Here is a 1,153,433-nt window from a genome sequence, read left to right as displayed (position 1 = left end):
TGTTAGAGACCTTCCTTCTAGACTTTATATGGAGATCTCTCTCATTTGTAAGGAAATGCAGTTTTGGCAAACCACAAAAAGTGCATTAAAATCAAATCTTACACTGAATTCCTACACTGTAAAAGTGACTGTTGGATTAACTTCAATGGGTAACACCTAAAAAAATTTATTTTTTTAAGTTCACTGGAAGTCCTTACATGGGTATTTTACTAGAATAGCACGCACACACACACGCACACACGCGCACGCACGCACGCACGCACGCACGCACGCACGCACGCACGCACACACACACACACACACACACACACACACACACACACACACACACACACACACACACACATTTTCCAAGAGTTGACACAAAATCAACACCATCAGAGAAGTTTGTTTTTGTTTGTAAGGACACAAAAAAATGGCCAAAAATATATTGGTGAAAAATTAATTTTAATTCAAAATATATTTCTGTATATATATATATATATATATATATATATATATATATATATATATATATATATATATATATATATATATATATATATATATATATATATATTTTGGCCATTTTTTTTAATATATTTAACATAATATTTGAAAATATATATTTTTTTCCGTATGGGACAGCACAGTGTCACTTAAATTATTGAAATTATATGACATAAATTGGTTAAACTATATTCTATTTAAATCATGATGGTCGCAATAGCCAAACCTATAAAGATTTAGGTTTACATGACAATTACGTAGTTCATGTCAAGCCCTGAAACTTTAAAACTTTGATGTGGTTTGGAGAAAGGTTGGGGTATACAGTACATATGTATGTTTCTGTAAGATCGAACAGCCCTTAAATTGTACTTTCGACAGACTCAGAAAACAGTACAGTAAATAGAATTAAATGAAACAATTGTAAAATAATTACAATTACTGATAGGGCAGGCACAGCCTTTAAAGTCTGCTGGCGTATACGAGAAGAGTTTGCTGCCCCTGAGAGTTCACCACTATATCTACTAATGCTTAGGGAAATGATGTTGTCACGGTCCGCTAGTACACACATGCAGTTAAATGTCAAAGGGCCAGATCTTACATGCATGTCCCTAAAGTCCCTCAGGAAGGAAGGGAGGAGCAGAGAGAGAGAGAAATAAATCCCTGAATGATTGTAGTCAATTGTTTCCTTCAAATAATGAGCCAGAACGATTGTTTTCACAAGATGAACAGCACAACAATACTGTTATTACCAGTGGGAAACTTTTCTGGAAGCAAATAAATCAATTGTTTTCATTGTGACTGATGACTGTAATTTTTTTGTTTGTACAAATTTCCTATACTGGTCATCAAAACTAGCAATACTGCTTGCCACAAATACAACACATGTAGCTAGTTTAGGAGGTGACAGGTTTACACAAGAAAAGCATGCGGCATGATAAAATAGATTGATCATTTGAACACACATTACATCATAAAAACATCTTTTTAAAGATGTTCTTGACTTGAAGGCAGTATGAGGTGTGTCTGAGACTCATAATGGGAACAAATATTACCAAACAAAAGCACAGCTCTTCCTTGAACTATAAGGAATTTCATTTTAATTATAAATCATATAATGAAACAAGTCATAATTAAATTAGTATTTTTGACTAAGGGTGTTAAAGCATACAGATAATGGGATGGTTACATTTTTTCCTCATTTACTTTTCTATATGCAATCTCCTCATTTTATCTGTTGTATGTCTAACATTAAATTATCATTTTTTTAAACATGTTGTGTTGAATTACTGTAAAGTCAGTCTCCTAAGAGAATAATGCAAGCATGCACATGTAGACATATGTAAAGTAATATCACGTCACATCTAATATCACAAGATAAATATCCGTTAAGAGTAACTAAAGGAGGTTATGCATGACTAAATAAGATTTACAGGGAAGGAAAAAGGAAGATGTTTACAAAAGAAATTCATCAGATAAAATCTGTCATTGTCAATATGTGATGCCTCAATGCTTTATTGCGAAATTCTGGAGTTTCAACATGATTCTTTATCGTACTATCACATTAAAATAGATATGCCTGTTGTGTTTTAAAGATGTAGATCTTGTACAGGGAAGCACATTGACAGTTTCTTACACACATACACCTGGTTGAGTGAAAAGGTGTTGAAATATTTACTTATACTTTCATCCATCCAACACATTCACCACAGATATCGTTTCCCACGTCCGATTTGCTGCACATCTTTTGATGATTTTCAAAAGTCAAGAGTAAAAATTTCTCAGGATGTTGTGCAAACCTGTCAGCAAAACGTTTGGCACAGTAAGCACCGCTTCGAATTTGACAGGCTTTTCTCTTCTCTTATGCAAGCATGCACATACAGATGCGTGGGTCATGCCCCATTTTTATTTCAGATCAAAAACAAAGGACCTGCTACAAATGATCTAAATGCTTGATGAACTGGAAAAGAAACTAAAAACAAGTGGGAGAATTGAAGAATGCAAGCACAGCCCTGTAATGTGATTAAAGCACACAGAGTCAAATGCTGTTCATCAACACTTGATTAGTCAATCTGACTACAGCAAACAATTTCTTTCACAATTATGTGTTGATGGATTTGGCCTCCCAAAGTTCCTTACATTCCATTAACTGCAAATAAATAAATCCTTTAGTCTTTTTACATTTGAAATATAATTTAAACGATTGATTTGCATGTAATGATTTTTGATACACTGTAAAATTAATTTAACTTTTTTAAATACGCTGTATAAATGACGTCAAACCAATATATTTGTATGTAACTTTAACTTAAAGGTGCTGTAGAATATAAAACTGTATTAACCTAAGCATAGATGAATAATAAGAGTTTTGTACATGGTAATAATGACATATTGTGAGCATGTTTTTATACTGTACGCTGCTGTGGCGTTATTTGAGCTGTTTCTGGATGAAGGCAGACTGCTGACAAAGTTCAGGGAAAACTTCCTAATGTCAAGTTTAAAACGAATTCACAATTAAGGTGTGTGACAAAAACAGATATAGATGCAGATGGTATAGATGCAATTAAATTGAACATGCCACCTGTTTTAATACGATAATTGTCAGAATCCTGCCGGATCCTGTTGGTATTTAGATCTAGTTTAGCATGGCAGGGTTCTGACAGTACATTTGTTCTATGTGGGAAATGTGTGGTTGTAGTATTGGTTTATTCTGACCACGCATTTCCCGGGTCTCGTCACTTTTTCCCCGATCCCTTACTCGCCATTATTTTCCAGGTGTATGTAATTTACTTTGTCCCTATTTATTGTCCTTGTGTTTGCTGTTCTGTGCACGTTCGTCTTGTCACATTTGCTGTTGGTTTGCTGTGAGTATATAGTGAAGTCTTAGTCATTGCCTGTTTATGTTTTGTAAAGTTTATTGTTAGTTTTGTTAAGTTTAGTGTTAGTTTAGCATCGTGTTTTCCCTTGTCTTGTTTTGCCCCCTCGTGGGTTTTGTTTTTCTGTTTTACCCTGTTTTGTCTAATAAATCCTTCGTTGTTAATGTCTGCATCTGGGTTCGTGTCTGAGTGTTCATAATTCCTGACAGAACGAACGTGCCAAAACAGAACCCAGCAGACTATGGCCAAGGATCCAGAATGGTGGAATGGACTCATCGCCGATTCACGTTCTGGAATGGGGATGTTTCCTTCCCAGAGGGGGCGTAGCCTGCAGGACTATGCCCAAAAGGTATTGGACAGGAGGGCTTGCTTTTCGGACCGGATGGTCAACAGGTACCTCCTGGCTGGTCTCGACAATCCTCCTCTCATCTCCGAACGAGCTGCTCTTATCTCTATGCCGTTTTGGGAGATGGTGGACCGTCTCAACCTACAGCAACGACCCCGGAAGGAGGAGTCGGCAGTCGGTCCGCAGCCATCGGTCCCTAGGGGTCTCATCGCGGGGTCAATAAGACTGAGTTCTATTCCCGCCTCTCCGACCCTGGGGGCCTCTCTCAAATCTACCTCATCCACGTCTACTCCTGTTTTTCCCCCTGCACCTTCTGCACCCAGGAACAGGAAGAAGAAGAGGAGGAAAGAAGTGGTGGGGTCTCCGCCACATCCTTCGTCTGTCCAGCCTCAGCTTCCTGTTCTGCCAGCCCAGCCACTTCAGCCGCCAGCGCGCCCAGGGCCGCCGCCGCAGCCGCCGCAGCGCCCAGAGCCGCCGACGCAGCCGCCGCAGCGCCCAGAGCCGCCGACGCAGCCGGCGCAGCCCCAGCCGTGTGCGCAGCCCCAGTCGTGTGCGCAGCCAGCGCAGCCCCAGCCGTGTGCGCAGCCAGCGCAGCCCCAGCCGTGTGCGCAGCCAGCGCAGCCCCAGCCGTGTGCGCAGCCAGCGCAGCCCCGGACAGGTTTTGCACCTTACTGCCATGCCCCTCCCAGGACTTACTCTAGATCCACCCTGACTCCTTCCCCACCCTCCCACCCTGGACTACCTCCTATGAACTTTTGTGTTCCCCCACCCCCCCTCCCTTGTTTGTTATTTTTATTGTCCCACCCAAATCCTACTGTTATTATTGCCTGTTTGCCCTTGTTAGTCTTTGTTATGTTTTCATGGATCATGTCTTGTATGCAGTCTGTCTTGTCCCATGTTTAGTGTTCCCCCTTGAGGGCGTCTAGTAGCCGCCTTTTGGAGGGGGGCGTACTGTCAGAATCCTGCCGGATCCTGTTGGTATTTAGATCTAGTTTAGCATGGCAGGGTTCTGACAGTACATTTGTTCTATGTGGGAAATGTGTGGTTGTAGTATTGGTTTATTCTGACCACGCATTTCCCGGGTCTCGTCACTTTTTCCCCGATCCCTTACCCGCCATTATTTTCCAGGTGTATGTAATTTACTTTGTCCCTATTTATTGTCCTTGTGTTTGCTGTTCTGTGCACGTTCGTCTTGTCACATTTGCTGTTGGTTTGCTGTGAGTATATAGTGAAGTCTTAGTCATTGCCTGTTTATGTTTTGTAAAGTTTATTGTTAGTTTAGCATCGTGTTTTCCCTTGTCTTGTTTTGCCCCCTCGTGGGTTTTGTTTTTCTGTTTTACCCTGTTTTGTCTAATAAATCCTTCGTTGTTAATGTCTGCATCTGGGTTCGTGTCTGAGTGTTCATAATTCCTGACAGAACGAACGTGCCAAAACAGAACCCAGCAGACTATGGCCGAGGATCCAGAATGGTGGAATGGACTCATCGCCGATTCACGTTCTGGAATGGGGATGTTTCCTTCCCAGAGGGGGCGTAGCCTGCAGGACTATGCCCAAAAGGTATTGGACAGGAGGGCTTGCTTTTCGGACCGGATGGTCAACAGGTACCTCCTGTCTGGTCTCGACAATCCTCCTCCCATCTCCGAACGAGCTGCTCTTATCTCTATGCCGTTTTGGGAGATGGTGGACCGTCTCAACCTACAGCAACGACCCCGGAAGGAGGAGTCGGCAGTCGGTCCGCAGCCATAGGTCCCTAGGGGTCTCATCGCGGGGTCAATAAGACTGAGTTCTATTCCCGCCTCTCCGACCCTGGGGGCCTCTCTCAAATCTACCTCATCCACGTCTACTCCTGTTTTTCCCCCTGCACCTTCTGCACCCAGGAACAGGAAGAAGAAGAGGAGGAAAGAAGTGGTGGCGTCTCCGCCACATCCTTCGTCTGTCCAGCCTCAGCTTCCTGTTCTGCCAGCCCAGCCACTTCAGCTGCCAGTGCGCCCAGAGCCGCCGACGCAGCCGCCAGCGCGCCCAGGGCCGCCGCCGCAGCGCCCAGAGCCACCGCCACAGCCGCCGCAGCGCCCAGAGCCGCCGACGCAGCCGGCGCAGCCCCAGCTGTGTGCGCAGCCCCAGTCGTGTGCACAGCCAGCGCAGCCCCAGCCGTGTGCGCAGCCAGCGCAGCCCCAGCCGTGTGCGCAGCCAGCGCAGCCCCAGCCGTGTGCGCAGCCAGCGCAGCCCCGGACAGCTTTTGCACCTTCCTGCCATGCCCCTCCCAGGACTTACTCTAGATCCACCCGGACTCCTTTCCCACCCTCCCACCCTGGACTACCTCCTATGAACTTTTGTGTTCCCCCACCCCCCTCCCTTATTTGTTATTTTTATTGTCCCACCCAAATCCTACTGTTATTATTGCCGGTTTGCCCTTGTTAGTCTTTGTTATGTTTTCATGGATCATGTCTTGTATGCAGTCTGTCTTGTCCCATGTTTAGTGTTCCCCCTTGAGGGCGTCTAGTAGCCGCCTTTTGGAGGGGGGCGTACTGTCAGAATCCTGCCGGATCCTGTTGGTATTTAGATCTAGTTTAGCATGGCAGGGTTCTGACAGTACATTTGTTCTATGTGGGAAATGTGTGGTTGTAGTATTGGTTTATTCTGACCACGCATTTCCCGGGTCTCGTCACTTTTTCCCCCATCCCTTACTCGTGATTATTTTCCAGGTGTATGTAATTTACTTTGTCCCTATTTATTGTCCTTGTGTTTGCTGTTCTGTCTTGTCACATTTGCTGTTGGTTTGCTGTGAGTATATAGTGAAGTCTTAGTCATTGCCTGTTTATGTTTTGTAAAGTTTATTGTTAGTTTTGTTAAGTTTAGTGTTAGTTTAGCATCGTGTTTTCCCTTGTCTTGTTTTGCCCCCTCGTGGGTTTTGTTTTTCTGTTTTACCCTGTTTTGTCTAATAAATCCTTCGTTGTTAATGTCTGCATCTGGGTTCGTGTCTAAGTGTTCATAATTCCTGACAGATAATACTTGCTGCGATTATGAGCTTAATCACATTATTTTTAGCAAAGAATTGTGTTTACATGAGGTAAAGTGTAATCGCAATATTGCCAAAATCCCATTATAATCGCATTATGAGGGTGCATGTAAATGTGGTCAATGTGTCAAGATAGCCCACTTAGTAAGTACATTGATACCATGAAACTAGATGACATGTAACACTCTCATATAGAATAATGTGCTACAATAAACTTTCTAAACACTTTCTAAATGAATGACACACTGCTGACTAGCACTGATGAGAGATGAGATAGACACATATAACCCCTTTCTCTTTTTAAAGGAAAACACCACCGTTTTTCAATATTTCATTATGTTCTTACCTCAACTTAGACGAATTAATACATACCTATCTTTTTTTAATATGTACATTTAATCTTTGTACAGCATGTCGTGAATGTGTTAGGATTTAGCCTAGCCCCTTTCATTCCTTAGGATCCAAACAGGGATGAATATAGAAGCCAACAAACACTTCCGTGTTTTCCCTATTTAAAGACTCTTACATGAGTAGTTACACGAGTAAGTATGGTGGCACAAAATAAAACGTGGTGATTTTTTTAAGTGGACACAAAATGAGAACTATATTGTATGGCGGAAGAGCACTTAGTTTGCAGCACTTCGACCTCAACGTGCAGAAATATCATCACTCCTGACCAGGGGCGGATCTACCGGGGTGGCATTTGCCACCCTAAATAAAAGCATTGCCACCCCATATGCCACCCCAGCGCTGGTATCCTAATATATATAATATATACCCGAGTAGGCTCTTTTAACCAGAAAGGCAATGTAGTTTTTCTCTGCGTGTGTATAGGGGTGGGAGACATATCTGATGATGATTGGTGAATGTGTTTTAGAGAGGGTGGGACAACCACATAGCTGATGATGATTGGCTTAATTTCCATCGTTAGGCAACTAGAGGCAGCAGAGTTCATACACAAGCACGAACAGTCAGTCCGTCCGTCCGAGCAGAAAGTCTTTTACAGTGTAAAAAAAGTCTGCGCAGTCTTGCCAACTTGGTGACTTTGTCGCTAGATTAAGAAACTTTTAGCAACTTTATTAAAAAAGCGACTAGGACAAATCTAGCGATCTTTTCTGGCATAGTTGGAGACTTTTGGAAACTGCCGTAAAAACATGCATTGCCCCATCCAAAGGCACTCACATGCAGCCCGGTTCTCGCGCTGCGGTCCATCCGTGATCCGAGTCGCACAAACCCACAACAACAGAACGATGGCAAGTACAACGATCTCAAAACAAAGGTGGCGGACGCAAGCACAAAGTATAAAAAGCACAAACGTTACCTCCCCTGCGTCTTCCTTCACTCGCTATTTCCGGCTCACCCACAACTCCTTTCCACAGTGGGGCCGCTCACATGCTATGCTATGACTCACAAAAGACTCACTGAATGGTTTACTCTAGGATATTATGCTGTTAAGCGATGATTTGGGTTACTCACACTGCTGTTAACACTAGACCTTGTTTCCTCTTCTTTCCAGCTACGGGTAATCTCCCCGCTGTCGTATGACTATCTCTGGACGGCCTCCTTCAGCAACACTTCCGGTGAGTCCTCCTGTTTGCAATCACTCAGAGTTTGTTTCACGTTTGCATAGGTCGTTTCACAGGTAAGTATTTAGCCAAATATACTCAGCCCAGTCGCTGTTCTTGCCAATTCCTAAATTCCTTCTTCGGCCAGCCAACAATATCTTCCGCCTTCTTTCCGCTGCACTCGCCCAAACACTCCAACTCTCTCGCCAGATCGGCTAGAGTAAACTGCAACCTCTGACGTTTCAGAGGCTCTCTTTATACTCCTCCTCTTCTCCTCTTTGTCCAATCCGCGATCGCCACGCTCGTTGACACACCTGCGATCAATGAAGCCCTGATTTCTTTCCCGGAGTTCCCGGAAGTAACCGGTGTTTGAGGTTTGTGGTCCGGGCGGAATGATCTCCATCATTTTTAGTTCCACCCTCAAAAAGTCACTCCGTGACATCTACACCAAATATAGTATATACAGTATAGGGATGTGCCCGAAGCCGAATACCTTATTCGGAAGGGCACGGATAATGGCTTCAAAACGAATAACGAATTCATCCGAATAACAGAAAAAATATTCGGCCAGACATAATCACGTGTTTACTGGAACAGCGCTAAATTATAAACCCCTTAAAGCACGAATGATATGTGTGTGAAGTGAATGAGTGCAATCTATAAAATGACATGAATGACATTTTCTGCGCATCCCTTGTTTAGAAACGTCAGCTGTTTTGTAATTAGTTTAAAAATGCTACTAATATCAAACTTCTTTTAACCCAACTGTAAAAAATGACCCTTTTAGTTTTATTTTATTTTATTTTATTACACAAGACCAGAAAACCTTGATAAAATGCTGCACTCTGATAATAAAATATTCATTAATAACTCCGTTTCTCTGTGACTTCGGTCACAGATGATCTTTTAATTACTTCAAGTTAAAACAAGCTTAATTGTCAATCTAGGTGAATATAAAATAAATAAGTAAATAGATAAAAATATGAAAATGTAACATTTTAAAAGCAAATATTAAACTGAAGATTATTATGACATGAATTGCAATTAACATAAAAATAAATTAAGTAAATAACAACTGAAACATTTTAATTCAATCTTTCTAATTACCTTATTGTTTAAAATCATTTTGCTTGTTTTGAACTAAGTCAAAACTGACTTTTAAATAATAGAGCATAAACAAATATCTGATTATTTATTAATTTAGATGAAGATTAATGAGAAAGTTTTTTTAAACAATTCGTTCTGTTCATGCAACCGCTGTAGGCTATGGACAAAGTTAATAATGAGCTCAGCAAGTTTGTTGTATGCTTATTATGCTTTCGTAAATTCTTGTCAAAACAGATGTTTTTGAACTATTCTGTCAGAGCATTTACTTGCGTGTCTGTGCGTTGCGTTTCGGATCTGTCAGTCAGCGCGAGTCTTGTCGATCTTAATAACTTTTTAACATGAATTAGTCCCGAGTTTATCTCTCTTAATAACTCTTTAAACATCAAGCAAGTCCTGCATTTTATTTTCAAATTCCTGCATGTTTTTAAACCGAAACCAAGATGTCAGACATGACACGCATCTTAGTATTAATCATTTCACTCGCAGAAAACGTATTAGATGTTTAATTAATAGAGTATTTGAATCGCCAGACAAGGGATTAATGTAGGCTAGTTATTTTTTCTGAAAACCTCCCACTCATTTAGACAGAATGGGTCACATATGTAGCTGTGCTGAAAGACACAATAAACGCTTAAAGGTGATGTACAGTCAACACGCTCTCAAGTTCAACGCACATAGGCACAAGCTGTACGAGGCTTTGAAAATGAGAAGTTTGTTTTCCATGGCTATTATTAATGAGAATCAAATTATTTCTCTTTTTGATTAACATTTTGTAATATTATTTTTAATAAATATTTACAGTTATTTAAGTTATAATTATATAAAAGCAAAAATTCATTTAAAATGACATTTTCATGTAATATGACAAACTTCTGGTTTAAGACCCGCCCACTTCCGGTTCCATCCAAATACAAATACGGATACAAATAATTTTGAGATTGTTAAAGATACAAATACAGATACAAATACTGACTCCGCTGCACACCCCTAATACAGTATATAGTTTCTTGTATCCACGACAACCATGCAAGGATGCTTACTTCATTGCCACCCCTCGTAGTTCTCATGCCACCCCCTTGCCATCCCATAAATCATTTTCTAGATCCGCCCCTGCTCCTGACTACTCCACCTCTCGCTCAAACTTACAGCAATATTACTGTGCCTGAGGTCTTTAATAAAGACACAGCTCCAGTGGTTGTTATTACTCCTAAAGTGATGCTTTTAGTTACAGAGTTATGATTTGGTTTTGTAAAGGCTTTTATGGAGGAGCATAGACTAATTGCTCTTTTTTCTATAAGATATGCTTGATATTGTCTACATTTGACTTGATATTGTAGTTTTTTAAACAATCACTGGGACACATTTCTCAATACTTTGTGATCCTTGCAAAACTCTTCACACAGTTCTCCTAACCAACTTTCAGCTTGGCACAGCAGTTCATTTCACATTCAAAATGCACCAAAACTATCAAAACACTTCATACATGTCTTAAATCAGCTCATTATTTCCTAACACTAGCAAAGGTTATCAGGCAACAAACACACTTTGTCAAACACATTTTGTAAAAGACGGCAATTGTCTACAGTTTAGAACTCACAGCAATATACAGCCCAGTCTCGTGAAATTTTGTTATATAGTCATTTTTTGATTCCTTTTTGTGATATTATCACGAATATCCGAATTTTTTCATGTTCGTATATTGAATTCCTGTTTTCATGTGATTATCACGGATTGGTTACCCAACTGGTTTAGGGTTAGATTTACATAAAATGACATTCGAAACCAAATTCTAACCCTAACGCCAGGCGACATATAAAAAAATAAATTAGAAAAACTAGTAAAAAACAATGTATAAAGTGACATTCTAATGCAAGCACCAAACCTCAACCTAAACCAAAGCGACAATGGTTTAAAAATAGGAAAAAGCAGTTGAGTAACCAATACGTAATAATCCCACGAAAACAGGAATTCGTTATTTGTCACGAAAAAACGCAGAAATTTGTGATAATATCACAAAAAAGAATAAAAAAATTATATGACTATATCACGAAACCTCGTGAGACTGGGTAGCTATATACATTATGTTACAGAAATGAATCAGACATGATGTTGTATGCTTTACAGTTTTTTTTTTTTTTTTTTTTCCAAAGTACAACAATTTGTATATGCACCATCCACAAACTGTAACAGACACAGTAGGAATGCTAATCTTCTGCATTTGGGCACATATTCTCATACACATTACATGTCATTTAAGGGAATACATATAGAAAATAACCTTTTTGAATGCCTGATCTATCCTTGGCAATCTTCTGCTGATATGTCCAAGCATGCTAGATTTATTCTGTCCAGGTGGGACATTTAATCACATGGATGTGGTCATAAACTTTTTACCTCCATGACAAAAATAATTCCTCTATGGGATTGCATGTCCCATATGATTATAAATGTTGGCTGATTTTTGTCCACTGCACATTCAGCACATCCCTTCATAGAGGTCATCCAGGAACAAAAGAAGATGCTCAGTGTCGTATGGCCCAGTTAGCAGTTTGTGTAACACCAGTCCATCATTTGATATTGCTGCACACCTTGTGATATTAGCACCTCTCCAGCCCATGAACATCCACTTTGTTCCTTTTCCCAATCACATTCCTTCCTCAGCGCTGGGTTTTGAGTAAGCTAAAACCAGCCTCATCCAAAAGATGAATAAGCGTGGGGTTTGCCTGCCTTCAATCTTGGTGAATCTCTAAATCCAGAAAGCAACAGAAGAATAGCCTATTACAGTAATATACATTATGCCTAAAGCATGTTTTTCTGTGCATTTGTTAGTGAAGTATAGTCGTCTACTTGGACATACTGGTTCCCAAGTTGCTCGACTTGACCGAAGTTCATCTCAAAAGGCACAGTGTACAGCTGCTTCATCTGTAAACTTGATACATCTTCTGTCGAATGTAACAAGTTTATGCTATTGTTTCTGATGACCATGTCAACAAATGCTGTTTCCTAAACATCAGTGAACATCTTACATCTCCCACCAGTGGGAGGTAAACGCTGGGTCATACGCTAAGGAGAAATGCATAAGCAATTACACACAAGTGGGCTTTTGGTCCATGTTTGCATCACAAAGCAAATTATTCCTAAGTTATCCCTTTTTATAAATGGTAATAAAATTACATTAAAAAAACACATGTGTTGGTTTCCAGCTACAATTGAAATCAGCTGTTGTTGGTCTATCCCTGAATCGCACCCACATGAATCTCATCGCATGCCTCTTCCATAGCCTGCAAAAGAGAGATGCGCACAAAGGGCTGCCAGTCGTATACCTTCTATCGCCATGCCGAAAATAACTCAATGGCGTTCAGAAATGGTGAGTATGGTGGGAGGTGTTGCACAATAAATGTTGGGTGGTCAGCAAATCAGTTTTGGACTGGAGCTTGCACGATAAAGCTCACGTTGTCCCATACTACAACGCAAAGCAGGTGAAATGTAGTTTAAGGTTCAATGAGTACCTTTTATTTTGTCACATCAGAGTGTAAAATCAGTATTTGGTAAGCGGTGTTGTGAAACTGTATGTGCATGGGGTATAATAGAAGTCTGCCTTCTGTCAGAGAGAGAGGGAAAGTTCGAGTCTGGATTTACTGACTTGAAGTGTGAACTGATGCAACGTCCATAATGACTTCTAGATTTCTTTGACAGTTCATTCATTCATGGACTCTGTTTATGTAGAAGAAGAAAATGAAGATAAAGTTTCTCTGTATGATAGAGATTGTGTATTCACCTCAAGGCCTTACACAGAGGTCAAGGGTTTTCTAGCCTAAGGGTTACAGCGACAGCACCAAACAAATGTAAACTTTTTACTTGTGGCTGTCAATTTAATGTGTTAAATTAGTGCCTTTAACCAATACAAGTTTAGGGAGTTGCCAGACCATTACTATGCAGTTGCTTACAGTATGTGTGGTGTAAACGGTTTACTGGGTGGTTTCTATGCAACTATGTGTGTTTTATATGTTGTTATTTTATTGTCTGCCAGAGGAAAAGCTACTAAGTGATGGCCTGTTGTTTCTCCTCCAAGTTTATCAGACATTAAAAAAGCGTGGCTCTGATGAGAGCAGAATGCGAAACGTGAATGGAGTCTAATGGAGTGGTCGGCAAGCACTTCCTTATCTCCCTCATTCCCTAAATCCTATCCTAACATGCCCCTTCCTGCTGCTAAGTTAAATGCAAGCTGAGCAGTGATCTGCTAACATCACACAATAAGCTGCAAAGACGCTTATTTATTTAAGAAAATCTCAGCTTATCTTCCTCAGAGAAAAGAGAAAATCCAGGTGACAAGTGACTAGCATTCCTGTTTGCATAATCTGCTCTGAATGAATGGGACAATGCTACATTTGGTGGCTTTGTTGTCCCACCTGTGTTTTCCTAAAAGCTGTCACGTGCTAAGCTAAAGTCATCGCGCTAAGTGTGGCGTGCAAACATTAACCTTCCTTTTAAGTCAATGCTCTTATGGGTCAGAGCGAGAGGAATGTTTTGAGCCGGTTTACGCGATGCTCGACTGTGTGACTATAGCTCCATCAACCCTTGAGGGATGTATGGATGGGTTTGTACTCTGAAGACCACATTTATCAGGCTAAAGGGCGAAGGACAGGCATTCTGAGGAAATAAGATGATGATATCTTGGACTATGGTTGAAGATATGATGACGGTGCTATACTCATGTCAGGATCCGTCAAAATCATGTGTTTAATTATTTCTAGTCTTTGTGTTCGGGGTCCTGGCAGTACCATGTTCTATGTGGGAAATGTGTGGTTTTAGTATTGAATTATTCTGACCACGCATTTCCCGGGTCTCGTCACTTTTTCCCCGATCCCTTACTTGTAATTATTTCCAGGTGTATGTAATTTACTTTGTCCCTATTTATTGTCCTTGTGTTTGCTGTTCTGTGCTCGTGCGTCTTGTTTCATTCCTTGTTGTATCCTGTCGGTTTCTATATCCATTCTGTGAGTATTTAAGAGTTCTAGTCTTGTTTGTTTAATGTTAAGTTATGTTAAGTTTAGTGTTAGTCTAGTGTTGCATTTTCCAGTCTTGTTTTGCCCCCTCGTGGGTTTTGTTTTCCCTGTTTGTTTAATAAATTCCTATTTTGTGTCTACGTCTGCGATTGGGTTCATTTCTTGTATATTCCTCACATTACGCACGAGCCAACAAGAACCCAGCGGACATGAACACCCGTCTTGCACGGAGGGGTCGGAGTTATCGCCTGGAGTGTGAACCGGGTCCTATATGGTACGATCCACTCGTGTACGGACCAGGGATTAACTCCAGGCGGAACCCGACCAGAACCGCCGAGCCCCTTCCACTTTCAGCCATTCCTGAAGGACGGATTTTGGGAATGTTGGGGCTCGGCGACTCAGAACTGTTTCCTCCAGCTCCAGAATGCTCCTCCCCACCTGTGTCCCTTCGGGGAAAGCGAGAGAGGAGGATCTCCTGGGAGTCTTTGTCCGGGGGGTCCTCCTCGGATCTGATGGCTCCTCTTCCACTCTCTGCCCCACGGCCTCGGAGAAAAAAGAAGAAGAGGGGAATCCTTGACCAGCAGCAACCAGAGCACCCAGAGCCGTGTGCGCAGCCGCCGCAGCGCCCAGAGCCGTGTGCGCAGCCGCCGCAGCGCCCAGAGCCGTGTGCGCAGCCGCCGCAGCGCCCAGAGCCGTGTGCGCAGCCGCCGCAGCGCCCAGAGCCGTGTGCGCAGCCGCCGCAGCGCCCAGAGCCGTGTGCGCAGCCGCCGCAGCGCCCAGAGCCGTGTGCGCAGCCGCCGCAGCGCCCAGAGCCGTGTGCGCAGCCGCCGCAGCGCCCAGAGCCGTGTGCGCAGCCAGCGCAGCCCCCAGAGCCGTGTGCGCAGCCAGCGCAGCCCCCAGAGCCGTGTGCGCAGCCAGCGCAGCCCCCAGAGCCGTGTGCGCAGCCCGCGCAGCCCCCAGAGCCGTGTGCGCAGCCCGCGCAGCCCCCAGAGCCGTGTGCGCAGCCCGCGCAGCCCCCAGAGCCGTGTGCGCAGCCCGCGCAGCCCCCAGAGCCGTGTGCGCAGCCCGCGCAGCCCCCAGAGCCGTGTGCGCAGCCCGCGCAGCCCCAGCCGTGTGCGCAGCCCGCGCAGCCCCAGCCAGGTTTTGCACCTTCCTGTCATGCCCCTCCCAGGACTCACTCAAAGCCTCCCAGACCCCCACGGACTCCATCCGCACCCTCCCACCCTGGACCACCACCTTTGAACTCTGTTGTTCCCCCACCCCCCCTCCCTTGTTTATTATTTTTGTTATCCCACCCTAACCCTTTTGTAATTTTGTCTTGTTTGCCCTTAATGTTATTTGTTATGTTTTCTTGGTTGTTCTCTGTCTGTCAGTCGGTCTTGTCCAGAGTTTAGTGTTCCCCCTGAGGGGCGTCTGGTAGCCGCTCCTTGGGGGGGGGGTACTGTCAGGATCCGTCAAAATCATGTGTTTAATTATTTCTAGTCTTTGTGTTCGGGGTCCTGGCAGTACCATGTTCTATGTGGGAAATGTGTGGTTTTAGTATTGAATTATTCTGACCACGCATTTCCCGGGTCTCGTCACTTTTTCCCCGATCCCTTACTTGTAATTATTTCCAGGTGTATGTAATTTACTTTGTCCCTATTTATTGTCCTTGTGTTTGCTGTTCTGTGCTCGTGCGTCTTGTTTCATTCCTTGTTGTATCCTGTCGGTTTCTATATCCATTCTGTGAGTATTTAAGAGTTCTAGTCTTGTTTGTTTAATGTTAAGTTATGTTAAGTTTAGTGTTAGTCTAGTGTTGCATTTTCCAGTCTTGTTTTGCCCCCTCGTGGGTTTTGTTTTCCCTGTTTGTTTAATAAATTCCTATTTTGTGTCTACGTCTGCGATTGGGTTCATTTCTTGTATATTCCTCACAACTCAAGGCTAATGATGAGCAACACAATGTAATTGAGATAAAGAGATTTCCCAATAGGTTGGGGTTGTTGGGTTGTGTGAAATGCTGGTGAAGTGCTTGCACTTTGGCAACAAAACCACACGGTCTGAAAGATTCGAAGGACCACCCAAATGAAGTCTGAACTGAATGTTTGCTTGAGGTATTGCTCACTATAGTGCACAACACACACAACATTTTGATTGCCACTTGTAAAATGCATTTAATCTCTTGTATTTTCATTATTTTAAATGGAATTAAAGTAACTTGCTGGATGCTTGATTTACTTAATTTTTTTTATTCACCCCAATGTTTTCACAATGTGTCAGGCAACTTTATCAGAAATGGATTTATTTATTTTTAGTGTTGGACAGGGCCGGATAACCATAGGTGGGATTGGGTGCATTGGGGCACCAGCCAATAGGGTGGCACAAAGGGCTTCAGACTGCGACCAAGTTTTTGAGACAACGCAAGCATTTTTACAATTACCTGCACATGTGCTACCTGCAAATTTGGAATTTATTCTAGTTCAGTGGTTCTCAACTCCAGTCCTTGGGACCCACTGCTCTGCATATTGTGCATGTCTCCCTTATTTAACACACCTGATTCAGATCATCAGCTCGTTAGGATAGATTCTATGAACTGAACTGAGTGTGTCAGATATGAGAGACATCCAAAATGTGCAGAGCAGTGGGTCCCAAGGACTGGAGTTGAGAACCACTGAACTAGTTGTTATTTCATGTAAAAAGACGAATAGACCGCAAGCCCACAAGTGTGCAGTGGTGGATTTAGGCATTGGCAACATGGGCAGCTGCATGTAAAGGATACAAGTATGTATAGCCATGACACTCATCTAATTACAATAAGCTAACTGGATATTACTTTTTGTATATAGGTATTTCCCAGAATTCGGGCCTATTAATGTCCCCAGGGTGTAATTCTATTAAAAACTAATCAAATCTAATACATTTGAGCACCACACTGTAAAAAACACTTTGCTGCCTTAAAATATTTTGTTGATTTAACTCAGATTTACAAGTAATTTCAACTTACTATTATCTATCTTGACTGGAGATGAGTTGTTATAACTACAGGTGAGTTGTTATAACTTGTAAAATTAACTATATTTTATAAGTTGTGACAACTCATCTCTGTTGACATGACTTGTAAATCTGAGTTGATTTAGCAAAAAATTTTAAGGCAGCAAAGTATTTTTTACAGTGCATTAAAGACACACTATGCAGTTATTTTACCTCAATATAACAGCTTTAAAGTTATTTCAGTGGTAAACAAAGTCATAGTAGGGTGAATCATCCTCCTGTTAAAGTTTGGGGAGGACGCTGCTAGAAAAACCACCAATGCAAGCTTGAGAGAACCGCCCCTGACAAATCTCGCGAGAATCACGACTTGCTTTACGGCAACGACTTCACACAGGTTAGGCTTGTTCGACTTCGTGTGGCGCTGCAAGAACCGATCGCCGGATGAAGTCAAAGTACCGCGAGAATGATCCGAGACGGCACTTTGACGTTATCCGGCTGTCGGTTCTTGCAGCGCTGCATGAAGTCAATCAAGCTTATAACAACAACTGCACGCGCGAATTTGAGACATGAGGCTAAACGATTTAAAAGTTAAGAAAGCGTGTTCGGAAGCGAGTAGGAAAAGGAAAAGAGAATCTGACCACGTTAGGAACCGGACAAGAGTCCCACTTGGTCAGGTTTTTACTCATTGGCGTGAGCTAAAAGACAGCACTGGATGCAACGGGGATGATGATCTGTCGATCTTGTTGATGGACTAGTAAGTAAATCTCTCATTTGTAAACTTGTTTGCGGTCTATGTTGTATGTTGTTCCGCTTGCTTGTAGTATGTCATGCGATTATCATGACAACAGTTGTCAATATCTCACATAATTATCAGGACATACATAAGCCTAGAGGTTGTAAATAGTGTAAACATGCACATGAACTATTATGATAAATAGCAATAATCATGTATAGTGACATTATAACGAACAACGTTATGAAATAATGCAACGTACACAATTAACGTTGTCATGGCATTTTGTAATGTTTACTTGTGATTTAGCTGCAATCATGTAAAAACGTTATAAGCTAGCAAACGCGGTACTTTATTATTATATGCACTTCACACTTGGAATAAACTTCTTATTATCCTATTACCATCATCTGTAGTTTAGTAGACTATGCAGTAGCCTAATATTTGTATGAAATTGTAAAACAATACCTGGTCATTATCTTCGGAGTACTGGAGTGGGAAATTACGACAGTTGCAAGTATTCTCCAGTGACTCTAGGGGTCGCTGTTTGACAAAAACACCGAAAATGCATAGAGCGGCTTTAATGAGTATAAACAAAAACAAGCCTAGACTTTTTTATGGCTGCTCTTAAAATAATAATTTTATCACATTTTATTGGTGTTTTGTGGTACAATATCGGTGTTTTGGTGATGTCCTTCACCAGAGTTTTCACATGTCGTGCCATATCTCAAACATAATTTATCACAAATAAATAAAAAAATATATGTATATGAATTAAATGTTACTTGAACTAATAAACTACATGCACAGATTAAGCATATATATGCATGTTGTACTTTATTTTGCGTAATTTCTACCTGTCCCATAGTTTAGCTGTCATTACCAACACGCTCTGCATAAAGGGACTTTCCCACTGTTTTTTATCAAGTTTATTTGGTAGCCATGGTAAACTAATGACATAGTGGAGCACATGGATTTCAAGCTGCAAGACTGATGCCTAGATGTCCAGAAAAGTAAGTAAATCTACTCTTTATTCTTTGTTTTGGGCATGTACACTTATTATGCGTCATTACCATATGTGTTGTTTTTCTGTATTTTTAAACATTTTTTAAATATTTTTATCACTTTTATAGTTAAAATGCTGTACATTATATGTAAAAAGCTAGCTACACTTGCCTAGTCATCATCTTAGCTAGTAGGGCTAGTTTTTTGAAAAAAGAGTCATTACCAGCACAATACATAATTTTGCCAATAAATGATGTATAAATAACAAAAGCATCCTACAATTATACATTTCTGATAAATAATGTATTAAAAAGTTTTATATGGCATTCACTTAAAATAAGCTTAGATTCCAAGCCAGGGTAGATTGATAAATCAGAAATGTAGATACGTATATGACTATAATTTATCTTGCAAGTAAAAATCTCATTAAGTTCAAGATAAACCAAGCTCATAACGTCGCTCCTGCCTTAAGGACTGATAATTTGATGTATACCAATTAGTCACATTTGGAATTTTAATTTTCAAAATTGCACCAACCCAATTTGGCCCTTAATCTGAGAAATACCCATATATAGTTTAATAAAATCATGCATGTTACCAGAAACATACCAATTACAACCTAACTAGTGATTGTACTTATTGTAGCGGCTGACCTAAGATCAGCCTAGGGAATCTCTATGGCTAATTTAAAAGACATCTATTTTTTGCTGATATGTTGTTGGCTAACTGTTGTTGTAAATTGAGTCTTTTTGGCTAGAATTGGGATGATTCTTTCTCAACTTTCTATTTTTAAAGTTTAATCAGTTCTACATAAGGACATGTGCAATAAATGCATGAAGAATTAAGTCTATTTATTATCAAAGTATTTGTCAGAAATGCAGTTATTTTGGGGAAAAATGTGATCATTGCATTGCAGGCTGATTTTAGATGTGCCCATAAATGGTCTGCTTGCACATTAAATTTTCATTGAAGGGCTACGGTGCTCCTAGTAAAAAGTTAATCTGGAACCCTGCAATGACTAGACCTTTAAAATAAAATGTGATCACCCTAGGGCTCTACATTGTGTTCATCCAGGCCTGGTGTTAGATGGCATTACTATGTGTAATGTTAGAAAAAACATGCTGATGTTAAAGCCCCCCTATCCTAAACGATGCACCTTTAAATGTGTTTCTAGCAGAAAATGAGTCGGCAGTGTGTGTGCAGAAGCATCCTGTTATTATACAAATCCATCTATTCTTCTTTGTGTTATCTTCTTTAAACCACAAAAGTCACACAAAACAGGCTGTTGGGGATCCCCTATCATTGTGATGTCACATTGATTACGCCCCACCCATGACCGCTCACAGACTCCACCATATAAGCGCGTAGTTCAATCTTCTGGCAGAGACACAAGTATTGATGTAGTCCAAAGCACACATGTGTAAGCGCTCTAGCCCCTACTTTGTATACGGGGAGGGGAACAGAAGTTTTCTTTGCATTTAAAGAGACACACACAAAAACAGCGTGTTTTTTATTACAGCCACAAATGGCCATGTTCAACATTGTATAATGAAAGATCTGAGGTGTATTTTGAGCTGAAACTTTACAGACACATTCTGGGGATACCGGAGACACCTGCGTTAGTGGCCCTTTAAATGTCCAATGGTACTTTGGGATAAATGTGTCCGTCACTAGTCAAATTAGGCAAATGCCAGGACTGACAGGTTGCATGACGTGCCCTTGACCTATTAACAAAAGGTAATAAAAAGAAAATATGAATCAGATTACTTGTTGAAATAAGAATGAACCCAACTTTTTCAAGCCTAAAACTCAAACAAACTAATAGAATAATATTGTATTTTTTCGTTATGTTTGTACTTTGTTAATACTCAATCGGTACTGAGGAAATATAAAACAGTTGAGAAGCACTAACTTACAGTACTGTAGGTCGATGCGGAAATGATCTAAAGTTGTTATCCAGTTTTGTCTGCACAGTTCTGTCTGATGTGCTGTTGTTTTGTCTTCTGTTTGTTGTAGTGCTGTTAAATATATGATATTTTCAGATAGCCATAGTCTGAATTGACTGATGATTTTTTATTGTTACAATATGTGCTGTGTGTTCCACAATTGTGTGGTCTACTCTTATCAGGTACAAGTTTAGTGACGAAATATAAAGACCTTGCTAAGTTCACAGTAATGAAATGTTTAAAGAACACATGACCTAAAATGAACCTTCAATATTGCAAATGCATTTTAATGTGTGCTGCATTTGGTAAACAATTATTAAGTACAGTTGAAGCAAAAACTCTCAAATTCAACCAGTTTAAGCCAACCGTTGAACATTTTTGCATTGGAGGCAATGGATATCTACAAGATCATAAATGTGTGAACCTGCAAAACTGCTAAATTAAATACAGCTAACATGTTTGATACATAAAGTTCAGGTCTATTATTTATTTAAGTAAATAAGATCGGTTCATGCTATGTTAGAGCGAGACGATCGTGCTAACAGGACACACAAACATTAAATCAGTCACAGGTGTTCACTGATTTGAGTCCATACATGATAAACTTGCAGATTTCAAAGTGTTGTTACAATAATTGAAACAAAATAATGTTGCACATTCATACATTTATTCTTGGTTTATACCTTTTTCCTCAACAATTGCCTGTTATGGAAACAAAGTTTTTTATTAAGTTTTCAGTGTTCGATTGGATCTTACTGTAAAAAAAATCCTATTTCAAATGTTTTCCCAACAAAAATAATAAAGTAACTTGAACGTTTTTTTTCCACGTGCGCAAGTGAAACTAAACTTTGTGTGAGCACATGAAAGTTTCGCATGAGCACATGAAACTAAACTTTAGATTTTTTTACTCCAATGTCACCTTAGGGGCTTGGTACCTTTTCATCCTGCTAACAATTTTTTTTTCTTTTTAAGTGTTTGTCCAGAACGTTTTGACCAATGTTTTGGTCTCTCTAAAGTAAAGTGTGTTTATATAATATAGTAAAAAGGAAGTAAAATACAAACTAAATCTTACTTAAAACTAAAGTTAAGTGGACTAAAGTCATTAATTGAGTAAATGCAAAAATGTGCTTGTTGCTTAATCATTTTTACATTGCTTCAACTTGTTCAAGTTGAGAGGCATGTGACATTACTCAGTAAATTGAGTTAGCTGAATTAAGTGGTCAAAAGTTGAGTAGCCTGTGCAGCAAATTGCCTTGAACGCAGGGCCGGCGTCAAGGGGGGGCATTCGCGGGCAGTGCCCCCCCGAACAGGTTGTTGTGCCCCCCCTACAAAGTTTTTATTACTTTAATATATATCAAGAATAATTAAAATAAATTAAACATTGAATGTTTCATGACTTGTAATGTAATCAAATGAGGAAAATATAGTTGATATATGTTTTCTTTAATTAAAATAGACCAGTTTCTCTGATTGGATGTATTGCCGCGTCTCACCCGTCTTACGTCTTTAGCATATTTGTGACTTGATACTAGCAACGTGTTTTTTCACGGCATTTTATGGATCGTGTAAAATATGGATATTAGAACATTTAGAACGAACCAACACCGCCTGCTTCATCTTCATGCAAACACAGACTGGCTCAAACTCAGAGATTAGAGGTCGAGGTGGAATTTACAAATCTACAGGACACTGTTCTAAGGAAGTTTAATGTTCTTACACACAGTCTTCAGCTATTTTAAAGGTAAGTTAGCGTTGTTTTAAATTACGTTAGCTTAAATGTGAAGTGTGGCTAGACCGTTAACAGCATTATGACGTGATTATGGTAAAGCGGCTTTTTTAAAGCTAGGACGCGGTGTTGCGTCGAGCCAAGCGCGAGCGCAGCGGAGCTCCGCTTGCGCTCACGCCGCGGTCGACGTTCAATAGTTTTGCGCATAGTTTGTGGTCTTTTGCACTTTATACGGGAAATGAGCTGACAGTCTGTACTAGTTGTATGAGTGTGTGCTTGCTGTATTTGTTGTTTTAATGTCTTGTTTTTGCAAGTTACTGTTGCTATTGCGTGCCCCCCGTTGGAAGCCGAGTGCCCCCCTGTTAGTTATGGTCTGGCGCCGGCTCTGCTTGAACGTTTAAGTCAACTTTTTCTTTTTATCAGTGTGACAAATTTTCCATCAGTTACAGTTGTGACCAAGAATAAATCTTATAATTTAAACTTTTTAAAACCTGTCTAAGAAAAGGAGGGGTGTTATTCATGAAGTGATATAGGGGAAAATGGGGGCGAAAGTTACACGGGACAAAAGTAACAAAGTGATTTTCTCAGAGCCCTGACTACATTTGCATTTCAAACTATGATAGCATCTTTTGCACGCAACCCTTGACAGAATTGGCAAATATCGCGTTATTTCATCACAGCTTTGTGCGTGTAGGTCAGTAAAACTGTTTTTGACCACGATAAGTAAATTCCTAAAGTGATCATTGCATTGTGTTTCTGGTTTTATGTGTTCCGATGAAAGTACTGATCAATCTACAGGGTATTTAGTGCTTTAACACATCCTGAAGTTTGACTTCTCAGAGTTTTTCAAAATTAAAGTAAATCGGGCTTAATTATCAGGAGTTCTTGTCGGAACGAAAGTAACACTTTTGTCCCGCTGCTAATACTGTTGCATTATGTTAAAAATTTGTTTGATTTAATTTAATTTTTATAATGTTCATACTGTTTAATTTTTTTATCCTCAACAGTTCAAGTTTGTACTGTTGAGTTGCTTTTGAAACATTTGATTAACAGAACAGAAAATTTAAAATGAAAATGTAATTTAATTTTTTTTTGCAAAGATAAACAACATTTAAAAGGTCATAGTCATGTATATTTACTAAAAACAAGTGTAACGCAAAAATCTATCTTGTTCTGTTGTGTTACTTTCGTCCCTACTGACAGAGTCAAAAGTAACAATTCGCTACTTATGTTCAAAGTGAAATTACACTGAAGCCGTTTTACATAATTCCACCTTGTATTGATAGACAACATTTGACCACAGCAAAAATATATCTCTGTCTAAAACATTAGTTTTTAAAATGACATTTTTCTGAAAAATGGTACTTTCGCCCCTGCTCTCCCCTATGTTTAGCTCATATAGCTGGAAAAATATTTTGATTTAATGACAAATATTAAGATGCCAGGTCAGATTTTCTTCATTCACAATATTTACAGATATCTAAACATGATTTACACAAAAAATAAAATTCTGCAGGCTGTTCCAAACAGGCATGTGGTTTGCACAGGGTATACTGTGAGAGCATCTGTCCTCTTGGCTTTAAGTGCTGGGAAGTTGGCTTGATACGGCTAACAGCGGTGAATTTATGATGGGTGTTAGACCTTATTCAGAGGGGTCAACATAACCTTTTTTTGTTAATAAATAAATTCCTGTGGATTTTCAGTCATATATTTGAGATGAAGTTAAAGCTCTGGACTCACATGATGCCCCTTCCTGAGCACTGTGCATGGCACTTTTAAAGCATTGCTATGTTTGTTTGAGCATTCTGACCAGCTCAACAAAGCAGTTACCTTACGACGGACCGGGAAAGTTTTTGGGAAACCCTTTAAAAACGCTCATATTTTTTCACATCTTTTGGTGATGCCAGTACTACATAAATTACACACTTTAAATATCTCTTATTTAAGTACCTTTAGATTATTTTAGAGCTGCGTTTGCTGCTAAACATTGTCTAGGCCCACATGAAGAGTCAACATTTCCTGTGATATTTTATGTGGCCATTAAGAAAAAATATTGCCGGACTACACAGCAGTGAACATGTGATATGTGAAGGTAGCGTTCATAAGTAAAACACATCATTTTTGTGCAGCTGTTAAGTGTCTTTATTTGATCTGGTATGTTTATATCTGTAATATATAGTATATACAGACACAGTGCTTGTTTACATATAACTTGGTGTTAGTTTAAAATCTTAAAGAGCACATCAAGCAAACCCAGTGATGTTAAATTCAACATTTTAAATGGAAGTGCAAACTAAAGTTTTGTGAGGCACACATTTTATTTTCCAGATTATAGCACAAAAATATACAACCTCTTTCAAAGAATTGCTCTGGCTTTGGCTTCACCATATGTGGTAGACATTAAATGACAAAACTCCAGGACCACCTTATTTGTCCAGCCCATGAATTGAAGGGAGATTGAATGAATCTCATAGCTTTTCCCGTCTGTGTCCTGGAGCTACACTGAACAAATCTATTTTTATTTAGTTGATCCTCTATGGCTACTGTTTTTGCTAGAAGGTTTGGTCATTTCACAGCTTTTGCTTCATTCAAGTCCAGTCACAGACTGGTTTTAATAGTTATTCCCGTACTGCAACCCAACTTCAACAAATTCATTTACAGACATATTTATTTTTAGCTTTTACAGATGTTTTCTAATGATGCTAAACTAAATCTCCAACTGCAACTATGACAAATCAAATAAATCAATCTGATAATATTACTTTTAAATGTTTCTGTTTGCATACTTTAAATTTTATAATGCAATTCATCCCTAGTCGCCCAAATAGCTTTGAAATCTATATGGACGTCCACGATTTTATAAATGGTACTGTAGCAATTAATTATCTCTCTGTTATCAATGAAAACACTTCCAAGATGTTTGAAAGCCTTTTAAACCGATAAACCAATAACAAATTCAAATACTTTGTTAATCTGATCCTCATTTTATTAGCGTCCGCTAGTTGCTTCGCTTCTATCTGGGCTGCATTCCAACTCAACTTGACTTATGAAGAGTGCTTGACAACTTGTGTCAAATCCTCATCATTCTATAAATCTCTCAGGTGGCCACAGCATTCACCAAATCAAGTGTTTGTTTTACAGCAGTTTTCCCTGCGCATCAACCATCATCTGCACACTAACACATCTGCACAGGTTTACAAGTGAACTCGACAGAGCTGCTGCACTTTGCCTTGCTCAATCTGATTTTGCCAAGTGAGGGATGTCCTCTGGGCAAAATATTGTAAATAAAATAAAACCTAAAACCAACCCAAACCCCAACCTTAACCATATCCGAACCCTAAAATCAAAGGGAAATGGTAAGTGAAAAAGAATCATCTAGAAGCAGCTAATCCTGGTTGTAAGGTTAAACTTGAAATATACAGTATACGTATTTCTGAAATCTGATTGTTGAAATGTTGTTTCAGGGTTAACATAATGTTGTCCTGAGGACATCAACCACTTGACAGAACCAGGAGAGCCACTGTGCTTCTCGCTTTTGACTCTTGCCTCTTATGTTTCCTTTCCGCTGTTTCTCTATCCACCTCTTTTATTTTTCAGTTGTAATTCTGCTGGTCAGAGAATTTGCTGCATTTTCCTTCATTAAGCAAAGAAAAGGGACTTTTATCAGATGGGACTTTCTCAAAAGGGAAGAGCTCAGATGCAAAACCCTCTAGTTGCGTTTGACGTATTTTCTTGTAAATTAGCTTTTTATATCAGGCTCTTATGTAATGGTTGAGTAATTTTACTTTAATGGCAATGAAAAGGATATAAGTCAGTAATTGAAATGCCTTATTTTCACAAATTGCACTTTCAGTGGTTTTCGCCGTTTTCTGCAGCAAAAGTGAATGCAGGCTTTATGGGGAAAAAACACTTCTAAAAAAATCCACTTTGCTAGACAAGACATAGTAAACAGTTGCAAAATGTCTAAAGATAGAAACTAGTAACATTGCAAATGATGAAAATCAGAAGGTAAAAATGAAGAAACTGACGCACACATTAGGTGGCGCTGTGATCCATGTCACTGCCACATTTGGGTTGTATTCAATTACTCTCATGGGACCCAAGTTTGTATTTGAACTACAGTCGTTTCACATTCATCTTCTGTGCAATTTGAGGACTTTGCTGAAAAATGTATGTGGCATAACAGATTCTGCCAGCAAAACGGTATTTCTGAATGACCTGAGCCCAGGATTAAGTGGATTTGAAGTGAAAGTATTTGATACATGTATATAGCGAGAGCATTCGGTTGAAATCATTATCTAATATTTGATACTTTTAAAACTTGCATATCTGATTTCAATATTCTGATTCCAACCAAACCAAATGATTCCTCTCATTGATTATGCATTTGTAAATTCACGAATAAGTGATTTTTTTGTGAAATTTAAACTATTATTTACTTACCCTGCAGTTAAAAAACACTACAGGGCAGTTTCCTAGAGAGGGTTTATCCTAATCCCAGACTAAAAAATATGTTTGAGCTGCCTTAAAGGGATAGTTCACCCAAAAATGAAAATTCTGTCATCATTTATTAATCTTTATAAATTTTGTTGTTTTGATGAACACAAAGGAAAATATTTTGAGAAATGTTTGTAACCAAACTGTTCATGGACCCCATTCACTTCTATAGTAGGAAATGGGATCCACGAACATTTTGCTTATATACATTTTTCAAAATATCTTCTTTTGTGTTCATCAAAACAACAAAATTTATACAGGTTTGTAACAACATGAGGCTGAGTAAATGATGACAGAATTTTCATTTTTGGGTGAACTGTACCTTTAAAGAGCACATATTGGTCCCTTTCACACATACAGTCTTTACTGGTAATTTACTGGTAAATTGCAGTTAACATGTCATGTGTGAACAGCAACTTTCCGGTAAATCAGTGCTCCCAATTTACCAGTAAGAGAGGTTGTAAGATTAACGGTAATTTACCGGTAAGCGCTGTGTGTGAACAAAAAATATAGCATTACCGGCATTTAGAACGGACGACGTCAGACCGCGCTGACAGATCGGGTCAATCAGAAAGTTTTTTATACAGGTGACGCGGTTTCCCCCAGACTGTTTACGGACGTTTCCACACACATGTTGCTTAAAAGTCGAGCACACCTGAAGTTCACATCCACATTTCTTCACCAAAGTTGTTTAAAACAGCTTACCATCTAATTGCCAAATTGCCAACGTCCTTAGCACACCATCTGTGAAGCCTAATGTGCAAACGCGCAGGTTCCGTTTGACGCCGCCTAACGCAATGTTGTTTGGTCACGAGCAACTTCGCGACCGTTTGCCACAGATGTGAAAACAACAAAATACGGACCGTGGATATTAAGTCATAACCCGCCGTTTACAAATACGACAGGGACGGAGCTCGCCAGCCGCGCTCCACAGGTAACTTCCGCTTTCTCTCCGAGTTTACCAGTATTTTGATACTGATTTGTGAATGGTGTCTTACTGGTAAAAAGACGGAACGTCACTGCATGTGTGAACAGCACATTTTTGTATTTACTGGTAAATTCATGGTAATTTACCAGAATTACTGTGTGAAAGAGGCTATTGTCAGATTCACGCTTTTACATTTCCTTTGGTGTGTAAGTGTCTGTTAATACATGTTAACAATGCAAACTCCAAAGTAAACGATGACACGAGTTATCGTTTCCAATGTAAATTTATTTTCTTGGACTACAACAAACACACGGATTGTAGGCAACAGTTTACTTCCTGGTATTGGTGATGTAGACAAGACCGACATTATCATAATTCCTCCCGCTTGGACTCACAGCCTGTAAGTTAACTCCTGTTAGCATTGCATTGTGAGTGAATCTTTCAAAAATGGTAAGGAGCGTCTTATTTCCGGTTGATGTCAGAGGTATCCAGACCAATCACAATGTACAGATTAGCTGGCCAATCAGGGACACAGAGCTTTTCAGATTGATGAGTTTTGTACAAAATCAGTGCGATTCAGGAAGACAGGGAAATCTGGAGCTACAGTATGTGGAAATTAATATTTTTTAACCATAAACCAAACACAATGTATTATACCAAATATACAAAATAATGTTGTTTTTAGCAATGAAATATGCGCACTTTAGTCCTGAATTAAGCTGAACCCTGTCCCGGAAACTCTACAACTTTTAATGGTTTCCATAAAAACACCACCAGCTGACTACTATTACAAAATGTCTACAGTATGTATTGTGTTTGAGACCTTAGTAATATTTAATGCAACATGTTGCTTGAAAGTGCATATATTGGTTTATATTCGCTAGATAACATCAATAGAAGCCAACTTGAGACCTACAGTACAGTACAAAGACTATTACAGCTGTAAATTAAACAACATAAGCAAATAGTCCAGTGTGTGTGTGTGTGTGTGTGTGTTTAGTGTGGGGGGCTGACGCTGACAGAGCTCATTAAATTTCACAGGTCTTGACATCAGCAGAAGCTGGGGAGGCTTTGACGCTGTACATGAACCTGAATGTTGTTCTTCAATTAAGTCCCACGCCACAGAAGGCCACATCAGTCAAAGCGGTCTCCCTGTTCACGTCACCTCGCTGCCCAAGGAGCTTCCCCGAACTCTTTCCTACCCCTCAGACCCTCTCTGTACCGTAGCTCTCTTAATTATTATGCAATGCATCCGCAAGCAATGCCTTGATCTGCTTCAGCTCATGTTATCATTGTGACTCCCTTGGACACGGGGCCCAGACCAAATATTTTCACAGAAAGCATGTGAGACGTCTTAAAGAAGTGCAACAGGCCTTTAGGATTAAGCATTGCAGTCCAGTCTCCAGAGGTTGGATTGCGTAAAAATAATCTCCTGTTGATATTTGTCCTAATTTCACTTAACTGTGTTTTATGGCTTTGCTTTTTATTTGGAGTGCAGCTGCGCATTTTTATGCTTGTGCATATTCCCGGTGTGAATTATCTACGTGTGTCCTCCACTCCGTGTCGGAAACTATCAGAGCCTTTACAGAGACATAATATATCCAGACTTAGACTATTGGACAAGGTGACAGATAAACCTTGTGGAGCAGACCTTGGCTCTCAATGCAAAGATCACTAATGTAATAAAGCAGGAGACTAAAACCTTGGGTTCAAGGCAATGGCAATGTGTCCATGACACAGATACAGATTCACACCTTACCTTTAAAGTCTAAGACAAAGACCTCAAGTGTCGTTAATACAAGAGGGAAGTTTAAGAGCAGATAGACGATACATCATTCAGTGTTTCTATTCTTTACTCATACTAATGTCATTTCACTTACCAAAATGAGTTCCCAAAATCAATTCTGCAGTAAACAAAATATAAAGATGTGAAACAAAGTTATGATTTCATAATGTGCTAATAATTTAAAGAAGTAGTGTTAAAATGTTTCCAGAGAAATTTAGAGTAATTTTTAGAATCCAGGGAAATAGAAACCTTGCAAATCTAGTGTATGCTACTGGTGTATAACAAGTTAGGAAAGCTTAAATACGAGATCAAACACTGTTAGTTTGCAGAAATAAACAAACCTTATATGTTACTGAAATCAAACGCTTCTTCTTAAAATATTTGTTTCCAGATGATGTATTGTAACTTTGGCATAAGCTTTTGGACAGTGGTTAAAGAACAGGAAGATTAATATCCTTGAACAGACTTGAATCCAAACATACAGTATGTGGGGCTAACGTGGGGGGTTTATAAAGTTGCTATATTTAAAAAAATGTGTAAGGTGAACTGCATGGGAAATATTTCAACCCATGCGTGTGCAAAGGTGGTATGGTAAACAATCCACTTATCTTTTTGTGTTATACTTTTTGTACAATAAATAATAGAGCCTTCACTTTAACAATTGACACAGTGTGGAGTAACAGTGTATTGTGGTTGTGAGTTGTCTATTATTTACTTTCTTGTCACATTATGCCATCGCTATAAAGCCATAAAACATACAGAATGTAAATTAGACTTAATACTTCATTGTCCTTCATTTGTACAACACTTATTTTCAATATCACAAATGTGATTTTTTTTACAGCTTAAGTGTGCATTGATGTGAGGCAGTGTCTGTACAGTGCCCTCTATGGGTCAAAAAGAATAAAATGACTAAGCAAGGTGAATCATTGATTTACAGCCAAAAGAATAAAAATTATTTTAATTTCAATGTAATTATTTGTATTATAAATAGAAAGAGGTTGTGTTGAATTTAATCATTGTTTCTATCATTATAGAAAGCATTTGTGTTAAAATATCTGATTGGAATAAATTGTAATTTGTAATTGTGCTTTGTTATACTGTCCTTTATAGACCACTCCTAATGTATAACACCCGGTCCATGGCCTCAAACATGCTTATTAAAGTTTTACTCAAAGCTAATTCATTACATAAAACCTGTTTTTCTCTAGATTTAGATTTGTCAGTGAACACAAGGGCAAAGTTACCTAACCAAGTCAGGGGTGCATGATTTACTAGTTTAACAGATTTTGCTCTGTTCTGCAGATCAAAATGTTCAGCAAAGCGAAACAGCAAGTGGTTGCCCACCCTATTAAACGTATCGCTTGAGGATCAAGTCAGCGAGGATAAGGACAGGACATAAAGAGGACAAGGGGAGTTGAAGTGGCTGGCAACCATAGTTACAGAATAAAGTACCTGACTTGGAGCTCTGTGGGAGAGAAGGCCGCGACCCATCAGTGTCACAGAATATAACCTGTGTGTGTGTGTGTGTGTGTGTGCGTGCGTGCGTGCGTGCGTGCGTGTGTGTGTGTGTGTGAGAAAGAGGTCATGCTGGTTTTAAAGGGAAATGAAGCTACCTCTAAATCTCCCATTAACTGGGGCGCCGTCCTTGAGTCTTCACGTACCAGCCGACTCAATTAGATTTTCTCAGTAGCTTGTACTCATGGGAACTTGGAAGCCTCGATACTACCCCCTACTACTTCCCACCGCCCCCGAGGGAGTAAACATCAGCTCCAATTTTCAATCATCCACATACAGCAATAGATTTTTTTCTGTATGCTTCGAAATACATTATGGCTTTGTGACCTCTAAGGGTATGAGTTGCAGGCAGATTTGTATAAATAAAAAAATACTCGTTATTATTAGAGGAAACATACATTTATATATTGATGAAAGAAATCATGATCACCAGAAATATTAAAAACCTGTAAAAATAATTTAAATATAATTGTTAACATTTCTCATGTTAACTCTGCATTGCATTTCTTACAGGCAATTAAAGTAATCAATATTATTAGCAGATTATCCATTTTAACAAAGTAGTCCATGAGAAACACAGGCAAGTTGCCTTAAATCTGAGGGCATGCTACACTAGAGAGTTATAATGGTTAACCATCATTACAGAAAGGGTACATGGTCTTCCATTCAATAAAAAATGATAAAAAAAATTGTTTTAGATTTAGCAGACCCTTTTATCTGAAGAAACCTACAGTGAATTTATATATTTTATCACTAAAATATGTTCAATGGGATCTTTTGCGGAATGATCTACCAACTAAGCTACGTGCTAAAAATGTGTGAAGCTTATTAGGAAATCATGGGTTATTTTTTTATGAAAGGATTTAATGTGAGTTTAATGCTCTCTCGCCACCTTCATGCTGTCATTGAGTGAGTCAAACCTCCCGCATTTGTAGGTGTGGTTTGATCCAGCATTGGCCAATCAGCGCGCTCGCCGTCTATGCCGACCATCTCAGTCTCTCCAGCATAGCAGGCAGACGCTCTGAGTCCGAGAGATAGAAGCGCAAAAGTGACTAGAAGAGCTCCTCAGTCATTCACAACGATAAGGATCAACAAAAGCCAAAACAATTGCGGACATAAGACGAGAAAACAAGGCAAAGTCTGATACAGTTAAACTGAGGATTGCCATCGGATCACTTTACCGGTTCGTGCTATGCTTTACATTTGATGATAATCACATGCGCAGAAGCCGTTCGCCGGCCCTGGTTTCGCGTACAAAAGTGGAGGTTGCGCTTGGAAGTGCACTAAACTTTATTTTTGGTCGTTTGCATCAAGTTTTTTGGATTTAGATTTATCAAACGTCTCGTTTCCGTTAAACTGTGGATTTTAAATACAGAGGACCAATATAGTGTGGATTTCCCCCATATTTATTTGATCTCTTTGTTACTCTTTTATTTTGTATTTCCATTTAAATTATTATCTTTTTCTGGGGGAGAAGGGACAATCAGCAAGTTGATTTTAGTGGATTTAACGCAGGTGCTTCGGTCTTGAAGGACAAAATGGAATTGTTACTTTGACCCGCGATATCACCGGGTTCATTCATATTCAACAGCTTCGCATTTTCGATTGATTTCTGAGCGGAAAAAACCAACCAGACTCTGCTCTATAACCCTCACCGCAACAAACCACTGGAATTACAATCATGAACTTTGTTGTTTATTTTATACAATTATTTTTCGCTGCTCTCCTTCATCTGTCTGCTGTTAAGGTAAGCGTTCTGTTTATAACAGTGGGTTGGTTGGAAATAAGAGATGCTTTTATAGGGAAAGCCATTCCGTTTTTCATTAAGGAGCAAATTGCGATGTTGGGGCGCTCACAACTGCGCGAGGATGAAATGCACGCAAGTCACCGGTCACCGCTGCGCCAGTATCCTACACTAGTTAAAGAGGGAAGTTTTACGCAGCTTTATTAGCTGTATAAGTCTAAAGACGATCTCTACTGCACTCTGCGATAGGTAAAAGATTTCTCCAAACTGAACTATGTGTTATAGTAAAGTTATTCCAGGAATAAAATTCTGGTAAATCGACTTGTTGCAACTCTCAAATTACACTGAGATTTAATCTTTATTAAGCAAAGTTTGTAGTTATGCACATGGTAGGGGGAAAAATGCCGGTTGTGACAATTCGGGAGACATCACGATGTATACGTGCTGTAATCTACCATATAGCAGTAATACGCGTTATTCTGCTAGTAATACGCAATTCACATAGAAATAGCCACAACATTGACATGATGAATTTTATTGCGGCTTTTATTATCACGATCCCATAAAACCTGAAATAGCCTCCCGTAGCTGTCTCTTCGTAGGGCTACGTGAATAATGACACGTTTTACCTGAAGGGCGCCGTTTCTTTGTCTGCAGATTAATTAATTCATTTAGGCTACTTGGATAATGATGTGGAAGCGCACGGCGGAACACATTTACGCTAAGTTGAATTACCGTTTGTCCGTTCCTTCAATGTCATAATGTAAGGTTAGGAATATGAAGAATTACGGGTTGTATGTGAAGCAGATGGCCTGCTTCTGTGATTGTAGGCAAACTGGCGAGATTCTCACGCAACATCGAGAGCTGTTGCGCCAGTCTAGCACCTGCAGTTACGCGAGCGATCACACGCTCTCCTCCGCCAGCGAGACTAATCTGTAGGCGGGAGGAAAGAGTCGCCTGTATCCTAGCCGGATCGTGATTGGCTGTGGGCTGTCTGAAGCTTTTTGAATGACACACCCCCTTATTGAGATTCCAAAAGATGGAATTCAAACATTTGAAATATCCGAGATAAAAATTCTAGGCTAATTCATATTCTAAACATCTTAAACGTCCTAAATAAGATTATAAACAATTGATCATTTCAATCCTAGTTTCGTATTAGTTAAGTTAAATTTGTTAATTCTGAAAAATGTGGATGGTCTTTTCTTTTCTAAGGAGTTCCTAAACTAAATATAAACAGAACTACAAATATCCTTGTTAACATATATACTCAATGCTCTGTCAGTCACTTACAAATGTTACTTTTTCTCTGTGCTGATAGGCTGCCTATATACCCAAAGAAGGAGGGAAGAGCAAAAATGACGGTAAGGCTTAATATATAGGCCTATCAGGCACTGTTCATGAATATTGATGTTGATGTGATATGCATGCTAGTGATTTCTGGCCGGTATATTTGACATGGGATTGATATTGTAGTGCCACCTGGAGGATGTATATGCAATGTCATCCTGAAAGAAAAGAGGCTTACATGATATTCCACGAAATGTTTTTAAGGAATGTTTATGGGTGATTATTTAATCACATTAGGGCTGAATTTACATAAATATTTGCCATGTTTTTTCTTTCTTCTGGTTTACTAAGGATGTCAATTGCTTATTCTACCCGCAAGCAACCTTGTGTGGAGCCATTGACCATGGCCTTGTTTGTTTATTAACAAAGACACTGGCTGATTAATTCCCAATCTGTCCTCAAGGTCACAATTATTTGTCAGCATTGGACCTGGTCAGCTCGGGTTGTTTATACAGAGTCCCATTACGTTTCTGGGTATTGTTATTTTTACATATTTTCCATCTGCTTCCATTCCTGAAATCCAGTTTCCCACAATCTAGAGCTCCTAGACATAAGATATTGAATAGCATTAAATCTGTAAATGTTGATGAGAGATACCAAATTAAATCAGTGGATAAGAGAAAAAGAAAAAAGTGGCTGTGCTCCTTGCTAAATAAATAGTTGAGAAACAAACAACATGAAAATAAAAAGTGTCTTGACAACCAGGGCGTTAACTAAGATCTGGCAAGTGTTCCTTAGCGCAATATACTCATGAGTTGTACAGCTTGACCGCACTGTAAGTTGTAAAGCATAAATCTAACATTATTTGGAAACAGTACTAGTCATTATTAGGTTCTGGTTACAGTACAGTTATCTGTGGTTTTTCTCACGGGTTTCATTCATTGGAAGACTGGAAGCTGCCATGCAGGGTGGGCTTCTTATAGAGGTCAGGTGTCTGCAGTGAAGCCCGGCGCCGTATTGCCTGAGGTCACGGTTTTCCCTGGCAGTCTGCAGGTCACGAGACACCAGGGTCAGATGGGTAACGATGGGAAACCAGTAGGGAGATGGACAGATTAGGGGTGGAGTGTGTGCACATCAATATGCCTTTTCCCCTTAGTATTAGATAAGCCACAGATGAGTGGAATATGTTACTTGGATCATTTAGCCACTTTCATGTTCTGCTACAAATTTGATACGATAATGACTGATCGTTTTCTCCTCCTCCAGTAATTCCCTTCCTGGAAGTGTACAAAAAGAGCGCGTGTAGGACACGAGAGATGCTGGTGGACATCATTCAAGAGTATCCCGATGAGATCGAGCACCAGTACATCCCATCCTGCGTGGTTCTCATGCGCTGCGCGGGCTGCTGCAACGACGAAGCTCTCGAGTGCGTCCCTACGGAGACACGTAACGTCACCCTGGAGGTGAGACTGGTTCAATCCAGCTCGTGCATTTCTTCATTAGGACTTCATACGTACCCAGCATGGGGACAGTGAGGCGGTGTAACCTGGCATGTTAGCTATGTTGTTTACCGCTCCACACTGTGTTTACTGCATTCATGTGGTTGATGTTACTCTTGGCCGCAGTCAAGGTCTGATCTTAACACGGGCGAGGGAAAACAAACTTGGGTTTTACAGCAGAACTTAATACGTAACACGCTCATATAATACATAATTACATAAAGCTCTTACATGCTCAATGTGCTTCTTTTGTACATTTTTGTAGGTATTACGAGTCAAACAGCGAGTATCGCAGCACAATTTTCAACTGAGTTTCACAGAACATACCAAGTGTGAATGCAGGTAAGTCTGAGCTAAAACTGCATTTTGAAGGCCTTGCTCACTTAGAAATGGACATTTGTCATCTTTTACACTCTAAAAAATTAAGGTGCTTAAAAGGTTCTTCATGGCGATGCCATAAAATAATCATTTTTGGTTCCTCAAAGAATCATTCACGAGTTTGCATTAACGTTATCAAATATGAAATAAAGCATGCTGTCCGAGATTAGGGCTCTGAGCTAGCAATATTATCCCGAACCCAGAGTACTCCCCCCTCCTTCTGGGATATATCAGCAGAGAGTGAAGCATTGGGGGGGGGGGTTGAGGTGAGGGACGACCATATATAGAGACCTCTTTGCATTGACTCTTTGGATTATATGACCATGCTACTCCCAAACTTACTTAAAGGGGCCATGGCATGAAAATCTGACTTTTCCATGTTTAAGTGCTCTGATTGGGTCTCCGGTGCTTCTATCAACCTAGAAAATGTGAAAAAGATCAACCCAGTTACTTAGTTTTGGTAAACCATTCTCTACAAGCACATGAATAAATAGGTTGTTGAAATTTGACTCTCTTTATGATGTCATAAGGAGCTCTTATTATAATAATACCGCCCCTTAATCTGCACTATCCAACCACAGCACTGCCATTTAGTGCAGAGAAAAGCACAATTGAGTTTTAATTGCAACAAACCACCATCAATTGAATTTCATCAGCTCATTTGCATTTTAAAGGACACACCCAAAACGGCATATTTTTGCACACAAAAATTATTTATTTGGTATTTTGAGCTAAAACTTCACATATGTGCCTCGGGGAGACACCAAAGATTTCTTTGACATTTTTAAAAGTCTTGTGCCATGGCCCTTTAAATAAACGATATTTATACCATTAAGCCAAAAATTGTTCTTCTATGGCATCGTGAAGCACCTTTATTTTTAAGAGTGTCCCTTTATGATGTTACAAACTCATATGCTTTATTTTTTGCAGTACAATTTTGATAGAAACACAATGCATGTGTCAAGCTCTAGAAAACACCATCAAAGCCCTATATAAGTAGTTAATTTGACCCACACGGTTAAAAGTCTGAATCCATATGAAAGCTTTGACTCTCACATCAAATATGGCATCTACAAAAGGACTGCATGGATAAATTTTCCTTTAAGATTCTCCTGTTGTGTTTCATGGAAAAACAGCATTTGGGTTTGTAATATTTATTTGTGAGTGGAAAAAATAATAATTTTAAATCATGTCACTTGAATTAACTTCTGTCCATCTTTTTTTTCTGATCAGACCAAAGGAAGAAATCAAAACAAAGAAAGAAAAGTAAGTTTTTCCTATTTACTATGCTTTGGGGTGATTTGGGTGACTGGATCACTTGTATAATGGATCTGGGGCCTCATTTATAAAATGCCGTGTAGAAACATCCTAAATTTGATCTTACGATCATTTCTCAAAGCGCATGTGTGTAATTCAACGAATGCACACACACAAAAACGCTTGTGCGTCTCACTTTCAGATGTGAAATCTATGGCAAATGATCTTGATAATGGGGCGCACCTCAACAGAGGTTCTATCAATGCTCATGTTTCCAAAAATCTGCAAGCAAAAGTGCGTAAACTGCTCAGACCCTGACGTGGCGCTAAGGATTCTTCCACGTCAAAGACCGTTTTTGCACACTTTATAAATGAGGCCCCATATTTCTGAAACAATCACATCAATATTTCCTTATCATCAAGGACATTGTGTGATCGGTAAAAAAAAACGTTTGTTGATAATGTGGACAGTTCCATGTGATGAACAGCTTTTGAGTTAAACATTGCAATGACTGGGTTGATTGACTGGCAGTGAGAAGCAGCCAGTTGGACGCTGTGCTAGCAGCCAGACATCTAAGAGAGACTGCTTCAGAAAGACCAGGCAGACAAGCTAGGATTAATGTCACTAAAAGGACTGTATTTTAGGTATTTTAGCTTTGTTGCTTCCACGACTACGTACTTCTTTTAACAAAGTTGACTTTTTATCAAGTAGTCCAGCGCTGTGATACCCAAGATTGTTTGAGTGGAGAGGATGAGCACACAGTTAAGATTTGATTCGTGGGAAACCGAAGCGTGCATCCCCATTGAAAGAGTCAATCTGCTTGCTTATAGTTTATGTCAACCTCGGGGCGACACTTTATTAGTTTCAGGGCGGTCCGCAAGTTTAGCTTGTGTCTAAGTCAGACCACCTCGGTTGTTGTGGCACGGTTCGCCTGTAGAGCTTTGTGAAACAATTACTTTCACTTTTGTGTAGTTCCAAATGTTATTGCCAATTATTGGTTAAAATCCCAAGTTGTCACACTGGGGCGCCGTTAACAGACACAGATGTGAAGTGTCTACTAGTGTGACACGTCGGGCTTACCAAATAAAACCTTTTTCATTCATGCCAACCATCCCTACTGAAAAATCCAGCATGAGCTGGTTTTAGCTGGTCTCCCAGCTTGGTTTTAGCTGGTGTAGCAAGCTGGTCACTTTTTAAGCTGGTCTAGCTGGACTTGACTGGAAGACCAGCTGACCCACCAGCTTTGCCGGGCATGGAGGACCATCTTAAACCAACTACTGCCACCTTAAACCAGCAAAAAACAGTTACCAGCTTATGCTGGATTTTTCAGTAGGGATGCAATCAAAATTTAATCTCGCATAGCCCGACCTTAAGACTGATGACTGGGTTTGGACTCTTTAGCAGCCTTAATTGGCAAAGGACCACCCAGGAGGTCATCTGACATGTTCGGTTTGTTTAGGGGCGTGAATGTAAAGTTGATTTCTCAATATCTTCCAGAAATCCTGTAGTGTTGATCCAGTCAGATGACGGCTTTGAAACATTTCAGTTTTGTCTTCCTTGTTGCATCAGATATATAACGGCTGAGACTACTGAAACCTCTGCAGCTCACCCAAGAATATAGCCAAAAACTCAACTGTTAACTTTTAGCTGGGTTTAAAATCCATGTCCTGGCATACTAAAGATTGACTAACTAAAATAAATGTAACAATCACAAAATTAGCAGACCAGAGCCGCATTACCTCCAACCGAGACTAGCGCAGCATACCTCGTCACGCCCTCACTTTGTTTCTCCACAACAAAGCTGAACGCTTTGCTACTCACACACCCAAACAGTAAAATCAACTTCCCCTAAATGTTATAACTCCAATCCCTCCTAATCCTTCGGCATGAACTCAAGGCTCATCGCTTTCAACAGCACTTCATCAAGACATGATATGACATCACACCCAAAATAAACCCGTTATTTTTGTTGGACTTCTTTTAATAGCCAGCGCATCCCTACTCGCAGATAACCATTCAGAATTCTATTACTGCCGTAGTCTGTTGAACATGGAAATCTTACAATGAAATACACAGAAGCGCTTATGCCTGATAAAGGATAAGCCAACGCATAGGCTCCAGAACGGTCCCAAGTGCATCTGAAAGCTTGGTGGATGTATTGAACGCCCACTGTATAAAAAGTTTTATGGGTCTCCGGCCCTGCATGCTCATTAATTAGATCGTTCCCATCATTTGAAATCACTTTATATATTTGATCATATTTTACTCCGCAGTATCCCGCCAGAATTCACACATGTGTGTCGTTGCAGTGGCTTAGATTTTAGATCAGGAGGTGTTCATGAGGTGTTATGACCCATAGTGCTTTTGTAAAAGATTTGGATTGCTATATATCTCCATAGAGTTCTGATAAGGGTTGTATTTTTTGGGAGTCTGTTGTTTTGTGGCAGTTTAAGATGGTTTTGGTGAAGACCACCCGCCTTTCACACTACAGTTGGGGAAGACTGACCCTTGCCTATATCTCCATACTAATCATAGTAACAAGTGTCTGTCATTAACCCACTTTTATTTTTAGCCTTTTAAATAGTAGATGTTCCCAAGTGACAGGTTACTGTTGGTCAGCACATACACTATTGTGTGTGTGTCCAGCAGGTTCAGGTGTATGGTGATGTACCCCGTGTAAAAGGAATGTTCCAGGCTCAATTTAAGTTAAGGTTTATTAATAGCAACTGTGGAATGACAGCTAGTGTAAAACGCAAACTTTATGATGATATAACTGTTTAAACATAACATGGGAAAAACTCCACCTATAGAATCGAATTTGATAATGAAAAAATACAAATTGTTCTATGTAGAAAAGTATTCCTACCTCAGAAATGGTATGTTACTGTATTTGCAATTCCAAAATGGGATGCAGGTCATTTTATTTACTTTTGTAAATAATGTTGTTGGATTAACGGGATTAACCTTAATTTACACTGAACTTGGAAAATTCCTTTAATTGGATAGGTAGTGCCTGTGTGCAATCCTGCACCTTGCTAGGTTAATGCGGCCGTGCAGAAATGGATCGGGTTAGCTGAGAGGGCTAAATCAAATGCCTTCGTCATGGGGCTGAGCGGCGACTTTCCGCGCGGCTTTTCTACCGCCTGTCTCTCAGCACGTAGGCTAAACCTCACATGGGTAGGGGTGGGGGGTTCGATTCACAAGCTCAAGTTCAGCTGCTTGTACTTCGATCTTTAGGTCTAAGCTTCTCTAACACACACACACACACACACATGCTCAATCTCTTTAGTGGCTTATTTTGACAATGGAGTTGAATGTTGATTCTTCATGAGGACTGTACACATTGCTTTGCTTCTCATTTTAATTGGTGTTGGTTGTAATGATGCCAAAACGTCTGTAGCCGCGCCACAACTTGTTAAAGCAAATTTTAAAATAAACAGAGCAATAGGTAAACGTTTGGTGTTTTATCATTATTACATCGGCTGATCTATAAAGCTGCAGATAAACAAAGACCAATTTTTTGAACATGAGCATTCGTAAAGCAGACGTCACTTTCCGTGTACCGAAACATTTTCCCATTTTGTATGGACTTGGTGGTGGTGGTGGTGATTGATCTTGCTCGACATGGCTTTTCGCGACTTCACGGATGTCCTTGCGCTATTTTCCTGTTTTGCAGAAAAGCCAAAGTGGCGAGGGTTAGAGGCCGAAAGAGAGCGAGAGAGGGAGATACGGGCGATGTCAGCGCCTCGGCTCACCTTTGCTCAAGCAGTATTTCAGTCTTTCTCATTGGCTATATTTCTGTTGTCTTAATGCCCTAGCCTGCATTTGTTTGTACTCTTATTCACACGTTTGGCTCAAAGAGGAAAGAAATTTAAGGTAAATCAACAGAGGTTGCATGGCTGTCTCTGTCATTATTGTACTAATGTGACACCACAGATGAAATGTTGTGGTTTTTATTGGCTTCATGCAGATGAGATGTTAATAATGTATATGTGGTATATATAAGGTAAAGTGTTACTTGATGAATGAGGCCCACTTGAACAGAATGAACAGAATAAAGTTTTAAACATGGCATTCAGATTAGGTTCAATTACCACCCAAATTAGGTTACTTATATGTAGCCATCATCTCATGCGAGTGCACCTTTAAAATTGTGATAGTGCTGTGTGCCGTGGCAGGTCTTTGACTTAAATCTCAATGTCCTTTCCATGGTTTTGAAATAGCTATTTGAGGAATACTGCTTTCAAAGTTATTCTGGTAGTTTGGCTCACGACAATTTTGTGTCGAAATGTGTATATTACAAAGACGGTCATTTAGTGAGTTTATGAGAATGCAGTCTGTGTGTGTGTGGCCAATGTCCCTGTTTGATTTCAATGTTGCCACTAATCACCACGAATGAATGAATGAATGAATCGATGAAATAATGAATGGATGGTGGATGAATAAGTGCAATACAGTCCAATCTCTGCTTTCACCCCCCTGCCACTAATGCTATTCTGTCAGCAAATATTAAAAAGATGAGCCCAAATCTGTCTTTCTAACCATTCATGTGATTGCATTCCTGTGTCTGTGGACGGAATGGGAGGAGGTTGTGTGTGTGTGTGATGATGCATGTTTGTCCAGCTCTCTGTCCAGATCACTAGTGCTTAGATGTCTCTCTGTCTCTCCCTTCTGCTTCTCTTCCAGCCACTGCGAGCCTTGCTCAGAGAGAAGAAAGCGCTTGTATGTGCAGGATCCACTCACCTGTAAATGCTCCTGCAAATTCACACAATTGCAATGCAAGTCCAGACAACTCGAATTAAACGAAAGAACTTGCAGGTTTGTTTATGAGCCGTCATGACGCGCAACATGCGCTGACCTAATCTTTTAACGGTGCCAAATCTGCATGTTCAATACGTCTGCTCCAGCGTGTGCATGTTTGTGGTGTGGTGTGTGTTCGTCTGAAGATGTGTAGCGTGAGGTTTCGCTGTAAGATTTCTGACTGAAGAATCGGTCAGAATCTGACGTGCACTAATAACAGCGTCTTATTTGGGGTCAACGTCAGTAGGTTTATGTTTGCAGTGTGTTTTTTATTAGAATGTGAAGTAGGAATACAACTTACCACCTTTCGCTTGGCTAATTCAATGTTATTGTAAATAGTCCAAGCTTAATTTGGTACTGCTGATTTTGCCATCATGCGTAAAGTTGTGCCATCAACGTACAACTAATATAATATTGTGTTGGTGTCTTAGTTGTATGCCAACAATTTACTGCCAAGTGATAATTACATCGTGAAATCCATTGCTGTGTGCTTCTCTTCAACCTGTCCCACTAATGGTTAAACTGTGATCTCATGTGGTCTTTGCTTTAGTTCTGTATATGATGTTAACTTTTTTTTAAAGTTTTTTAAGTATTTAGAGGAGATCCTAGCATGTATTGATCTGGTTGACCTCAAACATTTTATCTTTAATCCCTTTAGTTTAGATTATTACAAAGGCTTTGTTTGCAACAGCATACTACCATACTGCTCTTACCATTTCTGCACTATATGCAGTAGTGTGCATACTGTGGGCAGTACATTATTTTTCATATGCATTTAATACCTGGATGAGCTATTACATTTGCAGATAAGCACACTGCATGTAATACCGTATCCCATAATGCATTGCGCTTGACCATCAATATAATGAATGAATTGAAAGTAATATCAGCAGTTAACTTATAATATCTTTCTTGACTACCTAATTTAATCAGATTTCCAAAGGCGAAGACATTTTTAGTTACTATTTAAACGTTAAACGGGCTTAACTCTGATTGGTCGTGAAGAGTTAAGTGGGTGGAGTCACAGATCAATAAGTGTATGGGGTTTCTTAGCTTTCATTTGGAGTAAACAAGAGTACTGATCAAACCGTTTGTTTTCTTCCAGATGTGAAAAACCAAGATGATGAGCGGAGTGCAGAACATTGAAATGAAGGAATTTTCATGCAGCACTTTCATACCACGAGGTTTCATTCCCTGGACAAACTGAAAGCAGTAGCCCGATCAAGGGCACCAATGTATATTTTTAAACAATAATATATGAATATGCATACATATATAGATATATATTAACTGACAATGACAGTATGTGTGGCTGCTATCACGTGAAACACTACATGCAAGTAAACGAAGACGCTGCTCGGCGTGTGAACGGGATATTTTCAGTGTCACTGCAATTGGGCCTGCGATTGGACGGATGCCGACGAGTGGGCTTTGAAACCACGCAATGACGTAAAGCTTCACTGGCATGTGCCGCTGTGGATGTATATTTAAAGACCATCAGGACTTGACTGAAATGAAAACGATGGCCACCTCACGCCTTTAGAGTATACGAACAGTGACGTATGAACAGGCGTAAGAGGGCAAGTGGCATAAAAACGACTTTTTCCGGACTTCTCGGAACGCTGGGTCCAGGAATGGGATATTAATGTGGAACTTTTCTGTGATTTCACTCTTAACTGAAGTGTGAAGGCGCAGTCAAAAGACATCTGTGCTGACTAACATCTGATAGGACTTTGTGTGATAATACATTTAAGGGATATGTGTATATATAGAAATTGAAAATGTGACATTACAACACGAATGAAATCTGTCTTTTGCCAAGGAATACAAGGAGTACCACAGCTCAATTATTAACATTTTCCAAAGAAAATAATTGCACACCAATTTAGGAACCGTCAAGTTAGCAGACAATATCTGTATATACATATCTAATATCCCTTTTTGTAGTACACTACATCTAATTTATATTGTTAGAATAAGTTCAGTATTCTGTGTATTTAATTTGGTCTATTTATATACAGTGTTATTGTTAATATTGTTTTGCTTTGGTTCCTATCGACATTTTCACCAATCTGAAAAATTGTAGAGGCTTTTATAGAAAGAAAACTGATATGAGAGCGGACACTTTGACATTCCTGAAAAGGCCTTTTATAGTTTTTTACAAGACCTACAGCTGAAGTTTTATGATTAAAAAAAAGTGCCAGAGTTGTTTGTTTGTTTGTTTGAAATGTAAAACATGTATATTGTATTTTCACATTAATATATTTATTGGTGCTCTTATTAACAATTGGTGTTTTAGTATGTCTATTAAACATATTTATTTTCAAATGATATTGTTTTTTATTAAACTTAAAAATGAATTTCTGTTTGGCAAGTGTGCTATTTTGTAAGTCCACAAATTTGGGTTTGTTTTTATATTATTTAAAGGAACAGTATGTAGGGTTGTGGCCAAAAGTGGTACTGCAATCACACAACTGCGTTACTGTGTTACAACATGACAACATAAACATCAGTTGAGGGCTGCAACTCCACTTTTTAAATGACAATATCCTGGCCAGACCACTGTTGTCAGTGATATAAGTATTTGAAATGAAAATGATTTCTTAATGTCTAGTGACATATCAGGGCCATTTATGATTCATTGATATACATTTCTTACATACTGTTCCTTTAATGGTAGAAATGGTTTAACCAGGCATGTCCTCACTATATATTTTAATATGGAAACAAAACAAGTAGTACCACAAAGTATCATAAAAGTAGATTGAAGCCTCAATAGTGAACTCACATTATATATGTGAAGGGGCACAGAGGATTTAGTATTCGGCTTATAATGTGTGTACCGAGGGCCCGGGTATCAGACTTTTTTGGGCCGTGTGGCCTGAGGGTTTGAATGCCCCAAGGACACAGGCCCGACTTTCCGCTTCACAATCCAGCCCTGAATGGAGTTTATAGAAACAGGCCATGTTTTGTCTACAAATCTCACAAACTGCTGTAAATAGTGACTCAGGCATTCACTAAAATAGCAGTGCAAGAAAATTTAACTGAAGGTTTAGCTACACATCATTATTTACTACATGATTCATGGCATTCCCAATAAGAGTTACAGGAATAATTTACTTACTGTATAAAACATTTTTATGAAGGTTTTGGAAATAAACAATCAATGTAATGTTGCGTTGGCTCAGCATAAACTGCACAGGCTCCTGCACTCTTGATAGAAATAAAGACGCACTTTTGCGATACATTAACTGTCCGAGAACAGTTTACAGGTTCAGGTGTTTCGGGTTAGTTCAGTTTACAGCTCAGTTGAGCCTCGGCCGGGCCAGGAGGTCTTTCTGTGTGGAGTGTGAGTTTACTCTGGGTAAATAAATAAATAAACAGATGAGTTGTGCAGCCCTAATGTCTCAGAGTTTAAAGTCTGCTGGCTTAAAGTCCAAGCGTTTAGATCTGTTTCTCATCATCACTTTGTAAACCACTTTCAATTTCCCATCCAAACTGAAGAAGCAATGATTTGCATTATCTGCTGTTTGGACATGCAGGGGTATCCTATTACATGTACTATAAAACATAGTGTTTAAAGGGCACCTATTATGCAAAATCCACTTTTACATGTTTGGACATAAATGTGTGTTGGCAGTGTGTGAAGACAACCACCATACAATGATAAAAATCCACCCACTTCTTTTTTAATCCAAAGCACTCTCATGAGACATGCTGTTTTGATCCTCTTGTTAATGTGATGTCACACTGATAAAGCCCTGCCCTTGGCCACTGACTAACTGGTTAATTTTACCCAAAAGCTTTTCTAAATGTGTTTGTTAGCACTAATGTGGCTACAGATACTATTGTCTCAGACTGTATTAATCAGATCTATTTAAACACTATTTTAATTGCTCACTGTCTGTTTATAAGGAAGTGAGGACCTGTAGCTCATTTGCATTTAAAGGTACAGACATGCGATAACAAATGATCTGTGGGGTATTTTGAGCTGAAACTTCGCAGACATATTCTAGGCACACCTAAGACTTATATTACATATTGTAATAATTGACATAATATGTGCCCTTTAAATGACTGCTATCCAGTGATGGGCAGTAACGTGTTAGAAGTAACTGTAATCCGATTACTTTTTCAAATAACAAGTAAAGTAAGGGATTACAATTGCAAAAACAGTAATTAGATTACTGTTACTTCCCCGTAAGCAGGCTGCGTTACTGCGTTATTTAACCGTGTCGTGACGCGAGTCGAGTGACAATGACGTATGAGCGCCGCGCCGTCAGTCAGTGTAGTGTTGAACATGAAGAGACAACATGCAGTGCAGAAGAGAACGTAAGTTATGACTATAACTATGGATCTATGAGACCGAACGATGACCGTCACCACGGTCTTACCTTGAATGATGCAATCCTTCAACCTATCCTCGAGACATTATATCAACAAAGTCATGTGACCTCGGGAGGCCTGGCCGCCGTCTATAAAACCCCCCCCCGGTGGCCACGCCTCTTCCTCTTGCCTGGAACGCCTCAGCCGTTCCGAGCGACAAGAGATGGTGACGGTCATCGTTCGGTCTCATAGATCCATAGTTATAGTCATAACTTACGATCTATTTCGACCTCACTCAGACCGTCACCACGGTCTTACCCTGGATGACAAGTACCATCAGGGTCGCGAGGAACAGGGGGCTCTGCCCCGTCACAAACGCGCCCTGCGGCCGAGAGGAGAACGGCGGAACCCACTGGTGCAGGGGATGCCACATTCAATCTGTAGAACCTGGAGAAAGTACAAGGAGCAGACCATGTTGCTGCAGCACATATTTCTGAAAGAGGAACTCCTTTAAGAGCAGCCCAGGAAGCGGCCACGCCCCTGGTCGAGTGGGCCACCAGATTAGCTGGAACTGGGAGATCTTGTCCAGAATAGGCTGCAGAGACGGTGTCCACAATCCAGTGGGATAAGGTCTGTTTAGACACAGGGAGCCCCAACTTCCTGTCACCAAAACAAACAAAAAGTTGGGTATGAGAGCGTCTCAGAGCCTGAGTGCGGGCAAGATAAGCCTGCAGCGCCCTCACTGGACATAAAGTAAGCAAGCTTGCATCATCCGGTGGAAGAGCCGGGTCAAGCTGAAAGGAGCTTATCTCAATCACCTGGTTAAGAGTCTGATGGTTGACCACCTTAGGCAGAAAAGAGTGTTCCTGTGCGACCTGGAGGCACTGTAGAGACCTGGTGCCTCCCTGGTGATTTATGTGATACACAGTGCAGGAACTGTCTGTTCTCACTAGGACATGTTTGTCCAGAATAAAAGGGAGGAGAGCCTTCAGAGAAAGGTGAACCGCCCTCAACTCCAAAACATTGATGTGTGCTTCCGTCCAAGGTGGTTCCCACACACCTCGCACCATCCTGCCTTCCCAGACTCCTCCCCAACCGGTCAGGGAGGCATCTGTTGTCACCACCGTTCGGCGTGAAGGAATGAGCCCCAGAGGGACTCCTTGGACCAAAAGTGCTTGGTCCCGCCACGGACACAGAGCTTGGAGGCATGTGCGTGACACACAAATTTTTACGTGCCTGTCCACCTTCGGGTGGAGTTTGAGGGCATTCAGCCATCTCTGCAGCGGCCGAGCCCTGAGATGGCCTAAGGGAACGACAGCCACAGCAGCCGAAATCATGCCCAGCAGCCGCTGAAACTGAACCAGTTTCACCCACCTGCCCAGCTGAAATTGGTCCAAGAGGGTCAGAATCGATTGCACCCTCTGCATAGTGAGAGATGCTGACATTGTGACAGAATTCAGACAGAGACTCTGGTTAGCTGAGAATGGGTAACAAGGGCGGAGTCTATGAGACTCATAGTATCCTTGTCATTAGGATTGGCAGTCTTCCTAAGAGCCGCCAACAAAATGGCAAGCGCGTTACCAGAGCGAGCCGCCCTTGTGGCGGCATTGTAGGTGCGACACACCAGACTGTCAGTCTTATCGCACTCTTTAACCGGACAGCGTGGAGTAGCCGTCACACGCTCCGGGCCCAGAGATGTCAAGGCTGCCATTTCCCGTTCAACCGGAGGCATATCTCCCATACCAGTGTCGGGAGCATATGGTATTTTAGCCAATCTCCGGCAGCCTGCATTGAACTGAGGGGCCCCACTAGGGGCGCTCCATGCCTTTCTTAGCATCTGCAAATAATCCCCAGCCACAGGGACCGAAACAGATTGCTGAGACTGGGAGATACCTGCCCACACTCCCTCCACCGGAGCCGGGGGCACAGTCGGAACATCAAGACCCACAATCTTTGCCGCACTCAACACCTTGGAGATAATATCCATGGTTGAGGGCTCATTGTCACCTGGGTCGGACAAAGCAGACAGTCCATCTAAAAAATGGTCAGACTCAGCGGCCTCTTCAGCCTGCCCACCACTTCCAAAAGGGGAGGCTGGGGCATAAAGAGAGAGGGCGTCAGGGTGATCCTCATCTCCCTGTTGATAGGAGGTCAACCTGTCAGGGGAGGAAACCCTTGAGGGTCCCGCCTCTGAAGTGGGCCTCGCCACAGAATGTTGAGCCTCAATCTTTCCCAAGCGATCAGACAAACCACGTATGGCAGCTAAGATCTGGGACTGAGGGTCCGGTTGTGAATCTGAGCCTTGCCCCTTTCTGTGTTCAGGGGGGTGCTCACGTTTACGTTTCTTGGAGTGTTTTTTAGAAACACGTCCTGTGTCACCCAGTGAAGGCTGTACCGCTGAAGCCTGAACAGACTTCTCCGCCCTTTGGGCTCTCAGGGCACGCTCCTCAGCAGACAGCTCTAGCGCAGCTGTACAGGGATTCTCAATGTCCTCTAATAAATGAGCCATGCCTAAGCAAGAGGGGCATTCACGATGGCCATCACGGGCATCCAGTGCCACCCGACAAAAATGGCACAAGTGTGACGACATCACTATGATAATTTTTAGTTTGTTTTTTTTTTGCGAACAAAAAACCACAATAGTCAGGGCCCAACAGCTACGTATAGCTGGAAAAAGGGTAACAAAAGACAAACAGCAATACACACAGTATGCGTCCAATTACCTAATTAATTTAATAATTAATTAATTAATTAGTCTAACTGCTGGGCAGCTTCAATAAGTGAAAAAACACAAATTGCCAATTTTCTACAAACAGAAAAAGGCCAAACAATTTTTTTTTTTTTTTAAATCATTTTACTTTATATTTTATAACAAAAACACACCTCCCCCATATAAGGTGCGCGAACGCACGCTGGGGGGGAGTTAACAAACCCCACTTACTGCGGACAGCAAGCAAACGGGAATGAACTCAAAATAGTAATAGTAAAGGGTTTTTACTCCTGTAGAGAAAAAACAACTCTCTGTCAATGGGAACACCACACACAATCCTCAGGGACACAAGGCACCTGCACAAAAAAGTGACGGATTAAGAACAGCGGAGTCCCAAAATAGTTTTGTGTCTCAAAATACACCACTTACCTGTCTCGGATGAGGCGAGTAAAGCAAAGAGGAAGAGGCGTGGCCACCGGGGGGGGGGGGTTTATAGACGGCGGCCAGGCCTCCCGAGGTCACATGACTTTGTTGATATAATGTCTCGAGGATAGGTTGAAGGATTGCATCATTCAAGGTAAGACCGTGGTGACGGTCTGAGTGAGGTCGAAATAGATCAAGACTATGCAGCGTTTAATGCTTAGAAGTATTGATATACTTTGAGTTTAACCCAGTTAAAAATGACAAAAACATCTGCGTCCGCTTTACACTCTGCGTGGAGAAAAAACTTTTATCTACAGCGAAAACTTCCACCTCAAATCTGAGCAAACACCTAGCAAGCCAGTGTTGTACAGAAATCCGACTCCCCGGACAAATCCTACTCCCCTCGCGTACACCTCAAATGTGAAACTTACTGAAAAAAACCTGAACCCCCAGCTGACATGACTGCTGCGGCTCCATCTCATACACGTTCACGTGAAATCTGATGTGAACAACAGACTATATATCTATATTACATGGATTATACGCATTTATTTATAAAAATGGTCTTTTGATGCACTCAATTAGACGGTGTTCATGGGTTATTCACACATCTGAAACAGACTGGATTCGACTCGCGATCAAACACCAAGGTAAGAAGTCCCGTGTATATTTTGCATGTTGTCATCTGGACTTCTGTCACAAAATACTACATTTATGATGCTAGAACATCTGTATCTCAAAACAGAGACCATACACTGATGCTAAACCCCTAGACCTTTTAAACGATGTATAGTAATGTTAATATTATGAATGTTTTTAGACAGCAGGCTATATAGACCTTTTGCGTGTTTGCAAACAGAGATGACGTTTTTTGTGGGCGGAGCCCAACTGGTGGCTCTGTAGAAGTCTGTTTCCCCTATATTTCTCTTAAGTGTAATGTTTCTTATAACGTTTTCAGCAAGTTACGTTTATTTTTTAAATAAATTAAAAGTTTAAATGGCTTGGCTACTAATTGTGTGCATGTATGTATATATATTGTTCTTTATTGGTAAATCAATTATTTTACAGTATGAATTACTGAAGTACTTATAAGAGCAATACTATCATGTATTCTGTATAATATCATTTATTAAATATTTCATCATTTCCTGTTTTCAATTTCTTCCTTATATTTTTAGACTACGTGTTTGATCTAAAACTATTATGTTTACATACAAATTAATTTGTATAGGCCTGTTTATATATTATTAACACTTTACTGTGTGTGTGTGTGTGTGTGTGTGTGTGTGTGTGTGTGTGTGTGTGTGTGTATGCGTGCGTGTGTGTGTGCTATGTTTATATATTTATTAGTAAACATCATAATTTAGAACAAACAGGAAGAAGACATAGGCTAAGATAGAAGGTAAAAAGAAGTAATAGAAAACAAAAAAAATACGAAAACTTTAATAAATGGTAATATTATTGATATTATGAACTAATTCAAATCTTTAATCTTTCTAAATAAATTATAAATGTAACGTGATAAAAGTGCTATAAGAGACACATAGAGGGATCAGACTTCGACAGAACACCGGATATCTTCTCTAATTATTTTCTATTCAAATTATTAAAAGATTTTCAGATGATTTCATCACTCCAGTCTGTCCGGTTGAGGGCTTTTATTGCAACCTTATACCACGGGTCTGTTGAATGCTGCATTCTGATTGGCTGAGAAATGTTCTATGGGTGTTGATTATTTTTTTGTAAACCGCACACCTAATTTTTCAAATGTCTTAAAAATAGGCACCAGAGCAATGTTTGTGGTAACCGTGGTATAAGCGGAATAATTGACTCCAGTCCTTTGAATTATTTGAAAATAATGCATTACCACCTTGGTGTGCATTATTTTCTTATAATTCAATGGCCCGTCGTCAATTATTCCTTACATAAACACCTACGTTTATCTTCAAATGGTGTCTTCGACGACAGTATACTATAAAAATGAAGGTCATCTATTTTGGCATTCCTATTCTGACACTCAACAGCACAACAAAACATTTTCTAGTGAGTTATATTGTTCGTTTCACTCGTGTCTCATTCATTTCCACTGTTTTTCTGCTGCGTGACGTAATTGTGACGTCGACTCGCAAAAGGTCTATAGATATTGTTAGCAGCGTTAAAAAACCGATGTCATCACGCTCACGAATTAGTGTGTGTCAAGAGGTTAAAACACGACAGCGACCCAGGTTTGTTGTTATAAAATACTATTGTTGCCATGGAGATGCAACAGAAAACACTTAAGTGTTTCTTTGCAACACCCTTAAGTTTAAGGTAAACATAAGGGTGAACTAAAGCAACACTAAAGAGTTTTTGCTCTTTGCTCCTCCTACAACATTGGAAGCGTAATTGTCCATTACCACTGTTGTAAGTAATTTAGCCTACTGCAGCAAAGCTGGCTCTGATTGGATTGTAGGTCTGCCGTAAAGCAAGTTTTTGCAGTTTTCACTCATTTCTTTAGTGCGGTTTTGGCCGATAGAGGGCTGCAAAGTGAATATGAAAGTGCCGTTCACCCTGTTTCGAGTGGATGAACGACTAAAACTTTTCTGGAAACGTTATTTTAAGATAAAAAAAAACTCTTTAGTGTTCCTTTAAGGGAAAATTACACTTAAGGTGCTTTATGCAACCAGGCTTATACTGTAGCATATTCAGGTAATGCATCATGTTTTTGAAAAGTAACTTAGTAAAGTAACTCGTAAAGTAACTAATTACTTTTGAAAATAAGTAATCAGTAAAGTAACGGGATTGCTTTCTTGGAGAAGTAATCAGTAATCAGTAACTAATTACTATTTCCAAGTAACTTAACCAACACTGCTGCTATCTATTGCTAAATTACATTTTTATGTACTGCAAATGTCATGGTTATGTCTCAAGGTGACGATGTTTTCGGGGCGGAACCAAAAGTTGGGAAAGTTTGGTTCCGCCCGGATGTTTCCGCCCAGACCGGAGAAAAGAAACACCGGACATCCGGCAGTCTCGCGAAGGCTGTAATCAGCCGATCAAGCACAGCTGTGTATAGTTAAGAAGATCGCCGGGTGATTGGACAGCTAGAGTACACGGAGGAGTATTTAAAGAGCAGTTAAAGCACAGTTTGGGAGTTCGGAAATGGAAAGCGATTGACACGGAGCGATGTACACGAGAGGCGGTTGACACGGGGGAGTTCCTTTGCCAAAGGCAATACAAAGACACGCACCTTTTGAAGAGCCACAGGAGGCGAAAGGAAGGCAAGCTGTGGATCTTTAAGGAGGAGCCCCCCGAAATCGCTGGAGAGTTAACTGCTGAGTGTTGTTGTGTATCGTAGCGCCGAGTGGGGCTCGCCGGATACGCTGCTTGGATCGCCGTATTGCTCTCTCTCTCTCTCGTTGGACCATAGATTTATGCAAAGGAGGATATCGACAACCTTATAGGTGGAATACTAGACGGACACTGACGTGGACGAGAGGAACGGAGGAAGAGGGAAACTTGCTGCTGTGAGTTTGCATCTGTGAAGAAGTGATATGGTGGCTGGAAAAAGCCTCATTCATGCATTTGGAGTTATTACAGCGTGAAGTCAACCTAGGACGAAGGCAGACAGTAATTGTGAGTAACTACATCCCTTGAAGTAGGTGTTTTGGATACAGTTTATCTAGATAATCGTTGTTGAGTGTTTTCAAGAGAGAGTGAGTGGCCCTACCCCTGTCCCAGTGTGGTGGGTGAGCCGAAGGGTTTTGTGTGGAAGCAGCTACAGTGACGACAACAACCAAACACTAGGCCGTCTACCATCTCCCTTTTCTCGCCCAGAGCGAAGTAGAAGAAGACGGGTGTCATCGTGTGCACTGAGCGTGGTGGGTGAGTCTTTGGATGATAGAAATTTTCACTTGAATTGGTGCTGTGTAATGCTGTGTATTGCAGTGAGAGTGCTGTGTCTTGTCTGACGTAATCCCGCCTTCAGTCACTCGCCCCGGGACGACAAAGAGGAAAAACGGCGCTAGAAACCATCTGTACAATTATGCTGTAGTGTGCTTCAGTTTAACAGTGTTACGGAGTGGCGGTGAAGAATTGTGCGATTGGCGGTGTGTGTGAGTATTACACCTACTGTTGTTACTTTACCCGTGTCTGTTCCATCATTACAGAGTGGAGGCGAGTGAGATCCGCCAGCCCGAGGTCTCGACGAAAGGGCGCCCCGGTCCAGTTTTCGATCGACCAACGGGTCTCGAGGAAAGGGCAGCGCTCGACCCGGTGTGCTGGCGTGACGTCCTCGCCCCTCTGCCAATCAACGGGTCCGCCGAGTGGGCCTTGGCCCCCGGCGTCTCCTTGCGAACCACTGTCTAATCAACGCACTGCCTAGCTAGCCAGCGTTAAGCCCGCCATCCGCAGTTCTCCGTGGAGAGAAAGAGAGCCAGCGTGAGCACTGAGATATTGAGTTGTGGAGAGAGCCATACCTACCTGGAAGCTGTAACCAGCACAGAGGTGAGAGAAAACCCTAGAATCAATTCACCGTGTCCTTGCATTCCAACAGTCATCTGTGGAGAGAGAAAGAGAGCCAGCGTGAGCACTGAGATATTGAGTTGTGGAGAGAGCCATACCTACCTGGAAGCTGTAACCAGCACAGAGGTGAGAGAAAACCTTAGAATCAATTCACCGTGTCCTTGCATCCCAACAGTCCTCTGTGGAGGGAAAGAGAGCCAGCGTGAGCACTGAGATATTGAGTTGTGGAAAGAGAGCCATACCTACCTGGAAGCTGTAACCAGCACAGAGTAATCTGTGGAGAGAAAGAGAGCCAACGGGAATGCCAAGAGAATGAACTGTGTAAAGATCCAGTTGGTGGCGAAGGAGGAGAGCCTAGAGTGGCCGTCATTTTAAGTCCCCCCTTTTTCCCTTCCCTATTTATTAGTTTTAAGTAAATTAAATAAAGTATATTTTAATTTATGCTTACCTTGTGTGTCTGGTCATTGGGGTGGCTTTGGGAATCTCCTCGAGGTGGAGAAAGGGGCGTGACCTTATTTACATCTGGGTCCACCCCGACTTGTGACAGTTATACAAAAATGTTACAACTTAAAACATTAGCTGCGTTTACATGGACATTTGTAATCCGTTTAAATGATCAATCTGAATAAAAATGCTCCATATAAACACCTCAATCGGACTAAAAAGTGCCAATCTGATAAAAATCTAATCCGCTTGTTAGGGGTGGTTTATACCGTTTGTAATCAAAATGACATGTATACACTTGATCGGATGGATAACTGAAACTGGGATGCTCTGCGCATGTGCCATCTTTTCTTTTTTTAATGGCGGTTGGCAAACCCACTAAAAGGTGCATTTTCACCACCTACAGGATGGGAGTGTGGAGCATACGCACACGTGCAATGATGTAGAATTGCCGTAATGACATGTGACGCAAATAACTCGAGTTTGTTTTGTTGAAGTCACAAGAAGTGATTGTCTTGTTAATCTTGTTCCTATTATCCTTCCAATTCCCCATAAAGTGATACAAGACAGCGTTGTCTGGTCAGTCCATGATTTATACTCCGATCCACAAACACGTGTGTTTGGACTCGCTCTCTGCAGCACTGCGTGAAGTAAAATACGCTTTTTGGGCACACATGAATGGGTGTTTTGCTGCTGCTTTATGAGGCACAAAGCAAATCTTGAAGCAGCGTGAAATTATATTTGTGCAATGTGCGCCTGTCAAATGATCAAATCTGATGTAAATCTTGTGTCATATAAACACGCATATCAGTCCGATCACATTATTAATTGTTCATGTAAACGCTGTGATAGGATTTATTAATCGGAAGGATTTTAATCCGATGGAGGCAAAATGTGTCCATGTAAACGTAGCTATTGTCACTAGGGATGCACCAAAATAAAAATTCTTGGCCGAAACCGAAAACCGAAAAAAGCAAACCAAGGCCGAAAAACCGAAACACCGAAAGAAATTATTATGCCAATTATTAGTACAACTGCATTAATGGCTAGCACTGTGTACTAACTAGGGGTGTGCGACGGATCAAAAAACTCACAGTTCGGATCACATTACAGTTCCCTTTTGAGGAACTCGAGCTGCGTCGCCATAGCAACGCTTTGGGGAACGCCTCGGCGTGACTAATCTGAAGCATGTGTAAAACATAAACAATGATGAAATAATTGTATACTGACCGTGATGCCGTGCGGACCAGGGTATAAGAAGGCATCCTACACAAACACGCTTTTAGTGCCTCAGCAAGTGACTACGTGTATGTTTGCATAAATCTGAAGTATTTTCAAGAAGTTCAAGTATGTGTATCTCCCTGTCAGCGCGATATCACAGACAAGGATACACATGTTTATGTGTCTTCGAGCGCAGCACGCACAGTTGGCTTTTGAGGATATTGGCTGTGTGCACTGTGATCATTCCCGTGCACGTGTTGCGCTCCAGCTTCGCGTTTAGAGAAGGATATCTCAGGCTCGCGGATCCGGTCCCGCTTCTGTCGAGGCAGAGCGGTGACTGCACTCGTGCGTGCAGGCGGCGGTATCCCCGCCTACACCCGTGACATCTGTCTCTCACTGTCTAGGAAGCTTGGGCTCGCGGTTGCGATCCCGCTTTTCAGCGGCGGTTGCGCTCATGGGATTCGCCATATAATTTCGTGCAGGCGGCGGTATCTCCGCCTGCACGTGAAGTCTCTCTCTCGCCGGATCGGGAAGGCGCCCTGCGTGAGAGCCATATATTTTCAGCTGTCTGTCTCCGATGGATCCTCTTCATAATCCGCCTACTGTTTAAGGCTAAACGTGCAGTTTCCACGTGAAGCCTCCCCTTTTTACAGTATGGAGGTATTACATATACATACGTTTTTTACACCTGTATGTGTAGACTATGTATGTGTATCTGCCTGTCACAGCCTGCATGAGCTGTTTGTCATTGTTCGATGAGTCAAACAGTGAATTTGTGTCTATGCTGTGTGTTGCTTGTATAGCTGTGCACAGCATTTATTCTCCTGATCGGCCGCTGGTGCGCCATAAGTCAGATAATGATTTTGTGTGTTACGATTCGAGACCCTCATCTGCTGAGGCGGGTGACGTCTTCGTTCGTGGCACTCACTTTCTTATTAAAGCAAAGCAGCTCACACCTCATTCATGGTGCCTGCTTCCCTTTCGGTGCGTAGTACGACAGGCAGCCGCCATTAACCTTCATCTGCATACAGCTGGCTCCAGTAGTGGAGCATGGCTACATTCTTGTGCAGGAGGCTGTAGAGCCTCCACATGAGAAAGGACAGCTTACAGCCTTTACTTTATTGTTCCAAAAGGAGGGGAATCGTTCAGTGATGCGGCTCAGTTCTATACTGTTACTGAAACCGATTGTGATGCAATCAGATCCGAGGACTGATTCCTTACATTAGAGCTTATGTCTCCATTCAACACGGGAGGGTTTTTCCTGAGGGGAAACCCGTCTCGCATGATCAAAGTCGCGCACCGTTGTTTGTGTGCTTTGGTAACAGGAAAAAAGCCATGGCTTCTGTCCCAAGGTCCTGTGTTGGGTGCGCGTTGTCGATGTGTGACGCTGACAACAGACGCATCCCTCACAGGTTGTTGCGATTATGGAAAGCCAAAAGGGTCAAAAATCGCTGAAACTCATCATCGGCTATGGTACTGAAATTGCCTTGGATGGTATGGGTTGGAGTCCCATTTCCTTCTAGACCTGAGGAGCCATCATGTGTTTGTCTAGACAGGCATCACATTGGTGGTTTCTTAAATAAATTTCTAAGGAGGTCTGCAATCAAAGTCACGCATCGTTGCCTGCGTGCTCTGGTGGTGTGGAGAAAACCTTGGTTTCCATCCTAAGGCCTGTTTTTGGGTGCGCGCTACTGGCGTGTGACGCTGACCAGACGCACTCTCCACAGGTTGGAGTACAGTATGTAAAGCTGAGAGGGCCAAAATCACTACATTATTGATTTTGGGATAATGGCATTGTGGTCTCTGGACAAACTGTGCTCGTTGACGACAGTTTAGATCCCAGGCCACTTGAATATGGCAAATGCCCTGTATGGCAACACCCATTGCTGGGGAGTTGAGACTCCAGCCAGATGTGGTGAATCACATTTGGAGAGGATCTGGACGCGCAGAGGTGGATCTGTTTGCGTCTCAGGACCGCACACACTGCCCAATGTGGCTTTCTTTTTTCCCCAATCACTCTGCCACAGAAGTTCTGGAGGAAGCTTGCCAGAGATATGGCCGGTTGGTTTGGCCTCTGAGGGGGCCAGGCTCATAGGCTCAGGTCTCTCAACTGAGGTTGTGGAGACCATACTTTACTCCTGACAAACCCAGTTAACCGCCCTGTTTATGTGGTGCTGAGATTTCTGTAGGAGCAATTCTCTGCTGGCTTAACTCCTTCCACTCTTAAGGTTTAGGTGGCAGCAGTCTCTGCCCACCATACTCCTTTGGAAGGATGTCATGCTCCCAACTGAGGTTGTGGAGACTATGATTACTCCAGAGCTCCCTCAGGAGCTTATGCCCTAAGTGGAGAAACTTCACCTCATGGTGTTCAGTTCACCTGACAGACCGAGTCATCTGCCCTGTTTATGTGGTACTGAGGTTTCTGCAGGAGCAATTCTCTGCTGGCTTAATTCCTTCCCTTATTAAGGCTTAGGTGGCAGCGGTTTCTGCCTACCATATTCCTTCTGGAAGGACCTCATACCTCGTCTGGACAACCCCTCGAGAGAGCTTTATGCCCTTAAGTGGAGAATATTTCACCTATTGATGTTTAACTCCCCTTACAAACCCAGTCAACTGCCCTGTTTATGTAGTACTGAGGTTTCTGCAGCAGCAATTCTCTGCTGGCTTACCTCCTTCCACCCTTAAGGTCTAGGTGGCAGCAGTCTCTGCTTACCATGCTCCTTTGGAAGGACCTCATGCTCCCGAATGAGGTTGTGGGAACCAGATGATAACTTCAGAGCTCCCTCAACGAGGAAGCTTATGCCCTTCAGTAGAGAAACTTCACCGTTCGGTGTTCAGCTCACCTGACAGACCCAGTCAACTGCCCCGTGACGTGGTACTGAGGTTTCTGCAGGAGCCTATCTCTGCTGGGTTAACTCCTTCCACTCTTAAGGTTTAGGTGGCAGCAGTCTCTGCCCACCATACTCCTTTGGAAGGATGTCATGCTCCCAACTGAGGTTGTGGAGACCATATGATTACTCCAGAGCTCCCTCAGGAGCTTAGGCACTACGTGGAGAAACTTCACCTCATGGTGTTCAGCTCACCTGACAGACCCAGTTAACTGCCCTGTTTATGTGGTGCTAAGGTTTCTGCAGGAGCAATTCTCTGCTGGCTTAATTCCTTCCACTCTTAAGGCTTAGGTGGCAGCAGTCTCTGCCTACCATACTCCTTTGGAAGAATGTCATGTTACCAACTGAGGTTGTGGAGACCATATCTTTACTCCACCTTTAAGATATAGGTGGCAGCAGTTTCTGCCTACCATACACTTCTGGACTCTCTGAGGGCAGTCTACATACCAGGCCACCTGTATGTGGCAGATGCCCCTTCAAGACAACCGACATCTCCAGTGGGAGTGGAGACTACATCTAGATGTGGTGAACCACATCTGGAAAAGATTTGGACGCACAGAGGTAGATCTGTTTGCATCCCAGGAAACCACACTTTGCCCACTGTGGTTTCCATGGTACAGGCGTGGCCGAGGCTACGTCTGTATGCCCACCTCTGGTTGTGTTTATCCCTCCACGGGGCAACTTTATTCCCTTAACTGGGAAATGTTCAGCTCATCTGACAGACCCAGTTATAACTGCCTGTCAACGTAGTTCTGAGGTTTCTGCAGGAGCGTTTCTCTGATGGATTAACTCCTTCCACCCTTAAGGTTTATGTGGCAGCAGTTTCTGCCTACCATACTCCTGTGGAAGGCTCGTCAGTGGTTAGACACCCATTAGTGGCTCACTTTCTTCGTGGGACTCGTAGATTGCGACCTGTTAGTCGCTCTAGGGTGCCCACTTGGGACCTAGCGGTCGTGCTGGAAGGGCTCTCGTTAGCTCCGTTCGAGCCACTTGAGACTTCGTCAGATAGGTTTCTGGCCTTTAAGACTGTGTTCCTTCTGGCTATTACTTCTTTAAAGCGAGTGGGGGACCTTCAGGCCCTGTCGGTATCCCCGACATGTCTTGAGTTTGCACCCGGGATGGCTAAGGCTTTTCTACACCCAATGCCAGGTTTTGTTCCTAAGGTGCTGATCAATGTGCCGAGGCCCATTGTTCTGCAGGCCCTTTGTCCTCCCCCATTCAGGAGTGCGGACCAGGAAAAGCTGAATTTGGTGTGTCCTGTGCGAGCACTGGATACATATGTTCACATGACTGCTCAGTGGAGGAGTCCGAGCAGTTATTTGTGTGCTTTGGTTCACCCAGAAAAGGTTTACCGGTGACCAAGCAGACTCTGAGCTGATAGACAGTGTATGCTGTCTCACAGGCTTATGAACATCAGGGTATACCCTCACCCGTCGCTGTGAGTGCCCACTCTACTCGGGGTATGGCTGCCACTAAGGCCTTAGGGTCAGGCGCTTTACTCCAGGAACGTATGTGATGCGGCCGGTTGGTCTTCGCCGCTTACCGTCGTTTGGTTTTATAATTTAGACCTAGACTCCTCTTTAGGGTCCCAGGTTCTTTTGCCTTGACTGTGTTCAGTTATACACGCTGCAGGCATTTGGTAGTATGGAAGCGTGGGCATCTCGTTCCCCAAAGCGTTGCTATGGCGACGCAGCTCGAGTTCCTCGAAAGGGAACGTCTCAGGTTACGTATGTAACCCTGGTTCCCTGAGAAGGGAACGAGACGCTGCGTCTCCATGCCATACTCCCTGCATCCCTGCAGGCACTTGCTTCGGCACTTGGTAGCGAGTGTGTTTGTGTAGGATGCCTTCTTATACCCCTGGTCCGCACGGCATCACGGTCAGTATACAATTATTTCATCATTGTTTATGTTTTACACGTGCTTCAGATTAGTCACGCCGAGGCGTTCCCCAAAGCGTTGCTATGGCGACGCAGCGTCTCGTTCCCTTCTCAGGGAACCAGGGTTACATACGTAACCTGAGACGTTTTTGAGGCACAGGTCAGATTATTTTTACGATCAGCAAAAAAGGGTGGGAAAAATCTAATAAACAATAAAGAAATTGCAAACATTTATAAAAAAAGAACAAAGCTGTACATTAATAAGGTCTGAAATTAGCATTGAGTACAGAAATCAAATTAAATGAATCATAACACAATAAATTAAATATATGATTATTTTTAGAGCTATTTGTCTCTTTGTCATTGTTTGATTAACATTAATGACACAGACTTAAGTAGGTTAATCTGACTGTAATGTATACATACACTTAAGACATAAACAAATGTTTTTATTAGAAAAAGAATACTGTGGAGATATTTTTAATTATATGTGCCCTGTCAATAACAGAGAGATTTTATGTTTGCTTGTTTTTTTTAAACGCGTCTCTCTCGTATGTGCACTATTAAGGGCACTTAAACGCGTGCGCACACACAGAGAAGGAGGGTGAATCTCAAACAGCGCAACAGTCGCTCCACATAAAACCGTACGTTTTGTTTCGTTGCTTTATTCACCAAATGTATGTTAATGGATTACAGTATGAGACACATTAGCGTGACTCTCTCTAAAGTTTACACATCAAGACATGCTTAATCTTTGCAGACGCGTGCAAACAGCTCGACCGTGAGTGAAACCTGCTTGAGCACAAAGGGGAGGGGTGGGTGACGACTGATCACCATTAGACCTGGTTGAGTCGCGACTCACTCGGATCTTTAACCCGGATCTTTAAATTAACTCATGAGTCGCGAGTCTCTAGTGTCATTTACCCGGATCAGTTGAGTCCTACTACAATTCACTGTAAAACCATAAACAGCACCACCACACACACAAACCTCTTTCAACATTATTGATGAGACTTCGCTCGCACTACAGATCCACTCGTAACCGCCTGATCTGCGCGAGAACTGACCCGAGATTCTCACTCAGAGCTGGAAACATTGCAAACTCGAGAGATCTGCGAATCTGCTCTGACTCGAGAATCTTTCAACTCCTAACCGGTTGATCCGTAACCGGCTGATCCGCGCGAACTGTCTCTCCGCCTCTGGGGGCTGCATAAGCAGGACACCGTTTTTTTCTATATTATTATGCTATTATTATTAGGCCTATTTTTTTAAATGGTCGACCATACACACCAAACCTAAAACATAAGCATGTTATCTCAGAAGTGAAAGGCTTTTGTTGTGGATTTGCTTTTGAGGAGACTTCAGTCGCTCTATAGATCCACTAACCGGCTCCGGCTGATCCACGCGAATCAGCCGGTTGGTGGATCTGTAGAGCGAGTCCCATGGTCTGCGAGTCTGCAATGTTTCTGGCTCTGAGAATCTTGAGTCGCGTGGATCGGCCGGTTACAAGTGGGTCTGTACTGAGTTTCCTTGGCGATTTAGCAATACTGACTCAAGTGATTCAAGTGACTCACACAACCCGGATCACTTTAGTGAGTGACTCACAATAACCCGGATCCTTAAAAGGAGTCGAGTTTGCAAGGCCTAATCACCATGAGTGAAACCCAAGCGCTAGCGCACAGATGGTAGGGGCGCGGTTGACATTCATTTTCAGTTTACATATTCGGCTGGATTTTTTATTTCGGCCCGAAACCGATAATGCCATTTTCTGCCGAAATTTTCGACAACCGAAATTTCGGTGCACCCCTAATTGTTACTACAAATTACATTTTCTAGAAGGGCATGTGAGACATTCCAGCTAAAAATTATTTGAAATGTTAGTTTTAGGTTACTCAACAAAGCCTTTCTAGAACATTTTGGTAAAGTTCCCACAATAACGCAATCAAACACTTTTAACAATGAAGGTGCTAAATAAAATGTTTTGTTCCATAAACTAAGAACCATGTAACATTTGCAGAACACACTCTTAAAAATAAATGCGCCTGAAAGGTTCTTCACAGCGATGCCATAGAATGACCATTTTTGGTTCCTCAAAGAACCATTGAGTCAAAAATGTCATGGCATTGTGAAGCACCTTTATTTTTAAAAGTTCTTCGTAATGGAGAGGTTCATTAGACTAGAAATATATAAATGGGAAATATATAAATGGTTCCTCTGAGAACTTGGACTGGTTCTTCTATAGCATCGCTGTGAATCACCTTCATTTTTAAGAGTGAACGGGAACTAAATGCTAAGGTTATAAACATATGTCTATCTTTAATTTACACAAAAGAAAGTAAAAAGGGTTTTGGGTGGTCAGTATTCACTGTCAATTTTATTTTCACTTTTTGAACTGTAATACTCTTTTGCCGAAAGACTCGCTTTGCCCGTTCACCCATCCCTACCCCTTTCATTAAACATCTATGCCCAAGTTACACAAAACGGCGCCTGACTCAGCAAACAAGACACTTAAACCCTGAGGAATTGTACTGTACTTTGTACAGACAGCCACAGTTCACTCTTTAGTAAGCATGGCATAGTTGCGACGTTTAGTTGTAACAGTTTCGTCTCTAGAGACGTAGAGCTCTTGACGGGTGACAGATTAAACACTCCCCGATTGCTGTCGAGACCCACCCCCCTTGTGTAAACCTGACTCTGTGTTGTAACCGTGAACCTAACGCCCCGTGCAATGTCTATAACAGAAGCCATAAATATTAAATTCTTCAAATTCCTCTTTGTAACTGATCATTTTTCAACTGGATGGCATGAGGTGAACAAGTATGAGAATATTTCAAAGGTATCCCTTTAAGAGCCTATCTGAGCTTTTCCCAGTTCACACGTCGTCACCGGGGCAACGTGCCTGCGATCAGGTTTTCAACTGTGGAAACTGCTCTCACAAGACTCAAGTGTACGTCATACAGTCACCTGTTCACCAACTGGCTGGAAGCGTTTCTCAGCGGTGTGTGTGTGTGTGTGTAAGGGAGAGAGAGAGAGAGAGAAAATGTTTTCTCATGCTGCTAGACAAGGACTGGCCTATATTTAGCTGCCAGGGAAATATAACAAGTCATCTGCCATCTGATCTGTAGCAGATCACACACAGAGAAAAAGCAAATCTTTTCCTATGGTAACATTAACATTCACTCTCGATCACCTTTTAAAGCAACAGAATCAACAGTGTTTCAGACAGAGTCATGTTTGCAGGGTCTTGCAGTTGCCTTATATTCAATGAAATGAGTTGCTCATGAAAACTCTTAGTGTGTTTTAATAGAGAACTTCATAAAAATCCAGTCATTGATTTTAGTTTTATATTTTAGCCTATTGCAGCTGTGTTTTTGACTTTTTGCCATAAGAAGCATAAATCAAATATTGAAACAAAAGCTGTATTTGCATTCACTCTTTGAAGTGTCTTGGAATGTGCAGCATTGTTTGATGGTGGTGACGTCAGTTTAAATAAAACAGGAAGTCATAGCTATCGAGAAGACCCTCCTCTTTTCTTAAAACAACCAATAGTGTTCTGTAAAGAGCATCTAAAGAGCATTTGATTGGACAAATAAATTTATGATAAGCTAAAGTGTAGGGTGATGTCCCAAAAATGTTTAATTTTATTAAAGGTGCTTTATGGTGCCATACGATAATAATTTTTGTCTGAATGGTTCCATGAAGAACCATGTTTTTTTACTGTAGTAAAACCATGGTTAATTTTCATAAAGGGCAAATGTCTACTTTTACCAGCCTTCTCCTCTTACATCAGCTAAAATGATAATGCGCAAGTCTCCATTCGTTGCATCCTCGATATCAAGCGGTCTCTGTACTTGTGTTCTTGAGTATTCAAACCAAACTTTTGATGATTACATAGAGCGAGGACACGAGAATGCAAGATTGCATGAGAACGCATACTGAGAAATGGCCAATGAGAATGAACTGCAAAAGGAAATTACATGAGACTTCAAAAACATGAAGACAATCATAACACAAACTCCTTAAAGGTTACTGTAGTAAAACTATGGTTACCACAAAATTACCATAGTTTTGATTACCTCGTTTTTCAAAAAACATTGTTAAACCATAATTAACCTTTTCGGGTTGTTCGTGTACAAAAAAAAGCCACTAAATTAAAGTCGCAGTAGGCAACTCCAAACCTGTGTTAGGATTGAGATGATTTCGAATGTTTATAATTTTCATGCCCCTCCCACACTATCACCGAGCAGCCTCCCTTCGAGCTCGTCCTTGTCAGTGCATGTGCACCAGTATTTTTGTGAACGCATACTTAGCAAGAATACTTAGATTACTTACATAACACTCAATCAATACAATCAATGTTTGATAAAGCACAATTACCTGTCCAGAAGAAATGTGGCTAATTAATTTTCATAAGGGGCTTGTAAACATTTTAGTAAGCGGAAATGTGTGTTTTGGTGAAAGTTTAATTGGCACAGCACTAATAATCTGCAACTTTATGCCTAAATATTTTTATTTACATTTATTTACGCATTTAAAAATGTGATAACGCAATAACATGCAACAAAACCATGTTAATAAATAATAGTATGTTTATCATGTTATAAATTTAGTTAATATATGCTGAGAAACCAACAGGAAGATTACAGCACATCTCAATTCTTACAAAGATGCGTTCTCTGTCCTCGCATCCTTCCGAGTCCGTTCATCCAAGGTTGCCTGGCAAGACCGGTCTCCATGAAAAAAGTCTGTTCCTTGCATTCCTGGAACTGAGAAACGGTCATTGTAATCTTTTGTGTTACCACGCCCTAATTATATGCAGGTGTGTCTTGTTTCCCTTGATTACCATGTGTATGTATACTCTTCAGTCCTGTTTGCACGGGATTAATTTTATCTGGGGACCACGTGTGATTTAGAAATTATCCCCCTACATCTGAGTTTCTTATGGCCCGTTCGCACGAGAGAAGCAAAGCTTGTGATTTTATTTAAGTTTACTGACTTATCTCCCAATAATGCACACCCGAGGTGTAGCGCCCACTTTGCTTCGCGTCGTGGCTGCATCACCACCTCGGGTGTGCATTATTTTTTAATAATTCAACGGCCCATTGTCAATTAATCCTTACTTCAAAGAAACTTTCTGTTTCAGAAAAAGATCATGAGATTGATTCCCAGTGAAATCCTAACAAATATTGCACTGATAAAAATGTATAGGCTACTGTCAATGCACTGTAATTCTCTTTGGATAAAAGTCTCTGCAAAATGCTTAAATGTAACCCTGTTACCATGATTTGTAAAGTAATGCTTGATAAATTATATTTATACATAAAAGTCCTTTAGCATAACTTATAAAATCAAATTCAATTATAGCAACCTGTCATGCTCATAGTTTGTCTGCCTCTCTGCTTCCTGTGCTCCCTCACCTGTTTCATGTCTATGGCTGAATCCCAAACCGCCTACTTCCATACTATATAGTATGTAAAAAGCGCTACTTTACATACTATATAGTATGGAAGTAGGCGGTTTGGGATTCAGCCAAAGTCACGGAGTGACTTTTGAAGGCGGAACCAAAAATGGTGGAGAGAAGTTCCGCCCGGACTATGATGTTCAAACACCCGTCATTTCTGGAAAACCCGGGCAACCGAAATTCGATCGCTGATTGGGCGATAAGGGCTGCGTCCGAAACCGCATACAATAGAGTAGGTACTGAATTAGATGAAGTACCTACTTACTTGGCGTGGAAACAGTAGGTACTCGCCTCGCCTACTGCTTTTCGCGTACTATATAGTATGTAGTAGGCGGTTTCGGACGCAGCATAGGACTAAGAGAGGAGTATAAAGAGGGCGTCGAAAATACAGGAAGTGAAGTTGAATTCCAGCAGATATTGCGGGTGAGACAGAGTGTTTGGGTGATTGGAGATAGGGAGCAGTAGATGTGTAATGAACATTGAGGATTCGCTAAGCGAACTGGAGGATTTGGCACGACTCGACGTACAGGTTGGCAAGTAAAGAGTCTTTCTGGAGGAAGAGTTATACTTACTTGTGTTGTCTCTTGTGAAGAAAGCATGTGCACTGAGGAGCCGTGGGAAATACGGTAACGAGGTCAGAGAAAGGACATCCTGCCTCATGCATATCCGCTCGTAACTCCTGGCCCCTCTGTCCCCGCCTGGAGTGGCAAAGTCACAACAACGAGTAAAGGTATTGTGTGGATATTGTAGGAAAACCGTTTGACGGAGGGAAGTACTGGCTGCTGCATGTAATACGAGCGGTTGTGGTCTTTGTGTATGTTCACCGATTGTGGAGTGATTTCAGAAGTTCGCCCCTGTCTAGATCTCTTGTCCCGCTGGTTGGAAGAGAGGAGAGGGAAGCGTTCGAGTCGGTCCCGCAGTGCATACCTGGCATAGACAACCTACCTGGATCCACCTATTGTGGTAACATCGGGCGTGTTAGGCCCAACGAGCAGCGGCCTTGGATTTGTGTTTTGCCCACATATTCACTGAAGTCAGTTAACATTGTGAAGGAGTACTCTGTGTCTGTTTGCTATCAGTTCTACAGGTCTGAGCCTAAGGCTGTGCATCGTTGTGGGAATATTGCCTGCGGTCAGAAGCAACCGGGTTGAACGTAGGTTCAAGAGGCCCGTGTGGTGAAGAAGTACAAGCGACGTGTCAAATACATCTTCTCCAATCTCTCCAGCTCTAGAAAGGCCAGAGCCTGGTGTTCATCGCCTTGAGGGTCTGTGAGTTGAATTCACTTGCGTCGTTGTATATTCATTGTAAGTCCAAGCTAAAGCTACTTACCTTTGAACACACCCCTGTATGCCCGAAGTGAAGAGGGTTACAAGTTCGTCCTTCTGTATACGAACTTGTAAGCCCAAGCTAAAGCTGCTTACCTTTGAACATGCCCCTGTACGCCCAACGCCAAGACCCAGTTACCCTTTTTGTATACGTACCTGTAGGCCCAAGCTAAAGCTACTTACCTTTGGACATGGCCCTGTACGCCCAACATGAAGATCCAGCTGCCCTTCTGTACCCATACCTGTAAGCCCAACCAAAAGTTACTTACCTCTGAATACTTACCTGTACGCTTAAGTCAATAGCCACCTGCTCTGGAATACTTACTTGTATGTGCATAACGAAGATCCATCCACCCTTCTGTGTCAGCATCGAGATGCCAAAGGCTGGACACTAACTCCCCTTGTGTGTCAAGTGAAGTTTCAGGGTTTTGGAAACCTCCACCTGCGCATCGTCCAGGCACTCCGCGAGCTGGGCCCTCGGAAGCGGACACCTGGACTTAAGGTACTCACCTCAGTTCCACCTGTTGCTCACTGTGTTTCTCTCTTTGCCTTCAGGAAGGAGAAAGGGTGCCACGGCCAGTCAAATCTGAAACAGAAGATCCAGTATTAGTTGTAATCATCAGTAAAGCCATGTGAAGGAAAGAGGAACTGTCTTGGATAACCTACCTGCAGAATCCCTGTAGCGGAGTCAAGCACTACAGGCTCAATACTCTCTGGCTCGAGAGTTTGATTTTAGATTTCCCCTCCCCTTCCCCACTTACCTGTTTTTAATTAAGTTAAATAAAGTTTGTTTTAAGTTTACTTACGCTCTTGTGTGCCTGGTCATTCGGGTGTTCTTGGGACCTCCTCGAGGTGGAAACTAGGGAGGGGCGAGACTTACGACATCTGTGGTCCGCTCCGACCTGTGACATCTACAATCTTCCTCACCTGCCAGCCATCATTCCCATCATCTCCCTATCAATTTAAGCTTGCCTGTTTTCCCTAGTCCCCAGTCCAACAGATACCAACAGACAGCCACATTCTTAAGTCTCATTTAGTTTGATCTAACAACTGCCAACAGTGGTTTCACACTGGTCAGACAGACTCCAACAGACGCATTGTCTGACCAGTGCAAATTGGCCTTTAATCATCTATCCAAGCCTTCCTCCCCACACACCGCTGACACTTGTTAAGCCTTTTACCAGGGTTGTTTATGTCCCAAAATGTATTCGTCATGAGATGCCATAGTGCACTTAGTGACCCTTAATTTAAACATCTCATAGACTTCTTCAAAATAAAATAAAATCTCTTTATAAAAATAGAAATGTGGTTGTCTCATAGTGACCCTGTTTGATTGAATTACCTTGATTATCACCTGCCATGAGGTAAAAACCTGTAAATATACTTTACCCTAAATAAAACCTGTTTAAACTTCCCAGAAAGTGACACAAAGACTCACTCGCTTCAGAGTAACTCTACTGTAGTTTGTGATACTGCTTGGGTAATTACTGGAGCACACAGTCAGTGGTTAAGCAAACAATGCCGGTGTTAAATTTTCCTGTCTGGAGGGCAGTTCAAACCAGCACTGACTGGAGATGATGGACTGCATCCAGATCAGGGTCACATGACAGCAACTTTCTTTACGGATCCCTGAACATTGTATCATCTTCTTTCACTTACCAGAAACCATAGCCACAATGTTTTTGGGAAACCAAACATCAGGGATGCACTGCAAACAATGTAATGATTTTGATTGAGAATATAACAAATATTTGTAGGACTTTGTACTTTAGAAGGATTTACATAAAACAAGAATGAAACCAAACATTCACTTTTGTGTCATCAGCCCTTATCTTCATATTTGAAATTAGTGAAGAGATTTAATGTGCATCTTTATGTTTGTTTCTTTGTTTAGCAGCACAGAAGACCAATCAGATGAATTGATCTTTCGGAAACACACTCACAGTGGAGCGTGAAGTGTGTTTTGAGGATAAGGGAGTCAACCAGAATTGACTAATATTGAGTTGGGCAGTTTGGTTTATTGATCCATGCAATCTGTTTCTCTGCTGATAACACAAATCTCTGGAGATATCTCCCTTCTTTTCACTTTTGTTCGCTCATCTCTTACATTGTGCAAGGTTGTGCATCTAAGAAATGGTTTGTTATTTTCAACCCAGTGTTGGGTCAAAAAGGGATGAACCCCAAATGGTTTGCTTGTAATTTAACCTTTGCTGGGTTGTTTTAACCCAAGACGTATGGGCACTTCCCCTGGAATAACACGCACACACACACACCAACCAAGAGCTGACACGAATCAACATCAGACTCTTCAAAGATATGAAGGATGCAATACTACTTTCTGGGTACTCAAGATAAACATGAAGCAGAAACAGTGTGTGTTATGTAAGCTTTAAGGTGTCTGTAAAATGCATAAATGCATTACACTCTAAAAAATATTTAACCCAGGGCTGGGTAACTATGGGACGGAGCACATTTCTGGGTTGAAGTGCCCCAAATGATGGGTTGTTTTAACCCAACTGCTGGGTTATTGTTAATCAACCATGTTGAAACAACCCAGCAGTTGGGTTAAAACAACCCGTTATTTGGGTCACTTTAACCCAGAAATGTGTTCTGTCCCATAGTTACCCAGTCCGGGGTTAAAAACAACCCAATATTTTTTAGAGTGTAGGGTAACCCCTTTTAAGTTGCACTTCCCCCATATCTTAAAGGTCTAGTCATCGCAGGGTTCCAGACTTAACTTTTTTACTAGGAGCACTGTAGCCCCTCATTGAAAATTTAAGGAGTGCAAGCAAAACATTTAGGGGCACACCTTAAATCAACCTGCAATGCAATTATTCACATTGTTCCCCCCAAAAACTGCATTACTCACAAATACTTTGATAATAAATAGACTTAACTCTCTATGCATTTATTGCACATGTCCTTACAATTGATCAAACTTTCAGGAAGTAAATCAAAGAATCAAACAACCATCTTGACTAACTCTAGCTATAAGATACCCCAAAAGCCTCAATATACAACAAAAGGTAGCCTACAACATATCAGCAAAAAACAGATGTCTTTTAAATTAGCCATAGAGATTCCCTACGCTGATCTTAGGTCAGCAGCTACAGTTAGTACACTTTCAGAAATAAAGGTACAAATGGTGTCACTAGAATGGTACCTTTTAAAAAGGTCCTAATATCTACCATTTTGGTACAGATAGGTATTTTCCAGGTACCAGTGTGTACCTCTTAAGTACCAGTGTGTACCTTTGAGGTACCAGTATGCACCTTTTAGGTACAAAAGTGTACTTTTTGAAAACTTATCGCACCAGTGACTATGTACCTTCTTGTACCTTTTTTCAGAGAGTGTATATAATCACTATAGGTTGTAATTGATTTGTTGCAGGAATCGTGCATGATTTTATTAAACTATATATACACAGGAAGAAAAATGATAAAGAAATTATATCCAGTGTTATCCAGTTAGCATATTGTAATGAGATAAGTGTCATTACTATACATATATGTATCCTTTACTCACCTTTACTGACCTATATTCTATAATATTTTTGGTATTTTTTTAAGGTTCTCCCTCTCAGTCGCATTTTGGAGCCCTTTAGGTGAACTGCCCCTTTAAATGTTGACCACAGACTACACAGGGACTTATATTTTTTTTCTGTATATATTTGCATACTGTGAAAACAATTAACAAACTCCTTACAAATGCCTTAAAATAAAATAAATAGTGACATCAGAATTTAAATCTTTTTATGATATACATTGTACTGGCCTGTCTCACACCATGTTCCTATAATAGCTGTATAATCAGAAACATTCATATTATTCCCTCTCAAATCTATGTCTGCTGTTCATCTTCTCTCCATCTTTCTGTGTCTGTCTGTGAAGTTGAAACTTCATGCTGAGTTGGAGACCTGAGATTTATGAACCCTTCAGCCACTTCATCTCTTACCCAGCATGCCCAAGGGCCCTTAGAAAAATGCCTTGTAGCACAAGCAATAAAGGTGCTGCGCCACAGTGGATTGACTTCAGTTCACAGGAAAGTATTGTGTGATATACTGTAGGACACATGGGGTGGGAAGACGATCCCAGCATGAGCACTGGGAAGCTGAGGACCTTACTGCCCAACTGCATCTTTGTACTTTAAACAGAAACACCATTTAAACTGCTAGCACCATAAATTTACTAATATTCACTGGGATCAAAACTGTTCAACATGGAGGTTATAGTGATCTACACACAGAAGCCTCTCTGAATATGTTTAACTATATGCATTTGGTAGACCCTGTTATCCAAAGCAACCTACTGAATATGGCATTGGAAGCAGTATGTTTCAGTATGTGTGTTCCCAGGGTTTCAAGGGGCAACCTTGAGAAGGGCAACCTTCTCTATCGTAAAGCTAATACGGAAGTGACATAAGTTGCAAATCAACACCTGGCCACTAGAGAGTGCCTCCAAAAGGGAGTCAATCCCATGTTTACAGTAGAAATAATGTGTTTACAGCCTAATACAAACAGTGTTTTTGGTCCATATAGCTATTTTTGCCCTTCATGACAACTGTGAGAAGGTGAATTTTATTTATTACCCATTATAATTATATTAAGCCTTAAAGTTCTGCATAATTAAGGGTATGGCCAATTGAGTGATGGGTGAACTGCCACTACTGTCACTACTGTCGAGCTAGGCGAGCGTGGCCAACTATTGGCTTCAAAAAAGCTCTTCACAAACTTATGGGTGACGTCACAAACACTACATCCATATTTTTTACAGTGTATGGTATATTTTAAGTCCAAATTTGGAAAATGACCTCTCCTAGGTCATTTGACACAGGAAGGGTGAGAGAGATCCTTAACTCTTTCCGGCCATTGATGAGTTATCTTGTCAATTAAGAGAAAACGCTTCCCTGCCAATGACAAGTTTTTACGGCAATCCATATTTCTGCTATTATCCACTAGGTGGTGCTCTTACTCAACTTATAAAACACCAGTTTCTTCATGCATTAAACCTTCTCTATAACATACTGATCTGGTTGTCAATAGTGACAAAAAACACATCTACACAAAATGGTGGAGTTGAAGGTGGGAGGAGTCAAGGTGGAACGGGTGACGTGACAAGGGTCCCAACACCGGAAGCGGAGACATGGGGAAATGGGCAACTGGTAACCGGAGAATGAAGGACCGAGACGACAACACGGCGCAGGAAGCACGGAGGCCAGCCGCTGACTCCCAGGACCGAGGTGCTGGTGGGGGCTCGGCTAAACGGGGTGACAATGTGGTAAGAGAGGGCGACGGGGAAGCCAGAGGAAGGGAGGAGTCCAACTTAGGGGTGCAGGTGGGAGGCATAGCCGAAATATCGAAAGTCCGTGTTGTAGGAAGGATGTCGACCGCCAACGGCTGACCTGGAGTCCAGAAGGAGTCCAGCGGAGCCTCCGGGCAGACATGCCGTTGGCGGTGATGAGGGAATGGTGAGGCAAGGTGAAGGTGACGGGTGTCCAAGCTGTGGTGGCAGAATGGGACCGGAGATCTAAAGGGCGTGGACGGGAGCTCTCTTTGTGTAGGAGAGGTCCAAGGAGAGGTCCGAGGCGAGGCAGATGGGTCGCACGGAGCTAGTGGTGGAGGCAGAGCCAAGGAGCATGATGACAACAGGGGTGCCGACGTATCCAGCACAGTAGGAGGAATCGGGGTACAGGATGGATGAATATTTCCAGACGGGACCGGAAAGACACAAGGGATCCGTCGACCACAGTTCTATAAGGTCAAGGTCAGCTCCTGGCTCAGAGATGGACTGATTCGCACACTCTAGCTCCGGTTTGGGTGCAGGAACCGCCTCGGGCTCTGGAGCAAGGAAAGAGAGCCCCCTTCACTGGAGTGTCATCGCCAGGTAGCCCAGGAGCCCTCGGTTTTTCGGACGGAGAAGAAGGTGCAGTGCAGGTGAGTCTTGTTTGTTGGGTCGGTTATTTTGTCACAATGTTCCAGTAAGGAAGACGAGGTGTCAAGGATACAAATAATATTAAAGCTTTACTCAAGTTTAAACACAATGACATGGCATACACATAACGTAACATTAACAAAAACCGACAAAGGAAGAAACTGAACAGGGAGTATAAATACACAGAGTGATGAGGGAGCTAAACAGGTGCAGGTGGGAGCAAACTAATCAAGACAAATGAAGGCAGGTGCAGTCAATACGAGACAAAGTGTGACAGTCGCGGTCATTGTATTCTTGGGTAGCAAAAGGATGTTTGGCAATCATCTTAAACTTTCCAAACTGTTCGCATAAACTTTCTACAAAAGTTGCAAGTGACTAAAGCACATCATACAGCTGTCACTAGATCCAAGTCTACTTTTTGTCGAATAGCCCTTTTGATGTCTCTAGATGAGCGTTTTTGTTTAATTCATGTCCACCCATAATAACTTTTTATCGCCTAGAGGATGCTGAAAATTAAAACACGACTGCATAAATCCAAAAAACTAAACTGTTTTTACCCTGTTCATTCCAACAAGGTTCAGTAAATGAGCACAGGGTATCCAATTACAGTAATGGGCTCACCTCCTGATTTTTGGCCCTCAAACCCTATTAAATACCAGACATGTTAGTTGTTATATCATAACACTGCGCAATCAGTTTTTTTTATCAAGCATGCATGTTTTCAATCACAAAATTAAAGTGAGAAAAGAGCTTGCAGACTTCCCAAAAGAAACAATACATGTTTCCAGTTGAAGGAGAATAAACAAGCCTTGCCTTTGCAAAGCTTCACCATTACTTGCACCTCTTCTGGTTTTGGTAAAGTCGCTCTGATGCATGTAATGGTGCATCTTTATTTTGACAAATAACAGGGATGCTTTTGAGATGAGGATGAATTAGGGGGTGAATTTTTTTGTAACTCGTCCATTTAAATTATATTAAGCCTGCATAATTAAGGCCGTGGCTACTTAAAGGATAATTCCGGTATTTAACACTTTGAGTCTCATTTCTGGTTTGTTTTGGATGAACTACAGTGATGGACACAGAAATTTTGACAATGGGTCGTGTCTTGACTTTTTGACTTGTTTAGAAGCGTCTCTTGACTGCTTCTGAATGGAGGTCAAGGGCCATGCACAAACATGTCATTAAAACAACACTTAATGTTCATTTTCAAGACTGTCCTACTCACCGAGTGGTTTGTGGTGTTCATTGATGATTAAAAACAAGTAGTGTAGCGAAAAACAGTTTCTGTCGTGTTTTATTTGGCATTTTGTAAAATTCCATTAACTTCTCTTGAAAGACTCATTGCTCATTGAGCTCGATTGTGACTGTCTATACGCTAGACACCGAGTTCCGTTCAGCGTCCTTGTACGGCAAAGGGGTTGTCGCCATCAAGTGGTCAGAAGTGTATACGCGGTTGTGAGGTATCTGAAAAAATAGTTCCACTATAGCAAATAACACAGATTGAAATCATACATTGCGCCGATATATTTGTTTTTAATAATCAACGAACACCACAAACCACTTGGTGAGTAGCACAGTTTTGAAAATGAACGTTTAGTGTTGTTTTAATGACATGTTTTGCATGGCCCTTGACCTCCATTCTGAAGCAGCCAAGAGACGCTTCTAAATGAGTCAAAAAGTCAAGACATGACCCATTGTCAAAATTTCAGTGTCCATGACTATAGTTCATCCAAAACAAACCAGAAATGAGACTCAAAGTGTTAAATACCGGAATTATCCTTTAAGTTACAGGTGAACTGACACGGCTCACTACTGTTGAGCTAGGTGGGTGTAGTTTCAGCAACCAGCCACCTCAGCTTCATCCATGTCCTGCCTCATTAACCATTTTCGGTTATTCGCAAGTGATGCGCGGCCAAGATGGTGATGACAGGCACCGCCTGCTTTAAAAATGCTCTTCACAAACCTATGGGTGGATGGTCAAGGACACTATGTCCATATTTTTTGGTTGCAGCCCATGTTGCCCATTAGGATAACGCAGCCCCGCTCACAAATATAGCTGTTTAAGATGTTTAAATATATCATTAAAATAAATATAATATAATATAATATAATATATATATATATATATATATATATATATATATATATATATGTATATGTATATATATATATATATATATATATATGTATATGTATATATATATATATATATATATATATATATATATGTATATATATATATATATATATATATATATATATATATATATATATATACACTATATATCTATGTCTGTGTGCGTGTGTACACACATGTGTGCTTGTTTTGTTGTGGGCAGACCTAATGCCAAGAATATTGAGAGAAGCTGACAGTTAAACAAGCCTAGACCTGCAGAATAAATTCCAGAGCAAAGCAATAAGAAACAAAGTTTACAAACACAGGGGAGTTCTACATCAAAAACTCAAATGAAAAGAAAAGAAAAAATAAGAAATGAAATTTCCAAAAATGCAGCTATTAAACTATTTACATTGACTGACCTCTCTTGCTAAGTGCAAAGTTGCGTTTTTTTTGCATGTAACGAAAACGGACAAGTTTTGTTCAGACAGAACATACGGAGGCCGCACGAGAGATATCAGACGTAAAAACCCCACCTCTAATGAAACATGCATTCCAGAACTCATTCCACCAATAAAACGCCACCAAAAATTACGCCTACAAAACAGACCACTCACTTTCCCAGCACACAGACTGTGTAAATGATGCTCGGATGGTGGGGGCGGGACTGATCAAACACACTTCTCACACGCACATACTCAGTTAGAATGTAAACAAACTGGAAGGCCTGATTTTATTGGGTGTGCTTTGGCGAAGTCCCGCCTCTACCTGCTCAGGTGATTCCTGCCTTCCCGTTCACGTAGTATGAGAAACATAAATGAGACTGAGTTACACCCTTTACAAACAACTACTAAAGTCAATGACCTCAGAATTACTACATGGGCCAACAACTCCAGGGCCATTGTAACTTCCTGCTCTGTCATACACAGGGTCAGAAGATCATCTAGGCTGCCAAATCATCTGTGATTTGATAAGTTATTAATATGGACATTCTGACATTGACATCATCACATTGTGTTTACAGCATTCTGTCCATCTGTCATCTAAATATAAAGATGCTGTGAATTTGATTTACACACAAGTGCCCTCTACATGAGCAAATATAAATGTAATAAAAAGTATTTCATTGTCAATCACGTTTTCCACACTTCTAATTATTATTTTCCTATATTCAGCCTTTGTGTGTATTGTCAACATTCAAGCAATCACACAGCAAGCAGTTTTGAATTTAAAATACATCTACAGACATCTGCGTACAAACACAGCCCAGATGTTGGGTCTAAAACAAAGGAAAATTTGGCCTGTCAGTGAAAACTCAATAGACATCTAACCATAGCCCGAAAACAAATGAAATTAAATAAATAAGTAAATGAAACCAAACACCTTGTTGGCATACGGAAAATATATTTAGGCAAAAATAACACATTTTTGGCAATTTATTTTGAAATATATTTTCAATTGCAAACATTTTGGCCAAGAAACATATATTTTTTTGCTGTATAGACCCCTTAAAAGTTTGTAAACATTGCTACGTCTCCGGGTGGGCGGGGCTTAGCTGGAGTCAAAAAGAGCCGTGGAGGCAATGTTGACAATCGTAAGCTTGCACGTTTTAGGAGAGATTTATTAAACATGGATGCAAAAGAAGGTTAGGAAAAGTCCGAATATTTACAGGCACTGATTCTGCGGGACCATGACAGCTATTTTTGTAAATTAACTCTCGTGATTTTAACCAGGTTTTAGATATTTCCTAGACAGCATATGAATAACTTTTAGGTGGTTTGGGAAATTTTGTCAAGGCTTATTGTCTAATGTAACCTATCGCTGGGCTAACTATGATTAGCAATGTGGATTATTTTAAGAAACCATTCAAGGGATGGCATACACATCTATCGCTGTATGTTCGCGTTGTTTAATATTTAAGCTAAACAATATTGAAGGTTGGCGACTTTTCACCTATAAAACAAAAACTTGCTATTTTGTACTAGATAAAACCAACACACCGGTACATATGCACACTGTAAAAAAAACGTTGCTGCCTTAAAATATTTTGTTAAATCAACTCGGATTTACAAGTCATTTCAACTTACTATTTATCTTGACTAGAGATGAGTTGTTATAACTACAGGTGAGTTGTTATAACTTATACAATTAAGTTGACTTTTCTCAACTATATTTTATAAGTTGTGACAACTCATCTCTGTTGACATGACTTGTAAATCTGAGTTGATTTAACAAAAAATTTTATGGCAGCAAAGTATTTTTTTTTACAGTGCATAGATTATTTGACCTGATATGAAGTGTGCACTGCAAACATAAGCATTATTTATGATCGTCTCCATCCAGTCTGTACTCCGTATTGCATTCAACCACAATTGTCGTCTTGATTGAATGTCTGCTGGGATCTGGTAAAACTTTAGTTTTGAACCAAAAGTGCTGTTCCGTCTATTCTGGCAGCCAAAAATACAACATGATGACAATTTAAAGTCAAAACCTCAAACTTTTAGTGTGCCTGCTATGGGTTCCTATTTATTTTTTGCTTCCAGCTAGAGCGGTGACGTCACAGTGATGTAGGCGATTAAGGGGTCTATAGGTTGTAAAATCAAAAATGTATTTATGAAGGTTTTTTTATACATGAAGGTTATAATATTTTTACATTCAAAAATATATTTAATTAAGCTTTTCGAGCGTCACAATACAGATAACCAATCACAATACAGATTAGCTGGCCAATAAGGGAGACAGGGTTCTCAGGAAGAGAGTGAAATCTGGAGCTACAAAAATTTACAATAAGTGGAAAATAATGTGTTTTTAAACATAAACCCCGCTAACACATTGTATTATACCAAATACACAAAATAATGTTGTTTTATAGCAACGAAATAGGTGCAGTTTCATATTTTATATTTGTTAAAATATCCACTTCTATAAAATGATGGTCATGTTTAAAGGATTATCCAGTATTAACAAACATCAAACAAATGCTAAAATGCACTTGAATTAAAAGATGATGATTTCATATGATAGTTTTCACACATACAGTAAAAGAGACATAAATGACATCTATTTTGTAGAATAATCCCTATAAGTGATCCTAACACAGAGGCATGTGAGTATGTTTTAGGGTGTAGCTGCTGACTCATCGGGCAAAAGATGAGAGACGAGCTCATCCGGTGTCATCTCCACCCGCCAGCACTTGTACTTTTTAAGATTTTCAGACTTCTGTGTTCAACATTGGCGCCAGTCTCTACAGAGTTACTAATTTTCTCTCTGTGCCCCATTTCAGCTGAATGAGCACATGCTCACCATCTCTCACATAAAGTTTTTTTGTGTCCCATAGAGAAATTTGAATAATCCAAGAGCTGCTAAAATAACAGGACTGTGAGAAATATATTTAAAAACTGCTGCCTGCCTTTATTTCTCTGTGGAAGGTCAGTTTTGCATGACGTTTACAACACACAAGTGCATTTCCATAGAGTACAAATTTATTATCAACTCATCAGTACATTGGATGAATGGATGTTTTTTTTACTCCAATATCACCTTAGGGGTTTGGTACATTCGAAACCTGTATCCTGCTTTTTTCTGTGGAAACCAAAGTGAAAAATTCTTAGGAAATTGTGAAATCTTCACAGAGCTTTTTGCTCAAAATTATGAAGTAATTCATGGAAAATTCATGGAGTTTCGGCATGGGGTAGATTACCAGTAGCCATCCAAACATGAAACGAATATATTTAAAATTCATTAAAAAAAAAAATGCGAATAAGGTACGTTTGAGCAAATTATGGTGGTTTTGGAAACTTAGTAACCAACAGTAAAGAAAACAAGACACGCTAAGAAAATGGAGACAAGACTGCATTAGTTATGATGAGAAAGGGAACTACGGATAAAAATTAGCCTTTGGCTAAATCCGGTACAATACATGAAATGGAAATTTTATGTTAAAAAAGTCCAAACTGAATGCTGTGCACAGAAAAAGAAATGCTGCATTTTTGTTGCAGACACGAGCAGCAAGGGCATTACGACAACGTTGAGCACAATATATGGTAAAGACAACGACAGCTGATACAATTAGACCATCAGTCATGTGGGTTTAATGTTCGCTATGTCAGAATTTATTCGGCAAATGCGTTTCCATCTCCCATTATTTGCATTTACTTTTTTTGTCAAAACCGCCTCAAGCGAACCTAAAAACTTTTTTGTGAAAAAAGGGATTACTATTTGGAATTTGGTGTTTCCATCACTAATTTCTGATGCAATACTTTAATATGCGCATAAATTTAGGGTGATTGAGAACCCTGCAAGTGACAAATTTTAGTTTTAGTTCCTCGCACAAAACATTTAGGGGCGGTTTCCCGGACATGGATTAGACCGGTCCTAGACCAAAACATTTTCAAGAGCTGTCCAAACTAAAAACAACTTGCACTGACATATCTTAAAATACATCAGTGCCCTTTGTTTTGCCTCAAAATGCACACAAGTAATGTTTTTAGTAAGGCATGTTTGTTAAAACTAGTTATTTTTTATAATTAAACAAATGCCTAGTCCTGGCTTAAGCTAATCCCTGTCTGGGAAACTGCCCCTTAGAATATTAGACATGAGTTTAATAGTGCAGAATTTTCATTGTTGTGTTACTGTAAGTAATCAAACCGGCTGAATTACAGAAACGCTTCCTGCAACAAAGCTAAAGTTGACATAATCACAGTAGTTGTTTATGTAAGACAATTTGGCTGATGACATAGTACCCAAGAGTTGCGAGTCAGAATGATACATTTAGCGCTATTAGCCTCGGGGAAGACAACGTACTCTCATTCATAATTTACCACTCCCTTCATGGGTGCTTGCCTAACTAAAGTGTTTCAAGTGTGGGAATTGTCAGCATGTGCATTGATTTCGACTGCAAGTCAAGTAACTTTAATAGTCGACCACCTTGTATGGCAGCCTCACCCGAAAAACGGCCGATTAGACGGCTCGAAGCTATTAAAACATTCCAGATGCTCATAGTTCAGATGTGAAATTGGGGCACTTCACATCATTCATTTAACTGATCGCCTTCTGTCTGAATGAATACGTTAAACTGGCTCCACCTCATGAAATAAACCAGAGCCAGGAAAATACTGCTTATCTCACGCGCAGAGAGAAATTGAACCAAGATAGATTTATGTGTGATGCAAATCTGATTTTAAAGGTCCCATATTGTGAACAAGTTTACACGATGTAAAATGTAAGAAATTTAATGTAAAAAAGTATTAGCTCAAATATCCCACAGATAATTTCTTATAGAATGTTAAAATTTCACAAATATGCTGTTTTTGTGTTTGTCCCTTTAAATGCAATTTTCACAATAGGTCCCCTTTAAGACACATAATATTATATTTTTACCTTGCTGTATTTTTTATTCTTTTGTAAAGCATAAACCTAACTAAAGTTATGTGATGCAATTTTATCTTGTTTTGAAAATGTTTAGGTATGTTTGTAGGAATGCAGTATACAGTAGCTGTCTATCACAACATTCCATCATTGGAAAGCAAAGTAAACAGCTTGATATGCAACAGCTCATGGTCATCTTTAAAAAAGCAACCAGGTTTAGACGTAACATTTAGTTTGTTGTAAATGTTAGTGTCTGGAAGGTTTTGGGAGTTTGAAAGATTCTTATCAAGTGTAACTTGAGATAGACATTGTACAGTTAAGTCAAGATCTACAGAACACTGATAGTATAAATCAAAAGGTTGTACTGCTACAGTATATCACTGAATACAGCCACAGATGTATTACAATTGCTTTCAATTGAAGTTTATAAGAATATTGAGTTATAAACACCAATTTTTTTGACAAATCTCATTCGGTCATCTACTTTAATACTGGTTAGTTCACTAGTAAGCCTTGTTTGTGTCATTTTTCTGTTCGAACTTCTTCCACATTATAATCTCAGAATCAGCTGCGTGAATATCCGGGTAAAATCTATAGGAGCGTCTGTCCCATCAGATTCCAGGATCACTGCCCTTACTTCACGGTATCTCCGTGACTCTGATGACTCCGTCATTGTTGTGATAAGAAAACAGCAGACATTCAGTCACAGTATCTTGACTCAAGCACAGCACACCAGCTAATCTCTCACAGCCTCTGATAGGCAGTGAATAAAGACAGACGGAGAGCGTGATACAAACATATTTCCCTCGGACACCTCTGTATAAAATGTTTTTCCATATCAGGAATTGCAATGGATTTGTGTCTATTTCTAAAGCATGATAAGACACAGTTGACAAAATAGCGCAAAGGTATACATTTTTCTATTCACTCTGCTTTTTGTCTGACTTTTTAAAAGGTCTTTTTATTTTGGAAGTTTCCGATCAGAGCTCTGCATAAACATATATCGAAATGATACCAAAACTCCCTAAAAATCTTGGAATGCTTTTATCAGACTTGGAATAGAATTTGCTGATATAAGACAAAGGCAAACCTGGAAAAGATGTCATATTCTTAGTACATTTTTTAGGGGTTTCATGTGAATTGATAATTGACTTAAATCTCCAAAGTAATTAAAAAAACAGATTTGGGAGTAAAGCAAAAAAAAGTAATAGCGAACAAATTTAGTTGTAAAGATTTTGTTGATTCATGGTTTGAAACTTCAGTTCATTCAACCTTTAATGTAAATTCGTCCACGAGACATCTGGAATAGCATTTAATCACTACAATAAAAGCATCATTCACATAGACAGGTTTTAACCTGGGTTACTTCAGGACAAAAATGACATGTTGGTTCTTGACTTACCGCTTCGGCACTACTATAGATTCTTGTGAATTTTTTTTTAAGGCACTACGTTAATTAACTGTTATGGAAATCAAAACACACCTGAGTTAGGAATCAAGTGTACTGTTTATTTACAAATATTTCAAACAAATTACAAATTATATGTAGCTGATTCATTTATGAGTCATTTATAACCCTAACCTTTTCATATTAGACTTCGGTAAGCATGAATATTAAAGGGATAGTTTACCCAATAATGAAAATTCAGAAGAAATTTGGATAAAACTAGCCTGGGTTTCCCCATGCTGCCTTGCGCGCAAATTTAATCACGCTGCAAGTCTAGCATGGAAACTGGCCTTTTTTTGCCCTTGAAATAGGGAACCAATCACAGAACGGGGAGGGGCCAGCAAGACGATGATGACGTCTATGCGACACACAAAAGCAGTTTTGTTATTTGTTATAACACTGCAACAGATGCAAAGTTACTTTTCAGTGCAGCCTTAGATAGTGTTTTAAGTAGTTTTGAATGCAAGTTTATTTAAAAAAGAGAAACTTTTTGCGTTAAACAATTTCATAACCAAGAAGGTTACTTTTGAATTGATGTCGCTCTACATGCGTCATCTGGTATAGTTGAAACGATTGGCTATGAGCTACGTACAGACACAATTGATAGACATCCATAGCGCCCAATAAACGGCTCTGGGCATTCGTAAACCACGCCTCAAATACGAGAAAATGAGCATAGGGTTCCCAGACCACGTCTCATTCTCTATGCGACTGGTCTGGTGTTAGGGTGGCCATTCGTGCCAGTTCCGCCGGACACGTCCCAATAGGATTTCGGGTTCGGTCTCCGGAAGTCGCGTTGCTCGACTGCATACGTCATCAAGGTTCTCACATTTCAGTTAAAATACATTAGAAAATGAAGATTTAATTATTTTAAGACATACAATCATTGTAGTTTCATTCTTACCTTGAAATGTAATGGTTGCTTTTCTGAAATTGAACCTGAATTATTAAACCTTGATGACGTATGTGGTCGACCAACGCGACTTCCGGAGAACGAACCCGAAAACATGTTCGGGACGTGTCCGGCGAAACTGGCACGAATGGCCACCCTATCTGGTGTTAGGCAGGCTAGATAAACACACAGTAGCGGTAAACACTATGGAAGTCAATTAGTACCGTCAACTGTGTTTTTACCATCATTCATCCAAATATCTTCTTTTTGTGTTCAACTGAATAAGGAAAATCATACAGAGCACGATTTGGGTAAACTATCACTTTGAGTCAATTGTCTTGGTTGTCAAGTATGTTAAACCATACTCAGAATTTGACTTCTACATATAACTCATCCCAGTGAGCACTGAACACACACACACACACACACACACACACACACACACACACACACACACACACACACTTGGAGCAGTGATTTAGGGCGGTTTACAAGTCTGACGCTAACTATTAGGCCACTGATCCTTATGTTGATTTACTCTAGTCTGTTATATTCTGATACCGGTGTGTTGGACTAATAAGATATATTTCTGATGTATCTTGTATTTTACAGCATTTTTGTCTTTATTGACAAGAGCCACTAGGACCCCCAGTAAAAGTCTGCATTCAGTGTAACACCTGGTCCTGCCATATCCCCTACAGTAAAATCACCAGAGACACAGCATCTAGGTTTCTAAACTTGATCATGGATTCATTGAATATCATCTTTGCCTGCTCCTTCCATCAAACAGTCATGAACCAACATCAACACATGCTTCATGTCACACATCACCATCATGTGATATACAGTGATTTATTATTAATAGACTTCAGTTGTAAGTGAACAATAAGTCACATGGAGGCATAATAAAGTATCCGGTTTGTACCGGCTGAATGATGATAATACCTTACAAATCTGGTTTCCACTGGCCTGAGGTGTGGATTTTCAGGTGAAGGGAAAACAGGCTTGTGACTCACCTTACACAACTCACATGTATACAGTAGATTACTGCGGTACAGTTCTACTCACTGTGTAATGATCAGTAAAGAGTTGCTGGCATGCTATGACCAATGGATGTTTAATTAACCCCATGCATCCACCAATCAGATTTTTAGTTTTTAGTCAGAACAAATGACTTACATTTAGGAAAGTTATATATATATATCAGGTACTTAGTATAATGTATACATAGTAGGGATTAACAGTTTGAATATTAATTCAAAATTAAAGTCATATCGTGTTCTGGGTCTGTAAGAGAAAGACCAAATCCATACAGTTGTGTGTATGGGTGTGTGAATGAGGATGCATGTGTAAGCAGGCCTTAAATAGGAGTGTTTTAGGTTTTAGCAATCAGACATTAACCTGTCTAAGTATAATGAAAATTTAATCTAGCACAAAACTCTCAATTATCGTAAAAGCAAAGCCCCTGGGTTACAGATTTCTGTAGATATGGGATAGGCCTAATTGGCCGTTTTTTCGGTATCAAAGAGTGCTGGGACCGAATGAAAAGAACGGTATGTGCTGATCTCTTGTTAATGGGAATTAAAGATCAGCACGACCCGTGTGCCTGTTCAAAGGCTTTTATTAATATTCATGACACAGTTACAGACAGATATTGGTTCACTAATGAGATAATTCATCACTGGAATACAAAAGCAAAGATATCTGACAATTGAAGTCGTTCAATAAGGTCGCAGCCCGGTCGAATGTTCGGTGAGAAAGGTTATAAATCAAAGTGCTACGAAGATGAATGTCTTTAAAACGGAACAAAACAACATACATGACCAAAAAGAAATACATGACCAGACTCAGGTGCTGAGAAGGCCAGAGGTTTGCCGGCACACATTTCCATGACAAATTTCCCCATTGTGAAATTCCATAGAGTTAATCTCTGAAACAGGATCATTCCAGACCCACGTGTATGACTGCTCAGGCAAATTATAACAGGAAAAGCTGAATAAAGCTCAGAGTCATGAGGATCGGGAAGTGAATAGATTACATGGCATTTGGATACATTCCTAAAAATAAAGATGCTTAAAAGGCCTCTTCACAGTGATGCCATAGAAGAACCATTTATAGTTCCTCAAAGAACCATTCAGTCAAAAGCTCCTAAGAAAATAATTTCCTTCATACCTTTTAAATAACCGTAGGTTTTTATGAAATCATTCAGACAGAAATGGTTCTTCTATGGCATTACTTTGAAGTACATTTATTAAAGAAGTGTTTCCTTAAGCTACATTGGATTTAAGTGACACTCAATTCAATGAACTTCATTATTGTTATTATACTGGTTTTATTAGGGTGTGTTTTGGTCGATTATGTTATATATTATTATCTTTTAGTAATCATATATTGAAGTATGCAATTATTAAGCATAATATAGGGCTAGTTGTCTATTTTCTTTACATAGACATTATATTTTACTAAATCAGTATTAAAAATGTTTCTTTCTTATTAAATTAATGCTTATGTGTCTGGCTGTACACCTCTGCCTTAATAAAGAAATAGCATAACGTGGGGATGTGATTCATAAACATGTTAAAGTGCCCATATTATGAAAAACTCACTTTTTCTGGGTTTTGGGGTGTTATTTTGTGTCTCTGATGCTCCCACACACATACAAACTTGGAAAAAAATCCATCCATGCTGTTTTGAGTGAGATACACATTTCTGAATGTCCTCTGCCTTGAGTTTCAGATTGCACGAGTTCAAACTCAGCTCCGTTGTGACGTAGCTAGCCGTTTCGTCACATTCCGTTTGAATTTTCCCGCCCACCACCCCACTCGCAGGTCTCCACCCACCAGGGAGCTAGAGAGAGCACAGAGCAGTCAGTCACTTCGCTGATACCCTCTATGCTGTTATCATGTCTCTCTGAAATAACAGCGCTATTTGGATATTATGGATTATACTCCCGCCTACTTTTAAAAACAAAGTTTTAACGAGTGGTTATTGGAACCCAGAGTAATCTTATATACAGTGTGTTACGACGCAAATAGTCATCAGATTGTAGGCGATAAGACCTTCATGCGAAATCTGATGTAAACAACAGACTATGTATCTATATTTCACGGATTATACGCATTTGTGGATAAAAATGGTCATTGGATGTATTTTATTGGACTTTCATGGATCATTCACACATCTGATCGTTGTATCAACACAAAAGGTAAGAAGTCACGTTATATTTTGCATGTTGTCATCTTCTGTCACAAAATACTACATTTATGATGCTAGAGCATCTGTATCTCAAAACAGAGATCATACATTGATGCTAATCCCGTAAATTATACCTTTTAAATGTATAGTGATGTTAAAATTGTTTGTAGACAGTAACGTTAGGCTATATAGATATTTTTGCAGGCTAGATAGTTAACAGCGTGGTTTCGAAAGTTAAAAAAAATTTAACGACTTTATTTTACAATTCTACAAGAACTAAGTAATAGTGCTTTGCCAAACTAAAAGTTTTTTTGCCAAACTAACCGAGACCGGGCCTTACCGCCCCGGCTTTTCTGACGAGGCTAACCCCCGAGCCTCTTATAACTTTACGGTCCGGACCTCCCGCTAGCTTCTAGCAATTAGCACGCGGTCCACAAGCAGTATACATCCCCCGTCTTAATTTCTGTAATTTGCGAAAATAATGTGTTTGAAAATGTTTTATAACGGGAATATGTTAGCATTGTCCAGGGAAAACGAGTGTATTGTTGAAACTGCTACATCACAATTGACTCTGTAATCATTGTGTGTCATGAGTTTCTTCTCCTGTAGTGTACTTATTAGTGATACTTTTCTGCATGATTTGTCTGTTGGCAACATAAACCGTTAATAATTATAATTTATGAAATAATAACACAGTATGGTCTGTACTGCTCACGATATCACTATGCACGCGCACATGATGTTAGTAGTGGGGCGTGATCAAAGGAGCAGCAGCTCATAAATATGTAATGACTAGCTCAAAACGGCACAATCTGAAATGCCCTGAAACAGAGGCTCCTAGAGATGGGTAACAATCTTTTCCTACAAGCTATTTCGAGCAAACAACTTTTGAAACATGCTTTATGGAACTCATACACCTATTTAACTTGTGGAAAAGCAGTCATAAGATGGGCACTTTAACAGATAAGAAGCATTTGATAATGTAAACAAACAGAAAATGATTAGAAAACTCTTTCCCTTAGGAGATGCTTGACGTATAAACAAGTGTGATACTGTGAGACTCTCCTGATGTGTGCTTTTTCACATCTTTTGGAAACTTTTGGAAGTGGACGTGGATCTGGAGTTGCCTTAGTCATTGTTATAAATCCCTGCCGAGCATCTCTGCCAAGAGACCTGTTGACCCTGATTGGCCCTGGCCTAATCCTGACTGTAACTAATCAAAATTATGATGGTAGCAAGTATTACCGCATAAGATAAAGAATAGTACAAGTCTTCACAGTATGTGTAGAATGGTTTGCATGAATTCTGCACTCGAAACCACGGGTCAAATGCCGGTATTGATTCAAAACGGTTTCATTCTCAAATACAGGACTATTTTGCATTAAAGGGACAGGTGGCAACCCTTTGCACAACATTTTGTATATCTAAGAGCTTTCTCAGATATTTCAGAGAAAATTATGAAATAAGCTCACACAATTTCACATGCTCGCAAAATGAAATAAAAATGAAGAGCAGCTGCTTTAGTTTTATCAATGAAAGCCTAAAGACCATTATGGGTTGGCACTAGAAATCAGGTCCCATATAAAAACATTGTGCTCGGTACATCGCATTAGATAAATAGGTGGAGAGTAAGCGGTCTTTTGTGGCTGCTTTAATTAACTCTGAATGTATTCCTCAACCCACTTAAATGACTCAAATGACACCCGCCAGTAAAACAAGAAGAAGAAGCATCCAGAGGAAGGAGGATGATGAGCCGCGCGCAAAGTTACACAAAATGCAGTGCCCACTGACACGCACACTCTCTAGACACGTCCGCCCACTCCTTGTGCTTACATTCTTTCAACATTTGGACCTAAAACAGTTTTGTCCTATTAATGACAATTTTGACCTCAGTTTTGGATTGCCCTTAAACTTGCATTTAATTCATACATTGAAAAGATAAAGTACTCTCTTGTAAAAGAAAACAAATGTATTTTTGTATTTCTAAATGTATTTTTTCTTTATATTTCTATAAAAAATATTTTGGTGAGTCGTGAGATAGATTATACCTGTCTAAGTGGGCCGCAGAATGGGGGGGTAATGTTGGGGTTAGGAAATTTCTCTTATTTTTAAATCCCAATGTTGACAGGTATGTGAACGTGGTCGAAAGTGGACACTGTCCAAACATTTCACACCCCATTTACACCTGTATTTAGCGTCATCCACTTGTGATACGATCAACCTAACACATCTCATCTTAATATCATGTGTAAATATCAACTATTAAATAATGTAAATATATAAATTAAATGCAAAACTGAAGAACTGCACATATTGCAACTTAATATTTGTACTTATTTATAAATGTTTAAATTTTTTACTACTATGATTGATCAGAGATAGAGAAGAATACAAATCTACAAGGCTTGAAGAATGACTCTTTACACTGTGTTGAGCTGTCTTTATTAAGATCCACAAACACACCCCCATATCATCTCACTCGTCTCATGGCTGTAATGTGAGAGGGTTTCAGCAGGAGAACTGTGTAATGCTCTATCACTGATCTAAATTAAGACCAAGTGGAAGAAGTTTTATTATAGATCGAGAATCTGGCAGCACTCAAAGAGCAGTGATCATGAGACATGCTGTTTAACTGGCGCACTCGCGCTCAACCTATATTATACTGATCAGATGTTAACATTATCAAATATGTGCTGGATTTCACAGTCTCTTGTAGTCATGTTTCAACAACAATTATGATTTGATTGGTCGAGCAGCATTTAGTTTAACAGTAAATGTTTCAGTGTCTGGATGTGTGCCATCTTAAACCAGAGAATGTGTGCCAGGGAGTGAAAGCAGAGCTGATAGTTGAAGTGTTCGTGCAGCTTTATTGAAAGTCAGATATTAAATGTGTTTTCAGTTTGTAACACCACAAAAAATTGAAATTAATCACTTAGCCATATTTGAATGATTAAAAAACGCCAAGTAAATAAAATAATTAATCAAAAACAGGCAGGATTCTCTGCTCTGAAACGCTGGGGGCGTGTCTGCTGTCACGCTGAAACCACACCCACTGGCAGGAAAGCTCTCAACTTTCAAATAATGCTACTGCCTGAATGGATGCTTACAACATCATCGATCCACCGTTTTACCGCTGCCTAATAATTCTGAAAACTTCAGTATGACATAGTTCACAGTCTTTGCAACATGTTTCAGCAATACATTTCTAACATTCATAATGTGTTTAGAAACTAATCACTGAAATGACTTTTTCAGAGACTTTCTCCACAAAGGCACAGCAGGATCTGTCAATCACTGTATTTCTATTAAAACAAATCTAGATTAGCAACAACTTTGCTTTGGCTGAACAGTAAAGTTGGACTTTTAACAGTTGTCCTGTATTGAATGACTCTTGTTTTGACCAATGAAAAATGACTCGCTTTACAGAGAAAGTTTCATCTCCAGACAGCAGCTAGTAAAATAGTTTAATCTTTGGTTCAGGTTTTAGTTAAATGTGAAAACTCTTCATATGGTGGAAAAAAACACCTAATATCAGGGACGCCAGTAAAGATGAGTTTTGGTGGCAATAGACCCCATGATCAAATGCATTTAGAAGGGAGATTTTTCCCTGCTAAGAACGCCAACATTATTTCTATGCAGTACAAAAGGAAACATTAGGCATTGTTAGTTACCTGGTTGCATTAAAATTCTGAGTTAATTCAACAAATATTAGTTAACTTAAAAAAGTTGTCTATATGTTCATAAGAAATATGTAATGAAATATATATACATTTTTAAGTTGAATTGACTCAAAATTGAAAGGCAACCAAACAACTCATTTTTATACTGAACCAACATTTCTATTAATGTTAGTAAATAGCGCAGTATTGTTCATTGTTTGTTTAGTTAGTTCATTGTGCATTGATTAATGTTAACAGATAAAACTTTTAATTTTAATTGCTAGCCAACTGTTTGACGAAAACTCATTCTTAAAGTTGTTTTTTGGCGACAGATTCAGTTTTCTATTCTTAAGGTATGTTAGGTTATTGAAGTTCTGTACCATGTGACAATTACAACCCTCAGGATCACCTAAAGAGGCCATGGGAGCTGACTGGTTACCCTACCAGTACTCTTTACTTTACTTGTCTTGGTTTATTAATAGAAAAAGAAGCCAGCCGATGACTCAGCTTGTAAAGTCACGGATGCTAAAGAACATCCAGTCTAACTCTAGGTGATCTCCTGTACTCCTTACGGCATCTATTATACCCTGACTGTTTTTATTTATTACTGCAGTTGCTATGATGTAAAGCACCCACACCACTTGTGCGTGTGGTCTACTGTTTGTCCAATGATTATGCACGCATTCATCTCTTGTCTCTTTGTAGCGTTTGATTATATATTTAATCAAAGCATTAGTCAGTGATGTGATTACTAGTGACTGTGGAAATATACTGGACAGTGAGTCCAGTCATGGGACTGGATAAGCTAAAAGTAGCATGTGCTACAGTACCGTGATACTCACAGATGTCATAGATACTAGATCACATTCAGGAATGAGAGATGTATAGGACAGTCACCTTAACTGTCAGAGCTATTGGAGACATCGAGCCACCAGGTTGACAAGTGTGATCATTACAAGATAATGTCTCATTATAATTTACACACTCGTCTTTCACTCCTAACGTATCGGCAACACTCGTCATCACAACTTCTATTATTCTCATCTAAATGTGCATCACAAAATACAACGATATTGTGGCTTTTGGAAGGCATTTGTGTGCATTTCTGTGGATAATGGAAGCAATATATCAAAAGTACATTATGAGTATAGAGTATATTCCGTACAATAGATTTTCCTTCTTCAGCACTTACACTAATTAATCTTCATGATATCATCTCAAGAGAGTCTCCCTGAGGCAGTAGATACATCATATTGAAGCGTCAGTACATCAAGCGGTTTGGCAAAATTTAAACAGTATGAAATTGTAGTGTCTTCTCATGTCATATTATTTACTGCTTTGTGGGCTGTAAGTCTGGTTATATTTGGTGTCAGTTCAGTCACAAGATAAGAGAAAACATTCTTGGGCTGATGTACGGTATTGGCACACTTAATCCGACTGTGGCTTAATGTGTTTATACTGTTGTGATTTGACATTTGCTTCTGTAAATATTCGAAGCAGTATGGTCTTTAAAGCTGTAAGAACTAGAAGTAAATCCTCGAGGGTTCTCGAGGCCGCTGCAGTGGCAGTCCGGTCGGGAAACTTTCCTCAGTGTGGTTGTCTGACTTCTGGATGACCTCCAAGAGATGTTTATAGACAACGAGAGCAAGGTCACCTTCTCAGAGCTACGGAAAACTCACATGGTCCACGAAGTCACTTGATCACGAGCATCTCTGACGTCTGCAGATAAACAGACAGGAGCCACGTTGATGGGTTGAGGTATGTTCCAATACACAAACTCCAAGTCCATCACTTCCCCGGGGATTTTTTTGAGATAGGGAACGCAAAAGTAAGCACAAGAGTCATTAGAGAGTATGCACCACTTTCTGTTGATAGTGAGATCTGGAGCTGGAAGCATCAAATTGAATAGCACAACATATTTTCCTCCATTTCTATTATAAGGATAGATATATCTGCCCCAAACCCATGCTGAGATGTCAGACAGAGCTTTCAAAGCACTGTGGAGCTATAGTCTTTATAGTTTTTAATAGCCTAAAGTGCATAAAATCAAGTCTTACTCTACATGGTTTTCTTTTCATATACAACATTACATTCAGAAATATGGCTTGTTGCAGAAGAAAAGGGGTTTTGAATGTTGTTTGGTGTTGTCCTGACACATTTCACTTTTGATTTGGGCTAAGCTTTCATACCATACAGATGCAAGATTTCATCATTTTAACCACCTCAGAAGGATTTAACGCAAGATTAGCATTCAGAGAGAACTGGGGGAGAATCTTGGGAGCTGTCATGAGGTTCACAGTTGCCTAAGATTTGCCCCTTTGCTTTGGCTTGGACGTGTCTGTATTTCGTGAGGTCAGCCAACATTACATCTGCCATTTATAGAGAGCAACTAAACACCTGACACAGAGAGATACAGAAATCTAATATGGTGGGCATATTTATATTACATAAATATTACACTTGATAGAAATTAATGAAATGTCGGAGAGGGGAAAGACTTCTGTAGGAATAATCGGGATTCCCTTTTAAAAATGACCAAAAAAGACCCCCTCTCCCACATCCTCAACACTTCGGGGTAGTTTCTCGAACAAGGTTTAGATTAATCCAGGACATTAAAGTAGTTTTTACAAACATACCTTACGAAAACATTACTGGTGTGCATCTTGAGACAAAACAATGACCCTTGGCTTGAGTTAAAATATGTCAGTGCAAGATGTTTTGAAATCAAGGCAGCTCAAACATGCATTTTAGTCTGAGACTATGATAAGCCCTGTCTGGGAAACTACCCCTTCATGTCCTAAACAATGATCATTTAAAACATTTTAAACAATGGCAAGGCAAGAAGACTACCCAAAATGTTCATTTTAGTTCCTTGACGTCTTAGTCTATGCGTCAATTTTCATATATACTTCTGCGTTGTCAACATGAAATTACACATGCAGACCTCTAGTAGGCAGTATCCATGCGTTTAACCCACAGTAGCAGTGCAACAGCCAAAGAAGAAGCAGCTGAGCTAGAAACCCCATAGATATGTATAAAGGCTAGATGTGTTACGGCGAAGTCTCTAACGTCATCACCTGGCGGCCATCTTACCACAGGCAGCTCGCTCACTCTTAGCATTGTGTTTTAATGGTGCAGGTACTTTTAAATGACCATAACTTGCTCAATTTTCTACCAATTTTCAAACGGTTTGGTTTCTTACAAACATTATTAACATGGCTATAATTCTGGATGCTTTATCATGTTTTTTTTGTATAGGTATGCAGTGTCATAGGTACATCTTTGACGTTTATAACAAACCAAACTGTTTGAAAATTGGTAGAAAATTAAGCAAGTCATGGTCATTTAAAAGTACCTGCACCATTTAAACTCAATGCTACAAGTGAGCGAGCTGCCTGTGGTAAGATGGCCGCTAAATGCGGACGTTCCACTCAATAGGCCAGCAGCGGGGCGGGGAGAGACATAGCCTTTATACATATCTATGAGAAAACCCCAAAATGAAGAAAAAGAAGCAGCTTGTAGTGTATCTGAGAAAACCTGAAGTGATGGATGTAAATAGATAGGGACTTTAGTTGAGTTAAATAATTTTGTTCTTACCATCGCTAGCGGAAATGCCTATGAAGATTCGAAAGGGGTTCTAGCAGAACTATCACAGCGCTTGTGGTCCGCATAGAACAGACGCGTTGTTACGTTTTTGGATAGGTGCGCATCAGGCTACGCACAGCATATGCATAGCCTACCAAAATGCACAACTATAAATTACATTTAAATCTGTAGCTTGGTAAAGGAAGGTGGACCTATGTCTGTCTTCCAATTTCTTTGAAATGATATGAAGGGTACTGCTTTCCTTTGTTAGACAAATATTTAATTAAAGATGCTTTAAACATTGTGCATGTTTAATCCATTTGTGGGTTTCAATTGCAAGCACGGCTTGGCAAAAAAACTACACACAACATATGCAAAGTGTCCAGGAAAATGACCACAGAATATTACCACAAAAGAGGACCAACAAATATCAATGGATAAAATTGTAGTAAATGTAAATATGCTAAAAGTGTAATGTTGTACCATGGACCTCATACTTTAATGGTTTAATCTTAATTATTTATTACTATATTGTACACTGAGAGAAATCAGCACAGAAATCATCACATTATCTCCACAGCCCACCAGGCAGAAACGCATGCTGCAGTCTTTTGTCTGGTCAGTATAATAATCTAATTCTGACACACAGAAACTGGTGCGTCATGATGATACATGGATCAGTGATTACTGAGGTGAGAAGGGCAGAAAGGAAGGAGTAAACATCATCTATCAGAGTATTCATGCTTTCCAGACCGAAAACATTGCAAGAAAGACTTCTAACATCTCTTTTTTTCAAACACACCCAATTCACCAGATAATAATAAGATGAGGAATTGAATTGGTTATTAGGGAGTGTTGGGATACCTCTTGGACCAGGATTGGGAAACATTTTTATGTCCACGTCTGGTAAGAATATAGAAAATGAATGGAACCTGTTGCTTAGGGTGACAAACAGGCAAAAGTGAATGTTTATTGACAAATTACATCCATTAGAGACAGGCTTTGTTTGCTGTGGGCCACACTTCATCAAGCAAGGCCAACATGAGGACATTGTACCAATGAAAGCAAATACAGTTTCCTACTAGATACACAAAACCATCTGTGTGGGGAATCAGAAAAATACTTGACTCTTATACTCATGAGACAGTGCTAGAAACATTTCTGACTGGTTGTTTAGGTGTAGTTAAACCATTACTTTTCAGTTACCTCCTCTTACATGATACCGTATAGTTTTCTCTAAACTGGGTTACTTTGAGTCGTTTCAGAAATGGCCCTGATTGTAATGAAAGCCTTTTAGGGTGCTTTCACACCTGCCTTGTTTAGTTCGGTTGAATCATACCAGAGTTCGATTGCCCAGTTGGTGCGGTTCGTTTGGGCAGGTGAGAATGCTGCAATCGAACTCTGGTGCGGACCAAACAAGCGGACCGAGACCACCTTGAAGAGCTTTCAAACGAACTCTAGAGCGTTTTTTTTGTGGCGAGGACACGATCCGAGATCTAACCGACCTAACTGCAAAAGTACTGCGCATTTTGGACTAAACCAGCTGCCGTAGTCAGCTGGCAGTGCATTATCGGATGAGGAAGTGTTTGTTGACAGTTTCTAATAGCAATATTAGCACAATGACAGATCGTGGACATACCTGGAGGTGCGAGTGGAGCCTCAGAAATTTGGTGTATTCGCCGTTTGTAGTGAATTAAAACGTTGTTCTCAAGCCGCATCCGCAATTCATTCTGAAAATGAACGGGTATTCAACGTTTTTTTGGGACGGGGACCGCTTAGATGAGAGAGGCATGGAGCAGGGACCCCCTGATACTAAATGTGTAAACAGATTTTTAAGTAAGCAGTGAGGTACGAGAGGCTGCTTTTTCCTATTAGGCACAACCCAAAGTGGAGTAAAGTACAACTATTGACCAATCAGAATCAAGGACTGGAAGTGTATAAATAGAAACAAACCATATTGTCACATAGCCATACTATATTAAGACAGTACAGTACAGTATATTAAGACACTATTATGCTGTTGTTGTACATGCATATTTTTTGTTTGTTGTTAAAGTAAATTTAGTTTTTATATTAATATAATAATAATAATATAATATTATTTTAAGGTATTTGCAGTGTAACAGATTTTCATTTTACTGTGAATTAGACAAGGGCTTTCAGTTTATAAAAATGACTGATCATGGTGAATGGCACAAAGACTCTCTATTCTGGTGGGGATAGAGGTTGTGCTACTTTATAATTAAGAGGTTTGTTGCTTTTCTCGTGTATCATCATTGTCATGAGTTTGATTAACGCAGGTTTATTTTCTGCATAGCTTCATATCAGACTCAGGAGAAAACATGCGTCCGCGCCCATCTCTTTGGGGCAACTTTTTGAGAGGCGGATTTCAACCTGACTATGAATCTTGTACAAAGCACCATTGCGGCGCACGTTTCATTCGTTTTATGCGAGCGATAGTTTTGTCACAGCTTATAATGCAGACGCTGTGTGGTGTAATTTGACTGTTAAATTAGCGCTTTTTAAATCTGAACCGCGTGAAACGCCGTTCAAGTTCAGAAATATAGATGAGACAATGTCGCGCTGATTCTAAAATATCATTCTGAAAGAAAGACACACATGCCTATAAGATTTACATGTTTTATGATGCCTTTTCTGTCGCTGCTGCTGCTTCCTAAGTGGACATTAATAATCTTCAGATATTTTATTTTGGTCCGCTGGCTAAACTGAACATGCGCCTATGCTGCCACGCACGAGCACAACTTAAAGGGGACATGTAACATTTTGTACATCATTTGGCGGACCCCTTGCAGTCCCGTCAGGGGCCGCGGACCCTCGGTTGAAGACCCATGGTCTAGAGCAGTGTTTCCCAATCCTGGTCCTCGAGGACCCCCTGCCAGAATGTTTTAGATGTCTCATTATTTTACACACCTGAATTAATTTATCAGCTTGTTAGGGAGACATTTTGGAAGGAGGCTGATGAGTTCAATCAGGTGTTTTAAATAAGGAGACATCTAAAACTTTCTGGGAAGGGGTCCTTGAGGACCAGGATTGGGAAGCACTGGTCTAGAGTGCTGTATACAAACTATGTATATTAACCACGGATACATCCTTACAGCACGCAGCCGTCTGTCCATGGTGTCAGCTGTATTTTCCTTCTTTTTGTTTACTTCCGGGGTTCCGTTGGAATTTTGCGCACATTGATTCTGACCAATCAAGAAGCAGTTTAGGAAATACGTTCGAATACATGAGTGATGTGGATCTTATCACATTACAGAATTTTAGTTTGTTTCAACTGGTGCGGATCAGAGCAATCAGTGTGGTCTGAAAATGAACCAAAACCAAAAAGAACCTACAGATGTGAAAACACCCTTAGATTGGAAACAAAGAGCCAGAACCAGATCTTGTATTCTTACCAAATGTTTCTGATGTGTTGCTAGATTTAGCACTTTCAGCAACAATTTTTGCTGACAATTCTAGTGATGTTTTGGAGAGCTGTGTCGCCAGTACTTCACCGCAAATGCTTTTTTATTAGTCTACTAACAAGTAGGTTTGTATTCAGAACGTACAGTATGTTCCAGTAATATTGTAATAGAAACTTTCCAAAATTAATTTTAGACTTTCGGTGGCTTTTGCCTGCACACTTTTGCTCAAAAGGCTTCATTTTCTCGTTCTTTATTTAAAATAAGTGGCACTATATTTGTAAGCATGCAGTTATGTCTAAATGCGTCCGTGTGCAATTGAGTGGGCGGCTTTGTTTGATTAAAATAAAAAGGCAAAAAAACATGACTGGGTAAATTTCTGCTTTTCTGAGGAAGCTAATGAATGGTTTGCACAGAGGACTCTCATTTGCAGTGCTCCTGTTTGAGTAACCTAAAACACAACACATTTACTCACCTTCAATGTAATGGTCCTCTTCATGTTTCAGCAACTAAAGAAAATCATCCTTGTGATTATGAGCTTTGAATGTTTCAGTGTTGCCAGCAGATGAAAACGTGCAGTATGATGCATTTCCATGCTTACAATACCTTTCCGACTGTTGACACCCCAGCCAATGCCCTAACTTGAGCCATAGCTGGTCAAGTTAGGTCTTACACAGCACAGTAGTGGTACTGCTTCTCAATAGACTAAAGAATAGAAGTCTAGACTTCCCATGAAGTATTTCTATCTATTGGCGTTTCATGCAGTTACTCAATAAAACGTTAGGAGACATGAACTTAACCTGGCAGCTCTAAGATGAATCCCAACTTTTTAACAAAACATCATTAAAAAGTTCATAAAAACTTTGAATCTTTGAAATATGAAATAGATTAAAACTTGTATGATTGAGTGAACCCAGGAACTTCTTATAGATAGATAGATTAAACACTATTCTTGACCTAACCATACATTTTAAGACTTTTGAGCAATGTGAGCTGCAGAATTACAATGGAAATGGTTTCCTAAACTTAACACATCCCAGCCCATAACATTGTAGGTGGGATGACATCTGTGGTCCAGGTCAAAGTCTTGTCGTGTCCTCATTTAAACCTCTGACCTATGTGTTTCTTACTACTGTACCACACAGACACACACAGGCAAGAATGAGACACACCCACCCTGCCTACACTAGTATGGACACTTGCAAAGCCTCCATTAAACTGATTTACACTTGTGTATCTGGCAGACTTTTTTATCCAAGGCCATTTACAGTGCATCTGGGGGTAAATCGGTTCATCTAGCTATACTTTGAGAATGGAACCCATGACCTTGGTGTTGCTAGCACTGTGCTATGCCAGTTGAGCTGCAAGAACACAGTTGGCAGAGACCTCACACCAGCTCATGACAGACCTCACACATATCATCTAAGTGTCACATTGAAATTTGCTCAGTGACCTTAACAGGTGTCTATGATGGTCCAGAGGTCAAGACAGATATAAATCTGGGCCTGGCTAAATATCTGAGAGCCTAGATAAAAACTATACCAGTGTCCGTGTGTAATCAGACGTATTACTAATAACATTTGGTGAAGAAGATATCTAAGGCAGAGGGTGCAGGAGTTGAATGATTGGTAAATGGTTAGTTATGCACCATAAAGAAGACAGATCATTTGAGATTTAATAGAAAAGGGATTTATTTCAGTTATATTAGATAGTAATAATACTATCATGTGTCCACTTAGATCCGAAAATCCGAGGTCCGACCCGAGACCCGATCGGTTTCGGGCTAAAAGTTTGTGCCTTAAACACGGGTCGGGTACAATAATAGCGACATCGGGTCCCGGGTAATATAAAATGAATGTGTTTTTGCCGAACGGACCCGAGAAGACCCGAACTCTCTCGTGTGTGTGCGTCAATGTCCTTTTCAAACCTCTCATCTGTTTGCCAAGAGCGCTTGCGATATTGTTTGGCTGGCAGTAGGTTAATTTTCGTTGAGACAGACATGTCAGTCAATTTTAAATGTACATTTTAGCGGTTATCTTGGTGTCGTTTTCAGGTAATAAGTCAAACAAATGGAGCAGCTCGCCAAATTGTTTGCTAGACCACCGGAGTTTCTTTCTGTCTGACATTTTTTATGCACGTCGGGTTCGGGTATAAAGTGATTCGGTTCATTTCGGGTTGGGTACATTCCTTTGGACCTGAGAAAACCTCTAGTCTGAACTAATGCATGCACATGTTAGATTTTAGGTATTAATTGTTATTTATATATGTTGATTCTTTATTATATCTTTTATTAGTCCATTTTTTATTCACTATAAATGAAGATTAGAGATAAGACGTTTGGGCTTTGTTTAGATGTCTTGTAAACGCTTGCGGGGAATAGGGTGCAGGGTCATTTTTAATACTACATTGTCGAGACAACACCTCCAATGAGCTCTTTGCAGTTTTTAAATACGTGCTTTTTTGGATATAGGCCTACTGGTCAAAGTATATTTCATTTTATTCATTCTCACGTTTTGACTATTTCTCTCTCTCTTTTTTGTAATCATATTGAGTGACATTAATCAAGACAAACTTGCAGCCATGTAGTCATAGCTCCCTCATGTGGTGGGGGTGCAACTACAGGTCATATATGAATGTTCCGAAAATAAAAATTGGATAACAAATAATTTGCAGTTTTTTGTAAAACACCTGATCACGTTTTGAGAGCTGCTTGTTGTCTAGACATACAGGCAGTTGATAAAGAAGCACCCTGTTGTTTATTGAGTGAACTTCTTTGCCAGGATTTTGGTAAAAAGCAGGTATAATAAAGGTATGCATATTTCTTCAGTATTTTTTTGCAATGTTTCAGGTCTGGAAAAGATGAATAGTTGATGTTTATTTCTTCCTCTCTGCCCACCTCACCACAGTCATCACTGATCCATGTATCATGACTCACAGATGAAGATACACCCCCGTGTGTCTGAATGTGACTTTTGTTGAAAAGACCCTGATTCTCCATATAAACGACTTTTACAAGACTTACTGAGCAGGCTGCTGAAATGTCACAATTTTCTATTCAATTTAAAGGAACTTTATTGGCATGATTGAGTCACCTACAGCATTATAAATAAAACAAGAAACCCAACACAATAGAAACGAACCTTAAGGGCCCCTAACCTAGGCGTTTTTAATATTAAAATATTAAAATAGTCTCTGGTATCCACAGAATGTGTCTGTAAAGTTTCAGATCAAAATACACCTCAGATCTTTCATTATATGATGTTGAACATGGCCATTTGTGGCTGCAATGAAAAATGCGCTGTTTTTCTTTAAATTCAAAGAAAGCTTCTGTTCTCCTCCCCGTATGCAAAGTATGGGATAGAGCGCTTACACATGTGTGCTTTGGACTACATCAATACTTGTGTCTCTGGAAGTAGGTTGAATTGCGTGCTCATAAGGCGGAGTCTGTGAGCGGTTATGGTTGGGGCGTAATCAATGTGACATCACATTGATAGGGGTTCCCAAACAACCTGTTTTGTGTGATTGTTGTGAAAGAAGATGGATTTGTATAATAACAGGATGTTTCTGCACACACACTGCCAACTCATTTTCTGCTAGAAACACATTTAAAAGTGCATTGTTTAGGATAGGGGGGCTTTAAGGTGGAATTAAGCTAAGGTGCTTGGTGATGGATGACGTACTATTGCAAACAAAGTAAAATAAAATAAAAAAATAAAATATAAGAAGATATTTAAAATATAAAATAGACTTTAAAATATAAACATTTGAAGTACACAAATTTACATTTATGGGGGCACATGAACATAAATTAAAGCAGTGCTTTAAGTGGGCTGGTACTCAGTAATATAACTCTTGAGCGTACCACCACCTCTCTGTGCGCCCAGAATGTGCTTTTAGCGTACCAGAACGCTCATCTGTTTAAATCAAAGGTTTAATTTTAATCATTTCGCTGCGCTGCCGCTTTTCAGAGCTCCCTTCACAGTGTACGCTAATTCCTAATCGTCCCACCGAGAGCAGAGACTACATTACCCATAAACCCTTGAGTTTTACAAGTTAAAAGCGCATGCGTCACTTTTGCTGCTGTCAGTGTCAACAACTTAACGTGGTCTGGAGAGGTGTGTGTTTGTGTGTGAAACGCGACACCATAGCTACTTGGTTAAAATGAAAATACAAATGAACACTTAATATGCCGTCCTGGCTGAAATTAAAGAACAAGGTCAGAATCAGAGGATTCGCTGGCTGACATCCCAGCCAGAATGATAGCTGCAGGTCAGACGCAAGCTTTTTCCAATACCCTTTTGTAGGTACGTGACATTCTCCGCTGTCGTGGCTGTCAGTTTGGTTCCCCTCGATGAAACTTCGGATTTCCCCAGGCGATGTGTAGAGTAAAAACATTCTTGAAATTGTAATAGACATTTAGTTTAATTGCTAAACTACAAGTGGACAAAATGTCTATTAATTTGAACGACGCGCAAAGGAGTTTTACCAAACGCAAATGGGAAACAATGGGAGAAAATAAAGTGATGACTTTCGAGTTTCAAATGGCCAGTATTTTGTTATTCTTGAACCCATAGACATGGTATTGGTGTTATTTTAAAGTTTTTTTCAAGCTCTATCTGTCCGAACAGTTACTTTTAGCATTTAACCATGTTGAAAATTTTACTTGCATACCTTTTGCACATTTTATTTATGTTCAATAGCCCTTAAAAATAAATCAAAATAATTTATTATTTTTTACAAGGTCGTCTGTTGACTACTGTATATAAACCCCTTCAATATAGGAGGAGTCGACTCAGCAAAAAATAAAAAATAATAGAGTACCGGCACCTCTTTTGGGCCGCTTAAAGCACTGAATAAAAGTACTGTACAAGATCAGAGCTGTAGATTATTTCTGAGGCTGTGTAACTGATAAATGAATTTAGCTCAACTGATGGGTTAAACCAACTTGGTTTTGCAAGTCAATTCAACCTACCTAAGGATATATGTTGATTTGACAAAAATGCTGCATTTTTTTACAGTGAAGAGCTGTGAAAGCATGGTTTGTTAAATCACTGTGACCCAATGACCTGTACATGACCACAGGAAGTACAAATAACAACAATATGGTGCTGATGCAAACCAGGAGGTCAAGGTTTGGTTGCTAGCAGAGTCTAGTTACCCCTATTGATAGATGTCAAAATTATAAAACATGGACCCCCAAATGAAATGTCTGTACCCAAGAACTTATGCCTTCATTTGCACATAAAATTTGTTAAAAAATGAAATGCCACACACATTAATTTCTAAAACATAACTGGCAGAAACCAGTTATTTTACATTTCAGAGTAAAAGTTTTCCAAACAGTGTTGGCATCTTATGTGTTGACATGTGACAGCCATGTTAAACCTAGAGAGAGAGAGAGAGAGAGAGAGAGAGAGAGAGAGAGAGAGAGAGAGAGAGAGAGAGAAAGTGAGAGAGTACTGTATTATCATGAATTAAGACTAAACAAGACATTCATCCTTGCTCTGAAACAATCACCAAACTATGGATGATATGACTACAACTGTGAATGATATGATTTCTATTTCTTTCAGCCACAATAAGAACCAAACAAACATATAAGCGCACTTGCTCTTTGAGGTGAAGTATCAACTCATGTCTGAGGTGTTCAGGATAGATTCAAGATCTTCCCTACTGAAAAATCCAGCTAAGACCAGCATAAGCTGGTGAGCTGGTTTTAGCTGGTCTCCCAGCTTGGTTTAAGCTGGTATTGCTGGTGTAGAAACTGGTCTAGCTTTGTTTTGGTCACTTTTTAAGCTGGTCTAGCGGGACTTAGCTGGTCATGCTGGAAGACCAGCTGACCCACCAGCTTTGCCAGGCTGCCACATTAAACCAGCTAAAAACAGCTTTCAGCTTATGCTGTTCTTTCAGAAGGGTTGAACAGGAATGTTAATGTGACATTACTCCAGTAGGATTGTTTATGTAATTGATGTATTGTAAATTCTTTCAGATAAGCATTTACGTATTGTATTGTTGTTCCAGTCCTGTACTGCATTCTTTGTTCTATGAAACATGAAAGGAATTCTTCAGGCAAAATGTTTTTTTCCATAAAACTAAAGTTTATGGTCGTGATCATATCAAGCTCTAAAAAGAACAAAAAGTACCAAATAATCATAAAAGTCCCTTTGACACAATCACATATTTGTATTCTCAAGCCAAACACATTTGTTTTTAGTGTAAGACTTTGAGGGTGTCATAAATTGTCTTTGATGTGTTATGTAATTTTTTGGTTTATTATTTTAATACATGTTTATGCTGCCTTTTGTTTGGTTGTTTAAAAATAATTAGCTACTTTCTGGTCTAAAGTGCACATTCGATTAAAGAAAGGACACAAAGTTTTCATATTTTACTCTATTTAAAGTTTGGTTCCCTTTTGTTTCTCTGGGTGCATGACTGCAGCATGTTTCCTGGGGTAAATTGAAGGAGGATGCGTGGCCTTCCTGTTCCCCATTTTATGCTATCCTGGAGGATTATGGGTAGTGTAGGCCTAGTCCATCTAATGGAGTGAGCAGGGGATCATTGTTTTTTTTTTCCTAAAATATGATTTTTGGAAATGTATTGTTTATTTTTCGTATTTATGTAGGTATAGTATATGATTTCCCCTATGTGTGTATACTGGTTTAACCCTTAGTTATTTTCCATTGTTTGGTCAGTTTTGCTGGGGTCTCTCCGTGAGGAGGATCACAGTTGGTGTCGCTATTCTTCAAAGTTTTTTGTAGACAATAAAAATCTCCTATATTAACTGCAAGCAGTGTGTCCTACATTTTCCTCTGGTCACGTCCCCACAAAGACTAAATACATTTTTAAACGAAGATCTATAAAACACATACAAAATACCCTGTCAAGTCTTGAACATGCAAAGTTGTGCATTAAGTAAGTTACTTCATTGATATTTCTAGGAGATTGATGTTTCAAGACACAAAGTTGGCACTGATTCGAGGTCCCATGTGAAGTCTTGCGAATGTCTAATTCTTGCCACTCTTTATCCTCTAAATTTAGATTGGGTATCTGTCATGTTATCAAGAATACCCTGGAAAACAGCTCAATTGAAGCCTGAATCTAACATTTGGGTGATTAATTTATGTTGAATTGAATCACTTCAGGTGCCATGCACAGAAGATTGACAGCTGTGTGAGCTCCTCGCATCACCGGGTGTTATTCTTTGATGTGGATGACAAAGCACACAAGGTTCCAGCTTTGGCAAAACATGGCTGTCTATGTGTGAATGTCAGGCGCGTTTATATTTAAAGGTGTTTATCAGGGTTGGCTATTTCTGCCTCTGGTCTTTCACGTTCTGGTTCTGCCGCACAGCTGACCGAGTGCTTTGGCCGACTGTGCGAGGAACAGCCCGAGCAGAATAGTCTGTTCCTCGCTGCGTTTTGTTATTGCTTTTTTGTGAGTGATGACAGCTCATGTAATAAAGTTTTTCGGGCTTCCTTACAGAGCAAAGGGACACACAAGCTGAAGCCATAACTGAAGCTATAATTTATATGTCAAAAAAATGTCATGAGATCAAAGCAAACACTTTGTTTACCGAGACCACTTGTAGAAATGCATTCTTCACTGGTGTGTTTGTCAAATGATTAATATATTCCACAACTGAAAGAACTGGGACCTTACTAGGTGCTATTCGGTGGTTTGTGTATACAAAAAAAAAAATGTGGTTAATTGCCTCGTTATCATAGGGGAACCATTTTAATGCCATGTAGTACCTGTGTAGAACCCTACCCAGTCTCACAAAATATACCTATAGTCACGTAATTTTTGTATTCATTTTTGAGATACTGTCACGAATTTCCGTGTTTCGGATCACGAATTTCTGCTTATGTGTCATTGTTATATATTGGTTAGTCAACTGCTTTTTCCTATTTTCAAACCATTTTCGCTTCCGTTTAGGGTTAGATTTGGTGTCACTTTAATTATTGGTTTATAAAAAAAAATCTGATTTATTTTTTGTATTTTAAACCATTGTCGCCTGCCGTTAGTGTTAGAGTTGGGTTTGGGTAAATCTAACCCTAAACCGAAGCGAAAATGATAAGAAAATAGGACAAAACAGTTGAGTAACAAATACGTGACAATGACACATAAAGAGAAATTCGTAATACGATCACGGAAAAACGCGACTAGGTACATGGGCTGGTAGAACCATAGTGGTGCTATAGTGGTGATATCACCTCGTACAGTTCTTCATATGTGCTATATAGCACTAAAAATACAAATTACAGAGCTTTTACAGCTTTAGATTACTGATATAGTGATAATTAGTTTGCAGCTGTTTCCCAGTAACTTTCTGTAGATTTAAATGTATGTTATTTACTGGAAACAGTTTGTATAATGTTAAATGAACATTAAACATTAACAAGTCTTTATCTTTACAGTATAAAACTATAAAATAACAGCATCATGTAAAGCATTCTGGGAAACCGAAATCCTCATCAACTGTTTTTTTTCCCCTTTTTTTCTTAGGGTTTAGGTTCCCAGAATGCTTTGCATATAAGGCAGGTATTTTATAGTTTTGTCCTGTAAAGATAAAGACTTGTTAATGTTTAATTTTCATTTAACATAAATTTAAATCTACAGTAAACAGCTGCCAGTAATACTGTAATTTCTATAAGTATATAGTATTTTTTACTTTAGCTGTACAACTATTTTGGATGTGGGTGACTTGGAATTCAGGCTCTGTCCACACGAACGAGGGCATTTTCATAAGCGCAGCTTTTTTAAGCACACACTGTAAAAAATCTATGCTGCCTTAATTTAAATTGACAAGTCATTTAACTTACTATTATATATCTTGACTAGAGATGAGTCACTACGACATATAAAATACAGTTGAAATAATTCAACTTCATTTTATAAATCAAGATAACTCATCTCTACCCTACTGAAAAATCCAGCAGAGACCAGCATAAGCTGGTGAGCTGGTTTTAACCGGTCTCCCAGCTTGGTTTTAGCTGGTATTGTTGGTGTGGCAAGCTGGTCTAGCTGTGTTTTGGTCATTTTTTAAGCTGGACTTAGCTGGTCATACTGGAAGACCAGCTGACCCACCAGTTTGATCAGTTTGCCAGGCTGAGAGGACCAGCTTAGACCAGCTATACTGCCACCTTAAATCAGCTAAAACCAGCTACCAGCTTATGCTGGTCTTTGCTGGATTGTTCAGTAGGGTAGTCAAGATAAATGAAGTAAAAGTTAAAATGACTTGTCAATAAAGTTGATTAAACTTAAAAAAATTAAGGTAGCAAATAATTTTACAGGCAAACACCTGATCCCTAAAACTGAACCTTTTTGAAGATTTTCTGAAACTCCGGTTGCAGTGTTGTTGTGTAGCCGGTGAAACTAAATATTTTGGCTTGTGACATCAGAGTCTGCGCTTTTACCTCCTTTGTTTGACGTCACACTGTGCACCACTTTCTCTTTTGTTTACATGAAGCGAGTCTGTGGAAATGGTATTAACCTTTAGTCAGGCTTCTGATTGGCCAGCCTGGATTTACAGTTAGGTTTATCACCACCTGTTGATAGTGCTTCATAGCATGTTTTAGCTTTTCATGGGGAAGGATTTTTTTTAAACCATGCTTGTGTGGATGTGTTTTTTTATCAAATGTAAAACTATAAAAATACCTGTGTAAAAATACACCTGGTGGCTCAATCACAATCTAGAACGTAACCTTCAATTTTTGAACTCTTGCCATCTGCTCGACGCTACAGAGCATTGAATACAAGGACAGTCAGGCACAAGAACAGTTTCTTTTACCAAACAATCTACCTCATTAACCGTTAAATGTTCTCTCAGAGTGCAATAATAATAATAATAATATGTGCAATAACCTCAGTATGTATATAATATGTGTATTTTATTCATATCTTGTTTTATTATTTTATTTCTATTCGTATTTTTATCTTTATTTACCTGTGTGTCACTGTTGTCTCTGTCCACTGGAAGCTGTGACACAAAATCAAATGCCTGAAATGTGCAAACATAAACCTCTTTCTGATTCTGATTTCTGAATAACCCTTTAAGACACTCCTTATCTCACCACTTCATATTAACCAAAAAATTATCCACTCCAGTATCTTTTCTGCTTTCTATTTCTACTATTTCAAATTCATATTGTGGTAATGCTATATTGTGTTGATTTTAGTTCAAAGAACAAAAGCACATAATTCAAGACAGAAATTCAAAACTGCTTTTCCACCAGAACACAATGAGATCTTGATGACCGAATTAGCCCCGTGAACGTCACGCGAGCCTTATGAGTCAAATCATTTAGCCTCACCAAAGGCCAGACGAGCCTTATCTGGTTACAGCTGAAATAAAACGGCACCCCCTCCGGCTCGTGTTGTTTTATAGGTGTTAAAGCGTGTGGGTTGACACAACCTCCCCAATGACAGTCGAGAGCCGTGTACGTCTGTCAACAAAACAACTGACTCTGTCTGTCATGCCTGCACACGCTTTGATCGCTGTGTACGTGAAGTCAACGGTATGTAGCCTTTAAAGTCGTCCTCCATTATTTCAAAAGCATTTTGCGGTACTGACTTTTGGCCAGACGCAGATGTGTTTCGTGCCAGAAACATTAACATTTACAGACATTTATGTGAAATGTAGGCCACGAGGTAAACTCGGATCAGTGCTTCTCAAGGTTTTTTGCCTAAGGACATAAATAATATTAGATTGGACATCAAGTGGTGATGAGCAAAACAAAGCACCTGAACTGTTTATCAAACAAAGATGCCTTTAAAATCAAAGCTTATTGGAAAGCATAGGTCACAAAATGTAAAATTTTAATAGGGCTTTTCTCTTTTTATCACTGTTTTTTTTATGAAGCTCTATTTCATGTATAATTTGTTATAGTTTCTTCTGACGTCCTTTGTAGTTTTGGTTTTTAAGAATGTTTACAAGAGATTATAAATATATACTGTATCAAACGGCTGTCACCATTGCTTTCAATAAAAACGAATATGGAAACGTTAAGGATGCAGTTTATTACTTAAATTTACCAAAACATGTTCCTGTTGTTTCTTAGACCATTAGAACAAGCCTGTGGCCAATTTGTTGGTCATGAATAACTGATTTCGACCCTTTACACCGTCAGATCCCAGACCAGCATCTCCTCTACACAAAGAAGGTCGTGACAATGGCACTTCAAAGTAATGAAGGTCAAAATCTCTCATTGACCTCCTTAGCCATAATATTCATATCAGACCTTCAGCTGATATCCTCTCGTTTTAAATGTTGACCTTGCAGCAGCTGCTGTTATCTCAGGAGCCGGTGAAGAATGCGTTGGGGAGGAGGAGGTGTTAAAAGAAGAGAGATACGGTCGCTGCGATCTTTGGGTGCTGACCTCGTCAGTATTTCCCCCAACAGAAATGAGGCACAGCGCTTCAGTGGAATACAGTGGATCTCATTTCCATAACACTTTCTCTCATGATCCCCACCCTACACCACTTCTCTGTACCAACAGCTGACCTTTAAACTACTGCTGCTGGCTGTTATAGTCTAATCTTTCCATCGAACGTTGTCTGTAAGCCATGACAGGAATTTTCATTGTGTCTAATGTACTTTTTTTATGAACACCACGAGATTATACATCACTTACAGTATATGTTTACATATGAAAATTTATTGTCAACAATTTTTGATCAGGCTTTGAATCTGATCTCTTACAAAGGTTATTCACAAAAATGGAATTATCTCTATGGTGATAATAGAACAAATGCAGGTAGGATGAAACAGGGTCTGTTCTTTCATTTGACATTTTTTTATAAAGAAGATCATTTTTTTCTGGAAGGCATTAAACTAAAAGTGTCAACTTAAAAAAAAAAAAAACACTGACGGGGAAAGAGTCAAGCATGCTTCTATGCATATTTGATCATCACTTCAACAGTTATATACAACAGCACGATATAAATGTTAATGTATAAATTAGATGAATGTTGATTTATAAAAATAAACACTACAGTCTTAAATCATATTTTCATTGTGTCTTTGCTGCGTCTGTGTTGGTTGTGAACTGCGCTCTGTTTCAGTCACACTTGATTCTACTTTGTTTGGCGGAAGAGTAATATTTGTACTAATATAATTACTACTTATTTGTGTTTTATTTTATGAAATCCTGCTGTGCATACGAAGTAACTGTTTTATAAAAGCAATAAGCCCCGCGAAGCAGTGGGGTTACAGTGCATTTTATAACAGCTAAGGGGGTTTTAGGCACTCGGCTAACAAAGCCCCTTAGCTGTTATAAAATGCACTGGTAACCCACTGCTTCTTGGGGCTTATTGCTTTGTTCATGCATTTGGCAGACACATTTTTATAATATTAAAAAAATTGTGGTATCGAACCCCTGGCCATTGTTTTGTGAAAGGTATTGAGCCACCATTCGTTATTCATCCATTCACCTTTATTCATGTCAACCTTGAAAATATAATATAATATCCTCAATCAAAATATAAAGAGACACAAATTGATTAAAAGTCTAATTGGTTTTGGAGGGGTGGTATATACCTTTTGTAATCCGTTTGAAAGGACTTCTAAACACTTGATCAGACTGAAAACTGAAACTGGGACGCTCTGTATATGTGCAATAAAGTATTGTAAGAGGATGGCTTGAAATAGAAACACTATATATTCATGCAATGATTAAATGATTAAATCAGATTTGAAGCTTGTGCCATATAAACAAACACATCAATCCCATCAAATTATTTAGTGTTCATTTAAATGCTATGTTAGGATTTATCAATCTGTATGATTTCATTTTGATTGAAGCACAATGTGTCCATGTAAACGTAAGGATCTAACCTAATAACAACTTTTGAGGTAAAAGTAACAAAAACATTCAATAAAATGCATTTTTTTATGCGTGTGACAAAGCAATTGTCAATAATATGCTTTTTAAAATGTTTTCATGTCTAATTTGCATGTGCATACACAAATATACAAATAGATCCCTCCAGCTCAATGCAATTGACTGTTTCATGTTATAATTGAATACATACACCGTGCTTGTTTTTCTATAGCTGCTCATATTGAGTGTTGTAATGTCAGGAATCAGTTTACCAGATCATTAACAGTAAAGAATTTGAAAAATGAACACATCGCTTTATTTGTGTCTGGCCTCATCCATTCTAAAGATTACACATGAACTACAATATGACAATAAATATGACATCATATGCATCATTAGCACAGGAACCTTGACTTCCAGCAGTCTCTTATCAGGAGCTGCACTTTGTGCCAAGTAAACCCATGTTCAAGCCCATGTTCTCATATAATTATTCTTCTCTACATTCAACAGCGCCCCCTACAGTGAACACACAATTGGAGCGGGTGACTTTAACTTTAACCCACTCATTATTACCAGCTGACAGATTGGCTCTCTGCCCATTCAGAATTAAGCAACAGCAAACGTGCAGCTGCCCATGTAGACGCTTCGACTGAGCCCATTGAAATAAATGCACTTGTGCTTACTCATCCAAAAAAAGAAATAAAGCTAATTGTTACTATATCATAACAAGCAAAAACATGTGTTTATATCTCCATTAGATATATGTGGTAAAATTTGAAAGAAACATCGGAGAGAAACATTGATAAACAATCAATTCTTCAATTCTTCAGTTGACAGCTGTGCTGGCTATTCATGATTGTGTAGCCTATTGTGGGAAATATTGTACATAACAGACACTATATAGTTGCCCTGGTTTACGTGCCATCAGTCAGGTTTTCAGCAGCAGATTTATGGTTATATTTCTGATGGGCAAAGTGACAAGATCTTTCATACGGTTTTTGAAGGGAGGTGTAATGGGTTTTAAAGAAATCCAGGTGATGTTAAAAACTGCCTGAAAGTTGTTAATGATCCCAATACAGTCTGATTATGCCCGTTCATATATTGTATAATGTTCAAGTTTGGTGAGCTCTGACCTGTGAATTCGTATCACATGAAGACATGTGATCAATAGATAATCAATACATCAGAGCACAAAACACGATACACTCAAAGGCTTAAATTACTTAAATAGATAAAGTGGTGTACACTTAATTTGATTTAAAACAAATCTGCTGTTTGATTTCCTGTGACATATTCTTCCTTTAGATTTAATTTAATTAATAAAGTTTTATTATTGGAACTAACAATATGAAACTTGCAATATATAGTGCATTTAATTAACACTAAAAAGTCACCTTTTGTTCAATAAAAATTACACGTAGAAATAGAGCAAATATGGAAATTAAGTAGGGGAAAATCTGGGCGAAAGTATGTGGACGAAAGTAACAAAGTGATTTTCTCAGAGCCCTGACAACATTTGCAACCCTTGACAGATCTGACAAATATTGCGTTATTTCTTTATCGTTGACCATGATAAGTAAATTCCTAAAGCGGTAATACTTTTCTAATAACACGTTGAGTTTGTTGTTTTATGTGTTAAGTGAAGTAACAGTCTTGAGTAAGGTCTACGCCGGAGATTATCTGTAGGCTGTATGAACTCTTTGTGGCCTGATGCGCACCTCAACGAAATTTTAACAGCATGTCTATTCTACGTGGACCGCAAGGGCTGTGATCTGTCCACTAGAGCGCCTCCTGTTAGGTTAAAAAAATGTTGCTAGCAACAGACTCTGAGATCAACTAAATGGATTCCAAAACGGTAAAAATCAAATGTTTAACTCTAGGTGAGCTGAAAAATTCTTTTTTTTTTAAGTGGATTGTCCCTTTAAGTATGTCCGTGCACCTATTGTATGTACTGATGACAGATATCATTTAAACACTGAATTCCTCTACAATCATCTGATTTACAAAAAATGGTTGATGACAGCAGCAGGTATTTGGGTTATAGCTGCACATAGGCTACTTTAAAACAGGCACACGTTTTTCACGTGTACAATGACATTTAGTCAGTGTGAATTCATTTTCATTACCATCATCCTCAGTTACATCAAGAGATGCTGAAGAAGGTTGTTCAAATAAAGCCATTTATAATTGTGATAATGTGCAACCCAGTATCACGCTAAAGCGTGTAATAGACACGCTGGTCCACTAGAGGATGCGTGTCAATGTCACGCTTTGCCTCCTCAAGGCGTGAAAATGACACGCATTTATGAGGATGATAACCAATAGGGGGCGATAATTTCTTATTGCCAACAACTTCAACAAGAGAAGCGACGCAGTGATATGCGTTCTCTGGAGCTCCATGGGTAAGGCTTTCTTGGAAATTTGGTGATTAATGTTACTAAAATTGAGTAAATCCTGTGTTTATGTTAAGTCTTTGTTGCAACGTTAGCAATATAATATCACCGCTAAGGCAACAGACAAGTCGCACGCGTTTGGTCAGAATCCAATTCGCTCATATTTAGGACATAATTGTTTGTTCAGGTGCGGTCATTTAAGAAATCCTAAAGTTGGTGCAGCATAACATTTAATTTGCGTGTGTGGACTATGGAGTTATCTATAGTGGTTTTTACGTTACTAAGGTCAGAAACATTATTGGATGACTGTTTGATAATCAGCTAATGTATTAATCACAGAAAGCTGCAGTGACTGCATTATATTATGTTGCTAAACAGTTGTTCTGGCGTTTTTAAACCAGTAGTTTTATTAATTTCGCGCGGAATACAGTTCATGAAATAAGCTCTAAATGAAAAAAATAACCGTTTTAAGTGAATAATTGTGTTCATTGTAAATCTGCTCATCTAAACATACAAGGCGGAACCAATCGATCACAGAGAGCGATCGCTGCTGACACCGTCAGCAGCACTTACATTCAGATTACAATAATATTTCACATTATTACATTCAGATTACAATAATATTTCACATTATAAGTGTTTTTATATCAAATAAATGCAGCCTTGGTGAGCAGAATAGATTTATTTAATTATTTAATATTATTTATATAATAAGGCTAGTTTGTGCAGTTACATTATGTCAATTGATCGTTAGAAGGGATTAAAATTGATTGTGTTATGTTCTGTAATTGTTTTTAATAAATCTTTCAGAAGAAAGTGTGTAAAAGTTTGACTACAGTAACCATATCTAACCAAGCTTCATGTACCAAGATAATTATTTCATTTATTTCTCATCAGATCAACTGTTCATTTATGCAGTTTATGCTTTATTTATAGGTAGCATAACTGTTACCTTTTTTTTTACAGTTCTGCATATATAATATGACAAACCTAGGAGACTTTGCTGTAAGAGAATTAATCATGTTTTTTTTTTCTTTTCTCAGGCCCGGTCAGTACCCACCACCCTTCCCTGTTAACATCACCCACACTTTATACTTTTTCTTAGAAAACCAACGGCTCTTTTAAGAGCCACTTCAATAATCAACTCACTCACTCTCCTCAAGTAAGTATTGCTTTTTAATTTTATAATCTTGCCCTGCTTTGTACTTCTCAAAGTCTCTTTCACTCTCTCCCGTTTACTCTTATTTTTATTAGAAATGCCAGGCCAGGGGTCAACAACTAGAAAGTGTGTGGTCTGTCATACACAACTAAATGTAGCTTGCAAAACCTGCAACACATGCAAGGTAGAGCAGCCACATAAGCTTCGGGTAAAAAAGAACTGAAGAAATTTGATCAGAAGCGGGAGAGCTGGGTGCATGATGAAGATATGCTGGTATGAAATTGCGATTATTGTTTTATATACATACATACATACAACATATATATGTTATTTTGCGTGTTTGTTATGTTTTGTATTGGTCAAGGCCTGGAAGAAAACCAAATGCTTGGGGGTCTGAGGTTCTGACACCCCGTTGTCACTTGACTGAGACATCCATTACATGCTTGGAAAGATTAAAGAACCTATTCAAGGTAAGATTATTTTTTTTATGTATTAAAAATTACAGGTAAAAATGTGGTGCCTTCTATCAACTAATGTAGTACTCAGCTTGTGATTGATGCTTTTAGTTTACAACTGACTTTTGACAAATGTGTCACACACCACGTGTTGAATGCATGCTCGAAAGTGACCCATGCAATTTAAAGGGATAGTTCACCCAAATAAATAACATTGTCATTATTTTCTCATTCTGACATTGTTCTAAACCAGCATGAATTCCCTTTGTCTATTGAATACAAAAGATATTTTGATAATGTATGATGATGTTGCTCATTGACTTCCATAGTATTTAAAACAAATACTATGAAAGTCACTGAGTACTGTCAACTGCATCCTTGCCATCCTTGCTCATCAAATTATCATCTTTAGCATTCAAAGGACTAAAGATACTCATATAGGTTTAAAATAATGAGTGAGTAAATGATGACAGTGTGAACTATTCTTTTAACCCATCTTAGTGAGTAGTAAACACACACACACACAGAACAGTGGGCAGCTATCACTGCAGCTACAACTGCTCTCAAGTGTTGGGAGAGGTTAAAAGCTAGCTAGCTTTATGTAGCTGATCATGTTTAAGTATCAATAAAATAACATTAATAACTCCATCTGCTTGGTTGTCAGTTTAATCTAAAATAAAATTAAATGCACACACCAGATGATCCAGTCCAGACACAGGACGACAGACGATATTAAACTAAGCTTGAACTAAGCTTGAACTCTAATGTGGATTAAAGGGTTGACATTTTATTCTACAAATGCTTGCAAATAGGGCTGCAGGATAAATTGCATGAAATTGTCCTGCACTTCTCATCAGTGAAGTCAGTTCTTTGATTAGCAGTAAATCACCATCACCTGTTTTCAGATGGAGCAGCATTTACTACACAAAGCTGTGTTTCTCTGAAAAGCTAGGCAATATCCAGTTCATTGTCACAGGCAATTTGTCAACGATGATAAATGCAATATTGTGTAGCTTGTCAGTGTACTTCGCTTTCTGTGGTAAATGTTGCTCCATCTGAAAGCAGGTGATGGTGATTTACTACTAATCAAGCAACCAGTGTCTGCATCTAGAGACCAAACATTGGCACTGATGTATGTTAAGATATGTCAGTACAAGTTGTTTTTCTAATTAAAACGCTCAAACATGCATTTTACTTTGGGACTAGTATCAACTCTGACCAGGAAACCACCCCTAAAGGTGATAACACTGGTCCTATCAGAGTAACTTTACAATTGCATATATCATTTGTTTATAACATTAACTATCACATTGAATTGGTAGACACTGTAAATAGTAAATATTGTAGTTATACAATTTCAGTATACCAGTAGAACAAGTGGCACAATTGGTCAACATCCAGACTATCAAACATCCATCACATTTCTATTTTAAATTATTACTGTTTGGTAGAACAATAAGCACTTTTTACATTTGTAAGGTCTACATCTCTTGTTACTACTGTGGCTGCAATTTATTATGATTATTTTTATTGTCGTTTTTCTCTTAAAATAATTGTTTAGGTGTTTGGTCTATAAAATTGATAAAAAAACGGTTGATCAGTGTTTTCTAAATAATTCTGTATTTCGAAAATGTAGGCGGGACCTCACAAGGTGTTGCAGAACAAGTCAATAAAACCTCATCAGCCCGAGTTGAATCCAAATGGACCAACCTGATCTCCAGGTACCAGTGGCCCTGCCTCATACCAGAGCAGCTCCAACTGGACCACCAGCAGCCCTTATTGCACCACCAAAGTCCCCAATTTGACAGCCAGTATCCCTTTTAGGACCCTCAGGACACCATGCAACCCCACTGCAACAATCTGGGAAAAGAAACCCATTACCCAGATGGACCCCCAAGAGCCTCCCCAGTTTCTCTTGGAAAAGGTAAGCAAAAAAGGAGCTTTATGAAGTGCATTGAAAATAAATTCTAAGCTTTATAAAAAAAACATACTCTTACTTTGTGTCATGTGAAACTGTAATCAAATTAAGAGTCCTGGGATCCCTGCATTCAAAGCATTTGGAATAGGAGTTGCAGAAATTGATATTTATATACAGTGGTGGTCAAAATTATTCGAACACCTGACAGATCTGAAATATTGATTTTTTTTTTGTTTGTTTCCAAAACATGATTACTTTTCATAACAATGGTTGCTTTGAGTTGTACTGTTTTTATCCACTTTTACTTTATTATTTGGTATATTCACCTTTTGCAGCAATTACAGCAGCACATCTCTCTGGCATAGTGTCAATATATTTCCTCAGAACTTTATCGGTAATGTTATCTCATAGCCCACGTGGGTTTAATAATCTGTCAGGTGTTCTAATCATTTTGGCCACCACTTTAAGTAATGAAAACAGCATTTCATGAATTTTGACGAGAGGTACCATTAATCAAATAACAGTTTTGTGTGTGTTTGGCAAATTCCATGAAATGCTGTTGTCATAACTTAAATCATGCCTGTGTTTGCCTATATCTAAGACATCGTTTTGGTGGGCTCCAATTAGGGGTGCAATATATATTGACTCTGTACCTTTATCACAATATTTCATTGCATAATATCATAAAGAAAAACGGCATACTTTCTGTTGACTGTGTGACTTAGTTGCGTTAGATTTAGAGCCCACTTGGAACTGCTAATGATCATGTTTCATTGGCCAGTTGCCCAGTCACGTGCAAGTGTCCATGCAAGTATAAACTGTCTATTTGAGATTATAAAGCTGTGGAATAATAGGCAATTTTTTGTTGTGATTACTTTACTGTGATGGCGTTATTTCTTACTGACTGTACAAGACCTTTTGCGTCCAGTGCTCACCGTGTGCAGCCTTTATGAAAATAAGTTTTTATTATAAACTGGACTAATTTTCATAATAATTTCTACATTTTAAATGTTTCTCTGTTGTTAACAGATGGTGTGAAAGAAGGCTTTCCAGCTCTGACTACAGTGCGGCCAGATCAAAGGAAAGTAGTGTTGACAACGGACAGTTAAATGACTTTTAAGCTAAATTTGAATTGGTTGATGGGGAAAAAGATCACAATCTAACTAGATGAATCAGCAATGGCCTTTAAATTCAGGAGGGGATATTTATGTAGTAGGATGAATCGGGTGCGATTATTAATGCAATATTTCCCCTCTTGTCAGTGAACTACGGCTCTGTGTAGTAAATGCGCTCCATCTGAAAGCAGCTGATGGCCATTTACTACTAAACAAGGACGAGATTTACTGACGAGATGCGCATTACAATCACATGTGATTAATTGTGCAGCACTAGTATGTAGTGTATTACAGTCTGTTGTGAATTAATGAACAGTGCTTATCTGCAGTGTGGAAACTGTTGTACATGGTGGTTCTTGCACTCTATGGGAAAGTACGGATTTGATTTAAGGAGTGTATATAAAAAAAAATTCAGACTATTACTCCCATTCCATTTTCTAAAATGTATTATTCAGAAATTCTGAATGCCCACACAATGTGACAGGAATTTTACCCTGTGAAGAGGGTTGCCAAATCCAGAGTTATTAAGGTTAAATGTAATACAACTCAAACAATACACGGGTTATATAATGTTCCAGTTAAAAAGGGATGATATAGTTTTTTTTTGTTTTGTTATTGATGTAATGGTCTTAAACTTATTGGTAAACACAGTAAATATTTGAAACTAAAAAAGTCCCACTGTTTTTTAGGGCCAGAAATGGAAGCAGGTGGAGTGGGAGCCGTGCAAACTTTGGTATGTACAACGTCTCAGTCATGCCAATGAGAAGTGGCATGTTCACTGTTAATTTTAATCTGTTGTCAGTATATCTAATTGCCACTAACACCTACTGTCCACAATTAACATGCAAAACAATTTAGGCAAATAATGAAATTAAGGTAGTATGCCCAAACTAAATGGCCTGCGTGAAGTCATAGTTCTGAGGATTTGTCAACCCATTAAACTCCTTGTAGAAGATTAGGTCGACAAAATGTAAGATTTTGGCATCATTGCAAAATGAGCTTTCCTTGTCTCTAGGTATTTATATAGATTTACCTGTTACCTTGCTCATGTGTTTTTCTTTAAAGTCTCATTCTAGTCAAGAATTGTATCAGTTAAAATGCATCTTTGAACATCATAATAAAAAATAATAATATAATATAATAATATAAAAAAAAGTTTTGCTTGTCACATTTTATGCGCTGATCTATGAATATGCTAATCTACTCAGTTGCACAGCTAAAACATCTGTATGTAGCATCTACTTACATGTATATGGTCTAAGACCAGTGGTCACCAATCCTGGTCCTGAAGGGATGGTGTCTCTGCAGATTTTAGCTCCAACCCTAATCAAACACACCTGAAGGACCAGGATTGGTGACCACTGTCTAGACGCATAACTGCTGAGCTTAGACTATATATACACATACATACATACATACATACACACATTCATACATGCATACATACTACTGATGCACGCGTTCAACTGTGTTGATGTGATTGGTTATATTATGTTTGTGACGTTGGAAACGCAGGTGATTTTAAACTACGGGGAATTAGACTGCGGAATATTTTCTCCATATAATTAAAGACAAAGTTGTTGAATAATGAATTTGCACATGGCTTGTCTTTAATTGTTAAAAACACCAAATTGAGACATAAACAATGTTAACATTGTGATTCATTTATCACATATGTTGTCTTAAAGTTAAATGTGAACTTCACATTCCTCTCTTTGGAGTTACCAGAACAAAATGCAATAAGTCAAGTAATGCTTTAACACAAAATTGATGTAAAAGAACAATGAAGGCTTTCTTTTGCATTGTTGACTTGCATATCCTACTGTGATTTAATAAAACCCCACCAAAACACAGCTTTAGGAAAACAGCTGAAGTTTTAATGTGTGTCTTAAAGGAAAACACCACCATTTTCAATATTTACTATGTAACTTAGACAAATGAATACATATCTTTTTTCAATGCGTGCACTTAATCTTTGTACAGTGCTTCTTGAATGCTTTAGCATTTAGCCTAGCGCCATTCATTCCTTAGGATCTAAACAGGGATGAATTTAGAAGCCACCAAACACTTCCATGTTTTCCATATTTAAAGACTCTTACATGAGTAGTTACACGAGTAAGTATGGTGGCACAAAATAAAACATGGAAAGTGTGGAAACCATGGAAGTGTTTGATGGCTCCTAAATTGAACCCTGTTTGGATCCTAAGGAATGAATGGGGCGAGGCTAAATGCTAACACATTCAAGAAGCGTTGTACAAAGATGTAAGTGCACGCGTTGAAAAAAGATATGTATGTATTCATCTAAGTTGAGGTAAGAACATAGTAAATATTGAAAAACTGTGGTGTTCTTCTTTAATGTGTCTACAGTTTATTTGCCCAACCAAACATGTAATTGCATTTTTTCTTTTTGTGTTACAGATAAAAGAAGTGGCCATTGGAGTGGGTGGTGGATGGGGACACTTGTTAGTGCTTCGGCATCTTCTTGGGGACCTGATACAATAAGAAGCACTATTATTTTCTCTGTGTAACTTGTTTTTCTTTTATGTTTTAAACAAACCATTGTTTCCTGGACCCTTTTATTGCTCCTCCTTTCACTTGCTTTTTTGCTCTTTTTTGGATATTAATACTGAATACTGTTAAAACTGTTTTGCAACCAAATTATTGTCAATTTAACTGTTTTAATTGATGTTATATCCTACTGTGATGTAATGATGTTAAGTACAGTGAGTCTATTTACTTTACTTTTTTCAATAAACATTGAGGAATTAATTGGTTTCTTTATTTTCACACACACACTATTTATTAAAAAGTCTACTTGGTGAACATTCAAGACAACATAAAATGTATTTGCTCAGAGAATAAAAAACATCCATAGCTGCTGATCCTTGTATTATTTATAGGAAAACTGTTTAGTTTCTAGAAACAAGATATTTTGTTCTGCCTGTCTTGTGTTGTTAAAAACAAATCAATCATCCATTCTAATTGGAAATGATGTGGTTTAGAGCACCTTAATTTTTAATGTTGATAGACAACTCTATACAAAGCTTTTTTTACTTGAAGATTGATGGTGGGAAATAAGTAATTGTTTATACATTTAATAATTTTGCAGATGCTTTTGTCCAAAGCGACTTACAAATGAGGTAGCATTAAGAGCAACACAAGAACAACAATACATAAGTGCACCAGAAATAGTCTCAGTATATAAACCAACAATACATAAGGTGTTGAGTAATCACACCATCATTTAAATGTTGCCAAATGCATTGTGATCTTCTGAGCAATAGAAAAGTTTTAAAACATCAGTGTGTCATATAATAGCTCTTTAAATTAGACGATGATTCTGAAAATAACCACTTACCCATATGTGCACAGCCCAAACAGACAGACATAAAATTAAGAGGATGGACACTGGAGTTCTGCAGTACATTACTTGAAGCTAATTGGGATGTGATCAGCCCCCCTCAACTGTTGCTGCTTTGAGGGCCATCTATAATGACACTGTTATGAGGCCCACAGTAGTGTTTGATTCAAATAAGAAAAAAATTCATTAAGGAATTGAATACTATGTCTGACAAATGCACTGGACCATTTCATGTCTTTGAAATGTGTGATACAAGGGCTGAGTGGGCAGAGTGAAATTAAAAATGTTGTCATAGGACTAAACCAAATATACAGTTGCTTTGCTTTGATATATTGACCTCTGAACTATAAAAATGATGCATATATGTGAGTCTCATCATTCAGAAAAGGAAAGGGACTACAATGATGAGACCAACTGTTTTACAAAGCCCTTGAACTCTTCCATCATGAGGAGTACTGGTGTGATCACTAGATAGCATCACAAAATGTGATACAAATTAAATTTCACTTTGCTGTCATGTATAATTATTAATTCTGACAACACTACTGTGCTTCACTTCTGCATAACCCTAAATGCATACTCATGCTGGTATGCTGTTTTTTCCAGCAGGGAAATGATGTGTTTTGGTGCTGGTTTGCTGATGACCAGCATAATTCCCATGCTGGGTTGGTGCTGGTGGTCATCGCATACCAGCACCAATCCCATGCAGGTCATACCAGCAAGAACAGCATGCTATATGTTGTGTTTTGGTGCTGGTATGCTGGTGACCAGCTAAACAAGCACCAAACCAGCATGGGAATTATGCTGGTCTATGCTGTTTTTTCCATTAGGGTTTAATATTCCAGACATGAAAAACACTACAAATAATTTCCCTGTTGCAGTGTAATATAGACTGTTAAATATGTAGTTCTTAGGTTTGCAAACTAGGGTTGTAAATAAACCATTTCAAAAGATGTAAACAGTGGTCCAGAAGCACTTCCTGTTTCAGTTTTTTAACACTAGATAAATGTTGGGATAAATTACAACCAACAGAACATATAGAACTGAGTCAAAAAGTTAAACAAACATCTTAAAGATAATGATATAGCCTATGTGTAAAATAACAGTCACAAACTGAAACAGGAAGTGCCTCTGGACCAGTATTGTTTACATCTTTTCAAAAGAACTATAGTATAAAGTGACTTTCTAACAGACATGCTATTGCCAAACAATAAAACATATTGTAAGAATTCAAACGAGTTCATGCTAGTTGCTAAGCTAACAGCCTGACCACAGACACATATAGGCCTAAGTAAGGTAAACGTATTGGGGGGAAAAGATACTGATATTGCTAAGAAATCATTTAAAATGTCATTATTTATAATTGTGTTTCAGATTGAAATTTAGGCACTAAATGTTAGGGGCTGGCTATTTATTTCTATCCATCCATTGCTTATCCGTTTGGCTGGGCTACGGGGTGTTTGCTACACCCTCAAGTCGGACTGGTCACCATCACTGATTTACTAATAGAAACAACACTCCAGAGAAATTTTAGGGTCTCCAATTATCCTATTGTATTCTTTGGATTAAGTTTAGTATGTCTAACTTTTAGGTTTTAATACAGAAAACACAGCAAATAATAAAAATAACTTTATTTACAAAGCATTTTCCCGTGCTGACAAGCATTTAATCAAAGACCAAAAGCATTCACACATACTATATGTAAATATATGTATTGATAGTATACATAACTTAAAAGTTAATCATCTTTGAACTGTCTAGTGTTAATACCCTACTATTATCTAGAGCAAAGTTATGCAGCAGTGTAATGAAAAACTTGTATTAATTATAACAACTATGCCATAAATAATACAACACAACTGTATATACTAACTAATTAACAAGTTTTTATTATTTACCCTGTATTAAACTATCATATATTTTTAAGGCATAAATAAATAAAGCAGTTTTACATCTCATTTTCAAAACAGGGAAAAGTAAACAATTTTGCAGGTACATATATGAAACAGTTTAATAGTTACCTCAAGAAAATGGCATTGTAAAACATTTCCTTTCATTGAAAAGGTAACAACAGTATTAACTCATGCATCAAATATGGGTAGGCTATTGATCAGTCATTTATGGAAAGTATTTCATCTAATGACATACAGTTAGTTTACTCCAAAAGTATCCACAATCACTGTGAAAAAAACTTGATACAGTATAAAACTATATAACAATAATAGTAACATATGTAACACAGGCAAAATAGATTTGCACATTTTTCTACAGTAAATGTCATTATGTTGACAAGATGATAAGGGCACAGTTTGGTGAAGTAACCACTGCAAGAGGATTGTGGCATTTGCAAGTTGCAGCAACACAGTTGACTGTAGGAGTAGTCTGTGAAACATCGGAGGTGGAGGGGAAACCTAATAGCTAACCTGCTGCTTGTAAACGGAGATATGGATTATCATACAAAAACTTATTTAACAGTAGTTTCCCATCAATCTATGAGGCTAATGTTGCTTACAGACTGCAGGAAACGGTTGTCTAAAATAAAAGCACTGTATCAGACATCCATTACATTTCCAAATAGTTTTATGTTTTCCATGAAACACACCTGCAGTTCAGTGTGACACACAGTCTAAATGCATACACCAGTTCAGAGTTCCAAATCCAAAATGTCATCTGAACTCTCATAATCCAGCTCTTTGTGGTCCTCCAGTATCTCCTCAGGCTCATCCTCCAGCAGAGAAACAGCATTTGGTCCTAAAGCAGTGTTCTTCACTCCCCACCCCGGAGAGCCGGTGTCCTGCGGAGCTTAGCTCCAACCCCAATCAAACACACGTACCTGTGATTTTCTAGAGATCATGAAGACATTGATTAGCTTTCAGATGTGTTTGATTAAGGTTGGAGCCAAAGTCTGCAGGACACCGGCCCCCCGGGGCCGGGAGCGAAGAACACCGTCCCAAAGCCTGGCTGTAACTTGAGCAAACTTGGAACTTCTTCTCTACATCTGCAAGCCTTTTCTGAAGACGACACAGTAGCCAGCGATGACACTCTTCACTTAAACTGCCTAAAAGGAAAAAATTGAAGGGATGCATGAAAATACTTAGAGGTTTTACTTGAGGCTTATTTTGTACATTATGTTAATACTGCTTTCATTATGAAGGTCCAATTATATTCCTAAAGATTTCACATTAGTATTACTAATTACATTATACTATTAGGAAATAAATCTAAATACCTCCATGTACTCCTTTTTAAACTATATACAACAATTGCCATGCTTTCATTGTGTCTTGATTTTCTTTGTTTCTATTCTATGTAAAGAACTACAGATCATTAAGATCCAACCACAAGAAAACTATAACGTAACACTTCAGGATCTAAAAATGAGTGGGGTTTTATTGTCGTATTTGCTATTCAGTGTGTCTAATCATCTAGATTAGCTGTGATTTTTATCACCAAATGACAAAGGAACTTGATTTCAGAATGTGAAACTAACATGTGTCTTGAGACTTTTGTAAACCTTATTTATAGAAACCAATGGCATGCATCATTGCAAGATGGTAATAAAAGTTAGCCTCTTACCACTGTTTTTGCCTGAAGACATTTCTGATATCATTTTCCTGATGTTCCTAGCCAGGCTTCTGAGATAGGTGCGGTGCAGTGGTGTCTCATCTCCCTCATCACAATAATCTTTGCTTCTTGAAGGCGCACTTTTGAAATCTTCTTGGTGAAGGTGTTGCTGGATTCTGAAGTCACACAAATAACAACATCTTAAACACAATTTTGACTGGTATATTCTGAAAAGCAAGCAAAACAAAAGCAGTGCATGTACAGCCCATAATCTGGTGCAGGGCGCAAAATATTTGATTCAGAAATTTGGCTATGAGAGGTTAAAAAGAAACACTCACACAGTAAAGATTGTCTCCCATTATCTTTATATCTATATAAGAACAACTTCTTTGCTGCTTATGAGCCTTTAAATAATTCTCCTTATATCACATGTGGTGTAAGCCTGCTGAAGACCTAGTTTCAACATCACCCTAATGAAAAATAATGGACTAAATCTTCAGAGTAGCAGTAAAATTAAAATGAATATTGTAATTGTGTCATTCAATAATTTAAAAGTACAGACAAAAAATATTATGTTTGTTCTATATCTGTTGTTTCTCTCAAAAGCACTTTTGGTGCAAAAGCACATTTGGTGCAATGAGGCACGACGCCAACTGGATGCCCCGCGGGTGTGCATTATTTTCAAATAATTCAAAGGACTGAGTCAATTTTTCCTCTTATACCACGGTTACCACAAACATTGCTCTGGTGCCTATTTTTAAGACATTTGACAAGTTAGGTGTGCGGTTATCAGAAATTAATGCATACCCACAGAACATTTCTCAGCCAATCAGAATACAGGATTCAACATACCCCTGGTATAACTGCAATCAACAAAAATGACTAAATGTTTTAGATGAGTTATCAACATACCAGTGTGATTATAAAGGCTGGCTTTTCGATGAAGACTAAGAAACATTTGTTCAATTCATTTCTGAAGGTTGTGTAGGTCATCACATCTGGTACCTACCAAATCCTAAAGCAAAAAAATAATACAAGTAAATGATTATGATGTCTTTTAGGCTGTACATGTCCAAAATCAAATTAATGTCTCAAAGGAGTTTACAAGGACACAAGTTTATTGCGATTAAAACAGGATATACCTTTACTTAAATACTTATACATGGCAAAGATTCTCAGTTACAAAATTGATTATCACACTGCAATATTGTAAACCAATTTCAATAATGTCCATAAAATACATTACCATCAGTAGCCTTTTGTCTGACATCTTGTACCCACTGATTCACAATGTTCTCAGGACACCCCAGTTCACTGCTCAAATCTTCCCATCTCTGGGACTCAGCCTTTCTGAAAGAATGCCATAAAAATATGTTTGTCCTTGCAATCTTTAAAAGTGAGAAAAATCTTTGTGTCTATATAACTCAGTCATAATATAAGACCTTGATGTATCTGCTGGATAATGCTGAAGGCCTTCTTGCTTCCGTTGGTTCCACCCAATAGCATGGACAGTTAGCATGTCATTCCTGGCTATTAACAAGACATGTATGTGATGAAGGAAGAAAGGTCCCATTAATGCTTGTCGTATTTCAATTAATCCAGAAACTGACAATTGAGTTTAAAATTTAAGAGAGAACTACATGCCAATTTTTTATGTACTTTGAGATTGCATAAGAGTAAGCTGTAACTGTTCAAAGTACTAGACAGAAAGAATAAAAAAGTGAAAAAATAAAGACAGGTTTCCTAAAATATTATAAATAGGCATCAATTAGATACTTGGTTGTGAGGCCACAACGAGACAGATAGCTGTTGACCATTTTGACCCCCTCAACTGCAGTTGTACCAGCACCTTCCTTATTTTTGCCAGAATATCTAACAAATGTGTGACACCTATATTAGAACCATAAACAGTTACAGTGTATTAATAAGTAATACAAATACAGTTTCAAATGGTACGATAAAGAATATGCATTACCTGACACTTGGTTGAATGAGCCTTGGCATGCATGACAGAAAGGAAAGGTCTCATCTGCAGTAAAGGTCTGAGTTCCAACATGGAGACTGACGCCTTCTCAAGGTATGGCGCATACTTGCAAGCAATATCTGTTCAAAAGAACTCTCCATTTGTGGCTGCTTGAAGCTCCTTCTGCAGGTATAGGTGGATAAGAAAATATTACTCCCCGGCACATTAAGAGCTTTGAGTAGCACTCCGTGTCTGCAAACAACCACCTGAAGGCCCTCTTCATCAAGTTTGCTTACTTTTCTGTTAGTTTCAAATTACATCACACCAACAGGCATCTTTATAATGATTGTAGACAATAAAGGTTTACTTTTAAACTAAAGGTTTTTCAGGATTCATGGAGCATTAAAAAGTTATTCTTCTGCTTTCTCTACTCCAGGTACACAAACTAGTTGAAAGTCAGGGTGACAAATTGATATGTAATAATGAATGACCAAGCTATTAAACTAACCACTTTGGGTGCCAGCACACATTCCCATATCCAAATGATTATTTTTGTAAAACGCACACCTAACCTGCCAAATGTCTTAAAATACAAATTACAAATAATCTGGTAGAACATGGATACCTGTAGCTGAAGCTTTGTATCTCTTCACTTCTGCTGCTTTTTAGTAGTGGACGTCCTTCAGCATTTTCTCCACCTATCGGACATTAAATGTACTCCCTTTAATGGCTGTTGCTTTGCCCTTGGGTTCCTCTGCCTTGCATAAAAGAAAGTGTGCCTTGTATGGTAATACTGAAATACAGCCAACTCTTGAGCAGTTCACACAATTTTTGCACTCTAAATCACACACTTTAGAATTATCACAATACTGCAAGAACACAATCTCAACAAATATACTCACCTTAATTTGAGCAAGACGCATGTCTGCTATGAAAATAACACCCTCTGCTCTCCCTCTGTCTTGCTCAGCAGCCATTTCAACAATACTACATTGGTCAGACAAAGAGGCATAGGATAAGTGTTTTGGACAGTGAGAGAGAGAGTAAAATGAATAAAATTACAATACTTGAAAACAGAGAAGCTTGCGAAAGAGTGAGTGACCCTTTTACTGTTTGTACACAATGATGACGTGGCAACGTATGCGCACGCAGTTTGGCAACGGAAGCACGGCAAGAATCAGCAGTGAAGCAACACAGACAGAGAAAGTTAGTTTAAAAAGTTGACTTATCTTCTACACAGTTACCAAATCCGTGTACTATAGTGGAGTGGATAGAAGACGTTAGAAGATGGCCAAATACTAAACATATATTATATTAGTGCAACCAAATGCTACAACCAGACGTTTTGATGTGGGGAAATCGTTTTAATAAACTTTCTGAGTTGCTTACACGTTAGAACCACTGGGAAATAACATCACTTCCGTTGCCAAAATGCGCACGCAGGCTATTTGATCACGTGGGCTGTAAAAGGGTCTATTGAAGTGGCTCTTAAAAGAGCCGTTGGTTATCTAAGAGAAAGTATAAACTGTGGGTGAACAGGGAAGGGTGGTGGGTACTGACCGGACCTGAGAAAAGAAAACAAAAACATGATTAATTCTCTTACAGCAAAGTCTCCTAGGTTTGTCATATTATATATGCAGAACTGTAAAAAAAAAAAGGTAACAGTTATGCTACCTATAAATAAAGCATAAACTGCATAAATGAACAGTTGATCTGATGAGAAATAAATGAAATAATTATCTTGGTACATGAAGCTTGGTTAGATATGGTTACTGTAGTCAAACTTTTACACACTTTCTTCTGAAAGATTTATTAACAACAATTACAGAACATAACACAATCAATTTTAATCCCTTCTAACGATCAATTGACACAATGTAACTGCACAAACTAGCCTTATTATATAAATAATATTAAATAATTAAATAAATCTATTCTGCTCACCAAGGCTGCATTTATTTGATATAAAACACTTATAATGTGAAATATTATTGTAATCTGAATGTAATAATGTGAAATATTATTGTAATCTGAATGTAAGTGCTGCTGACGGTGTCCGCAGCGATCGCTCTCTGTGATCGATTGGTTCCGCCTTGTATGTTTAGATGAGCAGATTTACAATGAACACAATTATTTACTTAAATCGGTTATTTTTTCATTTAGAGCTTATTTCACGAACTGCATTCCGCGCGAAATTAATAAAACTACTGGTTTAAAAACGCCAGAACAAATGTTTAGCAACATAATATAATGCAGTCACTGCAGCTTTCTGTGATTAATACATTAGCTGATTATCAAACAGTCATCCAATAATGTTTCTGACCTTAGTAACGTAAAAAACACTATAAATAACTCCATAGTCCACACACGCAAATTAAATGTTATGCTGCACCAACTTTAGGATTTCTTAAATGACCGCACCTGAACAAACAATTATGTCCTAAATATGAGCGAATTGGATTCTGACCAAACGCGTGCACTGACTTGTCTGTTGCCTTTGCGGTGATATTATATTGCTGACGTTGCAACAAAGACTTAACATAAACACAGGATTTACTCAATTTTAGTAACATGAATCACCAAATTTCCAAGAAAGCCTTACCCATGGAGCTCCAGAGAACGCAATCACTGCGTCGCTTCTCTTGTTGAAGTTGTTGGCAATAAGAAATTATCGCCCCCTATTGGTTATCATCCTCATAAATGCGTGTCATTTTCACGCCTGGAGGAGGCAAAGCGTGACATTGACACGCATCCTCTAGTGGACCAGCGTGTCTATTACACGCTTTAGCGTGATACTGGGTTGCAACGTGAAGTCCTGTGCTTTTGTAAAACATGGGCAGTAAAGCTTGATCTTAAACCAAAAATGTTTTCAATTTTATTTCTATGGTGGAAGTCATGACTTCTGGTTTCATAAAGTCTCATTAACATGTAATCAACAATGAAATAAAGCATTATTTGGGGTGCCGTCCGAGGGGAGAGCTCCGAGCTCGAAATATTATCTTGAACCCAGAGTACTCAACTTTCTTTAACTGGGATTGATGTACCAGCAGAGAGTGAGGTGATGGGGTGGAGGAAGGATGCTGCAAAAAACTATCACAGGACAGAGTTGAGGGACAACAATATAAAGACCACTTTGTGCTGATTGGTTGGATGCCATGTTGAATACTTAATTCAAAATAATTATTAATCTAATTAAGTGATAACACATCTAAGGTGGGGACTTAATAAAATGCATTTAATAATGAGCTGTACGGCCGCCAGCAAAAAGATACTAGTCCATTACCTTCGGCAGTGACCAAGTCTGAGCGAGTTTGAGGCCATGAAATCCCTACATTTGTGCCAGCAGCCATATCACCTTGTAGCCCAAGACAACTTGCCCACTGAAGCTAAGCAGGCTTGAGCCTGGTCAGTACTTGGATGGGAGACAGCCTGGGAAAACCAGGTTGCTGCTGGTAGAGGTGTTAATGAAACCAGCAGGGGGTGCTCACCTTGTGGTCTGTCTAGGTCCTAATACCCCATTATAGTGACGGGGACACTTTACTGTCAAAAAGCACCTTCTTTTGGATGAGATGTTAAACTGAGGTCCTGACTCTCTGTGGTCATTAAAAATCCCAGGATGTCATTTGAAAAAGAGTAGGGGTGTGCCCGAGCATCCCATTGGCCTACTAATCATCAAATATTCACAATTAAAGATAATAATCCATTCACTCTCTATTGAAAACATTGAGATTTTATATTTTGGAGATAAAATTGTGTAGCGTTTAAACAGTAACAAAGTGCCTGAAAACATTGAAAGCACTGAAACCTTCCCAATGGGTGATACCCTACAGATGTCATAGACTGAGTGTCTGTCCCAAACAGATCTCTTACATCACCTTTAAGCTGGAATTATTTACGTGTTTTGCCACAAGTTATCTTTGTATGTATTTGTGTACTATTCAAACTCGTCAGTCATTCAGGATGAATAAATGATGATCTAACATTCAGAACAATACAACATCAAAGTCAGGCGCCCTCAGTGAGCTTGCCAAATGAGATTCATTGCTAATCTCTGGTGGGTTTTGCACAATGACAAACAGGTCCATTATGCCACAAATGTCAGTGCAGACCAGTTTCCATTCACAAAAGCTTCTGAACACATTCATACATTGACAGAAGCTTCTTGCAGGGCTCGACATTAAGGCTTGTCCGCTTGTCCGGGACAAGTGGATTTTTTGTAGGACAAGTGTAAGAGAAAATTAGTTGTCCGACTGTACAAGTTAAATTTCAAACAAAGTAAAATGGCATGTTACTTAACGTTATGTGCCGTAAACTACAGAGCAGAACACACAGCGCAAACATCGAGCGGAATATTGAACAGAGAGCGAGGCGAGTCGACACACACACACGCGCGTGTCACAGGTCGGAGCGGACCCGAGATAGCTAAAGGGTCATGCCCCTTCCTAGTTTCCACCTCGAGGAGGTTCCCAAAGCCACCCCAATGACCAGACAAAACGAGTATACTACGTTTAAAACACAACTTTATTAAATATTTAAAAGCAAGGGGGAAGGGGGGAAGGCAGTATTAAAACAAGCTTCTTCTTCTCGCCTCCTGGACTATTTCGACTGTGGAGCGGGGGCTAGGACTCCTTTCCAGGGCTTTCTTTGATCCGTGGCGCCCTCCGCTTCTTCCTGGAGGCAGAACAGGGAAAACACAATTAGTGGCTTGGTCCAGTACGTTGTCACTACTTGCCTAATCCTCTTGTTTCTCTCTCTCTCTCGCCCTTAGGTTCTTTCTGCTGGGACTGCACTGGGCTCTTGGGGGGTCTTCCACAATCCACAGGGTAAGGGATTCACACTACTGAGACTTTTCGTCCTCCTTCAGGGTAATGCTGTAAGCAGAGGTAGGTTATGCACCACACAGGTAAGTTACTCACAAGATCTAGCTAACCCAACGCTCCTCTGGGCAGTGGACTTTCACAGTGACAGTTGTGTACCGTGTACCTTCACCCGATGGGCCTCTAGGCGACAAGGGTACTTCCCAGTCTACCTGGGCTGCTTGGGTGTCGTAGGGACGTTGGGTCAGGCTGCGCGGAGCCGAACGCTTCCCTGGCTCCCCCTCCTTTCCTGTTTCGGGGTTCCTGAGCTGGGGCGAACCCTTGATGAGGCTCCGCACACGGATGGTTCTTCTATGCAGATCTGTTCACAATAATGACCCTCGGTCCATACGATACACATCAACCATTACTCACTCTGATCTCCAGCTAAGCTTCACCACAACGGACCCCTATATGCTCCTCGTTACCTCTCGGCTCACCCACGTTCCTCTCGCCCGTGGGACCCGAACTCTGCTGGTTAGACTCACAGCACAGGTTAAATGGATATACCCGCTAGCAATTTTGTTAGTGTGTTACATTCGATTACTCACATATATTGAGAAAGCTTTACCGGCTGGTTTCCTCACTCGTGCTCCACTGTTCATCCACAGCTCACCCACGTTTCCTTCCGTAGTGGGGCCGGGACTCTTCAACACACTCACAACATATGACAGGTAACTCTTCTTCTGAATATTTCGTATCAATACATTTACTATTACTCACGCTTCGTTGTTGACACGCTGCCGGTCTTCTCTTCCTATACCAGTTCTTCCGTTGTCCTCGATCTTCAGAAGCGCCAGCTCTGGTGAGTAATCCTCAGAACGTTTGCAGGAGTCAACACATCCATACGCCAATATATATATATATATATATATATATATATATATGCCCCTTGTATTCTGCCCAGTCAAAAAGTAAATCGCCAGATATTTCCTTCGCCCAGTCACCTTCAACCTCTCTCCTTCTATTGAGAACGCAAACAGGCTTCCGTTGTCTTCCCCAAGGCACAGCAGCAACAAAGCACAACAAAAGCACTTTTCAGTGTGGTGCTCCTTTAATTTTCCACCGCTCCTTCCTTTTCGCCTCTTTCGGCTGCCGCACTCTTTCCTTTCGCTCTAAGCGGTCCGCGGATCAACGGCGCCATTCGGCTCCTCCAAGGACGGGGCGTGTGGTTTGGGCCGCCCTATGCGTGAAAGGAGCTCACCCCCGAAAAACAACTCTGCTGCTTTGTGCTTCTTTGGACCTTTTTATGTGGCTTGTCTTCACTCCCTCCTCCAATCATGGGTTGCTCCATTAATTCGCCACACCTGTTGCTCATTCCTCATAATTTTCGTTGTCAGGGAAACCAGGAAATAAAATGGTGTTTGAAAAATTGGGTCCGGCGGAAACCATCTTCATGGTTCCGCCCTATAATAGTCACCCTGTGACACGCGCATAAAAAACCTGATCACCAAACACGGAGGGGCAGGACGGAATGGAGTGGAGAGTGATGTTTCTTCAGCCTCCGGCGTGAAAATATAAATGACAGGCACTTCAACAGAGATTTCATCAAAAAAGCAGATTTAAGTCTGTATATTTTTCTCTTGTAAAGTTCAATAAAAACACATAATGGGCTTAAAATCTTGTGTAAGAATCTGTTTTATAATGGAAACTCTCTTTCAGCGCGCCTATGTGTGTGTGCGCGTCGCGCGACAGCCGATTTGAATCCGGCAGAGTTTGTCACTTCAAGAATTCCACACAAACATTACAGCGTAAATGCTAGGATTAAGATTGATTTTATAACAGATAATCTAGATACATTTACCCTAATACGTTTTTTAAAACATGGTAATGTTTTAATGTTTTGCTTTAGTGTTTATGTCAGACAATTATTGAAATGTGTGAAAAATGAAGAGAAAGGCAGCAGATATAGCATCCTTTTCCAGAAAGAGTAACAAGAAGCAGCCAAATGAATCTTAGTAAAATACATTTCAGTGGCCTACAAAATTCACATGATTTTCTGGTCTCTATAGTTTTTTCAGCAATGGGAGATAAACATTCTGGTTTCAAAGTAAATTTCAAAAGTTTTATTTGATTAAATTGTTTAAAAAAAACATGAGGTTGAATTTTGACTATAAATTGTATGTTAATCTCAATTCATTTTTAGCAAAACACAAAAAACACAAAAATAAATTATATTATAAATCTTTACCTGGCCAAGTGACTTTTGTGAATGGACAAGTGAAACATAAATGTACTCAAAAAGTTAATGTCAAGCCCTGCTTCTTTTGTAACAATGTACAGGTTATTTCTGATTTTACATTCTAATTGTCCCTACTGAAAAATCCAGCTAAAACCAGCATAAGCTGGTGAGCTGGTTTTAGTTGGTCTCCCAGCTTGGTTTTAGCATGTAATGATGGTGTAGCAAGCTGGTCTAGCTGTGTTTTGGTCACTTTTTAAGTTGGTCTAGCTGGACTTAGCTGGTCAGGCTGAAAGACCAGCTGACACACATTAGCTTTGACAGGCTGGGAGGACCAGCTTAGACCAGCTACTGTCACCTTAAACCAGCTAAAACCAGCTACCAGCTTATGCTGGTCTTGCTGGATTTTTCAGTAGGGGTATGAGAAGATCCACTGTAGTCAGTAAAAACACAAGACAGCAGGTTGTTATAACAAAGCCTTTGAACTTGTACTGTAGCTGTGTTTCCATCCAAACGTGAAGCAAATCTTTAAAAAAAAAAAAAAGAAAAACAAACAAATATGAATTAGGTGCGTTTCCATCAAGTTGTTTGAGCGAATGACATTGGTATTAGCCTAGTAACCAACAGTAAATAAAATAAGGCATAGGTAGTAAATGGAGACAAGACTGCATTTAGTTACGATAAGGCAAGTTATAAATTTACTAGCAGTGCAGCTTGTAATTGCCAAACTGAATGCTGTGCACAAAAGAAAAAATACAGAGTTTTTGATGCAGGCACTAGCAGCAAGAGCATTAAGATGACATCGACCCCCATATACGGGAAACATCAGCTGATACAGCTAGACAAGGAGTCACATAGATTTAATGTTCGCTATGTCAGAATTTATTCAGTAAATGTGTTTCCATCCCCCATTATCAGCATAAGTCAAAAACCACCTCAAGAGAGCATAAGAAATGTGGCGTTTCCATCACTCATTTCTTATGCGATACTTCAAAATGTGTGTAAAATTTGTGTGGTGGAAACATGTGAAAGAAAGTCCATTTGGCAATTTATTTACTTGAATGGAGAAAGACCAACTATCTAGCTAATCCAGCGTGGCATATATGATGTCATATGATATAGTAGTGGTGTCACATTTCTTAATATTTTTAACCCTTTGCCTTTTCACTCTGTTTCAAGGGTAAGGGCTGAGGGGTATAAAATAGATTTGGAATTGGGCCAAAGTAACATTAAAAGTATTTAGTAACATCAAAATACTAAATGTGTTTGAATATTTACATAAACTAAAGAACATTATGTAAAAATATAACCTTGATATCTTTAATATTGACTGTGTAAGATCATGTCAAAGATTGAAATCATTGTGAAGGGAATGAGTGAAATCAAACTTTGATGTATTTAGATTATGAGACTTTAGTCTGGACTTCACAGATAGGGCGTAGTTTAGAGCAGTGTTTCCCAACCTTTTTTCTGCCACGGCACAGTTTTGATAAGTAAAACATTCATGCAGCACACCATTACAATAAGCATTAACAGATCTGCACAAACCTGTTTTGCAATGCTTAAAGACTTGTTAAACTGGAATATTATACTGTATTAAATGTAGTATTTAATATGAAACTTGATCTTGTTTTGATAAACCCAAATGATATCCTGGCTGGAATTGATGACAGTAGCTAGCTTCGAGCGCTTTTTCAAACACTGTGACAGTGTTATTTTTCCACGGCACAGTGGCACACCAAGCAAGTGGTCAAGGCACACTAGTGTGCCGCCGCAGCACAATGGTTGGCAAACACTGGTTTAGAGTTTTAGAATTTATTTTAGGGTAATAGTAAAAATAGCAGATGGGGTTGGGTTATGGTTTAGAATGGGGTAGGGTTGTACTTATTGGGGCAGTTTCCCAGACAGGTATTAGACTAGTCCTAGACTAAAATAAATGTAAGAGCTGTCCAAACTGAAAACAACTTGCACTGACATATCTTAAAATACATGTGTGCCCTTTGTTTTGCCTAAAAATGCACACAAGTAATGTTTTTAGTTAAAACTAGTTATATTTCCTAATTAAACTAAGCCCTAGTCCTGGCTGAACCCTTGTGCGTTGTTCCAATTTACTACCCTTTCATGTTGTTAGTGGGCAAAAAAGGCTGCTGTAAAAATGTATCAGATTAATATTTCTTTCAAATAGTGTGGGGTTAGGGTTAGTATTGAGGAGAGAGCACCTCCCTCGTGCACCAGTTAGTGCTGCACTGGTAAGAGAGATTCACACAACATGTATGAAGCCCGTCGTGTGTGGTTCCTTTTTTCAAAATGTGTGCTGCGCATCGAGAGATCGTGTGTGCATCACGTGACTTGTCAAAATAATTGCCTGGTAAAGGGTCTAAAGGGCTTATGATAAAAGAGACGCTCACGTTTGCCAGATACTCGCATAATCTCATGTGTAATCAAAGATTACTGTTAAGGGAGTGTCTTGCGTGTATTTTGTAAACGTGAGCGTCTCTTTTATCATAAATGGTTTTGACGCATGTGCAGCAGGCACTTATTTTGACAAAACACGTGATGCACATGGTTTACATGACGCATTAAACACATAATTTGAAAACGCAAGCAACACACGTGACACTCTGAACACTTATTTTGAATTAGCACCCCTGGGATGAGCAGTCACGAGCCGCCACTGTCCATATAACTCAATGTACAAGCCAGAAATTAAGCTCTGTTTTTTGCACAGGCCTACTAAAGGGTTAATGGTGCCACATGTTGATCAACAGTAAAAATGACAAATTTTACCTCTTTGCAAAAGGTACAATCACAAAGAATCAAGAATCCATGATAATAAGATGTCATGGCTCTGCAAACAAAACATTTTGTTATAATGGAACCCAATGAGGGAAACAGCCACTAACAATTAATGAGGGAGAATAAAAATTAATCTGATCCTGCATAAAAACTAAAAATGCTTCAAAGACAATGTTTTTACTAATCTTTCACATGCCCAAGATGCTGAAAAAAGGTGAAAATCCAGTCCACAATCACTTTTTTTATTGAAAATCAGTCATTTTGTGGGTTTTTTCCAAAAACCAGGGCGGCAGTGGCTCAGTGGTTCATGTAGGTTGTTTGCAAATCAGAAGGTTGGTGGTTTAACCCCCGGCTCCACCTGACCAAGTGTTGAGGTGTCCTTGAGCAAGACACCTAACCCCAGCTGCTCCTGATGAGCTGGATGGTGCCTTGCATGGCTGCCGTCAGTGTGTGAAAGGGTGAACATGAGGCAACTATAAAGCTCTTTGGATGGCTATAGGTCTGTTAAAAGTGCTATATAAATGAAGTCTGTTTACCAAATCAGTGACACCACTTATGAACTTTGCAATTAAAGAATTAAAATTATGGAATTTTTGTAAAGATTTGGTAGTTTTGATCAGTACTGGGGTTGATTAACAGATTTATGCAAAAAAAAAGAGAAATCTGAAACATTTTTACAACAGTTTAATTAAGTGGCCTTTTTTGGCCACCAACACCACGAAAGGGTAGTAAATTTGCCCACGGTATATTGTTGAGTTTTTGAAAAATTTCAAAGCATTTTCTTAAAATATGTGTAAATATAAGATTTGTCACCAAAAATCATTCCAATTGCTGAAACACAGAGAGTGGCCAAATTAAGACAAAAAAAAAATGGCCCCAACAACACATAAGGGTTAAGCTAATCCCTGTCCGGGAAACCACCCTTTAAAAGACCTTTCTAACTGTACATTTACACCAGACGCTGTAAAGGCAGCAAGCGCGAGTGATTTACATGATAAGTCAATGCAAAGACGCGAATAGGCTTCAGAAGGCGCAGTGCAGATGACGCGTTTCGTGCGAATTAAGCAGGTAAGAAGCGAGAAAACTTAAATGTTCAAGCGTCCAACTACGTGCGAAAAGCGCATTTTTGCCACCTCTACCTGGTGTGAATGTACAGCAAGAGTTTTCCTGATTTGGCCAGCCGTGTATACCTATAGAACAGTAACTAGCCAATCAGAAGTGAGGAAAAATTTGAGTGTGTGGCTGCATGAACCCAGTTAAGGTAAAAATGAAGATGTTCGACAAACAAAACCATAAACAAAGACTTTCTGCAATTGACCACAGTTACGCAGCTCTGCTGTGAGCAAAGCACCCAAAAATACAACAAACTCACAATGGTCCTCCTCAGGAAATTTAAATAAATGTGTGTGTTAACATAAATGTAAACATAAACCGGATTTGCTAATCTTATAGGTTAATATTATTAGTTGATATAGCCACTGTGTTAATCTGGGAACAAATTTATACAAATCTAAAATATAGAAAAGGGGACTGACCAACAAGTGATCTACCTTGATACTGAGTTGTCAAGATGCAGTATGATGTGGTTTTCAGGACAGGGTTTAGATTAAGCCAGGATTAGGCCTTAGTTATATTAGGATGTTTATGTCGTTTTTACAAGCATATCTTACAAAAATATTACAGGTGTGCATCTTGAGACAATACAATGTGACTGATGTATTTTAAGATATGTTAGTGCAAGCTACTTTTAGTTCAAACAGGCATTTTAGTCTTGAACTAGACTTAAGCCCTGTCTGGGAAACAGCCCCTATGTCTATACTGTAGGTCAGGGGTCTCCAACCTTATTATAAGCAAGGGCTACCACAATGGATAAAACAATCTGGAGGGCTACTTTTTGATATAGTTTAATCAAAACTTTTTTCTTTTACTTGTTGTTTTATTTTATTTTACTTGTTGATACGTTTTAGTATTGTTTAAAATGTTACGTAAACCAAGCCACGCTTATATTAAAAATATGTAATAAACTATTAATGGAATGTGTTTTGGCAGGCACCACATTGAACCCTCAAAAACTTACTAGGAATACACAATCTATACTACCATACCACAGACAAATACACAGGTGGCTTACACTTTTTAAAAGGAGGGAGTTCAAATGTTGAAATATTAATATTACTATACTTTACCTTATATTATTAGATTTAAAAAAAAGTGATTTTACTCCAAATATAAGGTGAAATGACCATAAAAAGCTCAATTTGCACTTTTGATCCAGTTTTTCCACAAAAACCAAGTTTTATAAAAGGATAAACTTCACAATCACCCGGTGTTTCCCTGCATGAAATTATCTGATGCGTCCAGAACAACAACTGTACATAAAGCAATGTGCCAGCACCTGACTTTAAAACATGTAACGTTAATCAGCAATATATAGATATGTGCTTTTACTGGTAACTTGACTGACCTGCTCCCTTCTTGGCGAATATTTTTTGTTAGTTTTGCTATACTTAGTTTTGCTAAACCATTCTCTGCAAGAATGTAAAATAATAGGCAATTGAAATTTGGCCCCTTGTGATGTCAGAAGGGGATAATTCTGCCCCTTAATCTGCACTAGCCAACCATGGCACTGCCATTCAGTGCAGAGATCAGCTCATTTGTATTTTAAAGGACACAAACAAAACGGCACATGTTTGCTCACTGTGGCAATGCTGTAATAAATTATCTAGATGGTATTTTGAGCTAGAACCTCACATACGTACTCTGGGGACGACAAAGGTTTATTTGACATCTTAAAAAAGTCTTGTGAAATGTCCCCTGTAAGCTCAGATTGTGTCAAAAAAAATTGCTCTACTGCACATGTGCAAAGGTTGACAAGCGCACCTCCTCCAAAGACTTCACAAATGTCTGTGGGTTCTTTTTGCTGTGAGGTGAGATTTCCTTTAAAAGACCGCCATAGTGAGTGTTGTGCTTCCCTATTTATAGTAAGAGCTGTCTATAGTGTTCATATGGGGGTGTCTTTATTTGTCATGTTGTATATGATATTCTTTCACTATAAAGAGTTTAATTTACAAACTGGAACAGCAGAAAAAAAATCCAGGAAGGCATAAAACATATTTTATTTCAAATTATAGTTCAGTGTGAGTGTTTACAGTTTATTTAAGGGAGTTTATGTTCTAGACATTCACAAGGCCAAAAGTGCTCATAGTTAATCCTGGGCTGTGGTATATTAGGCCATATACAGTTTGGGCATCAGTAAGGGTTCTCTGCATTTACATGGCAATATACAAACACTCATGTATGCATGATGGAGCTTTATTTTACGTACTGTTTACAAATCATAAAAAATACAACAAGACAAGAGAAGAAGCGTACACACTACATTCACACAATCAAGCATTGTTGCTATGTGAACAGTGATGCTGTTGTATGATGATTCTGAGCATGCTCAGACGATCACTGCCAGCTCCCCCGCTGGTCAGTCTCCGCTCGACTCACACGTACACATGCGCTAAGGGGAGGGGGGCATTTGGGAGAAAATGAGAACTGGAGGAATATGGCATGAATGGAGACAGACGCATTGAATGAGTATTTATTAGTCTTAATTAATAAATATTTAACCAAGTGGCACATCTGTATGTGTTTTTACGCTGATACTGTATATCAGAAATTCACTATTCATTGTGTCCTGAACTGACTGAGAAAGATGAATTTCTAATATAAAAGAAATATAGATGATTATTCATTCATAATTGATCCCAGGGAGCAGAGAAGAACCTTGTCAAAAAATAAATAAATAAGACAGCTAAATTAATAAAGTCCATCATTTAATATCCTTAAGGGTCATTCAGTTCTGCTCCTGAAGGGTCAACGTCCTGTAAAAGAGTTCCCAAAAAGCTAATCGTGGTCATCATGAATACATGATAATAATGAGCAGGTGTGTGCATGCAGGGTTGGGCATGGCTCTTCAGGAACAGAATTGTTTTAATATAGATTGATAAGACATATACAATTCTTTACAAAGTTATGCTTTTCACATCAATATCTGTGTAAATTCATCTGGAAAAATGAATTCACTGTGATCCATAAAATGAAGCCAGGTAATATTAGTTTAATAAAAATATATAACTATAGGTGGCATAAAATATTATGTAGTCTTATGGAAATGTAATACTTGACTATTGCTTATATGTTAACCCTAATTTAATCAGAAAAAATAACCTTAAACAGGTAAATCAATTATTATTTTCTAATTTAAGTTAAGACTAGATGGTTTATTTATAAAATTGACTTATAACTTGCACCAAAATACTAATGAATTAACCTGAAGAGCAGTCAAAAAGATATAATCAGTTAGTTAGTATGGTGTATACTGCCATCTAGTGGTCACTTTGTGATTTTTATGATATGTGATTGGGGAGGAGATTAATCTTTTTCCTTGTTTCTTTATACTGTCTATAATGTCAAGTTAACCATTGCACAGTATATAACATAGCAGATGCTTTGATTAATATGGTGTATCTTCTAGCTATTAAAATGTCTAGACTGTGTTTGAGCATCCAGATCATTGAGTTCTGTAAAACCTGAAGTCATCCTTTAACATTACCAAACTAAGCCGATTTATACTCCTGGAAAACATTCAGTTTACAAGATTACATGGAAAATATAATTCGCATTTCACCATAAATAATGATAATATTTAGACCGAGCTAAAAGTGGAAAGTAACAAGCTAACACTGGCTCATCTGGAAACTAGATGAGCATGTTTAAATTTAATAAGTTTATCTCTAACCATTCAATCCTACACCTACATTTTATCCCAGAAAAGGTGTTGCTGCAATTTACCATGGTACACTCTGTATTCCTCTATTAGGCCTTTAGGGCACAGATTTTGCTCATTTGAACTTCTTGTACCGAGAATGAAATTTACAGAAATCATAAAACAAGTTAGATCTTGGAGGACTTTTTCCATAATTGGTCCATGGCAAGGACTGGTGGACTCTGTTGAACTTTAATACAATGCCATCTTCACAGAATGATGTTTTAAGAGGAACCTGGAGGATTTGAACAATAAAATTATTACATTTCTGTACGTATATTAAAGTGTTTTTTTATTAATCATACAATTTTGTACAATTTACTTTGTACTTGTTCATACAAATTAGCCACTTCTTGAAATATAAAGATTCCTGTGAGATCAGGTTGTTTACTTCTTAGCACCAAGGCCAAAGCAACATTGGAGTGGCTCAAGAACAAAATGGTAAAAGTCCCACAATCTGACGAATCTCTGAATCTGGGGCAGTATTTAAAAATCGCCGTCCTCAAGCAACCTGAAGAAGAGTAAATCTGCCAAAAACAATGGACTAAAACCACTTCGATACTGTATGCAAAGCTGGTACTTATGTGCTTCAAATAACTTGGTGGCTTTATACTGTATATATAAGGTACATTATTGCCAAGAATTCGTTTTAGCACAGAGAAAATGACCGACATTTTCACTCCGAGAATCTTACTCTTGGTCTTTGGAGATAAAAATATACAATAATATAATAATAACAATAGTTTTTGTATAATATGATAATAGTGTAATAATAATATAAATGTAATAAAAAATATTAAATTTTTCGAATTAATTTTTGCTCGTTAAATATTATGCACTGCACATCATGATTGAAATGACATAAGTCCACTGCTATAAGGTAATGTCCAGAAAAGTCACTTAGGCTACACCACTGGTTAAATCAATGCATTTCAATAAAAATCTGTCATGGCAAAAATATATGCCACAGATATGTGAAGTCCAATGTTCACAAAGTCCCATGTTCCAGTGGTCAGTAATCCTAAAATCATCCCAGCTATAGTGACCAATGTTCCTCCCCATGAGGATGATTTTCCTGCTACAACCGAAGCGGCCCCAATAGACACACCTGCTGCTGCAACCACCCCCAACAACGCCCCAGCTGTACCACCAGCTCCCAGCATCAGCGACGATGCTTCGACTATCGACAGAATAACCACCGCTGTTACGGACGCCCCCACAATTGCTATTCTCTCTTTCCCTCGGGCCAATTTGCCACCCACTGTGGCCCCTAAACCAACCTGACACACTTTCGTCACAAAGAACCCAGCAAAAATGGCCTCAACGGAGGACGTGTGGGTCATACGGATATTGATGTTTTCCTTGCTAATCGTTTGTCCTGCCCTGCGCATTTTTATGGACATGTCTGCCACCTCCTGCCTGGCGTGAACGGTCAAGATGGCGATGGCAAACGTGGCAAACATTGCCATGCAGCCTGTAAACATCCAAAAGTTTAAATGCCGTGACCTCATTAGACCAAAGGACATAACTAACACCAAGACTAACAGGATAACAAAAACAAATGTGTACTCTCCAAACCCACAAAAGCCAAAGCCAGCTGTCACAGAGGCGGTCACGGTCATCGGAATACCAGACAACGCCAAAAACTCCATGTATTTGGCTATGACTTTACGAAGGTTTTGTCGAGAACTCCTCTGTTTCGTTTCCACCTCAACAATCTTCCTTTGTTGTTCCTCTGTTTCTTCTCGTTCTCTTTGTTGGACCTCCCAGTCGGCTCTGTCCTCTTGACTTTCCCCTTGACTTTTATTCATCTCAAGGATGATAATCCTCTGTTCAATCGCCATTGCGAATCGCTGTCTTTGCTTGATGTTCAAAGGATCCGGTCTCACCTGTTCTGTCTCACAAGCATCATTATTTGTATCCAAAATTCTGCAGCAATCCCATTCCCTGCATGTAAACTGCACGACAGCATACATGGATAGTTTAAACACGGTAAAAATCCCCAGTGCCCAGAGCAGGTTGATTAATCCATAGCTCACAAGTTGTTCAATGACAGCCCCCATTGCCGCACCGCATAATGTTGTAACCAGGGCGGCGACCAGCCCAGCTACTGCCCATCCTTCACTCTTCATTACTCTTAACAGCAACAATCCCACTGAAGCAGCTGCGATGACCCCCATTACGACCGATGTCATTGATGTGGTGAGTGCAGTGGCTCCCAGAAGAGTTCCCAGTCCAAGAGTCCCGACAGTCTTAACACCATCTGTGATGGGTTTCATTAGGGCTCCTGAAATGATTTCAGTCATGACTTGATTCAATGGTACTTCTGTGGCTCCCAGCGTACCTCCAGCCACCGCTCCAAGCACAAAGCAAACAGCAGACTCCATCACTGGGCTCTTGGTCTCTGGTTAAAGGAAAGAACCATTTATCAAAGGGTGTCTGAACAGACAACAGTAAAATCAATATTAAATTCAATAAGAAATGGTCATGCTGGAAAGCACAGGTTATTGTTCAATTAATCAAAATCCCCTCAAAATGATTTGCTCTCATGTTGTTTTTAACCTGCGCCACTTTAACCTCATTCACACAGCACTTTGGTCACCGAAAATTTCTGTAAAATCAGCAGAGAGGCTTCTGTGTGAACACAGACACGCCCCGTAAATGTTCTGGAATTGCTTCCATAAAGAAGAGCTAGTAACTCTGCCGTAACATTCACGGAAAGCATTCTGTGTGAACAAGACAAAATGAAAACAATGAAACAATGCCGCAAGGGGCATGCCGTACACTGAAAAAACGAACTTTTTGGTGTAGTAATATTTATTAGATTAACTCTCATAATTTCTACATTATAATATTAACATTTATTGAGAACTAGATTTTCCTAAGTAAAATGATGATAAATATACAATTAATTCATGTAAAAAATGAACTGTGCGGGAATAGTAAGTCTTATTAGATATTTTCTTGTATTATTTAAGTAAAATTTACTTACATTTATTTGCACATGTTGTAAGGAATACCCACAATTCTTTGCGCCTGAATATTTTTATTTTTTAAGCTTTATCACATAATAAGAACTGATAAGAACTTTAACTACTTAAATATTTGTTAGCAAAATGTCATAAAGGTTTAAGCTCTTATATTATTGATGTTGTTTTGTTGTAAATAATAATTTTGTGAAGTCACCGTTCAGGTGATCAGTGTTTCTTTACATGAACCCTGTTCAGAACAGTGTATTGTATTTCTCTTCACAGTGCTGATAAAGCATGTCAGAAACACAGTTTGTGTGCGTTTCTGTTCCGAATCAAGTTTATTCAATGACTGACTTGTTGTCAGTCATGAATTGTGTGTTATAATGCTATTTATAACACTTAAAAGAACTATGTCCATATTAATATGTTAAAGAAAATAACAAACAGAAAATACGATTTATTTAATATTATTAGGACAGCAATGCTTCAATTGAAAAAAAAAAAACCTAATAGACTTTACCTAAACGATTAAAATAAATCTAACTTCTAAATAAAATAATTAAGTAACATTTCATTAATTATTTAACATATGTTTTATCATGCAATTTTAAGTAAATTTTATTTGATTTTAGTAGGTAAGTTTTACTTATAAAAAAGCAGTAAATTTTACTTAAAAAAGTTCGTGCAAATTGTTACGAGGATTTTTTTAAGTAAATTTTACTAGTTGTTTTTTTCAGTGTAGTGAGGACGCCTGTGTCATCGCAACAAGAAGTTATGGCTCATCTCTTTGATCTTATTATAAACAAAGATGCACGCATGTGGTTTCGCACGAGAGAAATCACGGATTATAAGCAAACCACCGACCCTGCGGTAAAAATCTACCAAGTGCAGGACTAAATACATCACATGTCTTTACAGGATCTTTACGGTATCTGTGTGAAAATATGACGCATTTTCATGTTTTTTTCATAATCTCTGTGTGAAGGACTTCTTCTTGGATTGCAAAATAAGATTGTTTAAAATGATTGATTAAGGTCTTAGGGAAATGTAGCATTATCAGTTTTGAGAACTGCGGCCTCATTCATAAAATGCTGTGTAGAAACCGTTAAAAATTTGATCTTACAATCATTTATCAAAAGCGTGTATGTATGTATAATTGAACAAACATAAACACAGAAAATGCGTATGCCTCACTTTCAGATGGGAAATTTATAAATCGCAAATGATCTTGAAACTGTGTGCAGCCATTCTCACCAAGATGCGTACAAATGACACGCAGTGTGATTATCAATGCAATAGATACGCCAAATTCCGCTTTTGCATGCATAAGATACGCCAGTCCTTCCTATTTACTTATATGGCGAATCGTTTCATGTCGTTTTATTTATTGGTTTCTCATTTGTTTTTTAAACCATCTTCGCTTGGGTTTAGGGTTAAATTTAGGTTTTGCTTTAGGATGTAATTTAATATATAGGTTTCACCATGTTTTGTCTATTTTAAATCATTGATCGCTTGGAGTTGGGGTTAGAATCGGGGTTTGGATGTCATTTTATGTTACAAAAAGTTGCTCTAACCCAAAACCCAAGCGACAATGGTAAAAAAACAGAAAACAAATGAAAAACCAATAAATAAAACAACATGAAACAATTCGCCATATAAGTGAATGGGAAGGACTGGCGTATCATATGCACGCAAAAGGGGAATTTGGCGTATCTATTGCACGATAATCACACTGCGTCATTTGTACACTTTTTAGTGAGAATGGGTAGGCTGAACAGTGATAAATATCCCCCTTTAAACAATGACAGATTTATGTCATTAACATAATGACATAAGTATGGCACTTAGCACTTTTCCATACCAAAGACAATACAAAGGGGACATATCATGAAAATCTGACTTTTCAAGTGCTATAATTGGGTCCTCCGTGCTTCTATCAACTTATTAAAAATGTAAAAAAAAAAAACTAGTAACTTAGTTTTGGTAAAAAAATCTCTGCAAGCATGTGAAAAGATAGGTCATTGAAATTTGGTTCCCCTTGTGATGTTAGAAGGGGATCTTATTATAATAATAGTGCCCCTTAATCTACACTTTCCAACCACGGCAGTGACATTTAGTGCAGGGAGACAAAGAGACAGCACAATTGAGTTTCAATTTCAACAAACCACCATTATAGCAATCAGTGTTTGCATTTCATCAGCTCATTTGCATTTTAAGGACACACCCAAAACGGCACCTTTTTGATCACACCTACAAAGTGGCAATCTTAACCCCTTAACTGGAACAATCCCTTTTGAGTGGGGGTTGAAACTGTGATGTACACCTTCAAATTAATACAACTCTGGCATTTTTTTTGTCTAGAAACTTAATCTTGGTCTTGTTTTTAAAGCAGACAAGGAGGTGAAAATATTACATATTTTTATAGCAGTTTAAATTTATTTTAAGAAATAAAAATAATTCAATAACATATTAATTTATCAATAAAATTACAAAAATTAAAATATTTTACAAAAGTAATAATGCAAACATGAAGCCATAAGTCTCAAGTAGTTCAAATTTCAAGGTAAAAATCACAAATTTTTTTGTTTGTTTCACACTTGTAGTGGTTTTACCAACAATGGCCACTAGGTGTCAACAGTTTGCAGCATAATCTTGTCACAAATTAATAAATGACTGCCACTGCATTATTATTAATGCTAAAAGGTTTTTAAAAACTACATTCTTAGAGCTTTCCAATAATACATAGTTTGTCAACATGTTTAAAGACTTATAATAGGATATAGTGTTATGAATAAATAATAATTAATATGCATTCCTTTGGAGGGGTTATGTAACAAAAAACTGTCACTACGTAATTTCTATCATCAGATGATGACCTTGAAATAAAAAACTACCTTCTGAGATCTTTCTGGTTTTTTTTAGGTTTAGAGTAGGCCTTTTATAAACTGACTCTCACTATGTCACAATTGTCCTCAAATGGTGATGAAATATTGAAACTACACTCTTTGAGCTTTTCAAGGATATATAGTTTGTTCAAGATTAATGTTACAAATTATAATAACAAAGTGGGCCCACCTGTTGACCTGTGACATTTTAGAAAATGGCTCTCACTGGGTCATTCCTTTACCAAATTGGTCATGATAAATAAAAACTACACTCTTGAAGCTTTCAAACAATATATAGTTTGTCATGATTGTTTTAAGAATTTAAATGCAAAACACTGAAGTTACATAAGCGCCCCGCTGGCAGGACAGTGACATTTGGCACTATATAAATGTTTTGTTTTTCATAAATGAATCAATTACTCTCCCTACATAATTTATCTTATAAAACACTATTAGACCTTTCCAATGATACATAGTTTGTCATGATAGATAAAAAATTACATGCAAAATATTGAAGTAAAGTCAGGTGTCTCGCTTACGATACGGTGCCAGTTAATAACATGCCATAATAAATTATCTACATGTTATTTTGAGCTAAAATTTCACTCTGTTTGTACTCTGGGGACACCAAAGATTTATTTTACATTTTAAAAATTCTTGTAAGTGTGCCCTTTAAATATGAACATTGCTGCTTTATAAATTTGTCCCCAGGGCTGTAGGTTCTGATCCTTCAAGGAAAAGATAGCCATTGTACTGTCACCCATGTGATCGTAGTCAGTGGGACTGTTCTTGCAATAGATATACTGCATTAGCCTACTAGGGAACAAATAAGTAGTGAAATATAATTCTGTTTTATATTTCCCAGATGGCTGTGAATGGTTTGAAAACATGTCTAGCCAGTCTATCCAGATGCTATGCGGCATGGTGGTGTGCATAATGTGTACACATGCAGGCAGTAGTAAAATGAGGAATATGACATACGTTTTCATTTCCTTCAGGTTGATTTCTTTTTATTTTAAGTATTATATGGTCTTTCATAAACACGGAAGCATCAACAAGACTATCCAAGTGCATCCTAAGTTGTTCTGAATAAAAAAAACTGGTTTCCTGTATTTTTTAACATGGTAAACAAACAGTGCTACACATACTATAACACATAAAGTACATGTACTGTTATTAATCTCTGTTTTAGTTTAATGAAATTGTTTAATGAATAAACAGGTTGTCTTACTCTGCTGTGATGACACCATGGTGACCTCGACAAACACAGGTAACGTTGTTCCTCTTGAACGTGAAGAAGAGCTCATCAGGTGTTATCTTTCCTTCAATGCACCTGCAGGGCTGAGACAGCACCTCTCTTGCCATGTGTGCACCTGCAACAATCTCTCTTATTTCTCCACCCCTCCCATCGAGCCCATCTTTATCATACAAATCTAACGAAAACAAGACACATAGTCTTTTAAAAGTAGTACAAGTTTATTAGCTTAGTGAGATAATATGCTGTAGGCTACTTCACCAAGACCAACAGTTTTTTTTTGTCAGCGTGTCATTCGGTAGCCTACTGAACAAACAATAAAGAAAGTCGTAGGCTACACAATCCTTTTTTAATGGATATAACAAAATGTACACATTCAAGAGGAGAAGAACAATAAGCATATTTCAAAATACCATAAAAGATGTATAACCTCAGTGTCTACCAGTTCTATGCACATTCACAATTAACCCTCTGGGGTCTAAGGGGTTTTTAGGGCCCTGGGAACTTTTGACATGCACTGACATTTGTGCTTTTTTCAGTTGCTTAAAAACATAATAATGGCAAAAGTCTTATAACACTGCATTCAGCACAAACTGAGCTACTATATTATATGATTAACATGTATGTACATGTTTATATTTTTGAGAGAAAAATTTTTATGTGTGGTTTTTGAAAAAGCAAAATTTTTAAGTGACCGATATAAGTCCACAAAACCCATACTAAACATGTTTTCCCAAGACTTTTCAAAACAGGATCTAGTAGTCTAGAGTTTTTTCTTTCAAATGATGTGAAAATCATTCTGCTTACTCATTCACATAAAACAATATATTGATTTACAATTTCTAAGACACATTTTGGTTAGGAAGGCAATATGCAAGGAGGCTGGAAGCTCTTGAATAATCTGTGATTGACAGCTGAAGAACAAAACACTTGCCTTTAGGCAGTAAGACGACGCCATTATTGTTACGTGTTTGTTTGTGAAAGCAACACAAAAGAAATGCCTTCCCATGCGTGATCCTTTGTTAAATAAACTTACTGTGCAGAGATATACGCAAATAAACAAGGTTTTAGATGTGTTTAGACCCGTTTTAATACAAAGTGTGTCAAATATGAGGCATTGTGTGTTTGTATGTGCGTTTGGCTGTCGATCGCGTCTGACGGAAGCACAAAGAAAACATTAGTGTCTGGAGAGTAAACAAGTAGATGTGATGTTTTATAAGAATACCACAAAGCGCGTCAAATATGAGGCATCGTGTGTTTGTGTGTGGGTTTGGAAATCGCGTCACCCTGACGAAGCACACACACTCGCGTATGCCTCGAGATAACTTTATTTACAAGTAGATGTGATGTTTGCAATCGCATCTTTTATAATGATACCACAAAGCACGTCAAATATGAGGCATCGTGTGTTTGTGTGTGTGTTTGGACGTCGATCGCGTCTGTTTGATGAAGCACACACACTCACATCTGGAGATAACTTTAGTTACAGTCACGAGTAAACATGTCATGTTTCCAGCACTCGGATTAAAACTCAACACAGCACTGAATGGCTGCAGAGACGGAGTCTGTGGAGTTGACTAATGAATATGGATGATCTCTGCTCTTCTCTTCAATGGAGCGGGGCGTGGCCCATTATAGATAATGCAGGAACAGGAGAAAGACGGTACATCTCCCTCTTCTAATACAGTTAACAACGAATTACAATATTTGTTTTCGATTTCACTTACATCACTTACATCATCAAAGCAGACATACCAAGCTTTATGTAGACATTTATCTTTTGTTTCTATGACAAGTATTCGTTAAGTTACAGTTAATTTTTCTGACGTGTTTCTGAAAGGACTTCACTGAGGGAGAAAGAACAAAACGCGCATCATGTTTATTTACTTAATTTTGCGAAAATCACAACATTGTTTTTATTGGGATTGGACAGAAAAAAACTAGACACTTTAACATTTTATATGATGTATAAATCATATCTGTATGTCCAAAATCAGCAGAGTTATCTAAGTCTCTTTGCGGAGTGATTGAAAAATAAAGAGTTTGCGGAACCCGTGCCGCAGTCGACCCCAGAGTGTTAACATCCCTTCAGCGCACAGGAAAAGCATGTCAGTAGAGAACCCCACTTAAACCTTGTGGGACTTTAACCTGGGTCTCCCATATGGGATAATCAGTGCTCTAACCACTAGACTGCAGAGGATGAGTTGAAGCTGGGTTGACAAAATCTGGTGCTGTGTATTGCTGCCTATGCTCAGACTGTTGGCTGGCTGGTACAGTCAGAGTCAAACTCACAAATACATGAAAACTATCAGATCTAAAGAAGATTTGTTTGCTTCTTTCAAGACCCAAAGACACGGTTGGCATCTGCTGTATTATTTGCAAATTTTATGAATGAATGTCATGTCCTGAACTCTATCTTAAATTTAATCTCAAATGTCCAGCAGAAATCTTAAGCCCACATCAGCTATGAAGATTGCTTCAGGAGACATAGGAACAGTAATAAAACAAACAACCTACTGGATTTGGGAAGGCAAAATAGAACATGCAGGCTGTAAGCTGCCCACAAACTCTATCGGAGCTAAAGAAGTGACTACTTGTCAGTAGAGAACTCCACTTAAACCTTGTGGGACTTGAACCTGGGTCTCCCATATGGGAGAATCAATGCTCTAACCACTAGACTACAGAGGATGAGTTGAAGCTGGGCTGACAGAATCTGGTCCTGTGTATAGCTGCCTATGCTCAGACTGTTGGCTGGCTGGTACAGTCAGAGTCAAAACCAAAAATACATGAAAACTATCAGATCTAAAGAAGATTTGTGTGCTTCTTTCAAGACCCAAAGACACTGTTGGCATCTGCTGTATTATTTGCTAATTTTATGTCCAGGAATCTTTCTTAAATTTAAACTTACAGGAATACATTTTGCTTGAAAGCACTGAATGTCATGTCCTGAACTCTATCTTAAATTTGATCTCAAATGTCCAGCAGAAATCTTAAGCCCACATCAGCTATGAAGACTGCTTCAGGAGACATAGGAACAGTAATAAAATGAACAACCTACTGGATTTTGGAAGGCAAAATAGAATATGCAGGCTATAAGCTGCCCACAAACTCTATCAGAGCTAAAGAAGTGACCACTTGTCAGTAGAGAACTACACTTAAACCTTGTGGGACTTGAACCAGGGTCTCCCATATGGGAGAATCAATGCTCTAACCACTAGACTACGGAGGATGAGTTGAAGCTGGGCTGACAAAATCTGTATTGCTGCCTATGCTCAGACTGTTGGCTGGCTGGTACAGTCAGAGTCTAAACTAAAAATACATGAAACCTAAACAATCAGATCTAAAAAAGATTTGTTTGCTTCTTTCAAAACCCAAAAACACTGTTGGCATCTGCTGTATTATTTGCTAATTTTATGTCCAGGAATCTTTCTTAAATTGAAACTTACAGGAACACATTTCGCTTGAAAGCACTGAATGTTATGTCCAGAACAGGGGCGCCACTAGCAATTTTGGGCCCTATGAAAAAATAGTGGGTCGGGCCCCCACCATACCCATTTCGCACCAAACATACAATCCAACCTACTGTAGCTATTCAAAATCTTTGTTTGTAATTTAATAATACAGCCCTATTTATTTTGCTATTGTTTTGACCACAGTTATCAGTATTTATAGATACCTAAAATGTCTGCAGCTAAGATAATTTATTGTGCAAGGTAATTTTAATTGAAAAATACAGTACATTAAATCAAATATTCAGAGAAAATGCAACATTCTTAAAGATTAAAGATAAATATGACCAAACCTGTGAAAACCCAGCTGAAGTATTTATTTGTGATTTACTGTTTTCCACATTAAATCATCCTATATAATGTAAAGAACATTTTGTAAAAATATAAACTTGATATCTTTAATGTTGACTGAGTAATGTCATGTCAGCGATTGAAATCATAGTAAAATTAGTGCTTGAAATTAAATTGTGATGATTTTTATCTCACAATAAGATTTAAGACTTTTCTGATTTTCACAGGCAGTCTCAGTGACATACTGTATACTTGAGCTGTTACACACACCAATGACATTGTAACATTTAAAAATGGCGAACAACAACAATGCATCTTTTCTATGTACATTCTGCCTCAAATAACACTGGGTCAACAATGCTTGACCAAAGCTTGTATTATAATTATTAGCATTATTTATAAGGTAAAGAACAAGTTTCACACACCAGCAGCTTCAGTAAAGCAAAAATAATGACAGATGATTGAAACCGTGAACTTAAAGCTTAACTAAACCCCTGGTCAGAGCCTGACTCCACCCACTGGCAATATTTGAAAAATGCAAGAAAAGTGGGCTGATCTCAACGAAGATAGATGGGACGAACTAAGTGTGTGGTGAGATCGTAACAAGGGCGTGGTAAGCTTAAACCTGCTTACATCGCGAGGCATTTTTTGGACCCAACATCCAATACGAAAATTCAACTGCAGTAGCTACCGTTCAACCTGAAGAGGGCAGATGTTTTACACCATATATTGAAGTATTGAAACACTTTATATCCAAATGTCAAAAAACTTACTAAAATCAATGAACAGCAATAATAAAACCCCATTCTTACAGATCATTAACTAAAAAAAGTTGGTTTAGGGTTTACTCTTCAAGAAACAGCTATATACTGTTATTAAATGATTCTTCAGACTGTTTTTTAATCAACAGGGCTCTAAAATGAAATGAATGACAACTATAGCAGATTACGACATAGATTTCCATTGATTTCTTAAACATGTTGCAAGTTGAGAAGCTTTAATATACATAACTGGACTAGTTTAGCCTTAGTTGCATTTCAGTTTTATCACAATCACTAGTGTGTAACCGATCGCATTTCTAGTTTATGTTAATTAGCTTATACGGGCTACGTTAATTAAAACAGCTTATAAGGGCTGACTTTGCGTTAGAATCATAACATAAAACAGGGAATGTAAATCGTCTTGTGTTTTTTTTAAACCGGGGTGAACTGAGCGAAGACTTTACAGTGGAAAGAAAACATTGTATTGCTCCAGCGTCACATTGTGTAAACTGCATTTATAGTAAGGAAGTGCACATATGCAGATATCATAGCAAATAGCAGTAAATACACACACCTTGCTCTCTTGGAAGTTCACTCTGCACTGTGAGACCGTGGATTGAAGTTGGCACTAAAACACAGAGTAAAGACGTGGCGGAGCTAAGAGGGCTCAGCTTAAGGGGGTTGCGTGTGCGTCACAGTCCTTGGCTGGGGCCCTCAAAAGTTCATGGGCCCTTGGAATCGTCCTAACTTTTCCCCCCTTTACGGCGCCCCTGGTCCAGAACTCTATCTTAAATTTGATCTCAAATGTCAAGCAGAAATCTTAAGCCCACATCAGCTATGAAGACTGCTTCAGGAGACATAGGAACAGTAATAAAATGAACAACCTACTGGATTTTGGAAGGCAAAATAGAATATGCAGGCTATAAGCTGCCCACAAACTCTATCAGAGCTAAAGAAGTGACCACTTGTCAGTAGAGAACTACACTTTAAACCTTGTGGGACTTGAACCTGGGTCTCCCATATTGGAGAATCAATGCTCTAACCACTAGACTACAGAGAATGAGTTGAACCTGGGCTGACAAAATCTGTATTGCTGCCTATGCTCAGACTTTTGGCTGGCTGGTACAGTCAGAGTCAAAACTAAAAATACATGAAACCTAAACAATCAGATCTAAAAAAGATTTGTTTGCTTCTTTCAAAACCCAAAAACACTGTTGGCATTTGCTGTATTATTTGCTAATTTTATGTCCAGGAATCTTTCTTAAATTGAAACTTACAGAACACATTTCGCTTGAAAGCACTGAATGTTATGTCCTGAACTCTATCTTAAATTTGATCTCAAATGTCCAGCAGAAATCTTAAGCCCACATCAGCTATGAAGACTGCTTCAGGAGACATAGTAACAGTAATAAAATGAAAAACCTACTGGATTTTGGAAGGCAAAATAGAATATGCAGGCTATAAGCTGCCCACAACTCTATCAGAGCTAAGAAAGTGACTACTTGTCAGAAGAGAACTCCACTTAAACCTTGTGGGACTTGAACGTGGGTCTCCCTCCCATATGGGAGAATCAGTGCACTAACCACTAGACTACAGAGGATGAGTTGAAGCTAGGCTGACAGAATCTGGTCCTGTGTATTGCTGCTTATGCTCAGACTGTTGGCTGGCTGGTACAGTCAGAGTCAAAACCAAAAATACATGAAAACTATCAGATCTAAAGAAGATTTGTTTGCTTCTTTCAAAACCCAAAGACACTGTTGGCATCTGCTGTATTATTTGCTAATTTTATGTCCAGGAATCTGTCTTAAATTGAAACTTACAGGAATACATTTTGCTTGAAAGCACTGAATGTTATGTCCAGAACTCTATCTTAAATTTGATCTCAAATGTCCAGCAGAAATCTTAAGCCCACATCAGCTATGAAGACTGTTCCAGGAGACATAGGAACAGTAATAAAATGAACAACCTACGGCATTTGGGAAGGCAAATAGAATATGCAGGCTATAAGGTGCCCACAAACTCTATCGGTGCTAAAGAAGTAACTACTTCTCAGTAGAGAACTCCAATTAATCTTTGTGGGATTTGAACCTGGGTCCCCCGAATGGGAGAATCAGTGCACTAACTACTAGACTACGGCGGATGACTTGCTGGGCTGACAAAATCTGTATTGCTGCCTATGCTCAAACTGTTGGCTGGCTGGTACAGTCAGAGTAAAACCCACAAATACATGAAAACTATCAGATCTAAAGAAGATTTGTTTGCTTCTTTCAAACCCCAAAGACACTGTTTGGCATCTGCTGTATTATTTGCTAATTGTATGTCCAGGACTCTTTCTTAAATTGAAACTCACATGAATATATTTTGCTTGAAAGCACTAAATGTTATGTCCAGTACTCTATCTTAAATTTTTATCACAAATGTCCAGCAGAAACCTTAAGCCCAGATCAGCTAAGAAGACTGCTTCAGTATATAAGAAATCTCCAAGGCACTCAAATAATGAAGAAGTAGTTAAAAAGCCTTTATTTCACATGGCTTAATCTTTAAATACAGGTAACAAATACACCTACACGTGGTGCCAAAGAGCACCAAGAACAGCTTTTTACACCTCTGCTTTGATAAGATTGCATCAGTAGTCATAGGAGTCAACAGAGATTAAAGGATCAACCTACTGGCTTTGGGAAGGCAAATGAGAATTTGCAGGCTAGAAGTAGGGATGGCTGATGCAAAACAGTCGTTCCGAAGCCTTGCGAGATCCCGAAGCGCAGATGTGTCGAAACACTGATTCGAAGCGTGATTCAAAACACCCATGTCACGTGACTATGACCAAACGAAGCCTCGATGTGTTTCACTAAGGGGCGGTTTCCCGGACAGGGATTAGACTAGTCCTAGACTAAAATAAATGTAAGAGCTGTCCAAACTCAAAACAACTTGCACTGACGTACCCTAAAATACACCCGTGTCCTTTGTTTTGCCTCAAAATGCACATAAGTAATGTTTTTAGTAAGGTATGTTTGTTAAAAGTAGTTATATTTCCCAATTAAAACCAGGTCTAGTCCTGGCTTAAGCTAATCCCTGTCCGGTAAACCGCCCAATGTGTTTCATCAGGTGTGGTCTGCCGAATCAGCGTTTGATTGGCACGGTCGGGAACAGAGCACACAATCGCACATCTATATAAAAGTGAAATAAACGCATATTGATCACAGTTGCCAAGTCTCCCGAGACAAATACGCAACTGCAGCTTCAAAAACAAGCCCAAAACAAGCCCAATATTATAAGATTATTTAGTTTCAGCATTATAATTTATTATTTATTACCAATAAATGAGCCTGCAACATGTTAACTAAAACCTCTCCAAAAGGATAAACAAGTTATTTAGCAAAATCTTCTACACAGGAGATAAAGATAAGAGCATCAATTGGAGCTGTAACATATTTAGCTTAATAAAATACATTTTAACCATATGTATCTTCTTTTAGTATTAGTAGACTACTTGTTTTATATATTACATATGCATTCATACATTACAAAACATGGTAAAAATTACATATTTACCTTACAAAAGGTGTCCATCCATTACACTGTCCATCATCTCCTCAGCTGTCTCCTTCTGACTATAATAACAGGCTAACGTTAGTTTAATTACAGTTTTGAAGAGTTATTAGCTCTCGCGAGCGCGCTGCCTGCGCAGTGAAGGTGACTTTTCTCCAATGAGTGGGAGAAGGGGCGAATTCGGTGGGATATTTTTACGAATTACTCCACAGCACTTACTGTATATTAGCTGTGAGCAGACAGTGTCAATCAATGTATTGGATATTTAGAAAACGCCAACCATAAATGTAAAGAAGACAGATTTTCATAACAAGCAACCTTATTTCTTTAAAGGGGCCATGTCACAGGAATTTTTTAAGATGTCAAATAAATCTTTGGTGTCCCCAAAGCACATATGTGAAGTTTTAGCTCAAAATACCATATAAATAATTTATTATAGCATGTTAAAATGGCCACTTTGTAGGTGTGTGCAAAAATGTGTCGTTTTTGGTGTGTCCTTTAAAATGCACATGAGCTGATGAAATTCAAACGCTGATCACAATGATGGTGGTTTGTTGAAATTGAAACTCAATTGTTTTGTGAATTATTTTTTTCTTTGCACTAAATGGCAGTGCTGTGGTTGGATTAAGGGGTGGTATTATTATAATAAGAGCTCCTTATGACATCATAAGGAGAGCCAAATTTCAACGACCTATTTTTTCATGTGCTTGTAGAGAATGGTTTACCAAAACTAAGTTACTGGGTTGATCTTTTTCAAATTTTCTAGGTTGATAACAGCACTAGGGACCCAATCATAGCACTTAATTATGGAAAAAGTCAGATTTTCCTGCCATGGCCCCTTTAAATAAGCCCGCAACCTGTGGTTTTTTTTAACGCAACTTGCTAAAATAAGAAGCCCAAAGTCGCGTATTATAAGTGGACTTGGCAACTATGATATTGATCTCGTGGGTTTTTGTGAGAGGAGTTTGATTTTGCGATAGCGGATTTTTGGTGATATAGTGACACAGTGTGATTTGATTAGTTACAGGCAATTTAGGCTTACATTTAAATTTACACAAAACATTGACTGATAGGCAAGAGACAGAGAGAGTATACATATAGTGACACATTAATAGATACATAGATATAAATATACATAGACAGCTAGATTAATAGATAGATGCATATATAGATAGATTATAGAAACATATAAATACATAGATTATAGATACATAGATAAATTCATATAGATAGAAAGATAGATTTGCATAGATAGATAAAATGGAGGCTCCCCAGAAGAGATGCCGTACATCTGTGGTGTGGGAGCATTTCCATTTAGAAACCCCAAATAAAGTGAGATGTGTGTATTGTGATCGGTATCTAGCCTACTGCAACAATACGTCATCCATGATGCCCCATTTGAGGAGCACTCATCCTGATATTTGCAGGGTGCAGGGGATGACATTCCCACTGTACCTAGGCCTGCTATTGACACTGCTAGGCCATCTAAGCAAGGTATGCATTGTTTGAAATATAATTATAATTGAAATATAATTACAACCTTTTGGGACACTGTTTATAAAGTCCATAGCCCTATGCCCTACAACCTAATGCCCCAATCACCATTGCCAATCATGTTAAAAATAGCTTCAATGTGAATATAATATATTATACAACAGTTCTTTCTGGTTCTCGAATCTGATTGGCTAAAAGGCGTGCAATATTCTACTGATAACGGCACAGTAACCGCTTCAACATTTTGTATCATTCCGCCACCTGCTGGTCATTTTAGTATTAGTGATACAGGCTCGTCTCTGACTGGTAAAACTGCATGCACACACACAGACGGCGCGCTGTCTTTAAACACTCTTGGTGTGTCTCATTAGTTCACTGGCTCGTGAATCAGTTTGTGAATCCCAATCGGAAGCGTCTATTCCATCAAAGATCAGCGCTCTTGGATGTTACAATAAACTTAATAGGAGTAATGTCTTGTCACATCGTGTGGACAATTAACATTTGGAAAGAGGAATGTAAACAATATTTTTTTCTGGAGTGATCTCTCTCATCAGAACGCGAAAACACCGTGGAACCGCAGGTAAGCACCACAGCTGTTAAATGTGGACATTGATCATTTATTTTATCGTGACGTGACTATTAAAACACGTTATGAGATATCGCCACTGGTATATTTATAAGCAGCATGCAAAAAAACATATCTCTGACACTTATAAAAAACAGTTTTATATAGTACTGACAGGAACAAAGTCTAATAATAATCGAGTGCTCGTATTATATCGTTAAGATTAAATGGGAAAGCAATAGTAACATTATATAAGTATAGTTTTATTAACTTTTACCTCGCGCCAAAACAGTAACAACACAAAAGACACTAAATATGAATAAGAAACCAAGTAATAGTTTCACCATGACACCAAATACTGCTGATTTGATCTCATTTTTGACCATCATACAGACAGGGCCAACATCAGAGCCAGTCAGAGATGCAGTGTTGTAATGTAACGAAGTAAAAATACTTTGTTACTGTACTTAAGTAGAAATTTCACGTATTTGTACTTTACTTCGCTATTTAAATTTATGTCAACTTTCACTTTTACTCCACTACATTTTCTAGATAAAATGTATACTTTTACTCCGATATATTTCCACTAAGCATATTCGTTACTCGTTACTTCAAAATAAAATCAGAAGAAATGTGTGCGAACTCAATAAGGGAGGTTTTGGCGAATCAGTGCTTCTAGATTGCATTACGCTCCACACACTCTATTTCATGCACACTCTATTTTGTCCACACGAAGCCGGTGCATTCCCTATCCGATCATATTTTTTCCTTGCTCTTAAAAAATAATCCGTAAAAACGAAACTACTGAAACCGACTGAAAGCGGTGTAGTATATATGCCGGACCAGTATGGGGCGCTGTAATTCTGCCACAGATATACACTATACACGGAGAAGAAGACTTTGAGCATGCGCATAACCAACGTATGGTGTTGTCCATTATCGCTTGTTGGTCACCACAATTTCATAGAAGCAATAGATTTTGCTGTAATAAAGCTAGTAGGCTTTAGTAGCTTCTGTAGCACGAACACAATCACGTAGTCCGCCGTTTTTGTTGTTGCTGTTATGTGTGACGCTTCCGACACGTCATGTGATGACGTTTTCGCTTCACAAAATATACGGATTGGCTGTACAGACGAAACCGCAAGGGTGTCGGTTTCAGATTTTTCCACTTTAGGACCCGGTTTCAAAAAATAGCGGATTCAGTCTCCCAAAACGCCGGATCCGTGTGGATGAAACGCCAATAACAAATTTATACGTATACAGTGATACGCGTCTTCATGTGGACAGCCAATGAGATTAAGAAGATAATGGGAACCCTGAATATGCTTTACTATAAGTAAGCCACAATAAATTTCACAATCAAAGTTCTAACCGCTTGCTTTAAAAAAAAAAAACTTTTTACTTCTACTTCAAATACTTAAGTACATTAAATATCAGAAAATTACTTTTGATTCTTAAGTACAGTATATATCAGATACTTTAAGACTTTTACTTGAGTAATATTTTAAAAGACAACTTTCACTTCTACCAAAGTCTTTTTCTAGTACAATACTTGTACTTTTACTCAAGTATTGCTTTCTAGTACTTTATACAACACTGCAGAGATGTAGCCCAGAGAGGGCGGTGGTCAGCGGGGCGAGTGAACACTGACGTCCGCTCATGCTCTGGTTCTCATACGCATCTTACTAAGCAAACGTTCAAACAGGCGCTATCTTTACTAATCAACTGCAGATTTAAATATAATACATATATATTCTCGACTGAACTAATCTTAAAACTACACTTTGTGACCAAAACGTTAATATAAAGAAACGTCTATCCGTCCATTGAGTTATTATGAGATTCAAACAGGGACGTCACTAGGATTGGAAGACAGGGGGGGGGCTCAGCCCACAGAGTATTTGTAACTTATGTTTGCAAAATTTTTGCACTCACATCTGAGCTACAATACAACCAGTCAAGAAACCAAGATGTTAACAAGTAAAACATGACAGACATATCCTCCTCTTCCATTTCTACTCTGTTAAATAAAAGTTACTGTAATGTTAGCTTTTAGACACATCAAAGCTGCATGGGGGAATTTAGGCCAGACTTTGCTCCTGATTAGTTATTCTATAAGCAATGACTTAAATGCTATCTGTATGCTTTTGTAACTGTATGATAAAGTAATAGCATACTATATCTAATTTCTATATTAAGTTGTCCTCACACAGAATGCTATGGTGGATAGGTTCAATCAGAGTGCAATTTTGTTTGACTTGCATACAGTTTAACCCAAGAACTAGAGTTTTAAAGTCATAGTGATATTTGACAACACACAGGTTTGAGCATTTCTCAATTAAAGAGGATTTATTCTGCCAAATGAATACAATGTATAATATAAATCAACAACAAAAAGGCAGTATTTTACCAGGTAAGCTATTGATATGGATCCTTTTTAAAGTGGCTACTTTATAAAATCAATAACCTGATGGCGGAAGGAATAAAAGATTTGGAGTAATGATTACTGTATAATATGTACTGTATGACTGCTTTCATTTTTGTTTCACATGTGTATCTGTGGAGAGTGTGGGCATTTACTCATCTTTAGCCTACTTTTAGGTAACATCTACGTATTTAATATTTAATTTATCACATTATATGATTAAAATAGTCTCAGGCCTAGTTAGAATATAGCTAGCATATTAAATACAATGAAAAAAAATGTAGTGTATGCTATGCATAGTGCCTAGACCTGCCAACAAATGCTTATTGTTATAAGAAATTCAAGAAAAGAAAAGAAAAACTATCCTTAGACCTATAGACCATTACTGACCTCAATCACACCGGGTCTGGCTCCCTCAGAATCAACTGGCCTGCCAATCTCCTGCAGCTGCTTCTCTTTCTCTCTCCTAAAATATTTTCTAATATCCATCTCATCTGCTCATCAAGTTTTTCATGACATAGCAAACCAAAATATTCCCATTCCTTTGCCTCAAGAAAACGTAGCTAAAGGTAAGCAACCAGCAGGTAATTAAAAACAACTTACAATTTCACTCCTCCGTATCACGACACTTACCAATCTTTATTTCACCATTAGCGTGCGTACTAGCGTGTGTATTAGTGATGGGCAGTCCGGCTCTTTCCATTGATTCGGGTCTTTCGGCTCAAGCTCTGGCTCTACATTTTAGTGATGGCAGTCCGGCTCTTTTCATAGATTCGGCTCTTCTGGCTCGGCTCCCTTAGAAGAGCCGGCTCCCCTGCCTGCGTCTGAAGATTCGGCTCTGCTCGTTCGCTACAAAGAATCAGCTCTAGAGCCGCTCGTTCGCGAACGACCCATCACTAATACAGGCAACTGGAAGCGATCGCCGTTTTCCGGTTTGGTCACTTGACGTTCGACATCTAGCGTATTTTGTCCTGTTTTTTTTGTAGCTGGATATATAACATTTGTTGAGTCTAAATATTAATGAGGATTCGGTTTTTGATAAATCAAATTTTACTGTTGTTCTTATAATCATTTAGGGGGGCTTAGGAACATTTTGGGGTAGCTTCAGCCCCCCTAAAATAGGCCTAACGACGTCCCTGGATTCAAAGCAGCCGAAAGTGTTACCTGTCATTCTGGCCGCCCTCAAATCCGTGGCGGAAGAAAGTAGTTCCCAAACAAAGAGGCTTTTACAATAACTCCGTTGTTGTTTTCTAGTTTTCTTTTTTCAAACGTGTGCCGTCGAACTGTTGAATAAAAGCAATATCGCTCTCGGAGTCGTGTGATATAGCTCTTTATACAACAGTTCTTTCTGGTTCTCGAATCTGATTGGCTAAGAGCTATGCGATATTGTGCTGATAACGGCACTGTAACCGCTTCACCTTTCGTATTATTCCGCCACCTAGTGAATGGAGTTCCTAAACAGGCTCATCTCTGAATGGAAAAACACAGACGCCCTGTTTTGAATCACTCTCCGTGTGTCTCATTAGTTTACTAGCTCATAAATCAGTCTGTGAATCCCCAATCGGAAGTTATTATTCTGTCAAAGATCAGCGCTCTTGGATGTTACGTTAAACTTAATGGAATAAATGTCTTGTCACATCGTGTGGACTATTAACACTTGGAAAGAGGAATATAAACAGCTATATCACTTATCAGAACGCGAAAACACCGTGGAACTGCAGGTAAGCACCGCAGCTTTTAAATGTGGACATTGATCATTTACTTTATCGTGACGTGACTATTAAAACATGTTATGAGATATCGCCACTGGTATATTTATAAGCAGCATGCAAAAACATCTCTCTGACACTTATAAAAAAACGTTTTGTATAGTACTGACAAGAACAAAGTTTAATAATATTAATCGAGTGCTCGTATCGCGTTAAGAATAAATGAGAAAGCAATAGTAACGTTATACAAGTATAGTTTTATTAACTTTTACCTCGCGCCAAAACAATAACAACACAAAAGACACTAAATATGAATAAAAAAAACAAGTAATAGTTTGATCATGACACCAAATACTGCAGATTTGATCTCATTTTGACGATCATAAACAAACAAGGCGAATATCAGAGCCAGGGAATCCCTGTCAGAGATGTAGCCCAGAGAGGGCGGTGGTCAGCGGGGCGAGTGAACACTGACGTCCGCTCATGCTTTGGTTCTCATTCGTACCGAATCTCACTAAGCAAACGTTCAAACAGGCGCTATCTTTACTAATCGACTGCAGATTTAAATATAATACATATACATTCTCGACTGAACTAATCTTAAAACTACACTTTGTGACCAAGAAACGGTAATATAAAGTAACAGCTTTTCCGTCCATTGAGTTATTATGAGATTCAAAGCAGCCGAAAGTTTTACCTGTCATTCTGGCCGCCCTCAAATCCGTGGCGGAAGAAGTAGTTCTCAAACAAAGAGGCTTTTAAAATAACTCCGTTGTTGTTTTCTAGTTTTCGTTTTTCAAACGTGTGCCGTCGAACTGTTGTATAAAAGCAATATCGCTCTCGGAGTCGTGTGATATAGCTCTATATCATCACGGCTGTGATTGCCTCCGGCACTCGTGCCTCTGGCCTAATCACAGCCGTGATGATATAGAGCTATATCACATTCCTACTCGTGCGATATTGCTTAAATATAATATTGCCTGAATATACATTTTATAGGTATACATATGAGTACCCAATATACTGCCAGTGACGACATCATTTTGGTTGTCCTATTTGTTATAGTTCTACATTCCATTACATTTTTCTCTGCACACTGAGCATAAACATTTATAACATAACTTTGTTTAGAAAGGTTTCCAAATAATGAACCAGTAGGCTATACTTTTAATAGATGTGCACTAATTAAAGCTGTATGTTTCCAATTAATTTGTCTAAAAGTATGTTTTATCTTCTCTTTTAAAAGTCAGACAGAGGGAATTAAAGGCGGAATCCATGATGTTTGAAAAACGCTTTGGAAAAGGAGACGGGCCAACTACCAAAACACACTAATAGCCAATCAGTAGTAAGGAGCGTGTCTACTAACCGACATACTTGCCGGGTTGCGTATGTGTGGGGCGGATCTATCAACAGAAGGTCCAGATTCTATTGGGGTAGGGGCATGTTTGTTTAGGTGATTTCAAATATCAACATTGTCTTTCCAACATCATGGACTCCGTCTTTAAATGAGGCTCTTCTAAACATGGTGGTGAAGGATCTGCAGCCCTTCCCCATCGTGGAGGATAAGGGATTCAGGGCATTTGTGAACAAGCTTCATCATCAACATCAACACCAGTAGAAAGACAGGACAGTCAAACCCAGATGATACACAATGCTACAGCTGATGCAACAGTGGAAGTGAATAAAATACACCAACGATGCGTATTTGCCCAGAACTCATGATCCACTAACTTACTTGAAAGAGAGAGCAGTAATCTTTCCACATTTGTATGTCCTGCTAAAATATATTTGTATGCCAGCAACAAGTGTCCCTTGTGAGAGTACTTTTTCAAAGGCTGGAGAAATTATCTGTAAAAAAAGAAGTAGGCTAAGTCCTTCCAAAGCAGAGAAATTAATATTTTTGAATAAAAATCTCTAAAAAAAGAAATTGTGGCTTGATTTCTTTTATTAATATTCATTTTTCATGACCAAAATAACTTTATTCACAGTGAGGAGCCTATAGGTTACAAGCTTCACATATTAGAAAAATACAATAATAAAAAACAACACTTTTTTATTATATAATGCAAACACAGAAAGTGACTCTATTTACATGTGTTGAATAACAAAGGGAAAAACAAAACAAAACAAATAAAACAAACATATTCGCTGCCCATACAAATTCAAACTGATAGCAGCTGTGTATCACAGCCCAGCACCGGCACCACTGTATGCGTATCGCGCTGACAAACATACACCTGATTTTACTACTCTTGCGCAATCTAAAAACATATTCTGTCTTATTAGAAGGTAGCCTAATGTTTGCCAATTATTAAGATGGCTGTTGTAGTTTAAATAGGGCTACTGTAATAATTAGCTTTGACAAAATCAGCATAAAACAATGTTATGTTCCATATTATAAATTCTTTTGTTATGTGCACTGAAGTGAGTAAATAAGTTAAATTCTCAATGAGTGTGATATGGATCTTATTTACCTATTTAAATGTAGAATAAAGCTTACTTGGGCATTTTACAGTGCACTTATGTTGTTATGCAATTTTAAAATACAACATATGAACATGTCTGGATGTAGAGCCTACTTAGACATCTAATAATGCACTAATGTTGTTGAATGCAGTTTCAAAATACATGTTTGTAGAAAAAGCCTATTGTACAATGCACTGATTTTGTTTTTATGCAGTTTCAAAATATAACATTAGTATGTTTCAGTGCTTCTCAATTATTTTCCGTCACACCCCCCCTAAGAAGAAGTAAACATTTCGCGCCCCCCCAACTCTTCGCCGCGACTGTAAATAGTATAATTTGTCTATAAAATTACACATCTGCAAAACATTGAAAACAAAAAGAAAACAAAATAGGAAATATCGATCAACTTACAACAAAGAATAACTTTATTAACATTGTTTTTAGTCTGTAACAGAAAAGACTTAAAATGCATCAACTTGCCTGAAATAAAAAAATCAATCCTTATATAAAGTATAATATTTTTTGACCATTTGATACTGAAAAATTAAATTAAATATAATCAATAAATAATAATAAAAAAATCAAGCGGCTTATCAGCGTGATTGGGGTGTAATGTCTTTAAGTGACGGTGCAAAAAAATCACTTCCTGAAAAAGTATTTTCCCCGGGGGCTCGTGCACCCCCCCTGGTGTCACTTCGAGCCCCCCCTGGGGGTCCCGCCCCACTATTTGAGAAGCACTGGTATGTTTAAATGTAGGAAAATGTAGACATCATCACTGTTATATTTCCGGCCCCTCATTTGAGATGCTTTTCATGAACTGGCCCCCACTACAAACTAATTGAATAGCCCTGACTTACACCAAGCGACAAGTGCTATGATTGTTAGCCTATATACATTCTGAAAATTTCATGTGTACTTTATGTGGATGGAGGCCTATGATTATTAATTTTTTACATTATCTGTGTCTCTGCTGTTTGTGCTAAAATGTATTTTCTAAGAAGCTGCTTTGCAACAATGCAAAACTGTGAAAGCACTATGGAAATTTGTTTTTGAATGTTATTAGAAACATAGAAAGCCAAATCACGTGCTTCAATGTGCTACGGACGAAAAGTAAGGCAGAACCTTTCTTTTACAGACAGTGCGCTTCTTCTGTCAGACGGACAGTTTTTAGTCTGGTAGGAAGGGGGGGGGGGGGGTGTATAAACGGCTTGCGTGCGCGGCCCCTTTAAGCCCGTGCGTGTCCTCTATAAGCCCGTGCGTGTCCCCTTTAAGCCCATGCCCGTCGTGAAGAGACTCAGGTGAATGTGAAGGGAGCTGTGAGGAAGCGCTACGAGCCGTTTCAAGTTCAAGTGTGTGCGTACATCAAAGAAAACCACACATATACAAACCCTCCTTTCTCCAGTAAAGTTTAATCAATATCTGAATGGTGCTTGACTCAATTCTTGGACTCTAATCGGTTCACCAGGATAAAGTGTACCTATCTGACAGTCCTTAAGTCAGTTTAATTTCCAATCCAACAGGGGGTTCACCTGCACCCGAAAGGTATATTTTTTTTAACCTAGTTAATCCTTAAGGTGTCTAGAAAAGGAATTTTGATGTTCCCCACACAAATTATTGTCCCATATGTGATTTTTTTTTGTACCATTTTTGTGGCCGTGCTTGGTATTAGGTTGTGAAAAATTAAAACTTTAAATCTACATAAAATCTGACCAATACATCCTACAGACACAATCCACCCCATTTTCTCTTCATCTTTGCATAAGGGATTACACTTTAGGGATTACAAAAAACTAGGTTAAAAAATATACCTTTCGGATGCAGGTGAACCCCCCCCCCCTCCTACCCTATTATTTAAGGTAGGAGGTGATTTTAATATAGTACCTAATTCCTGGCTTGACAGAAAACCTCCTAAAGGATTACAACCAGATTATGATGACATGTTAAACAATTTTTGTTTATCCAATAACTTGGTAGATTATTGGAGAGTGACACACCCTAACACAAAGCAATTTACATGGATTAGCCCAGCAGATATTAACTTATGCTCAAGATTAGATTATTGGCTTGTGTCACCAAATATTACTATTCTTACACCAAAATGTGATATTCATTCATCTCCTCTCATGGACCATTGTCTTATTGGTTTGTCATTCATCATCAAACAAAAAAATAAATCAAACAATATTTGGAAATTTAACAATACCTTGTTGCTAAATGATGAATCCTGTAGCCAAATTAGAATATTATGTCTATAAATTTATGAAATGGATTTGTCAGATGTAAGTAAATGGGAGTGGTTTAAATTTTGTAAACGTAAACAAAAGGAAATAGTTGATAATATAAGTTTATTATGTGGAAAACCTAACATAACTGTAGATGAGACACAAGAGTTACACACACTACAAAACCAACTGGATGTTATATACATGGAGAAAGCAAAAGGCGCCTTTGTAAGATGCCAAATGAATTGAGCGGGGGGGGGGGGGGGATTCAGCATATTTTATAGCCTTGAAAAACGGAGACGGACTAAAAAATTTATAACAACATTAAATATTAATGGAAATATCATTCAAGACAAAGAAAAAATAACAGAAGAAGTATGTCAATTTTATTGTAATTTATAGAAGAAAAAATTCCAAAGCAACGATTGTGATGCCTTTATGAAAAATGTTAACGAAAGTGTAACTAAACTAACAGATGAGGATAAATTGTTACTAGAAAAAGATATAACTTTAACAGAAATTGAAACAGCTTTGAAACAGATGAGAAACGGTAAATCAACGGGCATCGATGCTCTATCTATAGAATTTTTTAAGACCTTTTGGACTGATATTAAACATTTATTATTTAATGCGTATCTCGACTGCATAAAAAGTGGTCAGTTATCCCCAACGATAAAAACGCTTAGGTTACTCACGTAACCCCGGTTCCCTGAAATAACAGGTCAGTTAGCTGACGCTATGGGGGAAACTCCTGTTTACTCCGTGACTGAAGCCTATTGGTTAACGTCTGTACAAAGTACAGACCAATGACGTTTGAACCCGCGCGCGGGAAGTACACGTCCTTATATAAGCGCGGTTCAAGCGTCAGGAGCTCATTATTATTCGACTGAAGCGCGCAGCCGAATACACTCGCTGCGTAGACGTTTGTAGCACGGCAAGTGACGCAATGCTTCGTTCCCGTTATTTCAGGGAACCGGGGTTACGTGAGTAACCTAAGCGTTCCCTTTCAATACGGTTCACTTCGCATTGCGTCAGTTAGCTGACGCTATGGGGGAACGTAATCCCATCACGCCGTGCATACACAACGTACAGAAGTGCCTTACCGGAGAGACACTGCGTGTGGCCCTATACCCGGCATATTCACAGCTTTAAGCAATGTGTAAGCACCATATAAAATGTTGACGCGCACACGGTGGGGTTTTAAACGCACCGGGGGCACATAACATAGCACAAGACGGCGAGATACCGAGCGCGCCGCGGGTGTGCGAGATAAGTAAATTCAGAGTCACGTTGGTGAGCTCGCTGAGCGCACCGTGGTGTACACATAAAACGCATGAGCGTGCATGATTGAGCCGAGAGAACCTGCGCTCGTAGGGCAGGGACGTCTAAGCTGTACAATCTGACAACGTAGACGGCGAAGACCAGCCGGCCGTGTAGCAGATATCAAATAGATACCCCTGTAGACCAAGTCCATGAAAAAGCCAAACTCTCACAGAGTGGGCTCTATATAGGACATAGCTCATAGAGGGGCGTGAGCCAGTGCGATGGTTTCAACGATCCATCTAAATAACCACTGTAAGCAACAGACATACATAGTGAGTGATCTGCGAAGATCTGACTATGATATGCGGCAGAACGGTTCGTAGCGTGGGATTATACAGATACCATAATAGTGTGAAGCCAGGTGCGCCCTCGAGCGCATCGGGATGCATATAGGTAGTATTATAGTGCACAGATCGGTGAGCTGTCCAAGCGCGCCGTAAATGTGTATTGACTATAAATTGCACGGGCACAGGTGAACACTTGAATACATCGTGAATGCATATAGATGAATCAGAGTGTTATAATGCACAGGCCGGCAAGATTCTCAAGCGCGCCGTCATGTGTTCTGATAATAAGTTGTGCGCACACGGGTGAACCCTTCAGTGCACCGTGAATGCGTATAGATAAATCAATGCACAGAACGCGCCGTGAATGTGTACAGATATGATTGATGAACGTACGGTGGGCACTCAACGCACCGTGAACGTACACAGATGAACAACAATGTATGTATGTGTCACAGCCGTGTATACAGATGAGCTTTTCCGAGCGCATCTTTAGTGTATACCGAAATGTTGTAGCGTGCATATGTGAGCTTCTCTAAGCGCACGGTGGACGCATATAATTAAACCCCATATCGTGCATACAGGTGAGCTTACGCGGCGCACCTTTAATGCAACAAACCTCACTAGTGCGCGAAGCAGGGATGTCGAAGCTGTAAAGTGACAACGTGGACGGCGGGGACCAGCCGGCCGTGTCACAAATGTCAAATGAGAAACTTCTAAGACCATGCCCAAGGATCTACTCCATACATGGAGTAGACTTCATTGTCACGGGAGGTGATAACGTCAACGATCCATAAATAACCTGTATTGACAGGTGCGCTAGTGAGTGATCTGTGACGCCGATGAACAGCTGATCGTCTGATGTACGTCAGACGTATCTGTCATACAGGACCTTGGACAGTTCCAGAGCGCTGCGCCTCGGGCACCGTCCGCATCTGAGAAATGACAGACTTATGAATAAAGTGGATGGTCGGTCATAAAAGCGTGGTTCGCTGTTATCACCGCCACAAATATATATACGCAGGGGGAGAAAGCCGCCGTTCACGAGCCTCTGTAGTGAGGATAAAGCTGTTCCACCTACAATTCGCGGGGGGAAGACTCTCGCTGTCACTAGACAGAATAGATCAGACTTTGCATAAGGACGCCTCGCGAAAGGGGTCCTAGCAGCTCGTGTCAACGTGTTATAAGGCACGTAATGTAGGTCGTGTCCCACGGATGCAATCTCTGCACGCCCATCGTAACGGGTTAATATGTCTGCATCTTGGTAGTTAAGCACGAGATGCGTATCACTCTGATTGAACATAGCTTATAAAGCGATGCAATGAGTTTATAAAGGAGATGACTCGCCAGCTTGTACAGGGGGCGAGATCTCAGTCTGGTTCGGTAAATAATGAAACCACCGTAGTTTGCCCGACCGCATTATCACAATAACATGGTCGAGAGTGCTGCAGTGCTAAAATCATCCCCTTAATGGACCGTATGTACAGTACAAGGTGATTGATATGAGACAAACGGGCGTTCCACGCGCCGAAGGCTGATTGCCGTCGTAAAGCGTGTTCAACCCACAGCAGATGCTGGCGATCTCGTAATGGTAGCACTTCATGCAGCTGTGTGTAACTTAAGCATGAGCTTCCCGGCCGTCAGCTCGGGGCGGGACCTTAGCTTAGTCAAACTGAAGTGGACTTATGAACAGAATGCCACGATATTCAGTTTACTGAGGCTCGTTAGAGGGGTACGTGAGCCCGTCTTAAACGAGATGCCGCGCGTCTGACTGTGCGCGCGCTTTGAAACTTATTGTGGCGGGTAGCAAGCTCACTTCAGGTTGATATTACCCTTAATATCTCCGAGTATTGGAGCAGAGCGGAGGTGTGAGCGTCTTCGGATCCGCTGATATAAATCAGCTGTATGGCCGAAAAACGTCATAAACCGCTTGGCTGTAAGCCTTTGAGTAGCCGTCCGTAGACGGCGCGATTCAAATGCTTGGAGCCATGGAGAGGTCTGAGGCTGCGTCTCTCTAGGAAGAGAGAATGACAGCCGTAAGACCGTGCTCGTTTGCGCCGTCAGCATCGTAGCGGAGAAACTGAGGTGGGCTGCGAGCGAATTTGGCAGAAAAGTGTTAGAGACACCGTACAGCCGTGGGGTGTCAATATACAGTATATGGCCAAACCGGGGTTTTTTCGGCAAGCGTCGATAGAATTATGGACAACGGGCCGTGTGTGCGTATTACTGATTGCTTGTCAGTAAGGCGAGAAAGTGTTTAGAGACACCGTACAACCGTGGGGTGTCAATACACAGTATAGTAAGCACGGAAATTACTCTTTTTAGAGGAATTCAATACCGTTCGCCACTATAGTGAGGTCGCATAACCAACAGTATTACACAGTATGTTTTGGATAAACAGCACACAGAAAACATTTCAGGGCAGTCCAGCCGAGGCGCGACTTAACCCCTCTTCAGACAGTTCTATGTCGACGCAGCTGTGCTGCGAAGACCAGAGCTCGACCGTTCAGCTGCACGAGCCTCAGTAGTGACGGTGACCCGAACGGCTCACGGAGCAGAGCAGTATGTCTAGGTGGTTTAATGTCAGACTGAACCCATCGCAGAGAGGAAGTCTGCCGTGAGGCCCGCGGTTTTGCCGTTTATTAAAAAGGGCAGAAAAACCGGGTAGGCTATATAAGAATGTACCAATATTCAGCGCACTGATATAGGACGGGACTGAATAAAGGGAGGTATTCGGGCCTTAGTATGTTAAACAAATTCGTTCTGCCTCTGATTCCGTCTAAACCAGAGAGAAATGACCGGGCAGACTAGTAGTGAGCTTTCCGAAGTGAGATAGACTCAGGCCGGTTAAGCTCTATAATAAGTGTTTTAGCGCTCAGATAGAGGCGTGTCCGCCTTATCGAGCAGACGAATGAGATCGCGCCGCTCCAGGGGGGAGGGGCATGAAGCTCTGTATAGACGAATAGTGAGCCGGTTAGCTCTTATAATGAGTGTTCTTGATGCTCCAATAGCGGCGAATCCGCCCTATCGAGCAGACGAATGAGATCGCGCCGCTCCAGGAGGGGAGGGGCATGAAGCTCTGTAATCGTTGAACACTAGACAGCTGCATTTAGAGGCAGCGAGCCGTAAGACTGCGTGCTAACTACGCCGTTAAGAGATCTCACCACTGCGGGGAAAGGAGCGAGGGACTCCGCGAGCGTGGAGCACGAGTGGCTGTGCTATGACAGGAAACAGGGGCAGATCCGCCCGTGTTTGCTTGTCGTATGCATCTTTGTAGTTTTACGGTTCCCCCGCTTGTTCATCTCAACAAGAGAGGAACGACAGAGGGGAGCAGCAACACAGACAGAACAGCCGTGCGTCATATAAACGGTATCACCCGATGCACTCGGGGGATTCATATGTGTCAGAGATCTCGCCACTGAATGTGAGAGGAGCGAAGGGACTCTGTAAGCATGAACGGTTGCGATGTGACAGAACACAGGGGGGGTTAGTCCGTGTGTGCAGGTCTATGCATCCATCTAGTCTCATGGCTCGCCGTGTGTTCATCCCGGGGAGAGAGGAACAGCAGGGGGAGCACGAAACATGGATAAGACTAGACCTGTTTGAGTCGCGACTCACTCGGATCTTTAACCCGGATCTTTAAATTAACTCATGAGTCGCGAGTCTCTAGTGTCATTTACCCGGATCAGTTGAGTCCTACTACAATTCAATGAAAAACCATAAACACCGCCAGCACACACACAAACCTCTTTCAACATAATTGATGAGACTTCGCTCGCACTACAGATCCACTCGTAACCGGCTGATCTGCGCGAGAACTGACCCGAGATTCTCACTCAGAGCCGGTGTTGTGTCGAACTCAGTTCCCCCTATGTTTCCCTTTAGTGTAGTGCTTTTATAGCGTTTTCATCACGTTACATTTAGAAAGATTAAAGATTTGAATTGGTTATACTAAAAAGGCATAATATCATGTATTTTATAATACAATTTATTAAAAATTTCATACATTTGACAGTTTTCTATTAGGGTATTTCTTTTAAAATATAACCTGTATTTTTCTTTTTTTTCCCTTTACTGGTTGTTTTAAAAATGTAATGTTTGCATACATAATTAAATAAATATTATACATATAATATGATTCATACTGTAAAAATAATTGACTTACCATTAAGAACAATAGAGATACATTACAGAAATGCACACATATACATCTCAGTAGCCATTAAAACTTTAAATATATAAGTAATAAAACCTATAACGTGATAAATCGCCATAAAAACACTACACTGAAGGTAAAAATAGGGGGAACACAGGGGGAACAGACTTCGACACAACACCGGAAACACTGCAAACTCGAGAGACCTGCGGATCGGCGCGAGCCGAGAATTGTCCCGTGATTCTCACTCAGAGCCGGAATCATTGCAAACTCGAGAGACTTGCGGATCCGTGCGAGCCGCGAACTGACCCGTGTTTCTCACTCAGAGCCGGAAACATTGCAAACTCGAGAGACCCGCGGATCCGCGCGAGCCGCGAATTGACCCGAGATTCTCACTCAGAGCCGGAAACATTGCAAACTCGAGAGACCTGCGGATCCGTGCGAGCCGCGAACTGACCCGAGATTCTCACTCAGAGCCGGAAACATTGCAAACTCGAGAGACCCGCGGATCCGCGCGAGCCGCGAATTGACCCGAGATTCTCACTCAGAGCCGGAAACATTGCAAACTCGAGAGACCTGCGGATCCGTGCGAGCCGCGAACTGACCCGAGATTCTCACTCAGAGCCGGAAACATTGCAAACTCAAGAGACCCGCGGATCTGCTCTGACTCGAGAATCTTTCAACTCGTAACTAGACCTGTTTGAGTCGCGACTCACTCGGATCTTTAACCCGGATCTTTAAATTAACTCATGAGTCGCGAGTCTCTAGTGTCATTTACCCGGATCAGTTGAGTCCTACTACAATTCAATGTAAAACCATAAACAGCGCCACCACACACACAAACCTCCTTCAACATTATTGATGAGACTTCGCTCGCACTACGGATCCACTCGTAACCGGCTGATCTGCGCGAGAACTGACCCGAGAGAGCCGGAAACATTGCAAACTCAAGAGACCCACGGATCCGCGCGAGCCGCGAATTGACCCGAGATTCTCACTCAGAGCCGGAAACATTGCAAACTCAAGAGACCCACGGATCCGCGCGAGCCGCGAATTGACCCGAGATTCTCACTCAGAGCCGGAAACATTGCAAACTCAAGAGACCCACGGATCCGCGCGAGCCGCGAATTGACCCGAGATTCTCACTCAGAGCCGGAAACATTGCAAACTCAAGAGATCTGCTCTGACTCGAGAACCTTTTTTAACTCGTAACCGGCTGATCCGTAACCGGCTGATCAGCGCGAACTGTTTCTCCGCCTCTGGGGGATGCATAAGCAGGACACAGTTTTTTCTATATTATTATGCTATTATTAGGCCTATTTTTTTTAAATGGTCGACCATACACACACCAAACCTAAAACCTATAAGCATGTTATCTCAGAATTGAAAGGTTTTTGTTGTGGATTTGCTTTTGAGGAGACTTCAGTCGCTCTATAGATCCACTAACCGGCTCCGGCTGATCCACGCGAATCAGCCGGTTAGTGTGGATCTGTAGAGCGAGTCCCATGGTCTGCGAGTCTGCAATGTTTCCGGCTCTGAGAATCTCGAGTCGCGTGGATCAGCCGGTTACAAGTGGGTCTGTACTGAGTTTCCTTGGCGATTTAGCAATAGTAGCCGTTTCTCAATGTCAAGGATACTTCCTTGGCAGGACTAGTCCTTACAAGTCACTTCCTTCAGAGGTTAGGCGAGGCTCCTTTTAAGCATTCGGAGAACACGTTAAATGGAACAGGCTAGCAAGTGCACGTCATTACGTCATTGCGTGATTGAAAGGTGTGCTTTCGGTGCTGCGCGCATAGGATTGTGGGTGATTTCAGCATGTGAAGAGCGCGAAGGATACACATACGCATCCTTTCCTGTATATGGGATATTTCTCGAATGAAGGACTCAGTCCTTGGCTGAAATTTCGAGGATCCTCGACATTGGAACAGTCCTTCGACGGACGTCGATGACGTAGCATCCTCGAAATTCTGGCTTCCGAGGATCCTTCCTTGACATTGAGAAACGGCTAGTGACTCAAGTGATTCAAGTGACTCACACAACCCGGATCACTTTAGTGAGTGACTCACAATAACCCGGATCCTTAAAAGGAGTCGAGTTTGCCAGGCCTACTCGTAACCGGCTGATCCGTAACCGGCTGATCAGCGCGATTTGTCTCTCCGCCTCTGGGGGCTGTATAAGCAGGACACAGTTTTTTTTTATATTATTATGCTATTATTATTTGGCCAATTTTTTTAAATGGTCGACCATACACACCAAACCTAAAACCTATAAGCATGTTATCTCAGAAGTGAAAGGCTTTTGTTGTGGATTTGCTTTTGAGGAGACTTCAGTCGCTCTATAGATCCACTAACCGGCTCCGGCTGATCCACGCAAATCAGCCGGTTAGTGGATCTGTAGAGCGAGTCCCATGGTCTGCGAGTCTGCAATGTTTCCGGCTCGGAGAATCTCGAGTCGCGTGGATCAGCCGGTTACAAGTGGGTCTGTACTGAGTTTCCTTGGTGATTTAGCAATACTGACTCAAGTGATTCAAGTGACTCACACAACCCGGATCATTTTAGTGAGTGACTCACAATAACCCGGATCCTTAAAAGGAGTCGAGTTTGCCAGGCCTAGATAAGACAACCGAAGCATATAAGCGCGGTCCCGGCGTGGGAGGTGCCAGACCGGTGACGCGCTCGGGGAAATTCATAGCAGGGAGGCTCACTCAAGCCGCTGTGCTGGACGCTATTACAACAGCGCCTGCTCTTTTAGCTTACAGCTTTATATTAAAAATATTGATCTTACCGGGCGGCCGCAGGGGAGACCTCGTCAGGCATGGGTCCGCTGCACAGGGCTCGTACCACGGCAAGCGAAGGCTATCTTCGGTTCTCGGCCGGAAAGCGGCAGGGGAAGACGCTAGACCTGGATTCTGCTGTCTTCGGTTCTCAGCCGGAAAGGGCAGGGAAGACGCTAGGCCTGGACTCCGCTGCAGGGCTTTTGTCGACGGCGAGGTAAGGCTTCTTCTTCTTCGGAGCAGCGAGAGGTTCGCGCTGAAGGAGAAATTAATGAGCTCCTGACGCTTGAACCGCGCTTATATAAGGACGTGTACTTCCCGCGCGCGGGTTCAAAGTCATTGGTCTGTACTTTGTACAGACGTTAACCAATAGGCTTCAGTCACGGAGTAAACAGGAGTTTCCCCCATAGCGTCAGCTAACTGACGCAATGCGAAGTGAACCGTATTGAAAGGGAACTGATGTTATAACTTTGTTGCCCAAACCTAATAAAGACTTATTACTACTAGATAATTGGAGACCTATACATTTACTTTGTAATGATTATAAACTACTAGCTTTGGTATATGCTAATAGAGTAAAAAATGTCTTGAATAAATTAATAGATGATTTTCACTCAGCGTTTATCAAAGGTAGACAAATTCATAACAATGTGAGACTAATTATGGACATGATAGATTACCACCCAGATAGCACACGTACGTCGCGGAGACGTCTGCTAAATATCGCTTCATCTTCTGTAGATCGGCTGCGAACATTGAAAAGTAAGACGTCTGCAATATCTCTGCAAGACGTCTTGGTGATGTCTTGAAACATTCGAAATTTTTACAAGCTGCATGCATCTTCTGGAGATCTTGAATCCGAGCAAACACAGACGAATCAGCTGACCTCAAAGCTCAACTCATTTCATTGTTTACACTTATTTCTTGTTTAATTGTATTGAACACAAACAAAAGATTAAAAAAAACTCAGCTGCATATAATTTGCCAGTTTTTTAAGCGTTTGGCATTTATTTAGCATTCATAAAATATTATTTTTATATACCCTACCTCGTATCACGTGTAATATAGAAACATGAAATCATACCCGTATGTATACTGTATGCGTTTAGTCCAGTTTCACTTGCATATTTGGCAGTAAGGACGAGGGGACTCCTGCATTTAAATTGCGTTTATGCTTTAAGTGCAGAATAAAACCCATAAAGGTACTCAAAGAAAGTACCTTGTACACGGAAATAATCTTACTGGCAACATTTTAACAAATATACTGTAACCAATAATGGACAGCAGTCTCTGCACCGTTCTCTAACAGATGTCTGTATAGATGAAGAAACCTTATACAATGTCGAAACACATGATGTATTCATTTGACCAGGTATTATCCAGCATCACAACATGAATTGTTCTGACAAGTTTGTTACCAAATTAAATTTATGAAACCTATGTGCTGAATGTTCTTTACATCAAGAGCCTACCCAATATACTGCAAAGCTATGACATTTACCACCTGTTCATTTAATCACTGCACAAGACCCAGAGCTGATCATGACACTTTACATTTTAGACTTTGCATGTTCTACATAAAGAAGGAATTCTTTAAAAATGAATGAATTTATAATAAACCTAAAAATGAAAGCATTAAAAACACTGTGATGTAGTAAGTGCTGAAAGTACCATGTGACACTATGAATATAATCACAAATAATGGAGACTGTTACACAAGACTTAGATGCAACTTTAATTACAATACAATATTCGGTACACCAGGGGATTTTAAATTGTGTGTCAGTAGGACCCACTTGTCCGTCACACAGTAGGTTAAGGTGTGTTGCACACCTTAATGATGCAACAACAGTTTGGCCACATTAATAATTAACAATGACAATGGTTTTGAAAGAATATACCATAAAATATTTGGTTTTGCAAATAAACTTATATTTACTTTACATCAGTGGCTCTCAACGTTATTCCCCGAGGCAGACCGCCCTGCACATTCTGTATGTCTCCCCCACTTAACACACCTGATTCAAATCATCAGCTCATTAGAAGAGATCTCAATGAACTGAACTGAGTCTGTCAGATAAAAGAGTCATACAAAATGTGCAGAGCAATGGGCCTCGAGGAACAACGCCAAGAACCACTGCTTTACATTATGAAATATTATGAAAATAAAATGACTCCACTGAAAGAGAACAAATTTGTTTTACCCCATTAAAAAAATGTATATTTAAAAATATTTTAGTGGGTCTAGAATAGATTACACTTGTCTAATAGGTTTTGAAATGAAAAGTTTGGAAACCCCAGCTTTACACAATTAAAATTAAGTTGTAATATAACTGAAATAAATAGCATTTGCAATTGACAGACATTAAATTAAACTGATGGCAGATGAGGTGTGGGGATGATGCTGGGCCAGAGTTGAATCTGTGCATCTTAGTAGATCAGGGTGGTTCATCCTTAAGTTCTGCATTAAAAAGAGAAATGATCTAAAAAGAAAAAGAAAAAAAATCGACATTGGACTATCAACCCCAAATTAATAATAATGCAATTACATGCAAACAAACCTGTCAACCGTCAATATATAACAGATACTACACACCTGTGTCCAATACATCAAGATTCTCACAACATTTTAGGGCTAGCTTATTACCACAGTTCTGGCTATTCTTCATATTTTGTGTGGTTGTTAGTTTGCAACTGTGACAAAAATGAACTTTTCATTAACATTACCATTTGTTCACTTAAGCTGACTTCCAAGAGCAGAGTTATCTAACACAGTAAGTGTTTTTTAACATTAAATATAGATTTCTTTTTTTGTGACCAATCAATGGTTGTGTTAAAAACATGGGAGGATAATCAGGTGGTGACAATTCTGTGAAATATTGTGCAGTGTTACAGACAACTCGGATTTCTGATGTTATGTCATTAAATATCCTACCTCCGACCTCAATGCATTCCAGTCAATCACGTATCACATTTGCGTGTTTACCACATAATGAGACGCCAGGAGAAGTTTGTGCTCTTGTGCCAATTATGGCAGAAAATGGTTACTGGATAATTTAACATTCATGTTCATAAATATGTGCTGTAAAAATAGTTCAACGTCTGATACTCAACTTTGTTTGCTGTTCCAGACTTCTTACGGGTTTGAGGTCAATAATATCCAACATCCAAGTTGTCTCGAACACAGCATTAGTTCACAGACTCCAGTTCAGTTCTATCTGTAACAACAGAACACAATGAGAACATCATCACATCAGACAAAGTATTTCGTTTATAAAAATTGCACCCAAAGAAAAACCAAAATATTAAAAACATTAAAGATCAAAATCTTCATTTAAACCCAAAGGGGACCAGCCTAGTAATACCATTCTCTGCTACTTTGCTTGAGCGGAAGTACGAAGTCTGACGTAGTCAGGCTTAAAGGGGACATGGTCTTTAAATAAAACACCCAAAATGCCCATCTTTTTAAGAGTTTTCAATATCTCCACCACAGTAAGAATTCATTCCTTTCTCAATACTTAAACATAAAAGGTCACGTTTTTCCTGATCCCATATTTCAAACTTTAGTTAGTGTGTAATGTTGCTGTAATAGCATAAATAATACCTGTAAATGATAAAGCTCAAAGTTCACTGCGAGCCAGGTGATGTATTTTCTTTAACAGAATTCCCCTTTCAATGACAACTCTTCGTGTTTGATTTGTGTGACCTGATGTGCATTATCTTTTATCCAAAATAGCTGCATTGATTTATAGCAATGACGTTGCGTTGATGTGTTTGAAATAAATGTGCTTGAGTTCATGCAGCAACAACCAGTTTTCATAAATGAAAAATAAAATATTGTCTTTTTATCCAATTCATCCGAGAAATCATTTGGTAATTAAAATAATGTACCCTAAAAAACCTTTCATTTGTGAGACCGCATTCATTACTTTACTACATGTGAGAAGAAACTCACAGGTGGAGGTAGAAGTTTGGTCTCCATAGCTGGTGCACAGGGATTATGGTAGGCTAGTGACACAATTGAAGAAGACTGGTTCAAAATCTGCTTTACAACCAGAGGTTGAATTAAACTTCATTTTGACAGATAAGGCTGTAACAAATCTGTCATAATCAATTAGGACTAAAATATCAACAAAACACTTAGAAAAAAAACAAAACCAACTATCTGAATCTGTTCGAACTCTAACCTTGAGGTCTGGATAGACAAAAAGAGTGTTTATCTGTGTAAAAGTCAAACCAACATTGAAGACTGATGCAGTTGTCATTAAGGCTGATTTTGTCAGACCTACCCCAATGCCTCTATACAGTAGGCTATCCGCCACTTTTCATTTACACGTTTACGTCGTTGTTCGCATCAATGTGCATTTACACATGCAGAACGCTAGTAGCCAATGTCCATAGGCATTTACCAATGTAAAATACAATATCAAGGCAAAAGCTGAAAAAATAAAAAGCAGCAGAAAAAACCCTTGTTGGGGTCCAATCACACCAAATGCATTTTAAAGACGTGGAAACACAAGATGCACCTTGATTTGGTCACTTTATAAAAAGCAGTGCAGCGCAGCTTTTTATATTGCTAGGCAACCACCGAGGCAGCTGTCCTGTCAATCAAATATTGAAGCGTGAGCGCTCTTTTGCTCTTAACTGTCATATAAGCAGAAACTTTAAAAAGAGGACGCTTGCACTGACTTTGATCGAAGGTGAGAGGTGCATAAACACACAGGAGACAGTAAGTAACTGAAGTATGTTTGTTTCAAATAACTGTAAACATCGGTCCTACAACGGAAGGCCTGCCTCTCCCCATATTCAATTGGACAATGGAAAGACACAAATGACATCGGGTGCTTTTCTGCTCTTAGCGCTCCTTCAAAAACGCATGTTGCAGTAGGGGGCAAAAATGCAAGGCGTTCAGTGCCATTAACGACGCACATAACGCTCAATGCTGCAGTTAAAAAAGATTTACCTCATAGTAAAGACAACTGGATCTGAAGCGTAATGATGGTCTTCAGAAGGCCTCTCATGGTGGTCTTGATTCAGAGGTTTGAGAAGACTACCAAGCACCAGAGCCAGCTAACAGGTGGACCAAACATCAAGCCAGAATTCTGCATGAGTCAGGTAAGCAGAATAAAAGACGCTTTAAATAAACAATAATAAAAGATGGTCATTAATGACTTAATGCTTTTATATTCATGTTAATGCTTTGAAAATTATCTTATTTCTTTCAGAATTTTATGTCTTTTGATATTATTGCCAAATGCAACAAATGGAAAAAAGCATACATTATGACAACCTTAGCAGCAGAACCCATGACTTTCTCCTGGGTAGACGAGAAAAAAAGTTTGGTATCAACACCCATCTAACAATTAAGGTAAAAGATAAAGTTTTATGATCCCTGCATTCAGGTTAGAGTATGGGGTAAGTTGACCGTTCTATGGGTGTTTCTCAAATGCAAGGTTGCATCCTATGGAGGCTGCATCCATCTTAGACCTGTCCTTCTGAGATTTCGAGGTTAGAATCCACCTCAAAAGCCAGAATGAGATGGTTTAGTTTGATGTCCAAGGCAATGTCATAATGGTTTCCGTCCCAGTGGTCATGGCATGAAAACTTTAAAGAGAGAAGTTGAAAATTAGCAATCCATCACCAAAAAAAAATCCAATACTGTAGTACAGTGAATAAAAGTCATGTATCAACGGTCTGTACAACATGGCCAGTTCAACCTTTTTTAATTTAATTCAAACAACAAAAGAGAAAACAAGCAGATTGAGATGTCCTTCGACGATGCTTGATGACGTGGCAGCCGAGACATGCAGCATTCTAGGACGCAGCCTTATTAAAAAAAAAAATAAAAAAAATGGACGCAGCCTTATTTATTTTTATTTTATATATGTATAATGTACCCCCTGACTGAACTTGTATTTCTTATTATTTAAAAAAATATATTAAAAATATTTTTAAAAGAACGCAGCTGTGCGTTTGAGAAACGACCGGAAACGACTTATATGTCGCGAGGCCATCACGTGACCATAATATTTACCAGAAGACCATTATTTGCTCGAGTTCCCTCAACTTTTTTGTCGCAAATAACATTATTAATAACCTGTAAATAATAAAATTTGTACACATTGCGTTCCTCTTCACGTTGTAATAGTATGTTTTTGGTTTAATAGTCGGCTTTAAGTTAGTTTTTCTGTCAGTTTGATCGTCAAAATCTTGGTAAGTAACTTATAGCTTGTCATTCCTGGTTTTAATTGTTAGAAATACGAATTAAAGAACAGATATAACTAATATAACTGAAACAATTAATAAATACAATTATCGAACCACTCCAATAGAACAACGTTAACGGTTTTGAGTGGTTTTTAGGAAAATGTCTGACTGAAATTAACGTAATCCGTATAGGGGCCATTTTAACGTAACGTTACAGGGCGGGAAAGGTTTGAGGCATTTAATAACTCTATTAAACTGGCTGGTTTATCCACACCAGTGCGTAACATGTAAAGTTAACGTTACAACGTGGCTTCGGGACTTTGCAGCGACCTGAATAGCATTGCATTGATAAACGTTAATAAGCTTTTAATCGCGTAAAGAACATTAATATAAGACGATGATTCTGTAGATCGACTAACTTACATGCATGCATTACATATTAACTTACCTTGACACTGAAACTGCCGTCAGCACTGTTGCTTCACCCGTTGGAACATCCTACTAGTTTAGGGAGTTAAAAATCGAGTTGGAAAAGAACAAAAAATCGTTCTACACGAGACCCAGAAGCTGCAAAAACCGATTGAGGTTACACTCTATTGAATGATCGCAACGTTGAGTGCAGGCAGCCCACACATCTCTCAGATGTGTTTGACTTCATGCTGATCTACGCGCAAACCGATCGTGACATCAAGTACCGCGAGTTCAAACCTTTTCCGGGGCTTTCCCAAACTCTCGCGGTACTTGATGTCATACCACGTGCTGTCTGCGCATCTCGGTGTTAAGTCAAACACACCTGAATGTATTTGTTGGCTGCACTCCCTTGCGCTCAGTGATGTAGGTGTAACGAAATAAATGTATTAAATTGATATTATATAAATACATATTGTTATAAAAAATCTTTATAAATGATTAGCTGTCATTAATAAATTAATATTTGATTTGAAACATCAGTATACGTAAATTTCCCTCAAGTTATGAAATGCCTAAATAAGATCAAAATGGTGAAAATACAACAATGTATATTTGACCAATTTAGCATTTATTAACTTTTTCCTTTTTAAATTGACTTCAGAAAGTTATCTACAGCCACACATCCACTGTATACCAAGTTATGATGATCAATTATGAGAATGCAAAAGGATTTATAGATCAGTAAACAATCAACAAAAAGGTAATGTCTTAATATATTTCTGCTTTTGTTACTTATTCATGTATTTGAATTACATAATTCAAAATCAAATGTTAATAATTATAGGGTTTCAACTTGTTGCAGCTTTACAAAAAATGTAGAATTTGTAGGAGCATGGACAACTGAGTAACAAAGTCATATTATGCAGATGGGTGCTCATGGTGGCCTCCAAATAAATACATGGACAGGCTGCTAAAGAGGGTCAGGATGATGGAGATGCAAGAGCCAAAGACAGCACGGACCAAACACCAGGCCAGAATTCTGCATGAGTCAGGTAAGCAGAATCAGTTACACTGTATAAAATCATTAATTAATAGACAGTACAATTAATAACACATTATTTTTCATAGCTGTAAAAACAAAAGAATGAAACAGTACCTGCATTTTAGTTTCCAGGCTTTTTCACAAAGTTGCCGACAACTGGAAGAATGTCCCAAATTGCTGAAAAAAGAAATTCAGTAAGTCCTTATAAAAGAGACAATTTAGAAGGTAAAATGGCTTCATTTAACTTCAGAAATACCCCTAAATCCTTAAAGAACACGCCCACATTTTGGGAATTTAGCTTATTCACCGTATCCCCCAGAGTTGGATGGGTCCATGCATACCTTTCTCATCCCTGTGCGTAATGTGGCTCTGTCTGATGCAGCCCCCGCTGGCTTAGCTTGGCACAAAGACTGGAAGTGAATGGCTCCATCTAGCATACGGCTTCCAAACATGACAAAATAACGCAAACATTTTCCTATTATGTGTTGTGATTTGTATAGTCAAATTCACTACCAGTCTTTTGATCCAAGCCAAGCTAGCGGGGGCCGCGCCAGACAGAGCCACAGCACGCACGGACACGAGAATGGCATGCATAGACCCATCCAACTCTGGGGGATACCGCGAACAAGCCAAACTCCCAAAATGCGGGCGTGCTCCTTTAAAAATCAGCACCCCTAGTTAATTTGGATGCTAAAACCTAAGGCAGGTCCAAGCCTAGGATTTAGTGTGTTTATTTGTAAATGTAAAAAATGCAGCTAACCAATCCCAGCTCCAGTGGGCAGGTTAAAGACCATTTTTTATATGAGACAGAAAACAGAAACACATTTTTAATGGCATTTAAAGACAACATACCACTTCATAAAACTACATTTTCTGTTTAATCCATAGATTGAGTAATTTTCACTCTAGAGACCCTGGGGTGACCACCAGGGACGAATGAAAAGTAAGTGACCTACAAAACTGAAAAAACATTAATATTTTACGACTGTTTCAAGATAAGTACTCTGCATATCTATAGCAATGGACTCTATGCACGGCAGCGCTTGACGTGTTTCCGGTGATATCTCAGGATGCTGGACTACTTCCGCCAGTCATAGAGCGCTATGTTATTTTGGCTGTTTGGTTGCACAAACAGCCAAAATAACACAGCAAATTTTGTTGATGCTTGTTTACTTTACATAGAAATAACTTATACTCCACACTTAATACCATAATGACATTTAAACGTATGAAAGTATATTTTTTAGGACTGAACTTCTAGCCACCACTGCTGTGTCATAGCGTTTACAGCGACTCACTGGAAAGCATGCCAACTTCTACACTGCTACCCTGTATCTGCATTACCAATACCAAGTAAAAATGTTTTGACAATCGATGTGTACATGAATCTCTTATTTAACCTGACACTTTAAGATTACTTTAACATACTTTAACATTACAAAGACGTAATATATTACCAGCGTGATTAGCCTGCTGTTCGAATCGTAAAAATAGCACAATGTAAGCTCTGCTAGTACAGGCTAGCTGAACATATCTTAATGATTATACAGAGACGACACATAAAACTTGTAACCTTTCTTGAGTTTGCACATCTGGACAATTCTTCACAAATTACAGGTTGTAAATTTGGGTAAATTCAGCAAACAACCGAGTACATTTGAGCGATCCTGCCGTCAATCTGTTTTAAATATCCCGTACCGGAAACTGAATAGCAGCCTTGAGTCAAACGCGGAAGTTAAGCGTGCATAGAGTCCATATGCAGATTCTTGAGTAAGAATTTCTCTCAGACAATATAGACTCCATATTACCATATTTGTAGTTTAACAATTTCTATCATGTTAAAGTTCTCACACAAAAATTGCTAGTCTAAGAATTCTACAAGAAACCTTGTTCCCCACAAAGGCTTGATGGGTTGTGCAACTTACCTGCTTCCCTTTACAGCTCCAGTGAGTGTCTCTAAGGTAGATCCTAATGCAGATGGATGGAATGTTGATCCGCCTAACATGCAAGGTAAAAGAGCATTTGATAGCATAGTGGATAAACAAATAGCTTTTTTTCATTTTCACAGCATTTTCAAAAACAACATAACACTTGCTATTACATTGTTATATATTACATGACAATGTCTAACTCTGATCCATACAAAACAGATTTTCTGTACCGAGAACTTTGGATGACCATCAAGACAGTACGTTTTCAAAAATCTGACCTCAATTTTAGTAACCATTTAAGGATTGTTTTTCTTTTAGTTGATTTAAATAATACCCTAAAGTCCTTCGTTCATCTTCGGAAGCGCTGTTTGGGATGTTTTGGATGTGGTCCGAGAGTTTGCTGACCCTCCATTAAAAATGTATGTACGATATACTGTTCATGTCCAGTTAGGTAATAAAAACATCATCAAAGTAGTTCATGTGACATCAGTGGGTCAGTTAGAATTTGTTGAAGCATCAAAAATACATTTAGGTCCAAAAATAATGACTTAATTCGGCATTGTCTTCTCTTTCGGGTCTGTTGTGAACCGTGTGCATGACACTGCTGCCGTACGACGCTGCTGGCGTGTTATCTGGTGCACCCAAGCTTTTTTTTTCGTTTACAGTCTGACGGAGACGCTGTAAAGAAAATCTTCGCAAACAATCTTCGCAAACAAAATCTTCGCAAACATTTCTGAGGATAACACGTCAGCAGCGCCATTGTGCACGCGCATTCGCAACAGACCCGGAAGAGAAGACAATGCTGAATAAATAGTTATTTTTGGACCAAAATGTATTAATGATGCTTCAACAAATTCTAACTGACCCACTGATGTCACATGAACTACTTTGATGATGTTTTAATAAACTTTCTGGAAATTAGACAGTATACAGCACATACATTTTTTGGAGGGTCAGAAAGCTCTCGGACTAAATCTAAAACATCTTACACTGTGTTCCGAAGATGAACGGAGGTCTTACAAGTTTGGAACAACATGAGGGTGAGTCATTAATTACATTATTTTCATTTTTGAGTGAACTATCCCTTTAAATGGAAAACACCACCGCTTTCCAAAATGTTACTATGTTTTACCTTAGACGAATTAATACATACCCATCTTTTTTCAATGCGTGCACTTAATCTTTGTAAAGCGTGTTGTGAATGTGTTAGCATTTAGCCTAGCCCCATTCATTCCTTAGGATCCAAACAGGGATGAATTTAGAAGCCACCCAACCCTTTCATGTTTTCCCTATTTAAAGACTATTACATGAGTACTTACATGAGTAAGTATGGTGGCACAAAATAAATCGTGCTGATTTTTTAAGCGGATAAAAATAAGAACTATATTGTATGGCGAAAGAGCACTTTGCAGCACTTCGACCTCGGCGCACAGTAACATCATCACTCCTGATTACTCCACCTCTCGCTCAAACTCAAAAGAGGGGGAGTAGTCAGGAGTGATGGTGTTACTGCGCTCTGAGGAATGAATGGGGCTAGGCTAAATGCTAGCACATTCACGACGCGCTGTACAAATATTAAGTGCATGCATTGATAAAAGATGGGGATGTATTAATTTATCTAAGTTGAGGTAAGAACATAGTAAAATATTGAAAAACTGTGGTGTTTTCCTTTAAAAGCAGCACCCCTATTTATTTTGGGTGCTAAAAATATTTGCCACAGACAGTTTAAGGCCTTATGCTGCATTTACACCGCCAACAACCTAGTCACTGTGTGTCAGCCATTTCTTTTAATGAGTTCATCAGAAGGCGTTCCCAATTCTGGTTGTCCTAGTAAAAACTACAAACAAATGAGTACCAATCCTCTCAGTAAATGACAAAAGAGTGATGACACGAACTTCACTGCTTCACTCTCATTGGTAGTTGCTCCCAAAAGTCCTTCATCAAGTTGAACTTTCCTCAACGTTGTGGCATAGCTGGACATGCCCACTTCCTGTTGTCGATGATCACAGTTGCTCATGTTGCTGAATGGGGCAAAGCTTCCATTGGAATGAATGAGATTGTGTTGCTAGTCGCTGGCGGTGTACAAGCAGCATTAGTGTGTGTCTTTAAAAATATATCAAATGCAAATTACCTGATCTAACATTCCCAGCTACAGAGGGCATCCTTTATTCAGTCCCTAATGCAGATGGTTGGAGTGTTGATCCACCTAACATGAGGGATAAAAGAGCGTTTGTTAGCATAATGAGAAAGAAAACAGAAACACATTATTAGTGGCATTTAAAGACATAACTTAACACTTGTTAATACTACATTTTCTGTTCAATCCATAGAGCACTCGTTTTGAGTCCTGAGACCCTGGGGTGACCACCGTGAACAAATACAGAGTAAGTTACCTAAAAAAAACAATAATAATATTTATTTATAAAAAGTTCTTATAAAAAAGCATCATCATTTACTCAGATGAAGTGTTACCTTACCAACATGTTCAAGGAAGGTGCAGGTCTGATGATCCATCCAACATAAAAAAAAACAGTAAATTTATACTTAGTTACATCTGTTGTAAAACAGACAAATGCAGTTATAAGAATTTTACCTAAACTACACACCTATTTGATTCTTAAGTTTAAATAAATCAAAATAATGCATTTAATAGTAAAAGCATTTTAAAAGCTACACTCCTAATTCATTTATCTTTGCTATTGCAGCTGCAAAAAGGCAGTCTTGACGGTTCTAGGATGAATGCAAATAAAGACTGACCACCTGACTTCAGCGGTCCAGTCTCTTGTGGGAAGCAGGTGTTTGTTACCCCAAATACGGATGAAGAGTGACGAAGAGGATGATGACTTTTTTCTCAAACATCATCTGAAGATCTTGACAGGCTGGAGACAAAATTAACAGACTGAGGGTTTATACAAAGAATCTTACGCAGCCAATATTAAAGATAAGATATTTTTACAAAATGTTCTTTTCATTGTTTAGGATGATTTTATGTAGAAAACAATACATCACAAAAAAGACTTTAGCTGGGTTTTCACAGGCAGTGCCTTACACATACACTAACCACAATTATAAACGCAACACTAACGCAGATTTAGACAGATTTGTGAATAATATTTGAGAGAAATAGGCCTTTTGGGGACATAGAAAATATTTAAGTTCAGCTCATGAAATGAAAAATGGGGGCAAAATTTTTTTTAACAAGTGCAATACAAATATCAACCATAATACTGATCGTTTTAAAAAAAAGTAAGCCACTATATCTTTCTAGAATCTTACACAAGACTCAGTTACATGAACGATCAAAATAAATTAACGTCAGACAGGTGGGCGAAAAATCAATATTAAAGCATGAATAACTGTTATCAACCCAATTTCAAGGTATTATTTAAATGATCCCACACCAAACAGTTTATTATTTAAATGCATTATTACTACATACCTTAAGCATGTGTTCCACGCCTTTCTTCTTCTTGGCATTGCGAGGTCAAGCGGATGTTGTTATGTAGAATCACGACCTTGACGTAAAGACGCACATCCGTATTTTATTTAACAATGATAACACTTTCGGGTAATTTTATCTTCTAGATCCTAATTAAAGCTATAAAGAAAGAGCATCCTATCACGATTATTTCCTGGTAAGTTTTTGAAATGTTTTATTTTAGAATGGAGATTAATAAAGCAGACGCGGAAAGGTTTTGATTATGTTAAATATGTTTATATGTTGTTGTTTTCGCATACTGTCATGTAAAAAATATATTTAAAGATAAATGAATGAAAGTTTTCATTGTTTAATTTGAATAAATGTGTTTTATAAAATCAACAACTGCCTGTTTTAAGATCAATTGAAAATGCTGTTTTAATTACTTAATATCGATGACACAGCTTGCATGTGTAGATGTGTGTAGAAATAATTTGCTGTAGTTTAGGGCAATTCAATTTGTTAATGAGGGATCTTGTAATCTTACAAACATCTGGGAAAGAGCGGCTTACCGTCTTTCTAAGCTCTTCTAAAGATCTGGGAAAGAGCGGCTCGGCATCTTTTAAAGCTCTTCTTAAGATCTGGGAAAGAGCGGCTCCGCATCTTTTAAAGCTCTTCTTAAGATCTGTGAAAGAGCGGCTCCGCATCTTTTAAAGCTCTTCTAAAGATCTGTGAAAGAGCGGCTTGCCGTTCTAACATCTTGTAAAGATCTGGGAAACGGCGGCTCGCCATCGTTCTAAATCACATACATCTTGTAAAGATCTGCTGGGTGTCTTGCAAACAGCTGGGTCGGACGTCTCGGCGACGCCTTCCAGATGAGCAAACGCCCTAAATAATACGTCTTCCAGACGAAAAACAAGACATCGCGCAGACATCTCCGCGACGTACGTGTGCTATCTGGGCAGAGCCTTATGAACACAGAAAGCCTAATATTGTTTATTGGTTTTTTTCAAGGCATTTGATTCCTTAGAACACGATTTTTTACTGAAATCGCTCCAACTTTTTGGGTTTGGTAATAATTTTTGTAAGGTAATCAGAATGTTTTATGACCAAATATATAGTTATATTTCATTACAATCAGATATCACTCCTAGAATAAATGCCTCTTGTGGAATAAGGCAAGGATGCCCAATTTCACCAAAATTATTCATTATTTGAATGCAGCTTTTGGCATATTTTGTAGTAAATAATAAAGACCTTGAAGGGATAAAAATTGGTGACACCGAATTGAAAATAAGCCAATTTGCTGACGATACAGTGATATTTCTAAAGGACAGATCAATTCTACAGAAGGCTTTAAATGTGATTTCTGCTTTTTCCAGGGCTTCAGGCCTTTGCCTTAATTTAAAAAAAATTGAAATATTACCTTTGTATAATTGTATTGAAACAAACTTGGAGATGATTCCAGTTAAGAATGATGTAAAATACTTGGGCATTCATTTATCTAAAAAATTGGCAATAAGAGAATCCAAAATATCATTGGGAAATTTGAAGAAATAAAAAGGTATTTAAATCACATGAATTAAAGTGAAAAAAAATCTTCTGACTGAAATGTTTTTTAGGTCAAGTTATATTCCTTTAACACTTTATGTATGCGAGAACAATAGCATTTTAAGGGGAGATTTTTTTGCCATTAATTCCATATTGAAGTCTCCTGTGGCATATATAGGTAGCCTCTCCTGATTTTACCAAGTGGTTGATGTCCTCATTATGTTGACCCTGGGACAACATTTCAATCAACCAATCAGATTTCTGAAATAAGATTATAGTTTGTTTTAAGTTTAAGCTTACAACCAGGATTAGCTGTTTCTAGACCATTGTTTTTCACTTATCATGTCCCTCTGATTTTAGGGTTTGGTTATGGTTAGGGTTGGGGTTTGGGGTAGGTTTAGGTTTTATTTAGAAAAATGTTGTCCTTGGGTCAACACAATATGTGCCCGGAGGACATCAACCACTTGGCAAAATCAGTTCGAGCGTTTATATGAGGATACTTGCAAAGATGGGATTTTTGACGCATATTTGTATTTAAGGCAGATAAAGTGGCAAAAATACTCACAAGCTTTTAGCACTGTTGTTTGTGTTTGAATGGCTTAAAATCACTTGTTTTTAAACTGCGGTGCTTAAATATATGTTCAAATGCTTTTGTGACCACACGCAAATGCAACTGTAAGAACCGACAGGGGGATGACATCAAGGTGCCGCGAGAGCATTTCGGAAACAGTCTCCTCTTTTACACCTCGAATCGCTCTCACAGGATTTGAATGTCATCTGCCTCTTCTTGTGGCGCCACATGAAGTTTACCTACGAGTTTTACAAACCCGTTGTATCAGCAACTGGTTAGATCAGCATAGCAGTCAAAAACGGGACGCGGGTGATCACGTACGGGAGAAATCATTTACCCCCAAAATACAGGTCCACTAGTCATACTGTGCAAAGACACGTAATTTTACCTGGCTGTTTGGTTTTCTTAGCCCACGAAGTGAAAGGCTTGCCAATCTTTTACACCTTTATCGATCTCCAAAACATCGGAGCCTTCCTGCATTATCAGTTTGTCCATGCTAGCTGAAAAAAAGTTTTACCTCAGCTTAACGTGATACAGTCAGAAAACCCGGAGTGGATCTGGTGCGTAGTGATTACAGAACGCTAACATTGGAGAGAGGAACGTGATTTGGCTCCACTCCAGGCTTTGATCACATCCCAATTAATACACGTCAGCTGTGTCTGAAACCGTTCCCTCGTTCACTCATTCACTATTCCCTATATGGGGAATGACAGTTGAGTCCACTATATGGGGATGAAGCAAATGAAAATGAGTGAGCGATTTCGGACACTGACGCAAATATCATGCGTCAGAGAGCTGTCGCAGAGATTCATCAAAAACACCTGTGTGGCTTTATTGATTGTGCTGTGAAATGGTAAAGTTTACTTTCTTACTGTTTTTCACATTTGTCATGTTTATTGTATTAGTTGATAATAAAGAGAACAAAACAACTGCTTATAATATTTATTTACTGCTGTTTGTTTATTGTTTAATAAAAATGTGTATTAGATTTTAAATAAAAGATAACGCAATTATTTTTCATTTGTTTATTTTCAAAACGTAGGAATAACTGACAACAAGAAAATGTTTGGTGTTTACTGTCAGTATCCTTCAGCTGATTCAAGTTACGCGTTCGTCTCCCGTTGCATCATGGGACATATGAGTGAACGAGTGTACATCGAATGTACCCTCAAAATCAGAGTGCATTGTGGGTAAAAAGTAGTGAATGAATGTAGGGAATGAAGTTGTTCACTCAGGTTTCGGACACCACTACAAAATGGCCGACACCCGATATAGTGCACTATATAGTGGATAGGGAGCGGTTTCAGACACAGCTACGTCGTCTTTATTTGGCAATAGGGCTTGGGCGTCGTGACGTCATTACTTGTCGTGGCGGCCATGTTGGTTGCCTCCTTTACTGCTGCGCTCCATGCTGCGCTCTGTTTATAGACATACTTTCTCTCAATTGTGTGTCTTAATTTAATAAATTTGTCGTTATTTTTTCAACCATGGTAAACCGTTGCTGTATTAATAATAAAGTAACACATTAAAAGTAATTTACATTAAAAATGACAGATTACAGAAAACTTCATTATGTTTTATTCAATATCGGAAACCAAACATTAACCTCAACCCCTCAGTAATGTGTATACATGACATATAAATGACATTTATATATACGGCAGTGAAGTATAACATCTGAATATTAATTTATATAGCTTAAGTCAACATTGAACATAAGGGAACTGTCCCGGTTTACTCGCCCAAAATACGGGAAAATTTCAACATTCATCTTTCTGTTGCTATCCCTCTGCTGACAACAAAAACTGCTGCATTAACTAAGCTACTTGTGAAGCTAGGTCATACGTGACTTTGCTTACAGATTGGCGTGAAATCGTGCTCTCACAACAACCACGCTGTTATCTTAAAAGGCTCTTTATTAACTCTTTTTTCGTATGGATCCTAACCGTTAATAGTTCCGATTTTGTCCACATACCGGTCCCTGCTTCCCTGTTTAACGTATCCCAGTAAATTCCACATCCTTTTCCGGATTTTAACATCTTTTTTCTTTGTTTTTATTCTCCCAACTCCGCCGCTTCTCCTCGTTCAACTTGCTGTATGTTTACATTCGCGAGGCCACCAACATGGCCGCGACGTCCCAGAATGCAACGCGGCGCCCAAGCCCTATTGACGGAAATCCGTTTAGCGATGGAAAACTTTAATCCATGTGGTTAACAAAAGATTTAACTATTTTAGGACGTAACCTGTTGTCAAAATCAGAAGGGATCTCTAAATTAATTTACCCATGCTATTCTCTTTATATTAGTTCACATAATATAAGAAAAGCAAATACTATAATTTATCAATTCATCTGGCGTAATAAAACTCATTACATCAAAAAATCACAACTTGCAAAGGATTATAGTAAAGAGGGGGTTGAAAACAATTGACTTTGAATCTTTGGTTGGAGTTTTTAGAGTTAACTGGATGAAAAGCTTTTGTAGATAAACCTGATTCTGTCATATTCCCAAAAGTATCTTTGATAAAGTGGGAGGTTTAGAATCTCTTTTAAAGTGTGATTTCGAGGTTTCCAAATTGCCTGTTAAATTGTCTGAGTTTCATAAACAAGTTCTTCATTATTGGAAGATGGTATTTACTCATAATTTTACACCACATGGCTCCACCTTGTGGAATAATAGAGTGATAACAGTAAATAGGAAAACACTTTTTCTCAGAAATTGGTTTGAAAAGGGAATCATTTTTATCACAGATATATTAGATGAACAAGGTAACATTCTTAGGTTTACGGATTTTGGAATGAAATTTAATATACAAAGTTCAAAAAGAGACTATAATAAGGTATGTAAAGCAATACCAATAGCTCTATTAAATATGATACAAAACTATCTACATTTTTCAAAAAGTCAAAAATCCTAAATTGCAATTAAATCAAATTCTCTTAAATATTAAAAAATGTAACAATAATTATATTAGCAAAATATTCAAAGGTAAACTATTTTGATCAAAATTTAAAAATAAGGTATTATGATGACAAAATGTCAAAAACATCAAATTCATGAAATGGCCTCTACCTCCTAAAATTAAAGAAATGCAATTTAAAATTATAAATGGATATTACCCAGCAGCAGAAATGCTTAAAAAGAGATTTGGTTTTGAAGTGGAGCCACGTGTGTTCTGTTCCCAGGAAGACGAAACTATTGAACATTTGTTTTTCTCTTGTTTAGTGATAAAACATTTCTGGCAAGATGTCATGAACTGGTTGGAAACAAAAATGGAGAGAATTACACAATTACAGTTAAAGCAAATTCTTTTTGGTAATGAAAATCTTACCAAAGAATTTTTTAGAATTTATAATATTATAACAATTATGGGTAAATACCATATTCACAATTGTAAATGGCAAAACAAAAATCCATCCCTAATGGTGTTTAAAATTGAATTGAGGGAATACTTTGCTTCTTTGAAACTTCTGATAAATTCCAGTGATAAGATGTACTCTCTATGTGAAGATGTCTCAATTTTTTTGTCGTCATAATTTAATAAGCTTCCATGTAACTTTAATTTAAGGAAAATTGTAAACTGAGAACAGTATACTTATGTGAATAACTTTGACATGCCTTATGGACTGAAATGCCTAAATGCCTTAATGCTTATTTTACATTATTTTATTTCTGTTTATTTTATTCTGTATTATAACTGTGTTCAACTTTGTTTTACACTTACGTCTCCGGCGAGAGATTTTGTAAATTGTTTTTGTAAAGAAATTAGAATAAAAAATAAACATAGAAACCCAATTCACGCGCTTCAATGCATAGATATGTATATAAAGGCTAGATGGCTCGTCCGCGCTGCTGGCCAATTGAGTGCAACGTCCGCATTTTGGCTGCCATCTTACGACAGGGCGCTCGCTCACTCGTAGCATTGAGTTTTAATGATGCAGGTACTTTTAAATGACCATAACTTGCTTAATTTTTTACCGATTTTCAAACGGTTTGGTTTGTTATAAACGTCAAAGATGTACCTATGACACTGCATACCTATACTAAAAATAAAAAATAAATTCATGAAACATGTTAAAGCATCCAGAATTATAGCCACGTTAATAACGTTTGTAAAAACCCAAACCGTTTGAAAATCGGTAGAAAATTGAGCAAGTTATGGTCATTTAAAAGTACCTGCACCATTAAACTCAATGCTACGAGTGAGCGAGCGCCCTGTCGTAAGATGGCCGCCAGGTGATGCCGTTAGGGACTCCGCCTTGAGCCATCTAGCCTTTATATACATATCTATGCTTCAATGTGCTACGGATGAAAAGTAAAGCGGAACCTTTCTTTTACAGACAGTGCGCTTCTTCTGTCACACGGACAGTTTTAAGGTTACACGTAAATATCAGCGAACATGGCGACGCGCGTGGAGAAACCACATGTCGTTGTTGTAAATGAAAATGGTGAGAAATGTCTCTGTTTTATTATACAATTATAAGAAATACACTATTAGCTTCTTAATTGCTCTTTAAACATTAAACTGACTCTCCGTATTATAGTAATGCGATCAGTTAAACTGAGCAAATTCACATGATGTATATGTAACGATACAAATTGGCATTCATATTTAACATAATGTTCTGCTGAGAATAACAAATAGTTATAGCTTTCAAAGTTAACCTATTCCCATCTTATTCTTGTAATATGTTTCTCTTGTCATATAAAATTTATTTGGCAGATAATTTTAATATTTTAACTCTCTGTATTACGACTGTAACGTTACTTTATAAACAGCACATAGATATTGGCTTTAATTATATTAACTGTTTACTTATGATAACAACGACACACAATATATTATGGGCTAAAACTAGTAAATATGTAAATTAATAAGGATGACGGCTTCTTTTAGAATTAAGCGACAACTATCACTGTCTAATTTCTTTATAAAAAAGTGTCATGTAGGCAGATGAATAACTATTTTTGTGATGTGGATGTGCAGAGGATGTTTCTGATGATAGTGTCAGTATAGACGAGGAGGATGAAGAAGCCTTAAGCAATCAGGAGGCATCAGATGTGGAGAGGAGTGATGGAGAGAAGCAGAATGATGATGATGATGAAGAGGATAATGACAATCCAAACGCTGGCTGGGCTGAGGCTATGGCCAAAATCCTGGACAAGAAAACGCCAGAAAGCAAACCCAGCATTCTTCTGAAAAACAAAGAGCTGGACAAGATCAAGGAGAAGGAGAAGAAAGAGCGTCTTGAAAAGAAGCAGAAGGTAGAGCCGTGTTCATCGTCCAGTGTTTTACTCAGAAGAGGCATTGATGTGTGTCTCATCATACACTTTGGTTTTTTCATGATATAATTGACAGATCGATAAGAAACGAGCGTGGGAGAACATGTGCCGTGAAAAACCTGACGTGGTTCGAGACAGAGATCAAGAGAGGACTTTGCAAAGAATTGCTACCAGGTACAAAAAAAATGTATAGGCTCTTTGCCATTTGTGAGCTGCTGCCTATAGGAATAGTTCACCCAAAAATGAAAATTCTGTCATCATTTACTCACTCTCATGTTGTTACAACCCTGTATCAATTTCTTTGTTCTGAAAAACACAAAGGAAGATATTTTGTAAACAAACAGTTTGTGAGCCCCATTCACTTCCATAGTATTCTTTTTACCTACTATGGAAGTGAATGGGGCTCATGATCGATTTGGTTACAAACATTCCTCAAAATATCTTCCTTGGTGTTCATCAGAACTAAGACATTACAGGTTTGTAAGAAAATGGTGACAGAATTCTCATTTTTGGGTGAACTATCCCTTTAAGATGACATAGATCTGTGTGTCTACTAATTAAAGTAGATGAGCAAGGTTTATCACAACAGCAATATCACCTAGATACCACTGAAAACCTAATGAACACCCTTACATTTTAAAAAGTAAGATATTAATAAAAACATCAACAACTAAAATCATTCTTCTGTGTGAATCTATCTATAGGGGTGTTGTGCAGTTGTTTAACGCAGTGAAGAAACATCAGAAGAATATGGATGAAAAGGTAAAGGACGCTGGGAGCTCTTTGAGAAAGAAAGCTAAAATCATCTCGTCTGTGTCTAAGAAAGACTTTATTGATGTTCTGCGAGCAGCAGATGGCGCTCACAATCCTGCCATCAAGAAAGAGACAGAAACGGTGAGATTACTCTACTTTTCCCACTATCCTCCCTGCTTAAAAAATGGAAAACGTTGAATTTCATGGTATTTTAAAAACATGATTTTACAGTGAAGAATTCATCATTGCACATTTAAAATATATTCCCAAACATGCCACATTAATTTGATGCAAGTAGTTTAAAGCTTTGCTTTGTTTATTAATAGCAGGTAGGGCTGGTAACGGTTATTGTCACCAGTTTGGCAGTTCAGTTTGATTCTTATTTATGTGGTTTTGTATGGATGTCCTGGTCAACAAGCTTTATTAAAAGGAGGAAAGTTGCTCTGTCCTCCTGTGGATTTACTATATTTAAAGTAAATTTAAAGCTCAGTGTTACTCAATATTTGTGTTTACACGACAATGACTTTTATCACAGGCACTATCATTTTAACCAAGCAGCCACTGTAGCCAAGTGGATTCGAAGGGTTTCAAGAAATCGAGAAATGTTTTACACACTAATATACACCAATATAACTATACAAAATAAACAGAAAATGTTTATTTTAAATAAAGTAGCATTTTTATGAAGACAATATATGTATCAAAAATACCATACTGTAGTCATACATTGTTTTGATTATATTTACCCCTATATTCATATTGTTAAGTGGTTTAGGCTCATTAAATGAACAGGCTTTCCACAGGTTTCTGGTATATTGTGGAGTTTTAAAAGGTCTTTTCCAGACATTAAGAGCCAGGGAATTTTATATGTTTTTGTCCAAGTCATGGAATATCAAGGATTTTTGTTTGTTGCTTTAAATTTTAAATCAAAATGTAATCTGCTTGTTAACTTGCGATGTAAGGAATACCATTTCCAAGCCTCCGCTGACAGCTGTTTATTGGCACTGTTTATTCATTTTTATAAACTCACAGTATAAACTACTACATTATCCGAGCTCATGGCATCCTGGACATAGGTCATGGAAATTCAACTTTTTAGTCAGTGAAAGTCAGTAGAGCTGCATAACGATTAATCACAACTAATTGTTTGCAGAATAAAAGTTTTTGTTTACATCATATATGTGTGTGTACTGTGTATAATAATTATGTATATATAAATACACACAGATGCAAGTATATATTTAAGAAATATTTACATGTGTTTATACAATTTTTAATTTATTTATAATTTGTATTATATAATTTTAATTACTTAATTTATAAATATTTATAATTAAAATTATGCATGCATGTATGCGAGTATGTATATATATATATATATATATATATATATATATATATATATATATATATATATATATATATATATATATATATATATATATATATATATATATATATATATATATATATATATACACACACACATAATTATTACACCCAGTAGGGGAGAACAGCAGTCAATATATTTCTGTTACAAAATACTTAGTGGGAAATAATGTAAAATCTAACTTGAGAATATGAAGGATCATGGAAAGTGATTGACTTTCAGATCCATATTACTGCTCTTTACTATTGTAAAGTGGTGGCACTGTAAACACAAATAGATGAAGTGAGACCTTTAATGATCTTTGTAGCCTGATTTCTTTTATCTGAACTTGTGTTATAACAGGCTGTTGAGGTGAAAGCAGGCAAACCTTCTTGGAGTGTGCTGCGAGATGATTTTATGATGGGTGCATCTATGAAGGACTGGGATAAAGAGAGTGATGAAGAGAGAGGTGCTGCTGACCAGGAGCCGGCTGAGGACTACAGCAGTGAATCCGAGTGATCCCTGCTTCCCAAAACAGTGGATAAACACACAAGTGTGTTGACAGAGAAAGGGTCTGCACCTGTGTTGAGACTCTACATTACCCAGAGATCTGTGCGGGGGGCTCAAATTCCTGACAGTGGAATAGAGGAGAGACGATGTTGCTCTGGATCTTGTGACCAAGACTGCTCATGTGTTTTGGTCAACAGGGTCTCATTAATGAATAATAATGTTGCAGATTTTGCAACAACTCTATGCTCGGTTTCTGTATATAGTCATTTATATCATTGTTATTTCCAAAAAATAAATCAAATGTATGTCACCATTTCATTGTCAGATTATTTTTATAGACAGTATCCAATATTTTAGTTTTTAAATTTGAAATTATGAGAACCATAAAACATGTGAATGCAGCATGCATTTATCTAATACAAAGACATTCACAGATTTTTAATATTTTCTAGGTTTGTGTGTTTTATTATAAGGTGACCACATGATGGTGCTAACGTCAAAGTAATACAATGACCGCAGGTCACAGTTGTGATCCTTGCCTCCAGAAAGAAGTCAGATCTGTGAATTAAAACTGAACCCCAACTGAATTTATGCTTTCCATCATCCCATGGTTTGTTGACATATGTTGCTCTTAATGCTCTTAGTTTCATAAAGACTGTGGGTTGTCATATATTTGGCCTCTTCAGCAGAGGTGTAGTGAAGAGTTCCCAGGAGTCGTGTCACAGCTGATCCTTGACCTTTTAGGGTACGACCCTGCAGGGATGACCGGCTGTGCTGGTTCTAGACTTTCTCTCAATCGAGCTGCATGTGTACACACCCAGAGATATATTTACCCAGCGTCTGAGAGAGTCCACTATCAGCCTCTGAAGTACAGCACTTCATTTTATCCGACGTAAAACGCTCATTCGTCACATCGACACCACAAACTGCCACTCAGGAATCCCAGACCTCTCCAGGACTTGTTGACACGCGGCTCTAGAAGGGGTCAAGATCTCTCTTACTTTCTCAGCGTCTTTTCACAGGCGCTAAGAGTATAGTTTCAGACTTCCTTTACATTGTGGGATTTGAATAAACGGTTGACTCTGTATTTAGGTAAACAATAGTGTGGCAGTATTTCATGGAAATTTGTGGATACAGATAGGGCATTCTATTTTAATCCCAATGTCATGTTATTATGGTGTGAATTCAGAAAATCTGTTAACATTGTTGCATGTCAAAGGCTGTTCAGACATGTAAAAATTGATGATCAGCTTAGTTTCACTGAGCATGTTGCCAGCACCATCCTTTAAAACATTAGGAAAATTAGACCTTTCCTATCTGAGCATGCTATACAAGTCCAGACTCTTGTCCTGTCCAGACTGGACTATTGCAATGCGTTATTGGCTGGATTCCCAGCCCGCACAAACAAACCCCCACAGATGATCCAGAATGCTGCTGGAAGAGTGGTCTTTATTGAGCTGAAGAGGGCATACATCACTTCTCTCTTTGTCAGGTTACACTGGCTTCCTATAGCAGCTCGCATCAAATTCAAATCTTTGCTCCTGGCCTTTGAAACCACCACTGAGTCAGGACCACCTTACTTCAAACGCTTATACAGATTTATGTACCCCCTAGTGATGGCTTGTGGTGCCACCTAAAAAAGGGGAAAAAACATTATTGTGTACCTTCTCTGGTTCTGTTCCTTATCTGTGCACGATCTGCCGGTCACAACACGATCTGCTGACTAGCCGTCTTTAAGAATCGGCTAAAAATCCATCTTTTCCGCCAACACCTCACTTGTCTTTTTTATTTTTCTATCTTTATCTTCTGTCATAAAAAACTAAAACCCATAAACTTGATGAGACTAGTTCTTGTGCACTTATGTATTGCTGTTCTTGTGTTGCTCTTCCTCATTTGGAAGTCACATTGGATAGAAATGTCTGCTAAATGACTAAATGTAAAAATATGATTTATGTATTATGTGAATTTTATATGTGTTTTTCATTTTTATATGTATTTAAGCTTGCTAAACACTTGAGTTTTGGGTGCACTTCATCAAATGCACCTGGACACAAATTCCCAGTTCATTGAATGTCTTTCACACAGTCTTCCATCTGTTGGTACCGTTTTAGTGATAACATCTGGTTATGAGCTGTGGGCAGAGGGCTGTCAAGGGTTCTGAGAGCCATAACTCCTCATGTATTACTGAAGTGTGGGCTGGGTACAAGAGGCTTTGGCGAATTATGATTTTTAATAGAGAAGCTCAAAGGAAGGAAGAGTAAATTAAAATTAAGCAGGTGTGTTGAGGCAGATGAAGAAGAAACGTCTGTCACTCCATGTTCTACTTTCCATAGAATCCAGAAAGAAAATGTTGTATTCTTTAGATAAACACTTTTACCTCTGGAACAATAATGTTGCTGCCTAACAATCCCATATGCGCATAAGTCAATATGAGGATGGTCAGAAGTAGAGCTGATGTGGTTTCCATACCACTTTAATAAAGTTTTATCTCTAATTGTCAGTGGCCGATCATTTAATTGTCTATTGGTCCCTAAGTACAGTAAAATAAATGCCCAAAGGACTGTCTGCCTAAAACAGTTTGAGAGTGACAAAGATTTTTGTGACACACTTCTCCTTTTTATAGTTTAATGTCAGCACGTATTTTGCACGGTCCTGGTTACCATGGTTGCCTCCTCCGTATGCTCCCGAATGTGTGTACTCCGTGCGTAAACCTGGACTCGGACCTGCTCGGCCTTAAATCTGACCTTTAACCTACATTAAGACCCCAAATTACGCTGTCAGTACACAGTGGGCGTTAGGACCTGGCCGCAGTGCTGAAGCGCAATGACGCGCTGAGATATTTACACTCGGTAAACGCGCGCGCTGACGAATCTCGTGTTCTCACCGTGATGACCGCAACCACGTGGTGAAGTCAGACCTATATAAATCTCTCTTTCCAACCGGCTGCCTTCAGACGCGTGTGCGCGCATTGGCATAGGGACCATTGTTTCCACCAGGAGGAATGAAGGAGCGCGTAATCTAAAGGGGGGATAAGTTTTGCCTTCTCTTACAGCCGTGTGTCACATCATTCGAGCCTCTTGCCGTTTCTCAACCTCAGATACTTGTATGCGTTAGGACGCTAGGTAAAGTTTTGTACTGCGGCGTTTATTGGTGCCAAGCGCGCGAGCCTGTGCGTCAGAGGAGCGACGATGCGCTGTGCGGAGTGAGCGGAGGTTTGAGTTTCGCATCTTCTCGTATACGGTGAGCAGGAGTGAAAGGCGAGATCGTGCGACAGTTTGGAGAGATTTTGCGGCGCTCTGATGTGGCGACGGTGCGCGCAAAAACTCCGCAGGCGACGCGTCTGCAATCAGTCAGGGCATCCGCAAACAGTCTGCAGTGCTTTGAGAGTCAGAAACTTTTGCTAGGGCATTAGATGGCCACATCAATGGCTGCTTCAGTGTCCAGTGATTTTGCGCTGTGTGAAGATGAATGTGCATTTACAGTGAAGTGATCTGGAATGAAGATCTCGCTTTTTTCTCACGCACAAAACGAATTTGACAGATCATTTCATGCTGTCACCATAGATGGATTGTCAATAAAAGGAGACGTTTGTATGCTTGATAATAGCGCGTAAAAGCTGTTAGCTTTTATCTAAATATATTTTATTGAAATGATTGGGTGCCTACTTAACTTAATTCACTAAATATCATTGTTTTAGAAGTTCAAAAACAAAAGCACAAGATGAACTTGTACGTCTTGAGTCTTCTGCTGACTTTGGATTTAGCCACGGTGGCCGTCAGTTTATCCACATGCAGCACTCTGGACATGGATCAGTTTAAAAAGAAGCGAATCGAGGCCATCCGTGGTCAGATTCTCAGTAAACTGAAGTTAAGCAGTCCTCCCGAGAGTTATCCCGAGCCTGAGGAGGTGTCCAAGGACATCATCGCCATCTATAACAGCACACGGGACCTGCTGCTGGAGAAAGCCAACGAGCGCGCGGCCACCTGTGAGAGACAGCGCAGTGAGGAGGAGTATTACGCCAAAGAAGTGCACAAGATAGACATGCAGCCCATCTATCCTGCCGAAAGTGAGTGTTTTGTTCCCTATTTCAGATGTTGAAAAACTGAGCTATTCATGTAAAGTTTGTAGGTGCTATTATTACTGTTGAGCGTTGGCCAAGGTGATTCTAGGCAGAGGCTTTAACCAGTAATAAGTTTAGTGGGTCCTCTAACCCCACCAGTTTATTTATTTATTGCTTTTGCTCAATATCTATGTAATATCTATGTGTCTGAACCAAGCTGGTCCCCTCAAGGCACCATAATTAGTGCCATATATATGTGATTATTATATCAGTTGGTATCGATTCTTTTGCCAGTAATTGTAGTCATTTACTCGTGCGTTTTGTGTGTGAAAATATATTGTGGGAGGCCCCGGTCAGCAGAGGCCCCCCAGGTCCACAGGTCCCTTTGCGGCGGCCCCACCCACACTGCCGGCAGTGACGCCACCGTTTGTGTCACTTTGGATAAAAGATCCAGCTAACTAACTAAACAATCCCAGATACAGAAAACAAATAGCGTGCCAGTTATTCCCACAGATGACTGTTTTTGTTTTAGATTTTGTTTTCTTTATGAAATATTTGTTGTAAATTGTCCTACGTGAATTTCTTTCTTTTATCTGCCTCATTTTCTCAAAAATGCTGCCCAGTGTTGTTGCCTGCGCCTGGAACGCGCAGTTATCTGATTGCTGCCTAATATGAACCTCATGCGAGATGTGAGGTGGGACTGTTTGACTTTCCAATCCAAGTACCAAGACGTTATTGCCAGTTTCTTGACGTAGATTCTAAATGACTAAATAAGACGTTGCTGTTTTGTCATTTAGCTTGATGCATTTAACCAGTGTGTATAAATATTACAAGTACAAACCGAGGTTAGGCTTTTATCAAGGACACCGTGATGAAAGCTCAAACGTCACTCCCGGTGATCTCTCATAATAAATATATTTGCAGCTGTCTTTCGTCTCGCACCATCATTTGGTCGAGCACTAAATTGAAAGTATATTTCACACATGCTCTTTTAGGGACCAGAAGTGCTCAAATAAAATTGTCTGCATATTTTTAAAGGCTGTGTTGAATTACATTACTACTCCAGTTTTTTTTCCAGAAGATCACTGGAAAGCCTGATTTAGGAATGTGATGCTTATTCCACCCAGCTCTCTATGAGTCACACACGCTATGAGTTAAATAATACACCTCCATATTGCCCCACTGTGCCTTCGAGTCAGGCCTGTATAAGCAAATCGATGCTTTTAAACGTCTTCATTGTGCCATTAATTATGTAATCATTTTCTGTTCCCAGATCAAATGGAGGTATACAGCGTGCAAGAAAAATAAATTAGCAGATGTTTTATGCCCTGAGGTAAATTTTGTGTTAAATGTTATTCTTGGCTCTGCCCGTTATATAAATACTCCAAATATGAATAGAGATGGCACGGTGCCAGCCTCAGTCAGCGAGGCATTTATGGAATATAAATAATTCTGTGTCAACGTTCAGAGAAACGTCTCGGATTATTTTAGACTTCAGCCTTGGCACATTGGATTCTATCTTAAACCCAGTGGCTTTCTTCCAAATCTTGTGAGCTGTCTACGTAGGCAGCATTTTAAGGGTGCTTCCAATGTTAAGGCAGTACTGAATTGTAGACTATATGCTGCATGCTAAGATATATCTTATTTAAATTTAGGGCAAACATACATTCATGCATTTGGCAGATGCTTTTATCCAAAGCTACATTAAGGTATACATTTTTCATTTGGTATGTCTAGGTTTCAAGTTCGAACCCATGACCTTTTGCACCGCTAAAGCAAATCTCTACAGGAGATCGACTGTTTGCCCAATGTTTGTGTGCTATGTATTTTTTTCCCTTATAAGGGAACAGCCATAGCATTGGCTCATAACAAATCACTAAATATCCCATCAGATATGTCGTTAAAGGCAGGTACCCTACATACAGTATATAGGCAGCAGTATACAGCAAAGCAGTGCAGGTACTAAAACAGAATGAAAAGAAGTCTAATATCTCCATTCAACAAGACGTAGTTGTAATTTTGCTAGAAGTGAACTTTGAATGGGATGTCCCATGCCAGAACAACGTGTTAACACACACACACACACACTCTCAGACTATCAGACTTATTTGGTCGGGCGCCAGGAAGTGCTCGCAAGCAGCACTGCGGGGCACAATGGCATTGGAAGCCATACAAAAATGCACTAGAAAAATCAAGAGATATGTGGAGTAAGACTCACACAGAGACAGAGCGCTGGCAGAGCCCACATAGCACAATTTAAGCTAGAGAGCCGTGTGCGTATACTACACACCGTGCCACATGCTTCATGGAAAATTCCATCCTGAGACCCACTGTTGCTGGGGAGTGGAGTGCTGGAGTCACTGGAGAGGTTTCCCCTCTCCCCCCAAACGCACCCTGACCTCCCTCCTTATAATCTCATATACTCTTAAAAGGACCAGAAATAAAGAAAAGTGAAAATCATTGTGAAGCTATCAGCAGTTTGTTTGCATTAAACATTTTTATTTTAAGCCACAATAGTCTGATCATGTTCGCTTTAAAATGTTGAGGATAACTCCAAAATGAAATAGAAAATATGATGTGTTATGTGAGGAGTCTAATACAAAATCTTTAAGTTTAGCCAAAAAACATCGCCTTCTACTTTAAACTTCTCAAGAACTATTTCGCATATTTGGTTATATGGTGCGGGAAAAAATCTTGATGCTTTGACTCTAAAATCCATTGTGTTTCTGCACGGTACTAATATGTTTATCGTGGCAATAGGGGGGCACCAAGTGCTCCAGACTGCGACCAACATGTTTTTTAAAGTACTCGCGCATGTGCGGGCACTCGTGACAAAAATACGGAATGCGCGATCGGGTTTTAACCCCTCAATTGCATGACGCATCAATCGTTTAATGTCACCATGCACGCAGTTGAATCTATCAATGGGTCTTCGCAGCCCGGGTAAAGTCAACACATCTTATCAGAACCGCGAAAAGAAAATAAATACGGAAGCAGAAAAACTTTATTTTAGATAATATGACACATTGATGTAGATTAAACTGACCAACAGTATATCAAATTAATCAACCTTAGCATGCAACATTGTATGCAACATACAATAATATTAAATTTTTTAGTTGTGCTGATTTCGGATTTATTGCACGGCCGACTCTGTACAACCACCCTTTTAATATATGGACTATTCTGCCATGTTCTTTAAGAAACAAACCCACTCCTTCAAATATCTTCAGCCCTGCAGGAGTGTCCATTAAATCTAATGTCCCATACAACAGGCCAGTATTTTTTTGCTGTGGTATTAAATGTCCATGCATGCATAAATGCTAACATACCGTGGCCCCACCGGTCTGTTTGTAAATGCAGGTCTCTTGAAGCGCGGTACAGAGCTCCCTTGTGACCGTACACAGAGAAACACAAGGCTGCCTCTGTGCACCGGGACAAGGCTCTAGGAAATGGTTTATACGGCAGCTGTTTTATGACTTTGTGTGGTTTATGTTGTTCAAGAGTACAGTATATGACTTTGTGTATGTGCTTGCTGAAGTATGCTCTCTGTTTGCACGGGATATCAGCAGCCTGTTTTGACCCCAACACAACTAACCTGAGGGAAAACGGCCGAACGTAGCTGTGATACACAGACCATTCTCGTGAAATGCGTATCAAATATATATGCTAATCCTTCCTGTTCACTTATATAACCCCGACTCCAAGCGTCCATGGTTTAAAAATAGACAAAACATGTAAAAACTTATATATTAAATGTCATCCTAAAGCAAATCCCAAATCTAACAACAACCCAAGCGACAATTGCTTACAAACAGAAAAAAAAAGAAAAATCAATAAATAAAACGACACAAAAAGATGCGAAGTGAACAGGAAGGACTAGCGTATCATATGCACCCAAAATTTGGCGTATGTACATTATAGTTTTATAAGCAATATGATAATTCCATTAATAATTCCTTAATAAACCCTAAATAAAAACACATTTGGTGTAAATATCTTATTTAGTTGTAATAGCTCTATATGGTCATAATTTTTGATTGACAAGTTTTTATTAAAGCTTTAGTTTATTTTAGTATCTGCCATTGCAGGAAAAAATATTTTGAGGCATTAAACCCTTTAAATGATTGTTCAACGTGGTGATCCTAGAAAATCCAGTTTTCAAATAAACAGCTTCATATGATTTATTACAGAACATTAATCATTAAATGAGCTTGGGCAGTGTTTAATAAGTGTTTATTTTATCGTCTCACAGGCAAAATTCATCTTTACATGAGCCGGTCTAGTGAAGTATACCCGCAACAGTGTAGTTTTGTATAGTTTAATGGGCTCAGTGTACAAACATTAACCCTAGTGCACATACATACTAACATAAGATCCAGACATTATCCAAAATGCCAATGCCAGACAGCTCAGATTAAAGTCAGTTACACTTTATTATTATTATCATTAATAAAAGTTACTTCATGCACACCGAAATATGTGTATGTGATACAATGTACATTAACCAATAATGTATTATATAATATAATGTCAGTATATAATAAGTTATAATGAAGTGTTGTTCATGTGGGCGGTTTACAAACACCTTAAATTCTGACTCATTTCATCAGTATTGCTTTTGTTGTTATTTCTGCACTTCTGAAGTCAGCAGATTTTTTAAAGCAAAACTAACACAGTTGTAGACAACAGTTTCTCTTTTATCTCTGAGAAAAGTACAGGATGTACTTACTAATTTGTCGCATATGGTTAATTTGTGAGCTAATTTTACCCAAATAACTAAATCGCCCAGAGAGTGTCTGCACTACTTTAGTGAGATACTCATCAGTCCATGCCATGCGATTCATAGATACTAAATGAAATAGTACTAGCTAAATTATTTATTTATTATTTTATTATACATTAGGAGCTAGATTGTTTTATTACAAATAGAAAAGAACGTAATAGAAAAAAATTAAAAGTCCTTACTGTATGTAGCAGAGTATAAAAGCATTAATGCACACAGTATTTAGAGAATAAAGGCACACCTACATTGTTTAGATTTCATTCCATTTGATACAAAATGTGTCATTTGCCAACAAATGATGCTGGACCTTTTCTCCGAACTAATGTCAAAGTCAGTGCAAAAACTCCCTCAGACGAACTGAACAACTGGTCTCAATTTTAGTGTACGTATGAAGTCAGTTCACCTCAAGGTCACACAAGTAAAACGTGCTTTAATATAAACTTCATTTGCTGAGATATTTCATTATCTATTAACATGATATCCACAGCATTGAGTATATTTAATTGTCCAAATGTGGCTTTGAACGTGCGAGTATCTTGTTTGTGCAGTGTAAGAAGTGTGTCAGTGCCTGTGTTTCCTCTGCGTATGCATGACGGATTGTGTTTAGTGATTCTGCGAGATCCCTCCAGCCCACTGCGCCTCTCCCTCTGTAAATAAACACAGGCGTGCGGAAAGGGCATCCTGAAAACAACCCAACACACCAGAGCACACGGGCCAAGGGCGGGCGCTGCAAATCCCCTCGCAGAAACCTGTCACGATCGCTCTGGAGTGTGTGTGTGATTGCTTTATTCGACAAACTGTGCGTTTCTGGTGACGAACAAACAGGGTTTGATCTTAAACAACCTGTAAGGAGAAAACGTGCTCGCGTTAAGGTTTTATTTGTGGTCTGGGAAGATTTGCAGCTTGTGGTACTGCTCGCAAATCTGAGCTTGTCATCTGGCAGCTCGAGGATAGTCCGAATCTAAAATCTGATTGGATGAGCAGGATCTAAAGCAGTCCAAAATGCTAATAAATGAACACTCGTGACTGCATATTTTATATGAATGAGTTGGTGGGTTGGCAGGCAACTGTAAACAAACCACAGTTCAGGAAAGGCCCGTTCATGATAACTACAATGATAACTACAGTATATTAAAAGCTACTGTATGGATATTATAAGCATGCTTTGATTAGCTGTCAATGTGTTGTTGACCATCAGCTCAAGTTCAAGTTATCCCAACAATATATTCCTCTGTTATTATAGTTGTGATATGAATTTTTCTTTAAAAATAAAAAAGACTTTATAGTTAAATTTATTATCCTTGGTGTGAATGGGCCTTTAGACCAATAAGCTAGAAGAATAATATATTTTTAAATTGTTTGTTAATTGATTTTTTTATTGGTGGATTTCATCAGTTTAGAGTTGCTGTTGTTCAATAAAACAATAAACCACTCAACTGGCTTGTTGTTGTACAAAACGACTCAAATGTTATTCTGTGCCATTGGACTCAATGTTGTTGATATTATAGGGATAGTCAGAGGTGTCAAGTACAAATACTTTGTTACCTTACTTAGGTAGAACTTTTGGGTATCTATATTTTACTTGAGTAATTATTTTCAGCCGTCTTTTTACTTCTACTCCTTACATCTTCACACAATTATCTGTACTTTCTACTCATTACATTAAAAATAGCCTTGTTACTCCTATTTCATTTCAGCTTGTCATCGTTAAAAAAACCCTATCCAGATAAATCACACCATCTGGATAGAGTGAATTTGATGGTGGTTGGATGAAAAGTATAAACATATACCATTTTGACACCCTACTGGTTTGTATGCGATCCATCGCACCTGCACATGACACAAATCACGTCACACTCCAGCAAGGAGGACATGTGTTGGGGTCGTTACTCAAAAAGATTATTTGTTAAAAGTTATTATTTTTTAATGAAATAACCTGATCCTGTTTGATCAAGGAATGCGACTTTTTTGACTTTTTTCAGCATACATTTTTCATCTTGCAGTAAAATTGTATTGTATTTAACATAATTGTATGCATTTGAAAATTAGAGATGGGTGCTGTTTAATGTACCCAAGTGTACCTAAAATAAAAAAGTGTAATATACAGGTTGGTGGCTCTTAATTTCTTTTTATTAATAATTACCCACTTATAAACTTATGTTCACGTTTTTTTTTTCTCTAAATAAAGTATTTGTATTAGGGCTGCACGATTTGGGCAATTTTTTCCATTGCGGTTATTGATGCTAATATTGCGATGTGCGGTTGCGATTATAATAAATGGTATCATGAGTCAAGTTGATGGGTTTTAAGGAAAATCCACACACAGTTTAGTGATAATGCTAAAATGTGTATTTGTAAAACTAGAAATGGTTTCGTATTGCCACGTGATGTAGCAACTGCTCAGTGTCAGTAATCCAAAATCCAAAATACTGCCATACAACAGACATAGAGTTTTTTTTAGCTACCAGATCACTGGCAATCTCTTCTGCATCCATCTTTGCTCTGGTATTTCCACGCTGCGCACACACAAGTGATGACGCACGCGACACACGTGCATGCCACACGTGCACTGCCTTTTTTGTTCATTTTTCTTTGTATTTTTTAAACAGCAAGGAAAATCATCAAAGTGTTATCAGAAAGTTTGTGTTAACAAGTCCACACATTTATTTATTTAATATAATTTAATATAATTGCAACATTTTGCTCATATATTCATATAATCGCACAGGCTGACATCACAATTGCAATGCGATTAATTGTGCAGCACTGATTTTTATTAAATCTATATTCATTCAGTTGAATCGAGAATCGAGTAAAAAAATCGGTCCGAGAATCAAAATTGAACCGATAGCTTATTAATCGAAATCGAATCACATGTATGTACATTTACATTCCAATAAAAGTTATTATTGACATGCCTCTGAAGTTTGACTTTTTGCACCATACAATTACATGGAATTAGGCAACTACTCATCATATCTTCCACTCCATGAAACGTACGTAATAATGCTCAATATTACTTTAATTTATTTGCATTGTACTAATACAAATGTCTGAAACAGGTAGCCTAGTGCATCCCAATTTTTCTTTAACATTAACATTTTAATATAACATTATAGTTATTATGGCCTTTAGAAAAATGCTTTTGAGGAGGTGAGGTAGTGCACAATAGGCCCCTGTAGCGCAGGCCTAAGCTTTTGTCCTTAAAAAGCACCTATTGTCCGATTCACGTTTTTATATTTTCTTTGGTGTGTAGGTATTAGTACATGTTAGCGATATGCATAAGGTATAAACCCCAGTAAACGATGACGCGAGTTATTGTCTCCAACGTAAATCTCTTTTTTTGGACTACCACAAACACACAGATTGTAGGCAACAGTTAATTCTTTGGATTGGTGATGTAGTAAAGACCGACATTATCATAATTCCTCCCGCTTGGACTTACCGGAGTTAGCCTGTAAGTTAGCTCCTGTTAGCACTGCATTGTGAGTGAATCCTTTAAACATGGTAAGAAGCGTCACATTTCCTGCTGACTTCCGAGGTATTCACAACATACAGATTAGCTGGCCAATCAGGGACACAGAGCTTTTCAAATCCATGCGTTTCAGGAAGAGAGTGATCTACAAAATGTACAGTATGTGGAAAATAATGTGTTTTTTTACCATAAACCATGCGATTACATTGTTTTATACCAAATACACAAAATAACATTGTTTTTTAACAATGAAATGCATGCCCTTCAATGGCATTTTTTCCTTACATTACTTTTAAACGTTAAGTTGTTTTGAAACCAGTACTTTTACACTTTTACTTGAGTAAAAAGCTTGAGTTGATACTTCAACTTCTACAGAAGTCTTTTTATACCCTAGTATCTATACTTCTACCTGAGTAATGAATGTGAATACTCTTGACACCAGTGGTGATAGTTCAAGCAAATTAAAAATTACCTCATGATTTTCTCACCCTCAACCCATCCAGTATCTTTTTGATCTTTTTTTCAGATGAGCACAGTCGGAGTTGTGTTGCAAAATGTCCTGGCTGTTTCAAGCTTTGTAGCGGTATGAATGGTGCTTCCGATTTGAAGTCCATCCTTCACGGATGTGACCCACACGGCTCCGGGGGCTTAATGGGGGCCTTCTGATGGTAATCAATGTGATTTTGTAAGAAAAATATATGTATGACCGGCGTGCTTTCTCGAGATTTTAGCGTATGATGTAGGACAGTTGGTCACCAATCCTGGTCCTGGAGGGCCGGTGTCTCTGCAGGGTTTAGCTCCAACCCTAATCAAACACACCTGAATCACCTTAATTAGCTGCTTCAGGTGTGTTTGATTAGGGTTGGAGCTAAACTCAGCAGAGACACCGGCCCTCCAGGACCAGGATTGGTGACCACTGACGTAGGACTTAGAATATGAGACGTAGTAGCATATTGATAGAGGATTTCCTGACTGCCATTTTGTTTTGTTCTCTGCGCTTCTGAATTTGTCACTATGCCATTACGTCTCGTAACCTATGTCCACAATTAAACGAAGAATACATACTCTCTTGTCATGGCACGTCAGTCGTTACCGGAAGCTAGTTATTTTAGTTTGTAAAATTATTACCAAAATAATATTGATTGCCATCGAAGGCCTTTATTTACCCCCTGAAGTTGTGTGGATTACTTCTGTGAGTGATGGATGGACATTTTTGGGCTTCAAATCAGCAGCAGCATTTACTACCATTATAAAGCTTTGAAGGTAAGCCGCCAGGACATTTGTAATATAACTCCGATTGTGTTCGTCTGAAAAAAGTTTGAGGATGGCTTGAGGGTGAGTAAATCATGGTGTCATTTAGATTTTTGTGAGAACTATTCCTTTAAGAAAGCTTTATTTGTGTTACGAGTCGGATATGTTCGGAGTATTCTGCGTTCAGATTTACAGCCTGTGTGTTTATGCAGAACATCCTGATCACAAAGAGGTTTGGTTTCCTCATAGCTGCCTTGAGAGATTTGGTTTTGCTCAATCAAGCATCTCTCTCGGTTCTTCTCGCTTTCAGTGAGATCCCTGTGATCGGCTCAGTGGGGTTATTGTCGAGAAATGGGGCTCAGTACTTACGCAAGACCTGGACCCTCTTCTGCTTCTACTAGGAGTTCGAGCGACAGCCAAACTGAATTGCGTAACAGGGAAAGAGTGGAGAGTGAGTTTGAGGAAAGGATGAGAAAGAGTGTGATTGTGAAAGAATAACAACTGCTCGTCCAATGCTTTAATACTGTTTACAGGGAGAGCACAGGTCCCATGTAATACAATACTCTAACACGAGCACAGCGCTGTGTGGGAAAGAAATCTGGAGCCCTTTAAGGTCTCTAAAGAAAGAAAGAAAGAAGATCAAGAAGCTTTGTGTGGTTAGAAAGAAGTGGTCGAACGTCACAAATTACTAAAAGACTTACGTTTGAATGCATAAGCACCTCAACAGGCGCAACACAACAAGACAAAGGCAATCAAAAGATTTTGATAGTTACTGTACAGTCATGTGAGAGGGACTACCCAGGATAACCAAGCGATTGGTTAAATGTCCAGTCTCTCGTTGCGGCTCAAAACGACATACCGAGGCAAGTATTACTCTAACCATTAGTATTTAACTGTGTTGCAAAACTTTCCCACACTTTTTGTCAAATCTACATGTCCGCAAATATTTCGAAGACTTAATAGTGGGCTCTTATGACGTTGGCTAGTAAGCAACCACACATTACAACCTAGCAACCGCATAGCAACATCCTGGCAACCGACCAGAACACCCTGGCACAACAGCTTTGCAAGTTTGCATGCAGCAGTCTGTAAACATATGACAATTGGTTATTAAAATGTGGCAATAATGTAACAAATTTGCTTGTAATTTCCACTGCTTCTCCCTAAAACCCAAAAGAACATAGTTCTTAGATAAAAGGTTTCATTTGCCATATAGTTTTTTTTAACACTTTAGCTTTGTGTAAACTGCTGAGTGGGATAGTTCACCCAAAAATGTTATACAAAAGAAGATATTTTTGATAAATAATGGTTAGCACACAGCTGATGGAAACCATTGACTTCCATAGTAGGAAAAACAAATCCGTTGGAATTTAATGGAAACCGTTAACTTGGTTAACTGTAACCTGAACAGACACTGTTTATATTGTTTTTAAAGGTATAATGTCAGTCACAGTGGAGATTATGGCATGACGTTCAGCTTCAATAAAACAATGACATTGTAGGCTTATTTATGAGGAAATATTCATTTTCTCAGCTTTTACACGCATGAATTATGAGGAAAATATTCAAACGTTTGTTCACATGCAAAAGACTCGATCCTGATTTATGAGTTGGAGAAATTGCCGGATGCAACCGTTCGCTACCTCAGAGTCACTTTTACCATTGGAAAATGGAAACTGAGACCAAATACTGGTAGTGGTGCTCCAAAACTTCAAGACAGGAAAGTATTTGACCTACTTTTGAGCATTTCTCACTTCTTTTAGACATGTTCTGGGATTCCCCCGTTCCCTCAGACGGTCAGGATGTTTTTTTTGATCGCACCCTGTCCTGTGAGGGTCACACAGAGAGAGGAATTGGGGGGGGGGGGGCAGTGACCGCTGGGAGTGAATATTATAGTAAAGGCTTCTGCAGAGCGGTGTTAATGATTGGCAATGATACAAGTAGCTCAGCTGGTAAACAGTTGCTGCTCCTTCTCGCTGTTTTAAACAATGTGTACATAAATGAAAGATGGCATTTTTAAGTTTATTGGTAGTATTGTCAATTTCAATTGAATTTTTAAAAATAAAGATAAATAATAAATGACACATATTGCCACTCATTTATCAAACAAGCGGAAAAATCCTCTTATGCCAACGCTCACATGTGATTCATTAAACTTTTGTCTGCAACCAATTCCGTCGCACGAATGAACGGGTGTTGATAAATGTGATGGCTAAAAACAATCGTAATTTAATAGTAATAATACATTTTATTTATAGGCGCCTTTTGTGGCACACAAGGACACCTTACAAAAACTAAAACATAAAAACATAAAGCAATAATAAAATACAAAACAAGTATATATTCAGTCAAAGAAGAAAATAAAAAACGAAAACATAAAAATCGGCCTGCCTAAAAAGACTTTCTTAAAAGATTTAAAAGTGAGCAAAGAGTGGCTATTTCGGATATCCCGAGGAAGCTTTTTCAACAAAAAAGATGCAGATTTTGTGAATGTCCCCGAACCCATAGAAGAAAGACGCACACGTGGTATTGTTAAAGACAGAAAAGATACAGATCTTAAAGAAAAAGAAGGAGTATATCTAACAATAAGATCAGTAAGATAAGTCGGGCCAGGTTATGAAGTGCCTTAAATGCCGGGAGTAAAATTTTTAACTCGGTGCGGTCCTTAACAGGAAGCCAGTGGGTGTTGCAGAACCGGAGATATAGGATCACTCATAGGAGTTCGTACAATAATTCTAGCTGCTGAGCTCTGTACCATTTGCTGCTTATTTAACGATTTGTAAGGGAGACCATTAAAAGAGCATTACAGTAGTCCAAGCTTGAGGTGACAAAAGCATGACTATGAATTGAATATTACGCACATATAAATGAACCCTCAAGCCAAGAGTTCACAACATTATAGGGGGTTTGTACACCAAAGGGTTTAAACGCAGCTGAAAATGCCAGGCGGATGCTGACTGTAGGCACTTGCCAGCTGTTTACCAGCTTAGCGCTTTGGTTGCTATGATACTTCTGCTTTGTTTATCAGTCGTTGAACGATGTGGTGGTAGGTTGTTGTGATATTTGTCCCGCCCCTCCTCCACTGTGATTGGACGGCCGGGTAAGAAGTGACATTGGCGAGCTGCGCGTTTCACACAAAGTTGAAACTCTCACAGAGTTAAAATATTTTAACTCTCGGCGCTCAGACAACACGCCCGCTGTTTTGGCTTTTGAAAAGTGTGGTGCTTTTATAGGAGACAGTTGAAAACATTTGCCGTCCGTCGGTGTAAACACCCTTTTGTGCACGCTCCCTAACTCTTTCCCCGCCATTGATGAGTTGTCTCACCAATCCCCAATACCGCACTTCCGCAACTTATAAAACCCGGAAGTATGGCCCTAGGGCAAACAGCTGTATGTCCGTCTAAGTTTTGAGGATCGCTCTGTATCTGATCTCTATCAAGAGTCTTTTTTTCATTTGATATATTGTATGTTTATGTATTTAAAGAAGAACATTTTCTGGGAGGCATTAAACTTTTGTGATAATCATGAAAAATGCTGGCGGGGAAAGAGCTAAGGTTCGTAACCTGGCCAGGTCTTCATGGATACTGAACTTTGACCTCTAGAGTTCAAACGAAATAACTTGAAAAGCAAAATTAAAGGAAGTCAGGCAATTTTCAGATTTTAAACGATGATCATGTGGGTTTATTTATTTGTGGTTATGGCGGCATTTGAATGTCTGGTTGAGTGTTACAAGCAGCTGTGGTAGTAAAACTGGGTGCGTGTTTGACGTTGTGTTGAGCTACGCAGAGCGGCGTATGACATCATTAATGTTACCATGCATGATTTAAATTTTTCTGTCATAGTTTCTTCAAAATTAAGTGTTTTTAATAAAAATATTTTCATTTTCACCATGACATATACACCCTGCCTCTTTGATTGCTCCGCCCACTTTTAATCGAGTACTCGTTTTTCATACCTATGGATTAAGTAAATTACATACATGCACATCCCTGTTTTAGATAGTGTCGAAAACACTATTTCCAACCTTATTTCGTTATTCCTTTTCAAATACGATATCAAACGGGTAAAACACTTTACACTGTTGGCATCCTAACGCCAACTTAAAATTTGCGTACACAAGGTGAAACCTAACATGAAATTTAATTGTAGCCACCGCTGACGTCCACATTGATAAATGCGTGGAAACAGCCGTACGCAAAGTTTTTTGTCATACGCTCGCTTGATTGTGTGTGATTGTGTGGCTTCAGTGTGTGGGGAGATTACATTTTTCTAGCTTGTATCGTAGAAAGAAATAGTTAATATCAAAATAAAATATCTGTCATCGTTGTCGCCCCCATATGCTTTTATTTCTTTCATGGAGTACCAAAGGAAACTTTTGCATGTCTGCGGTGATCTTTTCAACACAATGCAAATTAATGCGGACTGGAATGTTAATCATTTACTGAAAATCTTCCCCTGACAGTCTTGCTAGACAGCTGTGGGCAGCATTGACTTTCATTGTATGGAATCAAGCGGCTTGGACATTTGAATATAAATAACCTCTTTTGGTGTTCCAGAGGAAAAAGTCATATGGGTTTCGAAAGACATGAGGCCGCATAAATAATGACCTTAATGAAAATAATGATATTTCTTTACTTTGAAACTGTAGCTTGTGAAGCTGCTCATAATTTAAAGTAACTAGCCCGACACTGCTGCTGAGAGCCGAGGCCTTGAGGGCCCGAACGGAAGCCAGATTAAGCAGCGGGGGCCGAGGAGTAGGAGTGAGAAAAGAGGAGAAACTGCAAAAGAAATAAAGGACTGAAAGAGAGAGACAGCGGAGAGAGGGAGGGAGTTTAGAGAGAAAGAAACAGCTGAGGACTAAGAGGAAAAACAGAGAGAGGAATAAAAAGAGAGAGAGAGAGAGAGAGAGAATCTGAGTGCTCTCCCCTTCACCCAGAGGCTCACCTGCCAATACCAAATTGAAAACAACTCTCTTCATAATCCCTGGGAACTAAAAATACCTCAAACTTTAAAGGCCCGTGCATGAAGACCGCTCCATTTCTGCAGGACGACTTCTGAACAACTGTCCAATACACACACATACAGAGTACTGGGAAAGAAAGAGCTGGAAATGATAGAAATTGATAAATGTCAAGGTGAGATTGACGCATTAATGTGGTTTCAAATGTATATTTTTGGTACCAAAATATACCTTTGAGGTAATAATATGCATTTTGAGGTTTAAAAAGATAGATAAATAAATAAATGTTTATTTCAATAATAAAAATAGCTCCAAAATACACATATACTTGAATGTTATACATACTGCATATTTTATTATACTCAGGGTTCCCACGGGTCCTTGAAATCCTTGAGAGTTTGTGAATCTGGGGGAAAAATCCAAGGCCCTGGGAAGTTTATGAAAATATACATACATAGATATTCAGGTCATTGAAAGTGCTTGAATCTATTTTATGCAGGAAGTTATATGAATAAAAACATCCATATAATTCCCTGTGTAGTGTAGGATAATATCATAAAAATTCTAGACTTTTATGCACACGTGCTAAACTGTTCCCTTTAAATGCTTATATCTTCTGTATGCGAATGTTGATTCATACCAAAATGCTTTTTTGCATAGTTATGTTTGACACATGAAAACGTCTCGGGTTACGTATATAACTGTTGTTCCCTGAGAAGGGAACGAGACGCTGCGTCTCCCTTGCCATACTTCCTGCATCCTTGTAACACCGTCTTTGGCAATATTTCAGATAGCGATGTACTTCCTGGCTCCCGCGTCACCCTGTCTTTGTCGTTAAGCCTCACCATTGGTTGAATTTGATATACACATTCAGACGCACTTACCCCTGGAGGCGTCCCCAATATGTCACCGCAGTGATGCAGTGCGAGTTCCCTTGAAAGGGAACTGTAACAATGTATCTTAAAAGGTAACACGATGTAACCTTGCTTTCACTTGAAATGTGTCTCCAAATTTAGTCCTTGAATTTGGGGGTATTGGACCTGGAAAGTCCCTAAATTTGAAGTTAACTAAGGTGTGGGAACCCTTGTACTATACAAAAACGTAATTGGTCAGGGTAAAGGTAAAAAAACTGTAAGAATCATGGCATTGCAAATGAGGACAGAGATGGTTAAGAGTTTTAAAGCTATACTTCTTTCGAAAAAAGGGTCACCTTCTTCCTGCGTCCTACTGCCTGGACAAAGCCGTCGTCCTGAAGGAAGCCACTCAAAAACAGACAACAGGATCTTGTAAAAGCCTGCCAGCCAACCTCAGCATTTGCTGTTCACATACAACTCGTTAATAATAACCATCTAGTAACTAGAATTGCATGGTGGATTAATGGAGTTCTGGTCGCACGACACATAACCTAAACATCTGATGCCGATCTTGAGACTTCCTGTACTGTAAAAAGAAAAAGCTGCAGTATTCATCCGTGTGAGTGTGTGTTTAGGGAAGCATACCTGTGAGCGATTTGATTTAAACACTAGGTCAAACGCACATCTGCCAGTGTTTCCAGCCTGATTGTCAGGGAGGCAGGGACGGTCCGGTCGGCAACAGGAGTTATTTCCAGACCTAAGGACGGACCACCGTGTCATTGAGCAGACAAGCATGCGGATCTATCTTTCTCATTAATGCCTGGAGAGAATCCAGCACACAGGAAGTAGGAATGGGGTCAGCGCGAGAGCAGAGGACACTGGGAAGCGTTCCCTGGCACAGGTGTTTGATCAGTGAGCGTTCAGGGGTGCGGATCGGGAACCCGGATCCAGCTCCAATGTCTATTTAACTACTTAATGCCTTCAAGATGTATACTCCGCATAGGATAAACAGCTTATACTCCGGCAGGACTTATGGTTTCAACATTTTAAACAAACATGATGTCATGTGTTCACATATGTGCATGTGCCGCTTTGAGAGGTTTCAGCAGAGGTTTGGACCGCAGGTGTTGGAAACTGTGTGGAAGCGATCGATAAGCGCTTACAGTGACCAAACAGTTGGCGGCTACCACAGCGAAACTCTGTCAGAGGCACTCGGGAAGAAAGCGTAAAGTCTTTCCTCTCAGGAAGGAAGCTCTTGTGAGATCAAGCTGTTGTACATATTTTTTGGCGCACATTACAAGTGGTCCTCACTCGGGAAGACTTCCTGAGTTTAATATCCAAGTGTTTGCAATGGCAAAGCTGACGAGTGATTTATGGGAACGTAAAAAAGCCTCGTTGTTATTATTAGTGTGTGTTTGTGCGCGAGATAATTCATCAGAACTTTTGTGTGCCTCATAGCGGGTTCAACTGGTTCATTTTTGACAGAAGATTCGGCTAATATTTCCTACATTATCTTGTTTTGTTGGTAAATGGTAAAATGATTTTATATCACATAATTTTGTGTGTTTGGTAACAAGGTGCTGTCAAAGACTTTATGTGTGCCAGTAAAATTCCTTAAAAGGGAATAATAAGCCCATATTTTCATTCTTAGAAATGTGCCCAGCCAAGATGGTTAGTTTTGCCTTTTAAAGTGCCTATAAAGTCATAGATTGGCGGGTCATACAGTATGTGCCAAAGCAGGGCGTGCGGCTAAATTCACAAGATTATGATATTACATCTACACTGCAAAATCATTTTCTTCAGCAGTATTTATGTCTTGTTCTTCCAATAAAAAAAAATCAAACATCATTTTTTTTATTTCAGTTTAGCAAATTATAACATTTTTAAGATATAATTATATTCTTAATGATCATCATTCAGGTTTTAGAGCAGATACCCTAACTGCAGCTCTGTTAATTCCTAATGACCTTATAAATTCTTTACATTGTAAAAAGTCCTGTGCAGAGTTATATGTTGACCTTTCAAACGCTTTCAACTCTGTTGATCATAATTTATTGTTACAGAAACTTAGATCTATAGGTATAAGTAAAGCTGCAAAATGGTTTGTGAATTTTGAAAATTATAATTCTCATTTTCTTCAAGTAAATAAAGGAGTTTCACAAGGATCTTCTATTCTGTTTTCTATATTTTTATCAGTGATTTAGATTTTGGAATTGACTCGGCTAATGTACTTTGATATGTCGATGACAATTATTTATACAACAGCATCATCTATAAAACCAAGCTCTGTTGAATTTAAAGAATCCTTTTAATGATATACAACATTCATTATCACATTAAGTATAATTCAAAGAAGACAAAATACATGATTTTTAGTTGCACTCATTCTAAGGATACAGATGTAACAATTTCAACTTTAGATGGCACACAAATTGAAAGAGTGAATTCTTATAAATATTTAGGTATATGGATAGATTTAATGTCCACATTGATGATTTGTTTAAGGAGCTTAAACCAAAATTGTTGTTTAAAAACCTGCTTTCCCTATGAGGCCCGAAAGAAGCTGGCTGAGAGAAGTTGTTTATCAATAATTGATTATGGTGAACTTGTTTACATCCATGCAACTTCATCTTTATTAAGAAAACTAGACTATCATGCAGCATTGCGTATTGTATGTGGTGTGACATTTGGTACACATCACTGTATCCTTTATTGATCTTTATCATGGTCCTCTTTGCATCATAGGAGGAATTTACATGTATATATTTACTGCCAAGACGCTTCTTGGTATAATGGTTATGGTACTAGATCGAAGCTGCATCTTTGACTAAAAGTCCCAAAGGTATCCTTCGAAATTCGAAAGCATGCTTTTTCTTTTTATGCCTTTAGGGCTTGGAACGACTTACAAAATGTATTGAAGCTAGAGGTTTTGCCTCCTTTGAGTACTTTGTATTTTGTATTGTGCGTTTAAAGAGTCTTGTAAGTGCTTCTCTTGACCTTTGGCCTATTTGATTTGTTGGATTGTTTTGTTTTTGTTACTTGTATTAAACCATGTGCAGCCGTTTTGACCAGTAGAGATCTTAATCTTAATGGGATCTTCCTGGATCAATCAAATAAATAAATAAAGTAAATGAGACTTTAAAGGTGATGTGTATAGTTTCTATTTCTTTTTAATGTTAGTATATTTTCTTATGTCTATTAGGGGTGTAACAAAACACTAAGCTCATGGTTCGATCTGTATCTCAATGCTGGGTTCGCAATACAATACACATCGCGTTTTTTTGGGGAGCAGATTAAAAAAATTAAATTGTTATTTAAATTTCAGATTAATTTTTTAATATTAACAATTTCAGTAACTTTTTTGTTTTAAGGCTTAACTGAACCTTCTGTACTGCAGGTCTCTCACTGAAAAAAGGGAAATTATACATAAAATTAGAATAAAGGGACTTAGCAGGGGTGTTGTTAGATATAAAGCTCTGCTGGGGCACAGGCCCCCTATTTTTTCTGACTTTTTTTGAAAGCCTAACACTTCTATACAATGCCCTTTGCTTAACCCACTATTCCTACACATATATTTAAAAAATATTTAAGTATCATGTTCATTATACTACTGGTAGCTTCTCTATGCGTTTCAAAAGTGAGGGATGAGCAGTGGGCTGAGCCGTTGGTTGCAATTCCCAACCTCAGCACTAGATGCCGCTAAACTTTACACACTGCATCTTTAAAATGCAAATGAGTTAATGAAATGCAAACACTGATCGCCATAATGGCGGTGTCTTGAAATTGAACTCAATTGGGCTGTCAATTATTGGGCTCTCTCTCTCACTCTGCACTAAATCACAGTGCTGTGGTTGGATGTGGTTGGTTGATTAGTGTAGATTAAGCGGCGGTGATATGTCCATGATATGTCCACTATAATGACACAGTGGCGTGCTACAGTAGATGCTGTATAACCATCACTTCTGTATTCATCAACGTGTGTTGCCATATTTTGGCGTGCTGTCCTGGGGGAGGGCTCTGGATCCGGAGTGAAGCTCGAGGGGTATGGCCCGAACCCGGAGAACTCCCCCATTCCTAAGTGGGATAAAAACAGATATGAGTGGGGAGTTGGGGTGGTGGAGGGTTGTCGAAAAACGATTTCAGGACTAAAGTATTACCTAATGAAATGCACCTGCGCCGAATTTGTTTATTATCTGATCGTGCTCCTCCTGAACCTTGTTAATAAAACATAATTTGTTCATACAGCAGGTTAGGGGTTTGTCAAAACCATAAACCCTAAATAAATTCTAAATGCAGGTTTTGTCAATACTTCTCCTTTGCCTTAAGACAATTGTTTTGACATCTTTCCTCCACCACAAGGTGCTCGAACTTATGACGAGCACCTCCAAATTTAAAGACCAGAATATTGAACATGAGAAACCACCTAGCAACAACCCGGTACATCTTAGCAACCATGCTAACAACTGCTCGGAAGATCATAGCTGCATTCACGTACAGTATAGTAGCAAAACACTAAAGATCACCTAGGGTGTTTCTCAAACGCGAGGATGCATCCTAGGTAGGCTGCATATCTCGGCTACCACGTCTGAAAGATAAGAAAACAATTAAGATTTTTTTCTTACCCCATTCGCGGATTATATATATATAATCATTGGTAGGAAACAAGTAGGCACAGAGCTCACCCAATTACAGTATGAAATATAAGACAAAAACATGACAAAGATATTTATGTTTTCCTAGATTTGTTGTAAATTAATCACAATGTTAAACTGCAAATTCTGGGAGACGACTAACCAAGCAATAAAAGTCAAGATGAAAGTGAAAATTCATAGATGTATTTTTTCTTCAAAGCAGTGATTGTTCTTTCAGTCACTGCAGCTGCTCTGTGTTTTCAACTCTCTGTCTCTTGTGGATGGACGTCCTGCTTCTGCTGTGTAGGCTTATTACATAAATTGCTGAAGGTTTCTAATCCCCGGCTTCTGTGCAACAATTTAGTGCTTCGAGGCCTCATCATACGCTGCCTTACCGCATCACATCATTGCACGCACGCATTCTCTGTTTTAACGGGAAACATACGAAGCCCGCGCTAAGCACACGCTTATTCCACATGGTTGCGTTGCGGCATGGCGTAGCCCTCTTCAATCACGCTCCTGAATAGCTGTGGGTGGCTCTTAAGGAAACCGAATATACCGCTACATGTCACAGGACATCACGGCACTGTAAATTCATGCTGTGTCACGGCGCCGTTAGATTGCGTGGTTGTGCATCTGGCTTTGGTTGTCTTTGTTAATTTGGTGAGCTACTGTTCAGGGTGACGCTCTCATCTCGCTGTTCCACACATGGTTCTCGGCACATGCTGCGGCTGTACAGGGCCCTGTCAAATCATATGACATTCACACATGGTTTCGAGTACCGCGTGAGTGTTGGGCTACCGGTCTCGGTCAGGAACCATATGGGGCAGGACTGTACCCCGGTTGACCCTCGCGTGACAGCTCGAGAGGTGTGTCTTCACATTTTGTTATAATTACAACATCACTGCCCTGTGCTTTGAGCTTCTCTCTTGGCACGACTGTAAGAAGTAGTTTAGTGCTGTTATAAAGTCCTTTTTTTAGGTTTCACCCAACCGCAAACGCTTGATTTGATCCTAGGAGCCAGTAGTCATTTATCAAATTTCACTTTTTATCAAATTCATTTAACAGGGTCAGCCGGTGCCTTTGTAAAGACCGTGCTGGGAAGCTTTATATAAGGAAAGTCAGAATGCTGAGATCTCCAACTAAAGTGAATAAAGGGTTCTGGAGTTGAAATAAGAGCTTGCCATTGCGTGGCAGTAACAGTGCCAACTGTGTGTTATGTTCCAGATGTCATCTTTCCAACAATTCACAAATCGTACTTCAGGAGGCTATGGTTCGATGTGAGCTCCATGGAGAAGAACGCCTCAAACCTGGTGAAGGCAGAGCTGAGGCTCTTCAGGCTGCAGAACTCAAAGGCTCGCGTGTCCGAGCAGCGGATCGAGCTTTATCAGGTCAGTCCTCTCCTCCCTTATCCTTTCATCATTTTTATCAGGTTTATGTCAGCTCCACTAATACTGCAGCAACTTTGTCTAAACTGTTTTAAGCTGTTATGGTTCAATGGGCTTCCCTCCTACTTCCCCTGCAGGTCTATTTTCTCATTGAATTGTTTGGGTCCGAACCACAGTATGTTTGCGTCATCACGATAATGACATCACTGAGTGCAGAGCGAGTATTAGGCAGCTGTTTACCGCTGTAACTAGGTACTGACTCAGAAGGAGAAGACATTAGTTTCATTATGTTATTTGTCTCTTTGCCTACCAAAACTTTACACACTCAAACGACACTTGTGCCACAAAGGCTCCAAAAACGATTTATTCTGAGACGAAAGGCAACAAGAGATGTGTTATATAACAGTGTTTCTCATTTCAAGAATAATGCAGAGATGTCTTATAACATCCCTGAAGCATTGTACTGTTTGGCTTCAAGACGTTTTGACAAGGTGTCAGTTTTTGCATTGCTTGGGGATATGCAAGAGTTTATCGTGCTTTGAGTCATTTTTATTTGCAGAGCAAATAGAAACAAAAGAACTGCCTGTAATGTGTCCTACAGCCAAAACACGGACGTGCTAATATTTATTACAACGCACACTTATGTGTGTTTTTCTTAAATAAATGTGATGCAAAGATGCCATTTACGTCACTGATGTCGAACGGACTTCTTGCACAAAAGCGTCCACACATGCGTTTTTAACCTGGTTTCTTTCCGTTCTCTTTCCTCATATGTTCATTTATTTACTTTAAGGGTCCCGTAGGGCTTCAGGCCATCGATCAGTAAGGTTTTATGTATGTGTGTGGATAGAAATGAGGCTGGAATGCTGTTTGGTGATTTAGAGTTTGAAAGGTCTCAAGGGCAGAATAAAATCCCAGTCCTGTTGGATTCTGGGTCTCCCACCCACCACCTGCCTCTCCGTTTAACCTCGCTCCCCTCCGCTGTTCATGTGTCAGGTCTGTCATGACAGGTGCAGTAAACACTATCTCACTAACACAGAGATGGTGAATGTGTGAGGGAGGCTTAAAAAGGAGTTGACAAGGTAGGGAGAGGCTTTTATTACTATAGGTCAGATTTTTTCTCTTGTAGCTGAAAATACATAAATACAGAATGAAAAGAGTAGTTTAGTGCTGATAATGTAATAAAACATTTCATTAATTATGATGCCTAAAATAATAGTCATGTATTAAGAGGTTCACCTCACGGGGAAGTAGATCTAAACGAATGGAGATTGTGACAGATTTATTATTATTTTTAGTGTAGCTAGTGAAGCTTATTACACTACCTGGAGTGTTTAAAACCGAGACGATTTTTCTTCAGCTTGTTTCTGAGGCAACATGATATATTTTCACGGATGCATTATTCAGGCAGTTGTTTCCACACTTCCACAAGCAGTTTCTCTATCTCCCCTGTCTACCGAAACACTGTTTCACGGTTGCTATTTCAAAAGGTCTGTCATTCACCTTCCTCTCTCATTGGCTATTTGTGTACGTAATGATGTATAAGCATAAGCTGGTAGCTGGTTTAAGGTGGCAGTAGCTGGTTTAAGATGGTCCTTTCTGCCTGGCAAAGCTGGTCAAGCTGGTGGGTCACCTGGTCTTTCAGCCTGACCAGCTAAGTCCTGCTTAACCATCTTAAAAAGTTACCAAAGCACAGCTAAACCAGCTAGCAACACCAACGTGATCTCATGAGAATACATGTGTATTTTTACGTTTCAGTGTGGTTGTACCATACATTTACTTACGCTTAAAACACACTAAAACGTATAATATCGACGTTTTGACAGGACTAATATGTAAAATATTTTACGTATTATTTTACAGCTTTACAAACGTAACATTTTTTACGTAGGTTATTCCTATTCATAAATATAAAAATTGCGGGCATTGGCGTTTCTTACTCATATTAATGACATGTTTTCAGTCATATTTTCTGAATTGAGCAACCGTAAAGTCAGATATAAAATCGTTCGTTATAAAATTTAATTCAAATATCGCGCCTCAAGAAGCTTTACGACACATTGCTTTACGACAGTGATATCAAAAGCTCATTGGCTCTTGTGTGCCACGTGACATATTTGCGTTATTTATGTTTCCATTGGTGTACGTTTAAAAAAAAAAGTGCAGTGACAGAGGAAAGCCGAGATCGACGTTCTCTTAGATTAATAACTTTAATACTTCTTTTTACTTTACTTCATGCATTCCAGAGTGGACCTTGGCTGCAGCACATTGTCATTTTAACTACTTTTGGTACTGATTTTAATATTCGCAATAAATAAGTTGTTGTGGTTACATTTGTGTGTCTGTTATGCTTTTTGTAACAGTAACGTTAAATTATTTTAATAAACTGTTTTGCGTAGGACTGTAGTGATTTAAAATATCTTTTGAATGCTATATTGTTACTATTGTTACTAAAATGTTAGTAAACATCTGTCCATTACGTTGCATAATATAAAAAGAATACATTACATATTTAAACATTTTGTATAAAAAATGGTTTGGTTTTAGGGTAAGGTGAAGGGAAAATATACAACAATCTTTATGGATTGAAAGATATGTAGATGTTTTACGTTTTTTAGCTGTAAAAATGTAATAATGTTACATTTAAATGTTGTAAATATGTCTACATTCTACGTTTCAGCATCTATTTAAACATTTACATTTAAACGTTTACGTTTACAAAATTTTTTTTTTGTTTTTTAAAGTTACATGTAAATACTACGTATTAATAGCGAGACCAGGCTGGCTACACCAGCTAAAAGCAAGCTGGTACACAAGCAAAAACCAGCTCACCAGCTTTTAGATTTTTTTTCAGTAGGGTATGTAAGATTTGATCTGTAAACATCACACATTACATAGCCGAACATCAGCATCAATCAACGTCCAGGACCTGATTTTCTCTCGGATTCTTGGGAGGGGAAAATATGGATAAATTCGGTCCAATAATCCTGTAGTGTGAGCCCGACTTTAGCCAATAAGGGGGACTGGCCACTAATGTGGGTCTATGAAACTCCTGTGTGGATCATTTTAAACAGATTCGACAGAAATGATCCAAACATGTAATAAAATAACACTGACGTGTTACCCAGAAAGCGTAAACACACTTTAGACGGTTTCATCTGAACACACACGTTCTGACGGTTACGTGCCTGGCCCGAAATTAAATTCCAGTCTCTGTTTAATGGTCTGGCTAGTAGTGCCTTAACTAAACTGACCAGGTAGCTTGTTTCAAGCATCTTGAATGGATTTATGGATTTAGTTTGTCTGATTCCAGACTGACTGGATGCTGGTGAAATCAGATCTCTGTGTGGGCCACACTGTCTGTTGTAGGACTCCCTGTTCACACAAAATCACTCTTGATTATTAATGTCAGGCAAAAAAAGTATGGAAATCTATATTGAACCAAACTTTTGTTGGTGAAGCTAATGTCCTTAAGACTTTTGCACACTACCATATACTGATATTTGAGTAATTCAGTTCTTCTGTTAAACAAATCAAGTCTTATTGCAGTTCAGCAATGAGACTTATCTTTATATAATAACATTCCAGAAAGCTCTCCGGAAAGCTCTTTCACTCTTTTATGCATGGTAGACCCCTGTAGTTTTATTCTAAGAATTATCTCCATTTTGGAGCCTTCATCTCCGCGGCCTGGTGTAGGAAAGCTAAGCCATTGCAAGGATTGCAGCTGAAGCAGTGTTTTACACATTAGGAGCTGTGCCGTCCAATGTAAACACGCAGCCATGAAGGACAGAGCACCCTGTTCGGCATCTGTTTCCGCTAGCACAGCCTCTTCAAGCCTTTCCTAGACCTGGCTAATCAATCAGGAAGCTTCCAGCGGGAGGAAGGGATCGGGGTGGTGGAAACAAGAAAGGGGATCACCGGTCGATTTGATGTTTGAGGCCTGGGGACGGGGTACCGTTTTAAAACGGGGTGAACAAGGGATGGCATATCGAAGGCATTGATTGTGGTCTGTGGGTTATCAATGCTAATGTGTTTCCTGTTTCTTTAGATTTTAGCTCATAAAGACATCACCTCACCCACGCAGCGCTACATTGACAGTAAGGTGGTGCGGACACGTACGGAGGGGGAGTGGCTGTCTTTCGATGTGACGGAGGCTGTCAGCGAGTGGCTGCTTCACAGAGGTAAGCGAGTGTGTATGTCTGGTAATGAGAATGTATTTTAACATATGTTGGGGTGAATATATGTAAGACTCCATAAACTAAATTGTACTGCAGAAAACAACAGACGTACACTAATTCTGCGTGAACATCGTCAGCGACGGAGTGCATCTGTAATTAAATTATAAACAATTGAATAATCGCCCTGTTAAATCACTGATTAAAGACAAATGACGAAAGACTACCAACTGCCTTAGTCACACTGGTAGTCGTTCCCGAAAGGCGCTCATCATTTTCATAAAGTTAAACTCTTCCCATCACCAACAGTCTCACGTCGTCAGAAGTCACCAAGCTTCCATTGAAATGAACAAGATTGAATTGTTCTGTCATTGCAAGTCACTGGCGATGTGCACGCAGCTTAAGTTTTGCCGTTTTTCTCTTCTGGAGATGTTGCAACATAAAAACAGAGACTACAGTGTAAGAAAAAATCAGCAATATGTTATTTTCTAGGATGGAGAAAAAATTTGGAATCCGGGACTTCCCATAAAAAGCTAAAAAATAGACTTAAGGGGACACCCAGATATTTTTATATATTTATATGTAAAAAAAATAATGGCAAATCTGATGAAACGTACACAGTAAGGGATACAGTAAATTCGTGAATTATTTACAGTAATTTATATGACTGAGGTCTAATAGTCCATTACATCATTAATTGAGGTAAAGCTTTAATTTAAGAATGGTGACTAACAAACCCCCATTCAGAGATGAATAAATAAAGCTGCTTACTGATTTTTTTACGGGTAATTTTCTCTCAGTCTTTTTTATTGTATTTATTCATGCCCTCCAGGTTTTTGTATTTCATTTCAACATAAATTTTATAATTATTCAACAAATTTTTCATTGCTTTCTGAGACATATTAGAGGTCTTCTCGGGTCCAAAAAAATTTACCCAATCCGAAATGACCCGAATCACTTTATACACAAACCCGACGTGCATAAATATTTTTTTTAAAGAAAGACCTGACCCGAGACAAACCCGAGAAAATTAGACCGGAGCCCGACCCGAACCAGTGGCATTTTTTTAACCCTACTGGACCTGAATGTAAATGGCATAGACGTGTGTGCAGTCTGCAGCCCCACACACACCAGTCAGACAGAAAGAAACTCTGGTGGGCTCGCAAACAATTTGTACATTTAAAATTGACTGACATGTCTGTCTCAACGAAAATTAACCTACCGCCAGCCACACAATGTCGCATGTGCTCTTGGCAAACAGAGGAGAGGTTTGACGCACACATGCGAGAGAGGTCTTTGGGTCCCAAAACACATTGATTTTAAATTACTCGAGACCCGATGCCACTATTATTATACCCAACTCGTGTCTGAGGCACATGTGAAACTTTTAGACCCGAACCCGATCGGGTCTCGGGTCGGACCTCAGGTTTTCGGATCTAAGTGGACCTGTGAAGACCTCTAACATGTAGTAGGCTACTATGACAGACTCTTTAGTGAGTTTGGAAGTCAGAAGATTATTTTCTATTGTTTTTGCGGGACTTTTAAGTATGTACGATTTTTCTCTTATAATTTTAAATTAATTAATTAATGATAAAAATAAATCCAGATTTACCGTTTAATTATAGAAAACTGTACGCAAAATATGTGCCAAAATTGAAGGTAATAATGCATCTACCCTGTTAAAGTGAGATGGTGTTCACCCTGTGGTCTGTGTGCGTTTTAACACCCCAGTATAGTGATGTGGACCCTGTACTGTCAAAAGCACTGTCCTTCAGATGTGAGGTTAGACTGAGGTCCTGGCTCTCTGTTGTCATTAAATATCCCTTTCGAAAAAGAGTAGGGGTGTGCCTTGGCATCCTGGCCAAATTTGCCTATTGGCCTACTAATCATGCCCTCATATACTGATTGGCTATCTCACTCCGTCTCCTCTCCATTAATAAGCTGGTGTGTTGTGGGCGTTCTGGCGCAATATGGCTGCCGTCGCATCATCAGGTGGATGCTGCACATTGGTGGTGGTTGAGGAGAATCCCCCTTTCATATGATGAGTGCTTTGAGTGCTGCCAAAAAGCGCTATATAAATGTAATAAATTATTATTATGATTAAATTGAAAAGTAAAATGCAATTGATGATTTGACATTTCGTTTTCATTAAGTCAACTTGTATGCAAATTTTCAAATTTTATGTTAATCAGTAGGTGGAGTTTACTTGCTTCCGTAACGAAGAGTGTCTGAGGCAACTTCATGGCTAGATTTAGTGACTTTAGTAACCCCTTTACAAAAAAAACAACTACTGTAACAACAAAACTAATAACTGTTTGATGACCCTTAGATTCACATCTGTAAACATTCTGTGTCATCTGTCCCGTCCACCAGTGCCAGGTCTTTCTTTCCCAGTAAAATGCGTGTCCCTCTCGCCGTCTATACTCTGTGCATTGTTCAATTTAGACCATGGATGATTTTGCACATACAAAACTGTTTTGTGTAAAAATATATATTTTAAAGGAGCATCCAACAATACACAAATAAGTGACTGGTCCTCAGAAACAGGAGGCCCTGCTTTCTGTCTGTGTATAGCCTACTCTCAAACAGGCACTGGGAGTCAGGATTTTTGGGTGCATTTTTTTTTAAATTGAAAAAATGTATTTATTGTTTTGGTTATGTACACTCACCTAAAGGATTATTAGGAACACCATACTAATACTGTGTTTGGCATTGATTCAACAAGGTGCTGAAAGCATTCTTTAGAAATATTGGCCCATATTGATAGGATAGCATCTTGCAGTTGATGAAGATTTGTGGGATGCACGTCCACGGCACGAAGCTCCTGTTCCACCACATCCCAAAGATGCTCTATTGGGTTGAGATCTGGTGACTGTAGGGGCCATTTTAGTACAGTGAACTCATTGTCATGTTCAAGAAACCAATTTAAAATGATTCGAGCTTTGTGACATCAGAGGATGGGTACATAGTGGTCATAAAGGGATGGACATGGTCAGTAACAATGCTCAGGTAGGCCGTGGCATTTAAACTATGCCCAATTGGCACTAAGGGGCCTAAAGTGTGCCAAGAAAACCTCAAGGTTGTGAGTGTTGTGGCTTCACAAATGCTTTGCTGCATACCTCGGTTGTAACGAGTGGTTATCAGCTTGAATCAGTCGCCCCATTGTCATCTGACCTTTAGCATCAACAAGGGATTTTCGTCCACAGGACTGCCGCATACTGGATGTTTTTCCCTTTTCACACCATTCTTTGTAAACCCTAGAAATGGTTGTGCGTGAAAATCCCAGTAACTGAGCAGATTGTGAAATAGTCAGACCGCCCAGTCTGGCACCAACAACCATGCCACGCTCAAAATTGCTTAAATCACCTTTCTTTCCCATTCTGACATTCAGTTTAGAGTTCAGGAGATTGTCTTGACCAGGACCACACCCCTAAACGCAGTGAAGCAACTGCCATGTGATTGGTGGATGCATATTATGATCTGGGATTGTCCTGATCTGAGTAATTTAATTCAAGGTGTTTCTCAATGTCAAGGATACTTCCTTGGCAGGACTGGTCCTTCCAAGTAACTTCATTCAGAGGCTAGTCGAGGCTCCTCTTTAGCATTCGGAGAACACGTAAATGAAACAGGCTAGCAAGTGCACGTCATTACGTCAGTGAAAAGGTGTGCTTTCGGCACAAAAATATAACTTATTAATTATAACCAAAATGGTTTCTTTTAGATTTATAAACAAACTAAAAATATATAGTGTGGGCATCGAAAACAAAGTGATTTTTGGGTTCATAATAAAAAAATGTATGCAAAGCTCACAGGCCATAAGACATCTGGCGCGTAGTTTTCCGGGTGGGGGTTTTACAGTCATTCATGAAACCATGCAGTTGACACTTGAACCCCAAGCAAATCTATGCTAAAGCTGTGTAAACCAAATGGTTGTCTTTGATGTTGATCCGTTATGATCCGTACACACAGCTCATGAGCTCATAAGAGGTTCAGCCCAGCGGATCTCCACCACAGTGATGGAGATCCACACAGGAGAGAATAGATCAGGAGATATTACTCGCATTACTATAGTATGGCAGTGATGGATTCTGGAGCTTTCTGCCGAGAGACGGCAGTAACTAAGGGACTGTGGGAGTGGGTTCACTCAGCTCCAGATATGATCTCATTTATCTGCTGTAGATTATCTAACCTTTGTGTTTTCTTTACTGTTTATCTCCCACCAGACAGAAACAATGGATTCAAGATCAGCCTGCACTGTCCCTGCTGCACATTTGTGCCGTCAAATAATTACATCATTCCCAACAAGAGCGAGGAGCTGGAGACATGCTTTGCAGGTGGATTTGGGTGGGGGTGCAAATGAGTTAGTTTGTGTATGAGGGTGTTTCTTTGTGTCTGTGTGTTTTGGAGAGAAAAATGGGAATGTGTGTCCATAAAGTTCATCAGATTGTATTTTAATACATTTATATATTAACTTTTGTCATAAAGTTGGAAGTTGTGCAGCCTAAGTATGAGTTGAAATATATATTTGTTTTGCTGTAGTAACTGAGGCAAATGTTACAGGTTATATGTTTATATGTGTATTAGTATGCAGAGACAGCTATATGTTAGCCATTTGGTTTCCCCGGAAACACTATCACAGCATTACGTTATTTGTGTAATCCTGATCAGACCTGCATAGAGACAGTGCCGATGAAACTTATCTGTATGACCAACCAATAGAAGATAGAAGGAACTTTAACGTCCGTTTTTCACCCCGTTCCGCAGGTATAGATGACAACTCGGACCGGAAGTATAAAGCGCGCCGTGGTCACAGTGGTCAGTCTCCACACCTGCTGCTGATGTTGCTTCCTTCATACCGTCTGGAGTCCCAGCACAAGAGCCACAGAAAGAAACGAGCTCTGGACGCAGCCTTCTGCTCCAGGTCCATCCCTTTCTCAAAAAGCTAAAGTGACTTTCCTCACAGGCTGTATTTGAATCACATGAATCTCCACAGTGCTTCTGGTGTCTCTATAGATACTCATCTGTCATTTGTTAGAAACAGCCATAGCCCAGGATTATGCAACTGGTGGGACACGCATCAAAGCAGCCTGGCCCACCTATCAATTCAGACTGCATTTATTCAATGAACTGAAAAACCTATCACTGCTGGATTAAAACTAAATGTGACTCAAATGTCTCATAATCGAAACCGTCTGTATTCGCTCTGCCCTGCCCATTGCTTTCGCAGTCACACTGATTTACCTCAGTGCTTTTAAGTTTAATTTTAATACTCTTTGACATCCGCTTTAAAAATAAAGGTCCTATAAAAGCTTTGTTACCGTCATGCCATAGAAGAACCGCAATTGGTTCCCCAAAGCACCTTGACTTTTTGGCTTTTTGACAATGTTGGTAATTCTGTGTCAACGTATGCTCACACTTAAAAAAATCACAAACTATTGTCATTACACAGGAATTACATAGGAATTGCCTAAAACCATCATATGCATTACAATGGATAAACTTCACTGATCTAATCTCTCCACACTTTCTATGAACTCATTATTTTCACATTTGTCAAGGATTATGAAGAATACAGAATTCCTGTCAATAAACCAATGAGAGTCTCAGCTCTCATCCGCTTTAAATCCAGTTGCGCTGGCGCTATGTCTAATCCCTATTTAGATGACGGACTTTGTAAACTGAAAAACTAAGCGGAGGAAGAAGATCCCCAGTTTAAGAATAATGTTAAATAATTGTGTTGTTTTACACTTGTATTGAAATTGTTATTTTTTTCATTAAAACCTTTAAAACCCGTTATCTTTTAGTCACGAAAGTAAAAAAGCAGGCTTTTAATTGCTTTAAATTTATGGCTATCCAATATCATCAAAAAATAATTTGCAAGTATGTAAGAAAAGGTTTGTACTGTAAAATACTTTATTTGTAACAAACAGGAGATAAAGAATTTACAAACGGCTCTCCGCACGTTTCAGCACTTGGACAGTGTCAGTTTTTTTTAAGTATTACTGAAAAATGTTTCTCATCTCACTATATCCACAGGTACAGAGTCATCATATACAATAAATCCGTGAGGTAGCATTTAAAAAAAAAACATTTAAAAACAGACGCATTTGTTTAAAGCAAAGCATTTATTTACTTACCAGGCTGCAGGTGAAGCAGCTCTTTGTGCCTTCTAATGTCTCATAATTAGTCCTCATTTATGTCCAAGAGACTCAATAATAATCTTTTACATTTAATCCTTTAATCTTTCATATTTAAAAGCGTTTTTGTGATGCTGCGTATTCATGTATGTGTTAAGCAAACCCGCGTTGTTGTCCCGTTTAGGCGCATATTACTAATGCGCTCTTTAAATAACAAAAAAACATATTGCGCCATTGACTTTAAACTTTAGACCAGGTTTTTGTTGGTCAATGGTGTAGTCTATTTTAGTTGCCTCAAAATAGCAACGTGCCAACAATGCGCCTGAACACACCTCGTTTTCAGACCAGAACGCCCATGGGCACAAAAGGGGGAAATGCATTTGGTATTTAAACAAAGCAGCGCTATACGTGAAAATTATATTTATGCAGGGTGGAAAATAGCAAAAGACACTTGCGTCGCGCATTGCGCTGCATTGCGCCGGGTGTAAGATAGAGCCCGATATGTCAGCCCAGTCTCACGAAATTTCGTTACACACTCACGTGGCTTTTTGATTCTTTTTTCGTGATATTATCACAAATTTTCGAGTTTTTTCGTGATCGTATAATCATAGAATTATAATTAATTATAGAATCACTCATAAACCAGATTATTAATAGGGTCACCAGTTTGCATTTGTGAACCAGTCTGTGAAAACATAGCTAATGTCATTTATGTGTGATTTAGTGTTTTCTACGTAAAATCATCATTTTACATAATGTAAAAAACATTCTGTGAAAATATAACCATGATCTCTTTAATATTGACAGTAAGATTATATCATAGGTTAAAATCAATGAGTAAAATTAAATTTTGTTATTAGATTATTAGATTGAGACTTTAGCCTAAATTTCACTTTTTTGTGCGAATACAACAATAAGAACAACATTTGATTTATGCTGAATTTTCAGGTCTACCATTTTTGAATTATGTTTTTCACCCATGGTCCCACAGAAACGTGCAGGATAACTGTTGTTTACGCTCCCTCTACATCAATTTCAAGAAGGATCTTGGCTGGAGGTGGATTCACGAACCCGAAGGATATTATGCCAACTTCTGTGCAGGAGCCTGTCCGTATCTGTGGAGCGCAGACACTCAGTACAGCAAGGTGAGAAACCCAAATGATCAAAGTTGTAGTAATATTTAGAAAAGGTTACATACATTAGGTTGTTGCAGAATATACACAAGAGTTTAAACGAACAATACAGCAAAAATTCCCAAAAAGGGTTGGATTCCCAGGGAACACACAGTATACTAATAAAATATATGACTTGAATGCACTGTAAGTCACGTTGGGAAAATGATCTGTCAAATGTGTACTGTATTTTTTCACATTCATCTATGAATCTTAAGTCAACATTTTCGCAAGAAATGGTTTCAGTTGAATGACCGCATTTCCTGTTCTCTGTCAGATCCTCGGCCTCTATAATACCATAAATCCAGATGCGTCTGCGTCTCCATGCTGTGTGTCTCAGGATCTGGAACCCCTCACAATCCTTTACTATATCGGCAGAACTCCCAAAATTGAGCAGCTCTCCAACATGATTGTCAAGTCCTGCAAGTGCAGCTAGGAAGCGATCACTTTCATTACAACAAACACACAATAACTCACGGACATGCTGGGCAGGGTGTCATGATACAACAGAATAAGTATGCACCCTCGAACACCAAGATGACATGCAGTGTCCATTGCGTGTCGATTTGTGGACTTGTGCTGGAAACCGGACCCTGACGGCGTGCGTCACGTCACACACTCATCACTCTATGGATGTGAGTTTGGCAAACACTGGAAGTACGTGAAAGGTGTTTATATGTGAAGCAAGCGGAAGAGAAAATCCCTTGTTCCAACATTTATTTCAAACAAATACTTTCTGCTATTTTCTCATTGTTGTTTTGGTTTTCCCAATAATAAAGTTGGTCTTCTGGTTGTTATTTTGATATTTGGCTACAGTAGGTAATGACCAGCCTCTGTGAGTGTAGGTGTCCAATGCCGTAGTTTACCACTACTGCTAAAGAGCTTCTGGCAAACATTTGTAGGAAAGGGTTTGGTTTGCTGCAAATCTGCTCCAAATGAAGTGCAAGATGGCCACAAACAAACTGTTTTGCAATGGGTCACAGTTGGCAATAGAAAGATGGAAAAGTTTTCCTCAGAAGCACTAGGATCACGACGTGAAAAATTCAAGACCAGCAAGTTATGTTATTTTGAGCAACTAAAGATAATTTTGGATGCACACACAAACGCTTGGCCAATAAGTTGTAGGTACAGTTGCACTCCTCAGCGGCGGTAACCAATCTTAATACTCAAGGTACCATTTAAAGTCTGGACTTTTAAAGCGCATGTGTTCAAGTAGCTTGCTATAAACATGTCAACTTCCCCAGCGAGATTCTTTTCAGATTGTTGTTCTGTCGTGACAGTGGTTCGTCTAACAAATAACCATAAAAGACAGTTTACACTATGGTACCACTTGCATAAACTTACTGAATGCAGATATCCAAAAATGTAACTCGATTTTAACAGCAGATCAATTCTGAGTGCAGAAAGTGCATTCAACTACACTGCTCACTTGGGTATCAGTATAGCGTTCTCCAAATTTGAATTTCATTTGATAAATTCCTGCTTCCATGATCAATAAAAAATACACCTCACTTACATATATTTTCTTTTACCTCATACTTTCTGCAGGCATGAACAGCACAGTCACAGTGTTAATAAATGTGGTGAATTATTTAAAAAAACGAATTTACTCAGAAAGAAGACCTGTTTGTGCCAAATCTCAAAGATTTCGATCAATTTAAATTCATATGGCTCACAGGTAGCACCCGGTGAATCTTTTGTCAAGACTTGATCATCAGAGCCACTTATCACCATGAAGAACAGGTGCGGCTGTGATGTCACCAACACAATGGTCTAGACTCTAGTGGGAGGAAGTGATGTCATGAGACAGGTAAAGAGGTCATGGCAGGTAATTCAGATTGATTTAAGAAGTGAGAGAGGATTTGTGTAAAGTCAGAGATGATTCTAAAGATATATAACAGATAGGTTGTGTACGTGTGATCCGTGAGGGAATCTGGGTTTGTTTAAGCAGCTTCACAAATGCACTGCAGCAGATGCTGACATCCAAGGTTTGATTGAGAAACATTTTCGCATCTCAAGGTGTCTTCCTGAATATTTTATTTTCTCTCATTGGAAAAGAGATTTTTTTAATTACAAAAATTGCACTGAATATTTTCATGAAATGTTTTTTTATTTGTAACTATTGTTTGTTGGTTTTTATTCGTAGTTATAGCTTCACCCACGTAACATGAGTTGATGATGTGAGTGGCTTCCAGGTGGAGGTTCCTCTTTTAACTAGTTCGTATCCAACCAGTTTAAGAGGAAAAACTGGTAGCAGTTTGAAAGAGCAACCTCGACCTATGCCCAAGATTTTAAAGTGACACTATTTTAATTTTATTAGGGCAAAAAAAGCCAGTAGACTTCCTGGAAATACAGGAGGTGGAAGGAGACACCAGCATTGTCACACCAGAGCTGTTTATTGTTATTGTTGTCTATGATGATGTCGATATTGTTGACCCACTATGATGTATTATGACACATGTCTGTTGTGGTGCTCTAGTGGTAAATAAATTATTTAAGTTACAATGAAATGTGTGTGCTTATGTTTTCATTTCTTATTCAGTCATGTTGTACAATTAAGCAAAATATTTGAATTTTTTAAATGACCTGCCAGATCCTTCTTATATCATTTTGGTTATCCCTAATTGTTGAGTTTGTTGCCTCAGCTTGTTTCATTTTGTTGGAAAAGTGACTGAAATAGCTACACTATTAAAAAGTGAGGTTATGTTTTATTTTAAGGCATCAATGTTACATTTAATAATAATTGACAACAGTACTTACTATATGGTTAGTTGCATGTAATAACGCATCATTTACTATAATAATAATTTGTTACATTTATATAGCGCTTTTCTCAGTACACAAAGCGCTTTACATATGAACAGGGGAATCTCCTCAACCACCATCAATGTGCAGCTTCCACCTGGATGATGCGACGGCAGCCATATTGCGCCAGAACGCCCACCACACACCAGCTTATTAGTGGAGAGGAGACAGAGTCATATCACCAATTAGTATGAGGGATGATTAGTAGGCCAATGAGCAAGTTTGGCCAGGATGCCGGGGCACACCCCTACTCTTTTTCGAAGGACATCCTGGGATTTTTAATGACCACAGAGAGTCAGGACCTTGGTTTAACGTCTCATCTGAAGGACGGTGCTTTTTTTACAGTATAGTGTCCCCATCACTACACTGGGGTGTTAGGAACCACACAGACCACAGGGTGAGCACACAATACTGGTCTCACTAACACCACTTACTTACACCACCATTTACTGTTATTACTATAACAATTATGTGTAATGTGTTTAACAAAAGCACTTAAATGCAGGGTATTTGATTTTGAAAAATGCTGCACTGAAATCACAATCCCACCCTCCATTTAAATCACCATCCAAAGCCACGTCTCCTCCAAAACACATGATCACACACACAGACCAGAAGCCTCATTCCAGCCCAGTCTCAAGAAATTTTGCTATATATTCACGTAAATTTTTGATTCAACAATGGTCAAAAATTCTGGAAAAGTGGTAGCAGGGAAACTCCCCCTTTACTAGAGAAACATGGGTAATTTGACAAATTCCAGTCTGGTTTTCGTAAAAAACATTTCACAGGAACAGCGTTACTTAAAGTTTCTAGTGATATTATGATGTCAGCTGATTTTAAGGAATACACAGTGATGGTTTTATTTGACCTCTCATCAGCTTTTAACACTATTGATCATAACATTATGATAAATAGACTTTGTGATCTGGTTGAGGTCTGGTTATGTCTGGATCAGTTTTAAAATGGTTTTCATCTTACCTGTCTGTCAGAAGCTTTAGTGTTTATGTGAATCAGATCATGTGGGGTACCTCAGGGTTCTGTCTTGGGTCCTATTTTGTTTCTCTTTAACATATTTCCTCTCAGTCAGCTAATTGGTCAGTTTAGTGATATGTCTTACCATCTGTATGCAGATGACATACAACTGTATTGTTCCTGTAAGAGAGTTCTTTAAATTGTCGTCCTTAATCAACTATTTTCTTACCATTGTCGCTTCGGTTTAGGGTTAGATTTACATAAAATGACATCCCTACCCATACCCAACTTTAACCCCAACGCCAGGCGACAATTGATTAAAGTTTAGAAAATATAAAAGAATACATCAGAAAAAATAGTATAAACCAATACTTACAGTGACATACTAACCCAAACACCAAATCCGTAATAACCCTAAACCGAAGCGACAATGGTTTGAAAATAGGAAAAAGCAGTTGAGTAACCAATCCGTGAAAATGCCACGGAAAAGAAAGTCCGTGGCAGGGCCATGGAGGTGTGCGGAGATCCGTGGGAATGCCACGGAAAAATGAGCAAAAAATTCTGTGACTATCCCACGGAACTTTGTGAGATCATGTTGCTGTCTGACTAGTATCAAACAGTTGTTATGTGAGAACTTTTTGCTTTTGAATTCTGACAAAACAAAAACACTAATTATCGCCTCTGAGAGTAACATCCCAAATATAGTACAACATATTGGTGACTTAGGCTCGTCTGTCCAACTGAGCCTCAGGAGCTTAGGTGTTGTTTTTGAGTCAGCTATGTCCTTGGAACTCCACTCTAAACACTTAGTGAAGAACTGCTTCTTTTAACTGAGGAACATTTCCAAATTAAGATCGTTAGTGACTAAGGATGAGTTGTAGATGATTATTCATGCATTCATCTCCTCTCGTTTAGACTACTGTAACAGTCTTTTTACTTGTTTGGGTAAGAAGGAGCTTTATCATCTCCAGGCTGTTCAGAACTCTACTGCAAGGATTTTAACCCACATTAAAGCTCACGTAACACACGCTGTTTCTGCATTTCTGATGTTTATCTGGAGTATCTATAGAGTATCTCCGAAGAGTCTTTAGTTTAATCAGATTTATAAAAGAAATATTAGCTTTACCGAATCTTTCCGATAACGTACGAAAAAATTAAGAAGGAGGAGTTACTACCGCGGGTGGAGCGAGTACGAGTCATGCAACACTATATAGCTCTTATAACTTATGGTTTACTACATGTTCGTGTCATTTGTATAATATGCACACGCCTATTTCCAACATAAGGCAAAAGTCTTACTTACCACATGCAACTTGTGACCCGGTTGGGAAAGTCCAGCGCATCAAATACACACGCAAAACTCCGCTGCTACCCCGGATAATAAACTATATCCATTGTTTTCATAAGGCTGGATTTCTTCTCCTTACATCCAAAAACACACTTCATCTTTCATGCCATTGTTGAGTTTTGAAATTAAACAAAGCTGAGTGGCGTGATAAGATGTTTGCAAGTGCTAGCGTCTCCCGCTGATTGACGGGTGGGCGGGGTTTTCCGGGGGAAGTGCCCATATAAAGAAGTAATACGTATCGAAAACCCCTGAAACGTCAATAGGACCTGTAATCGAAAAAACTTTCCGAAACTTGTACGAACCCTGGCGAAGTGCATTCGGCACAGAAATACTCTGTAACATGTCCAACTGCTTTTTTGACACTTTGCCTACGTTTAGCATGAGGAAACAACTCTATAACTGTGTTAATAAGTTGAAATACCATTGAACCCCCCCCCCCTTTAAGAAAAGAGAACACATCACAATGGCTTTATTAGCACTTCACTGATTACCAGTCCAGTATAGATTTCATTTTAAAATCCTGGTTCTTACCTTTAGAGCTTTACATGGCCAAGCCCCTATCTACATCACTGACTTAATACAGCTTCACACTCCAATCCGAACACAATCCGAAGTCTTAGGTCATTAGATCAGAGACTATTAGTTGTTGCCCGCACTCATTTTAAAGTACAGTGGATCAGTCATTCAAGGCAGTCACTCCTAGGCTGTGGAATGCTTTAGAAAATATAAAAGAATAAAGCAGAAAAAATAGTATAAACCAATACTTAAAGTGACATACTAACGCAAACACCAAATCAAACTCTAAACCCAAACAACAATGGTTTGAAAAATCAGTTGAGTAACCAATCCATGAGGATGCCACGGACAAAGACAGTCCGTGGCAGGGCCACGGAAAAATGCGGAGATCCGTGAGAATGCCACAGAAAAATGAGCAAAAAATTCTGTGGCTACTGTATCTCACGGAACTTTGTGAGATCATGTTGCGCAGGGAATGAGTTAAAAGTACATATTTGTTTGGGGGGCGAAAATGAATTTTAAACTGCATTGAAACTGTAAACTGTTGAGGTCTAATAAAGTCTGTTAAATTGAGAAAAATCCTGGAATGGTTTTCTCAAAAAACATAATTTCTTCTCGACTGAACAAAGAAAGACATAATTTACTCACCCCCATGTCATCCAAGATGTTTATGTATTTCTTTGTTCAATCGAGAAGAAAGAGTTTTTTTAAAACATTGAGATTTTTCTCATTTTGATAGACTTTATTGGACCTCAACAGTTTACAGATTAAATGCAGTTTAAAATTACAGTTTCAACGCAGCTTCAAATAGCTCTAAATGATCCCAACTGAGGTATAAGGGTCGTATCTAGCAAAGCGATTGTCACCCCCCCCCCCCCAGTGTGACAAGCCAGCGCGGCCTTACGTATTGCGTAAGCCTTACGTATGAAGTAAGCGAAACTACCACCCCAGTGTTTACAAGTGTGGAGAAAGAGGACGGTACTGACGTTGTTGTATGTGGAATGATACTAGTTAATGTCTTTGTGTCACTTTATTGTTTAAAATGGTCCACAAGTGTGTGTTTCACATATGTAATGCATAACCTTTTGATTTAATTATGCAAATACGTAAGGTCGCACTGGCGGGTCACATGACTAGTGCAAGATGAAAAGTTATGGCTTATAGTGCATATTTTTCTGGTCGAAATTGACGATTGTTTTGACCCTTATGCCTCAGTTGGGATCATTTAGAGCTCTTTGAAGCTGAATCAAAGCTGCAATTATTAACTGCATTAAATCTGTAAAGTGTTGGGGTCCATTAAAGTCTATTAAATTGAGAAAAGTCCTTGAATGTTTTCCTTAATTTCCTTAACTTAATTTCTTCTCGACTAAATAAATAAAGACATAAACATCTTGAATGACATGGGAGGGAGTAAATTATAGGGATTTTATTTTTATGAAAATAGAGTATTCCTTTAACTAAAAATAAAACGTTTCCTTCTGTTGAACACAGAATGTGAGGTTAGTCAAAATGTTTAAACAGCTTTTTTCTATGCAGCAAAATTAGACAGTGACTCAATACAAAACAGCATGCACCTTATGAGTCGTCCATATCTCTCGTGGACTACATTCCATGCGTTCTGAAGCCAAATGAAAGCATTGTATGAGAAACAGATTCAATTTTATGGGAAAATATTCAGCTGTTGATGACTATCTATTGTGAACCGCAATGTAAACATTCTCTTAAGCACTTCTTTTTGTGTTTTACAAAAACATTTTTTATAAGGTTAATTTGAAAAGGCAACAGTTCTTCTAATATAAACAGATTATAGACAGACATCTAAACAAAGATAGCCATTATTTCCCAAACCTCCCTCCACACATGCCACGTACAGTAAGTCTACAGTACAAAGCCTTGGTCTGGTGTCGAGGATGCTTTGATACTGTATATCCTTCACTGGCCCTTAAGCTCTGGAGTCACTCCAGGCTCATTAGCAAAGAGTTTGTGGTTCTAGGAGTGAGACTTGAGGGGGGAAAGCTCTGGAGATTGTCAATCTGGACTTTACATTGATTAAGAGCTCAACATTCTACAGATAAATGCTCGGCAAACCAATGATGTCACACATATAGGCTGTGTGAAGATTGGTCGTTTCTCAATATGCGTTCGAGATGAGGGCAACCTTATCTCGGCAAGTCTTTCTGAAATTTGCCATTGTCTCAGTGAAGCTGCTCTACTCTTCGGTGTCTGATTTTCAAACATGAAATATTCCCTTTGGATTTATCTATTATTATCTTATTTCTCTTTATTATTCATATGAAGTCTTTTATTTGTTATAAAAAATTTTTTTATTTATTATCGGATGTTAAATAAATTCACAACCTCAAGTACTCCGATGTTCCATTTGCAATATAACCGGACTCGCATCTTCGGCCCTCAGTCTGAGTCTGAACTTGCAAGTCCAAACTAGCAAGGACGCAAGTCCGATCTTGGCATTGTTGGTACTGAGAAACGATCAATAATTCTTTAGACTGCTGGTGCATGTGCTTGTTTTTTCAGCCTTATGACATCTTGGTACTTCACAAGAGCCTTTTCTAATAAAACGCAATGGAGCTCATGTCCCATTGGACACCAGCGCTGGGTAAACATTTTTCAGGACGTTTGCAAGTTATCGTCAAATATGGCATTCGTTGGCTGATAGGGGCAGCAAAGGAAACAGGAAATGTGTTTGTTTTAGTAGGTTGAAACCTTTAAAGTGGTCATGACAACATTTCCCCTGAAGAATAATTATGGTAAAAACTATTTATAGGTTCATATTTTTTATTTTTTTTTATTTTTACCCATTTCTTTTGCTTGAAGTAAGCATTAGACAAGTAAAAAAAAATTATTGAATCAGTTTTTCTTTGTTTTTATTATTGTCAACCCCCCACAGAAGAGGTTTAAGGTGAAAGGGCCACTGGCCCCCCAGGAGTGAAGTGATTTGGGGATTCAGACACAGCTGGCTGCACACAACAATATGAAATTAGCGAGAAGCATTTTCACCGGTGATGTCAGCACGAAACTACGCAGAGACCCCATTAACGCAGAGAGGAATTCTTGGACTACTTGTCAAAAGCTGTTTGTGTGTTCATTCATGCAAGAAAAATACGAGGAAAGCAACATTTGCTTGAGTGTTTGTATGGAAATTCAAAGAATTCCTTTGATGCCGTGTTGACATCTGTCTCTATCGCTCTTGGCCTGTCTTGTGTGTGTCAGCAATAATTGCCCTGCAGACAGAGGCTTGTATTGCATCCATAATTACACAGGAAAGTCTGCGTCTTTGAGCTGCGGATTAGTAACTCTTTGTGTAAGCACTGAAAAGGGTCACGCAGGCAGGCCGAGTGAAGTATCTCACTGAACCTGAGTAGAAAGTGTTCCTCCACCCGCCCTTCTCTTGACTTTGACAGGCATCTTGGAGATGTCATGATAGAGGCCGGCAGGAAGAGAGCTGTGGAGCCCTGGACATTCGATCCCTTCAGCGCCGGTCTGCCTGGCGACATGGCCGTGACACTGGACCCCCCAATTGAGCCACGAACCCTCACACACACGTATACTCATTATATTGTAAAAATGTAAAATAAAGGAATATTAAAGACCAAACACGGTCAAACAAAACAACAACCCAGCAGGGCATGTGTTTATAGTGCATAGGTGAGGAGATGAGATTGGAGTGCAAACGTGTATGAATCCCCATTATACTGAAATGGCCAATCTCTCCAAATTTTCCATGCATTTCTACAGGAAAACTTTAACATTTATACATAGATGCCGATTAATGGCTAGCATCTATAGAGGGCTTTAAATGAGACATCTACATATGTCTATTGCTGACACAAAACGTTAATGATAACAGCACAGAGGAACAATATCGTTAGGATCACTTTCAAAATTCTTTTTACAGACTGACAATAAAGAATTTTGATTAAATCCATTTGAATAAAAAAGCTGGTAACACTTTACAATAAGGTTCTTTAGTTAACATTAGTTAATGTATTAACTAACATGAACAAACCATGAGCAATACATTTGTTACAGTATTTATTAATCTTTGATAATGTTAGTTAATAAAAAATAAAGCTTTTAATTGTTTGTTCATGTTAGTTGCATTAACTAACGTTAACAAGATTTTAATAAAGTATTAGTAATTGTTGAAATGAACATTAATAAAGATGAATAAATGCTGTCTAAGTGCATTTCATTATTAGTTCATGTTAACTAATGTAGTTAACTAATGTTAACTAATGAACCTTATACCTTAAACGTTATAGTGAAATGATATAGTGAAACGCTATAGTGAAACGGTAGAGTGAAACGCTATAGTGAAACGGTAGAGTGAAACGCTATAGTAAAACACAATGATGAAACGGTATAGTGAAACGCTATAGTAAAACGTTATAGTGAAACGCTATAGTAAAACGTTATAGTGAAACGCTATAGTGAAACGTTATAGTGAAACGCTATAGTAAAATGTAATACTGAAACGCTATAGTGAAACAGTATAGTGAAACGGTATAGTAAAACGCTATAGTAAAACGTAATAGTGAAACGTTATAGTGAAATGATATAGTGAAACGCTATAGTGAAACGCTATAGTGAAACGCTATAGTAAAACGCTATAGTGAAATGGTATAGTGAAACGGTATAGTAAAATGTTATAGTGAAACGCTATAGTAAAACGTTATAGTGAAATGCTATAGTAAAACGTTATTGTGAAATTCTATAGTGAAACGCTATAGTGAAACGCTATAGTGAAGTGAATGCTATATTAAAACGTTATAGTGAAATGCTATAGTGAAATGGTATAGTGAAACGGTATAGTGAAACGCTATAGTGAAACTTTATAGTGAAACGTTATAGTGAAATGGTATAGTGAAAGGGTATAGTGAAATGCTATAGTAAAAGTTATAGTGAAACGGTATAGTGAAACACTATATAAAACACTATAGTGAAACGGTATAGTGAAACAGTATCGCGAAACGTTATAGTAAAACTTTATAGTGAAATGCTATAGTGAAACACTATAGTAAAATGGTATAGTGAAACGCTATAGTAAAACATTATAGTAAAATGCTATAGTGAAACGTTATAGTGAAACGCTATAGTGAAACGCTATAGTAAAAATGGTATAGTGAAATGCTATAGTGGAACGGTATAGTGAAACTTTATATTGAAACGCTATAGTGAAACAGTATAGTGAAACGCTATAGTGAAACGTTATAGTGAAATGGTATAGTGAAAGGGTATAGTGAAATGCTAAAGTAAAAGTTTATAGTGAAACGTATAGTGAAACAGTATAGTGAAACACTATATTAAAGCATTATAGTGAAACGGTATAGTGAAACAGTATCGCGAAACGTTATAGTAAAACTTTATAGTGAAACGCTATAGTGAAACACTATAGTAAAATGGTATAGTGAAACGCTATAGTAAAACATTATAGTGAAACGTTACAGTGAAACGCTATAGTGAAACAGTATAGTGAAACGCTATAGTAAAACGTTATAGTGAAATGGTATAGTGAAATGGTATAGTAAAACGCTATAGTAAAACATTATAGTGAAACGCTATAGTGAAACAGTATAGTGAAACGCTATAGTAAAACGTTATAGTAAAACATTATAGTGAAACGCTATAGTGAAACAGTATAGTGAAACGCTATAATAAAATGGTATAGTAAAACGCTATAGTGAAATGCTATAGTGAAATGATATGGTGAAACGCTATCTTCATGTGGACGCAAACATAGCACAAGTTCGCATTAACATGTAATTAATAGGGAATAAGAGAAAGCATATTTGGTATAGATATTTCAGAGCAATTGATAAATAAAAACACTTGTGATCTGATCGACCATCTTAATACCAGGTGTAAACAGACCCATAGTCTGCTGATGAGTAAAGGGAACTTTAAGATCCCTGTGGAGCATTTCTGCTTCGCATTTAAACATCATGACCCATCATCATATAAAGTAACAATTAAAACTCAGCCGTCTCTGGAAACCAGCAGGTTTATATGAGGCAACGCAGCAGTGAGAAGGTTATTAGATGATTTTGTGTTTTTCTTGTTTCTGTCGATAATAACAATCTGTTCTTGTCATTAAAGAGAGTCTTCCAAGACATCTACATGAGAAACTGAATGCTTAAATCCAGCTGAATGAATAACAATTCAAAATACTGTAACTTTATAATGGTTGGGGATGTCATCTGCTGAAATTTTACAAATGAATACAATTAGTGCTTGTTTAATTGATCCAGTCCCGTGTAGTCGCTCAAGATAAAAATCACTGAAACAAAAGAGAATCTAAACAACTTTCACTTCCTTTAGAGTTTCAAATGTATGCTCAGGGGTTTGTTCAGACAGGTAGCATATTTTACTCAGATCTGTTTATAGTCTGTATGTGTTTTAAAACTAGATTTTTGCTAATGTGATTCAGTCTAAAACATCAGATCAGATTTCAAGTTGTTTTTCCTCATTTGGCCAGTGACTTGACTGTAAAATGATACACATTGTGTAACAGTGTCTACAGCTGTGTGTGTGTGTGTGTGTGTGTGTGTGTGTGTGTGTGTGTGTGTGTGTGTGTGTGTGTGTGTGTGTGTTCACTCATTTACACCCACATGCAGCATCTGCTCTAATAACTCCTTGCATTTAAGCAGATGCTTAAACAATCACTATGGTAGCCAATGTAAAATTACCAGATACTAACGACACAAATTCCAAATTCATAACACGAACTATTACATCTCTCACATTTCGATGTTTTCATAGGCCATGAAAAATGTATTATGGCCATAGACATAACTGACATAACATCTGACAGATATTGTTGCAATCTTCCAAAGCTTATGATGCAAATTCGACAAATGCCTAAAACAGATAGTACAATCCGTTGTGGGCCGAAAACGTTAAGTCTCACCACTGTGGCCTGCTGGGTGTGGACCTTTACTCGGTGAGACATTCCTCATGACTGTGTTGGTCACTGCAGCTTACTCAGCACATAAGCAACCAGTGTGTTTCCTCACCTCACTAGATACTATGTGTGTGAGACAAAAGTTTCATTCAGTTCAAATAGCCTCCCAACCTCTAATCTGAATCACTGTGTTGGTTAGGCACTGTTCTAGTTTTGCAAAATTAAGTTGGTGAAGCTGGTTGAACCTGGTGGGAAGGCCAACATTCACACATGCAACATTAATTGCAAGAGTCTACTTACTGTACTACAATCAAACCTCCATAGAGAAGAAGAAAGGAATAGCAGTCCCACCCCATCCAGATACTGCCAATAGTTCATTATTTAAGAGAAGGTGCAGAGTCTGAGGATTCTGGTTCATTTTAACCCCTAGTTAAGAACCCAAATAAAAAGTGTTTGAGAGAAAAAGAATATAGATTATGTAAGGGAGACTTTCTGGAAAGTATGTTCATGGCTTCTTTCCCTATTCTTCATCTCAAAGAGTAAATTACCTGCCCAGTGCTTTTCAAACTCTTAATAAAATGCCTGCGGTTTTGGTAACAGGATGAGCAGAGCAGAGATGATGTGTTGACAGCTGGGTAGATTTCTCATACGCCTGCAGACTGCGGCCTCCATTATTAAGCCACTAGAGACATTTAACATGACGTTTGTGTCGTGCCTAAGAACACCACTTAACCGTGGTAAAAGCAACTTTAGTGTTCATTTAAACTAGAAACATTTATTTATGCAGGTGCATTGATATTGAATGTGCAGTCACAGGTACATGGGTCCACCAGTTTATAGAATCAGCACTTTTTATCAACAAGAATTTTCGGGTATGGAAACATTATGCTGGATTTCCACCAACTGCGGAGCGGCTGCAGATCGGCTCTGCTGCGCTACGGCTCCGAACTCCACCGTCCGCCAATACCCCACCAGAGCGGCTGCGTGCTGAAGTGAAGAGGACCCATGAGGTCTCGCGAGTTCACGTGATGATCGCGCGATATCTAGTTCTGTCTCTGCCCATTATGACGTTAAATTATGACGTTTTGCTGGACCAGCCAAGATCATGACACAAGATCTCGCAAATTCAGATATCATCACGCGATATAGTCATGGCATCTGTCAAAAATAGAAGCTCTGCGCATTTGTTCCGGAGGGCTGCGGATGGATCCTGTATAAAGTTCGTTGTTCTGATGAACACAGAAAGATATTTTGAGGAATGCATTTAGGAGTGTGGTCCTGGTCAAGACAATCTCCTGAACTCCAAACTGAATGTCAGAATGGGAAAGAAAGGTGATTTAAGCAATTTTGAGCATGGCATGGTTGTGGGTGCCAGACAAGCCGGTGCTGCTCAGTTACTGGGATTTTCATGCACAACCATTTCTAGGGTTTACAAAGAATGGTGTGAAAAGGAAAAAAACATCAAGTATGCGTCAGTCCAGAGGGCGAAAATGCCTTGTTAATGCTAGAGGTCAGAGGAGAATGGGCCGATTAATTCAAGCTGATAGAAGAGCAACTTTGACTGAAATAACCACTCATTACAACCAAGGTATGCAGCAAAGCATTTGTGAAGCCACGACACGCACAACCTTGAGGCGGATGGGCTACAACAGCAGAAGACCTCACCGGGTACCACTCATCTCCACTACAAATAGGGAAATTGGTTTCTTGAACATGACAATCGCGATTAATTGCAATTAATCTTTTGACAGCCCTAAATAAAAGACACCAAACATTTTCATTTCACTGTTTCGTGAAACCCTCACATAAAGAGAATGTGTCTGTGCACCTGTCAGTCCCTATGGGTAAGATGTATTGGCTGAGGTGAACAAAGTCAGAGCCAAGCAGAGAGTTAACAATAACCATTTCTCTGTTAATCCTGTCATACATTGCCTGTGTAAGGAAGTAATTAAACAACACTCCATCATGTGCACTGATGAATGCTTTGTACTGAAGTACAAGCTGGGAGCAGAGTTTGACCCAAAGAACCTGCTCCGCTTGTGGTCACAAAAGCTGCACCCTGTTTCCAAAGATTAATGGCATATAATTGGTCGCACCCAGCTTGCAGAGATTAATAGCGCATAATGACTCGTACCAGCCTGCAAGATTAATGGCACATAATGGTTTGCATCGCAGGGCGTAATCCAGCTGTCAGTGGCGGCTTTGAGCAATTGCAGGGTCGGCATCATTTTTCACATGTCCTCAAAAATTCTTTACCTCTAAATTCCAAGACTGCCAGGCCTCCAGGGATCTGGCGCACCTCTGCTGGGTCTCAGGTGCTTCATCGAACCCTCTGAAACCTTCACCTTAGGTGGTGTGTGTGCTGTTTAGGAACCTCAAAGTTTCATCTAAATGACTGTAACTTCTTGTGCTCTGCACAAAAAACAGACCCCTAAACAGCTTAAATGAGTCTGCTGTTTATCTCCATCCGATACACTGCAGCTTGGCTCACACTCAATGGTTATGATCGTTGCATAGACTACTCTATAAAGGAGTAAGCTAAGCATCCTTTGGTAGAGACTGTGGACAGTCCGTCCCTGTATATCACATGCGAATGAAAGTGCAATCTTGATCTACTAGTGCACAAATGCATTCACTGAGGCACATGCTATTACAGCTTGCAAAAAGGCCAGGGCTAGGCCTAAGCACAATCTTGACACAATCTAGCCTGTGTGAGGTCTTGGTCAAGCATGTGAAAAATAACTCAGTTTGCGTATGAAATGGGTTATATTGTATCTTATATATCAGGCACAGCGATGTTCCTGGTTTCCTGCCAGGAAACCCAACTGTCCCTGTCCATCAATACAATGAGCTTAATCGAGGCTACACCTGCCAACTCGTCCAAGTGCACATGTGTGTGGCGAGTGAACTCTTGAGCACCCCTCTCATATACCAAACAATGCACTGCATTTTTCTGTATGGGTCCTCTGCCAACGTAGATACACTGTAGCCAGCATCTTAATGCCACAGGCTGTGTACAACGATACCACACTAATGCCCTACATGAGGGAGATCAAAACACTGCACTGTGCAAACCTAGAGCCCTGGTGGCCTTATAACTCACACAAAGACAAACACACACAGTCCTATCTGTTTATGAAATTAGCCAGTCATCTAAGGCCTTGCACCAGTTTTTTTGGAGCATGACATTGGCAAGTTAAATGTATTACTATACGTGATATCAAAGATATCAAAGAGTTTGACTATTTGTGGTGCTTGTTTACCACAATGCAATGCCCTGCAACCACCTACAGTAGCAATGCCTTTAAAACCATCAATATCAATCTACCATAAACTAAAAACAGTCACACTTCTATTAGCCATCAGCAATAGCAACATTCTGACTAACTAGCGGCTGCAAATTTTCGTTTTTAAATTTACTTTGTATTAACAATTCTGCAGCACTAAAGCTTCAAGACTGAAAGGCCCAAAGGTTGGTGCATTTGAATAAACTCACACATAAAGCAATTATTCTGCAATGTAAAATCAAAATTTTTTGTGCAATGTTATGGTAGTAAAATGTTGTCGAGTACTTCCATATTAGCACATTTTGTCTCTTTCCGCCCTGGTGTCAACCCACATTTCCTCCTTCATAACTCACATGCAGTGAGACTGGCCGACTCCGCCGTTGACAGATGTTAGCGGTGCGTCCTGGGTGGTTTGCTCAGGGTGTAGTACCTGTTGGCGGCCTTCCCTGACTTCCAGAGATGACACTATCTTTACTCGTAATGATGTACGGTACCTGTAACTCTTGCTGGGTGGTTTGAGACGATGAACTCATGCACTTTTTCCCAGGCTGCTTTGATTGACATTGAAAGAACGCCTCCCGGGCACAGGTGTGAGTTATGATGGGGGATTGAAAATGAGGCTGGCAGGAGCGTGTTAATGGACTACGTAAATGTTTAAATTAGAGAGAGATAGAGAAAGAGTGAATACTCAGACAGGCATTGACCTAATCAAAAAATGACTTGAGCCCTTATGAGCATTTACTGATGTTACTCCCTTTCTCTCTCTTAGTGGCCCCACTTTCTGCAAACAGATCCATTCACCTCTTTCAGCTAAATCCTGTCCTATCAGTTTTTGGGGGGGTATAACATAAGCAGCAGTTCGGTAGTTGTTTAACAATGAACCGATATAAAAACATAACAAATATAATGAATCAAGATTAACTCATTAAAAACTACGGTTTAGTCTTAAAATAGCTTCTGACCAGGGCTTCAAAATAAAATTTTCACTAAATTTGTGTCAGGGTTTTAGTTCTGTTTAGTTTGTTTCAATTCATGTTCATCATTGCTTCTTGTGTTTGTTACCTTTAATTAGTCTCACCTGTGTTTGTTAATCATTATCATTAGTTACAGCTGTCTGTCATTAACACTCACCCTTTATAGTTTGCCCTCATGTGCCTGTCCAGGGTCTGATCTCGTCTGCTTGTACCCTTGTCATCGTGTTTTGCTGTCTATCGTCATTAAAGTCCTGTAAGTTTCTGTAATCCCTGCCTTTGTCATCTTTTAGTTTAGAGAACTGTGACAGAAGATCAGACCAAACGTTTGTGGCGTGTTAGTGTTCCCCTACGTGTTTCAAGCTAGAGTTTTTTGTTTTCCGAATTATCAGTTTCGTTTTTAGTTTATTTATGGATTTTTCGTTGAACATATCACTCGGTTTGGAGCAGGGAGACCGTCCGATCACTTCGGACGGTCCAACGGACCATCGCCACCCCCAGAGACCAGACGGATCTTACCCTACCCGGAACTCCTGCCCACCACAGGTGGAGAACCCGGCAGTGCGACCTGCGAGCCAGAGCTTCCCTCGGAGCCCAGCGTCGCCGAAACCCCGGATGTTCCCCCTGACCAGGTTGCGTGACCAGAGTTTCCGGGGTGCCGCCGCGGGAGCTGCAAATGACGTCAGGGAGGACGTCCATCTCCCCGGCGCTGAGGGGGAGCCAATAACGGTCCCTGGGGTTTCTAACATCTGCTCGGATTGTGCTTTGGACATTTCCCACCCCACATCGTCACCACTGGTTCCGTCCAGCCCGCCCCTCGTAAGTCGCTGTTGGTCAGCGCTGCCGGGCCCGTCCGGTTTCCCTTTTGGATGTCCCACACCAGCCAATCCGAAGCTACGTCAGCGGACACAGCGTCACACCTCAGCTCATCCTCAGCGCGTCACCGGCGCTGGTTCGTCAGAGCCGAGGTGTGCCTCTCTGCCCACTGTCTCGGGGGTTTCTCCAGTTCTCCTCCCCCGCTCCCTGAGACCTAGAGGTCGCCTCGGCTCGTCGGACCAGCGGCCTCGCTTTGGGTCTCTCCTCCCTCCCCTTCGTCAGCTCCCATCGCCACTACGACGTCACCAGGCTACGGTCACCCCTCTGGTTCCGCCCCTGGTCAGTCGTCGTCCTGCCCTCACCTCCGGGTTATCCTCGTTCCCCTGTGTATCCCTCACTCCACCCTTCCGGCTCGTTGGGCTCCTCCTTCCCGAAGACGTCACCACGGGACTCCCTAGCTCTGGCTCCGCCTCGTGGCTCCGGAATCCGCCTACGTCTCGGTCGGGAGACCCACCAGCTCCACCCCGTCCCTCCGGATCCTCAGCTTCCCCCGGGTTCTCCGCTCGCGTGGCCCCACCCTGGATCCTCCCTCCGTTGTCTACGCTGTCGTCTGTCCCCAGGGTGGGACTAGGACTTCCATCACCCTGGCGCCCTCCGTCAGCGTCTCCACCCTGGGGCTTCGTCTCGTCTGGTCTTTGGGTCCTGCTCTAGACCTTCCTCACCTTTCATCACAGTTTTTGGGACACTTTCATTTTTGTTTGTTGCTCCCTCCCATTCGCCTTTATTGTTGTTTCATCTACGGCGCGAGGTCGTGCCTACCGGGAAGGGGCGTACTGTCAGGGTTTTAGTTCTGTTTAGTTTGTTTCAATTCATGTTCATCATTGCTTCTTGTGTTTGTTACCTTTAATTAGTCTCACCTGTGTTTGTTAATCATTATCATTAGTTACAGCTGCTTGTCATTAACACTCACCCTTTATAGTTTGCCCTCATGTGCCTGTCCAGGGTCTGATCTCGTCTGCTTGTACCCTTGTCATCGTGTTTTGCTGTCTATCGTCATTAAAGTCCTGTAAGTTTCTGTAATCCCTGCCTTTGTCATCTTTTAGTTTAGAGAACTGTGACAATTTGTAAGTTACCGACCATTTAAAACTTTTACTAGCCAAAAAGAAAGAATTAAAATAACCAGATTTATTTATAAACATTTATTAAACATTTTATTATTATTTATTATAAATTCTGAATTGCATATTATTAAAAAACAGTACCAAAACAGTTTTTAGGTAAGCAAATCATCACAGTACAATAAACATTAAATAAAGCATTGAATAAAGAAAATGATTTATATATGAATTTAATATACTTAATAGATTTTCTGTTTAACTTTTCGCTGTACAGCACAGTCTTTTTTACTGGACTTTGTTCTTGTCTGTACTACATGAAGCATAATAAATAAAGTGATTTCATACTTTTTTTAACTATTTTTTTAAATTGTCAGAGAGATGTCGTTTCTTAAATATTAGTGGTGACATCTTCTTTTAATAAGCACATCACCGAAAATCAGTCACCAAGTGTCCCAATGTATAGTGGGCCAGTGTCCTTACCAGTGCCTTAGTCCCTGTACATGATATACTGATTCGCAACCCAGGGAACTAGGGAACTGATTGAGACACATGGATAGACAAGCCATTTAGGGCCAGTTTGCCACTTGGTATTAAAACCTCTGCTCTTCTTCTCTTGGTCTCTTGTTTGGGGCAACTTTTCTTTTTATGCTGCAGTTAGTAACACCAGCTAAGTAACGCTACATTAATATGTTAAAGTCTCGCATGCTGTTGTTTGTTGCACAGTGATGGTTGTTTTCAAGCCAGACATTCGCAATAATGCTCTATTGTTTCTGAATGACAGAACCTAGGGATGTCATGCATATATTGAAGAGCAGTGGTCCAAGTACTGAGCCTTGAGGTACCCCGGTAATAAGACGTTGGGGTTTAGAGACATCCAGGATACTCTAAATTAACTAGTAAGACCTGAACCAAAGTAGTGCCGTTCCAGAGACACCCATAGCCTTGAGGGTCGAAAGGATGATGTGGTAATTGACAGTGTCAAAGGCGGCAGATAGATTCAGTAGGATCAGTACAGATGATTTTAAGGCTGCCCTTGCCTGTCTTAGGGCTTCAATGACTGAAATTAGTGCAGTTTCAGTAAAATGACCGGACTGGTTGCTGTCCAGGAGGTTATTTTGTGTGAAGAAGGAGGAGAGCTGGTCAAAAAACCACACGCTCAAGAGTAGGGATGTCACTGGTTCCAAAAAACCACAGTATGGTAGTATTTTGGTATAATGCCCACGGTACAGTAATTATTGAAACATTTACAGGAAGGAAAAAACAAATGAAGACTTGGGAAAACTTGGTCAAAAAGTGTTTATTAAACAAGACTGAAAATTACAATGTACAAAAGTGTAGTGTACTGTAGAGTAGTGTTTACAATTTTCATAAATAGGAAAAAATAATTAGACCATGTAATAAAATAAAAAATAAAGTTTCAGTTTAGTTTGTCAACTTTAAACAACTCCCAATCAGTCAGGTTTTCAGAATTGAGTCACTCCCTCAAATTACTAGTTTTTTTATTATTATTATTAATGCTAATGCTTGGTACTGCTATGAATGCAACAGTTGTGATTGTAGAATCAGGAAAAGATTATGGGTTTTAAGATGGGTCAATTCCTAAAAACAAATTAGCCCAGTAAAAATGAAAATAGCAGCTTAATGTTACTTATTGTTGCTGGACCTAGAGCTGAGGTCAGCTCACTCAATACTGGGGCACGTTTCTCAATCGGAAGTCTGCAGCCTCCATAGGTCGCATATGTAGGCTGCATACGTCATGAAGACCGTCTTATTTCAGAATATTAACATTTTTCAAGTTGACTATTATTCTTATTTAATCGTATATTGTTGTAACACGCTTATGACTTATGACTTAATGTAATACTCAGTTAACTTAAATACACCAGGCGTGTAATGACATATGCAGCCTGCATATGCGACCTAAGGAGGCTGCAGCCTTCCAATTGAGAAATGGTATACACACTCTCCTCATTCACGGATTTACTCACACTCGTTTTTTGTATGTCCATCACATTTTGTCCTTTCTCGTTTCTTGTCACAGCGAACGTGAAATTTTTCTGCACGTCAGATTAAAAATTCGCTTTTCTTTTGCTTCCGCCATTGTCACTCCACTTGTAGAGAGGCATCAGAGTGGCACGCATGGGATTATTAATTGTAGTTCCCGCGTCCCTCTACTCGCTCAACTTGGCCAGAAAAAACTACACATGTTGCCCGGAAGACCTAACGTTTTACCGAATCATGTGACCACGGTGGTACCGGGAAAATTTGATACTGTCACATCCCTACTCAAGAGTCTTGGCAATGAAGGGAAGGAGAGATACAGAGTTGTAGTTTTCTAACATTGCAGGATTAAGTGTGGGTTTCTTCAGCAGAATAGTTATCTGGGACTCTTAAAAACCTGTGGGGGATGTACGCACCCTTTATGTAGGCACAACTTTACAAAGAAATTAACAATTGAACATAATTTATAAAAGTAAGCTGCCATATTTGCTAGTGTTTGACAACTTTACCACCACTTTTAGCTAACAACGTTAGCTGATTTTTATCCGTATTTGGCGGGTGGTCATTTCAAATCCTGCTTCTGACCCAAACACAACTTTAATCATTGGGAACCCCCAAAATAACCAGCTTCCAAACCTCCAGATACTGTAGTAACTCTAACCACTGACAAAGTCTCTTATCTGATCAAACAAACATAAAATAACAGTTAACTTTCTTACATAAACTACTCCCACCCAACTGTACACAAATCATGGTGGGAGTTGAAAATCGCCTGGCAAATCTCAGTAGCTTTTGTTGTTTTTAGAGAAATGATTCTTGGGAAAGCCTGTAGGAACAATGTGAAAAGTTGAGGGGTTACATGAATCTTATCATCTTTGTCCTTGAACGTTATACCACAGGGCTGTTAAATGTTTTATTCTGATTGGCTGAGAAATGTTCCATGGGTGTTGATTATATTTCAATAGCTGCACACCTAACTTTTAGAATGTCTTAAAAATAGGCACCAGAGCAATATTTTTGATAACCGTGGTATAAGTCCGGTCCTTTGAATTTTTCAAAAATAATGCACACCCGCGGTGTAACCATCTTGGGTGTTCATTATTTTCTTATAATCCAATGGCCCTTCGTCAATTATTCCTTACTTATTGGCCAGCCGTCCCAGCAAATTTGCTGAAAGGCCTCTAAGTGGATGCTAGCCTTAAGGTTTACCTTTTACTTTCGGCCCATTGTCAGTGCAACTGGCTGGCAGAAGCTTCTGCTTAACTTTGTCACTGTTGCGTATGAAATGTAATATGCTTGCTTTGTCACAAAATCATTGCTTTATGGGCTGGCTACAGCAAAATTGATTATTATTTCCATAAAAAATGTGTGTGTGCGTGTTAGTGAGTGAGTGTGTGTGGTGTATTATTTAGAATTTTTTAAAAGGGTAGGAGGGGTCTTCTATATTAAAGCCAGTAGTTTTAAATTTCAGCAGACAAAGTCAGGGGATTATTTTAGTGCTTCTTATGTTTCTCGTTCATAGCTTAGGAGACTATAGAAGCGTACTTTAAATCATCTGGTCTTAGGAGAATGAAATGTTTGCATTTATATTGAAATCGTTTTGATGGATTTTTGATGACTTTGGTATCTTGGCAAATCTGAGCAATTTCAGATATTAAGATTTCTGTTTCTGAAACTATATAGGAGTCAAAGCGAAAAAAGATTAGAAACACATTTCTAGAAGTAAGAATTGAGATATCGGAGATCTCATTTGTAATTTTTCTTTCCTGTGGGAATCAAAGAGCTCTGTGTGTTTTTAATGGAGAGTTAGAGAGGGCTGTTGTTGGTCTGACAGAAGGCGTCTGATGTTCTTCACTTCAGCAGGGAAAGCCCCTCGCCTCCATATCTTATCCAAACACTTTAAGCTCTGAGCTTTGTGCGTTTCTGCGGTCAGTTTTATAGACAGACAGTGTGTGGGAGGCAGACAGAACAGAGAGACACAGTGTGTGATGGTCTATATGTAGGGGTGTGTGTTTGATCAAGCCCACTGTTGTGTGTCTGCTGGACTGCCAACAAGTGGAGCAGACAAAGTTTCTTTCCTGTGTGAAGGTCGAAGCTTTTCCTGCCTTTAGCCACCGAGTCAAAGTGGCATGAGAACGTACTGTAGGTTTCCCATACCCATCATCTCCCAAACACACACATGCACACATCCCTGCCAGGCCAGCATATATGGTTTACAAGAACTTTCCATTGGTGTAATTGTTTTCATACTGAGCTAATGAAATTTACTATTCGTTAACCCCTCACAGAAACATTTTGGTAGTTTTACACTTTCAATAAAACATAGTTTAGTACTATGTATGTTAACTTATTTGAATAACATTTGACATGTTCTCATAAAATATTTATATTGTCATGCCCTCATACAGTAATTACCGGTCGTGTGACCTAAAATGATGCTTTGTGAACACGAGCGCGGCGATAATTTTTTCCCAGTGTTTTGCCTTCACAAAGCTCTCAAGTGCCAAAATGAACCGTTTAAGTATAGTCCATGTGGGGTATAAGTCAAGAACACACCAATATTTTATACTAAAAGTTGATTCCAGTAAAATGATGTTTCTGTAAATATTTAGATTCAGAAGTGACACATATGTACAATAGCAAGTTTGATGACAACCAGTTGTGGCATGTGTCATAACTAAGTGTGCCCTATGTGTTGGTAAAAACTAACATTTGGGCTTCAATTGGAGACTTACAGTGATTTACATTTTTTTACATAATCTATAGAAGTAAAACTGTGCCATTGAATTTTGAATTCTAATTCTTAGCACTGAATTTTTTTACATCAAATTTTTAACACTGAATTTTATTTTGCATCTAAATCAGACTTTGAACTTTAAAAGCCATCGAATTTCTAGCACTGTTTTTTTGCCTATGACATTTTTTCAATGTTTTAAAAAAATTCAGTGTAAAAAAAATTAAACGTCTAAAAACTCAGTGTAATAAAATTCAATGTCTCAAAAGAATCAGTGTAAAAACATTCAATGTTTCCAAAGATTCCGTGTAAAAAAATTCAATGTCTCAAAAAATTCAGTGCAAAATAATTCAACGTCTCAAAAAATTCAGTGTAAAAATATTCAGAGTTAGAATAGTTGGAACATATTAAACATATCTCTGAATAACTTAAAAATACAAGCAGTGTTAAAATGCTTTTGTATATCGAGTTATTTCAAGATACTTTCAAGCTTAGCTAGCATTGCTCCACAAATATGAATTTATAGAATACATAGGATTCAAGTTGCATTTCTTTCCCGTAACTTCCCTAACAGATACCATCCGTCGAATTTGTTTTATTAATAAACAAGCTGTTTAGCAGGTTTGTAATTGTACTATTTTATTGGTTTTAATTTTTCGTTCATAATAATAATGATAATAATAATAAAGAAACATTTAAAAAACTATTTTAATTCAAGAAATTGAAATATTTAATAATCTGACTTTAAAAGCAAAAGTAATCTAGTACAGTACATCTTTGCCAAATATAGACTATTATAAAATATGCGGTTGGTTTAGTTCAGAAGGTGAAAAATTCCCCAATAATACAAATACAACACATCTATGTAAGAACGTAAGTCTCCGTATTATTTTTACATTATGACTTAAAAGAACAATTTGGAAAATGAGATCATAAGCGCGTGAATCCGCAATTACACTTGCTTTGAAGGCAGCTTATTTTGCCAGAGAAAGATATGGTTACATTTCTTCAGAAGAATTGCTGAAACCTATTAATTTACTGATGTTTTTATTAGTAGTCCAGCTGTTTTATCGGCCTTTGAGATGGGATGCGGCAGTCATTCATGCGGAAAGCGGGGTGAATTCCAAATGGCGTTTTAGCCCCCTTGAAGGGCACTTCAGGAAGGGGATGTCACACAGTCTATCCAAATAAAGAGAAACTGATGTGCGTCTTTCATTGCTCTATTCGCCAAGTGTATTTGAATTGACCACATTATGAGACAATTGTGCAACTTTCTCTAGAGTTTATACATCAAGTGTGTTCTAATCTTCGAAGGGAATAGGGCATAGGGATGATAATTTTCCATTGGAATACACCCTTTATCTTTTCGTGAGCGGCAGTCGCGTAGGCTTTAACCAATCATTGAACAGATTATTAACAACAAATCATAGAACATTTTACTGACCCTAAAGTGTTAAAAAGATTGCGGGAAAATGTTTTGGAATTTCTTTTAATTCACACATTAAAAATCTCATACATATAATTAAGAAATTAAGAACACAGAGCTTTAAATGTGATGCCGCTTTAGGCAAATCATTAAACAAAATACACAAAATAATTTTCGTTGTGTTTTATTTATCCATCTTGATGTGTGGCGCAAGAACGGATAACATTCCGATCACCGACGCGTTTACACTTGTCTTTTTAATGTGTATGTGGACAACATCCGGATACAGGTCGCATGGATGCTTTGTGATCGGATCTCACTCAGTGTAATGTAAACGCAATCCAGCCATGGAATCTGCATTTACAGGTCAACAACTATCATTATTCTTCTCCCTGTCAACTGTCAAAAATAAAGGATAGGTCATGGAGCACATTTTAACACTCCTGGTTGTATTTTTAAGTTATTCAGACATATGTTTAATATGTTCCAACTATTCATGTAGAGATTTAATATTTAATAGCTGAATTTAATGGATCGTTTTAATGTTTGAGTTTCCATGGCGACATGTTGCGCTTCTTTCTGGTCAGTCGGCAGTTCTATCTCATTTAACATATTTTAGGTTAAACACGTACAAACCATAATAACATTGACCAAATACATTTGTTCAGTGTTGGTTTTATGCAAAGTAAGTTACTCATACCTAAATGTGTTTGTAAATTACATTACTTCACTTCTTACGCACTAGAGGAAGACATGAACAGGACATTTAGGAAATAGCTCTTTTATTTAAATCATATTAAACTTATCAGGAAACATAGGTAACAATAGTTTATGGTTGATATAGAAATATGTGAGTGAACAAAGTAGAGACAGAGTTCAGACAGAGCCAAAAGCCCGTTATTCAGGCAGACTAAAACAGTGGAGTCGTGATGGTCATCCTAATGTTTCACATGGATTTTGTTGTTGATAAAAATTATGTGGGTGAAAGTCAAGTTCAGGTAAAGTCCGCGGTGCGGACGCTGCAGATAAACAAAGATAAAAACCTTTAAAGCTAAAAATATAAAGCTTGAAATGTGAATCACGGTTGTTGGTGGTTGCTAGTTATTCTCCGCTGTTTGCTTCTCAGTAGAACTGTACAATACGGGAGTGCGGTTACCGCGACAACCCTAAATTATATGGTTGAAGCCAGTTGTAGCCATTTGTGATTGACAGCTATTCATCCAGCGCGTCTCCCCGCACGGGATCGATCACACATCCAGATACAGAAGCCACTTTGATGTTGATAAATGTAAATGCGCTGTGTCCTGATATACTGATGATACGATCTGCCAGATGTGAACAATGTGAGATTTCGTATGTTAATGCAAATAAACCCTTTGCCTGAACTTCACTGCCTTCCGGTTTCGGTGTCACATGACCAATGGAGCGTAAATGATTGGCTGGATGTTGAATGATTTGATACAGGGATCGATTGCTTCTCCTTGCTTCCACGGATGTTGACTCTGAATATTTTTTGAGACGTTGAATTATTTTGCACTGAATTTTTTGATACATTGAATTTTTTTACACCGAATCTTTTGAAACATTGAATGTTATTACACTGAATCTTTCGAGACATTGAATTTTTTTATACTGATTTTTTTTAAAACATTGAAAAAAAGTCATAGCCAAAAAACAGTGCAAGAAATTTGATGGCTTTTAAAATTCAAAGTCTGATTTAGATGCAAAATAAAATTCAGTGTTAAAAATTCGATGTAAAAAAATTCAGTGCTAAAAATTAGAATTCAAAATCCAACGGCACAGATTTACTTCCATAATAATCCTCACACAAAAACTACCATATACAGTCACCTAAAGGATTATTAGGAACACCATACTAATACGGTGTTTGACCCCTTTTGCCTTCAGAACTGCCTTAATTCTGCTAAAAGCAAATGTTGGCCCATATTGATATGATAGCTTCTTGCAGTTGATGGAGATTTGTGGGATGCACAAAGCTCCCGTTCCACCACATACCAAAGATACTCTATTGGGTTAAAATCTGGTGACTGTGGGGGCCATTTTAGTACAGTGAACTCATTGTCATGTTCAAGAAACCACTTTGAAATTATTCGAGCTTTGTGACATGGTGCATTATCCTGCTGGACAGGCATGAAAATCCCTCACCTTTCGGCGAAATTCGCCGTTTTGAAGCCAAAAAAGGTGACCCACGTGAATCATGTAGATTCGATGAGAAAAAAAAAATTTTGGGGGGGGGGGGGGGTGCGCGCGTTGTTTGTAGACGCGCCCTTCGCTGTCATCCAACATGTATCCCACACATTAGATTTGTTTGAGTTCATGCTGCGTTGCAAACCCGACAGGCAGGCAGGTGACATCAAAGTATCACGAGAGTGAATCGAGAAGCCATAAGGAAGTCTGCTTTCGAACGGCTCTTGCGCTACTGTGATGTCATCCGCATTTCTGTGTTCTTCGTCATACAAGCTTGTTGAAGATGCATAGAGCGACTGCCTTCGGGACGTAAAGTCAACACAAAACGCTGTAAAACTATCATTGTGGAATTGTAAGGCATCAACCAATTAAAACAACATATCTACAGTACACAGACTGACACTGCAAAGTGACCTAAAATATTTTTGTTGGAATGGATTGGAACGAATTATGGACGTACTCCTCGCTTGTAAGTCACATGGTCTACGGCTGTAAGTACTTAAATGTAAATATGGTGAAACTGCAAAATATTGCATGAAATGCTGTAATAAGAACATACTTTTATTAATACTGCTAATGAGAAAGTTTACAGTAACATTTAAGCGATTTTAGACTATTTGAGCGACAAAGATGCTAAAGTGAACTGTTTTCAGTGCGCATACGCGCACAAACTCAAAAGCCCACGCCCGACCAGCGTTTCAAAAATCACGCAAAGCAAACGCATATTTGTTTGGGCTTGACAGGAGATATACGCACAAACTATATTGTAATACCACAGTCTCTGCAAGCTTCTCATAAAAACAGTCGTTCATTATAAGTGAGCAGTTGATCATGTGTCAGTGATCGCTTCTCCGTTGTTAAAGGGGCAGTTCGTCTCATAAGAAATGCATATGTTTGAGTCATTATGTTAATCAAACTACAAAAGACAAAAGGAAAATCCCTTTTATAGCTTTAAAAAGATCAATTATATTTAATTTATAGAATAAAAACAGTGTTATGTTAATTTGATCAATACTTAATCAATACTGTTAGATCTTACTTTATTTGTAACTTTGTTCTTTTCTATTTTATATGCTTGTAATGTCTTGATTTGTTCTTATTTTATTTTCCCACATCACTTTTTTGCTTATCTGAAAATTATTCAACCCGTGACTCAAAAACCATAATTTAATTAATTTAACCAGTACTAGCCTATATTGTAAAATTAATTCATTTTAAATTAGATGTAGGCCTTCAGGTCCACCCTATTGCAAGGCCAACTTAAAATTGTATGGCCTTGCAACTGATGGTCAGATTATGGCAAAATAAAATTATTGCAGATTTTAAATAGTAAGGGAATGCTACTTGTTACAGCTTTCCACATTTATCAACCCATTTAATTAAACATGGTTTCTGTCACTAGTTAAATGTTTACATTTTAAATTTGAAAGAATTAAATAATTGAAATAATGGTCATAATGTATTTTTTTGCGTATGTTATGGTGTGCATTTTGTTTCTACGCACATAGAGGGATGTTGCGTTCCTTCTTTCTTTTTTGTCCTTGGCCAATCACATGCCTGAAGAATAAATAAGTTAAGTTACAGCATGTTCCCTAATGAGGCCATAATATTTATTCTGGGGGGGTCCTCCCACCTCGCGGCCCCATCAGAGGCCACATCGCCCCTCGAGCGCCCTTCTCACTTTTTTCACCCCTGACCCGTTTTCATGCCTGGCTGGAAGTAGCCATCAGATTAGATAAATGGGCGGAGAGAAGGCGGTCGCGTGTGGCTGTTTGAACACATTCAACCGCATGTGCATTTACAAGCAAAAGCAATCCGATCAAAAGGGGTTTCGACTACCTCTGAAAGTGGTTGAAAGTGGTCGAAAGTGGATGAGCTCAAAACGTTTTGAACACCGTTTACACCTGGCATTAACGTCGTCCACTTGTGATCCGATCGATGAAAACGCATGTTCATGCCAAGTGTAAACAGCCTCATAGAGCCCTTGAAAAACGCTGCTCCGTGCATTGGAGCTCCGTCGAGTTCATCATCTAAATCCTATTTTCTTACTATCTCGTTCCTATCTATATAATATAACGTACTAGTTTATCTTAGGAATACTTTAACTAGTACTCTTCGATTATTGAACAGTATTAATAAGTAAAACGATCTATTACTAGTAAACACCTAGTGTTAGCATATACAAACGTGCCGATTGAAGTTAGCACTTGCTCACTGTCTGTTTACTGTAAATCTGCCTTCCTTTTCGATCTAATGGCGGACTCATCCGATGTATGTTTTTCAGACCTTTCCTCACCAGAGCGGGAAGCTGTGGAGGAGTTGTGTCCCGGCATTAGCACCAGGCGGTACAGCGTGCCTCACATCACCCTGGCTCCAGACACCCGGAGACGACCGAGGCACGCAACGAGCGAGCACCCATCTCGATGCAGCTTCACGGACCGCGTTCAGGCGAACGGAGACGCCATCGCCCAGCATGAAAACGGTAAGACTCCGCTTGTCATTGTAACCTGCACTACTTGCCACATGTACAGTTTAGCTTCTTCCGTCAGCATAGAGGGGTTTACATGTGCTAAGTGTATTGAAGTAGTAAGGCTGACGGAGAAGGTTGCAGAACTAGAAGCGCGCATCCGAACGATAGTTGAGGACAGTAAGACCGCTAATGTTAATGTTACAAACACTGTTTCGCGTGCGCCTAGTGTTAAGCGTAATACACATGGCTCGGTTCCGACTTCAGAGTCAAGGCGGCTGACTAACTGGGTGACTGTCAGGCGGCCTAGCCACATTCGGCATCCAAATCACGTTCCTGTTTTAATATCAAACAGATTTTCTCCACTCAGCAATACACCGGCTGAGACATCTGTTAAAGGTGCCCTGGTTATTGGAGATTCTATACTCAGGAACGTTGGCATTGAGGCACCAGCCACCATAGTCGATTGTATACCGGGAGCCAGAGCGTCTGACATTAGATCCAAACTTAAAGTGCTGGCTAATGCTAACCGTAAGTTTTCTAAGATTGTTATTCACGCTGGCACGAATGACACCAGACTCCGCCAGTCGGAGATCACCAAAGATACTATTAAAGAGGTGTGTGAAATTGCAAAAACAATGTCAGACAATGTAATTTGCTCTGGTCCCCTCCCCGCCTACCGGGGGGATGAAACTTACAGTAGATTAGTGTCTCTTCATGGCTGGATGTCAAAGTGGTGCCCTCAGCATAACGTAGGGTATATAGACAATTGGAAGCATTTCCGGGGAAGACCTGACCTGCTAAAGAGAGATGGCCTTCATCCGTCTCCGGAAGAAAGTGCTATACTCTCTAGAAATCTGACCAATAGTCTTACTTTTGATAGTGTCTGACTATCCAGGGCCCAGGTCAGGAAACAGACAGATCGGCTTACCCATCAGTCTGTTAGCTGCCTTGACATGTCAAGATCACATATATCCCAGCACATAGAGCCTTTTTTAACAGAGTACCAACACATCTCGACTGTGTCTGTTCCTCGAACAAATAAATACAGAGCACCGTTTACCTCTTCTCGTACAAATCTTATTAACATAAATTTAGAACACAATACATTAACAGATGAAACTCAAATGTTAAAATTCGTCCTTCTTAACATTAGATCGCTTACCAATAAAGAACCAATTATCAATGAAATAATTACTGACCAAAACTTAGATGCACTGTTTAACAGAAACCTGGCTTAAAGCAGACGATTACACCAGTTTAAACGAATCCAACCCACAAGACTATTATTATAAACATGTTCCTCGTCTAAAAGGGAGAGGGGGTGGTGTAGCTACAATATACAATAAAATATTCAAAGTAAACCATAAATCCAATCTAAAATTTAATTCGTTTGAAATAATACTGTTAAATATGGAAATAACTGATCGCAACAACAAACGGCTTTCGTTCATTTTAGCTACCATATACTGTATAGGCCTCCGGGCCACCACACAGATTTTCTTAAAGAAATAGCAGACTTCCTATCTGAGCTAACAGTCACTGTAGATAAAGCTCTTATCGTTGGTGATTTTAATATCCATGTGGATAATCCAAAAGATGCATTAGGACATGCGTTTATGGATGTTCTAAATTCTCTCGGGATTAAACAAAACGTGTCGGGGCCCATGCATACTCGTTATCACACACTAGACTTAATTCTGTCACTAGGACTCAATATTAATGACATCGAAATATCACCCCAGAGCGATGCCATTTCAGACCATTGCCTTCTGTCATACACAATACTTCTAGATAGGACCGCTCGGTCTACAACATGCTACAGATTAGCCAGAACAATAATTTCCACCACTAAAGATAGCTTTATTAGCACTCTTCCAGACCTGTCTCAAATGAAACATGTAGCAGATAACCGTGAAGATCTAGATATTATAATAGAAAACCTGAACAACGTCTGCTCTGGCACGTTGGATGCCGTTGCTCCCATTCGAAAAAAGAGAATCAAAGAAAAACCGCCAGCTCCATGGTATGACCATCATACTGCAGCCCTTAAAAAAGTATCTAGAAAAATGGAAAGAAACTACCAAAGCACAAAGTTAGAGGTATGGCGTTCAGCATGGAAAGAGAGTGTTCAACACTGCAGACAGGCTATTAAAACTGCCAGATCTACCTATCTCAGTACGCTTATTAAAGAAAATCATAACAACCCTCGTTTCCTATTTAGCACAGTTGCGAAACTGACTAGAAACAAAGAACAAACAGAAACCAATAGTAAACTCCAACACAATAGTGATGACTTCATGAACTTCTTTACTAACAAAATTATGTTTATTAGGGAAAACATAGAAACTACGCAAGCAGCCACCACTCTACCCAGTAGTACATTTTCCACTAGATTACCAAACGAACATCTTGAGTCATTTAATCCTACTACAATAGAAGAGCTCTCTAAACTAGTAACGTCATCCAAATCATCGTCCTGTATACTAGACCCCGTTCCCACAAAATTACTAAAAGAGGTATTTCATGTAGTGTCAGACACGGTACTTAATATCTGTAACTCATCTCTAGAATTAGGATACGTTCCAACAGCTTTCAAACTAGCAGTTATTAGACCGCTCATTAAAAAACCAAACCTTGACCAGGGAGAACTTAATAACTTTAGACCCATCTCAAATCTACCTTTTCTTTCTAAAATATTAGAAAAAGTAGTGCCAAGCCAGCTACGCACATTCATAGAAAATAATAATACATATGAAAAGTTCCAATCAGGATTCAGGCCCCACCATAGCACAGAGACAGCTCTGCTTAGAGTCACAAATGACCTCCTATTAACATCCGATCGTGGTGAAATCTCAATCCTTATATTACTAGACCTTAGTGCAGTCCTAGACCTTTGACACAATAGATCACACAATCTTACTCAATAGCCTCGAAAACTATGTTGGCATCAGTGGTCAGGCATTAGCCTGGTTCAGATCGTATCTAACCAATCGATATCACTTTGTTTATGTAAATGAGTAAGAGTCATATCACTCCCCCGTTAAATACGGCGTACCTCAGGGATCAGTTCTAGGCCCTATCCTATTCTCGTTATATATGTTACCTCTAGGAGACATTATCAGGAAACATAACATAAGTTTTCACTGCTATGCGGATGATACCCAGCTTTACATCTCGTCGCATCCTAGCGAAACCCACAAGTTTTCTAAGCTAACAGACTGCATTAGTGATATTAGGGACTGGATGGCATATAACTTTCTTATGCTAAACTCCAATAAGACAGAGATACTTATTATTGAACCGAATCGCTACAAACATAATATGTCAGATTACAAGTTGCCCATAGATGGCTGCACGGTGGTGCCATCTTCCACGGTTAAGAATTTAGGCGCAATGTTCGACAGCAATCTATCTTTCGATAGTCATATCGCCAACGTCTGCCGCACAGCATTCTTCCATCTTAGAAATATCTCAAAAATACGCCATATGCTGTCTGCATCAGACGCAGAAAAGCTTATCCATGCTTTTATGACCTCTAGAATAGACTATTGTAACTCGTTACTCGGGGGATGCCATGCAAATCAGGTAAACAAGCTACAGCTGGTTCAAAACGCAGCCGCAAGAGTGCTTACTCGATCTAAAAAGTATGACCACATCAGTCCAATTCTGGCATCTTTACATTGGCTACCAGTTAAATATCGCATACAATTTAAAATATTACTAATCACCTACAAAGCCTTAAATGGCCTAGCGCCCTCGTATATTAAAGAACTACTATCAGAATACAATCCATCACGTAAACTGCGCTCACAAAATTCTGGTCACTTAATTATCCCTAGAATATCAAAAGTGTCTAAAGGTGGTAGATCCTTTTCCTACTTAGCCCCTAAGCTCTGGAATGATTTACCAAATAATGTTCGAGTATCAGACACAGTCGATCAATTTAAATCTAAACTTAAGACATTCTTCTTTAACAAAGCATTCACATAAAATGTCCAGTAAATGTACTTTTCCCGCAGTAGTTAGTTTGTCTAGAACAAAGCACTCACATACCTCATATGGGTAATATACTATTGCCGCAATAGTTAGCCTGTCTGGAACCGAGCTGACTTGAACCACTATAATGTTTGACACTTGCATTACATGCGAACGGCCCCTACGCTAATAGAAATTCTGTTTTTCTCTCCCTGTCTCGTCCTCCACCACGAGGACAATGAGACAAACAGACCCAGTTCCTGTTGCTGTGAAGATCATCGCATCACTGATCCACTGGCTGTCCTTCAACGTGATGACCAGCCGATGCCCGACCAACGACCACCGGCTAAACCAGTTTAATTCGCTTACCCGCCTCCTATCCCTACCGTTTCTATATATATATATATATATATATATATATATATAAATATATATTAATTCCTCCCAAGGGTTTTTGTCCTTCTAGGAGTTTTTCCCATTGGGTTTTTTTTCCTAGGGGTTTTTTTCGTCCCAGGGAGAGTCAGCCAACTTTGGCTTAACTAAGCACTTTACTGTATACGTTACATTATTAATATGCTCGCTTGTACGGTTTAACCGCTATCTCTACTTCTTATATTATCTATTGATTTTCTGTGTTCTCCTCTACATCTTCTCATGTAAAGCTGCTTTGCAACAATTAACACTTGTGAAAAGGGCTATATAAATAAAATTGAATTGAATTGAATTGAATTCTTTGAAGGGTGTAGGCGATTGTGACTGACAGACCAACCTTGACAACGGCACTCGTGTGTATTAAATCCAGGATTCAGTTATTGCATATTAATATTATTACTTCTTGTCAAATGTTGTTTATTTTTGTCTTATTTCAAACATATTTGTTTTGCTCTGCTTGGTGTTTAAAGTAGATATAGCATGATAATAAAACACAGGAGCTACTATAAAACACTTGCCTACAATCTAAACTAACCTTTACATTAAAATAAGGACAAACCAAATAATATCCCAGCCATATTTTCTTCAAAATGCATTGCAAGAACTCAAGATAACTTTCGTGTGGAACGTCCCTACAAATGGCGTCCCCTTCACGCAGGGCCCTTCATGGTTGCATAAATACTGTAGGGAAGGAGGCTGCTGAGTTGAATCAGGTGTTTTTAAATCAAAGAGAGATCTTAAACATTCTGGGAAGTGGTATGCAAGGACCAGGATTGGGACAAACTAAATGGACAAACTGCTCTACAGAGTGTCTTTTGTCACAACGTTGTCTCAGACGATGACATTTTTGTCCTGTGGCGGATACCATATGTGTTTTGAAATTAAAGATTAAACTACTGTAAGCATTGAAACTTTTAGATGAACTGTTCCTCTAACCAACAAGATTTCCTTAATGAAACAATTTCACAAAGACCATGCTTTCTGTGCTGGTTTACTATGTGAAAACCAGAACCAAACCAGCATGAACCAGCCTCATATGTAGTCATGCTGGTCTTTTCAGTCGGGTTGAAAGGGGGTCGTGTTACTCCATAAACAGGAAGCCAAGGTCATAGGTTATCTCTCTGCAGTGTAGCCTACAGTAGACATTAGACAGGCTGCTACTTTAATGCACAGTTGTTTTTCATTACGCCTGTTTCTCCCCTTGTTTCCTCCCAGTCTCCGTGACCTGAGATTCCCTTCAGAACACATTTTTGAATTGATCTGATGTCATCTTCTGGCCAGCTGCTGAGCGATAACATTCACCTGGACTCAACTGTACGGGATCCCACTCTTCAGCTGTGACATGCCAAAACCTTTCATGAAAATCCCAGAGAAAAGAGCTCACACCATCAAGAGTTTGGAAAATGGCCGACCATCATGCATCTGTAATTTCAGACGGACATTAAATGGCGATTAACTCACTCCACCGATAAGCAAAGCACTCGTTCCTACATTCCAGCTCGATTTAAATCACTCTCTACCGTTCACACATTAACACATCTCCAAACAAACACAATGAACCAGGGATGAACCCTGTAACTTCAGAGGACGTTTTGGCCTTCCCCACTAAGCTCTCGTCTCACTTTCCCGGAGCATTATGAAAACGGGGAAAGAATGTGAACAATTCACAGCGTTTGGGCCGTGGAGAATAATCTCTCAGGTATGATGGGGGTGGAGGACAGCCGAAGCGGTTCGTAAGCTGTGGAAGAATCCAGAGTGTGCACGGTCTGCAGTGGGTGTTAGACGTGTGCTAACTCACAAAGCTCATTGTCTCACAGTTAAGAGATGGTTAGTAGTTATTTTGATCTGAACTGTCGCGAGATTAGAGGGATACCAGGAGCTGCTGAGCTAGAGGAGAAGCCCAGATGCTACCTTAAAGGGATGGTTAGACAAAAAAAATATGTCATCATGTACGTCAAAACTGTAGTATTACAAAAGAAAATATTTGAAAGAATGTCTGTGCTGTTTTTGAATGATTGTACAATTCATAACATTGGCAACCCACGCATTTCATACTGTAGTAGTAAATAAAAACATATTTTGTTCGTACAACTTAAAATGCAGATATAGCGTCCATCAATGATTTAGACGCAGCAGGTGTTTCCTGGTGTAGACAGTGTTGTTGATTGTTATGTGAGTGATGTAGTTTTGCTTTGTAGCCAGACTGAGTCATTGTTTTAAAAACTTGACTTTGCCTAAGACATTATCCTATCCCTAGCTACTGACATTAGTAATTCCTGGTTGGAGACTAGCAGGTTTAGGTCCAGAATCTCCTTTTTCATTGGTGGAAACGTGAAATTGAGCCAAATTTGGCGTAGACACCAGCACCCTGCCCACTGTGTCTCATTCAGTTGTGTGGACATTGTTAAGTCATGTCTTTGGTATAAATTTGCACTTTTTGCCGTGCATAACGCTGGCTATTTCACATATTTACTTGGCAGCTCAATCATTTATTAGGGGTCACAACATAACATAACACACAAATCAATGCTGCGCTCCCCCAGAATAATAAAGCTTGTTTCATTAACAGTCATTTCCTGTCGGAAGTCTGCGAGTTTAATTGACTTAAACCTAAACACTTTCCCGATGCAGTTAGTGGCTGCTCAGTTTCCTGCTGAAAAAAAAACAGCTAAAACCAGCTTATGCTGATATGAATTGGATACATGCATACACGTATGAAATGTATGAGAACAGATCGGATATTCCCATTTCAAAAGGTGTCGTATCATTGAAAAAGTGTCATTGGTAAATGACGTCAACTCATGACTCTTCTTAGCAGCGCAATGGAGGACGACGTCACCACTTAGTGGAGTAATGCTGAAGTTTCATCTTTTTACAGAAACAAAGCTGTATAATATAATCTTGTATTTAAACATGGTATAATTTTGTAAAATGTATAGTGAGCCAGTGTCCTTGCCAGTGGCCAAGCCAGTGTAGATGAAATACTGATCCACAACCTAGGAAACTGATTGAGACACACAGTATTATGGACTACATATCTGCTATACAGTCTCTTCCAAAGAGTGATGCCTCTTTCCCTTTTTTCTCAAGCACGCAAGCAAAATTGGAGTAGGCCTAATTATTTTACATAATGGAATATTTTAACCACCTCGTCTTGGTATTGTGAGTATTTTATAACTCATATAAAATATTTTTACATTAAATTATTATAAGAACATTTTATGCGAGTGATGTGAATTTCGGATGAATAAATATTTTTTTTCGAGTCATTTCTTTCATACTTACGCAAACTATGGTCACATTTTGAATAAGAAATAAATTATAATGCAGTTGAGGACAAATTTTTAGAAAAATAAATGATAATTTCTTTATTTTTGCCATCCACATAAGCTCTGCAATCTGTAAGAAACTCATTAAGTTTACCTCCTGACACCTCATGTCCAAGTCGTTTGTGTATATATCGTAATAGCCAAGCTTGAAACTGTGTATCCAGAAATGATGAGTTAGTGATTAGTTTGTTTACCCGAGTTCATTATTTTCAGTGGGCTAGCTAGACTATCTGTTTTTTACCGGAAACTGAATTGATTTGTTTACCTCTTGAGTCTCGGGTCAGAGTCATTCATTATTTCCAATAGGCTATGTGGTCTGTGTACTGGAAACAGAATAGATTAGTGCACTTCTCAAATCTCGTCGTTCATTCTTTCCAATACGCTACAGTCTGTACAGGAAACAGAATTGATTAGTTCACCTTTTGAGTCTTCGGATCTGAGACGAGTCGTTTGTTTGTTTGTTTGTCACGTGACATGACATATAGACATTTTATACGCCATCTTCTGTCCCTTCTTAGGGGTTGTGCACACCAAAACTTTTAAACGCGGCTGAGAAAAATGTTTCTCAGCTGAGTGCCAGCTTTCTTTAGCTGAGCGCTTTGGTAGCTCTGATACTTCAGCTGTGAGCCGGTTGGTTGCTGTGGTAATGTTCCACCCCTCCTCCACTGTGATTGGATGGCCGTTTGAGAACTGACAGAGGGGCAACCTTCCAATCTCTCTGATGAAGCCAATACAGAAGTGACTTAAACTGCAATTCATCGACTGGCCGCTTGAGGCTGGCTCCAAAAGGGCGTCAATTCCCATAGACTCCCATGTTAAAAATGCCCAACTTTACATTAGAAAATAATATGTTTACAGCCTAGTACAAAAGGTGTTTTTAGTCTGTATAGCTAATTTTGCCCTTCATGACAACTGTGAGGGGGGTGAATTTTTTTGTAACTCATTCTTTTAAATTATATTAAGCTTTAAACTTCTGCATAATTAAGGGGCGTGGCCGTTTGAGTGACAGTTGAACGGTCACTAGACTCGAGCTAGGCGGGCGTGGTTTCAGCCACCAGCCACCTCAGCTTCACCCAGCCACCTCAGCTTCACCCATGTCCCGCCTCTTTACCCATTTCTGCTAGTGATTCGCGGTGACACGCGGCCAAGATGGCAACAGCAGGCAACGCCTACTTTAAGCTTCAAAAACGTTCTGACAAACCCATGGGTGATGTCACGGACACTACGTCCATATTTTTTTACAGTCCATGGAACTGACATTGACGAGCAGAGGTTTTCAATCAAAGTTGAATCTCTCTCGACGCTCAGTGCCGAGCGTGGAAAAAACGCCCGAGGGCCGGTTTTCAGCGCGAAAGAAAATGCAGAGCTGTATCACAATTCTAAAAAGTGATTAGTGTAACTTAAATGTGAAGTATTTAAAAATAAGAAATTGCTACCTACACGTTTGTCTCATAGCATTGATGCACTAGACATAAACACTGTGCACACAATGGTTTTTTTATATTTTGCCAGCAAAGCTTCAAATAAAAAAGATGAGTTTAAAAAATAAATGAAATAAATAAAACAAAATCAAATTAAAGGGGGTCCACCCACAGATGACCATATTTAAATCACAACTATAAAATTACAATTTAAAGCTTCAAAACAACATTACACAATAAGCTGGGAATTTTAAATAACAACAAATGGCTATATTATTTTTAGGGTTGGCTTTAATGCAATTTTGCAATCTTAAAAACAAGCCCCTGGACCTGGGCTGAGCCTGTTTGTCTGTCTGAGATAATCTCCACAGTCTTAGAAAAAACTCTTTCAGATGGCACAGATGTGGCCACAATACACCTGAATACACAAGTCAAGCCTTCATGACCTCAGAAAGGTTTTTGTAGACGTGTGAACATCTCCATGCCAGCACCGAGTGGTTCTGCAAGGTATGCCCGCATTTCCGCCATAGCATCTTATGTATTTGAAATGGTAGGAAAAGGCCTTAGGCTTGCTATCCTCTCATAAAGTCCCCTCAAAACATGTCCCCTGCAGTGGCACCAGAATCTGAGGGATTCTCCTCTTCGCTTTGAGTTGGTTTAGCACCTGCTGTGGATGCTATAACCTTCCTTGTTGTTTCTGCTGCTGCCTGGGGGTTGATAAGGGCTTGCTTTTTAAACCTGGGATACAAGAGAGTAGCATCACCAAGCGTCTCAATAAGCTCTACCCTGCCAAACATTTTAGTCATTTTTAACATCAGAGTGTCATCTAGTTTTGTTAACAGATGCAAAGATGGATGGGTTTCTCTGATACAACAATTTTCTTAAGACCTCTTGCCATCAGAATCACTTTGGAGACAATCATAAACCTGCGAAGATTAACAGATGTTGACATAAACTAGTTATATAAGTTATTATTGTATTATTGTTATATTGTTAACCTACATAATTACATTACAAATTAACAACAAAACAAATATCAATTGTATACATTCTTCTGTTAAAAATAAGGCTTCAATTAAACATGCACCAAGAAATTTAGGTAAAATATAGATTTTAAGGTGTGGATTTAAATGATATGTTAATCGAAAATGTTAAATTACTTACTTTTCTGCTCTCACCTGATGGTGACCTCTTTAAATGGCTTAGTAATTTCCATGATATCTCTGGTAATGTCCTATTCTTCTAGTGACAAGGTTGTCAGCGATGAATTAGTGAGTGGAGATTACCAATTTAAAGAATTTAGTGGAAGTAATCTGTGGAAGTATTCAATTATCATCTTAACCTTTTGTAATAGGTGTTGGACGTCTTTCAGTCCAGCTCTGACTATTAGGTTCAGCATATGGGCGAAACAAGGTCGTGGTCCCAGTGAAGATCTTTCAGGGCTGAAACAATGCTTCTGGCATTGTCTGTGTACAATGCTGTGCGTAAGCAACAATTTTGTCACCCACACCCCATTCAGATGTAACCCTGGTCAGCTCCCTTGCAGTCTCTGTTATAACAAAGCAGTCCAAAAGATGGGAGGTCATCTGAAAATTCTCTATGCAATGGCAAGTCACAGCCAGGTAAGCTGTGGTAGTCACAGAGGTCCAGCAATCTGTTGTAAGACATACAGTATGATAAGACCAGAAGATTTGAATATTGCGTAAAGCCCTCATCCTCAACTATAGAAAATGGCTGAAGTCGCAGGCAATAATTTTGACAAGAGCTTCATCCAGATTGTTTTGTCCTAAAGGTCAAATATTTAAAAGCTTTCTAGAGTTTTATTTTAGGTTAATGTCACAGGTCGGAGCGGGCCACAGATGTCGTGAGCCACGCCCCTTCCTAGTTTCCACCTCGAGGACGTCCCAAGAGCACCCCAATGACAGGATCACACAGAGAAGGTAAGTAAATTTTAAAACAAGCTTTATTAAATTATTAAAAAGGTATTTGGGGAGGGGGGGAAAGGGAGGCTAAAATCCAATTTTCCGTGCGGAGAGTGACGCTCTTGAGTCGCCTCGGACTCCGTCACAGGAATCTCAGGTAGACACCTTTTCTCTCTCTTGCTTCAGTTGTGTGACATTAAACAGCTTATTCATGCAGTGCCCTCTTTTCCTGATTTGCAGGGAGGCGGTCCGGGCCCTCTCCTTCCCTGGCCGTAAAGGATACAATTGGTAAGTATCAGGATGTGAGTACAATCAGTACCTGTTGTTACCCGTGCCAAACTCTGATGCTGCCCAGCAGGTGTACTCTTCTCCTTCCAAGTGCAGTGGGATTGCACAACGACTGCTGGGACCAACTTCTACCGTACCGGTGGGGTCTAGAGATTCCAGCTACTTTGTGTCACTGGGAGCCGGTCAACGCACAGGTAAGAACTCCAGAAGAGTCCACGAGATCTGCGCTGGAACATACAGTTAGGTGTACAAGGCAATATGGGAAGTATACAAGGGAACTCAGGAGCTTACTTGGGCATGTTGGTAAGTATACACAGAGCAGCTAGGTCTTTACTTGAATATGCCAGTGAGTAGGGAGATCAGCATATAAACGGGCTTCTTTGGGCACACAGGTGGGTGTACAACACCATATGCTGGAACTAACTTTGGACTTTAGGTAAGTACAGTAAGGGACTACAGGAACTTCACTTGGGCATACAAATGGATGTCCAACACAGTATACTGGCTTTAGCTGGTGGCATAAGGTAAGCATGTTGAATGTAACTTGGGCTTCACTTGGGCATTCAAGCGGGCGTACAACACAATATGCTGGCGTTAGCTTGTAGCATAAGGTAAGTACATGGACGGTAACTGGGGCTTCACTTGGGCATTTAGGCGGGCGTACAACACAATATGCTGGTGTTAGCTTTTGGCATAAGGTAAGTACATTGGAGGTAACTGGGGCTTCACTTGGGCATTCAAGCGGGCGTACAACACAATATGCTGGTGTTAGCTTTTGGCATAAGGTAAGTATGTCACACCATGAACTATACTTGGCGGTGGGCTTACGGTGAATATACAGAGAGCAGGAAGTAGATGTAACTCACAGACCTTATGAGGAGATGGACGTCAGGCATTGACCTTCTTTGAGGCTTCAACAACAAGGCTGATAGAGATGAGAGCTGCTGCGTTGGGCCATACACGGCCTCCGCTGGTGTCACCACACAGGTAAGTTCAGGTAAGATGTTCCACCCTGGGTGTACTACACTGAGTGGATCGAACGCTTCCCTCTCCTCCCTTTCAACCGACAGGACAAGAGATCTAGACTGGGGCGAACCTTTGAAGAGACTCCACAGCAGGTAATGTTACGCACACAGCTGATTTCCTCCTACAGCAGCCAAACTTCTCACTATTAATACTTCCCACTTTACACACACTGTTCTTACTTGGTTTGGTTATCTCGCCACTGCCTCCGGGGGGGGAGAAAGATCAGGATGCTGCCAACGGCATATAAACGAAGATGTTTACTTCGCCAGCCTCAATGTCCACTTCTTTCACAGGGGCTCGTCCAGCTTAAGGGTGGTTATTGAGGACACGGACACAGCACAACACGGCAATTTTCATGTATATACACTCACGGCAAAGGACAAAGACTCACCCATTGCACTCCACACACTCTAGGTGAATTAGGGTCACAACCACGACTGACTGGGGACTCGTCCTGGAATTCGATAGACACTGATTCAGCAAATGGTCAGATGTAGACGTCGCTGTCACGACACCACTGCGTCTTCCTTCACTCGCTATTTCTGGCTCACCCACAACTCCTTTCCACAGTGGGGCCGCTCACATACTATGCTATGACTCACAAAAGACTCACTGAATGGTTCACTTTAGGATATTATGCTGTTAAGCGATTATTTGTGTTACACTGCTGTTAACACTAGACCTTGTTTCCTCTTCTTTCCAGCTACCGGATAATCTCCCCGCTGTCGTATGACTATCTCTGGACGGCCTCCTTCAGCAACACTTCTGGGGAGTCCTCCTGTTTGCAATCACTCAGAGTTTGTTACACGTTTGCATAGGTCGTTTCACAGGTAAGTATTTAGCCAAATATACTCAGCCCAGTCGCTGTTCTTGCCAATTCCTAAATTCCTTCTTCGCCCAGCCAACAATATTTTTCCGCTGCACTCGCCCAAACACTCCAACTCTCTCGCCAGATCGGCTAGAATAAACTGCCACATCTGACGTTTCGGAGGCTCTCTTTATAGTCCTCCTCTTCTCCTCTTTGTCCAATCCACGATCGCCATGCTTGTTGACACACCTGCGATCGATGAAGCCCTGATTTCTTTCCCGGAGTTCCCGGAAGTAACCGGTGTTTGAGGTTTGTGGCCCGGGCGGAACCAATCTCCATCATTTTTTGTTCCGCCCTCAAAAAGTCACTCTGAGACATCAAGATGTCCTTAAAATATATATTTGCAGTTTAAGTACCAAAAACAATCTCAATATATATTTATACACCTCCTCTTTTAGAAGCTCTGCTAAAAACAGGTCGTTTTGGCATGTAATAAGTAATATTCATGAGCCTTTCGTCTGATAGGCCTGTTATTTTATAAGTGAATTACACAGTTGAAATAACGTTAACCATGGAAGTACACTAAATGTTAGGTTAGTAAACCAACAGACACAGAGGTTAAGAGATTTTAACTTTCCCATGTTTAACTCAATTCAACTTAAGAAAACAAACAACGTCTGATTTCCAACAGATATTCAATCAAAACTTGCAGCTACCAACCCTGCTGAAAAAAACAGCATACCAGCAAGACCAGCATATGCTGTGTTTTGGTGCTGGTTTGCTAGTGAACACCAGCTAAACCAGCATCAGCACCAGCATTAGCACCAGCTAAACTACCGCCAAACCAGCATTAGCACCAGCATCTCATGCTGGTCATACCAGCAAGACCAGCATATGTTGTGTTTTGGTGCTGGTATGCTGGTGACCACCAGCTAAACCAGCATCAAACCAGCATAGACCAGCATAATACCCATGCTGGTCCATGCTGGTTTGATGCTGTTTTTTCAGCAGGGAAAGACTTTAACATTACAAAACAACACGTTAGCATCACGTTAGCGTTGCATAACTGTTTACAATATATAAATATGTAGCTTAAAAGTTAGGACTGCCTGATAAATCGCATGCGATTGTCTCGCGCGCCTCGTCAGTAAAGCCAGGTTCATTAATTTGTAGTAAATCACCATCAGCTGCTTTCAGAAGCGGCAATCGGCAGCTGGTTCGTAAAGCAGGTGATGCCGCTTTACTACTAATCAACGAGATGCGTGTGGCAATCGTGTGCAAATTATCGTGCAGCCCTACTTAAAATGTGTTTACTTACGGGTTGTGGATTTGAGGTCAGACCCAACAAAGTAAGGACTGCAACATTGCAACATCTTTGATGAGTAGATTCCTGGAGAAACCAGCATTGAACTCTGTCACATTGAAGTAGTCACTTGTGAAATGTTTAGGACAGACGGCTAGAGTCAAACTAATTGTTGAGGAATTTCTGAATAACATTAGCCATTGTTCTGGTATATAAATGTTTTTCAGAAGCCTGTGCAAAGATTTAGTTTCCTGACATCCATCGATTGAACAGCATATTCTCACATGGTGCGATATTCCTGGGGGGATTGTTTTGCAAACAGGGGGTGGGGCTATGGACAGTGCTCGGGGTGGAGACTGAAGGCAGCGACTGTGTATTGGTGACAATTTTACGGAAGTAAAAACAAAGCGGTTTAGATCACCAGCAGCCATATCATCCTGTCACCCAAGACAGCTTGCCCACTGAAGCTAAGCAGGGCTGAGCCTGGTCAGTACTTGGATGGGAGACCACCTGGGAAACCAGGTTGCTGCTGGTAGAGGTGTTAGGGAGACCAGCAGGGGGTGCTCACCTTGTGGTCTGTGCGGGTCCTAACACCCCTGTCAAAAAGCACCGTCCTTCGGATGAGACGTTAAACCGAGGTCCTGATTCTCTGTGGATTTTCCCAGGATGTCCTTCGAAAAAGAGTATGGGTGTGCCCTGGCCAAACTTGCCCATTGGCCTACTAATCATCCCTCATACTAATTGGCTATATCACTCTGGCTGAATCTGAAATCGCATACTTACTGTGTAGGTACTGAATTTCACTGGGTACCTACTTAACGTGCTCTAAGACAGTACCTATATTCGTGTTAAGTATGGACAGCATTCGCCATGTTGACGTTATCATGCAACATATGACTTGGTAGACTTGTTTGAGTTCATGCGGAACCACAAGAATCGACAGGAGATTGACATCACAATACCGCGAGAGCAACTCGAAATCAGACTTCTCCGTGTGATTTCTGGAATCGCTCTCACGGTACTTTGATGTCATCCACCTGTTGGTTCTTACAGTGGTGCATAAACTCGAACAAACCTAATAATAAACATGAAACGTATGCGTGTGTATGAGGGACAGGTGCACTAACACCTGATTGCATCAGTAACTTGACAACTCTACTACGGTCTCTGTCAGTGTTACAGATATTACATAATTTTGTAGTGGACAAAAATAAGTAAAACAAGCAGATTGTAATTTAATATCTATTGTCAGATGACAGCTGTGCTTGAATGCAAACTAGACAATGCAGTCAATGTGATTATATACATTTTAGTGAAGCACTTAAGTACACGTGCCTCTGAATCTCGCGAGAAATAGTCCAAAATCCCGCTAATTCTCGCCTACCCTTTTACGTATACTGAGGTTTCGGACATACTATTTGTTCGCCTACTGCTTTTTGCCTACTATATAGTACGGCAGTATGCGGTTTCGGATTCAGCCTCTGTCTCCTCTCCACTAATAAGCTGGTGTGTGGTGAGCATTCTGGTGCAATATGGCTGCCGTCGCATCATCCAGGTGGATGCTGCACATTGGTGGTGGTTGAGGAGATTTCGCCTATTCATATGTAAAGTGCTTTGAGTACTAAGAAAAGCGCTATATACGTGTAAGGTATTATTATTATAATTACAGCTACTTAGCCCCTCAGTTATCATGAAAAAGCCACAAAATTTCAGTTTTGCTAAATATGTGACCTTTAATGCATCCATTGGTATTGTGACAAAGCTATAGGTCGCAGGTATGGTAAATGTCGGTGTATGAATGTGGGAGTGAATGGGTAAATGTGAGGCAAATTGTAAAGCGCTTTGGATGGCCATAGGTCTGTTAAAAGCGCTATATAAATTCAGTCCATTTACCATTTACCATAGGTCGCAGGTATGGTAAGTGGTGGGACATTTCCGAAACACACTCTCAGCAGTGACCAATAACAACAGACTGGGCCAGCTTGACCAATCAGAGCAGACTAAGAGCGGTTTCACATTTGGTGCGATTGCCTGGTCCGAACCCGAGTTCGATTGCTCCCCCTCCCCATGCCCCCCATGGACTGTGTTCACATATTATTTTTGCATCCGAACCGCGATACGCTTGCATCATCAAGCTGCAGCCGGCGCGTTCTCATGTTGCTTGGCAACCGCTGTAAACGAGAAGACGACAAGTGTGATTGACGAACTGCAAGCAGAGAGATGATTTCTGAATGCCTCCGCAAAAATTTACGTCGGCGGACAGACCGTTGTCATCAAAACGACTTTAGTATGTTTGCGGCAGACAGACGCAAGTGTGTTTCTGTAATATTTCTTTGAAAACAAAACCAAAGGTTTAAAAAAAATAAGAACAAAAGTCAAGCAAGCATTCTATGCATTTTGTTGTCAAGGTAAGTGCACGCACACAATCACACACACGTCTGTTTTGGTGGGACATTCCATATAATACGTAATTAACAGCGGTTCACTTCCGCGATTTGGTACGATTGCGCTCACATCAGCAGCGAACCGATCTGGAGTTCACATGAACCGGACCCCAGACCACCCTTTCTAAGCGGACTCGAGAACGTTTCGCAGGTGCGCACCCGAGTTCGGAAGACAGCGTTCACATCATCCAAATGTACCGAACTCTGATGTCAATCGAGCCCGGGTGCGCACCAAAAGTGCTACTGTGAAAACGCCCTAAGAGTTTTAGAAGAAGCCGAAGCTAATTATTAAAGGCAGACATCAAATATGAAAACCTATTCTAGTGCACCAAGTCTTTGTACAATAACCCGGTACATTGTAAAAAGTGATTTTGGCATAATAAATCCTAAAAAATATTAAATACAGGATTATGAGGACATCACAAATTATAACAATTCCTGGGATCAAGAGCCATGTTCATGCGGTGCCATTAACTCCACAGATTAACAGAAACTGGAAGAAGTGTCAGAAGTGTCTGTGCTGAAAGAAGATCTGTCTGCTGTAGCGTGTGAAGCTGGTGGATTTATGTGCCAAATCTGAGGCATGTGAGGCCGTCGCCTCTCCTCAATGAGCTGTCCGACGTGCAGGCACCTGCTGCAGTCCCACCCAACGTCCCTAACAAACACAAACACTGTCTTCCTTATGCCTTGGCCCCCACTTGAGCCTTTAGTTGTACATAATCCTGGACAGGCACAAACTCCATTAAATATAAAGCCACACTGTGTCTGTCAAATTGTTTTTGCATGAAATATGTACAAATGCTTTTATAATTGTTGAGGAAATATGTTGGGACATGCTTAGGTCCTCAAATGGCCTCACTCAGTTTTGTGCAAAGTTCAAGTACATCTTCCCAAAATGATGTTTTGATGACAATGTAGTTTTGTTTTTGTCATACATTGTGTCTGTAATGTTTACGCTATTTATTTGAACGATTAAAATGTTGTCTGCATAGGTAGCTCAATAGATTCAACTCTTTTCCCTGCTCTGTAAGAATGTACCTTAAGTATGGCTCAGACTATAAGAGTTTTAGGCAGATTTATCACTGATTTTCCCCAGCAATCTTTAGCAATATGAGAGAAAATCCTGGAACGCAGTCAGTTTCGATGTGTGACTCAGATCAGCTGGTAATGTGAGGCATTCACAGATCAAATCTTAGACCTTCAGATCTGCTCAATAACTATATTTACAAGCACCCTCATAATGTGATTATAATGGGATTTGGCAACATTGTGATTATTATTTACCTCATGTAAACACAATACTGTGATAAAAATAATGTGATTAAGCTCACAATCGTAGCAAGTATAATTGTATTAAAACAGGTGGTGTACGCAGTATTTAGCCATGCAAACACTTTAATCACATCTATACCGCACTAACTTACGTTGTTACGTGTTTTTGTCACGCACCTAAACGTGAATTCGTTTTAAACTTGACATTAGGACGTTTTTCCTGAACTCTGTCAACACGACTCGCAGTCTGCCTTCATCCAGAGACAGCTCAAATAACGCCACAGCAGTGTATAAAAGCCTTACAGACACTGTCATAATATTTCTGTCTTCATCACGGCATCGAATAACGAAATATGTCCATAAGAACATGTTTGTCATTGAACGTAAGTAGATAAAAAGAGAGGACGATATATGTGAGTTGATCATTTATACTCTGCATTGGGCTAAGTTTGAATAATAAACACAACCATTAGCGAATAATCAGAAAAAAAATGCATGTAAACATCCGTGAAAAGGTTATAGCTCCAGTCATGTAAACATCTTACTGTGATTAAGTCCTAACTCTGATTATTGTAAATAATCACATTATTGGCGTACATGCAAATGAAGTCAATGACATATCAGGGCAGCCCGCTCATATCAAACATATATTAAAGATATTTGATATTTTAAATCAGAATGTGTCATGATCCTGTCAGCCCTGTATGTATTTTCCCTTGTTTCATGTGACAGGGTTATGGCAGCCCTTATTTTTGTCTGTTTTTATGTGGAGAGTCACGTGGCCTGTGTTTTTGTGCCTCATGGTCTTCTGTCTTAAGTCTTGACCCCGCCCCTTTGTTTCCTTGTTAATTATTTATTATTAGTTGATGCCCTTCACCTGTCTGTCCTTGTTATCTAGTTTAGTTCTCCCCTGTTTAATACCATTTGGCTTGTTCGACTTCAAAGTACAAAGTCAAAGTATAGCAAGAACGATTAGAAAAATCATACGAAGTCTAATTTCATATCACCTGCATGGTACTTTGATGTCATCCGGCTTTCGGTTCTTGCAGCGCATCATGTAGTCAAACCAGCCTACTGTCTGCTGTCTTGTGCTAGATCAATGTGCATCTTTTGATGCCATTGTGTGTTCCTGTCTCGTCTCAACATGACATGACATGGATGCCTTTGTTTGCCCCTCGAGGGTATTTTCTGTTATTAATAAAAGTATATTTGGTTATGAGCTGTCTGCAATTGGGTTCTGTCCACACCACACATGACAGAATGATTATGATTACATCAGTACTTAGACAATGAAAGACAGGACTATTGGGAGATGGAGGTAACAAGCTACTGTACTTGGTCTGATTTGTATTGGTTTGTTTGTTGAAAAGTGTTAATCCTATCCAAACATTACTCTGTTTCCCTACTGAAAAATCCAGCTAAAACCAGCATAAGCTGGTTGCTGGTTTTAGCTGGTTTTAGATGGTTTGAGGTGGTTTAAGCTGGTCCTCCCAGCCTGACAAAGCTGGTCATCCTGGTGGGCCAGCTAGTATTCCAGCATGACCAGCTAAGTCCAGCTAGACCAGCTTAAAATGTGACCAAAACACAGCTAGACCAGCTTGCTACACCAGCAAAACCAGCTTCCTACACCAGCAAAACCAGCTAAAACCAAGCTGAGGACCAGCTAAAACCAGCTCACCAGCTTATGCTGGTCTTAGCTGGATTTTTCAGTAGGGTTGTTCAAGCATCCCACTATAAAACTTTGCCTCAACAAATGGTGAGTTTGAGGTGGGACTGCCTGTTTGGTTGAACATTATAGGATGGGAAAACTGTTTAGGAAACCCGTTTAAAATCTCTCAATATAGCGCTGCTAGTTACCCAGGTATCAAACACCTGTGGAAACTACAGATGGGAGTGACTCATGAGTCATGATGCACTCCTGTATTCTGGTACAGAAAAATAAACGCCAACAGAACTGCGATTTGTCAATCTCCAGCTATTTAATCGCTGTCACATTTTGCATCCAATCTGCACTGAGTACTTGGACAGCTTTGATGATTAGAATGTAAGAAATCATGTTTTGTTGTGGCATGGCGCATAATCACATTGGCGACTGTAACTGTGGAGATTCCCAGACTAGGCCTTTCCAGTGGCTTCAGGGACTCAATCCAGCATGCGGCAAAAGATGAATCATAACATCGGGAAACAGTTGTTAGATATAAATTGTAATAAAGCCATATAAACGCACATGGAGCGCGATGGAGCAGATGACTGCAGCCAGAGAGTGTGGGACCAGGATGGAAATAGAGGTAACAGAGAGGTCAATGGGAGGAGAACAGATCGTAGATTGGAGTGAGGAAAGAGTTGCTGTATAAAGGCTCTTCTGTAAAGATGAATACAAACTGTGAAGCGGGAAATAGAGGTCTACACGGAAGACCCGGGACCTGACCCAGGACCTGTACGAGTTCGTGTCTATATTTCAAATGATCAGCCGGGTCCGGGTCGGGTCTTAATCTACTACTTTGGGTCCCGGGTTTGTTTAAAATTGTGGGTAATACCCGAGTCAATCGGACTCACAGAGCACACCCTCACATTTAAATAAAATATTTCGAAAACAGCAACAAAAACTTTGCATAAATTTTTTCTATGACGCTCAAATTGCGTTAAAAAGTTTATATTTGGTTGCTCAACCAGGCAGCTAACACGCATGTGCTCTTGTAATGTTTCTTTGGCAAACGTTACCAGTCAGGAGCTTCTGAAGTGAGACGCAATGACTTTACCTTTGAAAATTGGCTCTTTTATTTAGAAGGCAGGACTTATTCCACCATACCGCACATTTTGCACTGACTTCTCCAGTTTTTATAATAATATTATAAATTGCATTTAACATTTCAATCGTCAAGTTAGGAATAACATGAATAGAACTTTCTTGGCATTGAGGATTGTGGATCACAGCCAGGAACAAAGAGGGAGAAGGCTAACTTCTATGGGTAAGACAAAAACTTTAATTTTCACTATTGACGGGTCCGGCTCGGTTCCGGGTCCAGCTTTCAAAATAACAGACGGGTCCGGGTCGGTTCACGCCGGATTTCCACCAACTGCGGAGCGATTCCAGATCGGCTCCGCTGCGTTACAGTTCCGCACTCCGCCGTCCACCAATACCCACAAGTTCCGTATTTGTTTCAGAGTGGCTCCATGCTGAAGTGACAAGGACTCATGAGGTCTCGCAAATTCACGTGATGATCACGCGATATCTAGTTCTGTCTACGCCCATTATGACGTGAATTATGACGTTGTTACAAAACAGCCCAGATCACAACACGAGATCTTACGAATTCAGGTATGATCACGCAATAAAATCATGGCTCCGCCCTGCAGAGCTGTCCGGCATCCGGCAAAAATAGAAGCTCTGCGTATTTGTTCCGGAGGGCTGTAGATGGCCGGAGCTGTGACGGATTCGGAACGCAGTCAGTGGAAATACACACATTGAGTTGAATGGAAACCGACTGACTCCGCCACCGTTCTGCAGCGGATCTGCAGCCGTTCCGCAGTCGGTGGAAATCCAGCGTCAGTGTAGCACATTTATGGGTCTCTTCGGGTTCGGGTAGGAATTTTTGGACCCGTGTAGACCTCTAGCGGGAAACACTGCTGTTTAATGCACGCTACAAAATCTTTGCCCTGTTTCCTTATTTCTCTCATGTTAAAAGAGCGTTTGTGCAACTAATCACACAAACTTCTGCACATTACAATTTGTTTTAACATGTATCACACAAATTCGGCTCCTTTGTACTGTATTTTTGTCATATACATTATATGTAACAATTATATGTAATAACGTAAAAACATCTGCAAACTGTATTAAATCAGAGATCAGGGAGCTCCTCAGTATCCGTGCTGAAGCAGAGAGCATTCATCAGCTTAATAGAACAGTACACAATGCACTAGTTTATGATCAAAGTCAAAGTTCTCGAGTCAGAAATCGCAGCTCATAAGCAGGGCACATCAGAAAAACATCCACCAAATGCATGATCACAATAACATTAGACATCCCACCCTGATGTCACTTGTCTTCTAAGATCTTTACGGGATTGCATGTAAGCAGGCACAGATTCCTGAAATTTCCTTGAAGTGTGAATATACCAAAATCAAACGATCCTTCCGGGACGCATCACCCGCGTATTTTCCGGACTCGCTGGGCAGAAGCAACTAACAGTGCAATTTAAGGTATTCATTTTTACAATGTGTTCCCTGGGAATCAAGCCCATGATCTGTGTGCTGTTAATGCACTGTGCTACCAGTGGAGCTAAAGCAACAATCATTCTGGTAATTAGTCGATGATGTAACATTCCTGAGGATCTAAAGTCATTTACAACAAGGCAATTAGGTGCAGGTGTTTCAAAACCTGGCAAAAGAGCCGGGTGCCCATGAGCCGCCACGAGAAAAGATGGCACATAAATCATCTACTTCTGAGTGGTTCCGGCCAGCTGAGCATACCATTGAGATGAATAGGAATGCAAATGGATAACTTTCTCCAGATATTACAGCGAACAAGAAGAGAGTCGGCATGCGTCGTGAGTTGGCTATGATCTGGGGCTTTTTGTTGCAAACTTAAAACATGAAGGGCAATTAGCTTCAGGCTTGCAGCATGCGTTTAACATTACAGCGGTTCCAAACTGGTTCCAGACACTGGTCAACAACAGGCAACCAAACATGGCACCAAAAATTTTTATTATACAGAAATGTCATTTCAATCTTCAAAATTATAAACATGACATAATAGACTGAATATGGAAATCGACTATTTGGTTTTTACATATATCTTTCTCTGCTTTCTGCAGCAATAATTGTGTTTTTCTTAGCTGTAGGTGAGCGAAACGCCTGTGTCATTTTTTACCTGGCTGAAAGATGAGCAAGGAAGGTCATGCATCTTCTTAATTTGGCTAACCAATTAGCAGAATTTACTGTATGCCAAAGTACTGTACTTTGATCAGACCTACAGCCTTCAACATCAACAACAAAAAATGTGGGATCTCGTTTTAAAAGTAGATAAATCTATTTATTTTTCCATCCAAACTATGCACTATTATGTGCTTTGTTGCACTATATTATTTTCATTTAGTGATGTTATTTGAATTATACTCATCAGTTGAGAATGACTGCTCTGAAGATGTTGCTGTCTTGTAAATGTGCTCTGTTACAGGAGAAAACCACAAGAAAGCCCATGTGGTTGAGTTCTCGCTCCCCTCCTTGAATTTCTAGCTTTATTCTCTTACTCGTATTCTCAATATAATGTGCCCCCTTCATTTGCCCAGGCCTATTTCAGCGTATGTGAGAGAATGGAAAAACTGATTGCTCTTTCTTTCACTGTCTAAATTCTCATTTTAGCTATGATGAATATAACATGTCAGAGATGATGAAATCTAACTGTACATGAAAAGTCTGGCGGCAAAATAGAGTTTCCAACTTTTTAAATCTGTTGAGTTACTCTTTTCAGTTCCCATGCATTCTTGATAAGAGTAACTTCCTTTTTTGCAATTGGTTGGCCTTTTCCTGTCCTTGACACTTTTTCTGTTTCTATTCTGGGCCTGTTTGGCCTATTTTGTCAACCGTCAATGTAAAATGGAACGGAATACTTCCAGATTTTTCCCACAGAGCATTGACAGAATAACTTCTACAATATCTAAATGGATTTGGAGCAAAGAAATTAGTTGGCTAGTGGCGAAATCTCTTAAAAGTTGAATTTCAGTGCTGTCATAGAGTTTAGAGTCTGGAAATATTTGAAATGAATGAGACCTAGTAAAATAAATAACATCTTCACAGAGTTTAAAAAATTAGTTCATGTCACATATACTGATAATGCATTCACTGGCATCTTTGAAAAGAAGTATATGCTTGTCTAACATATAATCATTCCATCAAATGAAGACCTTTTTTCAATTATTTAAGTAAATGCAATTATGACCTATAATAGGGTCAGTTTTGATTTCACGTTGACCTAAGAAACTTCCTAAAATCTGATGTTGTCTTGATTAAAGAAGATATCTGGGACAGTGACAAAAACGGTTTGGCAAGATAAGACATTTTGAAATCTTTTTAAAAAACTTGTTTAAAAAGCATGCATCAGGTTTATTTCAATGCACATAGTGTATTTATGTCAATTTTATGCAATAAAAAATTAAATTTGGGCCATTTTTATAAAAGTTAAGACTGAATGGACTTGAAAATGTCAAATGGTGTAACCGCCAACTGCATCAAAGAATGAGAAACATTAAATATTTTATCCACCTTGATGGCATGTAAGCGTAATCATAAAAAACATTTTAAAATATCATTTTATTAATTATGTATATAATTTTAAATGTAAATTTTAATAAGTTTTTGTAATGTAATATTCCTGACATATGCTTTTAACAGCTCTATATATTTAATAATCTTTGACAAATTATGTAAAATATATGTAAAAAATTATAGTACACTAAACTAGATGATTATATTTTATTCCACATTTTTTATGAATACATTTTCATTGAAAAAATATTAGTTACACCAATTGACACAGAGCGGTTACACCACATTGACATTTTTGCAATTATCTCTTTAATTTTCTTTTAAATGAAATTTAAAAGAAATTCATTAATTTAATTTTGGGTTGTTATAATAACTTATAAAATTAAGTTGACTTTTCTCAACTATATTTTATAAGTTGTGACAACCCATCTCTGTTGACATGACTTGTAAATCTGAGTTGATTTAACAAAAAATTGTAAGGCAGCAAAGTATATTTTACAGTGTGCAACTAAACTGCAAATTTAGTTCGAAATTTTAACCCTTTTACATTGAACCATACGGACACAAAATAATTAATGTCACGTCATTGACCCATCTAACAAATTTAAACATTTGAGAAGCCCACAAGGCTGGAACATCTTTGTTATGTCTGACTTTATATGTGTAACATACAAGTAGTGTATAGTGTCATAAAACCAAAGGCCCCTCCGTGATCAATTCTGATCTCAGGTGGTCACTGTAGATGTAGGTTCCTACCAAATGTAAATATGTCTCACAAAAACAAAAAAGTTCCTTGGGATGACACTGGTTTTCATGTTACTGTATGAAAACAGATTTTGCCTTTAAGCCAGGAAGATGGATTATTATTTGTGTCCCTGTGGAGTTAAATTACACTGGTTCCAGCTGATTCGAGAGTGTTTTGAGGTAAGATTTAGATCTATAGTGACTAAACACAGTTTAAACTATCAGTACTGATGTTCATTTAAAGAAAGAAAGAGAGAGCGAAAGAGAAACACAGAGAGATATAATAGCTACCAGGAGCAGATATCTGCTTTTTATGTACTTTTCCTTTATCGTGTACAGCCGTTAGCCTGGTTTAGATCTTTTCTGTCACATTGCTATCATTTTGCTGGTGTAAATAAGAAGCTGTCAAACTTAAAGCAAATAAAGTATGGAATGTCACATGGCTCTGTCTTGGGTCCTCCTTTGTTTTCCCTGTAAACGCTTGCTTTGGGCCAGTACCACAACTTCATCATCTTCCACTGTCAAAGTCAATATGCTCATCACTAAAATCTGGTAAACTCAATTTCTGATGAAAAAAAACCATTTTGTTCCCCAAGATTGCAAATGTATGCTTCAGCTGGATAGATGCTCAAAGTGTAATGCAAAAAAACTTTATTTAAATGTGTAACATAATTTTTAAAGATATTTAAAAGTTTTTAAGCATTTTACAATGCACTTAAAGTTCTTTCAAGTGTTTATATTCTTATCTTGTTTCATCTCTCCTCCAAACAAAATTGATTTATGACAGTGATTCATCTAGACAAGCTGCCATGCCATTTAAAATTCTTCTCGGTTGATTTTGAGGTCCCATTCCTTTGTTTAAAGCAACTCCCCAAAGATCTTTCCAGAATGTTCTGCACCATTCACAGAAGACACTGCTTTCCCTGTGCATTGCTGCTCTATATCTCTCAAACATAAACAGAGAGATGACATCACTGGCCAGTGACACAGAGATCAGGACTGTTTCACAGGCACTCGTTCACCCTGGGCTTGGGACATCTGGGGTAAAATTGAAACGGTAAGTTGAAAGTTGTTTCGCACAAACATTCAGAAATATCACAAATAGCCCCGCTAAATAACTTCAAACGCCGTCTAAAGTATTACATTGTGAATGTGTTTGGCAGAGGTGCCCTTTTGCCATCTCCACAGCTAAATCACTTTGTATATACGCATTGCATCACAAAGGTTCTCTTTTCCTCCAAATCCTGAACGAGGGAGGGAAGAAAAACATGAGGGAATGATGTAAAGATATCACTCTGCTCTCTGTGTAGTCTTCATTCCTCACAGCGTACATCAGATCAGATGAGGCTGAGGCAATCTGATTGGAAAAAAAGAGAGAGGAAAAACCGTTGGATCTCCGCTTGCAGCCTGCTCCTGTTGGCCATAAATCATTAAACCGATCATTAGTGTGAAAGGAATTTTTAAGAACTAATAATTAAGTCGATTTGGAAATAACATGTTTGTTATTGTTGGTAGCTACAGTACGCGGCTGTTTCGGTTGGGTCGTAGAGATTTAAGAGCCGTTTCTGCTCCAGACGAGAGAAGGATATACTGTGGATAGGGAAGAATGGCGTCAGTGTGGCCGTGTACAATTAAACCAAGGGCATGAAAAGTAGTTTGTACACTAATTTTCCGACTGGTTAACAAGACTTTTCAGGGCTTAAAAATAAGGGACTTTTTTCTGCTCGCCGCTTTGGGCCACTCATTTGGATTTGTGCTTGCCCTGGAAATATTTTCACCATATAAAATGACACATTGTATTTCAGCAACATATTTCCATCATGCTTTAAATGACACCACATGTATTTATATAATCCCAAAGGACATGTGACCACTCCAAATAAAGTCTCTTTGTTCTTTGAATAGATTTCTGTGCCCTCTATTTAGAATAGCTCTGTGTCAACTTTGTTTCAGATGTTTCTCCTAAAAGTCTTTGTTAGAAATAAAAATAAACACGAATGGTAGTAATTTGCATTTTGCGTGTACTTACAGTAACAGGCTTATTGTGAGTGATTTACTAAGAATAATTGCACAAATAACAGCACATGTAATACCTTAAACACAGGCACATTTCTGGATGTGGTAATACCAAATGTTGGACAAGCGTTGCATTTGTTATGTGATAGAGGGCTTCATAAAGTCTCCATTCACAATAACAGCATGCTTGGTATGATTATGGTGTTGTTTCTTAAAGTATTTTCAGGATTAATAAACTACTTATGTGGGGTATTTAATCAACACTGTCTTTTAGCAGAAAACTTAAAATCGACATGAAATCAAAACTTATTTTCTTAGTGCATGTTCATGTAGTGTGATTCTGGACAGGGCATTTAGTTTAGGTTAGGGTCTAAAGTTTAATTCCTTTTTCACTAACATCATAAACATTTCCCATACTTTTCAACCTATAAAGTGTTTCAAGAGATGGTTTATGCTGAGTAAATGTCATGTTTAGGAGAAACAATATGGCCACATGCATTCATTAACTCACCTGCAATCCACACATTTACCATACAGTACTCAAGTAGTTGCAATCAATGCAGTATATGTTTTATTTAAATGAAAGAAACTCTTTAGAACAAACATAACAGCGAACAACATCTGTATATGAATTGTAGGTCGCGGTGTTTTAGAATGGCAGTGGAAATGTCAATGGTGTTTTTAATGTAATTACTAAACTGAATGAAATGAGATGTAGTCTAAAACGTATTGTGAAACTAAACATTTATTATCATTACATTTAAAATAACCAAAGGCATTTGACCCTGCTTCTGAACATTATGTAAACAGTTTTAATATAAATAATACAACAAACAAACATGAAAAGCTACAATGTATTCATTGTTTTCACAATCAGTTTTAGTTTGAATTGTATATTGCATATTATTGGTTTCTTCAAACCTGTTTTTACAGATGTACTCAGTAATATTAGTTTTGGAAAAACCACACGTGACACTTGTCACAGTTTATGCCCTGCCACTCTCAAAAAAATCCATTAACATTGGGAAAAACAATTAAAAAAGGTTGGTCCACTACTCTGTTACTGTAATTGCAGGGACTTATCGGGTCACAAGCACATTTATACATCATACATATTTATTATACATACACATTAAAAGGTGCTACTTTAAAAAAAACTTGATAAAAAAATTTAAAGTTTGAAATTGAAAGAAAATTACTAAAAATATCTTTATGTAGCCCTTCTACATAATTCATTTTAATGAAATTTCCTTTTGTTTATTCAAACAAGGATATCACAAACAGGATAATGCCTGCAGAATGGGATAAAAATGTCTTGGTTGACAGTTAAAAGACTTGATTTAAAAATCTCAAAATGGTACTTTCTGCAATACATGTTAATGTTATAAATCTGTCTTTTGTTATTTTGTGAATGTCTTGTGATCTTTTGAATGTTTACTTATATAGCCACAGTATTAGGTCCAGGGATTATCATCACAGGTATGTGTACAACATTTCTTTCTTTCTTTCTTTCATTTAAACTTTTTACAGCATAGTTTAGCTGTCCTCATTACAATGTCCTCAGGGTTGGTGAAACATCTCTGCTGGAGGGAGGGGGGCAGTGATTTTATAGTTTGGCTCATGAGTTTTTCTTCCCCCTCGCTGAGCATATCAACTCTCAAAGGATGATGGTAGTTATTTTTCTGTGCTGTGTAAGGGGTGGACAGTGGGTGTTCAGAGCCAATTGGTTTCTCTGTGGATCTGTGCCAGACTTTCACAATAGGCTCCCTGATGGAGTTCCTGATTGCCGATTAATGCGATGCAAGCAATCGGGGTGAGGCCGGATTGTGCATGGAAGAATCTGCGTTTTGCCAAAGCTGTGCACAGCACTCTGTGGATTCAATCATGTCATGTTGCAATGACGAGCATCCCCCCTTTCTTTAGTGCAATGATCAGCATGTCATATCAACAGCTGCCTGGTAATGGAGTGCTGCACTTCGGGAATAAAATAAGAATACAATAATTAAGCCAGTCACACTTACCTGAGCTAAACATTGACAGGAGAAAAATAAATGTTTGTTTGGTCATTCTGAGAAACATTCAGGTTTGAAAAGATGATTTTTAACATAAAGGTTTGTAAGATCTTAAAAATTCAATCATACAAATTATGTGTATAGGTGCTAATAAGTTTCTAATAAGCCATCTCAAGCCAATTTAACACAATTAGGTTCATAGTAAGGTTATTTAGAATTGATGGTTTAAAGTCGTGAAACTACTGTACGACCTGCTTTCTTAAGAACTAAATACTGATCTTTTATACAATTTATCCACTTTTCAAGTATTATAATAATCAATGTATAACATATATGTACTCACTGAGCACTTTATTAAGAACACCTGTATACATTTATTCATGCAATGGAGTTTGACCGTGGTATGATTGTTGGTGCCAGACAGGCTGGTATGAGTTTGATTACTCTAAATGCTGATCTCTTGGTGTTTTCATGCACAAGTCTCTAATGTTTACACAACAGACAACAGACAGTGACCAGAAGTGCATTTCCCAAAAGCATTTTTAGCCAACTATGGTCACAAGTTATGTTGTTACGAGTATAGTTCAACGATTCGGGTGTTTCCTGAAACAATTGTTCAAAGAAACATTCGCAAACTGCATCGGAAACTTGTGTGGTTGGGACTACATCTCTCGAGTGGCTAGAAGTATCGTTTAATGTTAGTATGAAATGTAGACTTACACAGATCACACTTTTATGAGTAAACTCCACCTATAGTCTTGCCCACGAGAAACGAAAACTCTGACCTGCCCACAAATACTTCCGCTAGTTGGTGTGTTTACAGCTGTAAAGGCAAGTTTGTGTGGTTTTCACTACTAAATGATGAAGATGTAAAGAATTGCAAGAATTAAAAGTTATTCCTTTTTTATTTGCTAAATGTTTGGCAATGAAAGATGGTTCAGTACCCTTTCATTTGGACCAACATGCATCTCCTAACCACAACCTGTAAGTATGATTATTACATTATGTGTTTATTTTCCACCAAGTGTTCTGAATGTCTAGTTTACTGTAATGTCTTACAAGTCGCGCTAGCAATCGGCTAACGCATGTTGCAGTTACACTACTGTTTGCTGTTTAGCTGTGGCCTGGCTAATGTACATACCTGTTAGTGTATGTTGTTGTTTTTATTACTTGGATTAATGATGTGTATTGATTTCAGTTTTTAAACTCTTAACCCTCTGATGTCCTTGGGTGATTTGGCCTCCTTGAGCAGTTTTGACATGCACTGACATTTGAGTTTTTTCAGTTGCTTATAAACATAATAATTTCAAGTCTCATAAAACTGTGTACAGCACAAACTGGGCTACAATAATATGTGAGCAACATGTATGTACATGTTTGTATTTCAGAATGAAAAATATTTATGCGTGGTTTTTGAAAAAGCAAAAATATTAAGCCACTGATTTAAGTCCACAAAACCCCAATGCTATCTCACAAGAATTCGTACATATTTTACGAATTGGCTAAACTTATTAATTCATACGTCCACATTTGTAAGTTTTGGTACGATTTGCCTTTACCCCTGTGACTTTGGGGTTAGATGCGGGGTTAGGGGTTCAGTTTCATTGTTGTTTTTTAATGGGAATCGTATTATATTGCAAGATTAACTTTGTATGAATTGATACGAATTAGCCAGCTCATAAAATAAGTATGATTTCTCTTGTGATCAGGCTAAAAACCCATACTAAACTTTTTTTTTACAAGTCTTTTCAAAACAGGACCTAGTAGAGTTTTTTCTTTACAATAATGTAAAAATCATTCTGCCTAATCATTCACATAAAACAACATATCGATTTACAATTTCTAAGACACTCTTGTTTAGAAAGGTCATATGCGAGATGGCGGGAAAGCTCCTGAATAATCTGTGATTGACACTTGCAAAAACAAAAAAAACTTGCAAAAAAGAGCCTTTTAGGCAGGAATGTGAGACGAAAACCATGGTTTGTGTAAGATATACTTGTGAAATTATAACAAATTAGACCTAATTGGACCAGACTGGCACTTTAATGTAAATGAACAATATAGACGGTTTCATTGGAAGCACGTGATACACGTCTGGATCCGAACCTTACTTCCGGTGGCATCTTACTGGATATAATAAAAGTAGCACCCTAAAAAAGAAAATATTTATTTAAAAGACAATCAAATAAGACATCAAAACCAAAGTGCATAATGTGGAAAATTAACATCTGTATTAGTAATATGAACATCAACATAGATACATAAACTATTGAAATGAAGATCAAATTATACATCTAACTTTTAGAAAGGAAATCTAACACTGAAGCACAAGCAAACCTGCCAAGAAATTAAAAAATTGTTATTGGATTATATAAAAAATAATCCGGACAATCCGGACTTATTTTGTCCATATGAATAAAGGACTGATAAAATCAATTTTCGGTTTTGTTACATATGTGTTGTTAACTTTGTTATGCCTTTATGTTCTGACACATAGCTCATTTACTTTAACAGGATAACATGCAGTATACACACTGTAATTTAACAATACAGTAAGTTGATGCATATCTTCTATCATGTTTGCAGTTTCTTTAGGGTAAACAAGTTTATGGTCTTTTTCTTTGATCTTCTACTGATATGAGCTTGGCACTGCTTTTTATTGCTTTGGTACACACGTTCAACATTCCTGTAATAACTTGGATAAAGGCCCTTCTCTCCATGCACAGAAGGTTTGGACCATGGCACAGGCCATTATATCATAAAGTTGGGAAAGATTTCAATCACTATATCCAAGGTCAGCTCCAGCATGCATGATTACCCTGGACCCATGGGGACGGACTGGGTGGGGAGCACCAGCATTTGAAACCATGGGACAGAATGATGTCATGTAGATGGAGGGCAGAATTCTGAGAAGTGATCTCATCGTAAGCGATTGTTTTGAGGAGAAACACGCAGCTGTACCTGAGCCTTCCAACAGGTGGATGTTGTAGGGCAGAAGGTTCAGCTTGGACAGAAACAAAAAACAATATATTAGATGAATGGTTCTTAAAGATGCTGTGGGTAATTGTATATTATTGGAAGTAAGCAATTTCAAGATTGATTCCAAGAAGTGTGAACACTGTGGTGTTATCAAAACATTACTCTTTTTGAGCATTCTGACCAGCCCAACAGAGCAATACTGGCTCAACTATAGACATGCGTTTGTGCAGTGACGCCCTGTTTGTTTGATTAATGGCAGACCGGGGGAGTGTTTGGAACAATCATTGTTTTTTAAAGCATATGTTTGTTCAGATTTTTTTGATGATCAAAACACATTATGTGGACATAAAGGACTGGAGTTGTGAGAACAGTCGGAAATGCTAATAAAATTCACAGGCCTGTAAAAATGGCAATAACGTTGCCATTTATTAAAGCCAAACGTGAAGTTAATCTGGCTTTTTCCATGTTTAGGTCCCCAATGCTTCTATCAACCTATAAAATGTGAAAAAGAAACAACCCACTAACTTAGTTTTGGTAAACCATTCTCTGCAAGCATGTGAAAAAATAAGTCATTGAAATTTGGCTCCCCTTGTGATGTCAGAAGGGGATAATACCGGCCCTTAATCTGCACTATCCACCATTTAGTGCAGGGAGAGCGAGTGAGAAATAATTGACAGCACAATTAAGTTTCAATTTCAATAAACCACCATCATGTTGGGATATGTGGTTAATGGGGACAATTCCATAGATGCAATGCATTTTATACTGTACAAACAGTACATTCTATTCCCCTAATATGTACATTCAGTCCACCTTCACAAAAACCTGTTGGCATCATTAATCTATATGAAAAAGTACATTTTTTAAGACGTTTAGTTCAGCACAGAATGTCAAACACATGTCAACAGATTTCGCTTGCGCTCGATGCGGTTGAACAAATACAACATGTTCTGAAGTCTCTGCTGCAAATCTAGTGGATATGCTTCTAGACCACATCAAGATCGAACCAAGTTGAACCAGGCATAGGAAGCTTCATGCACATATACCAGGATATCCTACTGTGCCTCGGAGCGGCTGTGAAAACACATCACATCCACATTATGGAATAGCATGACTGTGTAAATTCAGCCTTTCACAACAAGATTCCTTTCACTCAAATTTATATCATCACAAGCGCACACACACATACACCGTATGGATAGCACACTTTCTATTGAAATATCACTTTACTTAAATCCTGTTTATCTTGCAGAGAGGATTACAATCATGGTGAAACAAAGAAAGATGAACTTTAAAGACGAGCAGTAAAGCCGTAAAAGAAACTGAGGGTGAAAAAGAACTCGGCCGTCTCAGGATTGATTGTCCCACGCTGATTACGTGCACCTTTTGAACTGTGTTTAAATAAACTGCAACTTGAACTTCTTCCTGTGCAAAGGGTCATCAGTGGAAGTCTTAGTTTACACAGCAAGCAGGTGTCCTGTGGAAAAGCAGTAGAATGAATGAACTAAAAGTCAGTTCTGTATGTTCAGAAAACACAAAAGGCCATTTTCCAACTGATGCTACAAAGGCGTGATCATTCATCTACTACTAAAGTATCTGGCAACACTTTACAAAATCAATGCTTTTATATGTGTTAATACCAACCCAGTATTACGAAATTACTTACCTATAGTCACGTACATTTGTGAGTCTTTTCCATGACACTGACACGATTTTCCACCTTTTTTGCGTGAACATGTCACGTATTTCTGTTTACACGTCACTGTCACGTATTTCTTACTCAACTGTTTTGTCCTATTCTCTTACCATTGTTGCTTCGGTTTAGGGTTGGATTTACATAAAATACGGTGACCATACATGCCATTCTTCCCGGACGCGTCCTGACCAGGATTTTGGGTGCGTCTTCCGGAAGTCGTATTTGTCGACCGCATACGTCATAGAGGATTATTATTATTATTACAGAAAAGCAATCGTTACATTTTAAGGTAAGAATGAAACTATGATTGTATGTCTTAAGTTTTATACTGAATGGCGTATGCGGTCAATAAATACGACTTCCGGAAGACGCACCGAAATAGGACGCGTCCAGGAAGAATGGCACGTATGGTCACCCTACATAAAATGACATCCTTACCCAAACCCAACTCTAACCCTAATGCCAGGTGACAGTGGTTTAAAAATCATAAAATATAAAAATAAATCATGAAAAAAGTTATAAACCAATACTTAAAGTGACATCCTAACGCAAACACCAAATCTAACCCTAAAATGAAGTGTAAATGGTTAAATGTAAAATAGGACAAAACAGTTGAGTAACAAATACGTGACAGTAACACGTAAACGGAAATACATGACATGTTCACCCAAAAAGGCAGAAAAACATGTCAGTGTCACGGAAAAGACTCGACTCGACTCAATAGTCACGACAAATTTACGTGACTATAGGTACATCATTTCGTGGTTAATACATAGCGTATACATGTATCAATACTTTTTCTAAAAAAAGTTTTTTGACATCATTTTTTCTAAGTCTTCTCCTAAATATCACTTTATGTTGTCTGGCAGTTGAACATTTTTAACTGTCAACCCTGTAACTAGGCCTATGTATTGCAACCAATTTTTGTGATTTGACTATTTTTAATATGGTTTCATTTAGATTTGACTTAGTTCAATGCTGATTAGTTGTCAATTTCATTTAAAATGTTCAAAATGTTTTGCGTAACATGCGTTTTCTTTCTGAATTGTTTACAATCACACAACAAACTACGTTATAGAGGATAATCGCAGCATTTTGAAATAATTTTGTGTAATTATGTCAGTACAAGCTTGCTGTCTGAACACTGTAAAAATGTGTCGTAGTTATGCAGCTGTTTACCAGTAACTTACTGTAGATTTAAATTTATGTTATAACCAGATATCCTCATTAAACTTTTTTCCTTCAGATTTTGATTCCCAGAATGCTTTGCACGGGGCTGTTTTTTTATTCTGGAAGATAAAGACTTTTTAGGTTTATTGTTCATTTATTTTTGAACAAACTATTACCAGTAAATAACATACATTTAAATCTACAGTAAGTTACTGACAAACAGCTGCGAGTAATACTATCATTTCTACAGACATTTTTAACAGCGAAGCATTGAGATGCAGCTTGCTTCGGACATCTTCAGGGTTTCCCGAATCAATATTGTTTTGTTAAATTAAAAATTTATTAAAAATAAAGAATTAATATTTTTTACTCAGCCCTGATACCGCAATTTTTATATTATTTAAAATAAAAAATACTTTTGCAAATACCAACATTTAAATGGTGCTTTTCTAAGCAGCACACAACCCTGAACACATAACTTGCTTTGTCAAAATCATTCCTTTTGTAAAATTCAATCAAACCACACTTTTAGTTTTTTACACAATAAATAATTACCTATATCAAACTGCAAAAGTGTATGTCTTTAACAGAATGAGCCACAGAAATATAAAGATATTCAGAACATGATATATGACTGTCTGGTTATGTGAGTTTCTGATACTATACGGATACGTTTCCAAACCAACAATATAAAAGTTTTTTGTGAGTGCACATGGGGGGCCGTTTAGAAAAGTCATCTTGTCACCTGATGACCTTTATAGCCCATAGCCATCAGTTCTGTGTGACCACAGGGTTCAATAAAAAGACCTTGACTCTGTAACAGGCTTAAAACACAAGCGACCCACAGTGAACCGCAGGGACTTACGCTAGGAACGCAGCAGATCCGATTGATATGACAGATGCCGGCATCAGAATGCAGAATGCTTTAAATGATGGCCGTTAGCTGTGAACATCCGCAAAACGTGCACTGCGCACATGCACATATACCATAGTCATTCTCATCACACACACGTGAGCAAACTTAAAAACGTAGACTTGAGGAGCCCCTCACATCCTTTATTTAAGATCATGTTCTATATGACTCTGGAACGGCACCAACGCCTGTTTCTTCACTTAGCGCACACTTTTTCCACACGCTCAAAATGGCTTTTACACATTCACTGATTCCTAAAAGCTGGAAAATAAGCTGAAATGAGCTGAAATTGAAGTAAGTCAGTTCCTTGTTCACACAGGAATATTCATTACCACCAAAAACCGTTTCCCATCTTTGCCAAATCATGTTTCTCTCCAATGTAAAGTGAAAGCATATGTTGTTTGTTAGCCAGGAAGTACAGTATCACCATTCATCACACTATAATACCTATCACTTTTCCTTGTCCAGGCCCAGACCCTGGAATAATCTGATCAAGATTTGTTTTCTCTTTGCGTTTGATCTCATCTTAAATCCACGTCATGACAACCGTGAAAGCTGTGAGTGCCTTTTCTGAAGAAGCAATAATCTTTAGGAAACGCTCTGCCTTGGAATTTTTATTAAGCCATTATTGAATAAGTGCCTCCTGTGTTTTTTTGCTCTGCAATGTGTAAAATCACAAGCAAGATCCTCATTTGGAGCTGATATTCACAGCTACTTGGTATGAGACAGAAAAGAACATAATACGAGGAGACAAAATAATGCTTCTACCCTGAAATGTATTCTCTTTAATTTAATCCCATTTAAAAAAAAACACTTCACCCCAAAATTAAAATTCTGCTCTCTAATATGTTGTTTCAATTATTTTTTATTTCTGTTATTTTGCTTAAAATTACCTTTTAGTTTTAAAGCAAGGCAGTGTTATCCAAGAAGAAATTCACATGCCATCTATAGAGTTTCACTGTAGTAGTTTTCCTTTTGGATGGGGATGAAACCCCCCAATAATCAAAACCATTACAACCATCCCCCAATGTTTATAGTGATTAACAAAAACATATGTACACATAAAAAAACACCCAATGTTCTAACCACATCTAAATAAATTAACGTTACTTCTAAAATTAAGCTGGGATAAGATACAGTTTTAAAAAATTATCTTAAAAGACGGCTGAATATTGAAGCAAACTTGTATCACCTACAGACCACACTGTCTTAAATCTGTTTGGTTAAATGACCTTGACCAGTCTTTCCTGACAAGCTCTTTGACACTTGACCCCTGCTTTACACCCCATGAAGAAATGTGCTGAACTTGAGCTTGAATATATGAGAATTGCCTCCCCCAGGGATCTCATATGTCAGTGACGCGGATTTATGACCACACACCCCTAAGCCCCCTTTCCTCTTCAGTCACCCGTGAAGCAGGAAAGACATTTATAACCTGGTACACCTGTGGCAAGAACCAGTCACCCCTTATATCAACTTTACTAAAAAATCTTACAGTGCAGGTATGGAGTTGTTATCTACTCAGAGCAGTGGGCAACAACACTTTTTTTATTTTTTGGGTGACTCTCAAAATGAAGACTTGGGTGAATCTCTTTAACACCTGAAAATACACTGTGAACTCACTTTTAACCCCTATGCTATTAAACTGTCTGAGGGTAAATGAGTTCTGGCTTTACTTAAGTCTCCTGTCTTAAGCTGAAGTACTACATGTCACTGGTGAGATGGTTAAGTAAGAGCACAACCCTCTTTCTAAACATAAGAAGTCTGATCCTGAGTGTCATTTAATTTAAACAGAGCATTCTTCAAAAAAAATGTGATTTTAAATGCAATGCTTTGCTCATATCATCTATATCATATTGATTTGCCCATCTAGATTATATCTAAGTGCATAATGTGTTTATTTACTTGGACCGAGATCGAAACATTCTAATCTTTATCATCCTCCAACTTCAGATTTTGTTGAATTTACTAAGATGCAAACAAACAGTCTGTAAGATTTCAGAGGACTGTGAGTAACTCTGTCTGCCATTGATAATGCAATTTTCTCAGCTTTTTGTTCAAATGTTGTTTGTTATGAAACTTATCTCAAGTGTCTTGTAAAGAAGGAAAAATCTTAGATCTTAGATTTTCTGTTCTTTTGATTTATACCATGTGTCTGTTGAATGCTTTATTTTGATTGGCTGAGAAATGTTCCACAGGGTTGATTATTTTTCTGTAAAATGCACACCTAACCTGTCAAATGTTTTAAACAACCACCAGGGCCACATTTCCAGATAACGTTGTCTCTTAGCGCACTACGAAGACTGTTAAGGTGAACCTTAACTACAGGTACAGTATCTGTTTTGTATGCGTGTTTCCTGAACTGTACCTTAGCGGGTTTCTTAAAGAATACTTTCTTAAAATGACATTAATAAAACACTTAAAACTACTTAATCAAAATCAAAGTCTTTATTCATAAATATGTCCTTGTTGGTGTCAAATGATCTCTGCCAGTGATCTGACAATTTTTATTTGTAAGCTTAGAATTCTTCTCTTTACTTACATTGAACGGGTAAGTCCAAGGAGGCTTCCATGTCATTCCGCCATACTGATAAACTATAATAGCAGAGAGGGACAAAAAGCACTAGCCTTCCAAGGCGTTTTCATTCAGAACACGTGAACTAGCTGAATCGGACAAGGAGATCAGTGAGTACATAACGGCTACCGTAGTTGCAACACGCATTTGGAAAAGCGAGGCGCTAGAGAGCACTTTTCGTTTGAATGCAAAATACAATTTCACCACTAGATGGGGGTAAATCCTACTTATTGTCCCTTTAAGTGCGACGTTAACAGGTGCTGTCCATGGCAATGGTGCTGAATTTGTTGATATTGATCATTGACAATCTCACTCTATGCAGAATGTACTTAGCTGTGTTATATGAGACAGTGGTGTTCTTTATAAAAAAGCACTTCAGAAATAGTTCAAATTGAATTTATTAGGACTATCTTGTAAAAAATATTTCAAATTGCAAACAAGTAAATACAACCTTGGATATTTTATATAATTTCGAAATGAGTGTGTAAACCTGCGCAAATATCTGCTCATATTCATCCGCAGTATGCCTTCACTTGCCTTTAAAAGGATCATTTGTATCAGGGGTTTCCAAATGCGTAGCACAGGGAAAAAACGTGGGTCGTGCAAAGCAACTGGCTTGGCTGTGCATTACACTAACTCTTTCCACACCATTGACGAGTTATCTCGTCAATTAAGAGAAAACATGTCCCTGCCAATGAGTTTTAACGGTAATCTTTAATTCCGCTATAATCCACTAGATGGCCTAGCTCTTACCCAATTTATAAAAAACTGAAGCATCAGCTAATTCTACAACATTTTAAATTCTGTGTATGCTCTGATCTTCATTCTGAATCTGATCCCTAACGAAGGTGATTTACAAAATGCAATTACCGTAAAACTTAAAAATAAAAATAACTGAGTACCAAATAGACGCCTGTTTCTTTTAGACGCCTGGTGTGACGACGGGTTTGGGTAAATAAACGCCTGTCTCAAATAAAGGCCTGGTCTGTTTTTTAGTTTCGGGTTGTATTTAATCTTCTAAAACCCGTCAAGATCGTCTGTTTAAGCCAGTTCTATGGTGCAGATTGCACATGCTAAAGTTTTGATTACCGGTAGATGTCACGTGACAGACGCAATCGTTCCGTTACTCATCAGTATGAAAACACAACAAAGGTTCGTCGTCAGGATTGCAGTGATGATGACAGTAGCGAAGTGGCAATCGGGAGAGTGGGGACTTTTCCCGGTGGGCCGGTAGTGTTTTGAGTTGAGGGCCGGTCTGATAATAGCCGGGCTTTCAGTCTTTTGTCATGAATGCACTCCCGCCACACATTGTATTTCTCACGCGGAAAAACTATTTAGCATATATTTATTATACTGCAGTGCCCAAAATGTATCTGGCCGCACCGCTCTCTCTATCAAGCCCGTCTCCCCTGGAGTTCTAGTCGAGCGTGCTGCGTGCCACTTATCAGCCAATCAAAAAAGAAAGAGGCTTCACAATAGCCAATCAGAAAATAGCACTGTTGTATCTGTGTAAGATTTAAAGCAACAACCAATAAAAAAGCATATCCTCGTTTGCTTTATTTATGCTGCCAATAATTTATGTTATGTTATTCTTACACAAACTAATTTGTTAAACACATTCAAATTATAAATAAAATGTAATATGTGGTAACCTTCTGCTGTAATGCTTGAACAATTAAATTAAAAGCCTGTCTCTTTTAGACGCCTGGTGTGACGGGCTATTATTTGAAGTTTTACAATATTTCAGATTTTATGATTTCCAGTTATGATTGCTTTAGATTTTTTAGCTTTGATTAGTTTTAATGTGAAAATGTGTTATACAAGCAGTAATCAAGTCGAGCAAAACTTAGATGTAAAATTAAATTAACATAAATAATTGTAATTAGGAGAATCAGCAATTATGATTTCGAAATAATCGCATATCCATAATTAAACTACATTGATGACAAGAAAAAAAATAGGCTATACCTGTCTAGATGAGTCCCAGATTGAAAAGGTTATTTGCCATAATGTCTTCATTTACTCCAAACCAGGCTGGATTTACCTACTCTATAAAGGCACAACACAGCAAACATATTTTCAGCTATTATGCAAAGTCGAATCAACAAGATAAAAAATTGCTGAATTTGCTGCCATGCTGTGGCCTTTTTACTTTATTTATTTTATTTACAGCTCAAATACTAGCCGGGAGACTAAAGATTTCACGGATGAAATACACATACACAAAATAGCCCTGTGAACAGCGCTGTCCTTTGATTTAGCAAGACTAGTATAGCTGCCATACCAAACTCCTCTCTTATGCCTGTAGCATCTAAAAGTTTGCAGCCGATGTAGCTTTGGAAAATATAATTCAAAAGCTAACAACCATTAATGTAATTATGTCTAATGATGTAAATATTTTATTCTTTAAATAAAAAAAAAGATTTGGCTAATTGAACAAAATTACAGGTATTTTATTATATAGACTGCTATGTACACAGCTTTTATAAAAGTGGTGGCCACTAGCAAAGTTAAGGTATAGGTAAGAGTGGTCCAGACCAACCTATACCTAGCTAATGTTTCGTGAAACACGTATTAACGATAAGGTACAGCTAAAGCCACAACTTAAGAACGACATAGAGCTAAGAAGGTTTCAGGAAACGCAGCCTAGATCAATGTCTGTGGTAACCGTGGTGTAACGGCTTATACTTCGCACCAGACGTCAATTATTCCTTACTGAATGTTCACATATTCATACAATAAATATCCTAAGGGCCGTCAGAGTTTCTGAATATGATCAAACTTGGCTAGCAAACTTTTTTAGATAGGTTGGCGGAGAAATAGTTAAAGGGTTATGGTGCAAGATAGATCTGAGTTACCAGGAGATCCATGTGCACCACTATGACATTCACTGGCAGCAGCTGCTTTATTGACATTACTGAACCAATTAGGGACGATAATTGCTTTACCACCATCCATCAACAAGAGAAAACAACACAATTTATATGCAGCTACATTTACATTTATGCATTTAACAGACAAAGCGACTTTCAACAAGTTAAAATGAGTGAAGTCCACCAGACCATGTTCACCAGTAGGATGAATAACATGAAAGACAGAGGTTTTTTTATAAATCTATTGCTCTTTTACAGCTCATTACAATTTATAGTTTATAGGTATATGTATAGTGCATATACTGAATAGTGTAATTATCAACTTTATCTCAATGATCTCTCTCATGATTCTCTAGAAATAAAGACAAGACAATTCACTGCATACTATAAGAGTATAGTGTTATAAAATTAATGCGATTAGCATAACCCAGTACATTTGGTCTTGGAAAAATTTGAGTTCAAGTCCAAACCGAAACCTCTGACTCGCAGACGTGTGTGTTTTTTTGGTAGTGCAAATGTAAACAAAGACATTGAGATTTCTTTTGAAACCGTAGAGATGACATACAGTATGTGAGGTTTTTGAAGTCGTTTTCTCAATAGAAATATCTAAGAAGCAGAAAGTTTTTTGTTTTCCATTTCAATATCTCAGTCATTTCTCCAGAACAGCAAAAAGATTAAGAGATCTCATTAGTGCATTGCTTTCCCACTGGGAAGGCAATCACAGAAATCCCTGAAACCTAAGATGAAACCTGGCTTGACGTGCGCTTGAAACTCTTAAAGTTTCGAGTCACGTGGGACCGGAAATCGGATGGCCTCAAAGAGGTCTGGATAGGCGACATTGCTGTTGAGAGTACGGATGTTTAAAATAACACAGGCTTGACATCAAGGTCTATTTCTGTGGGAATAACTAAGTCTCTGTGCTCGCTTCATGCTTTTACTTTGCTTGGCAGCCAAGTCGAGATCTGGCCACTGTGTATTCGGTAGCCGGGTTGGACACATATCGAGGGGAAGAACGAAGATCATGTTGACAGGGAGTGAGAGTAGAGGAGATTTCAATAACTCCCTTTTCCACCAGAAGCCTCTTTTCTTTTTACTCTCACTCCCCCTCTCTGTTTCCTCCAGAGGTGAATGAGTATAATAAAAAACTTAATCTTTCCAGTGTCTGATTTCAAAGCGAGGTAAAAGACAGGGTCAGTGTACGATGAAGGACCCCTGGTAAGAGCCATCTAAATGAGGGTGGGGTGGAATGGGATCTGGAGCCACCCAGCCTTTCTTTCTTGGAGACTATAGCGTTTCAGCCAAGGAGAAAACTGCTTGCATTTATGGCTATATGGGCATTGTGGACTGCATGTGAACTTGTAAGAAGAGGGATGATGAATCATCTCACTTTTTAAATATGAAACATAAAACTGAAACTATTTGTGGTGTTTTAAAGGTGAAGCGTTTAATTATTGTGTTTAAGTAAGCCAGGGTAATATCCAGGGTTTAAATTCGGCTGGGGCTGAGTGCCGACACTTAGGCTGAAGGTCTCATTTTGTTAAGTGCCAGATTGCTTGCTGCTGGTGCGTGTGCACTGACGCAAAGTGAATAATGTGTTTTCATTCATTCCTATGGAAGATAGGCTTCACGCTTGTGAAAAAAAAACGAACAAAAACGGAATGCGCAACCAGGTTCCCTTTCAATACGGTTCACTTCGCATTGCGTCAGTTGCTGACGCTATGGGGGAAACTCCTGTTTACTCTGTGATTGAAGCCTATTAGTTAACGTCAGTAAAATGTACAGACCTATGGCCGTGAAAGTGGCGGGGCTACGTCCTTTATAGTCCTGGAAGAGAGCGCCATGAACTCACTTGCATTCTCCTTCAGCGCAAACCTCTCGCTGCTCCGAAAAAGAAAGAAGCCTTATTCGCCGTCCATACAAGCCCTGCAGCGGATTCAACGCCTGCCGTATTCCCCTGCCACTTTCTGGTTGAGATCCAAATTATCTAAAAGAGCAGAAGCGCGTTGAGATAATGTCGCTTCGGCACTGTGGCTCATGCCGAGCCCCTTTGCCCGTATAGGATTTCCACGATGAGTGCGTCCTCTGCCTGGTTCCCGCCCACGCTGAAGCCATGCTCGGCGAGGCTTTCAAGAGGAAGCCTGCCCCCCGCTCCCCGTGCTCCCCCGCTTAAGCAGCAGCGGAGCCGTGAAGCTGGAAAGCGTCCTGAGACCGAGTCCACGCCGGTTCATCCCCCACGTGCTCTATCTCTTCGCTGTCAACCCGTGACGTTTGTCCAAAAGGAGCAACGCCCCCCTGCGGAGTACTAGCGGCATGGTTTCCTTTGGGTCCGGTGACACGGTAGAGATGATGTCATCCTCTGATGAATTGGAGGATTGGGCGGCTTCGGACGAAGACACGCTACAGAGGAACCCAGCCCCTTTCATGATTCGGAGCTCGTCCGCATCCTTACAAAAGCTACTGCGGGGCAAGCTCCATTCTTCCTGGAGGTTCACCAGGAGCTCACTAAATCTTTGCGTGCCCCTCACTCCACTCGAGTGCCGTCTCCCAGGTACTTTCGGTGGTGGACGGTGCTGTTGAACATGGCTATTCCAAGCTGCCGCCGCTCGAAGAGTCTGTTGCTTCCCACCTCTGCCAGTCTTAACCACCCGCCCAAGCCTTGCCGCCTGACGCCTTCACTGGCGTCAAAGTCTTACACCGCTGACAGCCACACCGCATCTGCTCTCCACACGATGGCAGTGCTGCAGGTCTACCAGGCGAAGCTCATTCGAGACATGGACAAGACAGGTCCGGACCCGGCATCCTTCAAAGACCTGCGCAGCATGACTGATCTGGCCCTTCGCGCCACTAAGGTCGCTACCCAGGCTCTAGGAAGAGCTGTGGCCAGCCTGGTCGTCTTGGAGAGACATCAGTGGCTCAGGCTGACTGACATCAAGGACACGGATCGAATTGCCCTCCTTGACTCTCCTGTGTCTCCGTCGGGTCTCTTCGGCTCTGCGGTGGAAGTCTTCACCCAACACTTCACCGAAGCACAGAAATCGTTGCAAGCCATGTGTCATTTCCTGCCAAAATGAACTGCCTCAACACCTGAAACCGGCCACCCAAAACCGCCGCTGGCTTAGCGCTCTAAACCACGTCAGCGCAACCCCAACAGCAAAGAGCCAAACCGGAGGTTAAGCGTCGACGGCCTGCACGCTCGGCTAGCGCCCCTCAACCCCGTGGTCCCCGCCCTAGGTTACGCTGGACCAAGCGCCGCCGCCGCCTCCCTGAAGAGAGTCCGAGGAGGAAAAGAGGCTCGGGTCCCACCTCGGCCGGCCCGCCCTCAAAAGTCTCTCGTGTTTCAGTCCCTTCGGGCGCTGGACACCCCTTCGCTGCAAAAGCGAAAAACACATTTTTTACTTTTCACAAAAAGAGCAAATTTCCTCCTCTATACACACACACACACACACACAGCTCAATGTCCATAAGCATGTCGACACTCACCGTCAAACTTCACGCTTGGCAATCCACTCCCGGCATGCCGGACTGGATTCTAAACGTGATCCAAAACAGTTATTGGCTACAATTCGCTCGCAGACCGCCCCGGTTTCACGGGGTTCTATACACCTCTGTCCCAGACAATCACGCTCAGATCCTCAGGTACGAGGTGCGTTCTTTATTGTCAAAAGGCGCAATACAGACGGTTCCGGCAGCGCAAAGCAAATCAGGCTTTTACAGCCGTTATTTTCTTGTTCCGAAGAAAGACAGTAGCTTTAGACCGATTTTGGATTTACGTGTTTTGAATCGTGCTTTCGCCAGCAAAAAGAAAAAGAGAGTTGCGAATTTATACAACCCGCTCCGCCACATACCGCAAGTCAGATCAGCTGTTTGTGAGCTTTGCCGATCATTCATTAGGTTCTAAATGGATCGTCAAAGGGCGGAACTAAGATGTTGGAGATTGGTTCCGCCCGGACCGTAAAGTGCAAACACCGGCACTTCCGGGAACTCCGGGAGGGAAAATTAGGCGTGATCAGGCACAGGTGTGTTAAGCGAATGTGGCGATCACGGATTGGACAACAGAGAGAAGAGGAGGAGGATATAAAGGGCTTCAGAAGTTGCAAACGGGAGTTCATGCTAGCCGATCTGGCGAGAGGAAGTGGAGTGTCTGAGCAAGCGCAGTATTGTGAAGGCGGAGGAATAACGAGTGACTGGGTGAAGAAGGATATAGGGACACAAGAGATTGGGCTGAGTATTTATACCTTTCAATGATGATGTGTAAAACGTGTGTAAACAAGTGACATGTTTTGAGCATGTGCAAAAGGAATACTCACCAAAAGCGTCTTTGAAGGAGGATTTCTGGTGTCAGGAAACCCGAAGGAAAGAGGATTCGGCTGACTACTGGAAGGAGAAGGAGACAAAAGGAGAATATTAGCGTGGGCTTGTGAGTACCTCTGAATATCTTTGAAAGCTACATCTCATTGAAGAGTGAATCACGCAGCAAATATTGTGAGTTCTAGTCCTCGTAGGAGTTCTGGGCGAGCCGGAAGTCGCAAGTAGAGGAAGAGACAGGGGTGTCAAGACGGCGACGGCAGTATCTCGACCCCCATCGAAGTCAGCGGCCAGTGAATCTCAGGACAAACCCCAGTCAGTCGATGGTCGTGACCTTATTTTCACTAAAGTGTGTGGAGTGCAATGGGTGAGTCCATGTCCTTGTCGTGAGTGTGTACACTTGAAAAGGTTTGCAGTGTTATGCTGTGCTTGTGTCGTCAGTGACCGCCTCTAGGGTGAAGTGAGTCTTGGGAAAGAAGTGGACGTTGAAATCTGTGAAGTAACATCTCCATCTATATGCCCTATCTGACCCCCTATATGTACATTCGGTAAAGACGATCTGCATCGAAGCTCAGTATTGACATCCCGGGCTGACATCGGGAAAACCTCCTGACCTTAAAGCGGCGGTGGAGAACCAGCAAGGCAAGTAAGACTTTCTGTGAGTGAAGTGGAAAAATATCTGTAAGAAGGAAAGTTCGCCCCTGTCTAGATCTCTGATCCCGTCAATCGGAAGAGAAGAGAGGGAAGCATTCGGCCCAGCGCAGCAATCTCCAGCTTTACCGTCTTCCATTGGAGCCTCAGAGCAGGCCAACGCTAGGACGCCAAACACAGCTAAAGGTATGAAATTTCCTTTCTGTTCACTATCCTGTAGTCTCACCTGCCACAAGTTAATCAGCCCAGATGAAATCGTACTACGTGAGTCCCCACCTGCCGAAGTAAAAGTAAAGCCCTGTCACCTGTAAAGCCATTATCTTCGTCCATAGTTAGGAGCCACCAAAACGTGTTGCACGTTGCCAAAATGAAAGTCAAGCCCTAGTCACTAGTTAAAGTAACGCCCCAGGCACCTGTGAAAGTACTTACCTTTTACTTATAGCCAAGAGCTACCAAACTGTGTTGCACGTTGTCTATGCGAAGGTAAAGCCCCAGTCTCCTGTGAAAGTACTTACCGTCGTCCATAGCTAAGAGCTATCCAAACTGTGTTGCACGTTATTTATGGGAAAGTAAAGCCCCAGTCACCTGTGAAAATTCTTACCTCCTGTCGATAGCTAAGAGCTACCCAAACTGTGTTGCACGTTGTCTATGTGAAAGTAAAGCCCCAGTCACCAGTGAAAGTACTTACCGTTGTCCATAGCTAAGAGCTACCCAAACTGTGTCGCACGTTGTTTATGTGAAAGTTAAGCCCCAGTCACCAGTGAAAGTACTTACTGTCGTCCATAGCTAAGAGCTACCCAAACTGTGTTGCACGTTGCCTATGTGAAAGTAAAGCCCCAGTCACCAGTGAAAGTACTTACCGTCATCCATAGCTGAGAGCTACCCAACTGTGTTGCACGCTGTCTATGTGAAAGTAAAGCCCCAGTCACCAGTGAAAGTACTCACCGTCTGTCCATAGCTATTAGCCATCCGATCTGTGTTGTTGGAGGACAAGACAAAAGCCTCTGTTAGTTGTACCGTGTCTGTTGTCTGGAAATAATTGGGAACCAGCATACTGCGTTATACACCTCTTTGCCGGCCGAAGAGCACACTGTGTTTGTCTTTTACCTCCAACTTGCCGATACTTACCTGTGTTTCCACCACAGCTCGAGTGCTCTCCCTCCTGCAGTACTCACCTGTGCCTCCATCTAAGGAACCGGTGGAATACTTACCTCAATGTCCCTCTGCATTGCCATCCGAGGGGCGGAGACGAGTTGGCAGCCAGGCGCACAGAAGTTCCAGGTATCGAACTCCATCTTCCAATCTACTCACCCTTGTTCTCTTTACGCCCAGGCGAAGACGAGAGCCTCGGGGTCGGCGCCCTGTGAAAAGGATACGACAGAGGATCAGTGAACGAACTATCAACGTCGCAAGGAAAGGAGAGGAAGTAGGAAAAGGACCCACCTGAGACCTACCTGCGACTGAGTCATAGTGACTCAAGACTGTGCCCTCCAATCCATTGGATTTTAGTTTCCCTTCCCCCTTCCCTTATCTTTTTAAGTAAATTAATAAAGCTTGTTTTAATTATACATACCTTCTCTCGTGTGTCTGGTCATTGGGGTGTCTTTGGGAACTAGTAACTTGTGGAAACTAGGAAGGGGCGTGACTCGCAACATCTGTGGTCCGCTCCGACCTGTGACACTTACGCCTCCCTCAATGAGCAATGTCCTGTTGGTGTTAGAGCCCACTCTACGAGAGGTATGGCTTCATCATGGGCTTGGTCTACAGGGGTATCTATTCTTGATATTTGCAACGCGGCCGGCTGGTCTTTGCCGTCTACGTTTGCGCAGGTTCTCTCGGCTTAATCATGCACGCTCATGCGTTTTATGTGTACATCACAGTGCACTCAGCGAGCTCGTGACTTTGAACTTACATAATTCTCGCACACCCGCAGCGAGCTCTGTGATCTTGCCATCTTGGGTTATGTTATGTGCTTTCCGGTGCGTTTAGAAACCCCACCGTATGCGCGTTAACATTTATATGGTGCTTATACTTTACTTTTAAAGCTGTGAATATACTGGATATAGGGCCACATGCAGTGTCTCTCCGGTAAGGCACTTCAGTCTGATGTGTATGCACGGTGTAATGGGATTACGTTCCCCCATAGCATCAGCAACTGACACAATGCGAAGTGAACCGTATTGAAAAGGAACGATAAGGTTACTCACGTAACCCTGGTTCCCTGAAATAACGGGAACGAGCATTGCGTAGCTGGCTGTGCTAAAAACGCCTACGCAGCGAGCTTCATTCGGCTACGCACTTCAGTCGAATGCAAGTGAGCTCATGTCGCTCTCTCCCCGGACTATAAAGGGCATAGCCCTGCCCCTTTCGCGGGCTCGAATGCCATAGGTCTGTACATTTTACAGACATTAACCAATAGGCTTCAATCGCAGAGTAAACAAGAGTTTCCCCCATACCGTCAGCAACTGACGCAATGCTCGTAACCTTATTGTTTTTACCGCTTTTTGGCACCATGCGCTTAGTGAATCTTCCAATTATGCAGCCTCATGTAAGGTCAACTTACAACTTAAAGCAGAACCTCAAAAGGTGCAGTGACATTAGACATTGCAGAGATGAGAGATAGAGAGAGATAAGAATAAAGGTATTGGACATGCAGTTCCCAGGTCAGGACAACTGAATAGAAGACGAGAAACATATAAAGGATTGAAGTATGCCACTCATATCCTTACAATATGCTAATCTCACCTGGAGTTGGGGTTTGGGCTAGGATGTCTAAAAATGTAACAGAAAGCGACAATGGTAAGAAAATAGGGGGGGGGGGGGGGGAGGTGAGAAAATAATAGTTCAAATGAAACGAAAAAGAAAAATTATTTACAGAAATTTCTGTGAGTGGCTTTGCTGTCATCAGTGTTAAACATGCCCCCCCCCCCCCGAACCCCCACATAACAAATCATTCTTGTAAAAATATGTAAAAACAATACTACCTGTTTGTTTAACAATGGAAGACGCAATAGCAATCACACTGCCATGAAAACCTGTCTGAGGTCTGTCTGGAAGTGTGCTTCTGAAAGGCATAACTAGTAGCAAGTACTTGATTTTCTGCTTTTTTGTATGCTATGTTTCCTCAGTCTGCTGCTTTTGACTTTCAATATCCTACTGCGCATCAAATAAATAAATAAATGGTCTTGACATATTGAGACATTCAACAATCAAACGCAAGTATTTCAGAGAACCGTGAATAATTGACAATAGTCTTACAAATATTTGATCATTTACTGTCTTTCTCTTGCCTTCCACTGCATTCCACTGCTCTTCTTACTTTCTTCTTATCCTCAATAGCAGCTTTATCAAAACAAAGTAAGATTAAATCCAGAACACCATGGCACTCCAAAGTCAACTCTACAGTCCAAGACTTCATCCTGCAAACAGTTCTGTAAATGGTTTTACCCTCTTCTTCCAAATACAGTTACATTAGCAAATGTGAGCAAAGAAGGTCCACAGAGCCATAGATTTACTATTATTTATATTATGATTTACTATTATTTATATTATAGCATTACTAATATGCTTTAGTTACATGTTAAGGAAAATATTCAATTCAGTTTTGCTATGCATGTAATTGGATGAAGTTCAATCTGTAATCTCATGATTAAAATGTTGCTCAGTAATTAACTAAAAAAATTTGAGTTTCACAGTAATGTTTAGGAAGATGCAACTAGATATAGTATACAAGATGAATCCATAAGTGATCACTACTCATCTAGTCTGTTACAATGTTTACTGCACTTTAAATTAGTAGCAGCTATGGATAAATCCCATAGCAGCACAAAGGTTATTTGTTATATTTAATTAAATATATATACAATATAATGTACACAATGTCTTACTTCTCCAAAGTGTGGTCATGCCACTCACCTCTTTTCAATATGGATATAACTTATTGTATATGTGTGTATCTTATTCCTAGAATTAGTTAAGGGGATTGTATAATTCTATAACTTCCTATTCTGAAAGTTTCATCAATTGTGCATAATGACAGCAACTGCATAGAGTTAAGTCTATTTAGTATTTTTCAGTAAAGCAGTTATTTTGGGAAAATGTGAATAATTGCATTGCAGGCTGATTCAAAAGTTAGTCTGGACTGGAGCCCTGAATGATAGAGTTTTAAAATATATACAGTACTGTGCAAAAGTCTTAGGCCACCATCACCAGCTTTGTTGTTTTAGCAAAGTTTTAATGTCCATCCATATTTATTTTTCACTCTTTTTTAAGATACAAACAGAAAATACATGGAATGTACACAAAATTAAAAGCAAAACAAATTTCAAAACTAAATGTTTTCTTCAGGCATCAGATAGTATTTAGTCTGACCTCTCTTGGCACAAAACACATCTTGAGGGGAGACTGAAGTTCTAAAGTCATTCGATTAAAATTAGAAATTATTTAATTTCATTTGGGTTTAAAGGAGCATTTCACCCATAGAAACATTAATCTGTATTGAAAGTGCGTCATATTTGTAGTCGAAATGTAACATACATTTAGAATTTGGTGCCTATTTGACCGAGAAAAGGGGTGTTTGTAGTCTCATCCACTCAACAAAGATATTGGACTTCCTGCTTTCAATGATGCAAAATGATGATTTTTTTACATCATCGAAAGAAGAACGTGCAACACTGAAATCTGTATTTCTCCCCTCTCAGGAGAAACTGAGGAAATGATGCACAACCATTCAAAAACATGACTGGGGTTCTAACTATACAAAGCTTAATGCAAATGGGTGAAGTGTCCCTTTAAGAGATCCTGCAGCTGCCTGCTATTGCTCAAGTGGAAGGGGAGTTTACCCTAAATACTTCACACTTCAGCTTATACTTTTTTTAATGTTTTTACACTGTGTTAATCCGGGCCTGCGTGTGGTTATGATAGGGGAGAGCAGGGGCGAAAGTACCATTTTGTTTACAGAAAAACTTAATTTTAAAAGCTAATGTTTTAGACAGAGATATATTTTTGCTGTGGTCAATAACTCACAAGTGTGGTCTATCAATACCAGGTGGAATTATGAACTTGAAATGTAAAACGACTTCAGTATAATTTCACTTTAAACATAAATAGCGCATTTTTACAAAACAAATTAACACAACAGAACAACACAGATTTTTGTGTTACATGGTTTTAGTAAATCTACATGACTGTGACCTTGTTAATATGTACTGTAACTGCAAACATATTTTGTCATTTATCTTTGAAAAAAAAATTAAATTACAAAATTATAAATTATAATGCGATATTTGTCAGCTCTGTCAAGGTTTGCGTTGTAAAGATGCTGTCATAGTTTGGAATGCAAATAATGTTATCAGGTTTCTGAGAAAATCACTTTGTTACTTCCGTCCGGCGTTACTTTCGCCCTGGTTTCTGCCCTAGTTAGGCAAAAGAGAGTTAAATTACTTTAGTAATTATTGTCTGATAGTGTAGGTAGGGTCTCCCTTTTAAATGTAATGTTGTAGTATGTTCACTTTTATCTTTGACCCTTGTGTTGACAGGCATTCTTCCAATTTTCCCCTATAAAAGACAGAACAGGGAAAACACTGACCGACATCAAAGTCAAACCAGAAAATAAAATCACACTGGCAAAAAAATCCTTGGCCCCTCCGTGCACATTCCTACAAACCTAATATCTCGTCATAGCTGTAAGGTTTATGAATTTATGATCCGAGTCTATATGGAAAGTGTTGTTAAACGCAGTAAGTGAAACCTACAACAGCTGACGCTGCGCACCAGATAAACAAGCTCACAAGACAGTGGCATTGTTTAACTACTTTTTAATCCTGTTTGGCTTTGGTATGTTTGTTTCAATGTTTCGCAAAATTTACGACAGGCCGTACTTTCATGTTGGCTGAGTTATGTGGTGATCTCTGGCAGAGTTACAGTACGGAGCTTTGAAGTGAAGCCATAAATGCAGCGAGTGTGCAGCCAACATTGCATGCTGCTGTAGAGGTGGAGGCAGGACACGGGATTGAGTAGTCAGTAGGGGGTGGAGGAGTGTTAAAGCATTTCTGATATCACCAGCTGAACTCCAGGCTGTTGCAGACCACATGAGAGATGAAAGTGTGCCGTACTTTTTAGCCCCGCCAGAATGCCGGTCAAGGAGTGGAGCAGAGTGTTCCGTGAAAAAGTTTGATCTGGACCATGGAATATCAAAATGAAAGACAGGTGGTATAATTATATCGCTTCTGAGTCTAATTTGCAACATACAAAATACAAAGCAGAATGCCTTGTGTGGTGATGAACCATTTTGGTTACTAGTCAATTGTTCGCTAGCCAATTCAAACGATCACTATCCGTTAGTTAGCTACAATCTAATCGTACCTATACAGTTGCATTTCAGATCTATTGCATGCATCTTATACAAACCCTGCAATATAGAGTCTATGAGGTGCCCGCCAAAGCACATTCTATTAATAGTCTCAATTGTAATATTTATTAATTACATATTTTTATATAAGCTTGGCCTTTTTATGTATGTTAACATTTTAAGCAATGATAAAAATATCAACAAGTAAAACAAAAACGTTTTGAGTAGATAAATATCAAAAAATTGCCCTCCAGATTTTATCCATTGTGGTAGCCCTTGCTCACAAAAAGGTTGGAGACCCCTGATATAGAGTGATCAGACATGACCCCAAACCCGAATGAATATCAGACGGGCTTACACGGTGGCACGAGCTGAAAGAGGCAACATTTTGCAAAATGGATGAAGACGTAGCCTTCCTGCTACTGGATTTGTAAGTCTTATACTGTACAGTTTGTACATTTTTTTCTTACAGTCTTGTAGTTTTCAGCTTATTTGTTATTAGGCCGTGTTCGGGTTGTTCATTGGTGCACACTATGTATAACCTTAAGTTAGCCGAGAGATAAGGTAATGTTGCTTGTCTCAATAGCTTGCATGTTACAATCTTTCAATAAGTTAGCTAGCATGTCATGTCTCGTCACAAATGTAGGGTTATGCTTGTAAACGCTGACTACCAAACCACAATAAATGTTTTATGGTCAAAAGTTGCAGATTCCTTAGTTCATGCATGTAATCCAGTTCAGTCGTTGGGTAGGCTCATTATACTTCTGTGTAGGTCCTACGATGTAGGCTACGCGTCTGTTTTCATTCATACTTCTGCGCCGTTGTTCGAATCAACATGCAAATACGACGTTCAGACCACTAGTAGGCAGTATCCACGCCTGTAAAACCCACAATAGCAGAGCAACAGTAAACCCACAAATGAAGAAGAAGCTTGTATTTTATTTGAGAAGACCAGCAGTGATGACCTACTATATGACCTACTATATTTGGCCAAACAACGAGGTCCTGTGATAATATTAGTCCTGTGCGAATCGGCATCTTTGTAATATTTGCCAGGATTTGGCATGGTCGCATATTATTATTACCAATATATAGATATATATCTTGCACTGCAGCTTGGCCTCTTTTGAACTCATACGTGATTGGTTAAAGACTTGGTCTTGACTCAAACTCGACAAGGCTGAATCGGACCCAAAAATATGAATTTCCTCAGAAAGTTATAATACAAGGGGATTACGTGTGCTTCGTTTGAAGATAGACTTTTTATGTGTGAATGACCAGAGGCTGACCTGAGGCAGATTAACTTTAAGAATTCATCTGGAGGCCATCTTCTGTATTTGCCGAAAAAATTTAAATCACCACAGAATGGGCTGACTCAGAATGGTTAGTTGTTTTAGTCATTGCTAAGCTTAGAATGAATGTGGCAAGTCTTTCATCAACACTGACTGATGAGTACTAAGTAGTGTGCCATGAACGTCTCCTAAGGGATGAACTAGTGAGATCATGTTTAGAAAAGAACAACATGAAAAGAAAACTCAAAGGAAAACAGCGTGGTGAAAAATCACAGCCGTCAGACTGCTGTTCCTCCCCTCTCAAACTGTCTGTTATGATAAAAGCAGCAGAAGTTATTAAGCTTGTTGACATGACTTCCTTTGTTATATGTCCATGGTGTCTTATATAACAAAAAATAAGTCTTTGAAAATACTTATTTTTTTAAATAAAATTGACACATACATTAACAAAGTATGCTGAAACATCAATCAAGGAATTCTAAAAAGTCAAACATTTCTCGACAGAATAGTGAGCTGAGCATTAAAACTCCATGTGACTCCATGAACTTTTTCAAGTGAAACACATTTCTTGGAGGTTTTTCTTACTTTTTTCTCAAGTGATTTCATCTTAATTGAAAAATATTTTTCAGTGTTATTAGGTAATGACAATTCCTCCATCCATTTTTCAAACCTACTTTTACTCTGCAGGGTCACAGAAGGCCTTGGGCTTATCCAGAAAACACCCTAAATAGATGACCAGTAAGGATGCTCCAATTGATCGGCCATAGATTGGTATCGGAGCATCATCAAATTAAATGGCTCAATCGGTACTCACTAAATTTGGCCGAACTCCTTCCTACCAGCTGCGAGAAGCCCATCAAGAGCTTGGGGAAGTTCTTTGATAGCAGCCTCAGGGACACAGCCTGCATTAAGTACACTTGTGAGGAGCTGGAAGGATGGCTCAAGGACATTGAATCAAATTCAATTAACATGGGATTCTGCCAAAGATATTGTGGCCATTGCTCCTCTATGCATTTCTGATCACGATCATCGCAGAGCTGGAAAACAGAGTTAGTGGTTACCTGAGGAGATGGTTAGGACTGGCAAAAAGCTTGAGCAGTTTCGCCCTATATTGGAATTCTGGCAAGCTTACACTCCTCTTAAAATCCTTTCAGGAAAAAGTCTCACATGCAAGAGAGATGCTACAACTTCGTGAGTTATCAGACCTCAGGTTTGCTGGAGCAGGGGTAGCAGTTAGGATTGGCAGGAAGTGGAGAGATGAGGATGCAGTGGATCAAGCAGAATCATGGCTACATCATAGTGTCCTGGTGGGAACAGTGGCTAGAGGAAGGGCTGGACTACCCAGTCAACACGTGAGATCACACGAGATCACAGTGACTTCATACCATTCTCATACTACATAATAATACTACTACTATATACTATGTATTATATACTACTATATAATACATAATTCACAGTGTGAGCTATATGTGAGCTTATTGTGATTTCAAAATGTTGAGCAGTTTAAAAGGAGGCAATACAACACAACTAGGGCATTCTACTTCCTATATCTCACTAGGAAAAGGTGGATACTGGAGGATCACAGTGACGTCACACCATTCTCATATTGTGATAATCACCGTGTGAGCTATATGTGAGCTTATTGTGAATTCAGAATGTTGAGTTCATGGTATGAGTGCACAATGAGTGTGCCATGACTTCACATAGTGACCATGATGAGCACACTTTGAGTGTACCATGGCCTCACATCGTGACCATAGTATGAGCACACAGTGTGATGTGACCTCAGATTGCGACCATGATATAAGTGCACAGTGAGTGTATCATGACCTCACAGTGGCCCTCATTCATCAAAAGTGCGTACACCAAATTTCCAGCGTACACCTAGCGTACACCCAAAACCACGGTGACTTTGAGATTTATCAATATGGACATTGGCGTACGGCACGCTCAAATCCTACGCCAACTCAGGAGGTTGTGTACGCATGTTTTGAGTTAGTAGATTAGGGTTGGAACTAAACTCTGCAGTGCTTTGGCATTCCAGGGTAAGATTTGAATAGCCATGCACTAGAGACTAGATTCTAAACATGACCAGATTCTGACAGGATCCTGACACATATAAAATGTCAAAAAGGTTATGGAATCAAGAAGCCTAAATAAAGGTTTTAGAAAGCTCACACAGATTGGAGGTAAAAGTGACCAGGATTTACAGATTTGTTTTGTCCAAGCATTGTGGCCTAGTGGTTAGAGAATCAGACTTGTTTGTAACCCAGAGGTTGGTGGTTTGATTCCCACAGCTGGCAGGAAGTGATTGATTGTTGGGGTGTTGCAGTGATAGTTACCATGTGCATTTGTGTGTGTTCATGACTTGCAGTGGATGGCTTCACTACTCAGTGGAGGGGTTAAATGCAGAGACAATCATGTCTCTTTCGCTTTTTTATTGTTTGTATATTATTTGCAATTAAATGCTGACGTCTCTGCGACAGGTTTCCGATTAGCAAACGCTAGAATATTAGTTCTCTGAGGGACATCTGGTACTTTTCATATCATGTGCTTTAAGAGGAGTATGAGCTCACAGTGAGTGTGCCGTGACCTCATATGGTGACCTTAATATATGAGCACACCGTGAGTGCGCTGTGTGGTTACAATTTAAGCTCACTGTGATGCACACATTGTGACAACATTATGAGGATGTTGTAAGCTCATGGTGACTTCACTGAGAGATCAAAGTGTTGACTGGGTAGGAATTATGCCACTACCCCATTTTGACAAGGCTCGGGGGAAGGAGTGGAGGCAATTGGTCCAGCATGAGGTAAGAGCAACCGTGAAGGAGGAGAGGACCAGTAGAGAGGTGGGATTGAGGCCACAAGGTGCCTTGACGAGATGGGATAAAGTTGTGGAGAAGAGATCACGTGTAATGAACTCTGGCCTGGCAGGGGGACCCTTGAGCACATCCTTAGTTGCTGCCCAAAAGCTCTGAGGGAAAGCCGATATTGATAACGACATGATCAGGTTCTCAAGACCATTGCAGAGAGCATATGCAGTGCCATCGCAAGCTGTCGAAGGTCTAAACCTCTGAAGCCAACCACCTACTTTATTAGAATGGAGCAGAAACCAAAACCAGCATCTAGAGCAATATCAGGGTTTCAGTGCACAGGTCTGGCAGCTGTTAGCGGATGTGGGCAACCAACTGAAGTTCCTGCAGCATGTCGCTAAAACTACTATCAGACCTCATATTGTACTGGTGTCAGAGGCAACAAAATGGCGCTTTTCCATTGCATAGTACCATGGTTTAGTTTAGTTTGGGTCAGGTCAGCTCACCTCAGTTTGGCTTGGTTAGCTTTTCCATCGAGTTTAGTATCACTTCGCAGTGAGAGGGATTATAGGCGTGTTGTTATATTTGCGCCGCCTACTGCTGTGACATCATACAAGTGAGAGCGTTGTTGTACATTCCCATACATTTATTTATTTCTCAGTCTGCCACAAAATTAAAATTGACCACCACAAATAGATGTTTGCACATCGCGTTTATCACTACCTCTGTATCACATGACAGTTTCTGTTCAAACACCCGTGGCTGGTGCTCCGCTGAGCCTCATTGAAGTTTCATTTAAGCATATATATGCTGACGTGCTCGTCGGGAATGTTCCGCCACAAACTGCAAGTCTAGAAAAAACTGTTATGGTGTCCCTGATTCTCAACATGTGGATGTTTTTCATCGCTAAAAGGGAGTTTGGGAACTTATAGCAGAGCACAGATGACAACAGGTTTACTCGAGACAGTGCAACTTTCATTATAGCGGTGACGCTGGTGATGATTCTCTCAGACCAGTCAGTGATCTAGAGTGATTTCGCGTCACGTTTGGTATCAGCTCGGGTCACTTGAAACCCCAACCAAGGTGGTACGAAAAAAGTATCGGGTACCACGTACTGCACCTAATGGAAAAGCTCCCAAAAGTAAGCTGACCCGACCCAAACTAAACCAAACCGTGGGGTACTATGCAATGGAAAAGCGCTTAAAGAGTCTTGTCATGCGGGAGCTTACAGTGCCACTGCGGGAAGAGTGCATGGGGGAGGCCTTTGAGCAGAAGAAGGAAAAGTACAGCAGTTTAGTCAGTAACTACCACAGGAAAGGCTGGAAGGCAATTTTTGGCCATTTTTTGTATATTTTGAAATATCGCATTGGAAGAAAAACCTTGTGTTACAAACATGTAAACATAACAGGTTTAAAAAGATTAAAATTAAATATATTTTCAACTGCAAAAATATACTAATAATTATATATTTTGCACATACCAATACATTTATACATTTTATACAAACTTTTACATTTTTGCCAGGAAAATATTTTTTCTTCCTGCCATATTTTATTCAAAAATATATTTAATTCAGCTTTACAGTATTTTCTACAAAATGCATTTAGTATATATTTTTTAAAAATTTGGCCAAAGACAAGTTTTTTTGCCATATGGGATAAATGCCTTACAAAATGAACTTTATTGTTTTTATTACCTTAGAAAGAGCCATTTTTATCTACATACACCACGGGTCCTCTTACATGAAAGTTGCTATTTTGCGCTGACATGTTTCTACTGTAGCCCCAATCACAGTTTTTTTCATGTAGCGTCACATTTCGGATTCCCCACAATAACGAGCCGGCTGGCAACGAGCCAGTTATTGAAATAACCAGCCGCAACCTAATATATCATCTAAATAAACAACATTACTCACCATAGAACAATGTTGTGCACTTCATCAACAGCCACACCAATGAGACGCTCATGTTAAACATCTGTTTGAAGCATATCTCTCCACTTTTTAACACCTACAAGCAATTCAGGAGAACCAAACTTTTTGACTCCACTAACTGCCTCAAGCAAAACTTTTGGACGTCTTTTAGAGAGTCTAAGCCGCAAACTTTGCATATTTTTGAGAATCCAATGTTTAGCTGATCATGATAACTGCTCATTATTATCCACGTGAACACGACTGATTCTCTTCCTCAATGGGACATCAGAGCTTTTTTTTCCAGGGGCCGAAACTAATCGCAACACTCGTGTCTCCTGAAAATCCAGTTTATTTCAGCGAATCAAAAGACGACTTCGACATTACCACAGGGTTTCTAGGAAAGTGTACGATAAATATCAGACGTTCAGCCAACATTCTGTGGGCGTGACGTCTGAGAAAACTTTAGACCAAAACAGACAAAACTCCTCTACAGAGCATGTTTTGTCACTACGTTGTCTCAGACTTGGCCGTTGGCAGGATTTTTAGCCGTTGGTTGAAAATCCTGATCGGAGCACCCCTTATGGCCAGTCCAGGCCACTCACACACCAAAGGGCAATTGTAGTGGAAACCAGAATACCAAGAGCAAACTTACACTGACACAGCAAGAACAAACACACTCCCTGTACTAATGCAACATGCAAACCTGACTGTACTAATTTGAAAAATAAAACTATGTAATCTCACTAATCCATTCACAAAAACATAAACCAGCTGCTTCAACCAACATGTGATAATATGAATCAACATGAGTCTTTAAGAAACTCTCACAACATGACAGATTTAAATGGATAGTCTATACACATCACAGTTTATGAAGTCTTGAAACCTAAGAAGAAGCTACAGTATGACTTTAAGCCTTTAACTTTACTCTGTGCCATTCAAAGCAAAAACTGAAATGGAAAGGAATTTTGAAGTCTAACGGGAGCACAGTTTGTTCTGAGATAAATGCTCATATTGACCGAATGAAGAAATCTTGGGGGCCAACACAGCAGTTTTTGAAAAACTACTGTAGTTGTGCCGGAAAATCCAAGGAAAGTACATCCCTGCCATTCCACCAGTGACTTATAATATTTTTTCAGTACTTCACCTCTCTTTTCAGGTATCATACATCAGTAAGCCAGGAATAATAGGATTTGGGTTTACTTCAGCTCTTTGAAGCTCATCCAGGACCTTTTGGAAAGATCAAGGATGCTGTCCCAGTATTCTGAGAGAAAATGTTCTTGGTAGGCCATGGTAAACTGACGGTCGGTCTGAGTATAATATTTGTACCCACTGTAAGCGAAAAACCCCAGGCAGACCAAAAAGCTTTTCACCGATAACTAACCACTAGTGGTGCTGAAAGCTGTAAAGGAAGTAAATCCAACTATCCAAATGATGGTCATCAAATTAGATAATCAGTTACAATATCTTTCAGAAAATGAACACATTCACAGCTGAATGCATATAAACCCTGAGGCACAACTAAGCAACTTAAAGTGATGCAAGCAATTATAAAACAAGGGTGGGGGGGCATCAGATTTCTGATGTGTAAAATAATTATTACAGGTAGCACTGAAAAAAAAAATACTTATGATTAGCAAATGATTGTTGTTTTAATACTGTACAACAAACAGTTACAATATTTGACCTATTATATGAAAAAAGTTAATGTTAAATAGTAACATTAGTTTCACACTATCTCACATTGTAAAATATCAATTACTAAGCTGCCTATAGAGGGCAGACATAAACAGACAGTGTGATACGGGATTGATTTAACATGCAGGAGAGATCTCAAGTAATATGACTCTGGTCTTTTGTAAGTATTAGAGAGAGACACCCACATATACACAAATGTAGACCATCCCTCCCACATAGCGAAGAAGTGAGATTTAGGACTCATATTGTGTGGTCTGAGCAGTCTGAGCAACTGAAACGTACCAGAATCACTGTTAAACAGCACTTAGTTTATGAAAGATAAGCCTCAAGCATGTGTTTAAATTGACTTAGACATGTCCTAAATCTTTATGAGCAAATAATGATGTTTATTTGAATGCAATCTGTATTTTTTATTACTGAATTCTGCTTCATGTAATGGGGCTTAAAGAAATAGTTCACAAAAAAAAAACTAGCCCATAATTTACTCGCATTACACACTCCTCTTAGCCTTGTAATGGCATACAATAGTGGTCTTTTTTAAAGCCCATCCATTATCAGAAAAATTAATATATATTATGTATGTTAATATATGCCTGAAGCAAAATTATACATTTGTGAGAGAAAACAGTTCCTATTTTGATTGTATTTAACGATCAAAACATATTTTAATGTAAAGACATAGATAAAAAATGACAGTACGTCGGCACCATGTCACAGCACCACGACACGCAATGTCACGAGCTCTAGAAAGCACATCCATCAATCCATAAAGTTATCCAAATTATTTTAATTTTTTAATCAACTATTCCCAATAAAGCCATGCCTCTGTAATAAAAATAATAATAATAATTATAATAATACATTAAACACGCCCATACCGCTTGAGAGCAGAGAATGCTGCCATTTTTTAGCAACTGTCTTTTAAAAGACACGTAAAAACTTTCAAAAAACTTTTATCCCCATTTTTTTATTCATAAATAACAACAAATTAGATTTTAATGATATTTTGACCATTTAACTAGGAACTGTCCCCGGTTTTCATTTTAAAAATCTGGTCACTTTATAATACAGGCCTCTTAAAGGAATATTCCATTTTCTTAAAAGAAAAATCCAGATAATTTACTCACCACCATGTCATCCAAAATGTTGATGTCTTTCTTTGTTCAGTCGAGAAGAAATTATGTTTTTTGAGGAAAACATTGCAGGATTTTTCTCATTTTAATGGACTTTAATAGACACCAACAATTAACACTTAACTCAACACGTAACAGTTTTTTTCAACTGTGTTTCAAAGGACTATAAACAATCCCAAACGAGGCATAAGAGTCTTATCTAGCGAAACGATTGTCATTTTTGACAAGAAAAATAAAAAATATGCTCTTTTAAACCACAACTTTTCGTCTAGGTCCGGTCCAGCGCGACCTAACATAAATGCGTAGTGACGTAGGGAGGTCACGTGTTACGTATATAAAACGCACATTTGCAGACCATTGTAAACAATAAACTGACACAAAGCCATTAATTAGTATAAGTTGACATACAACAAAGTAGGAACGGTCCTCTTTTCAAACACTGGGGCGGAGTTTCGCGTTCGTCTTCTGTGACCTCTTGACGTCATGACGTATTGCGTGGGGTCACGCTTGCGCATCACGACCAGATCTAGACGAGAAGTTGAGCTTTAAAAGTGTATATTTGTTATTTTTCTTGTCAAAAATGACAATCGTTTTGCTAGATAAGACCCTTATGCCTCGTTTGGGATTGTTTATAGTCCTTTGTAACTCCGTTGAAAAAAACTGTTACGTGTTGAGTAGTGTTAATTGTTGGTGCCTATTAAAGTCCATTAAAATGAGAAAAATCCTGCAATGTTTTCCTCAAAAAACATAATTTCTTCTTGACTGAACAAAGAAATACATCAACATTTTGAATGACATGGTGGTGAGTAAATTATCTGGATTTTTCTTTTAAGAAAATGGAATATTCCTTTAACAATCGAGATTCTAATCAACTGTATACTAATATACATTTATGTACCCCACACAGATCAAAAATAATTGAAATCGGTTGAGAAATGTAAAAGTTATTGAGCTTAATATTTAAAAAAAAATCGCAGCTGCCCCGTTTACTCGCATTTTGCAGGCTAGCTTGCCACATCTAACATGGCGGCGTCGCTGACGTATGGGAGGAGCGGACCAAAGCGGCCAATGCGCGGTCTAATTATACGTTGAATTTCGCGAGACAAGGCGAGATGAAAATGGCTGCAGTTACACTACAGAGAAGTGTTGTGACTCAGACTGGAAAACACACCGCATCTGTTATCTTTCTTCATGGCTCAGGTGCTTTTTACGCGTTTTAAAGCTTTATAATGTAAACGTAATGTCGTGTTTCTTATGGTCAAGAGATCAATCAGAGTTTATTTAAGCGGGCTTTCACACAGGATTGCGTCCATGCTCTTAGAAGACTTTGACAGAACGCAGTCCAGTGGGAGTTTTAAGGCACGATTTAAAAAAAACTTTTCCCCATCATGCCATTTTGAAAAACACAATGCTAAACGAACCGCAGACGCTTCTGCTAACGTTTCATGCGTCCGCCTGTTTCACAGACACAACAACTAATGCACAGAAATACACGCAAACCACCCGTTCCTGTAAACGCCGACTTACCGTAGCCTTTGCCAGTTAACTTTAGTGTGCTTTTAGATGTAATACAAGACAGAGGCACTTTGCATTCCAGCAAACATTTGTTAAATAATTTTTTAGGTCGATCATTCATATCGTTATTGTCCAGGATAAAGGAGTTCATTTAACACCACTAGCAACTTATTTAATATTATTGTATAAATGTACAAGGGTGAAACATCCTGGTTTACATTAAAGACAATCCATAATAGTGCTGCATAATGATTAAAAACTAATCGTTTGCAGAATAAAAGATTTTGTTTACGTCATATATTTGTACAGTGTATAATAGTTATGTATAAATAAATAATGTATACATAATTAAAAAAAAACTTTTATTCTGCAAAAGATTATAGATCTTTAATGTTCATGAGAGAGAATTTATACCCTGTATTATTGTGAATTTACATTACAGTATGTTTTAAGTATCTGCATGTAATTACACTATAGGCTCCAACACTTAAACCCACCACTAATTTTACCCAGAATCAATGTGTGAACACACAGTACTGTATGTGCACAATAAGTACAATGTATGAATATTGAAGTACAAAGCATTTGAATACACCTAGGGTGGGAACAACAATCCTGTACATTATAAATATCTAGTATGCACCTTTGTGTGCATTGATAAAAACCCACCACAAAACACCCATTATTATTCAAGCAAATAATTGTTTTCGTTTTCTTTAATAAGCATTAGACTAATTTAGTCTGTTGTAAGGATAGTAGTATAGTCATGTTCATGTATCTGTCTTTGTTTCTCATTACATTCAGGAGACACAGGGCCAGGAGTACTTAGGTGGGTTTGTGATGTGTTGGGACAAAACCTGGCATTTGAAAATATTCGGATGATTTACCCCACAGCACCAGCCAGGTAGACATTTATTTACATTTACTTTCAATCTGTCTGTGGTTTATAATGTTGTGCATTAAAGCCCACGTAACACACGCTGTTTATGCATTTCTGATGTTAATCTGTAGTACCTATAGAGTAGTATGACATCCTTCCTATCTCCGAAGAGTCTTTAGTTTAATCAGATTTATAAAAGAAAAATTAGCTTTACCGAATCTTTCCGATAACATACGAAAAAATGAAGAAGGAGGAGTTACTACCGCGGGTGGAGCGAGTACGAGTCATGCAACACTAAACAACACTTTTTAACTTATGATTCACTACATGTTTGTGTCATTTATATAATATGCACGCGCCTATTTTCAACATAAGACAGACGTCTTGCTTACCGCATGCAACTTGTGACCCGGTTCAACGCATCAAACACACACGCAAAACTCCGCTGCTACCCCAGATAATAAACTATATCCATTGTTTCCATAAGGCTGGCTTTCTTCTTCTTACATCCAAAAACACACTTCTTCATTCGTGCCATTGTTGAATTTTGAAATTAAACAAAGCTGGGTGGCGTGATAAGATGTTTGCAAGTTACCGTCTCCCGCTGATTGACGGGTGGGCGGCGTTTTCCAGGGGAAGTGCCCATATAAAGAAGTGATACGTATAGAAAACCCCTGAAACGTCAGTTGGACCTGTAATCGAAAAAAAACTTTCCGAAACTTGTACGAACCCTGGCGAAGTGCATTCGGCACAGAAATGACCTGTAACACGCCCAAATGCTTTTTTGACACTTTGCCTACGTTTAGCATGAGGAAACAACTCTATAACTGTCTTAAAAAGTCAGAATGCTTGAAATACCATTGAACCCCCCCTTTAATAAAATGTCTTTTTTGACCTTCATTCAGTAAATATAAGATCATGTTGTAGATGCTAGTCATATATACATCCTGATCATTCCAGATACACATTTATTTTTTTAATTCTCATAGCGATACAATAATGAACATGCTTTAGTGTGTAGTCTTTCTAAGTCTCTTCGTTCAGAAGAGCATACTGTCCGCTTAATCTTAAAATGTGTTATTTTTTAGGCCCTACACACCCATGCGAGGGGCTCAGTCTCACGTGTGGTTTGATCGTCACAAGATTTCTCAGGACTGTCCGGAACATTTGGAGTCAATAGATTCCATGTGCAATCATTTAAGTGCCATTGTCCAGGATGAGATTCAAGCAGGAATACCCAAACACAGGATGATTATTGGTACGGCTATTGCTTTACATCTCTACACTGTAAAAATGAGCTGTGGTTATGCAGCTGTTTGCCAGCTTACTGGGTTTTAGTTGATGTTGCTGGCAACAGTTTGTTCAGGGTTGAACGAACATTAGCAAGTCTTTGTCATATAAAATACAAAAAAAATTCCCAGAATGCTTTGCATGAGGTTTTTTTCTGTAAAGATAAGGACTTGTTAATGTTTCATTTAAACTTTGAACAAACTGTTGGAAGTAAATACCATACATTTTAATCTACAGTGAATTACTGGCAAACAGCTGCAGTAATGCTGTCATTTCTGCAGATTTTTTTACAGTGTATCCTCTTTTTAACCCTCTCTCATTCAACCTCCATCTATATCTCTCTTCCCCAAAGTCGTGCTTTTATTCTAAAAAAAAAAATGAAATACAATATTAAAGAGTACAGTCTTGCTAGCAGTGTTAGATGTGTCTTGGTTGCCGTTTTACTGTAAATGAGCTTTAAAGATCAAGTTGTAATAACTATATGAGGTAAATGATTATGAGTGGCACACAATTTATGTTTTATTAATTATTAGATGTTTAATTGAGTCATACAGTATTGTGCAAACACTATATTGAATTCAAATGAAATTATCTCTGTTTGTATCTTAATGCCAGTTTTCTTTTGGGGGGGGATGAACTGCTCCTTTAAGACCTTTAAGCTCTAAATGTTAGTATAATAAAATGAATAATGTCATTCCAAATGCATGTCACCCATCTCTTCATGAAAGTAAGGAAGAGGACTATGTGTGTGGAACAACAGAGGGTGAGAAAATGATGATAGAGTTTTAATTTTTGGGTAAACTAGTCCTAAAGGAAATGATTGGTGGAGGGTTAACTGACCAGCCAATAACATACCCAGGAATAGTTGCGAGGAAAACGTGAAAATTAAAAAAAAAGTCTTTGTGTGAAAAGGCTCTGTGTGGAAGGACAGAAAAGCCCCTTAACTCTGTTCCAAAGACACTGATTCAAAAAACACATGTTCCTGTGAGACTGCTGAAATATTATCTTCCTAAATCATAACATTTTGTCATTAACTATAAATACTCATTGGAGTCACTCGGCATGCTGGAGAAACGAAGTGGTCTGTACGCTGAGTCCACTTCCCAGGCTGATGGACTGACAAGCAGCAGAACTTTCCATGGAAACATTTTCAAAAGACTGGCTGTAGGATAGTTCTGTGTATTTCTGTTTTTTTAGGTGTTGGAATTAATGGGAAAGACCTGAAGTGATAGGTGTCAAAGCCACACGATACTAGGGTGTAGGAACTATGTGGAGTTTAATATTAGGATGGAGGCAGCACTTTACAGTTTGTCTTAAAGGAAAAGTGCACACGTAGCTTTTTGCTTTGTTCAAATGTTAGTTTGTTAGTCTTGAAGTTACAAATAAACGCATCACCTCTGTTATATAACATGTGAACTCTATCCTTTATCTTAACATGGCTCTTACCATCTGCTCTGACAGACTGATGTGTACTTCTTCACTTTCCCAGATGTTGTGCCCAGATTTGCCCAGATGTGTGAGATTAAGCACAGGCTTGAAAGAAGAGATTTCATGATGTGGAACTGAAGTCTAGCTTTCCTCCAGTTTTTTTTTGTGATTCACATAGAAAACTTAAATTCACTTAACTTGAGCAGAATGGAGATATGGGGACTGCATTTTTTTATAAAACTCATGCTGGTAACGCAGCTAGTCATTGTTTCAAAACCTGGTTTGATGCTTTCTTTCTAGTTCTTGTTTAAAAAGCAAGATCATTGTGATATGTAATGAAAACATTTGTATTAATCATCAAAACACAACGGTATGACAAGGAATAGTTGGCAATTGCTAATCTGTAGTACAGAGCTATCTTTTCTTAGTGACGTATGACAAATTCGGAGGGCGGGGGACAGAGCAGCAACAGAGAAACCGCTGTATGCTCCGTAAGCGCTCATCCTGAATGCGGATGACTCTAAAATGGCGGCGCTACCGGAAGGTATTTAATTACGTTAATAACATTTTAAATATGGATATTTCTACAACAACACCGCACGGATTACCCACAGAAGACCTTTGTTTATCATCCTGGAGCCGTTTGGATTTAATTTGTGAAGGATGGACGCACTTTTTTTGGACTTGAAGGTCGTGGACTATTGCTGGACCCCGTAACATTACATTTAATCAACAGAAAGATCTAAAATATTTTCTAAAATATCCGAAAATGTGTTTGTCTGAAAAACGATGGACATATGCAACTTGGACAGCTTGGGGGTGAGTAAATAATGGGTTTAATATCGTTTTTGGCCGAACTATCCCTTTAAACGTGTGCACGAGAGAGAGAGCATGCATAAGCCTAGTTCTTCTCTTTGCACTGTTTACAAGTTGCTGCCGGCATGGCTCATACATTGAGATGTTTACCGTGTCTGCGCGGTTCGTGACTTGTGCCAGGGCTAGCATCACTAATCATAGCTTACTAACTTTTACTAGCTGTCATTTTAAATGGATTTCTCCAAATAGCATGACAAACTTTACCTGTCAAGTAGAAACTTCGTGACTGAGGCATCAGTGGGAAGCCCAACCTGTGCGTTTAGCGCACGCCAGCGTGTGAAATATTCTTTCAAAAACACTCTGGTCTTGTTTCTTTTTTCAGAGGCCTTTCTTTTTTGTCATACAATTCGTAGACACTTTTTCTCTTGCGACCCTCTGACATTTTGAAAAAACATGGTGCTTTAAAATGTGAGCTTTAATGAATGGCTGAAGCCGTAGCCCACCACACCTGAAAGTGCGCATGTGCAGAAAGTGAACCTAGGGACGAGCACGTACGACAGCCTTACATAAACATATCACCAGAATGATTGACAACTGGGATGACCAATAGTCTTGATGATCCACCCGGAAAAAGAAAATCTTCCGCTATACCTTTAATGTCTTTGTGTCTGTTTATTGTTTAAAATGGTTCCCAAGTGTGCATTTCACATATGTAATACGTAAGGTTGCACTTGGCGCGTCACACGGCTAGTGCAAGACGAGAAGTTGTGGTTAAAAAAAATTCTTATTTAAAAGTACTTATTTATTTAGCTGACGCTTTTATCCAAAGCGACTTACAATAGGCTTTATGTCCAGCTGTACTACTTCCTGAATTTTAGCCTGCTCCTTGTTTCCTGTCTGCCATTATTGGCCAAACTGATTAATCCAGGTGTGCCTGACCTCAGTAGTCACAATAATCAGACACACCTGGATTAATCGGTTTGTCCAATAATGGCAGACAGGAAACAAGGAACTGGCTGAAGTTCAGGAAGTAGTGCAGCTGGGCATAAAGCCAATTGCTATATATGTCAGAGGTCGCACGCCTCTGGAGCAATTAGGGGTTACGTGTCTTGCTCAGGGACACAATGGTGTGTCGCAGTGTATTCGAACCCGGTTCTCTCACACCAAAGGGGTGTGTCTTATCCACTGCGCCATCTCGACCCTTAATTTCTTTGGTAAAAAGAAAGCTGAATTGAAGCTGCATTGAGACCGCAAACTATTAGATCCACTAAAGTCCTCAAAAAAAAACGTAATTTCTTTTACTGAAGAAAGAAAGACATAATTTTGGATAAGTAGTAAATTATTAGGATTTTTTAATGAAAGTGTAGTAATCCTTTAAATGATGTCTCACTTCTGTCACTTTGCTTGATCTACAGCCATTGTAAAGCCTTCTTAGTGGATTCTGTAATATTCCTTCATTCCTCTGACGGCCATCCCTTTGTCCACATCATGTCTACTTCTTTGATCACTTGTAGGTTTTCTGTCTTTTCAAGTCTGTCTCTCTCTATGTTTGCGCATCAAATTTAACCCACTATTATATGCCTAGTAGACAGAAGAAAGATGTATAACATATATTTAAGTGTAAATTATACCTTGTCTATATCTTTTGTACAAGGTGGGTTCTCTATGGGCGGAGCCATGGCACTAAATCTGGTCTACAGATACTATCAGGATGTTGCCGGTGTCTTCGCTCTGTCCAGCTTTCTTAACACGGACTCAGTTGTATATCAGGTAGTTCATGTTTTTATGTATTATCAGTACCAGTTTATAATATTAAGGTAAAACCAATGCATGTAAACTATATCTTACCCTTTAAAGGCAGTAGAGAGCGCGGCACAGCGACCTCTACCTGAGCTTTTCCAATGCCACGGCACAGCAGATGAGCTTGTTTTCCATAGCTGGGGTAAAGAGACAAACTCCCTGTTGAAGAAAGCTGGCCTCAATACACAATTCCATTCCATCCCAGACCTCAACCATCAGTTGTGTCAGCGGGAACTGGAGTTACTACGATCCTGGATCCTAAAGAAACTTCCTCTTTAAAGCCTCATTAATGCTGGACAATGACCATTGCTTTCTAACATCCAATGGCGTAGTTGAATCATAAATGACTTCTTGTCATACCAAAACCCAGACTGATATTGTGTTTTTTTGGGGAACAAATCATTTTTTTGTGGCTGCATAAGACTTGAAGTGAATGAGACATATAGACTACTTTATTAGTGCTTATGTGCCATTTTTATTTTCATTATATAGAAAACTCTTACAATATTGATACATGGTGAGTGAAGTTTTCATTTTTAGCTGAACTATTCCTTTAAATTGTCTCCTGTATGGATTTCAAATAAACAATTACTAGTATTTCTATAGTTGTGTTGGATTCACACTTTGTTCTTTCTATATACTGCTGCTATCAGTTTGTTTACGGTGCAAAATCAGTTTTTTTTATTTTGCCGTCGTTCATGTGCGTAAACGTAAGTTAATATAGCTGTATAATCCTTGCATGTGTGTTACTCTTAACTCAAAGACTCTTAATGTGCACATTTTATAGCCTGTAGCGCTAACCACTTTAAAGTCTTAAGTGAGGCACATTCTGCAGGCTGTGATGACTGTTCCATGGAGTCTGGTTTGGCCCGTACTGCCTGTGGTCAGGCTAAAACGGCAGGTAGAGCTATCGCACCGGAGAGAAGGAATGCCACTCAGCTCTGTGGTCTGGAGTCGGAATCCGGTTTGTTTGGCACCCTCCCCTTTCCTGTAGAGCAAAGTCGCTCCCGTTCTACCCTCCCTTTCCCTGCATCACTAGCGTTCTGTAGTGAAATCTGCTGAACATGTGTTTGGAGGTTTGCTCGGTAGTCTCGTAGAGAAACACAAATCGCTTCATTAATGGTTATTGGGAGGAAGTGGTTAGTAAGTTCGATGTGTTGTGTTCACAGTTGTGTAGATGTTCTGCTTGGGTTGCGTTTTGGGGCTACAGGCCAAGACCAATATGCACCATCTGGGCATTAAGTTGGATTTACTAACAGTGCTAAAGTCCTTAAAAATACATCAAAGATACAGTAAAAAAAAATCTGTTCTTTGATGCTCAGGCACTGGAATTGTTTTCACTCAGGGATGTTATGTCCTGGAATTTGATTCTATTCCAAGAAATCTGGAATCTAATAACCGCAGGTTTACCTATGCTTTTGTAATGGGCACATACGGTATAGTTGTGAGCCGCAGTCAGGCAATAAGTAAATTCACATCTGCTTAACGGAAAGAAAAAGTATTTTAGTATACAAAAAATTCCCAGATTCCACATTCCGCTGACCTCAGAAACAGACACAAGCATTTTTAAGAGTCGGGTTGAAATTTCCCACTATTTGCGTACAGCGTGCAGTCAGTTAATAATATCAGTAAAGATTTTTCGCATCAAAAACAGTCATTAGTAATAAATGACTGTTTTCCACATTCTCTGCCCACCTAAATGAAATGCTTGGTTTTTGTGGGGCTTTTTTAAAGACTCCGGTGTAAATTCCAGGATTGGCATATAAAAAACATTTGCATATGAACAAGTATCAACACTAACATGTGTATGGTTTTGAAACCTCTGCATAGTTAATAGCAGCTGGTCAAATACTGTACAGCATTATGTTTAAACCAGAGACATGTGACACTAGCTGTGTCTCATTTCATTTAAGTTTGAAGGTTGTATCCTCTCGAGGACTCATCCTCTGAAGGATGTGGTCTACAGAGGGTCCTTAACCAGAATTAAATGAGACATCCTTCATAGGACACACGGGCAGGAAAGGAAACAGGAAGTATCACATTGCTATGCCAACACGTTCACAGCAGCATCATTGCGCTGTAAATGAATGAGTGAATACAACTTTTTTATTAATTTGGAAAGAAATGTCAAACGAAAATGTGTTTGCTTGTTTTATTTGGGGTAATGCTTGAGGAGTTGAGGCTAATACAACTTTTTTTTAAAACCAAAGCAAGCTTGAAACTACTTACATTTAAACACCACATTTACATTTGTATGTGCATCTGCCGCAGCCGCCATTTTTTTTTTCAAATAAACGGGTTTTGACGTCAACACAAAAAATTGTGGGCTATTTGCAGCAGCAAAGGATACATGAGGTGTTCCTCATTAAAAGAAGATTCCTGTGAAACAAGAGCAAATTCGAAGGTCACCTTCAGACAGTCCTACTTACATTTCTGAAATGAGGCAGCCTTAATGACGTATGCAACCTTAGAATGCGACCTCTAGAGGACGCAACCTGTGAAACGAGACACAGCTCCTGAATCAGCTTCATAACCAAAAACACAACATTATTCTGTATGAGCACTACACACATCTGAACCAGTAAACACACAGCAGGACTAAAATAACAGAGACGAGACATATACTGTTTTGGTGAGTGCAATAAAAAATCCTTTCAGGATCAGTAGTTTGACTTGATGTTGTGAAAACATGGTTATTAGTGGCATGCCTGAAGTTTTTTAAAGGTATCCAGCTGTGTTGAAGTCCAGCTAGCACATACTGCACCCTAAACCTTTATCAGCACATAAAACATTAGAGAGAAATCAGATACTTGTGGGTTTGCTGTCGGTACTGTTTAAAACTGTGCTACGATTAAATGTTGCAAATACGTCTACATTGTACGCTTCATCATCTATTTAAACATACAAAAAGTATGTTTTGTGTTTTTGAAAGTTACATATTAACAGTAAGACCATATAAAGTTGGTGACTTACAAACTGAGAAATCGAAGAAAACATATGATGAAGAAATCTACTTTCATACCTACAAAGCACTGTTTTGTCCATAACGAAAATACATCAAAACTTTTTTACATCTTCTGACAGTTTGAGAAAAGGACCAAAGCACAAATCGCTCGACCTTGTTAAGCTATGTAAAAGGTCCGTAACCCGCATTTACACTAAATGTGTCTTTCAATACAGTATATTCCCTTTTTTTTTTAAAAAGGAATACCCATACAAGTGTCGACGATTTAGGATAATGTCTCTTTAGTCATCTAGCTTTTTACACACATTCAGTATACTTTTCTCCTGAACTTTTTCTCTTTTACTATTTCTTTGTCTTTTACTTCCAGCAGTGTATAAAAATGATGCTGTGGGGCGTCCAGCAGCATCGCCCAACCACCCGCCTCACATCATCTCTCACTCTCCCCCACAATCCTCCTCATCAGATCTCAGCTCAGGAATTTAATTATTTAACTACAGGGATAGATGTTTGTAATGAAGACGGCTCCTCACTGTCTACTCCTCATGGGTTAACATCAGGTGAAGACACGAACAAATGGCAATATTCCTTCTTAAAGACATCATTCGCCAGAGGATTATCAGAATTTTTATCACCATGAATAAAAACTCCCATCGTCCCAACTGCAGAGGTTTATTGAATCAGGTTCTGATTCTTTTAATGATTCTCTTTAATAACGATTCAGAAAACCGTTCTTGCACTTACTGCCAATGACAGCAATTGGCAGTTTTTATAGGCATCTTTTTGTCTCTATCATGGCTGGCTATCAACCAGCAGCAAAAGCCAACCAGCATATGCTGCCAGCCAAACCATGATCATTTGATTAGATCTAAAATGGTATGTATTATTTTGCTGTATCTATTGGGTTATAGTTTTATTGTGTAATATAAGCCAGCTAGTATATAAAGCTGTGCAGTGTGTAAACCTCACTCCCTGATGGCTAGTAACAGATGGTAGGGCTCGTGGGCTTGACTTCCATGCCAACTTGATTACAAATTTATATCTTATACTTTTGAAAATTGATGGTTGATTCTTATGACCACAGTGGAATTTAAAGTAATACATTTATTTTCACATAGTCACGAGTTATCTCTTATACTAACTAGAGGGCTGGGGCGGGTCATATTTTCAAAAGCCATTCTGTACACATTGGCAAAATGAGTGCGGACATTCCAGACCCACTAACAGAACTAAATGTCATGACAATCAATCAACGTTTTGAAAAGGGAACCGGTTCTGAATAAGAATCAGTTCTTGGTTCCTAACCCCAGTGTCAGCTAGGATGACGTGTAATATTTACATTCCACGAACTCACAGTCACCGTTTCCCAAATCGTATAACCGCCTCATTTTCCCATGGTGCGATTACCGACCGTGAATGATGTTGTTATAAGGTACCTCCTTAGCTGGTCTTTGAGGTATCCACCTTCTTTAAAACTGTGCTTTGTCCACTTAGATGATAATCTGCTTCACAGCACATGTGTCAGATGGAAGGAATGCTAATCTGGAAGAGGTACGGAGCTTGGAGTTTTTGGCAGCCAGTTTCCACTATGCACTTTCCATGTGGTGTCGCTCCAGAGGCTCCGGGCAGGAGAAGTTAGTTTTGGGAACAGAGGTGTTGACGGATCCCAGATCGCCTCTCTAAACACGCCCGCAGCAAGGGTTAAGACACTGCTGGACAACTGACCTTAGCTTCACCTTAACCAGCAATACCTGTACAGTTTCCAAGAGTACATTACGTGATCTGTAGCGCACATTAACAAGAAATACAAGCACACAGTGTGTTGTCCGTAACCTTGGGCTGAGCTTTGAAACTCAAACTATATTTCATTTAAATCATCTGTCAGGCTGTTTATAATCGAGCCTCTCGTTCATCAGCCTAGAGCGTACTGTAGGATCTCAGTTTGTGAATGAAGATGCCCACTGTGCTAGACCCATATCTTCACACTGGAAAACGTTTTGTTTTGGTTCATCTGATGCTATATTTGTTATTGTTTTTGATTTCCCTCAATGATGTAGACTTTCACCCATGACCAGGGCCGGAAATTCCAGAATTGAGAGGAAAATCCGTCCCTGCCCATAACTCAGAATAAAACGAATAATAAAGCCTGTAAATGGTCTAATCTGATGTAATTTGTCAAGATTAAGGATTTATGCTTATATGAAATCAAACCAACCTTTTTCAAATTTTTCTTTACAAGCTTATGTTAATGTATTGGCCATTTGGGCCTAATTTCTAGTCCTTTTTTTGTAAACTGATTTGGATACATAAATGAATGCCCTGATGTGATGGGTGGAAAATAGGAATGATCAAAAAATTATATATATTTTTTATAACATTGTTTTTATCTTGAACTAGCGTACATTGATACACATGAAACCGTTCCAGTTTATTAGTAGTTAAGCTGTTAAAATAGTACAGGTTTTCTAGTGCCTGTTCATTCACATACAATGTATTCAGAAAATATTCAGACTAAGGTCTTCTTGGGTCCAAAGAAATACCCAACCCAAAATGTCCCAAATCCCTTTACCCAAACCTGACATGCATAAATATATATATATATTTTAATGAAAGACCCAACCCGAGACAATGGAAAAAGACTTGATGTACACACGCGAGATAGTTCAGGTCTTCTCTGGGTCAGTTTGGCAAAAACACATTGATTTTAAATTACCCGAGAACCAAGGCTACTAATATTATGCTCGACCCGTGTCAGAGACACACGTGAAACTTTTAAAAACAAAAAAGTTTCCAGCTCGGGTCTCAAACTAAACTCAAACTTTATTTATAGAGCACTTTAAAACAACCAAAGTTGACCAAAGTGCTTAACAAAGAATAAAAACAATACATACACTCTCAGAAATAAAGGTACAAAAGTTGTCACTGGGACAGTAAAGGTTCACCTTTGTACCCAAAGAGTGCATATTAGTACTTCTAGGTACATATTGGTAGTTCAAAGATACATATTTGTACCTAAATGGTACATACTGTATAAGGACCCTTTTAAAGGGAACTACAGCTTTTGTACCTTTATTTTTTGACAAATATAAAATAGATAAGACAAAATGTCAGCATCAGGTGTTAAACGACAAAAAAGATACGTTTTAAGATATGGATTTAAATAAAGACCTCGGGTTTTCGAATCTAAGTGGACCCGTAAAGGCCTTTAATTTAGACCCTCTTCACTTTTTCTGTTGCAGCCTGATACTATTGTTGAATTGTTCTCTCTGAATAGTACTGAGTGTAGATTAATGAAAGTTTTCAGACCCTTATTTTATATTTTTACTACATTTACAGTCATTCTGTTTTTACTTTGTCATTATGGGGCACTAAGTATAGATTAATGAGAATTCTTTTTAATGATTAGTATCAGGCTGCAACATAACAAATTAAAAAGTGAAGGGGCTCTGAATACTTTTTTAAATGCAAAGCTGTATTTTACTGTACATACTTTAAAGGCAAGTGAAAAACTAACACACACATTCATAGACGGTCCTTTCATATGTAGAGATGGAAAGTCAAACTGATTCTAGTGAATCACTTTACGGATGGAAACTTCACAGATGTACCAAGAACAAACATCCACATCTGCACTGTAGTGAACTCCATATACAAGCACCTACATACAGTACAGGCATTTCGCAGACTCTTTAATCTAAAACTACAGGTTATACATTTTATTAGTATGTGTGATAAAGCCACTGTATATTCATAATGCAAGGTTACTGGAGCTGAGCTGCCACTAGAGATAAAGGCAGTAAGAGCTTATTTAACACAAATTTACTTTAATCTCCTTGGTTAACTTTATATATTTATTTAAAAACTGTTGTAGATTCCTGCCTGTGCAAACCCAACCAGTCATTTTTTTTTATATTTACTGTTTTCTACATAAAATCATAATGTAAAGAACATTTTGTGAAAATATGATCTTGATATCTTTAATATTGACTGAGTAAGGTCATGTCAAAGAGTGAAATCTGTGTGAAATTAATGACTGAAATCAAACTTTGATGCTCATTATCTTAGAATTTGATTTTGAGACTTTAGCCTGCAGTTTTCACAAGCATATTGTAATCCTCGAAGTAGGCCTACATAAAGTTAAGGTTGTAGCTATCATATAATTTGTCATATAAATTCAGGCCTATTAAAGCTATGGTCTACGATTTCAAAGATTGTTCATTATTAATAACCTCGTTTAGATGCTGGTTATGGTTCTACAGTAAAATCCTAACAATATGAAGAGAAAAAACAATGAAAAAAATCCATTCACTCTATTGGGTGTACAGCGGCAGAGAAGTTGACCAATGTAAGCTGTCCGCCATTGACCGTTGGAGGAAGCTTTAGGGAGATATGGGACTAAAAACCGTCGCTGACACAGCTGACTTTTTGTTGAGCAGGTTAGCATTTATTTATACTTTTATGGTGTGTTACATAAATATCTTTATATCAGTCTGACAACATGCTCATGCTGCCGGTCGGCATTGGAATGTTAGCCGTTTAGCATCGCGTATCACGGGTCAAAGTAATTATATTTACTAAAGTGCTTGAATTTCAATAGGCCTAGCGGGTTTCTGTTCGAACCGATCGGAATTTGAACAAGATGCGCTGTGTGCTGCTATAACAATTACTCAAAACCTTAGCAATACTAACTAATAATTATTGTGCAATTAATGTGCGCTAGGTAGCACTTTTGACTAGGGGAAACGAGGCTCAGGAGGGGAAACGTATGCCAAATGTTGTTGTGAAAGTAAATGACATCAATCAGTCATAATTGTAAGTGTTCATTCCTTCAAGGCTTTATGTGTTTACTGCTCGGTAAATCTCTGTTCCGATGTTTACTACCGGTGATCACAGCTTGACTGAGTGACGTTGTTCAGGTCGTTTCATGGTGGGAGGGATCAGGTAGCACAGAAGGGCCGGATGAGTTTTTTAAAAATTTATTAACCGTCTCAGGCTTTCTCGACCAATTTTCAACATCGTAGACTACACCTTTAGGTAGAATGCACAGAATGGAGTATGTATTTACAATGTGATCTCATGAGAATACATGTGTATTTTTTAGTATCACGAAATTTCGTTATATAGTCATGTAATTTTTTTTTCATGATTATTATTTCCGTGTTTTTTCGTGATTGTATAACGAATTCCTGTTTTCATGTGATCATCACGTATTGGTTACTCAACTGTTTTGTCCTATTTTCTTACCACTGTCACTTCGGTTTAGTGTTAGATTTACATAAAATGACATCCCAAACCCAACTCTAACCCTAACGCCAGGCAGCATATAAAAAAATGAATCAGAAAAAATAGCATAAACCAATGTATAAAGTCCCAAGTGACATTCTAATGCAAGCACTAAATCTAACCCTAAACCGAAGCGACAATGGTTTAAAAAAAGGAAAAAGCAGTTGAGTAACCAATACGTGATAATCACACGAAAACAGGAATTCGTTATACGATCACGAAAAAACACGAAATTCGTTATACGATCATGAAAAAACGCAGAAATTCGTAATAATAGCACAAAAAAATAATAAAAAATTTGAAACCTCGTGAGACTGGGTAAATTTACTTGTATGTAATTTTACTTACGTTTTAATACACACTGAAAAATATAATATTGATGTATTGACAGGACTAATATGTTAATTATTTATGTATTAACAGCTTTCAGAGAATTACACAAGACTACACTTTAAAACCTTAAAATAAATAACATTTCTGTAATCATTTAACCATTTTGTAATATTTAGATGTTTTCTCCTATGCAACATTAATTACACCGATGCAAATTGAGATGCATATTCATTCCTTTATCCAACAATCTTGATCTCGCATTCGTTATGAATTTGAATCCAATTATAAGCTTTACGGCACATCCCTGCTGAAAAAACAATAAAACCTTTACAGAAAATTGTAATGGTTTCCATTAGATTGCATTAGATAAAAACTACGATAAAACACCTGTTGGAAAGCGTCTTTTGCAGCGATTTTTGTGTGAGCATATCAGTGAACACCCCTGACCACTCGATGAGTTTCACGTCTTTGTAAACGAAAGTTTAATGCATTTTAGGAAGGATTGTTCCAGTGCACCATTAAACCCATTGTAGAGGTGGGAGGTGAAACACAAACACCCGAAAATTCTCGGGGCAGCCGCATATGTCCAAATATCAGTCAAAACCGTTCTATTTCATCATAAACAATTTGAAAACAGGGCTTTAAGTGTAAAATACTGAACTTGTCCTTTAAAAGGGATTTTATTTAAAGGGACTTTTAATTTACATTGATGTTGTATAATTAATTACTAGTCTAGATCTGCCAAACAGAACAAAATTACATTTTATTTTTCAAAATGTTTCTCTAAGACAATATCTCTTTGGGATTTTGCAGTTTGTAAATCTGTTTGATGTGCATATAATGTGTATGTGTATTAGTTTAGCATAAAACCATTCTAGCTCAACCGTACCCAAAATGTCTTTTTCCCTAATATATTATATGCTTTGATGTTCTTATTGCCAATGGCAGACATGAAGGCAAACATCAAGAAAAACCTCTAGTACCACCACACTTCTACTGTAACCTGACGTTCTGTTCCCATACCCCAAATTACTCTTGCCATGATCCCATCCACTCCAAACCCCCACTGCTGACTTTGCCCTCCTATCTATTATGGCTTTTCCATTTTCACGCTATTACAGTCTTGAGTGCCAACACCGCGAGTGTATGACGTTTTTTGGGAGTATGGGACTTCCCATATTGGAGGCTGTGTGATGTAGTTGTAGCTGGAACAAGAAGGCCGCCTTTGAGCTCAAAGCTTTAAATGGTCAACTTCAGTTTGTCAGTTGCCTCTGTGTAGAGTATGTTGTGGTATGAACGTGCTGAAAACATACAGTATTACCTCTTGGTTCCCTATAACTACTGTATAAGTGGACTTCCACACAGGCTTATCTCCATCACAATACCCCAGGCACCTCCACCAATCCCCTTACCATAAAGAGCAGTCCTACTGCAGCTTTAACTTAGCTCATCATAACCAAAGTCCTCCAAAACGCCTCCAGGAACAAGACCAACAAGACCTGTCAATTCATTTTTTTACCCTCATATTGTTCTAAATCTGTATGAATTTCTTTTTTTTTTTCAGAAGAACATAAAAAATGATATTTTGATGGTAAGCACACAGCTGCTGTAACCATTGACTTCCATAGTAAAAAAAACAAATATTATTGACATATTGTGATAAATGATGAAGAAGATATTTTGATAAATGATGGTAAGCACACAGTTGACGGTACCCGTTGAATTCCATTGTATTTTTTTCTACTATGGAAGTCAGCTGTGTGCTTATCATCATTTATCAAAATATCTTCTTTTGTGTTCATCAGAAAAAAATCATACAGGTTTTTTGGGTGAACTATGCCTTTAACAAGGCCTTAAAAACTAGCAAGTGCCACTATGTATTTAGAGGCAACCACATAAACAAGTTAACATTGTAGTTTACCTACAGTATGTATGCTGGAGAGCATCATTGGATTTTAAAGTGCACCTATTTCATTGCTAAAAAAACAACGGTTTAGTGTATTTGGTATAATACAATGTGTTTGCGTGGTTTATGGTTAAAAAACACATTATTTTCCACATACCGTACATTTTTGTAGCTCCAGATATACTGTCTTCCTAAAGCACGCTGATTTTGTACAAAACTCATCGATTTGAAAACCGGCCAGCTAATCTGTATGTTGTGATTGACCTGAATACCTCTGACGTCAGCCTGTATGTGACTCTTCTTACCATGTTTAAAAGATTTGCTCACAATGTAATATTGACAGGAGTTCATTTATAGGCTGTGAGTCAAAGCGGGAGGAATTATGATAATGACAATCTGTGTGTTTGTTGTAGTCCAAGAAAAGAGATTTATGTTGGAGACGATAACTAGCGTCATCGTTTACTTTGGGGTTTGTGCCTTTTGCATATCGTTAACATGAACTAATGCACACACCCCTACACCTCTCGGACCATAGGAGCTCTCCAACAAATATGTTTAACCAAAAATTGTTAACCATTACAAAGGTTAATTTTATAAGCAAAGCACTATAATGCAAAGGTGTATATTTTGTTTGAAGTGTACATAAGTTTCCATTAATCCTTGTATAAATACGAAGTTTTAATTATTTTTAGTTACCTCCCCCAATCCCACCTGAAAGGTACGCCCATGCCATAAAGTATCATGAAAGTAGTCCATATGTTTGTTGGGATATATTCCAAGTCATCTGAAGCTATGTGAGAATCATTTAAGCTATCTCATGTGTGCTTCAATTAATCTAACCTAACAACATTTAGCATTTTCTTTGGAAAAGAAGAACATTGAAAGAGTTTCAAATGGCCAAAATGTGATATAACAGAATTGTTTAAATACCTTTAAAATGATATAAAAAAACCTTCATTAAAAGTCACTTGCAGCATTTAACTGCTAGTTAATGTGATCTGTTTCCTGCTGTTATTGGAGAGATTCTGTGTGACCAAACAGCTTAGGAACGTTTCAGCGATATAGCAGACGTTCTTTACATGATGATGTCACACCTAAATTTACCTTGAGGCCATTCTTTTTACCAGTCACAGCACATATATTTCATATGTGGTAATGTCACGACTAAATGACTCATGTTCTGTCTGTCTGTCTGTCTATCTGTTTTTCTTTAGCTCATCCTTTTTCGCTGTATTTATGCAAGTTTTATCTGGAAAATATTAGCACTTGCCAGGGGAACACTCATCCCTCTTTGAGACAGCCACCACATGGTATACAATTTTGGAATTAAGATGTGAATACCTTGCAACACATCAGACTCCTCTTACGATGATGATGTCACACGCAATGGCACTAGGGTCCACAGAGATTAGTCATACTGGCATTTTCAGACTCAATGATGTCATTGCTGTTTTGTGAATCACTCACTGTGTAAGAGCTTCTGAATTTTACTGGGAGACTGTGAATATAATCCTTTAAATAATGAAAGTATGAACATGAATGCACATGTCATCATCAGCTGTCAAAGTTGAGGGAATTACCAGATGACTCATGTTAGATTATGTGGACGTAGTCGTCCAACAGTGTGGTTATTTGTCTAAGCTGCCAATAAGTCACGTGTGATCAGTTTAATGATCAGTCTTAAGAAAGCTTCTCTAAAACCATATATTAAGAAACTGCAAGCCACTTGTCATTTAAATTCAAAGTAGTTCAACTTGGAAAGTCCTTTAGAGAAAAGATTTACAATTTGCTAAGTAGCGTGTAATTTTTAGAAGGATCTCTTGACAGAAATGCAAAATAATAAACACAACTATATTATCAGTGGTGTAAAAAGACCTTGACTGAATACTTGACTCTTACCTGGACAATTAGATGTGAACGTTTTTCATCAACAGTACCTGCGTGAAACATTATAAACATTGATGATTATCTGCCGACTCGACTGTTTATGCACATCCTCAGGCTGCTTAATTAATGGCTTTTCTTTAAAATAATCCTGATAATTTACTCATCCCCATGTCATCCAAAATGTTGATGTCTTTCTTTGTTCGGTCGAGAAGAAAGTTTTTTAAAGGTCACATTTTTTCGGTGTTTTTGAAGCTTTGATTGTGTTTACAATGCGCAATATAACATGTGTTCATGTTTCACTTGTAAAAAAAACTGTACTTTTCACACAATTTACTTATCTGTATAGGGCTGTTTTCACTGTCCTAAAAATGGGCTGATGTCTTCCTTGTTCTATGAAGTCCCCTCCCTTGTTCTATTTTAGTCAAAGACTATTATATTGACGTCATTTAATTGGGTAGAGGGCTGTAGTCCAAACCGGCCGTTCGCTGTAGGCTTTGAAAGGGGAATTATGTTAAAGTGCCCATATTATGAAAAACTCCCTTTTTCTGGGTTTTGGGGTGTTATTTTGTGTCTCTGATGCTCCCACACGCATACAAACTTGGAAAAAATCCATCCATGCTGTTTTGAATGAGATACAGGTTTCTGAATGTCCTCTGCCTTGAGTCTCAGATTGCGCGAGTTCAAACTCAGCTTCGTTGTTACGTAACTAACCGTTTCGTCACATTCAGTTTGAATTTTCCCGCCCACCACCCCACTCGCAGTTCTCCACCCACCAGGGAGCTAAAGAGAGCACAGAGCAGTCAGTCACTTCGCTCGCTGATACCCTGCTGTTATCATGTCTCACTGAAATAACAGCGCTATTTGGATATTATGGATTATACTCCCGCCTACTTTTAAAAACAAAGTTTTAACGTGTTAAGTTACGACGCAAATAGTCATCAGATTGTAGACGATAAGACCTTCATGGAAATCTGATGTAAACAACAGACTATGTATATTTCACGGATTGTACGCATTTGTGGACAAAAATGGTCATTGGATGTATTTTATTGGACTTTCATGGATCATTCACACATCTGAAACAGACTGGATTCGATTCGCGATCGTTGTATCAACACAAAAGGTAAGAAGTCACGTTATATTTTGCATGTTGTCATCTTCTGTCACAAAATACTACATTTATGATGCTAGAGCATCTGTATCTCAAAACAGAGATCATACATTGATGCTAATCCCGTAAATTATACCTTTTAAATGTATAGTGATGTTAAAATTGGTTGTAAACAGTAGGCTATATAGATATTTTTGCAGGCTAGATAGTTTACAGTGTGGTTTCGAAAGTTAAAAAAATATTTAACGGCTTTATTCTACAAGAACTAAGTAATAGTGCTTTGCCAAACTAAACGTTTTTTGCCGAACTAACCGAGACCGGGCCTTACCGCCCCGGCTTTTCTGACGAGGCTAACCTCCGAGCCTCTTATAACTTTACGGTCCGGACCTCCCGCTAGCTTCTAGCAATTAGCACGCGGTCCACAAGCAGTATACATCCTCCACCGGGTCTTAATTTCTGTAATTTGCGAAAATAATGCGTTTGAAAATGTTTTATAACGGGAATATGTTAGTATTGTCCAGGGAAAACGACTGTATTGTTGAGACTGCTACATCACAATTTACGCTGGAATCTTTGTGTGACATGATGAGTTTGACACACCGAGACCGGGCCTTACCGCCCCGGCTTTTCTGACGAGGCTAACCCCCGAGCCTCCTATAACTTTAGGGTCTGGACCTCCCGCTAGCTTCTAGCAATTAGCACGCGGTCCACAAGCAGTATACATCCCCCGCCGGGTCTTAATTTCTGTAATTTGTGAAAATAATGCATTTCAAAATGTTTTATAATGGGAATATGTTAACATTGTCCAGGGAAAACAAGTGTATTGTTGAAACTGCTACATCACAATTGACTCTGGAATCATTGTGTGAGTTTCTTCTCCTGTAGTGTACTTATTAGTGATACTTTTCTGCATGATTTGTCTGTTGGCAACATAAACCGTTAATGTTACGTGTTCGTAATGTTTTTTCTCATGTTATTGTTTGCTGTGAGGTTTTCTGTTTTGTTTTCTATTGTTTCTGTCTCCGCTGTCTCTGTTTCTAGGTACCGTGATTGGTAACATCGTGTGCCCAATAATTGGACACTCCCAGTTATTAGCAGTTGCTAATAAAAGAGGTCGTGGAGAAGGGATACATCAGGGGGGAGGAGCTTAGCTAGCTGCTGGCTTGGCCAGTTTGGTTGATTGTGTGTGTGTGTGCTCTGCTACTGTTTCGGCTGCTGTTTAGTGGTGGTTAGTTTTGATGCTTTAGTCCATGTAACATGGAGTGAATGTTACCAGCCCGGAGTTAAAAGAAGGGAAGTATATCACGTGATTTACATCTTGCAAACACGCAGTCTTGAGTGTTGTCTAACCCAGTAGGGAAGGAGCGAGTGCTCCTTTGTATGTTTTGTTTTTCAGCTAGTGAAGATTTAGTTATGGCGTGTGAACGCTGAAGATGTTGTTTTTGTTCTTTTTGTTTTTAGTTAGTTTAGCTGGGGGGGGGAATTTAGGTAAGTACTGGTTTTGTTTTGTTACTTTCATTCTTTTGGCACCGCTCATTTCTTTGACTCTGTGGCTCTTACAATTTCTACTATTTTCTCATGTATGCACCACTGTAAATAAACAAACCACTTTATGAGTATTTTGATGTCCTTGTCTTATTCACCACATTATTTCCCAGAGGCCTAACTTAAGTTGTGTTTAAAATTACTATGTACGCCCGTTTCATACCTCCTAACCACCAGGGGGCGTAACATATTTGGGGGCTCGTCCGGGATACCTTTATTTTAACATCGAGGAAACCACTCCCGGTTGTTAGCATTACTTGTTGTTTTGACTCTGGGGATGTAAGTGGTGGAGTAATTCAGGTGACTGGAGTAAGTAAAGCGGTAGCATCACACACACTGAGTTTTGTACTACGCAGTATAGGTAATGGTTAGTTTGATGTCTTCAAATGTAGAACGGTTTATTGAGAGTCCTTCACTAGGTCTTTTTAAAAAGTGTCGTAAGGACGAGTTATTGGCAATAGCTGAACACTTCCAAATCCCAGTTAGTCGGCAGGCATTGAAAAAAATTATTAAACCTGTCGTGTTAGACGGTCTTTTGAATTTAAAAGTTTTAGATCTATCTGAGTCGGTGAAAGCAGCAGATCAAATTCCTGAGGAAATGACCACCCGTGAAAGTGCGGAAATGGACAGTGGGGAAGTTAGATCTGTGGAGGCAGAAGCGGCAGCCGAAGCCAAAACAGTTTTGCCCCCGTTTGAACCATTTTCTCCGCCTACACCGGGTTCTAGAGGAAGCGCGAACGTGAAGGTCCGTTTGGCTCGACTCCGTTTGGAAGCGGAAGACCGAGCGCATGCTCGACGGGCTGAATTTGATCTGCGGCTTGAAATCCGACGTCTTGAAATTCAGGCTGACAAGGAAGTGAAATTACGCCAGTTGGAGTTAGCGGAGGGGAAGCTCTCGGCTGGGTCCGCTGGTTTTTTGGCTTCCGATTCAGCAGGTAATAATTTGGCCGATGGTGGTTTGATTAATCCTATGTTTGATGTGAGTAAGAACATTTCATTGGTGCCACTATTCAGGGAGATGGAAGTCGACAGTTATTTTGGTGCATTCGAGAGAATCGCTGTCTCATTAAACTGGCCGAAGGAAGTATGGACGTTACTTTTGCAATGTAGGCTTGTGGGCAAAGCTATGGAAGTATTTTCTACTTTGACTATCGAGGAGAGTATGAAGTATGAGAGTGTTAAAGCAGCTATTTTGCGCGCGTACGAACTAGTGCCGGAAGCTTATCGGCAAAAGTTTCGCAATCATAGGAAGTCAAGTAGTCAGACTTTTGTCGAGTTCGCGCGTGAGAAAGGAGTGTTATTTGATAGGTGGTGCACTTCAAGTTCAGTTAACTCTTTCTCTTCCTTACGTGAATTGATGCTCCTTGAAGACTTTAAAAAGTGCTTGCCTGAGCGCATTGTTTTGTATTTAAATGAACAGAAGGTGACGGAAATGTCTGCGGCTGCAGTACTAGCAGACGAGTTTGCATTAACTCATAAAACTGTGTTTAGTACCATGCATTATGATAAAAACGTTCCTGGCGGTTCGTTGTCGCACGCCGTTGCACCGAAAACAAAGGTCGAAGCGCCTAGGGAAAAGCGTGAGTGTTTCTACTGTCACAAAGTTGGACATGTAATTGCCGATTGTTTGATGTTGAAAAAGAAACAAACCACGTCTGGTGCACAACCTGTTGGTTTGGTGGACATAATGTCAGTTTCTGTTGATCCTGTTTATAAACCTTTTTTGTTGGAAGGTTTTGTGTCTTTCAGCGGCCAACGAGATGACCAAGTGGAGGTGCGGATATTGCGAGATACTGGAGCTGCGCGTTCATTCATTCGTGGTGATGTGTTACCATTTTCTGAGGGAACCTGTTCGGGCTCTAGTATTCTGGTGCAAGGTATTAGTATGGAAATATTAAAGGTGCCATTGCATCGTGTGTATCTGCATACTGATTTAGTTGCAGGTTTTGTGGACGTGGGTGTGCGGCCAGCGTTACCCGTGCCTGGTGTTGAGTTCATTCTAGGCAATGATTTGGCTGGCGGTAAAGTACTGCCAGTATTGGAAGTACTAGATAAACCTGTTCTTACTCCTGTTTTGGAGGATTTAACCTTGACATATCCTGATGTTTTTCCAGCTTGTGTGTTTACCCGTGCTCAACTTAAGAAAATGGGGAATGAGTTTACGCTGGATGACACATTTATGTGTAAGGATGATGAGGATGTTGCTGGAGAGCGTGCACCTTGTAAAACGGGGAGTGAAAAGGTTAGTAGTTTGACACCTTTGCTACCTGTAAGTCGGGAGATGTTGATTGAAGCACAACATAATGATGAGACTTTAGCCAAATGTTTTGATGCAGTGTCAGATTCAAAGGGGAATGCGTCATATTTTATGGACAATGGGTTGCTAATGCGGACGTGGCAGCCTAGAGTAACTAGGGATGCAGAGTGTTCCACCGTTTGTCAAGTGGTTGTGCCTACCGAGTATCGAGCACACGTGCTTTCCCTTGCCCATGATCATGTTATGTCAGGACATTTGGGGGTAACAAAAACCTATAACCGTTTGTTGCACCATTTCTTTTGGCCTAGAGTGAAGAGAGATGTTGCAGCTTACTGTCGTACATGCCCTACCTGTCAAGTCATGGGAAAACCAAACCAAGTTATTCCTCCTGCACCGTTAGTTCCAATTCCAGTGTTAGGTGAACCTTTTGAGCATGTGGTGGTGGACTGTGTTGGACCACTGCCTAAAACTAAAACAGGCTACCAGTTTTTGCTTACGATGATGTGTGTTGCAACTCGATACCCAGAAGCAGTGCCATTGCGAAAAATTACAGCTAAAGCAGTTCTTAAGGCATTGGTTAAGTATTTTTCAACTTTTGGTCTGCCAAAGGTCGTGCAAACTGACCAGGGCACAAACTTTATGTCCAAGTTGTTTGTGCAAACGTTGTGTTCACTCGGTATCAGTCATCGTACGTCCAGTCCATATCATCCTGAGAGTCAAGGGGTGCTTGAGAGATTTCACCAAACGCTTAAGTCCATGTTAAAGAAATACTGTTGGGACACAGGTAGTGAATGGGATGAGGGCGTACCATTTGTTCTTTTTGCTATTCGTGAAACCATTCAGGAGTCGTTGCAGTTTAGTCCAGCTGAACTAGTGTTTGGACATAGTGTTCGGGGACCACTGAAAGTACTCAAGGAACAAATGTTAGGTCTTGAAAGTAGTTTAAGTCCTGTGAAGAATGTGCTTGATTACGTGGCCCGTTTTCGCGAACGAGTTCAGGAAGCCTGTATGTGTGCAAAAGAAGCTCTCGCTGCTGCTCAGTCTAACATGAAACACCTTTTTGACAAAGCAGCAGTGTCGCGTTCATTTTCATTGGGTGACAAAGTACTAGTGTTATTACCAATTCCAGGATCTGCGTTGTCTTCACGCTTTGTTGGTCCTTATGAGATAGTGGGTAAAAGAAGTGATACTGATTATGTCATTAAAACACCTGATCGTAAGAGGAAAAACCGAGTGTGTCACATTAATATGCTGAAAGCTTACCATTCCAGGGAGGAAACACTTCGCTGTTCAGAGGAGAACACAGGGCCCGTGGTGTCGTCTGTTTCTGTGAGTGAGTTAGTACCATCATTTCCTACTGATGTTGAGTTTGATGCTGATGAGGTGAGATTACGGGTTGGACCCCTGCCTTTTACACCACTGTCTAATTCTGAATTTTTAAATGATCCTTCGAAGTTGCTGTGTCATTTGACAGAAGAACAGGGTGTAGATATTATAACCCTGTTTCAGAGTTTTCCTCAGATATTTGGAGATGTACCTAAGCAGACTGATGTACTGTGCCATGACATTGATGTTCGCGATGCTGTCCCTATTAAACAGCACCCTTATCGGATGAATGCCGTAAAGAGGGCTGCAATGAAAAATGAGGTTGAGTATTTACTGCAGGAGGGTCTCGCAAAGCCTAGCGTTAGTCCATGGAGCTCTCCATGCATCTTGGTTCCTAAAGCTGACGGGACAGTTCGGTTTTGTACCGATTATCGTAGAGTAAATTCTGTTACAGTACCAGATTGTTTTCCATTGCCAAGGATGGAAGACTGCATTGACAATGTGGGTGCTGCTAAGTTTGTTAGCAAGTTGGATATGCTCAAAGGTTACTGGCAGGTGCCATTAACACCAAGGGCATCTGATATATCTGCTTTTGTAACCCCAGACTCGTTCCTACAATACAACGTGATGGCATTTGGTCTTCGAAATGCCCCGGCAACCTTTCAAAGGTTAGTAAACAAGGTAATGGCAAGTTTGCCTAACTGTAGTGCATATTTGGATGACCTTGTGGTCTATACATCTACCTGGCCTGAGCATGTCTCTATGTTAGCTATGGTGTTTCAACGATTGTCTAATGCTTCATTAACTCTGAACCTGGCTAAGTGTGAGTTTGGCAAAGCTACAGTGACTTATTTAGGTAAGCAGGTGGGGAAGGGCCAAGTTCGTCCTGTGGAGGCAAAAGTTGTTGCCATCAGAGATTATCCTGCTCCCACTACTCGTCGTGAGTTAAGAAGATTCCTGGGTATGGCAGGGTATTACAGGAGTTTTTGTAAGAATTTTTCTTCTGTTGCAAAACCTTTAACAGATTTACTTAGCCCTGCAAAAGAATTTGTTTGGTCAACAGAGTGTCAGTGTGCTTTTGAGACTATTAAGCATCTTTTGTGTAGTTCACCTGTGTTGTCTGCTCCTGATTTTTCTGTGCCATTCAAGCTGGAGGTTGATGCAAGTGCAGCTGGAGCAGGTGCTGTGCTGCTGCAGGAAGATGAGGAAGGTATCGATCATCCAATTTGTTTCTTTTCAAAGAAGTTTAACAGACACCAGTGTAACTACTCTACAATTGAGAAAGAGGCGCTGGCATTGCTGTTGTCATTGCAGCATTTTGAAGTGTATGTAGGGTCTACTTCATACCCTGTGCTTGTTTATACAGATCATAACCCTCTCACGTTCCTGTGTCGCATGTTTAACCAAAACCAACGGTTAATGCGGTGGGCACTCACAGTTCAGAATTATAATATTGACATTCGGCATAAGAAGGGAGTGGAGAATGTGGTTGCAGATGCCCTTTCTAGAGTATAACTCATGATTGTTATTTTTGTTGTGATTTACAAACATTATTAATTTTGTAATGTTTGATTTTAAGGGTGTGGGTGTTACGTGTTCGTAATGTTTTTTCTCATGTTATTGTTTGCTGTGAGGTTTTCTGTTTTGTTTTCTATTGTTTCTGTCTCCGCTGTCTCTGTTTCTAGGTACCGTGATTGGTAACATCGTGTGCCCAATAATTGGACACTCCCAGTTATTAGCAGTTGCTAATAAAAGAGGTCGTGGAGAAGGGATACATCAGGGGGAGGAGCTTAGCTAGCTGCTGGCTTGGCCAGTTTGGTTGATTGTGTGTGTGTGCGCTCTGCTACTGTTTCGGCTGCTGTTAGTGGTGGTCAGTTTTGATGCTTTAGTCCATGTAACATGGAGTGAATGTTACCAGCCCGGAGTTAAAAGAAGGGAAGTATACCACGTGATTTACATCTTGCAAACACGCAGTCTTGAGTGTTGTCTAACCCAGTAGGGAAGGAGCGAGTGCCCCTTTGTATGTTTTGTTTTTCAGCTAGTGAAGATTTAGTTATGGCGTGTGAACGCTGAAGATGTTGTTTTTGTTCTTTTTGTTTTTAGTTAGTTTAGCTGGGGGGGATTTAGGTAAGTACTTGTTTTGTTTTGTTACTTTCATTCTTTTGGCACCGCTCATTTCTTTGACTCTGTGGCTCTTACAATTTCTACTATTTTCTCATGTATGCACCACTGTAAATAAACAAACCACTTTATGAGTATTTTGATGTCCTTGTCTTATTCACCACATTATTTCCCAGAGGCCTAACTTAAGTTGTGTTTAAAATTACTATGTACGCCCGTTTCATACCTCCTAACCACCAGGGGGCGTAACAGTTAATAATAATAATATACAAAATAATAACACAGTATGGTCTGTACTGCTCACGATATCACTATGCACGCGCACATGACGTTAGTAGTGGGGCGTGATCAAAGGAGCAGCAGCTCATAAATATGTAATGACAAGCTCAAAACGGCACAATCTGAAATGCCCTGAAACTCCTAGAGATGGGTAACAATCTTTTCCTACAAGCTATTTCGAGCAAACAACTTTTGAAACATGCTTTATGGAACTCATACACCTATTTAACTTGTGGAAAAGCAGTCATAATATGGGCACTTTAAAGAAAATATATCGCCTGGCAGTGAACTTTGAGCTTTTTAATTTTGCAGGTATTATTTATGCTATTATAGCAACATTACACATTAACTAAAGTTTGAAAAATGGGATCAGGAAGAATGTGACCTTTAAGAAAAACATTCCAAGATTTTTCTCAATTTAAAAGACTAATGGATTCCAACAGTTCACAGTTTAAATGCAGTTTAAAATTGCAGCTTCACACAGCTTCAAAGGGCTCTAAACAATCCCAACCAAGGCTTATCTTATCTAGCAAAACAATTTTATTTTTTAGCAAGAAAAATAAAAAATATGTACTTTTAAACCACAACTCCTCGTCTTGCACCAGCCGTGTGACAAAAGTTGAACTTTTTGGAAGGTGTGTGTCACATGACGTCTGCCGTAAAAGTAACACAGCAGCATTACATAAACAGAACATTATACCAACAGTAAATATGCTGGTGATAGTCCGTTGATGTTTTGTTGCTTTAGCACCTGGAAGACTTGCTGTGATAAATGAAAGCATGAATTCTGCTGTCTACCAAAAAATCCTGAAGGAGAATGTCCAGCCATCCATTCTTGACCTCAAGGTGAAGCGGACCTCTGCGGCAAGACAATGATCCAAAACACACCAGCAAGTTTACCTCTGAATGGCTGAAGTGGCCTAGTCAAAGTCTTGACCTCAGTCCTAATGAGATGCTCAACCCCTCCAGTGTGGCTGAATTAAAACAATTCTGTAAAGATAAGTGGACCAAAACTCCTTCACAGTGCTGTATCAGACTCATTGCAAGTCATCACAAATGCTTGATTGCAGTTGTAGCTGCTAAGGGTGGCCCAACCAGTTATTAGGTTTAGGGGGCAAACACTTTTTCACACAGGGCCATGTGGGTTTGGATTTTGTTTTCCCTTCATGATAAAAACCTTAATTTAAAAACTGCATGTTGTGTTTACTTGTGTTATTTTTGATCAATATATACATTTGTTTCATGATCTGGAAAACATTAAAGGTGGGTGCATGATCTCTGAAAGCCAATGTTGATATTTGAAATCACCTAAACAAACACGCCCCTACCCCAATAGAATCTGAACCTTCTTTTGATAGACCCGCCCCACACATACGCAACCCAGGCAACGATGTCGGTTAGTAGACACGCCCACTTACTGCTGATTGGCTACAAGTATGTTTTGCTTCTTGGCCCGACTGCATTTTACATTCACATTTAGTCATTTAGCAGACGCTTTTGTCCAAAGCGACTTACAAATGAGGTAAACAATAGAAGCACATATAGCAACACAAGAACATCAAATACATTAGTGCACAGGAAATAGTCTCATTAAGTCCAACACAGTATACATAGCCATGGGTTGGTTAGTACATTTTTTTTTAAATAATTTACAGATAAAGAATAAGGAAAAATAGAGAAAGATAGGAAGTCCTATAATAGGAAGTGAGATAATGGTGGAAGAGATGGGTTTTTAGCGTAAATGCGTTTGATTATCAACTGAAAAATCATTACCATCATTAACACTGTTAATAATAAAGGTTTACATTTATGAGAGGACGTTTAAGAGAATTGTGTGTGTGTGTGTGTGTGTGTGTGTGTGTGTGTGTGTGTGTGTGTGTGTGTGTGTGTGTGTGTGTGTGTGTGTGTGTGTGTTTGTGTGTGTGTGTGCGCATTCACCCAGCACTCTCACTGATAGATTTTCCTGTGATTAGAAAAGCAGCTGCAAGGGTCCGCCAGCGGAAAGAGGCAGTATTGACTCAGGGCCCCGTGAGGGCGCTCATGTTTTCAGTTGGTGTTTAGGGGCCAGGCAGCTGGAGAACTCAGGGTGACAGAAACTCACTCAACCTTTTTTCTTTTTCACCGCCGCTTTATTTGGGCTCGGTGGGGTCATCCTTGCCAGAGAAAACCTCTTGCCGCAAAGATTGAGGCCTTGCATTAGGATAAACACTTTTCTCTCCAATCACAATACTCGCTGCCCAGCGCTGCTTATTTTTAAAGACAGATGACATTTAGACTTCACACTATTAACATTTCAAAGCATGATCAAATCACCGCATACATTACTTTTAAAGTATTCCTTTCAGCCTCAAGAGAATAAGTGTTTTCTTAAAAAAATGGTCAACAGTGCAAAAGCAAAAAAACAAATAAATATTACTGTAATATTAAATAGTCTTCAAGCCAAGTCCAAGAGTGACCTCAGCTGATGAAGTTTCAGAGGGAGCCAGCATCTCCTGTTTACTGTGAGCTTGTTGATGTTCAAAATTGGAGGTAATGTGAGGGTGAGCAGCAAAATACATGTGAACGTCCTATGAGAGAAGCGTAATAATATACGTCCCAATATGCCCACCAAACAAATCCAAATGGAAAACTATATATATATCTTCATGTATCGTTATACTCAATGACAGTGGTGAAAGTCACCAGAAGTGTACATACGTGCCTGCAGGAGGCACTGTACCATCTTTAACAGTGGGCACCCCTCCAAAACACATATTATTTCACTGTCTATGCTATCACGAGACAGCGCCTGCACTGTGTTCAAAGATGCTATAGATGGCCTTCTCCATTTAAGGTCTGCGGTATATTTCAAAGCCAGAGGCAACCAACTTCAGCGATGCTTTGATGTGGTGTATACGTGTTCAGCTAAATAGCCATCCATTAACTACTCGTGTTTTCTTTTGCACTTCTTTTTGTTTATCAGCAGTTCAAATGTAGTGTTTTCTCTTTCCGTCGTATATTTGCAAGATAAACACACACAGCTGAGGACGATCACACCCATCCCACCTTGGCACAGGTTTCTTTTGAACTGGCTGCCAATGAAAGGTGAAGTCATGTGGGTTTGCATTTTTATAGCCTCAATTTACACAATGTGAAGAATGCACTCTTAAATTAAGTTCACCTTGACTTTCCTCAAACATAATTATTTTCCCCAATATTTACTTACAGTCTAATGCTTAGATTAGGTCAAAAACAAATGTGCTCATAGTCTTTTAGCCAATCATATCTAACAGAATGGGCTATCGTTGTAGACCTTCAAAAGAGCATTCCAGCAGTCAGAATCCATCCAGTGGTTGACACACGGCATTGCATTACAGGCAGACTTCTCTTGTATTTGTCATGGGTTTTGGATAGCCGGTCTTTGCCAGGTTCTATGGGCTGTCGCTTTCTGAGCCAGATTCACAAGGGTGTGTTGTTTATGAGACCACTGATGGTTTAACCAGACCGTTTTCTTTTTTCTTTTTGCTTTATTTATAGAAGTGTCATAAAAACTTGAACTGTTATGTAATACATTCTTAACAGGGAGCAGTTGTTCAATCCATTTGAACTCTTCTCAAGAAAAGCTAAAAGCCATTTAATGGATTTCATGTGTTGAGAGATGATTACTGACATCTTTACTAATGTAATATAGGAAGGTTGTGATCAAGCATATGTGCCTATAAACATGATATAGTCCATGCGTGCATTCTATTGAAACTAAGAATTGAAATAACCAATATGTAAAGTACTATTCACACAAGATTAGTATTATCTGGGGACCTAGTGTGATTTAGAAAATAACCCCCTACATCTGAGTTTCATGTGACTCGTTTACATGGGATAGGCAAAGCCTGTAATTTTACTTAAATTTACTGACTTATCTCCCGGATATGATGTTAAAGCTTTGCATAACACATTGTCCTATACACGCAATGCTGTGACACAAGGTAAAACCTTTTCCATGTTAATCAGAGTTTTTCTGCTGATCAGCCACGTGGACATGTTATCGCAACATTTAACAGCATAAACATATAAAAAAACGTACGTTTCACATGGAAAGCCATAAGAAGCGGAGGGATGCGTCTCTGTAAAGTATGCGTGTACGCTCTTCTCAGCTGCAGTGCGAGAGGTGCAGAAACAGAGAAAATCGAGAAAAAAGCGGACAGCCTTGAAGAATTATATACAATCCCGCAAAATAACAGAGATGCCTATTTGCATGGGACTAATATTATCACATGACCTCTGTCATTTGCAAGGAATCTTTACTTATTTACAAAAAATTACAGACATGATAGATTCGGATGGGATTAAGATCACAGACAACCGCCACATTTATTACAATAGTAATCCCATGCGAATAGGGCTTATGTGTGACAAGAAAGCAATGTTGAAAACAACAGCACAAAACTGTACTCTATATATTCTGTATGGTAGACTGCTGTAGTCCATGTTGGAAGGTGCCATGATTATTTTATTGCATTAACGCTAAACAAAATTTGTGGAGCAAGTCCTCCACTGAGAGAACTTCAGCTGGTTCCCATCCTACTACAGTCATATGCAAGTTTGGTCACCCGTGACAATTTCCATGATTTTTATTTATATGTGCTTGGATCAGAAATTTAATTTTGATCTATCAAGTAACTGGAGGACACAGTAATATTTCAGTAGTGAAATGAGGTTTTATTTGCAATATGCATCAGAACAAAATCAGACAGGTGCAGAAATTTGAGCACCCTTGTCATTTTGTTGATTTGAATCCCTGTTACTACTTACCACTGATTAATTTTCACACACTTGGTTTAAACTTCATAGACAGGTGCATCCAATCATGATAAAGTAGTTAAGGTGGCCAATTGCAAGTTGTTCTCTTTGACTCTCTTCTGAATAGTGGCAACATGGAGGCCTCAAAACAACTCTCAAATGACCCGAAAACAAAGATTGTTCAACATTATGGTTTAGGAGAAGACTACAAAAAGTTATCGCAGAGATAGTCACTCAGTGTCCACTGTGAGGAACAAAGTGAGGAAGTGTACAACCACAGGCACAGTTCTTGTTAAGGCCAGAAGTGGCAGGCCACGTAAAATATTGGGAGAGACAAAGGCGAAGGATGGTGAGAATGGTCAAAAACAGCCCACAGACCACCTATAAAATACCTACATCATCAACTTGCTGCAGATGGTGTCACTATGCATCATTCAACAATTCAGCGCACTTTGCCATTTCTGCACATACGCCACAAATGGAGTTGCTTGAGGTATGCAAACGCACATTTGGACAAGCCAGTTTTATTTTGGAATAAGGTCCTGTGGACTGATGAAACAAAGATTGAATTATTTGGTCATAACAAGGGGTGGCAAAAAACACAACATTCTTTGGAGGCTAATTCATTACCTGATGCGTGATCTCATATACAGTGTTACGACGTAAATTGTCCTCAAATAAACTATATTCTATTACAAGATGTTCAAGTGAAGTCTGATGTAGACAAAAGACTATATATCTACAGTATATTTTACATATTACACGCATTTGTGGACAAAAATGGCCACTGAATATTCCACTAGACTGTATTCTGTCATGATTCTGCCCTCTTGTCCTTGTTTTACTCTTAGTCTTGAGGCAGGATCATGAAAGGCCCATGTTTTGTGTGGTAGCACATGGCCTTTGTTTGGGCTGTGTGCTTCCTTGTCTAGGGGGAGGAGGGTCTCTTGGGAGTCTAAAGGGGTCCTCTGCAGAGGCCACCTGTAATGAGGTCTGCGCCATGACCGAGGAGGGTGAAAGGAAGAATGGAGCATCGGCTCAACACCGGTCTTCCTATAGGCCCTTCCCCACATCAGCGCCCCAGTTGCCCCCTGGGTCTTGGCTCCAGTGACTGTTCCCCTTGTCTCGACTCCACAGCCAGCTGCAGCATCCCCAGTCTAAGCTTCTCAGCCAACTGCATTGCCCCCAGTCTCGGCTCCACAGCCAGCTGTAGCACCCCGTCTCGTCTCCACTGCCAGCTGCAGTGCTCCCTGTCTCGGTCCCTGTTTCATTTTTATTTAAACATTGTGTTTATTTTACTTTATGGGTGCTTCTGAATTCTTATTTGTGCTTCCTCGTTTCCTTTCCATGCTTCCTTATCTCACGTCTTAGCTCCACTCTCCTAGGATGCAAGCGAGGTAGGACGCAAGGACGGAGGAGACAAACTATTAAGTGAAATGATAACCTCTTTCCTTACTCTCTTTATAACATTTATTCTCTATTATCAAATTATCAAGTGCATTAAAACCCCCAAATATTTAATAAAATAAAGTTAAATACATAATTTCAGATCCTTACTACATTAAAATAAAGACATTCCTAAAAGTGCTGTAACATGAATATATGTGTCTATACCACTGATCATTTATATATATCGGTGGTTTATACATACATATTAAATATACAGTCTGAAACTAGTCTACATTCACAATAATTGAATAATTAATAGCAAGATTTATGGGTGTTTAATGACGTGACAATGTAAAGGGGGAGAAGATTTATACATGCATCAGGTTTAGTTGATAAAACATTTCTCGCTCATGACTACTCAGAAAGCCTCCTAAGTCCTCGTTCCTCGCCTCCTTGTGGTGAAATAAAGGGCATGCACGTGACTTCACCTTTCGCGAAAGTGACTGTTGTTATGCCCACTGAGTGGCAAAAAGTCTAAGTGACAGCATTAGCATAAAAACACGTCTTTAATGGGAAAAGTAGTTGTGTGATCGACTGTGCTAACAGAAAAAAAATTTAGCTGCCTTTTTCTAGACTGCAAAAACACTCAAAGGAGAAGTAAATCAGTAGCAGTAGTCATATGTCAGGTATGTAAAATTTGGGGATAAAAAATCCTATAAAAATACACTAATAAATACTCTTATTCTATGTAATTGCAAAGTTTTGTCAGTGAGCCTTCATTAAAAAACATCCATTATGATCAGGGTGCGATTTGTGAAAAAAAACAGAGGGGGGGATGTTTTCATAGGCATCGATTTCGGCGACGGTGGGTACACACCATATTTCGTCCTGAGTCATTTTGTACCCACCATTAGTTTTAACTTTTTTGACTGTTTTCAGTGGTTATGAAGAGCAATATATGAGAAATTTGGTAATCATTGTCCGACCTAACAAAAATCCATTATAATATTATTATATTTTTTTATATATTTCTAATTAAAATATTTATAATGTTCAGAAATGCGCTCTCCGCTCACGAGCTCTGATCGGAACAAACCCGAACCTCACTGTCTGCTGAACTTGCGCAGAAACATCAAAATATAACCAGCTTTTCAAAATGGTTTTAAAACTAAACATTTATACTATTTTAGCACAAATTATGAGCTTATTGATGATTTTTTATAATTCTTGACATAATGCGTCTCTGTCCACAGCACATTTCAAAACATTTTAATTCATAAAAATAAATCATGAGAACATGAACTCATCACTGCATTTGTAGGAATTGTAAAATCTTTTTTCTTATTAATTCATGAAGCAGCCTAACGCAATATTTTTACTCTAATAGCTTATCTTTCCCCTCATGCACAACGAAAAAAACACGCAAGAATTAAATCTTGAATGGCAAAACTATATGGCACAACGTAGTGTCAACTTAAACATAAATATGAACAATGTATTGATTGCTAAGTTAAACCATTACAGTAGAAACAGTTTTAATGCTGCTTTTAAAGTAATAACATTAACTTTACACCGCGATGCTGAGCTACAGTGAAATGATAGAAAAGTCAGATGCATTACGTGTTAATCGGCGATTTATAGTCGTGCGTAGGTCCTACGCCGTATCTACGCCGTAGGCTATCCGTAGCTTGTGCGTAGCTCCGCGTAGCCTGACACGCACCTCACAAACTTTTTAACAGCGCGTCAGATCTACGCGGACCGCAAGCGCTGTGATTGTTCCACCAGAACCCCTCCCGTCAGGTAAAAAAAACTGCGTCATAGGTATTTCCGTTTGTGGCGGTGAAAACAAAGATGAGCCAAGTTGAGGAGTGATTTAACTCAAACTGCATCAAAAGTCGCTGTTTATTTACTTCCATCATTGCTGGTCTTCTCAAATTATACACAACAAGTTGCTATTTCTTCTTCGTTTGTGGGTTAACTTGCTTAGCTTCTTTTTCTGTGACTTCTGCTGCTGCTACTGTGGTTACACGTGTGGTTACTGCCAACCAGCGGTCTGCGGGGGTGTTTGCACGTCGACGCAGATGACGACGCAAAAGTAGAAATTATAACCGTCGCGGAACCTACGCCGTCGCGGCTATGCCGTAGGACCTACGCACGACTATAAATAGCCCTTAGTCACTAGCCTCATTTGCGCAAACTGGACGCGTCCGCGCCTCGCTAAACGCCTCATCGGCATTTATCATGTGTAACTTCGGCCATTCTCAGTGGTGTGACTGGGACACTAACTCTGCTTGCCATCATAAACAGATAATCAGATGTTTATTCCCACTTTATTAATATGCGGCTGAATATACTGCATTTCATCGTTTCGACACACAACTCCATAACCATCTCGCAAGTGTTGATAGGCTATTACTCGTGAGGTGTAACTGGGTCTGTAACCAATCAGATAGCGCCGTGGGCGGGACATTGAGCAAGTCTGCAGAGTGGTGAATACAGAGAGGCTGCGCGGCAGCTGTATCAGAGCCAGCCAAAGTAGTGCATTTTAAAACAAAATTGACTTTAATCAAACCACGGATCCGTGATAAGTTTTGTGATCCGTCTCGCCACTAGTGTAGTAGCACTGATCACTTTGAGGGGGGGATAAATTTATCCCCACCGGGGATAAAAATAATTAAGCAGAGGCAGGGATACAGTGACCAGAAAGGGGGAAATCCCACGCATCCCCCCGGCAAATCGCACCCTGATTATGATGAGCCTTGTGTTCTTAAAAAGGTGGGATGGTTTAATAGTGTTAGGCAAGACAAACATATATGTCAGGAAAAGCAATGTCTGGCCATATGCCAATGTCCACAGACTACTGGTTGTTTGGAAAATTTGTTAGGGTCACTGTTAAGGCCAACTAAATTCAATAAAAGGTGATAATAGTCCGTTTCACTGGCGTTTTTTGCAGCAGCCGCTATGAAAACCAACCATTTTGTTGAATGTTTGCCACTCAACAGGGCAAGCTCCGGGTCGTCACATGGAAAAGTGACATGGTTGCATAACCTCTATTAAAGAAAGAAGTCCTACATGATGTCGGAGCTCAATTGGTTTCCGGGTCGTAGGATATAGTGTCACACCCCGGGGCTGGCCACTAATTGGCTAAAGCCATGCCCCTTTTCAACTTCCACCTCGAGGAGGTCCCCAAAACCAACCCAATGACCAGACAACAACGAGGACAGGTAAAATATAAAACAAACTTTATTTATTTAAATATTTAAAATGAACTTGGGAAAATGGGAAAGGGGAAATTAAAACTAATGTATCTGGCTCTGCCCTCCAGGTAGGCTGCGGCCAAGAGAGTAACAGGAAGAAGGGGGGGCAACGGGGGGTCTGGGGCACTGTAGACCAGGGGGTGTGGGACTCAGGCTCCTGCCTGGTCTTTACTGTCCGTGGCACCCTCCTTTTCCTCCTTGAGGCAGAAATTAAAGCAAGATGAGTGTTGGGGTTAATGTCCTTTCTGCGTACCTTTTTCTCCTTGTGGGGACTTCACCGCACGTGCACACACAGTTCCTTGTCGTGTCGCTCACTTTTCCCCTCTCCTTCTCCACAGACAGCGGCTGGGGCACAGAGGCACAGTTAATCGGACTTGGTTTGCTCTCACCTCCTTGCTGGGTGCGACGTACAGTAAGTACGGGTTTCACACAGTTCGTTTTCGTGGTGCTCACTCTTTCTCTCTCTTCCTCCACAGGCAGCGGCTAGGACACAGAGGCACAGTTAATTGGACTTGGGTTGCTCTCACCTCTTTGCTGGGTGCGACGTACAGTAAGTACAGGTTTCACACAGTTCGTTTTCGTGGTGCTCACTCTTTCTCTCTCTTTCTCCACAGGTAGCGGCTAGGACACAGAGGCACAGTTAATCGGACTTGGTTTGCTCTCACCTCCTTACTGGGTACGACGTACAGTAAGTACGGGTTTCACACAGTTCGTTTTCGTGGTGTTCACTCTTTCTCTCTCTTTCTCCACAGGCAGCAGTTAGGACACAGAGGCACAGTTAATTGGACTTGGTTTGCTCTCACCTCTTTGCTGGGTGCGACGTACAGTAAGTACGGGTTTCACACAGTAATTCCTCTCGGGGTACTCTTCGCATGCCGTTTCTGTACGGTGCGTTCTCCGTCCCTGTCAATCAGCAGACTTAAAGGGGATTAATTCAATGCAACCGGGTGGCGGACTTACGACAAATGATATCTCTCGGTGGGTCAGATGGGACAAGCAGTTCCTATGTAGCGTCGGGGGCGAACCCTCTCGACGAGCTCGATGGTTGCAGAGGGGTGGAAACGTCGCACCGTCTCACCGGGCCGAGCGCTGCCCTTTTCTCGCTACCGTTAGGTGATCGAACACCGGACAGGGGCGCCCCTTTGTAGAGACCTCGGGACAGGCGGGATTCCTACACCTCTCTCTCTCTGCAACAGTAAATATTATATAGGTAAAGGCATCAACAACAGCGACCCCTGGTCGTACTCACACATCCACCGATCTTCCAGCTCTTCACCGCCGTTCTCCAAAATCACCCCAAATGTCTAGACAGGAGATCGTTCCGGGACACCACACCGTTGCTTTAGGCCTGAAGCGTGTTCACAGCATATGGTAAGTTAATTTTCACTAGGACCAGCAACCTCTTCGTTCTCCCTTGACCAAAATGTGCGAAGGCGGGGGTTTGCCTGACAAGACACACAGCAATACACAGCAATACACGGCACCACGTCAAAGTGAAAGTTTCCACAGCACAAAGACTCACCCACCACACTCAAGTGTACACAAAGGACACCCGTCTTCTTCCACTTTGCCCAGGTCCGATTGGTGATGGATAATGCGGCCTAGTTGTTGGTTTCGTCGCTGTGACCAGCTCCAGCCAAATGTTCCTTCGGCTCACCCACCACGCTATCTTAGGGGTAGGGCCGCCCTCCTTCTCCTGGAGGTATTTGCTATAAAGACAGGTTAGTATACAAAGCTTCTTCAACTGGATATTAGTACTCACGAATGTTGTACTCTTTGTCCCGCTATCCTCTGTTTTAGTTCACGCTGCAATCAACTCCAGCCACACAAACGGGGCGTCTCTTTCCCCAACAGGGTTACACCGCAACTTCCGGTATCTCCACAATTTTCCTGTAGGTATGTACTCACATTTACTCAGTTTCTTCTCCTTTTGTTGTGTCTCGGTTTACAACGTTCCGATCACTCTTCAACCCTTAAGGTTCACGATGTCCTTCCAACCATGCAAGCTTCAGCCTGAGAAAGAGAGCTAGACAGCCACCAGCAGCGCACCGGATAAGCACAATGCAGCACTTCAACACAACACCAACAACAACCCTAAACTGTGATTTAAACTGCTCTTAAATACTGCCCTGTTCAGCGTGTCCTCCAATCGTCAGCCGCTCCTGTTAACTAGGCACAGCTGTATTCAATTCGCCGATTTTCCCTCTCGCGGCGCTACCGGAAGTTCCGGTGTTCTTCCTTTCCGGTCCGGGCGGAAACACTTCCGGGCGGAACCAAACTTCCCCAACTTTGGTTCCGCCCCTAAAAATATCGTCACCTTGTGACAATAGGACGTAGGAGATGAGGAAGCATATTAAGAAGCACCCTGTAAATGGGTTAAAATTATTTTTTATTTAATTTAATTTTCTTTATTTTGTTACTTTATTGCAGATGTCAAATACACCACATTAAAAACACATGCCAGCATGGTATCCCCTTTTTTAAACATTTTTATTAATAACATTACTGTGCTGTAATACAGTTAACTTCAATCAAAAAATATTTAAAGGACAAGTTCGGTATTTTACACTTAAAGCCCTGTTTTTAGATTGATTATGATGAAATAGAACGGTTTTGGCTGAAATTTCGACATATGATGCTGGCCCGAGAATTTTTATGTGTTTGTTCTATCACCTCCCACCCCCACAATAGCTGTATAGGTGCACTGGAACAATCCTTCCTACAATGCATTAAACTTTTGTTTACAAAGACGTAAAACTCACCGAGTGGTCAGGGATGTTCACTGATATGCTCACACAAAAATCGCTGCAAAAGATGTTTTCCAACAGGTGTTTTACCATTCGTTGTAAACTTGTAGACCTATTTTTCTAAATGTTTCACACCCGTATATTCAGGGCCGCCTTAACCTAATGTGAGGCCCCGGGGCTAAGAGGTTTTGTAGGCCCCCCTTCCCCTCGATTTATAGTCTCTTTTTTAAGTGTATTATCTAGGTAATCTACATCACAAAATGCATTAGTTTCTTTCGAGACATACAACAGTGAGTTTTCCCTCTTTGAGCCAGAAAACACCATAATATTGTTATTAACATATCACTGAGTCCACTTGAGCATAAACACAAGACACTTTATTTAACAACCACACACAGCAACTTGTGATGATAATAAAACCAAAATGTGTGAAAGTTTATATGTTTATAAGCTTCATGTTTATATAGTTTTTGGAATATAATTTGCAGAAAATTGCCACTCACTAACTAAATGCTCACCACAGTTTTAAAAATATAATAATTTAAAGTTAGTTTTAAAGTGAAAATGCATTAATGATAACAAAAGATAAGTCTTTATAGACAGAATCTTGTTAAATGCATTAATGATAACAAAAGATAAGTGTTTATAGACAGAATCTTGTTTTTTAATCAGTTATTTATTTTGTAGGCTATTGAAGATATATATGCATTGTATTTAGTATTTATGCATACATAAGCATGTAAAACGACCAAGTATGAATATCCACAAGACAGACAGGGAACATACCTGTATATAAGATCTTTAGATAATGAGATTATAATGGTGCTATCAGGGGATGATCATTTGAGATGGTTTGGTCGCTCTTTACTTTCTTGCACCTTTACCGTTGCGTCTCTTACTCGTCTTTCTACCAACAGATGTGTGTACTGTGAGCTGACGTCGCGTCAAACTACATCGCTCCAGCTGCGCACGCGTCACTGATATAAACGCGAGTAAACTTAAACTTTATAACAACTAACAGCATTATGTGCGGGAACGCCTTTCTTAATTTAGCGGCACAGTTTCTTGTGCACGGGTCAGAGACTTCTGCATGCCAGAGACTCAGCTGAACGAGCACAGAGAGCGAACGAGCGAGCGCGCGCACGAAAGAGAGAGAGAGAGAGAGCTGCACCGCACTAGTGCTTATTATGAAATTTTAGAAATGACTCTTTCATTTGTTGGTGGATTATTTCCCGTTTCTCTGTCACACTCAGTCTAACGTGCAGGACTGTCAAGTTGACAACGCGCACTTAATTACATTACGCGGAATAAAAAATATGTTACGTCTGACATTTTATTTCACGTTAAGTTACAAAGGACCAATCAGCAGCCATGTAACGTGCAATTAGAGTGATTGACAGAAAACCCGACAAGTTACAAAACAATATGACATTTTCAGCTCGTCATGAACGCAAACTTGGGAGGCCCTTGAACTTGGGAGGCCCCTGGGCTTCAGCCCAGGTAAGCCCGTGCATTAAGGCGGCCTTGCGTATATTCTTCCATTGAGAGCTTGAATAAGACAATCCAGCCCAGTTGGTGGCGATAATCCACCTTTGCCAATTGCAAGAATACAAACAAAGTTCCCGGCGCGGAGTAATACCGTACCACATAGCACATCTAATGCAAGTCAATGGAGTTGGACAAAAACTACGATAAAACCTGTTGGAATGTGTCTTTTGCAGCGATTTTTGTGTGAGCATATCAGTGAACACCCCTGACCACTCTGTGAGTTTCAATTCTTTGTAAACAAAAGTTTAATACATTTTAGGAAGGATTGTTCCAGTGCACCTATGCACACATTGTAGAGGTGGGAGGTGATAGAACAAACACCCGAAAATTCTCAAGCCAGCATCATATGTCCAAATTTCAGTCAAAATCTGAAAACAGGGCTTTAAGTGTAAAATACAGAACTTTTCCTTTAAGAACTTAGAATAAAACATAATCACAATAAAGAAACATTTATAAAAAAAATTTCACCAGAAAAAAAATCTCTTAAAAAGTGCTGACTGAAGTCTGTCCATGGTTTTTTGGTTTTAACTGTAGTAAAACCATGGTTAATTTTCGTAACTTTAAAGGGGTCACACACCGGTCAAGAATTGTTGCGCCATGAATCTAAAAACAGCTGCGCTTCTCATCCGGTGTGCGACCCCCTTAACAGGGAGTCTCTTTACCTGGACACAAGAAAATTTTCAAAAACATTCAAAACAAATGATTGGCTTGCGCGACTGTCACTCACTCTCGTGACCATGGCTACCACCCCTGTTGCTACAGGATCTACCCACACATGCGCACACCCGATTGATTTGAGAGTGCACGAGGCAAAAAGAGCAAAAGTACGGCAGAGAAAGAGCATTCAGAACTCACAGTACCTGAAGGCAAACGAGGCAAAAAAAGGAATAAATTAAGAAATCAAACGAGAGTATTGTCTCCGGAGTGTAGTCCTCATCAGAGTCAACAATGCTTTCATCACTGAAACTCTTACATGCAAAACACCGTCTATGTTATGAATCTTCCACGAAATTCACCTTCATCACAGTGTAACTGATGGTAATAAAAAACTTGTATCAATGCAACCTGTTTTTAGCTTTGTCTTATAAATATAACTTGCTCATTCGTTACCGAATCAAACTAAATATATTTTAAACTTTACCAGTATCGATATGCTAGCTTGATAGTGAGTACTAAAAGCCATCCTATTTGTTTATATTCATAGTGATAAAGTTAGGTGTATTATTACATGTGATTCTGACATGATGTAACTACATGCACCGTGCTCCTTCCTCTCCGCTCGTCTCAGGTAAATGCTTCTCCCAACAGAGCGGTCGGCGTCGCGCATTCATGTGTTTCGGGGGCATGGCTTTAAAAGAAACCCAGAAGGGAGGGTCTACAGAGACTCGATTTTTATACTTTCTTTTTCAGAGTACTTACATTTTACTTATGTATTTGTCACAGGTCGGAGCGGACCACAGGTGTCGTGAGTCTCGCTCCTCCCTAACTTCCACCTCGAGGAGGTCCCAAGAACACCCCAATGACCAAACCAACATGATCTCACAAAGTTCCGTGGGATAGTCACGGAATTCCCCGCTCATCCCTCCGTGACACTCCCACGGATCCCCGCACATTTCCGTGGCCCTGCCACGGACTTTCTTTTCCGTGGCATTCTCACGGATTGGTTACTCAACTGCTTTTTCCCACCCTCAAACCATTGTCGCTTCGGCTCAGGGTCAGATCTGGTGCTTGCGTTACTTTGTCACTGTAAGTATTGGTTAATAAAAAATGTTCTGATGTATTCTTTTATATTTTCTAAACTTTAATCAATTGTCACCTGGCATTGGGGTTAGAGTTGGGTTTGGGTAAGGATGTCATTTTATGTAAATCTAACCCTAAACCGAAGCGACAATGGTAAGAAAATAGGACAAAACAGTTGAGTAACCAATCCGTGAGAATGCCACGGAAAAGAAAGTCCGTGGCAGGGCCACGGAAATATGCGGAGATCCGTGAGAATGTCACGGAAAAATGAGCACAAAATTCCGTGACTATGCCACGGAAATTCGTGAGATCAGGTTGACCAAACACACGAGGAGAATGAAGTAATTTAAAACAAACTATATTAATTTAATTAAAATCAGGTAGGTGGGGAAGGGGAAATCTAAAAGCAATCTCTCAGGCCGGAGAGGATGGGGCCTGGTGAGTCTAGTCGTTTCCACGGGGACTCTTCAAGTAAGTGATCACAGGGGGGGGGCTCCCTCGTTCTCGCACAGGGCTTTGACTGGTGTTCCCAACTGATCCTGGGTCCTTTCTTTCAGGCTTGACTATTCGTGGCACCCTTCTCTTCTCCTGAAGGCAAGAAAGAAACACGGTGAGTGACAGGCGAGACGGAGGGGAATACCTTTTCTCTGAACGTCTGTTTCTCAGAACTCAGCTCACGGGGTGCCTGGACAATTTCCCAATCCACATGTAGATCCTGCACAGCAAGTATTGGTTCCTAAAGGCACAGGTAAGTATGCAGAGGTAAGTAACTTTTCGGCTTGGCTTACAGAGAACCGGGTCGTCGCAGTTAGCGTACGAAGTCGTGTCCGTAGTAAGTAGCTGTAACTGGGCCGTGTTCGAGGTAAGTAGCTTTAGCTCATGCAGACAGGTAGGTATTCAGCAGGGCAACTGGACCTTTACACTGGACGTATAGGGGAGTATTCGAGGTAAGTAGCTTTAGCTTGTACAAACAGGTATGTATTCAACAGGGCAACTGGACCTTTACACTGGATGTACAGGGGCGTATTCGAGGTAATTAGCTTTAGCTCATGCAGACAGGTAGGTATTCAACAGGGCAACTGGACCTTTACACTGGACGACTAATAACGGCAGACACAGAAGACTCCTTAGCAATGACGCTGATTCTAGTGAATAAATGGGGAAAACCATACATCACCTCTTGGCTTCGTTCAAGGGCAGATGGGATTACAATCTCCAAGCTGCTGTTCGTTGGGCCTGGTACGGCCGGTGTTGTCACGATGGACAGATTCAGGTAGGTTGGCTATACCCGGTATGTACTGCGGAACTGACTCGCCCGCTTCCCTCTCCTCTCCTCCAGCCAAAGGGACAGAGATCAAGACAGGGGCGGACCTCTGAAATCGCTCCACAATACAGTAAGCATACACAGCAGGCACAGCAGATTGTTTCACATATGACGGTCGAATGCTTCCCTTTAATGCAATGGTTTTCCCCACAACATCCACACAATACCTTGACTTGTGTTAGGACTTCGCCTCCTTCAGGCAAGAACACAGGGGCCAGAGTTATAAGCGGACGTGTATGGAATAGATGGTTACCGCCAATACAGCACACGTTCCCTCCAACAGGAGCTACCTCGGCCTAGAGGGTAAGCACAGATGACAGGGACACGTCACAACACTGCAAACTTCAGGTGTACACACTTCAAGGGTGAAGGACAGACTCACCCACTGCACTACACACACTTCAGTGATTTTAGGGTCGGCACTCCACACTCGGTCAGGATTTGTCCTGGAGGAGGTCAGGGTCGCGGACACGGCGAAACTTAGACGTCGTAGCCACAGCAAAACAACATCCGCCCACTCCACTTGATTTCGGCTCACCCACTCGTCTCTTCCTCCACGATGGGGCCGCTTTACACACTGTTACACACTCAAGCAGACACTAGTATTCCATCTCCATATATAAATGACGTGAAGGCAGGTCAACGTACTCACAGTTTTCGTGATACCGATCTTCTCTCACTTTCTCCCTTTCCAGCTACTCACAGGGGCCCAGAAATGATGCCGTTGTTCCGCCCTGTTCTCCCACGGACCCGCAAGGTGCGTGGTTTTTGTACAACAGACAAACTGTTAAGTATAACTTTCTCCTGAAAGACTTCGTATTTGCAAACCTGATCAGGCAGTTGTATCCGAATCATCCAGTTCACTTAGCGAATTTCACAAGATGCATATGTATCCACTTCGCCCTGTTTCAAAGCGCCCAAACACTCCGTCTCACCCGTGGTGTCTCTTGGAAATCAACTTCAACTTCCTGTATTTCCAACGTCCTCTTTATACTCCTTACGCCGTCCGAATTGCCCAATCCGCGATCGCCACGCTCATTAACACACCTGTTGTCGATATCGCTTGATTTTCGGTTGCCCGGGGTTTCCGGAAGTGGGGAGTGTTTGAACATCTAGGTCCGGGCGGAACTTCCTTCTCCTACTTTTGGTTCCGCCCCCACAAAGTCACTCCGTGACATATTGGTATATAAAGACAGTTTAAACAAATTTGGAAGAAAGTGTTTTAGACTTTTTTAGACTTAAACCTGCCTACTCTGCCTTTAAACAGTTTATGCAATGGTTAAAAATGTTATTTTTAATTTTCTGAAAAAGCAGATTCTATGTGTTTACATTACATTAATCATGTCACGCATCACTCATCTTCCTTTATTACAACATGTAATTTGCTTAGGTTTTTATAGGCTATAAAGTAAAAACCTCACACAAGTCATATATCTATAATGAAAATGTCACATTTTGATTAAAGGAGGCGTTTTAAACAAACATATTTACGATCCTGTGGGCATAACTTATCAAACAAGCTAAACGCTAATGACCATTTAAACTGGACTATTGTCACACATATTTTATTTACTTGTAAACCGTAATGGTTTATGGATAAATAGATTAATACGAACCTTGTTTATCCACATAAATCTGTCCGCGTAAAAACCACAGCTTCTCCACACCTGAAGTGAATTCAAACAGCACCACACACTAAGTTAATTTGACCCAGCAGTTGGGTTGATGCTTTGCGGGATGGGAAGGGGTGCATTTATTCAACTGTCAGTGAAAACAATCCAAAAATTAACCCAATATCAACCCAACTGATTAAGTTACACAAAACTACCCAAAAAACTATCCAAGACTGAGAAAATAACCCATTAAATTACCCAGAAGGCTTTACCCAGCGTTTGGGTAGAAAAAAATAACCCAGCATTAAGAGTGTACTAAGTTCCTGTCTTTTTGTAATTTTGTCAATAAAAGTGAATAGCTGTGGTTCAGAAAATTTAACAACATAATAATGTTGCACAATTGGATTTTAATATGACTAGATCTTAAATATTTTTATAGACTTTGACACAGTTTTATTTCTGTTTTAAATAGAAATACACTCACCTAAAGGATTATTAGGAACACCATACTTATACTGTGTTTGACCCCTTTCGCCTTCAGAACTAACTTAATTCTATGTGGCATTGATTCAACAAGGTTCTGAAAGCATTCTTTTGAAATGTTGGCCCATATTGATAGGATAGCATCTTGCAGTTGATTGAGATTTGTGGGATGCACATCCAAGTAATTTTAACTTTATTCAGAGTAAAAGTTAGGGTAACACTTTATTTTACGGTGTCTTTGTTACACATGCTGCATGTCATTATTATAGTAATACCAGTTAACTATGCATACTTCCCTGCAACTAACACTTAACCCAACCTTAATCCTAACCCCAACCCTATAGTACGTACATGGTGTTAATGATTATTACTTAGTACTTAAATGTATAATTACACTGTAACAGTGATACCGTAAAATAAAGTGTGACCAAAGTTACTTTTACTACAGCGGGGTGAGGTGGGTGATTCTAGTATAGCTCAAAAAGGACAAGGGAATATAAACCTTAAACTTGTTGTTTTTAATTGAAGGAACACCTTTATACCTTTTATTACAGCGCAATAACAAAAAATTAATAAAATAAAAAGCTTTTTTATAACTAAGAAAATTTATAGAATTGTTTTGTGAACTTTTAGGGCACAGAATATGAGGTCAGCAGCTAGTAAATACAACAGCTATTAGGTTGTAATTGATTTACTGCTGGTAATATTCATTAAACATTATATATATATATATATATATATATATATATATATATAATTAGCATATTGAGCATATAATGAGATGAGTGCCATGGTTATATACAATTATCCTTTACACGTTTGTTGTCTTCTATATAGTTTTCCTGTAGGTAGACGGTTTGTCTGGGTGATTGCGATGGAACTCGACAGAGAGTGAAGGGTCAAGGATGTCCCCCGCCCTTACCCAAGAGGGTTCCTCAGGTCCTTACTCCATCTAGTCGACCAGATATTCGAGATAAGCTCCCCAGCATCAGGAATCAAGGAGCTTGTGGACCTGGTAAGCCTCATTGCCATCTATTTGCAGGGGCGGTGGACCCAATGGACCGGCTGCCTCCTCTCGTTCCCCTCTCGGACCACCAGCGGGTTTTAACAGAGAAACATGAAAAGTGGGAGAAATACGGTAAGTAGAAGTTAATGCCAATCAATATGAAAAAGGATTAATTTGTCTGATAATTTTGAATGGACCCACATACCTGGGATTGAGCTGTTTGCAGGGTAACGGGAGCCGGATGTCTCGGGTGGAGAGCCAGACCCATTGACCGGATTGATATTCTGGGTGAGTTCTGTGGCATCTATCGGCCCAAAGTTTGGGTATCAACCGGCATGGGGATAGTGGTTGTAACAATCCAGCTGGAAGTTGGTGTGAGGTTTTGGATACGTTGCAGATAGTACATTGTTTAACAAATTCACTGATGTCTTTGGATGGAGATGGCCACCAGAATTTGTTCTGGGCGAGGTGCATAGTACCTGATATGCCAGGATGACCGGAGCTGGGTGAGGATTGTAATTGTTCTATCAAAGCTGAGTATAAGTTTTTGGGTACATAAGTCTTTGAAGGAGGACAGTCTTTAGGAGTAGGAGAGAGAGCATTGGCTTGAGTGATCTCTGTGATTATGTCCCACTGTATAGGTGCAATAATCTGGGTTTCAGGAATAATGGTTTCGGCCGACAGGTTTCATTGGGTTCATTGTGTAGATGAGAGAGGAGGTCTGCTTTGGTGTTCTTAGATCCTGGTCTATAGGTTACAGTGAATTGGAATCGTGTGAAGAACATTGCCCACCGTGCTTGGCGTGTGTTCATCCTGGCTGAGCATAGGTATTCGAGGTTCTTGTGATCTGTTAAAACAATGAAAGCCGCAATTCTTCAAAAGCCGCCTTCATTGCTAATAATTCGTGATCCCCACCTCGTTTGGTGAGAGAGAGTTTTTGGGAGAAGAGGGCACAGGGATACATTTTATTGGCTGGACCTTGGCATTGTAATAGTACGGCTCCGATTTCAGTGCTAGAGGCATCGACCTCAACTGTGAAAGGCAGGGCAGGATCAGGGTGGTGGAGAATGGGTGCTGAGGTGAAGCTCTCCTTTAATTGTTGAAATGGTCTTATCGCTTCTGGAGAGAGAGATGAGAAGATGCTTTCTTAGTCATGGAGGTTAAAGGTGCTGCAATAACAATGAAATCGCAAATGAATCGGTGATAGAAGTTAGCAAATCCTAGGAAGCGTTGAAGTTCTTTTGATGGTCTTTGGCTAAGGCCAGATTAACACAGCTTGAACTTTCGAGTCGTTTATGGCCACTCCATCTGCAGATATGATATATCCAAAGAATGTGTCACAACAATGAAAACAGAAGATCCCAGTGCGGATAACAGAAAGTTTATTTAAATAATAATGTGGGCAAAAATGACAATAGCACGTCTGGGCTCAAAGCCACACCAAGGCAGACGGCTGGGAGTGGGGAGCACACACAGGCACTGGGGCGAAGAACCACACACGTTCGGGCTCCGGCCAGACAACGAACGGTGGGAGAGAGTATATATAGCCAGATCACCACACACAGGGAGAGTCGTAGTCAACCCGACTGCAGGCACGCGAGACAGGTGGTGAAGAGGAATCCTGCGGCGGGCAGAGAGAGAGAGAGCGTTAGTGGTGCTGACGGGAGAAGCTGGACAGCTCCAGTGATGAAGGACCCTCCCACTGGACAGCGGCTAAGCCGCGATGAGCGTCCGCTGTAGCAAGTGATAAACCAGTCTATAAATCCAACTGAAGGTGAAGGCAGTCCGCAACAGACAGCAGAGAAACAGTCCAGTGAGCCGTAGGTGTAAACAAAATCCCAGCAAATCTTCCTGGACAGCAGAGAGCACAGATTAGGGAATGAGAAAATATATCCAAAACTAGGAACAGACACAAGACAAGACTAGAAACTAGCGATGCTAGTAATGGCGAGAACATACACTGACGAACTTGCAAAGAACAAACAAACACACAGGGATTAACCCTCTGGGGTCTAAGGGGTTTTTAGGGCCCTGGAGAAGTTTTGACATGCACTGACATTTGTGCTTTTTTCAGTTGCCTAAAAACATAATAATGGCAAAAGTCTTATAACACTGTGTTCAGCACAAACTGGGCTACTATATTATATGATCAACATGTATGTACATGTTTGTATTTTTGAGAGAAAAATGTTTATGCGTGGTTTTTGAAAAAGCTAAATTTTTAAGTGAATTATATAAATCCAAAAAACCCATACTAAACATGTTTTCCCAAGACTTTTCAAAACAGGATCTAGTAGTCTAGAGTTTTTTCTTTAAAATTATGTGAAAATCATTCAGCTTACTCGTTTACATAAGACAATATATTGATTTACAATTTCAAAGTCACTTTTTGGTTAGGAAGGCAATATGCAAGGAGGCTGGAAGCTCTTGAATAGTCTGTGATTGACAGCTGAAGAACAAAACACTTGCATAATGAGCTGCATAATGAGCCTTTAGGCAGTAAGACGACGCCTTGTTACGTGTTTGTTTGTGAAAGCAACACAAAAGAAATGCCTTCCCATGTGTGATCCTGCGTTAAATAAACTTACTGTGCAGAGATATACGCGAACAAACAGGGTTTTAGATGTGTTTAGATGCGTCTTAATACAAAAGGGCGTCAAATATGAGGCATTGTGTGTTTGTTTGTGCGTTTGCCCGTCGACCGCGTCTGACGGAAGCACAAAGAAAACAGCGCCTGGAAATAACTTGTATTTACAGGCGAGAGAGCATATTTTACAAATTTACCACAAAGCGCGTCAAATATGAGGCATCGTGTGTTTGTGTGTGCGTTTGGATATCGATCCCGTCACACTGACGACGGCACACACTCGCGTCTGTTTAGAGATAACTTTATGCGCGAGTAAACAAGTAGATGTGATGTTTACAATCGCATATTTTATAGTGATACCACAAAGCGCGTCAAATATGAGGCATCGCGTCACTGACGAAGCACACACACTCGCGTCTGTTTGGAGATAACTTTAGGCGCGAGTAAACAAGTAGATGTGATGTTTACAATCGCATATTTTATAATGATACCACAAAGCGCGTCAAATATGAGGTATTTGTGTGTGCGTTTGGACGTCGATCGCGTCTGTTTGATGAAGCACACACACTCGCGTCTGGAGATAACTTAAGTTACAGTCTGAGGCAGTAAACAAGTAGATGTCATGTTTCCAACACTCGGATTAAAACTCAACACAGCACTGAATGGCTACAGAGACGGAGTCTCCATTGACTGGGGTTGACTAATGAATATGGATGATCTCTGCTCTTCTCTTCAATGGAGCGGGGCGTGGCTCATTATAGATAATGCAGGAACACGAGAAAGACGGTACATCTCCCTCTTCTAACACAGTTAACAATGAATTACAATATTTGTTTTCGATTTCACTTACATCTTCCAAAAGCAGACATTCCAAGCATTATGTAGACATGTAACTTTTGTTTATATGACAAGTATTCGTTAAGTTACAGTTAATTTTTCTGACGTGTTTCTGAAAGGACTTCACTGAGGGAGAGAGAACAAAACACGCATCATGTTTATTTTCTTAATTTTGCGAAAAGCACAACATTCTGTTTTTATTGGGAGTGGACAGATAAAAACTAGACACTTTAACGCTTTAAATGATGTATAAATCATATCTGTATGTCCAAAATCAGCAGAGTTATCTAACTCTCTTTGCGGAGTGATTGAAAAATAAAGACTTTGCGGCGCCGCGCCGCCGTCGACCCCAGAGTGTTGAGGTGAGAGACGCAGGTGAAGGAGATGACACTAATGACACCCGTGACAGACGCGCACGTGTGAAACTGTCAACACAGAAACATAAACAGAGAAACAAAAATACAGCAGTCAATAAAACCAAAGTCATGACAGAATGATGTAGAGGTTTTATGAAATTCACACTTCTCGACCTTGGCGTAGAGTTGATATTGGATAAGATGCTTCAGTAACGCTCTTACATGTTGGATGTGTTCTTCTAATGTTTCAGAGTGAATGAGAATATAATCGATGTATACGATAACCCAGCGATCCAGCATGTCACGGAAGATGTTATTAATGAAAATTTGGAACACAGTTGGACTGTTAGAAAGGCCGACGGGCATGAACAAATATTTATGGTGGCCAGACTGGGTGGAAAAAGGGGGTCTTCCATTCATCCCCCTCTCTAATGCGGATGAGGTTATAAGCGTTGCGTAAATCCAGATTTGTGAAGTATTTGGCTGTGCAGAGTTGTTCGAGGGCTGATGGTACCAGTGGAAGGGGGTAGCGAAACTTCACAGTAATCTCATTCAGAGCCCGATAATCAATACATGGTTGGAGGCCGGATGATGCTAGAGATACAGAATGCCGAATGAACCCCTTCTTTAACTCTTCTTCAATTTATTTGCTCATAGCTTAGGTCTCAGGTTGAGACAGAGGGAAAATAGTTTGGAAGCTTTAACCTTGCTGAAGGTTTTAGCGAGATCATAATATACCTTAGGAAGATCGGGAACAACAAGAGTTTTAGATGTGGTGATGTTGAGTACAGGTTTCATCCCAATGAATAATCTGTTGCTCCCTTCATGAGTAACAGGGTTGTGAAGCTTTAACCAAGGCAGTCCCAAGATGAGTGAATAACGAGGAGAGGCTATGACGTGGAAATGAATTTGCTCATGGTGTTGAAAGCCGACTTGTAATTTGATGTCCTTGGTAAAAAAATGTATTCTTCTCTTTCCTAGAGGCTGACCGTCTATCGCCTCCACTGCCAGGGGAGAGATACACTCAATTAGTGGTATAGCAAACTCTTCAGACATGAAATTTCCTGCAGCACAATCAATAAGAGATTCATAATTCTCTCCTAACCTTTAACTGCACATCAATCTGGACACAATTTTGAGAACGAGAGGTGAAAATGTTCGAACTCACCAGAGTGTTTCGTTTGTTGGGTGATCTGGTGAGACAGGTAGACAACAGATGGCCGGGCTTGCCACAGTAAAGGCATAGCTGATGATGAATGCGTCATTCTCTCTCCTCGGACGTAAGGTGACTGTATCCGAGCTGCATGGATTCAGTGTTCTCGGTCGATGGGATTGTTGCAGGTGATCGATGGGCTTTTATTAAGTTATACAGTCATGCTCAAAATTATTCATACCCTTTGTAAATATGACCAAAGGAGGAGAAAAGAAGAAGAAAATCAATCTGCATTGTTAATACTTTTGATCTTTAATTTTAAAAATCTACGAAAAATACAACTTTTCATTGAAGAATAATAATTTTAAATGGGGGAAAATCTTAGAGAAGAATTTTCTCTAATACACACTGCTCACAATTAATCATGCCCTTTTTATTCAATATTTTTTGCAACCTCCTTTTCCCAAGAGAACAGCTCTGAGTCTTCACCTATTAGGGATGTGCATCGATGCATCGTGCTTCCATTAAAAAGACTAAATGTCTAAAATCGATTCTGAATCGTAAGGCTCCGAATCAGTGTTTCATGCACAGCTTGTGCATGTACTACGGCTCCGTGATCAGTAGGAAGTCCTTATCAATCTAAAATCACTACAAGTTTGACTTGTTTATAACGTGCATTTAAAAAAGCAACACTCGTCAAACACAATCATTTAAAATATTCTTTATTATCATGAAAATACCTGAAACAATCTGAAGAACAGCGATATAAATATGCCTCTAGATATTTCCTGGAATAGTGTTAGTAATGCTACTTCTTCTGTGGCACAAATGATATTTCTAAGTGAGAGCGCCCCCTGGCTTTTGGATGTGGCTGCATTTCAGAGACCATTCCTTCATGCAGAATCTCCCCAGATCCTTCAGATTCAAGCTCCATGTTGGTGGTTCTTCTCTTCAGTTCATCCCACTCATTTTCTTTAGGGTTCAGGTCAGGGGACTGGGATTGTCATGGCAGAAGCTTAATTTTGTGCTCAGTGACTCATTTTTGTGTTAGTTTTGATGTTTGTTTTGGACTATTGCCCTGAAGGAAGATCCAACAATGGCCCATTGTATGATTTCTAACAAGGACAGTCAGGTTTTGTTTTTTTATCTGTTGGTATTTCATAGGATCCATGATGCCATGTATCTGATCAAGATGTCCAGGAACTCCAGCAGAAAAATAGGCCCACAACATTAAAGATACAGCAGTATATTTCATGGTAGACATGGGGTACTTTTCCCCCCTGTGTCCACCAAACTGATGTTGAGTGTTTGCTGCTAAAAAAGCAATTTTTGTTTCATCTGACCATAGAACCCATCCGGTTTAAAGTTCCGGTAGTGTCAGTTACTTTTCAAATGTTCTATGGTCAGATGAAGCAAAAAAATTGCTTTTTTTAGCAGCAAACACTCAACATTAGTTTGGTATACAGTTTATGAGAGCATGGACTAGGGTCTCTGCATCATTGATATTTAAAAATGGTTGTAAGCGAGCAATTTTGCGAAGGTGAAAGAATGCAGATTTAGTGAGTGATGAAATATGAGAGGAAAAAGACAGGGATGAGTTAAACAGAATCCCTACATTTTTGACAGTGACAGAGGGTTGAACTTGCGATCCAGCAATATCAATATTGGCTTGTACTGAGACGGAATGTGTATTTAGACTTTCATTCACAGCACTTTGGCCCCAGAAAATACTGGTAAAATTGGCAGACAGGCTTCGGTGTGAATGAAAACACGTCCCCTAAATGTTCTGAGATCGCCCCAGGAAAGAGTAACATTGCCGTAAGTTACCTGGAAAACCTTGTGAACAAGATGCAGAAACAATGCCGTAATGGGTGTGCCATAGTGAGGATGTGCATGTCATTGTAATGATGTAGATATCAAACAACTATTTTCCCGGAGGTTTAAATGTAAAATGTCATTCATAGAGAAACAATAAGATGATAACTACGACAACAATAACATGTCTGCAAACTGGAACAAAGTTGAGACCAGGGAGCTTCTTTATATCTGCGTGGAGGCAGAAAACGTTTGCCAGCTTAATGGGATGGTACCAGATGTGCTGGTGTACAAGCGCATCAGGAAGAAAATTCACAAGCGTGGCTTTATGAGAGAGAAATCTCAGATAATTAGCAAACTGAAGACGCAAAAAATTCCACCACGTGGACGACTCACGGCAAGAATGCCATTATCCACCTCTTGCAAAGAAGGCCAAAAAGTCTCTGTCCAGGACACAAATTATTGTTAAAGAGGCAATGGACCTTTTTTTTTTAGAAATGGACAGGGACTTTGTGTCATGGTTCTGCCATTTTGTCCTTTGTTTAATCTAGTCTTGTGGCAGAACCATGACAGACCCATGTTTTGTGTGAGAGCACTGGCTTTGTTTATTCCTAGCCACGTGCTCTCAGTCTCGTCTCTTGATCCCGCCCCCTTGTTTCCTCATTAATTATCCCATTATTGTTTGATTTATATCACCTGTTCCCCTCTTGATTTGTTACCCTATTTAATCCTCTTGTATTCATTGTCCTGTGCTTGTGGATTGTGTATCATTCCTGTGAGTACACTGTCTAGTTAAAGTCAAGTCAAGTCTAAGTCAAGTTTATTGTATATTTAGTGTTCTGTCTAGTTTATTGTTTAGTGTTAAAGTGTGTAGTCTTGTATCTTGTCCAGTTTAGTGTTCACTCCTTCAGTCCCAAGTTATCCTGTTTATATTGTTTTGCCCCCTCGTGGGTTTTATTTTCTGTTTTGTATAATAAAAGTCTTTTGGTTCATATACATCTGTCCGCATTTGGGTTCATCCTTCATCCACATAACACTTTGAGGAGAGAGGCATATCAGGTTAGGAAAGCTGAACTTTTGACAAAGATGTCAATGATGCGAGAGCTGCAAGAGTCCCAAAACCGGTTCTTAAGTGAAGTTCTTCACCCTATGCAAGCTCCATCCCCATCACCCACACCATACTATGTGCCAACTCGCCATACCAGTTTGAGTTTTCCAAGTCCATGTACTTTGGAAGACACGGACAACAGTGTATTTATGCCTGTGTCGTCTCTGTCCTATCTACAACTGGATTAGAAAGATGTTCATAGTATAGAACTTTTTTTGGCTGTTTTAGTAAAAAAAATGTGTGGTATCGAATTTTTCTGGTTAACACAAACTCTGACACACACAAACACACTACAGTTGACTAATTTCAGGCCAGTACGTTTCTTTTTGCTTTGATAAAGTAGCACAAGCACATGTTTTCCCTCACAACAGACAACATACAGTCCAACAGCTCGTTTTGCATGGTTCTCAAAGTTTCCTTAAACACAGTGGCATTCTCCGAGTGCTCTTTTAAACTCTATAAGCAACAAAGTCGACCAAGCCACAGAATATATCGGGATTATTTGAGCGTAGTCTACCACGCATTCAGACTTCTAAAACAGCAAACAAGGAAAATAATAAAAGGCATAACTTACATTGTATACAGCTAGCCAACTCCATTTGCCAAAAGAACTGGTGTAAAAGCACACAGACTCCAATCACTTGACTCTGTTGGTCGATCTAGTCTAAGCTTCTTAATTCTTCATTTATTCTTCAACTAAACTCCTTGTAAAGGTTGATTTTTTTTAAGGATAAAATCATATTTTCTTTGATCTTGAGATATTTCGCTTGTTTCCACTGAACAGTACTGTAACTATCAGTTAAGTGACAATCTGCAGCATGGTTATGAGACTCTGAGAACAGTCCAATCATGTGAGGTCAAAAACTCAAAAAAAAAAAAAAACAATATTGATTTGCTTGCTAACAACAAATTTGTGCCTCAGAGGATCTGAAACAAGCCAAATAGAGCTCAGCCTCAAGTCACATGCTTTTAATAAGTTTACTGACCTACATACACACTCTTTTGGGTGGCGCACCCCAGATACACATATATGGCACACACACACAACAAACTTTGATTTTTAATTTTTTAAAAGTGATAACATGACTAAAAGTGAAATAGTACAAATAAATTATTTTATTTTGTATTAATTTACACTATATGTTTAACTTTTTGGTAACATGTACAAGTAGCTTTCCTCTCTGGCCAACTTTAAGGGGGTGGTGCCCAGCACCTCCTATTGACCAGTCCCCAGTGCAACACAAAGCACCAACATCAGACATTAAAACAAAGTCAACGACCTTTAAGGCATTCTCCACAACCAGCCGTCCAAAGCTCAGTCGATAGTTGTAGTCAGTGGTGTAGTGGTGTCTGGAGAAGTGGGTATACTTAATGTGGGTATACTTAATGTATGCCCCCAGTAGAAGTGGGTATACCCCATGCCATCAAATAAAGAGGTGGGTATACTCCGTATACCTGCGTATACCCTGCACTACACCACTGGTTGTAGTGGCATTGTTGAGGGGTCAGCGTATGGTGATTTGTGATACACATAAGCCAATTCTTGAGAGGATATCCAGCATCACTAATTAAATGGACAGGAACCTTGACTCATAGAGTTTTGTCAAAAATAAATATAGTTGTTAATGTCCTACATGATTCAATATGAATGTGACCTTGAACACTAAATCAGTCATCAATTGCACAGTTATATTGCTATAATTACATTACATTGTACGGGTCAAATTAAACTTGTTTGTATTTTATGTAAAACATCCGTAGGATATTATTAGTCAAAATTTAAAGTGGATCAAAACATTTCATATAAATTGTCCTAAGACAAGAATGTGTATTGATTTAAAGAAAAATTTCGGCTTGGCTCAACTTCCAATGTATTATATCTTGGACAAATATTGTCCAATCCTAAAAAACATACAACTAAAGCTGAAGGCTTTCAGATTCTGAATAAATCATAATTTCAAAACATTATGAATGGTTCTGTATTGCAGGGTCATGTAAAGAATTATGAGTATATAAAACGTTGCAGTAAAACAAACATATCATACAGTACATCATGAGGAAACAGGTATCCGCCGCCTTCTTTTGCCATTTTAAAAACACAAGCAAGCAAATCCCTAGCAATTGTAATATATGCCGTCACATCTTTTTGAGGAGCAATAATAGGGATTTGTCTGCCATCTATTGCATCGGAACACAAAGGAGACCCACGTTTTACGGTCAGTTGAAGAGATTCCCTAGTGGGCAGGGTGATGAAACATTTGAAAGCATTCTCTTCAATGTCGCAGTGACTTTGGGAACTAGTGTACAAACAGTGGACAGTACAACACCAAAAAGACAACTGATCATACAGTACTTGCCAGGGGTAGCATACCACCATAGGGCTGTCACGTTAACCGCAATATCGCAACACCGCGCTATTGACAAGCAAACTGCAGAGGAAGGATAGCAACCGCAAATTTTCATGAGGCTGCCTGTGGCCTTCTTTATTTATAATTTGTCACTGTGCATTTAATGTTAAATAATAAATAAATGATACGATAGGGTAGGGTTATGACATTTTGTACCGTCATTTTACCACAAACCGCTGTCCCGCGAATCTGGTGTTGAAACGATGGGAGGCGCTCTCGTCCCAAAACCTAATGTCATGTCGCCAATTTGGAAAAATTTTGGCTTTCAACCCAATGAAATGGACGAGCCAACGAATGTAGATGAGCCGATATGCAAAGTTTGTGGGAAAATGGTTTGTGTGACATGTGGCAATACATCTAATTTGAGGTGTCACCTCGCTAACTGTAATCCTGCCATTGAAGCGCAGCAGCCTCCTCAAGCATCAGGTAGCAGAGCAACATCAAAAGTAACAGCTGAGACAGGTACTGGCCGCCAGTTAGGAGTAGCTGAAGCCTTTGTGAAATCTGTAAAATACAACCCTGAAAGTAACAGGCATAAATGCCTTACAGCCGCTTGTACACAATATTTTGTTCAGGAGATGGTTCCATTCAACACGGTGGAGAAACCTGCATTCAAGTCAATGCAGTATGAGTTGCCGGGCAAAACTTACTTCTCAGAAACTGCTGTGCTGAAAATGTACAGCAGGGTAAAGACAACAATCAAAAACGAACTTATGAATGTCGATTACTTTTCTGACACAACCGATATGTGGTCAAGTGTCAATATGAGTCGAACGGTTCATTATCTCACAATGGAATGGTTTCTGAAATCACGTTGCCTCGAAACAATGTTTATGTCCAAAAACGACACGTCCGACAATAAAGAGTGGTCCCTGGATGAGAAGAAGCTAGCCTGTATCACTACAGAAAACGGGTCCAACATCGTTGCAGCAGTCAAAAAGTTGAACTGGCCGTGGCTGAACTGCTTTGGTCACAATTTACATTTGGCAGTTACAAACGCAATGGCAAGCGTCAAGGACCACACTAACCGGGCAATAGGCCTGTGTCACACATTGGTCGGTACATTTTCTCAGAGCTGGTTGAAGAGAAGAGATCTAGCGAAAGCACAAGCAGAACTTTAAATTCCTCAGCATGCCCTCATACTGATAAGTAATAAAATGTAAACTATTTGCTAACTTATTGATCATGGTATTAGACAATAAATAAAAATGAAATTATATAATGAAATTATTCCTGCCAAGATCATTACAGTTCAGTGAGCCCAATTTACAGAGTGATGCTCATACAATCATAGAAAACAGTCATGCTCCTGATTTAGCACCATTGGTTTGTGGGGGTTCATCCATGAGTCACAAAGTAGATGCATCACAAGAGCGACAGGGCATATTTTCATCTACCCCCAACCCTAACACACAGCCACTAGATGTAATCACTGCAATAAATGACATAATTAGCCAAGTTGGTCAGCAGATTGCTGATAGTATAGTCTCCAGACTCAGCCCATTACAATCAGTGGACCCAGACTCAACATGTAGTTCTTCCAAAAATTTGAAAACGGATGAAAAAGATTCACAAATGCTGAACTTAATTCAAAGTCAGTTGTCCTTTTCCAGAAATGCCAAAGAACCTCCTTCCTTCAGAGGTGAAGTTTCTGAAATTGTTGATTTAAGTGAATGGATAGACGTCATGAGAGATTACATAAAATTAAATAATCCTAAAAAAGAACAAGCAGAGAAGATCCTGATTCATTTAACCCTCTGGGGTCTAAGGGGTTTTTAGGGCCCTGGGGAAGTTTTGACATGCACTGACATTTGTGCTTTTTTCAGTTGCTTAAAAACATATTAATGGCAAAAGTCTCATAATACTGCGTTCAGCACAAACTTTGCTACAATATTATATAATCAACATGTATGTACATGTTTGTATTTTTTAGAGAAAAAAATATGCGTGGTTTTTGAAAAAGCAAAATTTTTAAGTCACTGATATAAGTCCACAAAACTCATTCTAAACATGTTTTCCCAAGACTTTTCAAAATATGATCTAGTAGTCTAGAGTTTTTTCTTCAAAATGATGTGAAAATGATCAGGTCTGCTCATTCACATAAACCAATATATTGATTTACAATTTCTAAGACACATTTGCTTGGAAAAGGCTGTATGCGTAGAGGCGGGAAAGCTCCTGAATAATGAGTGATTGACAGCTGGAGAACAAAAGAGTTGAATAATGAGCCACATAATGAGCCTTGTGGGGATGTTCAACAGGAATGTAACTTTCTCTGTAGTAAAACCATGATAAGGTTTACTTGGGAATTTATAACAAAAAATTATATATATATAATGTGTGTATATATAGAAATATATAGAAATATTTTCTATTAATTTCACAAGTATACCTTTAAAAACCATAGTAATCATAGTAAAGGTACTGGCCATCGTTAAAATGAACACAGGGTTAGTGTTTGGTTGGCCAGCGAGAGGTTTACTTTTGTGCAGTAAAAAAGCTCAGAAGAACTGCCTATCTTTGTCTGGACTCTTATTTGTAATCATTATAGTAGAAACACAACAAGGGACAAGCGTGTAAAAACTTATCAATGTTTGTTTACAGCCGCCGCTGACATTCACGTGTTGATCATGAAAGCTGTATGTGTGCACATGCAAGTAATCCTGTGTTTAATAAACTTGCTGTGCGGAGATATGCGCTTAGACACAAATAAATAAGGATTGTACTGTTTGCAATCGCGTATTTTATAAGAATACCAAAAAGCGCGTTGAGTTTCCTGACTCGTGTGTTTGTGTATGTGCGTTCCCCTCGCGTGAAATGTTTGACGGAAGAACAAAGAAAACACTCGCGTCTGGAGATACTGACACATACGCAAGAAAATAAGGATTTAGATGTCGTGTTTGGTGCATTCGGATGAAACAATAAGGAATGGAGAGACTGGATTGTGAATTGCGTATCCATTGACTGCAGGAGGCACGAGTTATGCATATGGATATCTCTGCTCATTCACTTCAATGGCGCGGGGCTGTGGCGATCTCATCTCATTACAGATAAACAGGTAACAAGAGAAAGACGGTACTTCTCCTCCTTCTCATACAGTTTACACCGAATGACAATATATGTTTTCGATCTCACTTACATCATTTAAAATCTGACATTCCAAGCATTATGTAGACATTTATCTTTTGTTTCTATGACATATATTTGTTAAGTTACAGTTAATATTTCTGACGCGTTTCTGAAAGGGCTTCACTGAGGGAGAGAGAACAAAACGCGCATCATGTTTATTTTCTTAATTTTGCGAAAAGCACAACATTCTGTTTTTATTGGGAGTGGACAGAAAAAACTAGACACTTTAACGTTTTAAATGATGTATAAATCATATCTGTATGTCCAAAATCAGCAGAGTTATCTAAGTCTCTTTGCGGAATGAATGAAAAATAAAGAGTTTGCGGCGCCCGCGGTCGACCCCAGAGTATTAATGACCTGCCATACATTGTTTGTTCGAGCCCTGATCATTCCGGGCTCACACATTGGTGTGAAAAAAGGTTGTGTTTCTGGTGCTACTCTCCTGACCATACTCGCTTGTAGTGTCCAGGGAGAGTGAACTCTCCGTCTTCCCAAGGAATGAAAAGCTAGAAGATCTGCACTTAGGGGAGGACAGTGTAAATCGGGAGTACAGTCCACCCAACCAATGTTGTATGGATGACCCTAAATCACTTCATAGTGTTTCTAGTTCTGTTGAGCCTGCAAACAAAACTGTAATTTTCAAAAATACAAACAGATTGAAAAAAAGATACTCAGGTCACAGTGTGGGATGACCTTCTACTAAAAGCTATGGTTGACAGCAGCTCCATGGCTTGCACAATAAATGAATCTGTTCAGCCACGTTTATTGCAGCATAAGCCTGATATACAAAAGTTTCCTGCCAATGATGTTGTCATAATCGGGTACCATGTCAACCCTAAAACAATGTGTGAACTTGAATTTTCAGTTTATACTTGGAGATTAATCATTCCAGTCTTAGTTGTCCCAGGTGTCTAGGCCTGTAAACTCAAAGAATATTGAGTGTCACAAATGTTTGTCCCTGCTTTTGAACAAGGAATGTTGGGATGGAGACATGATAACGTATTCACAGCCAAGTTAAAAATGAAATGCAACGTATACTCAAAATGTGACCTCAGCATTAACCCATCCAGTGAGTAATGAACACATGCACTGCAAGTCTTTAATGCAGACACACCTGGAGTAATGGGCTGTCTGAACTATCCCAGTGCCCAAGGAGCAATTAAGGTAAGGTGCCTTGTTCAAGTGCACCACAGTTGCAACCCACCGGTAACTCTTGGGTTAAAAGCATGACGCTCTAACCACAAGGCTAGAACTGCCCTCTGAAAAGGATAAGGATAACTTAAAGGAAAGGATAACTCTGATACCACTAGATCCGGATGCTTGTGAATTGTCAGAGAAGTGAAAGGACAAACTACGGAATCTCCTTGTGGAGCATGAGTCAACCTTTTCCTGTAGTAAAATGGACTGTGGAGAAGCCACTGATTTCATCAAAAAAATCCACCTGGTCGATGAGAAGCCATTTTGCCTACCTTATCATGTATCCCCGTCACTACAACAAGTTGACATATTACATGGACAGCCTGATCTCACGAATTTCCATTTTATAGTCACAGAATATTTTGCTAATTTATCCATGTCATTGTCACGGATCTCTGCATTTTTCTGTGTCAGTACCATGGACTTTCTTTTCTGTGTCAGTTTCACGTATTGGTTACTCAGTTGTTTTTCCTATTTTCTTACAATTGTCGCTTAGGTTTGGGGTTAGAACGACTTTCTGTTACATAAAATGACATCCTAACCCAAACCCAACTTTAACCCTAACGTCAGGCGACAATTGTTTAAAAATCCAGAAAAAAATAGTATAAACCAATAGTTAAAGTGACATTGTAACCCAAACCTCAAATCTAACCCCAAACCCAAGCAACAATGGTTTAAAAATAACAAAAACAATTGAGTAACTAATGTAGGAAAAGAAAGTCCATGGTATGGACACGGAAAAATGCGGAGATCAGTGTCAATGATATGAATAAATGAGCAAAATATTCTGTGACTATACCACGGAAATTTGTGAAATCAGGTTCAACATGGAAAAAAAAGCTAGTATACAAAAGTCTTAGAGTGAATGTGCATCTTCATTTGTCTTAGTGTTTGACCCTGAGATGTAGCCATGCTCTCTTGGGCAGCGGCAGTGGTCAGCTTGGTATGGAATCAGCCTCCCCCTCCCGAACCATCACCTAAATTGCCTCTGTTGGTACTTTGGAGCTCCATCTTAATCCTCACCTCCTGTACCTTTCTTCCCCGAGGTGCATAATAAACTGATTATGTTATGAAGAACCCCGTTCTCCTCTCACAACTGACCTTTTCAGCCATCACCCCTCAACTCTCTCTTCATGGTAGAGCTGCTAAGGTTTTGCTGGCATCCCATTTTGGAGCGACCTGCCGACCCTTCCCTTGCGGGCCTGCAAGCAGTCGTCCCACTGATGGTGTCTGCCTACCTGGTTTGCGGGGAGGCAGCCTCGCTCCTTCACGCCATGGCATTGCTGCAGGTAGTCAGGCTTTGATAGATCTGCTCAAGGTATGTCACGACTTGGGGGTCTTTTCAGACCTTCATCTGGCTACTGACCTCGTGCTCCATGCGACCAAGGTCACCGCACAGGCTGTTGGTTGTGCAATGTCCACACTAGTGGTCCTGGAAGGCCATCTTACAGACATGAAGTAGGTCAATAAGAATTGTCTCCTGAATGATTCTATATCCCAGACTGGCCTTTTAGGCCCTCACCGAGGGCATCCTGCTACAGCCACGTTATTCCTCCATCCAGGCAGTGGAGAGAAACCCATCGTAAGAAACCGGGGCGGGTGACCTGGAGATGGAGGGGACCACTTTTCGACCATAGCCTCCCTGATAGAGGGCTATGTGTAACCCTATTCATGTTCCGTTGGTTGTTTCAGCTGTCACCCACAAACCATGTAGAGCAAGTTCCCCTGCCCTTTCCGGGTCTTTTTAGGAATTCTGGAGCTACAACGGATCTCAAAAACCACCATACTTCCCTTCCTCTATCGCCAGCGGGTGTGTCGAGTAGCTTTGGTACCCCACAACAAAGTCTCATTTGCCCAGCCACAAATAAGCAGAGACCGGTGAGTGTTACACCACACAACACCTACACTATTTGTGAATCCACAGCACACACACCGGTGATCACATCTGCTTCGCTGCCCCACTGCAGGTACACCATTAGTGCTGTTAATTTCCCTTGCATGGCCTCTGGGAACCTGGCAACAGCTTCCTAGCCCATCACATTGGCTTTTAAGCCTGATCCGACTTGACTACACGATTCAGTTTGCCTGGCGTACCCTCAAACTTTCAGGGACAAACGGTAAAAGGTAAACAAAATGCGCACAGAGATTGCTGTCCTACTGGCGAATGACACGATAAAGCCGGTGCCTCTAGCTGAGATGAGGTCAGAGTTTTTCAGCCCTTCATAGTATCCAAGAAAAACAGTGGGTTACAACAGATCTTGGACTTGCGCTCACTGAACTGTGCACTTCACAGAATGTCGTTCAAGATGCTGACACACAAAAGCATTTGTCAATGCATCCATCCCCAAGATTGGTTTGCAGTCATAGACCCAAAGGACGCATACTTTTATGTCTCAATTCTACCCTGACACAGGCCTTTTCTCCACTTTGCATTGGAGGGGCTGGCATATCAGTACAAAGTCTTACTATTCGAGCTGTCTCTCTCTCCCCGTGTCTAATACTTTCAAAGGCAAGATGGTGGTCCCACTGAAATTATTTCAGAGGCTCCTAGGACATATGGCAGCAGCAGCGGCACCGCTCGGGCCACTCCATATGAGACTGCTTCAACAATGGCTTCACAACCAAGTCCTAAGGAGGGCATGGCACAGCGGGCCGTCTTACCTGCGCAACGTGGTCAGACCCAGCGTTTCTCTGGGCTGATGTTCCCCTGAAACAGGTTTCCAGGCAAGCTATTGTACGCATAGATGCCTCTGCCACGTAGTGGGGGGGCCACGTACAACAGGCTTGCAGTCTCAGGGGTGTGGACGGCACTCCAGCTGCACTGGCACATCAAGTTGTGGGACGTATTAGTTTGTCACCTGTCACATGTTGCCCATCACCTCCTCCTTAGGAGTCAGAAGAACCTGAGGTTGCTTTGTGCTGTTCACATCCCAGGCTCGCTCAATGTAGCGGCAGAAACGCTCTCACAAGTGGCGTGCCCTGGCAAATGGCTACTCCACCCCCAGTCGGTCCAGCTGATTTGGAAAAGTTTTGGTAGGGCACAGATTGATGTGTTTGCCTCCCCAGAGACAACCCATTGTTTTATTCACTAACCAAAGGGACACTTGGTTATGGATGCTTTGTCACACAGCTATCCATGGGGTCTATGCAAATATGCAGTTCCCCCAGTGACCCTTTTTGCACTACACTGTGCAAAGTCAGGAAGGACAAGGGGAGTATTTTACTGGTTGCTCCTTACTGGACCACCAGGTCTCTCGACGAGACATGGAGGTTCTAAGGGATTTACAGCAAGCGGTATCTTACACTATTGCTGCAGAGTGAGCACAGTCCACGAGACATGTTTATACGCTGAAATAGAACCTATTCTTCTCAACAAGAAAAGAATGCCCGATCAGCACCGGTTGGAGAAGAGACTGTCCCCCTCCACCATTAAAGTAGACATTAGTGTAATACTGGGTTACCATACCCCAATAAACGGTAGGTCAGTGGATCATCATGACCGGGTTATTAGGTTTTTAAGGGGTGTGCGAAGGTTAAATCCCTCGCGGCCCCCCTCTATTCCTCCTTGGGACCTGTCCATGGTGCTAAAAGCCCTTCAGGATGTTCCCTTCGGCATCTCCAGTCTGTGGTTTCAAGTTTCTCACAATTAAAACTCTGATCCTGGTTGCATTGGCTTCCTTTAAGACCTCCATGTATTTTTGGTTGATGATTCATGCCTTCAGTTCGAGCCTGCTGACTCCAGCATAACACTGAAACCCAGGCTACATGCCCAAGGTTCCCACCATTCCTTCTTTGCTGAAAGAGAGAGGAACCACATCTGTAGAGCTGCTGGCTGGGCGACACCTAACACGTTCACTTGATTCTATAGTGTTCGTATCGAGCTGGTCTCTCGAATATACAATAATACAATAAAAATGTAAAAATAAATAAAAAACAAAACTACAAAGCCTAAAATGTAAATGTAATTGAAATTAGGCCAACAGTAAAGCATGAAAAGTGTTTAGGTACAACTGTATACAGTTTGTACAGTATAAAATGCAGTACGTCTATGGCAGGGGTCCCCAACTGGCGGAATCCGGACCGCGAGATGCGTCCATCCGGACCGCAAAGACTTTTAACCCAATAAAATACATAAATAGCAAACGCTATTTAACGTTATTATAAAATCCAATTTATATCAGGCACATATATGGTCAGCCCAGTAGCGCTATATGGGTCCTACATCGACACAGAAAAGTTTTCCTGCACTTTTTCATTTTTCCAACACTGGCAGTTTAGTTTTGCCTGTTTGTGTTTCTGACTGATATTGATGATGATCTTTTACCAGTGCAACTTGAAGCACAGAAGAGAGTGTTCAACATTACATTTAGTTAAGTACAGACAATAAATGAGAATGAAGGTAACATGTGATATGATTTGGTTAAGCCAGAGAGGTTTGTATTCATTGATTATGATTGTTAATCTCAGTTTAGCAGAAAAGAGCACTTTAGTTTTCCTTTTAAGTTGTTATGTGGAAATGAATGTGTGTTTTAAAGATTTAGAGATGACTGCATTTTGCACTGTTCCCTTCATATTTTTGTCAGACATTGTTACTGGATAAATTTAGATATTTTGTACCAAGCAACTGAAAGGACATACAGTAATAGAACAGCATTAACATGAAATCCATTTTGTGAAGGATTATTTATGCTTATACATATGAAGAAACGTTATTCAATTTAGCAATATCGCTCGAGTAGGAGTGTGATATAGCTCTATATCATCACGGCTGTGATTAGGCCAGAGGCACGAGGCCGTAGGCCCCCCAAAGAAAATTTGTGACAAAAAACTGTTCAAAAACTCAACATTTTAATAAAAAAACCATTAAATTATAAAAAAATTACTGCTTTTGGTTAGTAGCCTTATTTTTTTCTAGGTTTAATAACACAGAATTCATGATAAATTAATGTATTTCATAAAATGTCATAAAACTGGGGGCCCCCTGGCACCATCTTGCGGCCCCCAGTTTGAAAACCACTGATCTAGAACACTCTACATTCACTAACTTAAGAACGAGTATAAGAACTAATTTATGTGCACATGCACACGTTTGTTGTAAATTATGGCTAAAGTTTTCGTGAGAAATTCAAATTATGTGCAATTATTAGTGAATAAGACCCATTATTACCAAGATTTTGAGGGCCACAGTCATAAACCCTTACACTTATACCAAAGTTATATATTCTTAGTTGAGTAATTCTAGCATTGAGGCAATTATTAATTTGGATAGAGAGACATTTTTTACACACATTTCATCTGAGGTAAAGAAACATTACAGCTTTAAATGACCAAATTATTTGAATAAGTTTTCATATTTCTCTGAGACAATAATATGGTCATACTGATGTGGGAGGCAAGTAATTGTAAAGGTTTAGCTCTCCCATACCTCCTCCAACAGTCACATTAACCAGGTTAAAATGAGTGTGCACTCTTTGTTCAGTAGGGAAACACAAGCACAAGTTTAAGCCACATCTGTAAAGCTCATTACAGGCTAGGGATTGGTAATGTTTTACTGTAATTCACCTCATGATAATGAGGCTGCCCACATGTGAGTGAGGCAGCAAGTGGTGGCCACCATCTGGTACTGAGTTACCCCGAGATGGAGAAAAGGCCAGCTGGACCAGAGTACTGATTTATTTCAAGTCATACAACTCAAAATGACCTCTATCCCTGTTTTCTCAAGCAACCAGTCGGTGGTAAACTCGGCAGGCTTAGAAACCCCACAATACACGTAAGAGTGCGACCGGTCACACAACTACTCTAAAAAAGGCAAAATACACCACACTGAATCATAACATGTTTGCACTAAGAACCAAATGTATAATTTTATTGTATTTGTGATTGTGTGCGTGCAGACCGGTGGTAGGGAAAGTGATGTCATCAGAGCCAGAGGAGACCCCACCACAAAGCCGACAGCCTAAAATGTAATGTTACGCATGGCTTTGGCTCCACGCCCCCTTTGAGGTCAGGCACATCTCCCTCATCATTGAGAGCATTAGGGGCCAGACTGTGTGTCTCTGGGTGTCTCAGCAACTGGGCTACCCGTGCCTACATCTTTAAAAACACACCCTTTATTCTTATTATTACCCTAATCACTCATTCTCTTCTCTCTGTCAGCATCCTATATTTTAAATTCTCTAATCTATGATGTCAGCTCTGCAATAATTCAAGAGAAGCGTGTCTATACTATGTCTGAATTGTGATGTGGTGATCCTGTTGCCCCGCAAAATCAGTTTTCCAACTGTCTGGCTTCAGGAGACGATATTTCTCATTTTTCAGACAAAGACCCAGAGCGACGCAAAAGGACGACATCAGCGATTCGTAGGAACACAGTTAAAACTACAATAAGTAATTTTTGTCGCTTAAGGTTGCTGAACCACAACAACGATCGCAGCTTGATGATGCTGTGAAAGATGGATTGATGGGAGTTAGCCTTCACTGTTGCACTGTGACAGGTATCGATTCAAAAGGACTCACAAATCATGGGCATGGATGATGTAATGAAATTACAATGTAAGCCCACAATGTGGGTTGATAGAAGCCACAGCAAAGGTCAACTACTGATTCAGTAGCTAGTATCTACTTCTATGTAACGCATAGTTTTGTATGTGGCGCTGTGCAGATTGATGGCCTTATGACATAAGACCAGGGGTCACCACTCCTGTTCATGGTGATCTAACCTCCTGCATATTTTAATTCCAACCCTGCTTCAACACACCTGCCTCAAATTTTTTAGGTAGCCCTGAAATGCTTGATTGCCAGGTTCAGGTGTGTTTGATTGGGGTTGAGCTGAAATCTGCAGGGCAGTAGATCTCAAGGAACAGGGTTGGTGACCACTGCATCAGACTTTTGCGAGAGTACTGCTTTTGATTTTACGATACTTTGAAGTCACATGCCGATCATTCTGCAGCAGTGCCACGTGATGTCAAACACACCTACGGTTTCTATGGCAGAAAAAAATTAACACTGTGCTAGTAGTTTTTGAATATTATAATGTAAAAAATTTACATATTGTGCCTTTAAGAAAATTAAGACAGAAACCAAAGAAAAGTGTTTTCCTTAGTATGTGTTCAAAGTTACTTTTATTTGCCAAATTGCTCTCTGTTCATGTGTGCCCCCTCACTAAACTCATTATATTAAAATGGTGTCTGCCACACTCACATGTCCTGTATGATGCCAAATTTGGTGCCGTCCTTACGGGGGGTTTCGCAAGTCTGACTCAAAAACACTACTGGAAGCCAATGGAAGAGAAATTGTGAGCTTTGAGCCTGTGGTGTGCCCCCCTTCTCTGGTCAGGACTGCCAGCGGAGAGACGCAGGGGCGGGTCATTGCTGAGTGGTCAGACAACACCAAAATGAGGAGGTAAACCAGAGTCTAAGTTAGAACCACTAAACACTGCTCTGTGCTTTATTGTGGTTAGACCTTGTATGCTGTAATGGACAAAATCGGAAACGGTATTCTATCGGAGGAATAAAATAACATGTATATTATAGCTCTTCCATAACAATGCCAAATCTGGTCTGCTACAAATGTCACAGTCAGGCAGTTTAGCCAGTCAGCTTGTTTTGTTGAATGGAACATTTAATCCAGAATTACATTTTTGTGGAAAAAAACATGTTGAATTAGTGTTTGTCATGTCAAATCAGCATTGCCCAGAGCTTTCACAATCATGCCAATAGACAATATTTTCCATCTCTTTATAGAAGTTCCTCAAACTGATACTAATCGAAATTAGCTGTTTTCAGATCAGACTGGAGATAGGGAGAGAGCTTATATAAACCATGATTGAAATAGGCTACTGTAATACATGGGGTTGTGAAGCATGCTAAAGTTCACAGAGGGGTGAAAGGAATCTGTATATTTTTGCTAGTCTTGAATTAATCATGTTTACGCTTCCCCTACTTTTAGCCACATGCAACGGCCTTCCACTTTGACTGTGCGGCGTCTGGTGACTTGACGTCAGAGCTTCATGAGCCTGTGCCATCTAAATAGGACTGGGTTTTCTCCCTACAACACCCAGCTTACTCATCACCTCAAATCCTTGTTTGAGGAACTTCTACATTGGATACCACATTCGCCAATAAATACTAACCACAAAGCAATTGCAAAACTTTTAAATATATATGTAGATATTTATAGTTCTAGACCTTGTAGTTATAAACATTATTTTATTTTACATGAAACACAAACTTAAAAAAAATGTTGACTTATTTTTTTCTATCCAAATGCTGGGCTGAGCCTTTAGGGTCAATTTTTGCGTATTCTCAGTGTTGGATAGTGTTTTGGTTAGTTTTGTGTAACCTAACCACTGGGTTAGTGTTTGGGTCATTTTTACTGACAGTGAAATGAATGCACCCCTCCCTTACTCCCGAAACATCAACCCCAATTTCTCACAGTAAATTTCTGAACATCTTTTTCTGTCCAGGTAAGTAGTTAAAGTCACTCCACCTCAAGTGTCCTTACAGTGGTGTTGAGTTCCTGTTGAGTTACCTGTTGTGGACATTTTGAACCATTGTCAGGAGAGACTTAAGTTACCACTTTTCAAGAGGATATAAAAAGTTTGGTTCCAAAATGAAATCTTCCTTTTCGAGGGGCAACCTTCAGATCTTTCTGATGAAGCCAATACGGAAGTGATTTAAACTGCAATTCATTGACTGGCTGCTTGAGGCGGGCTCCAAGAGGTAATCAATTCCCATAGACCTCCATGTTAAAATGGCCATCTTTAGAGCAGAAATAAATATGTTTACAGCCTGGTACAAAAAATGTTTTTGGTCTGTATAGCTAATATTGCCATTCATGACAACTGTGAGGTGGGTGAATTTATATTAAGCCTTAAACTTCTGCATAATTAAGGGCATGGCCACTTAATTGAACTGCCACTGCTGTCACTAGAATCGAGCTAGGCGGGCATGGTTTGAGCAACCAACCACCTCAACTTCACCCATGTCCCACCTCTTAACCCATTTTCTGTTATTCGCGGTGACGTGCGGCCAAGATTCCGATGGCAGGCAACGCCTACTTTAAGCTTAAAAAAGATCTTCACAAACCAATGGGTGACGTCACGGACACTAAGTCCATATTTTTTTACAGTCTATGAATAAAACACAATAAAAACATGATAACATAATAATGTTATTATGTTATCAAAATATTATGTTTTGACAGAAATAAAAAAACAGAGTTATCTCGTTTTGGAACCAAACTCTTCATGTACTTAAGTTATACTTTTTCCCAAACCTATTTTTGTAACCTAGTGTTTTAGAGTTTTTGCTTATGTAATAGCAGTATACAAACTTCTTTTATCCTAGCAAATTAGACAATTTGGCTACAGTCAAAAGAACTGGCATGGTTTGGCAACAGGTATGACAGCCTGTCCAAGACCATCCTGCAAGGAACTGTGGAATGTGGTCGCAGACAAGGACGGCAGAGGACTACTAACATCAAATAATGGACAGGCAGGACCATGTTGGCCTTCTTGTAGACATCCACAGACAGATCCTTGTGGAGAAAGAAAACAGTTTCTTTAGCACTCATGCCCCCCCCCCTAGAAAGGTCGAGAGATTGAACTGAATGTGTGGCAGGTCTTGTTAGGGTGCACTATTATTATCCAAACCATGCCCTAGCACGATTGTCCCCCCTCCCTACTCCCCCAGAAGCACGCACTCACACTGTACTTTTATCAATCCAAGCCCGGCGCGTTTTCGTCATTAGGATGTGACTGTTTGGAAAAAAGCAAGAAGTAGCGCGCTCTCTTAACACTGAAGCTCATTGTAATGTTAAGTCTGTGTTTTTTATTCAGGGTCACTTGGTGCGTGATGACAGACATCCCTCCCACATGTCATCATATTGCTTTTTGATATGTCACGTGTGCAGCTCGGACATTCACGTAACCCCGCTGTGCGCATCAGAAGGTTTTAACAAAGGCAGATTAAGGTGAGTGGTTGCGCAATTGACATCTCTCATTTTGAAACACGCTCTGACGCGATTGCACTCACACTGCGCCTTCTGCGCCTGAGCCCAAGTAAACCGCGCTCCAGCCCACCACTGCATCCCAGCCAGGGCGCGACTAACCAATCCATGCCCGGGGGCGGTACAGAGTTATCACACTAGTCAAACGAACCACACTTTGGGGGTCAACTGCGCCTGAGCGCGGTTTGGTTTGGATAGTGTGAGTACACCCTTATAATCAGAAAGGAGCAAGGCATGATGAGAAATTGAGTTCTAGTGTTACAGTGAGTGAGACTGGTGAGTGGTCGACTACAGGACCGTTTGTGGGGCAGCTTTTTCTGAATGACACTTGTGACACTCAGTGATGAGAGAAGGGTAGAGGATGTCATTCGCTTTGGGCAGGGGAATGAGTGAGCAAACTTTGGAGAAAAATGGGTTCCAGGGAAGAGGTCTTAGGGATGGGATGAATTGGCGAGATCACGTATCCGCTTAAGTGTTTTTAGAGCCAGGGTTAAGTTATTGAAAAGTTACATTTAGTGAAAAACAGGGCCCAGCTAGCTTGTCAATCTTTTGGCAGAACCTAGATACTCCAAAATACAATGACTAGTTAATACTGTGAAAGGGTGTTTGGCCACTCATCAAATGCTGCCTTCATAGGTTAACAGTTGCCTATGTCATGATTCTGCTCAGTGGGAGACACATACACAATACAATAATTTCTTATTCAAATTATTACTCTACCAAGCTGTCAGGGCAGCACTGATTCACATTTACAGTACATACAATTTTTTAAAATAGATGAAGAAAAGTAGGGGATCCACCAGTTTAGACACACAGTTTAGAACAAACAACAAAAAAACAAAGAACAGGAATCAAACAATATGGTGATGAAAATGCTCCACAGCTTTCTGTTCTTGGAGAGAGTGAAAATAAAAAAAGAAAAGATGATGGTGTGTGTATTGCCTTTGTGTAGTTGTTTGTAGTGAAAGTTACAAGCATGCAACACATACTCAAAATGTGACCTCTGCATTTAACCCATCCCAGTGAGTAGTGAACACACACACACCCGGAGCAGTGGGCAGCTATCCCAGAGCCCGGGGAGCAATTAAGGACAGGTGCCTTACTCAAGGGCACCACAGTCGCAACCTATCAGATGTGAGACTTGAACCAGCAACTCTCAGGTTACAAGCCCAACTCTCTAACCTCTAGGCTACAACTGTCCCCAAGTAGAGTGTCTGGGCCCATTTGCATAAAGCACCTTAAGTTTTTCCCTTAAGTATCGCACTTAAGGGGTAAATTTCCCTAAGAGAATAATTTAAGGGTGTTGCATACAGTATAATTCCTAAAACAGTTCTCTTAAGTAAGAGTAATGGTTAAGTGTTTCACGACAGCGACCAAGGTTTGTCGTTATAAAATACTTGTTGCCATGAAGACGCAACAGAAAAAATGTAAGGGTTTTTTTTTGCAACACCCTTAAGTTTAAAGGAAACATAAGCGTGAACTTAAGGGAAAATTACACTTAAGGTGCTTTATGCAACCAGCCCTGGTCTCAGTGTTTTCACGCGCATGTGCTGTTGAACTGTCTCAAATTTTGGGCTGCACGCAGACGGTGCGCGGATGACCGTGGACCTTCTTGATGACAAAAATGACATTATGCAGACGGCCCGCATACACGGACGGCCCTGGCTTAAGTTTAGCACAACTGCCCTTTATCAACCCTGTGGGGCTGTGACAGAGCTAAAGTTTTTTATAAACTTTCTGTACAAGTTGGCAAACCCTAGAAAGCACTGTAATTCCTTGATGCGCTTTAAAAACTCAGCAAACAGGTATATAGGAGTACATTATTTGACAATTTTTTTCATAAATGTTCAAGTTTCTTAATTTCTCTATGAGTGGCACATCGTCTCCTTATAATGTTTGTGGGATTATGTGGTTGTTACAAAATACAAACATGTCATCCATGGAGAACAAACATTGTGTGCCCATATATGTTGTAGTTAAATCATTCAGCAGCAAGGGTTAACTACGAAGTTATCCAGCTAAACCTTTGACCCCCCTCTCTACGTCAATATGGCAACTACATCAGGAACAACCAAGAAAACAAAAGATTCATTTAGTTTGAGGCTAAACTGCCCAGAAATGGGTTTAAGGAACGAAAGTGTCAGATCAGAACAAACAGTGGATACACTGAGAAGGCAAGATGAGCTTTTAACTCACATTAAAGTATTGACTCACTGTCTCCCGCCCAGACATGGGGTTGAATCACAGATTAGGGGCCCCACAATTAAAGTTCCTGACACACAGTTTTGCTATTTTCTACAATGCCATGCCCTACAGCCCTCAGTCAAAAACAAACTCTGTTTTTGGAAGCTCTTCAGGGTTTTGCCCACCACAAAATTAAACCGTAAAGATCACATTTTACTGTACACACGACCACCAACAATCTTGTTAGCGGTATTTCTCTGTTTATCTTTAGTTTCCATGTATATGGCGGGGCCACACTCATTTGCTTGAACACACACATATGCACACAAATTAAATGAAAAGAAATGTACACTTCTTTTATCTGTGAAATTGAAACCTAACCTCTAACTCATTCAATGCATACTGGTTATGATAGGAGTCAGTGAAACAGAAATAATGTGAGGGTTAAAACATGCTGAAGCAATAATACTCTAATGTCTTCCATCTCTCATAAAGTGCAGTACCTGGTGCCACTCTGACTACGCCTCCATCTCTCTCTCCCACACGCGCGTTACCCTGAAATACCACACACAGATGTATAAACTCGAACATACCTTCAAACGTATACGCCTGAGACCACACGATCTTGAAAACTATTCAGCTTTTCAGACAGTATGCTTTTCATCTGTCTAAACACATGAACACACCTTTGCAGGCTGAGATACACTGGCCACAAAGATTATCTGGACACTGGAGAGACATTTGTAAATTTACATTTAGACATTTATCAGATGCTTTTATCCAAAGTGACTTACAACAGTGAGGAAAACAATAAAGAAATTCGTCTAAGGCAGGTAATAATATGAGAAGTGCAATACACAGTTACACATCTCTGAATATTGTTACATTTTATAAACCAAATGGCATTTAAAAGGGGTGGTAAAGTGGCTGTTTTTAAAGGTGTTTACATTGTAACGTGTTCATGTTTTGTTTAAAAATATATTTTTTTTTCACGTATTTCACCTACACAGCTGTTTACATTATCCTAAAAATGTGCAGTTGAGTTCCTGGTTGCCTCCCTCAGAAATACGCAACATGCTCAAATAGAATGCACGTGACATCACCTTCGGCGAAAGTGACTGCGGTTACGTCCACTGAGTGGCAAAAGACAGAGCGGCAGCATTTGAGTACAGCGTGAAATCAGCAAAAACATGGGGGGGAACGTGTCTAAATGGGAAAAAGCTGTTGTGCGATAGACTGTACTAACAGATTAACAACAATTCGGAGCTATCGTTTTACAGACTGCCAAGAAACACCGAAAGGAGAAGTAAATAGATCGTTTATGTCAACGTCCACAGACCACAGGTGGGTTGTTGGTGCTAGTGTCACTATCAAGCAGGGGTTTTACTTTCTACTTAAAAGTATTTTTCAAGTATTTGTATTTTATTCGTTTTTCTTTGGAAAACATACATTCCAAATCATATTATCATAATTTTTCCTCTATTTCATTTCATAAATACAAGTTTTGTTTTACATTTAATATTTAAGTACATTAACATACTTTTACTCAAGTGAAAGTACACAATTTAAATGTAATTAGGTATTAAATACATTTTAAAATGCAATATTAAAGAATACACAGTATGATTAAATGAATGTAGTGAAGTAAAATTTTCCCAATACAAACACCCTAATAAAGCACAGATGCTTGGAAAATGTAACTAATGTAACTAAGTATTGTCCACCTCTGCTATCAAGTCTAACTAAATTTAATTTAAGCTGATAATAGTCAGTTTTGCTGGCATTTTCTCAGCAGCCGCTATGAGAACCAGCCATTTTGTTGAACGTTTGCTACTCAACAGGGCGAGTTCCGACGTGGTCATGTGAAAAAGTGACGTCAACGCATACCCTCTATTGGTTAGTTGGCCCCAGGGGTGGACTGGCGCACCGGGACATTTCCTGGTGGCCTGGCAGTCGTTCTGGCCCTGTCAGCTCAGGTTGACGTGTGATATGATATGAATGAATGGCGGACATCTAAAATGTTAGTTACATCCCCAGCTCCACTTGACCAAGTGTCGAGGTGTGCTTGAGCTAGACACCTAACCCCAGCTGCTCCCGACGAGCTGGATGGCGCCTTGCATGGCTGACACCACCGTCGGTGTATGAATGAGTGAGTGAATGTGAGGCAATTGTAAAGCGCTTTGGATGGCCATAGGTCTGTTAAAAGCGCTATATAAATGCAGTCCATTTACCATAAAAATCTACAAAACAGGCAATCGCGGTGCAAAAATGCCATCACATGACCTTATGCAACACACTGCCCCTTTGGCTATATCTGATAAATATGCTGCACAAATGTGAAGTAGTGATGGAAAGCGAGCAAATAAAAGAAAAGCCCTGGTTACAGACGTAGATGCTGCAAAATCACAGACATATTCACCGAAAAGGGAGCAGGCCAGTCAAGTTACCAGTAAAAGCATGCATCAATATTTTGTATTGTATATACTGATTGCATGTTTTAAAGGAATAGTCTACCCTTTTACAACATTAAACTATGTTATTACCTCAACCTAGACAAATTAATACATACCTTTCTTTTTTCAATGCGTGCACTGTACAGCGTGTTGTGAATGTGTTAGCATTTAGCCTAGCCCCATTCATTCCTATGGTACCAAAAAAGTTTTATTGGGATAACTCCTCATGTAACAGTCTTTAAATAGGGAAAACACGGAAGTGTTTGGTGGCTTCCCTGTTTGGTACCATAGGAACCCTGCTGAAAAAACCAGCATACCAGCAAGACCAGCATATGTTGGCAGGTAGCCAATGCGAATCAGTGATGCGCGGGTCAATGTATAAACAACCCGCACCTGACCAACGTTTTCAACTAACCCGCCCACAACTTGGACCTCAAAATAATAAAAAATAAATATTGTACCTATGTAACTATGCTTTAGGAGCTATCCATCTTTACTCTCCTCCCTCCTTACGTCGCTTTAGGAGATTGATACCTCTTGACTGGCAAGATGGCGGCGAGCGGACACCAAAACAACCAAAGTCAGTTGTTTAAAACTTACTTTTAAGTAAACTCTGTGTTCACAAACAATGTTCTCAATTCTCAAGTTCATGTGACGCAGGTGATACTTTGAGCAAAGTATCATGTTGTGTCGAGCCTTCTTAGTGTTGTAAAAATAGCGATTTTGATCCTCACAACATATTGAAGGGATAGCCTTTTAGTTCTTTTGCGAAAACTTCAGGTACTCAAAATGGCGGAAGACAAGTTTGAGATGTGAGTGACGTCAGCTGATATTCATGAATAGGAGCATATGAGTAAAAACTACATAAAAGCTTTAATCAAAGGATAATTTACACTGATCACACAAACACCATTTGAAGTTTGCTGTTCGGATTAAAAAAAAAAATTATTTAAAAAAAAACAGGTGATTTTAGGCATTTGTTAGACAGTATAGATTAGTATTTAGCTAGCTTGTTAGCGGAGCCAGAAAATATCTCCATTTACATTGAGCCTTTTAGCGGTGTACCTTTGCAGATGATGTTATGCTCAAACTACTGAAGTTTAAAAAGTGAAATCATAATTTTGGGAATTCAAGATAAAAATTCACTATTTAAAGCTTGTTAAAGGACAAGTTCGGTATTTTACACTTAAAGCCCTGTTTTCAGATGGTTTATGATGAAATAGAACGCTGTTGACTGAAATTTGGACATATGATGCTGGCCCGAGAATTTTCGGTTTCTGTTATATCACCTCCCACCTCTACAATGTGTGTATAGGTGCACTGGAACAATCCTAAATGCATTAAACTTTCACTTACAAAGACATGAAACTCACCGAGTGGTCAGGGGTGTTCACTGATATGCTCACACAAAAATCGCTGCAAAAGATGCTTTCCAACAGCTGTTTTAGAATTCGTTGTAAACTTGTGGACCTATTTTTCCAAACGCCTCACACACATACATTCTTCCGCTGAGAGCTTGAATAATAGACACTCCAGCCCAGGTGGTGGCGCTAATCCACCTTTGCCAATTGCAAGAATACAAACAAAGTTCCAGGCGCGGAGTAATACCTCACAGCACATCTAATACAAGTCAAATGGAGTTGGACAAAAACTACGATAAAACCTGTTGGAAAGTATCTTTTGCAGCGATTTTTGTGTGAGCATATCAGTGACCACCCCTGACAACGAAAGTTTAATGCATTTTAGGATTGTTCCAGTGCACCTATACAGCCATTGTAGAGGTGGGAGGTGATACAAGAAACACCCGAAAATTCTCGGGCCAGCACCACATGCCCAAATCTCAGTCAAAACCACCCCATTCCATCATAAACCATCTGAAAACAGGGCCCCAAGTGTAAAATACCGAACCTGTCCTTTAAGTTTAAATGAGTATATATTTGGGGGGAACTCTGGTTGTTTTCCTCAAAATAGTAATGCACAAAATGGATAAAGACGATAAAGAGGCTTGCCACACATCCATATATCATAATATAAAAGTTTCACTTTGTTAAAGGGACTCTGTTTACTTCTGAGTGAGTTGTAATAAATGACAGAGCAGACAAAGGCGGAATAAAGTTTAAGTCAATATTTTGTGCATGGAAACAAAGTTCATAAGTCCATGACCTTTGTGCCAAAACCACACTAACGCAAAACCATTGCTTGACCCAGACGCCCACTGGGTGTCTAGAAATTCAAATAAATTTCTGCTAAATAGAGGAGTGTCCTTTTCATTTAAAGAAGCTGCTTTACTGACAAATGACAGACTAAAATAGATGTAACAAACAATTACTTGATATTTAGATTTAGAGTGTTGGGCCAGTTGTCAGGTCACTGCTATACCGAAGTGTTTTGAGTGGCTTTTGAGTGCTGCTTTGTGCTTCTATAGGAGGTTTCTAGTCAAAAGTGTCACCCTGAAATTCTGATTTGAGCCAATAGCTAGATTTCCTTGCTCATTCTATAATTCGCCAGGTGAAAACTGTAAGTCTGATAACTATGAAAAGTAGCAGTAAATTTTGGGCTTACATAAATATTACCGAAATATGTAGAGTGGTAGTGATTCCTGACATTAAAAAACTGTCTTTTACCAAAAGGTATGTGTAAGGTAATTCTACCCAAATATTATTATTTAACATGAATTATATATCAGTTTTAGTAGCAGATAAGAGGAGTTGAATATGAGCGCTCTGCAGTGGTTTACTCTCTGTGATATCGTGCTGACACAAGCAGAAGCAGGTACTGTTTGCATTGCCCTGTCTGGTTTACATTACCTTTCATGTTTCTTCATTGTTCTACATTTAAGAGCATTTTTTATGTGAAATTGACCCCAGGAAACCTTTTTCGTCTGGCAGAATGAATTTTTCTCTACGTAACTCGAAAAGCTTGATCTTCCTGTTTATGTGAGGCAGCATCACGAGAGGCTCGGTATTTATGGGGCGATCATGCATGTTTCCCGTATTTTGAATCAAATCTCGTCATAATGCCCGCTCACCTAACCCAGGGGGTTTCAGACTGTGAACAGTGGGATAAGGTGGGTCGCTTGGCTGTAGCGTTGAATGGCACAAAGGGGCAGATTCCCGGACAGGGTTTAAGTTAATCCCGAACTAGGCCTTAGTTATATTAGCAGTTTTTACAAATAAACCTTACAAAAATCATTACTGGTGTGTATCTTGAGACAAAACAATGGCACTGATATATGTTGAGATATGTCAGGGCAAGACATTTTCAAATGAAGGCAGCTCAAACGTGTATTTTAGTCTGGGATCAACCATGTCTGAGAAAACTTATGACAAGCATGGCAATAATTATGATGTTGCAATTAAACTTACATTTCAATAATAGCACAATATTTGGTCAATATTCTTGTACTTTGTGGCAAGAAAAAATACATTGAATTGAAAATTGAAAACAGCTGAGCTGGATGAGTATACAGTATATGAAAACAGATAAATACTGTAAAGATTGCAAGATATATTATGTTTAAACAATGCTGTTTATGATGTCACGCTGTTAAACGTTAATCAGAAAGATCAAACCATATGCCCCAAGCTAAGAGGGTTGAACAGAGAGCTAACATGACAAACGAAAATAAGCAATGAGATAAAAATAGTAAATGAATTAGAGCCACTCCCTAAAGACACAGTCATGCCCTGTTAACGCTGATGTTTGAAATAAACCAAGACTCCTTGTATGGGCTCAATTGGCCTTTATTGTATGTGAAAGGCTGAGAAAGAGGGAAAGGAATGCTATTTGTTCCTCAGCGTGTCCGAGACACTGGTCTGTCTGGGGTGTTCATTTCCTGTTGGGCTCCAGTGTAGGTGCGAGGTGGGTGTTGTGTTTCCTGCCCACGGCTAAAGTCGGGTGAAATGAGTAGGGTGGAGGCCTATTTAGTGACTGTATGAATCTCAGAAGGATGACATTTTCAAACAAAAAAGCCACTAACCTTTTATGACATGGTTTTGTCCTTTAAAATGATGCTTTGGCATGTCCTGGTTTTCCTCTTTTGTGCACTAACCAGCAGTTTTCCGTGGGATCATGGGACAACAGTGTGGTCACGTCACAACTTCAGCGTACATGGCTGAAGTGACTTTAGACTCTTTAGGGATTGAGAAGCCTCAGGTCTTTTTTGAGGCCTGGGTTTGTGGAAAGGTTTTGCTTCGTTTGATAAATGTAGGTTAAATCAACGCAGAGCTCAGTCTCTCTGGGAGACAGCGCCATCTGTTGATGCAATGTTGATTAAACCTCATGTTCTGCTTGAGCCGAGGAGAGCTATGATGTAACACTAAATGACTGTGGTATTGACATGGTTGATTTGCACAAACCATGCTATATGAATATACTAACATTCAATAGCTTGGTGTATATCAGCATATAAGTCGTTCATACTACCATTTGATCACTGTACCATCCCACAGAACCCATACGGCAAAAAAATACATTTCGTTTGCCAAAAATATGTTTTAAATATATGCTAAATACATTTTGTAGAAAGTAAAGCTTAATTAAAAATATCTTTGAATTTGAAAATATATTTAGTTTTAACTTTTATATCACAATTTTAACATTTATTTTAGGGGAAACAAATACATTTCTAATTTTACAACCCATACAGAAAAATACAAATATTTTACAGATTTGATAAAAACTTCATATTTTGGCCTGGGAAAAAATGGGTATAAAATGTATAAAATATAAAGGTAACACTTTACAATAAGGTTCATTAGTTAACATTAGTTATACCACGGGTCTGTTGAATGCTGCACTCTGATTGGCTGAGAAATGTTCTATGGGTGTTGATTATTTTTCTGTAAACCGCACACCTAACTTGTCAAATGTCTTAAAAATAAGCACCAGAGCAAATGTTTGTGGTAACCGTGGTATAAGCGGAATAATTGACTCCGGTCCTTTGAATTATTTGAAAATAATGCACACCTGCGGTGTAACAGCACTCCGCTTCGCGTCGTGCCGCATTACCACCTTGGTGTGCATTATTTTCTTATAATTCAATGGCCCGTCGTCAATTATTCCTTACTTAATGTATTTACTAACATGAACAAACCATGAGCAATACATTTGTTACAGTATTTATTAATCTTTGTTAATGTTAGTTAATAAAAAATTAAGCTTTAATTGTTTGTTCATGTTAGTTCAGAGTGCATTAACTAATGTTAACATGATTTTAATAAAGTATTAGTAATTGTTGAAATTAACATTACCAAAGATTAATTAATGCTGTATAAGTGCAGTTTATTATTAGTTCATGTTAACTAATGTAGATAACTAATGTTAACTAATGAACCTTATTGTAAAGTGTTACCAATATAAATTATAATATATATATACAGACATACGTTGTACATATATTACATACAAAGTAAATATAAATGCTTTAAAAATGCTTGAAAGTATATTTATTTATTTTTAATATATTTCAAATATATGTGAAAATATAACAAAAAGGTCAAAATATATATTGATAAAAGAAATACATTTTTGTGAACATATATTTCTAAAAAATGGCCAAAAAATATATGTGCTGAAATATATTTTGAAATATTTAAAATGATATTTAAAAATATATGTATTTTTTGCCATATGTGAAGCAGTCTTGTTAAAATTACATTAAACGTTAAATGATTTCCGAAATGGGTCTTTGAAGCGTCTTTAGCTGAAAACTATTGGAGGTATAATCATGGCAAACACTGACATCACAAAAACCAACAACCAGATTTTTTTATGGTTCATAGTTGGGAGATGTAAATGCAAGTGTTGGTTGAAAAGCAGCATTATATAAAAGTTTACCATGCACTGCTAAGTGGTTCCTTTTTATGATATTCAGGTCCCAAATTAGTTCCTATGAAATTGTGTTAGCCCATTTTATAGCCCTCTCCTGGTAAAAACTGTATGCATATCTACTTAGAAAGTAAGCTACAGGTTTTAACATATCATTCACATACATGTAACAAACAGTGTGGAATGGTTTCTATATCATGGAATTTTGCTGGATCATAAAGAAGACAGTGTGTGTCAAACTGAGAAATGTTTCTGTGGAACAAGTTTTACGTGAAGGGAAAAACCCTTGAAACATTTAAGCCTTTCAACTCAAAGACTTTTAAGCAATTAATATCAACTTGGATAAAGTGCCTAATTGGACGGACAAAAAGACTTATTTGCCTTGAGATATTTAGAACGGTGCTATAAAACTTATCAAGACTTTTCAAAGGCTATGTGGCCCTTGGTGTCAATGTGCTCTATAGTTTATCTGGTGGGATATTCAGTTAAAGGTTTGGAAAAGGTTTTGGATTATTCATGCTCCATATATTCCACCTTTTTGGCAGGCAGCTACCAAACTGGCTATTGAAATCTTCTTCTGTTGGCACCAAATGTGGAATGTGGACAACTGCTTGAATCTTTTCAAATACCTAAAGGCCTGACAAACACTAACAGTTATCACGTGTCAGTTTCCACAGCAAAATGATTCTGAGCTAGTCTGGAAAACATTAGCACGCAAACATTTAAAATGGCCTGCAATCCACAACAACGATATTGAAATAACTGCGCTTGTTATACTTGTATAGAAGAGTCTGTTATTTATGTTTAATTATCTATTCTTTATTAATTAATACAATTTCCAATTATTGATTGATGACTGACAGTATGTGATGGCAAGCTAAATAATGCAATATTGTTTTTCCTAAATCTATTTAAATTGCATTAAAATATATTTTAATAAAAATACGTAACAAAGAGTTTCATATGTACCACAACAACTTCTAAAAGTGAACAGCCATGTTTTACTGTTGACTAAAACAAATAAAAAAAAAACAGGGTAACCACAAAATAACTATGGTTTTGCTGATCAATACCACAATTTGTAATCAATACCACAATCACTTTAACATCAATTAAAGGGTTACACACACACGCACACGCATGCATATCCCAAGTAACATCCATGCCAGATGCTATATTATCTGCACTGACATAAAACTTTTACCATATGTTACTTTTTGCATTAAAGTATTAAAATGAAATCTCAATTATTGAAAACCATTGCAATATGCACACTTGCTGTTTGTTTCGATAATTTCGATATATTGCACAGCCCTGATCCTGGTGTTTGTACTGAAGTTTTGCTAACTGTGCACAAAGTTGTACCTTATTGAAATTCCTTGCAACAAAATTTCCATCACACAATCATAGTGGAAACCCATAGCAGGAATACTTTCACATGTGACTTTGCCAAGGTACAATGTGTCCACAATTCAAACACACAAATGCCAGTACATATTATTCACACTCCACTGCTTTCCAGTAGTTTATCAAATACAATGCAAAACTCGTATTAGGCTACATTTTTTTGAAGTCCACTCATGGTCCTAAAACAACAATTTATTCAAACGTTTCACAAGAGGTTTTTCAGTGTCAAGATACTGAAATTCTCTTCCATAGCACTCTCTGTGACATTTTACGTAATCCTATCTTCAAAACACGATTGAAACAGATCTCTTTGCATGGTGTTATTTAAATGTTTATTCATTTAGAATCACATTATGTTGTAGCTACCTGTCTTTTGTTTTCTGTGATCTTTCATTCGTTATGTAGTTTGGATTTTGTTTGGATGTAGTTGCTGGATTATGGTCCGTGCTGGTCCAGGAATAACATCTGTTGAAACCTTTACTCCCTCAAAGTAAAAAATAATTAAATGTTGCTAACATTATTATTGCAGTCCTGTTGAAATGACATTGTTACTGTTTAGACATTACTTGATTAGGAGACCAACATAGGAATCCAAAAGTGGGGGAATGAAAACCCCCTATGTTAATGTTTTAAGTTATTGAACTTAAAATAAATGCAATGGCGTCCCCTAGAGGATCAAAATTGACCTTGTTATAAAATCAGGACTAAGTAAACATGCAATTATAAATTAACAGAATCGTTGTCTTTGTCATTGCCTGCAAAACTACTTACTGTTTTGTCTCATGTCATAAATCACTCTTTCCGTACTACCAGCTTGACTTCATTCTGGGATGTAACCCTTTTTTACAATAACTTATTTTAAATGGGTATAATCAAGACATTTCATACATTTCTCTCTCTCTCTCTCTCTCTCTCTCTCTCTCACACACACACACACACACACACACACACACACACACACACACACACACACACACACACACACACACACAGTCTTGATTATACCCATTTGAAATTAGTAATTCTTTACAATCCTGAAAAAGCAATACTGGTTTTGTGGTAAAGCTCAGATATAAGAGGCTATCAGTATTGCAATATAAATATCGTTTACAATTTATGCATAATGGCCTAAATAAAAAAAAGTTGTGGTTGAAAGGTACTTTATTTTTTGCTGAAAACGACGATTGTTTCGCTATATAAGACCCGTATGCCTCGTTTGTGATCATTTAGAGTTCTTTGAAGCTGCATTGAAACTTTTAAGGTCCACTATATTTAAAAAAAATCCTGGAATGATTTCCTCAAATAAATAAAAAATATTCTCAAATAAAGACAAACATCTTGGATGACATGGGGGTGAGTAAATATTGGGGATATTTTATGAAAGTGGAATATTCCTTTTAAGGCATACATATTCATTATCAGCTTGTGTGTTCACTGGGAACTGAACCAACAACGTTTGTGGCAATAATGCAATGCTCTTCCAACTAAGCTAAAGAAACACAATCATTGAGCAGACTTCACAACAACTGGTGTTAGATGTAACTTTATATTTTTTACATGTTTTAAATACTTAAAATAATCCACAGTTGAACTTCCTTGTATATATATATTTTTTTCCTCCCTTACAATAAAAGGATACTGTTGACATGCTGGTGGAGCAAGTAAAAGTCCTTGAGAACATCTAAATGTTACATGAGGAAATCCATTTCTACGTCCAGTTTTCCAATTAACACCTTTTCAGGATTTCAGGATTCAAAATCCATTTTGAGGTCACACACACATGCACACTCTTCATTCGGAGCTCCAATTCCTGCTCTAGAAATCATACTTCAATACAGTCATTTATAACCTTAATTCTGACTGATTAGACACATTTCATAGATCCCAGTTTGTTTTCCAAGTCATTTTAGCAAACATGTGATGGTGAGAAAAGGCCGTCCTGTTCTGTCAACGGCTACACTAAATGAATCCTGGGAACAGAAACTGCAAGAGCAGAATCACACCAACCACCATCAGACCACAGATGACCAGCACCAGCCATAATGGGAATGATCCTGGACAGAGAGGATGAATTACAGGAATATCATTTACAATAATGTACTACAAAAAAAGCACAACAGTAATAAAGTTATCTTGCACGAATGGCTGGATGACTGCATGTCATCCCATTTAAAACACACAGCTATCACTTTACTATTATTTATTTACTATTCTACTTTTATAATGACTGTGTTGTGCTGTTTGGATTGTTAATATTTTGGGACCTTTTTACTTCATTGTATAAATCTAGAGAAATAGTTTTCTAAAAAGTGTGGTTTGTATTCAGCTAAAGAAGGTGCATTATAAATCTGATGAGGATGAATAATTAACAAGATCATTTTGACTAACTATTCCTTAAACCCGATTACCTGCCATACTTACTTCGGTTAGGCACAGCGTGTATCTGACAGCGACTGTCCACAGCAACACTCAACATGGCCACTTCATTGTCACCCTTTATGGCTTTACTTTTTGAAGCATCAGGAAAAAATGTTAGGTCTGTGACGACAATGCCATGAGATTCCTGGATGTAGTACAATTTCTGGAGGGGTGAGATGAGACAGAGGAGTCAATACATACAAAAAATTGCTTTACTAGTGGGATAAGAAAAAATTATTACGTTTCTTGTACCTGCAAGGAAAACGCTATATAAATGGCTACAGATCCAGTCACAGTTCCAAGACCAAGAAATGTTCCTGAGTCACTGAGGAATCATAGACATGAAAAACAAAACACAATACCAGTAATTAATAAATCAGATATATGGCTCTGTTTCAAGCTAGTGATAATCCACTTTGCGTGCTGTCTGTATAAAGAGCATCCTAACTAAGAGTAAGCCTTATGCTGCGTTTACACCAGCCGCGGTATAGGCGGCAAGCGCGGGTGATTTACATGGTAAGTCAATGCAAAGACGCGAATTGAGCGTTGCCGCGGGAAACACGCGAGTTGAAAAATTTGAACTTCAACGGATTTCCACGCCGCGTTAACCAATCAGGACCTTGCTGTAGTAGTGACGTGATTACAGGAAGCGAGCGGAGTCTCAGCAGAGTCGCAGAAGCCCCTCACATGACACAAATTTCCTCGTGAATGACTAGAATTTCACGGGCGGCTATCACGCGCGAATGAAGCGAGTAAACTCAAATGTTCAAGCGTCCAATTACACGTGAATGGCGTGTTTTTGCCGCCTCTCTGCATGCCAAACACTAATACATTCTAATAACCTTTAAACTAGGAATTGAACGTTAGCACAAGTTAATGGCATGATATGCTAGCAAGCAAAATAATCTTAGTTAGCGTAGCTACCTTTGGAACAAGCTTTCTACCTACGAGGTAATACTACATACGATGGGTACAAAGCAAAGTACCTCACAGCTAGACAAGACGTGACCTCATTTCCACACGGCTTGGTGAGTAGCGGCAGGAAAGCTCGTCCGTCCCATTTGGTGATGTAGCACTGTGGGGGTTTACGGTCTCGTTTGTGTGGGATCTGGACCGTGTACAGTCTTAAGGCGTCCTTTTGGTCCTCTACCTTTGCAAACCTGTTTGGAGCACGACAGTGAGATCATGTCAAAAATCGGAGCATCTAAAATCATCTGCTTTATTACTGCCCGACGACTTGCCTGCATGACTTGTAGCGATACGATTTCTCTGCGATTTGGGGCATGTTTTCATACCAGCACAAACCCATAGCCAGCTGATCGCCGCTCCACACGCTGCACTCGAAATTACGACCCACTGTTACAATGTGCTACATTAACAGAGAGAAAGTGAATCAATGTTAGGATAAACATTTCGTTTCATCAAACAATTAACAGTCACATTCATCTCATTGGCAGTTGTTCTGCTGACTAACCTTGGCCCATGTTTGAATGTGTGAATAATAAGTGGCTATATGGGCTACCTTTTTATCAGGGCTGATGTCAATGTCCTCCAGTTCATCTTTGTGGGCTTTGAAGTTCAACTTCTCCTTTAAAGAGGGAAACTGAAGAGAGAGGAAACAAGTTAGGACCACTAAAATCATGTTGGGGACGTGTCCCAGCCAGAACTACTTATGGGGAAAAACTCACCTCCCAAACTCTGACGTAACCGTCAGCCCCTCCGCTCAGCAGAAGTGTCAGGTCAGAGCTGAAGCGCACACATTTCACACAGGGGTCTTGAGGGCTCTGATCTGCCTGCACCACACCAACATTCTCCACTGAGATTTGAGGAGACTCCTCCTTCATCTGGGGTACATCTCCTCCACCTCCATTCTGGCCTTTCCCACCTCTCCTCCTGGCTGCACCTTTATCTCCTGTGCCTGTCAATTCAGTGCCATGCTACATATTAGTCTGATATATCAGCCGGGCACATTCATTACACCAGTCTCAGTCCACTTTCCATTTACAGTTGTTTTTAGATGCATGAGCAACTTTGCATTCATTATAATAACTTGACTTATACAACAGTAATGTACGTATACCATCATTTATTCACTTTGAAACAGCACTTAAAAGGTTTGTGTGGTTCACAATTTTATTATGCACTTTGTCCTATCATCTTCACAAAAGTATAATGAGTTGCTCATCTTCTCTTGCATGTCATTAGCTTTCAATAGTAACCCGTGATGTCTAAAACAGGTTACTGTTTAAACATTTGCAATGTCATTATGCAAATGTAAAAATATATACATACACAAACACTGATTATCCAGCTACATGTAACAAGGCACATTTTCATGTGTGATTTTTAAAGCATATTCAGTTTTGTACAATAATGATGATGACACGCATGTAGAAATTTTTTTTAAGGTTGTTAAGAACAGAAGCCTCTACTGACCATCTCTAGCTGCCGGTTTCTTTGTTTGTTTGGGTGCACATTGACTGAACTTCATCAAGCTACAGTTGCCATCTTGCCCTGCGGCGATCACATCACCACTCAGTGTCATGCTCATCGTGGCTCGTGTGTCCGTGTCATGAGTGTGCAGCAGGGTGGCGCTGTATTTACCACCCACCAGCTCTAAACTCAAAAAATGCTGCAAGCAAACAGATGAAAAACATGTTAAAGCTAACTTATTAATGCACAGTCCCTTCAGTGGCCCCAAAAACATATAGTAAGTTGGACACTTAAAGATGCACTACCTAAATTGTGGCTCTCTTTCAAACATCTGTGGTTAAAACAAGCAAAAAATCTGTCAAACAGATTTTTTTGCGTGTTTTAAGCACAATTTCACTTAGATTGAATATTTTTGTCTAAAAACTAGACTTATTATCTTAGGTCATTTTGCCCATCAAATACATCTTAAAAATGCTTGTGTAATATTGATTTTTAATGGCAATAAATCTAATGGTTAAACATATAAATATGGTTGCCTTTAGTCTGCACAGTATGTACAAAAGTTAAAATGATGTTATGTGTTTATATGTACTTCTGAATGTTGACCAAATAAACTTGTCCTGGTTATACATCCTAGACAAACATACTGAAAACTCATCCACCTGCAACTAGTCAGTGTTAAACATCATCAATATATCACACCTTAGCTTTTATAATAAGAAAAAGTTTTTTACCTAGTATTTTTTGTCTTGTTTTCAGTACAAATATCTATAAATTGTTAAATTAAGATGCATTTTCTTGATGAGCAGAATGACCCATGAAAACATGTCTAGTTTTCAGACAAAGAAATCTACAATAAGTGAATTTGAAAGTGTGCTTAAAACAAGCAACTTGCATGTTTTAAGCACAATTTCACTCATTTTCTTAGGTTATTTTGCTCATCAAATAAATCTTAATTTAAGAATTTTTAGATATTTGCATTGAAAACAAGACAAAAACACAAAGTCATTTTTTGCAGTGTGCAAACCTAGTAAAATGGGTTGATGTGTTTCCTACTGACAGACTTAATATCTGACGAATAGGTCCAAAACATTTAGGCTCCAGCCTTTAAGGTACTTGATTCTAGTACTTTGTAGTCAAATACTTTCAAGATGATATGATAAACTATCACTGTACAGCATTTTAATGCAGGAGAAACCTTAGTAGCTAATGTTTGTTAAAGAAATGACTCTTCCCAATTTTCTGAAATCCATGATAATCTGGCGTACCTCTAGAGTATTATTACATCCTTCATATCTCTGAAGAGTCTTAAGTTGTATCAGATTTATAAATGACACACCAGGTCTACCGATAGTTTCCGGAAAAGCATGAGACACTTTAAGCGTCCCGCGGGCAGAGCGAGTCATGAGCAAGCAACACACAAAACATTATCCCACTATCTCTGGATAATTTATGATTCACTACATGTTCCAGTCGTTTACAGCAAAACAGACATGCAGTTTTACTTACCACCTGCGACTCGTGACCCAGTTGGGAACGCCCCATTTCAACAAAATCCAGCTTTAAACAAACACACATTCACAACTCCGCCGCTAACTCAGATAAACAAACTACATTCATTGTTTTTATAATGCTGGATTCATTGGGAAGCTGAACAAGCTTAAATTTCCCTTACAAACAAAACATTTCCCCCCACATTTCTCTGGTGATGTTGATTTCATGTCAGCTTTTGCACTCTAAAAATGTCTGGGTTATTTTTTACCCATTAAGGGCTCGTTATAGTCGTGCGTAGGTCCTACGGCGTAGCTGCGACGGTGTAGGTTCCGCGTCGGTTTTCATTTATACTTTTGCGTCGTCCTCCGCGTCGACGTGCAAACACACGCGCAAACCGCTGGTAGGCAGTATCCACACGTGTAACTACAGTAGCAGCGCGACCGTCAAAGAAGAAGAAGCTTGGCAAGTTAACCCACAAACGAAGAAGAAACAGCAACTTGTTGTGCATGATTTGAGAAGACCAGCAATGATGGAAGTAAATAAACAGTGACTTTTGTTGCAGTTTGATTTAAATCATTCCTTAACTTGGCTCATATTTGTTTTTACCGTCACAAACGGAAATACCTATGACGCAATTTTTTTACCTGACGGGAGGGGTTCTGGTGGACCAATCACAGCGCTTGCGGTCCGCGTAGAACGGACGCGCTGTAAAAAATTTTGCGAGGTGCACTTCAGGCTACGCAGAGCTACGCATAGCCTACGGATAGCCTACGGCGTAGAACTTACGCACGACTATAAATCGCCCTTTATGGGTAAATATTGGACAGAACACACCCCATAGTTGCATATCAACAACCCAACATTGGGTCATTTTTAACCTAGGCAAGCATAGGGTATTTTTTAACCCAGCGGATGGGATTATCATGCGTATCTCATCAGTAAAGCCGGTTCCGTGATTAGTAGTAAATCGACATCACTTGCTTTCAGATGGAGCGGCATTTACTACACAGAGCCGTAGTTCCCTGACAAGCTGGTCCATTCACATCTATTATTTCATGTTCGAAAAAAACTTGTATTAACCCTGGCGAAGTGCATTGGGCACAGAAATACTCAACTTCAATAGGCACAACTGCTTTTTTGACACTTTGTCTACGTTTACCATGAGAAATCCAACTCTTAAACAGTGTTAATAAGTTAGAATGCATGAAATAACTTAACACCCCCCACAAAGAAAGTTGGTTCACGTACCACTCCATTTTTTATCCCAGTTTTTGACGCTCCGCCTCCTCCAGCAGTAATGATCATCCCAGTCTTGGGATGGATTTTAACAGTATACAGTGGGAAGGGTGCTCTGTACAGCTCCGGTGCTCTTCGTTTACCCATGATGTATTTCTGATCGCTGGACTCTGAAAATAAATCACTGATTGTTATGCACAATTCCACAACTATATTTCACTACATTGGATAAACACAGACTCTACCATTTTTTGCTGAATTAGATTTAATTACATCAGAAGAATATTTTGAGCTAGAACTTCACACACTCTGGGGACACCAACGATTTATTTGACATCTTAAAAAGTCCTGTGATATGTCCCCTTTAAAAAATACACTGTAAAAAAATTCTATAGAAATTGCAGTGTTACTTGCAGCTGGTTGCCAGCAGTAACTTACCGTAGATTTAAATTTATGTTATTTACTGGCAAGAGTTTATTCAAAGTTAAATAAATATTAACAAGTCTTTATCTTTACAGAATAAAACTATACAATAACAGCCTCATGCAAAGCATTCTGGGAACCAGAAATCATCATCAACCTTTTTCTGTTTTTGTTTCAGATTTTTTTTTTTACTCTATAAAGACAAAGACTTGTTAATGTTTAATGTTCATTTAACTTTGAACAAAATGTTGCCAGTAAATAACAGTAAATAACATAAATTTAAATCTATAGTAAGTTACTGACAACCAGCTGCAAGTAACACTGTAATTTCTACTGAAAGTTTTTTAGCTAAAAAATATGATTTCTCTAGGGAAATGTTATATCGCAAGGAAATCCTTATAGGAACACCCAACATATTGAATATCGTATATTCGATTAATATCATGCAGACCTATTCAAAACGCTGTTAAATAATACACCTTAACCAGCTAGTTTATTAATGACATTAACCGAAGTGTGCTGGTTTTTTGGTGGAAAACAACAGCACAAACATCAGTTTAGAGTTTAAAGATCAAAATGGACCATCCACTTTTTCTTTTGAAAACATTTTCCTATTTACATATAAAGAGCTTTCTATAACACTGAACCAAAGGCACTAGGAAACAATAAAAAAGCATGTGAATAAAAAGCTAAGTAAACAAACACACTAACTGCACTGTTCTTTTTTTTTACAACAAAATTAAGTAGAAGAATGCATAAATATGTGAATATGTTATTTTTATCGGGAATAAACTAAAATCCCATGATGCACTTTCAGTACAATATTAAACCTGGCTGCCAAAAGATTCATCGTGATTAATCGCATACAAAAACAAACCTTTATTTTGTATGGGATTAATCTTTTGACGGCCCTACTAAAATCTAAAGACTAAAGTTACCTTATAGTCAATAATACAGAGTAACTTTCTTTAATGCACATTAAGCTTATGCGTAATATTAAATATTTACAATATGGACGGTTTATGCAAATGAAGTGACTTGGCTTCTACAGAAACATCATCACTCCAGAGTTTAATCCAGTTAATCAATATATATAATATAGTCCATCTTATATATTACTACTGAAATGCTTTTGTAAATCCAGCACATAACGTTACTCCTTTTTACTATATAACAGGAATAATTATGTCCACAGAAACGTATGACAACCAGACTTCATAAACCACTATAGTAAACAACAACCATCGGAAGTCTCTGACACATCGATAATCCTTCAGCTTTTCACGTTAATATGTCTGACATATATCCCCTGTTTATTAGACATGCATATTCAACACAAGAGATCCATGACTGACTATGTGTTAGACAACAGGATATAAGAATAACAGCACTGATACACCCTTATGGTCTTTGTTCAGGATCTAACGTTAGCTGTCTACCCTCGCGATCCTTAAGCCGGTGTACAGCAAATGTAACTAAAATCCTCGGTGTCGATGTAAGTCACTGCACCTGTGTGTGTATGAAGACGCACTTAAGTCTCTCGCCGCACTTATTCCTGTATTCAGTGTACATGCCACTGCTTTCGCCCACTAAATAACTTACAACATTTGTCAAACAGCCATTCACTTCCTCTGTTTCCCTAGCTACACGTCAGCAGACCGTCATATCCTACGTGTATGCGTCACACGTTCGCTTGAGCGTCATGCGCGTAATCGTAATAAGTCTAGTAAAAACGCTATAAAATTTGTGTGTATTAAATAAACTCGATTATTCAAACTAATAAATGTGATGAAACGAATAAAATAAATTATAAATATTTTTAGGGAAAATACTGGTCAGTGTGTAATAATTTTCCAGATTTATCGTAACCAAACATTATAATTTACATTTTCAATCAGAATTCTCTGTCAGTTATATTGGTGGTCCACGCAACTATTAGGTTGTTAAAAAAAGATTATTTATTACTGTTGCAAATAAAAGCCTTGGATGAAAATTACAAAAACAGTGCTTTACAAGCCAAGCCAGTGTTTGATTTCTGCATCCCTTATCATAAAACAATTGATTTTGCAATTGAGTTTGTCATATTTATAAGTGCTTTGGACAATGCATTTTTAAAACAAGCTCCTAATGAATATTTTACAGGTTTTTGTGTTCATAATCAGGTGTGTCTAATCAGTCATTATAATTTTCTAACATTTATTTAGTTGTGTTTGTACATGTCTGGCAGAGCATAAAATGTTTGTTTAACATTGTTGCTGTATATAAATTATAATAGTCAGGGTGCGATTTCTAACAAAAAAAAATCAAAGGGGTGGTGTTTTTCCAAATATTTTTATTTATTTAAATCAATTTTGAACCACATGCTTATGATGATTATTCAGGGTATTAAGCTACAGTACCTGAATAACAGGAATTTCCCAGGAACTTTTTTATTTTTTATCTAAAGGCTTGAAATAAAGACAAGACCACCAATAATTCACTAAATGTAACCAGATGCTTACAAAGTTGCCTTTCTGGCTGACTTTTTCATTCTCTTGTTTTTTAAATATATCTTGTTTTCTTGTATGTCCCAATTTTGTCCTTCCAAAAAAACTTTTATAATAGTTGCTTTTTCCAAACTGTAGCTTCACATTGGCATTGATAACATTACAAAAGGCCATAACAAAGATTTTAACAAAGACTTAACTAATATCTCTCTTGCATATATGGAACAGAAGAAAAAATGACTAGACAAGGTGTTAAACTGCCAGTTTTTAAGCTCTGTCCCTGTAGCTTTAAAGTCCCAAACGTCCACATGTATAATGAAGTACTCCATAATTGTTCACCCATGATCCTCTGAGGCTGAGCGAATTTAATAATTACCATGCTCCCTCTCTTGACTACAGTTCTTTTTGTGTACTTAGCAACGAGAGCCTGGGAATATATCTATTCATTTCAACTAGCAGTGTGTAGGTCAGTGCAGTCAGTTAGAGCAGCTTTTGGATAGAAATGACCTGTGCTCTTCACAGATAAAGGCTGGTTGATGATAACAGTGGCATGGCAAGGATATGTCACTTTCATGGCTGAATAGTGATGTGATCTGTTTGGCATGATGATGGGATGTTGATGGGTTCTATACTTTATAGAGGTCAACTCCCTGACTATTGATAACTTGTTCAATACAGGGTTTCAGTGGAATAATCAATATTACCCTGGGGTGGTGTCAGGCCACACGCACGCACACACACACGAGAGAGAGAGAGAGAGAGAGAGAGAGAGAGAGAGAGAGAGAGAGAGAGAGAGAGAGAGAATTTGAAAAAACAGAAAACATAGCTGTTGACATAGGCTGGCCCTGTCCTTGCTTCACAAACCATGCCCACGTTGGGAGGGGTGTAAAAATAGATGAACGCGACATTTATTTGTTACAATGATAGCAGATATAAGTTCATGAATATTAATTTATTCGCGTAATTGAACGCTTACCAAGAAACGTCAGCTGGAACAAATTAATTTTAATGAGACAACCCGTTTGCCATGTCTGACCATTTTCGCTTGCAGCGAACTCGGTTCACTCGGACGTTTTGTTTCAAGTAATTGATTCATTAACCGAATCCATGTGTCATCGCCTAATGGTTTAGCAAGAGATCCCAAAGTGCCAAAAAAATGCATACTTTGCTTCTTATTCACTAAGTTTTCGATTACTTCTAATGGACAGCGTCACATTTTATACTGTTCCCACCTTAGAGTTTCGCCCAAGTTTCCGAATCGGTTCGAACGAATCATTAATAAGAGCCGACTCGCAATTCAGTTCATTTGCGAATCGGACATCGCCGTTCGTACATTTAGAAAGTGAGGACGACTCTGGTCTACACAGCGAAATCTTGTGTGCAAAACTGAAGGTTGTGTCAGTACTAACCTGTTTTAATCTATGAAACGGACAGTCGCGCGATTACCGACGACTTTTGGTGGAGAAAGCCTTCGAATAAACCACACAGAGGATTTTTTATGCGTTTTACGGGTGATTTTTGTTCTCCGCATCCAAGGTTTATCTTTGTCGCACTCTACATCTGTAAAGGATTCGGTGTTGGAGCTTTAATGGCTGTGAATATGTTATATGGCTCGGTTATGGGTACAGTGTGATAACGACAACGCTGCATTTCCATAAGAAACGGACAGTTTGGAGAGATATCCACGTCTTCATCACTGAACGTTTGACACAATCCTGTTTCGCGTGTCTATATGCGATTTTGTGGAATCGACAGTGAAAGCATCAGGATGTATACAAATTTTAACAATAACGCGAGGCAGCAGCGGTGCAGTATGATATTAATTTCCATATTTCGCACGGCGTGAGACGGAGCGCAACATGTTTTTACTGCCTGAATCCTGTACGCACACATAATGCACAGGAAGAGAAATGCATAATAATAACAACAGAGTATATCAGGCCTCTGATCACGATCACGTCTAAATTATCGATTCAACCCTTCTTTTGGCCTTTATTTTATTTATCACAGCGTGTCATGTTGATCTGGGCAGGAAAATGGTCGTATTGCTTCCTTCCTGAGTCCTGATGTTCTTCATCTATCCAAAGATTCACCATGGAAACCCAGAGTGAGCGCTGGTGGACACCCAGACTGGATCCTGGATTGAATAAAGAGAGGCAGATAAACGTGTAAACAGCTTCTTTACATTTTTAAACTATTAATCATATTTAGTAACTTGCTTGGACAAAACATGGTCATTTGTTTAAGATCCCCAAGTGCCAAAGTGTCTGTAGAAGACACAAGAGGTGCTGTCAGGTGCCAATGAGTAAACATGCATACAAGATCTGCTTCAACATCTAAACATGCAGTGCATGACAATCACGTGTCAACTTTAGATCTGCTCGACGTACATCTCAGGTTTGGACATCGGTGGACACGTTTTAAAGACGTCCGAGCGACTAAGCACAATGCTTTTTGAATGTCTGTTGTGTTAAAGAGTACAAAACCCTGCAAAAAATAGTTTAGTATCTGTTCCAATCAAACCTCGACAATGCCTCGGAACCGGGCCTTTTCTGAGCCGGAGTATTCGGCGGAATATTCGGCGGACTGTTCGGTCACACTGCCCTCTGACCCTGGTCAGGCTGTCGGACGCACTCATGAGGTGACCGTGCGCAGTTCTGGCTGCTGCCTGTGTCTGCCGCGGTTCATGCGCCTGACCTTTGCACCTGACTCTCTGGAGAACCTCTATCAGACCTATTTCCGCCGGCAGAGGCACGAGACCTTGCTCGTGCTGGTGGTTTTTGCAGCCCTTTTCGACTGCTACGTCATTGTGATGTGCACTGTGGTTTATACCAGCGACAAGCTGGCATCCGTGGCCGTGGCGTCGGTGGGACTGGCTGCAGACATCCTACTCTACGTGCTGTGCCGGTATGGCCTGCTCCCTGACCGCGTGTCACGCCGGCTGGTGCCCTATGCCCTTTGGGTGCTCATAGCGGCCCAGATCTTTTGTTATCTAGGACTGAACTTTGCCCGCTTCCACCAGCCCAGTGACACTGTAGGCTGGCAGGCCTTTTTTAGCTTTTCCTTCTTTTTGACGCTGCCACTTCGGCTAACTCCTATAGTGCTCATCACGGCCGTTTCCTGTGGGGTGCACACCCTGGTGCTGGGCGTCACTATCGCCCAGCAGCAGCAAGAGGACATTCAGGGGGCGGCCCTCGGAAGACAGGTGAGATAAAAGGAGCAAAAGAAAGGTGTAATTGCAGCCTGGAGATCTCCACATGTGGACAGTGTGAAAGAGGGTGGGAGCTCTAAAAGGGGTGTGGCATTCCACCATTGAGTCATAGATAAGACACGCTTAACCCATACATACCCATTGTGCCCCTTTTTATATGTAGAGCCCACGGACACATTTGGAGATTTTCGGTCTGCAGTTATATCGACTTGGAGACAACAGCAGTTTGAAATAATAAAGATTGGTCTTTAGGAACTGCCGAGCTTCTGAGGCACAGGGATTGTTTGGGTCATATAAACAGTGGTTCTCAACTGGTTTAGGAGCCAGATATGCGTACCATGTGTTGTGGCAACTTAACACTCTACAAAATCTTACAAAAGTGAAAAAACAAAAACATTAACCAAACATTGCCTTGAAATCAATACATAAAATAGACTAATATACCAGAGCGAAGATGGATGCAGAGGAGGTTGACAGTGATCTGGTAGCTAAAAAAAAACTCTACGTCTGTTGTATGGCGGTATTTTGGATTTAGGATTACTGACACTGAGCAGTTGCTACATCACGTGGCAATACGAAAACATTTCTAGTTTTACAAATACACATTTTAGCTAAACTGGGTGTGGATTTTCCTTAAAACCCATCAAGTTGACTAATGATACCATTTAGTATAATCGCAATCGCACATCGCAATATTAGCATCAATAACCGCAATGGGAAAAATTACCCAAATCGTGCAGCCGTAGTCAGAACAGATATACGACATGCCAGTTGAGAACCACTGATTGAAATGTTCTATCTGAATTACCCTAAAAAAATAAAGAGATTATTCTGAGGATTTTGATCAAAGTGCAGTTGGTGTTGAAGAAAGTTATCTAATGTACTACAGGCTCTTTTCACTGTCAAACACATGGAGAATCAATAAAGAATATAACAAATTAAGACTGTACTGTATAGCTGTCAGGTAGTAGTACTGTACATTGGTACTTTTATAGTGAGGCCTAGTGCTTCAGACTATGAGCAATTGTACTAACTTTTACATTTTAAAGGGGACATATCATGAAAATTTGACTTTTTCCATGTTTAAGTGCTATAATTGCGGATTTAAAAGAGGAGCTACATTTTATGGCGTAATAGCACTTTTGGGAGTACTTCGACTCGGCGCAGTAACACCCTCCCTCTCCCATTATAAGAGTGAGAAGGGGAGCGGACTTTTTTTTTTTGTGCTTAATGTTACAAAAATCTTAATGTTTTATAGAATTTTCTTGATGCAAAATGTGATCTTTTGATTTTGAAGTGAAATGTTACCTGGAAAAGTGTTCATGAGATTTACTGAATACATCATAAGTAGAAGAAGCACAGTGTGACAGACTAGTGTTTGTTTTTGGGAATGCAGAAATAAGATGTAGATGTTATAAGGTGTGCTGAAATGGCCTGGCAGGTGGGTGTCAGGCAAAAATGCTTAAGTCTGTATACTCAGCAGGACTGTTTTTGGTAAACACTGCAGCCTCAAGAAACAAAACACTCAAAACAGCTTATTAGGATATTCTTTGCAGAGCAAGAATCTTGATATTAGTCATTCATAGGATTGCTGTTTTGCAATATTTCACATTCTGTGATAAATTGTCTCTGACAGAACCTGTCAAAAACATGTCCAGGGGCCTCATTTATAAAACTTTGCGTAGGATTTGCGTCAGAAGTGGCGTACGGATGAAACATAGGACGTGCGTACGCACAGAAATATTCGGATTTATAAAACCGTGCGCACGCACATCCTACGCATTTTTCCCTTAATAAATCACAATCAATTCTAAATGTAGCGCAGCTTTTGCGGCTTCATGACACGCCCATAGTTGCCCATAAATAGTCCGTGAAACGCCCACAAGTTAATATGCATTGATTGCGAAATCATGGCGAACACATAGAGGAAATAAAAAAAAACGTAAATTCACTCAATGTGAAGTAGAAGTTATCGTTGGCGAGGTGGAAAAGAGGAGAAAAACTTTGTTTGGAGGGCACAGTGTGGGCATTACGCATTGTGATGGGGCATTTTATTTCCATTCATTTAATTGCATCTGACAAGCTACAGATGTCGGTAATAATCGACGTGGAAATGGGACATTGTTCAGCGCAAATGTAATTTCTTGTTGCTTCCTGAATGGTTGAGACATACGCTATACATTGTTTTATCAAAAATAAAACACACTAAAGGCATATGCATGAATACCATAATTCCGTAGATTATGAAGATATGGTTTACTATGAAAACAACTTTCCCCAGTGGACAATTAATACATCTATCTATTTATTTATCTATCTAACTATATATCTCCTTAATTATCTATCTATCTGTCTATGTAATTGCATCTATATATGCTCCGCCAGACGGACACATTGACAAGAATATCAGTTTTGTACATTATTTCGTTCTGTTAACTATATTCTTTATGAGGATGAATTGCACAACATGCCAATATTATTGCAGAACATATTTCACTTTTCTTTTAGCAAATATGTGTTCATTTGAATTTCTGTTGTAATTTTCGATTTCTTTATTTTTTTGTTTCACTGCTGATCGATCAAACGGGTGTTCGTGTAGGCTGTTAATTGTAAGACTTGCTTTGTGAAGTGTTGTGTCGAACTCAGTTCCCCCTATGTTTCCCTTTAGTGTAGTGCTTTTATAGCGTTTTCATCACGTTACCTTTAGAAAGATTAAAGATTTTAATTGGTTATACTAAAAAGGCATAATATCATGTATTTTATAATACAATTTATTAAATATTTCATACATTTGACAGTTTTCTATTAGGGTATTTCTTTTAAAATATAGCCTGTCTTTTTCTTTTTTTTTCCTTTACTGGTCGTTTTAAAAAAGTAATGTTTGCATACATAGTTAAATAAATATTATACAAATAATATGATTAATACTGTAAAAATAATTTACTTACAATTAAGAACAAAACAGATACATTACAGAAATGCACACATATACATCTCAGTAGAAATTAAAACTTTAAATATATAAATAATAAAACCTATAACGTGATAAAAACGCCACAAAAACACTACACTGAAGGGAAAAATAGGGGGAACATAGTGGCAACAGACTTCGACACAACAGAAGTCTTCATGTTATTTATGAGAGGTAGTGTTGTCATTTTTACTTTCACTTTCACGTGTTCCTTCCATCTGCCGTCGGTGTCGCCATTTCTCATTTCACCCGTTTTTGTGCGTACGCCTGGGTCCGAGCTTGCGTGACGGACCGCACATTTTCCCGTCAAGTTTGCTTTTTATAAATAACAACTATTGCGTAGAGAGTGGCGTACGCCGCCTTTTGTGCGTACGCAACGTTTATAAATGAGGCCCCAGGTCATATTTTATGGAAATTTATTTGATTCAGTTGATTATATTCATGATCAGTATCAGATTAAATTAAAAGTAGAAAAACAAATATGACCTACTTTTTAACATATTTTTCACCTTACAGTAATAAACATAGACTGTAAAAAAAGATGGACGACACCTTTTCGCTCTCTTCCATTGGTGAAAAGTGAAGCCGCCAGTGTCCCGATACGGCGCTGACATTTTGGTTCTTCAGTAGCGATTTTGGGACCAGTCCTGCGCAGTAGTGAGCAGGAAGTAAAGCTGCGAAATCAAAACCCCGCCCTCACTCTCGCAAAATGCGCATATCACACGATAGCACAGCTGTCAATCATGACGTGACACCACCGTTTTTATATCCTTAAATAACTAACTAAACACAAACTTATTTTAAAAACAAACATTTGAATTTACATCAGCGTGATACAAACTACAGTAAATAACAGAAACCAGCTTCGGAAAAATTGAATAGTAATTAAATTGTTTAGTTGGTCTCAAGTCCCATTGAATAACATGGGGAGGCGGGCTTTATGATCTATACTGGGACGTGATCGAGACGTTTTGGCTTCACTTTTCAGGGCTTGTGCGGCACGCTTGATAATAAATATGAGAGGTTCTTGCATTACATCAGTGTTTCCCAATCCTGGTCCTCGGGCACCCCCTCCCAGAAAGTTTTAGATGTTTCTTTATTTAACACACCTGATTTAACTCATCAGCTTGTTAAGGAGACATGTTTACCATTTTGGAAGGAGGCTGATGAGTTGAGTCAGGTGTTTTAAATAAGGAGACATCTAAAACTTTCTGGGAGGGGGTGCCCGAGGACCAGGATTGGGAAACACTGCATTACATTAATGAGATAAGAAGTGCTTAACTGTTAAGAAACTAAAGTCTTGGCTGTGTGAGAATGTGTGCACAGTTTTTGGCATGTTATGATTATGCTGTGCTTTTTTTGCAGTTGCTGGCCAACATTGTAATATACTCATGTGCCATCACAGTGGGCATCATGTCGTATTACATGGCCGACCGCAAACACCGTAAAGCCTTTCTAGAGACCCGACAGTCCCTGGAGGTAAAGCTGAACCTGGAGGAGCAGAGTCAGCAGCAGGTAAGAGAAACAACGAGAAACATGTGCATGTGGAATATTGTGCTTTGTATTAAGTTAGCATTACCTGTGTCTGATGCAAAGCCACCCATTTCCTGAGCATCTCGACTGTGACATCACAGTCGGTGTTATGTTGAGATTGGCCTTTTTCCTTCAGTCTTTTGCGTGCACAAGGTTTACAGAAAAATGAGGAAACAAACGCGTTTGAGGCTCACAATATGTCATTACCATGTACAGAGCTCTTATTATTCCTCTATGGCTAGGTAAATACAGTTTTATATTCTATGGCACCTTTAACAACGCATCCGTTCTACATGGACCGCAAGTGCTGTGATTGGTAGGGATGTAACGTGTGTCCCATTAAAAATGCCTTTCTGAAATCGATTCTGAATTTCGATTCTTTGTTTCATGCACAGCTTGTTCGTGTACTATGGCATTTGGTCAGTAGGAAGTCCTCATCAATCTAAAATCATTATGAGTCAGAGTCGTTTATAACGTGCATTTAAAAAAGCAACACCCATTAAACAAAATCATTCAAAATATTCTTCATCATCATGAAAATACCTGAACAAGCCGAAGAACAGCGATATAAATATTTCTGTTGACATTTCCTGAAAAAAGCGTTCTTAATACTACTACTTCTGTGGCACAAAGGAATTTTCTGCACGAGAGCACCCCCTGGCTTTGGGATGTGCCGGGATTTCACCGTAATTCATTAAAATTCATTCATTGAGAAAACGCGCATTTGCACGGTTAATCATTACACACCTAGTGATTGGTCCACTAGAACCCCTCCCGTCAGGTAATAAAAATCTGCATTGCATTTCTTCATAGGCATTTCCGCTTGCAACGATACAAACAAAGATGGGCCAAGTTTAGGAGTGATTTAACTCAAACTGCAACAAAAGTCGCTGTTTAATTACTTCCATCACTGCTCGTCCTCCCAAATCACACACAACAAGCTGCTGCTTTTTCTTCGTTTGTGGGTTTACTGGCCAAGCTGCTTTTTCTTTTACGGTTGCACTGCTCCACTGGGTTAGATGAGTGTATACTGCCTACTAGTGGTTCGCATGTGTAACTGCACATTGACGATGCAGAAGTATATATGAAAACTGATGCGTCAGGCTACGAATACAACTATAATGAGCCCTTGTGACCTTAAGTAGCTGGTTGATAAAATGCCAAAAGTACATTTATGCAAATTCTAGGCAAACTCTGAGTTTTGATTAGTTTACTGTTATTTTACTGTATTTTTATGAAACCTTTATTCCAGTCCTTGATTCTGATTGGTTAATAGCTGTTTTATTTACGATTAGCACATAGTTGATGATGATGCATATTGTTTTGTTTTAATATTTGTATTATGTGGTATTTGCTTTCTAAAAGCTATAAGTTACTCTGGTCTGTGCTTTATCTTGAATAAATCACTGCTTCATTGACTCTGATCGTGTCATGCCTAACAACGCCCTTCAGACTTATTTACAATACAGCACAGCATCGAATACCTTATTGCTTACTTAAATAATGAATGGGTAAGTGACCCTAAACTTTGAAATAGTAATGTATGTTTGGTGAGTATTTTAGTAATATTTAAAATATGTTAAAAAAGTTAAAGATGAAAAGATAAGGTGCTAAATTGCATCCCAGTTTGATTGCATATAAAGAATTACAAGTAAACCATTAGTAGGTAAGCTCTTCCTGAAGAGCTTAAAGGAACACGCCCACATTTTGGGAATTTAGCTTATTCACGGTATCCCCCAGAGTTAGATAAGTCCATACATACCTTTCTAATCTCCGTGCGTGTAGCCACTGCTAGCTTAGCTTAGCACAAAGTCTGGAAGTATATGGCTCCAGCAAGCAAACTGCTCCCAATAAGTGACAAAATAACGTGAACAGTTTCCTATTTATGGGCGGAATGATTTGCACAACTCTGACCGAACTCTCTGCTCCTCACCAGGGAGCTTCTCGGGTGCTACGAGCAAATCACTCCACCAAGTAGCAGTGCTTCACCTTCTGAGAATATAGTTCCCAGTATATATACTGTTAAAAGATGACTGTGTCTCATATCCCTACTGAAAAATCCAGCTAAAACCAGCATAAGCTGGTGGCTGGTTTTGGCTGGTTGTAGCTGGTTTAAGGTGGTTTATGCTGGTCCTCCCAGCCTGACAAAGCTGGTCATGCTGGTGGGCCAGCTGGTATTCCAGCATGACCAGCTAAGTCCAGCTAGACCAGCTTAAAATTTGACCAAAACACAGCTAGACCAGCTTGCTACACCAGCAAAACCAGCTTCCTACACCAGCAAAACCAGCTAAAACCAAGCTGGGGACCAGCTAAAACCAGCTCACCAGCTTATGCTGGTCTTAGCTGGATTTTTCAGTAGGGATGACCTTGTTATTTGTACACGGTGTGACTATACAAATCACAACACATAAATAGGAAAATTTTCGCGTTATTTTGTCACTTATTGGGAGCAGTTTGCTAGCTGGAGCCATTCACTTCCAGTCTTTGTGCTAAGCTAAGCTAGCAGAGGCTGCGTCAGACAGAGTTACAGCACGCACAGAGATGAGAAAGGTATGTATGGACTTATCTAACTCTGGGGGATACGATGAATAAGCTAAATTCCCAAAATCTGTGCGTGTTCCTTTAAACAGTGAGATTCTGTTGTGAGTATAGTGCTGCACTGAAAGCCCTAATGCTGTTTTTACTCAAAAAGTCAAGCAATCATGACTTAAATTTTGCATTTTGGGTCCCTAACTTAACTATCTTTGTTCATTTAACGTATAGGGGCGGTTTCCCGGACAGGGATTAGACTAGTCCTAGACTTAAACACTTTTAAGAGCTTTCCAAACTGAAAACAACTTGCACTTACATATCTATAAATACATCAGTGCCCTTTGTTTTACCTCAAAATGCACACAGGTAATGTTTTAGTAAGACATGTTTGTTAAAACTAGTTATATTTCCTAATTAAACTAAGGCCTAGTCCTGGATTAAGCTAATCCTGGTCCGGGAAACCGCCCCATAAACTTACGAAAACCATAAACTTAAAAAAAGTCAGTTCAGAATACTATGAGGAATACTCATAAGCCCTTGCTCCTAAACATTTTGAATGATTTAATTTTGGTCAAAGAATAAATATCTTAGAGTTTTACTATCTTTGTAGCATTATTGATGTTTTTTGTTGAAAATTATATTTTTTTGTAAAGTCACCATTCAGGTGATCAAGTGTTTCCTTTGGTATGCATGCATCACATTTAGCTCATTGTATTTCTCTCCACTATAATGAAGATACATGTGAACAGTGAAGTGTGTTGTGTGCTTCTGTGGAGAATCAAGTTTAGTCATTGATGTCAAGCATGAAAATGTAAAAATTGCTTAAATTTACTTTTTTTCCCACCAGACATTGAAAAACAAAGTCTGGAGTAAATGGGAACACTTTTACTTATCATTTAACACTTTTTGTAACATAATTAAAAAAATTAGTCCTAAAAAATCTCATTACCGCAACAGTCAGAAAACATCAACACTGACATATTTTCAAATTGACATGAAAAACCTGAAAGAACATAATTTGGAGATTCTCCACATGCATTTAAAATCAAAGTATTATGCTTCTATTAATTAAATTAACATTTAATAAGCATCTGTTGCGGTAATGATAATCAAAATGTCGTGTAAGCATTCTGACAAGAAAATATTTCAAATTAACTGTAAAAAAATGATCTTACCTGGTAGCCATCTTGAAGTAACTGGTCCATGTGCTTGGTCACTCAAAATTAAACTTTATTAAAATTCTGTATGTGTGCTTAAACTGTTCTCAAAAAGGATGAGAACATCAGGCATGGACACATAATTTTCCTAATTTTTCTTCATTATTATTATACATGAATATTCAGTAAATATTTTTTCTGTCATCTAAAAGGGTCTAGCAAAACATCCATTTATTTTTTTTCTTAATATTTTTGTGTTAATTTGATTAAATTACAACATAATGCATGTTCAAACACAGCCAGACACATTGCGGTAATGAGAATTTCAGCAGAAAATGAAATAAAATGTACAATTATAAATTCTTATGTTGAAATCACACATTGTGCAAGATAGAACACAGTATTGTGTTAATTCTGATGTTACTATATTACACATTTTAAAGCTAAAATCATTAGTGCCGTGGTGTTTCAATGGTTTCGTGAGAATCACCCATATAGTCAGTCCTGAATACCTTTCATTACACATTGTTATATAAAGTTAAATGATGATTTAGGTTCAGTCTTTATAAACACCAAGTGAACGTAATTGTTTTAGTGCACTGTACAAACTCCAAGTTCAGTCTATGTAGCTTCAAAGTTAAGTGAACTTGATATATAAGTTTTTGGGAGATCCACCATTACTTATTGAATTGAAGGAATGAGTTTACAGGGCAACTTATTATGGTTGTCAGTGTGTGTTCAGAAACAGCATACTTCTGTTAGACTTAGCTTTTTTGCACCGTACAGAATGCAGTAATACATAATGACTGTTTTCAAACAGGTTTTATGTGAACACTTCTCCATCTGGTATTGTGTAAAAAAACAGAGAAGGGAATGAATGCGGTCCATGTTTGTAAAGCTGAGCCACAGCATTTAAAGTGTTTCTGGGGAATCGAGCTCTCATAGATGTAAAATACTGCTCCATACATTAAGCATCAATATGTTCTAATTGGCTTTGATAGTATGATGCTGTGCAGCCTGACATTATAAAGTATTGGTAGCTGGAAACACCGACGTGCCTGTTTAAAACGCAGTGTCAGTGGTGTGCGTGCGCCCCTGTTGTCACGTTTGTGTCTTTGTGTAAATGCGTGTGCAGAATCACCAATCAGTTTTTGATCAAGTAGTTGCTAGAAGTCAGAAGTTAGGCAGGCATATAGGTGTGTATGCATGTGAGTGCCAAAAACCAAGATAAGACCATGTGCAGAGAAACTCCCTGAATACTAATAGAGAAGCAGGGGCCGCCGGGAGACGGGGTCTGCCAGCCAATCAAGGAGCATCCGGCTACAGCGGGTTACCATGGTGACCATCCTCCTGAGACGATGTCAGCTGTAATCACACTAGCGACTCACTCCTCTTGATCCTTTCCAACCTTTATCTTCTTTGTATTGTCACACTCTTGGGTAAATGTACTGACCTGATATGTTGTCACTAGCAGCCTCTTCTCCTCACATGTGAGTGTGTGTAGGAGTGTTGAAGGAAAAGAGAGAGAGAAAAGATGTGGGTGTGTGTGTGCTCGTGTTGTCCTGCTTGTCGTGTTAGAGTCATATCATGTTAATGCCTTTAATACTGTTGCATAACATTGAAAGCAACACAGGGGATAGAGGACAGGTGCTATCTGTTTGCCATCTGCCATATTAGTTCCTGGTTGTCATTGTTGCCTCAAGGAACATATTTGACCAATACCTTATTATATCTTTGTAGGGTTTTTCCAAAAAAGGGAAATAAGAAGCGCTGTATTTGCATTTGAAAAGCTCATTGAAGTTTTTGAAATATAAAACTTCCCTTTCAGGGGAAATTCTAGAATGAGCCCGTTCCTCCCCCCAATACCACCTGGCTCAAATCATTTTGGCACAATAACTTTGCCAGGATGTGGCATAACCTGAAGGCTACTGGATATTTTTAAAAAAGGACGAGCATGTTGTTATGTCCCAGAAATTAAACAACATGGAAAGGAAACTGTGCCCTGTGTTTTATGAGATCTTTAAGTTCAGGAAAATGTTCTTGGTTTTCCAGACAGATGTCATAAGTAGGCCCAGTTGATCTCATCAACTTTTTGCACAGATTCATTAAAAGAATGTTAAAAAGTAATATATTTACCAAATTAACAAACAATTGGGTGAAAATATGTAAAAGTTTGTAAATAACAACTGTTACAGCATTAAGTACAATTTATACTTCTGTGTCGATTGTACACTGTAGCCTACGTATATATCTACAGCGTAGACCAGGGGTCTTCAACGGCTTTTGGGTCGGGACCCCTTAGATGAGAGAGGCATGGAGCAGGGACCCCCTGATATTAAAGGAACAGTATGTAGGATTGTGGCCAAAACTGGTATTGCAATCACAAAACTTGTGGCTAAAACTGGTACTGCAATCACACAACTGGTGGCCAATACGCAAAATGACAACATAAACATCAGTTGAGGGGCTGCAACTCCACATTTAAAACGACAATATCCTGGCCAGACCACTGTTGTCAGTGATATAAGTATTTCAAATGAAAATGATTTCTTAATGTCTAGTGACATATCAGGGCCATTTTATGATTCATTGATATAAATTTCTTACTGTTCCTTTAAATGTGTAAAACTGATATTTAAGTAAGCAGTGAGGTACGAGAGGCTGCCTTTTCGTATTAGGCCCAACGCAAAGTGGAGTAAAGTACAACTATTGACCAATCAGAATCAAGGACTGGAACTGTTTTATAAATAGAAACAAACTATATTGTCACACAGCCATACTATATTAAGACAGTACATTGGCACTATTATGCTGTTGTTGTACATGCATAATTTTTTTGTTAAAGTAGATTTAGTTTTTATATGAATATAATAATAATAATAATAACATGAATATAATAATAATATAATATTATTTTAAGGTATTTGTAATGTAATAGATTTTCATTTTACTGTGAATTTACCTGAACCTGGGCTTTCAGTTTATAAAGATGACTGATCATGGTTAATCTTCCACAAAGCACCATCATTGTGCGCGTTTCATACATTTTTAAATGCGAGCGATAGTTTTGTCAAAGTTTATAATGCAGACGCGGTGTGGTGTCATTTGCCTGTTGAGTTAGCGCTTTAAATCTGAACTAAAACTTCAGAAATATAACTTAGATGAGACAATGTCGCACTGATTCTAAAATAACTTTCTGAAAGAAAGACACACATGCCTATAAGATTTACCTGTTTTATGATGCCTTTTCTGTCGCTACTGCTGCTTCCTGAGTGTACATTTAAAATCTTCAGATATTTTATTTTGGTCCGCTTGCTTAACTGAACGCGCGCCTTCGCGGCCACGCATGTGCACAACTTAAAGGGGACATGTAACATTCTTTGTACATATATTTTACGTTTTTAGCAAAAAATAGCTTGTGGTCAAACATCATTTGGCGGATCCCCTGCAGTTCCGTCGCGGACCCCCGGTTGAAGACCCATGTCTTAGACTGATGTGCACCTTTCAAAAAAATTTGACAACAAGTCAGTTCTACGCAGACCACAAGCGCATTGACTGATCTACTAGGTTCTTTCCCTTTAGGTAAAAAAAATCTGCGTCGCATTTCCTCATACACATTTCCGCTTGCGAAGGTAAAAAACAAAAATGTTTAGGAGCTATATTTAACAACTCAAGCTGCCACAAAGGCGCTGTCAATCTGTTCTCCAACAACAAGCTGCTTTTTCTTTGGCTTTTGTCTAGGAATGTGGCGATAAATGCTGATATACACTAAAAATACACGCCGATAACTATTCTGAATCGCACAGCCGATATTATACACAGCTTTTTCATATACTATGGCTTTTGACCAGTAAAGGGCTCGTCATAGTTGTGCGTAGGTCCTACGGCGTAGGTTCCGCGTCGGTTTTCATTTATACTTTTGCGTCGTCAGCCGTGTCGACGTGCAAACACGTGCCAGACCACTGCGTGTAACCACAGTAGCAGCGCGACCGTCAAAGAAGAAGCAGCTTGGCAGGTTAACCCACAAACGAAGAAGAAACAGCAACTTCTAGTGTATGTTTTGAGATGACCAGCAGTGATGGAAGTAAATAAACAGCGACTTTTGTTGCAGTTTGAGTTAAATCACTCCTAAACTTGGCCCAACTTTGTTTTCACCGTTACAAACGGAAATACCTATGACGCAGGTTTTTTACCTGACGGGAGGGGTTCTGGTGGACCAATCACAGCACTTGCAGTCCGCGTAGAACTGACCCGCTGTTAACATTTTTGTGAGGTGCACGACAGGCTATGCAGAGCTACACAGAGGCTACGGATAACCTACAGCATAGCTACGGCGTAGAGCTTACGCACGACTATAAATCGGGCTTAAAGGAATAGTCTACTCATTTTTAATATTAAACTATGTTATTACCTTAACTAAGAATTGTTGATACATCCCTCTATCATCTGTGTGCGTGCACGTAAGCGCTGGAGCGCAGTGCGACGCTTCGATATCATTTAGCTTAGCCCCATTCATTCAATGGTACCATTAAGAGATAAAGTTAGAAGTGACCAAACACATCAATGTTTTTCCTATTTAAGACGAGTAGTTATACGAGCAAGTTTGGTGGTACAAAATAAAACGTAGCGCTTTTCTAAGCGGATTTAAAAGAGGAACTATATTTTATGGCGTAATAGCACTTTTGGGAGCACTTCGACTCGCCTGAAAAGTCCGCTCCCCTTCTCACTCTCATAATGGTAGAGGGAGGGTGTTACTGTGCCGAGTCGAAGTACTCCCAAAAGTGCTATTATGCCATAAAATATAGTTCCTCTTTTAAATCCGCTTAGAAAAGCGCTACGTTTTATTTTGTACCACCAAACTTGCTCGTATAACTACTCGTCTTAAATAGGAAAAACGTTGATGTGTTTGGTCACTTCTAACTTTATCTCTAAATGGTACCATTGAATGAATGGGGCTAAGCTAAATGCTATCGAAGCGTCGCAGCGCGCTCCAGCGCTTACGTGCACGCACACAGATGATAGAGGGATGTGTAATTGCACATCAACGCGAACAACGACACAAAAGTATGAATGAAAACTGACGCGTAGCCTACAGTATAGAGGCTACGTTGTAGGTCCTATGCAGAACTATATATAAATCAAGTTTAAGTGTTACATATAGGGCGATTTACAGGACAAATTTAAAAAACGAATAGCAAATTCAAACATAATTTAAATTCAAATGCAAATCGTTTGCATTATTTTTTCTAAGAATGTAAAATGTTTGCAAATGTCGATAGCAATTACATATTTGCTATTTCACTTCCTATGGTCACACGTAGCAAAATGTACACTATTTATTTGTTAGGCTTGGGATGATTAATTGCAATTAATACTAATAATGCCTGTCTGATATTGATTCTGAATCGCAAAGGCAATATTATGCACAGCTCTTTCATGTTTTATGGCTCATTGATTAGTAGGAAGTCCTTATAAATCTAAAGTCACTGTTTGAGTTGTTTATAACATGCATTTGAAAAAGTTAATCTATACAAGTAAAGGGCAATTTGGTATCTCCAATTCACCTAACCTGGACTCTGGGAGTAAACTAGAGTACTCGGAGTAAACCCCATACTCAACACCACACAGAAAGACCTCCTGACCCAGCTTGGGATTGAACCAGGGACCTTCTGTTGAATTGACAAAAACCTAGCCAGTGAGTGATGTCACCTTCAAATACAAGCATGCGCCATTGTGTATTCCATAGGCATCGAATGCAAAAGATATGTGGGTGGGTCCTCCCCAGAACAAATGTCTCTATACATTTTAGTAATATATATGATGCTTTGTTTACCTTGCTGTGTTGAGGGAGTGCAACATGCATGATTATTAAAAACATAGATTGGAGTTTAATTTACATGGACTCTGAAGGAGCCAAGTTGAATGGATTTGAGAAAGCAGCTGTGTGGAAGTCAAGGCTGTGGCTAAAACACGAAATGGAGTTTTATTTATTATGGCATTCCTAAGGTGGAATGGATTTGACTGACAGTACTCTGAAAAGTGACCAGACATATGCACTGAATTAGAGATGCAAAGGCAATAGAAATTGTGATTTCATTAACATTCTGGCAGGCTCCAAACGCGACACCGGAGGAAGTGGAATTGCAAATTCTGGGGTGATAATAGTTATTGCATTTTAAATATGTCAGGGTGAGGGTTGTAACTAGTTGCAATACAATAACAATACAAGACATTGCAAATACAGTTGCAAACAGACTTTGCAATTATTTTTCAAAATTTTTCTAAAAACACGACTCATATTACATAAGGTGACCACCTGGCAAAGGCTCTGTTGCAGGACAGCAGACCTGATTTTGCGGGACAAAGCAGGACAAGAACGAGAGATAGAATACTAATATTAGCCTATGTAAAAAAGTGTTTTAAATAAGGAGATCTCTAAATGTAAGTCTGTGTTAGGTAATCTATTTATGTTTTTAAATTAAAATCATTCTTTTTTATATTTCTGCTCTTTGTAGAGCAGAGGAAAACACTCGTGCTGCTAGAGAAGAGCGTGCATATATCAGACGCGTGCACTAAAAGAGCAGAAAACATTTATTTTGTTAGTGATACCACTAATTTATGCAGTGATTTTGGTGAGGTGTTTATGGTCAGTCTAACTGCTATAAACATTTAAATGCTGCAGTGACCCCTGTGTGTAATGCTGTGTGATTGCACTGCTGGAGGAGCACTCCAACGGCGTGCATATATTGGCGGGCGCATACCAGCTTACAAACAAACAATGGATGCCAGTCTCATTATTATGTAGATCAACATTCAGGAGGTGATTTGCATTGACTATTTATGGTTTAAAATGATCGTGTACCTACAGTTGTGCGTACGCATGGTTTTATTAATCTAAATATTTTTTTGCGTATGCCATGTTTGGCTTTTGGGCACATGTTAACTTTAAGTAGGGATTCTATACATAGTTTTATAAATAAGACTGCTGGCAGCTTCGAATACAGCCTTTTCAACTACTGACGTGTGTAGTTGTTTACTTTCACAAGAAGTTCACCTTTTATGAGGTCCACAGTGCTCGGTTCCTTGTCTTTGTTTAGGCAGCCGTCCTGAGAGAAAACACACTCTCCAAGAATGCACTGGTGACAGGGATGTTTAACGGGAGCTCCTGTTAGATAAATTTTTTCCATTGCTGTTTATTCGATGTTTTCCTGCTTTGGCTGGAACACGCAAGTGGCTGCCCAGCGCATGTTTAGTGTTTTGTTATACTTTTTTTCATTGTGCAATTGTAATTTAAAGGAAGATAAAATAAAATGTTACAGAAATAATAATAATAAATAATCAAAACAAAATTGAAATGTGAGACACTACATGCGGGACAATTTCAGGGCGGTCATCCTGTACTTACAACTTTTAAGCCTGCATATAGGTGAAACAAATAGTAGCAAGATGGTTACAATGTAGTTGTTGTTTCTTTGTGCATAGGAGCGCCTCCTGCTGTCCATCCTGCCCAAGCACATCGCAGACGAGATGCTTCAGGACATGAAGAAAGAACCCAGTCAGAAAGAGATGCAACAGTTTAACACCATGTACATGTATCGGCACGAGAATGTCAGGTAATGAACAGGAGCTAATGAACAACTTTAGAAAATGAACTGGAGGTAGAAGTGAAACTTTCTTTGCCATGAAAAGAAAACCCTTTTGTGTCCTGTTACTTTTAAAGGTATCAGAGGCATAAATTCCCATGAGGTTACTTAATGATAAACTATTTTTGTTTTTCCTTTGCAGTATTTTGTTTGCAGACATCGTGGGGTTCACGCAGCTCTCCTCGTCCTGTAGCGCTCAGGAATTGGTTAAGTTGCTCAACGAATTGTTCGCTCGCTTTGACAAGCTGGCTGCTGTGAGTGACCACATCTATGTGCATGCCTTTACTCCACACACATAATGATGTTTATGAAACTTTTTTGTGTTTTATTTTTAGCACACTATTTCTGTTAGGCTGTCAGATTAGTCTGAGCTTTTTAGCTAAAAAGCTGTACTTTCTTTTCTCTTCAGAAATACCACCAATTGAGGATTAAGATCCTGGGCGACTGCTATTACTGTATTTGTGGCCTTCCAGATTACCGTGATGACCATGCGGCCAGCTCCATAATGATGGGCTTAGCCATGGTTGAGGCAATTTCGTAAGTGCCGCTAATTTCAATTGTTTAAATCTATTAATGAACTGCCACATTGACTTTCATGGAAATTAGTAACTGTTCTTGACAGTAATTTGTTTGTGTATTGAATGTTGCAAGGTTTGACAAATTTGTCTGGATTTCATACGTTCGGGAGAAGACACAGACGGATGTTGACATGCGTGTCGGCGTACATTCTGGGACAGTCTTGGGCGGGGTGCTTGGCCAGAAGCGCTGGCAATACGATGTGTGGTCAACTGACGTGACAGTGGCCAATAAGATGGAAGCAGGAGGAATTCCAGGGTAATGGTCCACACTTTTACAATGTGTTATGGTCTTTGATGATGTTAGGGAAATTTATAAAGAATCATTTATGGTTGCTGATTGTCTGCATGCGCTTTGTTTTATGATGATGTTTTAGAACATGGATAGTTAAAGGTGCAGTGTGTAAATTTTAGCGGCATCTAGTGGTGAGGTTGCGAATTGCAACCAATGGCTCAGTCCACTGCTTACCCCTCGCTTTTGAAACACATAGAGAAGCTACTGTAGCCAACACCGGACAAACATGTCATTGTTTGAAACAACTTAGTAAAAAAATGTGTCCATTTAGGGCTTCTGTAGAAATATGCCATCCCAAAATGGCGACTTCCCAGTGTATGTAGATAAAATCGTCTCATTCTAAGGTAATAAACATTATGAAAGGTCTTTATACACTCCCGATAATATAGTTTTGTATATTATTTTGCATTTTTGTCAAGAGATCCTTCTTAAAATAACACCCTGCACCTTTAAAGAAACTTTTCCTCAAAGCAGTTAGCAATTTCTCAACAGGTTGTGGATAATTCAGCAAGAAATTGGATGTACAAAGCAATCTAACAAAAAGTTTATTGTTGATACGTTTTATTTCTGGTTTAATACAAGCGTGTTTGTCATTGTAGGACTTTACTGGGTCTAGGAAGTTTTTATTACATACTGCTGACGCCCTAAAGTCTCTCCCCATCTCCGTGCTTGTGCATTCAGCAAACAAATCCGCATTGCCGCCGCTGTGTCTTTCTCAAACGCTGCATGGTGTTCAGGATGTCTTAATTTTAAATAATTAATGAAACTTCTAGGGCTGTATGTTTTTCGTGTTTACTCTGACACTTTAAAATGCATTAAAATGTTTGCTGCATTTGCGCATCTCTCACTCATCTCTCATCAAAGACCTCATTATTCTGTTAAATATATTTGGCCTTTTCACTTGTTCGGCCAAACACGGATAATACGTTTTTTTTCCTATTTTCGGCCGAATAATTTCGGTTGCCAAACATTCGATGCATCTCTAGTATAATCTCGACCTCAGGTCATTCATAAATATTGTTTGTTGTCAGAATCCATTTAACACGGATAGATTTTTTAGGAGTGCGCGGAAGAAGAATTTTTTTTTACTCGGTTAAATTAGGTTTACTGAATATATTAGCCTTTTACTTTTATTCAGAAAGGACAGTGAAGAGTGACTGGTGACTTTTAGAAGTGAAAATACTTTTTGCAGCGAAAGACAGTCAAATTTGTTAAATACCAATGAAATGACTAAAGTGAAAATAAGGCATTTCAATAACTTACTAATAAACTTTTCATTGCCATTAAAGTGACATTAATGAACCTAAACATAAGAGTAAAAAAATGTTAATTAACAAGAAAACGTGTCTGACGCACTTCGAGGGTTTCCAAAAGTCTTCTAATAGCACAAACTTTACATGGAGCAGACAAACTGATTTAATATTTGTAAGCTATAATACATCTAATTTATTTACAAAAAGCCTGTTTGATTAACATTAAGAGTCTGCTTTTGTTAACATTAGTTATCTACATTAGCCAACATGAACCAACAATGTGGACTGTGGATGGTTAATGAATAAGAAACAGCACAGATTATCAAAAATTCACATCAGTTTATTTTACTAAAACACTATACTCAGTATAGACAATGTTATAAGGCTGTGTTTGCCATATGTGTCTTGCAGGCGAGTTCACATCTCCCAGAATACCCTTGAGTGCCTGCACGGAGAGTTTGATGTTGAGCCAGGAAATGGTGGGGACCGTTGTGAGTATCTGAAGGAGAGGGGCATTGAGACTTACTTGGTGGTGGTGCCGCCCAAAGGACCTCTGGGCAAGAATGGCATCAATGGAGTAGTGAGTGTTATTTCCTGTTGTTCTTGCTGGTATTTCAGTTTGTCGGTTTTCTCCATTCTTACTTCGTCTCCAATGTTTCTTTCCAGAAGCTTTCAGTGACATCATCTAATGGCAATTCTCCATTACTGATCAACACTAAAGAGTGTAACGGAAGCGTCCACACGGCATGTACAACACCAGAAGAGCCAGAGGAACTGGACACACGGGTATTAACACCATCATTTTGCACGTCACATGGTTTCAGATTAATTAAGGGGTAGTTTCCAGACAGGATTATATTAATCCAGGAATAGGCCTACTAGCTATTTTAGGACATTTAAGCCAATTGGTTTTGCCGATTAATCAGCACCGCTAGTTCATTGGTGGAACAATCTGTTATCTGCAAAAATCCATGTCGGTAGTTGAAACTGTTTTTAATCGCAGAAATGGCAAATATGTCACATCACTTAATTCTGCATTCGAAAATAAGGTGGATAAAGTCATTTATTTGCTGACTAGATGCTGCATTAGCAGAGAAACAACAGCAGGAACCCAAGTTTGTCGACAAGGCTGACAGGACAATAATATTTGTTTTACCTCATACACAAAAATACACGCAGATAAAGACAACACAAATGTCATGATTTTTACCATCTATTTGCATTAGTTTATATCCAGCTGGTTTATCCATGATGTAGTCAGCTAAGCTGAATATTTTAAGTTAATAATGAAAGCGAACTGTATGCAGCTGTCGGTCACATTAACATATCCAACAAATCAAAATCTGATTTCAGTTCTTTTTTATCATTACTGAAATACATGTTTTGTTATTTTAATAAGATAATCATTATAAAACAGAAACAAATAAAGTACAACACTACACATATAATAGACATTTATGTCATTTTAATTTTACCAGTGGGAGTATTTCACATCAGTATACTTATTAATATATTTTTATTTTATTTTATTTAAGGCTAGATGTCTCGCCCGCACTGCTGGCCAATTGAGTGGAACGTCCGCATTTGGCGGCCATCTTACCACAGGGCGCTTGCTCACTCGTAGCATTGATTTTTAATGATGCATGTACATTTAAATGACCATAACTTGCTTAATTTTTTACTGATTTTCAAAAGGTTTGGTTTGTTATAAATGTCAAAGATATACCTATGACACTGCATACTTACGCAAAAAAAAAATCATGAACCATGTAAAAGCATCCAGAATTATAGCCACGGTAATAACGTTTGTAAGAAACCAAACCGTTTGAAAATTGTTAGAAAATTGAGCAAGTTATGGTCATTTAAAAGTACATGCATCATTAAAACACAATGCTACGAGTGAGCGAGCTGTCTGAGGTAAGATGGTCGCCAGGTGATGATGTTAGAGACACATCTAGCCTTTATTCATATCTATGGTCTAAAGTACTTACAGTAAGGCGTGTCCGAATCCACTTTTGTCTAAAAGGTTTGTTCCTATTCTCTTAATGAGTAATGGGTGTGTTTTGGGCATAACGTGCAATAAACAAATAAGGTCCAGATTTATCATTTTGGTGTTACATAACGACCAGATTTACTAAAGACGTGCAGTGGATAATTAGCACTAAAACGGTGTGATCTAGTTATTATTGCGACTAACCTTATTGCATACTGTATGCATTTTTAGGAGTTTCCCTTTCAGATGCAAACTTATGGGAGGAGATTATTTAAATGATTCATGCGACGAGATTTACCAATGTTTCCGTGTGTAATATTACTAGTATTTGCACCATTATTTAACACAGAGAAAAAGCATGTCTTAATTTTTTTTTTACTTGAAATGGATGCAATTACAGCTGATAAGAGGCTTGGCAGAGACAGTACAAGGCAGAGAATTTTTTCTACATGTAAGAGTTTATTTGTAATGCCAGAAGAACATATTATTCAAAAATATAGTTTGCCATGTTATTTTTTATTTGAGTCACAGGAGAAGTCACACATCAGGTGTTTCGAAACTTCCTGTAAACCTTCCTTTTTTTGTCCTCTGGTCCTTCTTAGAGTACTTTGGCTTCATTAGCTGGGATTTCACACCTCGAATTTTAATTTGCGATGTCCGTGGTGCTGAACTCAAGTGCATCAGGCGTCAGTAGATCACCCGCAACTGCAAGAGCATCAGTTGTGACCCTAAACTAATTTGCTCTGCTCTTAGTTGATTGCGTTGGTCATTATGGAAATCAGCTGTTGCGCCTGTGTTGCTTAATTTGCGCCTTTTTTAGTAAATAACCTGCAGATATTACCACCAACATCAGCACTTTTTTGGGATTGCGCTCTTGTGCTAATTTGCCCCATTTAGTAAATATGGCCCTAAGAGTCTCATCTGCCATCCCCTTTATAAGACAGTTGCATTCTCGTCATGCCGATTCCCTATTTACATGGCGGAGTTTGTAAGTGGAAAAACTGTAAGCAGAGAAAGAATATGCATTTGCTATTTAAATAACATGGTGCTGGATGTGAAAATGATAACTGCGTTGGGCTGAAACTAGCAAAAACATTTGCGTCACACCTTGTGCTGACTGTATGATTTTTGTCCGGTATCCGTTTGAAAAACTATCGGTCAATTAATCCGTTATCTGTAAGTACGGACCAACCTTAAAGGTGCAGTGTGTAAATTTTAGAAAGATCTAATGACAGAAATGCAATACAATCTACATAACTATATTATCAGTAGTCTATAAAGACCTTACATAATGAACTGTATTGTTTTTATTACCTTAGAATGAGATATTTTTATCTACATTAACTGCGAGTCCTCTTACATGGAAGTCGCCATTTCACGTTTATATGTTTTTTGTATTTATACGCATATTTGAACTTCTTAAACAACTTTCCGCCTAATTCACAACACCTACGTAGATTTTAGCGGCATCTAGCAGTGAGATAGAGATAGAGAAACTACAGTAGCCGCAAAAAAGTTTTTGGTTTATATTTAATATTTAAGTACATTAAACATCTAGTATTTTTTTACTTAAGTAAAAAAAACTTTTGTACTTTTACTCAAGTAAAAAGTAAAAGTACACAATTTTTATGTAATTAGATATTAAATCAATTTTAATATGCAATATCAAAGGAATACACAGTATGATTCTATGGCTGTGTCCCAATTCAAAGGCTGCGACCTTCTAAGGACGTATTTTAAGACCGATTGCGTCACAGCAGCGCAACTTGAGGCTGGTAAGGACGTCCCAATTCAAAGGATGCTTAGAATGAAGCCTCAAAATGCGTCCTCATTTCTCCGCGATGTTAAGGATAGAACGAATGGATCCTTAACAGCAGAGGATATCCCAAGATTCATTGCGCGCCTGCAACGGCGGCTGGATATTCTAAAATAAACAATTAAAACCTTCATTAAATAAAAGTGTGTATTTATCAAAAAAAAAAGTTTGTCACTGTTTTAGCATTAGAAGTTATGTTTTGTGTTACTATTATTATTTTTATGATGCATATATTTCTATGGTTGATTAATTTAATATACTGTTGAATAGTTTAATCTACATCAACGTGTCATATTTTCTAAACTAAATTAATATTTTTCTGATTTCATATTTATTTTAATAAGTCAGAAACGTTTCCGCTATGGCCTGCTGACAGGCGCGTGCAGCAGGTGACGCCAATTATGGGTCGTCCGAAGGTTAGACCGTCTCATTTCAGTTCTCTTCGCGAACTTCTGAGGCTGCCACCTTGAAAGACCGAGTGCTCATCTTTAAGGTCCCATGCTTATAAGGTCGCGGCCCTTGAATTGGGACACAGCTTATGCTTCAAAATGTAGTGAACATTTTTTAGTAAAGTAAATTTTTTCCCAAGACAAACACTCTTAAATACAAGCGTATGATAAAGCACATATGCTTGGAAAATGTACTTAAAATACTCAAGTAGTGTCCGCCTCTGTACCTACATGATACATATAAAAAAATCATGAAATAAAAATTATGGACAGAAATGAAATCTGAGAGATACAATTCAGGGATACAGATGAAAAATATCATTCTTTTTCCTTGGCCAAATTGCAAATGGCATTATTTTGGCACCATCTAGCGTTTGACAGATTGTGTGTCTGGGTGCTTGACTATTGCAGTAATGATGCATGTTTGGGACCATCCTACCATACCTAAGGTCTCAAAGATTCACAGTTTTTGAAGTCTGAAGTAAAAATATAAACTCAATAAATTCCTTTTCATTCAGGAACAGTTTTACATACTACTTCATTTCACATTCGTGAATAGTAACCTGCAGTTGCAGGACCAGTCAAGTATTGTATGTGTTTGGTCCAACATATATGAAAGCCATATGAAATCTTAAAAACAAATGAACACATTTTAAATCCACATTGTAATTCTTGGGTACAAGTAATACATAGTATTACTGCAGATTCACTATGTGTGTAAGAGTCCTCTTCCTAAAGGGCCTTTTCCATGTAAGTTTGAAATACATGTCTGGTTTAATTTGATACCCGTCATCTGTAATATTAGTTGAGTGAATATCCGATGGTCTCAGTAAAATACATATACCATTTATGTATTAAATCATTTTGTTTTTGGTGTTTTCCTTTTTTCATGTAAAACAATTGTTTAAAACAATGCAACATTGTAAAAAGATGTTATAAATTTGATATGAACCCAGGTGGTGAACCCTTCGTTTCCTAACCCTCGGCGTCGCTTGCGTCTGCGTGATCTGGCTGAGCGGGTGATTGATGCTCAGGAGAATGAACAGGAGCTCAATAAACTCCTAAATGAAGCTTTGCTGGAAAGAGAGACCGTTCAAGCGTAAGTATTGTGTGGGGAATTTGGGTAAAATCTAAGCACCAGCAAAGCAAGTCAGCTGAAGAGATAGCCAATAAATTTTCCATGGATGAGTTCAAGTCCCGCCCTACCTTTATTCTCATATCAGAAGCAGTTTTACTCTGAGATACGTCACGACAGAAAAAAATTATACAATTACTACTTCATTTTCATTGGGCCTTTAAAGAATAAAGTAAAAAAAATGTATTTTTTATTATTTTATGATTGCAAATAATACAGAACGGAGATGGTATGTTGACATCTACAGTACCAGGAAGGGCTAAAATGGACAATGTTAACTGACCAATTGTGCAGTTTTTATGCAAATACAACAAATGTATACCTTACAATAGATGATGACAAAATTTTGATTTTAAGGTGTTTTTACAAAACATGCTTGTGTGTGTTTCCATGTGCACTGCAGGCTAAAAGGCAAGTACACTTATCGTCTGTCCCTGCGTTTTACGGACCCGGAGCTGGAGACTCGTTTCTCAGTTGAGAAGGAGAAACAAAGTGGCGCGGCGTTTAGCTGCTCGTGTGTTGTTCTGCTATTCACTGCGGTCATGGAAGCACTCATTGACCCCTGGTAAGTCAACTATTAACTTCTAACCACGCTTGATCTCATCTGAACCACTATTTTAAGATCCATAGGCCAACAGAGACCGGTCAGAAACTATTTACACTTATTATGGCACCATCTGCTTGGAGATTCAAAGATCACCTGTTGCTATTCAGCGTCTCCCTTTGTCTCTAGCTTCATTATTTAAAGAGATAGTTCACCCAAAAGTCAAAATACACTGTCTTCAGTTACTCACGACCACCAGTGTTAATAAGTTACTTAAAGTAATTAATTACTAGTTACTCAATCATGTAATTAGAATACTGTACAAATTACTCTCTCCAAAAAGTATTTAATTACTATTAAATTAACTATTAAAGAGCACCTAATTCATTGCTAAAAATCTATGTTATTTCGTGTATTTGGTATAATACAATGTGTTTGTGTGGTTTATGGTTAAAAACACATTATTTTCAGCATACTTTTTGTAGCTCCAGATTTCACTATCTTCAGCTACTTTTGCCTCAATATACTCATAATTGCTGCTTATTTATTTATACATATTAAAGTAGTTTTTAAATGTAAGTATTGGTATTAAGGATGTAGAATAAGGTTTTGCAGAATTAGGCATTAATATGTGCTTTTAAGTATTAATAATCAGCTAATATCTAAGTAATATTAATTTTAATAACCAACTAGTTTATAGACCGTTTCAGCAGTAACAACATAAACAAGCGGCTGTCGTGGTCCGCACGTAACTTCTGGTAAACTCCGCTAAGAATAAATAACAACAAAGTTCTTTAAAGGTAGTTTATTTCAGGGTTTCCGCGGGGTTGTAAAAGGTAGTAAATTAAATTTTGCCAAATTAAGGCCAGTAAAAAGTAGTAAACGTCATCTGACGAGGTAGTAAATTTTTGATTGCCTTTTGTGATTATGATGCCTGGAAATTAGTTCAAATCACATGCATATCTGGGCAAATAATCAAAGATCTTTCGTCTCTGGGATGTGATCAAAGCCTGGAGTGGAGCCAAATCATGTTCCTCTCTCCTCTGTAAGCGTTCTGTAATCACTAGGCACCGTATCCACTTCGGGTTTTCTGACTGTATCACGTTAAGCTGAGGTAAAACTTTATTTCAGCTAGCATGGTCAAACTTATTGTGCAGGAAGGCTCCGATGTTTTGAAGATCGATAAAGGTGTAAAAGACGATTGACTTGGCTTAGCGAAATGATGAAGATTGGCAAGCCTTTCAGTTCGTGGGCTAAGAAAACCAAACAGGTAACTTGCGTGTCTTTGCACACTATGACTAACGTAAGGGGTCCTGTATTTTGGGGGTAAATGATTTTTCACGTTACTGATCATCCGCGTCACGCTTTTTAATGCTATGCTGATATAGCCAGTGGCTGGTACAACGGGTTTGTTTAACTCGTGGGTAAACTTCATGTGGCGCCACAAGAACCAAGAGGCAGATGACATCCAAAACCTGTGAGAGCGATTGACGAGGAATCATAAGAGGAGACTGCTTCCGAAATGCTCTCGCGGGACTTTTACTTATAAATACTTTGATGATAGATGCAGGAAGTACAATGTGCTGTTTTTAAATTCAGTGTCAGATCACAAAAAAAGGTCAAATTTACTGGTCGCACATGTGCGACTGGATGTAAAATTCAGTGGCACACTCTCAAATTTTGGTGGCAGTCTGGAGCCCTGCACTAGAGTGTTACCATTATTCTTATTAACTCACCAAAGTATTTAAAGTGAGAAGGATACATATAAACATGCATTTTAACCTTAGACTTTAAATGTTGATGTTAAATCCACTATTGTATTGTGTATATAATTGATCTACAGTCCATACACAGTATTTATTTCAATTACATCAGCAAGAGCTCTTTACAAGTAACTGTAGTTAAACTACTGGAAAAATAAGAGTAATCCCTTACTTTACTTTAAGGAAAAAGTAATTAAATTACAGTAACTAATTAATTAGTAACTAGTTAGACCCAACACTGGTAACCACCATCATTAAAAACCTTTTGAGTCTTTTGTGAAAATCAAAATATTTATTGAAATACTTCTCTTTTCGTATAAAAAGTGGATGTTGGGACTAGGGCTGTAACGCTCCAAAAACATTTCAAAACTACAGCAAATGATTTATTTTATGCTAAAGATAAATGTTTTTGACACCATAGTTTTGTGTCTGAAACAGATTGCACAAATATGAATGATTTGAGAGCAATGGTGGGTATTTTATTTAGTAATTTTTGGCAAACTCCCTACAGTTGATTCACTTTTGCAGTATTTTTTATACCTGTCATCCAGTTTAAGCAGGAGCTGTCTGTGCAGGTGCAGATCTGAGTATTTAAATAAAGTCACTGAAAATGTTTAAAGAGCCTCAGTTCGACTTCAGTTAGCTCTTTATAGATGAACAATTAACATCGTGCTATTATCCCCTTCAGAAAGGTTTTTAATCTTTGTCTGTTTTTATTCTTTATAGGCTGGTGGCAAACTATGTGACTCTAGTCGTGGGTGAAGTTTTGCTTCTTATTCTCACTATCTGTTCACTGGCAGCCATATTCCCACGGGTGAGTGACTGATCTAACACCTCTCTTAACCAATCATCACATATAGAGCGTGTGCTTGCTGGCTTTCATACATCATGCATTTAGTATTCTAGAGGACATTTGTGTATTTAGACCTGTTTGTTTAAAAAAATGGTCTCAGTCGATCAGGTTGCACAGTGCATTTGGCAGATGCTTTTATGCAAAGTGACTTACGATGCATTTAACATACGTTTAAAAAAAAACATCATTATCATTTTCACGTATAGCGCCACGTTATTTAAATAGCAAATACGTACATTTGAGGTGTTCAGGCGCATTGTTGCCGCATTGCTATTTTGAGGCAACTAAAATAGACTACGCCATTAACCAACTAAGTCAATGGCGCAATATTGTTTCTGTTATTTAAAGAGGGTGTTAGTAATATGCGCCTATAAACTGGATATCCATACAAATGGATGCGCAGCAGCACACAAATGTTTTTAAATATGAAAAATTAAAGAATTTAAATGTAAAAGCCGCTTGGCGCACAAACCAATGTTCCCGTAGTTAAATTAGCAAAAGTAGATTCGGACACGCCCCGGAAAATAAGTTCTCCCAGTTAGAAATCATGAAGGGGTTTGGAATTGTCGTCGTGGGTGCGTGTCCACTGTGAGAGACGTGGTCTAGAAAAAGTCCAGAAATCGCAATGTATGATTCTTTGACTGTTTGTTTGTATGATACAGCTGCGAATAAGTATTTGAACACCTGAGAAAGTCAATGTTAATATTTAGTACAGTAGCCTAGCCTTTGTTTGCATTTACAGAGGTCAAAGTTTCCTGTAGTTTTTCACCAGGTTTGCACACACTGCAGGAGGGATTTTGGCCCACTCCTCCACACAGACCTTCTCTAGATCAGTCAGATTTCTGGCCTGTCGCTGAGAAACACGGAGTTTGAGCTCCCTCCAAAGATTCTCTATTGGGTTTAGGTCTGGAGACTGGCTAGGCCAACGGCAGAACCTTGATATGCTTCTTACAGAGCCACTCCTTGGTTGTCCTGGCTGTGTGGTTCGGGTCATTGTCATGTTAGAAGACCCAGCCTCGACCCATCTTCAATGCTCTAACCATCCAAATGGTCATTGGCAAACTTAAGACGGGCCTGGACATGTGCTGGTTTAAGCAGGGGAACCTTCCGTGCCATGCATGATTTCAAACCATGACGTCTTGGTGTATTACCAACAGTAACCTTGGTAACGGTGTTCCCAGCTCTTTTCAGTTCATTGACCAGCTCCTCCCGTGTAGTTCTGGGATGATTTCTCACCTTTCTTAGGATCATTGAGACCCCAAAAGGTGAGATCTTGCATGGAGCCCCAGTCCGAGAGAGATTGACAGTCATGTTTAGCTTCTTCCATTTTCTAATGATTGCTCCAACCAAGGCCGCCTTAATGCACGGGCTTACCTGGGCTGAAGCCCAGGGGCCTCCAAAGTTCAGGGGCCTCCCATATGATGAGCTGAAAATTTAATTTTGTTTTGTAACTTGTCAGGTTTTCTGTCAATCACTCTAATTGCACGTTACATGTCTGCTGATTGGTCCTAGTAACTTACCGCGTAATGTAATTAACTGCGCGTTGTCAACTTGCATTCCTGCATATTAGACTGTGTGTGACAGAGAAACGGGAAATAATCCACCAACAAATGAAAGAGTAATTTCTGAATTCCAGTGAGGTGCAGGTCTCTCTCTCTCTCTCTCTCTCTCTCTCTCTCTCTCTCTCTCTCTCTCTCTCTCTCTCTCTCTCTCTCTCTCTCTCGCTCGCGTGCTCGCTCTCTCTGTGCTCATGCAGCTGAGTCTCTGGCATGCAGAAGTCTTTCCAACCGTGCGTAAGAAACTGTTCCGACAAATAAAGAAAGGAGTTCCCGCACATAATGCTGTTAGTTGTTATAAAGTTTAAGTTTACTCGCGTTTATATCAGTGACGCGTGCGCAGCTGGAGCGATGTAGTTTGACGCGACGTTAGCTCACAGTACACACATCTGTTGGTTTAGAAAGACGAGAAAGAGACGCAACGGTAAAGGTGCAAGTCTTAGAAAGTAAAGAGCGAAAAGACGATCTCAAATGATCATCCCCTGATAGCACCATTCATATTTAAAATCTCCTTATCTAAAGATCTTATATACAGGTATGTTCCCTGTCTGTCTTGTGCATATTCATGCTTGTTCGTTTTACATGCTTATGTATGCATAAATACTAAATACAATGCAGGCTATATCTTCAATATCCTACAAAATAAATAACTGATTAAAAAATAAGATTTTGTCTATAAAGACTTATCTTTTGTTATCATGAATGCATTTTCACTTTAACGTCTTATATTTTTAAAACTGTGCTGAGTATTTGGTTAGTGAGTGGCAATGAATTTTCTGCAAATTTGTATATTCCAAAAATAATATAAAGCTTATAACATTTTGGCTTTATTATCACCACAAGTTGCTGTGTGTGGTTGTTAAATAAAGTGTCTTGATATGTTTAAGTGGGCTCAGTGATATGTTAATAATGATATTATGGTGTTTTCTGGGTCAAAGAAGGAAAACTCCCTGTTGTATGTCTCGAAAGAAACTAATGCATTTTGTGTTGTAGATTACCTAGATATTTCACTTAAAGGTGCAATGTGTAATTTTTAGAAGGATTTCTTGACAGAAATGCAAAATAATATACAAAACTATATTATCAGGGGTGTATAAAGACCTTTCATAATGACCAGTTATGTATTTATTACCTTAGAATGAGACGTTTTTATCTACATACACGAGGATCCCCTTACATGAAAGTTGCCATTTTGTGCCGCTATGTTTCTACAGAAGCCCAAACTTTTTTACAAAGTTGTCTCCATTGATGACACATGGTTGTCCGGTGGCGGCTACCGTAGCTTCTCTATATGTTTCAAAAACGAGAGGTGAGCAGTGGACTGAGCCGTTGGTTGTAATTTGCAACCTCACCACTAGATGCCACTAAAATTTACACACTGCATCTTTAAAAAAAGAGACTATGGCTGAATCCCAAACCACCTACTTCCATACTATATAGTATGCAAAGTAGCGCTTTTTACATACTATATAGTATGGAAGTAGGCGGTTTGGGATTCAGCCTATAAATCGAGGGTATGGGGGGCCTACAAAACCTCTCAACCCCAGGGCCTCACATTAGGTTAAGGCGGCCCTGGCTCCAACAGTGGACCTTTCTTTCACCAAGCTGCTTGGCAATTTCCCTGTAGCTCTTTCCAGTCTTGTGGAGGTGTACAATTTTGTCTCTAGTGTCTTTGGACAGCTTGGCCATGTTAGTAGATGTTAGTGGATTCTTACTAATTGTATGGGGTGGGCAGGTGTCTTTATGCAGCTAATGACCTCAAACAGGTGCATCTAATTGAGGATAATAAATGGAGTGGAGGTGGACATTTTAAAGGCAGACTAACAGGTCTTTGAGAGTCAGAATTCTAGCTGACAGACAGGTTTTCAAATACTTATTTGCAGCTGTATCATACAAATAAATAGTAAAAAAAAATCATACATTGTGATTTTTTTTTAGATTATGTCTCACAGTGGACAAGCAGCTACGATAACAAGATTTCATACCCCTCCATGATTTCTAAGTGGGAGAACTTGCAAAATAGCAGGGTGTTCAAATACTTATTTTCCTCACTGTATCTCAAACTGACAGTCACAAAAAATAGAGAGCATGAAACATGTTTTGAAGACAATGCTGAAGTAGACGCTGCTGCGCTCAGTGCACTGCTAAAAGGCATTGCAGAGGCACAACATAATGTACCATCTGGTCGCACTACTTGCTGAAAAAAAGTAGTTAACTACTGTTAAAGCTACACTGTCTTAAAAGTAACTGAACTACCATCAAGCTACAGAAAAATGTAGTAGTTACTAGTTAAAAAGTTAGTAGCATCGCTACTTGTAGTTAACTACTTTCCAACACTGGGAACACTTAAGTGAGAGTGTTGCATAATGAACACATGATTCACTACATCAGTATATTTCTTCATGTTGATAATGCAGAAAAGTAATCTCACCAATTTTAATGATACTACGCCTATAAAGGTTCCCTGAACATCCCATGATAATGCTCTACATCAGGCAGTGGGGTTCGCACTGAAATCTCAATCTAATGCAACGCTGTGGACTTCCTATGTAATTTGTCTATATAACAAGCGAAACATGATTATATAAACTAGCACATTTAAATCTATCTCATTAGGTAAGTCATCGCATTTCAGATTGATTAATAAAGTTACTGTACTATCAGTATTGATTCACACACACGCATAGATAGAGATAATGAGATTCAGGAAGGGCAAACTGTCACACACGCACACACACACGCACACACACACATGGACTAAATACAGAACAGATCATTTAACATGACGTATTGGAGAATGTATTGATTTCGTAGTGTCATTGCGCATTAAGAATCACGTTGGCAGTGCTGGGAATTCAATCAATTGTTTCCACAAACACTGTATGTCCACTGCTCACACGTGCGGTGTGAATGCTCTAACCTGTTAACATGAGCGCTAAACAAATACATGCTGCGAACACGCAGCTCGTGTATGCATTGTGTGAAACCGCACTTAGCAGTACAGTATGTGTCTGAAACTGCCGAATGTTTTGTGTACAAATGTGTATCTATTTACATATACATCTATAGTTCGATGTGGGGTAAAAGAGTGGAGGAAAGGGTGGAGAGTTACATTTAGTTAACGCTTTTCTAAATGCGTTTGTTAGCATGTTGGAGCGCTAATGCGGCTAAAGAAACTATTGTCTTAGATTGTATTCACAGAAATTAGATTTATTTTTAACTGAAAGCAGTAGCTCATTTGCATTTAAAGGTACACACATGAAAACAGCGCTTTTTTGCTCCCACCCAAATGTTGGACATGTTATTATAAATGATCTGTGGGATATTTTGAGCTGAAACTTCAAAGATACATTTTAGGCACGCCTGAGACTTATATTACATCTTGTAAAAATGGGCATAATATTGGCCCTTTAAAGGCACACCACAGAACATTTTGGTCACTAGGGGGTGCTAGACATGTATTTTTCACGTCTAGACAACTCTTTAGGTCACAAAGTGTGCTTTTCAGCATGTCATATGAATTTAATTTCATGGGTTTTATTTTATTTCAAACGCCAAAAGATTGCGTAGCTCACGTTAACAAGGCAGTTGTAACCATAGATATGTATAAAGGCTAGATGGCTCAAGGCGGAGTCAGCTGTGTCATCACTTGGCGGCCATCTTAGGTCAGTGCTGCCATAGTGCTGCTCCCTGCTGCTGTGGACGGAAGGTGAGTGACATACGCCAACTAAAATGCTCGTAACTTGCTGAATTCTTGACGGATTTACAAACGGTTTGGTGTATTACAAACCTTATTAACGTGGCTATGATTTGTGCTGAATATAATAATGTGCTGTATAATTTTTCACAAGTATGCAGTTAAATAGCCGCATCCCTGACGTTTATGACACACCAAGCCGTTTGAAAATCGGTTGAAAATTGAGCAAAATATAGTTATTTCAGCACTACATGCACAATAGACTTTAATGTTATAACTGGACGAGCGGTCCTGTCCTAAGATGGCCGCCGTGTGACGTCGTCGGGTCCCATTGGCTCCCAGCGCCGTTAAGCCATCTAGCCTTTATACATATCTATGGTTGTAACGGTGGTTGCTTGGTTAAAGTTTATATAAAAAATGCCTTAAAGGGGAATCAAAGCTGAATCGCCCGTGTTATAGGTCCATGACGCTACCACGGCGCCACAATGTCATGTGATATAAGTTTCTCTCTAAACTCTCCAAGTAGTTTTTCACGTGAAAAAATTGTGTTCGGGTGCCAGACAGGACTTATGCAAGCAATATAACATTACTTACTTACTACTAGTACAAAAGCATGACGGCCAAGTCAGCATCGGTCTGAAACCCCTCCTCCTTCTTTAGTTCACGCCAGCGAGCAAACGCTGGCCCAATATAATTGATCCTTGTCCTCCGACAAAACCTTAGGTTTCTTTTTCTTAGTTGCTGCTTCGGCCATGACAAAAACATCAGTAAAATAAATAGTTGCGGTCTCACGTCTGAATTTGCGGAAGTGGAGGAAGTGATGTATGCCGTAAAGCAGATTTCTGTAGTTCTTTTTTTGCTCGGGTTACTACCTGAAACCCCAAGTTTTAAAGTACAAGTAAAAGCAATACAGACCCCATCAGGCTACGGTAGAAATGTCATTCAAACTATTTTAAGTTGATGTACCATCACAAGGGTCTTGAAAATGTATGATGAAGGTTGAAAAACTACAAAGTGTCACTTTTAGAGAAAAAATTCTCGAATTTTAGATTTTAAATTGTATGTGGCTTTGCCTCTTGTTTCCATAGGTATTTCCAAAGAGACTGGTGTCATTCTCCACATGGATTGATCACACGCGCTGGGCACGCAACACTTGGGCCATGGCAGCCATCTTTATAGTCACAATGGCAGACATAGTAGATATGGTAATACGTTATTGAATGGAGAAGTAACTAATATATTGTACAGGCAGATGCCTAGGGGAAATGGGGCAAGGTAACCCTCACAATCAAAATCCCCCAATAATCAAAATCACCAGTTATACACACACTAGAGATGCGCGGTTGGCGGTTACAGCCGCGGACTCCGCGGATAAACCGCGGATCGGGCGGATGACGTGACGAAAAATAATATTTTAATTAAATTCGGGCGGGTGGCGGATCGACTGCTTGTTATTAGCTTTGTTCTTCAAAGCATACGACCTTAAAGGTGAGCATTATGTCTATCAAGGTGGCAGGCTAAGAAGTTCGCGAAGAGAACTGAAATGAGACGGTCTAGCCTTCAGAGGACCCATAATTTGGGTCACCTGTTGCACGCGCCCCCAGTAGCGCCCATTGCGCCTGTCAGCAAAAAACAGCGGAGACATTTCTGACTTATTAAAATAAATATGTAATCAGAAAAATATGAATTTATTTTAGAAAATATGACACATTGATGTAGATTAAACTATTCAACAACAGTATATCAAATAATCAACCTTAGAAATATACGCAACATAAACCGAATAATATTAACACAAAACATAACTTATAATACTAAAACAGTGACAAGAAAAAGTTTTCTAAATACACTTTTATTTAATAAAGGTTTTAATTGTTTGGGATAGCCTCGGCATGTTAAGGATCCATTCGTTCTATCATTAACAGCGCAGAGAAATGAGGACGCATTTTGACACAGCTCTTATCAACGCCGGCGAAGGAGGTACGTGGCAAACTCAAAAAAATGAGAATTAAAAACAAAGGAAATAAAAGGTCAGAAAAGGGTTGCCTGGAATAGGTTTTACAAAGTGGTAAATCAGTAGGATGACACTAGGGCAGACTATGTATTTGTGCGTTTAATTTAGGCTATTTATTTATTTTTGTCCCATGTCATGTGCGCCGATCGGAGACTGGTCTTTATGATTTAAAAAGAAAGCATTCAAGTGAACAGTACTAAACGAACTAAATTTCAGCAAATGCAAACTTCAATCAAACATAGTAAGAGGTGAAGTATAGCTTTAGCCTACAGAAATGCTTATTGCATTAATTTTTAAATGTGTGCGAGGTCCGTGCACGTCCTTCGCTAGCTAAACGAGCATTAAATATTAATGACGTTGAGTTTATTGTTTTTATTAATTTATATTCACAAAACTTATCAACCAAACATTGATTAAAATTAAGAGACAAATTATCTGAAACGAAATTCATTTTAAAGTAGAAAACAAAACTTAAATTAAACTCGAAAATAATGTCTGACCCATTACAATTCTCCCTTCATATTGGCCTTTACAACGCCCTATATGGCGTTTAAAATTACAGTCTATCTTTCGTAATAAGCGAACTAAAATTAAACAAAACATAAACACATTACAACAATATTCAAACCCAACAATACTCAAACATAAATATAAAATAGACATTATGATACATGTTAAAACAATCCGATATAGCATTTATAATAGCTGGTTGGTAGATGTTTACTATTTTTGTCAAAACCTCCGTTGCAAACCTCCATTTACCTGAATAAAATAATTTTTACTTTGAAAATGATGCGCTGTCACGTTAACACCAGCTGTTTGTTTAGACTCCATCTACATTTACACTCAGCGCAACGTCTGATTTCTTAAACTAAAACAGGGTCTGCAGCGTTGACGAACGAATCCGTTTATGAGGGTCGAAAACGGTGATGCAGATGAAAGGCGTAAACGTAGCGAAAGTAACGCATTTTAAAGGATAAACGCATTAATGTAAACATAGCCTGAGTTCACTGCTTATATTCTAGGGCTTTCTAGTCTCGCGGCTGTCATCAGCAGCGGCTGTCATCAGCAGCGCCTTGCATCGCCCAGTCAGCGGATGGCGGGCGGGTGCGGTTTTGAAAACTGGTCAGAAACGTTGGTGCGGATGGATGGCGGACGGATGATGAGTTTTGTGATGCGGTTGCGGATGAAATAAAAGCCCATCCGCGCATCTCTAACACACACACACACCCCAGCAAAATTTGAATACAATAATTACTGAAAGTGTACAGTTGACACTTCAACCTCCAAAAGTTCATACCTGATCTACACCCTTTTTCTTTACCACCTATTACCATAAGCATTGAATTCCTATTAGTATATAATAAAAGGTTTATATTGATGTGTGTTCTTTAGTGCTTCAAAGCTCAAACTCATTAATGATGTCTGCTTTTGTAGCTAAGCTGTCGGCCATCTCAGATCTCCACAAATGATGCGACAGAGACCACTCCAGTCACACCAGGAACCAGGGGCTGTTTGGAGAATCCTAAATATTACAACTACATTGCAGTTTTAGCCCTGATCGCCACCACCATGCTGGTGCAGGTCAGCCACATGGTCAAACTCACCCTCATGCTACTGATCACAGTAGCTACAGGCGTGGTCAACATCTACAGCTGGCGGGACATCTTTGACGTGTACGATCTGTCTCGGTTTAAGGACTACAGGTGGGTCAGGCATGAATCAAACCACTTTTGCACATTTTCGTATTATTAGTAGTAGTGCATGCTAAGGCAAGCATCACTATTATTATTATTATTATTATAAGCTTTAAAGGGGCCCCGTTATGCTTTTTACATTTTTAATGATGCTGTTTGAGCATAAAAATGTCATCACAAAGTTACAAAGCTCCACACCAATGGGAGATGTTTTTAACATAATATAAGAAATACTGTCATGAGTGGGGAGGACAGAACCCAAGTGCAGACAGCTCTCAACCAAAAGACTTTTATTATATAACAAAACACCCTCGAGGGGGTAAACAAGGCAAGAATACAGATAACGTATAGCGAGACAGGGCAAAACAAGACAGGACCCATGACGGTGTCAAACATGACACACACAATGATCCGACACAAGACTTCAAACACAATGGCTTTAAATAGGGACGAACTAAACTAGGGAACAAGGACACGGATCTGTCAGTCAGTGTGAGAAAGAAAGTTTTCTAATTCCTATATGTTTTTAAAAATGAAACCAAAATGTCAGATGCTCATTTGAATGGAGACGCAACTTTTTGTATTAGATTAAGCATTTAAGATGGTACACCTATCAGAAAACATACAAATAAAGGACATTTTTAGATGTTTAATAACTATTTCAGGGCTCGAAATTGCGACCATTTTGGTCGCATATGCGACCGAAATTGTATCTGTGCGACCTTAAAATATATTTGGGAGCATTTGTGCGACTGCCAATTTTGTTGTGGTGCGACTTGATTTAGATTGAGATGCTGCGTGCTGGCGCTGTCCCAGGTTCAGTGTTCTCTCCAACGTTACATAACCAATCAAATGTCACTATTAAGTTCTTGCGTTTAATGAAGACCGCAGATTGGCTAATATGAGCGTCAGTCATTCCTAGTTGCCGTGCTACGTTGGTATGTGAAGCGCGGAAATATGAAAAGATGAACCGCGAGCATGACGAGAACGAGCCGATTACAGCCAATGTTACTACTGTAATTAATGACGACGATCCGTATTCAAATGCGACTCCACCACCGGAAGATAAGATTTGACGTTAAACTTTTCGGAGAGAGTGGCTTAAAGATTACGAGTGGCTCCGCTATGAAAATGGCTTGTTGTACTTACTGTGTTTTATTGTAAATCCTGTAAAACGGTATTGGTGGCGCCAGACCTTGATTAAACATGCCGAAAGTGCCAAAAATACATGACGTGTCGTGACAAATGTGTTCATTATTAATGGAGACACTGACCTGTCTGTCAAAGAGTGTTTGATAGTGTATGTGCGCATGCGCTGGTGAATGGACATCCGACAAACATCTTTGTGGCCCATGTTGCTGTGGAATACGACAATGCTGATGATATGTTTTTGTTGTATTTTTAAAACATTGCCTATTTAGTAGTAATAGCATCCTGGTATGCAGTTATCAATACCAATATATATTAGCCTTCTATATTAAGGTCACTTTTGTAATGTCACAATTAATCAGTGTTTTACGTGTTTGCTAGATTTTCTATTGTAATCTTAATCATGTTACCTGTAATTGTTAAATTATTATTGCTGCTATACTATTTCAACAGCATTTGGGTATTAATTTAGGAATCTATGCAGCAAAAAAATAAAAAATAAAATAGAAGACCAAATTTTAAATGCTGCTGGCCATAGGATGTGTAAAGCCTGGATGTGTAAAGAATAAATTTATTAACATTTACATTGTAGTTGTGGTGTTTTATAATTTTTGGATGGATGTGCCTAAATTTTTGCTGGTGCTCCTAACTCTTTAAAGTTGGGAGCACCAGTGCTACCAAATAAAAAAGTTAATTTTGAGCCCTGTATTTAGAGCATTGGGATTGATAGACAAGGGCTTAATGTAGTTATTTTTATGAAAAACTCAATTTCGACCAAAATTGTCATTTATAAAACGGCCCGTTCTGGTTCTTCATTCTGATTGGTTGAAACACGTTCTAAGCCGTGATAAAATACCCCGGTAAGCCGACGGTTTAAACCGCATTACATAAGTATCACTGCGCCATGTTGCTGCGTACTGATTTATGAAAATAAACACCAGAGTCTTTAATCGTATTTTTAATGTTTCTACAATTGCACAATTAATGGCGATATCCAGATAAATGTCAATATTGTTGAGTCATGTCGTCAATAAAGAGAAAACGTTCTCTGAGGAGTTTCTACCCCCATAGGTCCGCTATTATCCACTTGATGGCGATCTTACCCAACTTAAACACTGACACATTCACTCAACACTGAAAACACTGTGTGCTCTGAATCTGATCTCAAACAAAAATTGAATTATCTCCGCTTTTAGCTGAACTTTGAGAGGTGATAAGAGAACAAATGAAGGTATGATGAAACTTTTTTTTAAAGCGGAGTGTCTGTTCTTTCATTTGATATATTTTATGTTTATTTAAAGAAGATAATTTTTCTGGAAGGCATTAAACTAAAACTGGGTGGCAACTTAAAAAAAAAACGCTGACGGGGAACGAGAAGTTCAGCATGCTTCCAAGCATATTTGATTATCACTTCAACAGTGGCACGATATAAATGTTAATGTATATTTTAGATGAATGTTCATTTATAAAAATAAACCCCATAGTCTGTAATCATATTTTTATTATGTCTTTGCTGCATCTGTGTTGTTTGTGAACTGCGCTCTGTTTCAGTCACACTTGATTCTGAGGAACTACTTTGTTTGGCGGAAGAGTAATATTTGTACTAATATAATTACAACTTATTTGTGTTTAATTTTATGAAAACGTTATGCTTCGCGTCATGCCTAACAACAACCCTTAGCTGTTATAAAATGCACTGGTAACCCTGGGGCTTATTGCTTTATTTTATACTTTCTTTTGCCTCAAGCTCAAAATTAGCCAGCACGTGTCACAAATACAGACCAGAAGTTACGTCCGATGAAACCATCTGTAAGTGCTCTTTAAACTTAGACTTAGGTTTGAATTGATATGGCTAAACTTACTACATCATTTACACCTGAAAAGCGGAAGCTCGCAGTTATGGAAAGTGGCAGGACATTATAGAAACACACTTTAAGTGGTGAGTGACCACTCGCAACAGACTGTGCCAGCTTGACCAATCAGAGTAGACTGAGAGTTTTGGGAGAGGGCTTTATAGAGACTGGAGCTACTGTTTGGAAAAGAGGTGGTGCAATAATGAAAAATATGTTAAAATAATGTTGTTTTTTAAATGAAAACCTATACTAGTGGACCCAAAAATCAAAGCTTTGTCAATGGCATTATAGGACCCCTTTAAGGTTAAAGTTTGTACTATAAAGTGTAGATTATTATAGAGACACAAACATTGTCAGGCCAACTTTGACATTGTGTTTTATGACCTTGGTAGGGAAAGACAGCATTTATAAAATGTAAATATCTAGTTAAGTGTTTGCCCTGTAGAGATTATTAAATGTGCTGTTTAGTTGTTTATTTTGGAAGTTGAATAAAGTTCTTTTCCCACAGGATTTATCTTGTGCCATCCAAATACACCATGAGTGTGATGATCTTCATCATGATGATCAGCTTCTACTACTTTTCCCGACATGTAAGAATCTCTCTCTCTCTCTTTCTTTCTTTCTCTCTCTCTCGTACAAGGATTCACACAATCTTTCACATTAAATCAGTGGTCCAGAGCAGGTTCTGCATTAGGAACCAGATTTGACATAAAGTGACGTACAGTGGCAATAGAATGGACATACAGTACCAAACCTAAGACTAATGCTCAATATTTTTAAGTTTATTTATATGCTTCAATTATTTATATAGGTTTGAGAAGGTTGAGGTGGGCAGTAGTAAAGTATTTGTATACCTCAAGTAATCGTATTTTATCCGTATGATAAAACATACATTCCAGAGAATATCATCATTTTACTTCACTACATTTCATAAATACACGATTTTGTTTTACATTAAATACATTTACATTTAACATTTAATGAACATCTACTTTTTTACTTTTACTTTAGTTAAAAGTACTTTTACTTGAGTAAAAGTACCAGAGCATACAATTTTAATGTATTTAGATATTAAACATATATGCAATATAAAGGAAGAAACTGTATGATTTTATGCTTTATAATGTAATAAAGTCCATTTTTTCCCAAGACAAACACTCAACACAACACTCAAACACACACAAAAATAAGTACTGTCCACCTCTGCACATAACACAACCTGTTCATTACCATTTGACTACTTCACTACATATAAAAATTATTTAAAACACACAACCGCAACAACTGCTAAAGATGTGTGAAGATCGGCAATAGGATCAAAGGTGCATCAAAGTTCAATTTTTGACATGATCTTACTCAGTCAGTATTAAGGATATCAAAATTATCTTTACATTATGCAGGATGATTTTACAGTATGCTGAAAACTGTAAATCAATGACAAAAAACTCAGAGTCAAAACTGATAAGCCTGTTTACTTTCTATTCTAAAAATAGGTAAATTATATGGTTGGTTTTATTATATGTCTATTTGCTCATGTTTCTATGTTTCTGTCGCTCAGGTTGAGAAGCTTGCACGCACGCTGTTCTTGTGGAAGATTGAAGTTCACGAACAGAAGGAAAAGGTGTACGAGATGAGACGCTGGAACGAAGCACTGGTCACTAACATGCTCCCAGAGCACGTTGCCAGACACTTCCTGGGCTCCAAGAAAAGAGATGAGGTGAGAAACATCTGTCAAAAATATCCACACCATCAAAGCCTATCGCTGTTTGAGTTTTATTTACCATATACACATTGCAGGAGCTCTACAGCCAATCCTACGATGAGATCGGAGTCATGTTTGCGTCCATACCAAACTTCTCTGATTTCTACACGGAGGAAAGCATCAACAATGGCGGGATCGAGTGCCTGAGGTTCCTCAATGAAATCATTTCCGACTTTGATAGTGTAAGAAATACATTTGTTACAGTTTAAATGAATAGTAATTCTGTCATGTGTATTGTTCCAAACCTGCAAGACTTGTTTTTATGGGGAGCAGAGAGCATGAAATCAAGTCAAATCCAATGCTCTTAATGGTCATTAAACATCTAAAATGATCTTTATCTGCACGTTTTCTGTGAGGTGTACCGTCCCAAATCGTCTTTCACTTTTTAGTTTCGTTTTTAAAGCATTCAGAAATTATAGAAAATAGACTGCAGGACTTGCTTGATGTTAAAGTAATTATTAAGAGAGATAAAGTTCGGGATCTGATTGATGTTAAAAGAGTTATTAAGAGTGACAAGACTCAAAAGCGATGTCTGACGCAGAAGTCTGAAGCGCATGCACACAAACACACGAGTGCGCGACCCAGATATATAAAGACATCTAACACAAAATTACAGTTTTAAAAATATCTGTTTTGACAAGAATTCACGCAGGTATGACCTATAATCTGTTATATCTGAAGTGAATGTTTGGTTAACTGTTAAGGAAAAGTATCTGTTGTGTCATTATATTAAACCCTTGCATTATCCTACAGTATCTTAAAGTGGTCTGTCTCAATGTCAAAATTAAACGATAAAAGAAAAACATATATGTAACATATATTGATATTGTTTTTGCTCTGCATTAACATGTATAGTTCTGTCATGCTTTGTCAGATTCCAACAATTGTTCCAATTGTTTTGAAGTTTTTTAATCATGTTAAAATATAAATGACACATTTTTGAAAATGTGCTCATCCCAACTCAATTTGCCAGCACAGGTCACAAATGATGCAGCAGCAAACAGAAATGGAGAAAGAACAAGGTCTTCTAAAGGCAAAAACATTTATAAAACTATGGCTGATGGTTCTGTTGAAAATGTAAACAGGCTGTTGTAGACATACATTTGCATATAGCATATATATTATCCAAATTCATGCTGATTAGAGCATTAAAAACTTGAAAAGTGTTACATTTAGGTAAATTTAAAACAGATAAAAATGTGTGATTAACTTGCGATTAATCGCGAGTTAACTCATGAAATCATGCGATTAATCGCAATTAAATATTTTAATCTATTGACAGCCCTAGTTAGAATGTCACTTTAACTATTGGTTTATACTATTTTTTCCAGACTTTTGAACAATTGTTGCCTGTCGTTAGGGTTAAGAGTTGGGTTTGGATGTCATTTTATGTTACAGAAAATTGTAAAACTTGGAATTTAACTTAAATTTTAAGCTCTATCAAGCCTCTCACAGGCAGCCGATGCAGGAAGAGGTGTATTAGACCTTGTTCACACTGTCAGCCCAAATCCGATTTTGCTGCATATCCGATAGGAATCCAATCACATTTAGAATGTGGGAACGGCTAAAAACCACATGAAATCTGTTTTTTTCTAATCCGTTTCAGGCTACATCCAGATGTGGTTTGAAATCCTTTTCAAATCACATTTCTGGAAATCCATTTCAGTCTGACCGCCCTGATCGCATTTGTGTAGCTTTTCGGTTACGTCATGCTGTCATGTCCCATAAAACACGTCAGACGTCAAGGCAGATTGTCGTGCCAGCGTGACGTCATTGCCATAGAAACAGTGCAGATAATCCAGAAAACGGCTACAGGATGCACAGATCGGATCTGAACAGTTGTGATACACAATGTGGACAGTGAGTCTGTCAAATAAGATATGCACCAAAATCAGATTTGGACTGACAGTGTGAACAAGGTATTAGTCTTGTAAGAGAGGCTGCAAACAGCAGGGAACGTGTCACACTTCATGTGTTGTCGGTTTCAAAGAAGCTAAAAAATCTTCATCATTAGATGAACTGATGGCCAATTCCTTAGTGTGGTTCAAAGGCTCCAGAATAAATAACATTTAAATTAAACTGGCCATCAGCGCAATTCAATTGGTTTGATAGAGCAACGAAAATAGATCTCTAAAATAGAAGTACTTTTTGATTGTAATTAAAATTTTAAGTAGTAAAAAGTACTTTTTTCCTTTAAAAAATGTAATTACATAAAAGTAAAAGTATTGATTTTTAATTGTACTCAAGTAAAATAAAAATCCCCAAAAATAATACTTAAGTACAGTAATCAAGTTACTGTTTTTTTCCACATTTTCTAGGTTGACAGAATCACTGGGGACCCAATTATAGCACTTAAACAAGGAAAGAGTCTGATTTTCATGATATGTCCCTTTTAAGGTCCAGATTTACTAACAGCAAACCATAATTTTGTGTTAAATAACGACTGTCGGGATTTACTAAAGATGTGCAGGGGATAATTAGTGCTGAAAAGGTGGAGTCTAGTTATTTTTGCGACTGACCTGCATATGCATTTCTATGAGTTCCCCTCTCAGATATAAAATGTATATTGTCCACAGAAGACACTTTTGGAACGATGACAGAACTATTATTTTTGATGAACTTGAATGCTTGTGAGACATTTTCCATTAGAATGACTTTTTTCGTTGTATTTTTGCACCCTAGCTTTTGGATGAGCCACAGTTTCGCTGTATAACCAAAATCAAGACTATCGGCAGCACCTACATGGCAGCATCAGGAGTCACTTCAGACAATAACACTAATGGTTATGCATGCGTGAAGGTAAAAGAGGACGTTTACCAATGTGTCAATCTAGTGTCTGTAACAACGCTGGTTATATTGATGGTGGAAATTTCTGATCTGGCCAATAGAAAGAAGAGATTTCAGACAGGGAACGATGGCAGCACTTGGCAGATCTGGCTGATTTCGCTCTGGCCATGAAGGTGACACTGATGAACATCAACTACCAGTCGTTCAATAACTTCATGCTCCGCATCGGTTAGTGCATCACCGTACTGCTGATGAAAAAGTTTACAAAAATTATAGAGACTGTTTGTTGTCATGTACATTCTTGCGTGTGATCTTTTCTCTAAAGGGTTGAATAAAGGAGCAGTTTTGGCTGGAGTTATTGGGGCCCGTAAACCTCATTTTGACATCTGGGGAAACACTGTGAATGTCGCAAGTCGCATGGAGTCCACAGGGGTGATGGGAAACATCCAGGTGAAGTGTTTCACATGATTTTACTAGTACAAATTTAGTTTAAACTATTGGAAAGTGTCATGATACCTTCCTTTAACTCATTCCCTACTATTGAGGAGTTATCTCATCAATGAAGATAAAATGCTTCGCAGCCAAAGTGGCGCTCTTAAAGGGGTCGCACACTGGCCGCGCAGCCCCGTCCAGTCGCGTCTAGGACAACTCGGAGGTATCGCAAACCAGAAGTGCACATTAAATAGCGCAAGCCTTGTCAGATAGGGTCTACTTCAAAATGCAAAATATACGTTAGCAGCCAATGTTAATCGTTAATGATTTGGAACAAATATGATGTTTTTTAATGTATAAACCGGTGTGCGTTCCCTTAACCCAACTTACTCGGAAAAAATAAGTGTATGTTTTGATAATCACTCTGAATCTAATCTCTAACAAAATTCCTTTTCATAAATTCAATTATCTCAGCTTTTTTGGTCAAATTTTTTTATAGGATCTACCTCTTTATAGTCTGAACATTATAAGAAGGTGATAAAAAGAAAACAAATAAAAATGGGATGAAACTTTTTTTTGCTGTTGTTTGATAGCAAAGGGTCTGTTATTTTATTAAAAATATTGTTTGTTTATATATTTAAAGAAGACATTTTTCTGGAAGGCATTAAACTTTTGTGGAAATCATAAAGGATGCTCTGGCCTGGCTGGCAACCTTTTGAAAAAATGCTGGTGGAGAAAGAGTTAATTTAATGACATATTATTAGTGTTGAGGTGTCACTAAGTTGAAGCCACTAGTGGAAAAACGCTTCCGATCTTACTATAAATGTTTAAACATGACTGCATGCGTTGGCTTTTGCAAGTGCGCATTAAGTCATTTGGGACAGGGCCAAAGTATCCAATAGACCTTTTACGCACTTCCGCATTTTTCGACTGGAATACGTCAACAAAGTGTATTACAACTTCCTGTTATCGAAGCGGCAGATACGAAAAATAGCAGTTGTCGCTTTTCTGTGGTGTTCAAGGCTGTTCGTCTTCCAACCAGAAACAGCCCTACCTTTATAATAGTTTATAATAGTATATAATAGTAATAGTACGTGAAGAAAGTGCCGCAGCAAGAAGAGTGAACATGCAAGAACGGGAAACTTTTGCCAACCGGCATTCTATCTGTATTAAAACCTCCAGTTTGTGAGGCTCCTCGCTCTCTCTCATTGATCTGAAGCATCTACCTCTCACTACTACCTGTCCCTGTAGTATATTTGATACTTTAACCGCATGTAACAAGAAAACATTGCGTGTTATCTCTCATATAGAAATACACAACTTTGCAGCAGGCTGCCAGTAACATTTACCTAGTACAGCAGCTACACCAAATTACTGGTTATGTTAATCTCATGCCATCTCACTTAAAGGCGGAGTCCACGATTTTTGAAAAACGCTTTAGAAAAGGTGACGGGCCGACTATCAAAACACACTTATAGCCTATCAGCAGTAAGGAGCGTGTCTACTAACCGACATCCTTGCCGGGTTGCGTATGTGTGGGGCGGGTCTATCAACAGAAGGTCCAGATTCTATTGGGGTAGGGACGTGTTTGTTTAGGTGATTTCAAATATCAACATTGGCCTTCAAACATCATGGACTCCGCCTTTAAACATAACTTACACACGACATATTCACTGCGATGTGTTAAATCTTATATTACAAATTCACAACCCCTAGATTTACAATTAACGTTAACGGAGTTATAGCCGGTTTTGTAGCTAAAGCTTACCTTGATAAATGTGAATAAACTCCGCGTGGAAGAATTTATATCCCTTATCCAGTTTGTTCCCTTTAGTGGACGAATGTATACCCGGGTAATTCTCACGAAAACTTGGTTTTAAAAATGTCAAGCATGTAAATGTAAAAATTGCTTAAATTTACTTTTTTCCCACCAGATATTGAAAAACAAAGTCTGGAGTAAATGGGAACATTAATTTAAAAACTTTTACTTATCATTTAACACTTTTTGTAACATAATTTAAAAAATTAGTCCTAAAAAATCTCATTACCGCAACAGTCAGAAAACATCAACACTGACATATTTTCAAAATGACATGACAAACCTGAAAGAACATAATTTGGAGATTCTGCACATGCATTTAAAATCAAAGTATTATGCTTCTATTAATTCAATTAACATTTAATAAGCATCTGTTGTGGTAATGATCATCAAAATGTCGTGTAAGCATTCTGACAAGACAATATTTCAAATTAACTGTAAAAAAAAATGATCTTACCTGGTAGTCATCTTGAAGTAACTGGTCCATGTGCTTGGTCACTCAAAATCAAACTTTATTAAAATTCTGTATGTGTGCTTAAACTGTTCTCAAAAAGTGTTGCGGAGGATGAGAACATCAGGCATGGACACATCATTTTACTAATTTTTCTTCATTATTATTATACATGAATATTCAGTAAATATTTTTTCTGTCATCTAAAGTAGTCTAGCAAAACATCCATTTATTTTTTTCTTAATATTTTTGTGTTAATTTGATTAAATTCCAACATAACGCATGTTCAAACACAGCCGGACACATTGCGGTAATGAGAATTTCAGCAGAAAATGAGATAAAATTTACAATTATAAATTCTTATGTTGAAATCACACATTGTGCAAGGTAGAACACAGTATTGTGTTAATTCTGATCAATGGTTTCGTGAGAATCACCCACCCACACTCTTCACCACATCGGTGCTGGTGAACTTCGGTAAACAAGTTAGGAAAGTTGGAAACACTCTAGCTGCCATTTCCCCACCAACAACAAAGCATATACCAGAATTGCGTTTACGGTTTGTTGACGTATTTCCGTTTTTTGCGTAAATGGTCTATGAGAGCATTGTATGCCAGCTAAACAAACTCTGCTTCCTCAGGTGGTGGAGGACTGCTACTGCATCTTGAAGGACTATGGCTTCCGCTTTGTGAGAAGGGGACCAATATTCGTGAAAGGGAAAGGAGAGCTGCTCACCTATTTCCTAAAGGGACGAGAAAAGCAAGGCTCCTTCATCAATGGCTCCTTTGTCAACCTGCCGCACCAAGTTGTGGACAGCTCTTGACCAACACGTGCACACACGCGCTGTCATATAAAAAACTCTCCAAATTTCTCTCGCACACTCCACATCATACCTCCTCCGCTGACTCCATGTGCTCCAGTAATTAGTACTTTCAAATTTGTTTCTGTATTTATTAGAAAGGAAAGAAATGTTGATAGGAAATGAGAATGACATTGTGTTCATATAAGAGAAATATAATATAAAGTTATAAAGTGTTCACAGCCAAACAAGATTTGAATAGGTTGCTGAATTGAGTTTTAGCTATTTTAAACTACACAAAGGAAACACTATGAACTTTGCTGTATATTATACACTGGCTGCTCGAAAGAAACCTTTGAATTATGTACTTATTTCTTCTTTGATTTTAAAATTGTTTAAAGATTACAGATTATCCTGAAGGCCCCGGTTGTATCTGAATGTTGTTTAAAATCTACTCTGAATGCCTGTGTTAAAACACTGCCTTTTCCACTTAGTGAAGAGCGTGCGTGCGTGCAGCATGAGTATATGTACATTTTTTTTGTATTTGTGAGTTTAACTTTTGTCACCTTAGTATATTGTCACTCTTGTCACTTTAGATTTTTTGACGTTGCAGTCATTTTTAAAGGACATACAGTGAGATGCAAACGTCTGAGTCCTCATCGAAAATCTGGTGTGAAAATCTACAGTGGTGTGAAAAAGTGTTGCCCCCTTTATGATTTTTTTTTGCTTATTTGTCACACTTTAATGTTTCAGATCAACAAACAAATGTAAATATTAATCAAAGATAACACAAGTAAACACATGCAGTTTTTAAATTAAACTTTTTATAATGAATGAAAACAAAATCCAAAACTACATGGCCTTGTTTTTGCCCCCTAAACTTAATAACAACTAAAATCGAGTGTTTGCGATGACTTGCAATGAGTCTGATACAGCGCTGTGAAGGAGTTTTAGTCCACTCATCTTTGGAGAATTTTTGTAATTTAGCCACACTGGAGGGTTTTCGAGCATGAACCGCATTTTTAAGGTCACGACACAGCATCTCAATAGGATTGAGGTAAGGACCTTGACTAGGCCACTCCAAAGTCTTCATTTTGTTTTTCTTCAGCCATTCAGAGGTGGACTTGCTGGTGTGTTTTGGACATTGTCCTTCAGGATTTTTTGGTAGACAGCAGAATTCATTGTTCCATTTATCACAGCAAGTCTTCCAAGTCCTGAAGCAGCAAAACAGCCCCAGACCATCAAACTACCACCACCACCATATTATACTGTTGGTATGATTGAAATTCTGTGTTACTTTTACACCAGGAAGGGTCCAACACTTTTACACACCACTGTAGATTCTAAGTTGCAGAATTTAGAAAGATTTAACCAGAGACAGGCTGTGGTGTAAATAAGGAAAAAATTTTTAGGAATATGCAAGACAGATAATATTACAAGGTCACTAATCAAACGCAAGGGTATAGTGACATTGCACGTCAACCCATGTGTATGTCATCAGTTTGTTTGCTTTCATCCAAGCACACAAGATGCTCACTGGATTTATTTACAGTCATGCTAGACATGGATCACCAGGTCTCGCACAAACCTGTGGTTTTCATGCCAGGTGAAGTGCATACTATTTATAAGTGAGGAGTGGCACATAGCAAATGAAAAATTATGAGAATCGTTTCACTAAGATTGCTTTGGCTGAAAATATCATTTGAAATCAGATGAGCTTTCACTTGTGGTCTCAGACTTTTGGATCCCACTACACGTTACATTCTAGTATCAGTGTTCCTCGTGCCAAATAGAAGCCATTTTGTGCATCAGTTTGTGGTACTCTAAGGAAATACGAGTATCACTGTGAACAGGTTCATTATGTGTGTTTGAAATATATCTGCACTACATTCATTGGCAGTATTCCAGGGATGGAGGATTCTTAGATCATAATAGATTCCCGACTGTGTCTTTCCTGAAATATTAGATGAATGTGCAATAGTTCATTTCCGTAATAGCATTCTGCTGTCCAGTACAATTTTGCAATCAAACTCTTTCCCAACAAGTCATATTTTTATATTATGATTGTAAACGTTCTAGTTAGAGTATTGTATGAGATGGGCGTCAGGATGGATCTGTGGATCTTAAAAATGGGCCAAACAGTTTATTTATTACAAACGTCAGGGATAGTCTGTATGTGTTAGCAGAGAAAGCATTTGATTTTGACTTTCATATGTTAAAATGGAGGGCATGACATTGTGGCCGGTCGGATGCAGGATTTTGCTAAAGTTTGATATTTTTGAATTATCCTTAGATATGAAATAAAATGGCACATTGAATGATATGTTACCAGAATTGGTTTCTGTTTGATCATTTTAGCCTCCTAACATATTACAAAGAAATTGCCACCACACTGTAAATATGTCACATTAATTCTGCCCTTACATTTACTAAGGCAACAATTATTTGTATGATCGAATTTTAGAAAACAAGTTGCTACACTGGTTTAGGAAACTCTGATATTGGTCACCACTGTCACCAGTAAAAAATGAAATAAAAACATTATGAAACATTTATTACACCTTGTATGTGGGTCCTGCAGCAACATGTAGTCCATGACAATTTTCCTCTCAAGGACAATAAAGTATACTACTACTACCTGTTTTAATGGTTTTAGATGCAGGGTATACACAGGTATAGCCTATACCAGCTTCTTTATTAGATGGCATGGGGTATACCCACTTAAAACCACTTTAAAAAAATGGGGGCATAAATTAAGAGTATACCCACTTTTTCAGGCACCACTACACCACAGCCAAAAAGGATGGAGAATCTTTGATTTGGTTTTTATTTTACAACTGACCATCAATTTCAGGGAGTATCTTGCCTGCCTGTGACCCTGCAGATGACGATGATTTAAAGAATGAATGGATCGATCCCATCTGCTTAAAGTGAAAATTGTGAACAAAAATCTATAGTATACCTTAAACATGCAAACTAATCCAAAGATTTTATAGAATGGTTAAAAAATATGGTGTTTTTTCAGTACCAACAAATACAATGCTAAATTTGTGAAACTTGACGGATGCTCACTCAGTACTTGTTGTAATGCACAGCACTGCTGCTGAAAGAGCGTTTTCTGTAGTGTGACGTCACCTATACCAGGGAGTTCAAGGTTGTCGCGCCGCTTCCTGTGACGTCACCACGCACGGACGTCCATAATGGACTTGCAGCTGTTCTCTGACAAACAATAACAAGAGCGGAGAGCGAATAGCGGGGGATGTTGTGTCCCAAATCGCATTGAAATCGAGCCTGAAGGGCGTCTCGACTCTTGACATCGCCGTTGAGGAAACTCTGGCCTCCGCGTCCTCCTCGTCCGACTCGGAAACCGGCGGAGCTTCGCCGCCCCCGCGAAAGAAAAGCCGAGGCTCGGCGGCGGAGGGAGCAGGAGAGAGCGGGGCGTCTGCTGCCGGGATCACGGGCCTCTCTGCGGCTGCTCTCCCAACCCCCCACAAGCGCTCATCCGTCCGCTTTAATAACAGATCCAACACTTTTGACGCGTTTCATAACATGCAGGCCAACGGGACGGGAGGACAAGAGCCGGAGCCGCAGGTGTCCTGTCGGAACGGAGAGTCCTCGTTATCCGCCGCGGGAGCTGTGCACTCCAACGGGCTACTGTCCGCGGCTAATAATGGGCTGCCGTCCACCGAGAGTCCGGCCTTAGATACCGGCCTGAAGAAGAAGAAACGACTGTCACAGGCCGATGAGGATGTGATCAGACTTATAGGACAACATCTACACGGGTTAGGACTCAAGTAAGTAAAGCTTAGCTATAATCATCGTCTTGTTGTTGGATTATTATCGGGTAGGTTAGAAGAGATGTAACTTAGTCTTGTTGACAGCGGTGTTTTTGTTTTGACGAATGTGTTCTGGGTGTTTTCATGATGATGTCAGTTATTAATGAACTTATTGTTATTGTTGTGGTGGTGTGTCAGTAGTGCTTTGGTGATTTCGTGATGGTGTCAGTAGAGGTTTTATTTTGTTGTATGGTCTCAATGTTTTTATGTTTTGTTGATGATGTCAGTGCCATTTTAATGTTATGATGATCAGTGTCAGTAGTGTTTTCAGGGGTGTTTTGTGTGATGGTGTCAGTACTGTTCTTATATTTTAATTATTGTGTGTATATTTTTATATTATGCAGTGCTTTTTATATTATGTAGTGTTTTATGTTCTGATAACAATGTCATTGGTGTTTTGATGATGGTGTCAGTGGTGTTTTGATGGTGTCAGTGGTGTTTTTATGTTTTGATGACCGTGTCAGAGGTGTTTTGATGGTGTCAGTGGTGTTTTTATGTTTTGTTGATGGTGTCAGTGGTGTTTTTATGTTTTGATGATGGTGTCAGTGGTGTTTTTATGTTTTGATGATGGTGTCAGTGGTGTTTTTATGTTTTGATGATGGTGTCAGTGGTGTTTTTATGTTTTGATGACCGAGTCAGTGGTGTTTTTATGTTTTGATGACGGTGTCAGTGGTGTTTTTATGTTTTGATGACGGTGTCAGTGGTGTTTTGATGACCGTGTCAGTGGTGTTTTTATGTTTTGATGATGGTGTCAGTGGTGTTTTGATGACCGTGTCAGTGGTGTTTTTATGTTTTGATGACGCTGTCAGTGATGTTTTTATGTTTTGATGACCGTGTCAGTGGTGTTTTTATGTTTTGATGACGCTGTCAGTGATGTTTTTATGTTTTGATTACAGTGTCAGTGGTGTTTTGATGACCGTGTCAGTGGTGTTTTTATGTTTTGATGATGGTGTCAGTGGTGTTTTGATGATGGTGTCAGTGGTGTTTTAATGTTTTGATGACCGTGTCAGTGGTGTTTTGATGATTGTCTCAGTGGTGACACTGTTTCGATGATGGTGTCAGTGGTGTTTTGATGATGGTGTCAGTGGTGTTTCAGTGCTTTGATGATGGTGTCAGTGGTGTTATGTTTTGATGACAGTGTCAGTAGTGTTTTGATGATGGTGTCAGTGGTGTTTTGGTGACACTGTTGACAGTATCAGTGGTGACACTGTTTTGATGACCGTGTCAGTGGTGTTTCAATGCTTTGATGATGGTGTCAGTGGTGTTATGTTTGGATGACATTGTCAGTGGTGTTTTGATGATGGTGTCAGTGGTGTTTTGATGACCGTGTCAGTGGTGTTTTGGTGACACTGTTGACAGTATCAGTGGTGACACTGTTTTGATGATGGTGTCAGTGGTGTTTCAATGCTTTGATGATGGTGTCAGTGGTGTTATGTTTTGATGACCGTGTCAGTAGTGTTTTGATGACCGTGTCAGTGGTGTTTTGGTGACACTGTTGACAGTATCAGTGGTGACACTGTTTTGATGACCGTGTCAGTGGTGTTTCAATGCTTTGATGATGGTGTCAGTGGTGTTATGTTTGGATGACATTGTCAGTGGTGTTTTGATGATGGTGTCAGTGGTGTTTTGATGACCGTGTCAGTGGTGTTTTGGTGACACTGTTGACAGTATCAGTGGTGACACTGTTTTGATGATGGTGTCAGTGGTGTTTCAGTGCTTTGATGATGGTGTCAGTGTTGTTATGTTTTGATGACCGTGTCAGTGGTGTTTTTATGTTTTGATGACGCTGTCAGTGATGTTTTTATGTTTTGATTACCGTGTCAGTGGTTTTTTTGGTGACACTGTTGACCGTGTCAGTGGTGACACTGTTTTAAATTATGGTGCCAGTGGGGTTAGGGATGTTAGGGATATAACGATTCAACCGTGTGTCCCATTAAAAATGCCTGTCTGAAATCGATTCTGAATCGCAAGGCTGCGATTCTTTGTTTCATGCACAGCTTGGGGATGCTCACATTGACCGTTTAACCGTTAACCGAAGGTAAGAATTTATGACCGATTAACATTATCAGTTAAAATAAAAAAAATTGTTAATACATGGTGCTTGTCGTCATGAGCCGTCAGACATTTCGCCACTTTTCTATCTCTAATTTGTGAATGTCCTGTAAATGACACAAATTATTGCTGCCCTGACGGTCTGATAAAGTAATCATTTGTATGAGAAATCATTTGTATGCGTGTTTGGAAGCTGAACGGAGACACGCGGTCCGTGTCGCGCACATCCGGACAGACGTTCGCTGATGGCCTCTGCTCTGACCCTGTCCATAACATGTGAGCGAAGCAGAGCGGCGTGACGCTCCGCTAAATATTCCGCTCTGCTGTTCAAGCGTTCCACTCAGTCACGCTCGCAAATAAACCAATTCCCGCTCAGATCCCGCTCCGACATAAAAAAAAATTTAGTAAGCCTAATTGTTTTCTGTACTGACGTTCTTGGATAATTGCATTTAATTAAAGTATTAGCTGATAAATTGCAGTTATGTACAGTTGTGTGTTGGCTATTAGACCTAGTTTAACTGATACGGAGCTCCGGATATAATTCAAATTAACAAATTGTTTCCACGACATCCACGTTTTACTAAATCACAATTTTAAGTAATAATAAATGTAATAAGTAATTACGAAATATTATAATAATTCGTTCCCCTTATGAGAAAAAAATTAACAAACTATACTATTATGTAAATATATTATTTGAAAAAACTAAAATAAGTTGAAGAACAATTTCTTAACAAGAGGTTTTTTAAGTGCAAATTTACAGTGCATCAGTAAATACAGAACACAGCTGTGTCTTAAGGAAATTAAAATTAGACAGTATTTATGAACCTGTAAATGTACAAAACGAATGCAATACAGAAGGCCATGAGTATTTATTTATGGCATTTTCAATAGTATATTAGTAGATAAATTAAGGTGTATCTAATATAGTATGAAAACGAATAAATCATTATTTTGGCTAAATTCATCTGGATAGATCATTTTAGTCAGACTGATTTGTCAACATTTCAGAAGCTTAAATGCTATCTAAAACAACTTACATTTTATCCCGAGTGTTACTTGGTCGAAAATATGTAGAAATATAGCCTACGCGAGAGCAATTTACAGAACAAAAATGTTTAGCTCAAGCGGACCGAATGAAAAGCCGTTAATTAAGCGGACTCTGTAAAATAGAGGACGTGCTGAATCAGTCGAGTCGGCAGATTATCATCAATGTTCATAATGTTCCACGCATGCTGTTGATGAAAAAAATTAATATCTAAATGTCCATGGAAGAGTCAAGTGTTCAGTCAGTTAATACTAAAGGCACCGGCATTTTTGGCTGAAGCTTTCTCATCCACGGAGCGGAGAACTATAAAGGTTTTTATTTTAAGTGGTTTTAATGCTGGTAAGCAATCAGTTATATTATGGCGCTTTGTATTTGTGTTGATCAGTTAAGTAATTTTCATCTTTAAAACTGCATCTAGATGCAGACGACGCTACAGTTATTCTGTCATCTTTCATTTCTTTCATTTCTATATAAGGCTGGTGACTTCATTAAAACAATATTTGAACTCCATAACTTATTGCTATAGATTCTCAAATTATCAAATTACCAAAGGGCATACTGGGATGAGCGAGCGGTGCTGAGCGTATTGAGCGAGCGGACCGGAAACTTCGAAAATGCGCTCTGCGCTCTGATGGAAATATTACTATTCCGCTCCGCTCACATGCTCTATAAACATCTCTCTTTTTGCAAAAACGGAGAAAGACGAAGCAAAAACAAAACTTTCTGAAAACCATCCTGCTTTAGAAATGACCACTGTGGTAGATGAAACGGAGACAATCTGCCCTTTTTGGATATTAATCCTCTGGACTGATTGCGTGCTTTTTAATAAGGTAATGTTGCGTGAATATAATGTATGAATCCTGGTTCTGTTGTTGATCTGTCGCTGCTGTTTGCACGTTCAAATTAAATCTTTTGTTTCTACTAGTTCACATACAACCGTCAACTGTATTTTTACTAAATGACAATTTCATATTAAAATCTTATAAGTTAACGGTTAATGTTCGGTTTAGAAGCTACGGTTGTCGGTCGGGAAAATTAACTGATATGAGCATCCCTAGCTTGTGCGTGTACTACGGCATTTGGTCAGTAGGAAGTCCTTATCAGTCTAAAATCGTAACAAGTCGGAGTCGTTTATAACGTGCATTTAAAAAAGCAACACTTGTTAAACAAAATCATTTAAAATATTCTTTATTATCATGTAAATACCTGAAACTAGAGATCGACCGATATATCTGTTTTCCGATATTTCACCCGATATTTGAGCATTTTCCGATGATCGGATATCGGGTTTGTGATATCGGATTGACCGATAAACGAGAGAATTGAGAATTGCGCGCTGGACGCATCTGAGGAGAAGAGCTCACAGCAGCGCTGTGCACAGCAGATATGACGGCGGAGTGACGCGACTTCATTAAAAGGACTTTGAGTATACTTACTTTGCATCTGAGGCATTTATAACACATCTTATTTGTGCATTAATGTATGTTATGTTAAATAAGTTGATATATTAAAAGCAATGTATGCAGTTTGTCCAAGAATAGAGACGAACTCACAAAATCACGTGCTGTTCACTTACCGGGGTTGAAGGCTGAAGCTTTTAACAAGATTTACCCTAAGTTATATTAACATTTACCAGATAAACATTATTCTGCTAAAATATCTATATATATGTCTGTGGATATGAATTAATTATTTATTACCTCCGCAAGCGGTCACAGTTTGATACAGTTAATGCGTGATACAGTAAATGCATAGATAACAGCGCTGTCAACAGCCATTTTCATAAGCTATAACAACAAAATATGAATTATTCTGACATCAAATAACATTACCAGTTAAGAAATTCAGTGATGTATAAGCCGTTTTGTTTGTTACTTTCCTGAATGTAGTATTTCAGTCAGTGATATTATTTGTAAAACCTCTTTGCCAACTACTTGTTGGACTGCTGAAGGCTACATGTTGCTGGTCAAAACAACCATATTATTCAAAAAAAGGCACTTAATCCACCTGTTTTACTCTATAAACTATGTATAACAAGCAGCCAATTCCGCTATAGTTTTCTCTCTCTCCCGCTGCCAACCGCTGCCAAACTTTGGATCAGTCCATTTCTGACGAAATGATAGGGGTGTTTGGAATGGTCCATGTATTGGGAATATACACAGCAAAATCTGGAACCTCAGAATAACTCTATAAGAGTTAATTTCAACACTTTAAAAGTGTCTCATGGGGTCCACTCCCAATAGAGTTATTTTAACACTTTTGAAAGTGTTGGCACGTTGACTCTTTTAAAGTGTTAGCAATTGACACTATACAGAGTTAAAAATCTAACTATAAATTTACACTAATCAGTGTTAAATATTTTTTATTTGTTAAAAATTAACTCCCTCTGTGTAATTTGTTAACTCCAATGTAGTGTTATATTTTTTTAATATGGTGTTAATAAGGTAAATGTAAAGACAGAAACATATTAAGGTACTTTGGGGATAAAAAACTTTATTTTAAACAGTTTTTTAAATGTAACAATACAGCAGTATAATCTATCATTCTCATTTTAAAACTATTAATGATTTTTTAAAAATGTAATCTGATCAACATTTATTTATGACAGAAAAATTGTCCTCAATGTATCATGCATTTAAGTGTTCATTAAATTAACATGTTAACATCCGAGACAACTAAAAAGCACATTCCCAATGTATAACAACAGTAAACACAGTTTATGGGATGCTTCAGTTCATACAAACAAGTTTGACTTAATTTTAATCCAAAATCCATGTTGGTCTTCACATATTAACAGCAGAATATGATGAACCAGTAGCTGTAAGAAGGTGATATGATCCTCGACGGTCAGACCTTCAGACTGGATATTGAACTTTTCTGTTAATAAAACAAAAATAAAAGGGGAAATTTCAGTATTAAAAAACAATACAAAATGCAAAAAAACAATTTATGTTTTGCACAAAATACTCACTTTGTTATAAAATTGCTCTTCGTCTGAAGAAATTTTCATGTAGGCCTATATCTGTGCTCCTCTAAAGTCCCCAAAGCAAATCTCCTGCACACATTAATGGATTAAAAAAAATGTATATTAAACTTAAACAGCATATAAAGCAAAAAACACCAAAAAAAAAACTCCCAAAAACATTATACGAGTATGAATTGCTCCATCTGAAGCTAAGACCTAAACTCAACTGCTGCATTCATATAATGACAATAACACATGACACTTAATGGTAAACTTGATACTAACAGCAATATAAAACATAACACCTCACAACTTACAAATATTATTGATCAAAATGTTATTTATTGAACATTTACTTACCATTTACAGTAAAAGAGATGATCTTCTGCTTGAACTGCATCATCCAAAAACACGGTTCAGTGTGTGCTTTAAAAAGTGGGAGGTCTTCTCTATTTAACACCCTAACTCCACTAACAAAACACTGTAGGAGTTGATTTGTAAAAAAAGTGGTAACACTCTGTTTTGACACCAACTCTTTATTTTTATAGAGTTAAATAAAATCGTTTTAACTCAATCCAGTGTTAAATTAACTCCAAACTCTTTATATTTCCATTAACACCGTAATTTTAACTCTGCTAAATTTGCTGTGTAGTTTCTACATTATTCATTAAATTAATATTATTCTTCACTCTTTCAGACCCCTCTATTTATTACTTTGTATGCAAAGAGGGAGTGATTGTGATGATGATTATTATTATTATAAGGGTTTGTTCAGTTCAGTAATTAGTAGTAATTATTATTAAACAGAAGTATAACAGTAAATAAAAATCGGTTTAGCATATCGGTTATCGGGCACATGAGCATCCAAATATTTGTTATTGGCACCGGTTTAAAAAAAATGAGTATCGGTCGATCTCTACCTGAAACAATTTGAAGAACAGTGATATAAATATTCCTGTAGACATTTCCTGGAATAGCATTCGTAAAGCTACTTCTTCTGTGGCACAAAGGGAGTTTCTGCTCGGGAGCGCCCCCTGGCGTTCGGATGTGCCTGGATTTCACCGTATTTCATTCAAATTCATTCATTGAGAAAACGCGCATTTGCACGGTTAATCGTTACACCCCTAATGACCGTGTCAGTGGTGTTTTGATGATTGTGTCAATGGTGACACTGTTTTGATGATGGTGTCAGTGGTGTTATGTTTGGATGATTGTGTCAGTGGTGTTTTGATGACCGTGTCAGTGGTGACACGGTTTTGATGATGGTGTCAGTGTTGTTTTTATGTTTTGATGACTGTGTCAGTGGTGTTTTGATGATGGTGTCAGTGGTGTTTTGATGACTGTGTCAGTGGTGTTTTGGTGACACTGTTGACAGTATCAGTGGTGACACGGTTTTGATGATGGTGTCAGTGTTGTTTTTATGTTTTGATGACTGTGTCAGTGGTGTTTTGATGATGGTGTCAGTGGTGTTTTGATGACTGTGTCAGTGGTGTTTTGGTGACACTGTTGACAGTATCAGTGGTGGCACTGTTTTGATGATGGTGTCAGTGGTGTTTCAATGCTTTGATGACCATGTCAGTGGTGTTTTGGTGACACTGTTGATAGGGCTGCAACGATTCATCGAGTTACTCGATTAACTCGATTCAAAAAATTCCTCGAGGCAAAAATTCTGCCTAGAAGCCTCGTTAAATTCATATGACGCACACTACACGCGCCGAGATCTGATTCACACGGACCGTTGTTCAATGTTCAGGAAGCACATCATAGCGCGTGATACATTTTGAATTTAGTTGGCGCGATGGCGGAGAGTAAATATGTCCATAAACGGCAGAGAGAGAGAAAGTCTAAAGTTTGGGATCATTATTCTTATCATTACATTACATTCAGCATCTGAAATGAAAACGGATGGCTTGCAGGAATGAAACACATCCACTGGTGTGTCACCAAGCGTCTCTGAAACAAGGTAACGTAGCTTCCGCTGATTTTAATCCCATACTGTATTTGTAGCGATGTCGTTATGCGGTTTGACTAGATATGATGTTTAGCTTTGATGTTTTTAAGTAGTAAACGTATTCACGGTCAATTGCAAGAGAGAAGCTTAAAAAAGAACCCCTTCACACACATTCATGCACCCTTGTCTCTCTCTCACGCGAGTCAGACCGATCGCGTAATGCATCACATATGCTTAAACTTTTATGTAGTCACGCAACAATAATTTCAGCTGCATGCATTCACTGTATAGAGCGGGACGTGATGTTATGATTTTTCGAACGGATTCTTAACCTTAAATGCACCGCAATGCAAGTGATGCAAACCCAATGCAGCGTTCTATTGAAAAGTAATGTATGTATTTCTGCCGTAACAAAATGCAATGAAGCAACTGAACGTCTGACTGGGGTGTCACTCTTCCTCATGCGCAGCACGCGTGCATGTGTGTGTGTGTGTGTGTGTGTGTGTGTGTGTGTGTGTGTTTGTGTGTGTGTGCACGTGCGCGCACACACACAGGTTGTTACTATAGCAAATAGGCTCAACCCAGAAATGATATATTATTTGTTAGTAATGGTAAATGCTGCAGGTGTAGAAATGTACATTAACCAGATATTTACTTTGATGTAAGGGCTAGATTACAGCATGAAACCTGTTGTGCATATTAATAAATTAAAGTGCTTAATTGTTGGCACTGGCACTTATAAACACTAAATGGGTAAAAATGGAAATAAATAGGCTATTTTTTGCAGCCAAATGCCAATACCTCTGTTTTGTTTTAGAAATAAAAGCCAAATGCTTTAACATTTTACAGCCATGTCATTTTCGTTATGCATTATTTGTTTTGGTTGTTTAAAAACACACACAAAAATTTTATCCAATTACTCGATTAATCGATCGATTCAGTGCTAGATTAATCGATTACAAAAAGAATCGATAGCTGCAGCCCTACTATCAGTGGTGACACTGTTTTGATGATGGTGTCAGTGGTGTTATGTTTGGATGACATTGTCAGTGGTGTTTTAATGACCGTGTCAGTGGTGTTTTTTATGTTTTGATGATGGTTTCAGTGGTGTTTTGATGATGGTTCCAGTGGTGTTTTTATGTTTTGATGACAGTGTCAGTTAAAGCTGGGTGTCGATTCAGATGTTCCAGGTCGATTCATCGACCAATCAAATCTATTTGATTTCGATTCTCGATTCAATTTTCGATTCTGGTTCTCGGGTCGGTTTTTATACTCGATTCTCGATCCAAATCAATGAATATAGATTTAATACAAATACTACATTAATAATAAAAAAAAAACAGTGAACAGCAGTTTACAAGTGGGTAATTAATAAAAAGAAATTAAAAGCCACAACACTATCGTCGTCATCTTGCTTGAGAAATCTAAAATGGTTCCATTAGGGATGGGCATGATTAATTGACGATCGATAATTGATTGTTAAGAATTCAGTCGATGACGTTAATTTGTTATTGATTAATCAAATACTTTTTTATCTAATGCAGGTTGCGTTGCCTAGCGTAGCGTGTGTCTTGAAGCAATTAAATGAATTTCACTGTGTGGCAGCAATTCAACATTTTACCACCAGGGTGCAATATTTGATACCATACTCCGTTATCTGTGACCTTCCGTTTTGATTTTAAAAAAAGAATCATGAAGAGGTCATGATTTTTTGGAACAAATGAGGTCTCTGTTTAAGAATGCGGTTCGCAGCTGCAGGTTCCGCTGCTTTAGAGCACCGCATATTCAAGCGCGCATATGTTCAGTTTGTCTAACTAAATGTAGTTTAACTTTTTGCCACAAGTTGATCTTGTAATAGAGGTCTCATGGAGGAAAACACGCTGTATTTTTGTATTCAACATTTTTGAATTATAAAAGTTAAATAATTATTTTTTATTATAAAAATATTAATGATTAATCGATAGTCGATCGTTAATTCTCCCGACAATCGACTAAAAAAATTTAGTCGAATGCCCATCCCTAGCTTCCATACTTCTGACTTTTTATGTGAAGATGGCATCAACGTCTATGAAGCACCCTAAACTGCCATTTTAAGCACTGAATGAATGAATGACAGGCTTGCCTCTTGCTCCTTGGTAACATTGCGCAAAGCAAAAAAGAGGGTGACATCTAGTGAAGAAGACTAGTAATTAGATTAACGTTAATCTAACATTCAATTTTTGCGGAAATAAATATGAAAGAAAAAATCGATTCTGCTCTTTAAGAATCGATTTTGAATCGACCACATTTAAAAAAACGATTAATCGAAAAATCTTTTTTTTTGCCCAGCCCTAGTGTCAGTGCTGTTTTGGTGACACTGTTGACAGTGTCAGTGGTGTTTTAATGTTTTGATGATGGTGTCAATGGTGTTTTTTGTTTGGATGACATTGTCAGTGGTGTTTTGATGTACTGATTATGGTGTCAGTATTGTCTTTGTTTTGATTAGGGTTGCATTGAAAACTATTCAGTTAGGCTGCAACTAATGTTTATTTACATTGATTAATCAGATGATTTTTTTAATCAACCAATTAATTAAAAAACTAAACATCTATTAAATTAGATTTTCCACATATTATAGCTAAAGAAATCCCGAAATAAGACTATTCATGTGTAGACATGTACTTTAACTCTTTCCCCGTCAGCGTTTTTTAAAAAAAATTCATGATTTTCACAAAAGTTTAATGCCTTCCAGAAAATGTTCTTCTTTAAATATATAAACAATCAATATCTCAAATGAAAGAACAGACCCTCTGCTTTCAAACAAAAAAAAGTTTTATCCTACCTAATTAGTTCTCTTTTTAGCACCTCTCAAATATGGGTAGGTTTCTTCAAAAACACCAAATTTTGAGCAAAAAGCTGAGATAATTCCATTTTTGTAAAGGACTTTTGATAGAGTGATCTTTAAAACATACACTGAGTTCTTTCTCTTTCACGTGAGGCGCTACTTCCGGGTTGTATAAGTTGTGGAAGTGTAATTGCTGAAAGGGCAGGGAAGCATTTTCTCTTAATTGACGAGTTATCTCGTCAATGGCGGGGAAAGAGTTAAAAAGTGCTAGGGCTGCAAAATGATCGATCACGACTAATCATTTGCAAAATAATAATAATTTTTGTTTCCATCATATATATGTGTACTGTGTATAGTAAGTGATTACAATTATACATGCAGGGGTGTGTATTTATATACATAATTTTATAAGACACTACTGACACCAGTGCTGATTGTTGTAAATGTACATAGATCTGGTAAACAAAGACTGGAGACATTCATTTTACAGACTGCTGAAAGAAAGTCAGACAAACAACGATGTTATTTTTGCCATACAACCCAAACTCTTCACAATACAATACAATACATGTAAGCTGAAGAGCTGTAGCTCATTTGCATTTAAAGGTACAGACACTTAAACAGTGTGGTTTTGCTCCCACCCAAATAAGGGCATTTTGGACATGCTATAACAAATGATATTTTGAGCTGAAACTTCACAGACACATTCTGGGCACACCTAAGACTTATATTACATCTCGTAAAAAGGCCATAATAGGTACTGTTCCTTTATTGGCAATTATAAATACTTTTTTGTTTTTGTTTTTACTGGACACGTTTTAAAGCATACTGTTATGGTTGAGGTGCGCATCCACAACGGGAGCTAAACTTTACTAAGTCTTGTATTTTGTGCAGATAGATGCATGTTGTATCATTTATTTGTGTTGTATCAAGGCTAATTGATATGTAGAGTGCATGAAAGTGCTACAGCTGTTCCTGTTACACATTTAATTCACTATAATCTAGTATACGTTAATTTACCGTCGTACGTTCAACGTACTTCCTCGCGAGTTTTGCGTCATACAATCAGCTCTTCTGATGGGCATTTATAGAGAATATATATATATATTGCAGTTAAGCAGGGGGGAGTACTTTGGGTTTGGACTAATATTTTCAGACAGCACGGCAACTATTCTTTTATTTTATATTTGAGTACATGTTAATTCAAACTCGTGAATTGCTTGCTATGGTAATTGTTGTGTTGAATCAGAACTGACACGTTGCTAGGATATTGAAGCTCTGTTTGTGTGTGAAGAAATAAAGTATTGAGTCATTTCATCCATTAACACATAAACATTTGTTTTGTTTAGTCAAACCGTGGACCTGTTGATGCAGGAATCCGGCTGTAGACTTGAGCATCCTGCTGCTACCAAATTCCGGAATCACGTGATGGAGGGAGAGTGGGAAAAGGCTGAGAGTCTTTTTGTGGCATATTGAGGAATCGTGGAACTCCTAAAGAACATGCAGATGATACACAAATGAATCCTTTGCTTACAAACCTTGCCTCTATATACTTTCGACATATCGTTACAAAAAGTATTACAGCACAGTGATGGCATCAGATTAAAATACGATGACATAGTGATGATTTAAACTGAATAATTACCAGCTTTATGTACTAGAGTATTTACATTTCAAAGAATGCCATGGTGCTATCATAGTAGAGTAATAGTACATAATGGTACTGTTATGGTACAAAAATTATTGTAAATGTAGATTTACAATATAATAAATGTGAAATTTTTTTTAGACTAAATTCTAGTGGTGCAATGGATCACAAAACTTACGGTTCGGATCACATTACGGTTTTTGAGGCACGGATCGGATCATTTTTCGGATCAGCAAAAAAATAGTATGGGAAAAATCTAATAACAAGAAATATCAAGAAATTACAAACATTTATAAAAAAGAACAAAGTTGCACATTATGTAAGGCCTAAAATCATTAGGTACAGAAATCAAATTAATAATAACACTGCATTTATTGTATTAATTAAATTATTATATTATAAAATTATTATTATTTTTTTAAAGCTTCGGAAGTGATTTTCTCTTCGTCTTGGGTTGTTTGATTAACATTAATGAGACAGATTTAAGTAGGTTAATTGAGCTTACTGTCTCTTTAAGGCTAAATATGCACAGACTGCATCTCTCTCCGTTTGTGCACTACGGAGTCCCCTTGAACGCGCGCACACACACAGACAGAGGGCGAATTACAAACGGCGCAGCATAAAGAGCCGTCCCGCTTAAAAACGTTACGTTGTTTTTCATTGCTCTATTAGCCAAATGTATTTTAATACACTACAGTATGAGAGAGAGTAGCGCAACTCTCTGAAGTTTACACATCAAGAGTTCTGATCTTTGAAGGATGATTACGTCTGACTCAAGCTGGACCGGACACATTCAACCGCACGTGCTAGCACTTTTTAACTCTTTCCCCGCCATTGACGAGATAACTCGTCAATTAAGAGAAAATTCTTCCCTGCCCTTTCCGCAATTACACTTCCGCAACTTATAACATTTGCAAACCTTTGAAACACTTACAAATGATAAACTTTCCCTATTTAAATTTGCGTATTAATTCGCGAATCACATGCGAGCCGAACCGTGGGTCTTGATCCGTACACCACTACTAAATTCTATTGAGTCTAGAGTCTATTCAGTAGTATGTTTTATTGAGATTAAAATATACTGAGACTAAATTCTTACATCTAGTAAAAATAGGTGTAAAACCTGGAGTATTGTTTCTTTTTATGTGTATGCATACATGCACAGTCGATTTGACTTCCACAGGAAAAAACATTTACACGTGCTATGTGATGCTCAAAGATCAGTTTTAGGGAATACATTTATCAGCCACAGGGGGACTTTAAAATTGTTTCTGCATGAGGTATGATTAATCATTTTAGACCTAGTAACAGATCTGCACAATCCACGTGTGCTGTCCTTTTTGTGTGTTATTGTCATTTGGGTCACAGCTAACTGAAGTTGCAAATAAGAGTTTGTTAACTTGTGAATCTGTCTTTTGTTTGTGTAATAGGCTGAGAGCGATCTGAATGAGTTGAAAGCACTCATGCATTCACCCGGCGCTGTTGTGGTAACTATTCAGAGTACTTCAGAAATCTCCACCGTCACTTTGGGAACATCCTAATAATTTTTTTTTTCTCGTCTTGGTCAGCGGATGAAGTTCTTGCTCTTGCAGCAGAAGTATTTGGAGTATCTGGAGGATGGGAAGGTCCTGGAGGCTCTACAGGTGCTCCGAGCCGAGCTCACCCCTCTGAAGTATAACACCGAGCGGATCCACATTCTCAGCGGGTATTACGTGACTCTCCAGCTACACTCTACACTTCATTTTAACATTTTCAGTTCCAATTTTATTTTAAACTGAATTGGTTCCAAATGCAAGATTAGGAAATGTGCTAGCAGTAGTCTTTATTGCAGATAGCGATGAGCATAAGTCATCAAGTCTGACTTACAGTAGCCCTTCATTTGCATTTATACACATTTTAAGGGGCAGTACCCTAAATAGAAAACAAAGCATTCAACTTTAAACAAAGCATTGAAAGGAAGTAACCCTGCCAACCCCATCAACCCCATCAACATTACTCTCTCACACACTGTCTCACTCAGACCATTTCATTATTATAGAAATGGGTTTATACCTTATGCTTGACATTTACCTACTACAGTCGACCCTTGGCCCAAACATAAACAAATGGCCACCAACTCACACAAGAGAACAAAAGGTAATAAACCTTACCTATATCTTTCATCTTAGGGTGAGACAGCAACTTGCTTATTTTCCCACAATCATAACTATTTTTCAGGTTGGCTTGTTTTGTGTGCATATATGTATTGTTGTTATTGAAGGATGAGAATGTTTAACCTATATTCCACTTTATTGCAATTCAGATTTAAAACATTTAATTTACATGTGTGCATCAAATATATTATTCTTTAATTCTCTAATGTAAGCGTAGTAATGCTGTGACTTCAGCATCAATTGAAATAACCTAAAAAGGTAATGCAGCTGTTAAAGGAGCATTTCATCCATAGAAACATTCATCTTTATTGAAAGTGCGTCATATTTGTAGTCGAAATGTTACATACATTTAGAATTTGGTGCTTATTTGACTGAGAAAATGGGTGTTTGTAGTCTCACCCCCTCAACAAAGATATTGGACTTCCTGCTTTCAATGATGCAAAATGATGATTCTTACATCATTGAAAGAAGGAAGTGCAACACTGAAATCTGTATTTCTCCTGTCTCAGCGGCAACTGAGGAAATGAGGCATGACCATTCAAAAACATGACTGGGGTTCTAATGGTACAAAGCTTAATGCAAATGAGTGAAGTGTCCCTTAAAAGGATTATTCCACTTTCATAAAAAAATCCTGATAATTTACTCGCCTCCATGTCATCCAAATTGTTGATGTCTTTCTTTGTTCAGTCGAGAAAATGTAAATTTAATAGGCTTTATTGGACCCCAACAGTCCACAGTTCCAATGCAGTTTAAAATGACAGTTTCAATGCTAATTCATAGGGGTCTAAATGATGACAAATGATGGATAAAAGTCTTATCTAGCAAAACGATTGTCATTTTCACCAAGAAAAAAATTAGCATTTTTTAACTACAACTTTTTGTCTTGCACTAGCTGTGTGACGTGCCAGCGCGACCTTACGTAATGCGTAATCACGGCGAAAGGTCACGCATAACGTATTGCAAAACAACCACTCCAGTGTTTACAAGTGTGGAGAAAGAGGACCGTTCAGGTGTTGTTGTATGTGCCATGATATTAATTAATGTCTTTGTGTCAGTTTATTATTTAAAATGGTCTTGACCTTTTGATACGAAAGGTTGTGCTGGCATATGAAGTTGTGGTTTAAAAGTACATATTTTTTATTTTTCTTGGTGAAAATGACAATGGTTTTGCTGGATAATACCCTTATGCCTCGTTTGGGATCGTTTGGAGCCCTTTGAAGCTGCGTTGAAACTGCAATTTTAAAATGCATTTAAACCGTAAACAAATGTTTATAACCAAACCGTTTGTGAGCCCCATTCACTTCCATAGTAGGAAAAAAGAATACTACGAAAGTAAATGGGGTCCACAAACAGTTTGTTTACAAATATTTCTCAAGATATCTTCCTTTGTGTTCATCAGAACAAAGACATTTATACAGGTAAATGATGACGGAGTTTTCATTTTTGGGTGAACTATCCCTTTAACCTCTCGACGCGCACTAGCGGTGATGACGTCAGTTTTTTTTTTAACCCTGCTAACAATAGCCTACTGTCTACAAACATGAATAATATTAACATTACTATACATTGTTTAAAAGGTCTAGGGGTTTAGCATGGTCTCTGTTTTAAGATACAGATGCTCTAGCATGATAAATGTAGTATTTTGCGACAGAAGTCCAGATGACAACATGCTAAATATAAACGGCACTCCTTACCTTTGTGTTGATATAACAATCGCGAATCGAATCCAGTCTGTTTCAGATGTGTGAATAACTCATGAAAACCATCTTATAGAAAAAATCCAATGACTATATTTGTCCACAAATGCGTATAATCCGTGAAATATAGCTATATTGTCCATTGTTTACACCAGATTTCGCACAAACACCTTGTTATAGAATATAATATACAATCTGAGGACTATTTACATCGTAACACTTGTATATGAGATTACACTCGCGTTCAAAAAAGTAGGCGGGAGTATAATACATAATATCCAAACAGTGCTGTCAAATATCGTGACGTCATCTGACTCGCTCATTCCTCCAATGACTTAATGGAAAATAATGATAGACAGAACGTGTAGCCAATTAGATAACGAATACAACAATCTTTGTGTGACGTTTTATTTCCTGGTGTGGAAACTGCATTTTATACGCTAACATAAGGATAAATAGTAATAAGAACGAACGTGTATGCATATAAACAAAATACATTTATTTTGGGGCTGACTGGCACTTAGAAAAGGCACAAGCCTTACAAAAACCTATTTTTGGGCCTATTGACCTTAAATGTGAAACATAACTTCTTCAGACTTGTGGCCTTGGCATCATTGCATTTCTAGGTTTCACACACATATTTATCATTAAGATTTTTAGCATTAAAAAAGAGTTTATGCAAAAATTTTTTTATTAAAATGTACTTCAGCCTCTCTATCTTTTTACATTTTTAACCTGATAAGGAACACTGTGCCGTACACGGCACACCCCCTCCCTTGCACATAAGGCTGCATAACGTCATTGTAACTTTAAAGCATTAAAACTTTAAAATATACGGTCATGCGGCACATCGTTGGAAAGCTTATGCTGAGTTTACACCAAACGCGTTTTGGGCGTCAAAATTGCGTCTACCGCGCCTAGTTTGCCACTTGAACACTTTGAATGCATTCGCGTGTGTAGAGCGGAGTAGGCTCCTGATTGGTTAACGCGGCACGAAATTCCGCCAAAGTTCAAATTTTTCAACTCGAGCGTCAGCCGCAAATTCGCGTGAACCGCAAAATGCACAAAAGCACCATTCGCGCGTACCGCGCACAACGCTCAATTCGCGCGAGCTTCACGCGCGAATGAGGCGGAAACGCGTCTTCAGCTCCGCGCCAAACGCCTCTTCCGCGCCGCGGGACCTCCTGACGCGCGTCAACGCGTCTGCACATTGACTTAACATTGAAATCACTCGCGCTTCACGCCTCTACCGCGGTTGGTGTAAACGCACCATTAGACTTGGGGGATTCCATTAAGCACACTCACAAAGCATAATATGATTTTTAGCTTACCTTCAAAATCTTCCCTTTATCCGCTTCAGTGAAATTGTCCAAAAAAAAATTCATAAATCCCCAAAAGTCCAAGGAAATGGAATATCCAAGCCTTTTAATCCAAACCGATTTGTTCATCTCACAATCTTGACGTTTCTGACCGAATTACGATATAAATAGTGTATACAATTAGTTCACTAACGGACATTCATTCGAATCTCACTTTTCATTCATGATTTATAATGAATATATTCGGATGTCACGTTTATTGTGCAACGTCTGAGGAACAAATACGACCCCTTGTGGAATTTCAGCCGTTCCATAAGAGGCTCCCTTAAAATAATTATGGAAAATTAAGCTCAAAGTGTCTTCTTTCTAATGATACCATAGTTATGCTTATACTCTAAATAGTTTAGTAAAAACAACCCTTTTAGTGAAAGTAGGTCTTTTCATGGTTTGGGCCAGAGTTGGGGGCTTTTCAAGAGGTTAAATTGACAAAAATCTTGGAATGTTTCCCTCAACAAAAAAAAAACGAAATTTGATGATATGGGTTAGTGAGTAAATAATCAGGATATTTTTTATGAAAGTGGAGTATTCCTGTGTCTGTATATTGACTGTTGATCAGTGCGATGCTGTGTGTTGACTACTTAAGGTACCTGATGTGCAGTCATTCTGATGATCTGCGTGCTAAAGCTGAGTGGGAGGGCAAAGGGACGGCTTCGCGATCCAAACTCCTCGACAAACTACAGAGTGAGTTACTTTAACCCACGTAAAGACTGTCAACTGTTTGAATGTTTGTATTACCAGGTCTTTTTACATGAATTCTCTGCACTTCCTCCCCTCTTCACCCCCTCTTTTTAATTTTTTTATAGTTTCATGTAATTCTTTTTTCAGCTAGGGTTTGGGTCTGTTTTATTTCAGTTCAGCCTATTCAGGAGACGAACTGAATTCTGGGTAACCTAAACAATTCGAAGGACCTGCGTAATGTCAAATCCGTTTCAGTTTTTGTCCTGTTGGCTGAAGTCAGATGAAACTGAGTCTAACCCTCCACAACCTCTATGGTCTCCATCTCTGTCTCTCTCTCTCTCTCTCTCTCTCTCTGTTTCTCTCCCTCATGTATTGCCACAGCATACTTGCCCCCGTCTGTGATGTTGCCACCCCGTCGTCTGCAGACTCTGTTACGTCAGGCGGTGGAGCTACAGAGAGATCGCTGTCTGTACCACAACACCAAACTGGACAGTGGGCTGGACTCTGTGTCTCTGCTGATAGACCACATGTGCAGCAGGTACATTAAAGAGGGGATTTAATGCTATTTCATGCATTCTGACTTATTAACACAGTAAAAGAGTTGTAATTCTCATGCTAAAGTGTCAAAAGAGCAGTTGAGCGTGTATTTTTGGGCCAAACTCATGCCGCCTCTTTCAAAAAAGTTTTTTTTTTGGGGGGTACCTGTTATGTATCATTGACCCCATGGGCACCTCCCCCGGAAATGCACACCCACACGTCAGGACGCTCATTAGCATTGTTGTTGCTTCGAGTAGAAGTCACAGGCATTACTGCACGCGACAGCTTTGTTTTATATCAAGACTCAACAATGGCAGGAAATAAGAAATGTGTTTTTGCATGTAAGGAGAAGTAAACCAGCCTTATTGAAACAATGGATGTAGTTTGTTTATCCAGGGTAGTAGCAGAGTTGTGTGTGTGTGTGTGTGTGTGTGTGTGTGTGTGTGTGTGTGTGTGTGTGTGTGTGTGTGTGTGTGTGTGTGTGTGTGTGTGTGTGTGTGTGTGTGTGTGTGTGTGTGTGTGTGTGTGTGTGTGTGTGTGTGTGTGTGTGTGTGTGTGTGTGTTTGTTTAACGCTGGATTTTGTTGAAATGGTGCAGTCCCAACCTGGTCATGAGTCACAGGCGGTAAGTAAAACTGCATTAAATGTCTGTATTATGTTGGCAACCGGCACAAAAGTGCATATGATGTAAATGACATGGACATTTAGTGAACCATAAGTTATCCAGAGATAGTGGGAGAATGTTTTATGTGTGTTGCGTGCTTGTGTCAAAATGCACACAAGTAATGTTTTTAGTAAGGCATGTTTGTTAAAACCAGTTATTTTACCTAATTAAACTAAGGTCTAGTCCTGTCTTAAACTAATCCCTGTCTGGGAAACCGCCCCAAGGTACTTAGGATTTACATGAGATGAGTAGAAACCGTGTGTGTTATGTGAGCTTTAACACCCCTTTACTGAAGTTGCACTGAAGTTTCTTACCACCAATCATCCACCAAGACTTAAAATGCATCTTAAGTAGGGTTGCAAAGCTTGTGAATTTTGGAAATATTCCAAGTAGGAAACTTGAGCAATTAAAGGCGGGGTGCACAATCTCTGAATGACAATGTTGACATTTGAAACCACCTAAACAAACCTACCCCAATGGAATCTGGATCTTCTTTTGATAGACCCGCCCCACACATACGCAACTAAGGCTGTGCAAAAATATCGATACAGCTAACTATCGTGATAATTTTTCCACAATAGTGTGTCGATATTTTGATCTCTACTATCGATATTTGTAAAAAACCATCAAATCCGTCTGTGTGCATCAAATGACCTCCTCTGCCACTGCTGTAGTTGTCGCTGTTTAGTGTTCTGTCAAATATGGCCAATGTCTCCGAAGTTAGCGGGAATGAGAAAATGGAAGAAAATTTAAAAACACCTGCAGCTTTCAAAGCCGTTGTGTGGAAGCATTTTGGCTTAAAAAAAAGGTTCAGCTCTATTTTTAAACATTTTTTATAAAAAAAAGAAAAAGTATCGCAATGTATTGCAACATGCAGCGTATTGTATCGTACTGTGTTACATTGTATCATGGGCCATGTATCGTGACGCGTATCGTATCGTGAGGTCCTTGCCAATACCCAGCCCTATACGCAACACAGGCACTGGCTACAAATGTGTTTTGGTTCTCTGCCCGACTCCCCTTTCCAAGCGTTGCTCCAAAATCGTGCACCCCACCTTTAAAGAAAAATGATTTGTACATTTTGGGTGCCTCAGGGCCTTCTGACACACATTAGCTTTTATTAAAGTAATTAGTCTATGTGTTCACTTACATTTTCCTCCAGCACTGTGAATGTTTAATGGGTGTTGTCAAAAAGACAAGAAACTAGAATTATTTGTGTGTTGTGTTTGTCTATTGTTGTGTCCTAGATGAGGATCAGATCACATTTTATGGCAAATCATTGTAGAAAACCAGTTAATTCCTAAGAGTTCACATAGTTTTTTTGCTACTGTAGATTTTAAATCTGTTGAATTAGGCATTGTGCATGTCCGAGAGTAAATTCTTACATCTAGTAAAATGTGAAAAATTGAGAAAATGAAGGACCCGATCTGACCGTGACGTGATTGGTATTATGTGTTCAGTACAGCCTTCTCCCTCAACAAAACGAAGTGGTAGCATGTCTCTTGCAGTCATTTAACTGGGTTATTTTCTCTGAGAATGCCTTTGATAAGAATGCTAGCTGTAAGGGGTGGTTCTCATTCTTTTAATGCATGCTTTTATCTATTCTTTAGATATTCAAGGATATATTGTTGCAATAAAAAGTTTAAGCCTACTTGCATGCTCTGATGGTTTCTCAAGAACTTCAAATCGCAGTTATTACGGTGATGACATTTAGCATCCCTTGAGACACCAGTTTGAACAACAGTTTTCTCCAGTTGACCTCAAGACATTGGGAGATAAATAAACTGGCTTCTCAAAACATGTTAAAGCTAAAAAGATAAATGAATTAGTCAATCCTTGGGTCTCTGAGTGCTAATGTCTGAAGTAGGAAAAGCTTGTTTGGCCCCTCTAAGGTACATTCACTGTTATCTCTAGGAAACAGTTCCCCTGCTACACCCAGCAGATTCTGACCGAGCACTGCAATGAAGTCTGGTTCTGTAAATTCTCCAACGATGGCACCAAACTGGCCTCAGGATCCAAAGACACGACAGTCATTATATGGCAGGTCGATCCTGTGAGTGGCGTTTTTCTTTTTAATGCCATTATGCAGCATGGAGGCCGTGATGCCTGAGTTTGATGATTTCTGTGATGTTTTGAAAGGGAACTCACCAGCTCAGACAGCTGAAGACTCTAGAGGGTCATGCCTATGGGGTTTCCTATTTGGCCTGGAGCCCCGATGACACGTATCTGATAGCCTGTGGCCCAGACGACTGCTCTGAGCTTTGGCTGTGGAACGTTCAGGTGAGGGTCTAGACTCCACTGACCTGGAGTCAGCTTTCAGATTCTTTCCACAAGGTCGCCTCTCTTTTAAATTGCCACTGTGTTCAATTAGACAGGGGAACTGAGAACCAAAATGAGCCAATCCCATGAAGACAGCTTGACCAGTGTGGCCTGGAACCCAGATGGCAAGCGTTTTGTTACCGGAGGTCAGAGAGGCCAGTTCTACCAGTGTGTAAGTGATCGTTACAATGTTACACTGCTGTCGGCTAATTACCAGTTAATTATATGAAATATCCAGGAGATTTGCCATTTGACTTCGTCATTTACATAATTATTTCTTCTTGAACAGAATTCCACGGGTCTTTGAAATCCTTGAAAGTTTGTGAATCTGGGGGGAAAAAATTCAAGGGCCTGGGAAGTTTTTGATAATATACAAACATATATACAGGTCATTGAAAGTGCTTGAATTTATTTTATGCAAGAAGTTTTCTGGAAAAAAATCCATATTATTCCCTGTGTAGTGCAGGATAATATCATACAAATTCTAGACTATTTAAGCACACGTGCTAAACTGTTCCATTAAATGCTTATATGGGTGATTCTCACGAAAACTTGGTTTTAAAAATGTCAAGCATGAAAATGTAAAAATTGCTTAAATTTACTTTTTTCCCACCAGCCATTGAAAAACAAAGTCTGGAGTAAATGGGAACATTAATTTAAAAACTTTTACTTATCATTTAACACTTTTTGTAACATAATTTAAAAAATTAGTCCTAAAAAATCTCATTACCGCAACCGTCAGAAAACATAAACACTGACATATTTTCAAAATGACATGACAAACCTGAAAGAACATAATTTGGAGATTCTGCACATGCATTTAAAATCAAAGTATTATGCTTCTATTAATTAAATTAACATTTAATAAGCATCTGTTGCAGTAATGATCATCAAAATGTCGTGTAAGCATTCTGACAAGACACTATTTCAAATTAACTGTAAAAAAAATGATCTTACCTGGTAGCCATCTTGAAGTAACTGGTCCATGTGCTTGGTCACTCAAAATCAAACTTTATTAAAATTCTGTATGTGTGCTTAAACTGTTCTCAAAAAGTGTTGCGGAGGATGAGAACATCAGGCATGGACACATAATTTTACTAATTTTTCTTCATTATTATTATACATGAATATTCAGTAAATATTTTTTCTGTCATCTAAAGTAGTCTAGCAAATCATCCATTTATTTTTTTTCTTAATATTTTTGTGTTAATTTGATTAAATTACAACATAACGCATGTTTAAACACAGCCGGACACATTGCGGTAATGAGAATTTCAGCAGAAAATGAGATAAAATGTACAATTATAAATTCTTATGTTGAAATCACACATTGTGCAAGGTAGAACACAGTATTGTGTTAATTCTGATGCTTTTTAATGTTACTATATTACACATTTTAAAGCTAAAATCATTAGTGCCGTGGTGTTTCAATGGTTTCGTGAGAATCACCCATATCTTCTGTATGTGAATGTTGATTCATACCAAAATGCTTTTTGCATAGTTGTGTTTGACACATGAAAACGTCTCGGGTTACGTATGTAACTGTTGCTCCTTGAGAAGGGAACAAGACGCTGCGTCTCCCTTGGCATACTTCCTATAGATAGCGATATACTTCCTGGCTCCCGCGTCACCCTGTCTTTGTTGTTAAGCCTCACTATTGGTTGAATTTGATATGCACATTCAGATGCACTTACTTCTGGAGGCGTCACCGCAGTGATGCAGCACGAATTCCCTCAAAAGGTAACACAATGTAACCTTGCTCTCACTTGAAATGTGTCCCCACATTTAGTCCTTGAATTTGAGGGTATTGGACCTGGAAAGTCCTTGAAAGGTCCTTGAATTTGAAGTTATATAAGGTGTGGGAACCCTGATTAAAACTAGCAAAAAATTCAGATTTACATAGAAATTTGAGTAAAACTTTATGATAAGGTTCTATTTGTCAACATTAGTTTATTTAAAAAAGTGAAAGTGACATAATGGCCAAGATATGGTACTCGAAATTTGACTTCTGCATTTAACCTACCCATCCCACAAACGGAGCAGTGGGAAGCTATCACTGCAGCAACTGGGAGAAAGATACCTTGCTCGAATCAAACCAGCGACCTTTGGCTTACAACTCACTAATCATTAGGCCACAAATGCTTAGAATAGCTTTCTCTAGTCACAGTACCTCTTGCGATCTTGGCATGTGCCACACGAGACTGGAACGCCGCTCCTGAAAAGTTCGAGGTTCAGAGCTTGCGGCTTTCAGATTCTACCCTGGCAGCTGACCACTGAGCTTAAATTAACAATGAACAGAACTTTTGCAGCATTTATTCGTCTTCAGTAGTGTTGCACAAGGGTCAGTGTACACATGACAAACATTTCATCATGAGAATAATACGCACGTAATGTACGGGCAAGGTCAGATTTTTGTGGCCGCCTGTGACTTCGGGCATTTAATTTTCTTGCAGTAATTGGATTATCCACAAGGTGGCAGCTGTGCACTGGGGGGCGTCGATTCAAAAGGTAGTCGATGAAATATACAAAATGGACTGGATTGCGTGCAAGCAACAACGATGGTGGAGGCCATAAATGAGATATTGTTTAGAGGTCAGGAAGTATCCTTATTTATACAACTATACAATAAAACAGTGCGTTTTCATTAGTTTTAACTCGTGGCGTCACCCGGTTAAACCTCCTTAACTGCTCCTTATGGACCCCTGTAGGGCACAAGAGACATTGAACTCGTCCAACGCCTATGTGCGCGTTCGAATCAAATGAAGTATGCTTTGCGAGGCTGTGCATTCGACTGTCTCTATGGGTTAAAAAAAATGGACTACACTTCAAGCTTTAGCAACTAATGCATTCAATAATGTTAATAAATAAGGTCTTGTTGTATAGACGGTTTCATTGCGATAACGCATCTGGTCGGACCTTTACTTCCGGTTTCTGTTTGTTTACTTGCTAAACTGAACTCTTGAACAAATATCTTGTCGAAAATAACAAATGTTTTGGTTTCCTATGTAATCTATGTGTTGTTTATTTTGTTTGTTATATAAATAAACTACTTTAAAAAGGACTAGATATTTACTATTATTGATTTATTATTTGTTGTAAGCAGAGTTTACCGTGTGAATGAACGTGTTTTCAACGAAAGCCGCTTGTTTATGTTGTTACTGCTGAAACAGTCTATAGTGTTAGAGAAATGTGTTCATTAGATAAACTAGTAAAAGTGTGTTATGAGAAGGCTTAAGAGGACACAAATTAAAAGACACACTTGTTGTTGCTTAATGATTTTTGGTTTATGCACTCATCATTACTGATGATTAATGAAGACTCTGTTGTTTGTCAGGATCTGGATGGAAATCTGCTGGATTCGTGGGAAGGTGTCCGCGTACAGTGCCTGTGGTGTCTAAATGATGGCAGAACAGTGCTGGCTTCTGATACACACCAGCGGATCCGTGGATACAACTTTGAAGATCTGACTGACAGAAACATGTACGGCGACTTCTTTTGTAATTTTCAGTTCCTGTTAAACTAGATCGGCTTTTCTGCAAGTGTATTTTTGAGTCACATGCTAATGCTGGTGTGTGTTTGGATATCTTACAGCGTTCAAGAGGATCACCCCGTTATGTCCTTCACAGTGTCAAGAAACGGACGATTAGCTCTGTTAAATGTCGCAACTCAGGTCAGTATCGAATAGAGCAATGTAGACATAAATAAATGTGCGGTCATAGTTGTGTGTAGACAATTGTAGAGTGTCTCAGAACATTGTTTGTATAATATATTTAATCTCTATAAACAATAGCTAAGTTTCCATCCACTTGTCAATCGAATTATCTGAAGTTCGGTTAAAAAACTTATGCGAATTAAGCTGGTGAAAGTGTGTTTCCATCCAACGGCTTTAAAGCGAATAAAAACCTGTGCGTAATGACGTCACATGCTGGTTTGCGATCAAATTGGTATATCGAATTGATTTGAGACATTTGAAGGTGTTTCCATTCATTTTCGCACTGAATCGCACAATATTCAAGCAAACATTTGCGAACAAAGTTTTGCTAGACAAATTTGCGGCATTTCACAAGTTATAAGTGCTTATGTGCCAGCTGAGCTGATAGCGACATATCAAGCTATAATAATAAGAAAATTACGTTAACATCAAATTGCTATGATGATGCAGATGCATGTAAATGCCCAACGACAACGGAGGCATTAACGTGAAATGATAGTCCGGATCAATTCTTAACATAAATGAGAACGAAAAAATATCTTTAGAGTTGTTAATAAGCCAATAAAGCTACGAGGGTTCTTTGGCCAAGGATCCATCTCATCAAGGTCGAATTTGCTTTTATTTTCCCCTTCGGCACCGTTGCGAGATAACTCTCTTTTTTGAAACACGTATCGCTGTTTGAGCGCATCATTTACTCCGGAGGACGTCCCACGTCTTGTCATAACCATTGTTGGACATTTCCTTCGCGAGTTCCTGATAAATTATGGCATTTCTTAGATTTTTGCTATCTAAAATAGAGCTGTAATCGAACCCGAAAGTATATTTAGATTGACAGCTTTTTAAAAGCCCGAACCCGTTTACAGCCATACATTATTTAAATTTGCGCACGCAAACAGCTTTTATCAAGAATGAGTAATTTAGACAGGTTTTAAAATTATTTATTAATGACTAACTGGGGTACACGTCACTTAGAAGTTGAAACAAAGAAAAAAAAATAAGTCATCTGTAAGATCGTAACATCTCGTTCTAAATAGGCATATGCAATACATTATAGGCCAACATGCAAATAAAAACAATTATTTCTTAACGAATTAAATTAAGATAATACATTCTGAATAAGATGGTTATTTGGGAATAACGAAATTAGGATAAAGGTTCTGTGGTATTTGCTTCGGCACTTTCTTTACATTAATGCCAACATTAGTCTATATCCTCTGTCTAAATTATGTATTTAAGACTAAGTAATATTTAGTTATAAATTAAAAAACCTTTACTCACCAAGATTAGGCATTTTTGTTGAGGAAATTATTAAATCCACTGTAAATGGCTTCAGCGTGGTCCTGCGCTTGCTGATAGGGCATCAGCAGCATTGAACTTGACCGCTCATTTACCGTGCAAAGGTGGAGCACAAGCCCGTGTAAAATGTTAGAAATGAAGCCCGAATCCGACGGGTTCGGGCAAAGATCTTCAGCTCTATCATCTGCTAAATTAAATTTAAAATGAATCTCGTCTGGTCGTTTGTCCACTTACATCTGACTTTGTTGACACACGCCATTTGTGCCACCAGAGCGGAAATGACCTAAAACTTTTTCTTCTTGTTTTGTGTGTGGGTGGGTTGCAACCATAAAAGGACCTAAACCTTAATCGCAAATCATTATTTATTCGGCAAATAACGTTTCCATCAGCGTTTATCGCATAAGCCATATATCGATCAAGATAAAATCCAATGAGATCGAACGTATTTCTTTTGAGTCGATATTCATGAAATTAAATCGAATTTTACTGTTTCCATAACGCATTTTTCATTCGATATCACTTAATTCGGATAAAAACATGTGGATGGAAACATGGCTAATAATAGTTTAAAAATAAGTGAAAGCATTCAAGTTCCCGAGTTCCCAGACCTCTCGTCTTTCTGCCTAAAGCTATAATCACTGCGTAAACACTAACATAACATCACTATTCTCGCTTTAGATTACTCACGGGATTTAACTTTGTGTCATGCAGAATTTTAGCTTGAGTTAAATATTTTCAACTTGCGTGCAGACCTGTTGGAGGCGAATAGCATGTGTTTTTGCCGTTATTCTACGGCCCAGAACGTTCGCATTGCCCCGTGCGAGTTAGCGTCTGCTTGCGTCATTGCATTGACTTTGTATGTAGTCTACCAGGGCAAAACGTTAAATTCACGTTTGGTGTGTACACCCCATAACTCCTTTCCAGATTTTCTATTACCTTCATCCTGCTCCAATAATCCGTTACTCGCTGAAGGCAAACTGGGTTCTCCTTTAAAGTCTCAAGAGCTGTGATGGCACAAGCTGACTCATATATAATATTAAAACATCCCAATACTCGTAGCCCCATATAAGCTATATGATTCTGTTTGGACGTCTTTAGGGAGTTCATCTGTGGGATCTGCAGGATCGCGTGTTAGTCAGAAAGTATCAAGGTGTGACTCAGGGCTTCTATACCATTCACTCCTGCTTTGGTGGCTATAATGAAGACTTCATTGCGAGTGGTAGTGAAGGTAAGAGCGGTGAAATCTCATTGTAATAGAGAAAGTACAGTCCAACACGGATGATAATGATGATTTGGGTTTTGTCAACAGACCACAAAGTTTACATCTGGCACAAGCGTAGTGAGCTGCCCATAGCCGAGCTTACGGGTCACACGCGTACAGTGAACTGTGTGAGCTGGAACCCCGTCCTGCCGGGCCTGATGGCCAGCGCCTCAGATGACGGCACTGTACGTGTCTGGGGTCCCGCCCCTTTTCTCGAATCACAGGAGAACGAGGCGATAAATGGTATGAACCTACTCATCTAAATGCTATGTACTTGAATGTAAGTATTTAAATGTGTCAACACATATATTAATTTCTTTCATCAGAGAACTAGAATTCTGTCTGAAAATATATCTTTTTAAAATGAGCATAAGATTAGATGTGTTATGTGTTAATGTTTAAAAAATGTCTCAAAAAGCTGTTTGATAAAATGAAGAGAAGAGAACGAGTTTTGATTTTGGATGTTTTTTCTCAATACACGTGACCCCGTGCTAGCAAAACATTTTGTCGGAATGAGCAAATTTTCTGGAAGGAGTTATTTATATTTTGAAATTTTCCATTAATAAAACCATAAAATAAAAAAAAGTATGATTTGTTGGAATCTGACAAAAGTTAACAGAGGTACACCTGTTTGAAGTTGATGAGTCAGTTAAGTAAATTTTGAGTAAAATCCAGTTAACGATTTGTTGAGGTTCAAAAGCAAAATAACTGCATCCTTACCATAAAATCACCTTTAAAACTAATAGATTTGACAGTTCACACACATAAATTCGAAAACATTAAATATATGTGTTGGAAAAATATATGTTCAACTTTTTTCTTTTTTTATTGTTTGATTGACATTGAGACAGACAGATCTACAGTAATGCATGGATCTAATACAGTGGCAAGAAAAGTATGTGAACCTTTTGGAATTTCATAGTTTTTTTTAATAAATTTGTCATAAAATGTCCATGGTATTGACAAACATAATGGGCCCTATTTTAACGATCTGAAACGCAAGTCCGAAGCGCAAAGCGCAAGTTTCCCGGCGGGAGAAATAAGTCTTGCGCCGGGCGTGAATCAATAAGGGGTTGGTCTGAAGTAGGTTCATTATTCATAGGTGTGGTTTGGGCGTAACGTCAAATAAACCAATCAGAACGCTATCCAACATTCCCTTTAAACGCAAGGGCGCAAGTTACATGGCGGGTTGCTATTATTATGACGGATTTGACAGGCGCACGTCAGGAGCGGTTCACAGCTGAGGAGACCGACGTTCTTGTAAGAGCAGTCAAAAGTTGTTTTGTATGGGGATGGGTGGAAACCCGCCCAAATCAGCGTCGGTCAGATTGTTTTAACATGTGTCCTTATAGATAATGTCTGTTTTATATTTATGTTTGAGTATTGTTGGGTTTGAATATTGTTGTAATGTTGTTTATGTTTTCTTTAAATTTAGTTAGCTTATTACGAAAGATAGACCGTAATTTTAAACGCCATATGAGGGGGCGTTGTAAAGGCCAATATGAAGGGAGAATTGTAATGGGTCAGACATTATTTTCGAGTTAAATTTAAGTTTTGTCTCTTAATTTTGATCAATGTTTTGTTGATAAGTTTTATTATATAAATGAATAAAAACAATAAAATCAACTTCACTTTAATATTTAATGCTCGTTTAGCCGATTGCGCTTTTTGCTATTTCTGTGTTGCTAGCGGAGGACGTGCACGGACCTCGCACACTTTTAAAAATTAACGTCATATTAATTTTTAATAAGTTATTTGGTGTTTTTTTGAAGAATGGACTATTAAGATCATAAATATGCGAACTGCGAACAATGAACTATTATAAATATAGCAGCGTGAAATGGTTGAAGAGGAACTCAATACATTAAAGCAATAAGCATTTCTGTAGGCTAAAGCAATACTTCACCTCTTATTATGTTTGATTGAAGTTTGCATTTGCTGAAATTAATTTTTGCTTCAAGTTCGCTACTGTTTAGTACTGTTCACTTGAATGCTTTCTTTTTAAATCATAAAGACCTTTCTGTTTAGTTATAAAATTAAAATTAACCTATTAATCATATGAATATGTTGTAGGGGGAGATAGAACAGTATAAGACTTTCCCAAACACATTTTTATAGGTTCAAAAATAGTGTCTGTAGTAGTTGCTGGCAAAGGATCCAGGTATGAATTTTTGTCAATATCGCACACCCCTAGGCTGCATAAATGCACAAAGGTAAACTATTATTCGAGTAATAAGTTATTTTACACTTTTATGCGCATGCCCAGTTACGTGATTGGTCATGTTTCATGTGTTTATGGTCGTGTATAGTGTGGATGAAGATTCTTTTTAAAATGGCAGTATAAACGAGGATCGTTTTCATTTTAAAATGCCGTTTTAAAACGCAAATGCTCGAATGTAAACAGGGCCTAAAGCTACTTTGACTTATAAAAACCCCTCAAACTTTTGGAGTTTGCTATGCACAAGAAGAACACACTTATGTGAGCCATGCCTCGGTTTGTTATTGTCCCAAAGTGTATTCCCACCGTGTACCACTTGCAGAAACACTGCAACCGTGGGAGCCGCCATTGTTGTTTTGTATGGTTTCGCAGGCTATGTGACGTCAGAGCTCGGAACTGGGAGTACATCGATCTAGGACGAGTTCACGGGTGGGAAGTCACGGGTTTGACTGCCGTTCCAGTGCACTTTCACGGGTAGAAGGTTGGAAAAACACGGGTTACAGGTTCACATACTTTTTCTTGCCACTGTATAATGTTACACATCAGATATTTTCCCCAAAAGTAAACCAAACATTCTCTGAAGACATAACAGATTGTCTAATCCTGCATGTTTTAAAACCGAAACCATAATGTCTCGAGCATGTGAATGGACACATCTTTGTATAGGTTAAGCATTTAGGATGGTACACCTCTCAGAAACGTACAAATAAAGATAATTTTAGACGTTTGATGACTATTTAGAGCATTGACGAGGGCTTAATGTACTTATTTTTTTTATGGGAATTTAAATTTCTACAAATTTCTATACATTTATACTTTCTTTTGCCTCTAGCTTAAAGTTAGACGGTGCACATTCAAAATCAACTTCCCAGAATGGGTCACATATTTCCTTTAGTTACAATTGTGATATTTCATAGTTTTGATTTTAAATGTAAATAAAGGTGTGCTTTTGAACGCTAGTGTATGTGCTAAGCTTTAATTGTAGTAACATTTGTCATTTCACCACCCGGAACTCAGATTGAGTCTATAATAACGATCTGCACAGGCAGGTAACATTCCCTCCATCAAAACCAACGATCATGTATAGCGATGTCAGCTGTTTGCAAAGTAGATGCCTTTGTTGGTTATATGGGGGCTTGATCTATTGTTGTTCTTGTTTTAATTTGGCATTTGAGCTTGAAGTGCAAAGAATGCTGGGTAATATTTTTTTCTACCTTTTTCACATGCAGAATGCTACAGCATGGACAGTTGATGTTGACCCTGGAGCAGATGTCCACTTTGGAAACTTGACAGCGGGACGCACTATAGTGAATGAAGAATGAAAAAATAATGAAGTAAACACAAAATCAGATGGATGCTTTTTTCTGGTGGTTACACATCTCCCACCCGCAATGGCAGCATTGGAGGAGACGCCGTTTCAGTGGAATTAAATGAAACCGGCTGCCGCCCTTTACCATCTGACTTCAGACCCCATGTGGCACCACAAAACGGTCACGCCACACGCTTCAAAGAGGACACACTCACCTCGATCAAACTCCTCCTCCTTTCTACACTGCATCCTGAGTGGACGACTGTCTCCTGAATCCACACGCACACAAACGAACGCCATTGAAATTATTTATTATGGCTTTAATTTATTATTGTGAATGAATCAAGGCCTCGGGCTCGCTTTTGTTCTGTACAATATACACTCAGCGAGGGGACAATACGACCCTATCGTGGCATGTGCGATCTCCAGATCTTCTGCGGTCGTGAAATAGGCCGTCGTGGTTTCAAAAGAGACTCGCACGGATAGAGTTGTTCTATAACGAATCATATCTTTTTTTTCAGCATGAACTTTTGTGCCCTTTTAGCCACCTCTGTGACAGCGAATGCTCAAAAGTGTCTTCACCAGCAGAAATACATGATATTGTTTTCGTCTTTCCTCCATGACCTACGAGAATTTTAAATGACTGAAATTACAGGCATTTTTAACAGCTAGAAATCGTCCTTTCATTTGCTTAGATTAGGAACTTCCAGACGTGACCCTCGGCTGCAGTTTTTCCCTCTGTCATTGATTATATGGTACTGTATTGGGTATCTGGAGAGGGGAGAGATTCACTAGACGTGATGAATTATTCTTAATACTTGAGATGGACCGATATAGTCGCCGCAAAAGAAACGCAACAGGCTGCGGTTATTTTTTGGTAACGGGCTTGAAATTGAAGTCCGAGCCATATCCGAGTCTGCGAGGCTTGCCTAGACTTACAGCATGCTATGCATTCTTCTAACAAACGAATGAGCTAAAGTCATTTTCTAGATTAAAACCACGTGTATATAACGGCCTTCGGTGTGCATACTTTGCTATTGTAAGCGGCTAATAGATGTTTCAAACATGGTTGAGGTCATCGCTGCAGTGAATGTATAGGCTCTTACTCTTAGAGACGTTGGGGAATTAAGAATCTAAAGTTTTGGATCATGAGAAATGTGTTGTCACAGAAATAACTACAATGAATTCCCACATCTGTCTGTATTCAATTGTTTGTTCCCCTGCCATTCCAACACCATCGTATTCGTCTCTTTGGTCCTCGATGGTCTCGTTCCCTCTTTTGTTTTTTTACATTATCGCATGGATTTCTTGGTGGGTTTTTTTTATTCTTTTTGGACATGTATATGAATAGTCATCACTTATGTTTTATTCGCTTTTATTTTGGGGGTATAATTTTGGTTTGCTCTTTTATTGCTTCTTTTCCCTTGTATGATCATATAAAAGATGGCCTCTTTAACAGCTTTTTTCTATTCGTGAAATACTTTAATACCATATTGCGCATTATTACACGCAGGTGTACCTTATAATAATTTAGGTATTCAGAGTGTTGTAAGTCACATTTAAGTCATTCAAGCTAAAGAAACTTTGCCTTGTTTGATTATGTTTTCTTCATATAGATATAAATATAAATATATATATATATGAAGAAACTATAGATATATAAATAGATATATACAGATGTGTGTATTTCTTGCCATGTGTGCTCCCATACAATGTTAACCGTTTCTCACCTGTAAGCTCCTCTGTACAGGTTATTCATAACCCAACCAGCCAAACCTGTTTCATTTCCCAGGAGTGACACACACATAAACACACAACAAAAAACGTGCATGCAGAAACAAGCCTCACACATATGTGAAGCAGCCATGAAGATATCACTCAATTGTGGTGTTGTACGTTCTGGTTTATGCAACTTAACTTTCCTTTTCTTATAAATATTTGTGTTTCATTTGATGTCTTAGTTTTGACTTTCTTGTGCTATGAGGGCAAACGCTATGAGGGGTAACAGTAGCGCCCCGGGTTGAGTTCTGGGCAACGACTAAGTTTATTGCAGTCAGGTTCTGAGAGATCTGTTTTGCATTTCAGTGTGTTATTATTCTAAGTGATTGTACTATTATGTAATGTTATGTAGGAGAGGTGTTATGTATACATACTTTAAATAAAGCATTCAGGGTTTTAAACTATCTAAAGTCGTCACTTTCATTAGATTAATGTTGATGAATGTCTAGGAGATCACACTTTAAAAACCAATCCTATAAAGATCAGCCAAGAGCCGACTGGTTGAACTAAAGTCTCTGCTGTTTATGTTTTCAGAATATTTTATACAGGGTTTGGGACAATGACTTTCCAGACATTTCTATGAAATTGATAGTATAATACTACAGTTTGGGACTGTAGGACTCACTATTTGCAGTGCTTCATATGAGTCACTGTTGAGTAATAACACAGGCTTCTCTGAATGATGGAACTGCATTTTTGCATTTCTGCATTTGGCAGGTGCTTTTATCCAAAGCATGCATTACAAGGTATACAAGTTATTTTTATTAGTTTGTGTGTTCCCTGGGTTCAAACCCGTGACCTTGTGTATTGCTAAGCAATGCCTTACCACAGAGATACACAGGAACACTTATAAAGTTGTTCTCTTAAATAATTTTTTAATTATTACATTATTGACTTGTGGTCAGTGTTGGGGAAAGTTACTTTTAAAAGTAATTCATTATAATATTAAGTTACTCCCCAAAAAAGTAACTAATTGCGTTGCTTAGTTATTTTTCATGGAAAGTAATGCTTACTTTACTTTTTAGTTACTTTTGAGTTACTTTTTCTTCTCTGAGGCTTGATCTCTTTCAGGTCTTGCAGGTGTTTTTTTTTTTTTTTTTGACTGAAAAGTTCTGCATTCAGAAATTGTTTATTTCATCACAAATATGTCGAGCTCTGGCCTGCCATCTTAGTTTCTGACTTAAAGGGACAGTAAGTAGGGTTTTAAGTGTTTTATTAATCAAAATCAATGTCTTTATTCATAAATATGTCCTTGTTCGTGTCAAATGACCTCTGCCAGTGATTCTTCTCTTTACTTACATTGAACGGGTAAGTCCAAGGAGGCTTCCATGTCGTTCCGCCGTATTGATAAACTATAATAGCAAAGAGGGTCATAAAGCACTAGCCTACCAACGCGTTTTCATTCAGAACACGTGAACCAGCTGCAACCATAGATATGTATAAAGGCTAGATGGCTCAAGGCGGAGTCCCTAACGGCATCACCTGGCGGCCATCTTAGGACAGGGCGCCCGCCCACTCGTAGCATTGAGTTTAATGGTGCAGGTACTTTTAAATGACCATAACTTGCTCAATTTTCTACCGATTTTCAAACGGTTTGGGTTTTTACAAACGTTATTAACGTGGCTATAATTCTGGATGCTTTAACATGTTTCATGAATTTATTTTTTATTTTTAGTATAGGTATGCAGTGTCATAGGTACATCTTTGACGTTTATAACAAACCAAACCGCTTGAAAATCGGTAAAAAATTAAGCAAGCCATGGCCACCCAAAAGCACCTGCATCACTAAAACTCAACGCCACGAGTGAGCGAGCGCCCTGTCCTAAGATGGCCGCCAAAATGCGGACGTTGCACTCAATTGGCCAGCAGCGCGGACGAGCCATCTAGCCTTTATATACATATCTATGTGTGAACCAGCTGAAACTGACAAGGAGATCAGTGATTACATAACGGCTACCGTAGTTGCAACACGCATTCGGAAGAGTGAGGCGCTAGAGAGCACTGTTCGTTTGAATGCAAAATACAATTTCACCACTAGATGGGTAAATCCTACTTACTGTCCCTTTAAACTGTTCCCACACGCGCGTGTACACGTGCATAATGTGACTACGTTCAGTTTAATTCAGTACATCATTTTTTAAAATCAAATTAATTAAACTAAAAAAGTAACTTGCGTTACTTTTTAAAAAAGTAACTCAAAAATTAATGTGTACATTTAAAAAGTAATGCATTACTGTACTTGTTACTTCAGAAAAGTAATATTATTTCGTAATGCATGTTACCTGTAATGCGTTACCCCCAACACTGCTTGTGGCTTTGTAGAGGAATATATTGTTGCGTAATCTCGGGGCTCATAATAGTCAGACTTGAGGTTTTTTTAAATAAAAAAGGGCTTTTCAAGAACCTGACCATTCAACATTACTAGCAATCCATTTTAGTATTTATAGCAACAATGTTTACACATCTATTTTCAATCATTTGTGTTTTCATAATGATAGCTATATATACGTGCAAAGTGTACATTTAGAACAATGCAACATTCATTACAAATCATTATTTGGAATATAAATGGTGACGATTGGTCAATGATTTTTTTTATTAAACCCCATAACAGTAAATACACAAAAGAAAGTGATGACAAAATCTCACAAACCAAACTCAAATCCAGATGAAGAAACACGCGACCACTCGACGTTCATTAAGATGTGCTGTTGAACAGGGCTATTCGACAGCTGTCACAATGCAGGACAACACTGTTTAATAAATGAAGAGCATTAGCTGGACCCATCACCAGAGCTGTGTAGTGTTTAACTTAACCAGGGGAATGGAGTGCTTATATAAAACAACCTGTTACCACACACCTATGTCTGGTTACCCAGCAGGAATTAACCCTAAAAATACTGTTGTTACAGAAATTAAATCTTGCGTAACTGCTTTAGAACTGTAAAAATTATTTTGCATTGTGAATATTTTTACTACAATTAACCAAATTTCATAACTACCATATTGAGTTTTATATGCATTAATATAATAAAGTTCAAGAAATATGTTATTGACAGGTTTTGTGAACTCACCAAACACCTGACTGATTGATCAAATCTGATTTCAGAATGAAATGCAATGTTACAATGTACATGTTGACAGCCAAAACCCGAAAACAGTACAACCAAAGACAAAGTTTACATAAAAATCTAATGTGACAGCTTATAAAACCTTAAAGCTTCAACTGAAAGAAAATCTTACAATAATAGAGATAAGCTATTTGATAATAGTTCATCTAATTCTCAAACAACAATACATACAGGTGATAAATCAAATTTGAAAAAAAAAAACAAAGTCAGGTGGATGTGTGAGTGAATATCACAAAACCTATCAAGAAAAAAATCCCAAATCCAAAGGAAAAAATAAAACAAAGCCTACTTTTTGAATTGTGACAATTTTTATGACAATAAGCATAATAATAAAAAAAATGTGTGGCCACATTACAAGTAATAAGTATTCGAGGCAAACATCACAATCTAAAACCTCTTATTTATTTTTAAAAATAGGCTTCATTTTATTTATGTAAAAACAGAATTTCTTTTATCTTTTGGGCTTTGTGACCCGGACGCATTCGTAAAAATCACCTGTGTGCATTCAGTGATTTGCAGAGGACAGTGCGATTGTCTTGATGCTTCAGCCCTGAGAAGCAGTGCAAGATCACTTAAGTCCAACAAACAAAATGAAACAAATACATATCAAATGATCAGAAAACAGCAATTTGACATCTGTTCTTCAGTTCATCCAGGGGTTTGTGATAAGCAGAATTGAGTTGTAGTTGTCTGTAAAGTGATATGATGTCTTGAGGAGAGATGGGGCTGTTCTTCTGACTGGTAAACTTGAGCTTGTTTCACAATACGTAAAGGTCAGTTTATGATTTGGCAAGCGGTGTTGTAAAGACTGCTGCGGGTCAGTCATTGATCAGTGCAAGGATCATGCTGCAAAAGACACAAGTGATAACACATCAAACCTCATGTACAGCAAGGTAAACAAAAAGGTTACATGGGGATTTCACTTAATCAGAAACTCTAAATGGCTAGAAGAGAATTAGTTTGGGTGACCGTACATGCCATTCTTCCCGGATGCGTACTGGCCAGGATTTCGGTGCATCTTCCGGAAGTCGTATTTGTTGACCGCATACGCCATTCAGTTAAAAACATAAGACATACAATCGTAGTTTCATTCTTTCCTTCAAATGTAACGGTTGCTTTTCTGTAATAATAATAATAATCCTCTATGAAGTATGCGGTCGACAAATACGACTTCCGGAAGACGCACCGAAAATCCTGACCAGGACGCATTCGGGAAGAATGGCACGTGTGGTCACCCTAAATTAGTTTGACATTTAATCGGTTGAGTAAAACATCCGTGGGCTCAGATTGTAAAACAAACTTTTGTTCTATTATTGTGGTATCATCAGTTTAACAGATTTACAAAACAGGGTAAATCAGCGTGAGAGCCCAATTTCGGAAAATCATTGATGGGAGTGGAAATTTCGAGTGATTTACTGACAAGGTGCACAGGTGCAAAAATTTCCATAATGACCAAAGCAATCTACGCAGAGCAGTGCAAATTAGAGTAGTGTTTTAGGCATGCTTTTATGGCGCGTTAAATAATGGTACAAATCATGCTGCGTGATTCATTACTCTCCTCCATAAATTTGGTGTCTGAAAGGGAATCACTAGGGCTGTCCAAATTATAAAATTTAGGATTTTTGAAGAAACCTACCCATATTTATGAGGTTATAAAAAGAGAACAAATGAAGACAGGATGACATGTTTTTTCCCCGTTTTGTTTGTTTGTTTGTTTGTTTGAAGGGTCTGTTCTTTTTTATTTGATATATTAGTATGTTTATAAATTTATAGAACAACATTTTCCTGGGAGGCATTTTGTGAAACATTTGTATAAAATACCATAAATGCTGGCGGGCAACTTTGAAAAAAAGGCTGGCGGGAAATAAGTTAATATAAAGCATTTTCAATAATAAATTGATAAATTAATGTGCATCTATAAAGTATGAAAACTATATTGTTATTTAGGCTACATTGACCAGGACTCTCTGGTAGAAGAGATATTGTATCTCAATGAGACCTTCCTGGATAAATAAAATGAAATAAATAAAATTTAGGGAATGTCTTTTTTAATGCAAACTGGCAGAGTAAGAGTCTATTACCTGTACAGGTAGATGAAGAAGCAGAGAAGGTGGAAGCCCAGTTTGATCATGGCTTCCTTCATGTGGGACTTCAGCTGACCTCTGTTGTGAATCTCTGTCGGATCATAGACTCCCATGTTCCCCAATGGAACCTTCACGTATCTGCTCACCAGGGGGAAAAAGGGTTAGTTATAATCCAAAGAGTTAGTTGTTAGATTGCATTTTCTATGTTTCAGACAGATTACCTGTAAACATTCCACGCTGCCACAGGCAGGTTGAGAAGAAACACAAACCAGTGCATGGAAACCAGCATTAACACCGTGGCCAGAGCCTGACCTATCATCTCAGGTATAACCCACTGAACATAAACATAAAGTTAATAAAAACACATGACAGACAAAAATCTACTGCAACACTTCAAACTCAACAACAGAAAATGCTAACAGAGCAGCTGTTTCTTTACATTTAGACAGGTACATTTTTTAAATGTTTTTCAACTATGTCTCGTATACAGTATGTTAAAACATGCCCTGGAGTAAATATCTTACATTGGACAGATCTTAACCCTTAAAGGGATAGTTCACCCTAAAATAAAAATTGTCATCATTTACTCACCCTCAAGCTGTTACAAACCTGTATAAATGTCCCCGTTTCACAGAACACAGAGGAAGATATTCATAAACAAGCAGGAAACAGGAGCACCATTGACTTCCATAGTAGGACAGAAAAATACTGTTGGAAGTCAATGGTGCCCAAAAATGGTTTGGTAACAAACATTGCTCAAAATATCTAACAGTGTGTTCAGCAGAACAAAGAAATCAATACAGGTTTGCCACAACACGAGAGTGAAAAAATGATGACAGAATTGTAATTTTTGGGTGGGTTTTGGTTTTGCAAGTAATGGTGAAAAGTGTATCTATAAAATATATTTCCACCTTTCCACACAAATGACCAAAATATAAAATAATGTAATCTGTCCGTATATAGCCACTAGAATTAAAGTATAATAATAAGCATTTCTATATACAAAATGCTAAATGCCATTATTCTAATGTTTTGAGAAGCTGGACTGAATTTATATGTTGTTGTCTTTAGACATGATTAGGCAATCCATCTAGATATATAGCATGGACCAGGGTTCAAAAATCTACTAAGGATTTTGCATTATTTTCCAATTTAATAAACATTTCGTCATGACCCATTACAGGATATACCTGCTATTGTAACCCCATGCATTTTAGCTGGCATGGCCATAACCTATGATACACTTTATCATTGGTTGTCTTTATGACCTTCCAGTGTTTCAAAGAGCTGCTTTTGTGTCCTTCGTGAAAGCAAGGAAACACCATTTAATGCAACAAGAAATATATCACAATGCCACAATCTTACATTTGATTGATAGAACTTTCCTAACGTTTGTTCTCCTTCAATTTTCTTAGTAAATAAAAAAACAAAATCTCATATTTTCAACCTTTACGCATCTCGACCTTTAAACCCATCAATCAAAACGTTTAAAGATGTATTGTACACTGCTCATGAAACATGCATTTGGTAGTAACATCACAAATCACAGACTTACTTTGTTTAACTTTGAGCAGCAGGCTCGAGCATTGATGTAGTCACATTCTAGATCAGATAAAGTAATGATCTGACAATGATGTTAAGAACTGATTAAAAAACAACAATCGATAATAACGCAGACCTGTCAAAGTGTTTGTGAAATGCATGATCATTAACTGTAATAATGCCTCAACTAATAACAAGAAAACTTATCAGAATAAATTCAGACTAAGGTAACTAACGACCGTGAGCAAATCGTTTAAAACCACAAAACCCCGATAACACAACACACAAAGATAAGGATTTTAAAAGTATGCATAAACCAGTAAGCACGTATCGTATCCGCAATCACAGTCTGCTGAAATAAACAAAACAAGAAATTACCGCTAAAATATGATCAAAGGTGATCTCATCAAAAATGTCAAACGAGAAACATGGTAACGTGAAGTGTGCGTGAAGGATACAAAGTAAACAGAGAGGAATATTAAAGCACAACAGTCAACGAGTGATAAGATGAACACGGCCGCCTCCATTTCTCACTTCCCCCTTTTTAACGCTGCAACTGCCGCTTCCGGGTTTGATTTCTTCTCTTGCGCTGCAGCGTCGGTATGGCGTCACAACAGCGCCACCCGGCAGCCGATATATTCAACTACAAAAAGTAGTTGTAGGCTATATTCAGCTACATGAACAGAGGCAAGGGAAGCTTTTTTGTTGCAAAACTGCACACCCGTGATATTGGAATTTTTAGTGTAGAGATTATCCACACAGGTGTATCAGTAAATTTGAAGTTGTAAACTTGTTTTTTTTTCTTCCTTTAAACAGTTACATACAAATCCTTCAGTGCAGCTGCATAAATCCTATTTTTCTAATCAGACTAAGAAACTCATATGTTTACATTTTTTTGCTACAATTAAAGGCATATGGTGCAAAACATAATATTTGAAAGCCGGCATCAAAAAATATGAAATCACACACAATTTTTGCACATTCAAATTAGTATGTGCGTTTATGTGATGCGAATTGCATGCATGTACAATGTTTTCTCACAAAATAATTTTTTGTTTTGAACACAAAAACAAAGTACATAAATACAACTGCTTATTTCTACCGCTACAAGTTAAAAAAAAAATTCGCTTGCAGGTGACAAGTTTCGTGTGTTCTCTCTTTTGCACCACATTTCTCTGAGATCAAAGGTGCTAAAGTGATTTGTATCTGCAGGCTATGGCAGGCACTGCCCACCAGGTGGTGCCCGAACAGGCATACGTACAGGGGTTGTAAGTAAAATAAAAAGAGAGTCTAAGGCCCTGTCCCAAATGGCAGACTCCAGACTTGTGGTCCTCCTCAGAGTCCACACTTTGATGACATCATAGAGTGCAGACTTTAGGGACCCTGGATGCGAGTCCGTGTGGGTGCATAGGAGTCATATTTTGGGACAGACTGGAGCATCACGCCAGAAATAGGAAGGGAAGTTGCACGTCAGTGTGAACTCCTCCCTTCCATCGTCAGATTGGTCTGATTGCTCTTTCACAAGGACTTCTGGGTTGGTAAAGTGCGCGAAGCCTGCTGCAGTGTGGGCTTCGCCGAAGATCGCCTCAAGGGGGCAAAGGGGGCGCTAATGAGCACACTTCAAATCGCAAAATGACAGATGGGACACCCTATGGACTCGTAGACTAAGCGAGCACGCGCAATTTAAGGCAACAAGACCGAAAGTGCACATGAAGTGTGGCAATTGGAACAGGGCCTAACTTGTGCGTTCACACCGCCACCGGCGAGAGTTTCAAAAATGGCCGGAAGTCATTCATTTTCAATGAGTGCCAGCGGCGAGCTCCGGCGAGCAGCGACGCGTCTTGGACGGCGTGAGCGTCAAGGAGAGATGAAATCAACTCAATTCAACCAATCGAAAGGTGGAAATGTTCAGTGGCAACCAATCGGAAGGCAGAACGTCCACTACTCTTCTATAGCGTCGGTGGCAGGGCATTACCTTCACACGGGGCGAAAGCGTTAACACTTGACAGAAGGCGTGTCTGAAACTTAGCCAACAGCCAATCACAGTGGCCCCAACACATGCTTCGGTCTTGCATAAATGTAATTGGCTGGTTTGCACTAGTTAATTTGCATAAGATGCACACATTGACGCACACACTGGCACTTGAAAAGTTGAGAAATGTTCAACGAGCAATGGCAATGACGCAATGCTGATGGATACACAATTTAGTTCGGCAACGCATGACGTCACCCATTAATGAGAAGCATTAACGCTTTCCCCCTGTGTGAATGTACCATAACTGCACACTCACTGAAGTAGAGTTTATTAATTACCACCAACGTTTCGGCGAGGTAAATCGCTTGTCAAGGTATTACTTTCACCAAGTGGACAACAATAAATATAGTGTTGGGCAAAGATTAATCGTGATTAATCGCATACAAAATAAAAGTGTTTTTTTTTTTTGCATAATATATGAGTTTGTGCTGTGTGTAATAATTATGTATATATAAATACAAACACACACACGCTGTCATTTAAGTATTTAAGAAACATTTACGTATATATATACAGGGGCGCCGTTAGGGGGGGTTCAGAGTATGCCAGGCATATGGGCCCATAAGTACGCTAGGGGGCCCCACCGTCATCACTTTTCCGTTTTTTTTATTGTACACGTTTAATTATTACCACTGTAGTAAAATGTAAAGAAAATTAATTTAAAACTACTGTGAATGACTTGTGTTGAGTAAAATTGAGACACTTTTTAAAAAACAGCGTGCAATCATGACCTAGTAGATGCAATTACATATTTGGCGGTTCTGGTGGTTTTTAATTTGATTGTGCGGATATGGATATGGGTGAGTAGACAACATTTTTATTTGGGATCAGTTTGGCGGGTTTGCTATGCAAAGTTACCACAAATAGTCGACAGCCCTACAGTTTGCCATTTCAAGGTAAGATCTTACATGCCACTAAAAAGCGTTCATGCTGATCCGTAAACTCTATGTTTCATGAAAAAAGAAAAATATTTGTGTTAGTACAAAAGGACAGCAAGGGCTTTATTTAAGGAAATATTAGCGACTGCTGACAACTATTGCATTTCTAAGACAGACAATAACTTAATAGGCGGAGTTAAAAATATTATTTTCTAAATAAATATGAAATAGGAGAATTGTCTAAGCCATAATTTAGTTAAATTTTAAATGACTAAGAGCTGGTTTTAATGTGACAGCGCATCATTTTCAAAGTAAAAGTGATTCATTTTTATTCATATTTGCAACTGAGGTTTTGCCCAAAATAGTAAACTTAGTGCAGCTATTATAAACGCTATATCAGATTGTTTTTAACATGCATCCTAATAGAGAATGTTTATGTTTGAGTATTGTTGTGTTTAAATGTTGTTGTAATGTTGTTAATGTTTTGTTTTAATTTAATTCAATTATTAAGACTCTAATTTTAAACGTCATATTTTGGGAGTTGTAATGGATTGAAGGCTACAAAAGGAGTGGGTCATAAGACATAATTTTCGACTTTAAATTAAGTTTTGTTTGCTTCAAATGAATTTCGTTTAATATATATTGTCTCTTAATTTTAATCAATGTTTTGTTGATAAGTGTTGTAAATATGAAAGAAAAAGAACATTAAAAAGAACACCGTGCATTTCATTATGTAACAAATATGAACTACTGCAATATAGCCTATTACCAAATACCAAAACATGCAGTATTATCTTTGTAATGATAGTTGTTGGATGTGCAAAATCATATTAGGGGATATATCACTTTAATTGCTTTAAAAAAAGCCTTCAGTGCACAGAAATAAATTTGCATGCCCATCAGCAGCACATTTGATGCGGCATGCTTTTGACTTTAAAAATCAACGTCATATTTGAAACTTAAGCCGATTGTGCTTTTTGCAATTTCTGTGTCACTGGCGAAGGGCGTGTGCGGGCAAAGACTCACTCTTAAAGATCAACGTAATATTAATTTTAATTTTGCCGGCCACGCTTTTTGTCATGAGCGGAGGACGGAACACATACTACCACACTCAGAGATAAAACGACATAAAGAGAATATAAGTTATTTAGTGTTTTTCTGACGAATACAGTCAGTTCGTAAGAACATTTTTAAATGGACTATAAGATCATCAATATGAACTCGGAAGAAGGAACTATTAGGCTAAACATAATTGTACACATTTCGCTTCTAAAACCGCACAGAAAACTCGACTGCCGCGACTTTTAAAGCGCCTTCCATAGATTTCCATAGGTTCAGAAATGCATCTCCATGCATTATTCTTCTTTTAGTGATCTCTTTAAAATCAGTCACGTGAATGTTTTCTGCCTTACCAGATTAAAATGGTAGGCTATTTGTTTTTCGAATAAATCTTTTTATTTTGCTTCATGCATTTATTTTTAGTTGCAAATGCGACCTGTAAAATTAAATAAACGCACTCAACTGAGTCATTTTATATAGCTACACATTATGGTATGAAAATCAAACAATCCTCTAAAGGAAGGGGCCCAAAATTCTGTCTAGCATACCCCCCTTGAAACTGTTCATTGCGCCCCTGTATATATACGTATATATATATATATATATATATATATATATATATATATATATATATATATATATATATATATATATATATATATATATATATATATATATATATGAAGAGTTTGGTTCCAAAACGCAATAAACGCCATTTTTGAAAAAAATGAGTTACTGCCAAAATCAGTATTATATCAGGTCAGTAGTTAAAAGTAAATAATTAATTTTACGCAAAATCCAATACCCGCCGTGATATTCTGTCATCTTTTTTCCCAAAATGCGACAAACGCCACTGCTCCTTTTTTACAGAATGCATTAAATCCATTTCTGATATTACAGCGGACCATTCACGCAATGTAAACAAACATGGCGGCGCGCTGAGTACACGGAGTCCTAGTTTTCCTCATCTACTTTGTACTTCGTGATCAACAAACAAAACAAAATAATACTTTAATAGCATTGCCAAACCTGTGATGGTTTTCTGTGACGGGAAAGAAACGTAAGCCATCAACAGCTAATAATTTCCGCGAGAGGCACTCGGTTGCTTGTTCTCCAGACAGCATCAAGCTGCTCATGCTAAAACATTGTGTTCTTAATATAACAAAGTAAGTGTTTTGGTTAATGCCATAAATGTTTATTTTTTAATCATTGTATACCACTAGTCAACTAAATAAATATAAAATGGCAAAGATGAATGCACATTTATACATTGATTTAATAGATTTATAGCATTTTGAAATAAAAAACTGTCATGGATTTATTGCATTTTGTGGAAAAAAGAATTCGTTTTTATAATAAATCTTTGAAAATCAAGTTATGGATTTGAATTTTTTATGTTTTTATAACCTAAAGATGCTATGTGAAAGTTTGTAACAGAAAATACTGGTTTTCATCTTGTCACTTTCTTGGTATAGAAAACACGTTTTTACCGAAATTTGTCAAAATGGATTTATTGCGTTGTGGAACCAAACTCTTCACATATATATATATATATATATATATATATATATATATATATATATATATATATATATATATATATATATATATATATATATGCTTTATGCAAATATATATATATATATATATATATATATGCTTTATGCAAATAAACCTCTGCTTTCCTCTTGAATATCCTTGGAGGGTGGAGCTACGTGAGGAAATAAACGAGGATGCACAAATAAGAATTGAGAAGCACCTAAAGACTCATGTGTATTAATGACGTAACGGTACGTTCGCTCAGTAGTCTCAGCTAATTGGTTGAAAGAAATACGCTGGCAGCTGTGTCAGTGTAAAAGCTCTGTTCATGAATATTTAATCGATAGAGACAGAGCGCCGTTATGCAAATTTGAAAACCACGCCCACCGGGGGGGAAATCAATCCAACCGTCTCCATTGAGTTTGTGTTGCGAGAAGCCGCCTCCTTGTCATTTCTGGCTTATAACAAAAAACTGAATAGTGCCTGGAAGCTGCTGTGTGACGGTGTGTGCAGCTGGCAGGCCAAGGAACCCAGAAATGGGTTTTTGTGGGCTGTCGAGCCGTGGAGCCCAGCCTTTGGGGAGAGTGGGGTGGATCGCCGACTGCGTTTCCCCCTGGTGGACGCAGTTCTACTGATGGAAGTGCTGTGAAAAGTTGCCTGTGTCCATTTTTGTGTCTTTAAACGCTCGTTTTTTGGGGTCGACAGCTTATAAAAACTTATTTACAGATTAAACTTAAAAACAGAATAATACCTAAAAGCTGCTGTGTGACAAGGTGTACATCTAACACGCCAAAAAAATAAATAAATAGTTTTTTGTGGGCTGTCGACTTCAAAAAACGAGCGTTTAGACACAGAAATGGAAACAGGCAACTTTTCATAGTACTCCTATTAGTAAAACTGCGTCCAATAGGGGGAAACGTAATCGGCGATCCACTTTATTCTCCTTAAAGACTGGGTTTTACGGCTCGACAGCTTATAAAAACTTATTTCTGTGTTCTTTGGCTTGTTAGCTGTACATATTGTCCCAAAGCAGCTTTTAGGCATTATTCAGTTTTTTGTTATAAGCCAGAAATGACAAGGAGGCGGCCTTTTGCAATACAAAGTCAATGGAGACTGTTGGATTGCTTTCCCCCCCGGTGGGCGTGGTTTTCAGGTTGTGACGCGCTGCGCTCTGTCTCTATATCACGTTTCTGGTTTCTTCACTGTCAGTATAATTAATATTCATAAGGTAAGCTTCAGCCATGGACGGGTCTGTCTTGTCTTCCCATTGGAGATCGTCTCGTCTCTCTAGCTGCAGTTATGGCCGAGCCTTCAGTGCACAGAGAGAATGACGAGTGGCAGGATTTTAATCTATTCAAAGGCGTAACGGGACAGCAGATTCATCTGAACCCCACACCCACAGAGATGTCCGTGATGTTGGATAAATATTCAAACACTGAAAACGGGTTTGATTTTAGCTCTTACACATCCACGGAGAAGATGATCAGCCACTTTGACGAGAAGTTACAATTTTGCTTCCAAAAAACAGACACTAAACCCGCCATCATAGATCCAGTGAATCGAATAAATGAGGACACGACCCTTAAATGTGATGAGTAAGTCAACAAAACCAGTATCCGTTATACCGCATTAGTGCACGTCATCATGTTAGTTTTGTTTTATTTGTTTTAGAAACGAAAAGCTTGTCATCACGGGACATAGCTGTACACTAAGGGATTCGTACCGGTAAAATGAAAGCCATCAGTGCTAAATAGTGAAATCTCCTTATGTACTGGTTTTATTTTCTGTCTTTTTTGTCATTTATATTGCAAATGATAACTTGATGTTTAAAAATAATTGTGAAATAGTATGAATGGATGGCACGTGAGCGTTGTTTACGGTGTCTTGTGTTTACCATAGACATAATAAATATCTAGACGGGACGTAAACGGGGCCACCATGATGGTGCGGACAAGAGTGCCTTATAAACACATACACGTGAATAGGGAAGCTGCAAAAAACCATAAAACATTTTAACTTTAACATTTAAACATTTTAACTTCACAAGCAGTTTTCTTTTGTAGCTATGCACCTCCAAAGAAACCCCAAATAATCTATAAATTACATTATTGGTTTTGCAGTACTAAATGGATTGCTATATTATGTCTTTATTATGATAATAATTAATTCCTTAAATATTAATTTTGTGAATATCATCATTGATGCTATTTGTCTGGAAGACTTTTTCCAGCTGACTTTTGATTCCTCCCCAGGTTTCTTCCTCATCTTCTAAAACAGAGACTTCTTCCTTGCCACAGTCAGCATTTCTCACTGTTGGTTTGTAAGAGACAATTAATAAATAAATAAATGTATTTATTTATTTCAGGTTTTGTCACTTTAGATTTTGAAGGCACTGCATAAACTCTGAACGATTAAAAAGATAGGGCATTTTTGTCGACAAGAGGCTATTTTATGTTTGCGAAAGGGGTTCTGGTAATAGACTCCCACTTTTTTTGTCCAGGGTCTGGAATGCTCTCACAAAGAACTATGGCAACGTCATGGCAGTGGACTGGAATCAGTCTCGGGTTCGGTCACTTCATCTCTCAACACTAAGCCTTGAAAACAGGCCTGTGAGTTCAAAACCAAAAACCTGTGTCTGTGCTGCTTAATCTCATAGACAGTATTCAGAAAGGACTTACACCTTCCCTCTTTAATTCCATCAGAGGTTGGAGAGCTTGAACCTGGATCTCTCTGATGATGAGGACCTGAGGGAACAAATGGACCTGCATTCCATCATTGTGTCCTGTATCAATGCGGAACCGCTCCTTACTGCTGAACAGGTGCGAATATAATGTAATTTGACTAAACATAATACCAGACTGTTCACTATGGCCATCACATCTGGAGCTTTGTGCAGCTTTTGTGACCATGAACCATCCGCTTAGACAAAAAGACATTTGACCAACATGTATTCTTATATCAACTGTGATTGTTTCGCTTTACAGTACAGTACTGTAAAGCGAACAATCACAGTTGATATTAGAATCTGTTTAACTGAAGGCTGATGCCACAATAACAGGCTGACCTGAAAAATATTCATTAAACACCTGCACATGGGGCCGGATTCACAAAACATTCTTAAGAAGAAAAATCTTCTTAACTGCCATTTTTATCTTAAATTCTAGCTTAAGAAAAAAGTTAAGAATATTTTGTATTCTCAAAAAAGCTTCTTAAGAAAGTTCTTATTTTTTTCCTTAAGTATGTTCTTAAGAAAAAAATTAAGAAGAATTCCAATTCTCGTCTTAAATAACATCTTAAAGTTAGGATAACCTTACAGTAGTCTTAAATCTCAAAATGTAAGATGTTTTATAAGTTAATTTGATTGTTTTAAATGTGACATGTTGTTTGTAGTCTGAAATGGCAATTTAATCAGTTTACTTCACATAGATTAGTTTAAAGAGGAATTCCACACTCATATAATGAAGTTTAATGGCTACTCAGTATATGAAACACAAATAAGTATTAGTGATAATATTAGCAAACATTTAACTTCCTCCGTAATAGCCTACATTCATTGTGAAATTACTTAACAGCTGTCGCTCTAAGCGGGAGGCGAACCGGTAATCGCTCCGTCATGTGAGTTGAGGGCTCCGAAACCGCGGGCACGCTTCACCCTCCGCGTCCGTCTCTTGACGCGTGAGCGCGGGTCGCGGGAGACGAAGCCGTGGGCACGGAGAGTGAAGCAGGCACACCCGGAGCGCTCGACCCGCATGACGGACCGATTGGGACATTATGGAATTATACGCACCGCACCGTAAAGACTAGCTGGCCTCTGTTACAACAGCGAATAACATCCTGTAATTGTCCTAATGCATCACTCGTTTGTATCGCGTTAATGATCGCAAGGTAGCCAAAATAGTAATGGATAAGTGTATTGTTACCTCATTAGCAGGGTATTTTAATTCATTTAAAAGCTTGTCATTTTATTCGTAAGACACAAATTTAAGATATTCTTAAGAAAAAAATTGAGAACTTAAGAAATGTTTGAGAATTCCACTTAGGAACATTCTTACGCACTTCTTATAATTTAACTTAAGAACTTTCTTATTTTTTGTCTTAAGAATGTTTTCGTGAATCCGGCCCCTGCACACCAATGATGGTCTGTAGAGTATTTAGTAATATTAATATGTCATTAAAAATATCAGTTTGATTAAAAAGCAAGAAGTTGAACTGAGAACAAGAAGTGAATTGTGGTGGATGATGACAACGCTGCTCAGAGGTGCTTTATAGACGGTTTCATCGGACGCACGTGCACTGATGCGATACACGTCTGGATCCGAACTTTACTTCCGGTTTCGTTTTTTTAATGGTCTGACTAGTTGCTAAACTGAACTCTTGAACAAATGCCTCGTCGAATATAACAAATGTTTTCGTTTCGTAATCTAGTTTTTTAGCTTGTTATATAAATAAACTACGTTTAAAGAACTTTGTTGTTATTTATTTTTAGCGGAGTTTACCGGAAGTTACGTGCGGACCACGACACCCGCTTGTTTATGTTGTTACTGCTGAAACCCTCTATATTTAATTGGACAATTTTGTGTTCACCAGTAAATGTTCATCATATAAAGAACATTTTTAAGATTTGATAAAGTTTAAAGATCTAATGCATACCACATCAGTTTTGCTATTCTGTGTTTATGTCAGATTTAGCTTACACAAAGGCTTCAGAAACTTGAACCTGAACTCCACAAGAACTGATGTACCATCCATACATCCGTAATGCTTTGCATCATTCGTTGTTATTTTCCTGTCAATAAGTACTGATTTGTAATGATTTATGTTCAAACTCTATAACTGTTATAAGAGTCTGGCAACTAGATAACATTCTGCCCAGCCGGAGCCTGAGTATACATTTCCTGTTTGTTCAGGAAACTGTTTTAACTATGAGTGATACACTAGTTGTTGATTCATCATTTTGTTTTTCAACTTGAGATGAACTATTGAAACCCTACAGTTCCAAACACCAAAGAAACTGGAACCCATTTCTTCCCTTAACGTGTCTGAACATTATAAAACACTCAAAGACACCAAACTTTGAAGAATGATCCCAAATCTCACCTATACTACGCAGTCAATTGATACTCAACTTGCCACTAGGTGGCACTATTGCAGTGACATTTGAATTTAGTGTTATTTTACAGCTTTTTCGATTGCTAAACGACAGTGGGCACAACTGGAGTCACATGTGCAAAACTCTAACTACAGTCTGCACAGCAGCAGTTCATGTGGACCAAACTCTAGTTCATTTTTCATTGCTTGAACACAGTTTTCAAAACTCTACACACTTATCTCATGACTTTAACCACAACCTGCACAACACTGTGGATTTACAGCACTATGTTCAAATGCTAACACAGTGCTGTCAAAACTGTGAACCACACATTCAAAACAGAATTGATTTCAGCCTTGTGCATTTCAAACACTGCTGATTGCAATTTCATATAAATATAATGATATATTAAGGTAGAGCTCAGAAAGACAAATTTTGGAAATGGAACAAGGAAGATGGGTTCGCGGAGGGAGAAGGGTGGTAGGTAGTGGCCTGCCCTGATGCTATAGAGAGGCAGGATTAGTCCCCCAATTATTTGTTTGAATTACAGTATACACTTTTAGTTTCTTTCTACCTTTTTTCTCATGACTGTAATTCTGTAAATTTTTACAAACTATTGAAGCAAATAGCTAATTTTCATTTACCTCAAAGAATTATGATGTTCTAAAAATGTAAATAAGGCATAAAAAAAAATAAGTTTGGTTCTGGTTGGTTGTCAGTTTAGGTCATGGGTCGGTAGGGAATTTATTTTATTTTATTTTTTTACAGTGGCAGCAAGGGATAGGTAGGAAATTGTTAAATATTTAAATTGAATAGCGGATATATTTGAGGTGACTTTGGCCATATTGCGTGTTTGTCTCATGCAGCGCAGAGCCACGTATCTCCACGGATTATCTCTTTTTAATTGTGTGTTTGTGTGTGTGTGTGTGTGTGTGTGTGTGTGTGTGTGTGTGTGTGTGTGTGTGTGTGTGTGTGTGTGAGAGAGAGAGAGAGAGAGAGAGAGAGAGAGAGAGAGAGAGAGAGAGAGAGAGAGAGAGCAGGAACAGTAAATGCAGCTGAACGAATACACTGCGTGTTTTAAAGTAAAAAAATAAATAAATAACAAAACGCAATATGTGGAGGCCGGTGTTGAATCTGTCTAACTAGAATTAGTCTAACTTATGTGTGGAAAACACTGTATGATATGAAAAATATCTTACGTGAGCCTGTGGCTCAAGTATAAAAGTGGAACTCTTCAACAAATGTCATAATCAGGGCTTGACATTAACTTTTTTGCTCACCAGCCAAAGTGGCTAGTTGTTTTTCAAAGGTACTAGCCAAACTTAAATTTTATATGATTAAATTTGACTTTGGCATCCTAAAATGACTTTAATTCGAGCAAATTTACTTGCTAAATTAGATGCAGACTGAATTTCAAATGCACTACCCGAATTAAGACAACATTTAGCTGGTATATAGCTGGTATATCAGTATAGATCATATAAGGTGCATGAAAAACATGCTAGTAAGTAAGGCATAAATAGATTTACTTGAATATATTAAAAGTAGAACAGGGGTGTAGAAGAAACACTAATTCTAAACTGAAAAGATAAACAAAACCCATCGATAACCACTTTAAATATTTATTAACAACAGCAGTAAATACTGTCAAGATATGTACATTAATTTTACTGTCATGCAGATGTATTTTATAAGCTAAATGGTTTCTGATAAAAGTGATTTAAGACTTTTAATGACAAATGTCGGGAGGGCATTATTGTTACATTAAAATGATGCGCGAACCTCTCGATGGCGGGTTTCTTTTGATTTCGTGTGCATTCAGGTATGCACTGAATTTCTCTTCGCTCTTGCACCAGGGCCGGCGCCACGAGGGGGCGTGAGGGGGCGTCGCCCCCTCACCGGCACTATCTCGCCCCCTCAGACCACCATTAATGTTGAATGGGATTTTATTTTAATGATAATATTTTATTTAAAAATCACATTTGCCTTGTGTATTGTGTTCCTAAAGTGAATTTTATAGTCTAATTATTTAACAAAACCAAAAAATCAAGTGTGCATGTATTCTACCGTGACATTAATAAACACACGCCCACTCCATGGCTTGTTACACTTCAAGCGGCGCCACTAGAACTGTGAGCCGATGACGTCAAAGCGCCGCGAGAGCGAGACGAAATTACACTTTGCATGATTTCTCGAATCGTTCTCGCGGTACTTTGACGTCATCCGGCTGTCGTTTCTTGCAGCGCCGCATGGAGTTGAACAAGCCTTTTGTGTTGACGGCTTGACGCACGTCGACAATGAGCCCGCGTCTCAGCGGGAAATCAAGATGTCGAAGTGCGAAAGCATATCAAAAGTTACAGAAAGGAGTGGGAGAGTGACCCGGGCCAGCCCTGTAGCAATGGATATATATGTAAAATAGGACTGCAAATTCTGCAAACCGGACTCGGATTATCACACATCAATTAATGCCGTGGCATGGATTATTATCGGAGCATTTCAGGTGCATAGAACCAAATGTTCGGCTGTCATGTCAATTCTGGCACCATGAACTTCAGCCAGACTGTACATAGTTTTGAAAAGTTCAGATGTTTATGTTCTTCAGCATCCTTGCAAGTTAAAGTACAACCAACCTATTATTGTTCTGCATTTAACGTTAAAGGTAAGCATACGATCTCTCTCTCACACACACACCTGTGTATCAGAAGTAAAATACATGTATTATTATTAATATTAATAGATAAAAAACAGACATTGAATTTATAGTTAACGAATAGGTATTTGAATTAGCCTATCCTAAAGCATAGCTAAATGTGTAAACGAGTTATTGTCATTTTGCTTTTGTGGTTTTCTATCTGCTGGTGTTTAATCTCTAGCTTATGGTGCATTACTTGTGGCAGTTAAAATAACTACGTTAAATGATCAAATTGAACCAAAATTTTGATAAAATGTTGCGTTTGGACCGTTTTTGCGCTAGAAACCATTTGCAAACACTGTCCCCCACCATTACGTAAAAATTATTTGCAATATGGAAAGCAAACACGAACGAACATTTCATAATATCAGGGTATTATATTGCATTAACTAATTTCACAATGGACAGTCGAAATGGATTAAAAAGAAACTACCTCTGGGTCTGAACTTCAAATGAGCAGTGTTGTGCTGTTAAGTAACGTTAGGTATGCTTTTTTGTTGTTGTATATAGTAAAAGTGTTTAGATCATGTACGTTGCTCACTGTAGCTGTAGTTTTTGTGGTTGTATTACAGAGATGTTTGTTTATAACACGTTAAAGCTTAAGGGACGTACCAAAGCTATATGTATTTTCTAGCTTGGGGAATTAAATGCATTTTGTGTGATCGCCCCCTCTGGTATTTAAGACGCCCCCTCATCAGCGCTCGGCTGGCGCCGGCACTGTCTTGCACTGAGAGTGTGCACGCAATTTATATCTCTTCAATCACTTCCATGCAATTGTTTTATCTTTCCCGAAGTGTGTATGCGCTCAGACTGCGTCCTCTTGTGCATTCGCAAATCCATCAGCTCTCGCGCGGTCTCTGGAAGGTGACGCTTTGGTCCGCAACGCCCTGCTGATCGCGTGCGCGTCTCTCAACAGATCTCTGTGCGTTGCTCTGGGTGCAGAATGCTCATGGGAGTTGTAGTTTCCCAGTGTCGCATTGCGTATTGTTTATCATTTCGCATAACTTTTAAGAAAACTACAACCCGCCTTACGGCCGAAATCTTACCCGCGTTTGGCGGGTGTTAATGTCAAGCCCTGGTCATAATACCATAAATTCAAATATTATAATTCACTTACTGCCAGCAAAAATGAGCCTTGGTTTGTGCTCTCTGGAAGAGAAAAGCCCACTTGCATATCGTTGTTCAGCTCGTCTTTTTTTGTCTGTAATTTACAACTTTCGGCGGGGCAAAAGATCACGTTGCTGTGCACGAAACAGCTCGAATGCACACCAAAAATTACCACTTTACCAGTGCTTTTGTAAGTGACGACAACAATCTGTGAACTATTGTGTTAACGACCGTGTAGCTGCTTTGTTTGTTGCTGGAGGACGCGTGCTTTACAAAAACGGTTCTGTACTAAAAGATAAATTATAGTTCGCCTCAAAGTTTTTTTATTTGTGTATTTATTTAATGTGTATTATTTCTTCCCCAAGCTCATAAAATAAATTTGGGTCGCACATAAATTGGCAGGGTCGGTCGGAAACTGGAACCAAACAAAATTTTTTTTACGCATAAGCAATAAATTATGTGAAAGACTGTCATTCTTTTCTTTGAAGAAAATATTACTTTTTATGAAGTCACTGAAATTGTTGAAACTGTAAAGATAATAAGTTTGTATTGTGTGTATTGATGTTTGATGCTAGTGTTTTTCCTCTCAGTGTGTTGTGAGTGACAGTGTGTGTTATCTCAGTGAGGGTTGTGCATTGTGTTTGGCTGCACTGAGCTGTTTTGAGTCATGTGATAAGAGTTGTGTTGCTTGAAGTGAGTTTTGCAGGTGATATGAACTGTTTCACGAGTTCACACTTACAAATAATTCAGAACAGAGTTATTAATATGCGTATTTGGCGTGCTGTCCGAGGAGAGGGCTCCGAGCTTGTTAATGGACTAAGCCCGGAGCGCTTCCTGGCGGGGAGAGGGTTCCGGGCTCAGCCTTAGGCCCGAACCCAGAACAATCCCCCCTGTTCTGGTTAGTAAGGTGACTTAGGCAATCGTGCAGAGAAGGGGAGGTGGAGGGATGCTGAAACTATCAAGGAATGAGGGTGAGTTGGTTTCCAGTCTATATAGACCCCTTCACGGTTCACGTCACAGGCAGTTTCCACTGCGCATGTCAGGGTCAGAAAAGGCATTACAGCAGATAGAGTTGCGTATTATTCGGTATCGTCAAAAATGCCTACTTTCGTCGTGGGTTGTGAAAATCGCACCAGGTCTTTCGTTAAGTTTTCGCGATTCATGCAGAATCTCAAAAACAAAAAAATACAACATCTGCAGCTGCAAGCAATTAACGTGCAGACTGGGACAATGCAAATATCAAAGAGGCTTGTGTTTGTTGTGTTCACTTCATTTGAGGTAAGTCATAATTTTTCAGCCCTGTTAGATTACATTATAAAGCCTGGATGGTATGAACAGTTTGACCCCATGCTGCGCGCGCACCCGATAGTCATTCAATGTTTACAAACTTTGAAGGGGTCTATAGGTTTCTGTTGAGGTGGATACCTGATTGCTGATTGTCAACAGCTGGTCATAGTTGAGCTGATTAGGTTGATTATTTGAACATGTTCCTCCCGAACTTTGTTAATAAAACATCATTTCACGAGTTCACACTTACAAATAATTCAGAACAGAGTTATTAATATGCGTATTTGGCGTGCTGTCCGAGGAGAGGGCTCCAAGCTCGCTAATGAACTAAGCCCGGAGCGCTTCCTGGCGGGGAGAGGGTTCCGGTCTCAGCCTTAGGCCCGAACCCAGAACAATCCCCCAAAAGATCGCAAACTAGCATCGGACAGCAGCCGGGAACTGTGTGTGTCCCCCCAAAAAATTGCTGAATGTAAAGTGGGAGGTAACGGGGCTCCTGTAGAAAACATCACTGCTGTGAGAGTTGGAAATTGTGAAAAGCAGGGCTCCTGCGGGAGCAGAGAAAACAGCACCGCTGCGGCGGCGGAGAAACAGGGCTCCTGCGGAAGCAGGGGAGACATCACTGCTGCGGCAGTGGGGAAATTGTAAGAGCAGGGCTCCTGCGGGAGCAGTGGAAAACTGTGGGAGCAGAGGAGACAGCACCGCTGTGGTGGTGGAGAAATAGGGCTCTTGCGGGAGCAGAGATTGTGAAAAGCAGGGCTCCTGCGGGAGCAGGGAAAGTGACACTGCTGTGGCAGTGGAGAATGTGAGAAGGCATGGCTCCTGCGGGAGTAGAGGGAATAGTACCACTGCGGTGGTTGGGAAAACAGGGCTCCTGCGGGAGCAGAGATTGTGAAAAGCAGGGCTCCTGCGGGAGCAGGGAAAGTGACACTGCTGTGGCAATGGAGATTGTGAAAGGTGGGGCTCCTGCGGGAGCAGTACAGACATCACTGCTGCGGCAGTTGAGAAATTGTGAAAATTAGGGCTCCTGCGGGAGCAGAGGAAACATCACTGCTGTGGCAGTGGAGAATTTGTGAAATGTAGGGCTCCTGCGGGAGCAGAGGAGACAGTACTGCGATGGTAGTAGAGATTAGTGGAAAACAGGGCTCCTGCGGGAGCAGAGGAAAGGCACCGCTGTGAAAATAGGGTTCCTGCGAGGGCAGGGGAAACATCACTGCTGCGACAGTGGAGGAAATTTGTGGAAAGCAGGGCTCCTGCGGGAGCAGAGGAAACATCACTGCTGTGACAGTGGAGGTTAGTGAAAGCGGTGCACCTGCGGAGCAGAGGAAACAACATTGCTGTGGCGGTGGAGAGACAGGCATCTGCAGGAGGCAGGGGAAACATCACTGCTGCGGCAGTGGAAACGGGCTCCTGCGGGAGCAGAGGGAAACATCACTGCGATAGCAGTGGAGGTTAGTGAAAGCAGGGCTCCTGCGGGAGCAGAGGAAACAACACCGCTGCGGCGGTGGAAAGCAGGGCTCCTGCGGGAGCAGAGGAAATGTCACTGCTGCGGCAGTGGAGAGTAGGGCTTCTGCGGAAGCAGGGGAAACATCACTGCTATTGCAGTGGGGATTAGTAAAAGCAGGGCTCCTGCGGGAGCAGAGAAAATGACACCGCTGCAGCAATGGAGAACAGATCTCCTGCGGGAAATGGTAAAAACACCACTACTGCGGCAGTGGATTTTAGTAAAAATCTGGCTCCTGCGGGAGCAGACGGAAAAATCAATGCTGTGGCAGTGGAGAGAGTCTTATAGTTTGTGTTGTCCTGGAGCTGGTGGGATCCGCTGATGAGGGTTCGTTGGGTTTCTCTGATGTGGGAGCGGTTTGATGTGAGAGTAGAGGAAACATCACTGCTGTAGTGGTGGAGAAATTGTGGAAGGGAGGGCTCCTGCGGGACCAGAGGGAAACCACTTCCATAGCAGTGGGGGTTAGTAGAGTTCATGGAAAAAAGGGGGGGCTCCTGCGGGAGCAGAGAAATGTCACTGCTGCGACAGTGGAGGAAATTTGTGGAAAGCAGGGCTCCTGCGGGAGCAGAGGAAACATCACTGGTGTGACAGTGGAGGTTAGTGAAAGCGGTGCACCTGCGGAGCAGAGGAAACAACATTGCTGTGGCGGTGGAGAGACAGGCATCTGCAGGAGGCAGGGGAAACATCACTGCTGCGGCAGTGGAAACGGGCTCCTGCGGGAGCAGAGGGAAACATCACTGCGATAGCAGTGGAGGTTAGTGAAAGCAGGGCTCCTGCGGGAGCAGAGGAAACAACACCGCTGCTGCGGTGGAAAGCAGGGCTCCTGCGGGAGCAGAGAAAATGACACCGCTGCAGCAATGGAGAACAGATCTCCTGCGGGAAATGGTAAAAACACCACTACTGCGGCAGTGGATTTTAGTAAAAATCTGGCTCCTGCGGGAGCAGACGGAAAAATCAATGCTGTGGCAGTGGAGAGAGTCTTATAGTTTGTGTTGTCCTGGAGCTGGTGGGATCCGCTGATGAGGGTTCATTGGGTTTCTCTGATGTGGGAGCGGTTTGATGTGAGAGTAGAGGAAACATCACTGCTGTAGTGGTGGAGAAATTGTGGAAGGGAGGGCTCCTGCGGGACCAGAGGGAAACCACTTCCATAGCAGTGGGGGTTAGTAGAGTTCATGGAAAAAAGGGGGGGCTCCTGCGGGAGCAGAGAAATGTCACTGCTGCGGCAGTGGATAAAGTCTAATAGTTTATACAGTCTTGGAGCTGGTGGGATCCGCTGATGAAGGTTTGTTGGGTTTCTCTGATGTGGGAGCGGTTTGATGTTAGAGCAGAGGAAAACATCACTGCTGTGGCAGTGGAGAAATTGTGGAAGGGAGGGCTCCTGCGGGAGCAGAGGGAAACCACTTCCATAGCAGTGGAGGTTAGTAGAGTGCAGGGAAAAAGGGGGGGGGGCTCCTGCAGGAGCAGAGGAAACATCACTGCTGCGGCAGTGGATAAAGTCTGATAGTTTATGCGGTCTTGGAGCTGGTGGGATGGAGCTGGTGGGATCCGCTGATGAAGGTTCGTTGAGCTTCTCTGATGTTGGAGCGATTCGATCGAATGTAGGTTTTGGAGAAAAGGTCTGCTGGGAAGCCAGATAGGAGTAGGACAGATTTAAGGTGTTTTGGAACCGGAAGCGTGGAACCCGGCGATTTGAGTCATCTGTGAAGAGTGGGTTTGATGTGGATCTAACCTGGGAGTCGCTGGAATGTAGATATGCTAGGAGAGTCTGGTATGGTTGAATTGGTGTTTGGAAGTTGAAGATGTAAATGGAATGGCCTTTTCTCATTTGGTCCGTCTTGCTATGTTTGATAGAATAAGAAATGGTATCGTTGTCCAGAAGTGATAGATCTGAAACTGTTGGGTGATTATTTGGATTGAAGTTGCAAGTGATGGCCAGAATGAACATTGCGTAGAGTATGAGGGTAGTGTTAGTGGAGTGGAAATCTCGACAAAGGGTGGAGATGCATATAGTGAGTATTTCTAAGGTTACTGGCTGTCTTGCATCAGGACGGGTGGGTTCTTTGGATTTCTAACGAGCGTGGATGTCTGGGTGCTAGCTATTACTGGAGAGGGTGAGCCGAAAAAGAAGTTTGTGGAAAATTTTGGATTCCACTTAGGTATCCTTTAATGGAGCTGGCTTTGAGGTTCTTGTGGTGATTGAGGTAGGATATGAATGAGATGGTGAGTAGGGACAAAATCAGGAAAAACAGGTTGTAAGAAGAGTAGGTCTTGAAGCTCTTTCAAAGGGTTGGGTAGGTTTGTAGGATTCTGGGGGATACAGCTTGGAGGATGGTATCTAAAGAGGCATTTGAGGTGGGGGTTTCAAGTGAAGATGCACTGGTTCCAATTTCCTTGGCTAATTCAGAATTTCAGTTTCACTTTAATTGTGGCATGTTGATACATGCTTTGGCCGATTCCAATTTTATTTCTAAGAACTATGATTGATGGCAATAGGCTACAAACAAAAACTGCTTCTTTAATAGAACATTATTTATCAATAAATAATTTATTTAAAATTGCACTTTCATCCATGTTGAATTAAATGACATGATCTTTTATTTGAAAAGATCTCAGAGAAAGTGCTCTTAAGTTTAGTCAGGCTCAGTGACGTTATTTATCAGCCGCATAAAATGTCCAAATATCAGTTGGACGGCTGTGGTTAGAAGTATAGTTCCTAGTTAGTATAACATGTAGACTTGGGTAGATCATGCTTTTAAACAAATAAGAAAGCAGCATGCAGTGATTTCTATAACCGTAATCTAAATATAGACAAAGTCTGTTACATGTCTTTTAGGTTGTAAACAGAATTGAAACGCTGTTTTTGGAAAACTGCGCAGAACTACGAGCTTTAAGACCCTGGGGAATCCCTGGAATGAGTGATGTAGAAGGAAACTTGCGAATGAAAGACGAATCTTGGATTTAAACAACAAAGAACTAAAACGTGACAACAAAAGCTATGATGTGATGTATGTAGTTTACAGCAATAAGAGGAAATTAAATCGATCTGAAAAGATTAATTTGTCTTGACATCATTTACTTTATTGTTGAGCCAACATAGTTCAGCGACGGATGTGCGACAAAGTTGCTATGTTTTCGGGAAATAGTCATGACAAGCCAGCTGGCCTCTCCAACTATGCACAGTATGGTGATTTAGCAGCACGTTATGCCGTTGCTCGGGAAAAGCAACCCCTGAGCAGGGTACGCACACGAGCCAGCGGAACAACATCAAGGTGTCACCTGCAGATGCGAGGAATCAATATGGGCTCGGGTTGTGTTCCTTATGTAAAACGATCGCGTTTCCCAGTATGGAATTAAATTAATGTAGCTGTTGGATAACAGGAGCTGCTTCCACTGCCAGTGTGCATGTGGCTTTGAAGTTATTTCTTGCGCAGCTGGCAACATGATGCAAGTTACAAATTAATGTGTGCTGTGTATGTATGTCATACCGGTTTGATTTATAATTATAATTATAAAGGGGGAAAAGGTAGGGGCGTCCGGGCATATGCTGCTAGCGGAGGCAGCCTCGTGCTCGAGCCCGATGGTGGAGCCGCAGGCCACAGACAGGGGAAATGGTTAGAAATTAGACGGAAAGGTTTGTGAAAGCAGGGCTATAACACCGCTGGCGGAAACATGCTTGAGCTGGATGGGAAACCTGTATCGCTGGGATGTGTTGCATCATGCAGTGCATGGCAGGCTGCTTTGCGGCGATCTTCGGGGCGAAAAAATTATTGAGGCTTGGCGGCAGAATCTTGATCACAACCTGGACAGGCTGAAGGCCTGCTGGTGCGGTCTGACAAAACCGCTCTTGCGAGGATGGAAAACCTTTTGGTGAGTAGAGATGTAGCTTTGTGATCTTTCCTTGTTTAGTTTGTGGCTTTGCGGCAGGGTGTGGATTTTGTAGATGGAAGAGTTGGTTGAAGAGAGATGTGAAAGATTATGGAACTTCTTAGAGAAGATGTTGGCGTTGGTTGATGTTTGTCTTAAGTTTAAGCAATGTTCAATTCATGCTGAAACTATCAAGGAATGAGGGTGAGTTGGTTTCCAGTCTATATAGGTTTCTGTTGATGCCTATCAGGTGGATACCTGATTGCTGATTGTCAACAGCTGGTCATAGTTGAGGTGATTAGGTTGATTATTTGAACATGTTCCTCCCGAACTTTGTTAATAAAACATCATTTAGCTCAGGTGACTTTTGGTAGTGCAGACTGTAGTTAGAGTTTTGCACATGTTGCTCCAGTTGTGCCCACTGTCGTTTAGCAATCGAAAAAAACTGTAACCTGTGCATGTGGTTTTACATTTCATGTTTTTATGCCATTTTGCATTTTCTAAAAAAATAAAAAAATTTTGTACTTACTGTATGTGTTTGAAATTAACTTTAATGTGATTTGTCCGATAATATACTTTTTAAACAGTTTTATCTGATAAAAAGTTCTCTGAAATCATTTAGCAAACCTGACTCAATATCCTAAATATTCTCATGATGCCACAATCTTTAGATTAAACAGCTGTGATTAATTGTATTCATTTACTGTGGTTTGAGAATTTGACAAAACTACTGTGCATTTGTGTTTGGTTTTACTATTTTAAAGGTTATTGAGGAGATCGAGCAGATCATGCAGGATTCACCAGAGATTAAATCAAACCAGAACTCTCCACAGTCAGAATTCTCCGTCATCTCTCAGAAAACCCAAAGATCTCACTCCAACCACGTCTATGAAGAAAGTGAGTACTTCTTTCTGTTACAGCCACGTTTTGGTCTGTTGTACCCGTGTGATGCGAGTATCTCTGCACAGGAGCGAGGCTGATGTCAGTAGCTGAGCTGAACCAGCGTCTGGTGGATGTGGAGGTGACCATACGTGGATATTCAGAAGAGCTGATACAGCACCTGGCCACGAGGGATGAGCTGGAGTTTGAGAAGGAGGTGAAAAACAGCTTCATTTCAGTTCTCATAGACGTGCAGAACTGTCAGAAGAAACATGAAGAGATGCTGAGAAAGAAGAGGAAAGTAAAGAATGCGCTTCACAGTCGATCAGAAAGGTTACCTTCATCTGTGAGTTTCTCTCTTTTTTTGATTTTCAGCTCTTGACACCATATAAAACCAATATTAGCACCCAAGAGGACAGGTGATTCTATCACACGTAGGGGTTTAACGGTGCTCACAGTTCGATTCGTATCACTGTTTTATGGCCACGGTTTCAGGAAGGTTCAGCACTGGCAATGTTCAGAAAAACATTCTTCTGCCAAATCAACAAAACACTCTTTCAAGTCAAGATTCATCATAGATGACGTATAACTGTTATACAGTTTATGTGCCTGTCTGAATTAACACTGTGTATAGTAGTGGCTGTTTAAATTGTTTTGATGTTACATGCGCACGCACGTAATCCTAGCAAACATGCCATATAGTCATATAGTAGCATGTGAGACTTGCGCCAAACAATGTCCACAGTTTTGTTTTGAATATTGAATTTATGATGTCTTTGGGGTTGTGACATGCAGGCTCATTAAGTGATTGACATATACAACACAGCTGACTGGACATCTCTGCTACCGTAACGGTGCGTTCACACCAGACGCAGAAATAGGGCTGTGACGATACATTGCGTTCCCCTTTAAAAAGACCTGCCTGAAATCCATTCTGAATCGCAATGCTCCGATTCTGTGTTACATGCACAGCTTGTGCGTGTACTACGGCTCTGTGATCAGTAGGAAGTCATTATCAATCTAAAATCATTATGAGTTTGAGTCGTTTATAATGTGAATTTAAAAAAGCAACACTCATCAAACACAATCATTCAAAATATTTTTATTATCATGAAAATACCTGAAACAATCTGAAGAACAGCGATATAAATATTCCTTTAGACATTTCCTGGAATAGTGTTTCTAATGCTACTTCTTCTGTGGGACAAATGGCGTGTCTACACGAGAGCTCCCTCTGGCGTTCGGATGTGGCGGCATTTCACTGTAATTCATTCAAATTCGTTCATTGAGAAAACGTGCATTTGCACGATTAATCGTCACAGCCCTACGCAGAAGCAGTGTTAAAGGCACATTGGTTAGCGCGGCATATGTTTTTGTTACTTCACCAAAACATTCATTATAGATGTGTTGACGAACCGCAGTTTAAAGCGTACTGATCCGAGGGAGGTGAACGACACGGTTCGGATTTTTACCAGGGGTGCAAACTTGTCACCTTTCGGCGAAATTCGCCGTTTTTGATCCAAAATAGGTCATTCTTGTGATTCGTCTAGATCCGATGAGTTTTTGAAAATGCGGGGTGAGGGGGGTCTGTGACATGGTAGCAGTAAATGAAATTATGAAAATCATGCCCAGCTGTGGTAACGATGTCAAATTACTAGCCAGTTTGGCGGGTTATGTTTTACAATTTATAGTCACCTCATTTGCTGCCGAAGCTTAAGCAGTTTGCAGATTGAGGGCACACACTTAACTCGTTGTATTTTCTCATTCAAGGTTACTCGCCCCGTCACGTTGCTGTGTGCGGGCGGCGTGGTCATAAAAGCTTAAAATTTGTACACGCACCACAGTTTTAAATTAAATGATTTTAAGCCGTTGAAACACAAACAACCGTGCTATATGCGCTATATACCCGTTTCTGTTTAAGAGGAGCGTGCAAGCCACGTATCTGCTTCTCATTAAGCTTGTGAGTATTTTTGCCGCTGTATTAGCCATAAATACACACATGCGTAAAAATTCCCGCCTTTTGCAAATGTCCTCATAAACACGACAATTTAGGGCTTAAGAGAAAGTAAACAACTAAAAGAGAAAACGCATGTGTAACAGTATATTAGATTCGGACTTCGGTCTTAAAGGGGAAGTTACCTAACTTTACTCCTGTCTGTCATAACTAAATCACTTTTCTACCTTTAATTAAGTTTGGTTAATATTCATATACTGTATTAGAGCTATGACTGTGAACAGAACAAACCCTGAATTATTTGTTTATGTGTACTACTAAATAATAATTAAAATTCAAATTTCTGTAACACTTTACAAAAAGGTTGTATTTGTTCACATTAGTAAATGTATTATGAACAAAAATGATTGCATTATATTGTATATAAGCATTTATTAATGATTGTTTATGTAATTACAGTAATTGATGTTAGTAATTGATGTTGCATTAATGCTAACAGATTAAAATGTGATTTAAATTAAAATGCTAAAATCAAATTTAAATGCTAAAATGAATAAGATTTACAATAAATAAATAAATAAATTACAAATTATAATATATATATATATGTATGTATGTATGTATGTCATATGAAGGTTTAAATCAAAACAAACCAACTGCAGTTGCATTGAAATTAATTGGAATGCACAAACAAAAACGAGATTTCTGAACAATAAAAAAAACGGTGGTTATCTCGTTTTGCAACAAAACTCTTCATATATATGTGTATATCTATATATCTATCTATATATATCTATATATATCTATATCTATATATATATCTATATATATATATATATATATATATATATATATATATCTATATCTATATATATATCTATATCTATATATATATATATATATATATATATATATATATATATATATATATATATATATATATATATATATATATTAGGGGTGGAACGGTACACAGAAGTCCCGGTTCGGTTCGTACCTCGGTTCAGGGGCCACGGTTCGATTCACTTTCGGTACAATGGAGGGAAAAGCAAAACAAAAATGAAGAAGGCTTTTTTTTAGTACTTAAGCTAATCTTAAAAACATAGGTGTCCTTATCAGTGTTATTTTCAGATGTCATGAATATGAACTGAAATGCATTTAACATACTATCTCATATTTCAAAAATGTATACCTCTTTAAGTAATCTTGTACTCATCTTTCATACAAATATAGGTTCAAATGTATTACAAGTGTTACCTAAATGTGACCCGTCACGGAAACCAGGGACACAAGTCGGCAGCACAAGTTTCGAGAAAATGAGAAACAAAGTTTTTTTTTTCAAAATTTGTGATTTTCGTTTTATTGCAAAATCTTTTAGTTGAGATCACGAAGAAGCCTCTCCATGTTTGAGATAGCAGTTTATGTATATTTAAAAGCGTACATTTTGCGGTTAAAATAGGCTTGTTTTCCGGAGATTCTAGCGTGCAGCGGGGGGCGTCATTGTCTGTGTGTATATTTACATACTGTATAAGCTTGTGTTTTCGCCTCCGCCCCCAAAGGGAACAGCGTGACTACTGAATAAGGATAGTTCGCCCAAAACTGAAAATAATGTCATTAATGACTTACCATTATGTCGTTCTAAACTCGGAAGACCTCCGTTCATCTTCGGAACACAGTTTAAGATGTTTTAACATTAGATTTAGTCCGAGAGCTTTCTGTCTCCTCCATTGAAAATCTATGTACGGTTTCCATGTCCAGAAAGGTAATAAAAACATTATCAAAGTAGTCCATGTGACATCAGTGGGTCAGTAAAATTGTGTTGATGCATCGAAAATACAGTTTGGTCCAAAAATAGCAAGAATTACGACTTTATTCAGCGTTGTCTTCTCTTCCGGCTCGAGCGTGAAGTCACGTGACTGTAGTGACGTGGCTGCTCTGTCCCTTAAGACATGTTTGCTGAGTTTTATTTATTTATTTCAAACTTATAGCGTGCGTCTCCCCAGACTGTAAATGAAGCTCGGGCGCACAAAACAAAAGAAATATAAAAGAAGCTGGGGCGGAACAAATAACAGTCAACCGCATATACGTCAGCCGCGTCGCTGACTTTGTGGGGCGCCGCGGTCGGATGACGTCGAAGTGCCGCGAGAGCACTTTAAGAAATCTTACGGAGTAGTTTGATTTCGACTCGCTCTCGCGGTGCTCTGGCGTCATCCGGCTGCGGCGCCCCATAAAGTCAGTGATGCGGCTGACTGTTATTTGTCCAAACACACAGAAGTTACACAGAGATCGTTGTATTCTTTATATAATTGGCTACATGTTTTGTCTATCAATATTTTCCATGAAGTCATTGGTTGATGGAGGAACGAGCGAGCGATTGGTAACATCTCTTAAGGACTTCACGTTTTCGAAGGTGCTGTTTTTGGATTATCTATTTTAAATACAAACTTTGAAGGCGGGTTCATGTGTTTAACGGAACGTAAATACCGGAGTGTAATCTGATATTGTGTACGCATTTTCAATGCAGCAATGGGTTCCACCAATATACCCTTACATGTTACGATGTAAATAGTCCTCAGATTGTATATTATATTGTATTACCAGAAGTTCATGCGAAATAGACTATATATCTATATTTCACGGATTATACGCATTTGTGGACAAAAATCATTGGATGATTCACACATCTGAAACAGACTGGATTCGACTTGTGATCCCCGCAAAGGTAACGTTAAAAGTCCTGTTTATTTTTGCATTTTGTCATTCGGACTTCTGTAATAAAATACTACATATGATGGTAGAACCTCTGTATCTCAAAACGGCTTTACAGGGGGTATGGCTTAGCTAAATGAGATGTAAATGAGCCCTATTGTCTCTCCAGCCAGGGAAAAGGGAAAGTGTTAACTTTTTTCTTTCTCAAATTTCTCAGCATTCTCTTTCTTGAATGTGTTACATTCAAATGGCCACAACTTCTCCAAATCTTATCAGATTTCCATGTGTTACACATCGTTGGAAAGCTTAGAATCTGCACTTTCAGAATCTATGAATAACTCAAAATGCCCCAGATCCGACTTGTGTCCCTACTTTCCGTGACTGGTCACAAATACATTTTAAAATTACATTTTGGCCTTATTTCATATTAATGTACTAAAGAACCAAAAAATAGGCTTGTAGGATGAATTAATAGGTGTGTACGACTTCACAAGGGGCTGCAAGAAACGACAAGTGGATGACGTCAGAGTAACGCGAGAACGATTTGAAATCAGCCTCCTCCGCAAGATTTCTCGCGGTACTCTGACGCTGATGGCGCTGCGTAAAGTTGAGCACGCTTAAAAAACTGAAAGCAGCTGAACTCGACAGAACTGCCCTGCGTATGCCTGTTGTATATAGCAGGACAATTTATCTCCTACTTCTCAGCGTGAGAAATACAAAGTGTGGCGTTTGAACTGACTGAAATGCGTGTTTGTCAAAGTGAATGTATTTCCACTCACATACCTAACAACTGCTGAACAACGCAGATGCAAGGTCCTCGTCTTTTCCACCAATCTCTCGCCTGTACTATTGTAACTGACTGGAAAACTGAAGTTTTGCCAAACTTGCGATCTTAAAGAGGCTGGCGGAACGTCTAGCTCTTGTGGAACACCACTTGCCATACTCGCTGTCGGCTGCTCATTCACTGACTGGACCGGCGTCGACGTGACAAAAAAATGCAGAGTGCCAGAGAATGTAGACGGGCTCTGATAGAGCGCATACATAGGCGGAGCTTGGCTGCATTGGCGCCAATCAGAGCTTCAGAGCTAAAGCGGGGCAACAGATTAGCTGTCCATAAAGAACCCGCGTATCTAACAGTAGTTCCGCATTACATTAATTATTTTGCACGCAAGTTTTTTTTATTTTCATACCGTGTATTCTCCGTTTAAATTCATGCACCTAACCGTGACCCCCGTACCGATTCGGTTCGAAACGAATACATGTATTGTTCCACCCCTAATATATATAGTTTCGTTGCAAAACGAGATAACCACCGTTTTTTTTATTGTTCAGAAATCTCGTTTTTGTTTATATATATATATATACGCTTGTGTCTTTGTCACCTTTTTCACCCCTGATGAGTTTGTATGGAAAGAAATCAGACTCAAAATGATTAACAAATACATGCACATTTATCTGTGAATTGGATGCATGTTACAAATGTATTTTACTATCCACGAACAAATGTCTTTAGATTTGAATATGTGAATTCAGAATTTGAATGAACGTGTATCGATCCGCACAAATGCACAAATACAAATGCCACACTGTGCATTCAAACATCATCATTCGCGCGTGCAAAAAGGGAGATGTGCATTTGTGGATCGGGTGGCGCGCGTGCGTTGGTCCCGTTCTGTTCATTTGTGTGTTGGGACTTTCGTTTCGCCGTTCAAAGCATTCCAAGAGCCAAACACAAACAACCATCAATGAATGAACCAAACAGACGTCCCTAATTCCGTGTCTGAGAACTTCAATATCCACGTGAATGTGCATCGATCCGCACAAACAGAGACATATTTGTGAATTCAGTTGGCATATTTCGTATAATTATTTTACAATTTGTGCACGCAAAAAAGAGGATGTGCACCCGTGGATCAGGCGACGCGCGTGCACCCATCCTGCTCTGCGCACACGAGCCCCGAGACCCAAGTTGCGTGGCTCGCACCGAAAAATCCACGAGCACAGCTGCGCCAAGAAAACAGCCACCACTAGGTGCCAGTCCAACAGGGTTTCACACATGGCGGTGAATTATGTTTTCTGTATTTCCCTTTAGTCTGGTGTTTTTATAGCATTACGTTTATTATCTACAATATATTAAATGTTTCAATGGCCTGGCCACTGAGATGTGTTTGTGTGTGCATGTATGTAATGTATCTTTATTGTCCTTTAATGGTAAGTCAATTATTTTTACAGTATAATTCACTTCATTTTAAAAAGTAATACTTTCATGTATTAAACTATACCATTTAATAAATATTTCATAATTCCTATTTTCTATTATTTCTTTTTACCTTATATATAGCATGCATACAAATTAATATGCCCCAGCCTGTTTATATATAAATAACACTTCACATCATGGGTGTGTGCTATGTTGTTGAGAATGTCCACATAATAATTATTAAAACAGGTTATAAAAAATACCACAATAGAAAACTGGGGAAAGTATGAAATATTTAATAAACTGTATTATATAATACATTAAATTATTGTTTGTTTGGTATAAACCATTCAAATCTTTGGTCTTTATAAATATATAAAAACATACCGTGATAAAAAACGCTACACTAAAGGGAAGGGAACAGACTTTGACAGAACACCTGAAGTCAGTTGCTTTGCTTGGGACCTATGCTGGTATCCCCAACGCCAAAAAATTATAATCTGATCTAGTCTAAATTTAATTAAGCTCCTATATCAGACGTTATTTAAGGTTATGTGAATAATAGCCTATATTTAAGCACTTATAGAATATTGTATTAACAAAGTACTTACACACTTTAAAGTGCTGAACTGCTGATCGATTCATAAGTTATGAACGAAAACATGATTTATAAACGTACATAATTAGTGTGATATAAATTGTAAAAAGTCTGTTGCCTGTTGTGAAAAGCGCTCCTCAGGCTTCGTCTTTGGGTTGTCAGAGGGATTACTCGCCCGAATATTAACATTTACTAAATTTCCCATCGGCCCGTACCTGAGACTGATTGCTCGCATCGCCTGTTCTTCATTTGGTGGACTTTATTTATTTCATTTAGATCTTCATTTAGAATCTCACCAAACCTGTTCGGTGCGAAGTCTTGCTTTGCCATGGTGAACGTTGCTGAGCGTTTCTTTGCCTATCTTTACCTGGATTTATATATCCCGACTGTTTATTGGATTATTGTATGTATAATCTAATAAAAATGTAATGTACTGTCACCCAGATCAGGAAAGGCAGTAAAGGATCCTGATCTGAGTGACAGTACATTACACACACGGTAACGTTTTTTTAATTAAGCTCCTAAATCAAATTACTGATTAAATTACAAATAATGTTACTGATCTAGTTTTGTAGCGGTTAAGGACTTCCCTTGCGGTGATTTTGCGTGGCGCTGTATGCGATTTTACGGCTTTTATTTACTAAAAGTATAATTTAAATCCAGAACAACGAGGTGCACTAAGGTAGAAGCAGGGTGCTATGTCTTAACCCTTATGAGAAGAAACATCATCAACACAAGCTATACTACAGCTCCATTTAAACAAAAATACATAAATAAATTAAAGAACATGGTTCAGGCTTGTTAAGTGCAAATTTTCAGAGCATCCGTAAATACAGAACATTGCGCTGTAACTGTACAAAAGGAATGCAATAGCCTACACAAGCACTGCATATTCATTTAGGCCATTTTCAATAATATATTAGTATTCTCATGAAATGCGTACAAATAACACGCAGTGTAATTATCGTGCAATATACATTTTGAGTGAATATGATACGCAAGTCCTTCCTGTTCCATTATGGCTCATCTATTCGTGTTTTTTTAATAATTGGTTTCTCGTTTGTTTTTTACCATTGTCTCCTGGGTTTGGGGTTAGAGTAAGTTTTTGTAAAATAAAATGATATCCAAACCCAAACCCCAATTCTAACCCACACCCAATGGTTTAAAAATGGCAATGGTTTAAAAAACAGACAAAAAAACAATAAATAGAACGACACCAAACGATGCGCCATTTATGTGAACGGGAAGGACTGGCGTATGCACGCAAAATTGAAATTTGGCGTATATGTTTTGCACGATAATCACAGTGCTTGCTATTCATACGCATTTGATGATAATAGGTTGATTAGATAAATTAATGTGTATCTATAAAGTATGAAAACGATTGAATCAGTATTTTGGCTAAATTAAGATGGATCATTTCAAGATCATTTTTAGTCATTTAGATTTTGTCATCATTACAGAAAAAGCTTATTCTATCTATAACAACTTACATTATATCATGTGTGTTTCTTGAATATATATTGAAATATATGCAAGTAAAAAAGTACAAAATAAAATCGTTCAGCTCATGGGGAGTGAACAAAAAGACGTTAAAGTCTCTCCGCAATAACGCAGACGAGTCGACAGATGATCATCATGTTTAAAATGTTTCACCCAGAAATTAATAATGAAAACTTGAACATCTAAATGCCCAGGTAAGAGTCAAGTGTTCAGTCAGTTCACAAAAAAGGAAAAAGCCAACGGCATTGGCTGCAGCTTCCTCATCCACGGGGCGGATGCTGCAGATACACAAAGAAAAAAACTATAAAGGTTTTAATGCTGGTAAAAAAATCAATTATGGCATTTTATATTTGTGTTGATCAGTTAAAGTTATTTTAATCTTTAATACTGCATCTGCAGACAATCTGCAGACAATCTGACGACGCTATCATTCTATTATCTCAGTTTCACTTTCTCACGCATTCACTGTAGCCAGACCCGGATTAACACAGTGAAGTGCCCCCAATATATTTAATTGATTTATTTATTCATTCATTCATTCATTCCTTTAAACTAGTCATTCAGGGCTTCAGACTAACGTTTTTGTTATTAGGAGCACTGTAGCCCCTGACTGAAAATTTTAGGAGCGCTAGCAGAAAATTTAGGGCACACCTTAAATAAGCCTGCAATGCAATTTTTGACATTTTCCCAAAATAACTGCATTACTGAAAAATACTAAATAGACTTAACTATGCAGTTGCTGCACATGTCATCGTATGCACACTTAATGAAACTTTCAGAATAGGAAGTTATGAACCAAAGATTCATACAACCCCCTTAACTAAGATACATATAGGCTACAATAAGTTATATCTAGATAGCATACTTTAATGAGATGAGTGCCAGGGCAGAAGTTTACATGCTTGTATCCTTCACACGTTTCTCATCTTTTATCTAGTTTTCCTTGGGCACTGATGTAGACCTTTATTCTCGTCTATAATGTATTTAGTGTTAATGTAGGCTAAATGTTGTCCCGCTCTCTTTATCTTTCATCGCTGTAATGTTTAACCGGCGCGTCTCCTCGCAGTTCTGAGCGCGTCTCCTCGCAGTTCTAAGTGAGATGTGTTGACTTTACCAGGGCTGTGTAGATCCATCGGTAAAATCAACCGAGCGCATGGTGACATAAAACGATATACGCGATTACGCGTCATGCAATTGAGCGGTTAAAACCCAATCGCGCATTCCGTAGTGCCCGCACATGCTCGAGTACTTGTAAAAACATTTTGGCCGCAGTCTGGAGACCTCGGTGCCCCCCATTGCCTGGGGCACTCGCCCAATATTGACAATCCAGCCTTGGCTGTAGCCTGTGATTTAACGAAATGACCCTCTTAACTCTTAGCAATTTATTTGGCCTTCATTATACATGATGTGAAAAACAAGAAGGTCATAGCTAGTTTCATTAATTTAACGTAAAAGCGCCGTGGTTGCATTCATGCGGTTGGCTTCTCAGTGCGGTAATACAGGATTGCGTTAATTAGTAGGTCCTGGGCGGGGCGGCTGGTTTCGGGTGTTCTGTCGGGGTCTGTTCCCTTCCCTTTGGTGTGGCGTTTTTGTCACGGTATGTTTTTATATGTTTATAGAGACTGGAGATTTGAATGGTTTATGCTGAACAGACAGTGGTTTGGTGTATTCTGTGGTACAGTTTGTTGGATGTTTCGTGCTTTCCCTGGTTTTCTATTGTGGTGTTTTTTGTAACCTGTTTTGGTGATTGTTGTGTGGACATTCCTAACAATATAGCACACACCCATGATGTGAAGTGCCACCCATATACAAACAGGCTGGGGCATACCAACCTGCACGCATGCAACACAACAACCGTAGAACAAACACGCAGGCCACATACAAGGCAAAAAGAAATAACAGAACATAGAAAAACTATGAAATATTTAATAAATGGTATAGTATAATACATGAAAGTATTACTTTTTAAAATGAAGTGAATTATACTGTAAAAATAATTGACTTACCATTAAAGGACAATAAAGATACATTACATACATGCACACAAACACATCTCAGTAGCCAAGCCATTAAAACATTTAATATATTATAGATAATAAACGTAATGCTATAAAAACACCAGACTAAAGGGAAATACAGAAAACATAATTCACCGCCATGTGTGAAACCCTGTTAGACTGACACCTAGTGGTGACTGTTTTCTTGGCACAGCTGTGCTCGTGGATCTTTCAATGCAAACCACGCAACCCAAGTCCCAAAACTCGCATGCACAGAACAGGATGAACGCACGCGCGCCGCCCGACCCACAAACGCGCATCCTCCCCCCCGCGTGCACAAATTGCAAAACAACTACACGAAATATGCCAACCGAATTCACAAACATGTCTCCGCCTGCACAAATCGATGCACATTCACGTAAATACCAAAATTCGCAGACACAAAATCAAAGACATCTGTTTGGTTCATTCATTGATGGTTGTTTGCATTTGGCTCACAAAATGCTCCAAACGGCGAAATGAAAGTCCCAACACACAAATGAACAGAACGGGACCAACGCACGCGCGTCACCCGATCCACAAACGCACACCTCCCTTTTTGCACGCGCAAATTATGATATTTGAATGCACAATATAACATTTGTATTTGTACATTTGTACAAATCGATACACGTTCATTCAAATTCTGAATTCACATATTCAAATCTAAAGACATTTGTTCGTGGATAGTAAAATACATTTGTAACATGCATCCAATTCACAGATAAATGTGCATGTATTTGTTAATCATTTTGAGCCTAATTTCTTTCCATAAGTTTGCAGCCCTGTTTTACATAGAACCGTTGCACTCCTAATCACAAGTGTCCAGCACTACAGGCTAGAACCAAGAACCAGTTAAAGCCATTTTTTTTTTACAATTTAACATATAACAACATGATATATATATACTTGCTATAAACCATTGTGGTTAGTTTTGGTTGGAATTTGGTCATTTTGACACCCAGAACATTTTTAGCATGTCCGAAATCAATGTACACAAAATTAAAGGCCCAACTCACAGATTACATGTGGTCACAAAAGACACATTTGAGACACAGTACTACTGGGTGTAAACATTAACCTGCCTCAGCTGTCTAGAAGGGATCTCTATAGACATTATTATACAACAGTTCTTTCTGGTTCTCGAATCTGAGCTATACGATATTGTGCTGATAACAGCACTGTAACCGCTTCACCTTTCGTATTATTCCGCCACCTAGTGAATGGAGGTCCTAAGCAGGCTCATCTCTGAATGGAAAAACACAGACGCGCTGTTTTTAAACACTCTCCGTGTGTCTCATTAGTTTACTAGCTCATAAATCAGTCTGTGAATCCCCAATCAGAAGTTATTAATAAAGTTAATGGGAGAAATGTCTTGTCACATCGTGTGGACGATTAACACTTGGAAAGAGGAATATAGACACTCGTTTTTTTCTGGAGCTATATTTCTTATCAGAACGCAAAAACACCGTGGAACTGCAGGTAAGCACCGCAGCTTTTAAATGTGGACATTGATCATTTACTTTATCGTGACGTGACTATTAAAACATGTTATGAGATATCGCACCTGGTATATTTATAAGCAGCATGCAAAAACATATCTCTGACACTTATAAAAAAACTTTTGTATAGTACTGACAAGAACAAAGTTTAATAATAATAATCGAGTGCTCGTATCGCGTTAAGAATAAATGAGAAAGCAATAGTAACGTTATACAAGTAGTTTTATTAAATTTTACCTCGCGCCAAAACAATAACAACACAAAAGACACTAAATATGAATAAAAAAACAAGTACTAGTTTGATCATGACACCAAATACTGCTGATTTGATATCATTTTGACGATCATAAACAAACAAGGCCAACATGAGAGCCAGGGTATCTCTGTCAGAAATGTAGCCCAGAGAGGGCGGTGGTCAGCGGGGTGAGTGAACACTGATGTCCGCTCATGCTTTGGTTCTCATTCGTACCGAATCTCACTAAGCAAACGTTCAAACAGGCGCTATCTTTACTAATCGACTGTAGATTTAAATATAATAGATATATATTCTCTACTGAACTAATCTTAAAACTACACTTTGTGACCAAGAAACGGTAATATAAAGTAACGGCTTTTTCGTCCATTGAGTTGTTATGAGCTTCAAAGCAGCCGAAAGTGTTACCTGTCATTCTGGCGGCCCTCAAATCCGTGGCGGAAGTAGTAGTTCTCAAACAAAGAGGCTTTTAAAATAACTCCGTTGTTGTTTTCTAGTTTTCGTTTTTCAAACGTGTGCCGTCGAACTGTTGTATAAAAGCAATATCGCTCTCGGAGTCGTGTAATATAGCTCTATATCATCACTGCTTTGATTGTCTCCGGCACTCGGCCTACGGCCTCGTGCCTCTGGCCTAATCACAGCCGTGATGATATAGAGCTATATCACACTCCTACTCGAGCAATATTGCTTAAGTAGCAGGTTTAAATAGAGAATTTGACATGGTCGTTGTTCTTCTCTATTTTCTTATTTTGTATGCTTAATTAATTGCTCTTTAATTCACTTTTTTGTCATGGTCTCGTTTCTGTTCTTCTTTCTACTGTTCTGTTCTTCGGTCTGTTTAGCGTTTCAGTGTGGAGAGCATCTCCACCGCCATCCAGAATGGTTTTCGGCAAACTTTTGGGAATGGGGTCGAGACAAAACAGGTGGCTATATTTCTTTTCCTCTACTCATACTAAACTTGTCAGCTATAGTAGGGTGTGTGGTATAAATTTAGGGTTGGTTTTCCGGACAGGGCTTATCCTAGTCTCAGACTAAAATGCATGTTTGAGCTGCTGTTATTTCAAAAACATCTTTCTTGCCCTGACATATATCAGTGCCATAGTTTTGTCTCAAGATGCACACCTGTTGTTAAAGGCAGGATAGGCAGGAATCATCTAAAAAACCTTTTACAAATTTGTTTAAACTGTCTTTATATACCAATACATAAGTAAAATGTAAGTACTCTGAAAAAGAGAGTATAATCGAGTGTCTGTAGACCTCTCACGACTGTTTTAAACACAGCTCATTTTTCCATTCACTCCACCCCCTCCCTTCTGGGTTTACCTCAGACGAGTGGAGAGAAAGGAGGGTGGTGCATGTAGTAGTAACATCATGTCACAATCACATGTAATAATACACCTAACTTTATCACTATGAATATAAACAAAAACGATAGCTTTAAGTACTCACTATTAAGCTAGCATAATGATACTGGTAAAGTTTAAAATATATTTTGTTTGATTCGGTAACAAACGAGCAAGTTATATTTATAAGACAAAGCTTAAAACAGATTGCAAGTTTTTTTTATTACCATCAGTTACACTGTGATGAAGGTGAATTTCGTGGAGGATTTGTGGAAGAACGTCCGTGTATAGGACAACTCACACACCACACGTGGCTTAGTCAGACAGAGTGCCTACTTCAAGAAGCAAAATATGCGTTAGCAGCCTATGTTAATCGTTAACGATTTGGGACAAATATGATGTTATTTAATTTTAACCTATGTGAGTGGTGCTCTGTGGTGCGGCAGGGATTTGAGCAGCGTCCAGAGTCACAGCGGAGAGACGTAGTGTGTGTACATTAATAGAAAAGAATGTATTTGATTCTTAGATACATGGCGCAACACGGCACGGTGTGTGACCCCCTTTAGAGTAAACAGTACAAACTAAATACAATACCGGTCGAAAGTTTGGAATCAGTTGACTGAAATGTTTACCATAATCTTTAAAATTGAAGGTGTGTTTAAATGCTTGAACTTACTTAAAAATATGATTTAGACTGAATGTTAAAGAGAAGGCTGGCAATAAGAGCCCAGAATAGATGTGAACTTCTTCAATATTCTTTAAAATTCATATTCAAGAAGAATATTCTTGATAAAATGCCATGAGAAAGATTTAGCTAATTCTAGGCAAAGGTTACTACACTTTAGATGATAAAATATAGCAGAGGTTTGATTTGGTTTAAATGCTGTTAGTTATCTGCCTGTTGCCACAAGATCTGCTGATTCTGTAGCCGTCTTTATGAATCAGCTTAAACCCCAAAACTCTTCATCAAACACCTCACTTACTAATACAGAGTTCAATATTTTTTTATTTTCTGTTCTAAAAAGCAAACAAACAAACATTTGGCAGTGTATACTGTTAGACTTGATGAGTTTTAGTGCACTTATGTATTGATGTTCTTGTTTTGTTCTAATTGGGTCTATTGTTACCTCATTGTAAGTAAAACTAAATGTAACACGCAAAGTTACAAAAATGCACTGCATACCACCACGCACACTTATCACACACGTCCAAATGTGCGGGTTTGTGTACGCGGGGGTAGGTAGTCAGTAGTGATGCACCGATGTATTGGATGCGAATATTTATCGGCCAATTTTTGATGAATTTAAAGCCATCGTCATATCGGCAATAGCACGAGAAATGCAGATACCTATTGTTTATTAATTAACTGCTAAAAGAAATCCATTATATGTAAAAAATGAGTTCATGTTGTTAATAAAATAAATGCTGAATAGCAAAAAACACCTTTGAAGGTTGTCATGCTGTCTTATTATATTTGTTTTAGCTTAATTTGTGCCTCTCTTATTATGCTGGTCAGTTGAATGTTAATTAGATCCAATCCATGTTCAGTAAAAATTATTTGATGCAGAAATAAACTAGCTAATAGACCAACTGTATAGTATTGTATACAAGTGTTTAATATCGGTATCGGCCAGAAGTTGTCTGTTTAAATCGGTATTGGTATCGGCCCAAAAAATCCTATCGTTGCATCCCTAGTAGTCAGCATGCATGTGACAACATTTTTTGTAACTTTGTGCGATATTTGCCATCCTCCAACCTTGAGATGCTGGCTGAAACCGAAATCGCATACTTACTGAGTAGGTACTAAATTTCACTGAGTACATACTTAACGAGCGCTAAGACAGTACGTAGGTTTGCGTTAGTATGGACAGCATCCGCCATGTTGACGTTATCATGTCACCTATAATGTAGTAGACTTGTTCGAGTTCATGCGGAACCACAGTACCGACAGGAGGACGACATCACAATATCGCGAGAGCGACTCGAAATCAGACTTCTCCATACGATTTCGGGAATTGCTCTCACAGAACATTAAGGTCATCCACCTGTTGGTTCTTACAGCAGTGCATGAACTCGAACAAACCTAATAACAGACATGAAAACATGTGCGTTTGTATGAGGGACAGGTAGGGCTGTGCAAAAAATCCCCTGCGATTCTCATGTGTGTTTCATCAGTAAAGCCGGTTCCATGATTATAAATAAATCGCCATCAGCTGCTTTTAGATAGAGCGGCATTTACTACACAGAGCCGTAGTTCACAGAGAAGCTAGGCAAAATCGAGGAATATCGATTCCAATAATCTATGCGATTTTGCCTAGCTTCTTTGTGAACTACGGCACTGTGTTACATACTATAATATTCAAAAACGCCCAAACAGCCAAGCATTGGGAGACCAAACCTTAGCACAGAAAACCAAACAAAATCATATCACACAATTTTTTTGGTAACCAAAATTACCGACAATGTAGTTATCTATTCTTTTGTTAGAAACTTGTAGGTAGCTAAAAATGTCATGATCAGCTGTGTTTGTCTAACCCCTACAATCTCATCTTTTGTTCAGTATGTAACAACAGTCATCCCATACAAGAAAAAGGATGGGCCTCCTTCAGTCCAAGACCTTCAGATTTTTACCAAAAGTATGAGGAAGTGCATTTCAAATTAATACCATAATGTTCTCTCTACAGTGTTTCTTCACTTAATCTTAACATTTTATTGTTAATATTTGCTTTAATGCAGTTTTAGAAGCCATGAGAGACAACAGTGACAAAGTTCCAAGTCTCCTCACAGACTACATACTCAAAGGTAACAACTGAAAATGATCTTAAAGGAACAGTTCACCCAAAATGTAAATTCTGATATCAAATTTTCACCTTAATATAAAAATTACCCGAGACCCGATGCCGCTAATATTATACCCGACCCGTGTCCGAGGCACACGTGAAATTTTAGACACGAACCCGATCGGGTCTCGGGTTGGACCTTGGGTTTTCGGATTTAAGTGGAACCGTGAAGACCTCTGCCTTTTATCAGACCTCAACCTTTTGTTACCATAGTAACACATAGTATTTCACTACTGAGTGAGGAAACTAGCAGTAACATAATGTAACAAATCCCCTGTGTTACTAGCATCGAAAGGGTTTATGATAAAAGAGACGCTCACGTTCACGAAATACTCGCAAGACACTCACTTGACACTAAACTCTGATTACACATGAGATTAAGCGAGTATTTGGTAAACATGAGCATCTCTTTATCATAAACCTCTTTAAAGCGTCTACAACAGACACTTATAATGCACATAAGTTTACATGACACGCCACACACAATGAGCTAAATTTATGTTGTGACGAGCTTCACATTGTGCACTCTCGAAAAATAAGTCACCTGTAAATTTATTTAAAAGTGAAAAACTGAAACATCACTTTTAGATAAGTATTCAGACCTTTTAATCATTACTTACTTGAAGGACCTTTGGCAGCAATTAAAGCTTCAAGTCTTTTTGGGTATGACACAACATGCTTTGCACTCCTGAATTAGGGAATTTTTTGCCATTCTTCTTTGCCATTCCTCTTAACCTCAGTCAGGTTGGATGGGGACTGTTGGTTGACAGACATTTTCAGGTCTCTCCTGAGATGTTCAATAGGGTTCAAGTCAGTCAACACTAGGGGCCCGATTTTAACGATCTACGCACATGGTCTAAAGCGCACAGCACAAGTGCACTTAAGGCGTGTCCGAATCCACTTTTGCTAGTTTAACGACAGGAAAACTTGTATATATGCGTCTGGTGCACAGTCTAAAAGGGTTGTTCCTATTCTCGTAATGAGTAATGGGTGTGTTTTGGGCGTAATGTGCAATAAACCAATGAGAGTCTCATCTCCCATCACCTTTTACTCTTTCGCCGCCATTGACGAGATATCTCGTCAATTAAGAGAAAACGCTTTCCCGCCAATGACGAGATTTTCCGTCTTTCCGCAATTCCGCAACTTATACAACCCGGAAGTAGCGCCTCACGTGAAAGAGAAAGAACTCCGTGTATGTTTTGAAGATCGCTCTGCATCTGATCTCTATCAAAAGTCCTTCACAAAAATGGAATTATCTCAGCTTTTTGCTCAAAATTGGGTGTTTTTGAAGAAACCTACCCATGTTTGAGAGGTGATTACGAGGGAACTAATGAAGGTAAGACGAAACGATTTTTTTTGTTTGAAAGGGTCTGTTCTTTCATCTGATATATTGTTTGTTTATATATTTAAAGAAGAACATTTTCTGAAAGGCATTAAACTTTTGTGAAAATCATGAAAAATGCTGGCGCTGGCTGGCAACTTTTTTAAAAAACGCTGGCGGGTAAAGAGTTAAAAGCCAGTTTCACTCGCGAATGCGCCCTATTTACATGGCAGAGCTTGTAAGCGAAAAACTGTAAGCAGAGGAAGAAAACCACAAGTTTAATATTGATGTCAAAATTCTGTTGTGTTTTTAAATGGATACTTTTGTTATTAAAGCTTTGGTTCTCTTTAATTAAGTTAAATCAGGGTTTTAATTGCTGATAAAGTATGATGCATGATCACTGTGATCTCAAAACGTTTTTATACGAATGATTTACAAATATGCAAAAAAAAAAAAAAGGTTTGCATAAGTAAAAGTACTTTATATTGGTAACAAACAGGAGATAAAGAATTTACAAACCATTTCAGCACTGGGACAGCACCATGAGTGTTTTGAAAAATATTACTTAAAAATGGTTCTCATCTCACCATATCCAGAGGTACAATGTCATCATATACAATAAATCCGTTGGGTAGCATAAAAAACATTTCTAAATAAATGCAACTTTTTAAAAGCAAAAAAATAATACCAGACTAAAGGTGAAGCAGCTCTTCTGTCAGCTGATATCAGCTTCACGCCTTCTAAAGTGCTGTAAACTGTCATCATTTACGTCCAAGAGACTCAACAATAATCTATAACATTTTAATTCTTACATTTTTTATATTTAAAAACGTTTGTGTTCTACTGCACATCCATGTGTGTGATAAGCAAATGCGCATTCTCGTCTTGATTATAGGCGCATATTTCTAATGCGCTCTTTAAATGACAAAAACAATATTACACCATTGACTTTAGTCCAGGTTTTAGTTGGTCAATGGCAAAGTTTATTTCTGTTGCCTCAAAATAGCAATGCACCAACATTGGGCCTGAACACACCTGATTTTATGCCAGGACACCCATGGGCGCACAAATGGGCGCAAATGCATTTGCTATTTAAACAACGTGACACTGACGTGAAAATGATAACTGTGTCGGGCTAAAAGTAGCAAAAAACACTTGCGCCGTGCATTGCACTGCCTGCACCGGGTGTATGATAGGGTCAATTCACATGTCATTCCCGTGTTGTCTTGGCTGTGTGCTTAGGATCATTGTCATATTGGAAGGTGAATCGGACACAAAAATGGCTGTGGTTAAGTAATGTGACTTCATGTGATCCTAATGAATAACTAATAAGTGTATGTACTATAAAACATTTGTATTTCAGGTGTTATAAATAATATTACTTTTACTTTTATTCCGCAGTACTTTGCCCCACCTAGAGTGAGAAGAGGCACTTCTGTCGTCTTATTGCAAAACAAGAGTTCCTAGAGGGATTGAATTCACTGTGAAACTCCAGATTTTATATTCCCACTGCTAAACAATACATGATGTGTTTTATTTACACAACAAGACTTGCATTTATGTGTGTGACCCCGGCATTCTGCATGTTTACCACACATGGCAGTATTCTGTTCAATCGCATAATGGTTTGCTGTCTGTGTGAAATGGGAAAAAAAATAAAAGGTTAAGTTTTGTTTTTGCTACATTAGAGTAACCAAACAAAATTCCAAAAAACTGACTGTTTTTGAGCAGGCTGGTGGGAAATGCGAGCAATGTTTAGATCACACCACAGTCTTGACACATTTCAGGGAACAACCTAGTTCAGTCGCTGCATAGTAAACAAATAACTTATTTAACTAAAAATCACACACATCACTAGCAGCGTGATTCCTGTTAGAAAGAGACATGGGTTCAAGCATCAGTATGATCTGAAACATTCTCTTTTTATTCTTTTATATGACCAAGGGCTATTGCAGTTTTAACCCTATGGGTTGTTTTCTTGTTTCTGTAACATGAGTGCACTTACTGATGTCTCTTTAATGTTGTTGACATAAAAAACTGATGCCTCATTCCACTACGTGTTTACTCATTCCCAACAGAGAAATCTACACTTTAAGAAAGGATGTGTTCATTTTTTTTTTACACATTTTTTGTCCCATATTGTGTTGAAAATAAAACAAATTGTGTTAAAAGTAACACAAAATGTGGTGTTTCAATAATAACACAAAGATGTGTGGATTCAGGGACAACACATTTAGTGTGTTGTCCCTAAACTAACACTGATCTTGTTTTTAACGCATCCATTCTAAGAGTGTACTTGTAAAATTTCATTTATTTTCTTTCTAGGTTTAAGTAGATAAGATTATTAAAATGAATTAATTTCTATGAAAAACAGTTCACTCAAAATGTATGATTTTTGTGAATATTTACATTGTTTCAAATCCATCTGACTATCTTCCATAGATTACAAAAGGAGAAATTTGACAATCTTTATCCAACTATTTTATTGCAAACTCATGCACACTTGATATGGTTGAACCTACAGAACCCTTAAGGGGGAAAATAATGTGTTTTGTTTTTAGATTCGCAGTGCGGCACTTCTCGTCTGCTGTGCGACCCCCTTTAGGTGTATTGCTCTTTTTGGTCACTGTAAAAATGTGATCCTGCCTAATGAGATTAGAAGCATCAAAGTTTGATTTTACTTATTTGTTTTCAACCATTGACATGATTTTACTCTGTCAATATTAAAAATTTTAAGTTTATGTGTTCACACAATGTGCTTTACATTATGTAGGATGATTTTTTTGTAAATCACAAAAAAATGACTTTAGCTGGGTTTTTACATATCACTGCACATACAACTGAGATTCCTGAAGAAAAATGTTGTGTTACGCAAGAAGGGTGCCTTCTTAAATATCATGCAAGTGTTTGTGTATAAAAGGTCATACCTTGAGGCACATTTTTGTCTTATTAAACAAATCTAAATGCTGAAGGATTTACATTATGGTACCGGTGACTGAATGTTTTAAAGCAATTTCTGCTTGTGTGCCTGGTAATTAATTTCCCATATTTTGAGAGTAATGAGTTGGACAACTATCAATGATGTTAATTAATAGGTTTATAGGTTTGATTTATGTCATTTACAATGTTTGTTTTGTCTTTTTTGACCATTTATTGGTAATATTTCTAACTTTTGACTGTATGAAATGTTTGAACTATGGCACGGATGGTTCTTGCTTTTATTTATTTAACCTTTTCTAAACAAAAAAGTAAAATGTATTTTTTTAACACCATTTTGTGTTTATTTCTGCTTTTCTATCTCAAAAATGTATTTGATCAATAGAGCATACTATAGAAGGGAGGTCTGTGTACTTTTCTGTTCATTAATTTTCTTTTTTTAACAAATAAATGAAAACCAAAAAGTGTGCTTTTCTCTTCTATTGGTTTTGAAACTGGTGAAAATAAACTAAATGCAGCGCCGTGAAAAGCTTTACTCAAAAAAAGGTTCTGATCTCACCATATCCACAGGTACAAAGTCTTTGTAAGTTGCTTTGTAAGCGCCTGCTAAATGTATAGGTAAAATACAAAGATTTTCCTTTAGTTTTTTTATAATTGGAAATCAAATAATCAGTCTACAACATTTTTTTCACTTTTACAAAAAAGCAAAATTCGATTCTTGCATTTATTTGCGTTGACGCAGAAGATTTAGATGACCATTATGTCCCGCAGTTAAAGTGCCCTTATTACGCATGCTTTTCCACAAGTTAAATATGTCTATGAGTTTGAATATAGGAACTCAGAAATACTCAAACCAAGATAATCGAGATGAAAGGGACTCTTCTTTCCAACTTGGGGAGACAATAGGGCTCATTTACATCTCATTTAGCTAAGCCATACCCCCTGTAAAGCCGTTTTGAGATGTTCTAGCATGATATGTAGTATTTTATGACCAAATAACAACATGCAAAAATAAACATGACTCTTTTTACCTTTGTGGGGATCACAAGTCGAATCCAGTCTGTTTCAGATTATCCAATGACCATTTTTGTCCACAAATGCGTATAATCCGTGAAATATACACTCAAAAAAATGGTTTGTTCCTTCAACACAATTGAATTAAGGAAAACTTTTCCACAAAAATAGTAGGATGGTAGGATGACCCGAAGGTGCAAAATGCTTTCAGGTTGTCCTACTAGTTTAAATTAAACAGGTAGGATGACCTGAAGGTGCTAAATGCTTTCAGGTTGTCCTACTAGTTTAAGTTAAACAGGTAGGATGACCTGAAAGTGCAAAATGCTTTCAGGTTGTCCTTATAGTTAAAATTAAACAAGTAGGATTACCTGAAGGTTCAAAATGCTTTCGGGTTGCCTTACTAGTTTAAATTAAACAGGTAGGATGACTTGAAGGTGCAAAATGCTTTCGGGTTGTCCTACTAGTTTAAATTAAACAGGTAGAATGACGTAAAAGTGCAAAATGCTTTTGGGTTGTCCTACTAGTTTAAACTAACCAGGTAGGATGACCTGAAGGTGCACAATGCTGTCAGGTTGTCCTGCTAGTATAAATTAAACAGGTAGGATGACCTGAAGGTGCAAAATGCTTTCAGGTTGTCCTACTAGTTTAAATTAAACAGGTAGGATGACCTGAAGGTGCAAAATGCTTTCAGGTTGTCCTACTAGTTTAAATTAAACAAGTAGGATTACCTGAAGGTGCAAAATGCTTTCAGGTTGTCCTACTAGTTTAAGTTAAACAGGTAGGATGACCTGAAAGTGCAAAATGCTTTCAGGTTGTCCTTATAGTTAAAATTAAACAAGTAGGATTACCTGAAGGTTCAAAATGCTTTCGGGTTGCCTTACTAGTTTAAATTAAACAGGTAGGATGACTTGAAGGTGCAAAATGCTTTCGGGTTGTCCTACTAGTTTAAATTAAACAGGTAGAATGACGTAAAAGTGCAAAATGCTTTTGGGTTGTCCTACTAGTTTAAACTAACCAGGTAGGATGACCTGAAGGTGCACAATGCTGTCAGGTTGTCCTGCTAGTATAAATTAAACAGGTAGGATGACCTGAAGGTGCAAAATGCTTTCAGGTTGTCCTACTAGTTTAAATTAAACAGGTAGGATGACCTGAAGGTGCAAAATGCTTTCAGGTTGTCCTACTAGTTTAAATTAAACAAGTAGGATTACCTGAAGGTGCAAAATGCTTTCAGGTTGTCCTACTAGTTTAAGTTAAACAGGTAGGATGACCTGAAAGTGCAAAATGCTTTCAGGTTGTCCTTATAGTTAAAATTAAACAAGTAGGATTACCTGAAGGTTCAAAATGCTTTCGGGTTGCCTTACTAGTTTAAATTAAACAGGTAGGATGACTTGAAGGTGCAAAATGCTTTCGGGTTGTCCTACTAGTTTAAATTAAACAGGTAGAATGACGTAAAAGTGCAAAATGCTTTTGGGTTGTCCTACTAGTTTAAACTAACCAGGTAGGATGACCTGAAGGTGCACAATGCTGTCAGGTTGTCCTGCTAGTATAAATTAAACAGGTAGGATGACCTGAAGGTGCAAAATGCTTTCAGGTTGTCCTACTAGTTTAAATTAAACAGGTAGGATGATCTGAAAGTGCAAAATGTTTTCAGATTGTCCTACTAGTATAAATTAAACAGGTAGGATGATGTAAAGGTGCAAAATGCTTTCGGGTTGTCCTACTAGTTTAAATTAAACAGGTAGGATGACGTGAAAGTGCAAAAGGCTTTCGGGTTGTCCTACTAGTTTAAATTAAACAGGTAGGATGACCTGAAGGTGCAAAAATGCTTTCAGATTGTCCTATTAGTATAAATTAAAGAGGTAGGATGACCTGACTGTACAAAATGCTGTCAGATTGTCCAACTAGTTTAAATTAAACGGGTAGGATGACCTGACTGTACAAAATGCTGTCAGGTTGTCCTACTAGTATAAATTAAAGAGGTAGGATGACCTCTTTAATTCCTACTAGTATAAATTAAACGGGTAGGATGACCTGACTGTAGAAAATGCTGTCAGGTTGTCCTACTAGTAAATTAAAGAGGTAGGATGACCTGACTGTACAAAATGCTGTCAGGTTATTCTACTAGTATAAATAAAAGAGGTAGGATGACCTGACTGTACAAAATGCTGTCAGGTTATTCTACTAGTATAAATAAAAGAGGTAGGATGACCTGACTGTACAAAATGCTGTCAGATTGTCCTACTAGTATAAATTAAACGGGTAGGATGACCTGACTGGACAAAATGCTGTCAGGTTATCCTACTAGTATAAATTAAAGAGGTAGGATGACCTGACTGTACTAAATGCTGTCAGATTGTCCTACTTGTATAAATTAAACATGTAGGATGACCTGACTGTACAAAATGCTGTCAGGTTATCCTACTAGTATAAATTAAACGGGTAGGATGACCTAACTGTACAAAATGCTGTCAGATTGTCCTACTAGTATAAATGAAACGGGTAGGATGACCTGACTGTACAAAATGCTGTCAGATTGTCCTACTAGTATAAATTAAACGGGTAGGATGACCTGACTGGACAAAATGCTGTCAGGTTATCCTACTAGTATAAATGAAAGAGGTAGGATGACCTGACTGTACTAAATGCTGTCAGATTGTCCTACTTGTATAAATTAAACATGTAGGATGACCTGACTGTACAAAATGCTGTCAGATTGTCCTACTAGTATAAATTAAACGGGTAGGATGACCTGACTGGACAAAATGCTGTCAGGTTATCCTACTAGTATAAATTAAAGAGGTAGGATGACCTGACTGTACTAAATGCTGTCAGATTGTCCTACTTGTATAAATTAAACATGTAGGATGACCTGACTGTACAAAATGCTGTCAGGTTATCCTACTAGTATAAATAAAACGGGTAGGATGACCTGACTGTACAAAATGCTGTCAGATTGTCCTACTAGTATAAATTAAAGAGGTAGGATGACCTGACTGTACAAAATGCTGTCAGGTTAATGGTAAATGGACTGCATTTATATAGCGCTTTCATAGACCAATGGCTATACAAAGCGCTTTACAATTTTTCCTCACATTCACCCTTTCACTCACACATTCATACACCGACTATTGTACTACTATTATTAATTAAACAGGTAGGATGCTAATAAGCTAACTAAATTTAAAGAAAACATAAACACATTGCAACAATATTCAAACCCAACAATACTCAAAACATAAATATAAAATAGACTTTATCTATATAAGGATACATGTTAAAACAATCCGATATAGCGTGTATAATAGCTGTTAGGTAGATGTTTACTATTTTTGGCAAAACCTCTGTTGCAAACCTCCATTTACCTGAATAAAATAAATTTTACTTTGAAAATTATGCGCTGTCACGTTAACATCAGCTGTTCGTTTACATAAGACTCCATCTACGTTGTCCTACTAGTTTAAATTAAACAGGTAGGATGACCTGAAGGTGCAAAAGGCTTTCAGATTGTCCTACTAGTTAAAATTAAACGGGTAGGATGACCTGAAGGTGCAAAATGCTTTCAGGTTGTCCTACTAGTTTAAATTAAACAGGTAGGGTGACCTGAAAGTGCAAAATGCTCTCAGATTGCCCTACTAGTATAAATTAAACAGGTAGGATGACCTGAAGGTGCAAAAGGCTTTCAGATTGTCCTACTAGTTTAAATTAAACAGGTAGGATGACCTGAAGGTGCAAAATGCTTTCAGGTTGTCCTACTAGTTTAAAATAAACAGGTAGGATGACCTGAAGGTGCAAAATGCTGTCAGATTGTCCTACTAGTATAAATTAAACGTGTAGGGTGACCTGACTGTACAAAATTCTGTCAGGTTATCCTAGTAGTATAAATTAAACGGGTAGGATGACCTGACTGTACAAAATGCTGTCAGATTGTCCTACTAGTATAAATTAAACGGGTAGGATTACCTGACTGTACAAAATGCTGTCAGATTGTCATACTAGTATAAATTAAACGGGTAGGATGACCTGACTGTACAAAATGCTGTCAGGTTATCCTACTAGTTTAAAATAAACAGGAATGATGACCTAAAAGTGCAAAATGCTTTCAGATTGTCCTACTAGTATAAATTAAACAGGTAGGATGACCTGAATGTGCAAAATGCTTTCAGATTGTCCTACTAGTATAAATTAAACAGGTAGGATGACCTGAAAGTGCAAAATGCTTTCAGGTTGTCCTACTAGTTTAAATTAAACAGGTAGGATGATCTGAAAGTGCAAAATGCTTTCAGATTGTCCTACTGGTTTAAATTAAACAGGTAGGATGATCTGAAAGTGCAAAATGCTTTCAGATTGTCCTACTAGTTTAAATTAAACAGGTAGGATGACCTGAAGGTGCAAAATGCTTTCAGGTTGTCCTACTAGTTTAAATTAAACAGGTAGGGTGACCTGAAAGTGCAAAATGCTTTCAGATTGCCCTACTAGTATAAATTAAACAGGTAGGATGACCTGAAGGTGCAAAATGCTTTCAGGTTGTCCTACTAGTTTAAATAAAACAGGTAGGATGACCTGAAAGTGGAAAATCCTTTCAGATTGTCCTACTAGTATAGATTTAAAATGTAGGATGACCCACTCAAAAAAATGGTTTGTTCCTTCAACATAATTGAATTAAGGAAAACTTTTCCCTGAAATTAGTTTTGGCTTGTACATCAACAATACAATAAGTTAATTTAAACAAATAATCTTTTGTTGCACCAACTTAATAAATATATTTTCATTGGTCATAAAAATATCTTGTTCAATAAGCTTAATTCAGTTAAGGAAAACTTTTCCACGCAATTAGTTCTGGTCAAAGACAAAACAAGTTCATTCAAGCAAAAAAGTCTAGTTAAACCAATTGTCAGTTTCTATATAATACTAATTAGCATAAGCACACGTTAGTGTGCTAACGACACATTGGATGAACATGTCAGAAGAGATTGATCTTCAAACAGGCATTAACACAGTTAAAGAAGTATCTACGTCACATCCACAGCTTAACCACAAGCACCACTCTTCTGCACGATGGTAACCAAACAATTTGTAAAAATATAACCCAAACTCTTCTAAATCAATAAGATAAACCAACATTAAACACTATAAAGTCTTTCTCTTTACCAAAAAATGCATAAAATAACACTTAATTTAAAAAATTACTCTCCAAAAGCAGTTGCATGCAAAGCATGCTGGGAAATACAGCAGATTGTCCTACTAGTATAGATTTAAACTGTAGGATGACCCACAAAAAAATGGTTTGTTCCTTCAACATAATTGAATTAAGAAAAACTTTTCCACGAAATAAGTAGGATGGTAGGATGACCCGAAGGTGCAAAATGCTTTCAGGTTGTCCTACTAGTTTAAATTAAACAGGTAGGATGACGTGAAATTGCAAAATGCTTTTGGGTTGTCCTACTAGTTTAAATTAAACAGGTAGGATGATCCAAAAGTGCAAAATGCTTTCAGATTGTCCTACTAGTATAGGTTTAAAATGTAGGATGACCTGAAGGTGCAAAAAGCTTTCAGATTGCCCTACTAGTATAAATTAAACAGGTAGGATACGCACAACCGGCGCAACGTCATAGAATGTCTCTGAACAGGTTCACGCCCACTTTTGGGGGAAATCGCACTAGACGTTCCATTGACTTACATTCAAAATAGCGGAACAAAGCAACCTTCGTACACAGCCGGCAGGCGTAAATAACTTATGAAATCACTCAGATTAAACACGTTGAGTAATTATCTGTCCACCCTGCCTGCCATAGAGCGCGAAAGATACATTAACATATTTAATTTGGTCAATACAAAAACATGTCTCCCTCATTCTCCCAGCATCAAATTTGTGTAACAACGCTCCCTATTGGCCAGAGGTGTCTTACCCGGACATTAAACACGTACCTCATCAAGTCAACAGGGAAGCAAGTGAATGATTTTACTTCGTATTTGAAAGTTACTTCGTATTTATTTATTATGTCTTTATATTTAGAGTAATGAGTGCACTTTTCCGTCCAGCCATACAACTAACTGGCTTAGCGATATTTCCAGCAATCACTGGATGGCGTTGTTACACAAATTTGACGCTGTGACAATGAAAGGGACATGTTTTTATATTGACCAAATTAAATGTGTTAATGTATCTTTCGCGCTTTATGGCAGGCAGGATGGACAGATAAATACTCGACATGTTTAATCTGAGTGATTTCATAAGTTATTTACGCCTGCCGGCTGTGTATAAACGTTGCTTTGTTCCGCTATTTTGAATGGAAGCCAATGGAAGCGCTGCTTTTTTATCCCCCGAAAAGGGGCGGTGACGAAATTTACAGTCAAGTTCCCAGATGTGCCGGTAGTCCGTATGACCTGAAGGTGCAAAATGCTTTCAAGTTGTCCTACTAGTTTAAATTAAACAGGTAGGGTGACCTGAAAGTGCAAAATGCTTTCAGATTGCCCTACTAGTATAAATTAAACAGGTAGGATGACCTGAAGGTGCAAAAGGCTTTCAGATTGTCCTACTAGTTTAAATTAAACAGGTAGGATGACCTGAAGGTGCAAAATGCTTTCAGGTTGTCCTACTAGTTTAAATTAAACAGGTAGGGTGACCTGAAAGTGCAAAATGCTTTCAGATTGTCCTACTAGTTTAAATGAAACAGGTAAGATGACCTGATTGTACAAAATGCTGTCAGGTTATCCTAGTAGTATAAATTAAACGGGTAGGATGACCTGACTGTACAAAATGCTGTCAGGTTATCCTACTAGTATAAATTAAAGAGGTAGGATGACCTGACTGTACAAAATGCTGTCAGGTTATCCTACTAGTATAAATTAAACGGGTAGGATAACCTGACAGCATTTTGTACAGTCGGTCATACTACCCGTTTAATTTATACTAGTAGGATAACCTGACAGCATTACCTGACTGTACAAAATGCTGTCAGGTTATCCTACTAGTATAAATTAAACGGGTAGTATTACCTGACTGTACAAAATGCTGTCAGATTGTCCTACTAATATAAATTAAACAGGTAGGATGACCTGACTGTACAAAATGCTGTCAGGTTATCCTACTAGTATAAATTAAACGGGTAGTATGACCTGACTGTACAAAATGCTGTCAGGTTATCCTACTAGTATAAATTAAACGGGTAGGATGACCCGACTGTACAAAATGCTGTCAGGTTATCCTACTAATATAAATTAAACGGGTAGGATGACCCGACTGTACAAAATGCTGTCAGGTTGTCCTACTAATATAAATTAAACGGGTAGGATGACCTGACTGTACAAAATGCTGTCAGATTGTCCTACTAGTATAAATTAAACGTGTAGGATGACCTGACTGTACAAAATGCTGTCAGATTGTCCTACTAGTATAAATTAAACGTGTAGGATGACCTGACTGTACAAAATGCTGTCAAGTTATCCTACTAGTATAAATTAAACGGGTAGGATGACCTGACTGTACAAAATGCTGTCAGATTGTCCTACTAGTATAAATTAAACGGGTAGGATGACCTGACTGTACAAAATGCTGTCAGGTTATCCTACTATTATAAATTAAAGAGTTAGGATGACTTGAAAGTGCAAAATGCTTTCAGGTTGTCCTACTAGTTTAAATTAAACAGGTAGGATGATCTGAAAGTGCAAAATGCTTTCAGATTGTCCTACTGGTTTAAATTAAACAGGTAGGATGATCTGAAAGTGCAAAATGCTTTCAGATTGTCCTACTAGTATAGGTTCAAAATGTAGGATGACCTGAAGGTGCAAAAGGCTTTCAGGTTGTCCTACTAGTTTAAATTAAACAGGTAGGGTGACCTGAAAGTGCAAAATGCTTTCAGATTGCCCTACTAGTATAAATTAAACAGTTAGGATGACCTGAAGGTGCAAAATGCTTTCAGGTTGTCCTACTAGTTTAAATTAAACAGGAATGATGACCTGAAAGTGGAAAATCCTTTCAGATTGTCCTACTAGTATAGATTTAAAATGTAGGATGACCCACTCAAAAAAATGGTTTGTTCCTTCAACATAATTGAATTAAGGAAAACTTTTCCCTGAAATTAGTTTTGGCTTATACATCAACAATACAATAAGTTAATTTAAACAAATAATCTTTTGTTGCACCAACTTAATAAATATATTTTCATTGGTCATAAAAATATCTTGTTCAATAAGCTTAATTCAGTTAAGGAAAACTTTTCCACGCAATTAATTCTGGTCAAAGACAAAACAAGTTCATTCAAGCAAAAAAGTCTAGTTAAACCAATTGTCAGTTTCTATATAATACGTATTAGTGTGCTAACGACACATTGGATGAACATGTCAGAAGAGATTGATCTTCAAACAGGCATTAACACAGTTAAAGAAGTATCTACGTCACATCCACAGCTTAACCACAAGCACGACTCTTCTGCACGATGGTAACCAAACAATTTGTAAAAATATAACCCAAACTCTTCTAAATCAATAAGATAAACCAACATTAAACACTATAAAGTCTTTCTCTTTACCAAAAAATGCATAAAATAACACTTAATTAAAAAAATTACTCTCCAAAGGCAGTTGCATGCAAAGCATGCTGGGAAATACAGCAGATTGTCCTACTAGTATAGATTTAAACTGTAGGATGACCCACTCAAAAAAAATGGTTTGTTCCTTCAACATAATTGAATTAAGAAAAACTTTTCCACGAAATAAGTAGGATGGTAGGATGACCCGAAGGTGCGAAATGCTTTCAGGTTGTCCTACTAGTTTAAATTAAACAGGTAGAATGACGTGAAAGTGCAAAATGCTTTCGGGTTGTCCTAGTAGTTTAAATTAAACAGGTAGGATGATCCAAAAGTGCAAAATGCTTTCAGATTGTCCTACTAGTATAGGTTTAAAATGTAGGATGACCTGAAGGTGCAAAAAGCTTTCAGATTGTCCTACTAGTTTAAATTAAACAGGTAGGATGACCTGAAGGTGCAAAATGCTTTCAGGTTGTCCTACTAGTTTAAATTAAACAGGTAGGGTGACCTGAAAGTGCAAAATGCTTTCAGATTGCCCTACTAATATAAATTAAACAGGTAGGATGACCTGAAGGTGCAAAATGCTTTCAGGTTGTCCTACTAGTTTAAATTAAACAGGTAGGGTGACCTGAAAGTGCAAAATGCTTTCAGATTGCCCTACTAGTATAAATTAAACAGGTAGGATGACCTGAAGGTGCAAAAGGCTTTCAGATTGTCCTACTAGTTTAAATTAAACAGGTAGGATGACCTGAAGGTGCAAAATGCTTTCAGGTTGTCCTACTAGTTTAAATTAAACAGGTAGGGTGACCTGAAAGTGCAAAATGCTTTCAGATTGCCCTACTAGTATAAATTAAACAGGTAGGATGACCTGAAGGTGCAAAATGCTGTCAGATTGTCCTACTAGTATAAATTAAACGTGTAGGATGACCAGATTGTACAAAATGCTGTCAGGTTATCCTAGTAGTATAAATTAAACGGGTAGGATGACCTGACTGTACAAAATGCTGTCAGATTGTCCTACTAGTATAAATTAAACGGGTAGGATGACCTGACGGTACAAAATGCTGTCAGGTTATCCTACTAGTATAAATTAAACGGGTAGGATGACCTGACTGTACAAAATGCTGTCAGATTGTCCTACTAGTATAAATTAAACGGTTAGGATGACCTGACTGTACAAAATGCTGTCAGATTGTCCTACTAGTATAAATTAAACGGGTAGGATGACCTGACGGTACAAAATGCTGTCAGGTTATCCTACTAGTATAAATTAAACGAGTTAGGATGACATGACTGTACAAAATGTTGTCAGATTGTCCTACTAGTATAAATTAAACGTGTAGGATGACCTGACTGTACAAAATGCTGTCAGGTTATCCTACTTGTATAAATTAAACGGGTAGGATGACCTGACGGTACAAAATGCTGTCAGGTTATCCTACTAGTATAAATTAAACGGGTAGGATGACCTGACTGTACAAAATGCTGTCAGATTGTCCTACTAGTATAAATTAAACGTGTAGGATGACCTGACTGTACAAAATGCTGTCAGATTGTCCTACTAGTATAAATTAAACGGGTAGGATGACCTGACGGTACAAAATGCTGTCAGGTTATCCTACTAGTATAAATTAAACGAGTTAGGATGACCTGACTGTACAAAATGTTGTCAGATTGTCCTACTAGTATAAATTAAAGAGGTAGGATTACCTGACTGTACAAAATGCTGTCAGGTTATCCTACTAGTATAAATTAAACGGGTAGGATGACCCGACTGTACAAAATGCTGTCAGGTTATCCTACTAGTATAAATTAAACGGGTAGGATGACCTGACTGTACAAAATGCTGTCAGGTTATCCTACTAGTATAAATTAAACGGGTAGGATGCTAATAAGCTAACTAAATTTAAAGAAAACATAAACACATTACAACAATATTCAAACCCAACAATACTCAAAACATAAATATAAAATAGACATTACCTACACTGTAAAAAAATTCCGTAGAAATTTGCAGCTGGGTTGCCGGTAACTTACCGTAGATTTAAATTTAGTATTTATTATTTATTATTTACTGGCAACATTTTGTTCAAAGTTAAATGAACATTAAACATTTACAAGTCTTTGTCTTTACAGAATAAAACTAGAAAAACAGCATCAACCAAACATTCTGGGAAACAAAATCTGAAGCAAAAAACTGATAAAGGTTGATGATGATTTCTGGTTCCCAGAATGCTTTGCATGAGGCTGTTATTGTATAGTTTTATTCTGTAAAGATAAAGACTTGTTAATATTTAAAATTTATTTAACTTTGAACAAACTCTTGCCAGTAAATAACATAAATTTAAATCTACGGTAATTTACCGGCAACCCAGCTGCAATACCATTGTAATTTCTACGGATTTTTTTTTACAGTGGGACACATGTTAAAACAATCCGATATAGCGTGTATAATAGCTGGTAGGTAGATGTTTACTATTTTTGGCAAAACCTCCGTTGCAAACCTCCATTTACCTGAATAAAATAAATTTTACTTTGAAAATGATGCGCTGTCACGTTAACATCAGCTGTTCGTTTACATAAGACTCCATCTACGTTGTCCTACTAGTTTAAAATAAACAGGAATGATGACCTGAAAGTGCAAAATGGTTTCAGATTGTCCTACTAGTATAAATTAAACAGGTAGGATGACCTGAATGTGCAAAATGCTTTCAGATTGTCCTACTAGTATAAATTAAACAGGTAGGATGACCTGAAAGTGCAAAATGCTTTCAGGTTGTCCTACTAGTTTAAATCAAACAGGTAGGATGATCTGAAAGTGCAAAATGCTTTCAGATTGTCCTACTAGTTTAAATTAAACAGGTAGGGTGACCTGAAAGTGCAAAATGCTTTTAAGATTGCTCTACTAGTATAAATTAAACAGGTAGGATGACCTGAAGGTGCAAAATGCTTTCAGGTTGTCCTACTAGTTTAAATTAAACAGGTAGGGTGACCTGAAAGTGCAAAATGCTTTTAAGATTGCTCTACTAGTATAAATTAAACAGGTAGGATGACCTGAAGGTGCAAAATGCTTTCAGGTTGTCCTACTAGTTTAAATTAAACAGGTAGGGTGACCTGAAAGTGCAAAATGCTTTCAGATTGCCCTACTAGTATAAATTAAACAGGTAGGATGACCTGAAGGTGCAAAAGGCTTTCAGATTGTCCTACTAGTTTAAATTAAACAGGTAGGATGACCTGAAGGTGCAAAATGCTTTCAGGTTGTCCTACTAGTTTAAATTAAACAGGTAGGGTGACCTGAAAGTGCAAAATGCTTTCAGATTGCCCTACTAGTATAAATTAAACGTGTAGGATGACCTGACTGTACAAAATGCTGTCAGGTTATCCTAGTAGTATAAATTAAACGAGTTAGGATGACCTGACTGTACAAAATGTTGTCAGATTGTCCTACTAATATAAATTAAACGTGTAGGATGACCTGACTGTACAAAATGCTGTCAGGTTATCCTACTAGTATAAATTAAACGGGTAGGATGACCTGACTGTACAAAATGCTGTCAGATTGTCCTACTAGTATAAATTAAACAGGTAGGATGACCTGACTGTACAAAATGCTGTCAGGTTATCCTACTAGTATAAATTAAAGAGGTAGGATGACCTGACTGTACAAAATGCTGTCAGGTTATCCTACTAGTATAAATTAAACGGGTAGGATGACCTGACTGTACAAAATGCTGTCAGATTGTCCTACTAGTATAAATTAAACAGGTAGGATGACCTGACTGTACAAAATGCTGTCAGGTTATCCTACTAGTATAAATTAAAGAGGTAGGATGACCTGACTGTACAAAATGCTGTCAGGTTATCCTACTAGTATAAATTAAACGGGTAGGATGACCCGACTGTACAAAATGCTGTCAGGTTATCCTACTAATATAAATTAAACGGGTAGGATGACCTGACTGTACAAAATGCTGTCAGATTGTATTAGTATAAATTAAACGTGTAGGATGACCTGACTTTACAAAATGCTGTCAAGTTATCCTACTAGTATAAATTAAACGGGTAGGATGACCTGACTGTACAAAATGCTGTCAGATTGTCCTACTAGTATAAATTAAACGGGTAGGATGACCTGACTGTACAAAATGCTGTCAGGTTATCCTACTGTTATAAATTAAAGAGTTAGGATGACTTGAAAGTGCAAAATGCTGTCAGGTTATCCTACTAGTATAAATTAAACGGGTAGGATGACCTGACTGTACAAAATGCTGTCAGATTGTCCTACTAGTATAAATTAAACAGGTAGGATGACCTGACTGTACAAAATGCTGTCAGGTTATCCTACTAGTATAAATTAAAGAGGTAGGATGACCTGACTGTACAAAATGCTGTCAGGTTATCCTACTAGTATAAATTAAACGGGTAGGATGACCCGACTGTACAAAATGCTGTCAGGTTATCCTACTAATATAAATTAAACGGCTATGATGACCTGACTGTACAAAATGCTGTCAGATTGTCCTACTAGTATAAATTAAACGTGTAGGATGACCTGACTTTACAAAATGCTGTCAAGTTATCCTACTAGTATAAATTAAACGGGTAGGATGACCTGACTGTACAAAATGCTGTCAGATTGTCCTACTAGTATAAATTAAACGGGTAGGATGACCTGACTGTACAAAATGCTGTCAGGTTATCCTACTGTTATAAATTAAAGAGTTAGGATGACTTGAAAGTGCAAAATGCTGTCAGATTGTCCTACTAGTATACGGGTCTCCGTAACGGATTTTCTATTTGGGTTTACCTTCAACCTGCAAAGCAGCAGGAAACTCGTGGAAGGCGAGGTCGTTCATTTCCCGTGCAGATGCGAGGCATCTGCCCACTGCCCACGATTGTCCTCTTAAACAGGAAGGATGACCTGAAGGTGTAAAATGCTTTCAGATTGTCCTACTAGTTTAAATTAAACAGGTAGGATGACCTGAAGTTGCAAAATGCTTTCATATTGTCCTACTAGTATAAATTAAACGGGTAGGATGACCTGACTGTACAAAATGCTGTCAGATTGTCCTACTAGTATAAATTAAACGTGTAGGATGACCTGACTGTACAAAATGCTGTCAGGTTATCCTAGTAGTATAAATTAAACGGGTAGGATGACCTGACTGTACAAAATGCTGTCAGATTGTCCTACTAGTATAAATTAAACGGGTAGGATGACCTGACGGTACAAAATGCTGTCAGGTTGTCCAACTAGTATAAATTAAATGGGTAGGATGACCTGACTGTACAAAATGCTGTCAGATTGTCCTACTAGTATAAATTAAACGGGTAGGATGACCTGACTGTACAAAATGCTGTCAGATTGTCCTACTAGTATGAATTAAACGGGTAGGATGACCTGACGGTACAAAATGCTGTCAGGTTATCCTACTAGTATAAATTAAACGAGTTAGGATGACCTGACTGTACAAAATGTTGTCAGATTGTCCTACTAGTATAAATTAAACGTGTAGGATGACCTGACTGTACAAAATGCTGTCAGGTTATCCTACTAGTATAAATTAAACGGGTAGGATGACCTGACTGTACAAAATGCTGTCAGATTGTCCTACTAGTATAAATTAAACAGGTAGGATGACCTGACTGTACAAAATGCTGTCAGGTTATCCTACTAGTATAAATTAAAGAGGTACGATGACCTGACTGTACAAAATGCTGTCAGGTTATCCTACTAGTATAAATTAAACGGGTAGGATGACCTGACTGTACAAAATGCTGTCAGGTTATCCTACTAGTATAAATTAAACGGGTAGGATGACCTGACTGTACAAAATGCTGTCAGATTGTCCTACTAGTATAAATTAAACAGGTAGGATGACCTGACTGTACAAAATGCTGTCAGGTTATCCTACTAGTATAAATTAAACGGGTAGGATGACCCGACTGTACAAAATGCTGTCAGGTTATCCTACTAGTATAAATTAAACGGGTAGGATGACCCGACTGTACAAAATGCTGTCAGGTTATCCTACTAATATAAATTAAACGGGTAGGATGACCTGACTGTACAAAATGCTGTCAGATTGTCCTACTAGTATAAATTAAACGTGTAGGATGACCTGACTTTACAAAATGCTGTCAAGTTATCCTACTAGTTTAAATTAAACGGGTAGGATGACCTGACTGTACAAAATGCTGTCAGATTGTCCTACTAGTATAAATTAAACGGGTAGGATGACCTGACTGTACAAAATGCTGTCAGATTGTACTAGTATAAATTAAACGTGTAGGATGACCTGACTTTACAAAATGCTGTCAAGTTATCCTACTAGTATAAATTAAACGGGTAGGATGACCTGACTGTACAAAATGCTGTCAGATTGTCCTACTAGTATAAATTAAACGGGTAGGATGACCTGACTGTACAAAATGCTTTCAGGTTATCCTACTGTTATAAATTAAAGAGTTAGGATGACTTGAAAGTGCAAAATGCTGTCAGGTTATCCTACTAGTATAAATTAAACGGGTAGGATGACCTGACTGTACAAAATGCTGTCAGGTTATCCTACTAGTATAAATTAAACGGGTAGGATGACCTGACTGTACAAAATGCTGTCAGATTGTCCTACTAGTATAAATTAAACAGGTAGGATGACCTGACTGTACAAAATGCTGTCAGGTTATCCTACTAGTATAAATTAAAGAGGTAGGATGACCTGACTGTACAAAATGCTGTCAGGTTATCCTACTAGTATAAATTAAACGGGTAGGATGACCCGACTGTACAAAATGCTGTCAGGTTATCCTACTAATATAAATTAAACGGGTATGATGACCTGACTGTACAAAATGCTGTCAGATTGTCCTACTAGTATAAATTAAACGTGTAGGATGACCTGACTTTACAAAATGCTGTCAAGTTATCCTACTAGTATAAATTAAACGGGTAGGATGACCTGACTGTACAAAATGCTGTCAGATTGTCCTACTAGTATAAATTAAACGGGTAGGATGACCTGACTGTACAAAATGCTGTCAGGTTATCCTACTGTTATAAATTAAAGAGTTAGGATGACTTGAAAGTGCAAAATGCTGTCAGATTGTCCTACTAGTATACGGGTCTCCGTAACGGATTTTCTATTTGGGTTTACCTTCAACCTGCAAAGCAGCAGGAAACTCGTGGAAGGCGGGGTCGTTCATTTCCCGTGCAGATGCGAGGCATCTGCCCACTGCCCACGATTGTCCTCTTAAACAGGAAGGATGACCTGAAGGTGTAAAATGCTTTCAGATTGTCCTACTAGTTTAAATTAAACAGGTAGGATGACCTGAAGTTGCAAAATGCTTTCATATTGTCCTACTAGTATAAATTAAACGGGTAGGATGACCTGACTGTACAAAATGCTGTCAGATTGTCCTACTAGTATAAATTAAACGTGTAGGATGACCTGACTGTACAAAATGCTGTCAGGTTATCCTAGTAGTATAAATTAAACGGGTAGGATGACCTGACTGTACAAAATGCTGTCAGATTGTCCTACTAGTATAAATTAAACGGGTAGGATGACCTGACGGTACAAAATGCTGTCAGGTTGTCCAACTAGTATAAATTAAACGGGTAGGATGACCTGACTGTACAAAATGCTGTCAGATTGTCCTACTAGTATAAATTAAACGGGTAGGATGACCTGACTGTACAAAATGCTGTCAGATTGTCCTACTAGTATGAATTAAACGGGTAGGATGACCTGACGGTACAAAATGCTGTCAGGTTATCCTACTAGTATAAATTAAACGAGTTAGGATGACCTGACTGTACAAAATGTTGTCAGATTGTCCTACTAGTATAAATTAAACGTGTAGGATGACCTGACTGTACAAAATGCTGTCAGGTTATCCTACTAGTATAAATTAAACGAGTAGGATGACCTGACTGTACAAAATGCTGTCAGATTGTCCTACTAGTATAAATTAAACAGGTAGGATGACCTGACTGTACAAAATGCTGTCAGGTTATCCTACTAGTATAAATTAAAGAGGTAGGATGACCTGACTGTACAAAATGCTGTCAGGTTATCCTACTAGTATAAATTAAACGGGTAGGATGACCTGACTGTACAAAATGCTGTCAGGTTATCCTACTAGTATAAATTAAACGGGTAGGATGACCTGACTGTACAAAATGCTGTCAGATTGTCCTACTAGTATAAATTAAACAGGTAGGATGACCTGACTGTACAAAATGCTGTCAGGTTATCCTACTAGTATAAATTAAACGGGTAGGATGACCCGACTGTACAAAATGCTGTCAGGTTATCCTACTAGTATAAATTAAACGGGTAGGATGACCCGACTGTACAAAATGCTGTCAGGTTATCCTACTAATATAAATTAAACGGGTAGGATGACCTGACTGTACAAAATGCTGTCAGATTGTCCTACTAGTATAAATTAAACGTGTAGGATGACCTGACTTTACAAAATGCTGTCAAGTTATCCTACTAGTTTAAATTAAACGGGTAGGATGACCTGACTGTACAAAATGCTGTCAGATTGTCCTACTAGTATAAATTAAACGGGTAGGATGACCTGACTGTACAAAATGCTGTCAGGTTATCCTACTGTTATAAATTAAAGAGTTAGGATGACTTGAAAGTGCAAAATGCAGTCAGGTTATCCTACTAGTATAAATTAAACGGGTAGGATGACCCGACTGTACAAAATGCTGTCAGGTTATCCTACTAATATAAATTAAACGGGTATGATGACCTGACTGTACAAAATGCTGTCAGATTGTCCTACTAGTATAAATTAAAGAGGTAGGATGACCTGACTGTACAAAATGCTGTCAGGTTATCCTACTAGTATAAATTAAACGGGTAGGATGACCCGACTGTACAAAATGCTGTCAGGTTATCCTACTAATATAAATTAAACGGGTATCATGACCTGACTGTACAAAATGCTGTCAGATTGTCCTACTAGTATAAATTAAAAGTGTAGGATGACCTGACTTTACAAAATGCTGTCAAGTTATCCTACTAGTATAAATTAAACGGGTAGGATGACCCGACTGTACAAAATGCTGTCAGGTTATCCTACTAGTATAAATTAAACGGGTAGGATGACCCGACTGTACAAAATGCTGTCAGGTTATCCTACTGTTATAAATTAAAGAGGTAGGATGACCTGACTGTACAAAATGCTGTCAGGTTATCCTACTAGTATAAATTAAACGGGTAGGATGACCCGACTGTACAAAATGCTGTCAGGTTATCCTACTAATATAAATTAAACGGGTATGATGACCTGACTGTACAAAATGCTGTCAGATTGTCCTACTAGTATAAATTAAACGTGTAGGATGACCTGACTTTACAAAATGCTGTCAAGTTATCCTACTAGTATAAATTAAAGAGGTAGGATGACCTGACTGTACAAAATGCTGTCAGGTTATCCTACTAGTATAAATTAAACGGGTAGGATGACCCGACTGTACAAAATGCTGTCAGGTTATCCTACTAATATAAATTAAACGGGTATGATGACCTGACTGTACAAAATGCTGTCAGATTGTCCTAACTAGTATAAATTAAACGTGTAGGATGACCTGACTTTACAAAATGCTGTCAAGTTATCCTACTAGTATAAATTAAACGGGTAGGATGACCTGACTGTACAAAATGCTGTCAGATTGTCCTACTAGTATAAATTAAACGGGTAGGATGACCTGACTGTACAAAATGCTGTCAGGTTATCCTACTGTTATAAATTAAAGAGTTAGGATGACTTGAAAGTGCAAAATGCTGTCAGATTGTCCTACTAGTATACGGGTCTCTGTAACGGATTTTCTATTTGGGTTTACCTTCAACCTGCAAAGCAGCAGGAAACTCGTGAAAGGCGGGGTCGTTCATTTCCCGTGCAGATGCGAGGCATCTGCCCACTGCCCACGATTGTCCTCTTAGTATAAATTAAACAGGAAGGATGACCTGAAGGTGTAAAATGCTTTCAGATTGTCCTACTAGTTTAAATTAAACAGGTAGGATGACCTGAAGTTGCAAAATGCTTTCATATTGTCCTACTAGTATAAATTAAACGGGTAGGATGACCTGACTGTACAAAATGCTGTCAGATTGTCCTACTAGTATAAATTAAATGTGTAGGATGACCTGACTGTACAAAATGCTGTCAGGTTATCCTACTAGAATAAATTAAACGGGTAGGATGACCCGACTGTACAAAATGCTGTCAGGTTATCCTACTAGTATAAATTAAACGGGTAGGATGACCCGACTGTACAAAATGCTGTCAGGTTATCCTACTAGTATAAATTAAACGGGTAGGATGACCTGACTGTACAAAATGCTGTCAGGTTGTCCTACTATTATAAATTAAACGGGTAGGATGCTAATAAGCTAACTAAATTTAAAGAAAACATAAACACATTACAACAATATTCAAACCCAACAATACTCAAAACATAAATATAAAATAGACATTACCTACACTGTAAAAAAATTCAGTAGAAATTTGCAGCTGGGTTGCCGGAAACTTACCGTAGATTTCAATTTAGTATTTATTATTTATTATTTACTGGCAACATTTTGTTCAAAGTTAAATGAACTCCAAACATCCACACCTCTTTGTCTTTACAGAACAAAACTAGAAAAACAGCATCAAGCAAAACATTCTGCGAAACAAAATCTGAAGCAAAAAACTGAAAAAGGTTGATGATGATTTCTGGTTCCCAGAATGCTTTGAATGAGGCTGTTATTGTATAGTTTCACTCTGTAAAGACAAAGACCTGTCAATATTTAAAATTTATTTAACTTTGAACAAACTCTTGCCAGTAAATAACATAAATTTAAATCTACGGTAATTTACGGCAACCCAGCTGCAATACCATTGTAATTTCTACGGATTTTTTTTTACAATGGGACACATGTTAAAACAATCCGATATAGCGTGTATAATAGCTGGTAGGTAGATGTTTACTATTTTTGGCAAAACCTCCGTTGCAAACCTCCATTTACCTGAATAAAATAAACTTTACTTTGAAAATGATGCGCTGTCACTTTAACATCAGCTGTTTGTTTACATAAGACTCCATCTACGTTGTCCTACTCAGGGGCGCAATGAACAGTTTCAAGGGGGGTATGCTAGACAGAATTTTGGGCCCCTTCCTTTAGAGGATTGTTTGATTTTCATACCATAATGTGTAGCTATATAAAATGACTCAGTTGAGTGCGTTTATTTAATTTTACAGGTCGCATTTGCAACTAAAAATAAATGCATGAAGCAAAATAAAAAGATTTATTCGAAAAACAAATAGCCTACCATTTTAATCTGGTAAGGCAGAAAACATTCACGTGACTGATTTTGAAGAGATCACTAAAAGAAGAATAATACGTGGAGATGCATTTCTAAACTATGGAAATCTATGGAAGGTGCTTTGAAAGTCGCGGCAGTCGAGTTTTCTGTGCGGTTTTAGAAGCGAAATGTGTACAATTATGTTTAGCCTAATAGTTCCTTCTTCCGAGATCATATTGATGATATAGTCCATTTAAAAATGTTCTTACGAACTGACTGTATTCGTCAGAAAAACACTAAATAACTTATATTCTCTTTATGTCGCTGTTATCTCTGAGTGTGGTGGTATGTGTTCCGTCCTCCGCTCATGACAAAAAGCGTGGCCGGCAAAATTAAAATTAATATTACGTTGATCTTTAAGAGTGAGTCTTTGCCCGCACACGCCCTTCGCCAGTGACACAGAAATTGCAAAAAGCACAATCGGCTTAAGTTTCAAATATGACGTTGATTTTTAAAGTCAAAAGCATGCCGCATCAAATGTGCTGCTGATGGGCATGCAAATTTATTTCTGTGCACTGAAGGCTTTTTTTAAAGCAATTAAAGTGATATATCCCCTAATATGATTTTGCACATCCAACAACTATCATTACAAAGATAATACTGCATGTTTTGGTATTTGGTAATAGGCTATATTGCAGTAGTTCATATTTGTTACATAATGAAATGCACGGTGTTCTTTTTAATGTTCTTTTTCTTTAATATTCACAACACTTATCAACAAAACATTGATTAAAATTAAGAGACAAACTATATTAAACGAAATTAATTTGAAGCAAACATTTGAAGCAAACAAAACTTAATTTATAGTCGAAAATTATGTCTTATGACCCACTCCTTTTGTAGCCTTCAATCCATTACAACTCCCAAAATATGACGTTTAAAATTAGAGTCTTAATAATCGAATTAAATTAAAACAAAACATTAACAACATTACAACAATATTTAAACACAACAATACTCAAACATAAATATAAAACAGCATTCTCTATTAGGATGCATGTTAAAAACAATCTGATATAGCGTTTATAATAGCTGCACTAAGTTTACTATTTTGGGCAAAACCTCAGTTGCAAATATGAATAAAAATGAATCACTTTTACTTTGAAAATGATGCGCTGTCACATTAAAACCAGCTCTTAGTCATTTAAAATTTAACTAAATTATGGCTTAGACAATTCTCCTATTTCATATTTATTTAGAAAATAATATTTTTAACTCCGCCTATTAAGTTATTGTCTGTCTTAGAAATGCAATAGTTGTCAGCAGTCGCTAATATTTCCTTAAATAAAGCCCTTGCTGTCCTTTTGTACTAACACAAATATTTTTCTTTTTTCATGAAACATAGAGTTTACGGATCAGCATGAACGCTTTTTAGTGGCATGTAAGATCTTACCTTGAAATGGCAAACTGTAGGGCTGTCGACTATTTGTGGTAACTTTGCATAGCAAACCCGCCAAACTGATCCCAAATAAAAATGTTGTCTACTCACCCATATCCATATCCGCACAATCAAATTAAAAACCACCAGAACCGCCAAATATGTAATTGCATCTACTAGGTCATGATTGCACGCTGTTTTTTAAAAAGTGTCTCAATTTTACTCAACACAAGTCATTCACAGTAGTTTTAAATTAATTTTCTTTACATTTTACTACAGTGGTAATAATTAAACGTGTACAATAAAAAAAACCGGAAAAGTGATGACGGTGGGGCCCCCTAGCGGACTTATGGGCCCATATGCCTGGCATACTCTGAACCCCCCCTAACGGCGCCCCTGGTCCTACTAGTTAAAAATAAACAGGAATGATGACCTGAAAGTGCAAAATGCTTTCAGATTGTCCTACTAGTATAAATTAAACAGGTAGGATGACCTGAATGTGCAAAATGCTTTCAGGTTGTCCTACTAGTTTAAATTAAACAGGTAGGATGATCTGAAAGTGCAAAATGCTTTCAGGTTGTCCTACTAGTTTCAATAAAACAGGTAGGATGACCTGAAAGTGGAAATTGCAATTAATTCTGGTCAAAGACAAAACTAGTTAATTCAAGCAAAAAAGTCTAGTTAAACCAATTGTCAGTTCTATATAATACTAATTAGAATAAGCACACGTTAGCATGCTAATGACACATTGGATGAACAGGTAGGATGATCTGAAAGTGCAAAATGCTTTCAGATTGTCCTACTAGTTTAAATTGTCCTACTAGTTTAAATTAAACAGGTAGGATGATCTGAAAGTGCAAAATGCTTTCAGGTTGTCCTACTAGTTTAAATTACACAGGTAGGGTGACCTGAAAGTGCAAAATGCTTTCAGATTGCCCTACTAGTATAAATTAAACAGGTAGGATGACCTGAAGGTGCAAAATGCTTTCAGGTTGTCCTACTAGTTTAAATAAAACAGGTAGGATGACCTGAAAGTGGAAATTGCAATTAATTCTGGTCAAAGACAAAACAAGTTCATTCAAGCAAAAAAGTCTAGTTTCTATATAATACTAATTAGCATAAGCACACGTTAGTGTGCCAACGACACATTGGATGAACATGTCAGAAGAGATTGATCTTCAAACAGGCATTAACACAATTAAAGAAGTACGTACGTCACATCCATAGCTAAACCACAAGCACCACTCTTCTGCACGATGGTAACCAAACAATTTGTAAAAATATAACACAAACTCTTCTAAATCAATAAGATAAACCAACATTAAACACTATAAAGTCTTTCTTTTTACCAAAAAATGCAGTAGCGCCTCACTGCAGAACACGACATCCAGGGGGCGGGGTTGGATTCAGATCCAGGGGTGGAGCTGGATCCAGATCCAGAGATCCCATTGGACGACAGTTTTACCACAAGACACGTCATACACGTGTTGCTGCGTTACCATTTCCGCATTAACTCGTAACGTAATTAAGTTATTCTTTTGACATAAAAACGAACTTTACTTATGACTACAATAAAAGTAGTGCCTTTAGGGTGAAATGTAATTTTTTTGCTATAATGTTTTGGAGTAAAACATTTCGGGTAAGCCTACTACGAGTAATCTTACCACATGCAGTTTAAGACCTATGAATGAATACAGTATAAATATGCATAATTATTAAAATATATAGGCTATGGCATGTTATTAAGAAATTAATAAATTGAATGTTTATCTTTTATAGACGTTTTAACGCGTCTTTGCTTACAGCCAATAGGAAACAGGTTTCCCTCATAGATGGTTTACTTTTTTATTTGCTAATAAAAGATATCAAATACATTTGTTTTTATATTTACTCGTATAGGAATAGCTTTGTAATAAGTTGGATAATGTACAAATAAATCCCTTCAGTGATTTCACATTGTCAGGAACGTGTCCTTCCCGTTACACCTAACTGTGATACTTTCTAAATTATGAATCTTTCTTGACTATATTATTAATCAAACGTACACTTAAACTGATAAGAGCAAACGTTGGCGACCATAGGTTGTAACTTATTGCGGGCTGCAACAACGCAAATTTACTGGTTCATTTGGCGGAACAAAGTATATAAAGTGGGAGGAGTTGGATCTAGATCCAACCCCGCCCCCTGGATGTTGTGTTCCGCAGTGAGAACCATCTCAAAAAATGCATAAAATAACACTTAATTAAAAAAATTACTGTCACGGGTGAACACCGGGTGAGACAGGATGAGGCAAAGGTACGGATCCAAATGCAGTTTATTCCAGTATAAAAGTGAAAACAAGGCAAAAACAATAACCAGGGGAACACAAGGGACTAGCGACATCATTTAACAAACCACAAACACAGACTGAACAGGCAGGGTATAAATGCATGACAATGACCAATGACAAAGCAGGAACAATGAGTAACTATGACAACACACAAGGGGAGAAGCATGATCACAATGAATATCCATGGTTACAAACAAGGGGGCAGAGACACTAATTAACACAGGGAGATACAACTAGGAACAAGGGTATAAATGAACACAGGTCAAACACAGATACACAGAGACATAAATATAAACCCAAAACACAAGTATAACAAAACACCAGATCGACAGAACACAGGGACACAGGGGGCACTACGTGACATAGCCCCCCCTCAAAAGGGCGGATTCCAGACGCCCACCAGAAAAAACCCAAAGTACATAAGTCCAGGTGGGCGGTGGTATGGAGGTGGACCCGGGGGAGGGATGGTGGGCCAGTGCCATGAAAGTCCCGGGGCAAGGGCCAAGGCGGAGCCGCGGGCGGAGGCAGGGACCAAGGCGGAGCCCCGGGCGGAGGCAGGGACCAAGGCGGAGCCCCGGGCGGAGCCCCGGGCGGAGCCAGGGACCTAGGCGGAGCCACGGGTGGAGCCAGGGACCTAGGCGGAGACTGGGACTACGGCAGAGCCGCGGGCAGAGCGGGCAGCCAGGAAGGAGCCGGCGGAACAGGTAGCCAGGGCGGAGCAAGCGACCAGGGAGGAGCCGGCAGAACTGGCAACCAGGGAGGAGCCGGCAGAGCAGGAGCCCAGGGCGGAGCCGGCAGAGCAGGAACCCAGGGTGGAGCCAGCAGAGCAGGATCCCAGGGCGGAGCCGGCAGAGCAGGAACCCAGGGCAGAGCAGGAACAGGCGGAGGGTTCAGTACTGGCCATAGTTTTGGTGACAATAGAAAGTCTCTTGAGCTTCGGGGTGACCACACTAGCTGACCAATGAGGCACAAGGGGTTCACCCGGCTCAGATGACTCACTCGGCTCAGGGGACTCGGGAGACTCACTCGGCTCAGGGGACTCGGGAGACTCACTTGGCTCAGGGGACTCGGGAGACTCACTCGGCACAGGGGACTCGGGAGACTCACTCGGCTCAGGGGACTCGGGAGACTCACTCGGCTCAGGGGACTCGGGAGACTCACTCGGCTCAGGGGACTCGGGAGACTCACTCGGCTCAAGGGACTCGGGAGACTCACTCGGCTCAGGGGACTCGGGAGACTCACTCGGCTCAGGGGACTAGGGAGACTCACTCGGCTCAGGGGACTCGGGAGACTCACTCGGCTCAGGGGACTCGGGAGATTCACTCGGCTCAGGGGACTCAGGGGAATCAGAGGAATCACTCGGCTCAGAGGGCACTGAGGACTCACTCGGCACAGAGGGCACAGGGGACTCACTCGGCACAGAGGGCACAGGGGACTCACTCGGCACAGAGGGCACAGGGGACTCAGGGGACTCTCTCGGCACAGAGGGCACAGGGGACTCACTCGGCACAGAGGGCACAGGGGACTCACTCGGCACAGAGGGCACAGGGGACTCACTCGGCACAGAGGGCACAGGGGACTCAGGGGACTCTCTCGGCACAGAGGGCACAGGGGACTCACTCGGCACAGGGGGCACAGGGGACTCACTCGGCACAGGGGGCACAGGGGACTCACTCGGCACAGGGGGCACAGGGGACTCACTCGGCACAGGGGGCACAGGGGACTCACTCGGCACAGAGGGCACAGGGGACTCACTCGGCACAGAGGGCACAGGGGACTCACTCGACACAGAGGGCACAGGGGACTCACTCGACACAGAGGGCACAGGGGACTCACTCGACACAGAGGGCACAGGGGACTCAGAAGACTCTGTTGACTCAGATAACTCAGTGGATTCAGATGACTCAGTGGATTCAGATGACTCAGTGGATTCAATCGACTCAGATGACACCACAAAGCTGGAAACCACAGGACGGTGCACCCCAGCCACCCGTACAGATACCAATGGCTTGTCCATCAGACTGGTGATTAAATGTCGGAACTGTGGCAGTGCTGGAGAGTTCATCAATGCAGGTTGGTGAAGTGGAGTGGGTGTTGCAGTCACTTTGTGAGTAGGTTTGGGTATGGGAGCCAGTTTGAGAATGGGTGTAGGTGTTACTACTGCACCTTTAACAGCTGGAACAGTGATGATGGTGGCCTTTTGACGAATCGGAGCTGGTATGGTTGTGGCAAACTCGAAAACTGGGGCAGGTTTAATATCAGCAAACTGAGGCATGGAGTGGGATGACGTGGCGGCCATCTTGAGCATGGGCACTGACACAGGGGAAACAGGACTCGGGAGAATAGGGCCCGTGCTAACAGTAGCTCGCTCGGGCATGGGATTCCTCCTCCGTCGCCGGTGTCGTGAGCAACTCCGGCATGAATCGCACATGCCCTCTGCTACGCAAATCCGCATGGCGGGCAAAAGTGAAAAAGTCCAACACCTTAAGCTCATAAATCTCCTGCATCGAGACAGGCTCACCCAAGCAGTGATCGAATCAGATCTTCATCTCTGTCTCGTTGAGACGCAGACCCTGTGACTCCGCCCAAAACCTCTGAGCGAAATCCTCCACTGGTTGGCCCCACAGACGAAGGGAGGCAAGTTTGTTCCGCCTCTGCCAGAACTCCTTGTCAGAGATGGGGGAGGGAACACAAAAGTCTGCATGGCTGTAAGCTGACATACTGGATTCTATGGAGACGAGGGAATTTTGGAAAAACACGGGAGATGAGGAATTGCTGCTGGATCCTAGGTGGTGGTTTGATCTGTCATGGGTGAACACCGGGTGAGACAGGATGAGGCAAAGGTACGGATCCAAATGCAGTTTATTCCAGTATAAAAGTGCAAACAAGGCAAAAAACAATTACCAGCGGAACACAAGGGACTAGCGACATCATTTAACAAACCACAAACACAGACTGAACAGGCAGGGTATAAATGCATGACAATGACAAAGCAGGAACAATGAGTAACTATGACAACACACAAGGGGAGAAGCATGATCACAATGAATATCCATGGTTACAAACAAGGGGGCGGAGACACTAATTAACACAGGGAGATACAACTAGGAACAAGGGTATACATGAACACAGGTCAAACACAGGTACACAGAGACATAAGTATAAACCCAAAACACAAGTATAACAAAACACCAGAATGAGAGAACACAGGGACACATGGGGCACTACGTGACAATTACTCTCCAAAGGCAGTTGCATGCAAAGCATGCTGGGAAATACAGATTCAGAGCCCAGTAAGTAATTGCAAAAAAAATCATTAATGTGGTCCAAATATAAAATGATTAGGTTCATGTAATTTTTTTTAATTTAAGCAGATTGAACATTATAAAAATAGGTTGAGACAAAAAAAAAATGTGTTGTATTAACTTCATTTAAAGGATAATTCCGGTATTTAACACTTTGAGTCTCATTTCTGGTTTGTTTTGGATGAACTACAGTGATGGACACAGAAATTTTGACAATGGGTCGAGTCTTGAGTTTTTGACTCGTCTAGAAGCGTCTCCCGACTGCCCCAGAATGGAAGTCAACGGCCATGCACAAACATGTCATCAAAACAACACTCAACGTTCATTTTCAAAACTGTGCTGCTCACCGAGTGGTTCGTGGTGTTCGTTGGTGATTGAAAACAAGTTGTGTAGCGAAATACAGTTTTTGTCGTGTTTTATTTGGCATTTTGTAAAATTCCATTGACTTCTCTGGAAGACTTATTGCTCGCTGATATATCACTCCGCCGCCGGGAAACAGAAAAGGGACTGTTTACATGTGATTGTTGTTTTTCGCTCGGTTTCTCTCAGAATAAATTTTTCCCATATTTGTAGGGCTGGACCAGAATATTCGAATATTCGTTCCGTGGGTTGACATTCGATTTTCAGTTTTGAGATTCGAATATATATATAAATATTTTACAGCGTTAATACAGAGCTTTTGCCAAGCAGGAAGTGCGCTTCACGCTCCCACTCTATAGGTGGCGCAGAGAGACCAACATCCATAGCCAACAGCCACCATACTGCACCAGTGGAAGATCGCCTCAAACGGAAAATACGCTTCCTGCTTTGGCATTCACGCTAATAATGTTGTAAATAACGTTCAGTTTCTTGCAAAAACTGATTGATTTGCTTCACAAGACGTCAATATGTCACACGGAGTTATGGGGGATTACTGTTGTATTGGATATATATGCTTTAGCTCTTAAAGTGTGCGGATCTGTTGACTTGCATGACGGAGCACTGGGGTTTCTGCAAAATATCTTCTTTATTGTTCTGCCGATGAAAAAAACATATTGGATGTGTGGAATTTGATGTTTATGGTGTAAGTGTTATAAATAAACTTGATTTTGAAAGTATGCTACCGTTTTATTACAGTTTGTTGGACTACGTTCATTCATGCTTCAGACTCAAATATAGAGCGGAAGTATATACGCGGTTGTGAGGTATCTGAAAAAATAGTTCCACTATAGCAAATAACACGGATTGACATCATACATTGCGCCAATATATTTGTTTTTAATCATCAACGAACACCACGAACCACTCGGTGAGTAGTACAGTTTTGAAAATGAATGTTAAGTGTTGTTTTAATGACATTTTGTGCATGGCCATTGACTTCCATTCTGAAGCAGTCAAGAGACGCTTCTAAATGAGCCGAAAAGTCAAGACACGACCAACTGTCAAAACGTCTGTGTCCATCACTGTAGCTCATCCAAAACAAACCAGAAACGAGACTCAAAGTGTTAAATACCGGAATTATCCTTTAAGTTAATTAGACAAGGTGCAAAAATATTTTTTTTGAGTGTGCAAAATGCTTTCAGATTGTCCTACTAGTATAAATTAAATGGGTAGGATGACCTGAAGGTGGAAAATGCTTTCAGAATGTTCTACTAGTATAAATTAAACATGGAGGATAACCTGACTGTACCAAATGCTGTCAGATTGTCCTACTAGTTTAAATTAAAGAGTTATGATGACCTGAAGGTGCAAAATGCTTTCAGATTGTCCTACTAGTATAAATTAAATGGGTAGGATGACCTGAAGGTGGAAAATGCTTTCAGAATGTTCTACTAGTATAAATTAAACATGGAGGATAACCTGACTGTACCAAATGCTGTCAGATTGTCCTACTAGTATAAATTAAAGAGTTATGATGACCTGAAGGTGCAAAATGCTTCCAGGTCGTCCTACTTGTATAAAATAAACTGACCTGACTGTACAAAATGCTGTCAGGTTGTCCTATTAGTATAAATTAAACGGGTAGGATGACCTGACTGTACAAAATGCTGACAGGTTGTCCTACTAGTATAAATTAAAGAGTTAGGATGACCTGAAAGTGCAAAATGCTTTCAGATTGCCCCACCAGTATAGATTTAAAATGTAGGATGACCTGAAGGTGCAAAATGCTTTCAGATTGCCCCACCAGTATAGATTTAAAATGTAGGATGACCTGAAGGTAGAGGTCTACACGGAAGACCCGAGACCCGAAGACCCGGGACCCGACCCGGGACCCGTACGGGTTCGGGTCTATATTTTAAATGATCAGCCGGGTCCGGGTCGTGTCTCAATCTATTACTTCGGGTCCGGGTCTGTTTAACATTGTGGGTAATACCCGAGGTCGATCGGACTCGGAGAACACACACTCACATTTAAATAAAATATTTATCCAGCAACAAAAACTTAGATGAACTGTCGCATACATTTTTTCTATGACGCTAAAGTTGCGTTAAAAAGTTTATATTTGGTTGCTCCAACCAGGCAGCTAACGCGCATGCGCTCTTGTAATGTTTCTCTGGCTACCAGTCAGGAGCTTCTGCAGTGAGACGCAATGACTTTACCTTTGACAATTGGCTATTTTATTTAGAAGGCGGGACCTATTCTGCCGTACCGCGCATTTTGCACTGACGTGACTTCTATAATTTTTATAACAATAGCCTATTATAAATTGACCGTCTTGCTGTTATATCTAAAGTTTTCGCGACTCTGCTCAAAGAGCAAAGAGATGATAGCAAAGTAAAGCTAACGAAAGCAGCTATGACACTGAACGAGCAATCGTTATTATAATCCAAATGGGCAAACATTATTAAGCAAGTTGACCCGATACACAAAAAGTGGACTTTTAAAGCTGGAATAAGCATTAAACATTTCAATCGTCAAGAGAGGAATAACATGGATGGAACTTTCTTGGAAATAAGGACTGTGCATCACACACAGTCAGGTACAAGGAGGGAGAAGACAACTTCTAACGTTATGGGTAAGACAAAAACTTTAATTTTCGCTACTTGTTTATTGACTTATTAATAACATTTAGCTAAAGAATATTTGCCGGTCTGGTCTGTGTCTTCCTGGACGGGTTCGGGTCCAGCTTTTAAATAATAGACGGGTCCGGGTCGGTTCCGGGTCCAGCTTTCAAAACAACAGACGGGTCCGGGTCGGTTCAGTGTAGCACATTTACGGGTCTGATCGGGTTCGGGTAGGAATTTTTGGACCCGTGTAGACCTCTACCTGAAGGTGCAAAATGCTTCCAGGTTGTCCTACTAGCATAAATTAAACGTGTAGGATGACCTGAAAGTGCAAAATGCTTTCAGATTGTCCTATTAGTATAAATTAAAGAGGTAGGATGACCTGACTGTACAAAATGCTGTCAGATTGTCCAACTAGTTTAAATTAAACGGGTAGGATGACCTGACTGTACAAAATGCTGTCAGGTTATCCTACTAGTATAAATTAAAGCGGTAGGATGACCTGACTGTACAAAATGCTGTCAGGTTATCCTACTAGTATAAATTAAACGGGTAGGATGAGCTGACTGTACAAAATGCTGTCAGATTGTCCTACTAGTATAAATTAAACGGGTAGGATGACCTGACTGTACAAAATGCTGTCAGGTTGTCCTACTAGTATAAATTAAACGGGTAGGATGCCCTGACTGTACAAAATGCTGACAGGTTGTCCTACTAGTATAAATTAAAGAGTTATGATGACCTGAAGGTGCAAAATGCTTCCAGGTCGTCGTACTTGTATAAATTAAACTGACCTGACTGTACAAAATGCTGTCAGGTTGTCCTATTAGTAAAAATTAAACGGGTAGGATGACCTGACTGTACAAAATGCTGACAGGTTGTCCTACTAGTATAAATTAAAGAGTTAGGATGACCTGAAAGTGCAAAATGCTTTCAGATTGCCCCACCAGTATAGATTTAAAATGTAGGATGACCTGAAGGTGCAAAATGCTTCCAGGTTGTCCTACTAGCATAAATTAAACATGTAGGATGACCTGAAAGTGCAAAATGCTTTCAGATTGTCCTATTAGTATAAATTAAAGAGGTAGGATGACCTGACTGTACAAAATGCTGTCAGATTGTCCAACTAGTTTAAATTAAACGGGTAGGATGACCTGACTGTACAAAATGCTGTCAGGTTATCCTACTAGTATAAATTAAAGCGGTAGGATGACCTGACTGTACAAAATGCTGTCAGGTTATCCTACTAGTATAAATTAAACGGGTAGGATGAGCTGACTGTACAAAATGCTGTCAGATTGTCCTACTAGTATAAATTAAACGGGTAGGATGACCTGACTGTACAAAATGCTGTCAGGTTATCCTACTAGTATAAATTAAACGGGTAGGATGACCTGACTGTACAAAATGCTGTCAGGTTATCCTACTAGTATAAATTAAAGCGGTAGGATGACCTGACTGTACAAAATGCTGTCAGGTTATCCTACTAGTATAAATTAAACGGGTAGGATGAGCTGACTGTACAAAATGCTGTCAGATTGTCCTACTAGTATAAATTAAACGTTTAGGATGACCTGACTGTACAAAATGCTGTCATATTGTCCTACTAGTATAAATTAAACGGGTAGGATGACCTGACTGTACAAAATGCTGTCAGGTTGTCCTACTAGTATAAATTAAACATGTAGGATGACCTGAAAGTGCAAAATGCTTTCAGATTGTCCTATTAGTATAAATTAAAGAGGTAGGATGACCTGACTGTTCAAAATGCTGTCAGATTGTCCAACTAGTTTAAATTAAACGGGTAGGATGACCTGACTGTACAAAATGCTGTCAGGTTGTCCTACTAGTATAAATTAAAGAGGTAGGATGACCTGAAAGTGCAAAATGCTGTCAGATTGTCCTACTAGTATAAATTAAAGAGGTAGGATGACCTGACTGTTCAAAATGCTGTCAGATTGTCCTACTAGTATAAATTAAAGCGGTAGGATGACCTGACTGTACAAAATGCTGTCAGGTTATCCTACTAGTATAAATTAAACGGGTAGGATGACCTGACTGTACAAAATGCTGTCAGATTGTCCTACTAGTATAAATTAAACGGGTAAGATGACCTGACTGTACAAAATGCTGCCAGGTTATCCTACTAGTATAAATTAAAGAGGTAGGATGACCTGACTGTAGAAAATGCTGTCAGATTTTCCTACTAGTATAAATTAAACGTGTAGGATGACCTGACTGTACAAAATGCTGTCAGGTTATCCTACTAGGATAAATTAAACGGGTAGGATGACCTGACTGTACAAAATGCTGTCAGGTTATCCTACTAGTATAAATTAAAGAGTTAGGATGACCTGAAAGTGCAAAATGCTGTCAGATTATCCTACTAGTATAGATTTAAAATGTAGGATGACCTGAAGGTGCAAAATGCTTCCAGGTTGTCCTACTAGTATAAATTAAACATGTAGGATGACCTGAAGGTGCAAAATGCTTCCAGGTTGTCCTACTAGTATAAATTAAACATGTAGGATGACCTGAAAGTGCAAAATGCTTTCAGATTGTCCTATTAGTATAAATTAAACGGGTAGGATGACCTGACTGTACAAAATGCTGTCAGATTGTCCAACTAGTTTAAATTAAACGGGTAGGATGACCTAACTGTACAAAATGCTGTCAGGTTGTCCTACTAGTATACATTTAAGAGGTAGGATGACCTGAAAGTGCAAAATGCTGTCAGATTGTCCTACTAGTATAAATTAAACGGGTAGGATGACCTGACTGTACAAAATGCTGTCAGGTTATCCTACTAGTATAAATTAAAGCGGTAGGATGACCTGACTGTACAAAATGCTGTCAGGTTATCTTACTAGTATAAATTAAACGGGTAGGATGACCTGACTGTACAAAATGCTGTCAGGTTATCCTACTAGTATAAATTAAACGGGTAGGATGACCTGACTGTACAAAATGCTGTCAGGTTATCCTACTAGTATAAATTAAACGGGTAGGATGACCTGACTGTACAAAATGCTGTCAGATTGTCCTACTAGTATAAATTAAACAGGTAGGATGACCTGACTGTACAAAATGCTGTCAGGTTATCCTACTAGTATAAATTAAAGAGGTAGGATGACCTGACTGTACAAAATGCTGTCAGGTTATCCTACTAGTATAAATTAAACGGGTAGGATGACCCGACTGTACAAAATGCTGTCAGATTGTCCTACTAGTATAAATTAAACGTGTAGGATGACCTGACTTTACAAAATGCTGTCAAGTTATCCTACTAGTATAAATTAAACGGGTAGGATGACCTGACTGTACAAAATGCTGTCAGATTGTCCTACTAGTATAAATTAAACGGGTAGGATGACCTGACTGTACAAAATGCTGTCGGGTTATCCTACTGTTATAAATTAAAGAGTTAGGATGACTTGAAAGTGCAAAATGCTGTCAGATTGTCCTACTAGTATACGGGTCTCCGTACGGGATTTTCTATTTGGGTTTACCTTCAACCTGCAAAGCAGCAGGAAACTTGTGGAAGGCGGGGTCGTTCATTTCCCGTGCAGATGCGAGGCATCTGCCCACTGCCCACGATTGTCCTCTTAGTATAAATTAAACAGGAAGGATGACCTGAAGGTGTAAAATGCTTTCAGATTGTCCTACTAGTTTAAATTAAACAGGTAGGATGACCTGAAGTTGCAAAATGCTTTCATATTGTCCTACTAGTATAAATTAAACGGGTAGGATGACCTGACTGTACAAAATGCTGTCAGGTTATCCTACTAGTATAAATTAAACGGGTAGGATGCTAATAAGCTAACTAAATTTAAAGAAAACATAAACACATTACAACAATATTCAAACCCAACAATACTCAAAACATAAATATAAAATAGACATTACCTACACTGTAAAAAAATTCCGTAGAAATTTGCAGCTGGGTTGCCGGTAACTTACCGTAGATTTAAATTTAGTATTTATTATTTATTATTTACTGGCAACATTTTGTTCAAAGTTAAATGAACATTAAACATTTACAAGTCTTTGTCTTTACAGAATAAAACTAGAAAAACAGCATCAAGCAAAACATTCTGGGAAACAAAATCTGAAGCAAAAAACTGATAAAGGTTGATGATGATTTCTGGTTCCCAGAATGCTTTGCATGAGGCTGTTATTGTATAGTTTTATTCTGTAAAGATAAAGACTTGTTAATATTTAAAATTTATTTAACTTTGAACAAACTCTTGCCAGTAAATAACATAAATTTAAATCTACGGTAATTTACCGGCAACCCAGCTGCAATACCATTGTAATTTCTACGGATTTTTTTTTACAGTGGGACACATGTTAAAACAATCCGATATAGCGTGTATAATAGCTGGTAGGTAGATGTTTACTATTTTTGGCAAAACCTCCGTTGCAAACCTCCATTTACCTGAATAAAATAAATTTTACTTTGAAAATGATGCGCTGTCACGTTAACATCAGCTGTTCGTTTACATAAGACTCCATCTACGTTGTCCTACTAGTTTAAAATAAACAGGAATGATGACCTGAAAGTGCAAAATGCTTTCAGATTGTCCTACTAGTATAAATTAAACAGGTAGGATGACCTGAATGTGCAAAATGCTTTCAGATTGTCCTACTAGTATAAATTAAACAGGTAGGATGACCTGAAAGTGCAAAATGCTTTCAGGTTGTCCTACTAGTTTAAATCAAACAGGTAGGATGATCTGAAAGTGCAAAATGCTTTCAGATTGTCCTACTGGTTTAAATTAAACAGGTAGGATGATCTGAAAGTGCAAAATGCTTTCAGATTGTCCTACTAGTATAGGTTTAAAATGTAGGATGACCTGAAGGTGCAAAAGGCTTTCAGATTGTCCTACTAGTTTAAATTAAACAGGTAGGATGACCTGAAGGTGCAAAATGCTTTCAGGTTGTCCTACTAGTTTAAATTAAACAGGTAGGGTGACCTGAAAGTGCAAAATGCTTTCAGATTGCCCTACTAGTATAAATTAAACAGGTAGGATGACCTGAAGGTGCAAAATGCTTTCAGGTTGTCCTACTAGTTTAAATAAAACAGGTAGGATGACCTGAAAGTGGAAAATCCTTTCAGATTGTCCTACTAGTATAGATTTAAAATGTAGGATGACCCACTCAAAAAAATGGTTTGTTCCTTCAACATAATTGAATTAAGGAAAACTTTTCCCTGAAATTAGTTTTGGCTTATACATCAACAATACAATAAGTTAATTTAAACAAATAATCTTTTGTTGCACCAACTTAATAAATATATTTTCATTGGTCATAAAAATATCTTGTTCAATAAGCTTAATTCAGTTAAGGAAAACTTTTCCACGCAATTAATTCTGGTCAAAGACAAAACAAGTTCATTCAAGCAAAAAAGTCTAGTTAAACCAACTGTCAGTTTCTATATAATACTAATTAGCATAAGCACACGTTAGTGTGCCAACGACACATTGGATGAACATGTCAGAAGAGATTGATCTTCAAACAGGCATTAACACAGTTAAAGAAGTATCTACGTCACATCCACAGCTTAACCACAAGCACCACTCTTCTGCACGATGGTAACCAAACAATTTGTAAAAATATAACCCAAACTCTTCTAAATCAATAAGATAAACCAACATTAAACACTATAAAGTCTTTCTCTTTACCAAAAAATGCATAAAATAACACTTAATAAAAAAAATTACTCTCCAAAGGCAGTTGCATGCAAAGCATGCTGGGAAATACAGCAGATTGTCCTACTAGTATAGATTTAAACTGTAGGATGACCCACGCAAAAAAAATGGTTTGTTCCTTCAACATAATTGAATTAAGAAAAACTTTTCCACGAAATAAGTAGGATGGTAGGATGACCCGAAGGTGCAAAATGCTTTCAGGTTGTCCTACTAGTTTAAATTAAACAGGTAGGATGACGTGAAAGTGCAAAATGCTTTCGGGTTGTCCTAGTAGTTTAAATTAAACAGGTAGGATGATCCAAAAGTGCAAAATGCTTTCAGATTGTCCTACTAGTATAGGTTTAAAATGTAGGATGACCTGAAGGTGCAAAAAGCTTTCAGATTGTCCTACTAGTTTAAATTAAACAGGTAGGATGACCTGAAAGTGCAAAATGCTTTCAGGTTGTCCTACTAGTTTAAATTAAACAGGTAGGGTGACCTGAAAGTGCAAAATGCTTTCAGATTGCCCTACTAGTATAAATTAAACAGGTAGGATGACCTGAAGGTGCAAAATGCTTTCAGGTTGTCCTACTAGTTTAAATTAAACAGGTAGGGTGACCTGAAAGTGCAAAATGCTTTCAGATTGCCCTACTAGTATAAATTAAACAGGTAGGATGACCTGAAGGTGCAAAAGGCTTTCAGATTGTCCTACTAGTTTAAATTAAACAGGTAGGATGACCTGAAGGTGCAAAATGCTTTCAGGTTGTCCTACTAGTTTAAATTAAACAGGTAGGGTGACCTGAAAGTGCAAAATGCTTTCAGATTGCCCTACTAGTATAAATTAAACAGGTAGGATGACCTGAAGGTGCAAAAGGCTTTCAGATTGTCCTACTAGTTTAAATAAAACAGGATAGGATGACCTGAAGGTACAAAATGCTTTCAGGTTGTCCTACTAGTTTAAAATAAACAGGTAGGGTGACCTGAAAGTGCAAAATGCTTTCAGATTGTCCTACTAGTATAAATTAAACGTGTAGGATGACCTGACTGTACAAAATGCTGTCAGGTTATCCTAGTAGTATAAATTAAACGGGTAGGATGACCTGACTGTCAGATTGTCCTACTAGTATAAATTAAACGGGTAGGATGACCTTACGGTACAAAATGCTGTCAGGTTATCCTACTAGTATAAATTAAACGGGTAGGATGACCTGACTGTACAAAATGCTGTCAGATTGTCCAACTAGTATAAATTAAACGTGTAGGATGACCTGACTGTACAAAATGCTGTCAGGTTATCCTACTAGTATAAATTAAACGGGTAGGATGACCTGACTGTACAAAATGCTGTCAGATTTTCATACTAGTATAAATTAAACGGGTAGGATGACCTGACTGTACAAAATGCTGTCAGGTTATCCTACTAGTATAAATTAAAGAGTTAGGATGACCTGACTGTACAAAATGCTGTCAGATTGTCCTACTAGTACAAATTAAACGTGTAAAATGACCTGACTGTACAAAATGCTGTCAGGTTATCCTACTAGTATAAATTAAAAGGGTAGGATGACCTGACTGTACAAAATGCTGTCAGATTGTCCTACTAGTATAAATTAAACAGGTAGGATGACCTGACTGTACAAAATGCTGTCAGGTTATCCTACTAGTATAAATTAAAGAGGTAGGATGACCTGACTGCACAAAATGCTGTCAGGTTATCCTACTAGTATAAATTAAACGGGTAGGATGACCCGACTGTACAAAATGCTGTCAGGTTATCCTACTAGTATAAATTAAACGAGTTAGGATGACATGACTGTACAAAATGTTGTCAGATTGTCCTACTAGTATAAATTAAACGTGTAGGATGACCTGACTGTACAAAATGCTGTCAGGTTATCCTACTAGTATAAATTAAACGGGTAGGATGACCTGACTGTACAAAATGCTGTCAGGTTATCCTAGTAGTATAAATTAAACGGGTAGGATGACCTGACTGTACAAAATGCTGTCAGATTGTCCTACTAGTATAAATTAAACGGGTAGGATGACCTGACGGTACAAAATGCTGTCAGGTTATCCTACTAGTATAAATTAAACGAGTTAGGATGACCTGACTGTACAAAATGTTGTCAGATTGTCCTACTAGTATAAATTAAACGTGTAGGATGACCTGACTGTACAAAATGCTGTCAGGTTATCCTAGTAGTATAAATTAAACGGGTAGGATGACCTGACTGTACAAAATGCTGTCAGATTGTCCTACTAGTATAAATTAAACGGGTAGGATGACCTGACGGTACAAAATGCTGTCAGGTTATCCTACTAGTATAAATTAAACGGGTAGGATGACCTGACTGTACAAAATGCTGTCAGATTGTCCTACTAGTATAAATTAAACGTGTAGGATGACCTGACTGTACAAAATGCTGTCAGATTGTCCTACTAGTATAAATTAAAGAGGTAGGATTACCTGACTGTACAAAATGCTGTCAGATTGTCCTACTAGTATAAATTAAACGGGTAGGATGACCCGACTGTACAAAATGCTGTCAGGTTATCCTACTAGTATAAATTAAACGGGTAGGATGACCCGACTGTACAAAATGCTGTCAGGTTATCCTACTAGTATAAATTAAACGGGTAGGATGACCTGACTGTACAAAATGCTGTCAGGTTATCCTACTAGTATAAATTAAACGGGTAGGATGCTAATAAGCTAACTAAATTTAAAGAAAACATAAACACATTACAACAATATTCAAACCCAACAATACTCAAAACATAAATATAAAATAGACATTACCTACACTGTAAAAAAATTCCGTAGAAATTTGCAGCTGGGTTGCCGGTAACTTGCCGTAGATTTAAATTTAGTATTTATTATTTATTATTTACTGGCAACATTTTGTTCAAAGTTAAATGAACATTAAACATTTACAACTCTTTGTCTTTACAGAATAAAACTAGAAAAACAGCATCAAGCAAAACATTCTGCGAAACAAAATCTGAAGCAAAAAACTGAAAAAGGTTGATGATGATTTCTGGTTCCCAGAATGCTTTGAATGAGGCTGTTATTGTATAGTTTTATTCTGTAAAGATAAAGACTTGTTAATATTTAAAATTTATTTAACTTTGAACAAACTCTTGCCAGTAAATAACATAAATTTAAATCTACGGTAATTTACCGGCAACCCAGCTGCAATACCATTGTAATTTCTACGGATTTTTTTTTACAGTGGGACACATGTTAAAACAATCCGATATAGCGTGTATAATAGCTGGTAGGTAGATGTTTACTATTTTTGGCAAAACCTCCGTTGCAAACCTCCATTTACCTGAATAAAATAAATTTTACTTTGAAAATGATGCGCTGTCACGTTAACATCAGCTGTTCGTTTACATAAGACTCCATCTACGTTGTCCTACTAGTTTAAAATAAACAGGAATGATGACCTGAAAGTGCAAAATGCTTTCAGATTGTCCTACTAGTATAAATTAAACAGGTAGGATGACCTGAATGTGCAAAATGCTTTCAGATTGTCCTACTAGTATAAATTAAACAGGTAGGATGACCTGAAAGTGCAAAATGCTTTCAGGTTGTCCTACTAGTTTAAATCAAACAGGTAGGATGATCTGAAAGTGCAAAATGCTTTCAGATTGTCCTACTGGTTTAAATTAAACAGGTAGGATGATCTGAAAGTGCAAAATGCTTTCAGATTGTCCTACTAGTATAGGTTTAAAATGTAGGATGACCTGAAGGTGCAAAAGGCTTTCAGATTGTCCTACTAGTTTAAATTAAACAGGTAGGATGACCTGAAGGTGCAAAATGCTTTCAGGTTGTCCTACTAGTTTAAATTAAACAGGTAGGGTGACCTGAAAGTGCAAAATGCTTTCAGATTGCCCTACTAGTATAAATTAAACAGGTAGGATGACCTGAAGGTGCAAAATGCTTTCAGGTTGTCCTACTAGTTTAAATAAAACAGGTAGGATGACCTGAAAGTGGAAAATCCTTTCAGATTGTCCTACTAGTATAGATTTAAAATGTAGGATGACCCACTCAAAAAAATGGTTTGTTCCTTCAACATAATTGAATTAAGGAAAACTTTTCCCTGAAATTAGTTTTGGCTTATACATCAACAATACAATAAGTTAATTTAAACAAATAATCTTTTGTTGCACCAACTTAATAAATATATTTTCATTGGTCATAAAAATATCTTGTTCAATAAGCTTAATTCAGTTAAGGACAACTTTTCCACGCAATTAATTCTGGTCAAAGACAAAACAAGTTCATTCAAGCAAAAAAGTCTAGTTAAACCAATTGTCAGTTTCTATATAATACTAATTAGCATAAGCACACGTTAGTGTGCTAACGACACATTGGATGAAGAGTGTCAGAAGAGATTGATCTTCAAACAGGCATTAACACAGTTAAAGAAGTATCTACGTCACATCCACAGCTTAACCACAAGCACCACTCTTCTGCACGATGGTAACCAAACAATTTGTAAAAATATAACCCAAACTCTTCTAAATCAATAAGATAAACCAACATTAAACACTATAAAGTCTTTCTCTTTACCAAAAAATGCATAAAATAACACTTAATAAAAAAAATTACTCTCCAAAGGCAGTTGCATGCAAAGCATGCTGGGAAATACAGCAGATTGTCCTACTAGTATAGATTTAAACTGTAGGATGACCCACGCAAAAAAAATGGTTTGTTCCTTCAACATAATTGAATTAAGAAAAACTTTTCCACGAAATAAGTAGGATGGTAGGATGACCCGAAGGTGCAAAATGCTTTCAGGTTGTCCTACTAGTTTAAATTAAACAGGTAGGATGACGTGAAAGTGCAAAATGCTTTCGGGTTGTCCTAGTAGTTTAAATTAAACAGGTAGGATGATCCAAAAGTGCAAAATGCTTTCAGATTGTCCTACTAGTATAGGTTTAAAATGTAGGATGACCTGAAGGTGCAAAAAGCTTTCAGATTGTCCTACTAGTTTAAATTAAACAGGTAGGATGACCTGAAAGTGCAAAATGCTTTCAGATTGTCCTACTAGTTTAAATTAAACAGGTAGGGTGACCTGAAAGTGCAAAATGCTTTCAGATTGCCCTACTAGTATAAATTAAACAGGTAGGATGACCTGAAGGTGCAAAATGCTTTCAGGTTGTCCTACTAGTTTAAATTAAACAGGTAGGGTGACCTGAAAGTGCAAAATGCTTTCAGATTGCCCTACTAGTATAAATTAAACAGGTAGGATGACCTGAAGGTGCAAAAGGCTTTCAGATTGTCCTACTAGTTTAAATTAAACAGGTAGGATGACCTGAAGGTGCAAAATGCTTTCAGGTTGTCCTACTAGTTTAAATTAAACAGGTAGGATGATCTGAAAGTGCAAAATGCTTTCAGATTGTCCTACTGGTTTAAATTAAACAGGTAGGATGATCTGAAAGTGCAAAATGCTTTCAGATTGTCCTACTAGTATAGGTTTAAAATGTAGGATGACCTGAAGGTGCAAAATGCTTTCAGGTTGTCCTACTAGTTTAAATTAAACAGGTAGGGTGACCTGAAAGTGCAAAATGCTTTCAGATTGCCCTACTAGTATAAATTAAACAGGTAGGATGACCTGAAGGTGCAAAATGCTTTCAGGTTGTCCTACTAGTTTAAATAAAACAGGTAGGATGACCTGAAAGTGGAAAATCCTTTCAGATTGTCCTATTAGTATAGGTTTAAAATGTAGGATGACCTGAAGGTGCAAAAGGCTTTCAGATTGTCCTACTAGTTTAAATTAAACAGGTAGGATGACCTGAAGGTGCAAAATGCTTTCAGGTTGTCCTACTAGTTTAAATTAAACAGGTAGGGTGACCTGAAAGTGCAAAATGCTTTCAGATTGCCCTACTAGTATAAATTAAACAGGTAGGATGACCTGAAGGTGCAAAATGCTTTCAGGTTGTCCTACTAGTTTAAATAAAACAGGTAGGATGACCTGAAAGTGGAAAATCCTTTCAGATTGTCCTACTAGTATAGATTTAAAATGTAGGATGACCCACTCAAAAAAATGGTTTGTTCCTTCAACATAATTGAATTAAGGAAAACTTTTCCCTGAAATTAGTTTTGGCTTATACATCAACAATACAATAAGTTAATTTAAACAAATAATCTTTTGTTGCACCAACTTAATAAATATATTTTCATTGGTCATAAAAATATCTTGTTCAATAAGCTTAATTCAGTTAAGGAAAACTTTTCCACGCAATTAATTCTGGTCAAAGACAAAACAAGTTCATTCAAGCAAAAAAGTCTAGTTAAACCAATTGTCAGTTTCTATATAATACTAATTAGCATAAGCACACGTTAGTGTGCCAACGACACATTGGATGAACATGTCAGAAGAGATTGATCTTCAAACAGGCATTAACACAGTTAAAGAAGTATCTACGTCACATCCACAGCTTAACCACAAGCACCACTCTTCTGCACGATGGTAACCAAACAATTTGTAAAAATATAACCCAAACTCTTCTAAATCAATAAGATAAACCAACATTAAACACTATAAAGTCTTTCTCTTTACCAAAAAATGCATAAAATAACACTTAATAAAAAAAAATTACTCTCCAAAGGCAGTTGCATGCAAAGCATGCTGGGAAATACAGCAGATTGTCCTACTAGTATAGATTTAAACTGTAGGATGACCCACGCAAAAAAAAATGGTTTGTTCCTTCAACATAATTGAATTAAGAAAAACTTTTCCACGAAATAAGTAGGATGGTAGGATGACCCGAAAGTGCAAAATGCTTTCAGGTTGTCCTACTAGTTTAAATTAAACAGGTAGGATGACGTGAAAGTGCAAAATGCTTTCGGGTTGTCCTAGTAGTTTAAATTAAACAGGTAGGATGATCCAAAAGTGCAAAAAGCTTTCATATTGTCCTACTAGTTTAAATTAAACAGGTAGGATGACCTGAAAGTGCAAAATGCTTTCAGGTTGTCCTACTAGTTTAAATTAAACAGGTAGGGTGACCTGAAAGTGCAAAATGCTTTCAGATTGCCCTACTAGTATAAATTAAACAGGTAGGATGACCTGAAGGTGCAAAATGCTTTCAGGTTGTCCTACTAGTTTAAATTAAACAGGTAGGGTGACCTGAAAGTGCAAAATGCTTTCAGATTGCCCTACTAGTTTAAAATAAACAGGTAGGGTGACCTGAAGGTACAAAATGCTTTCAGATTGCCCTACTAGTTTAAAATAAACAGGTAGGGTGACCTGAAAGTGCAAAATGCTTTCAGATTGTCCTACTAGTATAAATTAAACGCGTAGGATGACCTGACTGTACAAAATGCTGTCAGGTTATCCTAGTAGTATAAATTAAACGGGTAGGATGACCTGACTGTCAGATTGTCCTACTAGTATAAATTAAACGGGTAGGATGACCTGACGGTACAAAATGCTGTCAGGTTATCCTACTAGTATAAATTAAACGGGTAGGATGACCTGACTGTACAAAATGCTGTCAGATTGTCCTACTAGTATAAATTAAACGTGTAGGATGACCTGACTGTACAAAATGCTGTCAGGTTATCCTACTAGTATAAATTAAACGGGTAGGATGACCTGACTGTACAAAATGCTGTCAGGTTGTCCTACTAGTATAAATTAAACAGGTAGGATGACCTGACTGTACAAAATGCTGTCAGGTTATCCTACTAGTATAAATTAAAGAGGTAGGATGACCTGACTGTACAAAATGCTGTCAGGTTATCCTACCAGTATAAATTAAACGGGTAGGATGACCTGACTGTACAAAATGCTGTCAGGTTATCCTACTAGTATAAATTAAACGGGTAGGATGACCTGACTGTACAAAATGCTGTCAGATTGTCCTACTAGTATAAATTAAACAGGTAGGATGACCTGACTGTACAAAATGCTGTCAGGTTATCCTACTAGTATAAATTAAAGAGGTAGGATGACCTGACTGTACAAAATGCTGTCAGGTTATCCTACTAGTATAAATTAAACGGGTAGGATGACCTGAAGGTGCAAAATGCTGTCAGGTTGTCCTACTAGTTTAAATTAAACGGGTAGGGTGACCTGACTGTACAAAATGCTGTCAGATTGTCCTACTAGTATAAATTAAACAGGTAGGATGACCTGACTGTACAAAATGCTGTCAGGTTATCCTACTAGTATAAATTAAAGAGGTAGGATGACCTGACTGTACAAAATGCTGTCAGGTTATCCTACTAGTATAAATTAAACGGGTAGGATGACCCGACTGTACAAAATGCTGTCAGGTTATCCTACTAATATAAATTAAACGGGTAGGATGACCTGACTGTACAAAATGCTGTCAGATTGTCCTACTAGTATACGGGTCTCCGTACCGGATTTTCTATTTGGGTTTACCTTCAACCTGCAAAGCAGCAGGAAACTCGTGGAAGGCGGGGTCGTTCATTTCCCGTGCAGATGCGAGGCATCTGCCCACTGCCCACGATTGTCCTGTTAGTATAAATTAAACAGGAAGGATGACCTGAAGGTGTAAAATGCTTTCAGATTGTCCTACTAGTTTAAATTAAACAGGTAGGATGACCTGAAGTTGCAAAATGCTTTCATATTGTCCTACTAGTATAAATTAAACGGGTAGGATGACCTGACTGTACAAAATGCTGTCAGATTGTCCTACTAGTATAAATTAAACGTGTAGGATGACCTGACTGTACAAAATGCTGTCAGGTTATCCTACTAGTATAAATTAAACGGGTAGGATGACCCGACTGTACAAAATGCTGTCAGGTTATCCTACTAGTATAAATTAAACGGGTAGGATGACCCGACTGTACAAAATGCTGTCAGGTTATCCTACTAGTATAAATTAAACGGGTAGGATGACCTGACTGTACAAAATGCTGTTAGGTTATCCTACTAGTATAAATTAAACGGGTAGGATGACCTGACTGTACAAAATGCTGTCAGATTGTCCTACTAGTATAAATTAAAGGGATAGGATGACCTGACTGTACAAAATGCTGTCAGGTTATCCTACTAGTATAAATTAAATGGGTAGGATGACCCGACTGTACAAAATGCTGTCAGGTTATCCTATTAGTATAAATTAAACGTGTAGGATGACCTGACTGTACAAAATGCTGTCAGGTTATCCTACTAGTATAAATTAAACGGGTAGGATGACCTGACTGTACAAAATGCTGTCAGATTGTCCTACTAGTATAAATTAAACGGGTAGGATGACCTGATTGTACAAAATGCTGTCAGGTTATCCTACTATTATAAATTAAAGAGTTAGGATGACTTGAAAGTGCAAAATGCTTTCAGGTTGTCCTACTAGTTTAAATTAAACAGGTAGGATGATCTGAAAGTGCAAAATGCTTTCAGATTGTCCTACTGGTTTAAATTAAACAGGTAGGATGATCTGAAAGTGCAAAATGCTTTCAGATTGTCCTACTAGTATAGGTTCAAAATGTAGGATGACCTGAAGGTGCAAAAGGCTTTCAGGTTGTCCTACTAGTTTAAATTAAACAGGTAGGGTGACCTGAAAGTGCAAAATGCTTTCAGATTGCCCTACTAGTATAAATTAAACAGTTAGGATGACCTGAAGGTGCAAAATGCTTTCAGGTTGTCCTACTAGTTTAAATTAAACAGGTAGGGTGACCTGAAAGTGCAAAATGCTTTCAGATTGCCCTACTAGTATAAATTAAACAGGAATGATGACCTGAAAGTGGAAAATCCTTTCAGATTGTCCTACTAGTATAGATTTAAAATGTAGGATGACCCACTCAAAAAAATGGTTTGTTCCTTCAACATAATTGAATTAAGGAAAACTTTTCCCTGAAATTAGTTTTGGCTTATACATCAACAATACAATAAGTTAATTTAAACAAATAATCTTTTGTTGCACCAACTTAATAAATATATTTTCATTGGTCATAAAAATATCTTGTTCAATAAGCTTAATTCAGTTAAGGAAAACTTTTCCACGCAATTAATTCTGGTCAAAGACAAAACAAGTTCATTCAAGCAAAAAAGTCTAGTTAAACCAATTGTCAGTTTCTATATAATACTAATTAGCATAAGCACACGTTAGTGTGCTAACGACACATTGGATGAACATGTCAGAAGAGATTGATCTTCAAACAGGCATTAACACAGTTAAAGAAGTATCTACGTCACATCCACAGCTTAACCACAAGCACGACTCTTCTGCACGATGGTAACCAAACAATTTGTAAAAATATAACCCAAACTCTTCTAAATCAATAAGATAAACCAACATTAAACACTATAAAGTCTTTCTCTTTACCAAAAAAATGCATAAAATAACACTTAATTAAAAAAATTACTCTCCAAAGGCAGTTGCATGCAAAGCATGCTGGGAAATACAGCAGATTGTCCTACTAGTATAGATTTAAACTGTAGGATGACCCACTCAAAAAAATGGTTTGTTCCTTCAACATAATTGAATTAAGAAAAACTTTTCCACGAAATAAGTAGGATGGTAGGATGACCCGAAGGTGCAAAATGCTTTCAGGTTGTCCTACTAGTTTAAATTAAACAGGTAGGATGACGTGAAAGTGCAAAATGCTTTCGGGTTGTCCTAGTAGTTTAAATTAAACAGGTAGGATGATCCAAAAGTGCAAAATGCTTTCAGATTGTCCTACTAGTATAGGTTTAAAATGTAGGATGACCTGAAGGTGCAAAAAGCTTTCAGATTGTCCTACTAGTTTAAATTAAACAGGTAGGATGACCTGAAGGTGCAAAATGCTTTCAGGTTGTCCTACTAGTTTAAATTAAACAGGTAGGGTGACCTGAAAGTGCAAAATGCTTTCAGATTGCCCTACTAGTATAAATTAAACAGGTAGGATGACCTGAAGGTGCAAAATGCTTTCAGGTTGTCCTACTAGTTTAAATTAAACAGGTAGGGTGACCTGAAAGTGCAAAATGCTTTCAGATTGCCCTACTAGTATAAATTAAACAGGTAGGATGACCTGAAGGTGCAAAAGGCTTTCAGATTGTCCTACTAGTTTAAATTAAACAGGTAGGATGACCTGAAGGTGCAAAATGCTTTCAGGTTGTCCTACTAGTTTAAATTAAACAGGTAGGGTGACCTGAAAGTGCAAAATGCTTTCAGATTGCCCTACTAGTATAAATTAAACAGGTAGGATGACCTGAAGGTGCAAAATGCTGTCAGATTGTCCTACTAGTATAAATTAAACGGGTAGGATGACCTGACTGTACAAAATGCTGTCAGATTGTCCTACTAGTATAAATTAAAGGGATAGGATGACCTGACTGTACAAAATGCTGTCAGGTTATCCTACTAGTATAAATTAAACGGGTAGGATGACCCGACTGTACAAAATGCTGTCAGGTTATCCTATTAGTATAAATTAAACGTGTAGGATGACCTGACTGTACAAAATGCTGTCAGGTTATCCTACTAGTATAAATTAAACGGGTAGGATGACCTGACTGTACAAAATGCTGTCAGATTGTCCTACTAGTATAAATTAAACGGGTAGGATGACCTGATTGTACAAAATGCTGTCAGGTTATCCTACTTTTATAAATTAAAGAGTTAGGATGACTTGAAAGTGCAAAATGCTTTCAGGTTGTCCTACTAGTTTAAATTAAACAGGTAGGATGATCTGAAAGTGCAAAATGCTTTCAGATTGTCCTACTGGGCCAAATTAAACAGGTAGGATGATCTGAAAGTGCAAAATGCTTTCAGATTGTCCTACTAGTATAGGTTCAAAATGTAGGATGACCTGAAGGTGCAAAAAGCTTTCAGATTGTCCTACTAGTTTAAATTAAACAGGTAGGATGACCTGAAGGTGCAAAATGCTTTCAGGTTGTCCTACTAGTTTAAATTAAACAGGTAGGGTGACCTGAAAGTGCAAAATGCTGTCAGATTGTCCTACTAGTATAAATTAAACGGGTAGGATGACCTGACTGTACAAAATGCTGTCAGATTGTCCTACTAGTATAAATTAAACGGGTAGGATGACCTGACTGTACAAAATGCTGTCAGATTGTCCTACTAGTATAAATTAAACGGGTAGGATGACCTGACGGTACAAAATGCTGTCAGGTTATCCTACTAGTATAAATTAAACGAGTTAGGATGACATGACTGTACAAAATGTTGTCAGATTGTCCTACTAGTATAAATTAAACGTGTAGGATGACCTGACTGTACAAAATGCTGTCAGGTTATCCTACTAGTATAAATTAAACGGGTAGGATGACCTGACTGTACATTGTTGTCAGATTGTCCTACTAGTATAAATTAAAGAGGTAGGATGACCTGACTGTACAAAATGCTGTCAGGTTATCCTACTAGTATAAATTAAACGGGTAGGATGACCCGACTGTACAAAATGCTGTCAGGTTATCCTACTAGTATAAATTAAACGGGTAGGATGACCTGACTGTACAAAATGCTGTCAGGTTATCCTACTAGTATAAATTAAACGGGTAGGATGCTAATAAGCTAACTAAATTTAAAGAAAACATAAACACATTACAACAATATTCAAACCCAACAATACTCAAAACATAAATATAAAATAGACATTACCTACACTGTAAAAAAATTCCGTAGAAATTTGCAGCTGGGTTGCCGGTAACTTACCGTAGATTTAAATTTAGTATTCATTATTTATTATTTACTGGCAACATTTTGTTCAAAGTTAAATGAACATTAAACATTTACAAGTCTTTGTCTTTACAGAATAAAACTAGAAAAACAGCATCAAGCAAAACATTCTGGGAAACAAAATCTGAAGCAAAAAACTGATAAAGGTTGATGATGATTTCTGGTTCCCAGAATGCTTTGCATGAGACTGTTATTGTATAGTTTTATTCTGTAAAGATAAAGACTTGTTAATATTTAAAATTTATTTAACTTTGAACAAACTCTTGCCAGTAAATAACATAAATTTAAATCTACGGTAATTTACCGGCAACCCAGCTGCAATACCATTGTAATTTGTACGGATTTTTTTTTACAGTGGGACACATGTTAAAACAATCCGATATAGCGTGTATAATAGCTGGTAGGTAGATGTTTACTATTTTTGGCAAAACCTCCGTTGCAAACCTCCATTTACCTGAATAAAATAAATTTTACTTTGAAAATGATGCGCTGTCACGTTAACATCAGCTGTTCGTTTACATAAGACTCCATCTACGTTGTCCTACTAGTTTAAAATAAACAGGTAGGATGATCTGAAAGTGCAAAATGCTTTCAGATTGTCCTACTAGTATAGGTTTAAAATGTAGGATGACCTGAAGGTGCAAAAGGCTTTCAGATTGTCCTACTAGTTTAAATTAAACAGGTAGGGTGACCTGAAAGTGCAAAATGCTTTCAGATTGCCCTACTAGTATAAATTAAACGGGTAGGATGACCTGAAGGTGCAAAAGGCTTTCAGATTGTCCTACTAGTTTAAATTAAACAGGTAGGGTGACCTGAAAGTGCAAAATGCTTTCAGATTGCCCTACTAGTTTAAATTAAACAGGTAGGATGACCTGAAGGTGCAAAATGCTTTCAGGTTGTCCTACTAGTTTAAATTAAACAGGTAGGGTGACCTGAAAGTGCAAAATGCTTTCAGATTGCCCTACTAGTATAAATTAAACGGGTAGGATGACCTGAAGGTGCAAAATGCTTTCAGGTTGTCCTACTAGTTTAAATAAAACAGGTAGGATGACCTGAAAGTGGAAAATCCTTTCAGATTGTCCTACTAGTATAGATTTAAAATGTAGGATGACCCACTCAAAAAAATGGTTTGTTCCTTCAACATAATTGAATTAAGGAAAACTTTTCCCTGAAATTAGTTTTGGCTTATACATCAACAATACAATAAGTTAACTTAAACAAATAATCTTTTGTTGCACCAACTTAATAAATATATTTTCATTGGTCATAAAAATATCTTGTTCAATAAGCTTAATTCAGTTAAGGAAAACTTTTCCACGCAATTAATTCTGGTCAAAGACAAAACAAGTTCATTCAAGCAAAAAAGTCTAGTTAAACCAATTGTCAGTTTCTATATAATACTAATTAGCATAAGCACACGTTAGTGTGCCAACGACACATTGGATGAACATGTCAGAAGAGATCAAAATGCTGTCAGGTTATCCTACTAGTATAAATTAAACGAGTTAGGATGACCTGACTGTACAAAATGTTGTCAGATTGTCCTACTAGTATAAATTAAACGTGTAGGATGACCTGACTGTACAAAATGCTGTCAGGTTATCCTACTAGTATAAATTAAACGGGTAGGATGACCTGACTGTACAAAATGCTGTCAGATTGTCCTACTAGTATAAATTAAACAGGTAGGATGACCTGACTGTACAAAATGCTGTCAGGTTATCCTACTAGTATAAATTAAAGAGGTAGGATGACCTGACTGTACAAAATGCTGTCAGGTTATCCTACTAGTATAAATTAAACGGGTAGGATGACCCGACTGTACAAAATGCTGTCAAGTTATCCTACTAGTATAAATTAAACGGGTAGGATGACCCGACTGTACAAAATGCTGTCAGGTTATCCTACTAGTATAAATTAAACGGGTAGGATGACCTGACTGTACAAAATGCTGTCAGGTTGTCCTACTAGTATAAATTAAACAGGTAGGATGACCTGACTGTACAAAATGCTGTCAGGTTATCCTACTAGTATAAATTAAAGAGGTAGGATGACCTGACTGTACAAAATGCTGTCAGGTTATCCTACCAGTATAAATTAAACGGGTAGGATGACCTGACTGTACAAAATGCTGTCAGGTTATCCTACTAGTATAAATTAAACGGGTAGGATGACCTGACTGTACAAAATTCTGTCAGATTGTCCTACTAGTATAAATTAAACAGGTAGGATGACCTGACTGTACAAAATGCTGTCAGGTTATCCTACTAGTATAAATTAAACGGGTAGGATGACCCGACTGTACAAAATGCTGTCAGGTTATCCTACTAATATAAATTAAACGGGTAGGATGACCTGACTGTACAAAATGCTGTCAGATTGTCCTACTAGTATACGGGTCTCCGTACCGGATTTTCTATTTGGGTTAACCTTCAACCTGCAAAGCAGCAGGAAACTCGTGGAAGGCGGGGTCGTTCATTTCCCGTGCAGATGCGAGGCATCTGCCCACTGCCCATGATTGTCCTGTTAGTATAAATTAAACAGGAAGGATGACCTGAAGGTGTAAAATGCTTTCAGATTGTCCTACTAGTTTAAATTAAACAGGTAGGATGACCTGAAGTTGCAAAATGCTTTCATATTGTCCTACTAGTATAAATTAAACGGGTAGGATGACCTGACTGTACAAAATGCTGTCAGATTGTCCTACTAGTATAAATTAAACGTGTAGGATGACCTGACTGTACAAAATGCTGTCAGGTTATCCTACTAGTATAAATTAAATGGGTAGGATGACCCGACTGTACAAAATGCTGTCAGGTTATCCTACTAGTATAAATTAAACGGGTAGGATGACCCGACTGTACAAAATGCTGTCAGGTTATCCTACTAGTATAAATTAAACGGGTAGGATGACCCGACTGTACAAAATGCTGTTAGGTTATCCTACTAGTATAAATTAAACGGGTAGGATGACCTGACTGTACAAAATGCTGTCAGATTGTCCTACTAGTATAAATTAAAGGGATAGGATGACCTGACTGTACAAAATGCTGTCAGGTTATCCTACTAGTATAAATTAAACGGGTAGGATGACCCGACTGTACAAAATGCTGTCAGGTTATCCTATTAGTATAAATTAAACGTGTAGGATGACCTGACTGTACAAAATGCTGTCAGGTTATCCTACTAGTATAAATTAAACGGGTAGGATGACCTGACTGTACAAAATGCTGTCAGATTGTCCTACTAGTATAAATTAAACAGGTAGGATGACCTGATTGTACAAAATGCTGTCAGGTTATCCTACTATTATAAATTAAAGAGTTAGGATGACTTGAAAGTGCAAAATGCTTTCAGGTTGTCCTACTAGTTTAAATTAAACAGGTAGGATGATCTGAAAGTGCAAAATGCTTTCAGATTGTCCTACTGGTTTAAATTAAACAGGTAGGATGATCTGAAAGTGCAAAATGCTTTCAGATTGTCCTACTAGTATAGGTTCAAAATGTAGGATGACCTGAAGGTGCAAAAGGCTTTCAGGTTGTCCTACTAGTTTAAATTAAACAGGTAGGGTGACCTGAAAGTGCAAAATGCTTTCAGATTGCCCTACTAGTATAAATTAAACAGTTAGGATGACCTGAAGGTGCAAAATGCTTTCAGGTTGTCCTACTAGTTTAAATTAAACAGGTAGGGTGACCTGAAAGTGCAAAATGCTTTCAGATTGCCCTACTAGTATAAATTAAACAGGAATGATGACCTGAAAGTGGAAAATCCTTTCAGATTGTCCTACTAGTATAGATTTAAAATGTAGGATGACCCACTCAAAAAAATGGTTTGTTCCTTCAACATAATTGAATTAAGGAAAACTTTTCCCTGAAATTAGTTTTGGCTTATACATCAACAATACAATAAGTTAATTTAAACAAATAATCTTTTGTTGCACCAACTTAATAAATATATTTTCATTGGTCATAAAAATATCTTGTTCAATAAGCTTAATTCAGTTAAGGAAAACTTTTCCACGCAATTAATTCTGGTCAAAGACAAAACAAGTTCATTCAAGCAAAAAAGTCTAGTTAAACCAATTGTCAGTTTCTATATAATACTAATTAGCATAAGCACACGTTAGTGTGCTAACGACACATTGGATGAACATGTCAGAAGAGATTGATCTTCAAACAGGCATTAACACAGTTAAAGAAGTATCTACGTCACATCCACAGCTTAACCACAAGCACGACTCTTCTGCACGATGGTAACCAAACAATTTGTAAAAATATAACCCAAACTCTTCTAAATCAATAAGATAAACCAACATTAAACACTATAAAGTCTTTCTCTTTACCAAAAAAATGCATAAAATAACACTTAATTAAAAAAATTACTCTCCAAAGGCAGTTGCATGCAAAGCATGCTGGGAAATACAGCAGATTGTCCTACTAGTATAGATTTAAACTGTAGGATGACCCACTCAAAAAAATGGTTTGTTCCTTCAACATAATTGAATTAAGAAAAACTTTTCCACGAAATAAGTAGGATGGTAGGATGACCCGAAGGTGCAAAATGCTTTCAGGTTGTCCTACTAGTTTAAATTAAACAGGTAGGATGACGTGAAAGTGCAAAATGCTTTCGGGTTGTCCTAGTAGTTTAAATTAAACAGGTAGGATGATCCAAAAGTGCAAAATGCTTTCAGATTGTCCTACTAGTATAGGTTTAAAATGTAGGATGACCTGAAGGTGCAAAAAGCTTTCAGATTGTCCTACTAGTTTAAATTAAACAGGTAGGATGACCTGAAGGTGCAAAATGCTTTCAGGTTGTCCTACTAGTTTAAATTAAACAGGTAGGGTGACCTGAAAGTGCAAAATGCTTTCAGATTGCCCTACTAGTATAAATTAAACAGGTAGGATGACCTGAAGGTGCAAAATGCTTTCAGGTTGTCCTACTAGTTTAAATTAAACAGGTAGGGTGACCTGAAAGTGCAAAATGCTTTCAGATTGCCCTACTAGTATAAATTAAACAGGTAGGATGACCTGAAGGTGCAAAAGGCTTTCAGATTGTCCTACTAGTTTAAATTAAACAGGTAGGATGACCTGAAGGTGCAAAATGCTTTCAGGTTGTCCTACTAGTTTAAATTAAACAGGTAGGGTGACCTGAAAGTGCAAAATGCTTTCAGATTGCCCTACTAGTATAAATTAAACAGGTAGGATGACCTGAAGGTGCAAAATGCTGTCAGATTGTCCTACTAGTATAAATTAAACGGGTAGGATGACCTGACTGTACAAAATGCTGTCAGATTGTCCTACTAGTATAAATTAAAGGGATAGGATGACCTGACTGTACAAAATGCTGTCAGGTTATCCTACTAGTATAAATTAAACGGGTAGGATGACCCGACTGTACAAAATGCTGTCAGGTTATCCTATTAGTATAAATTAAACGTGTAGGATGACCTGACTGTACAAAATGCTGTCAGGTTATCCTACTAGTATAAATTAAACGGGTAGGATGACCTGACTGTACAAAATGCTGTCAGATTGTCCTACTAGTATAAATTAAACGGGTAGGATGACCTGATTGTACAAAATGCTGTCAGGTTATCCTACTTTTATAAATTAAAGAGTTAGGATGACTTGAAAGTGCAAAATGCTTTCAGGTTGTCCTACTAGTTTAAATTAAACAGGTAGGATGATCTGAAAGTGCAAAATGCTTTCAGATTGTCCTACTGGGCCAAATTAAACAGGTAGGATGATCTGAAAGTGCAAAATGCTTTCAGATTGTCCTACTAGTATAGGTTCAAAATGTAGGATGACCTGAAGGTGCAAAAAGCTTTCAGATTGTCCTACTAGTTTAAATTAAACAGGTAGGATGACCTGAAGGTGCAAAATGCTTTCAGGTTGTCCTACTAGTTTAAATTAAACAGGTAGGGTGACCTGAAAGTGCAAAATGCTGTCAGATTGTCCTACTAGTATAAATTAAACGGGTAGGATGACCTGACTGTACAAAATGCTGTCAGATTGTCCTACTAGTATAAATTAAACGGGTAGGATGACCTGACTGTACAAAATGCTGTCAGATTGTCCTACTAGTATAAATTAAACGGGTAGGATGACCTGACGGTACAAAATGCTGTCAGGTTATCCTACACTCAAAAAATGGGTTTTGTAGCACTGTTCATTATACACAAATATATTTAGTTACATTAAAACATTCACATTTATTTTGAAGACAACATACAAGTGTAATGTGTTATGCTAACTCAATTTGTTATTCACTCTAGTTTACCTAACTACCTATCTTTAAACTAAAGTAATTGGTTTACTTTTGCGCTTCTAACTACCGGATGTGACGTCATTTAACGACTTCCACGAAGACGGCGCGGAGCTCTGGCGCGCAGGTGATGGTGTTTCCGGTAAGTGAACTAAATACGTTTTTTCTTCAATCTATCTTAAAACATTGTTGAGGCAACTTTATTTTATGTTGAAGTCGATGGTGTTTGTGTTCGATGGTGATGATTTCACGTCATTTGTGCAGCGGTGAGGTAAAGTGTGTTATTTGTGCGTTTCAAATGTAATGGAGTGCTTCACGCGATCTGTCGTGTGACGTGTTTAAACCGTATTAAACGTGATGTACTTGTGTTTAAACGGTATTAAACGTGTTGTTCATTTTCGGGTCATTTTTAGTGTTTTATGATAGCAGCAGTGTTGTAAACTGTGTGATTTGTGCGTTTCAAAATGAATGGATTGCTTCACGTGTTCGTGGTGAGTTGAACTTCGATTTTCTGTCGTGTTCCGGTGGTAACGTTAGCCATTGAACTTGTTTTACTGGTGATAATACTAGTTTTTGAAACGTATTTTCCTGTGTTTAGTCAGAGCATTTTCTCAAGGGGTTCTTAAAGTTTATTTTTTGTTGTTACTCTGAATGAATATTTACTTAAAGTTATGTTGAAATGTAAAATTTGTGATCTAAATTACTAAAACATTAAAGACTGCTGCACGTGCGTTGTGGGGTTATCATAGATATCATTTTACATATTCAAATTGATATATTCAAGACATGTTATGCTCTACTTGTTCATTTAAGTAGGAATTATGCTACAGATGTAATATTGCATGACGACAAAGGCCCACTTTCACTTGTAATTTGTGTGCATGGCATGCAGTGCAGTGTCATCAGAAAAAGAATACTTTGCTCACATAAACAGTCACTTAAAGAAAAGTAAAACGGTATTTTGCATGTTATCAGGTTGTGATTTCCAATCAAATGTCAATAGGACTTTTATATCACACAAAAACAGAAAACACAACCAGCATTCACTGAGTGATTTTAAGCCTGGTGTAGTTTCCATTGCTGAAGTATTACAGGAGGCCAAAAGTTTTTATGGTGATGAGGCAAGTGATGCTTTTGTTCATGACTGAAGCCAGATGTGTTTTATTAAAACAGATTATTTAAACTAGAGCATATCACACTTTTTTAGGTAAACTGCATTGTATGTTAAAGTCTGTCAGTGCCTATTTTAGTTAGCTGATGATTGATTATCCATTGCTACATTGTTATATGGTTGGTGCTTTGTTTGGTGACTTTGAAAAGACAAGTCCACGGATATGTTGTAAAATATGCTTTTATTTTGTTAAATGGACAATTCATAAGTTAATGTTTTTTAATCATACTTACAATTGATTTAAAAAAAATAATTAACTAAATTTTATTTGTTTTCCACAGTCATACCACAAAGACTTCTCCAGTCTGGCTAAAAGTTACAAAAGGTGATCCTTCAGTATGCCATTTCTACTTCAGTGAGTGACCTGTCAAAGGAAATAGAAAAACAATGTAATCTACAAGGACATTTAAGGCTGCAGTTCATGGATTCTGACTTGGGCAATTAGTTTTTAAATCTCATGTACACATCTGAAATTCAAGACAAAAGTACACTAAAGGTGGTATTTCTGACAACACCAAGTGATTGTGACAACTCGCCCCCACCACAACTGAACAGTTTTCAAAGGAGTACCTGCTCATCACCAGCTCTTTCACTTTCATCCTGTGACACAGTAGTTTTGTCAACCCCATCTACTTCATTAAGCTCTGACTGTGTTGCAAAAGCGTGTTTTGCCAAATATATAACAAAACTGAGAAAAATTGGCTGTACTGAAGTGAAATTAAATTTACTCAAGCCCAAACCAGCTGGAATTTCCAGTGCTGCTTATCATATAAAAAAAACATGCAACGCTTTGGTTAACTACTGCCCTTACCATCCACAAACGGAGACATCCAAAACACTGGAAGTAGTCAGTGTAATACTTCTGTCTGAAATTAAAAAGAACAATGAGAAAACATTTTGAATGCTGATGGACAAGACCTTTTCTATCAGGAGACATGAGGTTGTCAAGGAATCGCCTTCAATAGCAGATTTCAAAACTAGATGGCCTGCTCTTTTCAGAAGGGAAGAGGTGAGTGAAAAGTTTTTGAGTCATTTATGTTTAACTTTATTGGCTTTGTGGTAACAATAATTTATTGTGTTTTGTAGATTTGTGCAGAGTTTAAAAGAATCGCAACAGCCCCATTGGTGTCTACATACTTGGCGAAGATGGATCAATATTCTGCAAAGCTTATAAGGATCTATGCAAAACGAGGAGTCGTCAATTGACAGAGAATTAAAAACCTGCTGGTTTCCACAACACAGGTATGAAGAACTGCACTCATTAAAACCTTATAATAAAACTTATTTTTGCACTGGTGAAATTGGAATAGAGCAGAGCGCAGCGCGTCACAACCTGAAAACCACGCCCACCGGGGGGGAAAGCAATCCAACAGTCTCCATTGACTTTGTATTGCAAAAGGCCGCCTCCTTGTCATTTCTGGCTTATAACAAAAAACTGAATAATGCCTAAAAGCTGCTTTGGGACAATATGTACAGCTAACAAGCCAAAGAACACAGAAATAAGTTTTTATAAGCTGTCGAGCCGTAAAACCCAGTCTTTAAGGAGAATAAAGTGGATGGCCGATTACGTTTCCCCCTATTGGACGCAGTTTTACTAATAGGAGTACTATGAAAAGTTGCCTGTTTCCATTTCTGTGTCTAAACGCTCGTTTTTTTAAATCGACAGCTTATAAAAAATTATTTATTTATTTTTTTGGCGTGTTAGATGTACACCTTGTCACACAGCAGCTTTTAGGTATTATTCTGTTTTTAAGTTTAATCTGTAAATAAGTTTTTATAAGCTGTCGACCCCAAAAAACGAGCGTTTAAAGACACAAAAATGGATACAGGCAACTTTTCATAGTACTTCTATTAGTAGAACTGCGTCCACTAGGGGGAAACGTAGTTGGCGATCCACTTTATTCTCCTTAAAGGCTGGGTTTTACGGCTCGACAGCTTATAAAAACTTATTTCTGGGTTATTTGGCTTGTTAGTTGTACATATTGTCACACAGCAGCTTTTAGGCATTATTCAGTTTTTTGTTATAAGCCAGAAATGACAAGGAGGCGGCTTCTCGCAATACAAAGTCAATGGAGACGGTTGGATTGAATTCCCCCCCGGTGGGCGTGGTTTTCAAATTTGCATAACTGCGCTCTGTCTCTATTAGAAAGTTTCTGGAACTTGTAAAAAAGAAACAAAGGTACAGTTTAAGGTGTCCCTTTTTTGTTGTTGTTTTCCACTTACATGCTGTATTTTGCATAATAATCTAAAAATAAAGGTAAATGATTACCTGATATTGTGAATGCTACAATTAATAAAATTTTGATATTTACATATTTAGACTGACTGACACATTGATCAGACTCCAATCTTTCTTTGTCTACCTGAATGAAGACCTGACCAGTCTAATTAAAGAGTACTTGGTAAGTATATGTGCATATATATACTTTGCTGTATTATCAAGGAATTGAAATGTTGTGGTATCCCAGGTGAAAAAGTAGTACACTTCCATATTGTACTTACAGTGCTCTATTTTTAAACTAATTTATACTTTATATACTAAAAATTATTCTTTAGTACTTTTTAAGATGTTCTTAAGATTATCTAAGTGTACTTATTTGTGCTGTTTTGAGACAACATGATTATGAACTAAAATGTGCTTTGAATATACTACTGTATCTCTGTATTAAAAATGTATTTAGTTAAAACTTGTAAACTTGAACCCAACTTTCATACAAAGATGGGCTCAAGTTTACTACGAGTGGTACCTAAATACATTTTTAAAATAGATTTTTAGCACATTTCAGTTCATATTCATGGTGCCTCAAAAATAGAACAGTGAAGTACTATTATACCTTGTTCACACTGTCAGCCTAAATCTGATTTTGGTGCATATTCGAATCCATCGATTCCAATTCAGTCACATTTAGAACGTGTGAACGGCCAAAAACCACATGAAATCAGTTCAAATCTGTTTCAGGCTACATCCATGGGTGGTTTAAAATCCTTTTCAAATCCAAGTCAGTCTGACTGCTCTGATCGCGTTTGTGTAGCTTTTCGGTTATGTCATGCTGTTGCGTCACATAAAACGTAAGCACATCAGATATTGAGGCAGATTGTCGTGCCAGCGCAACGTCATTGCCATAGAAACATTGCAGATAATCCGGAAAACAGCAGAACGCTACAGCACACACAGAACAGTTGTGATCCACAATATGGACGAGTTTGTCAAATCGGATATGCCCTAAAATCTAATTTAGACTGACATTGTGAATAATGTACAAGATGTTCTTAAGATTATCTTAAGAAGTGCAAAATAATAATTTTTAGTATATTACGTACAGAATTAGTGCATGAAAATAGAGCACTTTAAGTACATTATGGACGTATACTTTTTCATTTGGGATAACTTTTTATTTTATCTCATCTCCACTCATGGTATTTCAAACCTACGAGTTTCTTTCTAATGCAGAAAACAAGATATTTTAAATAATGTTGGTAAGCAAACAATACTTGCCCTCTTTGACTTTTTTGTACATTATGGAATATGAGACTGTTCTTAAAATACTTCAGTTTTACAGAATCAAGTAATGTGGTTTTGAATAACATTAAATGGTAAATAAGAGATTTTTCTGAACTTATTAATAAACATAAAATAATTGTTTCATTGTCATTCTCACCTGCAGGATACAGATGCACCCAGTACCCAGGAGGCGTTCCAGAAGATGGTGATGGGAGTGCTTGTAGGTTCAGACATCGAAGACAGCCCAGCAGATGTTGGAGTGTTATTGGAGGGATTAAGAGTTCTTGGACCTCATCAACATTGTGTATGCAACAACCATGCTGATGGGACTGATATATGCACTGAACTTGAGCTACTTTCCTGAATTCAGGTACACTTTTGAAGTATTGCAGTTGTTGTTTCTGGAGCTAGATGGGAAGTAACTATCTCATAAAGTTCAGACGCTGAAGACCAAGACTTTTGCAGATGTTTTGAGAAAGGAATGTTTTAATATTTCATATGTAAATGCCATGTTTTTGAAATGGCAGTACAGTAACATTCGGGAAGTAAGCAGTGTCGTCAATTTATTTTGATAGTTTTGCAGTGTGTTTTTATTTAATTAGATTAATGTAGAGTTGTTTAAAGCTTTGGCTGTACGTAAATGGTGCTGCATCTAATTTGTCATGGAATGTTAACGTTTATACTGTATCTGTAGTTTAAGTGCAATAAACATGGCTTGAAGAACTGGTGTCTGAGATTCTTTTATGAATAAATTGAATGCTATATAGAGTTTATTACAAAAAGTATATTATTGTGTGTGATGTACTTGAAATAGAAATTGTTATGTTAAAGTAACTAAAAGTAATTGGATGGAACCACTGTCCACAATGTAAATGAGTTGTATGAATAAACTACTCTTGAGTTGGACAAGCAAAAAATATTTGATTAGTTTGTACAAGTTAAACACATGTTCAGAAAACGTAACAATCTTAAGTTATGGATAAGTAACTAAGATAATTTTGTTGAACGTTACCACGTCACATTAGTTATTTATTATTCAATTGTGTTGCTGCAACAGAAGAGTTTGGCATTGACTGAAAACAACCCTTAAATGTTAATAAAAACTAACTGGGTTGTGTGGAACCACTGTCCACAATAAAATTGTGTTCGTTTAAAGTATCATTTTTTTGAGTGTACTAGTATAAATTAAACGAGTTAGGATGACATGACTGTACAAAATGTTGTCAGATTGTCCTACTAGTATAAATTAAACGTGTAGGATGACCTGACTGTACAAAATGCTGTCAGGTTATCCTACTAGTATAAATTAAACGGGTAGGATGACCTGACTGTACATTGTTGTCAGATTGTCCTACTAGTATAAATTAAAGAGGTAGGATGACCTGACTGTACAAAATGCTGTCAGGTTATCCTACTAGTATAAATTAAACGGGTAGGATGACCTGACTGTACATTGTTGTCAGATTGTCCTACTAGTATAAATTAAAGAGGTAGGATGACCTGACTGTACAAAATGCTGTCAGGTTATCCTACTAGTATAAATTAAACGGGTAGGATGACCTGACTGTACAAAATGCTGTCAGGTTATCCTACTAGTATAAATTAAACGGGTAGGATGCTAATAAGCTAACTAAATTTAAAGAAAACATAAACACATTACAACAATATTCAAACCCAACAATACTCAAAACATAAATATAAAATAGACATTACCTACACTGTAAAAAAATTCCGTAGAAATTTGCAGCTGGGTTGCCGGTAACTTACCGTAGATTTAAATTTAGTATTCATTATTTATTATTTACTGGCAACATTTTGTTCAAAGTTAAATGAACATTAAACATTTACAAGTCTTTGTCTTTACAGAATAAAACTAGAAAAACAGCATCAAGCAAAACATTCTGGGAAACAAAATCTGAAGCAAAAAACTGATAAAGGTTGATGATGATTTCTGGTTCCCAGAATGCTTTGCATGAGACTGTTATTGTATAGTTTTATTCTGTAAAGATAAAGACTTGTTAATATTTAAAATTTATTTAACTTTGAACAAACTCCTGCCAGCAAACAACATAAATTCAAATCCACGGCAAGTTACCAGCAACCCAGCCGCAATAACATTGTAATTTGTACGGATTTTTTTTTACAGTGGGACACATGTTAAAACAATCCGATATAGCGTGTATAATAGCTGGTAGGTAGATGTTTACTATTTTTGGCAAAACCTCCGTTGCAAACCTCCATTTACCTGAATAAAATAAATTTTACTTTGAAAATGATGCGCTGTCACGTTAACATCAGCTGTTCGTTTACATAAGACTCCATCTACGTTGTCCTACTAGTTTAAAATAAACAGGTAGGATGATCTGAAAGTGCAAAATGCTTTCAGATTGTCCTACTAGTATAGGTTTAAAATGTAGGATGACCTGAAGGTGCAAAAGGCTTTCAGATTGTCCTACTAGTTTAAATTAAACAGGTAGGGTGACCTGAAAGTGCAAAATGCTTTCAGATTGCCCTACTAGTATAAATTAAACGGGTAGGATGACCTGAAGGTGCAAAAGGCTTTCAGATTGTCCTACTAGTTTAAATTAAACAGGTAGGGTGACCTGAAAGTGCAAAATGCTTTCAGATTGCCCTACTAGTTTAAATTAAACAGGTAGGATGACCTGAAGGTGCAAAATGCTTTCAGGTTGTCCTACTAGTTTAAATTAAACAGGTAGGGTGACCTGAAAGTGCAAAATGCTTTCAGATTGCCCTACTAGTATAAATTAAACGGGTAGGATGACCTGAAGGTGCAAAATGCTTTCAGGTTGTCCTACTAGTTTAAATAAAACAGGTAGGATGACCTGAAAGTGGAAAATCCTTTCAGATTGTCCTACTAGTATAGATTTAAAATGTAGGATGACCCACTCAAAAAAATGGTTTGTTCCTTCAACATAATTGAATTAAGGAAAACTTTTCCCTGAAATTAGTTTTGGCTTATACATCAACAATACAATAAGTTAACTTAAACAAATAATCTTTTGTTGCACCAACTTAATAAATATATTTTCATTGGTCATAAAAATATCTTGTTCAATAAGCTTAATTCAGTTAAGGAAAACTTTTCCACGCAATTAATTCTGGTCAAAGACAAAACAAGTTCATTCAAGCAAAAAAGTCTAGTTAAACCAATTGTCAGTTTCTATATAATACTAATTAGCATAAGCACACGTTAGTGTGCCAACGACACATTGGATGAACATGTCAGAAGAGATTGATCTTCAAACAGGCATTAACACAGTTAAACGTGTAGGATGACCTGACTGTACAAAATGCTGTCAGGTTATCCTAGTAGTATAAATTAAACGGGTAGGATGACCTGACTGTACAAAATGCTGTCAGATTGTCCTACTAGTATAAATTAAACGGGTAGGATGACCTGACGGTAAAATGCTGTCAGGTTGTCCTACTAGTATAAATTAAACGGGTAGGATGACCTGACTGTACAAAATGCTGTCAGATTGTCCTACTAGTATAAATTAAACGGGTAGGATGACCTGACTGTACAAAATGCTGTCAGATTGTCCTACTAGTATGAATTAAACGGGTAGGATGACCTGACGGTACAAAATGCTGTCAGGTTATCCTACTAGTATAAATTAAACGAGTTAGGATGACCTGACTGTACAAAATGTTGTCAGATTGTCCTACTAGTATAAATTAAACGTGTAGGATGACCTGACTGTACAAAATGCTGTCAGGTTATCCTACTAGTATAAATTAAACGGGTAGGATGACCTGACTGTACAAAATGCTGTCAGATTGTCCTACTAGTATAAATTAAACAGGTAGGATGACCTGACTGTACAAAATGCCGTCAGGTTATCCTACTAGTATAAATTAAAAAGGTAGGATGACCTGACTGTACAAAATGCTGTCAGGTTATCCTACTAGTATAAATTAAACGGGTAGGATGACCTGACTGTACAAAATGCTGTCAGGTTATCCTACTAGTATAAATTAAACGGGTAGGATGACCTGACTGTACAAAATGCTGTCAGATTGTCCTACTAGTATAAATTAAACAGGTAGGATGACCTGACTGTACAAAATGCTGTCAGGTTATCCTACTAGTATAAATTAAAGAGGTAGGATGACCTGACTGTACAAAATGCTGTCAGGTTATCCTACTAGTATAAATTAAACGGGTAGGATGACCCGACTGTACAAAATGCTGTCAGGTTATCCTACTAATATAAATTAAACGGGTAGGATGACCTGACTGTACAAAATGCTGTCAGATTGTCCTACTAGTATAAATTAAACGTGTAGGATGACCTGACTTTACAAAATGCTGTCAAGTTATCCTACTAGTATAAATTAAACGGGTAGGATGACCTGACTGTACAAAATGCTGTCAGATTGTCCTACTAATATAAATTAAACGGGTAGGATGACCTGACTGTACAAAATGCTGTCAGGTTATCCTACTGTTATAAATTAAAGAGTTAGGATGACTTGAAAGTGCAAAATGCTGTCAGGTTATCCTACTAGTATAAATTAAACGGGTAGGATGACCTGACTGTACAAAATGCTGTCAGGTTATCCTACTAGTATAAATTAAACGGGTAGGATGACCTGACTGTACAAAATGCTGTCAGATTGTCCTACTAGTATAAATTAAACAGGTAGGATGACCTGACTGTACAAAATGCTGTCAGGTTATCCTACTAGTATAAATTAAAGAGGTAGGATGACCTGACTGTACAAAATGCTGTCAGGTTATCCTACTAGTATAAATTAAACGGGTAGGATGACCCGACTGTACAAAATGCTGTCAGGTTATCCTACTAATATAAATTAAACGGGTATGATGACCTGACTGTACAAAATGCTGTCAGATTGTCCTAACTAGTATAAATTAAACGTGTAGGATGACCTGACTTTACAAAATGCTGTCAAGTTATCCTACTAGTATAAATTAAACGGGTAGGATGACCTGACTGTACAAAATGCTGTCAGATTGTCCTACTAGTATAAATTAAACGGGTAGGATGACCTGACTGTACAAAATGCTGTCAGGTTATCCTACTGTTATAAATTAAAGAGTTAGGATGACTTGAAAGTGCAAAATGCTGTCAGATTGTCCTACTAGTATACGGGTCTCTGTAACGGATTTTCTATTTGGGTTTACCTTCAACCTGCAAAGCAGCAGGAAACTCGTGGAAGGCGGGGTCGTTCATTTCCCGTGCAGATGCGAGGCATCTGCCCACTGCCCACGATTGTCCTCTTAGTATAAATTAAACAGGAAGGATGACCTGAAGGTGTAAAATGCTTTCAGATTGTCCTACTAGTTTAAATTAAACAGGTAGGATGACCTGAAGTTGCAAAATGCTTTCATATTGTCCTACTAGTATAAATTAAACGGGTAGGATGACCTGACTGTACAAAATGCTGTCAGATTGTCCTACTAGTATAAATTAAACGTGTAGGATGACCTGACTGTACAAAATGCTGTCAGGTTATCCTACTAGAATAAATTAAACGGGTAGGATGACCCGACTGTACAAAATGCTGTCAGGTTATCCTACTAGTATAAATTAAACGGGTAGGATGACCCGACTGTACAAAATGCTGTCAGGTTATCCTACTAGTATAAATTAAACGGGTAGGATGACCTGACTGTACAAAATGCTGTCAGGTTGTCCTACTATTATAAATTAAACGGGTAGGATGCTAATAAGCTAACTAAATTTAAAGAAAACATAAACACATTACAACAATATTCAAACCCAACAATACTCAAAACATAAATATAAAATAGACATTACCTACACTGTAAAAAAATTCAGTAGAAATTTGCAGCTGGGTTGCCGGTAACTTACCGTAGATTTAAATTTAGTATTTATTATTTATTATTTACTGGCAACATTTTGTTCAAAGTTAAATGAACATTGAACATTTGCAGGTCTTTGTCTTTACAGAGTGGAACTAGGAAGGCGGCATCAGGCAAAACATTCTGGGAAACAAAATCTGAAGCAAAAAACAAAGGTTGATGATGATTTCTGGTTCCCAGAATGCTTTGCATGAGGCTGTTGTTGTATAGTTTTATTCTGTAAAGATAAAGACTTGTTAATATTTAAAATTTATTTAACTTTGAACAAACTCTTGCCAGTAAATAACATAAATTTAAATCTACGGTAATTTACGGCAACCCAGCTGCAATACCATTGTAATTTCTACGGATTTTTTTTTACAATGGGACACATGTTAAAACAATCCGATATAGCGTGTATAATAGCTGGTAGGTAGATGTTTACTATTTTTGGCAAAACCTCCATTGCAAACCTCCATTTACCTGAATAAAATAAACTTTACTTTGAAAATGATGCGCTGTCACTTTAACATCAGCTGTTTGTTTACATAAGACTCCATCTACGTTGTCCTACTAGTTAAAAATAAACAGGAATGATGACCTGAAAGTGCAAAATGCTTTCAGATTGTCCTACTAGTATAAATTAAACAGGTAGGATGACCTGAATGTGCAAAATGCTTTCAGGTTGTCCTACTAGTTTAAATTAAACAGGTAGGATGATCTGAAAGTGCAAAATGCTTTCAGGTTGTCCTACTAGTTTCAATAAAACAGGTAGGATGACCTGAAAGTGGAAATTGCAATTAATTCTGGTCAAAGACAAAACTAGTTAATTCAAGCAAAAAAGTCTAGTTAAACCAATTGTCAGTTCTATATAATACTAATTAGAATAAGCACACGTTAGCATGCTAATGACACATTGGATGAACAGGTAGGATGATCTGAAAGTGCAAAATGCTTTCAGATTGTCCTACTAGTTTAAATTGTCCTACTAGTTTAAATTAAACAGGTAGGATGATCTGAAAGTGCAAAATGCTTTCAGGTTGTCCTACTAGTTTAAATTACACAGGTAGGGTGACCTGAAAGTGCAAAATGCTTTCAGATTGCCCTACTAGTATAAATTAAACAGGTAGGATGACCTGAAGGTGCAAAATGCTTTCAGGTTGTCCTACTAGTTTAAATAAAACAGGTAGGATGACCTGAAAGTGGAAATTGCAATTAATTCTGGTCAAAGACAAAACAAGTTCATTCAAGCAAAAAAGTCTAATTTCTATATAATACTAGTTAGAATAAGCACACGTTAGCATGCTAATGACACATTGGATGAACATGTCAGAAGAGATTGATCTTCAAACAGGCATTAACACAATTAAAGAAGTACGTACGTCACATCCATAGCTTAACCACAAGCACCACTCTTCTGCACGATGGTAACCAAACAATTTGTAAAAATATAACACAAACTCTTCTAAATCAATAAGATAAACCAACATTAAACATAAGGGGAATCGATTCCATTAAGGAGAATCGACTCCTCTTTAAGATTGATTTTTAATACAAATCGCGGCCATGGTTCCGTTCTTCGTACGTGGATTACTCCGTTAGCTGGATTTTAATGGTGATTTGGCTTGATCTTGGATTATTTGGTTCTTCGAAGCTCATCCTCAAGTTGCTGTCATAGCAACCGGTCCGTAAGATGCTCGGGAGCAGGTTTACTTCATGTAAACAAGATTAGATCGCACCTTTTTAATCAGAGGTGATACGTAAAGTCTGACGCATTCATGTATTCTCCATTATACGAGCGCAATCTGCGTAAGATGCACGATTAATATGAAGAGCTTTTCAAATTCAACACGTAATAAAAAAGGTTAGATTGAATATAACGATGTTATTTAAAATATATATAATATAAAAAAGCTGTACTTGTGGAACTTGTTTTTGTAAAGCAGACGTTTTGATTATTATTCTTAAACAAATGACAAGAAAAACGTATGACCATATTATTGAAAATTGATTTAATAAAGTCATTTAATAATTTATTTAGTAATTTGTATGCTATCTATTCTTTAAAATTCTTTTTACAAAGATGTTACCCTGTCCCTTTCATGTGACAAAAAAATGCCAATAAACAATTTTTTTTATTTTACACATTTTTACATGGGTATCTTCTTTACTGCACCTTTCTGTACAGACTTAGCAGTTAATATGGACTCCTGTTAATATTGTTGCAGTCAGAAATCAGTTATATGAGAACATTGCAATTGAAGTAAACTTATTTAGTGCATTGAAGATAAATTGTTATTTAAAGAGTTGCACTTTATAATCTTTTGGTGTAGAATAACATTTACTTTCACTAATTGCACATCATATTTCATTTACCACATTCTTGGAAACTGCTGAAAGTATTGGTGTATTATTTTCAACTGCACAAAAGAGGGGAAAACACCATCTTATAATAAACTACAATTCAAATTTAATTTATCAGCTATTAAAGTGTTGCATTGGCTGTGGGTTTAAGAAAGAGCAACTTCCTCAAGAGATGAGAGAGACATCACATGAAGATGCAGGACCACCACCTGTTATTTATTCTGCTTTTTTTTGGTTGCTGTTATAAACAGGCATTTAACTGTTTTTAAAAGAGACTTAAAGTAGGCCTACTTTAGGGGCATCAAAGTTTGATTACAAGCATTGATCTTAATCTTGACATGAATATTAAAGATATCAAGATTATATTTTCACAAAATAGTTTACATTATGTTGGGTGATTATATGTACAAAAATACTTTTAGGTAGGTTTACAAATTCAGCATCATTAAATTTTCAAAATAACCTTCTATCCATAGCTCGCGCACTGCAGGGGTTAAAAATGGGCGTGTTCTTGTCCATTGTAACAACCAGCCAATCACAGCGCTGCTGATCAGATATGTGTTGCCTTTTCATGCGGTGCACGAACGCGCAATATTCTCAGATAATTCAATCCTGTCATACTAATCATCAACAGCAGGGGTGTTTAAAGAACCGAATAAGCAAGATCATAATTTGATCATTTGATCTTGGATGTAGTAAGCGACGTACGAAGAACGGACCCCTGCAAAAGAAATAAAGTTCAGTTCAGACTAAATAAATGGATCCAGTGGTGACAGAGTATGGTTCTCTTAGGCTGATTATTATTTCCCCTTAGAGACAGAGCGCAACGCGTCATAATCTGAAAAACACGCCCATTCGCAAAGTAAATGGAGACAGTTGGATTGTTTTCCCCGGTGGGCGTGGTTTTCAGATTATAATAAACACGCTCTGTCTTTCTATTAGGCAATCAGCGCAGTTACTGACCCAATGAAATCTTTAGAATCGGTTACTGGGCGGGGTTTGAGCTTACTACTTGTTAACTTGTAATCAAATCAGTTAATCACATACTCGAGTCGAGTTGAGTCGACTCTCATGCGAAGAAATGGCTCCAAGGTCAGCATCAGTAGTCTGGCGCTACTTTACTTTAGAATCTGCAAAAAATGAAGTGAAATGCCAAATTTGCGATAAAAAGTTGGCATATAATAAAACAACATCCCCAATGATTAAACATCTTAGGGCCGTTCACAAAAAGGAGGTGACAGAGGAGGATCAGGTAACAATTACTAATTAATCTTAATTTTACCTCAGACACTTAAGCATCTTAATTTGAAGGTTTAAAAGACGGGAATGTAAATCAAACTGCTTAATAAATTACTAACGATTGTGGTTAACTTAGTCAGATTTAGGTAGCATAGCATTAACTCAGGAAGGGTTTTTATTTTTCTAATCGCAATTCCAAAAGGAGGATGCGGAGGGAGAAACTCCGCCTGCCACGAAAAAGCGTTTGATCCAGCCATCAATTGAACAACAGTTTGGAGCCAAGATGCCATACCCTGGTAGGTGTTTACTCTAATTATTAAGATTATTTGGTATAGGGGAAATAAGCAAATAATACAGTATAATTACCCCATAAAAATACAAAAAGATGTCAATAATAGTGCTTAACTCATTCACCGCCAGCCTTTTTTAAAAAGTTGCCCAAAAAAAGTTGAAAATTTGTTTCACCAAAATGCCTTCCAGAAAAAAATTCTTCTAAAAATATATAAACATACAAATATATCAAATGAAAGAACAGACCCTCTGATTTCAAACAAACAAACACTATCCTATCTATATTTTTTCTCTGCTTATAAACTTTTAAATATGGGTATTTTTCTTTAAAAAAATTAGCAAGAAGCTGAAATAATTGCATTTTTGTGAAGGAATTTTGTTAGAGATCAGAAAATTAGTAAAAAAAAGAGCTTCAGTTTTTTTTATAAATGGGGCAAGTCTGCCATCTAGTGGGTAATTGCGGTATTACATATTAACGTAAAGCGTCATCAGGAACACTGTTTTTATGCAAATATCTTCTCTTAATTGACGAGATAACTCATCAGTGGCGGGGAAAGAGTTAAGTAATTTGATTCTTAGTGGGTTAGTTTAGGTTATTTTTAGCACAAGATTTAAAATGTCTTTTCTCTGGCTCACTGTTTTCTTTATATGATCTTTCATTGTAGCTCAAAGTCTTCCAAAAAAAAACCTGGATCAAAAGTTAATTGAGTTCATAATTAAGGACATGCAGCCACTATCTGTTGTGGAAGATAAAGGTTTTCGAGCATTCGTGAATACACTTGATCCAAAGTACAGGATTCCATGCAGACAAACAACAAAACAACTAATTTTGGAAAGATATTCGAAAGAAAAACAAGCTCTGAAGGACCAGCTCACTGTACGTCTGAGTAACTTTTCCTGTTTGTCATTTTTTCCCATTTCAATATTCTGTTTTGTTTTATGCTTTCCTAAATGAAAAATGTTAGATGGCTATATTCATAATTTGATTAATCATTTAGTAATCACCATATACTGATGAATGCAAATGACAGAATTCTTATTTATTGAAATAACAGTGACAGTCAGTTTTGACTACATGTGGCCTGCTCTATAATTTTGAGTGGTTTTGGCCCAGAAACATTTTTATTTTCATTTAAATAAAATTAATGTCTTCTAATCATTCTAGTGACTATTATGATTGATTGTAAAAAACAATCATTTAAACATTTATTTTTAAATTAATTTCTTAAAAACCTAAATGTGTTCCTGTGTCAAAGTGGCTCAAAATGATTGAGCAGGTTAAAAATAATTTTTGCATTTTACAATTTCTTTTCAGGCTGTACAAAGTGTCTGTCTCACAACTGACCTGTGGACATCTGTTGCAATGGAATCATATATTTCTGTGACAGCACATTACATTTCTGATGATTTCTCTCTGCAGTCCAAATTACTGGAGGTTGAAGGGTAAAATATATTTTTTCAACTGCTAAGAAATGTATTTCTGCAATCCCGGAGTAATAATGCAGAGTAAAGTACTGTGTATCCTAATCAGTTAAAGTCATTTTGGAAACTTAATATTTTTTAATTCCATTTAGACCATCTACAGAACATCACACAAAGATATAACAAAAACATTTTGATAACAAAACCTAATAAATAACAAATGTGATCCTGCCTTGGAAACCCCGGCTACAATTCAACCATTTTATTTAATTTTACGATTTGGCGCGTCAAAGCAGTCTTGACCAAAAAATGACAAATGAAATATAATTTGTGATTGTTACTGTGAATGATAAAAACTAACTTCATATACAATTAATTAAACGTTAGATAATGCTTTATTATTTTGCACAGAAATACCTGCTTGCTGACTTTGAGAATCTCTGTATTCACTTTATGTACAGAAACACCTGATGATTCTTATATTATTTATTTCAGGAATTCTTTTCAATCATTTGAAAGTGAACAACGACCATAATAGGCTATTAATCACAAGAGAGACAGTCGTGTCAGGCATAGCCTAAATAGTTTCGGTGCAGATATGTTTCATGTCATCACTGAAATTTAAATAAAAAGCTTAACTGTTTTGTAGTTTAACTTTTAACAAGACATCCACCATGTTTTAAATACATTTTTAAAACTTACACCTCTCGAAAGAAAAAAAAATAAGTTTAGTTTGATGAACTCCTAAATATGACACGCAGAGCGCACCTAGCGTTCCGTTAAATTGCATGTGCCAGCACGCAACAGCACAACATTGATACAAGAAAAGCAATCCTAAATTTACAGACTTAAAATTGATCTGAATTTACGTTTATAATATATACAAAAATTTAAATAAAATAAGGCCTGAAGTAACAAGGAGCAGAACAAATATGTGTAAAGTGCACGGAAACAAAACACAAGCAAAAAAGGTAAATCAGATAACCCCAAGTGATCTACAAATAAAATAAAGAAATTATTAAAATAACGAAAGTATAGCCAGAATTGCCAGCTTTGTCTTTTAGGCAATGGTTTATTAACCTGGAAACCTCCATACGGACATGTAGCCCTGTCATTTGGGTTTTGGATTTATTAACGCATTTTAAAAACATTTATTGAACGCTACTTCTTCACATATTATTTGCATATCATTATCATTATAAGCTGCATATTAATATATTGGGAGAAAGCTTTTATGTGAAATCAGGTACACTGTCAGAAAAAAAAGGTACAATAAATAATCTGAGCTGAGTATATCTTATTTCTTTGTTAGATTTGAAGGAAGACACACAGCTGATGCCATAGCTACACACCTCCGCAGTATCATTCTGGAGTGGGGTCTTCAGGACAAAGTTTTTTGTGTAACTACAGACAACGGAGCAAATGTGGTTGCAGCAGTAAAAAAATTGAACATGAGACATCTGCCATGCTTTGCGCACACTCTCAATCTTATTGTAAAAGACAGTCTTGCTGCAGTCACTGAACTTGATGACTTGAGATCCAAAGTGAGGAGAGTGGTAGGATTTTTTAGATCCAGTTGCACAGCAAAAGAGAAGTTAGACAACTTGCAGAAAGACTTGAAAATGCCCCAACTGCGCCTTCTCCAGGAAGTTGAAACTAGGTGGAATTCCACCTATTTAATGCTAGAGAGGTTTTTTAACCTCCGGGAACCCCTCTCTGCAGCAATGAGCAACATGGACCTACCCATGTTTTTCCCCCAGGACTGGGCTGCAATGGCTGATGCAATTGAGGTGACCATACTTTGTATCATATTTTATATATAGACTTTGTTTGTGGGGCTTGTTTGCAGTAAAACCATTGTTTAACCTTAATTTTAAACAAAGTTTGTTTTATATTTATCTTAACTGTTTTTGTATAGGTCCTGAGACCATTCCTGGAGGTGACAGAGGAAATGTCTGCAGAAAGCAATGTCACATCCTCGAAGTTGATTGTGTTGGTGCGAAACCTGCAAAAACTGACAAGAAATATGGCAAACTCGTATGCTCCGGAGTCTGTTGGTCATAGGCTTGCAGGCTCTTTAAACAAGCACCTGACCAAAAGGTGTGGTGACTATGAATCAACTAGGTTTGTATAGATTAGTTTGTATACACACACACACACACACACACACACACACACACAGAAATGTATCAATTTATAACTGAAGTTGTTTAATTTGCCAAATGTACAACTTTAGATTTCTTGCAGTGTCAATGCTGCTAGATCCTAGGTTTAAGAAAGTAGCATTCGGCATTGATGCAAATGCAGAAAATGCTATACGAGCATTGACATCAGAGGCCAGCCAGCATAATGCGGAATCCCAACCAGAGGCAACAACTTCACAGCACATACAACAAACTGGGGCTAGTTGTGTGTGGTCTGATTTTGACTCGAAGGTTAGATTTTGTCATCACATTCTTGGAAAAACTGTTTATTAGGGATGTGTATTGATATCTTTCAAGTAGTGAATTTTTGGAGGTCAAACTTTTGAAGCGTCATTTTGAAGTTCTGTATGCTCAGATTTCATGTTGAGTACTTTGTGAAGCGACTCGTGTGAAATCAAACAGGAGAGAAGCCATCCAGCAAAACCTTTTACAGTGCTTGTATATTGTCTTTTAATGCATTTGATAATTAATACTCAAAGTAGAACTGAAATGAAATTTATTACAAGATGATTAGTTATAACATTTCAATCTATACCAGCCGAATATTTTTCAAATCATTATTTTTATTATTGAGGATTTCTTTAAAATACAGCAAAAAGCTTCTCTTGTTCTTGTGAACCCAATCTCTGGTCTCGTGAGCTAAGTGTCTCGTCACACACCCCTAATGTTAATAAATGAGAAAATTAGAATGTCTTTTTCTACTGAATTCAGGGATTAATAGGCTAAATTTTTCTTACACTGCTTTTTAAAAAACAACCACGTTTACATGGGCACATTGGGCAGCAGTAATCAATTTTTTTATAGAATATTTTAGAAGTATTGTGATAAATGATGAAAAAGATATTTTGATAGTTGATGATAAGCACACAGGTGTTATTGAATTCCATCTTTTTTTTATTCCTACTATGAAAGTCAATGGTTGCAATCAGCTGTGTGCTTGCCATCATTTATCAAAATATTTTCTTTTCATCAGAATAAAGAAACTTGTACAGGTTTAGAGCAACAGTGTGATGAAATGATGAAGAATATTCATTTTTGGGTGAACAATTCCCTTTAATTATATTAGCGTTTACTTCGATTATGATTTAGCCGGATTAAGGTAATTTGTAATCGCTGTTTACATTTTAGTTTCTTAATCAGAGTATTGTTTTAGGCCAATCAGGTTAATATCGATGTATTGTTGTCCGTGTTTTTTAATTATGTTCCATAGAGAAAAGGCACCACTATATTCTCTTTCTCTCTCTATCTCTTTCAGGTAAAACAGCAAATAAACACTAATGTGGATACCATCACTGAAGTGAAATTGTACCTCTCGCAGCCAAATATTAGCAGAATGTCTTCGGCATTGGACTTTTGGAAAGAACAGGGACAAAAGTTCCCAAACTTACAGACACTTACAAAGAAATACTTGGCCATAATGGCAACATCTGTGCCAAGTGAGCGTGTATTTTCGAAATCTGGCGAGCTTATTTCAAAACGCCGCTCTTGCCTAAAGAGCTCTCAGGTGAAAAGGATGATGTTTTTGCATTACAATATGTAATTGGTCTAGGTTATGAGTGTGTTGAGGCCTAAAAAGGTTCTGTGTGTAAAGGCCTAAGAAAAGATTTTATGTGTGAAGGCCTAAAAGGTTCCGTGTGTAAAGGCTTAAAAAAAGATTTTATGTGTTAAGGCCTAAAAGGTTCCGTGTGTAACGGCCTAAAAAAAGATTTTATGTGTGAAGGCCTAAAAGGTTCCGTGTGTAAAGGCTTAAAAAAAGATTTTATGTGTGAAGGCCTAAAAGGTTCCGTGTGTAAAGGCTTAAAAAAAGATTTTATGTGTTAAGGCCTAAAAGGTTCCGTGTGTGAAGGCCTAAAAGGTTCCGTGTGTAAAGGCCTAAAAAAAGATTTTATGTGTGAAGGCCTAAAAGGTTCCGTGTGTAAAGGCTTAAAAAAAGATTTTATGTGTTAAATCCTAAAAGGTTCCGTGTGTGAAGGCCTAAAAGGTTCCATGTGTAAAGGCCTAAAAAGATTTTGTGTATGGCCTAAAAGGTTCCATGTGTAAAGGCCTAAAAAAAGGTTCCATGTGTAAAGGCCTAAAAGGTTCCATGTGTAAAGGCCTAAAAAGATTTTGTGTATGGCCTAAAAGGTTCCATGTGTAAAGGCCTAAAAGGTTCGATGTGTAAAGGCGTAAAAAGAGTTTGTGTATGGCCTAAAAGGTTCCATGTGTAAAGGCCTAAAAAAAGGTTCCATGTGTAAAGGCCTAAAAGGTTCCATGTGTAAAGGCCTAAAAAGATTTTGTGTATGGCCTAAAAGGTTCCATGTGTAAAGGCCTAAAAAAGATTTTATGTGTTAAGGCCTAAAAGGTTCGGTGTGTAAAGGCCTAAAAGGTTCCATGTGTAAAGGCCTAAAAAGATTTTGTGTATGGCCTAAAAGGTTCCATGTGTAAAGGCCTAAAAAAAGTTTTATTTATTAAAAGGACACGCTACTTTTTTGAAAATATGCTCATTTTACAGCTCCCATGGTGTTAAACATTTCATTTTTACTGTTTTGGAATGCATTCAGTTGATCTTCGGGTCTGGCGGTACCACTTTTATCATAGCTTAGCATAATCCATTGAATCAGATTAGACCATTAGCATCATGCTCAAAAATGACGAAAGTTGCTCAATATTTTTCCTATTTAACACTTGACTGTTTTAGAAGAGTCAAGTTTTAAATAGGAAAAATATCAAAACTCTTTGGTTATTTTTTAGCACGATTCTAATGGTCTAATCAGATTAGATGGGTTATGCTAAGCTGTGATAAAAGTGGTACTGCCAAAACCGTAAAAATCAAATGTTTGACTCTATGGGAGCTGGGAAATGAGCATATTTTCAAAAAGTGAAGTGTTCTGTGTGTAAGGGCATAAAAGTTTGTATGTGTAATGAGTCTGTTCCTGTACTGTTTTTAGGTTTAAATGCGTTTAGGAATTTTTGCTATTTTATGATATAGGATGAAATATATGTAGGCTGCCACAAATAAATTAAAAATCTATACACAAACATTGTGTGTGTGTGTAGGAATGCATGTAAATAAAATCTACCGCATATATGTATATGGTGAACATAGTCTTTACACTGTCTAACTGACGCAGGAAGCACGACGTGACAACTCCCCTAAGCAAATGTCTCGTTCTATTTATGACTCGCAATTAATACATCTAATAGGAAGGACAAATGGATTTGCAACAGTCGCTTTGACACGCCCGGTATAGAGTGTTTCTCGTTGTGTGGCACGGTAAGACGGGCCAATGTTAGACACTGTTCGTATCGAAAGAGAATCGAAAATAGCAGTGAGGAATCGAGGCTTGGGATCGATTCTTTCGATTCCAGAAACAGGAATCGGAATCGGAATCGATTCCAAAAAATCCGGAATCGAACAGCCCTAAGTTAAAGAAGTATCTACGTCACATCCACAGCTTAACCACAAGCACCACTCTTCTGCACGATGGTAACCAAACAATTTGTAAAAATATAACCCAAACTCTTCTAAATCAATAAGATAAACCAACATTAAACACTATAAAGTCTTTCTCTTTACCAAAAAATGCATAAAATAACACTTAATAAAAAAAATTACTCTCCAAAGGCAGTTGCATGCAAAGCATGCTGGGAAATACAGCAGATTGTCCTACTAGTATAGATTTAAACTGTAGGATGACCCACGCAAAAAAAAATGGTTTGTTCCTTCAACATAATTGAATTAAGAAAAACTTTTCCACGAAATAAGTAGGATGGTAGGATGACCCGAAGGTGCAAAATGCTTTCAGGTTGTCCTACTAGTTTAAATTAAACAGGTAGGATGATCCAAAAGTGCAAAATGCTTTCAGATTGTCCTACTAGTATAGGTTTAAAATGTAGGATGACATGAAGGTGCAAAAAGCTTTCAGATTGTCCTACTAGTTTAAATTAAACAGGTAGGATGACCTGAAAGTGCAAAATGCTTTCAAGTTGTCCTACTAGTTTAAATTGAACAGGTAGGGTGACCTGAAAGGGCAAAATGCTTTCAGATTGCTCTACTAGTATAAATTAAACAGGTAGGATGACCTGAAGGTGCAAAATGCTTTCAGGTTGTCCTACTAGTTTAAATTAAACAGGTAGGGTGACCTGAAAGTGCAAAATGCTTTCAGATTGCCATACTAGTATAAATTAAACAGGTAGGATGACCTGAAGGTGCAAAAGGCTTTCAGATTGTCCTACTAGTTTAAATTAAACAGGTAGGATGACCTGAAGGTGCAAAATGCTTTCAGGTTGTCCTACTAGTTTAAATTAAACAGGTAGGGTGACCTGAAAGTGCAAAATGCTTTCAGATTGCCCTACTAGTATAAATTAAACGTGTAGGATGACCTGACTGTACAAAATGCTGTCAGGTTATCCTAGTAGTATAAATTAAACGGGTAGGATGACCTGACTGTACAAAATGCTGTCAGGTTGTCCTACTAGTATAAATTAAACGGGTAGGATGACCTGACTGTACAAAATGCTGTCAGATTGTCCTACTAGTATAAATTAAACGGGTAGGATGACCTGACTGTACAAAATGCTGTCAGATTGTCCTACTAGTATGAATTAAACGGGTAGGATGACCTGACGGTACAAAATGCTGTCAGGTTATCCTACTAGTATAAATTAAACGAGTTAGGATGACCTGACTGTACAAAATGTTGTCAGATTGTCCTACTAGTATAAATTAAACGTGTAGGATGACCTGACTGTACAAAATGCTGTCAGGTTATCCTACTAGTATAAATTAAACGGGTAGGATGACCTGACTGTACAAAATGCTGTCAGATTGTCCTACTAGTATAAATTAAACAGGTAGGATGACCTGACTGTACAAAATGCTGTCAGGTTATCCTACTAGTATAAATTAAAGAGGTAGGATGACCTGACTGTACAAAATGCTGTCAGGTTATCCTACTAGTATAAATTAAACGGGTAGGATGACCCGACTGTACAAAATGCTGTCAAGTTATCCTACTAGTATAAATTAAACGGGTAGGATGACCCGACTGTACAAAATGCTGTCAGGTTATCCTACTAGTATAAATTAAACGGGTAGGATGACCCGACTGTACAAAATGCTGTCAGGTTGTCCTACTAGTATAAATTAAACAGGTAGGATGACCTGACTGTACAAAATGCTGTCAGGTTATCCTACTAGTATAAATTAAAGAGGTAGGATGACCTGACTGTACAAAATGCTGTCAGGTTATCCTACCAGTATAAATTAAACGGGTAGGATGACCTGACTGTACAAAATGCTGTCAGGTTATCCTACTAGTATAAATTAAACGGGTAGGATGACCTGACTGTACAAAATTCTGTCAGATTGTCCTACTAGTATAAATTAAACAGGTAGGATGACCTGACTGTACAAAATGCTGTCAGGTTATCCTACTAGTATAAATTAAACGGGTAGGATGACCCGACTGTACAAAATGCTGTCAGGTTATCCTACTAATATAAATTAAACGGGTAGGATGACCTGACTGTACAAAATGCTGTCAGATTGTCCTACTAGTATACGGGTCTCCGTACCGGATTTTCTATTTGGGTTTACCTTCAACCTGCAAAGCAGCAGGAAACTCGTGGAAGGCGGGGTCGTTCATTTCCCGTGCAGATGCGAGGCATCTGCCCACTGCCCATGATTGTCCTGTTAGTATAAATTAAACAGGAAGGATGACCTGAAGGTGTAAAATGCTTTCAGATTGTCCTACTAGTTTAAATTAAACAGGTAGGATGACCTGAAGTTGCAAAATGCTTTCATATTGTCCTACTAGTATAAATTAAATGGGTAGGATGACCTGACTGTACAAAATGCTGTCAGATTGTCCTACTAGTATAAATTAAACGTGTAGGATGACCTGACTGTACAAAATGCTGTCAGGTTATCCTACTAGTATAAATTAAACGGGTAGGATGACCCGACTGTACAAAATGCTGTCAGGTTATCCTACTAGTATAAATTAAACGGGTAGGATGACCCGACTGTACAAAATGCTGTCAGGTTATCCTACTAGTATAAATTAAACGGGTAGGATGACCCGACTGTACAAAATGCTGTTAGGTTATCCTACTAGTATAAATTAAACGGGTAGGATGACCTGACTGTACAAAATGCTGTCAGATTGTCCTACTAGTATAAATTAAAGGGATAGGATGACCTGACTGTACAAAATGCTGTCAGGTTATCCTACTAGTATAAATTAAACGGGTAGGATGACCCGACTGTACAAAATGCTGTCAGGTTATCCTATTAGTATAAATTAAACGTGTAGGATGACCTGACTGTACAAAATGCTGTCAGGTTATCCTACTAGTATAAATTAAACGGGTAGGATGACCTGACTGTACAAAATGCTGTCAGATTGTCCTACTAGTATAAATTAAACGGGTAGGATGACCTGATTGTACAAAATGCTGTCAGGTTATCCTACTATTATAAATTAAAGAGTTAGGATGACTTGAAAGTGCAAAATGCTTTCAGGTTGTCCTACTAGTTTAAATTAAACAGGTAGGATGATCTGAAAGTGCAAAATGCTTTCAGATTGTCCTACTGGTTTAAATTAAACAGGTAGGATGATCTGAAAGTGCAAAATGCTTTCAGATTGTCCTACTAGTATAGGTTCAAAATGTAGGATGACCTGAAGGTGCAAAAGGCTTTCAGGTTGTCCTACTAGTTTAAATTAAACAGGTAGGGTGACCTGAAAGTGCAAAATGCTTTCAGATTGCCCTACTAGTATAAATTAAACAGTTAGGATGACCTGAAGGTGCAAAATGCTTTCAGGTTGTCCTACTAGTTTAAATTAAACAGGTAGGGTGACCTGAAAGTGCAAAATGCTTTCAGATTGCCCTACTAGTATAAATTAAACAGGAATGATGACCTGAAAGTGGAAAATCCTTTCAGATTGTCCTACTAGTATAGATTTAAAATGTAGGATGACCCACTCAAAAAAATGGTTTGTTCCTTCAACATAATTGAATTAAGGAAAACTTTTCCCTGAAATTAGTTTTGGCTTATACATCAACAATACAATAAGTTAATTTAAACAAATAATCCTTTGTTGCACCAACTTAATAAATATATTTTCATTGGTCATAAAAATATCTTGTTCAATAAGCTTAATTCAGTTAAGGAAAACTTTTCCACGCAATTAATTCTGGTCAAAGACAAAACAAGTTCATTCAAGCAAAAAAGTCTAGTTAAACCAATTGTCAGTTTCTATATAATACTAATTAGCATAAGCACACGTTAGTGTGCTAACGACACATTGGATGAACATGTCAGAAGAGATTGATCTTCAAACAGGCATTAACACAGTTAAAGAAGTATCTACGTCACATCCACAGCTTAACCACAAGCACGACTCTTCTGCACGATGGTAACCAAACAATTTGTAAAAATATAACCCAAACTCTTCTAAATCAATAAGATAAACCAACATTAAACACTATAAAGTCTTTCTCTTTACCAAAAAATGCATAAAATAACACTTAATTAAAAAAATTACTCTCCAAAGGCAGTTGCATGCAAAGCATGCTGGGAAATACAGCAGATTGTCCTACTAGTATAGATTTAAACTGTAGGATGACCCACTCAAAAAAATGGTTTGTTCCTTCAACATAATTGAATTAAGAAAAACTTTTCCACGAAATAAGTAGGATGGTAGGATGACCCGAAGGTGCAAAATGCTTTCAGGTTGTCCTACTAGTTTAAATTAAACAGGTAGGTTGACGTGAAAGTGCAAAATGCTTTCGGGTTGTCCTAGTAGTTTAAATTAAACAGGTAGGATGATCCAAAAGTGCAAAATGCTTTCAGATTGTCCTACTAGTATAGGTTTAAAATGTAGGATGACCTGAAGGTGCAAAAAGCTTTCAGATTGTCCTACTAGTTTAAATTAAACAGGTAGGATGACCTGAAGGTGCAAAAGGCTTTCAGATTGTCCTACTAGTTTAAATAAAACAGGATAGGATGACCTGAAGGTGCAAAATGCTTTCAGGTTGTCCTACTAGTTTAAATTAAACGGGTAGGGTGACGTGAAAGTGCAAAATGCTTTCGGGTTGTCCTAGTAGTTTAAATTAAACAGGTAGGATGATCCAAAAGTGCAAAAAGCTTTCATATTGTCCTACTAGTTTAAATTAAACAGGTAGGATGACCTGAAAGTGCAAAATGCTTTCAGGTTGTCCTACTAGTTTAAATTAAACAGGTAGGGTGACCTGAAAGTGCAAAATGCTTTCAGATTGCCCTACTAGTATAAATTAAACAGGTAGGATGACCTGAAGGTGCAAAATGTTTTCAGGTTGTCCTACTAGTTTAAATTAAACAGGTAGGGTGACCTGAAAGTGCAAAATGCTTTCAGATTGCCCTACTAGTATAAATTAAACAGGTAGGATGACCTGAAAGTGCAAAATGCTTTCAGATTGCCCTACTAGTATAAATTAAACAGGTAGGATGACCTGAAGGTGCAAAAGGCTTTCAGATTGTCCTACTAGTTTAAATAAAACAGGATAGGATGACCTGAAGGTGCAAAATGCTTTCAGGTTGTCCTACTAGTTTAAATTAAACGGGTAGGGTGACCTGAAAGTGCAAAATGCTTTCAGATTGCCCTACTAGTATAAATTAAACAGGTAGGATGACCTGAAGGTGCAAAAGGCTTTCAGATTGTCCTACTAGTTTAAATAAAACAGGATAGGATGACCTGAAGGTACAAAATGCTTTCAGGTTGTCCTACTAGTTTAAAATAAACAGGTAGGGTGACCTGAAGGTACAAAATGCTTTCAGATTGCCCTACTAGTTTAAAATAAACAGGTAGGGTGACCTGAAAGTGCAAAATGCTTTCAGATTGTCCTACTAGTATAAATTAAACGCGTAGGATGACCTGACTGTACAAAATGCTGTCAGGTTATCCTAGTAGTATAAATTAAACGGGTAGGATGACCTGACTGTCAGATTGTCCTACTAGTATAAATTAAACGGGTAGGATGACCTGACGGTACAAAATGCTGTCAGGTTATCCTACTAGTATAAATTAAACGGGTAGGATGACCTGACTGTACAAAATGCTGTCAGATTGTCCTACTAGTATAAATTAAACGTGTAGGATGACCTGACTGTACAAAATGCTGTCAGGTTATCCTATTAGTATAAATTAAACGTGTAGGATGACCTGACTGTACAAAATGCTGTCAGGTTATCCTACTAGTATAAATTAAACGGGTAGGATGACCTGACTGTACAAAATGCTGTCAGATTGTCCTACTAGTATAAATTAAACGGGTAGGATGACCTGATTGTACAAAATGCTGTCAGGTTATCCTACTATTATAAATTAAAGAGTTAGGATGACTTGAAAGTGCAAAATGCTTTCAGGTTGTCCTACTAGTTTAAATTAAACAGGTAGGATGATCTGAAAGTGCAAAATGCTTTCAGATTGTCCTACTGGTTTAAATTAAACAGGTAGGATGATCTGAAAGTGCAAAATGCTTTCAGATTGTCCTACTAGTATAGGTTCAAAATGTAGGATGACCTGAAGGTGCAAAAGGCTTTCAGGTTGTCCTACTAGTTTAAATTAAACAGGTAGGGTGACCTGAAAGTGCAAAATGCTTTCAGATTGCCCTACTAGTATAAATTAAACAGTTAGGATGACCTGAAGGTGCAAAATGCTTTCAGGTTGTCCTACTAGTTTAAATTAAACAGGTAGGGTGACCTGAAAGTGCAAAATGCTTTCAGATTGCCCTACTAGTATAAATTAAACAGGAATGATGACCTGAAAGTGGAAAATCCTTTCAGATTGTCCTACTAGTATAGATTTAAAATGTAGGATGACCCACTCAAAAAAATGGTTTGTTCCTTCAACATAATTGAATTAAGGAAAACTTTTCCCTGAAATTAGTTTTGGCTTATACATCAACAATACAATAAGTTAATTTAAACAAATAATCTTTTGTTGCACCAACTTAATAAATATATTTTCATTGGTCATAAAAATATCTTGTTCAATAAGCTTAATTCAGTTAAGGAAAACTTTTCCACGCAATTAATTCTGGTCAAAGACAAAACAAGTTCATTCAAGCAAAAAAGTCTAGTTAAACCAATTGTCAGTTTCTATATAATACTAATTAGCATAAGCACACGTTAGTGTGCTAACGACACATTGGATGAACATGTCAGAAGAGATTGATCTTCAAACAGGCATTAACACAGTTAAAGAAGTATCTACGTCACATCCACAGCTTAACCACAAGCACGACTCTTCTGCACGATGGTAACCAAACAATTTGTAAAAATATAACCCAAACTCTTCTAAATCAATAAGATAAACCAACATTAAACACTATAAAGTCTTTCTCTTTACCAAAAAAATGCATAAAATAACACTTAATTAAAAAAATTACTCTCCAAAGGCAGTTGCATGCAAAGCATGCTGGGAAATACAGCAGATTGTCCTACTAGTATAGATTTAAACTGTAGGATGACCCACTCAAAAAAATGGTTTGTTCCTTCAACATAATTGAATTAAGAAAAACTTTTCCACGAAATAAGTAGGATGGTAGGATGACCCGAAGGTGCAAAATGCTTTCAGGTTGTCCTACTAGTTTAAATTAAACAGGTAGGTTGACGTGAAAGTGCAAAATGCTTTCGGGTTGTCCTAGTAGTTTAAATTAAACAGGTAGGATGATCCAAAAGTGCAAAATGCTTTCAGATTGTCCTACTAGTATAGGTTTAAAATGTAGGATGACCTGAAGGTGCAAAAAGCTTTCAGATTGTCCTACTAGTTTAAATTAAACAGGTAGGATGACCTGAAGGTGCAAAAGGCTTTCAGATTGTCCTACTAGTTTAAATAAAACAGGATAGGATGACCTGAAGGTGCAAAATGCTTTCAGGTTGTCCTACTAGTTTAAATTAAACGGGTAGGGTGACGTGAAAGTGCAAAATGCTTTCGGGTTGTCCTAGTAGTTTAAATTAAACAGGTAGGATGATCCAAAAGTGCAAAAAGCTTTCATATTGTCCTACTAGTTTAAATTAAACAGGTAGGATGACCTGAAAGTGCAAAATGCTTTCAGGTTGTCCTACTAGTTTAAATTAAACAGGTAGGGTGACCTGAAAGTGCAAAATGCTTTCAGATTGCCCTACTAGTATAAATTAAACAGGTAGGATGACCTGAAGGTGCAAAATGCTTTCAGGTTGTCCTACTAGTTTAAATTAAACAGGTAGGGTGACCTGAAAGTGCAAAATGCTTTCAGATTGCCCTACTAGTATAAATTAAACAGGTAGGATGACCTGAAAGTGCAAAATGCTTTCAGATTGCCCTACTAGTATAAATTAAACAGGTAGGATGACCTGAAGGTGCAAAAGGCTTTCAGATTGTCCTACTAGTTTAAATAAAACAGGATAGGATGACCTGAAGGTGCAAAATGCTTTCAGGTTGTCCTACTAGTTTAAATTAAACGGGTAGGGTGACCTGAAAGTGCAAAATGCTTTCAGATTGCACTACTAGTATAAATTAAACAGGTAGGATGACCTGAAGGTGCAAAAGGCTTTCAGATTGTCCTACTAGTTTAAATAAAACAGGATAGGATGACCTGAAGGTACAAAATGCTTTCAGGTTGTCCTACTAGTTTAAAATAAACAGGTAGGGTGACCTGAAGGTACAAAATGCTTTCAGATTGCCCTACTAGTTTAAAATAAACAGGTAGGGTGACCTGAAAGTGCAAAATGCTTTCAGATTGTCCTACTAGTATAAATTAAACGCGTAGGATGACCTGACTGTACAAAATGCTGTCAGGTTATCCTAGTAGTATAAATTAAACGGGTAGGATGACCTGACTGTCAGATTGTCCTACTAGTATAAATTAAACGGGTAGGATGACCTGACGGTACAAAATGCTGTCAGGTTATCCTACTAGTATAAATTAAACGGGTAGGATGACCTGACTGTACAAAATGCTGTCAGATTGTCCTACTAGTATAAATTAAACGTGTAGGATGACCTGACTGTACAAAATGCTGTCAGGTTATCCTACTAGTATAAATTAAACGGGTAGGATGACCTGACTGTACAAAATGCTGTCAGGTTGTCCTACTATTATAAATTAAACAGGTAGGATGACCTGACTGTACAAAATGCTGTCAGGTTATCCTACTAGTATAAATTAAAGAGGTAGGATGACCTGACTGTACAAAATGCTGTCAGGTTATCCTACTAGTATAAATTAAACGGGTAGGATGACCTGACTGTACAAAATGCTGTCAGGTTATCCTACTAGTATAAATTAAACGGGTAGGATGACCTGACTGTACAAAATGCTGTCAGGTTATCCTACTAGTATAAATTAAACGGGTAGGATGACCTGACTGTACAAAATGCTGTCAGGTTATCCTACTAGTATAAATTAAACGGGTAGGATGACCTGACTGTACAAAATGCTGTCAGGTTATCCTACTAGTATAAATTAAACGGGTAGGATGACCTGACTGTACAAAATGCTGTCAGGTTATCCTACTAGTATAAATTAAACGGGTAGGATGACCTGACTGTACAAAATGCTGTCAGGTTGTCCTACTATTATAAATTAAACAGGTAGGATGACCTGACTGTACAAAATGCTGTCAGGTTATCCTACTAGTATAAATTAAAGAGGTAGGATGACCTGACTGTACAAAATGCTGTCAGGTTATCCTATTAGTATAAATTAAACGGGTAGGATGACCTGACTGTACAAAATGCTGTCAGGTTATCCTACTAGTATAAATTAAACGGGTAGGATGACCTGACTGTACAAAATGCTGTCAGATTGTCCTACTAGTATAAATTAAACGGGTAGGATGACCTGACTGTACAAAATGCTGTCAGATTGTCCTACTAGTATAAATTAAACAGGTAGGATGACCTGACTGTACAAAATGCTGTCAGGTTATCCTACTAGTATAAATTAAAGAGGTAGGATGACCTGACTGTACAAAATGCTGTCAGGTTATCCTACTAGTATAAATTAAACGGGTAGGATGACCTGAAGGTGCAAAATGCTTTCAGGTTGTCCTACTAGTTTAAATTAAACGGGTAGGGTGACCTGAAAGAGCAAAATGCTTTCAGATTGCCCTACTAGTATAAATTAAACAAGTAGGATGACCTGAAGGTGCAAAAGGCTTTCAGATTGTCCTACTAGTTTAAATAAAACAGGATAGGATGACCTGAAGGTACAAAATGCTTTCAGGTTGTCCTACTAGTTTAAAATAAACAGGTAGGGTGACCTGAAGGTACAAAATGCTTTCAGATTGCCCTACTAGTTTAAAATAAACAGGTAGGGTGACCTGAAAGTGCAAAATGCTTTCAGATTGTCCTACTAGTATAAATTAAACGCGTAGGATGACCTGACTGTACAAAATGCTGTCAGGTTATCCTAGTAGTATAAATTAAACGGGTAGGATGACCTGACTGTCAGATTGTCCTACTAGTATAAATTAAACGGGTAGGATGACCTGACGGTACAAAATGCTGTCAGGTTATCCTACTAGTATAAATTAAACGGGTAGGATGACCTGACTGTACAAAATGCTGTCAGATTGTCCTACTAGTATAAATTAAACGTGTAGGATGACCTGACTGTACAAAATGCTGTCAGGTTATCCTACTAGTATAAATTAAACGGGTAGGATGACCTGACTGTACAAAATGCTGTCAGGTTGTCCTACTAGTATAAATTAAACAGGTAGGATGACCTGACTGTACAAAATGCTGTCAGGTTATCCTACTAGTATAAATTAAAGAGGTAGGATGACCTGACTGTACAAAATGCTGTCAGGTTATCCTACCAGTATAAATTAAACGGGTAGGATGACCTGACTGTACAAAATGCTGTCAGGTTATCCTACTAGTATAAATTAAACGGGTAGGATGACCTGACTGTACAAAATGCTGTCAGATTGTTCTACTAGTATAAATTAAACAGGTAGGATGACCTGACTGTACAAAATGCTGTCAGGTTATCCTACTAGTATAAATTAAAGAGGTAGGATGACCTGACTGTACAAAATGCTGTCAGGTTATCCTACTAGTATAAATTAAACGGGTAGGATGACCCGACTGTACAAAATGCTGTCAGGTTATCCTACTAATATAAATTAAACGGGTAGGATGACCTGACTGTACAAAATGCTGTCAGATTGTCCTACTAGTATACGGGTCTCCGTACCGGATTTTCTATTTGGGTTTACCTTCAACCTGCAAAGCAGCAGGAAACTCGTGGAAGGCGGGGTCGTTCATTTCCCGTGCAGATGCGAGGCATCTGCCCACTGCCCACGATTGTCCTGTTAGTATAAATTAAACAGGAAGGATGACCTGAAGGTGTAAAATGCTTTCAGATTGTCCTACTAGTTTAAATTAAACAGGTAGGATGACCTGAAGTTGCAAAATGCTTTCATATTGTCCTACTAGTATAAATTAAACGGGTAGGATGACCTGACTGTACAAAATGCTGTCAGATTGTCCTACTAGTATAAATTAAACGGGTAGGATGACCCGACTGTACAAAATGCTGTCAGGTTATCCTACTAGTATAAATAAACGGGTAGGATGACCCGACTGTACAAAATGCTGTCAGGTTATCCTACTAGTATAAATTAAACGGGTAGGATGACCCGACTGTACAAAATGCTGTCAGGTTATCCTACTAGTATAAATTAAACGGGTAGGATGACCTGACTGTACAAAATGCTGTTAGGTTATCCTACTAGTATAAATTAAACGGGTAGGATGACCTGACTGTACAAAATGCTGTCAGATTGTCCTACTAGTATAAATTAAAGGGATAGGATGACCTGACTGTACAAAATGCTGTCAGGTTATCCTACTAGTATAAATTAAACGGGTAGGATGACCCGACTGTACAAAATGCTGTCAGGTTATCCTATTAGTATAAATTAAACGTGTAGGATGACCTGACTGTACAAAATGCTGTCAGGTTATCCTACTAGTATAAATTAAACGGGTAGGATGACCTGACTGTACAAAATGCTGTCAGATTGTCCTACTAGTATAAATTAAACGGGTAGGATGACCTGATTGTACAAAATGCTGTCAGGTTATCCTACTATTATAAATTAAAGAGTTAGGATGACTTGAAAGTGCAAAATGCTTTCAGGTTGTCCTACTAGTTTAAATTAAACAGGTAGGATGATCTGAAAGTGCAAAATGCTTTCAGATTGTCCTACTGGTTTAAATTAAACAGGTAGGATGATCTGAAAGTGCAAAATGCTTTCAGATTGTCCTACTAGTATAGGTTCAAAATGTAGGATGACCTGAAGGTGCAAAAGGCTTTCAGGTTGTCCTACTAGTTTAAATTAAACAGGTAGGGTGACCTGAAAGTGCAAAATGCTTTCAGATTGCCCTACTAGTATAAATTAAACAGTTAGGATGACCTGAAGGTGCAAAATGCTTTCAGGTTGTCCTACTAGTTTAAATTAAACAGGTAGGGTGACCTGAAAGTGCAAAATGCTTTCAGATTGCCCTACTAGTATAAATTAAACAGGAATGATGACCTGAAAGTGGAAAATCCTTTCAGATTGTCCTACTAGTATAGATTTAAAATGTAGGATGACCCACTCAAAAAAATGGTTTGTTCCTTCAACATAATTGAATTAAGGAAAACTTTTCCCTGAAATTAGTTTTGGCTTATACATCAACAATACAATAAGTTAATTTAAACAAATAATCTTTTGTTGCACCAACTTAATAAATATATTTTCATTGGTCATAAAAATATCTTGTTCAATAAGCTTAATTCAGTTAAGGAAAACTTTTCCACGCAATTAATTCTGGTCAAAGACAAAACAAGTTCATTCAAGCAAAAAAGTCTAGTTAAACCAATTGTCAGTTTCTATATAATACTAATTAGCATAAGCACACGTTAGTGTGCTAACGACACATTGGATGAACATGTCAGAAGAGATTGATCTTCAAACAGGCATTAACACAGTTAAAGAAGTATCTACGTCACATCCACAGCTTAACCACAAGCACGACTCTTCTGCACGATGGTAACCAAACAATTTGTAAAAATATAACCCAAACTCTTCTAAATCAATAAGATAAACCAACATTAAACACTATAAAGTCTTTCTCTTTACCAAAAAATGCATAAAATAACACTTAATTAAAAAAATTACTCTCCAAAGGCAGTTGCATGCAAAGCATGCTGGGAAATACAGCAGATTGTCCTACTAGTATAGATTTAAACTGTAGGATGACCCACTCAAAAAAATGGTTTGTTCCTTCAACATAATTGAATTAAGAAAAACGTTTCCACGAAATAAGTAGGATGGTAGGATGACCCGAAGGTGCAAAATGCTTTCAGGTTGTCCTACTAGTTTAAATTAAACAGGTAGGATGACGTGAAAGTGCAAAATGCTTTCGGGTTGTCCTAGTAGTTTAAATTAAACAGGTAGGATGATCCAAAAGTGCAAAATGCTTTCAGATTGTCCTACTAGTATAGGTTTAAAATGTAGGATGACCTGAAGGTGCAAAAAGCTTTCAGATTGTCCTACTAGTTTAAATTAAACAGGTAGGATGACCTGAAGGTGCAAAATGCTTTCAGGTTGTCCTACTAGTTTAAATTAAACAGGTAGGGTGACCTGAAAGTGCAAAATGCTTTCAGATTGCCCTACTAGTATAAATTAAACAGGTAGGATGACCTGAAGGTGCAAAATGCTTTCAGGTTGTCCTACTAGTTTAAATTAAACAGGTAGGGTGACCTGAAAGTGCAAAATGCTTTCAGATTGCCCTACTAGTATAAATTAAACAGGTAGGATGACCTGAAGGTGCAAAATGCTGTCAGATTGTCCTACTAGTATAAATTAAACGTGTAGGATGACCTGACTGTACAAAATGCTGTCAGGTTATCCTAGTAGTATAAATTAAACGGGTAGGATGACCTGACTGTACAAAATGCTGTCAGATTGTCCTACTAGTATAAATTAAACGGGTAGGATGACCTGACGGTACAAAATGCTGTCAGGTTATCCTACTAGTATAAATTAAACGGGTAGGATGACCTGACTGTACAAAATGCTGTCAGATTGTCCTACTAGTATAAATTAAACGGGTAGGATGACCTGACTGTACAAAATGCTGTCAGATTGTCCTACTAGTATAAATTAAACGGGTAGGATGACCTGACGGTACAAAATGCTGTCAGGTTATCCTACTAGTATAAATTAAACGAGTTAGGATGACATGACTGTACAAAATGTTGTCAGATTGTCCTACTAGTATAAATTAAACGTGTAGGATGACCTGACTGTACAAAATGCTGTCAGGTTATCCTACTAGTATAAATTAAACGGGTAGGATGACCTGACTGTACATTGTTGTCAGATTGTCCTACTAGTATAAATTAAAGAGGTAGGATGACCTGACTGTACAAAATGCTGTCAGGTTATCCTACTAGTATAAATTAAACGGGTAGGATGACCCGACTGTACAAAATGCTGTCAGGTTATCCTACTAGTATAAATTAAACGGGTAGGATGACCTGACTGTACAAAATGCTGTCAGGTTATCCTACTAGTATAAATTAAACGGGTAGGATGCTAATAAGCTAACTAAATTTAAAGAAAACATAAACACATTACAACAATATTCAAACCCAACAATACTCAAAACATAAATATAAAATAGACATTACCTACACTGTAAAAAAATTCCGTAGAAATTTGCAGCTGGGTTGCCGGTAACTTACCGTAGATTTAAATTTAGTATTCATTATTTATTATTTACTGGCAACATTTTGTTCAAAGTTAAATGAACATTAAACATTTACAAGTCTTTGTCTTTACAGAATAAAACTAGAAAAACAGCATCAAGCAAAACATTCTGGGAAACAAAATCTGAAGCAAAAAACTGATAAAGGTTGATGATGATTTCTGGTTCCCAGAATGCTTTGCATGAGACTGTTATTGTATAGTTTTATTCTGTAAAGATAAAGACTTGTTAATATTTAAAATTTATTTAACTTTGAACAAACTCTTGCCAGTAAATAACATAAATTTAAATCTACGGTAATTTACCGGCAACCCAGCTGCAATACCATTGTAATTTGTACGGATTTTTTTTTACAGTGGGACACATGTTAAAACAATCCGATATAGCGTGTATAATAGCTGGTAGGTAGATGTTTACTATTTTTGGCAAAACCTCCGTTGCAAACCTCCATTTACCTGAATAAAATAAATTTTACTTTGAAAATGATGCGCTGTCACGTTAACATCAGCTGTTCGTTTACATAAGACTCCATCTACGTTGTCCTACTAGTTTAAAATAAACAGGAATGATGACCTGAAAGTGCAAAATGCTTTCAGATTGTCCTACTAGTATAAATTAAACAGGTAGGATGACCTGAATGTGCAAAATGCTTTCAGATTGTCCTACTAGTATAAATTAAACAGGTAGGATGACCTGAAAGTGCAAAATGCTTTCAGGTTGTCCTACTAGTTTAAATCAAACAGGTAGGATGATCTGAAAGTGCAAAATGCTTTCAGATTGTCCTACTGGTTTAAATTAAACAGGTAGGATGATCTGAAAGTGCAAAATGCTTTCAGATTGTCCTACTAGTATAGGTTTAAAATGTAGGATGACCTGAAGGTGCAAAAGGCTTTCAGATTGTCCTACTAGTTTAAATTAAACAGGTAGGATGACCTGAAGGTGCAAAATGCTTTCAGGTTGTCCTACTAGTTTAAATTAAACAGGTAGGGTGACCTGAAAGTGCAAAATGCTTTCAGATTGCCCTACTAGTATAAATTAAACGGGTAGGATGACCTGAAGGTGCAAAATGCTTTCAGGTTGTCCTACTAGTTTAAATAAAACAGGTAGGATGACCTGAAAGTGGAAAATCCTTTCAGATTGTCCTACTAGTATAGATTTAAAATGTAGGATGACCCACTCAAAAAAATGGTTTGTTCCTTCAACATAATTGAATTAAGGAAAACTTTTCCCTGAAATTAGTTTTGGCTTATACATCAACAATACAATAAGTTAACTTAAACAAATAATCTTTTGTTGCACCAACTTAATAAATATATTTTCATTGGTCATAAAAATATCTTGTTCAATAAGCTTAATTCAGTTAAGAAAAACTTTTCCACGCAATTAATTCTGGTCAAAGACAAAACAAGTTCATTCAAGCAAAAAAGTCTAGTTAAACCAATTGTCAGTTTCTATATAATACTAATTAGCATAAGCACACGTTAGTGTGGCAACGACACATTGGATGAACATGTCAGAAGAGATTGATCTTCAAACAGGCATTAACACAGTTAAAGAAGTATCTACGTCACATCCACAGCTTAACCACAAGCACCACTCTTCTGCACGATGGTAACCAAACAATTTGTAAAAATATAACCCAAACTCTTCTAAATCAATAAGATAAACCAACATTAAACACTATAAAGTCTTTCTCTTTACCAAAAAATGCATAAAATAACACTTAATAAAAAAAATTACTCTCCAAAGGCAGTTGCATGCAAAGCATGCTGGGAAATACAGCAGATTGTCCTACTAGTATAGATTTAAACTGTAGGATGACCCACGCAAAAAAAATGGTTTGTTCCTTCAACATAATTGAATTAAGAAAAACTTTTCCACGAAATAAGTAGGATGGTAGGATGACCCGAAGGTGCAAAATGCTTTCAGGTTGTCCTACTAGTTTAAATTAAACAGGTAGGATGACGTGAAAGTGCAAAATGCTTTCGGGTTGTCCTAGTAGTTTAAATTAAACAGGTAGGATGATCCAAAAGTGCAAAATGCTTTCAGATTGTCCTACTAGTATAGGTTTAAAATGTAGGATGACCTTAAGGTGCAAAAAGCTTTCAGATTGTCCTACTAGTTTAAATTAAACAGGTAGGATGACCTGAAAGTGCAAAATGCTTTCAAGTTGTCCTACTAGTTTAAATTGAACAGGTAGGGTGACCTGAAAGGGCAAAATGCTTTCAGATTGCTCTACTAGTATAAATTAAACAGGTAGGATGACCTGAAGGTGCAAAATGCTTTCAGGTTGTCCTACTAGTTTAAATTAAACAGGTAGGGTGACCTGAAAGTGCAAAATGCTTTCAGATTGCCCTACTAGTATAAATTAAACAGGTAGGATGACCTGAAGGTGCAAAAGGCTTTCAGATTGTCCTACTAGTTTAAATTAAACAGGTAGGATGACCTGAAGGTGCAAAATGCTTTCAGGTTGTCCTACTAGTTTAAATTAAACAGGTAGGGTGACCTGAAAGTGCAAAATGCTTTCAGATTGCCCTACTAGTATAAATTAAACGTGTAGGATGACCTGACTGTACAAAATGCTGTCAGGTTATCCTAGTAGTATAAATTAAACGGGTAGGATGACCTGACTGTACAAAATGCTGTCAGGTTGTCCTACTAGTATAAATTAAACGGGTAGGATGACCTGACTGTACAAAATGCTGTCAGATTGTCCTACTAGTATAAATTAAACGGGTAGGATGACCTGACTGTACAAAATGCTGTCAGATTGTCCTACTAGTATGAATTAAACGGGTAGGATGACCTGACTGTACAAAATGCTGTCAGGTTGTCCTACTAGTATAAATTAAACGGGTAGGATGACCTGACTGTACAAAATGCTGTCAGATTGTCCTACTAGTATAAATTAAACGGGTAGGATGACCTGACTGTACAAAATGCTGTCAGATTGTCCTACTAGTATGAATTAAACGGGTAGGATGACCTGACGGTACAAAATGCTGTCAGGTTATCCTACTAGTATAAATTAAACGAGTTAGGATGACCTGACTGTACAAAATGTTGTCAGATTGTCCTACTAGTATAAATTAAACGTGTATGATGACCTGACTGTACAAAATGCTGTCAGGTTATCCTACTAGTATAAATTAAACGGGTAGGATGACCTGACTGTACAAAATGCTGTCAGATTGTCCTACTAGTATAAATTAAACAGGTAGGATGACCTGACTGTACAAAATGCTGTCAGGTTATCCTACTAGTATAAATTAAAGAGGTAGGATGACCTGACTGTACAAAATGCTGTCAGGTTATCCTACTAGTATAAATTAAACGGGTAGGATGACCTGACTGTACAAAATGCTGTCAGGTTATCCTACTAGTATAAATTAAACGGGTAGGATGACCTGACTGTACAAAATGCTGTCAGATTGTCCTACTAGTATAAATTAAACAGGTAGGATGACCTGACTGTACAAAATGCTGTCAGGTTATCCTACTAGTATAAATTAAAGAGGTAGGATGACCTGACTGTACAAAATGCTGTCAGGTTATCCTACTAGTATAAATTAAACGGGTAGGATGACCCGACTGTACAAAATGCTGTCAAGTTATCCTACTAGTATAAATTAAACGGGTAGGATGACCCGACTGTACAAAATGCTGTCAGGTTATCCTACTAGTATAAATTAAACGGGTAGGATGACCTGACTGTACAAAATGCTGTCAGGTTGTCCTACTAGTATAAATTAAACAGGTAGGATGACCTGACTGTACAAAATGCTGTCAGGTTATCCTACTAGTATAAATTAAAAAGGTAGGATGACCTGACTGTACAAAATGCTGTCAGGTTATCCTACTAGTATAAATTAAACGGGTAGGATGACCCGACTGTACAAAATGCTGTCAGGTTATCCTACTAATATAAATTAAACGGGTAGGATGACCTGACTGTACAAAATGCTGTCAGATTGTCCTACTAGTATACGGGTCTCCGTACCGGATTTTCTATTTGGGTTTACCTTCAACCTGCAAAGCAGCAGGAAACTCGTGGAAGGCGGGGTCGTTCATTTCCCGTGCAGATGCGAGGCATCTGCCCACTGCCCACGATTGTCCTGTTAGTATAAATTAAACAGGAAGGATGACCTGAAGGTGTAAAATGCTTTCAGATTGTCCTACTAGTTTAAATTAAACAGGTAGGATGACCTGAAGTTGCAAAATGCTTTCATATTGTCCTACTAGTATAAATTAAACGTGTAGGATGACCTGACTGTACAAAATGCTGTCAGGTTATCCTACTAGTATAAATTAAACGGGTAGGATGACCCGACTGTACAAAATGCTGTCAGGTTATCCTACTAGTATAAATTAAACGGGTAGGATGACCCGACTGTACAAAATGCTGTCAGGTTATCCTACTAGTATAAATTAAACGGGTAGGATGACCTGACTGTACAAAATGCTGTTAGGTTATCCTACTAGTATAAATTAAACGGGTAGGATGACCTGACTGTACAAAATGCTGTCAGGTTATCCTACTAGTATAAATTAAACGGGTAGGATGACCCGACTGTACAAAATGCTGTCAGGTTATCCTACTAGTATAAATTAAACGGGTAGGATGACCTGACTGTACAAAATGCTGTTAGGTTATCCTACTAGTATAAATTAAACGGGTAGGATGACCTGACTGTACAAAATGCTGTCAGGTTATCCTACTAGTATAAATTAAACGGGTAGGATGACCCGACTGTACAAAATGCTGTCAGGTTATCCTATTAGTATAAATTAAACGTGTAGGATGACCTGACTGTACAAAATGCTGTCAGGTTATCCTACTAGTATAAATTAAACGGGTAGGATGACCTGACTGTACAAAATGCTGTCAGATTGTCCTACTAGTATAAATTAAACGGGTAGGATGCTAATAAGCTAACTAAATTTAAAGAAAACATAAACACATTACAACAATATTCAAACCCAACAATACTCAAAACATAAATATAAAATAGACATTACCTACACTGTAAAAAAATTCCGTAGAAATTTGCAGCTGGGTTGCCGGTAACTTACCGTAGATTTAAATTTAGTATTTATTATTTATTATTTACTGGCAACATTTTGTTCAAAGTTAAATGAACATTAAACATTTACAAGTCTTTGTCTTTACAGAATAAAACTAGAAAAACAGCATCAAGCAAAACATTCTGGGAAACAAAATCTGAAGCAAAAAACTGATAAAGGTTGATGATGATTTCTGGTTCCCAGAATGCTTTGCATGAGACTGTTATTGTATAGTTTTATTCTGTAAAGATAAAGACTTGTTAATATTTAAAATTTATTTAACTTTGAACAAACTCTTGCCAGTAAATAACATAAATTTAAATCTACGGTAATTTACCGGCAACCCAGCTGCAATACCATTGTAATTTGTACTGATTTTTTTTTACAGTGGGACACATGTTAAAACAATCCGATATAGCGTGTATAATAGCTGGTAGGTAGATGTTTACTATTTTTGGCAAAACCTCCGTTGCAAACCTCCATTTACCTGAATAAAATAAATTTTACTTTGAAAATGATGCGCTGTCACGTTAACATCAGCTGTTCGTTTACATAAGACTCCATCTACGTTGTCCTACTAGTTTAAAATAAACAGGAATGATGACCTGAAAGTGCAAAATGCTTTCAGATTGTCCTACTAGTATAAATTAAACAGGTAGGATGACCTGAATGTGCAAAATGCTTTCAGATTGTCCTACTAGTATAAATTAAACAGGTAGGATGACCTGAAAGTGCAAAATGCTTTCAGGTTGTCCTACTAGTTTAAATCAAACAGGTAGAATGATCTGAAAGTGCAAAATGCTTTCAGATTGTCCTACTGGTTTAAATTAAACAGGTAGGATGATCTGAAAGTGCAAAATGCTTTCAGATTGTCCTACTAGTATAGGTTTAAAATGTAGGATGACCTGAAGGTGCAAAAGGCTTTCAGATTGTCCTACTAGTTTAAATTAAACAGGTAGGATGACCTGAAGGTGCAAAATGCTTTCAGGTTGTCCTACTAGTTTAAATTAAACAGGTAGGGTGACCTGAAAGTGCAAAATGCTTTCAGATTGCCCTACTAGTATAAATTAAACGGGTAGGATGACCTGAAGGTGCAAAATGCTTTCAGGTTGTCCTACTAGTTTAAATAAAACAGGTAGGATGACCTGAAAGTGGAAAATCCTTTCAGATTGTCCTACTAGTATAGATTTAAAATGTAGGATGACCCACTCAAAAAAATGGTTTGTTCCTTCAACATAATTGAATTAAGGAAAACTTTTCCCTGAAATTAGTTTTGGCTTATACATCAACAATACAATAAGTTAACTTAAACAAATAATCTTTTGTTGCACCAACTTAATAAATATATTTTCATTGGTCATAAAAATATCTTGTTCAATAAGCTTAATTCAGTTAAGGAAAACTTTTCCACGCAATTAATTCTGGTCAAAGACAAAACAAGTTCATTCAAGCAAAAAAGTCTAGTTAAACCAATTGTCAGTTTCTATATAATACTAATTAGCATAAGCACACGTTAGTGTGCCAACGACACATTGGATGAACATGTCAGAAGAGATTGATCTTCAAACAGGCATTAACACAGTTAAACGTGTAGGATGACCTGACTGTACAAAATGCTGTCAGGTTATCCTAGTAGTATAAATTAAACGGGTAGGATGACCTGACTGTACAAAATGCTGTCAGATTGTCCTACTAGTATAAATTAAACGGGTAGGATGACCTGACGGTAAAATGCTGTCAGGTTGTCCTACTAGTATAAATTAAACGGGTAGGATGACCTGACTGTACAAAATGCTGTCAGATTGTCCTACTAGTATAAATTAAACGGGTAGGATGACCTGACTGTACAAAATGCTGTCAGATTGTCCTACTAGTATGAATTAAACGGGTAGGATGACCTGACGGTACAAAATGCTGTCAGGTTATCCTACTAGTATAAATTAAACGAGTTAGGATGACCTGACTGTACAAAATGTTGTCAGATTGTCCTACTAGTATAAATTAAACGTGTAGGATGACCTGACTGTACAAAATGCTGTCAGGTTATCCTACTAGTATAAATTAAACGGGTAGGATGACCTGACTGTACAAAATGCTGTCAGATTGTCCTACTAGTATAAATTAAACAGGTAGGATGACCTGACTGTACAAAATGCCGTCAGGTTATCCTACTAGTATAAATTAAAAAGGTAGGATGACCTGACTGTACAAAATGCTGTCAGGTTATCCTACTAGTATAAATTAAACGGGTAGGATGACCTGACTGTACAAAATGCTGTCAGGTTATCCTACTAGTATAAATTAAACGGGTAGGATGACCTGACTGTACAAAATGCTGTCAGATTGTCCTACTAGTATAAATTAAACAGGTAGGATGACCTGACTGTACAAAATGCTGTCAGGTTATCCTACTAGTATAAATTAAAGAGGTAGGATGACCTGACTGTACAAAATGCTGTCAGGTTATCCTACTAGTATAAATTAAACGGGTAGGATGACCCGACTGTACAAAATGCTGTCAGGTTATCCTACTAATATAAATTAAACGGGTAGGATGACCTGACTGTACAAAATGCTGTCAGATTGTCCTACTAGTATAAATTAAACGTGTAGGATGACCTGACTTTACAAAATGCTGTCAAGTTATCCTACTAGTATAAATTAAACGGGTAGGATGACCTGACTGTACAAAATGCTGTCAGATTGTCCTACTAATATAAATTAAACGGGTAGGATGACCTGACTGTACAAAATGCTGTCAGGTTATCCTACTGTTATAAATTAAAGAGTTAGGATGACTTGAAAGTGCAAAATGCTGTCAGGTTATCCTACTAGTATAAATTAAACGGGTAGGATGACCTGACTGTACAAAATGCTGTCAGGTTATCCTACTAGTATAAATTAAACGGGTAGGATGACCTGACTGTACAAAATGCTGTCAGATTGTCCTACTAGTATAAATTAAACAGGTAGGATGACCTGACTGTACAAAATGCTGTCAGGTTATCCTACTAGTATAAATTAAAGAGGTAGGATGACCTGACTGTACAAAATGCTGTCAGGTTATCCTACTAGTATAAATTAAACGGGTAGGATGACCCGACTGTACAAAATGCTGTCAGGTTATCCTACTAATATAAATTAAACGGGTATGATGACCTGACTGTACAAAATGCTGTCAGATTGTCCTAACTAGTATAAATTAAACGTGTAGGATGACCTGACTTTACAAAATGCTGTCAAGTTATCCTACTAGTATAAATTAAACGGGTAGGATGACCTGACTGTACAAAATGCTGTCAGATTGTCCTACTAGTATAAATTAAACGGGTAGGATGACCTGACTGTACAAAATGCTGTCAGGTTATCCTACTGTTATAAATTAAAGAGTTAGGATGACTTGAAAGTGCAAAATGCTGTCAGATTGTCCTACTAGTATACGGGTCTCTGTAACGGATTTTCTATTTGGGTTTACCTTCAACCTGCAAAGCAGCAGGAAACTCGTGGAAGGCGGGGTCGTTCATTTCCCGTGCAGATGCGAGGCATCTGCCCACTGCCCACGATTGTCCTCTTAGTATAAATTAAACAGGAAGGATGACCTGAAGGTGTAAAATGCTTTCAGATTGTCCTACTAGTTTAAATTAAACAGGTAGGATGACCTGAAGTTGCAAAATGCTTTCATATTGTCCTACTAGTATAAATTAAACGGGTAGGATGACCTGACTGTACAAAATGCTGTCAGATTGTCCTACTAGTATAAATTAAACGTGTAGGATGACCTGACTGTACAAAATGCTGTCAGGTTATCCTACTAGAATAAATTAAACGGGTAGGATGACCCGACTGTACAAAATGCTGTCAGGTTATCCTACTAGTATAAATTAAACGGGTAGGATGACCCGACTGTACAAAATGCTGTCAGGTTATCCTACTAGTATAAATTAAACGGGTAGGATGACCTGACTGTACAAAATGCTGTCAGGTTGTCCTACTATTATAAATTAAACGGGTAGGATGCTAATAAGCTAACTAAATTTAAAGAAAACATAAACACATTACAACAATATTCAAACCCAACAATACTCAAAACATAAATATAAAATAGACATTACCTACACTGTAAAAAAATTCAGTAGAAATTTGCAGCTGGGTTGCCGGTAACTTACCGTAGATTTAAATTTAGTATTTATTATTTATTATTTACTGGCAACATTTTGTTCAAAGTTAAATGAACATTAAACATTTACAAGTCTTTGTCTTTACAGAATAAAACTAGAAAAACAGCATCAAGCAAAACATTCTGGGAAACAAAATCTGAAGCAAAAAACTGATAAAGGTTGATGATGATTTCTGGTTCCCAGAATGCTTTGCATGAGGCTGTTATTGTATAGTTTTATTCTGTAAAGATAAAGACTTGTTAATATTTAAAATTTATTTAACTTTGAACAAACTCTTGCCAGTAAATAACATAAATTTAAATCTACGGTAATTTACGGCAACCCAGCTGCAATACCATTGTAATTTCTACGGATTTTTTTTTACAATGGGACACATGTTAAAACAATCCGATATAGCGTGTATAATAGCTGGTAGGTAGATGTTTACTATTTTTGGCAAAACCTCCATTGCAAACCTCCATTTACCTGAATAAAATAAACTTTACTTTGAAAATGATGCGCTGTCACTTTAACATCAGCTGTTTGTTTACATAAGACTCCATCTACGTTGTCCTACTAGTTAAAAATAAACAGGAATGATGACCTGAAAGTGCAAAATGCTTTCAGATTGTCCTACTAGTATAAATTAAACAGGTAGGATGACCTGAATGTGCAAAATGCTTTCAGGTTGTCCTACTAGTTTAAATTAAACAGGTAGGATGATCTGAAAGTGCAAAATGCTTTCAGGTTGTCCTACTAGTTTCAATAAAACAGGTAGGATGACCTGAAAGTGGAAATTGCAATTAATTCTGGTCAAAGACAAAACTAGTTAATTCAAGCAAAAAAGTCTAGTTAAACCAATTGTCAGTTCTATATAATACTAATTAGAATAAGCACACGTTAGCATGCTAATGACACATTGGATGAACAGGTAGGATGATCTGAAAGTGCAAAATGCTTTCAGATTGTCCTACTAGTTTAAATTGTCCTACTAGTTTAAATTAAACAGGTAGGATGATCTGAAAGTGCAAAATGCTTTCAGGTTGTCCTACTAGTTTAAATTACACAGGTAGGGTGACCTGAAAGTGCAAAATGCTTTCAGATTGCCCTACTAGTATAAATTAAACAGGTAGGATGACCTGAAGGTGCAAAATGCTTTCAGGTTGTCCTACTAGTTTAAATAAAACAGGTAGGATGACCTGAAAGTGGAAATTGCAATTAATTCTGGTCAAAGACAAAACAAGTTCATTCAAGCAAAAAAGTCTAATTTCTATATAATACTAGTTAGAATAAGCACACGTTAGCATGCTAATGACACATTGGATGAACATGTCAGAAGAGATTGATCTTCAAACAGGCATTAACACAATTAAAGAAGTACGTACGTCACATCCATAGCTTAACCACAAGCACCACTCTTCTGCACGATGGTAACCAAACAATTTGTAAAAATATAACACAAACTCTTCTAAATCAATAAGATAAACCAACATTAAACACTATAAAGTCTTTCTTTTTACCAAAAAATGCAGTAGCGCCTCACTGCAGAACACGACATCCAGGGGGCGGGGTTGGATTCAGATCCAGGGGCGGAGCTGGATCCAGATCCAGAGATCCCATTGGACGACAGTTTTACCACAAGACACGTCATACACGTGTTGCTGCGTTACCATTTCCGCATTAACTCGTAACGTAATTAAGTTATTCTTTTGACATAAAAACGAACTTTACTTATGACTACAATAAAAGTAGTGCCTTTAGGGTGAAATGTAATTTTTTTGCTATAATGTTTTGGAGTAAAACATTTCGGGTAAGCCTACTACGAGTAATCTTACCACATGCAGTTTAAGACCTATGAATGAATACAGTATAAATATGCATAATTATTAAAATATATAGGCTATGGCATGTTATTAAGAAATTAATAAATTGAATGTTTATCTTTTATAGACGTTTTAACGCGTCTTTGCTTACAGCCAATAGGAAACAGGTTTCCCTCATAGATGGTTTACTTTTTTATTTGCTAATAAAAGATATCAAATACATTTGTTTTTATATTTACTCGTATAGGAATAGCTTTGTAATAAGTTGGATAATGTACAAATAAATCCCTTCAGTGATTTCACATTGTCAGGAACGTGTCCTTCCCGTTACACCTAACTGTGATACTTTCTAAATTATGAATCTTTCTTGACTATATTATTAATCAAACGTACACTTAAACTGATAAGAGCAAACGTTGGCGACCACAGGTTGTAACTTATTGCGGGCTGCAACAACGCAAATATACTGGTTCATTTGGCGGAACAAAGTATATAAAGTGGGAGGAGTTGGATCTAGATCCAACCCCGCCCCCTGGATGTTGTGTTCCGCAGTGAGAACCATCTCAAAAAATGCATAAAATAACACTTAATTAAAAAAATTACTGTCACGGGTGAACACCGGGTGAGACAGGATGAGGCAAAGGTACGGATCCAAATGCAGTTTATTCCAGTATAAAAGTGAAAACAAGGCAAAAACAATAACCAGGGGAACACAAGGGACTAGCGACATCATTTAACAAACCAAAAACACAGACTGAACAGGCAGGGTATAAATGCATGACAATGACCAATGACAAAGCAGGAACAATGAGTAACTATGACAACACACAAGGGGAGAAGCATGATCACAATGAATATCCATGGTTACAAACAAGGGGGCAGAGACACTAATTAACACAGGGAGATACAACTAGGAACAAGGGTATAAATGAACACAGGTCAAACACAGATACACAGAGACATAAATATAAACCCAAAACACAAGTATAACAAAACACCAGATCGACAGAACACAGGGACACAGGGGGCACTACGTGACATAGCCCCCCCTCAAAAGGGCGGATTCCAGACGCCCACCAGAAAAAACCCAAAGTACATAAGTCCAGGTGGGCGGTGGTATGGAGGTGGACCCGGGGGAGGGATGGTGGGCCAGTGCCATGAAAGTCCCGGGGCAAGGGCCAAGGCGGAGCCGCGGGCGGAGGCAGGGACCAAGGCGGAGCCCCGGGCGGAGGCAGGGACCAAGGCGGAGCCCCGGGCGGAGCCAGGGACCTAGGCGGAGCCACGGGTGGAGCCAGGGACCTAGGCGGAGACTGGGACCACGGCGGAGCCGCGGGCAGAGCAGGCAGCCAGGGCGGAGCCGGCGGGACAGGAAGCCAGGGCGGAGCAAGCGGCCAGGGAGGAGCCGGCAGAACTGGCAACCAGGGCGGAGCCGACAGAGCAGGAGCCCAGGGCGGAGCCGGCAGAGCAGGAACCCAGGGTGGAGCCAGCAGAGCAGGATCCCAGGGCGGAGACGGCAGAGCAGGAACCCAGGGCAGAGCAGGAACAGGCGGAGGGTTCAGTACTGGCCATAGTTTTGGTGACAATAGAAAGTCTCTTGAGCTTCGGGGTGACCACACTAGCTGACCAATGAGGCACAAGGGGTTCACCCGGCTCAGATGACTCACTCGGCTCAGGGGACTCGGGAGACTCACTCGGCTCAGGGGACTCGGGAGACTCACTCGGCTCAGGGGACTCGGGAGACTCACTCGGCACAGGGGACTCGGGAGACTCACTCGGCTCAGGGGACTCGGGAGACTCACTCGGCTCAGGGGACTCGGGAGACTCACTCGGCTCAGGGGACTCGGGAGACTCACTCGGCTCAGGGGACTCGGGAGACTCACTCGGCTCAAGGGACTCGGGAGACTCACTCGGCTCAGGGGACTCGGGAGACTCACTCGGCTCAGGGGACTCGGGAGACTCACTCGGCTCAGGGGACTCGGGAGACTCACTCGGCTCAGGGGACTCGGGAGATTCACTCGGCTCAGAGGGCACAGGGGACTCACTCGGCACAGAGGGCACAGGGGACTCACTCGGCACAGAGGGCACAGGGGACTCACTCGGCACAGAGGGCACAGGGGACTCACTCGGCACAGGGGGCACAGGGGACTCACTCGGCACAGGGGGCACAGGGGACTCACTCGGCACAGGGGGCACAGGGGACTCACTCGGCACAGAGGGCACAGGGGACTCACTCGGCACAGAGGGCACAGGGGACTCACTCGGCACAGAGGGCACAGGGGACTCACTCGACACAGAGGGCACAGGGGACTCACTCGACACAGAGGGCACAGGGGACTCACTCGACACAGAGGGCACAGGGGACTCAGAAGACTCTGTTGACTCAGATAACTCAGTGGATTCAGATGACTCAGTGGATTCAGATGACTCAGTGGATTCAGATGACTCAGTGGATTCAATCGACTCAGATGACACCACAAAGCTGGAAACCACAGGACGGTGCACCCCAGCCACCCGTACAGATACCAATGGCTTGTCCATCAGACTGGTGATTAAATGTCGGAACTGTGGCAGTGCTGGAGAGTTCATCAATGCAGGTTGGTGAAGTGGAGTGGGTGTTGCAGTCACTTTGTTAGTAGGTTTGGGTATGGGAGCCAGTTTGAGAATGGGTGTAGGTGTTACTACTGCACCTTTAACAGCTGGAACAGTGATGATGGTGGCCTTTTGACGAATCGGAGCTGGTATGGTTGTGGCAAACTCGAAAACTGGGGCAGGTTTAATATCAGCAAACTGAGGCATGGAGTGGGATGACGTGGCGGCCATCTTGAGCATGGGCACTGACACAGGGGAAACAGGACTCGGGAGAATAGGGCCCGTGCTAACAGTAGCTCGCTCGGGCATGGGTTTCCTCCTCCGTCGCCGGTGTCGTGAGCAACTCCGGCATGAATCGCACATGCCCTCTGCTACGCAAATCCGCATGGCGGGCAAAAGTGAAAAAGTCCAACACCTTAAGCTCATAAATCTCCTGCATCGAGACAGGCTCACCCAAGCAGTGATCGAATCAGATCTTCATCTCTGTCTCGTTGAGACGCAGACCCTGTGACTCCGCCCAAAACCTCTGAGCGAAATCCTCCACTGGTTGGCCCCACAGACGAAGGGAGGCAAGTTTGTTCCGCCTCTGCCAGAACTCCTTGTCAGAGATGGGGGAGGGAACACAAAAGTCTGCATGGCTGTAAGCTGACATACTGGATTCTATGGAGACGAGGGAATTTTGGAAAAACACGGGAGATGAGGAATTGCTGCTGGATCCTAGGTGGTGGTTTGATCTGTCATGGGTGAACACCGGGTGAGACAGGATGAGGCAAAGGTACGGATCCAAATGCAGTTTATTCCAGTATAAAAGTGCAAACAAGGCAAAAACCAATTACCAGCGGAACACAAGGGACTAGCGACATCATTTAACAAACCACAAACACAGACTGAACAGGCAGGGTATAAATGCATGACAATGACAAAGCAGAAACAAAGAGTAACTATGACAACACACAAGGGGAGAAGCATGATCACAATGAATATCCATGGTTACAAACAAGGGGGCGGAGACACTAATTAACACCGGGAAGTACAACTAGGACCAAGGGTATACATGAACACAGGTTAAACACAGGTACACAGAGACATAAGTATAAACCCAAAACACAAGTATAACAAAACACCAGAATGACAGAACACAGGGACACATGGGGCACTACGTGACAATTACTCTCCAAAGGCAGTTGCATGCAAAGCATGCTGGGAAATACAGATTCAGAGCCCAGTAAGTAATTGCAAAAAAAATCATTAATGTGGTCCAAATATAAAATGATTAGGTTCATGTAATTTTTTTTAATTTAAGAAGATTGAACATTATAAAAATAGGTTGAGACAAAAAAAAATAAAAAATGTGTTGTATTAACTTCATTTAAGTTAATTAGACAAGGTGCAAAAATATTTTTTTTGAGTGTGCAAAATGCTTTCAGATTGTCCTACTAGTATAAATTAAATGGGTAGGATGACCTGAAGGTGGAAAATGCTTTCAGAATGTTCTACTAGTATAAATTAAACATGGAGGATAACCTGACTGTACCAAATGCTGTCAGATTGTCCTACTAGTTTAAATTAAAGAGTTATGATGACCTGAAGGTGCAAAATGCTTTCAGATTGTCCTACTAGTATAAATTAAATGGGTAGGATGACCTGAAGGTGGAAAATGCTTTCAGAATGTTCTACTAGTATAAATTAAACATGGAGGATAACCTGACTGTACCAAATGCTGTCAGATTGTCCTACTAGTATAAATTAAAGAGTTATGATGACCTGAAGGTGCAAAATGCTTTCAGATTGCCCTACCAGTATAGATTTAAAATGTAGGATGACCTGAAGGTGCAAAATGCTTCCAGGTCGTCCTACTTGTATAAAATAAACTGACCTGACTGTACAAAATGCTGTCAGGTTGTCCTATTAGTATAAATTAAACGGGTAGGATGACCTGACTGTACAAAATGCTGACAGGTTGTCCTACTAGTATAAATTAAAGAGTTAGGATGACCTGAAAGTGCAAAATGCTTTCAGATTGCCCCACCAGTATAGATTTAAAATGTAGGATGACCTGAAGGTGCAAAATGCTTTCAGATTGCCCCACCAGTATAGATTTAAAATGTAGGATGACCTGAAGGTAGAGGTCTACACGGAAGACCCGAGACCCGAAGACCCGGGACCCGTACGGGTTCGGGTCTATATTTTAAATGATCAGCCGGGTCCGGGTCGGGTCTCAATCTATTACTTCGGGTCCGGGTCTGTTTAACATTGTGGGTAATACCCGAGGTCGATCGGACTCGGAGAACACACACTCACATTTAAATAAAATATTTATCCAGCAACAAAAACTTAGATGAACTGTCGCATACATTTTTTCTATGACGCTAAAGTTGCGTTAAAAAGTTTATATTTGGTTGCTCCAACCAGGCAGCTAACGCGCATGCGCTCTTGTAATGTTTCTCTGGCTACTAGTCAGGAGCTTCTGCAGTGAGACGCAATGACTTTACCTTTGACAATTGGCTATTTTATTTAGAAGGCGGGACCTATTCCGCCGTACCGCGCATTTTGCACTGACGTGACTTCTATAATTTTTATAACAATAGCCTATTATAAATTGACCGTCTTGCTGTTATATCTAAAGTTTTCGCGACTCTGCTCAAAGAGCAAAGAGATGATAGCAAAGTAAAGCTAACGAAAGCAGCTATGACACTGAACGAGCAATCGTTATTATAATCCAAATGGGCAAACATTATTAAGCAAGTTGACCCGATACACAAAAAGTGAACTTTTAAAGCTGGAATAAGCATTAAACATTTCAATCGTCAAGAGAGGAATAACATGGATGGAACTTTCTTGGAAATAAGGATTGTGCATCACACACAGTCAGGTACAAGGAGGGAGAAGACAACTTCTAACGTTATGGGTAAGACAAAAACTTTAATTTTCGCTACTTGTTTATTGACTTATTAATAACATTTAGCTAAAGAATATTTGCCGGTCGGGTCTGTGTCTTCCCGGACGGGTTCGGGTCCAGCTTTTAAATAATAGACGGGTCCGCGTCGGATCCGGGTCCAGCTTTTAAATAATAGACGGGTCCGGGTCGGTTCCGGGTCCAGCTTTCAAAACAACAGACGGTCCGGGTCGGTTCAGTGTAGCACATTTACGGGTCTGATCGGGTTCGGGTAGGAATTTTTGGACCCGTGTAGACCTCTACCTGAAGGTGCAAAATGCTTCCAGGTTGTCCTACTAGCATAAATTAAACGTGTAGGATGACCTGAAAGTGCAAAATGCTTTCAGATTGTCCTATTAGTATAAATTAAAGAGGTAGGATGACCTGACTGTACAAAATGCTGTCAGATTGTCCAACTAGTTTAAATTAAACGGGTAGGATGACCTGACTGTACAAAATGCTGTCAGGTTATCCTACTAGTATAAATTAAAGCGGTAGGATGACCTGACTGTACAAAATGCTGTCAGGTTATCCTACTAGTATAAATTAAACGGGTAGGATGAGCTGACTGTACAAAATGCTGTCAGATTGTCCTACTAGTATAAATTAAACGGGTAGGATGACCTGACTGTACAAAATGCTGTCAGGTTGTCCTACTAGTTTAAATTAAACGGGTAGGATGCCCTGACTGTACAAAATGCTGACAGGTTGTCCTACTAGTATAAATTAAAGAGTTATGATGACCTGAAGGTGCAAAATGCTTTCAGATTGCCCTACCAGTATAGATTTAAAATGTAGGATGACCTGAAGGTGCAAAATGCTTCCAGGTCGTCCTACTTGTATAAATTAAACTGACCTGACTGTACAAAATGCTGTCAGGTTGTCCTATTAGTATAAATTAAACGGGTAGGATGACCTGACTGTACAAAATGCTGACAGGTTGTCCTACTAGTATAAATTAAAGAGTTAGGATGACCTGAAAGTGCAAAATGCTTTCAGATTGCCCCACCAGTATAGATTTAAAATGTAGGACGACCTGAAGGTGCAAAATGCTTCCAGGTTGTCCTACTAGCATAAATTAAACATGTAGGATGACCTGACTGTACAAAATGCTGTCAGATTGTCCAACTAGTTTAAATTAAACGGGTAGGATGACCTGACTGTACAAAATGCTGTCAGGTTATCCTACTAGTATAAATTAAAGCGGTAGGATGACCTGACTGTACAAAATGCTGTCAGGTTATCCTACTAGTATAAATTAAACGGGTAGGATGAGCTGACTGTACAAAATGCTGTCAGGTTGTCCTACTAGTATAAATTAAACATGTAGGATGACCTGAAAGTGCAAAATGCTTTCAGATTGTCCTATTAGTATAAATTAAACGGGTAGGATGACCTGACTGTACAAAATGCTGTCAGGTTGTCCTACTAGTATAAATTAAAGAGGTAGGATGACCTGAAAGTGCAAAATGCTGTCAGATTGTCCTACTAGTATAAATTAAAGAGGTAGGATGACCTGACTGTTCAAAATGCTGTCAGATTGTCCTACTAGTATAAATTAAAGCGGTAGGATGACCTGACTGTACAAAATGCTGTCAGGTTATCATACTAGTATAAATTAAACGGGTAGGATGACCTGACTGTACAAAATGCTGTCAGATTGTCCTACTAGTATAAATTAAACGGGTAAGATGACCTGACTGTACAAAATGCTGCCAGGTTATCCTACTAGGATAAATTAAACGGGTAGGATGACCTGACTGTACAAAATGCTGTCAGGTTATCCTACTAGTATAAATTAAAGAGTTAGGATGACCTGAAAGTGCAAAATGCTGTCAGATTATCCTACTAGTATAGATTTAAAATGTAGGATGACCTGAAGGTGCAAAATGCTTCCAGGTTGTCCTACTAGTATAAATTAAACATGTAGGATGACCTGAAGGTGCAAAATGCTTCCAGGTTGTCCTACTAGTATAAATTAAACATGTAGGATGACCTGAAAGTGCAAAATGCTTTCAGATTGTCCTATTAGTATAAATTAAACGGGTAGGATGACCTGACTGTACAAAATGCTGTCAGATTGTCCAACTAGTTTAAATTAAACGGGTAGGATGACCTAACTGTACAAAATGCTGTCAGGTTGTCCTACTAGTATACATTTAAGAGGTAGGATGACCTGAAAGTGCAAAATGCTGTCAGATTGTCCTACTAGTATAAATTAAACGGGTAGGATGACCTGACTGTACAAAATGCTGTCAGGTTATCCTACTAGTATAAATTAAAGAGGTAGGATGACCTGACTGTAGAAAATGCTGTCAGACTGTCTTACTAGTATAAATTAAACGTGTAGGATGACCTGACTGTACAAAATGCTGTCAGGTTATCCTACTAGGATAAATTAAACGGGTAGGATGACCTGACTGTACAAAATGCTGTCAGGTTATCCTACTAGCATAAATTAAAGAGTTAGGATGACCTGAAAGTGCAAAATGCTGTCAGATTATCCTACTAGTATAGATTTAAAATGTAGGATGACCTGAAGGTCCAAAATGCTTCCAGGTTGTCCTACTAGTATAAATTAAACATGTAGGATGACCTGAAAGTGCAAAATGCTTTCAGATTGTCCTATTAGTATAAATTAAAGAGGTAGGATGACCTGACTGTACAAAATGCTGTCAGATTGTCCAACTAGTTTAAATTAAACGTGTAGGATGACCTGAAAGTGCAAAATGCTGTCAGATTGTCCTACTAGTATAAATTAAACGGGTAGGATGACCTGACTGTACAAAATGCTGTCAGGTTGTCCTACTAGTATAAATTAAAGAGGTAGCAAGACCTGACTATACAAAATGCTGTCAGATTGTCCTACGAGTGTAAATTAAACGGGTAGGATGACCTGACTGTACAAAATGCTGTCAGGTTATCCTACTAGTATAAATTAAAGCGGTAGGATGACCTGACTGTACAAAATGCTGTCAGGTTATCCTACTAGTATAAATTAAACGGGTAGGATGACCTGACTGTAAAATGCTGTCAGATTGTCCTACTAGTATAAATTAAACGGGTAGGATGACCTGACTGTACAAAATGCTGTCAGGTTGTCCTACTAGTATAAATTAAACGTGTAGGATGACCTGACTTTACAAAATGCTGTCAGGTTATCCTACTAGGATAAATTAAACGGGTAGGATGACCTGACTGTACAAAATGCTGTCAGATTGTCCTACTAGTATAAATTAAACGGGTAGGATGACCTGACTGTACAAAATGCTGTCAGGTTATCCTACTAGTATAAATTAAAGAGTTAGGATGACTTGAAAGTGCAAAATGCTGTCAGATTGTCCTACTAGTATACGGGTCTCCGTACCGGATTTTCTATTTGGGTTTACCTTCAACCTGCATAGCAGCAGGAAACTCGTGGAAGGCGGGGTCGTTCATTTCCCGTGCAGATGCGAGGCATCTGCCCACTGCCCACGATTGTCCTGTTAGTATAAATTAAACAGGTAGGATGACCTGAAGGTGTAAAATGCTTTCAGATTGTCCTACTAGTTTAAATTAAACAGGTAGGATGACCTGAAGTTGCAAAATGCTTTCAGATTGTCCTACTAGTATAAATTAAACGGGTAGGATGACCTGACTGTACAAAATGCTGTCAGGTTGTCCTACTATTATAAATTAAACAGGTAGGATGCTAATAAGCTAACTAAATTTAAAGAAAACATAAACACATTACAACAATATTCAAACCCAACAATACTCAAAACATAAATATAAAATAGACATTATCTATATAAGCATACATGTTAAAACAATCCGATATAGCGTGTATAATAGCTGGTAGGTAGATGTTTACTATTTTTTGGCAAAACCTCCGTTGCAAACCTCCATTTACCTGAATAAAATAAATTTTACTTTGAAAATGATGCGCTGTCACGTTAACATCAGCTGTTCGTTTACAGAAGACTCCATCTACGTTAATTTACACTTAGCGCAACATCTGAGTTCTCAAACTAAAACAGGGTCTGCAGCGTTTGCGAACGAATCCGTTTATGAGGGTCGAAAACGGTGATGTAGTGTAGATGAAAGGCGTAAACGTAGCAAAAGTAACGCGTTTTAAAGGATAAACGCATTAATGTAAACATAGCCTGACTGTACCAAATGCTGTCAGATTGTCCTACTAGTATAAATTAAACAAGTAAGATGACCTGAAAGTGCAAAATGCTTTCAGATTGTCCTAATTTTTTTGGCCCACCACCACCCCCCGTCTTCGGAGGACAACTTTATTTTTGAATACAGCAAATTATCTACACAATATGTTACAATACAGACAATATATTTATATACCAACTGCATTATTTGTCCTACCTTAACCATTCACCCAGTTTAGTGAGAGGAGAGGAGGGATTATAGTACCACCTACAGAATAGGTAGGATAACCTGACTGTACAAAACGCTGTCAGATTGTCCTACTGATATAAATTAAACAGGTAGGATGACCTGAAGGTGCAAAATGCTTTCAGATTGTCCTGCTAGTTTAAATTAAACAGGTAGGATGGCCCGAAGGTGCAAAATGCTTTCAGATTGTCCTACTAGTATAAATTACACATGGAGGATAACATAACTGTACCAAATGCTGTCAGATTATCCTACTAGTATAAATTAAACAGGTAGGATGAGCTGAATGTGCAAAATGCTTTCAGATTGTCCTAATATTATAAATTAAACAAGTAGGATGACCTGAAGGTGCAAAATGCTTTCAGGTTGTCCTACTAGTTTAAATTAAACAGGTAGGGTGACCTAAAAGTGCAAAATGCTTTCAGATTGTCCTACTAGTTTAAATTAAACAGGTAGGATGACCTGAAGGCGCAAAATGCTTTCAGATTGTCCTACTAGTATACATTAAACAGGTAGGATGACCTGAAATTGCAAAATGCTGTCAGATTGTCCTACTATTATACGGGTCTCCGTACCAGATTTTCTACCAGATTGTCCTACTAGTATAAATTAAACAGGTAGGATGACCTGAAGGTGTGGTTATCTGTCGTCGTCATCATCATCTTTGTACCTACAAGAAAGTAAAGTTAATCATCTTGTTATATCGGGGACTTTGAAGAAGTGTATGTGCCGAGATTACCTGTGTTCATCAACCAATCATCTTCCACAGATCTATATCATCTGCTGTTTAACTGCCCATGTTTAATAAAAACTCACTTTTTTATATCTTTCTCTCATTGGGTCTGTGGTACCACTACACCTAATAGTAAAAAAACGAACAGGTAGGATTTTATACTACATAAGACAATCTGATTTTGCTGCTAGTATAAAACAGATGTAGATTGACCTGAAAGCGCAAAATGCTGCCAGATTGTCCTACTAACTCAACTTCCTTTTTTTCTAAAGTACTTTCAAAAACTATAATAGGCACCAAAGTGCTGTACATGAAAGAGAAAAAACAAAAACAAATACATAAAATTCATTGTCATAGAAATTACAACACATTATTAAAAAGCAAGGAAAATAAATCAGTTTTTAACATCCTCTGAAAAGACCCTAGAGTAGGAGATGTTTTTATGGACAGGGGAAGCTTATTCCATAGTCTAGGGGTAGCCACAAAAAAAGATATATCTCTTCTACAATTCAAGTGTGATCGAGAAATCGCCAGGCACGGTTGATTCTTAGAGCGAAAGATCTCAAAGGTTGATGTAGACTAATTAGATCAGAAAAATTCTTTGGTGCCAAGCCATGGAGAGATTTTAAAACATATAATAGCACGTTATACCAATGTAGTGAAATCAGAACAGGAGTAATATGGTCTCTCTTTTTTTACCAGCCTAGCAGCTTCATTTTGAACCAGTTGCAGGTGAGAGAGAGAAGCCTGACACAAACCCAGATACAAAGCATTTCAATAATCCAGACAAGACGACACAAAGGCATAAACAACCTTTTCCAAATCACTTAAAGAGAGGATAGGCTTCAACTTAGACTTATATCTAAGATAAAAGAAACTTTTTATAACAACAGCATTAATTTGGCGATCAAATTTAAGCTCTGAGTCAAAAATAAAGCCAAGACATTTTACAGAGGAATGGTTTTTCTCAGGGAGCAATAACAGATTGTCATTACAATCCGCACTACATCCTTTCTGACCAAAAACAATGAACTCTGATTTTTCCTCATTAAAATTGAGAAAGTTGCTTGCCAACACTTCATATCAGCTAAACAGTTATACAAAGACTCAAGAGAAGATTGCTCCCCATATTTTAAAGAGAAATAAACTTGAATCATCAGCATACAGATGGTATATACTCATAGGCGGAGCTTGTGGGGGGGCTGGCCCCCCGGTGGCAAAAAGGATTTTTATAAAATAATTTATATTCCACAAAACATTTACATATTCATTTAGGTTTTCATAAATGTTACATTGCAAGATAATTTGTAAAACAATTGTTTATCTGTTAATTATATGTGTATTTATCAAAACGTAATGCTAAGTAACGTCACTTCAGTGTTTCCGCTGTATGCATTCTGCTCGCAACGCCTGCGTTTGTGGCTAGAAGGGATACAGCAAACGAAATATCGCTGGATTAGCACGGTTTTATCCTAATCCTTCTTCCTAACCCTAAACACAACATTTCACGGGAATTACGCTGTATCTCATCTAGCAGGACCGCTGCTAATACTACCACCAAATCTAATCCTAAACTTTTCGGCATTTGCTATATGCCTTCTAGACAAAACCCACAGTTGCAGCTGGCAAATTCACTCTACCTAATGTCTGCTGCCAGACTGGCTGTCTTAAATAGAGAAATAAAGTCCCTCTTTGATTCGCATTGTTCACTCATTTATAAATAAATAAGGTATCATAATTATCCTCAGGGGTTTAGTTTCATGTGCAAACATGTAAGCCTACACGAAATATGTTTCACTTAAAGGAATAGTCTACTCATTTTCAATATTAAAATATGTTATTACCTTAAAGGATAATTCCGGTATTTAACACTTTGAGTCTCATTTCTGGTTTGTTTTGGATGAACTACAGTGATGGACATAGAAATTTTGACAATGGGTCGTGTCTTGGCTTTTCGGCTGGTTTGGAGGCGTCTCTTGGCTGCTTCAGAATGGAAGTCAACGACCATGCACAAACATGTCATTAAAACAACACTTAACGTTCATTTTCAAAACTGTACTACTCACCGAGTGGTTCGTGGTGTTCGTTGATGATTAAAAACAAATATATTGGCGCAATGTATGATTTCAATCCGTGTTATTTGCTATAGTGGAACTATTTTTTCAGATACCTCACAACCGCGTATATACTTCCGCTCTATATTTGAGTCTGAAGCATGAATGAACGTAGTCCAACAAACTGTAATAAAACGGTAGCATACTTTCAAAATCAAGTTTATTTGTAACACTTACACCATCCAATATGTTTTTTCATCAGCAGAACAATAAAGAAGATATTTTGCAGAAACCCCAGTGCTCCGTCATACAAGTCAACAGATCCGCACACTTTAAGAGCTAAAGCATATATATCCAATACAACAGTAATCCCCCATAACTCCGTGTGACATATTGACGTCTTGTGAAGCAAATCAATCAGTTTTTGCAAGAAACTGAACGTTATTTACAACACTATTAGCGTGAATGCCAAAGCAGGAAGCGCGCTTTCCGTTTGAGGCGATCTCTTGCACTGGTGTGTGTTTGGTGGCTGTTGGCTATGGATGTTGGTCTGTCTGCGCCACCTATAGAGCGGGAGCGTGAAGCGCACTTCCTGCTTGGCAAAAGCTCTGCATTAACGCTGAAAAATATTTATATATATATTCGAATCTCAAAACTGAAAATTGAATGTCAACCCACGGAACGAATATTCAAATATTCTGGTTCAGCCCTACAAATATGGGAAAAATTTCTTCTGAGAGAAACCAAGCGAAAAAACTATAACCACATGTAAACCGACCCTTTTCTGTTTCCCGGCGGCGGAGTGATATATCAGCGAGCAATGAGTCTTCCAATTGAAGTCAATGGAATTTTACAAAATGCCAAATAAAACACGACAGAAACTGTATTTCGCTACACAACTTGTTTTTAATCATCAACGAACAGCACGAACCACTCGGTGAGTAGTACAGTTTTGAAAATGAACGTTAAGTGTTGTTTTAATGACATGTTTGTGCATGGCCATTGACTTCCATTCTGAAGCAGTCAAGAGACACTTCTAAACGAGTCAAAAACTCAAGACTCGACCCATTGTCAACATTTCTGTGTCCATCACTGTAGTTCATCCAAAACAAACCAGAAATGAGACTCAAAGTGTTAAATACCGGAATTATCCTTTAACTAAGAATTGTTGATACATCCCTCTATCATCTGTGTGCGTGCACGTAAGCGCTGGAGCGCGCTGCGACGCTTCGATAGCATTTAGCTTAGCCCCATTCATTCAATGGTACCATTTAGAGATAAAGTTAGAAGTGACCAAACACATCAACGTTTTTCCTATTTAAGACGAGTAGTTATACGAGCAAGTTTGGTGGTACAAAATAAAACGTAGCACTTTTCTAAGCGGATTTAAAAGAGGAGCTACATGTTATGGCGTAATAGCACTTTTGGGAGAACTTCGACTCGGCGCAGTAACACCCTCCCTCTCCCATTATGAGAGTGAGAAGGGGAGCGGACTTTTCAGGTGAGTCGAAGTACTCACAAAAGTGCTATTACGCCATACAAATAGTTCCTCTTTTAAATCCGCTTAGAAAAGCGCTACGTTTTATTTTGTACCACCAAACTTGCTCGTATAACTACTCGTCTTAAATAGGAAAAACGTTGATGTGTTTGGTCACTTCTAACTTTATCTCTAAATGGTACCATTGAATGAATGGGGCTAAGCTAAATGCTATCGAAGCGTCGCAGCGTGCTCCAGCGCTTACGTGCACGCACACAGATGATAGAGGGATGTATCAACAATTCTTAGTTAACATATTTTAATATTGAAAATGAGTAGACTATTCCTTTAACCATCCTACCTGTTTATTTTATACTGCATAAGACAATCAGATTTTTGCACGATCACATCCTACCTGTTTATTTTATACTACATAAGACAATCTGATTTTTAACCGTCACATCCTACCTGTTTATTTTATACTACATAAAACAATCTGATTTTTAACCATCACATCCTACCTGTTTATTTTATACTACATAAGACAATCTGATTTTTAACCGTCACATCCTACCTGTTTATTTTATACTACATAAAACAATCTGATTTTTAACCATCACATCCTACTTGTTTATTTTATACTACATAAAACAATCTGATTTTTGCACGGTCACATCCTACCTGTTTATTTTATACTACATAAGACAATCTGATTTTTAACCGTCGCATCCTACCTGTTTATTTCATACTACATAAGACAATCTGATTTTTAACCATCACATCCTACCTGTTTATTTTATACTACATAAAACAATCTGATTTTTAACCATCACATCCTACTTGTTTATTTTATACTACATAAAACAATCTGATTTTTGCACGGTCACATCCTACCTGTTTATTTTATACTACATAAGACAATCTGATTTTTAACCGTCGCATCCTACCTGTTTATTTCATACTACATAAGACAATCTGATTTTTAACCATCACATCCTACCTGTTTATTTTATACTACATAAAACAATCTGATTTTTGCACGGTCACATCCTACCTGTTTATTTTATACTACATAAGACAATCTGATTTTCAGCCGTCGCATCCTACCTGTTTATTTTATACTACATATGACAATCTGATTTTCAGCCGTCGCATCCTACCTGTTTATTTTATACTACATATGACAATCTGATTTTTAACCATCACATCCTACTTGTTTATTTTATACTACATAAAACAATCTGATTTTTAACCATCACATTCTACCTGTTTATTTTATACTACATAAGACAATCTGATTTTTAACCGTCGCATCCTACCTGTTTATTTCATACTACATAAGACCATCTGATTTTTAACCGTCACATCCTACCTGTTTATTTTATACTACATAAAACAATCTGATTTTTAACCGTCGCATCCTACATGTTTATTTTATACTGCATAAAACAATCTGATTTTTGTACGATCACATCCTACATGTTTATTTTATACTACATAAAACAATCTGATTTTTGTACGATCACATCCTACCAGTTTATTTTATACTGCATAAGACAATCTGATTTTTAACCATCACATCCTACATGTTTATTTCATACTACATAAGGGTCCAGTCACACCAAAAGCGTTTATGGCAGTTGCAGGCGCCTTTTTTGAATGATATTCTATGGGCAGGGCGCGTTTGCGCGCTGTTTATGCGCGCCGAGCGCCTTGCGGTTTTCTGCCGCCTGCCGCGCACGCGTTTTTGAAGGAGCGCAGAGAGCGGAGGAGCGCCTGACGTCATTCGCGTCTTCCATTGTCCAATCGAATGAGGGGAGAGGCGGGCCTTACGTTGTGGCGAGCAGTGGTGTAGTCTAGATTTTTGTAGTGAGTATACTGTGATTTTTCCCTCTCACCCTTATGCTCACTCGTCCCAGAGTGACACCCCACCACACTCACAGATGCATACAGTATGGATCTTCATGTAATCGAGAGCATTCTGAAAGTGTACTCATAAACACATAAACTGAATGTGTTATCAACATGTCAGTTTATTATAAGAAAAAAAGACTTTAACAGTCAATGGGTTTACAGCTGCGGAAACTGGATGGATTTTTAGACTGGTTTAGTATTAATCAACATCTAACCAAAAGTTCAGGGCCAAAAGTTACTCAACTGGTAATTAAAATTAAATTAACTGTTTCCAATCTTCAATCTGTGGCTAACACATGCATTGAAGGAGAAAAAAATATCCACTCTTTCAATAGCTATTATCTGACAACTATTGATAACATTACCATGTGTAATTTAATGGTGTAAATGTTTTTAATTAATACACATTTAAGATGACCATGAATTAGCTCTGATTTGCATAGTCTTTGAAATAAAAGCTTATTTTATGTATATAAAACAAGCAGTGTCTAAAAATGAAAATAGGCTTTTACTTTATTATTATTACAAGACCATCATGTAGCCTAATATTAGACACCCAAACCAAAGTGAAGAAAATAATCTTTAATTTGCAAGTCTGAACTGAACATCAACGCAGACATGATTTTCCTCACAGAAGTTTAAGATCATATACATCTTGAACGTAGATATATAAATGAACACAGAGAAGGGATGTTTAACACTGTGAAGCACAAGCAAACATGCTGAAAACTAAAACCATCAGGATATAATTACGGGCTTATTTTATTGCATTTGGAGCCTTACCTCCAGATAAAGTAATAAACTGGACTGATGTTTTAAATGTTGTTTACTCACATGTGCGTTGTTAACTCTCCGGATTTTATATTGCAGCAGCTCGTTCACTTCACATGGATTGTTTGTTTACAGTGTAGCGTGAGCAGCTACACTGCAGGTTCGACTTCATTTGGCGCTAAGCAGACCCTTTGGTGATGTCAAAGTACCGCGAGGGTGATTCAAAGCAGATTTCTCCATGTGATAAATGCAATCGCTCTCGCGGTACTTTGCTGTCACTCGCCTGTGGGTTCTTCTGGTGCCACACCAGTCTGCTCCCCACTCACTTTCGCGCCGGTATGGTAATTTGATTTCATACGCGAATCGGATCGCGCAGTTCGGCAGGAATTCAAACACACCAAATATATAGCTTAATATATATATGCAGTTCAACCCGCTAAAATAGCAAGTGTAGCATGCTACTGGTCAGTGCTTTACATCTGAATTATGACTAAAAGTTTGAAATGTCAGAAAACCATGCTGTTACGCATCCTCAAGCTATTTTTAGTGGGTATACGGAAATCCTTGACAATTTCTAGTGGGTATAAGACGTATACCTGCGTATCACGTAGACTACACCACTGGTGGCGAGGGAAGTTTACAGTTGCTTTGAAGAACCGGACTCCACTCGCTCACTCTCTCCTGCGTGTTTGTGCTCCTCTTATCCTTAAACAAAGTCAGAGCAAGCGCCCTCTTTTTAAAGTTTCTGCTAATATGACAGTTAACAGCAAAAGAGCGCTCACGCTTCAATATTTGATTGACAAGACGGCTGGCTCTGTGGTTGCTTAGCAATATGAAAAGCCGCGCTGCACTGCTCTTTTTTAAAAAAGGCAGTGCGTCGCGCCTTGCGTTTGCAAGCGTTTAAAGCGCTTTTGGTGTGACTGAGCCCTAAGACGGGGTGTCTACTCCTGCTCCTGGAGGGCCGGTGTCTCTGCAGAGTTTTATTCCAACCCTAATTAAACACACCTGATCCAGCTAATCAAGGTCTTACCAGGCGATTAGATACTTTGAGGCAGGTGTGTTGATGGAAGTTTTAGCTAAACTCTGCAGGACACAGGCCCTCCAGGACCGACTTTGGACACCCCTGACATAATGCTGAGTTTACACCAAACGCGTTTTGGGTGTCAAAATCGCGTCTACCGCGCCTAGTTTGCCGCTTGAACACTTTGAATGCATTCACGCGAGTAGAGCGGAGTAGACGCACGGAAAAAGCAAGCATTTGACGCGCGTCCGAAGCAAAATCCGCTTCTTGTGGGAGGGGCAAGTGCTGTGCGAGTGTCTGTTTGCAAGATCACTGATGTTACTTGTGCATTTATCAAGAGAGTTACCAGTTTGTATTGGGTAACCTTACTATAGGGGGAAAATAAACGGCGCGGGTCGATAAACGTCACGTGACTCAAAACTGAAGTGTGTATTACAACTTACCAGGTTGCCCAAAGTCCTTACTGACACTCTTCCAAGCGAGGTCCTTTTTATTCCTGTCTCCTCTATAGAAATAACAACTTGTGTCATATAGCTTCGAGTGACTGCTTGAGTGAGTGACTCCTGGCGGGGCTGCCACCACAGCAGCAAGCAGGCTCCTGATTGGTTAACGCGGCGCGAAATTCCGCCAAAGTTCACATTTTTCAACTCGGGCGTCAGCCGCAAATTCGCGTGAACAGCAAAATGCACAAAAGCATCATTCGCGCGTACCGCGCACAACGCTCAATTCGCGCGAGCTTCACGCGCGAATGTGGCGGAAACGCGTCTTTCGCTCCGCGGGACCTCCTGGCGCGCCAACGCGTCTGCACACTGACCCAACATTGAAATCACTCGCGCTTCACGCCTCTACCGCGGTTGGTGTAAACGCACCATAAGACAATCTGATTTTTGCGTGGTCACATCCTACCTGTTTATTTTACACTACATAAGACAATCTGATTTTTGCGTGGTCGCATCCTACCTGTTTATTTTACACTACATAAGACAATCTGATTTTTGCGTGGTCGCATCCTACCTGTTTATTTTATACTACATAAGACAATTTGATTTTTGCGCGGTCACATCCTACATGTTTATTTTATACTGCATAAGACAATTTGATTTTTGCGCTGTCGCATCCTTACCTGTTTATTTTATACTACATAAGACAATTAGATTTTTGCGCTGTCGCATCCTTACCTGTTTATTTTACACTACATAAGACAATTTGATTTTTGCACGGTCTCATCCTACCTGTTTACTTTACACTACATAAAACAATCTGATTTTTGCGCGGTCCCATCCTATCTGTTTATTTTATACTACATAAGACAATCTGATTTTGAACCGTCATATCCTACCAGTTTATTTTATACTACATAAGACAATCTTATTTTGATCCGTCACAACCTACCTGTTTATTTTATACTACATAAGACAATCTGATTTTTGCACGATCACATCCTACCTGTTTATTTTATACTACATAAGACAATTTGATTTTTGCACGGTCTCATCCTACCTGTTTATTTTACACTACATAAGACAATTTGATTTTTGCACGGTCCCATTCTACCTGTTTATTTTATACTATATAAGACAATCAGATTTTTGCACGGTCGCATCCTACCTGTTTATTTCATACTACATAAGACAATCAGATTTTTGCACGGTCGCATCCTACCTGTTTATTTTACACTACATATGACAATCTGATTTATGCACGGTCGCATCCTACCTGTTTATTTTACACTACATAAGACAATCAGATTTTTGCACGGTCCCATTCTACCTGTTTATTTTATACTATATAAGACAATCAGATTTTTGCACGGTCCCATTCTACCTGTTTATTTTATACTACATAAGACAATCTGATTTTTGCACGGTCGCATCCTACCTGTTTATTTTACACTACATAAGACAATCTGATTTTTGCGCGGTCCCATTCTACCTGTTTATTTTATACTACATAAGACAATCAGATTTTTGCGCGGTCGCATCCTACCTGTTTATTTTATACTACATAAGACAATCTGATTTTTGCGCGGTCCCATTCTACCTGTTTATTTTATACTACATAAGACAATCAGATTTTTGCGCGGTCCCATTCTACCTGTTTATTTTATACTACATAAGACAATCAGATTTTTGCACGGTCGCATCCTACCTGTTTATTTCATACTACATAAGACAATCAGATTTTTGCGCGGTCCCATTCTACCTGTTTATTTCATACTACATAAGACAATCTGATTTTTGCGCGGTCCCATTCTACCTGTTTATTTTATACTACATAAGACAATCTGATTTTTGCGCGGTCCCATTCTACCTGTTTATTTTATACTATATAAGACAATCAGATTTTTGCACGGTCGCATCCTACCTGTTTATTTTACACTACATAAGACAATCAGATTTTTGCACGGTCGCATCCTACCTGTTTATTTTATACTACATAAGACAATCAGATTTTTGCGCGGTCGCATCCTACCTGTTTATTTTATACTACATAAGACAATCTGATTTTTGCGCGGTCCCATTCTACCTGTTTATTTTATACTACATAAGACAATCAGATTTTTGCGCGGTCCCATTCTACCTGTTTATTTTATACTACATAAGACAATCAGATTTTTGCACGGTCGCATCCTACCTGTTTATTTCATACTACATAAGACAATCAGATTTTTGCGCGGTCGCATCCTACCTGTTTATTTTATACTACATAAGACAATCTGATTTTTGCGCGGTCCCATTCTACCTGTTTATTTTATACTACATAAGACAATCAGATTTTTGCACGGTCGCATCCTACCTGTTTATTTCATACTACATAAGACAATCAGATTTTTGCGCGGTCGCATTCTACCTGTTTATTTTATACTACATAAGACAATCTGATTTTTGCGCGGTCCCATTCTACCTGTTTATTTTATACTACATAAGACAATCTGATTTTTGCGCGGTCCCATTCTACCTGTTTATTTTATACTACATAAGACAATTTGATTTTTGCGCGGTCACATCCTACCTGTTTATTTTATACTACATAAGACAATCTGATTTTTGCGCGGTCCCATTCTACCTGTTTATTTTATACTACATAAGACAATCAGATTTTTGCGCGGTCCCATTCTACCTGTTTATTTTATACTATATAAGACAATCAGATTTTTGCACGGTCGCATCCTACCTGTTTATTTTACACTACATAAGACAATCAGATTATTGCACGGTCGCATCCCACCTGTTTATTTTACACTACATAAGACAATCTGATTTTTGCACGGTCGCATCCTACCTGTTTATTTTATACTACATAAGACAATCTGATTTTTGCGCGGTCCCATTCTACCTGTTTATTTTATACTACATAAGACAATCAGATTTTTGCGCGGTCGCATCCTACCTGTTTATTTTATACTACATAAGACAATCTGATTTTTGCGCGGTCCCATTCTACCTGTTTATTTTATACTACATAAGACAATCAGATTTTTGCGCGGTCCCATTCTACCTGTTTATTTTACACTACATAAGACAATTTGATTTTTGCGCGGTCACATCCTACCTGTTTATTTTACACTACATAAGACAATTTGATTTTTGCGCGGTCACATCCTGCCTGTTTATTTTATACTACATAAGACAGTTTGATTTTTGCACGGTCTCATCCTACCTGTTTATTTTACACTACATAAGACAATTTGATTTTTGCGCGGTCACATCCTACATGTTTATTTTATACTGCATAAGACAATTTGATTTTTGCGCTGTCGCATCCTTACCTGTTTATTTTACACTACATAAGACAATTTGATTTTTGCACGGTCTCATCCTACCTGTTTATTTTACACTACATAAAACAATCTGATTTTTGCGCGGTCCCATCCTATCTGTTTATTTTATACTACATAAGACAATCTGATTTTGAACCGTCATATCCTACCAGTTTATTTTATACTACATAAGACAATCTTATTTTGATCCGTCACAACCTACCTGTTTATTTTATACTACATAAGACAATCTGATTTTTGCACGATCACATCCTACCTGTTTATTTTATACTACATAAGACAATCAGATTTTTGCGCGGTCCCATTCTACCTGTTTATTTTATACTACATAAGACAATCAGATTTTTGCGCGGTCCCATTCTACCTGTTTATTTTATACTACATAAGACAATCAGATTTTTGCACGGTCGCATCCTACCTGTTTATTTTACACTACATAAGACAATCTGATTTTTGCACGGTCGCATCCTAACTGTTTATTTCATACTACATAAGACAATCTGATTTTTGCACGGTCGCATCCTACCTGTTTATTTCATACTACATAAGACAATCAGATTTTTGCGCGGTCGCATCCTACCTGTTTATTTGATACTACATAAGACAATCTGATTTTTGCACGGTCGCATCCTACCTGTTTATTTCATACTACATAAGACAATCAGATTTTTGCACGGTCGCATCCTACCTGTTTATTTTACACTACATAAGACAATCAGATTTTTGCGCGGTCGCATCCTACCTGTTTATTTGATACTACATAAGACAATCAGATTTTTGCACGGTCGCATCCTACCTGTTTATTTTATACTACATAAGACAATCTGATTTTTGCGCGGTCCCATTCTACCTGTTTATTTTATACTACATAAGACAATCAGATTTTTGCGCGGTCCCATTCTACCTGTTTATTTTATACTATATAAGACAATCAGATTTTTGCACGGTCGCATCCTACCTGTTTATTTTACACTACATAAGACAATCTGATTTTTGCACGGTCGCATCCTACCTGTTTATTTTATACTACATAAGACAATCTGATTTTTGCACGGTCGCATCCTACCTGTTTATTTTATACTACATAAGACAATCAGATTTTTGCGCGGTCCCATTCTACCTGTTTATTTTATACTACATAAGACAATCAGATTTTTGCACGGTCGCATCCTACCTGTTTATTTTACACTACATAAGACAATCTGATTTTTGCACGGTCACATCCTACCTGTTTATTTCATACTACATAAGACAATCTGATTTTTGCACGGTCGCATCCTACCTGTTTATTTTATACTACATAAGACAATCTGATTTTTGCGCGGTCCCATTCTACCTGTTTATTTTATACTACATAAGACAATCAGATTTTTGCGCGGTCGCATCCTACCTGTTTATTTTATACTACATAAGACAATCTGATTTTTGCACGGTCTCATCCTACCTGTTTATTTTATACTACATAAGACAATCTGATTTTTGCACGGTCTCATCCTACCTGTTTATTTTACACTACATAAGACAATTAGATTTTTGCACGGTCTCATCCTACCTGTTTATTTTACACTACATAAGACAATCTGATTTTTGCGTGGTCTCATCCTACCTGTTTATTTTACACTACATAAGACAATCTGATTTTTGCACGGTCTCATCCTACCTGTTTATTTTACACTACATAAGACAATCTGATTTTTGCACGGTCTCATCCTACCTGTTTATTTTACACTACATAAGACAATCTGATTTTTGCACGGTCTCATCCTACCTGTTTATTTTACACTACATAAGACAATCTGATTTTTGCACGGTCGCATCCTACCCGTTTATTTTACACTACATAAGACAATCTGATTTTTGCACGGTCTCATCCTACCTGTTTATTTTATACTACATAAGACAATCTGATTTTTGCACGGTCGCATCCTACCCGTTTATTTTACACTACATAAGACAATCTGATTTTTGCACGGTCTCATCCTACCTGTTTATTTTATACTACATAAGACAATTTGATTTTTGCACGGTCTCATCCTACCTGTTTATTTTACACTACATAAGACAATTTGATTTTTGCACGGTCTCATCCTACCTGTTTATTTTACACTACATAAGACAATCTGATTTTTGCACGGTCTCATCCTACCTGTTTATTTTACACTACATAAGACAATTTGATTTGATTTTTGCGTGGTCTCATCCTACCTGTTTATTTTACACTACATAAGACAATTTGATTTTTGCGTGGTCTCATCCTACCTGTTTATTTTACACTACATAAGACAATTTGATTTTTGCACGGTCTCATCCTACCTGTTTATTTTATACTACATAAGACAATTTGATTTTTGCACGGTCTCATCCTACCTGTTTATTTTACACTACATAAGACAATCTGATTTGATTTTTGCGTGGTCTCATCCTACCTGTTTATTTTACACTACATAAGACAATTTGATTTTTGCGTGGTCTCATCCTACCTGTTTATTTTACACTACATAAGACAATCTGATTTGATTTTTGCGTGGTCTCATCCTACCTGTTTATTTTACACTACATAAGACAATTTGATTTTTGCGTGGTCTCATCCTACCTGTTTATTTTACACTACATAAGACAATTTGATTTTTGCACGGTCTCATCCTACCTGTTTATTTTACACTACATAAGACAATCTGATTTGATTTTTGCGTGGTCTCATCCTACCTGTTTATTTTACACTACATAAGACAATTTGATTTTTGCGTGGTCTCATCCTACCTGTTTATTTTATACTACATAAGACAATTTGATTTTTGCGTGGTCGCATCCTACCTGTTTATTTTACACTACATAAGACAATCTGATTTTTGCACGGTCTCATCCTACCTGTTTATTTTATACTACATAAGACAATTTGATTTTTGCGTGGTCGCATCCTACCTGTTTATTTTACACTACATAAGACAATCTGATTTTTGCACGGTCTCATTCTACCTGTTTATTTTATACTACATAAGACAATTTGATTTTTGCACGGTCTCATCCTACCTGTTTATTTTACACTACATAAGACAATCTGATTTGATTTTTGCGTGGTCTCATCCTACCTGTTTATTTTACACTACATAAGACAATTTGATTTTTGCGTGGTCTCATCCTACCTGTTTATTTTACACTACATAAGACAATCTGATTTTTGCACGGTCGCATCCTACCTGTTTATTTTATACTACATAAGACAATTTGATTTTTGCGTGGTCTCATCCTACCTGTTTATTTTATACTACATAAGACAATCTGATTTTTGCACGGTCTCATCCTACCTGTTTATTTTACACTACATAAGACAATTTGATTTTTGCACGGTCTCATCCTACCTGTTTATTTTACACTACATAAGACAATCTGATTTTTGCACGGTCTCATCCTACCTGTTTATTTTACACTACATAAGACAATTTGATTTTTGCACGGTCTCATCCTACCTGTTTATTTTACACTACATAAGACAATTTGATTTTTGCGTGGTCTCATCCTACCTGTTTATTTTACACTACATAAGACAATCTGATTTTTGCACGGTCTCATCCTACCTGTTTATTTTACACTACATAAGACAATTTGATTTTTGCACGGTCTCATCCTACCTGTTTATTTTACACTACATAAGACAATCTGATTTTTGCACGGTCTCATCCTACCTGTTTATTTTACACTACATAAGACAATTTGATTTTTGCACGGTCTCATCCTACCTGTTTATTTTACACTACATATTAAGACAATCTGATTTTTGCACGGTCTCATCCTACCTGTTTATTTTATACTACATAAGACAATCTGATTTTTGCACGGTCTCATCCTACCTGTTTATTTTACACTACATAAGACAATTTGATTTTTGCGTGGTCTCATCCTACCTGTTTATTTTACACTACATAAGACAATCAGATTTTTGCACGGTCACATCCTACCTGTTTATTTTACACTACATAAGACAATTTGATTTTTGCACGGTCGCATCCTACCCGTTTATTTTACACTACATAAGACAATCTGATTTTTGCACGGTCTCATCCTACCTGTTTATTTTACACTACATAAGACAATTTGATTTTTGCACGGTCTCATCCTACCTGTTTATTTTACACTACATAAGACAATCTGATTTTTGCACGGTCTCATCCTACCTGTTTATTTTACACTACATAAGACAATTTGATTTTTGCACGGTCTCATCCTACCTGTTTATTTTACACTACATAAGACAATCTGATTTTTGCACGGTCTCATCCTACCTGTTTATTTTACACTACATAAGACATTTTGATTTTTGCGTGGTCTCATCCTACCTGTTTATTTTATACTACATAAGACAATCTGATTTTTGCACGGTCTCATCCCACCTGTTTATTTTACACTACATAAGACATTTTGATTTTTGCGTGGTCTCATCCTACCTGTTTATTTTATACTACATAAGACAATTTGATTTTTGCACGGTCACATCCTACCTGTTTATTTTATACTGCATAAGACAATTTGATTTTTGCACGGTCTCATCCTACCTGTTTATTTTATACTATATAAGACAATCTGATTTTTGCACGGTCTCATCCTACCTGTTTATTTTACACTACATAAGACAATCTGATTTTTGCACGGTCTCATCCTACCTGTTTATTTTACACTACATAAGACAATCTGATTTTTGCACGGTCTCATCCTACCTGTTTATTTTACACTACATAAGACAATCTGATTTTTGCACGGTCTCATCCTACCTGTTTATTTTACACTACATAAGACATTTTGATTTTTGCGTGGTCTCATCCTACCTGTTTATTTTATACTACATAAGACAATCTGATTTTTGCACGGTCTCATCCTACCTGTTTATTTTATACTACATAAGACAATCTGATTTTTGCACGGTCGCATCCTACCTGTTTATTTTATACTACATAAGACAATCAGATTTTTGCACGGTCGCATCCTACCTGTTTATTTTATACTACATAAGACAATCAGATTTTTGCACGGTCGCATCCTACCTGTTTATTTTATACTACATAAGACAATTTGATTTTTGCACGGTCTCATCCTACCTGTTTATTTTATACTACATAAGACAATTTGATTTTTGCGTGGTCGCATCCTACCTGTTTATTTTATACTACATAAGACAATTTGATTTTTGCGTGGTCGCATCCTACCTGTTTATTTTATACTACATAAGACAATCTGATTTTTGCACGTTCGCATCCTACCTGTTTATTTTATACTACATAAGACAATCTGATTTTTGCACGGTCGCATCCTACCTGTTTATTTTATACTACATAAGACAATCTGATTTTTGCGCGGTCGCATCCTACCTGTTTATTTTATACTACATAAGACAATTTGATTTTTGCGCGGTCGCATCCTACCTGTTTATTTTATACTACATAAGACAATCTGTTTTATGCACGGTCACATCCTACCTGTTTATTTTATACTACATAAGACAATCTGATTTTTGCACGTTCGCATCCTACCTGTTTATTTTATACTACATAAGACAATCAGATTTTTGCACGGTCGCATCCTACCTGTTTATTTTATACTACATAAGACATTTTGATTTTTGCGTGGTCTCATCCTACCTGTTTATTTTATACTACATAAGACAATCAGATTTTTGCACGGTCGCATCCTACCTGTTTATTTTATACTACATAAGACAATCTGTTTTATGCACGGTCACATCCTACCTGTTTATTTTATACTACATAAGACAATCTGATTTTTGCACGTTCGCATCCTACCTGTTTATTTTATACTACATAAGACAATCAGATTTTTGCACGGTCGCATCCTACCTGTTTATTTTATACTACATAAGACATTTTGATTTTTGCGTGGTCTCATCCTACCTGTTTATTTTATACTACATAAGACAATCAGATTTTTGCACGGTCGCATCCTACCTGTTTATTTTATACTACATAAGACAATCTGATTTTTGCACGGTCGCATCCTACCTGTTTATTTTATACTACATAAGACAATCAGATTTTTGCACGGTCGCATCCTACCTGTTTATTTTATACTACATAAGACAATTTGATTTTTGCACGGTCTCATCCTACCTGTTTATTTTATACTACATAAGACAATTTGATTTTTGCGTGGTCGCATCCTACCTGTTTATTTTATACTACATAAGACAATCTGATTTTTGCGCGGTCCCATTCTACCTGTTTATTTTATACTACATAAGACAATCAGATTTTTGCGCGGTCGCATCCTACCTGTTTATTTTATACTACATAAGACAATCTGATTTTTGCGCGGTCCCATTCTACCTGTTTATTTTACACTACATAAGACAATTTGATTTTTGCGCGGTCACATCCTACCTGTTTATTTTACACTACATAAGACAATTTGATTTTTGCGCGGTCACATCCTGCCTGTTTATTTTATACTACATAAGACAGTTTGATTTTTGCACGGTCTCATCCTACCTGTTTATTTTACACTACATAAGACAATTTGATTTTTGCGCGGTCACATCCTACATGTTTATTTTATACTGCATAAGACAATTTGATTTTTGCGCTGTCGCATCCTTACCTGTTTATTTTACACTACATAAGACAATTTGATTTTTGCACGGTCTCATCCTACCTGTTTATTTTACACTACATAAAACAATCTGATTTTTGCGCGGTCCCATCCTATCTGTTTATTTTATACTACATAAGACAATCTGATTTTGAACCGTCATATCCTACCAGTTTATTTTATACTACATAAGACAATCTTATTTTGATCCGTCACAACCTACCTGTTTATTTTATACTACATAAGACAATCTGATTTTTGCACGATCACATCCTACCTGTTTATTTTATACTACATAAGACAATCAGATTTTTGCGCGGTCCCATTCTACCTGTTTATTTTATACTACATAAGACAATCAGATTTTTGCACGGTCGCATCCTACCTGTTTATTTTACACTACATAAGACAATCTGATTTTTGCACGGTCGCATCCTAACTGTTTATTTCATACTACATAAGACAATCTGATTTTTGCACGGTCGCATCCTACCTGTTTATTTCATACTACATAAGACAATCAGATTTTTGCGCGGTCGCATCCTACCTGTTTATTTGATACTACATAAGACAATCTGATTTTTGCACGGTCGCATCCTACCTGTTTATTTCATACTACATAAGACAATCAGATTTTTGCGCGGTCGCATCCTACCTGTTTATTTGATACTACATAAGACAATCAGATTTTTGCACGGTCGCATCCTACCTGTTTATTTTATACTACATAAGACAATCTGATTTTTGCGCGGTCCCATTCTACCTGTTTATTTTATACTACATAAGACAATCAGATTTTTGCGCGGTCCCATTCTACCTGTTTATTTTATACTATATAAGACAATCAGATTTTTGCACGGTCGCATCCTACCTGTTTATTTTACACTACATAAGACAATCTGATTTTTGCACGGTCGCATCCTACCTGTTTATTTTATACTACATAAGACAATCTGATTTTTGCACGGTCGCATCCTACCTGTTTATTTTATACTACATAAGACAATCAGATTTTTGCGCGGTCCCATTCTACCTGTTTATTTTATACTACATAAGACAATCAGATTTTTGCACGGTCGCATCCTACCTGTTTATTTTACACTACATAAGACAATCTGATTTTTGCACGGTCACATCCTACCTGTTTATTTCATACTACATAAGACAATCTGATTTTTGCACGGTCGCATCCTACCTGTTTATTTTATACTACATAAGACAATCTGATTTTTGCGCGGTCCCATTCTACCTGTTTATTTTATATTACATAAGACAATCAGATTTTTGCGCGGTCACATCCTACCTGTTTATTTTATACTACAAAAGACAATCTGATTTTTGCACGGTCTCATCCTACCTGTTTATTTTATACTACATAAGACAATCTGATTTTTGCACGGTCTCATCCTACCTGTTTATTTTACACTACATAAGACAATTAGATTTTTGCACGGTCTCATCCTACCTGTTTATTTTACACTACATAAGACAATCTGATTTTTGCACGGTCTCATCCTACCTGTTTATTTTACACTACATAAGACAATCTGATTTTTGCACGGTCTCATCCTACCTGTTTATTTTACACTACATAAGACAATCTGATTTTTGCACGGTCTCATCCTACCTGTTTATTTTACACTACATAAGACAATCTGATTTTTGCACGGTCTCATCCTACCTGTTTATTTTACACTACATAAGACAATCTGATTTTTGCACGGTCGCATCCTACCCGTTTATTTTACACTACATAAGACAATCTGATTTTTGCACGGTCTCATCCTACCTGTTTATTTTATACTACATAAGACAATCTGATTTTTGCACGGTCTCATCCTACCTGTTTATTTTACACTACATAAGACAATCTGATTTTTGCACGGTCGCATCCTACCCGTTTATTTTACACTACATAAGACAATCTGATTTTTGCACGGTCTCATCCTACCTGTTTATTTTATACTACATAAGACAATTTGATTTTTGCACGGTCTCATCCTACCTGTTTATTTTACACTACATAAGACAATCTGATTTGATTTTTGCGTGGTCTCATCCTACCTGTTTATTTTACACTACATAAGACAATTTGATTTTTGCGTGGTCTCATCCTACCTGTTTATTTTACACTACATAAGACAATCTGATTTTTGCACGGTCTCATCCTACCTGTTTATTTTATACTACATAAGACAATTTGATTTTTGCGTGGTCGCATCCTACCTGTTTATTTTACACTACATAAGACAATTTGATTTTTGCGTGGTCTCATCCTACCTGTTTATTTTACACTACATAAGACAATCTGATTTTTGCACGGTCTCATCCTACCTGTTTATTTTATACTACATAAGACAATTTGATTTTTGCACGGTCTCATCCTACCTGTTTATTTTACACTACATAAGACAATTTGATTTTTGCGTGGTCTCATCCTACCTGTTTATTTTATACTACATAAGACAATCTGATTTTTGCACGGTCTCATCCTACCTGTTTATTTTACACTACATAAGACAATTTGATTTTTGCACGGTCTCATCCTACCTGTTTATTTTACACTACATAAGACAATCTGATTTTTGCACGGTCTCATCCTACCTGTTTATTTTACACTACATAAGACAATTTGATTTTTGCACGGTCTCATCCTACCTGTTTATTTTACACTACATAAGACAATTTGATTTTTGCGTGGTCTCATCCTACCTGTTTATTTTACACTACATAAGACAATCTGATTTTTGCACGGTCTCATCCTACCTGTTTATTTTACACTACATAAGACAATTTGATTTTTGCACGGTCTCATCCTACCTGTTTATTTTACACTACATAAGACAATCTGATTTTTGCACGGTCTCATCCTACCTGTTTATTTTACACTACATAAGACAATTTGATTTTTGCGTGGTCTCATCCTACCTGTTTATTTTACACTACATAAGACAATCAGATTTTTGCACGGTCACATCCTACCTGTTTATTTTACACTACATAAGACAATTTGATTTTTGCACGGTCGCATCCTACCCGTTTATTTTACACTACATAAGACAATCTGATTTTTGCACGGTCTCATCCTACCTGTTTATTTTACACTACATAAGACAATTTGATTTTTGCACGGTCTCATCCTACCTGTTTATTTTACACTACATAAGACAATTTGATTTTTGCACGGTCTCATCCTACCTGTTTATTTTACACTACATAAGACAATCTGATTTTTGCACGGTCTCATCCTACCTGTTTATTTTACACTACATAAGACATTTTGATTTTTGCGTGGTCTCATCCTACCTGTTTATTTTATACTACATAAGACAATCTGATTTTTGCACGGTCTCATCCCACCTGTTTATTTTACACTACATAAGACATTTTGATTTTTGCGTGGTCTCATCCTACCTGTTTATTTTATACTACATAAGACAATTTGATTTTTGCACGGTCACATCCTACCTGTTTATTTTATACTGCATAAGACAATTTGATTTTTGCACGGTCTCATCCTACCTGTTTATTTTACACTACATAAGACAATCTGATTTTTGCACGGTCTCATCCTACCTGTTTATTTTACACTACATAAGACAATTTGATTTTTGCACGGTCTCATCCTACCTGTTTATTTTACACTACATAAGACAATTTGATTTTTGCGTGGTCTCATCCTACCTGTTTATTTTACACTACATAAGACAATCTGATTTTTGCACGGTCTCATCCTACCTGTTTATTTTACACTACATAAGACAATTTGATTTTTGCACGGTCTCATCCTACCTGTTTATTTTACACTACATAAGACAATCTGATTTTTGCACGGTCTCATCCTACCTGTTTATTTTACACTACATAAGACAATTTGATTTTTGCGTGGTCTCATCCTACCTGTTTATTTTACACTACATAAGACAATCTGATTTTTGCACGGTCTCATCCTACCTGTTTATTTTACACTACATAAGACAATTTGATTTTTGCGTGGTCTCATCCTACCTGTTTATTTTACACTACATATTAAGACAATCTGATTTTTGCACGGTCTCATCCTACCTGTTTATTTTATACTACATAAGACAATCTGATTTTTGCACGGTCTCATCCTACCTGTTTATTTTACACTACATAAGACAATCTGATTTTTGCACGGTCTCATCCTACCTGTTTATTTTACACTACATAAGACAATTTGATTTTTGCACGGTCTCATCCTACCTGTTTATTTTACACTACATAAGACAATCTGATTTTTGCACGGTCTCATCCTACCTGTTTATTTTACACTACATAAGACAATTTGATTTTTGCGTGGTCTCATCCTACCTGTTTATTTTACACTACATAAGACAATCTGATTTTTGCACGGTCTCATCCTACCTGTTTATTTTACACTACATAAGACAATTTGATTTTTGCGTGGTCTCATCCTACCTGTTTATTTTACACTACATATTAAGACAATCTGATTTTTGCACGGTCTCATCCTACCTGTTTATTTTATACTACATAAGACAATCTGATTTTTGCACGGTCTCATCCTACCTGTTTATTTTACACTACATAAGACAATTTGATTTTTGCGTGGTCTCATCCTACCTGTTTATTTTACACTACATAAGACAATCAGATTTTTGCACGGTCACATCCTACCTGTTTATTTTACACTACATAAGACAATTTGATTTTTGCACGGTCGCATCCTACCCGTTTATTTTACACTACATAAGACAATCTGATTTTTGCACGGTCTCATCCTACCTGTTTATTTTACACTACATAAGACAATCTGATTTTTGCACGGTCTCATCCTACCTGTTTATTTTACACTACATAAGACAATCAGATTTTTGCACGGTCTCATCCTACCTGTTTATTTTACACTACATAAGACATTTTGATTTTTGCGTGGTCTCATCCTACCTGTTTATTTTATACTACATAAGACAATCTGATTTTTGCACGGTCTCATCCCACCTGTTTATTTTACACTACATAAGACATTTTGATTTTTGCGTGGTCTCATCCTACCTGTTTATTTTATACTACATAAGACAATTTGATTTTTGCACGGTCACATCCTACCTGTTTATTTTATACTGCATAAGACAATTTGATTTTTGCACGGTCTCATCCTACCTGTTTATTTTATACTATATAAGACAATCTGATTTTTGCACGGTCTCATCCTACCTGTTTATTTTACACTACATAAGACAATTTGATTTTTGCGCGGTCACATCCTACCTGTTTATTTTATACTACATAAGACAATTTGATTTTTGCGTGGTCGCATCCTACCTGTTTATTTTATACTACATAAGACAATTTGATTTTTGCGTGGTCGCATCCTACCTGTTTATTTTATACTACATAAGACAATTTGATTTTTGCACGGTCTCATCCTACCTGTTTATTTTATACTACATAAGACAATTTGATTTTTGCGTGGTCGCATCCTACCTGTTTATTTTATACTACATAAGACAATTTGATTTTTGCACGGTCTCATCCTACCTGTTTATTTTATACTACATAAGACAATTTGATTTTTGCGTGGTCGCATCCTACCTGTTTATTTTATACTACATAAGACAATCTGATTTTTGACCGTTCGCATCCTACCTGTTTATTTTATACTACATAAGACAATCTGATTTTTGCACGGTCGCATCCTACCTGTTTATTTTATACTACATAAGACAATCTGATTTTTGCGCGGTCGCATCCTACCTGTTTATTTTATACTACATAAGACAATCAGATTTTTGCACGGTCGCATCCTACCTGTTTATTTTATACTACATAAGACATTTTGATTTTTGCGTGGTCTCATCCTACCTGTTTATTTTATACTACATAAGACAATCAGATTTTTGCACGGTCGCATCCTACCTGTTTATTTTATACTACATAAGACAATCTGATTTTTGCACGGTCGCATCCTACCTGTTTATTTTATACTACATAAGACAATCAGATTTTTGCACGGTCGCATCCTACCTGTTTATTTTATACTACATAAGACAATCAGATTTTTGCACGGTCGCATCCTACCTGTTTATTTTATACTACATAAGACAATCTGTTTTATGCACGGTCACATCCTACCTGTTTATTTTATACTACATAAGACAATCTGATTTTTGCACGTTCGCATCCTACCTGTTTATTTTATACTACATAAGACAATCAGATTTTTGCACGGTCGCATCCTACCTGTTTATTTTATACTACATAAGACATTTTGATTTTTGCGTGGTCTCATCCTACCTGTTTATTTTATACTACATAAGACAATCAGATTTTTGCACGGTCGCATCCTACCTGTTTATTTTACACTACATAAGACAATTTGATTTTTGCACGGTCTCATCCTACCTGTTTATTTTATACTACATAAGACAATTTGATTTTTGCGTGGTCGCATCCTACCTGTTTATTTTATACTACATAAGACAATTTGATTTTTGCGTGGTCGCATCCTACCTGTTTATTTTATACTACATAAGACAATTTGATTTTTGCACGGTCTCATCCTACCTGTTTATTTTATACTACATAAGACAATTTGATTTTTGCGTGGTCGCATCCTACCTGTTTATTTTATACTACATAAGACAATTTGATTTTTGCACGGTCTCATCCTACCTGTTTATTTTATACTACATAAGACAATTTGATTTTTGCGTGGTCGCATCCTACCTGTTTATTTTATACTACATAAGACAATCTGATTTTTGACCGTTCGCATCCTACCTGTTTATTTTATACTACATAAGACAATCTGATTTTTGCACGGTCGCATCCTACCTGTTTATTTTATACTACATAAGACAATCTGATTTTTGCGCGGTCGCATCCTACCTGTTTATTTTATACTACATAAGACAATTTGATTTTTGCGCGGTCACATCCTACCTGTTTATTTTACACTACATAAGACAATCTGTTTTATGCACGGTCACATCCTACCTGTTTATTTTATACTACATAAGACAATTTGATTTTTGCACGTTCGCATCCTACCTGTTTATTTTATACTACATAAGACAATTTGATTTTTGCGCGGTCACATCCTACCTGTTTATTTTACACTACATAAGACAATCTGTTTTATGCACGGTCACATCCTACCTGTTTATTTTATACTACATAAGACAATCTGATTTTTGCACGTTCGCATCCTACCTGTTTATTTTATACTACATAAGACAATTTGATTTTTGCGCGGTCACATCCTACCTGTTTATTTTATACTACATAAGACAATCTGTTTTATGCACGGTCACATCCTACCTGTTTATTTTATACTACATAAGACAATCTGATTTTTGCGTTGTCGCATCCTACCTGTTTATTTTATACTACATAAGACAATCTGTTTTATGCACGGTCACATCCTACCTGTTTATTTTATACTACATAAGACAATCTGATTTTTGCGTGGTCGCATCCTACCTGTTTATTTTATACTACATAAGACAATTTGATTTTTGCGCTGTCACATCCTACCTGTTTATTTAATACAATTATTTTATCCACTACAAAATCATTGTACTAGTTAAAGATAGTCTAAACACATTGCACCTGTTACTTTAAAAAATACCAAACTGATTTCACTTATCAAATTAAATGTAAGAATTAGGGCCTGATTGATTGAAGGCAAGTATTGCGTCGCCCAATCATTCACAACACGTTTTTGCAAATTTGCATCTATTTGTGTTTATGCATTTGTATGTAATCCCACAAATAAACTAATAAATAAATTACAAATTGTCATTTGTCTAAGGCTGACCCAACCTTAGCCAGAGTTGTCAAGCACCAAACCACCGGCAAACAACAAAATCCAAGCTCCCAGAGCAAAACCAATGTTTAACAAAATTATGCTGTTGAAAACAGATTTCCGAGGTCTGACATTTATTATTTGTTGATATAATAATATGAAAAGTTCAGATGCAATTTGACACGATGGTAATTAATGAACACAAACCTGTCTAGAGCATTTGGTTACAATCATTATCTCATTTTCGAGGTGGTGTTTAGCTGCTTTTGCATCTAACCTCTTCATATATTATACATTTTATAAAAATATGATAAGTTTATAATTTAAGTTTCAAACAAGCAAACACACACATGTATCTGTGTGTGTTTACACTGTTATATTTTTGTCTATTTGAGTTTCTAACACCTTCAGAAGATCATGAGATACATTTCAGTGAAAAAAACATACATATATATATATATATATATATATATATATAGGCCAAAATATATTCAATATAATGACTTACTTGTGCGCAGATTCAGCATTTGACCTGATGGCTGACTGTCAGTTTGGTGTGTCCATGCAGATTAGAAAAACAGATTTTATAATTTGAATTTACTTATGTATTTTTCTGACCAGTGATTTCCAGCAAAGACCGGCCAACCAGCTTAAATCGACTATCCAGCAACTAAAATCTTTAAATTATAAAAATGACCTTATAACTTGCACATACTTTTACACATTTGGAGAAAATATGTGTTACAATGGTGACACTTTTGGGGTGGGGCTTGCGGGGGCAGGCTAAAAGGATTTTTTTTTTAAATAAATGATATTCCCAAACAAATATGCATATTAATTTAGGTTGCATACATTTAAAACGTTATGAACTTTTATGTATTTAAAGTGTGATGAACTTGATTAAAGTTTTAAGACTTTAGGGGGCGGTTTCCCGGACAGGGATTAGACTAGTCCTAGACTAAAATAAATGTAAGAGCTGTCCAAAATGAAAACAACTTGCACTGACATATCTTAAAATACATCGGTACCCTTTTTTTTGTTTTAAAATGCACACAAGTAATGTTTTAGTAAGGCATGTTAGTTAAAACTACAGGGCTCAACGCAAACATTTTTTTATATTGGCCCGGTTGGCCCAGTGGTTCAGGTTTTCACTTGCCCTGCCAAAATTTTCACTGGTCCCAATAAAAAATGCCAGTGTCATATTTAAAAAGAATAATTCAAAAGTCAAATATAATTGTATACATATACAACAGACAGTTACAACGAAAGGTTAAAGCCAAAAAGGCTCCCAACTTTTCTGCAATTTGACAGCAAATTGTGCAAAAAATGTACATAGTTTCTTTCGTCGTGTTTTACCCAAGCAAATGTACAATAATATACATTGATGAGAATATATGTTAGTGACTAAGGGTGAAGCACTGGCCCGATCGGGCAAGTGACAATACTTTTTACTGGCCGAAACGTTTCTCACGCTTGCCCCGGGCCACAGGGCAGTCCTTTATGTTGAGCCCTGAACTAGTTATATTTCCTAATTAAACTAAGGCCTAGTCATGGCTTAAACTAATCCCTGTCCAAGAAACCACCCCTAGATGTTTAAAAAATAAGATTGTATATTAGCACTACATGTAAATCAAATGAGTTTGTGCATAAATGCGATTGTAGTGGATTATTTCTCATTAAATTAGTACATTTAGGGGGTGTTAGTTGAAAACGGGTCAGGCTAAGACAGGCGTAGAATAACGTTAGCAACACATAACAAACCACAAACCAACTTTTAATAGAAAAAATTGTTTTCTTAATTCAAATTCATCCATTATTTTGTAATTAGAGAGGCTATTAAATATGATGGCTGTACATACGTATGGGTGTTTTTGGCACTGTGGTTCTGCTGGTTAATTTAATTAAAATTAAATTTTAAAATGCAATAAATAAATGTATTAATATTATTTAACACAAGTTACATAATAATATATGAGAATAGTTTTGACATGACTTTAACTCTCCCATTCATTAAACTTACTATAGCCTATAGTTTCTGTCTTTAGTTTTACCGCGCAAACTAATGAATAAACCTGTTTGAGATTGATATATCAGTTAGTTAAAAAGATATGGGAAATAAATCAAAGCTTCTTTAAAACCTGAATGGTTTTTACTGAAATCTTAATAATACAGTACGTAACATGCATAATAATTTGGAACACAGTGTAGATAAGAATAGATAAGATGAGATTAAATTAGTTTTATGAAACGTTTTACTGGATGGATGGATGCGTATACAGTATAGGCCTACAGATCAAGGACGCACATGAGACACATTTCACATTAAGCTATGTTGCGCTGATTAGTCAAATGTTTTGTAGAGATTTACTTTTGTACCAGCTATTATGGCAATCCAAATGATCCCTCCTTCAGGATTTCACAATAAACATTACTTGCCAGTCAAAACGACACACTCGTTAGCTTCATGGCTCACCGAGAGTTTTACATACGAGCTCAAAGATGGCGGCGCCTACATTTACGTCAAGATAACATGTTGATTACTATAAATGGCACAACGTGCTACCACGATGTCAATACGCATTGATTAAAAAACTTATCTGCAAAATTAGATATTTTTAAGAAAATACTTCCGCTGATGTTTTGTACAATATCAACAAAAGCACATTTGCGCTTCCAAAGCGCCCTCAAGCGCTCGTTTTTAGAACTACGCCTGGCGTGTTTATCCGCCTAAATAAACTTTTGTGGAGTACGTAATCTTGAATTAAAATTATAAATAAATCTCCTAATGTACTGTTCATTGCATATTAATGTTCCATTATGTTTTACGTGTATTTTGAATTAGTCATTAAATCATATTGTGTTTTAGAAGTGAAGAAAATGCCGTGCATTTAACTAATCCATATGTGAATAAAATGTATAACATGGTTAAATGCTAAAACTAGTTGTTCGTATAGAAAGAGCTTGAAAAATCTTTTAAAATGACACCGAGAACACGTCTTTGGGTTCAAGAATAACAAAATACTGGCCATTTGAAACTCGAAAGTCCTCACTTTGTAACTATTGTTTTCCATTTTGCGGTTGGTAAAACTCCGGTGCGCGTCGTTCAAATTCATTGAAATGTCGTTCACTTGTAGTTTAGCAATTAAAATAAATGTCTACTACAATTTCAATAATGTTTTTATTTTGCACTTTGCCTGAGGAAATCCGAAGTTGCGTTGAGCGGAACCAAACTGACAGCGGAGATACATAACCTACATATACTGGGTATATTAATGCATTAAATCCCTTAGGACGCTTTAATGTTGGATTGCAATCTTTTTAATTAATTTAAATTAGCTTTAGTTTGCGGTTAAAATCGCAACACTCGTTTCGGTATAGATAGAACGATAGCAAGCCCAGTTTAATTTAATTGTGAAAAAATAAAGTGCCTAAATTGTAAATTCTTTAGTACGGATAAATTACCTCAGACGTTTGTTATTACAGGTAATTAAAGTAACGTTACTTAAACTGGAAAAAACCCAAAAGAAATAAGGAACACCCCATGAATTTAACGTGTCTTGTACTCGTTAACGGATTATTTAAAAAATACATTTGCCAACAGTTGAATTTGTATAACATATTAACGTTACATCACAATTTTTTACCTCTGCTATTTTTCACGTTAAAATATGAGCTAACCATCAGATACATTAGAAAAAAATATTTTTTGTACAGTACCTGCAATTTTTCCGTAGATGCCGTCGAAACCACTCGAGTTGATACCAAAATCGTCCGGCGCGATCCAGCTGCGTTGCCTACACGACTAAAGTAAACAAGCAGCCTGTGCGTGACGTCACGCGTTCTAAATTCCATTACATCAAAATTCAATAAAGGTGTTATTAGGAGATGCGTTCGCATTGTTGTGTAAAAACCTGACAGCATTTCACTTAAGAAATTATTATAGCAATTTATTTTAATTACTATAATAAATGTGCTATTATTTTTTAAGCAGGCATTAGTCTATAATAAATTATATTTACTTAAAAATTGTCTTTTATCTCTCAGCTGAGCTCTTTTCTAAAAAGATTGGCTTAATTTCATTTCTAACTTTCTGAACAATTTTTTTTTTTGGCAGGCCTTATATTTTAGCAATTTTTATACTAACCCTACTGAAAAATCCAGCAAAGATCAGCATAAGCTGGTTTAAGATAGCAGTAGCTGGTCTAAGCTGGTCCTCTCAGCCTGGCAAAGCTGGTCAAGCTGATGGGTCAGCTGGTCTTCCAGCCTGACCAGCAAAGTCCAGCTAGATCATCTTAAAAAGTGACAAAAACACAGCTAGACCAGCTTTCTACACTAGCAATACTAGCTAAAATCAAGCTAAGAGACCAGCTAAAACCAGCTCAGCAGTTTATGCTGGAAGCCTTTTTGCATTTATGGACATAATGACATACATAGAAAGCCCTCAGAATGTAAGCAAAGCCTGACCCAAATACTAGCATCCAGGGCAGTGTAATCTTACTTTAATCTTACCATGTTAAATCCAGAAGCTTCACAAAAATGAAGAGACATAAATCTGAGTCACTCCCTATGCTATATTTTCAGAAAATGAGAAAACTCATGAATTAAGTGCTAGTAAGTTTATTTTTTTTATTTACAAAAACACACGCACTCATACACTGAAAAAAATAATTCAATTTACTTAATTTTATCAGTCTGTAAACAGTATTAACAGTCAATAACTATTACAACAATCAGCACATGGAGTACATACATAAAGGGGCAGTTTCCTAGACAGGTTGTAGATTAATCCAGGACTGGGCCTTAGTTATATTAGGATATTTTACAAAAAAGTTTACAAACAAACCTACCTTACAAAACAACACTTACATCTTGAGACAAAACAATGGCACTGATGTGTCAAGATATTTTCAAATGAAGGCATCCCAAAAGTCTGGGACAAGGAAAAGCCCCATCTGTAAAACTGACCAAATTGTTAAAAATAGTTACTATCACAATAGATTTAGAAGTGCAAAAGCACAAACACTGCATTCCAAAGAGACATGCAAAACAGTTGTACTGAACACACCGCAAAAGTACTATTATTTTTAAAATATCAGTCCTTCAGAAAGTCAGAGCTACAGCATTTGTATAAACTGTTAATCAAAGATTCAACAAAAAGAAAATACAACAGCCATTTTTCAAAATCAACTCTGAGCAGCAAACTGTTAATGTATTAATAAGAGAAAACACTTAAAACAGATAAACAAAGTAAAAAATGAGCAGCACAGTCTTTCTGATCCTTTCACTGAAAGAAACTGTTTGTTAAAGTACTTTTTTTAAAAGTTACTCTCAATGCAGTTCCATTCAAATCTTTTGGATTTCCTCAAAAATAAAGCAGAGACCAGGATAGCTGAGGTTTAAGGCATACATCAGCCCAAACAACATGGCAAGATGTTGCAACACCTTCATGGCATCCAGGACTATACAAAGATCCTCTTCTTCATCACAAGAAGCATGTTGTTTGAGAGCACAAATCGCAGCAGTGGTGTCTTCAAATGACCACACTGATGCTGACTTCATCCATGCCCTGTACAAAACAGACAAATGTATTTCAAGAAACAGGAAAGAATGTTACTGTTACAATGAAAGTGTCATTGTACTAATTTCCAATGCAAACGAATTTAAATTTAAGTATACACACCCACGTGCATTGCCACAAAGCAACCTACAATTGGTTACAAATACATGGGTTACAAAGCAAGGCAGCTGCACGGTCCAATGCTCCAGGTGTGTGTGCGCGTTCACTACACTTGCATGAGTTAAATGAAGAGGCCACATTTCGTGGGCTACCATACCTGATAATCACAGCAGAGTCTTTGCTCTGATAAACACGAAGGAAGATATTTATCAGGCATGTGATTGGCTAAGGACAAAAAAGCCGGAAACTATATTGAGACCCCACCCCCCCACACACACACACACGCCAATCAAACTGGTGGCGGATCTATATGGATAGTAAAGCAGGACCCATAAACACTTTTTTGAACAAAAAAAAACACATTTTAATTTATTTTACAGCTAGATGTGCAACATGCAACTTTTTTGTACAGTATGACACATAACTTATTTGGTGGATGTGTAACAGTGGGAATCAAAAGCAACCCAGCAAGCAATAGCCGTCATTTCAACGTCTCGTTTCAGTATAGACACGATATAGCCGGGCTGTGCCTAGCCCATATCTAGCCCAAATAAACTTTAATTTGGTTACATGTGGTTTTTGACAAAATAATTTGTGAGATGTATGCTATTTCATCATGTAAGCAAAGTTAACAGCGATTACAAGGTATTTCGTTTCATTTCTATAAAGTGTTTTATGCATCGTCTGTACGTAGTCACAATTTAGCTCATAAATAGACCGACTACGAATAAACCAGGTTTAGCCCAGAAATAACCATGAATTTAATTACATGTTGTTTTTCCAAAATGATTTGTGAGATGTATGATATTTAATCATGTAAACAAAGTTCAAAGCGATTAAGGTATTTTGTTTCATTTCTTTAAGGTGTTATATGCACCGTCTGTACTTAGCCACTATTTAGCTTACAAATAGACCGACTACGAATAACCCACGTTTAGCCCAGAAATAACCATTCATTTAATTACACGTGGTTTTTGCCAAATAACTTGTGAGATGTATGGTATTTCATTGTGTAAGCAAAGTTAACAGCGATTACAATGTTTGTTTAATTTCTTTAAAGTGTTTTATGCACCGTCGCACATAGCCACTATTTAGCTCAAGACCGACTACGAACAAACCATGTTTAGCCCAGAATAACCTTGAATTTAATAAAATGTTGTTTTTGCCAAAATAACTTGCAAGATGTATGATATTTCATCAGGCATGCAAAGACACCAGTGAATTCAAGATGTTTGGTTTTATTTATCTTATCTGAATATCTGCTGTCACGCATAACATTCATTATTGATATACAAAATCCAGTTACAACTCCGAACCGCTAGATGGCAGCTGCAGTACACAAACACGAGGCCAAATCTCACGAGAAAGATTTCCGCTGTTTGAAAATCAACAACAACCAGCGAGCAGCCAAGGGGAAAGCAATCTTCCACACTCGTTTGGTCTTGTAAGTGTTTTTTATTATTTTATTTTACATGTGTTTAAAATGTATTTACTTTATTTGTTGTTGGAATCGCGACATTCTTGCGGGTAACTTTACGTTAAAGTAAGTAACCCATGTTTTATAAAACCTAAACAGTACAACCTGCAATGTAATAAAATAGTGGAGGTAACGTTAAATGAGTCTATGTAACGTTACACTGAAGATTTACATAAGTGATTTGTAGGCTGCTTTTTAGTAACAGCAGTAACTTAGCTAAGTTAGTGTGTTGCTTAAAGTAATGTAGGCAGTTATGCTTTACAATTATGCATACAGAGATAGATTGTGGGGGAAAGCTATTTTTCCATATGGATTTAACTTACAGGCCTTCAGTTTGTTGGAAAAAAGAGTTTTATTGTGTTAGTGAGGGAAAACTTGCAGGTCAGTGGGCATTAGCCTTAAAGGTTGGTAAACACTTGTACACTGAAGCATACAATACTGTACAATTACTGACATATGCATGTGCTATTCAGGTGTCAAAGCTGTGTGAAACTGGAGGGAGAAACTTGAGAGACCGTGCCGGAAGAATGCTGGACAGGTAAATTCTATAAACATGCAATATTAATAAGACGTTGTGGTGTCAACGCAGTCTTTCATGTGGTCACAAAAAATCAAAAATATATGTCAGTCTGCAAATGTTAACGACATTATCTTTTGTATTTTAGAGTTCCATAAAATTCATTAATTTCAAAGTTCAACATGAATGGTGGTAGTCCACTGCAGAAGCAAGCATTTGAAAAAACATCAGTTCTCAGTTATTAAAGGTAAGTGTGTTTGTATGTAGTTTTAGGCTGAATGGTGTTTCACAAAATAATACTTTAATATGACATTAGGCTATGTGAGGTGTAATTGACGACAGTCCGGTACTGCCTTAATATTTTCTAAATATTAAAAGCCCCAGATTAAATTACTCTTTGCCGATACAACAGTTAACTCACCCATACAATATTGTTTAGATGTTTTATGTCCATAAGATTGTATTGTGAATATTTTATGCTTGGCATCTTAAAGGAATAGTCTACCCTTTTGCCATATTAAGCTATGTTATTACCTCAACCTAGACGAATTAATACATACCTATCTTTTTTCAATGCGTGCACTGCACAGTGTGTTGTTAATGTGTTCGCATTTAGCCTAGCCCCATTCATTCCTATGGTACCAAAAAAAAGTTTTATTTTGTGGCACCATACTTACTGGTATATCTCCTCATGTAACAATCTTTAAATAGGGAAAACACGGAAGTGTTTGGTGGCTTCCCTGTTTGGTACCATAGGAATGAATGGGTCTAGGCTAAATGCTAACACATTCACGACGCGCTATACCGTGCACGCATTGAAAAAAGATAGATATGTATTAATTTTTCTAAGTTGAGGTAATAACATAGTTTAATATGGCAAAAGGGTAGACTATTCCTTTAAAGGGCAGGGTATTTGATTTTGAAAAATACTAACTTTAGCCTACACGCACCAACCAGAAGCACACTCCTATCTCATTAACCAGTAAGACTGACAAAGTGAATAACATTACCAAAATAACCAACATAAACAACTGTTTTTAATCCGAATTAAATGCAGCACGTTTAGAAATTTGAAAAGATAAATATCATTACACTAATTCGTAAAGGAACACAAACTACATAAGCAACACGTTTCATTAAAATACAATCTGAATCCATCAAAATAGAATCACACTGTATACCTACCTTTCCAAAAGAAACACTTCAACGACCCTTTCAGACCTGTAGCTGTTTCCATCTTGCAGAAAAGCAGTGAAGTTACCAATGTTAATTTGGGTTTTTGCTCTTTGCTCATCCAGATGTTTTTTTTTTTTGTTGTTTCAAAATGTTTTTCGTTTTGTAGCTCCTGTGTCAATTCAGCAGGAAAGTTTATTTGATTCTCCCTATTTTTACAGAGCGTGAACAGGGTGTGAAGTGGTAAATGTAAACATGAATTCAATTACATGATTTAATTCACTATGTGTAAACACAGTTCATACATTGAAAACGGTATCACAGAAATTTTTTGTGGTTTTTAAAACCTTGACTCTGAAAATCTCGGTATACCTTTAAACCGGTAACTGGCCCATGTCCAAATATTGCATTCGATCGGGGTTCAATGATTTGTTGAACGTTTTTTGGTCTTACGCCTTTTACAGATGACACAAATATATAAAAATACACATTCAGTCAACTTAACATAGTGATTGCTATCAAGACTTGAGGAGACTTTCAACCAGCATAACTAAAATGTTTCTGGATCAAAATCAGATACCCTGCCTTTATGTGTAAACACAGTTCATACATTGAAAACGGTATCACAGAAATTTTTTGTGGTTTTTAAAACCTTGACTCTGAAAATCTCGGTATACCTTTAAACCGGTAACTGGCCCATGTCCAAATATTGCATTCGATCGGGGTTCAATGATTTGTTGAACGTTTTTTGGTCTTACGCCTTTTACAGATGACACAAATATATAAAAATACACATTCAGTCAACTTAACATAGTGATTGCTATCAAGACTTGAGGAGACTTTCAACCAGCATAACTAAAATGTTTCTGGATCAAAATCAGATACCCTGCCTTTAAGCCTCTTTTGCTAGTTCCAGAATGTCATTAAACACACGCAGAGAAACATGCACTTGTGTTTGTAGTAATGAGAACGGTATGATTACTGTTGTTGACCTGTCAATATTTATATATGACTTTTTCCAAAGAGAATGATTATCACATTTAATATAAAGCAAAAATACTTGTCTCATGCATTCTTTTCATATTTGGCAGATGCTGTGTTGAACAACTTCCCAGCAGCAACAGAACTGGAAGTGAAGGATGCAATGGGGGCATTTCAAACAGGCACCGGGGGGGGGGGGGGGGGTATAGAAATTAGTACAATTAATAAGTTGAAGTGAACTGAAGATAAGTTTGTTAATGTTTAGATGTTATTTCATTTTTTAAATTTTATTTTGTTATTTATGCTTTTATTTTGTTACTGTTTTTATTCTTTTTGTTAAAAGTAGTTTTTCATTTTGTCTTATCTGAATTTCTGTTGTATTAACAATATTTCTTGTAATAAATTGCATGATTACATGTTTATGAGAACCTTTTTTAATGGATTAAAAATAATTCTTTAGCCATTCTTTTGTTGTTTATTAGACACACACGTGTAGTCATTTAATAGCCGTCTATTTAACGGCTAGTCTATTCTTGGGCTATGATAGACGTCTACTAGATTTTCACTGACAGCCCAAAATTAGCCTTTTATTAGCCTAGACCCACATTCACCGTCTATTAGACGTATATATGTAGACGTTTAGTAGCCGTCTATTTGATGACTAGTCTATTCTTGGGCTATGATAGACGTCTACTAGATTTTCACTGACAGCCCAAAATTAGCCTTGTTTTAGCCTAGACGTCAGGGGGGTGTTTAGACGGCTACTAGACGTCTATTAGCCGCAAAATTGCTTGCTGGGAAGTGTCTTGTCCACTGCTCCATCACCAAGACAAAAAAATCTTATTTTTGTTTTACATTTTTACCCAACTTTAACAGCTAAATGTGCAACATGCAAATGTTCATGTCAAAAGGCGGCCTATTTTGCAGACATCCATATCACTGTAAAAAAATTCTGTAGAAATTACAGTATTGCTGGGTAGCTGCCAGTAACTTACTGTAGATTTTACATTTATGTTATTTACTGGCAACAGTTCGTTCAAAGTTAAATGAACATGAAACATTTTCAGTCTACAGTAAGTTACTGGCAACCAGCTGTATAATTACAGCAATTTTTTACAGTGAAATGTGGGCAATGGCTTATAAAGAACGAATAAATCTTACAAAGATTTTTTTCCATATCCACTTAGGTTTCTCAGTTTGCACTCTAGCATTTGTGTGATCCAGGTAACGTTAGCTTTGCATAAAAAAATGGTTATTATTCCATTGGCTACTTTTACTTTTATACTTTAAGGAAATTTCCAAGCCTGTACTTTGGTACTTTTACTTGAGTAAAGAAGTTAAATAAATCAGTACTTCTACTTTTACCAGAGTATTTTTTAATACAAATATCTCTAAAAATGTGCTACACAGGACCTTAAGTTATAATAAAATGTCTTAAAGGTCTCTTTTCCTAATTTTAGACCCCTGTAGATGAGTAACTTTGTTAGCTGTTAAACAAACAATAGAAGGTTGATACTAATAAATAAAAGTAATTGTACATAAAAGTACAGATGCTATTTATTTTAATCAAACTGGTCAACCTTAAAACTTTAAAAACATGAAACCTTTGAAAGCAAACGATGATACAGAGGCCGTTTCTCAATCCTAAGGCTGCAGCCTTCCGGAGGTCACATTTCTAAACTGCAGACGTCATCAAGACTCATCAAGAGTCACAATATTAACAATTATAAAGTTAACTATTATTCTTAGTTAATCGTAAATTGTTGTAATATGTTAATGACTTCCGAATGTAATGCTCAGTTAGGTTAAACCAGGCTCGATGACGTATGCAGCCTGCATATGAGACCTCCGGAGGCTGCAGCCTTCCGATTGAGAAACGTTCAGAGGTAACTTATTTCCTTGCCTTTTTTCTGAACCAATATTGTTGCATCGTCCCTCTCTCAGTCGCCACCAGGATATTCTGCAATGGCGCTCGTTTTTCCTCTCATTCCTGTAAAAAATTGCCGCTCCAAATCCACAAAGTAAACCAACCACGCGAGTGACAGCCAAACGTCGCAAATGAGAAGAGAGGAGAGAAACAATCGGGTCTGATTGGTGAATGAATAAAACTCGTATCTTAGTCATCTCCAATGTTACTTTATAATCAAAACAGCTAACAAGAAACAAGAAATGTAACGTAAAATAAATAATGAACAAAAGAATCCACTTACTTTATCCAAGCGAGCGCAGCTGAGCTCATAGTCCGGTCCATCTCTCGTCGACGACGCGGTTTGTTTATATCCAGTCTTGTATTTTTGCTCCGCAATCGTGCTCTTTATCAACTTCTCCAAAACACTCTCAACACAAAAAAAGTCATCTGCAGGCGATGATCCACGATGGAGATGATATTTCTAACCTTTGGAGAGGTTTCTCAGCGGCTCCGGAGAGCCTAGCCGGCTGCTATGCTACCCAAACAAACAAACGTGCACGAAGGGGGCGTGGGCATTTCTCTCCATGCGCTTCTGTAGATTTGCGCAGAAGTACACTTTACTGACGTAAGTTGAATCCTTGTAATCGTTTCATGATTGGTTACTACCCCTGCCAATCAAACTAGAGCGCGGTTATGCAAATTTGAAAACCACGCCCACCGGGGGGGAACGCCATCCAACCGTCTCCATTGACTTTGTATTGCGAGAAGCCGCCTCCTTGTCATTTCTGGCTTATAACAAAAAACTGAATAATGCCTAAAAGCTGCTGTGTGACAATATCTATTTTCAAAAAAGCGACTAGCGACATTTTCTGCCGTTGTTGGAGACTTTTTATGTGACATTAGTCCCTTTCACACATACAGTCTTTACTGGTAATTTACTGGTAAATTGCAGTTAACAGGTCATGTGTGAAAAAAACCTTTCCGGTAAATCAGTGCTGCCAATTTACCAAAAAGAGAGGTTGTAAGATTACCAGTAATTTACAGGTGTTGTGTCAATGTACTTGCCACTGAAAGAAAATGTATCCCTGGTCGCGGGAGCGTGCACGCATTTTAGCAGTAAAGGCTAAAATTGACCAAAGTAAATGAAACCATAACAAGCGTGCACGCATTTTAGCAGTAAAGGCTAAAATTGACCAAAGTAAATGAAACCATAACACTTGAATTGTCTAAGTTATCGTTTAACAAATGTTGTTTTATCAACGATGTTTGGCAAAGACAGCTATCACGTGGCACATCTATCAAAATAAATGCTCTTCTGTAGGTTAACGATCGAACTTCATTGCACTGAATTGAGAATATAAGTTACTGAAAAAATATGACAACGGCACGATTTACGCACTTAACGTAAACATTAGGCTTGTTCGAGTTCATGAGGTGCCACAAGAACCAACATGCGGATGACATCGAAGTACCGCGAGAGCGAATCCAGAAATTATACGGATAAGTCTGATTTCGCATTGCTCTCGCGGTATTGTGATGTCATCCAGGCAGAAATCCGCGAAACTGTAATTTAAACTAACGTTAGCCATAAATAATTTGTTTATCCTTTTCTAATAAATGAGAGGTTTCAGTTTAGCCTAATATGTTGCAGACTTATTTATTGGTAATAAATAATAAATGATAATGCTGAAACTAAATATTATAATATTGGGCTTGTTTTGGGTTTGTTTTTGAAGCTGCAGTTGCTTATTTGTCTCGCGAGAGTTGGCAACTTGATCCGCTACATTTTTGCATTGGGCGCCTTTACTACAAGCTTTACGGTACAAACATGGCCACTTACTGGAGAGTAAACATTTACAGTCTTGTACTTATTTAAACGCTATAGACAAATGATCTACAAAAGAAGACAAAGTAGCACTTTAAAATGAAACTGTCCTCAGCTACATCATTTTTATTGCGAGGACATCGCATTTGCCGGACATCGGGCGCTGTGTCATGTAACGTTAAATTGGTCAGATATGAGCCAGTTCGTTTAAAAAAACACTTCTCTGTGTCTGCAGAGACACATAGCACTGCGCTTTTGTACCGAAACCATGGGGAACCCTCCAAAGTTGTTCAGTAAGTATGTTATCTACACATAGATCTTAACATGTGCCGCACGTTTCAAAGTTATCTACACGTTTTGATTTATTCATAGGCTGGAGACATTGGACATGCCACCCATTGGACCTGAATGTGTCCTGGTGAAAATGCTGGCAGCTCCCATTAATCCCTCTGATTTAAACATGGTTCAAGGCAAGAGAACAGTATTTGTTAGATTTTATTTTTTAACACCATTAACACATTTCCTATACTGACTCGAACAAATAAAACCCTTATTGGAATGTAAAAAGTTAGGTAAATAAAACAGTTTGCTTTGAATAGTAATACAGTATAAGATTATAACATCAAATACTTATTATGACAGTTAATCACAATTCGTTTATTACTAAGTGTACTATATTGTCACCCAAATTGTGATTTTTTTATTACATTGTCTTCATTGTATAACTCCTATAAAGGCTGAAGAACAAATTGCACATGATGTATATTTTACAATTTAAATATTTATTCTGACATAATATGTCAATGTTGATAGGGCAGGGCATTGTGCTTTTTTATGAACATATTGTCACATGAGAGTAAAACAAATGTTTTGGATTTTTAGGTTGATTGTTGATTTTTATGTAACTTAATTGAGTTCAAATGTCATTAAACAGGCACCTACGCTATCTTGCCCAGTCTCCCAGGAGTGGGTGGCAATGAGGGGGTCTGTCAGGTCATGGAGGTAGGCAACAAAGTGACAACACTCAAGGTGGGCGACTGGGCAATTCCAAGAGATGCTGGCATAGGTGAACATTTCATGTACATACAAATAGGTATGTTCAACTTGAACATCAGATAAAAGGGGTAATTGTCATACATTGATGATAGGTACATGGAGAACAGCAGCTGTGTTGAAGGCTGATGATCTGGTGGCATTGCCCAAAGACATTCCTCTGCTGTCTGCTGCTACTTTGGGAGTGAACCCCTGTACAGCTTACAGAATGCTCTTGGACTTTGAGGAGCTCAAACCAGGTTCGTTCATTTCCCACTTTAAACAGGCCAAACCACCCAGTGTGAAAAATGACCATAGTCAAACACAACTACCTCATAGTTAAGTCAGTTTTATAAACGTTCTTATCTAGTCTAATCTTATTCCTATCTACTATAATTCTATGTTGTAGGCGATACAGTCATTCAGAATGCAGCAAACAGTGGCGTCGGACAGGCTGTTATTCAGATTGCTGCTGCCAAGGGTATTCAAACCATCAATGTTGTCAGAGACAGGTACGGTGACTTTACAGCATTGAGCAACTTAAAAATCAAAACGTACTATTTACTTAACTCTTTCCCCGCCATTGACAAGTTATCTCGTAAATTTAGAGAAAACTTTTCCCTGCAAATGGTGCGTCCCTGACGAGATCTATATTTCCGCTATTATCCACTAGGTGGTGCATATTTCACAAGCTTTTTAGAGTTTTATTTTAGGTTATGATGTCCTTATAAATATATGAATAGTTTTGGTTCCAATACGCAAAAAATCCATTTTGACAAATTGCAGTAAAAACTTGTTTTCTATACCAGGAAAGTGACAAGATGAAAACCACTATTTTCTGTTACAAACTTTCACACAGCATCTGTAGGTTATAAAAACATAAAAAAATTAAATCCATAATTTGATTTTCAAAGATTTATTATAGAAACTAGTTGTTTTTTCCACAAAATGCAATAAATTCATGACAAGTTTTTTTTTTCAAAATGCTATAAAATCTATTGAATCAATATATAAATGTGCATTCATCTTTACAATCTTATATTAATTTAGTTGACTAGTGGTATACACTGATTAAACATTAATGGCATAAAATACTTACTTTGTCATATTAAGAACATTGTCATTGCTGCAGTTACATTTTGGGACATTTTTTTCACAGCGATCAGCTGTAAAATGTTTTGATCCTGCTTGATTTTCGTTGGCTTTGCCTTTTTCATAAGATTCCCTGGAGTTAATGAGAGAAGCTTGATGCTGTCGGGGGAACAAGCAACCAGCATTTTTCCGTCTCCCGAGTGCCTCTCACGTAAATTATTAAATGTTGATGGCTTACGTTTCTTTCCCGTCACAGAAAACCACCACAGGTTTATCAATGCCATCAAAGTATTATTTTGTTTTTGTTAGTTTTTTGATCATGAAGTGCATGATGAGGAAAACTATGAGTCTGTGTATTCATCGGGCCGCCCTTATTGTTTACAATGCGAGGAATGGTGCTCTGTTGTGATTTGTTGAGCGGATTTATTGCATTCTGCAGAAAGGAGGAAAAGGGAGAAAAGATGACAGAATAACACGGCGGATATTGTATTTTGCGTAAAATTAAGAATTTACTTTTTAAATACTGACCTGATACAATACTGATTTTAGCGGTAACTCATTTTAAAAAAAGGCATTTATAGCGTTTTGGAACCAAACTCTTCATATATTTGCAGTTTAAGTACCAAAAACAATCACTATATATTACAGCTCCTCTTTCAGGTGCTCTGCTAAGAACAGATAATTTTGGCCTGTAATAAGTAATATTCATGAACCTCTCTTCTGATAGGCCTGTTGTTTTATGAGTAAAAAATACGCAGTTGAAATAACGTTACCTATGGAAGTACACTAAATGTTCATTTCTGTACACTAAATGTTGGGTTAGTAAACCAAGACAGAGAGAGACAGAGACCATGAGATTTGAACCTTACCATGTTTAACTCAATAAACAAACCAACAGGGCTGGTGTCTGTACTTAAGAAAACAAACAACATCTGATTTCTTACAGATATTCTATCAAAACTTGTCGCTACCCAACACTTTAATGTTACAAAACAACATGGAAGCATTCAGTTAGCAACACGTTAGCATCAAATTAGCGTTTTATAACTGTTAACAATATATAATTTCAGTTTTCTCTGGCTCCATAATGTAACTTAAAAGTAATGACTGCATGATAAATCGCATGCTGGGACTGACTGGCAACTTAAAAAAAAAAACACTGGTGGGGCATCACTTTCAAAAGTCATAATTGATGTAACAAAAATTTATCGAATGCCTGAAATACACTATATGACTTAAAAATTGAACAGAATCAAACACCAAGCATCATACACTGCTGACTTACTTGCTGTAAATGATTACAGAAACAAAACACAAAGACTAAGGATCACACACTGCCAAACTTTCAGTTTGCTCTAAACACAACAAGCACCCACAGAATCATGTACCTCATTTGTACACACTGTAAATTTTCAGGAGTGACAGCTAGCATTTAATACGGGAGTACATCTCCTAAGTTATTATTATGTGTGTGCGTGGAACACAGAACTGTTTTTCTTGTAAGATCTGGCAACACGTGAAAAGTAAACAGAGAGAGACATGTCCCCTATGTACATTTTATTACAGTCTTGGGTGGGTAAACACTAGTGTTTTAAAATCAGCTGAAAATATTCAACATGTTTTGCCTCCGACTGGATGGAATCATTGTCTGAAACAAAAACAAAAAAATGTGACTGCCAAAAATTTGCAGACTTGTTTAGACTTGTTGCAACAATTGTTGAGTCTTTCTACCGAGCCCCTAAGGTGGCATTGGAGTAAAAAAATCTAAAGTTTAGTTTTAATGTGCTCAAGCGAAACCTTCATGTGCAGAATTTTTTTTTTTAAAGTTTAGTTTCGCGTGCGCACATCAGGCGCGGAGCTATGGGCCCAATCAGAAATGTAAAAAAAATACTACTCTGTATAGTTAGACATGGATACTACTTTATGTGGAGTATTTTATCTATTGCATGTTATGTTAAAAACAGTAAAATTATAAGTAAGCCTGATAACTATTTAAAAACTATTATAAAGCAGTTGAATGTTGAGTTACAGTATGGTTCTAATGAGAAAAATATTCCCCAGCAGCTTTCAGCCATGATCACTTTGAGAACTTTTTTTGCAAGCAAGTGGAAAACGTATTTTGAGTAGCAACACGTTGTGGATATGTGCTGCGCGCTTTCCTCTCGATAACATAAACACACAACAAATATGACAGCGGGGTAAAAAATAGAAAGAAAACATCTGATCACAGTGATGTTGTTTGTTATACCAGCTCTGTAATTCAGCACTGTAAGTCACGCCACATTTATTACTACCACTTTATACAATATAGCCTATTGCTTTTAAGCAACAAATAGCCTCTCTTAACTTTCTATAAGCCTACTGTGTAATTGAGACATTAATTTAAGAAATGCATTAAAAGCAGAAAGACGTAGGCCGCGGAAATATATAGTGGGTTCACTTCAATCCACACCACACAGACGTTCTTGATTTGCTTTTTATTTATTAAATCGAGGCAACTGTTTGATTAAACATTGATTAAAATTAAGATACAATTTATATAAAACGAAATTCACTTGAACGAAAGTCTTTTTACAAAACAAACCTATGCACGGCTCGCAAAATCGCTAGCCCGACGTCCCGGGGCTATTGCGAATTCCTGACGGGCTACAAAAATGTATCTGCGCCCTGCTCGTCGAGCGGAGGAAAAAATATTGTAATGTGTTTGCATTCTCTCAGATTTAGTTGGGTAATTATATTGTATGTAATTCGGCATCGTCTTGTCAGTCATTACTATCCTCACTAATAAGTGAAACTGTCAGGAAATGAAGTGAAAGCATAATTAAACCCATTATTCCTTTCATGTTCACGTCTGATATGCGCGCTCCTGAGCTCCGCTCTTCACGAGTAGGCTACCCGCTTGCTCTTGTGCTTATCAAAAAGTATATTAAATGTTTATTTATTTGTCATTTTGTTTAACGTCAGAGTCTAACATTATTCTAGCAATTCTCTTTTTTTTCTTTCTTTATTTAGTAAGTTAACTTAAATATTTGAGAACTTGCATGAAGAGAATTTGATGTTAGAAGCTTCATTTTAAGCATTTAGTAGCCTAATTTATTTAAACACTTTAATAGGCTATTTAAAAAGTATTAGGTTTTTTGTGTTCATTTATATTTCTTGTCACTGTGTGCAGGTTCTTTTTTTGTTGGCTATGACATTATATTACCAAAAAGGCTCAATTAATGTCACGTTGCATTACAATTTAAAGTATCAATAATGTCAAAAATGTGACGTGCAGTTCGGGTGTGTGTGTATGCTGTTTAAATGAGTGTTCTCACCAATACGCTTGTGATTCCTGAAGTTATGACGAATTTTATAGACTTGTTATAGTTTCTTATTCAAAAGTGACACCCATAGATTCAGGCCCACCTGGACTTAATCCATGCCCACCCAAATGTCACGTTCTGCATCCGCCACTGGCGCACGTGAAACTAAACGTGATAGTTTCATGTGTTCTCGCGATAGTTTCACGTGCGCACGCAAAACTAAACTTTATTTAATTTTTGATCCATTTCCCTTTAGGGGCTCTGTATCTTTCAGACTGCAGATCAGGGCAAAAATGTTTTGCATTTTATTTTCGTATCGATATCCTGTACATCTCATTTAAGTGCACAGCTAAGACAACGTCTTTACCATTTCAGGCCTGACCTGCAACAGCTCCATGACAGACTTAAAGCGCTGGGTGCCACACATGTCATTACAGAGGAGTCACTAAGACGGCCCGAAATGAAGGAGCTTTTTAAGGTCAGTTTTCTTTTATCAGAGAATTTCTTTTATCAGAGTTTTCTCCATTTTTGAAATATCATAGAGCAGTACCCTTTATTTTGGCAAATCTGTTTGGCATAACTGTGACTTCTGAGAGTTGGTGAGTCATGTCAATACAGGCAGAAAATGTCTGAAATGTGATCAATAGAAACAACAAACAGTAAAAACATGATGATATGATGTTAACTCAGTTTCTGCTTTTTAAGTCATGTTCACGACCCAAACTGGCACTAAATGGAGTTGGAGGTAAAAGCGCCACAGAGCTGTTACGCCATTTACAGTGAGTAGATGTTACAACTTAAGCACTGACACTATTAGAACAATAAAGAAGACCCACTTTTGCAGGAAATCTGCTGCTTAAAGTATTTTCCCATTCATGTCCTACCTTAGGATTTTTAAAAGTTCAGTAAAATTTCAAAGGAATAGTTCACAAAACAAAATGGAAATAATCTCCAAAAATGTCTCCCTTACTTCCCAAATGTCATCCCAGATGTTTATGACTTCCTTTCTTAAAAAAAAAATGATGTCACTATAAGACCCAACATGCTGAAGTGAATCAATATGGGTGTTTTAGAAATGGTTCATGTTTTAAACTTACAAGTTAAAACGAAACACATTTAAGCGCTAAATTAAAACATGGTGGCATGTCAATAACTTGCATTGGTAATTTCATAACGAATTATGTGATTTCATGAGACACGCAAGAACCAATGAAATTAGTTCATTCAAAATTTTCATTCAAATAACGTTTAAATCATACTGACTTGTGGTTTCTAGTGCTATAGAGAAAATATTTTTTTTAATTCCTGATTTCCACTCTTACACTATTTAGCATTTGGTTGTGTTCAATCTATTAAAATTACTAAATAACTTGTGTTCCTTAGAAGTGGAGGTAGTATGGTGACGTATGGAGGAATGGCCAAACTACCAGTCACTGTACCAGTGGTAAGCTTTACTGTCTTTCTACTGACTCAGTTTATTGTCATGATTTGCATAGAAAAAGCATGCAGTGTGAAAGGCGTGCAATACATATGCCAAATTCCAATTTTGCATACAAATGATATGCCAGTCCTTCTTGTTTAAATCACTCTTTCCCCGCCAGCGTTTTTAAAAAAGGTGCCAGCCAGCGGCAGCAGTTTTTATGTTTTCACAAAAGTTTAATGTTTTTTTAAATATTAAAGCATACACTATATCAAATGACAGAACAGACCCTGTGCTTTCAAAAAAACCTTTCATCCTACCTTGGATGAAGGTTTCTTAAAAAATACCACATTTTTGAAAAGGACTTTTCATAGAGATCAGATTTAGAGTGAACCTACACAGAGTTTGAACTGTTTGCTCTAAGGCAGTGCTTCCCAATCCTGGCCTCAAGCACCCCCTCCCAAAAAGTTTTAGATGCCTCCTTATTTAAACACCTGATTCAACTTGTAAGCCTCCTTACAAAATGGTAAACATTTCTCCTTAACAAGCTGATGAGTTACAATAAGGAGACATCTAAAACTTTTTGGGATGGGGCGCTCGAGGACCAGGATTGGAAAGTACTGCTCTAAGGGAATACTTCCGGGTTTTATAAGTTGGGTAAGCTTATGGATGGACGCCTGATGGATAATAGTGGAAATATGGATTGTCCGAAAAACTCATCATTGGCAGGGACGCGCTGTCTCTTAATTGACATTTTCTCTAAATCGTTTTATGTATTGGTTTCTCTTTTGTCCTTTTTTTACCGTTGTCGCTTGGGTTTAGAGTTAGAACAACGTTTTGTTACATAAAATGACATTCTCACCCCCACGCCAAGCGGCCGTAGTTTAAAACTATTTTTTATAATAATATATATATATATATATATATATATATATATATATATTAAAGAAAAATCTATCAAAAGAGATTACTGCAGCACTTGTTTGACTGTTACTGTGGGTTTACACCAAACGCGAAGCGTGCAATCGCGTTGCTCGCTCTAGATTACTTGCGGGATTTAACTTTGGGTCATGCTAATTTTTCGCTCAAATTGAATATTTTCAACTTGGGCGAAGACCCGTTTGAGGCGAATAGCGCATCTCCCCATGCGCGGACGCGTCTGATCGCGTCTTTGCATTGACTTTGGATGCAATCTACTCGCGCAAATCATTGAACTAGCATCTGGTGTAAACCCACAGTTAGGTCTGATGTTGTGTGACTGATCAAATTCTTACATTTAACAACTTTATTTTTATATTAATTTGTAAAACAGATTTTAATTAATAACCTCAGTGATTGTCACTATTGCACATTTTGGCACAAAATACTGAAAGACTTTGACTGTTGCCTCCATAGGCTGGATTTTATTTGACATTTTGCCCCTCATGATTAATTTTTCTTTTTAAAAAAAGTGTATTTTTGTTAGTTTGTTGCTGTAAATGTTCCAATTGGGACAGAGATTGTGCATTTTTCAAAGAGGTTAATTAAATGTTCATGTTATATATTTTGATTGCATTTGTAAGTAAAGATTTATCTTCCTAACTTGATAGAAACATTTAATAAATTAATCAAATCGGATCGAATCGTAATCACACCGATGTAGTTTTGGAATGTATCAGCAAAATCACATCGCTGGGGGAGAAAATTGATATTGCATCGAATTGGAATTAACTGTCCAATTTACACCCATACTATTTATATATCCATTCATGATAATCGGTTTCTTTACTAAACTTTTTTTATCTACACCGAATGAACTCTGACATCTTACTTGATATTGTAATGGATGAAATCATGTTGTAATATTTTTTATTCTTTAGAGCGCACTGATCTTTAAAGATGTAAAAATAAGAGGTTTTTGGGTGACCCAGTGGAAGAGAGACAATAGACATGATGAGGACTTTACTTTTGTAAAGAGTAGAAATCCAATGTGCACAATATTCAGTGTTGTTGAGTATCAAAAGGTTTGTTCTTATCGTATGCTGATTTGCACCTTTGCTGTAGATGAAGACTCCTTACAGAAAATGCTGGATGAACTTTGCATCCTTATCCGTGCTGGGAAACTCGCAGCTCCAGCTTGCACCGAAGTGAGGCTTCAGGACTTCCAAAAAGCTCTGGATGATGCCATGAAGCCATACGTGTCCACCAAACAAGTTTTTGTTATGTGATGCCTTTCATAAATTTGCTGTATGTTGATAACATACAGACAAAAATGTGATATTGACATCAAATTAATCCTGTAAACTCTTCATGGGTTTTTCCAACTTCATGAAAGCAAAAGCTATTTTGGCAATATTTTATTTTGACGTTGTCATTTAGGCAACTTAAAATTTGTATTGATTATAAATCAGACAAGTCAGCTTTTATAGCGACTACACAGAGATGACTTACTTTTCTGTATAGAGTTATCGCAAACTGTTGTTGAATCAAATAAATGTGTGTACAAAGACAAGTTGTGCTGTTGAATCATTCTTTATTCAACTGAATGTTTATAGTAAATATAAACCCCTTATATGGTCATGTAAACTTAAAGACTCATGTCATTTATGAAACTCCTGAAATAATTTATATATGATATGAACATTCATATATTTTGCTGCCTTAGAATGATAAGGTTTTATCTATATTAGCATCTGCAGTAGATTTGAGATATTTTTTAAGTCCTTAAATGTACACAAATTGAGAAAAGCTGCAATTTGCAATCCTTTAATAACGTTTGCCTCCCACTATCTCTACTTAAAACATAAAATGCAGGTTACTTTATGCATTTATCTTTACATGTATTGAAATGACATCAAAATCATAAATGATAGCTCATAAATCATTACCATAAGCTTATCGTTGTCAGTCGGTGTAAGATAAACCCATTTTATTGCACTTGCTGAATAACTTTTTATTGAAATTTTACTTGACTAATGTTGCTTGACTACAGTTTTAGGTTTCTGACTTTCTGTGAAAAAAAACCAGTTGTCATGTTTATGTTATTTACTGTTTTCGACATCATTCTCTGGAGTCTATTGCTGTCTGTGATGCCATCTCAAGTGCAGATAGTCATTAAATCAACTTTTTACTCAACTTAGATACTTTATGGCCCAGTTTCACAGTCAAGGCTTCGGCCCAGACTAAAACGCATGCTTGAGTTGCCTTAACTGAAAACAACTTGCATATCTTAAAATATTTCAGTGCCATTGTTTTGCCTCAAAGTGTTTTTTCTAAGTCAGACTTACAAGAGCTACTTAATTTATTTAAGGCCTAACTCTGGCTTAATCTAAGCCTTGTCTGTGAAACTGGACCAATATTTGTTACTCAAGAAATTAGCTGTGATCATGCAATGTACAGCAGACTCGGCACCAATGATAAAAGCAAAGTAAACAGTATGGGACCAGTTGCACTTACGCCCTCTTTCAAAACACAGTGCTCATAGCCCTTAAAATCAACTTCCCGTACTGAACACACATGATCGACGCGGCAGTCATTGTCGCATAATGTGAGGTCGTAACTGACAGAATTAAACTCATAGTACTTCTGCAGATAACACTTATCGCTGGATATCCGCTCTATCACCTGGTGCATCGAGGCAGGGGAGGCATCGGGCACGTGAAACGCTTCTGTTAGGCGGTACTCCTTCTCCCAACGTGAACGTGCAATATTTGCGTAGGTCAGATTCAGGTAATAGGTTACCATGTCCTTTAAATTTTACCAGAGCAAACACACAAAAAAAAACACTAGTAAACAGTACATTTGTTTCAAGTTTTCAAAAAGGAAGATCTTGTGTGGATGCGACTTACCTTTACCAAAAGTGTTTTGGTGTCGTACTCAAACACCCGAATGCCAGGATTATTTGCACCATCCAGGACGCCAGGCAGAGTTGTTTTCCAGGGTGTCACTCCTGGCGTCAGGAACATTGCACTTATTGGAGATCCTGAGAACAGAAAGGCAGACTTACATTATACAAGCAAATTGAGCGTCACATCATATGGCCAAAAGTATACAGACACCTTTTGATTAATGGCTTTAGCTACGTCCCCTTTAAAGGCGGAGTGCACGATTTCTGAAAAACGCATTGGAAAAGCGAGTCGGGCCAACTACAAAAACACACTTGTGGGCAATCAGCAGTAAAGTGCGTGTGTACTAAATGCATCCTTGCCTGGGTTGCGTATGTGTGGGGCGGGTCTATCAAAAGATGGTACAGATTCTATTAGTGTAGGGGCGTGTTTGTTTAGGTGATTTCAAATATCAACATTGGCTGGGATCATGGACCCTGCCTTTAGTGTTGATTGGATCTTGGAGGGCTGCACCGCGCGGTGGCATTCTGCGCCCCCAACAATTATAGGGAGGTCACTTTATTGCTTAATAAATTAGCATTTCACCCATAGAAACATTAATCTTTAATGAAAGTGCGTCATATTTGTAGTCTAATTTGGTGCCTATTTGACTGAGAAAAGGGGTGTTTGTAATCTCACTCCCTCAACCAAGATATTGGACTTCCTGCTTTCAATGATGCAAAATGATGATTTTTACATCATTGAAAGAATGAAGTGCAACACTGAAATCTGTATTTCTCCTGTCTCAGCGGCAACTGAGGAAATGATGCACGACCATTCAAAAACATGACTGGGGTTCTAACTATACAAAGATTAATGCAAATGGGTGAAGTGTCCCTTTAATCATTAATCACATCTGGTGGAAACCTTTCCAGAAAAGGGGAAGCTGTAAGGGTCCATGGTTGTAAAAGTGAATGTTCAACAACATGAAATAGTATCTCTTCCACTCAATGTGGAAGATTAAATAGCAGGTATTGAATTGAACATAAAAGTATGCCTACCATTTGAACTGTAGAACATACGGAAGCTATCTGTGTGGTGGTGACCGAAGAACTGGCCCAGTATAACAGCATGGTGCCTCTGTATAAGATCTACATAGCGCTTATTAAACTTTTCCCTAAACCAGGGCTTACTTCGCTTTTTTTCAAAAAAACCAGGAGGGATGTGACCAATAAGATAAACCTTGGTGAAAAAGAACAACAGATATGAACGTGCAGTAATGACTGAACATTGATCGTTCTTCATTGTGACATAAATATATAGGAACCTTTTCATTGTTTTTGGCTGCATCACGAAGGATTTTGTCAGCCCAGCCAAACTGGTCTGCAGGGTCTTTGATGTTTTCTGTGAGTTTGTTCTGATCGTAATAAAGGTTGGTGTTGAGGACCACAACTCTCAAACCAGTTTGATTCATCAGTTGTTCTGTGTAATAACCACCTGTAAAGTACACACATCAAAGTTGACATTGTATTCTTCACCCAAATCCACCTTCAAATATACAGTATAATCAAATAATGATGACCCTTTTTAAAAGTTTCTTTAGAAGCAGGATCGAGCCAGTCTTGCCACAGGTTTGCGGTTTGCTCATAAATGTTGTTTTGTTCAGGGGGCATTTGACTCTTTGGATGGTAGTCATGATTTCCCAGCGCAGAATAAACCTTGGTGTCTACAGAAAACCAAATCTACGATTAATTTCACAAAGAAGCGAAACAACAGTGTAAATATATGGAAACACACGTACGTGGAAACAGAGATTTTATGACGTGTGTGAGATTGCCGATAATTCTCAGGACAGATTCTTCACCCAGATGTTCATCTGGCACATGAGGTGTATCGTCTCTGTAAAAGGGAGTTAAGCCAAATGTATAGATTTCACTCAGGTCGGATTTCACCCAGTCAGGGGGAAGGAGGACCGGACATGTCTGCTTGTTCATTGTCATCTCCTTTTTCCGGTTTGGAATGGTGAATCGGTCCATGTTTATGGACGTACAGTATAGGAAGTTTCCAATGATTGGACATTGGATGGCTACTTTTCTTGTTTGGTCAGTTGTCTGGACACTTGACTGGCAGTGCACCGAAAGCCCAACATGCTTACCACACAGCAAGATCTGAATAACTTCAACCCTCAGTTTCACAGACTTGAAGCGATCATTCATCCTTATGTTGATTTAAAGGAGCTGTATGTACTTTTTTGACTGTACTAAATCAAGAAAAATACTGTAATATATTTATACCTATTTAGAAAACATGCCAAGTTCACATAGCTGCTTCTCTGAAAAACAATGCTGTAGCCAGTTTTTCTTTTCTTAAATGGTCAGAATGTCTGCTTTTGTTTTGTCTGCGTGATCCTGCCAATGCTAATTAACCCAAAGGTGTATTTCGACAGCACGGTTGCTTAAAGGAGCATTTCACCCGTAGAAACATTCATCTTTATTGAAAGTGCATCATATTTGTAGTCCAAAACAAAGATATTGGACTTCCTGCTTTCAATTGATTTTTACATCATTGAAAGAAGGAAGTGCAACACTGAAATCTGTATTTCTCCTGTCTCAGCGGCAACTGAGGAAATGATGCATGACCATTCAAAAACATGACTGGGGTTTTAACTATACAAAACTTAATGCAAATGGGTGAAGTGTCCCTTTAAATGAGACCACAATGGACCATAAATGCGGCCTCCGGTGGACGCAACCTCCAAAATAAGCTGCAGATTGAGGTATAAATATTAGTACTGGGACAATAAATTGTGCGATTCTGCTTGCTATGCTTCTCAATGAATTACGGTGAATGCCGCTACATTCAAAACCCAGAGGGCGCTCTCGTGCAGAAACTCAACATGCGCAGCAGAAGAATGACCATCATTTACACACAAAATGGATATAAGCATATTTTCATCGCTGTTCACCAAACCTTTTCAAGTATTTGCAATGATAATAAGGAATATTTGTAATGATTATGTTTGACGAGTGTTGCTTTTTCAAATGTATGTTAGAAGCGACTCAATCTCACAGTCATTTTAGATTGACATGGACTTTCTACGGATCAAATAATACACATAGGAGCTATGCATAAAATCACCTTTGTGATTCAGAATCAATATCAAGCATTATTAGTAGCCTATGAATTACGAGTCATCATTTTAGCCCTGAGCAGGTTTGCAATTTGCAATTAACAAAACATTGGAAACAAAACATTTAGCAGACAACCGTATGCTTTCCAACAGTAGCGCCCTTGCATGTGTCTGGCAACCCGAGAGGGGGGCGAAGAATGAATTTAGACTGCAATACCACGTTTAGCTGCTAAAGGTCAATGCTACATACAGCACCTTTAAACCTGTATGTGTTTCTTTATACTGTAAAACGCAAAGGAAGACACTCAGGTAAGCACACAGGTGACTACTTGTTTTTCCTACTATGAAAGTCAGTGGGTACCATCAGCTATATGGTTATCATACCATATCCGCATTTATTAAAATTATTTCTTGTGTGTTTAACAGAATAAAAAACAACTCATACAGGTTTAGAACAACATAAGAGTGAAAAAAATTATAACTTTGATGAGTTTTCGTTTTCTCTCTTTTTCAAGGCACGTGGGCGACGCAGCCAGTTAAAAATACTTTAACTTTTCAGAGTGCCATGTCAGAAACCTCCCTTACACATTTTATAAAGACATCTTTATTTAACTAACGCCTAGTCCTGGTTTAAGCTAAGCCTTGTCTGTAAAACCAGGCCTAATATTGAATGAATGGTGAGGTAAAACAACTCCTGGCACATACCCAGTCCACACAATAAAGTCAGGGTCAGGCAGAATGTCTCTCATGGCATGCATTGATGAGTTTATCAGAGTCCACGATGAATCACAAAGATAATCTCCAACTTTGCCTGCATTTGGTGTTGGACGATCTCCACTAGAGTCACAAATTGATGCAGAGTTCTCATTCCCTACCCCATAAGAAGGATCCCAATGGAGGTCTGTGATGTGCCAAAAATTACCTATGGTGAACAGCAGAAATGTCATTACAGAAACTATTGACTATACACTGTCAGAAAAAGGTCCAAAACTGTACTTATTCTGTCACTGGGGTGGTTCATTTTTGTATCTTTATGGGTATACAACACATTAAAATGTTGGAGCTTTTGGGGTACATTATTATACACCCTTATTCCATTGTGTACCTTAAGGAAAAAAATGATCAGTTAAATGTTGGCGGTACAAAACAGTTAACTGTACCTATAAAGGTACACAATATGGCGCTTTTCCATTGCATAGTACCCCACGGTTTAGTTTAGTTTGGGTCGGGTCAGCTTACTTTTCAGAGCTTTTCCATTGGGTGCAGTACGTAGTACCCAATACTTTTTTCATACCACCTCGGTTGGGGTTCCAAGCGACCCGAGCTGATACCAAACGTGACGCGAAAACACTGTAGATCACTGATTGGTCAATCGTCACTAAGCGTCATCGCTATAATGCAAATATTAGCTTTACCTTAGTGCCAGGTCCTTAAGGTACCCAAAAGGTACGACATTGTGTTATGTGTAGAATACAAAGATACAAAACAAAACCTTAGGGTACCACCCCAGTGACAGTTTTGTACCTTTTTTCTGACAGTGTAGAAACAGACATGACATATAAAAACTAACAAGAAATAAGAATACTGTAAGTTAATCACCACTGCACACATTTTAACATTACAAAATGCATTAGCTATTATATACAAATAATGGACTTCTACAGCATTTATACATTAAGTGCATGTTAATGAATCATTGTTTACTAATACATTTATAAAGTCAATGCACAATGAACTAACAGGAATAATTGTATCGGTATCAACATAGATTAACAATGATTAATATAAATGAACTATTGTAAGTTCATGTTAGCCAATGCATAACTTATAAGTTTACATTTAAGCTTCACAGTGTCTTCATATCTGCTTTACCTGAACTGAAATCTATTCATAATGATAATGTACTGTCATAGGGTTTAACCTTTAATGAACTTTATTATTAAAAATGTACTAGTTTATTGAGCTACACCAACATTCAGTATGCATGCTAAGATAAAAAGTTTCACAGCAAAATCAGACTTAGACCATGCAAACACAACAAGTTTACAACCAAAGTAACTACTATATCTATGCAGTTAATCATATCTTAACATTTAAAGACATACCTGTTAAAACCTTGCTTCTACCATAGACAATGAAAATGTTTAGGAGAAATATTTTCCATACACAAGCCATTGTGAAATTCCCCAAAATGCGTATGAGATATCTAGGAAGTATGGTATAAGTGTGGTGCTGTCATCTTACACAGCTATCCATAAAATGATGTTATCCAAAGCAGATAAGATTAACTGGCTGAAATAAAAAGACAGAACATAAGGAGAAAGGAAAAACAAAACTGTTTAGCCTGAAAATTCATCTGTTGCATATTTGCCACCAATTTAAGATGTAGGCAACACCCTATTTTAGTATGCTGCTATTTAGAATGGTGGGGCTATGTTTAAATTGTCTTAAAATGTTTACTTAGAAATGCATGACATTAGGACTGTCATATAAAGCAATTATGATACATTTCAGGTCATAAAATTGGAAAATTGTATTCACAACACGTTTATTATGTTTATCTGTGGTGTTATAAGATACAGTGCATGTTCGTTACTTATTGCACTACACATGAACACTCTGTCTAGATTTTAAACACAAGATCTGTCTTCAGCATTTATTTGATTGCTTTGTCTAAATGTTTACTCGCACTGATCCAAAGAATGGCCAATAGAGAGTTTTTTATTCTAAATTACTGTGTGAATCTGCAAATCTGTTGTGTTTACCTTCGATTCTGCTTTCTTTAGAAATCACACAAAATACATAAAATTTCATGCAAGGAGACGTGTTACGTATTTTTAAATGCATGAAATCTAATTTATTCATCTTCGATTGTTGACATTTCAGGATGAAAATTGCCTTCCAATCTTCATTGTTTGCTGTACTTCACACTGCGCACCCTTTACACCTCTATTAAACTCTTTGTCATTGTGCTTTTGCATATGTCCTCTGAGTAAATCTTTAACTTAAAATGAGCAAATAATCAAACCATACAGAGACTGAAGGTCAGAACAGGATAAGGACATCAACACTTACCGTTCAAGCTTAAAAATGGCTTCTTGCAATCCAATATCAGAGGAGGACCTGCTGTGTCATGTGCTACGACATATTTAGAGACCCTGTAGTTCTGTTATGTAGTCACAGTGTCTGCAGAGCATGTTTACAACAGTTCTGGAGCAGTAAAGGCTTTCAGGAATGTCCTGTTTGCAGGAAAAGATTCACAAAATCTGAGCCAATTACTAATTTGGTATTGAGAAATCTGTGTGACTCCCTGCTACAGGAGAGAAATCTGGAAACGTCATCATCATCATCAGCGACTGAGATGATCTGCACTGCCCACAGAGAGAAACTCAATCTCTTCTGTCTGGATGATAGACGTCTTGTGTGTTTAGTGTGTAGAGATTCTGAGAAACATCTTAATCACAAATTTAGACCTGTTGATGAAGCGGCACCACTTCTAAAGGTAACAACAAAAAGGTTTGCATTTTATAATAGATTCAGTAGATGAAATCAATGTTTACAAACAAATCCATACACATGAACTTGGATTGTGGATGAGGGCAAACTCTGGATTTTAGACAAATTATATTTTACAGATGTTGGGCATCTCTCAACTGCTAACAATATGTAAATGATACCAAAACACTGAAATAGCACTGAAAATTGTCACTGGTGTTACCTTCCTTATGGGTAACACCTGTGTAGATCAGTAGCACCAGTGACTGGTGATTTGTTGTGTCACTGGCATTACTCTGTTTTTTTTCTTTCCCATTAGATAAAATCTTTCACATGTGACATGATGATAATTTTAAATTCATTGAATTCTGCTACACTTAAGAATTAAGCTTTAAAGCTGAAAAAAATAAAAAATAATATTTCAAAAACACCTTTAAAATTGCTAAAGAAGTAAGGTAACACCAGTGACAAAAAAAAACATGGTGTATGCAGTCTTTAAGCACATGCTCACAAAAAATAAAAAATCATTAAGCTGTCAGTTATGTATACTCATAAAGTCAATGAGTAATCTAATAATGTGGTCTAAGTTTAAATGTTAGAAAAATAAATCAATTTTAAGACATCTTGCCATACCAAAAGTGGACGTTTTTGTAGAATGACCCACTACTATTATTAGGTGTTAGAAATTCCTTTATGTGGTTTGTATTGAGACTTGCTTGAGTAAGATTTAAAAATTTCATTTAAAAAAAATCTGTTGGTTCCTTTCACAACATCCCACCAAAAGAAATCAACACAACCATTATAGTTTTTGTGAACATCAAAGAGAATTTCAGAAATCCATAAAATTATGTTGGATTTTCCTTTCAAAGTGCAAGTGCTGAATTTCTCTGATCTAACTAACAAACATCCAGTGAACAGTTATCTAATTTCAGGATGATTTAAGGACCACACTGAAATATTTGCAAGAGCAACTAAAGAGCTTCAGGTGTATGTTGATACAGCACAACACATTAAGGTGATAAATATTAAGTGAAAGTTTTGAAATTAAAACATTGTGGCCAATGTGACCAGGGGCCTATAGCATGAAGCCGGTTTAAGTGGATAGCCAGGTAAGTTTAAGATTAGTTTGCGCCAATCCTGGGTTTTAGGTACCATGAATGTTGCGCGGCTTTGATCGGTGTTCGTCGCCATGGTATCTTATGCTGCACGGCTAACCTGCCCCGGGGCAGGTTATGTTCTGGATTCGAGATCTGAGACTGCAGTTTGACCAATCAGCTGCGAGCAAAGAAATATATAGGTGACGTAACTACTAGCGTCTCCGTGCAAATTTTATTTATTTGTTTTTTTTTATTGAACATATTCAAAAACAAACATTAAGGCATATTTAACAATCAATATTTTCTGTGTTGATATCGCATTTAAAGAAAAAATGAAGGAAAAACAAAAAGAAAATGAGGGTGAGGGTCTTAATCTTAAACATCAAAAGCAGAAAGAAGTCTCAGGGGTCTCCGCGCAAATAGTTAGAAGAGCACTTCGTAGAGAGAGTTTTTAGTTTTCCCTTGCCGTCATTTGTATGAAATATCTAGATTTTCCACGGAAGGAATCTTTGCAAACTTCTAGCCTCACATAAGAAATGTATCACGTTAAATCCGTGCCCTTACTGTACCGTAAATGATGTGTATTGCGTTGCACTTTTTTGCAAGTGGTACATACTTGTATGCGGTCGGTGGGGAAAACACGGTTTGTCGAACCATGCGCAAGGTGGTCCTCGCACTGTAGGGGTTGCCTACATTAACAGCTTCATAGTGTTCCACGGACATTTCCTGACCATGTCTTTAAAAGTGGGCTTTTATAAAATTCCCTGTAAGATTATTAACAAATTTAACAATGTACATTAACTTAAAAAAGCATGTTTCACTTTGGGTACCTAAATATATTACAATGAAGTACATGTTAATGTACATGTTATATTAAAAAGAGCAGAGGCAGTATTATTTCACTCTTGAAATACATTTTTATAATCTTCATAATTTTGTATAATTAGCTCATGCTCCTCTGCTAAAAAATACACTGCTCGTATACGTGCTCTCTCCCTTTTCTATTCCGATTGGTTGTTCGGTGCCGACGTCACTCTTTTATGTGCATGCGCTGGTGGAGTACTCATAGCCTAAAGATCAAAGCCTGAGTTGACAGAGAAAGTTGATAAGCCGCTTCATGGGACCACTAAAGCCTGATTGCATCGGTTTGGTTTTGTCAACTCAAAACCAATCCTGTAACCCCGAGTTTGTTTAGCTACCTTCATGGTATAGGCCCCAGGCCTTGTTGATACAAGCTATTTTCATGTTATCCAAAACCCAGGATTTGCTATTCCTAAACTTACCTGGCTAACCAATTAAACCAGCTTCATGGTATAGGCCCCAGGTCTTTCAAATCAAGATCAGACTCATTTCCAGTGCTCTGGCCTACCCAATTTCAAAAGCTTCTCATACCCACAAGCAGAGGTGCACATACAAAAGTTTGGTATCATTTTACAGGAAACCCTTTGAAATTACATAAAACACTGTTAAAAGTGCTCAACATGGTTGTATGTGTTGTCAGTCCTCTAGTAAACACAAAAATAAATAGGCGCTTTTTGATGTTTTTTTTTTCTAAAGTCTGTATTTAAAAGTGTATAACTCTGGTCCTGAGTGGTAACGAAACCTGCAGACAGTTTTGTTTGATTCCAGCAATTGCCAGCTTACAGAGGAAAAAGGAATATAAAGGAAATAAATGCAAAAGTTATTTTACTCCAACTGATGGGAGGAATAATACCCTTTTTGTATTTAATTTCAGCCTAAAAATATTTGAAGTGCTCCCATAACCACATACAGTGGAATAAATGCAATATCTTTATCATTTTGCAGAAAACCCTTTGAAGTTACATAAAAAGCTGCTGTTTGTGACAAATAGTGTTATTTATGTGGTTTTTCATATAAAACACCAAATTGTTTTTTTTATGTTGTAAATACTGTCTTTGATAGTGTATAACTCTGGTTCTGTGTGCTCTAGCAGACTGCAGACAGTTCTGGTCGTTAGCAGCAGCAGACAGTAAACACCCAAAAAAGAATGATCTCTTTAGCATGTCGCATTCAAAAGATATTCTTATGTCACACCCAGGGGCTGGCTGCTAATAGGCTAAAGCCACGCCCCTTCTCAACTTCCACCTCGAGGAGGTCCCCAAAGGCAACCCAATGACCAGACAACACGAGAACAGGTAAGTAATAAAACAATCTTTATTGAATTTAAATATTTAAAATGTCTTGGGAAATGGGAAAGAGGGGAATTAAAACTAAAATCTAATTCTGCCCTCCAGGTGGGCCTCAGCCGGGGAATAACGGGAAGCAAGGGGGGGGCCAACGGGGGTCCGGGACGTGGGACTCAAGCTCCGGCCTGGCCTTGATAATTCCGTGGCGCGCTCCTTCTTCCTCCTGGAGGCAGAATCAAAACCAATATGAGTGTGGGGGGTTATTATTCTGGTCGTGTACCTGGAGCTCCCTCGTGGAGGCTTTTCCTTGTGGTTGCACAGCTTGTATCGGATTGCTCACTACTCCTTTCCCTTCTCTCCACAGGTATCGACTTGGACACAGAAACACAGTTAGTTGGCTTTTAAATGGCTCTCACCTCTCGGCTGAACTCAGCGTACCGTAAGTACAGGTTTTGCCCGATTTCTCCTCAGATAATTCACTCTCTCTTCTCTTCTCTCCACAGGTATCGACTTGGGCACAGAAACACAGTTAGTAGGCTTTAAATGGCTCTCACCTCTCGGCTGGACTCAGCGTACTGTAAGTACAGGTTTTGCTCGAATTCTCCTCAGATTATTCACTCTCTCTCCTCTTCTCTCCACAGGTATCAACTTGGGCACAGAAACACAGTTAGTTGGCTTTAAATGGCTCTCACCTCTCGGCTGGACTCAGCGTACCGTAAGTACAGGTTTTGCTCGATTTCTCCTCAGGGTGCTCCTCACCGGTCTACCGGATACAATGCCGGCTCCGTCTCTGTAAATCGACAGCTTAAGGGGTTGGTATACACAACAGGCAGCCGTGGCGGACTTACAGCAGTTTGCGTGGCGTCCGTTGGGGTAAGTAGTTCCTAGGTGGCGTCGGGGGCGAACCCTCACGACCGCTAGATGGTGGCAGAGGGGTGGAATATCACAACGTCTCACCGGGCCGAGCGCTGCCCTTTCCTCGCTACCGTCAGGCGTTCGAACTCTGGACAGGGGCGCCCCTTTGTAGAGGCCACGGGACGATGGAATTGCATCACCTCTCTCTCTCTGCTGTTTCCTCGGCTCTTCACCACCACTCTTCACATCTGCCCGATGTCTAGACGGGGGAAAATCGTTTCTGGGCACCGTACCATTCCTGGAGGCCCGAAGCACGCTCACAACATATGCCGTATTGGACTGAGCTAAGACCGGCAGCCTCTTTGTCTTCCCTCGACGAAGTGCGTGAAGGCGGGGGTTTATCTGACAAAACACATAGCGATACACAGCAACCCACAGCAATATACAGCACCACGTCAAAAATAAAGGTTTCCACAGCACAAAGACTCACCCACCACTCCAAGTGTACGAAAAAGACGCCCGTCCTCCCTCACTTCGCTTAGTTCAGATTCGGCGATGGAAATATGCGGCCCAGCTAGTGGTGTCGTCGTTGTGTCTGCTTCGGTAAGTATTCCTTCGGCTCACCCACCACGCTCTATTAGGGGTAGGGCCGCTTTCCTTCTCCTGGAGGGTTTTAACATAAAGCCAGGTTTAATACACAGGACGTTTTCAAACTTAATCTTGGTACTCACGACGATGCCGTTTTCAATCCCCTTTTTTCACTTTGTCTCCTTGTCGTGTATCCGTTCTCCTCACAACCTTTAAGGTTCGCGATGTCTTCACAATCATACAATTCCAGCCTGAGAGAGGGAGAGAGTTAAACAGCCACCAGCAGCGCACCAACTGGCACAACACAGCGCTTCCACACACACCAAAAAGGTCTAGTGCAGTGCTCCTTTAACTATCACCGCTCCGTCCTCTTTTCACCTGTCTTGGCTGCCGCACTCTTTCCTCGCACTATAAGCGCTCCCGTGGATCAACGGCGCCCTCCGGCTCCTCTAAGGACGGAGCGTGTGATTTTCTGCCCTAGGCAACCATGGAGCTCGTGCCCAAAACAACTCTCCCCCTGTGTGCTGCTACAGCTCCATTTATGTGGCCCGTCCTCATTTCTTCCTCTAATCAGAGCTGCTACATAAATTGGCTGCACCTGTGGCTCGTTTCTTCCTGATTTGTGTTGCCAGGGAGACTGGGAAGTGAAAGGTGCTTTTAAAAATTCTGTCCGGGCGGAACCTCTCCTCTCCCTTTTTGGTTCCGCCCTAAGTCACCCTGTGACACTTATTTTACTGAAGGGTGCGAAAATAAATTTTTCATATAAATATAAATTTTTTGTTTTGCACATATTATAAATAGCAAGGGATTAATTATGCACACAACCAAAGAAAATGCTGTGAATGGACTCGTTGTTTAGAGTAGGACCTAAGAGAAAGGATGGTGTATCATTTATGGCTATCTGTGCTATCTGAGGCAGTTCACACTCAAGTTTCCCATATGTTTACAAAAGACCATTTTTTACCTCATTATTCATTCGACGATTGTTGGATATGTGATGAAAATAGAACAAAAATAACGTTGTAGCCTTATTCCTGAGAGTGAGAGCTTTCATTTGATATAAGACTTGCCCATGTTTGTCATACTTGAAAAATATGAAATATTTGAATATTAAATCATATAAAAATTGTGTGTGTGGGGGCGGTGATAGTGTAAATTAATTCTAAATAACTTTCTTACAGTAAAACATATCTCAGAGTGATGCATATCTGCAGAAAGTAGAGAGTCTAAGCTTTCAAACAGTATCTCATGTGGTACCGGGTCCATGACAGACCATTAAAAATTAAAGGAATATTTTATATTAAGTCAAAATAAAATAATTCTGGACCCGGTACAGGAGTAAATTGAATTAATCTTTTTTTTTCAGTGAAGATGCATTTTCTTAATGAGCAAAATTACCTTACAAAAATCAAGTTTTTAGACAAAAACCCATGGCCTGTTCGGACAAAATGGGGCTATTAGCAGAACAGGTTGCCTGGTCTTCTGGATCCTTCACAACGTCACCCATAATAATTTCAGAGTGGAATAATTATAGTGGAAATACTATAAGCAACATTTTGGCCAGAGCCTCTGGCTTGTGCTTGTCTGTAAACCACACTGGGCATTGGGTTGTCTGTTTGTCCACAAATAAGTCCACTTTCGCCCTGCCACGTGTTCCAAATTGACTAAATCACTTCCTTGTGTCGGTCCCGAGTCCGCTATCCGGTTGTAATTGCCAGGAAGATATATACAGCTTTTTAACAAGCTCTGGGACCATTATAAAAATGCTGTGGTATTGTCTGTTCTTACTACTGTAGGACATCTTCATTTAATTGATGTCGAAAATGTTGCAGTGCTAGCCACAATCTCTTCATATCAAGGATGTTGATGTGCTGAGACACAGCTTGCCTTGTGCATGAGTTGAGCCTCATGCCGATGAATTAAACAAAGTTGACAGCTTTTCTTATAATTTATCTTCAAACCAAAAGCATTTATATGCAATATAAACAACTTTGTCTGGTTAGTATTGGTTGCAACTGGTGCCAAGACTGTCTCAGTACAGTAGCCAATCTGTGAGATAAGAAAGAATACTCATGCATCACCGTAATGGCTCTAGTGCTACTCGTACACATTTGGTAAATGTTTGAGGTGCTGGAAGGACAAGGAAGGAAGCTCCTTTGATGTATGTGATGTCTTTATAAAGTAATAAGGACATTTCCTTACTGTCCCAACTGTAAATGAAGCTCAGGGCAGTAAGGTAGATGTGTAATGTATTTTCATAATTGTGTTTTATCAAGGTCCTGTCACCCTGGACCCCAACACTGCAAATCCTCTACTTGTCCTGACCGATGATCTGACACTATCCAGATAATCCAGAGAGATTTGACCATTAGTGAGCTGGGCTCTGAGGGCTTTAACTGTGGAATACACAGCTGGGACGTGAAGGTTGGAGACAAAGACAATACATCCTGGTCAGTCAGAGTAACCACAGCATCTAACCAGAGAAAAGGAGAGGTTTTCTTTAATGCTGGAGTTTGGCGTGTGCGCTACATGGATGGTCAGTACACTTCACAGTCACCACAGCAAGCCCGCAAACCTTTAGCTGTCAAAGAGAGACTTCAGATGATCAGGGTGCAGTTGGACTTTAACAGAGGAAATCTATTCTTCTTTGATCCTCTTACTAACACACTCCTGATCACGTTCACAAACACATTTACAGAGAAAGTCTTTCCATTCCTGTATAGCAGCTGTACACATTTTACGCTAAGAACTGTTTCTACACTTACATTATCAATAATTTAATATTAATTATTGAACACTGCAGTGGTTAAACAAGGACAATTAATCAGGCTGTTTTTAATGATTCTCAGTAATAGTATTTGCCTTTTTTCAGGGTGTATAAGCCTACTAAAAATCTGCCAAAAAATAATAATACTGAACTTCTGCCTTTACAGGTATACCAAACATAATTCAATATGTACCTTTTGTGGTACACAATACATAACAACCAGACAAACCATATCTTTATGAAAAAATCATTTTATTATAAAAATATGCTCAGATTGTATTTCGAAACAAGATGAACGGAAAGAAAACTGGTATTTACTGTGTTTAGAGTCATATGAATGATAATCCCATTTTGTTGTTTATGAAAACTGTCAGAGCCGTGATCATGCCATGCCTTGACACAAACCTTCTGAGGTACTCCAGTAGTATATGAAAGATGGCATCATTAGTGATGCCAATAACAGAAATTTCAGTATTGAGACTAATAAAATCCTTTTTCAGACTGTTATACCCGTGATGGGGAAAGGTCTGTGTTCATGAATGGGTTGGTTTTGTTGCGGTCATGTCAACATATTCATCATATGGGCAGACATAAAGTTTTTAATTAATCTTTTATAGTTGAGAGACATCACCACATTCCTCCTCATCAGTTATATCAGAGTCCCATCTCAAAGTCACTTTTTTTTTGGATGATATAAATGACATCATACCACATTGTAGATAAGACAGTCCTGGCTAGTAGCATTCTGAAATAAAAAACACACTGATTATTTCATGCTTATTTATCTTGATGCAAATCAATTCCAATCACATTTATACATTTTAAAGGATTCACCCATTCCACAGAATTGACACAACACTGTCTGGCAAGCTTATTGTCCTCTATTTATAATGATAATATCACCTATACCATCACCCCAGATTCCATAACATTATTACCTGGCCCTCATGCAGAAAACAGATATTTGAGCAAACAAAGCCCAGACAAGAAAACAGGACCAGGTAAGAAACAATAAGATACAGATAGTTTAAAATATTGCCACATAAATACTTTCAAATTTTCGGATTAAAAATTTATTTCCTTTATTTAATAGTCTTAAAACTTTGATTAAAACTCAAAATAGACATTTAACATCAATATTATATTTTGCCACAAAAAATGATTAAGAAAGTAAATTTGAAACAGTTTAGAAGTACAGCAAATTCATGTAATGTGCAAGGTGCACAGGTACATTTTGCTACCCTTCAGACCCAACGTTGTAAAATTACAACATTGACATAAAAAGCTGAAAATCTAATATTATCAAAAAATTCAGCTGTATCTTAACATCTGCATGATCTAGACACATAACTAATCACAAAAAAGAATTTATGGCATTTTACTTACGTGATTGTTGATTTATTTAATCCTGTAAAAAAGGTTATGTTCTTCAAGGCAGGTTTGCAAGTTCATGGCCAAGAAAACAAACCTATTTACAAAGTCGACCATTTAAAATCATTACAGGGTCAAACATTAGGACTTTTTAGTTGTGTAAATGGGGTTTTAAAGAGGAAAAAAAACATGTACAGCTATACTTTATTAGATTTTAAACTGATGTTGTAATATTACAACCGAGGGTTTTACAGGGTTAACTGGTACACAATACTGTAGGTCCTTATAGGGTAAAATAATTGGTCCTGTCTAATATTGACCCAGCCCTGGGTAAAAAACAACTCAGCACTTTTCAGAGTGTACCATTTTGTTAGATTATAATTTATTTACGAGGATTTTTTTTTTGCAATAATACTATTTATTCTATTAAATACTCTATATTTCATAATTTCCAAGTGTTTCTTCTTTGTCTTTCTTGTAAAGCTGCTTTAAAGCAATGAAACATTGTATATAAAAAGCGCTATATAAACATGTCGACATGTGATTATGTAACAATTTACACACAGGAAGTTAATCATAATCATATAAAAATAATGAAATAATATAAATCCGTAATAAAAATAAAAACAAGCTGGGTGTTCACACTTTATTTGAATATGAAAATAAAGTGACTCTGAAGCACTTAACATATATTGCTCAGTGCATGCTATAAAAGAAGTTAAAGCAAACTACTAAATTCGGAGTTACTCCAGAAATATACAGAGCTAAACCGGCTCAAAATACCTGACTACTGACAGAAAACAGCATCAAGCTAAAGTGAGCGGAGCAATTGACTGCAATAATCTGATTTACTGAATCATCTGAAAACTGTACAGCTTGTACAGAAAGAGAAAAAATATCAAACTTATTCATGATTTGTATTAAACTTTATGACAACAATTTTAAGGCATCATTAGCATAACACAGAATACCTCCCATACTTCTTTTTAATAGGAGCAGATAGATAAATACATAATACTGAAAGAGATTAATACATCTGAGAACGCACATAAATCAATTGTAACAACAGGTAAATAAATAATTTAATAGGTCTTTACCAATATTTGTAAGTGAGCTATGTTGAAGTAGTACAAGGCCCTTAAGAAAATATTCTTCTTCACCTGCAAACATGTTTAGGAACGCATTCAATTCCTGGACACATCAAACCTGGCAAAGACATTCTACCTTAATCAAAAGATAAGCAAAATCTCACGGGCAGAATCATTCATGCAAGGCATTTCAGTGTGCCCATACACAAAAGCTCAACAATTCTAATTTATTGCTTTAAACAGAACTCTGTTTGAGAATTGTGAGCTGTCAAAACAAATATTTAAAGCAACACTATGTAGTTTTTTTACCTTTAAATAATGTCTCTAAAATTATTTCAGTGATAGAACAACTTTAAACTGGACAAATTGGTCTGTTTCTGCAACCTGAGCAGCCTCCTAGCTGCTACAAGCACACTCTGAAAGTGGCGGTGGAGGGTAGAGCACACAGCCCCGCCCCTCCCCCTGCCTGCAGAAGAGTGTCTGATAAGCAGGCACTGTTGCGCTTTTCAACCACATGGGGGAGCTGTAAGTCATTTTTACATGGAAACTACATAGTGTTGCTTTAAAGGATCACATAAGGATTTACGAATGTAACAGTGAACAATGAATCGTAAATTATTTCCTTTTGAATCCAGTCTACAAAAATGAATAATAATGAATGTCTTATAAACACAAATCAGGAAGCTTCTAAACAATTCAGAATCGCAATATATAAAATAATGTGTCTCACACGTGCGCCTTTAATTTAAGTCATTTTTGGTAATGTAATTGAGTAACTTTGGTAATGATGATGTCTCTGAATAGCCACAAGAGGGAGTCAGATCTTTAAAACTGACTGTGGTGGTGGTGGTTTACAGCAGACTGAGGGGATGCAAGGTCCTTGTGTTTAAGGTGACAGGCGTGACAGAGTAAATGTCCATCAAGAGGATAGCAGCGGTGACCCTCCTCATCGTTCAGCTCCATATGACAATCCTGGCAAAATGACATTGAATTAGGTTATATGAATTGTAATGTATGTATCCTGTTATAACATTGTGACCCAGGCTCAACTTACTTCGCAGTGATAGCACTCTACATGGTAGTCCTTGTCCATTGAGACTACTCGAATAGTTTCATCTGACCCCTAAACAAGTAAACAACCAGTAAAAATGTGACACACATCTAAAAAACACTCTTAGACATTACAGAGAGCCAGCACTCAGGGATTCGTTCTTCAAAGCTATTGTATGAATTCAGAAGACTTTGAATGTGCAATGAAATCAAGGCTACTAATTTGACAACATTTTTAGGCCTGACAATCATGGTCACTGTGAACCGACATTAGAAGGATAAGAAGAGTGCAAGGATACATTTAAGTTTATGATAAAAATACAAAATAGCTGTGTCCATACCCTGAGTAGGTCTCAGAAAACAGTAAAAAAATTAAAGATTAAAATTAAAAAGCTGAATAATTTAATTTGATAATACATTTTAGTATTTACAGTGATCACTCTCTTTATCACGACTAACAGAATTCATCTGATCTTAATAACAATATAACAAAATGTTTTGGCTAGATTAAGGGCTTATAAAGATCTATTCATTAGTATACTCTTAGGACATGTTTGGTTCGATTAAAATGAACTCTGGTGCGATTGTTCGGTTGGTGCGGTTTTTTTGTGTAAATGTGAATGCTGCCACCCGAACTTAGCAAGCTTGGTCCGCTTCCAAACAAACTCTGGTGTGGTTTGACTGATATGTGAACACACTTGGACCAGAAACCAAAAACAGGATGTAATATCACAAGACGTGAACCTGATTTTACAGTGGAATAAGCGGTGTATGCAAAAACAAAATGAGCAGAGGGCAAACGTGGAGATAAGGGAAGGTAAAAGAGCCTCACTGACATTTGGACCATTGAGCATATGCTGGAAAAACAAAATGCTTACGCTTTTAAAATGTTTAGTGATAGTAAAATACCTTTATGAGCTCTTAATAATACCTCTAAATAAACATGTTTACTCCAGCATGCAGCATTGTTGTTGCGGATGATCAGACTTCTGTCGCATAAAATTCGTCATCAAAGCTGACCAATCGGGTGGGGACCTTGTCCTTTCTTATGCATTAAGGTTCGTTATCTTGAATAAAATGCCAGTATGAACGCTTGTCGACTTTATAAATTGTTTTCTATTTTGGTCCGGACCAAAAGAACCAAAAAAACAGAACTACAAGTATGTACACACCCTTAAACATGAAGGTTCCTAAAAGTACTTTGTCAGGCTGTATGATTCCATTAACAACGTCCCTACAGCACAAAAATGTATGAGAAAAATGTACTTTAGGGACACTAAAAATGATTATTTTTTTTGGCATTGCTATAAAGAATCCTTTTCATCAACTTTATTTAGTGCAGAAAGTGTTCATGCTCTATTTTGTTAATTGACCCAAAGAAGAAAAAAACTAAAATAAGAATAAAGTGAGTGTAAACATTGGCCAAGGACAAGCGGCTCTTATAGACCTTTTGCGTGTTTGCAAACAGAGATGGCTTTTTTTGTGGGCGGAGCCCAACTGGTTGCAGAAAGTGACAGCTCCGCAATAGCTGTGTGAAGTGTTTTAGCGTTAAACTGTGATTTTTATGGATCCGGTGTTCTGTTTCCCCTATATTTCTCTTAAGTGTAGTGTTTCTTGTGACGTTTTCACCAAGTTACGTTTATTTTTTAAATAAATTAAAAGTTTAAATGGCTTGGCTACTGATATGTGTGCATGTATGTAATGTATATGTATTATTCTTTATTGGTAAATCAATTATTTTTACAGTATGAATCGCTGAAGTACTTATAAGAGCAATACTATCATGTATTCTGTATAATATCATTTATTAAATATTTCATCATTTTCCTGTTTTCAATTTCTTCCTTATATTTTTAGCCTACGTGTTTGTTCTAAAACTATTATGTTTACATACAAATTAATTTGTATAGGCCTGTTTATATTATTAACACTTTACATCGTGTGTGTGTGTGTGTGTGTGTGTGTGTGTGCTATGTTTATATATTTATTAGTAAACACCATAATTTAGAACAAACAGGAAGAAGACATAGGCTAAGATAGAAGGTAAAAAATAGTAATAGAAAACGAAAAAAATATGAAAACTTTAATTAATGATTATTCATTATATAATTATTGATATTATGAACTCATTCAAATCTTAAATCTTTCTAAATAAATTATAAACGTAACGTGATGAAAACGCTATAAAAAACACATAGAGGTTTCAGACTTCGACAGCACACCGGATATCTTCTCTAATTATTTTCTATTCAAATTATTAAAAGATTTTCAGATGATTTCATCACTCCAGTCTGTCCGGTTGAGGGCTTATTGCATAAACACCTACGTTTATCTTCAAATGGTGTCTTCGACGACGGTATACTATAAAAGTTAAGGTCATCTATTTTGGCATTCCTATTCTGACACTCAACAGCACAACAAAACATTTTCTAGTGAGTTATATTGTTCGTTTCACTCGTGTCTCATTCATTTCCACTGTTTTTCTGCCACCACATTGCGCGCGTGACGTAACTGTGACGTCGACTCGCAAAAGGTCTATACAAGGAATGCCGATTGAAGGACACATGCTAAGAATTCCTTTCTAAATGTCCATGGTGGTATCAATTACATTTAATTACATTTACAGTCATCTTTTGTTATAAAAGCTTGTACAGTATGAGCTGAATTGGTCTTAGATCTCATGTAATGTGTCTTACCTCAGAGGGCAGAATCGGCTGATGACATGCTGCACATTTGGGTGCAAGAACTCTAAAGATGAGAAGAAACCAAATCAAACATCATAAACAAAACTGTACTTCAATGCCAGTGCATACAAGAAAATATTGCAAGTATGAATATGACTCTTTACCAGAATTATATTTTGTCAAATATACACAGCAAATTACTGAGCCCCTAAGGTGACATTGGAGTAAAAAAATCAAAAGTTTAGTTTCATGTGCTCATGCGAAACCTTCATGTGCAGAATTTTTTTTAAAGTTTAGCTTCACGTGCTCACCTGAAACTATCGCGCGAGCACGTGAAACTATCGCATGGTCACGTGAAACTATTGCGCGCTCACGTGAAAGCGAAAGTTTCACGTGACCGCGCGATAGTTTCACGTGACCGCGCGATAGTTTCACGTGAGCACGCGAAACTGAACTTTAAAAAAAATTCTGCACATGAAGGTTTCGCGTGAGCACATGAAAGTTTCACGTGAGCACATGAAACTAAACTTTATTTAATTTTTGCTCCATGTCACCTTAGGGGCTCCGTAGCAAATTCTAGTTTTTTGGAATAAACTCCCTGGTAGTTAAAAAAAACTCAATCTGAGTGTACATGGGTGACCGTCTCTGCTCTTGGAGTTAGTTTTAACACTTGTTTAGAGTTTAAATGTAACTAAACCTTCATCCAACAAAAGAAAGCTTCATGATGCAATGCACTCCCAGCATGCATTGCAGTTGATCGATTTATCTGAATTAGTTTGATGATTGTCTATATTGTTGAGATTTGTAGGATGAGTGATGATGTCTGAATGTGTCAGTTATTTTTTCCGTTTACTGTACCTTGTCACAGAGCATTAACAAACCAGAACAATTATAACAGCCACAAAAGGATCAACCTCATTATGTAAAGCAATTTAATCTTCATAAAAAGCAACCAATTTTAACTAGGGCTGGGCGATATGGCCAAAAAAATTATCAAGAAAAATTTCCCATATCAGTCGATATCGATAATTATTATGATAAATAACAAATCTTTATTCCTGTCAAATTTAAAGGCAGATTTTTGCTCCTGAATGAAAGATGTAAAAAAACAGACAGTTAATAATGATTTTAAACTACTTTTTATTCAGAACATGACAAATCCAAATACTAAAATCTTGTTTTAATGTTCAGGCATCTGTATTAAATGTAAATATATTTGTTATGAAATTAACACATTTCTGACACAGAATGCAGGAGCCTACTGTCACTTTAAGACCCAAGAGTTTCAATATAATAATGCTTTTAAGTTTCAATATACTGAGTAACATCCAGCTGTTTATGTTCACTTAAACAAGAAAGAAAACTTAGTTCAGTGATTACATGTGTGTTATACATATACGAGCTATACACGCTGATAAATGAATGTCAAGAGCATCACGTTGCTGTGGGAGCGCACACTCATACAGTATATTCACTGCAGTGGTGGATCTGCTGTTTTTCCTCAGTTTCCTGAATTTGTGAATGTCCTGTAAATATACTTTTAAAGCTATGCAGACGTGTGCGCGCGCAAGGCGGATGCTGAAAGAAAGTACAGTATACTGTACCCATTTTGTCTGCTGTGTAACTTCCGGGCTTTGACGAACCCTGTTTGCGCGTCCAACATTACACAAAAGGAAAATGTTTCTGCGCATTTGGATTCCATCCGCGTTATCCGCATCGCGAAAATCATAGGGCTCTACTAATAAATGAATGTCTTGCCTCATCTTTCACTCCTTCAAGTATAACTGACACTGTGATTGTAAACTAAGAGCGCGTGCCGCGTCCGGAAGTGATTGTGCAACCTTACGCACAGCGCGTAAACATTATTGATCATTTATCGATTTATCATTTATTATGTCGGTACAGTTTTAATCGGTAAAATTATAGTTATCGAATTATCACCCAGCACTAATTTTAACTTAACTTTAAAACACATCTTTATATTCTAATGTGTTTCTACTTAAACACATAAAAAAAGAAAAGGAAGGTGTAACTTAGTGAAAGTCAAGAGCCAAGGGCCTAACTAATGCCAACACTGATCACCATAATGGTGGTTTATTAAAATGTCTATATTTTTTCAATAATAATTGAGGGTGCAAACATGATATTGATTCAATGGGATTAACATTGTCAAATAAACAATTTTTAACATTGTTTCAATGGTTGCTTGATATCTGGGCAGCTCATTAATGCGTCAGCTCCGTACAGTCTTACTGTATCTGCATGTGCTACTGCTCAGCTAAATCTGATGTATTATTTTTTTGTGCAGGACATTACATGCCGCCATGACATTAAGCCATTGCGGGATCAACCAGCTTTACGCTTGCACGATTCTTTGCAGTCTAGACGTCCTGAGTCCTGCTCTGACTGTAGCTGGCAGGGACTGCTGCATGAGGAGGACTGGGCCACCTTTGAGTGCTTTGAGACAGGGGTCGGGCCCACGACAGTAGCACCTGCTGCTCATTGAGAATAGTAAGAATGATACGTGCTTTCACCTCAGAGTCTCTAAAAGACTCCAAAAATGCCAGAAAAAGTTGCTACTGTTGTCGCTATTTTTTTAAGTTGCAAAAGGGATCTTGAAAGTCGCTAAATCTAGTGACAAAGTCACCAAATTGGCAACACTGCGTTGTGCTGCTGAACCAGGTCGTGTCATCATGTTGCACTTTTTCAACATTTAACTCTAGATGTGGTGTTAAAACATGTTCCTGAACACCAATGAATGATCTCCTAAATACAACACCAGGGAGTATCCAACAACACAAATACATCCAAATTTTTCAACGTCAGAAATTTGCTATGTAATATCCACCTTATTTTGAACGCAGAAGTAAGTGATGTGACATATTTCACTGCTTTGCGCGAAACGTCTGTTTCAATAGCCAGAAGCGACTTAAAAAGAAGATAATGAAGACGCCTGCCTAACGGGCAGAGGCAGATCATTCCATAGTGCGTTACGGTAATCCAGCCGAGTTGTAACAAAGGCGTGTATTACTGTCTCAAAGTGCTGCCTTGAAAGAAAAGTCTTTATTTCAGCCAGCTGCCTCAACTGAAAAAAGCTAGATTTAACAACTGCTCTGATCTGACTGTCAAGCTTAAGGTCAGAATCAATTCTAACCCCTAAGTTTATTAATGACTGGTTTCTTGTACCGAGACAGGGCACCCAGATCATCAGAGGAGTTCCCAATGGTGCCACCAAAAACCACCACCTCTGTCTTTTTGATATTAAAACTTTAAAAAGTTAAGAGACATCTAGGCCTGTATATCATTTAGACACTCAAGCAATGTTCTGATAGTTCCATTCTTTTTAAAAGGCATTTAATTCTGGCTATCATCTGCGTAAAAATAGAAAGACATGCCATGCTTCCTGATGATTGAGCCTAGCGGTAGCAGATACAGAGAGAATAAAAGAGGACCTAAAACTGAGCCCTGCGGAACCCCACAGGTAAGAGGAGCGGAGGAGGACTTAAAGTCACAACAGCTGACAAAGAAAGTCCGACCTTCCAAGTACTACCTGAACCATTTGAGTGCTGTGCCCTTGATGCCCACCCTCTTCAAACAAGAGATCAGAATAATCAGTAATATTAGTAACAATAATCAGAGATACATTGGGGTTACACTTATGAAAATAGAGGTGCTAATAACATTCTTCACAGTAATTCAGAAACCATTTTTAGTTCCCCAAAGAACCATTTAGTCAAAAACATTTCTTCCTTAGCTTTTTCCACTACAAAGAACTGCTTGTAAAACTGACATTGTGGCATTATTTTTAAAAGTGTAGGCCAGGTTATGTGTTTGTGCCATCTATTCTTATTTGTAAATAATATTATTTTAAGATTATCTTTCTTTTAAAATATATATTTTATTACTGTGTCCAAATAAAGTTTAAGTGTATGAAGGCAGAGTTTCAATAGTGCGTGGAAAAACAGTAGATAGGACTAGACTGCAGATTTTTTTGGCTCTTAAGCTTGAGAATAGTTCCAGACGGAAAGAGTGACAAGGCAGCATTTACTTCCATGCGTTAATTTCAGCTGCATATGGTCACCATCTGACAGACTGTCTGAGGTTTTGAAATCACCCAGTTCACTGCAAAGTACGCATGAGAAGAATTTGGAGAGCAGCAGGGCTTTTACTCTCATACACACCCTCAGCACCAATAAAAATCACTATTAAAGTACATTAAACTACTGGTAGGAAAACGCTTGAAGAAATTATGTAGAATACTTCACAACACATAGAACATATCTATTATTCGCTAAAGGAAAAAATTATAGTTTTATTTTTGTATTCATCTGGTGTTAATTGTTCCTTTCCAAGTTATGATGGTAATAAAGAGCAGAGTATGATACAATACTATTCCAGAAATATAGGCTTTGTGTTTTGGCAACTGTAAATTTCTTGATTTAAAAAAGTGTCAATAAAGAGACATTACTTATTTATATTTTTTGCTCTCCATCAATTGTGTCCTGCTGGAGTGAAGACCCCGGCTATCTTATTTTCAAGAAGATGTGATAAATGTGAAAACTGAATGCGAAACCAGAAAGCTTTGTATTTGCAAACCACCACCTTAAAATGAAGGCAGGCAGAAATATCCAACTTTAATGAAAAAAATCCTGATAATCTACTCACCCCCCTGTTATCCAACATCTTGATGTCTTTCTTTGTTCAGTCAAGAAGAAATTAAGTTTGTTTAGGAAAACATTTCAGGATTTTTCTTAATTTTATAGACTTTTTTGGACTGCAACATTTTACAGATTTAATGCAGCTTCAAATGGCTCTAAACCATCCCAACCGAGGCATAAAGGTATTATCTAGTGAAACTATCATCATTTTCACCAAGAAAAATAAAAAATCTGTACTTTTAAACCACTACTTCTCATCTTGCACTAGCCGTGTGCCGCGCCAGGGTGGCCTTACGCATTACGTCATCGCATCAAAAGGTCACACGTTACATATGTGAAACACACACTTGCAGACCATTTTAAACAATAAACTGACACAAACACATAAGCAATATGAGAATATAAGACCTGCATGCACCCACCTGTGGTAGTCCTTGACACAGTAGATCTTGTTCTCTGTGTCCACAGTGAAAGGCACACCATCCAAACTCTCATTACAGATGGCACAGCGGAAACAACCTGGGTGGTAAGACTTCCCCAGCGCCTGCAGGATCTGAGGTGCACAAACTTGTTAACATGCTGCCAAACAAAAGGCACAATGTGTATAATATATACATAAATAGTCAGGATATAGCCTTAAAAAATATCAAAACAAATCCACTTCCTGTTTATACTGAGGAATTGAGGGAGACTTTTGGCTTTCATATCTGCATAATGGCCGCATTTGTGTAGACGCGCCTTTCTTCGAAATTGCCGAGTTTGATTCTCAAAGGGCAACATGTGAGTCGTGTTACACACTACATAGGCTCATGAGGTCTGTTTAAACAACAGTTATGTGTGCTGTGTGCAGGGTTGGTAGAGGACTACTTAAACATGTATTCTGTTATACAAATTACTTCATAAAAATAAAATCACAATATAAATGTAATGCACTCTCATTACTACTGGACTACTTCAAAGTACTACATATATAAAGAGTCAAGAGAAAATCTGTATAATCTAGCCGTATTAAATATTTAGTCTCCATTTAAAACCAAATACGTCCAGAAAATGTTATAATTACTATAGCTGTAACGATACAGTTAAGAAATTTCTTTGCTACACCGAAAAAAGTGCTTTCGTGAGCAAATAGCTTATCATTTAATGAAATGACGGTCTGTAAGCTAATCTGCAACATGTTTAAGTAGGGAAAGTCAACAGTCAGGACTCATTTACAGCAGTACCACTAGCAAATGTGTAGCATTACTATTTACTAAAAGATATTGAATAATGATCTGTGTTATTGTATATACTAAAAATAATTATTTGCCTGTCAGGTTTCACAAATTTGATTGGCTGAGGTGTTTCACATGATCCAAGTTGACCATTACACTTTCTCTAATGGTCTTTGTATTTCCCAATAATTATATTGTGCTATACTGCATTATGTCAAAAAATTAATTTATTTGTCTTTTAAGTAAATTAATTGTAATCCTGATAGTATTTTTTTTAGTAAATGTAACTTTAATTTGCTTATTTTGTTAAAGACCTAATTGTAATGGATAACAGTTACATTGTACAGTAAATGTACAATATAACATGTAATCTGTTACTCTCCAAGCCTGGTGGTATCTGTATGGTGACAGTATCTTTGTGTCCTCAATGTTAATATGACTAAATAAGAAAAAATTTGAATTAGCGCATAATTCCTATATATAACAATTCTCACTTCTAATCGGTTGCTTATGAGCTTGCATATTAGCAGTTTACTGTACTATTAGTATTAGTTTGACATATTAATGCAATTTATGAAAATACAGCACACTCACCATATCCATGATTAAATGTCCACACACATTACATTTATCAGCAGACTGCTGGAACCCAGAATACTGTTAAAAACAAAAATAGAAGCGTTTACTCCTCACACCAACTCTTAGTCCTTTTCCATCACTTAATTTGCCAAAGTCTACACCAGGGGTTCTCAAAGTGGGGTCCGGGCACCCCTGGCAGATCGCAATCCATAGCCAGGGGGTCCGTAAAATAATATACTATATAAAATTATAAAATTGTGCTGTATTATAAAAAAATCTTATGGGGACCCTATAATGAGTGTGACACATCGCAACAAATGGTCATAAAGCACTCACTCAAAGCACAATGAACCGTTCCTGCTGCTAAATGGCAGGCATGGAGACATTTTTTCAAAGCACAGTTAAGCTTACGCTAAATTGAAAAAAATACAATGATTATTATATTAAGTATAGCTTTATTGAGAACATCACAGAGATTGAAGCACTTGAAGTAATCTTAGTCACAAGAACTATGCCAGTCTACTGTTGATTTAAAAAAGCTTTTGGGATAAACTGAAAAGTATAACTTGAATAAATTTAAAGCAGGTCTGAAGTATTTATGTTTGTAAAATGTACACTATAAATAATTCAATAGCATCTAAGAGTACATACTGTGGTAAGCATATGCTTAAAGTCACGATTGACCTTCCGCATTATAACATGTTTCCAAGTGAAACGAATATTACAAAAGGAAATAGTTGGCATGGCTTGTGTTTTCCACTGTAAATAATTCTAAACTTTATTTAAAAACTGGCATGCTTTTATTGATTCATGATTGTCTGTATTTTCCCTGTTTCTATTTCATGTAGAGTTGCTTTGGAACAAAGAAGAACTGTGAAAAGCGCTATACATCATTTTACATCTTACTTGTAGACTCGATTACATTTAAAGTCACCATTATGGTGACCGTGCTTGTTTAAGTTGGACTTGACTCTTAGTTGTTAGGTTTTTTGGGGGCTGATATAACTTTGTGTGTTTAAGGCATATTGGAGAAAAGCCAAGTGTGCAATTCTCTGGTGGTTAGCACATAATGTCAAACATCACCATCTAGAAAACCGATTTATTAATTTAGTGTTTGCTCACTCATCAGAAGAATCATCTTCTGTTAATAATGTGATACTACAGGGCAAGGTCCAGAACTCTCATAGCAGTTTGTCATTTTGAAAGACAATGCAAATAAAAATGAACCCCTGTGTATATTAGACATACAAAACATCAAGAATTAGAGAATGAATATCAACAAGGGTGACAAAAAAAATAGTAAAAATGTTCATTAATTATTTATGCATCAGTGCATTCTAGAAGTCCTGGATAAGATTTGTAATACCCAGCATGCATTGCAGCATGAAGCCTTTTGTTTTATTGTCACCATTGTTCTGATTCATACTCTGATTCTTTATGAGGTTCATCTTTAATTGTCAGTGTTTTAAAATTCTTCAGAATGACAAACTGCTATGAGAGTGCTGGATCTGTATCACATTATTGAAACATTAAGTGTGCAAACACTAAATTAATCCATACATTTTCCAGATGATGATCTTTAGACTTTATGTGCTAATCACCACCATATAATTGTACCATTGTTTTTTTTGCCATAACAAACATGTTTTAAACACACAATGTTATAACAGTTAAAAAAGCTAGCAAGCCAAGAGTCAAGTCCAACTAAAACAAACACAGACCACCACAATGGTGCCTTTAAATTAAACAGACACCATCTAAATCTAAGTTAAAATAATAACTTTACAAGTAAAATGTAAAATGCAATTTTAGGATTCAAACAGAGATGGTGATGGAGAATAAAGTTACATATTGCAGGTCTAACTTTGCTTTAGTTTTACTTGAAAGGGACACTCCACTTTTTATGAAAATATGCTCCCCTAGAGTTAAACATTTGATTTTTACCGTTTTGGAATCCATTCAGCCGATCTTCGGGTGTGGCGGTACCACTTTTAATATAGCTAAGCATAATCCATTGAATCTGATTAGACCATTTAGCATCGCACCCAAAAATAACCAGAGTTTCGATTTTTTCCTAGTTAAAACTTTACTCTACTGTAGTTATATTGTGTACTAAGGCAGATGGAAAATTAAAAGTTGCGATTTTCTAGGCAGATATGGCTAGGACCTATACTCTTACTCTTATTATTATTTAAAAAAAGACTAGGATACATAGTTTATAATAAACACTGCAATATTCTGCAGAATTGTCCATTTTGATTTCATATGGAAATTAAAGAGTTTGCCCAAAAATAAAAATTACCCCAAGATTTACTCACCCTCAACGGCTGAGTTCATAATGGTTAAAAATGGGGTCCACTTCCTTCAAGCCCAAAAAATGTGCATCCATCCTTCACAAAAGTAAATCCACATGGCTCCAGTGGCATAAATACAGGCCTTCTGAATGTAATCGATGCTTCCAGAAACGGCCCATCTTGGACTCTTCTGCATTCATGAGAAAGTAACAGCGTAGTGAATGTTTGTTGGGGGCAAAACAACGCCAGTCAGAGTTAAAATAAAGAAATTTACACCAAAATTTAAAAACAAATAACATTTACCCTCAGCAGGCCTTTAATATTCCCCTGGAGCCGTGTGGATTACCCCCGTAAAGGATGGATGCACATTCCCCGGGCCCGAAGGAAGCGGACCCCACCTTCAACTGTTAAAAAACTTGGAAGATCTTTACAATTTTATAAAATAACTGAAAATGTGTTTGTCTGAAAGACTGTAAGGTGTCACTTGTGGCCCCAAAAAGTTTGAAAACCCCTCACTTACACAATGTTTACATCTCAGACATAATCAGTTTTCTAATTTAAAGACAACAAAAGCAAACAAATCAAAGTTGTAGTGACTGGAAAGCTATTTCACTTAATATGACCCCACCAAAAGACAAGCAACCCCAGTTTAAGCTGCTACAATAACATTAAGAGCTGGATATACATTGGAAGAAACACATACTGTACATCAATTTGGCATATGTAGTTACTTCGCTACACTCCTTTGGGTATTGCAGACATGATGCATGTTACACATATGAAGTATAAAATTGAGGTAAACTCTTCTCAATCCACAAAACCTGGACCATAAACTTTTACGTATTGGCTAATACTGTATGCTCATGGCACTGATTTGCCAAATTTATTCTGATTTCGAAAACTTTTTGTGCCATCAGTTAAGAAGTTGTAACAATTACATTAAGTTGCTAGATTAATAACTATATCATTTAATTATCTAATCTAGGGATGCTCCGATCGATCGGCCGCAGATAGGTATCGGCCGATAACGGCATTAAATGACTCGATTGGTACTCGCTAAATTTGCCGATCTTTCTGTTTACCTTTGCCATCATAGGGCCCCTGAATGTGGCTGCAATTAGAGACTATTTTTACGCAGTGCGAGCATTTTTATAACCCGTTGCTCATGTGCGACAGATTTGGATTTCTCTGTTGAATGTGTATTTTCTAGTGATGAGGAAATGAAGCATCCTATGAAGCACCGATACTTCCCTTATCGTGATTCGAAGCCTTAACGAGGGTTTCGAAAACAGCACCATCTTTTGGTTAATAAAACATATAGCAGTCACTTCTGGAAGAAGCTCCGTCAGTGAAGCTGTTGAAATTCAGATGAATATTAATATTATGGGTACAAATAAACCTTAGACAACATGTGTGTGAAGGATCAATATAATACATTTATTTACTTATTCAAATCTGGCAAAAATGTCAATATTAATTAATAAGAGTTAATATTCATACAATTCAATACTGTATTTTATTGAATAATGTTCACACGCACAAGTATATGTAGCCTACATACAATACTATCTATTCAGTATTATGTGGGACTAAAATGTGAATAATGCAAATAACTGATAAAAAACCTCTGTGGTTCGAACGTTCTGACACGCAAAGCAAAGAGCGCATGTGACTGAGCAGAAAGTGAAACTTCGTTTGTCACTGGTCATGTGATTTCTACGTTAACAACAAAATTTTCGAATCGATGCTTCATCTGGCACGCCCACTTTTGCTCGACACAAGCTCCGAAGCCTCGCTTCAAATGTAACATCACTAGTATTTTTATGAGGACATGCTATGGTCCTAACAGCGCAACACGTTTTCACCATAAAACAGCGTATACAACACATATCTATCGTGGACAAATGCATCCTCATGCCAAAAGTTTATTATTTGCATGGGTTTTAATGTTTTGACAGTTTAAACTTTCATTTTCCTCACAGCTGCTCTTGTCTGCGTACACCCGCCGCGCGCACACACAGCAGCCTGTCATCAGTGCACGTGAACAGAGCAATCTCTCTCACGTCTTAAAGCAACAGTAACCTAATTCATCTCTCAATAAAATCACTCTCTGCTCTTTACTGTTGTACTTTATACGAATGCTTGTATATTTAATTCATACAGTAAAGACTGTGAAGTGTTTTATTTTCATTACTTTTAACAGACATAAACCTTTTAAAAAGGCATTTTAAATGTCTCTTTGCAGAAGAAATATTTGTTGTGCTTTTTTTATTTGATTCTCTATTAACACAATAATATACATAATTACTGCTTAAGTAATATACCAAAGGCAACATCTGTGGTATTACTTTATCTAGAAAAAATGTTAACAGTTACAGTCATCAAAGAGCTTGCAATATCAGCTTGAAGAATCAGTATCGGCTGCAAAAATCCTGATCGGAGCATCCCTAATCTAAACAGAACTCTGTTCTGTAATGCCAGTAATATTGTCACCAATAACCACATATCCGTATATTATATACAATATCATCTATTATTTGTACTCCCCGGACTTCCGACATGCAAAGTCCATATAATAAGACTGGAAGACAACATACCAGGAAGTCCTCTTCACAAAACACTTTCCCACAGACGTAGTAAAAAGCTTTTCCCCGGAGCCTTCGACCTGCACAGAACACAAATGATCAACTATTGCAATTGAAACAGCATCATTACAGGGCTGTACATGAAAAATATTCCTTATGAAATGAAAAAAAAAATAATAATAATGGACAAATGAGTGTTTGTGTAACAAAACACTAAAATCTGTCAAAAATCAGCTATACAAATATTGACATTTTGAAGTTATTGTTTTTCTTTTTTTTACTGTACTCTTGATGTAGCCTGGCTCCGCCCTCCTACGTGCTTCCGCTTAATTTTCATTTTGCTTCAGCACTACTAGGGCTGGGTATTGTTAGGAATTTCACAATTCGATTCGATTTCGATTCTTGAGGCTTCGATTCAATTCGATTTGATTCGATATTGATTTACTTGCTTGGGTATCGATTCAATAATAAGTCGATGCACAGGCAATTAAGTACCTGAGTATATTTTTAAATAATGTTGCGCTTCTTTCAGGGCAATCGGCTGTTTCTGCCTCATTTAACACATTTAAGTTACTTTAAAACATGTACAAACCATAATAACATTAACCAAATACATTTATTCAGTGTTGGTTTTATGCAAGGTTACTTATATGTGTTTGTAAATTACATTACTTCTTACGCACTATGAACAGGAAATTTAGGAAATTCTTATTAATTAAATCATATTAAAATTACCAGGAAAAATAACTAACAACAGTTTAAGGTTAAAATGTAAATATACATATAAGTTCAGGCAGAGCCAAAAGCCCGTTATTAAGGCAGAATAAAACAGTGGAGTCGGTCATGTTTCACACGGATTTTGTTGTTGATTTAAAGCATGCTGGTGAAAGTCAAGTTCAGGTAAAGTTAAACAGGACATTCATCTGCGGTGAGAACGCTATAAGGCTTTTAAAGATAAGGCTTTTAAAGCTAAATATAACGCTTAAAATGTGAACATCACGGTTGTTGGGGTTGCTAGTTATTCTCTGCTGTTGGCTTCTCAGTAGAACTGTACAATACGGGATTGCGGTTAGCGCGAAAACCCTAAATCATGTGGCTAAAGACAGCTGTACCCATTTTGATTGACGGCTATTCATCCAGCGCGTCTCCCCGCACGGGATCCGATCACACATCCGGATACAGAAGCCACTTTGATGTGGACAAATGTAAACGCGCCGTGTCCTGATATACTGATGATCACCGAGATCGCATGTTAATGTAAAGTGTAAACCCAGCCTAAGTTTTGTTGGTCTGATTATTCGGACTTGTTGTTTCCGTCCGGTTTCGGCGCATGATATATGTCACGACCACACACGATAGCAATCGCCTATGGCAGATCCTGAGTGACTCTGGGCAGATCCAATAGTTTTAAAGTGCCCATATTATGAAAAACTTACTTTTTCTGGGTTTTGGGGTGTTATTTTGTGTCTCTGATGCTCCCACGCGCATACAAACTTGGAAAAAAATCCATCCATGCTGTTTTGAGTGAGTTACAGGTTTCTGAATGCCTCTGCCTTAAGTCTCAGATTGCGTGAGTTCAAACTCAGCTCCGTTGTTACGTAACTAGCCGTTTCGTCACATTCAGTTTGAATTTTCCCGCCCCCCACCCAACTTGCAGGTCTCCACCCACCAGGAGCTAGAGAGAGCACAGAGCAGTCAGTCACTTCGCTGATACCCTCTATGCTGTTATCATGTCTCTCTGAAATAACAGCGCTATTTGGATATTATGATTTATACTTCCGCCTACTTTTAAAAACAAAATTTTAACGCGTGGTTATTGGAACCCGGAGTAATCTTATATACAGTGTGTTACGACGCAAACAGTCATCAGATTGTAGGCGATAAGACCTTCATGCGAAATCTGATGTAAACAACAGACTATGTATCTATATTTCACGGATTATACGCATTTGTGGACAAAAATGGATGTATTATATTGGACTTTCATGGATCATTCACACATCTGAAACAGACTGGATTCGATTCGCGATCGTTGTATCAACACAAAAGGTGAGAAGTCACGTTATATTTTGCATGTTGTCATCTTCTGTCACAAAATACTACATTTATGATGCTAGAGCATCTGTATCTCAAAACAGAGATCATACATTGATGCTAATCCCGTAAATTATACCTTTTAAATGTATAGTAATGTTAAAATTGGTTGTAAACAGTAGGCTATATAGATATTTTTGCAGGCTAGATAGTTTACAGCGTGGTTTCGAAAGTTTAAAAAAATATTTAACGGCTTTATTTTACAATTCTACAAGAACTAAGTAATAGTGCTTTGCCAGACTAAAATTTTTTTGCCAAACTAACCTAGACCGTGCCTAACCGCCCCGGCTTTTCTGACGTGGCTAACCCCCGAGCCTCTTATAACTTTCCGGTCCGGACCTCCCGCTAGCTTCTAGCAATTAGCACGCGGCCCACAAGCAGTATAAATCCCCCGCCGGGTCTTAATTTCTGTAATTTGCGAAAATAATGCATTTGAAAATGTTTTATAACGGGAATATGTTAGCATTGTCCAGGGAAAACGAGTGTATTGTTGAGACTGCTACATCACAATTGACTCTAGAATCATTGTGATACTTTTCTGCATGATTTGTCTGTTGGCAACATAAACCGTTAATAATAATAATATATAAAATAATAACACAGTATGGTCTGTACTGCTCATGATATCACTATGCACATGACGTTAGTAGTGTGGCGTGATCAAAGGAGCAGCAGCTCATAAATATGTAATGACTAGCTCAAAACGGCACAATCTGAAATGCCCTGAAACAGAGGTTCCTAGAGATGGGTAACAATCTTTTCCTACAAGATATTTTGAGCAAACAACTTTTGAAACATGCTTTATGGAACTCATACACATATTTAACTTGTGGAAAAGCTGTCATAAGATGGGCACTTTAAACTTCAACAGAGGACCCTCCTTAACGGAAGTAACGGTTTGCAATGGAGCGTGGCCAGACTCTATGTACAAATGAAATTAATGTACGAGAGTCTGGTTGGACCAGGCTAGTTTTGATGTCAGAATTGTTCCCTAGTCAGATATGTGCACAATTGTTGTGTTTCCGTTATAGCTTATTCACCTGTGTACACTAAAAATGCCAAAATACAGACAACCCAACCACTGGTTTGAACTAAGCTAGTTTACGATGTCAATACCTTCCCTTGTTATTGGCTTGTTAAGCATAATCATGTACGTTTTAAACTGTTAATACTATGTAAGGTTGAGTAATGTAAGGTTATTCTGTTTTTTTTTTGTGGCATAAATCAAAGTTAAATAAAAACGTTAGATAAAAACTTCATGCTAACTGAATCTGATAAAAATAAATAAAAGTCAAAGTTCTGAAAAAGGAGTTGGAGTAAATTCAATAAACAGACCCACTAAACAAAGTAAGAAATCGTCAGCACTCTTTGAGCACACAAAGACATTTGAAACACAGATAGTGATCGGCTGCTGTTTTCCAGTCCACGGTGAGAACTTCCTGTCCCAATCTGGGCTGTTTTTGGCTTTAAACCCCAAAAGACAGACAGACAAATCTTCTTATTTAAACAGCCCCTGTCCCACAGGAAAGCACATTCCTCACATTTCTGTCTTTCAGGCTGATGTAGTTAACCCTTTATAAGCCTCTTTAAAGTCAATGAAAGCATTCATGTTACTGCCATCATCTTACAAAACACAGTGGAACTTATACAACCTAAAGAGTTCACCAAAATGCTGCACAATATGTATACGGTATATGACTTCCTTGCTTTAGCTAAACATAGTCCAAATTATAAAATGAAAAATCATGCCACTATTTTGGCTAATATAAGCACATACATCCATAATGAATGTGTTGATAAAAAGCTAAATGATGTGTACATGAGAAAACTATTAATATCTTGTGAACTTATTTAGCGATAATGAAACCAACACAAACTCAAAACAAGCCAGTGCCAAATTCAAATATAGTGGCACGTCAAACTTCCGATTAGTTCTGGCAAGTCTCATGACAAAATATCATACACAAACTTCTCACACACTCCTATTGCTTTAGAATGGGAATAGTTTGTTTTCCCAACTGACAACCGCAGCTTGTTAACCAAACATTAACCATTAACTGATAAGATTTTAATATTAAACTGTCAATGAGTAAAAATACAGCTGATGGTTGTCTGAGTCTCGGTAAAAACAATACAAACATTTTAATCAATTTGAACGTGCAAACAGCAGCAACAAATCAACAACAGAACCAGGATTCATACATTATCAAATGTTCACGCAATATTACATTATCAAAGATCACGCGATCAGTCCAGAGGATTAAAATCCAAAGAGGGCAGATTGTCTCTTTTTTATTTACCACAGTGGTCATTTCTAAAGCAGGACACATTTTAAAAGAGTTTTGCTTTTGTGTCTTCTTTCTCTGTTTGTGCCAAAAGAGATATGTTTATGGTCAGGGTCTAGGACAGAGCTGATCAGCGTCTCCATGTAGCTTCCCAACCATACTCAAGCACGGACACATACGCAGTACAAATGATTTCTCATACAAACGACCACTTTACCAGACCATCAGGGCAGCAATAATTCACGTCATTCACAGGCCATTCACATATTAAGGATAGAAAAGTCTGTAGGCATGTGTCGACACACCGTGCATTAACAAATATTTTTTCTTTCAACTGATAATATTAATTGGTCATAAATTCTTACCTTCAATTAATAGTTAACTATTCAATATTAAAAATCCTACTTTAGAAGATGTTTATTAACCCACTGAAGCAATTTTAATGACTTTTACTTTTAATTTAACCTTTATGTTTAGCTTCATATCTGTCAGTAAAGTGACAGCATTTTTATATGAACATTTTTCTGTATGTGTTTGTGTTAACTTTAGGACAGTAAGTAATGAATGACAAAGTTAGTACATTTTTATTTTTGGGCAAGCTTCTCCATTTCACGGCTAAATAAGATCACAGCAAAGCTAAATAAGTCTGTTTGGCAATCTGAAAGAGTTTACGATTAGAAAAATCACAGCTTAGCCAGATGCATCAAATGCCACATACTGTTTTTCTACATGTAAAATGACACATACCACAGTCTGAGGTACTGTATACAAAATAAGTCACCACTCTAGGTGAAAATGATGGACTCATTTATAATGGAACAGAATCTTTACAAAAATGAAGGATGTTTTATAGGGACAATAAGTAGGATTAATTTACCCCCATCTAGTGGTGAAATTGTATTTTGCATTCAAACGAACAGTGCTCTTTAGCGCCTCGCTTTTCCAAATGCGTGTTGCTTGCCACTACGGTAGCCGTTATGTAATCACTGATCTCCTTGGCCGTTTCAGCTGGTTCACGTGTTCTGACTGAAAACGCGTTGGTAGGCTAGTGCTTTTTGTCCCTCTCTGCTATTATAGTTTATCAATATGGTGGAACGACATGGAAGCCTCCTCGGACTTACCCGTTCAATGTAAATAAAGAGAAGAAATTCTAAGCTTACAAAGAAAAGTCAGATCACTGGCAGAGGTCATTTGACACCAATGAGGACATATTTATAAATAAAGACATTGATTTTGATTAATAAAACACTTAAAAATGATTTATTAAATATGTCTCTATGTCATTACATTATTTACACAGAACAAAGATAGAACAAGAAAACGATCAGTACAAAGTTACCAATCCTTCACACCAACCATTTTAGTCATACAGAGGGGCCCTGTCCCAAATGGCACACTCCAGATTTGTGGACTTCCTCAGAGTCCACACTTTGATGACATCATGTACCTTAGAGACCCCGCCCACAAGGGCGCACCAGAGTCGTATTTTGGGACAGACTTGAGCGTTATGCCGGAAATAGAAAAAGACTCTTTCGCAAGGACTCTTGGTTGGAAAAGTGTTTGGAGCCTGCAGCAGTGTGGACTTTGCTGAAAAACGCATCAAGGGTGCAAAGGGGGCGCTGATGAGCACACTTCAGAGCATAAAAATGACAGATGGGACACCCTACAGACTCATAGACTAAAAACTAAGATTTACTAGGGCCGCCTGCGTCATTTTCATCATCAGGAGGGTTCGCGGTCATACAAGTACAGTACACGTACGCGAGAAAATATTAAAACAGGACACTCCACTACAAACAATTACACAAAGGCAATAGACAGCGTTTGCACACACCACCGTCTCCACTACTTTTCTTCATCTATCCCAAATTTTTTAATATACTGTAAATGTCACAAATCAGTGCTGCCCTGACGGCCTGGCAGAGTATTAATTTGAATAAGAAATCATTTGTATTGCTGAAGTGAGTATACTTTGAAAGCTGCGCAGACGCTTGCACGCGCGAGACGGCCGCAGAAAGAAAGTATAACCTGCTCTTTAGCGAGCATGCCCGATTTAAGGCCACGAGACTGAAGTCCACATGAACTGCACCATTTGAGACCTAAGAAGAACCTTTAAACACCAATTAAATGTCAGTGTATCTCTGGTGGGTCTGATATTGAGAGCGTTTGGACTTGGTCACATACAAAGCTGTCCTCCCATAACAGCTCCTGAACAATAGGTACTCTTTTTCTTCACACAAACCACAGTGCAGTGTCTGCCAAACACTGAGACTTTACACAAAACACAGCAATTTAAGTTCAGACGGTGAAACCTGATGAGCACATTAACACAGTGTCAAGGAGTAACATCTGGGGCTCTGTTTTAAACAGGATCTCCAGGAGCCGGTGGTTAGTAAAGCGCACACAGGAGCGCCTCTGTTTCAGTCGGCAGAGAGTCTGAATGTACATCATTCTCTCCAATTGCTTGTGCAGCTGTTTACTGTATGTCACTTCCTGTGTAACTCTCTGAGGTCTAATGATGGATAAAGAGATCGCAAAGAATGTACTCATAGCCGGTTGAGATTTTAGGTCTTACGCAGTCTTCACTGTTTTTCTTGCAGTATTTTGGATTTTAAGTAGTAAATAATGCTAATCTTAAGCATAAAAACAACTCAATTATAATCAAAATATTAAACAAATGTGATTATTCAGTTGTACAACCTAACAATTTGATTTTATGAAACAGAAAGAGTGCAACTGAATGTAAAATGACAAAGGGGCTTTAAAAGGGTTTTGGACATGTTGTTAAATATAACTACTTACTATTAAGCCCACACGTTGATACACTCTAAGAAAGATTATTCGTTTTTACACCTATTTGTGTTATGCTAATTAAAACAATGTGTGTCATTTACACATATTTTGTGTAAATCAGTTGTGTTTAAAGTAACACAAAATGTTTAGTTTCAATAATAACACAATAATATTTGGGGACAATGCACTGATTGTGTTGTTTTTATCCGTTCTAAGAGTTTAGATACCAAAGATCTGGGTTAACGATGCAGACATTTAAAGGTATCTATCTATTTGAAATAGAATTTATTATAGCCACAGTTCTGCATAAACACTTCCTAACTACTGTATGTTCAATGAGACCACAAGTTTGTAATTCGATGGCTAAGAGTCTGTGTCTGCGTACTTGGGTACGGTATGTTTCTGGCCTAAGAGATCAAACACCTGTTTGTCTTTTTACCCCACCGGCTCCAGCTGACATAACACATTGGACATACCTCTATCTGCCCATCTAACCCGTTAACCAACCTCAGTCACGCGCTCCCCCGACATTCCTCTCTAGCAGGATAACTACTCTGTCCAGCAAAACTATTCTCACTATCTTTAGTCACACAACTCATGTAAACATGTGGAAATACACACAGACACATTAACTGCACTTATAACAAGACTCTGGACACACAACGAGAACAAAGCAGAGACCGAAACTGTGGCTAAAGGCAGTCCTGCAGAGGAGTAGCTCAGCAAATTCCATATTTTCCTTTAAATACTTCTCATTTCCAGAAACCACAGATGAGCTAAATAAAAAGCAAGAAAACAAGATTCTTTAAAGGCCTAAAATGAGTGTTTATGCAAACCTGACCATGACTTCTGCATATCAAAATTAAGCAGACTTAGCTTTGCGTCGTGTCGCATTATCACTTTAAGTGTTTAAAAATAATGCATACCCGTACAACATTTCTCAGCCAATCAGAATAAAGCATTCAACAACCCTGTGGTATAAATTTAATTAATCTTAACTCTATCCCCACCATTATCGAGTTATCTTGTCAATTAAGAGTAAAAACTTTCCTGCCAAAGTTTTTATGGCAATACATATTTCTGCTATTATCCACTTGGTGGCGGACTTACCCAACTTATAAAACACTAAAGCATCCACGGTTTTAAAACAGTTAACTCTTTCACTGCCAGCGTTTTTTTTAAAAAGTTGCCAGCCAGCGCCAGCGTTTTTCATGATTTTCACAAAAGTTTAATGCCTTCCAGAAAATGTTCTTCTTCAAATATATAAACATACAATATACCAAATGAAAGAACAGACCCTCTGCTTTCAAACAAAAACAACCCGTTTCATCCTACCTTTAGTAGTTCTTTTGTAATCAGCTTTTGAATATGGGTAGGTTTCTGCAAAAACACCACATTTTGAGCAAAAAGCAGAGATAATTCCATTTTTGTTACGGACTTTTCATAGAGATCCCATTCAGAGCGATCTTTAAAACAGACATGGACATGCAGCTGCTTGTCATAGGACAATACTTCCGGTTTTTAAAAAAGTTGCGGAAGGGCGCCACCTAGTGGATAATAGCGGAATTGCGGAAAGACGGAAATACTCGTCATTGGCGGGGAAGCGTTTTCTCTTGATTGACAAGATATCTCGTCAATGGCGGGGAAAGAGTTAATACTCGGGGTTTGTTTAGCCTGGGTTTCCCCATGCTGCCTTGGGCGCAAATTTATTCATGCTGCAAGTCTAGCATAGAAACCATGGACCAATTTTTCCCCTGAAATAGGGAACCAATCACAGAACGAGGAGGGAGCAGCAAGACGATGATGACGTCTATGCGACACACCAAAGCAGTTTTGTTTATCCAACACGGCAGCAGACGCAAAGTTACTTTTCAATGCAGCCTTAGATAGTGTTCTAAGTAGTTTTGAATGCAAGTTTATTTAAAAAAGAGCAACTTTTGGCGTTAAACAATTTCATATTCAAGAAGGATGTTTGGATATGGCAAGACATGATAGCCAAAGAATCTTATAGGACCAACCTGCTAGGCATCGTCGTCAACGAAGTCCATTTAACCTATAAATAGTGATGCACCGATGTATCGGCCACCGATATTTATCGGCCAATTTTGGATGAATTTGAAACCATCGGCATATCGGCAATAGCACGAGAAAGGCCGATACAGATTGTTTATTAATTAACTGCATAAAGAAATCCATTATATGTAAAAAATGAGTTGATGTTGTTAATAAAATAAATGCTGAATAGCAAAAACCACCTTTGAAGGTTGTCATGCTGTCTTATTATATTTGTATTAAATTGTGCCTCTCTTATTATGTTGGTCAGTTGAATGTTAATTAGATCCAATCCATGTTCAGTAAAAATAATTTGATGCAGAAATAAACTAGCTAATAGACCAACTGTATAGTATTGTATACAAGTGTTTAAAATCGGTATCGGCATCGGTATCGGCCAGAAGTTGTCTGTTTAAATCGGAATCGGTATCGGCCCAAAAAAATCCTATCGGTGCATCCCTACTTATAAATGGTAAGTGGTATTTATTAATATCATATTGTCATTATGCCTGTACTGTGGTTGTCACAGTGCCACTAAATTGTGTTGCTTTTCAATATCAATATACAGCTACCGGTTTAGTTGCATAGCTTTCAGGTGTGTGCACACGTACCCGATAAAAGTTGTTGACGCTTGAATATATATCCATGTAACTTCATATACTCCATTCTAAAATACTCTTAAAAAATAAAGGTGGTTCATGATGCCACAGAGGAACTTTTTTGTTTAAATGGTTCTATAAAGAAAACATCTATAACATCTGAAGAGGTTCTTTGTGTTCAAAAAAGGTTCTTCAGATAATAAAAAGATATAAAAGAAATGGTTCTTTGACTAAATTGTTCTTTGCGTAACCAAAAATGGTTCTTCTATGGCATCGTTGTGAAGAACCTTTATTTTTAAGAATGTATATTTAAAAACTGCCATGCTTTAGTTGTTTCTTGATTTTCTGTATTTTCGTTGTTTCTATGTAAAGCTGCATTGGAACAATTGTGAAAAGCACTATATACAAGATTAGATAAAAAATATAAATGATACTTCTATAACACTATAGCTATGTAGAGTTCATCGTGTGCTATAAATCATCATGCTCTTGAAAATTATAACCACAAATAAGTATTATTATGTATTTTAACTATTATTTAAATTATTAATTAGATATAACAAATTATAAGGATTAATATATATATAAAATGCAGATTTTGCAAGGTATTGTGGCTTTATTTAGATTTTCCCTCACATTCAATCTTTAGGGCTGATTGTCCACGGTATTATTTTGCAGATGGAGAAATTGGATCAGCAGTTCTTTCATACCGTGCAGCTATCTAGTCAGTGTATCAGTTGCAATGCTAACTGCAGATGCCATTGTTGTTATTTTCAAACTTATGTCCTGCGTCATATGTCAACTCAAAAACACATCCAACAAAAATAGGCACATAAATATCAGCAGCAAACAATTCAACGATGGCTCTCAAAACAGTAATGTTAACATGGTGTTTAATAATCGGAATAAATATAAACTTACAACAAGCACTACAGGTGAAGCAACTGTCATGGTACAAGCTGCCCATGGCCTGACACGCCTGACTGGCTCCATAAACAGCCTTACTGCACTTCACACAACTGCCTGCAAAAGAGAAAAAAAAATCAACATTATCAACTCTGTGTGTTTACGGGAAGAGAGAGAAGGAATATATATATATATATATATATATATATATATATATATATATATATATATATATATATATATATATATATATATATATATATATATATATATATATATATATATATATATATATATATATATATATATATATATGTATATGTATGTATATATATAAATAAATATACATATATGATATAATACAATATGATATATACAGTTGTGTTCAAAATTATTCAACCCCAACTGAAATTGATTGTTTTGGCCGGTTTGACATTGATTTTGATCATTCAGTCATCCTGCTTACAATTACATCAAAGAGGCATGTGTAGGTCAGACAAATATAACATAACATTTATAATGAAATAACCACAAATGTCTTTTCTGTGCTCACATCATTATCAGTTTTATTCAACCCCCAAGTGACATTCAATCTTAGTACTTAGTACAACATCACGTTTAAAAGCTGTTTTAACTGTAAAAGGAAGCATAGCTTGACACAAGTGTCTTGCAGCGATCTACGGGTATCTTCGCCCATTCATCATGGGCAAAAGCCTCCAGTTCAGTCACATTCTTAGGCATGCGCACTGCAACTGCTTTCTTTAAGTCCCACCAGAGGTTCTCAATCGGATTTAAGTCTGGTGACTGCGATGGCCACTTCAAAATGTTCCAGCCTTTTTTCTGCAACCATGCTCTAGTGGATTTGGAGGTATGCTTGGGATCATTGTCCTGTTGAAAGGTCCAACGTCTCCCAAGCCTCAGGTTTGTGACGGACTGCAACACATTGTCATCCAATATCTCCTGGTACTGAAGAGAATTCATGGTACCTTGCACACGCTGAAGTTTCCCTGTACCTGCAGAAGCAAAACAGCCCCAAAGCATGATTGACCCCCCACCATGCTTCACAGTAGGCAAGGTGTTCTTTTCTTCATAGGCCTTGTTTTTCCTCCTCCAAACATAGCGTTGATCCATGGGCCCAAACAGTTTTAATTTTCCACAGAACACTATCCCAAAACTTCTGTGGTTTGTCCACATGACTTTTGGCATACTGCAGTCGACTCTTCTTATTCTTTGGAGACAGCAAGGGGGTGCGCCTGGGAGTTCTGGCATGGAGGCCTTCAGTACGCAGGGTGCGCCGTATTGTCTGAGCAGAAACTTCAGTACCCACATCTGACAAATCTTTTCTCAGTTCCTCAGCAGTCACACGGGGACTTTTTTCCACTCTACGCTTCAAATAGCGCACAGCAGTCGCAGTTAGCATCTTTTTTCTGCCACGACCAGGAAGCGTTTCAACAGTGCCCTTTGCCTTGAATTTGCGAATGATGCTTCCTATGGTGTCTCTTGGTATGTTTAACATCTTTGCAATCTTCTTATAGCCATTGCCCTTCCTGTGAAGATTAATCACCTTTTCTCTTGTCTTCCTGGACCATTCTTTTGACTTCACCATGTTTGTAACCACACCAGTAAATGTTTAGAAGGAGTTGAGTATCACAGTCATTTTAAAGCTGCCTAATTGGTGCTTATTAGGCTTTATTGCTGTTCCCTGACATCCATAGGTGTTTTCAATACCTGATTGAAAACACTTCAATGAACCTCTGTTCTTCAGAGTGGTAGTTCTTTAAGGGCTTGAATAATTGTGTCAATGAAGAATTCACAAAAGAAACATTTACTACTATATTACAAAACCAATTGATGTCAATTTAGTTGCATATGGTTCTTTAAGAAGTCATTGTAGGATTTCATTCTGAATACAATTACAAATGTACACTAAATTCCCTAAAACCCTTAACAGCATTGGGGGGTTGAATAATTTTGAACACAACTGTATGTATATATAAGTATTAGGGATGCACCGATAGGATTTTTTTGGGCCGATACCGATTCCGATTTAAACAGACAACTTCTGGCCGATACCGATGCCGATATTAAACACTTGTATAAAATACTATACAGTTGGTCTATTAGCTAATTTATTTCTGCATCAAATTATTTTTACTGAACATGGATTGGATCTAATTAACATTCAACTGACCAACATAATAAGAGAGGCACAAATTAACCTAAAACAAATATAATAAGACAGCATGACAACCTTCAAAGGTGGTTTTATTTTATTTTTTATTTTATTTATTTTATTAACAACATCAACTCATTTTTTACATATAATGGATTTCTTTATGCAGTTAATTAATAAACAATCGGTATCGGCCTTTCTCGTGCTATTGCCGATATGCCGATGGTTTCAAATTCATCAAAAATCGGCCGATAAATATCGGTGGCCGATACATCGGTGCATCACTAATAAGTATAATAATATACTAAACAATTATTGTAATTATTATTTGATATTATTTTTCATACAAGGGGGACGTAATGTGATGTAATGTGAGAGTAATTTGTTAAACAACCAGACCCTTATGAGCTTAAGGCCTTGTTTAGACTTTTGCCTGGCCCTTCACTGCGAGCCTCTGTCTGGCACGTACATCTCACCAAAATGACGAGCCGTTTATATTTTATGCCCTCACCATGGTACTATTATTAAAAATGACAGTGTAATCAAGTCTCAAAGTAAACAAGCCTTAAACCAACACAAAGTAGCATCAGAACATCATCACGCCTTAGTTTTTCTTCAGATGGGCCAGTGAAACTACTATGGCAACTACAAATTTACCATTGTCTCACTAAAGGAACCATATTGTAACCACGACATGTATAGTAAAACTTTGGCAATACAATATGTTATAAAGAGTTACTTTATTTTCATAATAATAAAAACAATTTTATGAGGTATAATTGTGATAGAATAGAACAATTTATCTAAATATACGTATAAATATATATAAATATGAACAACCATCTCTTAAGTATTTCTCAGTTTTAACATCTTCATTTAATTTACATTTTTCATCTTAAGCTTTTGGTACTTAGGCCATTTAGTGCCCCTTATTATTGCCACAGATTATAAACACTACCAACTTGTTTTTAACATATATCCTGATGGAGGTAGTGTTATAAATGCTTTGTTTTGAGCTGCTTGCAAGAGAGCACTCGGTCCGCTTTTGGGCACAATTATGAATTACAATACAGCTGAAAATATTAAAACAGTTATACACAGATTTTGTTATGAACAATAAACCATTGACAGCCAGTCAAATTAATTTGAACTTCAAGTGCACGCGTATTTAAAATGACAGATGACACTGTGGAGAATCTCATTGCTGAGGTCCATAACATAAAATGACTATCCAGTTGCTGTGAAATTGACTATGTAATGCTTTTTATTCTACTACATTGACTACGCCAAAAGGTAAGATATTGGATTACATAAACTGATATACTGTTTAGAGTTACACAAAACGCAGCATGTTGAGGACTTCTGCTGGTTAACGCCGGTCTAATAGCAACAAGAACAGCGTATTTACACATTTAATGGCATGTAAACAATTGCAAAAGTTTTTATTGCAGAAAATATGAAAAAATAGTTAATGCTATTGAAGGTAAATGATTTGTACCGCAAGCGTGAGTGAACTAACAAAGTTATTGTTATCGTCCGGTGATGTGGACACTAATATAGTTAACTTTAAAGTGAATGGAGTGAAATTATTTATTTCGTTTCTATTGCATGGGGACAACACACCACTTAAAGGACAAGTTCTGTATTTTACACTAAAAGCCCTGTTTTCAGATTGTCTATGATAAAATAGAACGGTTTTGACTGAAATTTGGACATATGCAGCTAGCCCGAGAAATTTTGGTTTCTGTGGTATCAACCCCCCCCCCCACAATGGCTGCATAGGTGCACAGGAACAATCCTTCCTAAAATGGATTAAACTTTCATTTACAAAGACGTGAAACTCAGCGAGTGGTCAGGGGTGTTCACTGATATGCTCACACAAAAATCTCTGCAAAAGATGCTTTCCAACAAGTTTTAATGTAGTTTTTGTCCAACTCCATTGACTTGTATTAGATGGCTGTGAAGTAGGGTATAACTCTGCTGCCGGGAACTGAAATTGAGTTGTTTGTATTCTTGCAATTGGCAAAGGTGGATTATCGCCACCAACTGGGTTGGAATGTCTATTATTCAAGCTCTCAATGGAAGAAAATACGGGTAAAATAGGTCCACAAGTTTACAACGAATGCTAAAACACCTGTTGGAAAGCATCTTTTGCAGTGATTTTTGTGTGAGCATCAGTGAACACCCCTGACCACTCGGTGTGTTTCAAGTCTTTGTAAATGAAAGTTTAATGCATTTTAGGAAGGATTGTTCCTGTGCCACATAATACCACAGAAACCGAAAATTCTCGGCCAGCAACATATGTCCAAATTTCAGTCAAAACCGTTCTATTTCATCTAAAAAAACAATCTGAAAACAGGGCTTTACGTGTAAAATACCGAACTTGTCCTTTAAGCCACCCATTTTCTTCATCTTCTCTACAGCAGCCCTTCCATGCCTATTATTTATGCAATAAATAAATGTGTGGACTTGTTAACACAAACTTTCTGATAACAATTTGATGATTTTCCTTGCTGTTTAAAAAAAGAAAGAAAAACAAACAAAAAAAGGCAGTGCACGTGTGGCATGCACGTGTGTGGTGTGCGTCGTCACTTATACCAGAGCGAAGATGGATGCAGAGGAGGTTGACAGTGATCTGGTAGCTAAAAAAAACCCTCTATGTCTGTTGTATGGCGGTATTTTGGATTTAGGATTACTGACACTGAGCAGTTGCTACATCACGTGGCAATACGAAAACATTTCTAGTTTTACAAATACACATTTTAGCTAAACTGTGTGTGGATTTTCCTTAAAACCCATCAAGTTGACTCAAGATACCATTTAGTATAATCGCAATCGCAATATTAGCATCAATAACCGCAATGGGAAAAATTACCCAAATCGTGCAGCCCTAATCCTTATTTACATTTATATTTTACTGTTTAAAAACGTCTTAATTCATTGTTGCAAGCACCCAGCGCGCCCCCTCCCTTTCTCTATTGTTGCATGCAGCGCACGCCTCTCTCTCTCTCTTTCACATAACAGTGAAAAGGTGGCGTTGTTTCAATGTCCGTTCCTCCTTATACTTTCTTTTTCGCGTAAACGTCAACAGTCACAGATTTACTGACAGGGAAGACGGCTGAGTTCATCATGACTTGACGAAAGGTTAGCATTAGTGTTTCCCACACACACACCCGTTCTCTCCATCTCTATGATGCTGTATTCCTGCGCATGTGTTTTGTAGTAACTTTGTGTAACAGTTACTGTGTATTCTCTCATATTTCTGAATTTGCACCCAATTGTCTGCGCTATACGCGACAATAAAACTCACATTAAAATAAAAAAGGGCTCATAACAAGACATTGATGAGAAGAGCAACAGCATAGACTTCAATGTAAATGTATGGTGATTTATAGACCAGCTGTAAATATACACGTACATTTCGTAATTTCCTGTTATTTTGCGGGTTTCTTTCAAATATAAAAGCGCTTAGTGACTTGTCAGTTCCTGAATAACACGAACTTTAAAAAGTCAAATTCACTTCTCAGAGAAACGGAACTGTTCCTGAAACTGACGTTCTCCCCAAACTGAAATTAAACACAGCGTTTCGAGTTTTTCTCGTCTGTGTCATGTTGATATTAGGAAGCAAGGTAATGTGCACATGACGACGAGAGAGGTGACCTGCTGCGCAATCGAGTTACCCCTCCCACTTCTGAATGTTTTACTGAGATTTCTAATCCCGTCCGAATTGACCATCACAGACGTCCTGTGGTAAAATTACATTACGCTATCTACAACCGTAAAACTAATTCCATCCGAATAGCGCTATAGTCTACTCATTTTAAGTCTGACAACAGAACTGATAATATGTAAAAAAATAGCAATCAGATGTGTTAAAATGCAATATAACGTGACAGATCAAAGAGTAGAAGTGAAACATATTTCAGGTGGCAAAAGTCGATCAAACGCAAACACGTGATGACGTCACATATATGCTAATTAGCGTGTGACGACATCACCGCCACAAGTCTCTCAAAATCCTGTGGGAAACACTGACAGGAATTATTTAAAATATAGCTGCAAGCAGCAATTACCGGGGTCAAGCCAAAAGGGGTACAGAAGAAAGTAAAGTTGAGTTCGGATGAGCAGTTTAAAGAACCTAGGAAAATTTCTTGATTTAAGACAAAATAATATAACAGTTTTCAGCAAAAAAGCTGTGTTCTTATTCAGTAAAATCACTCCCTCTCTTCTCGAATAGCATTGACAACTAATACACTAAATGAAATGTGAGTGGTGCTTTCAGTGGGAATACTTGGGTCGCAAAATGTTACAGTGGTGTAAGTCTAATCTAATGAGCCTACCCCCATGTCTCTACGGTGTTCTGATGCAGAGATATAGCTCTTGCAAAAAACGGTTGATAAGGTATTCTAATTGGTTGCTAGGGAGTTAATTGGCAACCACCAATGATCATAGTCCAAGACATGAAAGGAATAATCCATGATGACTCGTGGTTATAGATGTGTTGTTGCAGTAGTTTTAGACAAAAAAAAATATTCTGTCTCAAAACCAGTAGGTGGCGCAATGACAAAATTGTGCATGCAATATTAGGTCATGATTGTGTTACATCTAGCTAGTTTTATGACTATACACTTTAGTTTAGTGAAGAAACAGTTGTATGACCATAAAGCTGGCTTGACATCAAAGTTTTTGTTCAATTATAAGGCCATCTAGTGGTGCAAGCATACACTTTTTTGTGTGGCCTCAGAATGTGCTCATACATTAGCGTATCAAATCTGGTGTAAAAATCACATTTTGTTGCAGAGTTATAGCCATTTATGTGCAAAAAAACAAAATTTAAAGGTAATTTTTCATTTTTTGCAATTTTCGGCCATTTCTCATGGAAATTTTAATATAACGCCAATAGAACTTTTTGTTGAGAAGATAATGCATTGTCCTTCCTATGGCATTTTCGAGTCGATCGGAATAACGACCGCGGAGATATTTGCGCGTGTTTTTTAAGCGCTATTTTGATGCACAGGGCTAACCGTAAGGCGAATCCTGGCATGTTTGGTATCGTTGGACTCGGCAACTATTCAAAACTCCAAGGAAACAAGTCCCATGAAAATACGTCGATCACAGCCAAAGCTAGAGGCATATAAAACATTCATCTGGCCACTAGGTGGCACTGCAACGAAACTGTGCATGCACCCTCAGTTCCTGACTGGCACCTCAAGTACCAAGTTTCGTGTCAATAGGCCTAAGTTTGGCGAAGATACAGCCTAAAATCTGTTGTTTGGGCTCTACGTAAATTTCGTTGACGCGCTATACGACAACCGATTGGTTTATCGAAATTCTTTTAATAACTTTTGCCTTGAGTGTCTCTAGATGCTGCATACCAATTTTTGTGGCAATCGGGTAAAAACTCTAGGACGAGTTCGCAAAAGTATGTTTTAAGAATAATTCCAAATGGCGGAAAAATTTTCATGACGGAAAATGACGTCATAGGGTCATAAGTGCAACTTTGGACTGTTGGTGGCGCTAGTGGGTTTGAGATAGAGACTCCAAAATTGCTGTGGATATTATTTGGACGGTCCTCTGTCAGTGTGCCAAATTTCATAACTTTCCTAGGTACGGTTCTATGGGTTGCCATAGACCACAATGGAACAGGAAGAAGAATAATATAGAAAAAGAATCATAACTTTGTTCTCACAATACACAAAAGAAACAGTTAAAGAGATTGTGTGTCTTTAAAGTGAACTTTGAGCTTTATGTCTTTGCGACTGTAACGTTGAGCTTTGTAGCCATGTACAACATTACACACAAACTAAAGTTGAGAACATGAAAAACATAATAAGATTAAAATAAAGTTTTTTAATTTATTTATTAAAGGTTTTTATCAAAAGTGTTGGAAGAAGAATAGTAAAAGTAGAGAAGAGTACCTGCTTGGGCAGTGCTGACTTAAAGTTGCTTAAAGCCACACAGAAAGTTACAGAAAAGCATGCAACCAGCCTTAAGAGAATATGATAGCTTAGCTCAAGATAACCATGCATCTCAAGTGAAAATCACAAGACTGTTAACGAGGTGAGTTAAAAGCACAAGAGGGTCTCTGTTATCAGTTCAGGCAGTTGTGCATGTAGTGCAGTACACTACAACACTGGAGCAAACATGATCAAGCCCTACAGCACTGAGATAACAGCGTTATACAGACAGTGGTCTCATCTTAGACTGAGGACTACATCAGGGAGCCAGTGCTGGCCCCATACAAAAGAGCCTCTGTTTCATCTGGTATTCGGCAAACAACAACAAGATCTGCCCACTCAGCAAAGCCTGATCCAAACACACCAAGCACAGTCAAGCTTTCTGCACACACACAAGCATACCCAAAACTGCCTTACAAAAGTCTTTTCATTAAAGCTTGTAACACCTAAAAATAGTCAGAGAAATGCTCCATGTACAAGTTGAACTCTGTCCAGCATTTGTGGCATGTAGTCAGCTATCATAAAAATTATTATACACCTATATTATACACTTGTAAAAGCACATTTACTGTATATGTTGTCCCATTGCTGAAAGAGCAATTTTGAGAAAATTACACACTGTAAAATATGCAGCATTTTGGTCAAATCAACATATGAAGAGTTTCGTTGCAAAACAAGATAACCACCGTTTTTTTAATTGTTCAGAAATCTTGTTTCTTGGTTGTGCATTCCAATTAATTTCAATTCAACTGCAGTTGGTTTGTTTTGATTTAAACCTTCATAACTTAAAAAATACAGCTAAGTAGCCCTATAAAACAAAATAATAACATGATAACATAATAATAAACATGTTTTGACAAAAATGTTAAAAAATGGATTTATCTCGTTTTGCAACGAAACTCTTCATATATGTTTATGTTACTTAAACTTATACCACGGGCCTGTTGAATTCTTTATACTGATTGGCTGAGAAATGTTTCATGGGTGTTGATTATTTTTCTGTAAACAACACATCTAACTTGTCAAATGTCTTAAAAATAGGCACCAGGCAATGTTTGTAGTAACAGTGGTATAAGCTGAAATTGCTGGATAATTGACTCCTTTGTATTAATTGAAAATAATGCACACCCGCAGTGCAATTCCACCTTGGGTGTGCATTATTTTTGAATAATTGAATGGTCTGTCATCAATTATTCCTTATTTAGAAAGGTCAAAACTTAAAATAGTACGTTGAATTAGGGCTGTGCAATTAATTGTATTTCAATTTTTGCACATTTTAATTGCAAAACAGATAATCGAGGAAATTGTTTTAACTTCATGCTGCATTAATTTGACTGTGCAGTAGTATGACTGCTTCAAACATGTACAGCAAATAAATAACATACAGAGTGAACTATGTGAAGTTAACTTCCACCAAGCATCCTGTTTGTTGAATTAACACAGCACCACAGGAAGTAGGATGAATACAGTAATATTCAGCGTATGACACCGTCACACAAGTTTTACCACTCAATATATATCTATATTGTGATTTTATGTATATTTGAGTTTTAATTGGTTTTACATGTTGTCTTAGCCATTTCATTCCATTTTATTCCTTTTTGCTGTTTTATGCGTCTATGTCTTCAATTTTACCTGGTGCTTGAAATGGGAACTTGAAGTGCCCATATTATCAAAAACTCACTTTTCTGGGTTTTGGGGTGTTATTTTGTGTCTCTGATGTTTCCACACGCATACAAACTTGAAAAAAATCCATCCATGCTGTTTTGAGTGAGATACAGATTTCTGAAAATCCTCTGCATTGAGTCTCAGATTGCACGGTTTCAAAATCAGCTCCATTGTGACGTAACAAGCCTTGTCGTCACATTCCATTAGAATTTTCCCGCCCACCACCACACTACCCAGGTCTCCACCCACCAGGTAGCTACAGAGAGCAGTCACTTCGCTGATATCCTCTACTGTTATCATGTCTCACAGAAATAACAGCGCTATTTGGATATTATGTATTATACTCCCGCCTACTTTTAAAAACAAAGTTTTAACGCGTGGTTATCGGAACCTAAAGTGTAATCTCATATACAGTAACTTTTTAAATAGTCCTCAGATTATATATTATATTCTACTACAAAACATTCATGGGAAATCTGATGTAAACAACTGACTATATATCTATATTTCACGGATTATACGCATTTGTGGACAAAAATGGTCATTATTCAAGATGGTTTTCATGGGTTATTCACACATCTGAAACAGACTGGATTCGATCCGCGATCGTTATATCAACACAAAGGTAAGTCACATTTATATTCTGCATGTTGTCAAAATACTACATTTATGATGCTAGAGCATCTGTATCTCAAAACAGAGACCATACATTGATGCTAATCCCGTAAATTATACCTTTTAAATGATATATAGTAATGTTAATATTATTAATGTTTGTAGACAGTAGGCTATATAGATAAATTTAACTGCTTTATTTTACAATTCTACATGAACTAAGTATTAGTGCTTTGCCAAACTAAAAGTGTTTTGCCAAACAAACCTTACCGACCCGGCTTTTCCGACGAGCCTAACGTACCCACAAGTCTCTTATCACTTTCCCAAGATACGGTCCGGACCTCCCGCTAGCTTCTAGCAATTAGCATGCGGTCCACAAGCAGTATACATCCCCCGCCGGGTCTTAATTTCTGTAATTTGCTAAAATAATGCATTTGAAAATGTTTTGTAGGGGGAATATGTTAGTGTTGTCCAGGGCAAAACGAGTGTATCGTTGAGACTGCTACATCACAATTTACTTTCGAATGATTATGTGTCATGAGTTTCTTCTCCTAGAATGTACTTATTAGTGATACTTTTTTGCTTGATTTGTCTGTTGGCAACATAAACCGTTAATAATAATATATAATATAAAAATAATAACACAGTATGGTCTGTACTGCTCACGATACCATTGCGCATACACAGGACTGAAAGCTGGGTATGAACTTAACAAAGAAATCCTAGACAGTTAAGATAAAGCCATCTAGTCAAAAGCCAAATTAAGGATTCCTTCATCAAACAAACACAGGGCACAAAGCATAAATACCTGCTGTGGGTATGTCTGTGTGTACAGGGTGGGACTCCCCCCACAAACTCACATCTCATTCATTGTTTCTTCGAAAAGATAGCATCCGGAAGAGGCCAAGAATAAGTGACTCTATTTACATTTACAACAGAGGTAAAATAACCATCAGACTTTAATAAAGTGACTTATGATTGGTCATCTTTCTGTCCTTGTTTAGTCACTCTGTGAAATCCAGACATTCCTAAACGTGCCTGTGGTGTGGCAGCTGTCATGCTGAGAAATAAACACCACCATGGCTTGTTATTAACCCATTTACTGCAAACTCAGCACACAGAACACATTAACAGGACACAGGTGTTTATTCAAAGACCCTATTGGTCTTCCCTTTCAAGATATCAACACCATCGCTCTGTCATTAAATGCACTGCTCAAATGCATAAACAAACTAACAAATTACTCCTCAACTTCTCTAAGAGCCTTTTTATACCTGGTCACTTCATGTGTTTTCTCTAATCGGATAGCTATCTGATTTGTTAAAACTGTTCCATTTACATTTGGCCACATAAATGCGTCTTAGCAAAACGGATATGAATCCGATCTTTTACCCCCACCCAAAATGCAAATAAACTATTACTCCGCCTTAAAAAACTTAAGATGATGTTTATGCAACAATAGGCAGCCCTTACTGGATTTAAATCCATCTCGAAAACATTTCGGAGGACGACCTGGTCTTTTTACGATCAGATAGCTATCCAATCAGAGAAAACGCATGAAGTGACCAGGTGTAAAAAGCCCCTAAAATCCTGGATTCTCAAATTACTTATAAAATGTAAAAATCAAGTTTCTACTAGCACCAAAGGTGCTTCTTATGTACTGAATAATAATATCAGAAGTTTTCTAAGTTTAAGAGATCTTGCAAATAAAACATACTGTGTTTGACAATGAAAGCAAAGTACTTTACTCGCCCACTGCTTATACAAAGTCACAATTTGTCACACAGTCTTTCTTTTTAATCAGAAACTAAGTGAGATAGTACAGTGCAAAGGTCAAGAGTATGTGAGCTGTGCAGCAAAGACGATTAATACTTCAATAGTTACTGATGCGATTGCTAGATTCATGCATAAAGGAAATTCATATTCAGTGGAGAGCTACATCTCGCTGTTCTCAGCATCATGCAGCAAATGCTGTTTTCCTTGCGCTGTTAAATGGACTGTAAAAGTGAAAGCAGTATAACACACCTGGGTTTCTAACTGAGATATCTTAACGTGTAAACACATCTTGGTGATGATACAACTTGTCGGAAAACTTGCCACTTATTTTCAAAATGTTTGTATATTTTTGTAAACAAAAGATAGTTTTAAAAGATATTTTTATTTGCTAATAGTTTTAAGACTAGTTGCACTAAAATTAAAGGGATACCCCAGCCAAATATCAACATTACCCCATGATTTACTCACTCTCAAGCAATCCGAGTACATATGTCCATCATCTTTCAGACAAACACATTTGAAGTTATTTTAGTAAATGTTCTTACATTTACAGATCAGGAAACAACTTCTGACTACAAACAGTGCATCCATCCATAAAAGGTAATCCACACGATTTAATAAAGGTCTTCTGCCGGTAATCGATGTGATTTTGTAAGAAAAATATTTAAAACTTTCTAAACTGCAATAACTAGGTTCCAGTAACGACGCCATCTTTGGGGCCCTATAATTTCCGAGATGTAGAAAACGTGGACGGAATCACAAAATCCACGCATAAAAATGGAAATTACTGTACAACGCGGAATGTCACGAAAATGTGTAAATTTTTGATACAGCCATTTTTAAAACTCATAAGTCATTTTCAAATGCTAGTTTTTTGACATGGTTTCATTAATCATCAAGTGACAGTAATACATGGAAATATTTTCCTCTCATGTAATGCAAATGTTTCATCAAAGCTCGGCACCCAGCAGACTAAGGGCGGTTTCACATTTGGTGCGATTGCCTGGTCCGAACCAGAGTTCGATTGCTCCCCCCTCCCCATGCCCCCCATGAACTGTGTTCACATTATTTTTGCATCCGAACCGCGATACACTTGCATCATCAAGTTGCAGCCGGCACGTACTCATGTTGCTTGGCAACCGCTGTAAACGAGAAGACGACAAGCGTGATTGACGAACAGCAAGCAGGGAGTTGATTTCTGAATGCCTCCGCAAAAATTTACGTCGGCGGACAGCCCGTTGTCATCGAAACGACTTTAGTATGTTTGCGGCAGACAGACGTAAGTGCATTTCTGTATTATTTCTTTGAAAACAAAACCAAAGGTTTAAAAAAATAAGAACAAAAGTCAAGCAAGCATTCTATGCATTTTGTTGTCAAGGTAAGTGCACGCACACACACACACACACACACACACACACGTCTGTTTTGGTGGAACATTCCATATAATACGTAATTAACAGCGGTTCACTTTCGCAATTTGGTACGATTGCGCTCACATCAGCAGCGAACCGATCTGGAGTTCACATGAACCGGACCCCAGACCACCCTCTTTAAGCGGACTCGAGTACGTTTCGCGGGTGCGCACCCGAGTTTGGAAGACAGCGTTCTCTCTGGTACTGGTACTCTCTCTCATGATCTCTCGCTGTTTTTTCTTCACATTTGAAGGTTTCCCAGTGATACAGGCATGAGGAGGCAATGGGAAGTTGCTATAAAACGGGAGGGTTTTGTTGTGACAGAGTCGTCAAAGCTCTGTAGCAAAAGAGTATAGAAGAACAAGAGTGGAAACTCTGATTCGTTTTTAGCAACAGCCACTAGATGGCACATCAGTAGCGCGGCCGCTATGTGTGACAGCGTCCTGTACCATAACTAAATCTCTGCCGCTTATAACAACTCAAACCGTGTGAAAATCCGGTAAAAATTAGGGGAGTTATGATTATTCCTCATTAGAAATGAATGCAAGGGAGCGCACTGGAGACCCATCCAAGATGGCGGCCGTGCGATACGTCAGCTCCAATAGGCAGCTCAGTCTAAGAGGTTTCTACGTACTATATAATGTCTATGGGTGGAGACCTGCGAGTGGGGTGGTGGGCGGAAAAATTCAAACGGAATGTGACGAAACAGCTAGTTATGTCACTTCGGAGCTGAGTTTGAACTCGTGCAATCTGAGACTCAAGGCAGAGGACATTCAGAAACCTGTATCTCACTCAAAACAGCATTGATGGATTTTTTTCCAAGTTTGTATGCGTGTGGAAGCATCAGAGACACAAAATAACACCCCAAAACCCAGAAAAAGTTAGTTTTTCATAATATGGGGAAACTTTAAAACAGTACAGTCTGTCTTGGATCTAAAGTGACAGGAATCTTCTGCTTTATGTTTCAGAAATGTTCATTACACACCAAAAATTAAATGTTTTGTTAAAACATGTTTATTATTACGTTATCATGTTTTTATTGTGTTTTATTGTGCTACTTAGCTGTATTTTTTGGTTATGAAGGCTTAGATAAAACAAATCAACTGCAGTTTGATTGATATTAATTGGAATGCACAATAAAAAAATCATGTAACCATTAAAAGCAGACTCCATAAAAATGAAAATGGAGAAACGCAATTTGAGAAGAAATAAAACGGAATTTGAGAATATAAAATGGAATTTGGGAAAAAAGAAAAACGTCATTTACAGGGCCCTACATCTTGGACCTCACGAGAGAGTTTTAGTGTAGCGAGCATTGGTTGGCATAGGTACGTTGCGAGTACGAATCTTGTGATTCCAAAATGGCATTGTTAATGAAAGCTAGTTATTATAGTGTATAAAGTTTAAAATATGGATATTTTTCTTACAAAATCGCATTGATAAGACCTTTATTAACCTGTTGGGGCAGTGTGGATTACTTCTGTGAAGGCATGATGAGGTTAAAGTTTTCTGAGGTTTAAGTTGAGGGTGAGTAATCACAGGGAAATTTTGAAATTTGACTGGAGTACTGCTTTAATTACTATCCCCCACTTTCATGACATGAGTTTTATTTTAGTCATGGTCTATATGTGAACTGTAATGTTGGTTTGCTGGACATTTTAACTGCTTACTGACCTATACAAAGGGGTCAAGATTATGCCATCTGATTTATTTTGCTGTAATGATGCTTTCATCCTTAGAATACAACATCATTATATACACTATCAACTAAACACACGAAAACAAGCAACAACAGATGTCAACAGCATTTTCTATTAGCCGGTAAAACCAACATGCTTAACTTGTGCATTAAATAGGAACTTATAAATATGCATGCACACACTGGATTAAAAAGTGTTCCTGTAGCTCAGTGGTAGGGCATTGAGCTAGCAACGCAAAAGGTTGTCTCAGAAAACACACATACTGATAAATGTGTATATCTTGTAATGCACAGTAAGTCGTTTTGGATAAAAGCATCTACCAAATGCAAAAATGTTGATGTCGCGACTGCATTTGTGTAATTTTTCAACTTGCACACACAGACCACTGAGTTTTGTTTTAATAGTAGTCTACTTTAGAGCCACTGTGTTAAAGTTCCTTCTGGACCATAGACAAGGATTGTTGGCATGATTAACATAAATGAAAATAAGGCTGAGAGGAATAAAATACTGTTAATTCAATTGATTGCATTGTTTTTTATTCAAGACTATTAATCTGCCAATAGAATACTTGATTTTGTGTCAATGCGATAGGTATGCCTACAGGTATGACTACATCAAGACATCAGGCTACTGCAAATAAAGATGTTGGATCTGCATTATTCAATTATGGACACTGGTTCCACACATGATTAAAATAAGTTTTCTTAAAGTAAACCTAACACGTTACCGCAGAGATTACATGTTTAGTTTATAAAAAAATATAATGTCCATAATTGAAATACAGATACTTTTTATTTAAAATGGATCAAGCGAATTTCATAAATGTAACAGATACCATGTCTGATTAAACGTTTAAGGTTTGAAATTCAGAGTTTTGTACATCATTTTAATAATTAACATCTCAAATCACTTAATGCTCTTCATCTGATGATGTTACGAACCCATTATGAAGCATCTGTAATACAGCCTAGCAGAACTGTTGCCAGGTCTGATGTAAAGGCGCATGGGAGTGACTTTAGATTCCCTCACAATTAAAGCATTAAGATGTCAATGCTGAATATTCAAACCGCAGTGAAAAGAAGTTACAGATCTGCAATACATTAGGTCTGAACTGAGGTTAATGAAAATACCCTCTCTCTCCCAGATCTTGAGTCTAGCTCAATATTAAAAGTTTACTGCAAAAGTCTGCCTTTAGTAATTTTGCTAAATGTAATGACTTAAAAGAAAAGAAATGAACAACAGATGCTGGCCCAGAAATAGCTTCTGGAAAGGAAAAGGTAACAGGGATCTGTATTGCTCCTTCACACACTCAACATACAACTTACTGTGGCAATAGTCAAACACGCACACATAAAGATTGAAGGTCAGATGGAAACAGGCAGAGGGTTTTTCAATCAGCAAGCTGTTAAATACAATTGCAGATGTGAAAAGAAATAAATAGTAAAAACACACTGGCAGTAATCGCGTTGTGCTTACCAAAGTACTCAGCCTTTGGCTGGACGTCCATCTCCTTTTCCAGGCGTTCAGTTAGAGCTTCTAATTTTATTTCAGCCACAGATGGCCCCTGATCTGTCTGCATATGGAGGGTCTGGCATGGCAGCTTGAGTGCCCGAGAGGGGCTAGAGGATTCATCAAGGGAAGACTGTATGGTAGCCGACGGTGTCGGAGCACTTGTGGTCGGCCTTACCTGGCTCTGACCTGTGGCGATGCTTTTGGGTTGGGGTGTCTCAGCTGGGAAGCAAGGGATTAGTGGAGGTGGGTTCATCTGCACGAGTGAGGGGGTTGAGGTGCCAGTGTTATGAAGTACCCCGTTTTGCGGGCCAGTGGCAGACCACTGGGCAGCAATGGGTTGGCACTGCTGACCAGAGCTAATTTGTTGAGGCTTGTGATTCAAGTCCCCTGGAGCCCTGTAGGTTCCTGTGGGTGACTGGGAAGGAGACTTCCCTGATGTGCCAAGAGTTTGAGGTAGGCCCTGGCACAACGGAGAAGTGCCGTCATGATTTTGACTCACTCCGGGTGAACTACCGGAGGAGCAACTACTAAAGAGAGGCGATGATGGAGCCTGAGAAGTGTAATCACTCTTTGACACCCATGTGCCAGTAGGGCTTGTGGAGGGCCCTGCCCGGGGTGGAACTGGTATTGAGTTAATATGATTCCCAGTGTCCTTACTGTCATAACTGTTTACAAAACCCCTGCTGCTAAATCCATCATGTAGATTGCTTGGATGATGTCTCTGTCCTTCATGATATATATACGGATTCACACTGGCATTGCCAGTCATCGGTCCAGACATAATGGGTGGTTTGGCTGCTGCTTCACTCCCCAGTCTGTAACTACTGATGGGCGGTCTGTCTTTGGAGCTCTCTGACACTTTTGCATGACCACCATTGATCCTTGCTGCCAGACTGCTTTTTGCCATCTCCTCTTGCTGCTTTTGCATATGTATTTTGGTCATCTTAGAGGCAAAAACTTTCCTAGTTTCTTCAAAATCCGGGTTATTTTCTGCATCTCTCCTCACGCGAAACAAGCCGTCCTTCGATGCTTCGTACATGTTCAAATCCTCAATGAATTTACTCGCCTCGAGTCCCAAATCGTCGTACTTATCCATGTTTGAAGCGAAAACCCGTTTCAAATGTTTCAAAACGATCTTTATGAGTAGAGGATAAAGAACATTGAAGTTGGGTTAACACTAATTTAAGACTGCAAGCCGTTCTTCAAAACTCCTCACCTGTGAAAACCACGAATAAAAATCACAAAACCCAGCAGCGGAGAAGTTTCCACGGTAAACGCAAGTTAACGTGGCAAAAACTTAATCCACAAAAATATCAGAAACACAAAAGGAAAGGCTAATTCGACGAAAATACAAACGACCCCGTGTTTTTCTGCGAATACGAAAACAGCCAAACGTAAAAGAGCAAGAGTAGAAACCATCAACGATCTGAACACTGACCGGAGGAAAAACAACTCGAGTTATTGTCTCTCCTTTAACTAAACTTTAGGCAGCAGGCGACCGAGTCGAATAAACAATGCCAACTTCTTTCTTCTCCAACCCGAACGAGTGCAAGTTAAACTTTTAACTTCTTAAATAAACTCTCTCCTCACTGAGAAAGCGCGCGACTGTTATACTCCCTTCTCGAGCGGAATCCCGGTATGAATGAAGAAGCGCGAGACACGGGGAAGCGCTCGTGACCAGCTCTGCACTTCACGAGTGCGCGGAAACGCGACCGCGGCCAGCGCCTTTTCCACGGATCCCCAAGACACATAAACAAGACAGTTATCTTTGAAGTTAGACAACGTTTTAAGGGTTTCGGAAATATTGAAAGAAATGTTTAATGACTCTCTACTGTATTGTCATTTCATGTGGTTGTGATTTAATTTGATACAACTACACTAAAAATGTCGGTAGAAATTACAATTATAAGCCGTTTGCCAGTAACTTACTGTAGATTTAAATTTATTTTATTTACTGGCAACAGTTTGTTCAAAGTTAAGCGAACATTAAACACCAACAAGTCTTTATCTTTACAGAGTAAAACTTAAAGAACAGTCTCATGCAAAGCATTTTGGGAACCAAAAAAACAAAACAGAAAAAGCTTGATGAGGATTTCTGTTACCCAGAATGCTTTGCACGAGGCTGTTATTTTATAGTTTTATTCTGTAAAGACAAAAACCTGTTAATGTTTAATGTTCATTTAACTATGAAAAAATGTTGCCAGTTAATAACACATCATATTTAGCAAAATCCCAAACAACTGCACTATAAAAGAAATCCTTGTTGCACTTACATTTTTATACACTTAAACAACATCACTTAAACAAGTACTTTAAACTTTCTTAACTAGTAAGAAGTTGGTATAAATAAAAAAGTTGAATGGGCTTTATTTTTATCATTTGTAGCAACTAGTCCATAATCTATAATCTAACTAGTCAAAAAAGTTTAAATGACTTTTTGTAACACATATTTTTTTTACACTGTGCATTAGACATAGTATATTAACAGCTTTATTTTGAGATAGTAAACTTTTATCTCAACCTTGAGAGAAGCATTTTCCCCCCAAACTGGTCTTTTACAGCCACATGAGGAGCGGGAGCCGAAGAGGGGCAGAAATGCTTTCCCCTAAAAGCACACTGCTCCACATCTTACACATTACCCATAGCTGATATAAACACTTATACAGGATAAGTACAGTTGTAGCCTATATTTTCTAAACCAAAGGGTAAAATTTGCCTGTGCACAATTTACCACCACAATTTTATGGTTTTGTTAGGTTAGGTGTTTCAAGTGGTTTAACATACTCATGTGCAAAACAAAAGACAGAGTACAAAGGACAAGAATATGCAAGAATACAATTCACATATAGAGAACAAAACCTTCCTTTATATGTAAGATCACATATCTGAGGAATGTGGTACTTCAAGAAAATGATGGCTTTATAAGTGAGTCACTTACACAAAGCTCCCATAAGGGACAGTGGAAAGGGATTGATTTCATGAATGACTTATGTGTGGTCACTGAGTAACATGGTAAAGAACATTGTTAAACAATAGATGTACTGTGTTATCTCTAGTGTCCCTGGACCAACACCCTTAAAGGCACTCGATTTGACATAAAATGCTACTTTTGTGCTAGTCTTCAACTTTGTTAACTGACATGCTTAAAACGTTTTCTCTGATGCTTTCTGGGAAGGTCAATCACTCAACTTGTGAAGTAACAGTTGACTGGCATTTATTGAGGCGCTAAGACATTGTAGGTTGGGTTGTCAGTGGTTTGGGTTCTGGAGACAGAAAATGGGGTCAATGAGGACTACGTAGTCTTCTGTAGGCCAATATAATGAGAACATTACACATGCAAGACTGAAAGACTGTGTGACAGTTTGTTGAAATACATGAAGTAAATGGGATACTTGAAAAAGATCATTAATACAGTATAACTGCTTGGTTTGTCTCCAAGTAGGGTATGGTGTGTTGTTATAAAGCCCCTAGTCATGACGTTCCTAATGATAAATACAGGAATCACATTTCACTCACCCCCACAAATGCTTAACATTGTTGCTCTCATACACACTGAAGTACTGACTGTAATTAAAAAAAAATCCCTAAAGATGCCAAAGAATGCATTGAAATAATCTGTTTAATTGTTCTCTGATATATATACTAGTCAACATATGAAGTGGATCAAAAACATTCATCAAAGTTGTCCTAGACAAGAGCAGGTAATGGGTATTGGTTTTAAGACAACTTCTAGGAAAGGTTTTGATCCACCTCAAATGTTGACCAGTATAGTATACACACTAGTATGTGGCTTTAAAATGGTCCAGAGATGTTTTTACATGGCCATTTACAACCCTAGGATTTGCTTGTAGAATGAAATGGTCTATTATTACCTTATTTGAAAGGGTCATGAATAATAATGTTGAGCTCTGCTCTGATTGGCTGTTTCTCAGAGCAGCCCATTTGAGTAGCTCTGTGTGTGTAAAAAGACCTTATGTTTCAGCCTGTATCAGACAAAGATGCAGATTTTGAGGAATATAGTTGTGAATGGTTTCTGAGTGGTAAGTAAGCACCTGCAAAACGTATCTGTAACATCAATAGTAGAACTTTAGCCTAAACGTTAGCATATAGCATTAACTAGCATAGTCAGCAGTCACAACTTTGTTTTTAGCATTGTAACAACTTTGTAATTAATTTAATGTGTAATTTAATGTTGGGGCGTACATCTCGACTTTAACGTCACAGTTTTTGTTGAGATTGGTCTGTTTTCCAGCTGTCCTTTGCATGCACGAGGTTTACATAAAACGGCAACAATCGTGTTTGAGGCTCTCAATATTTCATTACAATGTACAGAGCTCTTATTATTCATCTAGTTCAGTTTTACACACCTTTAAAAATTAATTTAACAAAAAAGAATAATGAACATGGCTTCCGTGGAATTTTCCATGACTGAAGGCCTACCTTTACACTTGCTGTCTTTTGTTTTTATTTATGTATATAATAAATGCATTTTTTATACATTTGGCAGACTCATTTATCCAAAGTCATTCACATTGCATTCAAACTGTAATTTTTTTTTAAAAATCAGTAGGTGTTGTATGATCAAACATATGACCTTTGCGCTGCTTATGAAATGCCCTATACCAACTGAGCTACAGAAATGGGGCAAAGAACATATTTTGTAATTCTGAAAGGCCTTACTGCACTCCATAGTTGCTATTTAGTCTTTTGTCTTTGGTGAAGAACAAAGACTAAATGTTTTAGGCAAAATGTCCAAGGTTCAGTTTTCTGCTGGTTGTTGGTGATATCCCTGCTAAACAAAACAATAAAACCATTACAAAAAATTCTAATGGTTTCCATTAAAATCCCAATAGAAATCATTAGCTTTTACCATTAAAACCACTACTACCACTGTAGTGTGTTTTGGGACATATTCCATTAGAACCAATAAAATTCCCAATAAAACCAATAGAATTTCTGTGATGGTGTCTATTGTTTCTTTTTAGCAGCTGATATAATGGTAAGCTTGAAAATGTACCAGTTATGTATTATAAAAGTGCACAACATGAAGTGTGGAAGTGATCAAATCTGGGTGCTTGACATGTCTAGTTATTGCCACAACGGCTACTTATCTGACCAGTAAACTTCTACTGTATTTTATTACCAGTAGGTGATTATGTGACAGACATAAGGAATGCAGTGAGTTAATTAAATGAGGGTCTCATTAGGTTAGTTGTTGGTTATGAGACTGTTGTCTGCAAGCACAGCATGGTCTTCATATCTCCTTTTCAGGCAGCAATGCAGGTCTGTTAGAGGTGTTTTAATGCCAGGCTAAAAGTGGGTATTCAGAAATAGCTCGTCACACAGCACTGACACTATTAGACTGTCCTGGAATCTGAGGTGACAAGAGCCGAGAGGTGGAGCTGGACGAAACGATGGGACAAATCATGTTTGGCTGGGTATCCCAACAACCTAAAAACCGCTAAAATACTCTTTATTTAGCAGCAAAGAGCATTCGTTGTCATTTTCATAAAAGTATATATAAAAAGACAACTATTTCTCCTTAAATAATTCAAGGAAGACATGTCTTTTTGTTACTCTTTTAAATGAATTGTTCCACCATTGTTCATGGGTGTCTTCATGAATATAGAGTCTTTGGCTTTTCACAGGCAGTTCATCCGGATACCAAAACCCTTATGAGGCACATTGATTCATTGTGTCATTCATCTACCAGGAAGTTGATAAGGGCAGTTCTGGGGGAAAGGATAGCTTTCTTAATGATGCGGTCAGAGAGAAGACGAACACCCAAAGGACTTTCCAGCACCAGTTTTTGAACCTTCTGTGAATCTTGGGCCACCTCACGAGGTACAGAAACACTTCCACACATCTTGTTATTGATCTAAGGAAAGTACAGAAAGACAATTAAGCATGCAATTTAAATAAAATTTCATAAAATCAAGCTGACGTTGCTTAATGTGATAAGTTACAGCAACTCATAAAAACAAGTTGAAATTGCTTAACTTTAAACAAAATGAATATATCATTTGATTTAACTTAATTCAAAGGAGCTAAAATTGTTTTACAGTGTCCAAAAATAAAGTTTATATTTATACTTAAATATTTAAAGAAAACATCAGTGGTGCTTTCCTGTCCAAAACTCTTCATCATGAAGTCGGGAATTTGGGTTTTGAATGTTGGTGGCTTTTTGGGCATAGACTAAAGAGCCTATACAGTCTCTGTGACACCTGGGTGCCAACATTCAACAAGAAACTTTTTGTCACCTGTTCACCAAGTAGTTTAAGTTTTTATATCTGGGACACTGCGTTAAAGTACTTTAGTCAAACAAATCCCAGTATATTTTAAGGGTAGATACATTGATTCTGCATTTGTTAGTTCTCTGTGCGGGTTTGTATGAAACATCAGTCCCACAGTGCGTCTGTGACTGAACCATGGGAGAAACTGAACCCTGTAATTATGACTCCCAAAGTAGTTCATCCACCTCCACAAAGCAGGGGATTTCCCAAAATACTGCAGCTGTCCAAACCCACCTCACCAGACTGTGACCAGTGCGAGACCTACAGTTGAAATGAGTGGGTGGGGCATTCTGGGTAACCCTGTCCTGTAGTGTGTGATTAACAACAAAGCAGCAAAGATATTCAGTTTGACATGCATGACATCTCAAATCCTCCATAAAAACAGTCCGGGAGTTTGTGAACAAACTAAAAGATGTGCTAGTAGTCTAAACGACTATAGATAGTATGTCCATATCCATCTCTCCATTATTTTGATGCACGTTTAAACTGGGAGGCAGTTGCGGCCGGGACTTCTCTTCCGAAGGGTGCAAATTCAAAATACGTGTTCGGAGTGTTATGTGTGTTGCTCGTCATGTCAAAATGTGTGTTCAGTGGGTCATGTGTACCTATGTGCATCAAAATACGTACCACGGATTGAAAGGGTTTATGATAAAAGAGATGCTCACTTTCACAAAATACTTGCAAGACACTAACTTAACACTAAACTCTAATTACACATGAGATTAAGCGAGTAACTGGCAAACGTGAGCGTCTCTTTTTTCATAAACCTCTTCAAAGCGTCTGCAGCAGCACATGGTTCACATCATGTGCCAAACACATTTCTGCCGAGAAATGAGCATATGTAAGGGTTGAGTGTAAACCTGTTTACATATTGTAGTCATAACCAGGTTTATAGTAAAGCAACAATTGCTTTGTACAACAGTAGATCTGTTCCAAAAAAAAAAAAAAAACTCACCATGTACTCTTTACAAACTAAATTCCCATGGTAGATCAGAGACTAATGCTGCGTTTACACCAGCCGCGGTAGAGGCGTCAAGCGCGAGTGATTTCAATGTTAAGTCAATGTGAAGACGCGTTGACGCGCGTCTCGAGATCTTGCGGCGCGGATGAGGCGTTTGTCGCGGTACACACGAATGGTGCTTTTTGTGCATTTTGCTTTTGAAGCGAATTTGCGGCTGACGGCCGAGGTGAAAAATTAGCAGATTTCCGCGCCGCGTTAACCAATCAGGAGCCTGCTTGCTGCTATGGCGGCAGCCCTGCCTGGAGTCACTTATTCAGCATGAAGGCTTGATATTGTCCGTGAGCAGTCACCCGGAGCTATACGACACAAGTTCTTATTTCTACAGAGACGGGAATAAAAAGGACCTCGCTTGGAAGAGTGTCAGTGAGGACATTGGGCAACCAGGTAAGTTGTAAATACACATTTCACTTTTGAGTCAAGTGACGTTTATCGACCCGCTCCATTTATTTTCCCCCTATAGTAACGTGACCAAATACAAGCGGCAAACTAGGTGCGATTTTGACGCCTGAAACGTGGTTGGTGTAAACGCAGCATTAGCATGTTGCAAAGACAACTGCTGCATCCCAATTCACCTGCAGTACTTACATTATGCCCTAAGAAAGTATGTACTGATTTACTATGTTGAAAGTATATACATTTAAGTGCATAGCAAAAGAGTATGCAAGTTCTGGGACATACTAATGTGTAACGAAAGCAAATGCTGTTGCCTAGACAACACTGTGATCATTAACAATAAAATCCATCAAAATACAACTCTTTCTTGCATTTCTGTTTTTCTAATGTTACCGTTTCGTTAACGCATCACTTATTTGATATATTAGTCACTACACTCCTCCCTCTAAACAATGAGTTAACATCAGCTGTTAGAGACTGCAAGCATCTGCACTTCAAATTTTAAACAGAAATAGTACACCATTTTCTCCGGTTACTTCATGGATACTCAGTTCAACAAATTATGATTGGGAATTTTTATTTCAAATACTATTTAGAAGGGATAATAGGCACATTGGGATGCAAGAAATGACACAAAACACTTTGTGTATCAAAAAAAATACAAGCACCTATAAGCAACACATCCACAATCAATGTCCTTCATCTCAAATGAGCATTTTGAAGTGTAATGAATTATGGGATTACTTTCACACGATTTTGCAAACGAACACATGGTCTTGTTTTCTTTAAACACCGATAGTGCCCGATCATGAACTATCACTCCTAGATTCATTCATTCAGGGCAAGCAGAGACAGACACATCAAGGGAGAATCTGAGCAGCCGCAGAGAGGGCTGAAGCCTGTAATAACTGTTCACCCATCATGAGTAATTCAAAGGCCAAGCCCATCACACACGCTCTTACAGACAGAAATTACAGAGCGCCAGTAATGAAATACAGACTTTTTTAGTAAGAGTCACACACTTACCCCTTCGCCACTTTACCAGAGAAAACTGTTTGCTGAATGTGTACTCATTTTGGACATGCTAATGACGACACCTCAAATCATGCGGCTTGCTAAGGAGGGGTGTACTATTTACTTTTCTAAAAGATTGGATTTGGGATTTTCCATGGACAATAAAACAAGTGGAAAAATCCCAAACTTGCACTGTAAAAGGGAGCTGTGCCATAAACTGCAACCAAAATACGAGAGACCGGAGAGTGAGCTTGTTATATTTGGGCCAGAAGGCAACCACCCAGAAGATCCAAACCACCATCCAAAACACCTCTAGCATTGTGTTGGTATGAGAAAGCACCATTTGTAGTTTACAATTTAACTAAGTATAAGCACTTTCTAAATGAGTTAAGTGGCTGTAGTTTGTGTGTGTGTGTGTGTGTGACGTACCCGTACAGAAACCTGGAGCGTGTCAGGGGTTTGTAGGTACTCTGGGTCGACACTAGGCCACGGCTGCTGAAGGACATTTCCCTTCCCAGACAGCATGGTTCCTAAAGGATTCCTCACCTGAGTCAAACCTACAGTACACACAAAACTGTTAGTTTAACACCATTACTGACGACAGGGCGGTGATTGATCCAGCACAGAAAGAGACATCACATGGTCACATGATCGATTCCCCACTCTCGGATCCTCTAAATTTAGAAACCTGTATGTGACCTCTAACAAGACCTTCAGGAAGGATGTACGCTTCCGCTTGTCCTGAACATCTACAATATGTGTGTGTGTAAGTGCTAAACAATACACAACACAAAATACCCTTTATTTAACATCACTGATGTCCAACCTGTAAAACAGGCACAATATTTAAAGTGAAAGCTGCAGTAAAGACTAAGATGTTCACTGAAGAATGACTTACAAAAAAAACATACAGGCTATTGTGTGTTTTATGGTGCTTTCCCATTCCCATAAGGGCTTGCTGCTGTGGTGTCTACACTGTTGTTGTATAGGAAAGAGTTATATAATATAAAATAAGTTATATGAAATAATAAAAGAATAATATGACATACAAAGGCAAACACTGAAACTGAGAACTTTTTTAAATGATCTGATATTCATTTGTACACGGCATTTACTCTTAATCTCAGTATAGTTGAACCAGACTTGTCTGTCACTTTACTAACTCAAAAAAAAAAAAAAGATACTGCATGTTATAGCAGTTTACATTTGTTGGTAAGCAATTCATTTAAATATCAAAACAATGTATGCAAGCAAATCCTTCAAACACCTACATACACTCACTCAGTGTCTTCTGTTCACCATCAATTGTTCTGTTATCAGAACATGAGGATGTGTCCATTTCACATCTTTCCTCAAGAGACACACACGTACACTTTCTCTATGTGTGTGACAATAACGGGATGTGATGGAGTGGACTATAGATACACTACAAATTTCCTTTGTTTTCCCAACACTAGCTTTTTCCATGACTCTTTACAACAGCTTAGATCTTTTCCCAACATCATCTTTAAGTCATGCTGTCTCTAAAAACAAGTGTGGTACTAACACTTTTCTTCTGAACAACTACCTGTGTAGTATGATAATAGTGTTTGATACCACGGAGCAAGGTCATATATTCGTCCCATAAGATTGGAGCTTTGCCAAAAAGTTGAGTTTTTTAAAATAGAGCTATATAACTGAGGCATAATAAAACTGTAATCAGGATTTTTATGAATATATAAGTGTATATGATATCGAAGACAGGTCTAGTTTTTCATTAAAAAAATTATAGCCGCATACAGAAGAATGAGTAGAAGTAGACAAGTAAGGAATGCATAACAATATCACAGGGAGCACGTCTGTAACAGGTCAAAGGTGCAAACAGTTACCAGAAACAATAGACACAATGTGGAGAAACTGATATGATGGAGAACAATAAGGTAAAAGACTTTGGGATTGTGCACATGTGATACTAGCAACGTTGCATTCTCACATTTCTTACATTAGCTGGGTGAAGAGGATTAGATAAGCTCATGGACATGTTGACCGGAAAGTCAGCATTTCACCCATATGAGTTACAGTATGTGCCAGTTCTAAAAAGATCACCACCCCTCAACATGAACTCACAATGTCATTCTCTGTGCTTAAAATATTTCATTTCTGTACCGTTAGTGATTTTGTCCGTTTGTTCAAACAATGTTTAGAAGATGCCACAACACTTAAATCAGGTTAAAGGTGACATGAGAAAACAAACATTTTTGTTTTGTTAGCAATATTTTGACCTACACAGGTTACACTCCTCAGGAAGTGAAGCTACAGATAGTTTACTTGTATTTGTATAATTGTCTCTCCACATTAAAGGATTATTCCACTTTCTTACACATTACGTAAGGTTGCGCTGGCGCGTCACACGGCTTGTGCAAGATGAGAAGTTGTGGTTTAAAAGTTCATATTTTTATTTTTATTGCCGAAAATGACAATGATTTTGGTAGATAAGACCCTTACGCCTCGGTTGGGATCCTTTGAAGCTCTTGCAACTGAAATTGCAACTGTTGAGGTCCATTAAAGCCTTTAAAAAAATCATGGAATGTTTTCCTTAAAAAAAAAAAAAAAAAAATTCATCTCGACTGAACAAATAAAGATATAAAATTTTTGAATGACATGAGGGTAAATTGTCGGGATTCCTCTATTTATTTCCATAACTAATTCTTAGTCCGGATTCACAGAACATTCTTAAAGGAACAGTATGTAAGAAAATGACCCTGATATGCCACTAGACATTAAGAAATCATTTTCATTTCAAATACTTATATCACTGACAACAGTGGTCTGGCCAGGATATTGTCATTTAAAAAGTGGAGTTGCAGCCCTCAACTGATGTTTATGTTGTCATGTTGTGTATTGGCCACCAGTTGTGTGATTGCAGTACCTGTTTTAGCCACATGTTTTGTGATTGCAATACAAGTTTTGGCCACAATCCTACATACTCTTCCTTTAAAGCGTAACTAAACCCATGGTCAGAGCCTGACTCCACCCACTGGCAATATTTGAAAAATGCTAGAAAAGTGGGCAGATCCCAACAGAGATAGAGGGGACGAACTAAGTGTGTGGTGAGATCGTAACAAGGGCGTGGTGATCTTGAACCTGCTTACATCACGAGTCATTTTTTGGACCCACCATCCAATAGGAAAATTCAACTGCAGTAGCCACCGTTTAACCTGAAGAGGGCAGCACTCAGACGTTTTTACACCATATATTGTAGTATTGAAAAACTGTCAAAAAACTTACTAAAATCAATGAACAGCACTAATAAAGCATCATTCTTATAGATCATTAACTAAAAAAAGTTGGTTTAGGGTTAAGTTACACTTTAAGAATACATTTTTCTTTACATGCCACTTTCTTTCTAAATTCAAATGAAAGAAGTTAAGAATATTTTGTATTCCCAAAAATAACTAAAAAAAAATACTTAATATTTCTTAATATAAACTTATGTAGATTTAATATTCTTGAAAAAAGAAACTGTTGTGAATAACATCTTAAACCAGAAAATGCATTTCCGGAGGAACTGCGAAAGTGTGCATGCTCTGGTGCCACCGATTTAGTTTTTTTATCTTGTGCATCCTCACATTGGAGTCCCAAATTCATGTACAAAGTTTGGTTTCAATATGTGAAAGAGTTCCTGAGAAATGAACTACTTCCTGTTTGGCGACTATGACATGGGTATCTTTTGGGCTGTGATGAGCAAATGCTTCCTAAAAACAAAAATCCTTCTGGTAACTTTTTTGAGGCTTGCCCTTGGTACAAGGATCATGTACATCCAGTTTCGTGAAGTTCGGACAAAATTTGTGACCTGTGAATCTTTTTTGGGGTTTTCTGTTCAATCCAATATGGAGGAAGAACGACATGGATCCATGACATCATGTCTTCAAGCAACTTAGACCGGCACTGCCCGAACGTTTTAAAGTTTGAACGGGGTCTCTGTGTCAATCGGCCTAGTCGCTGGAGCTGGCAAAATATTTGGGCGGAATAATTATAAGAAAACTTATGAAGAACAATAAGTGTGCTTTTTTCATGCACACTTAATTAGGACAACTTCACGGTTGTCTTATAAGTTCATTTGGATGTTTTAAATGTGACACGCATCATACACATCATACATTGAGGAATTTCATATTTGATATAATAATGATCAAGCATAAATGCCTTACTTCACTTTTCATAAATTGAGTACTTTTTACTTGCTTTTATTATTGCGTTTTTTTTACTTACTTTTTATTTCCTCCATATTAATATTTATTCTGCAAATAATTTATTCTATAATATGTGGTAGTAAAAGTCATTAAACATATCACACATTATCCACAAATGAATAGATACGTTTATTGTTTCCTCATAAGCAGGCTAAAATAATTAATTTTAAAACCTGTCATGATGCTCTTAAAAAATTAAGATGATCTTAAGAAAATAATTTGAGAACTAATATAATTTTCAAGAACTGCACTTATGAGTCTTCTTACAAACTTCTTATAATTTATTTTAATAATATATTTTTTTCATCTAATGAACATTTTGAATTAAGTAAATCCAGCCCCAGGTTTCCTTGTGCATTATTTACCAACTGTATTCATCAACTGTTTTTTTTATTATATTTCATCAAAATAATTCCCAATTTTCTGCTACTGTAGGGAAGTTAACAATAACCAAGTCTATTTTTCACAATCTTATTTCATCTTAATGGATTAAAGTCTAACTCCAACACTATTTCTCACTAAATATTCTCACAAGTGTCTCATAAAGACTCTCACAATTAGAAAACAGAAAATGTTAAATTTATTTCTATATTCCCAGCTAAAGAAAATATCATCATTTACTCCACGTCAACCCATATACATACTATCTTCTTTATACTTCCGTTTTCCATACACGGAAAGCCTTTAAAGCCAGGGGCTGCACCATACAAGTAGGCAATATCACTGTATAAGCAGTATATTACCAAGTCATCTGCATGGTCACCAGAAACTGTTGTTGCATAAAAACTAATTATATTAAGATTCTGAAAGTGAGGTAGAACGTATGGTAACCTATACTTGGAATGTGACCTCAGCATTAACCCATCCAGTGAGTAGTTGATACCCACACTGCAAGTTGTAAACACACACACACACACACACACACACACACGGAGCAGTGGGCAGCTATCGCTGCGTCGCCCGGGGACAGGCGCCTTGCTCAAGGGCACCTCAGTTGTAACCTGCCATCCGTGAGACTCAAACCGGAAACTTTGGGTTTGACTATTTAAGTTAGGCGACGACTACCTCTTCTTAAATTTACCTTATATGTTTCTTCTGAAGAATAAAAGCATTTGGGCTTGGGAAAGATATGCAGGTGGATAAAGTTTTAAAGAATGATTTGTTGATGACTTGGCTGTCATACAGTACCTGTCCAGAGTTCAGAAGCTAAATGTGGACACATGGGTGCAGCCATGATACAGAGCGATGCCAAAGCCTCCTCAAACTCCACACTGTGCAGAACTACTCGAGATGAAGCTTGCTATTGTGGGAGAGCAACAATTAAAAGTTTAGAAAGCTTAACTCATTTATAGTAAAGCAGACAGATGATCACAGGAGACTTACAGAGAGTGTGTTGGTCAGGCCCATCAGCCGAGAGATGGCTGCGTTAAACAGGAAGTCCTCTGTGAAGTGATCAGTGACCTGTCAACAAAAATCTGGTTTATTTACACTCCAACACCCAACAAACTATCAGTTCGCCTGAAACTTCCATTGCAAACTCTTTCGTGAGAGTAATATCTTTGAACACCTATAAAGGACAATACAGCTGAAGATATACTCAAGCATACGCTTCTAGCTATATGTATTTACATAGTTCAGTATGTCTCCAGCCCGAGGCTCTAAAACATAAAAAACTACCTACATAAGCACAAATCGGACAGTAATTGTTTTTCATGTGGATGTCTGAAAAAATATGGTGTATAACAATTTTCCTACCATAGAAGTCAACGGTTACAATCAGCTGTGTGCTTACCATCATTTATCAAAATATCTTCTTCTGTGTTCATCAGAAAAAAGAAACTCAACATGAGGATGAGTAAATGATGACAGAATATTCATTTTAAAGTTAACTATCCCTTTAAGAGTGTAGGTTTCAAGTATTTTAATCTAATTATTACAAAAAAAAGACCAGATTACCCAATATTTGTGGCATATTAATAACAGTCTAAAAATCAATGGCGAGTGACGTCAATTTCTGTGGTTGTTCAGTTTCTGCTTGAGTATATGGTAGCATTCACTTCTTAAATTATATTTTTAGTTAGGATGCCGTCTATGCAGGCAAAGGACGGCAAAGCAGTTTTGAAAAAGAGCTTAAATGGTCACCAGATGTCTCATTAAATCCTGAAAATAAATAAAGGTAAAGGAAGATGCACTATGTTCCAGTCAGTGTCGATGCACTTTGGACAAAACATTTCTTGTGAATAAAAGTGTGTGCGTTAAGTCTTGTGTAAACACAACAGGGATCCTGTTGGTGGTGAAAGCTCCTCTTTTGTCATGATTTGAGATAGATCACCAATTTCCTCTGAACAGTTTAAGTCAATATCTGCTTAAAGAAAACATCACTAAAGAATAGGCAACATCTGTCCCCGAGAGGACCTGACTAAAGAAAGAACACAGCTGATTATAATGGCTTTTCCCAGCAGAAGATCAAAGACTTAGTGGCTCTGAATCGGATCAACCGCAGCCCAGGCCTTTATACCAGCACAAAATCAATCTCAGCCCCTAGAGAGGCTATTTATACTGTGCCAAAACAGCACATTCCACATTTACGTCACTTTCACATTGTACACGCCCTCTGTTAAAGAAGTAGTTCACCCCCAAAAAATTATATTTGTAATTGTCATCTCCTTTTACAAAACATCAGATGTCACCAGGACCTGCAATGCACAACTTAAAAGTCAGATAGAGGAGCAAAAAAGACAGAAATGCATATGTATTGTTTCACCTGTGTGATTGTGTAGTTTTTGTTTTCCCAAATCTTCTTGGCTTCGGAGCGCTCTCTCTTGTTCAGGATGGAAGGGTTGGGCGTCTCCTGACCTTCCCGTACACTTCGTAGTTTGGTGAGCAGCCCCCACAAACGGGCCTGCCATCTTAACACCCCTGGGATGGCATCAGCTACACACACAAATCATCATGTTAATCGAATCACATCCATATTTTAAATAATTCATGGGCATCTCTATGACCACTTACAGAACATAAACTATTCATATTGGACTTGAATGTAAAGGTCAACAAACTTTCCACGTCTTTATCTCACTGCATCTAGTGATATTTCTCTGCATTGCCTGTATTAACTCCAAGTCACTTTTGCTAATACAAACATTTAATACACTGTCAATATATGAATGTTTTATCTGCTTATGTCCATAATGCTGGAAAAAAACATCAAAATGTAACTTCGCAGCAAATACATAGTATACATAGTCAAACTATTCTAAAACAGTGCAGCCTTCATCTTATGTGCACCTAGGGTTAGATGGTGAGACAGTGGTCTCAGTTGGTTTGATGATGGTTTCACTATAACAGGGTTCCCACACCTTAGTTAACTTCAAATTCAAGGACCTTTCAAGGACTTTCCAGGTCCAATACCTTCAAATTCAAGGCGCAAATCTGGGGGCACGTTTCAAGTGAGAGCAAGGTTACATCGTGTTAAGATATATTGAAACAGTTCCCTTTTGAGGAAAGTCGTGCTGCGTCACTGTGGAATGTCTATATCAAATTCAACCAATGGTGAGGCTTAACGACAAAGACAGGGTGATTCTCGAGCCAGGAAGTATATCGCTATCTGAAATTCTGCCAAAGACGGCTTTACAGGGACGCAGGAAGTATGGCAAGAGAGACGCAGCGTCTCGTTCCTTCTCAGAGAACAACAGTTACATACGTAATCCGAGACGTTTTCATGTATCAAACACAACTATGCAAAAAAGCATTTTGGTATGAATCAACATTCGATATAAGCATTTAAAGCTTAACGGTTTAGCATGTGTGCTTAAAAAGTCGAGAATTTTTATATTATCCTACACTAGACAGGGAATAATATGGCGCTTTTTCAAGAAAACCTTTTGCATAAAATAGATTCAAGCACTTTCAATGACCTGTATCTATGTATGTATATTTTCAAAAACTTCCCAGGGCCTTGAATTTTTTTCCCCAGATTCACAAACTTTCAAGGATTTTAAGGACCCGTGGGAACCCTGCTATAAACTTTACTCACTCTTGACATCCCATAAGATATCCTGCTCAGGTGGAGCAGCGTACAGAAGGTACAGCCGCATGGTATCGATACCGTACTGCTGTACGACCTCCTGTGGGTCCACGCCATTGTGTTTAGATTTACTCATCTTCTCCCACGTCACCTGCAGTCGGCTCCCGGTGGCTTTCTGAACAGGCTCCAGTCCTGCCAGAGAAAGAGAGAGAGAAAGGCCTTGTTTACATCCAGTATTAACAGCCGTGATCTAATCAGGATGTATTAGCATTTATAAATTGACAAATATGATGTGGTTGCAGCTTTGTATTTAGCATTGCCCATCTTTTGTATCGGATCATCTAAAAAAACAATGTTTATAACAGTCCTAAACAGGGTCTTATGTGTGAGGAGAACCGCATGTTTTTACAGTAATAAGCATTTCTCCCCTACACACACACAGAGACGTTATAATACCATCATCAATACCATTACAGAAATGACATGTGTTTTTGGAGCCAATTCAAATGCTCAGGCTAGTCCGTTTACCTTGTTGCCTGGCAACAATAAGGACGGTCTAAAATCCAGGACCCCCAAAAAAAACGGACATGGGAAGTGAAACAGTGAGAGGATGAAGGGCGATTAATGTGAAGCAGAAGAAAAAAATGAGAACTGTTTGTAACCTGACTGTTCCTCAGTCACCTTTCAGTTTAGTCCTGCATGATATTAAGGGAGAACTGCCATTGCGATATTTCATTTTGCTGCTGTGTATCTTGCGATATTAGAAATACTGAATGACTTCACCAGATGAATTGAAAAGCTCTCACAGACTGTAACACTGGCAAAGGCATCCCAAATAATTTTCCTTTTGAAAAAAATACTCTGTTCTGTGATGTGCATTGCGATGTTGAAACTTTGTGCATCTCTAGTTTGATTAAAATTACACGCACACACGCACACACACACACGGTTCTGGTGGTTAGGGTAGACGAGGATAATAAATCTTTTTTTTTTTTAATTTGTTAAATTTCATTTTAGCTTAAATTGCATTTATCATATTTGCATTTTTCAACCATTCATTAAGTTTCATTACAGTTTTCAATTTCAACACAGAACACAGCATTGCACAGTTTTATTTGTAAAGTCTTTCATCTCAGAGGCATTTCTGGACTGGATTTAAATAAGACAAATGTATTTTATGTTCTTTATGTACAAAAGTGTGAACTACTGTTAAACTAATGTTGATCTGGTAACCCTTTAATTTTTAGGATTGTGTGTACATTTACAGTTTAATTGCATATTTATTTCTCAAAATCACTCTTAAATTTCATGTTAATTAAATGTGCACTCAAGTTATATTGGGCATATACTGACACCTGGTGGCGTATACACACCGTCACCTGAAAAGCAAAAGTTAGTTACTTTGTTAGTTTGTCTTTGTAGAAGTTCATTTAACAGTCAGCCATAATTAAGTTATTCTGAGGAAAAATGTCTTTAATTGAAGAAGGTTTAAGTTAACAATAGCATTCGGTGGTCATGTTGGTCATTCAGCAATAAAAGTCAGTTCATTCAGTGGTCATGTTGGTAAAAACCCTGACAGCTGTGTACTTGGTTAAGGAATGATTAAAGCACTAAATCAAGAAACTTCAGCACTATTAACGGATTATAAAAACTGCCTTCACCTCAGCAATTGACTGCAATGAGGCGTTTGCCAGTCTTATGCCCAAAACTGATTATTTTACAATTTTTTTTATTTAGATTTGTTTCACTGTTGTCAATGCAACATTTCCAGTCTGATGTCTAGCACCCACAAAAAAATAAAACGTGGGATGCACAAACCTGTGAAATCAATCTCATCTTTCTTCAGGTACTGGCCAGTCTCTGCCACCCTAAATGTTTGCCCCTTTATTAGACCCTGTACCAGAAGCTTTTTGAAAGGCTCCCTAAAAAAAAAAGATGAAAGTACAAAAAACATCAACCATACATAATGTTAATGTTTTTTTTACAGTATATGATCCTTAAGTGACAGCACTTTATGGACATATTTCATCTTTACATATTTATGTATTTGAGGCTAGAACCGGGGTTCATTTACAATCTCTGAATCATCCAAGTTCAAAAATAAATAGAAAATTGTGAAAAGTGAAAAGTATGAAGCCACAGAGCAGCCATACAATACAAATCCATATAGACTTTGCAATAACAAAATGTTACAATGTATTCCAGATATAATATTCTTTTTTCTTAAGCAATGTTATACTATGGAAAAACTGTCTTTCATTTTATATTATTTCTCTCTTATTTTATTTGCCTCTTTGCCTCATACAATGTCTGTGTGTGTGTGTGTGTGTGTGTGTGTGTGTGTGTGTGTGTGTGTGTGTGTGTGTGGAGTACCTATGTGAAACCATGCCCTGCTCTTTGCAGAAGTGACTGAGGAAGCGTGCATAGTACAGATGCATGACAGCATGTTCCTTTCCACCAATGTAAACATCCACCGGCATCCAATGATCTGCCTGAGAGCGATCGAATGGCCTGCGAGAGGAGAGGAATATCACTGTATTATGTTTACTACACTGTATGATGATACGTGTGTGTGTGTGTGTGTGCCACAAAGGGGCACTCATGTACAGACACAAAGTCTAAAACATACTGTTGAAGCATTGTATTTAATCAGATCCTCACACAATAAAGAATTATGTGAATGTTTTGAAATCATTACCTTAGTTTTATATATAGTCAGTGACTTTTTTTTAAGGATTTTATGTTCATAAAACAATACATTGTGACTTCACAGTTCACCCAAAAAATTAAAATACTGTCATAATTTTCTCACCCTTATGTTGTACTAAACCAGCATGATTTAATTTTTTTTTTCTGATAAACACAAAAGAATATATTTTTATAAATGATGGTTAGCACACAACTGACTGTAACTATTGACTTCCAGAGTAGAAAAAACAAATACTATTGAAGTATTGTGATAAATGGTAAGCACCGAGTTGACGGTACCCATCCAATTCCATCATATTTGTTTTCCTACTATGGAAGTCTATTGTTACACTCAGTTGTGTGCTTACCATCATTTATCAAAGTATATTTTTTGTGTTTATCAGAAAAAAGTCATACAGGTTTAGTACAACATGAGGATGAGAAAATGATGACAGAATTTTCATTTTTGGTGAACTATCTCTTTAATTATTGGTTCGATTAATGCCTTGGACTTTTTAAGATCTTGTTAAAATTCTTAGCAAGAATTGAAAAGAAGTGAAAAATATTTATAACATTTAAAATATATTATTGAAATAGATTAAAATACAAGTAATAGGCTGAAGAAGGTTTAGTTTAACAATAAAACAAAGTCCCTTTAAGGCATTCGATGGTCATCTTGATCATTCAATAATAAAACTCAGTTCATTCAGTGATCATGTTGGCAACACCCCCTGGCACTAAATACAGAAACTTTAGCACTTTTAATACATTATAAAACTATAGATTTGTACATCCTCTTACTTCTTGTGCCATCTTTTTAATGCATTTGCTTCACTGAGATTGTCGCAGTGCATTCTGGCATTAGCCGAAGTTCTGTTAAGTTCATTAAGTTCTTATATTGACGTCATTTAATTGGGAAGTAGAGGGCTGTAGTCCAAACCGTCCAAAGGCGCTGTAGGCTTTGAAAGGGGAATTCTGTTAAAGAAAATCGATCGCTTTGTATGAATTTTGAGCTTTAAGTTTTGCATGTATTATTTATGCTCTAACAGCAACATTACACACTAACTAAAGTTGGAATCAGGAAAAACAGGACCTTTAATCCTGACCTGAGGCCAATCAGAAATACCGTTTTTTGGCAGAATCCATTAAGAGTTTGATAAAAAGAAATGCTAATTTACAAGAAAACATGTCAGAGGCACATAGAGGGTTTTGCATCTGTGCTCTTCATATATAACTTCATTTCTTCAGAATAAATATATGTGAACATGACCATAAATGTTCAAAAATGACTGCAAAGCAATTTGAAAATGACACATACCACACTATTGAACACTTTTTACCGTGAATGAGTAAATGATACGATTTTGATACAGACAGTAAGCCTTTACTATAATGCCCTTAAGTGACTAATGACTCCTCAGTTCTCTTCTAGCATCTATAGAAACATCACAGATTTGGACAATCTCTACAAACACCTGGTGTGTGAGTAAACATTTCTCCTTACCTCAGCAGGTTGTGTGGGTCAGTGTATCTGAAATAGTACCAGGATGAGTCGACAAATGTGTCCATGGTGTCCGTTTCTCTCTCCGCAGGACCTTTACACCTAATGTCAGAAGAAAGACATATTATGAAAACCATACAATATGATAATGAGAATTTTTCAGCATGAAACCAATTTCAAACAGCTAATTTTTATAGGTTATAATTGTAACAGTTCATAAACTTCTGAATTTACCCAAATATAAATATCATGCTTGTACTGTGGTTTTAAATGCATTTCATGAGACAATGCAGAATATGTCTACCATGTAATATGTTGTCCCTCACTTTCTGTTCAACCTCATTATTCTGTAACACTTAAAAAAAAAGTATATGATCCCGGATGTCACATCATTTAAGTCTTTTTACCACATGGTTCAAACAAGTCCTTAAACTACACTGTGCTAAAACATTTAACAGTTTAAATGCACTGCAGGCTTCATGTTTAAAGTGGACATATCATGAAAATCTGACGTAAGTGCTATAATTGGGTCCCCAGTGCTTCTATCAAGCTAGAAAATGTGAAAAAGATCAACCCAACAACTTAGTTTTGGTAAACCAATCTTTGCAAGCATGTGAAAATATAGGTCATTGATATTTGCCTCCCTTTGTGATGTCAAAGGGGGATAATACCAACCCTCAATCTACACTATCCAACCACAGCATTTAGTGCAGAGAGTAAAAATAATTGACAGCAGATTGGAGTTTCAATTTCAACAAACCATCAGTGTTTGCATTTCATCAGCTCATTTGCATTTTAAAAGGACAGACCAAAACGTCAACTTTTTATCAATCCTACAAAGTGGCAATTTTAACATCTTGTAATAAATTATCTAAATGATATTTTGAGCTAAAACTTTTTACTTCTTAAAAAGAGTCTTCTGAAATGTCTCCTTTAAGGATAAAAATCCTTTAGAATGGCTGTTGTAATAACAACCCCCAAACACGTGCCCACAAGTGTCAGAATGACACCATACCAAAAGCATACCCAAAGCAAACAGTTCCTCATAGCCCAGGCCATCTGTCAGTTTACAATCCGGTTAAACTTAACAAGTCTCTGTAGACTTCATCTAACCATCAGCATCAGAAGAAACTAATTAATGTTCAAACCCTTCACCCAGTGTGAGCATACTATACTGTACGTAAGAGTGATTCTGGTTTTTCTAATGTCAATCCCAAGGAGTGTGGCCGCTCCCCACACTCCAGCCCGAAAGAGTCCACCCTGTCTTTGATAATAAGTCGAACGCTCAGACAATCCTGTCTATTGTATCACGGGTAGCGTGAGCTAAGCGCCTCCCGGTTGCTTAGCAACAGGACGAAAGTGTAGCAGGTTAATTCTTTGAATACCAGGTGCCATTTGAGAGACTAGCATCCTTATATCCTATGCGTAATGAGGTGCCTCACAGGAGTGTCTTTATAGCAGATCCACGCTATGGGATTAGGGGCTTTTATTTATGCTTTATCAAAAATGAGATTTAGCTGATTATTGCTATTTCAGGCCATTATTGACAAAATGGCTTGGAAATGTGTGTGCGGGCTCTCATGAGACACATACTGACTGGAGACTGCAGGTCAGGTGATGACAGTCGAGAAGTGTTAGGAAGTCAGGAGATTCACAGACAGTCTTTTTATATGAAAGCACGAAAAAAAGTTTGTGAAAGATACTACACATCTGACCATCTGGCAACCCCAGACTAACACATGTTAGTTAAGGTGGTAGGTTGTTGACATTATGTGATCCTGTATTATAGCAGCACATTGAGGTAATTCCTTAAAATAATGTGAAACATTATAGAAGATTGACATCTACAGGAAACCAGTCTTTGTGGCTGCTGTTTTGGTGTGATGTATTCTTATGCAATTGTGTGTCTCTGTGTGTGCATTACTTGGCTCAGATTCAATTAAACTTATAACCACAAGGCCAGATACAATATCACAGCTGAGGAAATGATTCCTCTTTCTCTGAAAGACAAGGCAGATAAGCACAGATCTCTCGGCAGTCTCATTCTCTCTCCACAGCCGCTCAGTTAAATGCATTTCATCATCGAAAAAACTAAGGTGATTTACTTTTGAGGTATCAGTTGATAAGAAATGAACCAATCTTATTGTTGACAAGAAACCAAACTTTAAGACTTCCGAATCCTAATTATAGTTTGGGCTCTTTAGACAGAAATGATGAAAATCAGAATGTAAAAATCCAATTCATCCTCCGTGCACTAAGAGGACTTGGCATAAAAAAATCAACATGGCATTTAGCGCATTATGTGGGGAATAAGCAGATTTGAAGCAAAAGTATGTGATGAACGTATAATATGTGCTAAAGAGCATTCATTAATATCATTATTTCATTTTTGAAATTGGGGACGTTTAGTGGCTTTTGCATGTGAGCTCCGTAAATACAACCTTGTAAAGTGTTACCAATTCAATATTTACATCTTTTCTGTTTTCATTTTTAACTTTTTAAAAAAAAAAATTAATATTAAATAAAATCAAAGAATATTTTAAAGATTTTTCTCTGACACAAATTACCTTTTTTAGAATCAAAATGCAAAACTCAAAGTGAAAATATTCAATAAAATTGTATTTATGTAGCGCTTTTCACAATTGTTTAATTGTTTCAAAGCAGCTTTACATTGATAAAATCAAGCAAAAAAAAAAAAAAAAAAACAACAACACAAGTACACTGTAAAAATTAATAACTAAATCTGACTTATAAAAAGTACAATGGTACTTTAACTGCAAAACTCAAACAGAAACTTTAAAGATAAATAGCGTTTAAATTCAAATTTTACTCTTCAAATGCAGTCCCACGCAAAGCATTAACTGAGTCTACTGCCTAGTTAGTTATGTTTACCAAAATCATTCATGTAGTTTCAACACAAAAAACAAACAAACAGTTAATTTCCTTACAAATTTAAGTGGATTATACATGATAAAATGAAGTTGAATTACTCAATAATGTGTTCATTTAGAATTACTGAAATTATTCACATTGTTATGTTATTTTAACTCATATTTAGAAAAAAAAACAAGAATTCAAAATGTTTAATACGAATCACGAAAAAGATGTGTATATAGTGGGCACCGTATATTCAGGCATATTGTGTGTGTTTTACCATGCGGATTAAACATGCCATTAAATCGCTGTGCATATGCTTAGTTTCGGTTCCTCCTTTGAAATGTAAACAATGCATACAAAACTCATTCACGCGTCAGCTTGTATGGACTAAATGTTGCTTACTGCTCAGCTCCATGCACAGAGTGTAGATGCCGAGAGAGAGACGCATATTTCACCTGGACAGCAAGACCCGGCACTCGTGGGGCAGTACAAGCGACACACAGTAGCCTATATGTACAGATCTAAAGCCAAGATTCATCCAAACAGTTGCTAGGTTTGTCTAAATTTTTGGTAATTTTTTGTATATTTTGAAATATAATTAAAGGCGTATGGGCTCACCACAATAACCATTGTATTTGACGTAAAACTATGGTAATACAAATGGAAATCAGTCTGCCAAAAACATGATTAATATGCTTTCACTATATTATAGATACTGAATTTGGGATTGTCCTTAGCTGTCAGTTATAAGCATCAAAATTAAAAGAAATAAACATTTGAAATAATATCAGTCTGTGTGTAATGAATGAATATAATATACAAGTTTCACTTTTTAAATGGGATTAGTGAAATAATCAACTTTTCGATGATATTCTAATTATATGACCAGCACCTGTATATTGTATTGGGAAGTGTTTCTCCACATAAAGCGTTAATCTGTCTCACGTGGAAGTTACCGATCAGCAGCGCTCTGCACACGGAGTACGTGTGAAAGCACAACGGGTGTGTAATGGATCTGTACTGCATGTGCAAAACAGACAATATAATGTAAAATAAGTTTTGTTTTACCACCAAAAAGATTTTGGTTAAAATGTCAGCAGCTTTCAGCAACTATGTCACTCAGATGATTGCTTTTGGTGGTCAGGGACGGTCTATTAATACCCTTCACACTGGGAGGGTAAAATCTCTAAGCACATTTTCAGTCACTTCATGACTCAGTGGTAATAATGATCCCTGCAGCCTCCTGGGGACTCCTAGAAACAAGTCACTTTTAAGTCTTAACTCCCATGGTGTCATGAGATTTGAAACACTGAGATCTGAACACTGAGTTTCATTGAGATCTGGCCGAATCTGTCAACATTGCACACAACATAGTGGGAGTTCAGTGATTCATACAATTACTCAAAGCTTTGATCGAAATAACTTTTTGTCTTTGAACCGTATAAAAGGAGAAAACAAAGACTTAAAAAGCGATAAATGAATCCAACCTGCAACAAATCCTGATTGCACGCCACAAAACAAAAGACAAAACGAAACATCTTACCTAGGACATTGGCATCTCAGCCAATCCTGTGCCATCTTTAAAGGTGATGCCCCTTTCCCAGTTAGGGAGGGTATTTTAGGTAGCATGACTGGTAGGTCCTCTTCTGGAACTGCTACAGGCCCACATGAACTGCAATGAATTATGGGAATGGGCGTGCCCCAGTAACGCTGTCTCGAAATTAACCAATCACGTAGTTTTGTACTAGTGAGGTATCCACCCACTTTCCTCTCCTGGGCTTTTTGGGTAATAGAGTTAAAAGCTTCTTGTCGGTTTTGACCTGTAAACTCAGCAGGAATGTTGATCACAGGTTACAGTCTGTAAGATATGTCCAATATACATGATGACTGTATAGAGCTGTGACGGTGAGTTTACCTCAGCTGAGTTTATTAAAGTCTGAGATTCATCTTCATCTGTCTTCAGAACAGAGCTCCAGCTCACACCCAAAGACTGAGCCAATTCTGCATCCTCTTTACTGCTATCTGGGATGCCTGTTTAAAAACAAAATAAACATTTTATTTGAAATTAACACACAATACATCCATTGGATATACACAGGACTGGTCTTACAAAAAGGCTATGTTATAAAGAAGTCATACATTTAAAACATTCACACATGCCGTAATGACACACTGCTGTCTTACTGGATAAAATATAAATGCAGATGTAATCAACAAAAGATTCACAGACAAACGAACAGGTGCGCTCTGATTGAAAATAATTAAATGCAAACAGCCTTTCTCTGATACAGGAACACCAACTCACCAATCACTGTGTCCAGATGTCCCTGGAACTCATTTTTGACAGATATAACTACTGGAACCTCATGACCAGTGAACATGTTGAGGGCGGTGACCTCAGTCAGGCTGTCTGCACATGGAGGGATCAAAAGCTCAATGAACCAAACATCTGAATATTGGAAATCAAAAGGGCTTTTCACACTTGAAATGACTTAATCTAAACCCCAGATAAACAGAATGCTGAGTTATCTGTTTCACGTTTCACACTGCTCATATGTTACAAGAGGTTAAGAAATAGCCCTGGGTATTAGAGGTCTGATGATTCACACTATACACATCCCACTAAATCCTGGGTCTTATTGGCATATTTGCGGTGTCAACAGTAGTGTTAGGTTAGTTAATTAAAATTTTTTATATATTACTCATTACTAGTTACTCCCTTACTTACTTATTACTCCCAGCCAACAGTAATTAGTTACACTAGTTACATTACTTTTCCAATAAAAAATAAAAAAATCTATAATTGCATAATTTTTACAGTCTGTGAATCCATGAAAGTTACAGATAAAGGAAGAGCACAACTTGCTCAAATCACCCAGGTCTTGCATTTGTCTGTGCTTAGTGGTTCTTGAAGCACTGACTCCAGCTGCAGTCCACTCTCTGTGAATCTCCCCCAAATTTTTTAATTGGGTTTTGTTTTACAATCCTCTCTCCAGGGGGCAGTTATTCCTATTGCTTGTACACTTTTTTTAACACATCTTTTCCTTCCCTTCGCCTGTTGGACACAGAGCTCTGTGAACCGCCAGCCTCTTTTCCAATGACCTTTTGTGTCTTGCCCTCCTTGTGCAAGGTGTCAATGGTCGTCTTTTGGCCAACTGTCAAGTCAGCAGTCTTCCCCATGATTGTGTAATATTTTTTTTACTACTTTTATACCACTAGGCTATTATTTTTCTGTAAAATGCACACCTAATCTGTCAAATGTCCACCATAACAATGTTTGTGGTAACTGTGGTATATGCTGAATAATTGACCTTTCACTAAGCCACGCCCGAGAACCGCCACAGGCCAATCATGGTTTAACAAACCGTTAATAAGCGTGGAAGGTCTCTCAATCTGTCGAGCGAGGGAAAAATGCCGAAGCATTGTGCGTATGCATTGTAAATTTGATACCGGTATCCTAAAAGTTTGGATGGTGTGGTTTTTCCTGAAACCTAAAACCCAATGGGAGAAGTGCCGGACGTGGATCAAGCAGTGTGGAAGGTCTCATTCACAACTAAATATCGATGGGATTAACAAAAACAAATATGTGTGCTTCAATGTAAGAACATGTTAATGATAGCTAGCTAGCTAATTCATCATTGCACATCATTGTTTGGAAATAATAATGGTTCTTTGTTCATAATGCATATATTTGAACATAAAATATGATTAAAGGCCAGACGGATGCTGACTGACATAGTTTAATAAATATTTTAGCATTTTGTTAATAAACGGTCTACCCCCGAGTACCCCAATCTGATCGCGGCTTTTCCAGGGTTAGTTCTATAAGCGGGAGAATGTTATAATTTCAAAGTGGTCAGGCTAATGTCTTGTGTTTATTCCACAAGACTTATGGATAAGATGTTTGATTTATAATTATTAGATTATTTTCATAAATTTCACTTACCCTGCCGTGCGTGAACAAAGCTGTTCTTCAGTTTGTTTTTCCCATTTGAACAGTCAGCGTATGAGGCAGCTGCTGCTTGCACTGGGACCTATAGGCTTCAGCTTCAATTTTGATCAAAATTTTTTCTAATCGGTTGCATATTATGTCGTGGATATATCCCTCGAATGCATACTGCAGTGCAGTCCCTTTTGTCTTGTTCTCTCAGATATTTCACATGTTCACCAAAAATTACTAATCATCTTATCTTGGAAATGTCTAATGCTGCATTTACAACAGCCGCGGTAGAGGCGGCAAAAACGCGCTACTCACGCATAGTTGGACGCTTGAACTTTTCAGTTTACTTGCTTCATTCGCGCGTGAAATTCTAGTCATTCAAGACATTCACGTGGGAATTTGCATCATGGGAGGGGCTTCTGCAACTCTGCTGAGACTCTGCTCGCTTCCTGTAAGCACGTCACTACTACAGTAAGGTCATGATTGGTTCCCCACGGGAACGCGCCACGCCTACCGCGCCGCAGGATGCCTCATTGCGTCTTTGCATTGACTTAACATGTAAATCACCCGTGCTTGCCGCCTATACCGCGGCTGGTGTAAACGCAGCATTACACCACTGCATACATACTGTCATAGACTTGACAGGCATGAAAGCTTGACAGGCGTAGCAACAGTAACTAAGAAGGGCGGGGCTTAGCGAAGGGTCAATTGACTCCGGTCCTTTAAATTATTTGAAAATAATGCACACCCGCTTGGCGTCGTGCCACATTACCACCTTGGGTGTGCATTATTTTTGAATAATTTAATGGCCTGTCGTCAATTATTTCTTACCTGTAATTTAATAAACCTGTAAAAGCATTAACATATATACTAAAATCTGCAACAGGACTCAAGCAGTTGGAATCAAACAAACATGTTGGCCGAACGAAAAAGAGCTAGATTCCTAGTGACGTTTTGACAAAAAGTAACTTGTAACAGGTCAGTTTTAGATGGTAACTGTAATATTATTACACTTTTTTAGTAATTAGTTACACTACTCGTTACCAGGGAAAGTAATATTATTACAGTTATCTGGTTACTAGTAAGTAGTTATTGCTATTATAGTAACTAGTTACTGCCCAACATTGATAAACAGTAATGATTGGATAAACAAAGCAGCGTCTGAAAAAACAGGGCCCTACCGCTTTAAATAACTGTTTGTCTTGTGCTTCTGCATCAGTAGCAGTGTTTCCATTCACCTATTTTTATACACATCATATAAAATAAAAATAATATACTTTTCCTATCCAATAAGAAACACCTTTATCTAATAAATTCCTCTATGCGTTTTAAAAATAGATATCCTCGATGTGGTTTATTTACAAATTTTTATGCAATATTCCAATTTTGCACATAAATTTGCTACTTCGGATAGAAACATACAGTAGCTAATGACAAAACAGGTTGCTACATAAATACATGTTTAACCTCCTGGGATCATTTGTACTCCAGTTAAAGTGTTTTCCGTCACCTCTGACATTTTTTTTACTGTCCTTTAACCAATTAGATGACTGTCTTCACAGTACGCAGATTTTCTGTGACAGTACACACAGCTTGTAATATGAGGTACAGAGTTTCTGATTGGCTGAATGTTGTTAAGCATCGAGTCAAAACATTCTAAGGGGCCAGTCCCACCAACAGCGCTTTAAACGCTTGCAAACGCAAGGCGCGACGCACTGCCTTTTTTAAAAAAGAGCAGTGCGACGCGGCTTTTCATATTGCTAAGCAACCACCGAGTCAGCTGTCTTGTCAATCAAATATTGAAGCGTGAACGCTCTTTTGCTGTTAACTGTCATATTAGCATAAACTTTAAAAAGAGGACGCTTGCTCTGACCTTGTTTGAGGGTGAGAGAGTGAGTGAGTGGAGTCCGGTTCTTCAAAGCAACTGTAAACTTCCCTCACCACAACGTAAGGCCCGCCTCTCCCCTGATTCGATTGGACAATGGAAGACGCGAATGACGTCAGGCGCTTCTCCGCTCTCAGCGCTCCTTCAAAAACGCGTGCGCGGCAGACGGCAAAAAACCGCAAGGCGCTCGTCGCGCATAAACAGCGCGCAAACGCGCCCTACCCATAGAATATCATTCAAAAAAGGCGCCTGCAACTGCCATAAACGCTTTTGGTGTGACTGTAGCCTAAGCCTGCCGCGCACGCGTTTTTGAAGGAGCGCTGAGAGCGGAGAAGCGCCTGACGTCATTCCCGTCTTCCATTGTCCAATCGAATCAGGGGAGAGGCGGGCCTTACGTTGTGGTGAGGGAAGTTTACAGTTGCTTTGAAGAACCGGACTCCACTCGCTCACTCTCTCCTGCGTGTTTGTGCACCTCTCACCCTCAAACAAGGTCAGAGCAAGCGTCGGCTTTTTAAAGTTTCTGCTAATATGACAGTTAACAGCAAAAGAGCGCTAACGCTTCAATATTTGATTGACAAGACAGCTGACTCGGTGGTTGCTTAGCAATATGAAAAGCCGCGCCGCACTGCTCTTTTTTAAAAAAGGCAGTGCGTCGCGCCTTGCGTTTGCAAGCGTTTAAAGCGCTTTGGTGTGACTGCGCCCTAAGCCTGCTTAGTTTCAAGCTGTACACATTTAGCACCGCCACAAAATACCCAGGATAAAATGCGGTAATAATTCACTGTGCGAAACGCTCCTTTACCCAGCTTTAAAATAGGGGTTTACAACAAACATTTCCCAAAGTAAACTGTCGTGCAAAAAGGCCCAAGATTTAGTTCCACTTAAACATTTAGAATTACTAAAAGAATATTTAATGCAAGACTTCATTAGAACGAATTGGAACCAGATAAAACTCTTTAACTGAGATCTTGTTAGGAGAAATCTGTTCTCCATGGACGTGCTCTACAGGGGATGATCTAGGGAAAACATTAATATCCCTAAGAGGTTCTTTACAAACATCGTTGCCCTTTGCCCAGGTATTTGTGTGTACGCGAGTTTCGTTGTCACCTCTCCCAGGTCTCAGAGCACTAAGCAGAGCCGTTTTGAGAAGAGAGGAGCCGTGTAGCAGGCGGTGGGAGGGCAGGATTGCAACATAGGCAGCTCCAAACACAGCCTCTGGAGAACAGGTGTATGCAGATAACACTTCTCCTGTGTCTTGACCATCCACCTGAGTGAGAGAAACAGTAAACAAAAATCCATTCATAAACAGACTCAAAGACACATACAGTGCACAGCCACCTCCAGCTAAGCTGGTGAAAGCACACATTTTGCAATTTTTTTTTATAAAAGGAGCCATAGAGCTGATGAAACCCAGATCTTTTTCTGCTTACACAAGAGCTGTACGGGTGATTCATAAAGGAAGCATGCAGTACCTTTAATGTGTGGTTGAAAAAGCACCCTGAACAGTCTCCAATCCAATTGGCCTGCATGCCTTTGACACCATACCATTCTGGGAGATCAACCAAAGCATCCAGCAGGGGCTGCAACACATAATTCATAAATATTGACTAAATAATGTAAATAATGTATGCAAGGGAACCTGAAAGGTCAAATAACACACACAGTTTCTGCTTAATCTCATGTTAACCTAGAGTACCTGTAGAGTAGTATTGCATTCTTAATATCTCCGAAAAGTTGTATTAGATTTATAAAAAAAACAGATCATCTGTACCGCTACTTTCCAAAAAAAGCAGAGGAGGTGTACATGGGCGGGGCGAGTCTCTAGCAAACAACACAAACAAAACATTATCCCACAATATCAATATGATTAACTAGATGTTTGTGTTGTTTACATTATATGCACGTTTGTGCCGATTTCCAACAAAACAGACGTTTGTTGCAGGTTTACTTACCGCCTGCGACTCATAAACGGTTCTTTAACCACTGGGACCGCCTCATTTCAACAGAATCCAGCGTTACACAAACACACTTGCACAACTCCACTGCTACCCCAATGCATTCACTGTTCCCATAATTCTGAACAAGCTTAAATTTCCCTCAAAAACAAATACACACTTGGTGATGTTGATTTCGTGTTGTGACTTCCATTGTTCCAGCACTCGTTACATAACAGAAGCAGTAGTCGAAAAAAACGTTCTGAAACTTGTACGAACCAGAATCCAATTCTTAAAGCAACACCAAAGAGTTTTTTACCTTAAAATAACGTTTCCAAGAAAGTTTCAGTCGTTCATCCACTCAAAACAGGGTGAACGGCACTTTCACATTCGCTTTCAGCCCTCTATCGGCCAAAACCGCATTAAAGAAGTTTCCAACCGTCGGGTCGCGGTCCTGTAGTCCGAGTCAAAACTACAAAAACTTGCTTTACGGCAGGCCTACAATCCAATCAGAGCCAGCTATGCTGCAGTATTTTTTTCGACAGTGGTAATGGACAATTCCGCTTCTAACCTGTAGGGGGAGGAAAGAGCAAAAACTCTTTAGTGTTGCTTTAATAACGGTGTTAATAAATCAGAAGGCATGAAATACTATAAGACCCCCACCTTTAAATCATTCCCAGCCACTGACGAGTCAATTAAGAGAAAATGCTTCTCTGCCAATGACGAGATTTTACGTCAATCCATATTTCTCCTATGATCCACTAGGTGCCGCTCTTACCCAACTTATAAACCCAAAAGCATCCACTAATCCAAAAACAGTAAAAATTCTGTGCATGTTTTGATCATCTTCTGAATATGATCTCTAACAAAAGTCCTTTACAAAAATGCAATTATCTCAGCTTTTTCAAAATATTTTGACAACATGCTTACTTTTATCAAAGCAGCATTTTTGTAACTGTAATATTCGGTTGTATCAGAGAAATGTCTCCAGTGTGATTAGACACATGTTTTTTATGACTTAGCTATTACCTCAAAGTTTGATCCCCAAAACTGAGCACTTAATAATAAAGACAGCAACATGCAGGTTGAGTACTACTGGACTGCCATTGAGATGAATATGCATGCTATTGGATAGATATACTTCCAGGAAACCAACTTACCGTGTCTGGACTCATATTACAAGTAAAGAACAAAGCTTGAGGGCCTCAAGCGTCTAACAAACCCCTTAAAATATCAACACACACACAGACTTCGGGCTAAAAAAGAAGCTCTGGGTGTGTGAAAGAAAAGGCAAATGGAAAGAAGGAAGCTATGCATAATAATGAAGGTTAAGGCCAAAAGGGCTCAGCTGGGCTACTAAGCACCAAAAGGATGAGATCTGAAAAGCACAGGGTTGGGTTTTGATATTTTGCTCCTCTCTGTCACAATCCATTAGCAGTATCACTCACAAAAAGCTGCTCTCCCGTTGGAGAAGATATATACAAAATAATTGAAGGCTACCCAAATGGTGTTCCCTGCCTTAGCACTTATTAATGACTCAGACTTACTCTCAGACAAGACGTTAGACACTGTAACAAGAATAAGAGAGCAGTCTACATTTCCATCAGGCTAGAAAGTTGTCCTGAACAAGACAATAATTCAGGTTCATCTATTCTCCTTGGCCAAAAAATACCTGGAATGGAGTAAACAGTCTGACATTCAAAGTGTGAAATCATTACAGACTGTCCTCTTGTTCAGGACAACTTTCTAACCTGATGGAAATTGAAGATGGAAGTGGAACATTTGAACTCAGATATTCCCGCCTCTGAATATGAGCACCATGGTTTGTTGCGAGGCCAAATTAAAGAGCACCTACCATGCTTTCGATAACACTTTACTATATTGATATTTGGGAACACATATTGATTCTTTACTATGACTTTTGCCTCAATAAAGTCCTTATTTAGTGCTAACTAATAACCAATAAAGTGGGTGTTGCAGGATTTAGGTGTTTAGGTGTGGGGTTGGATTAGGAATTGTAGAATTGCGTCATGCAGAACAAGGCATTATTATGGGTTTTATACATTTACATTTACACCCTTTGGCTGACACTTATATCCAAAAGCAACTTCAAGTCATACAGTACAATTAATAATGTGTTTTCCCTAAGACTATATCTAATGCATGGTACAGTTTCTACCTTTGATTGGAGCCATTTGGGACTTCTGAATCACAACCTAGGAGTATGCAGCTCTTTTATAAAACTCTCTGTAGAATTATGGAGATTGTTTTTCATTCTTTCTGCCTTGAACAGTATGTAGATATGGATATGTTTAAAAACTGTTAGGTTAGATCTGCAATCGACAATAGTGCTCAGCTGCATTGCTATGTGAACACTGGTTTGGTAAGGGTTATGTATTTAGTTGTGGGCAGATTTACACCTACAAATAAGTAACAAGATTGCAGATCTCAGATTCTTTTTCATAGCTAAATTGTGGAGGGTTTAAAATTACAATCTGTAATGTTCTGACCAATATCTACAAGGGGTCTTCGATTAACTTTTTCACTAAATTCTCCAATCAGTAATATTCAACCAAGAGTAGGTTTTGCTTTCTGTTCATAGCTTTAAGCAAAATACTCTAAAATGCTGGGTTATTTTTACCCAGCATTGGGTCAAAAAGTGACAAACCCAACCTATTGGATTGTTATTTAAGATATTAAGCTTAAGCTTAGATATTAAGTTATTTTAACCCAAAATGCTGAGTTGTTTCAACCCATTGTTGTGTCCAAAAGAAACTTTTTTTCTGGGTTAATTTAACCCCATGCCTGGATTGAAATTAACTTTTTTATTTTATTTGTGTAAACTCTGTGCAATGTGTGTCTTTCACTTGGAGCTTTGTGAGGTTCTCCACAATTGACTTGTACTTGTGTTACATTAAATAATTTGTAAATGCACACTTTCGGCTTTAGAGAGACGGGCTCCAACATGGAAGTTTACACAGATGGAGAACATTTTAAATCATGTAAATGTATTCTAGCAGTGCCCAAAAATAAAATTACAAACTTAAAAATTGAGCACAACAGGGGCTCTTCAAGGACTGTAGTACTAGACAAAAACTATTTATTCTTTAGTTCTAGGAAAATATCATAACTCAACACAAATCAAACCACAAGCACAGATGCAGTCAATCACATTTACACAAAAAAGATGTAAAGTAATCTCTTATCTGGCTTCTCACAGTCTGTAATGCAAAAGAGAATTTCATTAAAGAAACAGAACCACCATTTAGACTGCAAACACACTTCGATGGGATTTTGATACGCTGTGAGATGTAAGAGGCAAACAAAACGCTCAAAGGACCCAAAACTGCCAAATAGCCAAAGCAAAGGCTTAATGTTTCTATTCAAAACTGTTCATGTTTTCAAATAAGATGTGGTTGAACAGAACTATAAAGAACATTTCTGAAAGCATATATAGAGTCTCTATGGAAACACACAAATCTACAAAACTTTGAAGAATTAGAAGATCCTTCAGTGCATGCAGAGCTACTGCATTTATATTCACAGTGTTTTGCTTGAGTGACAAGATCTTATTCATGAAAAATTCTTTGTAAAGAAATGTGAATGTACCAAAGATATTTAAATGACACCTATTTCACATTTTTACGTTTCCTTTGTTGTGTAAGTGTTAGTTCATGTTAACAATATGCAAAAGTTTCAAACCCCAAAGAAAACAATCGTCTCAAATGTAAATCTCTTTTCTTGGACTACAACAAACACGGATCGTAGGCAACAGTTTACTTCCTGGGATTGGTGATGTAGTAAAGACCGACATTATCAGAATTTCTCCCGCTACGAACTCACAGCCTGTAAGTTAAAGGAATATTCCATTTTCTTAAAAGAAAAATCCATATAATTTACTCACCATCATGTCATCCAAAATGTTGATGTCTTTCTTTGTTCAGTCAAGAAGAAATTATGATTTTGAGGAAAACATTGCAGGATTTTTCTCATTTGTCTTATCTAGCAAAACGATTGTCATTTTTGACAAGAAAAATACAAAATATCCACTTTTGAACTACAACTTCTCGTCTGGGTCCGGTCGTGATGCACCAGCGTGACCCCACGCAATACGTCATCACGTCAAGAGGTCACAGAGGACGAACGCGAAACTCCGCCCCAGCGTTTACAAGTGTGGAGAAAGAGGACCGTTCCGACGTTATTGTATGTCAAATGATACTAATTAATGTCTTTGTGTCAGTTTATTGTTCACAATGATCCGCAAATGTGCGTTTTATATATGTAACACGTGACCTCCCTACGTCACTACGCATTTACGTTAGGTCGCGCTGGACCGGACCTAGACGAAAAGTTTGTGGTTTAAAAGAGCATATTTTTTATTTTTCTTGTCAAAAATGACAATCGTTTCGCTAGATAAGACCCTTATGCCTCGTTTGGGATTGTTTATAGTCCTTTGAAACTCCGTTGAAAAAAAATGTTAAGTGTTGAGTTAAGTAATAAATGTTGGGCTCTATTAAAGTCCATTAAAATGAGAAAAATCCTGCAATGTTTTCCTCAAAAAACATAATTTCTTCTCGACTGAACAAAGAAAGACATCAACATTTTGGATGACATGGTGGTGAGTAAATTATCTGGATTTTTCTTTTAAGAAAATTGAATATTCTTTAACTCCTGTTAGCATTGCGACTGAATCTTTTAAACATGGTAAGGAGCATCACATTTCACAACGTACAGATTAGCTGGCCAATCAGGGACACAGAGCTTTTCAAATCAATGAGTTTTGTACAAAATCAGTGCGTTTCAAAAAGACAGGGATTTCTGGAGCTACAAAAATGTACGGTATGGGGAAAATTATGTGTTTTTTTTAACCATAACCCTGCGAACACATTGTATTACACCAAATAACATTGTATTTTAGCAATGAAATAGATGCTCTTTAATATTAACCAGATGCGCCACATAGATATAGATATGAATGGGGAAGATCGCCGCTCTAGTCCCGACACCCAGTAAAAAGAGTTAATATACTGGACCCCTCTCTCGTGGACAGTTAAAAACCTGTCTCACTCCTTCCATTGTCAACCAGGTACTTTCCTTTCTGTCTCTGAATGATCTACTAGATGACAAGCAGTCAGGCTTCAAATGCACCCCCCCCCCCACACCATTAAATCAGCACTGCGATCAGTCACCAAAGAATTACGTCAAGCAAAGGCGGAATCCAAATACTCGATTCGGATTCTGCTAGACCTGTCGGCAGCCTTTTACACAGTCAATCATCTGATCCTACTAGCCACCCTATCAACAGTAGGGATCACAGGTACCATACTCAATTACTGCACTTCTTGTATTATTGTCTACCTATGACAAATCGCTTTTTTGTTTCCTAATCTTTTTAAGTCGCGTTGGATAAAAGCGTCTGCCGAATGCCTAAATGTAAATGTGGTAAAATTATTTGCTTGTAAACATTTTACTAAGGGAATAAACATGCGCAAATTGCATGTACTGTTGAAATTTACACTCAAATGTCTACATATTTTTATTTTCATTTATGCATCTAAAAATTACAAAATGCAACATTAACATGCAATAAAACAATGTTGATAAATACAGGTATGTTTTTGATTTGTTGAATGTTGAACTTAGTTAAAATATACTGAGAAGGTCCAGTAACCAAGAGGAAGATTGCAGCACATCTCAATTCTCACAAAGATGCGCTCTCTGTCTTGCATCATTCAAGGTTGCCTGGTCTCCACGAGAACACAAGTCTGTTCTTTGCAATCTTGGAATTGAGAAACGGCCTTACTGTCCTGGACACCGATGTGCCAGCAAGAAATGCACCAACATTTTTTTTACTCCGTTATGTTTTCTATTATGTTTGTGTGAATTGCAGTATTTTATATGCAGCAGCGCTATTGTTCTGCTAATTCAACATACACACTTTTCTCTTAATTATGGAATGTGCAAACAGTGAGGATTGGCCACCAGGCCATGCACATAAACAAAAGGCTACACCATTCATCTTAACTGTCCAACACATGGACATTTTCAATATAAATCACAGACACGCACACACACACACACACACCTAGAGTGAAAATTCGAGTGACTGTGAATCACAGGAACATGCTGTGTCACAACACATCTAACCGGAACACTGAGCTGCCTTGCTGTTTACTTCCTTCATAGGCAGTTTTCCTAATTTAAATAACCACAGTCAACACTCAACATACACTGTAAAAAGTCCTTGTTGCACTTACATTTTTTTATTTTATCAACCTGAATTTAAAATTCATTTCAACTGTCTTGATTAGTGAGTAATAATAAAGCTAAAATATAGCTGCAAGCAGCGATACCGGGGTCAAGCCAAACATGGCAAAAAATGATTCATACGTGATGACTGTCATGATTTAAGATCTAAGTTTGCATTAGTTTTATGAAAAAAAGCAATTTTTTGTATCTTGAGACCACTAGGTGGCACTGTGCTGAAAGAATAGATGGTGCCTCAGGTCATGACTGTGATGACACATACCAAATTTAGTGTAAATACAATAAAGCGATACGGAGATATAGCCTTAAATGACTTGACCACTAGGGGGCACTGACCAAAAAATAAATTGTGACTCAGGTCTTGATTGTGATGACACCCACCAAATTTGGTGTAAATACAATAAAGAGATGCAGAGATATAGCCTTAAATGACTTGACCACTAGGGGGCACTGACCAAAAAATAAATTGTGACTCAGGTCTTGATTGTGATGACACCCACCAAATTTGGTGTAAATACGATAAAGAGATGCAGAGATATAGCTTCAAATCTCTTGACCACTAGGGGGCACCGGAAAGTTTACAAGTCCTCCCAGAACATGTTGCTGATGAACCATACCAAGTTTCATAACAATACGCAATTGCGTTTCTGAAATACTTGAACTTAAAGAAAAATTCAAAATGGCCGACACACAAAATGGCCGACCAAAAACCATTTGGTATCGTTTGACTCGCCATGCCTCACGAAATCTAACAAGACCAGTCTCATAATTTTACATTCAAGTTTGCAGTAGTTATAAGCAAAAATAGACATTTTTTATATCTCGTGACCAATAGGGGGCAGTGTGACGAAATGGTGCATGCACCCTCAGGTCATCACTGTTATGACATAGCCCAAGTCTCATATTAATACGCAAAAGTTTTGCGAAAATACAGGCTCAAACACATTTTGGCGTGCTCGCCCTCGCATTCTTTGATACGTTATACGACAACGGATAGGTCTACCGAAAATCTTTTGATAACTTTTTGTCTAGAGTGTCTCTAGATGATGCATACCAAAAATCAAGCCAATCACACAAGCGCTCTAGGAGGAGTTCGAAAAAGTGGGTGTTCAATATAATTCAAAATGGCCGATAGGAAGTAGGTTTGACTCAGACATATTTGGTACAGTCGGACTCAGCATGAGCCAAGGAATCAATAGAGTGAAGTCTTATGTCATAGTGGCAATTTAATCAAATGATATAAAGATTTTAAAAAATGTATTTACATATCCTGACCACTAGGTGGCGCTGTCCTAAAGATTTATAGGTGCGCTCAGAACATGTCACTGATGAACCATGCCAAATTTCGTAGCGATACGTTATTCTGTTTGTGAAATACTGAACTTAAGGAGAAAATTCAAAATGGCCGACACACAAAATGGCCGACCGAAAACCGTTTGAAATCGTTTGACTCGGCATGCCTCAAGGAATCTAACAAGACCACCTTTGTGATTTTAGGCCAAAGTTTGAAGTAGTTATAAGCGAAAATAGGCATTTTTCGAATCTCGTGACCACTAGGTGGCGCTGTGACGAAACGTTGCAGGCACCCTCAGGTCATGACTGTAATGACATATACCAAGTTTCGTGTCGATACAATAAAGTTTTGCGAAGATAAGGCCTCACGTCCGTTTTGGCGTGCTCGCTGCTATATATGTTGTCAATTTATATGAGAACGCATTGGTCTATCAAAAAGCTTTTGATAACTTTTTGTCGTGGATGTCTCTAGATGCTACATACCAAAGGACATGCAAATCGGACAAACGGTCTAGGAGGAGTTCGAAAAAGTAGGTTTTACAAAAAATTCAAAATGGCGGAAAGATTTGCATGACACCAATGACATCAATGTGTGCATTTGAATCATCATGAGCCAAGGATTCAGATGAAACAAGAATTTAGTTTCTAGGACTCATGGGTCAGAAGTTATGAGCATGAACATAAGTGGATTTTTGGACTGTTGGTGGCGCTAGAGGGTTTGAGTCAGACACACCAAAGTTGCTATAGTAACTTCTGAGACTGTCCTCTACATGTGTGCCAAATTTCATAACTTTCCTATGTACGGTTCTATGGGCTGCCATTGACTTCAATGGCGGAAGAGGAAACATAATAATAATAATAATAATAATAAATATAGCTGCAAGCAGCGATACCGGGGTCAAGCCAAACATGGCAAAAAATGATTCATACGTGATGACTGTCATGATTTAAGATCTAAGTTTGCATTAGTTTTATGAAAAAAATTGAATTTTTTTCTAATCTTGAGACCACTAGGTGGCGCTCTGCTGAAACAATAGATGGTGCCTCAGGGCATGACTGTGATGACACATACCAAATTTAGTGTAAATACAATAAAGCGATACGGAGATATAGCCTTAAATGACTTGACCACTAGGGGGCACTGACCAAACAATAAATTGTAACTCAAGCCTTGATTGTGATGACACCCTCCAAATTTGGTGTAAATACGATAAAGAGATGCAGAGATATAGCTTCAAATCTCTTGACCACTAGGGGGCGCCGAAAAGTTTACAAGTCCTCCCAGAACATGTTGCTGATGAACCATACCAAGTTTCATAACAATACGCAATTGTGTTTCTGAAATACTTGAACTTAAAGAAAAAATTCAAAATGGCTGACACACAAAATGGCCGACCAAAAACCATTTGGTATCGTTTGACTCGGTATGCCTCAAGAAATCTAACAAGACCAGTCTCATAATTTTACATTCAAGTTTGCAGTAGTTATAAGCAAAAATAGACATGTTTTATATCTCCTGACCAGTAGGGGGCAGTGTGACGAAATGGTGCATGCACCCTCAGGTCATCACTGTTATGACATATACCAAGTCTCATATTAATACGCAAAAGTTTTGCGAAGATACAGGCTCAAACACATTTTGGCGTGCTCGCCCTCGCATTCATTGATGCGTGATACGACAACGGAAAGGTCTACCGAAAAGCTTTTGATAACTTTTTGTCTGGAGTGTCTCTAGATGATGCATACCAAAAATCAAGCCAATCACACGAGCGCTCTAGGAGGAGTTCGAAAAAGTAGGTGTTCAATATAATTCAAAATGGCCGACAGGAAGTAGGTTTGATTCGGACATATTTGGTACAGTCGGACTCAGCACGAGCCAAGGAATCAATAGAGTGAAGTCTCATGTCTGTGTGGCAATTTAATCAAATGATATAAAGATTTTAAACAATTTCTTTACATATCCTGACCACTAGGTGGCGCCGTCCTAAAGATTTATAAGTGCGCTCAGAACATGTCACTGATGAACAATGCCAAATTTCGTAGCGATACGCCATTCTGTTTGTGAAATACTGAACTTAATGAGAAAATTCAAAATGGCCGACACCCAAAATGGCCGACCGAAAACCGTTTGGTATCGTTTGACTCGGCATGCCTCAAGGAATCTAACAAGACCACCTTCATGATTTTAGACTCAAGTTTGAAGTAGTTATAAGCGAAAATAGGCATTTTTCGAATCTCGTGACCATTAGGTGGCGCTGTGACGAAACGTTGCAGGCACCCTCAGGTCAAGACTGTAATGACATATACCAAGTTTCGTGTCGATACACCAAAGATTGGCGAAGATACGGCCTCACGTCCGTTTTGGCGTGCTCGCCGCCATATATGTTGTCACGGTATACGAGAACGCATTGGTCTATCAAAAAGCTTTTGATAACTTTTTGTCTGGGGTGTCTCTAGATGCTAGATACCAAAGGACATGCAAATCGGACAAACGCTCTAGGAGGAGTTCGAAAAAGTAGGTTTTACGGAAAATTCAAAATGGCGGAAAGATGTGCATGACACAAATGAAATCAATGTGTGCAATTGAATCATCATGAGCCAAGGATTCAGAGGAAACAAGAATTTAGTTTCTAGGTCTTACGGGTCAGAAGTTATGAGCATGAACATGAGTGGATTTTTGGACTGTTGGTGGCGCTAGAGGGTTTGAGTTAGACACACCAATGTTGCTATAGTAACTTCTAAGACTGTCCTCTACATGTGTGCCAAATTTTATAACTTTCCTATGTACGGTTCTATGGGCTGCCATTGACTTCAATGGCGGAAGAACAAGGATGAATAATAATAATAAATATAGCTGCAAGCAGCGATACCGGGGTCAAGCCAAACATGGCAAAAAATGATTCATACGTGATGACTGTCATGATTTAAGATCTAAGTTTGCATTAGTTTTATGAAAAAAAGCTATTTTTTCGTATCTTGAGACCACTAGGTGGCGCTGTGCCGAAACAATAGATGGTACCTCAGGCCATGACTGTGATGACACATACCAAATTTAGTGTAAATACAATAAAGCGATATGGAGATATAGCCTTAAATGACTTGACCACTAGGGGGCACTGACCAAAAAATAAATTGTGACTCAGGTCTTGATTGTGATGACACCCACCAAATTTGGTGTAAATACGATAAAGAGATGCAGAGATATAGCTTCAAATCTCTTGACCACTAGGGGGCACCGGAAAGTTTACAAGTCCTCCCAGAACATGTTGCTGATGAACCATACCAAGTTTCATAACAATACGCAATTGCGTTTCTGAAATACTTGAACTTAAAGAAAAATTCAAAATGGCCGACACACAAAATGGCCGACCAAAAACCATTTGGTATCGTTTGACTCGCCATGCCTCACGAAATCTAACAAGACCAGTCTCATAATTTTACATTCAAATTTGCAGTAGTTATAAGCAAAAATAGACATTTTTTATATCTCGTGACCAGTAGGGGGCAGTGTGACGAAATGGTGCATGCACCCTCAGGTCATCACTGTTATGACATATACCAAGTCTCATATTAATACGCAAAAGTTTTGCGAAGATACAGGCTCAAACACATTTTGGCGTGCTCGCCCTCGCATTCTTTGATGCGTTATACGACAAAGGATAGGTCTACCGAAAAGCTTTTGATAACTTTTTGTCTGGAGTGTCTCTAGATGATGCCTACCAAAAATCAAGCCAATCAAACGAGCGCTCTAGGAGGAGTTCGAAAAATTAGGTGTTAAATATAATTCAAAATGGCCGACAGGAAGTAGGTTTGACTCAGACATATTTGGTACAGTCGGACTCAGCACGAGCCAAGGAATCAATAGAGTGAAGTCTCATGTCAGTGTGGCAATTTAATCAAATGAAATAAAGATTTTAAACAATTTCTTTACATATCCTGACCACTAGGTGGCGCCGTCCTAAAGATTTCTATGTGCGCTCAGAACATGTCTCTGATGAACCATGCCAAATTTCGTAGCGATACGCCATTCTGTTTGTGAAATACTGAACTTAATGGGAAAATTCAAAATGGCCGACACCCAAAATGGCTGACCGAAAACCGTTTGATATCGTTTGACTCGGCATGCCTCAAGGAATCTAACAAGACCAACTTCATGATTTTAGACTCAAGTTTGAAGTAGTTATAAGCAAAAATAGGCATTTTTTGAATCTCGTGACCACTAGGTGGCGCTGTGACGAAATGTTGCAGGCACCCTCAGGTCATGACTGTAATGACATATACCAAGTTTCGTGTCGATACACCAAAGTGTTGCGAAGATACGGCCTCACGTCCGTTTTGGCGTGCTCGCCGCCGTATATGTTGTCACGGTACACGAGAACGCATTGGCCTATCAAAAAGCTTTTGATAACTTTTTGTCAGGGGTGTCTCTAGATGCTAGATACCAAAGGACATGCAAATCGGACAAACGCTCTAGGAGGAGTTCGAAAAAGTAGGTTTTACGGAAAATTCAAAATGGCGGAAAGATGTGCATGACACAAATGACATCAATGTGTGCAATTGAATCATCATGAGCAAAGGATTCAGAGGAAACAAGAATTTAGTTTCTAGGACTCATGGGTCAGAAGTTATGAGCATGAACATAAGTGGATTTTTGGACTGTTGGTGGCGCTAGAGGGTTTGAGTCAGACACACCAAAGTTGCTATAGTAACTTCTGAGACTGTCCTCTACATGTGTGCCAAATTTCATAACTTTCCTACGTACGGTTCTATGGGCTGCCATTGACTTCAATGGCGGAAGAACAAGAAGCAGAATAATAATAATAAGAAAACTAACAATAACAATAGGGTTCTACGCCCCTTCGGGGCTTGACCCCTAATAATAAGAAAACTAACAATAACAATAGGGTTCTACGCCCCTTCGGGGCTTGACCCCTAAATATAGCTGCAAGCAGCGATACCGGGGTCAAGCCAAACATGGCAAAAAATGATTCATACGTGATGACAGTCATGATTTAAGATCTAAGTTTGCATTAGTTTTATGAAAAAAATAGCAATTTTTTCGTATCTTGAGACCACTAGGTGGCGCTGTGCCGGAACAATAGATGGTGCCTCAGGTCATGACTGTGATGACACATACCAAATTTTATTGTAAATACGATAAACCGATACGGAGATATCGCCTTAAATGACTTGACCACTAGGGGGCACTGACCAAACAATAAATTGTAACTCAGGCCTTGATTGTGATGACACCCACCAAATTTGGTGTAAATACGATAAAGAGATGCAGAGATATAGCTTCAAATCTCTTGACCACTAGGGGGCATCGGAAAATTTACAAGTCCTCCCAGAACATGTTGCTGATGAACCATACCAAGTTTCATAACAATACGCAATTGCGTTTCTAAAATACTTGAACTTAAAGAAAAAATTCAAAATGGCCGACACACAAAATGGCCGACCAAAAACCATTTGGTATCGTTTGACTCGGTATGCCTCAAGAAATCTAACAAGACCAGTCTCATAATTTTACATTCAAGTTTGCAGTAGTTATAAACAAAAATAGACATTTTTTATATCTCGTGACCAGTAGGGGCCAGTGTGATGAAATGTTGCATGCACCCTCAGGTCATCACTGTTATGACATATACCAAGTCTCATATTAATACGCAAAAGTTTTGCGAAGATACAGGCTCAAACACATTTTGGTGTGCTCGCCCTCGCATTCTTTGATGCGTTATACGACAACGGATAGGTCTACGGAAAATCTTTTGATAACTTTTTGTCTAGAGTGTCTCTAGATGGTGCATACCAAAAATCAAGCCAATCACACAAGCGCTCTAGGAGGAGTTCGAAAAAGTAGGTGTTCAATATAATTCAAAATGGCCGACAGGAAGTAGGTTTGACTCAGACATATTTGGTACAGTCGGACTCAGCATGAGCCAAGGAATCAATAGAGTGAAGTCTTATGTCATAGTGGCAATTTAATCAAATGATATAAAGATTTAAAAAATTGTTTTTACATATCCTGACCCCTAGGTGGCGCCGTCCTAAAGATTTATAAGTGCGCTCAGAACATGTCACTGATGAACCATGCCAAATTTCGTAGCGATACGCCATTCTGTTTGTGAAATATTGAACTTAATGAGAAAATTCAAAATGGCCGACATCCAAAATGGCCGACCGAAAACCGTTTGGTATCGTTTGACTCGGCATGCCTCAAGGAATCTAACAAGACCACCTTCATGATTTTAGACTCAAGTTTGAAGTAGTTATAAGCGAAAATAGGCATTTTTCGAATCTCGTGACCACTAGGTGGCGCTGTGACGAAACGTTGCAGGCACCCTCAGGTCATGACTGTTATGACATATACCAAGTTTCGTGTCGATACAATAAAGTTTTGCGAAGATAAGGCCTCACGTCCGTTTTGGCGTGCTCGCCGCCATATATGTTGTCAATTTATATGAGAACGCATTGGTCTATCAAAAAGCTTTTGATAACTTTTTGTCATGGGTGTCTCTAGATGCTACATACCAAAGGACATGCAAATCAGACAAACGGTCTAGGAGGAGTTAGAAAAAGTAGGTTTTACGAAAAATTCAAAATGGCGGAAAGATGTGCATGACACAAATGACATCAATGTGTGCATTTGAATCATCATGAGCCAAGGATTCAGAGGAAACAAGAATTTAGTTTCTAGGACTCACGGGTCAGAAGTTGTGAGCATGAACATAAGTGCATATTTGGACTGTTGGTGGCGCTAGAGGGTTTGAGTCAGACACACCAATGTTGCTATAGTAACTTCTGAGACTGTCCTCTACATGTGTGCCAAATTTCATAACTTTCCTATGTACGGTTCTATGGGCTGCCATTGACTTTTGGGTGGAAGAACGAGGAACAAGAATAACAATAATAATAATAATAATAATAATAATAATAAGAAAACTAACAATAACAATAGGGTTCTACGCCCCTTCGGGGCTTGACCCCTAATAAGAAAACTAACAATAACAATAGGGTTCTACGCCCCTTCGGGGCTTGACCCCTAAATATAGCTGCAAGCAGCAATGCCGGGGTCAAGCCAAAAAGGGCACAGAAGAAAGTAAAGTTGAATTGGATAAGCAGATTGAAGAACCTAGATAAACCTAATAATTTTAGATAAAAAAAACAAAAAAGTTATAAACAAAAATAATTTAAGTTCTTGTCTACTGCAATCGTTCTTCTGTTATTGACAATCATGGAACATTAGAGCACTGAAGGACATGTGAGTGGTGTTTGCAGTGGCAAAACATGGGTCACATCATGTTACAACAAGTTTAATAACTCAAAAGAGACCATCCCCGTGTCTCTACGATGTTTTGATGCTGAGATATAGCTTTTGCAAAAACGGTCGATAAGGTATTCTCAATGGTTGCTAGGGAGTAACTTGGCAACCACCAGTGATTATAGTCAAAGCCATGAAAGGAATAATCCATGATGACTCATGGTTTTAGATGTGTTGTTGCAGTAGTTTTAGGCAAAAATACTATATTCTATCTCAAAACCAGTAGGTGGCGCAATGAAAAAATTGTGCATGCAACATCAGGTCATGATTGTGTTACATCTAGCTAGTTTTATGACTATACACTTTAGTTTAGTTAAGAAACAGTTGTATGACCATAAGGCTGGCTTGTTATCAAAGGTTTTGTTCAATTATAAGGCCATCTAGTGGTGCAAGCACACAATTTTTTTTGTGTTGCCTCAGAATGTGCTCATGCATCAGCGTAGCAAATCTGGTGAAAAAATATATTTTCGTTACGAAGTTACAACCATTTATGTGTAAAAAACACAAAATTTGAATGTAATTTTTCGTTTTTTGCAATTTTCTGCAATTTCTGATGAAAATTTTAATATAACGCCATTAGAACTTTTTGTTCAGAAGGTAAGGTTAGTTTCTTCCTATGGTGTTTTCGAGACGATCGGAATAACGCTCGCGGAGATATTCACGCGTGTTTTTTAAGCGCTATTTTGCTGCCCAGGGTTAACCGTAAGGCGAAATCTGGCATGTTTGGTATCGTTGGACTCGGCAACTATTCAGAACTCCAAAGAAACAAGTCCTGTGAAAATACGTCAATCGGAGCCAAAGTTATAGGTGTATAAAACATTTCTCTGGCCACTAGGTGGCGCTGCAACGAAACTGTGCATGCACCCTCGGTTCCTGACTGGCATCAGAAGTACCAAGTGTCGTGTCAATAGGCCTAAGTTTGACGAAGATACAGCCTAAAATCTGTTTTTTTGCGCTCTACGTAAAATTTGTTAAGGCGGTATACGACAACGGATTGCTGTATCGAAATTCTTTTGATAACTTTTTGCCATGAGTGTCTCAAGATGATACATACCAATTTTCGTGGCAATCGGAGAAAAGCCCTAGGACGAGTTCGAAAAAGTAGGTTTTACGAATAATTCAAAATGGCGGAACAATTTTTATGACGGAAAATAACGACATAGGGTCCAATCGAATCGTCTTGAGCCAAGGAATCAGAGGAAGTAAGAATTTTGTTTCTAGGGCTTACGGATCAGAAGTTATAAGCAAAAACATAAGTGCAACTTTGGACTGTTGGTGGCGCTAGTGGGTTAGACATAGAGACTCCAAATTTGCTGTGGGGACACATTGGACTGTCCTTTATCAGTGTGCCAAATTTCATAACTTTCCTACGTACGGTTCTATGGGCTGCCATAGACCGCAATGGCGGAAGAAGAATAACTAATAATAATAATTATTATAAAAAGAAAACTAACAAATACAATAGGGTTCTACGCCCCTTCGGGGCTTGACCCCTAAATATAGCTGCAAGCAGCGATACCGGGGTCAAGCCAAACATGGCAAAAAATGATTCATACGTGATGACTGTCATGATTTAAGATCTAAGTTTGCATTAGTTTTATTAAAAAAAAGAGCAATTTTTTGTATCTTGAGACCACTAGGTGGCGTGGTGCAGAAACAATAGATGGTGCCTCAGGTCATGACTGTGATGACACATACCAAATTTAGTGTAAATACGATAAAGCAATACAGAGATATAGCCTTAAATGACTTGACCACTAGGGGGCACTAACCAAACAATAAATTGTGACTCAGGTCTTGATTGTGATGACACCCACCAAATTTGGTGTAAATACAATAAAGAGATGCAGAGATATAGCCTTAAATGACTTGACCACTAGGGGGCACTAACCAAACAATAAATTGTGACTCAGGTCTTGATTGTGATGACACCCACCAAATTTGGTGTAAATACAATAAAGAGATGCAGAGATATAGCCTTAAATGACTTGACCACTAGGGGGCACTGACCAAAAAATAAATTGTGACTCAGGTCTTGATTGTGATGACACCCACCAAATTTGGTGTAAATACGATAAAGAGATGCAGAGATATAGCTTCAAATCTCTTGACCACTAGGGGGCACCGAAAAGTTTACAAGTCCTCCCAGAACATGTAGGTAATGAACCATACCAAATTTCATAACAATACACAGTTGCGTTTCTGAAATACTTGAACTTAAAGAAAAATTCAAAATGGCCGACACACAAAATGGCCGACCAAAAACCATTTGGTATCGTTTGACTCGCCATGCCTCACGAAATCTAACAAGACCAGTCTCATAATTTTACATTCAAATTTGCAGTAGTTATAAGCAAAAATAGACATTTTTTATATCTCGTGACCAGTAGGGGGCAGTGTGACGAAATGGTGCATGCACCCTCAGGTCATCACTGTTATGACATATACCAAGTATCATATTAATACGCAAAAGTTTTGCGAAGATACAGGCTCAAACACATTTTGGCGTGCTCGCCCTCGCATTCTTTGATGCGTTATACGACAACGGATAGGTCTACCGAAAATCTTTTGATAACTTTTTGTCTAGAGTGTCTCTAGATGATGCATACCAAAAATCAAGCCAATCACACGAGCGCTCTAGGAGGAGTTCGAAAAAGTAGGTGTTCAATATAATTCAAAATGGCCGACAGGAAGTAGGTTTGACTCAGACATATTTGATACCGTCGGACTCAGCATGAGCCAAGGAATCAATTGAGTGAAGTCTTATGTCATAGTGGCAATTTAATCAAATGATATAAAGATTTTAAACAATTTATTTACATATCCTGACCACTAGGTGGCGCCGTCCTAAAGATTTATAGGTGCGCTCAGAACATGTCACCGATGAACCATGCCAAATTTAGTAGCGATACGCCATTTGGTTTGTGAAATACTGAACTTAATGAGAAAATTCAAAATGGCCGACACCCAAAATGGCCGACCGAAAACGGTTTGGTATCGTTTGACTCGCCATGCCTCAAGGAATCTAACAAGACCTCCTTCATGATTTTAGACTCAAGTTTGAAGTAGTTATAAGCGAAAATAGGCATTTTTCGAATCTCGTGACCACTAGGTGGCGCTGTGACGAAACGTTGCAGGCACCCTCAGGTCATGACTGTTATGACATATACCAAGTTTCGTGTCGATACACAAAAGTTTTGCGAAGATACGGCCTCACGTCCGTTTTGGCGTGCTCGCCGCCATATATGTTGTCAGTTTATATGAGAACGCATTGGTCTATCAAAAACCTTTTGATAACTTTTTGTCTTGGGTGTCTCTAGATGCTACATACCAAAGGACATGCAAATCGGACAAACGGTCTAGGAGGAGTTCGAAAAACTATGTTTTACGAAAAATTCAAAATGGCGGAAAGATGTGCATGACACAAATGACATCAATGTGTGCAATTGAATCATCATGAGCCAAGGATTCAGAGGAAACAAGAATTTAGTTTCTAGGTCTCACGGGTCAGAAGTTGTGAGCATGAACATTAGTGGATTTTTGGACTGTTGGTGGCGCTAGAGGGTTTGAGTCAGACACACCAATGTTGCTATAGTAACTTCTGAGACTGTCCTCTACATGTGTGCCAAATTTCATAACTTTCCTATGTACGGTTCTATGGGCTGTCATTGACTTCAATGGCGGAAGAGGAAGAATAATAATAATAAATATAGCTGCAAGCAGCGATACCGGGGTCAAGCCAAACATGGCAAAAAATGATTCATACGTGATGACTGTCATGATTTAAGATCTAAGTTTGCATTAGTTTTATGAAAAAAAGCAATTTTTTCGTATCTTGAGACCACTAGGTGGCACTGTGCCGAAAGAATAGATGGTGCCTCAGGTCATGACTGTGATGACACATACCAAATTTAGTGTAAATACAATAAAGCAATACGGAGATATAGCCTTAAATGACTTGACCACTAGGGGGCACTGACCAAAAAATAAATTGTGACTCAGGTCTTGATTGTGATGACACCCACCAAATTTGGTGTAAATACGATAAAGAGATGAAGAGATATAGCTTCAAATCTCTTGACCACTAGGGGGCACCGGAAAGTTTACAAGTCCTCCCAGAACATGTTGCTGATGAACCATACCAAGTTTCATAACAATACGCAATTGCGTTTCTGAAATACTTGAACTTAAAGAAAAATTCAAAATGGCCGACACACAAAATGGCCGACCAAAAACCATTTGGTATCGTTTGACTCGGCATGCCTCACGAACTCTAACAAGACCAGTCTCATAATTTTACAGTCAAGTTTGCAGTAGTTATAAGCAAAAATAGACATTTTTTATATGTCGTGACCAGTAGGGGGCAGTGTGACGAAATGGTGCATGCACCCTCAGGTCATCACTGTTATGACATATACCAAGTCTCATATTAATACGCAAAAGTTTTGCAAAGATACAGGCTCAAACACATTTTGGCGTGCTCGCCCTCGCATTCTTTGATGCGTGATACGACAACGGATAGGTCTACCGAAAAGCTTTTGATAACTTTTTGTCTAGAGTGTCTCTAGATGATGCCTAATAAAATTCAAGCCAATCAAAAAAGCGCTGTAGGAGGAGTTCGAAAAAGTAGGTCTTCAATATAATTCAAAATGGCCGACAGGAAGTAGGTTTGACTCAGACATATTTGGTACAGTCGGACTCAGCATGAGCCAAGGAATCAGTAGAGTGAAGTCTTATGTCATAGTGGCAATTTAATCAAATGAAAGAAAGATTTTAAACAATTTATTTACATATCCTGACCACTAGGTGGCACCGTCCTAAAGATTTATAGGTGCGCTCAGAACATGTCACTGATGAACCATGCCAAATTTTGTAGCGATACGCCATTCTGTTTGTGAAATACTGAACTTAATGAGAAAATTCAAAATGGCCGACACCCAAAATGGCCGACTAAAAACCGTTTGGTATCGTTTGACTCGGCATGCCTCAAGGAATCTAACAAGACCACCTTCATGATTTTAGACTCAAGTTTGAAGTAGTTATAAGCGAAAATAGGCATTTTTCGAATCTCGTGACCACTAGGTGGCGCTGTGACGAAACGTTGCAGGCACCCTCAGGTCATGACTGTAATGACATATACCAAGTTTCGTGTCGATACAATAAAGTTTTGCGAAGATACGGCCACACGTCCGTTTTGGCGTGCTCGCCGCCATATATGTTGTCAATTTATATGAGAACGCATTGGTCTATCAAAAAGCTTTTGATAACTTTTTGTCTGGGGTGTCTCTAGATGCTACATACCAAAGGACATGCAAATCGGACAGACGGTCTAGGAGGAGTTCGAAAAAGTAGGTTTTACGGAAAATTCAAAATGGCGGAAAGATGTGCATGACACAAATGACATCAACATGTGCATCTGAATCATCATGAGCCAAGGATTCAGAGGAAACAAGAATTTTGTTTCTAGGACTCACGGGTCACAAGTTGTGGGCATGAACATAAGTGGATTTTTGGACTGTTGGTGGCGCTAGAGGGTTTGAGTCAGACACACCAATGTTGCTATAGTAACTTCTGTGACTGTCCTCTACATGTGTGCCAAATTTCATAACTTTCCTACGTACGGTTCTATGGGCTGCCATTGACTTTAATGGCGGAAGAACAAGAAGAAGAATAATATATAATAATAATAATAATAAGAAAACTAACAATAACAATAGGGTTCTACGCCCCTTCGGGGCTTGACCCCTAATAATAATAAGAAAACTAACAATAACAATAGGGTTCTACGCCCCTTCGGGGCTTGACCCCTAATAATAATAATAAGAAAACTAACAATAACAATAGGGTTCTACGCCCCTTCGGGGCTTGACCCCTAATAACTTAAGCTAATTCAACCATATTTTATCATTTATAGCAAATGCTTCTTAGTCAAGTAAGTTAAAATGATTTACAAATTCAAGTTGAATTTACATTTAAATTAAAAAAATAAGTGCAACAAGGAATTTTTTTACAGTGTAGAAAGCAACTTCCTATATACTTGTTTGTAGCCACTGTATCAAATGATGTCACACGCACTAACATTCTATTAAATGAATAGCATGTTATCAGATTTTAATTATAAAACATCATTTTACCAGTCTCCGCTTTTATATCTGAAGTCTCCCTGTACATTAACATCTTAACTCTTTCCCCGCCAGCGTTTAAAAAAAAAGTTGCCAGCCAGTGCCAGCATTTTTCATGATCTTCACAAAAGTTTAATGCCTTCCAGAAAATGTTCTTCTTTAAATATATAAACAAACAATATATCATATGAAAGAACAGACCCACTGCTTTCAAACAAAAAAAACATTTCATCCTACCTTCATTAGTTCTCTTGTAATCACCTCTCAAACATGGGTAGGTTTCTTTAAAAACACCCAATTTTGAGCAAAAAGCTGAGATAATTCCATTTTTGCAAAGGACTTTTCATAGAGATCAGATGTAGAGCGATCTTTAAAACATACACGGAGTTCTTTCTCTTTCACGCTCTTTCTCTTCCACCTGGTGGATAATAGCGGTATTGCGGAAAGACGGAAAATCTCGTCATTGGCGGGGAAACGTTTTCTCTTAATTGACGAGATATCTCGTCAATGGCGGCGAAAGAGTTAAGCATGTACATAGTTATTTATTGAAAGTTATACATTTTTCTTTTTAAACAGTAATTATACATTCATCTTTATTACAGTATCAGATCAGCGGACAGACCGCAGCATATTTATTATTAATGAGAAACGTGCTCATTCTGAAATCTAAATAAATAATCATGCTTTGTACCGTATGTGCATGCAATAATTTGCTGGTTTTGTAATTAATTTATGTTATACAGTAGTTACAGTAAAATACCTTAATGTTATGGCATGTATTTTGAAACAGTTAAGATGGCATTTTAAACCGTGGTTAAACTTACATTTGATTCAGCAATATAAAAACAATAACCAATTTCGATGCCGCTGTGCTTTTAAAAAGCAAAAGAATATACATTTTCTTTACAGGTTACTTAAAGGAACAATATGTAAGAAAGTTATATCAATTAATCATAAAATGGCCCTGATATGTCACTAGACATTAAGAAATCATGTTCATTTCAAATACTTGGTCCGGCCAAGATATTGTCATTTAAAAAGTGGAGTTGCAGCCCTCAACTGATGTTTATGTTGTCATTTTGTGTATTGGCAACCAGTTTTGTGATTGTAGTACCAGTTTTGGCCACAATCCTACATACTGCTCCTTTAAACTTTTTCAGAGAAATAACGCTGACCGTGAACATTAATGTCAAAAAACTTTATTTACACCTGTGTCATTAACAGAATGCAGCAGACACATTCACCTTAACGTTTTCTATAAATCCCTTATCTGGCCCGATTAAAACGTTAACATTGTAAATAACACCAGAATTAACAATTAATTTACATTCACATATCCTAAAACTTAATCTTGTATGACTGATACGCTGTAAAGCAGGTGAACTTACATCATGCTTTTGAATGTAAGTCAATGACGCTCTCTGTTTGTTGGGAATACAAAGATGGCGGCTCGAACTCTGCAATGGCTTCACCTCTCACTGATACGTTAAGCGTTCTCAGCGCAATCCAGTCATTTATATAGCTCAGTAATAAACACTGGTTTTTAGTTTTTAGAGTAATCATACCAACATCACTGTATCATACAGAAGTTCATGATGCTCAGACAAACAGGGCTGCGTTTCCCAATAACGATTGAACTTAGCACTTACAATAAGAGCGCTTTCTACGAGCGACTTTACAAACGTTTGTTGTAAATTTATGCGCCTTTCCCAAAAATGCACGTAAACCGATCGCTCGCAGCTGGGATTAAAGTGCTACTTACGAGTCGCTATTCGTTGGTCAAGTGCTGAAATGTCACCTATAAAATGACTCATAATTATAGCAGACTGCTCGTAGATCTACAATCATTTTCAAGTACTACTTAAGTGGCGATGCTTTTGGGAAACAGAAAGAATGTTCATCCATGACAATTAAAATGTCTTAGAGCTGTTTTGTTTACTTTTGTGTGTTTGGATGTGGCAGGGGAATCATGACTTTATTTTAATGTCATTTTGGAGGTCAAAATGTATATTTTTGGGTAAAAAAATTATGTTTTTGTAAACAAACATTTAAGCCAGGGAGCTACACTGCGACCAAAATGGTCGCATATGCGACCTTTTGAACTGCCGTTGCGACCCTAATTTTTAATGGGTCGCAAATGTGCTACCTAATATTTTAGACAATATGCTATGATTTACTATGAGCATTTATTAAAACAGAAATGTGGATTTTAAGAATACGTTTTATGACGTGCGCTGAGCCATCAACACGTTGGCTTCATTTTGGGTGAAAGCACGTCGTGTCTCTCCCTATCAGTGTGCGTTTGCGTGCTCAGCTGTTTCTCAATGAATTAGGTGCGACGCGACGCAAGCGCAGTGTCTTCCGTGTTTCTGAACTTGAGCAGAGGTCTTTCTTCACTGAGGACGCGGGACCCGTATGGTTCTGGGTTTATATTTTAAATGGTCTGTTGGGTCCGGTTAGGTCCTAGTTTAATTACTTTGGGTCCCAAGTCTGATTAATGTTGTGTTTATAATCCGAGTCGATCGGAAAACGGCCATGAGCGCTACCGCGCTAAAGCTCGAGTGCAGTTTCAACGTGCCTTCGGTTTCTATGGCGATGGTTCTTGTTACGACCACGTGCTGCATTTTCTTTCTCACATTTTTTTAATAATCTTATTATTAATAAACCATATCTTTTCTAAACCATATCCATATTAAGTTTGGACAGAGATTGTAGCAAAAAGCAATGCTAATGTCAAGCCAATTGCACTGAACGAGCAAAGCAATGTAAAGTCTGTCACCGGGACAGCAAGTAGACTTTTAAATCTGAAATAATGAGTGGATTAAGCCTTTTAAATCGGCAAGAGAGAAACAGAAAGATAGAGCAGAAGCAGTAAAAGTGCCTATCTAATAGAAATTATTACCATTATAACATCAGTCATAACATCAGTCACATTTATAATCTATAGACCTGCACTGTCTATTAATATACTATACATAGTATTGTATTATATTGAGATTGATAAAAGGGATCTAATTGCTTCATATATCAGTGCAAAAACAGTAAGTGTTTTCGTGGTGCTTTGACAAACAGTGTCAGCTTTGTTAATGGCAAAGAAAATTTGGGGTGGTTAGATTAATGAAATATAATGTGAAATTAATATTAATTTTCAATAAATCAAAGTATTGTGTTGTGTCACACATTATTAGTTCTTCGTCATATGTATAGTAGACCATTATTTGTCAGTGGGTAATAATTGCCCTTTTCACCGGCTACCACCACAAGTAAATTTCAGATCTGTGGGAAACACTGAAACGTTTAAGAAAACAAGAAGGCATGTGGTTTAAAATATGACAAGTAAAATAAAAAGCATATCTGTATGCAATACAGTTTCATTATTGTTCATTATTATCCAGAGCGCCTTAATATAACTTGAAAAAAATATGTGCGACCAAATCATATTTTGCGCCAGTAACTGAAAAAGTTGGTAGCGCAAGTGGCACCAGTGGAAAAGGTTAGTGTAGTTCCCTGATTTAAGCATACACCTGCAAATTGATACGTTTGAAATAACAGTCAAGTGGCCCTAAGCTTCTGAACAGTATGTGTGTATTTACTACAGAAATGTATTTTCATTAATTTCACGATTTTTATTAACTCATCTAAGTTTACCATGAGCATGAAAGCCCTTTAGTGTCTTTCTCCAGGGTCAGATTGCTTAAGGTCATAGGGAGTTATCTACCTTGGCAAAGTTGGTGGTTTTGATGAACCATTGTTTAAGAAGCTTCTGTTCAACAGGGGCTCCAGACCTCCACGAGCATCCGCTCTCATCCACCTGCTCATCTGCAAGAACTGTCTGATCCACTGGATCCCAATTTACCAGCGCCTGTGCACAGTGAACACAAGATCACACTTAAAAATGTATTTGATAATAGCTGAACAAAACAATGGTAATTTGCAAACAAACAATGCTAGATTTTTTTAAAGGGGACATATCATGAAAATAAGATTTTTTCCATGCTTAAGTGCTATAATTGGGTTCCCAGTGCTTCTATCCTCCTAGAATGTGCATAAGATCAACCCAGTAACTTATCCAGAAATCACAATGTATGATTTTTAACTATTTATTTGTATGATACAGCTGGAAATTAGTATTTGAACACCTGAGAAAGTCAATGTTAATATTTGGAACAGTAGCCTTTGTTTGCAATTACAGAGGTCAAACGTTTCCTGTAGTTTTACCCCAGGTTTGCACACACTCCTCCACACAGATCTTCTCTAGATCAGTCAGGTTTCTGGCCTGTCGCTGAGAAACACTGAGTTTGAGCTCCCTCCAAAGATTCTCTATTGGGTTTAGGTCTAGAGACTGGCTAGGCCACGCCAGAACATTGATATGCTTCTTACAGAGCCACTCTGTGTGCTTCGGGTCATTGTCATGTTGGAAGAACCAGCCTCGACCCATCTTCAATGCTCTAACTGAGGGAAGGAGGTTGTTCACCAAAATCTTGCAATACATGGCCCCAGTCATCCTCTCCTTAATACAGTGCAGTCACCCTGTCCCATGTGCAGAAATACACCCCCAAACCATGATGCTACCACCCATGACTCCCATGACTGCTCTGGATCATCCAAATGGTCATTGGCAAACTTAAGACGGGCCTGGACATGTGCTGGTTTAAGCAGGGGAACCTTCCGTGCCATGCATGATTTCAAACCATGACGTCTCAGTGTCTTACCAACAGTAAAATTGGAAACGGTGGTCCCAACTCTTTTCAGGTCATTGACCAGCTCCTCCCATGTAGTTCTGGGCTGATTTCTTAGCTTTCTTGGGATCATTACGACCCCATGAGGTGAGATCTTGCATGGAGCCCCAGTCCGAGGGAGATTGACAGTCATGTTTAGCTTCTTCCATTTTCTAATGATTGCTCCAACAGTGGACCTTTTTTCACCAAGCTGCTTGGCAATTTCCACGTAGCCCTTTGTCTCTAGTGTCTTTGGACAGCTCTTTGGTCTTGGCCATGTTAGTAGTTGGATTCTTACTGCTTGTATGGGGTGGACAGGTGTCTTTATGCAGCTAATGACCTCAAACAGGTGCATCTAATTTTGATAATAAATGGAGTAGAGGTGGACATTTTAAAGGCAGTCTTTGAGGGTCAGAATTCTAGGTGATAGACAGGTGTTCAAATACTTATTTCCAGCTGTATCATACAAATAAATAGTTTTCAAAAATCATATATTGCGATTTCTGGATTTTTTTTATTATGTCTCTCACAGTGGACATGCACATAGGATGACAATTTTAGCCCCTCCATGATTTCTAAGTGGGAGAACTTGCAAAATAGCAGGGTGTTCAAATACTTATTTTTCTCACTGTACGTCCTTATCTAAACAGGTTCCAAGAATCACTTTACATGTCACCTAAACAACTGTCATAGTGATCAAACAAACTCTATTAAAACGAAACCTGGAGCGCTAATTTATAACAAGTACATAACAGGGCTCCATGCTTATTGTTTTGGGAGCATGTGTGCTTCTAATAAAAAAAAACAGGAGCACAGTCACTTTTTGTAAAACATTAATGTGCCGCCATTTAACATTTAACACCATTTACCATGACAAAAAAGCTTATCAGTTATGATTGATGACACAGGAGTTTAACTTTCCAAAAAAACAAATTTAATATTTTCAAAATTAAGAATAGACCCCTTCAAGGCTTGTAAACATTGAATGACTATCGGGCGCGCGCAGCATGGGGTCAAACTGTTCATACCATCCAGGCTTCATAATTTAATCTAACAGGGCTGAAAAATTATGACTTACCTCAAATGAAGTGAGCACTACAAACACAAGCTTCTTTGATATTTGCATTGTTCCAGTCTACACATTAATTGCTTGCAGCCACAGATGTTGTATTTTTTTTGTTTTTGAGATTCTGCATGAATCGCGAAAACATAACGGAAGACCTGGAGCGATTTTCACAGCCCACGACGTAAGTAGGCCTTTTTGACGATACCGAATAATACGCAACTCAATCTGCTGTAATGACTTTTCTGACCCCGACATGCGCAGTGGAAACCGCATGTGACGTGAACCATGAAGGGGTCTATATATTTGCAATTTAATAAGCTGCATTAAACAATATCACTTTGTAAACATAAATACACAAACAAAATCTACAAAGTCTCTCTGTGGTAACCAGAATGATATTATTTGTGTTCCCACTCCCATATCTACCATACAAGAACGAAACATGCTGTGTATAATGTGATCTACACAAGCAGCTGTGCAAGTACAAACCCTCAGCTCACACAACTCTTTGGCATGTGTGGCAAACATGAAAAGCAGCCAGTCGCAGTGCACGTACCTGGCACGGATGCATTTTTTGCAGTTCTAGCTTTAATTCCAATTGCACTATACAATCATATTATATGCGTTTCTGTAGCTCAACTGGTAGAGCATTGGGTTAACAGTGCAAAAGGTCCCAGGGAACATGCATACTGTTCAAATATATAGTTTGAATGCACTGTGAGTTTGTTTGGATACAAATGTCATCCGTAAGCATCATTGCACCATCTAAAAGGACCGTCCAAAAGGTACTCATGAGCTGCAATTGGGTCACTTCTTGCATCAGTGCGCCTAAATATGTCTATATTTGGATGATTCTCAATAGATATCACAATATTTTTCTGCTTTCTCCTCTAGAATAGACAAAAAAATGTGATTTTATATTCACCTTATTTTTAAAGCCTTTTCTGAATAGGACAATCAAAATGTTTAGTGCAAAACACAAACAATGTAGGAGAAAGTATGCTTTCTCACCTCTTTCTGGTAGGCTAATCCAGCCTTATACAGCTTTATAAACAGATACTGAGTCCATTTATAATAGTCAGGCAGGCAGGTGGTGATCTCCTATTAAAAGATTACACAAGATTTTATTCAGTCAAAAGGAGTTCAACATTTTAAACATTAACATCTAAAATATGAAAGATTTATTTATAATTACATACTTTAAGAAAAGTGTTTCAGTCAGACACATGTTTGCAGTAAGCTAAGCTACTCTGTATGTCCTCTGTTCAGGATCTATAGAGGACAACTATTATCCATAGTTTACAGGTTATGTAATATTTCTGGTTATTATCCTTATCAAAGAATGCTTTAATGAAAATTTGTTTCCTTAACTTTTTATTGTCTAGAGACCACTATATAAAAGTATTAAAAGGTCATATGATGTTGCTTAAATTAACATTATTTTGTGTATTTGGTGTGATGCAATGTGTACCACATACTGTACATACTGTATTATTGTTGCTCCTCTATTCCCTGCCTTTGTAAAACACAGCGATTTTATAAAACGTATTGTTCTGAAAAGCACAGTGTGATCTGATTGGCCAGCTATCCAGTGCATTGTGATTGGCAGAATACCTCAAGTGTGTGACAGAAATGTTGCGCCCCTTACGATATTTGGAATATCAGCTCCCAAAGCACAGCGACTCCATGACATGGCAGTGACAACAATACTACAGCGAGAATTAAAGTCAAACCTCTTTCTTTGCATGTAAATATTGGTGGTGCTATGCAAAACTTCCCACACGGTGATGTAGATATGTGGGGACGTGTTTGAATGAGGCATTTTAGAAAGGCATGGATAAGCCTTCACTTTTAGAAAAATATCTCATTGTGTTTGAGACTCTAATCTTTGCGACATTTATGGATCTTCTATATGCACAAACAACTTTTAACCAAGCAACTAAACATAAGAAAACGCATCATATGACCACTTTAAGCCACTCAGTACTGTGCTCTTACAATGACAGATGTCAGGACACCTTATTTTTTATGCATTTGATATTTGCTAGGTAACGGATCATTTCTGAGTGCCGGTAAAAATACTGTTTGCATAAAGGGTTCCCCCAAAATTAAAATTCAGTCATCAGTTATTCATCCTTGTGTTTTCCAAACCCAGATCCTGTCATTTCCATGAAACAATAGGTGCATAATGTGAGGCACTGACAGCCTCTAACATCCAATCTAAAATCCCCTTTGTGTTTCACAATATAAAAAAGTCGTGCTGCTTCAAGGCAATTTTCATTTTTATCCCTGGCAGAGCTTTTATCACTGAAACAATAATGTAAGATATAGAAGTTGACTGAAAGAGATGTAGTGTAAAACAGGTCAGATTTAACAACTGTGAATGAACACACAAACACACAAACATACATACTCACCCGGTCCCAATTAAAGCAGAGTCCTAGACTGTCTAGCTGCTTCCTCATCGACTCAATATTACTGTAAGACAAAGACAGTAAGGTAATAAAAGTGTTAAGTTACTTGTGCAATTGATCCATCTGTGTGTGTAGTTATGAAGGGGTAGATATACTGCCTGGTAACAATTTCTATGAAGTCTTGATAATCGCAAAAACAGCTATAATATATTTTAATACTTTGCACCTATTTGTTGTTTTAACTTTTAAGAGTTTGATGGTTTATAACACATGATAATCTACCTTTGCACTTCTCACTTTACTTTGAATAATATATTTTTTCATATTATGAATGGTCTTTTTATTGCTTAATGTCAAGATATGAAACGTATAATACATTATAACTTAAAACACTGTAACTATGGAAACTATGTGGAGATCGTCATGTGTACATTTAAATCATCATACGCTTATAACCACATACAGGTTTGTATTACAAAGTATTGTAGCTGTTGTGATACATCATATTATAAAAGTTTTTAATTACAATATTATAATGCATTAAAAAAGTTCTTATAATGCATTATGAATACGGCTTCATAGAAAATGTTGGTTGGTGTGTGTGATGAATCAGGTGGAAAGATGGTTGGCAGTCTTAATGGTTGGCACCTTTTGGTCCATTCCTCTGGATCCAGGCCTCGCTCAATTGCGGCATTCTCAGCAGGCAGACCAAAGGCATCCCAACCCATTGGATTCAACACCTGCAGATCAGACAACATCCAGCTGTAAGTGATGCCACACCTCTCTTCTTTTATAATCTGTGCCAAAATTGATTGAGAAATATCCTGACTAGTGCTTGATCAATATATTTTCATAGGGTCTATAAATCATAAATAAAAGACGTAATAAACAACATACTAAAATTTGAAGAGTTTGGTTCCAAAACACGATAAACGCCATTTAAAAAAAATGAGTTACTGCCAAAATCATTATTATATCAGGTCAGTATTTAAAAGTAAATTCTTAATTTTACGCAAAATGCAATATCCGCCGTGTTATTCTGTCATCTTTTATCCCTTTTATCCCAAAACGCAATAAACGCCACTCCTCCTTTTCTGCAGAATGCAATAAATCCGCTCCACAAATCACAGCGCACCATTCCACCCATTGTAAACAAACAATGGCAGCGCGTTGAGTACATGGAATCCTAGTTTTCCTCATCTACTTTGTACTTCATGTCAACAAACAAAAAAAAAAAAAACTTTAAATTGCATTATTAACCTGTGGTGGTTTTCTGAGACGGGAAAGAAATGTAAGCCATCAACATCTATTAATTTACGCAAGAGGTACTCGGGAGACGGAAAATGCCTGTTGCTTGTTTTCCTCACAGCTTAAAACTTTCCATTATTTTACGCGAAGCCAACAAAAATTTAGCAGGACCAAATCATTTTACAGCTGATCACTGTGAAAAAATGTTAAGCGGCGTCCCAAGTATAACTGCAGCAATGACAGTGTTTTAATATGACAAAGTAAGTGTTTTATGCCATTAATGTTTAATCCGTCTATACCACTAGTCAACTAAATGAATATAACATGGCAAATATGAACGCACACTTTTATATGTTCAATAGATTTATAGCATTTTAAAAAAAAACTTGGATTTATTGCATTTTGTGGGAAAAATAATCAGTTTTTATAATAAATCTTTAAAAATCAAATTATGGATTTAAATTTTTTGTTTTTATAACCTAAAGATGCTGTGTGAACGTTTGTAACAGAAAATAGTGGTTTTCATCTCATCATTACCGAAATCAGTCAAAATGGATTTATTGCGTTTTGGAACCAAACTCTTTCTTTCTTTCATGGAAAATAAAGAAAACATCTCTTATGTGTCATATTTGATCACATGTGAGAAACGAATTACAATTAGGCCAGCTGCAGACAAAGTGCAAACAAATTTGTTGACTCTATTGGAATTTTGCACATATTATATCTATCCTTAAACTGCCACCACACCTTACATTGCAGCATACACCTGCTATGGTAACCAAAATGTCTCTATTTACAGACATGTCATGAACAGAAAAGAAAACTTATGCAAGCATGCAATTTCCTGAAACAGAAATAATAACATAGCATGGCTTTAACTTTTTTTAACTCAACTCAAGACCCAGAAACCAAAGGTTGTTGATTACAGTCTCTACGAGTGGAAGTGGTAAAAAAAAATCAGTCAGTGTATAATGGAGAAAAAAAATGGAGAGCATGAACTCTAAAAAGCATTACAGTCCATTTATTGTGCCTTCATCTACAAAGCAATCATAGAGATAAGATAATAATAACATATCTATTTACATCTTCTGACACCCTCATTTTAGGACTTTATCTACCTTGTCTTTGTGTTTCTCAAGTGTAGATGAGTTTTTGAAATAAAATGTAGAAAAGAACTTAACTTAGAGCAAATTCTGTTCTTTATTCACGATGATGATGTTCTTGACCCGTTTTCATTCTCTTCACCATGCAATGTCAGTTTATAGCAAAATAACTACAACTTGTGCACTATTCCCAGTAAACATTTGTATGCGATTGGTTTTCACATCTTTGTTGCTTCACTGTTTCAAATATGTGAAAAATATTTCACAGTGGGAGTACAGGGAATTAATTTTATAGTGAATAACTAAATTTTCAGTCTCTTCCTCACACTACAGTATAATATCTACATTATGAAGTCTCTATCAAGGTTGTTTGCTTGAATGGAAAAGACCCGCAATAAAAAATGTAAAATATTATTTTGACAGGATTGGAACAAGATGAGGGTAAGTATTTACATTTATGCATTTTATCCAGTGCATTTATGGTATACACATATAAACATCATTATATGTGCCCCCCAAAGATTCAAACCCACAACCTTTGCTCTGTTAAAGTAATGCTCTACCAATTGCTACAAGAACATAATGACAGGATTTTCATTTTTAGTTGAACTGTCCCTTGGGAACAACAGACTCCTTTTAGGGAAGCGTGAAGAGGAATGACAGAGCACACGGTGGTAAAGGAGATTCGGTATCCTTGGTAACCGGCTGCATCTCATTCGTTAAGTGAAGTGGTGAACATTATTAAATCCAACACAAGCACCCATTACAGTTCAGTGCCACAAAACACAACACACAGTCATCCACAACATTCACTAAAAATAAATTACTGACAAACATTTTACTTAAACACAAGGGGACAATATAGTAGCCGAGATAATTAGGCTACACTTTTTTGAAGTCTGTTAGTAAAAGAATTCCCAGATGAAACCCATGTGATCATGGGATTACATGTGGTGACATGTTGTCAATGTAAAAAATATGCTACATTTCTTTTAAATCAACATTATTATTATGTTACGTTAAATTAAATAAGTAAGTTAAACAATTTCAACTTGATTTTATCATTTATGTCAACTTTTCACAAGCCAAATCTTAAAATAGTAGGTTGAATTTAATGTCATGCTGCATTTTTTACAGTGCATGTAAAAAATGTGTGATCATAAAGTTTCACGTGTGGTTTACATGGGAATTTGCACAAAAATGTTAGAAAAACACATATTTCACTTGTGAAAAACGTGAAATCTATTTGTTTTTGGAAGGATTCTTCACAGAGCATCCTTGAAAGAAACAAAACATGACCCTGCCTGTAAAAACCCAGCTTAAGTCATTTATTGTGATCTACTGTTTTCTACATTTACTTCCACCACAATGTAAAAGCAAGTGTTTTGTGTAAATATAACATTGATATCTTTAATATTGACTGAGTAAGATCACGTCAGAGGATGAAATCATACACTCTAAAAATGGCTGGGTTATTTTTGACCCATAATGGGTAAATAAATATTGGACAAAACACATGCTGGGTTAAAAATTACCCCATGCTGGGTCAAAATGGCCCAGTGTTGGGTTGTTGTTATGCAACCATGGGGTATAATAACCCAGCAGTTGAGTTGAAATAACCCAGCATTAGGTACATTTTTAACCCAGCACGGGTTCTGTCCAATATTCACCCATTATGGGTCAAAAATAACCCGGCCATTTTTAGAGTGTACTGAAATGAACTTTGATGCGCCATCTTATCATTAGATTATTTCACAGAAATTCCATGAAATCAGTGCCTTTTGTTGATAATATAATGATTATCTATATCACTTCAAAGTGTACAACATGCGCTTTTGTGATCTGGTCAATGTATGAAGCTATGTCTTGTTAAGAGCAACAAACATATGCTTAAAAAAGATGAACACAATAGATAAAGATGAAGACAATAAAGTTCATTATTTAACATAAGTAACATTAGTTAATGTAATAACTAACATGAACAAACCATGAGCAATACATTTGTTACAGTATTTATTAATCTTTGTTAATGTTAGTTAATAGAAATTAAGCTTTTAATTGTTTGTTCATGTTAGTTCACAGTGCATTAACTAATGTTAACAAGATTTCAATAAAGTATTAGTAATTGTTGAAATCACCATTTACAAATATTAATAAATGCTGTATAAGTGCAGTTCATTATTAGTTAATGTTAACTTATGTAGTTCATTAATGTTAACTAATTGCAAAGTGTTACCAATAAATCTAATATATCACTTATGTTATGTTTCTTGCTCGCCATGTAATGTTTTTGTCTAAAAACTTTACAAAACATTTGTGATTTCTAAATATTTGTAGTTTAATGTATTGTTAGGGAGAGCAGGGGCGAAAGTAAAATAAAAAAAAACTTAATTTTAAAAGATTTTTTTAGACAGAGATATACTTTTGCTGTTATCAATAACTCAACAATGTGGTCTATTAATACCAGGTGGAATTTTAAACAAATGTAAAATGACTTCAGTATATTTTCACTTTGAACATAAGTTGCACATTGTTACTCTTGACCCTGTCAGCTGGGATGAAAGTAACACACAAGGTGGGTCAAAAGTAACACAACAGAACAAGATAGATTTTTGTGTTACACTTGTTTTTAGTAAATATTAGAGCCCGACCGATTTATCGTTTTGCCGATTTTATCGGCCGATATGAGCCTGTCTCAGATATATCTGTATTGGCGTACAAGCCGCAGATATGCCGCCGATATAAACATTTCTTACAGAACATATTAAATGCTTTTGAAAGATGTAAGTACTTGTTTGTCCAGCAAAGTGTACCATATTGGTTGCTAATGGTGACCCAGGTCACTCACTGTAGTGACACCAGCCACTCCCCCACCCCCTTCACTTCAGCCAGTCTCTCAGTTCAGGCGGCAGTCACGCAGCGTGCGGCCCCCATTGAATACGGTGCATCCTTTCATGGCCCCCCAAAGAAAATTTATGGCATAAAACATTGTAAAACTTAACATTTTAATTAAACAAAACATATTAAGTTAATCAATGTAGTGCTGTTTGTTAGTAGCAGTATGTTTCTGAGATTTTAGTACACAGAATTTATAATAAATTAATTTATTTAATAAAAACCAGGGCCATCTCAGGGCCCCCAGTTTGAGAACCACTGGCGCAGTGTCTTCACAACATTTTTACAGCTGTTATTAAGACGCGCTTTGGTCGATTGTATTATAAGTGGACAAGAGAGACGCATTCCCGTTTACATTTGGTGTTTTAAATCCGTCTCTTTTGTCGATTTGTGAGTTAATAAAACGCAAGCGGGAGAAATGAAGCGAGATGGAGAAATGGCACGTTTAAACTACGCGCAGTCGTGCATTTATAAAACAGTATATGAGATTACAGCTGCTTGTGTTGTTAATGAACATGCTCATTTCAGAGCAATTGATTTAATAAGCTTGCGCAACTTTACAACCTCGCAAAATAAAAGAGGCAGAAAGAAGACGCTTTAGTTTTATAAAAGTTTAAAGTTTGCGCCAAACACTGTGGGATTGTGTTATAAAAACATTGTGCACTACATTAAACAGTAGCCTATATCAGTATGTTGTCAGTCAAGCATTGTCGTCTTAATGGTAAGTTGCTAACTAATTTGTGAAGTACATAACTTACTGTAAAGCTAATAAACAAGGACTTCACAAGTTTTCCTTTTTCAATACAAGTCCAATATAACGTTATTCTCGTCAAAACTGCAAATGATGCAAGTTTTATGTATTTTGTTCTGTTTGTGTTTTAAAGTTATTTTTAATAAGTCAAGTTTAATGTTTAGTGCACTGATATCAGACTCATTTTGGATAATAAACTTTATTGACTTAATTAACTTCTTGACTATAGTACATATCTTAGTCACGTGTTTAATCACCACATTTGTGAGTGGTCATTGCATTGCATTGTATTTATTTATATTCTGTTAACGTATATATGTATTCTATGTACAGTATTGTAGTATAATAATTTAATTTTGTAACATAATGCAACAGTATTAGCAGCAAGAACTCCTGACAAGAAGTCAAACTTCAGGACGTGTTAAAGCCCTAAATAACATTGATCAGTAATGTAACACATGAAATGAGAAACAGTGTATAGATTGACAAAACAGTAACAAAATAATGCAATATTAGTCAGCACTGTCAAGGGTTGCGTGCTAAAGATGCGAAAATCTGAGAAAATACTCTTCAACAACCCAGCATTGGGTCATCATTTTTAACCCAGCATATGTTTTATCCAATATTTACCCATTATGGGTCATTATGGAAATGTTTTATATAAACTCACGATCTTGATTCATACATAAATGCGATCTTCTTTATAAATGACGGCGTTTATCTTGCATATAGTTCCCTGTATTCAGAGAGCGCATTCACGTGTTCACGTATTTACCTTCCTTTTACTGTCTATATTTACATTACGATCCAGGATGCTATAGCAGTCAGTCAAACTTGCTCAAACTCACACAGTGTAAAACCAAACCCTATTCATTCACCAATCAGATCCGAGCGTTTTTCTCTTCACTCTTCCTCAATTGCTGCGTTCCGCTGTCACTCGCGTGATGTATAACAAAGCGGCAGACCTTAACACATCAGTTTACTTGGATTTGGAGTGACAATTTTCACACAAAAGAGAAGAAAAGTGAGCGCCATTGCGGAAAATCCTAGTGGCGAGGGAGAGAGAGACGATGCAACAATATTTGTTTGGAAAAAGGCAAGGAAATACTTCTGGTCGTTTCTCAATTGGAAGGCTGCAGCCTCCGGAGGTCAAACATGCAGGCTGCATACGTCATCAAGCCTGGTTTATTAAGGTAAACTGAGCATTACATTCGCAAGTCATAAGCATACTGCAACAATTTACGATTAACTAAGTATAATAGTCAACTTTATAATTGTTAATATTCTGAAATAAGACAGTCTTGATGACGTATGCAGCTTAGAAATACGACATCCGGAGGCTGCAACCTTCAGATTGAGAAATGGCTTCTGCCTCGAGTTCCTCATCAGAAAGTTGTAACATGACTGCGTTTCTCCCTGATGCCTCAAAATGTTGATCTTTTAGCGTTTTAAATGTTTAGTTTTTAGTTTATTTTTAAGGTTGGCCAGTTCTTTTCCTTTGCGACAGTGCTGCGGCGCTTGTGGCCTCTTGGGGCGCTAGGCGTGAAAAATACATGTCTAGCGCCCCCTAGTGGCCAAAAAGTTCTGCGGTGTGCCTTTAAAGGTGCAGTGTGTAATTTTTAGAAGGATCTCTTGACAGAAATGCAAAATAATAAGAATAACTATATTATCAGGGGTGTATAAACGCCTTTCATAATGAACCGTTATGTTTTTATTACTTTAGAATGAGACGTTTTTATCTACATACACCAAGGGTCCCCTTACATGGAAGTCGGCGTTTTGTGCCACCATGTTTCTACAGAAGCTCTTAAAGGACAAACTTTTTTATTACGTTGTCTCCAATCATGACATGTTTGTCAGGTGGTGGCTACCGTAGCTTCTCTATGCATTTCAAAAGCAAGGGGTGAGCTGTGAACTGAGCTTTTGGTTGCAATTTGGAACCTCACCACTAGATTCCGCTAAAATTTACACACTGCACCTTTAAAGTGTGCAATTTTAGTTTAAAAAATGAGTGCATCATGTGAAAATGAAGACTGAAATAAAATCAAACTTGTTTGTATGTACTGAAGCATACCATGAACTCCATGGGCTCTCTCTTACACCCGGCGCAATGCAGCGCAATGAGCGACGCAAGTGTCTTTTGCTAGTTTCCACCCGGCACAATTATCATTTTCACGTTTAGCTCCACGTTGTTTAAATACCCTTTTGCGCCCATGGGCATTCTGGTCTGAAAGCGAGGTGTGTTCAGGCGCATTGTTGGAGCGTTGCTATTTTGAGGCAACTCAAATAGACTACGCCATTGACCAACAAAAACCTGTTCTAAAATCTAAAGTCAATGGCGCAATGTGTTTTATGTTATTTAAAGAGCACATTAGTAATAAGCGCCTAAACGGGACGACAATGCAGGTTTGCTTAACACATACATGAATGCGCAGCAGCACAAACACGCTTTTAAATATGAAAGATTAAAGGATTGAATGTAAAAGATTATTATTGAGTCTCTTGGACATAAATGAGGACTAATTATGAGATGTTAGAAGGCGCAATGCATCTGTTTTTAAATGTTTTTTTTTTTAAATGCTACCTCACGGATTTATTGTATATGATGACTCTGTACCTGTGGATATGGTGAGATGAGAAACATTTTTAAGTAATGCTTATAAAAAACTTGTGACGCTGTCCAAGTGCTAAAACTTGCGGAGAGCCGTTTGTAAATTCTTTATCTCTTGTTTGTTACAAATAAAGTATTTTTACAGTACAAACCTTTTCTTACTTGTAAATTATTTTTTGATGATATTGGACAGCCATAGATTTAAAGCAATTACAAGCCTGCTTTTTTACTTCCATGACTAAAAGAAAACAGGTTTTAAAGGTTTTAATAAAAAGATAACAATTCAATACAAGTGAAAAACAACTCCATTATTTAACATTTATCTTAAACTGGGGAACTTCTTCCTCCGTTTAGTTTTTCAGTTCACAAAGTCCGTCATCTAAATAGGGATTAGACATAGCGCCAGTGCAACTGTCTTTTAAAGGGGATGAGAGCTGAGACTCTCATTGGTTTATTGCACGTTACGCCCAAAATACTCCCATTACTCATTAAAAAATAGGACCAATCCTTTTCGACCATGCGCTCGGCGCACAAACCATTTTTCCCGTCTTTAAATTAGCAAAAGTGGATTCGGACACGCCCATTTAGACGTTGCGCTGTGCGCTTTAGACAATGAGCTTCGATCGTTAAAATAAGGCCCCATGTGTTCAAAAATATCTGTACTGTTGTTATACATGGGGAGTGTGCTTTTTAGTTGTCACTTTATGTTATACTTTAATGAACACTTAAATGCATGATGGATTAAGGACAATTTTTCTGTCATATACATTTATCAGAAGACATTTAAAAAAAACCTTAACAAATTTATAATGAGAATGATAGATGATACTTAGTGCTGTATTATTACACTGTATGAAAATAAAGTTTTTTTATCCAATGTATGTTACTTTTAATGGAATCTCAGCAGGTTACATGAACATATTTAGAAACTGTACAAGATGTCATGACAATACCAGTGTAAGAGGCTGGAGCTGTGTAACAACAGATCCAACAGAGGGAATACATCCTGAATCAGAGCCAGATATCTTGCTTTAACAGGTCTTACTTCCATGAGAACCTACAACTGTGAAATGCTTTGTTTCTTTTCTGTTTGTGGAGGTGGGCATCGGTCTGTACATGTGTACAAGTGAGAACTGTAAATACATATTTTTTTCTGAAATGTTGTGAAACAACATTGGTGGGCGGACAAGTTCAAGTATTAATCAGAGATATGAAATACAGTCTTGTCTATGAGAGCTACAATCTTATCTGTATGCTCTTACAGGACCATGATTTGATTTGATACCCTGATATCTAGTCTTGTGTCATATGTATGGATTAGAGATAAGCAGCCAAATCAGTAATTGTTACCAAAACACTTTTTACACTTTTCAGTTATTGATTGTTTAATGCCAATCAAAAAACAACTACGCATGCAATAGCACGACATAATTACAATACATATTATTAATATAAATGCAACAATGATCGCTATTATTTATAGTAATTAAAACATTATACATTTGTTTTTGATACATATTCATTGTAGACACCTAAATATTTAAGTAACTGGTATCAGTATCCTTAGAGGATTACAAGAAGGCAGATGGTTAGATTAAAAGTAACTCCCCAAGTCATGGTCTGTTTCAGTGAAAGTCTCCAAACTGAAGACTGTCAATTCCAATTCAATCAACAGTTTCACTTTGTCAAGACTAATTAAATCACAATGCTTTGCTTACAACACACACCAGATGCTGCCATTCACTTTAATCAGACAGAGATTAGTCTTGGACCGAAGCGGAGACATTTAAAGGACATTCAAAGGAAAGAAACGGAGAAAACTAAATAAAGACAATCAAATGTTTTACAAGGTTCATACTTTACCCTGACATTTAAAACAGGATGTTATGGTTAAAAGATTTTACAAAGTACATTAGTAAACCCTGGGTTAATGTTCTCATTTACATATTTATGAGGTCAACAACATTAATTAAAAAATACAGCTCATGACAGGCAAGCTTTCCATTTCAATAAGCTTGACCATCAGGAGAACATTGCCATGTAAAATCTTTCAGAAATTTAAGTTCACTGACAATCGGGCCAATTTTGCATTAATTATCGCGGACATATTGTCTGTGTTATGGCCCAGCTTGTCAGGGAACTACAGCTCTGTGTAGTAAATGCTGCTCCGTCTGAAAGCAGGGACAATATGGGACAATATTTAAATGGGATAATAACAGGGTAGACTGGTAATATATATGAGAATCTCAGGAAAAATAAGAAGGGGGGTCAGGAATGATCTGTCCTCATGTTGTATCTTCCTTGTATCTTAACCTCCTAAGTTGTTGTTTCCATCATAATACTTAATTCTGTGTAACTGGAACCCGTTATATACAAACATGGACAATTACACTGCTTTATGTTCAAAGAAAAATATTTCTTTATTGTATTTATTGGTTCTTCCCAACCCCAAAATAGCTGGAAAAAATCGAAGATGCAAACCAAACCAAAGCTCGGGTCTTTGGAGGTTAATACACCTTTATCACTTGCCTGTTTCTTTCTCTTGTTGATTAAATTAATTTGTGGCTATCACGCAGGTATTCAATTAATTGACTCATTTCATTTTGACCAAACTACAAACCTACAAAGGGACAATGTAAACTATAAAAAAAAACTATTGTAAAACTTCTCGTTCTGGTTCTTCATTCTGATTGGTTGAAACCAGACATGGGGACTTGTGACTTGGTGACTTGGACTCGAGTCGACTTGAGTCACTATTTTTGTGACTTGTGACTTGACAAAAAATGAAATACTTGAGACTTGACTCAGACTTGGAAGTTAAAGACTCGGGACTTGACTTGACTTGAGACACGATGACTTGAATGACACATCATGTTTTCAGTTTGAATATAAAAATATATAAACTATTAAAAAAAATAAAGTTGACCCAGCTGGAGCGCAGGCTGAGAATGGCTTTGTCATGACTGAATCACGACATTATCATCAGTCATGCCCTCTCGTACCTTACTCACACCACGCCCACTTAGAACAGATATCAACATGTCAGCGAGAGGGATAGCTTGGGTCATCGCTTTCGGCTTCAGCAAGATGGCAAAAGACGAACAGTGCGTCGCAAGACATGCAACATTAAAGTCACAGGCAGCCAGACGACAACCTCCAATTTCGTCCGTCATTTGAAGAGCCATTCTGCCCAGTAAGTGCTTGTCAATTTGTTAATATCTGGTTAGTTGGTAGTTAGCTAATGTAATAATAGCTAAAGTAGCCATTAACCCTCATCATACCGTGTTAGGGACAATGTGGGCAAAATCATTTTGATTTATTTTTTTAAAATACTTCCCTTGATCTGAGCGGTACGAGACTTGGCTACTTTTTCTATGTTTGCCATCTGAACACACACACAGAGAAAAAAGATTGGATTCTACAATGTTAGGGCCGGTTCACATATCGCCTCTTTTGTACGCTCAAGTTTGTTATTTCAAATGTAGGCGCGTGAACGGAAGAGATTACAATTTTGTTTGATTCCATGATGTATTTTACTGAACACAAGTATTTCTTTATATCTTTATATTTTATAAATCTTCATTAAGATCAGATTCTGCAGGTAAAATTACAATAATAAGGTGACTTGACTTGGACTTGACTTGACCTACTACTGGACTTGACTTGACATAGCCTGTGACTCGACTTGACTTGCCCAAGAAAAAAAATACTTGGGACTTACTTGAGACTTGAAGGTTCAGACTTGAGACTTACTTGAGACTTGCACATGTGTGACTTGGTCCCATCTCTGGTTGAAACGCATTCTAAGCCGTGATAAAATACCCCGGTAACTTCACGGTTCAGAGCCCATTACATAGGTATCACTGCGTCAATGTTGTTGCGTACTGATTTATGTAAATAAACCCCACAATCTTTAATCATATTTTTAATTTGTCTACAATTGCACAATTAATGGCGATATCCAGATAAATGTCAATAAATAGTTTTGAGTCATCTCGTCAATAAAGAGAAAATGAAGAGTTTGGTTCCAAAACGCGATAAACGCCATTTTTGAAAAAAATGAGTTACTGCCAAAATCAGTATTATATCAGGTCAGTATTTAAAAGTAAATTCTTAATTTTACGCAAAATCCAATATCCGCCATGTTATTCTGTCATCTTTTCTACCTTTTTTCCCAAAATGCGATAAACGCCACTACCCCTTTTTACAGAACGCAATAAATCCTACAGCGCACCATTCACGCAATGTAAACAAACAATGGCGCCGCGCTGAGTACACGGAGTCCTAGTTTTCCTCATCTACTTTGTACTTTGTGATCAACAAACAAAACAAAATAATACTTTAATTGCATTGATAAACCTGTGATGGTTTTCTGTGATGGGAAAGAAACGTAAGCGATCAACATCTAATAATTTCCCTGAGAGGCACTCGGGAGACGGGTGCTTGTTCTCCCGACAGCAAGCTTCTCATGCTAACACATTGACCCCAGAGGATCTTATGAAAAACTTTACATAATTTTACTCAAAGTCAACGACAATCGAGCAGGACTAAAACATTTTACAGCTGATCGATGTGAAAGACGTTAAGCGACGACGTCAAGTATAACCGCAATGACAGGGTTCTTAATATAACAAAGTAAGTGTTTTGATTAATAACATTAATGTTTATATTTTTAATTAGTGTGTAACTAGTCAACTAAATGAATATAACATGGCAAAGATGAATGCACGTTTATATATTGATTCAATAGATTTATAGCCTTTTGAATAAAAACTTGTCATGGATTTATTGCATTTTGTGGAAAAAATAATCAGTTTTTATAATAAATCTTTGAAAATCAACTTATGGATTTGAATTTTTTATGTTTTTATAACCTAAAGATGCTATGTGAAAGTTTGTAACAGAAAATAGTTGTTTTCATCTTGTCACTTTCTTGGTATAGAAAACACGTTTTTACCAAAATTTGTCAAAATGGATTTATTGCGTTTTGGAACCAAACTCTTCAAATGTTCTCTATGAGTTTCTATCTTAAATTTATATCTCTGCTATTATCCATTGGGTGGCGATCTTACCCAACTTAAACACTGACGCATTCACTCAACACACTAAAAACACAGAAGTTTTGATCAGGCTCTGAATCTGATCTCTTAAAGAGCCTGTAAGATGACAATTTTAAGCATCCTATCACTATTTATAAGTCCCGGACAACCGGTTTAAATGCATGCAAGGTCAAAAAACACTGTAATTTTCTCAAAATATAAATGTAAAATTAAATTACCCCATTTCTCAGAGATCCCCAAACGATTCATGTGAAGCCGTTCAATGACTCAAGTCTGCCTAAACCCCACCTTTCAGTAGCCTACTCTGCTCTGATTGGTCAACTGACAGAGTGTCTTTGCACAGATCACAGATCAGTCTCACAGACCACAGATCGGTGGCACAGACCAACAACAGTGCAACATGTAGTGACCTCGTGCTAACATGATTTACTGAGAAGACATTGTCAACATCAATACACATCATTCATCATTAATCCAAGCAATAAAAACGACGATTGAAACTAACATTTTACACTCATTTAAGCATTTATGTAAACTAACCGGGTCATAGCAAAACCGTAAATAAGCATGCATTAGCCGTTTGCTAACGTGAGTCTCTGACAGTAAATTAACAGTTTAAACACACAACATCTTTCATCATTAATCCAAACAATACAAACGACGATTGAAACTAACAATTTTACACTCATTTAAGCATTTATCTAAACTAACCGGGTCATAGCAAAACCGCTTGCTATCGTGACTCTGACAGTATATAAGTTAGAGTTTAAACAACGATATCATTCATCATTAATCCAAGCAATAAAAACGACTATAGACATTTTACACTCATTTAAGCAAATATGTAGCTATAATCATACTTACAGGTTGTGGTTAGGAGACGCATGTTGTTCCAAATAAAGTGGGTACTGAACCATCTTTCATTGCCAAACGTCTAAATCCCTCCGTCAAAAAATTAATTAAATTAAACAAAATAATTTTAACCACTGATTCTTCACAGCCAGACACGTTTAGAATATCCCTCCTTGAAAAAGTCTCCTTTGGTAGTGAAAACAACACAAGCTGAAAACACAGCGTGAGCTGATTTTTACACTCACACTCAAACTAGCTGTGGGCAGGTCATAGTTTTCGTTTCTCCCGCAGGCAAGGCTGTAGGCGGAGATTAGCATCTCGTGTGACGTGGATGCGTTCGTGTGACGTGGATAAAGACAGGCAGGAGATTCAATCCATATAACGACTCGTTTCAGCGATTCAGAGTCGACTCCCTGCTTTAGAAGCCAATAACTTTATTAATCGTGCACTTTTTGGTTCAACTACTTTACACGTTGTTTACATTGATGGACAGCTACACGACACACTGCAATAAAGGTTAGTTTCGATTTTGGATCTGTGTGGCTCTTTAAAAAAGTTCTTCACAAAAATGAAATTATCTCAGCGTTTAGCTGAAAATTTTAGAGGGGATAAGAGAACAAATGAAGGTAGGATACAACTTTTTTTTAAAGCGGAGCGTCTATTCTTTCATTTGATATATTTTATGTTTATTTAAAGAAGATCGTTTTTCTGGAAGGCATTAAAATAAAACTAGGTGGCAACTTAAAAAAAAAAAACGCTGACAGGGAAAGAGCTAAAGTTTAGAATGCTTCCATGCATATTTGATTAATACTTCAACAGTTGCACAATATAAATGTTAATGTTTAAATTAGATGTTGATTTATGAAAATAAACACCACAGTCTTAAATCATATTTTCATTGTGTCTTTGCTGCGTCTGTGTTGCTTGAGAACTGCGCTCTGTTTCAGTCACACTTGATTCTGAGGAACTACTTTGTGTGGCGGAAGAGTAATATTTGTACTAATATAATTACAACTTATTTGTGTTTTATTTAATGAAATCCTGCTATGCATATGAAGCAACAGTTTTATAAAAGCAATAAGCCCCGCAAAGTAGTGGGGTTACAGTGCATTTTATAACAGCTAAGGGGGTTTTAGGCACGACGCGTACAACGCCCCTTAGCTGTTATAAAATGCACTGCTAACCCACTGCTTCTTGGGGCTTATTGCTTTATTAAACCTCATTCAGACCATCATTCAGGGAGAAAGTTAAGAAAAGTTTAACTTTAAGCAAATAATTAGCGGTTTTCGGGAGCGACAACCAATTATAGCGAAGCAGTGAAGTTCCTTCTCTCGGCAGTTACTGGAGTGGATGGTTGTTTATGACAACCAGATTTAGAAACACCTCATTGAAAGAGACGAGCGACACACAGTGAGAAAGTCGCTGGTGGTCTGAATGAGGCTTTAGGCTTAGAATTTAGAGATCATTTACATGAAACCATTTTCAACTAAAACTAAAAATGTTTTATTTGTTTTGGCCATTCATTTAGGTGACACTGGCATTTTAAGGGGGCCTGAAAAAGCAAACGTCTTTGTCGTGTTTGTTGATGTCATGTCACATCGCCAACAACTGGCATGCGAGTAATGTAATGTTTTTAGTCACTTTGGCAGTTCTGTGTAGTCATTTTAACAGCGTTGTCATATGTGCAGGAAAAATGCAAGTGCAAAATTTTTACATTGTAAGTACATTGTTGTCGTACCCTTAGAAATAAGTTGCAGATTTAGAAAAATAGTATTATTATCATCTCATGGATCATGTCTATCCAATAGCTGTTTCTTTAGACCTTCACATTGCGTTTTCGAAAAAATCAAATACATTATACGATACATGGGGTGCTTAAGCCCCCGGAGCACCCTCACATCGCCACTGTAAACAATGCCCTGGTGCACATTCGAGTGTTCCCATACAGTCAAGCATTGTTTACCTTTAAGTCAAGTCTTCTTGTGCACAGTTGTGCATTCAAGCATTTGTGAGAGCAGGCTATTGACCACGTACACAAACATATGCGTATGAAGCATGCACACAGTCACCTAGTAGACCCTTCTATTTGTGCTTACAATGCCACACACACACACACAGATGATCCTAAAAACTCTCCATGCAGACTCTACTGATGGCAATATTTACAACATCAAACAACGCAAGTATACTTTCTCTTTAGTATATACTTTAGAAACATTTCTGACATTAGTTCTTCAGTGAGACGAGCTGCCGACTTTATTAAAACGTGTGAGGAGGACAGTATGAACATGATGACACAGTTTGAGAAGCAGCGCTAATTAAAAAAATAAAATATTCACATCGCTTTCAATATTCAGACACTTTATAATTAAAACACCCTATTCCACAGAGACCTTGACTACAGCTTTTACATACATGGGCGTGTGCTTTGATGCCTGCGTGTAGGTGGGTGAACATAAAAACATTAAAAATATGAAAAAAAAAATCCTGAAAGTGTATAAATGCATGTCGTGATGGATAGTGAGCAGTAAAATTCCATTACCTGGTGGCCTCTCATCCTCTGGAAATGGCCGATGGTATCGCTGATGGTGTAAACCCTAACGTGACCCATGTGTAGACGGCCTGATGGATACGGGAACATAGAGAGAACGTAGAACTTCTTCTTGGAGATCTAGGCATAAAAAAAAGTTTCATTTCTATAATGTGTTCCTGAAACCCCAGTATACCAGGCAGTTCTCACAGTAAACTGTCCATGCAGGCTTTTTGAAACAAGTGTTGTGAATAATGTCTCGCTGATAAGTCTGTTGACCTCTCTAAGTCTCATACACTCTCAGCGGTTTTAATGATTCATGGCATGCTGCCCGCCGTACTGGGCAGCATTAATCAGCGCAGGTCAAAATGGGCTTGAATTATTCAACGGCTGACAGAGGCAGGGAACCATCTCTCCGACAAGCCCTTTCCTCAATGTAGGCGAATTAGCTTTCAGACAGGTATAATTACAAACACTGATACATTTGGTAAATAAATAAGCACTTCAGGTCAGATCTAAGCAAGGCACACCCACTGAAACACACACAAGGGAACCGCTTTGTATTTATAGCACATCTATTGTTCAAGAAACCCTTTGTTAAAGCCAGAAGATAGATACCGAGTGTGGGACATGCATTAAAACAATGACAAACAGAGCGGCAACATATGGAAGAGAGCCTGCTTCACATTTGTCTGGGGAATGAAAGTAAAACGAACGTGTTAAATGGTACCGTCACACGGTCAGACTATTTATAGAATAACGGCATGAGAAAATCTTCACACGAAAACTATCACAATTCAATACACATAATTCTCTGCTTTTAAATGTACTTCACTCATCTACATTAATACACAACATATTGATCAATAAATAAGCTCAAACTATTGTATTGTATTTTCTCACACAAACATATTAATTGGCTTCAAAGGACATTTGTTAACCTAATCATTGTGATTACTTGGATGATAGATTGGCACCTATTCAATGCCATTGACAAAGTAAGAAAGAGCCCGGATATGATTTAATATAACTCTGTTCAGCTGAAGAAAGAAAGTCATATACGTCTGATGTAGTACGATTGAGTAAATTATGAGAGAAATTTAATTTTCCAGTGAGCATGAAATCATTTAAATGAAATGACCTTTAAATTATTCACTATTAAAAATATATTACAAACATAAATAATTAAATGCGATGCATCAAGTCCTTTCAGTCCATTTACAGTCTTTCAATGATTCTTTAATTCAACTACAGATCTACAAAATAAAAATAGCAGCAGATTTTCAAGGCAAGCCAAAAGTTGGAAGAGTCAGACAGATACTGGACCCTGTAATATTAAACCACCGTATTTTGGCTCTTTATCCTTGATCTGTGGACCCAAGTGTCTAATGCCGAGTTCAGACTGCATGGTTTTCAAAGTAGTCGGCTCACAGATCTTTTCATACTGCATAACTATCTGGGATAGCGTTCAGTCGCTGTTTTCACACTGCATGATGGATCGTAGACAGGGGGTTTCACACTGAATAACTTTACCATAGGAAGCATCACCGACAACTTTGTCTCAGTCCGCAAACTACGGCCCTGTCCCAAATGGCACCTCCTCCTCAGAGTCCACACTTTGATGACATCATAGGGGCTGTTTACACTTGGTATTAAGATGTGTTTTCGTCGATCGGATCACAAGTGGACGAGAGAGACACATTACGTTTACTCCTGGTATTTAATTCCGTCTCTTTTGTCCACTTTCGACCGCTTCTGTCCTGAATACTGTGAGAGGGTGGTCTGGGAGACGGTGGGCGAGTCTCTCTGCTGTCATTCAAACCCGAGCGGGAGTAATTATGAGTTTATATGGACGCAAAGTAATATTATGTCGGAGTGCACTGCTTGTTTAGCAAGTAAACATGCTGCACAGTGTTTTGTACATGAGTATGTAAGAGCTTTCTTTGAATTTTCAGCGCAATTGATGAAATAGGATTGCGCAACTTTCACACGCTTTCAAAACGAAACTACGGAGATCAGCCGCTTGGTTTTATCAATGAAAGGCTACAAATAGCGCTGTTCACCGAATGTTTACGCCAGAAGTAAAAAAAGACGTAAAACTTGTGTTTAATACCTCAGATTAGATAAATGGGCTGTTCGAACACATTAAACCACATGTGCGTTCCGCAACTCCAAAGCGATCCGATCGAAAGTGGTTTCGACCACCTCTGGATGTGGTTGAAAGTGGTCGAAAGTGGACGAGCTCAAAACGTTTTGAACACCGTTTACACCTGGCATTAACGTCGTCCACTTGTGATCCGATCGACGAAAACACATGTTAATGCCAAATGTAAACAGCCTCATAGAGTGCAGACTTTAGGGTCCCTTGATGCGAGTCCACGTAAGGTGAACCGGAGTCGTATTTTGGGACAGACTTGAGCGTCACGCCAAAAATAGGAAGAGAAGTTGCCCGTCAGTGTGAACTCCTCCCTTCCGTCGTCTGATTGGTCTGTTTGCTCTTTCGCAAGGACTTCTGGGTTGGTAAAGTGCGTGAAGCCTACTGCACCGCGGGCTTCGCCAGAGACCGCAACAAGGGGGCAAAGGAGGCACTGATGAGCACACTTCAAAGCCTAAAAATGACAGATGGGACACCCTACGGACTCGTAGACTAAGCGAGCACACGCAATTTAAGGCCACGAGACCGAAAGTCCACATGAAGTGCGCCGTTTGTGACAGGGCCAAAGTCTCACAACCAAACGCACGCGAGAAATTACAAGGAAACAAAGCGAGGTCACACGTGCAAGATCGGAGTTCCAACGTGGGACTTGGATCATAACTCCTCCTCAAACTTTCCAGCTGCCCTGTATGTTGCCATCTCATTGGCTGTAGGTCATCGCAATGTTATTTTTTAGTCATAACACATGATTTTGAATCGCCAACAGGTTCAGATATCTAGCATGCAAGATCTCTCACGAGTGTCGGGGACTCGTTGGCGATTCTGCACAAGCACTGATTTGCCTGTAATTTCAGGCATTTGCCGGCGATTTCTCAAAACCTCTTGGCGAGTAAAAATCAGGGCTAAAATTGTGCAGTCTGAACTCGTCATAAGAGCTTAAATGACTCATAATGGGGATTTGTGTATTTTGTGAGGAATGTAATTCTGCATCGTTAGTAGGACCTACTTCACTCAATAGGCCTATATCACAATATGGCGGCTTATGTCAAAAATAACAGTAGCAGATATTATATGTATACTTATATAATACTTTTATGGACATTTCAAATAAAATATTTGTGTGTATATAAGTATATATATACACACACACATACATATATATACACATATATATATACACATACATATATATACACATACATATATATATGAAGAGTTTGGTTCCAAAACGCGATAAACGCCATTTTTGAAAAAAATGAGTTACTGCCAAAATCAGTATTATATCAGGTCAGTAGTTAAAAGTAAATAATTAATTTTACGCAAAATCCAATACCCGCCGTGATATTCTGTCATCTTTTCTCCCTTTTTTCCCAAAATGCGACAAACGCCACTCCTCCTTTTTTACAGAACGCAATAAATCCATTTCTGTTATTACAGCGGACCAGTCACGCAATGTAAACAAACATGGCGGCGCGCCGAGTACACGGAGTCCTAGTTTTCCTCATCTACTTTGTACTTCGTGATCAACAAACAAAACACAATAAAACTTTAATAGCATTGCCAAACCTGTGGTGGTTTTCTGTGACGGGAAAGAAACGTAAGCCATCAACAGCTAATAATTTCCGCGAGAGGCACTCGGTTGCTTGTTCTCCAGACAGCATCAAGCTTCTCATGCTAAAACATTGTGTTCTTACAAAGTAAGTGTTTTGGTTAATGCCATTAATGTTTATTTTTTAATCATTGTATACCACTAGTCAACTAAATAAATATAAAATGGTAAAGATGAATGCACATTTATACATTGATTTAATAGATTTATAGCATTTTGAAATAAAAAACTGTCATGGATTTATTGCATTTTGTGGAAAAAAGAATTAGTTTTTATAATAAATCTTTGAAAATCAAGTTATGGATTTGAATTTTTTATGTTTTTATAACCTAAAGATGCTGTGTGAAAGTTTGTAACAGAAAATACTGGTTTTCATCTTGTCACTTTCTTGGTATAGAAAACACGTTTTTTACCGAAATTTGTCAAAATGGATTTATTGCGTTTTGGAACCAAACTCTTCATATATATATATATATATATATATATATATATATATATACTTATATATATATACTTATATATACACACTAAAAGTAAAAATTGAAACCAACAAACAAATAAAATTAGCATGACAACACACGTTTTGTTTAACACAGAATAATGTGTCCAGAAGACTGTATATATATGTATGTCTGTATGTCTGTCTGTATATGTATATATATGTATATATATATATATATATATATATATATATATATATATATATATATATATATATATATATATATATATATATATATATATATATATATATATATATATATATATATATATATATATACACATAGCAAAGTGGCATTGTGAGAAGACTTGTCTTGTGTTCATTTGTAGAGTTTCCAGAACCACTCGAAACTTACAACTGCAATCATACCAACCACAGAATTTTAAGGCACTAAAACATTTTGATTTTCCCTGCGGGGAGCATTGTCTCAATTAACTATGATTCAGGAGATTGTAGATGTGTGTTGTTTGCGCATTCACCAGCAGGTGGCTGACGCACTGTAAAAAATACTTTGCTGCCTTAACATTTTTTGTTGAATTAGCTCGGATTTACAAGTCATTTCAACTTACTATTATTTATCTTGACTAGATATGAGTTGTTATAACTACAGGTGAGTTGTTATAACTTATAAAATTAAGTTGACTTGTGTTAAGTTGTGACAACTCATCTGACATGACAAATTTTTTTAAGGCAGCAAAGTTTTACAGTGTACAGTACGCGATAAAATAAGACATTATGCTATTGATGTATGCTTTCTTTAACCTCCGTAAAGTGCTTAGCAGTAGAGGTCTTCATGGCTCCACTTAGATCCGAAAACCCGAGGTCCGACCCGAATGGGTTCGGGTCTAAAAGTTTCATGCGTGCCTTGGACACGGGTCGAGTATAATATTAGTGGCATCGGGTCTCTGGTAATTTAAAATGATTTTATTTTTGCTGTACGAACCCGAGAAGAACTCTTTCGCATGTTTGCCAAGAGCCATTGGGTCGGTCGGTCTAATTTTCTCGGGTTTGTCTCAGGTCGGGTCTTTCTTTTAAAAAAAGATTTTTGCACGTCGAGTTCGGGTAAAAAGTGATCCGGGTGATTTTGTGTCGGGCATATGTCTTTGGAGCCAAGAAGACCTCTACACGCGTTAAAACTTTGTTTTAAAAGTAGGCGGGAGTATAATCCATAATATCCAAATAGCGCTGTTATTTCCGTGAGACATGATAACAGCATAGAGGGTATCAGCGAAGTGACTGACTGCTCTGTGCTCTCTAGCTACCTGGTGGGTGGAGACCTGCGAGTCGGGTGGTGGGCGGTAAAATTCAAACAGAATGTGACGAAACGGCTAGCTACGTCACAACGGCGCCGAGTTTGAACTCGTGCAATCTGAGACTCAAGGCAGAGGCCAAACCTGTATCTCACTCAAAACAGCATGGATGGATTCAAGTTTGTATGCATGTGGGAGCATCAGAGACACAAATGAACTAGAGCCCGACCGATTTATCGTTTTGCCGATTTTATCGGCCGATATGAGCATGTCGCAGATATATCTGTATCGGCGTATAAGCCGCAGATATGCGCCGATATGAACGTTTGTTACAGAAAACATTAAATGCATTTGAAAGATGTAAGTACTTGTTTGTCCAGCAGAGTGCGCCATACTGGTAGCTAATGGCGACCCAGATCACTCACTGTAGTGACACCAGCCAATCCCCCACCCCCTTCACTTCAGTCAGTCAGTCTCTCAGTTCAGGTGGCTGCAGTCACGCAGTGTCTTCTTCACAACATTGTTACACCTGGTATTAAGACGCGCTTTGGTCGATTGGATTATAAATGGACAAGAGAGACGCATTCCCGCTTACATTTGGTGTTTTTAATCCGTCTCTTTGTCGACTTGCGAGTTAAAACGCAAGCGGGAGAAATGACGCGAGACGAAGAAATGACACGTTTAAACTACGCGCAGCCGTGCACTTATATAACACTATATGAGATTACTGCTGCTTGTGTTGTTAGTTAACACGCTCATTTCAGAGCAATTGATTCAATAAGCTCGCGCAACTCTACACCCTTGCTAAATAAAAGAGGCGGAGCGAAGACGCTTTATTTTTATAAAAGTCTAAAGTTTGCACGGAACCCTGGGTTTGTGTTATAAAAACGTTGTGCACAAGCACATTAAACATAGCGTACATTAGTATGTGCTCCGTCAAGCATTGTCTTCATAACTGTGAGTGGCTAACTAATTTGTGAAGTACACAGCTTACTGTAAAGCTAATATTAATCAATGACTTCATAAGTTTCTCTTTATAACGTTATTCTCGTCAAAACTGCAAATGATGCAAGTTTTATGTATTTTGTTCTCTTTGTGTTTTAAAGTTATTTATAATAAGTCAAGTTTACTGTTTAGTGCACTGATATCCAACTAATTTTGGATAATAAAGTTTATTGTTAACTTCTTGCCTATAGTACATCTTTGTCACATCAATATAAGTGTTGGATCACCACATTTGTGAGTGATCACCACATTTGTGAGTGATCATTGCATTGCATTGTATTTATTCATAGTATATTATGTTAAAGTATATAGTGTATTCTATGTACAGTACTTTAGTATAATATACTGTAGTATATACTGAACTATAATGTACACATAAAGAATATCGGCCGATATATCGTTATCGGTCTTTTTTTACTCCCTAATATCTGTATCGGCATCGGCCCGAAAAAACGCATATCGGTCGGGCTCTAAAACGAACACCCCAAAACCCAGAAAAAGTTTGTTTTTTATAATATGGGCACTTTAAGCAACAAATAGCCTACAGTGTTTCCGCTATATACATTCTACCGTGGCGGCCCGCCATGCCTAAAACATCCCCGCCACGCCTGCGGTTGTGGATAGAAGGGATACAGCAAACGAAATCTCGCTGGATGACCACTGTTTTATCCTAATCCTTCAACGAAACCCAACTCTAAACACAAAATTTCACACGATTGTAGGATGTATTTGTATCTCATTTAGCCAGAGCCGCTGTGTTCATCCTAATAATCCTACCTCCAAATCTAATCCTTAACTTTTCGGCATTTGCTGTATCCCTTCTAGACAAAACCCACGGCGGCAGCTCGCAAAAAAGCTACAGAAATGTCCGCCCTGCCAGACTGGCTGTCTTAGAAATAAATTCCTTTCTGGATTCGCGTTGTTAACTCATTTATAAATAAATCTCCTAAAGTATCATCATTTCTTCCATGGGTTTAGTTTAATGAACAAATAGATTTAAATCAACAGAGGATGATTAGGCTACGTCTCTGTTTTGAGAAATAATAATAAAATAAATAAGCCTATACGAAATATGTTACACTTAAATAATAATTAAATTGACAAAACGAATAAAAAAGTATTTGAGTTTCTGTTTTTTTTTTGTGACGCACTGACCAAAGCAGCAGAAAGCACGTCATGTTTTTAATGATTTTAAATAAGCACAAAGTTTTCTCCTTATTGTGAGTTTACACAAATAAAAATACATAATTTGAAGTTTCGAATATTGTTTTACTTGTATCTTAATGACTATAAATTTAGGGTAATTTAAGGTGCAAGGTCATCACGCATTTGATGTTCACCGGCGCATATACACGGACGCAGCGCAGGGCTGCGAGAAAAAACATTAAACTTTTGATTTAACATATTAGGAGTTTTTTGGACATTCATTTGGAATCACTGTACTCATATTATCAACTTATCTGGTCATTAGTTATTCAGAATATAGGCTATAAGCGCAGTAGCGCGCTGCTGACCGCTCAGCTGTCAATCAATCTTCTGTGCTTTAGATCGACACTCACAAAGTTTCACATTAAATGATAAGATATTTGTCCAAAAACAAAAGGCTAAATACTGAATACTAATTATATGCGACTGCAAGACATTAATAGTCGAATCTGTTTGTAAGGAAACTTACATTATTCCCGTGGAAGAGAAGAACGTTGGTAATAGAAACTTGAGGCAGACGGTGAGACTGTTTTATCTGTTTCAGACGAAACAGCACGGTCGGGGTACCCGCGGGTGAACCGCGTAATATTTAATGTAACGGGTGTAATAATAGGCTTTTCGCGCGTCATTTGCGTTGTAGATGCAGGTCGGGACTCAATAGACAAGAGTAAAATGCGGGTCTAACATCCAAGACCAAAATTCGACTAGTTTTTAAATGGTCCCGTGCTTTGTGTTTAAGATCTGTCTGAAGACCGTTAAAGGTTTCTATTCAACTGCGCGATTTGCGGTGTGACCGGCTCGGGGTCTTTATGTCAAATGGTCCGGGTGTGAAATAAAATAGCTGCTGATGGATGTTCGGTCAATCACAGCGGTGCGGATTATCAAACAGGTCTGTGCGTGAGTTTGCAACAGCTCTTTAACGCTAAACACGAGCACAACTTGCAATGCACACTACATTAAAACTACAATGAAATATCCGAACTACGTACGTAGTTATGTAACGTTTTTTAAAAAAATACATTTTAGATCAAACATAGAAAAGCAATATGCTATAAATATAAGGAAAAGTAAATGACAGCATGAAAATTATAAAAAATACATGTTAGTTTACTGTAGCCTATATTCTACTTATAAAAAAATAATGTACATTTATAATCATCATGGGCGCCCCCTGCCGCCACAGCTGAAAAAAATCCTAGAGGAAACACTGAGCCTATCTTAACTTTCTATAAGCCTACTGTGTAACTGAGATATTAATTGAATAATTGCATTAAAAGCAGAAAGACTTAGGCTGCGGAAATATATAGTGGGTTAACTTCAATCCACACCACACCCGACGTTCGAGGCAATTGTTTGATTAAACATTGATTGAAATTAAGATACAATTTATACAAAACGAAAATCACTTTAAAGAAAGTCTTTCTACAAAAACAAACCTATGCAGGACTCGCAAAGTCGCTAGCCCGACGTCCCGGGGCTATTGCGAATTCTTGTCGGGCAACCAAAAATTTAACTGCGCCCTGCCGTCGGGCGGAGGAAAAAATATTGTAATGTGTTTGCATTCTCTCAGATTTAGTTAGGTAATTATATTGCATGTAATCCGGCATCGTCTTGTCAGTCATTTACTATCCTCACTAATAAGTGAAACTGTCAGGAAATAAAGTGAAAGCATAATTAAACCCATTTTCCTTTCTTGTTCACGTCTGATATGCGCGCTCCTGGGCTCCGCTCTTCACGTGTAGGCTACCCGCTTGCTCTTGTGCGAACTTAAGTCATTGTAAGAATTAACAGTAATTTCGTTTTCAGAGACTAAGATTGTTTTAGTGTGTAATTTTTCACTTTCTTCATTTAGTAACTTAAGAGAATGATTAAATATTTGAGTGATTTCCGATCGATTTGACACATCTATGTATCTATGTATGAGGAGAATGTTAAAAGCTTCTGATTGTTGTATAGGCGACTAAAATGCAGTGGTAGGATCTGTTAACCTAAAGTGAATTAAATGGTTATTTATTTGTCATTTCGTTTAACCTCAGAGTCTAACATTATTCTAGCAATTCCTTTTCTCTTTCTTTCTTTATTTAGTAAGTTAACTTAAATATGTGAGAATGAAAATATATTTTTAGTGATTTGCATGAAGAGATTGTGATGTTAGAAGCTTCATTTTAAGCATATAGTAGCCAAATTAATTTGTAATAAACACTTTAATAGGCTATTTAAAAAGAATTAGTTTTTTTGTGTTCATTTATATTTCTTGTCACTTTGTGCAGGTTCTTTTTTTGTAGGCTATATGACAGCCCAATAACTTTATTACCAAAAAATGTCACGTAGCATTACGATTTAAAGTATCAATAATGTCAAAAATGTGACGTGCAGTCAAGTTCGGGTGTGTGTGTGTATGCTGTTTAAATGAGTGTTCTCACCAATACGCTTGTGATTCGTGAAGTTTTGACGAATTTTATAGACTTGTTATAGTCTCTTATTCAAAAGTGACACCCATAGATTCAGGCCCACCTCGACTTAATCCATGCCCACCCATATGTCACGTTCTGCATCCACTACTGGTTTGTAGTCTTCCCGCTCAACAAGGATATTGGACTTCCTGCTTTCAATGATGCAAAATGATGATTTTTACATCATTGAAAGAAGGAAGTGCAACACTGAAATCTGTATTTCTCCTGTCTCAGCGGAAACTGAGGAAATGATGCATGACCATTCAAAAACATGACTGGGTATCTAACTATACAAAGCTTAATTCAAATGGGTGAAGTGTCCCTTTAAACTATTCTTTATGACTCGACTCACCTGGTCCACCTCATCCTTCTGCCACTGTTCCTGGATGCGTCCGTGCCACCATTGTTCTACTTTGCGTCGGGTCTCGACCTTGTAGTCTCGCTCCCACACACCCGTTTCACTAAACAGACTACGGACGCTGACCCTGATGAGCTGGGCACCCCACACCTGTCTCAGCGGGCACACACCAACCCTCCAAACAGTGATCGGCATGACTCTAGGACCTTAGAGGGACATAAACTGTTAGGTAGATCTGTAAGATCATTTAAATAAAAACATTTGATCCACACAGTCAAAAACAGAAAAGTCAATACATTCACCATCTCAGTATATATTTTTTCTAAGGTTAAGGAGAGAGATCCATGTCCATTATATTAGCAAAATGTAAGTAATGCATGTAACTATGGCAACATGAGACGGTGTAAGGTGGCAACAAAACAGCAGTCCCCTTGGAAACTAGCGTTATAACACCTACAAAAAATCTAAAATGGTTGCATTAAACATAAAATCTTTATTAACACAATGAATGTAGGAAGATTTGTTAAAATTTAATTGACAAATAAAAAGAAAAGAGTTATTAGTGGTTGTCATTTATCTGCATAAAACAATAACGTAATGAAAGTCACACATTTTATTTTGTTTTACTTTCATCATGAGCCATCTTGGATTTGGCCTGATCTTATTCACTTTTAACTTCTTGCTATATTAGGACATATGAAGAGTTTGGTTTCAAAACAAGATCATTTTTTTCAAATCTCCTTTTTCAAAGCGTTTTTCAAAAATCACGCACCCCACCTTTAAGCCTTCATAACTAAAAAAAATACAGCTAAGAAGCACAATAAAACATAATAAAAACATGATAACATACCAAACTCTTTAAACACACACTTTGATAAAAACAAAGTAAACGAAGTATCCAAATATTTGAGATTTAGTTGACATAATCTTCTATTTTGGTCACCAGCTTTTTCCATGTTTTCCTTTTAAAAATACTACCGCACCAATCATTTGACAATACATCATTAAAAAAATATATTGTTATAATCATATTACTACCCTGTTAAAGTGAACACATCTGTAAGTTAAAGAGACAGTTCACCCAAAAATTAAAATTGTGTCACTATTTCTGCATGTTGTTCTTAACCTGTATGTTTTTATTTTATTTTTGATTAATGACGGAGGCACGCAGTTGATTGTAACCATTGAATCCCATAATATTTATTTTCCTACTATGGAAGTCAATGGTTACAATCAGGTTTGTGCTTACAATCATTTATCAAAATATCTTTTGTGTTAATCAGTAAAAAATAATAAAAATTAACGTGACGATGAGAAAATTATGACAAAATTTACATTTTTGGGTGAACTAAGCCTTTAAAGTGTTAATTTTTTTAAAATGTCACCTCTGTTACTATGATTTAATAATTACAAATTGGGCAGATGTTGTAATCAAAAGCCAAGCAATGCATTCAAGATCTATATTTTATCCGCGCATTCATTGGAACCGAACCCATGACCATGCTTTGAGACCATGCGGGAGTTTTAAAATTATATTAAATTGAACCGATTTGCTAATGAATTCAGACAGTAATTTGTGAACCTGCTTTATTGATTTGCTGACAAAAATTTAATTCAAAAGAACAATCAGTTAACAAATTTGTTATTACTACAGCTTCCCGGCATGTATTACTCTAGTCCAGTGGTTCCCAAACGTTTTCAGCGTGCGGTCCCCCATGTAAACGTTGCATTCCTTCGCGGCCCCCCACAGAAAATTTGTGACAAAAAAATGCTGTTAGGTGTAATTACACAGATTTCATGATAAATAAATAAATGTATTTCATAAAATGTCATAAAACTGGGGCCCCCCTGGCACCATCTCGCGGCCCCCAGTTTGAAAACCACTGCTCTAGTCTACACAATTCTAATTTTAAGTCTATCTTGATATCTTGAATATGTATTACTTAAAACTAGAAAAGGCAACTCAGATATGAAACATCTGCTTATCGGTGACGCACACGAGCCTATTGAAAAACACTGTGTGTATTTCTGCATTAGGGTGAGATGTTAGAGGACAAGTGTTTCTCCAGCACAGAACTCTGACAGCCGCCCACTAGCTCACACAAACTCAAGGTCTGATCTATGTGGAAATGAAGTGAGGGACACAGAAAATAAGACGTGTCATGTTGCTATGGTTACCAAAGCAGCAGATTCATTCTGATCATGGACTTCGGAATAAAAACCAGAGACATCACAATGTTCTAACTAAGTGATAATGAGTGTTTAACGTAAGTTAGACACAAACACGTATGAGTAGGCACAAGTAAGGCCAAATGTATTAAGATGTGGGATGTTGCCTTATATTATTGTTAATAAAAGTATTGCGCAGTATCATATATTAAAACCAAGTATTTCTGGAGAACTATCATAAAGACATCAGGTGTCAAAACGCGGTTATAAAAGAACAGAGGACGAACCGTAGATCACGTTTCAGGTACTTACCAATCGATCACTGACAAATAAATCTGGACCGATAGAAATACAGTGTGATCCTTTCACTGTAATCGATATTATACATATCAGCGCAAAGCTTCTTACTAATGCCACATAAACACTCACACACGCGTATGACAAGTTTCACACCGCTTGCAGGGCGCCGCCATATTGTTCAAATAGTGACAACTTTATTTAAACAGCATGGGTGTCTAAACGTGCTCGTGGAAAATCATGAAGTAGACTGGAAATAAACGAAGAACTGAATACTATAAATGATTCGTAATACTCAAATGTATAAATTATTAATTAAATAAATAATTACATTTACCTAGCCTATTTATTTGGAAATAATGAATAATTGAAAGAATGTATTAAGATAATTAAAATATAAGTCTGAATTGCAGCCTTTTTAATTTTTGCAAGAAAGGAAAAAACTATTATAATATTAGTATTCATATTTCAGATTCTACTTATAGAGCATATACTAGCAATTGTTTTATCCTCGTGGAAGGTTTGCATTTGTTACAAATGAGCTAATCAAATATTTCAAGTCAGTGTTTCGTGTACTCATGTGCCTGGCTGCAGATTGTGCCTTCCTTGCTAATTGTATATTTAAAACATAATCGGAACTGTCTTCATCGATGAAACAGACACTTAAGCAATAAATAAGTAACACAGTATTTTATAGCTGCCAGGCATGAAAATTTATTGTTGGATGTGTTTTGGGTGATTCTCTGAATTGGGTGCCCTTTAAGTCCCCCAAACTTACTTCAAAGATTTTTAATTAAAGGAAATCACAAAATGCATTTTAACTCTGTCAATTAATAGAACCAGGTGCCTTTGCATTATAATGCAACAAAAAATGCTTTTATTTTATTTTAATTTATAGATATGGGTTGCCTAAGTAGTAGACAACAAGCATACTTGCATGTCCTCACTAACCATCATTACATTTTCATTGAATATCAAACACATAAAAACTGCAATTAATGCAAAATAGTCTCTTGAAGAACATGCTGCAAAGAAAGGCAAGTGTCAGAATCTTTTCTTACATTTATTTCATGTTTTTCACTGTCAGATTAAGATTGTCAGGCTCAACATTTCAACTCTGTTGTATTACTAAATGATAGTAAACAACGGTTTAAGAAAAATTAAATAATAGTTTTGCAAAACATTAAACTTTTATGCCTGTTACCTTAGCAACACTTTATCTTCCAATAGCAGTTTTCAGATACAGGATTTAGATTGTCACAGCCGGTTTGCAAGCCACAATGCTGAAAAATAACTTATCAAAAAATACTAATTTTAAGAATGTAAGGAACAGTAGGGGAAAATATAAAACAACTGAAAAAAGCACAGAGAGAGAGACAAAAAAAATCAAGAATATTGGGAAGCCATAACACCAAATTATGTGACCATAGGGTGGCCATTTCCATAACACCAAAAAGGAGGACACTAAGCGGCATTTAGTGAGGCAAGAATAATTGCATAGGACTCTGGTGTACTCACAACTACAATGTACTCGTAATACAATTTTGTCCTTTATATCTATGGTATCATGATACAGTGATTCTGAAAAAGCCTACTCTATTCATTGCCAGACAATTTGATGTTAACCTATGTGTAAAAGAAGAGGTAAAAAATGTTTGTTCAAAGAATTTGTATTGTTTCAAAAAAAGTCTTGCAAAGTGCACAGTGCCTGAAAACACAAAATTTCTGGACTTCTGGAAATAAAATAAATAAAATAATCTGACAGACTGGCACATTAGATGAATGGGCTATATGAAAATGCTGCATTAGAGATCAATTTAGCTTAAGAGGAAACGAGTGTAGCCTATATATATTTGCTTCATTAAATACAATACACAGTAAACTAGCTGCATCAGATTTGTGAACACACATAAGACTACATAGAACACATAAGACTAATGTACTCACCAAATAGTTGATTGTCTATCTGCAATACTTCTGCCCTTTCCTGGCAGCATCCAAGAGTTTTTTGTTTCCAAGAAACTTCTTGTAGCTACTTTTTTTTATTTTGCAATAAATTCATGCTCTTTTGTCCATTCCGGATTAAACGAGGTCTGGCGTTTCGGCATGTTAACGTGATGATATGACGTAGCCAGCACATGGAGGCTTGTTTACGTTTTTAACCAATGATATTTCAGATATTTATTTGACACCGTTTTCAGCCAATCGTTTGTTTGACTAGAGATCTTACGGCATTACGCTCTGCTGCTGCGTGCGACGTCCTAATAAAGTTTTGAGCGGGTTTTATGCTGATTAAGCAGCGCAACCCCAAAAAGGAGGACAAATAAGCGTCCGGCTTGAAGCTGCGCCGGACGCCGGACAGCGTGCTTAAAATCCGGACTGTCCGGCCAAAATCCGGACGAATGGCCACCCTATGTGACCATCAAATTCGTGACTATAGACCAGATCAAGAGATGCAAACAACACTGGTCCAGAAGCACTTCCTGTTTCCGTTTTTTAACACTAGATAAACGTTGGGATAAAATAAACCAACAGAACATATAAACCTGAATTAATTGAAGTTAAACAAACATCTTAAAGATAATAATATATGTAAAATTAAAAAATAACTGTCACAAACGGTGACAGGAAGTGTTTTTGGACCAGCGTTGTTTACATCATTTGAACTGGTCTATAGTAGGCGCTGTTGTAACAACTGTGATTTAACAGCCACTCCAAGGAATGATAGCTATTATTATTGTGAACAAGCTGATTCCTTTTTGTTGACTATGTGGAATGATACAGAACGATCCTATAGCAGCTCTCATGGAAACAACTCACTGATTCAAGCATTTATTTAGATCAAGTCCTATCCAGTTAACAAGTGAGTTAACTCAAAATGATCCAAGAACCGGAAAATCCAAGTGTAAAACTCGTGCAATACATACGCCAAATTCCACTTTGGCGTGCATATGATACGCAAGTCCTTCCTATTCACTTAAACGGGGCATCTTTTTTTGTCGTTTTATTTATTGGTTTCTCAATTTTTTTGCTATTTTTTTACCATTTTCGCTTGGGTTTAGGGTTAGAACAACTTTTTGTTATTTAAAAATGACATCCTAACCCAAACCCCAACTCTAACCCCAACTCCAAGCGACCATGGCTTAAATATGGACAAAACATAGAGAAACCTGTATATTAAATAACCTTATTAAGCAAATCTGAAATCTAACCCTAAACCCAAGCGAAAATGGTTTAAAAAACAGAAAAAAATTGAGAAACCAATAAATAAAACGACAAAAAAAGATGCCCCGTTTAAGTGAATGGGAAGGACTTGCGTATCATATGCACGCCAAAGTGGAATTTGGCGTATGTATTGCACGAGTTTTACACTTCGTGCTATTTATACGCAACCTCAGGAGACTGGGTAGGAAAATCCCTGAAGCTGGAGTGTGCATCCAAATCGTGTAATTAGTAATGCCAAATTTTAGTCTTAAATCCTAAAACAAAGTTTCATATGTATTAAAACCTATAATAAATGTGTTTTGGAATAAATCTTGATGAGTTTGATTGACCAATGTGTTAGGCAGTTATCTAGGCAAGTTATCTAGGCTGTCTCAGCTTGTCCTGCAGAAAAAAAAACATAGAAACCACCAGAAATTGTTATGGTTTCTATTAAATTCTGAACCATTAGCTTTTAAAACCACTACAAAATTCATTTTTGTTGTGTGCTTTGGCCATTATTTCAGTAGGATTTAATGGCCCCACCAATAGAACACAAAACATAGTAGAGACCCACGAAGACCACTAGTTTCCAAACAATCCCCATTAAAACAATAAATCTAATAGAATTTATGTGATTTCTATTGGCTTTATTAGCATAGTGATGTTTTCTAGTTGTACTTTTTCAGTACTAGTGTTAGGAAAAACAGCCTTTTGGCCAGCTGGAATGTTCAAGCTACAGTCTATAAAACATCACTTTAATAAACTATCACTGACCCAGGAGAGAAGTCTTTGCAAGTACCTAAAAGGTACTTTAAAATGTACATATTTGTACCTTGTATACAAAAGTGTACCAAAAAAAACTGATCGCATTGGTTTGGTATAAGGAAAATGTTGAGAATAATTGTAGGTAGACAAAAACAGTGCTAAGGAAGGATTAATTCCTCGATTCTAATGTCTTTTTGCAGAGCCTCAGGCATATCTTGAACATCGTTTATCAGAGTGAAAATCATACAAATTGTCAGGGACCAACAGGAGATGGCAATGAGCGACCGGAACAGGGAAATGGGAATTCGGCATAATTATAACCAGTAACCACTCACTGCTATAACTGCATAACAGTTTTGCATAGTAAACTAGCTTTCAACTCCTTCGCCATTATATGGGTTGTTTCCAAAATTTCTGATGCGAAAAAATGGCAGCTGAAGAGAGTAACCTATATATGTTCGGCTGCAAGAGGTTCTAAGCACAAAAAATGATGCAGATAAACACCAATGTTTATGGGTGAAGTAGCAAACATGACCATAAACAACACAGTAAGTGTGCATCAAAATCTAAATTGCGGCTGGTTTGGCCACAGTAATAGATTAGATTAGATTCAACTTTATTGTCTTTATTAAACAAGTACAAGGCAGCGAAATACAGTTTAGGTCTAACCAGAAGTACAATAAATGCAGGAAAATACCAAAGATGCTTTAGTGTGTGACAGCATGGTATTTCATATCACAAATATCACTGTACCACTTGTGAGGTTGCTCTTATGCACATGTAACGTATTATAAAAAAGCTTTGTTTGTTGATTGTTGGACCTTTATTATTTATTCAACATTTGGAGTACATTAAAACAGTCTAACACCGTGGTTAGACACAGATGTTACACACAATCAAGACAGAAGAAAGCAATCTTTAACAAAGCAATAGTGTCACATATTACTAAAATGTTTTACTCACATAAGATAATTGCGCCATTCCTGTCCGGATCCTATATTGATGGAAAAGCATTGCTTTTTAATCACAGTCTTTCTGCAAATTCAACAATCAACAAATGCTTAAGGTTCTACCCAAGTAAGCTGGAACTTACTTAGTAGGATGCTGTGGTAAATGATTATCATCAGCGTAACAGTGATACCTCAATCCAGTGTAACAGTGACTTATAATAATCTGACCAGAAGGTAAAAGATAAATACTCAATAATAAAGGGCCTAAAACAGACCCTTGAGGAACTCCATCGCAAAGCTTAGCTTTCTGAACAACAAATTGAGAACAATTTACCAGATATGATCTGGAGCAGTTTAGTACAGTATCTTAAAGATGACTACTGCAGCATTTTAAGTAAAAAGTACTAAACACTACTGTACATTAAGCTTCAATGACACAACAGGCTACAAAATCAACTGTAACAAGAAGATCATTCATCACTTGAACAAGAGTCTTTGTTCTGTGTCCTGATCTAAACCCTGACTAGAAAGGTTAATTAATTTACTTAAAGGTGCAGTGTGTAATTTTTAGAATGATCTCTTAACAGAAACGCAATATAATATACAAAACTATATTATCAGTGGTGTCTAAAGACCTTTCATAATGAACCGTTTTGTTTTTATTTCCTTAGAATGAGTTGTTTTTATCTACATACACAGAGGGTCCCCTCACATGGAAGTCGCCATTTTGTGCCGCCATGTTTCTACAACAGTCCTTAATGGACAAACTTTTTTTACTAAGTTGTCTCCGACAATGACACGTTTGTCCTGTGGCGGCTACCGTAGCTTCTCTATGTGTTTCGGTGAACGGTGGACTGAGCATTGATTGCAATTTGCGACTTTACCACTAGATGCCGCTAAAATTGACACACTGCACCTTTAATACAAATATTATTTATAATATTAAAACAGTGACAATGATCCATTTTTCTGCAAAATACACACTTTTATTTAACTAAGGCTTTGAATGTTCCTTTTAAAATATCAAGTTGTTATAGTCTGGTAATTAATTCATTTAACTGAAAATAAGGGACACATTTGGGGGCTGCATTTAAAGAAGCCTTTGGACTGCCGCGGTGAAATGACTGACCTTCAGATGCAGCATTTTAATTGGGATGCAATCCCAGTTTTTTTCCTGATATAGCCACCTCATGTCATTAAAGTGTCATAAAACAACCCTGGTTCAGCAGTGCTTATTCACACCTCCGATTTTAAACATTTGCGAAAAGGGGTGTTGTTATCTGGGGGGTAAGGTGGGGGGGGGGGGGGTAGAGTGGGACAAAAAGATGGTGATCGCATAAAAGTGGAGTTCTATTAAATGAATAAATACTGCTAATTTGCACACCGAATGTAAACAGTGTTGAGATGCCAAGATCAGCAGCTACAGCGATACTGAGATAAGAAGAACTGATTTGTCCCCACCAGAATCCTCTGATTCACAATGTGATCAGAATTACAGAGGCAACGATAGCCTATTATTTAGACTGATATCTGCCGATATCAATCCTGATACCGATAGTTTGGTGGTTATTTTAACTTGCATTAATCAAATTCTGAAAAAATTAACATTTCTAAATGTTATTCATTCATATAATTACCATTAATATTTAAACTAGTGATGTTTCTTTACATTTTCTATACACAGAGCTAAAATTTAATGTATTTTCCTGTTCTCTTTTAGTTGACAGGATATACAGGCCATGACTTTTGGCAGTTTTTAAACTATTGTCCGATAGTGTGAAAAATAGCTTTTATCGACCATTATTGATTATTGGACGATATATTGGTGCATCTCTTATCAGAATGATGACAGTACATGTACACTGCCTTATTATCAGTTTGAACCGTTGGACCCTCACGTGCATACAGGAGAATGTGAACATGAACCAGATGAAGCACATATAGAAGTCTCACACTGGTAGCATTTTTAAAGTAGTAATTTAACTATTTAAAGTTTATCTTGCATATAAATACCGACTTATTGACTGTACTGTGAACACTTATAAGCCTAAACAGTGTTTTAATACAAACCAACCTCTATGGCATCTCTTCAAAAGAAGACAATCTGTGAACCCAGATTCCACTAGTCCCCCAATTCACAAAACTGTCTGGTAAAATAATGTTACTTTATTTAAGACATATTTTCCATGTGTGTTTGAAGTCCACCACAAACCAGCAACATACACCATAAACTTCAGCTTTGGTTGCATCACGGCAAAACAAAGCAATGCTTTGTGTGGTTTTACGGAACAATGCACAAACACGAGACACTTTGTAATATACACTCTAAAAATGGCTGTGTTATTTTTGACCCATAATGGGTAAATATTGGACAGAACACGTGCTGGGTTAAAAATTGACCAAATGCTGGGTTATTTTAACCCAACTGTTGGGTCATTATACCCCATGGTTGCATAACAACAACCCAACATTTGATCATTTTTGACCCAGCATGTGTTCTGTCCAATATTTACCCATTATGGATAAAAAATAACCCAGACATTTTTAGAGTGTATTTTGAAGCAGTTATTTTTGTTTTAAGTGATGTGCAACCATGTATATCTGTTAACATCTCTAATGTGTTGTTGACCTTCATAACCTTTAAGTCCCCTGTGCTCTGCTGGGCCCCGTGGTATACTCTGTATGGTGCTCTGTATGACCTTTGTGTCCTGCTCCTCTCTCCCATGATCTTAAATAGCAGCTGCTGGTTAAGGGGATGGTCTGTTATTATACCAGTTTGTTCATAATTTCTGTACATGACACTTTCTGTCATGTTTTATTTAGTTTGTAGACATTTTGTTTACTAGTTTTTGTTAATTGGTTTTGCTACACTTGGATGTTGCCTGTGCCCTATATAGTGTTCTATTGCACCCACATATATGACATATAGCATTTTCACAATGCACATTGTTTCAAAATAATCGCACAGAAAAATGTTACAATATTAATCTGTTAAATTCCTAGATGTATATTATTAAAATAGGAATGAAAATGAAGGAAAAATGAAACATTTCCACTAATTTATAAAACACATCTATTTGCTGGTTATATAGTGTTTGCTCTACAGAGATTGTTCTGTGTAATTGTGTGATCTTTAATCAGTGTTTTTGATGTTTCCTGTCACTGGTCTTGTGGTTTATCATGCTGACAGCTCCATCACTCTTCTGTGAACACAGCACATCACTGTCCTCTCTCCTCTTTCCTCTTCCTGTGTCTCATTAATGAATATTACTAATTAGCGTCATCATTTGGCTGCCTCGAGGAGGTGGAAAAGAGATGGTATACACAAAGGAGCCCCAGGGTTTCTGTGCTGTACCTGATATAGGTTTTTTCTGTTTATTTTTTTTAACAGAGCCTTTTCACGAAAAAGCTGCATCCGGCAGCGAAGACGAGACAGGGGACGCTGCATCCGGCAGCGAAGACAAGACAGGGGATGCTGCAGCGGGCTGGGAAGCCGAGACAGGGGGCGCTGCAGCAGGCTGTGGCAGAGGCTGCGCCGGCTGTGGCAGAAGCTACACTGGCTGTGGCTGAGGCTGCGCCGGCTGTGGCAACAACCCCCTCCTCTTCTTCTTCCTCCTCGGCCGAGGCGCAGAAGCCGTGGCAGGAAAGGACTGTAGTAGGTGCAGCAAATTCCGGCGATGACCCCTCGGACGGTGAATCCCACAAAACCCTCCTCTCCCGTTTTCCACGAAGGGAGACAGGTGGAGTGAGACTTTCTGGGGTAGGAGAGGAGGGTCTTGAATCGCTACATAATATCCTACATAATAGGGAAAAGCGGGATAGAATGAGAAGCTCTGGTAGCGGCCGCCATCTGGCGATTAGGAGCACGAACAGACATGGCGGCTCCTCTAGAGGAGGGTGTCCTGCGGATCGCCAACCTGGATCCTCGAAAACTGTCAGAGTCTTTGGTAAGGTTCATGTGTCTGCTGGGTTCAAAGGGCCTGTTCATTCTGTCACGAAACGTTTTGACAGAACCCAAGTGCAGACACAGTAGTACAAAAATAGGGAATTTATTTAGACAAAAACCACAAAATAATCATTTCAGTTCTCTTCGCGAACTTCTGAGGCTGCCATCTTTAAGGTCCCATGCTTATAAGGTCGCAGCCCTTGATTTGGGACACAGCTATGGTCTAGTAAAACCAATACTCAGACCACGTGATCCCACACAGAACATGGGCATGTCATGATCCTGCCACAAGACTAGATTAAAAACAGGATAAGCTGGCAGAACCACGAGAGAAACAATGTTGTAAGACAAATCTCGGATGCATTATGTGTACTTTCTGTAGTCTCTGTGTGAAGTGCTTTAGTAAGTGTTTAACCTGATGGTGACAAAGGTCATCTGTTTTCTGTGCTGACAAATAAATGGGACATTTTCCACAATTTGCCATTCGTGGCATAAAGAAAACATAAGACTTTGAATCATTGACCCTTCCAGATCCTAATCAGGGTAGAGAAAAGCATTTGACATCCCATATCGCTTATTTACAGTCAGGTATAGGCCCATAGTAGGTGTGGTAATAAAGAGGGTGTTCATCAGACAGCCAGACGAGAAGCCACTAAATGTCTTTTTTAAGCTTTAAAAAAAATACAGGAAATACATTGAATCTTTCATAAATTATCCTTTGACACAAGAAGCTTTTATCTCAGTCCCATTAGCATTTTTGGCACTGAAGCAATTTACATTTTTATAGCATAATTAATGAACAAAAAAGTCATTTACATTTATCCTCTGTTCACTGCTACACTGTGTGGAGCATATTTTATTTCAGGGGCCAGTATTTGGAAATTTCGATGGTGTGTGTATGAAGGAAATGAAATGGCAAGGTGAGAGTATAAATAATCAGTCCTGCTTTAAAAACCAACACGTAGAGGCGTACATGAGTTTCTCATTCAGGTGCAAATGTAAGGCTAATGTAATGTGTGTATTCCACATCAAACAGTAGGCAGTGCTCGAACACTAATTAAGTCATTTAAACAACATTAAAGAACATGCATTCATGTTTTATATACATTTATTGTGGTTATCTGGCCCGTCGTGACATTTCAAACTAGCTGAAACTGGTAAAGAGCCTCATTTGGGTGCTGCAAGTCATCCTGACACATGCCGTTTAATACTTACTAATAAATTTAATATAAATAAGCGTAACGTTTGTTTTCTATATGAAATTTTATTTACAAATGATTAAAACAAATGCATGTTTGTCTTCACAATATTTGATTTTTACATTATTTTAATCTTTGACATGGCCTAAATAAGTCAATATTAATCATGAAGTTATATTTTCACAGAATGTTCTTTACATTGTGTAGGATGTTTTTATGTAAATCACAAAAAAAAGACTTTAGCTGGGTTTCACAGGCAGGGTCACATTTACTCATGTGGCAAGTAGTGTGTAATAAGCGGAGTAATGAACATCCATTATTGCAAATAAATCCTTGGCTTTTTGTGTCAGTGTTCAGATCACCCTGTCAGGATTTATTCTGTGAAAATATAACTAGCATGCTGTACATAAACCCTTACATATAATCTTCAGAAAAGTCCTTAAACATTCCATTACATATAGTGTGTCTATCTAAAAACTATGCAAACATGCTTTATTTCAGTTCTTAATATGAACATGTTGTTCAGCAAATTGTAAAGCAGTTCAATGGTAGCACTTTATTTTACAGTACGTGTACTTACCTTGTACATATATGGTAAATAGGTTGTACTTACAGACAAATGTGTGGTACTTACTTTTGAGAATCTACAATGGTAATTAAATGGTATCATTACTGTACTTACCAGGGGTACATACTTGGTAGTTATTATGTAACTACTGGGTTATACCAGATACATACTCACAGTGTAGGTATACTGTAACTAACAAGAAACACTACTGTACTTACAAATGAATTTACAATATATTATTTAGTAGTAGTACTTACAGGCAAGCGTGGGTTAATGACAGGTACTTATAGTGTACATATATTATAACAAATAACAAACATTACTTAGTACTCAATGTCTTTGTCCTTTATTGTACACTTTAACCCAGGAGTGGGGAACCCTGGGTCCTTGAGGGCCACGGTCCTGCAGAGTTTAGTTCCAACCCTAACCAAACACACCTGAATTTCATTTCCAAGTAATCCTGAAGACTTGAATTAGATTTCTCAGGTGTGTTTAATTAGGGTTGGAACTAAACTCTGCAGGACAGTGACCCTCCAGGACCAGGGTTCCCCACCCTTGCTTTAAACCCAACAATGCGTCTTATTTTATCTGACTAGTTAATATAACTCACAGTGGCATATGAAAACTATACAGTACTATATATTAGGTGGTATATATTTTACTGTCCTGTTTCCATGCAGTTACTGTGGACGTAATAGTGAATGTACCAGTAGTTAATGCGTACAGTATTCAATGCTTGGATTTAAAAGTTACAATAAAGGACAAAGATACTGAGTACAAAAAATGGCACATCATTAATGTTTGTTATTAGTTATCATATACGTACACTAAAAGTGCCTACCATTAACGCACACTTACCATGTACAGTATATAGGCTACAATTTGTAAGTTAAGTAGTGTTTCTCGTTAATTACAGTATACATACACTATTACATACACTATATGTGCTGGTCACTAGCATACACTGGCCTGTATGTACTATGCACTTACCATATACATACAATTTGTAAGTACAGTAGTGTTTGTTATTAATTATTATATATGTACACTATTAGTATACCTGGCATTAACCCATACTTGCTTGTAAGTACTAAATACTTAAATTGTACATTCATTTGTGAGTACTTTGTGAGTTGAGTTTTGTCTTGCTCCAGGCAGGCGTCAGGTGTGAGACAAACATTTTTAAATAAGGCACAGACTTAAAATGATGTGAAGCTCTATTACCGAGCAAGCAAAAACCTAGACGTTGAAATTACGGCTAACTATAGACCCAATACAGTCCAGCTATGAATAACCCACTTCTACTCTAAATAATCTTGAATTTGTTTACATACCATTTTTTCCAAAATAACTTGAAGATGTTTGATATTCCAACATGTAAGCAAAGTCAACAGGTGTTCAAGGTGTTTGCTTTCATTTTTTATAAATGTATATGTATTGTCTATTCTTGGGCTATTGTAGACGTCTATTAGACTTTCACTGACAGACCAAATTTAGCCTTGTTTTATCCTAAATTGATTGCTGGGTATATCTTCCCTGAGATCAGGCTTTTTCTCATGCAGCATTTTTTATAATGTTAAGAAACTTTTTCCGATTACAGTTCATAAGCTACCGTAGAAAAATATTCAACAACAAAATTTGTAGGGTTGGAATTATATTTATCCACTGGGAATTGATTTGATCCAGACAAGTGGGTGTTAAATAACAGAATGTAGCCAGGTGGTTGACAGGAATGAATCTGTGTGTGGAAGATACTGCCAAGACTGTTGTGCTTTGGATGGACACTTCATTCTATTACATGAAATGTATGTTTATTAAAAGTAAAAAACTGCAACACAATCAGCAACATGATCTCATTACTCTATTCAGGTAATCTAACTGATTACTTTTGAACACATGATCAAATTCTTTATTTATTTGGTTTAACAAATGTACTTAAAGGGTCATGAAAGATATGTATAACCAATATCAACATGCTAGTCATAAAAGTTAACAGGTCTCATTCACAAACGCTTAAATACAACATTTTTACTGGATTCACAGAAGATCTATATGAACAGTAAGTTTACTTCTTGTATTGAGTAATTTGCATAAACACGCCCTGTCTCTCTCTTGCTCACTCTCTGAAGATGCACTTCACATGAGATGCACAGCAAACTCTTTGAGTAGACGTATGCAATTCTCAGCAACAGTTAAAAGACAGTAAACATCCTTTATTTAAGCCTAAATAGATTTTGTATGGGACTCTTTCATCACAAGCCAAACAGCTCTGAATTCTGCCCTAAAGTGTTTTGATTTCTTTTATAAAAATGCATCAAAAAAGATAAGATTCAACAAAGTTTTGGGTATCTATTCGTGTCATTGCCTCTTAACATTACATCATTAAAGTATGTTCAGGGAACCAACCCAATTTGTGCTCAATTATCTTCTTAAAAGGCAACATAATGCTTTCAAAGAGCACCCGTGGCTGTGGTTACAGTGATCGTCCTTCATACCCATTCTTCTGAACAGATCATGTAATGAGTCGAAAAGCAGAACTCTGTGAAACTGCCTCAGATAGACAGTCACACCGAGGACGCACAGAAGCTGTGACGCGCCACCGTGCGCTCGGTCACTTCGTTCTTTCTCCGTCTAGAGGAAGCTCGCGTTCCGAAAATCGCACAGGATAGAAGAACAGACGAAGTGTTTAAACGATCGACTAAATTACGTCGAAATGTTCAGTAAGGACTGCGCGATATAAATCCCGAAAGTAGCAGATTACAAAGACGGTGTGAGATGACCACGAGACTGGAGGAACCGTGCGCTCTGTCATGCTGAGCATCTCCCTCACACTCCTGCTGGCCCTAACCGCTCCCGCCGTGCGCTGCTCCCACAGCTGGAGCGACGAAGATCTGCTGCTTCCACCCATCAACTCCTCCAACACATTCCTACCTAGCCTGGAGGTGGACGTTGGCTACTCGAAGAGATCCGTGGAGGAGCCCGATGCGTCCACGCAGTGCAACGTGAGCGTGGAGAGACTTCCCACCAAACTCGTGGCGCGCTGGGACAGCAACTTCGGTTTCCAGTGCGACGTGCTCATTTACACGACTAACAATCATGGCAAAGCGTTCTTCTCCGCCGCCTATAACCGGGCGATCTCCCCGGTGTACATCGAACATCTGGGCGTCACGGGTGGCCAGCAGGAGTTCAGACTGTGCGTCGGCTGCGGTTTGTCCAGATACAGGAGATTCAGGCGAGGCAGGTCAGATGGGCATCAGATGGGCGACTCCGTCCATTTCTGCTGTCTGGATTTCGCTCTGGATGAGCTGAAGGGGGACAGGAGCTGGAGGCTGAACCGCAAACCCATCGAGTCGACTTTGGTGGCTTGTTTCATGACTTTAGTAATAATAATATGGAGCGTCGCCGCCCTCATATGGCCGGTTCCCATTATTGCTGGATTTCTTCCGAATGGAATGGAGCAGAGAAGGCCGAGGTAATAGAACAGAGAAGAATAAAATCTTAATTTATAAGAATCCAGTTCAACCTTCTTAAATCATTAATATATTTATTAGGCATGTAGGATTTAATACAATATGTTTGCTTAGTACAATTATTGTGTTTAAATGTATTTATACATTTCCTGGATGGATTGAGATTTTTATTAGATTATTTGGAATTTGTTTTTTTAAACATGGCCTGTAGCTTTAAACTAAAATGTAGTATTCCAAATGTTTGTAACGTTTTTATCTTGAGATTTCAGACTCGTTTCTAGCGTTTCTAGCATTTCAATTAAAAGTGGAGTCTCAGGAACAAAAAGCTCTTAAGACATTTTGACTAGTAGTTTATATATTGTTAAGAAAACAGATGCAACAATGTTTCTGGAATTGTCAATCGATTCTTAAATATTTTAGAGCATTGTGTTTGTATTTGTTTGTATGTTTGAGTTAATACTTATAAAAAGTACTGGGACATTTATTTAATGTTCAAAACATCTAGGTTAAACTAAAGAACAAGCTGATATTAAATCTATTTATAAAATAGTGTGAACAAATTAACTTTGTAAGGTTTTTACGTCCAAGATACGTAATTGTAATTTATAGTATCTTAATAAATTAACTGAATCTTTTTGGAGTCTGTAACTTGTCTCAATTGAGTAAGATATTGTATTCATCTTTACTAAGTTAAATGTATCACATTACTGAGTATGCATTGTAAAAAATGTCAGCCTCAAATGGCCACTCAGACGGGCAGCATTTGACCAAAACACTGAGGTATTACATGATCCATACTGTAGCCTACTCTACTACAAACTAATTGCACATATATTTACTTTTGGTTTATTCCTGTATTTTGCAGACTAACATTTGAAATGGGTTAAACTCATGATTGTGAACAGTAAAATGTCTATTAGGACAAATACTGCAAAGGTTTTTTGTTTGTTTGTAGAAAGTGCATGTGATGTCACAGTAGTCTAAGAGAGAAGAGCTGTGTCCATACTGTAATTGGCTTCTATATCTTCATTTACTGTAGGTCTTGAGGAAAAAATGAAGCCACATTTGTGCTTTGTGACTCATTTTCATGTTGATTGTGATGTTTGTTTCCAATCAATGTCCTTACGGAACCATGATTTGATTTTTTTTTTATTTTGTTTAGATTCTATGATGCCATATATCTGCACAAGATATCCATAAACTAATAAAAATAAACACACAACATTAAAGATTCAGCAGTATATTATAATAGCAATTAGCGGTGGACATACCTTTTTATCCATGTGTGCACTAAACTCATGTCATGTGTTTTCATATGACCATAAAACCCAGATCTGTTTAAAATTCTAGTAGTGTCTGTCAAACCCTCCTAATCAACTTGTGGTGATGTAGATGTTGTTTTTTAAAGGCCCACGACTCAACAAATATCTGCAATTCTTAAGCTTTGGTCCTTGAAGGTTTCTTGATAGGTCCAAGGCCCCGTACACACATCAAAGTTTCGAGAGTGACAACGGCATTTAAATGTGTGAGTGAAACCCCTAAATGATTGTTCAATGTCTGTACAACTCACAAAGAGGTACCCATAGCAATGTCCTGCTGTCTCACTTGGTTACTATTTACTGAATATTACAGCGTTATGTTCAGCAATTTTAATAAACCTCAGCCGCACCTGTACATTTCTGAAAATTATGTGTACAGAACAGGATTAAGCTATAAAAGGTGAAGTAACAACTGAATTTAGCTGTAGTGTGTACGAGACCTAACTGTTCATGCACAACACCAGCGACTTCACAGAGACAGTACAAGGCTGGATGATTTTTTCCACATGTAAGAATTTATTTGTAATGCCAACAACATAATACTTAAAAAATATTGTTTGCCAAGCCATGTTATTTTTTTATTTGAGTAACAGGAGGAGAAGTCACACAATACCAGGTGTTTTAAAACTTCTTGTAAACTTAATTTTTTTGTTCTCTGGTTCTTTTTAGTGTACTTTGACTTTGTTAGCTGCGATGTCCGTGGTACTGAACTGAAGTGCATCAGGCGTTAGCAGATCACCTGCAGGACTCGGAGGATCAGCTCTTATTTGTGACCCTGAACTAATTTGCGCTGCTCTTGGTAGATTGCGTTGGTCATTATGGAAATCAGCTGTTGCGCCTGTGTTATTTATTTTGCACCTTTTTAGTAAATAAATCGCAAAACTTCTATTGAAATCCTAAATAAGATAAATAACATATCCAGTTGATTGAAACATCTTAATTATTGCTGTTAACTATTACTTAGGGAAATGGGAATTTTCAATGTTTCTTACAGCCACTGTTTATTTTGTGATGCTCAACAATCTTTTGCTTATACCACGTATACCCTTCACTACTGTATATATTTGACTATATTATACTCCTGTGAAACAGAAAGTCATGGCTGGACAATTTCATTTCCTAGGCCCCCTGCTGTGCAAAGAAATGCTTATATGAATAGGAATATACTTCAAAGAGAACATTTACATGCACTGTACACCTCTTGGTGCATTATGGGATAAAATGGTTATACAGACATTTTGACCTGTGGTATGGCGATACCACAAAATAAAAACTGGCAGGAGGTGGGGGGATAGTTTATAGGTCTCCTGAACAAAGTCTTTGTCTGACTTAGCTCTTGCTTGAATCAGAGACCTTTTTGCTGTGAGGAAACAATGATGCGCGCTCACCCACTGTGTTGCCCTTTACACTGAGCACACACTTCTCAATCATGGTAACAATGAACAAACATAATTTTTTCAAAATAACTCTAAATACAACATATAACTAACATTAACAACATATCAACATAAATAAACCCAGCAAACATTAAAACAGTCATCTTTTTTAGTAATATTAACCAAAGAAGTGAACATGTCGCAATGCATGCTGGGAACTATTCAGACCATTGTTTTTTTTAAATTGCTTGTTCAGATTACTCAATTTGGCAAGTTGGGTAAACAAATTGGACAAAAACTTAAAACTCCAGTCAACAAATGATATTTGTTACAAGGATGATTATGCTTATTTCATTCAGTGAACACAAATTAATGAATTGATGCCATTCAACAAGAAAAACTTTGTTTTTTGTTAAAAGAACATTTTGAAGTTGGATTTTTTACAAGGCATGTGCTTCACAAAATGGCTACGACAGATGTCATAATTTTTGACTGGAAAGGCATCATGGGAAATCACGTGGCTCTATAGTTACTTAAAATGTTATGCTAGATTTACTTAATTTTGATGCAATTGTTATAGTAGTTAGCATTACTTATGTTTTTTTTGGATACATTTAAGTTCACCTGGTAACTTACATTTTTGTGTTACACATACTAAATATGTTAAGTAGAGGTTGAAAAGTTATAAATACTAAGTTTTTTGTGTTTAATCCAATTACTTTCATAAGTTATGGTTGTTCAGCCAACAAATCGTTTTTTAGAGTACACTCCCACAGTCCAAAACATGCAGGTTAGCTGAATTGGATATACTAAATTGCTCCAACTTCACTCTAAAATATGTGTTGGATTTACTTAAAATATATATGCACCATTTTTGCATCACACTTTTTAAGTAATCCCAACTTGGAATAATTTTACTTAAAATAAACAAGAAAAAATGTATTATATGAACTTAAATATTTGAGTTCATCAACATTCTTTACTTAAAAATGTAAGTACATAAAACACAGGGTTTCTTGTTAATTTTAAGTAAAACTATCAAAGTTGGGAATACTTAAAAAGTGTGGTGCAAAAATGGTGCATATATATTTTAAGTAAATCCAACACATAATTTTTTAGAGTGTAGATGACGTAGATTAGTTTAAAATAAATAATACAAAAAAAAAAACATTAACATTGTTTGTGTCTTTATTGAGTATTTGAGTCACACGAATTATTGACAAAAAAATGTCCTTGAGTTAAAGAAAAATTCAGTTAATGCATATTTAAGATAAGAAAAAATCTAAAATGAAACCGATACATCAGTCATACAGTGCCACTATGACTATAAAGTGTCATGTGCTTGATTATGCATTATAAAATAATAGTTGCAATAAAACAGTCATAATGGGAAATCAAGTTGTTTAAATGTAATTCTTTTTCAATTCCACCATTTCAAAAATTCCGTTTCCTCTAGAAATTCACTCCCTGGATTTCATAACCCATGTTCCCACCCATTTCTAGCCCTGGGGATACGGGGATACAGGCAACATTTACTGTAGGTCTTTAGGCATTAAATGTTGGCCTGGCTGGCACATGGGTAAATGTTTTATGCAAAAACAATCACATTATCAGTGTTCTTATTTATCATTTATATTTTGCACTTGCATCTTTTATTAAATCACCCCTAAATTTCTTTGCTTTCATTTTACCCATGTAAACCTGTGAAGCTTAAGGCATGAAAAGCCTTAAAGCCAGGCAAGTCACAACTTGGTCTGGAATCTTGCCACATTTTTTGTTGTAGTCTTACTCAATGCTACACAAAAAGCCGACCCAACACACGCATGCACAGAAAACACTAGAATCTAGAAGCACTAGAAGCAGATGCTGCCAGCATTGATATATAGTTATTGTGCATTATATTTGTTTCCCTGTATAAAATATGTAAGATATTTAGTGTGAAGTAAAGTTACATAAGACAGTAAACATTCCAGAGACAGATATAAATTTTATTAATCTGTTTTATTTACCTGACCAGCCTGATAGACTAATGATGACTAACAATGACTTTACATGGAAGACTGTCAAAACACAGGAAGCCACTTTACAGTAAATGCTCTTGACCACGAAGACAGCTGTTCAGCATGCAGTGGATCGAGTAAGAGTTAGGACATCATGCGAATGTGGCGTTATAGCGTTCCACTTCTTTTGGGATTTTTCTTATCAGCCCTGGAGCTCACAGGTAAGAAATGAGTCTTCACTTCATTCATATAGCATAGGTAGCCCATTTAGCACAGAGGACGTCTGTAAGATGTCTGGTAAAAATCTGGAGATCTGAAAACATCTGTGTAAATACATCTTAGGTTATACATCTTAGCAGTTTTACATACATTCTGAATTATAAACATCTTACACATTGCAGATAAGCAAGCACTAAAAAAAAGTGTGATGTTTGCTGTCTGGGAGTGGTTTTCCGAACTAATCTAAAATGTGCTTTATGCTAAAGGTGCTTTTTAAGTAAAAAATTTTTTATAAATACTGATTTAGCGATTTGATAAATCTGAATCAACCTGATTACATGGTTTTATGTCTACGAAAGTAATTTTAACAGATTTTCAACAAAATTAATCATGCTCTTTCATTTTTTCCACAAGAGTTTTTGCTGTATTTGTAGCATTAAAGGAAAAAGAGTATGTATTTCGTCAAATTACAATTTTTTTTAAATCACTAGAAGTAATTAGAGCAATACAAGAACAGCAATACATAAGTGTACTTGAACTAGTCTCATCAAGTCTAACACAGTATACTTAGCCAAGGTTAAGTAATATTTTTTTTTGACAGAATGTAAAGATAAGATTTGAAAAAAAAAAGATATTAGCAAGTGAGGTGTTGATGGAAGAGATGGTTTTTAGTTGATTCTACAGAGTCAGATCATTCCAAAGATGAGGAACAGAATCAAAGAAGGTACGCAATAGTGATTTTTCCCTTTTTGGAACGGCACCACAAGCCGTCACTCTGTGACAGAGCACATGGAGGGTATAAGTCTGTAAGTGATTTAAGGTAAGGGGATGCTGACCCAGTGGTGGTTTTAAAGGCCAGGAGCAGAGCTTTTTACTTGATGCAAGCTGCTATAGGAAGCCAGTGTAACCTGACAAAGGGAGGAATGATGTGCACTAGTGATGCGCGGGTCGTCTCGTAACCCGCGGGCCCTGCGGGTAACCCGCGGGTCGGTTTGGGGCGGGTACAGAAATTGTAACTTTAATGCGGGGCGGGTTGGGGCGGGTCATTAAAAACAAAATTAAAAAACTGATATGTTGCGTCTAATTCCCTGTAGCATATTAAATATTTGGGAATATATATTTTTACACTTAATTACGTTCTTTGATAAGGTTAAATTACGTAGGCCTATGTGGCAACGTAACTTGATATCCCCAAACATTTGACGTCACGGAAGCGCCAAGTAGCTCCCGCTGGCTGCCAGCCACAACAACAAAACAAACAGAGAATTAAAAGATGAAAGACGATCTGCAGGAGAAATTAAGGTAGGGAATTTGTGAATAGATAATACAAATGCTGCTTTTTTGTGTGGTGATCTACTTTTAAAATGATAAAGCCGACAAGTTCTACATGTTAAAAACACTTTAAATACGTGGACTATACTGCATATATCTCTACATTGGATTTAGGGCTGTCACCATTACTCTATTTTCTTGAGAAGTTAAAAAAAATCCTGGAGCACATGTCGAGTACTGTTTAAAATAGCGGAGATTTAGTGAAACAAACTTGAAAGAAAATTACAATAGTATCAGAAGCATATATCAGCACAACCCTGCCTCTCTCTCTCTCTCTCTCTCTCTCCCTCGTTCGCTCGCTCTCGCGTGCTTCAGCTCGTGCATGAAAGCAAGAATGCGATGCAATTGCATGCTTGTAAATTTCGGAAGTTTACACGACTGATCTGCAGCGGGCAGGCATAAGATTTATAAAAACACATATGAGAAGAAAGGCACAGCAACTCAAAAAGACTTAAGTGTTTCACAATTACTCATAATGCCAATTTTCCCGTGGAGGCATGGAGCAGCATGAGAATACACAGTTGACTTTTGTGCGATCTGCCGGCATTGCCTTTGCTATCGATGTATTGGACACCCCTGGTTTATCATTATCCTATCTCTGTATTAATATGACCATGCTGGTTTCTATGGCTCATTGGTGTATGTTGTTGCCAGTTTACAGGGTGATGTAATCTAATGGCTGTTTCCAAGCACTCTTAGGCTGAAATAAAGCCTCTTTTTATTTACATTACAAATGCCTAGTATGTCTATTTTAATGGTCGCGGGCGCGGGGCGGTGCGGGATGTAAAAATAGATACAGTGTTGCGGTGCGGGTTGGGGCGGGCCAAATATTTCATAAAAGCGGGACCCGCGGGTTGGAAAAAACGCCGACCCGCGCATCACTAATGTGCACCCTCTTTGGCTTATTGAAGACCACTCTAGCTGCAGCATTTTGGATCTTCTGTAGGGGTTGGGTTGTTCAGGCTGGGAGTCTGCCCAGTAACGCATTGCAATAGTCCAGTCTGGACAGGACAAAAGCCTGGACTAGGACTTGTGTGCAGCATTCTAAGATAGGAAAGGTCTAATTTTCCTAATGTTTAGAAGGATGAAGTACGGGTGATGCTTGCAACATCCTCCATGACACTGAGCTGATCATCAATGACCACTCTCAGGGCTCTGGCTGTACTGGAAGGTGTAATGGTCGAATAACCTAGTTGAATGGAAAGATTGTGATGAATCTTACGGTCAGATGATATGACAAGCAGTTCTGTATTTGCAATGATCAGCTGGAGATGATGATCCTTCAACCAGAGTGAGATGTCAATTCTGAGATGCCGTGGGATCATCAGGCTGGAACCGCAAGTGAAGTTGTGTGTCATCCGCATAGCACTGGTAAGAAAAACCATGTTTCCGAATGACAGAACCCAGGGATGTCATGTATATAGAAAAGAGCACTGGTCCAAGCACTGAGTCTTGAGGTACACCGGTACTGAGACATTGGGGTTCGGAAACATCACCTCTCCATGATACTCTTAATGAACTACCTGAGAGGTAAGACCTGAACCACAGTAGTGTCATTCCAGAGACACACATAGCCTTGAGGGTCAACAGGAGGATGTGGTGATTGACAGTGTCAAAAGCGGCAGATAGATCCAGTAGGATCAGTACAGATAATTTGGAGGCTGCCCTTGCCTGCCTTAGGGTTTCAATGACTGAGAGCAGCGCAATTTCGGTGGAGTGACCCTCTTGAAACCAGAATGGTTGCTGTCCAGGTGATTATTTTGTGTGAAGAAGAAGGAGAGCTGGTCAAAAATATCACACTAAAGAGTCTTGGCAATGAAGGTAAGGAGATATACGGGTTTGTAGTTCTCTAACGTTGGGATTTTTTTCAACAGCTGGGTTATCCGGGCCTCTTTAAAAGCTGTGAGGAATGTACCAGTGAAAAGAGATGAGTTGATAATGTGGTTGAGAGCTGATGGAGAAATTACCTGAAGGAGATGGGTGGATATGAGATCTAATGGGCAGGTTGTCAGGTGGTTCAAAGCAAAGATCTTGGAAACATCCGCTTCAGATAGGAGAGAGAAAGAATGTAATGAGCATGTAACAGGAGTTTTAGCATGTGCAAAAAGCAGAGAGCTGACTATGATAGTGTTCGTTTTCTTCACAAAGAAAGAAGCAAAATCATCAGCCATTAAGTCAGATGAAGGTGGAGGGTGGGTGGACAGAAAAGAGCAGATAAGGTCTTAAAGAGAGCACGAGTGTCAAGTGAGCTGCTGATTTTATAGTAATAGTACTGAGTTTTACCAAAGGATACATCTGTGGAGTAAGGGGCCAGTCACACCAAAAGCGTTTATGGCAGTTGCAGGCGCCTTTTTTGAATGATATTCTATGGGCAGAGACGTTTGGGCGCTGTTTATGTGCGCCGAGCGCCTTGCGGTTTTCTGCCGCCTGCCGCGCACGCGTTTTTGAAGAAGCGCTGAGAGCGGAGAGGCGCCCGACGTCATTCGAGTCTTTCCATTGTCCAATCAAATGAGGGGAGAGGCGGGCCTTACAGTGTGGTGAGGGAAGTTTACAGTTGCTTTGAAGAACCGGACTCCACTCGCTCACTCTCTCCTGCGTGTTTGTGCACCTCTCACCCTCAAACAAGGTCAGAGCAAGCGTCATCTTTTTAAAGTTTCTGCTAATAAGACAGTTAACAGCAAATGAGCGCTCACGCTTCAATATTTGATTGACAAGACAGCTGACTCGGTGGTTGCTTAGCAATATGAAAAGCCGCGTCGCACTGCTCTTTTTTTTAAAAAGGCAGTGCGTCGTGCCTTGCGTTTGTAAGCGTTTAAAGCGCTTTTGGTGTGACTGGCCCCAGAGGCCAGAAGAGACTGATAGAGACAGAGGTCAGCAGGATCTTTCAATCTGCGCCACTCCCTCTCAGTAGCCCTTAGCTTGGATGGATGGTCACAGAGAACATCAGATAGCCAAGGGGCAGAGGGGTAAGGAGAAGCATTTTTACCCTCATTTCAGGATAGTAAAACACCAATATACTGTAGTAACAAACACTGAAAACATATGAAGAGTTTCGTTGCAAAACGAGATAACCACCGTTTTTTTAACTGTTCAGAATTCTCGTTTTTTGGTTGTGCATTCCAATTCATTTCAATTCAACTGCAGTTGGTTTGTTTTGATTTAAACCTTCATAACTTAAAAAATACAGCTAAGTAGCAGCATAAAACAAAATAATAACATCATAACATAATAATAAACATGTTTTGACAAAAATGTTAAAAAATGGATTTATCTCGTTTTGCAACGAAACTCTTCATATATTTAATTTGGTCTGTACAATTGCTTTGGAACAAAAATACGAGTCAAATTGACCCTTGAACATCAAAATTGTTACAAAATTAGTTGCGTACACTTCAAAACATATCAGTGTGTCCAAACTTTGCATGCATGTTCATGGCCATAAATGAGAAAAAGTCACAACATTTCAAGAATAAAATCATAATTTGTGTTTTAGGAGCATTTTAAATTTTTTTTGATTGCCCAAAGGTTGAAGAGTTACGGTCAAACGGTAGAATGTGTTGCCGCCAACACTCGCGGTATATAGGGTTAAGCATATCCATCTTGGTGGGCCTAAGCCATCCGTTGATTTGCACCTCTGTAGAACATAGTAAATTGCACAAAATGACTTCAGCTGGGTCAGACAGGGTCACAATTGTTTTAAACATTCTTTGTTGATGCAGCGAATTAAGTCTTGGTTGAGATGGTTGAGATCATTTACTCACCTTCGTTTTATAACTCATCTATGACTTTATCTCTCTGTGCAGTTCTTCCAAAACTTAAATCTGAATGATATTCTGGGCTCATTAAAAAATAAAAAATAAAATAACACTGAACAAGGCAATTGTGTGGTTTCAGGTGAAAAATAAAATTATTAAATAACACACCCTGGAAAAACTTAAAAAATATTTTGTCAACTAATCCTTTATCCTCTTTGTTATTTCAGAGTGTGCAGTGATCAAAATTTCTGTTAAAGAGGGCACAACTATCCACATTAATCCCACTGCCAGCACAAAGTGCAAAGTTTGTATCCAACAGAAACAACAGGTATGCCAGTCTTCTGTGGTCCTCAAAAGTGACACACTTTTGGATTTTGACTGTTTACAACCAGAGAAAGTATTCAACATACTCATCTTCAGAGATATTGGTAAGAGCCTTTGAGTCATTTAGACAGTGAAACATTGTTGTGTTGTTTATAGTATGGATAATTTACAGCAGAAAGTCTCCTGGAACTTGGAAGTCTATTTGAGGTAATCTAAAAACCTCCTCTGAGTGTGTTTCCTATAAATGTTTCTATGATTTGTGTTATTCTCTTCTGCTAAACTCAACAGGTTAAATTAAATGAAACTTTACAGGGAGGTAGATCCACAGAAGCAGAATTAAGCACACTCAGTTTAAAACATCTCAAAACTAACTTGTGTTAAAGTACTTAAAGGTGGGGTGCATGTTAAAAAAAACACGTTGAAAAAGGGAGTCAGCCGAGTACCAAAAACCATTAGAGGCAATTAGCAGTAAGGTGCGTGTCTACTAACCAACATCGTTTGCCTGGGTTGCGTATATGTAAGGCAGGTCTATTAAAAGAAGGTCCAGATTCAATTGGGGTGTTTGTGATTTCAAATGTCAACATTGGCTTTCAGAGATCATGCACCCCACCTTTAAGCATGTAGTAATATACTAAGCACTTTATATACATAAAACAATAATAGGCAAGTGCTGTATCGTGAATAAGTAACGGCTGAAGGGCGTTGTTAGGCACGACGTGATGCGGCCTACAGCACATAAGGATATCATTGCAGTTTTAACCTTTTACTTCCTGGTTTTTCACCTGACTTTTGCAACTAATTTACATTGAACAGGGTTGTATCATAAATATATTTTTAATTACAATTAAAATGTTTTATAAAATAGCTTTTTTTTTCTAGTTTTGCATTGTTTGTACCACCTGACACAGAAAATTCACCCATTACATTAAATTAGCTATTTTTCAATATTTCAAAGAAATCTAAAAACTTTTCATGTAGCCATAAGTATCACTTGGGGTTCACTGGATGAAGTGATATCATGTTTACTGTTAATACTTATTAACTTGTTAATAAAAGGTCAATGATTTAAAAACATCCTAATTGTTAGACAAACGTTTTTCCAATTATCTTAAATTCACAACAGCTAATCTGTAACATGCTGTCCAAACACGAGGTGAAGCAGGATTTAAATGCAGATGGTGACCTTATTTAAACAAAATTGTAAACATGAATCCATGGCATGACTTGACAACGAACAAGACAACGAACATGACAATAAACAAGACAACGGACAAGATTTGATTAGATTAGACTAGTCATAAACTAAAATAAATGTAAGAGCTGTCCAAACTGAAAAGAACTCTTAAACATACATCAGTGTCCTTTTGTTTTGCCTCGTTATATTTTCTTAGTAAACTAGGTCTAGTCCTGACTAAAGTAAATAATGCCTCTGGATACAAAAATATGCATGCCATGTCATTGACCCATATATATATATATATATGCTTATTTAAAAAATATAGCCATACAGGGTAACAACACATAAAAAGAAGAATGACAGACCATTTAGGCTTTTTTGTTTTTTAGGCTTACAATTGACTTTTTATCATTTATAATTTTGGTAATTCTACCAACAAACTGCACTTTAAAAAAATCACTCACTGTTGTCACTGTTTGATTTAACAATATTTTCCACAGGACAGACAGTCAGAATAAACATAGAGCCCAAAGATGATCCTGCCTTTCAAAGATTCAACCGCACCTTCATCTGGAATCTAAAGGCCCTATCTACAAATAGCTTCAATTTAAATTTCAGTAGGATGGGTTTACAACAGATTCGACACACAGACAGCTGCCCAGATAAACACATTTACACGCTCCGAGTGATGAATGTCAGTATTGGAAGGTTTTGTCAAAATGGGAGCATTAGACAAGTTGATATTCAGAATATTGGAAAACTTTCTTTGGAAGTTTCTGGAGGTCAACGTCTGGACGGAAAAAGAATTGATGTATCTTTGGGACTTAAAATGAATTGTAAGTGACATTTTTTTCAACTTTCATTTTATCAAACATTTGTAGAAAAAGTTTTAAATCATGTTTTAAATTTATGCCATTTGTACATTTTTAAATGTTTATTATTTTACAGCACTGGCTCATTTTCATATAAATTTGCAAGTGAAGAGGACAACACAGGACTTTTTTTCTCCACAGTATCCTGACAGTTTTCCTTCTAATGCTGAGACAGTATGGTCTTTTACTGTGCCTCCGGCTTACTACACCAGTGTGAATCTTTTAAACTACACTGCTCCAACATGCCTCCAACCTACAAGCACCCCTACAATGACATATACTTGGAAAGGTAAAGACCCAGTGGTAAAAAGGTTAAATGCTCCACAGCCATCAACAGAGCCTGGCAACTTTAGCCTCTCGCTAAAAAACTGCCAAATGAGTAAGCTGTCCCAGAAAGGCCTTAGGGTGAACTTTCAAGTCTCCACCATCAAGAAATCAAGGGGTATGTAACATTGTCATGTCTTGTCCTGAATGCTCACAGATTTAGAGTGCCTATAAATCCTGTACTGCACTACTTTTTATGTTTTGTTTAACAGCTTTTTTTCCCAAATTTCTAAACATGTATTAGTTAATAAAACAACTTGTATTTTCCACCCAGTAAGTATTTACCACCTTCACAAATCAATATTTTATGAAGGTACCAGGCCATCCTAGGAGAAAAATTATTAAATTAAATTAAATTTAAATTTTCTGTTATTCAACACTATCAGACTTTTGTACTAAAATGTCAACAAATACCACTGAAACCTATAGCTGTGTTTCCTTACTCCAGGCATTGCTTACACCCTCCCAGAATGATTTAGATGTCAAAGCAATTTTAAGCATCTGAAAACAAAATTAACACTGGTGAGAGTAAAGATTTAAAATACAAGTATTACGATTTCTAAGCATTTGTGATTTGATCACAAGTGGTTTAGTAAGACATCTGCGGTAAAATGGCTATCCTTTGACCAATGGTGTTTGGATTATGATAAGAGATTTTCTGATTTCATGATCCCTTATGAAAAATAAATTGATCAATGTCAATTTTATTTATATAGCACTATTAAACACAACCATGGGCTGACCAATGTGCTGAATAACATCAATAAAACATTTCAAAAAGACAATACAAAATAATACTATAAATCAATACAGAAGAAAATTCACAGTTTCAAAACGTCAAATAAAAGTGGTAAGCAGGGGAGGACTGACCTTCTGGCACACCGGGCAGTTTCATGGGGTGCGTTCCACTCCAGTTTTAGAAACGCACTCGCGAACTTCCTTAAGCACTTCCCCTCGAGGGAATCCCTGTCGCCATTCTGAAGTGCGTTCCACTTCGTCAAGTGGACAAGGGAAGTTTGTATGGACAAACCTTCGCTCCCTTGATTTTGACTGAGCAACTCGCGCTTTGCGCATGGAGGGGGGCCTCCACTTTCCATGTGATCAAGGGCTTAGGGCGATCCATTTGAACCTACTTCAAGTGTTTCAGCAGTAGTGGGCATTCATACAACGTAAGCAATGACGTACATTTGAGTAAACAAGACTGAGGAAAGTTAGCGAGGGAAGGTCATAAAAAAACGAACTGGAACACAGGGCCGGTGGGCCGGCGTACTTTTTGGGCCGATACATCTCATACTATCTTTGTCTGAGCAGCCCAGTTAGCTTTCTTTTTTTCTAGACAGACCGGCCCACTGACATTTAAGCAGCAGGCTGCAGCCCATTGGTTATTTTCTTTTAAACGACATTAAGCTGGCCCAATGGCTGACCAGCCCAGTCATAGTCCTTTTTTTCCTAGACAGACCGGCCCACTCACATTTAAGCAGCAGCCCATTGGTTATTTATTTTTAAATGACGTTAAGCTGGCCCAATCACCGTTTTGGTCTCTGTGCAAGCGAGCGTGCATCGTCGGTCAGTTCACGTGTTAAAATAGAGAGAGAGAGATGGAGAAAAACGCAAGGGAGGCGCAGGTAAACTGCGCGACAAAAAGAAACAGGCTCTTCAGGCAGATGCTGCAAAATGTGTTAAAATAACACATATGTTTTCTGCGGCAGCAGGACCTTCAACTCGCGTCGCTGATGATGATGATGATGGTTGCGGCACTGGCAGCACCAGCACGCAAAGTGTCAGTGAGAAAAGGGAGAGAGAGTCGAAGGAGAAGTGAGTGTAGTGTCTGTGGTAAGCAGAACTGTTTTCAAAACACAAGTGTAGATAGATACCCCTTGATAAAACTGAGTCAAAAACACAAAATTATGTTGATAAAGCTGCAATAAAATAATTGCACTCTTTGCTCTGTGACTACGAGAGTGTATCTGATTCGTAGATTTTTCGTTGATTATCTGTTTCAAAACGTATCAAGCAAAATCAAACAATCCAGAAAAAGATATGTTTATTGTATATAACAACACACTTGACATATAATGTTAAAAATCTCTATTACTGTAATCACACAAGTTTAGTTCAGTGAATGTAGTGAATACTTTCCTGTAAGTACTGCAAGTAATAATCAGTTTTCAATTTTACTGTACAGCACTTGTATTTTGTAAAAAGTCAGCAATTCAATGGCAAATTTTGCCAATTGCATGAAGCTTGTTTTAGGATTCATTAGTGTGGATTATACAGTTTTATTGCATTAATAAATAACACATTCTAGAAGTGTTTGTTGTGTCAACACTCACTCTTTTCTGCTATTAATTGGGTTTAGTGCTTTTATGGATTTGGAGTTGCTATTGCTATACATATTTAAAGGCGTGCAAATATGGGTGGTATTTGTAATTATAAACTGCAAAAAAAAAAAATATTTTAAAGAAACAAAATTCTTATTATTTTTGTCTTGTTTTAAGTAAAAATATCTACAAATTCTTAAAATAAGATGCTTTTTCTTGATGAGCAAAATGACCCAAGAAAATAAGTCTTGTTTTTAGACCAAAAATTTTAAATTTAAGTGATTTTGTGCATAAATCATGTGTAGTGTGGGCCGGTTTGGGCCAGGGCCAAATTTTTGTCCAAGTCCAGCCCTGGTGGTAAGTTTTAAAAATAGATAAAAAACAGAGATCAGGTGCCTCAGCCTCGACTTAGGGATGCATAATATTCTCTGGTTGGATAATATGCTCCCGATTTTTGAAGCACGTTAAAAGCCAGCTGCATTTTGAACTATTTGGAAGCAAGATAGGGCTGACTGATTAATCAGTGAAATGCAGTTGTCCATCTAGGTGTAATAAAAGCATGAATAGATTTTTCTACAGTTCTACTAGATAGAATGGGCTTTCCCTTCACTAATAGTTGAAGCTGAAAGAAACAGGACTTAACAACTGAATTTAACTGTTTGTCAAAATTTACACCATCATCAAAGATAACACCCAGATATTTTACCCAAGGCTTCAGAGATAAGGTCACCTAAGGTTACTTTAGGTGCACTAAAAGAATCAGATGGACCACACACACAATTATTTCAGTTTTACTCTCATAAAAAAAATAAAGACAACCAGGCTTTCACATCAGACAGGCAAGAAATAAGTGCTTCCAGTCCATTTGGACTTTTTAAGGGCAGACCATGCTTTCTGAAAATTGAACCCAAAGAGAGCATATAAAGTAAAAAAAGAATAGGACCTAGAATGGAGCCCTGGAGAACACCACACAACAAAGAAGCTACATCAAAAGAGTGTTGTCAGGATCCTGTCAGAATCTTGTCTTGTTTTGGCTTCTAGTTCATTGTTACAGGGTTCTGATAATACCATGTTTTGTGTGAAGACATGTGACCTTGTTTATTAGGCCATGTGCTTTCCCTGTCTTGTCTATGACCCCGCCCCCTTTTCGCCACATTTCTCCTTGCAATTGCTTGATCATTGTCACCTGTTCCCCTCTGATTTGCTCCCTTATTTAATGCCCTTTTGTTTGCTGTCCTATGCTCATTCGTTTTGTATTTTCCTGCATGTAGTCAGGTTAAGCCTAGTCAAGTGGTCAAGTAAAGTTTTGTCGATTGTCTAGTTAAGTGTAATTCTGTCTATGTATAATCTTGTTTCATGTTGTTTGCCCCCTTGTGGGTGTTGTTTTCCCTGTTTTGTCTTTTGTTGTTCGAATAAAGTGTTTGTTATCCCCGAAATGTCTGCGCTTGAGTTCTGCCTCACATTTCTGACAAGTGTTCAACAATGTTAACTTTTAAACTTCGACTTAAAAGATAAGAGTTAACCAATTAAAGAGAACTTCCTTTTATGCCTACGCAGAGTTCCAAGCTAGCAAGCAGGATAGCATGGTCCACAGTGTCAAAAGCAGCACTCAATTCTAAGGGCACTAGCACAGCATGATTCCCATTGTCACCAGTTAATAAAATATAATTTAAAACTTTCAGAAGTGCGGCCTCAGTTGAGTGGTGTTTTCTAAAACCTGATGGAAAAACGTCAAAGATCTTATTTTTATCCAGAGAGCTTTGTAATTGTTGCAGAACAACTTATTTTCTAAGATCTTAGAAATACAATTTAAAGTGGGTCTATAGTTGGCTAAAACAGAGGGATCTACTGTAAGTTCGTCCTCTTAAGCAAGGGATAAACTATGGCATGTTTTAACACAACAGGTACAATACTAGTATCCAAACATCGATTTATCAGGGTCAGAAAATAGGGACCCAAAGCATCATAAGTTTATTTAAGTGTGCTGTAAGTGTACTTTTTAAAATAAGAAAGTATACATTCAGTTCACTTTTAATGCACTTTTAAGAAATATTGATTATGTACTTACAAAAATCTTTCACAAAAAATCCACAATGTCAAAAAAAAGTAACTGAAGTGAGTTTCAAAAGTTTACTTTATAAAGACAACCTTTCCCCACTTTCCAATTTTTGTATTTTCTTAAGAATTCCAAAGCACAATGAATTGTGTATATTGATATAAAATAATTGTATTTCTCTTACAGTTGCAGGTCAGTGTGCAGGGGATCTTGTAGAGAATGAAATGCTGCAGATTCGTGTAAAGAGAAAAAGTCCTAAGTCAGCGTGTGTGTTGAAATCAAATTCATTCCCAACAGACACTGTCACCATAGCTTCAGGAAGCCATTTTGAACTTTATTTCATTGACTGCAACAAGGATGAACTGGAGTTGACTGTCAACATCACCATAGGTAGTCACCTGAATAATACAGTATAAAGTATGATAGACACAGAGCTGTGAATAATGTCATGGCCTTAATTACCTAATTTAACACATTGCAGTAATTTCACTTTATTCACTTTTGTGTCTCCCACACTGGCAGAAAAAATGTAAAAAAAAATGCTTCCAAGCTGTCACTGGGGTGCAGTACAATTTAAAAAGAACATAGTACATAGAGGTAACTCATAGGTACATATTGGTACCACAGAGTGCATGTTAGTATACCTCAAATGTACATATTTGGACCTTTTTTCACTATTTAACTACTGACAGTGTGTTATTGGAACTGTATTCTCGCCAAATTCAGAAAGACTTTCCTACTTTTTGTCCTTCAACAGAATGTAAGGAGTGGCAAAAGTGTACCAACATTCTATTTCCTCTGCACTTCTTTTACGAGCAAAACTGTATTCAAGGAGTTGTGAAGACCATTACCTGGCACCTTGATGGACCAGAGAACAGTGCAGTGGAGCTCCTGTCCTCTACAGACGGTTTGGGCTACTCTTTGCCTGAACAGAAATGCGACAGCAACGTCCATTTTGATGTGTCCCATGTGGACCGTGGCATAACTGTTGGGCAGTTTTGTCCGAAGGGACCCATTCAGAGCATCAAGATCTATAAATCCATGATTGCAGTTACTGTTTCCTTTGCATCCACCAGCGACCATAGCCTGGTGACTAACCTCATCATGAACTATTTATTTCGACAAGCAATATCAGGTAATTAATGATTATATACTGTAGTCTTGACCAAAGCTGTTACTGCAGAAACGTTAATCTTTATGTATTAAAAGTGTTGGCTGTTCTACCTTCAACAAACAGAGCACTATATATTCACTGTTGCACCGAGAAACGATTATCCAGCCTTGTTGGCCACCCCAGCCTGGCCATCTGAAATGAAACCATCTTATACTGTATCCTGGATTGTCACCTTGGAGTCAAAGTTTAAGAGCAAACTGGTGTTTAGAAATGTCAGCCAGCCCAAGTGCAAAGAAGTGAATGCAAGCATTGTGGTGCAGAGCATTCACTCTAAGAAGATGCTGTACAGCAATAAAAACGATGAGAACATTAAGGATTTGCCACTCTTGGAGAGTTTCTACCTCAACATGACTAACTGCAAGTCACCGACAGGAGCCTTCAGGGCAATGATGCAAATAACACTACAAAGCAATACAAGTAAGAAAAACCTGATTGACTTTTCTGTCTTTAACTTGCTTTCTGCTGTCTTATTATCTCATATATAAGTAAAAGAAAGACTTTAATTTGTGAATTGTATTTCTTATCTTGCTTCCAGACCAGCTTTTAGGCATTATCTTGGGTATCATGGGAATTCTCTTGGCAGTAGTAATAACAGCCATGGTGCTCTGTTTTGTTTTCAGGTGAGTTTTTCAAAATAAAAAAATGAGATACTTTTAACACATCGTAACATTTGATTTTGAACACAGTATTATCTCTTTGAGGTTGTACAGGCAGAAAAAAAGGCAGAATAAAGATCCCTCATTGTCAATCTACAATCCCAATGAGCATGCCGTCCTTCCAGGCCTCCATGTTTTTCCCAGGACACTGGAGAAGGAAGATTCTCATCACTATGATTACATAGATGACACTTTGGTTTATAGTGATCTACGTAAAGATGATATTGAGGAAGGATAAGCAGTGTAAAGAATCAACTATGAATGATAGTCCACCACATACTGAATCACCAAACTTTAATTGAGTTTTATTCAAGGACAGTCAACTAATTTTGGCTCACTGAAGACCTATATCGAAAACCTTGAGAGAGGGCATTTTAAAATCTGACTGTGAATGTGAGGAAACCGAGTTCCTGATGGAATTAGCAATGCTCTAGTGGTTTAAGGCCTACAAATTATGATGGTTAAAATAAGATTTTTACAGTGAAATTAATTTTATGAGTGTCTAATCATAGCTGGTGATTGTATGTATATGAACAGGCAGCATTTTCTACAGCTATGTATATTTTTAATATTGGGATGTTAACATTAATAACTACTTCAATTACACATTTTATTGTATGCCAAGACCAAATAATTAATCAAAATAACAAAAACTATAAGGTTTAGTGGATGCCTATCCCGGATCCAGCCCCCCACAAAGACGTCAGATGACCCAACAACGGAAGGACTTCAGACAATGCCAACACTGAACTCTGAATTGACTTGAATTTTTTTCATTTATTTGTGCATATGAGCCATTCTACTGAATCTGTGCCATTTTCATGTTCAAGTTGTAACTCATTTTTATCAACACAGAATCTAACACAAGAACACACATATTTTTTACTAATCAAAATGGGTACCGGTCAATCTCAGATAACAAGTTTATTTTTTAACATGGTTTCATAATGAAAGACAGATGCATTTTAGTAACATGACTAAGTTTATGTTATTTTTTAAAGGAGTGATAAAATCAAACAATCAATTTTAACTTGATAATTTGTTATGTAAGAGGTCATCATAATGCAAGTTTTAAAACTGAAAATGTATTATTTACTGAAATATAACAGACGTCTGAAGCGCATGCACACAAACGCGCGAGTGCGTGACCCTGATATATATATAGACATCTTACACAAAATTACAGTTTTAAAAATATCTGTTTTGACAAGAATTCACGCAGGTATGACCTATAATCTGTTAGATCTGAAGTGAATGTTGGGTTAACTGTTGAGGAAAAATATCTATTGTGTAACATTATATTAAACCCTTCCATTAGCCTACAGTATCTTAAAGTGGTCTGTCACAATTTCAAAATTAAACAATAAAAGAAAAACATATATGTAACATATATTGATATTGTTTTTGCTCTGCGTTAACAGGTATAGTTCTGTCATGCTTTGTCAGATTCCAACAATTGTTCCAATTGTTTTGAAGTTTTTTAATAGAGATTGTTAAAATATAAATAACATATTTTTGAAAATTTGCTCATCCCAACTCAATTTGCCAGCACAGGTCACAAATGATGCAGCAGCAAACAGAAATGGAGAAAGAACAAGGTCTTCTACAGGGAAAATCATATATAAAACTATGGCTGATGGTTCTTTTGAAAATGTAAACAGGCTGTTGTAAACATACATTTGCATATAGCATATATATCGACCAAATCCATGCTGATTAGAGCATAAAAAACCTGAAAAGTGTTACATTTAGGTAAATTTAGAACAGATAAAAATGTGTGAATAATTTGAGATTAATTGCGAGTTAACTCATGAAATCATGCGATTAATCTAGATTAAATATTTTTATCGAGTTAACTCATGAAATCATGCGATTAATCTAGATTAAATATTTTTATCTATTGACAGCCCTACTTTAAAGATGGCCAAATGTAACCAAAATGACTTTTAAATACATTTTTCGGAGAGACTTTTATTTTGACGGGGTGATTTGTTATGAGTAATTATGGAAACGGAGTCTTCCGTTGTGGAAGAACCATCTGGGAACAACACAGACGCTGTATACCTTAACTTGGAGGCTTGGAACATAACATTAGGAATGCGTGGTTAAAGTTTGTTTTTAAAGAAGTTCCAGCTCGCGCGTGGGGAGTGTTTGTTTACTTTGTGTACCGCAGATTTATTTGTAAAGAAGCAAGTCGATGGTTGATGGATTTGTAGAGAGACTGTGATTAAAAGCACAACTAATATTGGATCTGACAAAAATGACACAGTATACACAGTAAGTAAAACATTTTACTTTATTTGAGATAACGTTACTGTGTTTTACTATTGCTTTGTAATAGAGGTCCAGTTGTAACATCTGTGTCTAAACACGTGTTTGACTGTTTTAATTTACTATCAGCATCAGGGCATCAGAATCTAAATTGCGGCCGGTAAGTCCCACCTTATCACCAACTTTTTATATTTCTACCGTTATATTACAGTCTGTAGTACTGTTAAGTGTTGCACCTTCATCAATCGTTTAATGTTCAAACGATTAATAAAGGTGCAACACTTAACAGTACAACTGTAATATAACGGTAGAAATATAAAAAGTTAGTGATGAGGAAGGACTTACCAGCCGCAATTTAGATTCTGATGCCCGCTTACTGTGTTGTATACGGTAATTTAGGGAAGTTGCGTTTGAAAGGTCCAACGCGTGATTTTTTTTCCCAAACCAGTTAAGCGCAAACCACGCCCCCTTACGTTACAACGCCACCCCGCAGCCATGACTCTCGCCTCTGCATCGATTTCATTGGTCAAAGGTGTTACGTAGTCACCTAAGCGGTTCAGACGTCTCCTTAAGGCAAGGCTGAATATTATGGATGCGAATTTGGCGCTGACAAACGGTAAGATAAGCCGCCTGATTGTTTATATAGCATTTAATTATCATCATAAAAACAATTAGGAGGTTTCAGTGAAAGTTTTTTTTATTATTATTTTAACTTAATGTTTATCGTATCCTATTTATATCCTCTGCAGCGGATTACGCTTGTTCTGGCTGTAATGAAGACCAAGCCTCACATCTGAATGTAAACATTTTCAATTAATTAAATGTTATGGCCAATTTCATGCAAATGTCAGCCTTTTTATGAAAAGTTTTTACCTAAAGTTTTAACTATACTGATCTCGGATGTTAATATTTGGGTATTATTATATTAGTATATATTATATTAAGGTTCTAAAACATGTGTCATTTTGTATAACATTCATAACACATGTATATTTCTCTAATCTAAAACAGAAAACATGAGTATAAATTATGATATTCATGATATATTTTTGATGTCTCCAGACTGCTATTCCATATCATGAAAAGTTTAGGAAAATGGTTCAGTATATTGTGTATATTTCTCTAATCTAAAACAGAAAACATGAGTATAAATTATGATTTCTCTGGTAATTTTTATTTTTACAGGACTGGTTACCTTCTGGGTATGATTATCATTTCTGCACCTATCGGTCGTACACTACACAAGGCACATCAAACTTGGACCACAAAAGTTTTGAGGTATCACTCAGAATTGCACTGAAAGAAATTTGTGAGGTGAAAGAATGGGTGAAAAAGCTTAGTGAGTCATCAGGAGTGAGTTGGAGAGTGGCAGTGACCAAACCAAGTAAGGGACAACGTGTGCTTTATAAGGTAAAATCAAATCAGTTTATTTATATATATATATATATATGCACATTAGATTCTTTACCCCAAATTTTAAGACAATTATTAAGTGTTATTATAAGAAGAAATCTATCACAATGGGAGGTTTTCCTAGTAATAAACTAGTAATAGTAATAAGTAGTAATAAATAGTAATAAACCACTTATGCAAAATATATAAATAAAAAATCTAACATGCCTAAGATTTGTCCACAATTCTGTATATTTGGTCATTCATGTTCTATATCTATCTATAGGCTCATTATAGGTGCCAGCATAATGTTTGTGTCCGATCAGGCATGGCTAATCAAAGACGGCTGTCAAAAAATACACAATGTGGGGCAAAAATGGTTTGCACTCTGGTAAATACTGTAGACGCAAGGGGAGCATCTAGTAGGTGAGTTAAAATTTGAAGATAGAATAATGAAGGGCTTTTGTAAGCCCTTTATGCGATTTGTTTTTATTTTTCAGGAGCAAAGATCCCCATATACCCACCTACCCAACCTCTGTGCGTTTGTACAATGTACATAATCATAACATCTTTGTTGCGGAGGCACTGAGGCACAGGGATGTGGGGGCCAAGGCAATTGAGACCCTGACTCAATTGTTTGAGATTGGGCACAACCCAACCTCAGCTCTGGCTGTACTTAAAAGTGACCTGCTGGCTGAGCATGGCAACAAATATGTATATGCCTCAGCCAACCGTACCCTTTGCCCAGACCTTCAGTTTTGCTACAGGTAAAATTTTACTAGGCCTATAAAAACAAATTAGTAGCTTTAACAGACAAATGTAGTCAAACAATCAATTTCATTTGCAGACTGTATCAGAAGGTGAATAAACAGGAGTTTGGAGAGCAGAGTGGGGAGGGAATGCTTGTAGCTTTGGAAAGGCAGGTAGAATCCTACAATGCATCATGTGATGACACCTGTGCTAAGCTTAGAATGTCCTCAGCAGGAACACCACTTGTAGCCATTTGTTCCCCCTTGATGAAAAGAACACACAGCCTTTCCAATAGTGGAGAAATGTGTTTTATGGATTCATCTGGTAACATGGACCGTGAGAACTGCAGGGTGTTTCTCCTTCTTACACACACCTGTGCAGGTGGTCTTCCTCTTGGTATAATTATAACCCAGTCAGAAGATGAGAGGACAATTAGTGAGGGATTGGAGCTGCTGAAGTCCTTACTGAAGAATGATTCCTTTGGAGGGCGAGGTGAGGCAGGCCCTTGTGTGTTTCTTACAGATTACTCAAAGGCAGAAAAGGGAGCTATAGCCCAGGTCTTTCCTGAAGCCAAACAGCTGCTCTGCATATTTCATCTTCTTCAAGCTGTGTGGAGGTCGTTGTGGAACAAAGAACACAAGGTTGAGATGAAGGACAGACAAACACTGTTCAGCATAGTCAAAGACATGCTTTATGCCAGGGAGATGAGTACAGTTGAATTACTCTATCAGCAAGCACTTGACAACCCTTTGACCACCAGGTAGGGAAAATAGTAGATAGGCAGAGGTAGCTTAAATATTTTACAAGTTCTTCTGGTATGATTAGCATCCAAATGCCTTAAATTAGTGTTTTTAGAGGGTTTTCCTGTATTGTTTTTATTTTATCTTTACAGAAACAAGAAGTTCTTGACCTATTTACAGAGTCTTTATAGTCGACGAGAAAGTTGGGCTCTCAGCTACAGGAGGGACTTGCCAACACGTGGCAATCAAACAAATAACTATGTGGAAGCTGCAATGCGTGTATTGAAAGACAAAATACTTCAAAGGACGAAAGCATTCAACCTTCCTCAATTATTCAACCTTTTCACCACCCGACTAGAGATGTACTATGAAGCACGTGTGACAGATATCGCACTTGGCCATTGGGAGGCATTTCACCGGTCAAGATTCCTTGCTACAGAAAGTAATATTAAACCATCTGATATTTCTCAGGTAATGTATACATTTTAATAAGAATCATACAGAAATTGATGGAGTGTTTTGTTTCTTTGTACTTTTATTTACTGTTTGTTTATTTTTACAAATACACAATACAAATACACCTTCATTTAATAACGACAATGAAAGTAAAAACAATAATGTAATGAAATGTTGTAATAAGTTATAACGCCAGAATGCTTAAAAGCTGAATGTTATTTTTGAGATCAGATGATGTTGTCCGATTACTTGCAAATTTACTGCGATGGTGTCAAGGTAGGAAATCTATTGTTTCCTCCGTGTCATGTGTGTGTGTGTGTGTGTGTGTGTGTGTGTGTGTGTGTGTGTGTGTGTGTGTGTGTGTGTGTGTGTGTGTTTGTTTACTCACCTCAGCCATGTGCTCATTAGAGCGATTCAGTTCACCTGTGTGTTGATTGTCTCGCTCCAGCTGATCATCATTGCATCACCTTCATAAATACTCACATGACTTTCTGTTCTCTGCCAGATTCTCACTCTATGTTCGGCTCCTGTGTGGCGTGGTTGTTTCGTGTCTGTTGGATTACGTGTCTCAGTTGGATTGTGTATTGTCGTCGACGTCTTCGTGTGGATGTTCCCGTGTTCAGCCTGGATTGCACCACTGCTCACCACTCCACCAACGCCGCACTCAATACCATCATCACCAACTTCCACCGTAGTCTACGCCACCATTGCCATCAACCCCGGACCGTGCTACTTCCGCATTGACTTTGCTTTCTCTCTCTTTGTTTATATATTTAATAAACATTGTCATATTTCACCTGCATTTGCTTCCACGCATTTCGTGTCATTACAGAAGAATCTGGCTAACATGGAAGCAGCAGGAGACCAACCCACCGCAACGCTCGAAGATAAAGTCATTGAGGATATGCAGAAAGCTGTCCACGCAATGGTGGCGAAAGTGTCCGAGCTCTCCCAGCGATCTCCACACACCACGCTACCCACTGCGCCACCCACGCCGCCCGCACCATCTTCACCTCCAGGGGGTAGTTTCTGTCCAGAACCACGGTTACCCATTCCCGAGAAATACTCCGGTGAGCCCAATTACTGTCGCACATTCCTATCTCACTGCTCTTTGCATTTCGCTCAACAGCCCCGGTCATTCTTCCTCGAGGAAACGAAGGTAGCATTCACACTCTCACTGCTGACGGGCAAGGCTGCCGTCTGGGGGACGGCGGTGTGGGAAAACAAGGACATCTGCTGCTCCTCGTTCTCCCTGCTATCCGAGGAAATGAAGAGGGTATTCGATCGCTCCGTCGTCGGGAAAGAAGCCGCCCGACTCCTCACTGAGCTCCGGCAGGGGGAGCGGTCTGTATCGGACTATGCCATCGAGTTCCGGACCCTGGCGGCGGAGTGCAGGTGGAACGAGGAGGCGCAGTGGGACCATTTCCTGCATGGGTTGGCGGACCGGATCCAGCGAGAGATCGTCACGGCGGAGTTACCGACCTCTCTCAACGGGCTGGTGGATTTGGTGATCCGGGTCGACGCACGACTGTCCATGGCAGCCAGAAGGAAGTCTTCCACCACGTCCCAGCAGCGTAGTGAACTGTTCAACCTTCCCAGCGAAGTCTCCACCGGCGTTCTCTCAGATCTAGAGCCCATGCAGGTGGGTCGAGCTCGGCTATCCCCGGAGGAGAGGAATAGGCGGAGATCCCAAGGATTGTGCATGTACTGTGGAGAGCCGGGTCATCAATGCCATAGGTGCCCGGTAAAAGACCAAGCCCGGTAGTAAAACAGAGGCTACTATCGGGCGGGATCTCTGCTCACAAGACCTCGACAACATCCCTTCTCCTTCCAGTGAGACTAAGGTGGTCCACCAAGTCACACATCGGTCACGCACTTCTGGACTCCGGAGCGGAGGGCAATTTCATCGACAGTTCCCTCGCACGTAAGCTTCAGATTCCATTCAAACCACTTACCCACCAGATAGCGCACTTCGCCCTCAATGGACATCAGCTTCCCACCATCAAGCACACCACCGCTCCTGTCACACTCATCACCTCTGGCAACCACACCAAAAATATCAAATTTTTCATCACTGACACTTCTCTCTCCCCCATTGTTCTCAGACATCCTTGGCTCCACTCCCATAATCCCAAAATTGACTGGAAACTGGGTTCTGTTACTAGCTGGAGCGAGGAGTGTCATAAGTCCTGTCTTGTCTCTGCCTGTTTAACTGTTTCTGAGTCTGTGTTTCAGGGGGAAGCAGTGGATTTGTCTAATGTGCCCGCGGAGTACCACGACCTGAAGGAGGTGTTCAGTAAGTCTCGGGCTGATTCTCTTCCTCCTCATCGTCCCTATGACTGTGCTATAGACTTATTGCCAGGTACATTTCCGCCTAAAGGCAAGTTGTACTCTCATGTCTTGTGTCATGTGTGTGTGTGTGTGTTTGTTTACTCACCTCAGCCATGTGCTCATTAGAGCGATTCAGTTCACCTGTGTGTTGATTGTCTCGCTCCAGCTGATCATCATTGCATCACCTTCATAAATACTCACATGACTTTCTGTTCCCTGCCAGATTCTCACTCTGTGTTCCGCTCCCGTGTGGCGTGGTTGTTTCGTGTCTGTTGGATTACGTGTCTCAGTTGGATTGTGTATTGTCGTCGTCTTCGTGTGGGTGTTCCCGTGTTCAGCCTGGATTGCACCACTGCTCACCACTCCAACAACGCCGCACTTAATACCATCATCACCAACTTCCACCGTAGTCTACGCCACCATTGCCATCAACCCCGGACCGTGCTACTTCCGCATTGACTTTGCTTTCTCTCTCTTTGTTTATATATTTAATAAACATTGTCATATTTCACTTGCATTTGCTTCCGCGCATTTCGTGTCATTACAGATGATCAATTGAACAACAAGGTCACATTGCAACTCAATGTGTTTGTGTCGTCCTGAGTTTGTTCTTAAAAGCTAGTCTGGCATGACCATTCTTTACAAGAATGCAAGTCTGTTCTTTGAATTCTTAGAATTTAGAAACATTCAGTGTGTCTATTTTATGTCTTTGTCACTGTTAGGTTGGAGAGAAGAAGTTTCAGGTGAAATCTTCCACATCAGGACACACTTATACAGTGGACATGGAGTTGGAGCTCTGCACATGCCCAGCTGGCCATAGCGGGGCACCATGTAAACACCAAGCAGCAATAGTGCAAAATTACAACATCACCTCTATCAACTTTCTCCCCACAACAGCTGAAATGAGGGCTGATCTGCTGAAAATAACAAAAGGTAATTATTTCTTTGCAGCCTAGGTTGTCACACATGGACTGACACTCTATTGAAATGCTACTGCACCTTCTTAAGATATTTGAAGAAATATGTATTGTTCATCATTTTCACAGCCTCAGTTTCTCTTGACTTCCTGACTCCTTTACGGCAAAAAATGCCTATATCAAGCACATTAGCTCCAGGTAAGTTTAAGTGAGAGATACAAGTATGTACCTTTATTATACATGTTTAATTCTTAACAAAACTTGTATAGCAGTGTGACATTAGTATACAATTGTTACAGATGTGCCTCCAAGACAAGAAACCTGCAATACTGATCATCAGTACTATCTTAGTGCTCAAGATGATGGTAAGTATAAAAGAAAGGATGGTGTTGTTTTTATTTACGCTTATTATCTTTCTATTGGATGTATATTGTACAGAAAGACCATATTTCAACATTATATTTTTATCTGTGTTTGTTATGAACAGTAGACCATCAGCTGGCCGTGTCTACCTTCAGCTCTGCACAATTACCCCCAGTGTCACCTACTCCTGAAGGCTCAAACTCCAACCTACCCTGTGTGCAGAGTAATTCAAAGAGTGGTGAGTCCATAAATCTCTAAAGTCACATTAAAGAGAAATTCAGCCATAATGTTCTCATCCATATGTTGTTCTAAACCTGTATTATTCTGTTGAATAAAGTCTTTTTAGTCTTATTATCAAAATATCTTGTTTTGTGTTTAACAGAATAAAGAAACTTGATGGTTTAGAATAACATGTAAATGATGACAGATTTTTTTTTACCTTTTGGCGTGGTGTCCCTTTAAAGATGCAGTTTGTATTATTTGCGCCGCTAGATGGCGCCAGATCAAACAATAACAATGATGTTGTTTACTGACGCTCTGAAGCAGCGTGGAATTATGGGATTTGTAGTCTTTAACTCAACCGCTGATGGCCATCAATCAGACGAGAACGAGAAATCAGGTTGATGGATAAGGTAATCAAGTCTTATAAATGTTGCGTTTGATGACATCGTTTATTTCATTATGTAAGTTTATATGTGACGAAAACGAAATTTTCAGTCATAGATATTACAGTATTAGTCCAAATTCGATGGTTAACACAGCACAGAATTACGTTTTCAACTTGCAATCTACAATGATTTTTCACATTATATATTGACAGTACAAATCTTATTGTGAAGTGTCTTAAAATGACCATTTATATTGCTGTACAATACCTCTTGATGTGCATATCATCCGTGGGAAGACACGCTGATTACAATCTACACACTAATGTTGTGATCGATATGATAGCATACGATTTTTGAAGGGTTACGAATCAAAACAATTCACCCATCGCGTAAAACACAAGCAGGATCAGAATCTCGGTCTAGTTAAATGTTGTCGTGAAACTCTCTCCATCCAGATAATGCAACACCAAATTGATCCTCCCTCGTTTTGTTCCAAACTCTTCTTGGGTCGTTTGGTTGGGCCGTACGCTATCAGGAGCTGACACAACCAGCGGCAGACGGTAAAGAGTAATCCATAAGTTCATAAGCAAGCGCGTAGCCCGACAGGCGCTAACACATAGTTCCGCATTTGTCCACGACACTGGCTGCGTCCGAAAACTCAAGGCTGTGAGGACTTGTTGCCTCGCTGCCTCACGAGGAAATGACTTCGAAGGCATGAAGGCAGCTCAGAGAAAGGCTTTCCGACGCACTTCAAAGGCAGCGTGTTTGAAATATAAACAGAGAGCACCTTTGTGATAACTAATCACATATTTGAAAACAACAATACTTATTTCTCGCTATAAATGCAATTAAAATGTGTAAAAAGTGAAAATATACGTTAATTTACACTAAATTTGTGCTCCAATCGCTTCCTTGGCCGCCATTTTATTTTTTCGAACTCGACCAGTGTTGTCATGTGTTTTACGTCAGTAAAGGCGGTGACACAGGGTCACATGGATATTAACGTCATTGACAGGAGACTGCACTGCCCCATAACAATGTTTTGAATGGCAATTTTCTCACGATTTACAAGTAGTTGAAAACATTACAGATATTGATAGTAATCAGCTGGACAAAATATATAACACTGGCCTAGTGGTTTTTGGACATTTTACTGCAAATATCTTACAAATTGCACCTTTAACATCCTCAGAAACCCTTGAAACTTTGTAAATCCTAAGGAACTGCCATTAGGTATTTTTACTTAATCGTATATTTTGAGAGGATCTCATGCTTGTACATAAGCTATACGCAAGCTGTTCTAAACTATACACCATTTATTTCTCTATAAAAAGTCTAAAACTATTAGAAAACACATGGGTTAAGTGTTTCTAATTAGTTTTTCCTGAATGTTTCAAAATGTTAATTAGTAAATTAGTTAATGCAAATACAGTATTATTAATGAATTCTATAAATGAATGCTTTCAGGTTATAAAGCCATATTCAAATCATATTCGGACTCTTGTTTACAGTAAAGGATGAGTGAAATTACATTCTCTCTGTGCAATAAGTGTTTTTATAGCAGTTGTATGTAAAAATTGTCTTTGTGTACAGTGGCAGTTTTGTGTTTTATCCATTTAATAAAAATGTTTTTATATGAGTAGTAGTTATCACATTAGTGCAAATAAAGGTGTGCTTTCGAGTTATGGGGTACTTGGATGACAAAGGCCTATGCTGACTGGTCTTTGCAGTGTCCCTTCAAATTGAACCCATCTGATTTCTTTTGAATTCTAGACTTAGACTGCATTATAATAAGGTACTATTGTTTACAGCGCTATATTAACTCTCATATCCAAATTTTAACAATGATTTAAGTTAAATAAATTTACGCCCACATTACTCACATTTAAGAGGCTCACAATTTAGTCAAACTTTACCTGCATAATGTTAAAACAAACTACAAGGACAAAACATAACTCTTTGATTGAATATGACTGAAAACAAAACTATTATTTTTAAAGATTTTTGAATGTATTTTCTTGTTGACTACTTTCAAGACTCTGATAAGGTTAGGATACTTTTCAGAATATTTATTGTGTATGAATATTTTTCTTTTGTACAGTAAACAAATCTCAATGTTAAGCTCCTCTTCTGTTTCTTTTTTATAGCATATAAATGCGTTGTTTTATGCACCCATTTAAACTGTGTGCACCGTTTCATTTTCTATGCGCGTTTATCCCTTTTGTATTTTGGATATTTACAATAAAATAAGATTAACGGGGCGTGGAATGAGCGCTGTGATGTAACTGACCAATGAAATCGAAGCAGAGGCGAGAGTCATGGCTGCGGGGTGGCGTTGTAACGTAAGGGGGCGTGGTTTGCGCTTAACTGGTTTGGGGGAAAAAATTACGCAGGTCCAACACTTAACAAAGCTTTTATCATATAACTGTGGTATATAACATTATGTGTATGTAAGAGCATTAATAAGTTATTAATAAGGACTTATCAGCCATGGTTTAGATTCTGATGCGTGCTTACTGTGTTGTATACGGTAATTTAGTCATGTCGAGTTGAAAGTTTTGTTTCTACTTTACCATGTTGTCATTTATGTGTATAATCTTTAGCACCCAGAATCTTTTGTGGCTCAAACATATGTGTGTTCGGCTGCTATTTTTACACATTAAGGTTTGGAAAACATTTCCTCACATGTAACGACGGGGAATGAAGTTATCCAATCATAGCAGTGGGCGTTTACGTCCAGGTCTTCAATGCGGCATGCCCCTTCAAACGAACCATTTCTCCAGAGAGCCACTAATTCATGTTACAAAATAGCCTATTACTTATTGCTTTTGATGTTTTCGAATGTAAAAACCGTGTGAACATCATAAGTAGATGTCACAAGGTGACGATCTTTTTTTTTCTTTGGGGCGGAACCAAAATTATGGAAGTTTGGTTCCGCCCGGAAGTGTTTCCGCCCGGACCGGAAAAGACGAACACCGGACTTCCGGTAAGCGCCGCGGGCGGGAAAACCGCCGAATTAGATGCACCTGTGCCAAGTTATGAAGAGCGGTTGGTGATTGGAGGACACGCTAAACAGGGCAGTACTTAAGACCAAGTTTAATCACAGTTCAGAGAAGCTTTTTGGTGTGTGTGGAAGCGCTGTGTTGTGCTCATTTGGCGTGTTGCTGGTGGTTGTCGGAACTCTCTCTCTCTCACAGGCTGGAGTCGTATGGTGGCGAAGGCATTCGTGGACCTAAAAGGGAAACGGGAAAGGAATATATTGAAACGGAACTGAGACGGGCCTCGATGTGAGTACTCAGATTATATTGGAAACGCATTGCTATTTATCTGCCTTTGTGATAGCTACCTCCAGGAGAAGGAGGGCGGCCCTACCCCTAAAATAGCGCGGTGGGTGAGCCGAAGGAATCCATACTGAAGCAGTCACAACGACGATACTACCAACTAGGCCGTATATTTCATCGCCAGATCCAACCTAAGCGAAGTGGAGGAAGACGGGTGTCCTTTGTGTTCACTAGAGTGTGGTGGGTGAGTCCTTGTGCTGTGGAAACCTTTATTTTGACGTGGTGCTGTATATTGCTGTGGATTGCTGTGCATTATTGTGTGTCTTGTCAGATAAACCCCCGCCTTCATACACGTCGTCGAGGGAGGACGAAGAGGCTGTCGGCCCTTATATACTTCAGTATAGAATATGTTGTGAGTGTGCTCCAGGTCTAAGGTAACAGTACGGTGCCTCGGAACGATCTTTCCCCGTCTAGACATTGGGTGAAATTGGAGAGAGTGGCGGTGGAGAACAGAAGGACTAGCAGACGTGTGAGTACGATCAGGGGCTGTCATTTTGGATGTGTTCAACTGTATAGGAATTGCTGTTGCAGAGTGAGAGGTGTAGGAACTTCACCGTCCCGAGGCCTCTACAAAGGGGCGCCCCTGTCCAGTGTTCGATCGCCTAACGGTAGTGAGGAGAGGGCAGCGCTCGGCCCGGTGAGAAGGTGTGACGTCCACCCCTCTGTAACCATCGAGCCAGTCGAGAGGGTTCGCCCCCGACGCCACGTAGGAACTGCTTGTCCCATCAGACACATCGCAAACATTTGACGTAAGCCTGCCACATTTGCTAGAAGTCATATATACTAACCTCTTTGAGCCCGTTCATCGACAGATACGGAGAACACACTGTGTCCGATCGGCACGGAGTGAGCGCCACGAGGAAGAAACTTGTACTTACGGTACGCTGTGTCCAGCAGAGAGGTGAGAGCCATACGAATCGAATTAACTGCACCTTTGTGTCCTAGTCATCACCTGTGGAGAAGGAAAGAGAGAGAGTGAACAACACGAGAAGGAAACGAGTGAAACTTGTACTTACGGTACGCTGTGTCCAGCAGAGAGGTGAGAGTCATACGAAGTGGATTAGTTGCACCTTTGTGTCCCAGTCGCCCCTGTGGAGAGATAGAAAGGAAAAGTGAGCGGCACGTCCAGAACTGTGCGAGAACAAGGGAGAAGGCTCCACAAGTTAAGCTAGGTGCTCAAACAGGACGTTACTTCTAACACTCACACTGCTTTGATTTCTGCCTCCAGGAAGAAGGAGGGCGCCACGGATAGTAGAGACCAGGCAGGAGCCTGAGTCTCCTACCCCAGTCTACCGGGCCTTGGACCCCGCCCCCCCCCCCCCCCCCCGTTGTCCCCTTCCTCCCTGTCACCCTCTTGGCCGTGGCCTACCTGGAGGACAGAGCCAGATACTAGTTTTAATTTCCCTTCCCCATTTCCCCATTACATTTTAAATATTTAAGCCAATAAATAAAGAGTGTTTTTATACTTACCTGTCCTCGTTGTTGTCTGGTCATTGGGTTGGTTTTGGGGACCTCCTCGAGGTGGAAGTTGAGAAGGGGCGTGGCTCTAGCCATAAAGCATAGCCAGCCCCTGGGTGTGACATAGACATCAGACAACAGTATAAAACAATAAAATCCACATATTCATGGCCCCTTTAACGGAGAGGTAGAGCATTTCACAAGATAATCAGAAACATAAGGGTCTTCCTGTATTTTTTCCCAAAGTTTGATAATTTAAAAGATAGTTTGAGATAGTAAAAAAGCCTAAATTGTATAAAATATGTGGTATATTCAGTCAATAATGCATTTTAATAATTGTAACCAGTAAAATCTTAATCACCTTAATAGAGAGCAAACTCCACATGCACATACTTTTTTATTAAGAAATAGCCATTTTCAATGTTAAATGCTATTGGCTGAAACGTCAGCACAATTTTAGGATATTAATTTCTTTGGCCAAGAAAGTAACATTCTATATCTGAAACAGTCATTCAATAGACAAGTGTTTATGTGATGCCTGAGATCTATATGCTATCAAGACATTCCCAAATCATTGACCTTATCCAAATACTTATGGTCAAAATTAATTGTAACATTTTTATTTTGACTTTTGTTTAATTTGTAGAATGTGCACTTGTACTGTATATACCATCACAAGTTAACTCTTTTTGGCACTGTAATGACGATGTAAATGATGTTGATGTTATCAGTATATTCAGAGCCCAGATGGATTTTATGTTTGGTTACCGAGTTGATAGACTAATGTGAAGGCCCACTATCTCACAACCAAAATTAAGCTTTTATCTATATTTTGAAATATATTTGCCAGATTAAAACAAAAAACAACAGAAAAAGTTGAAAATGTACATGCAATCATAATTTTTATTGTGTTTTGGGAGTTTCTTAAACAATAACAAAAAATAAGCAGTACACTATGTAGAGTAACTTAGATTGCAAATATTTGCTTGCATGCTCAATAGTATGTCTATGAATGACCAACACTTTTAAAAGGATTGTGTTCAACATGCATTTTTAACCAAATAATTAAATGATGGAGATTATTGTTTAATAAACAATTTTTTATAAACACCAACCATCGTTACTTTTAACCTTATTATCTATGCCCAGTGCTGTGACAGCCTTAAAATAATTACAAATGTCACAGAATTTATTTGTGCATTAAAGGATCTCTTTGCCAAATAAAAATATACGTATTACTGTCTAAACACAAATACCTGCTGCAGTTTTCCATGCTTTGTCTTTTTTTAGCATTTTTCAAAACTGTAGTGAGAACAAACCTGTGCCCCAAAAGGGAAGACAATTCTGAATTCATAAAATGAAACAAAGCATTATGTGGTCCATATATTCACCCTGCACCAATACTGATAATTAATCTTATTAGTGACAGATGATCCTTCTAGAGTATGCTGTTTCATAAGGATATCAGACGATGTTAAACTGGCAGACAGATGCCTTTTCAGCACGGCAGTCCTCATCAAACCACTTGCCATTTGCTGTGCTGGACAGGATGGCGCAGTTTTGACTGCGGCCACCATCAGGCTGGTGGGTAATTTCTGATTCCCAGTTTTTGAAACGTTGAGTGGAGCCTGTCTGGTCTATCCATTGCCCTTCCATTAATAAGTCATTGATACCCAACCAGATGTGCCCTTCTGGACCGATGGTCTGGCGAACGTATGCAAACAACTGATCATTCTCATCAATGGATAGAGGGCTGCTAAGTGTGCCACCTTTGGCAATGCAGTCATCGTTTGCACTGTGAAAAGTCTTCTTGACTGTGTCTGCTAGAAAACATTTGCCTGGGATCTTGATTCCTTTCAAGCAAACTGAGGAAGAAAAGTTGAAGAGTCAGTAAACTGAAACAAAAACAAAAGTCCAGCAGATGTTTCAAGCAAGTTGCTACACAATATTAATACGATTATGACCTGTGACTAACACACAACAGACAACTTTGAATTCCATCTCAAAAATCCACCTGCAGGTGCATGGGAAATATTTTTTAAAGCGCATATACAGTACATCAACATAAAAATTAAGCTGTGGGGATCCTTTAGTGTTGTTTATCTAGATCTCGACCTTTTAGCCAGTAGAACATTAAAAACATCAAGGGACTACGGATTGACTAGTTCTGGATCGGCTAGTTCTGTATATTGTATCATTAGCCAGTCAGCTTTGTCAAGACATTGCATTGAAATGAGGATGTTAACAAGTCGTTTTAAAGGACCACAAGTAATACATTTGTACTCTACTAGTCAAATGTTTGTAAAGACTTTGTTAAAATAACATTTCATGAAATGAAAATCTCAGAATTTGTGAATGCATACTTGAAAAGAGATTCGTAGAGAAATAATTAAAACTGAGCTGTTGTGTCCAAACCATATGACTTGTACATATTTCAGTTCACTTTTCTCTTATCCCTGAGTATATAGGAACTGGGCTTTTATTTAATACCTGTTTGCAAAGCTTGCTGTTCCTTTAACAGATTGAGATCCTGCACAATCTCAGCAATCTGCTTTTTCAGCTCCTCGATAGCAGCACTGTTCACCGAATCTGAGGTTTTAACCAAACAAGTAAAGTTTCAATTCATTAAATGAATTATGCAACCTCAGTACTCTACTACCAACTGCATTAACACAAACAGAAAGCCAGTTCAAACATGGATAATGAAATATTTAATGTCGGAAAGAAATCTTGTACTTCGAAAGAACAAATGTAATGTTTATCTTAATAACATGTATATGTTACCTTTCTTTTCATTTCTTTTCTTTGTAGAGCTCTGTTCCACTGCAGCCTGTACCACACTAAAAAGACAAAAAAGCAGTTTTACGGATTTAAAATCCATATTTTTTGATAGAAGCAAAGAGACACAAGCCACAGTAATCTGTTGCAGTACCAAAGTAAATCCTGACTGCATAACAGCATGTTGACATGTAACAGAACAGATGATTTTAATTTAACGGCATGTTAAACAGACGCACAAGCTTTTCTCTTTGAGGCTCCATTGGGAAACATTGATGCAATACTGCATTATTTTGTTATTTTCTACACATTCCTGATTTGGATTACATCAGACTGATTACATCACTCAGTAAAATTATTAAACCACCATATCTTCTGAACTGGGTGGAGTGTCATCTGTTCACTCACAGATGCTTGGCAAGTGTAAAAACACTTGAAATACATGGCTGGAATATAACAGTTTTATAAGCACTTAAAGATAACAAAGTTTCATAAGCACAATATTACAGTGGCCGACAGGGGTCACTGCACTGCAATGAAAGAAAACACACGCAAATAGAAAAAATACCAGCAAATCAAGAAAACATCATCAGTTTGACAACACATGCGCTGCAGATACTCGTAACACAAACAAATACAGAACAGGAATGAATGTGTTTCAAGGGGGTCACAAAAAGTGATGCACCGGTCTGGGAAATGTTGGCCGTTTCTCAAACGAAATAGGCTGGAACGGCAAGTGGAGTTGTGTGTCATTTGCATAACACTGGTAAAAAAAACTCATGTTTCCAAATGACAGAACCCAGGGATGTCATGTATATAGAAAATAGCAATGGTCCAAGCACTGAGCCTTGAGGTACGGAGATGTTGGGGTTCGGAGACGTCACCTCTAAAGGATACTCTAAAAACGCCTGAAAAGTAAGACCTGAACCTTAGTAGTGCCGTCCCAGAGACACCCATAGCCTTGAGGATGTGGTGATTGACAAACGTCGGAAGTGTCAAAAGCGGAGGATAGATCCAGTAGGATCAGTAGAGATGATTTGGAGGCTGCCTGTGCCTGCCTTAAGGCTTCAATGACTGAGAGCAGCGCATTTTCGGTGGAGTGACCGCTCTTGAAACCAGACTTGTTACTGTCCAGGAGGTTATTTTGTGTAAAGAAGAAGGAGCTGGTCAGAAACAACATGCTCAAGAGTCTTGGCAATGAAGGGAAGGAGAGATATGGGTCTGTAGTTCTCTAACTTTGCAGGATTAAGTGTGGGTTTCTTCAGCAGTGAGTTTATCCAGGCTTCTTTAAAAGCTGTGAGGAATGTATCAGTGGAAAGAGATGAGTTGATAATGTGGGTGAGAGAAGGGATAAGCAATGGAGAAATGGCCTGAAGGAGATGGGTGGGTATGGGATCTAACAAGCAGGTAGTCGGGTGGTTAGAAGCAACGATCTTGGAAAAATCCACTTCAGATAGGAGAGAGAAAGAGGGAGCGAGCATGCATCAGAAGTTTAAGCATGCGCAAGAGGCGGCGGCGCAGAGAACTGACTGTTGATAGTGTTCGTATTCTTCACAAAGAAAGAAGCAAAATCATCAGCCGTTAAGTCAGATGAAAGTGGGGGGGCAGGCGGACAAAGAAAAGTAGAGAAGGTCTTCAACACTGTAAAAAATGATTTGTTGACCCAACTTGACTTGGTCAAGTCATCTTATTGCATTGACTCAGTTAAGTTTAGCCAACATTAGGAGTTAAGTTAACTCAACTTATATGTATTTGTTGAAATAACTTGCAGTAAATTGGGCCAACATACCATATCAATTAATAAGCAATTAGATTTTTTTGTTAAGTAAACTTGAAAACATATTGGTTGAACTTAATTTTTCATGTTTTTACAACCATTAACAAAGTCTAATTGACATAAAATAGTAAGTTTTCCTCAACATCACAACTTAACTTTTTGAGTTTATTAGACTTCATTGCTTTCTTTGACAAGAAGTTCTAGATATCTGCCTGAAACCAGATTTTTTAAAAATGAAATCAACACAACTGCAAAATTGAAACTCTCAGCATTTATTTTTCCTTGCAAAGATATGAAAACATTACAAGAAAAACTCTCACATATATTCAGCTCACATAAGCACATGCAAACTTCTTTATGCACAGACTCATTCTTAAAGAATGGTATCAGATATTTTCATTGCAGGAACAACTGTACATGAAGAATTCACTATAAGCTGTGTTTAACAACTTCAAATAAAAGTCTTCAATTCCCAATCAAATGTCAGACATGACAAGGAAAGAGAAGCAGGACAAGGTAACAAGAACACAGTCTGTTTAAAAAAAATTCTAGAATACCAATGTTAAAATATACACCTCACAAAAACACGTGCAAACTTCTCTATGCACTCGGGCTGCACAATAAGTCGCATGTGAATATCACATGCATCTTGTAAGTAATGCCGATTCCTTGATTAGTAGTAAATCGCCATCAGCTGCTTTCAGATGGAGCGGCATTTACTACACAGAGACATTCGGGGCAATTTCGCATTTACCATCGCAGACGTATTGCCTGCGACATGCATGCAGTATGGCCCAGCTTGTCAGTGAACCACGGCTCTGTGCAGCAAATGCAGCTCCATCTGAAAGCAGCTGATGGCGATTTACTACTAATCAAGGAACTGACGAGATGTGCATGGTATCGCATGCGATTTATCGTGCAGCTCTACTATGCACAGAACCATTTAAGAGCCAAAATAGTACAAATAACTCTCCTTGTCATTATCAGATTTTCCTAACAGCTTATAGTGAATTATTCATGTACAGTTGTTCCTGTGTTTAACAACTTCAAATAAAACAGTGTCTTTAATTCCCAATCAAATGTCAAACATGACAAGGAAAGAGGAAGCAGAACAAGGTAACAAGTGAACAGTCTGTTTAAAAAAATTTCAAGAATACCAATGTTACACTTAAAGCGATACTCCATTGTTTTGTCATATTAAACCATGTTATTACCTTAACTAAGAAGAGTCAATACACACCTCCATCATCTCAGCGCGCGCACTTAAAGGAATAGTCTACTCATTTTCAATATTAAAATATGTTATTACCTTAACTAAGAAGAGTTGATACATCCCTCTATCATCTGTGTGCGTGCACGTAAGCACTGGAGCGCGCTGCGACGCTTCGATAGCATTTAGCTTAACCCCATTCATTCAATTGTACCATTTAGAGATAAAGTTAGAAGTGACCAAACACATCAACGTTTTTCCTATTTAAGACGAGTAGTTTATACGAGCAAGTTTGGTGGTACAAAATAAAACGTCGTGCTTTTCTAAAAGAGGAACTATATTTTATGACGTAATAGCACTTTTGGGAGTACTTCGACTTGTCGCAGTAACACCCTCCCTCTCCCATTATGAGAGTGAGAAGGGGAGCGGACTTTTCAGGCGAGTCGAAGTACTCCCAAAAGTGCTATTACGCCATACAATATAGTTCCTCTTTTAAATCCGCTTAGAAAAGCGCTATGTTTTATTTTGTACCACCAAACTTGCTCATATAACTACTCGTCTTAAATAGGAAAAACGTTGATGTGTTTGGTCACTTCTAACTTTATCTCTAAATGGTACAATTGAATGAATGGGGTTAAGCTAAATGCTATCGAAGCGTCGCAGTGCGCTCCAGCGCTTACGTGCACGCACACAGATGATAGAGGGATGTATCAACAATTCTTAGTTAAAGTAATAACATATTTTAATATTGAAAATGAGTAGACTACTCCTTTAAGAGCTGTGGCGCTTGGCGACACTTTGGTGGCATTTGGCTTGGCCCGGTTCATTCAGTGGTGCCGAGCAGAGATGAGGTTGGAAATGACCAAACACATTGTCTTCCCCACTCAATACGAGTACACATGATCAAATATGGTGGCACAAAATAAAACACGGCGCCTTTAAAAGCGGGCTAAAAAGGGTAACTATATTGTATGGTGGAATAGCACTTTTGGGAGTACTTCGACTCGCCTGAAAAATCTGCTCCCCTTCTCCCTCTCATAATGATTATAGTTACCCTTTTAAACCCACCCTCAAAAGCGCCACATTTCACCTTGCTCCACCATATTTGATCGTATATCTACTCATACTAAATAGGGAAAACAATGTGTTTGGTCATTTCTAACTTCATCTCTGTTTGGTACCATTGAATGAACTGGGCCAAGCCAAGCGCCACCAAAGTGTCGCCGCACGCCACAGCCCCTAAGTGCACGCACCAAGATGACAGAGGCATACACTAACTCTTCCTAGCTAAAAGGATAGTTCACCTTAAAACAAATTTTTTATACGTTTTAGCCCACCTCAGGGGCACCCAAGATGTAGGTGTCTTGGTTTCCGCGGTAGTTTCACTTTTGATATTTTTAGGTCAAACCGTTGCTGTCTGTCAGCCATACAACGCAGGTCCACGGTCACCGACCAAACGCAACCCCAAAGAGCATGCACAGAAAAGTCCAAACTCAACAACTGCCCATCATAAGTACACATTGATGGCCCAAGACACGAAACGAGCGGTCCGTGCGAGAAAACGAACACCATCCACATTGTTCTTGCCCCCCGCACCCAACCACGTCTGCGCTCAGCCCGCGCATGCACCGGAAGTGATCTCCTGGATGAGTTCGCGCGAGCATACGTAATTGTTTTCTTTCATGTCGGTTTAAACATCCCGGATAAGCACAAATTAGTACAATTTCTATTAGCTGTCTTACCTACAATCTCTGTTCTGTGTAAACAATGAGTGACATACACGTGCGAGAGATCACTTCCGGCGCATGCGCAGACCAACCACAGACGCGGCTGTGCAAAAGGGGCAAAAACAATACAAATAGTGTTCGCTTTCTCACACAAACTGCTTGTTTCGTGTCTAAGGCCATCAATGTGTACTTACAATGGACAGTTGTTTAATTTGGACTTCCCTGTGAATGCTCTCCGAGGCAATGCCCACCAAGTGACCATAGACCTGCACTACACGACTGACAGACAACAACGGTTTGACCTAAAAACATCAAAAGCGAAACCACCATGGAAACAAAGACACCCACATCCCGGATGCCCCTGAGGCAAGCCAAAACATTAGAATTTAATTTCAAAGTGAACTATTGCTTTAAGGTAATAACAGTTTAATATGACAAAACGATGGAGTATCCCTTTAAAACAATAATATCTAAAATAACAATGGTCTTAAACTTTAAAACAGTGTAACAGTGTAAATGCTTATAGTAACAAGGAGAAGAAAATAGTTTCTTATCTCAGCAACTTGCTCTTCAAAGAGTGAACTCTTGCGGTGCAAGAGTGTGATCCAACTCCAATGAACAGGCGTTGTATCACTTCAAAAGTGAATTTTAATTCCTTTGGATAGTCAAGGTTTAATGCGTACACCAGGCCCATCAGGTTCAGAAAAGCATTAGGTATGTCACTCAGGTGACGCATCACCACTTCTTCCTCAATCACCAGGGCAACGTCATTGTAGAATTCTGGGAGAGGCTCCACATTTTCCACAACCACTAGGATTCCGATCACCACGCCCTTGATCACATCCTCTTCATGGTCACTGGGCTTTGTAGAATGAAAAGAAAATTAAGGTACTATTACTTATAACCAATTTCACAAACAATTTAAAGTCCCCAGACCCCTGCAAATTAAGAGATCTAATGTTCAATTTTCCCTTGTTTTGCCTTGGGGCGGTGTTTCCCAGTCCTGGTCCTCGAGCGCCCCCTCCCGGAGAGTTTTGGATGTCTCCTTTTTTTAACACACCTGATTTGACTCATCAGCTTGTTAGGGACACATGTTTACCATTTTGGAAGGAGGCTGATGAGTCAAATTAGGTTTTTTAAATAAGGAGACATCTAAAACTTTCTGGGAGGGGGTGCCCGAAGACCTGGGGCCTCATTTATCAAACGTGCGTACGCACAGAAGTGTGCGTAAAGTGTGCGTAGGAACAGTTTTACGCAAAGTGTGGAATTTATCAAATTGCACTTATACGTAGAAATGTGTCTAAATATACGCACACCTCTGAGTATGCGTACGCAGAGCATCTAGTGGTAGAATAGCGATACTACATATAGGACCCTGTTCCAGTGAGTAAAGAAGTGTCTATTTTTTATCCACAAGCAGGTGTTAAAAATGATTAATGTCAGTATGGTAACAGCAATTAAGTATAATGATTTATCTGTGATGTGTATCTGTGAAAGCTCTACATGTGATTTGTATAAATGAAGTCTCCGACAAATGCTTGACACAGTGCAATGGCTTATCTTGCGTTATTGGAAGACTTGGCAAATAATCCATTCCGCCGGTAGCGCGTTGTCAAAGATCGCGCCAATGATGCTGGTTATATTTGCTGCTGTCCAAGGTGGAAAGTTGTCTGTCCTCCTCCAGTTGCACTCGTTTCACGTCGGTGTGCTGTGACGCGTTTATTTATTTTTTTGGGCTGATAATTTAATGTCAAACAACTTTTTTTATTTCTGGAAGTGTTCCTCACTGGTAATTCCTCCCGCACTAAGTAAACCAAACAGGATGTGTTATTAGGATTTAACATCATCCACCAGTAACTCAATTTCTGTGTCTGTAAAATTCCTCTTTTACGCTCTCTTTGTCATTATTGCGATGAGGGAAAAAGCACAACCACGTGACATATAACGGGAGGTGTTGTCACCATATATGGTTCATTGGAGGCGTTTCGGAATGCAAATGACTATGAACGTGCTCGAGCATGGTGCTTAAGAACAAGTGGGATTTATCATCAAGGATTACTTACTGATGTGCGTACGAACCACGTGCTCACGTTTGATAAATCCCGATTTTTTTGTACTTATGCACATTCTAAATTTCATTCGTAGGTACAAATATAGAACATTTTCTACGCAATGTTGATAAATGAGGCCCCAGGATTGGGAAACAATGCCTTAAAGGTTTCAGCTTACCTCGCATATCTTCATGAATTTAGATGGAGTCTCTCGCATGTATCACGGCAGCCCAAGCAATGCTGCAGTCCTCATCCTTTGGTTTGTTGTCTGTAAAATATATGATGGTTAAAGTACCTCCTTTATTGGTTCAATCCTTTGTTTTTCTTTTCATTTATCCTTTCACCCCTCCCCCTCTGTCTTGAAAAATAAAAACATTAATTTCAAATATGTACACTTTTTGCATACTTTTGTTGTAAATAAATTACCAGTGATGTGGTACAACTACAGTTGTTTGTTACCTTTTGTTCAGCACCAAAATAAGATTTAATAGTAGACGTAACCAGCTGATGTCACTTAAACCAGGAGTGCACTTAAATCAATGTAGTGCACTTTAAGAGTAAAAATAAGTGACATAGATCTATGAGGAATTTAAAAATCTTTGGTTGCATATATGCATGGTTATAATAGGGCACACAAATGAGATTCACCATTGGTTAAAACATGTTTATAGAATAATAAGTGGTGGCATTTAATACAGATTTACTGCAACATTACAGTTTATAATAAAAATGATGATGTGACTTTGCCTTTTCAGACACCCAGGAATTTAGTCAAGTCCATTTGTTTTTTGCATTAATCTTTTGGCAAAGCATTACAGTCAAGATCTACGCGTTTCACACACACATGCAGGCAAACCAGATCTACGAGTGTGTCATTATACTATTCTGTAATCGCACGCGTTAACGCACACACGCAAATTAGATTCAGAAACCATCAGCGAATGTGTGTTTTTGTCAGGATTATGTGGGATCTGGTTCACGTGGATGCGCGCGTTAACGCATGTGCGTAGAGAATATTATAATGCAAGCAAAACGTTTTGACACAAATGCAACTTGATATCGTGAGACAGCATTTGAAATGCAAGCACCTGCTTCTCTTAATTTCTTCTAAAATGCTGCCTGTCTCTGCCCATTCCTTCTATCCATGCCCAGCGCCACTTATTTAAGTGCTTTATCAATTAGGTCATATATTTCCTGTTCTTTATAAACTTACTTTCCATCCTGCGGACTACGTTTCCTTGCTACGTGACATCTCCGGTCTCCGCTCGGTACCTGCAGCTGGATCTCTCAACCACACTTAAAGACCCGCCCCATTCTACTTCTGATTGGCTAGTTTAGTTTGGTTGAGAGAAAAAGATGTGTTCCTCTCATCCTATTTGTGGGTGAACGCATGAACGCGAAATGATATTAATATAATATTATATATATATATATTTTAATTCGCAGCCAACGCCGCCCGCCGGAGATCCGGCACGGTGCCTGAAAACTTTAAACCATGCGAAAAAGCTATTTTGGGCCATTTTACACCAATTAACATGCTAAGTAACTGTACACGTTTTTATCTATTTACCAACATTAACTTACACTAGTCAAAGACGACTTCTCTTTCTGCTCACGTGTCTAACAGCTCGGTGTCTAACACTGCATAGCTAGCAAAAATGTGCGTGTGGCTCCTGATTAACGTTAACTTACCAATCAAGTTGTCTTAAATCAATACACAAACAAAACAAGCCTATTTTTTACATGAAAGAAATAACAAATCGGGGTATACTTACTATAAAAATACATCTGTAGTCGTTCAAATAAGAGCTCCTTCGTCTTCTTTTTTCTCCCATCAGCAACTCGTGTAGCGATCTCGTCCCCTCGTGCAGAAAATGGCGCTGGCGCTTCTTGTTCAAATTCGTTAAAGTAGTACGTCATTATGACGTAGAGATTCTGGCACATGCGCATGAGGCAAAAAAATTGAAACAACCTATGTTTTGTTGTTATATGAACACCTTATTTAAAGTTTTAAATTTCCCTTTAAGTTGAGGTTGTTATAACTCATCCTAGTGCGTAGTGAGACACTGCAAGTTGACAGGACATGATTTTACTTGTCCACCTGACTAAAACTCAGAATCATTTTTTACAGTGAAGAGAGTATGAGGGTCAGGTGAGTTGTTGATTTTAGAGTGATAGTACTGAGTTTTAGCAGAGGAGACATTTGTGGAAAAAGAGGCCAGAAGATACTGATAGAGACAGAGGTCAGTAGGATTTTCTGTCCGCAGCCCTGAGCTTGGACAAAGGAGCAGAAGGGGTAGCCTGGGCTGGTGCTGATGTCAGAGGGCATAAGCTGTCTAAGCAGGATGTAAGTGTGGAGCATAGATTGTCAGTGGCACTGTTTGTATTTAATAGGGAGAGTTGGTTAGGGGGAGGGAGCGTGAAGGAAACCACAGAACATAGACAGGAGGGGGAAAGCGTACAAACGTTGTGTCAGAATATGCAGTGACTGCAGGTGATAAGTTAAGATCAAGAGTGATGAGGAAGTGATCAGATCACTTCTAGAAGATTACCAGACCTGTGGGTTGGCGAAGTGGGGACTCGTTTGAGGTCAAACAACATGGTCAGGGTATTAAAGTTGGTTGCCACTGATTTCTCAAGGTAGATGTTGAAGTCACCAAGTACTACTAGAGAAGTACCATCCTCGGGAAGGACGACAGAAGTACATCCAAGTCCTCCAAGAAATGTCCAAGCTGACCTGGGAGGCGATAGAAATCTAGAAAATGGATTTAAGTAGGGTGAATGATAGGAACAGCATGTGACTTGAAAGAGCTGCTGCCACACGAGTGTGTAATCTGTTGGAATTTTCAGTTGTTCGAAATGAGTAGGCCGGTCCCTCCACCCCTCCCTTTAGTGTGAGGGCTGTGGGAAAAAGTATAATTGTTAGACAGGGCGGTGTGAATGGCGGTGTCCTCTGGTTTGATCCAGGTTTCAGTAAATGCTAGAACAAAAAGACCAGAATGTGAAGCAATAGCTGTAACGAAATATGCTTTGTTTACAGCAGATTGGCAGTTCCATATACCATTGGGGAAAGAAATTGAGGCGTTTCTTAGCAACGAACTGCGCTAAATTTAACAGGATTATAAACAAATACACTTACATCTTTCTGTAGACTTCTGTTGATAAACTGCTTCTCCTATGTAATGCTTAGTTAACTTAAATAGACAAGGCTTGATGACGTACAGCAGGGTTCCCCAAATCTTACCCTGGAGGGCCGGAGCACTGCAGAGTTTAGCTCCAACCCTGATCAAACACACCTGAGCAAGCTAATCAAGGTCTTTATGATCACTAGAAATCACAGGTGGGTAAGTTTGATTAGGGTTGGAGCTAAACTCTGTAGTGCTCCGGCCCTCCAGGGTAAGATTTTGGGAACACTGACATACAGTATGCAGCCTTCAGATTGAAAAACGTCCTGAAACATTTCCCAGACTGGTGCATTACTTTTTGCAATCCCCCAGAAACTTCAAAATTTCTGTTTTCGTCTTTGTTTCTTTCTTTGCAATGTAATGAACCCTGTTGACCACCATACAATATGAATGTAAATAATGACATGTGTTTAATACATCGATGTTTTATGGCTGCAATTTACAATTGATGTATATTTAAATATGAATATTTCATTTGGAAAAAATGTGTAGTAATTTTGGTGGGTTAACAGAAACAAATGCTCAGTTTGATTACATAAGGCAGCTAAGGCAACTGCCAGTCACCTCTTAGGGCAGCAAGGCTGACCAGAGTACCAAAACTATGACGAAGAGTACCAAAACTGGTATGTGGTAGTTTCACGTGAGCACAATATTTTCATGTGAGCATGCGATAGTTTCACGTGCGCACGCGAAACTGAACTTTATTTAATTTTTTCTCCATGCCCCCTTAGGGGCACCATACGAGCCGCTTTCTTGGCCGCCATTTTACTTTTCCGAACTCGACCAATGACATTCCCCATGCGCGCACACACATAGAATTGTGGGACAAGATCTCAGGAGTCAGTGAGTAAACCTAACATTGGATTCGGACATGCCTTGATGCCTTCCTGCCTTGGAAAGCTGACGCAGAAAGCAGCAATTTAGAGTTTTCGGACGCAGCCATTGAAAACAATTATGCAACCCTAACGTGTTGCTAACTAGATGCTTAAATCTTGTTTTTAATGGTCAAAGTCTTTAGTAGCCACAAGTTTCCATAGAACATCTGTTGGAAAGACATTGTTTGTTTTCTTAATTTACAGACACCGGCCCTGTTGGTGTCTGTTTGTTTATTGAGTTAAACATGGTAAGGTTAAAATCTCTTAGTCTATTTGCATGTTGGTTTACTAATCCAACATTTAGTGTACAGAAACTAACATTTAGTGTACTTCCATGGGTAACGTTATTTCAACTGCATATTTCACTCATAAAACAACAGGCCTATCAAAAGAGATGCTCATGAATATTACTTATTACAAACCAAAACGACCTGTTCTTAGCAGAGCTCCTTAAAGAGGAGATGTAAAAAATGTTTTTGGTACTTAAACTGCAAATATATATTCTTAAAGACATCATAACCTAAAATAAAACTCTAGAACGCTTAAAAATATGGGACTTAAATAATGGGAATAATGATACTTTTGTAAGTGGTTTGGTAAGTGAAAAATCTATAGATGAAATTCTAAAGACAAAGTTTTATTCTACTTTATGCTATGCAAATGAGCTCATAACATTGAAGAAAGGTGGGCCACAATCTGTGGGCTCTTTCTTGGATGAACGATTCTGCAACAGGAAAGCACCAATATGCAAACTGCTAATCTAAAATGGATAAAGGTACCCTTTTGGTAGACAGCCATTATTCTGAGTCTCCACCCAGAGACTGAAACAGAGCAGTCATGGTTATGAGTCTCCAACTGATAGATTGAAACCAAGTTTTGTGTCTCGCTCTAGAGACTGAAACAGCAACACCCCAATGTTCTGGGTATGTATGTGTTCACGACTTGCAGTGTGTTCGTTTAATACTCACTGGGATGGGTTAAATGCAGAGGTCACATTTCAATTACGCGTTGCATTGACAAGCATGTCACTTTCACTTATATGCGTCCAGTGTCTAAGCGGGTAACATCACATTCCGAGCTTTTCTTCCAGAAAGGCAATAACCAATGTCTGCAACAAGGTAAAGTTCAGGAGACCAAACCAATTACAAGGGACCTTCATCTGCATGTTCCAGATTGTCTGCAATGGCTCCAGGACCGCCTTTGTGTGCTCCATATTGCTAGGATCCTCTCAGTGCAACAGGAGATCAGCATTTCACAGCACTTCTTGTTCAAGGCTGTTAAACTGGACCTGACTCCTTCCCCACAGTAGCACGGCAAAGCCTAACTAGTGGAAGACGTTGCCACCATTAGACTGCTCATTCGACCTAACAGAATGTAAATATCACTAACCAAACCACTTTCCAGAGACCTTGGAATTGGTGTATTTAGCTAGTAACTGTTTACCATAGATGCTTCTCAATATTGTGTAACTGATTTTCAAATGTTTAACAGATAAATCTTTAATTATTTGCTTTAATTTATTTGTGGTTAAATAAGGTTGTCACCTTATAAGAAACAAAAAACATTTTGCCATGAATTCAACTCTGTTACTTCTATTTTCTATTTGTGCTTTAGTTTCCATCCATACTATCCTTAAGTATTCTAGTATCATTCAGAAGTGTTTTTAGCTACTATTGTTTATCTTTTGTTAATAAATTCCATTTTATGTGTCTTCTAACTTCTGCAAGTTAGCCAGAATCTCACAAATACCTTCAATTAAATGACAAACTCGCTCCAATTTACATATATTCTTATTTGTTGAAAGGTCTGTTTAGATCATTCTTATGCTGTTAAGGTGAAAATCCTCAGCTGGTGGCCTGAGGTAATGGAGGGAGGGTGTCTATTTGCTCACTGTCCAAAGCAGCAGTAATAATCTGCCGTAACATGGCTGCAGGAGGCACAATGATATTACGGAGTGCCTGAAAATAGTCCTCTGCTATTAAAGGTGACCAAGGAGACTATTTTCAGGCGCTGCGTATGTAGCCGTGTTTGCACTATTGGGCTTCAAGCGGGCGTGCCAGTGCCTGCCGAGGCCTGTCGCATTTGCATTGTCACTTCCGGGGCATGATCGTGCTTCACTGGTGCTTCGTTGGGGCTTAAGGCCCAGCTTTTCTGGCCCCCTGAATACCTTGGGCCAGAGCAGGCTTCTTGGGGCTAGGGGAGTGGTAAAGGTCAAAGGCGGAGTTTTCTGAGTCTCTAAGCAAGATGCATTCATCTGTCTGCAGATTCAACTGCAGATTTAAAACTTTAAAAATAATCGGAATCACCAGTAATTTACTGTTTGACGGAAGATGCCCGCTATGTTTTTACTTCGGACTGAAGAAAATGATCTGCATCTGTAAAAAACAAAGATGCTTTACAACGCAGAACTGGACATGCTAAGGATCTGGCGCACACCACTGCCGGTTCGGGAGAAGTTTATAAAGTTTCGGGCACAGAAAAAAGTGTTTAAAGTGCAACAGTGCTGAGAAATTAAGGATGTGTGTTGGATCATCATTTCATCATCCATGTATTAAAGACGCGATCACTCGAGTCACGATGGTATCTACAGTCGGTGAGTTAACTTGCTACATAACATTTGCATACAAAACACTTAAAATACAATACAAATAACGATTGCATAAGTGTCTTACATGGGTGTTTATTTTGTTTTTTGTATATTGTCATATCTGTTTAATTTTTTAGTCAGCCCTTAGAAAAAGTAACCATGGTTTTATTATATTAGTCATTGCCATGCTTTCTGGTATTTTGGAGATTAATTTAACTCTTATATGAATGTAGCAAACTTTATATGTGGGTCAAACCCTTTATACAAAACGACAAAGATGTGCTGCTTTATTCTTTTGTGTCCGTTTTACAGAAAAAATGCCAACGTAAAGCTTTCAGTTTATCATCCAGGAGTTTTTATTTTGTATATGAGAGATGGCACAGCAACAGATGCAAGAGCAGGAGATGAAACGAAGATGATGGTGATGAGACGACAGGAGCCATGAATGTTGAAATCCGTCCGGAGGAGATGTCTTTAAATACACTGTTTATGCACTGATATAAACTTCATATGTAAATAAAGTACCGCGCTATTATTACTAAGGCTGCTTGTCAGTTTACTATTATTGCTTAATAAGGATCACATCCTAATGAAACACAGAAATTCTAAGATACAACAAAATGGTAAAAGTAATCATCATTAACTTAACCACTGTAACATAGCTTTTTAAATACTTGTGTATATTCAGAGTTGATCCTAGCAAATTTTCGAATGATTTCTCAAACATTTTGATTTTTTTGAGATGCAAGTAAAGTTATTTTCACTCCTATTCAGCTATCCCAGGCAGTTCTTAGACAAAAGTATTTATTAATTGACACATTATTGAAATAGCTATTAGACAGTTACGTTTCATGTGATGCTCAACTATTTACATTTTCATGAAAAATATTGAAACACTTTGGTTATTTTTGAGCCCGATGCTAAATGGTCTTTAGATCCAATCCAGATCCAATGGATTATGCTAAGCTATGCTAAAAGTGGTACCGCAATACCCGAAGATCAGCTAAATGGAGTCCAAAATGATAAAAATCAATTGTTTACTCTAAGGGAGCTGGGGCCCGTTTCAGAAAGGTGGTTAAGTGAAAACTCTGAGTATGTTAACCCTGAAAACTCTGAGTTTTCTGTTTCAAAATGGGAGGGAGGTTAACCTGAGACCGCAGGGTAAGTCAAGCCTGTTTCAGAAGGAGAGGTAACTTATACTCAGAGTCTGTTTCCAGAGTAACTTACTCTGTGAACCTAAACTGGTCGGGAGCAGGTTTTATCCTGTAAACTCAGAGTTGGTTGAACCTCCTTATTGAAACGGGCCCCTGGAAAATGTGCATGATTTTTGAAAAACAATTTTGAAAAGGGAGTCGGGTCAACTACCAAAACACACAAGTAGCCAATCAGCAGTAGGGTGCTAACCGACATCATTGCCATTGGTTGTGCATGTGTGGGGTGGGTCTATAAAAAGAAGGTCCAGGCTCCATTGGGGTAGGGGGCGTGTTTGTTTAGATGATTTCAAATATCAACATTGGTGTTGGAGCTATTACATATTGAGATTCTTTGTTTGACACTAGATGGCGCCATCAGCCTTTGTGATTTTGTATTTAAGTTTGTGTTAATGAGCCGCAGGTGGCGAGGAATGGACGGTCAAACAAACTTTTTTGACCGTGTGAATCGGTTGTGCTAATGTTAAGTTCGTATTTTGTTTATGTCATATGAAAGTTGAAGTTTTGTAAAGTATTTTATTTGTCTTTATTTTGATTTATGTGCCATGATAATAAATGGAATGGCATATTCAACTTCATCCTGAGATATGGACAATACATTTGTTTGTTTTTAGCAAGCCTATTGCACGCGTCAAATTCAGGACCTATAACGCCTTCCCCATCGTTACAATTGGCTTTCAGAGATCATGCATCCGGCATTTTAGTGCCACAAAATGTGCCATACAAAGACCTTCTCCAAGTGAAAACTAGGCTGAAATAATATATGTTAAAGCGTAAATCTGGTGTTCCTAAAAAAGAGAGAATAGTTATCTAAGTGAAGTTAAACATCAAAGAATTCTAAAAGATTGGTTAACTGGTGCGATTTTCAAGACATGGCGAAATGAAACGGAGCAGGGACATTGCTGAAATAAATGTTTTGGGCCTTCAACCGCTGAAAGGAAAACTATTGAGTATTCTTATATGGCATGCTTGCTTGTGCTTTTCAGCATCTCTGCACGTGTTCAGGCGAGTGGAAGGAGAACGGGATCTAATGAGTAAAGGAAAGCAAAAAGAAACGTGTAGGTATTTAATGAACGACCCGACCTTTCATGCTAAAGGAACCGATCTTAAGAGGGCGGAACTTAAAAATTACTGAATCCAAAAAGTTTATATTTGGTTGCTCCAACCAGGCAGCCAATGCGCATGTGGTCTTTTAATGTTTCACATGCTACCAGTCAGAAGCTTCTGCAGTGAGACGCAATGACTTTACCTTTGACAATTGGCTCTTTTATTTAGAAGGCGGGACCTATTCTGCCGTACCGTGCATTTTGCACTGACTCCTCTAATTTTTATAATAATATTATAAATTGACCATCTTGCTGTTATATCTAAAGTTTTCGCGATCTGCTCAAAGAGCACAGAGATGATAGCAAAGTAAAGCTAACGAAAGCAGCTATGACACTGAACGAGCAATCGTTATTATAATCCAAATGGGCAAACATTATTAAGCAAGTTGACCCAATACACAACAAATGTAAAACTGCGTTATTAATCACCATGACTGTAAAGTGGACTTTTAAAGCTGGAATAAGCATTAAGCATTTCAATCGTCAAGAGAGGAATAACATGGATGGAACTTTCTTGGAAATAAGGATTGTGCATCACACAGTCAGGTACAAGGAGGGAGAAGGCTTCTATGGGTAAGACAAAAAGTTTAATTTTCGCTACTTGTTTATTGACTCATTAATAACATTTAGCTAAGGAATATTTGCCGGTACGGTCTGTGTCTTCCCGGACGGGTTCGGGTCCAGATTTTAAATAATAGACGGGTCCGCGTCGGATCCGGGTCCAGCTTTTAAATTATAGACGGGTCCGGGTCGGTTCCGGGTCCAGCTTTCAAAACAACAGACGGGTCCGGGTCGGTTCAGTGTAGCACATTTACGGGTCTGATCGGGTTCGGGTAGGAATTTTTGGACCCGTGTAGATGTCACCACTAGGGGCTGGCTGTGTTTGACTAAAGCCACGCCCCTTTTCAACTCCCACCTCGAGGAGGTCCCCAAAGCCAACCCAATGACCAGACAAACACGGAAACAGGTGAATAAAATTTAAAACAAGCTTTATTGAATTTAAATATTTAAAAGAACTGGGGAATTGGGGAAAGGGAGATTTAAAACTAATAGGCTTCTTCTCCTCCCTCCAGGGAGACTGCAGCCACGGGCAGACAGGGGCAAGGGCAACAGGGGTGTCAACCACCATAAGCCGGGAGAAAGAGGGAATCGTCAGGCTCCGGCCTGGACCCTGTTAACCGTGGCGCCCTCCTTCTTTCCCGGAGGCAGAACAATTTCGGTGTGACTGGTAGGAGATTTTCCACTGTCCGAACCTTTCCTCGGTCCGGCAGGGGGTCCTCGCCCCACGTGCCTTCACGTCCCCCGCAGGTGTTCACTGCGACACAGAAACACGGTTAGTGTGGATTTGGTATGCTTCTCACCGGTTCTGCCGCTTACAGCTCTCGGGGTAGGTAGCGCGTTACACCGTCTGTCCTCCGATTGTTCACTCTCGTCCTCCTTTCTCTCCTCAGGCGGCCACTAGGACACAAAGGTACTGTTACTTGGACTTCGAGTATGTCTCACCGGTTCTGCTGCGTACAGCTTTCTGGGTAGGTCTCACGTTCACAGTCTGTTCTTCAATGATTCACTCTCGTTCTTCTCTCTCTCCACAGGTGGCCGCTAGGACACAAAGACACTGTTACTGAGACTTCGAGTATTTCTCACCGACTCTGCTGCATACAGCTTTCTGGGTAGGTATCACGTTCACAGTCTGTTCTTCAATGATTCACTCTCGTTCTTCTCTCTCTCCACAGGTGGCCGCTAGGACACAAAGACACTGTTACTGAAACTTCGAGTATTTCTCACCGGCTCTGCTGCATACAGCTTTCTGGGTAGGTATCACGTTCACAGTCTGTTCTTCACTTATTCACTCTCGTTCTTCTCTCTCTCCACAGGTGGCCGCTAGGACACAAAGACACTGTTACTGAGACTTCGAATATTTCTCACCGGCTCTGCTGCAACAGCTTTCTGGGTAGGTATCACGTTCACAGTCTGTTCTTCAATGATTCACTCTCGTTCTTCTCTCTCTCCACAGGTGGCCGCTAGGACACAAAGACACTGTTACTGAAACTTCGAGTATTTCTCACCGGCTCTGCTGCATACAGCTTTCTGGATAGGTATCACGTTCACAGTCTGTTCTTCACTTATTCATTCTCGTTCTTCTCTCTCTCCACAGGTGGCCGCTAGGACACAAAGACACTGTTACTGAGACTTCGAGTATTTCTCACCGACTCTGCTGCATACAGCTTTCTGGGTAGGTATCACGTTCACAGTCTGTTCTTCACTTATTCATTCTCGTTCTTCTCTCTCTCCACAGGTGGCCGCGGCTCTGCTGCATACAGCTTTCTTGATAGGTATGGCTTTTTCTTCTCCGTAGGTCAGCAGAGGGGCGAAGGTCACACACCACCTCACCGGGTCGAGCGCTGCCCTATCTCCACTGCCCGTAGGCCGATCGAATCCTGGACAGGGGCGCCCCTTTGTAGGGACCGCGGGGGCGGCGGACTCTTTCGCCTCTGACTCTGCGACAAAAGACAGACACAGGTAAGTGTACACCACGAATACTTCCAATACTTCACTCACAGCCCTGGGCAGCTCTTGGTCCGCGTCCCTTCGTCCTCCGAAACAGCACACAGCGTATGGTAGCAGAATTTCTGAGGTCGTTAGCCCCTCCGTCCTCTGCCCAGTAGAGAAGATGGATGTACGGGGCTTCGTCTACAAGACACACAGCAACCCACAGCAAATACACAGCACCACTCCAATGTGAAAGCTTATTATTTGTAAAGTCTCACTCACCACGCTATAAGTGCAACACCACAAGGAAAAGCGCCCGGTGTCCTCCACTGCGCTTGGGCTAAATAGGGGCGATGGCAAACACGACCAAAATAGAGTCTCGTTGCTGTGGCTGTTTTGGATCTATGCTTCCAGCGGCTCGCCCACCACACTATTATAGGGGCAGGGCCGCCCGTTTCCTCCTCGAGGACTCCAACGCTCACACAGGTTAATCTCTGCAGTTTACTCCACACCAAACAAGTATACTCACAGCGGATAGCCTTTGTTTACGTTGTACAACAAGGTCAGTTTTCTTCCTGCTTTACTCCTTCAAAAGTACTGGTTAAACCAAAGTTCCTTTCTACTCATCGGATTTCCCGTTTACTCCAGCAGGTCCACCGTCAACTACAGTGAGAGAGGGAGAGAGAGAAATACAGACAGCCACCACGTCTGACAATGAGCACAGCTCCGTTCCTCAGCACACACTAACAAACGAACCCCAACTGTCATCTAACTGCGCTTTTTATACTCCTCTTTGTACTCCAGTTATCCCATTACTCGGCGATCTCTTCAACTAGGCACAGCTGTGCCCAATCGGCTGATTACAGCCTTCGCGGAGCCACCGGATGTCCGGTGTTTCTGTTTCTCCGGTCGGGGCGGAAACATCCGGGCGGAACCAAACTTCTTCAACTTTTGGTTCCGCCCTGAAAAATCGTCACCCCGTGACATCGACCTCTAGCTGTAGACATGACAGAGCATCGAGGAAGATTCTGTCACAAAAGAAGTTAGTGAGCGATGTTCAGCATTATATATTTGAACATGTTTAAAAAGTAAATCATCTGTTTTATGCATACTAAATACATGTTTATCAGCAGATGGGGAACATTGTGGTATAAAAATAAAGTCTTTTAGGTCTCATGCTGCTTTTAAACAGGCACAATGATTTCAGCATGTTACAAATAAAATACACTTCCACAAACACTCAGAAGTAAACTTTTTGACCAAACCACATGAGCACATTTAAATGATCTGTAATAAAACAACACGTTTAATGCTTAAACTTTAGAGAAACAGATCAAATGACATGTTTAAGTTTATTTTGTACACATATTGAACACATTCGCGTTTCTGTCAGTCTCTCATCTATCTTGTAACTAGGGTGACCAGATGAGATTGGCTGAAATTCGGGACGGGGGGGGGGGGTTTCATCCAATAAGAGTTTTATTTATTAATTTTATTTAATAATAAAAGATAATGAATTTCAAACGGAATCAATCATATTAATATAAGTACATATGCATATAAATAAATTTATATAATACGTATAGTAGGCTATTTTATACTTTATACAATAATAGTTCATACAATAATAGTTTTCTTTATTTTATAATAAAAATAAGGAATTTCAAACTGAAGTTACTGAACTAATCCTATTTTTAATAATAATAATAATAATAATAATACATTTATATAGCGCTTTTCCAGTGCTCAAAGCGCTTTACATATGAATGGGGGAATCTCCTCAACCACCACCAATGTGCAGCATCCACCTGGATGATGCGACGGCAGCCATATTGCGCCAGAACGCCCACCACACACCAGCTTATTAGTGGAGAGGAGACAGAGTGATATATTAATATAAGTTATGTAATATAAGTACATATGCGTATAAATTTATATAATACGTATAGAAGTATTTTTTAACAAAGACAAGTGCCTTGCCTGCCCTCGACCAATCTGACTCCTTCACGCGACTGACTGTCACTGCCTGCACTTTCAACTGTCCTCGCGGTTGCTGCAACTTTCGCTCTCTTAATCAACTATATAAAACAAAAAGGTCATATTGTCTTTGTGCATATAGATGAATTAGATAAATTAATAGAAACAATACAACGTCAGCATATTTCGCGGAGGTTTTAACTGCTGCCAGCACAATGAGAGCCTGCCCTACAGTATAAAAACAAGATGCTGCAGCCAATGAGCAGCCGGCGGCGGCTGGCTGCAGCCAATGAGCAGCCGGCGGCGGCTGGCTGCAGCCAATGAGCAGCCGGCGGCGGCTGGCTGCAGCCAATGAGCAGCCGGCGGGGGCTAGCTGCAGGATGACTCAACCTCCTCGCTCATGTTTATCAGACAACTACTACTCAAGCTTTTGCTTTAGTATAATTTTCGGGGAAATTAAAGCGGGATTCGGATTAAGATTTAGCTTCAGTATGATTTTCGGGACAATTAGAGCAGGATTCGGGATTCGGGACAGCAGCTTAGATTTCGGGACGTCTGGTCACCCTACTTGTAACTCCTCGTATTTATTTGAAACTTCAGAGAAACATTAAACAACATATTTACTTATTGTGTATGATAGTGAATACACGTTGTTCGCTCACTCTGTCTCGTGCAGTGCATTAATCCTCGTGTTCATTTATATAAACTTCAGAGAAACATATTAAACAACATACTTGAAAGCGAACCGTCGCGTTGCTCTCTCTCTCTCGCTCTCTCTCTCTGTCGTTCGTTCGCTCACTCGCTCTCTCTCTCACTCACTCTCTCTCTCTCTTGCACTAAGGTAAGGTTAATCCTTTAGAACGTTAATTAAATCTTTAGAAATATTTTTAAAACTACAAGTTATAAGATTGTAGGCTCCTGTTTGTGGGAATACAAACGCGTCATGCTGTTAGTCATACTTTCTGTCACTCGCACTCGAGGTAGCGTCATGGTTGGATAGCGCATTTGAAGGGGCGGTATCATTATAATAAGATCCCTAACCTACGTCATGGGGGGAGCGAAATCCGCATGACCCCCGCATGTACATATTGCTCAACCCTGGGATCGATCGAAAGTGATCAAAACGGAATGCGTACTGAAGTGTTATTTACAGAAATTGTACATTTACAGGCCTACTTTATTAAAATTCCCTAATCGGTTGAATGTTTTGTTTATTATTTTCATAGTTTGAGTTGATGTAGCCAATGAGATTCATATAGTCAAGTGAAAAAGTGTTATATTTTTGGACTGAATTAAGAAAGGTTGTAATGTATCAGTGCACTCTCACTTTGTCTGGAAGATTTCTAATTGCTTTGATGTGTTTTATTTTACACTATCCCACCCCTTATGAAACCCAAGCATACAGAGACTCCAAAATACTTGAAATACTTTTACAACTTTTATTTTTCACACAGAATGTGTGTTCTAGATGTACAGTATGTGTGTGAGATGCTGATGTGTTAACACTTGTCCTCAACCTCGATCAGAAGGTTATGATGCAATAATAGATTTTCCACGACATCTATAGCTCAAAGTGCCTTATTTATTCTAGCAAAATCCACTTGAATCATGTTCAGTCATTTACATTCTTTCTGTGTGGTTTCTGAAAAAAAAACAAATAATAGATGCATTTAACATAAATTTACAATATACTAAAGTATACATTTAGACATTGCATACATTTAATGAAACAAACCGTCAAATGAAACATGTAGAACTGGGTGAAATATTCACAGATGGCCGCTAGACGGCGCTATTACCTCAGCAATAACCCAAATACCATCTAACACAGATTATTGCGATACATCCAATTATAAGTAAATAACGTTTATATGCTTAAATGCTAACATACTAATTTAGCAACAAAACATATACAAATGATTGAATATTATGCTATTAATATGGGCGATTGCAACAATAAGCTAACTTAAAACAGTTATGCTTGTCATTACACATGACCGTAGATTAGTACACATATAAACGTGATGCAGATGCACAATTCTTAATGCGTGCTGTAAATAACCCTGTTATTTGAATAGTTTTTGATACCTTTACATGCCCTATAATAAGTATAAGTTTAAGTTGTCTAAATATTAGTTGTGTTTATTCTGATTTAAAAGTTTTATTTACATGCAAAGTTATTAAGCCTATAGAGACTTTTATTTTGAAATGACGGACTGCCGCGGAGATCGCGCATGCACAGAAATCGAGCACATGGGGAGATCGCTCGTGCACGGAGAGAAGGAGCAACACGGTCACTGAGTCAAAACGATTAAATATAAAGTTAAAGCAGCTAAAAAGTAACTTTAAGTAATTATAGTTGCCTGATTAGTGTAGCACACGGTTTATTTTGGGATAGTTTTGTTTTTGGCCTTCTTTTATTTTAGTACCTGGTTGAAAGAGGCACAAAGGTCAGTCACGTGTATTTGTTCACTTTAATATAGTTAATATAGTCTTTGTGGTTGCTTATAAGTGTTTGCTTGTTATACAAGTAATTTTATATTGTCTATATTAGATGTTATCTTTAAAATGTGATAGTTTGCTGTTAATTATTATATTATTTACTTTCATTTTGTATATATCTTAATTATTTGTGAATGTTATTGTGTGTTTTAGCTCTTACGGTGTTGTGGACTCAAAAAAGGCAATGTGAAGTGAAATAAGGTGCATTTTAAGGAAAATAAAACTGGAAAAAAGAGTCAAACGCAAACATCAGTGCAAGAGTCAACTTTATTTCAACCGGGCTGCTACAGGTGCTGCCGACACAGGGGGTGATCCAAAGGTGGGCGCAGCAGGCTTTGGCAGAACGGGAATAGGCGCAGCAGGCTTTGGCCGAGTGGAGGAGGACGACGCCGTGGGCTGAACGGGCTGGTTCACAGAAGGCACACACTCTGGCTCTTCAACAAATAATCTGGAAATATAAAATAAACATGTAATGAGTATTGATATGACGTGTGCTATTTGCTTTCAACAGCCAACAGGTGAAGCAAAGTGCTTATGACAACTTACCTCCGCTTCTCACCACGCCTTTTTCCAGCCTTGTGATGAATGTGCTGGTACTGGACCTGATGCCGGTCTGGCGGTGGGAGGGATGTTGGCAGCGCAGGAGCTTCCGGGAATGGTACATCTGACAGCACTTACAGGTGAGGCGTCACCTTCGGCAGTACCGTCGCCCCGTAGTTGGCCTTTTTCTCCTCCCTGGCAGTGAAGGTTGAGATAGACTTGGCGTTCAAGTTGGGCAGTGGAATGGCGAGACCGCCAAGGATGGGGTTGTCTCGGACTCGGTCTGAAATCCTCTTGTACTGTCCCTTCAAAGAAGCCGTGACCTTGCTGGGGAAGGTGAGCTGATTGGCTGGCGCTCTGTTCTTAAGCATCTTGAGGAGGAGGTAGAGCAGGCAACTGTCCTCGGTCACCTGTGCTGCCTGAGTGTACCTCATGCAGCCAAAATTGGTCTTCTGGGCTGCTCTGGTCTCGGGAGAGTCTGCCCCAAGGTGTAGCCCCACCTGGACTCATACCGCTTCACGAAACGGGCGGCAGTCTTGTTGTGGTCATGGAGAGAGCTGGCGGCGGCAATCTTCTGCCTGAGGTCAGCCGGCACTAGGTGGTGGGCACTGTTGTCAGCCAGTTCTAGGAGGAGCAAGGCCAGTGCCTCCACTTCCTCTATACCTGGCAGATGCAGATGGCTCATCAGCACGTCTTGCAGGGCAGGACTGTCCTCCTCTTCCGCCTGTTCTGCCTCAGTGAGGACAACGTGCTTCACAGAGACTGTCTATCGGGTCCTCCTCTGTATCCTCCTCCCTGCTCAGCCGCCGACGACGACGACTCCTCCTCACGCGAATGCTCTTCCTCAACTGCAAATATGTAATTGTATTAATCACAAACATGTCTACACAACAATAGTTTTTTTGCACCAGGTTTGTAATCATTGTTTAAGTCTGTGATCAAGAACTGTACCTTTCTGCACATAGTAGTCCCTTGCAGTGAAGCTGGTGGACTGGCACATGGCATACTCGACACCAAGGAGCTCCTCCTCTTCGGAGTGCTCATACGCTTCGGGGATCGGCATTGGTGCAGCAAAGTTGGGCTCCAGGACGTGCTCCTTGCTGAAGAGAACCTCAGCCTGCTGGTTGATGCATTGGACCTGCCGCGCATCCAAGCACGGCGTCTGCCGGCCATGACCACCAGCGACACAGAGCGATGCCATCCGGTGGTTCCACTGCACGGCAAAGGACACCAAGTATACCTGAAACAAATTTCCATTTTCACTGTTATTGTGTGCAATGTTTACAAGTGATGACTGTAGCTGTGAAATAAAATGGATCATTGAAACTATCATTGACACTTTCCTTTTTAAATTATATGTATGATGTGCTATATGAACATGTGTCTGTAATAAAGCTTTAAATATATTATGTTTTAATCACTCACTTGAAATGGCATAATCCCACATCGCTGTGAAGGGACGGCGTTAAACAGGTGGGCGTGCAACCCGTCCAGAGAGTGTTGTGGTTTTCTTTTTGGGTTCTTTAAGAATAAAATACTCAAGCCGTAGGTTTCATTTTCAAAAGATAGACTTCTATTAACCAGGGGCCGTATTCACAAAGAATTCTAAGGCTAAAAGTAGCTCCTAACTGGCGAATTTAGGAGCTACTCCTAAAAATAATGGGCGTGTCACTCCTAACTTTAGGACTCCTAATTTTTTTCACTAAAAGTAATTCACGAAGCATTTTAGCCCTAAAAGTAGCACCTAAGTCTGGGACAGCTTAAAAGAAGTCGAGAGGACTCCTAACTCACTAAGACCTATTCACAAAGGATCGTAAAATCGCTTAGATGCTGATTAACACATACATGGACAGTTTCACCAACTCAAAAGCATTGCCTAGACCAGGGGTGTCCAAAGTCGGTCCTGGAGGGCCTGTGTCCTGCAGAGTTTAGCTAAAACTTCCCTCAACACACCTGCCTCAAAGTATCTAGTCTGCCTAGTAAGACCTTGATTAGCTGGATCAGGTGTGCTTGATTAGGGTTGGAATAAAACTCTGCAGAGACACCGGCCCTCCAGGAGCAGGAGTGGACACCCCTGGCCTAGACTTAAAAGCACACTTTATGGTAAGCATATTTTTTCTTAAAAAGTCTGAAATTTAGAAAGTTAAATTTAAGGCCATAAAAAGTCTTAAAAATGGCCAGATTTTCACCCTAGGTCTTAAATTTAATTAACCCAAGTCTTAAATTTCTTACCTCCATTTATTCCCGAAAAGGTTGTCCGAAAAAAAATAAAATGGTAAATTAAAATGCCTCAGTGACGGAGGAAGAATGTATTTGATGGGTGGGCCTCTAAAAAGAAAAGTTCTGCACTTTGCGTGTCACTGAATGTCTCTTCAATCCAGTTTTTAATCATTATTTTTTAAAGAGAATACAAATGTAGGCTATTATAATCCATGCAATTCATGCCATAAGCTATATTTCAGGTGTTGTGATCCGACTGTATACTGTAGGTTTGGCGGAAAAAATCTTTTCTGTGTTAATTTAACCAACTAGCCCCCGTGGCTTACCAGAGCATTTGCAAGGTTATGAAACAGAGGACCCAGAAGCGAAAAAAATCAACATTGCTTTATTAAAAATCAACTTAAACAGTCAGGCCGTCAAGTCCCGCGCCATTAACAATGAATCAACTTTAGTGTTACACAGTTTTCATATGCAGCCTACAAATGCGACCTCTGGAGGCTACAGCCTTCGGATTTAGAAACGGCCTTGTTTGCAACACACAACAAACCACGAACAGCCTTTTAATAGTAAATTTCCTTTTCATTTCATTATTGTGTAATTAGAGAGGGGAATAAATGCGATGGCGGTATAGTGCATATTTATGCACATAACGTATGGGTGGAGAAAGTGTAAAACATGTTAACAAGCCACATATCAGCAGCTGACCATACTGATCTTCCCATGTTAGTGGATTTTATTTGTCAAAAAAAATCAATCAATAAATAAACAAAGATATAAGAAAAATATAATGTTTTGAGAATTTCTGAGATCATTGTGCCGCTTTGGTCTTAAATTTCACTCATAATGGTCTTAAAAAGGTCTTAAAAAGTCTTAAATTTGACTTGGTGAAACCTGCAGGAACCCTGTTTTATGACATTTGTTTCATAATTCATTACATTCATGACAAGCAGGAAGTTTTTAGAATTACATGAAACAATAATGATATTATATATTTAATATTGTACGCCAACATGTTGCCATGCTTGCCCGTTTAAAGGCTGCAATCTCAACCCTTGACTGCGATTGTAATGCATACCACCGCCTCTCACAGTCGTCCGGGGTCCGCGACACAAGCGGGAATGCTGCATTGATCTGCAAACAAATCCTCTCCCATCAGTAATGCGCGGGTTAATGTTGACGTGTGCCTGCGGTTACGAGTCATCCAAAAATGTTTTTTATGATATGCGGGTCGCGGTCGGTTGGGTCGTTTAAAATAAAAATGCCAGTTAACTATTTTAAACAATTACTACTTAAAAAAAATGCGGGTCGGGTATATATATTTTTTGCGGTCCGAGTTGCGGGCGGGTTATTTGAAAACGTTGGTCGGGTGCCGGATGTTTTGTACATTGACCCGCACATCACTGTCTCCCACGTCTCACTTTGCTTGATATCTCAGTGCCGAATTTCCCTTTTATAATGTTTCTTTTTTCCAGCACCAACTGGGACAGCAGCAGAAACTGATCCTGCATCCAGTTGGGCTTTCTTTTCAGTTTTGGCGAGTTCATAATCCACCGTCATTTATTTATTTCATTAGGCTTCTTCAATATAGGCAACATATCTTGCTTTAAGTAGTCTATTTAGGCTAATAGGATGTAAATTAATCAAGCAAGTGTTAATGCAATGTCGTTTTTTATTATTAGGCAATTGTCGGTTTTCATTTGGGTATTAGGCTACCTTGATATAATTTAATTTCATTCACGACTTTTCTTTTATATATGCATTTTGATGGCATTACTATTATTATTTTGTGTAGGACACAGACATATTTTGATGTTGTAATTGATTTGGTGCGTCTGTGTTATGTTCCGCATGACAGCCCTGTCATCTAACAACCTATCACCGTGGTCAATATGATCATTGCGAGTCAGCTCGTGCATGAGAATTGACGTCATCCGTAGCAACGAAGACTCACTCTTAGTTTTAGGAGTAATCATTTTTCCTTACTAAAAGTAGGTCTGAAAGGCGTTGTGAATAACTTTTAAGAGAAAACTCCTAGCTAAAATCTTTTAGTGCGATTTAGGAGTACTCTTAGTGGTAAGATAAAATTCTTTGTGAATACGGCCCCAGACAAACAAAAGCCGAGCAGTCCTGCAAAAACTCCAAGACTCACTGAAAACCTTTTCCCTGTAGCACAGTATTTAAGCCTGTCTTCGAGCGCAATCCATGACCTTTACATGGACCTTAGCATATGCTTCTTTTCCCAAGGGTTTGTAACACGAAGAAACATATGGTGGTCACATTCCTGGAACTGTAGGTCTTTTGTCCCCACCCTCAACATGTAGACCTTCAACATGTACTTTTTGAACAAACTGCAATGCATGCTGGTAATTTTCCTACTAACACAATGGTTCACTAAGTGATACATATAACTGGTTATATTCATATAGAAAAACATAAAAACATAATGGTAAAGTATTTGATACACATATTCAGATTAAAACAAACCACTTCAAGAGTTGCTGCCTCGCCGGCACTTGTGCTTGTTCAGTCGGACACCGTTCATCACCACCACCTTTACAGACACATACAGCGGTATGCCACGGGGATCCTGCAACACACAACTTATATTACAACTTATTTATTCTGGTGTCCTTTTGATATGTTGCTGCATACAAGTTTGAAGTTTGGTTTTGACACACGATGACCGCAAAGACATTAACCCACCTGCATGCAACTGAGGTGCTTGCTGGCCACTGCCCAGTGAGCGTCGACTGCCTCTGGTGACTTAAACAGGTGAATGCCATCAATGTCAAGGCCGGCTGGTACCCGGAACTCAGCAAGGATGGACTCTATAACCAAAGCAGTCTCCTGTAACACAACCCTTTTGGAGGTAAATAAAAAAACGTAGAAATAGCTAGCTAGCTAACTAAACTCTAGCTAGCTAGAGAAAACTAATGTGAGCGATTGTATGTATACATATGGAGACTAGAGCTTGTATAGTGCAACCTACACAGAGCCACACTTACCATAACACCACGGGTAATACGCCTTACGTACGACCTGATCTGATGAGGCTTGAGGAAGGCCATCATCTCCTTATCAGAGTACCTGCCGTTAGGGATGGGAATTGATAAGAATTTAACGATTCCGATTCCATTATCAATGTTGCTTATCGATCCGATTCCTTATCGATTCTCTTATCGATTCTCATTTAGTGAGGGAATAAGTACAAATTTGTATCTTTGTATTAACTCGCTTTAATATCTGTTCAGAAGACACAGAACAGAGTATACACACATTATGTGTAGCAACCTCAGAACAAACTTAAAAGTAGGTGAGCTACTTCTTAAAGTAAAGTCCAGGGACCTATAGCCTAGGGCAGTGTTTATCAACCAGTAAATATGTGATAGGACTAGGAATTAATAAAACAGAACTAGACTGACATAAAACATGCAACTTTTGGTCATGCATGCATTTGTTATTTTCTTTTGAAAAGACATGATGCTGGACAAAATACAGCAAATTAACCTACCGAAATGCATATGCATCTACTGTGGCAAACGGATGCAAACCCTTTACCACAAAATTAGTCACTGCTCGGCAGAGGTGGACACTACTTGAGTATTTTAGTTTCATTTTCCAAGCATCTGTGCTTTATCAGAGTGTTGTCTTGGGAAAAAAATACTTTACTAAAAATGTTCACTACATTCTAAAGCATAGAATAATACTGTTTATTTATATTGCATATTAAAATTGATTGAATACATAATTACATAAAAATTGTGTACTTTTACTTTTCTTGAGTAAAAGTACTTTTTACTTAAGTAAAAGTAAAAAACATTACTAGATTTTTAACGTACTTAAATATTAAATATAAACCAAAAACTTGAAATTATGAAATGTAGTGGAGTTAAAATTATGATAATATTCTTTGGAATGTATGTTTTCAAAAAAATACAAAAAAACTGATAAAATACAAATACTTGAAAATGTACTTTTAAGTAGAAATACTTAAGTAGTGTCCGCCTCTACTGCTCGGTAAAATGTGTTTATCCTCGCCTCGGTCATTTTATTCCTCCCTGCCTCTGTAAACGGAGTAGCTAGAGGTGCACGAGAGATACTTTCTGCAATCTCTCTGAGCCAGTGGGAGAGCCAGCCAGACTCTGGCCGTCAGCAATTTGATGGACAATGACACCAGATATTATCCGTATAGTAAAAGTTTACATAATGAAATGGCGCTCACATTAACATTAACACATTACCTTCTGCATTAATAACAAATGGCGTCCCGTTAGCTCCGCTGGTGCTTGACTCACTGGTGTTGTTGTGTAATAGTGTATCAAACACGCGACAGTCCTGCAACCTCCTGCAACACGACCGTATTGTCGTATGTTCGCGTGAAATATAAGTTACTGATTCAACTGTTTCAGTGTTTCGCGAAGCCTCGCTCTGCCCACCACAAAATATAACCAAACTTTGGATCGTTCTGCCTCGATGCAATGTTTGCTGCGTTCTAAACCAAAACAACACAGCGTGTGTGTGTGACCTCATGACAAATTTGCAACGAGCGGAACCGATAAGCGGAATCGTTAAGCAGGCATGCTTACGGTTCAAAGGAATCGATTCACTCGATTCCCATCCCTACCTGCCGTAGAGCTCTGGGTTACCGTTCCTGAGCTCCTGGACCAGGAGCATCATGTCCGCCTTGTAGGCGAGCACGGCACCCGCCATGGCACTCATGAAAGCCCCGTACTTGGCATGGTTTGTTTGATCACAATGGCGTCCCAGCGGTGCAGCCAGTGGCGGATGTCCAGCCTGATGACGGTACCTCTCTTCACCCAGTCACCAAACAGATTCTCCAAGAACGACAGACCGCTGTCACTGAAAATAATATCATGACATTTTGTGTAGGTGTGTTACATGTTAGATTATCAATTTCATCATAGGTTTCAACTGCTCTTTGAACTCACCGACAGCAGTTGTTGTCCACGTACACCACCTTCGGAGCAGGAGCGTTGGCACGGCGAAAACGGGCGACCAGACCTCTGGCCATGCGTGCGTAGCACCCCTCGGACTCAGACGCCACAACTGCTGTGGTCAAGAACTGACCCCACTCATTCAGCACGCTGGTGACGTACTGCATGGTGCCCTGGCCGTCGCCGTAGATCTTCTTGAGAATCTATAAAAACAAAGCAGAACATTCATTATGTGGTGTTTTAACACTCAGTCTCTGTTCCATATGATCACAAGAACTTTAGGCTATACGTACCTTCCTCGTGCCGTCAATGCACAAGATTTCCCCAGTCGTACTGAGGATTTGGTCCCTGTACATGGGCATCTGGAACTCCATCTTCTCCTTAAAGATCTTCCTCTCGGCGATCTCTCCCCTGACATTTTTGTACTTGGATGCCCTCTCGAACAGCCCGTAGGTCTCATTGGTCTTCAACCACTTGATGTTCGCGGGGGCTATACCAAGGGCTTTGGTGGATTCAGGCGGCTGCTCCCAGAACTTCTGCCAGCCCTCCAGCACGACGCCACCGGGTTCCGAGGTCTCTCGGAGGGACGAGGGTCCGGGCCTGTCGTCCTGGCACACAGAGCTGGCGAGGTCTCCCCAGGTGGTCAGCTGCGTGCTGACCGACGCCTCAGACTCGTCCAGGACAGTCTCTGAAGAGGAGAACACCACAAAAATGTATCAACTGCATTGCTACATACTGATGACTTTTATGTGGCACAAACACAAGTATACTACAAAGTCATTTCATGTTAATTTTAGCATAATTCTACTATACCTGCAGCAGCCAACAACTCAGCATCGCTGGTGTAGTTGGGGTCTTGCTGAAAGAGGTCAGGGACAGTCAGAGGAGCCCGGTCTTTCTTCAATTGTGCTGTCTGCAGAAAACAAAACACAACCATAGAATAATTTCATAAAATAATACTTTTACTAATACTGGTTACTGTTTAACATCAATTACTTAGGTCTAAAAGGTAACTAAGTTTATCTTACCTTCAACCTCCTGTCAAGGTGCCATGTGACAGGAGGGAACTCTCTGGCATACTCGAGCAGTCGTTCCTTCTGCCACTTCAGCAGCTCATTCTGCTCTCCCTGCTGGCAGTACTGGAACAGCAACCACACCAGCCAGCCAACATCGTTTTCCCGAAGCCACCTAAAGGTCTGACCGGCATACTTCCCAAACACAATGACCAGCTGACCTTTCCACAGCTCACCCCCGGACCTCTTGGCAGCCGCCTCTGCTTTCTTGCGATCCAGCCATGTAGGGTCAACAACGGTGCTGGGGGCCTCTGCCACAGACTTTGCTGCCTCTGTACACTGCAGCCTGGCCTCTCCTTGCCGGTACAAAACGATGTTGGGGTACTTGTGTTGCTGTGGATGGCTGACCAGCAATGATTTGGTGGTAAAGCTCTTCTTGCAGACATCACACTCAAAGGTCTCCCTGACGACGGCATGGATCTTCAGATGCCTCGTCAGGTTGGACTTTTCAGTGAAAGTCTTGTCGCACACACTGCACCGATGTCTAGGCTTCTCCATGTTTCATCTGGTACAGTAAAACATAAATAAATAAGTAAAACTAAAAGCAGAAGAGGGCTTAAATACATTTTTAGAGAGGCTGCTGCACTCATAAAAGTAGTAACGAAAAACAGCCCATTCATTCATCACTTTGTTTTTAACATGACATGTGTACACTTCTAAAGCATTTTACACATCGAATTTCAACTTTACATTGTTGTAACACCATTCTATGCACTGCAAAAAAATAAATGTCTGTCTTAGTATTTTTGTCTTGTTTTCTAATATAAATATCTGAAAATTCTTAAATTGAGATACATTTACTTGATAAGCAAGTGGCTTAAGATATTAAGTCTTGTTTATTGAAATAAATGATGAAAATCAAGAGTTTTTTTTACTTAAAACAAGTAAAATTATCTGCCAGTGCAGTAGGAAGCATAAGCTTAATTCAAGTTTCAACTTAATTCAATAAACCTAATTTACTTATGTTAGAAAACAAGACAAAATACAAAGTAGAACATTCATTTTTTGCAGTGTGGTCTTAAGAAGTGAACTACAGTGTCTGATCACGTTTTTGAAGTATTTCCTGCGATCGTCAGGTCATTACAGCGGCGATTGATAGCTCATTAATTCATTTTCAATGAATTCGGTTAATAAATAATTTATATTATATAATATAAGCATTTTTAAGCTTTACATTTCGAGTACATACAGTAGCAGTACATTCATCGCAGTAGTAGTCGCATTTTAAACGCATTTCAGAAAGATCAAACCTAGTTATTTGAATGTAAACATTAACGTAAGGTGCTAGACTAGTCAATTAGTGTACAGAAAAGTAACGTCAATATGGCGCTAACGAGATTTTATCACGTAAAACCTTGAAAAACAGTCAAATTATCCCAAATATATCGAGTTTCATTTATTACTTAGCACATACTTAAACCAAACTTACCTGCGAGTAAATAACACAGTCAATCGTTCCTCAATGACACCGACTCCAATTGTGAATATTTGTCAGTCATTAATAAATTAGATGACGTTTTCCGATCCTCGCTCAATGATTGGTCCGTTAACGCCGAGCTCTGCTCAGCATTGCTCAACCATTGGCTGATCGCTGCTCAGCTCTGCTCAGCTCTGCTCAACCATTGGCTGATCGCTGCTCAGCTCTGCTCAACCATTGGACGGCTGCCGATCGCTTAGGTACTTGGAGGGGAACTTGCTTGGGAATACCAGGTGCTGTAAGCTTTTGCTTTTCCTTCCTCTGTACCGGAAGCCCTTCGCCCATGCTCGCTTTTCTCCTTTTGCGCCGACTGGTGCCTTTGCTTTCGGTGCTCTGCATTGGCTCGTCTCTTCTCCGTTTCTGTGTGCCAAAGGGCCGGCTCAGTCTCGTCATTTTCCCTTCCCCCACCAGGGGGCGGTCAGAGGCTTCATTTTGGGCTTTTTGCTCACTGCCCACAGCAGCACGGGGCAGAGGAGCGCTCATTAACAGAGCGCTGTGTTGCAGGTGATTTGACGCCATTCACGTGGAAGAACGAGCGTATGTGCTGCATGGTCTGTTCTTTGAAGGGCAAAAGTTAGTTTAGTTAAATCAGCCCCATTCGTTTGCTCCTCTGTATAGGACAGGGGCCGGGTTAAAGAGACACTGCATAAATCATAAGCAGTTGTTAACACCATTACAACGTGCACTCTTTACAAAGCTGTCAAATATTTTTGCGTATCTGTTATTAGCACTATTTAGCAAAGACTTTTCATTTTCGATGAATGAGTGCTGTGACTAAAAGCTGGCGTGGTTTTTATCTCTCTCTCTCTCTCTCTCTCTCTCTCTCTCTCTCTCTCTCTCTATCTATCTATCTATCTATCTTTCTATCTTTCTATCTATCTATCTATCTATCTATCTATCTATCTATCTATCTATCTATCTATCCATCCATCCATCCATCCATCCATCCATCTATAAACATTTATTCATTTTTTTACTTGATATATTTATTTATTTATTTATGTATTTCATTTACACTATCATTTATTATTAATTTATTTATTTTTATTCATTAAATTTTCGATTTATTTATTTATTTAATTTATTTTCTTTTTAATTATTTATTGATATTTATTGTTACGTTCCTCCGTTTGCAGCGATCCGCACCTGCAATTTTCTCAAATCCGTTCATTGGCAGTTTCTGGGGAATCCCGATGACGTCATTCATACATATACCAATCCAGTTACAAGGAATTATGCGAAGCCCATTCGCCATCCCGTTCGCCAGATTTTTTTTTTTTTTTTTTTTGCGCTGAAATAATGTACCCTATTTGTTCTTTCGCTCATACAGTACATTATTGTTTGTGTTTTGTAAAGCTTCGGGGCGCCTATTGTTCTCCCCTGTCCTCTTGTTCGTTACTTTGTCCCATTTCGGATGTCTTGTTTGTTTGTTCGTTGGGAGAGCCGGACAGGTATGGATGTCACGTGACGTAGGCTACTACACGTGGTATTTATAGCTGCCAAATAGAGCGTGTGCCACCCGCTGTACGTTTTGTGATTTTGTTAGCCAGAGTAGGTTAGCTATGGCGTGGCTGACGCTGAAGATTTATCTATAATTATTTTCTTTTGTAGATAGATTAGAGAGCTTACGTATAGCTGGAGTGTGCAGTGGTTTTTTCGTTGCTTTTTATGTGGCACGGCTCTTGTCCCTTCTCCCCTCACAACTGTGTACGTGTTCTCTTTCTATGAATAAATATTGTTCCCACTACCCCTTTCACCGGACTCATGCCCTGCACCTGTATTTGTGTATAATAAACCACTTTTAGATGTCTGTTGCGTCCGGGTCTTCTTTTTTCCATAACGCATACTACTCCGGACAAAACATTAATAAAACATGCCTGTCATTGCCCTTCTGGGTCGTAACTTTTATTTATTGCAGTTTTAATGTTTTACTTTATGTTTAATTATTTATTTATTTATTTATTTATTTATCTATCTATATCTATTTATTTAAATAGCTTACACACGTATGGGTGTTGTTTAAGAGGCCCGTTTTGACAGCACCTCTCGCTTACGGCCATACCACCCTGAGCACGCCCGATCTCGTCCGATCTCGGAAGCTAAGCAGGGTCGGGCCTGGTTAGTACTTGGATGGGAGACCGCCTGGGAATACCAGGTGCTGTAAGCTTTTGCTTTTCCTTCCTCTGTACCGGAAGCCCTTCGCCCATGCTCGCTTTTCTCCTTTTGCGCCGACTGGTGCCTTTGCTTTCGGTGCTCTGCATTGGCTCGTCTCTTCTCCGTTTCTGTGTGCCAAAGGGCCGGCTCAGTCTCGTCATTTTCCCTTCCCCCACCAGGGGGCGGTCAGAGGCTTCATTTTGGGCTTTTTGCTCACTGCCCACAGCAGCACGGGGCAGAGGAGCGCTCATTAACAGAGCGCTGTGTTGCAGGTGATTTGACGCCATTCACGTGGAAGAACGAGCGTATGTGCTGCATGGTCTGTTCTTTGAAGGGCAAAAGTTAGTTTAGTTAAATCAGCCCCATTCGTTTGCTCCTCTGTATAGGACAGGGGCCGGGTTAAAGAGACACTGCATAAATCATAAGCAGTTGTTAACACCATTACAACGTGCACTCTTTACAAAGCTGTCAAATATTTTTGCGTATCTGTTATTAGCACTATTTAGCAAAGACTTTTCATTTTCGATGAATGAGTGCTGTGACTAAAAGCTGGCGTGGTTTTTATCTCTCTCTCTCTCTCTCTCTCTCTCTCTCTCTCTCTCTCTCTCTATCTATCTATCTATCTATCTTTCTATCTTTCTATCTATCTATCTATCTATCTATCTATCTATCTATCTATCTATCTATCTATCTATCTATCTATCTATCTATCTATCTATCTATCTATCTATCCATCCATCCATCCATCCATCCATCCATCCATCTATAAACATTTATTCATTTTTTTACTTGATATATTTATTTATTTATTTATGTATTTCATTTACACTATCATTTATTATTAATTTATTTATTTTTATTCATTAAATTTTCGATTTATTTATTTATTTAATTTATTTTCTTTTTAATTATTTATTGATATTTATTGTTACGTTCCTCCGTTTGCAGCGATCCGCACCTGCAATTTTCTCAAATCCGTTCATTGGCAGTTTCTGGGGAATCCCGATGACGTCATTCATACATATACCAATCCAGTTACAAGGAATTATGCGAAGCCCATTCGCCATCCCGTTCGCCAGATTTTTTTTTTTTTTTTTTTTGCGCTGAAATAATGTACCCTATTTGTTCTTTCGCTCATACAGTACATTATTGTTTGTGTTTTGTAAAGCTTCGGGGCGCCTATTGTTCTCCCCTGTCCTCTTGTTCGTTACTTTGTCCCATTTCGGATGTCTTGTTTGTTTGTTCGTTGGGAGAGCCGGACAGGTATGGATGTCACGTGACGTAGGCTACTACACGTGGTATTTATAGCTGCCAAATAGAGCGTGTGCCACCCGCTGTACGTTTTGTGATTTTGTTAGCCAGAGTAGGTTAGCTATGGCGTGGCTGACGCTGAAGATTTATCTATAATTATTTTCTTTTGTAGATAGATTAGAGAGCTTACGTATAGCTGGAGTGTGCAGTGGTTTTTTCGTTGCTTTTTATGTGGCACGGCTCTTGTCCCTTCTCCCCTCACAACTGTGTACGTGTTCTCTTTCTATGAATAAATATTGTTCCCACTACCCCTTTCACCGGACTCATGCCCTGCACCTGTATTTGTGTATAATAAACCACTTTTAGATGTCTGTTGCGTCCGGGTCTTCTTTTTTCCATAACGCATACTACTCCGGACAAAACATTAATAAAACATGCCTGTCATTGCCCTTCTGGGTCGTAACTTTTATTTATTGCAGTTTTAATGTTTTACTTTATGTTTAATTATTTATTTATTTATTTATTTATTTATCTATCTATATCTATTTATTTAAATAGCTTACACACGTATGGGTGTTGTTTAAGAGGCCCGTTTTGACAGCACCTCTCGCTTACGGCCATACCACCCTGAGCACGCCCGATCTCGTCCGATCTCGGAAGCTAAGCAGGGTCGGGCCTGGTTAGTACTTGGATGGGAGACCGCCTGGGAATACCAGGTGCTGTAAGCTTTTGCTTTTCCTTCCTCTGTACCGGAAGCCCTTCGCCCATGCTCGCTTTTCTCCTTTTGCGCCGACTGGTGCCTTTGCTTTCGGTGCTCTGCATTGGCTCGTCTCTTCTCCGTTTCTGTGTGCCAAAGGGCCGGCTCAGTCTCGTCATTTTCCCTTCCCCCACCAGGGGGCGGTCAGAGGCTTCATTTTGGGCTTTTTGCTCACTGCCCACAGCAGCACGGGGCAGAGGAGCGCTCATTAACAGAGCGCTGTGTTGCAGGTGATTTGACGCCATTCACGTGGAAGAACGAGCGTATGTGCTGCATGGTCTGTTCTTTGAAGGGCAAAAGTTAGTTTAGTTAAATCAGCCCCATTCGTTTGCTCCTCTGTATAGGACAGGGGCCGGGTTAAAGAGACACTGCATAAATCATAAGCAGTTGTTAACACCATTACAACGTGCACTCTTTACAAAGCTGTCAAATATTTTTGCGTATCTGTTATTAGCACTATTTAGCAAAGACTTTTCATTTTCGATGAATGAGTGCTGTGACTAAAAGCTGGCGTGGTTTTTATCTCTCTCTCTCTCTCTCTCTCTCTCTCTCTCTCTCTCTCTCTCTATCTATCTATCTATCTATCTTTCTATCTTTCTATCTATCTATCTATCTATCTATCTATCTATCTATCTATCTATCTATCTATCTATCTATCTATCTATCTATCTATCTATCCATCCATCCATCCATCCATCCATCCATCCATCTATAAACATTTATTCATTTTTTTACTTGATATATTTATTTATTTATTTATGTATTTCATTTACACTATCATTTATTATTAATTTATTTATTTTTGTTCATTAAATTTTCGATTTATTTATTTATTTAATTTATTTTCTTTTTAATTATTTATTGATATTTATTGTTACGTTCCTCCGTTTGCAGCGATCCGCACCTGCAATTTTCTCAAATCCGTTCATTGGCAGTTTCTGGGGAATCCCGATGACGTCATTCATACATATACCAATCCAGTTACAAGGAATTATGCGAAGCCCATTCGCCATCCCGTTCGCCAGATTTTTTTTTTTTTTTTTTTTGCGCTGAAATAATGTACCCTATTTGTTCTTTCGCTCATACAGTACATTATTGTTTGTGTTTTGTAAAGCTTCGGGGCGCCTATTGTTCTCCCCTGTCCTCTTGTTCGTTACTTTGTCCCATTTCGGATGTCTTGTTTGTTTGTTCGTTGGGAGAGCCGGACAGGTATGGATGTCACGTGACGTAGGCTACTACACGTGGTATTTATAGCTGCCAAATAGAGCGTGTGCCACCCGCTGTACGTTTTGTGATTTTGTTAGCCAGAGTAGGTTAGCTATGGCGTGGCTGACGCTGAAGATTTATCTATAATTATTTTCTTTTGTAGATAGATTAGAGAGCTTACGTATAGCTGGAGTGTGCAGTGGTTTTTTCGTTGCTTTTTATGTGGCACGGCTCTTGTCCCTTCTCCCCTCACAACTGTGTACGTGTTCTCTTTCTATGAATAAATATTGTTCCCACTACCCCTTTCACCGGACTCATGCCCTGCACCTGTATTTGTGTATAATAAACCACTTTTAGATGTCTGTTGCGTCCGGGTCTTCTTTTTTCCATAACGCATACTACTCCGGACAAAACATTAATAAAACATGCCTGTCATTGCCCTTCTGGGTCGTAACTTTTATTTATTGCAGTTTTAATGTTTTACTTTATGTTTAATTATTTATTTATTTATTTATTTATTTATCTATCTATATCTATTTATTTAAATAGCTTACACACGTATGGGTGTTGTTTAAGAGGCCCGTTTTGACAGCACCTCTCGCTTACGGCCATACCACCCTGAGCACGCCCGATCTCGTCCGATCTCGGAAGCTAAGCAGGGTCGGGCCTGGTTAGTACTTGGATGGGAGACCGCCTGGGAATACCAGGTGCTGTAAGCTTTTGCTTTTCCTTCCTCTGTACCGGAAGCCCTTCGCCCATGCTCGCTTTTCTCCTTTTGCGCCGACTGGTGCCTTTGCTTTCGGTGCTCTGCATTGGCTCGTCTCTTCTCCGTTTCTGTGTGCCAAAGGGCCGGCTCAGTCTCGTCATTTTCCCTTCCCCCACCAGGGGGCGGTCAGAGGCTTCATTTTGGGCTTTTTGCTCACTGCCCACAGCAGCACGGGGCAGAGGAGCGCTCATTAACAGAGCGCTGTGTTGCAGGTGATTTGACGCCATTCACGTGGAAGAACGAGCGTATGTGCTGCATGGTCTGTTCTTTGAAGGGCAAAAGTTAGTTTAGTTAAATCAGCCCCATTCGTTTGCTCCTCTGTATAGGACAGGGGCCGGGTTAAAGAGACACTGCATAAATCATAAGCAGTTGTTAACACCATTACAACGTGCACTCTTTACAAAGCTGTCAAATATTTTTGCGTATCTGTTATTAGCACTATTTAGCAAAGACTTTTCATTTTCGATGAATGAGTGCTGTGACTAAAAGCTGGCGTGGTTTTTATCTCTCTCTCTCTCTCTCTCTCTCTCTCTCTCTCTCTCTCTCTATCTATCTATCTATCTATCTTTCTATCTTTCTATCTATCTATCTATCTATCTATCTATCTATCTATCTATCTATCTATCTATCTATCTATCTATCTATCTATCTATCTATCTATCTATCCATCCATCCATCCATCCATCCATCCATCCATCTATAAACATTTATTCATTTTTTTACTTGATATATTTATTTATTTATTTATGTATTTCATTTACACTATCATTTATTATTAATTTATTTATTTTTATTCATTAAATTTTCGATTTATTTATTTATTTAATTTATTTTCTTTTTAATTATTTATTGATATTTATTGTTACGTTCCTCCGTTTGCAGCGATCCGCACCTGCAATTTTCTCAAATCCGTTCATTGGCAGTTTCTGGGGAATCCCGATGACGTCATTCATACATATACCAATCCAGTTACAAGGAATTATGCGAAGCCCATTCGCCATCCCGTTCGCCAGATTTTTTTTTTTTTTTTTTTTGCGCTGAAATAATGTACCCTATTTGTTCTTTCGCTCATACAGTACATTATTGTTTGTGTTTTGTAAAGCTTCGGGGCGCCTATTGTTCTCCCCTGTCCTCTTGTTCGTTACTTTGTCCCATTTCGGATGTCTTGTTTGTTTGTTCGTTGGGAGAGCCGGACAGGTATGGATGTCACGTGACGTAGGCTACTACACGTGGTATTTATAGCTGCCAAATAGAGCGTGTGCCACCCGCTGTACGTTTTGTGATTTTGTTAGCCAGAGTAGGTTAGCTATGGCGTGGCTGACGCTGAAGATTTATCTATAATTATTTTCTTTTGTAGATAGATTAGAGAGCTTACGTATAGCTGGAGTGTGCAGTGGTTTTTTCGTTGCTTTTTATGTGGCACGGCTCTTGTCCCTTCTCCCCTCACAACTGTGTACGTGTTCTCTTTCTATGAATAAATATTGTTCCCACTACCCCTTTCACCGGACTCATGCCCTGCACCTGTATTTGTGTATAATAAACCACTTTTAGATGTCTGTTGCGTCCGGGTCTTCTTTTTTCCATAACGCATACTACTCCGGACAAAACATTAATAAAACATGCCTGTCATTGCCCTTCTGGGTCGTAACTTTTATTTATTGCAGTTTTAATGTTTTACTTTATGTTTAATTATTTATTTATTTATTTATTTATTTATCTATCTATATCTATTTATTTAAATAGCTTACACACGTATGGGTGTTGTTTAAGAGGCCCGTTTTGACAGCACCTCTCGCTTACGGCCATACCACCCTGAGCACGCCCGATCTCGTCCGATCTCGGAAGCTAAGCAGGGTCGGGCCTGGTTAGTACTTGGATGGGAGACCGCCTGGGAATACCAGGTGCTGTAAGCTTTTGCTTTTCCTTCCTCTGTACCGGAAGCCCTTCGCCCATGCTCGCTTTTCTCCTTTTGCGCCGACTGGTGCCTTTGCTTTCGGTGCTCTGCATTGGCTCGTCTCTTCTCCGTTTCTGTGTGCCAAAGGGCCGGCTCAGTCTCGTCATTTTCCCTTCCCCCACCAGGGGGCGGTCAGAGGCTTCATTTTGGGCTTTTTGCTCACTGCCCACAGCAGCACGGGGCAGAGGAGCGCTCATTAACAGAGCGCTGTGTTGCAGGTGATTTGACGCCATTCACGTGGAAGAACGAGCGTATGTGCTGCATGGTCTGTTCTTTGAAGGGCAAAAGTTAGTTTAGTTAAATCAGCCCCATTCGTTTGCTCCTCTGTATAGGACAGGGGCCGGGTTAAAGAGACACTGCATAAATCATAAGCAGTTGTTAACACCATTACAACGTGCACTCTTTACAAAGCTGTCAAATATTTTTGCGTATCTGTTATTAGCACTATTTAGCAAAGACTTTTCATTTTCGATGAATGAGTGCTGTGACTAAAAGCTGGCGTGGTTTTTATCTCTCTCTCTCTCTCTCTCTCTCTCTCTCTCTCTCTCTCTCTATCTATCTATCTATCTATCTTTCTATCTTTCTATCTATCTATCTATCTATCTATCTATCTATCTATCTATCTATCTATCTATCTATCTATCTATCTATCTATCTATCTATCTATCATCCATCCATCCATCCATCCATCCATCCATCTATAAACATTTATTCATTTTTTTACTTGATATATTTATTTATTTATTTATGTATTTCATTTACACTATCATTTATTATTAATTTATTTATTTTTATTCATTAAATTTTCGATTTATTTATTTATTTAATTTATTTTCTTTTTAATTATTTATTGATATTTATTGTTACGTTCCTCCGTTTGCAGCGATCCGCACCTGCAATTTTCTCAAATCCGTTCATTGGCAGTTTCTGGGGAATCCCGATGACGTCATTCATACATATACCAATCCAGTTACAAGGAATTATGCGAAGCCCATTCGCCATCCCGTTCGCCAGATTTTTTTTTTTTTTTTTTTTGCGCTGAAATAATGTACCCTATTTGTTCTTTCGCTCATACAGTACATTATTGTTTGTGTTTTGTAAAGCTTCGGGGCGCCTATTGTTCTCCCCTGTCCTCTTGTTCGTTACTTTGTCCCATTTCGGATGTCTTGTTTGTTTGTTCGTTGGGAGAGCCGGACAGGTATGGATGTCACGTGACGTAGGCTACTACACGTGGTATTTATAGCTGCCAAATAGAGCGTGTGCCACCCGCTGTACGTTTTGTGATTTTGTTAGCCAGAGTAGGTTAGCTATGGCGTGGCTGACGCTGAAGATTTATCTATAATTATTTTCTTTTGTAGATAGATTAGAGAGCTTACGTATAGCTGGAGTGTGCAGTGGTTTTTTCGTTGCTTTTTATGTGGCACGGCTCTTGTCCCTTCTCCCCTCACAACTGTGTACGTGTTCTCTTTCTATGAATAAATATTGTTCCCACTACCCCTTTCACCGGACTCATGCCCTGCACCTGTATTTGTGTATAATAAACCACTTTTAGATGTCTGTTGCGTCCGGGTCTTCTTTTTTCCATAACGCATACTACTCCGGACAAAACATTAATAAAACATGCCTGTCATTGCCCTTCTGGGTCGTAACTTTTATTTATTGCAGTTTTAATGTTTTACTTTATGTTTAATTATTTATTTATTTATTTATTTATTTATCTATCTATATCTATTTATTTAAATAGCTTACACACGTATGGGTGTTGTTTAAGAGGCCCGTTTTGACAGCACCTCTCGCTTACGGCCATACCACCCTGAGCACGCCCGATCTCGTCCGATCTCGGAAGCTAAGCAGGGTCGGGCCTGGTTAGTACTTGGATGGGAGACCGCCTGGGAATACCAGGTGCTGTAAGCTTTTGCTTTTCCTTCCTCTGTACCGGAAGCCCTTCGCCCATGCTCGCTTTTCTCCTTTTGCGCCGACTGGTGCCTTTGCTTTCGGTGCTCTGCATTGGCTCGTCTCTTCTCCGTTTCTGTGTGCCAAAGGGCCGGCTCAGTCTCGTCATTTTCCCTTCCCCCACCAGGGGGCGGTCAGAGGCTTCATTTTGGGCTTTTTGCTCACTGCCCACAGCAGCACGGGGCAGAGGAGCGCTCATTAACAGAGCGCTGTGTTGCAGGTGATTTGACGCCATTCACGTGGAAGAACGAGCGTATGTGCTGCATGGTCTGTTCTTTGAAGGGCAAAAGTTAGTTTAGTTAAATCAGCCCCATTCGTTTGCTCCTCTGTATAGGACAGGGGCCGGGTTAAAGAGACACTGCATAAATCATAAGCAGTTGTTAACACCATTACAACGTGCACTCTTTACAAAGCTGTCAAATATTTTTGCGTATCTGTTATTAGCACTATTTAGCAAAGACTTTTCATTTTCGATGAATGAGTGCTGTGACTAAAAGCTGGCGTGGTTTTTATCTCTCTCTCTCTCTCTCTCTCTCTCTCTCTCTCTCTATCTATCTATCTATCTATCTTTCTATCTTTCTATCTATCTATCTATCTATCTATCTATCTATCTATCTATCTATCTATCTATCTATCTATCTATCTATCTATCTATCTATCCATCCATCCATCCATCCATCCATCCATCCATCTATAAACATTTATTCATTTTTTTACTTGATATATTTATTTATTTATTTATGTATTTCATTTACACTATCATTTATTATTAATTTATTTATTTTTATTCATTAAATTTTCGATTTATTTATTTATTTAATTTATTTTCTTTTTAATTATTTATTGATATTTATTGTTACGTTCCTCCGTTTGCAGCGATCCGCACCTGCAATTTTCTCAAATCCGTTCATTGGCAGTTTCTGGGGAATCCCGATGACGTCATTCATACATATACCAATCCAGTTACAAGGAATTATGCGAAGCCCATTCGCCATCCCGTTCGCCAGATTTTTTTTTTTTTTTTTTTTGCGCTGAAATAATGTACCCTATTTGTTCTTTCGCTCATACAGTACATTATTGTTTGTGTTTTGTAAAGCTTCGGGGCGCCTATTGTTCTCCCCTGTCCTCTTGTTCGTTACTTTGTCCCATTTCGGATGTCTTGTTTGTTTGTTCGTTGGGAGAGCCGGACAGGTATGGATGTCACGTGACGTAGGCTACTACACGTGGTATTTATAGCTGCCAAATAGAGCGTGTGCCACCCGCTGTACGTTTTGTGATTTTGTTAGCCAGAGTAGGTTAGCTATGGCGTGGCTGACGCTGAAGATTTATCTATAATTATTTTCTTTTGTAGATAGATTAGAGAGCTTACGTATAGCTGGAGTGTGCAGTGGTTTTTTCGTTGCTTTTTATGTGGCACGGCTCTTGTCCCTTCTCCCCTCACAACTGTGTACGTGTTCTCTTTCTATGAATAAATATTGTTCCCACTACCCCTTTCACCGGACTCATGCCCTGCACCTGTATTTGTGTATAATAAACCACTTTTAGATGTCTGTTGCGTCCGGGTCTTCTTTTTTCCATAACGCATACTACTCCGGACAAAACATTAATAAAACATGCCTGTCATTGCCCTTCTGGGTCGTAACTTTTATTTATTGCAGTTTTAATGTTTTACTTTATGTTTAATTATTTATTTATTTATTTATTTATTTATCTATCTATATCTATTTATTTAAATAGCTTACACACGTATGGGTGTTGTTTAAGAGGCCCGTTTTGACAGCACCTCTCGCTTACGGCCATACCACCCTGAGCACGCCCGATCTCGTCCGATCTCGGAAGCTAAGCAGGGTCGGGCCTGGTTAGTACTTGGATGGGAGACCGCCTGGGAATACCAGGTGCTGTAAGCTTTTGCTTTTCCTTCCTCTGTACCGGAAGCCCTTCGCCCATGCTCGCTTTTCTCCTTTTGCGCCGACTGGTGCCTTTGCTTTCGGTGCTCTGCATTGGCTCGTCTCTTCTCCGTTTCTGTGTGCCAAAGGGCCGGCTCAGTCTCGTCATTTTCCCTTCCCCCACCAGGGGGCGGTCAGAGGCTTCATTTTGGGCTTTTTGCTCACTGCCCACAGCAGCACGGGGCAGAGGAGCGCTCATTAACAGAGCGCTGTGTTGCAGGTGATTTGACGCCATTCACGTGGAAGAACGAGCGTATGTGCTGCATGGTCTGTTCTTTGAAGGGCAAAAGTTAGTTTAGTTAAATCAGCCCCATTCGTTTGCTCCTCTGTATAGGACAGGGGCCGGGTTAAAGAGACACTGCATAAATCATAAGCAGTTGTTAACACCATTACAACGTGCACTCTTTACAAAGCTGTCAAATATTTTTGCGTATCTGTTATTAGCACTATTTAGCAAAGACTTTTCATTTTCGATGAATGAGTGCTGTGACTAAAAGCTGGCGTGGTTTTTATCTCTCTCTCTCTCTCTCTCTCTCTCTCTCTCTCTCTCTCTATCTATCTATCTATCTATCTTTCTATCTTTCTATCTATCTATCTATCTATCTATCTATCTATCTATCTATCTATCTATCTATCTATCTATCTATCTATCCATCCATCCATCCATCCATCCATCCATCCATCTATAAACATTTATTCATTTTTTTACTTGATATATTTATTTATTTATTTATGTATTTCATTTACACTATCATTTATTATTAATTTATTTATTTTTATTCATTAAATTTTCGATTTATTTATTTATTTAATTTATTTTCTTTTTAATTATTTATTGATATTTATTGTTACGTTCCTCCGTTTGCAGCGATCCGCACCTGCAATTTTCTCAAATCCGTTCATTGGCAGTTTCTGGGGAATCCCGATGACGTCATTCATACATATACCAATCCAGTTACAAGGAATTATGCGAAGCCCATTCGCCATCCCGTTCGCCAGATTTTTTTTTTTTTTTTTTTTGCGCTGAAATAATGTACCCTATTTGTTCTTTCGCTCATACAGTACATTATTGTTTGTGTTTTGTAAAGCTTCGGGGCGCCTATTGTTCTCCCCTGTCCTCTTGTTCGTTACTTTGTCCCATTTCGGATGTCTTGTTTGTTTGTTCGTTGGGAGAGCCGGACAGGTATGGATGTCACGTGACGTAGGCTACTACACGTGGTATTTATAGCTGCCAAATAGAGCGTGTGCCACCCGCTGTACGTTTTGTGATTTTGTTAGCCAGAGTAGGTTAGCTATGGCGTGGCTGACGCTGAAGATTTATCTATAATTATTTTCTTTTGTAGATAGATTAGAGAGCTTACGTATAGCTGGAGTGTGCAGTGGTTTTTTCGTTGCTTTTTATGTGGCACGGCTCTTGTCCCTTCTCCCCTCACAACTGTGTACGTGTTCTCTTTCTATGAATAAATATTGTTCCCACTACCCCTTTCACCGGACTCATGCCCTGCACCTGTATTTGTGTATAATAAACCACTTTTAGATGTCTGTTGCGTCCGGGTCTTCTTTTTTCCATAACGCATACTACTCCGGACAAAACATTAATAAAACATGCCTGTCATTGCCCTTCTGGGTCGTAACTTTTATTTATTGCAGTTTTAATGTTTTACTTTATGTTTAATTATTTATTTATTTATTTATTTATTTATCTATCTATATCTATTTATTTAAATAGCTTACACACGTATGGGTGTTGTTTAAGAGGCCCGTTTTGACAGCACCTCTCGCTTACGGCCATACCACCCTGAGCACGCCCGATCTCGTCCGATCTCGGAAGCTAAGCAGGGTCGGGCCTGGTTAGTACTTGGATGGGAGACCGCCTGGGAATACCAGGTGCTGTAAGCTTTTGCTTTTCCTTCCTCTGTACCGGAAGCCCTTCGCCCATGCTCGCTTTTCTCCTTTTGCGCCGACTGGTGCCTTTGCTTTCGGTGCTCTGCATTGGCTCGTCTCTTCTCCGTTTCTGTGTGCCAAAGGGCCGGCTCAGTCTCGTCATTTTCCCTTCCCCCACCAGGGGGCGGTCAGAGGCTTCATTTTGGGCTTTTTGCTCACTGCCCACAGCAGCACGGGGCAGAGGAGCGCTCATTAACAGAGCGCTGTGTTGCAGGTGATTTGACGCCATTCACGTGGAAGAACGAGCGTATGTGCTGCATGGTCTGTTCTTTGAAGGGCAAAAGTTAGTTTAGTTAAATCAGCCCCATTCGTTTGCTCCTCTGTATAGGACAGGGGCCGGGTTAAAGAGACACTGCATAAATCATAAGCAGTTGTTAACACCATTACAACGTGCACTCTTTACAAAGCTGTCAAATATTTTTGCGTATCTGTTATTAGCACTATTTAGCAAAGACTTTTCATTTTCGATGAATGAGTGCTGTGACTAAAAGCTGGCGTGGTTTTTATCTCTCTCTCTCTCTCTCTCTCTCTCTCTCTCTCTCTCTATCTATCTATCTATCTATCTTTCTATCTTTCTATCTATCTATCTATCTATCTATCTATCTATCTATCTATCTATCTATCTATCTATCTATCTATCTATCTATCTATCCATCCATCCATCCATCCATCCATCCATCCATCTATAAACATTTATTCATTTTTTTACTTGATATATTTATTTATTTATTTATGTATTTCATTTACACTATCATTTATTATTAATTTATTTATTTTTATTCATTAAATTTTCGATTTATTTATTTATTTAATTTATTTTCTTTTTAATTATTTATTGATATTTATTGTTACGTTCCTCCGTTTGCAGCGATCCGCACCTGCAATTTTCTCAAATCCGTTCATTGGCAGTTTCTGGGGAATCCCGATGACGTCATTCATACATATACCAATCCAGTTACAAGGAATTATGCGAAGCCCATTCGCCATCCCGTTCGCCAGATTTTTTTTTTTTTTTTTTTTGCGCTGAAATAATGTACCCTATTTGTTCTTTCGCTCATACAGTACATTATTGTTTGTGTTTTGTAAAGCTTCGGGGCGCCTATTGTTCTCCCCTGTCCTCTTGTTCGTTACTTTGTCCCATTTCGGATGTCTTGTTTGTTTGTTCGTTGGGAGAGCCGGACAGGTATGGATGTCACGTGACGTAGGCTACTACACGTGGTATTTATAGCTGCCAAATAGAGCGTGTGCCACCCGCTGTACGTTTTGTGATTTTGTTAGCCAGAGTAGGTTAGCTATGGCGTGGCTGACGCTGAAGATTTATCTATAATTATTTTCTTTTGTAGATAGATTAGAGAGCTTACGTATAGCTGGAGTGTGCAGTGGTTTTTTCGTTGCTTTTTATGTGGCACGGCTCTTGTCCCTTCTCCCCTCACAACTGTGTACGTGTTCTCTTTCTATGAATAAATATTGTTCCCACTACCCCTTTCACCGGACTCATGCCCTGCACCTGTATTTGTGTATAATAAACCACTTTTAGATGTCTGTTGCGTCCGGGTCTTCTTTTTTCCATAACGCATACTACTCCGGACAAAACATTAATAAAACATGCCTGTCATTGCCCTTCTGGGTCGTAACTTTTATTTATTGCAGTTTTAATGTTTTACTTTATGTTTAATTAATTATTTATTTATTTATCTATCTATCTATCTATATCTATTTATTTAAATAGCTTACACACGTATGGGTGTTGTTTAAGAGGCCCGTTTTGACAGCACCTCTCGCTTACGGCCATACCACCCTGAGCACGCCCGATCTCGTCCGATCTCGGAAGCTAAGCAGGGTCGGGCCTGGTTAGTACTTGGATGGGAGACCGCCTGGGAATACCAGGTGCTGTAAGCTTTTGCTTTTCCTTCCTCTGTACCGGAAGCCCTTCGCCCATGCTCGCTTTTCTCCTTTTGCGCCGACTGGTGCCTTTGCTTTCGGTGCTCTGCATTGGCTCGTCTCTTCTCCGTTTCTGTGTGCCAAAGGGCCGGCTCAGTCTCGTCATTTTCCCTTCCCCCACCAGGGGGCGGTCAGAGGCTTCATTTTGGGCTTTTTGCTCACTGCCCACAGCAGCACGGGGCAGAGGAGCGCTCATTAACAGAGCGCTGTGTTGCAGGTGATTTGACGCCATTCACGTGGAAGAACGAGCGTATGTGCTGCATGGTCTGTTCTTTGAAGGGCAAAAGTTAGTTTAGTTAAATCAGCCCCATTCGTTTGCTCCTCTGTATAGGACAGGGGCCGGGTTAAAGAGACACTGCATAAATCATAAGCAGTTGTTAACACCATTACAACGTGCACTCTTTACAAAGCTGTCAAATATTTTTGCGTATCTGTTATTAGCACTATTTAGCAAAGACTTTTCATTTTCGATGAATGAGTGCTGTGACTAAAAGCTGGCGTGGTTTTTATCTCTCTCTCTCTCTCTCTCTCTCTCTCTCTCTCTCTATCTATCTATCTATCTATCTTTCTATCTTTCTATCTATCTATCTATCTATCTATCTATCTATCTATCTATCTATCTATCTATCTATCTATCTATCTATCCATCCATCCATCCATCCATCCATCCATCCATCTATAAACATTTATTCATTTTTTTACTTGATATATTTATTTATTTATTTATGTATTTCATTTACACTATCATTTATTATTAATTTATTTATTTTTATTCATTAAATTTTCGATTTATTTATTTATTTAATTTATTTTCTTTTTAATTATTTATTGATATTTATTGTTACGTTCCTCCGTTTGCAGCGATCCGCACCTGCAATTTTCTCAAATCCGTTCATTGGCAGTTTCTGGGGAATCCCGATGACGTCATTCATACATATACCAATCCAGTTACAAGGAATTATGCGAAGCCCATTCGCCATCCCGTTCGCCAGATTTTTTTTTTTTTTTTTTTTTTTGCGCTGAAATAATGTACCCTATTTGTTCTTTCGCTCATACAGTACATTATTGTTTGTGTTTTGTAAAGCTTCGGGGCGCCTATTGTTCTCCCCTGTCCTCTTGTTCGTTACTTTGTCCCATTTCGGATGTCTTGTTTGTTTGTTCGTTGGGAGAGCCGGACAGGTATGGATGTCACGTGACGTAGGCTACTACACGTGGTATTTATAGCTGCCAAATAGAGCGTGTGCCACCCGCTGTACGTTTTGTGATTTTGTTAGCCAGAGTAGGTTAGCTATGGCGTGGCTGACGCTGAAGATTTATCTATAATTATTTTCTTTTGTAGATAGATTAGAGAGCTTACGTATAGCTGGAGTGTGCAGTGGTTTTTTCGTTGCTTTTTATGTGGCACGGCTCTTGTCCCTTCTCCCCTCACAACTGTGTACGTGTTCTCTTTCTATGAATAAATATTGTTCCCACTACCCCTTTCACCGGACTCATGCCCTGCACCTGTATTTGTGTATAATAAACCACTTTTAGATGTCTGTTGCGTCCGGGTCTTCTTTTTTCCATAACGCATACTACTCCGGACAAAACATTAATAAAACATGCCTGTCATTGCCCTTCTGGGTCGTAACTTTTATTTATTGCAGTTTTAATGTTTTACTTTATGTTTAATTATTTATTTATTTATTTATTTATTTATCTATCTATATCTATTTATTTAAATAGCTTACACACGTATGGGTGTTGTTTAAGAGGCCCGTTTTGACAGCACCTCTCGCTTACGGCCATACCACCCTGAGCACGCCCGATCTCGTCCGATCTCGGAAGCTAAGCAGGGTCGGGCCTGGTTAGTACTTGGATGGGAGACCGCCTGGGAATACCAGGTGCTGTAAGCTTTTGCTTTTCCTTCCTCTGTACCGGAAGCCCTTCGCCCATGCTCGCTTTTCTCCTTTTGCGCCGACTGGTGCCTTTGCTTTCGGTGCTCTGCATTGGCTCGTCTCTTCTCCGTTTCTGTGTGCCAAAGGGCCGGCTCAGTCTCGTCATTTTCCCTTCCCCCACCAGGGGGCGGTCAGAGGCTTCATTTTGGGCTTTTTGCTCACTGCCCACAGCAGCACGGGGCAGAGGAGCGCTCATTAACAGAGCGCTGTGTTGCAGGTGATTTGACGCCATTCACGTGGAAGAACGAGCGTATGTGCTGCATGGTCTGTTCTTTGAAGGGCAAAAGTTAGTTTAGTTAAATCAGCCCCATTCGTTTGCTCCTCTGTATAGGACAGGGGCCGGGTTAAAGAGACACTGCATAAATCATAAGCAGTTGTTAACACCATTACAACGTGCACTCTTTACAAAGCTGTCAAATATTTTTGCGTATCTGTTATTAGCACTATTTAGCAAAGACTTTTCATTTTCGATGAATGAGTGCTGTGACTAAAAGCTGGCGTGGTTTTTATCTCTCTCTCTCTCTCTCTCTCTCTCTCTCTCTCTCTCTATCTATCTATCTTTCTATCTTTCTATCTTTCTATCTTTCTATCTATCTATCTATCTATCTATCTATCTATCTATCTATCTATCTATCTATCTATCTATCTATCCATCCATCCATCCATCCATCCATCCATCCATCTATAAACATTTATTCATTTTTTTACTTGATATATTTATTTATTTATTTATGTATTTCATTTACACTATCATTTATTATTAATTTATTTATTTTTATTCATTAAATTTTCGATTTATTTATTTATTTAATTTATTTTCTTTTTAATTATTTATTGATATTTATTGTTACGTTCCTCCGTTTGCAGCGATCCGCACCTGCAATTTTCTCAAATCCGTTCATTGGCAGTTTCTGGGGAATCCCGATGACGTCATTCATACATATACCAATCCAGTTACAAGGAATTATGCGAAGCCCATTCGCCATCCCGTTCGCCAGATTTTTTTTTTTTTTTTTTTGCGCTGAAATAATGTACCCTATTTGTTCTTTCGCTCATACAGTACATTATTGTTTGTGTTTTGTAAAGCTTCGGGGCGCCTATTGTTCTCCCCTGTCCTCTTGTTCGTTACTTTGTCCCATTTCGGATGTCTTGTTTGTTTGTTCGTTGGGAGAGCCGGACAGGTATGGATGTCACGTGACGTAGGCTACTACACGTGGTATTTATAGCTGCCAAATAGAGCGTGTGCCACCCGCTGTACGTTTTGTGATTTTGTTAGCCAGAGTAGGTTAGCTATGGCGTGGCTGACGCTGAAGATTTATCTATAATTATTTTCTTTTGTAGATAGATTAGAGAGCTTACGTATAGCTGGAGTGTGCAGTGGTTTTTTCGTTGCTTTTTATGTGGCACGGCTCTTGTCCCTTCTCCCCTCACAACTGTGTACGTGTTCTCTTTCTATGAATAAATATTGTTCCCACTACCCCTTTCACCGGACTCATGCCCTGCACCTGTATTTGTGTATAATAAACCACTTTTAGATGTCTGTTGCGTCCGGGTCTTCTTTTTTCCATAACGCATACTACTCCGGACAAAACATTAATAAAACATGCCTGTCATTGCCCTTCTGGGTCGTAACTTTTATTTATTGCAGTTTTAATGTTTTACTTTATGTTTAATTATTTATTTATTTATTTATTTATTTATCTATCTATATCTATTTATTTAAATAGCTTACACACGTATGGGTGTTGTTTAAGAGGCCCGTTTTGACAGCACCTCTCGCTTACGGCCATACCACCCTGAGCACGCCCGATCTCGTCCGATCTCGGAAGCTAAGCAGGGTCGGGCCTGGTTAGTACTTGGATGGGAGACCGCCTGGGAATACCAGGTGCTGTAAGCTTTTGCTTTTCCTTCCTCTGTACCGGAAGCCCTTCGCCCATGCTCGCTTTTCTCCTTTTGCGCCGACTGGTGCCTTTGCTTTCGGTGCTCTGCATTGGCTCGTCTCTTCTCCGTTTCTGTGTGCCAAAGGGCCGGCTCAGTCTCGTCATTTTCCCTTCCCCCACCAGGGGGCGGTCAGAGGCTTCATTTTGGGCTTTTTGCTCACTGCCCACAGCAGCACGGGGCAGAGGAGCGCTCATTAACAGAGCGCTGTGTTGCAGGTGATTTGACGCCATTCACGTGGAAGAACGAGCGTATGTGCTGCATGGTCTGTTCTTTGAAGGGCAAAAGTTAGTTTAGTTAAATCAGCCCCATTCGTTTGCTCCTCTGTATAGGACAGGGGCCGGGTTAAAGAGACACTGCATAAATCATAAGCAGTTGTTAACACCATTACAACGTGCACTCTTTACAAAGCTGTCAAATATTTTTGCGTATCTGTTATTAGCACTATTTAGCAAAGACTTTTCATTTTCGATGAATGAGTGCTGTGACTAAAAGCTGGCGTGGTTTTTATCTCTCTCTCTCTCTCTCTCTCTCTCTCTCTCTCTCTCTCTATCTATCTATCTATCTATCTTTCTATCTTTCTATCTATCTATCTATCTATCTATCTATCTATCTATCTATCTATCTATCTATCTATCTATCTATCTATCTATCTATCTATCATCCATCCATCCATCCATCCATCCATCCATCCATCTATAAACATTTATTCATTTTTTTACTTGATATATTTATTTATTTATTTATGTATTTCATTTACACTATCATTTATTATTAATTTATTTATTTTTGTTCATTAAATTTTCGATTTATTTATTTATTTAATTTATTTTCTTTTTAATTATTTATTGATATTTATTGTTACGTTCCTCCGTTTGCAGCGATCCGCACCTGCAATTTTCTCAAATCCGTTCATTGGCAGTTTCTGGGGAATCCCGATGACGTCATTCATACATATACCAATCCAGTTACAAGGAATTATGCGAAGCCCATTCGCCATCCCGTTCGCCAGATTTTTTTTTTTTTTTTTTTTGCGCTGAAATAATGTACCCTATTTGTTCTTTCGCTCATACAGTACATTATTGTTTGTGTTTTGTAAAGCTTCGGGGCGCCTATTGTTCTCCCCTGTCCTCTTGTTCGTTACTTTGTCCCATTTCGGATGTCTTGTTTGTTTGTTCGTTGGGAGAGCCGGACAGGTATGGATGTCACGTGACGTAGGCTACTACACGTGGTATTTATAGCTGCCAAATAGAGCGTGTGCCACCCGCTGTACGTTTTGTGATTTTGTTAGCCAGAGTAGGTTAGCTATGGCGTGGCTGACGCTGAAGATTTATCTATAATTATTTTCTTTTGTAGATAGATTAGAGAGCTTACGTATAGCTGGAGTGTGCAGTGGTTTTTTCGTTGCTTTTTATGTGGCACGGCTCTTGTCCCTTCTCCCCTCACAACTGTGTACGTGTTCTCTTTCTATGAATAAATATTGTTCCCACTACCCCTTTCACCGGACTCATGCCCTGCACCTGTATTTGTGTATAATAAACCACTTTTAGATGTCTGTTGCGTCCGGGTCTTCTTTTTTCCATAACGCATACTACTCCGGACAAAACATTAATAAAACATGCCTGTCATTGCCCTTCTGGGTCGTAACTTTTATTTATTGCAGTTTTAATGTTTTACTTTATGTTTAATTATTTATTTATTTATTTATTTATTTATCTATCTATATCTATTTATTTAAATAGCTTACACACGTATGGGTGTTGTTTAAGAGGCCCGTTTTGACAGCACCTCTCGCTTACGGCCATACCACCCTGAGCACGCCCGATCTCGTCCGATCTCGGAAGCTAAGCAGGGTCGGGCCTGGTTAGTACTTGGATGGGAGACCGCCTGGGAATACCAGGTGCTGTAAGCTTTTGCTTTTCCTTCCTCTGTACCGGAAGCCCTTCGCCCATGCTCGCTTTTCTCCTTTTGCGCCGACTGGTGCCTTTGCTTTCGGTGCTCTGCATTGGCTCGTCTCTTCTCCGTTTCTGTGTGCCAAAGGGCCGGCTCAGTCTCGTCATTTTCCCTTCCCCCACCAGGGGGCGGTCAGAGGCTTCATTTTGGGCTTTTTGCTCACTGCCCACAGCAGCACGGGGCAGAGGAGCGCTCATTAACAGAGCGCTGTGTTGCAGGTGATTTGACGCCATTCACGTGGAAGAACGAGCGTATGTGCTGCATGGTCTGTTCTTTGAAGGGCAAAAGTTAGTTTAGTTAAATCAGCCCCATTCGTTTGCTCCTCTGTATAGGACAGGGGCCGGGTTAAAGAGACACTGCATAAATCATAAGCAGTTGTTAACACCATTACAACGTGCACTCTTTACAAAGCTGTCAAATATTTTTGCGTATCTGTTATTAGCACTATTTAGCAAAGACTTTTCATTTTCGATGAATGAGTGCTGTGACTAAAAGCTGGCGTGGTTTTTATCTCTCTCTCTCTCTCTCTCTCTCTCTCTCTCTCTCTCTATCTATCTATCTATCTATCTTTCTATCTTTCTATCTATCTATCTATCTATCTATCTATCTATCTATCTATCTATCTATCTATCTATCTATCTATCTATCTATCTATCTATCTATCATCCATCCATCCATCCATCCATCCATCCATCTATAAACATTTATTCATTTTTTTACTTGATATATTTATTTATTTATTTATGTATTTCATTTACACTATCATTTATTATTAATTTATTTATTTTTATTCATTAAATTTTCGATTTATTTATTTATTTAATTTATTTTCTTTTTAATTATTTATTGATATTTATTGTTACGTTCCTCCGTTTGCAGCGATCCGCACCTGCAATTTTCTCAAATCCGTTCATTGGCAGTTTCTGGGGAATCCCGATGACGTCATTCATACATATACCAATCCAGTTACAAGGAATTATGCGAAGCCCATTCGCCATCCCGTTCGCCAGATTTTTTTTTTTTTTTTTTTTGCGCTGAAATAATGTACCCTATTTGTTCTTTCGCTCATACAGTACATTATTGTTTGTGTTTTGTAAAGCTTCGGGGCGCCTATTGTTCTCCCCTGTCCTCTTGTTCGTTACTTTGTCCCATTTCGGATGTCTTGTTTGTTTGTTCGTTGGGAGAGCCGGACAGGTATGGATGTCACGTGACGTAGGCTACTACACGTGGTATTTATAGCTGCCAAATAGAGCGTGTGCCACCCGCTGTACGTTTTGTGATTTTGTTAGCCAGAGTAGGTTAGCTATGGCGTGGCTGACGCTGAAGATTTATCTATAATTATTTTCTTTTGTAGATAGATTAGAGAGCTTACGTATAGCTGGAGTGTGCAGTGGTTTTTTCGTTGCTTTTTATGTGGCACGGCTCTTGTCCCTTCTCCCCTCACAACTGTGTACGTGTTCTCTTTCTATGAATAAATATTGTTCCCACTACCCCTTTCACCGGACTCATGCCCTGCACCTGTATTTGTGTATAATAAACCACTTTTAGATGTCTGTTGCGTCCGGGTCTTCTTTTTTCCATAACGCATACTACTCCGGACAAAACATTAATAAAACATGCCTGTCATTGCCCTTCTGGGTCGTAACTTTTATTTATTGCAGTTTTAATGTTTTACTTTATGTTTAATTATTTATTTATTTATTTATTTATTTATCTATCTATATCTATTTATTTAAATAGCTTACACACGTATGGGTGTTGTTTAAGAGGCCCGTTTTGACAGCACCTCTCGCTTACGGCCATACCACCCTGAGCACGCCCGATCTCGTCCGATCTCGGAAGCTAAGCAGGGTCGGGCCTGGTTAGTACTTGGATGGGAGACCGCCTGGGAATACCAGGTGCTGTAAGCTTTTGCTTTTCCTTCCTCTGTACCGGAAGCCCTTCGCCCATGCTCGCTTTTCTCCTTTTGCGCCGACTGGTGCCTTTGCTTTCGGTGCTCTGCATTGGCTCGTCTCTTCTCCGTTTCTGTGTGCCAAAGGGCCGGCTCAGTCTCGTCATTTTCCCTTCCCCCACCAGGGGGCGGTCAGAGGCTTCATTTTGGGCTTTTTGCTCACTGCCCACAGCAGCACGGGGCAGAGGAGCGCTCATTAACAGAGCGCTGTGTTGCAGGTGATTTGACGCCATTCACGTGGAAGAACGAGCGTATGTGCTGCATGGTCTGTTCTTTGAAGGGCAAAAGTTAGTTTAGTTAAATCAGCCCCATTCGTTTGCTCCTCTGTATAGGACAGGGGCCGGGTTAAAGAGACACTGCATAAATCATAAGCAGTTGTTAACACCATTACAACGTGCACTCTTTACAAAGCTGTCAAATATTTTTGCGTATCTGTTATTAGCACTATTTAGCAAAGACTTTTCATTTTCGATGAATGAGTGCTGTGACTAAAAGCTGGCGTGGTTTTTATCTCTCTCTCTCTCTCTCTCTCTCTCTCTCTCTCTCTCTATCTATCTATCTATCTATCTTTCTATCTTTCTATCTATCTATCTATCTATCTATCTATCTATCTATCTATCTATCTATCTATCTATCTATCTATCTATCTATCTATCTATCCATCCATCCATCCATCCATCCATCCCCATCCATCCATCTATAAACATTTATTCATTTTTTTACTTGATATATTTATTTATTTATTTATGTATTTCATTTACACTATCATTTATTATTAATTTATTTATTTTTATTCATTAAATTTTCGATTTATTTATTTATTTAATTTATTTTCTTTTTAATTATTTATTGATATTTATTGTTACGTTCCTCCGTTTGCAGCGATCCGCACCTGCAATTTTCTCAAATCCGTTCATTGGCAGTTTCTGGGGAATCCCGATGACGTCATTCATACATATACCAATCCAGTTACAAGGAATTATGCGAAGCCCATTCGCCATCCCGTTCGCCAGATTTTTTTTTTTTTTTTTTTTTTTTTTTGCGCTGAAATAATGTACCCTATTTGTTCTTTCGCTCATACAGTACATTATTGTTTGTGTTTTGTAAAGCTTCGGGGCGCCTATTGTTCTCCCCTGTCCTCTTGTTCGTTACTTTGTCCCATTTCGGATGTCTTGTTTGTTTGTTCGTTGGGAGAGCCGGACAGGTATGGATGTCACGTGACGTAGGCTACTACACGTGGTATTTATAGCTGCCAAATAGAGCGTGTGCCACCCGCTGTACGTTTTGTGATTTTGTTAGCCAGAGTAGGTTAGCTATGGCGTGGCTGACGCTGAAGATTTATCTATAATTATTTTCTTTTGTAGATAGATTAGAGAGCTTACGTATAGCTGGAGTGTGCAGTGGTTTTTTCGTTGCTTTTTATGTGGCACGGCTCTTGTCCCTTCTCCCCTCACAACTGTGTACGTGTTCTCTTTCTATGAATAAATATTGTTCCCACTACCCCTTTCACCGGACTCATGCCCTGCACCTGTATTTGTGTATAATAAACCACTTTTAGATGTCTGTTGCGTCCGGGTCTTCTTTTTTCCATAACGCATACTACTCCGGACAAAACATTAATAAAACATGCCTGTCATTGCCCTTCTGGGTCGTAACTTTTATTTATTGCAGTTTTAATGTTTTACTTTATGTTTAATTATTTATTTATTTATTTATTTATTTATCTATCTATATCTATTTATTTAAATAGCTTACACACGTATGGGTGTTGTTTAAGAGGCCCGTTTTGACAGCACCTCTCGCTTACGGCCATACCACCCTGAGCACGCCCGATCTCGTCCGATCTCGGAAGCTAAGCAGGGTCGGGCCTGGTTAGTACTTGGATGGGAGACCGCCTGGGAATACCAGGTGCTGTAAGCTTTTGCTTTTCCTTCCTCTGTACCGGAAGCCCTTCGCCCATGCTCGCTTTTCTCCTTTTGCGCCGACTGGTGCCTTTGCTTTCGGTGCTCTGCATTGGCTCGTCTCTTCTCCGTTTCTGTGTGCCAAAGGGCCGGCTCAGTCTCGTCATTTTCCCTTCCCCCACCAGGGGGCGGTCAGAGGCTTCATTTTGGGCTTTTTGCTCACTGCCCACAGCAGCACGGGGCAGAGGAGCGCTCATTAACAGAGCGCTGTGTTGCAGGTGATTTGACGCCATTCACGTGGAAGAACGAGCGTATGTGCTGCATGGTCTGTTCTTTGAAGGGCAAAAGTTAGTTTAGTTAAATCAGCCCCATTCGTTTGCTCCTCTGTATAGGACAGGGGCCGGGTTAAAGAGACACTGCATAAATCATAAGCAGTTGTTAACACCATTACAACGTGCACTCTTTACAAAGCTGTCAAATATTTTTGCGTATCTGTTATTAGCACTATTTAGCAAAGACTTTTCATTTTCGATGAATGAGTGCTGTGACTAAAAGCTGGCGTGGTTTTTATCTCTCTCTCTCTCTCTCTCTCTCTCTCTCTCTCTCTCTATCTATCTATCTATCTATCTATCTATCTATCTATCTATCTATCTATCTATCTATCTATCTATCTATCTATCTATCTATCTATCTATCTATCTATCTATCTATCTATCCCCATCCATCCATCCATCCATCCATCCATCCATCTATAAACATTTATTCATTTTTTTACTTGATATATTTATTTATTTATTTATGTATTTCATTTACACTATCATTTATTATTAATTTATTTATTTTTATTCATTAAATTTTCGATTTATTTATTTATTTAATTTATTTTCTTTTTAATTATTTATTGATATTTATTGTTACGTTCCTCCGTTTGCAGCGATCCGCACCTGCAATTTTCTCAAATCCGTTCATTGGCAGTTTCTGGGGAATCCCGATGACGTCATTCATACATATACCAATCCAGTTACAAGGAATTATGCGAAGCCCATTCGCCATCCCGTTCGCCAGATTTTTTTTTTTTTTTTTTTTTTTTGCGCTGAAATAATGTACCCTATTTGTTCTTTCGCTCATACAGTACATTATTGTTTGTGTTTTGTAAAGCTTCGGGGCGCCTATTGTTCTCCCCTGTCCTCTTGTTCGTTACTTTGTCCCATTTCGGATGTCTTGTTTGTTTGTTCGTTGGGAGAGCCGGACAGGTATGGATGTCACGTGACGTAGGCTACTACACGTGGTATTTATAGCTGCCAAATAGAGCGTGTGCCACCCGCTGTACGTTTTGTGATTTTGTTAGCCAGAGTAGGTTAGCTATGGCGTGGCTGACGCTGAAGATTTATCTATAATTATTTTCTTTTGTAGATAGATTAGAGAGCTTACGTATAGCTGGAGTGTGCAGTGGTTTTTTCGTTGCTTTTTATGTGGCACGGCTCTTGTCCCTTCTCCCCTCACAACTGTGTACGTGTTCTCTTTCTATGAATAAATATTGTTCCCACTACCCCTTTCACCGGACTCATGCCCTGCACCTGTATTTGTGTATAATAAACCACTTTTAGATGTCTGTTGCGTCCGGGTCTTCTTTTTTCCATAACGCATACTACTCCGGACAAAACATTAATAAAACATGCCTGTCATTGCCCTTCTGGGTCGTAACTTTTATTTATTGCAGTTTTAATGTTTTACTTTATGTTTAATTATTTATTTATTTATTTATTTATTTATCTATCTATATCTATTTATTTAAATAGCTTACACACGTATGGGTGTTGTTTAAGAGGCCCGTTTTGACAGCACCTCTCGCTTACGGCCATACCACCCTGAGCACGCCCGATCTCGTCCGATCTCGGAAGCTAAGCAGGGTCGGGCCTGGTTAGTACTTGGATGGGAGACCGCCTGGGAATACCAGGTGCTGTAAGCTTTTGCTTTTCCTTCCTCTGTACCGGAAGCCCTTCGCCCATGCTCGCTTTTCTCCTTTTGCGCCGACTGGTGCCTTTGCTTTCGGTGCTCTGCATTGGCTCGTCTCTTCTCCGTTTCTGTGTGCCAAAGGGCCGGCTCAGTCTCGTCATTTTCCCTTCCCCCACCAGGGGGCGGTCAGAGGCTTCATTTTGGGCTTTTTGCTCACTGCCCACAGCAGCACGGGGCAGAGGAGCGCTCATTAACAGAGCGCTGTGTTGCAGGTGATTTGACGCCATTCACGTGGAAGAACGAGCGTATGTGCTGCATGGTCTGTTCTTTGAAGGGCAAAAGTTAGTTTAGTTAAATCAGCCCCATTCGTTTGCTCCTCTGTATAGGACAGGGGCCGGGTTAAAGAGACACTGCATAAATCATAAGCAGTTGTTAACACCATTACAACGTGCACTCTTTACAAAGCTGTCAAATATTTTTGCGTATCTGTTATTAGCACTATTTAGCAAAGACTTTTCATTTTCGATGAATGAGTGCTGTGACTAAAAGCTGGCGTGGTTTTTCTCTCTCTCTCTCTCTCTCTCTCTCTCTCTCTCTCTCTCTTTCTATATCTTTCTATCTATCTATCTATCTATCTATCTATCTATCTATCTATCTATCTATCTATCTATCTATCCATCCATCTATCTATCTATCTATCCCTCCCTCCCTCCATCCATCCATCCATCCATCCATCCATCTATCTATCTATAAACATTTATTCATTTTTTTTACTTGATATATTTATTTATTTATGTATGTATTTCATTTACACAATCATTTATTATTAATTTATTTATTTTTATTCATTAAATTTTCGATTTATTTATTTATTTAATTTATTTTCTTTTTAATTATTTATTGATATTTATTGTTACGTTCCTGCGTTTGCAGCGATCCGCACCTGCATTTTTCTCAAATCCGTTCATTGGCAGTTTCTGGGGAATCCCGATGACGTCATTCATACATATACCAATCCAGTTACAAGGAATTATGCGAAGCCCATTCGCCATCCCGTTCGCCAGATTTTTTTTTTTTTTTTTTTTTTTTTTTGCGCTGAAATAATGTACCCTATTTGTTCTTTCGCTCATACAGTACATTATTGTTTGTGTTTTGTAAAGCTTCGGGGCGCCTATTGTTCTCCCCTGTCCTCTTGTTCGTTACTTTGTCCCATTTCGGATGTCTTGTTTGTTTGTTCGTTGGGAGAGCCGGACAGGTATGGATGTCACGTGACGTAGGCTACACTATGCCTACACGTGGTATTTATAGCTGCCAAATAGAGCGTGTGCCACCCGCTGTACGTTTTGTGATTTTGTTAGCCAGAGTAGGTTAGCTATGGCGTGGCTGACGCTGAAGATTTATCTATAATTATTTTCTTTTGTAGATAGATTAGAGAGCTTACGTATAGCTGGAGTGTGCAGTGGTTTTTTCGTTGCTTTTTATGTGGCACGGCTCTTGTCCCTTCTCCCCTCACAACTGTGTACGTGTTCTCTTTCTATGAATAAATATTGTTCCCACTACCCCTTTCACTGGACTTATGCCCCGCACCTGTATTTGTGTATAATAAACCACTTTTAGATGTCTGTTGCGTCCGGGTCTTCTTTTTTCCATAACACATACTACTCCGGACAAAACATTAATAAAACATGCCTGTCATTGCCCTTCTGGGTCGTAACTTTTATTTATTGCAGTTTTAATGTTTTACTTTATATTTAATTATTTATTTATTTATTTATTTATCTATCTATATCTATTTATTTAAATAGCTTACACACGTATGGGTGTTGTTTAAGAGGCCCGTTTTGACAGCACCTCTCGCTTACGGCCATACCACCCTGAGCACGCCCGATCTCGTCCGATCTCGGAAGCTAAGCAGGGTCGGGCCTGGTTAGTACTTGGATGGGAGACCGCCTGGGAATACCAGGTGCTGTAAGCTTTTGCTTTTCCTTCCTCTGTACCGGAAGCCCTTCGCCCATGCTCGCTTTTCTGCTTTTGCGCCGACTGGTGCCTTTGCTTTCTGTGCTCTGCATTGGCTCGTCTCTTCTCCGTTTCTGTGTGCCAAAGGGCCGGCTCAGTCTCGTCATTTTCCCTTCCCCCACCAGGGGGCGGTCAGAGGCTTCATTTTTGGCTTTTTGCTCACTGCCCACAGCAGCACGGGGCAGAGGAGCGCTCATTAACAGAGCGCTGTGTTGCAGGTGATTTGACGCCATTCACGTGGAAGAACGAGCGTATGTGCTGCATGGTCTGTTCTTTGAAGGGCAAAAGTTAGTTTAGTTAAATCAGCCCCATTCGTTTGCTCCTCTGTATAGGACAGGGGCCGGGTTAAAGAGACACTGCATAAATCATAAGCAGTTGTTAACACCATTACAACGTGCACTCTTTACAAAGCTGTCAAATATTTTTGCGTATCTGTTATTAGCACTATTTAGCAAAGACTTTTCATTTTCGATGAATGAGTGCTGTGACTAAAAGCTGGCGTGGTTTTTCTCTCTCTCTCTCTCTCTCTCTCTCTCTCTCTCTCTCTCTCTCTCTTTCTATATCTTTCTATCTATCTATCTATCTATCTATCTATCTATCTATCTATCTATCTATCTATCTATCTATCTATCTATCCATCCATCCATCCATCCATCCCTCCCTCCCTCCCTCCCTCCCTCCATCCATCCATCCATCCATCCATCCATCTATCTATCTATAAACATTCATTCATTTTTTTTACTTGATATATTTATTTATTTATGTATGTATTTCATTTACACAATCATTTATTATTAATTTATTTATTTTTATTCATTAAATTTTCGATTTATTTATTTATTTAATTTATTTTCTTTTTAATTATTTATTGATATTTATTGTTACGTTCCTGCGTTTGCAGCGATCCGCACCTGCATTTTTCTCAAATCCGTTCATTGGCAGTTTCTGGGGAATCCCGATGACGTCATTCATACATATACCAATCCAGTTACAAGGAATTATGCGAAGCCCATTCGCCATCCCGTTCGCCAGATTTTTTTTTTTTTTTTTTTTTTTTTTTGCGCTGAAATAATGTACCCTATTTGTTCTTTCGCTCATACAGTACATTATTGTTTGTGTTTTGTAAAGCTTCGGGGCGCCTATTGTTCTCCCCTGTCCTCTTGTTCGTTACTTTGTCCCATTTCGGATGTCTTGTTTGTTTGTTCGTTGGGAGAGCCGGACAGGTATGGATGTCACGTGACGTAGGCTACACTATGCCTACACGTGGTATTTATAGCTGCCAAATAGAGCGTGTGCCACCCGCTGTACGTTTTGTGATTTTGTTAGCCAGAGTAGGTTAGCTATGGCGTGGCTGACGCTGAAGATTTATCTATAATTATTTTCTTTTGTAGATAGATTAGAGAGCTTACGTATAGCTGGAGTGTGCAGTGGTTTTTTCGTTGCTTTTTATGTGGCACGGCTCTTGTCCCTTCTCCCCTCACAACTGTGTACGTGTTCTCTTTCTATGAATAAATATTGTTCCCACTACCCCTTTCACTGGACTTATGCCCCGCACCTGTATTTGTGTATAATAAACCACTTTTAGATGTCTGTTGCGTCCGGGTCTTCTTTTTTCCATAACACATACTACTCCGGACAAAACATTAATAAAACATGCCTGTCATTGCCCTTCTGGGTCGTAACTTTTATTTATTGCAGTTTTAATGTTTTACTTTATATTTAATTATTTATTTATTTATTTATTTATCTATCTATATCTATTTATTTAAATAGCTTACACACGTATGGGTGTTGTTTAAGAGGCCCGTTTTGACAGCACCTCTCGCTTACGGCCATACCACCCTGAGCACGCCCGATCTCGTCCGATCTCGGAAGCTAAGCAGGGTCGGGCCTGGTTAGTACTTGGATGGGAGACCGCCTGGGAATACCAGGTGCTGTAAGCTTTTGCTTTTCCTTCCTCTGTACCGGAAGCCCTTCGCCCATGCTCGCTTTTCTGCTTTTGCGCCGACTGGTGCCTTTGCTTTCTGTGCTCTGCATTGGCTCGTCTCTTCTCCGTTTCTGTGTGCCAAAGGGCCGGCTCAGTCTCGTCATTTTCCCTTCCCCCACCAGGGGGCGGTCAGAGGCTTCATTTTTGGCTTTTTGCTCACTGCCCACAGCAGCACGGGGCAGAGGAGCGCTCATTAACAGAGCGCTGTGTTGCAGGTGATTTGACGCCATTCACGTGGAAGAACGAGCGTATGTGCTGCATGGTCTGTTCTTTGAAGGGCAAAAGTTAGTTTAGTTAAATCAGCCCCATTCGTTTGCTCCTCTGTATAGGACAGGGGCCGGGTTAAAGAGACACTGCATAAATCATAAGCAGTTGTTAACACCATTACAACGTGCACTCTTTACAAAGCTGTCAAATATTTTTGCGTATCTGTTATTAGCACTATTTAGCAAAGACTTTTCATTTTCGATGAATGAGTGCTGTGACTAAAAGCTGGCGTGGTTTTTCTCTCTCTCTCTCTCTCTCTCTCTCTCTCTCTCTCTCTCTCTCTCTCTATCTATATCTTTCTATCTATCTATCTATCTATCTATCTATCTATCTATCTATCTATCTATCTATCTATCTATCTATCTATCCATCCATCCATCCATCCATCCCTCCCTCCCTCCCTCCCTCCCTCCATCCATCCATCCATCCATCCATCCATCTATCTATCTATAAACATTCATTCATTTTTTTTACTTGATATATTTATTTATTTATGTATGTATTTCATTTACACAATCATTTATTATTAATTTATTTATTTTTATTCATTAAATTTTCGATTTATTTATTTATTTAATTTATTTTCTTTTTAATTATTTATTGATATTTATTGTTACGTTCCTGCGTTTGCAGCGATCCGCACCTGCATTTTTCTCAAATCCGTTCATTGGCAGTTTCTGGGGAATCCCGATGACGTCATTCATACATATACCAATCCAGTTACAAGGAATTATGCGAAGCCCATTCGCCATCCCGTTCGCCAGATTTTTTTTTTTTTTTTTTTTTTTTTTTGCGCTGAAATAATGTACCCTATTTGTTCTTTCGCTCATACAGTACATTATTGTTTGTGTTTTGTAAAGCTTCGGGGCGCCTATTGTTCTCCCCTGTCCTCTTGTTCGTTACTTTGTCCCATTTCGGATGTCTTGTTTGTTTGTTCGTTGGGAGAGCCGGACAGGTATGGATGTCACGTGACGTAGGCTACACTATGCCTACACGTGGTATTTATAGCTGCCAAATAGAGCGTGTGCCACCCGCTGTACGTTTTGTGATTTTGTTAGCCAGAGTAGGTTAGCTATGGCGTGGCTGACGCTGAAGATTTATCTATAATTATTTTCTTTTGTAGATAGATTAGAGAGCTTACGTATAGCTGGAGTGTGCAGTGGTTTTTTCGTTGCTTTTTATGTGGCACGGCTCTTGTCCCTTCTCCCCTCACAACTGTGTACGTGTTCTCTTTCTATGAATAAATATTGTTCCCACTACCCCTTTCACTGGACTTATGCCCCGCACCTGTATTTGTGTATAATAAACCACTTTTAGATGTCTGTTGCGTCCGGGTCTTCTTTTTTCCATAACACATACTACTCCGGACAAAACATTAATAAAACATGCCTGTCATTGCCCTTCTGGGTCGTAACTTTTATTTATTGCAGTTTTAATGTTTTACTTTATATTTAATTATTTATTTATTTATTTATTTATCTATCTATATCTATTTATTTAAATAGCTTACACACGTATGGGTGTTGTTTAAGAGGCCCGTTTTGACAGCACCTCTCGCTTACGGCCATACCACCCTGAGCACGCCCGATCTCGTCCGATCTCGGAAGCTAAGCAGGGTCGGGCCTGGTTAGTACTTGGATGGGAGACCGCCTGGGAATACCAGGTGCTGTAAGCTTTTGCTTTTCCTTCCTCTGTACCGGAAGCCCTTCGCCCATGCTCGCTTTTCTGCTTTTGCGCCGACTGGTGCCTTTGCTTTCTGTGCTCTGCATTGGCTCGTCTCTTCTCCGTTTCTGTGTGCCAAAGGGCCGGCTCAGTCTCGTCATTTTCCCTTCCCCCACCAGGGGGCGGTCAGAGGCTTCATTTTTGGCTTTTTGCTCACTGCCCACAGCAGCACGGGGCAGAGGAGCGCTCATTAACAGAGCGCTGTGTTGCAGGTGATTTGACGCCATTCACGTGGAAGAACGAGCGTATGTGCTGCATGGTCTGTTCTTTGAAGGGCAAAAGTTAGTTTAGTTAAATCAGCCCCATTCGTTTGCTCCTCTGTATAGGACAGGGGCCGGGTTAAAGAGACACTGCATAAATCATAAGCAGTTGTTAACACCATTACAACGTGCACTCTTTACAAAGCTGTCAAATATTTTTGCGTATCTGTTATTAGCACTATTTAGCAAAGACTTTTCATTTTCGATGAATGAGTGCTGTGACTAAAAGCTGGCGTGGTTTTTCTCTCTCTCTCTCTCTCTCTCTCTCTCTCTCTCTCTCTCTCTATCTATCTTTCTATCTATCTATCTATCTATCTATCTATCTATCTATCTATCTATCTATCTATCCATCCATCCATCCATCCCTCCCTCCCTCCCTCCCTCCCTCCCTCCATCCATCCATCCATCCATCCATCCATCTATCTATCTATAAACATTCATTCATTTTTTTTACTTGATATATTTATTTATTTATGTATGTATTTCATTTACACAATCATTTATTATTAATTTATTTATTTTTATTCATTAAATTTTCGATTTATTTATTTATTTAATTTATTTTCTTTTTAATTATTTATTGATATTTATTGTTACGTTCCTGCGTTTGCAGCGATCCGCACCTGCATTTTTCTCAAATCCGTTCATTGGCAGTTTCTGGGGAATCCCGATGACGTCATTCATACATATACCAATCCAGTTACAAGGAATTATGCGAAGCCCATTCGCCATCCCGTTCGCCAGATTTTTTTTTTTTTTTTTTTTTTTTTTTTGCGCTGAAATAATGTACCCTATTTGTTCTTTCGCTCATACAGTACATTATTGTTTGTGTTTTGTAAAGCTTCGGGGCGCCTATTGTTCTCCCCTGTCCTCTTGTTCGTTACTTTGTCCCATTTCGGATGTCTTGTTTGTTTGTTCGTTGGGAGAGCCGGACAGGTATGGATGTCACGTGACGTAGGCTACACTATGCCTACACGTGGTATTTATAGCTGCCAAATAGAGCGTGTGCCACCCGCTGTACGTTTTGTGATTTTGTTAGCCAGAGTAGGTTAGCTATGGCGTGGCTGACGCTGAAGATTTATCTATAATTATTTTCTTTTGTAGATAGATTAGAGAGCTTACGTATAGCTGGAGTGTGCAGTGGTTTTTTCGTTGCTTTTTATGTGGCACGGCTCTTGTCCCTTCTCCCCTCACAACTGTGTACGTGTTCTCTTTCTATGAATAAATATTGTTCCCACTACCCCTTTCACTGGACTTATGCCCCGCACCTGTATTTGTGTATAATAAACCACTTTTAGATGTCTGTTGCGTCCGGGTCTTCTTTTTTCCATAACACATACTACTCCGGACAAAACATTAATAAAACATGCCTGTCATTGCCCTTCTGGGTCGTAACTTTTATTTATTGCAGTTTTAATGTTTTACTTTATATTTAATTATTTATTTATTTATTTATTTATCTATCTATATCTATTTATTTAAATAGCTTACACACGTATGGGTGTTGTTTAAGAGGCCCGTTTTGACAGCACCTCTCGCTTACGGCCATACCACCCTGAGCACGCCCGATCTCGTCCGATCTCGGAAGCTAAGCAGGGTCGGGCCTGGTTAGTACTTGGATGGGAGACCGCCTGGGAATACCAGGTGCTGTAAGCTTTTGCTTTTCCTTCCTCTGTACCGGAAGCCCTTCGCCCATGCTCGCTTTTCTGCTTTTGCGCCGACTGGTGCCTTTGCTTTCTGTGCTCTGCATTGGCTCGTCTCTTCTCCGTTTCTGTGTGCCAAAGGGCCGGCTCAGTCTCGTCATTTTCCCTTCCCCCACCAGGGGGCGGTCAGAGGCTTCATTTTTGGCTTTTTGCTCACTGCCCACAGCAGCACGGGGCAGAGGAGCGCTCATTAACAGAGCGCTGTGTTGCAGGTGATTTGACGCCATTCACGTGGAAGAACGAGCGTATGTGCTGCATGGTCTGTTCTTTGAAGGGCAAAAGTTAGTTTAGTTAAATCAGCCCCATTCGTTTGCTCCTCTGTATAGGACAGGGGCCGGGTTAAAGAGACACTGCATAAATCATAAGCAGTTGTTAACACCATTACAACGTGCACTCTTTACAAAGCTGTCAAATATTTTTGCGTATCTGTTATTAGCACTATTTAGCAAAGACTTTTCATTTTCGATGAATGAGTGCTGTGACTAAAAGCTGGCGTGGTTTTTATCTCTCTCTCTCTCTCTCTCTCTCTCTCTCTCTCTCTTTCTATATCTTTCTATCTATCTATCTATCTATCTATCTATCTATCTATCTATCTATCTATCTATCTATCTATCTATCTATCTATCTATCTATCTATCTATCTATCTATCTATCCATCCATCCATCCATCCATCCCTCCCTCCCTCCCTCCATCCATCCATCCATCCATCCATCCATCTATCTATCTATAAACATTTATTCATTTTTTTTACTTGATATATTTATTTATTTATGTATGTATTTCATTTACACAATCATTTATTATTAATTTATTTATTTTTATTCATTAAATTTTCGATTTATTTATTTATTTAATTTATTTTCTTTTTAATTATTTATTGATATTTATTGTTACGTTCCTGCGTTTGCAGCGATCCGCACCTGCATTTTTCTCAAATCCGTTCATTGGCAGTTTCTGGGGAATCCCGATGACGTCATTCATACATATACCAATCCAGTTACAAGGAATTATGCGAAGCCCATTCGCCATCCCGTTCGCCAGATTTTTTTTTTTTTTTTTTTTTTTTTTTGCGCTGAAATAATGTACCCTATTTGTTCTTTCGCTCATACAGTACATTATTGTTTGTGTTTTGTAAAGCTTCGGGGCGCCTATTGTTCTCCCCTGTCCTCTTGTTCGTTACTTTGTCCCATTTCGGATGTCTTGTTTGTTTGTTCGTTGGGAGAGCCGGACAGGTATGGATGTCACGTGACGTAGGCTACACTATGCCTACACGTGGTATTTATAGCTGCCAAATAGAGCGTGTGCCACCCGCTGTACGTTTTGTGATTTTGTTAGCCAGAGTAGGTTAGCTATGGCGTGGCTGACGCTGAAGATTTATCTATAATTATTTTCTTTTGTAGATAGATTAGAGAGCTTACGTATAGCTGGAGTGTGCAGTGGTTTTTTCGTTGCTTTTTATGTGGCACGGCTCTTGTCCCTTCTCCCCTCACAACTGTGTACGTGTTCTCTTTCTATGAATAAATATTGTTCCCACTACCCCTTTCACTGGACTTATGCCCCGCACCTGTATTTGTGTATAATAAACCACTTTTAGATGTCTGTTGCGTCCGGGTCTTCTTTTTTCCATAACACATACTACTCCGGACAAAACATTAATAAAACATGCCTGTCATTGCCCTTCTGGGTCGTAACTTTTATTTATTGCAGTTTTAATGTTTTACTTTATATTTAATTATTTATTTATTTATTTATTTATCTATCTATATCTATTTATTTAAATAGCTTACACACGTATGGGTGTTGTTTAAGAGGCCCGTTTTGACAGCACCTCTCGCTTACGGCCATACCACCCTGAGCACGCCCGATCTCGTCCGATCTCGGAAGCTAAGCAGGGTCGGGCCTGGTTAGTACTTGGATGGGAGACCGCCTGGGAATACCAGGTGCTGTAAGCTTTTGCTTTTCCTTCCTCTGTACCGGAAGCCCTTCGCCCATGCTCGCTTTTCTGCTTTTGCGCCGACTGGTGCCTTTGCTTTCTGTGCTCTGCATTGGCTCGTCTCTTCTCCGTTTCTGTGTGCCAAAGGGCCGGCTCAGTCTCGTCATTTTCCCTTCCCCCACCAGGGGGCGGTCAGAGGCTTCATTTTTGGCTTTTTGCTCACTGCCCACAGCAGCACGGGGCAGAGGAGCGCTCATTAACAGAGCGCTGTGTTGCAGGTGATTTGACGCCATTCACGTGGAAGAACGAGCGTATGTGCTGCATGGTCTGTTCTTTGAAGGGCAAAAGTTAGTTTAGTTAAATCAGCCCCATTCGTTTGCTCCTCTGTATAGGACAGGGGCCGGGTTAAAGAGACACTGCATAAATCATAAGCAGTTGTTAACACCATTACAACGTGCACTCTTTACAAAGCTGTCAAATATTTTTGCGTATCTGTTATTAGCACTATTTAGCAAAGACTTTTCATTTTCGATGAATGAGTGCTGTGACTAAAAGCTGGCGTGGTTTTTCTCTCTCTCTCTCTCTCTCTCTCTCTCTCTCTCTCTCTCTCTTTCTATATCTTTCTATCTATCTATCTATCTATCTATCTATCTATCTATCTATCTATCTATCTATCTATCCATCCATCCATCCATCCATCCCTCCCTCCCTCCCTCCCTCCATCCATCCATCCATCCATCCATCCATCTATCTATCTATAAACATTCATTCATTTTTTTTACTTGATATATTTATTTATTTATGTATGTATTTCATTTACACAATCATTTATTATTAATTTATTTATTTTTATTCATTAAATTTTCGATTTATTTATTTATTTAATTTATTTTCTTTTTAATTATTTATTGATATTTATTGTTACGTTCCTGCGTTTGCAGCGATCCGCACCTGCATTTTTCTCAAATCCGTTCATTGGCAGTTTCTGGGGAATCCCGATGACGTCATTCATACATATACCAATCCAGTTACAAGGAATTATGCGAAGCCCATTCGCCATCCCGTTCGCCAGATTTTTTTTTTTTTTTTTTTTTTTTTTTTGCGCTGAAATAATGTACCCTATTTGTTCTTTCGCTCATACAGTACATTATTGTTTGTGTTTTGTAAAGCTTCGGGGCGCCTATTGTTCTCCCCTGTCCTCTTGTTCGTTACTTTGTCCCATTTCGGATGTCTTGTTTGTTTGTTCGTTGGGAGAGCCGGACAGGTATGGATGTCACGTGACGTAGGCTACACTATGCCTACACGTGGTATTTATAGCTGCCAAATAGAGCGTGTGCCACCCGCTGTACGTTTTGTGATTTTGTTAGCCAGAGTAGGTTAGCTATGGCGTGGCTGACGCTGAAGATTTATCTATAATTATTTTCTTTTGTAGATAGATTAGAGAGCTTACGTATAGCTGGAGTGTGCAGTGGTTTTTTCGTTGCTTTTTATGTGGCACGGCTCTTGTCCCTTCTCCCCTCACAACTGTGTACGTGTTCTCTTTCTATGAATAAATATTGTTCCCACTACCCCTTTCACTGGACTTATGCCCCGCACCTGTATTTGTGTATAATAAACCACTTTTAGATGTCTGTTGCGTCCGGGTCTTCTTTTTTCCATAACACATACTACTCCGGACAAAACATTAATAAAACATGCCTGTCATTGCCCTTCTGGGTCGTAACTTTTATTTATTGCAGTTTTAATGTTTTACTTTATATTTAATTATTTATTTATTTATTTATTTATCTATCTATATCTATTTATTTAAATAGCTTACACACGTATGGGTGTTGTTTAAGAGGCCCGTTTTGACAGCACCTCTCGCTTACGGCCATACCACCCTGAGCACGCCCGATCTCGTCCGATCTCGGAAGCTAAGCAGGGTCGGGCCTGGTTAGTACTTGGATGGGAGACCGCCTGGGAATACCAGGTGCTGTAAGCTTTTGCTTTTCCTTCCTCTGTACCGGAAGCCCTTCGCCCATGCTCGCTTTTCTGCTTTTGCGCCGACTGGTGCCTTTGCTTTCTGTGCTCTGCATTGGCTCGTCTCTTCTCCGTTTCTGTGTGCCAAAGGGCCGGCTCAGTCTCGTCATTTTCCCTTCCCCCACCAGGGGGCGGTCAGAGGCTTCATTTTTGGCTTTTTGCTCACTGCCCACAGCAGCACGGGGCAGAGGAGCGCTCATTAACAGAGCGCTGTGTTGCAGGTGATTTGACGCCATTCACGTGGAAGAACGAGCGTATGTGCTGCATGGTCTGTTCTTTGAAGGGCAAAAGTTAGTTTAGTTAAATCAGCCCCATTCGTTTGCTCCTCTGTATAGGACAGGGGCCGGGTTAAAGAGACACTGCATAAATCATAAGCAGTTGTTAACACCATTACAACGTGCACTCTTTACAAAGCTGTCAAATATTTTTGCGTATCTGTTATTAGCACTATTTAGCAAAGACTTTTCATTTTCGATGAATGAGTGCTGTGACTAAAAGCTGGCGTGGTTTTTCTCTCTCTCTCTCTCTCTCTCTCTCTCTCTCTCTCTCTCTCTCTCTCTTTCTATATCTTTCTATCTATCTATCTATCTATCTATCTATCTATCTATCTATCTATCTATCTATCTATCTATCTATCTATCTATCTATCCATCCATCCATCCATCCATCCCTCCCTCCCTCCCTCCCTCCCTCCATCCATCCATCCATCCATCCATCCATCTATCTATCTATAAACATTCATTCATTTTTTTTACTTGATATATTTATTTATTTATGTATGTATTTCATTTACACAATCATTTATTATTAATTTATTTATTTTTATTCATTAAATTTTCGATTTATTTATTTATTTAATTTATTTTCTTTTTAATTATTTATTGATATTTATTGTTACGTTCCTGCGTTTGCAGCGATCCGCACCTGCATTTTTCTCAAATCCGTTCATTGGCAGTTTCTGGGGAATCCCGATGACGTCATTCATACATATACCAATCCAGTTACAAGGAATTATGCGAAGCCCATTCGCCATCCCGTTCGCCAGATTTTTTTTTTTTTTTTTTTTTTTTTTTGCGCTGAAATAATGTACCCTATTTGTTCTTTCGCTCATACAGTACATTATTGTTTGTGTTTTGTAAAGCTTCGGGGCGCCTATTGTTCTCCCCTGTCCTCTTGTTCGTTACTTTGTCCCATTTCGGATGTCTTGTTTGTTTGTTCGTTGGGAGAGCCGGACAGGTATGGATGTCACGTGACGTAGGCTACACTATGCCTACACGTGGTATTTATAGCTGCCAAATAGAGCGTGTGCCACCCGCTGTACGTTTTGTGATTTTGTTAGCCAGAGTAGGTTAGCTATGGCGTGGCTGACGCTGAAGATTTATCTATAATTATTTTCTTTTGTAGATAGATTAGAGAGCTTACGTATAGCTGGAGTGTGCAGTGGTTTTTTCGTTGCTTTTTATGTGGCACGGCTCTTGTCCCTTCTCCCCTCACAACTGTGTACGTGTTCTCTTTCTATGAATAAATATTGTTCCCACTACCCCTTTCACTGGACTTATGCCCCGCACCTGTATTTGTGTATAATAAACCACTTTTAGATGTCTGTTGCGTCCGGGTCTTCTTTTTTCCATAACACATACTACTCCGGACAAAACATTAATAAAACATGCCTGTCATTGCCCTTCTGGGTCGTAACTTTTATTTATTGCAGTTTTAATGTTTTACTTTATATTTAATTATTTATTTATTTATTTATTTATCTATCTATATCTATTTATTTAAATAGCTTACACACGTATGGGTGTTGTTTAAGAGGCCCGTTTTGACAGCACCTCTCGCTTACGGCCATACCACCCTGAGCACGCCCGATCTCGTCCGATCTCGGAAGCTAAGCAGGGTCGGGCCTGGTTAGTACTTGGATGGGAGACCGCCTGGGAATACCAGGTGCTGTAAGCTTTTGCTTTTCCTTCCTCTGTACCGGAAGCCCTTCGCCCATGCTCGCTTTTCTGCTTTTGCGCCGACTGGTGCCTTTGCTTTCTGTGCTCTGCATTGGCTCGTCTCTTCTCCGTTTCTGTGTGCCAAAGGGCCGGCTCAGTCTCGTCATTTTCCCTTCCCCCACCAGGGGGCGGTCAGAGGCTTCATTTTTGGCTTTTTGCTCACTGCCCACAGCAGCACGGGGCAGAGGAGCGCTCATTAACAGAGCGCTGTGTTGCAGGTGATTTGACGCCATTCACGTGGAAGAACGAGCGTATGTGCTGCATGGTCTGTTCTTTGAAGGGCAAAAGTTAGTTTAGTTAAATCAGCCCCATTCGTTTGCTCCTCTGTATAGGACAGGGGCCGGGTTAAAGAGACACTGCATAAATCATAAGCAGTTGTTAACACCATTACAACGTGCACTCTTTACAAAGCTGTCAAATATTTTTGCGTATCTGTTATTAGCACTATTTAGCAAAGACTTTTCATTTTCGATGAATGAGTGCTGTGACTAAAAGCTGGCGTGGTTTTTCTCTCTCTCTCTCTCTCTCTCTCTCTCTCTCTCTCTCTCTCTCTCTCTTTCTATATCTTTCTATCTATCTATCTATCTATCTATCTATCTATCTATCTATCTATCTATCCATCCATCCATCCATCCATCCCTCCCTCCCTCCCTCCCTCCCTCCATCCATCCATCCATCCATCCATCCATCTATCTATCTATAAACATTCATTCATTTTTTTTACTTGATATATTTATTTATTTATGTATGTATTTCATTTACACAATCATTTATTATTAATTTATTTATTTTTATTCATAAAATTTTCGATTTATTTATTTATTTAATTTATTTTCTTTTTAATTATTTATTGATATTTATTGTTACGTTCCTGCGTTTGCAGCGATCCGCACCTGCATTTTTCTCAAATCCGTTCATTGGCAGTTTCTGGGGAATCCCGATGACGTCATTCATACATATACCAATCCAGTTACAAGGAATTATGCGAAGCCCATTCGCCATCCCGTTCGCCAGATTTTTTTTTTTTTTTTTTTTTTTTTTTGCGCTGAAATAATGTACCCTATTTGTTCTTTCGCTCATACAGTACATTATTGTTTGTGTTTTGTAAAGCTTCGGGGCGCCTATTGTTCTCCCCTGTCCTCTTGTTCGTTACTTTGTCCCATTTCGGATGTCTTGTTTGTTTGTTCGTTGGGAGAGCCGGACAGGTATGGATGTCACGTGACGTAGGCTACACTATGCCTACACGTGGTATTTATAGCTGCCAAATAGAGCGTGTGCCACCCGCTGTACGTTTTGTGATTTTGTTAGCCAGAGTAGGTTAGCTATGGCGTGGCTGACGCTGAAGATTTATCTATAATTATTTTCTTTTGTAGATAGATTAGAGAGCTTACGTATAGCTGGAGTGTGCAGTGGTTTTTTCGTTGCTTTTTATGTGGCACGGCTCTTGTCCCTTCTCCCCTCACAACTGTGTACGTGTTCTCTTTCTATGAATAAATATTGTTCCCACTACCCCTTTCACTGGACTTATGCCCCGCACCTGTATTTGTGTATAATAAACCACTTTTAGATGTCTGTTGCGTCCGGGTCTTCTTTTTTCCATAACACATACTACTCCGGACAAAACATTAATAAAACATGCCTGTCATTGCCCTTCTGGGTCGTAACTTTTATTTATTGCAGTTTTAATGTTTTACTTTATATTTAATTATTTATTTATTTATTTATTTATCTATCTATATCTATTTATTTAAATAGCTTACACACGTATGGGTGTTGTTTAAGAGGCCCGTTTTGACAGCACCTCTCGCTTACGGCCATACCACCCTGAGCACGCCCGATCTCGTCCGATCTCGGAAGCTAAGCAGGGTCGGGCCTGGTTAGTACTTGGATGGGAGACCGCCTGGGAATTTCATTTATAACTTAGCACATAATTATAACAAACGTACCTGCGAGTAAACAAACACAGTCCATCGGTCCTCAATGACAACGAATCCAAATGTGAATATTTACTAGTCCTGAATAAATTAGATGACGTTTTCCGATCCTCGCTCAATGATTGGTCCGTTGAGCGCCGAGCTCTGCTCAGCATTGCTCAACCATTGGCTGATCGCTGCTCAGCTCTGCTCAGCTCTGCTCAACCATTGGACGGCTGCCGATCGCTTAGGTACTTGGAGGGGAACTTGCTTGGGAATACCAGGTGCTGTAAGCTTTTGCTTTTCCTTCCTCTGTACCGGAAGCCCTTCGCCCATGCTCGCTTTTCTGCTTTTGCGCCGACTGGTGCCTTTGCTTTCTGTGCTCTGCATTGGCTCGTCTCTTCTCCGTTTCTGTGTGCCAAAGGGCCGGCTCAGTCTCGTCATTTTCCCTTCCCCCACCAGGGGGCGGTCAGAGGCTTCATTTTTGGCTTTTTGCTCACTGCCCACAGCAGCACGGGGCAGAGGAGCGCTCATTAACAGAGCGCTGTGTTGCAGGTGATTTGACGCCATTCACGTGGAAGAACGAGCGTATGTGCTGCATGGTCTGTTCTTTGAAGGGCAAAAGTTAGTTTAGTTAAATCAGCCCCATTCGTTTGCTCCTCTGTATAGGACAGGGGCCGGGTTAAAGAGACACTGCATAAATCATAAGCAGTTGTTAACACCATTACAACGTGCACTCTTTACAAAGCTGTCAAATATTTTTGCGTATCTGTTATTAGCACTATTTAGCAAAGACTTTTCATTTTCGATGAATGAGTGCTGTGACTAAAAGCTGGCGTGGTTTTTATCTCTCTCTCTCTCTCTCTCTCTCTCTCTCTCTCTCTTTCTATATCTTTCTATCTATCTATCTATCTATCTATCTATCTATCTATCTATCTATCTATCTATCTATCTATCTATCTATCTATCTATCTATCTATCTATCTATCTATCTATCCATCCATCCATCCATCCATCCCTCCCTCCCTCCCTCCATCCATCCATCCATCCATCCATCCATCTATCTATCTATAAACATTTATTCATTTTTTTTACTTGATATATTTATTTATTTATGTATGTATTTCATTTACACAATCATTTATTATTAATTTATTTATTTTTATTCATTAAATTTTCGATTTATTTATTTATTTAATTTATTTTCTTTTTAATTATTTATTGATATTTATTGTTACGTTCCTGCGTTTGCAGCGATCCGCACCTGCATTTTTCTCAAATCCGTTCATTGGCAGTTTCTGGGGAATCCCGATGACGTCATTCATACATATACCAATCCAGTTACAAGGAATTATGCGAAGCCCATTCGCCATCCCGTTCGCCAGATTTTTTTTTTTTTTTTTTTTTTTTTTGCGCTGAAATAATGTACCCTATTTGTTCTTTCGCTCATACAGTACATTATTGTTTGTGTTTTGTAAAGCTTCGGGGCGCCTATTGTTCTCCCCTGTCCTCTTGTTCGTTACTTTGTCCCATTTCGGATGTCTTGTTTGTTTGTTCGTTGGGAGAGCCGGACAGGTATGGATGTCACGTGACGTAGGCTACACTATGCCTACACGTGGTATTTATAGCTGCCAAATAGAGCGTGTGCCACCCGCTGTACGTTTTGTGATTTTGTTAGCCAGAGTAGGTTAGCTATGGCGTGGCTGACGCTGAAGATTTATCTATAATTATTTTCTTTTGTAGATAGATTAGAGAGCTTACGTATAGCTGGAGTGTGCAGTGGTTTTTTCGTTGCTTTTTATGTGGCACGGCTCTTGTCCCTTCTCCCCTCACAACTGTGTACGTGTTCTCTTTCTATGAATAAATATTGTTCCCACTACCCCTTTCACTGGACTTATGCCCCGCACCTGTATTTGTGTATAATAAACCACTTTTAGATGTCTGTTGCGTCCGGGTCTTCTTTTTTCCATAACACATACTACTCCGGACAAAACATTAATAAAACATGCCTGTCATTGCCCTTCTGGGTCGTAACTTTTATTTATTGCAGTTTTAATGTTTTACTTTATATTTAATTATTTATTTATTTATTTATTTATCTATCTATATCTATTTATTTAAATAGCTTACACACGTATGGGTGTTGTTTAAGAGGCCCGTTTTGACAGCACCTCTCGCTTACGGCCATACCACCCTGAGCACGCCCGATCTCGTCCGATCTCGGAAGCTAAGCAGGGTCGGGCCTGGTTAGTACTTGGATGGGAGACCGCCTGGGAATACCAGGTGCTGTAAGCTTTTGCTTTTCCTTCCTCTGTACCGGAAGCCCTTCGCCCATGCTCGCTTTTCTGCTTTTGCGCCGACTGGTGCCTTTGCTTTCTGTGCTCTGCATTGGCTCGTCTCTTCTCCGTTTCTGTGTGCCAAAGGGCCGGCTCAGTCTCGTCATTTTCCCTTCCCCCACCAGGGGGCGGTCAGAGGCTTCATTTTTGGCTTTTTGCTCACTGCCCACAGCAGCACGGGGCAGAGGAGCGCTCATTAACAGAGCGCTGTGTTGCAGGTGATTTGACGCCATTCACGTGGAAGAACGAGCGTATGTGCTGCATGGTCTGTTCTTTGAAGGGCAAAAGTTAGTTTAGTTAAATCAGCCCCATTCGTTTGCTCCTCTGTATAGGACAGGGGCCGGGTTAAAGAGACACTGCATAAATCATAAGCAGTTGTTAACACCATTACAACGTGCACTCTTTACAAAGCTGTCAAATATTTTTGCGTATCTGTTATTAGCACTATTTAGCAAAGACTTTTCATTTTCGATGAATGAGTGCTGTGACTAAAAGCTGGCGTGGTTTTTCTCTCTCTCTCTCTCTCTCTCTCTCTCTCTCTCTCTCTCTTTCTATATCTTTCTATCTATCTATCTATCTATCTATCTATCTATCTATCTATCTATCTATCCATCCATCCATCCATCCATCCCTCCCTCCCTCCCTCCCTCCCTCCATCCATCCATCCATCCATCCATCCATCTATCTATCTATAAACATTCATTCATTTTTTTTACTTGATATATTTATTTATTTATGTATGTATTTCATTTACACAATCATTTATTATTAATTTATTTATTTTTATTCATTAAATTTTCGATTTATTTATTTATTTAATTTATTTTCTTTTTAATTATTTATTGATATTTATTGTTACGTTCCTGCGTTTGCAGCGATCCGCACCTGCATTTTTCTCAAATCCGTTCATTGGCAGTTTCTGGGGAATCCCGATGACGTCATTCATACATATACCAATCCAGTTACAAGGAATTATGCGAAGCCCATTCGCCATCCCGTTCGCCAGATTTTTTTTTTTTTTTTTTTTTTTTTTTGCGCTGAAATAATGTACCCTATTTGTTCTTTCGCTCATACAGTACATTATTGTTTGTGTTTTGTAAAGCTTCGGGGCGCCTATTGTTCTCCCCTGTCCTCTTGTTCGTTACTTTGTCCCATTTCGGATGTCTTGTTTGTTTGTTCGTTGGGAGAGCCGGACAGGTATGGATGTCACGTGACGTAGGCTACACTATGCCTACACGTGGTATTTATAGCTGCCAAATAGAGCGTGTGCCACCCGCTGTACGTTTTGTGATTTTGTTAGCCAGAGTAGGTTAGCTATGGCGTGGCTGACGCTGAAGATTTATCTATAATTATTTTCTTTTGTAGATAGATTAGAGAGCTTACGTATAGCTGGAGTGTGCAGTGGTTTTTTCGTTGCTTTTTATGTGGCACGGCTCTTGTCCCTTCTCCCCTCACAACTGTGTACGTGTTCTCTTTCTATGAATAAATATTGTTCCCACTACCCCTTTCACTGGACTTATGCCCCGCACCTGTATTTGTGTATAATAAACCACTTTTAGATGTCTGTTGCGTCCGGGTCTTCTTTTTTCCATAACACATACTACTCCGGACAAAACATTAATAAAACATGCCTGTCATTGCCCTTCTGGGTCGTAACTTTTATTTATTGCAGTTTTAATGTTTTACTTTATATTTAATTATTTATTTATTTATTTATTTATCTATCTATATCTATTTATTTAAATAGCTTACACACGTATGGGTGTTGTTTAAGAGGCCCGTTTTGACAGCACCTCTCGCTTACGGCCATACCACCCTGAGCACGCCCGATCTCGTCCGATCTCGGAAGCTAAGCAGGGTCGGGCCTGGTTAGTACTTGGATGGGAGACCGCCTGGGAATACCAGGTGCTGTAAGCTTTTGCTTTTCCTTCCTCTGTACCGGAAGCCCTTCGCCCATGCTCGCTTTTCTGCTTTTGCGCCGACTGGTGCCTTTGCTTTCTGTGCTCTGCATTGGCTCGTCTCTTCTCCGTTTCTGTGTGCCAAAGGGCCGGCTCAGTCTCGTCATTTTCCCTTCCCCCACCAGGGGGCGGTCAGAGGCTTCATTTTTGGCTTTTTGCTCACTGCCCACAGCAGCACGGGGCAGAGGAGCGCTCATTAACAGAGCGCTGTGTTGCAGGTGATTTGACGCCATTCACGTGGAAGAACGAGCGTATGTGCTGCATGGTCTGTTCTTTGAAGGGCAAAAGTTAGTTTAGTTAAATCAGCCCCATTCGTTTGCTCCTCTGTATAGGACAGGGGCCGGGTTAAAGAGACACTGCATAAATCATAAGCAGTTGTTAACACCATTACAACGTGCACTCTTTACAAAGCTGTCAAATATTTTTGCGTATCTGTTATTAGCACTATTTAGCAAAGACTTTTCATTTTCGATGAATGAGTGCTGTGACTAAAAGCTGGCGTGGTTTTTCTCTCTCTCTCTCTCTCTCTCTCTCTCTCTCTCTCTCTCTCTCTCTTTCTATATCTTTCTATCTATCTATCTATCTATCTATCTATCTATCTATCTATCTATCTATCTATCTATCTATCTATCTATCTATCCATCCATCCATCCATCCATCCCTCCCTCCCTCCCTCCCTCCCTCCATCCATCCATCCATCCATCCATCCATCTATCTATCTATAAACATTCATTCATTTTTTTTACTTGATATATTTATTTATTTATGTATGTATTTCATTTACACAATCATTTATTATTAATTTATTTATTTTTATTCATAAAATTTTCGATTTATTTATTTATTTAATTTATTTTCTTTTTAATTATTTATTGATATTTATTGTTACGTTCCTGCGTTTGCAGCGATCCGCACCTGCATTTTTCTCAAATCCGTTCATTGGCAGTTTCTGGGGAATCCCGATGACGTCATTCATACATATACCAATCCAGTTACAAGGAATTATGCGAAGCCCATTCGCCATCCCGTTCGCCAGATTTTTTTTTTTTTTTTTTTTTTTTTTTTGCGCTGAAATAATGTACCCTATTTGTTCTTTCGCTCATACAGTACATTATTGTTTGTGTTTTGTAAAGCTTCGGGGCGCCTAGTGTTCTCCCCTGACCACTCGTTCGTAACAATGTCCCATGTCGGAAGTGTTGTTTGTTTGTTCGTTGGGAGAGACGGACAGGTATGTATGTCACGTGACGTAGGCAACCCTATGCCTACACGTGGTATTTATAGCTGCCAAATAGAGCGTGTGCCACCCGCTGTACGTTTTGTTATTTTGTTAGCCAGAGTAGGTTAGATATGGCGTGGCTGACGCTGAAGATTTATCTATAATTATTTTCTTTTGTAGATAGATTAGAGAGCTTACGTATAGCTGGAGTGTGCAGTGGTTTTTTCGTTGCTTTTTATGTGGCACGGCTCTTGTCCCTTCTCCCCTCACAACTGTGTACGTGTTCTCTTTCTATGAATAAATATTGTTCCCACTACCCCTTTCACTGGACTTATGCCCCGCACCTGTATTTGTGTATAATAAACCACTTTTAGATGTCTGTTGCGTCCGGGTCTTCTTTTTTCCATAACACATACTACTCCGGACAAAACATTAATAAAACATGCCTGTCATTGCCCTTCTGGGTCGTAACTTTTATTTATTGCAGTTTTAATGTTTTACTTTATATTTAATTATTTATTTATTTATTTATTTATCTATCTATATCTATTTATTTAAATAGCTTACACACGTATGGGTGTTGTTTAAGAGGCCCGTTTTGACAGCACCTCTCGCTTACGGCCATACCACCCTGAGCACGCCCGATCTCGTCCGATCTCGGAAGCTAAGCAGGGTCGGGCCTGGTTAGTACTTGGATGGGAGACCGCCTGGGAATACCAGGTGCTGTAAGCTTTTGCTTTTCCTTCCTCTGTACCGGAAGCCCTTCGCCCATGCTCGCTTTTCTGCTTTTGCGCCGACTGGTGCCTTTGCTTTCTGTGCTCTGCATTGGCTCGTCTCTTCTCCGTTTCTGTGTGCCAAAGGGCCGGCTCAGTCTCGTCATTTTCCCTTCCCCCACCAGGGGGCGGTCAGAGGCTTCATTTTTGGCTTTTTGCTCACTGCCCACAGCAGCACGGGGCAGAGGAGCGCTCATTAACAGAGCGCTGTGTTGCAGGTGATTTGACGCCATTCACGTGGAAGAACGAGCGTATGTGCTGCATGGTCTGTTCTTTGAAGGGCAAAAGTTAGTTTAGTTAAATCAGCCCCATTCGTTTGCTCCTCTGTATAGGACAGGGGCCGGGTTAAAGAGACACTGCATAAATCATAAGCAGTTGTTAACACCATTACAACGTGCACTCTTTACAAAGCTGTCAAATATTTTTGCGTATCTGTTATTAGCACTATTTAGCAAAGACTTTTCATTTTCGATGAATGAGTGCTGTGACTAAAAGCTGGCGTGGTTTTTCTCTCTCTCTCTCTCTCTCTCTCTCTCTCTCTCTCTCTCTCTCTCTTTCTATATCTTTCTATCTATCTATCTATCTATCTATCTATCTATCTATCTATCTATCTATCTATCTATCTATCTATCTATCTATCTATCTATCCATCCATCCATCCATCCATCCCTCCCTCCCTCCCTCCCTCCATCCATCCATCCATCCATCCATCCATCTATCTATCTATAAACATTCATTCATTTTTTTTACTTGATATATTTATTTATTTATGTATGTATTTCATTTACACAATCATTTATTATTAATTTATTTATTTTTATTCATAAAATTTTCGATTTATTTATTTATTTAATTTATTTTCTTTTTAATTATTTATTGATATTTATTGTTACGTTCCTGCGTTTGCAGCGATCCGCACCTGCATTTTTCTCAAATCCGTTCATTGGCAGTTTCTGGGGAATCCCGATGACGTCATTCATACATATACCAATCCAGTTACAAGGAATTATGCGAAGCCCATTCGCCATCCCGTTCGCCAGATTTTTTTTTTTTTTTTTTTTTTTTTTTGCGCTGAAATAATGTACCCTATTTGTTCTTTCGCTCATACAGTACATTATTGTTTGTGTTTTGTAAAGCTTCGGGGCGCCTATTGTTCTCCCCTGTCCTCTTGTTCGTTACTTTGTCCCATTTCGGATGTCTTGTTTGTTTGTTCGTTGGGAGAGCCGGACAGGTATGGATGTCACGTGACGTAGGCTACACTATGCCTACACGTGGTATTTATAGCTGCCAAATAGAGCGTGTGCCACCCGCTGTACGTTTTGTGATTTTGTTAGCCAGAGTAGGTTAGCTATGGCGTGGCTGACGCTGAAGATTTATCTATAATTATTTTCTTTTGTAGATAGATTAGAGAGCTTACGTATAGCTGGAGTGTGCAGTGGTTTTTTCGTTGCTTTTTATGTGGCACGGCTCTTGTCCCTTCTCCCCTCACAACTGTGTACGTGTTCTCTTTCTATGAATAAATATTGTTCCCACTACCCCTTTCACTGGACTTATGCCCCGCACCTGTATTTGTGTATAATAAACCACTTTTAGATGTCTGTTGCGTCCGGGTCTTCTTTTTTCCATAACACATACTACTCCGGACAAAACATTAATAAAACATGCCTGTCATTGCCCTTCTGGGTCGTAACTTTTATTTATTGCAGTTTTAATGTTTTACTTTATATTTAATTATTTATTTATTTATTTATTTATCTATCTATATCTATTTATTTAAATAGCTTACACACGTATGGGTGTTGTTTAAGAGGCCCGTTTTGACAGCACCTCTCGCTTACGGCCATACCACCCTGAGCACGCCCGATCTCGTCCGATCTCGGAAGCTAAGCAGGGTCGGGCCTGGTTAGTACTTGGATGGGAGACCGCCTGGGAATACCAGGTGCTGTAAGCTTTTGCTTTTCCTTCCTCTGTACCGGAAGCCCTTCGCCCATGCTCGCTTTTCTGCTTTTGCGCCGACTGGTGCCTTTGCTTTCTGTGCTCTGCATTGGCTCGTCTCTTCTCCGTTTCTGTGTGCCAAAGGGCCGGCTCAGTCTCGTCATTTTCCCTTCCCCCACCAGGGGGCGGTCAGAGGCTTCATTTTTGGCTTTTTGCTCACTGCCCACAGCAGCACGGGGCAGAGGAGCGCTCATTAACAGAGCGCTGTGTTGCAGGTGATTTGACGCCATTCACGTGGAAGAACGAGCGTATGTGCTGCATGGTCTGTTCTTTGAAGGGCAAAAGTTAGTTTAGTTAAATCAGCCCCATTCGTTTGCTCCTCTGTATAGGACAGGGGCCGGGTTAAAGAGACACTGCATAAATCATAAGCAGTTGTTAACACCATTACAACGTGCACTCTTTACAAAGCTGTCAAATATTTTTGCGTATCTGTTATTAGCACTATTTAGCAAAGACTTTTCATTTTCGATGAATGAGTGCTGTGACTAAAAGCTGGCGTGGTTTTTATCTCTCTCTCTCTCTCTCTCTCTCTCTCTCTCTCTCTTTCTATATCTTTCTATCTATCTATCTATCTATCTATCTATCTATCTATCTATCTATCTATCTATCTATCTATCTATCTATCTATCTATCTATCTATCTATCTATCCATCCATCCATCCATCCATCCCTCCCTCCCTCCCTCCATCCATCCATCCATCCATCCATCCATCTATCTATCTATAAACATTTATTCATTTTTTTTACTTGATATATTTATTTATTTATGTATGTATTTCATTTACACAATCATTTATTATTAATTTATTTATTTTTATTCATTAAATTTTCGATTTATTTATTTATTTAATTTATTTTCTTTTTAATTATTTATTGATATTTATTGTTACGTTCCTGCGTTTGCAGCGATCCGCACCTGCATTTTTCTCAAATCCGTTCATTGGCAGTTTCTGGGGAATCCCGATGACGTCATTCATACATATACCAATCCAGTTACAAGGAATTATGCGAAGCCCATTCGCCATCCCGTTCGCCAGATTTTTTTTTTTTTTTTTTTTTTTTTTTGCGCTGAAATAATGTACCCTATTTGTTCTTTCGCTCATACAGTACATTATTGTTTGTGTTTTGTAAAGCTTCGGGGCGCCTATTGTTCTCCCCTGTCCTCTTGTTCGTTACTTTGTCCCATTTCGGATGTCTTGTTTGTTTGTTCGTTGGGAGAGCCGGACAGGTATGGATGTCACGTGACGTAGGCTACACTATGCCTACACGTGGTATTTATAGCTGCCAAATAGAGCGTGTGCCACCCGCTGTACGTTTTGTGATTTTGTTAGCCAGAGTAGGTTAGCTATGGCGTGGCTGACGCTGAAGATTTATCTATAATTATTTTCTTTTGTAGATAGATTAGAGAGCTTACGTATAGCTGGAGTGTGCAGTGGTTTTTTCGTTGCTTTTTATGTGGCACGGCTCTTGTCCCTTCTCCCCTCACAACTGTGTACGTGTTCTCTTTCTATGAATAAATATTGTTCCCACTACCCCTTTCACTGGACTTATGCCCCGCACCTGTATTTGTGTATAATAAACCACTTTTAGATGTCTGTTGCGTCCGGGTCTTCTTTTTTCCATAACACATACTACTCCGGACAAAACATTAATAAAACATGCCTGTCATTGCCCTTCTGGGTCGTAACTTTTATTTATTGCAGTTTTAATGTTTTACTTTATATTTAATTATTTATTTATTTATTTATTTATCTATCTATATCTATTTATTTAAATAGCTTACACACGTATGGGTGTTGTTTAAGAGGCCCGTTTTGACAGCACCTCTCGCTTACGGCCATACCACCCTGAGCACGCCCGATCTCGTCCGATCTCGGAAGCTAAGCAGGGTCGGGCCTGGTTAGTACTTGGATGGGAGACCGCCTGGGAATACCAGGTGCTGTAAGCTTTTGCTTTTCCTTCCTCTGTACCGGAAGCCCTTCGCCCATGCTCGCTTTTCTGCTTTTGCGCCGACTGGTGCCTTTGCTTTCTGTGCTCTGCATTGGCTCGTCTCTTCTCCGTTTCTGTGTGCCAAAGGGCCGGCTCAGTCTCGTCATTTTCCCTTCCCCCACCAGGGGGCGGTCAGAGGCTTCATTTTTGGCTTTTTGCTCACTGCCCACAGCAGCACGGGGCAGAGGAGCGCTCATTAACAGAGCGCTGTGTTGCAGGTGATTTGACGCCATTCACGTGGAAGAACGAGCGTATGTGCTGCATGGTCTGTTCTTTGAAGGGCAAAAGTTAGTTTAGTTAAATCAGCCCCATTCGTTTGCTCCTCTGTATAGGACAGGGGCCGGGTTAAAGAGACACTGCATAAATCATAAGCAGTTGTTAACACCATTACAACGTGCACTCTTTACAAAGCTGTCAAATATTTTTGCGTATCTGTTATTAGCACTATTTAGCAAAGACTTTTCATTTTCGATGAATGAGTGCTGTGACTAAAAGCTGGCGTGGTTTTTCTCTCTCTCTCTCTCTCTCTCTCTCTCTCTCTCTCTCTCTTTCTATCTATCTATCTATCTATCTATCTATCTATCTATCTATCTATCTATCTATCTATCTATCTATCTATCTATCTATCCATCCATCCATCCATCCATCCCTCCCTCCCTCCCTCCATCCATCCATCCATCCATCCATCCATCTATCTATCTATAAACATTCATTCATTTTTTTTACTTGATATATTTATTTATTTATGTATGTATTTCATTTACACAATCATTTATTATTAATTTATTTATTTTTATTCATTAAATTTTCGATTTATTTATTTATTTAATTTATTTTCTTTTTAATTATTTATTGATATTTATTGTTACGTTCCTGCGTTTGCAGCGATCCGCACCTGCATTTTTCTCAAATCCGTTCATTGGCAGTTTCTGGGGAATCCCGATGACGTCATTCATACATATACCAATCCAGTTACAAGGAATTATGCGAAGCCCATTCGCCATCCCGTTCGCCAGATTTTTTTTTTTTTTTTTTTTTTTTTTTTGCGCTGAAATAATGTACCCTATTTGTTCTTTCGCTCATACAGTACATTATTGTTTGTGTTTTGTAAAGCTTCGGGGCGCCTATTGTTCTCCCCTGTCCTCTTGTTCGTTACTTTGTCCCATTTCGGATGTCTTGTTTGTTTGTTCGTTGGGAGAGCCGGACAGGTATGGATGTCACGTGACGTAGGCTACACTATGCCTACACGTGGTATTTATAGCTGCCAAATAGAGCGTGTGCCACCCGCTGTACGTTTTGTGATTTTGTTAGCCAGAGTAGGTTAGCTATGGCGTGGCTGACGCTGAAGATTTATCTATAATTATTTTCTTTTGTAGATAGATTAGAGAGCTTACGTATAGCTGGAGTGTGCAGTGGTTTTTTCGTTGCTTTTTATGTGGCACGGCTCTTGTCCCTTCTCCCCTCACAACTGTGTACGTGTTCTCTTTCTATGAATAAATATTGTTCCCACTACCCCTTTCACTGGACTTATGCCCCGCACCTGTATTTGTGTATAATAAACCACTTTTAGATGTCTGTTGCGTCCGGGTCTTCTTTTTTCCATAACACATACTACTCCGGACAAAACATTAATAAAACATGCCTGTCATTGCCCTTCTGGGTCGTAACTTTTATTTATTGCAGTTTTAATGTTTTACTTTATATTTAATTATTTATTTATTTATTTATTTATCTATCTATATCTATTTATTTAAATAGCTTACACACGTATGGGTGTTGTTTAAGAGGCCCGTTTTGACAGCACCTCTCGCTTACGGCCATACCACCCTGAGCACGCCCGATCTCGTCCGATCTCGGAAGCTAAGCAGGGTCGGGCCTGGTTAGTACTTGGATGGGAGACCGCCTGGGAATACCAGGTGCTGTAAGCTTTTGCTTTTCCTTCCTCTGTACCGGAAGCCCTTCGCCCATGCTCGCTTTTCTGCTTTTGCGCCGACTGGTGCCTTTGCTTTCTGTGCTCTGCATTGGCTCGTCTCTTCTCCGTTTCTGTGTGCCAAAGGGCCGGCTCAGTCTCGTCATTTTCCCTTCCCCCACCAGGGGGCGGTCAGAGGCTTCATTTTTGGCTTTTTGCTCACTGCCCACAGCAGCACGGGGCAGAGGAGCGCTCATTAACAGAGCGCTGTGTTGCAGGTGATTTGACGCCATTCACGTGGAAGAACGAGCGTATGTGCTGCATGGTCTGTTCTTTGAAGGGCAAAAGTTAGTTTAGTTAAATCAGCCCCATTCGTTTGCTCCTCTGTATAGGACAGGGGCCGGGTTAAAGAGACACTGCATAAATCATAAGCAGTTGTTAACACCATTACAACGTGCACTCTTTACAAAGCTGTCAAATATTTTTGCGTATCTGTTATTAGCACTATTTAGCAAAGACTTTTCATTTTCGATGAATGAGTGCTGTGACTAAAAGCTGGCGTGGTTTTTCTCTCTCTCTCTCTCTCTCTCTCTCTCTCTCTCTTTCTATATCTTTCTATCTATCTATCTATCTATCTATCTATCTATCTATCTATCTATCTATCTATCTATCTATCTATCTATCTATCTATCTATCCATCCATCCATCCATCCCTCCCTCCCTCCCTCCCTCCCTCCATCCATCCATCCATCCATCCATCCATCTATCTATCTATAAACATTCATTCATTTTTTTTACTTGATATATTTATTTATTTATGTATGTATTTCATTTACACAATCATTTATTATTAATTTATTTATTTTTATTCATAAAATTTTCGATTTATTTATTTATTTAATTTATTTTCTTTTTAATTATTTATTGATATTTATTGTTACGTTCCTGCGTTTGCAGCGATCCGCACCTGCATTTTTCTCAAATCCGTTCATTGGCAGTTTCTGGGGAATCCCGATGACGTCATTCATACATATACCAATCCAGTTACAAGGAATTATGCGAAGCCCATTCGCCATCCCGTTCGCCAGATTTTTTTTTTTTTTTTTTTTTTTTTTTTGCGCTGAAATAATGTACCCTATTTGTTCTTTCGCTCATACAGTACATTATTGTTTGTGTTTTGTAAAGCTTCGGGGCGCCTATTGTTCTCCCCTGTCCTCTTGTTCGTTACTTTGTCCCATTTCGGATGTCTTGTTTGTTTGTTCGTTGGGAGAGCCGGACAGGTATGGATGTCACGTGACGTAGGCTACACTATGCCTACACGTGGTATTTATAGCTGCCAAATAGAGCGTGTGCCACCCGCTGTACGTTTTGTGATTTTGTTAGCCAGAGTAGGTTAGCTATGGCGTGGCTGACGCTGAAGATTTATCTATAATTATTTTCTTTTGTAGATAGATTAGAGAGCTTACGTATAGCTGGAGTGTGCAGTGGTTTTTTCGTTGCTTTTTATGTGGCACGGCTCTTGTCCCTTCTCCCCTCACAACTGTGTACGTGTTCTCTTTCTATGAATAAATATTGTTCCCACTACCCCTTTCACTGGACTTATGCCCCGCACCTGTATTTGTGTATAATAAACCACTTTTAGATGTCTGTTGCGTCCGGGTCTTCTTTTTTCCATAACACATACTACTCCGGACAAAACATTAATAAAACATGCCTGTCATTGCCCTTCTGGGTCGTAACTTTTATTTATTGCAGTTTTAATGTTTTACTTTATATTTAATTATTTATTTATTTATTTATTTATCTATCTATATCTATTTATTTAAATAGCTTACACACGTATGGGTGTTGTTTAAGAGGCCCGTTTTGACAGCACCTCTCGCTTACGGCCATACCACCCTGAGCACGCCCGATCTCGTCCGATCTCGGAAGCTAAGCAGGGTCGGGCCTGGTTAGTACTTGGATGGGAGACCGCCTGGGAATACCAGGTGCTGTAAGCTTTTGCTTTTCCTTCCTCTGTACCGGAAGCCCTTCGCCCATGCTCGCTTTTCTGCTTTTGCGCCGACTGGTGCCTTTGCTTTCTGTGCTCTGCATTGGCTCGTCTCTTCTCCGTTTCTGTGTGCCAAAGGGCCGGCTCAGTCTCGTCATTTTCCCTTCCCCCACCAGGGGGCGGTCAGAGGCTTCATTTTTGGCTTTTTGCTCACTGCCCACAGCAGCACGGGGCAGAGGAGCGCTCATTAACAGAGCGCTGTGTTGCAGGTGATTTGACGCCATTCACGTGGAAGAACGAGCGTATGTGCTGCATGGTCTGTTCTTTGAAGGGCAAAAGTTAGTTTAGTTAAATCAGCCCCATTCGTTTGCTCCTCTGTATAGGACAGGGGCCGGGTTAAAGAGACACTGCATAAATCATAAGCAGTTGTTAACACCATTACAACGTGCACTCTTTACAAAGCTGTCAAATATTTTTGCGTATCTGTTATTAGCACTATTTAGCAAAGACTTTTCATTTTCGATGAATGAGTGCTGTGACTAAAAGCTGGCGTGGTTTTTCTCTCTCTCTCTCTCTCTCTCTCTCTCTCTCTCTCTCTCTCTTTTCTATATCTTTCTATCTATCTATCTATCTATCTATCTATCTATCTATCTATCTATCTATCTATCTATCTATCTATCTATCTATCTATCCATCCATCCATCCATCCATCCCTCCCTCCCTCCCTCCCTCCATCCATCCATCCATCCATCCATCCATCTATCTATCTATAAACATTCATTCATTTTTTTTACTTGATATATTTATTTATTTATGTATGTATTTCATTTACACAATCATTTATTATTAATTTATTTATTTTTATTCATAAAATTTTCGATTTATTTATTTATTTAATTTATTTTCTTTTTAATTATTTATTGATATTTATTGTTACGTTCCTGCGTTTGCAGCGATCCGCACCTGCATTTTTCTCAAATCCGTTCATTGGCAGTTTCTGGGGAATCCCGATGACGTCATTCATACATATACCAATCCAGTTACAAGGAATTATGCGAAGCCCATTCGCCATCCCGTTCGCCAGATTTTTTTTTTTTTTTTTTTTTTTTTTTGCGCTGAAATAATGTACCCTATTTGTTCTTTCGCTCATACAGTACATTATTGTTTGTGTTTTGTAAAGCTTCGGGGCGCCTATTGTTCTCCCCTGTCCTCTTGTTCGTTACTTTGTCCCATTTCGGATGTCTTGTTTGTTTGTTCGTTGGGAGAGCCGGACAGGTATGGATGTCACGTGACGTAGGCTACACTATGCCTACACGTGGTATTTATAGCTGCCAAATAGAGCGTGTGCCACCCGCTGTACGTTTTGTGATTTTGTTAGCCAGAGTAGGTTAGCTATGGCGTGGCTGACGCTGAAGATTTATCTATAATTATTTTCTTTTGTAGATAGATTAGAGAGCTTACGTATAGCTGGAGTGTGCAGTGGTTTTTTCGTTGCTTTTTATGTGGCACGGCTCTTGTCCCTTCTCCCCTCACAACTGTGTACGTGTTCTCTTTCTATGAATAAATATTGTTCCCACTACCCCTTTCACTGGACTTATGCCCCGCACCTGTATTTGTGTATAATAAACCACTTTTAGATGTCTGTTGCGTCCGGGTCTTCTTTTTTCCATAACACATACTACTCCGGACAAAACATTAATAAAACATGCCTGTCATTGCCCTTCTGGGTCGTAACTTTTATTTATTGCAGTTTTAATGTTTTACTTTATATTTAATTATTTATTTATTTATTTATTTATCTATCTATATCTATTTATTTAAATAGCTTACACACGTATGGGTGTTGTTTAAGAGGCCCGTTTTGACAGCACCTCTCGCTTACGGCCATACCACCCTGAGCACGCCCGATCTCGTCCGATCTCGGAAGCTAAGCAGGGTCGGGCCTGGTTAGTACTTGGATGGGAGACCGCCTGGGAATACCAGGTGCTGTAAGCTTTTGCTTTTCCTTCCTCTGTACCGGAAGCCCTTCGCCCATGCTCGCTTTTCTGCTTTTGCGCCGACTGGTGCCTTTGCTTTCTGTGCTCTGCATTGGCTCGTCTCTTCTCCGTTTCTGTGTGCCAAAGGGCCGGCTCAGTCTCGTCATTTTCCCTTCCCCCACCAGGGGGCGGTCAGAGGCTTCATTTTTGGCTTTTTGCTCACTGCCCACAGCAGCACGGGGCAGAGGAGCGCTCATTAACAGAGCGCTGTGTTGCAGGTGATTTGACGCCATTCACGTGGAAGAACGAGCGTATGTGCTGCATGGTCTGTTCTTTGAAGGGCAAAAGTTAGTTTAGTTAAATCAGCCCCATTCGTTTGCTCCTCTGTATAGGACAGGGGCCGGGTTAAAGAGACACTGCATAAATCATAAGCAGTTGTTAACACCATTACAACGTGCACTCTTTACAAAGCTGTCAAATATTTTTGCGTATCTGTTATTAGCACTATTTAGCAAAGACTTTTCATTTTCGATGAATGAGTGCTGTGACTAAAAGCTGGCGTGGTTTTTCTCTCTCTCTCTCTCTCTCTCTCTCTCTCTCTCTCTCTCTCTCTTTCTATATCTTTCTATCTATCTATCTATCTATCTATCTATCTATCTATCTATCTATCTATCTATCTATCTATCTATCTATCTATCTATCCATCCATCCATCCATCCATCCCTCCCTCCCTCCCTCCCTCCCTCCATCCATCCATCCATCCATCCATCCATCTATCTATCTATAAACATTCATTCATTTTTTTTACTTGATATATTTATTTATTTATGTATGTATTTCATTTACACAATCATTTATTATTAATTTATTTATTTTTATTCATAAAATTTTCGATTTATTTATTTATTTAATTTATTTTCTTTTTAATTATTTATTGATATTTATTGTTACGTTCCTGCGTTTGCAGCGATCCGCACCTGCATTTTTCTCAAATCCGTTCATTGGCAGTTTCTGGGGAATCCCGATGACGTCATTCATACATATACCAATCCAGTTACAAGGAATTATGCGAAGCCCATTCGCCATCCCGTTCGCCAGATTTTTTTTTTTTTTTTTTTTTTTTTTTTGCGCTGAAATAATGTACCCTATTTGTTCTTTCGCTCATACAGTACATTATTGTTTGTGTTTTGTAAAGCTTCGGGGCGCCTATTGTTCTCCCCTGTCCTCTTGTTCGTTACTTTGTCCCATTTCGGATGTCTTGTTTGTTTGTTCGTTGGGAGAGCCGGACAGGTATGGATGTCACGTGACGTAGGCTACACTATGCCTACACGTGGTATTTATAGCTGCCAAATAGAGCGTGTGCCACCCGCTGTACGTTTTGTGATTTTGTTAGCCAGAGTAGGTTAGCTATGGCGTGGCTGACGCTGAAGATTTATCTATAATTATTTTCTTTTGTAGATAGATTAGAGAGCTTACGTATAGCTGGAGTGTGCAGTGGTTTTTTCGTTGCTTTTTATGTGGCACGGCTCTTGTCCCTTCTCCCCTCACAACTGTGTACGTGTTCTCTTTCTATGAATAAATATTGTTCCCACTACCCCTTTCACTGGACTTATGCCCCGCACCTGTATTTGTGTATAATAAACCACTTTTAGATGTCTGTTGCGTCCGGGTCTTCTTTTTTCCATAACACATACTACTCCGGACAAAACATTAATAAAACATGCCTGTCATTGCCCTTCTGGGTCGTAACTTTTATTTATTGCAGTTTTAATGTTTTACTTTATATTTAATTATTTATTTATTTATTTATTTATCTATCTATATCTATTTATTTAAATAGCTTACACACGTATGGGTGTTGTTTAAGAGGCCCGTTTTGACAGCACCTCTCGCTTACGGCCATACCACCCTGAGCACGCCCGATCTCGTCCGATCTCGGAAGCTAAGCAGGGTCGGGCCTGGTTAGTACTTGGATGGGAGACCGCCTGGGAATACCAGGTGCTGTAAGCTTTTGCTTTTCCTTCCTCTGTACCGGAAGCCCTTCGCCCATGCTCGCTTTTCTGCTTTTGCGCCGACTGGTGCCTTTGCTTTCTGTGCTCTGCATTGGCTCGTCTCTTCTCCGTTTCTGTGTGCCAAAGGGCCGGCTCAGTCTCGTCATTTTCCCTTCCCCCACCAGGGGGCGGTCAGAGGCTTCATTTTTGGCTTTTTGCTCACTGCCCACAGCAGCACGGGGCAGAGGAGCGCTCATTAACAGAGCGCTGTGTTGCAGGTGATTTGACGCCATTCACGTGGAAGAACGAGCGTATGTGCTGCATGGTCTGTTCTTTGAAGGGCAAAAGTTAGTTTAGTTAAATCAGCCCCATTCGTTTGCTCCTCTGTATAGGACAGGGGCCGGGTTAAAGAGACACTGCATAAATCATAAGCAGTTGTTAACACCATTACAACGTGCACTCTTTACAAAGCTGTCAAATATTTTTGCGTATCTGTTATTAGCACTATTTAGCAAAGACTTTTCATTTTCGATGAATGAGTGCTGTGACTAAAAGCTGGCGTGGTTTTTCTCTCTCTCTCTCTCTCTCTCTCTCTCTCTCTCTCTCTCTCTCTTTCTATATCTTTCTATCTATCTATCTATCTATCTATCTATCTATCTATCTATCTATCTATCTATCTATCTATCTATCTATCTATCCATCCATCCATCCATCCATCCCTCCCTCCCTCCCTCCCTCCATCCATCCATCCATCCATCCATCCATCTATCTATCTATAAACATTCATTCATTTTTTTTACTTGATATATTTATTTATTTATGTATGTATTTCATTTACACAATCATTTATTATTAATTTATTTATTTTTATTCATAAAATTTTCGATTTATTTATTTATTTAATTTATTTTCTTTTTAATTATTTATTGATATTTATTGTTACGTTCCTGCGTTTGCAGCGATCCGCACCTGCATTTTTCTCAAATCCGTTCATTGGCAGTTTCTGGGGAATCCCGATGACGTCATTCATACATATACCAATCCAGTTACAAGGAATTATGCGAAGCCCATTCGCCATCCCGTTCGCCAGATTTTTTTTTTTTTTTTTTTTTTTTTTTGCGCTGAAATAATGTACCCTATTTGTTCTTTCGCTCATACAGTACATTATTGTTTGTGTTTTGTAAAGCTTCGGGGCGCCTATTGTTCTCCCCTGTCCTCTTGTTCGTTACTTTGTCCCATTTCGGATGTCTTGTTTGTTTGTTCGTTGGGAGAGCCGGACAGGTATGGATGTCACGTGACGTAGGCTACACTATGCCTACACGTGGTATTTATAGCTGCCAAATAGAGCGTGTGCCACCCGCTGTACGTTTTGTGATTTTGTTAGCCAGAGTAGGTTAGCTATGGCGTGGCTGACGCTGAAGATTTATCTATAATTATTTTCTTTTGTAGATAGATTAGAGAGCTTACGTATAGCTGGAGTGTGCAGTGGTTTTTTCGTTGCTTTTTATGTGGCACGGCTCTTGTCCCTTCTCCCCTCACAACTGTGTACGTGTTCTCTTTCTATGAATAAATATTGTTCCCACTACCCCTTTCACTGGACTTATGCCCCGCACCTGTATTTGTGTATAATAAACCACTTTTAGATGTCTGTTGCGTCCGGGTCTTCTTTTTTCCATAACACATACTACTCCGGACAAAACATTAATAAAACATGCCTGTCATTGCCCTTCTGGGTCGTAACTTTTATTTATTGCAGTTTTAATGTTTTACTTTATATTTAATTATTTATTTATTTATTTATTTATCTATCTATATCTATTTATTTAAATAGCTTACACACGTATGGGTGTTGTTTAAGAGGCCCGTTTTGACAGCACCTCTCGCTTACGGCCATACCACCCTGAGCACGCCCGATCTCGTCCGATCTCGGAAGCTAAGCAGGGTCGGGCCTGGTTAGTACTTGGATGGGAGACCGCCTGGGAATACCAGGTGCTGTAAGCTTTTGCTTTTCCTTCCTCTGTACCGGAAGCCCTTCGCCCATGCTCGCTTTTCTGCTTTTGCGCCGACTGGTGCCTTTGCTTTCTGTGCTCTGCATTGGCTCGTCTCTTCTCCGTTTCTGTGTGCCAAAGGGCCGGCTCAGTCTCGTCATTTTCCCTTCCCCCACCAGGGGGCGGTCAGAGGCTTCATTTTTGGCTTTTTGCTCACTGCCCACAGCAGCACGGGGCAGAGGAGCGCTCATTAACAGAGCGCTGTGTTGCAGGTGATTTGACGCCATTCACGTGGAAGAACGAGCGTATGTGCTGCATGGTCTGTTCTTTGAAGGGCAAAAGTTAGTTTAGTTAAATCAGCCCCATTCGTTTGCTCCTCTGTATAGGACAGGGGCCGGGTTAAAGAGACACTGCATAAATCATAAGCAGTTGTTAACACCATTACAACGTGCACTCTTTACAAAGCTGTCAAATATTTTTGCGTATCTGTTATTAGCACTATTTAGCAAAGACTTTTCATTTTCGATGAATGAGTGCTGTGACTAAAAGCTGGCGTGGTTTTTCTCTCTCTCTCTCTCTCTCTCTCTCTCTCTCTCTCTTTCTATATCTTTCTATCTATCTATCTATCTATCTATCTATCTATCTATCTATCTATCTATCTATCTATCTATCTATCTATCTATCTATCTATCTATCTATCTATCTATCTATCTATCCATCCATCCATCCATCCATCCCTCCCTCCCTCCCTCCCTCCATCCATCCATCCATCCATCCATCCATCTATCTATCTATAAACATTCATTCATTTTTTTTACTTGATATATTTATTTATTTATGTATGTATTTCATTTACACAATCATTTATTATTAATTTATTTATTTTTATTCATAAAATTTTCGATTTATTTATTTATTTAATTTATTTTCTTTTTAATTATTTATTGATATTTATTGTTACGTTCCTGCGTTTGCAGCGATCCGCACCTGCATTTTTCTCAAATCCGTTCATTGGCAGTTTCTGGGGAATCCCGATGACGTCATTCATACATATACCAATCCAGTTACAAGGAATTATGCGAAGCCCATTCGCCATCCCGTTCGCCAGATTTTTTTTTTTTTTTTTTTTTTTTTTTTGCGCTGAAATAATGTACCCTATTTGTTCTTTCGCTCATACAGTACATTATTGTTTGTGTTTTGTAAAGCTTCGGGGCGCCTATTGTTCTCCCCTGTCCTCTTGTTCGTTACTTTGTCCCATTTCGGATGTCTTGTTTGTTTGTTCGTTGGGAGAGCCGGACAGGTATGGATGTCACGTGACGTAGGCTACACTATGCCTACACGTGGTATTTATAGCTGCCAAATAGAGCGTGTGCCACCCGCTGTACGTTTTGTGATTTTGTTAGCCAGAGTAGGTTAGCTATGGCGTGGCTGACGCTGAAGATTTATCTATAATTATTTTCTTTTGTAGATAGATTAGAGAGCTTACGTATAGCTGGAGTGTGCAGTGGTTTTTTCGTTGCTTTTTATGTGGCACGGCTCTTGTCCCTTCTCCCCTCACAACTGTGTACGTGTTCTCTTTCTATGAATAAATATTGTTCCCACTACCCCTTTCACTGGACTTATGCCCCGCACCTGTATTTGTGTATAATAAACCACTTTTAGATGTCTGTTGCGTCCGGGTCTTCTTTTTTCCATAACACATACTACTCCGGACAAAACATTAATAAAACATGCCTGTCATTGCCCTTCTGGGTCGTAACTTTTATTTATTGCAGTTTTAATGTTTTACTTTATATTTAATTATTTATTTATTTATTTATTTATCTATCTATATCTATTTATTTAAATAGCTTACACACGTATGGGTGTTGTTTAAGAGGCCCGTTTTGACAGCACCTCTCGCTTACGGCCATACCACCCTGAGCACGCCCGATCTCGTCCGATCTCGGAAGCTAAGCAGGGTCGGGCCTGGTTAGTACTTGGATGGGAGACCGCCTGGGAATACCAGGTGCTGTAAGCTTTTGCTTTTCCTTCCTCTGTACCGGAAGCCCTTCGCCCATGCTCGCTTTTCTGCTTTTGCGCCGACTGGTGCCTTTGCTTTCTGTGCTCTGCATTGGCTCGTCTCTTCTCCGTTTCTGTGTGCCAAAGGGCCGGCTCAGTCTCGTCATTTTCCCTTCCCCCACCAGGGGGCGGTCAGAGGCTTCATTTTTGGCTTTTTGCTCACTGCCCACAGCAGCACGGGGCAGAGGAGCGCTCATTAACAGAGCGCTGTGTTGCAGGTGATTTGACGCCATTCACGTGGAAGAACGAGCGTATGTGCTGCATGGTCTGTTCTTTGAAGGGCAAAAGTTAGTTTAGTTAAATCAGCCCCATTCGTTTGCTCCTCTGTATAGGACAGGGGCCGGGTTAAAGAGACACTGCATAAATCATAAGCAGTTGTTAACACCATTACAACGTGCACTCTTTACAAAGCTGTCAAATATTTTTGCGTATCTGTTATTAGCACTATTTAGCAAAGACTTTTCATTTTCGATGAATGAGTGCTGTGACTAAAAGCTGGCGTGGTTTTTATCTCTCTCTCTCTCTCTCTCTCTCTCTCTCTCTCTCTCTCTCTCTCTCTCTTTCTATATCTTTCTATCTATCTATCTATCTATCTATCTATCTATCTATCTATCTATCTATCTATCTATCCATCCATCCATCCATCCATCCCTCCCTCCCTCCCTCCCTCCATCCATCCATCCATCCATCCATCCATCTATCTATCTATAAACATTCATTCATTTTTTTTACTTGATATATTTATTTATTTATGTATGTATTTCATTTACACAATCATTTATTATTAATTTATTTATTTTTATTCATTAAATTTTCGATTTATTTATTTATTTAATTTATTTTCTTTTTAATTATTTATTGATATTTATTGTTACGTTCCTGCGTTTGCAGCGATCCGCACCTGCATTTTTCTCAAATCCGTTCATTGGCAGTTTCTGGGGAATCCCGATGACGTCATTCATACATATACCAATCCAGTTACAAGGAATTATGCGAAGCCCATTCGCCATCCCGTTCGCCAGATTTTTTTTTTTTTTTTTTTTTTTTTTTGCGCTGAAATAATGTACCCTATTTGTTCTTTCGCTCATACAGTACATTATTGTTTGTGTTTTGTAAAGCTTCGGGGCGCCTATTGTTCTCCCCTGTCCTCTTGTTCGTTACTTTGTCCCATTTCGGATGTCTTGTTTGTTTGTTCGTTGGGAGAGCCGGACAGGTATGGATGTCACGTGACGTAGGCTACACTATGCCTACACGTGGTATTTATAGCTGCCAAATAGAGCGTGTGCCACCCGCTGTACGTTTTGTGATTTTGTTAGCCAGAGTAGGTTAGCTATGGCGTGGCTGACGCTGAAGATTTATCTATAATTATTTTCTTTTGTAGATAGATTAGAGAGCTTACGTATAGCTGGAGTGTGCAGTGGTTTTTTCGTTGCTTTTTATGTGGCACGGCTCTTGTCCCTTCTCCCCTCACAACTGTGTACGTGTTCTCTTTCTATGAATAAATATTGTTCCCACTACCCCTTTCACTGGACTTATGCCCCGCACCTGTATTTGTGTATAATAAACCACTTTTAGATGTCTGTTGCGTCCGGGTCTTCTTTTTTCCATAACACATACTACTCCGGACAAAACATTAATAAAACATGCCTGTCATTGCCCTTCTGGGTCGTAACTTTTATTTATTGCAGTTTTAATGTTTTACTTTATATTTAATTATTTATTTATTTATTTATTTATCTATCTATATCTATTTATTTAAATAGCTTACACACGTATGGGTGTTGTTTAAGAGGCCCGTTTTGACAGCACCTCTCGCTTACGGCCATACCACCCTGAGCACGCCCGATCTCGTCCGATCTCGGAAGCTAAGCAGGGTCGGGCCTGGTTAGTACTTGGATGGGAGACCGCCTGGGAATACCAGGTGCTGTAAGCTTTTGCTTTTCCTTCCTCTGTACCGGAAGCCCTTCGCCCATGCTCGCTTTTCTGCTTTTGCGCCGACTGGTGCCTTTGCTTTCTGTGCTCTGCATTGGCTCGTCTCTTCTCCGTTTCTGTGTGCCAAAGGGCCGGCTCAGTCTCGTCATTTTCCCTTCCCCCACCAGGGGGCGGTCAGAGGCTTCATTTTTGGCTTTTTGCTCACTGCCCACAGCAGCACGGGGCAGAGGAGCGCTCATTAACAGAGCGCTGTGTTGCAGGTGATTTGACGCCATTCACGTGGAAGAACGAGCGTATGTGCTGCATGGTCTGTTCTTTGAAGGGCAAAAGTTAGTTTAGTTAAATCAGCCCCATTCGTTTGCTCCTCTGTATAGGACAGGGGCCGGGTTAAAGAGACACTGCATAAATCATAAGCAGTTGTTAACACCATTACAACGTGCACTCTTTACAAAGCTGTCAAATATTTTTGCGTATCTGTTATTAGCACTATTTAGCAAAGACTTTTCATTTTCGATGAATGAGTGCTGTGACTAAAAGCTGGCGTGGTTTTTATCTCTCTCTCTCTCTCTCTCTCTCTCTCTCTCTCTCTCTCTCTATATCTTTCTATCTATCTATCTATCTATCTATCTATCTATCTATCTATCTATCTATCTATCTATCTATCTATCTATCTATCTATCTATCTATCTATCTATCCATCCATCCATCCATCCATCCATCCCTCCCTCCCTCCCTCCATCCATCCATCCATCCATCCATCCATCTATCTATCTATAAACATTCATTCATTTTTTTTACTTGATATATTTATTTATTTATGTATGTATTTCATTTACACAATCATTTATTATTAATTTATTTATTTTTATTCATTAAATTTTCGATTTATTTATTTATTTAATTTATTTTCTTTTTAATTATTTATTGATATTTATTGTTACGTTCCTGCGTTTGCAGCGATCCGCACCTGCATTTTTCTCAAATCCGTTCATTGGCAGTTTCTGGGGAATCCCGATGACGTCATTCATACATATACCAATCCAGTTACAAGGAATTATGCGAAGCCCATTCGCCATCCCGTTCGCCAGATTTTTTTTTTTTTTTTTTTTTTTTTTTGCGCTGAAATAATGTACCCTATTTGTTCTTTCGCTCATACAGTACATTATTGTTTGTGTTTTGTAAAGCTTCGGGGCGCCTATTGTTCTCCCCTGTCCTCTTGTTCGTTACTTTGTCCCATTTCGGATGTCTTGTTTGTTTGTTCGTTGGGAGAGCCGGACAGGTATGGATGTCACGTGACGTAGGCTACACTATGCCTACACGTGGTATTTATAGCTGCCAAATAGAGCGTGTGCCACCCGCTGTACGTTTTGTGATTTTGTTAGCCAGAGTAGGTTAGCTATGGCGTGGCTGACGCTGAAGATTTATCTATAATTATTTTCTTTTGTAGATAGATTAGAGAGCTTACGTATAGCTGGAGTGTGCAGTGGTTTTTTCGTTGCTTTTTATGTGGCACGGCTCTTGTCCCTTCTCCCCTCACAACTGTGTACGTGTTCTCTTTCTATGAATAAATATTGTTCCCACTACCCCTTTCACTGGACTTATGCCCCGCACCTGTATTTGTGTATAATAAACCACTTTTAGATGTCTGTTGCGTCCGGGTCTTCTTTTTTCCATAACACATACTACTCCGGACAAAACATTAATAAAACATGCCTGTCATTGCCCTTCTGGGTCGTAACTTTTATTTATTGCAGTTTTAATGTTTTACTTTATATTTAATTATTTATTTATTTATTTATTTATTTATCTATCTATATCTATTTATTTAAATAGCTTACACACGTATGGGTGTTGTTTAAGAGGCCCGTTTTGACAGCACCTCTCGCTTACGGCCATACCACCCTGAGCACGCCCGATCTCGTCCGATCTCGGAAGCTAAGCAGGGTCGGGCCTGGTTAGTACTTGGATGGGAGACCGCCTGGGAATACCAGGTGCTGTAAGCTTTTGCTTTTCCTTCCTCTGTACCGGAAGCCCTTCGCCCATGCTCGCTTTTCTGCTTTTGCGCCGACTGGTGCCTTTGCTTTCTGTGCTCTGCATTGGCTCGTCTCTTCTCCGTTTCTGTGTGCCAAAGGGCCGGCTCAGTCTCGTCATTTTCCCTTCCCCCACCAGGGGGCGGTCAGAGGCTTCATTTTTGGCTTTTTGCTCACTGCCCACAGCAGCACGGGGCAGAGGAGCGCTCATTAACAGAGCGCTGTGTTGCAGGTGATTTGACGCCATTCACGTGGAAGAACGAGCGTATGTGCTGCATGGTCTGTTCTTTGAAGGGCAAAAGTTAGTTTAGTTAAATCAGCCCCATTCGTTTGCTCCTCTGTATAGGACAGGGGCCGGGTTAAAGAGACACTGCATAAATCATAAGCAGTTGTTAACACCATTACAACGTGCACTCTTTACAAAGCTGTCAAATATTTTTGCGTATCTGTTATTAGCACTATTTAGCAAAGACTTTTCATTTTCGATGAATGAGTGCTGTGACTAAAAGCTGGCGTGGTTTTTCTCTCTCTCTCTCTCTCTCTCTCTCTCTCTCTCTCTCTCTCTCTTTCTATATCTTTCTATCTATCTATCTATCTATCTATCTATCTATCTATCTATCTATCTATCTATCTATCCATCCATCCATCCATCCATCCCTCCCTCCCTCCCCCCCTCCATCCATCCATCCATCCATCCATCCATCTATCTATCTATAAACATTCATTCATTTTTTTTACTTGATATATTTATTTATTTATGTATGTATTTCATTTACACAATCATTTATTATTAATTTATTTATTTTTATTCATTAAATTTTCGATTTATTTATTTATTTAATTTATTTTCTTTTTAATTATTTATTGATATTTATTGTTACGTTCCTGCGTTTGCAGCGATCCGCACCTGCATTTTTCTCAAATCCGTTCATTGGCAGTTTCTGGGGAATCCCGATGACGTCATTCATACATATACCAATCCAGTTACAAGGAATTATGCGAAGCCCATTCGCCATCCCGTTCGCCAGATTTTTTTTTTTTTTTTTTTTTTTTTTTTGCGCTGAAATAATGTACCCTATTTGTTCTTTCGCTCATACAGTACATTATTGTTTGTGTTTTGTAAAGCTTCGGGGCGCCTATTGTTCTCCCCTGTCCTCTTGTTCGTTACTTTGTCCCATTTCGGATGTCTTGTTTGTTTGTTCGTTGGGAGAGCCGGACAGGTATGGATGTCACGTGACGTAGGCTACACTATGCCTACACGTGGTATTTATAGCTGCCAAATAGAGCGTGTGCCACCCGCTGTACGTTTTGTGATTTTGTTAGCCAGAGTAGGTTAGCTATGGCGTGGCTGACGCTGAAGATTTATCTATAATTATTTTCTTTTGTAGATAGATTAGAGAGCTTACGTATAGCTGGAGTGTGCAGTGGTTTTTTCGTTGCTTTTTATGTGGCACGGCTCTTGTCCCTTCTCCCCTCACAACTGTGTACGTGTTCTCTTTCTATGAATAAATATTGTTCCCACTACCCCTTTCACTGGACTTATGCCCCGCACCTGTATTTGTGTATAATAAACCACTTTTAGATGTCTGTTGCGTCCGGGTCTTCTTTTTTCCATAACACATACTACTCCGGACAAAACATTAATAAAACATGCCTGTCATTGCCCTTCTGGGTCGTAACTTTTATTTATTGCAGTTTTAATGTTTTACTTTATATTTAATTATTTATTTATTTATTTATTTATCTATCTATATCTATTTATTTAAATAGCTTACACACGTATGGGTGTTGTTTAAGAGGCCCGTTTTGACAGCACCTCTCGCTTACGGCCATACCACCCTGAGCACGCCCGATCTCGTCCGATCTCGGAAGCTAAGCAGGGTCGGGCCTGGTTAGTACTTGGATGGGAGACCGCCTGGGAATACCAGGTGCTGTAAGCTTTTGCTTTTCCTTCCTCTGTACCGGAAGCCCTTCGCCCATGCTCGCTTTTCTGCTTTTGCGCCGACTGGTGCCTTTGCTTTCTGTGCTCTGCATTGGCTCGTCTCTTCTCCGTTTCTGTGTGCCAAAGGGCCGGCTCAGTCTCGTCATTTTCCCTTCCCCCACCAGGGGGCGGTCAGAGGCTTCATTTTTGGCTTTTTGCTCACTGCCCACAGCAGCACGGGGCAGAGGAGCGCTCATTAACAGAGCGCTGTGTTGCAGGTGATTTGACGCCATTCACGTGGAAGAACGAGCGTATGTGCTGCATGGTCTGTTCTTTGAAGGGCAAAAGTTAGTTTAGTTAAATCAGCCCCATTCGTTTGCTCCTCTGTATAGGACAGGGGCCGGGTTAAAGAGACACTGCATAAATCATAAGCAGTTGTTAACACCATTACAACGTGCACTCTTTACAAAGCTGTCAAATATTTTTGCGTATCTGTTATTAGCACTATTTAGCAAAGACTTTTCATTTTCGATGAATGAGTGCTGTGACTAAAAGCTGGCGTGGTTTTTCTCTCTCTCTCTCTCTCTCTCTCTCTCTCTCTCTCTCTCTCTCTCTCTTTCTATATCTTTCTATCTATCTATCTATCTATCTATCTATCTATCTATCTATCTATCTATCTATCTATCTATCTATCTATCTATCTATCTATCCATCCATCCATCCATCCATCCCTCCCTCCCTCCCTCCCTCCCTCCATCCATCCATCCATCCATCCATCCATCTATCTATCTATAAACATTCATTCATTTTTTTTACTTGATATATTTATTTATTTATGTATGTATTTCATTTACACAATCATTTATTATTAATTTATTTATTTTTATTCATAAAATTTTCGATTTATTTATTTATTTAATTTATTTTCTTTTTAATTATTTATTGATATTTATTGTTACGTTCCTGCGTTTGCAGCGATCCGCACCTGCATATTTCTCAAATCCGTTCATTGGCAGTTACTGGGGAATCCCGATGACGTCATTCATACATATACCAATCCAGTTACAAGGAATTATGCGAAGCCAATTCTCCATCAAGTTCGCCAGATTTTTTTTGTTTTTTTTTTTTTTTTTTTGCGCTGAAATAATGTACCCTATTTGTTCTTTCGCTCATACAGTACATTATTGTTTGTGTTTTGTAAAGCTTCGGGGCGCCTATTGTTCTCCCCTGTCCTCTTGTTCGTTACTTTGTCCCATTTCGGATGTCTTGTTTGTTTGTTCGTTGTGAGAGCCTGACAGGTATTGATGTCAAGTGACGTTGGCTTCCCTATGCCTACACGTGGTATTTATAGCTGCCAAATAGAGCGTGTGCCACCCGCTGTACGTTTTGTGATTTTGTTAGCCAGAGTAGGTTAGCTATGGCGTGGCTGACGCTGAAGATTTATCTATAATTATTTTCTTTTGTAGATAGATTAGAGAGCTTACGTATAGCTGGAGTGTGCAGTGGTTTTTTCGTTGCTTTTTATGTGGCACGGCTCTTGTCCCTTCTCCCCTCACAACTGTGTACGTGTTCTCTTTCTATGAATAAATATTGTTCCCACTACCCCTTTCACTGGACTTATGCCCCGCACCTGTATTTGTGTATAATAAACCACTTTTAGATGTCTGTTGCGTCCGGGTCTTCTTTTTTCCATAACACATACTACTCCGGACAAAACATTAATAAAACATGCCTGTCATTGCCCTTCTGGGTCGTAACTTTTATTTATTGCAGTTTTAATGTTTTACTTTATATTTAATTATTTATTTATTTATTTATTTATCTATCTATATCTATTTATTTAAATAGCTTACACACGTATGGGTGTTGTTTAAGAGGCCCGTTTTGACAGCACCTCTCGCTTACGGCCATACCACCCTGAGCACGCCCGATCTCGTCCGATCTCGGAAGCTAAGCAGGGTCGGGCCTGGTTAGTACTTGGATGGGAGACCGCCTGGGAATGGCTCATGACCCCTGCAAGTACATATTGCTCAACCTAGGGATCGATCGAAAGTGATCAAAGCAGATGGCGCCAACGCTGGTTAACGTACTTAAGTGTTATTTACAGAAATTGTAAATTTACAGGCCTAGTTTATTAAAATCCACTAATCTGTTGAATATGTTGTTTATTATTTTCATAGTTTGAGTTGATGTAACTGATGAGATTCATACAGTCAAGTGAAAAAGTGTTATTTTTTTGGACTGAATTAAGAAAGGTTGTAATGTATCAGTGCACTCTCTTTGTCTGGAAGACTTCTACTTGCTTTGATGTGTTTTATTTTACACTATCCCACCCCTTCTGAAACCCAAGCATACAGGACAGAGACTCCAACACACTTTAAATACCTTTACAACTTTTATTTTTCACCCAGAATGTGTTTCATTTAAAAAGCAATGCATGAAAACACAAGTAAACAAGATCTGTTTAGTTTAAAGCTCTCTCACCACAACAAGGTACAGATCTACGAGCGAGAACACGAGACAAGACGAGAGACAAACATTTACTACCATTTGCAAACATTAATTAAACATGGAGCTGACATACAAAAATCACAAGGACACACACACATAAATAACATTAATAATAACCAAAAACACTTAACAGTTAAAAACACAAACTTGTACTTAAGATAAAAATAAACAATTGGTTTGTACAGGCAAAAGCCCAATAAAGAACAGGATTATCCAAAGACTCAGGTCACCAATCAACAAATAAAGGCTCAAGCCATTCCTGTCTCTTAAATTTTTTTGTGTGTTTTCTTTGGCAAACTTTTGTTAAACATGAAACAGACAAAGACATACAAACATCACAAAGTCATGAAGCTGACAAAGACAAACAACACGCATGACAAAAACACAGATTATCTGAACATGAACAACCATTAAAGGGTATGTAAACTGATTAAGGTTAAAATTAATGAGGTTAGATTGGCCTTGACATTGAACATAGGCCAGAACATGTTTGTATAAATAAAGATACTATAAAGTGCACTAAAACAGCAACATAAATAATAATCAAAAACAAACACAAGAATATTCTTAAGTAAAACTGTAAAGTGCATTTTGTTTACTTTTGAACTATATAAATCAATAGATTGTACTTGCTGAAGCACTTTAAAACAACAAACAAGCCTCTTTCTCTCTCCTACAGATGGCACAGGAGAAGTGGCATCACCCAGGTAAGTTATTTACACAGTTCTCCTCTTTTCCAACTCGTACAGCACATTGTCAAACCCAGAGGTGGTGGATTTCCTAGTGGATGGACAGTAGGAAAATATCTTCTGGGTGCTTACAGACACTTTTTCCTTGAAAGGTGTGTACCTCTTCCAATGTCCAACACAATTAGGCACGTGGCAAGCCCCACATGACTGCAAAGACTTGTTAGGCATGAATCCCTTGACTGTTGGTGCTGGAGGTACAAAGCTCCGGGCTGCACGATGGCCCATGAAACAGGATGGAGGGAGCCTGTGGCTGTGCGGGGAGAACCAGCAGTATGGGTGCTGTCGACATAGGGGGTGATCATAGGTGGGCGCAGCAGGCTTTGGCTGGAGGTGGGTGGACGCAGCAGGCCTTGGCCGAGTGGAGGAGGATGATGCCATGGGCTGAACGGGCCGGTTCACAGCAGGCACAGGCTATGGCTCTTCAAAAATAATCTGGAAATATAAAATAAACATGTAATGAGTATTGTAAGGAGTATTGTAATTTCCTGAATAAAGATAGCTCCTCCCCAAAGAGCACAGCATGAGATCACCATGAAGGCTCGGGAAAACAACTCTCTACGATTCACAGTTGACTTCCCACCGAGACCATTTTCAGAGATCACACTTTTCAGAGATCACACCATTTTCAGAGATCACACTTTTAGGATGTCATACATTTTTATTCTCATTCTCTCAAAGCAAACTGTATATGAAATGCCACATGCACAAAGAATCTGAAACTGATCTTATTTGTTTTCACTCAATGCAAGTGGTTAATGGTCTCACTCACTCACTACAATGTTAAAGTTTAAGCAAACTTCATTCAATGTTGATAGACACCTCCCATCTTAGGCATAAATGTTTGCCGTTGGTTTCCACCATTTGGGCCTACGGATGGATGGGTGATATATCCCCCCCCCCCACAATATTGTTATGATGTGTGCGATTTGCTTTCCACAGCCAACAGGTGAAACAAAGTGCTTATGACAACTTACCTCCGCTTCTCACCACGCCCATCCAGCCTCATGATGAACATGCTGGTACTGGACCTGAGGCCGGTCTGGTGTTGTGAGGGATGTTGGCAGCACAGGAGCTTCCGGGAACGGTGCATCCAACAGCACTTTCGGGTGAGGCATCCCCTTCGGCAGTACCGTCGCCCCGTAGTATTTTTCTCCTCCCTGGCAGTGAAAGATGAGATGGACTTGGTATTTAAGTTGGGCAGTGAAATGGCAAGACCGCCGAGGATGGGGACGTCTCGAACTCTGCAATCCTCTTATACTGTCCCTTCAAAGAAGCCGTGACCTGGCTGAGGTGAGCTGTTTGGCTGGTGCTCAGTTCTTCAGCATCTTGGAGGAGGAGGTAGAGGAGGCGACTGTCCTCGGTCACCTGCGCCGCCTGAGCGTACGTCATGCAGCCAAACTTGCTCTTCTGAGCTGCTCTGAATCCATTGTCACTGAAAATGATATTATGAAATTTTGTGTTGGTGTGTTAGATGTTTAATTATCCATTTCATCATAGGTTTCAACTGCTATTGAACTCACCGACCACAGTTGTTATCCACATACACACCCTTTGGAGCAGGAGCGTTGGCCCGGCAAAAGCGGGCGACCAGACCTCTGGCCATGCGTACGTAACACCTCTCGGACCCGGACAGCACCACTGTGGTCAAGAACTGACCCCACTCATTCAGCACGATGGTGACGTACTGCACGGTGCCCTGACCGTTGTTGTAGATCTTCCCTTGAGAATCTATAAAAACAAAGCAGAACATTCATTGTGTGGTGTTTATCAACAATCAGTCTGTTCCATATGATCACATTGATCATTAACATCTTTACACTTCTAAAGCATATTTACACATCGAATTTTAACTCCACACTATTGTAACAACATCTCTATGGTCTTAAGACGTGAGCTAGAGTGTCTGATGACGTTTTTGAAGTATTTCCAGGGAATTTCAGGTCATTTCATCGGCGATTGGTAGCTCGTTAATTCATTTCCAATGCATTCGGTTAATATATAGTATATATTATTTAATATAAGCATATTTAAGCTCTACATTTCGAGTCCACACATTAGTAGTACATTTGTCAAGGTCTCAACATGTAAAATGAATAGTCTGGTCGCATTTAAAACGCATTTCAGAGATCAAACCTAGCTATTTTGATGTAAACAAGTGGTGCTAGCCTAGTCAATCGGTGGTCTCAGTACGGCGCTAATGAGATATTATCATGTAAAACCTTAAATATCAGGCAAATTATTAAAAAATATATCGCGTTTCATTTATAACTTAGCACATAATTATAACAAACGTACCTGCGAGTAAACAAACACAGTCCATCGGTCCTCAATGACAACGAATCCAAATGTGAATATTTACTAGTCCTGAATAAATTAGATGACGTTTTCCGATCCTCGCTCAATGATTGGTCCGTTGAGCGCCGAGCTCTGCTCAGCATTGCTCAACCATTGGCTGATCGCTGCTCAGCTCTGCTCAGCTCTGCTCAACCATTGGACGGCTGCCGGTAAGCTTTTGCTTTTCCTTCCTCTGTACCGGAAGCCCTTCGCCCATGCTCGCTTTTCTCCTTTTGCGCCGACTGGTGCCTTTGCTTTCGGTGCTCTGCATTGGCTCGTCTCTTCTCCGTTTCTGTGTGCCAAAGGGCCGGCTCAGTCTCGTCATTTTCCCTTCCCCCACCAGGGGGCGGTCAGAGGCTTCATTTTTGGCTTTTTGCTCACTGCCCACAGCAGCACGGGGCAGAGGAGCGCTCATTAACAGAGCGCTGTGTTGCAGGTGATTTGACGCCATTCACGTGGAAGAACGAGCGTATGTGCTGCATGGTCTGTTCTTTGAAGGGCAAAAGTTAGTTTAGTTAAATCAGCCCCATTCGTTTGCTCCTCTGTATAGGACAGGGGCCGGGTTAAAGAGACACTGCATAAATCATAAGCAGTTGTTAACACCATTACAACGTGCACTCTTTACAAAGCTGTCAAATATTTTTGCGTATCTGTTATTAGCACTATTTAGCAAAGACTTTTCATTTTCGATGAATGAGTGCTGTGACTAAAAGCTGGCGTGGTTTTTATCTCTCTCTCTCTCTCTCTCTCTCTCTCTCTCTCTCTCTCTCTCTCTATCTATCTTTCTATCTTTCTATCTATCTATCTATCTATCTATCTATCTATCTATCTATCTATCTATCTATCTATCTATCTATCTATCTATCTATCTATCCATCCATCCATCCATCCATCCATCCATTCATCCATCCATCTATAAACATTTATTCATTTTTTTACTTGATATATTTATTTATTTATGTATGTATTTCATTTACACTATCATTTATTATTAATTTATTTATTTTTATTCATTAAATTTTCGATTTATTTATTTATTTAATTTATTTTCTTTTTAATTATTTATTGATATTTATTGTTACGTTCCTCCGTTTGCAGCGATCCGCACCTGCAATTTTCTCAAATCCGTTCATTGGCAGTTTCTGGGGAATCCCGATGACGTCATTCATACATATACCAATCCAGTTACAAGGAATTATGCGAAGCCCATTCGCCATCCCGTTCGCCAGATTTTTTTTTTTTTTTTTTTTTTTTGCGCTGAAATAATGTACCCTATTTGTTCTTTCGCTCATACAGTACATTATTGTTTGTGTTTTGTAAAGCTTCGGGGCGCCCATTGTTCTCCCCTGTCCTCTTGTTCGTTACTTTGTCCCATTTCGGATGTCTTGTTTGTTTGTTCGTTGGGAGAGCCGGACAGGTATGGATGTCACGTGACGTAGGCTACTACACGTGGTATTTATAGCTGCCAAATAGAGCGTGTGCCACCCGCTGTACGTTTTGTGATTTTGTTAGCCAGAGTAGGTTAGCTATGGCGTGGCTGACGCTGAAGATTTATCTATAATTATTTTCTTTTGTAGATAGATTAGAGAGCTTACGTATAGCTGGAGTGTGCAGTGGTTTTTTCGTTGCTTTTTATGTGGCACGGCTCTTGTCCCTTCTCCCCTCACAACTGTGTACGTGTTCTCTTTCTATGAATAAATATTGTTCCCACTACCCCTTTCACCGGACTCATGCCCTGCACCTGTATTTGTGTATAATAAACCACTTTTAGATGTCTGTTGCGTCCGGGTCTTCTTTTTTCCATAACACATACTACTCCGGACAAAACATTAATAAAACATGCCTGTCATTGCCCTTCTGGGTCGTAACTTTTATTTATTGCAGTTTTAATGTTTTACTTTATGTTTAATTATTTATTTATTTATTTATCTATCTATCTATATCTATTTATTTAAATAGCTTACACACGTATGGGTGTTGTTTAAGAGGCCCGTTTTGACAGCACCTCTCGCTTACGGCCATACCACCCTGAGCACGCCCGATCTCGTCCGATCTCGGAAGCTAAGCAGGGTCGGGCCTGGTTAGTACTTGGATGGGAGACCGCCTGGGAATACCAGGTGCTGTAAGCTTTTGCTTTTCCTTCCTCTGTACCGGAAGCCCTTCGCCCATGCTCGCTTTTCTCCTTTTGCGCCGACTGGTGCCTTTGCTTTCGGTGCTCTGCATTGGCTCGTCTCTTCTCCGTTTCTGTGTGCCAAAGGGCCGGCTCAGTCTCGTCATTTTCCCTTCCCCCACCAGGGGGCGGTCAGAGGCTTCATTTTTGGCTTTTTGCTCACTGCCCACAGCAGCACGGGGCAGAGGAGCGCTCATTAACAGAGCGCTGTGTTGCAGGTGATTTGACGCCATTCACGTGGAAGAACGAGCGTATGTGCTGCATGGTCTGTTCTTTGAAGGGCAAAAGTTAGTTTAGTTAAATCAGCCCCATTCGTTTGCTCCTCTGTATAGGACAGGGGCCGGGTTAAAGAGACACTGCATAAATCATAAGCAGTTGTTAACACCATTACAACGTGCACTCTTTACAAAGCTGTCAAATATTTTTGCGTATCTGTTATTAGCACTATTTAGCAAAGACTTTTCATTTTCGATGAATGAGTGCTGTGACTAAAAGCTGGCGTGGTTTTTATCTCTCTCTCTCTCTCTCTCTCTCTCTCTCTCTATCTATCTTTCTATCTTTCTATCTATCTATCTATCTATCTATCTATCTATCTATCTATCTATCTATCTATCTATCTATCTATCTATCTATCTATCTATCTATCTATCTATCTATCCATCCATCCATCCATCCATCCATCCATTCATCCATCCATCTATAAACATTTATTCATTTTTTTTTACTTGATATATTTATTTATTTATGTATGTATTTCATTTACACTATCATTTATTATTAATTTATTTATTTTTATTCATTAAATTTTCGATTTATTTATTTATTTAATTTATTTTCTTTTTAATTATTTATTGATATTTATTGTTACGTTCCTCCGTTTGCAGCGATCCGCACCTGCAATTTTCTCAAATCCGTTCATTGGCAGTTTCTGGGGAATCCCGATGACGTCATTCATACATATACCAATCCAGTTACAAGGAATTATGCGAAGCCCATTCGCCATCCCGTTCGCCAGATTTTTTTTTTTTTTTTTTTTTTTTGCGCTGAAATAATGTACCCTATTTGTTCTTTCGCTCATACAGTACATTATTGTTTGTGTTTTGTAAAGCTTCGGGGCGCCTATTGTTCTCCCCTGTCCTCTTGTTCGTTACTTTGTCCCATTTCGGATGTCTTGTTTGTTTGTTCGTTGGGAGAGCCGGACAGGTATGGATGTCACGTGACGTAGGCTACTACACGTGGTATTTATAGCTGCCAAATAGAGCGTGTGCCACCCGCTGTACGTTTTGTGATTTTGTTAGCCAGAGTTTATAGGGTCTCTATCAAACAGAGGTTTTACTTAATACTTAAAAGTATTTTTCAAGTATTTGTATTTTATCCGTGTTTTTCTTTGGAAAACATACATTACAAAGCATATTATCATAATTTTTACTCTATTACGTTTCATAAATAAAACGTTTTTGTTTTACATTTAATTTTTTAAAGGAGCGTTTCCACTTAAAGTGACACCATGTAATTTTTCAACCTTCATAATAAATTTTCAAGACCCTTGTGGTAGGACATCGACTTTAAATAGGTTGAATGACATGTCTACCATAGCATGACGGGGTCTGTATCACTTTTACTCGTATTTTAAAACTTAGGGTTTCTGGTAGGAACCAGAGCACCAATAAAAACTACAAAATTCGACTGCTTTACGGCATACGTCACTTCCTCCACACAATTTGTTTTTAACGTGAATTTTGCTGGAGGCTACTTAAGGAGTGTAGAGAGCAGCTTACCGTATGTGACTCCGTGGCACAATTTTAGTGTCACGGACCTATAACACGGGCGACCCGGGTTCGCAATTTTTTTATATAAACTCTTGATTCATACATAAATGCGATGTTCTTTATAAATGACGGCGATTATCTTGCTTATAGTTCGCTGTATTCAGATGCTGTGTCCACGTATTTACCTTTCTTTTACTGTGTCTATGATATTTACATTACAATCCAGGATGCTACAACAGTCAAACTTGCTCACAATATAAAACCAAACCCTATTCATTCATCAATCAGATCCGAGCGTTTCTCTCTTCTCTCTTCCTCATTTGCTGCGTTCCGCTGTCACTCGCGTGACGTATTACAAAGCGGCAGACCTAAACACGGTTTACTTGGATTTGGAGCGACAATTTTCACACAAAAGAGAGGAAAAACGAGTGCCATTGCGGAAAATCCTGGTGGCGAGGGAGAGAGAGACGATGCAACAATAATAGCAGTCAAACTTGCTCACAATGTAAAACCAAACCCTATTCATTCACCAATCAGATCCGAGCGTTTCTCTCTTTCTCTCTTCCTCATTTGCTGCGTTCCGCTGTCACTCGCGTGACGTATTACAAAGCGGCAGACCTAAACACGGTTTACTTGGATTTGGAGCGACAATTTTTCACACAAAAGAGAGGAAAAACGAGTGCCATTGCGGAAAATCCTGGTGGCGAGGGAGAGAGAGACGATGCAACAATATTTCTTTCAAAAAGGCAAGGAAATATTTCTGATTGCTTCACAATTGGAAGGCTGCAGCCTCCGGAGGTCAAATATGCAGGTCGCATACGTCATCAAGCCTGGTTTATTAAGGTAAACTGAGCATTACATTCGCAAGTCATAATCATACTGCAACAATTTACGATTAACTAAGTATAATAGTCAACTTTGTAATTGTTAATATTGTGAAATAAGACAGTCTTGATGACGTATACAGCTTAGAAATACGACATCTGGAGGCTGCAACCTTCAGATTGAGACATGGCTTCTGCCACGACGAGTTCCTCATCAGAAAGTTGTAACATGACTGCGTTTCTCCCTGTTGTCTCAAAATGTTGATCGTTTAGCGTTTTAAATGTTTAGTTTTTAGTTTAGTTTCCTTTGCGACAGTGCTGCAGCGCTTGTGGGCTCTAGGGGCGCTAGAAGTGAAAAATACATGTCTAGCACCCCCTAGTGGCCAAAAAGTTTCATGGTGTGCCTTTAAAAAGCATTATTTCATGAGAGAGAGAGAGAGAGAGAGAGAGAGAGAGAGAGATCCAAGATGTAAAAGTCACAGACAGAAGAACATGACAGAAAAATGCAACTCAAGTTCATGTAAAGTATGGCATAATTCACCACCATCTTCTCATTTTTTTATACTCAGCTGTCAAACAGATCAAAAATACACAATAAGAGCAGGTAATATAACAGTTTAAGTTTTTGAAGTCATTGAATATCTTTGTGTAAATGCTATTTCACACTGATCAGACAAACACCAACAAACAAAGACACACTTGTTTATTCTAACCCAACAGCAAACATAAAATGCCGGTGTTTGTCGGCATTCATCGGATCAAAGTAAACTAGAAACAGAGCAAAACCGAACTCTTCTCTGATGATCTTACCCCCTGTGAAATCATGTACAAGAGGTGCATCAAGAGAATCCAGACAGATTATTTCTTCACACATCTCATGACCAACGAATATGCAAATAAATGTTCAAATAGAATTTGATAGTAAAATAAATGATGTCATAAACATTACACTTTATGTAATGGCATTCTTTTGAAGACTTCACTTTTAGCCAATAATTTCTAATATTACTCTTTTGTCACCCTTTTGTTGTATCCCCCTTTCTTCATTGTGGTTCCTTGTTCATTGTTAAGCAGAATGCCAGGTGGTGAATGGAAAAACGTTCAATATATTGCAAAATATAATGGGATTATTAATTAAAACTTTAATAACATTCTGTTTATTGTGTTTGGAAATGTTAAAGATGTAAAGAAACTTAAAGCCTCAATAAGTTTAACTCAGACTACCCCATGCATGTTTGCTGCAACAAGGAAAAACACATACAAGCAAATCTAAACACACATTTTCAAACACATGCAGCTGAATAATCATTCTGACACTATTATAAAATTCTGAATGCAATACAGGTTACTTTCTAAGCATATATGCATGGCTTAAGCTTTACAGTGATTTGCAGGGCTGTGCAGAGACCTTTGGAGGGGCAGGTGCTCAAAGTATAAAAAGGACACATATCTCGCTGACACGCACACACACAATTAAAAAAGTAACTTTAAAAAGCATACCACTTCAGTCAATGCCGACTCGAGGGGATCCTGCTGTGCTGTGCACTGTCCCATAGTAAGCACGTGTGAGCACGCTAGTATGCAGTGTGTTTTTCTTATTTTATGCACACACGTTTGCTTTTATGCAGTGTGCTTTTATTATTTTATGCACACACATTTGTGTCAGTGGTATTAACAGTCAAATTAACACAGAAAATTTTATTTTTGTGATTGATCTCCTTCCAGTGCCCAGATGAAGGATATATCTGCTGTCAATACCCGAACAGAAGGCCATGAAGGAGTACATAAAGGAAGCTCCTTCACAAGGCTACCAGGCTTATGACATTGCATTGATTATAGAGCACTTAACAACATTACCAGTAAGTTTCGTTATCCCCTTCACCTCGTCCCAGCCACCCTAGAACAGCTTCAAGGTTATAAGATATTCACAAAACTCAATCTAAGAAGTGCCTATAATTTAGTCAGGATCCACCCGGGAGATGATTGGAAGACAGCTTTTGTGACCCCTACTATGAATATTGAATATTGTGGCCACTATGAATATTTGGTGATTCCTTTGGACAATTCGTAATAGTCTCCATCAATGATATACTCTTCTTCTCCAAATCCTTACTAGAACACATCCAGCATGTTTCAGCTGTTCTCTACAAGCTCTGTGAACACCATCTGTACCGCAAGGCGGAGAAATGTGAATTCCACCCCTCTTGGGTTACAACGTCTCCTCCAACAGGATCTCCATGGACGAGGTAAAGGTGAAAGCCATCCATGACCGGCCCATTCCCCGCACCATCAAGGAACTTCAAAGATTTCTGGGTTTTGCAAACTTCTACATTTGTTTCATTAATAACTTCAGCCTGATTTTCACTCCCCTCACTTCTTCGAGGTAAACCGAAGTCCCTGACCTGGAGCCCCTTAGCTACGAAGTCCTTCGAAGAACTGAAAGAAGCCTTCACACAAGCCCTTCACTCAATTCAGATCCACATCTCTCTTTTACAGTTGAGGTTGACGCATCCACTACCATTGTAAGTGCCATCCTGTCACAACCCCATAGCAAGACTAATGTACTCCAATCATGTGCCGACTTCTCCATAAAGTTCACCCCGGCGGAGGTAAATTATGATATAGGAATCGAGAACTCCTTGCCATCAAACTCACCCTGCAAGAGTGGAAACTCTGGTAAGTGGGTGCTCAGTGTCCTTTAACCGTATATACTGATCACTAGCCTGGGTGCCAGCCGATCTTAGCCCCGCCCACAAAATTTTGAGGACAGGAAGATCGGTCTGGGGTTTCTCCGTTGAGGAGCTACTATGCGAGTCCCAAAGCTGGTCGACCAATCAAATTGTCAGGGCGGGCTTTATACGATGATGGACAGATGATCAACAGTAACGTAATCAACCACGTCACCAAAGAGCACGTGTGTTGAATCTATTTACAACGAAATGCCCGCTGTAGAATTCAGATGTGTGGATTCTGACATTGAGTCTGTTCTAAAAGATATCGACAGAGCATTGATTTTAAAAGAGGAACAGACAAACGCGAGCAAGGCATTTGTTGATTGTTCCTACGGGATTCGGAAAAAGTTGGATGCACTTATGGAGGACCAAGTTAAAGGAGCAACTGAAATGGGTATCACGGTGATGCAACTCGGCGTGCACGACGAGATGGATATAATTAGCGGTCGTTGCCAGCTTCTTTTCGGAACCCCCGAAATCGTGGCTGAATAAGTGAAGGGACATGCTAGGCTCCGATATTTTTCAAGCAAACGTAATGTGTATCGTCGTGGATGAAGTTCAACTAATGTACAAATGGTAAGAGATAGTCTTACTGTATGACTCAGTAAATACTTAATGTTTTGATATAAACGAATTGTTGTAAACATAGTAGGTGTTGATGTACGTTCGCTAACTCAGACTTAGTATAATCACAATGTTAGTGTCATTGTAGCGAAATAACTAGCAGTTCGGTCAGGCTGCAAAAGACGTCATTTCAACATACTCCAACATACTCTGTTGCTCTGATTGGTCATAGGTCTATCCAATTGAGTGCAGAGGCATTTTTCGGTTGAGACACGCCTCATAATCATAGCCCGATGGAGCGGTATCAGACTCAAATTCTGACTAGAATTGAGTATGACAATGTCAGGCTAACTGATCACAAAAACCTGCCATATCTTCGAGATGCAAAACGGTCAAATCCTTGCCAAGCTCGGTGGGCATTATTCTTCACACGCTTCAATTTACCATCACCTACCGTCCGGGTGCCAAAAATAAGAAAGCTGATGCTCTGTCCCGTCTTCCCACTCCAGACGAATCTGAACTTCCTGAAACCTTCCTTCCTTCTAAAATTATTGTCAGTACCATTCAGTGGTCCAATGAAGTTGGTAACACTGTTAATCCTCCGCCGGGATGCCCTCCACATGGTCGCTTCATTCCTCAACCTCAACGTATACATCTCATCGCTCAAATACATACCTCTGTTGGCACTGGTCACCCTGGCATTAGCCGAACCCTCTAACTCTTCCAGGAAAAGTTCTGGTGGCCTAATATGATCCAAAATGTCAGAAGGTTTGTGACTGGATGTACCGTCTGTGCCATCACAAAAACAACTCATCATCTGCCCACAGGAAAACTCCATCCACTTCCAATCCCTAACTGTCCTTGGTCACACCTAGGAGTAGACTTTGCTACAGACTTGCCTGCTTCTGAAGGAAAGACATTGCAGTTGACTGCTTCTCTAAATCCATCAGATTGATTTTACTCCAAGGTCTACCCACAAACAGCGGAGCTCCTGTTTAACAACATCTTCAGATACTTTGGGATTCCAGAAGACATACTATCTGACCATGGTCCACAATTCACATCATAAGTTTGGAAAGGCTTCTTTAAACTCCTAGGTGTGGCCATCAGCCTCTCATCCGGATATCACCCACAATCCAACAGACAAACTGAGAGGAAAATCCAAGATGTCAGCAAGTTCTTCCGAGCCTTCTGTCATCTCCATCAGAACACCTGGAGTCAGTTCCTACCATGGGCAGAGTATGCACAGAACTCCCTAAGACAACAAACAACTGGCCTTAGACCAGTGGTTCTCAAACTTTTCCAGCGTGCACCCCCCCTTGTGTACAGGGTATTCCTTTGCAGCCCCCACAAAGAAAATTTATTACAATTTTGTTGGTTAGTAGCCTTATTTATTAAGGTTTAATTAGACAGAGTTCAAGATAAATTAATGTATTTTATAAAATGTCATAAAGCTGGGGGCCCCCTGGCACCATCTCGCGGCCCCCCTGGGGGCCCCGGCCAGCAGTTTGAGAACCACTGCCTTAGACTGTTTCAGTGCGTACTTGGCTACCAACCGTCCTTCTTCCTCTGGTCAGATGATCCTTCGGATGCTCCATCAGTCAACCATTGGTTCTTTGAGAGTGAGAGGGTATGGGACTCACCATCATTTGCATCAGAAGACACAAGAGGGCAGCAGAAACACGTCGTACACGGATAAGGAATATCATTAAAACCCGGACCTCTACAACTACCCTGTGTGTGCGCGTGCTGCAACGTACAAGTCTTCAGTCATCGTCTTCTCAAAACCGAAGCCGAAACATGTGTGCACAGTCTGTTTGCAGTATTCATCTGCTTCAATAATGTTCATTTACCTTCTTGTGTTTCAGTGTACATATCATTACAACATTATTATTAAGTTAAACATAAAACAATTAAAAAAATTAAGATTTCTACTTTTTCATAATGAATAAGGTAAAGTGGGGGAAAGAAAACTTCTGGGCAAGTTTTAATATTTCAATTTAATATTTGTCAATTAATTGATTACATTTTAATTAAGACTGAGAAACACAGGTTTGGTGTGATGTGTTTTCTGTTTTTTAAGAGAAATACATTTACGAAATAGGACATATTTATATATTTGAAATTACAATGATTTATCTTTTTATCTTTTTTTAATGATTTAACTTTTATCATGAAAGTGAAACTGATATCAAGGCCTCTGTATGTCATTCAAGAGCTTTAGCACTAGATGGATCCAGTGTTTCTCATCTCACAGTCTGAATTCAATAGACATTTTAGCACTGAGTCTGAATTTTAATAGAAAGTGGTTGTTTGACCCAAAAAGTTAAATAATTGTTACTTTATTTAAGAAAGTTTGTCATTGTCCAGGAAAAAGTATAAAATAAAAAATGTAATACACTGATAAATTAATTAAAAAGCAAAATACAAAAATTATCTACAAAAAAATTAAAACCACAATTTTGGCCTGCAAATAATGTAATTATTAAAATGCTTACGTTTACAACATATACATCAAGTGTAACAAATTGACCGTAATTTATGAAAGCCCTTGACCTCAAATAAAGTCATTTAACGCCTAACTTTATTTATACCCTTGTTCTGATCAACTTTTTGATTACATTTTCATGACTAAATGAATGCTAGAATAGTTTTACTCCCAACTAATTTACAAACAGTAACAATAAGTTGTTATAAATAGTTTTGTAAGTTTTTATATTTGTAGATTTTTTAAACTTTGGATATTAGGCTGCTATATGGAGTAAAAAACATGTTAAGATTGAGTCCGGAATAGTGTGATGTATCTCTCATGTGCTCGACCGTCATGATGTGTTTAAGTCCCTCCCGTTCCGTTATCTCTCTCTCGCGCTCTCTCTCTTTCTCACACGCACGCGCGCCCTTTCCGGCGAGCCTACTTCCCGAAGTCTGTCGCACTACCACACGCTCATCATCGGAACCCAGCGGAAGAAATCGATCGGTTTTGATATCGCACATTCAGGATATAACGTTAAGGCTATCATTTCATCTGAGTAAAGATCAACGCATCTGTTGCTGTGTGCGCACGCAGTAAATCAAACTTTTGTTGTTGCTGGGAGGAGAGATGCGGGCGGTAAACAGACTGACCGGACCGTAAATAAAAAACAAAACCCGGAGACGCGTTCACACGCGCCACTGACTTCTGTAAAGCGATCTCTAACGAGCATTCCGTCAGCGCGGATCCGTGACTGAAGTAAGTTAAGTCCCGTTATCTATCTCTGATTCAGATACTGCGCACGCACGTATGTGTGTGTAACTTAGCCTAGCCATAAAATCTTGACATGTCAAGCAGCTTCTTACACTGCCTTTTAAACAATTTTAAAGGCTTTCTATTTAAGATCTGTTTTGGACTCTTAGTGGCTGGTTTGCCACATTTTTTATTTGCACAAATATTTTTGTTAACGAACATTCAGATTTTTAAGATCATGGAAAAATCTGTCAACTGGCCCTAAACGTTTAAACGGTGGTGTAAATGCCATTTCAAATGTTAGTTAAACATAAGTGTGTGTGTTCATGGACAATGTCCATTCAGTTGGATCATATGATGGACCACAGTTCAAGAGTCTATGGGTTTTCCTTTCATCAATGCTATTAAACATTTACCCAAGATTAGACCTCATCTCATAAAATAATGATGAGAAGCACCACTCACTTTATCAGGCTTTACACAAGTGTTTTCTCTGAGATTTAATCTTAAATTGAAACGATCCTCATTTGATTCAAAGAGTGTGTGTCTGCTGGAAGCACATGTGGAAGATATGACTAATAAACCATAGGCATAGAGAAGCTTACTGAAAACCACCATGACACCTCATGACTTTAAACATTTGCACTTTTGCAACCATTGCCTTTTATATAATAAAAATAAGTGAGAAATAGAAATATTTGCTTTATTATAAGAATATAATAGTATGACTCCTAAAGCACCAAAGTAAGAACTTGAGGGTTAAAGCTATAAAACATTAGCAATGAATTAAAACAGCTGCCTTTATTGAATGTTTTCCTATTACAAGCTTAATGTGATATATGAAGAGCTTAAATAAACTTACAGTCTCACTGCAGCTCGGATTTTAATATCCAAATAAACCAAACAGCAATGCAAAACCAGCCCTGTTCTATCTTCATGATGGGGGTCTGAGGAAATCTGAGCTAAGCCTCCATAAATTTGCTTCCAGTGGCCAAAGGTCACTTGTTTCATTGGGTGAATTTAACTAGGGCTTTGACGATACATCTCATTTTCCATTAAAGGTGACATAGAATGATTGAACGGAGTATTTATTCTTGTTCTGTGATGTGACATGTAGACAATTTTTTTTGTTTGGGTCTGTAATGCCTTAGAAGCTTCCTAAAAACCTCTCTCAGATAACTCTATTAGGGTGGGGGATTTTAAACAACTGGTTTTGCACCTATCTGGCTCCCCCTACTGGCTTAACTTGCAATCTCATTACTGATTGGCTGACTTTGCTGCCACTCAAAAACTGTAGCCAATTATTTTAAAGTGGAAGGGCAGTTAGATGCCTGTGATGTCATAAGCATCAGTTTTTCAGATTGGGCTGTTTTCTGCTGACATTTCTAAAAGAGGAATTTCTATAAGACTGAGATGTTTAGCATGTTTAGCACTTTTTATATGTTTGTGAATGTGGTTAGACTACCATTATTCAACAAAGACAAGGTAAAAATGTTTTTTCATTCTCTGTCCCCTTTAAATATACCTGTTTGAAATTGATTCTGAATCACATGGCTCCGATTCTGTGTTTCAGATGCACAGCTTGTGCATATACTACTACTACAGCTCTGTGATCAGTAGGAAGTTCTTATCAATCTAAAATCACAAAATGTGGATTTAAAAAAGCAACACTCGTCAAATATAATCATTTAAAATATTCTTTATTATCATAAAAATACCTGAAATATTTGAAGAACAGCAATTATAAATATGCCTCTAGACATTTCCTGGAATAACGGCTGTGTCCGAAAACTCTAAATTGCTGCCTTCTGATTCCAAGGCAGAAAGGCATCAAGGCATGTCCAAATCCAATGTTAGGTTTACTTCCTGACTCCTGAGATACCTCCAGCGTCCTGTCCCACAATTCTATGCATGTGTGAGCATGAGGAATGTGATTGGTCGAGCCTGGTCGAGGTAAAAATAAATGTATTAAAAAATTAAACAGCGGCCAAGCACAAATGTAGTGTAAATTAATGCATATTTTCACTTTATACACATTTTAATTGCATTTCTAGCGTGAAATTAGTATTGCAGTTTTCAAATATGTGATTACCGTAAAACTTCAAATAATAGCCCGGGCTTTTATTTTCCCAAACCTATCGTCACACCAGGCATCTAAAAGAGACAGGCTTTTAATTTAATTGTTCCAGCATGACAGCAGGAGGTTACCACATATTACATTTTATTTATAATTTGAATGTGTTTAACAAATTAGTTTGTGTAAGAATAACAGTCTTAAATTATTGGTAGCATAAATAAAGCAAACGAGTATATGCTTTTTTATTGGTTGTCGCGTGAAATCTTACCCAGATACATTTTTCTGATTGGCTATTGTGTAGCCTCTTTCTTTCTTTTTTTTATTGGCTCAGCCGACTAGAACTCCAGGGGAGATGGGCTTGATAGAGCAGTGCGGCCGGATACATTTTGGGCACTGCAGCATATTAAAGGGCCATTTCACCGATAGGAACATTAATCTTTATGGAAAGTGAGTCATATTTGTAGTCAAAATGTAACATAAATTTAGAATTTTGTGCCTATTTGACCAAGAAAAGACAGAACGTGACTTTAGAGCACATTTGTATGAAAAACTACAACTCCCACTATGCACCACAATGCACAGCTCTGCAAGCCACTCCCATTAATCGGAACACGGCTCAGATATGATATTGTGTACATAAATGCCACGTTAGTAAAACAAAGAAAATAGCCACCACCACTGTGTCTGACAGACACCAATCATGACTTACTTTTAAACGTGATGTTACATTGTGTTACACACAATAACACTCTGGTCTGGTGTGTAGCAAAGTCTTATTCAAACAGTAACGTGCGGTTTCTTCTTTTTTTCTTTTTTTTTCTTTCTCTCTCTTTTTTTTTGTAGTACTTTCATTAATATTTATTTACTTTAAATCCCATTTTATGTGTATAAACATGTACTTACAGATCTTTGTTGTTTATATCCTATATTGTGTCTTTCAAGTCCTGAGTGCAATGGGATGGGTGAGGGGAGGGAACAGGGATAATATTGGTCTAATACTTTCTATTTCTACTTTCTACTCTGCGAAATGTTATATAAGCTTTGACAAAACCAATAAACACTGAATTACAAAAAAAAAGTAACGTGCGTTTTCAGATCCGCAGTACAAATGTCTTTCCAAGTACTAATAAAAGGGTATGCATTTTAAATGTTTATTTGGTTTTACCAATTTTATTTTTGTCTCTTGTTTACTGTAATTACATCTGTGTTATATCGGCCTCACTGCTCTCACAATATAGACATATTAAACACCGCTCAGATATCCTATTGTGTATATAAATGCCACCTTAGTATAACACAGAAAATAGACACACTCACTTTAGTCAGACGTCCGTTTATCCCATTCCCTGCATCCTCCACACAAACGCGTCCCCTGCACAATATCTCCACAGACGCGCTGCCTCAGCTCTTGGAGCTTGTGCTCGTAAACCGAAACACGTCTTTGAAATAAGCACGCGCCCAGAAACATTCACAAAACAAACATTCATATCCTTATCTGATCCAGAAATGTTAAACCGAAAGCACACAGCGCGAGTCCGTCCAAGCTCATATACTCCGCAGCGCGTTTGCTCGTAAGCCGAAAAACGTCTGTGAAATAAACACGTCCAAACACGTGCAAAGTTGCTCTCTTGCCGGGAAACCCTCACCAAACAAACGTCCATATCCTTATCTGATGCAGAAATGTTATAAAGCAAGCACACAGCGAGAGTACACGCAATAGTCTGTCCAAGCTTCTTTACGCAGCAGAGGCCGATGGTTGCGGCGTCTTCCACGGGCTCCTCTACTCAGCCGAAGCCCAGGCTCCGGCTTCTCCTCGGGCTTCTGTTTCTCCATTTGCCTGAGCTCTTTGCTGTATTGTGGCTCATAAAGGTGCAATGAACAGCGGATTAGAGCATCACGCTTGTAAAATCACCCTCTTCCATATCATATCGATTACCTTCCGCTATTATTGTGACATGAAGTCTGGCGTGCTCCACAACATCTGTTTAGCTTAGCTTAGCATAAAGATGACGGCTGATCGTTTCTTTTTTCCGTCTGTGTTCGTATATTTTCGTAAGTCCCACCCACTGATCTGTAATAGGTCTTTAGCGTGTGTGGGTCCCACCCATAAATGAGGAATGAGGAATGGTAAAATGAGGAATGAGTGTCTGTAGTCTTTCACACTCAACAGAGATACAGGATTTCCTTCTTTCAATGACGCAAAATGACGATTTTACATCATTGAAAGAAGGAAGTGCTTCACTGAAATCAGTATTTCTCCCGTCTCATGAGAAACTGAGGGAATGATGCACGACCATTCAAAAACATGACTGGGGTTCTAACAATACAAAGCTTAATGCAAATGGGTGAAGTTTCCCTTTAAATATGATAAATAGTGTTTCTGCGTGAGAAATACTATGTGTGGTGGGAGTGCATGCATGACAAAAGACTGAAAGCCTGGCTATTATCAGCGGCCTCAAAACACCGGGAAAAGTCCCCACTCTCCCGATTGCCACTTCGCTACTGCCATCATCACTTCAATCCTGACGACGAACCTTATGTTGTGTTGTCATAGTGATGAGTAATGGAACGACTGCGTCTGTCACGTGACATCTACCGGTAATCAAAACTTTAGCGTGTGCAATCTGCACCATAGAACTGGCTTAAACAGATGATCTGACGGGTTTTAGAAGATTAAATACAACCCGAAACTAAAAAACAGACCAGGCCTTTATTTGAGACAGCCGTTTATTTACCCAAACCTGTCGTCACACCAGGCGTCTAAAAGAGACAGGCGTCTATTTGAGACTCGGCTATTATTTGAAGTTTTACGGTAGTTATCAGAAAGGCGCTCTCTGTTTATATTTCAAACACGCTGCCAATGAAGTGTGTCCGAAAGCCTTTCTCTGAGCTGCCTTTATGCTTCTGAAGTCAATGCCTAATGAGGCAGCGAGGCAAGAAGTCAGCTGCCTAAGTTTTTGGACACAGACAGCGTTTGTAATGGCACAAATGGAGTTTCTGCACGAGAGTGCCCTCTGGCTTTTGGATGTGACAGCATTTCACTGTAATTCATTAAAATTAATTCTAACGCATATTTGCACAATTCAATTTCACAGCCCTAAATTTAACAAAATTTACATTGTAGTCATGTTGTAACCACAGATCTGAATAAAAGTATTCTCAACCCAGCACTGAGTAAAAAAGGGATGAACCCCTGTAATTTAACATATGCTGGGTTGTTTTTATCCAAAATGCTGGGGCAAAAAAAAATGTTCTGGGTTAAATTAACCCAACAATTACGCTTGTCCCCTTTTGCCCAACCCTGAGTTGAAGATAACCCAGCATTTTTTTAGAAGCTGTGCATGTCCCAGCATGATTTTGGCTTATTTATAGTCATTTTTTTCTCTATGATGATTGGTTGTATATCACCTTGTGTAGTATTTGTGTAGTGGCAAAATTAGTTTCTTTCCTTTAGGGTTGGAGCAAGAGCGCTGGCAGGGAAGCCATGCGGACTAGAATAAAGATTTAATGCAAGCAAATCAGCTGGCCAATGAGCATTCTTTAACAGAGACACATCAGTGTGGGTTTAGACATGTCATCTTTAAAACACTCATACCCGAACCAGGCAGTGTAATTGCAGTGTAAAAAAAACCCGCAGCAGCAACGATAGGTATTTGACTCCCAAATATTTGTTTTCATATGTCCTCTCTGTACAAACTTTGACCAGACTGGACGTGTTTCAGCCGATTGGTTTTCTCATCTTCATTTCTTTCGTGAGTTGTGTATTCATGATTTGCGTATAAATAGCATGCAGTGTGAAAAGTTGTGCAATACATAAGCCATATTTCAATTTTGCATGCATATTATACGCCAGTCCTTCCCATTCAGACTTCAGAGCAACTTTTTGTTACAAAAAATGACAACCAAACCCCAATTCTAACCTCAACTCCATGCATCCATTAGGGCTGCTCGATGTGCAAAATCATAATCATTGTTATTTTGGTAATAATCGTGATTATTTAATATGATGATTACTTAGTGACTTTGCATACATTTATTTAACTTTTTTATTAAGTGTTATAGGCTACAACAGCAATTGTGCCTTCGAAGTGCCTTTCAAACACACATGCAATTTATATTTTAATTGCACAACAGTTGTTTTATCACGATTATCTTGTTTTTTTAATTGTTTGGATCTGATTTTTTTTTACTGAAAATCAAAAACGATTAATGTCCAAGCGACAGTACTTTTAAAAAACAGAAAAAATTGAGCAACCAATTCATAAAACGACACGAAAAAGATGCGCCGTATTAAGTGAACGGGAAGACTGGTATATCATTTGCACGCAAAATTGGAATTTGGCTTATGTATTGCACAAGTTTTTACACTGCATGCTATTTAAATGCATTTGATGAGAATAGGTTGATATTTGATTTATGTCACACACTGTCCCTCAGGTCATGGCATGCGGACATGTACTTTACTACTACTTCCCATTTCAGGCATAATTTTGATTTCTTCCCCTTTTTACAGTTTTATACTTTTACAGCTAAAATATGTTCTTTGTGATAGTAAGTAATGATGTTTTTCCTCTCTCTTTCTCATGTGAATGTGTTTGTTTCTGTGAAATAGAGACAGCAAGTACAACATAATACTGAAAAAACGCACTGCTTTTCATACAATGTCATTGTGTAATTATTATAAGTATTATGGCAAATTTAAAACAAACATGACAGTTTTGACTTCACATTCCATTGACATTGTTTGTAGCGTCTGAATCAGAAAAATATTAAACGGAAATTGCTGTAATCATAGAAATAGCAAAGGTGGAAGGTTGCTAAAAAATTTTTTTAAACAACTGTCTACATGGTGAATGATTATTAAGTGTTCATCTCAAAGCATGTACGCTGTCAAAAAACAAAACTCTAAATTCTGCTGGGTTATTTTTAACCCAATGCTGTGTAAATATTGGACAGAACACATGTTGGGTTATAAATAAACCTATGCTGGGTTGTTGTTAACCCAACCACGAGTTGAAACAACCCAGCATTGAATTGAAACAACCCAGCATAGGTTTATTTATGAATAACCCTACATGTGTCCTGTCTAATATTTACCCAGCATTGAGTTAAAAATAACCCAGCAGAATTCAGTGAATGGTCAAAAATGATCCCCAGCTGTCACTTGGGCAGTACCCTTTAAAAAATGGCCTCTTTGAACCTAAAGAGTTCACATAAGTACCTCAAATGTATGTATTGGTACCAAATGTGTACATATCTGTACCTAAATGGGTACTGCCCATTTATACATAATAACTTTATACATAACTATATATATATATATATATATATATATATATATATATATATATATATATATATATATATATATATATATATATATATATATATATATATATATATATATATATATATATATATATATATATATATATATATATATATATATATATATATATATATATATGCCTTGTGGCGATGGCCCTCCTCCTTCTTTACACAACAAATCAATGGTAATATTGTTCCAAACCAAGCACGATACCTTATAAAAATAATCTTTATCAGGCACGAGCATGAACGCACTGGTCTTTCCGGATTCTTTTTTATTGTTTGCTATTTCTTTTCTTGAACTCGCCATTATGTACTTCATAACTTCTTCTACTGTTCGCTTGACAGCAAGATTTCTTGAATAATTTTTTTTCTGTTTTCCCCTACTGGGTTGTCTTTTTTTTGCGAATGAGTGACTGAGTGGCTTTCTTTTTGTGAATTCTTCTGAAACAGGGGTGGGGAACCCTGGTCCTGGAGGGCCACAGTCCTGCAGAGTTTAGTTCCAACTCTAATCAAAGACACCTGCATTTCTTTTTCATCTAATCCTGAAGACTTTAATTAGATTTTTTAGGTGTGTTTAATTAAGGTTGGAACTAAACTCTGTAGGACAGTGGCCCTCCAGGACCAGGGTTCCCCACCCCTGTTCTAAAAGAACTGCCTTTTCGTCCTCTCTTTAGTTTGGTTTACCTTTTTTTGTTTTCTGTGATGTTTGTACTCTCCATAGCACAAATATATTAATACAATGTGGTTTAAGCAAGGGTTTGGCTTTGTGGTTTATGTTCTGTTTACTGTTAAAGGTAACTATAGCAACCGCAGCGATCATTGCCGGATGTTGTCAGAAACTACTGTGAAATGATTAGTGTGAACACTTAGGTAAGGGTGAAAGTTAAGAATACTTTCTATTAATTAATGGGAATATATGATAATTAACAGGAAAATATAGGAATAAACTGGGAATTTGAAAAAAATTGCAGAGTTGTCTATAACAGGGAACGGAAATGTAGTTTAAACATAACAGTATTTAAAGGTGCAGTGTGTAATTTTTAGAAGGATCTCTTGACAGAAATGCAAAATAATATACAAAACTATATTATCAGGGTTGTGTAAAGATCTTTTTATAATGAACCGTCAGTGTTTCCCACAGGATTTTGAGGAGACTGTGGTGGTTATGACGTCACCCACTAATTAGCATATATGTGACGTCATCATGTCGTGTTTGTGTTTGATCTAGTGTTGGCATCTGAAATATGTTTCACTTCTACTCTTTGATCTGTATCTGTATTTGATCTGTATTATATATCAAATTATATTTTAAGCCGAATTAAGCTGTTTTGAATGGTGAAATAAAAATGTAAATGGGAATCATGAAAATTCTATTTGTGGGGGCCAGTGTTGATTCTGTGGTGGGCCACCACAAATAAATCAATGTATGGGAAACACTGAATGAACCGTTATGTTTTTTTACCTTGGAATGAGACGTTTTTATCTACATACACAGAGGGTTCCCTTACGTGGAAGACGCCATTTTGTGACGCCATGTTTCTACAGAAGCCCTTAACGGACAACCTTTTTTTACTAAGTTGTCTCCGACAATGACATGTTTGTCCGGAGGCGTCTACCGTAGCTTCTCTATGCGTTTCGAAAGCAAGGGATGAGCAGTGGACTGAGCCGTTGGTTGCAATTGGCAACCTCACCACTAGATGCTGCTAAAATTTACATACTGCACCTTTAACAGAATTTAGTTTAAAACAACAAGATTAATTGCAATTTCAGTTGAATTTCTACCCTGCAGATTACTCAGTCACAGGTACACTGCTTCCTCAAGGGCAATTGAGGCCACATCCCCTGCATGTTGTCCCCTCTTTCATAACATGCACAGATCATTTTTAGAATCCTGCACACAAAAAGAAAATGTCAAAAGGTCCATCTTTGCATGTATTCACGTAAATTACATACATTTGTTTAAAACTTCCTTGTGCTGTGTGAAAGCTAGTGTGCAACAACCATTGTAAAGACAAATACACTGACTGAGAAAACATTTAGGTAAGATCATTTATAGAGCACCAATGATCTAATTCACGATTTTACATTTTCTTCCCCTCCATTTTCCAGACCTTGACTACCACAGAAGCCACACTTGCTTCATTTTAACAGTTAAACTAACAAATACCAAAATGCGTTGACAGCAACTGGCTAGCCAGTAAATCTAAAATGTATGTTAGCACAATCATACTACTAATAATAATGTTTATTATGCTTTTGTGTTACTCAATGAAAGAATTAATTAAAGTTCTACTTACAATAAAATCAGCCAAGACGTTATTTTTTTTTTATTACCTTCCATGCTTATGACCAAACAAAATGTTTATGTTTATATATGATACAGTTTATATACATTTCCCAAAATATCAAAATAATTCCCATAAATTGCTGTTAAATTTCTAATTTGGAGTGTTTCAAAAATTCCCAAGATTAAGTTCCCATAGAATGTTTCAGGAAATTTACCGGAAACTTTCTGCCCCTTTGCAACCCATTACATTGCAGTGTTTCTCAACGACATGTTAAAACATTACTATTAGTCACCACTTATATCATTCAGTTTTCAGCACACAGCTATGACTAAATAAATAATAGGGGTTTTAAGTCTGTACATGATAGCATACTTTATGGCAATTCAACATCTGACGTTGTAGAAACTATATTCCCCAATACATGGACGTTCCCAAACACCCCTGTAATTTAGTCAGAAATGGACTCTTACAAAGTTTGCGCTGTGGTTGCGTTTACTTGATGTGACAGCATGACGTAACCAAAAAGCTACACAAATGCGATCAGAGCGGTCAGACTGAAATTAATTTTTTGAACCACCTCTGGATGTAGCCTGAAACAGATTAGAAAAAAAATTATTTCATAAGTTTTTTGGCCATTCACACGTTCTAAATGTGATTGGATTTCAATCAGATATTATGCACCAAAATCGGATTTGGACTGACAGTGTGAGCAAGATCTAAGTATTTAGACTCAGCCCCTCCCAAACGGCTTGACTTTCATTCTCACTTTACCACCAGATGCTCATGCAGTGCAGTGATTGGTTCAAAGGAGAATGGTCAGAGTTGAATCACATGACTTTGACTTGCCAATGAGATGTGAGATGCAGGCTGTCATTGGAGCACTGCTGTTTTTATTTGGATGGAACAAGTGTGACCCTCACATGCGTATCTGACTGTGATGAAAATGCATGCTTGTGTTTACAGAGGTGCTCAAATACCACAGAAAGACTTTTAAAACCTTATCTTACTGTATTTGCAATGTTATCAGTCTGATGCACTTGCATGTTTTCACCCAGAGGAAAATGTTATTATTGCTCAATGGTTGCTTATTCATAGCTCAGGAGATTTGATTGACTTCGCAGTTTTGTTTGATTTGAAGTTTTAACTTAAAGATGTTTCTCCTAAAATTCCTTAAAAGAAAATAATTAGAACTCAGACAAATGACACAATCGTTAAAATACATTAAACGTATGAAGCTGTAAAATTATTTGTATAGGTAAAATAATCTGAATGTGGGTCCGTTTTATGGGAAATGTTTGAGTCCCACAGTGAACCCTGTATTAATAATGATTGTTTGTTTGCAGACTTAGCAAATCTGAGCTTAGTTTTTGACATTTTTCAAATCTCAATATAATAATCTTTCACTGTGACAATTATGCAATGTGCATTACCCTGACTACATTCATTTAATAGTGTTAACACAGATAACCACCCATTAGACAGGAAGGGACCATCTTACCAGCGTCTCCAGTTCCCTCTTTACCACTAACCACATCCGTTTACTTTGTGTTTTTTGTGATATCTAAAGGAAGACCATTTCTTATCTGTTAACCACACAGAATGGAATGATGTTGTCATGCTACATATTTTGCTGTAGACACAGTTTGTTTGTTGGATTTACAGTTGGCATTAAAAAAATCAATTTACTCTAAGTACTGAAGTTATAGATAAAGTATGCAGTACTATATGCTGTATAAGTATGTTTTAGATATCCCTTCCTCAATTCACTCATTTATCATCTGACAGAATAATAATTTACACTTTAATACTTTTTGCTAAGGAAGTAGGGCTGCACAATATATAGTTTCAGCATTGACACCGCAATGTGCACCTCTGCAATAGTTACATTGTTCGCAGAACATTTATTTCAAAAGAAAACCATGCTGCATTTACCCAAAAATTTAAATTCTGTCATTATTTACGGGAGCCCTGAAGTTTCATGCCCTAGACCGGCCCACTTTCGTTCACGACTGACTATATTAAAATAATAGAATTAAATTCTCAGTAGTAAAAGTTTGCAATAGTGCAATGTTCTCTGCAGCCTTGCAATTCATTGCATTTTTCAAATACTTAATTTCCAATTCAATGCAAGTACAGTAGTCAAACAATTATAATTTTTATTTGTGCAGCTCTACCATATGGGATTTTAATATTATTCAAATAAACTTATTAAAAACTACTGAAAGGGAACAACGTGTATGTACGTGTTTTCCCCTATATTTCTATTTTTTTAAAGAGGTGGGTCTTGAGATTACGTGTTGGGTTGAAAAAGTTTGGAAACCCCTGATTTACAATATACAAGCAAGATTTATGCAGAGGAAACAGATGGAAAAATAAAAATCCTTTTTTCCATATTTAAATACTTAGATCATGTATATTGCCAAATAACATAAGGTAAGCCTACTTTGTGTCAAAAAAGAACAAATATATAATGGACTTTCAAAATTGAGAAAACGTCAAATTCATAATATGAAGCTTATAGATGAGTTTAGCATCAAATATATTTGTATTACTTCTGAAATAGACGATATGACATTCATTGTTACATCTATGACTTAAAAACTCAAGAATTACGATTTGTACATCTTTTTTCTTTTAGCGGCCGTTCGCATCAAGTCGTGCTCAAGTTTATTTTAAATGTAGACGCATAGCAGGTGCACCGAAATATAGATGCGTCTTGAAACTCATACAGGTTTAGAAGTAGTAATGACAAAATGTTTCTTTTTTGGGTGACCTATCCCTTTAAAGTAATTAAAATGTAATCAAATGTATTCAGATTTTTAACTGGTTAATGACAAACACGGCAGAAATAGACACTGAAGAATAAATCTAAACCAGGGGTTTTTAAACTACATGTGTTTTTATGGGTCCCCCAGAAGGTTGTAGAGCAGAAGGTTGAAAGAAAGTTTCTAATATGCTTAGTAAGACCTTAATTGGCTGCTTCAAGTTGGGCAGCCCTGTTGTAGTGTTTCCCCCAGGGAAAAAGAAAAAAAAAAAGATATATAAAATAGCAATTACTAATACGGTTTCATTATACAAAATATATTCTCGATATATACAGAATATAGTAGAAACTAGGGATGCGCCGATAGGATTTTTTTGGGCCGATAACGATTCCGATTTAAACGGACATCTTCTGGCCGATACCGATATTAAACACTTGTATACAATACTATACAGTTGGTCTATTAGCTAGTTTATTTCTGCATCAAATTATTTTTACTGAACATGGATTGGATCTAATTAACATTCAACTGACCAACAAAATAAGAGAGACACAAATTAAGCTAAAACAAATATAATAAGACAGCATGACAACCTTCAAAGGTGGTTTTTGCTATTCAGCATTTATTTTATTAACATCATTAACTCTTTTTTTTTTACATATAATGGATTTCTTTATGCAGTTAATTAATAAACAATCGGTATCGGCCTTTCTCGTGCTATTGCCGATATGCCGATGGTTTCAAATTCATCAAAAATCGGCCGATAAATATCGGTGGCCGATACATCGGTGCATCACTAATAGAAACTTGGTTTTTTTAGTACACCTGAGCAACCACCTACACTGTAAAACAAAGTATCTTTTTAGGGAATCTGTTTCCACAAAAGTTTTAAGTAAACCAAGTAAATTATATTTATAGATTAAAATGAATCCAAACTTCATATTTCTTGTATATTTATACAAGTTTATATTTTATATACATTATACTTAAAACTACTGTTTTACCTTAATGAGTGTTTACCATAAGTCACAGTAACAGACTACGTGACTTATGTGTAAGTGTGAAGAAACTGAGCTAGAAAACAGTTATTGTTTATATGATAAAGCAACACATACCGACCTATAGCCTGAGGACACAGGCTGAACAATGGTAACACTTGGTATGGTAACTACACTTCTGAACAATGGTAGCCACAGAACTAAAAAATAGCAAACTTTTCTAAATCTCCAACATAATTGAATGTTTAAAACTATTGAGATTTTTCTCTTTACTAAAAGCCACATAAAATATCACTATTTCAAAAGGCTCATGCAAAGCATGTTGGGAACTGGAAAGCCTCCTTAACCAATCGTGTTGTTTAAAGGTTCTCTAAGCGAATCTGTGTGTTGATTTTTGAAATGTGCTTTCAAACAAACTGAGCGTAGTTAACTCCTCCCCCTCCCTTCCGTGCTTTCATGAACGCGCCCAAACCCAACCCCCAAATCCTTCTTGGCGTTTATTGGTTAGAACACTTTGTTATGGTTTCTGGTGTAGGTTTGGCCAGTTTGTTATTATTGCAGTTTGTGGAGGCTGGGCTGTCTACAGAGAACGCGTTTTTTTACAGTTTGATCAGCGGACAGGCAGCAAGCAGATAGTGAGGAGATGTTTGCTGTATGTAACAAAAAATGTTATATGGTCTAAAACGTGTGAATTTGCTTAGAGAACCTTTAACTAAAGTAAATTTGCAGTGCTAGAATCTTTCCTAGCTTACCTGGCAGATTAAATGCCGTAAAACTCATCACAACCACTAAAAGTTTGCAATTATTTACAGTGTTTGTTAAAATGAGGTTGTTGTATTGAAATGACTCTGTTTGGAAGTTATAACTAAAATTTTTATGTTAGCTTTTACTTTTTTAAACTCATTTTATTTGAGTTTGTGAAATCGTTGAACACACACATAAAACTTTTGAGTTGAATAAACTTTGAGTACAGTTCACTCATTTTAAATGAGTACATTGTCTGGAATGTATAATGTGTTTTTTTACAGTTGAAACAAATGTACCTAAATACTTCTGCTTTGCCATAATTGCAATATCTATAGCCAGAACATTAACGCAGGTCTGGGCCATGAACATTTCTTTTTAAAATGCCTTTTGATCACATAAAGCATAAGCAGTACACACACAAGGTCTTGTTTTTGGTTAACTAAAAACCTACAGGAGACTGTACAAGAGACATACAGATGGCTAGATGGTGACGGTAAACTTGCTCTCTATTTGTCTTCTGCAGTATGTTGAAATGGTTGAGTGAAGTGTTCTGGCAGGATTATCTCTGGTTTCCTGAAGGCCATGGGTGGGCCGACCTAGAAGATGGGCAGGTCTACGCAAAGCCACAGGATCTGTGGGTGGCAGTGCCAATTGCTATCATGTTTCTTATTGTTCGACAAGTCTTTGAAAGGTGGGTTGGGGCTCTTTTATCCTTTCTCTCTGTTGACCATTGGATAGAGACAAAATAGGTCATCATAACAATACAATATTGTGTCACTGATATTGTACTTTCTCTTGTACTTTTTTTGGTACTGTATGTAGGTTTGTCGCTACACCGCTAGCCTCATTGCTGGGTGTTAAGGAAACTGTAAGACGGCCAGTTGCATACAACCGAACACTGGAGTCCCATTACTGCAATGCAGCTAAAGAACCCAGACAGGTGCAGAAAATGCTCACCACACTTTACTGTCACATAGACTGTCATAAAGACACACATAGACCAACATCACCACATAAATTGTTGTCTTCACTTTGTTGTGTTCAGAGTTCGGTAGAGGAACTGTGCAAGCAGACAGGCTGGTCGGAAAGACAGATTCAGCGCTGGTTCAGGCGACGCAGAAACCAGGACAGACCCAACGTTCTCAAGAAGTTTCGTGAGGCCTGGTATGAATGCACTTGAACATCTTGGGGTGGTTTCCCAGACAGGGATTAACTTAAGCCAGGACTAGGCCTTAGTTTAATTAGGAAATATAACTAGTTTTAACAAAGATGCCTTACTAAAAACATTACTTACATTGAGGAAAATAAGTATTTGAACACCCTGCTATTTTGCAAGTTCTCCCACTAAGAAATCATGGAGTGGTCTGAAAGTGTCATTGTAAGTGCATGTCCACTGTAAGAGACATAATCTAAAAAAAATCCAGAAATCACAATAGATGATTTTTAACTATTTATTTGTATGATACAGCTGGAAATAAGTAACACCTGAGAAAGTCAATGTTAATATTTGGTACAGTAGCCTTTGTTTGAGGTCAAACGTTTCCTGTAGTTTTTCACGAGGTTTGCGCACACTGCAGGAGGGATTTTGGCCCACTCCTCCACACAGATCTTCTCTAGATCAGTCAGGTTTCTGGCCTGTCGCTGAGAAACACGGAGTTTGAGCTCCCTCCAAAGATTCTCTATTGGGTTTAGGTCTGGAGACCCATGATACACCAGAACCTTGATATGCTTCTTACAGAGCTTCTCCTTGGTTATCCTGGCTGTGTGCTTCAACATGCTTCATTGTCATGTTGGAAGACCCAGCCTCGACCCATCTTCAATGCTCTAACTGAGGGAAGGAGGTTGTTCCCCAAAATCTCGCAATACATGGCTCCGGTCATCCTCTCCTTAATACAGTGCAGTCACCCTGTCCCATGTGCAGAAAAACACACCCAAAGCATGATGGTACCACTCCCATGCTTCACAGTAGGGATGGTGTTCTTGGGATGGGACTCATCATTCTTCTTCCTCCAAACACGTTTAGTGGAATTATGACCAAAAAGTTATATTTTGGTCTCATCTGACCACATGACTTTCTCCCATGACTCCTCTGGATCATCCAAATTGTCATTGGCAAACTTAAGACGGGCCTGGACATGTGCTGGTTTAAGCAGGGGAACTTTTTTTACGTGCCATGCATGATTTCAAACCATGACGTGTATTACCAGTAGAGGTCGACCGATATGGCTTTTTCTCTGGCCGATGCCGATATTTAGAAATCAGGGCGGCCGATATGTTTGGCCGATTTTCTATATGTACATAATAATCAAAATGTTCTCATCCTTAGCAGATATTTTAAATGTAAAATGTCACTAATAAGTCAAAGTATTTAAAAAAATTATGACTGGTCTTACAACCTCCTCTGCACCATGCATTTATCAGACACAGATATTACCTGATACTCTGCTGTCATCATCTTTGATCAGTTTTTTACCATGGCTTTTATTGCTTTGTAGGATAAAATCCTTATTTGGTAGATCTGATAAATTATTTATTCATCATAATGTTTTTTAGTTGAGACTGTTATTTAGGGCAACTCTTTCTAAACACATTTACATTCTCATTTCTGAGGCGCTATAAGTGACTGATTGTGCTGACAGTGACGTCTTGTGAGTTTAGTGTTGGGACAGATCTGTTGTTTCAACCGTTCATTCAAACGAATCCGTTCAAAGGAGTCAGTTCGCGAATCGGACGCATTGTGTTGTAATCCAGGCTGAGCAGCGCAAAACTGTAAACAAAGTGTTACTGTAGCAACACGTAAAACATTTCCTCGGTGGATATGATTTGGTCTTCCGACCTTTCGCCATCGAGTCAGTTTTGTTTTGAGTAATAAAAGCAGGGAGACAGTTTAAAGGCAGAAAGAGTGCACGCGCGGTTCTGCTCTCTCTAGTGATGGGTCGTTCGCGAATGAGCCGGCTCTAAGAGCTGATTCTTTGTAGCGAACGAGCAGAGACGAATCTTTAGACGCAGGCAGGGGTGGGACCGTAAGAGCCGGCTCTTCTAAGGGAGCCGAGCCAGAAGAGCCGAATCTATGAAAAGAGCCGGACTGCCATCACTAAAATGTAGAGCTGGAGCCCATCACTAGCTCTCTCTGTCACGCAAAGAAAGATCATCATCACTCATTAATCACATGAAATGAGCCTAATCTTTGCACGGACAGTGCACCGCAAGACATAAGCCCGTCGCGCTGTTGTACTGGCTGCTTAATTCGTGCAATCCCGCCATCGTTTACTAAAGCTGTTTGTGAACAAGGCATGGCTGCACACACACGAGACGGGAGCGGTCTGCTTGCAGCAAGAGGCAGCGTCACGAGTTCTACAACAACACTTAGGTGCCTGCAGATGCGCCTGCATATTAATCGGCCTAATTTTGCAGCAAAATCGGCCAAAGCTGATTTTTTAAAATATGCCAAAAATCGGCCAATTAATCGGCCGGACGATAAATCGGTCGACCTCTAATTACCAGCAGTAAACTTGGAAACTGTGGTCCCAGCTCTTTTCAGGTCATTGACCAGCTCCTCCCGTGTAGTTCTGGGATGATTTCTCACCTTTCTTAGGATCATTGGTCCCGTACACACTGCATATTAATTCGGTTGTCACTTCACCTTTTAATGCTTAATCCTGTTCTGTACACACACAGTTCAGTAATTCAGTAACCGCATCCTACAACCGAATTTACTCCCGAATTTACTCTAATCAAGTGTTTAAAAGTTCATCATAAACAGGACAGGTCTCTCGTCTGAAAAAATAAATGCTTAGAAGAGGAAAAAGTCTTCTGTATGCGCGGTTCAGAAAATGACAGATGCACAAGTGTTGCCAGATCTTGCACTAAAAAACAGCGAACAAGAAAAATCCAATAATAAACCCAAATAAATCTAAATGCTTTACCTCAAATATCAAAATATTGGGATTGGCACCCTCACACTTTATTAACACCAAAAACGCCTTAAACGGTTAAGCGCCAAAACGGTATTTACGTCCAAAAAAAAACCAGGACCTGGCAACACTGCAAGACCGCGCGCTCCGCGCTGTGAAGCAGCCTCACAAACGCGTAAAATACACAACGCCAAGACGGAGGTTTGTTGAAAAACACAATGCTGTTATTATTTTGGTCAAAGCTGTGAGTGATAAGCACGGGAGACGGCAGAACGTTTCTATTGTTATTTCTTTGTCAATCATCACATTTTCGGGAGTGATTCTTGTTCCGTACAGACATGAAACGAACATTTAGGGGATTCACTCCCGCATTTTAATGCGCTTGCCACTCCCGAAAGTTTGCAGTGTGTAAGAGACCTCAGAGACCCCACGAGGTGAGATTTTGCATGTGGCCCTAGTCCGAGGGAGATTAACAGTTATTTCCTAAGGATTGCTCCAACAGTGGACCTCTTTTACCAAGCTGCTTGGAAATTTCCCTGTAGCCCTTTCCAGCCTTGTGGAGGTTTACAATTTTGTCTCTAGTGTCTTTGGACAGCTCTTTGGTCTTGGCCATGTTAGTAGTTGGATTCTTACTGATTGTATGGGGTGGGCATGCGTCTTTATGCAGCTAATGACCTCAAACAGGTGCATCTAATTTCGGATAATAAATGGAGTGGAGGTGGACATTTTAAAGGCAGACTAACAGGTCTTTGAGGGTCAGAATTCTAGCTGATAGACAGGTGTTCAAATACTTATTTGCAGCTGTATCATACGAATAGATAGTTGAAAGGCATCTATTGTGATTTCTGGATTTTTTTGGATTATGTCTCTCACAGTGGACATGCACCTACAATGACAATTTCAGACCCCTCCATGATTTCTAAGTGGGAGAACTTGCAAAATAGCAGGGTGTTCACATACTTATTTTTCTCACTGTATGTGCATTTTGAGGCAAAACAGAGGGCACTGATGTATTTTAGGATATGTCAGTGCAAGATGTTATCAGTTTGGACAGCTCTTACATTTTTTTTAGTCTAGGACTAGTCTAATCCCTGTCCGGGAAACTGCCCCATAGTCTTTGAAATTTTTTGACCTCTCAGAAAAGTTTATTTTACGTGATTCAAGTCAACGTTCTTAAATACACTGAACCATTTGGAGCAAAGTACTGTATCTCACTACAACAGGGAACACTTTTACAGAGGGAATACTTAAACAGAGTTACCTAGACCAGAGGTCTTCAAACTGGGGTTCGGGGACCCCTGGGGGTGCCTCCAGGAGCTTCTAGGGGGTCCGCAGAAAATACGAAAGACAAATTGTAAAGTTAATTTATTAGATATTAATCTCTCATTTCTTGCTACATATAGATTTCAGAATAATTTATATTTGCTTTGTATCTTTTTTACTGCGTGTTTGTATTAGAGTCGCCTTTTTCTTACTGGGATTCGTAAGTTAAAATTTATGGTAAAGCTGCCATAAAAAAAGATTTATTTTAAAAGTTGCTGCAAGTTTGTCTTCAGGTTTATACATCCAATTTTACACTAAGTGTAGCTAATTATATATTCATTGTAACAAATTTTTTTAATTGTTATATATATAATTTAGTAAGGTGGTTCCTCACAAAAGGTTCATTATGTTTGGGTGTCCTTGGCCTCATAAAGTTTGAAAACCTATGCCCTAGACCACCATTTATACACTAAATATATACAGCAACATATATTATGATAAAACAATTTTTGCTGATTCTTAAAAAACAGATGATTAAGGGAGATTATATACCTGCCATTAAACAAGGTGAAAAACCATTAAAGAATGACATCCTCTGGGGGAGGGACTTTGCGCATGCGCAATATCTGACAAGTCTTGCTTAAGCAAAATCTGGGCCTTTCTTGCTTGTGTACTTGTGGACTTGTGAAACGTCATCAGTCGCGAACCAAGTACTGTTCCAATCCAAAGTTCACATCAAGCCAAGTTCACATAACATCTCCGGATGAGGATGCATCAGGTGGTGACTTGTGAGAATAGCCAAATTTCCCAGAATGCATTTTGCGCCAACGGCAGTGGAGCATAAAACCTGCACAATATTCGAAATTTTACTCTTTACGAAGAGCTGTTAAGTTAACAATATAAAGTAATAAACTTCAAATCTGTGGTCAGTTAGTAAAGATAGTGTCTATGTTAAAACTTTTGGATATATGAGTTCCAGCTGGTCAGCGGCGTATACACCACCGAGGGCAGCCTCATATCGGCATGTCCTCCTGATATTTGCCACTGTCTCAGTGAAGCTGGTCTGCCCTTGGTGTCTGATTGTCACAGATGTTAAAGTTAAGTTTCATAACTTAAATCACATATATTTTCTATATAATCTTAACATTGTAGTATATCACTGCGTTTTACTTTAACTGGATCTTTTTCTTGCGTTTATTTCATTGTGTACAAATCATGTTTTAATGTTTATCATATATCATTTTGTAATAAATACATTAAAGCTAATCAGGGTATGCATGTGTTCCCTGAATAACATATTAATATTTTCAAAACAAAAGCAAGCATTGCATTTTACAGTGTATATATATATATATATATATATATATATATATATATTTTTTTTTTAAATACATTAAAATAAAAATAGCCAGGACTGCACATATTGGTTCCAGTATTGGTTGTGGTAGTTGCAGTTCCATTTGCAATATAACCTGACTCGCGTCCTCTTGTCCTTGGGAGTTCATTCTTTTGAGTCTGAACTACAAAGGATGCAAGTCCAAACTTGGAGTTCTTGGTATTGAGAAACAGCCCTGGAGGCATTGCACATATGGCTGCGCAGTGACGCAACTTCCTTAAAAAGACTACCTGAATATGATGAAAGAGACAATGAGATCTCAGTTACTTAACTAGAATCAGAACCAGAATCTGTACATTTTGTGAGTCCCTTTCTTTTATATGATGATTTTGGTTGGAAAATTATGAGAATGAAGAGAGACAAATCTTTGTGCACATCCAGATACAATTACATTTTTACAACACATAAACACTGTACCAATGTGTGTCTGTGTGTTCTTTTGCAGTTGGAGATTTGCCTTTTATCTTCTCGCCTTTATCGGTGGTATATATGCGCTTATTGATGTAAGTCATTTTGCCATTTGCAGTTTTGCAACCACAGTTACTTATTCTCATTTCCTGTAAAGACCCATTACATTACGCAATCCATCAATATCCTCTTCTTTAGAAACCATGGTTGTATGAGCTAGAAGAGATGTGGAAAGGGTTCCCCAAACTGGTGAGTAATATTTATTAAGAAACACATAATATACAGAAAGCTTTAGATTAATTTAGATTAATAAATGATGTAGAAGTATTGTTCATTATTTATTAGCTGTACCCAAGTGACAGATTTGCATTGAATTGTACTTGCAGTCAGATAATAACACTGATGCAAGTTAATAAGCCATTCGATTTTCTTACACATTAGTTATGAGTTCCATGTTTTCAAACCACTTTTTCTGAGTCTCTCTCTCTCTCTCAGGTACTGCTGCCATCTCAGTACTGGTATTACATGCTGGAACTTGGTTTCTACACATCCCTTCTCTTCAGTGTGGCATCAGATGTCAAGCGTAAAGTAAGCCAGTCGTTCATCTTGCTTTCATTCGTTTCATTATTATCTGGCACGGCAGACCTCACCCTTAAATCTTTAAAGTCATTTTATCCAGCAGCATAATATTCAAAGCAGCAGATGAATTGTTGCAGACTGTTTTGTTTTTGTGGCTTGGGTGGTTACAGATATTTAAAACATTTTCATGTATACTTTTGGTAAAAAGGCAACATGCACTATAGATGGGGTGAAATCTGTTGTTGGGTAAACGAAAAATTATTCATGTCAGCATTTTTTTAAAAACCGGTTCATCATAGAGCACCTATGACTGAGAGATGCACATGAGAATTTAGTCTTTGAGTCATATGTTATATTCAGATACCACACTCTAAGAACAAATGTGTTAAAAACAACACATTAGTGTTGTTTCTGGGACAACACACTAAATGCGTTGTCCCAGAATTCACCCATCGCTGTGTTATTATTGAAACAACACATTTTGTGTTACTTTTAACACAACATGTGTTATATTTTAACACAAAATCAACAGAAAATGACGCATAATGTGTTAAAATTACACTTAATGTGTTAAAAGCTTACCACACAATGATGTGTAAAAAATTAACACATCCTTTCTAAGAGTGCATGAAATATAGTATGTTTGGGTGAATTGTACCTCTTTTTTGCATAGAGGACAACTTAAATAAAAATCGGCACAATTTACCACACCCTCCTCCCTAAGTGGACAAAAAATCAGCCCATGACAGCCTGCATGCAAAACTTGACCAACCCTTTTTGCTGTATATCAATCTGTCTCATGTTAAGTCCGTGTTTGAGGAGCTCAGATGCAGAAGCCACTCAATGCAATCTTCGTCAAAATGAGATGATAATAACCGAATGCTGTCAGCACATAGCATTCGGTTATTATGTGTACATAAACCTAAATTTTCAAGTATTCGTATTTTATCTATGTTTTTCCTTGGAAAACATACAATACAAAGCATCATAATTTTTACTCCACTACATTTCATAATTTAAAGTTTTTGGTTTATATTTAATATTTAAGACAAACACTCTGAAAAAGCACAGATGCTTGGAAAATGTAACTAAAATACTTAAGTAGTGTCCACCTCTGTCGGCACGTATTACACTGTAAAAAATATTTGTTGGTTCAACTTAATAAAGTTACGTTACCTGGTTAACTTACAATTTTGAGTTAATTCAACTTTTAATTCAAATATTTAACTCAAAAACGTTGTGTAAAAATGTAATAACTCAAAATGTTAAGGCAACCAGCTAATTTACTTTTTAAAGTTGAACCAACTTTTACAGTGTATGTGTTCCTCAAATACTTTGAATATGCTTAATCCTGGCCTCAGACCATTGAGAAATTGTGATTTGTTGAGTCTGATAAAATTGCTCTTTTACAAGAAAGCAATTGAAACTTTTGCATCTGAGCTCTTTATTTATTGTTTAGATACAATAAACAGCTCTTAACAGCTCGTCTCTTTTTGTTGATCAAAGGTATTGTGTATTGACATACGATTGAAGAGTTATCTTGCTCTCTATCTTAGGACTTTACAGAGCAGATCATTCATCATGTGGCCACCATCACACTCGTCAGTTTCTCCTGGTGTGTTAATTATCTCAGAGCTGGAACTCTTATCATGTTTGTTCATGATTCTGCAGACTATTTACTAGAGGTAAGACCACACAAACATCTTACATCACCACACTTTTACACAAACGAAACAAGCTTTGTAAAAGATGTTAGGACTAGAGAAATGAAATGACTGTGGGACGCCTATAAGACACTGTTCTAGTGGAAATGTTGGCGGTAGGGTGTAACCTTTAAAGCAATGCATAATTGCATACTTTGACACCATAAATATAGTCTAGCAAGCAAGTATTCTTTTTGTATGTTTTAATACATGTTTACAGCTAATTCTTACTATAACATAAGAATTCATGACGAGCACTGTAATGTACAAGAATTCTTAAATCTAATTTCCTTCTCAATGTCTCTGTGTTGCTCTCATATATGTATAGTCCCCCATTACACCAGCACCACCATTCTTAACATATTTGCTCTTTCTCTCTCTCATAGTTAGCTAAGATGTTTAATTACGCAAGATGGAAGAACGCATGCAACTACATCTTCATCCTGTTTGCTGCAATCTTCATCGTCACGCGCCTCATCATCTTCCCTTTCCGGTACACATCACACCTTTTGTCTCTCACATATGTGCTATCGTCAAATTACAAACAATTTTGCTACTTAGGATGAATTGCAACAAACTGAACTAACTTAAAAAAAAAATTTTTGCTGCCTTAAAATTTCAACTTAAAAATATTAGTTGACTCAACATTTTTACTAGGGCTGTCAATCAATAAAATATTTAATCTAGATTATCTGTTCTATATTTATCTTAGTTTAAAGCTCACATAACACAAGCTGTTTCTGCATTTCTGATGTTAATCTGGAGTACCTATAGAGTAGTAATACATTCTTTATATCTCTGAAGAATCTTTAGTTTAATCAGATTTATAAAAGAAAGATTAGCTTTACCGAATCTTTCCGATAACCTACGAAAAAATGAAGAAGGAGGAGTTACTTGCTGCGGGAGGAGCGAGTACGAGTCATGCAACATTATACAACACTGTTTAACTTATGATTCACTACATGTTTGTGTCTTTATATAATATGCACGCGACTATTTCCAACATAAGACAGAAGTCTTACTTACCGCATGCAACTCGTCATGACCCGGTTGGGAAAATCCAGCGCATCAAACACACACGCAAAACTCCGCTGCTACCCCGGATAATAAACTATATGCATTGATTTCATAAGGCTGGCTTTCTTCTCCTTACATCCAAAAACACACTTCTTCTTTTGTGCCATTGTTGAGTTTTGAAATTAAACAAAGCTGTCGCGTGATTTGATGTTTGTAAGTTCTAGCGTCTCCCGCTGATTGATGGGTGGGCGGGGTTTTCCAGGGGAAGTGTCCATATAAAGAAGTGATGCGTATAGAAACCCCTGAAACGTCAGCTGGACCTGTAATCGAAAAAAACTTTGTTTTACTCTGTAATACGCCCAACTGCTTTTGTGACCCTAACTAATATTTTTAAGTTAAATTTATTTTAAGAACAATTTTGGTTATATATAATATATATTTTTATTTTTTTAACAGAATATATGATTGTTTCTCTCTTGCAGGATCATGTATTGCACTTTGGTGTATCCCATGACTCTTTATACTCCATTTTTTATCTATTACCTCTTTAACGGGCTGATGATGGTCCTTCAATGTCTACACATCTTCTGGGCTGCGCTCATTATACGCATGGCCTTCAAATTTCTGACCAGCAATGTACGTCTCTGTGTTTTATGTTCACATGATAGTGTCATTTCATATCATATTTACAGTTATATTTATATCTGTGTTTCATGAACTTCTGATGCTGATGTCGTTTCTCAACAGTGGTCAGTGGAGGACGAGCGGTCTGATAAAGATGAGACGGATGAGTCTGGAGAGGAGGATGGTGAGATGAAAAATGGAGAGCTAAAGAAAAACGGGCCGATGAAGAACGGTCACGCTACATATAACAACAACCATTCTAAAACAGAGTGATTCATAGGAAGAGCAGAAAAAATGTTTTTTTCTGATTTCTGATGATTTCAGTTTTTATGAATGATAAATCGCTCTGTACACTACAGACACCACACAAACACAGTGGTCAAAGATGCCAAACCCTTCAGGTCATTCCTCTCTCTGGGGACTGAAACAGGGAGCAGCGTTGCCTCACTTGAGATTTTCTTAAACATGTGCCTTTGTTGCCATTGTTTGTTCTTTAAAAAAAAAAAACATTTGTTTCTTCACGCCAGATGAATAAATCTGCATCTATGTTCCTTTACACCCTAGAATTTCAGCCAAAATTGAGGTCCATTTGAATTACTATTCAACAGGAATTACATTCACTTTTAAATATGCGTCCACTACGAAATGGTCAAATTACCAACGTTCTAAGTTCTTGTAAAGGCATACAGACTATTTGGTAAGTTCCAGTTTAAACATTTATCAACCTGTATCTACTCCAAAGTTACAAGCGCTGTGCAAACACGCAGTGGCCAGTTGTGGCATGTTTGACTGAACAGATTTTTTGAGTTGGTCTGTACATTTCTGAAGGCAGAAACCAAAGACAGAATGATTGTGTGAAGGAAGTTTGTGTTGATGGTCTGTTGCCTTTATATTTTTAAGGTCCTTAAGCAGAGATGAATTATACATGTTTAAATGTTTATTCTGTGTGGTATTTAGAAAGGCAGCTTTTGTAAGCATTACCCAGATTGGCCTTTCTCTTTATGTGAATTTTTATGTGAACAACGGATAACTCACTGATTTACACTTAAATTCACAAATATCACAGATGTTTTAAGTATGTTTACGGTTTCATTTCTCAGTATAAAGGGTCAGCTCAGATAACATTATCTTTCCACTGTAAATGAAGAATGACATTTGGAGTTTTCTCATTGTAAAGCTGACCCGCTTATTTAAAAAAAGAAACACTCTTGTACCACCTGTCTTATGATAGTAAAATAACTCAGAAAACTGTTTTGGCATTCTCTATAGTTTATACATTATAAGCATCTGCTGTTATAACCAAGCTGTTTAATCTGCAATTAAGTGTTTTTGAATGCTTACACTAATCTGAGGTACTGTAACATTGCTAGAAGCACCAAAGTAATTCATGAACCACATAGACTTTGATCAGACTCTGATGTCACCGTGTGGACTTTGTCATTTTAAATTGACAAACAAACACAGTAGTGATAAAGTTTTTTATTTATATTTTATTGGTTTTAATGTTATCTCATGAGGAAATATTTCTGAGAGTTATTGAGCTTTCTCAAAAGAGTGCACATGAGTGTAACATTGTAAAGTGCCTTTCTGATCATACATTCAACCCTCTTAAAAAAATACCAATAGTGCTTTTTTATTTATCTTTTATATACTGTCTAACCACCTAATAATACACCAATAATAATGATTTTCTGTTAATTAACATTCCTTGCATTTTCTTTTTCTTAGCTCATCTTTCTCCTCTACATTGTTTCAGTTATGAGGCCAAGTCTAGAAAACAGTGTTATCTTTATTTTGTATTTTCTTGTGTTTTGTTTTGTTATGATATGACATTATATCATGGAGAATGTTAACAATAAAATACTGAATGAGAGACACAGTTAATGTGTTATTCTGAGTCATCTCTCACAATGACTGTTTGATTGATGAAATGTCACCTGGACCCTTATCTCTGCCTTTTGAAGAACATTGTGGACTGTTTGCACGCTTTTATCAAGATTTTACGAGCTGTCTGTAGACAGATGACCTCAAGTTAGGTAACTACCAATGGATCCCAAGTATGTATCGCTGCAGCCCGGAGACTGCAGGTGGGAGGAGCTTATGCCGCAAGTAGGAGGGATTTCAGAAATGTTTAAGTAGGAGGAGTTTACACTTCAAATGGGATGGCGGTGAATCCTCTGGAAGTTTGTACAGCCCACTTGCGGCTAACCCACCCATTTGCAGCTGGCTCCGACCTCCGTTTATACCCATTTCAATGGATTGTCAGGAATCCAATTTTTACTCTCGACTAAAAGTTTACCGCAAGTATATTTTTAAAGGACAAGTTCAGTATTTTACACTTAAAATCCTCTTTTCAGATTGTTTATGATGAAATAGAAGTTTTGACTGAAATTTCGACATGCGGCTGCCCCGAGAATTTTTGGGTGTTTGTGCATAACACGGTCTCACACCCGTGGCGTCAATATTTGACGACACTTGACCATGCGTCAGTATGTTGGCGCGGGGGGTGTACCTTTCGCGTCGTTTTTTGACGAGCTGGGGACTTCAATACTATTGGGTACGCGAAATTAAACAGTTGTCGCCTGGCATTGGGGTTAGGGAAAGGTTTGGGTAGGGATGTCATTATGTAAATCTAACCCTAAACCGACGCGAAAATGGTAGAAAATGGTAAGAAAATAGGAAAGAGAATGCAACGGACTCAATAGTATTGAAGTCCCCAGCTCGTCAAAAAATGACGCGAAAGGTACACCCCCCGCGCCAACATATCGACGCATGGTCAAGTGTCGTCAAATATTGACGCCATGGGGTGAGACTGGGTTGTTGTGCACCTCTACAATGGGTTTAATGGTGCACTGAAACAATCCTTCCTAAAATGCATTAAACTTTCGTTTACAAAGACGTGAAACCCACCGAGCGGCCAGGGGTGTTCACCGATATGCCCACACAAAAATCGCCGCAAAATACGCACTCCAACAGGTTTTATCGTAGTTTTTGTCCAACTCCATTGACTTGTATTAGATGTGCTGTGAGGTACGGTATTACTCCGCGCCGGGAACTTTGTTTCTATTCTTGCAATTGGCAATGGCGGATTAGCGCCACCACCTGGGCTGGAGTGTCTATTATTCAAGCTCTAAGCGGAAGAATATACGGGTGTGAGGCGTTTGGAAAAATAGGTCCACAAGTTAACAACGAATGCTAAAACAGCTGTTGGAAAGCATCTTTTGCAGCGATTTTTGTGTGAGCATATCGGTGAACACCCCTGACCACTCGCTGAGTTTCACGTCTTTGTAAATGAAAGTTTAATGCATTTTAGAAAGGATTGTTCCAGTGCACCACCAAACCCACCGCAGAGGTGGGAGGCGAAACGCAAACACCCCAAAACCCTCGGGGCAGTCGCACACGTCGAAATTCCAGTCAAAACCGTTCCACCTCACCACAAACAATCCGAAAACAGGACTCCAAGTGCAAAACACCGAACTTGTCCTTTAATGAAAAGACCAAAATCTCGTGAAATCTCGCCAGATGAGTGCTGTTTTCATCCTAAACAGAACAACACGCGAGATTTGTCTGAAGCTTTATCTCCTCTAGCCTGAACCGTCTACTGCAATAGACCGTTTCAGCAGTAACAACATAAACAAGTGGCTGTCGGGATCCGCACGTAACTTCCGGTAAACTCTGCTAAGAGTAAATGACAACAAAGTACTTTAAACGTAGTTTATTTATATAACAAGCAAAAAAAAAAACAGCACATAGATTACCTAGGAAACCAAAACACTTGTTATTTTCGACGAGGCATTTGTTCAAGAGATCAGTTTAGCAACTAGTCAGACCATTGAAAAAAACGAAACCGGAATTAAGGTTCGGATCCAGACGTGTATTACGTGCGTCCGATGAAACTGCCGTCTGAAGAGTTACTTCCTGGTTGAGTACTAGATATACACCGTTTCTCAATATGCGTTCTTGTCTGTACTTGCGTTCTTGTGGACTTGTGAAACGTCATCAGTCGCGGCCCAAGTACTGTTCCAATTCAAAGTTCGCATCAAGCCCAAGTTCACATAAACTCCCCGGATGTGTTCTTGATCCGCCCATTTTATCGAGGATGCATCAGAGGAGACTTGTGTGGACTTATGACAGCGAAGTTTCCCAGAATGCATTTCGCATCAGGAGTTCGTTCTTCCGGTCTGAACTTGCAAGTTCGAAGGACACAAGTCCGAGTTTGGCGTACTTGGTATTGAGAAACGGCTATATACACTCATAGACATTATATACGTAGGCTGCCTCCGAAAACTCTAAATTGCTGCCTTCTGAGGCACCTTTCCAAGGCAGGAAGGCATCAAGGCATGTCCAAATTCAATGTTTTGTTTCCTTACTGTCTCCTGAGATACCTATGCGTGGGCGTACAATAAGAATGTGATTGGTCGAGGCCGGTCGAGTTCGAAAAAATAAAATGGCGGCCAAGGACGCGACTGGACCACCAATTTAGTGTAAATAAAGGTAGATGTTCACTTTTTACACCTTTTAATTGCATTTCTAGCGAGAAATTAGTATTGTAGTTTTCAAATATATGATTAGTTATCACAAAGGCGCTCTCTGTTTATATTTCAAACACGCTGCCTTGGAAGTGTGTCCGAAAGTCTTTCTCTGAGCTGCCTTCATGCCTCCGAAGTCATTTCCTCATGAGGCAGCGAGACAACGAGTCACTGCCTTGAGTTTTCGGACGCAGCGGTAGACACCTCGTATGCTGCCTTCACGTGCCATGGTAATTATGGTAAATACCAAAAGCCGACGTGGAAAATGCACATGAACACCCCCTCATGTGGTATTTTCTACTGGGCAACTCTTAGAATATTTTGATGCACGAGTTGCCGAGATAAGATAACCTTTGACCTTTGAAAATGGTGGAGAGCAACAGAAGAGCAGTGAATGATAAACATTGTACACTACTAAATGTTATTTGCTACTGTTAGCACATAGTTTTTGTAGCCTATACAATGTTGTGTCATTGACAATTGTAATACAATGCGTTAACACTCAGTGTCAGTTTTATAGTGCCTATATTATGAAAAACACACTTTTTCTGGGTTTTGGGGTGTTCATTTGTGTCTCTGATGCTCCCACACGCATACAAACTTGGAAAAAAATCCATCCATGCTGTTTTTAATGAGATACAGGTTTCTGAATGTCCTCTGCCTTGATTCTCAGATTGCGCGAGTTCAAACTCAGCTCCGTTGTGACATAACAAACCGCTTCGTCACATTCAGTTTTAATTTTACCGCCCACCACCCCACTCGCAGGTCTACACCCACCAGAGAGCTAGAGAGAGCACAGAGAGAGCAGTCACTTGATACACTGTGCTGTCATCATGTCTCACGGAAATAACAGCAATTTGGATATTATCAGAGCCATGGATATGGCTCTGGATATTATGGATTATACTCCGGCCTACTTTTAAAAACAAAGTTTTAACGCGTGGTTATTGGAACCCCCCAGCCAACATTGATATGTGGGCCCCATCTGGGCAGCATGGGTTACATGTGGGCATGGGCTTCACGTGGGCAATATATGTGGGTTTCCTATGTGGGCCCCATATAGGTTTGCCCATGTGGGATAATAATGTGGGGCCCTCATGGCACCTATGTGGGCAAAACATGTTTATGCTTGAAATACATCTTTATACATTTACAATTTTAAAATAACAACTTTTGGTTGATTGTCACTTTTAAACAAAGAGCAAATAATATAACAGATATGATTTGATCAGTATAAAACATTTTAAATAAAAATGCATTATTTTTTTAATTTAATTGATATGTGGGCCCCACGTGGGTCCCATATGGGCAACATGGGTTTCATGTGGCCATGGGCTTAACATGGGCAATATATATGGGTCCCATGTGGGTTGACTATGTGGGTCCCATGTGGGTTTCCTATGTGGGCCCCATATATGTTTGCCCATGTGGGATAATAATGTGGGGCCCTCATGGCACCTATGTGGGCAAAACATGTTTATGCTTGAAATACATCTTTATACATTTACAATCTTAAAATAATAACTTTTGGTTGGTTGTCACTTTTAAACAAAGAGCAAATAATATAACAGATATGATTTGATCAGTATAAAACATTTTAAATAAAAAATGCATTATTTTTTACATTTAATTAACATTGATATGTGGGCCTCACATGGGTCCCATATGGGCAACATGGGTTTTATGTGTGCTTAACATGGGCAATATATATGGGTCCCATGTGGGTTGACTATGTGGGTCCCATATAGGTATGCCCATGTTGGATGATAATATGGGACCTATGTGGGCAAAATAAATTAATGCTTAAAATACATTTTATATACATTTAAACTCTTAAAATTAGTACTTTTGGTTGATAATTATAAATTTGTTAGTGTGTTAAATAAAGAAATGTTTCAAACATTCTGAAAGGAGTCTGATTAGTGGAGTCAGGTGTTTCATATAAGGAGACCTCATTACAATCTGCTCACTGCTACGACACATTACGCTTGACAAAGTAGTCCTGCTTCCAATGTTTTAAATTGTGATTTTTTTCACACAATATAATATCATATTTTAAACAATCTTTGCTTAAATAGGCGAACTTTTAAAATTACAGCTATAAAGATGATAAACATTTAAACTACAAGAATTTCCGCTCAGGCGCAAGTATACAGTTTCTACCGGAGCAGCAGGAGTCTCTCACAACCGCTACACATGTAATTTATTCTGAGTTGTGTTTTTAGAAAATGTAATACTACGGTGCAAGTTCACGGACTGCACATGGATGAATCAAAGCAAACGTGCAAGGACATTTAATGAGTTTGGCTGTGAATGCTTTGGAAGTTCTTCATAAAATGTTTGAGCAAAGATTAATTGATGATCAGAAGACCATCTCCAGAACAGTGAGCAATATTTTTTTTTTTTTTTGGAGTCTCAAGTATTTTAAGAGTTTGACTTCTTTCAATTGTTATTTAAGTGTTATGTTAAATTGTTAGTCATTTCCTTCATTAGCAGTTTTGAAATGTTGATGATTATTTTAGCATCGAAAGTGTTATAAATTGACAATAAACTATTTTGATATATTGTACCTTTACAGTTTTTTATTTCATTTTTCATATTGCACCTCCTTCATGTTTTGTGATGTTATAGATAAATGAACTGTTGAATATTTAGGCTGAAAACTGATATTTACCAAACTGAAATTATTTTGCTTTAATTGGTTTTCAATTTAAAACAAATATATTATTAAAGTAAATTACAATTAAGCATTAAAAGTATAATTATTACATAATAAGGGACCAGTCTAGTACCCATTAAAAACCCATAATGGGGCCTGGTAAATAATGTGGGCTTCAGTAAGTGGGGCCAATATGGGCCCATGTGTGTTGCCCACCTGGGACCCACATAAGCCCCACTCAGTTTCTATATCAAATTCATGTGGGGCCATAGTGGAACCCATGGACAAACCCATATAGGGCCCACATAGGAAGCCCATATGGGCCCCACCTTTCAATGTTGGCTGGGCCGGAGTAATCCTATATATAGTGTGTTACCGAAATGTGATGTAAACAACAGACTATCACAGACTATAAAAGACGGTCACTATGTATCTATATTTCACGAATTGTACGCATTTGTGGACAAAAATTGTCATTGAATGTATTTTATTGGACTTTCATGGATCATTCACACATCTGAAACAGACTGGATTTGATTCACGAGTGTTGTATTAACAAAAAAGGTAAGAAGTCACGTTATATTTTGCATGTTGTCATCTTCTGTCACAAAATACTACATTAGAGCATCTATATTTCAAAACAGAGATCATGCATTGATGCTAATCCCGTAAATTATACATTTTAAATTTATAGTGATGTTAAAATTGTTTAAGTTAGGCTATATAGATATTTTTGCAGGCTAGATAGTTAGCGTGGTTTGTTTATTTTACAATTCTACAAGAACTAAGTAATAGTGCTTTGCCAAACTAAAAGTGTTTTGCCAAACTAACCGAGACCGGGCCTTACCGCCCCGGCTTTTCTGACGAGGCTAACCCCCGAGCCTCTAACTGTTACGGTCCGGACCTCCCACTAGCTTCTAGCAATTAGCATGTGGTCCACAAGCAGTATACATCCCCCGCCGGGTCTTAATTTCTGTAATTTGCGAAAATAATGCGTTTGAAAATGTTTTATAACGGGAATATGTTAGCATTGTCCTGGGAAAACGAGTTTATTGTTGAAACTCCTACATCACAATTGACTCTAGAATCATTGTGTGTCATGAGTTTCTTCTCCTGTAGTGTAACGTTACTTATTAGCGATACTTTTCTGCTTGATTTGTCTGTTGGCAACATAGACCGATAATAATAATAATAATATATAAAATAACACAGTATGGTCTGTACTGCTCACGATATCACTATGCACGCGCACATGACATTAGTAGTGGGGCGTGATCAAAGGAGCAGCAGCTCATAAATATGTAATGACTAGCTCAAAACGGCACAATCTGAACTGCCCTGAAACAAGAGGCTCCTAGAGATGGGTAACAATCTTTTCCTACAAGCTATTTAGAGCAAACAACTTTTGAAACATGCTTTATGGAACTCATACACCTATTTAACTTGTGGAAAAGCTGTCATAAGATGGGCACTTTAAAAATACTGTTTTTGTTTTGTTTTACTAGGTATGTTGCTAACTCCGCTGTAGCGGCTGATTTTTTGGTTCCGCTCAACGAAACCCAAGATTTCCATAGGCGGCGCGCGGTGTTGTGGAAAATACTGCTTCTGTTGGTTTGTTGATGGTGAAATTTCTGAGTTTTAATTCTTAACATCACCGGAAGAAGCATAGGTACCTTCTCGTTTTCAGTCACCACCTTTTATGTTTCACTGCTGGCCGTGCGAGCTCGCCAAAGTCTGTTGTTTGTAAAATCATCGCTGTTTTTACTGAAGTTGAGTAAAGACATTCTTGAAATTGTAAAGACATTTAGTTTAATTGCTAAACTACAAGTGGACGAAATTTTAATAAATTTGAACGACTACCAAAGGTGGTTTTACCTCTACCAAAATCTGCTTGAATGGTAAAGAATGGGGAGCAGCCATGCAGCCATTCAGTAGATGTCTGTATATATAGACTGAATAAAGAGTGTTATTTGGTGTAATTAGTGGTTTGTTTTTTTATATATCTGACTTTTCAGAAGTAGAATATGTAGAGGATATGGCAAACAGCTTATCCTGAAAGATTCAGGTCAATATCTTAAAATTTTAAAAACTTATAGCTAAAAACGTCTTAATTTTCATGATTCGGTCACACATTTTCTTGAATTTTAATGGAAAACACGGGACCAAATAAAGTGATGATTTTCGAGTTTCAAATGGCCAGTACTTTGTTATTCTTTAACCCATATACATGATCTTGGTCTCATTTAAAAGCTTTTTTCAAGCTCTTTCTATCTGAACAACTCGTTTTAGCATTTAACCATTTTGAAAATTTTAGCAACATACCTAGTTTTACCTACCAGCTAGCAGATGCTAGCTAGCAGTCAATAGGAGCGTCCTAGTAATGAGCGATCAGGCAATTTACTCACGTGAATGTATTTTCCCTAAAGTACGACAACAAAAGCACTTGAACACAACACACTGGTAAATACCAGTTTACAACTGGAAAATTCTTTTTTCCCATAGCACGTGAAGGCAGCAGTAGACTGAGCTGCCTATTGGATCTGACGTATCGCGCGGCCGCCATCTTGGATGGGTCTCCAGTGCGCTCCCTTGCATGCATTTCTAATGAGGAATAATCATAACTCCCCTAATTTTTACCGGATTTTCACACGATTTGAGTTGTTATAAGCGGCAGAGATTAAGTTATGATACAGGACGCTGTCACACATCGAAAAATTCTGCTTTCATGCTAAAATACTTTGTATTATGTTCTTTAAGTAGCCTATGGCATATATTGACAAAGGCAGACACTACTTAAGTATTTTACTTTCTACATAAAAGTAAATTTTCAAGTATCTGTATTTTATCAGTGTTTTTCTTTGGAAAACTTATATTCCAAAGCATATTATCATAATTTTTACTCCACTACATTTCATAATTTGAAATATATATTTAATATATTTAATATTTAAGTACATTAAACATCTACTTTTTTACTTTTACTTAAGTAAAAAGTACTTTAGTACACAATTTGTATGTAATTTTTACGTAATTAGGTATTTTATGTCATTAGGTATTAAATTAATTTTAATATGAATGAATTGAGAATGAATTGGCTGTGAGAATTTTCATTTCTAAATGGCGGCCGCGCTACTGAAGCGCCATCTAGTGGCTGTTGCCAAAAACGAACCAGAGTTTCCCCTCTTGTTCTTCTATGAGCTTTGACGACTGTGTCACAACAAAACCCTCCCGTTTTATAGCAACTTCCCATTGCCTCATCATGCCTGTATGTATCACTGGGAAACCTTCAAATGTGAAGAAAAAACAGCGAGAGATCATGAGAAAGAGTACCAGTTCCTGCTGAACATTGACCTGATATTATTAATAATAGCGTAAAATAACCAAAATTATTGTTCAATCTTACTTGTGAAACGTAATCCCATGTGATCTCGAATCAATAATGCGCCGGTTATTGCAACCGTAAGCTGCACAAAAAAAATACGGGCATAGTTGCTGTCTTTCCGTTAACTCCGATTGACTCTGGTGCTACCGTGCAGTGAGGAGACCCATCCAATATGGCGCCGGCGCTTGATGCGTTCCAGCACGTCTGGAAGTGTCTACTCTACGTATATAATGTCTATGGTTGGAACGAATAACAACACCAAAAAACCTAGAAAATCGCATTCATAACGATTTTATTTCCGTTACACAATTACAATGACGCTGATGCAGGGCTCCCCTGTTTCAAGATGGCGGCTCTATTTGACGCATTCGTTCCAATGAACTGCCGTAGCCAAGGCGACATCTGTACATATCTATGGGTTGAGTAACGTGAATACCGTTGACTACTTTATTTATTTTTATTATTTACCTGAATTTTTACACTAAAAAAATCCTATATAAATGATCACCATAATTAGATTTACGTTACATAATACATTCTATCTTCTATGGAAATAATTATATTAAAAACTTGAATTAACATTTTTAATTGAATAGCCCCGGTTTACCTCATTTGTAAGTCGCTTTGGATAAAAGCGGCTGCTAAATGACTAAATGTAAAACATAATTTAACACACCCCACTCCGCTGTAACATTACTGTCTGATTTCATCATCTATCTCCCATTTTACTGTCCTCACCCGAGCTCTCCTTACCCTGCAGACTTTATCCCATAACAGTTTGAAAACACTTTGTACTGTCTAAAATAAATGATCTACTCTAATTGCATGATTGTTTTACACACCATTTTGCAAAAGCATTTCATAATGAATAAAAAGTAAAAAAATAGAAATCGTTGTTTGGTGCCCTCTACAGTCCATGTTTGTTTAGTACAGAGTGAATGGGATTGAATGTAGAGTGGAGCGGCTAAGCTCGTGGAGAGTCTAGTGTGTCCTCATTGACGCGCCTCTCTGCTGCTTTCCGAAGACTGCAGGCGCCATCTTGGTTCCGGGGAGGTTTTTAAACGGGAAAAAAGTCAAAGTAAACCAAAGAAAAACTCAAAATTAAACATCTGATAAAAAGATTTGTTAGGGTTGGCGACGGAGATGACACTCGGTGTAAAGTCATGACACCTGTTTTTAAATACTTTTAAGACATTTTGAAGGAAATACAAGAAAACTGTGAAGAAAACAAACATTGGGCCGGAGGGATTTTTGTCTGCAGCTGGGAAAGTTGTTTTGTTGACGTTAGCTCGCATGCTAACACTTTTACCTGTCGGATATGACATCGACTAATCCAGGTATCGTGTAAAACACCAAAAAACCAACATGAATGTGCTGTTTAATTGGTTTTGAACAGTTGACGTGGTTAGCGCGAGCAGTTGTTAGCATAGTTGTTCAGCTAGAGACTGTAACGCATATGCTAATGGTGTCAAAAGTGCACAAACACTCACTATCTGCTTTGTTTGTTGTAAAAGTTGGATGCTTGTTTGTTTATTTGTTAGTAGTGAAGAGTCACAGGTCGGTGACAGTCAGATTTGCTGACACTTGTAGCAATGTGAGCTTCAGCTGTCAGTCACAGAGGCCCAAATTGATCCACACATTTGCGTATGATCAGATGTAATGGACGAGAACTGCAAAGATTCACTGACATCTAACTTTGTCTATTTTGGCTTCATGGTCCGTCTGAGTAAAGTTACCCTTAATAAATGTCACATAGCATCCAGTTGATCTTTTTTAATATAGATAACGTTAGATTAATTGTTAAATTTATATCTTGTGTTGCACAGACTTATCTTGGCATGGGTTTGGGTTGATCCATAAAATTAAGTCTGTACTTGGGATAAAGTAGGGTTCATAAACTAATTTGGTTACACTACACTTTGTTTTTTAATATCCAAATGATTACATAATGAAGAAACAAAAATCTCTTGATTATAAATGGTATATAAAATCTGCATCACATCTAGGGGCTGTGGCAATTTAGAATTGAGATCATTTAGAGGCGGTTTCCCGGACAGGGATTAAGACTAGTCCTAGACTAAAATAAATGTAAGAGCTGTCCAAACTGAAAACAACTTTCGCTGGCATATCTTAAAATACACCAGTGCCCTTTGTTTTGCCTCAAAATGCACACAGGTAATGTTTTTAGTAAGGCATGTTTGTTAAAACGAGTTATATTTCCTAATTAAGCTAAGGCCTAATCCTGGTTTAAAGCTAATCTCTGTCTGGGAAACCACCCTTTAAAGTCTAAATCAAGACTAAAATGCTTGTTAAAGTTGTTCTAACTGAAAACGACTTGTAGGTTCCCACAGGTCCTTTAAAGGAACAGTATGTAAGAAATTTATATCAGTTAATCATAAAATGGCCCTGATATGTCACTAGACATTAAGAAATCATTTTCATTTCGAATACTTATATCACTCACAACAGTGGTCTGGCCAGGATATTGTCATTTAAAAAGTGGAGTTGCAGCCCTTAACTAATGTTTATGTTGTCATTTTGTGTATTGGCCACCAGTTGTGTGATTGCAGTACCAGTTTTAGCCACAAGTTTTGTGATTGCAATACAAGTTTTGGCCACAATCCTACATACTGTTCTTTTAAATCCTTGAAAGTTTGTGAATCTGGGGGGAAAAAATTCAAGGCCCTGGGAAGTTTTTGAAAATATACATACATAGATACAGGTCATTGAAAGTGCTTGAATCTATTTTATGCAAGAAGTTTTCTGGAATATGGAAAAATCCATATAATTCCCTGTGTAGTGTCGGATATTTTCATAAAAATTCTAGAATTTTTTAGCACACGTGCTAAACTGTTCTCTTTAAATGCTTATATTTTCTGTATGTGAATGTTGATTCATACCAAAAATGCTTTTTTGCATAGTTGTGTTTGACACATGAAAATGTCTCGGGTTACGTATGTAACTGTTGTTCCCTGAGAAGGGAACGAGACGTCTCCCTTGCCATACTTCCTGCGTCCCTGTAACACCGTCTTTGGCAATATTTCAGATGCCGATATACTTCCTGGCTCCCGCGTCACCCTGTCTTTGTCGTTAAGCCTCACCATTGGTTGAATTTGATATACACATTTAGACGCACTTACCCCTGAAGGCGTCCCCAAAGTGTCACTGCAGTGATGCAGCACGAATTCCCTCAAAAGGGAACTGTAACAATGTATCTTAAAAGGTAACACAATGTAACCTTGCTCTCACTTGAAACGTGTCCCCACATTTAGTCCTTGAATTTGAGGGTATTGGACCTGGAAAGTCCTTGAAAGGTCCTTGAATTTGAAGGTAAAGGTGTGGGAACCCTGTTGTATCTTAAAATATATCAGTGTCATTGTTTTGACTCAAGATGCACACTAGTGATTTAAGATATGTTTGGGGCTGTTTACACTTGATATTAAGATGTGTTTTAGTCGATCGGATCAAAAGTTTATAAAAACGACCTAAATGTCCTAATATAACTAAGTGCTAGTCCTGTCTTTATCTAAGCCCTGTCCGGGAAACTGTCCCATAATGTCAAAAACTTGTGATTTATGCATAATGCTAATTTTTTTCAGAGTTGAATAAAGCTTAATGAATGCAGCTAACACTACAATTTAGGGATAATTCTGGGTGTGTGGTGTGTTTTAGATATGTCTGAGGTCATGGCTTCATCAGCTGGATCTCATTCTAACGGCGCCGCAGTCGTCCCGAAGGGAAACAACAAGCGACAAGCCACGTAAGTTGTGCTTATGGATAAAAACACATGTATTCTACATATAACAGTATGCATTTGGCAGACACTTTTATCTAACATTACCGATTGTTTCTGAATTAGTACCAAAACAAAACACTACTGTTCATATTCAGTTGATCTAATGAAGAATCACAAATGATAATATTTACAATGCCTTCATTTTGCATTAAAAGCTTTTGTGAAGTATGTTCAACCTGCTATTTTTTTAATGAAAGTGATGACAGAATGGGTGTTTTAACACTGTAATGTGCAAAAACACATCCTTATGTAGTACATACTACTTTAGTCTAAAGCCCTATTCGGACGGGATTAGTTTTACGGGGGTAGATGGCGTAATGTAATTTTACCACAGGACGTCTATAATATTAATGGTCAATTCGGACGGGATTTGAAATCTCAGTAAAACATTCAGAAGTGGGAGGGGTAACTCGATTGCGCGGCACGTCACCTTACGTCGTCACATGCACATTACCTTGCTTCCTGATAACACATGTGCAACTGCAAACACCATGACACAGACAAGGAAAACGCGAAACACTATGTTTAATTTCAGTTTGGGGAGAACTTCAGTTTCAAAAATAGTTCTGTGCCTTTTTTTTAAGTTTGTGTCGTCTTATTCAGGAACTGACGTGCCACTGACTTGTTTTTCCCGCCTAGAGCACAAGTTTTTTTAAGCGCTTTTATATTTAAAAGAAACCCGCAAATTAAAAGGAAATTATGTAATTTAAGTGTATATTTACAGCTGGTCTATTCGCACTGGATTAGTATTACCTGAGGTAATTTCTCCGGACCTTTTTACATAAGGTTAAAGTCGCCGTAATCTTTACTGACATTGTCCGTAATGATTACTGACATGGAGCATTTGGACAGGACTAAAATCACTGAGAAGCTCTGATAAAATAGCTTTACTCCACCTCCATATGTAAAACTAATCCCGTCCCAATAGTACTCAAGTCAGTGTTGTCCTGCAGAGTTCAGCTGCAACCCCAATCAAACACACCTGAACCTGGTGTGTTGAAGCTGGGTTGGAACTAAAATATACAGGAGGGTAGATCTCCAGGAACAGGGTTGGTCACCCCTGGTCTAGGTCCTCAGGAGCCATGTCATGTGAGAAACAGACCAAAATGTAATGCTTATTCAAAAAAGACTTTTGAAGGTCAACAATGTATACAGTTTGCTTATATTGTGCTATTTTGTAAGAGCAGTGTTTACACTGTAGAGATGAAGTCAAAAGGGTTTTGTAATATGATGATGATGAATTCTGTCATATTTCCTATGAATTATATATTTAAAGGGACACACAACTTTTTTTTAAATATATGCAAATTTTTCAGTTCCCCTAGAGTTAAACATTTGATTTTTACCGTTTTGGAATCCATTCAGCTGATCTCCGGGTCTGGCGGTACCACTTTTAGCATAGCTTAGCATAATCCATTGGATCTGATTAGTCCATTAGCATCGCGCTAAAAAAGTAAACTGTCCCTTTAAATATGCGTTTGTATGGCTAAAATCTTCACAGTATGCAATCCTGCTAACAGTCACTTTCCAGAGGGAAATTGATGGATAACAGTATTGTGTTTTTTTTTTTTTTTTTTTTTTTAGGAGAAGTTGTTTACTGCATGTTTTTAGCTCAGTGTCTGAAGTTAATTTCACATAATGGTCTGTCTGCTCTGCTTTGGTCTGTTTGCCTTTCAGTTGAATCGATGGAGAAATGGAGGAATGTGGTTTTGGCAATTGTGCAATATGCTGAAGTTATTGACTAATGTGAATTTCCCTGGTTTTGTTTTTTCTCGCTCTTTATTTCAGCTCGGACTATGCGGACGAAGACGGAGGGAAATTATTTAGGTGAGTCATGATGTGGGACTTAGATATGAACTGTAATGAGGTTTCTGGCTGAGTCTAAAGTGTTTTTGTTGTTTTTGGCTTTTCTCAGGTGTGATGATGAAGGAAGTGGCTCAAACGACAAAGAGCGTTTTGCCAGGTATTGATTTGATAGAAATGAAAATACTGAATGAGTCAGAAGAGCACTGAGAATGATGCTATGTTCTTACACCATTGGTACCATTGCAACACACACTTGGCCTGTTTTAGAATATGGTGTTGAAATTTGAACCCCTTTTTACACAGATTACGGAAAATAGATGGATAATCTGGGATTTGTGCCCATTTGATTTTGCTTCATTCACACTGTCAATGATTTTCTGAAATTTGTACGTGCGTTCACACACATCTCGTCAAGATCCCATACAGACACATGACACAAGTAATGTATTGGTAGATTTTTGCTGTGTCTTAAGTTTGCTGATTATCCACGATTTCACTTTCGAGAAACCATGCACAAGCATTTTTTCTGATCTAATCATAAACTAACACATGGTGTGCTGTTCTGTTATACTTTCGAGCGATCTCAGTTATAAAGTGGATAATGACGAGCTCCCTGATCTCTGCTACATTCCAGTTTGCAGACATTTTTCGTTGTGAATGTTGTCACCTGAATGAGTTGAGCGATAACTTAGCTGTGACGACGACACACGCATCCTCACTACGACTTACCCCTTATGGCACTGTAAAATATATGCAGCATTTCTGTCAAATCAACATGTATTTTTATGTTACTTTAACTTAACAAATTAAGTGAAACAATTTCAACTTGTTTTTATAAGTTATGTCTACTTTTTTAAGTCAAAAATTAAAAAAGTAGGTTGAATTGAAGTGCAAAACCAAGTGGTTTTAACTTCATGCTGCATTTTTTTTACAGTGCAGAATCAATTCCAGGATGTCACTGGCAATTTGTTTTGCAATTTTCTAGGAATGATGCGCTCTGTAAAAGAGTTTAAGGGGAAATATGCATGGCCTGGAGCCAACATGAACGATGCTCAGGCCATACAATAGAACTGAATCAAACAACAACAGACAAAGAAAAAAAATCACTCGCTGCTCTTGACTTATTCAGTTTTTTATAAAAGATTAATCTATATTTAATTTATAAAGTGAAGACTGTGCAGTATTACTTTACATTCGATTGCTTTTAATTCAGATTCTGTACCTGAAAGGTACTGTTAGATCGATCTGAATATTATTTCATTAGTATGTTTGTTCTGTTGTATTTATTTATCTATTGCTCATTATTTGGTTATTTATTCTTAGTTTGTTACTAACTGTTTACTTGTCTTTAACAATATTTAAAATGTATGAGGTACGCTAGTAAATTCTAGTGTTATAGCCTTGTTTATTAAGGCTACATGGGTCAAAAACATTGAAGACAATAATCAGGTAGGTTTTATTGTAGTGCTTTTTGGTGTGGCCTGTGATCATTTTGGCAGGAAATGTGTAACGGATAAATATTTAAATTTATAATTTAATTTAAAATATTTTAATAATCTGGTAACAGCTTTACCGTAATATAATTTTAACATATAATGGCAAAAACTTGGGATTATGCCTCCTAATTCTGTATCTTATGGTTGGGTAACAGGGTTGAATAAAGTTCACCCAAAAATGATCATTCTGTCATCTTTTACTTGCCTTCATGTTGTTTTTTAATTCTGTTGAACAGAAAAGAAAATAATTTTATAAATGATGGTAAGCACACAGTTGACGGTACCCATTGAGTTTCATAGTATTTGTTATTGCTACCATGGAATTGGAATGAGTAATGTCAATACATTAAAACAACACGAGAGTGAGTAAATGATGACAGAACTTTATTGTTTGGTTAATGAATAATAATTGAAATACATGTAATGCCATTATGTTCTTCTGTTGTTGTGTTTTTATAGCAATGTGGTAATTAAAACAGTTTAACTGCGATATGATTTCAACAGATAATGTCAAAAGTCATAAGGTTTCCTAAGGGCCGGATCACACAGAACGCGTTCCTGATGGTGGCAGGAAATGTTTTCTATGGCATCTCTTTATGCACGCCAAACACTTTGACCGCGTTTTTTCCCCGTCATGCGTTTTTGCAGAAACGCTCTGAGCGCTTGAAGTTAAGAAAAGTTCGGAGCAGAAAAGCGCCCAACGTCATGCACGTTTTTCCATTGTGCAATAGAATGAGGCGGGCCTTTCGTTGTGGTGACAAAAGTTTACAGTCTCGGTCCGCCTGATGTTTTTAACAGTTAAAAATGTGTTCTGTGTGATCGGCTGCTATAACACTGTATCCTAAGCAGATGCAACTTAACAAGATTTTAGCTGAACATGAAATGCTGCATCAGTTCACTGTTACTCCCTGATTCTTGCACTTCATTGATTGCACTTCAAGCGTTTTCTTTTGAGCACTTTCGTTCCTTTTCTATGTCCCTTTCTTCTTTTCTCAGGCCGTTTGAAGAGGCTTTATCTTTCAGCTCTCATGAGATCTTTCATATGCATTTATCATTAAAAAATGAGTTTATTCGTCTCACTTAGCAGCACTTTGATGCAGGCTTTATTTTCTTCTCCATCCATCTTTTTCTCCCTTGCATCTCTCTTCCTTCTTCGTTTAACCTTCTCTATGTCCCTGCACCTCCTTTTCCCACAATTCCATTCGTCTGTCCGCCCATCTCTCATCCTCCTCCTATGACCTCCTGACCCCAGGGAGAACCACAGCGAGATCGAGCGGAGGCGGAGAAATAAGATGACCGCTTACATCACAGAGCTGTCAGACATGGTGCCCACCTGCAGCGCGTTGGCACGGAAGCCGGACAAGCTCACGATTCTGCGCATGGCCGTCTCTCACATGAAAACTCTCAGAGGAAGCGGCAGCACCGGCGCAGATGGAGCATACAAGCCGTCTTTCCTCACAGATCAGGTTAGATATGACGTCAGCTGATTCTTTATAGCACATATAAACTTTTTCTGCCTTGCAAACTTGTTGAGCTTGCTACCCAGACAACATTTGGACACCATGCTTGCTAACAGTTTTGTTTCCATATTAGCAATGTCTGAGTGTCAAAGCATTGGCAACATGTTACTTCACTTTAGGACATAGAGTTTGAATATGGAGATGAGTGTAGTTGCCTATAGAGTATGTCACATATGCAGCAAGTCAGTTCAGTAATTTAAGAAAATCTCTGCAGGAGCTAAAGCATCTGATCCTGGAGGCTGCTGATGGGTTTCTGTTTGTCGTGTCGTGCGAGACCGGCAACGTTGTTTATGTATCTGACTCCGTCACACCGGTTTTGAACCAGGCACAATCTGATTGGCACGGCTCCTCGTTGTACGATCAGATTCATCCAGATGACATAGAGAAGCTCAGAGAGCAGCTTTCCACCGCCGAGAACAACAACAGCGGTAAGAAGCGTTTGTCTGTCCGCTTCTCATTTCACTCTTCATGTTCTTACCGTGTTTTTTTCTTTAAACCTCCTTGTCTCCCCTCAGGTCGGATGTTGGACATGAAAACGGGGACGGTGAAGAAAGAAGGGGGGCAGTCCTCAGTGAGAATGAGTGTAGGTGCACGGCGCTCCTTCATCTGCAGGATGAGGTGAGAGACATGAACAATAAACAAATCTTTGTTAGGGCCTCGAGTGTTTATGTTTATGCATTATTGATCCTAAGTGACCTGTGTAGAAGATTAGCACAGTGGTATAGACGTTTCAGCAGCAACAACATAAACAAACGCAACTTCCGGTAGACTTCCACATAGAATCAATAACAACAGAGTCCTTTTACAGTAGTTTAAATTTGATAACAAGGAAAATAAATGACAAGTAAATTACCTTCGTTCATGTATGTAACACATATCAACTTTTAACGTTACTGTGTAAAATGATTGTATACAATGTTAGCTACAGCTCCTTGAATTCTTGCCTGACTGTCAAACCTCTACACACAGTTGTGATCCATGCTTGTCATCTCCCCTTGTCTTAAAGGAATAGTCTACTCATTTTCAATATTAAAATATGTTATTACCTTAACTAAGAATTGTTGATACATCCCTCTATCATCTGTGTGCGTGCACGTAAGCGCTGGAGCGCGCTACGACACTTCGATAGCATTTAGCTTAGCCCCATTCATTCAATGGTACCATTAAGAGATAAAGTTAGAAGTGACCAAACACATCAACGTTTTTCCTATTTAAGACGAGTAGTTATACGAGCAAGTTTGGTGGTACAAAATAAAACGTAGTGCTTTTATAAGCGGATTTAAAAGAGGAACTATATTTTATGGCGTAATAGCACTTTTGGGAGTACTTCGACTCGCCTGAAAAGTCCGTTCCCCTTCTCACTCTCATAATGGGAGAGGGAGGGTGTTACTGCGCCGAGTCGAAGTACTCACAAAAGTGCTATTACGCCATAAAATATAGTTCCTCTTTTAAATCCGCTTAGAAAAGCGCCACGTCCTATTCTGTACCACCAAACCTGCTCGCACAACAACTCGTCCCAAATAGGAAAAACGCCGATGTGTTCGGTCACTTCCAACTCCATCTCCAAATGGCACCATTAAATGAATGGGGCTAAGCTAAATGCTATCGTAGCGTCGCAGCGCGCTCCAGTGCTTACGTGCACACACACAGATGACAGAGGGATGTATCAACAATTCCTAGTCAAGGTAATAACATATTTTAATATTGAAAATGAGTAGACTATTCCTTTAAGCAAACCAAAACAATTTATTTTCGACAAGGTATTTGTTTCAGAGATTAGTTTAGCCACTAGCCAGACCGATAAATAAATACAGGACGAAAGCTCACTTCGGCTCAGCCGCGTGTGTGTCAGATGAAGAGTAAAGTGGCTAAAGCTTGGCCTTCAAAATGGCTGGTTGTACTGTAAATGAGTCTTTTCACAGCATGTTTTTATGGGCATCTGTTCAGATGTGGGGCTTGTCCAGTAGAACCAGTGTCCATGAATAGACTCAGCTTCTTGAGAAACAGAAACAGGTAAGATTTACTCTTTCATACTCTCAGATCTCAGTCCACAGTCAGGTACAGATGAAAACTCTCTCTTCTTCTGTAGGAATGGATTAGGTACTCCCAAAGATGGTGAACCGCAGTATGTGGTTGTGCACTGCACGGGCTACATTAAGTCATGGCCCCTCGCAGGTAACCACATTTACACACAATCAACCACCTCATTGGCATTACAATTGGAATTGTGGAAATTGTCCTGCGGCATAAAAGTGTGAACATTTTATTTAACTAAATTCTGTTTAAACATTTGTCTGATGGTCAAACACTGAAATGAAAAGGACCAATTACTGAGCCTGATATCTTGACCTGGAGTTATGTAACACATGTCTCTGGTCTCTTTGAGGAATTTTGGATGTGTTTTGGAACAATACTGAGGAAGTGACCTCCCATCAGACCAGCTGCTATTGTCCATAGAGAGCAGATAAATCTCCACTGTCCGGTCAGGTGACCTGCTGTAGAGCTGATGTTGATTTCTCTCTCTCTCTCTCAGGAGTGACTCTGTCTGATGATGATGCTGATAGTAGTCAGGGAAATCGTTTCTGTCTAGTCGCCATTGGAAGGCTACAGGTACTTATGTTTATTCGGAAAGTTCTTTGTCAGATTTGAAGAAATAGTTCACCTTATAAGAAATATCTGTCCATCATCACTCATTTTTAATTTATTTTAAAGGGTCATGGCATGGGCATTTTATGTTCCCCTACCTGTTACACAGATCTTGCACAGATAAGCAGGTTTCACTTGCTCATACCGCTGCTTAAATGGTCTTTTAAACCACATTTTCTGTTTATTCATGACCCAAACAATACCAAGTACTATAATAAAAGTAGATAGGTTGACCCATAGATTTGTATAATAAAGGCTAGATGTGTTACGACGGAGTCTAACGTCATCCCCTGGCGTCCGTCTTGCCTCAGACAGTTCGCTCACTCGTAGCATTGTTTTTGATGGTGCAGGTACTTTTAAATGACCTTGACTTGCTCGGTTTTCTGCCGATTTTCGAACGGTTTGGTTTCTTACAAACGTTATTAACGTGGCTATGCTCTGGATGCTTTAACATGATTCATGAAAATTAGTCATTAAGTATGCAGTGTCATAGGTACATCTCTGACGTTTGTAACAAACCAAACCGTTTGGGAATCGGTGGAAAATTGAGCAAGTTGTAGTCATTTGGGGGTACATGCTCCATTGGGCACGGTGCTACAAGTGAGCGAGCTGCCTGTGGTAATGCGGACGTTCCACTTAATTGGCCAGCAGCACGGGCGAGACATCTAGCCTTTACAATACATATTTATGGGTTGACCTATACATGCTCACATATACACGTATCTCATAGAGAAACATGCATGTATAGTAAAAGAGAGAAATTGAGGGAGTATAAATCTTTAGATGTAGAAGTTTCCATCCAAACATGAAGCGAATCTTTACAAAATACGAAATGTAAATTATTATACTCAAGTTATTTAAGCGAATGACAGTGGTATTTGTAAGAAATGTAGTTAACATTGTTGTCAGCTTTTTATTATTAAAAACACGCATTATTTACTATTACTGTATGCAAAAGAGCAGCAGAAACATTCTGCTAACACCCTTGAATTTCTTTTTTGTACCCCTCATTCAGGTAACATGTTGCCCAGGCGACAACTTGAACAACATCAGTGTACCGGTGGAATTCATTTCCCGTCATAACTGCCAAGGCGTCTACACTTTTGTGGATCATCGCTGTCTTGCAACAGTTGGTTATCAACCTCAGGTAGGTCTCGAAATGCTGAAGCTAAATGACTACAGCACCCCAGGCTGAGGCTTGATCTCAAGAAGAGCGGCAACTTTAGGTTTGTATTTTTTAACAATGTTTTGTGTTTTTGTGCCACAGCAATTACTGGGGAAGAACATTCTAGAGTTGGCACACCCAGAAGACCAGAACTTATTGAGAGACAGCCTTCAGCAGGTATGTGTGTGTGTGTGTGTGTTTATGAACATAAATATAACTTGTAATGCCAAGCTCTGAAATATGTGCTCTCAAAATTATTTTTAAAGGAGTGATCTTGATTTTTGACCCTTGCTGTAGGTGGTAAAACTGCGAGGTCAGGTTCTGTCTGTGATGTTCCGGTTTCGCTCTAAATCTAACGAGTGGATCTGGATGAGGACGAGCTCGTTCACCTTCCAGAACCCTTTCTCAGAGGAGATCGAATATATCATCTGCACCAACGCCAATGTGAAGTGAGTATTGAAATGTGTGACATGAGCACAAACCCACACACACACACACACACACACACATGACATCACTTCACCTTGCTTTGTTTGCTTGCTCATTTGTTGATGTTTTTGTCAAATTTTGTCAATTTATTTGCAGAAAATGGTTCGCTGCTGTTTAATCTACGATGGCATTATGGAGTGTAATTTTTAGTTTCACAAGCCAATGTTAATCCAAAATAAAATTTCTATCATCATTTAATTTGGTACTGGTGAAGTCCTACCAGTTTTGACTGCCATTTGTCAGCATAGTTTCATTGTGTATAAAACAGCATCAGAAACATGACAACAGATATGTTATGTGTGTTTGAACTATTCCTTGGATTACTTTGAAGGTGTATAGATGCATTTGTATGTACTTAAGAGCAAGAGTGTCAATTCTCCTCCGCTCTCAGTTTAAACTGACCAATCTCTCTCCACCAATCCCTCGCGTGATAGTAGAGCTCCAAATCAAGATTCCCTGTCCCCCCTCTCTTCCCCGGGGGTGGCACTGCCCCCTTCACTGGGGCAAAGCAGTCCTAACTGCCCCTCCACTCCCAGCCCAGGTCAGATGGCAGCCAGGTGAGAGCAGCAGACCGGCACTGTGGTGCACTGAGCTTCTGTTTCTTCATCTCTCCACCTCCTCATCCTCTCTCTGGTGACCCTCTTTCCTCATCTTAAGCTTTAGGGGGTAGATTAACCAGCATGCTCTCTTCCCGTAGGTAGCTGTGGTGTCCGTGGTAACCTAAGAATGCTGTAGGTTACTGGGTGTTGGGTTTGACGGTTGATGGTGGTGGGTGGTGATGTCATGACGGATGTAAACATCAGTGTCGTCTGTTGTTCTCCTCCACAGGCAGATGCAGCAGCAGGCGGAGTTAGAGGGCGGGATGAGCAGAGATGGAGTGTATGAAACAAATCAGGTGGCTCTTCCTCAGGTAAACACACCTGAACTCACAGGCTTTCTCTTTTGATCCAGCATCCATTTGAAAAATTAACACTGTCTCTCTATTCGTCTCTTCCTGTCAGGTTCCAGTGCAGACTGTGGGTGTAGTCGGCAATGATCACAGTAAAGCCTCTTTTGAACACACACTATACTATACTAAAGAAAACACAATGTCAATGTCATTTACTGGTTACTGTTTCTCTGACAGACCCCAAGACTCTGAGCTCCTCCAGCGTCTCAAGTGGACAGCAAGTTTATCCTTCAGCAGCATCTTTCCCCAATACTACACATCCCAGTGAGCCATTCAGGTAACACACGCATGTACATCCACCCACATTACTATACACTGTAAATGGTGAAAATGATCAATTGTGGTGAAAAGTCCTGTATCAGTGCTACAGACAATTTTGTCAAATTCTGTGCCATTCTCAGCAATTTGTTGGTTTATTTGGCCAATCAGTTCTCCTCTATTACCGAGCCAGTCAACATCAGTAAGTCTTGCTGATGAAAATTTTTCATATATTGCATCATCTGGGAAATTATGCAATATATGATATGCGGTACAGTTTGTAAAAGCAATTTGAATAATAATAAAAAATATCTAAAAAGTGAAACAATATTAATGGGGAAAAAAGCTTCAACATAAAACTGTAACTATACATATTTTTTATGTATTAAAATTAGTCGATAATAATTAAATCAATAAAACCTAACAATGTCAAATAAACAAGGTCATGCACGTGTGTGCGGTGCTTGCGCAAAACACATACAGCAGGAGGCAAAAAATAAGCGATCGCACAGGAGTTAAACTATCGATGATGCATCAAAATGGCATCCGCTGTGGATCTGATAGAGTCCAATACAGAAAATGCAAATACGGTTAGCAAACTGAAAGCAAAGACTCTCTAGGGAAGCCTTGCAAGCTTAGCATAACAATCCTGCTAAAGCTGCTATAAACAGGGAAGGAGACCAGAGGCCGTTTTTAATCAACAGATTAAAATGTAATCTTAAATTCTAGCAAGAAACTGTAAAATGTAACTGACTCGCAACAGATGTCACTGATCATGATTGACTGGCTGAGGCACTGCATGCTAGTCAAGTTTACCATTGCGGGTTTTCTAATGGTAAAATACTGAAGGTTACCTTCTCCATAATATAAGTATCTTTGCTGAAAGTGCGCCACAAGTCCAATATCATTAGCTATATATCACTGCAGGAAAGGCTTATTGCACTATTACCGTGGGTTCACACCAGCCGCGTTTGAGGCGTCTATTGCGTCTAGTTTGCCGCTGAACATTTTGAGTTTACCCGCTTCATTCGCGTGTGAAATTCTAGTCATCGAGACTTTCACGCGGAAATTCAGGTCATGGGAGGGGCTTCTGCGACTCCGCTCGCTTTCTGTAATCACGTCGCTACTAGAAGCTTTTGATTGGTTAACGTGCCATGTTTTTCCGCCAAAGTAAAAATTTTTCAACTCACGCATTTCGCGCGAACAAGGTGGAATCGCGCCGCGAGACCTTCAAACGCGTGTCAACCACTGATCTATATAAATGACTGGATTGCGCATAGAACGCTTAACGTAACAGCGTGAGGTGAAGCCCGCGCAGAGTTCCAAATTCAAAAATTCTTCCTTTCAAAATCATGTTTTAAATTCACCCGCTTTACAGCGTATCAGTCACGCAAGAATAATTTTTAGGATATGTGTACGTAAATGAACTGTTAATTCTGGTGTTATTTGCAATGTTTATGTTTTAATCGGGCAGGAAAATGGATTTATAAAAAAACGAAGACTAGTAAAGTGATGTTTTATCATTAAAATCTGATCGTGTCCATTGATTTAATAGAATGTTTGGGTATACCAACATGGCGGCGCGTTGGCTTCACAGTTGTGACGTCATGCGCAATCCAGTCATTTATATAGATCAGTGGTGTCAACGGGTCTTCACATTGACTTAACATTAAAATCACTCATGCTTCACGCCTCTACCGTGGCTGGTCTGAACGCAGCATTACAGGTAACGATTATTCGATTGATTGATTGATTGATTGATTGATTGATTAATCATTAATTTACACAATCATTGAATATGGAAAATTGCATAAATTGACATCCCTAATTCAAATCATTCAGTTAGTGCAAACCATTACATTTCAAGCATTCCAGAGAGCTATGTGATATTATCATAAAAATATGAACATGTCATGTGTACAGCTTACAGAGTCTACTGGTTTCAGACGGTCTGAATCATCAGAATTTTAAATATGTCAGAATTATTTTGGCTGTCCACCATTCTTTCTGGTATCTCGTATCAGTTGATGACAATATTATACATCACTATATCTGTTATTTCTAGCTAACACCACCCTTATACTGTGGATCAGTTATACCTTCATCTGACTGATTCTCTGCCTCGTCTTTGATCTCAGGTCAGCTGGTATGGCTCAGCAAATGGTGTCGACCCCTCACGCAGCAGGTCAGATGCTTGCACAGATGTCCCGTCAGAACGCACCCCCTGGAGCCACCGCAACCAACAGCAGCCCTATTCAGGCCCAGGCAGGAACCACTGCGCCCCCTGGAGTTTGGTCTGCCACAAGACCTTCCTTTAACACACAGGTACAGAGATTTCAAGCTTAGACTGGATTTATACATCCTGAATTTATTCACTAAATTAGGGGATTCTTGCCCATGTTTCTACTGATTCCATCTTGATTCCCTCTGTGTCTAACAGGTAGCAAGCCAAGTAGGAAAGAGTCAGTCTCCCCAGTTTAATATGGGAGGTTTTAACTCTGGCCCTCCACCCTCCACTACCTCATCCTTCGGTCAGATCAGTGGAGCTTCCATGGCAAACGCATCAAATTACCCACAACTTAACAATCGCCCCAATGCTTCAACTAATGGCTACGGTAAATATTTCAGTATTAAAGGGCCGTTTACATTATAATGATAACTACATTTTAATAGCAGGGTTCCCACTGGTCCTTGAAATTAGGGCTGTTTTTAACTAAGGATTTTCATAGTCGAATCTGATTCGTTAGGTTTTGTCATAGTCGAACCTTTTTTTTATAGCAGCTAGGGCTGTGGCGGTGAAGGAATTTAAATACAGAACAAAGCATTGTCTAAAATCAATTAAAATTAAGACAGTATTTATATACCTGTACAGAAGGCAATGAATATTTATTTATGGCATTTTCAATAGTATATTAGTAGGTAAATGAATGTGTATCTATAAAGTATGAAAACGAATCAATCATCATTTTGGCTAAATTATGCTGGATAGATCCTTTTAGTCAGAAAGATTTGTCATTATTTCAGAACAAGTTAAAATTAACTTACATTACAAAACAACTTACATTATTTCCGAGTGTTACTTGGTCAAAAATATGTAGAGATATAGCCTATGCGAGTAAAAATTACAGAACAAAAATGTTTAGCTCACGCGGAGTGAACGAAAAGCCGTTAATTAAGCTGACTCTCTGCAACATTGTGGACGTGCTTAAACAGTCGAGTCGCAGGTAATTTTCAATGTCTATAATGTTTCACGCAGATACTGTTGATGAAAAACGTTCATATCTAAATGTCCAGGTAAGAGTCAAGTGTTCAGTCAGTTAATAATAAAGCCACCAGCGTTTTTGGCTGCAGCTCCCTTATTCACGGAGTGACGCTGTATACAAAGAAAAAACCTATAAAGGTTTTTATTTTAAGTGGTTTTAATGCTGGTAAGCAATCAGTTATATTATGGCGCTTTGTATTTGTGTTGATCAGTTAAATGAATGTATTAATAAGTAATTTAATATACGCTACAGTTATTCTGTCATCTTAGTTTCACTTTTACATAGTATTACATTTTGAATATGTAATGCTTTTTAATTCTACAACATTGACCACGCCAAAAGGTAAGATATTGGATTACATAAACTATTAGATTCACCGTTTAGAGTTATGCAAACAATGCGTCTTGAGGACATCTGGTTATACCCGCCATGTAAATGCAACAAGAACAGCATATTAACACATTTAAGGGCATGTGAACATTGACAAGCATTTTTATTATAGAAAATATGCAATTGTAGTTAGTGCCATTGAAGGTAAATGATTTGAGTACTGCGTCTTGCGAGCGAATTAGCATAAAGTTATTGTTATCGTCCGGTGGTGTCTGCTATTATAGTTATCATTATAGTTAACGTTACAGTTCTTCTTATTATGTAAACAGACCTTAAAGGAATATTCCATTTTCTTAAAAGAAAAATCCAGATAATTTACTCACCACAATGTCATCCAAAAGGTTGATGTCTTTCTTTGTTCAGTCGAGAGGAAATTGTGTTTTTTGAGGGGAACATTGCAGGATTTTTCTCGTTTTGATGGACTTTAATAGACACCAACGGTTGGTGCTTGACTCAACACTTAACAGTTTTTTTCGGCGGAGTTTCAAAGGTCTATAAACGATCCCAAACGAGGCATAAGGGTCTTATCTAGCAAAACGATTGTCAGTTTTGACAAGAAAAATAACAAATATACACTTTTAAAGCACAACTTCTCGTTTTGATCCGGTCTTCATGCGCTAGCGTGACCCGACGCAATACGTCATCACGTCAAGAGGTCACAGAGGACGAACGCGAAACTCCGCCCCAGTGTTTACAAGACAAGTGTTGTGAAAGAGGACCATTCCTACGTTGTTGTATGTCAACTGATACTAATTAATGTCTTTGTGTCAGTTTATTGTTTAAAATGGTTCGCAAATGTGCGTTTTATATATGTAACACACGTAACCTCCCTACGTCACTACGCATTTACATTAGGTCGTGCTGGACCGGACCTAAACGAAAAGTTGTGCTTTAAAAGAGCATATTTGTTATTTTTCTTGTCAAAAATGACAATCGTTTTGCTAGATAAGACACTTATGCCTCGTTTGGGATTGTTTATAGTCCTTTGAAACTCCGTTGAAAAAAACTGTTAAGTGTTGAGTTAAGTATTAAATGTTGGTGTCTATTAAAGTCCATTAAAATGAGAAAAATCCTGCAATGTTTTCCTCAAAAAACATAATTTCTTCTGGACTGAACAAAGAAAAACATCAACATTTTGGAAGACATTGTGGTGAGTAAATTATCTGGATTTTTCTTTTAAGAAAATGGAATATTCCTTTAAGACATTAAATATAATCTGCATGTTTAACAAGACCTGATCAGTTTTAAATATATAAGCATTCAGATTCTAGTTAACTGACATTTTTGTTTTTCGTTCAGGTGATGTTAATCAGATGGGAACACAGTTCACCTCCAGGCCAGCAGAGGGAGTGGCAGGGTGGCAGCAGTGGCAGAATCAAGCACATGCTCAAGGCACTGCTGACACACATCCACAGTCTCAAAACAACCAGACAGAGATGTTTCCAGTGAGTGAAGCTGACATGCTCTTTAACATGCGTACATTTTTTATTTGAAAAGGAAAAAGTTAATCCAAAATCAAAAATTGTATTACTTTAAGGTTTACCTGTAAGGTTCTCTTTATTTAGTGGACCACAAAAGAAGTTTAGCAAAATGAAAAGTAGAATCCTTTTTAGCATGCATAAACGAATAAAAGCATCATAATAGAGATGGAAACAGATTAATCGTAACTTAATCGTTTGCAGAATAAATGTTTTTAGCTTTTGTTTATACCATATGTGTGTGTTTTGTCTATAATAATTATGTGTATATAAACACACACAGATGCAAGTATATTTAAGAAATATTAACATGTGTATACACATATTTATATATAATTATAAGTACTTGTAACAAAATATTCAATTACAATCTTTCAACACAGATGGGGCAAATTTGATCTCAATGACACCAAAACCCTGTCCTTTAATATTTCATTTATTTGATTTTTTTTCCTGTACATAAGACCTTTTTTTGGGTAAACCCCTTTCTTCACCTTTTCAGGATGTTCTTTCCATGTTGGATCAGTCTGGAAGTTTCGGCAATGATGACTTTGGAGAGATGCCCATGTTTCCTCCTTTCCCAGAGTGATCTCACATATTCTGTTACGTTCTTCTTTCACTGTTGCTCTCTTACTCTCCGTTTCCTTCTGTTTTAACCAAATTGAGGGCAGAGTTTGTCAGGATCCAGAAGTATAGAGAGACACCTGTAACAGTGCACCTGTTGCAAGCCATAATGAGGATACAAAAGAGACGGCATAGTGCACAGACAGACAACCCTTGTGTTTTCTACAGGGATGATAATGTGTTCACTTTTAAATCACGCACAATTGCACAAGTTGAACACAAACAGTCCCACACTGTGTCATTGCCGAACATGCACATGCATCTTTATTTTAAGTTGGTAATGAGGGTTGAACCAACCCACATAAACACACACACACAATGACAGTCTTGTCTGTTTATAACCGTGTATGTATACCGAATGCACTGCCTCATTTCTAATGCCACATTTGGATCCCAACAAAGTAAGAGGACTTGCCTAAAAATGCTCTGAATGAATTCAAATTCAAGAGCTCGAAATGTATTGGTGTCCAGCACTGTTTTCATTACAACATTTGGAAGCTGTGGTGTGTTTCCTTTTTTTTTTTTTTTACATCTGTTAGGGTTGTGCAAAATTTAGATTTTAAGAATTGTCTGCCTTTGATTTGCCCATCACTGGATGTTAAATTAAAATGACAGGAAGGATATTTACTGAATTCAGATTCCTCAGTTCAAAGTCAACAACTGGCTTAATAGATATAAAGGCATTGTTAGTCTGAATGGCTTATATTGGTGCAGTAGATCTGGACTGCTTTAAAACTCATCACAGACTGTGGATTGTTCAAATGTTTTTCTCTTGTCAGTTCTGCAGCTTTAATATGTAAAAGCCGATTGCCTGAAACGTCACTTCCTGTCTTCACGTCTCTGCTGATGACATGATGAGCTGTTACTCAGGCATATTTTTAAAACAAAACATTTTAAAATATCAAACCAAGCAATAATGAATAGGGTTTGTGTAAATGTCAGAAGCCATTTTTCTTGGTATCCTAAGTATTGTTATGGATTTATTGTTGAATATTGACAAACCTATTAAGAATAATTTGCGTTGTCAGTGTTTTGCTTTAAAATTCAGTTTCTGATTGTTGTTATTCTAAATTATCCTTGTACAGAGATTTTTTTCTGAATTTTTAACATACTTCAGATGAATATTTTACAGGTTTAATAATTGAATTGCTAATAGATTAACAATTCAATGTTGAATTAAGTTTGTTATTGAATGTGGGTGTATCCTCTTTAATACTAAGTCAGACCATGTGTCAATATTCTCTTTCTTTTTATAAAGTGATATAAAATGGCCAATGCTCTGATTCTGTGTGTTGTTTGTTTCCATCTTGTTCCTCAAAAAGATTTTTAAAACGATGCGAGCTGCAGTTTGTCTAGTAAGCATAGATATAAATAAGCATATATGTATATGAAATGTTCAATGATGGAAGAGAACTTGGGCTTTTGTATTAAATTGTTATATTGTCAAAAATCTTTGTTGGGTTTTATTTCAAATCAATTTAGGACATACACCACACTTTTTTTGTAGGAGAAATGACAACCTTGCATCATGCTTGCTTTCAGTTTGTGGTTTTAGTACACGTTCTTGAGACTGATGGGCCTTTATCAAGCTTATAATGTATGATTTATTGTTATTTGACATTTTGAAAGTTAAAAGGCACATATCCAAAATCCACTTTTACAAGGTGTTTGGACATAAATGTGTGTTAGCAGTGTGTGAACACAACCATCCTACAATCTTCTTTTAAATTCCCATTAAACCAAAGCAGTCTGATTAGACATGTTGTTTTGATTTTCTTGTTAATGTGATGTCACACTGATAAAGCCCCGCCCGCAACCACAATGTGTAGCGCTAGTGTGGCTAAAGATGCCATAGTGTCAGACTTTATTCACAGGAATCAAATCTATTTTTAAATAAAAACGACACAAACATTAAACAAACTTTCTGAGTTGCTAACACGTTAGAACCAATAGGGAATAACACCACTTCCTAAATGCACGCGCAGGCTGTTTGATTACGTGGGCTGTAAAAGGGTCTATTGAACTACATTTACATCATGTGACCCACGATCAGTCTGATTACCAGGGCCCCAAGGAGAGAGAGGGCCCTTGAAAACTTTTTTTCATGGATTTTTTCATTTCCTAATTAAATTTCATAATGAATATCAGATGAAATGTAAAGTTAGTGTATTGGCTGAATAACTGTTTAAAGTTAAAACTGTCTAAAGTCTCACGGTCCCACCCCTTTCTAATGCGCCAAATGGTTTAGTCCATCTGCACGCGCATTTTGTTTATTTTAGTGGTGGAGCGCAAACTTCTGCGGTGCGTTGAAATTTCTTTCTCAAAGAAAGCTAAATCAGGCCACCAAAAAGAAAGGAAAGACTAAATGAGGGGAAACGATTTGTGACTGACTTCTTTTGAAAGAAAGGTGAGCACCAAATTACAACACAAAATCTATAGTGTTAAACCGTTTGAAACACTTTGGATTTGAGACAAGGTGAGCTAATATAGTTCAAAATTAAAGCAAACCATGTTTAGCCATTTTGACTGAAAGATTGGTAACACCAACTAAAATGACATATTTAAGATTTGAAGTAATAAAGCATCATAAAAATAAATGTTCTAAGTAACGTAATGTAAAAAATGTAATGTAATGTTCATTCAGCAAAATAAAATATAACTAAATCTAAGTCTTGTTTGGTTATCATACAGTTTGTTCATGTAGTGATTAGAAAACTAAAATGGAAAAATGGGGGGCCCATTAGGACTGATGCATAGGGGCCAGTGTTGGGTGTAACTAGTTACTAAGTAATTAGTTACTGTAATTTAATTACTTTTCCCTTGAAAAAGTAAAGTAAGGGATTACTCTTGTTTTTATTGTAATCTAATTACAGTTACTTCTGATGTAACTAAATACTTTGTATGAAATGTAAAACAATTATGTATAATATATTGGATTTAACATGGTTTTAGTTTACAATTCTCACATAAACTGGTTGATTATTAGCATTAATATTAATGAGATGATGGCTGTTTATTAATACTTAATAGCACATATTAATGCCTGATTCTGCAAAACCTTATTCTACATCCTTAACCCTCCCCATTTCTACCAATACTTAAAATTAACAACTTCTTTAGTATTAATAAGCAGTAGTTGGAGTATATTGAGGAAAAAGTAGTTAAAAGTTAGAGAATGGGACCCTAAACTGGGACCAGAATAATTGATGTACTTTTATATATTATTTTTTCGAGCCATTTCAAGCCTATCCTTGTATCATGTACTAAATAGGATTTAGAAAGTAATTAGTAATAAGTATTATAATACTTTTTGGAGAGAGTAATTTGTAAAGTAATCTAATTACATGATTGAAGATGTAATTAGTAACTAGTAATTAATTACTTTTTTTGAGTAACTTACCCAACACTGATAGGGGCCGGGACCTTGTGCTACGCCCCTGCCCACGATGCTGTCCCAAGTCCTACACAGGTTTAAAAACCTTGAAATGCATACAAGCCCCCCTAGGGGTCACTTTTGGTTATCCTAAGTATTTATCAAAACCTGTAAAGCATTAACACAGTGGTTCCCAAACTTTTTCAGTGTGCGGCCCCCCTTGTGTATGGTGCATTCCTTCGCGGCCCCCCAAAGAAAATTTGTGACAAAAAACTGTTCTAAATTCAACATTTTACTAAAACAGATATTAAATTATACAAAAAAGTAGTGCTTTTGGTTAGTAGTCTTATTTTTTTAGGTTTAATTACACAGAATTCATGATAAATTAATGTATTTTATAAAATGTCATAAAACTGGGCCCCCCCTGGCACCATCTCGCGGCCCCCCTGGGGGCCCCGGTCCCCAGTTTGAAAACCCCTGCATTAACATAAGATAATACAGAAATCAACACCTCATTTATAACAATGACGATATGGTAACATCATCATTTTTAGAGCATTTTGTTCAGTTGATGAATAAAACATTGACAGGCAAGATAAAACAAGACCGTAAAGTTAGGCCTACATTCAAAATGTGAAACGGAATCGCACGAGTTCAGAATAAACATAACACTGTGTTTGTAAGAATTTTACATTCGTACGTGGCATTGATGTTTTGATGGAAATCCTTTCAGTGTACATTACTGAATTCATGTCTGTAATATATTTGATCATATTTTGTTCTAGGCCTCGTAGTTGAGGCCAACACCACACAGCCGGCAACTAAACACACAAATATTTACATTTACTCGCTCTGCATTTCATCTGAACACTTTCTTTTTATTGTTATATAACTAATTATTAAAGTGATTATATTTGTACACACGAAGACTCTGTATACAATTTAAAACTCTTCATGAACTCTTTTCATATTTATACTCTCATGATGACACTTTTGTCTTATAAACACCACAGACAGTTTAGTACCACTGTTTTTAGATTGAGGACCATGATATGTCTATTTGTGTGTGCCGTTTCACTCAGGCTCTCTGTCTCCAGCATCTCTTCAGTTTTCTCCATCCAACAAATGGTCCCACGTCTTTGGGAGAGATGATGAACTGCGCATCATCATCCTTAACATACTCACTGTCATCATATTCAATGTCCATTAGGATGTCAGTGAGTTGTGGACTGAGGTAGTTGTTATCACCTCAGTAAATAGACAACATCTACGGAGAGCAGATCTAACTAGCAGTGGATTAAAGAATGAAAAGACAAAGAGAGTTAAGGTAAGGTTTTTTACCTCAACACACAATGGAGTTGAATTTTGTGATGTAAAGTCTTACCCTCATGGTGTGTTTGGATGTGAGTCTGCCTCTTTATGTTTCCAGTTTACCTTCATGCTTTGTTTCATCTAGACACGGCATCTTAATCTCTTCAATTGGTTCCAGTATGTTTATGTGTTGCTCTTCTGAACGCCTCATCTTAGGTGATGAAGCTGAGTGTATTGGAGCAACATGTATCCCCATCGGTCCAGACACAGATGAATGAAAGGATTTGACCCTCTCAGCTGCTGATGTATGTGGAGCAACTGGTGTTGGCAAAGGAGACGATGTTTCAATGCACAATGGAGATGCATCTTGGTAGGCTTTCTCCTTCTGCTCCAATGCGTTCATGTGTTGCTCTGAGTCTTTGACTCTTTTTGACCTCTCAAGTGCTGAAGCAGAGTTTTGAGGAGCAGCATTTACCACCAGTGGTTCCAGCTCAAATGTCAAGCTACGCCTTTGCCTGTAGTAAACATTGTATACATTAATTTTACATTTAGTTACATTAGCTCAGTGTAATAGTTGATGTGCGTTAGATATGATATATGAAGGTGTAGCGATTCAGCGGGAGGAAGGGAAAAACGTTATTTAAAACACTAACACAAAATAGCCATCAATCTCCCTTGGCATGGGGCTCCATGCAAGATCTCAAAAGTTTTAATGTTCATGAGAACAGTAAGGAATCAGACGGGTGGATCTTGTCAATTATCTCAAGGCAGCTGGAACCATATAGTCACCAAGAAAACACACTACGCCGTGAAGGACTGTTATCCTGCAATGCCCACAAGGTACCCCCTGCTCAAGAAAGCACATGTACAGGCCCATCTACAGTTTGCCAATTAACATCTGAATGATTCTGAGGAGAACTGAGTGAAAGTGTTGTGGTCAGATGAGCTCTTTGGCAGCAACTCAACTCACCGTGTTTGGAGAAGGAGGAGGTAAGCTGCCTATGATGCAAAGAGCACCATCAAACATGGTGGTGGAAACATTATATTTGTAGGTGTTGTTCTACTAAGTAAACAGGACAACTACATCACATCAACTGGACAATAGACACGTCATGAACTATAAAAAATGTGGGTGAGAACCTCATTCTCTCAGCCAGGGCATCAAAAAATGGGTCGTGGATAGCATGACAATGACCCAAAAACACACAGCCAAGGCAACAAAGGAGCACAAGTGTGCTCAAGAAGGTCCTAGAGAGGCCTACCCAGTCTCCAAAACCTGGGATTAAATTGTAATGAAAAATCTTTGAATATGGCAAGATAAATATTTTATATCTGAAATTTGCTTAATCTGTACATTAAAGTGAATATAAAACAAATTTCTTTCTTTTGATTTCAGGGGGAAATATGACTTGGGTGTTTCATATCACAGCTTTCATTTGTTTCATGATTGTTTTTTCACCTCCTAATCTAGTCTATAATTTCTCGCTGTCTGGGATATGTCACTTATACTTCACTCCATCCTCACCTGTGACAGGTAACACATGCCTTGACTCCTGAAGTGCCTGCTGGACTATAGTGTTTCTGAGCCGGCCTGAGGGGGCGTTTTAATCCCATATAAGGACTGATTGTTACCAATCTCCTGTTTAACAATTCATGTAGGACACAAGTGCCAAGTGTTGGTGTGTATGTCTCTTAGGCCAAAGCAAGACATGCTAATACCTGAGATAAGAGGACATGTATACCTCAGTGAAGGGTGACCAGAGACAGCAGGGTGAGAGACTGACAGAATCAACACTATCAACAGAAAGGTATTTCTTTTAAATGTATTTATTTCTAACTAATTGACTGTTAATGCCACTGTGAGGTCAATACCTTACAATTTACAAGTCAGTTTTAATAAAAATTACAAAAAATCTCCAATATACTTTCATTTGTCTGCTTCGCTTTCTTTATTGTACTGGAATCTTAGACTCATCTGATATGGACACGATGATCAGCTTGTATTTGGAACTTGAACTGCTTTAGCAACGACTGACTTGTGTTGCTTTTGCCACCAGGAAAAACACTGAAGAGGAGAAAACGAGAAAAAAATAAGCTTTTTGGGAGGATCCAGTTTTCCACAGATGGGTCCACTATCTTCACATTCCTCTGTTCCGTCTGGCAAACATTTTGGATAAATATGGACCTGCCTCTCCCTGTGTCTCGACTGGACATTGATGTAGATTTAGGCTTTGCGCTCTTCTTCTTGATTCTTCTCTGTTTGTTTCTGTTGGCTACAGTGGTGCGTTGTGCTCAGATGGTTCTGGATCCATACAGCGCCATCTCTGCATCCACTTACCAGGAAGAACAAGTGGAGGGAGGATAAGAAGCTAAATGTTGATCTCTGGACACATTAACTGAGGCAATGAGACCGTATCAGAATGAAGCAGTCTGTTTATTCAATTCAGTTTTTCACATTCATCGTTTTAAAGCATCATTACTATTATTATCAATTTTACCATTACCAAATTATGCATTTTTTATCTGTAATTACATTTATGAATTTGGCAGATGTTTTTGTCCAAAGTGACTTACAGTGCATTTACTATACAATTTTTTAGCACTATGAGTTCCATGCACTATAAAATTCAAGTTTAATCAACTTGAAATTACAATTAATTTCAACTGTCTTGACTAGTATGGACGGAGTTGCTATAAATTATAAAAATTAATTTGAAACATAAGAACTTAAGCTTAATTTTTTTTTAATAATTTATAGCAACTCCTTTACTGGTCAAGAGATTTGAAGTGAATTGTAGATTCAAGTTGATTAAACTTGAAAGTTTTAAGTGCAACATGGACTTTTTGAACAGTGTGAGATTGAACCCATGACCTTTGTGTTGTAGTTTTCTGGCTATACTGTTTAAACACAGTGACATGTCAAACACCCTAAACATTTTAAACTTGTAATCGTGGAAATTCTTACATTTCTTTTTGAAACTCAGTCGGAAAACACGTATGCGTGGTCTGTGTGGCATTCCAGTGAGGTCTGTTTACAAAAAGGAAATTTAAGCACAAATAAATGAATTTTTAAGGATTTTGTTGAGTTTTTACATGATGTGTGTCCTTATTGAGAAACAATTTGAGTAATGTGATGTGATGAAATTAAATGAAGTGTCTCTTAGTATATTCTGTGTTTTGTTTTCGCTTCAGTGAGTCTTTGTTAACTTTAGTGCCTAGTGAAACTAAAAACCACATGAATGGATCTCATTACACTTTTCCAGGTGATCACACAACCATGATCATAATGAGTGCTTTCAGCATTGTTTAGTGTAATGCATAAATGAAATTAATTATGTGATGAATATTTTAATCATTTTAATTTAACACGCATGTATATGTCTTTAATCATAATTATACACTGCCATAATAAATTACACATTACAGATATTTTGTAATGCAAAATGAAACAGTGTTATAAAATATGTGCAAATTTGGAAACTAAAATGCCAGACCTAATGATAATTATAAAAGTTGGTTTGTCAAATGTTAAATAGATAAAGTATTTAAATGAAATAATATAATTATCCAATGCCAAATATATAAAGTCCAGGAAATTACTCACGTATCGTTGTAGAAGTGCGTCCCCTAAAAATGAAGTGTGACTTTTAGCTTGAAAGAACAAACTTATTTGTAATAATAATTTGGACTTTTATTTTGAAAAGGTGAGAAGTTTTATTTTAGTGGTGGCTGAGCTCACCCAGTATGTACGCATGGATTCCTAACGTTGCATTCACATCGTTATGCATAATTGAGGGACTTAAAGGACAATTGAAGTTTTAAATGATATAAGATCACTTTTCCTCAATTCTTAATTTATTTTCGTCAGTGATATAGTTTGAGAGGTAAACACATTATTTCATAAACAGAATCCAGTGAGGCATGCGCATGTTTCTTATGACATTGTTCTCTAGAAGGTCAATATTAAAAGTAATTTATCACCAGAAATATAAATCTACTTTGTGATTGTTTTTGTAGGAATCTGTAAGCATGTCTGTGTTTGGAGGACTGTTGAGGGACGCGTTGACCTTCTGTCAATCATCAATGCTGATGTGCACGAGACACTTCAGTACAGGTGTGTGGGTGAACATTTTCAAACCAGCATTACTTTTGCAATTTCGACATTTTGTAGATATAGTCATCTGTGGACATCATAAAAGCTACTTCTAATACTTTTGAATAAGTTGCTAATTGTTTTGATGCATGCATTCATGCGATTGATAATGTACAGTCATAGTTTATATTAGGAAATATTGATAACTGGCTGCTGTATCTGTGTGCAGTACTGTTAGACAACACGATAAAGCATTTTGACTCTTTGCTGTGTAAACAATGACACAATGACTTGTCATTCATATGGCACTAATATTTATCTTTAATGGATGATCTTAGATTTTGAGCAAGTTACAATTTTTTAAGGGTAAATTATGGTGTTGTGCTGCTGTTTGTACAAATTGTTTTAAAAGTGGATGTACTTGTGCATTCATATCAAGGTATTTTCAACTTTCCAGCTGGTATTTTGGTATTACCATATGAGAAACGCATTTTTGAATCACATTGTAGTAAACATAAGAGATAGATGGCAGTGGTTTGTGAATGTATGAACCCTGTTAAGTGTTAGAAGTTGCAAGGAGTACCAAATTGAACAAACAATTTAATTGCAAAAAAATAGAATTTATTAATGTGTAACGGTATCAACGGTATTGCAAAATCCATATCATGGTGCAACCCAATACCGGTGATCATACTGGTATATTGCCCGACTCCCATGCTGGACCGATCGCCGGTTCAAGACTTCTTGCAGGTTTTGGTCCACACAAAAGCAATGTTTCTCTCTATCATTTAAAAATGTCAAGGGTTTTCTGTGCCTATTGGAGATCTGAACCCACTTTGAATTATGCAAACGCCAAAAATCTATGACATGTATTTTTGACCTTTATGTTTGCTAATGCTTTCATTATACGTATTATCATAGTGAATCTCACCATGCTTGTTCGGTTAGTTTTTATATAGTTTGAATGTATTTTAAGTTTAATGTTCTGTATTACTTCATTATACAGGCAGTTGTGCTAGAATCCGAATGCATGCTATTCCCAAACTAAAAGAGGTGGACCGATGGACCGAGAAGAGGAGCATGTTTGGAGTCTATGACAACATTGGGATATTGGGTAAGTGTATTACTGTTGCGTTTTTTTTGGCATGCATAAAACTATTTCCATCTAAATGTGAACTGCTTTGCTTTTTGTTTACATCTTGTACTGATGAATCTTGAAAACAGCAAGTGCTCATAAGGCAGTCTTTAAGAAATGGCAAAATAAAAAGCACATTAAAATCATTGCAATATTGGTCATGTTGCTTAGGCTGGCATGTTCATGCAGCAAACTAAAACCGTTCAGTGTTTGATTTTTCATCTTTGAATGCAGGTGACTTTAGAGCCCATCCAAAAGACTTGATCAAAGGTCCTGTATGGCTCAAAGGTTTCCAGGGAAATGAACTTCAGCGTCTCATCAGAAAGAAGCGGATGGTTGGAGATCGTATGATGACGGAGGATCGGCACAACCTGGAGAAGAGGATTCGCTTCCTCTACCGCCGTTTCAACAGATACGGCAAACACAGATAGACTGAACACTTGTGAAAATGGCCCTTTAATCTGTTTATGTTTCCTTTATTTGTACTCGTGTGAAATAAATCAACCTTTTCTGTTAAAAACAATTGCATTTACTGTACACGGGTACCCAGGATTTTCTCAAACCAAGATTAAACTCAAATGCTTAATTACAGGTTTACCTTTAAAACATTTATTAAAAAAATTCTGCCTAAAATAAAAACAACTTTTCCCAAACATACAAACACTCAAAAAAGAGAACAATGATTTTTTTTTAAGGTAGGCAGCATAGCAGACCGATGTGGTATAATAACATAGTGCAAAACTGCTCTGAGATCAGTGAGAGAGAGAACTGGGACTGGGGAAGCCTGTGAACTGACCATCAGTCATCATGGGATGCTCAGATTCAGTCTGTGAAAAATAAAAACAAATATAATCACAAACATGCAAACTGTTCTTCATTAAGGGGTGGTTTCCCGGAGAGGGATTATCTTAAGCCAGGACTAGGCCTTAGTTTAATAAGGAAATATAACTTATTTTAACAAACATGCCTTACTAAAAACATTACTTGTGTGCATTTTGAGACTGACCCTGTTCGGGAAGTCGCTCCTTAGTGTTTAACCACTAGGCAATGATAAATTAATTACATAATCACCCGACAGGAACTGATTTAACATACAGCTGTAATGTTCTGACAGATGAAATAATACCCATCTAAAGTTAAAACATTCATGCACTACACTCCTTTATACCTGAAGTGTATCTCTCTCTTTGTCTTTTGGAAGCCGGTGCCTCTTTTTCTTGGTTACACCTGCTGATTGGTGGGTGCTGAATGTAGGGGAGGAGCTATCGTCATCGCCACCAAGAGCAGAATCTAAACCAGCTTTTCCTTCATCCTGTTGAACGCAAGGAGCATGTTACTGTATATGCTGATGAAATAAGAAATAACCTGATCAAGGAATAGTTCACCCCAAAACAAAAATTAGCCCATGCTACACTGACCTAATGTTACAAACCCCTTTGCTTCACCTCTGAAGACATTTAATAACTGTATGGATTATTAAGATAAATTAATGTGCTCTTTGGGCTTTAAAATTGGGGCTCCACTATGCAATGCCACTAAAAAGCAGAAAAGAGCAAGGCTTTTTATTTAATTTAACTCTTGACTGTGTTTGGTTAAAAAAGAAAGTCATTATACACAAATTCATATAATCCAGGCAGGTCATAGACCACATCAGTGACAAAATGTAAAAAAAACACAACATTAAATAATCATAATAAAAAAAATTCTAAAAATAGCTGAATTCTCCCCATAAACGTAAACATGAAATCATGCCAAAAAAGGTCCAAACTGCATGCCCATGATCATAAAGTGAAAAGCTATTGTGATGCTTTTTCCATTCAGAAGAGACACGGAGCCAACTGAATGACACACTGGAGAAAGATGCACCTCAGATCAGTGCTGATGATGTTATGTGACTATAACATCACAAGATCACATGACCGCATGTGAAGAGGTGAAATATTGAGTTGTTTGTATTAAACAGTATATCTTTTGGCCTTAAGCTGACCTTTAAAGCGTGTAAGACAATTTCCTGAATAAAGATAGCCCCTCCCCAAAGGACACAGCATGAGTTCGCCATGTGAGCCCACACACCTTAGGGTGTCATACATTTGTATTCTCGTTCTCTCAAAGCAAACTGTATATGAAATGCCACATTCTACATGCACAAAGAATCTAAAACTGATCTTTTTTTGTTTTCTATTGATATATCTCATTACAAGGGGTTACAATGGTCTCACTCATATAGGTGAACGTGATTTCACCAAGTAGGATGTGATCCTGGATCAACATTTTCATTAACCAATCAGATTGCAGGATTAGGATTAGTGTGTATGTGAGATTTAGGTTTAGGATTGGGTTAGGGGCTTTTAAAAAATACCCCTTAAACTATTATTTCACACTAATTTGAGGGTTTAAAAATGGTTAGGGTTTGAGTTAAGGGTAAGTCGGGGTATCTTTGATTTAAACGTTGATCCAGGATCACATCTTAGTTGGTGAAATCACGGCGACCCACTCATATAACAACAGAATTCAATGTTAAAGTATAGGTGAAACTTCATTCAATGTTGATAGACACCTCCCATTCTAAGCATAAACCAATCACCCACTGTATACAAATTAAGGACAGCCCTTTGTTTTACAACAACCAATCAGTACCAAATTCCTATATGCGTTGTTCTCTGGTTATTTAAGGAGATGTGTAGAAGATTCAGGTGGGACTTTCGATATCTAGAAATGCACCCCCATGATGCTGTATCCTTGATATAGCATCATGTATTTCATTTTACTTTGAGGAATCTGTAACCAGATGCCAGCATGGGGCAGTTGCTTCAACCTAACTAAGTTGTGTATAATTGTGATAATTATACCAGGGCTATATACAGTATTGTTCAAAATAATAGCAGTACAATGTGACTAACCAGAATAATCAAGGTTTTTAGTATATTTTTTATTGCTACGTGGCAAACAAGTTACCAGTAGGTTCAGTAGATTCTCAGAAAACAAACAAGACCCAGCATTCATGATATGCACGCTCTTAAGGCTGTGCAATTGGGCAATTAGTTGAAAGGGGTGTGTTCAAAAAAACTTTTTGTCTACCTTTGACTGTACAAACTCAAAACTATTTTGTACAAACATTTTTTTTCTGGGATTTAGCAATCCTGTGAATCACTAAACTAATATTTAGTTGTATGACCACAGTTTTTTAAAACTGCTTGACATCTGTGTGGCATGAAGTCAACCAACTTGTGGCACCTCTCAGCTGTTATTCCACTCCATGATTCTTTAACAACATTCCACAATTCATTCACATTTCTTGGTTTTGCTTCAGAAACAGCATTTTTGATATCACCTCACAAGTTCTCAATTGGATTAAGGTCTGGAGATTGGGCTTGTCACTCCATAACATTAATTTTGTTGGTTTGGAACCAAGACTTTGCCCGTTTACTAGTGTGTTTTGGGTCATTGTCTTGTTGAAACAACCATTTCAAGGGCATGTCCTCTTCAGCATAGGGCAACATGACCTCTTCAAGTATTTTAACATATGCAAACTGATCCATGATCCCTGGTATGCGATAAATAGGCCCAACACCATAGTAGGAGAAACATGCCCATATCATGATGCTTGCACCTCCATGCTTCACTGTCTTCACTGTGTACTGTGGCTTGAATTCAGAGTTTGGGGGTCGTCTCACAAACTGCCTGTGGCCCTTGGACCCAAAAAGAACAATTTTACTCTCATCAGTCCACAAAATGTTCCTCCATTTCTCTTTAGGCCAGTTGATGTGTTCTTTGGCAAATTGTAACCTCTTCTGCACATGCCTTTTTTTAACAGAGGGACTTTGCGGGGGATTCTTGAAAATAGATTAGCTTCACATAGACGTCTTCTAACTGTCACAGTACTTACAGGTAACTCCAGACTGTCTTTGATCATCCTGGAGGTGATCATTGGCTGAGCCTTTGCCATTCTGGTTATTCTTCTATCCATTTTGATGGTTGTCTTCCGTTTTCTTCCACGTCTCTCTGGTTTTGCTCTCCATTTTAAGGCATTGGAGATCATTTTAGCTGAACAGCCTATCATTTTTTGCACCTCTTTAAAGGTTTTCCCCTCTCCAATCAACTTTTTAATCAAAGTACGCTGTTCTTCAGAACAATGTCTTGAACGACCCATTTTCCTCAGCTTTCAAATGCATGTTCAACAAGTGTTGGCTTCATCCTTAAATAGGGGCCACCTGATTCACACCTGTTTCTTCACAAAATTGATGACCTCAGTGATTGAATGCCACACTGCTATTTTTTTGAACACACCCCTTTCAACTAATTCAACTAATTGCCCAATTGCACAGCCTTAAGAGCGTGCATATCATGAATGCTGGGTCTTGTTTGTTTTCTGAGAATCTACTGAACCTACTGGTAACTTGTTTGCCACATAGCAATAAAAAAATATACTAAAAACCTTGATTATTCTGGTTAGTCACATTGTACTGCTATTATTTTGAACAATACTGTAAGTCAGAACCTCTGGTATGGTTGAGTTTAATTATTTAACCATAACTAAGTTGTGTATATTTGTAATTACTATACGTGGGCTATATAAGTCAGAACCTCTGGTGTGGTTGAGTTTATGTTTCAGAACCCGCACAACGGGTGATATTGGTAATTGAATGAATGAGTTCAATGTTAACATGAGTAAATAGAATGATCAAACGTTTATCCAAATTCCAAAACTACATCAATTTGATTCATATTACAATACGTTTCATATCTTTGGAGTCAGATATTAAGTTGCATAATGTTAAAACGTCATCTACAAGCACTGGAAAAGACCGAATGCGCGACGATCCTTTCCGCCATGATGTTTGGTTACCGTCGTTGGGCCAAACGGATGAATATATTTTATTTTCCCCTTACAAGCGATACTCCAGACAAATCAAAATTACCCCATAATATACTCACCCTCAAGCATAAAGTCATTTTTTGGCCACATTTTTTCTGCCTACTTTTACTGTCCTTCCACTGCTGCATCATCCTGCCTTTCTGCCTATGTCCTTAGCCAAGCACAACACTTATTAGACTCCAAAGACCCTATCTGCCTTAGCATACAATGTGATTTCTAAATATTGTGTTTTTCCATGTTTTCCAAAAACATTGAAATATGACTTAGGCAATTATGCTATGAGGCTAACGATATGTCCATTATCTTTCAGAAATTTTGAGCCATTTTAGTAAATGTCCCTGTTCTTTCAAGCTTTACAACGGTAGAAAACTCATTCATTCTTCACAGAGGTGAGCCACACAGCTCCAGGGGTTGATAAAGGGCTTCAAAGTCAAAAGTTGCTCCCCGATCCCTGTTTTCCACCGCCGTAAGCCTGGAAAAGCAAGGACAACCACTAAAATAACTCCAAATGTGTTCGTCTCTGAAAGATGCTGGATATATGTATATCGGATTGCTTGAGGGTGAGTAAGTCATGGAGCAATGTTGATATTTGGCTGAAGTATCGCTTTAAGTCATTTGTCATAACTGACCACAGATATTGACTACACTGTCTGGACAAATGGATCCAATTTAATGACTTGCAAACAGTCCTACAGATCAGATTTGAAAAAAAAAAACACACACACACGAGAAGTTGATGTAGTGTGAACAAAGCTTAAGAAAAATGTCTATGTCACCTCTATCGGGAAGGTGAGCTGTGCTGTCCTGTAATCATCTCCATATGAATCCAGAGTCTTCAGAAGAAACCTTAAACACACATGCTCCTCTTACTTTTCTACAACTTGAGACTAATGATTGCTGTTAAAGCATCAACTGAATGAGAGTGAATTTTGCATCAAATCTAAATATACCTCCTTTCTTTCCTCAGTCGCCGTGTCAGTCTTTGGACTTGATGAAGACGACCCAAAATCTTCTCATTCACCTGATAAAAGATTTAAATGAATTTCTGTCATAAATAACCCATATTTTTTCTCTTGTTTGGACTTTGTTTATCTTGTTAACACTTTCAGTGTATAGAAAAGAATAGAACATAATCATTTATATCTCGGGGCTGTTGAATGCTTTATTCTGGTTGAAAAACGTTCCACAGGTATGTGTTATTTTTCAATAAACCCACACCTGACCTGTCAAGTGTCTTAAAATAACCACCAGAACAATGTCTTAGCAATGTCTGTGGTAACCATGGTATAAGCAGAACAATGAATACTCATTTGAATTATTCCCACTACACGTTGTGCCGAATTACCACGTTAGGTGCGCATTATTTTCAAATAATTTAACGGCCCATCATCAATTAATCTTTACACACACGCACCATCATCATCATTTTGGGTGATCTGTTTTTTAAGAACTAGAAACCTTTTACCAAAATAATCTTCATATTTGCGCTCATATTATCTCTTTTGTACAAATGATCAGTTGAACTGGGCAAAACAGCTCACCTGTTCAATCTCCTTGCATCTTTTACTGAGAACCTGATACTTTTTTTTGTCAAGCTCTTTCCTCTCTTCCTCCCCATCCTGTCCGGAGCCGGGTGGGGCCCCATCATTATCCAGGAGCTCACTGCCACTGGGGCCAAGCTCCACCCCACCTGTCTCCAGCTCAGCCTCCAGGATGTGACCCCCAAACAATGGGGGTAACGCAAGGCCTGAGAAATCCTCCATCATCTGAAACCCACTGATAAACTCAATTATACTTTTTATTACACACAAGATGGGTAAATGAATACAAAGTACAACCTTCAGGAAAATCATAGTATACTATACTTAACTGTAATATACTGCACAATTGCTACGGTGTACTATAATATTCTGCAGTAAGTGGCTACAGTGAATTGATAAATTGCAGCTATGCTTTACTGTGGTATAAAAACACTATAGTATCTAAGATTTGTACTACAGTTTACTATAGTATGCACTAATGTATACTGCAGCCCAAAATCAGGAAATTAATCAACAAAGTCAACATCATTCAGACACATTTTCAATATTTCCATGGCCTTCATGTTTACTTACCTTTAGTTATGTTGTAAAAGGCCACACATGATGTAGAGTTTATAGTGAATAAATAATGAAAATATATCTTTCACGCTTCATCAGTTCAATCAATATATAACCTAATCAATGTTATGTTTATAAGCACGGAATAATCGCATTAATACAATTATACATGTATTTCTTCTATAATATAGTTTAGATTTTCACCATTTCGGCTCTCAAAACATTTCAGCACAAGTCGCTTTTTAAATACGTCATTAGAGTTTTGCCAATCCACAGCAAATGCGTCATCAAAGTCATTGTGGAACTACAATTCCCATAATTCTCAAGAAGCGAAGGACTACAGAAGCGAACATGGCTGCATGTGAGTACATTTAGCGTGTTAGCTGCTTGAATTTTGCTGTTTGCTTCATACGAGTTTGATTTAATTTCATCCTGCGATAAGAAGTTTTTAAAAGCCCACGCCAGATATTGTAAAGTAAACGTGCACTGAAAAATATTATATGTTAAACGTGTGAAACTCTAATGACCTTGGGATCTCATAGTAAAGTTAGCTTTCATTTGTTTTGTACATGATTTATTCCGATTACTTGTTATTTACATAAGACACAGTGGCAGTGCTAGTGTAGTAAAAATTCCACATATGATATAAATGTCGTGCTGTCTGCATATCTATCTATATAGAAAGTTTATTGGTATTAATTGTTTAAAATATCGATGTTTATATTTGATATCGATGTGTAATGACAAATCTGCACATTGATCTGATGTGCATCAATCATCAACAGCTATCTTTATTTTTTTTTTCTTTATTTATAGTTGGAAGGTTTTTGAAGAACGCGTGGAATAAAGAGCCTGTAGTGACAGCAGCATGTGGGCTTGGACTGCTGGGTGAGTGTTATTTAGTTGATCGGTGACCATCAACATATATACATTTAATTTAACAAGTACTACTTTGTGAACTTAACACACACATTTTTACTGTCAGCTTGCATTGTGCCTCTTGTGAGCCCTTTTACAAAGTACACTGGAATGATGAACCGAGCAATTCCCTACAATTATCCAGGTATATCAAAAGAAGATGTAGATGTTACATATTTAATGTTATGAAATTTTGAGCATGCACTTTTTCTGAAAAATGTCTGTATTATTATACATATCTGATGTGACCCAGTCTGTGAAAACCCAGCTAATGTAATTTTTTTTACTGTTTTCTACATTATGGCCTTTGTTAAATTTAGATGTTTTTTAAGCTTCACTTATAAACATGCCTTAGAAAAAGACATTACTGGTGTTCATCTTGAAACAAATCAACTATGATGCATTTCCCGAAGCAGATATTTTGCAATGGTGATTTAAAGCCATCTTGTCAGTTTAATCTTAATCTGTAATGTTAATCTTATTGTTAACTGTTTCTCTCCTCAGTCCCAGTGCGGGATGATGGAAACATGCCGGATGTTCCCGCACACCCTTGTGATCCACAGGGGAAAAACTTAGAATGGTTGAAAAACTTTTGAAGAAATCCTTCAGAATCCTGTACAGTCACACCCACCTGTCCTTGTTTCATTACATACATTGCTTCTAATAAAACCTGTTTATTTAAAACAATTATATTGTGTAAAACTATTCTTGAGTAACATTTTATTTTCAATTCTCTAAATATAGACTTGCTATTAGTGATTTTCTTTTGCAAATAAAAACATTGCTATGGTGTAGAGATTAACTTTATTGAAGTTCAAAAGAAAAATCCATGGAGATACAGTTAGCAAAATAAAAACATTTAGGAGTCCAAAATATGTGTCTGATCCATAAAGACTACAAATAAAATGAAAGTAAAAAAGTTGTACAAATAGTGTGCTTAAGTACCCCTGAGAGCCCTGCGGGTGACTTCATACCTCATTTAAGTGTTTATTTGGAAGAAAAAAAACAATAAGTAAAGTTGACACAAACATCCAAGACAAGATTATACAGCAAAGTCCTGTTTTAAATGTAGACAACTGCGTGTAAGACAATGAGATCAGCCAGCGTTCCATAGCAGGGGTCTCTAGAAAATTATTATTTCAATACAATGAAAACAGGAACGCAAATGCAAGATCACATTGGTTTGGAAATAAACTAAAAGTCAGACTGACCAAATTCAACCAAATAACACTGAAAACCTGTTTCTATTGAAACGTGGAAAAAGTTGTATATTTTTTTATATTTAAGTTCATGCACCATTAAAATTCACTAATCAAATGGGAGCATAACAAATATTAATTCTGTTTTCAAATTGTTATTATAATAATATAATTTGTAAACCTTTTTAGCTATATATCTTCAGTATATTCGTAATGGCTTATATATAAGTTTAAGATTTACTTTATGCTTTTCTCAATTAAATCTTTGTATGGCAGAAAACAAAAAATAAATGTTAATACTTAAAGGTATCAAATCAAAGCTGACAACATACAAGTTTGAAGTATATTTTAAGATAACTACTGTATTAAAAATATAACGGTATTAATGAAAAATGTAATCACAATTTAGGAACAATTACACAGCGCACAAACTTAAAGATGATTAGTTTTATGTACATTTCTAGTTGCTGGATATTTAATCAGAATTGTATAATATCCTCCAAAAATAACACAATAAAAAGGTGGGTAAGAAACAGGTTTTTCATCTATTTTATAAAGCTATAGCTACAGTGCTTTACCACATCACTTCCTCCATCACGTCTCCACTTTCAAGACCTTTCTCTTTCAACTCAGCATTCAGATCTCTTGCTTTAATTCTAGTAAAATGTTTGACTGCACCCTTTTAGAAATCAGACTTTTACAAAATATGTGACAAATGAAAGACACAAGACGATAAGGGACAAGAGACAAAAACTGAAAGCCTTTGAGACTTACATAAACACAACATAATTTCCCCCCAAATTCTTTCCAAAGACTTTCAATAGTTATAATTCACCTTTCCATTTATCCATTCATGTTGCCTACCAGCCAGTAAACCTTGCATGCTCTAAATGCCTTCTCTTTATTCAATTACACGGGAAAAAGCAAACTTAGGATTTTTTGTAAGGTCGCAGATCGAGCCTGATTTCGTCAGGAAGAACCCTTTCTCAGCACCTTTATTTTTAAGACTGTTGGTGAGTTTCACATTAGCGTTTGGGTAAACCGGTCCTAAAAAGCATTGTAAAACTTTGATAATGAGATGTGAATTTGTATACAAATAATGAATATATATTTTGATATGCATTTTGACCAAGGTGTTTCCAAGTCCTTAACCCTGCTTAAAATGGTAGCAGTGAACTTTTGGGAACAGTGGAATGCTTCTGCCGAAAACAAAATGTTAATATAAAGCATTACATTTACAAAACTTTGCAGAACAAATCTTAATCAGTGATTAAAACATCTGCTGAAACTGCACAAAGACCAGCTTTGACCCGCTATACTGAAAAAGTTTCTTTCTGTTTCTTACTTTCCTAATTCCTACCTTTATTGTGTAAATCATGCTGTGATATAAATCATCAAAACAATGGAGAATTAATGTAAATTGCAGAAACAATGTCACATTGAAGTCATTTCAACATTGCACCTCCATATGCCCTTAGCACTACATAAATTAAATCCAAATAATGGCCTTAAAATATTACTGTTTCTAATACCTGTATAAATAAGCATTAGATTTGCCGTAGAGTTTCATTAAGAATGTGTCTATAATAAAAAAAACACTGAGTGGCATCTCAAACTCAATATCAACATTATATTAAAAACACATAAGTGGCGCTGTTACAGTCAGCATCTCTCTTGTTAATAATGAAAGGTTTTACTCTATGAGTGGGGCGGAGCGATCGTTGGTCACGGTCTTTCTCAGTCGAATATGGGCGAATGGATTGATCCTGTATAGAGACAAAATAACATAATCAGACATTAAACATTATGCAAATACTTCTTTAATAAGAGGGATACTAACTTTACCTGGTTGGGGATGGAGGAGGGCACATGAAATCAGTGGATACCTGTTAAAAGTAAAACAACACTTTAACAGTGAAATCTACAAATTCTGTCATCATTTACTCATGTTGATCTAAACCTGTATGAGTTTCTTTATTCTGTTGAACACAAAAGAAAGTATTTTGATAAAGGATGGTAAGCATGTTGACATTACCTATTGGATTCCATACATAGTAGGAATAACAAATACTATGGAAGTCAATGGGTGTCGTCAACGTGTGCTTACCATCATTTATCAAAATCTTTTTTTTTAACCAATTGAAGTAATTTTTTATTGATTTATACAGTAAAGTTATCTTGCATATAACTTCTGTTAGTACCGTAAGGAATGATTCTGGAATGATGTTGTATTAAAAGTCATTTTACATACCCTATCCTTCAGACGTTGTCCTGCAAGCCGTGGACTCATCTTGGTGGTTTCAGGGTTCAGCATGCTATAGGGACGAGGCCTGAAGGTGCTGACCCGCTGAGATACAATGTTCCTCTCCTCTTCTGAATCAGGACTGGCCTGTCGAATGTGACCACCAGGGGGCAACCTGTCCAACTGCCCCATGCTTGTGCTGTTCATCTTGGACAGGGGAGGAGGACTGAGTTGAAAAAGGGGTGGGTTTGATGAAAGACATGAAGAAAGAAGAGAATGCAAATCCTTTTAAATAAGTGGGAGCACAACCTTACACTTTTTGGCTTTGGCTCTATCATTAAAAATATTTAGGTTAGGTTAATCATTTTTTACACAATCAACACACACACATCTCTGCTACAAATGAACACTTAAAGTTTGTTTGTGGGACCTACAGTTATCGCACAATTACACCGAACGTGACAGGAGTGCAAGCATTACAACTTACCCCATAGGTGGGGTTCATTGTAACAAACAGAGGGTTTGTTGTCACACATGCTAGAAATAATTCAATAAAATTCTGTCTATATACTAAAGGTGGATATAGTTTACATATCTGCCTATAATAGATAGATATCCACACATTTATCTATCCATGATCCTTCATCTAATCATCCTTGTATCATGCATCAATGAATATAAATATATTTTTTGAAAGGGCTGCACAATTAAGACAAAAAATCATAATTGTGAGTTATTTCCTCTGATATTTTATTAACAGTTATCATTTTGATGAGTAGTATTTACATTGTTTTCATTTCATTATCATTGTATACATGAGGCTTCATTGTAACACTCTGTGACAACTAACCCCGCTGTGTAAAAATGTTTCAATCCCAGCTATCAGTTACTATGAGTTGCTGAAATGTTTCAAAATGGTGTTATGTTTTAGGTAACAAGACGGTGATTAAAATAATATAAGGTTGGATTTGGTGACACCCAACTCAAAAATCGAAATTTACTTTCATACCTCCAAAACACTTTTTGTTCAATATCTTAACGTGCCCCTGCTCCCTACAACAGCAAGATGATCTTTTTAGCATGTAGGTCTTTCTGAACAGGTGAAACGTAGTCTACAGACCTGATATCTTGTTGTCCAGGTGAGTTTGGGTAAACCTGTGTGTAGGAGAAGGGAAACCATCCTTTTCTATAAAGGAAAATATACATTTTAAAATGATGGATAACTGATTATCTAGAAAATGTACATCCCCTCATTCTGAATTAGCAGGATAAGTTTCATGATAACTAGGTCTAAACATTTCACAAGACTTATTTAAAAGTGTAAAATAAATCTTTGGTGTCCCCAAATTACGTATGTAAAGTTTTAGCTCAAAATACCATAGAGATAATTTATTAAACATGTGCCAATTGAACACGTGTGTGTCCTTTAAAATGCAAATAAGATTATAAAATGCAAACACGGATCACTGTGATGGTGGTTTGTTAAAAATAAAACTCAATTGTTCTGTCAATTATTTTTTCTCTCTGTCTTTCTCTGCACTAAATGACAGTGCCGTGGTTGGATAATGCAGATCAAGGGGAGGTATTACTATAATAAGATCCCCTTCTGACATCACAAGCAGAGCCAAATTTCAATGAGCCTTCAGAGAATGGTTTACCAAAACTATAGGTTACTAGTTTTCTAGGTTGATAGAAGCACTGGCAACCCAATTATAGGACTTAAACATGAAAAGAGTCACATTTTCATGACATGTCCCCTTTAACATCAAGTGGACTATTTAACAGGTTGGATTCTGAATTCTCAAACATACAAGACAACAAAGCCACCGTGTTTAAATGATTTGGGCAAATTAAGCTCTGGCTTATTATGTCTTAAAGGAATAGTCTACTCGTTTTCAATATTAAAAAATGTTATTACCTTAACTAAGAATTGTTGATACATCCCTCTGTCATCTGTGTGCCTGCACGTAAGCGCTGGAGCGCGCTGCGATGCTTCGATAGCATTTAGCTTAGCCCCATTCATTCAATGGTACCATTTAGAGATAAAGTTAGAAGTGACCAAACACATCAACGTTTTTCCTATTTAAGACGAGTAGTTATACGAGCAAGTTTGGTGTTACAAAATAAAACGTAGCGCTTTTCTAAGCAGATTTAAAAGAGGAACTATATTTTATGGCGTAATAGCACTTTTGTGGGTACTTCGAGTTTTGATATGGCTGGTATACATCCTATATTTTCTTTCCCTTCACTCTTAAATGATTCAATGAGAAGATACCGTCCAGTTCGCTCGTTCTGCCCATAGTGCCAACCATCTCTGGGTTCACTGATCAGCAGGGTAAGAGTGTCACCAGGCAGGAAGGAGAGCAGACAGGAACCTCCTCCCCTTTCTCCTTCTTTCTCCACCTCTGAGGAGTCAGGAGAGTGAGGGAACAGAGCCTCCACACGAGTCGGAGAAGAGAGAGGAAGCACGCGAGGAAGTGTGGAGCCTGAGCAAAGACAGATGGACAGAAAATGTGCAGTGCAAATAAAGGATACACTGTAAACAATCTTTGCTGCCTTTAATTTTTAAGTTTAATCAACTTAGATTTTTAAGTCATTTTAACGTACTGTTTTATTTTACTTTTTTACTGTTTAGTTAAGTTGAATTGACTTGTAAATTGCTTCTGACAGTAGCTGGATTTCCATCACACTGATTTTATGTGCATTTTGAAGTATCGCAAACTGCAAATTTTGAATAAAAATCCCTTAATTCGCAAAAACGTTTTGAGGCTCATGATGAGATCCTCTCAAGAAAAAGCTTTGAATAGGCACAAAACCAAAAGCAGCTCCTACCGAAGAATCCCGTTCGAGCCTCGCTGGTCTGTCTTCTGGGCAGTGGTAGTGTGGAGGTAGAGTAAACCTCAGCTCCTTTCAGCATGTTAAGAGTGCTGGGTAAATTCGACACTCCTTGGAGGGGTGTAAGGGCACGGGACAGAGGTGCACTATGGGGTAGTGGGGGGCTGTGGGGGGCAGTTAGGGGTGGAGTGAGACCCTGTAGTGAACTGTTAGACGATGGGGAGGCGTGTAAACCGGTCACGCTCGCTTGCTGGGGGCTTGCTGAAGCACTGGAGTGGGAGTGGCCATTACTGGTGGGCTGCGGGGAAAGACCTTGGAGAGACTGGGAAAGGGTTTCAGACTGGGAAGACCGCTGCTGCTGAGACCGACTGCTGCTGTCACCGTTTAATAAAGGCGGGACTTCCTGTACCGATTGTCTCTGAAAGAGGAACAGTGAAGTATCAGTGAAGCATCACAGATTTATTTTAAATTCAGGAGAAAATTCTGCTCTCTGAAATACTTAAAGGATTAGTCCATTTTCTTAAAAAAAGCCAGATCATTTACTCAACACCATGTCATCCAAAACGTTGATGTCTCTCTTTGTTCAGTAGAGAAGAAACTATGTTTTTTGAGGAAAACATTGCAGGATTTTTCTCATTTTAATGGACCCCAACACAAACTCTAAACGATCTCAAACGAGGCATAAGGGTCTTATCTAGCGAAACGATTGTCATTTTTGGCAAGAAAAATAAAACATATGCACTTTTAAATCACAACTTCTCGTCTTCCTCCGGCTGTGTGACGCGCCAGTGCAAACTCACGTAATTGCATAATGCCGTGGAAAGGTCACGCGTTACATATATGAAACGCACATGAGCGGACCATTTTAAACAATAAACTGACACAAAGACATGAATAAGTATCATTCCACATACAACAACGTCGGAACGCTCCTCTTCTCCACACTTGTAAACACTGAGGCGTAGTTTCGCATACGTCATCCGTGACCTCTTGACGTGATGATGTATTGCGTGGGGTCGCGCCGGCGCGTCACAGGACCGGAGAAAACAATCATTTCGCTAGATAAGACCCTTATGCCTCGTTTGAAATCGTTTAGAGTCCTTTGAAACTGCAATTTTGAACTGCATTGAAGCTGTTGGGTTTTGGGGTCCATTAAAGTTCATTAAAATGAGAAAAGTCCTGCAATGTTTTCCTCAAGAAACATGGTTTCTTCTTGACTGAACAAAGAAAGACATCAACATTTTGGATAACATGGTGGTGAGTAAATTATCTAGATTTTTTTTGACTAATTCTGACTTCACGCAACCAGCTTCATGCATCGCTTACTTATTAACTTGTAGAGCAATTTGGTCAACCTTGGGTTATTTTTAAATGTGCTTTACAATAAATAATAAAAATGAAATAATACATGACTGCATGGGTTGTATCAAATATCAAGCTATTAATGAAATAAAGAATTCATATTTTATTTGTCTACTCTTAATATTTTAATAGGCAGACTGAGTAATTTAAGACTAAAATAGTCATAAAGCCACACTCTCTCGCTAATCTCAAAGCATGCAGTACCCTTGTTTGCCAACAGATGCCCCCCAAACACAAGTGCAAAAGTCCGCCTATGTAAAAACATACAAGCCTTGTCCTTACTTGTTCTCCAGGTTGAGATATTCCCAGTTTAGCCTTTCTCAAGACTTCAGCAAGTCCAGCTCCTCCAGGGCTCTGGGGGGCAGTGTGACGCAACAGGTTCAGCGCTCGCTCTGGAAGTTTGGTTGGCTGCGAACATGACTGTTGCCACGATGACAGCTTTTGAGACAAAAGCTCTCTCACCTACCCAACAAAACAAGTTAGATTTTTAGATCAAAGAAGCGACTGCAAAATGTTATCATACTCTTATTTCTTATGCAATCATGTAATTCATTGGTGGTTTATGCAGCATGAGTTAGCTGGTTAATGCTTTAACAGCTAATCCATCTGTTCTGTTACCTTGCAGTGGTAGTTCATAAGGAGTTTGGTGACAGAACACTGACGGTCCACTAGAAAGCAGTAACGTCGTCTCTCTTCTGTCAGAGCAGAGCGGTAACCAACGGCAACCAGAGTGTCCAACTCCCCCTGTCGACGACTCATCAACTCCACATACTGCGCAAAAGAGAGAGAGAGAGAAAGAGAGAGAGAGAGAGACCCTCCATTAGTTCAGCTGTATTCATGTGTTTCTAATTTTTAGGATGCTTCTGCTTGGTCAGCTGTCCAATAAAAAACAATATAGTTACAGATATGACATCACCAGCTGTCTCGATTACTGCTCCTTTTTAACAAATGTTTTGTAATTATATAATTTATATACCTTCTACTCTTTCGTCAGCTTTATTTTCTTTCCTCAACAATTTTCCCAACTATTCTTCTATTGTTTCAGTTTATCTCCCACTCCGCCTTTCTGGCCTCAGATCAGCCGTTTCGGATATCTGCTTAATGTCCTAATAACTGTTGTGAGTCTTTCTAACCAAATCACACATGCCTAGAGTAACACACGTGACAACATAGCTTAGGCCTATACAAACAAAGATATCAGGCCCGGCTGTAGCCAGCTTTATAGTGGGGTGGGCTGTGAGATGTGCTTGGTGGGCATTTTAAGAGGGGAACAGTATACAAACCAAAAAAGCCTGTAATATGTCTGTAAATGGGGGCGGTCTGAGTAATTCTAAAGAAGATAAAACTCACAATATTAAAAAGTATATTGATTTTTTGTTGTTGTTTTTGTATACTACAGCCATAACAAAACACAGCAATACACAATCCAACAGCTCACACATGCAAGGATGGCGTGAGGAGCAATATTATCAAGGGTAAACACAAGGGTAGAAATAAAGGAAATATATCAGATAGGAAGATTAATAGCATAACGTTAGCAATTCTTAAAGACAGCATTCCAACATTGGTCAGAAATTTCTGTAGAAATGATAGTATTACTGCAGCAGTTTGCCAGTAACTTACTGTAGATTTAAATTGATGTTATTTACTGGCAATGTTTGTTTAAAATATATATATATATATATATATATATATATATATATATATATATATATATATATATATATATATATATATATATATAATTAATAATTAAACATTAACAAAACTAAACTTTAAAAAAAATTCTGCACGTGAAAGTTTCACGTGAGCACATGAAACTAAACTTTAGATTTTTTTTACTCCGATGTCACCTTAGGGGCTCGGTAGGATAAAAACAATCAATTTTTTTGGATGAAACAACCCAGCATTTTTAGAGGGTAATTTTGAATTGAATATTGAATATCATGATAAGTTTGGGTGAAGTCAGTCCGCCTTTGCTCATGCCTAGACTCTTTTAAAAGCACTTGCTGGAGAATACACATGCATGCTCATATAAACAAACACTTATTCACACATGGATAATAAACTCTTGGGTTCACAAATCAGCTTTAGTGTGTTTGGCACTGGGTCTCACACATACAGAGCTCAATTGACCATTATGAGTCGTACAAACTAGAGTACATTACAATCGACTGTCTACAGCAATGAACAGTGAGGTCAAAGATCTACTAAGCAAATTTCTCATTTAGCTTTTATCCAAAGTGACTTTATTCATTAATTGAGCCTTTGCTAAGCCATATCCTTTGTTTCTTTGTAAAGTAAGTCTATGAAAGTCTCATGTGTTTGGATAGTTTTAAACATAATTTGATAAAAAATCCAAAATATAGTGAAACATTGTTGACTCACACTCTTATAAACAATGTGTTTTTTCCAATGAACATTCATTTGGACTTTTGTAAGGTAAATTGATGTAGGCCTAAATTATCTGATGCTATTTTTGAATAGTAATATAATTACAATTAATGTAATTTCAAATTCATTAAACTTATAAATTAAAGTGCAACAAGGATTTTTTTTACAATGTGCTGTCTAAATCGTTAAAAGTGCTCTAAGAAAGATACCTGCATCTCTCTGTCTCCATACTTATTGGGATGGCGGCTGGCTTGACTCTTCCTCCGCAGTTTCTTCAGCTGTGATTGGCAGCGCTCAATAGACTCCACCTTTGACTTCCTCTCACTCTGATACTTCTTTAGTGTTGCCTGGAAATATATTTCATACATCACATGCATTTTTTAAGATCATTAGTGATGTTTCTGCTGAACCTTACAGTATGTTGCATATAAAAATAATAATTGTGTAAATCTTTATGCATAAGAAGAATGTTATGTTATAAGTTAGTTCCATTCAACCTATCCTCCAACCCAGTGCGTTAACGCGTCGGTACTCAGTACCGCCACTTCCAAATATAGCTCTTGAGCACCTCTCTGTGCACCCAGAACGTGCTTTTAGCGTACCAAAATGCTCATTTGCATATCTGTTTAAATCAGAGGTTTAATTTAATCCTTTGGCTGCACTGCCGCTTTTCAGAGCGCCCTTCACAATGTGTGTTTGTGTGTGAAACATAGCTGCTCGGTTAAAATGAAAATACAATGAACACTTAATATGCCCTCCTTGTTTTAGACTCTGAGTAATAAAAGAACAAGGTCAGAATCAGAGGACTCACTGGCTGACATCCCACCAAGCCAGAATGATATCGCTGCAGGTCAGACGCAAGCTTTAGCCAATACTTTGTAGGTACGTGACAATGTCCGCTATCGCGGCTGTCAGTTTGGTTCCTCTCGAACCAAAATTTTGCGCATTTTATTTATGTTCAGTAGCTATTTCTAGCTTAAGCAAATCCACAAACTTATAATAGGATTTATTATTTTTAACAAGGTCGTCTATTGACTGCTGAACATAAAACCCCTTCAAGATAGGAGTCGAGTCAGCTAAAAAATAGAATAGAGTACCGACACCTCTTTTGGGCCACTTAAAGCACTGCTGACTGCTCCAACCCATACAGTTGTTTTGTCCATTTGTCCTTTCCCCCAAATATGACCAAAAGATGCGTTTACTAAATTAGCGGCTCTACCGGCAGTAGATGAAACTTAATATACTAGGATATTAAATTACATTAGGGCAATGGTTCTCAAACTGGGGTCCGTGGCCCCCAGGGGGGCCGCGAGATGGTGCCAGGGGGGCCCCAGTTTTATGACATTTTATAAAATACATTCATTTTGTCATGAATTCTGTGTAATTGAACCTAAAAAAAATAAGGCTACTAACCAACAGCACTACTTTGTATAACTTAATGTTTTGTCATAAATTTTCTTTGGGGGGGCCGCGAAGGAATGCACCGTACACAGGGGGGGCCGCACGCAGAAAAAGTTTGAGAACCACTGCATTAGGGTATAATTTTGCAATGATCACATGTATTGGGATATGATTTTCACTTTAAACCGCCATTAATTTAAAGAATTAATTTACTTAATTACACATTACACTATTCAGGCATTTAGGGCAAATGACCTACACATATATTCATTATATAAATATTTATATTCATATATTTATTATTCACTGTAAAAATGCAGCATGAATTTAAAACAACTTGTTTTTTTAAATCAATTCAACATACTATTTTAAGTTTTGACTTTTAAAATCAAGTTGAAATTGTTTAATTTAATTTGTTAAGTTAAAGTAATGTTGATTTGACAAAAATGCTGCATACTTTTACAGTACATAAAACATGCCATACAAAACAACTTAAAACATTTCAGGGTGAAACTATTGATTTATATAAAGAAAAGATGCAAAAGTGATCATAATCTGCTGTAGATCTGCTGTATTCTGGTTCAAAAGTGATGACACATCATATTTGATTGTGAGATACCATTGGCTATGTGTGTCTCGTGACCGATTGCATCATAACGTCAGCTAAGATTGTAAAGCGCTATTGGCTGTCGTGACGTCATGCTCTAATGTTCTGGTGGTTGGGATTAGGGTAAGGGTGGGGTTAGATGCTCCAAAATTTCTTTAAAACCATAAATGTTCATGAAACCATTTGTACATTTACAAATGCAGAAAATTAAATGTCTCTTATCTGAGGTATATGCAAAAACCTTAAAGGGCCCCTAACCTAGGTGTTTTCAGCAATATTAAAATAGTCTTTGGTATCCCCAAGAATGTGTCTGTAAAGTTTCAGCTCAAAATACACCTCAGATCTTTCATTATAGGATGTTGAACATGGCCATTTGTGGCTGCAATAAAAGACGTGCTGTTTTTCTGTGTATTTCTTTAAATGCAAAGAAAACGTCTGTTCCCCTCCCTGTATGCAAAGTAGGGGGTAGAGCGCTTAAACATCAAAACATGTATCTCTGGCAGAAGACTGAACTACTTCCTCATAAGGCTGAGTCTGTGAGTGGTCATGGGCGGGTCGTAATCAATGTGACATCACAATGATAGGGGATCCCCAACACCCTGTTTTGTGTGGCTGCTGCTGTTTAAAGGAGATTACACAAAGAAGAATAGATGGATTTGTAGGATGCTTGTGCACACACTGGTGACAAATTTTTTGCTAAAAACATTTAAAAGTGATTTTTTTAGGTTAGGGGGACTTTAAAACATAACCAAAGGTTTTAATATGTTGCTGGTCTCTAGAGGGCACTGATCTCTTACACATAGACGTAACCCACCATTGAGGTCATTTAACGCTCGTTTAGCTTCTTGCGGTGCCACGCAGACCGATCGGCATGTGACATCTTAGCACCGCGGTATGCTTTTAAATCGATATTGCGGTAGTGTGATGTCACAAGCCAACAGGTCTGTGCTCTGCTCCATTAAGTAAGATAAAGTCAAAATGATTCCGAGATGACGAATCAAATCAAACTAGGCAGACAGAGGTCCCACTCAAAGGAGGACATGTACACGATTCCTCAGAAAGTGAAAGTGCAAGGAAGATGTAGGTAATCAAAAGCTGACTATTATACAGCTGTATGATTTCCGAGCTCAGAGCCCTCTCTCCGGACAGCACGTCAAATACCCTTACTAATTTAATCTATCCAACTTATTTGTAAGTGTAAACTCGTGAAAGCCCAGACCAGTTATTCCTAATAACCACCACACATCTTCTGCATACTGATATGATAGTTATTTGATTCTTTGGTTTTCTGATGTATTAAAATTCATATATGTAACTTAAAGCATATGTCCTGTGTATGGCCCTGCTCTTACACATAACTTTATGTTGTAATAAGGTGCTTGCACAAACAAACTATGAGGTCATTATTTTTGGAGGACAGCTTAGTTACACCCCTGTAATGGCTCAATTGTGATAATGCAACCCTTTAGTATATCTTTTCAATTATAAATGGAGAATATATTGGACACTCACAGTGAGATATTTGATGTCCAACTCCAGTTTTTGTTCCAGCTGAGAGAGCAGCTCTGAATGAAACAGTTTCAGCTGTAGACAGACAGACAGACAGACAGACATACAGACAGAAGAGTGATTATAGAGACACTGAATTTCAGCACCAGTTTAAGTCTGTCATATGCATCATAAGTATTAACATATTGAAAAATAATGAGACCGGTTTCTTAAACTTTTCCTGTGATCTTTCATTGGTTAAACAAACTGTTAGCCCTGCCACAGAGAGTTTTTTTCCTTGTAGCCTATATTCTACTCTGAGTTAAGATAACACAAAGACAGTACAAGCAATTGTCAAATATAAGACAAGGACATATTTTAATATCTTTGTTAATACACACACATTTTTTCTTATACCCACCACATCTTCTAGCTGGACCTGGATCTGTCTGTGAACCTCTGCCATCTGAAATAACGTGTCACCTGATAAAATGCAAATTATTAAGACATTACGCAAAAAGCATTTTAGCATTTTAAATCTGTATCCTCTGAATAGTCAAATGATATTTACATCTTAACAGATTGGAACTGAATGGTCATCAGAAAGAAGTGAACTTCATATGTTGTAATGGTTTTGAAATGACATAAAAGTGTAGACTTTATCATATCTAAGTGACAACCAGTCTTCCAGTACACAGCTAAAGAGAACAATTTATCCATTTAACATGCGTGATACCCATGGCTTTGTCTGTCCATTCCTGAGTTTCATTGATGATGAAAATCTGTGGCCTGTATTGTTTGCGGTTGCATTGGTCAGTGGATGTTGCCGTCTTTATCCCCTACAGAGCAACTGCGTGTGCAGCTTGGCATCTTTCCGTCTCCTCCTCTGCCTCCCCTCGTCCCTCGCTAACACCCCCGCTGTGTTCAGCAGTACAATGTGATCATGTGATGTTGTTAATCTTTTAACAAAGACCTCTCTCTCTTTCCCCCTCTCTCACTTTCCCTTAGTTTCTTCATTTCCATTTTATTGAACAGGCTTGCCTCTTTATTTTCTTCCTCTGTAGTCTCTTGTTTCTACCCTGTATTTCCTGTAGCGCTCTCTTACCCAGTTCTTTTGAGCCCTGGCTGTCACTGGCCAGTTCTCCCAGTTTGACCAGTGCATCAAAGTAACCTTTAGCTGCTACTGTGACTCCTGTAGAGAGAGAGAGAGATAGAGAGAGAGAGAGAGACATACATACATTAGAGAAATTCATTTACTAGAGTATAAAGTGGTTTAAACGAGACACATCATACGTTTTACATGTAGAATTATGTATTATTATTCATGTTTAATCAAGCCTTTTTTCTACCAAGAATAGTCATGTTTTAGTTTTAATGACATTTTTGAAGACCAAACTAAGTTGGTAAATACATTATATATACATTATTTTCTTATGTTTTTTAATACTTATCTCTTTAATAGCAATTTACTCTTTAATTGTAAAGGATAAAGAAATAACAATAAAGGCTCCTTTGGGTAATGAGCTCACCTGTCAGAGCCTTCTCGTAGTGTTTTCCCATTGTAACAAAGTTCTTCAGACTGGGGTTAAACTGATCCAAAATGCCCTAAATAAAGAACAGTTATTAAAATTACATAACATTTAACATATTTAGTAAATATAATCAAAATAAAAGCCTAAATAAACCCCCTTAAGTGCTATGTACAGTATATTAGAGCTTCACTGCAGTATATGAGCGGATGTACCTTATAGACATTTTCTGTCATCTTGTTGACCTCATCTGAACGTGACATTGTGATTTTCTTCTTCTTCAGGTCCAGACCACACCTCACTTTAACACACCAGGAATACACAGCATGCACAGCTATATAGAGAACAAGGGAATGACCTGAAACAGATCATTTTTGTTACTCGCATAAACTTGTCAATGGCAAAAAAATATCTAAAAATAGTGTATTTAAATAATTTTGTTAAAATTTGAAAAAAGTAAGCAACAGTTAAGGGATTAAAGTAATAAAATGACAAATCAAAGCACACGCAGAATGACAGGAATGTATTAAATGCTAAAATGGAAATGGTGTCATATTTTATGTTATGTGATGACAGCAATGCATTTAGCATACACTGAAAACTCAAACTATCTGAATATATTCCAAAATTTGATACAATCTCTTTTAAAACTGTAATCACGTTAACAGAAAGTTAAGACAATTTTTTGAAATTGAGATTTATGTTTTGTTAGGATGATGACAATATTTAGCTGAGATATATACTAAAAATATACGCGTGCGACTTAAGACATTTATGTGAAGGCCTTATTGTGTAAAAATCATATTTAAAGCTTTGGTATTAAAATAAAGTAGGGATAAAACCCCTAGGACTCTAGGGAATGTTAGACGTTGACACATTTCTGAGGGGATTAATATTTAAGATACTTAGGTCAAATGTTGTGTGTGAATGTGATTTGAACAATCTTACAGTTCTTGACCTAATTTATCCCAAAGGTCTCAGGTCACGGTTTTAAACAGGGCAGTCAAGAACCTATAACTACATCTGACTCAATAAAGCACTCATGTATGCACATATTGCAGTGTTATTGTCAGGGTTTTTGTCATGTGTTCTTGTATTGTTATGTTAATGTCTTATATTTTGACGTTTTCAAGTTCATGTCTATTTAATTTTTGGTTTATTTTTATATCAGTTATTGCCATGTTTGTCTCTTGTTTCATGTGTTGTGTTAACATTGGTTCCCTTGTAATATGTGTCATGTTCCTATTGGTTGTCTGCCACTTCGCCCTCTTCCATTGTGTTGGTTTTTGAATGTATTTAGAGATAGTCCTTATGTGTGGTTGCCAAGTTTCCTGTTTTGTCATGCCATGCCATGCCAAAGATTCTTGTTCATGTTCACGTTTATTTACTTTATTAAATTATCTTTCTGCGTATAGACCCTGCGCCTCATCTCATGTTTGGACTACACACACCACCCCTTTTATTTACATTTATCATTGGGCAAATATGGGTTGTTGTCATTGTAGCAAAGCCAAAATCAGTGCCACAAAGCTGAAAGCACATTTAAAATATAACTGTATGGTGTAGCACACATATTTCCCCTCAGTGGGCAATGTAAACAGCCCCAAACCTTTACCCCCCCAACAAATTACAAACAGGACATGATCTTACATTTCTCCAGAGTCTAACAGTATGCAGACTCATGAAAACTGATAGAGATCACAACTCTGTGGTGAAGATCTCACAATGCTCATAATGTGACCTAAATATTGTCCATAACTATTTGTTAAGTACTGTTGTAGACATACAATATAAATGTAATGTCTGAAGCAGAAACTTGTTAATTAGGGTGACCATACATGCCTTCTGCATCTTCCAAAAGTTGTATTTGTCGACCACATACATCATCAAGGTTATTATTTCAGGTTTGATTACAGAAAAGCAACTGTTACATTTCAAGGTAAGAATGAAATAACAATGATTGTATATGTTTTTAGCTGAAATATGAGAACATCCATGATGTATACGGTCGACAAATACACCTGAAATCTTGGCCTGGACACCTCCCTGGAAAATGGCACATATGGTCACTCTTCCATTAATGTATCCCTTACAAAAAAAATCATGTTTTTTTCGTGGTAAAAGTGTAGTAACCATATTTTTTTGGTGTAGTGATTACTATTAGCAAAACCATGCTACACTAACCATGGTTTATATGGTTTTTGAAACCACTGTTATTCAAAACCATGCTTATTTTGTGGTTACCATGATTTTACTACAGTAACCATGGTATTTTGTTTTTTATTGTAATAAAACCATGGTTAAGTTTCATAAGGGATAAACAACTATCAATATTTACAAATTCTTTGAGGTTAAAATATATTATTGAGCGGCTCAATTTGAGCCCATGAGCTGATTTTATTTTATTTATATAGATTAATCATAATTAACACATTATCACAAAATATATATTTACTTACATTAAAATTACAATAGTTTCATTCTGTAGACTCAAAAAAATGCTGGGTTATTTTCAACCCAGAGTTGGGTTAAAAAGGAACGAACCCAAACAAATTTGGTTAAAACCCAGACAATGTTTATATTTGACCCAACAGTGGTTTAAAACAACTCAATATTTGGGGTAAATAAATATATAAAAATACAGTACTGTATAAAAGTCTTTATGCCACCATTACCAGCTTCGTTGTTTTAGCAAAGTTTTAATATACATCCATATTTATTTTTCACTCTTTTTATTAAGATACAAACAGAAAATATGTCTGTACTAAATGTCTTATTTAGTGTGACCTCTCTTGGAACTAAACACATCATGAGCTTTTTTGAATTAGAATTAAAAAATTAGGATTTCATTTCATTTAGGTTTAAGGGATCCTGCAGTTTCCTGCTATTGCTCAAGTGGAAGAGGAGTTTACTCCAGCTTATATCTTTACGCTGTTTCATAGTAATTTTCTGGTTGTATTATAATAAAGAGACTGAGAAATCATTATATATGATCACATTGCAAAAACAACAAATCTAATGGTGGCATGATGGCCTAAGACTTTTGCACAATATAATAAATATCTACTTCAAACTGTTAATGCTAAGAATTTCAGCCATACAAAGCAAATATGTTAGTTTTTTAAACTTTAATCTCATCCTGAAGTTTGAATCAGTCTACAAAGAATTTGTAAAGATTTGCATGCTACTTCTAGGTGTACATATGTAAAAAGATATATGATTTGAACATTTTATATGCCATATTTAAAATCATAATTCTTTAGTTCAAAGGGTACAACATTTTGAAAACCTTAAATGAGTTGTCTTATATAAAGACCTCATAATTTTGATAAGGTTTGCCAAAATAACTTCATGGGCCACCCATATTAGTGAACCTTTTGTGATATAATAGTCTGAGTTTGGCCAAAGCCATCATAATACATTGTTATTGCATGTCTGAAGTTCATGAAATTGAGTCTGATAGGTCATTTTGCCCTGCAGGAGAACAATGCTTCCCAAGACCAAGCTCAAGAGTCAAAGCACTGAATAAACACAACTCGCGCCCTCTGGAAATATTCCGAATAAAACATTCCAGTCAGGATTACCCATCACTTACAATAAAGCAGTGTTTACACCAAGACACCACTCTCATACATTTGTTATTGTGGAAAAAGTTAGAATTTCACCCATACTGTAGTGTAAACTGAGATCATATCCCTCAAATATCATTGTTATAAAACACTTCCAGCTTACTACAACTGTTTTGTTCATTTTCTGTTTACATAATGATAACATACATGTAATATTAAAACAGATAATCAGCCTGAAAGAAACATCTTTCATGGTTCCTCTTCAGTTCACAAGTCTTATTTATCATTAAAGTCCCAAAATATCCTGACAAGCACATTCTCCTCCCTGTATCTAAAGTTTATTTTATGTCACAGACATGTATGTGGGGCGTTTATGTGTGCAGTTTGGAATTCCCCCTCCATCTGTGTGTGTGTGCGGGTTTAAGGGCACTCAATAGTGCACACAAGGAGAGACGTGTTTAAAAAACAAGCGAACATAAATTCTTTCTGTTCTTGACAGGGCACATATAAACAAAATGATCTTCACAGTATTCTTTTTCTAATAAAAACATTTCTTTATGTCTTAAGTTTATGTATAGATTACAGTCCGAGCTTATTTGCTCTTAAAGAGACTGTAACCTCAATTAACCTACTTAAGTCTGTGTCATTAATGTTAATCAAACAACCCAAGACAAAGAGAAAATCACTTTTGTAGCTCTAAAAAATAATTATATTTACTTCATACAATAAAGACAGTGTTATCATTCACTATTCAGGCTAAATCCACCTGCCACAGTGGCTGTTGGTCAAAAAAGTTAACTTCAGGCCCTGTTTATATGTCATTTCAACTTACTCTTATTTATCTTGACTTGAGATGAATGATAAAATATAGTTAAAATATGTCAACTTCATTGTACAAGTTGGAACAACTCATCTCTTGTAAATAATAAATAATAGTAAGTTGAAATGACTTATAATTTTTTTTTGATTACACAAAAAATGAAGGCAGCAAAGAATTATATTTGAAATAATTTAAAAAAGTTATCTTATAAGAGTATATGTTAAGAAACCTACACAACACAGAGATGTTCTAACCCAGTGGTTTTCAATCCTGGTCCTAGAGCCCCACTGCTTTGCACATTTTGTATGTCTCTATTATCTGACAGACTCACTTCAATTCAATGAGATCTCTGCTAATGAGCTGATGATTTTAATCAGCTGTGTTAAATAAGGGAGACATACAAAATGTACCGAGCATTGGGGCTTGTGCATATTTGTTTATGATAAGATCATAAGGAGCGTGTGATGCGCTATTATGCTGCTAAATGATTTCAGTTTCAGTGCAAAAGTCCATTTATCTATTGTGAATGTTAATTTTCATTTAATTTCCTCTGTTTCGAAGAGCTGAACCATAACTTTTTGTTGTGATGACACGTGCATCCTCACTATAGCATGTCCCTTAAAGCACTGTTTCTGCCATTTGAACACACAATGCTTCCATGAATGTTACGACAATGTCAGTAGATCCCCTTTACGGGAGCGATCACAGAACATTTATGGAAAGTGCTTGTGTTCACACAGAAGCCTCTTTGCCAATTTAATAAAAGTTTTCTGGGACCAAAGTGCTGTGAATGAAGTTAAAAGAGCATTACTGTACATTCACTGTGCAAAAGTGATGGGTTCGATTCTCAGGGAACACACATAGGGGAGAACTGGGGCAAAAGTAACGCGGGACGAAAGTAACGTGATTTTCTCAGAGCCCTGACTATATTTGCATTCCAAACTATGACAGCATCTTTAGCACGTAACCCTTGACAGAGATGACAAATATCGCATTATTTCCTCACTGTTTTGCGCATGTAGGTCCAGAAGGCTGTTTTTACTCATGATATGTAAATTCCTGAAGCTGTTATTTTTTTCTTATAATGTGTTGTGTTTTGGTTTCATAAAGATCAATCTACATGTTATTTAGTGCTCTAACACATCCTAAATGAAACCGTCTTAGAGTTTTTCAAAATAAAAGTATATTAGATTTTTCTTGTCGAAAGTAACACTTTTGTCCCGCTGCTAATACTATTGCATTCTGTTGAACATTTATATTATTCTTATTTGATTTCATTTAATTTTATAGTGTTCAAAATGTTTTATTTTTTAACAATTAAAGTTTGTACTGTCAGGTTCCTTTTGAAACATTTAATAAAACTGAAATTTAGACTAAAAATGTAATTTCATAATTATGTTTTGCAAAGATAAAGGACAAGATATTGTTGCAGTTACATATCAACAAGGTCATAGTCATGTTATATTTACTAAAAACAAGTGTAACACAAAAATCTATCTTGTTCTGTTGCGTTACTTCTGACACAACTGTGTGTTACTTTCATCCGAGGGTCAGGAGTGACAATGCACTCCCATATTTTCAAAGTGAAAATAAAGTCGTTTTACATTTGTTCAAAATTCCACCTGGTATTGATTGACCACACTTGTGTGTTATTGCATTAAAGCTTCTGCCAAATGCATAAATTTAAATCTAAAAATGACAGCCAAAATTCGTGCTATTTCTCTGCTAACACCTGTTCCTTGTGTTGGTAAGTAAAGTGTCTGAACTTTGGCATATTGGTTTGTCTGCATTTTAATGAATGTAGTGATCCATAGCCCTATGGGTTGTATTTAAAGATTAAATAGTAAACATGTTACACATATGATATTAAACAGTGCACACACTGTCATTTTAATTTAAGTTTAATAATAACAAATAATAATAACTTAAGCTAATTAAACTGTATTTTTTATCATTTATAGCAACTCATGGCTAGTCAAGAAAGTTTAAATTCATTGAAAAGTTGATTAAACTAAAAAATGTAAGTGCAACAAGAATATTTTTACAGTGCAGATGCAGTCATTGATAATTAATCAAACAACGAAATTTGTAAAAAAAACAACACATTTAAACAAATAATATTTATACAGACAACTCCAGCCTAACAATGTCAAAATAACACATCAAACTATAAACTACATCAAAACTATTAATGAATTTTATTGAACTATTATTTAACTCAAAGAGCGTGACAGTAATTTACATTCTGAAAGATGTTACCGCTTCTTTGCAGACGAGATGAATAACATCTTTCAGTAAATGTCAGTGGTGTAATAATTCAAAGTTGTATAGTTTTATTATTCGTTGAATCAGACTTTATAAACGATATAAACTGTAGATTTATCGGCGCATATATCTGCTATGTTATATCATTTGGAGGATTTCTTACCTTTTCTCTGTTCATCATTTCTTCTTCGCTTTGTCTGATCAGTTTTTTTCCTCTTCTTTCCAGTCGCTGCACTTTTCCTTTCCTTTACTTTCCTCTTCAATGGTGGGGGTAGTTTGTTTGACCCAGCAATGCACTAAATCCCCCGTCCACCCCTCACCCTATATCTCCCAATCTCTCAACACGAAATCAGGTCAAAACATACACTCGCGCTCGTCACATTACTCTCACTCCTTCATACACACATAGCTACAACTTTACATCTTCACATCGATAAACTTACACACCCTATACTGTCTGTTTAGTGTCTATTCAGTCGATGTCTCTCTGTGCTGGATAATGTCTTCTTACTTTCTCTCTCTCTGTCTCTCTGACTGGGTCTGAATGTTAATGGGGTAACGGGACTGAACTCTGTGAATAGCGGCTCTGCTGAATAATGACGCGTCTGATGTCAGTACATCACATTCACCAGCCAGCCAGCAGCTCTCATCATCATCATCATCATCATCATTCACTCTGTTATTAACACAAACTTTCAATCTTAACTTTTTATTCGTCGAGTACAATCAGACAAATGGACAAATGACTATGTTTGTTAACCCACATTTAAAATCATTTTTATTTAAACTTTGCAAATAAAATATGTATCACATTTTTAATGAACATTATGTTTATTGATTTTTTTTACAGTTACCCCTCTTAAATAAAAAATGATCTCTATTACAGATACCATAATAACCTATAATAAGATTGTTTAATTTAATAATTTACAGTAATTGTGTTAATTAAATGGAGGAGATTGCAACCAGAGATTGTATTGGCCCTGGTTAGGGAACTATGAACTTGATTGGAATTTTGTTGATCCGCCAACCAGTTAGTGAAACTAACTGAAGAACTGATCTTTCTTTATCACTGTAGGCTATTTTGTGTGTATTCCCCAATGTAAGTGCTAAAAAACAATGAAAATGGTCTCTCTTTGAGTCTTTGCTGGTAATGTGTTGGGATCATCTGGTGGGATTTTATCTGGCAGATGATTGAAATAAAATGTAAAACTTTGGTACGAATAGCAGACCTACCCTAAAGTAAATTGAATAAATGAATTATGAATAACATAGGTCCCATTCGTTTTATCCAATTAAACTAAAACTATCTGTTTTTCTGAGTTCTTGTTTTGAACGATAAATGTACAGTATTTGAATTGGTAAATCTTGAATATATATGTTTATAGAGTGTAGTGTTTAATTTGTAGTGTTTAGCTTCATCTATTATCAGACACACCAACCTGTCTATAACTGCTTCAGGTGTGCTTGAAGATGAGCTTAGGATGAGAAGTAAACTTTGAAGGACAGTACTTGTTACTATAATTATCAGCACGATTTATTGTATATTGAATAGTTGCATTACAAAACAGAGAACACATTAAACATTATTTTTACCATAAACTTAAAAGGTAACAATTGAAATCACGATAATTGACACATAAGAGCTATATATCTTGTGTACTAAAGAAATTTTCTGGATATTTGCACCCCACTGTGGTCACACATGCTACTGTATTTACATTTAGGTCAATGTTTTAAATTGCAGTAACATTGTCTTACCGCTAGTAGGAGCACTGATCTGTGGTCCAGACCCACTTATTCATGTAAGATGAGATGGACAAAGTTGTTTTGACATTTATTGGATTTATTTTAATAATAAATTAATTTTGTAAAACATGCAAAAGATACTGATTTACAGTAGGTTATTTATGTATTTATTGGTGGTATTCAAATTCCTTACAAAAGGCACAAGATTATTTTAAAACATGTTTTAAGTTTTACTCTAGGGCTTAAATGATTGCCTGTTGTGTTTCACATGAAGTGTAATGTTGTAGATGCACTGTAAAAAAAATGCATCATGAAGTTAAAACTTTTTTAGTCAATTCAACCTACTATTTAAAGTTTTGACCTAAAATATGTTCAGTTGCATTATTTCATACAGTGATCTACAAGGCTGCAGTACCTTTGTAATTAAATATATAGCTCAAGATTAAAACGCCACATCACGAGTTTATTTCAAGCCTTTACCCTGCTGTTAATATATCCTCCGCCTATAAAAATAAGATCTATTTCTCTGTTGCTTCCGGAGATAAAGGGACACCAGGCAGCACCTCCTCATCAGGTTTGACCTAGTAACCAGATGACTCTCTCTCTCTCTCTCGGTCTCGGTCTCTCTCTCTCTCTCTCTCTCTCTCTCTCTCTCTCTCTCTCTCTCTCTGTGTGTGTTTCTTTCTCTTGGTATTAGATGAGGACATTATCTTTCTAAGATCACAGCAGACAGTAAAGACAAATCCTCAACAATGTGTGTGTGTGTGTGTGTGTGTGTGTGTGTGTGTGTGTGTGTGTGTACAGTCTTTATCATGTTTAACACTTCTGTTGAACTAAACACTCTGTCTCTTAGCCGGATGGTATTTAATCAGTCTGTCCCGGTCTCCGTCACCTTTCTCTCAGTCTTTCTGCTTTATATGTTTATATTTCCTCCTGACCTCAATCAGTGCCCATCTGTTTCTGTGGTGTCTGTGCTGGATTTCTGCTCAGACTTTAATCAGGCTGGTTATCTTGTTAAGACCTATGGCAGCACGTGACACAAGAGAGCCACCAAAGAAGAGGGAAGAATTCAGTGCTCACAGGAAACAAACAGTGTCCAAACAAACTTAATTATTGAAATAAAGACAATGTTGTAAAGTCTGTAAATGTCAAAACAAAGAAAAGTTGATGTAATGATTTTGGATTTAAAGGGCACCTATTATGCAAAATAAGGTTTTAGATATACATTTGGCAACCCTAACCCTAACACAACCTCCCCACGGTGAAAAAATCATGTCTCATTAGATAATTCTATTAACAATGTGATGTCACACTGATAAAGCCCCGCCCACATTTTTATTAATTTTGAAGACAAATTTTGGCTTTTTATATTTCGAGTAAACATATTTACACTTCAAAATTCATAAAATTTGTGCTTTTTTGCTCCCACCTCATATAGGGGCATTTTGGACATGCTATAATAAATGATCTGTGGGGTATTTTGAGCTTAAACTTCACAGACACATTCTGGGCACACTTGAGACTAAGGCTGTGTCTTAATCAGCTCCCTTCTTCAGTAGGCAGGGCACTGATAAGGGAGTCGGCCATTTTAAGGGCTCAATCACAAAATTCTTCCCGTGCACTGGAACATTCGTTTCCTAAAAAATCCCACAATGCAACGCAAAACCCAGTGAGCATTGATGGTCCCTATGTTCCCGGATATCACGTGACCTTTACTGAATCTCTCCAACTGAAAATCATGCGAGCCAACTCATAAAGTTCATAAAATGTTACAGAACTTTTAGAAATTTTTTAATTGGAAACAAACATCGCTAGACAGGAAGGGACCGCAATCTACGTAATATTAAAAACTAATATTCTTCCAAATTTATGCACGGATATGTACGAGAATAAAGAAAGCGTTTCTCACAATATACTTTAACACGTGTTTAAAAAAGAAATCAGAGAGATGTTGGTTTTGCCAGTTCAGGAAAATAAGTGAACAGTGTCCCAATGTGAAGTGAGCTACCAGTGCCTGAACCTGCATACATACTGTAATATCTGATTCACCTCCTTGGGAGCGGATTAAGATACAGCCTTATATTACATTTTGAAAAAACTGGCATAATATGTAGCCTTTAAAGGCTCAATCCTGAGTAAGATGCAGACATTTTTGAAAAGTGTAAGAATCTTTAAAAGTAAATTGAACATAAAAGCATTTCAGGTCAACAGGATGTTGAATGCTATGAAAGAAGGTAACATTTAGATATATGCATGGCAGGTAATAAATACAGGAAAATATATATTTCAAATTATGCTGACACTTTTAGAAAAGATCAAAGGGGATGGAAAGAAGGATGTAGGGCAGACAGACAAACAGACAGACAGACAGACAGACAGGCAGACAGACAGAGTGTGTGTGTGTGTGTGTGTGTGTGTGTGTGTGTGTGTGTTTGTGTGTGAGAGAGAGAGAGAGAGAGAGAGAGGGGGGGGGGGGTACATTTGATTCGGTCCCTTACAAGCTGTTTTGTGGCTGAACTGGTCTAGTATACAAGATGAGAGCAGACACACACACAGAGTTGGAGCAACTCCTGTTTCTTAAATCTATACAGCAGGTAAGGAGACGGAGATTATCATACATATGAGAGCTTATATGTGACCCAAGTGTGAATGACATTGATGAATGTGTTGTAGTTTTCTCTATATGTGTTTATATATTAGTATCTTTCTCTATTGTATTATTAAATGAGCTGCATCTCTGAGGCTGGACTACATTAGTTACATGCTTTTTTGAGCTTTAACAAATGCAGTAGCGTTAAATCCTTTGGGTGTCCAACCATGAATTTATTACTGTAAGTAACAGTAGCTGTAATCATGGTATTATTGCAAACACGGTGGTTATCATGGTATCTTATACTAAATGTCTCTCTTATTTTCCTCTTATGCCTTTTTTTACTTTTTATATATTAAACTTAATATATTTTATAATTTAAACTTGTAAAACACGTGTTAAATAAAAGGTTACATATTTCACAGTAAAATATCCTCAAATATTGTGTAAGGAAATTGCTTATTTGTGTAAATAAAAATGCATTTGTTTTGTTAGATTAGAGCTTACTGATGATCATGTGCAATGGGGATGTTTCAGAAGATCCAGATGGCTCTTTATTTCTGGATTGTATTTTATAAACTCGTTGTTTGTTTCCGAGTTAATGTTCTGCCTGCATTCAGACCCGACAATCAGGCTAATAGTGGTGGATTAAGACAGATAAAGTGATGATTGAGAGAGACTGAGGAAAGAGCTTCACGCTGTTCCTAACTGCTACCATCTGGCCCACCTTCTAAGCTCATGACAAACACGATTTTACAGTGCACACGTGTGTCACTATATGAGGAATTATTGCCTGCCGCTTAATACAAATGATGCATTTCATAGTGGTAAATATCCTTTACTAAAACACTTGAACCCTTGACCTAAGACACTGAACCAGCAAAAATTCTTCATACTTTAATAAATCCTAAAATATTGATTTCAACAACTTCACCCTCATGAAACAGTAATCTTTAAGATTAGGCAGTAATCTTAGACGTCTGGTTACAGATAATCAGACAATGGCCTGGATAGACATGACATAATAAAGATAAAACACGCAGTGCTGACAGTCTGTATATTACTATACCTTAAGGGGCGGTTTCCCGGACAGGTTTTATCCTAGTCCCAGACTAAAATGCATTTTAATTTAAAACATCTTGCACTGACATATCTGAACATATATCAGTGCCATTTTTTTGCGTTTTGTCTTAAGATGCACACCAGTATTGTTATTTGTAAAACTGCTTTAATGTCCTAATTTAACTAAAAGGTCTAGTCCTGGATTAATCTAAACCCTGTCTGGGAAACCGCCTCTAAGGCCTCTAAGAATTTAAATATTTGTTTTCTTTTTATGATTTTAGTTTAAAATAACCTACTCAATAGGTTGAGCATTACTTTATGACATGGGTTTGAGTGAGCACACATAGTGGTAAAATGTATACCTTGCAGTGCACTGTATGTCGCTTTGGATAAAAGCATCTGGCAAATAAATGTAAACCTGGCAATGCCCAATAGTTGTTAAAAACGTATTTTCTTTCTGAATTCGGTTTGATACCTTAATTTAAATTCAATAATTGAACGTGAACTTAAAAGACATCTTGAGCTAAACTTTGAGAGGTGCATGACTTATTTTGAAGTTCTTCCTCATCACAAACTGTTTTTGTAATGTAAACTAGTATATAACAACACCACTCTTTATCCAAACTTCCTTCCTGCAATTCCTCAAGCACTTAATCCAATTATTACACAAAGTTCGACCTATAGTAGATACCGTAAAGAAGTCACTGTACAACACTCTCTCTTAAACACACAAACACACGCTAATACTCTCTAGACCCTTGATGACGGCTCTTCTCTTCACTTATCCTCATTAGGAGAGACTGTGACGTGCACTGCAAACATCTACTACTGTGGACACCATTGTTTGTTCTGTCTTACTGGCTAACATTATTTACTTAATTAGTTTAAGTTACTTTTACTTTGTTGTTTGTGGTATGGTCAGTCTAACTTCAAGTTATATTTTTGTGTTTTTCACTTCTTGCATCATGAACCAATGTTCTTTGAAGGGTTCCCAAGTTAATCTATGTGCATTCTTAAAAATAAAGGTGCTTCACGATGTCACTGAAAAAACATTTTTGGCTGTATGGTATAAAAAAAGGTTCTTTAGATTATAAAAATGTATGACAAAGTCATACGGCATTGCTGTGAAGAACCTGATAAGCACCTTTATTTTTAAGAGTGTGGTTCTTAAATTTCTAGGATATTTTCGGACTAAAACTTAGTATTAATGAGATTTCATTTGTATTTCTTTTAAATTTGTATTTATAAGAATGTATGCTTAATCGTCAGTGATGAGTGTAATCAGTTTGGTTTTCTTTGCAGGCTTTCAGTGAGCTTTTTTGAACAGACAAGGAAGACAGTTTTAAAGGATTACGTGTAATACATCTGCTCTCTGAATGAAAATTAACCTTGAAGAGGACGAGGCTGTACAAGACACTGTAAGCTGCAAGATCCTTTTACAAGGAACGGAAAAGTACACATACAAGTGTAGTCCTGTAAACAGAAGAACCAGACTAAAAGATTATGGATCTTGATGTTCTAAACACAAGGGAGCCAACAATAAATGCTTCAGGATAAAACCTAATTTTCTAAACTATTTGATCAATCAGGGTGAATTATTTCATTAAATATGATGTCCAACTTGCACCCAACAAGCTCTTTTCCCCGACTCAAGAGGACAAAGAAATTGATCTTGCTACTCTTTGTTTTCTGTTATTCTGCATGTGTTGGAAGCAGTATTCCAGGTTCAGACAACAACCCTCATTTTATCTGCACCCCCATCCCTGCTGATACTGATCCTGGGTGTTTTCCCACAGTGGGTGCCACAAGTGGCCCCACGAATGGACACCACAGTGGACCAAACGGGAACAGCGGGTACGGTATGTCTGAGGAGGCAAAAGCCACGATCCTACACCTGCGGGAGAGTTTGGTTCAACAGAAAGAAACCATCCTGGACATGAGGGAGACTATCAGAGAGCTCACTGCCAAACTGAACCTGTGCGAGGGTTTAAGTCGTAGCGTGGCCAACCACGACGACCACCCACATCGCACATCTGCACACATGGCCCACCACGCTTACCCGCCAACCCCTGATAAGGCTCATCTCGGGTGGATGGGGCCTGATGGTCACCATGCCAACCACAGACTTGACCTGGGTCATTACGAGGATAGTGGCGCAAGACATCACCGTGGGAAGGCTGTGTTGAGCGAGAAGCACGTTGGGGGTGTTGAGATGACCCTTTCACCATCATCCACGCCAGAGCAGATCAACAGGATGCTTCAGACCCTGAAAGAACGGCTGGAGAATTTGCAGGTAGAGTACAAGGGATGAAGAAAAATGATAATAGAGGAGGGCTTAAAACAGCACAGGACAGATGATGAGATAGCAGCCCATAATACAGAATACAGAGAGAATCTATGAGGTTCTGTAGACCCAGATGATATACTGATGAAAAGATACATTAAATAAACCTGAGATACAGGTTTGGCCTTGTGTTGATTTGTAATTTGATGCCTACCAAAATCTTTGTTTCCTAAAGCAAAACCAGTCAAGAACATCTACAGTACTGTATTCAATTTTGCAAGCCATTTCTAAGCCTATCATGACTGTGTTTGCAGACACGAAATACCTCCACCACCTACTCCAGTTCACTAAAGGAACTCTTGCAGAGGAAGATCAGCGCTCTTGAACAACAGATCCAACACCATCCTGCTTCACTAACCAGTCACAGTGATGATGATGATGGTGATGATGATGAAAGCCACCATGACCATGATCATGATGACACCCATCATGAGGACCACCATGATAATGATCACCATGATGATGATCATCATGACGATGATCACCATGACGTTGATCACCATGACGATAGCCATGAAGACAGCCACCATGATGACAGCAGTCAAGACAACGACCACTATGACAATGAGGTTCCTGAATACGGCTTTGGAAGGTCATCTTATCACTCAGGAGGACACAGAGGAGCATTGAATGGAGTGCACAGCAAGTTGGACGCAGTTCTCAATCATCTGCAGCACAGACTTGCTGACACAGGTATGACCTTTTGCTCAATTAGTAAAGGATTGTGTTACTTGAAACCAAAATGTCATGAGTTTGATTCCTATACTGATGTAAACTTTGTAATATGCTGTAAGTCACTTTGGCTAAAATCAAGCATCTGCCAGATGCATAAAATTTAAATGACCACAGCAAAGTCCAAGTAATTCTCACAATTTAGACGCACTTCAGCTTAACCTACACTACAAGTCGATGGACCAGGGTTTAAATCTGACTATTCAAACATGGTAATAGGTTTGTTTCTGATCTAAGGTGGTCTTCAACCTAGAAACAGCTTTACTGATATGGTCATCTCAGCAAGGCTGGTTACAGCTCCTTGGACAAGCAACAAGTCATTTAGGCTGCGTCCCAGATGGCTCACTTAATGTGACTTGCAGTCTTGTGGACTCACAATGGCCATCGCGTACATGTGTCTGTTAAGTCCACAAGACCGCAAAGTGTCCCTCTTGTCTTTCAGGTTTAATGGTACTCATGGGCGCCCAATTTTCTGTCAATATGCGCCCTGGATCCGCACTTTACTGAGCCTGCATCTGTGCAGGCTTTGCAGCAGACGTCTTGCCCACAGTCAAAGTGGCATTACGCCGTGAAAGTGTGACTTATAGGAAGACCCGAGTGTTTTGCATGCCATTTGGGACAAGTCCAATCTATTTGCCTTAAAATAACCTGCTCTCCTTTAAGTGCTATGAACTAGTTTTTCTAAATCTATAATCCCAAATTAACAATATGTTCATTCTCACAGGCTCTAGAAAGAACAGCAAAGTCAATGAAGCTTTCCAGATTGGATTCCCCATGCAAACAAACTACATGTACGGTCGTGTAAAGCGCACTCTGCTGCACGAGATCTTCTCATTCACTTTATGTCTGTGGATCAAGGCCGGTGTCGGGCCTGGACTCGGGACACCGTTCTCCTACTCGGTTCCTGGTCAAGCCAATGAGCTGGTTCTTATTGAATGGGGTAGCAACCAAAGGGAGCTGCTGGTTGATGACAGAGTAAGTGAGAAAAGAGTTAAAACAACAGGATTGTGATTAAATTCCTATGGGAATTTAATACTTTTGAATCATAATGGGAATCCTACAACACAAAACAGAAACTAGTAGATCTTCTAGTTATGGGATGGTTTTAATTGTTTACTTTATAAAAAATAATATTTTAGTATTAATCAGCAAACCACAGTTTTTGGTTTATTGTCTTTAAGTTATTACTTTTAACTATGTTCTCTTTGAACCATGTTTGGATGGCTTTTGATGTAAAGCTTGGTGGAGGAAACCCAAAATTTGCTAATGAGTCAAGACACGTACCTTAGGCGTGGTGCTAAGGCGTGATGTCAGTGTTTGGCTGCACTGTTTATGTGACTATGGTTACAAATAAAACTACTGAGATTACCAATAGCAAGATGTCTATTACAAACATAAAAAAACAATTGAAAGATCATCGGGGGTTTTATCCAATAAGTATCCAATAAGAATCAAATGATCCTGTATAAATTTCAGTAGGATCTTACTTGATCTCATTATGATCCTACATGACTGTGTTTTAATATGACAAATATTCCAATAGTCCCAAACAAATCCCTTTATATTTGACGAGGACAACTGAAACTTGCATAGTTGCAGTAAAAGGAGAGCCGGCATTAGACATGATACTAAGAGACAGAGGTGAATTATTTATGTGTAATAAAGGATCTAATCTGTCTTCCTCTTTGTTCTCATTTGATCTGAGTCTACAGTATCTCTCTCCGTGTGTGTATATTCACAGGCTGTCAATTTACCCCTCTCTCTGAGTGATGGTAAATGGCACCATGTCTGTGTGGCGTGGTCAACACGGGATGGCCTGTGGGAGGCTTACCAGGATGGTGTAATGAGAGGCTCAGGTGAAAATCTCTCTCCCTGGCATCCCATCAAACCTGGAGGAGTCTTCATACTGGGGCAAGAACAGGACAAGTACAAACAGTTAACTTAATATCTATTTTACTCATACTAACGGTTAGGGATGTTGCTAAGTGGTTGCTCTATGGTGCTACTAGTTGGTATGCCTGTTGAGTGTAAGAAATTTTGATAAGCTCACATGTAATTCCCTTAAAAAGATTAGATTTCAATTAGTTAAAAAGGTCTGGTTTACAGCTTACCTTATGCCAGGACTAGGCCTTAGTTAAATTAAGATGATTAAGCATCTTTAATAAACACGTCTTAGAAAAAACGTTACTGCTGTGTATCTTAAGACAAATCAATGGCATTTGTTCTGCAAGTTAATTTCAGTTGAGACAGCTTAAACATGTGTTTTTAGTCTAGGACCAGCCTTAAACACTCTCTGTGAAACCAGGGACAAATGAAATAAACAATAAATGAAAGAAAATGATCACATTAGGTTTGCAAATCATAATGAAAATATTTATTTAGTAAATTAACGTCAAAAGCCTGTATAAAGTGTGTATTTGATGTCCTAAATACTATTTCAGTCGTGACAACTCTCAGAATGTAGCATTTTAAGGTGGCATGGAATCTACATAAGCTTTGTCTTAGCGGTCTCGGTCTGATATGCTGCTACTGCTGGCATGAGTAAAAGCTTGAATCATGAATCATGCACATAATTACAGAGTTAGGAATACGTGCTACCACAAGGAAATAGGGAGAACCCCATAGCAGATCTACATTAGGCAGGTGGTGCTGGGGAAGGAGGTGGGATAAATAATCCCATGGAGCGCTGCATTGAGATGAACCAGGACAGAACGAAATGAAATGGGTCACAGTGATATAAAGGGTAGATTTATTGGCTGTGCTGTCAACTTTATAAGATCCAATCAGCTGCATGGAAGAGTTTTATCACTGAACTTATTTTTATATTTTTATTTCAGGACACACTGGGAGGCCGTTTTGATGCCACGCAGGCATTTGTTGGTGAAATCTCAGATGTGCATATGTGGTCTCATGTTCTCACACCGCATGATGTCTACAGCTTGGCTTCATGTGGTGGTCATATCACTGGTGACATCATCGCCTGGTCAGAGTCAATAGTGGAGCTGCATGGAGGGGTCACTAAATATCCATTTGACCCCTGTCACTGAAGAGTGTATAATTCTTCTGAATGGCAAAATGTAAAATCACAGTTCATTTTGAAACACTTCAATGACTTAAAACCTGGTTTTAATGCAAAGCTCCCAAAACACTGCCTTTTGTTTACATAATAAAACTTAAATGACCCCACAACCTTTACAATTTCAACATGTAGTTTTGTGCTGTTATCATGTTTTTTATATAGCTCATTTCTTTCTTACTGAACTTTTTTCTTATTTTATTCTACTACTTACACTTACACTTTGTCATTCATTTTTTGATGCAAGAACATATTGTCATAGCTTGAATAGAAAAGCATAGAATGTGTTGATGCTGACCAGAGGTTAAATTGAGACTAGAAAAGAGTAACCAGTTTATAAAGGATTCAATATCTTGCACTGTAAGAAGAATCTATAAAAGATGCAGCGATACCAAAGAGATGAGTTAAAAAGAGCAAACAAGTTTGCTATATTTACTATTTTTGTGAGTTTTTTTTTTTTCATTTTAATTGAAGTACAGTTTGACAGTAATTCATATGATAAAACCAACTTAAGTAGGCATATCTGGACATTTGTAATATATTCTGTTAAACATTTTGAGTATTTTGGATTTTAGATAGGTGTTCTGTAATAATTTGCAATAATTGAATCAATCTATTTGCTGAGGCACCTGAAAAAAGTGTAATTGATTCAAAAGACTTGATTTCAATTGTAATTTTTGTGTTTTAAACTATTACTATTTATTTACTGTTTTCATTTGTTTACTAATTTGAAAACAGAAACTAAACTTTACAATTAAACAAACTTGCTGTTCAAATCTGAAGCCCCACATCACTGGACTCTCTGAAAAATAAGGTACGTGTTAAAAATGTGTCCTAATACGTACCATTTTGGCAAAGATATGTACCTTTGAGGTACCATACCAATGTGTACCTTTTAATCGTGTGCTTTTTTAAAAGGTATTTGATTGAATCATTGCATAAATAAAATGAGTTGTGCAGTATTGACTATCAAAGCCTCTCAGATAAATAGCAGCTCTGTCTTTGGTTGGTCCTGTTGCTATTATTAGATCATAAGCCACTTAATCAGATCCAGTGTTCAAAAGGTCCTAGCTGTAAATTCCAGTTGCTAAACTTGTTTTGTTTTCCAGACAACAGTTGTACATGACATTCCTATTTGTCTTTACACCAACACCTGTTATGAAAAGGCTATACAGACTGTCACTGTAATAGATAAGTAAATCATCATGTCAGGTTCCTTATCATGTCTGAGATTATTTCTGCGATAAAAACCGGCTGCCTGTACATAAGCCTGCTTTTTACACTGCTATTTACCACATAAGGAAAGTATGGAACATTAAATATTGATGTATAACAAATCCCGACATTTCATGAGTAAAACCCATTTACTTTCGGTTTTAGAATAAGTATATAGTAAATATAGTGTTATGTTATTAAAAGCATAAAAAAGATACATTTTTAAATGCATTAGTTTTTATGCTTACTGGCCCAGGCCCAAATCTCTATAATATTCTGATTACATTGCATCCCAAGGACCATGGGATTTATTTTTGTTTTATTTTATGCAAGGCAAACTTTAATTGTGTAAATGAGTTTAGGTTTGTTCAAATCCCTCTAAGTGTGAGCAATAATAATATTGACATTTTCCCAAAAAGATGAATAAATGATAAAAAAAACCACAAACAATAAAAAAGTTTTTTGTACTTCTGTTTATTAGAGTTGACTGGCAACAGTGTACCATAATTGAGTTTTTGATTTGCTACATGAAGAATCTTTCAACAATCTGTGGCCCACCTAAAGACAGACACTTGAAAACACTGTGAGGAGAGACATAAAGAAATGCTTTCATTCGTCTTGTATTCACAGACTTTGGCACCTTTGCACAACTCATCAAGAATGCCCAGAGTAAAAGACCCAAAACATATTCAAGTCATTAAAAATCATTTTACTCTCTTCATCAGTCCATGTCATGCCATTACTATTGGTTTAAGCACATATCTTATACCCAAGGAATGTTGCAGTCAGCAGTTGATGCCATTTAACACTTGGAGTCCCTTGAGATCTCGCTCAGTCATATTCGACCATAGGTTAGCATTAAACACGATGTGAAGCATATTAACTACCAATTGTTGGAAACGAACGCTTTGTATTAGCACCTGTTACATGTGCAGTATTACTGGAGAGGGCACTAACCAGTCAAATAAGCTGTCATGTAGTGAAAACTATTAAAGTGCCACAAACATGGATTCTAACTCCAAAGTTTTAAATATGTCTTCAATGCAAAGACATCCATTAATATAGCAAAGCTTCCTACTAATTGGGAAAAATCACAAAAGTCAAGCAAAATGCACTGCTAAACAATTCTCATTACTGACTTTTTCATTATTAGTATATTTAAATAGATCAGCTATTATGACTCCAGAGCAATATTAGTGTTCCGTATAATTCCGTTAATCATTTAAAGAACATTCAATGTCTATATCGTTTTTAAATACGTTTACATTTTAAGTGTAAATTGATGCTCTCCACCTCTTTCTATAGCCTATACTGATTGAGATACCAATTTGTTGATTCACAAAAGCCAAGTACGGTTTAGAAATACGGAACGCTAATCGTTGCTTGACACGTGCTCAAAATGTTGCCGTTACATCCACTCTTTACAAAAGATGCTTCGATTCAATACAACATGCATCCCCTATTCTTATTACTTTTAAGAACAAAAACAATAAATTATAAAAAAAATGCTATCAATCTGTGTAAACAAACATAACAACATATATTTACAAACAGAATAAAGGCTAAATATATTGTACATTGAAATAAGCTGCCATGGGACTCCTTCAAAGTAACCAGCGTCAAGTCAGAGGAGTAACTAGTGTTTCACACGAGCAGGAAAACAGATGAATATACAGGTCATTGCTACGTCTGGCACATCTCGAAGCATTACAAAGGATTCAAAAACAATTGTTTGTGGGGTCAAGAGCAGCAAACAGCTCTCTCTCTCTCTATGACCTCGTAGTACATAAAAAAAAAAAATCACACGAATCATCACGTCCGGGTCATATTTCACATCAACATGCAAAGAAGAAAAAATAGTTTGACACCCATTCAGTTATGCACAAATAACTGAATTTAATTAAGTAATGTGAAAAAAATAGATATGCAAAAATGATAAAATTTTGCCATCATGATAGTGTTGTGCTTAATTGTCATAATATGTTATTTTTACGCTAATATGGTTTTCTTCTAGGTGAAATGTGACCTGGACGTGGTCTTGTTGTGAGATTCCCTCCAAAATGTTTGTAGCTGTAGTGGTTAGGC

General features: G+C 38.5%; 29 protein-coding genes, 9 long non-coding RNA genes, 36 other non-coding genes and 2 pseudogenes across 123 annotated transcripts; 65 read left to right on the top strand and 11 right to left on the bottom strand.

The window, feature by feature from the left end:
* The first annotated feature begins 32,503 nt into the window (after positions 1 to 32,503).
* Positions 32,504 to 44,836, top strand: vegfaa (vascular endothelial growth factor Aa). Of its 5 annotated transcripts, none has more exons than XR_008645670.2 (7): positions 32,504 to 33,255; positions 34,574 to 34,616; positions 35,809 to 36,005; positions 36,307 to 36,383; positions 37,653 to 37,685; positions 41,353 to 41,552; positions 43,582 to 44,836. XR_008645670.2 is itself a non-coding variant. In XM_055210361.2 (7 exons), the coding sequence occupies exons 1-7, from the start codon at positions 33,190 to 33,192 to the stop codon at positions 43,598 to 43,600; spliced, it is 567 nt and encodes a 188-aa protein (XP_055066336.1). In that variant the 5' UTR covers positions 32,505 to 33,189; the 3' UTR covers positions 43,601 to 44,836. The 5 variants fall into 5 exon arrangements, 3 of the variants coding, with proteins under 3 accessions (XP_055066335.1, XP_055066336.1, XP_055066337.1); XR_008645669.2 differs by lacking the exon at positions 43,582 to 44,836 and adding an exon at positions 42,363 to 42,499; XM_055210361.2 differs by lacking the exon at positions 41,353 to 41,552 and adding an exon at positions 42,363 to 42,494 and having other exon boundaries at positions 32,505 to 33,255.
* An 8,341-nt stretch (positions 44,837 to 53,177) lies between these two features.
* On the top strand, positions 53,178 to 54,879 carry LOC141367336 (uncharacterized). Its single transcript, XR_012371682.1, has 2 exons — positions 53,178 to 53,799; positions 54,084 to 54,879. It is a non-coding gene; the product is annotated as an uncharacterized lncRNA (long non-coding RNA).
* A 52,782-nt stretch (positions 54,880 to 107,661) lies between these two features.
* LOC129447646 (uncharacterized) lies at positions 107,662 to 109,257 on the top strand. Its single transcript, XR_008645527.2, has 3 exons — positions 107,662 to 107,784; positions 108,328 to 108,460; positions 108,549 to 109,257. It is a non-coding gene; the product is annotated as an uncharacterized lncRNA (long non-coding RNA).
* Positions 109,258 to 112,288: 3,031 nt separating this feature from the next.
* On the top strand, positions 112,289 to 119,897 carry LOC141367186 (uncharacterized). Of its 2 annotated transcripts, XR_012371409.1 has the most exons (7): positions 112,289 to 112,490; positions 113,525 to 113,643; positions 113,736 to 113,913; positions 114,005 to 114,110; positions 115,732 to 116,019; positions 117,043 to 117,861; positions 119,547 to 119,897. It is a non-coding gene; the product is annotated as an uncharacterized lncRNA (long non-coding RNA). The 2 variants fall into 2 exon arrangements; XR_012371408.1 differs by lacking the exon at positions 119,547 to 119,897 and having other exon boundaries at positions 117,043 to 117,864.
* Positions 119,898 to 122,105: 2,208 nt separating this feature from the next.
* Positions 122,106 to 126,143, bottom strand: LOC141367184 (uncharacterized). 3 transcript variants are annotated; one of them, XR_012371406.1, is made up of 6 exons: positions 126,029 to 126,143; positions 125,496 to 125,583; positions 125,300 to 125,403; positions 124,966 to 125,068; positions 124,066 to 124,229; positions 122,106 to 123,547 (listed from the first exon to the last, which is right to left on the bottom strand). It is a non-coding gene; the product is annotated as an uncharacterized lncRNA (long non-coding RNA). The 3 variants fall into 3 exon arrangements; XR_012371407.1 differs by lacking the exon at positions 126,029 to 126,143 and adding an exon at positions 125,830 to 125,884; XR_012371405.1 differs by lacking the exon at positions 126,029 to 126,143 and having other exon boundaries at positions 125,496 to 125,727.
* A 15,319-nt stretch (positions 126,144 to 141,462) lies between these two features.
* Positions 141,463 to 147,901, bottom strand: LOC141367335 (uncharacterized). The gene is made up of 2 exons (XM_073872686.1): positions 147,752 to 147,901; positions 141,463 to 143,067 (listed from the first exon to the last, which is right to left on the bottom strand). Exons 1-2 carry the CDS (start codon positions 147,825 to 147,827, stop codon positions 141,596 to 141,598), a joined length of 1,548 nt encoding a protein of 515 aa, XP_073728787.1. The 5' UTR covers positions 147,828 to 147,901; the 3' UTR covers positions 141,463 to 141,595.
* Positions 147,902 to 180,429: 32,528 nt separating this feature from the next.
* On the top strand, positions 180,430 to 187,740 carry LOC129452907 (uncharacterized). Of its 5 annotated transcripts, none has more exons than XR_012371404.1 (8): positions 180,430 to 180,670; positions 182,582 to 182,972; positions 183,088 to 183,156; positions 183,851 to 183,905; positions 184,904 to 184,972; positions 185,113 to 185,150; positions 187,224 to 187,277; positions 187,599 to 187,740. It is a non-coding gene; the product is annotated as an uncharacterized lncRNA (long non-coding RNA). The 5 variants fall into 5 exon arrangements; XR_012371402.1 differs by lacking the exon at positions 180,430 to 180,670 and adding an exon at positions 180,901 to 181,515 and having other exon boundaries at positions 182,586 to 182,972; XR_012371400.1 differs by lacking the exon at positions 180,430 to 180,670 and adding an exon at positions 180,901 to 181,515.
* Positions 187,741 to 194,729: 6,989 nt separating this feature from the next.
* rrp15 (ribosomal RNA processing 15 homolog) lies at positions 194,730 to 198,660 on the top strand. The gene is made up of 5 exons (XM_055211897.2): positions 194,730 to 194,880; positions 195,420 to 195,697; positions 195,792 to 195,889; positions 196,420 to 196,609; positions 198,201 to 198,660. Exons 1-5 carry the CDS (start codon positions 194,832 to 194,834, stop codon positions 198,354 to 198,356), a joined length of 771 nt encoding a protein of 256 aa, XP_055067872.2. The 5' UTR covers positions 194,730 to 194,831; the 3' UTR covers positions 198,357 to 198,660.
* Positions 198,661 to 201,220: 2,560 nt separating this feature from the next.
* tgfb2 (transforming growth factor, beta 2) lies at positions 201,221 to 237,746 on the top strand. Its single transcript, XM_055209748.2, has 7 exons — positions 201,221 to 202,413; positions 223,592 to 223,755; positions 227,801 to 227,933; positions 232,151 to 232,261; positions 232,692 to 232,848; positions 235,056 to 235,209; positions 235,514 to 237,746. Exons 1-7 carry the CDS (start codon positions 202,068 to 202,070, stop codon positions 235,670 to 235,672), a joined length of 1,224 nt encoding a protein of 407 aa, XP_055065723.1. The 5' UTR covers positions 201,221 to 202,067; the 3' UTR covers positions 235,673 to 237,746.
* An 89,750-nt stretch (positions 237,747 to 327,496) lies between these two features.
* Positions 327,497 to 334,785, top strand: lyplal1 (lysophospholipase like 1). Its single transcript, XM_055211785.2, has 5 exons — positions 327,497 to 327,653; positions 328,773 to 328,872; positions 329,937 to 330,106; positions 334,037 to 334,152; positions 334,240 to 334,785. The coding sequence occupies exons 1-5, from the start codon at positions 327,566 to 327,568 to the stop codon at positions 334,459 to 334,461; spliced, it is 696 nt and encodes a 231-aa protein (XP_055067760.2). The 5' UTR covers positions 327,497 to 327,565; the 3' UTR covers positions 334,462 to 334,785.
* Positions 334,786 to 413,076: 78,291 nt separating this feature from the next.
* Positions 413,077 to 421,255, bottom strand: preb (prolactin regulatory element binding). 2 transcript variants are annotated; one of them, XM_055211578.2, is made up of 10 exons: positions 421,156 to 421,255; positions 419,143 to 419,300; positions 416,404 to 416,599; positions 415,656 to 415,885; positions 415,490 to 415,570; positions 415,209 to 415,336; positions 414,954 to 415,127; positions 414,220 to 414,292; positions 413,971 to 414,130; positions 413,077 to 413,603 (listed from the first exon to the last, which is right to left on the bottom strand). In XM_055211578.2, the coding sequence occupies exons 2-10, from the start codon at positions 419,275 to 419,277 to the stop codon at positions 413,509 to 413,511; spliced, it is 1,272 nt and encodes a 423-aa protein (XP_055067553.1). In that variant the 5' UTR covers positions 419,278 to 419,300; positions 421,156 to 421,255; the 3' UTR covers positions 413,077 to 413,508. The 2 variants fall into 2 exon arrangements, with proteins under 2 accessions (XP_055067553.1, XP_055067552.1); XM_055211577.2 differs by having other exon boundaries at positions 421,063 to 421,222.
* Positions 421,256 to 423,338: 2,083 nt separating this feature from the next.
* On the top strand, positions 423,339 to 474,106 carry adcy3a (adenylate cyclase 3a). Of its 2 annotated transcripts, none has more exons than XM_073871800.1 (20): positions 423,339 to 425,244; positions 429,587 to 429,736; positions 440,926 to 441,056; positions 441,229 to 441,340; positions 441,496 to 441,623; positions 441,762 to 441,920; positions 443,621 to 443,789; positions 443,879 to 443,995; positions 448,424 to 448,566; positions 449,006 to 449,167; positions 451,636 to 451,723; positions 458,104 to 458,220; positions 460,467 to 460,735; positions 464,237 to 464,318; positions 465,287 to 465,445; positions 465,526 to 465,672; positions 468,173 to 468,289; positions 468,379 to 468,505; positions 468,603 to 468,727; positions 471,620 to 474,106. In XM_073871800.1, exons 1-20 carry the CDS (start codon positions 424,570 to 424,572, stop codon positions 471,800 to 471,802), a joined length of 3,360 nt encoding a protein of 1,119 aa, XP_073727901.1. In that variant the 5' UTR covers positions 423,339 to 424,569; the 3' UTR covers positions 471,803 to 474,106. The 2 variants fall into 2 exon arrangements, with proteins under 2 accessions (XP_073727901.1, XP_073727900.1); XM_073871799.1 differs by having other exon boundaries at positions 423,340 to 425,244; positions 443,876 to 443,995.
* Positions 474,107 to 474,982: 876 nt separating this feature from the next.
* Positions 474,983 to 509,507, top strand: wdr26a (WD repeat domain 26a). The gene is made up of 14 exons (XM_055212060.2): positions 474,983 to 475,572; positions 487,804 to 487,903; positions 489,533 to 489,589; positions 489,671 to 489,807; positions 493,915 to 494,012; positions 494,391 to 494,547; positions 497,124 to 497,262; positions 497,349 to 497,489; positions 497,581 to 497,700; positions 500,863 to 501,008; positions 501,120 to 501,198; positions 503,635 to 503,764; positions 503,846 to 504,040; positions 507,245 to 509,507. The coding sequence occupies exons 1-14, from the start codon at positions 475,328 to 475,330 to the stop codon at positions 507,265 to 507,267; spliced, it is 1,767 nt and encodes a 588-aa protein (XP_055068035.2). The 5' UTR covers positions 474,983 to 475,327; the 3' UTR covers positions 507,268 to 509,507.
* Positions 509,508 to 512,523: 3,016 nt separating this feature from the next.
* On the bottom strand, positions 512,524 to 697,971 carry cnih4 (cornichon family member 4). 2 transcript variants are annotated; one of them, XM_055209515.2, is made up of 5 exons: positions 516,319 to 516,478; positions 515,874 to 515,942; positions 514,540 to 514,652; positions 514,316 to 514,456; positions 512,524 to 513,080 (listed from the first exon to the last, which is right to left on the bottom strand). In XM_055209515.2, exons 1-5 carry the CDS (start codon positions 516,385 to 516,387, stop codon positions 513,053 to 513,055), a joined length of 420 nt encoding a protein of 139 aa, XP_055065490.1. In that variant the 5' UTR covers positions 516,388 to 516,478; the 3' UTR covers positions 512,524 to 513,052. The 2 variants fall into 2 exon arrangements, with proteins under 2 accessions (XP_055065490.1, XP_055065491.1); XM_055209516.2 differs by lacking the exons at positions 515,874 to 515,942; positions 516,319 to 516,478 and adding an exon at positions 697,953 to 697,971.
* On the top strand, positions 522,554 to 558,102 carry fez2a (fasciculation and elongation protein zeta 2a). Of its 3 annotated transcripts, XM_055209510.2 has the most exons (9): positions 522,554 to 522,966; positions 523,872 to 523,980; positions 524,074 to 524,190; positions 537,676 to 537,808; positions 537,880 to 538,136; positions 551,388 to 551,468; positions 554,449 to 554,524; positions 554,625 to 554,690; positions 557,451 to 558,102. In XM_055209510.2, exons 1-9 carry the CDS (start codon positions 522,671 to 522,673, stop codon positions 557,465 to 557,467), a joined length of 1,152 nt encoding a protein of 383 aa, XP_055065485.2. In that variant the 5' UTR covers positions 522,554 to 522,670; the 3' UTR covers positions 557,468 to 558,102. The 3 variants fall into 3 exon arrangements, with proteins under 3 accessions (XP_055065485.2, XP_055065486.2, XP_055065487.2); XM_055209511.2 differs by lacking the exon at positions 551,388 to 551,468; XM_055209512.2 differs by lacking the exons at positions 551,388 to 551,468; positions 554,449 to 554,524; positions 554,625 to 554,690.
* On the top strand, positions 628,263 to 635,830 carry LOC141367183 (E3 SUMO-protein ligase ZBED1-like). Its single transcript, XM_073871797.1, has 8 exons — positions 628,263 to 628,660; positions 628,850 to 628,943; positions 629,604 to 629,815; positions 630,254 to 630,381; positions 631,673 to 632,150; positions 632,279 to 632,484; positions 632,597 to 632,795; positions 633,820 to 635,830. The coding sequence occupies exons 1-8, from the start codon at positions 628,490 to 628,492 to the stop codon at positions 634,102 to 634,104; spliced, it is 1,773 nt and encodes a 590-aa protein (XP_073727898.1). The 5' UTR covers positions 628,263 to 628,489; the 3' UTR covers positions 634,105 to 635,830.
* A 6,265-nt stretch (positions 697,972 to 704,236) lies between the features above and the next one.
* LOC141367182 (uncharacterized) lies at positions 704,237 to 707,732 on the top strand. Its single transcript, XR_012371399.1, has 4 exons — positions 704,237 to 704,565; positions 705,072 to 705,136; positions 705,264 to 705,362; positions 707,380 to 707,732. It is a non-coding gene; the product is annotated as an uncharacterized lncRNA (long non-coding RNA).
* Positions 707,733 to 710,976: 3,244 nt separating this feature from the next.
* Positions 710,977 to 720,343, top strand: mecr (mitochondrial trans-2-enoyl-CoA reductase). Its single transcript, XM_073871796.1, has 10 exons — positions 710,977 to 711,296; positions 711,376 to 711,473; positions 711,938 to 712,069; positions 712,152 to 712,295; positions 712,445 to 712,547; positions 716,808 to 716,910; positions 717,138 to 717,211; positions 717,816 to 717,876; positions 719,712 to 719,788; positions 719,900 to 720,343. Exons 1-10 carry the CDS (start codon positions 711,103 to 711,105, stop codon positions 720,057 to 720,059), a joined length of 1,146 nt encoding a protein of 381 aa, XP_073727897.1. The 5' UTR covers positions 710,977 to 711,102; the 3' UTR covers positions 720,060 to 720,343.
* Positions 720,344 to 720,572: 229 nt separating this feature from the next.
* Positions 720,573 to 728,005, bottom strand: smpdl3b (sphingomyelin phosphodiesterase acid like 3B). 2 transcript variants are annotated; one of them, XM_055210036.2, is made up of 9 exons: positions 727,861 to 728,001; positions 726,891 to 727,077; positions 725,491 to 725,707; positions 723,457 to 723,554; positions 723,238 to 723,381; positions 722,983 to 723,152; positions 722,717 to 722,897; positions 721,680 to 721,813; positions 720,573 to 721,578 (listed from the first exon to the last, which is right to left on the bottom strand). In XM_055210036.2, the coding sequence occupies exons 2-9, from the start codon at positions 726,958 to 726,960 to the stop codon at positions 721,216 to 721,218; spliced, it is 1,377 nt and encodes a 458-aa protein (XP_055066011.1). In that variant the 5' UTR covers positions 726,961 to 727,077; positions 727,861 to 728,001; the 3' UTR covers positions 720,573 to 721,215. The 2 variants fall into 2 exon arrangements, with proteins under 2 accessions (XP_055066011.1, XP_055066012.1); XM_055210037.2 differs by lacking the exon at positions 726,891 to 727,077 and having other exon boundaries at positions 727,861 to 728,005.
* On the top strand, positions 727,900 to 736,283 carry LOC129448180 (zinc-binding protein A33-like). Its single transcript, XM_073872679.1, is given in 8 exon segments — positions 727,900 to 728,287; positions 729,213 to 729,295; positions 731,889 to 731,963; positions 732,028 to 732,056; positions 732,166 to 732,234; positions 735,244 to 735,304; positions 735,306 to 735,332; positions 735,334 to 736,283. Coding segments are annotated over 8 exon segments (1,128 nt in total). The 5' UTR covers positions 727,900 to 727,918; the 3' UTR covers positions 735,749 to 736,283.
* Positions 736,284 to 738,760: 2,477 nt separating this feature from the next.
* On the bottom strand, positions 738,761 to 782,554 carry LOC129448117 (LIM domain-containing protein 1). 3 transcript variants are annotated; one of them, XM_055210230.2, is made up of 9 exons: positions 782,016 to 782,548; positions 780,764 to 781,934; positions 764,002 to 764,103; positions 753,270 to 753,337; positions 748,394 to 748,456; positions 747,008 to 747,138; positions 741,940 to 741,991; positions 739,248 to 739,316; positions 738,761 to 739,165 (listed from the first exon to the last, which is right to left on the bottom strand). In XM_055210230.2, exons 2-9 carry the CDS (start codon positions 781,893 to 781,895, stop codon positions 739,019 to 739,021), a joined length of 1,764 nt encoding a protein of 587 aa, XP_055066205.1. In that variant the 5' UTR covers positions 781,896 to 781,934; positions 782,016 to 782,548; the 3' UTR covers positions 738,761 to 739,018. The 3 variants fall into 3 exon arrangements, with proteins under 3 accessions (XP_055066205.1, XP_073727896.1, XP_055066206.1); XM_073871795.1 differs by lacking the exon at positions 748,394 to 748,456 and having other exon boundaries at positions 780,764 to 782,554; XM_055210231.2 differs by lacking the exon at positions 764,002 to 764,103 and having other exon boundaries at positions 780,764 to 782,553.
* A 2,686-nt stretch (positions 782,555 to 785,240) lies between these two features.
* On the bottom strand, positions 785,241 to 872,050 carry lars2 (leucyl-tRNA synthetase 2, mitochondrial). The gene is made up of 21 exons (XM_055209917.2): positions 871,875 to 872,050; positions 869,388 to 869,599; positions 858,868 to 858,996; positions 842,454 to 842,545; positions 841,809 to 841,869; positions 840,403 to 840,492; positions 837,326 to 837,469; positions 812,140 to 812,247; positions 811,775 to 811,934; positions 807,151 to 807,255; positions 806,761 to 806,876; positions 806,389 to 806,672; positions 801,972 to 802,070; positions 800,153 to 800,290; positions 799,598 to 799,701; positions 797,789 to 797,971; positions 796,517 to 796,686; positions 795,136 to 795,213; positions 794,941 to 795,052; positions 789,950 to 790,077; positions 785,241 to 786,677 (listed from the first exon to the last, which is right to left on the bottom strand). Exons 2-21 carry the CDS (start codon positions 869,586 to 869,588, stop codon positions 786,498 to 786,500), a joined length of 2,682 nt encoding a protein of 893 aa, XP_055065892.2. The 5' UTR covers positions 869,589 to 869,599; positions 871,875 to 872,050; the 3' UTR covers positions 785,241 to 786,497.
* Positions 872,051 to 884,664: 12,614 nt separating this feature from the next.
* On the top strand, positions 884,665 to 887,206 carry LOC129449151 (transmembrane protein 158). Its single transcript, XM_055211928.2, has one exon. It carries the CDS (start codon positions 885,302 to 885,304, stop codon positions 885,965 to 885,967), a length of 666 nt encoding a protein of 221 aa, XP_055067903.1. The 5' UTR covers positions 884,665 to 885,301; the 3' UTR covers positions 885,968 to 887,206.
* Positions 887,207 to 890,472: 3,266 nt separating this feature from the next.
* cdcp1a (CUB domain containing protein 1a) lies at positions 890,473 to 905,972 on the top strand. The gene is made up of 9 exons (XM_055212064.2): positions 890,473 to 890,877; positions 896,190 to 896,390; positions 897,964 to 898,299; positions 898,412 to 898,777; positions 903,223 to 903,426; positions 903,794 to 904,171; positions 904,274 to 904,627; positions 904,746 to 904,830; positions 904,921 to 905,972. Exons 1-9 carry the CDS (start codon positions 890,811 to 890,813, stop codon positions 905,102 to 905,104), a joined length of 2,175 nt encoding a protein of 724 aa, XP_055068039.2. The 5' UTR covers positions 890,473 to 890,810; the 3' UTR covers positions 905,105 to 905,972.
* Positions 905,973 to 907,565: 1,593 nt separating this feature from the next.
* On the top strand, positions 907,566 to 913,668 carry LOC129435395 (uncharacterized). 14 transcript variants are annotated; one of them, XR_012371398.1, is made up of 11 exons: positions 907,566 to 907,753; positions 907,887 to 907,936; positions 908,323 to 908,547; positions 908,816 to 908,955; positions 909,030 to 909,296; positions 909,377 to 910,039; positions 910,172 to 910,490; positions 910,707 to 910,751; positions 910,981 to 911,545; positions 912,711 to 912,837; positions 913,529 to 913,668. XR_012371398.1 is itself a non-coding variant. In XM_073871793.1 (11 exons), the coding sequence occupies exons 1-10, from the start codon at positions 907,726 to 907,728 to the stop codon at positions 912,731 to 912,733; spliced, it is 2,325 nt and encodes a 774-aa protein (XP_073727894.1). In that variant the 5' UTR covers positions 907,566 to 907,725; the 3' UTR covers positions 912,734 to 912,771; positions 913,529 to 913,667. The 14 variants fall into 14 exon arrangements, 8 of the variants coding, with proteins under 8 accessions (XP_073727894.1, XP_073727893.1, XP_073727892.1 ...); XR_012371397.1 differs by lacking the exon at positions 913,529 to 913,668 and adding an exon at positions 913,030 to 913,162; XM_073871793.1 differs by having other exon boundaries at positions 912,711 to 912,771; positions 913,529 to 913,667.
* Positions 913,589 to 916,333, top strand: LOC129414517 (uncharacterized). The gene is made up of 4 exons (XM_073871794.1): positions 913,589 to 913,739; positions 913,853 to 913,921; positions 914,023 to 914,088; positions 914,211 to 916,333. The coding sequence occupies exons 1-4, from the start codon at positions 913,589 to 913,591 to the stop codon at positions 914,342 to 914,344; spliced, it is 420 nt and encodes a 139-aa protein (XP_073727895.1). The 3' UTR covers positions 914,345 to 916,333.
* Positions 916,334 to 920,369: 4,036 nt separating this feature from the next.
* On the bottom strand, positions 920,370 to 922,971 carry clec3ba (C-type lectin domain family 3, member Ba). 2 transcript variants are annotated; one of them, XM_055209745.2, is made up of 4 exons: positions 922,426 to 922,971; positions 922,278 to 922,333; positions 921,984 to 922,082; positions 920,370 to 921,358 (listed from the first exon to the last, which is right to left on the bottom strand). In XM_055209745.2, exons 1-4 carry the CDS (start codon positions 922,452 to 922,454, stop codon positions 920,958 to 920,960), a joined length of 585 nt encoding a protein of 194 aa, XP_055065720.1. In that variant the 5' UTR covers positions 922,455 to 922,971; the 3' UTR covers positions 920,370 to 920,957. The 2 variants fall into 2 exon arrangements, with proteins under 2 accessions (XP_055065720.1, XP_055065719.1); XM_055209744.2 differs by lacking the exon at positions 922,426 to 922,971 and having other exon boundaries at positions 922,278 to 922,419.
* A 21,551-nt stretch (positions 922,972 to 944,522) lies between these two features.
* LOC129448179 (uncharacterized) lies at positions 944,523 to 946,915 on the top strand. 2 transcript variants are annotated; one of them, XR_012371392.1, is made up of 3 exons: positions 944,599 to 944,917; positions 945,123 to 946,367; positions 946,475 to 946,915. It is a non-coding gene; the product is annotated as an uncharacterized lncRNA (long non-coding RNA). The 2 variants fall into 2 exon arrangements; XR_012371391.1 differs by having other exon boundaries at positions 944,523 to 944,917; positions 945,123 to 946,915.
* On the bottom strand, positions 945,219 to 955,508 carry LOC129448177 (uncharacterized). Of its 10 annotated transcripts, XM_073871778.1 has the most exons (12): positions 955,187 to 955,494; positions 953,713 to 954,262; positions 953,498 to 953,597; positions 952,978 to 953,372; positions 952,818 to 952,887; positions 950,433 to 950,557; positions 950,214 to 950,316; positions 949,879 to 950,101; positions 946,935 to 947,030; positions 946,461 to 946,749; positions 945,516 to 946,357; positions 945,219 to 945,417 (listed from the first exon to the last, which is right to left on the bottom strand). In XM_073871778.1, exons 2-7 carry the CDS (start codon positions 954,253 to 954,255, stop codon positions 950,218 to 950,220), a joined length of 1,332 nt encoding a protein of 443 aa, XP_073727879.1. In that variant the 5' UTR covers positions 954,256 to 954,262; positions 955,187 to 955,494; the 3' UTR covers positions 945,219 to 945,417; positions 945,516 to 946,357; positions 946,461 to 946,749; positions 946,935 to 947,030; positions 949,879 to 950,101; positions 950,214 to 950,217. The 10 variants fall into 10 exon arrangements, with proteins under 10 accessions (XP_073727879.1, XP_073727878.1, XP_073727877.1 ...); XM_073871777.1 differs by lacking the exon at positions 949,879 to 950,101; XM_073871776.1 differs by having other exon boundaries at positions 949,879 to 950,316; positions 955,187 to 955,489.
* Positions 955,509 to 957,282: 1,774 nt separating this feature from the next.
* On the top strand, positions 957,283 to 957,401 carry LOC129449316 (5S ribosomal RNA). Its single transcript, XR_008646071.1, has one exon. It is a non-coding gene; the product is annotated as a 5S ribosomal RNA (ribosomal RNA).
* A 1,847-nt stretch (positions 957,402 to 959,248) lies between these two features.
* Positions 959,249 to 959,367, top strand: LOC129449305 (5S ribosomal RNA). The gene has a single exon (XR_008646060.1). It is a non-coding gene; the product is annotated as a 5S ribosomal RNA (ribosomal RNA).
* A 1,835-nt stretch (positions 959,368 to 961,202) lies between these two features.
* Positions 961,203 to 961,321, top strand: LOC141367582 (5S ribosomal RNA). The gene has a single exon (XR_012371933.1). It is a non-coding gene; the product is annotated as a 5S ribosomal RNA (ribosomal RNA).
* Positions 961,322 to 963,162: 1,841 nt separating this feature from the next.
* On the top strand, positions 963,163 to 963,281 carry LOC141367581 (5S ribosomal RNA). Its single transcript, XR_012371932.1, has one exon. It is a non-coding gene; the product is annotated as a 5S ribosomal RNA (ribosomal RNA).
* Positions 963,282 to 965,117: 1,836 nt separating this feature from the next.
* LOC141367580 (5S ribosomal RNA) lies at positions 965,118 to 965,236 on the top strand. The gene has a single exon (XR_012371931.1). It is a non-coding gene; the product is annotated as a 5S ribosomal RNA (ribosomal RNA).
* Positions 965,237 to 967,063: 1,827 nt separating this feature from the next.
* LOC129449287 (5S ribosomal RNA) lies at positions 967,064 to 967,182 on the top strand. Its single transcript, XR_008646041.1, has one exon. It is a non-coding gene; the product is annotated as a 5S ribosomal RNA (ribosomal RNA).
* A 1,819-nt stretch (positions 967,183 to 969,001) lies between these two features.
* Positions 969,002 to 969,120, top strand: LOC129449294 (5S ribosomal RNA). The gene has a single exon (XR_008646049.1). It is a non-coding gene; the product is annotated as a 5S ribosomal RNA (ribosomal RNA).
* Positions 969,121 to 970,945: 1,825 nt separating this feature from the next.
* Positions 970,946 to 971,064, top strand: LOC141367578 (5S ribosomal RNA). Its single transcript, XR_012371930.1, has one exon. It is a non-coding gene; the product is annotated as a 5S ribosomal RNA (ribosomal RNA).
* Positions 971,065 to 972,882: 1,818 nt separating this feature from the next.
* LOC141367574 (5S ribosomal RNA) lies at positions 972,883 to 973,001 on the top strand. The gene has a single exon (XR_012371926.1). It is a non-coding gene; the product is annotated as a 5S ribosomal RNA (ribosomal RNA).
* A 1,820-nt stretch (positions 973,002 to 974,821) lies between these two features.
* On the top strand, positions 974,822 to 974,940 carry LOC141367563 (5S ribosomal RNA). Its single transcript, XR_012371915.1, has one exon. It is a non-coding gene; the product is annotated as a 5S ribosomal RNA (ribosomal RNA).
* A 1,834-nt stretch (positions 974,941 to 976,774) lies between these two features.
* On the top strand, positions 976,775 to 976,893 carry LOC141367553 (5S ribosomal RNA). The gene has a single exon (XR_012371905.1). It is a non-coding gene; the product is annotated as a 5S ribosomal RNA (ribosomal RNA).
* A 1,832-nt stretch (positions 976,894 to 978,725) lies between these two features.
* Positions 978,726 to 978,844, top strand: LOC141367542 (5S ribosomal RNA). The gene has a single exon (XR_012371894.1). It is a non-coding gene; the product is annotated as a 5S ribosomal RNA (ribosomal RNA).
* A 1,842-nt stretch (positions 978,845 to 980,686) lies between these two features.
* LOC141367535 (5S ribosomal RNA) lies at positions 980,687 to 980,805 on the top strand. The gene has a single exon (XR_012371887.1). It is a non-coding gene; the product is annotated as a 5S ribosomal RNA (ribosomal RNA).
* A 1,831-nt stretch (positions 980,806 to 982,636) lies between these two features.
* On the top strand, positions 982,637 to 982,755 carry LOC141367526 (5S ribosomal RNA). The gene has a single exon (XR_012371878.1). It is a non-coding gene; the product is annotated as a 5S ribosomal RNA (ribosomal RNA).
* A 1,843-nt stretch (positions 982,756 to 984,598) lies between these two features.
* LOC141367515 (5S ribosomal RNA) lies at positions 984,599 to 984,717 on the top strand. Its single transcript, XR_012371867.1, has one exon. It is a non-coding gene; the product is annotated as a 5S ribosomal RNA (ribosomal RNA).
* Positions 984,718 to 986,582: 1,865 nt separating this feature from the next.
* On the top strand, positions 986,583 to 986,701 carry LOC141367507 (5S ribosomal RNA). Its single transcript, XR_012371859.1, has one exon. It is a non-coding gene; the product is annotated as a 5S ribosomal RNA (ribosomal RNA).
* A 1,867-nt stretch (positions 986,702 to 988,568) lies between these two features.
* Positions 988,569 to 988,687, top strand: LOC129449424 (5S ribosomal RNA). Its single transcript, XR_008646159.1, has one exon. It is a non-coding gene; the product is annotated as a 5S ribosomal RNA (ribosomal RNA).
* A 1,844-nt stretch (positions 988,688 to 990,531) lies between these two features.
* LOC129449370 (5S ribosomal RNA) lies at positions 990,532 to 990,650 on the top strand. The gene has a single exon (XR_008646118.1). It is a non-coding gene; the product is annotated as a 5S ribosomal RNA (ribosomal RNA).
* A 1,881-nt stretch (positions 990,651 to 992,531) lies between these two features.
* LOC141367484 (5S ribosomal RNA) lies at positions 992,532 to 992,650 on the top strand. Its single transcript, XR_012371836.1, has one exon. It is a non-coding gene; the product is annotated as a 5S ribosomal RNA (ribosomal RNA).
* Positions 992,651 to 994,496: 1,846 nt separating this feature from the next.
* On the top strand, positions 994,497 to 994,615 carry LOC141367472 (5S ribosomal RNA). The gene has a single exon (XR_012371824.1). It is a non-coding gene; the product is annotated as a 5S ribosomal RNA (ribosomal RNA).
* Positions 994,616 to 996,490: 1,875 nt separating this feature from the next.
* On the top strand, positions 996,491 to 996,609 carry LOC141367461 (5S ribosomal RNA). Its single transcript, XR_012371813.1, has one exon. It is a non-coding gene; the product is annotated as a 5S ribosomal RNA (ribosomal RNA).
* Positions 996,610 to 998,456: 1,847 nt separating this feature from the next.
* On the top strand, positions 998,457 to 998,576 carry LOC141367585 (5S ribosomal RNA; annotated as a pseudogene).
* Positions 998,577 to 1,000,739: 2,163 nt separating this feature from the next.
* On the top strand, positions 1,000,740 to 1,000,858 carry LOC141367449 (5S ribosomal RNA). The gene has a single exon (XR_012371801.1). It is a non-coding gene; the product is annotated as a 5S ribosomal RNA (ribosomal RNA).
* Positions 1,000,859 to 1,002,697: 1,839 nt separating this feature from the next.
* On the top strand, positions 1,002,698 to 1,002,816 carry LOC141367438 (5S ribosomal RNA). The gene has a single exon (XR_012371790.1). It is a non-coding gene; the product is annotated as a 5S ribosomal RNA (ribosomal RNA).
* Positions 1,002,817 to 1,004,686: 1,870 nt separating this feature from the next.
* Positions 1,004,687 to 1,004,805, top strand: LOC141367429 (5S ribosomal RNA). Its single transcript, XR_012371781.1, has one exon. It is a non-coding gene; the product is annotated as a 5S ribosomal RNA (ribosomal RNA).
* Positions 1,004,806 to 1,006,678: 1,873 nt separating this feature from the next.
* On the top strand, positions 1,006,679 to 1,006,797 carry LOC141367421 (5S ribosomal RNA). Its single transcript, XR_012371773.1, has one exon. It is a non-coding gene; the product is annotated as a 5S ribosomal RNA (ribosomal RNA).
* A 1,873-nt stretch (positions 1,006,798 to 1,008,670) lies between these two features.
* On the top strand, positions 1,008,671 to 1,008,789 carry LOC141367418 (5S ribosomal RNA). The gene has a single exon (XR_012371770.1). It is a non-coding gene; the product is annotated as a 5S ribosomal RNA (ribosomal RNA).
* A 1,850-nt stretch (positions 1,008,790 to 1,010,639) lies between these two features.
* Positions 1,010,640 to 1,010,758, top strand: LOC141367411 (5S ribosomal RNA). Its single transcript, XR_012371764.1, has one exon. It is a non-coding gene; the product is annotated as a 5S ribosomal RNA (ribosomal RNA).
* Positions 1,010,759 to 1,012,620: 1,862 nt separating this feature from the next.
* LOC141367400 (5S ribosomal RNA) lies at positions 1,012,621 to 1,012,739 on the top strand. The gene has a single exon (XR_012371753.1). It is a non-coding gene; the product is annotated as a 5S ribosomal RNA (ribosomal RNA).
* A 1,866-nt stretch (positions 1,012,740 to 1,014,605) lies between these two features.
* Positions 1,014,606 to 1,014,724, top strand: LOC141367391 (5S ribosomal RNA). The gene has a single exon (XR_012371745.1). It is a non-coding gene; the product is annotated as a 5S ribosomal RNA (ribosomal RNA).
* Positions 1,014,725 to 1,016,596: 1,872 nt separating this feature from the next.
* LOC141367387 (5S ribosomal RNA) lies at positions 1,016,597 to 1,016,715 on the top strand. The gene has a single exon (XR_012371741.1). It is a non-coding gene; the product is annotated as a 5S ribosomal RNA (ribosomal RNA).
* Positions 1,016,716 to 1,018,578: 1,863 nt separating this feature from the next.
* Positions 1,018,579 to 1,018,697, top strand: LOC141367386 (5S ribosomal RNA). The gene has a single exon (XR_012371740.1). It is a non-coding gene; the product is annotated as a 5S ribosomal RNA (ribosomal RNA).
* A 1,888-nt stretch (positions 1,018,698 to 1,020,585) lies between these two features.
* LOC141367589 (5S ribosomal RNA) lies at positions 1,020,586 to 1,020,704 on the top strand. The gene has a single exon (XR_012371935.1). It is a non-coding gene; the product is annotated as a 5S ribosomal RNA (ribosomal RNA).
* A 1,855-nt stretch (positions 1,020,705 to 1,022,559) lies between these two features.
* LOC141367583 (5S ribosomal RNA) lies at positions 1,022,560 to 1,022,678 on the top strand. Its single transcript, XR_012371934.1, has one exon. It is a non-coding gene; the product is annotated as a 5S ribosomal RNA (ribosomal RNA).
* A 1,883-nt stretch (positions 1,022,679 to 1,024,561) lies between these two features.
* On the top strand, positions 1,024,562 to 1,024,680 carry LOC141367547 (5S ribosomal RNA). The gene has a single exon (XR_012371899.1). It is a non-coding gene; the product is annotated as a 5S ribosomal RNA (ribosomal RNA).
* A 1,848-nt stretch (positions 1,024,681 to 1,026,528) lies between these two features.
* LOC141367455 (5S ribosomal RNA) lies at positions 1,026,529 to 1,026,647 on the top strand. The gene has a single exon (XR_012371807.1). It is a non-coding gene; the product is annotated as a 5S ribosomal RNA (ribosomal RNA).
* A 1,880-nt stretch (positions 1,026,648 to 1,028,527) lies between these two features.
* On the top strand, positions 1,028,528 to 1,028,650 carry LOC141367584 (5S ribosomal RNA; annotated as a pseudogene).
* Positions 1,028,651 to 1,034,232: 5,582 nt separating this feature from the next.
* LOC129449286 (5S ribosomal RNA) lies at positions 1,034,233 to 1,034,351 on the top strand. The gene has a single exon (XR_008646040.1). It is a non-coding gene; the product is annotated as a 5S ribosomal RNA (ribosomal RNA).
* An 8,802-nt stretch (positions 1,034,352 to 1,043,153) lies between these two features.
* On the top strand, positions 1,043,154 to 1,070,498 carry LOC129449076 (ceramide synthase 2). Its single transcript, XM_055211843.2, has 11 exons — positions 1,043,154 to 1,043,510; positions 1,058,234 to 1,058,401; positions 1,058,533 to 1,058,650; positions 1,058,756 to 1,058,874; positions 1,064,729 to 1,064,786; positions 1,064,890 to 1,064,940; positions 1,065,187 to 1,065,279; positions 1,066,827 to 1,066,955; positions 1,067,360 to 1,067,466; positions 1,068,473 to 1,068,626; positions 1,068,738 to 1,070,498. The coding sequence occupies exons 2-11, from the start codon at positions 1,058,235 to 1,058,237 to the stop codon at positions 1,068,885 to 1,068,887; spliced, it is 1,146 nt and encodes a 381-aa protein (XP_055067818.1). The 5' UTR covers positions 1,043,154 to 1,043,510; position 1,058,234; the 3' UTR covers positions 1,068,888 to 1,070,498.
* Positions 1,070,499 to 1,080,179: 9,681 nt separating this feature from the next.
* arnt (aryl hydrocarbon receptor nuclear translocator) lies at positions 1,080,180 to 1,100,514 on the top strand. Of its 3 annotated transcripts, XM_055211834.2 has the most exons (20): positions 1,080,180 to 1,080,521; positions 1,082,857 to 1,082,944; positions 1,084,769 to 1,084,807; positions 1,084,896 to 1,084,943; positions 1,087,535 to 1,087,748; positions 1,088,017 to 1,088,230; positions 1,088,318 to 1,088,420; positions 1,089,750 to 1,089,815; positions 1,089,892 to 1,089,977; positions 1,090,336 to 1,090,412; positions 1,091,464 to 1,091,595; positions 1,091,716 to 1,091,790; positions 1,091,911 to 1,092,062; positions 1,092,931 to 1,093,012; positions 1,093,104 to 1,093,143; positions 1,093,229 to 1,093,328; positions 1,095,448 to 1,095,634; positions 1,095,750 to 1,095,924; positions 1,098,262 to 1,098,407; positions 1,098,943 to 1,100,514. In XM_055211834.2, the coding sequence occupies exons 1-20, from the start codon at positions 1,080,503 to 1,080,505 to the stop codon at positions 1,099,027 to 1,099,029; spliced, it is 2,130 nt and encodes a 709-aa protein (XP_055067809.2). In that variant the 5' UTR covers positions 1,080,180 to 1,080,502; the 3' UTR covers positions 1,099,030 to 1,100,514. The 3 variants fall into 3 exon arrangements, with proteins under 3 accessions (XP_055067809.2, XP_073727876.1, XP_073727875.1); XM_073871775.1 differs by lacking the exons at positions 1,080,180 to 1,080,521; positions 1,082,857 to 1,082,944 and adding an exon at positions 1,092,540 to 1,092,659 and having other exon boundaries at positions 1,084,699 to 1,084,807; XM_073871774.1 differs by lacking the exons at positions 1,080,180 to 1,080,521; positions 1,082,857 to 1,082,944 and adding an exon at positions 1,092,537 to 1,092,659 and having other exon boundaries at positions 1,084,699 to 1,084,807.
* Positions 1,100,515 to 1,101,318: 804 nt separating this feature from the next.
* On the top strand, positions 1,101,319 to 1,105,555 carry LOC129449083 (uncharacterized). The gene is made up of 4 exons (XR_008645970.2): positions 1,101,319 to 1,101,471; positions 1,103,520 to 1,103,764; positions 1,103,965 to 1,104,118; positions 1,105,445 to 1,105,555. It is a non-coding gene; the product is annotated as an uncharacterized lncRNA (long non-coding RNA).
* Positions 1,105,556 to 1,107,456: 1,901 nt separating this feature from the next.
* Positions 1,107,457 to 1,109,499, top strand: mrpl51 (mitochondrial ribosomal protein L51). The gene is made up of 4 exons (XM_055211847.2): positions 1,107,457 to 1,107,632; positions 1,107,766 to 1,107,862; positions 1,108,848 to 1,108,955; positions 1,109,211 to 1,109,499. Exons 2-4 carry the CDS (start codon positions 1,107,778 to 1,107,780, stop codon positions 1,109,405 to 1,109,407), a joined length of 390 nt encoding a protein of 129 aa, XP_055067822.1. The 5' UTR covers positions 1,107,457 to 1,107,632; positions 1,107,766 to 1,107,777; the 3' UTR covers positions 1,109,408 to 1,109,499.
* Positions 1,109,500 to 1,109,571: 72 nt separating this feature from the next.
* On the bottom strand, positions 1,109,572 to 1,116,189 carry tfpt (TCF3 (E2A) fusion partner). 3 transcript variants are annotated; one of them, XM_055211846.2, is made up of 6 exons: positions 1,116,156 to 1,116,189; positions 1,115,394 to 1,115,628; positions 1,114,803 to 1,114,873; positions 1,114,629 to 1,114,698; positions 1,110,145 to 1,110,288; positions 1,109,572 to 1,109,803 (listed from the first exon to the last, which is right to left on the bottom strand). In XM_055211846.2, exons 2-6 carry the CDS (start codon positions 1,115,616 to 1,115,618, stop codon positions 1,109,729 to 1,109,731), a joined length of 585 nt encoding a protein of 194 aa, XP_055067821.1. In that variant the 5' UTR covers positions 1,115,619 to 1,115,628; positions 1,116,156 to 1,116,189; the 3' UTR covers positions 1,109,572 to 1,109,728. The 3 variants fall into 3 exon arrangements, with proteins under 3 accessions (XP_055067821.1, XP_055067820.1, XP_055067819.1); XM_055211845.2 differs by having other exon boundaries at positions 1,115,394 to 1,115,618; positions 1,115,967 to 1,116,179; XM_055211844.2 differs by having other exon boundaries at positions 1,115,967 to 1,116,177.
* Positions 1,116,190 to 1,116,226: 37 nt separating this feature from the next.
* On the top strand, positions 1,116,227 to 1,117,556 carry ndufa3 (NADH:ubiquinone oxidoreductase subunit A3). 2 transcript variants are annotated; one of them, XM_055211848.1, is made up of 4 exons: positions 1,116,227 to 1,116,312; positions 1,116,768 to 1,116,839; positions 1,116,937 to 1,117,014; positions 1,117,374 to 1,117,556. In XM_055211848.1, exons 1-4 carry the CDS (start codon positions 1,116,231 to 1,116,233, stop codon positions 1,117,463 to 1,117,465), a joined length of 324 nt encoding a protein of 107 aa, XP_055067823.1. In that variant the 5' UTR covers positions 1,116,227 to 1,116,230; the 3' UTR covers positions 1,117,466 to 1,117,556. The 2 variants fall into 2 exon arrangements, with proteins under 2 accessions (XP_055067823.1, XP_055067824.1); XM_055211849.2 differs by lacking the exon at positions 1,116,227 to 1,116,312 and adding an exon at positions 1,116,459 to 1,116,492.
* A 98-nt stretch (positions 1,117,557 to 1,117,654) lies between these two features.
* LOC129449072 (BAR/IMD domain-containing adapter protein 2) lies at positions 1,117,655 to 1,139,160 on the bottom strand. Of its 2 annotated transcripts, XM_055211836.2 has the most exons (15): positions 1,138,744 to 1,139,160; positions 1,132,142 to 1,132,284; positions 1,131,927 to 1,132,002; positions 1,131,503 to 1,131,589; positions 1,130,819 to 1,130,880; positions 1,130,422 to 1,130,493; positions 1,127,111 to 1,127,248; positions 1,125,126 to 1,125,278; positions 1,124,790 to 1,124,969; positions 1,123,143 to 1,123,563; positions 1,122,586 to 1,122,796; positions 1,121,431 to 1,121,496; positions 1,120,320 to 1,120,536; positions 1,119,914 to 1,119,954; positions 1,117,655 to 1,119,834 (listed from the first exon to the last, which is right to left on the bottom strand). In XM_055211836.2, exons 2-15 carry the CDS (start codon positions 1,132,187 to 1,132,189, stop codon positions 1,119,762 to 1,119,764), a joined length of 1,845 nt encoding a protein of 614 aa, XP_055067811.2. In that variant the 5' UTR covers positions 1,132,190 to 1,132,284; positions 1,138,744 to 1,139,160; the 3' UTR covers positions 1,117,655 to 1,119,761. The 2 variants fall into 2 exon arrangements, with proteins under 2 accessions (XP_055067811.2, XP_073727874.1); XM_073871773.1 differs by lacking the exons at positions 1,131,503 to 1,131,589; positions 1,131,927 to 1,132,002; positions 1,132,142 to 1,132,284; positions 1,138,744 to 1,139,160 and adding an exon at positions 1,131,134 to 1,131,428.
* LOC141367181 (uncharacterized) lies at positions 1,124,845 to 1,125,412 on the top strand. Its single transcript, XR_012371390.1, has 2 exons — positions 1,124,845 to 1,124,985; positions 1,125,133 to 1,125,412. It is a non-coding gene; the product is annotated as an uncharacterized lncRNA (long non-coding RNA).
* A 3,648-nt stretch (positions 1,139,161 to 1,142,808) lies between the features above and the next one.
* Positions 1,142,809 to 1,151,954, top strand: LOC129449073 (neuronal pentraxin-2). The gene is made up of 6 exons (XM_073871772.1): positions 1,142,809 to 1,142,923; positions 1,145,284 to 1,146,274; positions 1,146,580 to 1,147,018; positions 1,147,782 to 1,148,032; positions 1,148,799 to 1,148,975; positions 1,149,892 to 1,151,954. Exons 2-6 carry the CDS (start codon positions 1,145,591 to 1,145,593, stop codon positions 1,150,102 to 1,150,104), a joined length of 1,764 nt encoding a protein of 587 aa, XP_073727873.1. The 5' UTR covers positions 1,142,809 to 1,142,923; positions 1,145,284 to 1,145,590; the 3' UTR covers positions 1,150,105 to 1,151,954.
* The last annotated feature ends 1,479 nt before the right edge of the window (positions 1,151,955 to 1,153,433 follow it).

The sequence above is a fragment of the Misgurnus anguillicaudatus genome, chromosome 10 (genome assembly GCF_027580225.2).
Source record: "Misgurnus anguillicaudatus chromosome 10, ASM2758022v2, whole genome shotgun sequence".
NCBI lineage: Eukaryota > Metazoa > Chordata > Actinopteri > Cypriniformes > Cobitidae > Misgurnus > Misgurnus anguillicaudatus.
The sequence above is the reverse complement of the archived record's forward strand: the minus strand, read 5'-3'. Positions and strand labels throughout refer to the sequence as shown.

Excerpts from the sequence above, each read along its gene's own strand:
- vegfaa (XM_055210360.2), top strand. The coding sequence starts at position 33,190 with ATGAACTTTGTTGTTTATTTTATACAATTATTTTTCGCTGCTCTCCTT. Across the intron at positions 36,006-36,306 it reads CACGTAACGTCACCCTGGAG|GTATTACGAGTCAAACAGCG; the intron begins GTGAGACTGGTT and ends ACATTTTTGTAG. Across the intron at positions 36,384-37,652 it reads CATACCAAGTGTGAATGCAG|ACCAAAGGAAGAAATCAAAA; the intron begins GTAAGTCTGAGC and ends TTTTCTGATCAG.
- LOC141367335 (XM_073872686.1), bottom strand. The coding sequence starts at position 147,827 with ATGAGCTCTTCTTCACGTTCAAGAGGAACAACGTTACCTGTGTTTGTC. Across the intron at positions 143,068-147,751 it reads CATGGTGTCATCACAGCAGA|AGACCAAGAGCCCAGTGATG; the intron begins GTAAGACAACCT and ends TCCTTTAACCAG.
- rrp15 (XM_055211897.2), top strand. The coding sequence starts at position 194,832 with ATGGCGACGCGCGTGGAGAAACCACATGTCGTTGTTGTAAATGAAAAT. Across the intron at positions 194,881-195,419 it reads CGTTGTTGTAAATGAAAATG|AGGATGTTTCTGATGATAGT; the intron begins GTGAGAAATGTC and ends GTGGATGTGCAG. Across the intron at positions 195,698-195,791 it reads GTCTTGAAAAGAAGCAGAAG|ATCGATAAGAAACGAGCGTG; the intron begins GTAGAGCCGTGT and ends TATAATTGACAG.
- tgfb2 (XM_055209748.2), top strand. The coding sequence starts at position 202,068 with ATGAACTTGTACGTCTTGAGTCTTCTGCTGACTTTGGATTTAGCCACG. Across the intron at positions 223,756-227,800 it reads AGCGGATCGAGCTTTATCAG|ATTTTAGCTCATAAAGACAT; the intron begins GTCAGTCCTCTC and ends CTGTTTCTTTAG. Across the intron at positions 232,262-232,691 it reads GCTGGAGACATGCTTTGCAG|GTATAGATGACAACTCGGAC; the intron begins GTGGATTTGGGT and ends CCCGTTCCGCAG.
- lyplal1 (XM_055211785.2), top strand. The coding sequence starts at position 327,566 with ATGAAAATGGCTGCAGTTACACTACAGAGAAGTGTTGTGACTCAGACT. Across the intron at positions 328,873-329,936 it reads TACCCCACAGCACCAGCCAG|GCCCTACACACCCATGCGAG; the intron begins GTAGACATTTAT and ends GTTATTTTTTAG. Across the intron at positions 330,107-334,036 it reads CAAACACAGGATGATTATTG|GTGGGTTCTCTATGGGCGGA; the intron begins GTACGGCTATTG and ends CTTTTGTACAAG.
- preb (XM_055211578.2), bottom strand. The coding sequence starts at position 419,277 with ATGGGTAAACGAAGAGCACCGGAGCTGTACAGAGCACCCTTCCCACTG. Across the intron at positions 415,571-415,655 it reads GTTACGTCAGAGTTTGGGAG|TTTCCCTCTTTAAAGGAGAA; the intron begins GTGAGTTTTTCC and ends CTCTCTCTTCAG. Across the intron at positions 413,604-413,970 it reads ACACGCTGTGCCTAACCGAA|GATCATTCCCATTATGGCTG; the intron begins GTAAGTATGGCA and ends CTCTCTGTCCAG.
- adcy3a (XM_073871799.1), top strand. The coding sequence starts at position 424,570 with ATGCCTCGGAACCGGGCCTTTTCTGAGCCGGAGTATTCGGCGGAATAT. Across the intron at positions 449,168-451,635 it reads GAAGCACTCATTGACCCCTG|GCTGGTGGCAAACTATGTGA; the intron begins GTAAGTCAACTA and ends TATTCTTTATAG. Across the intron at positions 458,221-460,466 it reads TGGCAGACATAGTAGATATG|CTAAGCTGTCGGCCATCTCA; the intron begins GTAATACGTTAT and ends CTGCTTTTGTAG.
- wdr26a (XM_055212060.2), top strand. The coding sequence starts at position 475,328 with ATGCAGGCCAACGGGACGGGAGGACAAGAGCCGGAGCCGCAGGTGTCC. Across the intron at positions 494,013-494,390 it reads ACTCCTCGACAAACTACAGA|CATACTTGCCCCCGTCTGTG; the intron begins GTGAGTTACTTT and ends GTATTGCCACAG. Across the intron at positions 503,765-503,845 it reads CATTGCGAGTGGTAGTGAAG|ACCACAAAGTTTACATCTGG; the intron begins GTAAGAGCGGTG and ends TTTTGTCAACAG.
- cnih4 (XM_055209515.2), bottom strand. The coding sequence starts at position 516,387 with ATGGAGGCGGCCGTGTTCATCTTATCACTCGTTGACTGTTGTGCTTTA. Across the intron at positions 514,653-515,873 it reads GCTGCTCAAAGTTAAACAAA|TGGGTTATACCTGAGATGAT; the intron begins GTAAGTCTGTGA and ends GTTTATGTTCAG. Across the intron at positions 514,457-514,539 it reads GCAGCGTGGAATGTTTACAG|ATACGTGAAGGTTCCATTGG; the intron begins GTAATCTGTCTG and ends CCTGGTGAGCAG.
- fez2a (XM_055209510.2), top strand. The coding sequence starts at position 522,671 with ATGGCCGAGCCTTCAGTGCACAGAGAGAATGACGAGTGGCAGGATTTT. Across the intron at positions 523,981-524,073 it reads TAAGCCTTGAAAACAGGCCT|AGGTTGGAGAGCTTGAACCT; the intron begins GTGAGTTCAAAA and ends TAATTCCATCAG. Across the intron at positions 537,809-537,879 it reads CAACCACGTCTATGAAGAAA|GAGCGAGGCTGATGTCAGTA; the intron begins GTGAGTACTTCT and ends ATCTCTGCACAG.
- LOC141367183 (XM_073871797.1), top strand. The coding sequence starts at position 628,490 with ATGGCTCCAAGGTCAGCATCAGTAGTCTGGCGCTACTTTACTTTAGAA. Across the intron at positions 628,661-628,849 it reads AGGTGACAGAGGAGGATCAG|GAGGATGCGGAGGGAGAAAC; the intron begins GTAACAATTACT and ends CAATTCCAAAAG. Across the intron at positions 629,816-630,253 it reads CTCTGAAGGACCAGCTCACT|GCTGTACAAAGTGTCTGTCT; the intron begins GTACGTCTGAGT and ends ATTTCTTTTCAG.
- mecr (XM_073871796.1), top strand. The coding sequence starts at position 711,103 with ATGAAACTGTCCTCAGCTACATCATTTTTATTGCGAGGACATCGCATT. Across the intron at positions 712,070-712,151 it reads TCCAAGAGATGCTGGCATAG|GTACATGGAGAACAGCAGCT; the intron begins GTGAACATTTCA and ends CATTGATGATAG. Across the intron at positions 716,911-717,137 it reads AAATGAAGGAGCTTTTTAAG|TCATGTTCACGACCCAAACT; the intron begins GTCAGTTTTCTT and ends CTGCTTTTTAAG.
- smpdl3b (XM_055210036.2), bottom strand. The coding sequence starts at position 726,960 with ATGGCTTGTGTATGGAAAATATTTCTCCTAAACATTTTCATTGTCTAT. Across the intron at positions 725,708-726,890 it reads TAGAAGCAAGGTTTTAACAG|GTAATTTTTGGCACATCACA; the intron begins GTATGTCTTTAA and ends TGTTCACCATAG. Across the intron at positions 723,555-725,490 it reads GACTTTATTGTGTGGACTGG|AGACGATACACCTCATGTGC; the intron begins GTATGTGCCAGG and ends TCCCTTTTACAG.
- LOC129448117 (XM_055210230.2), bottom strand. The coding sequence starts at position 781,895 with ATGGATAAGTACGACGATTTGGGACTCGAGGCGAGTAAATTCATTGAG. Across the intron at positions 747,139-748,393 it reads GACATTTAATCATGGATATG|ATCCTGCAGGCGCTGGGGAA; the intron begins GTGAGTGTGCTG and ends TGTGCACCTCAG. Across the intron at positions 741,992-747,007 it reads TGTGTCAAGGACTACCACAG|AGTTCTTGCACCCAAATGTG; the intron begins GTGGGTGCATGC and ends TCTCATCTTTAG.
- lars2 (XM_055209917.2), bottom strand. The coding sequence starts at position 869,588 with ATGCCGATCACTGTTTGGAGGGTTGGTGTGTGCCCGCTGAGACAGGTG. Across the intron at positions 840,493-841,808 it reads TCTGCTTTAATTGGGACCGG|GAGATCACCACCTGCCTGCC; the intron begins GTGAGTATGTAT and ends ATCTTTTAATAG. Across the intron at positions 802,071-806,388 it reads CTGAGATGCCAATGTCCTAG|GTGTAAAGGTCCTGCGGAGA; the intron begins GTAAGATGTTTC and ends TTCTGACATTAG.
- LOC129449151 (XM_055211928.2), top strand. The coding sequence starts at position 885,302 with ATGCTGAGCATCTCCCTCACACTCCTGCTGGCCCTAACCGCTCCCGCC.
- cdcp1a (XM_055212064.2), top strand. The coding sequence starts at position 890,811 with ATGCGAATGTGGCGTTATAGCGTTCCACTTCTTTTGGGATTTTTCTTA. Across the intron at positions 890,878-896,189 it reads ATCAGCCCTGGAGCTCACAG|AGTGTGCAGTGATCAAAATT; the intron begins GTAAGAAATGAG and ends TTGTTATTTCAG. Across the intron at positions 898,778-903,222 it reads CACCATCAAGAAATCAAGGG|TTGCAGGTCAGTGTGCAGGG; the intron begins GTATGTAACATT and ends TTTCTCTTACAG.
- LOC129435395 (XM_073871786.1), top strand. The coding sequence starts at position 907,726 with ATGGATGCGAATTTGGCGCTGACAAACG. Across the intron at positions 908,548-908,815 it reads GACAACGTGTGCTTTATAAG|GCTCATTATAGGTGCCAGCA; the intron begins GTAAAATCAAAT and ends ATCTATCTATAG. Across the intron at positions 910,040-910,171 it reads GACAACCCTTTGACCACCAG|AAACAAGAAGTTCTTGACCT; the intron begins GTAGGGAAAATA and ends TTATCTTTACAG.
- LOC129414517 (XM_073871794.1), top strand. The coding sequence starts at position 913,589 with ATGGAGTTGGAGCTCTGCACATGCCCAGCTGGCCATAGCGGGGCACCA. Across the intron at positions 913,922-914,022 it reads ATCAAGCACATTAGCTCCAG|ATGTGCCTCCAAGACAAGAA; the intron begins GTAAGTTTAAGT and ends CAATTGTTACAG. Across the intron at positions 914,089-914,210 it reads TCTTAGTGCTCAAGATGATG|TAGACCATCAGCTGGCCGTG; the intron begins GTAAGTATAAAA and ends TGTTATGAACAG.
- clec3ba (XM_055209744.2), bottom strand. The coding sequence starts at position 922,374 with ATGGATTTTAAATCCGTAAAACTGCTTTTTTGTCTTTTTAGTGTGGTA. Across the intron at positions 922,083-922,277 it reads GAAAAGAAATGAAAAGAAAG|ATTCGGTGAACAGTGCTGCT; the intron begins GTAACATATACA and ends TTAAAACCTCAG. Across the intron at positions 921,359-921,983 it reads ACAGCAAGCTTTGCAAACAG|TTTGCTTGAAAGGAATCAAG; the intron begins GTATTAAATAAA and ends TTTCTTCCTCAG.
- LOC129448177 (XM_073871778.1), bottom strand. The coding sequence starts at position 954,255 with ATGGAGAAGCCTAGACATCGGTGCAGTGTGTGCGACAAGACTTTCACT. Across the intron at positions 953,373-953,497 it reads TGAGTTGTTGGCTGCTGCAG|AGACTGTCCTGGACGAGTCT; the intron begins GTATAGTAGAAT and ends TCTCCTCTTCAG. Across the intron at positions 950,317-950,432 it reads AGCACCTCAGTTGCATGCAG|GATCCCCGTGGCATACCGCT; the intron begins GTGGGTTAATGT and ends TGTGTGTTGCAG.
- LOC129449076 (XM_055211843.2), top strand. The coding sequence starts at position 1,058,235 with ATGTTGAAATGGTTGAGTGAAGTGTTCTGGCAGGATTATCTCTGGTTT. Across the intron at positions 1,064,941-1,065,186 it reads GGAAAGGGTTCCCCAAACTG|GTACTGCTGCCATCTCAGTA; the intron begins GTGAGTAATATT and ends TCTCTCTCTCAG. Across the intron at positions 1,068,627-1,068,737 it reads TCAAATTTCTGACCAGCAAT|TGGTCAGTGGAGGACGAGCG; the intron begins GTACGTCTCTGT and ends GTTTCTCAACAG.
- arnt (XM_055211834.2), top strand. Across the intron at positions 1,087,749-1,088,016 it reads CGTCTTTCCTCACAGATCAG|GAGCTAAAGCATCTGATCCT; the intron begins GTTAGATATGAC and ends AAATCTCTGCAG. Across the intron at positions 1,089,816-1,089,891 it reads TTCTTGAGAAACAGAAACAG|GAATGGATTAGGTACTCCCA; the intron begins GTAAGATTTACT and ends CTTCTTCTGTAG.
- mrpl51 (XM_055211847.2), top strand. The coding sequence starts at position 1,107,778 with ATGTCTGTGTTTGGAGGACTGTTGAGGGACGCGTTGACCTTCTGTCAA. Across the intron at positions 1,107,863-1,108,847 it reads CACGAGACACTTCAGTACAG|GCAGTTGTGCTAGAATCCGA; the intron begins GTGTGTGGGTGA and ends TTCATTATACAG. Across the intron at positions 1,108,956-1,109,210 it reads TGACAACATTGGGATATTGG|GTGACTTTAGAGCCCATCCA; the intron begins GTAAGTGTATTA and ends CTTTGAATGCAG.
- tfpt (XM_055211846.2), bottom strand. The coding sequence starts at position 1,115,618 with ATGATGGAGGATTTCTCAGGCCTTGCGTTACCCCCATTGTTTGGGGGT. Across the intron at positions 1,110,289-1,114,628 it reads AGCTCACCTTCCCGATAGAG|GATGAAGGAAAAGCTGGTTT; the intron begins GTGACATAGACA and ends TGCGTTCAACAG. Across the intron at positions 1,109,804-1,110,144 it reads AAGAGAGAGATACACTTCAG|ACTGAATCTGAGCATCCCAT; the intron begins GTATAAAGGAGT and ends TATTTTTCACAG.
- ndufa3 (XM_055211848.1), top strand. The coding sequence starts at position 1,116,231 with ATGCGTCATCAAAGTCATTGTGGAACTACAATTCCCATAATTCTCAAG. Across the intron at positions 1,116,313-1,116,767 it reads AGAAGCGAACATGGCTGCAT|TTGGAAGGTTTTTGAAGAAC; the intron begins GTGAGTACATTT and ends CTTTATTTATAG. Across the intron at positions 1,117,015-1,117,373 it reads AATTCCCTACAATTATCCAG|TCCCAGTGCGGGATGATGGA; the intron begins GTATATCAAAAG and ends TTCTCTCCTCAG.
- LOC129449072 (XM_055211836.2), bottom strand. The coding sequence starts at position 1,132,189 with ATGTCACGTTCAGATGAGGTCAACAAGATGACAGAAAATGTCTATAAG. Across the intron at positions 1,122,797-1,123,142 it reads GGCTCGAACGGGATTCTTCG|GCTCCACACTTCCTCGCGTG; the intron begins GTAGGAGCTGCT and ends GTCTTTGCTCAG. Across the intron at positions 1,119,835-1,119,913 it reads CCTCCTCCATCCCCAACCAG|GATCAATCCATTCGCCCATA; the intron begins GTAAAGTTAGTA and ends GTCTCTATACAG.
- LOC129449073 (XM_073871772.1), top strand. The coding sequence starts at position 1,145,591 with ATGATGTCCAACTTGCACCCAACAAGCTCTTTTCCCCGACTCAAGAGG. Across the intron at positions 1,146,275-1,146,579 it reads AACGGCTGGAGAATTTGCAG|ACACGAAATACCTCCACCAC; the intron begins GTAGAGTACAAG and ends CTGTGTTTGCAG. Across the intron at positions 1,148,033-1,148,798 it reads AGCTGCTGGTTGATGACAGA|GCTGTCAATTTACCCCTCTC; the intron begins GTAAGTGAGAAA and ends GTATATTCACAG.